This window comes from Hyperoodon ampullatus, assembly GCF_949752795.1.
Source record: "Hyperoodon ampullatus genome assembly, chromosome: 2".
In the NCBI taxonomy this organism is placed as follows: Eukaryota; Metazoa; Chordata; class Mammalia; order Artiodactyla; family Ziphiidae; genus Hyperoodon; species Hyperoodon ampullatus.
The window spans coordinates 86828449-87981881 of record NC_136915.1 but is presented as its reverse complement, the minus strand read 5'-3'; the positions used below and the strand labels follow the sequence as shown (position 1 = coordinate 87981881).

At 35.9% G+C, this 1153433-nt stretch overlaps 1 protein-coding gene and 1 pseudogene across 2 annotated transcripts; both read left to right on the top strand.

Moving 5' to 3' along the window:
• Positions 1-271984: 271984 nt before the first annotated feature.
• Positions 271985-1095304, top strand: DPYD (dihydropyrimidine dehydrogenase; the record flags this gene model as incomplete). The annotated part of the gene is made up of 23 exons (XM_079721437.1): positions 271985-272023; positions 311259-311369; positions 382635-382717; positions 468255-468342; positions 489826-489987; positions 506011-506207; positions 512413-512494; positions 521359-521446; positions 621984-622091; positions 623815-623984; positions 636786-636996; positions 659024-659208; positions 698094-698309; positions 751644-751808; positions 819360-819428; positions 828924-829007; positions 879867-879987; positions 880803-880922; positions 953434-953576; positions 986990-987169; positions 1073826-1073969; positions 1091957-1092097; positions 1095134-1095304. The coding sequence occupies 23 exons, from the start codon at positions 271985-271987 to the stop codon at positions 1095302-1095304; spliced, it is 3078 nt and encodes a 1025-aa protein (XP_079577563.1).
• LOC307048659 (cytochrome c-like) lies at positions 389538-389935 on the top strand (annotated as a pseudogene). The gene has a single exon. The product of its transcript is annotated as a cytochrome c-like (transcript).
• Positions 1095305-1153433: the final 58129 nt, after the last annotated feature.

Genomic DNA, 1153433 nt, shown 5'->3' with positions numbered 1-1153433 from the left:
AACAAAAATTTACTGTATTTGTTTCCATGAGATCTATGCACAAGAAATACTGGAAAATGATTTATATATGTGTATGTGTGTATATATATATATATATATATATATATATATACACACACACATAAACATATATGTATATATAGACAATATGGAAATCTGCATGTGTAAGAAATAACACATGAAATGAATTTTTACATAAATACTTTTAAAACTTTTAATTTCTTTTTTTCAAAAAGGACAAGTTACGGTTTAAAGCAAAAACAATAACACTTTATTGTGAGGTTTATCATGTATGTAACATATACTGAACAAGTAAAATATATTGAAACTGAGCAGGACCCTGAGGGGTCCTCCCCAGTACAAAAGTCTTTCTGTGTACCCACGTTTCTTGTTTGTAGGAAAAAGGCTTTCAGCCTCCTAGACATTCCCTAGCTTTTTAAGCATGAGCTGTGCATTCTCCTTGCTTGGCCCTTGCAATAAACCTTTCTCTGCTCCATACTCTGACATTTCGGCTTGTTTGGCCTCACTGTACATAGGGCACACAAACATGGGTTCAACAACAATATGAGAAATGTAACACAATGGATGAGGGTAAATGGAATATATTATTGTTAGATACTTATATTTTCGGGTAACTGGAGTAATGTTCATTTTAGTCACACTGTAGTAAGTTAAGAATGCATACTGTAATGCTTAGAGCAGTCATTGGTTAAAAAGTAAAAAGAGAAAGGAAATAGAATACAAAAATATTCAATTTATACAAAAAAGCAAGAAGAGAAAAAATAAAGGAGATAGAAAGCAAAGATGATAAACTTAAACTCAAGCATATTAATAATTACATTAAATGTAAGTGAACTAAACAATTCAACCTAAGTCAGAGATTTTCAGACTGAATAAAAGAAACTATATGTTTTCTACAAGAGATATACTTTAAGCCAACACTTATCACATACATATGATGTGTGGAGTATTCTGTTACACATTTATATCTCAAAAAAAAGGTACAATAATGTTATCACTTGGGGAACTTAAAATCCACTTGGGAGGCTCCTTGGTGGGGCTAATGGAGGACTCTCGGAGGGCTCACACAAAGGAGTACTTCCCAGAACTTCTGCTGCCAGTGTCCTTGTCCCTGTGGTGAGGCACAGCCGCCCCAGCCTCTGCAGGAGACCCTCAAACACTAGAAGTTCCCCAACGAGGGGTTGAGCCCACACCCCCTGCAGTGGAAGCATGGATTCCTAATCACTGGACCACCAGGGAAGTCCCAATAAAGTAATTTTTAAATTAAGCCGTGTGGCTGACAGGGTCTTGGTGCTCTGGCCGGGTGTCAGGCCAGAGCCTCTGAGGTGGGAGAGCCAAGCTGAGGACACTGGACCATCAGAGACCTCATGGCCCACGTAATATCCATCGGCGAGAGCTCTCCTGGAGATCTCCGTCTCAACGTTAAGACCTAACTCCACTCAACGACCAGCAACATCCAGTGCTGGACACACCATGCCAAACAACTAGCAAGACAGGAACACAACCCCACCCATTAGCAGAGAGGCTGCCTAAAATCATAATAAGTTCACAGACAACCCAAAACACACCATCGGACTCGGTTCTGCCCAAGGAAAGACAAGATCCAGCCTCATCCACCAGAACTTAGGCACCAGTCCACTACAGCATTAATCCTACACAACCCACTAAATTTACCTTACCCAATGGGTGCAGACAACAAAAAAAATGGGAACTACAAACCTGCAGACTGCAAAAAGGAGACCCCAAACACAGTAAGTTAAGCAAAATGAGAAGACAGAGAAATACACAGTAGATGAAGGAGCAAGGTAAAAACCAACCAGAGCAAACACATGAAGAGGTAATAGGCAGTCTACCTGAAAAAGAATTCAGAGTAATGATAGAAGAGGTGATCCAAAATCTTGGAAATAGAATGGAGAAAATAAAAGAAATGTTTAAAAAGGACCTAGAAGAACTAGATAGCAAACAAATAATGATGAACAACACAATAAATGAAATTAAAAATTCTCTAGAAGGAATCAATAGCAGAATACCTGAGGCAGAAGAGCAGATAAGTGACCTGGAAGATAAAATAGTGGACATACTTACCACACAGCAAAATAAAGAAAGAAGAATGAAAAGAATTGAGGACAGTTTCAGAGACCTCTGGGACAACATTAAATGTAACAACATTCGAATTACAGGGGTCCCAGAAAAAGAAGAGAAAAAGAAAGGGACTGAGAAAATATTTGAAGGGACTATAGTTGAAAACTTCCCTAATATGGGAAAGGAAATAGTCAATCAAGTCCAGAAAGCACACAGGGTCCCATACAGAATAAATCCAAGGAGAAACATGCCAAAATGCACACTAATCAAACTACCAAAAATTAAATACAATGAAAAAATATTAAAAGCAGCAAGGGAAAAGCAACAAATAACAAACAAGGGAATCCCCATAAGGTTAGCAGCTGATGTTTCAGCAGAAACTCTGCAAGCCAGAAGGGAGTGGCAGGACATATTTAAAGTGATGAAAGGGAAAAGACTACAACCAAGATTATTCTACCTAGCAAGGATCTCATTCTGATTCGACGGAGAAATTAAAACCTTTACAGACAAGCAAAAGTTAAGAGAATTCAGCACCACCAAACCAGCTTTATAACAAATGCTAAAGGAACTTCTCTAGGCAGGAAACACAAGAGAAGGAAAGGACCTACAATAACAAACCCAAAACAATTAAGAAAATGGTAATGGGAACATACATATCAATAATTACCTTGAATACAAATGGATTAAATGCCCTAACCAAAAGACACAGACTGGCTGAAGGCAAACAAAAACAAGACCATATATATGCTGTCTACAAGAGACCCACTTCAGACATAGGGACACATACAGACTGAAAGTGAGGGGATGGAACAAGATATTCCATGCAAATGGAAATCAAAAGAAAGCTGGAGTATCAATTCTTATATCAGACAAAATAGACTTTAAAATAAAGACTGTTACAAGAGACAAAGAAGGACACTACATAATGATCAAGGGATCAATCCAAGAAGAAGATACAGCAATTGTAAATATCTATGCACCCAATATAAGAGCACCTCAATAAATAAGGCAAATGCTAACAGCCATAAAAGGGGAAATCGACAAAAACACAATAATAGTAGGGGACTTTAACACCCCACTTTCACCAATGGCAGACCAACCAAAATGACAATAAATAAGGAAACACAAGCTTTAAATGACACATAAAACAAGATGGACTTCTTAACTGATATTTATAGGACATTCCGTCCAAAAACAACAGAATACACTTTCTTCTCAAGTACTCATGGAACATTCTCCAGGACAGATCATATCTTGGGTAAACAAATCAAGCCTTAGGAAATTTCAGAAACTGGAAATCATATCAAGTATCTTTTCGGACCACAGTGCTATGAGACTAGATATCAATTACAGGAAAAAAACTGTAAAAAATACAAACACATGGAGGCTAAACAATACGCTACTAAATAACCAAGAGATCATTGAAGAAATCAAAGAGGAAATCAAAAAATAACTAGAAAGAAATGACAATGAAAACAAGACAGCCCAAAACCTATAGGATGAAGCAAAAGCAGTTCTAAGAGGGAAGTTTATAGCAATACAATCCTACCTCAAGAAACAAGAAACAGCTCAAATAAACAACCAAACCTTACACCTAAAGCCATTAGAGAAAGAAGAACAAAAAACCCCTAAAGTTAGCAGAAGAAAAGAAATCATAAGATCAAAGCAGAAATAAATGAAAAAGACATGAAGGAAATGATAGCAAAGATCAATAAAATTAAAAGCTGGTTCTTTGAGAAGATAAACAAAATTGATAAATCATTAGACAGACTCATCAAGAAAAAAAGGGAGAAGACTCAAATCAACAGAATTAGAAATGAAAAAGGAGAAGTAACAACTGACACTGCAGAAATACAAAGAATCATGAGAGATTACTACAAGCAACTATAAGGAAATAAAATGGAAAACCTGAAGAAATGGAAAAATTCTTAGAAAAGCACAACCTTCCAAGACTGAACCAGGAAGAAATAGGAAATACGAACAGACCAATCAGAAGCACTGAAATTGAAACTGTGATTAAAAATCTTCCAACAAGCAAAAGCCCAGGACAAGATGGCTTCACAGGTGAGTTCTATCAAACATTTAGAGAAGAGCTAACACCTATCCTTCTCAAATTCTTTCAAAATATAGCAGAGGGATGAACACTCCCAAACTCATTCTACAAGGCCCCCATCACCCTGATATCAAAACCAGACACAGATGTCACAAAAAAAGAAAACTACAGGCCATTATTACTGATGAACATTGGTGCAAAACTCCTCAACAAAATATAGCAAACAGAATCCAGCAGCACAATAAAAGAATCATACACCATGATCAAGTGGGGTTTATCTCAGGAATGCAAGGATTCTTCAATATATGCAAATCAATGTGATACACCATGTTAAAAAACTGAAGGAGAAAAACCATATGATAATCTCAATAGATGCAGAAAAAGCTTTTGACAAAATTCAATACCCATTCATGATCAAAACTCTCCAGAAAATAGGCATAGAGGGAACTGACCTCAACATAATAAAGCCCATATCTGACAAAAGCACAGCCAACATCGACCTCAATGATGAAAAATTGAAAGCATTTCCATTAAGATCAGGAAAAAGACAAGGTTGCCCACTCTCACCACTAATATTCAACATAGTTATGGAAGTTTTAGCCATAGCAATCAGGGAAGAAAAAGAAATAAAAGGAATCCAAATCAGAAAAGAAGTAAAACTGTCACTTTTTGCAGATGATATGATACTATATAGAGAGAATCCTAAAGATGCTACCAGAAAACTACTAGAGCTAATCAATGAATATGGTAAAATAGCAGGATACAAAGTTAATGCACAGAAATCTCTTGAATTCTTATATACTAATGATAACAAATCTGAAAGAGAAATTAAGGAAACACTCCCATTTACCATTGCAACAAAAAGAATAAAATACTTAGGAATAAACCTACATAAGGAGAAAAAAGACCTGTATGCAGAAAACTATAAGACACTGAAGAAAGAAATTAAAGATGATACACACAGATGGAGAGATGTACCATGTTCTTGGATTGGAAAAATCAACATTGTGAAAATGACTCTACTACCCAAAGCAATCTACAGATTCCATGCAATCCCTATGAAACTACCAAGGGCATTTTTCACATAACTAGAACAAAAAGTTTCACAGTTTGTATGGAAACACAAAGGACCCCGAATAGCCAGAGAAATCATGAGAAAATAAAACAGAGCTGGAGGAATCAGGCTCCCTGACTTCAGACTATACTACACAGCTATAGTAATCAAGGCAGTATGGTAATGGCACAAAAACAGAAATATAGATCAACAGAACACGATAGAAAACCAAGAGATAAACCCACGCACATATGTTCACCTTATCTTTGATAAAGGAGAAAAGAATATACAGTGGAGAAAACGCAGCCTCTTCAATAAGCGGTGCTGGGAAAACTGGACAGCTACATGTAAAAGAATTGAATTAGAACACTCCCTAACACCATACACAAAAATAAACTCAAAATGGATTAAAGACCTAAATGTAAGACCGGACATATAAACCTCTTAGAGGAAAACATAGGAAGAATATTCTTTGACATAAATCATAGCGAGATCCTTTTTGACCCACCTCTAGAGAAAGAGAAACAAAAATAAACTAATGGGACCTAATGAAACTTAAAAACTTTTGCGCAGCAAAGGAAACCATAAGCAAGATGAAAAGATAACCCTCAGAATTGGAGAAAATATTTGCAAATGAAGCAACTGACAAAGGATTAATCTCCAAAATTTACAAGCAGCTCATGAAGCTCAATATCAAAAAAACAAACAGCCCAATCCAAAAATGGGCAGAAGACCTCAATAGACTTTTCTCCAAAGAAGATATACAGATTGCCAACAAACACATGAAAGGATGCTCAATATCACTAATCATTAGAGAAATGCAAATCAAAACTACAATGAGGGGCTTCCCTGGCCATGCAGTGGTTGAAAATCTGCCTGCCAATGCAGGGGACATGGGTTTGAGCCGTGGTCTGGGAAGATCCCACATGCCACGGAGCAACTGGGCCCGTGAGCCACAACTACTGAGCCTGCACGTCTGGAGCCTGTGCTCTGCAATAAGTGAGGCCGTAATAGTGAGAGGCCTGCTCACCGTGATCAAGAGTGGCCCCCACTCGCCGCAACTAGAGAAAGCCCTCGCACAGAAACGAAGACCCAACACAGCCAAAAATAAATAAATAAATAAATAAATAAATAAATTTAAAACTACAATGAGGTATCACCTCACAGTGGTCAGAATAGCCATCATCAAAAACTCTACAAACAATAAATGCTGGAGAGGGTGTGGAGAAAAGGGAACCTCTTGCACTGTTTGTGGGAATGTAAATTGATCCAGCCACTACGGAGAACAGTATGGAGATTCTTTAAAAAACTAAAAGTAGAACTACCATATGACTCAGCAATCCCACTAATGGGAATATACCCGGAGATAACCATAATTCAACAAGTGTCAGGTACCACAATGTTCATTGGAGCACTATTTACAATAGCCAGGACATGGAAGCAACCTAAGTGTCCATCGACAGATGAATGGATAAAGAAGATGTGGCACATTATATTGAATGGAATATTACTCAGCCATAAAAAGAAACAAAGTTGAGTTATTTGTACTGAGGTGGATGGACCTAGAGAGTGTCAGACAGAGTGAAGTAAGTCAGAAAGAGAAAAGCAAATACCGTATGCTACACATATACATGGAATCTAAAAAAAAAAAAAAAAAAAGGTTCTAATGAACCTAGGGGCAGGACAGGAATAAAGACGCAGACGTAGAGAATGGACTTGAGGAGACGGGGAGGGCAAAGAGTAAGCTCAGACGAAGTGAGAGAGTGGCACTGACATATACACACTACCAAATGCAAACTAGATAGCTATGGGAAGCAGCCACATAGCGCAGGGATATCAGGTCAGTGCTTTGTGACCACCTAGAGGGGTAGGATAGGGAGGGTGGGAGGGAGACACAACAGGGAGGGGGTATGGGGATATATGTATACGTATAGCTGATTCACTCTGTTATAGAGCAGAAACTAACACAACAATGTAAAGCAATTATATTCCAATAAAGATGTTAAAAAAAAATCTATTTGGGAACTGGGTAAAGGAAAGATACCATTTAGAAACACATGAAGTGTGCTTCCCTGGTGGCGCAGTGGTTGGGGGTCCACCTGGATGCAGGGGACGCGGGTTCGTGCCCCGGCCCGGGAGGATCCCGCGTGCCGCGAAGCGGCTGGGCCCGTGAGCCATGGACACTCAGCCTGCGCGTCCAGAGCCTGTGTTCCGCGGCGGGAGAGGCCACGGCAGTGAGAGGCCCCCGTACCGCAAAAACAAACAAACAAACAAAAAAAGAAACACATGAAGCAATTAAACCAATCAAATTCTTCTTGAATGCCAGACACTGAGTACTTTTTGCAATTCCCTTATGACAAATGATGTTGAACATCTTTTCATATGCTTCTATGTCATCTGTATATCTCCTTTGGTGAAGCATCTTTTTAGCTCTTTGCCCATTTTTTAATTAGTTTGTTTGCTTTTTCATTGTTGAGTTTTAAGAGCTCTTTGCAATAATTGCTGTTTTAGTTTTAATATTTTGATGCCTACTGGAGAAACTCACAGTAATCATAGCCATCCATTCTCTAACTCCACTTTTTTTGTTTTTTGCATTATTAACAGCCTAATACGGTACAGCTACCACCAAGAAACTTTTAGTAGTACCTTTGTACGTACTAATTGTAATTTCATTGCTAATCACTCAGTCATGAAGCACTAAAATCCCTGGCCTCTTCTAATAAATTTTCACTTCTCCACTGAGGAAAGACTGTTTAGCCTATAGATTTTGGCTGAACAGGTACTCATGTACCGCGTACTCCCAGCCAAACAGCCCTGAAAAACAAAAGCAGAGTAGAATTTTACCTGTGTCTGGCTGCAGCAATCATAAGAGATCTTTTTTCTATAAGAAAGAGAAAGGCTCACAAATGGAGCAGGAGTTTATTCACCGAGTAGCTCTTCAGCCACACATTATCCATATTTTGACGATTTCATATTTTACAAGCCCCCAAATAATACTTTAAAGTGCTTCACTTTCTATCCACATCCTTATAAATCACTCTGCTTCAAACTGCTAAAAGTGAAGGGGAAAAACACAGCAGTCGTTTTTCTAAAATTTAGCTTCTTTTTCTGGTCTGTGAGAGACTGTGGGAACTTTTCTAGGCCTCTTTAACAAAGTGTAAAAAGGCAGTACAGCAAAGTTGTTAGGAGTCTAGGCTCTGAGTCAGATTGCTTGGACTCTTACCAGCTATATGACACTTGAATTGTTGTAGCCTTGAGAAAATTCCTTAAGTTCCTTAACTTCCCTATATCTCAGTTCCCTACCTCTAAAATGGAGGTAATAATGGTATGTACTTCACAGAGCTAACATGAGAATTAAATTATTTAACAGTTTGTCATAGGAAGAGAATACCATTCACTATCACATATGGAAAAGCTGAGTTTTATCCTAAAGTGAGGAAGGTCTATGCTGGCCAGGTACAAACTCACTGAGTAAAGCAAACTGTCAAACTTTTTTAGGATACTTGAGAAATATTTGATTATTCTCAAGCAAGAGTTATTAACATCTGCCTTGGAAGTGTGGTTTGTGTTGTAGGTCTGGATGAGAGTCAGTGTCACCTTTGAAAATGTATTCAAATGTACACACTGCTATATTTAAAATAGATAACCAATAAGGACCTACTGTATAGCAGAGGGAACCCTATACAGTATTCTCTAATAATCTAAATGATCTAATCTAAATGGGGAAAGAATTTGAAAAAGAATAGATACATGTATATATATAATTGAATCAGTTTGCTGTACACCTGAAACTACTACAACATTTTTAATCAGCTATGCTCAATATAAAATTTAAAAAAATTTTTTAAGTATTCACTAGAGTAAGTCTACCACTGATTGGCTAACTTTGAAGGCATAACACTGTCACTAGTTGGTTGGCTTTCAAAGACATGTTAAATGAAACAAATTGTCATTTATTGATTAAATAAGTTTAAAACCAGTTCTCATATTTACTTGTTACCATGGTTAAACTGTCAGTTTTTTTCCTACAAGCTTGAGGAATTATTTGTAACTTAGATGCCATGCACATAGAAAGCACTCAATGAACAATAGCTACCATTATGAGGGATTTCTAACTTGATTTGGTTAACAATCAACAGTTGGAAACAAAGCATCTTTAGCACAGTTTTACTTCCAGGTCACAAATTTCTAATTGCTTAAGTAGAAAGTGAAGAATTTTGGAGCCTGACTTACAGCCTCTTCCAACATTCTAAGAAGTGTAATAGTCCTATACATTGATACAGTTAGAGTTTTTATGAAGAAGTGCCTGGCTATACAAATGAATGAGCAGGAAAGAGATGGAATACTAGCCTGGGTAAGCAGTATTATGGACTAGCACATGTCATATCCTATTTATGTGATATCATCTATATGTACTTTATGAGGAGAGCAGGGAAGTGATTTCCTTTAGATAGTCTCCATATAAAATGGTGTTACTCTAAACTTAACCAAGGAAAGGATTCTATGAAGCCAGAACCCAAGCTAAAGCTAAAGAGCAGATAGTGAGGCCAAACATATCATCTGTACTAATATGTACACTATACTGTATATATTTAACATTTAATTGTATTATTATGTATATTTATCATTTAATATTTACTGTAAACTTCATTCTATGAATCATGAACAAATTGAGGCTTTCCTTTTCTTTTCTTGTATACAATTTTGCAAGAACACTTGATGTAACAATTTGTGGGTTAAAAGAGGAAATTAAGCAGAGGGAAGTTAAATATTTATCATATTCCAAATTCCTTGTAGCCCCTTGTACAAACCAAGCACTATCTTTCTCTTGTTGCTATTCTTTGAATTCAAATATTGAAATGCACTCTATGTATCTCTTTCAAAAGTTTTCATTAATCATCATATAACCACTAAAATGTCCATTAAGATTTTCATTTTTCAAACAGTAAGAAAGTTAAAGTCATGTGGATAGAGTTGATCTTATTTCAAAAATCTGAAGAGAGTGCAGATTTTTTTCTCTTAATGTTGTAAGGAAACCTATGCATTTCATTTTGTCTTTGGAAGAACATGCCTTGAAGAAATTTTTTTAAAAATAGGGGCTTCCATTTGTTTTGCACAATAAAATATGTATAAAATTACAATTTGATATCACCAGTTGTTAGTCATCCAAAAATAATTCAACAATATTAAAAACAGAGAAATATCTTAACTCCGCAATATATAGCAATTCTAAATAATTCTCCCCATTAACATATGTGTGTGGTGAGTGATAATGAATGTCTAAGGTGATGAAACATAACTATGATGTAGTGAGGTGTTGTCAGGATTTTTTTTTTTAATTTCTAATTAGTGTTTGGAGAGTTTTCACTACAATGTCATCAGCTACAGGCCTGTGTGAAGGCATTTTCACTGTTGACGAAACCAGGAAAATATCATGTCTTTCCAAGACTTACAGAAAGTGAGAAATGTAATGTTGCATGCAGATTTTTTCAGGATGGTAAATGACATTTTAAAAAATTAACTTTTGTTCTACTGACTTTGCATTAACTCTTATAGACCATAACTGTTGCTCATCAGAAAGATGGCACTTAATGAGAGAAAATATTTTTCTTATCCTAAATTTAAAATGTTCACCGTGTTATTAAATTTAGATTTTACTAATTTATAGGTAAATTTTGTCTTGCCCCTAACAAAAAGACAATATGAGGAGTTGGCATCTAATAGGTCAAGAAGAATTTCTTTCAAAATTAGCTAGCTTTTGTCTATGTCTCTCTATAGTTCAAAAGCTTGCCAGGTAGTTAAATATTGGTGATTCCTCAAATGCTACAGACCACAAACCAGACTTACAGAAAGAAAAATAAAGGTAAAATATCTCTTATTGACCAAAATAATAATGCCATAGCTATGTATATATCAATATTCCCCTTTAATCCAACAATATTAATCAAATATATAAAAATGATTGGGGGAAAACAATTTGGCAAAACCTTTCATCTTCACTTTATTTCAGGAATTATCTTTTAATTAGCAGTAAGGTATTGGGCTTTATTACTTAGTTTAATAACTGAATTTTACCTCTAACCCTATTTTAATCTCCATTTCCTTTCCTACACTGCTTAGCTAAATGCTGAATACCTAAACAGTTTGTTATTCTTTGAGAATAAAATATTATTTAATGTTCAACTTGAACACGTTAGCAAAAAAACAGGGACTTCATTAGAATTTTAGATCTATTTTTTTTAATAGATCTTTATTGGAAGATAATTGCTTCACAATGCTGTTAGTTTCTGTTGCACAACAACGTGAATGAGCCATATGCATACATATATCCTGATATCCCCTCCCTCGAGCCTCTCTCCCACCCTCCCTATCCCACCTCTCTAGGTCATAGCAAAGCACCGAGCTGATCTCCCTGTGCTATGCTGCTGCTTCCGACTAGCTAACTATTTTACATTCAGTAGTGTATATATGTCAATGCTACTCTCACTTCACCCTAGTTTCCCCCTCCCACCCCGTATTCTCAAGTCCATTCTCTATGTCTATGTCTTTATTCCTGCCCTGCCACTAGGTTCATCAGTACCTTTTTTTTTTTTTTTTAGATTCCATAACACATATATGTGTTAGTATACAGTATATGTTTTTCTCTTTCTGACTTACTTCACTCTGTATGACAGACTCAAGGTCCATCCACCTCACTACAAATAACTCAACTTTGTTTCTTTTTATGACTGAGTAATATTTCATTGTATACATGTGCCACATCTTCTTTATCCATTCATCTGTTGATGGACATTTAGGTTGGTTCCATGTCCTGGCTAATGTTAATAGTGCTGCAATGAACATTGTGGTACATGTCTCTTTTTGAATTATGGTTTTCTCAGGGTATATGCCCAGTAGTGGGATTACTGGGTCATATGGTAGTTCTATTTTTAGTGTTTTAAGGAACTTCCATACTCTTCTCCATAGTGGTTGTATCAATTTACATTCCCACCAACAGTGCAGGAGGTTTCCTTTTTCACCACACCCTTTCCAGCATTTACTGTTTCTAGAGTTTTTGATAATGGCCATTCTGACCATTGTGAGGTGATAACTCACTGTAGTTTTGATTTGCATTTCTCTAATAATTAGTGATGTTGAGCATCTTTTCATGTGCCTCTTGTCCATGTGTATGTCTTCTTTGGTGAAATGTCTGTTTAGGTCTTCCACCCATTCGTATGGAAACACAAATGACCCCAAATAGCCAAGGCAATCTTGAGAAAGAAAAACGGAGCTGGAGGAATCAGGCTCCCCAACTTCAAACTGTACTACAAAGCTACAGTAATCAAGACAGTATGGTACTGGCACAAAAACAGAAATATAGATCGATGGAACAGGATAGAAAGCCCAGAGATAAACCCATGCACATATGGTCACCTAGTTTATGACAAAGGAGGCAAGAAGATACAATGGAGAAAAGACAGCCTCTTCAATACGTGGTGCTGGGATAACAAGACAGCTACATGTAAAAGAATGAAATTAGAACATTCCCTAACATCATACACAAAAATAAACTCCAAATGGATTAAAGACCTAAATGTAAGACTAGACACTATAAAACTCTTAGAGGGAAACATAGGAAAAACACTCTTTGACATAAACCACAGCAAGATCTTTTTTGACCCACCTCCTAGAGTAATGGAAATAAAAACAGAAATAAACAAATGGGACCTAATTAAACTTCAAAGCTTCTGTTCAGCAAAGGAAACCATAAACAAGACGAAAAGACAATCCTCAGAATGGGAGAAAACATTTGCAAATGAAACAACAGACAAAGGATTAATCTCCAAAATATACAAACAGCTCATGGAGCTCAATATCAAAAAACAAACAGTTCAATTAGATGTATTTTTAAAGAGTACATTCAAACCCTTCAGTAAATATATACAGTATATACAGTTGCTCAGATACACTTAGCACTGAAATGCATGTGCTATACAGTCCTTTATTTCTCAGAGCTTATAGAATAGAAAGTAAGAACAAATATATGCAGATGAAATATAGTTCAGCAATAAGGCAAAAAAGTATACTGTTAATCAACAAATAAAAATATATGGAACTCTTAAATACTATCATTTCTTTAAGCAGGCTAGAAAGGCAACAAGATAGGAAGGAACATGAAAGGGCTCAAATCACAATTTTGCTTCGAAGTAGTTAACCTTTCTGGGACTCAATTTCTTGTGTACAATGCAGACGTGCATTTACATAGTTTGTGATCATCCTTTCAGCTTGAACAATTGATCAGTTGCAGTTGGGAGACTTGTAGAAGCTGTGCAAAGAAATTAGGATTTCATCTGAGTCATGAAAGTTGAGAAAGATATGATTAAAGAGAAGGAATGATGGGAAATGGGAACATGATGAACTCAATGCTGATGATGCCATGGTCAGGAGATGATGACAAGCTGTGCTGGAATGAAGACGAAGGTGGACTGATAGAGAAAGATTGGAAGATGTTAAACGCCATGATAAGCGTTTGAACTCTTTTCCTAGACCATATAGAAACATTGAGCCAGGCAGCAATAAAATCTCTATCTTAATAACATTAATCATATGTAATGGGTTGGTTGAAGAGGGGAAGGACCAGGAAATACATGAAAAGGCAATTGCGTTTGTCTGGATAGAAAGAACTGGACTAAGGTGGCAGAAATAAGAATCAACAGGGGGGCACACTGATATCTGAAAATATTTAAGAAACAATATGTAGGGTCTGGTGACTGGGAGGTACTGAAAGATAACAAAAAGTCAAATATACCTCCAGAGATTTTGTTGGGGGGTGGTGGAAGGTGTATGAAAAAAGGGTAATGAAATTAAGGAAATGGGGAAAATTAACTTAGGGAAGAAAGGGAGGCTGGGGTGTTTTCAAACACCATGAGTCTTCATTTATCTAACAGTCTCTGTCCCTATAGAAGGCAGGATTCTATGGGGAAAGCTGAGCTCCAGAAGTTAGGGGTGACAATTCTGAAGAGTCTCGGCAGACGTACAAGGCTGAACAAGGACTTGTAACACCTGTAGCAAAGTTTGGCTTACACATTGAAAAGAGGCCCTTATATTTCCCATTGAACCCAATAAGAGGTATTTTTCCAGTCTAAAACTTCTTCTGACAATAATTATACTGGTAAAGTTCATTAATTTAAATCATTTTTTCATGAACATTTTCACCATAAAAAAAAGTATCAAGTTAAAACTTGGCTGGTAGCTAACTACTTACTCTATATAGCATGTATTTTGTTAAGCTAAAATAAATCTACATAATTAAGTTTACTAGCAACTTGTGCCATTATATTTTGTCAAAACCAAGAGGTGACATGCAATTAAACTTACTTGGCTTTGTAACTTTTTCTGTTAAAATGGGTCTTTTAAACATGTCACTGGCAACTCTTCTCAGAAACAAGATTTTGAGCTTGTAGAAGCAAATGCATAGTTGAGAAAATGATATTTGAGAGCACAGAATCTTATTACTTTGTCTTAATGAGACTCAGTCAATGTTTACCAGGTAGAATTTATTCAATATAGGACGATGAATGCAATTATATTCTCTACTTATGACACTTAAGTGATCCTCTTACTCGAGCAAGCCTCTGACTTAGAGATCTTATCAGCATAAATGAACTAAATCTTAACGCCTGTAAGGAAGCTATTATTCCAAATTTTCATATGGATACCCTAAAGTATAAAAAGGACAGTGAGATTTTTCTAGGGAAGTTAGTGTTCTCTGTCGGGACTTACTCAACTAAATATAATACGTCTTGTAACCCCCTTTTATGTCTTTTGTTGACACACAACACCTAAGCACAATTCTAAATACATAGTGAATGTTCAATATTTAATTTGTAAGCTGAGAATTTTTAGGATTTTGCTTTTTGGCATTACCCTCTTTTTATATCCAGGGCCAAGCAGTGAGTACACTGTAGGTAAGCAGGTACAAAAGTTATATTTTTGTTTTTATTTATTTTTTAATTAGTTTTTACTGGAGTATAGTTGCTTTACAATGCTGTGTTAGTTTCTTGCTGTACAGCAAAGGGAATCAGTCATACGTGTACATATATCCACTCTTTTTTAGATTTCCTTCCGATTTAGGTCACCACAGAGCACTGAGTAGAGTTCCCTGTGCTACACAGTAGGTTCTCATTAGTTATCAGTTTTGTACATAGTAGAGTATATATGTCAGTCCCAATCTCCCAATTCATCCCCCCCCTTCCCCCCTTGGTAAAAATAAATTTGTTCTCTACATCTGTGACTCTATTTCTTCTTTGCAAATAAGTTCATCTCTACCATTTTTCTAGATTCCACATATAAGCAATATTATACTAGATTTGTTTTTCTCTTTCTGACTTACTTCACTCTGTATGACAGTCTCTAGGTCCATACACGTCTCTGCAAATGTCACTATTTCATTGCTTTTTATGGCTGAGTAATATTTCACTGTACATATGTACCATATCTTCTTTATCCATTCCTCTGTTGATGGACATTTAGGTTGCTTCCATGTCCTGGTTATTGTAAATAGTGCTGCAAGGAACATCAGGGTGCATGAATCCCTTTGAATTATGGTTTTCTCCAGATATATGCCTAGGAGTGAGATTGCTGGGTCATATGTTAGCTCTATTTCTAGTTTTTTAAGGAACAACCATACTGTTTTCCATAGTGGCTGTACCAAGTTACATCCCCACCCACAGTGTAGTAGGTTCCCTTTTTCTCCACACCCTCTCCAGCATTTACTGTTTGTAGAATTTTTGATGATGGCCATTTTGACCAGTGTGAGGTGATACCTAATTGTAGTTTTGGTTTTCATTTCTGTAATAACAGGTGATGTTGAGCATTTTTTCATGTGTTTGTTGGCCATCTGTATGTCTTCTTTGGAGAAATGTCTATTTACTTCTTCCACCCATTTTTTGATTGGGTTGTTTTTTTCATATTGAGCTGCATGAGCTGTTTGCCTATTTTGGAGATTAATCACTCGTCAGGTGCTTCATTTGCAAATACTTTTTCCCATTCTGAGGGTTGTCTTTTCATCTTGTTTATGGTTTCTTTTGCTATGCAAAAGCTCTTAAGTTTAATTGGGTCCCATTTGTTTATTTTTGTTTCCATTTTCATTACTCTAGGTGGTAGAACAAAAAAGATCTTGCTGTAATTTATGTCAGAGTGTTTGATCTAAGAGTTTTATAGTATCTGGCCTTACATTTAGGTCTTTAATCCATTTTGAGTTTATTTTTGTGTATGGTGTTAGGGAGTGTTCTAATTTCATTCTTTTACATGTAGCTGTCCAGTTTTCCCAGCACCACGTATTGAAGAGGCTGTCTTTTCTCCATTGAATATTCTTGCCTCCTTTGTCATAGATTAGGTGGCCATAGGTGCATGGGTTTATCTCTGGGTTTCTATCCTGTTCCATTGGTCTATATTTCTGTTTTTGTGCCAGTACCATACTGTCTTAATTACTGTAGCTTAGTAGTATAGTCTGAAGTCGGGGGCCTGATTCTTCCAGTTCCATTCTTCTTTCTCAAGACTGCTTTTGCTATTTGGGGTCTTTTGTGATTCCATACAAAGTGTAAAATTTTTTGTTCTAATTCTGTGAAAAAGGCCTTGGTAATTTCATAGGGATTGCATTGAATCTGTAGATTGCTTTGGGTAGTATAGTCATTTTCACAATACTGATTTTTACAATCCAAGAACATGGTATATCTCTCCATCTGTTTGTACTATCTCTGATTTCTTTTAAGAGTATCTTAGAGTTTTCTGACTACAGGTCTTTTGCCTCCTTAGGTAGGTTTATTCCTAGATATTTTATTCTTTTTGATGTGATGGTAAATGGGATTGTTTCCTTAATCTCTCTTTCTGGTCTTTCATTGTTAGTGCAAGAGATTTCTGTGTATTAATTTTGTATCCTGCAACTTTACCAAATTCATTGCTGAACTCTAGTAGTTTTCTGGTAGCATTTTTAGGATTTTCTACGTATAGTATCATGTCATCTGCAAACTGTGACAGTTTTACTTCTTCTTTTCCAATTTGAATTCCTTTTATTTCTTTTTCTTCTCTGATAGCCGTGGCTAGGACTTCCAAAACTATGTTGAATAAAAGTGGCGAGAGTGGACATCCTTGTCTTGTTCCTGATCTTAGAGTAAATGTTTTCAGCTTTTCACCATTATGATGTTAGCTGTAGGTCTGTTGTATATGGCCTTTATTATGTTGAGGTATATTCCCTCTAAGCCCACTTTCTGGAGAGTTTTTATCTTAAATGGGTGTTGAACTTGAACTTTTTCCAAAGTTTTTCTGCATCTACTGAGATGATCATATGGTTTTTAGTCTTCAGTTTGTTACTGTGGTATATCACATTGATTGATTTGTGTACAATGAAGAAGTCATGAATCCCTGGGATAAACCCCACTTGATCATGGTGTATGATCCTTTTAATGTGTTGTTGGAGTCTGTTTGCTTGTATTTTGGTGAGGATTTTTGTGTCTATGTTCATCACTGATACTGGTCTGTAATTTTCTTTTTTTGTGATATCTTTATCTGGTTTTGGTATCAGGGTGATCATGGCCTTGTGGAATGAACTTCGGAGTGTTCCTTCCTCTTCAATTTTTTGGAAGAGTTTCAGAAGAGTAGGTGTTAAGTCTTCTCTAAATGTTTGATAGAATTCCCCCGTGAAGCCATCTGGCCCTTTGCTTTTGTTTGTTGGAAGATGTTTACAGTTTCAATTTCAGTGCTTGTAATTGGTCTGTTCATAGTTTCTATTTCTTCCTGGTTCAGTCTTAGAAGGTTGTATCTTTCTAAGAATTTGTCCATTTCTCCTAGGTTGACCATTTTATTGGCATATAGTTGCTTGTAGTAATCTCTTATGATCCTTTGTGTTTCTGTGGTGTCCGTTGTCACTTCTCCTTTTCCATTTCTAATTTTATCAATTTAAATCCTCTCCCCACCCCCTTTTTCTTCTGATGAGTCTGGCTAAAGTTTTATCAATTTTGTTTATCTTCTCAAAGAACCAGCTTTTAGTTTCACTGATCTTTGCTGGTGTTTTCTTTGTTTCTATTTCATTTATTTCTGCTCTGATCTTTATGATTTCTTTCCTTCTACTAACTTTGGGTTTTGTTTGTTCTTCTTTCTCTAGTTCCTTTAGGTGTAAGGTTAGATTGTTTATTTGAGATTTTTCTTGTTTCTTGAGGTAAGATTTTATTGCTATAAACTTCCCTCTTAGAACTGCTTTTGATGTATCTCATAGGTTTTGGATTGTCGTGTTTTCACTGTCTTTTGTCTCTAGGTATTTTTTGATTTCCTCAGCGATCCACTGTTTATTTAGTAACATATTATTTAACTTCCATGTGTTTGTGTTACCTTTTTTTTTTTGCCTGTAATTGATTTCTAATCTCATCGTGTTGTGGTCAGAAAAGATGCTTGATATGATTTCAATTTTCTTAAATTTACCAAAGCTTGATTTGTGACCCAAGGTGTGATTTATCCTGCAGAATGTTCCATGCGCACTTGAGAAGAAAGTGTATTCTGCTGCTTTCGGATGGAATGTCCTATTAATATCAATTAAGTCTATCTGGTCTCATGTGTCATTTAAGGCTTGTGTTTCCTTATTCATTTTCTGTCTGGATGATCTATTCATTGGTATAAGTAGGGTGGTAAAGTCCCCCACTATTTTTGTGTTACTGTCAATTTCTCCTTTTATGGCTGTTAGCATTTTCCTTATATACTGAGGTGCACCTGTGTTGGGTGCATACATATTTACAATTGTTATGTCTTCTTCTTGGATGATCCCTTAATCATTATGTAGTGTCCTCCCTTGTCTCTTGTAACAGTCTTTATTTTAAAATCTATTTTGTCTGATATGAGTTTGGCTACTCCAGTTTTCTTTTGATTTCCATTTGGATGGAGTATCTTTTTCCATCCCCTCACTTTCAATTCTGTATGTGTCCCTAGGTCTGAAGTGGGTCTCTTGTAGACACCATATATATGGGTCTTGTTTTTGTATCCATTTAGCCAGTTTGTGTCTTTTGGTTAGAACATTTAATCCATTTACATTTAAGGTAATTATCAATATGTATGTTTCTATTGCCATTTCCTTAATTGTTTTGCGTTTGTTTTTGTAGGTCTTTTTCTTCTTTTTTGTTTTACACCTAAAGAAGTTCCTTTAGCATTTGTTATAAAGCTGGTTTGGTGGTGCTGAATTCTCTTAGCTTTTGTTTGCCTGTAAAGCTTTTGATTTCTCTGTCGAATCTGAATGATATAGTTGCTGGATAGAGTAATCTTCCTTGTAGGTTTTTCCTTTTCATCACTTTAAATATATCTTGCCACTCCCTTCTGGCCTGCAGAGTTTCTGCTGAAAAATCAGCTGACAACCTTATGGGGATTCCCTTGTGTGTTATTTGTTGCTTTTTCCTTGCTGCTTTTAATATTTTTTCTTTGTATTTAATTTTTGTTAGTTTGATTAACATGTGTCTCAGCATGTTCCTCCTTGGGTTTATACTGTATAGGACTCTCTGCACTTCCTGGAATTGGTTGACTATCTCCTCTTCCACATTCAGGAAGTTTTTGACTATAATCTCTTCAAATACTTTCTCAGACCCCTTCTCTTTCTCTTCTTCTTCTGGGACCCCTATAATTTGAATGTTGGTGCATTTAATTTTTCCCAGATATCTCTGACACTGTCCTCATTTCTTTCCATTCTTTTTTATTTATTCTGCTCCACAGCAGTTATTTCCACCATTCTATCTTCCAGTTCATTTATCCCTTCTTCTGCCTCAGTTATTCTGCTACTGATTCCTTCTAGTGTATTTTTCAGTTCAGTTATTATTTTGTTCATCACTGTTTGTTTGTTCTTTAGTTTTTCTAGGTACTTATTGAACATTCCTTATATCTTCTCAATCTGTGCCCTCATTCTATTTCTGAGATGTTGGATCATGTTTACTATCATTACTCTCAATTGTTTTCAGGTAGATTGACTACTTCCCCTTCTTTTGATCTTGTGGATTTTTACCTATCTCCTTCATCTGGAACATATTTCTCTGTTGTCTCATTTTGTCTAACTTACTGTGTTTGTGGTCTCCTTTTTGCAGGCTGCAGGGTCATAGTTCCTCTTGCTTGTGGTGTCTGCCCTCTAGTAGGTGACGTTGGTCCAGGGGCTTGTGTAGCCTTCCTGGTGGGAGGGACTGGTGCCTGCACTCTGGTAGATAGAACTGAGTCTTGTCCCTGTGATGGGTAGGCCCGCATGAGGGAGTGTGTTTTCGGGTGTCTGTGAGCTTAGTACAACTTTAGGCAGCCTGTCTGCTGGTGGGTGGCACTGTGTTCCTGTCTCGCTGGTTGTTTGGCCTGAGGCATCCAGCACTGGAGCTTGCAGAGAGTTGGGTGGAGCTGGGTCATGGTGCCAAGATGGGGAGCTCTGGGAGAGTGCACACCAACTAATATTCCCTGGGGCCAGGACTTGGCACTACCACCCCAGGGGCTCAGTCTCAACCCCCTGGCTGGGGACCCAAGTCCCCACATGGCCAAAAAAACAAAAAAAAAGGAAAAGAAAACAAACAAACAAACAAAAACCAAGACAAATAAAAACGAAACAACAAATGAAACAAATAAACAAAACCCAAGACAAGTAATAAGAACCAAAGAAGAGGAAAACAATTTTAAAAAAACCACACAAACCAAAAAACAACAAAAAGCAAACTAAAAAAATCAAACAAAAAACAGGAGAACAACCAAAGAACCCCAAAACCGAAACAATAAAAACAAAACTAACAAAAACAAAAAAAGAACAGAAAGCAAACAAAAAGAAAAGCAAGCACACAAAAAAGACCAAAAAAAAGAGATAAAAACAAAACAAACAAAAATCTCAGAAGAAAAAATAAAAAACAAAAAACAAGCAAACAAAATAACAAAATTAAAATAAAATAAAAAATAGAAAAATAAAAATGTTTTTAAAATAAAGTTAAACAAAAAATTAAAAAGAAATTTTCTTGCAGCCTCTGCTATCAGTGTCCTTGTCCCCGCAGTGAGACACAGCCAACCCCTGCCTCACCAGGAGGCTCTCCAAGACCTCTAGTTAGGTCTCTGGACCTACTGTGGGCACTGTGGGGGCAGTTCAGATTCTGTCCTGGCCCAACTCTCATGTGTACTTGCCCCCAAAATCCACAGCTGCTAAAGCTAGATTGATTTCAATTGTGGGAACACTCATCCATTCAGATATTCCATGGATGCTGGGTTTCCCAAGTCAATCACGGGGGTTTGTCCACAGCTTGTGCAGCTGCACAGAGAGATTTCAGTTCCTCTTCCCTAATTGCACAGGCCCCAGGGCTCAGCTTTTTTTTGGCCCCATCTCTGCATGTGGGCCACCCTCAGGCATCTGTTCCCCACCCAGACAATAAGGGGCAAAGGTAGGACTGACTAGGGCACGCTTGCTCACTTAGGTGGGAGAGGCAAGAAGCAGCAACAGATTGGGGGGGCATGCTTGCTCAGGCAGGGGAGGGACAGGGCGGCCACACCTGGGGCTCGTACGCTCACTCCGATGCGATCCCCCTCTAGTGCCCACGGTGACAGAGGCCAGCAGGAGTTTGTGACACACTGGGGCATGCTCACTCTAGTGGGAGTCATTCCCAGTGCCCGCACAGGCAGGGGCTGGTGTGTGGGGATTGAGTCCACAATGGCGGCCCTGCCCTCTACATGCCACTCAACAATGGCGCCTCACCTCTGAGGCAGACCATGCTTCCTCCAGGAGCATTTCCAGCCATGGAGCTCCTCACTCCCATCTCCTCAGGCTGTTCCTGTGCAGCTGAGCTCCTCACTTCTGTCCCTTCAGGCCGCCTCTGCACAGTCAACAGCAGTCCTCTCCCTGGGTCTGCTCTCCTAATCCCATGCTGTAGCACCCAGCACCCTCCAGCATTGGTGGATGCTGGTCTCAGGCTGGGGCACCCAGGGCTGACTCTCCAGGATGCCCTGGCAGGCATGGCATGCAGGCCCACTGGGACCTGCACAGCCAAAGGAGGCCTTGGCATGGGGGAAGGGGGCGAGCCTGCTCAGATGGGCACCCCTCCCAGGGTCCATGGAGGCAGGGGCCAGTGGGTGGGGAAGGGGGTTGCAGTGGCAGCACCGCCCCTTGCATGCCACTTAACAACGGCGCCCTGCTTCTATGATGGCCCAGGCCTCCTCTGCAGTTTTGTTGTGGAGCTCCCCACTCCCTTGCCTTCAGGCTGTCTCCTCACAGCCAACAGCTGTCCCTTCCCTGGGTCCACTTTCCAAACTCAACTTTTCAGCACCCAGTCCCACTCCACACCAGGAGACACAGGACTCAGGCTGGGGTGTGCAGGGCTGCAGCACAGACCATGTCCATAGGTCCTACTCTGTCCTGCCTTCCACAGGCTGACTGCTGCACTCCCCTCTGATCCTCCAAAGGTCTCTCTCTATCCCAGACGATCCCCCTACTATGAGGGGGCCTCTCTGAGTGCAGGAACTCTCCTTTCCTTCAGGTGTCCCCCAGAAGTGCTGGTCACTTCCCATTTCCTCTTTTCTCTTTTTCTTCCTTTCATCCTACCCGACTGCGTGGGGATTTTCTTCGTCCTTTTAGGCGTCCGAGGTCCTCCGCCAGTGTTCAGTGAGAACTGTTCCATTTGTAGATGTATTCTTGATGTACTTGTGAAGAGAGGCAAATTCCACGTCCTCCTATTCTGCCATCTCGACTCCTCCCTCCCCCCAAAGATATATTTTTTAATATGTGAATGAATGAACAAACTTTTCTTCTAAGATAAATTTTTCTAACCTAACTCTGTATAGTGAATACCTCAGCCCAAGAGAATGATTCTAATGGCAGAAATTGACACATTTTTGGCAGATAAGTAAGATCCTTGTTAGTTTCTATTTCCACCTCGATATAGGGTACTGCTTGAATGTAAAATTTAATATCAACCTTGGAATCAAAGTAACCCTTCGAAAGTTTGACACATCACTTCCCAACCCTTTCCATATTGCCCAGCTGTGACTAAACATTCACAAAATAGCTGAAACTAGGGTGTGGGTGGGATAAACCTTACCTGCTATCTACCCCTTATCTCCTACCTGCTAATTGGTTTCAACTCTCCAAGGAGGAGACTACAGCAAGATTACTAGTTTAATGGAGTCTTAGAATGAACTCCAACCCTTAAAACTAATGAGAATACCAGCAATTCTTCAGTAGGTGAACAGAGTAAAATAAAATGTGCTTTAGTTGCAGGAGGGCCTGATATCTCCAAAGAGAAATAGATAATACATCCAACACATGCCTAGGCTGCTGAGTTGATGAGGACTGATGCTATTCCTTAGCCTCACAGGCCATGGTCTAAATGGAGAAGGATATTATTTTGGAGGGAGGGTCAAAGTATCCAGGATTAGTGCTAGATGACAGAGCAGATAGAGAATATTAAAGGGAGCACACTAGCATTCATTCATAATTTGTCTTCTTGCACAAATCTTCAGGAACCATGGCATCAGAAGGAGGAAACTTAATGAACTGAAAAAGCCATACCTCCAGAGGTACAACAAAATAATAATTGCCTAAAATGAGCTTCTATCACCCAGGGGATATGTAAAACAATCCACTAGAATATAAAATAGCATGTTAGAATTTCTATTTATACTTTTTATATAAAATATAAGAAAGTCTACATTTAATAATTTTTATTACACATCTGAATACTGATACCCACACTATGGCCATATGTCATCAGTCTCAAATCATATATAATATGCAAGTAGCTCAACATTTGTTAGCTTTCAGCACAGTGTGGCTTACTACATTTTAAAGTGATTTATGGGTCACATTGTCTTCTATAATGAATGTTCACAATTATTTGAAGATGGGGAGCATTTGTAAAATTTTTTACTATATTTATTACACTAGCTAACTTGAGACAATGTATTTTTTAAAATTGTCAAAATTAAAGGTTAACTTATTTATATACTTATCTAAATTTATTTATTCACATCTATCTATCCTCATCAATCTATCCAACTATTTATCTATCTATCTATCTATGAAGGAATGTTATAAAAAATGTATAAATGAGATACAAACTTAAAATGTTTGAAGACCATTGCTGTAGAAAACAAATAGCACAAGCTTATCCTGCATTGTAACCTCATGCTGTCCTTTCAAACAAATGGGTGAAGTATACTTCCCCTACTTCAGGGCTATGGCAGCACTGACTGTCAGGAGATGTGATTTTAATACAGAGAATGTAGTATCTTCCTCCAGGAAAAACAAGAGCACTCAAAGGACATGGAAGGTATGTGCTGAATGAGGATGGAGAAAAGTAAGATATCTCATCAATGAAATAATGATGATGTTTGTGCTGGGTGATTATGGTGGTGGCATAAAGGTTAGAGATGATTATTTCATCTATCCAGTCCTTAATCAACTCACCCAAAAAGTACTCATTTTGCAGTCCCAGAAATGTGAAAATGAAGATGATACATCCTTAGCTTCAAGATGTTCATGGTCAATGAAGTTTGTTTGTCTAAATAAATTATTTTATAATATCAAGATATATCTATTTCTTTAAAACCAAAATTAAAAGGTGAAAAAAATAATGGTGATCATTCATTTTGCCTTTTCCTTTATAAGAAAGATGATATACATATATAATGTGCTATTTTTATTAAAGCACATAGAAGCCTGAAACCTTTCTTATTGCATTATTTAGAAAACAAACATTAAATAACAAAAAGTAAATCAAATGAATATTATACAAAATACTTAAGGTTAAATAGAACATTTAAATTTGTATAAAATATTATATAAAGTAACAAAATTGCAGAACGCATTTTTAAACACAAAAGTGTAAGAACACCAAACATCAGTTCATAAAAACAATCACTGCCTATGTTTAGTATTATAATACACAGTTAAACTGTCATATACTTTTTAATATACTTTTGGCCCTCAAACCAAGATTTCAAAATGTATTTGTCCATAAGTCATGCTTTTCCTAGTACAATTTATCAAACAACCATGTTTGACATTTAATTGAGAAAATTCAAAATGGCTTTATATGTTTTGGCTATTATTAGAGTATATTAAAATGCACTTTATAATGGAATCTTGAAAAGATATTGATCTGACATAAAATCAGTTTAAAATCAGTTCTCATACATTGAAAAAGTTAGGAATAAGTTAAATATTCATAAGAAATGGTAAGAGAACTATTGCAGGTGAAAGAAGGAAGGAAGGAACGGAGGGTGGGAGGGAGGGAAGGGGAGAGAGAGAGAGAGAAGGAAGGAAAGAAGGGAGGGAGGGAGGGAGGAAGGAAGGAAGGAAGGTCGGTGGGGAGGGAGGGAGGTTGGGAGGTTGGGAGGGAGGGAGGGAGGGAGGAAGGGAAGAAGGAAGGAAGATAAAGGAAGAAAGAAGAGAAAAAAGGGAAAGAGAGGGAGGGAAAGAGAGAGGGTGGGGGAGAGGGATGAGAGAGGAAAGGAGGGAGGGAAAGGAAACAGACTAGGAATCACTGCACTGTAATGTGTTAGTAAGGGATATATGAGCCTAATGTTTATTGAGCAATTTCTCAGATATTGCCAGTCTCTGCAATATAAACCTTTACCTAAATCAGTAGTTCCATATTTACTTGGGATCAGAAGTAGGTAAACTTTTTCCCTAAAGGCCCAGATGGTAAATATTTTGGTTGGCAGGCCATATGGTGACCCAACTACTCAAATGTGCCATTGTGGTGTGAAAGCAGCCACCAACAATTCATAAACAAATGGGTGAGGCTGTGTTCCAATAAAACTTTATTGATGGACACAGAATTTGAATTTCTTACATGCCAAAATATTCTCCTTTTGATTTTTTTCCCAATGATTTAATAATATAAGAACCAATTTATCTAGCAGGACATACAAACACAAGCATCAGGACAGGTTAGACCTCTAGACCACAATTGCCACCTCTTTTCTATGCTGTTATCTACTGTCGGAATTAAGGCATTTTTAAGATGTCCTGTCAGATGGAAAGAGGCTTTCCTTCCAGAAGTTTATTTGCATGAGATATTGAGAAGCCTTATCACAGGGGGAATTTCTTCCAAAGTAAAGAAAAAAGGATTGGACAGACAAGCTTGGTCTAAGGGTAGAGGGGGAACTGATTTCAACACAATACTTTTTGATATTTGTTCACATGGCTTTGCCTTATAGGTTAACCTCTATGAACTTGTGTCTGAAATTCTCAGGAAGGGTTTAAGTGTTTAAACGAGTTTTGTTCCCCGCCCCCCAAGAACTCTGTAAGACATCAGAGTGGAAGCAGCACTGTTCCACCGCCTAAGAGTTTACACAAAAAGGTGAAGGAGATCAGCATTCTCCTCCAGTTGCCACCAAATCTGGCACTTTAGGGACTCTCAAACAGCTGTGGTATTGTTGTGGCCTGCAAAAACAGCAGCCCATAGTGCTTAGGTTGCAGAACAGGAAACAAACAGAAGGGAAGACACTACTTACTGCCATAAATGATAGAAATGACTGTGCTGGCATACAAGCACATGTGAGCACTCTTGAAAGAGCAGGCCTTCCCTGGAAGGTGAGGAAAGAGGCTGGCCCTGGAAATTGGCAGTTAGGGCACAAAAAGAGAAAAAGAAGTGACAAACATGGCTATGATCAAAATAATCCCATTTTTAACCTGTTTGCCTAAAGAAACATGGGATTTCTCAGTTAATCTAATCTTCACAATAATCATGAGAAGCCAATCCTCTTTTTCGCCATAAGCTAATTCTCAAAGAAAGTAGGCCTAATAACAATGGCAGCGGGTCTGGAGGGAATGCATTTTGCCCCCACCTTTTTTGTCCACACTCCAACTTGGTACAATTTTGCTGGGACTTTTATGTGTGGAACTGAACGCATCTGTTCCAGAAATATGCTTTGGTTTTTTTTTTTTTTGCTTGCATGTTTGTTTTTGTTTGTTTTTACCATTTTTTTTACCTAGTTTAACAGAGAAGGTAACAATCTGAATAAATGTTTGAAGTCCCAATTACTATGGAAAAAAATTACTTTTAAGATTGATCTCAATCTTCATACAAAAAATTTAAAGCATGAGTTGCTAAGTGAGCACTTACAGCTCAGTACTTACTTCATCAACAACAACAAAAAAGTATTTCTAAACACATTAATGATGGCATTTTACAATTCAATTTTTGGGATTCATTTCTTTTGGGTCATCGTCTCACATTACCTAGCAGTATAGAATGCAACACTGCCACCTTTGAAGCTGTCAATCATGGGTTCCTTTCATGAACACAGCAAGAAGAATAACTTCAGAGGATCTTTTTCTTAATTTATTGAAGTTGTGGAACTAATTCAGAAATGTGTCACTGTTTTCCAGTGCTATGGGTGGATCTATTGTTTTCAGTTCTACAAACAGGTTTCAACAGAACCCCAGTCCCAGGCAAAGCTTTCTCATAGTGATGTGGTGAGAAGTTCCTTTTGTGCCTGAGTCACCATCAAAACCCTCATTACTTTCCAGTTTACGGCAATCTTCACTATTGTTGCAGTGATGACATCTTTGTCCATCTCACTTGATTCTTAGCTTTCTTATAACTGAACTCAAATTTTTAGATTCCAACAATGTAAAACAACAACAACAAAAAAAAAAAACCCAAAACCAGGGAAATTCTTGAAGGATAAAATAATGTGGGCTTATAGAAAGTCTACTCTTTCTACGGAGACAATTCATGTTCATAGTTTCTAGTCCAGTGGCCCTGAAGATCAATCAGCATTTTCTTTCCACCAAGGCCCACTGTGATACCCTCAAACTCTCTGAAATTGTGGTTAACACATACAATCATGGGATTACAAACCACTTCATCCATAACAAATTTTCAATCAAAAAACACCTAACTTATTAAGTTGCATCTCCAGCTGACTTTGTATTCCATTTTCTTCCTGCATTCAGCTGGAAGCATTCACAAATAGCAAAGTATAATACTTCCCATGTTATGTGTTGCCAGGCAATCAGGGCAGAAATAATTAACACAGAAAGTGGACTGCCAGTATCCTGCTGAATGGCTCTGGAAAGAGTTCAAATATGACAAACATTCTTAGCTGTCCCTTCTGGGACACGTGCTCTGAAATAACAGTTTGAAAGGACAACTGCCAAATCCAGTTTCAAACAGTTTGACAGCACTACAGAATTTCATTCTAAAATCTGACTCAGTTTTTATTTAAAGGAGAATTCATCTATGCACACGATGTCTGTCTTTCTGTGCCTATTCCTAAAAGAACGCTTCTTGCTCTCCTGCTGCCTCTGTTAAAGCCCAACTGCCTAATGAAGCTAATCCTGGGCACTAGATCTTTCTATAAATGTAGAATTCATACTGAATTCAAAGGGAAACCTGGGTCTGTGAAGAGCCTTGTGTCAGGCAAGCCAAGGGGATCACAGATTTCTTTTTAATGCCCAATCTCACTTCCTACCTAACTTTGCTCAAATAAAAACCAAGTTTGAAAGCCAATCAATTCAATAAACACCTTCCCACAGAGACATGCTCAACCAGAAGTCCCTACCACATGAAGCAATGTGATAGATATCTAAATACATTCTAAGAATCCTCACTGAATGTATTGCAATTCAGGTCAATGAAGATTTGTTGCATACCTGTGAGGTACAAGGCCCCACGTTAAGTGCTGGAAACCCTGACAAGGACACAGCCAGCCTAAACACTCACATAATTTTAATCTAATGGGAAAGACAGGGATGAATACAGTTTTTTCAGTGCAACATGGAAATGCTTAAATAGAAATCTAGATAGGATGTAGCAGGCAGAGAAATGAGGAACACCTGAATCAATTTCCTTTTATAGATGCTAGTGCTGAAAGGGGCCATAGTGACCATCTGTACCACAAGTGAGTACAACTCACTTCTAAACCAGAATACCGCTGATAAATTATCACAAATGCTGTTTAAACACTTCAGCTTAGAAAACATGGGTTCAAGTTCTGGTTCCATTCATTCTTCATTCCATACTTATTGAAATCCCGTTATGGATGCTAGGCCTGACAATCAAGGCCCCTGACTTCATGGATAGACTTTGGGGATAGAAGGTATTTGGTGTGAAAGATAGATATCTGGTTAACAGTCAAGAGTGTGTTGGAGGTTACGCGAGAGGAGGCACAGCTTTACGTCGCCCCATTCTCGCTGTGCATTTGGGCATGCCTCCTTACTTCTTTTGGCTTCAACTCCTCATCCATAGCATGAAGAAGTTGGAGAGTTCCACCTCTAAGGTCCCTTCCAGCCCTAAAGATACTATAATTTCAAGAGAGAGAGAGAGAGAGCTAGCTGCTTTGTGAGGAAATCCGATCTATTTGGAAATCACTGAGTTTTTCTAACAACTTGGTGCAGTTTTAAGAATATGTACCTCTGGAGCCCAAAAGATACGATTTAAAATCATAACACCACTACTTACTGGCAGTATGACCTTGGGGTGATCTGTAATTTCTCTGAGCCTCAATAGCCCTGTAAAGTGGGAATAATAACAGATTGAAGTTTGTCAAAATGATTTTTAAAAAAGATAATACATGTGAAACAAGAAGCATAGTGTAGTGGTGGCACAGAGATACAAAATGCTGCTAGTTACTCTTTTCTGCATTTCTTTCCATCAGACCAAAATCAATCAACCTATCTATCATCTATCTATCTATCTTCTCTTTCTCTCTCTCTCACTGAAATTTGACATTTATTGAATTTATTGAACACTGGCATTTATTGAATGCCTATTTATTTGTCAGGCATTGTGCTAGGTGATGGAGAATGAAACTGTCAATTATTTCCTGCCCTCATAAAAGAAGTCCAATTTTTCTCTAGCTGTTTACCTTTTCTAAGGTAAAGCCCTTGTAGTCCTGACCTAATTCTCTAGGGTGCTCCATGTCTTGAACTCTTAGCAATATTCTCAGTGGCCCTTAGCCATTTGCAGAAGCTGTCCACTGATGACCTGGCAGTGCTCCCACAGCAGCTCTTCCTTAGAAGGGTCAAAAGCCTTAAACCAACTTGGAAAAAATATCAAACCAACCCCGCCTTATGTAATCACAAATAAAACTGGCTAGTTTTTGCAACCTTATAACTTAAAATTGAATCTAACTGAACAAAGTTCCCACTCTTGGAAAACTTCCATCATTTAAATGTATCTCCTTTTAATGAGTGATAACTAAAATAGCCTTGCCTCTCTGAGAAATTGGGGGAAAAAAATCTGTCCAAGCACTTCTAATTTTTAGGTTCTTATAGGGCTCACATCTTCTTTCTCATGTCCACCTTTGAAGTTTCTTTGTCCAAAATTCCATTCCCTTAATTAGTTTCCAAACAGACAAAATTATCCAGATCATCTATTTTCAGTTATGGCATTTCTAATTTCCTGAAAGATTCCTACTGAAAATATTTGTCCTGTTGGGCTCTTTCAAGCTATTTCCAATTACTGAATGGATTTTTTTGACCTGAGATTTAACAGTTAGGAGTCACTCTTTCTGAGACGGCTATGGTCATGGGTGTCTTTCCCTGTTTTAGAATCACAAGAGTCTTCCTGGCTATCTGGAATCAATTATCATTTCCTTCTAATGACTTGCTTTTTTGTTTTTTGTTTGTTTGCTTGTTTTTTCTTTGGTGGATTTTTTTAAAAGAATACCTATGTTGGATATGTAGGCTGCCATTTAAGTCATTTTCTTCAGGCAATACCGTTTCCATTGCTTGTGGATTAATGGACAGAGTTGCTTCCTCATTCCCCTGTGGACCAGACAATCAGTGAGCTGCTCTGGTCAATGAGCCCTGATGAAGTGTGATCAGTAAATTCTCTTATCACCATAGTAACTGGTATATTCCTTAGACAGTGTCCTATCTTGGTACCTTGGGGAAAGAGCTTGATGACACATCACTATGATCTCCCTCTACATTATTAGCCTTGTTGTTTGAATCACGGTCTTTGGGGACTCTGTTTAAGCAATTACAAATCCATAAAACTGTACACATCCATAGTTCTGCATTTTATCTGCAATTATATCTATCATAAGAAAGTTTATCAGATGTTTAACTGAAGTCAATGTAGGTGATGTCCAAATTCATTGTTTTAATAATATTTTACAAAAAGAAATGAAGTGTTTTAGATGAATTATTCTTTAAAATCCCAAGCTGGGTCTTAGTGTTTCTAAGGGCTCACAGAACATTAGTTTAATTTATATCAGAGTTTTCAGTTTCTGGTTTAATCTTGACATAAGACAGGCTTTTCTTGATTTGATTTAAAGCTTTTCTTTCTCTATTTTCCCTGAAATAACAATATAGTTAGTCCATTTTCCATTTTGTGTAGAAGCTGGTTTTCCATGTCACTTTACAAGTCAGTGGATATCTTTGTGTGATATAACCCAATTAAATTTCTACTGAAACAATCTTAGCTGTTAGAATTCTCCATTCCAAGCCATTAGAATCTCAATGATTTGCAAAAGAATTTAGTAGGTTAGTTATAGGTTATTTGCCAGTTTATATGAGGGAGGGCACTCATTGGCCTTTAATTGACTAACCTAATAAGATTTAGGCCTCCAATCCATTGTTTCTCAAATAATCATTTAGCAGCCTCCCCAAACCATATCTGTTTCTAAGACAGTGACCTTATCCAAACTCTTTCTTAAAGGCATATCTCTGTTGGATGATAAACACCTCACAGGTCTCAGGAGTTCACATTTTGCATGCACAATAATGTAGGAAGTGCTATACCTAGCCAAGACTAGTGGCTTATCTACTATAAACCATAGATGGGCATTGGCAAATTTTCAGCTTTCCACCTAACATTTTCACAATTTAAGGCAGACTCTCAGCATCACTTGAATGCACTTTTTGCAGTTTACTTTATCATTATGCAATGCCATGTGATTTCATGTCATAGCCAAACAAAATAAATAATGGAACTTTTGCATTATTATTAGCCACAAGCATAACTCAAATGTTCTGGGACTTCACCTGCCTATGTATGGTGGATTCACAGGAGATTACATTAACATTGCCAAATCAGTTGGTTCATAATCCCAAATTTAGCCACCCTCACAATTATTTCTATGGGTCTAGGGTAGTTCATGAATGCTAATGGCATCAATCCCCTTGATGTTCCTTATCTATGGCACCTCTTACCCTAAGAAATCTCCTTGCTAATGATGGAGTCTCTGGTATCCTCTGTGAGAAACTGTTTTTCTGCAATATTTTTAGCAAGTGCTTCCCAACGCTTCAAAAAAAATCCCTGCAGTACTCTACCGGTACCAAACAACACTGAGTTATCTTGATTCCTCGTTCCAATCGTGCAAAAGGATGCCTCACATTTAGCTGACAGCTGAGGGCTCAGCTCCAGATCTTGGGTCCAGAAGGGGGACAAAACCAGCCAATCTTGTACATCTCTCTAGACTCTGATGTCCCCCAAGCTTCTGCACAAAAACAACTCCTAAAACATTCTTACTGACCCCATGTATATCAATGCATCTTAGTGGGTGGTAACAGCCCAGAGGATCATTTAGACACAATCTTATTTTATGTTCTGTCAGAACACTGTGTTTAAATGGAGAGTGCTCTTCAGCAAAATGGAGCATTGGAGAAGATGGCAAAAGGGGAATCAGTCTACCTGTTCTTCCCTTTTTTTCCCCAGCTAGGAAGAAGCAGCTTCCTTCCAAAAATATTTAAGGGATAGTGATGCTTTGTATCTGCTTTGAAGATAAGGGTCACAGCTGGAACCATTACATAGACATCTCTTATGACTGAATCACTGTTTAGCACAGGTCTGTTTCTCAACTCCTAATGAATCCTGGCTATAGAACTGCAGAAGTTCATCCAGCAGAAGAGAGGACTGCACTAATGTGTTATTTGCCCATGAGTGAATCACCTTCGATAGAGTCTAAATTCCATAATTTTGTATGATGGATGCTTGAGTGTTTTGTGAGTGGGCCCTGAAAATCAGGATCCAATTTGGAAACATTGGTAAGGACCCTGAAAATGATTATTGTGTTCCTAAGCACACATTTGTATACTTCAAAGCAATCTCAATTACAAAGGATGACATATGTAGGATAAAGTGATAACTGGCAAAATGACAAACACCAAGACTTAATTCATTCAGGATTACATTAGCTAACTGAAATAGTATGTTTTCTAGAATAAGGTTGTAGAGATTTCTATGAAGCATACCTTAGTGAAGCAGGGTAATTTTCTCACCATCAAAGCATCTGTGGCATTGATGCCCTTGTTTTCTGAACAGGGGATCAAAAATCATACACCTTGGAATGCTCTGAGACTAGTTTTCTTCAAGGCAGATTCCTTTGTTCTCTGATCACTATTGAAATCAAGGGTAGCCAAGTCAAATGACAACCAGACAGGTAACATAAATGAGTGGAAACAGTAAGGAGAGGAAGACATTCTAGCGAACATGAAGTAGAGTCCCACCCACTCCTACCCTCTCAGGATACACTTTTTTAAAAAAAGATGAAAAGACAATGTAAGCCCAAATAAATACACCTGCAGGCCACATTGAAGGGCTGATGCTAGCCTACTGGGTGCCTCCCTACATCACAATCAGAGGCCTTGTGCCACTCCCTGCCACACCTGTTTGCAACTTCTAAATTAAATTCATTCCTATTTCCTTCTTCTGAACCAGAGATACTCCCTAAAAGGCAGGTTACGTTCATTCATTCACACCTAAAAAGCAGGTTATGTTCATTCATTCACAACTGTGAAGCAGAAGTCATACTATATTCCTATTTTTGTAAGATTGTTTTGGGAAAATGGTAAAAAGAGTTATTAAATAAAGCTAATTATAACTAATCTATAACTCAGGGTCATTTATTCTTTTTAATCTCAAATATGAACTTCTTCATTATGTGTCTATGCAAAAATTCTAATCATTGATAAATTCAGACATCTAGATTTACCTAGTCCAAAAAATGCAAATAATTACTACACATAAAGCAGTTTGCTAGTAAGTGTTGGTTTCAGCTGCTAAATTGAAATTTCAGCAGCTATTACTACCCTTTATGATAGTAATAACAAGTCAATTGTTGCCTTCCAAATATTTTTTTAAAAGCTGAAAGGGTGAGGACTGTGTTAATGTACTTCCTAATCTGCATATTTCACAGATTTTTAACTAGTTATTATAGCTATTGCATGTTTAAATAAATACAGAGAAGGGATGTACTCCAGGAATACAGTTATTTGACTTCACAAATAATGTAAGATTCAGATACTGTTTTTCTATTCAAAGTTAAGCCTCTTAGAAAATAGTTAAGAATAATGAAATGGTTCAGATGGCAGGATGAATTTTTAAGAAATAAGTGAATCTACCATAAATATTCATAATCATGTTGGCTTCACTTTTTAAACAATTTCCAAGATGTTAGCTTGCTACAGTGTAACTGCTGGTCAAATCAGAGGCATAAAGGTTAGGTTATGCTTCCTTCATTAATGATTTGGCTCAATGCACACAGCAGTATAATGTATTTTATGAGTGAGGGAAATGATATTGGTTTGAGAGGCCTCATGTAACAGTTATATCCTGTCCAAATATAATTTTGAAAACAATTCAGAGCCATTATGGCTCATACAGAAAGAAAGATAAAGACAGATAGCTGTATATGGGTTTTTAATAAGTAATTCACCCTGGGTCTTGAAACATCAGATTGCCAAGTAATTTTATTAATGTATAAGCATGTTGGTAAAATCATGTATTCTTTCCATTGGTTGGCTTTAGATGCTTCCAATGCAAATATTGTGTAAATGTATTGAATCCAAGATATGCAAATCAAGAAAGTAATTCATCTTTCAAGAATTTTACTTGATTATTTCACATGCCAAGGAGCATTTCTCTGGCAACAGTCTACTGACTATTTATATCTAACATTTTCCACTGGTGAAATTATGCATCTTTTGCTGAATATTGGATATTAATTGTTTTAACATATTGATCACCTCTCAGTCTTTGAGGTTAGTATCCTGTGAAACTTCTGGAGTCTTCCATAATGAAAATGTGTGGTAAGAGACTATTGATATTATTGAACTGTTTTTTTTTTTTTGAAGGGAAGAGTGTATGTGTTCACAAATGACAACCTAAAGCAAAGACAAAAATAAAATGTCTTAGAACCAGAAGGTTTGACCATCAATCATATTGTTGGAGCAGATTTTAGAGACACTCTTTCCATCTGGCCTGCTCTCCTCTCCCCGTGCTCCCTAAAGACAGAATGGGTCTCTGGAATATGGGTTTTCTTCATCTTAACACTAGTGTTCCAATTTGGAACCTTAACATGGGCATATTAACCCTCATATTTAGCATATACATATACTCGACATCTACTCTGATAATCACCTTCAAACACAGAAAAACTATATAGATTAGTTCTCTACATTATTTATGCACATGTTTATCTTCCTCATGAAATGCAAGCACCTTTGAGGACTTTTCTGTGTCATATTTGTCTTTGATACTTTGCTTCTGCCCTGCCTCCACTCAACCCAGTCTTTCGTACATAACTTAATAATAATAAAGTGATTTTTTTTAGTACTTCTTATGTGGCTAGGTATTGTTCTAAGGATTTATATTATTTCACTCAACACTTACAACCAACTTTTGATATAGGTTATTATTATTATTATTATCCCCTTCATTCTACAGATGAAGATACTGACACACTTAAGTTATAGCCCTATGGTTAGTAAACGATACAGCCAAGATTTGAAAGTTTGATTCCAGCACCTTCACGCTTAGCCAGTAAATCTGACAGCATTGACTACATTCTAAATATTGTTTAAGTAAATAAAAATAATAATGGCTAGAACTTTTTTACACTTTGTATATGCCTGGGACTGTCCTAAGACATCTTTCAAAGAATTTATAAAGGTAATATTACATAATAGTTAAGAGCTCTGCTCAGGTGTGGGATGGTCTTGGTTCAAATTCCAGCTCCACTTCTCACCAAAACTGTGACCTTGGTTAGTGCTACTGCTATCCCATTTTGCAGATGAGGAAAATGAGAAATCAGAATTAAGTAACCGTGGTCTAATCAAGATCAAAGGCTGGTATCACTTTACAACATCTTGTAACTATGATTATTCAACCTAGAGCTGAACCTGCCTCCTGATGAGAAACTCCCAAGTGCTGTAAGTGGCATATACCATCTTTAGGTAGCAGGAACTTTTGGAAGGTTCCTACTTTATTGAGCAGAAATCTTTTACCTATTGCTTCTTTCCATTAATTCTAGTTCTATTCTATTAGGTAATGACCGAGTTTTATGTGTTGGGAATGAAAATCCTAGAACCTCCAGCCTAGCTTCTTCACTAGATGCCATGCCTTTGTCAAAAATATAGCAAAATTAACACATTTTCTACTTCATGATTCTTTAAGTATTGACAGCTTATCTTTAAGTATTTGGATGCTTATCTTTACCAGGGTAGACATCCCTCTTTCTTCAACCATACATATTTTGAAGTCTGACTCCCCCAATGCATTCTATAATTATTTTTTACTTACTAACCCTTGAATGACTTCTCATTGTGTTTTTCTGGCCCTGAAACTCTCCAACCTGAGTACTGCCTCTATGCCTAGTGGCTACTGGCCACTATGTTTAGTCACTATGTATTATCTGATTCTCTCATTTGATCTGTTCCTGATTGGGGTCTAAAGTAAAACATGATTTTTACATCAGGAAAAAAGTAGGGACTCTCTAATATTACTTGCATAGTATCATAGGACATCAACTTTGGTGACAGATAATTAAAAGTTTTACAGTTTAACCATTTAGTTCATATATATATACATATGGTATGCATATGAATATATACATACACATACAGATATAGTTTTAAAATATGGCTGCAGGATGCAAAACTGGACTTCTAATTCAACAATATTTTTCATATATGCCTGTCAACTTCAAGAATCTTTAGGTAGTTGTATTAACCACTGGCTGCCTCAGTTAATTGAAATTTTTTCCTGTACTTGAAAACACCCTCTTTTCCTCTCCTTTTTCCTGGTATCATCCATCCTGTCTCTTTACCAATCACTGCATCATTTCTACCTCTTCTTCAGCTGGTTTCTCTTTAATTAATCTTCAGATTTCATTCCCTATAGTTTTCCCCATGATTAATATTCAACTTACTCTACACACTGGCCATTACTCAGTCATGCTATTTAAAACCCATCACTATAAATTCACTCTTTTGATTCTTATTTTAAAGAGTACTTTACTAGGGGCTTGTCTGGTGGCGCAGTGGTTGAGAATCTGCCTGCCAGTGCAGGGGACACAGGTTTGAGCCCTGGTCTGGGAAGATCCCACATGCCACGGAGCAGCTGGGCCTGTGAGCCATGGCCGCTGAGCCTGCGCGTCTGGAGCCTGTGCTCCGCAACAAGAGAGGCCGCGACAGTGAGAGGCCTGCGCACCGCGATGAAGAGTGGCCCCTGCTCGCCGCAACTAGAGAAGGCCCTCGCACAGAAACGAAGAACCAACACAGCCAAATAAATAAATTTATTAAAAAAAAAGAGTACTTTACTAAAGTGAAAGTTTTTCAGGGAAAGGAAACTGTAAAAAATCGTATCAGCTGTGAATGAGGCCATAAGATATGTTAACAGCTTAAAAGAAGGTAAAGACAAATATGGCTTGATTCACACCTCTGCCTATGGTTCTACTATCATCACAAAACAAATCAAAAACAACCAAAAACATCTAAATGGTAATATGCTTCTACCTGTACATGCCATGAGTCCTGCTAAAATTACAACAGAATGGATTTAACATAAGATCTGTGTATCTTGACTATTTACAAAGGAACATAGTTATTAAAGTTTTAGGGGGATTCCATGGATCCCAAGAATGGGACCAGAATTAAGTATTAGTGTCTCAGTAAAAGTGAGATTTACTTGGGACTGGGAAGCATAAGCAGGAGGAGCAACACTCTGAGAAAAAAAAAAATCAGTAAAATTTAGTTTTCCATTTATGAAACAAATGAGCACATAATTTGTATATTTTACATGTGCACATTTAAGACTTGGTTTAGAATTTCCAAGCATTCACTGTACAACAGTGAGATAGATATATGATAGACATGCTAAAATCTAAAGAAACCCCAAAGCTAAGGCTGTAACCACATAAGTAGCTTCGATGCACTAGGTGCTAATACATTTTTTGGGTTTTGTTATGTTTTGTTTTTTTGTTTTCACAGTGCTCTTGATAGTGGATTTTATGGTCCAAGAGAGGAAAAATACTGACCCCAACATGTTATTGGTACTAGTAAAAAGCTCTCTTGAAAATAAATTTTCAAATTTCATCATAGCCCACAGAGAATTCCCGGCTTTGAAAGCTTGGTAGGGAGGCATAGGAAAAAAACAGATTATAAAAGATAAAAGTATTGATTGCCTACATTGTGCCACACGATATAGATGCATATCCATATTACAAAAAGCAAACACTGCCAAAGTGGTACAATCTTTCTTTCTTTAAAGTGCATCTCCAAAGCCACCTCCTCTGCAAAGCCTCACTAACTCTCCCAAGCAGAGATAGTTCAGGTTTCTCCTAGCATCTCATGCATCTCTGTCTATATCCTCACCACCAAGAGTACTTCCCACCACATGCTGTGATTTACCATAACTCGATGCATTTTAATAAACAGCTACTTACTTTTGAGCTGTTAGTCCTTCCACATTTTATACATTAGAACTACAACAAAAAAACCTACTTATATTACTCAATAATTGAATGTCTGTGGAGAAATTTCTAAGGAAATACTGACATGAAATATCAAAGCAAGACTGTGCTGATTTTTTTCCCCTTAATTAACCTCTTTGGGAAATCTCAGTCATTTTTACTTGTGCAACTTTACAGATGCCCTAAATTGTGTCCCAAATTGTTGTACCTCTTTTGTCAGAAACAGAGATTCCAAAGGAGATTGATTTCACAGGAATGGAGGACAAAGAGGCATATGGAGTTTCAGTGCTACATGAACTGAATGAGATGATGAACAGTGTTAGAAAGAAGATTATGGTACTAAGTGCCGTAAGTCAGACAGAGAAAGACAAACAGCATACGATATCACTTATATGCAGAATCTAAAAATGTTATATAAATTAACTTATTTACAAAACATAAACACAGACTTAGAGATCAAACTTATGGTTACGAGGGGGAAGGGGTGGGGTGGGGGGGAGAGACAGATTGGGAGTTTGGGATTGACATGTACCCACTGCTATATTTAAAATAGATAACCAACAAGGGCCAACTGTATAGCACAGGTAACTCGGCTCAATATTCTGTAATAACATAAATGGGAAAAAATTTGAAAAATAATGCATACTTGCATCAGTATAACTGAATCACTTTGCTGTACACCTATAACTAACACATCATTGTTAATCAACTATACTCCAATATAAAATAAAACTTTCAAAAAAGATGAAAGAAGAGAAACACAAACATCTTATTTACCTCTCTCCTGGAGGTATTTAGTTCCCTATGCAAATGTGAATAACAGATATATATGATCTTAAAAGAAGTGGCAAAACTGCAAGAATACCCACAGTCAACTCATCCTACTTCTATATGCTCAGGGTGATCATAAAATGCCAGATCAACTACCTACATGTGCCTAGAGTAAAGTTGATCCTGTAGAACCTGGTAAACCATGGCTGACTCTCCAACTATGAATTTACAGTGCTCTTTAGATGTTACTAGCTTAATTTTTTTTTTTAATTAATTAATTTATTTATTGGCTGCGTTGGGTCTTCGTTGCTGTGCGCGGGCTCCCTCTATCTGCAGCAAGCGGGGGCTACTCTCCGTCGCAGTGTGCGGGCTTCTCATTGAGGTGGCTTCTCTTTGCTGCCGAGCACAGGCTCTGGGCACGCAGGCTGCAGTAGTTGTGGCACGCGGGCTCAGTGGCTTGCAGGTTCTAGAGCTCAGGCTCAGTAGTTGTGGCACACGGGCCCAGTTGCTCCATGGCATGTGGGATCTTCCCGGACCAGGGCTCGAACCCGTGTCCCCTGCATTGGCAGGCGGATTCTTAACCACTGCGCCACCAGGGAAGTCCCCTTACTAGCTTAATTTTTTCATAAAATCTGACTTTCCATTACAGGATGTTTCTCCCATTCTTTAATTTTCTGTATCTGTCCTTATGTTACAAGTACACTTATATTACATAACAACAGACTTACAAAGCAAAAATTGACTTAGCTTCTTAACCAACATTATATTTTCTAAGAAAAAATAGTTTATTTCAAGTTATATAAAGAATTCTAGAATTTTTTAAGATTATAACTGCCTGCAATCACTCATATTAATATAACAGTAATGCTGTAAGCACAAGCATAAAGACAAAAAGTGCAGTAAAGATTCTACCATGGCAGCTCCAAAATATCATTGGGAATTACTCATTCTACAGATAAAGTGAAACTCTCATAACTGTTTAGAGAGAAGGTCTAGCAATGAATCTATGTACTTGGGAAGGGATGGACCTGAATTTGTTACATTATGAAACACCATAGAAATGTTCTTCATTATTCAGCTAATGTTTCCTTCTTGTATCATTCCTTGCTTATTTTCCCCTAAACCAGTTAACTCCTTCCCCATATTACAGAACAATCACTGTTTCTTTCTGTCTCTGTCTCCTTCTCTCTCTTACACTCACACACATACATATTTTCTCTCATACACATGTACATGCACACACACACACGCACAGGTTTATTGAGAGTTTGACTTTTTGTCCTATGAACAAATTAAATGCTGCTTTCTTACATGGTTCACCACACAGGAGAGCAAAAAGCAGTTATTACTTATACCTTTAGATATATAACACTCATGGGAACTCCAGCATAGTACAAAGAATGGTGTCACAGTTGGACTATTGAATGTTATTCATGGTAACTCACCTGCCTAGACTACAGAGTATGAAACCTTGGAATTTGAAGGTACCATTAATATCATCAAACCCAAACTTCTCAATTACAGATAGGAAAGCTGAAGCCCATAAAGGTCATAGAACACGACTAAGGTGATAATATTTCATTATAGATTGTAAAGAGATTCGAATTCTGCCAGATTCCTTTAGCATAGGATTAATGGCATGCCCTTGAGTCATCTCTTATGGATGGCTCAGTCCGAGAAAGCCTATCTTTTTGGATATTCAGCATTATTAGAGTTATTCTTTGGATTGGGTTAACATATCTTCCAAATTGTGGTTCCTGGAGCAAGAAACCCCAAAATCACTATAATGACATCACTGTAAGTAATGGACGCTAAGTTCTGCTCAGCTAAATTTGGATTTGTATTTGTGGAAAATTTCAATAAGAATAATCAGTTGGGATATTATCAGCATATCTCAAAGAGGTTGTGTATGAAACAAATCACTGGGAGTACACAGTGGTAAAGCTTGTGCAGCCTTTACGGTTACCAGAATAGGCATTGGAACTTGCTTTATATTTCAAAAATTTTGTCGTTAAGTATGATATTAGAGGAGTATGTAACCTTTTCCACCTTCCCACTTCGGGTAAGAGAAAGGATATGAAAATGTTTCAAGAATACAATAATATTTTAAAGAAAAATTTTAAAAAACACATCGACTGGAAAACATAAATTCCAGCCCTGTTTATTTGGGATAAATGTTTAAATTAAAATATATCTTACCGGGCCTCCCTGGTGGCGCAGTGGTTGAGAGTCCGCCTGCCGATGCAGGGGATACGGGTTCGTGCCCCGGTCTGGGAGGATCCCATATGCCGCGGAGCGGCTGGGCCCGTGAGCCATGGCCGCTGAGCCTGCGCATCCGGAGCCTGTGCTCCGCAACGGGAGAGGCCACAACAGTGAGAGGCCCGCGTACCGCAAAAAAAAAAAAATATATATATATCTTACCAATATAAAAAAATAAAAATAATATAGAGCCTAAGAGAAGCTGGACAGGTATCACCAGGGTCTCAAGTTCAAGAGAAGAAAACATTGCCTTAAAGCAGACAGATGGTTCAGAACCCTGGACAGTTGCCCAGTTGCTGCTGCTGCTGTGGCTGCGCCTTTCTTCTCTGACCCCACCCCATCCCTCACCCCAGCCAATGTGGTTCTCTTGGCTGAACAAATACTTAGCAGTTTGCAGTACATTAGGATTGCTATAAATGGCACCTGAGTGGTCCCAAGAGAGACAGGACCAACTGTCAAACGTGTGTTAACTTTAAAGACATTCAGAAAAGCAAGATTTTAAATCCCCTGGACGTTTGTATACTATCTTATTTCTATCTCCATAATATTTTATATGATAGCCTAAAGAAAGAGATATTGGCTGTATTTCCAGAAGTGCATAACAGCAGCACCAAAAAAAATTTTTTTTTTAAATTGAGACTTCCACTGTCCACAGAAAAACAGAATTCTTAATTGAAACAATCAAATAGTTTATCTTTAAATTTACTCTGCAAGATCTTTGCAAAGAAGCATTTCAGAACAGCACTGAACACTTAATTGCAAGGTGAAAACTATTCAAATATATTTGTTTAATTGCATATTATAGACTATATTTAGAAAAACCTATACCATTTTTTGGGGAACACATGAGAAACCACTTAAGTTTGTCAGCTGGTTTTGGTGGTAATGGTGCAGATTACATTCATGAGAGTTTGCACCTTGAAAGAAATAAAAGATTTCAATAATCTCAGGCAACATCCATAAATCTTGTGCAAAATTCAGCAACTAAACACAGGTTAGGAGCTTTGTGTTTTTTTTTTTTCTATTTTAAAAAGAATGCCTTATATATTTACCTAGCAAATACAGGATATGAATGACCTTCCGAACATACAGCTTCAATCACAGTAGAATTGTTATTTCAGTCAATATGTCCCTTATCTCTGCATATCTGAATGTGTCAGGAAAAAATAAAGTCACCGAACATAAGCTTTGTAAACAGAAAAATTACTGTCTTATAATTCTATGCTATATGAGTATTGTTACAATAAAGGCTTCTTTTGGTTAACTCAACTAAATATACTATTTTAGTCTAATAATACTGGGTGTGCATTTATTCCTGCTAAAACTTTTAAAATAGAATTTTAGAAAAATATTCTCTTCATTTAAAAATAAAAGATCAATACAATTTCTTTGCATTTCATTAACTTTTTGGAGATCTGGTAGCCCATTTACTGAATTAAAAAAAAAAAGGCAAAGAGATTAAAGGTTTTCTGCAAGCTTTGGAGTATAGCATTAAATGAAGGAGCCTATCCTAATTCCTCTGCCCAAATCTAATTCTAGCCTCTTCAGCATTACCCAATCTACCCTAAATTGGAACAAGTCAGAACTGGGGTAAATCTGGGGAGTCCACTCCAGACTGACAATGTCTCCAAGAGAGCTCCCCAGTTCTACATCAGTCTGAGCATTCCCAAAGACCTTTAAAAGTTATGCCAGTTTTCAGGAGCAGCTTGGGTTATAACTCCCCTTCTCTACAAGAAAACCTGAACTAATGGTTGCACTCCAGCCAAAGGGGACATTATTTTAGAAACATAGTGATATGTTCTAATATATCTGGTAGTTTGGTCTCAACCTGAAGTTTCAGGGAGTTTAGTCAGGAATGGCTTGATTTAAGTAAATGTGAACCTTTTCACTCAGTTGTGTCACATGACAAGAGATAAACTGCAGAGGCTTCCTTTTCACTTTTGTGTTTTGTATGTGAGAACTTTTGAACTATTCTATGACCTATGAATTTCTTTCAAGCCAGAGATAAGTGATGCGTTAGGGCAGGAGAAAAAGTTCATGTTTCCTAAACAGGATACATCTTCCTTTTCTGCTCTACTGGGATAATAAGAGTGATAGCTTATGCCTGATTCTCTGTGCATTGTATAAAGATTCCTGATTTTTCTACTGGATGATACTAGCCATCCAGTGTGCTGGCAGGACAGATCTGAAACCATTTTTCAGACAAGAAAATTGATCACAAAAGAAGCTCGATGCATTGGCCAAGGTTCAACAATAGGTAAATCAGAGTCAGAACTTGAACTCAATGTAAGAAAGATTTGTATTATATACATTCACACTCACATTGCAATCTGTGAGGTATTCTGAAACTCATGAGATTGTGGTGAACTATATAGTCTCATAACTTTAATTATATGCATATTTTAAAAGGTATAAATACTGAGTAAATATTCATAGTGGGCACTAGTGTAACAATAAAAAAATATATAATGTAATTTAGTTCTGGGACCTCCTAGACCTGCTAGCATGAGAATCACACAGCAGTAAACCTAAGATTTAGTTTGGAATAGTTGGCATATGATGTTAGTGAGAACAAATATGTAGGTTTCACGTCTCAGTTGGGCCAGCTGATGTAATTCAAGGAAAAGACATATTCCAGAGCCGCACGGCAATCCCAGTCAGTCAATTTAAAGATATGTGACCACAAAGGAATTTAGTTTAGAGAATACTGTTAGCTCAATGGAGAAGAGGATAGAAGTCAGTCATTCTGCAGATCAACTTCTAAGTGTCAATATTCTCTTCTGTTTTTCTAAAAGTTTACCCATTACTTTGGCCTGTAGGTATTGGAATAATATTATTACGTGAATTTAAGCACTTGAAGATTTCTACTTCTTGAATTCCAAGTTCCATGATTAATAATGACATCACCAAATTCACACTAGATCTTTTTCTCAATGAACCAGTGTCAGAATACCAAAGATAAAATGAATCATGGTTTATAGCTTGCTTCTAATACCACATTTTGCATATTTCTTGAAAATTCATAGTTAAGTCTGACAACATTACAGATAAAAATCTCTCTAATCATGCAAAATTAATGATGGAAAATTTGGAAAGAAGAAACTGTCACTAATTCTTGACCTAATGTTAATCTTAGTTTCTCAGATGAATTGTGATAATTCATTTATTTCTTCACACCCTTCAGTTATCTAACTCAGTTTTTGCTCTGAGCCATGCTTATTTATATAGCTCTTGAAAACTATTCTGAAATGGTCTTGAAAGAGGCTACATTTTTGTACTTGATATATCAACCAAAAAAGGTCAGGAAAATACAATTCTGGACATTGGGATTATAGGCCTTCTATAACTTTTCAGGTTTATGGCTAATTTCTGGTCCTTCTGTAGGGAATCTCTCTTTTTTTTTTAACATCTTTATTGGAGTATAATAGCTTTACAATGTTGTGTTACTTTCTGCTGTATAAAAAAGTGAATCAGCTATATGTACAAATATATCCCCATATCCCATCCCTCTTGCATCTCCCTCCCACCCTCCTTATCCCACCTCTCTAGGTGGTCACAAAGCACGGGCTGCTCTCCCCATGTGATGCAGCTGCTTCCCACTAGCTATCTATTTTACATTTCATAGTGTATATATGTCAAAGCTACTCTCTCACTTTGTCCCAGCTTATACTTCCCCCTCCCCGTATCCTCAAGTCCATTCTCTACATCTGCGTCTTTATTCCTGTCCTGCCCCTAGGTTCGTCAGAACCTTTTTTTTTTTTTAAGATTCCATATATATGTGTTAGCATACAGTATTTGCTTTTCTCTATCTGACTTACTTCACCCTGTATGACAGTCTCTAGGTCCAACCACCTCACTACAAATAATTCAATTTTGTTTCTTTTTATGGCTGAGTAATATTCCATTGTATATATGTGCCACATCTTCTTTATCAATTCATCTGTCGATGGACACTTAGGTTGCTTCCATGTCCTGGCTATTGTAAATAGAGCTGCAGTGAACATTGTGGTACATGACTTTTTGAATTATGGTTTTCTCAGGGTATATGCCCAGTAGTGGGACTGCTGGGTCATATGGTAGTTCTATTTTTAGTTTTTTAAGGAACCTCCAGACTGTTCTCCATAGTGGCTGTATTAATTTACATTCTCACCAACAGTGCAAGAGGGTTCTCTTTTCTACACCCCCTCTCCAGCATGTATTGTTTGTAGATTTTTTGATGATGGCCATTCTGACCAGTGTGAGGCGATACCTCACTGTGGTTCTGATTTGCATTTCTCTAATGATTAGTGATGTGGAGCATCCTTTCATGTGTTTGTTGGCAATCTGTGTATCTTCTTTGGAGAAATATCTATTTAGATCTTTTGCCCATTTTTGGATTGGGTTGTTTGTTTGTTTTTTTGATATTGAGCTGTATGAGCTGCTTGTATATTTTGGAAATTAATGCTGTGTCCGTTGCTTCGTTTGCAAATATTTTCTCCCATTCTGAAGGTTGCCTTTTCATCTTGTTCATGGTTTCCTTTGCTGTGCAAAAGGTTTTAAGTTTCATAGGTCACATTTGTTTATTTTTGTTTTCATTTCCCTTACTCTAGGAGGTCTGTCAAAAAGGATCTTGCTGTGGCTTATGTCAAAGAGTGTTCTCCCTATGTTTTCATATAAGAGTTTTATAGTGTCTGGCCTTACATTTAGGTCTTTAAACCATTTTGAGTTTATTTTTGTGTATGGTGTTAGGGAGTGTTCTAATTTCATTCTTTTACATGTAGCTGCCCAGTTTCCCCAGCACGAATGATTGAAGAGGCTGTCTTTTCTCCATTTTATATTCTTGCCTGCTTTATCAAAGATAAGGTGACCATATGGGCATGGGTTTATCTCTGGGCTTTCCTGTTCCATTGATCTATATTTCTGTTTTTGTGCCAGTACCACACTGTCTTGATTACTGTAGCTTTGTAGTATAGTCTGAAGCCAGGGAGCCTGATTCCTCCAGCTCCGTTTTTCTTTCTCAAGATTTGGCTATTCGGGGTCTTTTGTGTTTCCATACAAACTGTGAAATTTCTTGTTCAAGTTCTTTGAAAAATGCCATTGGTAGTTTCATAGGGATTGCATTGAATCTGTAGATTGCTTTGGGTAGTATAGTCTTTTTCACAATTTTGATTCTTCCAATGCAAAAAAAAATGGTATATCTCTCCATCTGTGTGTATCATCTTTAATTTCTTTGATCAGTGTCTTATAGTTTTCTGCATACAGGTTTATTGTCTCCTTAGGTAAGTTTATTCCTAGGTAATTTATTCTTTTTGTTGCAGTGGTAAATGGGAGTGTGTCCTTAATTTCCCTTTCAGATTTTTCATCATTAGTGTATAGGAATACAAGAGATTTCTGTGCATTAATTTTGTATCCTGCTACTTTACCAAATTCATTGGTTAGCTCTAGTAGTTTTCTGGTAGCATTTTTAGGATTCTCTATGTATAGTGTCATGTCATCTGCAAACAGTGATAGCTTTACTTCTTTTCCAATTTGGATTCCTTTTATTTCTCTTTCTCCTCTGATTGTTGTGGCTAAAACTTCCAAGTGTATGTTGAATAACAGTGGTGACAGTGGGCATCCTTGTCTTGTTCCTGATTTTAGAGGAAATGGATTCAGTTTTTCACCATTGAGAACAATTTTGGCTGTAGGTTTGTCAGATATGGCCTTTATTGTGTTGAAGTAAGATCCCTGTATGCCTATTTTCTGGAGAAATTATCATAAATGGGTGTTGAATTTTGTTGAAAGCTTTTTCTGCATCTATTGAGATTATCATATGGTTTTTATCCTTTAGTTTGTTAATATGGTGTATCACATTGATTGATTTGAATATATTGAGGAATGCTTGCATTCCTGGGATATACCCCACTTGATCATGGTGTATGATCCTTTTAATTGCTGTTGGATTCTGTTTGCTAGTATTTTGTTGAAGATTTTTGTATATATGTTCATCAGTGATATTGGTCTGTAGTTTTCTTTTTTTGTGACTCTTTGTCTGGTTTGGGTATCAGGGTGATGGTAGCCTCACAGAATGCGCTTGGGAGTGTTCATCCCTCTGCTATATTTTGGAAGAGTTTGAGAAGAATAGGTGTTAGCTCTTCTCTAAATATTTCATAGAATTCACCTGTGAAGCCATCCGGTCCTGGGCTTTTGTTTGTTGGAAGATTTTTAATCACAGTTTCAATTTCAGTGCTTCTGATTGGTCTGTTTATATTTTCTATTTCTTCCTGGTTCAGTCTCAGAAGGTTGTGCTTTTCTAAGAATTTGTCCATTTCTTCGAGGTTTTCCATTTTATTTCCATATACTTGGTTGTAGTAATCTCTCATGATCCTTTGTATTTCTGCAGTGTCAGTTGTTACTTCTCCTTTTTCATTTCTAATTCTGTTGATTTGAGTCTTCTCCCTTTTTTTCTTGATGAGTCTGTCTAATAGTTTATCAATTTTATTTATCTTCTCAAACCACATTTTAGTTTTATTGATCTTTGCTATCATTTCCTTCATTTCTTTTTCATTTATTTCTGCTTTGATCTTATGATTTCTTTCCTTCTGCTAACTTTAGGGGGGTTTTTGTTCTTGTTTCTCTAATGGCTTTAGGTGTAAGGTTAGGTTGTTTATTTGAGCTGTTTCTTGTTTCTTGAGGTAGGATTGTATTGCTATAAACTTCCCTCTTAGAACTGCTTTTGCTGCATTCTATAGGCTTTGGGCTGTCGTGTTTTCATTGTCATTTGTTTCTAGGTATTTTTTTATTTCCTCTTTGATTTCTTCAGTCATTTCTTGGTCATTTAGTAGCATATTGTTTAGCCTCCAGGTACATGTATTATTTACAGTTTTTTTCATGTAGTTGATATCTAGTCACATAGCATTGTGGTTGGAAAAGATACTTCAGTCGATTTCAATTTTCTTAAATTTACCAAGGCTTGATTTGTGACCCAACATATGATCTATCCTGAAGAATGTTCCATGAGTACTTGAGAAGAAAGTGTATTCTGTTGTTTTTGGATGGAATGTCCTATAAATATCAGTGAAGTCCATCTTGTTTAATGTGTCATTTAAAGCTTGTGTTTCCTTATTTATTTTCATTTTGTATGATCTGTCCACTGGTGAAAGTGGGGTGTTAAACTCCCCTATTATTGTGTTACTGTCAATTTTCCCTTTTATGGCTGTTAGCATTTGCCTTATGTATTGAGGTGCTCCTATGTTGGGTGCATAAAAATTTACAATTATTATATCTTCTTCTTGGATTGATCCTTTGATCATTATGTAATTTCCTTCTTTGTCTCTTGTAATAGTCTTTAATTTAAAGTCTATTTTTTCTGATATAAGACTTGCTACTCCAGCTTTCTTTTGTTTTTTTTGTTTGTTTTTTTTTTGCGGTATGCGGGCCTCTCACTGTTGTGGCCTCTCCCGTTGCGGAGCACAGGCTCCGGACGCGCAGGCTCAGCAGCCACGGCTCACGGGCCCAGCCGCTCCGCGGCACGCGGGATCCTCCCGGACCGGGGCACGAACCTGAGTCCCCTGCATCGGCAGGCAGACTCTCAACCACTGCGCCACCAGGGAAGCCCTCTCCAGCTTTCTTTTGATTTCCATTTGCATGCAATATCTTTTTCCATCCCCTCACTTTCAGTCTGTATGTGTCCCTATGTCTGAAGTGGGTCTCTTGTAGACAGCATATATACAGGTCTTGTTTTTGTGTCCATTCAGCCAGTCACTGTCTTTTGGTTACAGCATTTAATCCATTTAGATTTAAGGTAATTATCGATATGTATGTCCCTATTACCATTTTCTTATGGTATGGGTTTGTTTTTGTAGGTGTTCTCCTTCTCTTGTGTTTCCTGCTTAGAAAAGTTCCTTTAGCATTTGTTGTAAAGCTCATTTGGTGGTGCCGAATTCTCTTAACTTTTGCTTCTCTGTAAAAGTTTTAATTTCTCCATCAAATGTGAATGAGATCCTTGCTGGGTAGAGTAATCTTGGTTGTAGGTTTTCCCCTTTCATCACTTTAAATATGTCCTGCCACTCCATTCTGGCTTGCAGAGTTTCTGCTGAAAGAACAGCTCTTAACCTTATGGCGATTCCCTTGCATGTTATTTGTTGCTTTTCCCTTGCTGCTTTTAATATTTTTTCTTTGTATTTAATTTTTGATATTTTGATTAATATGTGTCTTGGCATGTTTCTCCTTTGATTTATCCTGTATAGGACTCTCTGCACTTCCTGGACTTGATTATTTTCTTTCCCATGTCAGGGAACTTTTCAACTATAATCTCTTCAAATATTTTCTCAGACTCTTTCTTTTTGTCTTCTTCTTCTGTGACCCTTATAATTTGCATGTTGGTGCATTTATGTTGTCACAGAGGTCTCTCAGACTGTCCTCAATTATTTTCATTCTTGTTTCTTTATTCTGCTCTGCAGTAGTTATTTCCACTATTTTATCTTCCGTTCTTCTGCCTCAGTTATTCTGCTATTGATTCCTTCTAGAGAATTTTTAATTTCATTTATTGTGTTGTTCACCATTGTTTGTTTGCTCTTTAGTTCTTCTAGGTCTGTGTTAAACATTTCTTGTATTCTCTGTATTCTATTTCCAAGATTTTCAATCATCTTTACTATCAGTACTCTGAATTCTTTTTCAGGTAGACTGCCTGTTTTCTCTTCATTTGTTTGATCTGGTTGTTTTTACCTTGCTCCTTCATCTTCTGCATATTTCTCTGTCTTCCCATTTTGCTTAACTTACTGTGTTTGGGGTCTCCTTCTTGTAGGCTGCAGGTTTGTAGTTCCTGTTGTTTTTGGTGTCTGCCCCCAGTGGGTAAGGTTGGTTCAGTGGGTTGTGTAGGCTTCCTGGTGGAGGAGACTGGTGCCTGTGTTCTGGTGGATGAGGCTGGATCTTGTCTTTCTGGTGGGCAGGACTGCGTCTGGTGCTGTGTTTTGGGGTGTTTGTGAACTTAATATGATTTTAGGCAGCCTCTCTGCTAATGGGTGTGGTTGTGTTTCTGTCTTGCTAGTTGTTTGGCATGGGGCCTCCAGCACTGGAGCTTGCTGACGGTTGGGTGGAGCTGGGTCTTAGCATTGAGACAGAGATCTCTGGGAGGGCTCTCGCCAATTGATATTACATGGGGCCAGGAGGTCTCTGGTGGTTCAATGTGCTGAACTTGGCTCTCCCACCTCAGAGACTCAGGCCTGACACCAGGCTGGAGCACCAAGACCCTGACAGTCACATGGCTCAGAAGAAAAGGGAGAACAAAAGTAAGAAAAAAAAATAATGAAAAAAATAAATAATAAAATAAAATAATTAAAATTAAAAAGTAAAAAAAATATTAAAATTAAAAATAAATAAAAGAGCAACCAAACCAATTAACAAATCCACCAATGATAACAAGCACTAAAAACTATATTAAGTTAAATATAAAAATCAGAAACAAGTCAGTCGCAGACAGCAAACCCCAAGTCTACAGTTGCTTCCAAAATCCACCGCCTGAATTTTGGGTTGATTCATTATCTATTCAGATATTCCACAGATTCAGGATACCTCAAGTTGATTGTGGAGATTTAATCCACTGCTCCTGAGGCTGCTGAGAGAGATTTCCCTTTCTCTTCTTTGCTCACATAGCTCCTGGGCTTCAGCTTTGGGTTTGGCCCCACCTCTGTGTGTAGGCTGCCCTTAGGCTTCTGTTCCTGCCCAGACAGGATGGGGTTAAAGCAGTGACTGATTAGGGGGCTGTGGCTCACTCATGCCAGTGGGAGGCGGGAGGCAGTGGTACCGTAGTTATAATTGGAATGCAGGGTGAGCCTGTGGTGGCAGAGGCCAGCGTGATGTTGCAACAGCCTGAGGTGTGCCGTGTGTTCTCACAGGGAAGTTGTCCCTGGATCACGGGACCCTGGCAGTGGTGGGCTGCACAAGCTCCAGGGGGGTGATGGGGGTGTGGATAGTGACCTGTGCTTACATGCAGGATTCGTGGCTGCAGCAGGTGTTAGCATTTCATGACCATCTCTGGTGTCCGAGCTGATAGCTGTGACTCACGCCCATCTCTGGGGCTGGTTTAGGCCTTCTCTGGGCAGACAAGGAAGGAATCTCCTCTCCTCACACACCCCGAAACAATGGTCTCTTGCCTTTTAGGCAGGTCCAGAGTTTTTCCCGGACTCCCTCCCAGCTAGCAGTGGTGCACTAGCCCCCTTCAGGCTGTGTTCACACAGCCAACCCCAGTCCTCTCCCTCAGAGAGACTTGAGCCCAAGCCTCAGCTCCCAGCCCCCACCTGCCCCGATGGGTGAGCAGACAAGCCTCTCAGGCTGGTGAGTGCTGGTCGGCAGGGAACCTCTGTGTGGGAATCTCACTGCTTTGCCCTCTGAACCCCCGTTGCTGCGCTCTTTTCCGTGGCGCCAAAGCTCACCCCCCAGACCAGCCCCCATCTCCACCAGTGAAGGGGCTCCATAGTGTGTGGGAAACTTTTCCTCCTTCACAGCCCCCTCCCACTGATGCAGGTCCCATCCCTATTCTTTTGTCTCTGTTTTTTCTTTTTCTTTTGCCCTACCCAGGTACATGGGGATTTTCTTGCCTTTTGGGAAGTCTGAGGTCTTCTGCCAGTGTTCAGTAGGTGTTCTGTAGGAGTTGTTTCACATGTAGATGTATTTCTGATGTATTTGTGGGGAGGAAGGTGATCTCCACATCTTACTCCTCTGCCATCTTGAAGGTCCACAGCAGGAACCTCTTCTTAAATCTAGTAATTCTCATACTGTTACATAGTAATTCTTCCTACTGCTGGATATCAAGGAATCTCAAATCTTTTCATCACCTACCTTGTATGAATATATAGGCTTCCTGCTATCTAGAATTAGAAACCAATTTCTAAGACTCTGAGCATCTTCTGAATATGTCACTGTGCTTTGTGGTAATCTGTGCTCAGCTTAACTGTACCTGCAAGAGAAACTTCCTTTGTAACTGATATCCTTGATATCACAATCAAATATCTAAATCCTTTATGCTTTGGGGATGACTGAGCTATCCAGAGAAAACTCCAGATGCTGTCTTTCCAAGATTTACCCTGGACTAATCAACTCGTAGTATCAAGTGGAACCAAAGAAAAGAGAAGCAAAGATTTTTTAAAATGCCTTCTACATTGTTCAGTATTCTCAGAGAAATCTGTGCAGCCCTTTATTATCTAAACTTGGCTAATATTAATTTATGACTTTATCATTTAGCTCCGTTTTTGAAGTACAGAATTCACAAAAAAATGTTTTCTGAGTAAAGAATACTTGCCTTCCCAAAACAAAAAACAGAAATGTTGCTTTTGGTTAGTAAATAAACTTGCTTATTCATGTGAGCCATATCATCTTTTAAAGCATCACAGCAACATTCCCCAGTTTCCGTTTTAGAATAATGTTTGGTTTTTTCCCCTTTAACATGTCATACCACGGCTTTATGACACAACAGGGTGCTTGGCTGGTGTGTTAATACCACAGTTTGAATGCAGTAAACCATGAATTCAAAGGAGAGAAACTACAAAGGACCAGAAAGTATATTACTGGTTGAATAAAGCACATCCTGAAGTGGTAACTCAAGTTTTATTTTGTCACTTTATTAATGATACTCATTATATTATAGGGTATTATATTACATAAAAGGAATCATATGCCCCCAACTGTATATGGATAATACTGTAATTCCATCAAGGCATTCCAGCAATGCCATAAACTACCTGAGCAAAGCCTGAATAGCTTGTTTATTAGCATCAGAACCCTGAATGGAATAGTAGCTCTCATTTTATATACGTTGGGGTTACATTATACACCACAATATGTATTTATGTCAGCCAAGTATACTAAATGAACATAATTAAAGTGAAATTGTGTGTTGAAATAATCAATCATAACCTTATAGAGAGAATTACCACACATCCCTTTGGAGCTCCAAATCGCTTCCTATTTCTGTCCATCAAAGAATCAGGAATGCCAGAAAGAAAAAGGAAAAAAATATATTCTGCCCAAATGAGAGGAAAAGAGGAATTCATTCCCCAAGTTAGCAACCTAAATGGCTGCTGGAGCTTACAATTTTCTCTGCTGCTTGGAGAGAACACCCAGGAGTGTGTTGGGTCTCTGCGTGCTCACTATGATGCCCAGGCAAGGGGCTTGGCTTCCCTTCTGGGGACCGCGGACACTTTAAAACTTTCTCCATGACAATGTGAGACAGTTTTACTGTGTTGAAAAATAAATCACAGGACACTTTAGCAAGGATTGAGAAATAACAGCAAAGCCTTCTTTTAGTTTGGTCACAGTCTATGTTAATGCATGGAAAGTCACAGAAATAAAAGTTAACATTTACTAAATGCATACAATGTCCCACACTAGGCTGAGTGCCCTCTATGCCTCACCAGATTTAATCCTACAACTCTGTGAGTAGGCACTATTATTAACACCATTTGCCAGAATAAGAATCTACAGCTTGCAGTGATCAATGAGTGCTCTATATGCCTCACCAGATTTAATCCGACAACGTTGTGAGTAGGCACTATTACTAATGTCATTTGCCAGAAGAACCACCTATAGCTTATAGAGATTACTTAGCCTGACCAGGATTACAATGCCTGTAAGGATAAGAGTCTGGTTTTCTAAGTCAGGCTGACTCCAAAACCACTGCACACAATCATGTCCACACAAATACTCCATGCGATTAACATTTCCTCCACTTTTCCAGAGTGAGGATTTACACCAGGAGAAGGCTGCGATGTACTTTCATACCCCTACTTCTAAGCTTCCCCCACTCATACTTGAATGGAAGGAAAATTCATATTATCATGAAATTATATTTTACCCTGTTCCACATTCCCAGAATTCTTGGTTCTTTGGAGAAGCTGTCCCCTAGACTCACAAAACTGAAAACAAACAATCCCTCATGGCATCTTTCTATGATCTTTGAGGGGAAAGAATGGATACTCTGACTTGGAAAATGGGGAAGAAGATTTGGAGTATAGAAGCAAAATCCCAGTGGTGAAATCCAAAATCTGTGCTGAAATTTCTGAATTTTTCAGGGAACTTAACTAAGAAGAGATACACAGTGCTTTATCCAAATAAGAATGGGCTTTTAAGATACATATACCTTAATTTAAACCAACTTCAACAAGCACTAGATATGTGGCCTTAGAAATAGTATTTAATAGTTCCAAATCTCAGTTTTCTAATATGTAAACATTATCTACTTCACAATATTTTTATTAATATCATGCAGTATAATTGGTAAAAAGTAACTTGTATGCGTCTGGCATGCTAAAGTTCCAAATCATTTAATTGTACAAATGGAAAGATGATAATCATAAGTATGTCTTTTATAATCGCTTTTTGTTTCACAAAAAAACAGAGTTATTTTTGCTGTATTACGAAGTGGAGAATTTAGTAAGGCTTCCAAGAGTAAGGATGCAGCCTTGTATTCAATGACAGGGCCTAACCTTAGTGCTAAGTTTTGTTTTGGTGCTCATCTCCTATGGGACAGAGAGTGAATTCTGATACTCCCTTGGTTTTGACCTTGAGGCACCTAGCTGTCAAGTAATAATAGTCTGGGCACTGGATTTTCTGCTGGCCACCACATGGAAGGAGATGACAAGCTTGGAAGGAAGGAAGGAAAAAAAGTCACAGAAAAAGAAAGATACCAGCAAACCTGGAGAGCAAACTATATTTTACTAAACCAGGTTACCTATAACTGGTGCTGTCAAATAGAAATGTAAAGTGAGTCAAAAATCTGAGTCACATAGGTCATTTTAAAATTCTTAGTAGTCATATTTCTAAAAAAGGAAATTTAATTGCAATAATACATTTCATTTAGTCCTGTAAATCCAAAATAGTATCAATTCTACATGTAAAATATAAAAATTATTAATGAGATATTTTACATTCTTTTTTTACACCATGTCTTTGGAATTCAGTGTGTCTTACACTTACATCTCATCTTAATTCAGACTTGTCACATTTCAAATGCTCAAAAGCCACATGTAGCAGCACAGAAATAGATAATATGTGCTCACTCACCTTTCTGCCAGTAACCTCTAGTAAGATCTCGTTGTGGTAGGAGCCTCATCTCAGATAGGATCATAAGATGAGAGCACCCTCACCAACCCCCACTCACCGGTTTTGGAGTAATATTACCAAGGAAGCTGTGTCCCCTGAGGCCAGTGAGTGGATGCTGATACTCAGTCAGGGAGAAACTCCTAAGGGAAGATAAATGTCAAAGTAAAATGTTAGATACAGGGAGATTCTCCCTCTAGAACTCTCGTGTGTGTGAGGGAGAGGGGAGTCTGAGTTCTTTTTTGGCTAAGCACGGTATGTTTCTACAGAGTGCCATTTCATTTTGTATAATAAGAACAAATAATCTTTACATATGGCTACTTACATGCTAAGCACTGTTAATACATATACTGTATATATCAGCTCGCTTAAAATATTATTTTGTGAACATTTTGCTGGTGATGAAACCAAGCTACAGTGAGTTCCAGGAACTTGCTCAAAATCCTATAACTAATGAGAGGTAGACGTTGAAATTGAACCCAGTCTGTCTGGCTCCTAAACATGGCTTTATTGCCCCAGTGCCTTAGTCATGTGCTTTACTCCCTAATTAATGGCAGTGAGAGCAAAGATATCAACAGTACATGTGGTTTTAGAATAAAAATGAGATCTCCTGATCCTCATCAGCCTGGGGTTCTAGCCTATATATTAACTTAAATGAAATTCTAGACCTTTCACTGCATCAGCACTTTTATAAGCAACTCATTTAGTTTAAACAGAATAGGCTTCCTAAATTTCTCTGCATATATTCAAGAACACAGCTGTTACATTTGGAAGATACTTGGCAGCTAATGGACAATTTCATTAAAAAAAAAAAAAAAGATTGGCTGAGGTGAAACTCCTTTTGCTCCTTTTCCACTTCAGTCTTTTTTATTGCCTCTTATTGTTTTCCTATGCTCGTGTTGTATGATTTTAAACTTTTGGTAGAACAGTTCCAAAGGCTTAGAGACTAGAAATATCTTTAGTCAAAATTTTAGGGTTCCTCAAAACTGGACTGGAGAATAAGTGGGGAGTAAATGAGAGAAAGACTCATCCCTAGCTTGTTCAATGAGGCCCTGAGAAACTCATATGCATATCAGCATATGATTTTCATTTTTGTCTCCTCCTTACGCCAAACATTCACCAATGCCAACGTTTGGTGGGGGAAGGAGTTACAGAGAAAACAGCCTCTTTTCATCCGTCTACCTAACGTTCTAGATCCTTAGTGCCTATCAGTACTACTTTTCCTCTCCAAAGCTATTCATGGGGCTCAGTTAAGTGGAAAAGGAGTAGACTTAAGATCAATCAGTCACAGCTGATTTGAATCACTGTCACTTACTAATATTGTGACTTTAGGAACTTCACGAAAACATTCTGTGGTTCAGTATGTATTGGCTAATATGGATAATAACACCTATTTATCAAGAGGTACTGCAAAAATCAGATGTGTATAAAATGCCTAGTACAGTGCCTTAGCTACTCTTTAAGTGATAACCATTATTAATACTTTAAGGAGGCTGAAAGGAAGCATTCCTCTCCAACAGATTCTTCTGGTCCAGGACTGATATTCTGAATAAATAGAATCTAGGTATGATAAGCACCAAGAAATCAGAACAGATGCCAACCTTGGGACAGCCCTCCTGGATCATACCCACTGAACAGTAACAATGCCTTTAGAGATGCAGTCGTATGGCCTTTCAAATTAAGGTAGAAGACAAAGCAGGAAAGAAAATACAAAAACCATGTACCAGGGTCAATGAAGAAAGTTGAGCAAGTCAACTTCTATTCCTAGTATTCTTCCACTCCTTTCTAAGCAGATGTGAAGTCCCCTTTTGTGAGGACCTAAAACAAGTACACTAAAGATACAGAAAACACTCTGTCCTATCGTCCCTTTCCATCCAACAGGGTGTGCTAATTGCCTGACACAGACCACAGCCAAGCCGTCATCTCTCCTCTCCAGGTCTTTGGGCCCATAAATTATGTCCAGTTCTATCCCAGAACTGCTGAGTCACAGCCACCACAGGCCTGCAGACCACACAGTCCTCTGATAAATCAGAGTAGAAATGGTAAAGCAAGGAGCTAGGGGTCATCACCCCTGCTTGAGCAAAAGCAAGAACAGTGTCCTGCTCTCTGCTGCTTCAATGAGTCGCAAGAGTAGAGTGGCCATCTAGAGAATTGGGACCTTTTCCAACTTGAGGGGGTGTGGGGGGTTGGGCCTCCTGCCTCACTTCTGTAGGCAGAGGCACATGGGCCCAGTTGCTGACCAGAGGAAGAATTAAGCTCTAAGCCTTTTTCACAATATATTTTATCCAACTTTCAATTACCCACGTTACTGGATGGACACATCAGGACATACAATACAAGGTGTCTGCACCAGAGCATGGAGGCCTATTGATGAAATATTGAGAACTAAAAGGACATAATATTGGGTTCATGTAAAAATGCCAGAGTGAGGTATTATACAGTGTACTTGATTTTTCCCCCTCTACTTTGCCTTGTGCTCCACATGTGTCAAGTATAAAAACCCTTAATATGAACCAGAGTAAAGAGATTAAATTTTAAAAACCTTTTGTTCACTCAGCAAATACTGATTAAGGACCATCTATAGATTTATTTCCAAGAATGGAAATAAAACATGAGTATCTTCTTTAACTTCAGTATCTACTGGTGGAGGTGGATGCCTCTGTAAATGATCACAGTGAGAAATGGTATATGCTATCATGACGGCAAGTGAAAGTAGCTCTAGAGTAGGTTATTTAAGGAGAGTGTGAACTCTGGCAAATACCACAGATTAAGGAACGGGTAATGGAAGAAAAGCCATCAACAAAACAACAACAAAATATATTGAAAAAAGGAACTCCTCAAGAGTCCTCTTCCATCTTCAACAAATCACTTTCCCTTCTACTTCATTGAGAAGATGGAAACCATCAAGGCTGATGTCCATCCACTTTTCATCCCCATACAAACAAACTTAACTGTTAGGTTCATACACCTTTTTCTGCCCTCCTTCCACCTCAGTGGATGAGGTGATCCTCCCACCTTCATGATTACTATTCTGACTTCTGCTTCAAGCCCCTTCTGTCTCCTCAGAAACACATTTTAACCAGTTATCCCTTCTCTCTTCTCTGCTCCAACCTCTTTCCCAGCATTTTCGCACAGCTTATAAACATGCTCAAGATTCTCATGTAATAAAAGCTCTCCCTTGGGGTCATATACCTTTCTTCATCTGTTTTCACCCAAGATACTCAGAAGTTTAGCCTACCCTACTGACTCACCTCCTCACTGGAAGTTACCTTCTGTTTTCACCACTTTACTGAAAATGGTCTTACCAAGCTCGCCAACGACTGCCTAACTGCCAAATGCAATGGGCATTTTACAATCACTGTCTTATTAAATCTCTGCTGCATTGCCACTGTTCAGTCTCCTGTTGGTGGAATTCTCTTCTCCACTCTCTTAGCGTCCATCGTTTTAAAACTGTTGTTGTGGCTCTCCTCATGCCCCTCTGATGGCGCCTTCTCAGTTTTCCTTCCTGGGCTCTTTTCTTCCATCTGCCATTTAAATGTCGATGTTCTCCCAGGGTTTTGGCTGTGCTTCTAGCTGCCTGGTCTCTCTCTGCTCCTGCCCATTTTCTAAATTCCAGATTTCCAGTTGCATCTGTGAGTTACACACCACCTTTCAACAACTGCTTTTATTTTCTAACTAAATTATCCAGAGTCAGTTTCTGTTGCTAGGAACTGAGCATGGAGGAAATATAGCTTAATAGCAGAGTCTGGTGAAAAAGAACAGGGAATGCAGTTGTGTATGAGCACAATATGAGTAAATTGGAGCCACAACACAAACAAGCAAATGATAAAACAAATAAATAAGTGTGTCAGGAGGCACAGTGTTCAGATTAAGTAACATGATATTTCCACCTTACTCTGCAGCAGCTGGAGTATTGTATCCAGCTTGGGGCATCACACTTGAAAAAAATACATACACTTAAAATATTTACTGGATTCTACATGAAGAATCATATTATGCAATGAAAACAGAAAGATGAATAAGATCACTGACCTTTGTAAATACACTTTAGTGGAAAAAATAAATGTAAGTGCTATAACATAAGTGTAAAACAAGTTCTGGTAGCACAAAACAGGTGTAGCCAAAGCTGCCTTGAGGAACAAGAATGGTAAACATTTGAGCTGGGTATTGGGTGATGAGCAAGATTTCACCAAGAGAAGAATGAAAAGGTGATCATTCCAGGCAAAGTGAATAGTAGTCAGAGGAAACTGAGATGAGAGATGGGTCTGGAGTGTAAGGTAAGGGAGGCAAAGATACCCCAAATGAGAAGACAGATGAAGGGTGGTGTCTGTTCAAGAAAGGCCACTCTATAACTTGGTCCCTAAGCCTTCACAATCTGGATATCAAAAGGCCTTGAAACTGTATCTTACGGGGGTCAAATGAAGGAAATGGGTTTATTTTATCCTGAAAAGAAGTAGAGGGGACACAGAATGTCTCCACACAATTGAAAAGCTGCCTTTTTAAAGTACAAGTATGCAAACTTTCTGCCTATATGTTTACACAATTCAAGGAAGAAATTACTAATGATCAGATCAACTCCACAACAGAATGGACTGTCTTGTAAGGCAACTGAGTTCTGTCACTTTTGGTATTCAAGCTGATCAGGAAAACTATAAATCGAATTAATTAGGTAGGAATTTAGGTTATATGAACTTTGAAGTTACTAGTAATTATGAGGTTTCTACTATTTTCTGTATCAGTTTTGCTGCCAAATTATTTGTGTTCTTGGGCAGAAAGTTTTCCAATGAAAAACCATTGTGCATGTGGCTATTTCTCTTAAGGTGCAGGGTCAATAACAGTAGTCGATGAAACCTACCACTCCTCTCTCCTTTAAGGAAACATTTTTTAGTCCTCAGAACAGAACAGAGACTTCCACTCAGAGTTTTAGATCAAATCTTACTACAGTAACTTTTATCTTCATTCCATTTTAATAATCAACTACTTTCAATTTTGGCACTTTCCATCATTACTCCAACTTTGAAAGAATAAGATTAATGTATGACCATAATTGGTTCTTCCATCTCAAAGTAAGTTCCTTTACCCCCTTCTTCAATTTTTGCCCTGTATATTGTGACTTGCTTCCTTCTTACCCAATCTATTCCTCATTTTCAGAACTGGGATTTTTACTCATCCCCATCTTCCATTTTTGGGTGAAATTACCCTTCAAACAAACCAATCTGATAAATTCCCAAACCTAAGTTAACCCCGTATTTTTCTTTCTATACTCCTGTATCCTGTCAAAAAAAGAGTTTTCTTTTCACAACAATGTTAATCGATGCCACAGCATTTTCTGTGGTTGTCAGTCTTAGCTGAGTCCTCATAATGGTAATTATTTAATTTTCTTTGGCCAACCAATATTCCCCTCAGTGGATATTCTAAACTTTCTATCTCTTCAAGACCCAACTCAATGTCTTGTCAGATGATCTTGCCCTGTACCCCACAGGCAAAGGTGAGGGCAGTTAGTCCTCATTTTCTTTCCTCAATGTTCAAAATTATTTACATGCATCTTCATCCCTACCTTTCTGCACTTTCACCAAGGATTTTACTTTAGATTATGCTCTTAATTCCCTCTCATGTCATTATTTATCTTAAAACACTAATTAACACCTTCTTACTATATCTTATCTTTCCTCTGAACTGAGAATTTTTTTTTGTTTTTGGGAAAAAAATGTTTTTCCATTTTATATAGATCACTCAATAGGTTACAGGTTATGTGCAGAATGCATCTGTGGATATAAGGTGACAGTTAAGAGGCCTTTATACTAGTTCAGGGAGGAGATTATAAAAATATGAGCTAGAAAATGGTCATAGTGATGGGGAGGTTGAAAGGTTCAATAAATATTTAAGAGATAAACTCAACATTGTAATTAATATTACACATTATAAAAAGAATATTCTGTCACTGCCACCAGCACTAAATTGACCTACGGAAACCACTGATGCTCTGTGTTACAGATACCACCACCTCCTGCAGGATGAATTCTTCACTATCTTTCTTTCCTGAGTCACTAACTTCATATTCAAAGTCCTGGACTAGCACATCTGACTGGCCAAGACAAGCTGCTTGGGAACACTGGCCCAGGAAAGCAAGTATTTGGCATTTTGAATTTATGGTTGGAGGAAAACTACCTCAACATTGGAAGACAGATTAAATCCTGGAGAGAAAATACAAATGTGACTTGTGCCATAGATTTTTTTAACATATAGGCAAAATTTTCTATCAATTCCTATTTAGTAAATTTGTCAGTTTTTACCCCCAATTTTAACTTTTTTATCTTTATGCACCTTGAATGTGTCCCAACATTTTAGTTATCCCCCCAAGCTTTAAACCACCTACACATTAAATAAAATTGCTTATCCTAACACAAGCCTCTGGCAAAATTTTACAGGGCAAAGAGAAGAACAAAGCTCTGTTAAATAAGGATAAAGACCCTCTGGTTTCAAGTTGATCTTATAATCAACTCCTACCAAGAGCTCTTCAGTGGGTTGTAAAGATAACTATTATCCAGCCATCTATTTTCTCTTATTCTTAACCAAGTATCTAGAACTCCTCTGACATGGATAGTATCCAACAACAAAAATCCAGGTGCGCCATCTTGACAATATTCTCTTGATTTACCAAGATGATAAAACTACCCAAAATTGGGGGGGGGGGTAATTTTAGCATGGTACTTTTTCCTTTTTTTGGTAACCAAGAATGGAAAATGAGAATGAAAAGATGGGAAAATGTTTCCTGGAGGAAATGGAAAACAGGAATAATTCCATAGTACCTTAATAAAGAACGTTGAACCCTGAAAGAAATTGGGCAATCCACCAACAGATAAGCAAGAGACTATATAATCTGATAATCTACCACTTTATCCATTGGCATAAAGTGCCATGAAAGAAGATGTGTCATATATAAAGTGTAATCAGACGCCCTGGAACAAAACGTTCACCAAAAATGATTTGCCCCAAACTTACTGCTTTGAAAACCAACAGGTGTCAACTAATTCATAACTTCAGAAGGGAACCCAGAACTGCTGGCAAACAGCCCTATACCTTTAGACTCACAATTTGTCCCAACCGGGGTCCCCTGCAGCTTCAGAACTGGCACACCAGGCGATGGCTCTGTAGCAAAAGCCTTTTTCAAACTGCATATTTTTTTCAGCAGTTAAATCTGAGCTGTAACATTTGGCAGGTTTCCTTGTTAACATTTGGCAATAATTGTTTATCAAATGCTAACAAGGAATGCTGCCAAATGTAACAGCTCTGACTGAACCATCTAAAATATAATATTGAGGCAAAACTCTACAGACATGTGCTCAATCCTTTCTGACCAATCCTAGAAATAGGATCGTGTGACCTTGGTCATCAGACCTTGCTGCACCACAGCAGGGATGCACAAAGGACCAGATTCTTTTTCCTCTGCACAGTGTATTATTTCTCTTGATTTCTAAGGGGGCTCATGAGAGAGAGAGATGCCTGAAAAACACAGAGATGGAAATTTACAATAGGCTGGAGGCCACATACATTACAACTTCATCAATTTGGATGCAAATTTGTGGAAGATCAGGCAACAAAACCAAGGCTAAATTACCTTTGATGGGCAAATCATTTCTCAATTATACTCATCCCCCTGACTGGTCCTCATTATCCCTTGGAAGACCTCATGCTTGTGCACATTTGGGCCTTTTCTTCTAGCTCTCTGTTCAGTGTAGGCCTAACCTCCCTTGTCTTTGCTAATCCAAATCTTTAAAGGTCTAGCTTAAATTCCACCTCCTCTAGGAAGCCTTCCCTACTCCATCTTCACATTATTCTTTTCCTGCATTCTGTTTACTTCTGTTTTAAACCTTTATTGACCAAAGCCTTATTTGGCATGGATATTATTCCTCATTACTAGTATGTTCTGTAAGTAATTCAAGTATCTTAAATCTTACTTAACTTCCCCAGTCGGCCAGCCTACGAACCCTTTGAGGGCAGGATCTGACTGCTTCCTTCTTACATTTGTAACATGGAGCTGTATAAAATTCTGTACTTATGACTTTGTAGCTAGTCTTAGAGTACAAGTTATAGAACAAATGCTTTTCAAGTGGTTTGGAAGTACTCATTTACATCCTGATATCTGTTATGCTAACTCTAAAGTATGCTTAGCTATTCATCAAAATAGATCTTTTAAGAAACTTCCTCAGGTAATTTTAGCTTATGTTAGCGAAATTTAGATAGCTAGGTATATTTCAAAGGAATTAAATTGCTTTCCTTCAGAAGAATTCTATGATTCAAACTTTTAAACATTCAGTTATCTTTTACTGCTATTTTATTAGGCCCTTGGAATACAAAAATAGGAAAGATACTGCCCTGTTTTTTGCTGCCCTACTCTCATACCCTCAAAAAAGTATGCTTAACAATGTCAAAATATTATTTTAATAATAGAAACAAAATTAGCTGAGGGATAGAAATAAAATAACTCAACTTTTTTCACATTTATGGAAAAAAATTTTTATTTAATATCTCCCCTAAAGACTCTTGAGACTATTTCCCATTTCATACAAATACACAATCACATTAAACATACACATAAGACACACATAGTACTACAGACCAAAAAATATAGAAATTACCCCATGGGGTAGGTAGTTAGAACAAGGAAAATCAAGGTTCTCATCTCAGCTATAGATATATGACAAAAATAATTCCAAATGCAAGATTTTGGTATTGCAGGAAAAGCATCTAGACTCTAAGCACTCTTTACTTTGCCACTTAGTAGCTAAGAGTCATTAGATAATTTAAGTTCTCAGATATCTGGATGCTTCATACATAAAATGAGGATAATAACGCCTTCTCTAATTTATGTCAAAGACCTCTGCCAGATATTCTTTCAAATTCTGCATGTAAGACCAACAAATATCTTGCTTAGGAAAATAAATAAGATGACAAGAGTTACAAGCAATTTAAGAGTCAACTAAGGACACACAAAAATAATTTTTTAATCCAAGGTACTTCACTTAAATGCATATTTCTGTTCCAGTCTTAATTTGTGCCCAAGCATAAGAGCGTTTCCCCTCATCTACATATAAGGAGACACAGGTAGAGTTTTCCTCATAATATTCCAAAACATTGTTGGACATGAGTCATCCAGAGCTGCCAGCCACGTGGATACCTGCCCTATGCCTTCTTCAACCTTAACTCTCATGGCAACCAGGCAAAAAAGTGAACCTTCACACAAAGGTTTTCAGCCCCAAAGCACCTAATTTAGGCAAGTCTGTTTGGATCAGGGCCAACAGAGACCGGTTCAAAATCTTGTCAAGGCTTGGACCTACACACCCTGTGAGGTCTTTAGTGCCTCTCTAAGTTTTGCTTCCCTTCTGACCCCAACAAAGTCCAGCCACCATTCAGGTTACAGGAAGCCATGTCACCCTTCTGGTTGAGGACAGTGGAGTTTGTATTAGGCAGAGGACACTTGTGAAATTGCCTTTTTTGCTATAAAAATGGCCATCACAGCTTACACAGTGCCTCTGCTCAGAAGAGCACCTCCTCATTATTTTTCCAATAGCTGTCTTACTGAAGCATATTTTACTATTTATGTTAGCCTCCTGTAAAACATCTGAGAAAATTCAGAATAACAATGAAAAATGATTGTGTTCACAAAATCAAGTAAATCCAATAATATTTTTGACAGAATTGATTACAATAATGTCAAACGCCCCTCTTCACTCTCTTTGAAAGTTATTTCAAACATAAAGATAATGAAATATGTTGCCTGTCACTTGTAAATTGTGTGCTGAAAGTCTAAAGAGATAATTTAAAGGTTTCCAGGTAGAACGACACACTTGCTTTATTTTATTTGTCAAGGAAATATATTAGTTAGGAACTTTCTGCTCTGGAAGTTGGAACCCCCCAAAAGAAGATCAGACATGTGAATTGCAAAATGCTTGTCTTCATGGGTCACAATTCCTGAATTGTAGAAGCTTCTTTTTACATGTGATAGGAATGGACAGGGAGGGGAACAGATATTTAGGTAACATTTCCATAAAATGTAGATTGTTGCTGCTGTTGTTATGGCGGCACAGTTGTTAGCACAGTGGTTACAAACATTAATGATCAGTCTTAAAAAACCTGGGATCAGAGTTCTAACTCCATCACTCATTAGCTGGGAGATCTGAGAAAGTCACCTAACCTTCTGGAGCTTCTATTTTCTCCTCTGTTAAAAGAAACAACAATAATTATCTCATTGGTGTGTAAAGTGGATAAAATGTATGTAATAAATGTAAATTACTTTCATGGTATGTAGCACCTAGTAATCATTCAATAATGATAGCTATTATTATTATTATTATTGAATGCACTGGTAGCTACTATTGTTACTAAGTATAGTCCTCTAAACATATTCTTCTAAATCTCTTTTCTGCTTATCCCCGCTATTACTTTAATCTTATAATTACATAATACTTCTCACAGTCTATAGCCCTTCCACTTTGATTCCTTACTAAACTTTGTGAAGAAGAGTTTATTACCTTGTTTATCTCTTCATTTCCATTTTCCCCACCATATGCAAACGCCACATGAGCATGTTTTGATCATCACTGGCCCCTAAGAACCCAGCAGGTATCTGCCACATAGCAAATGCTCAATACACAGTAGTTAAATAAATGAACTCACCATCATGCTTTTTACACAGACAAGGAAACTGAGGCTCTGAATAATAAATTGCTTAAAACCAAAGTCATTTCAATGCATAAGTGGAGGAGCTAAGATTTGAACATTGGTCATAATCAGAACTCCCACTCATTTCCCTGCACCTAGCAGCCTTGTTGAGCCTAGAGCCGTATGTGGTAGAGCTCTAGAAACCTAACTCAGTTTTTCCTAACAATTTTTCAAAGCACACTTTCTCTCTACAATGTCCTTAATGGAATATCAAAGGGGGAAACTAGTAAATCTCAGTTAGTGGAGTCCTTTTGTACACCAACCACTGACATTCAAGCAGTTAGGCAATTATTACTGCTGGAAATCCAAAGGCCCAACCTGCATGTTACCAGTGCTTCCATCCCCAGTGAATTTACCACCAAGGACAATAAAAAGGAAAGTAGTAAAATGGTAAAGTAAGTGTCTGATGGTTAAATGTCACAATAACAGATTTCTACAGCTTAATTTTTCTTGGGGGTGAAAGGGAATGTTCCTTGGGAAACAGTAGGGAACACTTGGTAGGAAAGTCAATTTATGCTTGTATATTTTACTGTCATCAATAAAAGACATTGCCTTGATCTGATTGACAAGGTATTTTATTGCATACCTCTTTTAGATACATCAAATTAAATCTTCATTTTAATAGCTTTATCTCTGAATAATAATAACAATAACACATATTTTATAGTGCTAAGACATGCTTCTCACTGCTAGTATGTGGATCATCTTATTTGATGTTCACAACATTCCCACACAGGCAGAGAGAGGTATTATTTCCCCCATTTGCCAGACGAGGTCATTGAAACATAAGACTGAGAGACTTCCTCCAGATCACACAGACTGTGACTGAGCCAGGATGGGGGCCCGTTTCCTGACTTGCAGTCCAGTGCTCCTTCTCAGCCCCTCCAAGTCAAGTTTATACAATTAGGATTAGTAGTTCTGTTTAAATTTTGACTTGGTTCTAAGCCATTTCTAATATGTCAAATATTTGGTGTTCTTCAAAGAGCAAGGACATGAGACAGAATGCTGATTTTGCACTAGCTCTTTTTTTCTACAGTAAATTCCACAGTTAATATAAGCAGGCAGGCCACTTACTATCCTCCTCATGTTTATTTGGTAGTTTCAATATTTCTCACTCTTAATAAAATTTTATAGATTTTTAAATGAAAAACACAACCCTGAGAATACTTTGGGGTCGGTCTCCAAATCTGATTAGCATCCCCAAATGAACACTTCAACTTATTCCACAGCCCAGCATTAATTGTATTTACCTTTTTCAGAGCTGGAGTGTCAAATTACTCAGGTTGCTGATGTGTGGGGTCTGCTGTGCAATCGCAGTGGACCCGTGGAGGACTGATTGGTATGACCTGCTATTTATCAGGCAACTACAGCATTTTGACATTGACCAGACCATATAAAATAATTCCAAAGAAAACAGGTTTTTTTCTGGTTCTTTGCTACTTAAATACAGGATGGGGCTTCTTAGAGAAATATCTAGTTTGTCAAAATATCTACAATTCATAATCAAAAAGACAACACGATATGCTTGTGAATTTTAAAATACCACAAAGCAATGCCTGTGAAATATGGTAAATAGCTCACCTTTCTGACACAGCAAAGTTCTATTTGGACCTCTGTTCCATTCAAAATAGGACAGCACGTGTTAACAAAACCCATCCCTGTGTTATCAATACTTTGGCTAGGCACTACATTGGGGAAACAAGATTAGAGTAAAAAGTCTGGGCCTGAAAGAAAATATAGTGTCTCTGAGGAGAAAACATTGAAACGCAGAGTGCACTCAGATGTGCTCAAGGGAGGATCCATTTGATGAAATATCTAGAATGTTGCTTTGTCCCTGGTCCCCCTGTCCTCTGCCCCAACAAAAGTGTTTAGTATTTCACAGTACCTTTTGTTAGTCTTACCTTTCTTGCAACCTTTAAGTCCTTTAAGGAAGCCAGTGTAACCCAGAGGGATGACCTGGGTTTTAGGGTTTGATACCTCTACGTTTAAATTCTACATTTTCCACTTTACGGGCTGAGAAATATTGGACAACTTATTTAAACTCTCTGTGCTCAGGCTCCTCATCTTTATATTCTTTTTTTTTTTTTGCGGTAGGTACGCGGGCCTCTCACTGTTGCGGCCTCTCCCATTGCAGAGCACAGGCTCCGGACGCACAAGTCCAGCGGACATGGCTCACGGGCCCAGCCGCTCCGTGGCATGTGGGATCTTCCCGGACAGGGACATGAACCCGTGTCCCCTGCATCGGCAGGCAGACTCTCAACCACTGCAACACCAGTGAAGCCCAGGCTCCTCATCTTTTAAAACTTGTTGCAGACATGCTTGGGGGATGGAGTCAAGATGGCGGAATAGGAGGACTGGGAATTCGCATCTCTGCACAACCGTGGCACCTACCAGGCACTGATGGGGAACCACAGACACCTAATGGGACGGGAGGAACCCCCAGCGACTGGGTAGGATGTGGGCCATGGCGGGTAATGAAGGGGAGGAGAAGTGGACGTGGAACGGGACTGGCACCCCTGAGGGGTGGCTGGGGGAGGGGAAGAGATCCCACGTCGGTAGGGGGAAATTGGGGGACCATTCGGAGAGCAGAGGATCAAAAACGGAGTGTGGCCAGGCTTCCCCTTCCCACTTGGGGATCCTGGGCTTGATCCTGTGCCCACTAGGCCCCCTCCAGCCATGTAGGTCTTGAGGGAGTGGGAGGGAGGGAAGGGGGAGCAAAAGGAAAGGCTGGACCAACTGGACTGGCACCACTGAGGGGTGGCTGGAGGAGGGGAGGAGTTCCTACACCCAGCGGGACACACCCACGGTTAAGGGTCCAGTGGGGATGGGGTCAACATTGGGGGGGTGTGGTGGTGGAGGAATGGAAGTGAACACGGCCAGTGCTTCCTCTGTCCACTTAGGCACCAGGGAGCCTGTTGGGCTCCCAGGCCTAATCCTCTGCCCTTGGAGCCTTTATCCTGTGGTGCAGAGCTCAAGCCCCACCCCTATACCCCCAACCCAGCATCCTACCTCTACACTTGGAGAACCCCTCTGAGACCCCCTCCAACCGTGCTGGGCTTAAACCCCACCCACACACCCTAACCCAGGGCCTTAACCTGCAAACTCCAGAACTCCACACTCCAGAGGCCCCCTATTGGACGTGCTGCCACTCTCCTTCCATGCAGGTCCTAAGCAGACGTCATGCCCCATGTTTCAGTGTTGCCCTGCTTAGGCCCCACCCCACCCTAACCCCCCACCAAGTTCCACCCCACCTAAACTCTGACCCCCATAGCCAAGGCTTTTTTTTTTCTCTCTTTTTAGATTGGGGTTCTGTTTTACCTTGTTGTTGATTCATTGATGTTGATTCACTGACATTTTATTTTTTCTAATAAATCTTTTATTTTTTAATTTTATTTTATTCTTTATACTTTGTTATTGTTCTGCTCCTTTTGGCTTGTTTGCTTTTTTTTTTTTTTTTTTTTTTGCCACGCTACGCATCTTGCAGGATCTTGGTTCCCAGGCTGGAGCTAGGGCCCAAGGTCCTATGGTTGGAGCTCCAAGTCTAAACTGCTAGACTAACAGAGAAGCTCAGACTCCAGGGAATATTAATCAGAGTGAGGCCTCCTGGAGGAATTCATCTCATCACCAAGACCCAGCTCTATCCAACTGCCTGCAAACTCCAGTGCTGGATGCCTCTGGCCAAATAACCAGTAAGACAGGAATACAGCCCCATCCATCAAAAAAGAAAAATGAAACGACAAAAAAATATGTTACAGATGAGGGGGCAAGGTAAAAACCTACAAGACCAAATAAATGAAGATGAAATAGGCAACCTACCTGAAAAAGAATTCAGAGTAATGATAGTAAAGTTGGTCCAAAATCTCAGAAACAGAATGGAGAAAATACAAGAAACATGTAACAAGGATCTAGAAGAACTAAAGAGCAAACAAACAGTGATGAACAACACAATAACTGAAAATAAAAATACTCTAGAAGGAATCAATAGCAGAATAACTGAGGCAGAATGGATAAGTGAGCTGGAAGATAAAATGGTGGAAATAACTGCCAGGGAGCAGAATAAAGAAAAAAGAATGAAAAGAATTGAGGACCATCTCAGAGACCTCTGGGACAACATAAAATGCACCAACATTCAAATTCTAGGGGTCCCAGAAGAAGAAGAGAAAAACAAAGGGTCTGAGAAAATACTTGAAGAGATTATAGTCGAAAATTTCCCTAACAAACATGGGAAAGAAAATAGTCAATCAAGTCCAGGAAGCTCAGAGAGTCCCAAATGGATAAACCCAAAGAGAAACACGCCAAGACACATATTAATCAAAAATTAAGTACAAGAAAAATATTAAAAACAGCAAGGGAAAAGCAACAAATAAAATACAAGGGAATCCCCACAAGGTTAACCACTGATCTTTCAGCAGAAACTCTGCAAGCCAGAAGGGAGTGGCAGGGCATATTTAAAGTGATGAAAGGGGAAAACCTACAATCAAGATTACTCTACCAGCAAGGACCTCATTCAGATTTGACAGAGAAATCAAAGCCTTATAGACAAACAAAAGCTATGAGAATTCATGACCACTGAACCAGCTTTACAACAAATGCTAAAGGAACTGCTCTAAGTGGGAAACACAAGGGAATAAAAAGACTGACAAAAACAAATGCAAATCAATTAAGAAAATGGTAATAGGAACACACATATCGATAATCACCTTGAATGTAAATGTGTTCAATTCTCCAACCAAAAGACACAGAATGGCTGAATGGACACAAAAACAAGACCCTTATATATGCTGTCTACAAGAAACCCACTTCAGACCTAGGGGCACATACAGACTGAAAGTGAGGGGATGGGAAAAGAAATTCCATCCAATGGAAATCAAAAGAAAGCTGGACTAGCAATACTCATATCAGATAAAATCGACTTTAAAATAAAGATTGTTACAAGAGATAAGGAAGGACACTACATAATGATCAAGGGATCAATCCAAGAAGAAGACATAACAATTGTAAATATACATGCATCCAACATAGGTGCACCTCAATATATAAGGAAAATGCTAACAGCCATAAAAGGGGAAATTGACAGTAACACAAAACAGTGGGGGACTTTCACCCCACTTTTACCAATAGACAGAATGTCCAGACAGAAAATAAATAAGGAAACACAAGCTTTAAATGATACAATAGACCAGATAGACTTAATTGATATTTTTAGGACATTTCACCTGAAAGCAGAAGAAGACACTTTCTTCTCAAGTGCACACAGAACGTCCTCCAGAATAGATCGCATCTTGGGTCACAAATCAAGCCTTGTAAAAGTTAAGAAAATTGAAATCATATCAAGCATCTTTTCCAACCACAATGCTATGAGGTTAGAAATCAATTACAGGAAAAAGACAGTAAAAAACACAAATATATGGAGGCTAAACAGTGTGCTGCTAAATAACCAAGAGATCACTGAAGAAATCAAAGGGGAAATCAAAAAATACCTAGAAACAAATGACAGTGAAAACACCATGATCCAAAACCTATGGGTAGCAGCAAAAGCAGTTCTAAGAGGGAAGTTCATAGCAATTCAAGCTCACCTCAAGAAAAAGAAAAATCTGAAATAAACAATCTAACCTTACACGTAAAGCAACCAGAAAAAGAAGAAAAAAGAAAACCCAAAGTTAGTAGAAGGAAAGAAATCATAAAGATCAGAGCAAAAAATAAATGAAATAGAAACAAAGAAAACAATAGCAAAGATGAATAAAACTAAGCTGGTTCTTTGAGAAGATAAACAAAATTGATAAATCTTTAGTCAGACTCATCAAGGGAAAAAGGGAGTGGACTCAAATCAATAAAATTAGAAATTAAAAAGGAGAGATTACAACTGACACCACAGAAATACAAAGGATCATAAGAGACTACTACAAGCAACTATATACCAATAAAATGGAAAACCTGGAAGAAATGGACAAGTTCTTGGAAGAGTACAGTCTTCCAAGATTGAACTAGGAAGAATTAGAAAACATAAACAGACCTATCACAGGTTATCACATTGAAACTATAAGTAAAAATCTTCCAACAAACAAAAGTCCAGGACCAGATAGCTTCACAGGCAAATTCTATCAAACATTTAGAGAAGAGCTAACACCTATCCTTCTCAAACTCTTCCAAAAAATTGCAGATGGAGGAACACTCCTATTCTATGAGGCCACTATCACCCTGATACCAAAACCAGACAAAGATATCACAAAAAAAGAAAATTATAGACCAACATCACTGATGAACATAGATGCAAAAATCCTCAACAAAATACTAGCAAACAGAATCCAACAGAACATTAAAAGGATCATACACCATGACTGAGTGGGATTTACCCCAGCGATGCAACGATTCTTCAATATATGCAAAACAATCAATGTGATACACCATATTAACATATTAAAGAATAAAAACCATATGATCAACTCAATAGATGCAGAAAAAGCTTTCAACAAAATTCAACACCCATTTAAGATAAAAATGCCCCTGAAAGTGGGCACAGAGGGAACCTACCTCAACATAATAAAAGCCATATACAACACACCCACAGCAAACATCAGTCTCAATGGTGAAAAACTGAAAGCATTTCCTCTAAGATCAGGAACAAGATAAGATGTGCACTCTTGCCACTATTATTCAACATAGTATTGGAAGTCCTAGCCCCAGCAATCAGAGAAGAAAAATAAATAACAGGAATACAAATGGGAAAAGAAGAAGTAAACCTGTCACTGTTCACTGATGACATGATACTAGACATAGAGAATCCTAAAGATGCCAGCAGAAAACTACTAGAGCTAATTAATGAATCTGGTAAGGTTGCAGGATACAAAATTAATGCACAGAAATCTCTTGCATTCCTATACACTAACAATGAAAGATCAGAAAGAGAAATTAAGGAAATATTCCCACTTACAATCACAACAAAAAGAATAAAATACCTAGACATACACCTACCTAAGGAGGCAAAAGACCTGTACTCAGAAAACCTGTACTCATCAACACTGATGAAAGAAATCAAATATAACATAAACAGATGGAGAGATGTACCATGCTCCTGGATTGGAAGAATCAATATTGTGAAAATGACTCTACTACCCAAAGCAGTCTACAGGTTAAATGCAATCCCTATCAAATTACCAGTGGCATTTTTCACAGAACTAGAACAAGAAATTTTACAATTTCTATAGAAACACAAAAGACCCCAAATTGCCAAAGCAATTTTAAGAAAGAAAAATGGAGCTGGAGGAATCAGACTCCCTGACTTCAGACTATACTACAAAGCTACAGTAATTAAGACAGTATGGTACTGGCACAAAAACAGAATTATAGATCAATGGAACAGGATAGAAAGCCCAGAGATAAACCCACACACATATGGTCACCTGATCTTTGACAAAGAAAGCAAGAATATACAATGGAGAAAAGGCAGCCTCTTCAATAAGTGGTGCTGGGGAAAATGGATAGCTACATATAAAAGAATGAAATTAGAACACACCCTAAGACCATACACAAAAAGAAACTCAAAATGGATTAAAGACCTAAATGTAAGGCCAGACACTATAAAACTCTTAGAGGAAAACATAGGGAGAACACTCTTTGACATAAATCACAGCAAGATCCTTTTTGACCCACCTCCTAGAGTAAGGGAAATAAAAACAAAAATAAACAAATGGGACCTAATGAAACTTAAAAGCTTTTTCAGAGCAAAGGAAACCATAAACAAGATGAAAAGACAACTCTCAGAATGGGAGAAAATATTTGTAAATGAAGCAACTGACAAAGGATTATCTCCAAAATATACAAGCAGCTCATGCAGCTCAGTATCACAAAAACAAACAACCCAATCCAAAAATGAGCAGAAGACCTAAATAGATATTTCTCCAAAGAAGACATACAGATGGCCAACAAATACATGAAAAGATGCTCCACATCACCAATCATTAGAGAAATACAAATCAAAACCACAATGATGTATCACCTCACACTGGTTAGAATAGCCATCATCAAAAAATCTACAAATAATAAATGCTGGGGAGGGTGTGGAGAAAAGGGAACCCTCTTACACTGTTGGTGAGAATGTAAATTAATACAGCCACTATGGAGAACAGTCTGGAGGTTCCTTAAAAATCTAAAAATAGAACTACCATATGACCCAGCAGTCCCACTACTGGGCATATACCCTGAGAAAACCATAATTCAAAAAGAGTCATGTACCACAATGTTCACTGTAGCACTATTTACAATAGCCAGGACATGGAAGCCACCTAAATGTCCATCAACAGATGAATAGATAAAGAAGATGTGGCACATATATACAATGGAATATCACTCAGCCATTAAAAGAAATGAAGTTGAGTTATCTGTAGTGAGGTGGATGGACCTAGAGTCTGTGATACAGAGTGAAGTAAGTCAGAAAGAGAAAAACTAACAACATATGCTAATGCATATACATGGAATTTAAAAAAGTGGTACTGATGAACCTAGTGGCAGGGCAGGAATAAAGACAGAGACCTAGAGAAAGGACTTGAGGGCACCAGGGGGAAGGAGAAGCTGGGATGAAGAGTAGCATTGACATATATACACTACCAAATGTAAAATGGATGGCTCATGGGAAGCTGCTGCATAGCACAGGGAGATCAGCTCGGTGCTTTGTGACCACCTAAAGGGGTTGGATAGGGAGGGTGGGAGGGAGGCTCAAGAGAGAGGGCATATGGGGATATATGTATACATATAGCTGATTTACTTTATTGTACTGGCTTTATTGTACTTTACTTTATTGTACAGCAACTAACACAACATTGTATTTATACTCCAACAAAGATGTAAAAAAAAAAGGTTGTTACAAAGGTATATATAGGAGAGTAGCATGCCTGATAAATACAAACCATAGGTGCCCACTGAATGTGTATTTCCTTACTTTCTTCTAGGACACTGTATTTTTTGTATTGCCAAATATTTTGTACCTTATTTTTGTCATCGCTGATCCTGGCAAAAAGTGTAAGGGCAAGAATGCCATTAGGCATCCACGAGAGTTAAGTGTCAATTTTAACCCAAGGGGGAGGCCCTGGTTAGATTAATTTGCAGATACGAATATAGGTCATTCTGTCGAGATGGTCAATTATTTCAAAAGAATGTCTTCCTTTGCAGAAGGACAGAGCCCTACCAGAAAAAAATTCCCTTTCATGTTGTTCTTAGTCAGGAGCAATATGACTAAGTCTGGCAATATGAAAACAGAGTGGTTATTTTCACAAATGAGATCTTTCTTTCCACAGGCAGCATTGCAAAGCTGACTCTGGCTCATCTGAGGCTTAAAGATTACTATCTGTGCAGTGTTTTTAGCAGTATTCCTATAGTTGCATTAAAAGGCACCATGACCTCTTTAAGTGCATGGAGGATCTTCTTCAACATGCAGTTGTTAGAGCTCAGAATTCATTGCTCTTTAAACAACGAGTGGGTTCTCAACTCTACTCCTCTGGGAAATCCAATTAGCTTCTAATCATTTGAATACTGGTGATTCCTCCTCCCTCCCCCTTTTTTCAAACCCCATAGCATTATTTTACTAATGTGAAACATATATTTAGTTTGTGGGGCCATTTTTCCTCCTGATGTTTTACATTAGCATTTATTTGGAAAAGTTTAGCTAGACCCACTGCTCTTTATTGTAGCGAAGGGTTATTTTACCTGGCATTGAATATACAGTAACTTCAGGTATTTTATTAGTATATGTTATTCAATATTGCCTTTTTCATTGTTTTTCAGTCCAGATTACCTAGCGCCTGGGCAGAGTAAAGCAGTTCAAAGGCACCAGCCCTAACTCACAACCTAGGTTGTAGCTCAAGCAAGTTCATCAGCCTCCTCTTCATATACTGACTGTGACTGCTGGGACACAAGGCAAATTTCTTTCCTCTTTTTTTTTTCTTTTTCTCTCTTTCCCTCATTGAGCCCAGTCTCTGTCACTGTTTGGGTTATTTAGAGAAGCAAAATAGCTGTGAAAGAAACCAAGGAGCTTATGTTACATAGTCTTGATAAAAGGATACAGATAATTTACACCAAAAAAGCTAAATAAACATGAAGTCAAATCTAATTTTTACACTCTACTCATATTGTATTTCAGTTCAGAGTCCCTCAATTTTACAAATCTGGACTAACAAGTACCTTTGCCATTACAATTCCCGACCCAATCCCAACTCCCCAATCTCCCACTGCCTTTTCTACTTCCATTTGTGAGTTGTAAAAATGTTTAGATTTTTAAATACTCTATGGGTTTTACCTTTAGAACTTTGAAAAGCAAAACAGTGTAAGGAGCTGACCCTGAAGGTAGAGCTGGTAAGTCTAAACAGATGCCAACCCTACCTAAAGATATCTTCCCTAAATTGCACAAAATGTTCACTTCATTTTTTATACTGCCTGAAAGCCCAACATTCATCCATTCATTCAACAAATAATATTGAAAGCTTAACATATCCCAGGCCCTATGCAAGATACTCATTCCTTCACAGATTAAATTAATTTGGATTAATAAACCTCTTTTTTAAGACACAAATTTTGTATTTCCAGCACGGATAAACTATTTAAACTATTTCCAGCCATCTAAACATTAGTGTGAATTAATTCAATCATAACACTTTCTGCTATCTCCAACTTAGATCAGTGAGTGGTGCTGATGTGAACTGTATTAATGAAAACGGGAGGTGAATTAGGAATGTAGAAAACTCTGAAAAGAAGGCTGGACTTGGGATTTAGAAAACTATTAGTATACTGGGTAAATAGGTGCCTGAGCACAAGGAGACAGGAGAAAGGTATCCAAAAAAAAAGGAGGTTAAAGTATACCAAAGCCAAACTGGCTAAACACTTTGTCCAACTCAGTCTAAGAGAGGAAAAAAAATTCTTCTTCTACCAAAACCATATGTCACTCTGTTCTTAGCATTCAGATTACAGGCTAGTACTTTTAGGGACATAATTGAATTCCTTAGAGATAGCCTAGATACCTGATCATTGTTTAATTCTTTCATCAGACACTTATCTTGAACTACTTACCATGTTCTTTCTATGAGAAAATGCCTTCCCAATCCAAATAACACATATGTTGTATTTTGGAATCCACTTGATATTACTAGCTACAGAATTTATGAAGAACAATTAAAAAGATTCTCTTGTTCACCTCTTCACTCACTAGGCCTGTGAGGATATCAAGATAAGATCTACATCAAGGGCATAAAGAACAATTAATTTATTTGTTACTTAGGGGCCTCTCTACAGATCACTAACCCTAAATTCATATGTATAAGTCAATAATGCCTATCAGTGAAGACTAATACATTCAAATGTCTACTTATTACTGTTTTGTGAATATTTATTTGAGTAACAGGACTTTAATTCGGAAGTTTCATCTTAGACACCAAGATACCCTAAGGGATGTATTCCAAAGAAACTGCCAGGCTATATGCAGAAGTTAAAAAGGAATGTTTGAAAAGTAGTCACAAGACTCTTGAAAACCCTTTACTCCCACCAAGGAAGTAAAATGGTAACATTTTTGAAGACTGAAATAAGATTTATGAGGAGGGTCATTCTTTGGAGACAGGCATCAGTGTACTGAGGGGGACTGGGGGTAGAAGATGCCTTCCCTTTAGATTATGCTTGAAGAGAGGGGCTAAAATGTGTGCTCTGGTATGTATCAGCAGAAGTTTAGGAGGCACGGTGGATAGTCATCTGATATATCCCTTAGGAATCTCAAGGAAAGAGGCTCTGCTATCAATCTGAGGTGGCAAGTAATGAAAGAGATCAATGGCTACACCAGTGTGGCTCCATTCTACTGTTTATGAGGGCAAGGATTCATAACTGTGGTCCAGGTGAGCAAGAGCCAGCCTGGAGCCTGTGAAAATATGGCTGAAAAGGACTGTCTAGAGGGGCAAGGTAACCCCAACTGGGGTAGACCCATGAGGGGCTGATGAGTGCAGAAGAAAATGCATCATCTAGTCCCAAATTATCCACACTTTAGGATGCATGGTGAGAGGCTCCCAGTGGGCTTCTCTGAAGAACCTAACAAAGAGCCCATGAGAGGAAGAACCAGATTGAAACCACCAATGCCGCCTTATGGCAGTGTCAGCCAAATAAGACCTTCTTGGCCTCTTTCTGACCTTTCCTTCCAGAACTTCAACTCTAGCAGCATCAAATATTACAATTAGTGAGGGAGAAGGAGGTAAGAAAGAAGTCGAAGTGCTGGTCTGCAACGAGCCCTTGTGAGGACAAGGCGTCCCTCTAACCGTGAATAAAGTTTGAAGCTCTGATTATTACAGGGGGCCCTAGGAATTTCTAATTATTCAAGGAGACTGTGTTTGTGACTTAAAGTGGCTACAGGGCTTTTTATTACCTAGGAGTGAATAGAAAATCTGTGGACTGCAAGACTTTTTATCCAGGGTCAGAGGAGGAACTTCTCCCCACTGAATAAATTTTATTAGAATAGTGGGGGACAAAATAAAGTTGCTTTTGATTACATTCCATGAGTCTTGCTCACTGAACATATCAGTTATACTTACTTTTAAGACAGGGAATTGCTTAAGGGAATACATGATGATTCTTCTCAATAAACAGACTCTAATTCACAAATTTTCTAATGGTTCTTTCCTGCTAGACATTAACAGAGAAAAAAAATCTGTTTGGTCATTAGCTTTAATTTAGATATAGCCTTAGAGTTACAAGGAACATCTTGAGAACAAGCAAATGGCTCTAGACTTTATTAAAACCACACTCCAATGAAACACTCTTGAAGCAGTGCCCTTTAGGAATAAATGCTGGAATATATATAAACTGAAATTCTTTCAAAATTTGTCCAAATCTGGTTGCCCTTTTTTCCCAGCTCATCTGCATGATCTGACTCTTTCCCCCACCCACCAGTAGCTGCACATCCCCATGAGACAGGTTCAAAACTAGCAGCCCTAGGAGCCTACTTTTTATTCTCTGTTACTCACCTCCACCTGCTGTACCCTCAAAAGACTTATTAAACATATATTTTTTAAACAACAAATATAGAGCAGGCTCTGGACAGTGATACTAAGATGACTGGAACCTGCCTTCCCAGAACTACCAATCTGGAAATGGAGCTATTAAACAAGTAAATCACTAACAAAGACCAAAGAAATACAAGATGGGAGCAGAAAAGCAGAGGTGATTAACTCCACTTGGAGAGGTGAGGGAATCCATCCCAGAAGAGGTGACCATTTGATCTGAGTCCTGACAAGTGAGTAAGGGTTCATCAGGCAAAGAGCAGGCAGGATAGCATTTTAAGTATTGCATGAATGTAAGACAGTGAGAAACAGCATGGGATCTCTGGGAATGGGAGAGCATTTAGAAAGTAATGAGCACAGGAGATAAGTAAGTTTGGGAGACGGCAGGAATCAGATGACGACGTATATTGTACATTTTCATGGGTGGATCCTCTACGCAGAAATGAAGAGGAACCACTGAAGAATGTTCAAGCTACTAAATGCCATATTAGAAGGCGGGAGAAAGTGAATGAAGGAAGTTATAACTACTTTCCATACATGGACAACACCCAAAGCTTTCTCTTGCTCTTCTTGAACTAACAGATGTGCACGTAATATCAAAATATTTGGGTATTTTAGTGAAACTGCAAAATAGCATCCATCTCAAGGCTACTTCAGAAAACATTCTTCCAGTTTTTGATGAAAATGTAAAGGAAGAAAATTTGGTTATTGTGCATCATATCTTTAGAAAGATATATTCATAAAAGGTAAACACTGTTACTCTTTATAGTTCTCATGACTTTGAAACAAAGTACAGAATCAGAAACATAAATGCTAAAAACTTTCTGCATGCGATGACATCTGTTTTAAAATATTGAGTGAGTTATATCATGTACTTTTCTTTTTTATTGTGTCTCCATTAGTCTTGTGTCTCTCCCCATTCCTCCTGCACGCTGGCACTGTGATTTGTACTTTATTAGCTATTTTGTTTATGCCAATTCTTATCAATAAAGTCAAGACTATATTCTATCCTGGGTTTACAAATGTATTATTTATTCCCACACCATTTCCTCCAGAGGGCCAAAGAACATGGTTTCAAAGATGAAAGATAATATTTATAATTCTTTCATGAAACCCTTAAGAGATCACCAAAGAAAAACTTACAGACATTTGAGTTTTATTTTCAAGTTTTCTAAAACTGTGAGTGACTTTATTTAAGAATAAAAGTTAAATTAAGAAAAAGGTAAACTGGGCTTCTCTAGTGGCGCAGTGCTTGAGAGTCCGCCTGCCGATGCAGGGGACACGGGTTTGTGTCCCGGTCCGGGAAGATCCCACATGCCGCGGGGTGGCTAGGCCTGTGAGCCATGGCCGCTGAGCCTGCGCGTCCGGAGCCTGTGCTCTGCAACGGGGGAGGCCACAATAGTGAGAGGCCTGCGTACCGCAAAAAAAAAAAAAAAAAAGGTAAACTGCTTTTATTACATATTTAGTATCATAAAATATTGATTTCTTTAAGCTCTAATATATAAGACAGTTAAAGGATATTTTATTCTGTGGTTCTTGACATTCTCTTCAATGACAGTTTACTATTATTATTTATAATTATATTGACCACATAACATGTGAATGAATAAAAATAAAATAGTTTATCCTATTATTTTATTTATAGCCCACAGCTCTTTTATTATAGCTCATTCTCTCAGTATAGAACTTTGTTTCTACTCACAGACAGCCTTTCTATTTTAACACCTCTTGTAATCATAATGATTTCCTAAATCTCTTTTCTTCACAAGATTACAGGCATCATGAGGCCAGAATTCATATCCATCCCATTCACCCCTTTATTTCCAGACCTAGTTAAGTGCCTAATGCAAGAGAGGTGCTCAATAACTATATGTTGAATGAATAAATAGAAGAAAATTTTATTATTGCTTGTAGTAACACACTGGTTCTTTGAAGCCTTTTCAGAATATCCATAGAAGTCATTACAACATGGAAAAACAATAAACAAAACAAAAGCCCTCTAGATTCATAAAGAGCTGACATTTGAATCTAGAATGTGCTACTATCCACTGTACAAGCATGGGCAAGTTAACCTGAATATCAATTTCCTTCTCTGTAAAATGGGAATAGCAATATGAAGTTCACAGGATGGTTCTGAGGATTAAATTAGATATCCACATAAAGTGGATATTTTAGATCTCTAAAAATTCTAATCTAATCTATTTGTTCTTCTGCAGTGGCAAACGGGGAAACAGTTTAAAGGGGCAGAGATGTAAAGAAATGAAGGAAGGTGGTAAACATTTCTGTTGAGAGGATAGCTTGATATTAGTCTGAAGCATGAAAATGAAAATTCAAAAGGAATGCCATCACTGGTAGGTCTTTTACCCATGCCAACAATTCTCTCTCTCTCTCAGCATCATCAATATTTTACTTTCTGATCTATTACTCTCATCACTAGATAAACCTAATAACATTCTTTCCTCATATCCCCTTGTAGCTAACATTCCATGTCTTGCTTCCCCTTTTCAACACAGCTTCTAGAAGGTATTTTCTTTATTGACATGTCTCCTTTACCAAATATGATGGTCAATTTATTTCAGAGCTTACCTCAGAAACCCATTAGCAGCATTTGAAAAAGCTGATTTCTCTCCTTCTCCTCCCTTTTAAAAATATGTGATTCAAATATCAAAATCATTTGTTTAAAAAAAATTATTTATTTGGCTGCACTAGGTCTTCGTTGTGGCATGCGGGATCTTTAGTTGTGGTGTGCGGGATCTTTAGTTGCTGTATGTGGGAATCTTTTAGTTGCGCTATGAGGGCTCTTAGTTGCGGCATGCAGGATCTAGTTTCCTGACCAGGGATCAAACCCGGTATTACTTCCTCCCTTTACTATAGATAAGATAGTATGCTATATATACTTTTACTTAATATTGATAATATAACATGGAATCTTTTCATACTAGTAACATAGAGAACTTCCTCATTCTTTTCTAGAACTGCATAATATTCCATCATGGAGATGTACTGTAAGTTACACAGCCAGCCTATTATAGATGAATCTTTTGCTATAACATAAATTGTTTCCTTGAATACTCAGTATTCATACTTTATTATTCATACATAATTCCACATTGCTCTGTTATATATATAGTTTAAGTTCCTGAAAATGGGAGTACTGGGTTGAAAGATACATACATTTGTCATTTTTATAGATATTACTAAGTCACCATCCAATACAATTGATGAGAAATAGTAGTTTTATTTTGCATTGTTCTTACTATGTCACTCCATCCTTACTGAAAAACATTCTTCACTAGGCTTTCGGAAGACAGTTCTCTCTTGGTTTTCCTCCTCAGTCATTGACTAATGATTCTCTCTCTCCTTTGCTGATTTCTATGGCCCGACCTCTAAATGTTGGCATTGCCTAGTGGCTCAGCCTTCCAAATCATTTTCCTCCCTAACCTTACTAATCTCTAGCTGAGCATTCAGGTTCATAGATTAGAAAACCATCTAAATACTGACCACTTTCAAATTTAATAATCTAGCTAGGACCTTCCTCTTGAATTCTAGACTCATGCATCCAACAGTCTACTGAATACCTCAGAACAGTATAATACATATTTCAAATATAATGTGTCCAAATTCAATTTCTGATTTTCCTTCCACACCTAAACTTTCCACATATCATGAAATGACAATGCCATTCTCTCAACTGCTTAGAAGAAAAACTATTGAGATCACCTTCAACTTCTTTCTGTCTCAAATATCCTACACACTATCTGTCATCAAATCCTTTTGGACATATTTTTTAAATAAATCCAGAATGCAACTATTTTTCTTCACTTCTTTGTATTACCTTACCTTAAGCTACTACCATTTCCAGCCTGGTTTTTACAGTAGCCTCTTGAACAGTCTTTCTCCTTCTACCACTGCCAACCTAGAATATATTCTCAGCATAGCAGCCAAAATGAATCTATTAAACCTTAAATCCAGTTGTGTCTCCTCTCTGCTCAAATTCTTGCAATAATTCCCATCATACTAAGAGAAGCCAAATCCTTCCCATGGCCTACAAGGCTCTAAATCATGGGCAACACCCTCCACCATCCTCGTTCATCTGATTGTATCTCCTACTCCTTCTCACTCACTTTGCTTCTGCCTCATTGGCCTTTTTTTTTCCTGCTCCACAAATGCAAGCTCAGGAGCTTTTAACTTGCTGTTTTCTCTGTCTTTAATATTCTCCTTCACTCCCAACTCCAGCCACACAGACGGTCAGGTCACTTGCTCCATTACTTTCTGCAGTTCTCTGCCTAAATATTATCTTATCTGAGACTCTGAGATACCACTCTATAGAAATAGTTACTCGGGGGGGGGGGGGGGGAGTCAAGATGGCGGCGTGAGAAGACACGGAGTTCGTGTCTCTCCACAACTGGGGTGCCTGCAGGACACTGATGTGGGATCTTGACACCCTAGATGATGGGAGGAACCCACAAGCAAACTAGTAGGATGTGGGGGGACTGTGGGAGGAGGCCGGACAGGACCAGTGCCCCTGAGGGGTGGCTGGGGGGGAGGGGTTCCCATGCCTGGAGGGACCATGGGGGGGCTGGGATCCAGGTGGAGCACACCCAGCATATCCCCTGCCCAATCAGCCAGAGAAGTCTGCCCAGCTCTTGCGCCAGGTCCTATGCCCTCACAGGGCCCCTCTGGGCCATGTGGGTCCTGGGGGCATAGGAGGAAGGCTGGGGGAAGAACAGGAGAGGCAGGCAGGAGGGGCCCTCCAGGACTGGAGGAGCAGGAGAGGCGCAGAGGGCGTCTGCCCCACCCAGTAAAGCCCAGGAAGCTTGCTGGGCTCCCAGGTGGGGTCTCCCACCCTCTGAGACCAGAGGTGGGGGGCACGTGTGGGCCCACTCTGTTCTGTTGAGCCTAAGCCCCACCCCCACACCCCCAGGGCCTTTTCCAGCCCTGTGGGTCCTAAGCATAGGCCCCACCCACCGCCCAAACCTAGTCCCTGCTAGGCCCCGCCCTCCATAGCCAAGGACTTTTCCATATATTTTTTTCTCCTCTTTTTTACTATTGTGGATCTGTTTTACCTTCTGGTTGTTGTTTCATCTATATTTTTATTTTTATTTTTTTTCTAACATATCTGTTAGTTTCCTACTCTAATTTTATTTTTTACTTTGCTATTGTTCTCCCTTTTTTTTTTTTTTGCCACTCCACGCAACATGTGGGGTCTTGGTCCACAAGCCAGGGGTAAGGCTGAAGCTCCTGCGGTGGGAGCTCCATGTCCAAACCACTGGACTAACAGAGAACCTCAGACCCCAGGGAATATTCACCAGAGTGAGGTCTCCCAGAGGTCCTCATCTGGGAACCAAGACCCAGCTCTACCCAACAGCCTACAAACTCCAGTGATGAAAGACTCAGGCCAAACAACCAGAAAGACAGGAGCACAATCCCACTCATCAAAAAAAAAAAAAAAAAAAAAAAAAGCAGCAAAAAGATATATCACAGATGGAGGAGCAACATAAAAACCAACGAGACCTAATAAATGAAGAAGAAATAGGCAATCTACCTGAAAATGAATTCAGAGTAATGATAGTAAAGATGATCCAGAATCTCTGAAATAGAATGGAGGCATGGATTGAGAAAATACAAGAAATGTTTAAGAAAGATCTAGAAGAACTAAAGAACAAACAAACAGAGTTGAACAACACAATAACTGAAATGAAAAATACACTAAAAAGAATCAGTAACAGAATAACTAAGGCAGAAGAACGAATAAGTGAGCTGGAAGACAGAATGGTGGAAATACCTGCCGAGGAGCAGAATAAAAAAAAAAGAATGAAAAGAATTGAGAACAGTCTCTGAGACCTCTGGGACAACACTAAATGCACCAACATTTGAATTATAGGGGTCCCAGAAGAAGAAGAGAAAAAGAAAGGGTCTGAGAAAATATTTGAAGAGATTATAGCCAAAAACTTCCCTAACATGGGAGAGGAAATAGTCACCCAAGTCCGGGAAGCACAAAGAGTCCCACACAGGAAAAACCCTAGGAGAAACACACCAAGACCCATATTAATCAAACTAACAACAACTAAATTCAAAGAAAAAATGTTAAAAGCAGCAAGGGAAAAACAACAAATAACATACAAAGGAAACCCCATAAGGTTATCAGCTGACTTTTCAGCAGAAACTCTGCAGGCCAGAAGGGAGTGGCAGGATATACTTAAAGTGATGAAAGAGAAAAAAACTACGATGAAGATTACTCTACCCAGCAAGAATCTCATTCAGATTCGATGGAGAAATCAAAAGCTTTACAGACAAACAAAAGCTACGAGAATTCAGCACCACCCAACCAGCTTTACAACAAATGCTACAGAAACTTCTCAGGGTGGGAAACACAAGAGAAGAAAAAGACCCACAAAAACAAACCCAAAACAACTAAGAAAATGGTAATAGGACCATATATAATTGATAATTACCTTAAATGTGAATGGATTAAATGCTCCAACCAAAAGACACAGACTGGCTGAATGGATACAAAAGCAAGACCCATATATATGCTGTCTACAAGAGACCCATTTCAGACCTAGGGGCACATACAGATTGAAAGTGAAGGGATGGAAAAAGATATTCCATGCAAATGGAAATCAAAAGAAAGCTGGAGTAGCAATACTCATATCAGATAAAACAGACTTTAAAAGAAAGACTGTTACAAGAGATAAGGAAGGACACTACATAATGATCAAGGGATCAATCCAAGAAGAAAACATAACAATTGTAAATATATATGCACCCAACATAGGTGCACCTCAATATATAAGGAAAATGCTAACAGCCATAAAAGGGGAAATCGACAGTAACACAATAACAGTGGGGGACTTTAACACCCCAATTACACCAATGGATAGATCATCCAAACAGAAAATAAATAAGGAAACACAAGCTTTAAATGACACAATAGACCGGATAGATTTAATTGATATTTATAGAACATTCCACCTGAAAGTGGCAGAATACACTTTCTTCTCAAGTGCACACAGAATATTCTCCAGGATAGATCACATTTTGGGTCACAAGTCAAGCCTTGGAAAAGTTAAGAAAATTGAAATCATATCAAGCATCTTTTCTGACCACAAAGCTATGAGACTGGAAATCAGTTACAGGAAAAAACCTGTAAAAAACACAAATACATGGAAGCTAAACAGTGTGCTACATATTGCACATATTGTTACAGAAAATGTCCAGCAGATACTGACTTAGAGTTACTTGACAAATTACTAACCTTAAATTGCAGGTCATGCACTATAAAAATCTTCAATGAATAATCACAATATTATATAATAATTTCCTTTCATATCAAAAACAGATTTTTTGCCTTCATCGTTTCACTTAAACTAGCTTTAATTTGGCATCATTTTCTTCATCCTTTAATTTAATCCTCTATAAAATGTAATATTTCCGAGAACATAAAATAGAGCTTCAGTTGCTATTTACCTTAACACTCTAAAGTTTTCTAAACTAGCAAAAAACATGTAGTTAATTAGAAATTAGTGATGATATCTGTTGTAAATCCACAATTTTATATGTATATCTCTGTTCATATTGTTGTTAAAATATAGCAGAGTGCAGATGGTGATAACAAAACTGATATTATCTGACATAAATATATATTTGTCAGACAAATGTGCTATCTCGCTCTGTACTCTATGAAATAGAGGCATAAACTACAGAGACTTTTAATCCAATCAGCAAATGTTTTTTAGAGTTATTAATCTCTGGTAGAGAATCAAAAAATTCAAATATTTAAACAAGTTTGAAATCAGTATGCTTATATGTTCCAAAATGAATCCAATAAAATTGAGTAGAATGCTACTTTCCCAGAACTTAGTTTTTGAAACACACATACAGGCAACAAACAGAAAACCCTAGACAAAAACTGACTCTGGCCAAATATCACCAAACCTATCTTCTTTATTTTGTGTCTCAAATAACAATGGAAAAGAGTAGGGTGATAAAATGTAGAAAGGGCTTAAATAATAACAAAAGACAACCTGAGCATCATTGCTCCATGAAACGCCCAATGTAAATGAGGTCCAAAAAACTAATGTTTTTCTACATCTCAAAAGCCATCCCCATTACCTGGGCTCACAATACTCTCCCTTCTCACCTCCTGAGAGAACGGTCATCCTCTCTTTCTCTTGCATCTTGGATCTTTCCTTCTCTATGGGCTCCTTCTCTGTGTCTCAAATGTGCATGCATCTTCCTCATTTAGAAGACAAAAATCATTTCACTTGACCTTTCTAACTCTTTTAAAATATTAATATATTCCCTTTCACAAATTTTCACATGAATCACTTGCATTTTATTCTGAATGAAAAACGCTAGTGAGATTAAGCAACATTGCATCTTTTAATTAATATACTTAACACTGGGCAAGGTAGGGGAATTTTTATATTCATTAGAGGAGTGTAGTAGCCTACAAATCTCTCCTTCTTTACTTGCTTCTTTAAAGAATGCAACAATTCTCAAGGCCTCTTATCACTAAGTTTCCATTCAAACTAAAAATTGTTTGCTCATGCCTGATCTCTTCAAACACACTTCACTTTCTTTTATAAAAAGAATGCTCCTGGCTATCTTCCTGCATTTTGGAGTCTAGTTTAAGGTTGCTTTCATCACTTCTCTTTCTTTAGCTTTATCTACCTGCAGATGCCTCCAAAATTCACTATTTTCCCCTTAGCATTTCCTCTTGTGGAGAACTCATCCAGTCTCATAGATTCTCATTACCAGCTCATTCTGTGAACACTAAAGACTGTTTAATCTATGCATGTGTTGTCCTAGGCTGTGGATTCACAAATATGACTACGGCAATGTTCTTGTCCTCAAGGAGCTTAGAACTAAGTTGGGAAAAAGACAAAAAAAAAAAAAAAACAGTTATTCAGGCATAGCTAGGATAGTGAGCCCAGCAGAGGAGATAATGTGATATCTGAGTCATAAATGAGTAAGAGTGAGATGTTTAAACATACACACACACACACATATGATATATGTAATAAATAAGGGCATTCCAGAAAGCAGAAGCAACATACAGATGATTTGAAGGGAAGTGAGAGCCTGACAAGAAAATTCCTAATTCGCCATGAGCAAAGCAGATTTCTTACACAAACGTAAACCTTTTCAGTGTTTCCTAAGACTCCACTTAAATGTCTTTTTGCCACATTAAACTCAACATGCCTAAACATACTCAAAATCAGTGGTGTCTAATAGAAATATAATGATAGTCACATAAACAATTAAAGAACATTTAGTATCCACGATTTAAAAAGTAAAAAGAATCATGTGAAATTAATTTTGAATTAATTTTTATTTAAACCAATATATCCAAAATATTATTTCAATGTATAATCAGTATAAAATTAAGGGAGTACTTTAAATTCCTTGTTTAAATTAATTGTTTAAGATCCAATGTATATTTTTCAATTACAGCACACCTCATTTACATTAGCCACATTTTAACTGCTCAATAGCTATATGTGGTTAGTGGCTACCCTACTGGATAGCACAGCTCTAAGGAAACTAAAACAGTAAAATATTGGCACATGAATAAAGACTGATGAATGAAACAAGAACAACAGAAAGTACAAATGTAGACCCAAAGAAGAAATGTCAATTTGCCATATTATTAGGTGGCATCTCACATCAGTGAGGTAGAACAAAATTTCTAATAAGTGGTACTATAAAAAATGGATAAGCATCAAAAGACAACTTTGACCCTTACCAGATAATCTCTAAATGGATTAAAGATGTAAATGTAAATGTAAGATCATAAAATTATTAGAAGAAAATATGAACAAATTTCTTTATAAGCTTGGAGGAGTAAGTTCTCTCCAATTCTGACTTTAAAAATCCAGAAACCAAGACAAAAATTAATAAGCTATATTACGTTTTTTAAAAAGCACCAGAAATAAATGCAAAAACAACAGAGAAAATGGGGGCAAAAATGTCAACTGATGTCAGAAACAAAGGACTGACCCCTTAATAAATATAAATGGCTTCAAGATATGGAGAAGAAAAAAACCAGCAATACAATAAGAAATTAAGCAGATGGTGTAAAAATACAGACCTCAGTAATAGGAACACAAACGGTTCTTAAGCATATTAAAATTTCTTACGTATATATTAACAAAAATGCTAAAGTATGATGATATACTCTGTTGTCAAACCTTATGGGAAAACAGGCACTCACAAAATGCTGGTGGGAATACAAAGTGGTACATACCTCTGGAGGGTAATTTAAAAATATCCATCAAAATTACTAATGCTTTATTCTTTAACCCACTTCTGGAACTGACTCAGATACCCTTTCACATGAACCCAATGGCAAATATACTAGGATATCATTGCAACATTACTTGTAGTAACATAAAATTGGATACAGACCAAGAGTCCTTCAATAAAGAACTGTTAAACATAAACTATGGTACATACATTCAACAGCATGCTATGCAACTACTAAAAAAGCAAACAAGCAAACAGAAAGGATGACAGTCTCTTTATAGAGACATGGAGAGAACACCAAAACATATTTTAAGTGGAAAACTCAATGTGCAGAACACACACACACACACACATGTGTATGTATATGCATATGTATATCCCAAGAGGACCCTCTCTCTCCAAAAATATTGCAATAAGAATATGCATATATATATATACACGTATATATATATAATATATATGTATATATACATATATAATGTTATCCTTTGTATAAGAAAAGGAAGCACAAAAATGTTTGTTTTAATTCACATATTATTTCATAAAGAAACACTGGAAGAGTGCCTACCTAAAGTGGGTAGGAGGGAATGGGGTAGATGAGGAAGGAGTTATTTTAATTTCAAACTATGTGAATGTATCATCTATTCACAAGATAACAAAATGTCAAATATATATGTCCTTGTGTGTATTTGCATGTATATTTGTGTGTGTGTACCCTACTTTTTGAGATAATAAGGAAATGGAAATCATTTTTGGCAACAAGGAAACTTTTGCTCTAAGCCTGGCTCCTCTGCAATTTGCTATGTTATATTGCCTCCACCTTTTATTCTTGATTTCATTAAAATAAATGAATATTATATCTTTTACCATTGTTATTATAATAATGTTATAACACTTTGAGTGATTATAATGAGATAAAATTAGGAATTTTAGAGTAAATGTGAGGTGAGAAAGAAAACATGAAGCAGGAAGAGGATATTTGAAAGAGTTGATGTGAACAATGGGAGAGAGTGTTGAAAAAGGAAAAGAGTATATTTCTCAAAAATGTCAAGAGTCCATTTCAGGTTGGTGACCATGAACCTGCCCATGTGTGGTTTTCACTGTATTTGAGAAAGTGCATAGATAAGGTCATCCATTGTTGGCTTTGCTAGTCAGAAAAAAAGGAATATGGAAATGGAGTATAGGATTTAATTAGAGACTGGCCGAAACTTTTTACTAGGGAAAATAAGCTGAATGGTGGAGGGTGGAGAAGGAGTAGTAGAAAAGAAGAAAGGAGAGGGCCAATGATGTCACTGAGTGAATTAGCTGTAAAGATAAAGGTTAGGATAAAGAATAAGGTATGGAAATTTTTCTTCAATGACACATCAAACATAGTGAGTTTTCTATTCTCCAAATTTCTGCACTTCCTACATCCTATACTCCAAAAGTCAGGCTTAATTTTGCTCTCCCAGACTTTCTTGCTGCTCATGCATCCTTAGTTCAAATCCTGGTTCTACCTTTGTGGCACTGGAAAAGCTAGTTAAACTTTTGTGTTTCAGATACTTCATCTATAAAAGAGAAGAAATAGTGAGCCACCTACTTGAGCTTGTTTCCATCTTTATTATTTTGAATCAAGGACTATTAAACAGTTAAAATATGATAAAATGCTTTCTTACTGGTGTAAGACAAATTCTGATTTCAGAGATGTAATGTGAAAAAAATATACACCTTGGATTTGATTCTTATTGAGTTAGTTTGTTTCTTCTCACAATGGAACCTAAGACTTCTAAATTAATATTTTTAAGACCGGATTAAAGATATAGTATAACAAAATGACAGTCCATTAATGATTATTACCAACCCACATTCCTCCCAGAAGTTACTCTAAGACAGTGATATAAATTAGCAAAATTGTATTCACCCTGAAAGGAGGGGCAAGCTATTTTCATAGCTTCTATAGACAATGCTTATTGATAAGTATTTCTAGTAGAACAATTATCAGTTACAATGTGCACTGTATTCTTTGTGTTTATTAAACAATTATAGCTTAGTATGCCTGGTTATTATGACCCTTTATTTACGATAATGCAGAAAAATTAGGGATTATCATGTTAATATTCCCCAAGTCAAAAGCTTGTATGTAACAGAAGAACAAAATAAGGATTTGAAATCAAGTTTCTCTGTATTCTTATCTTACCTTTGTTATTTTATGTCTGTACAAATTTGGATAAATTACTAACCTCAAATCCTCAGTTTTCTAATTTGTAAAATGGGTATAATAGTACTATTTAATAGAATTGTTGTAAGGATTAAATAACATTTTTGTCTGTTAAGCATCTAAACACATAAGGCTTCCACGTTTGTCCCTAATCATCTACATTGCTTTCTGCTCTGGCATCTCTAACAGCATAAGGTTAAATAACAAAAGAATGCTTAGAAAGTTGGACCTATTACAAAACAGCTTTACAGTTACTAAGTTTACTCTCCCCTACCTCTCCCTCCCCAAGCCCACACTATTTAGTCACTTCCTCTTTTCTCAATATTCCATTAAAAACAGTCTTTTTCTCTTTAGTTTATGATTGATTATCTGGGAAAGGGCTGGTAATGCTATGAATAAGCTACATATTGAATTGAGAACAAAATAGCTGAAAACAGTCTGAGGCAGTTCTAGTTGGCACACAAATCAATTATAGATCATCATTTAACAGAAACCAAAACACAGACACTCACTAGAGGACCAATTTTTATCCTCAACCTCTTCCTGAGAAAAATAAGAAATATATATCTATAAAAATGTCAACCTATTCCATTGACTTGTAGCAAGGGAAAAAAACTTTAAAATGTCAGTATCACCATTATTTTGAGTCAGAAAACGGTTGTCTTTATGATATGTAACCACACAAGTTCTTCTCAGTAAAATAAAAATAAAACAGAAATTAGATTCTCTGCACCTTAAAGTATTATTTTATATAACATATAGATGAAAGTGAATGGTTAAGAACTTTTGGCATATCCAATAACACAGGCTGCAAAAAAAACCGGGATGGTGGATAAATGCCTCTCGTTTCTACACACATGCCTCTTTTCAGTATGACTTTTATGTTCCTTCCAGCAAAAGGTAGAGTCAATTTATCTCCCTGCTTATGGGCCTTGTGACTCACCTTAACCAGAAAAATGTGATGGGCATTATGTTATGGGAGTTTCAAGTCTATGCTTCAAGAGGCCTTCGAGCTTCCATTGTCACCTCTTTAGAAACCAAATGCCATAAAAAGAAGCCTCAGCTAGACTTCTTGATAGTTATAGGCTACAAAGAGAGAGAGAGAGGAGGGAGCCCTGTCAGCAGCCAGATGTGAGACCATCTTAGATCACTTTGTCCATTAAGCCTCCATATTACTACATTCACAAGAGTGACCTCTAGTGAGTCCCACAGAAAAAGCACCCAGCTGATCCCAGCTAAAATTTCTGAACAAGAGAATGAGGAGCAAAAAAATGATTATTTCAGGATACTGAGGTTTTTGCTTTTGTTTTAGTTTTCCTGAAAAAAAAAGTGGCATATTTTACTGATTCTCAACAAAGTTCTTCAGAAGATTAATAATAAAAGTTTGATATATATTATGAGCAATTATAACCTTTGGACACAAAGGAAAGCCAGGCTGTATCAAAATGAGTGAGCCTCTTTTCTTTTGATTCATCATCCATAACTGGCTGTACATCTTCTACTTCTGCTGGAGCATGTTTTGAATTCGATTTTTCAGAGTAATGACTGGACCAGGGTAACTAGCAAAGAACTTTGGCATTTCAGCTGTAAAATGCCCTCCTCAGATCCTCTAGAGATATTTCTCCCTCTTCCCACAGAGTTGGCCATACTCTAGTTTCTAAAATTCCTTATTGTTGTCATAACTTCATGTCTTGTTTCGTTTTGTTTTTCCTGATCCTACTTCTCCTGAAAATGCTTCTTCAGAAAAGATTCAAAGAAGTTCAGAATTGTTGCCTAAATATCTGGCTTATTTAAATTCCAGCCTACATCTTTACTTTCATTTGTGAAAGCAATGAAATATGAGCTAAAGAAGATACTTTTGACTCTTTTAATGCTAAATATCTGCTTTGCCAGAAGAGAGTAAAATGCCACAGCTGATGTGGGAAAACCCATGGTCCTTCTCTCTAAAATTGGTTTTATAGCTTCAAACTGGTAGAATTCGGGGTATTTTATGTTTGAATAAACATATTTGATATGTAGTTCTGGCTAATTAATGTTGAATCGTTTCCTTGGTGAAACAGAAATTGAAACTTAGCAACCATACATTTTACTTGTATCCTTGTCCTACACATATGTCACTTGGTGACATAGTGACCAAGCAGACAATTAGAAAAGAGGTCTTTACACAAATTGATAAAGAGTTTTTTTTTCCCATTGGTATGCAAATTTATCATTGTGACAGAATCACAACAATGGCCACAGCTTCCCCAAGCCACCATCGTATGCAGTGATTTGTTACATAGTAATAGACAACTGATATATACACCAAGATAGAGTCAGCATATTTCAGAGAAAAGAATGTTGAAAAGAAATAAGGTAACCTGGCTTCAAGTCCTGGTTGCACCATTGATTACCCATGTAAAATTGGATGAACCTCTTAACCTCTCCAGACCACAATTTCTTCTTGTACAAACAGATTTCATCAGGCAATCTTTTGTCACCTCAGCTACAAAGTTTATGCTTCTAAGTTACTATAGCTGACAGCAATTGTAGATCCAAATTAACTGAAGCTTTGGTTTCAGAATACTGCTCATATCTGTCTAGAAAGTCCAGATTCTCACCTGCTAAAGGAAGATGACATCTGTTATCTCTTTGAGAACAATGATTCTGCCAAAAGTCTAAGGGAATCTTCTATTTTTGGAGATAGTTTCCTTTTACAAGTTGAATACATGTAGTATGATCAGGTGAATGGTACTGGCCTGTAAGTACAAACCTAACATGAAAGATGAACTTACAGAACTTTGTAAACCTTTCCCTTTTTCAGAGCAAAATTGTTTCTAAAAATCTTTAGCCATGGTAATAAATCCTCACTAGAAGAATCTGCAAAAATACAGAAATATTTACCTGAAAATGCTGCACCAGGTTTTCAGGGTTCTCATTTCTTAATGTTCTCATATCGTTTATGTAGCAAGAATCAAAAATGATACATTGTGGGCCTCCCTGGTGGCGCAGTGGTTGAGAGTCCGCCTGCTGATGCAGGGGATGCGGGTTCGTGCCCCGGTCTGGGAGGATCCCATATGCCGCGGAGCGGCTGGGCCCGTGGGCCGTGGCCGCTGGGCCTGCGCGTCCGGAGCCTGTGCTCCGCAGCGGGAGAGGCCACGGCAGTGAGAGGCCCGCGTACCGCAAAAAAAAAAAAAAATGATACATTGTGTATTAGCCAAATTCAAGTCAACTGTAGACATCATTGAATCTACTTATTTTATAGCCCACTAAACATGAATCTAGTGTTTTGAATGTAAAAATTTCTCAAATAGACAAAACACTTGTAATTAGCCTCAGGAAAGACTTATGGCACCAGTGAAAGTGCACTTTATCTGGAGTCAGATAGTCATAGTTGAGTCTACAACCTGTCTTTTAGCTGTGTAACCCTGGACAAACCACTAACCTCTCTGAGCTGTTGTTTCCTGCTCTATAAAAAAGTAATGATTCAATATCAAAAAAACAAACAACCCAATCCAAAAATGGGCAGAAGACCTAAATAGACATTTCTCCAAAGAAGATATACAGATTGCCAACGAACACATGAAAGAATGCTCAATATCATTAATCATTAGAGAAATGCAGATCAAAACTACAATGAGATATCATCTCACACCAGTCAGAATGGCCATCATCAAAAAATCTACAAATAATAACTGCTGGAGAGGGTGTGGAGAAAAGGGAACCCTCTTGCACTGTTGGTGGGAATGTAAATTGATACATCTGCTATAGAGAACACTATGGAGGTTCCTTAAAAACTAAAAATAGAATTACCATATGACCCAGCAATCTCACTGCTGGGCATATACCTAGAGGAAACCATAATTCAAAAAGAGTCATGTACCAAAATGTTCATCACAGCTCTATTTACAATAGCCAGGACATGGAACCAACCTAAGTGTCCATCAACAGATGAATGGATAAAGAAGATGTGGCACATATATACAATGGAATATTAGCCATAACAAGAAACGAAATTGAGTTATTTGCAGTGAGGTGGATGGACCTAGGGTCTGTCATACAGAGTGAAGTAAGTCAGAAAGAGAAAAACAAATACCATATGCTAACACATATATATGGAATCTAAAAAAAAAAAAATGGTCATGAAGAACCTAGGGGCAAGACAGGAATAAAGACACAGACGTACTAGAGAATGGACTTCAGAATACAGGGAGGGGGAAGGGTAAGCTGGGATAAAGTGAGAGAGTGGCATGGACATATATACACTATCAAATGTAAAAGAGATAGCTAGTGGGAAGCAGCCGCACAGCACAGGGAGATCAGTTCAGTGCTTTGTGACCACCTAGAGGGGTGGGATAGGGAGGGTGGGAGGGAGACGCAAGAGGGAAGAGATATGGGGACATACGTATATGTATAACTGATTCACTTTGTTATAAAGCAGAAACTAACACAACCATTGTAAAGCAATTATACTCCAATAAAGATGTTTTTTAAAAAACGATGATGATACACCCGAATTGACTGCTTCACAAGGATATTGTGAGTATCAAATCAGAGGATTTGATGAAAAAGGTTTTTTTAAAATGCTCTATGGCTAATACCCCAAGGAAAGGAAAAGTGAGAGGCCTAGGCAATTCTCAATTCAGTGCAATGCCAGAGGTCTGCTGTATGTACACAAAGCTGTAAGGTTTTGGATAGAAGTGATTAACACCAGAAGTAGACTTTGTGTTTTCTTTTTTACGACCATTTTCTCTTGTCAGTCAATTTTTTCCCATTTTTGTTTTTTCTCCCCTTTTGCTTTTCATACTGTGTGGCCCTCTCATCATATTCAGTAACTCAACCAACAAACATTTACTGAGCACCTAGTGAACACTGAAGGCAAAGATGGTCAAGACCCAATCTCTGGTTCTAGAAGCTCACACTCAAATGGAATGTCATACAGGCAACAACTCATCTCAAGGCAATAAAAAACAGTAATAACAAAAACATGGCCAAAACACTAAGGGAGCAGAGAGGAAGAACAACTATCCTTTCTGAGACATAGAGAAAGGATACTCTGGACCAGCCTCTCAAAGGAAGTGGCAATTGAACTATATCTTGAAAGGTGAGATTTTTTCTAGGCAGAGTAGGGACATTTGAGGTAAATCATAAGATCATAGCATATGCTAGGAGCTGCAATTAATTATGACAAAAAAATAATTTTGAGAGCTAATATCTATCAAGCATTTGTTATATGCTAAGCAAGGAATTTGGAGTCTGTATTTTACAGGAAAGGGAAGATGGTTGTTCATACTGTTTAGAGTATTTCACATACCAAATATTCAATTCCTGACTTTTTAATTTACATAATATTTTGGCATATTAATGCCTCTAATTGGCACCTCAGTACCATAATGCCCTCCAATAAAATGTTACCTCAAGGCTATACACTGTGCAGTTTTTAAAATGCATCCTTTAGTTCAATGCAAAAGAGAGCATAATTGATGATTATTAACAAACAGAAGTAATAATTAAATAATAATACATTTTAGGAATCTAGTCTTACTGTTTATTAGGTGTTTAATCTTTCAAAAAATTGCAAATAAAATACTAGCTATTGGAACCATATCAATTTAACTTGCTCTTTCTCTGACATCAGTGAAAGGGTATTATTTATCACACTAAGTATATATTATAATCTTCTGTTGATAGTAAAAGATCAAAGATTACCTTCCATCAAACAGAATTATGATGCCATAACATTTTATCTTGTTACAGCTGATATCAATCACTAGGTGACAGTGAGCTGCAGAGCAGATTTTTCAGTCAATATACCTGACATGCTCAAACATCTGAAATACAGCAACCAAATTCCATGTGCTTTGTTTGTGAAAGGGAAAAACGGAGCATAAACAAATAAGTGCCTGATTGTTAATATCATATATGTTGCTCAATACCACTTGGTTTCTGAGCAATTAACTGGTATTTTTACCTAGAACTTCATCAAAGGAGAGAAAAGTCAGTGTCAATAAAACAGAAAGTGGGGCATTGTTTTAAATGGAGACATGAGAGTGGTAACATCTTCAATCACAAGATTAGGGCAAAGAACCCCTCCTGGTGTAACTCTCTGGAGACACATATATTCTCACTCTTTCATCAGAGAGCTATACAAGGCCCTGACTGAAGTCACAAATCTCCCAAGTAAATCCTCTTTCTCAAGAAGGGTCACAGCCTCTTTCCTGCATCTATTTTGAGTTATATCATGTGCTCACTCAATGGGTAATCTGGGCCAATTTTTTCCCCTCCTCGTGGTTTTGTAACTGCAGAAGACTATTCTTCCCTTCTCATTATGTTGGTAGCTTTGCTTTTTAGAAAAAGATAGAGCAGCGCCCTTGAATTTTTGCAACGTTCAGTGTGCACTCAATGTTATCAAATACTTAAGCTATAGAAAGGAAAACATTGTATTTGTAAAATCTTTGTTCATCTTCATGTATAAATTTTATAGCATGCTGATTAATGTCAAAACTCAGAACTATATTCATTTGTCTTACTAGCTTCTTAATATTTCTTTAACTGGAATGACAGAAAAGAAGGGCTTTATTATAAATCCAAAACTTTAACCTTTCTAAGTACTGACTATATAGTAAAGAATTAGCATTTAGAATTGTTTATATTATTTAATTTAAAAACAACAGTTGTCTACTCTGTGAATCATAAAATAATTTGCTTGAATATTTTCTTTTCTCTTTTTTCCTATGTTGAGATGCTCATATGCTACATTATAGAGAATACAGCAAAACCTTCCCAAACTTGCAAAATTATTGGATGGGGACATTCATTTTTATGCAGACTATATACATATTCATATAAAACAGTCTGAAAAATGTATCAGATATAATTAGCATGTTTATGAATCTATTTGCTCTGCTATTAAGTAACAAATTTGTAGTAACCATGGCAACTGCAACATCACAAGCATAAGTTCTATTTTTGTAATAATATGAGTACCTTTCTTAAAGCAACATTCATGCTTACATTCTACATTTTAAAATATTAAAAGAAGAGCTTTTAAAATATCATGTCATTTTTCATTACATAAGGACACATTTTATATTTTTATTTTATTTTAAATTAAAAGCTGTTTCTTTTTTGTTGTAGTGTGTGTGCCAATAATAATATTTAAGTGTAAAGGGAAAAAACATGGAATATTAGGCTCAGGTTAACACAGGTGGTTATAAGATTGTTAACATTTTTTTTTTAGATTTTTTTTTTAATGTGGACCATTTTTAAAGTCTTTATTGAATTTGTTACAATATTGCTTCTGTTTTATGTTTTGGTTTTTTGGCCAAGAGGTACGTGGAATCTTAGCTCCCCAACGAGGGATCAAACCTGCATCCTCTGTATTGGAAAGTGAAGATTTTAACCACTGACTGCCAGGGAAGTCTCAAGATTGTTAACTTTAAAAAATTCCATTTCATTTGAAACAGAAAAAACATAAGAGTTTTCCAATTTTTAAAAATAAAAGTCATATATGGATGTCCTATTTGACTTTTATTTAAATTTTCAATCTTAATAAGTATGTTTTATCAAAGTCTAAGTAGTAACATTTTTCTCCACAGCTGATTTGGGGAGGTATTTTAGTTAACACTTTTTTTTTTTTTTTTTTTTTTTTTGCGGTATGCGGGCCTCTCACTGTTGTGGCCTCTCCCATTGCGGAGCACAGGTTCTGGACGCGCAGGCTCAGCAGCCATGGCTCACGGGCCCAGCCGCTCCACGGCATGTGGGATCTTCCCGGACCAGGGCACGAACCCATCTCCCGTGCATCGGCAGGCGGACTCTCAACCACTGCGCCACCAGGAAGCCCTTTAGTTAAAACTTTTGTTAAAAGTAATTAATTGAACTATTATTTGTTTTCATCATCTAAGTACCATCACTTCTAGACATATCATCCTGAGCATTTTATGTAACCATTACAAACCCCACTTTGCTGCCCTATAAAATAGACATAATAATAATACCAACATTAAAGGATGGGTAAGAAGGTAAAATCTGAAAATGCCAGTATGATGAACATACTTTGCTGTTCCTTTAAAATTACAATTCTGCCAGTACCACACTGTCTTGATTACTGTAGCTTTGTAGTATAGTCTGAAGCCAGGAAGCCTGATTCCTCCAGCTCTGTGTTTCCTACAAATTGTGGAACTTTTTGTTATAGTAATGTGAAAAATGCCAATGGTATTTTGATAGGGATTGCATTGAATCTGTAGATTGTTTTGGGTAGTATAGTCTTTTTCACAATGTTGATTCTTCCAATCCAAGCACATGGTATATCTCTCCATGTATTTCTATCATCTTTAATTTTTTTCATCGGTGTCTTATAATTTTCTGCATACAGGTCTTTTGTCTCCTTAGGTAGGTTTATTCCTAGATATATTATTATTTTTGTTGCAATGGTAAATGGGAGTGTTTTCTTAATTTCAGTTTCAAATTTTTCATCTTTAGTGTATAGGAATGCAAGAGATTTCTGTGCATTAATTTTGTATCCTGCTACTTTACCAAATTCATTGATTAGCTCTAGTAGTTTTCTGGTAGCATCTTTAGGATTCTGTATGTATAGTATCATGTCATCTGCAAAAAGTGACAGCTTTACTTCTTCTTTTCCAATCTGGATTCCTTTTATTTCTTTTTCTTCTCTGATTGCTGTGGCTAAAACTTCCAATCTACATTGAATAACAGTGGTGGGAGTGGGCAACCTTGTCTTGTTCCTGATCTTAGTGAAAATAGTTTCAGTTTTTCAATGGAACAGGATAGAAAGCACAGAGATAAACCCATGCACCTATGGTCACCTTATCTTTGAAAAAGGAGGCAAGAATATACAGTGGAGAAAAGACAGCCCCTTCAATAAGTGGTGCTGGGAAAACTGGACAGCTACATGTAAAAGAATGAAATTAGAACATTCCCTAAGACCATACACAAAAATAAACTCAAAATGGATTAAAGACCTAAATGTAAGGCCAGAAACTATCAAACTCTTAGAGGAAAACATAGGCAGAACACTCTATGACATAAATCACAGTAAGATCCTTTTTGACCCACCTCCTAGAGAAAAGGAAATAAAAACAAAAATAAACAAATGGGACCTAATAAAACTTAGAAGCTTTTGCACAGCAAAGGAAACCATAAACAAGACCAAAAGACAAAAGACAACCCTCAGAATGGGAGAAAATATTTGCAAATGAAGCAACTGACAAAGGATTAATCTCCAAAATTTGCAAGCAGCTCATGCAGCTCAATATCAAAAAAACACACAACCCAATCCAAAAATGGGCAGAAGACCTAAATAGACATTTCTCCAAAGAAGATATACAGATTGCCAACAAACACATGAAAGAATGCTCAACATCATTAATTATTAGAGAAATGCAAATCAAAACTAAAATGAGATATCATCTCACACCAGTCAGAATGGCCATCATCAAAAAATCTACAAACAATAAATGCTGGAGAGGGTGTGGAGAAAAGGAAATGCTCCTGCACTGTTGGTGGGAATGTAAATTGATATAGCCACTACGGAGAACAGTATGGAGGTTCCTTAAAAAACTAAAAATGGAATTACCATATGATCCAGCAATCCCACTACTGGGCATATACTCAGAGAAAACCATAATTCAAAAAGAGTCATGTACCAAAATGTTCATTGCAGCTCTATTTACAATAGCCAGGACATGGAAGCAACCTAACTGTCCATCAACAGATGAATGGATAAAGAAGATGTGGCAATATATACAATGGAATATTACTCACCATAAAAAGAAATGAAATTGAGTTATTTGTAGTGAGGTGGATGGACCTAGAGTCTTCATACAGAGTGAAGTAAGTCAGAAAGAGAAAAATAAATACTGTATGCTAACACACATATATGGGAAAAAAAGTAAAAAATAAAAAAAAGTTCTGAAGAACCTAGGGGCAGGACAGCAATAAAGATGCAGACTTCGAGAATGGACTTGAGGACACACGGAGGGGGAAGGGTAGGCTGGGACAAAGTGAGAGACTGGCATGGACATATATACACTACCAAACGTAAAACAGCTAGCGGGAAGCAGCTGCATAGCACAGGGAGACCAGCTCGGTGCTTTGTGACCACCTAGAGGGGTGGGATAGGGAGGGTGGGAGGGAGGGAGATGCAAGAGGGAAGAGATATGGGGACATCTGTATATGTATAACTGATTCAATTCGTTATAAAGCAGAAACTAACACACCATTGTAAAGCAATTATACTCCAATAAAGATGTTAAATAAATAAATAAGTTAATTAAATTACAATTCTATATTCAGGTGTATTTTGTCACAAAAATCAAATCTAGTCCTGAAATGAAATCTTTCAAATAATTCAATCCCTACAAACATCGGATTTCTGTATTTTATCAAAAAGTGGCAGAGGAATAACTGATGTCTGGAGAATTGGGATGATGATATTAGGTGAAGGGATTGTGCAAAAGCAACTCTTTCCTTTTTAAAAAAAATTCTGGCCTGGTTTTAAGCCCCAAGTCATCCACTCACTGAGCCTCATTCCCTCAACTATATATGGAAGAGTAATATCTATTTCCTTAGATTTTTACATGCATAAATATAACATAAAGCAGCCATCATACTCTATGACACAATATTTGTCAGTGAAAGTACTTAATCTAATACCCATCCTTCATTTTAGAATTGTAATATTTGTCAATGAAAGTATTTAACTTAATCCCTTCATTTTAAAATTGTATAGATTTGAGAAAGTTTAGAGAGTGCTAAAGAGAAACTAAGAGGTTCAGACGAGTTTAGCCTTTCTAGCTATGTGCTCTGAAAAGAAAAAAACTGGACAGGAATTTCTCTGGACAGAGTCTGGCGGAGCTAGGACTTGGTTGGCTTTGAATGGCTACAATTTGAGCTGAAAAGGTAACACTGTAGCCCAGATGGAAAGGCCTTGCTCACCCTTGAGACAGAGGAAGGGCCTCAGAGTCAAACTAGAAGATAGAAAGTGAGAGCAAACCGTAAACACAGGTCAGTGATACAGAACTCTGGCTGGCAAGGGAAAGGAAAACCCAGGGCAGATAGTCTGTAAATCTGTAATTGTCCTCATCTACCTCATCTCTATGTTCAACACCACCATGATCATTCAGTTTTAAAACTTCAGCCCCAGTCTAACACTCCTGTTCGCTCTTACTCTCCTTTGTTTTCTTCATAGGACTTACTATATTGGGATATGCTATAAAATTTACTTATTTATTGCACATAGTGTCCATCGCCACTCTCTAAGATGTAAACTCCAGAGACTTGTGGCTCTTTCTTCACTGCTGTGTCCTCAGTACCTGTCAGACCCTCAGAAAATATTTGTTGAATGAGTCTTTAGCATGGTGTTTGGCACCTTGTAAGCATACAATAAAGATTATTTGCTATTACTGCTATACATTTTCTTTTTTTATTCATTTTTTTCCTCAAATTGTCTAAAAATAGGGTCTTCCTTAAGATAAAGATAATGGGAATAATGAAGATTAACTTTATCCCTTTTAGGAGAAAGAACCTAATTTTGGTTGGATCAATGACTTAAAAAAAAAAGATTTTAACATAAATACTACCCTGATCTTCTAAAATACTATAATCCATATCAGATTGGCCACAAATTAATCCATTAGATTATCTGATCAACTAATTTTGTTAAATCAAAAAATTATACCCAATTATCCAAATTGAATAATTTGCTGAGTGTCATATTTACCTACTATTGTGGATTCCATACACATTTTATCTCTTTAAGACTTGCTCTCTATTCATAAAAATAAATAATTTGAAGAGTCTCTCCCTTCCGTTGCATAATAACCTCAAGGCTGAACTGCTTACTCTAGAGTAGGTACACATTTTAACTGATTTGTTATCATTTAGAATCTAGGGAGAAAATTAATGATGATGGTAAGTGTGATTAAGTCTAATTTATCTCAGCCAATGCAGTAGACATAAATTCTCTCTAGTCAAAGTCAACATTTGTCAAGCTGACCTACCTTGTCTTATTTTCTGTGTGTATTTCAGAGGCATAGAAATAGAAGTAATTTGCTGAGCAATAATGTAGTTAGTGATGTACTAAACAGGACTTATGATCTTCCTAATGACAGAAGATACAGGCTGTGAATAAAAAGGGGAAGGAGCACTGCCTCTGTCTTATAAAGAACTAGAAAAGTGATAATGTGGCAGGGCGCACTCCTAGTAGTTGGTGACACAGTCTAGATCAGATTGTAAGGTCAATGAAATAAGAGGACCATAAACCAGTTGGTTGTATTTTAGTAGACTACTTATAGGAAATTTAGAAAGAAAAGCTGTACTCTAGTTATATATATCAAAGAGAATGGGGAAAGTCTGGATGCTTATAGAACTATTTCAGTTCAGACAACTTATTTCAGTTGTCTCAATAGAGTTAGGCATTGGCTACAAACCACGTTATCATGATGGTTGAAAAGAATTCTGTTTAGTTATGCTACACAGTCAACTGTTCTGATAAAAATATTTCAAATGCATCGTCTCCACTTAACGTTTATTCCTTCCTTCTAGAGAAAATGTGTTGTTAAGGTTAAATTAGATAGTAATAATATAAACTGTGAATGATCAGCAGTTTCAAAAATAATGTTAACCAATGAATAATCCAAGTATGAAGGGCCTTATAGACAAGGTAGAAAAATAAGTTTGAATTCCTCTCATGCTGTGTTGAAGGATGTCCTTTAAAACTTGTACCCCAGGAACACTCCATTTCCTATCCTCCCTTCTCCCTTGCCTTTAGATGTGACTTTGTGTCTTTTCCTCCCCCAAAGAATGTCAGCAGAAGATATTTCTATGAATAAGATATGCTACTGCCAAGCCTGCCCCATAAAGTTCCCTAAACCACCCCTCCAGGTTCTTCCCTCCATCCCATGGGTAGAAATGACAATGATCTCAGATATCATGCATTTAAGATGGTATTGTTGTTATCAACCTGGATCCTCAAATGATATTCATTCATTCAACAAATACATATTGAGTACTTCATATGTGCTACATACTATATTTTTCTAATAATTTGTAAAATTATATTTATTAATCAAAATGATTAAACTATTTCAATAAATTGAATCATGTCATCCAACAATGTGATTTTATAACATATTTAAGCTGTGAGAAATGAGTGTGATAAAATTTAAACTGAAAAAAATGCAAGACACAAAGCTGTCTAGATAGCATAATTCTAATTGTGTTTGATGTTATAAGGGCTGTATAGGCTTTCTCAACACCCACTCCCTTCAGTGGCAGAGGTTCAAAATCTAAAAATGACCTTTTCTATATCCGCTTGTATCTTGGGCCCCAGATGTAATCTGGTTTCCTCTTTCTTTTGAAAGAGAGTTATGCAGTGAGAGGGAGAGGGGTAGGGTGCAAGGCACCCATTCAGCTTGCAGGTGTGAATCAGAGTAGTAGCAGGGAGATGGTAGAGCCAGCAGTCAAGAGGAAAGCTTCCTAATTTTGCAGTTTCCTGATCATGGCACACACAGCAGTCCCCTTGGTTCTGCTGTGGTTTCAAGTCCCTTCTGAAAGCTTAGACTAGAAGCTTTTTTTTCAGCCCTCCAAAAATTGTGATCTTCCTATGTTCTCTAGTAAAGTATTTCCTGCTTAAACTAGCCAAAATGGTGTGTGTGTGTGTGTACAGTTATTTATGAATTCTTGGATTAAAGATTTCTTAAAACAGTTTTTGAGCCTAATCCATAAATCCTTGGCATTTATTATTATTTTGATTATATACAAAAGGCTCATTCCCCTTAAGTATGTTAACTACAAACTTAATGTCTTATTTCTGAAATTATTCTTTAACCATATTGTAGTCTTATATCACTATTCTGATAATATGGAATCACTGAAAGTCTAACTCTGCTGAAAATGTTCTTACATAAACTATTTATATTCACAACATTAATTATACTCCAAAAACATGTGACTAGATGCTTTTACGATTCTAAAGTCCTTAACAAAGTATTAACAAAAAGCATTATTACTGGGTTTCCCTGGTGGCGCAGTGGTTGAGAGTCCGCCTGCCAATGCAGGGGACACGGGTTCGTGCCCCGGTCCGGGAGGATCCCACATGCCGCGGAGCGGCCTAGGCCCGTGCGCCATGTCCGCTGGACCTGCACGTCCGGAGCCTGTGCTCTGTGGCGGGAGAGGCCACAGCGGTGAGAGGCCCGCGTACCGCAGAAAAAAAAAAAAAAAAAGCATTAATACTGATTGTAAACTCCAAAGATTGGGTCTGGCATTGGCCCAGTGGAGTCAGATCAATTAATTGAACGCTCTAAATAGTTTTATTTTTTATTAAAATGATAATTTTATTAAAAATAATTTTATTTTGTTATTTTCTAAAAAGAAAATAATCCAGAAGCTTTTCTAACCATATATTTAGATATTATAGTATATAATTTTGTAATAAAATTTATTATTATTAAACAGAAATTTGTAGTGCCTAGATCATTTATGCTGTCAATCTGAATGGAAAATGTACTAGCTATCCTAGCACAATCACAGGCAGACTTCTTAATTAACCCTTACATCATGCTGATAATACACTCGATTGGTATTTTAAAATTAGAAATAAAAGAGCACATTTTCCTGTTAAAAATTGACAGGCGGCCCCAAAAGTAAATCATAATAATAACAGTAACAATAATAATGATGATGATGACCAATTTCTTTTGAATAAGAAACAAAACCTCTGAACTACTTCTATTTCCATACTTACTACCACCAGCTTAAAAGAACTGATGTTTTAGGAGGAAAATGCTGTAATTCATGATTATAAAAAATATTGTATAGAGTTGCAACTATTCCATGTACATTTATTACAATAATGTTGTCATTTGTTTAATCATCAAATATGCATTAATTGTCTACTTTGAACCTGTCATTTTGCCCTGTACAGGTTATACAGTGGTGAGGAAGACAGACACAGATACATGTAGCTGACAGGCTAGAGGGTAAGACAATAAACATGTAACAGGCAAGTAAATATCTATTTGCAAGCTCAGAAAATCCAGACATGATGCTGCAATAAAAGGTAACAGGTCAGGATCTACTTAGATAGGGTAACCAGGAAAGGCTCTCAGGGGAGACATCATCCCAGCCAAGACCTGAAGGATGGGCAGGAGCCAACCACACAAGTATGGCAGGAAATCCTGCAAAGGGAATTGACCTTGTGGATCCTCAAGAATGAGTTAGCTTGAAGTGTTTGAAGAAATAAAATGCTATGTTATTAAAATATAACAACATATATGGCTATATATATGTATATTTAATATACATATATAATATGTACTGCTAAGTTATAACACAGTTGACCTATGGTGTAAAATTTTCCCCAACTCCAAAATGCTAAACTTGCATGAAGAATGTAACTTTCCTTCTTTGTCTGCACACTTACAGGATAGGCTAAATAATATTGTAGTTCAAAACAAAAACAAAATCTCAGAGTTAATTTCTTACTCTACCTGTCTTCTGGGTGTGTGAGGAATGGTAGTATGGGGAGCTGAGGGCCTTGCTCTTCATCTCCCTCACTCCAGGAGCTGGGTAAAGAGAGAAGTTTCCGAGGCAAAAAGTGGGGTGCATTGCACTCTGGTTCTTAATACTTCCATGGAGTAGGACACACAGCACTTTTGCTCACACTTCCTTGACCAACATAGATAACATGGTCACAACTAACTCCATGTACCCAAGGAGAATAAGAAATGTTTGGTGAACAGCACTGATAAGTCTGAATAATGGAAAGAGAAAGGGTGGGAAAGAGAAAGATTGATTCTGATCATGTCATCAGAAAGCTCATACTTAAGAATAAAACAGTAGGTTTTACCATTTAAGGAGAAATACATAGCTCTGAAATGAGATGAATAAAAATTCTCAGTACTACAAATGTACAACCTTATATTATCAAATTCTCTAATGGTCAACAGTTTAATTTAATTGTGAATTTCCTAGTTCTGTTTCATTTTAACTCTTTCTTCTTGAACTCTAGAAAACTTCAGAACTCTAAAACACCAGCATATAAAGGTTGATAGCACCTGGAGCATATTCCCTTTCTTATTTACTTTCAATTTACTTTCATTATGTTCTTTTGAGGGAGAACAATGTCGTAATCCTTGTGACATGTTTTTAAGATTAATCATCCAAATATTCTAAATGTGTTCGTTATCACTGTTGCACAAATATTTTGCAATATACAACTATCTACCTTCAAGGCATTTTTATTCTCTTCTTTCCATAAACCACTCCTTTTCTTTGATTGAAATTGCTTAGGAAAAGAAGAAGGTCACTGATTACTTGGGAATGCTTGTGAAGTACACCCTTTATTGATCAACCAGGACCTTCTACATCCATACCCAGGAAACCAAAAGGAAAGAGATAAAGTGCATAAGACCAGTAACAGTACTCTTGGGAAAGCAACACTTCTGAAAGGAAAAAGGTCCCTTTGGAGGCTTAAGGGTGATGCAAAAGAAGGAGGTAAGAGATGAAAGTTAAAGGGCCTGAACAAAGTTACAAAATCAGAAGACACAATCATCCACCTCCCCAAGAGAAAAAAAAAATGAAATCAATAAAAGAAAATTAACGTTACCATATCAAAAGAAGGAAGTACTCTTGTACTAATAGGCCAGCCAAACCAATCTCCTTTGTCTGCATAAAACTTACCTCTGGTCTAAGAAAATCAAACACATTTAAATTTTTTTAAAAAGATGTCCAACGATGTTCATACAAAACTACTGTACAAGGAAAATGGAAAGTGCAAATCAAAGTATTTCAGTTTATATTCTCCTTAATGAAACTATAATAAAGCAGAAGGAAACTAAATTAAATAAACCTTAAACAAGAATTTACAAAATTAAAAAAAATTTAAATCATAATTTATAAACTTCAAAACAGAAATGGGCAAAAAAAAAATAGAGATGAAGAATTGACAACTCAGAAAGAAATGATATTTTTAAAATTATAAAAATCATGTTAGAAATAAAGACTAAATTACAAGGTGCACAAGGGAGAATGGATTAAACAACAACAATAGATCATAAAGGATATTAAAGAAATGCAAACATAAAGCCATGTCAATGAAAACAAAAGAAACTGGAAAAAAATTCAGGGAAAATGTAATTGATATATAAAATAGACTATAGGACATTTATCATAGAAATGATCTGATCCCCAGAAAATTTTTAAAAAACAATGAAATATATAAAGTTACAATCAAAGGAAGAAATTCTGGTAAAAGAAGACCTGACTCATATTAAAAGGACCCACTGTGTAACTGGGAAAACTGACCCAGACAAGCTCTAATAAAACTAGTATTTTTTAGACTGTAGACTCTAAAGATGAAGAAAAATCCTCTGGGCCTAGGAAACACACACACAACACACACACACACACACACACACACACACACACGTACCTATCTCTCTCTCTCTCCATCAACCTAAATTGAAACAGAAAAGCAGATAAAGAAAATGTTTACAAAATGTTAATAATCAATGAACCAAGGAGAAGGATATATGGGTGTCCATTGACTTGCTCTTTCAAATTCTCTTTAATTTAATTATTTTTTATAAAAAGAGAAAAAGCATCACTAGTAACAAAAAAGAAAAAAGAATGAACAATTTTCATACAAATAATTTCCTAATTTCCTACCTATCATTATTTTAATGGCTACATAATATTCTTTATAAGGATTATTACACTTTCTTTTAACCAATAACTCTTGTTTGGCATTTAGGTTTTTTTTAAGTTGCTGCAAGTCTTCAAATTTTGAACATGAGTTAAAATTTTTTAACAAACCAAAATGAGACCAAAAACTAAAGGCTGGCAGAAAGTAATGAGACACTTTTAAAACAATTCCAGAGGAGATGATCTTAAAACATGTTTTAATGATGGCAGCATGAACAAAATAAATATCATCTTGAAAGATGAAATTATATTTGCTGTTCAAATTTCATAGATTTTTTAAAATTTTTAAGTAAGAAAAGAACAAAAAAAGGTATGAAGAAAGGAGAAAACATACTACTTTATAGTCGCACTCAAGTAAGCAAAAAATGGTAGAGCTGGGGATATATCTCAAAAGATATCACCACTTCCTCTCAGCTTACATTTTTTAGGGAACTATATATATATATATATATATATATATATATATATATATATTTATTTACTTACTTACTTACTTATTTATTTATAAAATGTTATAATATAGGTAACATAGGCTTGCACCTAACATCTATAATATAGGTAATACACCATGTACATAATAGCTATAATATAGGTAAAGTGTGATATATGCATAATAGCAGCCAAGAAAGTACTGTGCAATATATTAGAAAGGAGAGAGCAATTGCTTTAAACTTTTCAGAGGATGCTCAGTGACAGAAATAGTTTCATAAAGGAGGCAAGGCTGGGGATATGCTTGAAGTAAGAGAAGGGCTTTCCCAGGGAATTGTGGGAAAAGTCATAGAAAAGAATAATAAAACAAGGCTCAGAGGCCTTTGAGAATTCTTGGGTGAATGCAGGACACAGTGTATGCCAGCAAATATCCATGAGCTTATTGAAAAAATATTTATTGAGCATCCAGCATGGTGAGCCTTGACTGACATGCTCAGGACTTGGAATTTGTTGTTAGAAAATAAGGAGCATTGAAGGCTTTGAAACAGCTTGTAATGGTAATGTGACGGTCATGCAGATGGTTACGTGGCAGATGAAGACCTGGTCTCAGATCAACATATGTCATACCCTGTCCTGACTGTGTATGCTTCATAGGCCCAATTAGAGTATCTCTCACACCTGTGGCAACATGGTTACTGCCTTAAAACTCATTCTCAATCAAAAGTATAACTTTTCTTACTTTATACAATTAACCCTAATGGATATTCCAAGGTTCTCCAGAGCAGTCATATGGCTGACACACTATAACAATGATAGAAGGATCAGCTCAAAGCTATACCATACTAAATATACAAATGAATGCTGAATAAAGGAACAAATTGTTTTCTAAATAGCTAGCTGTTGGTATAGAGTAGATTAATCATAGTGATAGATAAATGGCTCAGTTATTCTTTTTTTTTTTTTTTTTTTTCGGGATGTTTGGCTATAAAGTCAGCTCAGTCCAAAGGTTTCTCCAGGATCCTAAAACATTCTGGATATGGCTGACAAAGATATTCACTTTGTCATATTTCTTTGTCCCTTTCATTCTCAGGGATGAAGATAGTGTACTACATCAATAATCATGACTTTATTGGAAGTAAATGTGATTTTCTGGGTCTTCTGGAAAGTACTGTACATTTAGTTGCTGTGTTTACATGATTTCAATTTGAAACCAACCTTTGAATGAATCTCCTCTGGCTGAATTACTTTTAGTTTAGGCCTCATTTGATTTAGACAGAAAAAGAAAAATCATGTACTGAAAGATAGAGTCAAATTTCCTGTGCACAAAAGTAGAGATGTTGCCCCATTCCTCCCAAGGATTAAGTGATAAGGTGCAACAAACACTGGATCAGACCAGGGACACTTGAGTTGCAGTCTCAAGTCTGTCCCATTAATTAATTAATTCACTCATTCATTCACTAAATATTTATTGAACTTCCTATGTGCAAAGCACTGTCCTAGGTGATGAAAAGAATAAGATGATATTGACTTTGGGGAGAGAATCTAACTTATTTGGACTCAGGCTTCTCAAAAATTTTCTATGTGTGACTACCTGCAGTCATAAGCTTAAAATGATTTAAGGAACCAAGTAGGGAATGTGTGGAACGAGGATGAGAGTATGATGGAATTGGTGGTGAGGATCTATGGTGTACTGGACAAACTATGCCTCACCTAAAGGCATTCAAATTCCATTTTTCAAAATAAAATATAATGGGGAAAAGCCACATTGCAGGCCCTACTTGGAGGGACTCTAGTTTCCCACCCATGAACTATATGATTTCTAGGATATTCTCTGGTCCTCACATCCCTTTCATACTTTAAAACAAATGAATGAATGAGTGAATGAATGCAGGAGTGAATCTATTTCCTTAAAGCTTAACTTCCATTCAGTTTTCTAGATGACCCTAATCAAATTCACATTTTTGGCAGGAGTATCTTCTTCTGAAATTTTGTTCTATGGGAATGGGAAATAGACTTGAGGGAGAGAAGAAAGTGGGAATGAAAAGGCACTGAAAACACACTTGGCCCACTTAGCATATTAGCTTTAGGTGACCCTACCTATACACCCTTCTACTTCCCCACTCAGCCTAAACCCAGAAGTACCATTTGAGTCAAAATTCTTGTCTTAGATTATGATTTAGGTTTGGTGCTAAAGAAGATACATTTTACAGCCTGTAAATTACTAAGGACAGTGTCTGGTACTTGCTAAGTGTTCAGTAAATGAGACTGTGAGTAGACACACAGCAATGTATATAAGAGCCTTGCCTCAGGTCAGAACTTGGTTTGAAACCAAATTCCACTTTTTATAGATGTGTGGCCTTGAACAAGGCATTCAGTCTCCATAAGTCTCAGTCCCCTCAGAGTACCTCCACGTGGGGTTGCTGCAAGATGCAACGTATCTTAACAGCGTTTCTGGGATGTGTCACGTATCCAGCACAATGCCTGGTAGTCAGCAAAAACTAAAGAAGCACTGGCCATTTTGTCAGCTTTTGTGAAGGCACTGCTTATTTTTTGAAAAATTTTTATTTATCTTTTTGGACATTAATATATAAAATGAGAGCACATTATTAAATATGCTAAAAATTATTTTAAAAGAATGAAGCCTTATACATCACTTTAAAAATTATTACACATTGGATGGCTCTATGAAGAGTTAAATCACTGCTTTATCTTTCATAAGCCTAGTGAAAACCAAATGGCACAAGGATCAATATGAAACTTTAAAACAAATTTTTTTTTCAGACAGAGAATCTACGTCTATAGTTCAGGCACATTTTTACACATCAGTGAAAGTTCCAATCAATATTTCTGAAACTTGTTGACTGGCATAGATTTTCTTTATAGTTGGAAAATTGTCAAATGTTTAAACAACGGGACAGAAGTTGTGCTAGTATAAAAGCAAATAATAACATTTTAAAACTCTGTCACTATCCAAAGTCCATCATCTTTGGTCTTATCTGAATCTAGGGAAATGTATTTGATTATTATAGGTCCTATTTGCATGCATTCAGTATTCACATTCTATTCATTTCCTGGAAATCAAGAAAGGGCATTTTATTCTTATGTGTGAAGGCTTATTTTAATCAACAAACAAGCATCATACTACCAATATTTTTATAAACACCTATTTAAAACATAAAATTCTGTATTGGCACGTGGTACTTTTATTATTTACTTCTGTATTTTAAAGCTTGGTTACGACAGAGAAAGATTGTGTGTCGTTGACTCCTTTAAGTTGAAGCTTTTTATGATGACACTAAGGGCTGCTCACCCTTTCCTCCACTCTATCCACACCAATAATTTCTGTGCCTCAAAGCAATTTCTTACATGAATAGCGTCTCTTCAACATGCTATTTACCTGAACCTTAAAACTAAACACTGATAGTAAAAATAATCTCTCAACTTTAAAAAAGAAAAATCTTCGAGGTGCCATAATGATAAGGGAAGACCTCATCTCACCCTGGATTTTATTTAACTTTATTCTGACATGCCGCTTTTCACAGCACAAAGCATTTCTCCTTTGGCAATATTCTAAGCGAATGACTTTATTTCAATTATATAAACCATAAATAAACAGAAATAAAAGAGATTAATGAGCACCGGTACAACTGAGTGACAGTCGTTAACTACAGTTTTGCTTTATTGAAAAACCTCTCTCTGACTTTTGTTCCATTAAGATTATATCCTAATTATCTCAGTTTCATTCTGCCATTAATAACCTTATTTTCTTGGAAATAGTACTGATGGATGAGTTTTAAATCGTACTTTCACAAGTAAGGCAGAGTACAATCAAGAAAGGGGTTCCCATGTATAGTTTTGCGGGGATACATGTGAAATGATCACATTTCCTAAATGGTCTTACAAATCAGACTTCAGCCAAATGTAGTACTCCATTATAAGGGACAGGGGAAATAATTGAATGTGGGAGTTCAAATTCATATAATAATTAGAAGGGACATTTATTTCAAAATGTGGAAAACTTGACAGTAAAAAAATGACAGAAATTCAGCTCAACAGTGAATTATAAATGTCAAATTACTGGTATGCATGTAAAAAAGTATGTAGCTATTAGAAACCAGACTCTGCATTTATGTGCAGTGCTTCTGCCTTTATCAGCTTCTTATATTCCTCTAAGGTGTTCTGTCATTCACTGTCAAATTTCCAGTGTAAGATTATAAGACATATGTCAGATCAGTGTCCAAAGCTTTCCAGGTTCTGGACACACCAAAGCAGTCCCATATTTTACACAATATTAAGTATATTAAATGGGAAAAGGTGCTCAGTTATTAGAAGTCAGTTACAGAGTGTACTCTAGCATGTGATATCATCTACTCTGAAGAATGCAAAGTGCAGGGGAGGGGGGGAGCAGCGTGATTCTATATTGTGTGTGGACTCATGATGCTGTCAGAGTATCAGCAGGATGAACAATGAAAAGAATGTTAACTAAATTTTGATGTGCAAGAACATGTGTTTAATTTGCAAGATGCTTTGTTTAATTAAAAGGTAAATACCACTTACAATTCCTCTTGCAGACAAATTTAGAGCAGCAACAACACCTACAGAGTGTTCAAATTGCCGGCAGAATTTGTTGGATGCATTTGATCAATTAAAAGGGTACATATTTGGGGAAAAATAATTATTTTTTCCATTTGTTTTCAAATAAAAATGGCTTTATTTTCTATAAACAGATTATTCCTAATGTTTAATGCCTAGCTAAGTATGGATTTAAAGATATAAAAACTATATTATTGTGGAATCTAGAAAAATGGTATAGATGATCTTATTTGCAAAGCAGAAATAGAGACATAGATGTAGAGAACAAATATATGGAAACCAAGGGGGAAAGGGGTGGGGAGGGAGGAATTGGGAGACTGAGATTGATACATATACATTACTGATACTATGTATAAAATAGACAACTGATGGGAACATACTGTATAGCACAGGGATCTCTACCTAATGCACTGTGGTAACCTAAATGGGAGGGAAGTCCAAAAGGGAGGGGATATCTGTATGTGTATGGCTGATTCATTTTATTGTGCAGTAGAGGCTAACACAACATTGTAAAGCAACCATACTCCAATGAAAATTAATAAAAAATAAAAACTATATTATTATACACCTAGTGCAGAGAAAATAAACCTGAAGGCTAAAAGTTTCTTTTGTCACTCAACCCCTACCTCAAAAGAGATTTTTTTCCCTTCCTCCCTTTTTCCTTTCCTTTCCTTCACCTTCCCTTTCCCCCTTCCTCCCTCTGTTCCTTCCTGCCTGCCTGCCTTCCTCCCTCCCTTCCTTCCTTCCTGTCTTTCTTTCTACAGAGAGTAGGCTCCAAAAGCTGTGTGTTTCACAAAGACCTTTCACCCCTCCAGAAAGATAACCTCAGTTGCATCACTTGGGTGCTCCAACATAATTGTTCCATAAGCTCACTCGGATCTTAAAGCAGATCAAAAAGGTCTCAGGTCTCATGTTTTTCTTCATTTAAGATTTGCTACTTTTTTCAGTGATCCTAGAGGGGGAGTATGCTATTGCTTCTTCAGTGGGTCTGTGGGCAGAAAAGTCAGAGATTCAGAGCTCTTTACTTCCAACTTCTAGTCTCAGTAATACAGGTAATAGGGATAACAATTCAACCATTTATCTCCAATGCAACACTTCGTGCAGTTGCAGTTTAATCTTGATTACACTCGGAGGCAGAATATAGATCAGTGATTCTCCTGAGGATATAATCTAATCATTTCCCTGGTTGATACCAACACATGACATCCAGGCAACATGAAAGAGAAATTCTGCAAGAGTTCCTTAACAGTTCACAATACAGTGAATTGGATTTGGGTGGCCCTAACTATGGAACAGTCATCCAAGTTTATTTCAGCCAGTCTTGTCTATCACATGACTAACACATAGACTGCCGAAATGCAAAACAGCCAAACTACTATTTTATTAATGAATATATTATACTATATTATTAACTACTTTACAACTAATATGTTATATTATTGCATTATTGGAACTGAGAACAAATACAAATTAAATTGTCAGGAAAAAGAAGAAATTTCAGTGTGTAAATGTACTTTTTCCCCCTGCTTTATCAGACAAAACTCTTTTCTCCCTACCGCATCCCCCCACTCTCCCCAATTCTAAAAGTTTGACTTTATATATTTGTCAAAAGAAAACTTCATTTCACTACTGGGCAAAATATGGTAAAACCCTGCAAAAAAACCCCTGCCCCTCACTAGTAGTAAATGTGGACATGAGACAATCGGCCATTGGTCCTCATTGTTTAAACTCTGACAAGCAAAATTCTTTCAGGGGAAGAAGCAGGGGAGGGATTTTAGGAAGTTGCTGTATCCTAATCATTTGATCATTTTTCATTTCAACGTCCAGTGTATGTTTTGTTTGTAATGGCCTGTTCTACTTGAATAAAATTGAAATAACATTGAAAAATGTTATTTTTTTATGATTTCACAATAATGAGACCCAGGATTTTACAGGATTCAACTTTTTATACCTTGCCCTCCCCAATTACTCCACTGGGGGGTGTGGAGAAGGGGGCTACTGTATATCATATTCTAAAAGGGGAAAGTTGAGCTTATCACAAAAACCAATTATAATAGACCCTGAGGCTTCTGCCTTAAACTCTCAAGCTAGTGCTCTCCTGGCCCTTTGGTTCATCTGCTAGGATAATCTAATATACATTTGAAAATGTATCTTTTTTAAAAACATCTTGTTGAATAATTTCCTCTTTGATCTCTTTATTATTTCTTTATGCTAGTGCCTGCACAAGTCCATGTTTTCTCACAGGCATGTAATCCCAAATCACAAGAAGACTCTGGAAAAGAATTACCCTTGATCCATGAATGGATCACCTGAGAGGGCCCTGCCTACGTGGTTACAGTGTGCTTTCTCCATTTACCAATTTCCAGTCAATTAGTTATTTGGCACTAAGGATACCCCCAAATTTCTTTCACAGGAAATGTGGAAGAATATTAGCATGTTTTTGCTGCCTTATACTTTATAACACATTAAAGGTATTTTTTAAGAAAAATGTCTTTATAAAACATCTTTATAACCATTGTTAAGACTGGCATTTGACTTTGTCCACAATTAAAATATAACTTTCAACAAATTAAAGCCTTTTTCTGGATTGTTTTATTTTTTCCTTTTGTTGAATTTCTAATGTCTAGGACAGCTGCCAAGTTCATGGCAATAACTAGTTGTTGAATGAGTGACTGAACCTCTGACAATCAAATAAAGAAGGAACATGATGCTATGGCAATGCACTTTTGCGTTAGAGGTTGAATACAGAAAATCTGGGTTCCATTTCTCATTCTTCCACTAAGTAGACAGTGACCTACAGAATTCTGAATTACTTCTTAGGGCGTCAATTTATCCATCAGTAAAATAAAAGGATTAGACTAGATAATTTCAAAAAGCCCTTCAAATCTAAAAATCTGTGAGAGTGTTTTGGTACAAATTCACGCAGACAAGCAAGTTTCATTACATAACATAACAGTTCCAAACTGATATTGATACTAATGGTTTTAATGAGAGGTTGGAGAGAGAAAATTCCCAGCTTGACATTAACAATCATATTCAACTAAATTAAACCTTTGGAAAAATCACAGATCCCCAACATGACAGGAGGCCATGTGGCCAAATAATCTGCACACAAATGACTGAGAAAGATGAGACACATGGGCTGCAGTCCAATCAGTGACTTAAGGCAGTTCATCTGGCTTTTTGTGATACTTTTGAGCCCTACTGAAAATGAAGTAACCCTAAGACCATTTTATGAAGCACATTCTGTACCTGAGCTAACTTTACAACAAGAGTAAATCAGTTCTACACAATATACTTCAGTGATTTTAAGTGTGTCTTAAAATGTGGATGCCAGTCTAAAATCTCTTGCCAATTAATTTTATATATTTTTTGTCATTAAAGTGGCCACTCCAGAGATTTGTTTTGATATTTTTACTGTAACCATTCACAGAACAAAGAAGAAACATATGAATGGAGATGAAAAGCACCAAAACCTTGTGAGTGTTAAACTCCTTCATGAACGAAAACTAGCAGAAATGTAATGTGGAATGACTTACCTGGCGTGGGGTAAGACGGGTCTTGTGGGGGGTGAAGAAGACTAAAATTGTACTCAGGCCTTTCAGATATCTTTTTAACTGCTTTTCAAGTAAAGCTGATGTAGTTTAGTCTTTTGTGATTTTTATGTCATTTAATTCACCACTGAAAACAGCACAATTTCTACATTTGCATCCTTTCAAGTATAAAAAGGTATTCACAATTAAGCTGAAAGAAAGCTTACTCGCTGAGATATATGGACTATGAGCGGTTAATGATTTACTGTTTAGCATTTTGAGAAAAACCAAGGCCCTTTCTGTGTTTGGACAGTGTGGTTAAGTAGAATGGACAGAGGAGCTGGAATCAGAAAATCTCGTTTCCAGGCCTGGCTCTGCACCTTGCCAGGGTAGCTAAGTCGATTCATTCTCTCAGTTTTTTCGACTGGGAAATAGGAATAGGGAATTGATGACTAAAATTTTTTGCAACAAATATTCCCATTTTATCTAATATTTTCTTTCCAGAAAAGATTACCTTTTCTCTTTTTTTTATGAAAGACAAAACTCAGACTTAAACTATTAGTTTATTGCCACCTTGAATTCAATACAATAAGCATCATTTCTCAAGATATCTCTCCCACTGCCTACTTTTCAGATCCTTACTTTCTGATGACCACCTGTTGTCTCCTTAGTCAAATAAATAAACCTTTCTAAGCTTTACTTTCCTGATCTGTAAAATGAGAAACTATAATAGTACCTTATCCATAAGACTGTAGTGAGAACTAAATGAGATAATGAAGGTAAAGGCTGAAGCTTAGCACCTGGTAGTGAGCAGACACTCAATACATGTTAGTTCTTATTATTATAATTGTTATTGTTATCTTCTGGAGTTCTAATCCTCTGTGACCAGCTCAGATCTTCCGGATTGTTGGATATAAAAGAGAGGTGCCAGATCCCACTCTAAATCAGCCTTACTCCCTTTCCTGTTAGCAGATCAAATATTCTGTCATCCATCTGAAAATAGCAAATAAGAAAACACACCATTTTAAAAGATACTCTTCTAGATCTGGCCTACTATAAACTAGTCTCAGGGACAGTCAAAATCCTTAATTCTCTCCCCCAAAGAGTGTGTGAAGAAAGTAGAAGCAAATAGTACTGATCTTTTCTTACTGGACCTATACTTATTATTTGCCTAAACTTATAAAACAAAATTTTTAAACCTTACTCCTTCTCCAAAGGCAGTAAACATCCAGAGGCAACAGACACTACTGAAAGTCACAATAGTAAGACATTATGCTCATCTCTAACTCAAGGCTGCCTGAATAGAAAGAAACATTGTGATTTCTAATAACCTGTACCTAAGCACAGAAGAACCTGCCACTCAAAACACAAAGCCTATTTCAAGGTTAAACTAATTTCAAAACACCATACAGAACTAAGTTATGAATTGTCTAGATAAACAAAACAATCCCTTCTCCAGTTCTCTGGTGAGGAATGGGAGCAGTACCCAGGAAACCCCCCCAAAAGGGCTGAATCTCTCTTCCTTCTCAGTACGAGGATGAAAACTTTTCTGCCCATGCTAGTACTTGAGACTGAAAATAGGGCTCACGTCCAGGTATGGGAGGGAGGATTAAACTAAAGGGAATCTTTCCTCGTCTTCCCTCCTCTTTCCAATACACAGAATTACTACTGTTGCCTACAACCTGAAGTATCAGTAAACATTTCCTCCAACAGCTAATGAAATGCTTCCAGAAACATGCACATCAGTAGCCCTCTTCCGGACTGGTAAGTGTGGGTTTGGATGAGGGTGTGTGTGTGTGTGTGTGTGTCTGTGTGTCTGTGTCTGTGTGTGTGTGTGTGTGTCTGTGTTTGATCTTTATGTTTGCAAAACGTGCTTTCAAAAGCAGCCACGATTTATTTGGGGTGGGGTGAGTTGCCCCTTTGTCTCCCCCAGATCTCAGCCCAGAGGACCAAAGGAGGGTCAGAGAGGGGCATGGGAGAAGAGGCTGGACTCACACTTACCTTTAAGCAGCAGACGAGGTGAGAGTGGATTTTGGCGCTTTGTTTGTTTTGTTTTGTTTTCTGTTTCTTTTAACGCGTCCTCAGCGCCGGGGGCGCTGGAGGGTCGCTGCGGGGCTGGGCGGGGCGGGGCTGCGCGGCCGGGCGGCGGGAACCAGGAGCGGGTTGCAGCGCCTGCCGCGTCCGGCCAGCAGGGGGCCCCTTCGCTCTGCCTAAAGCCGCGCTGCCTCCTCGGCCGGCTCAGCCCGCGCTGCCCACGACCCCGGGAGCGCGGAGGATCTGGAGAGACGAGGAAGGCGAGGGCTTGACAGAGACCAAACGGGGTGAGCCACACAGTGGGTTTCCCCGAAAGCTCGCCTTCCTGGAGCTGCTTGACACTTGACAAACTCTGGAGGAATCAAGCGTTTTCAGGAACAGGGTCCGCGCCTCCGCTTTACTCTGGCTCCCAAGCGCCGCGGCGCCGTCTCGCTCCGGCCTCCGGCACAGGTCGCCTTCGGCCGGGGGCAGCCTTCCCGGCGAGGGTGTGAGGGGGCGAGCCGACCTCGCTGGCCGGGACGCGGGAGGCCCGAGAGAGCGCGCGGTGGGGATGCAGCGGGGGCGGCGACTCCCTGTGCCCTCGTCCCCGCGCGGACCGCACCTTGCGCTCCTGGGGCTGCAAAACGCAGGCCGCCTTAACCCAAAGAGGCAACGTTTTGTGTATCGTTGTCCGGTGTAACCACACCTTTGCTTTGGCTTCCTTTCCTCGAGCTGAGAGCCAGGGTGGAGGTGGAGTTTTCGCTCCCTTACTCTCCCCGAGGAGGCCCGGGTCCGAGCCCGCGCTGGCGGGCCGCAGCTGCTGAAACTAGAGTGGATGTGGCTAAAGCGGTGCCCTCGTCCCACGCCGGGGCGTCCGGGGAAAGTGAGCCGAGCCGGGGCCCAGGGCGGCTAGCCTTCCTCCGCGTTGGCGCACTGGGCCTGGCGACCGGCGCGCTGCCCTTCGCCACACGAGAGTTGAGCCCCGGCCCGCCCGCGAGAACTGGCCTCCGGCGGTCTTCGGGACCCTCTCTCAAAACAGTGCGAGCACTGGGACCTGCCTTTAGCCGGTCTCGGTGGAGATAAGGAAGATACTCCTATCTTTTAAGGGGTCTCTCAGATCTACCTTGTTTGGATCTGCAGCAGTAGTGATAGCCTTGAATTTGTATAAAATTACTGCCCGAGACACCTTCTCCCCAAATGCCCTCAAGCCACACACCGCACTCCACCAAAACTCCCGCCGCTCCCACTCCATTTGCATTTGAAAACCTCTGGAAAGAAGCACTTTCAGGATGAACACACACACACACATATACACACACACACACACACACACACACACGGCCCGCCAACTGGAAACTGAGTTGAGTCATAGGACACAAATGAATAAGATTGCCTGGCCTTTAGCTTCTGAGGATAAGAATGTCCAATAACCCAGGATTCCGGCAATAACAGAACATTACGAGGTTTCTGGAACCCTGTTCGGATCCTTTAGAAACAATTAGAATAATAGTGATGATAGTAAGAGGAAGAGAATTGTGTTTTTCAGGGCACTTGCGGGCCATCTGTTGCGTCGTGTGTGGGGAGAACTAAAAATCATTGCCCTTGATTCAGATCCGCAGGTCAAATGACACCATCTCTCTTTTCTGGACGCTAATTAAAAGCAACTCTGTCCATAGACGTTTGATAGACATTTGAATCAAAATAGTTGAAATTGTCTTGCTCAATAGCAGTGTGCTTATATATATAAAATCATGTGTAATCATATCAAATATATGATATGTATTTTAAAAGAAAAATGTCCACTCAAAGACAGCTAGAAATGTCAGCTGCAGGCAACCAGTCACTCTTCTGGCTACAACAAGTTATGCAATTAATAGTCCAACAGCCTAGTCCAAATCCTCTCTTTGCTTGGATCAAGAGTATTAATGAAATGTAGAGGCAAAGATCTTAATTTATAGATGTACTGTCCTTTTGAAATTTACCAAGCTTTAAAAATGTAATTAAACAAGGGTAGGTTTTCAGGTTTTGTTGTTTGGTTGGTTGGTTTTGTTTTTAGATTTGTTCAAAATATGACATAGTCATCCCCAGTTCCTATCCCATGTTTTTATTCCAGAGGGTCTGGAAAAAGTATCAGTGAGTAGGGTAAAAAAATCCTCCAAGAAAGCCCTGAGTCTTGCCACTATCCTTATTTAAGTCTTTGGTGTGCATTTCAGAATAGCTGTAAGACAGAAGAATGCATTTCATGTTTCTAACTACTTCAACACAATGTGGAAATAATACTTCTAACATTTGACTGGGTAAAATTCTTATTGATTGCTAATTTGGCATTAAAATTAATGATATTTTGCATAATGATATCCCATTGTTCAATAAACTATGTATTTAAATAATAGGGAAATACCACTGCAGGGTTCTTTATGACTCAGTGTAAGTAGCTATATCATGACTTCGAAAATATAAAAGAATCTTCCCATAAGCCTTCTGAAATCATTCCCATAAACCTGCCCCACTTTCTAATACTGTTGAGAAGTTGACTTAATCTCTATTCTGTCAACACTAAATTTATTTCATCTTGGCGAGGTGCCTTGTTTGGAAAAGTTGATTGTAGGAGAGGAGGATAGGATGGCGGGAGCATGAACGTTGAAATAACATTTTATTTTATATTCAAGAAAAACATTGTAATTGTCCTCATCATATCAGTAGTAGGAAGACTCTGAAAGGGTTTGATTCGAATGCACTTCATTGAGTCTACCAAGAGCACACTGACATCAGGTAGTAAATTACCCAGAATAATTTCTTTATTGTTGAGAAATCATAATTCCAATTCTGTTACATTTGTTTTTACGTTTTGCTGGAGCTTGTGGGAAAAGGATATGAAAAGGTGAAGAAACAATATTGAGTGCAAAAAGGTACTTCCTGTGTGACAACAAAGTGGGTAATCTGCTCCACACTGCAATTCTCAGAAGGAAAATTGAAATCTTCTATCTACAAATCTCATTTCATTTTTTCTCAATTTACTAGCTATTTCTAAACAGTTTAAACTATTATGTAAACAAACTTAAAGTTAATAAATGGGCTCTACTTAAGTATTGGGAGGGAATGAGTAACATGACTACCATAAATTTACGAGGACTTGGCCAAATTCTGCCTGCACTTTCAGCCTAACCTGCAGGGGGCAATAGCTTGACACGAATGACAGCAAAGGTTGCTGAGCTATTAGACTTGGATTTCTGACTATGACCCTGGAATGTTGTGTAGGTTGGAAAGAGTGCTTAATTAATGTATATTGAAACAAAAGATCAGGTAAATTGTTTGGTTTGTCTTCAAGCTATATTTTGAGACTAATCTAATACATAACTGTGAGGGGTTTTTTTTCCTTAAAGAGATGATCAAAGTTTCAGAAGATATATTCAGCTATCTCAAGAATTATCCTAAACACTAATTGTTTACTATGAATATATGTAATTTATATTCTCAAAGGCAGCCAACTCAAAATAAACACAGCTTTCAGCGTTCAAATGGATGACAAAATTAGAGGAAACGCGGCCTATTTGGACATAGATAATAAAAGAACATCACATATCTAGACAATAAACTCTATATTCCTTTTTGAATTTTAAAAATACAAATGGGTATGGGATGGTCACTCTATTGTTTGAACTATTTTCTTTCCACATATAAACCACTAATTTTAAAAACTAGTTTATATTTATATTTAAATATCATGATCAGCAATTAGTAAGTCATCTCTTTTATTGTCATAGTTTTTTATTAGAGGTAGAATTGAATTTATTGGCTACTGGTAATCTACAGTCTCCCTCCTCCTTCTCCCCCCTGACCCCATATCTCCACTCCCTCCCCTTCCCTATACCTCCCCCATCAGCTGATCAGGAAAGACTGGAAACAGTCCAAAAGGAATTTTGGCCAGAGGGAATAACTGTAGAATTAAAAAAGAAAACTCTCCCCATCTCCTCACTGCAATCACACTTAACGTTCATTATGTCAATTTTCAGTGATGCAAAATGTCTTGCCCAAGAGGCATCCTGATTTCAGGAAATCAAAAGGGTATCTGGCATTAAACAACATCCAGTCAATCCTGGTGGGATTAACTGGGCTGAGTTTCTATATACTGCACATGCTATAGATCTACTCTGATCACAGTAAGGAAAAAAATGATAATAGTTTTTTTTTTTTTTTTTTTTTTTTTTTTTAGAATTGCTGCACAGGAGTGTTGTTTCTTTTATGTGGCAGAATTTAATCTTGAAAAAATCTTTTAAAACATCTTTTTTTCCTCCACTGTGGTAAAGATATGGTATCTATTTTTGCATTTCTTTAAGGAAGATGGGGTTGCTTATACTGGGAAAGAAAATTTTATTCTCCAACACCCCCCCCCATTCTACTAAACCGTTTTAGTCGACATATGTTTGTTATCAGAGAGAGGTGCTGTGAACACACAGCCATTTTCTTAGCAGCTTTTTGACTGTATGTTACCATGGTCCCACAAGGCATTGGTCCTTTCCCATTGGGAAGTCATGAATAAGAGACTATGAAGCTTGCACGTCAGATCTTCCTCAATTAATCCACCATTAGCATGTTTGGGATCCACTACTGGATGGTTAACAGCAGCTTTTGTAACTGTACGCCGACCATACCCAATTATGCTCTGCTAAAAATGAACTCTTTGCAGACCAGCCCTCTCGGGTTGTCAGTGTTTTCCGTTTTCCTATTTTAACGTTTGTGTATAGTGGCAGGCGACAGATGGTGTAGATCAGATCGATTTGATTGCATTAGATGATTTTTTTTTTCCCTTCCCCACTCCTTTCTGGAAGCTCGCATCAGCTGAAGGCTACCGCCTGGGACTCCTCGGAAGCGTGAGCAAGCCGCCACCATGCGAAGGCACTGGGGCACAGCCAGCGCAAGGCACCGAGGTCCCTTCCTAGGGCTTGTTAACACTGTAACCCGGCACTCCGAGGGAAGCAGCTCCCACTGCCCAGAGCCTACCTCACTGCTCATCAGATGACTCTGGCTTCTACACACAGTTGGAGTTCCGCTTGAAACCTGGATTTAGAGGGTAAGCTCTTCAATCGAGATGGATTTGTGACAGTTACTTTGCTATACCGCAAGACAAATCTCAGCAAACGTAAAGGATGTAGGATGTGTGGAACAGGGAGACTATGTTTACATCGATAAATGTGTTTCTTTTTGTCTGAGAACGACAGTATTATTCAGTAAGATGTGTATAGTGTTTTTCCATTGATTGTAAGAGTCGACTATCACACTCCTCCCGATTTTTTCCCTCTCCTCGGTGTTTCCCCCTTTCTACTTCAGAGGGAAAGAGAGAGGGAGAGGGAGGGAGGCAAGGGGGAGGAGGGGAGAGAGAGAAGCATTTCTGCTTTAGCTTAATTGGCTTATTTCCTCAAACCGATTGCTTTGTCGCGTTTCTTTATGTATATTTGGTCGCAAATTACCAAGCGTTTGACTGGGATGGGTGTTGGAGTGCGGGGGACAGGGTGGGAAAGTAGTGGGGACTGGCAGTCAGTCGCGGTGGCCTTGAGAGATCAAAAGGTGCTGAAAGCCCTTGCCCGCAAAACACACCTCTAGTTATTGGGGAGCTAGAGAAATGTAGATTCTTATAAACATGGCTTGCAGGAGTCGATGAACAAAGGTACTTAATGCAGACCTAAGCCTCCGTTGATACTGCTCCGCTAGCAGTATCTAAATATTCAAAAGCAAAGTGTAAGTTGATCAACAAACGCCCTGATGGTATTGGGCTTTTTTTCCCTTTTCCGTTTTTGTGTGGAGGGTGGAGAAGGGGGGAGGGTGGATGGGTGGGGGAAATCCGACAGCTTAAGGAGGCTTGAATTGAATATGCACCCAGCGGCAGTGGTCTCGTAGGAAATGGTGTTCTCGTAAGTCAGGCTGCCCCGCGGAAGCACGAGAAAGCTTTGGTTAGAGCTCAGAGAGTCAGTTCTGCTGCGAGTGCTGCCGGCAATCGGCCCGGGCTGAGCTGTCCACTCGTCCAGGTGCTGAAGCTGGGAGAACATTTAGGTAGGTAGGGAAAAGGCTGGCACTGACTACTTGGATAAAAAGAAAGCATATTGACTGCGTTGTTCTAGTTTCTTAAAGCGTGTGAGTCTGTGGGTCAGTGTGTGTGTGTGTGTGTGTGTGTGTGTGTGTGTGCTTTATTCCAATTGTGAGGAAGCAAAACTAAAGGAGATTACTCAGAAAGCATTGAAAAGCTGTGTGGGCATTTAGGCTGTGATTCTGATATGCCATGTACTGTGTATGTATGTATGTATATGCATATATGTATGTGTGTGTGTGGTGTATATATGCCTTGATAATCCTTTTTAATTCAAAAGGAATGTTCTATTTACTAAATCAAAATCTGTCTGTATAATGTGTTTCTTATTTTCCTTTTAATGTTAGTTGATTTTAAATGGAAGAGTTCAGGAACAAATGTACACTTTGCTCACAGACTATTGCATTACTTTCCCTAAGGGCTTTTGTTTCTAGGAGTTCAAGCTGAAGAGGAACCTGTCAGCTTTCTGTGTCTGTGTGTGTGTGTGTGTGTGTGTGTGTGTGTGTGTGTTTGGTTGTAGCATCCCCAGAGAAAAGCTTCACTTTATAGCTATGTTAGGTAATGGCAGAAAATAGCACTTATTAATTTGTTTAATTGGCATCTGTCTTTTTGTGAAAGGTGTACTTAAAAGTCATCTGAAAATACTGTAAAATAGGCTACTAATTGGGCAATGCTGCTCTTCTTTTGAGTTATTTTAGGCATCAGGCATTATATACTAAACAGCTGTTCATAAAACCTAGAATTCATGTTGATTTTTCTATTTGTAAGTAACATGTCAGGAAAATGATAAGTTGGTGTGTTGGAGAAGTTATATATTTAAAAAATAACAGTAATAAGGGAAAGCACGACCTAAATGCCTTAAATTGCAACCAGGTCAGTTAGAGATGAATTGTGGTAGTGGGAGAGATTCTGTTATATAATTATCCCTTGATGAAGAGCTATTTGCACTTACATAATTTGAGGAATCATAATGTCTATTGCCATGTTTCCATATACCCCTCCCTATTCCACTCACATGGATGTACTTCCATGTATTTGAGAGTAAAGGGAAAAGCAAATTGAGAACTTTCTAATGGAACCACAACATGTCTTGGGTAATGACGTTGCACTTGTTCATTTTATTTAGTGAACAATAAACCCCTATTATCAGAATATTCACTGCAGGATCTTAAGACAAAGCTTTTCCAGTAAGAGCCATATTGATCATCAAAGAATCACAGAGATTCTCTCTCTGGAAACCAAAATTACAGTCAATTTGCAAATGAGTTTTTACTGTTTTTTTTTTTCTTAAAAATTTTTTTATGAAGACAGAGCTTCAAAGGTTTTTCTGTAGAGGTGTTCACAACAACTGCACAGCAATGTATTTATACTGTATATTAAAAATGTGGGCTATGGAATTACACATCGTGGTACTACAAAACAGTGCCTAAATCATGGAAACTCTACCAGCTTGTCAATTTAGTGAGTTCTGATACTATGGAAAATGAGTTTAATTATTTTGTGCTTTGAAGCTTTTTTTTCCCTTTAAAAATCATTATGTTGTATAGCTCTAAGGCCTTCAAAGGAGAGATGCCTATTTTTGTAGATCTATAAGTATTTGATTTCAAGCAGTAAATTGAATGAGTGTTTATTTTCTGTGATCTTGGGCTTGAGAAAATGCATTTCCAAAACACACTGCTGAAAATTTCACCCATGCATGACCCTATCTTTATTTGAGCCTCACTTCTTCTTAAAGCCGTCTAGGCAAATACATTTGTAATATTTGTGTGCTTAACTATGCATGTCTCTTACAGGGCTCTCTCGCTGCCATGACACTCAATCAAAGCACCTAGAGTGCGCTGGCTGAGACCAGAGGGGGTACCAAGCAGAGCAAGGACAGAGGAAGGCACTGGGAGAGCACCAGGTAAACTAAAGGTTACTTGTCACGCCCACCCTGTGCCCAAAGAGCCTTCCCACGTCCTCCTTCTTCACTGGGAAGAGTGCACTCTTCTGCTGTGTTAAGTGGTTGGTTTTGTGATTTGTCTTTCAGAATTGGAGATAGAGCAGCCATTTGGATTTGGGCAGGAAGCAGCCGAGCACAGCTTTGGATCCTTCTTTAGGGAAATCGAGTTATGGATTTATGGTCCCGGTCAAGCTCAGCCCAGCCCCAGCCAGGGGCGGGCTCAGCAGCAAGAGTTCTGGTGGCGGCGGCAGTAGCAGCGGCAGCGGTAGCAGCGGCAGCAGCAGCTTGGTCCTCTGACTCTCTTCGGTGACGGGTATTCTTGGGTGGATAATACGGATTACGTTGTTATTGCTTAAGAATACGCGTAGTCGAGGAGAGTACCAGCGGCAGGCGGGCAGCGGCCGCCCCTCCCAGCCCACCAGCTGGCCTCTAAACGCCTGTGGTTGCCAAGGTAGCACTTTTTTGATCTTTTCCTTTCCTCGGTGTTTTCGCGCTGGGTCGCGTGTTAGGTGATCGCAAGACACATCCCACCAGAAGGGCTGTGTGCGCCGCGCCTCTGGTGACCGGAGCTGTAGAATGGGTGCGTGCAGAAGGGCGGGGGTCGAGGCGGAGGGGAGGGGCGGGGAAGGGATGAGGGTCTGTTCCGCGAAGCCTGCGGGGAGTTTCGGCGTCCCCGGCCTTCCAGGCTCCTCTCCCGGTTGGGGTCTGGCGGCGGGGAGAGACGCGGCCCGGGCGAATCTCGAAAGTTGGGAGTGATGGAAAGGCCTTGAGCAGTTTGGCAACGTCGCGAGTGAGGAGCTGGAGCTCAGCAGAGGGTCGCTGCGGGCTGCCTGCGCAGAAAGGGCGTGTCCGTGGGCGAAGGTGCCCCCGCAAGCCGCGGAGGCTTGTGACTTCGCGAATCCCGGGCCCCACCCCCAGCCGTGCCACTCCGCAGCCAGACCTGGCGGCCCGGGTGGGGAGCGGGCGGGAGACCCGGGCCCGGGTCCCCCGGAACTTCCAGACTGGAAGTGTGTTGGGTCTCTCAGGGGCCCATATTTTCTTTTCGGATTCTCCTCGAAGGGGTGGAGAATCAGCATGGGAACTGGATTGGTTGCCGTTTGGCACAGAACTGGAACCTTCCCGAAAGCGGTGGGGCAGGCAGGGACTGCTCAGTCGTCCAGTTTCTTTGGAACACCTCTTCATCGTGTCTTCCCTGCCTCTGCCGTTAGGATGAGTCTCAAACATCAACAAACCCAAGGCACGTTCCCCTTCTCAGGTCTGCTGCGATGGGACTAGAGGAAGAGAGAGCCTTTCCCTACTTCTACTTACAGTTTCTGTTTGTTTGTTTGTTTCAAATGTTAATGGACGATCAAACCCTACGGATTTGTCCAGCAGAGGAGGGGTCCTAGCGAAGAGCTAGCAACCACCCACCGACACCCCCCCACACCCCGCACACTTGGACACATCTGAGGACAACCGGCTGTGGTGGGAGTTGAGATGCCCAAAATGGTGCTGGAAAAGATGATACACCGGAGAAGACGCGGGCCAAGGAGGCTCCAGCTCTCAGCTCTTGTGGGCTTAAGACCACGCGGCTCTGCAACTCTCCTTTTCCTCTAGGGAGGCGCCAGGGCCTGCCCAGTGGCGGTGCTTCATAGGTGGAAGGAGAAAATGCTGGGGACTAGAACGTGCCAGGCCCCCAGAAGGTTCCACGAGGCTCAGCAAGAACCTCCTAGGACCCTAAGACCAAGTTTCTTACCTGCGTGGTGGCCACTGATTGTGCACGGGCTGCGAAGACTGAATTCCTGAGAAGTCGAAGCTGCAGGAGGGGAAAAAAAAGAGAGAGAGAGAAGCCTGCGACGCTCTCCTTCGCGGCGCTCCCACACCAGCTCTAAACCGAGCTACTCCCCAGACACATTTTCCCTTGGGAGGACTGGCCTTTCCCGGGCGCGACGTGCATGTACCCCGATGGGTTCTTGCCCACCAGAGCAGCCCTGAGCCATGGAGACATTGAGAGCAAAGTGCCCCAGAGGAGGCAGGCACACTCTCACACTTTCCCATCTAGAGTCTCGCCTTTCTTCCAGTGTCTTGGATTCATAATGAAGGGTACACTATGCCACGCCTCTCCCTGTCCCTATTCCTACCACACCGCATCTGATCCCACATTCAGGGTATCAGCACTCATAGCTTTTGCACTCAGGGAAGGTTGTTTGCAAGGAAAATGAGTGGTGGCCCTTCTCAGAAGCTCCCAGGGCTGGCGATCCCGTTTTAAGAAGGAGTCTAAGTAGAAGAGAAAACACAGATACGATCTTTGCACTCGAAATTCTATCACTAGCAAGAGAATTTTTAAACTGCTGTTCTTTCCTTCATCGTTACATGAATTACCCTCTTTCTCTCGAGATTCTCCAGTTGGTGATTAAGGGCTTTTAAATATTATGTTGTTGTGTATTTAACAGAATTCAATATGTCTACTGGTGCCCTTGTTTCATTAGGAAATTGGGAAAGTAGAGAGAAGCTGCATAATCCAGTAATTCGGTGATCTTTGGGAAGTTGGCCTCATGCTGGTTGGTTAAATAAGTGTATGAGATTGAAAGGCAGAAAGGGAGTTGGGAACCTAGTGACAGAGTTTGCAAGAAATGAAAGATGTACTACTCTGGCACTTGTTGAGAGAATAAGGAAGAACTTTTGAAAAATAAGCTATTTCATTCAATTCTTTGCCACTGGTACTTTAGCTTATGATTGCAATTGCTTCATAAATGAATAATAATTTTTTAGAGTGGAATACTTTTAAATGGTAGTGAGAAAATCTAGAGGAAACCTATACTCATCTCATGGTCACAAAAAGTATTTGATATTCTTGGTTCAAGTGGTTTAACTACATATCTCATTGCTTTTTTTCCCGTGCAGAATTATTTCTTATAAAAGTTTCCATTAGGTGTCAGTCTGACTGAGCTGGTTCCTATTTAAATTTAGAAAACAAAACAAAAGAAAACAAAAAAATATGGGTTTTACCATAATTGGCCTTTTTAGATAAGAAGGAGGAAAATCCCCAAAACTTTATTAAATTGAAATTGCTCTAGTTAATTGTTATTGTTATAAGGCAGCTTTTTTTCTCCCTCAGAAAATAGAATTTTAAATTACATCACCACTAGCCTGTTATCACTTCTGCCCTGTTGGTATCCATAGACAGGATTAAAGAAGTACAAAGTGATTGTGTATGTTTTTTATGCTAGATACAAGTGATTTTAAGTAATCATAATAGGTGGGTTGTTTTTCAATTGATGTCCAAATATTAGAAGGGTATACATCCTTTTTCTAAAATATGGTTTGCTTTACAATGGTGATACAATTTCTACCTGAGAAAAGCATATGGATACAGCTTAGACTGTTTACTTGACAGTAATACTTAAGGCACAGTGGACAGGGAAGGAGAAAACTTCCCTGTCCACTGAAAGGTGGAAGGTGAAAATTGCTTTTGTCTGCTATTTTTACCTTAATGAAGTCTGCCTAAGTACTCAAATCTTTATGAACACAATTTATGGCTTTTGATAGAAGATTTTAGTTTTCTCATTGAAATTTATGTCTAGAACACTCAAATTTATAACATGATATTCATTAATAGGTGTAAGAAACACCATCTTGGTTGATGGTTTACTGCTGAGTCTCAGGTAAGGAGATTGACAGAAACTGCGTTTTACAAAGAATTTTCTGATTTTATTTTTTGTTTGTGAATCATGTTCTGATATTTTTGCTTGAATAGAAGTGCAGGGAATGGTGGTTTTCAGGGTTAAAGATCCATTGAGGGTCGTGACAGCCTCTGTGTGAATACCAAAAAAAATTATTGTGCAGATGATTCTGACCAAGTACATTTTTAAATAAATAATCATGTCCTGGAGGCAGGATCTCTCTCCAAGTCCACTGTTAGCTCTAGAATGATATGTTTCTTGGTGTTACAGCAGTGCCAGTCTAGAACTAGAACAGTACTATCAATGAATGTCCAGGCAAAGGAGAATGATGAAGTAGCATTTTGATGGGAAGAAAATTCCATAAGTCATATTACATTTTTTAAGTTATATTCCTTATCAGTACTAGTAAATTTTCAAGTATAAAAATAAACTTTTTTTTTGTCTAGGTGGAGATGAAGGGTATATTGGGGAATATTTTGTGCTTTTATGTAGGACAGAGAAGGACTAAGGACACAGAAACCAGTATAAGATGATCACGATTATTCACCAACTTTTCAATACTGTACAGTTTCCTCTGTCACTGAATCACAGAAATGACAGGATGATGTTCTTACTCTTATAAAGTAGTGTACTCTGCATGTTAGACGTACTATTTGAAAGTAAATTTATTTGATGATAAATGTTCTCAATACAAAGAAAACATATTAATGACAATACTTAAAGAGTTTTATTATCGTATTTAGCTATTACATATAGTTTTTGGCAGTTATACGCCTATAAACATAATTGCTAAATATGTTTTAAACAATGAGTTTTGTAGTGCAGTTTGTTTTTCAAATGTTTTGAGATTTTCTCCTCTGGCACCTATACTTTAAATCATGACTTAGAACTCACATTTAAATTTACAAAACCTTTCATGTGAGTGTATATTATAAGCTTTTTCATTGAGAAGACATTACAATTCATGCAAAAACTGTAAGCTAAAGAGATATTATGAAATTTTAAGTTTCTTGAAATATGTTTAACACCTGGTTGAGTATGCTGAGTGCAGCTTGACGGTGGAACCAATGTGTCCTAATATTTATATTGTTGTCCCAGATTACAAATATGTGACTACCTAAATCTTTTACATTCTGAGTTCTGAATTCTCTATCCTGGTTAATAATGAGAGCTAAGTAAGACAGTCTGTTCTCCACAACCAATGAAAAGTATTATACTGTCTATACAAGTGTAAAGACAACACTTTTCATTTGCTGTGTTTGTGGAAATACCCTTTGAGATTCAGTAACAATCCATGGTATCTGAAAATTTATACACATGACACCTATAGCTGAAACTAAAAGTTAAAAAAAAAGCCAAGAATAAACTATGAACTTTAAAATATTCAAAGGATTTTAAATAAGGCTTCCTGTGTTTATTTTATTAGCTTCAAAACAATACTGAACCTCAAATTTCAAACTAAAAACACACATATTGCTGTAGCCTATTTACTAACACAATTCATGGTTAAAATACCGTTTATATCATAGTACACTTTTTTCAAGTTGACAAGTTACATTACAGTAGTGGCATAATTGCATAATTTGATAGTAGTATCTGTTTTTTAAACTTAAATAAAATGTGTGCTCTTAAGAGACACTTTCTAAAAAATTCTTTTCATAACGATATAATTTAACTAGAAAATTGTTATTTCTTGTAATTTAAAAAAAATTATATCCAATACACAAGTGTAAATTAATTGTTTGAGGTCATTTTTATCTCCATGAACAAATGTGACCAATTTCAAGAACTGCTTCAAACAATCCCAAGATAAACTAAAGTTACTTATTTAAGATTGTTTTTGTATATCTGGTAAATATTCCATTCATTTTGGGACTTCAAGAAGAATGAATGAATGAGTGAATGCCATGCCTAATAGTCTATCAGAAGCATAATTGCAGAAACATCTTTTCCTTTACAATAGAAACATATTAGGATAAGGCTTAACAAATATTCTAAATTATTTTATGCATAACTTCTGGGGAATTAAATTTAAGAATGGTTACTCTATGGGTCCAGTTTCATGCACAGTTTGTTTTCATAACTATTATTTTAAACAGGCTTTCACGGTGTTTACAAAGACAAAGCAAATTAGAGAATTGAGGCAGTTATATGGAAAAAACTTGAATCTTGTTTTTTCCTCAATTATATGATACTTAATGGAAGAGAGTGCATCTTATGGTAGAAAGAACTTCGGAATAAAGGCTGGGAAATCTGATTTTGAGTACAGGTTCTGCTGTGAACTGTGACTAGCCACAGGGCTTGCCCAGCGCTCAGGTTCTCATCCACAACAGGAGGGCTGGATTTAGATCCTCTCAAGGCCCTTCTACCTCTCATGAATTCCATTTCCAAAATAGCCTTTTTGTTTTGGCCTGAATTCTACTCTTTATTTTATATGTAGATAGATGGTGAGCAAATTGATACCACAACTAAGAAAGCAGCTTTAAAAAAGACATAAATCTTTCAAAGGTATTCACCAACATATTTTGTCTTGATATTGAACAAGAAATTGTTTTTACTTAAACAATCTTTACTTAAAATTTTAAAACATAAGCACATGGAGACATTTTTGTCACCTCTTCACCCTTTGATTTTTATTTGAAGTTTCAGTGGGAAAGAAAAGCCCCGAAAGAATGACTTACCGATTCATGCTAGTGTGTTTTTGTGGGAATGCATGTATGTGTATGTCTCTATATATATAATATTTGTGAGGCTCTCAAACCATGGATACATCTCAAGAATATTTCAGGTTAATAAGACCAAATCACAAACAACTCTTTTCAAAGTCTGTGTATACAATAATAGTGGGTAAAGAGTAAACATTGGGCCTTTTAAAATGTTTATTCTGTGTGTAAATGTTTCTGCTATTAAATTTAATTACAATTTTTAGAGGAATGGGGAAATTACTATTTTTCATTCTGTTAAAAAGAAAAGGACTAATATTTGTCTAGGATATTTAATCCTAAAATAGCATAGCAATGGTACAGCCTTTTAAAATATCTAGTCCAGTGTCTGGCACATGATAGTTGCTTTAAAATATTTATTAATTCAGTGAAAGCAACTGTATCCTTTCAGGACCTGTTAACACAGAATTTTACATTTTTTTCCAGAGTTAATGTCATTTTTAAAAAATGGCCGTTGAACTAAATGTATTTAAGTTTAATTTAATGTTAATGTAAACTCTAATTCTCAATTTGTTTAATAGTGCTTTTATTTTTTTAAATTTTTAATTGACGTATAGTTGATTTATAACATTGTGTTAATAGTGCTTTTATTCTTTGCTAAAATAGAAAATTCATTTTCTCTGATTCTCAGATATAACTCCTAAATAATTGAAAAATCTGTGGGAACATTTCTTTTAAGCTGGTATGCTTTTTAGAATTGCAAGTAACTGTTTAATCAAGACTCATTTCATTCTATGTGAATTCCGATGTAGAAAATGTTACCTAATATATTTTATTTAATATTAAATCTATAAATACTTAGAAGAATTCATAAAATGTTAAACAAATAATAAATAGAAATTCATTTTATTCAATATAATAATTACTGTGATAGATATATTTTCTAAGGTCAGGATCTGTGCAATATTTTTTTTTCATTATTTACTAGGAAAGAAAATTTAAATTATAAGCAAACTTAATTTATAGTTTTATTTGAAAGGTGTGACTCTCCTGGATGTTCCAAGTATAATAAATATAAGTTAACATTTTAACCACAAAAGAATACACCCATTTTCTTAAAATTAAAATAATGTGGCTTGTCAGCTATTGTTTTATCCAGATAATTTACATAATGTTTCATCCACAGTTCAATGATGGATATGACACATCATGTCCATTTAGAACTTTGAGAATACGTTTAATAAAAGTTCTGTAAAGCTTTCAAAAGCAATTGATTTCAAATAGATTTCTGGTGATAGGAGCAAGAGGTTCAGAAGCCATTTATTTACACTTTAATTAAAATATCTCATATTCTTTTCTGTTGCTGGATATAGTTGTCCAAAACAGCTCTGACATTGTTTAATACTATATACTAGGACAAAGTCGAAATTCTTTACTCCAAACAGGTTTTTTTTAGTTGTGGCTGCTATATTAAGAATCAGTGTTGACGTTAAATTTTTTAGACAGTTTCACATTTAGATCTGGCGATTTGTGCAGATAACAATTGGGTTTGACAAGAGACAAGGGACAGTGATAGCAAGTAACCATATTAAGGATGTGAACTGCAGAGAGGATCATGCAGTTTGGGGTGATGTGTTAAAGAAACAATAATGAAATTATTTGTGGCAGTTTTGTTGGCAGATCTAATAGCTAGTACCAATGCACATTGAACAAATACCAATTTTTAGGAAACTTTACAGGAGATCTTTTTTATATAGTGTCCTTTTCCCAAAATATGGGAAGTTGACAGTACTGATTTTGTATAGTGTAACTATATAGTAGGGTTTCTTTCATAATACGCAAAAGTTCTTGCTTTTATTTAGATAGAAAGTCATGCTCTAGTATAGAACTATATAGAAATGGTATAGAATCAATTAAAATAGAAATAGTGTCTGAGTAAAATGGGCCTAACTTACAGGTAGAAAATTGAGAAAGGCAAGAAATCTGGATGTTTCACAGGTCAAAGGAAAGATCATCAGTCTGAAAAGACAGACTTGTGGAAAATTAAGCCTAAGGGGAACATGGCTTTAAAAAGCCTTTTTAATCCATTTTTCTATTGGAAAAGACATATTTTATATTTGAATGCCTGCTTTAGAAATAAAGTTACCTAGGGGGATTTGTTTAAGACAGTATTAGCAATATTTCTCAGTATAAAATAGACACTTGTGTCTAAGAGTCTAGCTTTTCCTTTTCACTGCAATTTAAATTTTAGGGCGGAGGACTGTTTGTTAATTAACGATGGTAAAGTTATAGAAGATTGACACACTTGTTCTTCTCTGGCTTGGCTCTTGTGTCCAAAGACATAGCATTCTCACTCGATCATTAGTTTTTTTTTGATGTAATTATTTTCCAGCCCATTATCCACACAGAATACAAAATTGCATGAGTCTTACATAAACCTATAGTACATTCTTATGATTTTTAGTTGTCATGATAATTTTCTATTTCAGATCCAGTTATTTGATGTATGGTCATACTTCTACTTTTTATACGTGAAATCCTCACAACACAGGGAATCTAAGTAACTTCCCCATAGACAAGCAGTAAATACTTGGAATCCATTTTCTAAGTCTTCTGGATGTTTTCTTTCTAACACATCACACTAAAACTTCAACACTGAGGTTTTTCTTATAATTTTGCTTTTCCTGGTATCTGACAATAATTCTATTATCCTTACTAGTCAGTGATTCGTCTGATTTAACCTTTTTCAAGCTCAAATATTGTATATACAGATGTGAATGTGCGAATAGATTCTAAAGGCCTGCAGTGTGCTTATGGATAGGTTTTTTTTCAAAATCTAGGAAGATTTTATAGGCCAAATTAATGTTAATGCTGAAACAAACATAAATCATAATTAAAGGAACAGCTTGATCTTTTACACAAGTTGCAATATTTCAGTAAAACAGGGAAAATTTTAAGCTCAATTAAATCAGTTCAATTTAATAAGCTCCCAGATGAAAATATTGGCTGAAAGATTGGAGTGACAAATATTTGTCATGTAGTACATTCAATGGAAAATTTAAAATAAGATTAGTAAGTAACACTGACTGAATGATTTTCACACAGCAGAGCAGAAATCAAATCACATCTTTAATATACAAATTAAAATTGTATTTACTCTGTTATTTCAGCTTTTAAGTATTCAAAGCTATCTTGAATAAAGAAAGACAGAATGACTCTTGGATTAGCATAGAGTCAAAATAAAATTCTCAGTTTTACTAAACCCTTGTCCATTGCTATTATGCTGTGTTTGAAAATTATGTGGTGGTTTACCTGTAATACTAACCATTTAGGAGCCTGAGAGGGTGATTTCTCACTGTGTAGTCACCCAGCTTATAAATTAAGGAAATATACTTCTTATACTCGAAAGATGACTGTTGCCAAATCAGACCTCACTCACAGCAGTGAGAGTTCACTTGAAAAATGGTGTAAGTAACTATTACGGTTTTAAAACTTACCAAGATAAAAATATATCTTTTGACCATTTTGTCCTCATCAAAAGGTTTTCCTTTCTCATTAACTGTAAACAATAACTGTAAATAATTATGCTCATTATTTTCTTCAATTTTTTAAAAACAAAATGTAAACATAACTCTAAGATAGATAGAAAGATAAAGAGTTGAAACATGGAGGGAGGAAGCAAAAAGGGAGGGAGAGAGGAAGGAAGGGAGGAGAAGAGGAAGGTGGGGAGAGAGAGAGAAAGGGAGAAGGAGAGAGAGATTTTCTTCTGATCTATTTTGGTGCCTAGTTCAAGTTAATAAATACAGTTGCAAAATTGACTCTGAGAAGCCACACCTAAAATAATAACATTTTATCCAAGGAAAGATGTTTTATGGATTCACATAATTTGGTCAAGAACAGAAGGCTTTAAAATTTGTAAAGGATAGATTTTAATCCTCAAACCAGCTAATTAAGCTTCTTCTGTACAACATACAGCTTTAAGTTAACAGTAATTAATATAGCCAGCTTGGAACCTCAGGAAGCTAAAGCCAGCAAGTGCTTTTTGGTTCACTCGAGAGGATGCGGTTTGATTGCTGGCGCCAGTAAACAGGTTGGGAATTGTCAGCATTGTAATTAGCAGCAAGTTTCTGGATTCTTAGCCTGCCAGACTAGTGGGCTGATGCTTGGAGCAGTTGCCCCAGGGGAGAGAGGGAAAAATAAAGGAAGGGAATTTGAGCAACCTTGCAATGCTCTGCCAGCATATGCCACTGGACCAATGTTTTTCTTGGCAAAGGTCTATTTTAAGACATCTAGCAGTGGTTTCCACAAAATATGAAACTCACCATAGCAACCAAAATGGCAAGTATCTCTAGGAAACTTTCCTTGATTGGCTATCAGGTCAAAACTGTGTTCAGAGCTATTTTGCCTCCTGTGCAGCATAGGCTGTACTCTGCACGATGTGGTTATTAACAGTACGATTAAAAGGGTTAAAATCTGTTTTGGCAGCAATCCTGTAATGCTCTGCTATAAAGCCATCAAAGAAAAGGTTATGCAAACCTTATTAACCCTTCGTGTGGTACAAACAGAAGGAAACGTCAACCTTAATACCACCAAGAATCCAATCCTCAGTACGTAAATGATAATTTAAATGTACTTTTCTTAATTCAAAACCATGCAACTGTTGTGGAGAAAGGTTGTCGGAGAATTAAATATCCAAACAGTATTTGCAAGGACTCTAAGACTAAGGGCTACATTAATAAAGTTTATGGGTAATTTATAACCCAAATGAACGAAAATTAGGCTAGCTTTTAGAACGTATTCGATAAAAGTTTGTGTGTGTATGTGTGTGGAAAATTTCACTGATCTTACAGCAGAATAGGATCTGAAACAACATAAATACTTTAAGTAGCTACAGGATAAGTACTAAATCTACTTACCTTGTGACAAAAGCATAGTAACAAACACTTTCTCTTTAAAGCAGCTCTGCAGTATATTAATTTTACCTTCCAGTTGAAAAAGGTCAAGGTTGCTGAGCATTGCTAAAAAACACATAGTAATTTCTCCCAAATAAACGCTTGGAATCATATCAAGGGTATTCTTACTGTCACTTTCTACCTTTGCCAAAATATGAGGAGGCTTCAAAGAGATAAACAGGATATAGAGAGACAAACAAAATAGCTTTCTATACTGTAAAAAAAAAAGTCTCAAATGGATCAATGTGCTATATTAAGCAATTGCCAAGTGGCAATTGCTGCAGGTGGATTATCAAAAGTGCCCAAGAAATGGCTGTGTAGATCTGGCACCCAGGTGTCTGGTGTTGTATTTAATGGATCTTTTGTGGGGAGAAAGATTACTCCTATTTGTTGGAGAGAGTACAGTTCTCTAATCCTCCACGACAGAATCCGTATTGGAGTAAACCAGCAACACATTTCTTACCCACTCTCCTCTAGACTCGGAGAAATTCTCCACAATTATTCATTATATTCAGTGAAATTAGATGCCTACAGGTGGCCCCAGAATGTGCCTCCAGGCATACAACCTGCTGTAAATTTTTAAGTTACATTAACTTAGCAGTATGTTGTCTTCTAACAACAGTTCATTCAGTTTATGAGGAAAGGGAGAAGGAAGCAGAAAGAGTCTTTCGTGTTAAGCAGCATTACAGTTCTTGCCCACCCGGTTCTTTCTTTGGAGGTGGTAAAGGATATTTGCCAGAAGCAGGGCTGCTGGCGTGTTAGTTGGGGCTGCGTCTCCTTACAGAGTCACATGGGCTGTCACAGCCAGCAGGCCTCAGTACTGTGTCCTGTAACTGGTGTATTGGGGGTCAGTATTAAAAATAGACGCAGAACAGTAGGACTTTTTCTTTCATTTTTCGTTTTCTTTCTTCCTTAAAAAAAAAAAAAAACCTTTAAATGACTTCTGTTATTAAAGTGTTTTGTCATCAGTGGTTTTTCATATTGTGTTAGAAAAAATCAGTTCAGCTTTATCAAGGCATTTGGGTTTATCAGATGTTATTGCAATTTCTCCCGTACCACACGTCCTAGATGCTGTAATTGTTTTCCTGGGCTTTTAGGTTACCAATCAGTGAGAGGAAGACAGAACTCCTTCATAACTTTTTTGTCATTGGGTTTCACACTCATCCTTTCTTTGTAATGATGTAATTGTCATTTAATGTATGCAGTTAAATCCCCCTGCATATGTTAGGGTACAATTCTCAGAACAGATGAAAAAACAAAGATAATATCTGAGTTAATATACTTTAAAAGAATAAATTAAATTAACATTTCAGGTGCAATACACAGGTCTATTTAAGCCTCAGAAGACCTAGTTCTAGGTTATAAATCTGTTTCTCACAGCCACAAGCAGAACCAAGTCTGGCTTTCACCATTCTAGTCTCATTAAACCTGTAGCTTATACTACAAGTAACAGTGATAATATGTATATTTTGAATATATATGTTGTTGATACAAGGTCATAGCTACATTATGAAAAATGAGAAAGCTTTTAAAATGTAGAAACGGGTTTTTATTGTAATGTCTGTAGCATAAACATGGGCAAAATTAATAACTTAAGGCCAATTTGGTATTTATCAAGTCATCTGCCTTAATGCAAGAATATTTAGACCATCCCACGTTTCATTTTACAGCTTCTGACAAACATGCTGAGATCAAACAGATTACATAGTCAAAAGAGCTAGGATGTCTTTCAGAATAAATCAGTAAATATCTATTATGCATGTACTCTTCATGAGTCATGGCTGTCAACATTTATTAAGCACCTACTATGTACCTGGCATTCTTCTAAATGTTGGGGTGACATTGTCCTTAAATCATTCATGCCCTCTAGGACATCTCACAGTCCAGGCTCTGTGGGGGATTCAAAAGAATGTAAAGTAACATCTTCCTGGGCTTCCCTGGTGGCGCAGTGGTTGAGAGTCCGCCTGCCGATGCAGGGGACACGGGTTCGTGCCCCGGTCCGGGAAGATACCACATGCCGCGGAGCGGCTGGGCCCGTGAGCCATGGCCGCTGAGCCTGCGCGTCTGGAGCCTGTGCTCCGCAACGGAAGAGGCCACAACAGTGAGAGGCCGGCAAAAAAAGTAATATCTTCCTTTCAAGCAATTTACAAGATTGTGGTTAATATAACAAATATTAAATTGTGTAAAAGTGAATGTTGCTATAAGCCATTACTGTTGTCTCTATTCACCAGAAAACACTTACCCATCACAGATATAATAATATTAAAACTTCTTTCTAAAAGAACTTGTATTTCTTTTCCTTAGAGTATAGACTACCTTTCAGAACCGAAGGGACCAAGGAAGCACCTGATAAGAAAAGAATTAAGTACACAGTTTTTCACCTCAAAGCAATAGTTACTTTATTACCATTTCTAAGTTATTATAACACCATTTATAACTACACATAATTATACTGTCCTAGGAAAAATTGTTAGTGTATCTATGGTTATCAGAAATTTTATTTTAGTAACTATTAAAATGATAGTGAATACATGTAATTCCCAAATCCATTAATAATCTTAGGCTCCAGAGTCAATAAATGTCTTTTGAGAATGTGATGATAGGCTTTCTTAAAGAAGGTGCTAAGAATACAATGCTGCAGTTAAGATCAGTGGTTCTCAGAATGTGGTCTCTTGATCGGTAGTCTCAGCATCACTTGGGAACTTGTTAGAAACGCAGGTTCCCAGATGGCATCACAGGCCCACTGAATCCAAAAATCTGGAGGTGAGGGCCTGCTAGTCTGTTTTAACAAGCCTGATTCTGATGCCTGCTAGAGTTTGAGAACTACTGCTTCCTATTGATTAAAAATAATTCACAATTAAAGTCAGGTTCTATGCAACAGTCACCCAAATATCAATAATTTAGGCTCTGTTGTAGATTTATAGTAACACTTTATTATTAATTACTAATTATAGCAGATACTGTAAATTCAAAATCAGGACTTCAGCTCACTGGCAAATTCTGTAACATTTGGGAAATATTTTAGGTTCCCAAATATTCCACTTTATTTGGAGATCTATGTATATGGAACTTATATATTACTCTTATTAGTGTTATATTATACTCTTAATAGTACTCTTATTGCTAATAGCTTTATAATTGTGAATTGAATTTTTCCAGAATTTAAACTTTTCTTTTGATTTAAGTTACTATCATTGTAGTAATTCCAATAGCTTCCCAAATTTTACTCTGGTGTTAAATTATATCCCAGTGCAGAAGCAAGGAGAATCAGCTTCATTTTATAAAAGGCATAAAGCATTTAATAAGTACTTTGTGTGTGTGTTATTGTCACATGGATCATTATTAACATTTTCTCATTCATCAATGACACAAAGAATTTTTAAATTCTCATGTAAGTGAATTGCCCTGATCAAATTCTTTGAGCATTTACAAAACATTCCAGTAAATAATACAACAGTATAAAATAAATTTCCTAAATATGTTTATTAGAACTTCATTTGATTAAAATTTACTTAGAATATAGATGATTGTATAATAGTAAAAATAAATGTTACTGATTAAACAGTTAGATTATATCAGTTCTCATTATGCCAAGTGGAGACTTTCATAGAACTATAATATGTTCTTAGTTTGTCAGACCACAGCTTTTTATTCAAGCTTTCATGGAAATACTAGGAATTTAAAGGCTAAAATAACGCAGCTCTAAAGTGCAGGGAATTGTTTCTGTTTATACTTTAAATTCAAATTAAAAGGACAACTAATAAACTATATTACTCTCGCTTGTAAGACCTAGAATAGTTCTCTGATCCGTTAAAGTTGGCTTTTGTATTTAGCACAAAAAATAATCTCAAACCACCTTTGAGTTAAAGTTAAAGTAACCGATTGGCAACATAACTGAAACTTTTCTCAGTCTAACGTCTTCCTTCTACTAATAAGACACTGTACTTGCTTATGACAAAGTGTAAGTTTAGTCACATGCATTATAGGATGCCAGAATATATAATGAAGAACTAATATTAATATTTCTTAGTAAAAATACAACCATTACTAATGTATAAAGAGAGAAGGTGTAGCCCAAATGTCAAAAAATTACCTAATGGAGAATATGTATAACATTAAATAATAAATTGTGTAGTATTTCACATTATAATTTTAATGCATTAAAGTGTTCTATAATATCCTGTTTTCTCAAAAAAAATTTTTATAGTTGCTCCATTACTTGTCAGAATAATAGAACTTTCTGTCTCTAAAAATACATTCTGACTATGAGCAAAAGATTATAAATTAATTTTAGAATATGATCTTATTTCTTTTTCATGGCAGAGATGAGCAACACTGTCCAGACTTAAACACTAAAGAGAGAATCTCAGTGGTGGAACAATTTATGCACATCCAGTTTAGATAGAATGATTGGCCAGAGATATGTGAGAAATCCAAGTTATTCTTATGGAGGAAAAAGGAAGTCCATTATTTTGACAGTTAACATTTAAGATTAAGCACTTCAGATTATCCAGAAAGGAAAATGAAATCATTTTAGTAAGTCTGAAGTTTGATGGATTTAGTTATTAAATTAAATAGACACTAATTTAAAGGTTAGTACTTCAGACCTCAAACAAAGAAGTTTTGACTGTAAAAAGGATAAAAAATAAGTACCAAGTAGCCTGTATTTAAACAGAAAAGATACTTACAATTTGGAAATGGCAAAAACAGCTTATTTTTCTCTTGTATTTTTATTAAATGTTTCAGTTTATTATTGGTTCTATTTCTTAAGTTATAGGGTGGATTCAGAGGTGTTCAATTATTACATTGTTGATGTTTCACACATTCTTTTTTTATGTAGCAAATGTAACTTTAAACATTTTATAAAGGAAAGTCATTTTGAAAATTTTGTTAACATTATAAAGCCCATTAGAATCTTTCTCAAATGAGTATATAGATTTACTTTTTAGCCACATCTCATTTGGCTTATTGTGGACCTATATTGCTGATAATCTCACCATTGTGGATTTATACTTAATATAAATTAGTATGTTGATAGCTGGAAACTTATCAGATGTGAGCTTATTAATTATCAACAATAAAACATTAGTGGTTTAACATCTCTGTTCTAGAATGCTTGAAGCCTTTTGCAAAATTGACTTAGTCACATCTCGACCATTTTATTTGCAAACTGCTACCTGATGCTACTTAGAAAGTTTTTCAATATGCCTATAAAAGTAGATCTATATGGGAAATTTTAAACAATTATCCACCCGAAAATGTGTTATTTTATAGTTTTTGAACTCTAATTTTTTTTTGCGGTATGCGGGCCTCTCACTATTATAGCCTCTCCCTTTACGGAGCACAGGCTCCGGATGCGCAGGCTCAGCGGCCATGGCTCACGGGCCCAGCCGCTCCACGGCATGTGGGATCCTCCCAGACCGGGGCACGAACCCGTGTCCCCTGCATCGGCAGGCGGACTCTCAACCACTGCACCACCAGGGAAGCCCTGAACTCTAATTTTTAAATGATGTACGTTTTAAAGTTTGTAGTAAATAAAATTTCCTAAAACACTCAAATAATATTTATATAACAAACATTTTCCTGTAAAGAAGAAAACTTGAAATTTTTAGCCATACAGGAAAAGATAATTGGAAAAAAATACTGAGGAAATAAAAGTGAAAGCACACTTTGGCCAAGTATTAAGTCCAAGTATTAAAATTAGCATGTTAAAATATGAAATATTAGGTGTAGCATGTTTATTAAATTGAATTATTTCTATTACCCATCCTTTCTGTTCTTTCTTTTTGATATATATTAACTTTAATGCCATGACTGGCTCACTAACAAGAACCAGGCCAGATCAAACTTTTAGCACTTACCTCAAATTTCATGAAAATAGAATCCAAGAATGGCATACTGCAACAAGGTCTGTTTTCTTGCATCGAAATGAATTATTGTGCATTATAAATGATACTCCATGATATTTTTATAATGATTCATGAAACTATGGGGCTGACATTTTAGCACAAAGATTGCCATAGAATGCCAATAAAGCAGGAAAACTAATTTCAAAGTACTCCTAGATGATGATAAAGCAAGGTATTCAAATAATTTAAATCCTTTTCTATCACTGTGTATAATTCTTTTTAAAAATCTATAAAAACAATCCAAAATATTTTAGTAGCTAAATTAATAGGGATTAAGAGTTTCTAATCAAAGCTAGGCCATGATAAAAGACCATCACATGATATACTTTTGCTTTTACATCTCTTAGAAAAATATGACCACTTACAAAACGTCCAGTCTTTAGGATGACTAAATATCTTAGTCTAATGTAGAAACAATTATAAAATATATCATTTATATCCTTTTAAAATTATGATTTATTTTTCTTTAAAAACACTTTATATCAAATTTGAAATTCTGTTCTGATTTATTAACTGCTATCCTAATTTATCTTGGTTTCTTTGTCTTTAAAAAGGAATCCCACATATCTCATATACATTAGTTAAATTTATTTAAATAAATTTAAAAATGTAAAATAATATTTTAAATAACCCTCACTTGTTAGTCATACTAGTTTATTTGAAAAAACTAGGCTATTGTGTTGAGGAAGCCACTATTTATTTTCAGTCAAGAGATAAAAATCCAGGTTAACTTAAAAGATTCTGAAATGATTTCCCAAAATTATATTTGGTGAGTGGTGATTACTGTTTTCATTTTCCTCTCTTTAACTTTACATGTTGTTTATCAGCAGAAAGAACACATGGTAAAAATTTTAGAGAAATTTGTTTTAAAAGAATTAGCTTCATTTCGATTTCTCTCCACTATTTAGTAGGAGGGACATTTATATGGATTTGTTGGTTTACATTTATTATAATACAAAATTACACTAATTTAAGGAATAAAGTTTATATTTAGGAAAGGCAGTTTCTGTATTTTATTTTCATTTTCTAATATACACAATTTGCTTTCTGTGGTAGAACCATATGGCTACAGAAATTATTTTGAAAAAAAATACATTAAACTGTAATGTAATAAGTTCCTTTAGTAGTATATTTTAAGAACTATTTATGAATAATTAAATGTTATTCATACATATCTATGTATTTGATTTACATTGATTTGTGAGGATTACTGTGTTTCCAGTTAGTCTTTACTATGATTATTATATTTTTCCCCAAGTTATCTAATTTTAACCAGAAAAGTAATTTGTCAATGTGAAATTCTTGGTATAGCAAATTTAAAATTTAAACGACAAATAGAGGTAGATGGAAGTACATCTACTTAGTGTTTAATGTGATCTTAATTTCTGTGAATTTCATGCTCTCATCCCCTTCATCTCTTTTTGCAAGTGGCCACTTTGTCATATGCTTTAACTGTAGGAGGATGAAAAAACTCGAAAAGTGCCCACCATCAGCATAAAGTGAGGCATTTTGAGCTCTACTGTGCAAAATGAAAGTATAATATTCACTGAAAAGAAGACTTAGATATCTATTATCCTGTCATTTACCTTTAAAGGCACTTCGATTTCTGGAGTAGGTTAAACAAAGGAAATTTGGAATGGATGTCTCTTTAAAATTTAGTAAAACTGGAATCCTGAGGCTTGAAGACCACTGAATACCTTCAGCCATGTTCCAGACAACACATGGATGAAGGATAATTTGTGATGTAACAAGCTATAAGTGTCAAAATATGTGAGCATAAAAAAAAGAGAAGCTGATTTTGTGAGTTCACTTATGTCACAGCCACTGAGGGAATGGGTTAGTACACTGAAACATATTTCCCAGTTCTGGACAACAGTGCGGTTCTGCTTCTGGCCTTGAATTTAGGATTTCCTGCTGAAGTCAAAACTAGGTTTATGCTGTCCTGAAGGGTCAGGAACAAATTAGGTTGTGATTATAGAAGCAATATCTCTGGGATCACTCCTAAATCCCCTAATAATCCTGGGTATTGATTTGATTGATAATAGGAACCTCACAGGGTAGAATATCTCCCCTCAAGCCTCAGTCCTGATCGATTCTGGGTGCATGTATAGGAAGGACTCTATCTTTGAACTGATGATAGAATTGTTTTCAGAGTTTAATGCTGAAAGAGACTTAAATGGTCATTTGGTACTATTACTCTTATTTTAAAGGTGAGAAACTGAGCTTTAGAGAAATTACAACTTCCAGTCTTAATATGATACTATTTTCTCCAAGAAAAGTCCTGCTGACAGTAACTCCAGAGTCATGGATCATATCTAGTTCAACACGTATGGGGTTTAACCTGCCAAGTATTTGCATGATCATCTCTATAATTATCACAGAAAATTTCTTCCTCACATAGTTTATCCCTAATTGTCACATTCTTTACTCAATTACTGGGTAATTTATGAAACAGTTAATTTATAAAATATTTCTAGGCCTTTATTTGAAGTGAAAATATTGTTAAACATAACATGACAAATAAACATGGGATTCTTTTCCCCTTTATGAAACATAGAAACTAGAAGGACAACTCTATGTCCGGTCATTACTGTTAATATTTACATTAACACTAAAAATAACTGATTTTCACATTCAGCGCATCTTCTCATTGGCATTCCCATGATGGCACATCCCCTCCTTTTCTGTGTAAATCTGATTAAGGGGCTGCCCCAGCTGTCATTCTGCACACAAAACTTCCATGCCATTTCAACAATGATCCTATTTACACAAGGACGTCAAGGTTGAACATTGAAAGAACTTAACCATTACTGAATATTGAATCATTTCCCTCCACATAAAACTGCAAATATGGTCTGAGAGCCAATTTCCCGATTACCTTGGTTGAGTAGGACTAATTACTGCTAAACTGGGTGCAGCCACGGTCTGCTACAGCAAAGCTAGATCCTTCCAATGTCAGGAGAGCTCTGCCCACCCAATGATTGTCTCATACTGTAGAATGCTGTGATTACTCATGTTTATAGTAATGATTAACTTTTAAAAGAATGCTAATTGTAAATAATCATAATAGTATACTTTATTTGAATGCCTCCCACACGGCAGGCATTATATAAAGTGTCTATTACCTCGTTTTACTTACTTCTGAAACTGTATCAGGTACTATTATTGACATTTTATAAATAGGAAAACTGAGTTTCATAGGGATTGTCACGTACCCAAAGCCACACAGCTAGTAAGTGCAAGAGCCTAAGGGCTACTTTATATTCAGTTCTTCCCACTTCACTGCCATTTCCATGTTTTCTTAAAACAACCAGTGAAGATGAGTGATGCCTGAGAAGAGCATCAGTTTGGGAATTAGTAGAACTGAGCTCTATTTCTGCTTCGGCCATTAGCTGAAATGTGACCTTAAACCAGCACTTTGTGTCTCATTTCCTTCATCTGTAGAATTAAGTGATAGAACTAGCTATAGCCTTCTGTGATTTTAAGTAATCTCAGAGATTTTTTTTTTGAGAAAGAAAATTGAAAAAAAAAAATCATTCACAGTAATAATGCCATTGAACAGTATTTCTCCAGTATTTCCCAGGTTCTCATCTGATTTCATGGCTTCAATCACAGAATAATCCTGTTCGTATAAAAAGAAGTCCATATTCTGACCAGATCAGTGAAGCACAGAGAAAGATATGGAATTGACTTATCATGGGTCAGACTCTTACAGAGTTTGAATTTAGCATCATGCATTTATTATGCAGCATATATAAAAAAATTAAATGGATAATGTGAAGCAAGGTGGGAATTTAATACAAGCATAAAGGATATTTACAGTATGTGTGATGAAGCATAAAAATACATTTATCTCCCTCAAAAAGCAAAAATATTGTATATATTCATGTGAAACACCTTAGGCTATAACAAGAACACTATATTTAAATACTTAAATACATTTACATACTATTCAAGTACATATATTGACTTAATCATAGCAGCTCTAGGGATTCATGATAAGCTATGGAAATTGTCTATAAAAGATAAGTGAATAAAAATTAACTGTAGCACACCAGTAATTTCAGACACATATACATACCATTTTGAAAATCTGTTCTTTTGAAATGTTAACAGTTCCTTATGTATTTCTCACAATGATGCATCCATATCACATATACAGTTTCCTAAACATATTGTATTTTTCTTAGAACATCAAACATCATTTTGTCCCATGTCAATTTTGTAATATTTTGAAAGAACAAAATATGGTATAATAAGCTGACATATTTCCCTTTGTTGAAATATTCTTTTGTGTGTAAACTTTTTACAGATTTTTCTCACCATTTTCTCCTTTTCTAAAGTTGACAAAAATGTAAATGATGGCAAAGTGAAAAGAATTATCATTTCTTTCAGCAGTTATTACTCTGTGCCCTAATATTGCTATTGCATAAATATTGGCAGAATGCCACAATTTTTGTATTAGAAATAATAATAAATAATTGTTCCACAGAATTTGTAAGCACCTAGAACACTTTCTTGGAATATATGATTTTCACACACAAAAAAATATGTCACTTTAGGCCATTTTGAGCTAGTAGAAATTTTGGCCAAAAAAGAAGTGTGGTTAAGTTTGATTTCTCTCATTTATTTATTCAACATGTATTTATTTGAACTGCTACTACGTGCCAGACACTATGCAAGGTGCTGGGTTTTGTTGCTAAAAAACACAAAGTTGATACTCACCTGAAGCTTCCAGTGCAATAAGAGAGACCAATAAGCAATTAAACCAATAGAGAGAAAAGTAATTACAAATTGTGAAAACTTCCACAAAGGAAACTAACACCTTGAGGAGACAAAGATTAACTGGAGGAAGCCAACTGAGATAAGGTGAATTTCTGAGATCAGGAAAGCTAGGAATGGAACCAATGTTTGGTGAAGAGTGTTCTAAGCTAAGGCAGGATCAAGCACAAAGACACTGAGACATATCAAAATATTTTAGGAATACATTGTCTGCTTTGTCCTTCAGTTTCATTAATTAACATGATTCTCAGGAAAATTCCAACTCTCTATTGAAAGATTTGCTAAAGGAAGGCATTTTTTTTAAGTTGTAGTAATTTAGAAAAATAAAGAAATTATTCCTAAGAAACAGCTTTAAGAGTGAGGGTAGATGAAGTATTTAATATCTAAAATATTATTACTTATTGGATATTATATTTTTAAGAAACATATCCCAGAGCAAAGATCTCTGCTTGAATTTTCTGTTTATAGTAGTCTATAAGATAGTTTAATGTGTTTTTATAAAACACAAAACTTATTCTGATAGTTTTCTGTCCTTAGAAGAGTAACTGTTCTTATTTGTTTCTTCTTATTTACAATGAAAACCTTTGAGTCCCAAAATACACACCATATTTGGGGAAGACAGAAAAAGCTAAAATTTGTCTGTCAAAAACATCTAAAAATATTTTCATGTAAACTCATTGTTTCAGAAAAAATGACGTGGACTATCTGAAAGAGTGGTTTACTACACTATCCTGTCATTATATTATACACATACGTGGGTGCTAGTTAGAGACCGCCTTACTTTATTTTGAAATATTTACATTGTATGATGAAAAATAAATTAAATAATATTTAATAAAATAATTATAGATGTTTTTATGAAAATGAATTTTAATCAGTTTTACACACAAATTCATGATAATAATAACATATCTACCTAATGCCAAATCAAATAAATAAAAAGTAACAGAAAAATCAATTAAATTGGTTTTGTACACAAAATATAAGGATTTGCCTTTTTATGACTATTCTGAAATTTGTTTAGGTCTAAATGTTCTTAATTGACTAGTACAAAGTGACAAGAATTAAATACGAAATTGAATTAGTTCACTAACTTTGCATTTCTCTATCAGATGATAATGCCATTAGATTTAAAATAAATTAAAACTAGTATACGTCTTGTAAATCTTTAGCCTAGTACTTGAAATAGGCATCATCCAATCTTCAGGTTATTTCTGACAATCCTAACTCTCATTTAAATTAATTCTAAAACATAGATATCAGTTAAACGTCATTGTTCAATCAATTTTGAAATAAATTTAGAACTTAATAGGGACTAACACATCTCTTCTGAGATGAAAGAAACAGAATCCAAATCCACTTTGAAGAAAATAAATTCTAGAGCAAGCATTTTGTGAAAGTTGAAGATATCAAGAATTTCTCAGAAAAGCTCATAAAATACAACATGTGATAATCTTAACTGGAGGCTAAAGCTTGAAAGTCGAAGCTAAATTCTGGTCCCATTATAAAGGTTATAATATATATATTCTTTACCCAAAGAATGAATAGTCACTAGGCAAGAATCATGAACATCTTTTCCATTTTTGCATGGAAAAAGAAAGAGGGAATAATTAATTCAGAGATATTTCATACATGTATTACACAGATGAGGCAAATTGGAAAGTATGTTCCAATTTCAGTTAGGGTTTACTTGTTAAGGTTTTAAACCCACTTCAAATACTTCCACTTATACAACAAATGATGTCATTAAACATGCTTCAGCAAATCTTGTGTGAAAGATAAAATAAAGCAGATATTTATGTACAGATAGTGAATCAGGAAAACATGAAGATGTATTAATCTGGAATCCAACTAACAGAGTTAGGGGGCTTTCTTTGGTTTCACATCTCCTTATGAATACCTTCTGGTACCCATCGCACTTTATTATAATTACTGGTTCACATACCGTTTTTCCTCCTTACTAAGAGCTCCCTGTGTGATTTTCTCTAAATCACCTGTTATCATTCCTGAATCTCCAGTAGGTATTCAGTAAACTTAAAAGGAAAGGATAAATGAATGAAAGAGAAGAGAGAATGGGAAATGTAACTGAGATGAAATTAAAATCAGCTAAACATAAAACAGGAGTTGGTTAGAGAGAGGGGAGAACAATTTTTTACACCAGTCCTGTTTACAAAACAATGGAGAAATGGAGAATGTTGAAGGATAAATTAAGAAACTATACATTTTTGGTGTTCCAAAATGCAGTAAAGATTTGGCATGTTTTGGTAGGGAGGCAGAAAAGGAGGTTGATAAACCATGATCTTCTTTAGACACATTTATATTCACATGAGGATATACATCATAATTTCCTCACATCTTTACACTCTTGCCTCATATCACATCTTTGTGGTATCATTATGATCTGATTCCATTTCTGCTGCTTGATCCTTATAGCTCTGTGGGTCTGCCTCATTGTCGTGCAGAAGTTTTAACTCATATGCGTTGTTATTTCAATAGTTGTCCTTCAAGGAACAAAGATGGTCTGTATGTAAGGATGCTGTTTCCACTAAAATGTCATCTTAGCCAGTATAGAAGGGTAAAAATAGAAACAGTTTTGGATAACCAACAGTAAGAGTAGCCATCTGTTTCTCAAAAAGATATGAATGTGTTTTCCTCTTTCTTTCTTTAAATAATCCATAAGAGTTCATTCCTAAAATCTAAGATTATGATATTTCTCCAGATAAAATTTATATTTTATGACCAAATAATTAACTTGCAAATATCTTGGATAAACTTTAAATAACTCATCAAATGTTGATGGATACTACATAGAATAATCCAGCAGCCATCTGGAGACCTGTTGGATGATCGACCTACCATATTCCAGATTGAGAAAGCAATCAAAATGAGGAAAATGGGAAGAGTACCACACCAAATGGTGTTCCAGCTAAACTATACAAGTGTGGGTACACAGCAAATAGTGAATACTTTCCCTACTTGTTCAAAACCATATAGACATGGAAAGATAGATGCAGATATCTGAGGAACACCCATTTCTTAAGAGAAAAAGAGAGAAGATAAATTAGGATACTAAAATCTACTGTGTTAACTGACAGGAAGTTGCTGACTTAAATTTTACTAAATTCTCTGTTATCTAAAATAATTTACTTTGTGATATTATAACTATGACAATGTCCCATAACCTCATAAAGTAAATGAGATAATAGAATAAAAATATTTTATAGAATATGTTGAAATACATTGAATTAATTTCAACTGCATTTATTTTTTTCAGGTCAAAATTTTTAAGAAATGCAAACACTCTAAACTTTAGGTGTTATCTAGTATTTCTTTATGGTATAAATCCCACAACTTTATACTGAGGTCATAGTTGCTTTTTAAAATTTCAGTAGAATAAAGCAATCTAAAAAAATTTTTTAAAACACCTAACATTTAGAGCTTATTTGGATTATAATATTAGGTTACATACACCTACTCCTATCATTGAGAAAAATTTTAATCTCATAGACGCCTATAGAGAGGTTTTGTGTGTATGTGTGCAAAATATAGCAGATGATTTATTTGCTATTATCACAAAAAGTCTTGACCAATTTCAGACAAAGCAAGAAACTATATTCTTGCATGGTTTTGACCATTGAAACATGTCAGTGCCAAGTTTACTAATTGTGCACCCAGTACAAGTATTGGAAAGCTCAGCCAAAACAACAGGACTCTGAAGTACAAAGTAAATGTATGCATAAAGAGAAAATATAAGGGGCGTGATTTGATTTTTCCTATCTATTTTAGTTACTTTTTCCTACTAAGCATCTTATTATGAAGCTGCTTGGAGTATATAGTAATATAAATGATACATATATAGAGATAACTCCAATGATAATTGAATCAATGAAACTAAACCCATGTTGACTTTTGCAGAATATTTTAGCATGCAATGCTATACTTATCTCATCTACATTGGTGTAGAATACAAGCTACAGGAAACAGAGGAGGCTTCTAGAGGTAATTTTAGAGATAGTACCTTAGAAACATGTTCAAATAGTTGTTCAAGTGCAATGCAAACAACTGAAATTCCACATTTAAGTTTGCAAGGAAGAAAGAAGTCAGAAATATGTTCTCCTCAAATATTGTCAACATTTCTTAAAACCAACACCCCTCAAACTGTAAGTAAAAATGTCAAACTCCACAGTCTTAAAATTTACTGACCAATTTATTTTTAAACTGAGACTACCTCAATTTTAACAGCATTACTATAATACTGAAAAGGTATGGAGAATTTTTTATGTGTCATGCACAGTGCTTAGTTGAAATGGATTCTTTTATTTAATTCTTACAACCACCCTGTGGGATAGGCATTATTTTTTCCATCTTATGGATAGGAAACGGGCACAGAGAGGTTAAGCAATTTGTCCAAGAGAACACATTAGCAATGTCAGAGCAGGGCTTTAAAAAAGCAATCCGACTGAAGAGCCCTTTAGGAAATTTATTACCATGCTATTCTGCTTCCCTTAGAATAATCTACCTAAAACATTCTGGTACTCATTATTTTTAGAAATGAAGAAAACTCACAACGTTTGAAAGGAGTCGCATATTTGCTTGGTAGCTAGCATTAAGATTTAGTTGCTTCTAGATGAAATTTGATATAGCTGATTTTTTCCCTAAGGGTTTGGTAAAAATTAGTATGCCAGGAATTCTTGATATATGTAAATCATTTTATCAATTCAATGAAAATTAACTTTAGTGGGGTTTTTTTTTTTTTTTGCTTATAAACTGATCAATACATTCCTAAGGTATTTTACCCTTTATATCTAGTCTTTCTTCTTAGGAGAAGTATTGATCATGCCTTAGTCTATATGAATAACTCATATTAAAGATCTGGAAAACCTATTTCAAGTATCAGTATCAGTTGAAATTCATGAAAATTAATCAAAATATTGGCAGTCATGAATATATAAAAATTAATACTTGCCTGCTCTAAGTTTAAATGGGTGAAATCACTTATTCGAATATTAACTCTTACCTTCACTTGGAGAACTGACTCCCAGGTATGAATGAAAAAGGCATACACAGATTGGATGTGGTAAAATTAATATTTTTATGCTAACGAGATATTATTACACTAATGAACTGAAAAATCAATTTATAAGCTACAACTCTGAAGTGATATACTTTTTTTCATTTATGGAATCTATCTTAAGTTGAAAAACTGAAAAAGAGGAAACTACTTTGTGTCATATCTCCATATTTTAAATGGAGATGTCATAGGTCTGATATACTCTACTTCTCTACTTGTGCCTGTGTGTATATCTGCAGTTGTCATTCATGAAAGCAATTAAGCACAGGTGTTAGACCTGATTCCTGTCTCATAACCTCATAGCCAATTCATTCTCAGCATGTAAAGTTACATAATCAATGTATTTAGGGCCTTTATCTGTCTCTTTCTCTCTCTCTCTCTAACTTTTTCTCTCAAGTTTCTATTATACATGGAAAAATATTCCCCAAGATCACATAAGGGAGAAAATTCTTACGTGTTCTTTGTAACAGTCCAATTTTCCTAACCTATGAAAACCAGAAGACTGCTTTTCTTTGTGGCTTTTTTTCTTCCTGATTGTAAGGTTTATAAAATTAGCCTATTGGAGACATACATAATATACTGTAAATTATTCTTGACACCTATTTCCTTTAATGATTAACAAATAAATGTCTTTGTGATGCTTGACTTCTCTGTCAGGCAGTATATAAATGCTAAATCATGCTGTTTACACCACTTACAAAGAATATGAATACACATAACCAACATCTGCTGGCTTCATGTAGATATACTGTGAAAAACTCTGAAATATATATTCACTTTTTGAAGGTTTCTCAAATTTTCATAATTATATATTTCCCAGTTACAGTAGTTCAAGTTCAGTAGCTGTTTAAGATGTCTAGTTTAAACAAAAAGGCCTTTCCCCCCATTCTGCTGTAATGTTGATTTTAAAATAAATGACCAATTACTTCTAATAGTGGAACTTATTTTTTCAAAACAAAAAGAAAAAAGCATTTGAATATTTTAAATAATTTTTAAATTATATGTATATATATATATATATATATATATATATATATATATATATATTCTTTTTTAAAATCGTGGTAAGAAGACGACATGAGTTCTACCCTCTTAACACAATTGGACATGTACAATAAGATATTGTTAACTATACATAAAATGACCAGCAGATTGGTAGAACTTATTCATTTCACATAACTGAAACTTTATATCCATGGATTAGCAACTCTTCTTTTCTCCCTATTCCCATCCCCTGGCAATCACCATTCTACTCTTGGCTTCTATGAGTCTGACTTTTTTAGATAGCTTATATATGTGGAATCAGGCAGTACTTGTCCTTCTGTGACTGACTTATTTCACTTAGCATAAGGTGTAACATATTGCAGAATTTCCTTCCTTTTGAAGATTGAATAATATTCCATTGTATGTATATACCATATTTCTTTATCCATTCATTTTTTAATGGACATTTAGGTTGTTTCTACATCTTGGCTGTTGAGAATAGTGCTATAATGAACATAGAAGTGCTAATAATTCCTTGAGATGAGATCCTGATTTCAGTTCTTCTGGATAAATACCCAGAAGTGGAACTGCTGGATCATACGACAGTTCTATTTTTAACTTTTTGAGGAACTGCCTTCTGTTTTCCACAACAACTGTACCTTTTTACATTCCCACCAACAGTATAAGGGTTTCAATTTCTTCACATCTTCGCCAACATTGTCTTTTGATTTTTTGATCATAACCATTTTAACGGATGTGAGGTGATATCTCATTGTGGTTTTGGTCTTCATTTCCCTGATGATTACCAATGTTGAGCATATTTTAATATACCTGTTGGCCATTTGCATATCTTCTTTGAAGAAATGTCTATTCAAGTCCTTAACCCTATATTTAAAAATTGGATTATTAGATTTTTTTGCTATGGAATTGTAGGAATTTCTTATGTATTTTGGAAATTAACCCCTTATCAGATATATGGTTTGTAAATATTTTCTCCCATTCCATATGTTCACTCTGTTGATTATTATTCCATAAAGACAAAAAAAGAAAAAAAAAACACCACAACAAAAACACCTGTTAAACTAAAAACAACTGTAATAAAGCTGCAGGATACAAAATCAACATAAAAAATCAGTTGCATTTCTATACACTAACAGTGAACTATCCGAAAAGGAAAATGGGAAAATAGTTTCATTTACAAAAAGAATAAAAATACTTAGAAATAAACTTAACTGAGGCAATTAAAGAAGTACACTAAAAAACTACAAAACACTGATGAAAGAAATTAAGGAATGGAATCACAGAAAAATAGGGAAATATCCTGTGTTAATGGATTAGAAGGTTTAATATTGTTAAAATGTCCATACTACTCAAAGAAATCTACAGACTAAATGCAATCCCAATCAAAATGCCAATGGCAATTTTTTTATAGAAATAGAGAAAAGAATTCTAAAATTCATATGGAACTTTAAAGGACCTCAAAGAGCCAAAATAATCTTAAAAAGATTAACAAAGCTGTAGGCATCACATTTTCTTATTTCAAAATATATTACAAAGCTACAGTATGGTGCTGGCATAAAGACTGATATATCAACGAAAGGAACAGAATAGAGAGCTCAGAAATGAATCCACATATATATAGTCAACTGATCTTCCATAAGGGTACAAAGAATACATAATGATGATGGGATAATCTCTTCAGTAATGATGTTGGGAAAACTGGATATCTGTATGCACAAGAATGAAATTGGACCCTTATCTTACACCATGCAAAAAAAAAAAAAAAAAAGATCACCTCAAAATGGGCCTAATGACTTAAATGTAAGACCTGAAACTGTAAAATTCCTAGAAGAAAACATAGAGCAAAAGCTTCATGACACTGGTCTTAGCCATGATTTCACTGATATGCCACAAAAAGCAAAATAGACAAGTGAGACTACATCAAACTATATATGTATATTCTGAACATATATATATATTAACATATATATATTCCTCATGTACATAATATATATGTTCTTCAAAATGTAATTTAACCTGTAGTTATAGAGCACTAATGCTGTTTTCATGCTTGAAGTTTGGCAAGCATGTAAAATAATATAAAATCAAATTATGTTCTCAAATATTTTTAAAGTGCATGACCTATATTACAAGGATTAGGAAAATAGATCTTTTAACTTACCCTATAATCAAATAAAATAGCTGCCTTTTTTTAATTAACTTGAAGTAATTAAATTCAAGTGTAAGATATATAGTATGTGATATTAATAATTAGCAGGACATATTTATAACCACTAGATCACTTTTCCTATTAATATAATTCAAATATTTTCCCACAATCTGTATTCAGCATATCTAGAGCATGTAGACATGTGCAAATATAAATTATACAATATATTATATATTTGGAAAGAAGTACACATTTCTTGAGAATTTCAAGGAGAATTGCACCAAAATAAAAGTTATGAATGTGTTGGTTTGTGACAATGAAGTTTATATTTTCATTTATTAGAGAATTGAGAAATCCTGGAAAAAGTGTAGTTTTATGGGAGTAGGGCTTCTAGGCCAGAAAATCTTCAGATTATAGTCATGACTATATTGCAAGAATAATTTATGACATAAGCTCTGTCAAAAATATGTTGATCTAGATGCTCTAATATCACTTAGTTCGGCCTTGAAATTTAACTTTAATATGTGAGATTAACTCTTGATCCTATAAATATATGAGGCTTCTGGTTTCTTCAGAAAAGCTTTACGAAACTGACGGAGCAGTTTTAGGAACAGGAATGGAGTATGGAGAACTTTATTCCTCTCCATGATTCATGCTTTTATCTTCAACTTCAGGGTTGTTTAACATGTTTCCTGACCTAAGTCATTTTATGTGTTGAAATAGTCACAGAGGAAAAGTTGAATCTCAGGTATGCTCATTTGCTATTAATACTTGTAGGGTCATTGTTTCACTCATTTGGCAAGTATTTATGGAGAATCATTTCCTTTTCTAGGGACTTTGAATCCAGATACATATAAAGTTCATGCCTTCATGTGAGCTTTAATGTGGACAATAAATAATAAGCATATGGTAATAACTCCTCAGAAAAAAATGACGTAGGGTAAGGAGACAGAGAGTTCAGATTAGGGAGTACTACCTGGCATTTGATCAGAGAACTGACTGAAATGAGAGGAAAAAAAACCATTTGACTTTCTGGGGGATAAGCATTCCAGAAGGAGGAGTTTACCTCCTTTTTTTTTTTTTTTTTGCGGTTACGCGGGCCTCTCATTGTTGTGGCCTCTCCCATTGCAGAGCACAGGCTCCGGACGCGCAGGCTCAGTGGCCATGGCTCACGGGCCCAGCCGCTCCGCGGCATGTGGGATGTGGGATCTTCCCGGACCGGGGCACGAACCCGTGTCCCTTGCATCGGCAGGCAGACTCTCAACCACTGCGCCACCAGAGAAGGCCCCCTTCACCTTTTTATTGATCCTTAAGACTCAGCATCATCTCCACCGCATTTTTATAAAGCCTTCAAACTGGTGCAAATGCCCTCCCTTCTCTGCTCCTATAGCACTTGCACAAAGCTCTAGCTAATTCTTTTTCAAATATTTGCATTTTCTGTTATTGTGTCTATCTTCCTACTTGATTATTAACTCTTCAAAAGCAGGAGCTTTCTCTAATTAATTTTGGTTGTCCCAGGGCCTAGTACGGTGCTCAGGATGTCACAGCCCTCAGTGTAGGAAGATAGTAATATTTGGTCGTAAAATTATTTATACAACCTGTTTTCCTTTCCTCAGACTGTAATTGGAAAGCCTTGATTTAAGTCATATCCTCAGGCAAAAACAAATAACTAGACCTATTTTTTAGACATATTGTCATTATGAAAGATTCCTAATCTTAAAAATCAGCATTTTTCTGGGAATCTTATATGAATAAAACAATATGTTAAAGACTATTTGTTTTGTATCAAGAGACAGAAATCACACTAAATGGAATAAATATAAAATGTTTAAAGGAGAATCAAAAGAAGAGAGCTATTCCAGATTGAATTCTTGCTTCATCAGATTTTCATAATTAGAACAATTATCAAACTAAGAAAAATTTGTCTAGATCTGGTATCTATATTATTTAATATTATAACAAGAAACCATGTAAGAACATGAAGATTGTTAAAAGATAAATTAGTGGCATACATTTATAATTTATCTTTTTGAATGCATAGATACAGCCTAAATTACATATATGGTTGAGTTTTGTAATTTATGCCTCTTTCAAGAAGATATTTTATTTGCATTTTTTTTAAGTTTAGAACATTACTGCATTATCCTAAATGTTTTATTTCCTCTGGATATGAAACACATCTGGTTGAATCATTTTGACAAAGTACTGCCTGGTAGGCTCAGAATCAAACCCAATCGTATGATCATTGAACAAACGGCTACTGTATTTCTTGGATTTGATGCAAGTTTATTCTCCAGTGAGGTTGCTCTTTTCTCATTTGGCAGTGTACTGTCAGCTCTCAATTAACTGCACATTGATGCTCTGTATATAGTGAATTCTGCTGCCTTTCAGTTTTTTCTTCCTTCCAGGACAGCATCCACCTCACCTCATCATCCCATTCTCCCAGACGGGCCTTTTTCTCCACCTGGTTCTCCTAACTTTATCGAAATTAAGTGAATGTTTACTCTTCTAGGCACTTTGATGTGCACTGGGGATACCCACTAATTGAAAAAGAAACATGGTCTAACCCCTTAGTAAGCTAAAGTCCTAGGGATGGAGATACCAGTGTAGAGAGGAGCACAAGAATGGATAATCTCATTACAATGGGAAACGTCATGAGAAGTCAGTATAGAGTGCTGAGTAGACTCAAGCAAAGATGCTCCACTCTCCTTGGCAAGGTTTCCTGGAGAAATTACCACCCGAGCTGAATCTGGAACAAATACAGCACTTAGGCATAGACATCATTTAAGGGGGAATAAAAGGCATATGCAAAGATACAGCAGAATTAAAAGGAAAGTGAATAATCAGAGGACCATATGAGCAGAAATAGAAGTCTTTAAATCCAGAAGGTGAGGAATATCTTTGGAAGGAACCTTATTTGTAACAATGCTTTATTTTAATCTCTGTTAATGCCTTAATCTGCATAAATAGGCACTCAATGAGTATTTTTTTGTTTGACTAAATGAAGATTAAATTGACCTTTTAGCAAACTTCAATGTGTCCAGTGTTGAAAATAAGAGAACTGGTATTAAAGGATATACCAAAAGGGTAGTAGACTCCTGATATTTTCGATATTTGAAATCTGAAGTTTCCAAATTTATAAACAGAAACACTGCTTTCAGTGTTGGGTTATTTCAGTTGAGAAATTCTTTCACCAGAAGTTAATCACTTTTGTTTTTGACTCTCTAATCTCCTCTTCTCTTTTGAAGACCAGTTCCTTTCCACAAAGAAATAGTTGTGTTTTTTAAACCATTCTAAGTGAGATGCTTTGTATGCAGAGATGGTTAGAGAACAACAGGCAGCATTGATGTCCAGTGAGTAACTAGGTTCACATACTAGCTAAGTGATTTTCTTCAAATTACCAGAGTTGAAAAGAAAATAATTCAAATTTTAAGGTTCAAAAAATGATCACAGCTTTTAAATGTCATAAACATTTGGGGCAGTTTGTGAAGAATCAAATTTCAAATGGTAAATCCATAAATGGTGAGAATCTAATACAAATGACAATGTTCACATTTCCGGAGTCTTCCTAGGTATTGGTTCTCCTGTTACCTACTTATCAGAATTATTAAATCTCTCAGTCTTAAAGACTGCTGAACCAGAAAGAAAAGTCTTCAATCAGTCGCCCTCCTTTCTGAGCTATCCTTGTTCATACTTCCATTAGGCTAAATATCCTAAATTAACTTAATTGCAATACCTAAAGGCAAGTTTGCAGTATGTGAAAGTGCTTTGGAAAAAAATGAAGTGCTCTAATATTACCAGGGCTGCTGAAAGATGAGTGACACATCAAAGAAATTTGAGCTGGTTTTTTAATGATAATTTAAGGGACTCAAAGTCCTTCTAAATCACATCAGTCCTCTAATATATCCTCTGGTCTAAGATTCAACAAAGCACTAGGAATAGAAATTTAGTGTTACATTTATTAGCCAACACAAACAATTAAACCATGATACAGTTAATTTTTTTCTCATGATGAAACTTCCTTCAAGGTCCTATAGAACTGTAAGGATTTAGAATAACTGGAAATACTATAACCTACTAGACCATTTTAATAATACTAGCATCATCATCACCAGATTGAAAAGACTAGAAAACAAAGAATCGTAAAATATGATGAAATAAAATGTTTGGCCATTTATGTTTTGCTTGTTTATATTGTTGTTTCTAATTACAAGGTGATATACAAATTTAATAATACCAAAATAAAGAGAATAAAAAGAAAATAGATCTTCATTCCAACCCCATCCTCCCATCTTTCTTATAGATAATCAATATTAAAATTACATTTAACTGTGGAAGACTTATTAACTGAAATACTATTGGGCCTCTGGATTTGATTTCATACTCATCATAGGGTACCTGGATTCAAGAAGGCGAAGATTTGACCAGGAGGCGAGGATTCAAGTCTTTTGTTTCTGCATAGTCAAAAGTATTTGATTCCAAATATTTAAACGTGGGGTTTTTCTATTTATATTATTTTTGTGAGTCACAGCAGCCTCAGTGACTATCTACGAATGTATATCTCTAGCCTACACTTTTTTTTTTTTTTTTTTTTTGCGGTACGCGGGCCTCTCACTGTTGTGGCCTCTCCCATTGCAGAGCACAGGCTCCGGACGCGCAGGTTCAGCGGCCATGGCTCACGGGCCTAGCCGCACCGCAGCATGTGGGATCTCCCCGGACCAGGACACGAACCTGTGTCCCCTGCATCGGCAGGAGGACTCTCAACCACTGTGCCACCAGGGAAGCCCTCTAACCTACACTCTAGAGGAGGTGATTTCATTTTGCATTGCAGCACATTATTAAAAGTAACAGTTTCCTATAAACTCTTCAAATTTCCGGACCAGTCTTCTAAGGTTACAACTACCAACAAGGGACAGGCAGGTACGGTAAATGGATGAAATGGGCCTGCTGGAGGCTGTGCTACACTGGAAAGTACAAGTCCTATGTAGAGGGAACAGCTGCTGTTCAGTTCCAGCCAATTGTTGCCACGTGAGAGTATGGGCCCAGTGTTATCAGAGCTTCCAAATTTTCAAGAGAAGCTGTAAACCCAGAGATTCATGTAAAAAACAAATACCCTGGTGTTTAAATACTGTCTTAAATTTTTAAAAAAATATCAGGCAGAACAAACAACGTGTTTATGGGCCAAATTCAATCCACGGGCAGCCAATTTGCAATTCTGCTATCCATATATAAGCACAACTTTGTTCCCACTGATTAATTTATAATTCACATGTTTGAGCATTGATCCAAATATGTCTGGGGGTGATCTCAATAATCTGGATCAACACATTTCCATTCATGTTAGCTATTTGTCAATGCCGCTCAGTTTTCATGATAAAAAGTACTTTGGGGGCTTCCCTGGTGGCTCAGTGGTTGAGAGTCCGCCTGCCGATGCAGGGGACACGGGTTCGTGCCCTGGTCCGGGAAGATCCCACATGCCGCGGAGCGGCTGGGCCCGTGAACCATGGCCGCTGAGCATGCGCGTCCGGAGGCTGTGCTCCGCAATGGGAGTGGCCACAACAGTGAGAGGCCTGCGTACCGCAAAAAAAAAAGAAAAAAGTACTTTGCCCGACTTACCTTGGTTGTGGAAACATGTTTAACTTTTCTTTTAAATCCCAGCCTCATTGATATATTCAGATAAAAGCTTGATTAAGTAAATAACCCTTCAAAAAACTCATGATGGGATGCAAGGATAAATTTTGTACAGTTCGTAACAAGCTCACTCTCCAACACGAAGAGAAATAAACATTTTCTGAGGAATTGAACATGTCACTACCTTGACCCAGTGTTTTTCAAACATTGTTTCAGGAAACCCAAAGGATCTCAATTTCCTTAGAAGCCACATCATTGAGATAACTGTAGGTTGTCATTTTAAATGTGGATTTTGCTTAAAAATGAAAAGTTTGATAATAGCTGTTCATCAGATTATAGAATTAAAAATTTGATCTGTAAGGAAAAGGGTTTTATCTTCAGATCAGTGGATTCCTCAAAAGATCCATGAGCTACATGATATGGAAATGGATTTGCAAATAGTATTTTAAAAATTACTTTTATCGTATTCTTACAGGAGTTTGCGAATCAACATATGATGTTTAAAATAAATAATTATATTTGTTTAAAAGCATGGATTCTGAAGTTAGATCTACCTAAGTGGTTCATCTAGGACTAATTGCAAATTTTTAAGCCTCAGTTTGCTCATCAGTAAACTAAGGATGAAATAACATCTATTGATACCTCACTGTGTTGCAGTGAGGTCCAGATGAGATAAGCAACATAAAGGGCACAGCACGATGCCTTACATATAGGAAGTATTCCATAAATGTTATTACTGCTGTTCTCCTTGTTATTATTGTTTAGCAAACTGAAGCTCATATAGGAAAGGTCACAAGAAATTAACATGCCATTGTTTGTAAACAAAGTGATGCTGATGTACAAAAGGCAGAATGACTATTTCTTCTTGGATGAGACAGTGTAGACTTCCAGAAGATGTGCCATTTGATCTGGGTCTTGAAGATGAATAGGAGTTTTACCAAGAGAAGAGGTGGGAGAAGACCTTTCCAAAGAGGGGGCAGGAACAGTCTGGGTAGACATAGAGTATTTGCAGGGGTAGGAGAGCTCAGTGAATGGTGAGAAGGTTAGTGCAATTTAGTCAATAGAAGTCAGGAGTGGAGAGACAGGAAATGAGGTTAGAGAAGTGGACTGGAGTTAAAATATCCAGGTGAGTGTAATTTTTAGGCAATGGGAATTCAATGAAGATTTTCAATAGGAGAATATGATCAGAATTTTAAAGGAAGATCATTCTAGTGGTATTGTCTGGGATAAATTGAAGTGAGAAGGTAACTAATATTTATATGTGTTTAATATAGGCCAGGAATTATATTATACAATAATTTTCTCAACAAATTGGAAATGTTCATATTATTACTTCATTTCATACATGAGAAACTGAAGCTTGGAGTAAGTAGTTCACTATCTAAGATCACATATATAGTCAGTGGTGCAGCTGTGCTTTTAATCATTTTGAAAGATTCCAAAGCCCCGTATATTTCCACTAGTCTACATGGTAGGGCAATAGGATATGAAATTATTGCCATTCATCCAGATGAGAGGTGAGGTAGGACTGAAATAAGAAAGTGGCAATGAGGAATTGATATTCAGAAGCCAAGGAAAATAAGTTGACTTATATTCCGAGGAAAATAAGTAGGCTTTTTTTTTTAAAAAACACATTCAGTGTAAGAAAGGAAATAGAAAGCACTAGTCAAGGATAATTTGGAGGTTATAAGACTGAGAAAGTATTAACACAAGTGACAACATTCAAGACCAAGAATCAAGTAGATGAACTATGAATTTTTTTTTCTGGAAGTTAAAGTATCATTGGTTCAGAAAAAATTTACTTTGTGACACATTGAGTTTTAAGTGTCTAGAGGACATCCAAAGAGAGAGGTCTAGTAAGGAGCTGGAAATAAAGCTGCAGGTAAGTGTCAGGGATACGCAGCATACACTGTAGTTGAGGTCTTGAGGATCAGTGAGATTACCTGGGCAGAACACGCAGAGAAGAGAGCATTGACATCATTCAGTTAGAAAGATATGTTTAGGGCGTCCCTGGTGGCGCAGTGGTTGAGAGTCCTCCTGCCGATGCAGGGGACACGGGTTCGTGCCCTGGTCCGAGACAATCCCACATGCCGCGGAGCGGCTGGGCCCGTGAGCCATGGCCGCTGAGCCTGCGCGTCCGGAGCCTGTGTTCCGCAGCGGGAGAGGCCACAACAGTGAGAGGCCCGCGTACAGCAAAAAAAAAAAAAAAGAAAGAAAGAAAGATATGTTTACATGCTTTCTTCGCTATTAAAAGTCAAGGTCTTCAGGATAGTGCCTTTATTGTATGCACTTTTGAATACCTCAGAGATTTCAAACTATAGTACACATAGTAATTGCTTCACAAACGTTCTTTGGATAAATGAGAAGAGAACAAAAAGGAGAATCTAAGGAATGGGAAAAGGGAAGGGACCCAGAAAGGAAATTGAGAAAGATTGGTTAGTGATACGATGAGAAGAGAAGGAGAAGAATGGAAGCCAAAGGAAAAGAATATTTCAAGATATAGAGAATTGTCCCACAGATTGAAGTGCTTCAGAGAGATGAGTGAGGACAAGGACTTAAAATCAGCCATTAAATATGACAGTGGGAGAACACTGAAAAATGTGTTTCCTATTCTCAACTGATCATTGGAACTAATTCACTGGGACTTTGGAATACATCCTTTGATGAGCTGGGAGTCAACCTGTATAAAGCAAGTTTCCAAACCCACAATTTAGCAACATAACTAGTAGTATAGATCTAGTGTAAGAGACTAACAGGCAATTAATTGTGCTGAGTTTCATTTCAGGTGTCCTAATTTAAAATATTTCCTGACAGGAGAGGGTAAGTGTGTATTAAAGGAAAAAAATGAAATAAAATATATTTTCATTGTAATTCTTTAATAATTAAAACCCCCAAACACAGACATATTATTTGGGAATGCATTGATTGGCCTAAATATTTCAAAAAAATTGTCAGTTAACATCTTCTCACAATGAAAAACAAACTGAGAGTGCAAAAGTAAAGTATCACAATTCTTTGAAAAAAAAATCAAATGTCTTTGATATTTCTGTTTTTGTGTTTCATGCTTCCAATGCTTGTATCTTTCCATGACAAGCAAATAGCCATTCAGTCTGATACGAATCATTATGTTGTTCCTGGAAAATTAAAGACTCATAAATATGCTATACCTTCCTGTAACTCAACTATTTTCATTATTCCTCCTAATCAGATGGACTTTTTGGATAATAAGTATTCAGACATATTCAGTTATGTATGATATAGTGCTGTTTTAATATTTCATTGGAATGCTTTGAGAGAAAGGCACTGAAATCTAATAATAATTGCATTTGAATAGTATTGTTTTAGTGTTAAAAAATAGCGGTAGAAAAGTAATTGTAGTTTCTTTACAAAAATCAGCGTAGGTGTCCTCTAAGCATCAGACACATAACAGTGCTTTACAATTTTATTTAGACAATGTTTTATAAAGTCCAAAAGTAACAACCAAGTTTATTTTTAAAAACAAGAGAATCTGACACCTCTGAAATACTGAGCAATCACTGATCAAGAACTAGCATGACCTCTTAAAGCCTGTAATAGCTAACAGGAATATAGCTATAGGCTATAGAGTTAGGGATTTTAAAATGTCAAGCAACACTAATAATTTGTGCATCCTGGGACCATAAAACTAGCAGCATGTCAATAATAATGGCATGCTCTTTGGAAAACAGGTACAATTAACATGCTAGTGTTTTAAGTTAAGAGAATATTACAAAACTTTTGTAAAAAACAAAGGTTTTCTCTGGCATATGATGTTGCTGATTTTGTGTTTTATGTTGCTGCTACCTATTTTGCCTCCTAGACATGTATCCCAAATACAGGACTACACATACTGTCAGTTGACAAAGGGCCTGACATGGCATAATAGCAAAATGTGTAGGCAATAAAAATAAGTGCGCATATACACTACCAAATGTAAAATAGATAGCTAGTGGGAAGCAGCCACATAGGACAGGGAGATCAGCTCGGTGCTTTGTGACCACTTAGAAGGCTGGGATAGGGAGGGTGGGAGGGAGATCCAAGAGGGAAGAGATATGGGGATATATGTATATGTATAGCTGATTCACTTTTTTATAAAGCAGAAACTAACACACCATTGTAAAGCAATTATACTCTAATAAAGATGTTATATATATATCATATATAAATAAATGCACAAAATAAATATCAATACCTAACAAGTCATGTGTGCCAGAGGATACAAGAGATTTCACATGCAGGAAACATTTAAGAAAAGAGATGACAGGGCTTCCCTGGTGGTGTAGTGGTTGAGAGTCCACCTACCGATGCAGGGGTCACGGGTTTGTGCCCTGGTCCAGGAAGATCCCACATGCCGTGGAGCGGCTAGGCCCGTGAGCCATGGCCGCTGAGCCTGCGCATCCGGAGCCTGTGCTCTTCAACGGGAGAGGCCACAAAGGTGAGAGGCCCGCGTGCAGCAAAAAAAAAAAAAAAAAAAAAAAAAAATAGATGACAAAATAATGAAAGATATGTTTAGGAAGGTTACTCTTTTGTTAAAATAAAATTTGCTGAGATTTGTTATTTTTATTTTTATTATTTCAAGATAGCCTATTTTAGAAGCCACACAATGCTTAGAAGCAACACTTTGATTCAGTGCTTTAAGAAGCTACTTGGTTCTTCAGAAACTGTCTTTTTTTATTTTTTTTTCCCATGGCCTTCACTTTTGAAAGAATCCTTAAGAAAACAGCTGCATTTGAAGAGGGAGTACTGGACACAAGAGAAATGGGAAATGGTGTTTTATTGAGCGATTTTTTTATTGCCACTTTTGGAATCAAAAAAGTGGCTACGTCTATCAAATAAGTCTCCCTCAAAAAAAATCTTTAGATCAATCTTTAATAAGAAAGAAAGGAAAAAAAAAAGATATTCACCCAGGTCTCGTGTCATGCAAAAAATTCTGTATCTTTTCCTAACTCATCAATATGCTCATGGCTTTTAAATTTAGTATTTGAATTAAATGCCCAAGAGCCTTGAATGATATTCATCCACCCATTAAAAGATATATAGCTCAATTATATGGCATCGATGAAATCCTTGATATGATTTGTGACCCGTTAACTAACGACATTTCCTCTAAAGTGACAAAATCACAACAAAACATAAAAAAAGAGCGCCTCATTACAAAGGAACCCAGCATACATTATTTAAATCTTTCCCTCTGAGAGCAAGAGCTAGAATGCATACTGAGTAAGTGCTACTCAACATGAAATGATTCTTTTTCATGAACTCAGAGTACTGATTTCTGACTGGTCATTATGAGAAAAACAAATACCATCTGCAAATAATAATTAGAATGTAATACTATTTAAGCTTCTGAAAAGAACATAAAATATGTATATAGAAACTCTGAGGCTAATAAAAATATAATGTAGATTACTTCAAAGCGTGTCACATTTATGTTGCTCAAGCACTAATAAAATGAAACAATATTAAATCCACTTTTCTTAAGTCCTACTTAAAAATCTCTCAGTTGAATCAGGAATGGTTCAGCTCACTTGAAGTTACAGCCTGGTTTAAGAAAATTGCATTTTACTGCTCTTCTATTGATTTTTAGCAAATTTAACTCTGTCACTGTCTGCTGATTCTGCTTATCTTTGAATTTAAAATGTCCACAGTATTTACCCAGCATTGAAAAATTACTGTTTCAATGTATTGTATTTTTAATGCAGCTCTATTTTTTGGTTTACATAGCTAGTTTGCTACCAACAGGACACTTTGATGTCATCCTCCTTTGTAGCATACAATGAAATCTCATATCTTTCTTTAATCAGCAATGACATGTTTATTTCTCATTTCCTTCCTTTACCCCCACTCCTTTTTTTTTCCCCAGTGATCAATGTTTCAATTGCTTTGCATTTGTAGTTTTCAATAAAATTTGTATTTAGTATTACTGGGTAGTTCAAAACTTTAAAATTATTTTCAAACAAATGCAACTTCAGTTTCAAATTATCCCAAGCAGAGATATCAAATTTTAGTTTCTTAGTTAGCTTACTGGGGAAAATTCTACCCAAAGATAAATATATTATTCAGTTTCTGCTATCCATAAAACCAAATATATAAAACACACATAAAATTCAAATCACAAGGCATTTGTTGAATGCTACTCCCATCAATTATGCTCTATTTGCCTATGAGTTTGCAAATGATTTATTCAGAGGATGAGCTTGGGGGATGTTTAAATATTCTGGTAAACAATTAATGTGCATCAATCAATATAAAAACTAGAATTTTTTCTAACTCCTGTTGAATGTGATTTTTTCCCTAAAATATACATTACCAAACAAAAGCTATAGACACAGTTGCTAAGCATCCATTAAAAATGTAATAGCCACATGTGATGAAAGTCAGATCACTATGACAAAAAATGGAGTTTACATTCTTCATGCAAATTCATCCTGATATGCAGCTCTCAGCAGTGTAACTGTAGGGGTCTATTAGTAATTTTATTTTACTCATGAAAACATATATTATAGGGTTATTAATAGGCACATATAAAAATGTCCACTTTCCTGAGATTTTAACTAAAAACCATGGCATTTTGCTTACTATTTGAATTTACTCTGGAGATTTAAAAAATTATGTTACTCAAAATAAATTTAATACCATTGGGTTGTACACTGATAAATATATTTGTGTGTGTTTGTTTTGTATTGTTTTTAGCATGAAATCTTCCAGGCCACATTGCAGACCTGAATTTTTGACTCACCTATCAATTAAGGAAGAAACAGTGATGAAGGAGAAGGAAATCAGGGTTCATTAAATGCCTATCATTTATTCATTCATTCTACTTTCTTTTCAACTTGTTCCTATTGTGAACAGAATGCTGTGCCACAGCGTGCCTGGAGCCAGTAAATTTCATACGCGTTAACTTAATGCAGCCCATTCATAAACATTTTCCCTGCCTGTATTTATTCAGTGAAAAAATGCTGAAATAAAGGTGTTAACTGTGGTGTTTACCATGAACAAAAATCATCTCATAGCAACATTGTTCTTCCTCAGACCTCTGTTACCAGGACAAAATTGAGCTATTGTGCCTATTTCCAATTTATTCTTGTCCTAAGACCATTCTTCCATATCTGTAGTTCCCAGTTTGGTGGCAATATAACAAAACACAGTAATCATTAGTACTATGGCAAAGGTCCTTTAACAACTCTAAGACTTGGCTTTGAAATACCCTAAATGAAATTAATAAACTCCTATTAGTTTCCAAACATTTCAGACTCAAGTTCTCCAGTCAATATTGTTTATAAAAAGGCACTTAAAGTATATATTGAAATAATCTCCTCAGGAAATAATTTTATAGTATATTTCATGAGTTAAAAAGGTCTTGTTCTGTATGATTTTTAAATTATTTCTCAGTTATTGTTTTTGCACCTTCTTTGGGATTTTAGAAAAACTCTCACCTCACCCTTGTTTTCTTACACTTGAAAAGGGGAAGTATTGGAAATTTTACTATACATGAAGCCAAGTGCCTCAATTATTAGTAATAATTATACAAACCAAGTTATCAAATATATCCCAATTTGTCACCCATGAGTAAGTGATGGAATGTTTTAGTATATGGGGACGGTCTGATAGTGTATTTTTGTGCTGTCAGACGGACACATCAGCTGATGAAGGGCATTCTTTCTCCATTATTAGGGGCTGAGTCTATTTTTTAAAATAAGATTCTTGTGATTATAACAATAATAACTAATTTTATGCAATTTTGAAAATGTGTAAAAGTGTAAAGAAATTTGAAAGAACACAAAGGACATTTCATTATCTCCTTAAGGACATTTCATTATGCATTTTAAATATAGTTAGAGAGAAAAATGCAGAAATAGGTACAAAATATAGTTATGCACATACATGCAGATACAATTCCTCATGAATTTATGTAATCCTTTCTTAAAGTTTGTTTTTCAATTGTCACTTTTTAATTTATTTTAAAGCATTTCCAATATTATGAGCAATCTTGTGAACAAGTTTAATTATTTGTAATCTCTTTTCCTCAGAGTGTATTATAATTTATTTACCCAGTAACATTGTGTTGGATGTTTAAATTATTCCCATATTACAAATGTCACTGTCATAAAAACCTTTCAATACAACTTTTAGTCAATATTCTAGTTTTTCCTTATGACAGATCCCCAGAAATAGAATTTACTACCTCAAATGATACAAATATTTTAAGGGTCCTGATGCATTTTTGCCACATTGATTTTTAGAATTATCAATTCATTCCCACTACCCATGTTTTAAAATGTTGATCCCACTGTCCTTATATTGTTTGTAAGTTCCAATTTCAGTAAAATGTTGCTAAATTGATAGCGGAATTGGTATCACGTGTTGTTTAAAAGTGTATCCCCCATCATCTAAAGAGGAGGCCAGGCTGCATTAAGATATAGGCTCACAGCAGATGGTGGGGTCCCACAAGTGATCTAGTCTAGGCTAGAATTTCTCACTAATAAACGTGTAACTAAACTTCCAGGTGAAGCTCAGGGCCAGACAACTCTGTAATTTTACACTGCACATGTGTTGGACTTGACCTCCAAAAAAAATAGCCTATTTTGAGGTAGAAAGAAAAGAACTTCCCAAATCCATAGACCAGGATGCACCCCTTTTGTCTTCCTGTCTTTAAAATATGAACTTCATATTAAAATGTACTCATAAATTTATAGGTGAAGGAGATTCTTTGGTAGATAACCAGAGACAACCTATCCATTTATGCTGTAGTATAATTTAGTGATAATTATCTTTGCAAAATGATATCATTCAAAATAGAAGTTTTCTAAGTAGCTGCTGAATGATTTGGAAAGAACCTTATGTGATTGTCTTTAAAAACACAAAGCTTCATCTGTAACTCTACTTTGCTTTATACAGTTTTAACTATAGGAACCAGTAAAAGCATATAACAGTATCACTAATAATCAGATTTTAAAAATCAGGAAATTATTTTGACTTTTCTACTTTCTCATGAATAACATTTCACTTATTAGTCCATATATTCAGCTACTGGCATCAGTTAATAAAATGGTGAATGGAGCTACATTTCTGAAATTAAATTTTATTATCTAAACTGAACTCACCTTAACAAAAGATCATTTAGACTAATTCCATATGTTGCCAAAATAAATTCATTCAAATTGGTTACTGAATAGAGAAAACCTTAGACCTACCAAATTCATAGAAAAGGTAGTATTGTAATTAGCGGATAGTCCAAATCAAGAATCTACAAAAAATAGCAAAGTTCATTTGACAGAGTTAGGAAATATGTTCAGTTAGTACTTGGTAAAAAACTATTACAGAAGAATCATAACTCAGAAATGGCATAATTTATATCAATTCAAAATTGTAAAATGGCTTAATAGGAAACATTAGTTTAAAATGTTCTGGAAATAAATTTAACCATCATATAAATTTATTCATGAGTGAAAGTTTTTTTGTGTGGGCATCTGGAATATGTTTCTCTAACCAGAACTTCAGAAGTTACACATGAACAGAAAGACCTACCACCCCCGCCCCGCAATCTATTGGTGCCCAGGATTTAATTAATCATCAATTTGGAAAAATATGAGAGTAACAATTTCTAGATAATACATGAGATAGCACCAACTCACCTTATTTGTTTCTCTAAATGCTATAGAATAACAATAGTGTATACTCCCTATGTGTTTAATAATTTTGAGACATTTTTACTGTGTGTCAATTCAATGTTTGTAATAAAACTCTAACAAATAGTTGATATACTGTGTAAATTTAATACATTATATGTACAATTATTGAAGATCATCAGAAATGTTATAAATATGTTAGGGATAGTTGGTATATAGTTTCATGTCCTCTGCATTTCAAAATGTTGAGGAAATGGATCCATCGTGCCCTTTAAAAATGGGAAAAATCCCATTGTTTTTTTTTTTTTTTTTTTTTTTTTGTGGTATGCGGGCCTCTCACTGTTGTGGCCTCTCCCGTTGCGGAGCACAGGCTCCGGATGCGCAGGCTCAGCAGCCATGGCTCACGGGCCCAGCCGCTCCGCGGCATATGGGATCCTCCCAGACCGGGGCACGAACCCGTATCCCCTGCATCGGCAGGCGGACTCTCAACCACTGCGCCACCAGGGAGGCCCCCATTGTTTATCCATTTGAAGCACAATACAAAAGGCACAATCAAGGGATATATATGTTGAAACCAACAGTTTCTCCAAAACTTTCTAGGAGTATGATAAAGTTCAAATGTACTTCAATAAGTTCCTTAGAAAAGATTTGATGTTGAATAGTCTTCTTAAGTCATTTCAAGTACAAGAGCTGCCATTAAGCTGAGACAAATAGTTGCAGACTGGGTATTTTTCTGTAATTGTGATCCAATTTCACACTGGTTTTAAGGTCATAAATGCTCAAAGGGTATTCCTGTTATATGATCTCAGTCTCCAACACATGAGACTAGTCCTCATGAGTACATGTTGCAATGAGACTATCTTCAAAATTGAAGAGATTATTATGGAAGTACGAGCAGGTTAATGTGTTGGGAAATATACAAAAGATTATTAATAAAGCAGAATGAACATAGGAATCAATTGCTTAAGTGTCACAGGTTACTGACATCTTCATGGTGACATACAACTTCTTTTAGACTTCACTTGTGCTTTTAAAAGCGTTTGAAAGAAATACAATTGACTTAATCTAGCATGTGTACAGACTCATGATTCTTTTCCTTTGGACAACAAGGAACACTTTTTTTTTTTTAATTTTCCACTATTGGACACTATTTCCAAAGTTTAAGGGCTATAGAACAAGTGAAATAGCTTTCATTTTATAGTTGTGGTAACGCTACCCAATCACAGTTGTAGAGCTGGTTATTCTTTAACTTCTCTTACACTCTTGGGGCCCTCTGCCTTCCAAGACATAAAAAGAGAAAATGAAGTTGCATTGTAGTAGAAGAGATTAAAGCTACATATAACAGTTTCTAGACAGGAAGAAATGTTAAATTTTGAACACACTAAGGGAAACTGATAAATCAATCCTCTCCCCCCCCCCCGCCCACTCTCACCTCTCTAATTGCTTTAAAGACATTTCTTTCTGAAGTTAAACTGGCTGGTATGCTTAATTCTGTTTTAGAGATTGTCGTTGTTATACACAAGTTAGATGAAAAACATTATATCTTAAACTAGAAAAATAAAAGAAATTTAAAATAAAATAAATCAAGTTACATGGATATGTCACCTTACTCTTTTCTTCCAAACCATTAATAATTACCTTAGAAAAAAATTGCTAAGCAATCCAATTTGCTACTTTGAACTCCCAATTTTTTATTGAAAATTTTCAGGAAAAAAGAAAAACCTGAGTCACTACAAACAGATTCGCTTATGCTAATTGCATTTATTTGAGACAAAACTCAAGTACTTACTTCTCATCATCTTCATCACTGGGGACATTGGAAGCAATCTATCCCAATAGAAAACTGAGATATAAAATACAGAAATATTCCCTGCTAAAATTTTGGCTCAAGGAAACTAGAAAAAAGGAACACGTAGTCTTTTTAGTGTTACCATCTCTTTAAAAGCAAACACAGAGCTCCCCAATAGGTATGCCAGTACACCCCGATGTATGCAAACGGACTACGAGTGTGCCAGAATAGTGATGCCTGCAGCCCTCGGGGCTTCTGGGTTGGGCCTGGGGCCCAGACCTTCCCCAGCTTTCAGACTCTGCAGGAAGAAGCCTTCTTTTTGGTTTTTTTCACCCCAGTGTGCTATACAAATGCTACTTTCAATGAGTGTTATGATGTGGAAGAATTTAAGAAACCCTGTTGTACAATATACATGGTAGATGTTGATGTCAGTGGTAGTGTTGGGAATTATCCTAATTTCAATGATAAATACTTAAATGTGGGCTCATAAAACCCCTGGAAGGAAAAGAGTTAACTTCTCTTTTTAATCTACTAGTTTTTAAAATAGTTTGTGTTTGATTCAGTCATCTTCAAAACATCCCAGAAAAACGTGAACAGTAAAGGAAACTATTAAATGCTTTAACTTTCTTATATTTACAGCATAGTAATTAGTAATACTCCCTCTCACTCTAGTAAACAAAACAAAAAGGATATTTATTTTGATATCCTGGCTTTCTACTTTCATAAGTCAAGTGCACCATTCCATAGACTTTAAGACCACTGCTAATAAACACCATTTTCTCGTCTTATTTTTGCAACTACAAGTGGGATTTTAGGGAAATTCCAAAAGTAAGGTAGTTCTTTTGCTTTTCGGTGGGTGTATTATCTATGTAAGAGTCTATATAATTCCCATTTAGTGGATGATATATTTCTTCTGGTCTTTGGAAATACACTCACAGAAATCACCATGACATTCTTGGCTCTTGTTGAAAATTCTTCCATTTTCCAAAGCATCCACATCTATAAAACTGTTGATTAAAAACCAAAATGAAAAACCCCCATGCTTACTGTTTTGTTTTTAGTTTTTGTATTTGCAGTTCTAATTTTATTTCACTATGGTCTTTTATTGTCTTTAGATTTAATTTAGTAGACTTTGCCTTTAGAATAATTTCCTTGTAAAAATGTAGTACTTAAATTTTAATGTTACCACAGAGAAATGAAATACCAAGAAAGATAAGCATTGACTACCGCACAGGATTTTAAAAATAGAGTAGAAAACATTGTCTCAAGGCCATCATTTTAACTCACCATACTTCATAGAAACATTAGGTGTACTAAAAAGTTGACAATGTTTGAAGACACTTTTGTTATCATAAATAAATATTTACAAGTCATTGTAGCCCCCTCAAATTTCAGTTTAACATCCTGTAAAATGCAGACAAATTAACACAGTAATTTTAATGTATAGATGTTAAATGTTAGTCAATATAACACTATTTTATAACTCATTTAATTTCACAGCTTGTGAGGTAAGAACAATTCTCCACACTTCACCATCCTGCCTCTACAGCTTGAAATATTTATAGGATTATCAATGTGAGCAGAAAAATGCCAGGTTCAAAAGATAAAAATAAGAAATACAATGTGTTTTCACCTAAAATGATAGGGCATTTAATAGTCAGAGATTCGGGGCTAGGCCTAGAATGAACTCTTCATAAGAGTTCATGTAGGATATAAACAGGTTTCATAGGGTGAGAAGTTGTGCCTGATAACCTGGATCCAACTGTTATACTTTCAGAGTTTTCAGTCAGACCAAAAACCCTCAACACTTATTTTGATGATGGCTCTTTGGGGAAGATTGTTTCCAATTTGCATAAGAGCCAAGTGGCTATGAAAATTACTCTTAACTGGAGAGTTCTAGAGTCAAGCATGGTGAGTTGGGACAGATCACCTAAAAGAATGCTGAGATTATGTGAGTTATTGCTATATCCCAACACCTAAAACTATACCTGGCACATAATAAGTGTTCAACAAATAGTTGTTAAATTAATAAACAAATGTGGGGTTAGAGAATGATTTCCCTTAGAATCCTTGACAATTGGTCAGAACTCTCCAGATCTGGTGACCCTGGGCCCAGTCATTTGTTCCCAAAATCCTCCTATCTGCATTCAGGTAAATCTCAAGTCAATTATCTGCATCTACACACGTGTAAACTGTGACCTCCACTGGAATCCCAGTTCCTCAAAATTCATGGAAGTGAATGACTTTAGGGTCACATATCCCAGCCTTCCACACTGAGCAGGCATCTAGTCTCCAGATATTAACTATAACTCCAAGAGATCTTTCCCAAACCTGCCTGGACAGTAGAATCGATTAGAGCAATTATCTTTAAAAAATTAAAGATTCTCAAGTTTTCCTTAGCAAGTTCTAATTCCACAAATCTTCATTTTAAAAATACACCTCATTTATCCCTCCAGGTATTTTGGGATTAACATATACACACTACTATATATAAAATATATAATCAACAAGGACCTACTGTATAGCACAGGGAACTCTACTCAATATCCTGTAATAACCTATATGGGAAAAGAATCTGAATAAGAATGGATATATGTGTATGTATAAGTGAATCACTATGCTGTACACCTGAAACTAACACAACATTGTAAGTCAACTATACTCCAATATAAAATAAAAAAAATCAAAACACACACACACACACACACCTCCACCTTGGATGATTTTTATCAACAGGCCCAGTGTGTGAAATGCTTTCCTAAAGCACCCATCTGCATTTTCAAACAAACATCTCTATTAAAAAACTTCCATGAACAAACTTGCCTGCCCAAATTTTGGCATAAGTGGGCTACAATAGACATCTATATTTATTCAGTTCTGCAGGGTTTATTCAACAATATTTAATGAACATCATAAGTGGAGTACTTCAGGGAGAAAAGTGAAAAGACAGGATTTTTCATATACTCCTAGAACTAAGTCCAGGTAAAATAACCCTGGAATCTTGATTCATTGTGGAGTGAAAGGCAGGCATTGAAGAGTTCTGAGCGTGAGTGTGACATAACCAGATTTGAATGTTGGAAATATCACTTCGGGAGTGAAGTCAGACATAGAGTGGGTGGGGACATTTGACTTATGTCAGGTAAGTGCTAAGAAGGTTATTTCTGTGATCCAACCAAGAGAGGATGAGAACATGCACTAGAATGAAGGCAATCCAGATAGAATGGCACAGGATTGTTTCCATCCAATTTCAGCAAACAAGAATATTAGGCTAAGATAATCAATCACATTGAAAGTCATATTTATGAAAGAAATAAATAGATATCAGCAAGTACCTAACATTGATAAATCATGCTAGTAGTCACTGCTTCAAAAATATTAATCAAGTACTTATATGTTTGTGGTCAGGTTGGAGATATAAAGGTGTATGCAGTGCATATGACACAAACCCTGCTTTCAGGGGTCCACTTTTAGCAAGAGAATCACAATGAGGCAGAGACAATTATCATAATATAGTATTTAAAAGAAGGGCTCTAATGATATTATTAAAAAGTATCATCATATTAAAGAAGGGGATGCATTTAATATCTTAGAGAATATTTATGTGGGAACATATTGAATAAACGGTCCTTTCAGAAACTGTCATTTCTTGAATAGTCTTCTGTAAATTATGGAAGGGTTTCATACATTTATTTACAATCCATTCTCCTTGAAAAGGAGTGGTGGGTAGCAGGGTGATATTTCTGGTCATAATAAACGGCGAGAGGCATACAACTCCAACAGTAAAATTAAATCCATAAAAAGCACAGAAGGCTTCCCAGAATATTATTTACAAAAATCACCATGTTTTGGATCAAACTTCTATTTAAAATTGCTTTTCCATATTACTCTATTGAGGCTTCCTACTTAATGAGATGTCTGGCAGGGAAGATTTGGAGAACATTTATTTAAAATGCCAGAACTGCTTTCCCCTTGCTAAAATGCTAGCAAGATGCTTTGAAAGTGGCAACACATTTGCGAGACATCATTGTCAAATTTCCCCTAAAGGAAAAATGTGAATAGATTGTAAGAGAGCCGTGAATCAGATTGTCAGTGCCAAGCTATGCTATTGAATTTCCACAAACATGTTCCTAATTTTGCAATTACTTCTCCATTTCAGGAATGAATTCCACTTTTTGAATTATTTTTTACTAATGTTTAATCTCACATGACCCTTTATCCTATCATTCATCATATTCTATCATTTGTCCTACTCCTAAATAATATGTATGTAAGCAATTAAAGTAATTTAAAGATTAGCCAATCCAGCACAAAAGTTAATAAAACAAACTTGCTTGGTCACAATCAGAAAGCATTCCAAATTGAAACAGAAATAGCATACGTTGTCTGCCAGATTGGATTATCCATTGGGCTAGGTAGTCTCTCAGTGACTCTACGTATTTCTGTGATAGATCTGACTGCACTGTATTGATGTTAATTTGTTTTCACATCCACATCATCTACCTTTCTTAATAGAGTATGTAATTTTGGAGGAGTCGTACTATGTCTTTTCAACTTTGTATCTACAGAAATCCCTGGCACAAAGTTATGCTCTTGATATTGTATGATGGATGACTGATTGACTGCCTAAAATAAATTAATGAGATTCTTCTCTGTCTGACTACTTGTACTGGGCTTATGCCCTTTTACTTATATCAGTTATTCAATTTTTGGATTGGCATAAAATTTAATTTGAAATTCTTTGAACTTATATGTGAACTGAAATCCATGATATAAAAATAAATACTATATTATTTTTTCATTCTAAAAATGAACAAATGTATTAATCAGTTCTGAAATTCATGTATATTTAATAGAAAATATTTATTTGAGTACTTGCACACTCCTGGAATATTTTTTCAAGCAGGAAGAAAAAATTACCAGCTATAAGCTTGAAAAACTGTCATGGAAAAAAAAAAAGAAACCTAGAATAAAACTATTTGAAAGTAAGAGAAAACAGCTGCTGACTTCCAGAAATAATATAAGTATTCAGTAATCCCTTTCCAGTATTCATCCATTTGTTCAACTGCATTTTCTTCCAGTATTCTCTGAAGGGTAATTAGGTAAATACTTAGCATTCTCATAATAATAATAAAAAATGTATTTTGCTGCTCAGAGAAAATACACAATCTAACAAGGGAAAGAATAGTAAAGAAAAGTATAGTTATGCCAGATCTAAGGGGAGGACGAGCATAAAAGAAGCAAATAACATAATCAGCTAAGATGTCAGAATGTAAATCAGTGGAAAACATAACTGTACTTTAATCTATAAATAAGACAATAGCCCAAGATAATTTGTACAGTCTCCCCATGAACTCTGTTATCATTTACACTGAAAATAATGCCATATGAAATGTTGTCATTTGTATATGAAGATGATGCTATGACCCATCAATAACAAATCTACAAAATTATTTTGTTTTGGGAGTAGGAAAGGGTTGACAATAAACTAATTCACACTCTCTTATCTGGTCCTCTTGTGAGCAATGGTGTACATTGGCAAGTTGAAGTTACAGCTGCAGTCGGAGAGCCTAGAACAAAACAAAACAAAAATCCAGTGAGTGAAAAATCAATCAGATTGTAATTAGTACATGAGGGAGATTGAATACCCTAACCTGACATACTAGTACCAAGTTCTGACCAACTAAGCTCGAATATCCATATGGTGTCAATAATACAACTACATTTAATCCAGTTTTAAAAATAAACTGGTGTCGTTATACCTTGATGAATTTCAAAAAGCATCCCCAGTTCCTTTTTATTGTACAGCCTTCAGCCTGTGCATTCAAAATAGAATGTCAGGCATCACTTAACACTACAACTATGAGAAAATAAAAGGAAAATACTTTGTATGTCTCACCCTTTTTTGGTGGTGAAACACAACCCAAGTAATATTTTGAGTGGTCGGATCATATGGGCCAGGCCAATCCCTGACAGGTGAGTTTGATGTCCCGACAAAATAAATGAATAGGAATCATTACATTTTTTGACTAAGTGCCACCATCGGAATGTTGTAAGAAGGTGTGTTTAAATGTTAAAGTATTATCCAGCACAGGTTTTATAGCCAAGCAAAAATAAAAACTATCACTGACCCAGAAACTACCCTATGCCTTGTGCTTACACGTTCCTTATATAATATATTGTGCTTGATCCTGACAATAGAACTATGTGGTAAGAATCATCTTCATTTTCAAGGTAAGAAACTAAACCTTGGAGTAAAAAACTTGTCTAGAGCCAAAGATAGTGAAATCTTCAGAATCTGGCCAGAAAGACTTACTCCAAATACCATGATCATTTTTATTTAAAATAAAAATAATATAAATATAACCAAAAAACTTGATAGAATTCAGATAATTTGTATTATTTATACTAACAAATGGATATAACTATTGATCTAAAAACCCAAGTGGAGAACATGGATTTTCGGAGAACCATAATTTGTGACCAACAGTTTTATAGATATGGGACATATTGACAGAGATATCCTATTTTCTCAGTTATTCTAGATTTATCTTAAAGACTTTGCTAGACTGGCAGAATTCCTGGGGAGTTGCAGCATTCCAGTGATTCTAATGTTTTAAGAGATAGTTATAAACCAGAAACTAAACATCTGTTAGGCTAAAAATAAAAGCATTTCCTTTGTTAATTTACCCGACTTTTTTATTTATTTATTTTGCAGTACGCGGGCCTCTCACTGCTGTGGCCTCTCCCGATGCGGAGCATGGGCTCTGAACGCGCAAACTCAGCGGCCATGGCTCACGGGCCCAGCCGCTCTGCAGCACATGGGATCTTCCCGGACCGGGGCACGAACCCATGTCTCCTGCATCGGCAGGTAGACTCCCAACCACTGCGCCACCAGGGAAGCCCTCTACCCAAGACTTTTTAAAATGCCACTATCAGCATGGCTTATTAAGACCCCTATAAAAATACATAGCCCAGTATTCATTGCATTAACCACATGTTCCAAGTGCAATCAAAGCAATTCTAATTTACCATCCTCCATGAATTTTTTCTGTTTGAACAAACTTGGGAACATTATTTTATTTACAGATTAGGTAGGTAGCAACTGAGAAAGAGTAAAGCTACATTCTATATGTATATACACATACGTGCAAACTTTCAAATAATTGATATGCATGTATGTAAGTGAATCACAGCAAAACAATAATTTCAAAAACAATTGGAGGGGGCTTCCCTGGTGGCGCAGTGGTTGAGAGTCCGTCTGCCGATGCAGGGCACACGGGTTCGTGCCCCGGTCCGGGAAGATCGCACATGCCGCGGAGCGGCTGGGCCCGTGAGCCATGGCCGCTGAGCCTGCACGTCCGGAGCCTGTGCTCCGCAACGGGAGAGGCCACAGCAGTGAAAGGCCCGCGTACCGCAAAAAAAACAAAAAACAAAAACTAAAACAAAAAAACAATTGGAGGGTTGGTTTAAAGGTTGTCCCTCTTCATTCTCAGAACCTCCTATGAATTCTACTATATTACTTACCATGTTGTATTGTCAATGCCTTTCTCCGTAACCAGAGTATGAGCTTTATAAGGTCAGACACTGTGTCTTTTTCTCTATGATCCCAGTGTATAATGTAGTTCCGGCATTCACTATTTACTTATTGAATAAATAAATATATAATATAAAGTAAAATATCAAATTACATAATGGCATCTTAGGTTAATTCATATTTGCATCCATGGATGGATCTTTCTTCATAGTACCCTTGAATTCTTGGAAATACATCTTTAGTTCACTTAGGCACAAATTTTATAGAAGGAAGTTATATTTAATCATGTATAGATGAAATAGAATTATTACTCAAAAGCAACAGGAGCCACCTATAGTGCCCATGACAGAAGCTGAAAGGAGTTGGCTTTCCTTGAATTCTAAGCAATTGTTGCATGCTGGTCCCAGGACAATAATATAAAGCCGGTAAAGTTTGTAGTTGAGGTGACCTTCACCCTCCATTTTTTGAACTTCTTTGACCTTTTGCCTCTGTTCCCAGGCATCCAGAGCCTTTGGGATGTGCTCTGACTGTCAGCACTCTGATGTTGTGGAAAAAGAGCATAAGCTTTGCCTCCACTCGAACTAGGTAACCATCTTGGGTGTGAGTTAATTTCTCTGACACTTAGTCCCCTCATTGTAAATTTAGAATAATAATGATGATCCTCTGGAAGAAAAGGTGTAGGTCTATATGAAAGGAAGCAAGTGAGAATGCTCTGTAAACTATATGACATTGAATAGATATTTAATATTATATAAAACAACCTTAAAATTGGAGAACTTCTGATGTCCTCTCTGCTCTGAAGTATCTATGACCTAAATAACTTCATTCTCTCCCCTCATCTATCAGTGCAATTGTTGGGACAAAAAATAATCTGATTGTTGTCTAAATTTTTTCACTTTAAGCTAAAATACCTGATAAACATAAAACCACCCTAGCTTGTTGATATTTTTTTTTTTTTTTTTTTTTTTTTTTGTGGTACGCGGGCCTCTCACTGCTGTGGCCTCTCCCGTTGCGGAGCACAGGCTCCGGACGCACAGGCTCAGCGGCCATGGCTCACGGGCCCAGCCGCTCCGCGGCATGTGGGATCCTCCCAGACCGGGGCACGAACCCGTGTCCCCTGCATCGGCAGGCGGACTCTCAACCACTGCGCCACCAGGGAAGCCCTGTTGATATTTTTAAAGAGGCGATTGTGAACCCAGTTATTCTAGAGGCTGCTGGGGACAAGACCCACTTTTGTCTAATCTGATTGCTAATCCCTACCCTAATACGTACAGGGGTCTGAAAGGTGGCATCCTAGAAAGAAAAGAATATTCATCTCAGTTTAAGCCTCCAACACATAAAGGATGGTAATTTAGTTTCCTGAAATTTGCTTGTCTGAAAGTTTAATTTAATAACAAACCAATAATAATTTAATAACAAACCAAGACACTAAAATAGTTTTGTATCAAATATATAGAATAGTGGTACTAACTACTAGATGACTTATGTTTCTATAGTGATTGTTAATATATTTATGAAAGAAACCAAGTGTAACCATTTTAGCAATTCTAGAAAGGCATACTCTAAGAGGTAAAATTAAAATTAGGGAAAATGAGACCATTTATAATGGGTCGTTATGACTCTGAATAAAGATGATTATTGGTTCTGCTTAATAAAACTGTCATCTAACACAAAATAGATATTAAGCTAAATTACATTATATTATCATTCTGTGATGCTACAAAATTCAATGCAAAGCTTTTTTTAAAAAAATAAATCCACAAGAAAAAAAGACTCAATAGTAACCTTTTCTACTGATTTTCAAATGGTTTTAACTAAGGAAACAATGTAAAGAATTTTTAAAATGTATGCTGAAAAATGCTGCTTATTACTAGAGCAAATGACAAAACATTTATTATTTACAGCTTTTTTAAAGGATCTAGCTTTGATATAATACTTGATAAGGGCAGGATCAGCCTTTCTCAAATTTTTCTCCTGTTATTCAGCTTTATTCCAAAGGTCTTCTCTCCTGTCAGTTTCAGCTGTCCTCTTTACTGACTAAATCATGTAGAGGAATCTTTGGTTTACCTACCTCTACTAACATTTCAAAATCTTATTACACTCAGGTAATATTTCTCTAAGTACTTTCTGTACTCCCAGAATCAAAATCAAACATGTGAAAATACAGACTTCTAGATATTTTCCAAACCTACTGAATCAGAAACTCTGTGGTGAGGCCTATAAATCTTCATTTTAAAGTTCTCCTGAAGTGTTTTTTTTAATATCTCTGGTTTGAGAATCATTGTACTTGAACCACTGACAATTAGAAAAGACAATCTATCAATGCTAGCATATACTATTGCTAAGTTTATCACTTAGTTGGTTTATATTTAATCTATACTGTAAACGCTTATTGAGATATACAATTTGCCAGGCTGTTTACTAGATGCTAGGGCTACTAAGATAATGATTCATCCTTTCTCGCATGCATCTTGTAGCTTAATCATAGGATTTTCCTCTCTGGCATTACAACCTCAATATTTTGGCATTATTTATTCAAGACTTAGTATAGAATCCTGAGTTCCCAGCTTCCACGAGTATAAACCAAAAAAAGTTTTCAATCAAATAAAACAAAGTCATTGGAATAAAACAATAATGAAAAGTATATAAAGTAGACTAGACATAGATGGAGAGAAAATGAGTGAATAGGAAGACTGAAACATGCAAAATGCAGCACAAAGAGAGAGATGGAAAGAAAAAAAAGACATTAAAGAGAATTTAAAAGACGTGGAGACAAAAAAACAATCAAGAAGCTCTGACATATGTCTAATAATAATCCAAGTAAGAAATAATAGTGTTCATAGGGAGGGGGAAATAGTTGAAATGATGGCTGAAAAATATCTTGAACTGAAGACAGAAATGAATCCTCATATCAAAAGGTTAGATAAAAAATAAAACAAATTATACTTAGTCACTTTTTGTCGTGAATTGCAGAACATCAGGAACAAAGAGAAAATCTTGGAATCAAGTAGAGATAAAGGAGAAATAAGTTCCTTATTTACAAAGGAACAATCAGACTGATAACAGACCTCATCATCATTAGGAGAGGCTAGAAGAGAATGGAGTAATAACTTCAAAGTGCTGAGGAAATAACATTCAAAGTAAAGTTAACATTTACAAAAGAGGGTAGAATAAAAAAGTTTAAAGACATACAATGACACACAAAGTGTGTCACTTGAAAGAAATACTAAAGGACATATTTCATTAATAAATAAATAGATCCACAGAGATTTATTTATTTATTTATAAATAAATAATTTATAAAGTATAAATTAGGGAGCCACTGTGCAAATAAATGGGTAAAGTATATTGCTAAATCTAACTAAGTTTTAGGTAGAAATGACAATAATATTACAAACACTAGGTTTTATTGTTTAAATACAAACTAGAACTAAATGATAGATAATGCAAATCTTTCTTAACAAGAGATTTATAAAAACAGATTGTCAACAGGCAATTTTATAGCTTAAATTAATTTAAGGTGATATCAAGAGGCACTTGAATTAACATTAAATGTATAATCAAAAATCAGTTTATTTTGCTTTATATCATTTAAATAGCAACTTAAATTCTATGGATTTAAAAACAGATTTTATTGTTACTAGTTTTCCCTAAAAAGATTGTTTTGTTTTAAGCAACAATCAGTTCTGTTACATAGGTTTTTTTATTTTTTATTTATTTATTTATTTATTTTTAAAAAAATTTTTATGGTACGTGGGCCTCTCACTGTTGTGGCCTCTCCCATTGCGGAGCACAGGCTCCGGATGCGCAGGCCCAGCGGCCATGTTTCACGGGCCCAGCCGCTCCGCAGCATGTGGGATCTTCCCAGGCCGGGGTATGAACCCATGTCCCCTGCAACGGCAGGTGGACTCTCAACCACTGCGCCACCAGGGAAGCCCTGTTACATAGTTTTTAATGTGTAAAATATGTCACACATGTAACTGTTGAATAATTAGCTCTTCATAAAGAATGAAGGCCCTTGTCTTAAAAATCTTTCTTCTTATCAGAGACAGTCTGCTTTTTCAAGTCATAGACATTAGCTACTATTATAGTAAATAGTATCAACAAAAGGCAGTGGCCTATGTGGCAGAAAAAAGAGCAATTTATTATATAATTTAGAAGGTTTCTAATGAAGTTGGGTTGATGTGCTACAGATCAATTACGCTCATTTATATCGTAGCTCTATTTTTTAAAAATCACATGTTCTCTTAATGTTTTCACTGCTTAATATAGCATTTTCCCCTGAATTAAACAACAACAATAACAACAAATTTTGAGTAACAGTTCTTGGTAAAGTCAAGGAGGTAAATTCCTTTTTCCCTCTCCAATAGATGTTTGGCCCTGTTTGTAAGAGTTTTTTTCAAGAGTACAACAAGGAAATAATATGAACTTTCATATTTAATGAGAAATTCAAAGGATAGTCTCAATTTAGTATTTATTTTAAAAAAAAACTGTTGACATGACTGACATCAATATACTGTCAATATCCACTAGAAGTTATCAAACATTTGGTTGGTTCACTCACTCAGGAAAAAAATAGTTACTAAATTCACTGAAAAAATAAGTAATTGAATCATTTTGGTGTAGATAATTCTTTTTGAATCTATTTGTGTAGAAACTGTGAAAATAAATTGATTAAAGTTTTCTTTTCTCTACTAATTGTTACAGAAATGCAATTTTTATTCTTTTTTCCTAGATATTTTTCTTCCTACATTACCATGTAATTAAGAAAATGATCCCCTTATTTCTTTCTCCACAATTAATGGGTGCATTCTCCTTTCAGACCTCTTAACCTTATGTCCCTGATAAGCAACTCTCTAGTTGTGCCACCATGACTTCCATTCCTGACTGCAGGTTGTAATTATGAGCACGAAGATAGAAGTGTCCCTTTTATCTCTCATGATGCAGCATTAGAGGATTTTTTTTTTCTGTAAAATTAAAAGGTTAGAAATACACTAAAAGTGCCAACACAATTAGAAGAAAAACTACTATGAAAAATACAAACATTCTACACGTAAAATGTTCAAAAACAAACAAAAAAATCTGCTGCTAATTGGGCTACATAAAACTGAAGAAAACAGGTCAATATAGATATTGGGATCATATGAAATCCTTCTTGCAGTAATCCAAACACATTAGTATTCTAATATATCTTAGGTAATCTATAATTTTAAAAAAAGAATATAAGGAAGGAAAGAAAAGAAATTGTGGAAAATTTTAATATGTTATATGTGGCAGTAAGAAGCTGAATGGAAAAAGAATTGAGAAATGTTGGGAAAAAGAGAACATAAAGAAATCGTTAAGAAAAAGAGAACAGGCAAAGGGATTCCATGGTAATGAAAAGGCATTCCTTAGTTTTATTTATTTAGTTATTTAGTTAGTTAATTAGTTAGTTAGTTACCATTGTCTCAATTCATCAAACCTGCGCATTCCCAATTTTTAAAAATCAGTGATAGATATAAATATTAAAAAGCCATTTTCTTCAAATTTGGAATAATGTTTACAATGTCACTATCTCCTGGTTAAATCTTGTACTTGTGCAACATATGCTCTAATGTGAACCTGAGATCACAGACTGCCATATCCACATTTTATAAAGAAAATTTCAGGTACTGTAATCAACTAGTTGATTATTCATTTATATTTGCTTGCAGGAAGTTAATACTGTAACTTGTCATAATACAGGAAACTTGAAAAGTATTCTAAATGCATTAATAAGAAGGATTTCATCACCTATAGAGTACCTACCATATCCAGGCACTATACATTTGTTGTATCATTTATTCTCACATTGAGAAAATAAAAGACATTAAATTCTAAGTACTGTGGATTTAACTATAAGGAGGATTTTCTTATAATATGAGTCGTTAATATATTTTTTAAAAGATAGATATTTATTTTAGGTGGTTTAAGGATTTTTTTTTCTGGAAACAGGATTTTGAACATGTGGACTTATTTAAGTCAATTTCAACCCAATAATTGTTTGTCTGACAGATTCTCAGCTGCTTTTATTGAAAAACAGATTTTCTAAATAATGACCATAGTCAAAAGTTCATCACTGTTTATAGTGTGACTTCTCAGAGTCTCACAGCCAGCATAGTATTTTGCCAAATTGAAACCATGTATGATACTCATTACTTATTAAGATGGTATTTCTTTGTAACAATTTTATAGTAAATTGCTTACTTATATAAACTTATGATTTCTGATTTAGTGCATTATTATTTTTCTTACCAAATGTAACATTCTTTTTGAGGACAAGGATAGACTAAGCTGGACTTCAGTGAATGGTTGTACAGGTTGCTTACTGCACAATCCTAGAGGAGCCATTCACATTGTATGCCTTACCGATTTACGTATTTATTACAACACTCTTCTGCAGATGGCAGTATGGTGACTTGTTCTAATAAAATTAGTTTATTATGACAAATTCCTCAAGATGGACACAAAAATGTCTTGAGGAAGAGTGTCTTTTCCAAATTGTATAACGATGCCATATGAATTAGTGGCTGGCAGCCCTGTTAGGTCAGATTGTTCAGTGCCTGGCACATAGGAAACACTGGGGAAGTGCTCGTATGTTCAATGAAGATAATTTTTTAAATTTATACAATATTTTATTAGTTTCAGTTTTACAACATAGTGATTCGATATTTTTGTAGATTATACTCCATTTAAAGTTATTATAAAATATTCCCTGTGCTGTACATTACACCCTTGTGTCTTATTTATTTTATACCTAGTAGCTTGTATCTCTTAATCCCCTTCCCCTACCTCCCCCCTCCCCGCACCCCTCTCCCCACTGGTAACCACTAGTTTGTTCTCTGTACCTGGGAGTCTGTTTCTGTTTTATTATGTTCACTAGTTTGTTGTATTTTTTAGATGCCATATATAATTGAAAACATGCAATATTTGTCTTTCTCTGACTGACTTATTTCACTAAGCATAATCCCCTTCAGGTCTGTCCATGTTGTTGCAAATGGCAAAATTTCATTCTTTTTTATGGCTAACATTCCATTGTATATATATTTACGCACAACAGCTCCTTTTCCATTCATCTGTTGATAGATACTTAGGTTGCTTCCATATCTTGGCTATCAATGAAGATAATTTGTGTACAAGAGATTTAACAACAATAACTAAACTTTACTGAGTTCTTACATATAGTATTATATGCAATATGTAGGTATTTCATTGTGACTAATGTTTTAATTTTTTAAAATCCACTGAATATAAACACATCTTAAATGTAATCTGACTGCTATAATGATAAAGAAAATTAAAGCTTTGAAGATATATTATACACATTTGTACTATTTGTATTAAGGAACACCTAGATTAAATGTAAACTGCATCTTTAACTCTCATTTTCAATCATGGTAAATGTCCGAAGTCACCAAGTACAATTTGCTATTAACTGGGTAGAGCATTTGATAATTGAGTGGGTTACTGTAAGAAAATGAGGTTTTTATGGTGGCAAACTCCCCACATATTGAGATGTCTCACTTGATAATAGGTTGGGAGAAAGAGTACCATGCAAATAATCATTTAAAAAAGAAATTATATTTGCTCTCACAGAGGAGTGGTCAAGGAGAGGTAAAAGGCTGAGGGTGGAGTGATGAGAGTGGGGTGAAACGGACACTGTGAACCAAATCCACTTGGAAGGAAGCCAGGATCAGCCTCAAACTGAAGGCAACATCTGAAGAGAGCCTTAAAAATAGGTTTTTCCGGTAAGACAAGTCAAATAAGGCAGAGGCAGTTAGTTTAGATCCTGACATTTCTAAAATGTCTTATTCTTATACTGCAGACCTCGATTATGCTCTCAGAACTCACTGTCTCCCTCTGTCTTAGCATTTGCTATTTTATAGTGAAATATATATTTATAGTTTCTCCCATAGACTATGATATTCTCCAGGTCAGAAGAAATACCCCAACACCTAGCACAGAGCCTTGTATCATTGGCTTGTTGAATGAGACTGACCTTTGGTATTGCCTTCTTCACCACACCATCCATAATCCCCATTTCTACCTTCCGTTAATACCTGACATATTCTTGTTAAAGCGCTCACCGCTTGGTGTTCAATTATTAATGTGTTCTTTTCCTAATTAGACTGTGAGATCCTTGAGAGAATAGATTAGATACTATTCATTTTATGATTGTCATTGACTCGCTGGCACATAGCAGGGTTCCTGTTTTGTTTGTTTTTTAATAGTAAACTATGATTAAGTCTTTCACTATTATGAGAAATGAGTCTGCTATAGGTAGGAGTGAGAGGAGGGAAGATGGGATAACTTTTAAGGCTGGAAAAATATGGGGAAATTCATTGTTGGGATTAACTGATTAATAACGAGCAGCCCAGGATGACTCCTGTGTTTTGTATAATAACATTTGCCAAGGTAAACTCTACTAGAAGGATAAGTTGGGGAGATAATAATGAGTTGAGACATCTGTGGAACATCCAGGCATCTAGCAGAGTCAGATACATGGGTCAGTGCTCAAAAAACTGGGAACAAAGATTTAGCCATCATGAAGAGGCAATAAAGAGTAATAACAATAAGTAACCATTAAAGCACTTTCTAAGTGCTGGTATTGTTCTAAGTGCCTTACATTTATTATCCCACTTAACACTCCCATAAATCCTGGGAGACAGGCATAACGATCCCAATTTTATAAATTAGAAACTGAGGCCCAGATCTATTAAACGGTTTACCTCGGGTCACACAGCTCCCAGTCAAGTAGGATTCAAACCCAGACAGTCTGCTTCTAAAAACCACACTTAGTACAAATCCGGTGTGGAGATTCAGATTTTCATTCTTTCCTTTCCCATCTATGAGCTGTTTGACCTTGGTTATGTTACCTACTCATTCTGTGCCTCAATTTTTTCATTTGCAAAATGAAGATAATACTACCTATCTCCAAAAAGTTTTTGGTATATAGTAGCATTCAATCGATGTTGTCATTATTTTTATTAGCCTATCAATGAATGTTGGAATCGTGGAGGAAAAGGAGATTGGGTTAATGTGGGGAATGAGAAAATGAGAGGATCCTTGATCCTTTAAGGGGTAGTTGGATAGAGAGAAGTCTACTGTGGAGGCTGTGTGATCATCCCAAGGAGAAAAGGGAGGTGAGGCTTCCGGACCTGGGGTCTGGGAAGAATCTTGGAAGTCTGGTCCAGTGCAGGGGCAGTGTGTCCTCCTCTTATCAGAAGCACATTAGGTGCTGAGAGGATGAAGCAGGGGAGGAGATGCCAAATCAAAAGCCTGGTATGTCATCTAAATGCAAGGTCCGCGTAAAGGGATTGAGCAAAGAAAAATAAAGAAATTCAGCTTAGGTGGTAGGAGGCAAAGCTTGGAGAAGTGTCTTAAGCAGGTGTCAGGGTCTTTCTAAGATGCCTGTGACCTAGAGTGTTGGCTAGAAGACAACTCTTAAAGACAGCGGTCTTACATGAATTGAGTTTGAGAGAATAGTCAAGATAATAGGAAGGAATGAGGATGAAGCATCATCACAGAGCCAAGGGAGGAAAAAGATGTTGTGAAGTACGCGGGGAGCTAGGAGGTCTGAGTGAGACCACATCCTCTCCAGCATCCCCAACTCAGTTAATTCCTGCTACAGCTTTATGAGGTAGATATTTTATTTATCCTCATTTTTTAGACTATAGAAAAAATTAGGCAACATAATTGCCAATATCTTGCCTGGGGTCACACAGTTAGTGAACGCCTGAGTTGGGATTTGAACACAGGCAGTCTGGCTTGAGTCCACGCTTGTAATCATCTATTACACATTCCTTATTCCTGCCTGCTTTACTCTTTCAGGTGGCTCACTTTATTTCATCCTTTCCATATTTCTAATGATAGATAATCTTTTTATATCACTTCTCCTCCACCTGCTCCATGCCCAGCAAGCCTAGATGGGGGTGGGGGTGACACATTTTTAGTTTTTCACAAATTTCCCTCTCATAAATATATCTATACTCTGAGTCCTCTCCATAACTCCAAGGGCTTCAGGTTTTTTGAAACCAGTTTCTGAATTTAAAAAAAATATTTTTTTCTGCATTTACCTCTATATTATTCTGAAATATTGACAGTTTTGGAGCAGAGTTAGGGTAGAGGAGGTAGGGAAGTGACACAGGAGAAACTTATTAAGAAAAAAATTGGTTAGCGTTTCAGAACTAGTTAATGAATTACTGAGTCACAAATGCTGGTGTTAAAACCAATTACTTTCTAAAATAATAAGGGTTAGATAAACAATACCGCTTGGCTGCTTGGTGATATCTAAAATGTAAAACATATTTCCAAATATGTGTTATATCTGTATTTAAAGAGAGAGCAAGAGAAAATAATGGAATATTAAAAACTCAGAAATGATTACATCATTTGTACTCTTTCCCTCTTTAAAGCATAAAGGATTCAAAACACTTAATGAGCTTGAAGATCTTACCAAGGTCCAATAACTCAATACTGTTAATGATTACATAGGATGTATTAAGGATCAATAAACTCTAGAATTTAAAACAATCCAATATGAAATTACTTCTGTATAGATTAAAATTGCAATTATAAACAACCAAAACATAACTGAATATTAATGTTGGTTGAATAAACAGATCACCGCATAAATAGAATAAAAGAACCACGCATAAATTACGATGGTTTACTTTCAGGTCTAATATTCTTTTTGAATAGTTTAATCTCAAATAATTACCTATAGATTTTAAAAGTCTAATATTCTATTAAAACTAATTCTTTTTTCTATGTATATTTTCCATTAGCCGTAGATCTATTAAATATCAAATTCTGATGCTAGAGACAGTGAAAAGATTCATTTGGGTGGATTTTATTGTTGGGGTAAATATAGTATGTGAAAATTAATCTTGAACTAAATTCAAAATTCCAATTTCCCCAGCCCACACTTTCTCTCTAGCTCAAAAGTTTTTAACTTTGGGCGTACTTCAAATTACCTGGAGAACGTTTAAAAATACCGTTTTGCTGAATCCCACCCAAGACGATTAAATGAGTCTCCGGAGGTGGAGCATTACTGTTTCTCATAATCTTCCCAGTGATTCCAGGGTGCATCCAGGGCTGTGACCCATCACTCTGGTTTTTTTTATTAGGTTTGATCTTAAGAGAATTCTATTGCTAGTCTGGAATGTTAGAATTTCCAGGATGAAGAGGTGGTGGGTAAAAGCTATTTCATTCATTTATTCATTCACTATGAAAACATGTATATTGAGATCCTAGAATAAAATGTTGTGTGAAGGTCTAAGGAACACGCAGACAAATAATAACCAAGCCCCAATTCTTAAGAAATTTACAGACTATTGTAAGGGAGAAAAGACAGGGGAAATGTATCTTAAAAGTTACAGAATTTAAAAATAAGGCTAGACAAGTATATGTGGCCAAATAGTAGAGGTTATTGAAATTTAAAAACAAGTAATTTAGAATTCTCATAAAAAATCATTGGAGGTTTCTGAACATGATCAGAATTATGTTTTACAGGAAGAAAGTGAATATAGAGAATCAAGTTATATAATTATTTTGATATTTTAGATCAAAGTTAAATGAGAGACTAACAACAAAAATGAGAATCCGGATGGGGAAGCAGATGTTAGGAATATTGTGAAGGCAAAATCCACACAATTTCTAAACTCAAGACATGTGGTGAGGATGGTGGGGTGGGGAGTGAGACCCCAGTGCAGTATTCCTGTCTGGTTTCTAGGATTATGGTCCTACTACTCAAGGAATAGGAAAGTGCGTGGAGAGAGGAGAGAAAAGCTTTTGGACGCGTTGAGCTTGAGGTGCTGGTGGTATGTCAGGTTGATCCAGTGGGCGGTGTGGAGTGAGAGTGATTTCAGGAAATCCTCACAGAGATTAAAGTAGGGAGAGACAAGAGCTACATTCCACAGATGATTAGAAAACTAAAGGAAAAAAAGAAAGCGGATCCTTAGGAAATACCTGCATTCCAGGGCAAAAAAGGGAAGGAGGCAAACAAATCGTCAGAATTAAAAGAATTCAAGGAAGCCAAAAGAAATACATTTTAAGATAAGAGTGATAAGTAATATAAAAAAGCAAAAGGTGACTCAGAATTAGTTCTGAGGAAAGGCCATGAGTTTGCTAACTAAAGAGTCTTGCTATCTACAGCTGGGGTACAGGACGCCAAACTGAAAAGTAGCTGAGGGGCGAAATGTGTGGTAAACAACAAAGAGGTGAATATTGACCGTTCTTTGAAGAATCATAATCTTTAAAAGAAAAAGATAACTTTTTAATAGTATATGTTATATGGCTATCATATTTAATTGAAGGAATAAGTCTAATTGCTACATTGCAGAGGAGTTTATGGAAAGGAGGGATTAGAATAAGTGGAAAGAAACAGAGTAAAAGGAGCAGCCAGCTCACTGACTAAACATCATTTGACAACCACGATCTTCTCATCACATCTTTTTCTTAAGAGTCCTCAGCTGAGATCAACTAGTATGGCTTGATTAATACTGAACTTCAATTGGACAGACAATTAATAGTAAGATAAAATGATAAGCCTGATGCTAGGTAGTTTGTTTGAATATTGCTAAAAATTCATGAAAGAAAGCAAAATTTAAAAATTCATACAGTTCAAAGATAAACATTTACAAACACATTACAAAGCAAAATGCAAGAATTAATAACATGTGAATATTAAACAAATTTTAGTAAAAATTATTCATAGAGTCAATTAATAAAAGTATTATTAAAATGTAGAGAAAATTTAATTATTTAAGACAAATTGAAACCAAAATAAAATTCTTTGGCTTTATAAATTTGTGATCTTAAGTGGAAAAGCTTCATTCAATCCATTTTGTTGTATTTTTCTAACTGATTGATAAGCTCTTGTCACATCTACGTGGTCTGGGAAATGCTGCCGAGGAAGTTATAAACTGTTTCTACATGTTTTCCTCTAATTCTTTCATTTTCAAATAATTCTACCTATTGTTTGATAAGCTTAAGATCTTTTTTATTACCTTTTTTTCTTTACAGGAACTGCAGTTTTTAAAATTAAGGTAGAACTGTGGTTTCGATTTTTTTTGTTTAAACATTTTCAATTTGTCTTTACCATCTTTAATTGTATTTTATGTACTTGGAGATTCCTACACAGAGTTACTCTCTCACTTTCAATACTGTCTTATTTATATGCCATCAGAGTAGGATGATTCTTGCAATATATGTTTGCAGCAGCATGATATGTTTGCTTATTATATTAGGCAGTGACCACTTTAGAATTGTAGATTATTTTTTGGTTTGTCATTTTTGTACAAATTGAACAAATAAATTGTTGATTTAATCTTATCATATAAAATTTTCAGAATAAACATAAAAAATTATACAAACAAAATTACTGGTATCTTGGTACTTCAAATTGTTGTCATAGAGTTGAATGTGAAATACCAAAAACCTGTATTGAAATCACTGCTTTGCTAATAATATCTTAGTTCTTATGTCTTAAAATAACGGCATTCATACTTGGTGGACTTTTATAAGTGAGGCACTATATGTTCAGTGGTTCATATTTACATGATGCTCTATGATATTCTGTAATTTAATTATTATGACCCTAGTGTAAAGTAATAAAATTACTAAGGTAATAAGTTGCTTATTAGGGGAAGCAATTCTCTTGCCATTCAGTTTTGTTCTTTACATTAGACTGAAACGTCAGATATCCACAGGAAAGAATACTAATACTTTAATAACTGTGTTTTTATTCTTTGAATTGTTTATGAGATTTTTTAAAATTATCATTTAAATTATTGTTTTACTTGAAGAAAATAATTTATTAAATTATTTTGCACTTCCATTGTTTGCATTTAACATGTGACAGTAAATGATATGAATGTAAAAGCAATTCTATTTCAAGTGTTTCAGTTTTAATAATTTAAGATCATGCTTTAGGTGAGGAAAACTACAAAAAAATTAAGATTGCCTATTGTAATTTAATTATTAGAATTTTTAATTTTATTTATTTTGTTTCTAATTTTATTTATTTTCTGACATCTATCTGTCTATCTATTGGAATACCCACACATTTCACACACATATACATAGATGTTCGGACTCTATGCTTCTTCTTGAAAGTTGTGTTATGCCTAGAATAACCTAGTTTGTCCTTCCCACCTTTCCAAATCTCATTCACTCTTCAAGATCCTGTATAAATCCTACCTGTTCTAAAAGTTTTCCTTAATCACCATAGCATAAAATTCTCTCTCCTTCCTTTGAATATCTTTAGTCTTTAATATTTATATCATTAATTTATTACACATGTACTTCTTCCTCATAGTTCTTGGAATGTTACACTGCTAAAATATTTTTACTTAACTTTTATTTACAATCAACTAAATTGTAAAATTATTGAGAACAGGTTGTTTCCTGAGTAGATCTTTATCAATTTGATCTCTGATTGCCTTTTGCAAAAAATAACAAATACAAGATAAACAAGCAATAAAATCTCCACTACAGCTATATCTTATATTTATATGGGAAAGATATATATAGATATAAGTATGTACAGACTTTAATAACAATTAAATATAAGTTAAGTCTTATTAGCCTATTGCAACTTTTCAAATTTATTCTCATGTATTGCCTTATGACTGATAATAACTTGGGAAGGTGAGTTTCCTTACAGAGGAAACTGATATTTAGAGGATTATAATATGACTGCAAAGATTTGATCATTATTACTTAATTAGCAAGGCGAGCACCATAATTAGAACTCTAGGAGCCTTCTAAACCAGTGTCTATCAAAATATCTGTAGTGATAGATGAGTTTACCACCCAATTTCAATGTCACCATTATTTTTAATAATATAATATAAATGAATTACTAGGGAAAAAAACCCCAAAATGTATACAAAACACAAATCTAAACTTTTTGTTATTGGATTCAACAGCCATCAAATGACTTTAACAAATAGCTGTAAAAGTTCTGACATGGTTATCCTCAATGTGCTTATCATTCTGGTTGGGTAACAAATAGCACAGGGACCAGCTCCAGTCTCTGGACTACACTTTGAATATTGTCTATGTCAGTCATGACATATTCCTTCTAAGAGAATCATTTTCATACAGAACATCTGCCACCTAAGTGGAGATGTTTACTCACAAGTAATCTCTGCTTCCCACCATTTAGAGCTGATTGAATTGGGACCAAAGAATAGGCTGGCTAGCAATCTATGAACTGTGGCCAGGCTTGAAAAGATGATGGGCACTTCAGTCTTTTTGTCTCTGGATTTAGATCTAATAAATGAAAAAATGATTTTCTTTGATAGCCCAAGGTTTTGTACATGCTTAAAATATGAGCTAGCAGAAACTCTGAGTAAACTGTGAAATTTGGATTGGGGCACAGAAGAAAGAGGAAGAAGTGAAATACAGCTGAGTCATATTAATAGTGGCTCACTAAAGATTCAAAAACGCTGATGCTGAGGTACAAAAAGCTGCCATAACTCTAGAATTGCCTTTTAACTCTAATATCTCTTAGCCCCAGGCATGAAACAGCATTTTCTTTGAATGTCCTAAGATACAGATCCCATACTTCTTGCAATGTACATATATATCCTAGCTGGCATAAATGGGTCTAAATTATAGAAGAAAGTTAGCTTGACTAAGACATAGTCCAAGGCTCTTTCCCTTATTCCAAATAAGCTCACTTCAGAAACAATAGATGCCGTATTTGAAAGACAGGTTGTTAGTGTACCCGTCTCTAATTGGCTTCCAGTCTGCAATGAGATTGTAAGCCAAACTGGGTTGGTCTGGTGGAACTTTATGTTTGCAATCAAATATCTGTCTCCCACCTACTTATCTACTTTTAAAAATCTTTGTTTCCAACATATTCCCCCCAAAAGATTGCTTACAACATTTTCCATAATTAATTATAGTCTGATTTTTCTCAAGGAGGGAATCCTTTAAAATTTATATTAAGTTATTTCAGTAATGGATGCGCCTCTACAGCTTACCTGCCCTCTGTCTGTCCTCTGATTTGCAGAACTCTTTAGAACCAGACCTCTGTCTAATGGACCAGGCATGTGCTTTTAGTTTGTATGAATCCAGACATATATCATATGTTAGTGGCTTTTGGAATCACCCCAGAAATCAAAGGTGCAGGTTTGAGATTGAGTGCACAGTAATTCTCAAAACGTTTTATTGCCCTGATGCTTTTTTTTTTTCAAATTAACGTGTTCAGATTATTTTTAACTCCTTAGCTACATTAAAGTAGCATACTTGCTTTGTAGTAAAGAAGTATCTTTTAGTTTAAAAATGGAAACATAACTTCTTTTATTATTCTCCAATAAATTCTAAGTTTTAAATTACTGCTAAACTAAATGGTTTATATCAGAAGGTAACAATATGGGGTATTAGATTAAAACAAACTCCATGTAATTTTATTGAGCCAGTAGGACACAGAAATAAGAGAAAATGTGTTTGAATCACAGGAAAGAAAGGATGTTGGATGGATCTGTAAAATGCTTTATGTTGTGGTATCAGCTGATTGATAGCAGCGATTCTCAGAAGGATTCCAATATTATGCCTTTTAAAAGCTGGGGATTAGTGCAACCATGGTGAACAGCACAGCGACACTCTGGCAAAGAAAAAGGGTCAGGGCTGGCAAAATGTGGCAGGTGTCAAAATAAAAGGTTAGGCTCTGTGCCTGGGGACCCATCTGTCAGATACAAGTATGATAAGGCAATTAATGTATTTATTTATATTGCTCATGACAAATCACGTACTCCATAAAAATGGTCAATTTAAACATTCTCCACTGTTCTCTAGAAGGTAGAATTAATATAAAAATAAAATGTTCAAGACAAAAAGCAAAGTCTAAAAATAAAATGGCTTGTCTATATAAATAAATAAAGGTTTGAGGAATTATAGTAGTCTACATTGCAGGATAAAAACTATTAGATATAACATCTTGACAATATAGTGATTATATTCAGGATAATACAAAATCCATATTTATGTTGCAAGATAATTTCGGTAGCATTCTTTGTAAGTTCAGCATGCTTATTATTCCATTAGGCTAGATTTCATAACCTGATAATAAAATGAAACCCAGAAAAACTATGAGGAAATAGAAATTTAGAAATCCAAGATATGTCTTGCATTTTCTTTAAATGTTTAGTTCACAACCTTGTCATTATTAGAGCTTTCGTTTTCACTTTGTGACTAATCCTGACTCCTCTTTAATTTATCTATCATTTATTTAGCTTTCTCACTACTTCTGCTTTACAATCTGTTTAAACTAGAATATGTTTAGATTCAATATTCATCAGTGATACATTTTTACATATAAAATAAATTATTGTAAATGTTTTAAACATCATGCTATTTTACTAGTCAATAAAAATCTAACCCATACTACTGAGAAAGATGAGATTTACTACAGTCTAAAGTTTTATGCAAAAACTGACCCCCATATTTTCCCCTGAATAAAACAAAACTCTCAATTATCTTGTTTTAAAAAGTGAAGCCCACACCTTATGGTAATACCAAAATTTGAAGAGAAACAATATATGTCTATAGTGTAATATGCTATATAGAGGGAAAGTTCAAGTTATTTAATTGTAGGAAGAAAAAATGCCAATATGACTATATTATTGCCAAGTTGCACATTTTGTCTGCTAAGTGATGAAATTTAACAAGTGAAGCCATTGGAATAGTAAAGAGAATCATTTGGCTTTGGAAAGAATAGAGGTATTATATTCAATAGATTTCTTTTCTTTATGTTGATGCAGCATTGATGCCTTCATCAGTACTTTCCATTTATTAGAAGGATATTGGTTAAATTCTAAGTCAATGATTTTTCTCTCCAGAATTTCCTTCTAGCCCTTGACATTATTACATTATTAAACTACCTTCTATTGGTCATATGAAACTTGGCTTTCCATAGTATAACTACAATGTTAGAGTAGGAGTTCAGGAAGGAAAGTAAATTAAAATATATTAAACACAAACTACGTTATATTTTCTATTTAATGCTCTGATACATGATTTACAAGTTATGTTTGAAGTTTAATTGTAATTAACCACTACTTAAAATCGAATTCACTCATGGCTTCATTTCCTGATTCAGAGTTCAATGTTGTTCCTATTGCCGGTTTTATTTCATTTGAACCTCAATCTTCTTAATTAGCTCTGTTTCCTACCTATTTATTTTCATTTGCCTTGATGTACTTGAAAATGCATCAGGTCAAAAAAAATTCTTATTCACCATTCTGTACAACTCTTCAAAACTCTAGGGTAAGCTACATGATAAAAAAATAATTTCAACAGAAAATCGTGATATCACTGAATTTTGTTATGAGTAACAAGAATAATACATCAAACAGAAGGTAAGATTTTGTTTTACTACTAGACAGTGAGAATTCTCCATTTTAAGTTTGTTCTTTTGCAGTATATGTTCTATCTTTGTATGGGAAGAAAATATATAATGGGGCTCATTTTATAAAAAGAGAAATCACCTCAATTTGTACTTTTATTTTTCTACAGAAGTATATGAAAAAAAATTTTTGCTGGGTATCCACTCACTTCAATTCAGCTATTTGAAGAAATTATGAAAATTCTGATGAGTTTTAAAATTCTCATTTTCTCCAGCATAGTATAAACATGTATTGGTGTATCATCACAGGTATGCTTTCATAAATTTCCTCTTACCAATCAGATAAAAATTCATACCAATTTGCAAAATTGTTTTCTTTATTTTTCTTAAAGCTTAACACATATGAGAATATTTGGGGAAAAATTCATTTTCTCATCTGTCATTCTTTCAATCCATGGTAACAGTAAATGGTATTCATGAGTATCTTAATTATTTTAGCAAAGGATGAAATTCTTAGTATAAAATCTGTTATGCAAAGGAAATACTCTAGTGCAATTTTATTTCATGTTATAAAAAAATGCTATCATTTTCAAGAGTTTTTTTGTTTATAACTCTTTGAGATATGTTCCCACCAAACATCAAATGATGTTTTTCACCAGCATAAAATGATGTTGGATCTCATCCACTCTCAAAGTATCATCCGTACCACCATCTCATACCCTCCATTTTTGTTCCTGCTATAGTTCCTGGTTTGTTTGTTTTTTAAATGATCAATCGCTCACACATCACAAGGTAAGTACTATTATTATCCTCATTTACACATGAGGATACTGTGGTATTAAAAATGGTTAAATAATTCTTAAAATGTGAACCCATCTTATTTTAGTAGTTAGACTTCTATCCATCTACTTACTTGCTCAAACAAGGAATGCCAGAATGTTGAAGAACTAAAGAGCGTAAGTGAGAAAGTTACATTATAAGGTAAGAAAAAATTTAATAAACTATGAAAATGAAAAAAAAAGCAGCCAACATTCTGAAACAGCAAAAAAAAATTGTTGTGGACCAAGTATATGGATATTAAGATGAAAAGTGTCAATGAAATATGAATAAGAAGAAACACTAGCAAAATGTGTGAAAGCTTAAGATAATGGAAAGGGAAGAATAATAGAAATGGTGATGGAGGAAGCACACCGTTTTTCTTGGCCTCTAACATATGATTATTGAATAATTCTAAGAGACTATTTACTGTATTAGTTTCATTAAAATAGAGAATAAAGAAGTATCTATGTTTCTGGGATTAAAGATATTGTAGACCTTCATGATCTTTTGTGATTTTTCAGGTGAATAGTTTATTATGTCAGAAGACATTATTGTATGATGGTTTAAAGGATGGACTTTGTAGACAGCCAGGAGCTCAAATCCTGGCTCTCCAACTTCCTATTATGCTTATGATCTTGACAGTGGAGTATCAGAGCCACCTTCTACTGGGTCATGATAGCTGACTATGTGCATCTCTTCCCAACATCAGGTTCACTGACATCACACTGATAATTTGAAATCAGCCAGGTTGAGATTAGTTACATGGCAAAAATTGGCAAACCATATAAATCAGGGCTTTTACCCCCATGTGCCAGCTTACCAGCACACCCTTGGACCTTGGGAAATTCCCTAATCTTTCTGGGCTTTTAGTTTTTTTCATCTGAGAAGAAAAAAACAAATATGACAGGTCCTCATAATGTTCTGCATACCTTTCCATGGATGATATATTTCACATGATGCCTGGTACCTAGTATAAACATCAATAATGGTAGCACTCTAGTTATTTAATTCAGCCTATTACATAAAACACTGAACCATTTTGCCTCTCTACCACACTAGAAAACATTTCAATTAGTTCATCAAAATTCCAGGAGAGGAGGATTTGTAAAAATTATTTTACTGGTTTTACAGATGGAATGATTTCTCCTATATATTTTTAGATTTTGTAAAGAAGACAATTGCTAATACTTGTATAGTATATTTCTTCTGTACATTAGTTTAGAAAAACTTCTGCTTTCTACAGTGACTCATATAGAAGCTCAAGGTCATCCTTTGGGGTTTTAACCCACCATCCCCTAAATTAGATTGTCAATGGCTTTAGTTCTTCAAAACTTCTTGATAAGTTAATTCAAGGACTGATGTTGGCTGTATACCCCACTGTTTGGAAAGCTCAAACAGAAAATTCTGAGCCAGAGGCCACTATGTCTATCAAGATGACAGGCTGTATGTATACCTTGAAACTTTGACGGTAGCAACTGCAGGAAATAAGGAATTTAAGAAAAGATTAAACAGTCTAGAGATAACCCCACTTAGTTGCTTACTTAACAACTCTCTTATCTAGGTAGTCTTTGATACGGATTTATTCTTAAGATCCTTGTTTCATTTCTCTGGCCTTGGAATATAATTCTTTGTAATATTTTAAGATAAGCTATACCTACCCACTTTCCACTATAGTTCACAAAGTATGAAGATCATCTTATTGTTAAAAATATTAAGTTGAATTGTAATGTCCTCTAGTACTTCAAAGACTTCATGGTAGATTGTTTACAAAAATGACTAAAATAATCCCTCCTATCCCTGTCTGCCCATACCTTTTGCATTGTGATTTTGCTGTTCCTCTCTTCAAGAGCTAGTTTCTCTGCTCCTTCAATCTGGGCTTTATCAGGTGGCTTGCTTTGGCCAATAAGACATCAGGAAACATGTTGAAAGTAGAGATTTGACAAGCACTTGCACATCTGGGCTTGCTGTCTTTGCTGCTCCGAGACTGACATGCGAAGAAGCTCGAGCTAGCTTCCTGGAGGATGAGAGACCACATGGAGTGGAGATGAGACATACCAGCTAAGGTCCCCAATATCAACCAACCTGCTAAACAACAGGTACATGAGCAAGGCCATTCTAGATTATTTAGCCTTAGATGACCTGTCTGCTAACTGGACAATCAACTTATCATCCCACAGAATAATAAATAAAAATAGAATAGTTGTTGTTTGAAGCCAGGGGTCAGCCAATCTATACAGCCCATGAGCCAAATGTAGAACATGATGTTTTTGAAAATAAAGTTTTATTGGAACACAGCCATAGTCATTTGTTTATGTATTGTCTATTGTTGCTTTCATACTGCAATGGCAGAGTTGAATAGTTGTAACAAAGACTATATAGGCTTCAACGCCTTAAATATTTACTATTTTCCCATTACAGAAAAAAAAAATTGCTGATCCCTGTTTTAAGCCACTAAGTTTTGGGGTGGTTTGTTAAGTAGCAATAGAAAAATGACACAGACTTATTTTCCAAAAAAGGGAATATATCTCATTTCTTATTAAGCTAATAAAGTCCTATGCTCATGAACAAAATACATGCATTTTTTTCAGCATCAATAATCTCTTTTATGGCAAAAACAATACCATTTCATTTTGCATGTCTAAAGTACAGTTATGGGGACTGCTAGCTGTACAACAATATCTGTTTTTTCCTTTTTCCATAGTAATACATTTGGCACTGGGCTTATAGCCACTCAGTCAGAGATTACAACTATGAGCCTGATTCTCAGTTGTGTGTGACCACAGGACAAGGTTTTCACTTCTGGACTATGAATGGAAATGATACATGCATTTACTGTGCTTTCTCCATGCTCCCATTCCCCTTCCCCTTCCATTCCCCTAACTGGAATGTACAGAAACCTGATTTACCATGCAGACAGGTAGAATGCTCTAGAGAATGGAGGAGATACAATGAAAGGAAATTTAGTCAGTTAAAAACCATGTGGAGCAGTCCATACTCCCCAACTTGGACCACGAGTTAATGTTGGACTATTAACATGAGAGAGAAATAAACTTGAATCTTCCTTAGGCCACTGAATTCTCCTTAAGAGTCTTTTTGGCAGCAGACTAATCTTATCTTAACTAATACAATAGTTTTGTGCAATATATTTTGGTATCCAAATGATTTAGTTAGTAGAACGTTGGATCTTGGGTCAAAAACTCTAGGGTACTTTGATAAATTTTGTCCCAATTTTCTGAATTGGCTAGAGGCTAGTCACTTATAGGAACTGTGATTTTGTTTCCCTAGATAAAAATATACAACTCCAGAGAGGCTAAGCAGGAATTTTGAAAACTGACCTTACTAATTCCTATTTCTACCAAGTAAGAGGGCCACAATAACTGGTGATTGCCCTAGGCATGTGTCATTTTAGTCCCAAGAAATGCTTATATACCAACATAGTGCCTTAGGTAATATAATGGGAAATAATCAAGGTGAGTTTTTTTGGCACTTGGACAGCTAGGGATAGTTCTCCTTGAAAAGACACATATACTCCATTTGGAGGCAATGAGAAGAAAACTGGGGAAGAGGATTTTAGTTACATTCTGAATATACACTCAATGATGGCAGCCAATAGATCTCACACCTTAGTGTGTATGAGGAGAATTGTTAAGCATGCAAATTTTAGTTCTCTCTCTTCCTCTCCTCACATTCCCATAGATTATGTTTCAGTAGGACTAGGAGGCTTACCTATAATCTCCATATTTAAATATTACCCTAAGTGATTCTGAGATAGGGGGTCAGTGACTCTTCTTTGGAAACCATAGCCATGACAGAAATTAAATTCACATATTAAGAGTCAGTTCCAGGAAGTGGAGAAATCTAGATGTCGCAAATAAATGGTGGAGAAAAAGAATTAAGTTTTCCAGAAGAAAAGCTTCTAATTTTTAAATATTCTTTCACGAACAATTTTGTTGAAAAACTAATGAGGAACAATTCTGTTGAAAAACTAATGAGGAAACTAATTACCAAACACAAGAGTAAAAAAGGAAATCGACCTATTTTGCCTGTGAGCTTGCTACTCAGTGTTCAGTGTCCAGTTTAAAAGTAACCATCTTTGGAAGTTATATCAGGCCTCTCTGTCACGTGCCTAAATCATACTCAATAACTGCTGGATCAGAGCAAGAATCGCGTTGAGTTTAGTTGTCTAGCTGCATGTCTTCCCTAGTGGACTAAATGATCTTGAAGGAAAGAAATTGTCTCTTTCTTGCGCACCAAAGTATCCCCAGAGCTTATTAGGATGCCAGGAATAAGCCAAGTGCCTAACCATTATTTATTGAAGGAATGAATCTCTGAATGGAAAATAGCTGGTTGATTTTACCAACATAGGAAATGGACATGAACTGTAATGAGACCAGGTGGAAATTGCCTAAAGGGTGTGCTTCTAACAAACAGATAACGACTTAAGCAACATAGACACAGCAGAGGTATATTCAGAAGATAACGTTGAGCCATGTGGCCTTGAGGACATTCCTGTTTGGAGAAAGGGTAGATTTTAGTGCATGGGCAAGGATTGGAGATAAAAATCCTTATTCATAAGAACAATCTCCCTGTAAGAATTATGCAGTTCTTACAGGGAGAACTGTAAGAGACTCCTTGGGGTCTCTTACAGTTGGGGTAGAGACTTTGAACCAGTTTGATTTTCTGTTCTGTTATTCTATAATTACTGTGGTTATTCTTCAGTGTTATCAAATAGTCTTTTGGGTAAGTGTGAGGATGGTGAGCTTGTGAGGAATAGAGCTGTTGGTTAGATTTCCCTGCTGTCAGAGAAGTAATCATCCCAGATATTAGAATCCAAACTTGAGCAAAGAAACGGACAACTGAAATGTGGATTCTAAAAAATTCAAACTCACAGAAACAGAGTGGAACGGTGGTTGCCAGAGGCTGGGTGGAGGGGTAAATGGGGAGATGTTGGGCAAAGGGTACACACTGTAAGTTATAAGTTGAATAAATCCTGAGGAACCTAATGTACAGCATGGTGAATATAGTTAATAATAGTGTGATTGGGGCTTCCCTGGTGGTGCAGTGGTTGGGAGTCCGCCTGCCAATGCAGGGGACACGGGTTCATGCCCCAGTCCAGGAGGATCCCACATGCCGCGGAGTGGCTGGGCCCATGAGCCATGGCCTCTGAGCCTGTGAGTCCGGAGCCTGTGCTCCACAAGAGGGGAGGCCACAGCAGTGAAAGGCCCGCGTACCGCAAAAAAAAAAAAAAAAAAAAAAATAGTGTGATTGTATACATGAAATTTGCTAATAGAGTAGATCGTAAGTGTTCTCACTACAAAGAATCAGAAACAAAAACGATAACTATGTGAGATGAGACATGTGTTAATTAGCTTGATTGTGTTAATCATTTCACAATGTATAGCAAATCATTACATCTTACACCTTAAATATATACAATTTTGGTTTCTCAATTATACCTCAGTACATCTGGGGCAGGTGGGTGGTGGGTGGGAGGAAACACAACTGACTTAAAACATAATCCATCTCTCCAGATTACGTTTTTAACAGAATTGTTTAAAATTTAAGTAAAATATATTATTTGCCTGCTTTAAAATTCAGGTTTTATAGTTTCTGTGTATTCCAAGCATGCAAGAGAAGAAATGAAGGACAGAGATACATTAGAGAAGAAAAGGAAAGAACTTGTGAAAAAGGAACAAATGCAACCTGAAAAGGGTGCAAACCAGTCCCAGAAAGCAGTTAGCCAGCTGCATGAACTGGGAAAAGTCACTTAACCTCTTCTCTACCTGAATTTCATTAATAAAATTAGGAGAAAGGATGAAATAATTTATAAGGTTTCTATTAGCTTTAAATTTTTTATGAGTTCAGAGCCTTTAAAAACTTGGCATCTTCAAAAAAACAGCACTGAGGATTTTTTTTCAATATTCCTTTTATCTATAATGGAAACAAGTTAAAAATAATTGGCCTAATGTTCACAAATCCATTAAATATTTACTGCTTACTCTCTTGATGACCATTTTGATTCAATATGCATGTATAAATCATCAATATTTCCAAAATTCAAAAATGTGCACTAAGGAATTTTATGGCTTCTGTGATGGCTTTGAACTAAAATATATACTTTCTTGTTTAAGTGTTTTTATGCTTATCATTTGTCAGTAAGCCCTAGAATCTAAGTATAATATTATATATACATGCTAAGTGCTTAGTTTACCATTATAATTTTCATCTTGAATTGCAAATTGCATAAATTTTCTAGAGTTTCTCCATTTATTTTTTAAATGTTAGTGTCCAGGTAACAACCAGAAAAAAAAGGAACTTCTCCAAACCATGTGGTATGCTAACACGGAGAATAAATGAGTGTTATTTCCCATGAGGGAAATGTAGTTAAGGATAAAAAGGAGATATATATAGATAAGAACATTTGCTTATACACAAATAATGTGATAATTCTACTTTATAATTCTGTACATTTTTCTTATTTTAATTGAGTCTATGTCCCTGCTAGTATTTTGCTTTTTTAATAAAAAAATTATTATTGATTTTTCTTCTTAATGACATACTGCCATCTTTTTTTTGTATTTACCCCAAATATTTATAGAATAATTCTCTATACTAGATGTTGTATAGTAAATATTTGTTGATTGTTGATTGATTAACATTTTAAACGCTGCTTCCAACACTACCTTCCCATCCTCAATGTGACAAATACTGTCACTACCTACCTTCACAGCCTTCCACCCCTGCTTCTTCTAGGGACATGTGAAGCTGTTGTGGCCAATGAGACACAAGACTACATCATCTTGCAAGATTTTTTTCAGACTCTTCAGACAAAGGGGAGGGATGCCTTTTCATTCAATCTTTGAATAGTCTTTTGAGAAGCTATCTGAAGCTATTATAGCCTTCTTGTAAGGCTGGAGAAAGTAACACACATGCAGAGGATGGCAGAAAAGAGAGATTCTGAACCAACTGTGTAGTACCACCGTACATCTAAAAAAGAATTTTTGACACATGACATAATAAAATTTCCTTATTGTTTCAGCCACTTTTAGTTGGGTCTTCTGTATCTTGCAACTAAAACTGATACACTTGTTCCTTTATTTCCAATCTCCATACATATAAACATGATATTCTTATAGAGCCTATGTAGTCTGAAATCTTAGATAAGAGTAAAATAGCACACCAGTACTATTTCCTTTGAGAAAACACTGGTCACAGGTGTAAGCACTACCTCAACTATATAATAATAATGACAGTAGTTTACAATTATTGAGCACTTTCAATGAATAAAAAGGACATTGTGCTACGAACTTCACCTATATTATTTTATATTCACAACAGACGTCTAAATTGGGGAATAACATTATCTCTATATTTAAAATACAGAAAATGTGGCAGCAAGATAATAAGTAACCCACAGCTAATAAGTGAATAAACTGAAGGTTTGATTAGAATCAGCTAGTTATCATTATGCTATCTCTTAATGAATATGTGTATTTAAGATATGGGGTATATATGGGTTTTTGGCAGCATTTAGGAATAAAATGAACAGACTAGCACATCATCTTGGTGTTCTCTAAGCTTATCACTCATAGCTCTGTGAACAGACTGAAATAATAATTTACAGGTATGGGAGTGGGGGGATATAGCACTGTATGTATAGCATATGTAATTCAAGGAAGAATATTTAAATGACATGTAGCAACACTAATATTTCTCTACATTAAGAAAATTATACACGTTCACTGATAGTTTCAAAGTTATAGATAGACACATCTCTGAACACCATTAGAAAAACAGGCCATATTTCCCTGGACATACTTTATACCCCTTCTATATTGAAAAAAATACTGAATTGAATTGGAAAGCAGACCATTAAGTTGAATCAGAGTTTATCATTTTAAAAATTACTCTTTTATTGACTTTTAGAATCTAGGAGACTCAGGATATAAAGTATGAATATTTTTCTGAGTAGACCACAATTCAAGATCTACAGTGACTAAAATTTGGTATTGAAATTGTCAAAATTAACTTTCTTAAACAATTTTATCACTAACTTATGATATATCGATATTTTACTCAATAGATATGATCTTTAAGACTAATTTTTAAATTTTACCTATTATTTTATAATATAAAATTTGTTATATAAAATTGATATATATCAGTAAAAATATTTTATATATAAAAATCATGAAGCATGAAAATATAACAGTCATGAACCCTGAGGCCAGCTCAGGAAGTAGAATATTACCCATGTCACCGAGGCTGTACATATGCTTTCCTCCAAACCCCATCTCCCTGCCAATCCCAAAAGGTAACCAATATTTTGAATGTTGGGTTTATTGTTCCTCTGCTTTTTCAAATAGTTTCTGTTGTAGATGTATCTATTTCTAGATTTTGAAGTGTATAACATGATATTATTAACTTCGTGGTTTGCAACTTGCTTGTCTCACTCAAGGCTATGTTTCTTAGATTCACTGTGTTGCATGTAGCTATCATTTGTTCATTTTCATGGCTACATAATTTTCCACTGAGTGCCTATGTAACGGTCTCTTAATTCAGTCACTTAACAAAGAATATTTTGGGTTTTTTCCAGTTTTTAAATTTTCTATTAAAATATGTTTATTGCATATTCATATTATCTCTATTTTTAAATTTCTTTCTTCTTAATGTATCAACAATTGAAAGGGCAACTGGAAGTATCTATCATTGGAGATTTATCACTTTGTTCTTGTTTCAACCATTTTTCCTCTGTATATTTTAGAGATGTTTTATTAGGTGCACACAATTTAATTATTTAATATTTCTGAAGAATTTTTGACATGTGTTTGGCCACTTTATTCCTAATTATGCTGTTTTATTCATTGAAGTTTCTTAAACTTTATAAACTATTTCAAGTTTATAAAGTATTAAATAAAATAGTTTATTTTAATAAACTATTAACTAGTCTTTAGTAAAACTACAGTGGGTTTTTTAAATTAATATTTGCCTGCTATATATTTTTCTATACTTCTTTCAACTTTTTCTTGTCCTTATGTTTTAGTGGTGGCCATTTAGAAGAGGGACTCTAAAATTGTCTTTTTAGTTGACGTTTAGTCCATGTCTTAAACAAACTTCCCTAGAAAATGGACCTTGAGGCAAAAGCTTATGTGCTATGACTTTCTTGGGTATGCAATCCCAGAGAAGCAGGAGTGAAGGAAAAACTGAGGATAATAAGGAGTATATTTTTGAGCTGGCCAGAGCTTTGCATCACAGTTGGTTGTTAATTGTTACAGGATATCCCAGAAGGGTTATATGTAACTAATTGCAACTTGGAACAGTCCAGTGAGGGGAAGGAAAAGCAAACAATTTATTTGCAGTATCCTCTGTTTTCTATATGCCCCATGCAGTAATAACTCCCCAGTTTCTGGGTTGTGTTAGTTGGCCCCTCCAGGTATATGCTGGGGAAGCCAGAGCCTACAGGCATGCAATACAGCCTATGGGCAGATGTAATGTCTTTATGTCAGTTGGTAAAACATGTGAAGGCTTCTAAATTTGTGGCAATGAAGGTGGCAGTGGCAGTGGCAGTGTCCGGAGCTTCATAACTGTGGTAGGTGTGACTATTTGCTAGAGTGTCACTTCCACTACCCCATCACTAGTGAGGGAAGTGTCTGAGGTCTGGAGATGTAGATGGTTTCAAGCAGATCTCAGGTAGTGCATAAACCAAGCCCAGTATGGTCCATCCCTGGCACCACTTGGATCAGCTTGCAGTCAATCTCATGTGAGTACAAGTGTCCACACTTTTTTCTCTGAAAGCCGAGGTGCAAGTCCAATCTGTTTAGGAGGTAATGAATTGTAAGAAACTGAAAAGCTTACAGAGTTTTAACAAATCATAGTTACAGTCCTCATTGCTGCAGCTGGTCCAGTGTTATAATTAAAGGATTTAAGGAATAAAAAGTGCAGAGAGTAACAGAAATGCAGAGAGAAAGAAGATGGCATTATGCTAGGTTTAGAATATTTAAAACTTGTAAGGATTCAGAAATTATATCATCTTTAGTTTTTTCTTATTTTCATCCCCCCTCCCACTAACCACATATCAAACATTTTTCACTTATTATGGAATTGATCATCTTAACATTTACCCCTTTATGAATACTTTTAGAATGAAAAATACATTTTTTAACTTCTCCTAAATGCAGTGAGAATGGATTTCTTGTGTAAATTCTAAAATTGAATCTACTTTTGAGTGGTCCATCATGCAGCAAAATGTCAATTAGATAACGAAGTTTCTCTCTATCCTACATGATTCTTTGAATAAGGCTATGAAGTTAAGCCACTGTAAAAAATATAAGAACAAAACGTAAAGCTGATTGTTCTAGACCCTATATAGAGTATGTATTTATATAATACAAAAGTTATTTGAAATGTTAACCAAAAAGTTTCCTAGGTACAACTTGATGGGATATAACTCAATATTGGAACACAGAAAAGAAGGGTAAATATATTTTTAACAAGCTTAGTGGAAGGTGGAGGAGCATAACATTTTATGACAAGAAGATATTCCACACCTATGTAGAAATCTTTAAACTTTGGAAGGAACAGAGAGGGAATAAGAAAACAAGGGAATGGGACAAAAGGAGTGAAACCATTGGAGAATTCTGTAAGAATTCCCCTCCTGGGGCTTCCCTAGTGGCGCAGTGGTTGACAGTCCGCCTGCCGATGCAGGGGACACGGGTTCATGCCCGGTCCGGGAAGATCCCACATGCCGTGGAGCGGCTGGGCCCATGAGCCATGGCCGCTAAGCCTGCGCGTCAGGAGCCTGTGCTCCGCAACGGGAGAGACCACAACAGTGAGAGGCCCGTGTACCGCAAAAAAAAAAAAAAAAAAAAAAACTCCCCTCCTGGGTATATAGCCAAAAAAACAAAAACACTTTTTAATTCAAAAAGATACATGCACCCCAATGTTCATAACAGCATTGTTTACAATTGCCAAGATATGGAAGCAACTTATGTGTCCATCAGCAGATGAACGGATAAAGAATGAAATACTACTCAGCCATAAAAGTGAAACAACTTTTGCCATTTGCAGCAACATGGATGGACTTGGAGGGCATTATGCTAAGTGAAATAAGTCAGACAGAGAAAGACAAATACTGTATGATATCACTTCTGTGTGAAATCTAAAAAATAGAACAAATTAGTGAACATAACAAAAAGAAGCAGACTCACAGATATAGAGAACAAACTAGCGGTTACCAGTGGGGAGAGGGAAGTGGGGGAGGGGCAATTCAGGGGTAGAGGAGTAAGAGGTACAAACTACTAGGTATAAAATAAGCTATAAGGATATATTGCAGAACACGGGAATATAGCCAATATTTTATAATCACTATAAATGGAATATAGCCTTTAAAAATTATGAATCACTATATTGTACACCCATAACTTACATAATATTGTACAGCAACTATAGTTCAATTTTAAAAATTGTAAAAAGAAAGAAAAAATTTCCCATGACACTCTCCTGATAAACATTACAAGGCTACCATGAAGGCAAGGCACAGTGTTTGCTAAAGAGGGAGTTCAACTACCTGAACTTTCTCCCAAAGCAAAGTATCTGAAAACATGTTAATTATATTGATAATAAGTGTGTGCCCAGAAGGATGCCACGAAATCAGTGCATTAGAATATCTATAATTAATTTTCATCAACGTGGAAAAACCAATTGGTGATACAAAAGTGACAGGATAATTAGAAAAATAATGGCCATCTAATCAATATGACTCTTCTCTGTTTGCTAGTTTTCTGCCTGTTTCACTTACACCCTATAGTTTCCCATCCCAGGTAAAGAGGGGCTCTGAGGGCAATTCCTGGGATGGAGTTCTGTGAGATAGGCCTGATCATAGGAATAGGGTGAAATTCCTTCACAGATTGTAGAATATGGAGTGGAGAAACATTAGAAAGTCAAGATCCAAGGGCAAGCCTGGGATCAAGCAAAACACTGTATTAACACCTCTGTCTGAGGAAGATGGGGTGAGATGTTGAAACTGGGACCAAGTCAACAGACCAGTAACCTGTGCCCAGCTAAAGGGGTTTTTGAGAGCATTTCTAGAATCACTGAGCTGGGAGAATTAACCTTAGCCCTACAGGTAGTAGCTGCTTCAAACATCACCCAACTCAAATTAGATTCATTTTAGGATTTTATTCTTTTCCTCTTTTCTTGTTGCAAAATGTTATTCCAACGATTTGGTGAATATATATACGCTACTGTATTGGTCATATATCTAAAAGTGGAATTGCTGGTAGCTCATATATGCAGCTTTAGTAGATATTGTCCAACCATTTTCCAAAGTAGTTGTACTAGTTTACATTCATACTAGCACTATATGAGGTTTCAGTTTTAGCATAATCTCACCAACACTAGCATTAGCTGAATTTTTCATTTTTTTAACATCTTTATTAGAGTATAATTGCTTTACAATGGTGTGTTAGTTTCTGCTTTATAACAAAGTGAATCAGCTATACATATACATATATCCCCATATCTCCTCCCTCTTGCTTCTCCATCCCACCATCCCTATCCCACCCCTCTAGGTGGTCACAAAGCACTGAGCTGATCTCCCTGTGCTATGCGGCTGCTTCCCACTAGCTATCTATTTTATATTTGGTAGTATGTATAAGCCCATGCCACTCCTCACTTCGTCCCAGCTTACCCGTCCCCCTCCCCATGTCTTCAAGTCCATTCTCTTCATTGCATCTTTATTCCTGTCCTGCCCCTGGGTTCTTCAGAACCATTTTTTGTTTCTAGATTCCATATATGTGTGTTAGCATACGGTGTTTGTTTTTCTCTTTCTGACTTACTTCACTCAGTATGATGGACACTAGGTCCATCCACCTCACTACAAATAATTCAATATCATTTCCTTTTGTGGCTGAGTAATATTCCATTGTATACATGTGTCACATCTTCTTTATCCATTCATCAGTCAATGGACACTTAGGTTGCTTCAATGTCCTGGCTATTGTAAATAGAGCTGCAGTGAACATTGTGGTACATGACTCTTTTTGAATTATGGTTTTCTCAGGGTATATGCCCAGGAGTGCAATTGCTGGGTCATATGGTAGTTCTATTTTTAGTTTTTTATGGAACCTCCATATTGTTCTCCATAGTGGCTGTATCAATTTACATTCCCACCAACAGTGCAAGAGGGTTCCCTTTTCTCCACACCCTCTCTAGCATTTATTATTTATAGATTTTTTGATGATGGCCATTCTGACTTGTGTGAAGTGATACCTCATTGTAGTTTTGACTTGCATTTCTCTAATAATTAATGATGTTGAACACACTTTCATGTGTTTGTTGGCAATCTGTATATCTTTGGGAAAATGTCTGTTTAGGTCTTCTGTTTATTTTTGGATTGGGGTGTTTGTTTCTTTTGATATTGAGCTGCATGAGCTCCTTGTAAATTTTGGAGATTAATCCTTTGTCAGTTGCTTCGTTTGCAAATATTTTCTCCCATTCTGAGGGTTGTCGTTTTGTCTTGTTTATGGTTTCCTTTGCTGTGCAAAAGATTTTAAGTTTTAATACGTCCCATTTGTTTATTTTTGTTTTTATTCCCAAATAAAGGTGGGTCAAAAAGGATCTTGCTGTGATTTATGTCATAGAGTGTTCTGCCTATGTTTTCCTCTAAGAGTTTGATAGACTCTGGCCCTACATTTAGGTCTTTAGTCCATTTTGAGTTTATTTTTGTGTGTGGTGTTATGGAGTGTTCTAATTTCATTCTTTTTCATATAGCTGTCCAGTTTTCCCAGCACAACTTATTGAAGAGGCTGTCTTTTGTCCATTGTATATTTTTGCCTCCTTTATCAAAAATAAGGTGACCATATGTGCGTGGGTCTATCTCTGGGCTTTCTATCCTGTTCCATTGATCTATATTTCTGCTTTTCTGCCATTACCATACTGTCTTGATTACTGTGGCTTTGTCGTATAGTCTGAAGACAGGTAGTCTGATTCATCCAGCTCTGTTTTTCTTTCTCATAATTGCTCTGGCTATTTGGGTTCTTTTGTGTTTCCATACAAATTGTGAAATCTTTTGTTCTAGTTGTGAAAAATGCCAGTGGCAGTTTGATGGGGATTGCATTGAATCTGTAGATTGCTTTGGGTAGTATAGTCACTTTCACAGTGTTGTTTCTTCCAGTCCAACAAAATAGTATATATCTCCAACTGTTTGTATCATCTTTAATTTCTTTCATCAGTGTCTTATAGTTTTCTGCATACAGGTCTTTTGTCTCCTTAGGTAGCTTTATTTGTAGGTATTTTATTCTTTTTATTGCAATGGTAAATGGGAGTGCTTCCTTAATTTCTCTTTCAGATTTTTCATCATTAGTGAATAGGAATGGAAGAGATTTCTGTGCATTGATTTTGTATCCTGCTACTTTACCAAATTCATTGATTAGCTCTAGTAGTTTTCTGGTAGCATCCTTATGATTCTCTATGTATAGTATCATGTCATCTGCAAACAGTGACAGCTTTACTTCTTTTCTGATTTTGATTCCTTTTATGTCTTTTTCTTCTCTGATTGCTGTGGCTAAAACTTTCAAAACTATGTTGAATAATAGTGGTGAGAGTGGACAACCTTGTCTTTTTCCTTATCTTAGAGGAAATGCTTTCAGTTTTTCACCATTGAGAAAGATGTTGGCTGTGGGTTTGTCATATATGGCCTTTATATGTTGAGGTAAGTTCCCTCTATGCCTACTTTCTACAGGGTTTTTATCATAAATAGGTGTTGAATTTTGTCAAAAGCTTTTTCTGCATCTATAGAGATGATCATATGTTTTTTCTCCTTCAGTTTGTTAATACGGTTTATCACATTGATTGATTTAAATATATTGAAGAATCCTTGCATTCCTGGGATAAACCCCACTTGATCATGGTGTATGATACTTTTAATGTGGTGTTGGATTCTGTTTGCTAGTATTTTGTTGAGGATTTTTGCATCTATGTTCATCAGTGATACTGCCCTGTAGTTTTCTTTCGTTATGACATCTTTGTCTGCTTTTGCTATCAGGGTGATGGTGGCCCTCGTAAAATGAGTTTGGGAGTGTTCCTCCCTCTGCTATATTTTGGGAGAATTTGAGAAGGATAAGTGTTAACTCTTCACTAAATGTTTGATAGAACTTGCCTGTGAAGCCATCTGGTCTTGGGCTTTTGTTTTTTGGAAGATTTTTAATCAGAGTCTAAATTACAGTGTTTGTGATTGGTATGTTTATATTTTCTATTTCTTCCTGGCTCAGTCTCGGAAGGTTTTGTTTTTCTAAGAATTTGTACATTACTTCCAGCTTGTCCATTTTATTGGCATATAATTGCTTGTAGAAATCTCTCATGATCTGTTGTATTTCTACAGTGTAACTTGTTACTTCTCCTTTTTCATTTCTAATTCTATTGATTTCTCTTCTCCATTTTTTCTTGATGAGTCTGGCTAATGGTTTATCAATTTTGTTTATCTTCTCAAAGAACCAGCTTTTAGCTTTATTGATGTTTGCTATTGTTTCTTCATTTCTTTTTAATTTATTTCTGATCTGATCTTTATGATTTCTTTCCTTCTGCTCACTTTGGGTTTTTTTTGTTCTTCTTTCACTAATTGCTTTAGGTGTAAGGTTAGGTTGTTTATTTGAGGTGTTTCTTGTTTCTTGAGGAAGGATTATATTGCTATAAACTTCCCACTTAGAACTGTTTTTGCTGCATCCTATAGGTTTTGTGTTGTCGTGTTTTCATTGTCATTTGTTCCTAGGTATTCTTTGATTTCCTCTTTGATTTCTTCAGTGATCTCTTGGTTATTTAGTAGTGTACTGTTTAGCCTCTATGTGTTTGTATTTTTTGCTGATTTTTTCCTGTACTTGATATCTAGTCTCATAGTGTTGTGGTCAGAAAAGATACTTGATACAATTTCAATTTTCTTAAATTTACCAAGGCTTGATTTGTGACCCAAGATATGATCTATCCTGGAGAATGTTCCATGAGCACTTGAGAAGAATGTCCTGAGAAGAACATTGAAAGAATGTTCTATGAGCACTTGTTTTTAGATGGAATGTACTATAAATACCAATTAAGTCCATCTTTTTTAATGTATCATTTAAAGCTTGTGTTTCCTTATATATTTTCATTTTGGATAATCTGTCCATTGGTGAAAGTGGGGCGTTAAAGTCCCCTACTATGATTGTGTTACTGTCAATTTCCCCTTTTATGGCTGTTAGCATTTGCCTTATGTATTGAGGTGCTCCTATTTTGGGTGCATAAATATTTACAATCGTTATATCTTCTTCTTGGATTGATCCCTTGATCATTATGTAGTGTCCTTCTTTGTCTCTTGTAATAGTCTTTATGTTAAAGTCTATTTTGTCTGATTTGAGAATTGCGACTCCAGCTTTCTTTTGATTTCCATTTGCATGGAATAGCTTTTTCCATCCCCTCACTTTCAGTCTGTATGTGTCCCTAGGTCTGAAGTGGGTCTCTTATAGACAGCATATATACAGGTCTTGTTTCTGAATCCATTCAACCAGTCTATGTCTTTTGGTTCGAGCATTTAATCCATTTTAATTTAAGGTAAATATTGATATGTATGTTCCTATTACTATTTGCTTAATTGTTTTGGGTTTGTTATTGTAGGTCTTTTCCTTCTCTTTTGTTCCCTGCCTAGAGAAGTCCCTTTAGCATTTGTTGTAAAGCTGGTTTGGTGGTGCTGAATTCTCTTAGCTTTTGCTTGCCTATAAAGGTTTTAATTTCTCCATCAAATCTGAATGAGATCTTTGCTGAGTAGAGTAATCTTGGTTGTAGGTTTTTCTCTTTCATCACTTTAAATAGGTCCTGCCACTACCTTCTGGCTTGCAGAGTTTGTGCTGAAAGATCAGCTGTTAACCTTATGCGGATTTCCTTGTATGTTATTTGTTGTTTTTCCCTTGCTGGTTTTAATATTTTTTCTTTTTATTTAAAATTTTTTTTTTTTTTTGCGTTACATGGGCCTCTCACTGTTGTGGCCTCTCCCATTGCGGAGCACAGGCTCCGGACGTGCCATCTCAGCGGCCATGGCTCACGGGCCCAGCCTCTCCGCGGCATGTGGGATCTTCCCAGACCGGAGCACGAACCCGTGTCCTCTGCATCGGCAGGTGGACTCTCAACCACTGCGCCACCAGGGAAGCCCTAATTTTTGATAGTTTGATTAATATGTGTCTTGGAGTGTTTCTCATTGCTTTTATCCTGTATGGGACTCTGTGCTTCCTGGACTTGATTGACTATTTCCTTTCCCATGTTAGGGAAGTGTTTAACTATAATCTCTTAAAATATTTTCTCAGTCCCTTTCTTTTCCTCTTCTTCTTCTGGGACCCCTATAATTTGAACATTGCTGTGTCTAATGCTGTCCCAGAGGTCTCTAAGACTGTCCTCAATTCTTTTCGTTCTTTTTTCTTTATTCAGCTCTGCAATAGTTATTTCCACTATTTTATGTTCCGGGTCACTTCTCTGTTCTTCTGTTTCAATTATTCTGCTATAGATTCCTTCTAGAGATTTTTCAATTTCATTTATTGTGTTGTTCATCATTGTTTGCTGTTTAGTTCTTCAAGGCTCTTGTTAAATGTTTCTTGTATTTTCCCCATTCTATTTCCAAGATTTTGAATCATCTTTACTATCATTACTCAGAATTATTTTTCATGTAGACTGCCTATTTCCTCTTCATTTGTTTGGTCTGGTGGGTTTTTATCTTGCTCCTTCATCTGCTGTGTGTTTCTCTGTCTCCTCATTTTGCTTAACTTACTGTGTTTGGGGTCTCCTTTTCACAGGCTTCAGGTTTGTAGTTCCCATTGTTTTTGTGTCTTCCCCCAGTGGCTAAAGTTTGTTCAGTGTGTTGTGTAGGCTTGCTGGTGGAGCGGACTGGTGCCTTTGTTCTGGTGGATGAGGCTGGATCTTGTCTTTCTGGTGGGCAGGTCTGCATCTGATGGTGTGTTTTGGGGTGTCTGTGACCTTATTATGATTTTAGGCAGCCTCTCTGCTAGTGGGTTGTGTTGTGTTCCTGTCTTGCTGGTTTTTTGGCACAGGGTGTCCAGCACTGTATTTTGCTCATCGTTGAGTGGAGCTGGGTCTTAGCGTTGAGATGCAGATCTCTGGGAGAGCTTTCGTCATTTGATATTATGTGGAGTGGGGAGGTCTCTGGTGGACCAATGTCCTGAACTTGGCTCTCCCACCTCAGAGGCACAGGCCTGACACCCGGCTGGAGTACCAACACCGTGTCAGCCACACGGCTTGTTTTTAGGTTTCACTTCACCACAAAGCTTCATAAGGTCTGAAGACAGTGAGCTTCCTTCTTATCTTGGGCTGTTTAAAGGTACATCCTCATCAGTGCTGTCCTCTACATTTTAGTGAGTCCAACAGCTGGGCAGATGGGAACCATTTGGGATGGGAACCATCAAGATGGGAACCATCAAGAAATGATGCACCTCTTGGTGTCTACCTGTATTTTTCATTTTACTCATTCTGGTGGGTGAGTAATGTTATCTCAATCTGGTCTTAGTTTGCACTAACTTGATGATCAATAATATTAAGCATGTTTTATCCTATTCACTAGCCATTTGGATGTCCTCCTATGTGAACTGTCTATTCAAATCATTTGCGTATTTTTCTCCTGGACTGTATGCTTTTTTCTTATTGATTTGAAGATGTTCTTAATATATTCTAGATAAAACTCTTTTGCCATCAGATATCCATCTGTCTATCTATCTCTCATATATCTATAACTACCATTGTGTCTTGGTTTTTTTTTTTTTTTTTTTTGCGGTACACAGGCCTCTCACTGTTGTGGCCTCTCCTGTTGTGGAGCACAGGCTCCGGATGCACAGGCTCAGCAGCCATGGCTCATGGGCCCAGCCACTCCATGGCATGTGGGATCCTCCTGGACCAGGGCACTAACCCATGTCCCCTTCATCGGCAGGCAGACTCCCAACCACTGCGCCACCAGGGAAGCCCTGTGTCTTGGTTTTGATTCTATTAATGGTGTTTTTGATCACTGGACATTCTTAATTCTATGCAGTAAAACTTACATACTTAATTTAAATATTATCCAGTTAATCATTCTTTCCTTTATGTTAACTTAATGCTGTGTCCTGATGAAAAACCTTTGCTTCCTCCAAAACCAAACAAAAAATCCATTATGCTTTTTCTTAGTCTTTATTGTTTTAACTTTAATAATTTGATCTACAATCCTTTTGAAATTTACTTTTCTGTATGGCATGAGGTAGTTGTTGCATTTCTACACAGTAATAATGAAGCATCTAAAAAAACAAACAAGGAAAAAAATTCCATTCAGAGTAGCATCAAAAACAATAAAATACTTAGGAATAAATTTAACCAAGGAGGTGAAAGGTCCATACACTGAAAACTACAAAACTTTGGTGAAACAAATTGAAGAAGAAGCAAAAAATGGAAAGATACCCATGTTTATGGATTAGGAATAAATATCTTTAAAATGTTCATACTACCCAAAGGCATCTATAGATTCAATGCAATCCCTATCAAAATTCCAGTGGCATTATTCACAACAACAGCAAAAAAATTATAAAATTTTTATGGAACCACAAAGGACCTCAAATATCCAAAGCAATCCTGAGAAAGAAGAACAATGCTGGAGGCATCACACTTCCTGATTTCAAACTATACTACAAAGCTATAGTAATCAAAAAGTACAGTACTGGCATTAAAAATAAACACACTGATCAACAGAACAGAATCAAAAGCCCTTAAGGTATACTCAGTGGGGAAAGGATAGTCTCTTCAATAAATGGTGCTGGGAAAACTGGATAACCATATTCAGAAGAATGAAATGGGACACCTATCTTACACCACTGGCAAAAAATTAACTCAAAATGGTTGATTTAAACATAAGACCTGAAACTGTAAAGCTCCTAGAAGAAAGCATAGGAAAAAAGCTCCATGACATTAGTCTTGTAATGATTTCATAGATATGACATCAAAAGCACAAGCAACAAAAAAGCAAAAATTAATCAGTCAGACTAGTTCAAGCTAAAAAGCTTCTGCACAGCAAAAGGAATGATCAACAATGTCAAAAGACAACCCATGGAATGGGAGAAAATATTTGCAAATTATATATCTAATAATGATTTAATATTCAAAATATATAAAAAACTCACACAATAGCAAAAAATAATCAATTAAAAATGGGCAGAGGAACTGAATATTCATTTTTCCAAAGAAGACATAGAAATGACCAACAGTTATACGAAAAAGTACTCAACATCACTAATCATCAGAGAAATGCAAATCAAAATACAAGACATATCAGTACACATGTTAGAATGGCTTTCATCAAAAAGACAAGAGATAACAAGTACTGTCAAGGATGTGGAGAAATTGGAACCCTTGTGCACTGCTGATGGGAATGTAAATTGGTATAGCCACTATGGAAAACAGTATGGATGTTGTTCAAAAAATTAAAAACAGAACTACCATATTATCCAGCAATCCCACTTCTGGGTATATATCTAAAGGATAGGAAAACAGATCCTTGAAGAGATATCTGTACTCCTGTGTTCAATGCACCGTTATTCATAATAGCCAAGATATGGAAACAACAATGTGAATGATGAATGAATAAAGGTGTGATATATCTCTGTCTATCATCTATCTATCTATCTATCTATCTATCTATCTATCTATCATCTATCATCTATCTATATATCACATACACAATGGAACATTATCCAGCCATGAGAAAGAAGGATACACTGCCATTTGTGACAACATGGATGAAATTTGAGGGCATTATGATAACTGAAATAAGTCAGAAAAGAAAAACAAATACTGTATGATATCACTTGTATGTGGATTCTAAAAAGGTGAACTTTAAAAATAAGATGAATAAGTTCTGGTGAACCTAATGTGCAGCATTGTGATTACAGTTAATAATACTGTATCATACACTTGAAAATTGCTAGGAGAGTAGATTGTAAATGTTCTCATCATAAAAAAGAAATGGTAATTATGTGATGTGATGGAAGTGTTAGCTAACACTATGGCGGTAATCATTTTGCAATATATAAGTGTATCAAATCACCACATTGTACACCTTAAACTCACACAGAATTATGTGTCAATTATATCTTAATAAACCTGGGGGAACAACTATCATTTTTTTCATATGGATATTCAGTGGAACCTGTACCCTTATTCTCCACTGTCCTGCAGTGTCATCTTTGTCATACATAAAAGGAGCAGGTGAGTGTGCGTCTGTTTCTGAATTCTCATCTGTTTCTTTCGCCTATTATTTTGTCAGTACCATACTGTCTTCATTACTGCAGCTTGACAATAAGACATGGTAACTGGCACTGGAAATTCTTCCACTTTATTCTTCTACAAGATCATCTTGACTATTTTTGGACCTTTGTATTTCTATATAAATTTTAGAATCAGCTAATCAATTTCCACCAGAAAAAAAAAACTCTTCTGGGATTTTAGTTGGAATGCATTGAATCTGTAGATCACTTATAAGGGGGAGAATAATTATACACTATTATATCTTCCAATTCACGAGCATATTATATCCATTCATTTATTTAGGTTTTTAATTTCTCTCAACAATGTGTTGTAGTTTCTAGGATACAGAATTTACATATTCTGTTAGATTTATACCTAGATAGTTTACATTCTATGTTATTGTAAATGTTATCTTTAACATTTCTATGTTATATTTTCTGTACCTGGTATCTAGCTATACAGTTGATTTTTGGTATATTGACCTTGTATTTAGTAATCTTGATGAATTCACTTATAAATTTTAGTAATTTGTCCACTTTTTTTTGGATTTACCACATATGTAATTATATTGTTTATAAATAATGACAGTTTTATTTCTTCCTGTAATATTATTTTCATTTCTTTTTTGCAGAAATTTTTGCACAGACTGAAACCTCCAGACACTCTTGTCCCATTCCCAAACTCTGAGGAAAGCTTTCAATAAAATGGAAGAGCCCAACTGTTCCCAGCTTACACAATTCTTTTCTTTTCATGAATTGTATTTTATTTTTCTTTATCTATTGATAGGATTGTATGTGTTTTCTCCTTTTTTTCCATTAAGGTCAATTATATTGATTTATTTTTGATTGCTACAACACCATTACAATTCATGGAATAAAACTGACTCATTTTAACACACTGCACTTTTTGGTGCAGGATTTTTTTTTATCTGTGTTCATGTAAAAAAATGTGTGATTTTAATTTTTTAAAATATTTCCAGATTTTCTGGAATTATACAGCCCTCATAAAAAGAATGGGAAGTTTTTCTTCTGTTTTTTTTTTTTTTTTAAGTCCTCTGGAAGTGTTTCTATAGAATTGGTGTTGTTTCTTTATAAATATTTGGAAGAAGTCACTGGTGAAATCAACTTGACAGGACTTTTTTGTGTAAAATTTTCAATAATGGGTTCCATTATTAAAATAGACACAGAATTATTTAATTTTCTATTACTTTTCCTGATGTCTTTTGCAAATTTTGTTTTTTAAGGTATCTATTCCTTTCATCTAAACTGTCAAACGTATTTGTGTAAAGTCATTCAAAACATACTTTATTATCTTTCTAATATCGATAGAACCTATAATGACATCTCATTTTTGTTCCTGATTTTCGTAAGCTGATTTTCTTTCTTTTTTTTTTTAAACTTGGTCAGGTCTGTCTCCTGTCTGTGATAATCAATTTTATTATTCAAAAACAAAAGACAACTTTGCTGAATATTTCTGTTGTGTGTTTGCTTTCTATTTCATCTATTTCTACTTTTATTTTTATTTCATTCAAACTACTTTTCTGTGTTTAATATACTGTTCCTTTTTCTAGCTTTTTGAGATGGAAACTTTGATATTGATTATTAGCCCTTTGTTTTCCAATATAAGATGTTAAAGCTATAAATTGTCTCTAGAGAACATTGCTGTAACTAAGTTTTCCTGTGCTGTATTATTATTTAGTTCCTAAGATTTTCTGATTTCCACTGTGGTTTTGTCTTTCAATCATGAAAACTATATTCCTTAATTTCCAAAAGTTGGAGATTCTCTAGTTATCTGTGTTATTACTTTATAGCTTAATTCAGCAGTGGCCAGAAGCCTATACTCTGTATTATTCAATTATTTGGAATTATTTTTGGAATTCTTTTTATTTTTATGGAACTTGCCAAGTTTAGATTTTGGTACATATTCAATATTCATTTAAAGATAATGTATATTCTATCATGATTGTGTGCACTGTTCAATTTATGCCAATAAATAATTTCCTGTTTTGTTCAGATCTATATTCTTACAATGTTTTTGTCTGTTTGTTCTATCAGCTATGAATAATGGTGAGTTAAACTCTCTCATATGCTTTGAACTTGTTTATTTCTCTTTTTACTTGTGTCAACTTTTGCTTATATCTATCTATCTATCTATCTATCATAATATATATTTGCTATGTTAATAGGTGTATACAAATTTACAATTGTATATTCTGTTGTTGTTTTGACCTATTATTAGTATGAAATAGTTTTTTCTGTACGAATTCTTCTAGTCTTAAAACCGAGTTTGTCTTATATTAATGTAATACCCAACTTCCTTTTGAATACATTCTTATGATATATATTTTCATATCCTTTTACAGTCACTCTTTTTGTGCCCTTATACTTAAGACATACTTCTAATAAGTAGCATAGTTAAGTTTTATTTTTTGTCTTTTAGTCAGAATGTTTAATGCCTTTTTATTTAGTAGAGTTACTGAGGGGTTTGATAGGTATTATATAATTTGTTTTCTATATAACCCATCTGTTTTATAGATTTATGTCCTTTCTTAACTTCTTTGGGGTTAATTATATTTTGCCATTCTATATCCCTACTATTTGTTAGTTCTATGTTCTTTTTTCTTCTGTGATTGCCACAGTTACTAAAATATGCATCTTTGTCTATAAATTATTGCCTTTTCATTGCTGAGATCTTAGAATGGTTTGCCTCAATTTATTCCCCTCTCCCCTTTTGTGTTATTATATTATTCTCGGCTTTATTAAGGTATAGTTGAGGTAAAAATAAAATCTTAAGATGTTTAAAGTGTGCAATATTATGATTTATGTATACATTATGAAAATATTATCCTTATTGAGATAATTTTTGTTATTATGATGCACTTAATTATATAACATTGTAAAGTGCTCAAGACATTAGTATTGTTACTTAATATCAATATTCATTTATATTTACTCATATACTTACCTTTTCCTTTCTTAATTATTTTTCCCATCTGAGATTATTTTCCTTCTGTCTGTAGAACTCTATTTCTTTTCTTTTCCTTTTTTTGGTTTATCTCTTCTAGCAACAAATTCTATCAGTCTTTATTTGTCTGAAAAACTATTTCATCTTAGTTTTGGGAGGATATTTTCTCTGAAAATAGGATTCCCTTCCAGCACTTGGAATATCATTTCATTGTTTTACGGTTTTGTTCTTTAAAGAATGATCTATCTTGTTGCTCTTTTAAGGCAATGTTTTTATTATCTTGACTGTTTTTATAACTTTATTTCTGTCGTTAGATTTAAGCAGTTTTACTATGGTGTCCTTACATGCGGTTTTGGTTATGTATAGCTTTCCCAGTTTTGGAATAACTTCTGAAATGTATGATAAATATCTTCCATCATTTTCTGAAAATATGTGACCATTATGTTTTCAAATATTTCTGCTTCCTTTTTCTCTCTCTCTCCTTATGGGAACCAGTCACATGTACATTAGATCTTTTCACTATGTCATATTTTCACTTATGTTTTTCTGGATTTTCATTTTTTCTGTGCTTCAGTCTGCATGATTTCATTAACACACTTTGCAGTTGACCCCCCATTTAAAGTTCTCAATCTGTTATTTTATTTTTCAGTTCTAAAATTTCTATTTATTTATTTTTATGTATTATAATTCACTAGTAAAATTCTTAATATTTTCACCTACTTTCTCCACCTTTCCCTCTATTTAGTTTAATATATTAATCATATTAATTAAATGTTCTTGCCTGGTAATTTCTAATATCTTTTTATCTGTTATTATCTCTCTTTTTTCAGTTTTTAATTCCTGTTTTCTTTGTCTTTTTGCATGTCTAGTAATTTATAATTGAATGTTATTCATACATACTGTAGAGTCACCTCTTGATGTTATTTTCCTGCAGAGAGGGTTCATATTTTCTTTTGCCAGGCAGAAAAGTGGGGGCTTAATTTAATCAGGGGGTGGACTAAGTCAGGAGCAGTTGTAACTCTGGTATGTTTTTTCCTAATTCTGGTTTGCTTTTCTTTTCTGTATCTATCTACTACTTCCAAACTAGACGTTAGTTTGTTCATTTGGGTTTCTTTCCCTGGTAGATACTGAAATATTACTCTTGTCTACTCATTTTAACAAGAGTGCCAAAACCACAAGACATTTTGTAGAAACTACCTTCTTAGCTCTCACCTGTGTACCTTCAGAAATTGGCAAATATCCTGCAGGGAAAACTTTCCATGTGCAAAGGTCAGTTTTCTACCCCTCCTTTTTTACAAGGCTCTTAGTCCCACAGGTCCCAAATTCCATCTTTTAACCAGGTTACTATTTTTAACTGTCCCTCTGTCCAAAGTCTTGTGTCTCCATAGTCCTCTCTGCTTCTGTAGTTCACCAGTACCTTTAAACACATTTTTTTAATTAGCAGACTTTATATTTTAGAGAAGTTTTAGGTTTACGGGAAGATTGAGCAGAAAATGCACAGAAGTAATATGCATTTTTAAAATCTCCTTCCATTGTTCTCAACAGGAATGCTGGTCTACTGCAAGATAATTTATCATACCAACAAGCGGATGTACGTTGTAAGCTATACTTCTGGAAGGGATCAATATATTAAAGAAGAAACATTAACTTAATATATACAAATTCTCCATGTTGCAAATAATATACTTATATATTTAAATAAAAGACTGGGAAAATATTTTCAGCAAATATAAAAAGGGTGACTATATTATACAAAGAGCTCAGAAGTTGATAACTGGAATACCTCAGTAACTAGCTAAAGTTTATAAAAGTTTTAATGAGAAGCTAGATTTAATAGAGTGACATTTAATTTTAAACTGATTAATTTATCAAAATAAAAATGAAAAAAGTAGTTTTTGTCCATTAAATCAGTTCTGATATCTGGTACATATGACTTCGTAGGTATTGAACCCTGACCTCAATGCAGTTAGCTGGATTTTGCTTTAAACTGGAAAATGCTGCATTCAAACCCTGGTGCTACCACCGACCTGGCTACAACAATACCACGATCTGAAATCCCTGCTGCTCTGCTTCAGTCCACCAGCTTATACTTAGATATTACTGGCAGAAAAAATCAAGTGAGTCTGCCATATCCTCTTCAACTATGATTTGGTTTGCTCACTACTCTCCTTAGTGCCCACCCTGTAATCAAATGAATTTCCATATGCTCTCCCTCTCCATTTCTGATTTTCTTCCTTCTCTATACCGAAATCCTATTATTCCTATGACTAAAGTACATACGGGTTATAACAATATCCACCATTTATGAGGAAGTGGTAAAATTGGCAAGTTAAAACATTGATAGTGTCAGAGCAAGATTAGACTATATTAGGAAAGCAGAAAAACATAGTGAAAGAAACTAGATCTTCAAAACTAAGAGAATGGTTAGGGAAATTATCAGTTTATATATATATATCTTTTATACAATCAACATTTTAGTACATATACTATTTTAAATGGCTTGCAAAAGTATTTGGAACATCATGGATATAATAAACATATTAAAATCAAACAAAAATTAAAAAGCTTAGAGAAGGCTTCCCTGGTGGCGCAGTGGTTGAGGGTCCGCCTGCCGATGCAGTGGATGCAGGTTCGTGCCCCGGTCTGGGAGGATCCCACGTGCCGCGGAGCAGCTGGGCCCGTGAGCCATGGCCGCTGGGCCTGCGCGTCCGGAGCCTGTGCTCCGCGGCAGGAGAGGCCACAGCAGTGAGAGGCCCACGTACCGCAAAAAAAAAAGCTTAGAGAAAATAAAATCAGAGATAAGGTTAATACAAAAAACACACATGGGTTTTGCAGGGTTTTGGAAAAAACCTGCCTCTGTTTTTTGAGCTTCTCACAAGCCAAAGAGGAAAGAAGCAGTCAGTTATGAGAACAGTATCTGAAAGATAAAAAGTATACCAGTTGATTAGAAGCAATATGATTTGTCTTGAGATCTGAGAGAAACTTCTCTCTTAGGTAAGTTCCCTCCCACCTAGATGCAATAACTAAAAAAAAAAAAATTTTTTTTTGAGCAGTAAAGTGCTTTTTCAAAAGAAGTTGTATACATATCCCTGCTATTTGAAAAAATAAACTAGATTAAATGGGCCTGCTTAGATATAAGGAACTCGAAAAGATTTTCTTGGCAAAGAGAAGTCTTAGAATGAGCAAAAGGGTACAAAGCAGTGGAAAGAACATCAGCTTTCAGGTTAGGCAGACTAACCTGAACAGACACTATTTCAATCATTTAGGTCCTGAGACTGAACAAACTACTCACTTCTTTGAATCTCAGTTTCCTCAGCTTTAAAATGTAGTAATCTTTCCTTACAGGGTTGTGAAGCTTAAATAAATGAGAAAAAGTATGTAAAGTACCTGGCATACAGAATGTGCTACAAAAATATTGATTTCCTTCCTTCTTCTCTGCTTCATATTTCCAACATCTTAAATTGATTTTATTACTATAACAGATTTATATATTAATTACTTTATAGAAAGAGCTTTCTGTAGGCTAGGGCCTATTAACTAATTAAAACTAAGCTCCTGTTACTTGTGTTAGGTGTTCTGTTAGGCACTGCAGTAGGTGATGATATATGCTTATGATTGTAAATCTTCCTTTGTGTTTGTGATTATATTCGCTCTTTCATACATAATGTAAAGAGCTTGCATCTTCCTTTTTTATTGACTTGCGTTTTCTGCAGTTTGTCTCTTTTAATGGTCTTTTGCAGAGCCAGCATTTACATTTATTTACCATTCTGCTGTTTTTTCTCATTTATAAATTATTAACCTGCAATTTTATCTTTATTAATTTTTCCCTGCTTTTCTTCTATTCATTTTAAAGAATTCTTTCTAACTTCTTCACTTGAGTGATTAATTCATTTTCATTCTTTCTTGCTTAATATAAAATCATTTAAGCATTCAATTTTTTCTGAGTGTAGGTTTGGCAGCATCCCACCAGTTTTAAACCTGCTGTAACTATAGTTTTGATTTCATTGTGCATCTGAGTAAAGAGAATATTTTCTTCTAGATTGGCCAAATCTATTTGTTGCCCCAACATCCCAATATCTGTTATCCCCTTCTTATGTGGCGATATGTTTTTTAGATGAGCACATGGTCACCATCCTGAAGACTACTACTTCCTAGTTGCTCTTGAAGCTAGGTGTTGCCATGTAATAGTTCCACAAGGAGATGTGAGTGAAAGTGATGGAATGGTGAAGTGATATAAATGCTTACTCTGAAAATGAAACAGTGTGTTCCCTTCTTCTCAATGTCTGAAATGCAGCCATGAAGGAGAGAGGTGCAGAAGCAGCTAACTTGGACCACGATGTGGAAACAAAAAGTTGAGGTGCGTAGAATAAGAAAGTAGAAGATGCCTGGGTCCCTGATACCAGGAGCTGCCCTATCCACCCTGATGGTTTATGATAGAATTCTTTGTGTGACAAAAATAAACTTCTAACTCATTTAAGAGCTGTTATTTTGAGGCTCTGTATCAGCAGCTATAATTATACCATAACTAATACAGTTAATAATTTTTAGTTTCTTTGCATTGTTAACAAGGAATATAGAAAGCATAATTTCTGCCCAGAATGTGTTGAGATATTTTTGGTTGCCTAATAAAATGATCACGTTTTGTAAACATTTTCTGTATTTTGTTAGTTTTCAAAGCTATGTAACTGTGTGTGTTTGTAAGTTTTGCATTATGTTTATATTTTATTCAGCTACTGAATCACGTTAACACTTTCCATATATGCTTTATAAAATACTACTTCTGTGGAATATTAATAGGTTCACCTCAAAATACAAAAGTTTAATAGTCCCTATATGCTCTGCTTCCTGTCTTTATTGTAGTGGTTAATAACACAGACTCTAAACTAGATTGTTTGAATCCTAGCTCCCCCAGTTGACAGGCTGTGTGAATTTTCACAAGTTATTTAACCTCACTTTCCATGTCAGTAAAAGAGGAAAAATAATAGTACAGTACTTAAAGGACTGTTCTGAGGACTGTAAGCTGAATATATATTATACTGAACACTTAGTGTCTGGCAGAGAGTAAGCATTTTTAAAAACAGTTAGGTATTGATACACTGCATATATAAGACTCTGAGAAGTAATGAAGTAGTGGAATCTGCTTAATATTGCTTATTCTATCAATTCCCAAACTTGAGTATGGGACACTTTGGTCTTAGCCAGTTGGGGAAAAAATGTATTCCATGGAATACTGGTTTTGGAAATATTGAACTAGATTATTCAGATCCACTGCATAATGGGAATTCTTCACCTTAGCATAGGGTACATGTATGCAATTTGGGAGGTCTGTGAACCTTTTTAAATTGATAAGAGTTTTAGGTGTATATGCATGTGTACCTGTTTCTGGGGAAAAGATCCATGGAGTTTATCTTATTCTCAAATTTCTCCATAATGCATTTTATGTTTAATTAAAACATCAGAGACTAAAATAGCAAAACTCATTTTCTACTGTTTTATTGTTCTTCTCTTTCTTGTTTGACTCAAGCTTATCCTCTACATCATCATTAAGCTTTTTGAGGTATCAATGGATTGTTATTCTTTTAACATAATTTTTAATTTCTTTACAATTCTTTCTTGTTTTAAGTCATTCCTTTACCATTTCACTTGAACATCGTCTCTCTAATGACTTTCTTCTATTGTTTTGTAAAAAACAATGATTTCTTGCACACTTTTTTGAATGCTGATTGTTTTCTAATATTTCCTTCTTGTTCCTGCAGCAAATCACTTTCAGAAAAAAAGCCCTTTCACCAGGTCAAGCAGATGCTTCTTTTCCATTGTCTTGTATTGTTATTTAATATATTCAGGTATGGTCTTTATTTTGTTGGGTTTTTCTCATTATTAAACAGATGATATCTAATCCCACTTCAAATGAATTGTTTTAGGTGGTGAATAAACTTCCTTATGCCAACACATTTTCCAACAGTGATTCTCAATAATCTTTTCAGATATAAAGCTGATGGGGAGGATTTTATATCTATCTATCTATCTATCTATCTATCTATCTATCTATCTATCTATATATATATATACATATATACACACACACACACACACATACATACACTCCATACATTTCACATGAAATGTGAATTTCTATCAGATTTTGCCTATTATCCCTTCTTCATTTGAGAGAACCTTTCTATACCCAAAATTGATACTCTGCTACTTCAAAATAATGCAAATATCTTTGCATAAAATATATTTGAAGTAACTCGGTTTATTAGGTTGGCATTGCTCTGACACACACACCGGACAATTACATTATAAGAAAGACAATTTTTTTTTTATTTTTTATTTTTTTAATAGATATTTATTGGAGTATAATTACTTCACAGTACTGTGTTAGTTTCTGTTGCACAACAAAGCAAATCAGCTATTTGCATACACATGTCCCCATATCCCTTCCCTCTTGAACCTCAGTCCCATCCTCTCTATCCCACCCCTCTAGGTCATCACAGAACACTGAACCAATCTCCATGTGCTATGCTGATGCTTCCCACCAGCCAACTATTTTACATTCGTTAGTATATGTATGTTGATGCTACTCTCCCTTCACCCCAGCTTCACCGTCCCACCCCATGTCCTCAAGTCTATTTTCTATGTCTGTCTCTTTATTCCTGCCCTGCAACTAGGTTCATTAGTACCATTTTTTTTTTAAGATTCCATATATATGTGTTAGCATACCATATTTGTTTTTCTCTTTCTGACTTACTTCACTCTATATGACAGACTCTAGGTCCATCCACCTCACTATATATAACTCAATGTCATTTCTTTTTATGGCTGGGTAATATTCCATTGTATATATGTGCCACATCTTCTTTATCCATTCATCTGTTAATGGACACTTAGGTTGGTTCCATATCCTGGCTATTGTAAATAGTGTTGCAATGGACATTGTGGTACATGACTCTTTTTGAATTATGGTTTTCTCAGGGTATATGCCCAGTAGTGGAAATGCTGGGTCGTATGGTAGTTCTATTTTTAGTTTTTTAAGGAACCTCCATACTGTTCTCCATAGTGGCTGTATCAATTTACATTCCCACCAACAGTGCAAGAGGGTTCCCTTTTCTCCACACCCTCTCCAGCATTTATTGTTTTTAGATTTTTTGATAATGGCCATTCTGACTGGTGTGAGGTGATACCTCACTGTAGTTTTGATTTGAATTTCTCTAATAATTAGTGATGTTGAGCATCTTTTCATGTGTCTCTTGGCCATCTGTATGTCTTCCTTGGTGAAATGTCTATTTAGGTCTTCTGCCCATTTTTAAACTGGATTGTTTGTTTTTTTGATATTGATCTCCATGAGCTGTTTGTATATTTTAGAGATTAATCCTTTGTCTGTTGTTTCATTTGCAAATATTTTCTCCCATTCTGAGGGTTGTCCTTTCATCTTATTTATGGTTTCCTTTGCTGTGCAAAAGCTTTTAAGTTTTATTAGGTCCCATTTGTTTATTGATGTTTTTATTTCCATTACTTTAGGAGGTGGATCAAAAAAGATCTTGCTGTGGTTTATGTCAAGGAGTGTTTTTCCTATGTTTTCCTCTAAGAGTTTTATAGTGTCTGGTCTTACATATAGTCTTTAATCCATTTGGATTTTATTTTTGTGTATGATGTTAGGGAGTGTTCTAATTTCATTCTTTTATATGTAGCTGTCCAATTTTCCCAGCACAACTTATTGAAGAGGCTGTCTTTTCTCCATTGTATGTTCTTGCCTCCTTTGCTGTAAATTAGGTGCCCATATGTACATGGGTTTATCTATGGGCATTCTATCCTGTTCCATTGATCTATATTTCTGTTTTTGTGCCAGTACCATACTGTCTTGATTACTGTAGCTTTGTGGTTTAGTTTGAAGTCAGGGAGCCTGATTCCTCCAGATCCATTTTTCTTTCTCAAGATTGCTTTGGCTATTTGGGGTCTTTTGTGTTTCCACATGAATTGTAAAATTTTTTGTTCTAATTCTGTGAAGAATGCCATTGGTAGTTTGATAGGGATTGCACTGAATATGTAGATTGCTTTGGGTAGTATAGTCATTTTCACAATATTGAATCTTCCAATACAAGAACATGGTATATTTCTCCATCTGTTTATGTCATCTTTGATTTCTTTCATCAGTGTTTTATAGTTTTCTGAGTACAAGGCTTTTGCCTCCTTAGGCAGGTTTATTCCTAGGTATTTTATTTATTCTTTTTGTTGCAATGGTAAATGGGAGTGTTTTCTTAACTTCTCTCTCTGATTTTTCATTGTTGGTGTATAGGAATACCAGAGATTTCTGTGCATTGTTTTTGTATCCTGCAACCTTGCCAAATTCATTGATTAGGTCTAGTAGTTTTCTGGTGACATCTTTAGGATTTTCTACATATAGTATCATGTCATTGGCAAACAGTGACAGCTTTACTTCTTCTTTTCCAATTTGTATTCCTTTTATTTCTTTTCTTCTCTGATTGCTGTGGCTAGGACTTCCAAAACTATGTTGAATAAGAGTTGCAAGAGAGGACATCCTTGTCTTGTTCCTGATCTTAGTGGAAATGCTTTCAGTTTTTCACCATTGAGTATGATGCTTGCTGTGGGTTTGTCATATATGGGCTTTATTATGTTGAGGTAGGTTCCCTCTATCCCCACTTTCTGGAGAGTTTTTATCATAAGTCGGTGTTGAATTTTGTCAAAAGCTTTTTCTGCATCTATTGAGGTGAGCATATGGTTTTTATTCCTTTATTTGTTAATGTAGTGTATCATATTGATTGATTTGCATATATTGAAGAAATCTTGCATCCCTGGGATAAATCCCACTTGATCATGGTGTATGATCCTTTTAATGCACTGTTGGATTCTGTTTGCAAGTATTTTGTCCAGGATTTTTGCATCTATGTTCATCAGTGATATTGGTCTATAATTTTCTTTTTTTGATATTTTTGCCTGGTTTTGGTATCAGGGTGATGGTGGCTTTGTAGAATGAATTTGGGAGTGTTTCTCCCTCTGCAGGTTTTTGGAAGAGTTTGAGAAGGATCGGTGTTAGTTCTTTTCTAAATATTTGATAGAATTCACCTGTGAAGCCATCTGGTCCTGGAGTTCTGTTTGTTGGAAGATTTTTAATTACAGTTTCAATTTCATTACTTGTGACACGTCTGTTTATATTTTCTAATTCTTCCTGGTTCAGTCTTGGAAAATTGTACCTTTCCAAGAATTTGAGAAAGACAATTTTAGGCAATAAATATGGATGTAAAAATGTGTAACAAATAGTAGTTACTAACATTTTTATTTTGTTTATCTGTCCTAACATCTATTTGCTTGCACAGTAATTTTATTTCATCTCTGCAACATCATCTACCTCTTGCTTCCATTCATTCTGTTATTGTCCTAGTTCAGATTCTTAATACCTATCACCTGGATTATTATAGTAACTTCCTTACTTGTCACCACACCTTCACTTTATTCTTTTCATTACCCACTACCAAAGTTTTCATCTTAAACCAGCGTCTCATCATGTTACACCAGGATTTGAATCTTGAAAGACTTGGAACAGTTTTACAGGTCTATTTAATACAATTAATACCTCTTATCCCAATATTTGAAATTCTCCATTACTACAGTCAACTTACTTTTTTAAGGCTTTTACACCACTGTACATGCTGTATGTATGCTCAGTCAGGGCAACTCCATCTTTCTTATGTTAGTACCTTTGCTATACTGTTCCCTCTACGTGAAAACTTAGTGTATTAAAATCCCATTTCCTCTTCCCCAATTTTAATCTCTCCAACTTTTGTGCTCCCATGCTACTTGGTTTTAACACTTATCACATTCCACCTTCTATCATAGCTGAATATAGCACTTATTATTTGTACACGTATTTGGAACATAGCAGATGATACCAGATCTTATCTTCTTTCTATAGGTGTCTCTTGGATTTCTAATAAGATTGGAAAACTTAAGATTCTTAACTATTCTAACGATTCTCTGTCTTCTCATCATCTAACATAGTATTGTACATACATAAGTGTTAGGTTATTAATACATACTTAATGATGGTATCAGATACATTTAGTGATAGACTTGAGTAAAGCCTGAAATCCCTTCTTCTGGACACAAGCCTCATTTGGAAATATCTGAATTTGTTTCTCTTCTATTTAGCAGCATCTTTTAAACTGAAACTAAATTACACACATCAAAATGTGTGGATTTTCTGAATCCCTGATTCTGTAATTTTCTTGTCCAATGGGTAATACAAGTATTTTTCACACTTTTGGTTAGTTCCTGGCTATCCTTACTTCTATCCCTGTTCATCTTTGACCCTCTTTCTCCTCACCCAACTCCAAGCTTGCTGTAAGCATTGCTTCTCCTATTCAGTGAAAGAACTTCTTTAATGTATATACAAATAATACCAATTTTGAATATTTAAGGACTTTTTCTCATCTAATACATACACAACTTAGGACACTAAAATTCTCACTCAGCCACAAAAAGTATCATTTATTTTTCCATATACTGTAAAACAAACAGAACACTAACCCAAATACATACCTGCTCACACACACAGAGGCAACTCATTCTACCATAATTTCTTATGCTGCCTAGAAAATTCTTATTTTCAGTTTGAGTGGATATAGCTTAAGATATACACCTCTAAACACTTCATTTAATATCTAGACACTTGTACTCTTTCTTTCATTGCTCGGGTTTATATTTTAAAAATTCATGTTCAAGACTCATTATTGAAAAGATCAAAGCATTTGATACACAAAACATTGCCTTTAATATTTTCCAGAAATCAGTTATTTGTACACTAGAAATATAAATATTCAGTCAAAATTTGCAAATCACAAACTTGCTTCATAAAATCACCAAAAATGGCACCAACATTCATATCTCTTTACTGTGTCTAATCTGTACAACAGAAAAATAAAACACAATTTTTATTAAATTCAAATAAGCAGCAGAAGATTCATAATTAGTGACATGTTTGCATTTAGCATTCATTTTGAAAATATTTATTGAGCACCTACCATTTGCCAAGCACTTTCCAGTAGAGGATGAGTGTTTCCTTAGCAAAAGGTACCAACAATTTCAGTTTAATTTAAGTTTTAAAATTTAATTTTATTTATTTATTTTTTATACAGCAGGTTCTTATTAGTTATCTATTTTGTACATATTAGTGTATATATGTCAATCCCAATCTCCCAGTTCATCCACCACCACCACCCACCCTGCAAATTTCAGTTTAATTTTAAAGAGAATACTTTAGTGAGAAAATGTAATCAATAATTTGTCTCTCAACCTCAGAACAATTAAGTTGTCCCTGTTTCCAAATACCCAATTGGAGATTTTCCAACTTGCCTACGTCTCTATTGTAGTATGAATAATGTTTCTAACTCACTAATTTTGCTGCTAATCAAACACTAAAAAGAGATTCTTTATACTTTCAGATATGCTTTGAAAAAAAGCCTTCCAACATATGCACAAGGGAATTAAAAGTTCATTAGTATACAGTTTTTCAAATTGTAGATTCATGGTTCATTATGTTACCTTAGAGATAAAAATACAATTTTACACTTATATGACAGTAAAAAGAATTAGAATTAACAGCTGATTATGAGTTTTAATCTTTGAAGTTAATCTACAGGCATCTCTAATTTAAATATCTCAAATCAAAAGCTACCTTTAATATTTTATCCCAAACAATACTTAAAACCTAAATTAGATCCATTTAGAGGAATGCCTTCCAAAGCCATGCAGTATCTCCAGATTTTAAAAGAATTTCCATATTTTATAGTATAGGTTCTAATGTAGACAAATCTAAAAATATATGCAGACTTTGCATTTTAGCAACATTTGCTATGCTTCTAATTCGACTCATTCTTTATTCATTTAAAGTTTGTGGCTACATATTTCAATGGGAAATGGATTATCTGTAATCCAGTGATACAACATAACACTCTAAATCACAGAAGCACGTATCACATAAATTCTGGCCAAGGAAATGTCTCAAGTTGTTATTACATGTCACTAAAGCCTAAATTAGCTCCGAGACCAATCCAGGAAATTTAGCTAAGCCCTCTAAAAAGCTTTACCTAACTTGGAAAGGCTTCCACCAAATTCTACAAAGTTGTATAGAATAGAATATTCAGGTTGTGTGTTAGAAGAAATCCTAACACAGCTCATCCTCCTAGGAATATAAATTGGACAGACCTTATGGACCTGCCTTTCTAGCACTAACTCTAGCTGTAACTGGGTATTGAACACGAGGCCTGCCCTTTGAAGGGTATTTGTGCATAAATAAATCTTTGGTTACAAGTTTTATAAGGGTAATAAATTTTAACAAGATATTTTTCTCAGTTCTTGTGATACTCCCTATGCAATTACAAATAATACTATGAAGTATAGGTATATGTTCATAGAGGATACCTTTAAGATATTCTAAGAGATACTTTGGACTAAGCTGAGAGCTAGGGAGAAATTTTTTCGTTTTATGTTTCACCCTGACTCAATTATTCCTGTCGAGTCCGCGTGAATTTCTTTGTCTTGAACATCTTTTTTCATTACAAGAAGACACATTCACATTTATGTAGTGACATTTATATGTGTAAGAAAATGCTCTGCTGTTTAACATTTGTCAAAATATGAAAAATCATGTCCAGCATAAGAGACCGAAAGAAAAAAACATATATACATATACAAGCACTATAAAGTTTCTAAGGAAAGTCAACATAAACAAAATTGCTCGAGGATGACAAAGGTTATGGTTGCAAAAAGTATACATCTCTTTATTTACAGTATCATGGAACAGCCCAGGATGATCATTAAAGTTACATGACTAAAGAATTAACTCTTTGTTCAAGAGATATGGTGGTCTTTCTAATTTGTTGTTATTATGACATTATATGAAAGTATTTGACTAAACAGCAAAAGTACTTATTACTATTTATTGCAATTATTTTATACTTCTGTTTAAAAAAACCTCTTTTTAATACTAGAGAACATTTCTGAAAACACTGGATGTCAGTAAGATTTTTCATGATTTTGTTAAACCTCTCCCTCTTCTACTCTGTCCTCAGAATTGCTGCCAAATTCATAAGTCTAAAACATGGCCTAATCATGTAATTTCCTTGCTAAGTTACCTTTGGGTAATTCCTTTAAAATTCTCTTAACCCATCCAGTGTGAATCTAAACCAAGTCTTTAAGTACCCTTCTAAGATGGCAGCTTCCCCCAGGCCACTGTGCCTCATTTAGCATGTCACACCTCATTTAGAATGTCTGTCTTGTTCTTCTACACCTGGCTCACTCCAAATCTTTCCTTCTTATCAGTTCTGGGTACCAAAGTGGTTTGCACCTTTCTTGAATTGCTCAGGCAGGTCCAAATTTCTGCCTTGCCTGAATTACTGCAATAATTGAAAATTATACCTTGAAGTACTACATGTGATGATACGTACAACACTCAGTAAACTAATGCCTTCCAAAAGTTCATTTATAAGCTACTTATTAGAAGATGAAAGCTTATTCACTCACAAAAATGCTAAATATAATTAATATTCCATGCTATATTTTGGATAATCTAAAATGTAGCTAAAATATATTACTGATAAAAAATGTAGTTTCTAAAACTTTCAGTGAAAAGATGTATAGTATACTCAAGACTGGAAGCTCAAGACATGGAAGTATTTAAAATATCCAAATTCATAGAATCAGAGTGGAAAGGTGGTAGCCAGTGGCTGGGGGGAGAGGGTAGAGGAGTTACTAACCAGTAGGCATAAAGTTTTAGTTAAGCAATATGAACAAGTTCCAGAGATCTGCTGTACAACATCATACCTATAGTCAACAATATGGTATTCTACACTTAACAACTGTTAAAGGAGTACATCTCAGGTTAAGTGTTCTTACCTCAATAAAATAAAATTTAAATGAAATAAGACAAAATAAAATAAAATAAACCTGGAAGTCAAACATGCATCACTCCAACATCTATTCTTTGTACCTCCTTGGCAAACTATGCAGTGTCAGATATTCTGTAAGTGCTTTTTCTGTTCATTCATTGCCAAAACTTACTGGCTTGAAACAACTGTTTTATTTGCTTACACGTTTGTAGTCTGGGCTGGGCTCAGCTTCTGATTCTTCTGATGGTCCTATTGCTGGTCACTTTTGTAGGTAAGTTCAGCGGGCAAGTCAGCTGTGGGCAACAGGGAGGTTGAGAGGGTTAGGCACCTCTCTGAGGGCTAGGCATCTCTCTTTCATGTAGTCTCAGGGCCTCTCACTCTCCTCGCTCCTTCTTATGGCCTTTCCAAAAGCGTAGCTGAATTTCTTGTCTGGAGGGTCAAGGCTCCTATGAGTGCAAAAGTGGAAGCTGCCAGACTTCTTAAGGCTTAGGCCTGGAACTGGCACAGTCACCTTAGACCTATTCTTTTAGTTAAGCACATTGTTAGTCCAGTCCAGATTCACAGGGAAAGGACTGCAAAGGGGAAAAATACCAGGAGACTAATTCATCTGGGGCCACCAATGGAATAGACTACCACATGGCTTAACCACTACTTATTGCCTTGGCTGCTGATAATACAGAACAATGTATTCCAGTTTCTAATCACCAGGGAAAAAATGACTTCAGCACTTTGGTAACATGCAAAATTCAAGTACATGGAAAGTAAATGCTTTAGTGTATACAGAATGTAACTTGGTTATACTTTTGACAAAGTTCTACTTTAAGCACAACTTAAGCTATAATTCCTACCTATGGGTGTTATTGAGAACTTTTCACTTTTTTCTTTGTTAATTCATGATTTATAATGGTGAATACATTTGTGAAATACTAAGCTTTCTGAAACAACAAACCACACAGTGTGAGTAAACTTGCAAAGTACTGGCTTTTTTTTCTCCTCCTCAAATATTTGGTGTGAAATTTGCTTCCATTTCATAATGTGGAGTTTTCTCAGAAACCAGTTTACTAGAATCACATAGAAAAAAACCAACAAATCAAAGTATTCAAAATAATGAGTTTGCCAGGTTAATATTTATTTATTATTTATTTATTTATTTTTTATTTATTTTTTAAGAAGATGTTGGGGGTAGGAGTTATTTATTTATTTATTTATTTTTGCTGTGTTGGGTCTTCGTTTCTGTGCGAGGGCTTTCTCTTGTTGCGGCAAGCGGGGGCCACTCTTCAACGTGGTGCGCGGGCCTCTCACTGCTGTGGCCTCTCCCGTTGCGGAGCACAGGCTCCGGACGCACAGGCTCAGCGGCCATGGCTCACGGGCCCAGCCGCTCCATGGCATGTGGGATCTTCCCGGACCGGGGCACGAACCCGTGTCCCCTGCATCGGCAGGCGGACTCTCAACCACTGCGCCACCAGGGAAGCCCCCAGGTTAATATTTAAAGATACCACCATTACCTGTAACATTTTAACCACATGCAAATATTAGTCCTAACAGCTTATAATGTATAACTTCAGAGTAAAGTGGACCTCCCTCTTCAAATTCCACCCTCTCCATATCTTTATGGGGAAAAAAAGGTATGCTACTTAGCATCTCCTGATTGCAAAACCTGACACTCACTTAGGTAATCTACATAATGTTAGGTGGTCAGGATGAAGATACAAAATATAAATAAGGAAAACAAGATTCTCAAGTGACCCAGGGGTTGTTAAATAGAGACTATAACATATAGAGTTCCCAGAGATGACATGACTCAAGACAGCTCTAGGAAGATCATATCACCTCTCAGTCCCAGGAAGTTGTCCTTAACCACAATTTTCTTTCCATCACTTGCAAATTTTGAACTCTACCCCTCACTTTTTTCTACCTTTTGGTTTCTGCTGACTCATATGTCTGGCTGTTATTTTCATCTGGGACGCTCAATGACATTTGAGATAGGGCGTTTCTTAATTGTGCAAGACTCTTTCACACACTGCACAATATTGACTGGGCCTCAGACAATAAATGCCTGTAGCACACAGGTCGTTGTTAAACCAAAAGTATCCCAACGCTTCTCCAAGCTTCCCTAGAGGGTGAAATGTCTCCTCCCCACTCAGGGAAGAACGACACGGGGTAATAGGAGCTTTCTGCCTCCTCTCTGGCTAACAAATGGCTAGCTGTCATAGTTTGTAACAGGTAGGAGTTTTTCCACAAATGTTGGTTGCAATTTATATCATATTTATTCGATTGAATAAAAATAAAGAGACCATAGTCTTAACACGTAATCCAACAATAATGTTTCTTGGTATTTGCCAAATTGATTTGAAAACTGCACTCATAAAAATCTGCACATGAAGCACAAGAAAATATGCTCAACATCATTAGTCATTAGAGAAATGGAAATCAAAACTCCAGTAAGATACTGCTTCATACCCCTTAGATGGCTATAATAAAAATAATGGACAACGACAAGTATTGGTGAGGATGGAGAGAAATTGAAACTTTCATACATTGCTGGTGGGAATTTAAAATGGTAAAACTGCTTTGGAAAACAGTTTGGCAGTTCCACAAAGAGTAAAACATAGAGTTAGCATATGACTCAGCAATTCCACTCATAGGTATAGACCCAAGAGAAATGAAAACATATGTTCATATAAAAATTGTACATAAATATTTATAGCAGTATTATTCTTAATAGCCAAAAAGTACAAACAACCCAAACGTCCATCAACTAAAGAAAGGATTAACAAAGTATGCTATATCCATAAAATGGACTATTATTCAGAAGTAAAGAGCAATTAGTATTGTTACATGGAACAACATGGATGAACTTTGAAAACATTATGATAAGTTAAAGAAGTCAGAAACAAAACACAACATACTGTATGATTCCATTTATATGAAATGTCCCCAGATAGACAAAGCCATAGAGACAAAAAGTAGATTAGTGATTGCCAGGGACTGGGGGCAAGGGACACTGTGGAGTAACTTCTAATGGATACAAGTTTTCATTTTGGGGTGCTGAGATTATTCTGGAATTAGACAGTGGTGATGATTATATAGCATTGTAAATGTACTAAAAATACTTAAATATACATCTTTAAAGGATGAATTTTATGGTATGTAAATTATGTCAAAATTTTTTTAAAAGTAAGATAAAGCTAAAAATCAATATTACATATGCATGTTTACAGAAACTTTATTCGTAGTCACTAAAAGTTGGAAGCAACCAAGATGTCTTTCTTTTTGTAAAACAAACTGTGGTCTATCCAAATAACAGAATACTAGTCAGTGATAAAAGTAATGAGCTAGCAAGGCATACAAAAATATGCATGGATCTTAAATGCATATTACTAAGTGAAAGACATCAGTCTGAAAAGGCTACATACTGTGTGAGTCCATCTAAACAAAATTCTGGAAAAGGTAAAACTATAGAATGGGTAAACAGACTAGTAGTTGCCAAGGGTTCCAGAAGAGGGAAGGTTTGAATAGATGAAATAAAGGAGATATTTTAGGACAATTAAACTATTCTGCATGATGCTAATAGAGAATATATGATATAATGCATTTGTCAATCAATACCCATAGAACTTCACAACACCAATAGCAAACCTTAATATATGCAAATTAAAAAGAAATTATTTAGGGAATCAAGAGATCCCAAGATAGAATGCAGACGGTGACAAAAGAATCTAACTGCATTACAAATGCACAAAATAACCTCACTGAAAGAAGTGGGGGAACAGGTGTTAACCAAAGCAACTTTGGAAATTAGCAGAGTCTGTAAAACTAGGCAAAAGTAACTACAAAAGCAATGTATTGTTGTTTCCCACTGGATCATGGGTTAACAGTTCTGGTACTGCTATACATGTGCACTGAAATTGAACAATTAAGTAAATGGATGGTGGATGGTGGATGGTGGATGGTGGGAGTCAGTTCTCTCACCGTTGGAATAAGAGGTTACAGAAAAGCAAGGGGAGAAGGTTAGATGATCTACGTAGTAATGGATTAGAGTTGAAGACATCAGTATGAACTCACATTTAGTTTAACATAGTCACAGATGGATACATAGGAAATATTTATAGATATTTATCCACACAAGGGTTAGTATACATACACATATTTCCTTGCTCTGTCTGCTGAGAAGGCCTAGAAGCAATGACACTCCAGTAGCAGTAAGCATACCTAGTGCCCAGATCTTGGTTTCTAATACCATTCTCCAATAAAATGAACCAGGGCTCCTTGGAGAAATCGTTGCTTCCAGACTGTGCAGGAAATACACACGATGAGCCTGCAGCATATTGTAGTGCCAGAAAGAAAGTGGTAAAACACACACACACGCTGTTATGAGCTGAATGTTTGTATCTCCTCCAAATTCATATGTTGAAGCCTTAATCCCCAATTTGGAGGGGGAGGCTTTGAGAGATAATTAGGTTTAGATGAAGGTGGGGCCCCATGACGGCATTAAAATCAGAGCTTGTTCTTTCTCTCTCATTCTCTCTTTCTCTCTGTCTCTCCATCATGTGAGGATAAAATAAAAAGGCAATCATCTGCAAACCAGGAAGAGGACCCTCACTGAGGAACTGAATGAGTTGGCATCTTGTTCTTGGCTTTCCCAGCCTCAAGAACTGTAAGAAATAAATTCTTGTTGTTTAAGCAACCCAGTCTATGGCATTCTGTTATAGCAGCCTCCTGAGTCGACTAATACTCACACACACACACACACACACACACACACACACAAATGGAATCTTAAAGCAACACAGAAGCCAACTTAAGGAGCTCTCAATGTTTAAAGCTGGAACAATATGAGTAACAAAATAAAGTGGTACTGTATTATAACCTAAAGTATTAAATAAATATCCATGAGTCTACACTAATATAAATTAATTATTGAATAAGTAAATACATGGGAGAGAATTTTAAAAGCTTCCATGCAGAAGAATTCCAGGTAATTTATATAGATTCTCAGTCCTCAAGGAAGGGGAGCATGACTCCCCATCCTCTGTTCTTTCTGCCTATCCAAACCTACCTCTATTTCGAAGCACAGTTCAGACTCTATCTTCTTTACATACTTCTCAACCTATTCACTCTTCTCCACCAACCACTGATCTTCTTTTTTCTAAACATTAAATATGAGCTTTTATAGTGACTTCATCACTCCGTTCCCACCCCACACACCCCGTAAATACAATATGGAAAAAGAGAGAGGGAAAAAGTGTAACTTCACAGTGGAGAAACCTGACAAATACTATTTCAGCCAAATGATCAAGTTTAATATCAAAAGTGATGTCAGATTGATAGCATATACTCTTGATATCATGCAATGAGAATGGCATTTTACTTCTGTGGTCTTCCTCCCCCAAATCCTTAACCCAGTGTAATCATGAGAAAAACATCAGACAAATCTTCATTAAGGGTCATTCTACAAAATACCTAACCAGCACTCCTCAAAACTGTTAATATATATATAAAAAAAAGGATTTCTGAGAAACTACCAGAGCCAAGAAGAATCGCAGGAGACATGCCAACTAAATATAACATGGTATAGAGGATGGGATCTTGCAACAATAAAAAAAATTAGGTAAAAAATAAAGAAATGAATAAAGATTGAACTTTAGTTAGTAATAGTGGACCGATATTGGTCATAAACCTGACCTATGTACCATACTGATTTAAGATACAAATAATAATGAAAACTGGATGTGAGATACACGGGAACTCTTTGTACTACCTTTGCAACTTTTCTGTGAATCTAAAATTTTTCTAAAATAAAAGGTTTATAAAAAAAATAAAGAGACCATCTAGGGTCTACATAATGTCATGTAATATTAGACTTTGATCTTTCACTATGTGCTCTTTCATATTTTTTATCAGAATTCCTGCCTAGACAGCACAGTGCCTTTGAGGACTGTTGCTCCAAAGGAAGGTCAACTTCCACTTTATCTGGCTAAGTTATGGGGGACACTTGCCATGATCCTCAAAAGTGTGAAACTTAGCACTGGGTCTTTGCAGAAACGAGCCTTCAGCTTCTAAGGTCCTTCCTACCTATTCAGAGGGCCTCTACTCTGTGGAAGCTGCACTCATTTTTCTTTTTTCCCATTTCCACTCAGAACTGAGGGTCAACTCTCATTCTCACCCCACTCCCAAAATATAAGCCCTCTACTATCCCTGTCCTTTTCTTTCTCAAAATATGAATTCATATCTCAAAAAGGGCTTCTTCAGCCAAAAATCTCTCACCAGAATGACAAAATAATCTATTTTTCTAACTTTGCTTGATGGGCAGGAGGATTGGAAAATAATTCCTTAGAAACAAGAGAGAGCTTCCTTCCCAGGAGCCAGATGAAGGGAGAGAGGGAATTCACAAGTAATTCACAATTAATGAATTAACATTCACAACTAATGAATCACCTACCCACAGTGACAGACAAAATGCTTCTTCTAAAGCAACAACCAACCAACAAATGAACAAACAGCAATAATCCCCCATTTCACTACCACCACTTCTAAAGGTATATAATAAAATTTTATTCCTAGGAACACCAGAGTCTCTAAGCAAAATTCTAAGGTTGAGAATATGATTGAGCCACACATTACTATAGGAGAAATTTGGCTCCGGGATCCCAAATAAACACTAGACAGTCAGGATTTATTAGATAACATAGTTGCATGGTGCAGAATATGGCCATCTTACACAGAAGAAACCAGCTATGAGTACTTGGCTAGCAGATTACAGAATAATATCTTGATAATTTGCTATGTATTTTTCTTTTTCCTTTCCTCATTTTTTTGCATTTCCTCTATTTATGCAGTCAGATTATGGCCGGAAATGAGGGTTGTAAAACACGAGTAAAATGAGTCAGATTTTATCTTTTTCATTTTAAAACTTGAGATCCAGGAACAAGGTTATGCTACATCATAATATTTGGGAAGAATATGTGATCAATCTCTATATTCCTCATTTTTCCTATCAAGAATGAAAGATTAGTCACTTGTGGGTTTCTCAGAAAAGAACTCAAGCTCTGCCTGTTTTGCATCCCCTCACGCTCATCCCATCCCTAACACATTCCCAATGTAGCTACAGTAGCAAAATAATGTGTTCCATAGGCCCACAGCAGTAACTGAGAGAGAACAGGATGATTTGGAGGCCTTGTCTTCAGGAAAGAAAAGCAAACTGTACTTACATGTGTGGACAGTGAACAGAATGGATGATGGTCATCTCATCTTTTTTTTTTGCTGTACACGGGCCTCTCACTGTTGTGGCCTCTCCCGTTGCGGAGCACAGGCTCCGGACGCGCAGGCTCAGCAGCCATGGCTCACGGGCCCAGCCGCTCCGCGGCATGTGGGATCTTCGCGGATCGGGGCACGAACCCACGTCCCCTGCATCGGCAGGCGGACTCTCAACCACTGCGCCACCAGGGAAGACGCGGTCATCTCATCTTTTATCACAGAGAAACATGAAAATGACCGAGGATCAGGTGCCCACCCTCCTTACTAAGATGTTGACACTTTGTCAACTGCCTAGAATTTAGAAGAAGCAACTCTGTGTGAAAGGGAAAAGAAGCCTTACAATGAACGAGATTTTGGTTTTGCCATTTGACTGATTAAGGATTCAGAATAAAAATTAAGTTCTATTAGAGAATAATTTAAGTTACAGTTCTGGTGAACCTAACTGAGTCTGAACTCTAAGGTTAGTAACTGTTACCATTTTATCAACACTTGAAAAATGGGAAGAATGCCTTTCTTGATAATCATAACTTTGAGAAATCTCTGCTAAATATAAAACTGAAGGAATTATATTGAAGGAAAAAAGTGAGGAAGATTAGTTATATAAAATATTCCATATGTTTCCTTACAGTTTTCAGCTCCCTTGCAATTAGGAGGGTAATATAACTTGTTTTGGCTATTGGACTATGATTGGAAATGACACGTGTCATTTCTAGTTTAAGAATTTAATTGCTAAGATGAAAACTTCCTGCATCTTTTTAATGCGCTGCAGTGACTGACGAGGCCACATGTTCCAGAAGGTACAACCAAAAGAAAGTGAAACCTCTGGCAACTAGGTCCCAGGATGACTATATGGAGCAGAGGCTCTGGGTCAACCCACATGGGAAATGTAGCCTGAGTAAGACATAAACCTTTGTGGTATTAAGCCTCTGAAATTTCTGCCATCATTTTTTATTGCAGCATAACCTAACCTATACTTAATAACACTCAAAATTTAGAATAACATGAATCTACTAAATATCATATTTTGTGTTAAGTGAAAAAAATCAGGTTACAAATCAAGGTTATTAAAATAATTCCAACTGTATAAAACAGTTGTATAAATTGACATAGATTAAAGCATTGATGTTGGAATTATGAGTGTTACATATTTTCTCCCTTACTTTTTTTTTACATTTTTATTATCACATATTCAGAAAAAATAAATTATGAATACAAAATGATCACATATTCCTCAAAACCTCACTAGTGGATTGTATATAGTCTTAGGTACCATAATAGCAAGTAGGATAATTTTTCTTTCAAATTAAAATCAAAATTTGCAGGGCACAAACTTCTGACTTTCCATAACCTGATAATTTTATTAGAACATCAATTCAAAGCTATAAGCATTTGCTGAGCATTTATTCAGTGCCCAATAATGGGTCATATGTTTTCTAAGACAAAAAGAAAATACATGTCAGTTACTGGATTATTACACTCAAAATCTTACTGGGTGACAAAGACTTAACCAAGAACTGGTACACAATGGCACATAAGCATAACTCTACTTCATTCTACCAAATATATTAAATAAAGCACTGAGTTGAATGCATATGCATAGTAGTTCCTTGAAGCAAACTTGATATATTATGGTAAATCTCAGGCTAGACCTTAGGTGCTTAAATAGGTGGATTAACTCACAAAATATTAGAATTTGAAGACATCGTGGGCAATACTGGTTAAGAAAATGGGCTATGAATTTGGAAATATCTATGTTCAGCCTGAAACTTTGATATTTCTGGTAGTGTGACTTTGGTCACGTACTTAAACTCCTGAAGGCTCAATTTCCTTTACTATAAAACAAGCATAATGATATCTCCTGAGATAGATTTAAGTATTGAATGTGATAATATACATAATGCACTCAAGGCAGTGCCTGGCATAGAGTAATCTCTCAATAAAAGGTAGATATTTTTATTACTCCGTCCCACCATGTAGTTTTACTCTGGGAATAAACATAGAAGTTAAAGAATTTGGGGATTATGTAAAGTCATAAGGCTATGTGAACTCATACTATACTTGAAATGTAGTATTAAATGTACTAAATATCCCAACAAACATATGACTCTAATAAATATGGGAAAATAGGCTATGAAAGGTAATCACTATGTAGTTTTCCAACTAGGTATTCTCAGAAGCTACCCCTACCTTTTGATCTCACCTCATGACTGACACTTTCCATCTACTTTCTCCTTTATCTACTTTATCAGGTCAAGGGGATGGGGACGTCCCTGGTTATAAGCTTTCATTGTATCCTTCATGATTTAGAGTGGATAGTACAGCAAGTTAGGGTAGGCAGTGTCAACTAGGGGCACCAGAACTAGAGTGAGGATCCAGGTGAGATTTTGGAGTGAGAATGAGGATATGGCTCCATGGGATGTGGCTAATTAACTGTAGTGGAATCTGGGGAAGGAGAAAATAGAGGGATAGAGAAGTTCAAGAAATATGGGAATGGTGACATTTATTCCCCCACCTATAATAGCGTTACTCATACTGGTATATTTATCATCAGGTAACTGGATACCAAGCAAGGTCAGGAATGAGAAAATAATAATCCTTAGGATTATTGGGAGAAGTATCATGGAGAGGGAGAAGGAATGAGTTGAATGACTTGAAGAACTAGATTAGGTACAGAGAAAAAATGGACAACAATCCAGAAGAGGGCAACAACATGGGAAAAGGAAGACTGAAATAAATGGAGGCTGGTTTGCATTGGGGTAATGAGGATACTGCCTTCACTTTGTCCTTATTAGTCCTTCTAATCTCAAGAATTGTCAACACTGTGGCAATTGACAATAACAGGAATAGCTGTTTTATAACAAATAAGCTTGAGAGCACTGACACAGTTCACAATCACCTTCAGCCAGTGAAGCTACCCAACTGTGCCAGACTCAAACCGATGACCTTGAGGTGAAAAGTCTACTGTCACAACATTTCTGATCACCAAGCTTTCCATGTTTTTTTAAACTCCTTTCCTTAATATTCTGCAATGTGCTTATTTTCATGGCTATAAAGTCATCCTCAGATTTTCAATGATATTTACTACTATATTGCAGAGTATTTTAACTGATGTTAGTTCAAATCAATTCTGGAGAAACTTTCCAGCCAAGGGAATTGCAAGCTAGCTGGTTGACACTGGAGGTCAAATACTCCAGGGTATGTGTCTCAAATCACTTAATTCTTCACAGCAAATTAGAAATGGGACTCCAGCTGGTGCTAAAGAATAAGACAGGCTTTCTGTATAAGGACAAGCTGCTGCTTGGATTTCGAGTCTTTATATTCCTAAAATAAAAAATATGAGACTCCATTTCCCTCCCCCAATCTCATTCTTTCAGAGAAAAGCTTTCTTAACAACAGCAAAAATCTGGCCAACTGATTTCAATACATAAATCTTGTCAAGGTATAAAAATAAAATATGATTTAAACAGCAACCTGTAATCTCCTGTTGACGACCAGCTGTGCCTCCTATTAGTATTAATGGAACTTACACAGGCATAATAAGAAGGAGGGGAAAATGCCACCTTATGCTTTTTGCACACCTTAACATTTTTACAGCAAGTCTGATTACGAGGGTTTACTTGAGCAGCAATTAAACACTGATTGATTACTAAGTACAATTTGTATTCCAGGCAACATGCAAATGGCAATGAAATTCTCGGATAGGGAATGGAATAAATTCTTCTCACATCAGAGAGAGAATCACATTTTTTAAATAGCAAATGTTTTCTTACATGGAGAAAAGAAGTTCACTGTAAGATTTTTTTTAATAATACATTTTTACCCAAAGACAATAAGGCTTGATTCATTTTAGAAAGAATAAATGATACAATTTCTTCAAATTGTACTTCCCAGTTCACCTTCAGACTACATCTCTCTTTCCATTATGACAAACCATATGGATGAAAAGTGTAATATTCAGTCACAAATATACTGACTTTGGCTATAGTCACGACTATAAACAACATTTTTTTTTCCATCAGATTTTGGCATTGTGGAAATACTGTCTACGTTTAAATTGAAAGTGAAATGAAAGGTTGATATATTAAATGTCTATCATGTGCCAGATACTATACTAGGTGTAGGCAATATAACAGAGAATAAGAAAGAAAGCAGTCTTTGATCATAGTACTCATGACATAGAAGGAGAAACTGACACTAAATGGGTATACAATACAGATATAATGTCAGTGGATGTGCAGCAAAGAAAAATGTTCAGTAGAAAGTTATGGATGTCGATGTGTATGTCTGCCTGTGCATGTTCAGGGGAAAATTACAGAAAGAGAGCATTCAGAGATTTGTACTTGCTCTTCCCTGAGTGTGGAATATCCTCATACAACATTGTTGAGTGGTCACCTGTTCAGTATCATTTTGGTATTAATCCAAGGAAAAAGACTAGGAAGAGCTAAGAAGCTGGTGTGTTGGATAAGTAGTAAGACCAGAGTGGCTGAAGTGGTGTGAGCTGGAGAAGAATGGGAGGAGAGGAGAACAGAGATACAGGATGTTCAGATCCTGAAAGGCCTTGTAGACCATACTATGGAATTTGGATTTTACTTTAGTTTAATGAGAAGCCATTGATAGGTTTTGAACAGGGGAGTGTTATGACTTAACAATATTTTTCAATTATCGCTCTAGTCCCTACATGTATGTAAGGAATACATTTTAAGTGGGTTCTCCCTTGCAATCTGCATATTTCCTGAAAAACTGGCTCATATATAACTGTTTTCACTTCTTGACAATGGAATGTAAAAGACAAACTGCACTTAATAGTCTTATAATCAGATGTGTTTAAAAAGAAAAGGCAGGGACTCCCTGGTGGCACAGAGGTTAAGAATCTGCCTGCCAAGGCAGGGGACATGGGTTCGAGCCCTGGTCTGGGAAGATCCCACATGCCACAGAGCAACTAAGCCTGTGCACCACAACTACTGAGCATGCACTCTAGAGCCTGTGAGCCTCAACTACTGAGCCTGCTCACCTAGAGCCCGTGCTCTGCAATAAGAGAAGCCACCGCAATGAGAAGCCTGTGCGCCACGACAAAGAGTAGCCCCCACTCACTGCAACTAGAGAAAGCCCGTGCGCAGCAGCAAAGACCCAACACAGCCAAAATTAATTAATTAATTAATTAATTAATTAATTAATTAAAAAAAGAAAAGGCAGAAACGGGCAGAAGACCTAAATAGACATTTCACCAAAGAATATAGAGATTGCCGACAAACACACGAAAGAATGCTCAACATCATTAATCATTAGAGAAATGCAAATCAAAACTATAATGAGATATCATCTCACACCAGTCAGAATGGCTATCATCAAAAAATCTACAAACAATAAATGCTGGAGAGGGTGTGGAGAAAAGGGAACCCTCTTGCACCATTGGTGGGAATGTATATTGATACGGCCACTATGGAGAACAGTATGGAGGTTCCTTAAAAAACTAAAAATAGAACTACCATACGACCCAGCAATCCTACTACTGCGCATATACCCTGAGAAAACCATAATTCAAAAAGAGTCGTGTACCGAAATGTTCATTGCAGCTCTATTTACAATAGCCAGGACATGGAAGCAACCTAAGTGTCCATCAACAGATGAATGGATAAAGAAGATGTGGCACATATATACAATGGAATATTACTCAGTCATAAAAGTTATGAAACTGAGTTATTTGTAGTGAGGTGGATGAGCCTAGGGACTGTCATACAGAGTGAAGTAAGTTAGAAAGAGAAAAACAAATACCGTATGCCAACACATATATATGGAATCTAAAAAAAAAAAAGAAAGAAAATGGTCAGAAGACCGTAAAGGCAAGATGGGAATAAAGACGCAGACCTACTAGAGGATGGACCTGAGGATACGGGGAGGGGGAAGGGTAAGCTGGGGCAAAGTGAGAGAGTGGCATGGACATATATACACTAACAAACGTAAAATAGATAGCTAGTGGGAAGCAGCCGCATAGCACAGGGAGATAAGCTCTGTGCTTTGTGACCACCTAGAGGGGTGGGATAGGGAGGGTGGGAGGGAGGGAGATGCAAGAGGGAAGAGATATGGGGACATATGTATATGTATAACTGATTCACTTTTTTATAAAACAGAAACTGACACACCATTGTAAAGCAACTATACTCTAATAAAGATGTTAAAAAAAAAAGAAAGAAAAGGCAGAAATTGTTACTGTTTAGGATATTGTTATGAATGGCTGGGGGAGATGGAAGAAAAGTAAGGAAAGAGCTATGACGTCTATAAAACAAAAGTTTAGAAAAGACTACTTGAGATCTTGTTGTCCAGTAGCTTACTTTTGGGGGCAGGATTGTTGTTTATGTTCTTTGTGCAGATTTCCAGTATAAAGACTTCATATCTTCCTTAGTAATTCGTTCTAATATTTCATTACTTTGGCATAGAGGTTATTTTCCTTATAGCCAATTAAACTCTTTGATAATTTATTAATTCATTTCTTGATCTGATGTCAGAATAGAAAACTGGTCACTATTCTTATAAAAAACCTATTAAATGAATCAGTTTTTCACACTCAGCAAGCTTTATCTTCTCTAGGCTAAATGATCTCAAATTCCTTCATCTTTCTCTACTTTTATTGCTTTAGCCAATTTTTTTCTTATTCTCAGAACAATCTATTTTAAAGTGTGAATTGCTTTTTGTATCATTGCATCATATGAGTTGTTTTGAGATTTGTGTTGTATGCTTAGTAATTCAGCTTAGTGCAAATGATGGGAGAAAGATGACAATAGAGCTTATCACCTAGGCATGGATTTATTATATGTATCAACCACAGATACATGTATTTACATAGGATGTGGTTGATACATATACTTATATATGTAACATATGTTTGATTCTTACTGTAGCACAGAAAAGTCACCATTTAGATAATATCATTCCCCAAACATCAGGATTATTAGAGGTCACAGGTAGACTAGACTAGACTAGACTAGAATAGATAGATACATAGTTAGGAAGATAGGTGGATTCTGTAGGAGAATATAGGCTACTATTACACTATTTCAAGTTGAAACACATACTGAATGAAGAAGTCCTAGGCAAGAATCCAGGATATGCCTGGATTCAGTCTTGAGAAGATACACAGTTAATCTTACTAAGCCTCTTTTCTTTTCACTGTGATAATTAATATGAAGTTTAGCATAGTAGACACTTTAGAAGTTAGTACCATTCTCCTTGAAGAAAACTAAAAATGCACTTTTAAAATTCCAATGCATTTACAACAAACAAACAAAATCCACACATTTCTAACATTGTTTTATCAATAATAACTTCTACACACACAAAATAAAAGTAGTTATCAGAAATTCCCATAAAATACATAAGCATCAGGTTCTCTATCTTTAAATTCTGATTGCTGTGATGATTAAATCAAAAATTATATGTAATGTCCTAGGCATACAGTAGCTGATCAATAAAGGCAGGTATTTTTATTAGTCCTAAGTAAAATTAATGACTAAGCATGCATGGTTCAACAGAGGACACCACACAGCAATCGATGGTAGCTAAGGCTAGTACAGATGGGAAGGTGGCTCTGTCCACACATTCTAGTCATTCATTACCCAGCAACAACAAATGTGGGCCAGGAATATCTTTCCCTAGAACAATAGTGCGTGCCAAGATCCTAACTGTTCAATACAATTTCTCAGAAAGAAACATTTGGTGGCTTTTAAATAGAACGTATGATGCCAAAAGGATGCTTTTGGGTCCATATTTTTTAATCTCCAAATTGCAAATAGTGGTATTGAATAATGTTTCTCGACTGAAAGATATATTCTTTAGGGGGGCGAAGTCAATCCTGAAATATGTTAATGTTTTTATATCCTAATGATGGTGCTGAGGGGGACAAAAATATAATCTAAAACCCTTAAAAACAAACTTTTGTGTGTGTGTAACACAGATGGTTGGAATAAATTATGGGACTCAATAAAAAGCAGTTCAGTTTACTTAGTTTTAAAATCCATTTGGACATTTATCAAAGATCACATTGTGAAATGTATTTGTGCTACTTGGAAGAGTCATGCTAATCAGTATCCCTCACCTTCCCACTCCTCCGATTGAAAAAAAAAAAAGGAAAAGAATAAGACGATATTTAAAAGAATTTCTTTCAATTAAAGTTTAAAACAAGATAGTTGAATTTATGAGTTCAGTGATGACTAACCTTAAGCAATAAATCTAAGCAGTATACTGAGTGATAAAATATATCTATATACACACAGACATGTCACATACAATGGCACAAACATGTAATTATTAGTGTTTATAAAAGAGTGTTAAAATACTTTAGGAATGATTAACCTGCCTATGATACAATCTGTTGTTGGGTAGGAATAAATTTTCCTCTACCCTTCTAGGTTCTTCTGGCTGGTCTAAGAATTAAATTGACATGAGACAGATTAACAAGAGAAAATCAAACAAAAATTTAATAACATGTATACATGGGAGAGATCCAGAAAAACTGAATAATTTGCCAAAATGGCTGAAGCCCTCACCATAAACACCATCTTCAGCTAAAGATAAAAGAGGGATAAATTGGAAGATTGGGATTGACACATACACACTACTATATATAAAATTGATAACTAATAAGGACCTGCTGAATAGCACAGGGAACTCTACTCAATACTCTGTAATGGTCTATATGGGAAAAGAATCTGAAAAAGAGTGGATATATGTATTTGTATAATAGATTCACTTTGCTGTACACCTGAAACTAACACAATATTGTAAGTCAATTATACCTCAATAAAAGTTTAAATAAAAAGAGGATATTGAGGGTGGGAGAGTCAGTTTGGGGAGGTATCAGGAAAAGCATAGTAAACAAGGCTGATTGCCATGCAGATTCAAGTCACTGCTTTCTCTACTGACAAGAGTTTCTAGATATTTGGTCATCCGCCTCTCGGGCACAGAAAGAGACACTTAAAATGGAGATTCCTCTTACAAATTATGTTTCTTCCAAAAGGGCAACTCCTACGTGGTTTTCAGAGCCCTTTCATGTCTGCTGTTTCTCAGAAAATAACCAGTTTAAAACAACTAATATGCCAAAGAGACATACTTTGGACTGGCAAATGCTGCTCTCCAACACTACCAAATAATTGTTCTCTAGCATTCTGCAAAGTAGACGCAATTTTTTTTAAAGCATAATTAGATAACATTTTCAATAGATGGAGAAGGGACTGCTCAGGACACTTGAAAAAACAAAACTAATGAAACTCTTTGAATGTGTTTAAGAAATGAAATAAGAAAATGGACATATTTTCAAATTTATTTACTTTATACAAGTGACTATATTTATCAAATATTGCCAAGTAAGTTGCTAAGACAAGAATGAGAACAGGAAACATGTTTCAGAGTAAGCTTCTGGAGCTTTTGGAGTTTCTTTGATTGCCATACATGATAAATTTCAACTTTTAAATGTCTAAGGATGCACTGGGGCAAGTGCTACTGGGAGAATATACAAGTATGCTGATTTTTAATCCATTTGTTTGTTCAATCAACACATATCTGAGTGCATTTACTTATTTCTAGACACTATGTAAGCTAAGGATTCAAAGATTAACAAGACATAGTCCTTCCCCTTGAACAATTCTCTCTGGTGGGTGAGACAGACTCATAAATGTATAATATTCAATGTTAAATGTTAATACAGAAGTGTGAAAGGGGACTATAGTGTACTAGCTGTATCATGCATTCAGGCAAAATATTTATTAAGCATATACAGTGTGCTAGGTAGTAGTCCAGATACTGAGAGTACAGCAGTGAACAAAACAACCTTACAGAACTTAAGGTAAATGATGAATGGACACATAATTAAAACAAATAGAATGCTAGTTTGCAGTAAAGCAGGAAAGGGGTATGGTGAATGTGAGAAATGGGAGCTGCAGTTTTAATTAGGTAGTCAGAATAGACCTTACCAAAAAGGTGAGTTTTACATAGATTCTTGAAGCTGATGAAGGGCTAGTTGTTAGAATATCTGGTAGAATATCACTGCAGGCAGAGGGAACAGCAAATGGAAAGGCCTATCTAGATAGAGTTGGAGTGAACAAGAACAGCAAGAATTAGGGGGAGAGAGGAATCAGACAGCTAGATCATGCATGCCTTATAGGGCACTGTAAATTTTACTGAGTAAATTGGGAAGCCGTGAAGTGTTTGGAACAAAAGACTGATGTAATTATTAATTTATAGATTAAATAAATCAATACATTCAATCAATTATTTTGTAATAGGACGTTATTCAAATATTCAGATTATTTTGTCTCGTTAGATAAGGCTTAAGTAGTGTTCACTATTTGCCAGTTTCTATAACTTAAAAAATTGTAGCCAGGACTATGATATTAATAATTCTATGTGCCAGTTTCTGTAACTCTTAAAAATGTTCATCCAAAATACAATATGAATAATTATTTTCATAGAATGGACTGTAGAATATTATCAACACTTTTGGTATTCAGTTTTTCATATAAAATATTTCATATGAAAATTACAGAGTGCCTAACGTGTCAAGCACCATGGTAGGAGTAAGGAAGGTCTTCCTTGCAGGCACATATACAAATTTATAAAAGGTATATGTGCTTGTGTATTTGCTCATGATGCAATAGAGTTTTAAAAATAATTTTTACTTTTTCCTATAATTAACTAATATGTGTTTGTTACCTATCCATGTATATTCAGACCATATAATCTCATATGTTCTTTGATATATTGTCAGTATCTTTCACTGTGGGTAAAATTCTACAACCCCAGTTCTAAAGACTGCATAAAATTTAACTGTATCCATTCAATACAGTTATTAATCAGTCACATTTTGTAAGACATTTATGTTGTTACCTTTTTGTTTTTGCATAAACAACATTGGAATGAACCATATTTTTAGGTAAATTTTGCATGGAAGCATAACTTTTTTTTAAGATAAAAATATAAGAAATGAAGTTGCTGGGACAAAGATAATGCATATGTTTAAAATTTGGGTATGTACTGCTAAACTGCTGTAACTATACAGCACAAGAAATTTTTACTCATTATAGAATCTTATGAATCCATTAATTTTCCTATGCCTTGATCACTCCTTAAATTTTCTTTGCCAGTCTGATAGGTGAAAAATCATATCTCATTATCATTTAAATGGCATTTCTTTGATTACTAGTTTGGTTGATACAATTTCACTTCTTTATCATCCACTTGTATTCTTTGTTTTTTTGTGAATGGCCCATTAATGCCCTTTATTTATTCATTTATTATTAGAAATCTTTTCCTCTCAGGCTTTCTGTATGCTGTCAAGTTTAGAAAGGGTAATAATTAATATTAATTCCAACATATTTATGTATGTAGTATTACTAGGTACTGTGTTAGGCATGGAGAATGAAAAGATAATACACACTCAATACTAAGAAGGACCTCACAATATAGAGAAGGTGGTGATCATGAAAACAAACCAAGGAAAAAGAATAGCCTGTCATTCATTATTCAGAAGATTAAAAATGGATCTTTAGAGTTTCATGCTGGAAAATAGCAAGGTAGCCACTGATTGAGAGACAGAATTCCTTTTGGGGCTTAGGTTTTTCTTTCTAGACTTTGATTAAAACCATAGAGATCTGTTTTATTTTTTTGATTCCACATATAAGTGATAACATACAGTATTTGTTTTTCTCTGTCTGACATTTCACTAAGCATAATGCCCTCCAAATCTCTCCATGTTACTGCAAATGGCAAAATTTCATTCCTTTTTTATGGCTAAGCAGTATTCCATTGTGTATATATATATATTATATCTTCTTTATTCATTCATATGATGATGGACACTTAGGCCACTTCCATATTTGGCTACTGTAAATAATGCTGCTCTGAACCTTGGGGTACATATATGTTTTTGACTTTGTGTTTTCATTCTCTTCAGATATATACCCAGAAGTGGAATTGTTGGACCATATGGTAGTTCTATTTTTAAGTTTTTGAGGAACCTCCATACTGTACTCCATAGTGGCTCTACCAATTTACATTCCCACCAACGTTGTACAAGTTTTCCCTTTTCTCCATATCCTCACCAACATATGTTATTTGTGGTTTTTTTGATGATAACCATTCTGACAGGTGTGAGGTGATATCTCATTGTGATTTTGATTTGCATTTCTTTGATGATTAGTGATGTTGAGCATCTTTTCATGTGCCTGTTGGCAATCTGTATGTCTTCTTTGAAAAATATGCCTATTCAGGCCTTCTGCCCATTTTAAAATCAAGTTGTTTGTTTGTTTGTTTGATATTGAGTTGTATGAGCTGTTTATATTTTTTGGATATTAACCCCTCATCGGTCATATCATTTGCAAATATTTTCTCCCAGCAAGTAAGTTTTCTTTTCATTTTGTTGATAATTTCCCTAGCTGTGCAAAAGTTTTTAAGTTTAATTAGGTTCCAGGTGTTTATATTTGCTTTTGTTTCCTTTGCCTTAGAAGACAGATCCAAAAAAATATTGATTTATGTCAAAGAGTGTTCTGCCTATGTTTTCCTCTAGGAGTTTTATGGTTTCCTGTCTTACATTTAGGTCTTTAATATATTTTGATTTTATTTTTGTCTATGATGTGAGAAAATGTTCTAATTTCATTCTTTTACATATGCTGCCTAGTTTTCCCAGCACAATGCATTAAAGAGACTGTATTTTCACCATTATATTTTTTTCCCTCCTTTGTTGTAGACAAACTGACCATAAATGAGTGGGGTTATTTCTGAGCTCTCTATTCTGTTCCACTAATCTATGTGTTTGTTTTTGTGCCATTACCATACTGCTTTGATTACTGTAGCTTTGTAGTATAGTCTAAAGTCAGGGCGTGTGATACCTCTTGCTTTGTTCATTTTTCTCAAGATTGTTTTTGCTATTTGGAATCTTCAGTGTTTCCATACAAATTTTAAAATTATTTGTTCTAGCTCTGTGAAAAATGCCATTGGTATTTTGATAGGCATTGCACTGAATCTGTAGATTGTTTTGGGTAGTATAAATATTTTAACAATGTTAATTCTTTCAACACATGAACACAGTATATCTTTCAATCTATTTGTGTTGTCTACAATTTCTTTCATCAGTGTCTTATAGTTTTACGAGTACAGGTCTTTTACCTCCTTTGTTAGACTTATTCTTAGGCATTTTATTCTTTATGAAGCAATTATAAATAGGACTGTTTCCTTAATTTTTCTTTCTGATAGTTTGTTTTTAGTGTATAGAAATGCAACAGATTTCTGCTTATTAATTTTGTATCATGCAACTGTACCAAATTCACTGATGAGCTCTAGTAGTTTTTTGGTGGCATCTTTAGAATTTTCTATGGTGTCATGTCATGTGCACACAGTGACAGTCTTACTTCTTCCTTTCCAATTTGGACTATTTTTATTTATTTCTCTTGTTTGAGTGTTGTGGCTAGGACTTCCACTGTTATGTTGAGTAAAAGTAGTGAGACTGGGCATCCCTGTCATATTCTTGATCTTAGAGGAAATGCTTTCAACTTTTCACTGCAGGGTATGACATTAGCTGTGAGCTTATCATATATGGTCTTTATTATGCCAAGGTATGGTTCCTTTACACAGGCTTTGTGAAGTTTTTTTTATTATCATAAATGGATATTTAATTTTGTGAAAAGCTTTTTCTGCATCTATTGAAATGACTGTATAATTTTTATTCTTCAGTTTGTTAATGTGGTGTATCACACTGATTGATCTCCAGATACTGAACCATCCTTGCATCCCTGGGATAAATCCCACTTTATCATGGAGTAAGAACCTTTTAATGTATTGTTGGACTTGGTTTGCTAATATTTTTGTTGAAGATTTTTCCATCTATGTTCATCAGTGATGTTGACCTGTAATTTTTTTTGTGTGTGTGATATTTTTGTCTGGTTTTGGTATCAGAGTAATGCCGGCCTTGAAGGATGAGTTTGGAAGTATTCCTTCCTCTGTAATATTTTGGAATAATTTGAGAAGGATAGGTGTTAACTCTTCTGTACATGTTTGGTAGAATTCACCTGTGAAGCCAACTGGCCCTGGACTTTTGTTTTGGGGGAGTTTTTAAAATTACTGATTCAATTTCATTACCGTAATTGGTCTGTTCGTATTTCCTATTTCTTTCTTGTTCAGTATTGGAAGATGGTACATTTCTAGGAATTTGTTCATTTCTTCTAGGTTGTTCAAATTGGAGTATAATTGTTTGTAGTAATCTCTTATCCTTTGTATTTCTGTGGTGTCTGTTGTAACTTCTCCTTTTTCATTTCTGATTTATTGATTTGGGCCGTCTTTTTTCTTAGTGAGTCTGGCTCAAGGTTTCTCAATATTGTCTACCTTTTTAAAGAACCAGATTAGTTTTGCTGATCTTTTCTATTGTATTTTTAGTCTCTATTTCCTTTATTTCTGCTCTGATGTTTATGATTTCTTTCCTTCTACTATCTTTGGATTTTGTTTGTTCTTCTAGTTACTTAGGTGTAAGATTAGGTTGTCTACTTGAGGTTTTTCTTATTTCCTTGGGTGGGCTTGTATCACTATAAACTTCTCTCTTAAAAGTGCTTTTGCTGCATCGCATAGATTATCCATTGTTATGTTTTTGTTTTCATTTGCCTCCAGGTTTTTTAAAATTTCTTCTTTGATTTCTTCAGTAATCCATTAATCGTTCAGTAGCATATTGTTTACTTTCCACGTGTTTGTCTTTTTTGGCAGTTTTTTTTTTCTTGTCATTGATTTCAAGCCTCATGGAATTGTGGCTGGAAAACATGCTTGATATGATTTCAATTTTCTTAAATTTACTGAGGCTTGTATTGTGGCCTAACATGTGTTCTGTCCTGGAGAATGTTCCATGTGCACTTGAAAAGAACGCATATTATGCTGCTTTTGGATGGAATGTTATCTATATATCTATTAAGTCCACCTGCTCTAATGTGTTATTTAAGGCCAGTGTTTCCTTATTGGTTTTCTGTATGGATGATCCATCCATTGATGCAAGTGGGGAGTTAAATTCCCCTACTATTATTGTGTTACTGTCAATTTCTCCCTTAATGTCTGTTAATATTTGCTTTATGTATTTAGGTGCTGTTATGTTCGGTGCATATATGTTTAAAATTGTTACATGTTCTTGGATTGATTCCTTAATCATTATGTAATGTGCTTCTTTGTCTCTGTTACAGTCTTTATTTTAAAGTCTATTTAGTCTGATATAAGTATTGCTACCCCAGCTTTATTTTGATTTACATTTGAATGGAATACTTTTTCCCCATCCTCTCACTTTTAGCCTGTATGTGTCTTTAGATCTGAAGTGAGTCCCTTGTAGGCAGCATATTACATGGGTTTTTTTTTTTTTTTTTGGTCTCCATTCAGCCCCTCTATATCTTTGATTGGAGCATTCAGTTTATTTACATTTAAAGTAATTATTGATAGGTATGTACTTATTGCCATTTTGCTAATTGTTTGAGGGTTGTTTCTATAGCTCTTTATTGTTCCTTTCTTCTTATTTTTTTCTTTTCCCTTGTGTCTTGATGACTATCTTTAACGTTGTTTGCATTCATTTCTCTTTTTTCAGTGTGTATGTATTACAGGTATATATATATATATATATGATTGTTTTAAGTTGCTGATCTCTTAATTTTAAATGCATTTTAACAACCCTGCATTTTTACTCCTTGCCCCCTCACTACTACTGTTTTTGACATCGTATTTTACATCTTTTTGTTTTGTGTATCCCTTAACTTCCTATTGCAGATATAGATGTTTTTATTACTTTTGTTTTTTAACCTTCTTACTAGCTTTGTATGTGGTGGATTTACTACCTTTACCAGATATTTGCCTTTACCAATGAGCTTTTTCCTTTTGTAATTTTCATGTTTCTAGTTGTGGCCTTTTCTTTTTCCCTTAGAGAAGTCTCTTTACTGTTTCTTGTAAAGCTGGTGCTGAACTCTTTCTCCTTTTGCTTGTCTGTAAAACTTTTGATTTCTCCATCAAATCTGAAAGAAAGCCTTGCCAGGTAGAGTATTCTTAGTTGTAGGTTTTTCCCTTTATCACTTTGAATATATTATGCCACTTCCTTCTGGCCTGCAGAGTTTCTGCTGAAAAGTCAGCTGATAGCCTTCTGAGAGTTTCCTTGTACACAACTCATTGCTTTTCCCTTGATGCTTTTTAATAATCTAGCCTCTGTCTTTAAGTTTTGCTTTGCCATTTTAATTACAATGTACTTTGGTGTGGTCCTGTTTGAGTTGATCTTGTTTGGGACTCTCTGTGCTTCCTGGACCTGGATGTCTGACATTCCCAGGCTAGGGAAGTTTTCAGCTATTATACCTTCAAATACGTTTGCTGCCCCTTTCTCTCTCTCTCTTCTCCTGGCACCACTATAAGGTGAATATTTCTATGTTTTATGTTTTCCTAGAGGTCTTGTAAACTGTCCTTATTTCTTTTCATTCTTTTTTCTTTTTTTTTTCAGCTTCAGTGATTTCCACTACTCTTGTCTTCCAGCTCACTGATCCATTCCTCTGTATCATTTCATCTACTGTTGATTCCTTGTAGTGTATTTTTCATTTCAATTATTATATTCTTCACCTCTGTTTGGTTCTTCTTTATATTTTCTAACTCTTTGCTAAAAACCTCTGACTTCTCACTTTGTTCATCCATTCTTCTTCTGAGATCTTTGACCATCTTCACAATCATTATTTTGAATTCTTTATCTGGTAGACTGCCTATCTAGCTCCACTTCACTTAGTTCTTCTGGAGTTTTATCTTTTCCTTTGTCACTTCATTTTGCCTAAGTTGCTGTTTTTATCTCTATGTATCTGATAGGTTGGTTATGCTTCCTGACCTGGGAAAAGTGGCCTTTTATGAAGATGTTCTCTGAGCCCCAGCAGAGCACTCCCTTCTCTCTGGTCACTACAGCTATGTGTTCTAGGGGTACCCCCTCTGTTGGCTGCATGGGTACTTCTGTTGTGGTTGGCTGTGGGTGGCTACTGTCAGTCTGGTTGGTTGCTAGGCCTTGCTTTGTGTGGAAGCTGATGACCACTCTTTGGTGGGGCCAAGTTGTGAAGCAGCTGACTGTGGAAGCCCGGGGAGGGGGCCAGGGTCCCAGGGCTAGTGCTAGCTCACTGGTGAGCAGAACCAGGTTCTGGGGTGGGTGGTTGCAGGGTTAGGGTTCCCAGAGCTAGTGTTGGCCTGCTAGTGGGTGGGGCCGGACCCTGACATTACTGGCTATGGGTTCTGCAGTGTCCCAAAGCTGGTGCTTGCCTGCTGGTGAGTGGGGCTGGATCCTGGGGCAGAATCAATGTAACAAAAAGAAAAAGACTCACAGATATAGAGAACAAACTAGTAGTTACCAGTGGGGAGAGGGAAAGGTGGAGGGGAAAAATAGAGTTAGAAGATTAAGAAGTACAAACTAGTATGTATAAAATAAATAAGCTACAAAGATATATAGCATATGGAATATAGCCAATATTTTATAATAACTTCAAATGGAGTATAATCTCTAAAAATTTTGAATCACTGTGTTGTACATCTGAAACTAATATAATATCATAAATCAACTACACCTCAATTAAAAAGAAAATAGAGGGATTTCCCTAGTGGGGCAGTGGTTAAGAATCCACCTGCTAATGCAGGGGACACGGGTTTGATTCCTGGTCTGGGAAGATCCCACATGCCATGGAGCAACTAAGCCCATGCGCCACAACTACTGAAGCCCGCGCACTTAGAGCTCATGATCCACAACAAGAGAAGCCACTGCAATGAGAAGCCCGTGCACCGCAACGAAGAGCAGCCCCTGCTCACTGCAACTAGAGAATGCCTGTGCACAGCAATGAAGACCCAACACAGTCAAAAAATAAATTAATTAATTAAAAAAAGAAAAAAGTTTAAAAAATTAAGAAAAAAAGAAAATAGAGATCTGCTTTGTAATTATTAGAAAATAATAAATGACAATGACATTAATATATCATAGGAAACTCACTATTTTGGTTTCTATGACCATGGTGACTATCAGCCAGGCTAACATGTGGAAGAAATGACTGAGCCCATCCCCAGAAATCACTTGCCTTGGTTGATTTTCACATATTTACCCAAGTGAGTATATGAATATGCAATTACACTTACACTGCAATCAGAGTGATACTTCAAAATACATATTTGATCATGTCATTCCACTGCTTTAAAAAACTTCCATTACTTCTCATTTCTTATAGGATAATATTCAAAATCCTAAACTAAGACTAAAACACCGCAGTCCATTCTTGTTTCTACTGCCTCGCTCTGGGACACTTTCCACCTAGCTTCCTGACCTCCAGATATCAGAGCCTTCTTTCCCTTCCATTAGGATACCACTGTTCTTGGAGTCTTTGCAGAGGTTATTTCCTTGCCTGGAATGCTTTTGATCTCTTCTTTTTTGCCTTCTTAACATCTACTGTCCTTCAGAAATTAGCAGCAAGGTCATTTACTCAAGGTGTCCTTCACTGATTTCCCAGCCCTTCTGATATAACAGTTCTCTATATTTTCCTTGATATTGTTATTCATAGTAAATACTATATTTTTGTGTGATTACTTGACAAACGTTTATCTCTAATTCATCTGCAAGCTACATAAGCAGAGACTTCATTTCTTTTTTACTTACCATGGTACCCCTAATGTTATTTACTATACCTAGTATGTATTAGGCATATAGTTATTTGTTGTATAAATAAATATATGAACAAATATAGGAATATCTCAGAATACTGAAATAAATGATGAGACTTTATTATATGAGTCAATTTTTTTTTATGTCCAGACACGTGGATAATTAAGTACATTTTACATGCAAAATATTTTATCAGTGAAATAATATACAGTGGTGATAATGCAGCTTAGGTCCCCTGGGAAGTGGACCTAAGATAGAAATATGCATGCAGGAAGTTTATTTATTGGGAATTTCTATCTGGATGAGGACCTGTGGGAGTGGAGAATGAAGCATGATGGACAGAGGGAGAAGTTGAACTCTTGGCAATTCCAACAAATGTCTCAGATGATACCTCCAGGGACCTCTGAAGTTGGGATGGTCCCTCAAAGATATCTTGAATTTAGGCAAGTGCCAAACCTTTATGGTCCCACATCAATCAGTTATTGGATGTGCATTACCTGAGGAAGAGGAATGACCCTTAAGTGAATAGCTCTCTTTAGCCAGGGGCAATTTCCGAAGAGTGACTCAGCAAAGTCACTCTTCTGCCAACACACCCAGCAGCTGTGAGAATGAGTACCTTAGTCTTAACTTGCAGGGAAGGGTGGGAACATGTGAGGCACATCAGACATCCACTGCAGTTGACCAAAAGAAACACTGAATAATTTCAGTAAGGTTCTGTCTCAATCCCAAATATAAACACACTTGAAACTATGACAGAGTAAAACCTCAGCAAGAAAACCAAGAGACAGCTATTAACTGCCAGCTGCTGGGATTATGGTAAGTTTTGATTGTGAGAGAGAAGCAACAAGCCTGAGAAAAAGGCCTCGAGGTAATGACAGAAATTCAGGGAATATTCATTCTAGGGGATATTTTTCCCCTAGTTTAAGTCAGCTAAGTCTATAAACCTCCAACTCACACTGCATTTTACCCCAAATCATTCATAGTCAACCATACCCCAATGGTGTAGTTCTGGAATATGAGCATTGGAGAACATATCTTTAAACATTTAACGTGTAACACTGCATGGTGTTTTGCAATGTACAAAATACTATCCCATATCACATATTTTGTTATTTACTTCTCATAATAATCCCATTCATTTAAATCACTTACTCAAAATCACTATGTGACAGTATGAGTTTTTGAACTAGTGGCTTAATTTTTGTGATGACAAGGACATTGTCTTTACTGTACACTGAGGTATCACTAATGCCTATCTCAGGGCCTGAAAAAATAGCATTCAATAAGTAATCATTGAATACATTTGTGACAGGAATTTATATTTTCTCTTTGTTATCTGTGATTTTTATGGCATTACATAATATATATGCATACATGTAGCACCCACATGTGTGTATGCATGTGCACATGCAGGCTTATATAGGATACATGGCATATGCAGCTGAATAAATTATACCATGTTTATTCTATAAAATAGGACTAATATATACATTATTACCTTTTTGAGCAGGAATACTTGATATATTTGAGCCCAACTGATTTTTAGTCATTATCCTCTTGGTCAGTTTGGACAGGAGTTAATCTGGCCTTAGAAAATCAGATGTGGGGGCTTCCCTGGTGGCGCAGTGGTTGAGAGTCCGCCTGCCAATGCAGGGGACGCGGGTTCGTGCCCCGATCCGGGAGGATCCCACGTGCCGCGGAGCGGCTGGGCCTATGAGCCGTGGCCGCTGAGCCTACGCGTCCGGAGCCTGTGCTCCACAACGGGAGAGGCCGCGACAGTGAAGAGGCCCACGTACCGCAAAAAAAAAAAAAAAGAAAGAAAATCAGATGTGGGAATAAAGGTTTTATGCTAAATCAAAGGCTCTGACTTTTTGGAAGAAAATCATCTTCTAAAGAATTTTTTTTTTTTTTCTTCTTTTGCGGTACGCGGGCCTCTCACTGTGGCGGCCTCTCCCACTGCGGAGCACAGGCTCCGGACGCGCAGGCTCAGCGACCATGGGTCACGGGCCTAGCCGCTCCGCGGCATGTGGGACCTTCCCGGACCGGGGCACGAACCCATGTCCCCTGCATCAGCAGGTGGACTCTCAACCACTGCGCCACCAGTGAAGCCCCCAAAGAATGTTTTAAAAATTGCTTAATCCTAGACTAAAGAGGGGAAATAAAAGCATATGGAAATCTAAATTTTTATTGTGTTTCCAAAATCATGGTACTGAATAACTTTCCAGAAATGAAAGATGACTCATAAGCCTTCCTTCTGATTATGGTAATAATAATAATATTCATTTGTGTAATGTAAATTTTTAGGCTGAGATGCATTTTGATAAATTTGTACACTATTTGATATGCTGTCCCTCTAAAGCCTACAAAAAATTAATGTGGAACACCTGATATTTGACTGTGCTTCCAGACGGAGGGACAGCTTGACAAGTGCCATCATAATTTACAACTTTAAAAAAGTGTAGTGTGAATGCATTTGCAGTAAGCTTTACACAGCTTGGATTATTTACAGGTACAAGTGTGTTTAATGTGGAATTTCAACGGATTTAAAATATTACTAGATTCCATCACTGATCATGGAGTATAGGTGTGGCATGTGAGCAACGTGATTATATGCTTTAATTAAATATCTCAGATAGGATACATGTTTGGTGAGATTGAGAGGATGGTAAAATAACATTTAAATTTTCTATTTGATTATTGAGTATCACTGAAGAAGCTCTCACTTTGGAAAGACAGCATATTTTGGGCTTTTATCCTCTATGATGGTTTAGGAGAATAATAATCACATAAAATCAAAATGGAAATATAGTGTCTAACTCTTAAGGATAACTTGGACAACTAAAGTATGGATTGCTAACTGATAAGATTTGTATTACTGTGCAACCTAAAACAACACATAAATCCATATCTCTGGTGGTCCGGAAATTGACTATTGAAACTTTCTGGTCAAACTGGAGAAGGAATCATACATATTAAAATTATATATATCATATTATATACATATTATATGTGGATAAATGCAGACATGTGTATATCTCTTTCTATCCTTCTAAATATGTGTATATGTATGTATGATATATGTATGCATATATAAAAAATATCTCCAAGAAAGAGGATATAGATGACTTTGGTGGTGAGTAAGGTATGGTCGTAGGACGATGAAGGAAATCAGACTTTGGAACTTTACTCCATGAAAAGTAGTCAGTTTGACACATTTTAACTAGAAAATCATTGATAGATACTATGATTTTACTTCCCAGGACTAAGTGGAACACTGTGAAGAATATATGGTAAAGTGAAATTGTAAAGTAAAACTAAAGTTTCTAACATGAATTGCTTACTGCATAAACTAACTTTAGGATTTACTGAGTTCATTCAGTCACCTAGTATTCCTGGTCTGATGTTTCAGTCCTGGCCTAGACACTGAATATTCAGTAGGCTACCAAGCCAGATGTGGACCCTCCCTTCCTTGTGCTTACATTCTAAACAGAAGACAGATATTAAACAAATCACACTCAAATAAATATGCAAATAAAATCTGACAGGGCTATGGAGACAAAAATAGGGTGCCCTGAAAGAGAACAACAGAGACAGGGTGGGTCTAATTTTGTTGGTGGTGGGGATAGGTCAGGGAAGGTTTCTCTGAAACCTAAAGTACAAGTAGAATGGAGGACATGTGTAAAGGGAGAAAAGTGGCTGGAGAATGGGAAGGTTACTTTGTGACTGGAACATAATGACTCATGGCAAGGGTAGCCCTAGGTGTGGTTGGAGAAGAGGGGAAGAGCAGGTTATTCAGAGGTCACTATGGGTTTGTATTTTATTCTGAATACAGTGGGAACCACTAAAAGATTTATGCTTTGTGTGTGTGTGTGTGTGTGTGATAAGCCAATCGATACTTTTTAAAGCTCAATCTGGAGGGAAGAGGGGTAAGAGTAGAAGCTGCAATACCAGCAGCTTGGATCTTGGTGGATGCAGTGAAGAAGGAGAAATGAAGAAATGTTCCAAGATGCATTTAGGAGGTTGAATCCTGAGAGCTTGGGATGCATTAAATGTGGGAGACAAGGGGAGTCAAGAATAGTCCAAGGTTTCTATGTAACTTTCTACATTCTCTTAATATACTATTAGATTTAAGAAAAATGTATCCAGCCTCTATCCAGGTTCTGGACGGTAATCTGATGGTTTGTTTAAAGTAGTCTTCCCAACCACTCAAGGTAGTGAACACTCACACCCCAGTCATTCTGTCCTAGTCCTCTAATCTTCCAAGCAGGCACCTCAGTATCCTATTAGTTTGCTCACTTCCTTACTCTGACTAAAATTTCCATGAGACTGATGTGTCTTCTTGAAGACTATGTGTAGAGCACCTAACACAGTGTTTGGTAATTGAAAATGTTTACTAAATATCTGTTGAATGAATGAAAATGTTTAATAAATATTTGTTGAAAGAATAATGATAAAGAGGAAATACTAGAATCCAAGGTGCTCACTATCTAGCCAAGAGGACTAAGAAGTGTGATAAAAGCCTTAACAGAAGTAAGCAGGACGAGTTACAGGAGAAGAGAGGACGATGGAGGGAGAAAGGAGGGACGTCTGGAGTACAGATACACTCAAAGATGAGGAGAATATTTTCTGGATTGAGACTGTCTCTAAATGAAATCTTTCCCCTCTCCCCAGCAAGCTCTAGAACAAAACATAAAGAACAATTCTTCAAAAGAGCTTCACATTTTAGAACAATTTTTAAAAATAGACATTAGAACGGACTGCACTGCAAAAATACAACCTTGATGTTGTCCCACCTACAGGACTTGCTACTTGCAGCTTCTGTCTGTAGAAATTTTTGCTCACTTCCATCCCGGGCCCCCTTTCTCTTCGCCCCTGCCCCCAGGGATTGTCAATTCTCAGAAGACCACTGACCTTGCCTGCTCCCGCCTATTTGCTGGATGGCCTGAGGAACATTTACTACTATCTTATCCCTGAGGAATTCTGAAGATGCAGCTGCCCATAAGACAATGTCTCTGCACCTCGCAGGGCTCCTGCGGAAGGAGAGAAAAGGAGTAATTAGTTACTTAGAGCGCCGACTGTTTTTACCTTTAATCCCATCTGGCCCCTACGTACCTAGCTCAGCCTTTAACAGTTTACAGAGCAAAGGCCAGTCCCCAGAGCGAGCGCTCTCTCCCTCCCTTCCTTCCGAGAGTAGAAGGAAAACAAGCTTCTAGGCTGAGGGGCGGAGGCGGGAGACAGGGGGCGGGCTCCTTCCCGCCACTCGGCCCACGGTGCGGCGCGCGGGGAACCGCGGGGCCGAGCGCGCAGCCCCGCCCCGGGGGCGTCACCGCCCGGAGCCCGCCCCGCCCCCGCGCCGACTGCCTTCTGCTTTCCACTTCCGCGGGCGCTCGGGCAAGCTGTTGCTTTGCTCTCCGGCTGGAGCCTGAGGACGCGGGGTGGGTTCGTCTGTAGGAGACTCCAGGCTGTGGGCAACGCCATGGCCCCTGTGCTAAGCAAGGACGTGGTGGACATCGAGGTACCGACTGCGCGTGGGCTCGCCTAGGGAGGGCGGGGGACGCAGCTGGCGGGTGCCCAGAAGGCCGCCGCGGCCACCGCAGGGCCGGGGAAAGTGGGAGAGGCGGGAAACTTTGCCTCCGCGGGAGGTCTGCGGGGGAGGCGGACGAGCGAGGAGCCAGAGACCCGTGTGGGCTGGCAGGGAGGGAAGTGGGGGGCCCGCGACGGTAGAGGTGTTCTTTGGCTTGGGACCTGGCTGTTTACTTCGGAGTGGGGGTTAAAGAAGTCCCTGAGTGGCAGTGACTGAAGAACCACGAGTGTTCGAGAGAGATGGATTTTCTCAAAGGAGCGCTTATTTCTCACGCAGTCTATCCCGCACCTTCCCCTTTGCCCCTGTAAGCGTTTCGCCTTTCCGGACACCTCCAGTCTGTTGCCCCACCTCCAGTCGCGGAATAATGCATATTTGCAAAGCATAGGAATAAAGATCTGTGTGTCAGCTATAGCAGCCCCTGCTAGCCTTAGTATTGCTTATGAAAATAATATAGGGAAGAATGGGATAAGGTATTGAAAACATGAAAAATACAGTGCCTTCAGAAATACAAAATAAACTGTATTTTTCTCTCGTCAAGTTTTTGATTCTCTCTTGCACTCTGTTTCTGTAAAAATGTCATCTTTCTTCCTGTGAATAAAGTCCTCCCTGAAATACATGACTATTTCCTTTGACTTCTCCCTAAGACCTTTATGTATGCGATGAGACAGATATAATAACAAACAATGATTTTAGACGTACTAACCCAATGTCAGCACTTTTGAGCTAAAATAAACTGCTTTATAGTTTTTTGTTGTGTTTTGTTTGGGGCTTTTTAAAATTTGAGTCTCCTACGCTGGTAAAACGTGTATGTGCACGCCTATGTTTTCCTTAGAATGAAAAAATTTTCCTTTCCTTAGTCCTTTCAGTGGCTTAAGTAAAATTTTAAAACCACCTGTTTGCAGAAGAGCTGCTTTTTGCCATTGTGTTGCCACTGTGTTATCTGTGTCAGTGATTGAAGGAACTTTGTGTTCTGTTTGGGGGATTATAGTAGTGTTTTCTCCACATTCCATACATTGGTTTGAAAAATCCACTCTAGTAATAAGAGCCAAAGTGTATTATGTGGACATGTCTACTTAATTTACTTGTAGTTTCTCTTGTGGATAGTTTACTTTTTCATATTGATCAATATGATATATTTAACCCAGTATTTATTCATGCACAGGGTAAAAGATACTTGATTTACGTCATTGTCCTTTTTGGTCCTTGTTACTTTGACTTCACCAGATGTCCCCTCTGCCCCCCCCCCCCCTTTTGAAGCTAAGTCAAATAGTACGTTTCTGACAGTGTTAGGTAGTAGTGATGTACTGATTTCAGAGATAAGAATGTCAGAGGGCAGATGGCTTTTGAATTTATCTGTATCTCTTTTGCAGTTGTCCATGAAATCAGTTCATAACCATATTACACTAAGGAAAAAGATGCCAGTGAAATATTAACGACCAGCTTAATTTCATGAAATGTTTCGACTAAGACCATTTAAGAACGTCAAACCCTCACATTTACTCCCCTTAATCTAAGCTTAGTTGGCTCAATATTACTTGATATAGAATAGTGGCATTCAAGCTTTTTCACCTTTTATGTAGTTATATATGCACCACACTTTAATCAGTAACATCTTTCATCATTCATGGGAATTTTCTTTTCCCTCATAGTAATACCCATGATTCAGGAGCTAGAGTACCATGAAAGGATGTGAAATTAATCATTAAAATATAATGCAGTGAGGAAAAATACATTAAATCTAGAGGAACACATCCAAGCATAGATGTCTCAGGTGATCCTATTGACTCACCAAAGCTCATTTTTTTTTTTTTTGGAAGAGTCGGAATGAATTATGAAGTTTCAATTTTCTATCAAATTTGAATGTATACATTGGATTTGCCTTTTTTGAATGAATTCTTTAAAATCATTGTCTAGAGATTGATCTGCCTGTGACCATTGCCTTGTCTCAAATATGTGGAGAAGCACGTAATCTTTAAAAAAAATTATCAGTATAGAACAGTAAGTGTTCAGTTGATAAATGTGAAAAGAACAGAAGGTGGTGGTGACAACCCGCTATAATAGTGACTAAATTTTCTCCTTAAGCTACCTATAGAACCTCAGGTTTCAGTGAAGCAGCCAAGAAATATTTTTGTTTCTGGAAAAAAAGTTATTGAGGCTTACAAAGTTGTTTTGTGTGCTCACTCCATATTTCTAGCCTCAATCCAGTAGTGCATCAGGGTTTGAAGAGTTGGGAGCATAGAAAACAGTCAGAAGGTCACCAGACTCCAAAACTGAAATAACCCTGGGCCAGAAGATAGGCATAGCGAGAATGCATTAGTAGGTAATAGATACTAGGCAATAGAATCTAGCTCATATACTAAAAAATTATTGTAATTGTAGTAATGGTAGCAGATGTATGAGAAGTCAGACATTTTTCCAGACCTATTAATGTGGTTCAGGGCCTGGGATCTGGAGCAAACTGCCTGTGGTTGAGGTCTATGTCTACCCCTTTTTAGATAGGTGACTTTGTTTAGGTTACCTAGCTTCTCTGTGTCACATCTGCTAAGTAAGGAAAATAATCATAGACAAGATAATAAACAAGATATAAAATAGACAAGATATAAACATAGACAAGATGTAAAATTAATAAATAAATGTCACAACTTCACATCTTGTTAGGAAAAGGACAAAACATGTTAAAAAATAAAAATATAGAACAACGGTCTTAGGAAAATCACTGCCTGTGAAATAACTACTATTTTAAAGTTCATTAATGGTAGCTATATACTTTTAAAAGTTATTTTGCTTTGTGCGCTTACTTTCTGGATATAGCTAAATTTTGTCAAGAATGACTTTTGAATACAAATTCTCCTGGGAAGGTTTCAAGAAAGGTGAATATCAGACATTGATCACTTTCCCTGACCTCAGCAATACCTTCACAATAATTCATTTAGTTTGAACTGACAGCTGGTCTGTTGTCAGTATCTGCACTTTTAAAAGCAAGTAAGAATGATTTTGGAAGAGTTCACTTCTGTTCAATGTCTTGTTCCCCTCCACTGACATGGGTAATTGAGAATTTACTGTAAAAGTATAGCAGAATGAAAATGTATGCAGGTACAGTGAGCTTTTAATTAATTCTTTGGATATTAGTATTTTTGGTAAGTATTTATAGCTGAACTAAATTGCTGTCCACCCCTTTACTGTTTCCACAATCCCAAGTCAAGGTCTATTCTTAGAATTATCAGTTAATGACTCATAAGGGGTTATAAACTCATTTCAAATTTATCTTGAATAAAAAAAGGATTTCAGTCCAATGTCCACAAAATCATAATGCTTTTAGAGTTAAATAGAAATGGTTTCTGAATTACCGATACTGTGACTTCTATTCATTTGAGAAGATAATCTAGAATTTTCTGTGTTTATTAATTAAGAAAATAATAAAATGATGGCTTTGGGAAATGGCAGTATAATGGAAACAACTTGGAGAAAGTAAATTTTCAGGAGAATTTTGAAAACAGGCTTACGAATTGGTAGAGATAGCAAAAGGTATTTCAGAATGCCCTTTACCATAACTGCTTTTGCCTCTGGGGAGGGAGGAGGTGCATAGATCAAAGGAGAGAATAAGGATTCAACTTTGCAGAAGTTATGGGTTATTTATTTATTTATTTAAACTTAAATGTTTTTTACTGCATCCATTTTTGTCTTCTTCCTTTTATTCATTGGGCACCATACATCTCTGGGAATGCTATCTTGACTTGCCAAGCCTTTTAAAGCATTAAAAATTTTTTTTTAAAAAAATTTGTGAGTTTGAGTTGTTAAAAATGTGCTTGTTCTCCTTATTTTAAGCTGTACCGTGGACAATACTTAATTTTAAAGTATTTCTCCTTTCTAAGGAATTTAACTGGGTGGTAGAAATGTGTCTGATTATGTGATTTGGAAAGTTACTCCAAATTTGGAGAGTTATTCCAATGATAGCTCCTTGCGGTTTTAAGGTACTGCACATTCCTATAGTTAAGGATGGTTATGTATGTATTTCATTAGAGTTTAAAAAAAATTTTACCTCCTACACATGAAGTAGATGGCTAGTTTCAGTGGTTTAATTAAAAACTGTGAGATTAATGACTAATGATGAATCTATCACTAGGGAGATTTTTAGATTGGATCTACTTAATCTTAATCATAGCAGATAGTGTTGACCGCTTAATTGTTAAAATGTGCTAAAATTCAATAGTCTCCTTTCTTACATTCTAGAAGGAAAACCCAGTTTTGGAAAGCTCTACATTTACAGTAAGGAATTAGTTAGAATACCAAGAAGATCTCTAGTCAGAATGCTGAGATAACTGGATGATCATTAAGCAATCATACCTTTCCTAAACTGTTGGAATACAGCATTTTACCAAACGCTGTATATAAACAAGCAACAACACAAGAGCTGAAAAATAGACCTTCCAATAAGGTAAACATGTGTGGTCACTGTGGGAGAATTCTAGTAATTAGCATAAAGTTAAGTCACAAAATTAGAAACACTATAATTGAAGACAATGAGACTAAAAAAAATCATCATGAAATAATGTGACAAAGGAACTGTAAGAGATTTGATATAGTCTAGGCTTCAGTGTGGCCAAAGAGATTGAAAAGTAGAGTTGGCCAATTTGCTTTTCTGCCTCTTAGCTAAATGGACACAATGATACATAGGAGGAAGAAATCTTCAGTGCTTAAAACTGTAAGGAAAGTTCTGTGTCATTTATATCCTGCCTTAATTAAAAAATATTTAGTAAGGCATTCTAAGGTTATAAATTTATCTGTAATCAGGATTTTGATTTTCACATGTGACATGTTTGCCTTCTGGACTTCATTTGCTCTTAATCCTCCATGTTAAGACAGAAGGTATTTTTTGGCCTCAAACATCAATAATGTGGGTGTTCACAGATATCCTGGAGCCAATTATACTACTGATAACTCTTAATAGGATTATGTCTTTCCTGGGGTTTATAATTATAACTGCTTCCATTGCTTTTAATTAAAATGTTATACTAGTAGATAGGAAACATCTATATTTAACTCAACATATAACTCCTTTCAGACTCTTCACCAGACTCTTATCTATATATTGATGTTAGGAACTCATTATTATTATTATTATTATTATTATTTTTTTTTTTTGCGGTATGCGGGCCTCTCACTGTTGGGGCCTCTCCCGTTGCGGAGCACAGGCTCCGGACGTGCAGGCTCAGCGGCCATGGCCCACGGGCCCAGCCGCTCCATGGCATGTGGGATCTTCCCAGACCGGGGCACGAACCCGTGTCCCCTGCATCGGCAGGCGGACGTTCAACCACTGCGCCATCAGGGAAGCACAGGAACTCATTATTTTTGTATAAACATTTTTATTTTGTATTTCACAAAATCAAGCTCATTTCATGGTTAGTTTGAAAAATAAACCAAAACAAAAAAACAAACAAAAATTGCGTTAAAACAGTCCTGGGTTCAAATCCTGGCACTATTATTTTTTTATTTGTGTGATTGTGGTCAAGTTGTTTCCTGGACTATCAATCATTTCTTCCTCTGTCAGTTGGTTTTAATCTTAATTTATTTCGTGCAATAAATTAAGGATTTAATTTATTAACTTTAATTTAATTTTATTTTATTTAATAAATAAGGATTAATTGGAGTCATGTACATATAATGCCTTAGACAGCATCTGTTACTTAAAATATGTGCTTTTTGAACGGTAGTAGTTATTGTAAATGTTACTATTGCATATATCATCTGTGTTATGTAAATGTCATTTGGCTAGAATGTTGTTCAACTCCAAGAATTAACTAGTGGTATCAAAAGCTGTTAAAATATGTGAAGAAAGGGAGAGTTAATGAAGTTAAAAGAATTATGAGTGAGGCTCTATTACAGATGAAATAATTTGGTAGACATGACTTATGAGAAAATTCCTGAATTCTTTTGGTCAGTATTACCAGTGAAATGGGGGAGTTTTTTTAAAATTCAGGTCAAATTAAAGAGACCCTCTTCATTTTGAGTTTTATTTCTATTTAAAAAATATTTTTAATGCCCACTGTATTACCAACCCTCTAGTGTAAGCTGCAGGAGATTCAAAGGAAGTATGTGGCACAGGCTTTGTCTATATAGGATTATCCACATCTAATTCTCTGGGGAATAAGATTCAGATTCAGCATTGACTGCTCTCCTACCCCCTAACCCTTGCTGTTTTACTGCAGTGTACATATGGATTGATTTTTTGGTGTTTTTCTGAGTGTTTTTGTGACTAGATCAGGCCCAAGCTTTGGTGAAAATGATTTCTTGGCATTCTCAATGATATGTAGAAGGGATTGGTGTTATCCTTTTCTGAAAAGAAATCCCTATACAATTATTTTAAGAAAAAGTGTCCAACTCCATATCTCTTTGTGTAAACTGGACTAAACTTATAGTTTCTCTAAGTGAGCATATTAGCTACAAAGAAAGTTTCTTTCCGGACTTCTAAGCATCCCTGCACACACTATATTTGTATTTATAACTTTTTAAATTCCTAGGACGGAGGGAATTGGAGATCAACCTGTTTTGCACAAGGAAAAGATAAAGTGTGCCCTTTCTAAAGGATGACTCAGATAATAAACTTTTTATACTAGGTTATAGTAATTTAATTTCTTTGAGGATTTCAGCTTGGTTGTATAATAGCATTCTCACTGTCTTCTACCTGTATCATAATAATTAAAGACAGTCCGTGTCCCTACCTCCCAGGTGCTTGGGAATTGATATTATGAGTGCTTATGAATGTCCCCTTGAGGCACTCCTGGCTAGGCCACTTTGAAGAAAAATCTCTTCATCAATAATGAAGTCCTGAGGGCCACTTCTCAGGGGACCCACACAAAATTACATGTCAACTCCAGGCCTGATTTATACAGATGGTGCTCAAGGATGGAGCCTGACTGTACTTCTCCCTCCCCCAATATTTTATTACCTACCACTCTCTGCTGATCCTCCCCATGCCCTTCCCCACTTTCACCTCTCTCCCAAAACTTCATCCTCCAGTTTTCAACTTGTTTTACCTACTCAAGATTGACTCATCTAAGTAGATCTGTTTGTTTAGTCTTTGTGAAATCCTTTGAATGATATTAAAAATTGACCATAGTAGCATGTTAAAACTTTAGAAATGTTAGTATGTTTAATTAAAGGCCATGAGGAAATCTTCAGCAAAACAATAGAAGATAATGTGTATTTACTATATGTTAATTAAAATAAGCATCCTGGGATAGGGGCCAAGCCTGGGGATATTTTTGCTCCATAAGTGAGATCCCTTGCTGTCTGACCTTGTGGAAATCATTCAACCACTGTGAAGAGTTTGCTGATTCCTCAATGAGTTTGCTATTGATCAGTCTTTTACGGATGGTTTGTGATACAGTATGGCAATGGTGAAATCGTTTGGAAACGTGACCTGCTGCAGGGTGATCATATTAAGGAAATGCAAGGTAGTGGTGTAGAGCTACTGTATTTTACATGCTAGGTAGGATTAAGTGCACCATTTATACCAGCTATATGGATTTGATATACTTATTCACCTGATTTTTAAACTTTCTTCATGCTTGCCTGCTTCCTTTTCTTTTTTAATCAAATGAATGAGTTAAGTCTAAATCTCTCCTGAGCACACAGAAAAAGTCCGATCCTTCTTTATATGGCTGGAGTTCTGTGAGGGTGATCTGGAATTAATAAATTCATATTTTTGTGTGTCTGTAGAGTGATGCTATATTTAACTAGGAATTAGGACCAGAGAGTCCAGAAAGGAATCAGTTTCTCCAGTGTGCTTTTTGATTGATAACTGTCAATGGAAACTGGAGTACAGATAGTGGATCCCCAGCCCCACAGAAATTCAAGTTACCTTTCTCTGACTCTTTGCACCACAGTGTCCTCAAAGCTTTGGGAATCTTCTTCCAAATGTTCTTCCATGACAGATTTTGGGGAGTGCTGGTGAAAAGTTTGAAATCCTTGGTAATTCAGAGAAGAAAAAGTCATTCAGTTCTCTTCACAGATCCCTAGGATTAAAGCATAACAAAATTCACAGCAAAATACTCTTTATTGGGGGTTAATTTTCATTAATTAAAAAAAATTTTTCTAACTTAATTTTAATTATTTTTCATGATCATTACAGAAGATTTAAAAGATGCAAAAAAAAAAAAAGTGAAAAGAAGATCCCAAACATACAGTCACACCACATGAAACAGTCATGCTGATAGTAATTTAGTATTTTCCTATACATGAGGTTTTTTTCCCTAAATAGTTTAATCACATATAATATTCATTTAGGTATAGTTGATTTACAATATTGTATTAGTTTCAGGTGTATAACATAGTGATTCAAAATTTTTATAGATTATACTCCATTTAAAGTTATTATAAAATATTGGCTATATTCCCTGTGCTGTACAATATAACCTTGTAGCTTATTTATTTTATACATAGTATTTTGTATCTCTTAATCCCCTACCCTTATCTTCCCCCTTTCTGATTCCTTCTCCCTACTGGTAAGCACTAGTTCTCTGTATCAGTGAGTATGTTTCTTTTTTTGTTATTTTCATTCATTTGCTGTGTTTTATTTTATTTTTTGATTCCACATGTAAGTGATAACATACAGTACTTGTCTTTCTCTGTCTGACTTATTTCACTAAGCATGATACCCTCAAGGTCCATCCATGTTGTTGCAAATGGAAAAATTGGCAAAATTTCATTCTCTGTTTTGGCTGAGTAACATTCCTATATACACACGCACGCACACATGCACACACACACGTGCGCGCACGGCCCCACCCACCAGCAAGCAGGCTGCCTTAAGACCCCCTGAACCCACAGCCTCCGCTGGGCATGGCCCTGTCCATCAGAGGGCCTAAGACTTGATGCCACACACCACAGAGCAGGCACTAGAACTGGGACACCCCAGCGCCCTTCAACCAGAGACTCAGGGACCCAGCTCTTCCCTCCAGTGGACACATACTAGTTCCAGAACCCCCTGGGTCCCACCCCACCCACCAGTATGTGGACACCAGTCCCAGGTCAGTTGCACCTGGCAGCCTGCCGTGGCAGGACCCAGCTCACTTACCAGCAGGCCACCACCAGCACTGGGACCCAGTGGGCCCTGATCCCTCGTACCAGCAGGCTAACACCAGCTCCGAGAAACCTTGTGTCCCTCAACCAGCCACCCCAGGGCTGGCCACTCACCAGTGGGTTAACACAAGCCTTGGAACACCCTGGGGCCCTTCAGTCAGAGACCCTGGGACTTGGCTCTGCCCAACAGTGAGCTGGCACTAGCCCTGGGACCCCATGGGCCCTGGACCCACCTACCAGTGTCCAGCACAAGCCTCAGGCCCCGCCAACCCTGGCCCCACCCACCAGCAGGCCAATATCAGTTCTGAGATATCTTGGACTCCTCAGCCAGCTGCCCTGATTTCCAGCTTCACTCACCAGCACACCAGCACCAGGTCTGGGACACCCAGAAACCCACAGCCTGCTGTGTCAGGAACCGGCACCACAGACTAGCAGACTGACACTAGATCCAGGAACCTTAGCGCTTCATCCACCCACTCCAGAGCCTAGCTCTGCCTACCACTGAGCCAGTACTAGTTCCAGGACCCCCTGGGGTTCCACACCCAGCTGTCTTGTGACCCAATGCTGCCAACCAGTAGCCAGCAGCCTCTGCACAAGGCAAGGCCTGGCAACCAACTGGATGAAGGGCTGGCCACACCTACCAGGCCATCCATAGTAGTCAGCCTGCCACAACAGACGTACCCATGCAGACTTCATAGAGGCACCACTAATGCATATAGCTCTGGTGATCAGAGGGGAGTATACTGCTGGGATGCATAAGGCATCTCCTACAGAAGGCCACTTTTCCCAGGTCAGGAAACATAACCAACCTACCAGATACATAGAAATAAATACAGCAACTTAGGCAAAGTGAGGCAACAGAGGAACATGTTCCAAACAAAGGAGCAATGTAAAACCCCAGAAGAAAAACTAAGTGAAGAGATAGTCTTCCAGATAAAGTGTTCAAAGTAATGATTGTGAAGATGATCAAAGAACTTGAGAGAAGAATGGATGAACAAAGTTGAGAAGTCAGAGGTTTATAACAAAGAGAAAATATAAAGAACAAAATAGTGGTGAAGAATACAATAATTGAAATGAAAAATCCACTAGAAGGAATCAACAGTAAATGAAATGATACAGAGGAACAAATCAGTGAGCTGGAAGACAGAGTAGTGGAAATCACTGAAGCTGAACAGAAAAAAGAATGAAAAGAAATGAGGACAGTTTAAGAGACCTCTAGGACAGCATCAAGCTCACTGATATTCCCATTATAGTGGTCCTGGAGGAAGAGAGAGAGAAAGGGAAGAGAACATGTTTGAAGGTATCATAGGTGAAAACTTCCCTAGCCTGGGAAAGTAAACAGACATCCAGGTCCAGGAATCACAGAGAGTCCCAAATAGGATCAACCCAAAGAGGACCACATGAAGACATGCTGTAATTAAAATGGCAAAAATTAAAGATAGAGAACATTAAAAGCAACGAGGGAAAAGCAACGAGTTATATAGAAGGGAACTCCCATAGGCTATCAACTAACTTTTCTGCAGAAACTCTGCAGGCATAATATATTTAAAGTGATGAAGGGGAAAACCTACAACCAAGAATACTCTACCCAGCAAAGCTTTCATTCAGATTTGATGGAGAAATCGAAAGTTTTTACAGACAAGCAAAGGAAAAAGAGTTCAGCACCACCAAACCAGCTTTACAAGAAACGTAAAAGAGAGGTCTCTAAGGGAATAAGAAAAGGCCAAAATTAGAAACATGAAAATTATGAAAGGAAAAAGCTCATTGGGGAAGGCAAGTCCACCACATACAAAGCTAGTAAGAAGGTTAAAAGACAAAAGTAGTAAAATCATCTATATCTGCAATAGGATACACAAAACAAAAAGATGTAAAATATAATGTCAAAAACAGTAGTAGTGAGGGGTGGGGAGTAAAAATGCAGGGTCGTTAAAATGCATTTGAAATTAAGAGATCAGCAACTTAAAACAATCATATATATATATATATATATATATATATATATATATTGCTATATATAAACCTCATATTAACCACAGACCAAAAATCTATAATACATACACACACAAAAAAGAGAAGGAATCATATATAATTTTATATTTGCTTTTTTATCCTGTCAGAAGTATTTCCCTACATTCTTACTAACTTTTTAAAAGGCAGCATGATTCTCTGGGAGTGGAGATACCAAAGTTTATTGAAAACATTTATTATCAGACATTTGTTTTTAGTGTGGTTATTAAAAATAATGCTTCAACAAAATTCTTAAAATGTTGTAAATATACTTGAGAGGGTGCTTTAATGATTTGTAGTGCATTTCAGTTCTGCCCTTCTAACCTACAATGATTCAACTGAATTAAGCATCTTTAAAAAGTATTTTTTAAATGGAAGTGTCTCATTATTGGGTACAAAGACAGAAAGGACAAAATGGAATTGGAACCAATCACCCATTTGCCTCATCCTCCCACCACTGACACAAGGCTATGGAACACTCAGGCATCTGGATGTCCTTTCCTTTGATGTGGATATGACTTGATTTGCACTCAGTCCTGATCTGATGCTTATTTCTAGATTGTGGCTTTACTGCCTGGTGGTGGTGCCTTATTTTTTCTGTCCTGGGAGAACAGGATGAGTAAGGTTGGGATTCAAGTTGTTATCTTGAATGAATAAATCTCAGGATGTGATTGCAAATGAATAAATGTAACACCAACTGCAGATGTCCCAACATGTGACCAAGGATGGAAACTTTTACATTGTAGCCCCACCTTCAAAATCACTCTGTCAGGCCAGATTCTCAAAGGATTCTTTCACCTTAGGTCTTTACATCAGAAGAAGTAGTGTGTGTCTGTGTGTGTGTGTGTGTGTACACACAAGCACACGTATGTTTGCAATTTTTTCCTTTTTCTTTTCCTCATAGCACTTAGGAAGAGGAAAGGGGCAGTTAGTGTAACTACTTTTGCCTCAACACAGTTTTCTCACATGACAAATTTAATAAAGCAAAACTTTTTTTTTTTGTCTTAGATGTGTTAACCAAAATAACTTTTTAAAAAACATTTTCTTTTCTTTATTTTTATTTTTCAATTTTTTAAATCTTTTGGCTGTGCCTCGTGGCATGTGGGATCTTAATTCCCTGACCAGAGATCCAACCTGTACCCCCTGCATTGGAAGCATGGAGTCTTAACCACTGGACCGCTAGGGAAGACCCAAAATAACTTTGATTCGTGCTTCATTTAAAGCTAAAATTTACTTGCAACCTGAACTCTGAACATTGGTATGCTTAAGCCTCTATATTTTTTGAAAGAGATAAAAACATTTGTAGAAGAAAATTCTCATATGTTCATGAATATTACTGCCCATCACCCCTTCACGCCAAAACTAGACAGTAATAAACAAAACTTTAAAATATTTTTATACATGTTTAAGATCACATTATCATGAAAGGATTCTAGAAGAGAAATTATCCAGTGCAGGTATGACTATTTTAAGGATTTGAAATATTTTTGAGTTGTACAAATTCATATGGCTGCTATCAGTGTATGAATGTGTATGAAATGATACCCTTGAAGGTTAATATTGATTTTTAATTTTTAAATAAACAATTTGATGAAAACTCCTGTCTGATTAGTTCAATTTGCATTTATTTGAATATTGTAAGTTTGAACATTTTTCCACATTTTAAAATAGTTTGCATTTTCTTTTAAACAAATTATGTTAACAGAATTTTAATGTAATAATAAAATAAGAGAAAATAAATACAAATAAGAACAGTAGATATCACCGATTTTAAGAAAATTAAGTGCTAATGAATTACAAAATCAGAACAAAACTAATGCTATTTTGGAAATATACCATCCACTAAAACTACCCTCAGATAAATTCAGAAACGGCAGTAGATCAGTAGACTTAACCTATTAAAATATTTATTGGTAATATGTAATGGATCATTATTATTTATTTTAATTGTAATGAAAGGGTAGCAGGGATTAGTGATTAAGAGTATAGGCTCTGGAATGAGAGCGCTAGTGTTTGTATCCTAGCTCTGCTACTTACTAGTTTTTGACCTTAGCAAATAATTTTAACTTTCTGTGTTTCCTTGCCTGAAAAGTCGGGGCAGTAATAGTACCTATATCATAAGATTGTTGTATGGTTGAAGGAAATAGTGCATATTCAGTGCTACATATTTTTAATAGTTCTAACACATAGCAACTGTGTAATTAATGTCAGCTGTTAAAATATTAATAATGGCTACTAATTATTGTTTTGACTCCAACGGACTTTGTCTCTCTGAAAATATGTTGTTTTGATATTCTAAAAACACAGAAATCTACTTTTTTTGTTTTGTCCATTTAAAAATATTTATAAATTTCTTACTGTATGCTAGGCACTGGTCTAGATTTCAGAAACACATCCGCAAACAAGACCAAAAAGATTTCTGCTCTCAATAAAATTGCATTACAGTAGACGAGTAATAGACAGTAAAAAAACAAATGTGTGGTAGTTTTAGACAGTATGATGAGTTTTGGTAAAAGTAAACCAGAATAAAATGATGCAGAATGACTAGTAGAGCCTTCTTTATATGTAGCAGAGCAGGCTTCCTTATGGAGGTGACTTTTGAACTCAAACCTGAAAGACCAGAAGTCTGCCATGGCTTTTGAGCTAAAAAAGAAAGCAAATCAAAGAGGTAGGATAGAACTTAGTTTGAAGAGCAAAAAGAAGTAACTGGTGTGAGGGAGATACAGATGTTGTATGTAATGGCATTAAGTTTGAAATCCCTACTGAAATCCCTTGAAATCCCTATTTGATATCAAAGTGAAGATATCAGATAGGCAGCTGGAAATAAGCATCTGAAGATCAGTGAAGCAGTCCTAGTGGAGATGGATATTGGAGAATTATGGGGCTAAGACCACTTAGAGACAGTGGAGCTAGACAAGGGGCTGAGGAGTCTGGTATCACAGAGACCAGGGAAAGAGGAAGGATGTGTTAAAGTCAGCTGTCTTTATTGCTGTTGCATAAAGATTCTTTAGTTTGTTAACATGTTGAAATTGTGAGCTTGACAATAGCTAGCTTGGAGGAAGGAGCCAATAAGAGTGGACTGAGAAGAGAACAGAATATAAGGAAGTGATAGTATGACCAGTGACAACTCTGGGGAAATATTCTGCTGTAAAGAGGAACATGGAAATGGGGAAGTAGCTGGAAGGGGATAAAAGAGCATATACACATGTTAATGGAAGAGATTCAGTGGAAAGAGACACCAGTGTTGAATATATAGGAGGGATAATTACACGTATGAAAGGATTCTTTTGGTGAGAGGGAATAGGATTGATCATATAAGCATTAGAGTAGAAAAAAAGGTAGAGAGGTGGTGTATACTGGGTGGTGGGAAATTGAGGGAGTTCCCATCTGATGGTTTTTATTTTCTCAATAAGCGTATGAGGCAATATCGTTAACTGAGGCTAAGAGGAAAATGGAATATAGATTTGAAGAACAGATGAAAATATGAATAGATTTTCTGCAAAGTGGGAGAATGGAAACAATAAGAAAGTACAGTAGGATTGTTAGGCAGTGTTTGTTTTCCATTTGAACTTTGTCAACAATTTAACTTGAGAACAGTGAACATAATTGGGAATTCTCCAGCCACTTGTAGCTGCTTGGGTAGCTAGAGAAAGTAGTTAAAGGGCTTAATTGGGTTCAGATTTGCCTGGGCAATGAAGTTGATGTGAGAGAGAGGAAGGGAGTTAAGGGTGTTTTGAAGATGAGGGAAGTCAGAATACCAGGGGTGCACTCAATGGATTGGCAGTCTCAATAAGGTCAAAGAATTTTTGTAAGAGGGAAGAGTATAAGAGGTAAAGATTAGAGTGGTGTGTTTGAAATAAAGCTTTTGGAGGTGGTGCAATAATTAATAACAAGGCTAAGGGAGATGGTGGCTGAAGTGATGTGGAAGAAAAAAAAATTGTTGGTGAGACTGTTGAGTAAGAGGCAGATGCTGGATAATCTAAGTGGCTGTTGAAGTCACTGGACTGCTGAAAAGAATGGAGGGTATGGAAAGAAAACTCGATGTTAAATTTTCACTGAATTTGGGCAGAGGGTGGTGTGGTGACCAAGGAGTTGGTAGATGACAGGAAGGCAGAGTTATAAGGAGGAGAATACAGAGGAAAGATGATGTGAAGATACATGAGGAAAGATGGCCATATGACTACGGAGGCTGAGATTGGAGTGATGCATCTACAAGCCTAGGAATGCAGAGGATTGTCTGCAAACACCAGAGCATCCAAGAGACAACCTACAGGTTTCAGAGGAAATATGACCAGTTGACACTTTAATTTCAGACTTTTAGGCCTTAGAACTGTGAGCCTGTTGTTTTAAGCCACCCAGTTTGTGGTATTTTTTAATGGCGACCCTAGCAAATGAATACAGATTTTAATATGAATTGCAAAAAAGCTGGGATATTTGTGGAAGGAAGCAAGGGAAGGAAGGATGAGATTTTGGAAGTAGAGATAGCTAAAGTTTGTAAAAGAGAAGATCTTTATTAAATTCACATTCATAGTTTAAGGAAGTAATTAGTGTTAAATATCATAATATATTTTAGAGAACCCTAAATATGCTATTAAAGTCCTAGTTCTGCCACTGTATAGCTTTGTCAAATTAAGCTAATTTCTGTATCTATAAAATGGAGATCATGATCATGGTCCTGTCTACCTCATACTATTATTGATTGGAACAAATGAATTAAGAACAAATGCATCTGGAAGCTGATATTATCATGAAGTTCTTTAACTTACAGACAAGTACAGTCCTTGTATGAGGGGAAAATACGTTTATTATCAAATATGATAAAGAACCAAGTAGATACATTCTAAAATCTACACTAAAAATTAAATATGTATTTTTCCAAAGCTAAAGTTACCAACAAGGTATATACCTTCATTCAGTTTTATAAGTAATTGTTAAGTATCTGCTATATCGTAAGCTCTACACTAAGTACCATGTGGGAACTGGCTAAAAAGATAAATGCGTTTCCCCTTAATGAGCTTATGACATCAGAATGGAATTTGAAGCAAATTCACAAATAAGTATAAATCAGGACAGAAAATGAAAAGTGCTTGGGTGTGATGGTTCAAAATTATGGTGTTAGAATTAAAGTATGCATGTTATAAATCCACATTCATGCAGCTTGGTGACTTAGCTTTACACTATTTTCATTTTATTAAATAAGTGATAATAAAGAGATTCATGTAAGTTGTGTTATAATCTCCCACCTTCACTCCAATCTCCTGTAATTCAGGGGCCAAAAATGAGTTAGGTGTCTGTTTCTAGGGACAGGTAGAGGAGGGTTCTCCTGGCTGAAATGGGTCAAGTGTAAGACAGGTGTAGGGACAGGTAGAAGAGGGCTCTCCTGGCTGAAATGGGTCAAGTGTAAGACAGGTGTAAGTACAGGAGCTGGCAGTGTTAGAGTTAAGAAGGGTGAATGTGGGTCTGTGTACTCACAGCACTTTTTTCCTCCCTGCCTTACTTAAAAACATGTTTCCAACCTTACAAAGATATATTAGTTTCAGAAATGATAAAACCAAGGGCATAGAAAGGTTAAATGGTTCGACTAAAGTCCGTAGTGAACTGGAAACTAAAATCTATGAATATGAGCCCAGTTTTACATTGCTCTTTATTCAGACATTAAAATACATGACATGAAAATGAGGAGTAAAAGAAGTACAGGAGTGGGAAGTCCTTCAAATGTTACCTCATTTTTTCCCACTGTATGCATTCACAAAATTTCTCAATAAGATGTTTTATATTCAGTTCTTCAAGGAGTCCTTCACATGTGTAAATGAAACAAGGTATGAATGGCTTCTAATCCACAGACCAGATGGTTGCAGTGGAGGGGAGCTGATGAGGTTTCATCAATCACTGCTCAACATGGTGTCAACTGACCAGTTTTGCCCTTTGCCAGGCTATGTTGATCTCTCACAGGACACAGTCTTTAATTGTTGGAGAAATTAGGAAAAATAGGCAAAATGGACTGCAGAACTGGAATTGGCTTTGGGATTCTATATGTATATATATATTTTTCTTTAGTTTCTATACATTTAGACATTTGTTATAAAACATTCACTGGATCCCTTGACTGAAGGACATTATTCTTTTGCAATTCTACTTTATAACAGTGATGATGCCACTGTCAAGACAATCAGTTCATATTTGAGAATTAGAAAAAAATCATTACAAGGCTATGATCTGTGGTTAATTTATATAAGCCTAACCATTGCCTCTTTTGCATTTTTAGTACTAATACAATTTTGAATTAATTATGCTACAATGGCAAATACTTAGAGTTGCATATTGTGTAATTGTAATTTGCTCTACAATGTTCAAAACAAAGCAATTTGTCTAGTTTTCAGTTAATCTGAAAATGAAATAAATCAGGAGTCTGTGTAAATATTTCATTTCTCAATTTTAAAATAGTATACCTCCATATAAACCTATGGTTTAAAAATATAACCTTTGGGTTTGATAACTTTTATTCTTTGAATCAACTTTTCTGGGGATATTAAATTACATTGGCTAGTTATGCAAATGCTCATGCTACTACTCAAGCTCACCAGTGCCTTTTAATATCCATGGGAACTACTTTGGATTAATATGGAACTTTGAGTTCTTTCCTTATTATTAAGGTACTGTCACTGAAATGTTATGATTACCTTGCTGCCCAGTGAATCCTGTGGAATAATCTCTGAATTATCCCATTGTTTTAATAAAGGCATCTTTAAATGTAATTTAATTAGTGTAACAAATGGACAAAATAAAAATAAAAAATAAAGAAAAGCTTTTAAGGAAATCAGTGGTGCTCTTTATTATTCCTCCCAGTGATAGGCTGGTAAACAACTGATTGGGAGTGGAGAGAGGGGGATGGGGAGCAGGGAAGCCATGATTTGTAGTTTGCTGATTACCAGGGGGTAAATACATCCTCCACAGCAGGTTTTACACTCTAAAAACATGAAGTTGGGAAAAAATGTTAACTGTAGGCTCTCCAGTACCCGCTGGAGCTGGGTCCAGCTCCAACAACACTGACTTCTCTGCAGCTCTCTCCATCTTCTCTCCATTCCTTTTCTAGAGGCAACACTTTTAGCTGTTCCTGCTTTTAATTTACCCATAGTATGATTCATCTATCACATTTTTGGACATTTTTCTTTTTATCTTTGGCTATTTGCCTAGCAGTTTTGGAAAAGTACAGTTTTTTTAAAGACCACCTAAAGGTTAAATTAAGATTTTAAAACCCTAAATATTTCGATCTCTGGGTTTCTCTAGTAGAGTTGAAACTAACTTAAATTACCAAATAGTGGGCTAGAAAGTGAAAAACAGTGAAATGTAAGATGGTTCCAAGAAAAGTTTTCCAAGGAATAATTTAAAAAGGATATTAGTGAACCTAAAGATATCACTATGTTAATAATAGAATCAATGTAATAACACAGGACATTTCTACAGCCTTGCTCATATTAGATATTGCTTTGCTAGTCTAGTATGTTTTGCCTATTTCAAGATTCTGGTTATGGCAGAAGCTCTACTTCGGAACTGATACATGAATTGTGAGAAACTTTTTTATATACTTAAAAGTTATCAAATGCTTCAGTTCCATAACCTGTATTTTTAGGAGGGTTAAATTTCATTGTATTTAAAATTTTCTTACCTTTTCCAATAAAAATTATTATGTTCAATGTAAAAAAAAAAGCAAAAGAAGTCTGAGATATCTCATTCTCTGATAATGTTAAACAGATCATTTCTAGTACTTCAAGTTTTTATTTCACTTCATAGTAAATACTACGAGATGTATTAATCATCCAGCCTTTACTTCCTTAAATCTTAACAAGTGTGTAAATAGCACAAATGTTGCTCACAATCAATTCTGTTATGTAATTATGTAGCAATCTTGTTAATTTCCATCACAGAGAGTCTTCCATTAAGTCAAATCCTCCTCTATGCCAACATAATAACCTTAATTACAAGTTAATATCCATCATTTTTTTTTTTAGACACTTTTTTTTTTTTTGACAGTTTTACTTTATTTATTTATTTATTTATGGCTGTGTTGGGTCTTCGTTTCTGTGCGAGGGCTTTCTCTAGTTGTGGCAAGCGGGGGCCACTCTTCATTGCGGTGCGCGGGCCTCTCACTGTCGCGGCCTGTCTTGTGGCGGAGCACAGGCTCCAGACGCGCAGGCTCAGTAGGCGTGGCTCACGGGCCCAGTTGCTCTGCGGCATGTGGGATCCTCCCGGACCAGGGCTCAAACCCGTGTCCCCTGCATTGGCAGGCGGACTCTCAACCACTGCGCCACCAGGGAAGCCCAATATCCATCATTTTTGAGGAAAATGTTTATACCTTTGAATAAGTTTAAATGCCAGGAAGGCTTATAGAAAGTATGTGGACCTATACAGTGATGGAATTGCCTTTTATCAAACACCTGGAAGTTACTACAGTTATTTAGATTGAAATAGAGAGTAATAGCTGATTGTTTCCTAGTAGTATGCCCCATTTTAGAAAAGTCTTAAAAGGTAAATGGTTCTGTTTGTATGCTCTTTTTACTAAATATTCTATGACTAAAATAAATCTCACTAGAAGCTGAATGCTACTAATTTGATAAAATTATTACTCATTACACAGCAATGTAACTCTGCTTAAAATTTATTTTCAGTTATGAATCTGTAAAATGACAGCTGAAGTGCAAGAAGCTTTGTATTGAAAGTGACAGTGATAATTTACTCATCTTGAGATGAATAGTATTTCAGTGGCAATGGAAAACTTTTAATGCTTAAAGAATTATTTTAAATATGGGGATCATGTGATCTTTCCTGTGGAAACAAAAGAAGCCTAGTTTTATCCAAAAAATCTGAAACACTGAACTTCTGACCTATTATGCCTCTTATTATTTATACATCTCTTGATTGTTGCTCCATTTCTGCTTTTATATATACTTCCAGTCAGAAGTGTGGTCAGAGGCAATGTAAAATAGTGGATAACTCAAAATATTTTGTAGCTTCTTTGTAATAATATTTTTATATGAAAATGGTAAAGTAATGGAATCAGGAGACTTGGTCCTAATCTTGACTGCCTTTAACTTGGGTTTTCCTTTCACCTTCCTAGATTCATCTGTAAATGGAGGTCCCTTATGGCTCTAACACTCTAAGGAGGTGCAATTCAATTCATTGTGAGCCTCATTTATGTTATACCTATACAAGGTACTGAAGATACTGAGATGAGTCATAGCCAGTCGTTATAGTCCATATGCTCAAGTCTCGTTGGGCAGACAGGCACATAAGTAGACTTTTTTTTTTTACAGTGTAGATTTCAATTGGAACACATGATCTAATAATATATGTAAAAAATTTTATAAACTGAAAGTGTTAAGCATATAATTTCTATTATAATGGAAGTAGTGTTACTTGGCATTTCTAAGTTGTAAATTGTATTTTTGGTACCAGAGCATCTGTGATTTCTTCACAATTAAGGAAAGATCTTAGCTTTTCAGATAAGATGTCTGGACTTAATTCAAATTCAACAATTGAAAGGCACTGGTAACATGCTGTATTTCACTGTCAGTTTTTTTAGTCTATGTGTCATTTGTAAGATAACACCAGTACTCAAGTGATGTGTCAAAAAGAATTGAACACTTTTTCCTAAGCCAGTTCTGTATCTCAATTTTTACTTTCTGTGGTTACCCTTTCTCTTATAATCACAAATTCTTGACATGGGAGAAACACTTATTTTTCTGTCTCTTACAGCTTGCATTCATTGTCATCACCTCCTTCCAGAGTTTCCTTAACAATATTTCTAGGATTTGCCTCTTTCTTTTCATTTAACCTCGAAACAGGTAATCAGTGTGTACCAGTTAGTTTGTTAGGTGCTGTGGCTAACAGACAGATAATAGATTTTTCTTTAAGTCTGACTCATTCATGTCTTATTTACATTGTTATATGTCCTAATACAAAACTCATTTCACTATTTACAATGAATATACTGCAATCTTTGAGTTACATACATTAAAAATAAATATGAAGCTAATATTATTGCTGCCCATGGAGGAAGTAGAGTAGTGATTAACAGTATAGAATCTGAAGACACTCTGCCACTTTCTGGGAAAGTTACTTAACCTCCTTGTGATATTGTTTCCTCATGTATAAACTGGCAATAATAATAGTAATGGCATCTTAGGATCAACTTGAAAAACACTTAGAATGGTGCCTCGTGTACTGGAAGCTCCCATTTAACATCAGCTATTATAAACAGTCGTCCAATGTAAGAACATTAGAAAAATGTGCCTAAGTATTTCTACGAAGAAGAAAAGTTATAAAATTTTGAGAAAGAGGAGTTAAGCTGTCTTCTTGTTTGAAATATATATTAGGCTGAGAATAAATCCTGAAATTAAGTCCGAAAATATTGATAGAGATAGTGTATCTTGGGAGCACAGAGTGTGTACTCTACCACAGCCTGGTAAGTTGGGTTTAACATAGCTTGGTTCGAGTGTGGATTGAAGGCAGGGAGTGTGCAAAGGATGGTTATGGAAGGTTTCCAGAAAACAGTATACGAAGGAACATTGGGTAAATTTTTATTCACATCATCGTGCCATATTGTAAAAAATTCATGTCAGTTAAAATGGAGAAACCTATTAGCAGTCAATCAATGGAGATTAAAATGAATCTTGTTTTTCTGTGCTGGCACAACAAAGTTTCCATTGATCATTTTTTGAAATGAGTAATTTTTGGTTTAGGATTTTTGACATGGTGATGGGTTTCAAGAAAAATACTAACTTATGCTGATGTGATTTCCCATTTTTCTTTTAAGTACATAAGCCAAATGCTTTCATTTTGATGTTTATATATATTCTGGCTCCAAATAGTTTGCTTGTTGATGGGACTATCAGTGCTTCCTACACCTAGTTGGCCACCAGAATCACCTTGGGCACTGTAAGAACCAGTTTATGAGGCACATTATAGAAAAAATTAATAAAAGTGTCTTAAACAAGACAGTGATTTATTTCTTCCTCATGTAAAGCATCCCAGAGATACATAGTGCAGGGCATGCAGCACCTTTTTCTTGTCAGCAGGCTTCTGTCTTTACACTCTGATATCCTCAAGTCCACCTCATTGTTCAGTTTGGAAGTTAGAGCTCCAAAAGGATGGAGGAAGGGGAAAAGAAGGGTGCACCTCTCTCTTTAATGAGACTTCCTAAAAGACCCACACTTCTAAATACATCTTACTGGCTGACACTTAGTTGAATATATGAGTGGAGAAATCACTTTGTTGCCATTTAGAGCATTTTTCTATGTTTTTTTGTCAAGATGCTTTAGAAAGTTAAGTTGTGTGGAAGAGAGTGACCGTTAAAATATGGTACTCTTGTCTCTACTTCCACTTCTGCTCAAGGTGGAGTAAAAGGGAATGAGTTTACATTTTGTGTCAGGGATCCCCAAGACCATTCTCAGACTCATTGATTCACTAGAAGTGTTCACAGAACTCAGAAGTTATTATATTCATGATTACAGTTTATTACATGAAAGATATATTAAAATCAACAAAGAGAAAAGGAACATAGGTCAAATCCAGAGGGAACCAGCCACAAGCATTCAGGTGTCCTCTCTCAATGGAGTTATGTAGGACATGCTTAATTCCCCCAACCACAGTGTGTAACCACATGTGTGAAGTGTTGCCAGCCAGGGGCGCTGACCCAGGCCTTAGTGTTCACAGTTTTTATTTGGCCTTAGTCACTGAGGCATATAGTGCTACATGGCTGACTTCAGTTACTCAAGCACTAGACCCCCAGAGAAAAAGCAGATGTTCATCATTAATCACACTGTAAGCTTAAACTATCTAGTCAGGTTAGTGTAGCATGGCCCAAGATCTTAGGCATATAAAAGTACTCTGATCAGAGCATTCCCAGCTTGGTTCCCAGGAGTGGGTCAAGGACCACTTCTGAAAATAGTCCTTTTCTGGTAATGTGCAGGATTTGAGCAACTCAGGCCTACTGAATGAACCCGTTCCTGCATACATTCCCACCTGACAGTAAAAAACAAATGAAGCGTATGAAACAATGGTTTTTAATAAACTAGCTATCAGGCAACAAAAGATTCTGATCCCTGAGAGAGATAACAAAGGAGGAGAGCCCCCAATATTTGCCCAGCTTACTCTCTTGAGAGAGTTTATAAGTTTCAGCTCAGGAAGTGGGAACTTACCCAGGGCCTGGTGGACTCTGGGGAGACCAAGGCCATTGGAGTTTGTAGCACAGAGTAACAGAGGAGAGTGCTTCTCAGAGGGAAACCCGGAGCTCTGAAGGGGCCCTCCCCCTGAGTCTTCCACAGAGGAATGATCAGTACATGAATGTGAGAAAAGTGACCCAAAGCTGGGTAAAGAACAATCTGAGAGAACTAGAAGGAACAGTACCTGACATTTACACTGGTCTGGGAAGAATGCCTGCTCCTGCCACCCAGACTGGAACACTTCATGATTCATAGGGCATTAGGCACTTGCCTCAGTAGTGGAAAATAATTAACCCTAGACTAAATGCTGCTCAGATACCACCTCACAAATTTAAAAGCAAGACCCAAGAGGATCAAACTATTTCCACATAACTATGTCTTAGAACAAAACTCAAGAATATAAATAGGAATACAGAAACATCCCAACAAGGTGCAATCCACAATACCTGGCAACCAATTAAACATTACTAGACATTTTTGAAAAGAAGTAGGAAAATACAACCCATAATGAGGATAAACATGAATGAATTGAAACAAACTCAGAACTGACACAGATGTTAGAATTAGTAGAGGACATTAGAATAGTTATAACATGTTCTGTGTGTTCAAAAAGTTAAGTAGAGGCACAGAAGATAAGACAGAAGTGCTAAATTTTTTTTTTTTTTCGGTACGCGGGCCTCTCACTGTTGTGGCCTCTCCCGTTGCGGAGCACAGGCTCTGGACGCGCAGGCTCAGCGGCCATGGCTCACGGGCCCAGCCGCTCCACGGCATGTGGGATCCTCCCGGACCGGGGCACGAAGCCATGTCCCCTGCATCGGCAGGCGGACTCTCAACCACTGTGCCACCAGGGAAGCCCAGGAGTGCTAAATTGAACTTACAGAAATGATAACTACAATATCTATGATGAAGGATACACTGGATAAGATGAAACACTGATGAGATAGTGCAGAAGAAAAGATAGTGAATTTGAGGACATACCAATAGTAAATATCTGAAATGAAGCATAGAGAGAAAAAAAAAATGAGCTGCAAGTTGTGGGACAGCTTCAAGTGGCCTAATATATACATACATGGAATCTCCTAAGGAGGGGAATGGTGGTGGGATGAGAAATCAGAAAAAAATTTGAGAAAATAAATCCATAGGTCCAAAAAGCCCAATGAAGCCAAGCAGAAGAAATATGAAGGAAACCACACAAAGACACATCATAATCAAATTGCTGAAAGCCAGTTATAAGGAGAAAATCTTCAAAGCAGACAGAAAAAAACAGGCAAACTAGGTTCAGAAGAACAGAGATAGGGTAAACAGATTTCTTCTTGGAAACCATGCAAGGGAGAAGACAGCAGAGCAACGTATTTAAAGTACTGGGAAAAACACAAAACTCTCAACCTAGAATTCTATACTCAGTGAAATCAGCATTCAAAAACTAAGGGGCGGGCTTCCCTGGTGGCGCAGTGGTTGAAAGTCCGCTTGCTGATGCAGGGGACGCAGGTTCGTGCCCCGGTCTGGGAGGATCCCACATGCCGCAGAGCGGCTGGGCCCGTGAGCCATGGCCGCTGAGCCTGCACGTCCGGAGCCTGTGCTCCGCAACGGGAGAGGCCACGGCAGTGAGAGGCCCGCGTACCGCAAAAAAACAAAACAAAACAAAAAAAACAACAAACTAAGGGGAAAAAGACTTTTTCAGACAAAAGCTGAAAGAGTATATCAGCAGCAAACCTGCACTGTAAGAAATGTGAAAGGAAGTCACGTCCTTCAGACAAGGAAAATGATATCAGGAAGAAATATTGATTTACACAAAGGAATACAAAACTGCAAAAATGGTAACTGCATGGGTAAATATATGGTTTTTACTTATTTAAAGGTCATTAAAAGGTAATTATTTAAATGAAAACTATGTAGTGTGGGGTTTATAATATATATAAAAGTAAAATGCAACATGGATAAAACATTGAAAACATTGTGCAAAATGAAAGAAAGCAGTTACAAAAGACCATATATTGTGTGATTCTGTTTATATGACATGTCTGGAATAGGTGAATCCATAGTGAGAAAACAATCCAATTAAAAAGGCAGATGCAAATAGACATTTCTCAAAGAAGTCATACAAATGGCTAATAGGTATATGAAAAGGTGTTCAACACCTCTAATCATCAGTGAAATGAAAATTAAAACCACAGTGAGAGCCTACCTCACACTGTTAGGGCTGTTATCAGAAAGACGAAAGATAATGAATGCTGGCGAGAATGTGGAGAAAAGGGAACTCTTGTGCACTGTTGTTGGGACTGTAAATTGGTACAGCGGTTATGGAAAAGAGTGTGAAATTTCCCCAAAAAATTAAAAATGGAACTACCACATGATCAGCAATCCCACTTCTGGGTATATATTCAAAAGACAGAAATCAGTATCAGAAGAGAAGATACTTGCACTCCCATGTTCATTGCAGCACCAGTCACGATAGTCTAGATACAGAAACAACTCAAGGGTCCATCAATGGATGAGTAAATAACTAAAATGGAGTACACACACACACACACACACACACACACACACAGGAATATTCAGCCATAAAAACAAAGGAAATTATCTCATTTGCAATGTCATGGATGAACCTGGAGGACATTGTGCTAAGTGAAATAAGCTGGGCACAGAAAGGCAAAAATAGGGGCTGGGAGGTGGGGGAAATGGAGAGATGATTGTCAAAGGGTACGAAGTTTCAGTTTTGCAGAGTGAACATGTTCTAGAAATCTGATACGTACAGCGTGGTGACCATAGTTAATAGTACTGTATTACTTGACATTTACTGAGAGTAGACCTAAAATGTTTTTCCCACACACACACACAAAAGGTAACTGTAAGGGGATGGGTATTTTAATTAGCTCGATTGTGGTAACATTTCATGATGTATATGTATATTTAGAACAACAGTGTATACCTTAAATACATATATATTTTATAATCTCTCAATTATACTGCAGTGAAGCTGGGAAAAAAGAACAGACAAATCTGTAGTCAGGAGGTAGATTAATGATTGCCTGAATCTGGGAGTTTGGGGGAAATGGAAAGTGACTACTAATGGGTATGGATTTTTTTGGGGAGGGGGAATTGATGCAGTGTTCTAAAATTGATTTTGATGATGGTTACACAACTCTGAATGTACTAAAAGCTATTAAATTGTATACTTTAAATGGGTAAACTGTGTGGTAAGTGAATTATATCTCAATAAAGCTATTATAAAAATTACTTGAAAAGTTAAAAAAAGGTGAAAAATATGAAAAAAAAGAGTAAAATGTATGACAACAATAGCACAAAGAGAAATACTGGGCAACTTGTTCATCATCAGAGAGTTGACAAGAGCTTTTCTAGTAGTGATAGGAGCAGAAAATTATTTCAATGAAGACCCACTGGGTGGCTGAACATTTTTTAACTGGAAATATACATGCATTCCTCTGTGAAGTGTTTATGCCCTTTTTGTATTTATCTTTTAGCATTTTCTTGTTTTCTAATAATTTGAGCCTTGTATATGTTATAGATTAATGCTTTGTCATATTTCTTTGATAAATTTGATTGATATAGTTTAATAAGTGTTTGGAATAAGATTTCTGAGTTAGGATGGGAAATCAAATATTAATATCTAAAGTCCATTCCAACTCTAATGTACTAAATCCTAGAGACCCTGAGAAGATGCAGAGAGTTAATTTTATTTATTCCTGAAAGGAAACCAGTTTAGGTCAAGTAGTATTTAATTATAGCTGAAGAGTAGTAAAAGAGGCTTCATTTCTTCATATCTTAATTTAGGTTTAAATCCAAAGTATTTAAAGTGAAATATTTATGCCCCTAGTTGTAATTGCTAGATCATGTTTGTTAAAGAATTGAGATATCTTGATCTGACTTCATACTGCATATTTTCCATTAGCTAATACTACTTTTTGTAATAAATGGAGATCATTCTCTTAGGCACTCAAACAAAGAATACAAGATATCACGTAAGAGAAGGGGCTTAGACAGTAATTATATCCATGAATTTTATATTAATTAAAATAGTTATTTAATACACAAAATTATATCTTTCTCATGGAACTGATCTTATTTCATATATAAATTTGATTTTTCCTCCTTTTAAAAACTTTTCATAATATTTTCTCCACATCAGTATTTTTTTAAACACAATTTATAGTAAGTATGTATATTACTCAATTGTAGACAGACCGTAATTTAACTTTTCTCTTCTTGCCAGGTATTTTCCAGGTTTTTGTTGTTATAAACAACAAGTCATACTTTCTTTTAAGAGGATCTCCTTTTTATTTTAAAGATTACAAGGGAAGCCCTTAAAAAATACACTTCAAATCTAGCCTTTCCTAGACTCACCTTCTGGGCTGACTTAGCACCATGCATTGCTCTATGAACATACTTAGACCACTTTATTTTTATTTTTTTGTGTCTACTTCGTCCAGTGGTCTGCATCTTCTTTTGTTGTAGGAACCACATCTATCATATGTTGGAGATGTCTGTGTTGTGTAATAAAATCCAAAATTTTGACCCTAGAACATGTTCAAAGTGGGTAACAAGTGATTCATTTGTTTTCTTGTCAGAACTTTTTGCTGGTGTTATATTACCACAGACTGCAAGGTTCAGTTCAAAGTGTTTCACTGCTGCTTCAGCAAGTGAGTTGCATGATTAAACCTTCCAGTGAAAGTAGGAAAACACTGACCTCCCATTTTGGAGTAGTTAATGATTATATGGCTTAAAAATCTTTGTAAGTGCTGACAGATACTGAATGGTGTTCTTTGTCCTCTGCAATAGAATGAACACTAAGAAAACAAAGTTCTGTTTGTTTTTGCCAGCATTAAAGTTCATTCTCCAGTGGAAGTTTCTTGCTGCTTTTTATGACTGTTTTGCTAAAGAACTTTTCTTATTAACAATTTTTTGCATAATTTTACTAATGAAAAATTATGCTTGGTTTTGAGGACAGGAGTATATATAAACTATATCATTGCTTTTGAGGGTTTTACTGAACAGTTTGATGAGAGGGCATATATATTAATAATTACTTGATATCCTATCTGATGTGTCCAATGACAGTGGCAATAAGTTATCTAGAAGTTCATGGATATGATATAAATAGAGGCAGGGACAGTTCTTCTTAATTTTTGGGGGAAATAGTTCTTAGTTCTTAAAGGAAAGTTAGCATTTAAACTAACATAAAGTGGCTGCATTCTAGACAGGAAGTGATGTGAGCAGTGTGGATGCAGGATTGTACACAGACTCAATAAACAACAAATAGGTGAGAGTGGAAGTAGGTTGGAGTGGTAGGTGGTACCAGGTTGAATAGCAAAGTGATAATTTTTATTGGCATTAGGCATGTAACAGGGAGACAGTCAAGCCTTGTGGTGTGTCTATGTGTGGGTACCAGATTGAATAGCAAGGTGATAGTTTTATTGGCATTATGTATGTAATGGGGAGACATTTAAGCTTTGTGGTGTGTATATGTGTGTGTGCACGTGCATTTATGTGTGTGTAGGATGTCTGTTATATAGGAAAGAGAGAAAGTACATAATTGAGGTGAATAGTTTAATTGAGAGAGTATTATTATATCATGATCGAAGTGTACTGTAATAGGATCTGCAGTAGTTTGTAGAAATAGGAAATACAGAGGATGGGCCAGATGTAAATAACATTGGCATTGTGTGGGTTTAAGGGACAAAAGAAATAGTAGTTATAGATTGACCACATGTGAAGTTCAGTTTACTAGAGAAGTGGTGGTATTATTGACAGAAGTCAAGTGGAGTTAAAAAGTTGGGTGAAAAAGACAATACATTGTTTTTTGATGTGAAGAAATTGAGATAATGATGGAACATGCAATTGGGTTATTTGGCATCCAGTGAAGTAGATAACTGTAGATCAAGACAGAGAGAGATCTCAAGGTTTGGAATATAGATATAAGGCTCAGCTGCAGAAATCATCAATAAAGGGGCATGCAGAAGAGGTCCAAGGACCCTTAATTGTGGTCAAGAGGGCAATGGAAGTCACAGAAGTAAAGGTAGTGAATAGAAAGAGAGGCCTTAAAACTCTGATACCAGAGAAACCAAAGACAATGTATTTCTGGATAGAAGAGCAAATCAACAGTATTGAATACGTCATAAAAGTCATGGAGAGTTGAGAAGTAAACTAAAGCTTATAGCATAATAAAGAAAAAAGTTTCCAAAGTTGCATTTTCTTGGGCTTCCCTGGTGGCGCAGTGGTTGAGAGTCCGCTTGCCGATGCAGGGGACACGGGTTCGTGCCCCGGTCCGGGAGGATCCCGCCTGCCGCGGAGCGGCTGGGCCCGTGAGCCATGGCCGCTGAGCCTGCGCGTCCGGAGCCTGTGCTCCGCAACGGGAGAGGCCATGGCAGTGAGAGGCCCGTGTAACGCAAAAAAAAAAAAAAAAAAAAAAAAGTTGCATTTTCTTGATTTTAAATAGTTCAACTCCCAAACTCACCACATCCTCGCTTCACACTTATCCTTCTCAAATTCTTACTGACCCCCTCCTGGATCGGGTGGATCCCAGTGAGGTCCTTTCCTTGCCTGGTGCTACTTGCACCAATTGAAGGGGAGCAAGTTCGGCAAAGCAGAGCAGGAAACTGTATTTATTGATTAAGGAATGAGGAAGGGAAAGCTCCGTGTTCTACTGAACCCTTCTCCCTCAGGGAGGGAGGCGAGAAACTTTTAAGGGGTAATAGGTGAGTATGCCATCAGAATTTGGGAAAGGGGCGGCAATTTCCAGAAACAACCAGAGCATGAGTAGTCCTTTGGGCTCCTTTGCACACAGCACAAACTGTGTCTCGCAAAGTGCAAGCCCCCTGTTTGGATGGAGATCTTAGCATGGTAATGAGGCAAAGGCAACTTATGGACACTTTGGGTCTCGTCTGCGCAGGCGCTGCCCTCGTGGTTGGGCTGGAACCGGTTCAGGGCGGTTGACTGTCTTGGCGCTTTCTGGCTGGGGCTGGTTCAAAGGTTTTGCCTTAGTTTTTGTTAAGCAAGCACAGCTTTGGGGATAGACTAGGGGATGGTGGGGCGGAAAAAAGGAAGAAAGTAGGTTAGTCTCTGCACAGGTATGGATGTCTTCCTGGTGGCAAAAAGAAAATGTATCTTATGATAATTCTTCATGTTAATAAAATCAAGAAATTAATAGATCACTTAAAAATAATTTTAGTTTTTATTTCTGATATAAATCACTTGCTAGCCATATATGTTTCCTTTTAGCTGTTAACCATATAAATGAAGGGCAACTAGTCAACCCTTGATTTATTACGATTTTGTGAACCTGAAAATCATGCTACTTGCTCAATTTAGTTAATTAAAAAAAAAATCTAAACTCAGCCAAGGTCGTACTCACTTCGTTCCCCTTAAATCTTGTTTTCTAGCTTTTCCATTTGCTGTCCAGTATTGCTTTATTTTTAGCATGCTGGCGTACACTTAGCGTCTCTTGAACTAAAATGACCCTTAGTCTTGTAAACACAGCTCTTTTGGGAAACAATGTATCTTATACACAAAAGTTAATAGATTAAAGGTAAATTGTAATAATTTTCATATTACTTAAAAAGACTCTCAAAGGCTGATTTTTGAGGCCAAAAAATTTCTGTAAAGCAAGTTTTGAGATAAAGTTACTAATTTTTCTTGAATATAAAATATAAATTCTAGAATATGAATTTTCTTAATTATCAGTGAACTGGTGAATATTTTTTGGTAATGTAATAATTCTCTTTAATTCTCTTCATGCATAATTTTATCTTGAGTTTCTGTGTATACATTCATATATATATATGCAACTCTTGCGAACGTAAGATACTATTTTTAGCATGAATTTTTATAGTTATGCCTTTTCCAAATATTGGTTTTTTAAAAATATATAATGCAGAGATACTTTGCAATAATATATTAAATTATATTAAATAGAAAATAGTTTATAAAGTAGTGAAATTTTTAAATAAAATGGGTATAGTACAGGTTCTCATCTTTTTTATATTTTTGATACCACTTTATAAGGGTTTGCATGTGACACTTTGTTTTCAATTCCTGTAATGAAAATATATAAACAGTACATAACTAGGTATATATGCTATTCAAATGGTTAAAGGAATAAAGGAAGATACATAATTAATGGCTAGTATTAATTTCTTTGTCAATATTGTTTTTATTAAAATTTAAGCAATACCATGTAATATCTCTTTTATTTATTCTGAAGTTTCTTCTTGATAAAATAAAAGTGTAGATTCAATGTAGTACCACTGCAATCTTAAGAGAAAAATATCTTTTAAGTTAATGCCCAGGATTAACAACATTTGCATAGTTCCACAGATAGTAGAATCCTTTCCGTGGCTGTTAGGGACTGAATGTTTGTGTCCCCGTTAAATTTTATGTGTTGAAGCCCTAACTCTCAATGTGCTAGTATTTAGAGACAGGGCCTTCTCGGAACTGTGAGAAAGAAATGTCTATGAGATTCTTTTATAGCAGCCCAAGCTGACTAATACAGTGTCTAAGTCAGAATCAGTCACCACCTTTGGTTTGCTCTGTTCTGTATTAAGAATTATGAGATTAATATCAGATGTATAAGTTATGGATCCTGTGTTTGAATTCTTAATCTTTTCTGAAAGACATTAAAAGACTTTTTTCAATTAGGAAGCACTTAGGTGTCTAATGTGTGGTGTGTATTCTGTAAGTGAAGGAGAGTGCATACTGGACCCTGCAAAGGCAGACAGCAGCTTCACGTGGCAGACCTTTGCTTGTTGAATAGGAGAGTGACATGATGAATGCAGTGTTTTAAGATACGTAAAAACTATTTTATTTGTGTTAACTATTGGTTCAGTAGAAATAGATCAGATTTCCCAGGCATGGAATTCCCAGAATGACTAGCATTCTGAAGGGGTTCATTCACTTCCAGTTGATGAGTTTTTTGATGTTTTATAAATTCATCACTTTTGACTTGCCCTGTCTTTCTTGGGAAGGAAATGTAATGTGAGTTCACCTAAACATGTTGCAACCAAAGATCCATGAGTTATATAGAGTTGTATGTATTATAAAATGATATCTACATTGCTATATACATGTACTGGATTTTAAAAATCTGTAATTGAATTTCATGACCCTTCCATTCTAATTTGTGAAGCGTATATTGCATTTTCAGGCAATGTGCCTTTGAAATTGCAGACTTAGGGCAAAGATAAGTTCAGAGACCAATGGTTTGGTTTCACCTGGGATATATCTCTACTTACAGTCTCATATATAGTTATCTTTTCACCTGTTGCCTTCATCTGTTTCTATATTCCTGTATGATTCATATATACATATGTATTCAAAATTAACAATATAAGAATATGAATATAAATGGGTTGAGTGGAGTCTAAAATCTAGTCCCATCATATACTAATTGATAACAGGTATTAAGCACTTTCTGCATGCACCACTAATCCTCAAAACAACCCTATGGGGTAGGTACTATTACTAATGACCATTTTATAGTTGAAGAAGTAGAGGGACTGAGAGTTTAAATCACCAGCAAAAATAGTAGAGCTAAAATCTAAGCCCAAATTTAATCTGAAACACTATGCATATTGCTTAGTAAATATTTAATACAATGAAAGTTGTAAAATTTAGGACTGTTAGAGATGCCATCCTTCATCAATTATGTATTAACTGTAGTGAGTTAGTCATTGTGCATAAAGGAAAAGATGTTCTTTGAATAGAGCTAGTAAAATGAAAAATATGGAAGATAAGTTATTTGGAAAGGTAGTCCAACCTAAAGGAAAAGAAATCTGAGCCTGGACAAAGAATGAAAATGCATTAAGAATAATTAGATTTCTTGACTGGGACTGATTACCATGGATTTCCAAGGTTTTCAGACTTCAAGGTTATTTATATCTCAAGTGTGGGTGCAAGGTGCAAAATGGAGGCTGCATTCTCTCCTCTTCAGCTCCCAACCCAGCTGGAGTTCTGAGCTTATCCAAGAACCAAAGACACCTTTGTAAATTCATAAGTTTCTTAAACTTGCCTTATACTATGACTAGTGATAGACATAGGAAAGGGTAGGGTAATTGGCTGAGATTGGGGCCTGTAAGCAAGAGACTGTTAAGCAAATGAATACTGAAAAGTTCAGTTCTCCATTGATGAACATTTGTTAGATTGTTACGTGGATGAAGCAAGAAGTACTTAGCAAAATCATTAAGCAATAGTTGTTTCTGTTTTTCGGTTAGCTGAGAATATTTATAGAGGAAAAGAATGGCAGCACAATACAATGTTTTGTTGAAATCAAGATAGTTATACTGAATTATGAAAAAATGAGAAAAGCATGTTTTAAATTTTATTTATTTTTTACCTGATGCAGTGGAAAGTAGGAGACCGTTATAGAGAACTCAGGATAAGTTATCAGAGACAAAATTTAAGCATAATTTAAATAAGACAAAATCTAACTCATTAAGTTCAGCCTGTAAATCAAAAATGTCAGTGTATGTGTATTATGTTAATGGGTCAGTAAGCAATGACCAGTACTGAAGAGGAAACATTTGCTTATAATTTAAAATGCAAAGGATGAAGGGAGCTTAATGATGCATTATGTTTGAATAATCGATATTGTGATATAAAACAAAGCTGTGTGTTTAGAAAGAGAATATGTTGGCCAAGTGGTTTTCTGCAGTTGGTATTCAAGCTCTCAGTACTCAGTTCCAGTATTTTTGGGCTAAGACTTAATGCTTTTATTTGTGAAGTGAGGGCCTGTTATTGTGGTCAATATGGGCTCCTCTTTGTGTTCTCTATGGCAGTACAGAAGGATGCTCCTCAGATGCAGAATTCTAGTTTGTGTGTTGTGGCATTCCAGCTGCTTCCCAGAATAGCACTGACAGACAGCACAGTGACAACACATGCCTCTGATTTGATCTCATGTGTAAATCTGTCTCTGGATCATATTCTATAGTTTCTTAACCTAAATAAAATTAGTACAATGAAATTTTCTCAAATTCTGTTTTTTGTCTTTAGAATCACCAGTACATTTTTATTGTGTTACTGAAAATGGGAAAACCAAAGGCCAAATTCTTTGCACGGGAGAAAATCTCCCTTTATAAGCAGTATGCCTTATATCTGAAAGGGTTAATGGGCCTCTTATAGTGCTCAATTTATCCAGAGAGGGGACCCTGTGACCCTTTTAGGACCTGGCTTTGGTCATTTCTTAGGAAGAACACAATTTAGAGCTCTCCTGTATTATTCTGCCAGCTGCTTAGTTATTGATGATGTTGACTTTTAGTTTTAAAAAAATCTTCCTTTGGAAAATTGTTTTTAACAGCTCTCAACCACTCATGTCTTGTATTTTTATTTTATATCACTTTTCATTTGGGATATTATTAAGTCAAATCCTTGGTAACCATTCTCCACAATCCAATTTATTTTTAGCCAAGATCCATTGAATTTAACTCACTGCCTTTTTGCAAAAGGTTAACCCAATATTTCATGTTGTGTTATACTTTCTACTTATGCTGTGTAAAAGAAAAGTTACTGTGATAAGCCGCCAATAAATTGCATTCAGAATATTTATTCTCAAAGTTACATTACTCTGCCGACATAAACATAATCATTTATCACAATATGGATTGTGGAAGTAAAAACTAAATGAAATACAGCCATCTTTCTTGCATATTACCCAGTTTTTTTTTTCCTTTAAATGTTGGCCACAATAACTACCTTTAAAAAATCTCATCTTTTTATTTATCAGTTTGAATTAATGTGTGAGATTAGTAATGGTTCAGGTTGAATAACTAAAACAAAACTGCATCTATTTTATAATAAGAAAGTGTTTTCAACTTCTTTTGTATAAAAATGAGATTACTTATGTTTTCTTTCTTTTTTTAAAATGAATTTATTTATTTTTGGCTGTATTGGGTCTTCGCTGCTGCTAGTGGGCTTTCTCTAGTTGCGGTGAGTGGGCTTCCATTGTGGTGGCTTCTCTTGTTGTGGAGCATGGGCTCTAGGCGCACGGGCTTCAGTAGTTGTGGCACGCAGGCTCAATAGTGGTGGCTCGTAGGCTCTAGAGCGCAGACTCAGTAGTTGTGGCGCACGGTCGTAGTTGCTGCATGGCATGTGGGATCTTCCCAGACCAGGGTTCGAACCTGTGTCCCCTCCATTGGCAGGTGGATTCTTAACTACTGTGCCGCCAGGGGAGCCCACTTATGTTTTCTAATGTTGGCTCTTATTACTAGGTTGCTTTGGCATTATTTCATCATAAGGAATACACTGTTCATAGCTCTATTGTTCGTTTGTTGTCCAGAACACAGACATCTAAATTGATAGATTGAAGAAATCTCATGTATATCATATATAACAATTACTAAAAGTAATCTTCATTTATACTGGTATAATAAAATAAGTCCCAATGATGTTTATTAGAATGAATGCAGTATACAGTGAAATCCACTGAATGTAGAATATGTGTTTATTATTATTATTATTATTTGGTAACAGCCTTATTGAGATGTAATTCACATACTGTACAATTTACCTGTATAAAGTGTAGAATTCAAAGGCTTTTAGTATATTCATAGCTGTGCTGCTATCACCACAATCAATTTTCATCATCCCCAAAGAAACCATATACACTTTAGCAGTAATGTTGCATTTGCCCCTAATTCCCCCAGCCCCTGGCACCCACAGTCTACTTTCTGTCTTTATAGCATTGCCTATTTGGGACATTGTGTATAAATAGAATCATACAATATGTGGTATTTTGTAACTGACTCCTCTCAGCACAATGTTTACTATGTGCATGTAAGCTGTTTGTGAATTTCCCAGATTTCTTTCTGTTATTGATATCTGTTTCCATTCCATTGTGGTTGGAGAACTACTTTGTATGATCTTAATCCTTTAAAATTTATTAAGGCTTGTTTTATGGCCTAGCATCTGGTCTGTCATAGAGAATGTTTTGTGTACACTTGAGAAGAATGTATATTCTGTTGTTGGGTGGAGTGTGGTTATAGATATCTATTAGGTCTAGTTGGTTTACAGTATACTTCGAATCTATTTCTTTTATGTTCTTCTGCCTCCAGTATAGGATTCTTGGTTGAAAATTTTTTTCTTTTAGTACCTTGTAAATGTTAGCCTACTACTTTCAGACATTTATTGTTCCTGATGAGAAGTCAACCGTTAAACTTATTGGAGTTCCCTTGTACATATGAGTATTTTTCTCTTGCTGCTTTCAAGATTTTCTCTTTGGTGTTGACTTTTAGCATTTTTACCAATGTGCCTATGTGTGGATCTTTTTGTGTTTATCCTACTTCAAATTTCTTGAGCTTATTGGATATATACTTTAATGTTTTTTCTGTCTTTTTTTTAAAATCAAAATTTTAGTCATTTTTCTCCTTATATTTTTTTCTCCTCCTTTCTTTCCTCTCCTTCTGATATCCTGCTACAATATTTTGGGGTACTTAATGGTATACCACATATCTTTAAGGCTCTGTTAATTTTTAAAAAAAATATTTTTTCTCTTTGTTTGTTGAATTGCATAATCTCTCTTGAGTTTTCTTAAAATTTGCTGATTCTTTCTTCTGCAAGTTAAAATACACTATTGAGCCCCTCTAACAAATTTTTCATTTCAGTTATTATAGTTTATTATCTCCAGAATTTTTAAAATAATTTCTATCTCTGTATGAATATTCTCTGTTTGATGAGATATTGTTACTATACCTTCCCTATAATGGCTGCTTTGAAGTTTTTATTAAATCTTATACCTGGAACCTCTGAAAGGCAATTTCCGTTATCTGCTTTTTTTCTTGCATGGATCACATAATCCTGCTTCTTTGAATGTCTTGTAATTTTTTTATTAAAAGCTGAACATTTCAGATAATATAGCAATTCAGGATACTAATTTCCTTCTCCCCCACCCCAGGGATGGGGGCTTGTTGATGTTTGCATATTTGTTTAGTGATTTGGTGGACTACTTTAGGGAAGTCTATTTCCTCCAAGGTGTGAACCTCCGATAGCACTCATGTAGGGTGAAGTCGTGGGTGTGTGCCCAGTAACTCTGGGATGACAGGGGTTTTAGTGGGACTCTGTGTCTTCTCTTTGTTAAACTATCCACCTCTGTTGGTATCACAGCCAGCTCTTAGTCTCTATTGATTGCTAGTTGATTGCTCTGCTGTTTTTGACAATGCCCTGCTATATAAATTGCTCCACAGTGTGATTCAGTTAAATTTGGGCCCCTTTGCAGGGGTAGTTTTCAGGTGAGTCTTTGCGGCTTCTTGTGGCCCTACAGGAGCTGTTAGCTATTTCTTTCTGGTAAACTGTCTGCCTTATGCTTTACTTTATTGCTCTCATGAAGCTACCAGTTTTGTCTTAATTGTTTGGCATCAAAATCTTTATTGTTTTTGAGACTACCCTTAGGCTTGAACTTCCTATGTGTTAATTCAAATAAAGTCAGTTCTTCTGGGGAGAGCCGTCTGTTCTTATGGCCTGCCTCTTTCTCTGGGAAAAATCTCTGAGCCACAGCTCCAGATCTAGGTGTGGTTACAGTGGCCTTGCTTCTCACAGAGTGACACGCCTGCTCATAAAAGGCAGTAACCTCTGATCTCAGTTTGCTTGTCTTGGTTTGCTAACTCTAAACCATGAGTGAGCTGAGATGATGGTGATCAGAACCCCATTTGTTACTGGTATGTTTGCTCCTGAAGTAGAGCCTCTGCTCTATGAGTGGGGGCTGGGTGAAGCAAAGGAGCTCCTGACTTCTCAGCTGCACTTTCTGGCATTTAGTTGCTGCATAGCTGGTAGAGTAGGGAGAGGGGATGAGAAATGTTAATGTCCTGCCTCTCTCTGGGAGACACCACAGCCTCAGCTAGAGGCTGGGGGCGGAGGGAGCTCTGTGTTCTTGGCTGTACTCACCTGAGGTAGAATTTCTGTCAGGCTGAACTGGTAGCGTGGAGGCTGGGGGCAGACTGCACTTCAAATGCCACAGACCCTCGCCATTCTTACCAAGTTTTAGTAGGTTTTTCCTGAATAAATGTTCCTTCATTTGCTCTTTGGCTTTACGACAATTTCTGGAGATTTCAAAGGATTCTTAGTTTTACTAATTTTTATCAGTTATATTGTTCTGCTGGGGAGTTGATCTGCAGAGGTCCTCATGTGATTGTTCTGGAAGACTCCTAGGGGTTATGTTTTAAAGCATTGCTTAAGACAGGGCTTTGGAATTAATTCTTTATTCAGTTACTCAGGTGCTGCTTTACATGTGTGGTTAGAAAGGGTTTCCTCTTCTACTTTATACCTCACAAAGTCACAGTAAAATATATAGATTTCATCTTTGGATGAATTCAAATATAAGCCCAACACTCAGAAGAACTGAGTTCTGATTCATTCCCTTCCGCATATTAATTGTGAGATCTTGAACAGCTTACTTAACCACCCTGAATTTATTTGATCATCCAAGATTTTGGGATAATAGTAGCTGTTTGTAAGTTAAATTAAATAATACGTTTGAAAGCAATTGGTAAAACTCTAAAAACTTAAAGTAGGGAGTATTATTACTACTTTAAATCAAATCTGGAATGAAGTGCCTCTCTTTTCATTCTCATGTAAGAATACTAATTATAAAATTTATCTTAAAGGGTTATTTGTTATATTTCACATGTTTTTGAATTCCATATTATCATTAATAAATATTTTTATAAAGTCAGCTGGGATATCACCTAGTAAATGATTACTTTAGATAAGTTTGTTGTGGAATTACAATAGTAGAAGGGAAAAACAGCATTTTTAATATATGTCTTTGGGGTATGTGTGGGGAATCTTAAAATAAAATTTGATTTTTTAAAATGCCAACATATTTACACATGCTTATACTTTGTTTATACTGTCTTCAGAGTATCCTGGCTTTAAATCCTCGAACACAATCTCATGCAACTCTGCATTCCACTTTGGCCAAGAAATTAGCCAAGAAACATTGGAAAAGAAATCCTGATAAGAACTGCTTTGTAAGTACCACTGAAACATGAGTTCATGCTGAAAATTATCTCATTCTACACACTGTAAGACAAGATTTTATATGTAGTTAGAAACATAATTAAATATGTGTAAAGTACAGCTGTGATTTTTTTCTTATTTTAAATATTTTATATTTGAATAATCTGAAAAGTGTGTTTAATTTTGATGCTTAAAAAATCTATTGAAATAGTTTAAAATCATATAAATTTAGGTTGGTGCCAAAATTTATTTTCTTAAAAATCTGTAAAAACCTCTTAAAATCATTTTGTAATGACACAATGATACAGAAGAGTTTCAAAGTTATAAATATAATTCAGTTGAACAAAGGTATACTAATATATACAAACTGTTGTAAAATATGCTTTGGGGGAACATTTGCACATTAGGTATTCAATATGAACATCTCATAGTTCCAGGTGAGGTATAGGTGCAAAAATCTGAGCTTACTGATTGCTAGAATGTTATTTAATTGGGTCCATGAAATGATTACTGGGCTGGGATTGTTAGGCCATAAATGAGGATTAAGTATAACCTTGAAGGCAATTTTAAAATGCTGTCTTAGGGGGTATAAATCTTTAAGTTTGGGAAAGCAATTTCCTTTTTACCTGATTTCCCAAAATTAATTTCTCCAAAATTAATTTTCTCAAAGTAACTAGTGAGCTAATTAATAGTATTAGCTTATTTAACATTAGCTCTTTTGGTACCTTGTGTATATGTTCTATTTAATACAATGATTTTAATTTATTTTTATGCACTTCTTTCCTACATATAAACTCTTCGAGGATAGGAATTGAGGGTATGTGCTCATGTGCATTTGTTTTTATCTGATTTTTAATCTTTCTGTCACTGACCAACCAGCAAAGTTTTTTGAGTAAAAAAAGAGAAATAGAAATACGGAGAAACAACATGACTTGAGATGATAACACAGCCACTTACTAACAGATCTGGATTTGAAATTCAGTTTTCCTTGCTCTGGCTCTGTGAGCTTTGCATTCTACTATGACATTTCTAGTAGAGGTCTCTGGAAGGACACTAATGTGGTCCAAATTAGATCAAGGAATAGATCAACTATCAGTCATGTTCCTGTATAATGATGTGAACAATTGAAGGACACTGAAAAAAGAATCACGTAATTTTCAAACTTAGAATGCCTTTAAAGATTATCAAGTCTAACTCTCTCATTTTAAATGTGATCCAGATAAATTAAGTTAGATAAATTCTCTAAGGTCCCCTTTATAGATTATTAAACTGTTTATTTAGAAAGAGAGGCTTTCTCTATTATTATTATTGTTATTGTTGTTATTTTATAAAAATTAGCATTTTCATTCCATAATGTTAGCCTGTAAACTGAGTGGTGTGTATTGGGTTGTCCAAAAAGTTCATTCGGGTTTTTCCATAAGGTGTTAACAGAAAACTTGGACAAACTTTTTGGCCAGTCCAATATTATCATATTTTTTGTAATTGGCAAAGATACAGAGAGAAGTGTTTTTCTCCATTAAATATATATTGGCACAAATTCCTAGAAAAGCAATTTGACAGTATCTTTGGCAATATCTTTGACAATATTTGTTAATACCTGTGTTAGTTTGCTAGGGCTGCTATAACGAAGTACCACAGACTGGGTGGCCTAAAGAACAGTTTATTTTCTCAGTGCTCTGGAGGCTAGGAATCTGAGATCAAGGTGTCAGCAGGGGCGATTTATTCTGAGGCCTCTCTCTGGATTGCAGCTGGCTGTCTTTTCTCTGTGTCTTCACATCGTCTTCACTCTGTACTTGTCCAAATTTCCTCTTACAATGACACCAAAATCTCAGATAAGATCCACTCTGATGACCTCATTTTAATTACCTTTTTAAAGGCTGTCTCCAAATGTCTCCAAATACAGTTACATTCTAAGTTACTGGGGGTTAGGACTTCAATAAATTAATTTGAGGGGATATACATACAGTTCAGTCCATAATAATACCTTTAAATTATCAAACACTTACACCCAGTAATTCATCTCCTAGTAAACTATCCTAAGGAAAGAATTAGGAATGTAGGTAAATAATTAAATAGAAAGAAGATCATCCCAACATTATTTGTAGAGAAAAATGTGGGGGAAAAAACCTACTGAATTCCAACCATTGGGTTATGGTTAAGTAAATTAGGGCAGATCTATTCAGTGGTAAATTGTGCAACCATTAAAATTACTTTTGAAATAATTAATTATCTGAAAAAATACTTACAATCTATATTATATGAACAAGGCACGAAACAGCACTGTATTTAAGAATGATTGTATGCACTTTTACACAACCATACTTATATACATATTCACAAAGAAAAAAAGAAAAAAAATAATGAAATGTTAATAGTAATTATATTTGTTTTCTTAGCACTTTTGTATATTTCAAATTTTCTATAATGAGCAAGTGTTAGAGGAAAAATACAAGCTTTAAATATATGTTAAAATAATCTCAATTTCTAACAGCAGATATATTGCTCTGGATGTAAACCATTTTGAAAACTCTATGTGATACACTGGATTAATAAAGAACAGTGAAATAACATTCCCAAGGGGAAATATGGAGCTAGAGTTGAAAGTTATCCTCAGTGTCATTAAAGAATGCATTTTTTTTCCTTTTCATTATTATCCTCTTTGTGCATGAAGAATTGAATAAAAGTATCACCACAAGATATGATTTATTTTTTAATTGATAAGTTTTCATACTTGAGTTTTATAATCACTCATCTAAACTAAAAAGCCTTATAGGTAAAACAAGCATAAGAAGATTCTGAAAGGTGAAGAGAAGGCCAGCCAGCTAGGGATATGGACCTGAAACATGACACAGTGATGAGTTCCCTGGGTTTTCTTTCTTCTTCCTTGGAGCTGAAGAAATTGGAAAACCAGAAATGCTAACTGATACACACACACGCACATGCACACACACACACACATATACACACACGTACACAGATCTCAACAAAGTCTGCTCTCTAGCCAAAATACCAGGAAAGGAACAGTCTAGCAACAGAAGACTTTTTGACAGTAACTGCTTTAATCTAGCCAAACACAACAAAAAAAACTGTGACCTCATCCTGATGCATTCATAAAGGCCGAGTGGGAGCCTAAACTTCCATCTTGCAATGAGAGGATGAGATGCTCCAATCCTTCTGCTGGATGAAAGAGTAGGGAGTCAGGACTTTCATACCTACTAGCTAGCCGGTAACCAAGGCAGCCCACATCTGCAGTCACCCTCTGTGGTGTCAGAGTGGTGAGACCACTGAACTTCTACCCCTATCAAGAAGAGAAGAAACGGGGTGAGGCTGAAAAATACCCCAAAAGGAAATAATAGCTAAAAACTTCCCAAATTTAACAAGAGACATAAATCTACAGATTAAAAAGCCTCTGTGAAACACAAAGGAATCCATAGCAAGACGTATCATAATTAACCTCCTGAGAACTAAAAAGAAAGACAGTATCTTAGAAGAAGCCAGCCCGCTTGCCTCAAGGTAAGGACAGCTCCTATGGGCAGTTGTGCTCCAGATCCTTGCCCTGTAGCTTTGACTAAGACTAGACACTATCACTGACAAATACTTGCTCAGCATTTTTTCCCCCTTACCCTGCTTCACCCCTCCTGTATTGGTATTTCCTGAAGAGCACTCACTCCATAATCATGTGAACCCAAATCCCTGTCTCAAATTTTGCTTTTAGGGAAAATGAACTTTAAATTGCTAAATTAAGAGCCAAATCGTGGCCTGTATCAGCAGTACTTGACATAGGCAGTCACTCTCTTCTTCCTGAAATATTTTTTTCACTTGACTTCCAGGACATCAGACTCCCTGGTGTTCTTCTTTCCTTATTGGTATCTCCTTCTCACTAAGCGTATTTGTTGGTTATTCCTCATCTTCTCACCCTTAAATATCAGAGTGCCCAGAGCTCAGATCTTTCTTTCTCTCTTTAGAGACTCACTAAGTTGGTGATCACATTTTGTCTCCTCATTTTAAATACCATATATAGACAGATGGCTCCTGCATTTATATCTCTTGCCTGGGCCACTTTCTTAAATTCTAGTCCTCTATAACCAAGTGCCTAATGAATACCTCCACTTGAATGTCTAATCGCCATTTCAGTGTACACATACTGAAAATCCAAATTATGATCTTACCTTCAAAATGTATTATTCCTGGAGTCATGTCCATCCACCCTTTCTCTGAGAGCAAAATACTGAATTCTCGATTTTGTTATTTCTCTCACCTTCCATACCTAAGTAGAAGATCCTTTTGGCTTCAAATATATCTAGAATCTGATTATTTCTCACCACTTCTACCACTACCAACCTTTCTAAGCCATCACCATTATCTTTCATCTGGATTATTTCAGTTGCTTTGTAATGGTTTCCATGCTTATTCCTGGTAGAGTCTCTTCATAATAATTCATCTGAGAAATCCTTTTAATATTCCTGTGCTCAGAATCTTTCAGTGGTTTTCCAGCTTATTTGGAGTTTGCATAATTTCCTTTGTACAGTTGTCACCTCAGCAAGGTCTTCTCCAGCCACCCTATTTAAAACTCTAACCTGCCACCCTACCAAGCTCTCTTTAGACTTCTTTGCTTAATTTTTTTTATAGCACTCATCACTGATATACTCTTTTTTTTAACTCACTGATTTGTTTATTTTCTTTTTTTTCCCACTAGTATGTAAAATCCAGGAGGGCAGGGATTTCTGTTTTCTTCATCATACGTTTTGTTTCTTAAGCTATATCCCCAGCTTCATGAACCCTTGGTGCTCACTAAAGATCTGTTGAATGAATATGACCCCTCTTTTACATAGTCCTTACATACTAGACATAAGGATCACATATTTTCTTGTATAGTGCTCTACAGTTTCCAGAGTACCTTTGCATATTGCGTTTGATTTTTACCATGATGTGAATGGACAACTCAGATTTGTTTCCTCATTATACAGATCTGTTTCCTCATTTTACTGACTATGCTGAAAATGTTAAATTATTTACTTAAACTCATTGAAATTACTTAGTGTTGGAGCCGTGTCTAGAATTCTGGTTATCTGAATCTAGTGTGTCCTTTCCAGTGTATTACCTGGCCTCCTTAAAAAACAAATAAGATGATTAGAAAATAGATACGTTAAAGTTAAGGAAAATGTAGATTGTAATGGTGGTCACATTTGTGACCAGTAATCTTACATCATTTCTGAAGGCAGCCAAAGAGCTCATTTTGAACCAACTCCCCAACTCCCAAATAGAAAGGCTTTATTTATTTGTGTTTATTTTGTTTTGTTTTCTAATGATTTTGCTTTGGCTTTACAATTCTCTGTTTTGGTTTGACTCAGATAATTACTGCCTTATCATTCTTAGCATATCTGCATGGGGCTGTGGTTTGGGTTTATTCCGGTAGAGTCCTCTCTGTCTCTCTCTCTTTCCACTTTGGTCCTTGAAGCAACTGTATGTTAGGCACTGTATTGAATGCCACTCAAAGGTGAATAAAATATGCAAAATAAGTAGTCTAAAATTGTCTATTAAATTAAATCACATTTAGTTTTAATAAACAAATATTTGTTTATAGGCTTTTTAGAAAATAGGCATCTGTTTTGGCCGGTAGAAGTACCCTAAGAATGGCAATTCTGAAATTTTTTACCCAGGAATTTCTTTCCTTGCCAAGTTAATACCATTCTAGTAATAATTAGAAATTCTGAATTCAGTAGAGAATTTAAATTGGCAAATGTGTTTTTACTGGTTAATGAAGCATGAAACAGTTATTTCCAGTATCTTTTAAGCAGGTGTTCTATAACTGCTGTTTATTTTTGCCATTTTTGAAAATGTTGAACTGTCTTAATTACATAAATATTTTGTGCTCATTTTCCGTTAGCAGTTTTTAAAGAGCAGAAAATGTTACAAATCAGAAAACTTATCCTGGGTGAAAATAAAAAGGAAAGGCAATTAAAGACAGCCCATTATTTGACATGTTTTGAGAATTTTAGCTAATTTGTTTTAAACACCTGGCACGTAGTAGGTGCTCAAAGTAAAATAATACAAATAAAAATAAACCATAATGTATATTAAGAATTTGCTGACTGCAGTTATATTTCAAAGTGCTTTCTATGAAGTAACTCTTTTTAGCCTCAGAACCACCCTGTGAGGTAGGTATTATATTTTATCTCCATTCACAGATGAGGGAAGCTTAAGAAACCTGTCTAAGGGTCCACAACTAAATGGTAGAACTAGAGGCTGAATCCATACAGTCCGGTACCAGAGCTCTTTAAGTAGACTATTTAAAATAAGTAAATAAAAATAAATCACTGAACTTTTTTCTTCTAGGAAGTGACTAAAGTAATATATAGGTTTTGGTAATCATTTTTTTTTTCCCCTGGGTGAGCTTCACCATCTTAGTCACTGCTTTGTTTCTACATTTATTGCCTGTTTACAATGGGACAGGCATTGTGCCGCTTAGCACTCTGGAATAAAAATGAGCATGATATAGGCCCTGCCAAGAAGGTCTCACATTCTTTAGAAGAAGACAGAAATATCAACATATACTCCTCTTTCAAAGGACAAACCCTGGAGGAATTTTAATTATCAGTATGAGTTGGTCAGATTTGCCTTGAGATGAATGAGTCTAACTTTCAGTGTAGAAGATGGGTTCAACGAGAAAGATGGGAGGCCAGGTCTCTGGGACTGATGTGCAAGGCTGGGACACAAATCATGGAGACCAGGGGCGGGGGTCATGTAGGAGTGAGGATAAGCTTGAATATATTTAGGAGGTGTCTTGGTCTGTTTGGGCTGCTGTAACAAAAATATCACAGACTGGGTGGCTTAAACAACAAACATTTATTTCTTATACTTTTGGAGGCTGGGAAGTCCAAGATCGAGCCACTGGAAGATTTAGTATCTGGTGAGGGCCTGCTTCCTCATTCATAGATGGCTTTTTGCTGTGCCCTCACGTGGCAGAAGGGATGAGAGAGCTCTCTGGAGCCTCTTTTATAAGCACTAATCCCATTCATGAGGGCTCCACCCTCATAACCTAAAAGCCTCGCAAAGGCCCCACCTCCTAATACCATCACAGTGAGAGTTAGGATTTCAGCATGTGAACTTTGACGGGACACAAACATTTAGTCCATAACAGGAGGTAAAATAAATATGACTTGGGAGTTGACTTTATGTGTACACTTAATTGTTCATAGGATAAATTGAGAGAAATCGTGAATTCAGCTTGGGATCTTTTGAGTTTCTTGTACCTATGGGTCATCCTGTTTAGTTTAAAGGTTGAAGCTCAGGAACGGGGTCAGGAATGCAGATGAAGAGTTTTGAATAATCAGAATATATGTGGGTAATTAAAAGCCTATGGGCAGAGTTACCCAGGAAGGGTGTGTGGAGTGGGAAGAATATGGAGGTTAGACTTTGGGCAGGGATTAGGGAGAGGGGAGTTAGACAGTGGCCTCAGGTGAAAAGTGTAAAGGAGGCACGAGAAGACTCAATAATCAAGGTAAATAATACAAAAATGTAAATCATACAAAAAATATAAATAATACAAATAATATATGAAATGTGTATATGGAAGCACACTTCTTTCCTTTTGCCTCAGGCTCCATTGTGGCTCAGCTTGGCACTGAGCACCAGGCAAGGGCAGGCAGAGGTGAGAATTTAGCCAAGAAGTGCTATGATGGGTGAGATGAGAACCAGAGGAGTGTAGTGGGAGAGTTCCTACAAAGAAGGAGAGATCAGTGTGCTTTTCCTCTAATACCCAATTACCGAATGTGGCTATTTTTTGTACTTTGGAAATTATCCTTCTAGCTTGCCTTATCTGCTGAGTCCATTTTTCCTTCTCAATTTTACATGACCATTAAGAGATGAAATCCACGTAGTTAATAAAGTTATTATTCACCCAATCTCATTCAGAAAGGGAAGGTGGAAGCTTGGATCCCCAGCTACTTGGCTATGTTAAACTTGACATAGAATGCAGGTCCCAGTATTGGTACATATCAAATTCACAATATGACTTTTTATTTTTAAGCTCCAAAATTAAATGAGCTTTTGACCAGATTCACAGTAAGAAAGCAATCCTATTCTGCCCTGGCCTCTTCTTACACCAGAGTTTAAAACAACTTCTCAAGCGTGAGCTTGCTTTCCTGATTGCTGACAATAGCTTTCTTCCAAAGATAGACTCAATGCCTGAAGGAGTTTCTGGAATTAAAAAAGTAACCAAAACCAAGATTCTTTACAACTTAATGCCTTCTTCAATAGTTGAGAAATACATGGTTTGTATACATAATACAAATATCAGACTAGAAACTCAGGCATGCAGGAAATAAAACCTCCTTTATTTTCCTATAACTGAACTTAATTTTTATTTTGAACTTCTCTAAGAGTAGACGTTTAGTCACTGTCACTTTCAGAATTCTCTTCCCTGTTTGTCCCCCCACTCCCCCTTATTTCTCTGAGCTAATATATGAGTTTCTGGGGATTTGGTGGCAAGTGTGATAGGTGAGCTGAGCCCTGCTGATTCTTCATGACATCTTTCTTCTAATAACCATCACGGGGAATGTGGCAAGTGAAACAAGTGAAGTGTTTATTAGGAGAAAAAAAGAGTACAGTACGTGTGTACTGTGTGGGTGGACACAGAGAGAGGGTTGCGCCCTTGTGGTAGTTTAAATCGCTTTTATGGGGCATTTCTTCCAGGTTTCCTTTGGCCAATCATTTTGATTTGCCTGGCTCAGAGTCCATATTTGGTATATCTCAGGATCCTCCTGTGTGTGCATGCATCTCTCAGCCAAGATGGATTCCACCGAAGAGACCAATGGGTAGCTTGGCATAACTCCCCTTTTGACCTCCAGGAGCTTTCTGGTCGAGAAGGTCTCCTTGACTTCGAGAATGAGAAATATATGGTCTCTTATCTTCTATCTGGGCAGGGCCCAGCTTCCTCTCTCGATTGTCAGGCTATTCTCATCTTGGTGTATCCACAGGGGACAAACTCCAATTGCTTACCCTAGGGGGGGCCCATCTACCTCCTGCCTCAACACTACTATAGATAAATTATTTTACTAAATATTCATAGTATATTTGCTTGAAATCTGAGTTGTACATTTTTAATTAATTACCAAATATTAATGGAAGGCCAAATATGTGCCAACCACTGTGAAAAGTGGGGAAAGGGACAGATGCTTTTCCTGTCCTGACAGCTTACAGTCATTCGAACAGGCATTAAACTCATTCACAACCAAGTGTTGTGAGTATTGCCATCCATGGGACTTATAGCTGAAGTATGTAACCTAGTCTCAGGATTTGGCGTTAGAAAATTCTGTTAATTTCTGAAAATTTCTCTCTGAGAAAACAGAATTTAAGTTGAAAATGTAGATGAAGGAAGGAAAGAAGAAGAAGGATCCCACCAGAGTACAGACTGTATATTGCAGACACTAAAGATGAGGGAGGATATTGAACTAACGATATTGATACTTTAACAATTTTAGTGCTGCATGGCTGTGTAGAATATGGGGGGAAGTACCAAGTGATAAGACAGAAGAGATCAGAGGGGAGTAGTACAAGTAGTACAAGTAACAATAACAGTAATGATATTAAAGTTCTGTATTCTGATTCTTTCATTGAGAGAAGTGCGTGCCATCTCATTAAGAAAGCACACTCTGCTACCTGCTAGAATTTGGAATTTTGCCATATATTAGGTTCTGTCTTTGAAAGTATGTGTTTTCTTGGCACTTTATTGCACACATAGAATTAGAATAGTATTGTCAGAGATTTATTCTCCAGGCAAGATATGTAATAAAATGTTAATTGACTAAAAAGAAGAAAAGTGTTAACTCTTGATCTCCTGAGGCTGTTACGATAAAGCTTTGCTTTAATTATTTATTTCAGACTGATCACAACTTTCTCCACGTCCAAGTGACACACAAATTAAACTAGTTTGTAATTGTCAGCCATCAGCCCTGTTACTTTTATTTTGCTCTTCTTTAGTTTGAAATTTTATAATAGTTAAGTGAAAGTGAAATTTTATAGTAGTTAAGTGGCAGTTCTGGTTGTTTTTTTTTAAACCAACTTTATTGTTAACTAGAATGGAGTGTAGTTATCTAGTCAGGGTTTAAATTGAACTGGAAAAAACTTTCTTCTGAGTAAGATGTGTTTCAGTTAGCTTTATTACCAAAAGAAAGAAATCTTTCCCTTTAAAGCTAGTTAGCTGCCTTATCTTTGAGGTTGGCTTTTTATGAAAGAAGACAGTGGAACCTGAAGGGATGACCTATCAGAAGAAAGGTTGGTTTAAGAGTGAGTTACAGAGATAAACTAATTGGGTTCAATTATTGGTTCTGCCATTTAGTACCTATGTGCCCTTGAGTAAATTCCTTAATCTCTTCCTGCTTCCATTTCCTCTTCTGTAAAATGAGGGTAATAATAGCATCTACCTGATATAGTTGTTGTTAGGATTAAATGAGTCAATTTGTATACTATACTTAAAACACTTCCTGGCATATATATAATCCTCTGTACCTGTCATTGTTTAGCATTGATGGGTTGATGCTCCCAGGTCTGTTTCTGTTACTACATATGTAGATCCATAATGATAGTGGATACGGAACAGAGTAACTAAATATGGAAAGAATGTGGAAGGGTAATAAACAGGAAGATATTAAGGACGGTACTGGAAAACAGAGCAGACATTTCCTGTATTGCTCAGAAATTTCTTAGCAGCAAGTTGTGTGTGTGTGTGTGTGTGTGTGTGTGTGAGAGAGAGAGAGAGAGAGAGAGAGAGAGAGAGAGAGAGAGAGAGAGAAACAACGGAGGTACCAGATTTTCTGAGCACTGCCTAATATATGCATGAAGTTGGAATGAATTATCTTCCTGTGAATTTTTTTACCATACTTTACACTCTCCAAAAAGCTTCACCATGACACCTTGGTCCTGCCCAGTTTCACCAGTCTATAGCTCGTTGTCATGGGGATTTTGCCCTGGCCGATGCTCCGTTGTGTGAGCCCCTGTAGGGAACTAAGTGCTAACCTGAAATGTTTCTCTTCCCTTAAAATGGTGGAGAGTGAAACATTTCCTCTAACCATTTGACAAGGAAGTTTCTCTTTGGAGAAGTTGTTCATATAGATTACATATTAGTCCAGGAATATTGAGAAGGGAATCCAAAAGATCTAAAACCAAACTGATTTGGTTTGTTTATATAGAAATTCTTTGCATAGTCATAAATACTAAACTGGAATTATATGATGTATTGTAGGTCAATAAGTAGTATATAATAAAGCAGATGTGTTAAGACTATGTCTATAAAAACAGGATATGTATATTTTAAAAGATATTAATGAAGCATATTACTGTATTTGCAAATAAGAAATAACTTTGCATATGGGAAAATAGAGTGCTCTGAACTAAAGAAATCAGCTAAATTGTCTTTAGAGCCTAATGGTATATTTTACCTTTGCAAAACATTTATTTGGTGCTCATAACAAATAAATATGCGAGTTTTGCTGTTTTCTGAATGGGCATACAATGGCAGCTGTCTTTCTAATCGCTCCCCTATTCAAACACTAATCGGTGGAACCCACGTAGAATGCTAGGCGCCTGAATAGGTAGACAATGGCAGCAACGTTTTTAATCACAGTCCTATTCAAGCGCTAATCGGAGTGATGATTAAGGGACATTAGAGGGAGCACTTTGACATCTGATCCTTTGAACTGACGTCTGTGCAGGCTGCACTCCACAGAGCTCACTCGGCCAGACTGATTTCCTTAAATAAAGTGCAGTGATTTCCAATGTAGGAAATATTACATTAGAGCCTATTGAAATGATTAGGAATTGAGGAGCTTTTCTTTTAGTGAGGATTTGGTGTACGCCGTATACTCACAAAGCTAGAGTATTAATATTGCATGCACTCTGGGTATCAGGGACTATAGAGAAATAGCTTGAAAAAGATCCTCCTCTAGTCACACACTTACAATTGAATATGAACAGAGATGTGAAACTCTGCTGTCATAGTCCTCCATTATGGAAGTTTATTTGGATTTTTATATAACTCAGTCAAGATTGGAACATCCTAACTGCATTGCATTTTTTTGTTTTCTTTAGACCAGGGTATTTTAGTGTTACTTCTTTTGAGTTGCTTTAATAACAACAAAAACAAAAATTGTGTTATATCCTATGCATGGCTTTACTTTGATTCAGTAGTCCTTAATAAGACAGAATGGAATATTTCTTTTTTTAGTCTCTCAAAATTTCTAGTATCTATTTAGATTTTACTAACCTATTCTCCAGAACATTGCATAGGATTGATCCTGAAAACATTAGTATCTATTCAAGATTTGCAGATTGGATCAGTGGTTAACATTTCAACATCAACATTTGAAGATGTAGCTCTAAATATCTGTATATTTCTATAGCTATCTATCTATCATCTATCCATATTTATAATTTATGTAAAAGAGAAAGAAATTTTCTTCTGTCTTCTTATGTTCAATGTATGAGGTCTATGAATTAAACTGGCAAAAAAACATTAATAGAAGAAAAGGTGTACACATTTTATTTGATGTTAACAATTTATGTCCATGAAGGCTTTCATAGATAAGAGGTGAAGACTCAAAGAAGCAGTTAGACTCATGGGCTTATATACCATTTTAACAAAGGGCAGTATATTGTAGAGAAGTGACCAAAGGAGAACATATTTGACTTCTAGGGGTGGTTAATTGTGGGAAGGTAAGTATGTGGGGGAAACTAATGGCTGATAGGACTTATTTTAGTAAGGTTTGTTTTTGCATCTTTGTGTCAACTTCTGTCTCCAGTGATAAGGGTTGTTCTTCAGGAGAAGGGAGGAGGAACTCATTCAGGAAGGGAAGTTTATGTCCTGCTTTTAGACAGATAGTGGAGGGCAAAGAGTTCTTTCTGCACTTGCTTTTTTTTAATTGCCTTCAGCTCAAAATAATCTTTAAAAATTGAGTAAAGTAGCATACTTTGGGATAGCATACTCTGATTGCCTTCATGTACAACCTCTTAGGATTGAGTTCCCTATAGTTTTTATGTTCCTTAGTTATAGGATTCTTTTCTACAAGAGGCAAATATTTATCATAAATTCTGGAATAAGTATGACTGTGGTGTATACTTTTGAGGGTATCTGGCCCCCAATTCACTGGTGCATAGGTGTGGGCCCTTGAAACTATACTTGCACCATCTGACTGTGACCCCAATTCTAGGGTCAGATTCTGAATCTGATTGAGAAAACTCACCCAACCCAGGAAAAGCAGATTCTGTCTTAGAAATCTGGGACAAGAGATAACATTTCATTCTAGGTTGTTTCAGTACAAAAAAAAAAATGAAACCTGGGTGTTGTGGGGTGGCCATTTTCCACCTGCCAATTATATTAAAAGCAGAAAAAGCCAGTCTAAAGAGAGAGAAGATTGAGGCAGATGTAGATAAAAAAGCTTCCTGGGTTACTCATGGCTTTTCATCAGGAGAGTTTTGCAATTTTGTGTTTTGTGAGATACTCTTGTATCCAAATATAGTCTTCTTTTTTTGGCTTAAACTACGTAAAGCAGATTTTAGGTATAGACAACCAAAAAATCCCAAGGAGCACGGTGGTATATATCAAATTCTAATGACTTAGAAAAGAGTGTTTTAGTTTTAGGGAATATGTGAAAATTATAATTAAGTAGGAAAAGAAAAACAGAGTAAGGGGTAAGGATTGTTAAATTTTATGTGTTGGGTGAAGCAGTAGAGTGTAATGTAATTAGCTCCCACTTAGAGACAGACTGCCTGGGTGCAAATCATGTCTCTGCATTTACTAACTTGACCTTGGGTACTATTCTTCACTTCTATCAGCTAGCTCTAGTTTCCTTCAATAAAAGATGGAAATACTAATAATTATAACAATCTAATTAAATTATTTTGAGGAGTAAATAAACTAATGAATTTTAAAAGGGTATGATACAAAGCTTAGCACATGGTAAATGCTCACTAAATGGTGTGTTATTTTATTATTTTATTTTTATGTGCATATGGGGAATGTCTCAGGTTCAGATGATAAAACATTTATCTAGGATCTTTTACATCTTCAGTCATAATTTACAGTTAGTAAAAATTGAGTAAGGTGATACTACATTTATTTATCCTAAGTGTGACTTTTTTTCAAATGTCATATACTTTTAAAAAATTGAGGTAAAATTGGTATGTAACATTATATAAGTTTCAGGTGTACAACATTATAATTCTACATCTTTATACACTACAAAGTGATCGCCACCAAAGGTCTGGTTACCACTCATCACCATACAGTTGACCCGCTTCATCCATTTGGGTATTTGGTAAACAAATCCAGGTTGATATAACCATATGATTTTCATGATTAAATAGACCCTTTATCATAAACTCTCTCAGTGTTCCTTATTCTATAAGAGACAAAACATATACAGATGTAGTATTCTTAGTTTATTTCCATGTTACCTGAAGTAATTGTAGTTGGTTATTTTGGATTATTTCCATTTTTTTCCTCCCTGAGCTCCAGCAAGAATACAGATAGCATTTATGGTATACCTTTGCCCTTATTATCTATTAGTTCATCCTATCCATTTTCTATCCATTTGCTTTTAGGTTTATTATGTTTCATTTTAAATTGCCTCTCATGTGTTTTGAGAATTGGAATCTATATCTATACCTCTATATTAACCTATCTATCTCTCTTTATCTCTAAATCTATATCTATATGCCTTCTTTTTAAAGTTATACTCTCTGGCTTTAAAGCCAGCAGCTTTGTAAGCTACAAATCAACAAGTAATCTACCCAAATCATTTCCCCACAGCACTGCCTAAGAAAGTTTGACAGTGCAGTTGTTTTTCTTGCACATATTTGGAATAACTTTTCTATCATATTTGGGTTCTTGACATATTTTGGTTTAATAGGGGAGGATTTAAAAGAGTGAGTAAAAAGAAGAGGGCCAGGAGGTCCATCAAACAGAACAGATTTTTGAAGGTGGAATATGCATAGTGTGTTTGGGAGGCAAAAATCCAGTAGATAATTCAGGCTCCAGAAGGGATTCATGCCTGAGAGCAATAGAAGAAGAGTTTTGGAAGGAAGGGTGGAGGTGAAAATGTCTAGAAAAGAAGACTGGATTGAGCTTGTGAAAAAACTTAAGTACACTTTAGGGATTTGGATGTTTTTCTTAGGGCAATAAACTCATGGTTTTGACTAAGATACTACCATCATAAAAGTAATGTTTTAAAATTAATGAGTAATCTTTAGAATGTTAATTTGGAACTTTTTAGTTAGGGGCATCAATAAAGGCGGGAGTTATGGGAATAAAAAGAATGGGATTAAAGATTCTTCAGATATTGTGAAAATTATTTAGGAAGAGTGAACAGCACTCTTTGTTGGAAAGGGGTGAAAAAATTAAATAAAATGCCATTCATCATTCATTAAATACATATTGAATACCATAGTAGGAATACAAGAAGGTATCCATACTCGTATTAGGGAGAAACAGACAACAATGGAATGTAGCACTGATGTACGGTGGGAAGTACCAGCTGTGGTGCCATCTTGGCCCATTGTTCTCCCAGCTGGCATAGTGCCTGGCATATAGTAGGCACTCAACGATTGCTAGCTATTATATTCATCCTTGATAGATATTGCTATCACTGTTGCTGATTTTTTCTCTTATTATTGACATTCAGTGGTAAAGTCACTTCTTGCTAATTACTGGTAATGTTACACGTTCTGTGGTTCTGGCTGTACCAGAATGGCTTCTAGGCAGAGATGAAGAAAAAAAAGAAAAAAAAACAAGTGGAAGAGAAGATAACTTCACTCCAACCCAGAAAAAGTCTGAAAGAACTTATCAAGCCTCAAATTTTAGGTATATATTGGACAAGTTATCTGCGATGCAAGGTTTAGACTTTATCAGATGTATACTAAGCTTTGTTAGATTAAATATCATAGCTTGTAATTTTTTCACTGAAAGTGTTCTTTTGAACACTGTTACTTATCTCCCCTATAAAAGCATTATTCCTTTTTACTGCATTTATCTTATACCTTCTTGGAAAAACAGTTCATAGTATATTTTGTCCAACACTGAAACATTGCTTGCTTTGTGATGAATGTCATCATAGTAACCTAGTTTTAATCTTTTGAGTGGGAAGTATTATGAATCAATTGAACAAATATTTAATCCCTCAAACATAAATAAATAGAAATGGTGGCATTTCAGTCTTCTTTTCATTCATTCAACAAACTGGGTTTGGACCAATGGTAGAAAGATGAAGAGTAAAGGTCAAAATAAAAACAGTTATATTTTTTAAGATAAATCTTGAATAGATATTCTAAAGCATAGAAAAATTCTAGAACATTGGATAATGTTGGACATTCTATAAATATTTGAGAAATAAATAACTGGATAACTATAGAAGTTACCTTTGCCAGGAGGGAATACGATGAATAACCGGAGAAGATGATGGGTCATTTGAATCTTGAAGATGCAGCAGGCCTTTAACCAGGCAAGAAAGAGAAGGGGAAAAGGAAGCAATACAAGCAGAAGAACAGCATGTGTAGCCTCATAGATTTATAAAACAGTGACATATTTTCAATGAACTGCAGATAACTATAGTATTACCAGAATAGACAGGATAATAAGGATCAGCATATGAAGGCCTTTAAATGTATATTACTACGCACCCTTTAGAAGAAAAATTAAACAACACCTACTTAATTTTCACAATAATTCAGTGATGTAAGTGCTAGAGTTATCTCTATTTAAAGGTGAGGGAACTGAGAATTAGAGATGTTAAGTTCCTTGTCCAAGTCATGTAGCTAGTAAGTAAACTATTAACACCTAGGGATGGAACTGGACATCTGCAAGTCCTAGCACACTTCAGAATATATAAAAATATGTTTATATTTTTGCAAGAAGAAAGTAAATGTTTGGAATATTTTTGTACTGAACTGAAACAAGATAGAAACAGTTGTTATATTTACCCACCTTTTTTTAGTTGTTTTCATTACCAGTATATCATTAGGCGAGTTTTACTGGGTTTACCCAAAATTCAAATCAAGTTTTCCAAAGAAACTAATTTTCAAAAGAGTGATCTAATTATACTCAGCAGCTTGATATATCTGACAGAAAATTGTCTCAAAGCAATAATGTTATTGTACTGTCATAAGGGTAGTAACTTTAAGAAAAATAAAAATATTTTATTATTAATTAAAAAATAGAAACAGATATTTTAATAATGGGAGTAAACATCTAGAAAGCTACATATGCAAGATAAGTAAAATTCAATAATGCTGAAAACAGTGCTGAAGTGCTGAAAACAGTAATGTTGACAAAAGAAAAAAAATTTTCTGAGATTTGCCTTGTATTTGAGTCTTTCATTGGAACTGTTAACACAGTGTTGGCATCAAAAAAGAGTCTAGACAGAATATATACTCAAGAAATCATTTTAAAACTATCATAAATAATATCAAGATAGCAGTTCCAGTTTGCATTCGTAGAATATTTTCCTCCAAGGAACTCAAAACACTTGACATTTATCTTACCACCTTGGTGAAGTATTTCTATGGTAGGTATTATTGTTCTGTCATTCCTCTTAAGAGAAAATACATAGAAAGTGTCGGGAGTTGTTTTTTTTAACAGTTACCTAAACTTTTGTCTTTTTAATAGCCAAATAAGTCTCAGTAAAAGATAACTTTATCCACTTGAATCCTCTGGCCAAAAATACTGAATTCTTGATTTCTTATTTTCTCCACACATCATGTCTAGTCTGTTAATAAATTAGCTCTACCTTCAAAATATATACAGAAAAGACAACTTCTCACCTTCTCCACCTCACGGGAGCTTCATCTATATTGTGATCTGTGGGTATGGTTTCTCTTAGAATTATGTGTACAACTGCACAACCATACCTGGTCTTCTGGCTGTTACCCTGGCCTGTACATTTGTTTGGCTCAGGCAAGAATACAAATAGAGGCCCACATCTCATATATCTGAATATTTACAAGCTATAATGCAAGACAAAAGAGTGTTAAAAAATTATATTCTAGCACCCAACTTTAACAAATACATGTTCATAATGATAAAGTTGAAAAATATGGTTTTTATACATGGCTGTTCTGTTGGTGGGCTGGTGATGCTTAGGTGAGTAATAAAATAAACATGTGTGGTTTATAAAATTACTATATTTATATTATGAAATTTATTTTTTCTTGCCTTTGTTTCAGCAGAAACAAACTGTGTTGTGATAATTGAAGATGCCATATAATTTGTGTTCTAGTGGCAATAATGTTTTAAAGGATTAAAATATAATGGAATTTATTCAAAATATACCAATTTGAATACATTTCATTAAAATGTAAATTAAAGTAAATATTTAAACATTTACAAATTATTTTCATATATTTAAATCTTTTTTCTAAAATATTCACATTATTTATTAAAATGGTATAATAAAATAATATAAACAAAATCATTCAATGAAGAAAAGCAATTTATAATTATTAAATATCAAAATATTAAAAACAAATATTTAACTGAAATATTTGATAAAAATAAATCAATTTGAATATAAGCTTTAGTTTTCATGTATATGGTACTCTAAAGAATCATGTTTCACATATTATATCTAGATCTATATATGCATACAAATTTAACAGTAATATGGATTGTTTAATATTACTAGTTACTCTCTGGCTGTCATGTGCAGATTCTGTAAGGATTGTGTGGGGGAGGAAAAACACATTCCTTTCCAGGCCCTTGGCCACACTTAGGTCCTGTTCTTTGTAGATATCTCTGGTGATAGTGCTCCTTCTGGACCAAGCCCTTTATAAAAATTTTTAATTGGCCATTAAGAGGAGGAGGTTAAAAACTCTTCCTGAGCCTTTTGTTTCTTTAAAGAAATCAGCCTAAAATAATCCTGAAGCCAAAGAAACACATTTTGGGGTGGCATATTTTGTTTCCCTACAATTACAATAACGTGTTTCTGGAATTATGAATTAGAAGGTGGAAAGAATCAAGTCAATGGACTCTTGGCACTACTAGAAAATGATACAAGAAGTATTGAATTTATGCTATCTGTAAGGAAGGACTTTAATTCTCTGTTGTTTATTTAAAGGCTTCTGCAACTCAAATCCTCCCTTCATTCCAGAGCAGTTTTTATCTCATATGTCAGTAATGACACACCCACACTTATTCATGTTATTCTCTCTTTTTGAAGGAGATAGGATGGAAGATGTAGAGAAGTGTTCTCTGGAGCCTCAATGGTTTAGAACTTTTAGGGTTTAAAACTGTGTCAGCACCTAATATCAGTTTCAGAATGATAGAAGCAGGCATTTGTTCTTTAATAAATGTTTTGTGGGTATATATGTTTGAGAGATAGAGGTTCTCCCATGTGACCATCTCTTGCCCAGATCTAAAGCAGTATTGAACTTAGGTATTCTCCTATATGGTCTCCTTGTTTTCCCCTTTTCCTCAGACTTTTAAAACAAACAAACAGAACCTTAAAAAAACCATATTATCTTGAAACATAAAATACAGCATGTCTTCTCATTGTCTTCCCATCACAATCGAGATAAAATACAGTCTTGTACAATCTGCAACACTACCCTTCTTACTCCAACTTCTGTTGTTCTCCCAGTGACTTACTCTGGAAGGAAGACCTTGATTTTTATAGGAATTTTTAGGTTCACAGCAAAATTATGGAGAAGGTATAGAAATTTTCCATATACATACTACCTCCCAAACATGCATAGCCTCTCCCATTATCAGCATCTCCCACCAGAGCGGTACATTTAACTGCTTTAAAAATCCTCTGTGCTCTGCCTGTTCATCGTTCTCCTCCCCTAGACCCCTGGCAACCACTGAACTTTTTACTGTCTCCTTAGTTTTGCCTTTTCTAGAATGTCATATAGTAGGAATCATACAGCCTGTAGCTTTTTCAAATTGGCTTCTTTCACTTTTTTTATGCATTTAAGATTCCTGCATGCCTTTTCATGGCTTGATAGCTAATTTCTTTTTAGTGCTGAGTAATATTCCATTGCCTGTGTGTACCATAGTTTATTTATTGATTCATCTACTTAAGGACATTTTGGCTGCTTCCAAGTTTTGGCAATTAAAAATAAAGCTGCCATACATATCCATGTGCAAGTTTTTGTGTGAACATAATTTTTCAACTTCTTTGGGTAAATACCAAGGGGTGTGATAGCTGGAGCATATGGTACGAGTATGTTTAGTTTTGTAAGAAACTGCTAAATTGTCTCCCAAAGTAGTTGTGTCATTTTGCATTCCCACCAGCAATGAATGAGAGTTTCTGTTGCTCTACATCCTTGCCAGCATTTGGTGTTGCATAGTTTGGTCATTCTAATAGTTATGTATGGTATCTCATTGTTGTTTTAATTTGCATTTCCCTGATGACATATGATATGGAACATCTTTTCATAAGCTTATTTGCCGGGCTTCCCTGGTGGCGCAGTGGTTGAGAGTCCGCCTGCCGATGCAGGGGACATGGGTTCGTGCCCCGGTCTGGGAAGATCCCACATGCCGCGGAGCGGCTGGGCCCGTGAGCCATGGCTGCTGAGCCTGCACGTCCGGAGCCTGTGCTTCGCAACGGGAGAGGCCACAACAATGAGAGGCCCACATACCGCAAAAAAAAAAAAAAAAAAAAAGCTTATTTGCCATCTGTATATCTTCTTTGGTGAAGTGTTTGTTAAGATCTTTGGCCCATTTTAAAATCAGGATGTTTGCTTTCTCATTGTGAGTTTTAAGAATTCTTTTTATATTTTGGATAATGGTACTTTCTCAGATAAATCTTTTGCAAATATCTTCTCCCTGTCTGAGGCTTGCTTTCCCATTCTCTTGACATTATCTTTTCAGAGAAGAAGCTTTTAATTTTAATGATGTCCAAATTATCAGTTATTTCTTCATAAGTGCCTTTGGTGTTGTATCTAAACAGCCATTGCCATACCCAAGGATCATCTAGGTTTTCTCTATGTTATCTTCTAGTTTTATAGTTTTTCTTATATTTAGGTCTGTGATCTAGTTTGAATTAATTTTTGTAAAGGGTGTAAGGTCTATGCCTAGATTATTATTTTTTTTTTATTTTTTTTCATGTAGATGTCCAGTTTTACCAGCACCCTTTGATGAAAAGACTGTCTTTGCACCATTGTATTGCCTTTGCTCTCTGGTCAAAGATTAGTTTGTGTGGGTCTATTTCTGGGCTCTCTGTTCTGTACCATTGATGTATTTATCTTTTTTTTTTTTTGGCAGTACCACACTGTATTGATTACTGTAATTTTATGGTAAGTCTTGAAATTGGTTACTGTCAGTCTTCCAACTTTGTTCTTCTCCAATATTGTGTTGGGTGTTGTGGGGTCTTTTGCCTTTTTATATAAACTTTAGAATCAGTTTGTCAGTATCCATAAAATAGCTTGCTGAGATTTAGACTTGGATTACGTTTAATCTATAGATCAAGTTAAGAAGAAATGGCATCTGACAATATTGAGCCTTTCTATACAGGATCATTTATTTATCTCCATTTATTTAGTTCCTCTTTGATTTCATTCATTAGAGTTTTGTAGTTTTCCTTGTATAGATCTTGTACATATTTTATTAGATTTATACCTAAGTATTTCACTTTTTTGGCTGCTAATGTAAATGACAGTGTGTTTTTAATTTCAAATTCCCTTTGTTCAAGTATAGAGGAAAGCAGTTGACTTTTGTTTATTAACCTCGTGCTCTGCAAGCTTGCTAATAGCTTATTATTTTGAGGAGTGTTTTGGTAGATTCTTTACAATTTTCTACATAGACAGTAATATCATCTGTGAACAAAGACAGCATTATTCTTTCCTTCCCAATCTGTTTACCTTTTATTTTTCTATTTCATTAGCTAGAACTTTCATTACGATGTTGGAAAGGAGTGGTGAGAGGAAGTGGTTTAGAGGGGATATCTTTGACTTGCACCCCATCTTAGTGGGAAAGCTACAAGTTTCTCACCATTAGGTATGTTGACTGTAGATTTTTTGTAGATGTCCATTACCCAGTTGAAGAAGTTCTCCTCTGTTTCTAATTTACCAAGAGGTTTGTTTATTTGTTTGTTTTTTTAATCATGAATGAGTATTCGATTTTGTCAAATACTTTTTCTGCATTTATTGATATGATTGTGTGATTTTTCTTTTTTAGCCTGTTGATGGATTGTATTAATTTTTGAATATTGGATCAGACTTGCATATCTGGAATAAGTCCTACTTGGTCATGATGTATAATTCTTATTATACATTGTTGGATTTGATTTGCCAATATTTTGTTGAGGTTTTTTGCATCTATGTTCATGAGAATGTTGGTCTATAGTTTTCTTTTTTAATAATGTCTTTGTCTTGTTTTGGTATTAGGGTAATGCTGGCCTCAGAATGGGTTAGGAAGTATTTTCTCTGCTTCAGAGGATAACTCTGAAAAAGGTTGTAGTGAATAGGTATAATTTCTTCCTTATATGTTTGGTAGAATTCACCAAGGGATAGAATGCACCCTCTGGGCCTAATGCTTTCTGTTTTGAAAGGTTATTGATTATTGATTCAATTTTGTTAATAAATATAGTCCTATTCAGATTGTCTGTTTCTTTGTGTGTGAGTTTTGGCAGCTTGTGTCTTTCAAGATATTGGTCCATTTCATCTAAGTCATCAAATTTGTGGGCGTAGAGTTGTTTTTAGTATTCCTTTATTATCCTTTTCATGTACGTAGGATCTGTAGTGATGTCCCCTCTTTGATTTCTGATGTTAGTAATTTGTGCCCTCTGTCTTTTTTTCTTAGTTAGCTTGGCTAGAGGCTTACCCATTTTACTGATGTCCTGAAAGAACCAGCTTTTGGTTTAATTGATTTCCTTTATTGATTTCTTTTCAATTTTATTAATTCCTGTCATTCTCTAATTTTGCTTAATTTGCTCTTCTTTTTCTAGTTTCCTAAGGTGGAAGTTTAGGTTATTGATTTTAGATCTTCTTTTCTAATATTTGTATTTAATACTATAAATTTCCTTCTAAGCACTGCTTTCACTGCATTCCATAAATTTTGGTAAGTTGTATTTTAATTTTTATTTAGTTCAACATATTTTAAACTTCTCCTGAGATTTCTTTGACCCATATGTTATTTAAAAGTGTGTTATTAAATCTCCACGTATTTTACAATATTCCAGTTGTTTTTCTGTTATTAATTTCTAGTTTAATTACACTGTGTTCTGAGAGCAGACACTGTATGTTTTGTATCCTTTTAAATCTGTTAAGATGTGTCTTATGGCCCAGAATGTGTTCTGTGTTGGTGAATGTTCCGTGTGAGCTTGAGAAAAATGTGTGTTCTCCTGTTGTTGGATACAGTCTATAGATGTCAATCATGTCCAGTTGATTGATGTAGTTGTTGAGTTCAACTATATTACTATTTTTTCTGCCTGTTGGATCTGTCCATTTCTGATGAGGGGTGTTAAAGTCTCCAATTATGATAGTAGACTCATCTATTTCTCTTTGAAATTCTATAAGTTTTTATGCTGACTTAGTTTGACATGCTGTTGTTAAGCATGTACACATTAAGGATTTTTATGTCTTTCTGGAGAATTGACACCTTTATCATTGCATAATGCCCTTCTTTTTATTTTTTTATTTTTCTAATGATTCTTCCCTCCACGTTAATGAACACATCCATTCCCTCACACATTTACTTTATTTATTTAGAGAATTTAAGTTCTACTCTATTAGCAAATTTCAATTATATGTTACAGTGTTATCAGTTATACTCACCATGTTATACATGAGATGGTCAGACCTTATTCATCTTATAATTGAAAGTTTGTACTCTTTACTAACCCATGGCAACCACTTTTTTTACTCTCTATTTCTATGAGTTTGACCTTTTTTTTTAAGATTCCACATATAAGTTATACCATGTGACATTTGTCGTTCTCTGTCTGGCTTCCTTTACTTACCATAATGACCTCCAGGTTCATCCATGTTTTTGCAAGTGACAGGATTTCCTTCTTTTCAAAGGCTGAATAATATTCCACTGTATATATACATATACCACATTGTTTTTCTCCATTCATCCATCAGTTGACACTTAGGTTGTTTCCATACCTTTGCTAGTGTGAATAATGCTGCCATGAACATGAGAGTACAGGGATCTCTTTGAGATAATGATTTCATTTACTTTGAATATACATCCAAATGTGGGATTGCTGGGTCATATGGTAGTTCTAGTTTTAATATCTTGAGGAACCTCCTTATGTTCTCAGTATAGCAGTATCAGTTTATATTCCCACCAACAGTATACAGGGGTTCCCTTTTTTCCACATCCTCCCCAGCATTTATTATCTTTGTCTTTTTGATAATAGACATCCTAACAGGTGGGAGGTGATATTTCATTGTGGTTTTGATTTGCATTTCCCTGATGATTAGTGATGTTGATCACCTTTTCATGTACATGTTGGCCATTTGTATGCCTTTGGAAAAATGTCTAAGTCCTATGCCCATTTTTAAATTGAGTTATTTTTGCTGTTGAGTTGTGTGTGTCCCTTGTATATTTTGGATATTAACTCCTTATTAGATATGTGGTTTGTAAATATTTTCTCCCATTTCATAGGCTGCCTTTTTATTTTGTTGATGGTTTCCTTTGCTGTGCAGAAGCTTTTTAGTTAGATGTAGTCCCCCGCTTATTTATTTTTGCTTTTGTTGCTTTTGCTTTTGGTGTCAAATCCAAAAAATCTTTCCAAGACCAATGTCAAGAAGTTTTTCTCTTTTCTTTTCTTCTAGGAGTTTTACAGTTTTAGGTCTTATGTTTAAGTCTTAATCAATTTGGAGTTGATTTTTATGTATGGTGTAAGATAGGGGTCAGGTTTCATTCTTTTGCATGTGGCTTCTTTTTCTATGATAATTTTCCTTGCTTTGAAGTCTGTTCTCTCTCAAGTTAATATATCTACTCTTGGAGGTAAATCTGACAGTATTTTGGGGGCTTCCCTATGATTGAGTTCCCTGGAATTTTTCACTCTCAGACTTGTTCACATTGAGCATGCAGCAATTTACCAATTACAGTTCAGCTTTTCCTACCCTGGCTCTGGTTCCTGTGGCCATTTCCTCTCCTTAGTCTTTATACAGGTACTCTCTGACTCCCTGCATGCACCTATCTGTCCAGTCTTGGGGAAAACACTTTGCTCTGGGTCCTCCCCTCTTTTAGAAGTCTAAGAAAAGCTGTTGATTTTTCAGTTTGTTCAGGCTTTTTACTTGTTGTTAGGTTGCAGTAGTGACTTCCAGGCTCTTTACATGCAGAACCAGGAACTGGAAGTCCATGTCTCCTTAATTTTTCATGAAAGATCGTATAGCTTCCTGCTTCATGGCATTTACACTATCCTTTTTTTTTTTTTTTTTGTCTGAAATACTCCTTCCCAGATATCTGCATAGCACACTCTCTTAACTTCCTTCAGATCTCGGCTCATATGTAATCTAATTGGAAAGATCTTTCTTGAGACTGAAAGTCACATAGCAACATCTCCCATCCCAGCATTTCTTATTATCTCTAACCACACTTAATTTTCCTCTATAGCATTTATTATCATCTACATATTTGCTGGTTTATTTGTTTATTGACGTTCTCCCTCTCTAGAATTTAAATTTCTTGAGGGCAGTGGCTCAGTCAGTTTTGTTCACAGCTATATCCTCAGGACCAAGACAAATACTTGTCAAAAGTATATACACAGATTAATGAAACAAAGATTCTAGAAACTAGTCCATGGTATTATCTCAAATCTAATTAATGACACACAAAAAATACAGTCACACATGTATCAAAATTGAAGTTCACATTTAAAGTTTGGTTTTTCAAATTCATCTGCTTCTTTGAACACCAATATTTTCATGTTGTATCCATTTTGAGGTGGATTGGAATTAGAAATACTTAGCCCCCAGTGGGCTCAATAAATTGTTTTCTCTAACCATCTAACAGTATCTTTTAGTGAGCAAAATGATTCTCAAGTTCTATAAGTAAATATAATACAGCTGTCATCCTGGCTTTTAACTGAAAAGACTGTTTTAGGTCATAAGAAGAGAAATATCACATAGCTTATATCTTTGGATTGTTATGATGAGAAGTTTTTATTTTGTCTGGAATTATTCTGTATAAAGGACTTGAAGAGGAGCATATTATGCTTTTTCTATGGTGCCCAAATGAGATCAGTAATAATGTTTCTTACCCTGATGCACTTAAGACGTGGACATTTTATGAAATTGTGAGATCCTTCAGAGGCATACTTTGTAATATTGTTTATAGGTTAAAATTTCACACACAGAATAATCTAGCTGAGGAGAGCACCACTACTGCAGATAGGCCAGTTTTCCCATCATTACAAATTGAGTAATCATTTAGTATAGCACTTCCCAACCTTTTTCTTTATTTTTCTTTTGTTTTAGAACACATACATGGAAATATTTGCATGCCACACTGAGATACCAGGGTGTATTTGGAGGTGTATAAATGGGGCTTGGTAAATGAGTTAATTACATTTCCCTATATAAGTTAATTTATGTAAATAAAAATATTTATATATAAGTAAATATATAACATAAATATGTCATTATATATAAAACATAAATGTATATAAAGAATATAATATAATGTAGTAAAAATCAAGTGCAGAAAGGAGATATTATTTATAATTTATACAAAAACCTTTCAAATAGGATATTTTTGAAATTACTAAGATCAGAAAGTTAACAGAAGGACCTGTATAGTTTTCAAATATATTTTCAAGTGTGGTAAATTTTGAATATGTACAATGACTCAGTTTTTATCAATATAAAAAATGTTATCACTTTACATCCATCAGTATGTCCTGCCATACCTCTAACCCATTCGCAAAAAGCTGGTTAAGAAGCTCCCTTATGGAAGTCACACTGAGAGGCCACAACATGTGTGATTACTCTACATTTGCCCTCCTGTGGCATCTGTTGATTGAAACAATCAAAGGTGACAAGGTGGTTTGGAAAGTGAATGGAAAAGTAAAAATTATTTTATATGTACTTTTGGAAATGCTTCTTGAGGTTCATCCTAGTTTTAAGGAAGGAAGTTTTCTATCTGTGCCATGTAACTACATGGATTCCCATGTCTTCTATTATAACATCAGAGATGATTTGAGCTGCTTGATGATAGGGATTGTGTCTTAGTCATTTTTGGTTCTTCTATGTCTGTATAAGCACTTATAGCTCAATAATGAATAATTTAAAAAGGCAGCCCTATGTATGCTAGTTTAAAATGTGTGTCAGTGTTGATATTTTAAATTATTTTAGATCCTTGTTTATATGTCTTATTTTTAAAAACCTGGGGCTTTAGGCAGAGACATTATGGTCATGGTTTGACCAGAATAACTGTTTCTTAAAAAAAAGCTTATTGGTATGCCCATATACAGTTCTCCCAATTACACATTCCCAAATATTGTAAAAAAAAAAAGCTTTAAAACAAGAGGGCCAGTTACCACATTATAATATGGTCAAGTATTTTATAATTTTATAACTAATTTTAAAAGTAAAAGCAATGTACTTACATTGGTATGGTATAGGTGAAATTTCTGGGTTACTTTTGCAATAAATTTAAGTATAACAAAATAAATGCAATGTTATTGACTCATGCTCATTTGAAATCTATCTCTTAATGCTATAACACACTTTATTAATATTTATTATTAACTTTCAGCAAATATTTATTATTATTATAAATATTAACTTTCAGCAAATATTTCTTGACAGTAAATTGTGGAGAGGATGGAACTATGTAGATACAGAGTGAGGGAGGATGGCAAGAAAGAGACAAAAAAAAATAGAATGCAAAAATGGTAATGATGGAAATTCTATGGTAATTTTCCATTATATAAATGAAAGAATATCCAGTAATCAATAAATTATGAATTTTAGGTCTCAATATTTCTTATTCTTTGGAATAAATGTTTTTAAATATCTGCAGAAATATTTTGATATTTTCAAAGGTATTGTCCTAGAACAACCAAAACCACAGAGATATACAAGCTTGAGTACACTCCTGGAGAGAAAAATTAAATGCATTTCATGTAGTTCAGTGGACAAGCTTACTCTGCTTGTTAAAACTGTTTGTTTTTCTTTTCTTTTCACATCCAAATAATAGGCAGACAAATCTTTCTCCTCACCAACTAGTGTCACTAAGTAATTTTATACTGTTGAATTCTCAGAGCTCCCGGTGAGAATGTCCAAAAGCCTATGGAAGATGCTCATTTTGAGTGCAGTACACATTTTTCCCCCTCTACCTCTGCAGCAGTATTTCCTCTTCCACATGCAAGCACATAGCCTAGGCTTGTCATTTTAAAAAAATTAGTTGAAGTATATATTATAACTAGAGGTATTCACAGATGTAACCAGCTAAATCTCCTTCCCTCATTCAGACCTCAGAATCACTGCCCATTCTCTGGAAATGCCAAACACTCATTTCTCTTTTACTCCTAAACGCTCCACAATCTGGTTTCCACTTCCTCTGCTTGAATGAAATCGCTCTCATCAAGGTCACAAATGGCCTCTGTGTTGCTAAGTCCAGTGAACATATTTCCAATCATTTTTCTTACTAGAACTCTGTGTATAATTTGATATATGTATCACATTCTATCTATCTATCTATCTATCTATCAACATCTTCACCTTGGATACACCACTGGAACGTTAGTTGCAAAATAAAACAGTATTTTTACAGAAATCAATTCCACTTATCTCTGTCTAAGCAGTCTTCCATTTATTTGATCAAGGACCTAAGATAACCTCACACCATTCGAATACTTTCACTAAATTCAATCTTGTCCTCAGGTCTCAGCTAAGATTTTATATATTCTGGAAAACCTTCTCTGATTACTCCCTGGCCTCCCAACACCATGAACCTACTTCCAGTATAGCCCACCTTCCCTCCTTCCTGCTATCCCTTATTTTCTTTCCCTTTCTTCGTTCAATCAACTAATCTGTTGAGGACTTATTAATTCCCTGGCACTGCTCTAAGCATTTAGAATACAACTAGACAAAAATCTTTTCTTCATGGAACTCTCATTCTTGTCAGGGGAGACAGACAATAAAAACTTACAAACAAGTAAATTATATTATACTATTAAGAAATTTCTTACAATGTGTTTACATTGCTGCTTTACTTGTCACTCTTCCCAATGATACTGTAAGTTCTTATACCTACTAAGTGCCTAGCATCTTGCGGTACGCGGGCCTCTCACTGTTGCGGCCTCTCCCGCTGCGGAGCACAGGCTCCGGACGCACAGGCTCAGCGGCCATGGCTCAGGGGCCCAGCCGCTCCGTGGCATGTGGGATCTTCCCGGACCAGGGTTCGAACCCGTGTCCCCTGCATCGGCAGGCAGACTCTCAACCACTGAGCCACCAGGGAAGCCCTTAAAAGTTTTTATTCAGTCTAAGATCTGCCTTTCCCACTAATTGGTGAGTTCTTTTCCCAAATTAGCCTAGCCTCCATTCCCATATTCCAGGGTCTTACACAAATTAACTTTAGACTAATGTGACTTTCATGCTTTGCTAGGACCGTAAAGAGAAGTTCTCTTTTAGCAGATCTATACTACTATGTTACATGCATTATTATTTTCCTTTTATTACAGTTTTGGTGTCTACTTGTTTATTGATTGCATTCCAGAAACTTAGTGTTATATATACTTTTTTTTTTTTTTTTTTTTTTTTTGCAGTACACGGGCCTCTCACTGTTGTGGCCTCTCCCGTTGTGGAGCACAGGCTCCGGACGCGCAGGCTCAGCGGCCATGGCTCACGGGCCTAGCCGCTCTGCGGCATGTGGGATCTTCCCAGACCGGGGCACGAACCCGTGTCCCCTGCATCGGCAGGTGGACTCTCAACCACTGCGCCACCGGGGAAGCCCGTGTTATATATACTTTTATGTAATATTAGAACTTATACTGTTATATGGATTTATCATCAGGTTATAGACTTTTAGAAGAGTCTGCTGTTAGTTGCTACATATAAAACAGATTTTACCTGATTCCTGGGCAGTACATATTGATCTATTTCATTAATTTTAATGGCTACATAATATTCTATTATATACATATGTAATTACGTATCTGATCATCCTTTTTTATTTTTATTTTTTAAATTAATTAATTAATTAATTTTTGGCTGCATTGGGTCTTCATTGCTGTGTGCAGGCTTTCTCTAGTTGTGGCGAGTGGGGGCCACTCTCCATTGTGGTGTGCAGGCTTCTCATTGCAGTGGCTTCTCTTGTTGCGGAGCCTGGGCTCTAGGCGCGTGGGCTTCAGTAGTTGTGGCACACGGGCTGAGTAGTTGTGGCTTGCGGGCTCTAGAGCACAGGCTCAGTGTTTGTGGCAGAGAGACTTAGTTGCTCCGCGGCATGTGGGATCTTCCCGGACTGGGGCACGAACCCGTGTCCCCTGCATCGGCAGGCGGACTCTCAACTACTGCGCCACCAGGGAAGCCCCCTCTGCATGTTTCTTTTTGGCCACACCATGGGGCATGTGGGACCTTAGTTCCCTAACCAGGAAACCTGTGCCCCCTGCATTGAGAGCACGGAGTCTTAACCACTGGACTGCCAGGGAAGTCCCTCTGCATGTTTCTATAGTATAGATTCCTAGAAGTGAAATTGCTCGTTCAAACAATGAATGCTGACAAATTTTCCTCCAGAAAGGGTTTACCAGTTTATACCTGCCCAGAAGTGTAGCTGCTGTTTCCCTTTCTTCTTTACAGATCTTTACTGTGTGTGTGTGTGTGTGTGTGTGTGTGTGTGTTTAATTTTCTCATCCTCTGTTGATCATATAGCATTTCTTTATGAGAGGAAGGGAAGTTTGCCCTTGAATCTGTAGCCTAGCTCATGTGTCTCTGCTGGATGCCCTCGTAGCATGCCACATCACATTTTATCCTTATTACTAATATCACTACTATTTCACTTTTTCACTATCACTCTTTTTTAAAGTCATAACTTCTTGACTTAAATATATCATTAAGATTAAAAAATAGTAATTACAGCTTGGATAGGTCTTTAGCACAGTAAGTCTCCTACATACAAACGAGTTCCATTCTGAGAGTGGATTTGTAAATCCAATTTGTTCATAAGTCCAACAAAGTTAGCCTAGGTACCCAACTAATACAATTGGCTATATAGTACTGTACTGTAATAGGTTTATAATATTTTTCACACAAATAATACATAAAAAGCAAACACGAAAAGTAAACATTTTTAATCTTACAGTACAGCACCTTGAAAAAGTGCAGTAGTACAGTACAACAGCTGGCATACAGGGGCTGGCATCAAGTGAACAGGTAAGAAGAGTTATTGACCGGAGGAGGGAGGGGAGGTGGGAGATGGTAGAGCTGAAGGATCGTCAGCAATAGGAGATGGAGGGAAAGCCGAAATTTCATTCACGTGTGACGTTGATGGCATAGGTTCTGGTTCCTTGCTGGATTCAATTCTGTCTACCTCCTGAAAAAATGATCCAGGGATGTCTGGGCCGTAGCTCTTTTTTCCTCATCATGGATGACACGGTAGCACTGGATTGCGTTCTGAACGGCTGCTGCAACCTTCGTGTACCATTCTACGTTCGGGTCCTGTGCCACAAAAACTAACAGTGCCTCCTCAAAGGAAGAAAATCCCCTTGCCATTTCCTGCGTTGTGAATCTCTTCAGTTCTTTAGTTAATTCTTCCTCTTTTGTCTTTTCTCTCTGTCCTTCTCTGGGCCTCCAGTTCCATTAGGTCTTCATTAGTAAGCTCCTTGTGTTGCACAGCAAGGAGTTCAATGCTACAGGAGCCAGTGACGTCTACCATCTTTTCGCCTCGCTTCACTCTCTCAATTACTTTCACTTTTGTTTCCATCGTTATCGCTTGGCGCTTCTTGGCAGGACCAGCCACATCACTGCTGCTTTCACACTTGCTTCCAGACATCCTGGGCTTGAAATAAAGATACTGTACTACTGTACTCTATACAGTACTGTACCATAAAGTACACAAAAGCACAACCACTCTTACAGGATGCACGCACGTGACAATGTACGCCAGACACGTGAACTAACTTACGTGATTGGACATGCGAAGGCATGTTCGCATCTTTGAAAGTTGGCAACTTGAGGGTTCATATGTAGGGGACTTACTGTATGGAGTTTTTTCATTTTACTTATTTAAAACAAGTTTTTTAAAAAAATTATAGTTTAACCTAATAGCTCTTCAAGATACTGGTTGGCGCTTTTGTCCAAATGATCGTATTTTTCTTGTTATGTTATCATTTTCTCATTATGCTGCATTGTAGTGAGAAAGCCTGTATAAAAATTGCTTTTTAGAATTGACTGTAAAATATTATTTTAAATTTGTGTAATATTAGGTTATTAGTTTTTAATGTCCTAAGAACAATTGAAAGTAAACATATCCCCTAATTGTGGGATATCATGTGAAATTTGATATATATTTATTAATTGAAACTTGTTAGCTGTGTTATTTAAACAATACTATCAGGTCTCTGTTTAAATGGGACTGAATACATGGTGAGTACAATTTAGTTAGGGAAGATGAGCAGTAATTAAATAGATAAAATTTTGGGTACTATAAATATATTGTGGTGAATGTAAGTAGAGGGAAAAGAGAGGAAGTGACTAGACAGGGAATTTAGGTTGGATGGCCTCTGAAGAGGTAGCAGTTAAGTTAGGCAGCCATATATTTTATTATGTGTTGAAACTCAGTTTAAAATTTTTGCTTTGTATTTTATCTGTTAGTATATTATTGTAGCTGTTTTATTTTTGTTTGCTTATTAATACATTTTTGTTCATGCTTTTATCTTAAAAAGTTTGTTTGTTTCTGGCTTTGTTTTGTTTTGTTCCTCCTAAGTAGTATAGATTTGGATTTAATTACAGTTCAAGGTGAAAAGCTTTGTCTATTATTGGTGAATGCAAATGATCATAAATGATAAATTTGTTAAATGCCTTCTATTATTTTGTTTTAAAATCTTTTTACTGTTTTCTACATTTTAGTGCATATACTGAGCTATATTTACCTCTATCTTCTGCAATAATTTGGTAGGAAAATTTCCTTTACTGGAAAAAAAAGGGTACTTTAATAACTATATTTAAGCCGACATTGTTCTAACTTTAAAAGTCAATAATTGAATAGTAGTAAGGATGTTAGTATCTTAAAAGTGTTTTCTAGCTATAAATAAGATATTTTAAAATACGACCTCATAAAAATATTTAGAATTTCTGTTGTCTTCCATAATTATGAAAATCTAAGGCTATCTCATTTAATCTACCAGATAGAAATTTAAAAAAAAGATTAAATTGTTATGAATACTGGTATTAATAGTGGAACATATCTTTGTCATTTACGTCTTTCTTCTGTTTACCAGTGAGTCGATATACAGTGAAAGAAAGGTTTTGCATAGTATATACTAAGGAGACAGAAAGGGAAGGAATCCTTGTTACTGCTCTGTGTTAAAAAGGGCAGTGAATAATGTTGCTAGACCATACAACAGTCCCATAGAGAGCATTTTCTTTTAACCTATTAATTTTTTGGTTTAGAAAGAGTACTGCTTAGGGTCATTTGGGTAATAGGCAAGAAAATATAAAGCTGAAGAATAAAACAAAGATAACAAAAAAATAAATTGCTTGATATTTTCAAAAACAGAGAAGTAAATGGTCCAAAAGGGAGAGAATGATTAAAAATTACCAGTGGAAAATAAACATAAGAAAAAAAATCAAGTAAAAATTAGAAAAACAGAAATATCAAACATTAACTATAGGTCATTATAAATTCATAGAACTATAATACATGTATTTTCATTCAAAATTAGAACTAGTCACATAATATTTGTCAAATACATTCTGCATTTGGCATTAAAGATTTCAAATATATATTCATTAAGCATATATTATGACTAATATTAAAATTGTTTTGACAGTAGTGTAGATTTGATAATTCTTAATTGAAGTACTAGACAGTAATGTCTATTTTTCTTTCCCAGAGCCTAGATGTTTAGGTAGTTTAATTTTTTAAAGTCAAAGTTTATTTTGGTAAACATACTAATTTCGCCAATGCATTAATTTTTTTTAAAATTTTATTTATCTATTTATTTATTTATGGCTGTGTTGGGTCTTCGTTTCTGTGTGACGGCTTTCTCTAGTTGCGGCAAGCGGGAGCCACTCTTCATCGCAGTGTGCGGGCCTCTCACTATTGCGGCCTCTCTTGTTGCGGAGCACAGGCTCCAGACGCGCAGGCCCAGTAATTGTGGCTCACGGGCCTAGTTGCTCCGCGGCATGTGGGATCTTCCCAGACCAGGGCTCGAACCCGTGTCCCCCTGCATTGGCAGGCAGATTCTCAACTACTGCGCCACCAGGGAATCCCCAATACATTAAATTTGATCGCTGTTTACAGAATAAAGTTTAAGTTTCAAATGTCTCTATGGCAGGATTTCCCTTGTAAAACTCTTACTACAGCTAATGTTAGGGAAAACTTGTAAAACAGCAAAACAGAAGTACTGTCTTTGTATTATCTAGAAACAGAAGAAAACAAGCAATGTACCCGCAAAATTCACTTTTGAATAAAATTCATTTATAAAACATTTTCCTAAGAATTGTAATCCTATCAAGTTTCCATAATCACTTAAATAATAGCTATTAAAAAAAAGGAAAAAAAATCACATTTTTGAAAGAAGACAAAAATACTTGCCTGTGTTTCTGTATTATTTTAGTGGATTTAAAAACAAAAATACTGTAATTACACTACCTACAAATTGAATAAGATGGAAGCAATTTACATATGATTCACATTTAAATAACACACAGTTATAAAACATTTTCCTATGGATTATAATCCTATCAAACTTTCATTTGAGCCATTATGTAATCACTTAATAGTAGGAAAAAAACAAAAAAAAAAGTGTGAGAGAAAAAAGTTCCTTTAGTAAAGGGAAAAAAAAAGCATCTTGCTATGGTTCTGGATCTTCAGAAACAGACTCATGGGAAGGTGAGATAAACTAGGAAATTGACTTTTTTCTATTTTCAGGCTATGTGATTAGGAGACAAAATTCAGTGCTTGGTATACAGACCTTTCTTGTTGTCAGGGGAGGATGTACTGAGTGAGGGAGTTTCTTCAGGGGAGTGGATTCTTCAGGAAGTTCATCTTCACTTTACAGAACTGGGGGAAGGTCAAGGGTTTCTCTTAATACCTGCCCCTGAGTATCCGTCTGTAACATCTCACTTTTAACAGAAAGACTTAGACCACCAGAGTCTGGACCAGCAACTCCACGTCAAGTGGGAGAGTTGAGCCCAAAGAAAGTCCAAAACACCTGCCAGTGCAAGGTCAGTTTTGCTGTTATGGAGGACCTGCTCTGTCAGGAAGGAGTTGCCTTGATGGAAGGGCCTGCTCATGTGGCTGTAACCCTGGGACAGGAGCAGGTGGCACCTGGTCCATTCTGGACTTGAAACTCTGCAGCTGCACAACACCACAGCTTGATGCTCCTCCTTTTCCAGAGATCTGTTCATCCAGAGCATTTCCAGGTAGTCCTCCTTGGTCTCTGCTAAGTGCCTCCCACATGGAGTATTGAGGATGTTAGGATACTTTTCAGAATATTTAAATTCTTAATAATTTGTCTAATGTGTAGGCATTTTGTTGTCTTATGATATCAGAGTTTCTCTCAGCCAACAGATCTCTCAATCTATTATCTGAGTTTTTTTCTCATGGGAAATAAGCTGCGTTTGATAATAGCCAATGACATTTTTTGAAATTATTTCTAAAAGACTTTTGGCAATAATTTTATAGATGTCTATCTCTTTACATGTGTAGCTGATCTTTTCATCTCTGTTGGGAAGTTTCCCCTCCATCTTTGTGGAATAAATTCACTCTAAATTGGATACTTTGTGAAAATGCATTTTTTTTTTTTTTTTGATTCAGTTCAGGAAAAACTTGAAGTTTCACCAGAGCTTTTGCTTCTACCTTTCAGTGTGTGTGTGTGTGTGTGTGTGCGCGTGTGTGTTTGTGTGTGTGTGTGTGTGTGTGCTTTCTGACTGCAGTGAAGCTTTGCCAGTTTGGAAACTTTTGATATAACCTTTAAGTACATAAATTCTCCTATCTTCTTCAGTTAGCTTAGTTAGCATTTATTTATTTTTATTGAGTTGTTAAATAAGTAATTTATCCATTCATCTGTTGATGGAAATTTAAGTTCTTTCATATCCTGGCTATTGTAGATAGTGCTGCAATGAACATTGTGGTATACAACATTGAATTATGTCTCTTTTTGAATATACTGGGTATATGCCCAGTACTGGGGTTGCTGGGTCATATGGTAGTTCTTTTTTAAGCTTTTTAAGGAACCTCCATACTGTTTTCCATAGTGGTTGTATCAATTTACGTTCCCACCAACAGTGCAGGACAGTTCCCTTTACACCACACCCTTTCCAGCATTTACTGTTTCTAGATTTTTTGATGATGGCCATTCTGACCAGTGTGAGGTGGTACCTCATTGCGGTTTTCATTTGCATTTCTCTAATGATTAGTGATTTTGAGTATCCTTTCATGTGTTTGTTGGCAATCTGTATGTCTTCTTTGGAGAAATGTCTGTTTAGGTCTTCCGCCCATTTTTGGATTCGGTTGTTTGTTTTTTTGATATTGAGCTGCATGAGCTGCTTGTAAATTTTGGAGATGAATCCTTTGTCCGTTGCTTCGTTTGCAAATATTTTCTCCCATTCTGAGTGTTGTCTTTTCATCTTGCTTATAGTTTCCTTTGCTGTGCAAAAGCTTTTAAGTTTCATTAGGTCCCATTTGTTTATTTTTGTTTTTATTTCCATTACTCTAGGAGGTGGGTCAAAAAGGATCTTGCTGTGATTTATGTCATAGAGTGTTCTGCCTATGTTTTCCTCTAAGAGTTTTATAGTGTCTGGCCTTACATTTAGGTCTTTAATCCATTTTTTTTTTTTTTTTTTTTTTTTTTGCGTTATGTGGGCCTCTCACTGCTGTGGCCTCTCCCGCTGCGGAGCACAGGCTCCGGACGCACAGGCCCAGCGGCCATGGCTCACGGGCCCAGCCGCTCCGCGGCATGTGGGATCCTCCCAGACCGGGGCACGAACCCATGTCCCCTGCATTGGCAGGCGGACTCCCAACCACTGCGCCACCAGGGAAGCCCTTTAATCCATTTTGAGTTTATTTTTGTGTCTGGTGTTAGGAAGTGTTCTAATTTCATTCTTTTACATGTAGCTGTTCAGTTTTCCCAGCACCACTTATTGAAGAGGCTATTTTTCTCCATTGTATATTCTTGCCTCCTTTGTCAAAGATGAAGTGACAATAGGTGCATGGGTTTATCTCTGGGCTTTCTATCCTGTTCCATCGATGTAGCATATATATATATATACACAATGGAATATTATCCTCCCATAAAAAGGAACGAAATTGAGCTATTTGTAGTGAGGTGGATGGACCTAGAGCCTGTCATACAGAGTGAAGTAAGTCAGAAAGAGAAAAACAAATACCATATGCTAACGCACATATATATGGAATCTAAAAAAACGGTACTGATGAACCTAGTGGCAAGGTAGGAATAAAGACGCAGATGTAGAGAATGGACTTGAGGACATGGTGGGGGAAGGAGAAGCTGGGACTAAGTGAGAGAGTAGCATTGACATATATACACTACCAAATGTCAAATGGATGGCTAGTGGGAAGCTGCTGCATAACACAGGGGGAGATCAACTCGATGCTTTGTGACGAGCTAGAGGGATGGGATAGGGAGGGTAGGAGGGACGCTCATAGGGAGGGGAGGGCTTCCCTGGTGGCGCAGTGGTTGAGAGTCCGCCTGCCGATGCAGGGGACACGGGTTCGTGCCTGGTCCAGGAGGATCCCACATGCTGTGGAGCGGCTAGGCCTGTGAGCCATGGCCGCTGAGCCTGCGCCTCCGGAGCCTGTGCTCCGCAACAGGAGGGGCCACAACAGTGAAAGGCCCGCGTACCACAAAAAAAAAAAAAAAAAAAAAGGAGGGAGGGGATATGGGGATATATATATATATATATACACACACATATAGCTGATTCACTTTGTTGTACAGCAGAAACTAACACAACATTGTAAAACAATTGTACTCCAATAAAGTTGTGAAAAAAATAATAACTTAGCTGCATCAATTAATTTTTTCAAAATGACTTTTAATTAATCTTCTAAGAGGGCTCAATTTTCTAGTTCATTCTTTGTTTCAATTAAAGTTTAGTTGACTTACAATATTGTATTAGTTTCAGATGTATAACATAGTAATTCGATATTGTTATAGAGTATACTCTGTACAAAGTTACTGAAAATATTGACTGTATTCCCTTAATCCCCATCCCCCCAGAAACCACTACTTTGTTCTCTGTGTCCATGAATCTGTTTCTGTTTTATGCTTGTTCATTTGTTTTATTTTTTAGACTCCACATATAAGTGAAAACACACATTATTTGTCCTTCTTTGTCTGACTTATTTCACTAAGCATAATACCCTTCAGGTCCATCCATGTTGTCACAAATGGCAAAATTTCATTCTTTTTATGGCTGAGTAATATTCCAGTGTGTGTGTGTGTGTATGTGTGTGTGTGTGTGTATCACATCTTCTTTATCCATTCATCTGTTGATGGACACTTAGGATCTAATGCATTATTTATATTCAATTCCAAGTTCCCACCATCTGTGTTATCTTCTCCAAGAGCAGTAGCCCAATCCCTCATCTTTAGCTAGTGTTCACCCAAGGCTTGATCTTTCTTTATCTTTTAGAATTCATTTCATACACACTTTAGAGTTTTCTAACATTTTATTTTGTTTAATGTTTGTTCCCTTTCCCTTTTTCAATCTCTGGCTTCTTGTGAAAGTAGTTTTGTACTTCCCTCAAGATTGAAATTTTTATCCAATGCACTGCTTTTAGTGCTATCTGAAGTCGTTCTTAATTCTTCTGATGTATTTTGAAGGCTGTTTTGGTTGCAGCTACATGAAATTGGCTGTGTTTTGATATGTCTTCTAAAGACTGAAACTTTCTTGGAACTTCAGCTCCCAGCTTAACTTATTCTAAACATTTAGATTTTTCTTCTTTTGGCTCTTTTCTAAAAGGAACTTTCTACCTGTCTACTAAAGATTTATAAGTTTGCGTGTTTCTAATGATTTGTTCCTGAATATGGCTTCTCTTAAAGTTGATTCTAGTCCTCCAAATTCTTTTTGAAGCTCTCTGATTCTTTTTGAATCAGATTAATTTTCTTATAAATTTGTTCTTTCCCCCAGAATGTTTGCCCAGAACCAAACATTGTAATTAGGAATGTTTTTCCATCCATCTTTATTATTTCTTATTATTATTCTTTTATGGTTATAAATGTTTTTATTTTTGTGAGGATAAGGCATTTGCTTCCGTGTGGCCTGGTTTATTCTTATAACTGCTGCTTTTTTTTTTTTTTTTGAAGATAGTTTCATAAAGCACAGCAGTACTGGAAAATGGAGGTAGACTCTATGCTAACTACTCAATCTTAGATAAGTCATGTGATTCATGTGTTATCTGATGATCTCTTATCTGATGACATCCTTCATGTCAGCTTTCTAATAAAAGTATCTGAAGATAATTGAAGATGGTGTGTAATATATTTTGAAAGAAAAATTAAATGTTAAGTAAATTTTGCCTGTTTGTTTACACAGTTTAGTAGATTTATTAAACATTTTAATTCAGACAGTGTTCTAGTTTAGATTCTAGGCCAGGTGTGGTGTAGTATGTCTCATACTTGGATAGGAAAACATCAGCCTTGAGGTTGTACTCAGCGATTTTATATAGGTTGCTGCTCATCAGGTGTGCTCACATTTGGCAGCAGAATCTTAATTATTCTTTTCAGAGTGATTCACCTAGTTCAGAAATTTAAGTATGATAATGCCCAAGGAGTTTATTGATCAAAAATTTTGAAGACTGCACATGACTAAACTAATAGCATAGAAGTTCCTGAAGAGTTGAACTAAATATAAATCAATCGTTAATTAATCCAGTAAGTGGATATTGAGCACCTACTATCGATCAAACACTGGGTTATGCATGAACTTTTTTTTTTTTTTTTTTTTTTTCGGTACGCGGGCCTCTCACTGTTGTGGCCTCTCCCGTTGCGGAGCACAGGCTCCGGACGCGCAGGCTCAGCGGCCATGGCTCACGGGCCTAACCACTCCACGGCATGTGGGATCTTCCCGGACCGGGGCACGAACCCGTGTCCCCTGCATTGGCAGGCGGACTCTCAACCACTGTGCCACCAGGGAAGCCCTGCATGAACTTTTATACACAGAAGAATGTTTAGTCAAGTGAGGGAGAGAAACCCGTTAATAAAGGACTATAATACAAGAGAAATAACCTGACAGACAGATACCCAAGTTTTAGAAAGCACTTCTGAAGCATTAACCCAGAATGGGATTAATGGGTTTTAGGGAGATATGCCTGTAGTTGATGTCAAGATACAAATAATGCACTGTGGGGTCTGGGTATTGACAGCCAATTTGTTCTCACTAATAAATTGGTAAACTATTTCTGAGGGAAATATATGGGACTGGTTCTTCCTAACTTTCAGTGTGCCAGTTTGTTCGTTTATAATGAGGAAAGTAACTCTTCCATGTATCAGAACACTAGCAAGGAACGCCATTAAAAGCCAAATAATAATCAGAATATTACTATGTGAGCATCAGATCGGTTGAATTTCAGTAAGATGAATAGAAAGTTGCCATTCTGCAAAGCAGTTTCACAGTGGAGATGACCTTTTTAGAAAGTGCAGGTGTTCAGTGCTCATTGGCTACAACTCCACTCTTACAATTTGGATAACATCATCATTAATAAATAATAATAATTATTATAATGCATTACATGTATTATACTGTGTTCCATTTTAAAGATGGGGAAACTGAGGTTTAGTAAGTTACTAGCCCTGTAAAAAAATAAAAGAAAAGAAAATTACTAGCTCTGTGATATTAGGGAGGTTATTTCCACTATCTGGTGCTCAGTTTCCTCATCTATAAAATGAGGATGATATTAATATATACTAATCTTAATAATACTAACATATAATAATAATATTGTTAGCAAATGTGACACCCTATATATGGCACATAGCAAGCACTATGTAAGCCATAATAACACTTAGTCGGTATTATTTTAACTAAGAGAAAGCAGAAAGAAAATTAAAACAGAGAATTAGTTTTTAGTTTGTTTTTTGTTTTTTTGTGGTACGCAGGCCTCTGACTGTTGTGGCCTCTCCCGTTGCGGAGCACAGGCTCCGGACGCACAGGCTCAGCGGCCATGGCTCACGGGCCCAGCCGCTCCACGGCATGTGGGATCCTCCCAGACTGGGGCACGAACCCGTGTCTCCTGCATCGGCAGGCGGACTCTCAACCACTGCGCCACCAGGGAAGCCCCTAAAACAGAGAATTAGTTTTTAATGTGAGAATTTCTGATTTTAAGAATCTAGCTAATAATAGTTTAGCCTCTAATGTTGATCCTTGAATATTTGTTAAAAGTGGCCTAATTTCCACTTCATTTCTCCATTTCTTCATTTGGTTTTCTTCAGTCATCATATAACTGTACTTCCTGACTGGTTCAGACATGCAAAATTTAACAGCTCAGTTTCTTTCAGGTGTTCAGTCCTGGTTTACCTGAATCAAGCACAAACACACACACACATAGACATCAATTCTTATTTACGGTGCTTTACAATTACAGAAAGCTTTCATATTTATTTGTCCAGCTCCCAATTATTTTTTTTCTTGCTGCTGGCACCATTAGCCACTGTGAAATTTATAAAAGTAGGTATGGTCTGGTTTGATATTTGCAGAATTTTTGGGACTAGGGTTGAATATCTAATTTTGACTTAAGGTCAGAAACTTTCTGTAAAATGGTGTAAATATATGGATATCTGAAAAAGACTACATAAGGGAGGGAGGTCCAAATGTCCTTGCATATTTAAATTATAATTACTCTTTCTTGAACTTCCATCAAGGTATATTACCATTCAAGAATTTCACCTTTGACCTTGACCTTATATGTAGTATCTACACTTAGGTGATTTATATATATGTCATAGTTTATAGGTGAAAAGAATAATAAGTGAGGTGATACACTACAGTACCTTGAAAATAAGGAGGATCCTAATTAGACCTCATCATAGCGAATAGTTTTCATTACTTTGTTTGAATGAGAATATTAAATAAAGTGCAACAGAAATGACATATATAGGAATTAGGCAAGTGATAATTTGTGTTCCAAAATTATGACTTGTTAGAGGCATTACATTGTAAAAAATTTAGTTAAGATGTCCTTCTCTGTATATCTTTTCAATTACTATAGATATGACTATTTCCTTTGTCAAATATTTGAGCATCATTGCTTTGTCAAATGATAAAACAGTGATATACTTAACTTAGGAAAGATGTTAAAGTTCTGTTCTGTGTTTTACATAAATTATGTTGTTTTATTTTATTACATAGACAATTTATGAAAAAAGAACAATGTATTTTTCCCTTTCACTTGCAAATTGGTAAGGAATCATGGGAGATATATTCTAAAAAAGACATATATTTTAAAAATCATTATTGATTTGATTTCAATGTATCATTTATAGAGGAACAGTTGTTAGAGTTATACTTATAAGCAATGAAATACAAAAATCACCTAGCCTGGTGGTTTTTAGTAGGCACTTTGCATGATTAAATTAAGTTGGAAAAAATTGGAGACTTAATTCTATAGATGACATTATTGGTAGTTTTATTTTCCCTATGATCTCATGTATTTCTTATCTCTCATGGTTGCACAGCACCCCTCATATTATTCCTCTTCTCATTTTTCCTTTTATTCAGTCACTCTAGTATTCTGAGGCTGATTTTTTTTAGAGATTTAAAGCCAGATTCTGGTGTGAAAATCCATTTGTGTTAAAGAATTCATATGAAATAAAAGGACTATTGAATCAAAGCACAAAATAGTTCATTAAGAAGCATTGTAGAAGTGAAATGTGTCCTAATAAAGAGTTTTAAACTTCATTTTCATAACTAAAATTTTAGTTAACATTAATTTACTTCCTTAATTAATACCTACTTTGCAAGTTAAATAACAGAGAAACTGGAAATTTAACCTGCATTTTACCATTTGTAAGAGAGGTACAAAAATATTCTATACCAGTTGTAATTGTGCGTGACTTTAATCAGATATTTGGAGACCTATTTCAATTGCCTGCAGTGTTAGCTATTCAAACTCAAAATATTCTGTAAGATTCCCTTATAACTTGAGAATCAGATGACTCATTTTCCTTAGACAGCTTAGCTTGTGCAGTTTTAGCTGTGGAGAATGAGCTGTCCATTACTCTTTATCACCATTCTCTGCTGAGTGCATTTGCTCTTTCTTCCTTTCCATTGCTTGTGTTTGTTTATCTAATTTGGATTATTAGCATGCCATAATAGTCTATAATTTTTTCCCCTCAGTCATTTACTTCTCAGGCAGGAAATTTCTTAGTGCTCCTGAGGACAACAACAACATGTGATTTTTTTGTTCTTGTTAAAGGAAAGTCACAAAATTAAAAATTTGGAAGAGACTCATATCTTTCAGAAAAGCTTTATTCAAACATTGCTACAGAATATTTTCCCATATTTTTTCCTGTAAATATGCATAAAAGGAGATAGAACTGATTATGGCAATCTTTATATTCATCAGGTTTGTTTCTTTAATTTTTAATATAAGTATTATAATGCTTTGAGAATTATAAAAGATAATTCTTTTCTTGTTTGTGGAATGCTTAGAGTGTAGTGCAGGTCCTGGTACCATACGTGTAAGGTTCAAATCTGAACGCTGTCAGTCTCTACCCAGGAAATCTTAGGCAACAAGTTATTTAACCTCTCTGCCTCACTTTCCTCATCTCAAAAAAACAAATTTAGTAATGGCTCTTTTACAGAGCTGTTGGTAGTGTTTAAAAGAATTAGAACAATGCCTGATACAGAACAAGAATTCAGTAAAAGTTAGCTATTAAAGAATTTTTGATAGTGTTAGAGAATTTTAGGAAATATATATAGACAGAGCAGAGCAAAGTGGAATGAATCACTTGAAATCTTACCCCTCAAAAATAAAGTCACAAACATTTTGGTGTGTTGTTTCAGTCTTAGTTAATACTTCTATATTTTTATTAAATATGGGATTATATAACATACCTGTTAGTTTGTAACCTCATTTTGTTCACTTTAAATGGAAAATTTACATATTATTTTATCACATATCATACTACATATTATTTAAATGATTTTAGTACCACAGTAATATGATAATTTATATATTCACTGCCCTAAAGCTGAATATGCAAGTTTTATACAGGTTTTGTTTTGTTTTGTTTTATTTTTTGCTACTGTCAACAATGCCTCAGATGGTATTGATATAAAGTCCCTGATTTCACATATTTACATATTTAAGATTATTTCCTTAAAATATACTGTATAAGAAATTTCTCTCACATCTAATCTTCAGTTGTTAGTTATAACTTAAAGCAAACTGAAACTGATTGCATTTCAAATGTTTGGAAATGTTTGGCTCATAATCTCATAATACACAGAAAAAAGTCCTTAATCTTTCCTCATTGTTTTCCTCTGAAAACTCTTTGATTTTTCATTTGAGCTTCTCCAAAACAAACATAGCACTCAAGATGCTGAGTAATGGTGATGGTACAGAGGGAGATAACACTTGCTGTTAATTATACAACACCATTTTATAACTATGACATGAATAACACTGATTCATATCTAATTAGGCATAATTGTATAATTAGTAATTTCATATACTTGTAGATTTTTTAAAAAGACAATTTAAATGTGTATTATACACATATACTGTAAGTGTTCATGTAATAATGGTGTTTGATATTTATATGCTGTATATACACAAAATAAAACTTTTTAAATTAGATCTGCTGCCCTAATAATGTAAAATATAATTGCAAGTCACAGCCCAACCTCCTATCTCCTCTACAATGACACTTTACACATCCTCTTAAAGGATAAACTGTTTTGGATTTATTTTATGTATTCAATATGACATTTTAGGAGAATAGTCACAATTTTTAAAAGTTCTTAAACAGAAATGATATTTTCTTATTGTTAAATAGAGAATATGAAAAAGACTATGTATAACTGAGTCACTTTGCTGTACAGCAGAAATTAAACACAACATTGTAAATCAACTGTATTTCAATAAGATATTAAAAGAATGCAGATAGCAGTACCTTAAAAAAAAACAAGATATGGTGTATATACACAATGGAATATTACTCAGCCATAAAAATAATGAAATAATGCCATTTGCAGCAACATGGATGGACCTAGAGACTATCGTACTAGGTAAGTCAGAAAGAGAAAAACAAATAGCATATGATATCACTTGTATGTGGAATCTAAAATGTGACATAAATGAACTTCCATGAAACAGAAACAGACTCACAGACATAGAACACAGGCTTGTGGTTGCCAAGGAGGAGGTGGGTAGGGGAGGGATAGATTGGGAGTTTGGGGTTAGCAGATGCAATATTGTGTATAGAATGGATAAACAACAAGGTCCTACTGTATAGCACAGGGAACTATATTCAATATCCTGTGATAAACCATATGGAAAAGAATGTGTGTATATATATATAACTGAATAAGTTTGCTGTACAGCAGAAACGCAACATTATAAATCAACTATACTTCAATAAAATAATTTAAAAAAGAAAAAAATAGAGAAATGTCTTAAAGTTTTCCATTGATATTGACTATTTAAAAATTTTTTTGAATGCTTTGTTTCCATCTCAGTTTAATGTTATTGTATCGTCTTTGCAGATTTTACTATTTATCAATATAAAACAATCTTGTTCTTTGCATTTGCCTGGCCCATCCTATTATTTATAATTGTCATTTGATATAGAGGTATATCTTGTTATTTTTTATTCTGAGAATATCTTTTAATAGAGAAGCTTAACCATTTTACATTTATGTTTAATTGGTATATTTGGACTTGCCTTCAAATGCTATCTTAATCCCTACCCTGCCCTCATCACATCTATGATATTTCTCTTTCTTTCTTCCTTTTTTGCTGAAATTTTAATCTTTTCCTTTAGACTAATAAATCATACACTGTATATTGATTCTATAAATGTATAATATTAAATTTTTAACATATTTGAATTAATTGACTTCTCTGTCACAATCAGTAAATACCAGAGTCAATAAATGGAGTGAGACTCTCTTTAATCCCTTCATTTAAGCTGATAAATATAGCATGCTTTTATTTCCTGCCTAATGATCCCTTTTTTTATTTTGTTAGGATAAACTTGTGTTTTAAATCTGTTTTATTTTTAAAGTACTATGAGACTTTTCCTTTAAGAATAATTTATTTTTACTAAGCTTCATAGGTATGTTAAGGACACATTTTACCAATTGCTTATGTTTTTTACACTTTTATTCCTCACTTATCTTTTATTTTTTACACTACATCTTTTTTTTTTTTGTACTTAAGAAATAAAATAAGTGGAGAGAGTTCTTGTCTGAATAATTATTTGAGATTCTTTTTTGTAGCGATTGTATTCTTAGTTTTCAACAGTCACTGCATCCCAAAAGTGTTTGGTTGTTCCTGGGAAGAAAATTATTTATTTATTTATTTATTTATTGGCCATGCTGCACAGCTTGCAGAATCTTAATTCCCTGACTAGGGATCGAACCTTGCCCCCCAGCAGTGGAAGTGTGGAGTCCTAACCACTGGACTGCCAGGGAATTCCCCAAAATAATTTATATTGAGGAAAAATATACAGTTCAGTGTCAAACATGTTCTAAATTCCTAGCAGTAAGTTGGAAATACAGCACTGATTCTTAGTGAAAGATGAGCAGTGCAAGTCAGATCTGAGGGTGGCTAACTAAAAATGATGACTGGGACAGCCATTCATCCCTCCCTTTTGTTCATCATATTTAATTCCACAAGCTAAAAGGTAATTTATCTGTTGTGCAGCTTTTTTAGAAATCTACACTTCTTGATGAATACGTGTTTTATAGAAGCACATGATGAACTAATATTTTAAGAAGTTAAAAAATTAGTAAATGAGGAATAGTGATTTAAAAAGAGAACGGAAAATATTATGTGATGATTTTCTTATGCTTTTAAGACAATGATGCTAGATAAGTATCTCCCTGTGAAGGGTTCATGTTATAATTCCAAGGAATTACAAACTCCTTACCACGGTTTAACAAGATTCTTTATGATCTGGACCCTGTCCACCTCTCCTGTTTTAACTTCTACCGTTATGCACTTCATCAAACTTTAAGGAACACTGTTTCTTTTACTTGAAATTAGCCAAGTTCATAGCCATCTCAGGGTCTTTGCAATTCCTTTTTCCTCTATCATGACCTTAGAAACTAGGCCTTCCCTGACCATTCTGTTTGTACTAGGTCCACATCTCCCTCACTATCATATTACCTTCATTTCTTTCCCTAAAGCATTTAACAGTATTTGAGGCCATCAGTGTTAAATGTTGACATTTGAAGTGTGTATTTTACTATATTTTAAATAGATATTTGAAGTATATATTTGTATCATTTCTCTCCCCTCCATTAAAATGTAAACTTTACGAGGACAGAGAACTAGAATATTCAGAATAAATTCTAGAAGTATTATTAGTTTATTTCTGGTAAATCCATACCAGTAAAATTCATAAAATGATTTATGTATGCAAATATTGAGTGTCTATTTCAGAGTATTACTCAATTAATGAACATTTGACTTTTTAAGGAGAGAAGTGTGGCTATCATTTAATCTAGTTAATACACAAAGAAAGGTCAGCCTGATTGTATGCTATGATAAGTGTTTAGAAAATGAAGTTTACATCTCCAACTTAGCTGACAAAATGAAAGTTCTTATGCAGCAGGTATCATATTGTTCACAGGGGGATTGTCAGAGGCTCCATAAATAATGGATTTGGGGAAGACAGTGGAATTATTCAATTCTACCATGTAATGGCACTTGGGTGTCACTTTTTACTCTGTTTTGTTTTGTCTTAAAATTATATTCAGTTTACATGTAATTGGCTTGTGCTGAGAAAAATTATGATAAAACTCTATGGAATGTACTGAAGGGAAACATTATTTGCTATGAGGGAAAATAGCTTCTGCCAGTAAATCTGTATGTTCTAGTGGGTCAAAGTGTCATTTTAATTCCTAAGAACATCTAGATTGGGCTGCTGGAGAGGGAGTTATTGCTGTAGTAAGAAGCTGTAAAGCAACATTTTGTTGATTATGTTCAAAATTGGTTAAATGCATAGAACAAGTTGTCCAGTTTTGTCCATTAATAAGAAGGAAAGTTGAGAAATGCAGTGGGTTCCTGAGATAAGCATGTGTATAAATTGAGAGTTGAAAACAAATCAGAATGATGAAGCAAGGCTAAAGAATTGGATTGTTCAATCTTGAGGCTATAAGAATAGGGAGTTAATAACAGTCTTTAAGGATGAAGAGTTCTTACAAAAGAAAGATGACTAGCTGTTTTCCATCTTCAGTGAGAACAGAACAAGAGGATGGAATTTAACAAATATTTATTGAACATCTCCATTGAGAGCAGAACAAGAGGATGGGAAGCATAAGGACTTCAGATTAGAACTAAAGAGTATCCTAAGAGTGAAGATTTTAATTCCTTGAGAGGTGGTGAATTTTGTTTTTTGGAAGTCTTTTAAACAATATAGGTTTTCACTTTATAACTACCAATAGGCAGTAGTTTCAATTCAGTTCAACAAATATTTATTGAATTTTCAAGGCCCCCTCCAGTTCAGTGGTCTCAGCAGCAATATGTCAATGAATACAATATTGAGCAGATCTTTGTAGAACTAGTAATATATAAGCTATTTAAGATAATACTAACCATAATCATGTTAATTATGATAATAATAATTTAGTGAAATTAGTAAAAGGTATTAATAGTATCATTTGGTGGAGAGTTACACCAAGTAAGCTCCTATATGAATTGTAGGATATGTTTAAGTGTATGTATGTAATATATGTATATGTAATATGTATATAATGCTTAATTTAAGAATTAAGATATTTGGACTATTTAAATATATAGATGTCTTCTGATAGAAATAACTAAATAATATATTAGTGAGAGAGGAAATTATCTTGAATTGCAGTTTAGTATGATTTTCCTTAAAAAAGTGCATTTGAGGGCTTCCCTAGTGGTGCAGTGGTTGAGAGTCCGCCTGCCGATGCAGGGGACACGGGTTCGTGCCCCGGTCTGGGAGGGTCCTGCATGGCACGGAGCGGCTGGGCCCGTGAGCCATGGTCGCTGAGCCTGTGCGTCCGGAGCCTGTGCTCCGCAACGGGAGAGGCCACAACAGTGAGAGGCCCGCGTACCGCAAAAAAAAAAAAAAAAAAAAAAAAAAAAAGTGCATTTGAGAATTAAGCCCTAAAATAATTTTTTCATCTTTGCAATTTTAACATATTCACTGACAGTTTTATTATACTTGTTATTCTATTAATGATTGCAGCCAACATTTAATTATTCTAACAAGGATGGCAAGATATCTACTCAATTTATCAAGTTGAAATATTTAATATGCTTAATAGAAATATTACTTTATAATAATATAAATAATACATTACTTTATATATTACTAATAGTCATTAAAGAAAAATTAAGATATGCTTATCATCTTCCCCTGTGAAGCAAGTCAGTTTTTAAGAACTGTATCAATAAAGTAGTGCTTTTCAAAGGAGCTACTGCATACTAGAGAAGGTCTGGGCCTTTAGCCCAGGGAAAATGTCTATAAAGTCTCTTTTGTTTAATTTTAGTATTTATGCAAATTTTTAATTGTACATCTACTATGGTTTTAATTCATTCATTGAATGCCTATTATGGTCAGGCACTGCTTGATGCCCTGCGAACACAGCAGTGAACAAAATATAGGAAAATACCTTCTCTTGTGGAAATTGCATTCTAGTTTGATGAAATTAACAGCAAACAAAATAAGTAAAATATATAGTATGTCAGATTACTTTAAGATTTGTTCATTTTGACATTAAAATATTTGAATTGCTCATGCCAAAGAACAATATTTTTCCCCAGTTATTCCTTTGGATAGTCGGTAGGATGCTGTTTCAATGATCCTATCAGTGTCAGGAAGCTGGTTTAATTAAGAAGTACTTATATCACATATTCATTTCAGCAACGTGGTGATTATCATCCTTTTTTAGCCCTCCCAGCATTGACGATTGCACACAGTCATGTGGGGGAGAGATGCCATCATTTTCTTTTCTTCGCTGCTTACTAAGTACCCCCAGATAATCACTAATAAGAGAGATCCAGAATGAAGTCAAAGAGGCAGTGCAGTGCAATATTTCCAGGCTGTGTTGACGGAAATTTTGATAAGTATATTTTTTGATGACAAGTTAAGCCACTTGTGGTTTATGATGGTATGAAAGGGATAAAAGGGTCACTAATCTTTTGGTCCATCTTCTCTTTTCTCTGTGATAATCTCATAAAAGGACTGATTCAGGGAAAAACGATGACTGATAATGCCATTAATTTAAAAACTGATACTGTAATTTTCATCACATGTAAATTATCTGAGCCTTGCAATCTGCATAATCAACTCTCTTTATTCAATTTTCAAATTTCATTTTCATTGCAGCATTTTGGTCATGTACCATAAATAGACTGTTTTCCTTATAATTTTTTAAATGAATCATGCCCAAACTTGTAAGAATGTTTAAATAGACCAAATTTGCAGATCTCCGTATTAGAGTGAGCAATGAATTTAAGTTGATTTACCTTATTCAGTTTTTAACCTCTGACAGAGCATCATATTCCTTCATGATGAAAATTTCTTGGACCAACGCTTGCCTCCAGTGAAGTGCAGCAGAGAAAACTATACACATTCTTGTCTATTTCATTAAAAATTATCTAAAATTACAGTTATTGATACTTCAAATTTTTAAATATGTAAAACTACCTGTTTTGCTACTCAAACCAGTCAGGAAAAAAGAAGCAAACTCATGGAGACAAAGTATAAACTGAGAATGTGGCTATAGCTCCTGGAGCATTCAAAGTAGCATGGCCCAGATGCAGGTGAATCTTCTTGCCTTTCATGGATTTGGCATCATTGTACACATGACTCCATTCATTTTTTTCTAATTAAATACAATATTTTAAAATAATAATAAAAAGAAATAAAAGGAAAAGACTCAAATAGCCTACTGAAATTTTCTTCACAGATTATTTTATCTTTAAGTGTTTGGAAAATGAACATACCATCATAAATAATGGTGAAATGGTGAACATGGAAAAATTAAGGAAATTAGTGAAGTTTATGCTTTCATCTAAGAAAGATACAGTATTTGGTTAACCTCTATTCTCAACTAGTTATTCAGATGTCATTTGAATATATTAAATTTTATGATTTAAACATAAATAACAACCCTATTTTCTGCTTGGATTCTTCTTTCTGTTGCAAAGCAGATCCAACCAAAATCTTACAGCCCTGGGTTTCAAAAATTTATTCCCATTTCCATCAGATAAGTGTGGAGGGATTCTCTTTTCTTTTTCTCTGTTATGAATTATTATAAATACTTTATAATTTTCAATATTTTATGATTGTTTCCTATGTTATTTCTTTTAATGTTATAAATTTTCCTCTAAAAAATCAATTTTAGCTTCATTTTATAGATTTTATGTTATTTTTTGTCATTGCTTTTAATATACTTTAAAAACAAGCAACAAAATAACAAGGAATGATTGTGTGGCAAAATGTACCCTAAACTAGTCAAATAGGAGCAATTGTCTGGGAATATATTTATAACATAAATGATTAAGAAAAATGTGAAAGGATATGAATAGGCAATATCTAAAAGAGACAGTATAAACAGCCAGTAAACACATGAAAGGATGCTCAACCTCATTAGGAGTCAGGTCAACGTAAAATTATTTCCAGTCTTAAGTTGGCAAATGTGTAGGAGATTAATAATATCTAGCATTAGCAAAGTTTCAGGTAACTAAGCACTTTCATACACTGCTAGTGAGTTGTGAATTGGTAAAAAATTTTGGTGAAAAGTCTAGTAATATATATATATTAAAATGAAAAAAACAGTCCTAACATTTCCACTAAGAAAAAGTGTATCCCATAATAAGAAAAATTATCATCACCCATGTACAGTGGTACATATTATAGTATTATTTGTAGCAATAAAATGCTAGGATAAAAAGTACATTTCTATCATTAATAAAATTGTTAAACATATGGAACTTGATGTAGTTTTTGGAATTTTAGAGACATATTTATTAATCTGGTAGGATATCTACATATTCATGTTCTGTGAAAAAAAATTGCTGACTTTTTAAAAAGGTGAACTTTATTGAAATCCCCCCCACCCCCCAACACACACAGGAAAACTACAGCATAAAGTATATGTTTCTTTGAGCATGGAAAACTCTATAGAAAGATAGTAATTGTGCTTAAAATGACTAGTACAGAGGATTAGAATAGACTTTAGTATGGGGTAGGAGATTATTATTTTTTATGTAACTTAGTATTTTTTTCCAATTTTACAAGGAAAATATATTAATTTTCCAATTGAACATCTAATTATTAAATAAAGTTTGAAATTAAAGAAAAATTAAACTTAAAAATGCTAATTCGGGGTTTCCCTGGTGGCGCAGTGGTTGAGATTCCGCCTGCCGATGCAGGGGACATGGGTTCGTGCCCCAGTCCGGGAGGATCCCGCATGCCGTGGAGCGGCTGGGCCATGAGCCATGGCCGCTGAGCCTGCGCGTCCGGAGCCTGTGCTCCGCAACGGGAGAGGCCACAGCGGTGAGAGGCCCGCGTACTGCAAAAAAAAAAAAAAAAATGCTAATTCACTTAAGCACAATTTTAAACTTGTTTTTTATATTGGGGAGTATACTGAGAAAGGATTGAAGCTTGATAATGTGTATTACTAAAACATTTTTAAGGAAGTTGTGGAAAATATTGATGTATTTTGTGGGAAAGAGTTTTGTCTATTGGTTGGTTTAATTGATGAGGAAAGAAGCCTGGTTTTTAAGGTTATAAACTTATTTTTCAGAAAATTGAATCATGGGAGTCTGCTGAAATCATTGGTTCTAGCTGCTACACTCCGTTTTGGGCTAGCAATGGTCCTGTTAATTTGATGTGACTGCAGAGTTTGTAATGTTAAATTCAGCAATAATACTCAATTTCCGTTATTTACCAATTATTTAGTGCACATAACTATTTTCCACTCTGAGATTTCATGGAAAGGACATAGTATTGGATAACATGGAAAATGTGACTATTGATTATAGTTGACTGGCAAAATTTCAAAATTTTTCCCAAAATATCTTTCATGAAATTAATGTTTCAGGAAAATATACCCTTTTTTCACCTGTCCTTGAATACCCACAACTTTCAGCCACTTGCCTTTAACTATTACATCTAGCCATTTTGATAAGTTATAGCACTGATGTATTCAGAGAACTGGAACTTTTATCTTTGCTAATTCTAAAATGCTTGATATGGTGAGAAATACACCAAAAATACTTCCTGGTATTTAGCTATTAATTAAGTATAAAGATAACTATCTAAGACGTTGGTTTTTATTATGGTTACCAAGCTTATATCAAAATTCCATATTTTAGTCTCATTTGTTTAATCAGAAAAAAATCAAAACACGCCTGTAATATATGATTATTGGACAAAAGGGAGAGAACTTATTTTCATTTCATACCTCCTGAAGTGAAGGTTATATTTTTTTACAAGAAAGATAGAAAAATCATATATTAACAGATGATAAGAAACTTGACACATATTTCAGATACACAGATACTATGTTTCATGTGTTTCTACTGTTGAAATTAAAAGGATATATGTCTTAGAATTTCTACTCAAATGTATACCTCTATGTGCCTACTATCTGCTATGTTAGATTTTTAATCAATCAATATCTAAAAAAAATTGTTAGCACATTCAAGTGTTTAGTTCCTGAGGATGGAGGGTTCATGAGCACTGAATTTATACTTTCCATATTGATCCACTTATTACTGATACTTAAAATTTTAGAACTGATAATCACTTACTATTCTGGGCAATATAAATTATTTAATCACTTCCAAACTTTTGAAATAATTGTCTGATGTTTTAGAAACCAGAAACAAAAATTATAATAGGAGTTTAGACTATAATATATTGCTGCAAGGATAATTATTAAGGGAAAACACAGCTGACATTTTCTGATTTATGCACACAATCAGAGATGGAGTCCAAGGACTGTGACATAATTATCTTCATGCTAACAATTTTTGTAAATCTCTTGACGGAATTTTAGCTAATTTTAAAATGGCTTCTGAAGATTAGCACTTAAAATTGTTGGGGAAAATAGCACAATTTATTAGCAAGGGTATAATTGTAAACCTTCTAAATACTCATTGTGAATATCATTTAGACAGTAACTCCTGCTTTAGCAGCTGGTATATAAGACACCAGTTTATGGAGTCTTGAAACAACAGAGAGTGGAATCTAATTAAAGAGGATTACATGCCAATGAAAAATTATTAAAAACAGACTAATAGACAATTGTTATGAATTTAGAAGTCTCTGCCAACTTCTCTTTTTGATACAAATTTGTGTAAGTAACTGTCAAGTAAAAGCCTTTATTTCTTCAAAACCAAAAGGATATTAGAAGGCTTTATTTTTGTGACTTAAAAATTATTGCTTTTCTGAATTTTAACTTAGCACAAGAACTTAAATGATTCTATTAAACTTTTCTCGCATATTTAAAATGCACGTGTGCTTTTAAAGATATATGATTAGAAATACTATTTTAGGTTCTTTTGTTTGTTTGATATCTATCTAGTACCAAGCATTCCATGTTTATAGAGAAATCTTAGACATATGTTTTTGTAAACAAAAATCAGTTTATCAATTTAGGTACTGTTTATGGAGACTTATGTTGGATTGGATTGCATTTTTTTTTTGTAATGTACATTTAAAATTCAGTACTTCCAGTACTGAATTACTCCTTCCTGTTTGAATTGACTCACTTTGCTGTGATCTCAAGTGTTTTATTCCAAACAAGAGAATGAGATAGCTTAAAATGATACATAGCCAGCTTTTAATTATTTTTTAATAGAATTTTAAAATAAATGGCCCTTCCCAGCACTGGAGAAAAGACTATGTTCGCGTAGGTTCACATCTGTGAGTTTACCTGATGTCTAACTTTACAACGTATATGCTATGTATGGTACTGTTGTAATACATTATGCGTTGCATTACGCAGCCATATGGTCTGTAGACATTTGTAGATTTTGACCAAAGTAAACATATTAAAGATTAAGTGCTAAACACTGAGAATAATGTGTTTTCTGTGTAATTAAGTGCATGAATAAGCAGATTGGATTCAGTAAATGAGACACTTGTTTAAGATTTTTAAAGTGGATGATGTTCCTAAAAACAATCCTTCACGTGAAAAACTTATCTAAAATTGTCTTTGAGATGTAGAAAAATACCACTGATGTCAGAGTAGTAATAATGGAATTATTCCACTACCCCAACACTGTCAACCTTGACCTCAAAATTTTCCTCATCTGCCGAGATACCCCTATTCTGGAAAGAACACCCACTGCTTCTGAGATAAGCTGCCCAAGGACAAGGGATTGTTTAATTTTAAAGCCTCCAGATTATATCAAATTTTTAATTTTGAATAGGCTTAAGATCCTATATAGAACAACTCTGTACCTCTGCCTTTGTAGTGGTGGTAATTAATTTAGTGGGGGCATACTGATGTTAGTAAAACTATTAGTAAATACTTTATTTTCAAGCTTCTACATGACAAAGGTAAATAGCTGTTGGATCATGTGGTTGATGGGCATTTTAATGTAGATTACTCGGACTGGTATTGATCCTTCTCTACGATAACAAATCAGCAAGTATATGAAGTGCTTGGTACTGTGAATTTATTAATATTAAGAAAATGAACTTTTTTGTTTTGGTAGAAATACATTTTATAGAAATTAACTCATAAATATATAACACTTGAAGAGTTGTCTTTTGGGAACCTTCTGATCTTCTTGGAATTAGATTTTTCTTATTGGCATCATTTAGCATAGCAGGACTCAAAATATCTACCAGAGGGTTATTTGAAGGTATACAAAGTTCTGTCATTTATTTGAAGTTCATAGCAAGGAACTGCCAAAAGGGAGCTAATACATGGTGAACAGTGGTCTGCATGCACTCCAGTGCTAAAGAGGTATTTAAATATGAGCGCACATACCCAAGCTTAGGAGACAAATAAGGTGATCAAAGCTTCCATTCCTTCTGTAGCTTTCTGTCCATCTTCCACCGTATCACTGAACACAGGAAGGTCCAGTTTGGCCAGTAAGCTTTTGCCGTTCATCAAAAAAATATACACCCGTGCTATTTAGTAGATACCATAGGCTGAACTGGATGAGAGTGCTGTAAATGAGCTAGGATTTGAAGCAACGTCTTGAGAAAATGATACAAATGTAGATTATGATTTGTAATCCAATTTTTTCCCCACTTTTCTTATTCTTAGCAGGCATATTCTATAAACACCATCAGTTTCTAGTACTTTCAGGGTTTTTTGGTTTTGTTTTGCTTTCTTGTTCTTTTCCCCCTCCATTTTAGCAATTTATTAAGTACTTATTTGGAAGTCCTTGTTTTCTTACTATAGTGACTTGCAAATAGTTTTCTTTTTGATTTTTTTTTTTTTTTTTGGCACCACAAAGAGCATTTTGTTGTGACTTACGAGTATGTACAGGAAAAATTATCTTAAAAAGTTTGGGAGACTCAACTGGCAGATAAAGACTTGTTTGGGTTAGCTCTACCCACATGTCCATTAGGAGTACTTAACTCTAGAATCATAGGAGAAGATGAGTTATAAAGCTCAACAAGGGCAGTGTCTATTCATGTCCAGTAAAGCACTGGTAATGATCTCTTTGTGGAATGCAAGAATACTCTATGCTGTCTCTTTTGAAGTAACACTTTTTAAAGTCTGATTTCTTTTCATTAGAATCTATGCTCACTAACCAACATTGATTTTTATTTGCCATTTCATATTGAATTTCCTGAAAGTTAAATTTCACTGTTTATGTTATCATAATAGTCTGGTCCCTGTAACAGTTTCATGTAATAAATGACTGCATTTGCATTCTACTTTGGTATCTCTGTTTCATTTAACTTGGTTAACATGAGACAAAATATGAAAGGCAGACTGACAAAATTAGCTGTTAGTTTGCAAGACTGAGTAACCAAATTTGGACCATGAGGTAGTTGTCAAGATAAGGCTACAATGGAAGGTCTCTTGGAGGAAAGATAGCTAGCTGCCTTCACTGACATCATTTTTCACTTTTAATTGAAGGTAGCATCTGATTCATGTATGTGAAAGCTCCTAGACCATCCATTCAACAAGCCTTTAATGGTTAACTACTATGTGGAAATGTAGTAGTAAATAAATTAATTAAAAAATCCTCTTGCCTTCATAAATATAGTCAATATTTATAAGTAAAAAACAACCACTTGCCTTTATGAATACAGTCAGTATTTTAAAAATACCATAACATGTAATATAATGTTAGGTATAATAACTGTTATGAAGAAGAATAGTGAAGTAGGGAAAGGTGGCAGAGAGAGTGAAGATAAATTCATTTTTAGAGACAGTGGTTAGGGAAGATGTTTCTAAAGAAGTGCCATTTAAATAGAGACCTGAATGAAATGAAAGAGTAAACCATGTGAATATTTGGCAGAAGAACATTTCAGGCAGAGGGAACAGCATGTGCAAAGGCCCTGAGGAGAAAGGGTGCTTTTGTGCAGAAGGAACAGCAAGGAGGCACTGTCACTTGAGCAAACTGAGTTCAGGAAGCCTGGTAGCAAATGAGATCGGTCCTATCAAACAGAGCTTGAAGGTGAGCAAACTTTGCAGTTGAAGTAGATTTTCATTATTTAAATTGCTCTTTGAAAGATTTTTCCCCTTCAAGATTAGGTGAATAAGTAAATAATAATGACTTCTAAAAAGCAGATATTAAGGTTTATATAGTGATTTGAGATTGGCAGTGTCTGGCACATAGTACTCCACAATATTTTTTGAAATAATGATAATTGTTTTTCATTTGGTTATCCTGTAAACCAAGTGAGATTCATTCAAAATCTAACCATACGGGGACTTCCCTGGTAGTCCAGTGGTAAAGAATCCACCTTCCAATACAGGGGATGCGGGTTCAATCCCTAGTCAGGGAACTAAGATCCCACATGCCTCAGGGCAACTAAGCCTGTGCGCTACAACTACTGAGCTCGAGCGCCTCAACCAGAGAGCCCACGTGCCACAGACTACAGAGCCCACACTCCCTAGAGCCCATGCACCACAACTAGAGAAGAGAAAAAACCCGCATGCCACAACTAGAGAGAAGCCTGTGAGCTGCAACTAAGAGCCCGCGTGCTGCAACGAAGACCCGAAACAGCCAAATAAATAAATATTAAAAAAAAAAAAATCCAAAAAAGACAAAATATAACCATACGTTATGTAAAGACCTATGTGGTAATTTGAATAAGAAATTAAGATTAAAAAGTAAATACTCAATCTTGAATTTTGTTTTCCTCCTTTAGATATAGGAATTAATGCTCAGCAGGTAGGATTCTGCAGCAGAACTGTTTTTAATTTTTGCTCACCTTGGGAAAGTACTAAAATATTACTTAATTTTTACCATGGATAAGAGTTAAAATTTAAAATACTTCAAGGTAATTGTAGCTAAAATACATTTTGACTTAGACTGTGAGCCTGGAAATGAGATTTATTCTATCCATTTAAAAATGTATAGCACTATTTGAACATGCTTTCTTGTTTAGAGTATATTTTCACATACATGATCTCATTTAATTTTTCCTCACAACACTTTGAAGTGTGTGTCATTACTTTTATCATTTTCATTGATATCTTCATTTCATGAGGAAATATTTGCAGACTGAGATGTTAAGCATTTTCCTAAGAACATAAAAACAGTTTACTTGTAAAGCTGGAACTTAAAAACAGATTTCCTGTCTCCACAGGTCCTACGTCTCCTACTATATTATATTCTATTTCACTGTGACTCATACGAGATTCTCCTAGACAGGGCTTGATTGTAAGCTGGCCGCCATTAGTGAAATGACATTAGCTAAACATGATTATGTCTTAATGTTCACTGAAAGGATTAGACTAGTTAAGATATACCAAAGGGAAAAGCAATTATCTATTGAAATATGAAACTCTGGATTAGAACTGGAAATCGTATATTGGTATTAGAATATTCATCTGGAATTTAAAAAATCTGAATATAATTATTATTTCTTACTTCAGTCATAAAGAACTTCAGTGGGGCTAGTTTTGAGGCTTTTTGCTGAGTGCCAAGATTTAAAACAACATTCTACTGGAAGAGTAAGTTCATCTAATTGACTCATTCTTTGGAGGAACTTAGACCTTAGGAATTTCTGACTTCATGAGAAACATAGGCATTGGTATTAACTTTTCCCCGTTTACCTTACTGCCTAAAGAAAATTATTAAATTAATCAATGCTAAATTACTTTAGAGTTGTAGCTTTATAGCTTGGAGTGTGCTATTTTACTTAAATTGTTCAGATTTTGAAATGTAAATTTATAATTGCCTCCATAAAACTTGTGGCCTCTGTGGTGTTAATTCCCTATGGGTCCTGCAGGCTTCCAGTCATCTGAGATTTGTAATGATCGCATTAATATGCAAGGATTCTTCCACTGGATGTTGGACATACTTGCCTGATAATAGTTTCCTTATTGAACTGAAATTGTGTTTTTGAACATGAAGAGGTTTTTTTTTTTTTTTTTTTTTTTTTAAAACCTTCGTATCCCCAGTGACTACCGTGTATCTGGCACGTATTAGAATCTAAATAAATGTTGAATGAATGAATGAGTGAATGACTTGCTTTCATTTTAGCTTGGCAACAGGATTGACTTTTGCAACATATATTTTATTAGTAATATGAATACTTAAACTTAAGCATCATTATCAAAAAATAGAAATTGGCCAGCTTTTGGACCCCTTGCTTCTCAATGTACTTGGACATTATATTTATAACTTTCATTTCTATGTCATCTAGGTCCATTACAAAATCATCCTTCCTCATATCAAAATTTGGTGCGCATAGACATAGGGCTATAGATGGGCTTCAGGGGATCCACTGGCTCATTGAAATTGTATGTAGCATATTGTTTATATATGCATATGAATTTTTTGTGAATATTTAATTTTTTAAGAGGAAAGGATCATGATTTTCATTATATTCTCATAGGAATTTTATGATCAAAAAGTTAAAAATCTTCTTTTACCCATAAAGACTGTATTGATTTTACTTTATTACTCATTAGAATCACTTGGAAGACATGAAAAATGCACTTTTTTCTACCCCACTCCATAATGTCTGATCCATTAGGATTATGGTGGGGTTCATGGATACTCTTCCTCTTCCTCCTCTTTATTCTTTTCCTTTGCTTCCTCCATTTATTGAAAACCTTCTATTTGTTTGGTGTACTAAGTAATTTACATGTATTATTTAATTTTGATGACCGTGCTAGAAGGTTCAAGTAAATTTTGCTTAGAATAAACTGAGTGTCCTGCCTAAGGACCTACAACTAGTAGGCAGTAATGCTGAGGTCTGAGGCTAGAGCCAATTCCACTACCTTTGCCTTCTCGCCCCTCCTCAGCCCCCCTTAATCTGGAAAATTTTGACTCATTTCAAAGACATGTTTAGAAGTCATTAACTCATAGACATCTCTGCTCTAGGACAGTTAATTCCTCTCTCTTCTCTATGTTATCACTGGATTGTGATCAATATGGGGGTCTTTTCTTATTTACCTTTATATCCCTGATGCTTAGTATGATGCCTAACAGTAGATTTTCAAGTTTTTTTTTTTCTGAATTGAAATTTAATTGATTAACTTCAGGTTTTGTTATTTAGTAATTATGAGACTAAAGTTCTAGTAGCTGTGCCATTAACTCTCTGTGACCTTAATAATATAAAACTGTTTCCTCATTTATTAAAATTAATTTACTAATTTAAAAAAATTAGGTTACTATATAAATTTTAGATGCAATCTATTTAGTTCTAGTTATTGTGATTATTTCATAAAGGAAATGCTGTCCTAATAGAAATTAAATTATATGGTAATACCATCAATTCTTTTATTTAATAATGTAATTTGCTGAATTTTTTGCTTCTTTCCTGCCCCATCCAGCATGTGAATCACTAGATACTTGGTTGAATTTGTTATTGTTTGGTTTAGTTAAGCAAAGATACTTCAGTGATCGTGTTTAAATTTCTCAGCATTCAGAGATCTTCTTGTGTGTTACTTTTCCCCCATGTTGCTGTTGATATTTTACTCATTTGTTTTATCATACTTTCATACAATCCTTAATACAGATGAGATATTAAAACACTGTAAAATCTATCACAGTTGAAACCCTAGACCTTCTCTCAACCCATGGGGATTCATTTGGCAGGAGGCCACCAAAACCAGTTCTTTTTGATGCTTAGTTTCTAGTTTCTACTTTAATTGCTGCCAAAATCTGAGCACTTGGGAATTTAATTGCTCATTATATTTGTCACAGTGGTGTCACAGACCCAAATAAAGACTGTTGCATGCAAAATATTTATGGGTATTAATTTTGCCTAAACATCTGTATATTGGATTCCTTATTTTCTACCTTGTAAAGTATAGCACATCCAGAAAGAAATAAAACAGTATTCTGTACAAACTTATGCCCCACTTTATTAGTAAACTCTTATCCATCCAATCCAGTTATCTAAATTTAACAACAAACGTCTAGAGGAGGACCTATGCAGAACTTTATTATATTCACTTTACTCAGTTTACTCTTTTGATGCAGTCTCTGAGGGATTTGAGTGTGGCTCTGAGGACAGACTCCTGGGGTTCAAATCCCTGCTTTATCCCTTACTAGCTATATGACCTTAGGCAAGTTCTCTTAATCTCCCTGTGCCTGTTTCCTCAGTTGTAAAGTATGGATCTCAATGGTTGTTGTGCAGATTAAATGGGTAAAGTTCCTAGAAAAGTGTCCAACACAGAGTAAGCCCTTCATGTTATTAGCTAGTTTACTATTAATATAATTCATCTTTATATGCCAAAAAACTATAACATTTACCTTTGCTGGTGATATGGATTTCCAGTTTCCTACTATTTAAGTAGAGATAACATTTGCCTGTTGTAGCCAATGGAATGTCTGGTCAGCCCTAAATTCAATACTTTTCGTGTCCTTCCATTTTTTCCTGTGTGTTCTCACTTTCTTGCTCCATGGTATTTAGGCTAATAGGCCTGTTTTTTGTTCCAGTGTTTTATTACTAATCACTGATTTTTCTTGTTCTTGTACTTGCTAATCTGAGGAGTAGTTTGTTCATTCATTCTCTCCCTGTGTCCCCTTTTCCTTTTTAGTTACCCTTTGCCTTTACCTTCCTTCTTTCCTACAAAATAGATTGTCTGTCTTGCATCTGCTGTGATGGTTGCAGCTCTCTCATGCAATTATCTTGGTCAAAGGAAATTACGAGGCACTTGAAAAATAGGAAGTATCAGTCATCACCATGGGCGAGTTCATTTTTAGAATTGTTTGAAAGTTTTTTACATCCTGGAGAGTCCCCTATGCCTTACTTATGACTGAAATTGTATTCTGGAATAATCCTACACTAACATATAGAATCCCCTTGAAACAGGAGGGAAGGGAGCAGGGCACAGCCTTTAAAATAATGACATAGCCATAGGACATTACAAAAACTGGTTAAAACCAACTAGGTACAAGATGGTGGAAGATTTGTCTTCCAGTATACCTTGAGCCTCATTATATGCTCATTATAATACATTAGCATGCTAAATGGCACACGCACCAGTGCCATGACAGTTCTGAGGCCAACTATAAAAGGTCAGAAAGTAGGTGGTGGCTCAATTCCTGGAAATCCCCACCCCAGCCCCAAAATAATTGGAATAATCCTCCCACTCATTAGCCTATGAAATTACCCAGCCCATAAAAACTAACCACCTCATATTTTGGGGCCTGTTGCTTTCTAAGATGGCCCACACTCTGCCTGTGGAGTGTGTTTCTTTCTGAATAAACCCACTTCTTACCTATCACTTTGTCTTTCACTGAATTCTTTCTGCGACAAGAACATCAAGAACCTGAGCTTCATTAAGTCCTGAGACCAGGTGTGTGATCTCAATTAAAAGGCCATGGGTTCAAGTCCCAATCTGGGTTTAGGCCAGGTTTGAGTCCTGGCACGTGGCTTCAAGTCCCAATCTGAGTTACATGGTTTCACCCTGTAATGAACAGCGTATTAAGTTATTTGTTATTTAAACATAAGTTTATAATTTTTCTCAGATCCGTACTCATATGGACTGGGCTGAGAATAGACTTTGATAGAAGACATTGGCTCCATTTTACTTACAGTTGTCCCTAATGTTAGGAAAATGTTACTGATGGTGGACATGAGAGTGAGTCTCTCTGCCTCTCATCTAAAGCATCTGATGCTTAATTTTATTTATGGAGAGAATGAGCAGATAAAAATGTTAATTGCTTGAGATGTTTATCTCATTCTGGAAAAAGACTAACATTTGTCTTAATTAGAATTTAACTCTTGTATCTCTTCTTTGCTGCTTTCATATATTGTTCTTAAAAAAAGTCTTGGATTTGATTTCTTCAGGACACAGGTATTTTTGGTGAAGGTAACAATTAGACTGTTTAAATATTTACAAGACTTATTTATTTCCTCTATTGTTCTGTTGGGCACAGTAAGTTTTCTGCAGACTCAGGGAGTGTGAAACATGGAGCATTCTTTCCTTTTCTGTTATTCAATAATCATTTTGGGTTCCCATTCCACTTCATGGTAAAATATGTCATTTTAACCCCTTCCAGATAAAATCACTATTAAATTTGAGGCTTTTCATCATTAAAATGAAGAAATACCTTCAGATGCTCTGGAACACTTTCTCTCTCAGTCAGCTCTGATATCTTTGCCTGTCCTCAATTCCTGGAGCCATAGTGAGCTCAGTGGTGCTACTTAAGGCTTCTGTGTCCAACTTTTCTCTCACTCTGTCTTCAGAAGAATGTTGTTATCTCCTATCTCTGTGGCTGGAAAAGCTAGACAATCAAGCAGTCTTCCCACCCTATTGTTTATGTATGCCAGGGATAGGCCTTTAAAAACTCAAAATCCAGTAATTTTGTTTGTTTCTTTTTTAATGTCCTTCACGAACTTGTTTCTCTGCAGCAGTGGAGACCAAAATAAAGTTTAAAACCACAGTGCAGGTAGCAAAGAGGAGGAAAGTGATGAGGGATTTCAGGACCGGAAGAAAAAACAGACAAACAAGAAAGTATATGTATTTTTTTCTTTATGCTGTCAATTTACCACATAGAAGGGAGGCAAATGCATTTTTTTGTAGTAACGTCTAGACTCGTCTGAGATTCTGAAACCATCTGTATAATTTTTAAAAATATAAATCTGAAAGAGTAAAATTTCCACAAGAATTCTGTTTTGAAAAGGTTGTCTACACATGGATTTTACTGTGAATTGACCTCTTCCAAAAATTGATCAGATTAACATTCACTTTTTTGAAATGATTTATAAATTATAAGAAATAGTAAAAGCTTTTTTTTTTGCTTTTTACATTTTATTATACAGTTTTTCCCAAGGGACTCAGAAACGGATATTGGGATGAAAAGAGGTTTTTGTGGACTCCATCGGTGTTTGCTTTTGATTCTAAGCTGCTGTGTCACACGGTTGTAGCAGGCTGCCTTAAATATTTGTTATCTATGACTTTGTTTTGCCGTGGGCATTATTGCTGTGGTGTAGGCAGTTACTTTAAATGGCTAAATTGAGATCTTAAAATTCTCTTTTAATTACAGTAGCGCGACTTTTCTAGCATTTCCATTGATTTTAATGATTAAATCTCACATTTCCTATAGGTAGCGTGTGAGAAGACAGTACCCTAACTGAAGACAATTGTTCTTAAATAAAGAGATTCAGATATAATGTTATTTGATTTTGTTAATCTCTGTTGGTAAAAGCAAAGATTCTAAGATTTTCTTGAAAACCAACCATAAAAAATAAAAATACCTTGTCAAGGTACAGATTTATTTCTATTAAATGACTCCATTTAGCAAACACATTTGTATGTGTATATATGTGTGTATCTATTTATGTATATCCAAAGTAGGAGATATATTAAAAATGAAAAATATGCCCAAAACAATTAAATAGAAATATCTATTTCCACATCTGATATGTAAACCACTTGTGGGGAAGTGATAGGTGCTGTTTTCCATATCAAGAGTCAGTAAAGTTTGAAAGAACAAGGTTATGAAACCTTTTTCCAACTTAAGATTTAAATGTGAGACTCTTAGCAGTGATTCATCTAAATTGATGGGGTTGGGTTTATGGCAAACTTAGAAAAAAATAAGTATAATTTTATGACCACAGAGAAAACATGCATTGTTTTCCATTAACAGTTAAATTCAGGAACAAGAATGAGATATAGAATCAGTAATCCTGAATTTGAGTATTGACTCTACCATAGTCACGTAATTTGAATATATTTTAGATGAAAACAATTTGAGTTAGATGGGAAATTAGTTGGAATGAATAATCCCAGTCAATGAATATTTATTTTTTCTTAATACTTTTAAGCTTTTATTTAATTTTTAGCCATCTATTCTTGTTTTATGTTTATAATAGCATTAGCAACAAACAACCAAACCAAACCAAAAAGGAATTAGCTAAATAAATAATAGCACATGGGTACAGTAGAATATTATGCAACTCTAAAAATTGTATTGCGAAGTCTGTTTAGAATCATGAATAAATACTAGTCATCTGTTATTAAGTTTAAATATATGAAAGTTAAAAACAGTACATTCCAAATATTATATAACTAGTAGTTGTGTTTGGGTCTTTTCAGGTATTCGCTTAGCCCAAGTGGCACTATTTGAGTATCATTTGTTCACATTAAGCTATGTTGTAGGTTGAATATAGCAAATAAGTGTAACTGATTTTATTATAAGACTTTATTTTCTTTTACTGCTTTGTGTACATCCTTATACCTCTTTTTGCGTGTACAAAAGTAAAGAAATCAAACTGATGTTTGGAAACTTTTTTTAGACAATTTGAAATATTAAACCTTTCATGAACTCATTGGCAAATAATCAAAGGAGGCAGAGATCTTAATTAGTCAAGTGCATATTTAATAGAAAAAAATAAATATTGGAAAAGTCAAGTCCTATCTTATATTAAATTTCTTTTATTGCTAGCAATTATCTTGTATTATATTTTACAAAAATAGCATATTCAGCATAGAATATACAAATACTTCCACAATCTTTAAAAAAACTCTTAATTTTTTTAATCTTGAAGTCAAAAAGAAATATAAACCTATAACTGAAACCTTGGAAAATATTGAAAACTATAAGTAAAAAAAAAAACCCTTGTTTATTCAACATTTTGAGATAATCTGAGTTACTATTTCATTTCTAGTCGTTTTTGGCTTTGCTTGTTTTGTTTTCCAAAACTGTAATCATATCATACAACATATTCAATTTTTTTTTTTTTTTTCTTTTTGCGGTACGCGGGCCTCTCACTGTTGTGGCCTCTCCCGTTGCGGAGCACAGGCTCCGGACGCGCAGGCTCAGCGGCCATGGCTCACGGGCCTAGCCGCTCCGCGGCATGTGGGATCTTCCCAGACCGGGGCATGAACCCGTGTCCCCTGCATCGGCAGGCGGACTCTCAACCACTGCGCCACCAGGGAAGCCCAACATATTCAATTTTATAGTGTCTTTTTAAAAAAAATTACACAACGTCAAACAAACATTGGCTAACTCTATCTAAACAGCGTTTGTAATTAATGCATAATATCCCTGAAATTTAAAGTGCTTTATTTAACCATTCTTTTATTGTTGAAAATTTAGAATCCCCCCCAATATTTCACTGTCATAAAAATGCTGCATTGAACACCTATGAACATAAAGCTTCTAAAAAATATTATTATTTCCATAGAAATATTTGAAAGGGCACTATAATCTGTTCAGTGTAAAATTTATATTTGTGTCCCCCACCCCGTCTCTTTTTTTTCCTAAGGAAAACACTGCTTTCTTCCTTAGAGGTCCAGACTAATTTTTATCCCAGAAGTACTGGGAAAGTGTTCTTCAAAGGCCATCTAATTCGAATAATTTAGTTATTCATCTTTGCAATTATAGTCATGTAAATGTCATTCTTTAAGACTATCACTCTATAGAGAAAAAGTTCATAATTTAGTTAATGAAGTATCAAAAATTTATCAGGGTAAGTTACAGGAATTGGATCTTTAGTACAGAATTTTAGTAAATAATAAAATGTTATTTTATTATTATTAACTGGTAGCTAACACTTACAGTGTCAGATACTATGAACTTCTTTATCTGCATTCTTTAACTGTAGTGATATATTACTGCATTATGATTCCTTCACCAGAATTCGAACTCTCTTCTTAAAGCTTTTTATTGCAGTATTACATACTGCATACATATGGAAGACTAAACAGATCTTAAGTATTCAGTTCCATGAATTTTCACAAAATGAATTAAACAGTGCCCTAGAAGACCCTCTTCTGTCTCCTGTAGTCACTATCCACTAATTTCCAACACCTTGATTAGTTTTGCCTACTTTTAAAATAGTTGCTTTATTGAGATATATTCACATACCATAAGGTTCACTCATTTAAAATACATATAATTCAGTGGTTTTTAGTATATTCACAGTGTTGTGCATTGATCGCCACTAATTTCAGAACTTTCGTGTCCCCAAAAAGAACCTCTGTTACCATTAGCAATAATTCCTTCCCTCTCTGCAGCCCCTGGCAACCACTAATCTCCTGTCTCTATGGATATGCCTGTATTCGACATTTTATATAAATGAATTGATACAATGTGACCTTTTGTATCTGGCTTTTTCACTTAGCATAATGTTTTCAAAGCTCATCATGTATCAGAACTTACCTTTTTATGGCTGAATAGTATATCATTATATTGGTATACCATATTTGCTTATCCATTTATCATTTTATTGACTTGCATTTTTTCTACTTTTTATCTGTTATGAATAATGCTGCTATGAACATTTGTTTATATATATGTGGATATATGTCTTGATAACTGTAGGCTTATAGTCATTTTTGAAATAAGGAAGTGTTAGGCCTTCAACTTTGCTATTCTGTTTTTAAGAAGGTTTTGGCTCTTCTGGGTCCCTTCTATTTTCATATGAATTTTAGAATCAGCTTATCAAAATCTACAAAAAAAAAAATTCAGCTGGGATTTTGACAGGAATCACATTGAAACTTTAGATTAATTTAGGGAGTAGTGCCACCTTAACAATATTAAGTCTTCTAATTCATGAACATGGGATTTCTTACCATTTATTTTGGTTTTCTTTAATTTTTATCATGATGTTTTGTACTTTTCAGTACACAAGTCTTATGCTTCTTTTGTTAAAGTTATTAAGTAGTATTCTATTCTTTTTTATATTCTTATAAATGGAATTGTTTTCTTACTTTTATTGTTGAACTATTCACTGTAGCTTTGCTTATTTTTGTTTCCAAGTTATTATTTTTTTAAAGGTAATTTTTTAAAATTTATTTATTTAATTTATTTATTTTTGGCTGCGTTGGCTCTTCGTTGCTGTGCACAGGGTTTCTCTAGTTGCGGTGAGCGAGGTCTACTCTTCGTTGTGGCACGCGGGCTTCTCACTGCGGTGGCTTCTCTTGTTGTGGAGCACGGGCTCTAGGCGCCCGGGCTTCAGGAGTTGTGGCTCGCGAGCTCTGGAGCTCAGGCTCAGTAGTTGTGGTGCATGGGCTTAGTCACTCCGTGGTGTGTGGGATCTTCCAGGACCAGGGCTCGAACCTATGTCCCCAGCATTGGCAGGCAGATTCTTAACCACTGTGCCACAAGGGAAGCCCAGCTTTGCTTGGTTTTTAAATTCATTTAAGTGGAATAATTTTCCTATGTGATCTTTTGTGTGTCACTTTATTTAATACTATGGCTGTGAGATAATCCGTGTTATTCCACATAGATGTAGTTTGTTCATTCTCATTGCGGTGTATTTTCCATTGTAGTAATATAACACAGTTGATTTATATATTCCATCTTTATGTGCATTTGACTTGTTTCCAGTTTGGGGAAATTTGGATAGTGCTACAATTAACATTCTTGTATACGACTTTAGGCGAACATATTATATATTTGTTCTGGGTGCATTCCAAGACATGAAAGTTCAGCTTTTGAAAGTGCTACCAAAAAGCTTTATCAAGTGGTTTTAACAAATTACAGTTCCACCAGCAGTGCTTCAGTTGCTTTTTGTACTAAAAAAACCCACTTTTGTATCATCTATCTTTTTCATTTTACACATTTTCAAAGTGTGTAGTGATATTTCGTTTTTAAAATTTGCATCTTTATCGTGACTAATGCTGTTGAGCATATTCTTTTAAATTAGTTATTTGTATAGTCTCTGTTATATAGTGTTTATGTAAGTCTTTTGCCCATTTTACATTGAATTGTCTGTTTTTTTTCATATTTACTTGTAGGAGTTCTTTATTTATTATAGATATAAGTAATTAAAACAGTGTGATACTAGCACAAATATAGGAAATTGAGCAGTTGGCCATTATGGACTCCAGAAACAGACCCTATGTATACTGTGTCTTACTTTATGGAAAAGATGAATTAAAGTGGGGAAATTATGGCCTTTTCAATAAATAGTACTGATTTAACTGCTGACCTGTATGGTGTGATTTTCTGTTATACACATACACAAATATCAATCCCAGATGAATTACACATCTAAATATGAAATGCAAAGTAAAAAAGCTTTGTGGGAAAAATATAGGGAAATAAATTTATAACCTTGAGGAAATCAAAGAGTTCTTAAACAGGACACAAATAGCACTAACCATAAATTAAAGCAATAATAAATTGGGCCTCTTTAAAAATAAGAAATTCTCTTTATGAAAAGATACTATTAAAAAGTGAAAAGACAAGACACAGAGCAGGAGATATTTGCAACTTACATATCCAAAAAAGGACTTTTATTCAGAATTCAAATTATTTTAGATATATTTTGCTAATATTCAAGATTTTCATTGTAAAACATATAAATATGTGTTAAAAAGGATCTTTGCCTTAATTTGGCCGATCTAAAAAGATATCAAGGTAAGATAATGGTATATATAACAATGAGTTTTAAATCAATGAATTCTTACACATTGGAAATTATTAATCTAAATTCTGTATTTTTGTAAAATCCAGCATACTTATTTACAATTTAAAATAGAACCCATTAATGTTAAAATTTTATTTAGTTTTACTGTCTGTTAAATTAACTAAAATGCTAAATCCAATTATTTTATTACCTAAATACATGAAATCTAATGTGCCAAAAGATACATATGGATACATTTTTTAGGCTAAAATTTAATCCTATATATTATGTTCTGATAACTTATTAGGGTCATGTGAGATTAAGTTAGTTTTACATATAAAAGCATAATTAAAATTAAACAGAAAAACGCTTAGAAAATTCAGTCCAGTAATGCTAAGAGCATGATGTAATGTCACTTAATTTTAATGATTGGACTTATTTATTTTCAAATATATATACATATATATATATATATATATATATATATATATATGTGAACAATTTGTATAACTTATTTAAAAATCTAATTTTAAAATTTTGATTTCAAAATGTTTGAACATTTATTATTATATTATGCCTGGGCTTTATCTTTCCATATCAGTAAATACTAATATTTTAGAACTGGGTATTAATCATATACAATTTATTGTAATTTCAAACTTTATTGACTTTCTTTTGAATTCCAGTTGGCTTTGATATACTTGAGATTATTTTAGAGAACTAATTTTTAAACCTCAAAACTCTAGAAGTTGTACTACTTTTATATAATACTCATTTCTTCTGTTTACCCAATTTTGAAAAATTGATAAGACTTCTGTGACAGCTGTATCATAAAACGTTTTTATTTTGTTACTGTTGAATTCACACTGTCAATTTTAATGAATCCTACCCAATTAAAATGGTGTGCATATTTTTGAGTCCATAATCAATATAATCAATTATATTTTACATAATTGCATAGATATAATTTTACCTCAGGATGTTGGAGGATTAATGCATTTTTCTAATATGTTGCAGAATTGCGAGAAGCTGGAGAATAATTTTGATGACATCAAGCACACGACTCTTGGTGAACGAGGAGCTCTCCGAGAAGCAGTGAGGTAAGTCTGGGTCACCATAGCAACAGTCACAGATGTGGTAAAGAAAAAGTCATTCTTCATTATTGGGGGAACAAATGAGTTCATTGCCACCATTCAGCTCTGTTCTCTAAGGTATTAATTTGTCAGTGGAGAGACTTCCCTTGAGGCTGTACTTTGGTTTTGAAGCTGCATAAATGTTAAGCCTCAGTGCACAGTAAAAAATGTAAATGTTTAATTTGTTACTTAAAATGCTTAAGGGGTGTCTTGTTTTATATTTATACTAAACTGTGTGATTGAATGGAAATGTTGTTCATCTACATTCTGCCTGTATAAAAAAATAAATAGTACAATGGTGTTTTAACTGAGTAGTATTTTCTCCTAATTAATATTTAACTAAAATATTTTATAGGATTATACCATAGTATTTTTAAACTGATATACGTTTTCATACTATTATAAAGCATACAGATTAAGTTTTTTTCAAATACAGCAGTCTATAATGAACCTGATGGATTTTCTTTTTTTTCCTTTTTAACATGACTATTTCTGAATATTTTTCTGAAATCTCCCTAAACTTAATACCTTTTTAATAACTTTTAGGAAGCAGTCTTTAAATCCATCTGATCAGAATCAATGAAGGCTTTTACTAGACATTGAAAATGTGTGAAGAATAAAACTTAGCATCCTTACAGCTGGAGAAACGACAACAAATGATGTTAATCTTAAAAGTTCTGAGCTTGAACCTTTGAGTGGGATAATTTCCAATATATTTGTACAGAAATAGTATATTTGCCTTGATTTAGCCTGTGAAACTAAAATTGAGTTTTAAAATATATCTCCTATCCATGCTCATTTTTTAAGGGCTTAAATTAAGGCTAAAGAAAAAATTTTAAATAGGAGAAAGGATAAACCTATGAAGCTCCCTAGAAGGGTATTTTGGGCACAATTTTGTTATTGCTGGCACACAGTTACCATATACTTTAGGCTAGAAGCTGCTCTCATTTAGTGACCTCCCTTTTACCACGCAAGCAGCAGGGGAAAGTAATTAAATTTAATAGAAGCTGCCCTCATTTTGAAGCCACTTCTATTTAAAACCACAGGGGGAGGTAATTAAATTTAATGGAAACAGTAGCTTCTACACAAAGATACATGGTACTTCTATATAGATGATTATGATGTCACAAAAAGAGGAATAATATATTACTAGTATTGAGAAATTACCAGCTGGAGCAAGTGAGCCTATTTTATTGTTAATGTCTTTACTAATAAAAAAGAGGGAAAAATAAAGCTGAGTCCACAATAGCGAATTTGTATCTATATACAATGCAAGTGGACATTCTCAGAAAGTTAAAGTTATTGAAAATAGTCGTAAATTTAAAATAAAGAGTAAAATGTATTGTGGAAAAGGCCAATGCAGAAGTTATGACTGAACTGCTGTTTTTCAATATATTCTTTATTCTCTAACGGAAACTACCACAGGTATAGATTGAAAACATCATTTTTGTAAATGTTTATTATAATAACTTTGAATATGTTAAGCGTAACAATATTTATTTAGAACTGTACAGTTATTTTCTGTATTTTTATATCTATTCAGTTTGAAGTAAACCCATAGACCCACAGGAAGACAAAGAGAATGCCAGCTCTGAAGCTTTGAATAAAAGGCCAAAAACATAGAAAGAATTGCAAAGGGGCAATGTGAATGAAAATGGATGTGAGTGAGGGAAATACAATGAACAAGGGAAGGATGTAATTAGTATAGAAAATTCATCATCAAGAAAAAAACAAATTGAATTATGGGAGAACTGCATTGGAAGAGATTATTAAATTCTGCCAAATTTTGTAATACTTGCCATTTTCGAAAATTCTGCTTTTTAAGAAGTAGAGATGAATTAATGAGAAAAACAAGTTTTACCTGATTGGAATAACCTCTCAACCATCCATGCTATGAGATAAAGCAATAGGCTAGATAATTTAAATCAACATTTAATCACTTGGCTCTGTAATGTACTTTGTTTACATTGGCAGCATATTTTACACATACACACACACACACTCATAATCTTTAGATTCACCAAACACAACTAAATAATCTTGTTACCAAAAGCATTCAACAGTTCAGTGTACTGTGGGCCTAGCACTTTTTAAAAAACTTCTGGTTTTTGCCTTTAGAAAATGCAGCAGGAGCTCATTCTTCATATGTGAGACTATGGAAGCATATAAACAAAAAGTTATAATGTTATGTGACTAATAGAATAAAAAGGAGAATGCATCAAGGGGCAAAAATTAATTGTTCTCTCATCTATGATCATTTTTTTTGTCTTACATGAAGAGTGTCAAATCAAAGAAAACCATGGAGAGGATAAGAAATTTGATCTAGGCCTTGAATATGGCCAGTTTTACAGGTAGAGGGAAAGGTATTGAACAAAGGTGCAAGATGTATTTCAAGAACAGCAAAATGGTCTGATGTAGAGCAAATTTTTTTCAAGCTTTTTTGAATGTATGTTTTCCTGCAAAACTCATATAGGCAGAATTATTTGGTCAGTAATATCTCTCCTTATATGCCAAGAATCCTTGGGTATAAATAAAGCAGTACGAGGTTGGCAGGGATGGTGGGAACTATTCAGAATTTCAGAGTGTGAGAGGGGGCAGTAGGAGACAGGTATGAATAATTTGCCAACAATTTCAGTTAGCTCAGGGGCTGGTCTCAGGAGGCTTGTTGGAAATGTGTTTGTTACCATATTCTAGAGGTCAGTTACCTAGAGTCTAGCTTGACATGATAGATACTTTAAATTACTTCAAGGAGTGATTGTGGTTTTTAAGGAAGGGGGTGATAGGATTAAATATATTGATAAAACCGTGAAGATTATTTTACAGCTTTTTTAGAATTTTAATAGGGTAAGAAAATACAATGCGGGGATAGATACAATCATTAATTTATTTAATAAACATTTATTGTGTTTCTGTAATACACCAGGTAATGGGGTTACGGATACGAATAAGGGAATCTCTGCCCTCAAGGGGCTAATGGCCTAGTTGGGGAGACAGATACAAAAATCAAATAAATGCCTGATGTGAAGACTCAGAGCCCCAGTACTTGAGTTGTTTCCCTGGTCCCAAAAATGCCATGGTATTTTTTCTCTTGGTCCATGGGCATGACATAGCTTGGCTATAGAACATCCTTTTTTTCTCACTAACTTAACCTCTGCAGCAGCCCTCAGGTGGCTCCGGGCACCCACAGTGGTACCCTCCTCCTGAGTGTGTCTGTAGTCTGGAGAAGTTGGAGCAAAACTGGACTGAATCTGAAGAGTGACATTTTGTGGCTGCTGTGTTCGGGCCTTATCATCAAGTTGGGTATTACCTACTTATTTATTAAGGTTCTACTACTGCTATGAGCGTAGAACAAAAAAGAGAGGTCTCTGCCCTTGCTCAGTTCTCTGTCATCTCATCCAATCCCTGTTCGTGGGCAGTCTTTGCCATGCAGTCTTGGACCTGTTCTTTCATCAGTTTCCCAGCTCAGGAATCATTTTAGACCCCTCCGGTACTTCTTCCTGATCCCAGATGTGAGGATCTAATCCTGGATGTGAGAACCTGTGGCCGGCTATTTAAAATATGTAAGGGGCTACAGCCTACTCTGGAATGTGCTGGCTAAATGAAACAAGTATTTTATTAGGTTTTAACTCATACCCAGACTGGGAAAAAATAATTCAAAAGTTTGTTATGGGCTTCCCTGGTGGCGCAGTGGTTGAGAGTCCGCCTGCCGATGCAGGGGACACGGGTTCGTGCCCTGGTCCGGGAAGATCCCACATGCCGCGGAGCAGCTGGGCCCATGAGCCATGGCTGCTGAGCCTGCGCGTCCGGAGCCTGTGCTCCGCAACAGGAGAGGCCACAACAGTGAGAGGCCTGCGTACTGCAGAAAAAAGAAAAAAAAAAAAAAGTTTGTTTTGGCAGTAGAGTAGAGGGTACAATGGAGGGAATGAGAGATCTAGAGAAATCAGTGACTCCACTAAGATAAAGGTAGAAGGGTATAGAGGTCAACAGAGGAGAGTGTGTTTGAGAAATTTAGAAATATTTAGAAGGTAGATCTGATGAGACTCTCTGACTTAATAGCCTCAATATATTAAAAACTTGATTTAGTCTCTATTGCTCTGTTTAAAACCTTTTAAAGTTTTCTTATGCTTTCAGAATAAAGTCTAATTTATTTGTGTATCCTACTAGATAATAAATCTCATGAGGGTAAGAGGATTGCTATTTTCCTCTCCTTTGTATTCTTAGCCTTACCATAGTATTAGCGTATTAGGTGCTTAATAATTATTTGTTGAATTATTGATAAAGATAAAAAATAAGAAGAAGGACATTTATCAAGGGCAAGTCAAAAAATTTTTTTGACTTTGTATTCAACTTTTTTTTCCCTTCCAGTTTTATTGAGATATAATTGACATACAGCACTGTGTAAGTTTAAACTCAGATGTTTTTATTTTGAGTATTTGGATATACATTAATTGAGATAGGGAAAGAGAAAAGAAGAGGAGGATTAAGTAAGACGATTTTAATTTTCAGATGAATTTGAGATAGCTATGGTAAACTCATGTGTAAATTTGCAGTAGGCAAAGGAAAATACAACTCTGCAACTCAGGAAAAAGACTGGAGGTTGCAGCCTGGGATTTGTTAAGTATTTTGATATTTGTAGCCATGGGAAAGCATCTGATTTCGAATGATAGTGCATGGAATCAGAAAGGAGAGTCTAACCAGATGCCTAAGAAAATACTTGGTTTAGGAAAATGTGTGTCAGAGAGAAACATATTTTGGGATTTAAAAATTTTAAATAACTTTCTCCAACAGAATTAATTGGGACTCTGATATGGTGTGTCTGAGCACTTGAACTGTGGCTAGTGTAACTGAAGGACTGAATGTTTAATTTTATTTAATTTTTATTAATTTAAATGCAAATTGTTGCATGTGGTTAGTGGCTATGGTTTGGACAGCATCGCCCCAGAGGGATGTTTTTGAGTTGCTAACATGACATTCACCTTTCTCTCACCAATGGAATTATCATCAAAGGAGAGTCTAGGGTAAGGCTAAACCACGTTCACACACATCACACATACACATCATGCACACTCTCTCTCAAAAAATGAAGAGTAAAACTGGAATCAGAACATAGTAATGGATATAAAACCAAAATTAATAAATATGATATGGAGGAGACACGGTGACTATTATTTTCTAAAGACATGACTTGTATGTAGAAATCTCTATGGAATTAACAACAAAAACAATCTAGAAATTAATAAAAGAATTTAGTGATATGGTCAGTTTTAAGATAAAGATGGAAATTTGTGAACTTTTCTGTGTATTACCTATTCTATGAAGATCCTATGAGGTAGTTATATTAGAGTACCCCAGTCATCCAGGACATGTTGAATTGTTCAGCAAATGGTATAAGAGGCAGTTGTTTTGCTGTTTAGAAAAAAGAAATCACCTTATATTTTTACCTCACAGGTATTAAAGGAAGTTTCGTGTATATTAAAGAGATAAATAAATAAATGAGACAGCCACAGTCCAATAAACTATGAAAGTGACTATCTCTGAGGTTTGGATGGGGAAAGAGATAATAATCCAATAAGTAGTTGAGGAAAAAACTAAGCTTTGACTGCATTAAAAAAGCTTCTGGGGCTTCCCTGGTGGCGCAGTGGTTGGGAGTCCACCAGTCAATGCAGGGGGCATGGGTTCGTGCCCCGGTCTGGGAAGATCCCACATGCCATGGAGTGGCTAGGCCCGTGAGCCATGGCCGCTGAGCCTGCGCGTCCGGAGCCCGTGCTCCGCAATGGGAGAGACCGCAACAGTGAGAGGCCTGCGTACTGCAAAAACAAAAAAACAAAAAAAACAACAAAAAAACTTCTCTATATGGCAAAAAAATCACAAAATTTAAAGACAACATCAGTGTTCTGTATTGCCATGAGTGTAAGAGATTCAAAAAAATTTAGGAGCTCAGTGGTTAATTGGCTAAGTATGATTAAGAAACCCTTAAAATATTCAACTCTAATGGCAAGCAAAATATAAATTACATAAAAAGTACTAATTCTTGGTTATTGATGTTACTGCAGTTCAGCGAGGAGGAGATTTTTGAGTGCTGGAGATGGACTGGTAAGAGCCATTGTCCCATTCTCAGAGATCAAGAGGAATTGAAATTACTTCTGCATTTAAGGAAGGGAGTGTACCAATAATTACTAAGAATCTTGAAACAAACATACCCCTTTTCATATAAATTTAACTTCATGAAATATACTATGCACAAGACATAGAAATTATGGACAATCTGAAACTGTTTCTCAAATTATAAAATATAACAGTAAACAAACTGAATAGAACCTAACTGTCTACTATTAAGGAAATAATAAGAAAATGAAGTTTCTAGAATATAAAATAATATATATGGTATATCAATAAATATATATACATAATGGTAAATTGTGGCATATTTAGTTATATCTGGATATTAAAATGATCTTTAACACAGTGTTTTTGAGTGACACGAGTATCATCATGTTCACTGAAAAATACCAGGAAACAAAATTGCACGTAGAACATGATCTCCATTGAATATAAAGAATAAAGAGAAAAAATATAGGAATAAAATACAGCAAAATAGCTATTATATCTGAGTGGTGGGCTTACACATTTCTTGGGCTTATAATTTTCTGTTCTAAATTTTCTATAATGGGAGCATATTATGAATGATTAGAAAAATAATGAGATACATAGGCGCGGACTGGCGTGTTCTTGGGATTAGAGAGCGGGATGTTCGGCTTGCGAGCGGGAACCTCTGAGTCGTGCACGGAGAAAGAACGATTTAAAAATGGGTGATGTCTAGAAGGACAAGAAGATTTTTGTTCAGAAGTGTGCCCAGTGCCATACTGTGGAAAAGGGAGGCAAGCACAAGACCGGGCCAAATCTCCGTGGTCTGTTTGGGCAAAAGACAGGACAGGCTGTCGGATTCTCTTACACAGATGCCAACAAGAACAAAGGCATCAGCTCTGGGGAGAGGAGGCGCTGATGGAGTATTTGGAGAATCCCAAGAAGTACATCCCTGGAACAAAAATGATCTTCGCTGGCGTTAAGAAGGGAGAAAGGGCAGACTTGATAGCTTATCTCAAAAAAGCTACTAATGAGTAATAGTTGGCCACTGCCTTATTTATTATGAGACAAATGTCTCATGACTTTTTATGTGTACCATATTTAAATTGATCTCATACACTAGAATTCAGATCATGAATGGCTGATGTAATATTTCTGTCCTGATTTAAATAAGATTGGCTTGTGGCTAAATAAATATGGCCAGCTTTTTGAATTTTGATAGTAATTCTGGTTCAACAAGTACTATCACTGTTTTCCCTTTCTAAAGAGATGATTAAACTTGAATAAGGAATGTTAAACTTTTTAGGGATATGGTGAATGCCTTCTCAAACCCTATAGGAGATTGGTTTTATATTTAGATTTCTATAACTGGTTATATTAATATATTTAAATATTGAGAAGCTCCCTTCACTATCTCATAGACCAGCAAGAGTCACCTGTGTTTCAAGTTGTGTTCATTCACCCGTTAAGGCAAGGGCTGAAGATACACTGACAATGTCCACTTTCCTTTTTTGGTCTTAACTATGCCAATTTAATTAAAATTCTCCATCTAAAAAAAAAAAAAAGAAAAAAGAAAAATAATGAAGTAAGAAGGAAAAATGGGAAGAATAAAATAAGATACAAAATCTAGGATAAGTGGCAAAAATCAGATTTTAGCCTCCAACTGTGATTTTAGATAAATTAGTCTTTTTTAGTCTTTTTTGTAAGATAGGATTAAAAACTTAATAGGATTGATATGAAGAACAACAATAATGTAGGGAGAATGCTTTGTAATTTATGAAACATTAAGAAAATGAAGATACAAAGTATTACAATGTTTGTATACATTATTTCTATTGAATGGTGTATAGTGCTTATTTCAGATAAATTACATATGTCATACATAATGGAATTGACTGGAAAACTTCGGTGTGGTCTTAGAATGTAGAATGCCAGAGGGAATATTTTTTGTCTAACTTATAGAGTCCATTCTAGTTCCATGGCTGTGTGGAAATACTGTACAGGATTTCTGAAAATGATGACATGAAAAAATTTTAAGGACAGAAAAATATGTATCATCTCCAGGTGAAATCTCTGTCTATAGTATGATAAGAGTGAATTTAGAGGTGAAATTCTCAATTTCTTTTCATTTTTTCCCCTTATCTCTGCCAATTCAACCCTCTTATCATACCAAAGTGATTTGATTACTGTATTATATTTTGCACCTGTTATAGCCCCTGTAATCATTTCTAAACATCAAGGGGAAAAGTGGGACCTTTTTAAAAAACGTGGTGTCTCTGTCACCTTTTTACTTCCCAAGGAAGTAGTGGGCCATGTGTAGTAGAAATAATGAAATTGGAAGGTACTTCAGTTGAATAACTTAAGAAAATGGGGTGTCAAAATCTGAAAGAAAAGTTACATATAGAATATAGTTCATTAAGAAAAAAATGTAAAAAACTATATGAAGCTTTCTGATAATGACTTAATACACAAAAATATAGATTGGTGAGATCTGTGGATATACCTCGATGGTGAGAATATAAATTACATTTTAGAGTACAGACATAGCCAATTAACGGTTAGTATTTTATTTGTAGAGCCATACATATTCAGTGAGAGCTGTTACATTTAGGTGATTATTCTAAAGATAAACTACCAGGACATTATATCTCTGAAATCTATTCCTTTTTGCTCAGCTTTGTCACGTGTTAGGAATTCTGTCACTAGATGGTGATGTTGAGTTGCACAGTTTATATCCTTGGCTTTTTTTCTGGTGCGTGTAATAGTAATTGTAGGTGTACATAAACCCTGCCATGTATCCAGAGTTAAAACTGAAAGTATAACTATGTAAATTAGGAAAATAATTTTAAGAGATACAGTACATTTTAAATATCATTTAAGTTGAAAGGTAAAAATCCTTTAAAGCTATTGCTTTACTTTAGACTTTGAGAGGTAGAAGGAATATAAATAGCAATCTGAACTTTTCATTGAAAGAGTGAGGTCTGAAGAGAGAGTCAAAGACATTAAAAATAAGTATTTTTCAGTTTTTCCCTTCTAGATGTGTTAGTTTACAAAATACAGCTTTAATTTCATTCCTCTGTTAATATCTAGTGGTACTGAGGCTGTTTGCCATCTGATCTAAGGGATGTGTTACTCCTGGTACCTAGATATTGTTTTAGTTGCTTATTGTTTTAGTTATATTAATTTTACATCCCTTGCTAAGCATAATGGTTAAACTACACTGGTATTTCTTTAACTGGTACTTCCACATTAATTGAAGTAAAAGACTGTCTCTATGAGTAATTTGGCCATCTGAATAACACTTGAAGATAAGAATATTATCACTATCCTACTTAACCTTACACTTGTAGATAAATTTGTGTGTGTATGTATATATATATATATATATATATATTACATGCAGAAATGTGTGTTTGTATATATATATATATATATATGTCCATATATATGTATTCTATCTCTATTAATTTCTATCTTTATTTCTATCTCTATATGAATCTCCCTGTCCCAGTCAAGGAAATCTTGCAGTTTGACAGCATTTGAAGTTTGGAGATTCATTTGCTTTTTAGACATATCTGTTAGAATTACAGTTTTATGCACAACTTTCAATGAAATTCTTTTATAATGGTAAAAAAAGAGGAGGGGGAAGAGAAGGAAACCTAAATATTTATGAATAGTGAATTGAATAAGTAGTTTAGAAAACAAATCTAAGGCATGAGAAAATTTGAAGTGGTGTTGAAGAGAAGTATAAAATAAAATGAGAAATTATTAAAATATTTCTAATGAAATCAGGTTGTTTAATGGTATGAAAGGTAACCACAAATTGTTTAAAGTCCTGAATATGTTATATAATGATCAGTGATTACATATTCAATATTAGTAACATATTTTTGTTTTCAAAGTTTACAAAAATAAAGGTAATTATAAATGCCCATGTGTGTGTATGTGTGTGTTTTAACTACATGCAAAGTTTGACCTGTGAAATTGGATGCAGAAGCAATGCGTAAGCTTCCTATTTTAATCATATTTCTTGATCCTGTAATAATTATATTTCTACAAGTTTTTTTTTCGCTAAATGGATCAGCAGGAATCTCTGGAAAACACACCCCACCCTCTGCTCCCAGTAAGCAGGTTACAAGAGTATCCTCTTTTCTTCCATGCAGAGGAGAATATCTTATCTTTATCACTTCTCTTAGAGAGAGGCACACACTCTACTATGCACATAAGCACATGTGTCTATGGTTTGTGTCACCTAACATAGAAAGAGGGCAACCAGGCTGAATATCTTCAAATTTTATAAAATATAAAGACAAAAGCACACCATCACTTTTTCTAGATAATGATGATGGAACTACTTAAATAACATTATTGAAATGCAGCTTAGAAAACGTAGGTTAAGCATTAGGAAAACGATTAATTATGTAAAAATATATGTAATTAATTGCATTTGAGTATATATTCCGTGTAAGTAAGTTAATGTAATTTGTGTACTATGAATACATATGTATACACACAGTTTACACATATGTGTGCAAATATGCACCCATGTATGCACACACACATACATTTGGTATTATCTGTTTACTGCATAACTTAAGAATGTTACTTTCATTCACTTCAGGGATGAGTGAAAGCAAGATTTGTCATTCAGTTTCAAATGGGCCAAAGATAATTTAATTTTTTCACCATTCATTGGAAGTAGAAGAAAAGTTCTATATTTATTTTCACTAATGTTTAATAAAACCAAATATATACCTAATACTTGTGGATTATTTATGGATTTGGTAGCAATTGGTATATATGAATTAAGAGCTATGTTAATTTACTGTTTTTCTCTACTTTGAACTTTTTAAAAAAAAATAATTAATTTATTTTTGGCTGTGTTGGGTCTTCGTTTCTGTGCGAGGGCTTTCTCCAGTTGCAGAGAGCGGGGGCCTCTCCTGTTGCGGAGCACAGGCCCCAGACTCACAGGGTCAGTAGTTGTGGCACACGGGCTTAGTTGCTTCGCGGCATGTGGGATCTTCTCAGACCAGGGCTTGAACCCGTGTCCCCTGCATTGGCAGGCAGACTCCCAACCACTGCACCACCAGGGAAGCCCTCTACTTTGAACTTTAATTAGTACTTGAATGTTAGAAATGATTGCATACTTATTAATTATAAATTTTGGGAAACAACAGCACAAGTAAATCAGGCATGACTTGATGCAGTTATATACTTATAAAACGCATTATCATATTCATTAATCTGAGCATTGGTTCTTTCAACCTGGTGCCCACTGTGTAACTAGACAATATTTTCTTAAAAGAAATATTTACAGAAAAAAATCAAATTATTATTGTAACTGCTATTTTATGACCACTTGATACATTTAGAATGATAAAACTAAAACAGAAAATATGTATTATTATATTAGAAGTTACTGTTTAAAACAACAACATTAGCAGCAACATAAATAGATAGTATTTAACTAAGGTAAAAAATAATTGCATTTTTCCCTTAGTAGCAAAAGATTGTGTGTTAAAGACTACAGAGAAAGGATACAGCCTTTGTTTTGCTACCAAAGAAAAGTACAGAGAGCTGTCTTACTCTAGAATGCTTATCATTTTAGATACAGACTTTGAATGAGCAGCTAATAGCTAAAATTATTTAGGAGATAAAAATTGGTACTGTGAGGATTAGCTTTAATTTTAAGTATCCATAATTGAAGTGCCACATTATGATTGTAATGTTATGATAATCTTGTTAACAAGCTGTTGTGTATATACTATCATATTTTAATGTAGTTACAAAGCTTAAGTAAACCATAAAGTAAATTGCTTTTTGAAACAGGCTTTTACAAGTGGAAAATTAGTGGTTTACATGTTTTGAATATGTATTTTGTAATTATATTTGGCATTTTCTACAACTTAAGAAGAATAATAGAATGGGTTTATAGATAATTCATTATTGTTTATAAGTGCATTGGTATATTTTGTTATTGCTCATTCTAATTAATTTAGGTTCATTCCACATATAACACAATAGCTGATTCTATTTTTTTTCTGTAATAGTCTTCTCTTCTAGAAGATATACATTGCAGTTTAGTTTTTCTATTTACCATTTCTCATATATCAGCACACTACATTTAAAAGAAAATTTCTACCCTTTCTTATCTATTATTTCTACAGGTTATTGTGATGTATAATGAATTCTATCCATCGAGAGTGTTTGTGTTTACTCTATTTTTTGGGAAGAAAAAATGTGTCCCATTCTGACAACTGGTGAAGATAGCTAACTGGTTAGATTTACTTTTTCTGAATTTGTTGCTTCAATAAACAGAACATGGTAATTTGATAGTCTAAAGCAGAAGTAAGCAAACAGTTTATGTAGAAGTCTGGATAGTATCTTCAGCTTTCTGGGTCATATGGTCTCTAATTGGAACTATTCAGTTGTGCTGGTATAGTGCAAATGCACCCACATAGACAATATATCATCCAACGGGTGTGGCTGCATTGTTGTGGCTGTGTTCTAATGAAATTTTATTTATGGAAATTGGCAGCCAGCTGGATTTGTCCCATGGGTCATAGTTCACTGACCCCTCGTTAAGAGCAAATTTGACATAAACCAATTAAAATAAATTTCAAAGAATTGTTTGGTACATATATTATGAATTTGTGATTTTCTCTGATTAATAGTAAAAATACTATGAAGCTCTTCCAATGTTATTAATAAGTGTGACTTAGAACATTTACTGAGGTGTCATATCTCCTAGTTTCTGGGCTGTTTCTTGAAATTGAATAAGTTACATTTCCTAGATTACTCATGCAAGTGAACAGGCATGATTAAGAATTAAATCATCAGTTGCAATTTTAAAATCACAAATATGCAGCCAACTTGAGGTATCCATGTCAATGCCACTGAATCAGTTAGCATTTATCTGTTATGCTTGTGGTTGAAGAACCATGTACATTATGAAACAGTATAATGTTACTCTCCGGTTTGACACTAGTTAACCACAATGAGGTACCTATGAAAATTCAATGTTGTGATATTATAGTTTATCAATTATTTTTATAAATGGATGAAGAATCATGGCATCTACTAAAGTACATACATGATAGCTGATATTTATTGGAAAATATTCATTGTGATGTGTTTTTTGTCTATTTAACTCCTTTATAAAGTTTTGTACCCGTGGGACTCTCTGAGGAATTGCCTCTATTTTAAAATTTAATCAATCAATATTTACTTAATAAATCAGTGAATCATGAATAATCTTTTTCTTAGTGCACAAAGAAGTTTTTTCTAGGATTCAATGAAAGACCATATGGTATACTCTGTACTCTTTAAAAAAAAATGCTCCTGATGTTTAAATTTCAACCTTCCTAATATCTTCCAAGAAACCTCCTAAGAAATTTAGTTAATTTAGTACATGTCCTAACTTTTAGCCCTATAGTTCTCACCCATTTTAAGGGCCATTACTTTGGCTGGCAAATAGAATAAATAATAGTAGTAATTTTATTTAGAAGTCTTCCATAACATCAACTTCCATCAAGTTTTAGTGGAAATGGGTGTCTGTCATTGGACATCATAGGTGATACTTTTAGTCGATATCTCTGCTGTGTTTACAAACCAGTTATCCTGCCAGTATCTCCCTCTATCTTTGAGGAGAGTTTAGAGCAATCTTTTTTTTTTTTTTTTTTTAAGATGGGTAAGAAAAATGATTACCATAAGGTTAAATTACTTACTGGTATTATATTTGTCATTGTCATATTTTTCCTCCATATTTCATTTCTTCCTTCATCCACTTAGATGTTGCTTATAATTTCATATTCTGTAAGGGAATATTGCTTGAGACATTTCTCACCCAGGGCTAAGAACTGTGTTGAAATTTAAACAGTTGGATGAAAAAGCTGTTTGAGGAATCAGATTTTTTCTTTTTAATAGTGAAACAAGGATAAGAAATTTTTTCATTGTAAAGAAATAAATTACTAGTTTTGACATATAATTATAATTAAATGATTGCATATGAGTAAAATATATTAAATAATTAAAAATCATTGGGTAGCAAGTTTGAGCCAGTTAGAAGCATTAATTGAAGCCTGAGAATCATTGCTTAGGTTCAGTCATTCCATTAAAATGAAAGTCTATTTTTATTTGGTAGTAATACAGGACTTGTCTTGCAATTCATATTTCTTCAGGATTATTCTGCTCACTTGAAATTTTTAGAGAATTGATTGTTCTTTCAGCACTTCCACCAAAATATTTACCTGCTTTTAAGGGTAATGATAAATATTTTTGTTCCATATATTTCTATAGATGATATAGTTATTCCAGAAAGATATCTTGACTATATCAATACTAATACATACTATTTGCAATCTATAAATATATGAGCAAGCTTAAGATTATCTAAACATGCTATATTATTGTATGTCTCTTATTATTTATTATTTTTATCTGCTTATATGTAACAATAAATACATTTTATATATGATGTTGCATAGAAGTAGTATATTTACACAAATTTCCAAACAGTCTATTTAGGATATGAATACATTCCTTAACTTAAGTTTTATATTTTATTTCCTCATAAGTATGTAACATGGTAGATTATTTGGACTTGACTCAATCCAGGCTCATCTGTTAATGTTACAGTATTCAGGTTTTAAAACGCACTTTGGAAAGAAACCCTCGGTGTTTGAAAATATATAACTATTAAATACACACACACACACACAACATATATATCACACACACACACAGAGTCACACTTACATGTTCCTTGTAGCATAATTCAATTGAATATCTTTGAATGTCTTATCACATTCCAGGTTTATCTTGTGCTTAGAAGTGATTGTAGTTATCATATATGTTTCCTAAAAACAAAAGTAGGCAAGGCTTTTTCTATTCTTGATTATTCAAATCAGTGCAATTATGGGGCCTGCCAAATACCAAGTGTGGGCTGGGTGCCAGAGTCGAGGGGTGAACTGCCCTCAACCTCTGCATTCAGAGCATAGTGCCTTGGGGTAGGACTCCCGGTAAAAGGGATGGCTAGTATAAAGTGTTTAAATAGAATCCAGTGATGTGCAGAACATTTTGTAAGTCATTAACATGTATTTATTAATTTTAAAATCATAAGAGAAGATTAAAACAAAACCAGTGGTGAGGAGCAATAGAAACCCTAGAATAAAATAAAACCCTAGAAACAGTCACAGTTAGGAGGTTATTGATAAGAAAACAAGTTACCATCAGCAAGGGATGATTTCCTTGTATTGGTTTTTTAAATTTCAGTTTATATACTCAGTTTTTGATCTTGACTGCTATTCTTGAAATATAGATGTATCAGGTGTTTATTTGTGGTTTTAATTAATTTCTTTAAATTAGTAACCTCAGGCTGTTTATATTGGATTGGAAATTAAATGGTATTAGGATTTATTAGGACTATCTGTAGCAAGAATTACAGTGAGCCTTAACATAAAATTTGAATTTCAATTTATAATTTGAGATTATAATTTAGGATAAGTTATATATATATATTTGTAACATGGTTATGTTTTCTAATAGAATTTAAAAATTTTGTGTGTATATTGGAGTGTAATTAAATGTACTAATTGATAGTACAATTTATTGAATTTTAAGAATGAAGTTAGGGTAAAGAAGTCGTGGTACATATATACGATGGAATATTACTCAGTCATAGAAAACAATGAAATAATGCCACTGCAGTGACATGGATGGACCTAGAGATTGTCATACTGAGTGAAGTAAGTCAGACAAAGACAAATATCATTTGATATTGTTTATCTGTGGAATCTAAAAAAAGTGGTACAAACGAACCTATTTACAAAACAGAAATAGAGCCACAGATGTAGAAAACAAACTTATGGTTACCAAAGGGGAAAGCGGGGGGAGGGACAAATTGGGAGATTGGGATTGACATATACACACTGCTATGTATATAAAATAGATAACTAATAAGGACCTACTGTATAGCACAGGGAACTCTACTCTTGTACTCTGTAATGACCTATATGGGAATAGAATCTAAAAAAGAGTAGATATATGTATGTGTGTAACTGTTTCAATTTGCTGTACAACAGAAACTAACACAACATTTTAAATCAAATATACTCCAGTAAAAATTAATTTTAAGAAAAGGATAATTTTAACATACTCCACTCAATAACTTTTCTTTTGGTGTTTTTCTGAAATAAAAATTCAACACTGATCAAAAAAAAAAAAAGAGTGAAGTTATACTTTACATACAAGAGTCTCAAATCTCATCTGTGGCATTTTAGCAGATTTGAATAAGAAAGAGGGCTTTGTTATTACACTAATTTTTTTATTGTTTTGAGAAATGTATGTATTTGTGAACTCTAGTAGCATTTATATCTAAAAGGGTGATTCTAGTATAATAGATACAAGGCCACTGAAAACACAATGACATTGAAAGTTTGTGGAGATAGCTACTCTTAGACATGGTTCAAATATTCATTAAATTCTTTTTTTTTTTTTTTTTTTTTTTGTGGTACGCGGGCCTCTTCACTGTTGTGGCCTCTCCCGTTGCAGAGCACAGGCTCTGGACGCACAGGCCCAGCGGCCATGGCTCACGGGCCTAGCCACTCTGCGGCATGTGGGATCCTCCCAGACCAGGGCACGAACCCGAGTCCCCTGCATCGGCAGGCGGACTCTGAACCACTGCGCCACCAGGGAAGCCCTGCGCCACCAGGGAAGCCCCATTAAATTCTTAAGTGTGCAAAGCACAATCGGGCACGAGAGTTACAATCTTGAGCAAATTTTCATGAGCTTTATCATCATAGTGTAATGAGAGAAGAGGTAGGCATTTATCAAATAACCACATAAATGTATATTTAATTGTAACTAAGATAATTCTCCAAAGGAGAATTGTATTGGTAAGAGTGTAGATTATAGGATGATTTGACAAGGAAGATTCCCCAAGGGAGTTAATTGAGCTGAGCTCTGAAGAAGGGCTAGGAGACTATAGGCTAAGAGAAAAGGTGAAGACATAAATGGGAAACCACTGTGGTGCACAGTTCTTTGGGAATATGGTACATGAAAGGAACCTCAGCCAACCTAGACCTCTCCATTACCACTAATTCACCTTGTAGTTTACCAGAAGTCAGGCTAGCCAAACAAGTGGGTCATTCTTGACACTTTTTATTCTTCATTTTTCTCATACTCTGCACTCTATTAGAATTCCTCAGAAAATATATTCAGAATGTTCAAACTCAGTAGTTCTGAACCTTGAATGCACATTGGAATCACCATGGGGACAAGGGAGGTTTAAAAACTTCCAATTTTTAAGCCAAACTCCAGACCAATTAAGTGAGAAGTGTGTGTGTGTGTGTGTGTGTGTGTGTGTGTGTGTGTGTTGGGGAGACTTTAGTTAGCATCAGTATTTTTAAAGCATCTCAGGTAATTCCAGAATGCAGCCAAGGTTGAGGACTATACTTCCAAATGGGCTCCATAAAGTCTGTTCTCCACACAGCAGCTAGAATGACCTTATTAATTTGTCAGATCATATTTCTCCTCTGATCAAAACCCCTCACTGGCTTCCTACCTCACCTAAAGAAAAAGGGAAAATTCCTACAATACCCCTTGTATTTCAGATTCTCTTGACTGATTCTCTGACCTTATATTTTGTGACTCAATTTCCCTCTTACTTACTTCCAGCCAATTTCTCTCTTACTTACTTCCAGCCACTTACTTACAGTGGCCTAACTATTTAGAAATTAAACAACAAATTTAAGAATAACCATGGTTCAGAGGAGAAATCACAGGGGAAATTTTAAAAAACATTTTGAATAATAATGAAAATAAAACTTCAAAATATGTCAGATGCAATTAAAGCATAATTTAGGGGAAAGTTTACAGACACTTTGGAAGACAGTTTCACAGTTTATTACAAAACTAAAGTACCCTTACCATTTTTACTATATTTGGAAAAAAGATTAATTGACCACAGGTGAGTGGGTTTATTTCTGGGCTTTCTATCCTGTTTCATTGATCTGTGTATTTTTTTTCCCCAGTACCATGCTGTTTTTATGACTGTAGCTTTGTAGCATAGTCTGAGATCAGGGAGCCTGATTCCTCCAGCTCCATGTTTTCCTATCAAGATGGCTTTGGTATTTGGGGTTCTTTTGTGTTTCTATACAAAAGTAAAAATCTTTTGTTCTAGTTTTGTGAAAAATGCCAGTGGTAGTTTGATGGGGATTGCATGGAATCTGTAGATTGCCTTGGATAGTATGATCATTTTTAAAATATTGATTCTTCCGTAGTATATCTTTCCATCTGTTTGTGTCTTCTTTTTTTTTTTTTTTTTTTTTTTTGCGGTATGTGGGCCTCTCACTGTTGTGGCCTCTCCCGTTGCGGAGCACAGGCTCCGGACACGCAGGCTCAGCGGCCATGGCTCACGGGCCCAGCCGCTCCGTGGCATGTGGGATCTTCCCAGACCAGGGCATGAACCCGTGTCCCCTGCATCGGCAGGTGGACTCTCAACCACTGCACCACCAGGGAAGCCCTGTCTGTGTCTTCTTTGATTGCTTTCATCAGTGTCATAGTTTTCAGAGTGCAGGTCTTTTGCCTTCTCAGGTAGGTTTATTCATAGGTATTTTATTCTTTTTGATGTGATGGTAAATGGGATTGTTTCCTTAATTTATCCTTCTGATCTTTCATTGTTAGTGTATAGTAATGCAACAGGTTTCTGTGTATTAATTTTTTATCCTGCAACTTTACTGAATCCATCGATGAGCTCTAGTAAGTTTTCTGGTAGTGTCTTTAGGATTTTCTGTATATAGTATCATGTCATCCACAAAAAGTGACAGTTTTCCTTGTTTTCCAGTTTGGATCCCTTTTATCTCTTTTTCTTCTCTGATTGCTGTGGCTAGGATTTCCAAAATTATGTTGAATAAAAGTGGTAAGATATTGATTAATGTTCAATCAATTAATTAATCAATTAATGGTCAATCTATGACAAAAAAGGCGAGAATATACAATGGAGAAAAGTCTCTTTAATAAGTGGTGCTGGGAAAACTGGACAGCTACATGTAAAAGAATGAAATTAGAACATTCTGTAGCACCATACACAAATATAAATTCAAAATGGATTAAAGACCTAAGTGTAAGACTGGATGCAATAAAACTCCTAGAGGAAAACATTGGCAAGGCACTCTTTGACATAAATTGCAGCAGTATATTTTTGGATCTGTCTCCTAGAGTAATGGAAATAAAAACAAAGTAAACAAATGGGGCTTAATTAAACTTGAAAGCTTTTGCACAGCAAAGGAAGCCATGAACGAAACAAAAAGACAACCTACAGAATGGGAGAAGATATTTGCAAATGATGTGACTGACAAGGGATTAATTTCCAAAATATACAAACAGCACATACAGCTAAATATCAAAAAAACAAAAAACCCAATTCAAAAATAAGCAGAAGACCTAAATAGACATCCCTCCAAGGAAGACAGACAGTTGGCCAAAAGGCACATGAAAAGATGCTCAACGTCACTAATTATTAGAGAAATGCAAATCAAAACTACAATGAAGTATTACCTCACACTGGTCAGAATGGCCATCATCAAAAAGTCTACAAATACTAAATGCTGGAGAAGGTGTGGAGAAAAAGGAAACTTCCTACACTGTTGGTGGGAATGTAAAATGTTACAGCCACTATGGAGAACAGTATACTGGTTCCTTAAAAAACTAAAAATAGAGCTACTGTATTCCCACTCCTGGGCATATACCCAGAGAAAACCATAATTCAAAGAAATACAGGCACCCCAATGTTCATAGCAACACTGTTTACAATAGCCAAGACACAGAAGCAACCTAAATATCCATTGACAGATGAATGGATAAAGAAGATGTGGTATATTTATATAATTGAATATTACTCAGCCATAAAAGAATGTAATAATGCCATTTGCAGCAACATGGATAAACCTAGAGATTATCATCCTAAGTGAAGTAAGCCAGATCAGGAAAGACAAATATCATATGATATCACTTATATTTGGAATCTAAAAGGAAAAAAAAGATGCAAATGAACTTACTTCCAAAACAGAAAGAGACTCACAGACATAGAAAACAAACTTATGGTTACCAAAGGGGAAAGGGAGGTGGTGGGAGGGATAAATTAGGAGTCTGGAATTAGCATATACACAGTCCTATGTATAAAATAGTTAACCAACAAGGACCTACTGTATAGCACAGGGAACTATCAATATAGTCAATATTTTGTAATAACCTATAAGGGAAAAGAATCTAAAAATGATATCTTTATATATATATTACTGAATTATTCTGCTGTACACCAGAAACTTACATGATATAGTAACAACTATACTTCAATAAAATTTTTTTTAAATAAATAAAAAGAAAAAAGATTATGGATGCATACATCATTATTTTAAATTTTTATTTAAATTTATTATTTAAATTTTTTAAATATTTAAAGAAAAAAAGACCCAAATAAAAAGATGATCTACCTGATAAGATTCAGAACAAAGCAAGAATGTCCACTCTTAACACTCCTTTTTAATACCATATTGGAAGTCCTAACTAATGCATAAAACAAGAAAAGGAAATAAAAGGTATACAGATTGAGAAGGGAGAAATAAAACTGTATTTGTTTACAGATGACATGATTGTCTATGTGGAAAATCTGAAAAATATTGACAAAAATCCCTCCCGGAATATTGACAAAAAAACCTCCTGATATAATAAGCATTATATCAGGGTTGCAAGATACATGGTTAATATACAAAAATCAATTGTTTTTCTCATACCAACAATGAGCAATTGGAATGTGAAATTCAAAACACATTATGATTTACATTAGCAACCCCCAAAATGAAATACTTAGGTATAAATCTAACAAAATATATGTAAGATCTATATGAAGAAAACTATGAAACTCCAATGGACAAAATCAAAGAAAAACTAAATAAATGGAGAGATTCCATGTTCCTCGATAGGAAGACTCAGTTTTCTTAAGATATCACTTCTTCCCAAGTTGATCTTTAGCTTCAGTACAATCCCAGTCAGAATCCTAGCAAGTTATTTTGTGGATATTGACAAACTGATTCTAAAGTATATGCAGAGAGGTAAAAGATCCAGAATAGCCAGTACAACATTGAAGGAGAAGAACAAAGTCAAAGAATTTACACTACCCAATTTTAAGACATTCTAGCTACAATATTGTGGTGTAGTATTGACTATAGAACAGACAGATAAATGGAACAGAATAGATAGCCCAGAAACAGACCCACACAAATATATTCAACTGATCTTTGACAAAGGATCAAAGGCAATATGATGGATACTGGATAGTCTTTTCAATAAATGGGGCTGGAACAACTGGACATCCACGTGCATAAAAATGAATATAAACACAGACCTTACAGCCGTCACAAAAATTAACTCAAAGTGGATCATAGACTTAAATGTAGAATGCAAAACTAGAAAATTCCCAGAACATAGGAGAAAACATAGATGATCTTGAGTCACTGATAACTTTTAAATACAATACCAAGGCATGATCTGTGAAAGAAAGGCTGATAATCTGGACCTCATTAAAATTAAAAATTTCTCTGCAAAGACACTGCCAACAGAATAAGAAGACAAGTCACATACTGGGAAAATATTTTCAAAAGACACATTTGATAAAGGCCTTTTACTCAAAATATACAATGGGGGACTTCCCTGGTGGCTCAGTGGTTGAGAGTCCGCCTGCCGATGCAGGGGACACAGGTTCGTGCCCCAGTCCAGGAAGATCCCACATGCCGCGGAGCGACTGGTCCCGTGAGCCATGGCCGCTGAGCCTGTGCGTCCGGAGCCTGTGCTCCGCAACGGGAGAGGCCACAACAGTGAGAGGCCAGCGTACTGCAAATAATAATAATAATAAAAAATATATATATGTATATATATATACATATATATATGTGTGTACAGTGAACTCTTAAAACTCAATGATAATAAAACAAGCAACCTGATTAAAAAATGGGCAAAAGATCTGAACATTTTAGTGACCCTAAAGTACACTGTGGACTTTGGGTGATCAAGATGTGTCAATGTTGATTTATCAATTGTAAAAGATTATGGCCAGAAAATAAAATCTCTATGATTTTAATATTTTCAAAGTTGATTTCTATCTCAGCATATGGTTTATGCCTAGTGAATATTTCATGTTGACTTGACAAGAAGGTTTATTCTTCAATTGTTTGGTGTAGTGTCCTATAAATGTCAATTAGAGACAGTTGATAGTGTTATCTAGATCTTCAGCATCCTTACTGATTTTTATTTATTTAAATATTTATTTTTTTCTGAGAGAGGGTTGTTAAACTCTTCAAGTATGATTTGAGATTTGTCAATTTTCTCCTTTTGTTTCTAACAGCTTTTATTTCATGCCCTATTCCCTCCCCCCCCCCTTTTTTTTTCTGTTTGCCTTTTAGAACTTTTTAGTCTCTGTAAGCCTCCCACACAACACTAGAATTCTGCATATATCCAGCAGGGAGACAGACATGTTTGTCCTCTTAATGATCCACTTATAGCACCCCTTCATTTGTGCCAATGATCACTAAAAGTTTTGGTAATTTCTCCTCAACTCATCTTGAGAACATTCTCCCTTCTCAAGAAATTTAGTTTGTGTAATTTTCCTTGCTTTTTCAGATCTCTGATGCCTCTGAAAATGTTTGTGGTTTATTGAGCTTTTTCTAGTTTTTGGCAATTAGAGCATTGATTGACCTACTGTGACCTACTACATTCTGTCTAGAAGTTGAAGTCCCCCTCTGTCTACCTTAACACATTGTGTTGGTTATTAAATTTATGTACTAGTTGAATATAAGCAATTACATGTCATTATAACTTTAGAGAAAAACAAATCTTGTTTTTCTTTTGTTTATTTTATTCATTTCAAGCAGAATATTTTTTCTTTTAATTAAAAAAATTTTATATTGGCATACAGTTGATTTACAATGTTATGTTACTTTCAGGCATACAGCAAAGTGATTCAGTTATACATATACATGTATCTATTCTTTTCCCATTTAGGATATTACAGAATATCCTTATCCTAAATAATATCCTAATAATAGTAGAGTTCTCTGTGCCATACAGTAGGTCCTTGTTGATTATCTATTTTATATATTGTAGTATGTACATGTCAACCCCAAATTTCTAATTTATCCCTTCCCCACCCCCACCTTTCCCGTTTGGTAAGCATAAGTTTGTTTCTGAAGCCTGTGAGACTGTTTCTGTTTTGTAAATAAATTCACTTGTATCCTTTTTTAAAAAATACCACATATAAGGGATATCATATGATATTTGTCTTTCTCTGTCTGACTTACTTCACTTAGTATGATAATCTCTAGGTCCATCCATGTTGCTATAAATTGCATTATTTCATTCTTTTTTATGGCTGAGTAATATTCCATTGTGTATATATACATATGTATATATACACATAAATATGTATATACATATATCTTTTTGTTGTTGTATTTTTTTTGCGGTACGCGGACCTCTCACTGTTGTGGCCTCTCCTGTTGCGGAGCACAGGTTCCGGATGCACAGGCTCAGCGGCCATGGCTCACGGGTCCAGCCGCTTTGCGGCATGCGGGATCCTCTTGGACCGGGGCACGAACTCGTGTCGTTTGCATCGGCAGGCGGACTCTCAACCACTGTGCCACCAGGGAAGCCCACTTAATTGGTTTTAATTGGGCTTTTTATATGACCACTTAAGCACTTACTTTTCCTAAAGTGACTTTTTACAACTAGAATATGCAACCTGTTATCTTCTAATTTCTTTAATTCCCTCTTCTTTACTCAGGAGAGAGTTCTGTATCACTGAGTATGCTACAGCTGGGTGAACACCATCAAATGCCATAGACTTTGGTGTAGGAAGAGAAATATCAATGAGATTCTGTAGGGATAGATAATGTCAGAGACATGTTGTAGGATGTGTCTAATTAAAGTTTTATGAAATAAATGCATTTATTTATTTTTCTTAATGAATTTGTATAACATGGTAAAATCATCAGAAATAGTGAGTTTTGGGATAGAGCTTTAGGACGTGATACCTTAGGATGTAATTTGCAAAATTATATTTAGTTCCTTTTTATTTTTCGTTACTATTATATTCACAAGTGTCTGTTCCTGAAGAAATTCTATGTGTGCTTTTATATAAAATAAAGTTCTTTGGTATCCTTATAATCTGATCCTCAGTAAGTGCTGATAGTACTTAAGGAACAAGTGGTATTTATATAGAATTCCAAATTAGATGTTATATACCATTATATGCACTCCTTTTTTCCCCCTCAAAGATGTCTGCATTAAATGAGAATTAGGGTTAAGAAAAAAAAATTAGCATATTAACAAGTTTGTTTTTTCTCTAAATAGAATGTGATAAGACTTTTCATTATTCACTAGAAATAACATTTTATTGCTGTTAGCACAACTGTTCATAAAGCTACTCCAGCTTAAAAACCTTGTAAATGAATTTTTTACTTCAGTGACAAAATTCTCTTTAAAGGTGGTCTTAACATGTGGAATCCAGGGAGAGATGGAGTGGAGTTATCAAGCGTTTTCTAAAGATCGTTTTTAATTCTTCTATGAAGATATTAGCACTTTCATAAAAGTTATTTATTTTGACAAAATTAACCATGGAACACATAATATATAAGCATCACTGAATATAACCCTAAATGATAGTCTCCAGATATAAATTACAAGACTACTTTGTATACAAGGAGACTTTGCTTTTTACCCTTATTTTATTTAATAATTGAAAGGAAAAAACCAACAACTTTGTAATCTTTGAATAGTAAGATATATGGTGTTAATCATTTAAAACATTTGTAGAAGACACTTTTTTTTTTCAAAATGCTTCTTATCTCTCTATCTCTGTGTAGTTGCATTTTATAGATACGTGGATATAAGTATGTGTGCCCATATTTCCATTGTCAAAAAATACATTCAGTCATATTATTAGGAACATTTGACATCACAAGTAGTTCTAACATACCTTTTGATTAATATCTTTAAATTTTTTGTGTCATTATTATATATATATATTTATATATATATATTATTTTTATATATTATATCTCTCATATAAAATAATAATTCAGAAATCCTTATATTGTATATAAAGGAAGAGCATGAAACAAGATTATTATACTAACTCAGTGATATAAAGAAGAGTATTTCCTGTAGGGTAGTCCAATTACAAAATAGTAAAACAGTAACAAAACAAAATAAAGTGTTTTTTCTATTTGTTTCAGTAAGTTTAGCACAGCAGGAATTGTAGCATTCCTCCTGGCTGGTGTGTCAGATCTGCAGTTTGAAACATAACTGCAAATAGGAGTTATTTTAAAGACATTATATATAAGCTAATAACCTTAGCCATATAAATGAGATAATTATATAGCACTTAATATATTTAATTTGCTTTTATTGTAATAATTTCATACCTTTGGTTTGAAAAAATAATGTTTTTTTTGAAAAGAATAATAAACTAGTATGTTGAAGACATGTAAGAACAAAACTTTGAATCATTTAAATGCTGCTTTTGCCTGTATCAAGTTTTTTGCAGATGTCTTTTTACTTTACTCTATCTTGATGAGCCAGTTCAGTTTAGTTTGAGAAAAAAATGTTACTGGTGGGGTAAATCAAACAACAACAACAACCATAAGGAAAAAAAAAAAAAAGAAAAACTGATATAGGATCCTGTAGAATTTTTGAAGAAAAAACCTGAAGCCATTTCAGGGCCATACCTTGGACTGTAGCCTGAGAGGGATAAATATGTTCATTATATAGATTTGTAGACATGTAAAACATATATTTTTTAATGGTAAAAGTTCTAGATTCCAGAAAGATCAGTCAAGGCATGAATGATGAGTAAGACGGCTCTGACATCTGCACTCAAGAGAATAAGGTCCCTAAATTCACGAACTCACATAGTGAGTCTTGCAAAGATTAAGCTGGGAGTCTTGGTAACAGAAATATCTGAGGAATATATCTGGGACACTCAAAGGGCAACAAATGGTACTTTGAGTAGTAGAAATTGCTTCTGACTCAGTGGTTTCTTGTATATTTCTTCAAGTTCAAAGTTCTTACTGGAGCATGGATGGCCCTGAACCTGTGTGAGAATGTGCTTAGCGGTTCCTGGTAGCATGGCACGTTGTATGTAAATATGGAGACTGTAAAATGAGTTTAGACAGAAACTTTTAGTCTTGCCCTCTGACATTTAAGCAGTTTCTTATTTAGGCATAAGAAAGATTTGTCTTAATTAAGGCTTATGTTCATAATTAAATAGTTTTAAAAACCTGAAAGAATTCACTAAGAGCCAACTGTCAGAATTGTGCTGTATCTAACTTCAAATTTATCTGGAAGGTGTTTCACTGCCAACCTTTTGGAATAAGTAATCTAAACAATGTGACTCCATGTCTTTACCTTTCAGTCATACCTCTACCCACTACAATCCGGCTTCTTTGCATCTCTTTTTCTATTAAGCATAGTGCCCTTTCTTTACAAAGTAAAAGCTCAACTCACATACTGATGTATTTTACTTTGATTTATTTTATTATTTATATCCTGCTTACTTCTAAAATAAAAGAGGATCTATTTGCATGAAGATAAGACACTACTATTCAAATAATAAAATAAATCATGTTTATCATTTATTGCAAAGTAAACAATTAAGAAAGGCATAAGAAATTTTTAAAAAATGCTAGGCAGTGAATAGTTAATATACATGGCTGAAAATTCGATTAGAGAGGGAGGAGGCAAATCATAAAAAGTTTCACAGAACACAGGAGTTTGCCATTCTCTATGCCCTTTGCTTCCTCTCAGTCTTCAGTTCTCTCTGAAGAACTGAAATCTTACCATCTTAGAGACACCTTCCTTGGCTGCTATCTAAACATAACCCAAGTTACATCATCAATGTTTCTTATTCATCTTTCCTAATTTATGTTTCTCCTGAGAATTCACAACTATCTAATATACTGTCTATATTACTTGTTTATATTTAATGTAACTCCCTCAATAGAATAAAGCTCTGTGAAGGCAGGAAGTTTTGTGTGTTTGTTCAATGTACATCCCTACCATTTAGAATTGTTCCTGGGGCATGACAAATGTTCACTATGTATCTGTTGAATGAACAATGAAGGAATTAATAATTATATTTGACATACATGCCCAAAGATAAGGACAGAGATGGGCTGTAGTGTGGAGATCTGAGAATGCAGGACATAAAGATGATTAGTATGGAGATATAATTGAAGCTATGAAAATGAGTGTAGAATGAGACAAAAGACCACAGTAGAATCTTGAAGAACGCCAATATTAACAATTATTTAGGAAAGGAATGGGAAAACACAAATGAAAACAAAGGAGACTGGGGAATGACCAAAAAAGCAAGGGGAAAATATACTATTTTTAAAGTTGAAAGAAAGAGAATGCTTTAAGAGGGAGAGAGTAGACAACTTTATTGAATGCTTCTGAAAGATTAAATAAGAGGAGATCTGAAAACGTATTCTCTGGACTGAATGGTGTGGACATACTTAGTAACATGAGTGTATCCATGGAGAAGTAGGAGCAGAAACTAGACCGGAATAGACTGTGGAACGAATGAATAAATAAGTAGGCAGGAAGAAAATGGGGATGGTCAGTATAGATAACAGACTTCTTTCTACTTTTTGGCTGTTCATAGGAGGAAGGAGATGTAGGATTCAGAGAAGAATGTTATTACATTGGAGTGACTAAAAATAATTAGATGCTAATAAGGAGGTTCTAGGAGATGAAAGAAGAGGTGAAAATTGAAAGCATGTGACTTTAGAGACAGTAGAAGGAGATGGAATCCATTTACATTTGTGGGGATTCGCCTTTGATAGGAAGAGGACCAGAAACACCGTTATGATAAGGGGCAGAAGAAAAACAGTGGTCATTACAAGCAGGTTTAGAGAATTGGTGACAGCTCTGTTAGGGAGCACCAACTAAAGGCTTTTGTCACAAAAATAAAAAGGAAGGTTATCATGCTGAGGATAAAGGAATGGAACAGAAATGGCTTGGCAGTGAGGAGGAAAGATGAAAGTTTTCCACAGTTGTTCTGGAGAATGGAAGAATGAGAAGTTGATCAACGAAATAGGTCCCGTTTCTGTGGAGTCTTGAGAGCTCAGATAATTGGTGACACTGGCTATATTATGATGCTGGTTTTCTGCATGTATATATGGTTTTCTCTGTGGGCATGAAAGTTTTCATTCAGAATGTGAATTTTCTAAGAAAGGCATAATGGAAGAACTGGGAAACAAGGGGATAGGCATCTTTATAGAAGGTTCTTTAAAATCATTAAAATGGAGTTTAAGTAAAAGGGAGGAACGAAAATAGATAAAAAATGAAGGACTCAATCATTAATAGCTGTAATTTATTGCTTACTTTATGCCAGGAACTTTTCTAAATACTTTATATATGATTACTCACTTAATTCTTGTGACAATACAATGAGGTGGGTATTAAAATTCAAGGTATTATTCTTACATTAATTTCACAGTTAAGAGAACCATGCCTAAGGTTACACAGATAATGAATAACAAATCAGGGACTTGAACCATTTGATAGTCTAGTTCTGCGTGTCTTTATCTATTTTTCAACACAGAGTATAGCAGAGATCTTGAAGAACATAAAGACCAGTAGTAACTGGGAAACTGAGCAAGCAAAATGGGAGGCTAAGAGATTCATGTTGGAATTGTGGGATTCTGAATTAGTAAATTCAGAGAGAATACACTTTAAAGTGACAACAAGGTTCTAGTTTTGGCATGTGAACTTATATTTTTTCCTGCTCTCCTCCAGTGGAACAATTCAACACTGCAGGTATAAAATACTTTAGTCACACTTACTGTAGATTATGTTTTTTATATATCATTTTTGAAACATAGGAGTGTTGTTGAGTCATTGAGACCTTAGTAATTTGTTATGGATTTTTAAGAAACTGGATTAAAGTATTCTCAGTGAAAACTCCATGGGAGAGCACCTTGAGGTAATAATCTCAAGAAATGGGTCAGACAGAGATAAAGACCAAAATCACAGAGTAGCAATACATGTTTATTTCACGTTATGATGGATCACATAGTTTTTACTTCACCTTTGTTATTTCAGATAACTAGCATGGACTTTCAGAAGGTAATTTTTTTTTCAGGATGAGAACTTATTCATGCAGGTATAAATTTGCCTCTAGAAGTTACTGTAATATACTCAGTAATTTCCAGGAAAATTTGCTTATTGATCACACAAATCAAGGTCACATTTTATTTTAAGGATAGGATAATCATTTGTGATTCCTAAGAAATACTGAAGTTACTCAAATATACAAACTTCCTGGAAACCTTATTTCAGTTGACATAATGTGCCCAACTAATCATTATATAAATCCTCTATGCCTCAATGTTGCTTTCCATGGGTGAGGGGAGGTGTACCACTGAGGTAAAGTATGTGAGTTTCCAGGCTCACCTTGAATGGATATCAAGCTTGGCATGTATGAGGACTCTGAAGAAAGCAACGTGGATGGAGTTTGGTGGAGGAAGATGAGTTCTACGACCCATTGGCTATTGAAAGGAGTATGAATTTTATTCTAAAACTCAGAAGAAAGTAGTGGACACTTACAACCTCTACCCTTTTTAACAGAAAATTAACATTCAAGAAGCTTCAGTAATTTGCAGATGAGAACTCTCTTAAGTGACAAAGCTATAACTTATATTCTTGTCTGCTTGACACCAAAATCTGTTTCTTTTCAATACCACCTTTAGTTCCTGGTACAAAGAAGATTATTCAGCAAAGGTTTTGGAACATATCCAGGCTAGGTGACATGGTAGATAAAACTTTAAACACCGAAGTGAATATATCTTAAGTATCGATACTTTTGACGTGTTTAATATAATATTATAACAATAACATAAACATTTAATATGATCTTTCTGTTTTTCAACACTATGCTAAATACTTTACATGGATTATCTTGTTTCTCCCTAATAATAATCCCATGAGGTAGGTACTATTATTATACCCATTTTATGTATGAAGGTACTGCGATTCAAGTGCGTCAAGAAACTTTCCCATGATCATACACTGAATAGGTGGCAACTTCATAATAGCAAAAACTATTTCACTATTTATTGGGTTATTATGGAGAATTCTGTTAAACCATGGTTTATTAGCTTAGTTTGTGGTTAGCATATGTGTGGTTCTTATAAAAATAAAATAAAATAAAATAATATCCAATAATTCCTATTCTCATTGATCTTTTCCAAGATATTACAGAGAGAATATCCAGAGATCTAAATTAGGAGAATAACTCTGGAGAAATAGATGACAGAGGAGATGACTCTAAATGTAGGTTAGGACAATGTCGTTATGGGGAATATGGCCAAATAGGATTTTGAGAATATTTATTCAATTATTCAACAAATATTGTAAACCTACTCTGTGCCAGGTACTTTGGGGAAAAAAAAGATTGGTGGGTAGGAGCATAAGCTTAATACATTTCTGTCTGTGATTTAACTTTTCTGCAGAACTTGTCAGAACCTAATAGTCCCTTAAGTTAGGCTGACAGGAATCTATGATACGCCAAACAAAGGGCTTTCTGGTAACTATTGACCTTGCATTGCATATATATGGAAAATATTACTCAGCAAAAGCTTATCATAAATATTAAGATGCAGTTATATCTCTAGGTACAGTTTGATCATATCAAAAGCAAAAATAGATTTTAAAATAGACTTACTGAACTCTGAAGAACTCACATCTGAATTTTCTATCTGAAAAATGACAAAACAGTGCCAGTCTCATGATGCTTAGTTTAGCACAGACACATAAACGTTAGCTAATCTAAACAGTGTGCTCAGCCAATTTGTTGCTGTCCTGGAGTGGTATTCAGCCGGCTTAGTGTTATGAAAGAAGGGGCTAGCTGGAGAATCTGCCCTTTGCCTCTGGGTTGTTAAGCCATCCAAAGCTTGGGGTGCATGGCTTTTAAAATACACATCTCTAATTCAGAATTTCTTGTGGTATCGCACAGTTATGCTCTTCCTCTTTAGTGTATACTCTCTTCAGTATTTTATTGTTGAAAAAGAAAAAGTAGAAATGTAAGCTACTAGACTTTTGGCTGCATGTTCAACTTTTCCTTCTGTGACTTTGAAGGTAGTAGACTGCAGATGTAAAAGATCTTCCTTCTTAAATGAATATCCTTAATCAAAATAGTTTTAAAAATATTCCTAGTATCTTTGTTTATACCTAAGGGTTGCCTAGCTATCAGCTGCATGCATGGTTTTCATTGAACTGTGTATGTTTGTGTGTGTGTGTGTATACGTTTGGTATGGCTTCTCGTGGCATGTAATAATTTCAGGGGAGGAAAGAAAAAAGAGAGCAAGATAAATGTAATACATTTTTGTACTTTCTCCTTGCAATTTTTTAAAGATAAGAAGTCCCTGTTACTAAATATGAACTGGTAATTTGATCATTACCTGCTATTCATTTGAACTAACTATGGTCAACAGATACTGGACAGTGAACAGAGAGAACTCTTTTGGAAAGCCATGTAGTTTCTCCAAAGGTGATTGCTATGCTCTGTGTATTTAGATAGAAGCTTTCCCATGTGTTATCAGCTTGCTGCTGTCCATTTTGCTGCCAAATATTCCTTCTCTATGGTAGCATAATACTGTTACCAAGGGAACAGCTTATGGCCAACACTTACAGTAGTGCCACAAATTAATTTCAGTTATCAGGATACAGGATGATAACAGTAACATGAGCTACTGTGAAATTACCATTGTTCCCATGGAGTTACAGTGTAATTATTACTTTTGTGATAACTAAAAAAAAATTCATATCACTACTGCTGGATGTTTGTTCTCTCTTCTCTCTGTTTCTCTGTCTCTCCCTCCTTATCTCTCTTTCCCCTTCCCTTCCTGTAGTTTCCTCCTCTGTTGGTTCAGAATCTCCCTGATGTCTTTTTTCACAAGTAACAATAAAGAGTAATTTTTATACTGGCATTAAGAAAGAGTTACAGTGAAGTGGGGTGAAAACTTATTTATGTGAGTCACGTCCATAATTAGGATGTTTACTATATAAGTACTAAAACATAGATTTTCCTGGTGTACTGAGAGGATATTTTAAATTTGTGATTAGTGTGGAATGAGAAATTACAGTATTATTTTCATAGAAAATTAAATCCATATGTTGAATAGAGGAATCCATTTAATGTGATTAAAAGCCCTGAAGAAAAATGAATGTTACCTAACTTCCTTAATTAGCTGTGTAATTTCACACACACACACACAGAAAAAAAAAACTTCCTTAAGCGTCAATATTTATGTCTGTAAAATGGGGGATAATAATAATATCTAACAGAATTGATAAGTAGATTAAAAGAGAAAGTGAATTTTAAACTGTACAGTATGATAAAAGCTTTAAGATGTCACCATCATTGCTGTGTCTTTAATGGGGGCATCGATTGATGAAGTACTGTTTTTGTTAGTAGGAGAAGATTTATAGGGAGACCTTAAAATCACAACAGTAACACAGGGAAAGATCATTTTTATTGCATTTTATTAGAATAATGAGTAGTATTTCATTATATCTTGGTACAACAAAATGAGACATGCAATCATTATTACAACAGTTATTTTTAATAAATAACTTCCTCAGAGAATGAGATTTCTATTTTATAATATCTTTATTGAGCATATACATATATTAAAGAAAAGTTAAGCACTCTTATGCATAGAAGTGTGTATACTGTGTTCATTGTTTAAAAAAACTGCAATGGTGAATGCAAAATTTTATTTGCTATGTCAAAAAGTGAAATTGTTAAGATAAAGGTAAAAGTATATAAAGTCAAATTTATGTAGGAATATATGTTCTGATTATTTGCTGTAATGTATACTATTCTCCATTCTACTTTAGTTTGCTTTTTAATATATTTTATGTATTCTATTAGAAGGACCCACATATGACTTACAGTTAATATTTTTCACTAAATGTTCAATAGTTGATTGCATAGTTATTTATTATTTCCAACACTTTAAATTACATATCCCTAGCATTTAAAAAATTGATAAATGATGGAATAAAATAATATGATCATATTTGTTGTAGGTAGATACATTTGTTGAATGAGTGAATGAATTATGATGAATATGTAGTAAGCTGCCTCCAGTTGCTGAATCTCTTTTTAGAGAGGATAGGAAAGTACAAATAGAAACTATTTTCTCTCCTATATTTTTCTGCTACCCATTTTGAAATTATGCAAGACTGATAACTTACATAAAGGAGCATGACTTTAACTGAGCTTTCTGGTTATCTTATTAATCATCAGTTTTCTTATATTATTTTAATGACACTTATGTGTGGTGTGACATATTTGAGGCTTAGCTTCATCTTTGGTAAAATGGAGATGCTGCTGCTGAAATGCTGTGGAACTAAGTTAGAAAAAAATATGTAAAAAGTATTTAGCGCAAGAAAGGCCCGCTGCAGACTGAAGAGTCAGTAGCAGTATCTTTCTCTTTTTTCCTCTGGGAGATGGGCAAAATCCTATGACTAAATTGGTGTCAGGAAGGTAAGGTATCTCTGATTAAGGTCTTCTGATAGTATAGTCCTTCTCTGTATTTAATGGGCCTACAATGAACAATTATTAGTTGAAGTATCTTTATACTGCATTATGACTGCATAAAAGTGTTAGCAGAAGAAAGTTCTCTTTGAGAGCTATTAGAAGCATCAATTTATTCCCTCATTTTAAAAATACTTATAATTTTTTGAAATCAGTTTCTTAAACCCGAAATATTATGAACACTGTGCTTCCTAGAGCAATTAAGAATCAAGAAGATTTTGTTTTTTTCTCTTTTCCCATTACTAACTCATTTTCTATATTCCTATTTCCTTGTCTTCCCCCACAATTTAACAAAAAAAGAAAGGTCTAATAAAATATTGATGTAGCTGAATATTTAACTGGACAAATTTCAGTGATCATAATAGTTTTAGATAACTCTATAAAATATTTGTTTTCGTGTTGTCCACTAATGTGGGATACTGATTGGAATGAATTAGTTTAGTGTAACATTTAAATATTCTTTTTCTCAAAGAAAGGGGATTTTAAAGTAGTAAGAAGAACTGTACCTGGGGCAATTGATTCATGAGCAGACCATGATATAGTTACTAGACTTAAGCATAGTTTCCCTGTAAGCTTTCTGCATTATCACAAATGCAAATTTCTCACTCCTTCAAAAATGTTTAGCACAGCTATACTATAAATACACACTAGACCATAAAACTTGTTACAGTACTGCTAATGCTATAGTTGCAAAAGCAGAGTACTATGGTTTCCAAGTTAAGTAGAGGTTTCATTGGTTTCAGTTTTGTAAAATATTTTTATTCCCTCCTGAATTATAAAGTGAATCTAGTAATTCTTAACTGGGGGAGTAGGTGTTATTACCCCTCAGGGGGGCATTTGAAAACGTGGGGAGGCGTTTTTGGTTGTTGTCACAATGATGGGTGGGTGCTTTGGCATCTAATAAGAGTGCATCACAGATCTCAGACATCCCCCGTACAAAAAAGAGATGTTCCTTACAAAATGTGAATGATGCCTCTTAAGAAACTGTGGGTATAACTGACCTGTCATATTGGATATTAATTCATAATATATATATAACTCTTATTTAGACACTTTGGATGAACCAACTGCCTATTTCCTGACTGAATGTATACATATTAATAAAGAAGTTATAAGCTCAATAGAGTAGCTTATCTATTTATAAAACATTATGATAATTTAATAGATAATTGGAAACCTTTTGATTGCAGTTTATACTAAAGCAAAGGACAGTTACCGTGTGATACTTGTAGATAATCTTTAATCATGACTATAAATGTGATTAAATGATGTTTCGATTTTTTTTCCTAATTGAATATTTTGAACTCAACAGAATGTCCTCTGTAGTAATTGTACTTTTCCCAATATAAATGATCATGCATAAACCTAATATTTTGAAGAAATGTAAAGAGGGTAAAGAAGAGATGTAAAGAGAGTAACAAATAAGATTCAAATGATAGGTAACATAGAAAATAATCACACTGTTTTTTTACTTTTTCAACATATATTATTATCCACATTTTGCCAAAAAAAAAAGAATGTATTCAGGCAATTGCTCTGAAACAAATGTCAAAAAAGTAAGAGAACCATATAAATCACATTGTTGCAGAATATTCTATGCCCTCCGTGGAAACATGGTACTTCTGTTTGAAATGCATCGATTCTGTAGAAAATCTGTTCTCTCCTGGGTCCTGATGCGGCATCCCTCCAGGCGTTGTACCATCCTTTTCAATATGTGTAAGAAAGAACTTTTAGAGACTAAAATGCTAATATCATTGCTCTCCCTCTTGTGCAAGAAGAGTGGCCCCTTCCAGCAACACCTTTTCTGTTTAAAAGGAGCATAATCCTGAAGTGGCTTGGGTCTATAAGTAGTATCTGTTGTGAGCCCAGAGTAACTTTGAGACAGAATTTATCACTTTTCTCCATCAACAGAAAGAGTTCTTTCTTAGAAATTGTTAGTAAGCAGTGGATAAATTACTGAAGATTTTCTGAGGGAGGTGAGTGAAGGATTTACAACACACATCCCAACTTCCTGTTAATGTGGATCCTCAGTAACCTCTCCCTTCTCCAAAGGCACACCTTCCCTCTTGCACACATCCTCAGGTACTGCTGGTGTGATTCTCTGCTCTTTGACTTGATTCTCTCCCTTGCACTATTGAAGGCCACCCTCCTTGATTTTTCAAAGCATCCATCTCTAAGTCTATCAGAGATTTAAAAAGGTATTTTTATTAGCCATGTGTTGAAGGTTTCTTGCTAATAACTAGCTGATACCAGCTGTATTCAGAGACTGAACGTGTTGATTTGGGGAAAAGAGTTGCGTGATTTGGGGACATGGAGTCCTTTGGGAGATGTATCTAAAAAGACATATTTATGTTATACTTAATTTTGTTATTCAAATATTGCTCTTCTGAGGAACTGAGAAAATTGTGAAATAGCAAAAGGAACTCAGGCCAGCATGAGATCCCATGGGCTGAGAAAGAAGTGTGGGAGGTGAGAGAAAAGCAGAAAAAAAGAAATGGGGCTATTTAAAATTTTGCTTAACATCTATAATAAAAAATATGGTTTATTTTCTGGGAAGAAAAACCTAAAATTCATGTTCACAAACTATTTTCCCAGAAATTAAACTACTAGAATTTACCACACAGGTTTTTGTATCCTAGTGATCAATAGTAAGTATGTGAGTAATAGCTTATCATTCAGTTTTAGAAAAGAAAGATATGCTGTTCAATGATTGATGCTCCCAATACAGTCAGAAGCCTTATCATTAAACCATATCTCATATAAAGTAGTTTTCAAGGAGGCTCAGCTTATATGGTCCTATTATATTTGTTTCTGAAATATAATATGTGGATATCACTTTCAAAATTTTAATACTGAATAGTTAGCAAATTATTTGTAATATTTTAAATTGGGGCTGTTACATGAATCTTTGCCAGATTCTGGATCACTGTGAACTTATTATTGAGTGAGGATACTAATGTGTCCCACCAATGTAGGTCATCTTTTGTATTGGTTAATGTGATTCATATTCAGCCACAGGATTTTGTGTTCAACTTGAGAATAGAGCTTGTATTTTTGCCTTTGCACTATACTTCCATCTTGGGTGGAAATTCAGGGGAATTGGTTTTTTGTCCTTTACTAGCTGATTATTCTTGGGAAAATTAGATTAGATTCTATAGGTCTATGAATGCCATGATTACTTTTTCCTTATTTTATATCATTTATCCATTGTTACATAACAAACCACCCCAAAACTTAGTGGCCTAAAACAGCAGTTTACTGTTTCTTATAATTCCTTTGGCTGGACTCAGCTGGATAGTTCTGCTGTTCTCATGTGGGCTCACTTGTGTGGTTGCAGTCCTGTGGGACCTCAGTTGGTGCTGGAATACCAGCATGGTCTCACTCACATGGCTCTCCCACATGGCCTCTCATCCTCCAATAGACTAAACTAGCATCACATAGCATTGCGGTTAGATTCTAAGAGAGCAAAAAGTGAAAGCTGCTGAGCCCCTTAAAGCCTTGTTTCATAACTGGTTCAGTGGCACTTCTCCCACCATTTTATTGGTCACTGGGAGTCACAAATGTAGTCCACATTCAAGAGGGAAGATCCCATCTCTTAAAGGGAGGAGTGGCATGCACATACAAGGATGGGAGGGATTGTTGGTACCCTCTGAAGATAATCTATCACATATTATAATAAAGTACTTGTTACATTGTACTGCAATGATTATTCCAACCTTTTCATGCATATTTCCCCACTGTGGTATAATTTTCCCTAGGGGAAGACTTATTATTAAACTTTGTCTTTCAAATGTGTGCAGTAGGTGACCAATAACAGTCAATGGCAAAGTGAACTCAGTCAATGGCAAAGGTATTGATAATGATAATATCAATGTTAATGCACACTTATATTTTAGCACTTAATGTATATATATATCTTCTATTTTCAAAAAAGAACATTTTGAGAGTCATTAGCTCTATTTTTAAAAGTATGTTTATTACCGTAGTTTTACTCAATTGAACTTCTGTTTGTTCAGAGTTTAGTTTTTTTTTTTTTTTAAGTAAAGGACATCATAAAAATTGCAGAAGGATCATTATTTTGAATTTTGTATCTTAGACTTCTAGTCTTTGCCAAGAATCGTTCTTTAAAGTGTTTGCTACTTCTCTGCCTACGGGTAAGTTGAATCTTGTAAATAGACCTCTTTCTTCTTTTTCATGTATTACAAAATAGCAGGGAAACCTTGCCATGAAAGACTGCCACTATTCTAAATGAAGACTAGAAATGCAGGTTGACAATGTAAGCCAGCAGTTATGATATAGCATCTTGAAACTTCTTTCTTTCCAAAGTGTCATTATGATCTATTTCACTGTTTAGGATGAAGGTCTCACTTTTTCCATTTCACTTTAGATATAGATGCAGTTATGACTTACTAAGTTATGCTTTCAAATATTTTTACTGCTTATGTGAAGTATCCTCCTGGGAAATCTGGGAAATGAGAGGGGAGGCTTTATTTTCTTCTTGAATTTACATATTATTTGTCTGCCTATATAACTTGAAATTTTTAGTAGTTTTTTCTGTAATTGAACAAAATGTTCAATTTTCTCATTACTATTGTATGAAGAATAGAAGGCGGCATGAATATTTTAAGGACTGCTCTTAGTTCACAGTGACCTGTGTATTTTTTTCCCCAAAGCCAGGGAAATAAAGCGTAAATTATGAAGCTGTGATTAAGTAGTCTAGAAGTTAGGAACTTCCATGCAAAAAGAGAACGATTTATCCAATTTTCCCCCTCAGCAGTTATGCCAACATTAGCTTTTTATTTCCACCCAAATTCTTGCAGTTATATGCTGTATTTTAACAAACTTTACCTTTGCAAATTTTTGCTATTTTAAAATCAAACAAAATAGGTGATAACTGCTCGTTGCCAAGATAGTGTAAATTAACTCATTGGCCTCAGAATGTGTAAATTAATAGCAGCCCTCAGAAATCACACTCTTTAGCCTAAAAAGAATGATACTCTTTAGGTGTAAACTTCTCAGGTGTCTATTCTAAGGTTCATTCAGAGACGAGCTAATAAAATGACTAATATTCATATCTCCTCAGGTAGGGCCCTAATCTTGTATGAGCATATTTCCAGGATGAGGAGGATGAATATTTAATGGATGTTCCCTTGGTATAAAATAAGATAATCTCTGACAGATGGTGGTTTTAAATGAGAACATTACAGTAATTCAGAGTGGACTGGACACATTTTATCTTTCTGCTTTATAAAAAAAATATTTGCAAGGGTGATGTCATTTGTGTAGAAATGAAGGGTAATCACAAGTCACAAATGTAAATATTTTTACATATCACCCTATTTTTTTTTCATTTTTATGTTTGGAGAAGGCATGGATTTCCTTAGAAATATCATTAAATTTTGGGGGGCACCAACCATCATATTTGATAGGATTGGTAAAGTAATGGTTACTAATAAACATGTTATAAAAAGAGAAGCGAATGCTTTTTAAAAAAATTGCCTTTGTTCTTTTCAGAGTAATAAGATTTAAATGCCATTCATCTTCCGTGAGGTTGTCTTGAGTATTTTTGGAGAAATGCTGAGCCTTTTTTTTTTTTTTTTTTAATTTGGCTGGGGCATATCGTTGACCTAAGATTTAAAGGCCAAATTGGGCACACATTATTTCAGTCAGGAGGCAGTGACCTATAAGGAAAGGTCATCTTTCTCTTTCAACTCACATAAAGATCTATTAATAAACACAGAGGTGTCTGATGTGCTTGAAACTCACTGAATATTTAGGTTCCCTTTGTGTTTAGAGAACTGCTATAAAAACATATGGCATGAAAGACCATTGATGGGTGGGTGTCATTGCCTAAATGAAAGCTTTGAATCACAAATGCGTGTGAGTAGTTATCTTCTTCCACTTGGAAAATACTACTCTAAATATATATTCAAAATGAATAATATGCATAGCATAAAACAATGGCCCAAGCTGCTTCATATGATACTAGTAGAGGAAATGTGTGTTATATCTCTGGTACATACTCCAAAAGATACATATTTGATCTTTCTCATATTCAGTAAAGCATATTAAAATAAGGTAAATGTTATAACAGTAAATGTTATCACCAAGGAAATAGGCATATTAATTAAATGTTTAATGGACTTCATGGTGCTTGAAGCTTGTTGGAAAGGCAAGTGTATTTTTATTTTTCTGCTATATTTTTTTCCCTTCTACAAGGTCTGAGTTAGTTATATTCTCTTTTAATGATTTTATTAAACAGCAAGATGTAAATCTAATTCTCATTACACAACAAAAACCTAACAAATGTCATTGTGTTTACTAAAGTTAGAGCGCCACGTACACCATAGTTCTACATTATTTCCTGACACAAAAGTTACCAACACAGGAATTACTTTCCCAGCTTCTGTTGGTGTTAAAATTCCTCTGGACACACATTTTTATGTATTGGCTGCCTTTGTTCCTATGTACTTAACACTGTGAAAAATGAGACATTAAGAAGAAGTTGATATAGATGACTGTCAAAATCACAGTCTCATAACAATGCCACTTTGGATAACATCTGTCAGCTTAGTCAGGTAATATGAATCCCTCGCATGTTTTTCATAGAAGTAGTTACAGAGTGTTCTGAAAGGGGAGCAAAGAGAGGGGCTGTGTTTTTTAATATAAACCATCTATGAGAAACAGTGCTTCCCTAGTGCCCTTATGAGTAAGAGGAAATATATAATCTGGTTGATTCATAGCCTATTGTATTAAATGAGAACCCCCCCGCCCGAATACATTGTGTGCTCCATTTCTTTTTTTTTTTTTTTTTTTTTTGCATTACGCGGGCCTCTCACTGCTGTGGCCTCTCCCGTTGCGGAGCACAGGCTCCGGACGCGCAGGCCCAGCGGCCACAGCTCACGGGCCTAGCCGCTCCGCGGCATGTGGGATCTTCCCAGACCTGGGCACGAACCCCTGTCCCCTGCATCGGCAGGCGGACTCTCAACCACTGCGCCACCAGGGAAGCCCTGTGCTCCATTTCTTGAAGACAATGGTTTAGTCTTGTAAAATTGTATATATTTACATTTTCCTTAATACACTTAGAGACTTAAGTGTATTCTCTTGTTCTGTATGTCCTTTTCCTCTAAAGAGCTTCTTCATATATCCCTAGAGCTTTTTGCCAGGGAGACTGGGTTACTGAATAGATATCTATACTTTCAAATGTTGTTATGAAAAGCTGAAAAATTGGTTTTATTTTCACGGTAAGAGTAATTTGAAAAAAAAGGAAAAGGAAAAGCATGGCTCATGCCTAAGGAAACACTACTGCTTGGAGAGATAATGATCACTGGGAATTGAGATGTCCTTAGTTTTGCTTTTATTTACTATTCCTTCTATATTGAACATTTTTTTGTCTCTTGGGGATAGAAATTCAAATGAGATCAAATATTTCGCATCAGATTGGTTATACCATAACGTGACTCGTGTTCTTGTAAACTATTACTACTACTCCTAACAAAAAAGGTAAGAGGATAATAAGGTCAGTATAGTATCAGTCCTGCTCCTTAAACCACAATTATGTGTATTGTTTCTACTCTGAACTTGTCTCTCCTAAGATATCATCTATTGACATGGGAAGCATGATTTTATTAGAAGTATGAGGGATTGTATGGAAAAGCTGATGTTTCCTATTACTGACTTGGGGACAAGTCTGGGATTTAGGATAAAGTACTGATCTTAAGGGAGGTATGGCCTTCCATTGAACAAGTTGTCATGAGGTTCTATCTCCAGCTTTATGATCCCCAAGAAATGATGCCTTCTTATTCTTGCCTGAAAGTAAGAACATCATTCCTGGGGTAACAACCCCTTCACCTTCAACCCAAGAATGAAAGTACATTTTATTTCCTATGGTCCGAGTCCACTTGTATAAAAATATTTTTTTTAAATAAGAAGGATTTTTTAAAATAAGATGATCAATACATATCTACATAAAACTGAGCCATGGAGTTCTTAATATTGTAGAAGGGGCCAATCACTTATAGTCATAATTATTCAAAAATTATTTTGTCAAGATCAAAGTTTTCTATTCTGTTTTTATGTTCCATAGTCTTGATTCTATAAGAACTAGGAACAGAATGTTGGAGAGATAGGTAACACAGGAACTATAAATGTTAACATTTTGTGCTTCTGCCTTACCCAACGCTCCCCCACTCTCCAAGAATTCTTGAGTGCCTGTCACATCGTTGCACATTTCTCTAGGATTGTGCCTTCATTATGTTGATTCACATTTTATATTTTTGAGTCACAAAGAACCATAGCAACACCCTGATGGTACTACCAGCTGATATTCAGGGAGTATATTCTAAGGCTTGATTCATACAGACAAATGCAGGAAAGGAGTTTAGTCATTTATTCTGTTTTTCAAATATAGGCAAGGAAAATAGTTTACTCTTTATTAATGACTTAAGGCAGTTGACTAATCCTGTTAATGCTAGAGTTGGTATATATACAATAGTAGTATGATTCTATGGCCTTTTTCTGAGTGGACCTTCCCCACCTACCCCCTTGCCTTTTCACTACTTTCACTTTCTGTGCTTTTGTTGGAAGTTTTAAATGTAAATAGGCAACTGAATGAAATTGGAATGCAGCTTGGTAGGGTGGGAAGAAAAGTGTGTGCCTGGCAGTGTCTGGAGCAAATGGGTAATTCCCAATGCAGATGTTCTACCTGCAGATAATCAAGAGCTCTCTGTGGTAGGCTTCCATTTTCTGGGAAAGAGGTAGCTACTAGGATGAGGACCTTCCATAGAGCATGTGCCAAGCAAGTCTGCAGTGACTGTCATCGTTTATATTGTTAACCACAGCAGCTATCTGGTGCCACAAAAGGAAATGGGATGAGGGTGTGAAAAGAAAGCCGAGGTAAAACGACTTGCAAAGAAGTGAGGACTGTAGAAGTAGTAGTTATGAGTATACCTCCTACAGTGAGTTATGTAACTCACAGAAACCGGGCAGTATGAACTACACCTGCTACATAGAACTTCTTTGTTTGCAGTGGTTTAATTGTGCATCTATTAGCAGGAGAGGATAAGAAAGAGAGAAAGTGGAAAATAGTGGCTGGGTTTCCTGCCTCAACATCTTAAGTGCCATCTTTCTGTCCCTTAAAGTTTCCTTTACAATGTATACTGAAGCGTACATTCTAGTATTTAACTTTTGTGCCTAAAAGCTTTATCAAGGGATAAAGGACTGGAATGAGATATGGGCTGGACACAAACATGAATCAGTTAGTCAAAACCCCAGTATTCTTACTTTCTGTGTGATCTTAGGTAGCTCTCTGAACCTTTGTGAGGCTCAGCTTCCTCATCTGTAGTGCTGGGTCTGTTTCTCATGAATGATGTGGTTGTTGTATTTAAATAATGTAAAATTTTAAGCATTTGAAAAGTGGATAATATTGTTAATAAAATACTGCTTATTGTTGGTTAACCACATTAAGATGTGTTATTACTGGTATCGAAAAATGAAAGTTGACTTGCTAAAATCATTTATATAATTCTTAGGCTTTATGTAGAAGAGAAGCAAACAATTTGGTCATTAAGAAGCTTTTAGGAAATTGTTTATACTACAATTTAGTGAGTTTAGTGAGAAATTTATGAATGCTCATGGGGATCCAGTGATCTCTATCACACCATCATTTTTTTTTTTTTTTTTTTTTTTTTTGCGGTACGCGGGCCTCTCACTGTTGTGGCCTCTCCCGTTGCGGAGCACAGGCTCTGGATGCGCAGGCTCAGCGGCCATGGCTCACGGGCCCAGCCGCTCCGCGGCATATGGGATCCTCCCAGACCGGGGCACGAACCCGTATCCCCTGCATCAGCAGGCGGACTCTCAACCACTGCGCCACCAGGGAGGCCCTCACACCATCATTAAGACATCATACCCAATGGAGACCATTTACGACGTGATTCAGATTCTTGATACAAATCATTCTCTTTCAGATTTTGTAGGGTATTTTTCCTGCCCTAAACTAGACTTCAGCTATAAAAGAAATGTTTAGTGATGTTTAAGGAATGGCTTCGTGTAAATAAAAATGCATGGTGTATGTTATATGGTAGGTACTCAACTAATGTTTTTATGTGGCCATAAGAGAATGGATGGACAAATTAACACAATCCCAGTGGCACCTCAGAAATAGTGAAGCTTGAACTCTAAATACTGAATAATTATATGTCCAATTTTGTGAAAAGCATCTTATGATCTTAAAATCCTAAGTAATTTTTGGTAGCAATAATATATCACAAAATTACTAGTTTCTGATCTTTGTATACATTAACGATTAAATCTGGCCACAGTATATTTAAAGTTATTATGGTAATTTCATATAATGGATGGAAATAAAAGTCTGCAATGGAGATACAGGTGGAAGTTTAGCCCTAGCAGCACAGCTATGGTTGCTATATCATGAATAAAAATGCTTGTTTTCTGGTTTTGTGTGGCTGTGTGCTCCAAGCAGATTGCACCATTAACTGTTGGGAGAGATGGCTAGTCATGCAGCAGTCATAGTCATTCTGGACATTATTAAGCTTCTAGAATGATGTCTCATTTCTTCATTCTGATATTTTGTTAAAGATACAATCATATTACCATTGTCTTTACATTTATTGTGTTCTCTTAGAGTTGTGGTGTTTTCTTAACCTGGAAAGGCATCTGGTATCTTTATTTTTATTTTAAAATGTCAGTGAAATTATTCTGAGAATTGAGCGACCAAGTATTTAAAGCTGAACATAAAGAGACCCATGCAATACGATTTATATGAATTCTTTATTTGCCATTTGACAAGTTGCATGTTTCCATCTGGCTTCTTTTCAGTTAAAAGAAGGGATAGAATGAGGTTTTGTAGAATACTACTTGCTTGGTAGAACTTAGAATATACCTCCTTCTGAGTTGACAGCTGTTGCAGTATGTTCAAGAAGTATCCATGATTTCTTCCCTGTGGCGTCACCAGGTGCTGCAATGCCTAGAAGAGTTAACGTGGCACTAACTTTTACAGATGTCTCCACTGGTATACACATGTAAGAACTCTCTTGATTAAAACTGGGCAAACAGCAAGTCAGTAACTAAACTAAGCAATGTGTTATTGTGCACAAATTCTTTTATAAAATTTTGTTCCTTTGCTCATAAATTTTAAACAAAAATAGAAAAATTTAGTGAATTGTCAACTTTTTCCCTTAAAACTATAATACCAGAGTCTTTATTACATCCTTTATTTGTTTATCCTTCATTCATAATTTAACTTCAACTGAGCATTTCATTGAAATATTTTTGTTAATAATTCTGTTTAGTTCAAAAAGAGCATGAGGGTGATTATAAAAATACAGCACAATAAGTTAATACTATTTTTCCTAAATTCTAAGACATCACTGATTTAAAAACATCTTTTTTGAAAGAATACTACTGTATTAATTGCAATTATAAAATACAACTTGATTTCAGAAGCTTTATTGAAATAAAAATGTAGAAATTAAGTTATATAAGTAACCATTACATATCAAGCACTCAATAGATATTAGGTATATCTAATCATTGTCTCTAATCATTACGACAATTTTGCACAAAGAAGGTATTTTAACCCTAATTTATAATGACAAATCTATAGTTTATTCTGGAGATGGAGTAATTTATCAGGATCCTGCAGCTAGTAAAAGTTAGAGCTGGTTCTGGTTGTTCAGCTTCCAAAATCCATACTCATTCCACAGTACCAAGTATATACATAAAAATGAAAGTAAATGGTACTATCAGGTCAAAGTAAAAATAAGGCAGAAAAATAAGGTGTAGCCAGGAGTGATAGTAGAGTACAAAATGCATACAATGACTTCTTATGTACTTGATAAATATGAACCATAAATTCGTCTATAAGTACCTTAGGAGCTAATGCAAAAAAGGAAACAAAACCCAATACAGACATGAATCACTGGATCCATAGAGAAAAATAAGCCAGCTGCTGGATAAAAGCTTCACATTTTCTGGTACAATAGAAATTTCCACTGTGGAAACAAAAAGAGGATTCTATGTAAATCAGTACTTTAATTTGCAGTAGTAATAATACTTATTTTGCTTTACTGTATACTTCACATAATAAAGACTTTATTCAGGTATACCGTCTTTCTTAATTTTAGTGTCTCTTTTCCCTATACTTCCAAACAGAACCACTGCAATTTTTATATCTTTTGGGTGTGTGTATGCATATGATAGATACAATAAGGGACTAAAGCTTTGGATATAACTTCTCAAACTATAATTGGAAAGTAGACTCAAAATTTAAGTCCATTGCTAGCATGCAATCCGTTATATCCTAGTCTCTTTAATTAAAAAATGCTTACATCATGTCATCAAAATCATTGTGTTATTCAAAATCTAAAAATATTATTTTAAATATAGCATTGTTCTCTCAGTCTGTTTTCAGTAGAGCTAGGGATTTTATTTTATTTGTTTATTTTAAATTTTAGATAATTTCTGTACTTCATGGTCATATTCCTGGCAAGAGTTTATTTTTAAAACAGAGTTTTCTGAAAATTAAGATATAAAAAGAATTGTCATAAGGTGGCAGTATGTTTCAATGATAACCATCAGTATAGAAAGAGAGCTTGTTGCACCAAGTGGTTCCTTAACCAATGTTGTGCTGTACATAAAAATTCACTGTACCTAAGGGTTTTTTTGGTTTTTTTTTTTTTTTTTGAAGAAAATTGAGCCGCTATTTCATAGGGAATATGTGGAAAATTATCAAAGATACTACTCTTTTGAGTTTTACCGTTGCTAACTCCAATTTGTTAAATAGGTTTAAGTATTCACTGCTGCATAAAGGGAAACCTTTCCCTTCATCCTGTCTGTGCCTATATACAATGACGTAACAGTGAAATGTTTTCTATTATAATCATTGACATGTTTTAGTGAGAAGTGATAACTAAGTTTACACATTTTAAGAAATATATCTTGGGTTATAGTAATTTTGAATGTTGAGGGTAATAATTATAATTTTCATTTTGGTGGTATTGAATACAGGAGTTTTTGGACATGATTTAATAAACAGCATTCGTGTGTGGAGAAGTGATAGAAAGAATTTAAGCTTCTTAATGAAATGGACTAAGTTTAATTTCCTGCCTTCCTATTCATTAGCTTTGAGACATTGAGCCAGTTACTTTGTCTCTGAGATTTTTCTTCTTATTAGTAATTTGGAGATAATAATAATGTTTACTAAATAAGGCCATTGAAAGATTAAATGAGATGATATTATTGGTGTGCTTACTAAACTTTGAGATATTTTGTTAATTATTATTACAACCAAAGAAAATATTTTTTTTATTTCTAAGTATTTTCTGATGTGACCCTACTTGGAGAACACATTTGAGGTTTATCACATTTAGTTGTCACATTATTATGATATAGTACATAATTGCTACTTAACCATGCAGTCAAGCTAGAACAGCAACAGAAAAACAAAAGCATGTGTTGCTTATCATCCCTCATTTATCAGTGCTTCAACATTTTTCACTTATTACCCATATTATGAAAGAGGTTACTAGGACATAGAGGACATGATCTCTGTCCTTAAATACCTTCCCATCTGGCTAGAAAAATAAAACTGGAAAAGAAATGGTAAGACCTGTGTTATGGCCTCAGTTCTGCCATTAGCTAGCTTTGCAATCTTGAATATGTCTCTGTGGTTCTGTTCTCTCATTTGTAAATTGAACTTGATAATCTGTAAGGTCCCTTCTGGCACTTCTATCTTAAGAACATTTCATACTATGAATTTGCAAATAAGTAAGCACTGAATTGCATGTTAGTGAGTGAATGTGCAGTAAGGAGAAATTAATGTGGGCTTGGGTGTCTGGAGTATCTTTGACACTGTTTCCAAGAGACAGATTTATCGTTGCTCATAACCAAAGGGAAAGTCATTTTCATTACAAAGTCATTTTTTCTATATTGCAAGTGAAAAATCAGACATACATAATATGAAAAAGCCTGGCATATATAAATTTTAAAATATTAATATTTTAAATAATCTGGGTTAAAAATGAATCATTATGGATTTTCACCACCAGCTGGTAGGTGGCAAATAATTACTACCCAGGGAAGAAAAGGAAGAAAGACATATAAATAAATAATTATTAATTGTAGTTAGTAGTTTAATCATGGTAAATAGTATCCACACTTCATGTGATATTTAAGATAATTTTGTTAGAAGTATATAATATCTGTCAGAAAACTTGAATACTACTTTAATTAAAATTAAAATGTAGCCTTTTCCAGCCTTTATGAACTCTTAAGGAGATACACTAAAAATGTCAAACCTTACAAAAACAGTGACAACTAAGTCTGATGGACAATTTAATAGTCTTAAAGAATTACATACTACATATACATCAGAAGGAATTCCCCTAAGAAAACTTTGGCCAGGTTTCTTATTTTTATTGTGCCTGAAATTTATATCATAAAGACTGCCTGAGACTGAGGGAGGAGGATGCTTCATTGCTCTAAACTCTCGCTCCTGTCTCCACCATGCCTCCTTCCTCCTTCTACATATAGGTAGATCTTGAAAGTCCTAGAGAAACTGGATAGGAAGTCTTCAAAACTAATCAAGTCATAGGATCTTCTTTGAAAGGTAGTCCCAAGATAGTCACAGGACTTGGTCATGTGAAGCAGATGAACTCTGGTAGCAATGCCTGTAACTGTTACCCATTATCTTTTGTTTAAAGATAAGTACAGGGCTTCCCTGGTGGCGCAGTGGTTGAGAGTCCGCCTGCCGATGCAGGGGACACGGGTTCGTGCCCCGGTCTGGGAAGATCCCACATGCCGCGGAGCGGCTGGGCCTGTGAGCCATGGCTGCTGAGCCTGCGCGTCCGGAGCCTGTGCTTCGCAACGGGAGAGGCCACAACAATGAGAGGCCCACATACCGCAAAAAAAAAAAAAAAAAAAAAAAAAAAAAAAAGATAAGTACATAGGGCTTCCCTGGTGGCGTAGTGGTTGAGAGTCCGCCTGCCGATGCAGGGGACACGGGTTCGTGCCCCGGTCCGGGAAGATCCCACGTGCCGCGGAGTGGCTGGGCCCGTGAGCCATGGCCGCTGAGCCTGCGTGTCCGGAGCCTGTGCTCTGCAACGGGAGAGGCCAAAACAGTGAGAGGCCCGCATATCGCAAAAAAAAAAAAAAAAAAAAAAAAAAAAAAGATAAGTACATAGACGTGCACGCACCTTGGAAGAATTTTAGGACTTCAACACAGTCATGAAGGCATGACTTCTATGAAAAAAGAGCAGAATACAGGAAGAGATAAGATAAGGGAGAGAGGTAAGACAGAATTGCTAAGAATCTAAAAAAAAAAAAAAAAAATCCCACATTGGAGACAGTAATGAGTAGAACTAGGGCTAAAAAAATAAAATAAAATCTGTGATAAAAAGAAGAAATTTGAGCAGTTCTTAATAATGCAGATGAAAATTATAATGTGTAACATGAGACAATCAATTATATTAAGGATAAAATGATGGCCCAATATATGTGATTTCAGTGATTCACTCAAAACATTTATATTCTAGCTACATTCTAGGTATACTAGTTCTCAGTCAATTCTCTAGGCATACAGCAGTGAACAAAGTAAATATTGTACCTGCACTCACAGAGCTGACATCCTGTGGAGGGATGAAGAATTATAGACATGGGGACATATAAATATATAATACATTAGGAATGATAAATACTTTAAATAAAAAGAGCAGAGTAAGGGAATAGAGAGTAAGGGGGCAGAAATAGATGTGCCGCAAAGAGAAAGCAAAAATGTGGAAATGAGACAATAATCAGAGGCATAATAGAATAATATTTTATTTATCTTGCAGTGATTTATTTTTCTTTTTGTTACTGTCAAATTATTGTACTGCAATAATTAAGAAAAGTTCTATCAATATCTAGGCCAAAGAAACAGATTATAAGAGGGGGAAATATCAGTCGGCTTCACGCATCTTATTTTCAATTCCATATGTCAGAAGACAGTGGAGAAATTCTATCTATAGAATCTTAAGGAAAAAGTATATTGTGTTAAATAGTTTTATGAAAAACCAAAATGTTTATCTATGGTAGTGACAGAAAGATGCTCTTAAACATTCAAGTGTGCAGAATATATACCGTTTAACCTATTAGGGAAAATTACTGGAAAATGTTTTCCAACTGAATGAAAAAAATTGAGAAATCAAGAATTGAAGTTTAAAATATGTTGTGTACAAGTGAATGTAAAAGACAAATATTCTTGAAAGAATAGGTTATAATGCAAACATGTCAATATAATGACAATAATTTGCATTTGATGACAATTTGCATGTAAGACCCCAGACTGTAATAACGAAGAATGAGTAATTATGGAGTACAGAAATTAAAGAAGTCAAAAATATACAATTCTACTTTTAACTAACCAGGAGAAAAATAGGTTCACTTATGCTATTAAATAAAACACAAAGAGAAGAACTAGAAAAATTCAAAGTAGAATATGTGCCTTGTAGAACATTGGGGAGACAAAAAAAGAAAAAAAGAAAAATGTTATGTACTAATTAACACTGCACTATTTATAATGAGAAAACTATTAAAATTAGGGTGCTTGATAGAAGCTCAAGAGTAGTGAGAAATATGATAGCAGTAGGCAAATCAGTAAAAATTAATGAAGATATCAAATAAAAAATGAAAAACTGATAACTCAGTCTAAAAGCTGGTTTTTTGAAAAGATAAATCATTTATTTAGATAGAACATACCAAATGGATAAAAATAAATGCTATGAAACATAAATTCAGAATATTAGAAATGAGGAAGGAGATCTACCCATAGATGCAGAAAAATCACTAGTTATTGCCCCACCTGAGGCAGGGCAGGAGTATTTTTTTTAATATAAATGTCAAATAGCTCTTTAAAGTTGATAACCACTGATGGATTATTAATGTGTCTGTTTCCCATTTACTTTCCAGCAGTGGATACTTTTTAATACTTGCCAGTCTGATATGGGAAAAATTACATTGTGATTTAACTGTAAATTTTTTGATAAAATTAAGTTTAAATATTTTAAAATATCTCAAATGGATGGCCATTTGTTTTTCACAATTGCCAATTTATAGTGTTATGGTCTATTTTATCTACATACACACAAATAAATATATCCTATATGTATAGATGTATATGTGTGTGCCCACATATATTTATATTTTAGATTTTAATGTTTTAAGATGTATTAAGGATGTAATAAATAAATGTAAGAAATAGAATATATGAATGAGACTTGTGCAGTAAATAAATTGTTACACTGAGATTTTGGATATCATATCTAATATATTTCATGTCATTGCCTGTGCTTGATCTAATACTTATAAAGATTTATTTACAAGAGTATTATGAATTTTCCCAGTTTAATAAAATAGAAATGACTGTTATATTATCCAGTCATCCTAGACAGAGCCTATATCAAAAAGCTGTCATGGGGCTTCCCTGGTGGCGTAGTGGTAGGAATCCGCCTGCCGGTTCAGGGGATGTGGGTTCGAGCCCTGGTCCGGGAAGATCCCACATGCCACAGAGCAGCTGGGCCTGTGGTCTGCAACAAGAGAAGCCACCACAATGAGAAGTCTGCACACTGCAACAAAGTGTAGCCCCTGCTTGCTGCAGCTGGAGAAAGCTCACACGCAGCAATGAGACCCAACTCAGCCAAAAATAAATAAATAAATAAATTTATAAAAAAAAAAAAGCTGTCATGAAAATGTAGTGTGTTTTCTAGTTACTCAAAATAGTATGTTCTCATGTAAGGTGTTAGTCACTTACAATTATCTTTTTTTTTAAATTGAACTATAGTTGCCATATAATATCATGTTAATTTCAGGTGTGTAACATAGTGATTCTACATTTAAATACATTATGAAATGGTCATCATTGTAAATGTAGTAGCCATCTATCACCATACAAAATTATTACAGTATTATTGACTGCATTCCTTATGATGCATTTTACATCTCTGTGACACTTATTTTATAGCTGGAAGTTGGTACCCCTTAATCCCATTCACCTATTTCAGCAACCCCCCACCTCCCTCCCCTAGGGTGACCACCAGTTTGTTCTCTGTATCTATGGGTCTGTTTCTGTTTTGTTTAGTTTGTTCATTTGTTTTGTGTTTTATATTCCACATGTGAGATAGTGCAATATTTGTTTTTCTCTGTCTGACTTCTTTCACTTAGCATAATACCCTTTAGATGCATCTGTGTTGTCTCAAATGGCAAGATTTCATTATTTTTTATGGCTGAGCAATATACCATTGAGTATATATATACCACATCTTCTTTATCCATTCATCTACTGTGGACACTTTGGTTGCTTCCATGTTTTGCCTATTGTAAATAATGCTGTAATGAACATAGGGGTGCTTTTTATTCCAGTGGGTATTTTTTCATTCACATGCACAACATTAATTATGCAAATATGTATTTTTATATGTTCTGATTTGGAAAATGTTGGTACTCATAGAAAAAATGCATGCAAAAGTTTTAAATAACTTTTGAAAAAGTTTTGTTCTTGAATAATTTATTAAATGTTATCAGTCATTTCCTTATTTACACAGCTTAAATAATGACATTTTATCTTTTTCTAATAGCTAAAAGCAATATACACACTCATATATCATACTGCTACAAAAACATTTTCATTAACTAATAGACTTTTATTAATCAACTGTTGGAAATGTAGAGTTATACTGATAATAATGTTCATATAAAGCAACTAGGGTAACGTAATCTCTGAACTCAGGCAACTGCAGTTTAGTTATGGAAGTGCAGCATGAACGTGGTAATGAGCAGTGATACTTTGCATTTACAGAGCCTCCCGCCAAAACACTCTTCCTTCCGGGTCTTCTGATAGCTGTTTTTTTAATATCATTTGGACTTACTTCAAATATTGTGTCTTAAGGGAAGCCCCAACTACCTAATCTAAATGATCCTTGCTCCTGTTAGTCAATCGCTTTTGTGTGTGTGTGTTTTTGGTTTGTTTCAAAGCATTTATCAGTAGCTAAAATCATATTGATGATTAATTTGCTTACTGATTTATTCTTTTATTTTTCCCAACCTCCACTCCCACTCAAAATGGAAGGTTTAAAGTGGAAGGATGATAACTTCTTCCTAATGTCTCCTATTTTCTGCTTTATTTCCCCAGACACTGTGTTCTTTATAAGTTATGGAGAAAAATAATGTTTGAATATTTTAAAGTTATTATCCCATGTGGAATGAGCAGCTAATTTGTGGCAGAAGTTTGAAAATATGTGCATCTATATTTAACAGCTAAGAAATATTTCTAAATTAAGTATATATATTGAGGGTAGTCTTGAGATCTTTGACAGTGTTAAATTTTTTTTAATCTAAAAATGTAATGATTTAACAGTCACAGTCTCGTAATTGTTCAAAATGAACACATCATTACTCAATGACAAATGTTTTCCAACCTGGTATGTTAAATGTTGTTTTATAACTCAAATGTATGGTGGAGATTATTCTTATGCTTGAATACTGTTGGTAAAAAATTGAGGATTTTTTTAAAGGTAAAAAACCCATGATGAATTGGTTGAAACTTGCTGTTCTATTGCTTTGGAAAAATTTGTATAATTGTATCCAGCTCTTGTATTCTTTGAGCATGAAAATTGTTATACCAGAGAGTACTTCATTTCTTCCCAAACATCCTTTTCCTTCCTGCAGAATAGTGCTAGTAAATGGAAATCAAGGTAAGAACAGCAATTTCTACCTAATTTGTAAGAATCTGGGACATTTTGTCAATAGAAAGATGAATGGCTATAGAGAGTCATCTTATAAGTTATAACCTAGTAAATGCTATTATTTTGGTAATTTTATTTGAAGAACTGAATAGAGTTTTCATTTTAAAAATCTAATTCTATTTTTTATTTGGGGGGATTATGTGATATAGTTAATATTATAAATATAATTTTATTTCTTATTTCTTTTACTACTATATGACAAATATCATATCTTGATAAAATAGCTTGTATTTTGTGAAATTTGGCTAAATTTGAAAGAGCTCTCATTTAACCTTCAGTAAGTGGTAGGCTGATATGGACTTTTCCTTATTAGGAAAAGATGCATTTTGAAATAAATATTTGTGATTTTGGGAGTTCTACGGGCATAAAAAGTAGTTTTACTTACAGCAAAAAATGTTGAACATTTATCCCTCTTGTAGTATTAGCTTTTGTAATTGAAATATTCCCATTTTCACACGTGAAATAACTGCTTAACTGCTAAACTGCAAAGAAAATGACTAAATTTAGAATGTGAAAGGATACTTGAAATTTTTACATTATCACAGATCTTAATGTCTTCTAAAATGCCAATAAAAAGGATGAGTGAATTTCTTTCACTGTCAATCTATGATTTGTGGGAAGTTCTTTCCTATAGAATGATGTTTGGCAATGCTTGCTTGTATAAAAAGAGTATTTAGAATCAGCTAACATAGAAATAAATGCTGATAAGAGCACACTCAGGGTAAAAGTACATTTTCTGCTTCCCAGGACTGTAGCCTGATTACAGTGAATTTTAAAATTATTATGTTTAATACACAAATATGCACACAGTACTTTTTAGAAAACTGTAAATTATGTGTCTCCTGGCATTACAAAATCTAGAACTTTTAGATATAGGAAGATGCTTGCTCAATAATTTCCATAGTTAGTAAGGGATATATGTACATATTTGAGAGAATTCTTCTCAGATTCCCAGAACTTCAGAGGAACTGATTGCTCTTTTTCTGGGTCATCTCCTTCTTAAATTGAGCCATTATAAATTTATTCATGGAAACATTTAAGTAAAAAGTCAATATTGTAAAAGTGTGTTTTCTCTTAACTTTGTCAAATCTCAGCCTCTCTTTTGTGCATTGGCAGAAAGAACAAAGTCATAAGATGAAAGAACCTAAAATGACCATCTGGTTCTGGCCCTATTTAAAGAGAGGACTGTTGAAATTAATTCTAGATGTTATTAAAAATTTGGCTGTTATTTAGTCTGCATTTGAGATTTTTAGAGGATCATTGCATGTATCAATTAGCTATTGCTGCATAACAAGCAATCCCCAAACTCAGAAGCTTAAAACAATAGTATTTATTATTGTACATGAGTATACTTACACACCCCGTCAGGGCTAAGTTTTGCAGATAGATTTGCTGATCTTGACTAAACTCTTTCACATGTTTGAGGTTGGCGGTCTGTTGGGAGGTCTGGGTAGCCTTGGCTTTTACACCTGGACTCTCTTCCCTGTGGTCACTTATGTACTAGCTACATCAGGCTAGATAGGAGTTGTTCACACAGGAATGGCAGGGTTCCAGGAGAGGGGGCATAAGCATGAAAGATCTCTTGAGGCCTAGCTTCAGAACTGGCACACGATTTGCCACATTCTCTTGGCCAAGGCAGTTCACAGCATCAGCTTAAATTCAAGGATTTGGGAAATCTACCCTTTGATGAAAGGAGCTGCAAAGTCACATTGCAAAGGGTGTAGATATGGGAAGGGGTGAAGAAACTGGCCCATTTTTCTACCACTCTATTATAGACCACTTCTTGCATCAGTTACACATGTCTCTCCCAAAAGCAAAATTTCCTCACTTCCAACTCAGCACCATCAGAAATCTTGTCCAGTTCTAGTATCATGTTAATTATAGGGTCTCATAAACTACATAAAGTTCTGATGTGATTCTTCAGATACAGCTTCAAAAGGGGGGAAAATGAGAGACACCAAACAGTCACTGGTCCACCGTGATTCTGAAACTATGCTGGAAAAATATTATCAAGTTCTTCAACTCCAAAAAATAGGAAATGTTCCTTGATTAGGTCCTGACTCTTCCTCTTGGGAGTAAGTTTCCAGTTCATTGTTCCCCATGGCCCCTTCTCACGTTTTTGCTCTGCTCTTTGTGATGTCCTTCCTAATCTGTTACTTTTCTCAACTACTTCTGAAGAGATACTTCTCAGTTCCATTTTGTGACCAGAGTAGTTTTCTCAGACTTATTCGTCTCATAGAAAGTTAGAGGTCCAGAAGATGCTTTGCAATTTGAAAAATTTAAATCGCTTTTATTACAGGTTGGTGGCTCTTTTACCTATGAAACTTACTATAAAATTTTGTGGGCTTTCTCTATGTCTGGTATAGTTTACTCTTCACCACAAAAGCCAAACCACAATTGTTTTCCAGAAATGTTTCTCTTTATACTTGTTATTATTGCTATTTTTTTTTTTTTTTGATTTGGTGTCTGTGAGACCACACGTTAAAGACTGCTAGAAGCCCATGTCCTCGTCCTCATCTTTTCTCTCCCCACTGGACACCACATAATTCTTTTAGAGATCTTACCAAAGGGCCTTACAACCTTAGCCTTGATTTGATTGTACTCCTTGGGCCTCATTTCACTTGAAAATCTTTTGCCAGCTGGGAAGACTACAGATGAGAAAAATTTTATTTTCAACCTTAAGTATCCTCAGCTTCACTATATTCCCTCTAAAATCGACTTGCAAATGGACAAGTACATTCTTGATTCACTCTTTATTAATATACCTTATATGTAGTAAGACGAACTAACATTCTGAATATATCACCTGAAAAGTCATCTTGCCAAGGTCCATAAATTCATTAGGTATATTATAATATCTTGCTTTAGATTTACTACAGGGCACAGTGTTGCATTTGCTGCTACAAAACACAAGTCCACACAACCATTATTTCTCCAGCATCCCTAATAATTCCAGCACCTTCTCAGCCTTTACTAATAATTCTCTTGCCATTTTTCTATCTTTTGTAAGAATTTTCCGCCTCTGACTACCTCCTCATTATAGAGCCAGTGCCACATATTTTAGGTTTTTGTTATGATAGTACTGAACTTCTAGGTACAGTTTTCCTATCAAATAGCTATTGTCACATAAAAAACCACCCCCAGCTCATTGGTTTGAACCATGTGCATATATTACTGCTTACCAGACTATGGGTTGGATGGAGAGTCCAATAGATTGGCATTAGCTTTGATTCATTCACCAGTTTTTGCACCAGTTGTTAGTATCTCCTCAAGAGTAAGACTACCAGAATGGAGCCTGCGTTTGGGCAGAGCTGGAACTCCTGGCTTGAGGTCCCTCTCCTCTGCCATCACTGAGCTGCCGCTGAGCCCCAGGGCAGGGCAGCCACACTCTGCTGCCAGATCTGAAGAGGTCCCACTGACTGAAGGCGCGACCCTCCTGGGGACCGCCTGCTGGCCGTGTGGCTGACAGGGTCTTGGTGCTCCGACCGGGTATCAGGCCTGAGCCTCTGAGGTGAGAAAGCCTAGATCAGGACATTGGACCACCAGAGACCTTCTGACCCCACCTAATATCACTTGGCGAGAGCTCTCCCAGAGATCTCCATGTCAATGCTAAGACCCAGCTCCACCGAACGACCAGCAAGTTCCAGTGCTGGACACCCCATGCCAAACAACTAGCAAGACAGGAACACAACCACACCTATTAGCAGAGAGGCTGCCTAAAATCATATTAAGTTCACAGAAACCCGAAAACACACCACCAGATGCGCTCCTGCCCACCAGAAAGACAAGAGCCAGCCTTATCCACCAGAACACAGGCACCAGTTCCCTCCACCAGGAAGCCTACACAACCCACTGAACCAACCTAACCCACTGGGGGCAGACACCAAAAACAACTGGAACTACAAACATGCAGCCTGTGAAAAGGAGACCCCAAACACAGTAAGTTAAGCAAAAAGAGAAGACAGAGAAATATGCAGCAGATGAAGGAACAAGATAATAACTAACCAGACCAAACAAATGAAGAGGAAATAGGCAGTCTACCTGAAAAAGAATTCAGAGTAATGATAGTAAAGATGATCCAAAATCTTGGAAATACAATGGAGAAAATACAAGAAACGTTTAACAAGGACCTAGAAGAACTAAAGAGCAAACAAACAATGATGAACAACACAATAAATGAATTTAAAAATTCTCTAGGAGGAATCAATACCAGAATACCTGAGGCAGAAGAACAGATAAGTGACCTGGAAGAAAAAATAGTGGAAATAACTACTGCAGAGCAGAATAAAGAAAAAAGAATGAAGAGAATTGAGGACAGTCTCAGAGAACTCTGGGACAAGGTCCCAGAAGACCTTGCACCAACATTCGAATTATAGGGGTCCCAGAAGAAGAAGAGAAAAAGAAAGGGACTGAGAAAATATTTGAAGAGATTATAGTTGAAAACTTCCCTGATATGGGAAAGTTAATAGTCAAGTCCAGTAAGTGCAGAGAGTCGCATACAGGATAAATCCATGAGAAACACACCAAGACACATATTAATCAAAATAGCAAAAATTAAATACAAAGAAAAAAATATTAAAAGCAGCAAGGGAAAAGCAACAAATAACATACAAGTGGATCCCCAGAAAGTTAACAGCTGATCTTTCAGCAGAAACTCTGCAAGCCAGAAGGGAGTGGAAAGACCTATTTACAGTGATGAAAGGGAAAAACCTACAACCAAGATTACTCTACCCAGCAAGGATCTCATTCAGATTTCACAGAATAATTAAAACCTTTACAGACAAGCAAAAGCTAAGGAAATTCAGCATAACCAAACCAGCTTTACAACAAATGCTAAAGGAACTTCTCCAGGCAGGAAACACGAGAAGGAAAAGACCTAAAGTAACAAACCAAAAACAAGAAAATGGTAATACATATCACTAATTACCTTAAATGTAAATGGATTAAATGCACGAACCAAAAGACATAGACTGGCTGAATGCATACAAAAATGAGACCCGTATATATGCTTTCTACAAGAGACCCACTTCAGACCTAGGGACACATACAGACTGAAAGTAAGGGGATGGAAAAAGCTATTCCATGCAAATGGAAATCAAAAGAAAGCTGGAGTAGCAATTCTCATATCAGACAAAATAGACTTTAAAATAAAGACTATTACAAGAGACAAAGTAGGACACTATATAATAATCAGCAGATCAATCCAAGAAGAAGATATAGCAATTCTGAATATTTATGCACCCAACATAGGAGCACCTCGATACATAAGGTAAATGCTAACAGTTATAAAAAGGGAAATCAACAGTAACACAATAATAATAGGGGACTTTAACACCCCAGTTTCACCAATGGACAGATCAGCCGAAATGAAAATAAATAATGAAACACAAGCTTTAAATGCTACATTAAGCAAAATGGACTTAATTGATATTTAAGGACATTCCATCAAAAAATAACACAATACACTTTCTTATTAAGTGCTCATGGAACATCCTCTAGGATAGATCATATCTTGCATCACAAATCAAGCCTTGGTAAATTTAAGAAAATAAAAATCAAGTATGTTTTCTGACCACAACGCTATGAGACTAGATATCAATTACAGGAAAAAAACTAAAAAATACAAAGACATGGAGGCTAAACAATGCTACTAAATAACCAAGAGATCACTGAAGAAATAAAAGAGGAAATCAAAATATACCTAGAAACAAATGACAATGAAAACACGACGGCCCAAAACCTATGAGATGCAGCAAAGAAGTTCTAAATGGGAAGTTTGTAGCAATATAGTCCTACCTCAAGAAACAGGAAAAATCTCAAATAAACAACCTACCCTTACACCTAAAGCAATTAGCGAAAGAACAAAAACCCCCCAAAGTTAGCAGAAGGAAACAAATCATAAAGATCAGATCAGAAATAAATGAAAAAGAAATGAAGAAAACGATAGCAAAGATCAATAAAACTAAAAGCTGTTTCTTTGAGAAGATAAACAAAATTGATAAACCATTAGCCAGACTCATCAAGAAAAAAAGGAAGAAGACTCAAGTCAACAGAATTATAAATGAAAAAGGAGAAGTAACAACTGACAGTGCAGAAATACAAAGGATCATGAGAGATTACTACAAGTAACTATATGCCAATAAAATGGACAACCGGGCTGAAATGGACATATTCTTAGTAAAGCACAATCTTCTGAGACTGAATCAGAAAATATGAACAGACCAATCAACAGCACTGAAATTGAAACTGTGACTAAAAACCTTCCAACAAACAAAAGCCCAGGACCGGATGGCTTCACAGGGGAATTCTCTCAAATATTTAGAGAAGAGATAACACCTATACTTCTCAATCTCTTTCAAAATATAGCAGAGGGAGCAACACTCCCAAACTCATTCTATGAGGCCACCATCACCTTGATATGAAAACCAGACAAAGATGCCACAAAGAAAGAATAATACGAGCCAGTATCACTGATGAACATAGATGCAAAAAATCTTCGACAAAATATTAGCAAACAGAATCCAGCAGCACATTAAAAGGATCATAGAACCATGATCAAGCGAGGTTTATCCCAGGAATGCAAGGATTCTTCAATATACGCAAATCAATCTACGTGGTATACATATTAACTAATTGAAGGATAAAAACAATACAATAATCTCAATAGATGCAGAAAAAGCTTTTGACAAAATTCAACACCCATTTATGATAAAAACTCTCCAGAAAATAGTCATAGAGGGAAGTTACCCCAACATAATAAAGGCCATATATGACACAGCCACAACCACATTGTTCTCAGTGGTGAAAAACTGAAACCATTTCCACTAAGATCAGGAGCAAGACAAGGTTGCCCTTTCTCACCAGTATTATTCAGCATAGGTTGGAAGTTTTAGCCAGAGCAATCAGAGACGAAAAAGAAAAAAGGAATCCAAATTGGAAAAGAAGAAGTAAAACTGTCACTGATTGCAGATGACATGATTCTGTACATAGAGAATCCTAAAGATGCTACCAGAAGACTACTAGAGCTAATCAGTGAATTTGGTAAAGTAGCAGGATACAAAATTAATGCACAGAAATCTCTTGCAATCCTATACACTAATGATGAAAAATCTGAAAGGGAAAGTAAGGAAACACTTCCATTTACCATTGCAATGAAAAGAATAAAATATCTAGGAATAAACCTACCTAAGGAGACAAGAGACCTGTATGCATAAAATTATAAGACACTGATGAAAGAAATTAAAGATGATACAAATAGATGGAGAGATATACCATGTTCTTAGATTGGAAGAATCAACATTGTGAAAATGACTATACTACCTAAAGCAATCTACAGATTCTGTGCAATCCCTATCAAACTACCAATGGCATTTTTTCACAGAACTAGAACAAAAAAATTTACAAATTGTATGGAAAAACAAAAGTCTCCGAATAGCCAAAGCAATCTGGAGAAAGAAAAACAGAGCTGGAGGAATCCGGCTCCCTGACTGCAGACTATACTAGAAAGCTACAGTAATCAAGACAGTATGGTACTGGCACAAAAGAGGAAGTATAGATCAGTGGAACAGCATAGAAAGCCCAGAGATAAACCCACTCACATATGGTCACCTTATCTTTGATAAAGGAGGCAAGAATATACAATGGAGAAAAGACAGCCTCTTCAATAAGTGGTGCTGGGAAAACTGGACAGCTATATGGAAAAAATGAAATTAGAAGACTCCCTAACACCATACATAAAAATCAATTCAAAATGGATTATAGACCTAAGTGTAAGGCCAGACACTGTACAACTCTTAGAGAAATACATAGGTAGAACACTCTATGACATAAATCACAGCAAGATCCTTTTGACCCACCTCCTAGAGAAATGGAAATATAAACAAAAATAAACAAAGGGGACTGAAGGGAACTTCAAAACTTTTGCATGGCAAAGGAAACCATAAATATGATGAAATAACCACCCTCCGAATGGGAGAAAATATTTGCAAATGAAGCAACTGACAAAGGATTAATCTCCAAAATTTACAAGCAGCTCATGCAGCTCAATATCAAAAAACCAAACAACCCAATCCAATAATGGGCAGAAGACCTAAACAGATATTTATTCAAAGAAGATATACAGATTGCCAACAAACATGTGAAAGGATGCTCAGCATCACTAATCATTAGAAAAATGCAAATCAAAACTACAATGAGGCATCACCTCACACCCGTCAGAATGGCCGTCATCAAAAAACCTTCAAATAACAAATGCTGGATAGGATGTGGAGAAAAGTGAACCCTCTTGCACTGTTGGTGGGAATGTAAATTGATACAGCCACTCTGGAAAACAGTATCGAGGTCCCTTAGAAAACTCAAAATAGAACTACTATACAACCTAGCAATCCCACTACTGGGCATATACCCTGAGAAAACCATAATTCAAAAAGACACATACACCCCAATGTTCATGGTAGCTCCATTTACAATAGCCAGGACAGGGAAGCAACCTAAGTGTCCATCGACAGATGAATGGATAAAGAAGATGTGGCACCTATATACAATGGAATATTACTCTGCCATAAAAAGAAACAAAATTGAGTAATTTGTAGTGAGGTGGGTGGACCTAGAGTGTGTCATACCGAGTGAAGTAAGTCAGAAAGAGAAAAAACAAATACTGTATGCTAACACGTATATATGGAATCTAAAGAGGAAAGAAAGGGTTCTGAAGAACCTAGGGGCAGAACAGGAATAAAGACGCAGATGTAGAGAATGGACTTGAGGACACAGGGAGGAGGAAGAGTAAGCTGAGACGAAGTGAGAGAGTGGCATGGACATATATACACTATCAAATGTAAAACAGATAGCTAGTGGGGAGCAGCCACATAGCACAGGGAGATCAGCTCATGCTTTGTGAACACCTAGAGGGGTGGGATAGGGAGGGTGGGAGGGAGATGCAAGAGGGAGGGGATATAGGAATGAATATATGTACACGTATAGCTGATTCACTTTGTTATACAGCAGAAACTAACACAACAGTGTAAAGCAATTATACTCAAATAAAGATGTTAAAGAAGAAGAAAATAAAAAGAGTAAGGCTACCAGGTACTCTATTGCTTATGTTGTAAGCCCACCTTACAACATAAGCGAGGTGTGAGTTTTTGACTAGAGATGGAATTTGGAAATTCTTGAGTGGTGTTCTTATGTGGTATTACCTGCCAAAGGTGGCTTGTGTTCTACGGCTGATCTGTGTCTGAGCTTGCACCTGAATTTCTCAGATGTCCTACCTTAGTGTAATGGCTGTTGAGTGTAGTGACCTTGAGGTGGTCCAATAGCCTGTTTGTAGCCACAGTGCATAAAAATGTATTAAACAAAAAATTTCTTCAGACATTTTGCTGTCGTTTGTTAAATATTCAAGCAATGAAACATAATCTGCAAAAGCATTTCCTTCCCACAAACTCTATAAAGAGCTCCCACAAGTTTATGACAGTGTCATATATTAATACTTAAAAAAAAAGCAAAGAACCTCATTAGAGTGAAAGTTAAATGTTGGAGAACATTTAAATCTATCACTGAATGGTAGGGAGGTCTAGGGATTTAAACTTTTAAGCCTCAGAAAGGATGAGTCTTTTTAATGTTTTGTGGCAGGAGAATATCATTATAAAATAAGTATTTAAAGAAGATTAAGGAATCCCCTGGCCGTCCAGTGGTTAGGATTCTGTGCTTACACCGCAGAGGGCACGGGTTTGATCCCTCATCGGGGAGCTAACATCCTGCATGCTGCCTGGTGCAGCCAAATAAATAATATTAAAAAATAAATAAGGAAAATTAGCTTGGTAGTAATTGGTAGGCTAGAATGGAAGAAGCAGATACAATGTGTCAAATGTGAAAAGATTAGTTCACAAAAGAATTAATCAAAAATACTTAAGCCATTAACATCTCATTGGTATATTCATTCATTCATTCAAGAAACACTTGTTGAATGTATAAATTGTTGGGTACTGTGCAAAGAATGAGAGGTGCACCATGAATCAGAATTAATTTCACTTTCAAGAAGGAAAGATTTATAAAATAAATGTATAAAATAAATCTTAACACACAAAATATGAGAAGCTATTCATAAGTCAGTATTGTAGGTCCAAATAAAGTAGTATAAATATTTATTCTTAGGAAAACCAGTCTTATTCCTAGAGTTTTAAAATTATTGTAAAGTATGGGCTAATTATGAATAGGAACTATTTTTACCTCTTTTAACCTAAAATATGAAAATACGATTTGACAGATAATTTTGTGTAAAGAGATACAGTTAAAAGTTTATTCTTTGGCTTGAAACTGCATGAAAAATGGTGGAAAGTATGCACTGATATTAATGTGAACATGTATATGTAATGTTGCCTTTATGCTAAACCAAAATAGATGGCTGTACTCTAAATCCACATCTCATCTTTTAAGTGTTTTGGAATTGCACAACAATTTCTGTGCTGGAAATGGACCAAATAGTAAAAAACTGTCTCAGGAAAGCTGAGTCATTTTATCTTATACTATATTTTAATTTCATAATGCTAGAATTTTATATATAAGGATAGAATAAATACCATATGCATCTAACATTTTTTCTCTTTCTATGCTTTGTTCTCTTTTCTTGTTTTTCTCTTCTTTCTGTATTCTTCCTTCTTGTTTCATTGTTACTTTTACACCCCTTTATCAGTTCTTTTCCTTTTTTATTCTGTTCTTTTTGTTTTTCCTTTTTTCTCAACATTATCACCTCTTCCTTCCAGTTTCCTATTCTCCTTTTCTCCCCTCTTTCTCATGCTTTCCTTCTTACCTCAACAGGTTGTCAGCAGTGTTCTCTTAATTTTTATATATAGTGTTATCTTACTTTATGTTAATTCTAAATTAATAAAATATTTAGTAGCTATTAGTACAAGCAATTATGACCTGATTGGAACAAAAAGTAAAATCCTTGAGGATGTTTTCACACACAATAAATGCATGCTAACTAGGTTGGTATGAAGCTTTACTTTCAGAGAGAAATAAGATTCATAATAGATGTTTGAATGAATATTAAGAATCTTAATGTCCTATTTGGATTTTTAAATTCTCGTTTCAGATCCCTGGTATAAATCAAAATAATCGAGTTAATAAATCATAATAATTTAAAATATTCATTATCTTTTTATGAGGCATTCTACTGCTATGAAAAAACTTTTAATTATTTGGCAAGATTATTGAAGTCAGTTTAACAAATTTGAGCTCCTACTATGTGTGATAAACTAGCCTAGGAAACAGAATATATTATTGGATATGATAATTAAGATCCTTTCTCTTTCTTGATTGAGGAATTCAGAGAAGTGATAGGTCAGTTTTGAGGGAGATAATAAAATCAGTCGAAGAGGTAGATTGGATGTGCTTTTGCTAGGAGGAGGAAAGTCGAGGGGAATGATAGAAGAACAAGAGGGAGAGACTTGTAAAAGTAATTTAAGAATATCATACTGTACAGTTTTAAAAAGCATTGGTTGCATGTAGGGGCAGTGAGTGGGAGATAAATGAGATGGTAGATACATTAATTTGTTTATCTAGCATTTATTAAGCCTCTGCTATTAGCTGGGCACTTTGCTAGGTATAGAGTGATGAAGAGAGGAATAAAAGTGTGCACTGCTCTGAAAGTTTTACAGACTAGAAAGGGAGACAGCTGGGTAAATAAATTAGTTTAACCAAATACATAAAGAGAGAAAGGTAAGACACAATGGGGGCATTGGTCTTTTCTTTCTTGGTTAATCAGGAATGTTAGAGAATGCTGTTCTTATTGGGTATTCAAGGGAATGGGGAAGTAACATTTATTAAGCACTTACTACATTACAAATATTTAGCAAGACTGTAAGTATTTAATCTCCTTTTGTCCTGATAATAACTCTATGAATCCACTTGTATAGATTCAGAAGGTGAGGCTCACAACAGTTGTGACTTGTCACATTAATAAGTGGAAAAAACAGGATTTGAACCCAGATCCATTTGACTTTTAAGATAGTACTATTTCTATTATCATTTTTCAAGAGTCTGCACTTCATTTGACAGTTATTAGAAAATAGTATGACTGCCATGTAATAATATGATTGGAGATATCCAATCATACTGAAAATAAATAATATTCTGGGTAGTAGGTAGCAATAAGGCTCTATGCTAGGGGGATTGGAAGGAAAGAATGAAGATAGGAATACTTGTGGAGAAAGAATCTGAGGCCAAGAAAGAGAGGATTCAGAGAATAACTAAAGAAGTTTTGACCTAAGTAATTTTATAAAATATGGAAACTAAATCAAGTGAGAGAAAAGCTGGGGGAAACAATGTATCTCTTTCCATTCCTTCTACTACCTATTTGCTCATGACCTCATCATGACTTGTCAGGAATATGACAGTGACCTGTTGTTCATTCTTTATACTGACACCAGAATTAGTTCCTAAAGAATCGTCTGAATAGTAATTTCCCACTCTGCTGTACAATGATGTTTAAACTCCTTATCCCAGAATATAAATGTATTAATCTTTTTCACTATGTGCTGCAGGTTATATGAATTCTCCAATATCATATTACAATTGAGTAAATTTCTCTCTAACTGCATCCACTCTAGAATGTGTCCCATCTATTATACTTTCATTTCAACGACAAAACTTCCTATTTCCTGATTTTCTATTTGGTTCTTTTCAATATCCTCCCATTTCTTTTACATTTCTGCTTGTTTTTGTTTCATATGTTATTCTTTTGTTTTTAAGGAATGGTATTTACTACTTTTTTTTTACAGTTGAACTTTTAAAATATTATTTTATTTTATTTTTTTAATTGGGGTATAGTTGCTTTACAATGTTGTGTTAGTTTCTGCTGTACCAGCAAAGTGAATCAGCTATGTGTATACATATATCCCCTCTTTTTTGGACTTCCTTCCCATTTAGTTCACCACAGAGCATTGAGTAGATTTCCCTGTACTATATACAGCAGGTTCTACTCCATTATTTTATTTTATTATGAGGATTATAAACATAGTAATCTTGAAATTTTCAGATTACTCTGTATTCACTTTGTAATAAATTCAATTCCTGATTACTGGCAGTCTTTTACCTAAGTTTTTCATTGTCTGTTTTTAGAAATTTTATGTGTTCATGTATATTGAGTGATTGTTGTGCTTATTTGTTTTTCTCTTGATGAAATATGTTTTTCTTCCCTTCCCATGTAATAATTCCATGGTTGCCTCAATATGGATCTCATGTCTTCTATTGGTGGCTCTGGAAGTTATCCCATAGTAATATTGTGTTGATGTTGTATCTGTGGTAACCACATGAGGGGTGGCTTGACCCATGTCTTAGAATCAAGTCTGTGTTAGCTTCCTTCTGTCTCTATTTGGCATAAAGCTTTATATGAGTCTTTATTCAAATTAGCACAACTCTCAGTATTTTTCTAATTCCTTACATGGTAAAAGTCCATGATTTTAAGCAGAGAGTCGTATTCCAGTCCCCCATCTCAGGTGGGGCACTTTTGGTCTCAGTTATACCTAAAGAGTTGATTCTAGGCTCTCTATGCTTGCTTCAGGGCCTTGGAGCCCATCAGACCTGTTGCTTCCAATCTGCTTGCTACTCTGTGGTTTTGTTTCTTTTCCTATCCATTGAGGTATCTCAGTTGTTCTTTAGGTTACCTCTGCACTTTTAACATATGTATATATGGAGGGAGGGAGACGGGGAGGCAGAGAGAGAGAGAGGATGTCATGTGGCTATTTGAAATGAAGATGAACTTCAAATCAAAATTTTACAATGTCATTTTAACCAAAATTCTTAGAAGACTAGTAAAACTTAGTTCTAATCCAAGCTATATTTCTGGACATTTTTTTCTAGCTACCGCTTCTCAGGTACCTGTTACTCTAACCTTCCTGTAGAACAGCTTTTTCAGGAACACACCATGTAGTTTTACGTTCCATGCCTTTTCTCTTTTTGTTTCTTCCACCAGAATACCCCCCTACTTTCATTCTCTCTCTGTCACAGTCATTGTTCTTTAAGACCAGATTGATTAAAAGCCACTTTCTCCCCACTATAAACTTATCACTGCTTTCTTTTTGCTTCTGGAGCATTTCGTACTATCTTTTAATTTATCTCACCATATATAGCCATGATTAGGTGTTTAAATATTTGCTGCCCAACAATATGGTTATTGTGTAAAGTCATGGATCACATTCTATTCATTTTTAAAACCCTGGTGTGTGTTTGTCACATGGTAGGTACTTAGAAAATGCCTGATAAGTAAATATGATGTTATTGCTGAAACAAATTAGAGTCATGTCTTTTCTTAATAGCATCTCAGTTTAGGAATGTGAACTTAATACAAATATATACGTATACACATATATATAAAAGATTATAGAAGGTGGCAATACAGTATACAAATTGTGTCTTACAAATATTCATCTAAAACAAAACATCATTTTAAAAAAAAAATGATATGTAGTGGTTTATATACAAAATTAAGCAAAAATATAGTTTCTTATTTGTCTTCTAAGAGAAATATACCAATGTTAATTTAGACAAATGCTGTTTTCCACTATTACGTAACTTGATGGCTAGGAAGGAAAGGAAATATCAAAGAGAGTGGTGAGGTTATAAGAAGCCACATGAATAAATCTGTTGGATTATCGAAGAATAGATAAGCATAATATTAAAAGCCAAATTGTCAGTGAAGACTCAAAATTCAGGATTTTAGCAATTTTAAGAAGTATAGACTAGAGATGGAGAGAGACAGGAGGACAGAAATAAAAAATCTGACCTAATGAGTAGTCAACAGATCTTTGGAGTTTTAGGGCCTAAGGAAAGTTAGTGAAATATTTCTGAATACCAACCCAGCAAAAGGTGTATGTCTGTGGGATTCAGTAATTCTGGCTTATAGCTTGGGCAACAAGTAAACAAAATACAGGTCAAAGGACTTAGTCCCCGAGAGACATGCTCCAGGTAAGGTGTTGCTGGGATGAGTAGGAACACCAGCAAACAGAATGTGTAAGTGAATCCATGTCTGTTTTGAATAGCTACTTGGGCTTCAGCCCTTCATGTACATTATTAAATTCTCATGATTCTAAGGTAAGTATTATCTCATTTTCCAGATGGGAAAAGGTAGGCATAGAAAGATTAGGTGGCTTACCCAAGCCCCACAGCCTTCAAGTAGCAGTGACAGGATATAAGCCCATATTTTCCGGCCCCAAACTGTTTTCTTTTGATACGTTTTCTTTTGATACCCTTTCTAGAAAGGAGCTTGACCTCTCCTGTGCAGGAGACTAAAATGGCATGATGAAGATAGAAATAAATGGGAACTTCAGACTGTAGTGTAGGTAGAGACGGTCACTTCCTAACACTTAAAAATGGAATTAAATACCTTTCTTAAGGAGTTTTTAATCCCAAATTAAGTCAGACTGCCAAGAAATACAGGGTGGAGGAATTGGAAACGTTCTATATCCTCATCACTTAATGTAGCCGAACATTTTGGACCAGATCAAGGTTGTCAAATATTTTACCATTTTTTATTACTGTGGGTTGGGTTTCTTTCATGTTCTTCACATTACTTTTAAAATAAGGGTTTCCATATCACTAATGAAATTTTAGGACAGGTCTCACTATTGGGTTCAAACTATGTTCCATTTATTAAAAGGTTCATTTCTCTCATTTAAAAAAATTTAGAGTTTAAAATTTTGGTGATCCTTTATTGACTCCCAGAACTGAAAACTGAATGGTGTTTATACTTTTTCTTAAGAATTTTACTCTCCTAGTCTCATAACATTTGAGAAACATGTGAAGAGGACATCAGACCATGGCCCTTTTATGTTAGAAGGCACTTAGAGACCACTTAATCATACACCCATACCTTTAAGATAAGAAAACTGAGGCCTGATCATGTTAAATGATGTGATCAAGGTTATATAATTTGTTCATAACAGAATAGGAGCCAGAAGGCACTCTTTGTCCAGTGCTCTTTCAATGCAGAGGAAAATTATGGATTAGATTCTTGAATTTGTCTTCCCCTGAGAGTTTATTTTTAGGTGTCTTTGCCTCATGACTGAATCACTTCGTGATGGGAAATGTCTATAATGAGATGATCAGTCAGGGGCAGGTGTTCCTTTTTCTTGGGTAGTGTATATTATGGGAATTCAGTAGTGCAGACAAAAGAAATGGTTAGTGCCAAGCTGTCTTTGGGGGCATTCATTTGGTAAGGCTATGTGGCAAATGATAATTTTTCTCCTAAAGAGCTTGTACAATTTCATCTTCTTGGAATCCACACAGAAACTTTGTAAATTTTATAAATATTTCCTCTGGAAGCAGATGTATGTAAGATGCCTATTTTTCAAGTTAGCTGCATCATAAATACTGTATTTTAATCTGAATTATAGCTCCCTAAATTACTTTTAAATATATGAAGAGGGGAAAGTCTTAATAAGGCAAAAATATTCATTCCTATTTATAGTAATGTGAAGTAAATTACCTTGTAAAATTTTTAATTTTCTCAAGATAGAAATAATATAAGCCCTCAAAAACCAAGCAAGTACATAGTCTTCTTTTTATTATTATTATTATTCATTTATTTATTCAGCAAACATTTTTTGAGCCCCTGGTATGGCTATCTGATGGAAGTCCCAGAGTAAATCTGAAGTCTCCCAGCCCTTGTTAGTCACCCTCCCGCTCACTTCCTGTTCCAGGCACCAGCATCTTCCTTCAAAACCTCCAACCTCTGAGCCTCCTACCATCTCACAGCATTTGCACGTTTCCTTTGCCTTCCCCCTTCCTCTTTTCGCTTGGGGTAACTCCTACTCATCCTTGAGATGGCAGGAAGACTCCCCTGATCCCCTGATCCCACTGCTCTATGCTATTATAATCCTTCTTCATCTTCAATGAAATGTTTATTTGTTTAATCCTAAGCTACAGAAAGGAAGTATCTGTGTCTGTTGTTTTAGCCATTATTTTCTCATGACCTTATTCCTAACGGATGCACCATCAATATTTTTTGAATGAATGAATGTCCTCTGAAACCTATCAACTATTTGGGGATATAGTTAGTTTAAAAAATAATTATAGTATAGTGTGAAAAATGTGGGGATATGAAGTAAATGAATAACCTTTAAGCAGGGAAAGGAGGTAATTGAGGATGCCTTCTCAAGAGATGATACCTATTCTGCATCCTGAAGGATGCTCAAGAATTTGCCAGACAAGGAATATGAGTGAGGAGTCATCCATTTTATACTGAGGGAAAAGTAAGAGCAAAGGCAGGAAAATGGAAAGAATATGGCATGTTTAAATAAAAATATTGCTTTTTTATCAGCATTACCAAAATCAATACCGTACTGTCGTCTTATATATAGAACTTTACCAACACCTCTTAAATAAAAAAGGATTTATGCACTCACTCTACTGGGCGAACAGATTCATATCTTCCTAGCTTGTAAAGCAATTTCCTCTCCATGGGATTGTTCTGAAAAGTTCGCCTTAAAAAAATATCAGGAAGGGAACAGGTGGGTCATTTCACAGCTTGAATTAAAAGGTAGTACATAAGAAAAATTATTCTCTAAAAATATTTTTGAAAATAAGTTTCTCTTCTTTCTCTTTCTGTTTAAAGTAGAAAATTTAGGTGTCCTATCATATGAAATGTGTTCATGTATTGGAAAAATATCCATTCTAGATGTGGGAAATAAAAGAGGCAAAAAATTATACCTCTATCAGAGGTGCTTTCCTTGACAAAGCAAGATTCATTTGCCTCCCTGCCTACTCTCACCACCCTAGGCTCCAGTACCTCTTTTCATTGTTAACATATAAATTTGCCTATACTAACTACCCAAATACAGAATTGGTTACTAACACAGTCTCATTAAAACTATTAATAATGAGCTAAAGAAGAGATCATTTGGAGAAACGAGGTAATGATTGCCAAGTCATTTCTAAGTTTGACCCATCATGCTAGTAGGGTATCTGTAGAGATCAGTTTATTTTTGGCTTTGGGGTGTGGCTGCTGTTTTCATTATAAACCTTATGGATGCACATAACACATCTTCCATATCTTATTTCATATAATCTTTCATGGTTACACATTCTATTTTTATTCAGTATGATACCACTTCACTTCTGTATTCCACAAACTCCCTTGAAGTGGCTTGGAAGATATTTTGTTAAATGTTTTCTACTTATCATTTGTTAGGCAACATTGTTGTTGGTCCTCTTCATAATTGTCTTATTTGGTTTTCACAGTAACCTGTGTGCTAGTCATTATTTTACAGTTTCATCATAACATTGCGCTTCCCATTAGCTGTGGAAAAACAGTGCTCATTTATTCCATTGCATTCTCCATTGTTCCTAGACAATAATGATTTACAACAGTGATTTACATCATTGGGCATTTATTATGTGGCAGACACTAAATGTTTTACATGTATTAATTTATGCAGTCCTCCCTATAGGTGTATGGTGTCTAGCCTATAATTAGCAGGTTAGATGAGGAAGCTGGGGGCACAAAGTATTTAAGTAACTTTTCTAAGATCACAAAGCTAGTAAGTGATAGAGCTGGATTTAAGTCCAGAATCCATCAAACTATATTGTCTCTTATGGTATTGTGTTGTGATGAGTACCTGCTGGCTGGTGTGTGGGTAAAAGAAGAGAGATCATTTGAAAGAGATGATGTGTTTGTGATTGAGGTGAATCTAAAAGTAATTGGGCAGAGAGCTCTATGCTACTTTCAATAGATAGTAGCAAATACTTCCAGTTCCTCACTTTTTGTATCTTCCTCAAGCCCTGTATTACTTGGCCTATCCACAGGACACACCTATACACATGTAGACACACACACACACACACACACACACATCCTAGAGAAACAAATCTGTTCATTGTGTCCTTAGCATTGTACTAAGAAAGAGGAGGGAACAGACTGGGCAAGTGTGTACATCCCGCATCTTTCCATTGCCACACCTTTGCATCATTTGAGAATGTGTATTTATTTGTCTGACTTCTCCACTGTGAGCTTCTTGAGGGCAGAATCCAAGGCTTTCTCATCTTGTTTACTCCAGAATGCAGCAGATTACAAATCCTTAGCAAATAACAAGTGCTCTATAGATATCTGTTGATTGAGAAAAAAGGGAAGGAAGGAAATGAATGAAAAAATGAAGGAAATGATGTGTTAAGATTCCATAGACCACAAACATATTTAAGTTCTATTACTTCCACTCAAATTCTTCACTTAAATTTCTTAAATTTAATGGTGCTTGTGACAAACTGTGACAGCACTGTCAGTGTTGTAATGCATTTCACTAGAAGCGTAGTCAATGGAATTTTCCATTTTTACAAAAATATATATAATGTGCCCTTAGCTTTTTACTTTGCTGTTTTTAGAGTTTAAATAATATTTAGCTGTAGGCAGCTAGTTTTGATGACAATGTTCAAGATGTTATTTCTGAACATTGTGTCCTTTGGCTTCTAGGCTAATGTTTTTCAAAATATTCTGATAATGATCAGACCATCATAACATTAGTTCATTTCCAAGCAGTGCTATTACCTGAAACCTTGGTCCACCTTAAGATATGAATTAAATTAAGAAGATTAAACATTTATATTCTTATCTGTTTTTCTCCCATATTCATTAATTTCCTGAAATTTCTGCATATTCTTCATGTGCGATGTCAGCATTGACTCTTAGGCATTAAACTCCCAAGTACTGAAATAGTGTCTAAGTCACTTCACACAAACCCTAGTGGGAAGTCATAGTGGTCTGGACAACATCTTTAACAGAACAATTTTGGTCTTAATTTTTTTTTTTTGCCACAATATATTATGTTCCAAATGTTATAATTATAGTGACATTATTTTAGGCTGGTCATGATTACAGATGTTGAATACATTTTTAGTTTATCTATTTTGACTCATAGTTGTGATATCTGTAGGATGTTTCTAATTGCTTTTATTTTGTCTATCTGGTATTTCTACTGAAAAGATTGATCTTAGTGATTTCTTTAGGTAATTTACATATAAGAAAATACTTTGTAAAGAATAACATGATCTGCAAGTGTTATTGCTGGGTACCTCGTAAAGCAAATGAGGAATTTTGCTAGATTGCAGTTGAAGCCAGCCATATATGGCATATATTGTATAATAACTACTATAACATATATGGTTTTCTTATATTATATCAGAAACTTTCTCAAGTTCTCTGGGGCTCCTGGCTATCATTATGAGAAATACTGCAGAAATGAAATGATGATACCTACAGACTGGACTTTGGAGAAAGTCACACCTGGATAATAGTCCTAAATCCAGCATTTACAACCTGTGAGGCAAGCCCTGACATCACCATACACTATTATGATTTTAGAATGAAGTAGAAGAGAAAATTGGGAATCCCAGGACTTTAGGAAATGTCTATTAACTTAGTAATCACCAGGATCACAGAAATAAGCAATAAAATATTTCAAACCTAAATCAGAGAAGATTTTGTGCCTTACTATCTGTAAAATGAGAATAACAACAGTATCTACCTCATCAGGTTCTTATAAAGATATAGTGAGTTAATATTTATGTCTCCCTCACTGAGTGGTTATGAAGATTAAATGAGTTAATATTTATAAGACACATACAATAGTACTAGCATATAGCAACTTCTACACAAGTATTTATTAAATAAATTAAACCAAATATAAATATTTTTCACTGTAAGTATATGTTATTTACATAAGTTTGAAAGTCAATTATTAAAATAAATTTTCCCAAACATTAAAAACAATAACTGGCATATTCCCAAAGTTCTGGTTGTCTTTTTCAGCCAATTTAAAATGAATCTATTTCCAAGCAGACCAACAGCAAAGACAAGGGACCCAACCATTTTCTCACTGGAGGAAGAAATAGTAGAGAAACCAGAAAATCAACTGTTATAGTCCAATGTGTTAATTACTTTGATAAAGAACTCCACAGGGTGCTCTGGGAGATCAGAATGGTAAGAACCAGGGGGCTTCATGAGAGACAGCTGAGATGAATTCTGCAGCAGGTTTGAAGTGCGGCTCTTCAGGCAAGGGACGAGCCTGTTGGAATAGATAGAGGTTGAAAAATGACTTGACCTGCTCACGGAACTGCAGAGTTCTAGAGTGGGGCAGGTGTTGCAGCTGGAGCTGGAGGAATGCAATAGGCAGGGCACAAGTTCAAAGGTCATTATATGCCAATTCTCCCTTTAAGCAGGAGAATGTCATGATGAGATATGGGTTTTTAAAAAGATCACCAGGATTGTGTAAAACACCTGAAAAAATTTGTGCTGAATACGGTTTTCTTTTACTTGGGGTAATCAACATAGATTTAACTAAGTAAAAGGAATGAATATTTAAATTTAATTTAAAGTGTGTTTAAAAACTTTTACTTTTAAAAAAGGAGGAGTGACATTATTTTTATGAACTAAAACTTTTAGATAAATTTGTGTGGGCTCCACACTTGAAACTGAATACTAGTTCCAACAGGAAGAAAATTCAGATATGGCATTTGCTCTCCAAATCTGTTCTTTCAGCACCTAAAGTATTGCAATCACTGTTGCACTTACAAAGAAAAAAAAAAAAAACTGAACAAAAATCTCTTTTACATGAAGTAAGTCCAGTATATTTTTAAGTCAACATCTTCCAAGTAAGTTTCAGTAAATTCTCTCCTTTGCTGGCACAGAACTTAGAACATGGTGGCTTTTTAATAAATGTATTCCTACATTCCTGCTGCACTTTGATAGCTGAGATTTGGATAAATTTAAATACTATTATTGGCAAATACCATCTTATAATTTTAAGGCCAAGTATTTTATTCAGCTGTTATTTTAACTTAATTAATGACTCCCTCCAGCACTTGTGCTGTCACTCACTCACTCTTTTTTTTTTCTTTTGGCCAGACCTGACCTTTTTGTTCTGTTAGCTTTGTGAACCACCAGCTACTCAGAAGTATACTTCATTGTGGTCTTCTTATTAAAACCTTCGACTGGCCCCTTGTAAAACCTAAAGAGGATATGGGAGCATCGTGGGTTGGCTTTGGCCTTGTCAATTCAAATGACCAAAATGAAAATTACACAAGATAATATGATTTTAGTTGCCAATCAACTTCTAAGTCTTTCTTATTTTTTATATTACATGTTTTATTTACACATTGCAAAAAATTCAAATAATATAACATTGTAAAAAGTAAAATCTATCCTAAATCTTAGTCCTCATGCACTTAAGTAGGTTTACCCAAATGTTCTTTTTTTCATGATCAATATATCCCACATATCTAGGAATTGTATTTTATTTATAGATTAAACTGTTTGACTTTGTTTCTGTTACATGTTTATTAGAAATCAAAGATCTGTCAATATTACTATTATTATTATATTTTTTCTGAAATTGCCTGCAAAAAGTCATAAAATATAAAGCCTTTTCAGTTTTGAACTTTGATGAAAATTTTGCTTTTAGAGCATCTATGACTAATATAAATTACTAATATAAATTACTTCAGGAAGCTCCTTCCTAAAGGGGCTTCATTGACGTTAAAATAAACATACAACAGGTGTTCCAAAGTTTGAAAATATAATTTGCACAGCATATGGACATGCTACGAAAAATAATTTCTTCTTTCTAAGAAGCCTGGAAGGATTCTCAGCATAAATCAAAGAGTTTATGACACTACTGGGGAAATAGTCCAGGTGAAACAAGATTATTGAGTAGTAGGAAAGCTATAATAAAAACTGTCAGTACTGTCACCTAGTTCTCCCTAAGGTCTGTAAAGGATCAAAAGTGTATTGAGCATCAGGTAACAGATGTCTAGAATGTGAGGGGAACCACAATTGTGCTGAGCAACAATATACTGGTTTGAAAAATAATTACATATGGCTTGTTGTAGTTAAAAATGGTAGGCTAGACTATAAAATGTATTGTGAATCTTGGGTTTTTGAAAACGACTACATGCTAACTAAACGTGTAACTGATCTTTATTATGGATGTTTGTCATCACATGTATATAAATGTATTCAAAGTAAAATGGTATGTAAAATATAGGTATTTTCTTATTTGCAGTTACCTGAGGAAATATTTTATTTGTGCATAGATAGCATATTTTGTCAGGACAAAGTGCTACCCTACCCTGGAGGGTAAGAAATACTTTGTCACCATCTCACCAGGTGGAAGCAATTGAAAAGGGGAAGTGAGAAATATGCCTTACACAGGCATTGAAAATACAGAAGTACTAGGAGATAATGTGTGGAGCAGGAATGAAGGAAAGCCTCTTTCATCGCATGGATTCTCATATTTGCTAATTGCTTTTGTTAGTTACTTACTCAACTATACATCCATAATAAAGATCAGTTTACATTTTTAGTTAGGATATATCCATTTTTCAAAAGCACAAACTTCACAGTATACTGAGTTGCCCAACCTATCATCTTTAATTTAACTGATTTTGGGGAGAAGAATATGTTTGCCTCATACTATTAGCATGAAGAAACAACCAGAAACCTCATGAGGAAAGGATTCTATATAAATGACATTGGGTCACTGATGAGATTGACATGTATTTTAGCAGTTTGATTCCTGAAGAAGTGCATTGATAGGAATTTTTCCATAAACATTTGTGAGTAATACTGAAAACCAAAGATGGGTTATATAGTCTCTGCCCTGGATGAACCCATAATCTTTTTTTTTTTTAATGAATTGCATTAGGCAACAGAATTTCTTTTCCTCTCATTCCTTTTATTTGTTCATTCCTCCTATATTATTGGGCAGGTAAAATGTACATGGTGTAGTAGCTGCTGTGTGGAATACAGAGAAACCACATATGCATCCATAACTTGCTATCAGTATCAAGCTCTAGTAGACTCATTGGTCCATAGTAAAATCCTAAGTATCTTTGTAAAATCCTAGTATCCTAGAATACTAGGATACTAGTATATAAAATCCTAGTCCATAGTAAAATCCTAAGTATCTTTGTTTGAGAAGGCTTCTCTGATTTTCTTGAAGTAGAAATACTTTTTCCTTCTTCTGAAATCCCATAAGGAGAAAATGAAGATTTAAAGCATATATTTCTGTTTGTCAGATATCCACTACGTTTAATGTATGTAAATAACTGTAAAACACTATACTGTGACTCTTCACGGACCCCTTTCACATTAAAGGAGAGAAAGCAACGCATAACTTTTCAGAGCATTTTGAGAGTTATAGAGAATGCCTGTTAAGTAACTAAAGAAGTACATACTATTTGGTGTAAGTGTATAATATTTAAACATTCTCACAACAAACCTCTGAAGTACAAATTATTATCTCCATTTGCATATGAGAAAACTGATCCCCAAAGAGGTTAGGTCATTTGCCTAAAGTCTTAACACCAGTACAGTGAAGTCAAGAATTAAATATGGGCAATCAAGATCCAGAGCTTGTTCTCTTAACCTCTATGCTATGCTTTCTGAGGTTATACATTTAAAGGCTTTGGACAAGCAAGCACATTTGAGCACTTAGTAATTAATATTAGTGTACACATAAGTCTGGGTGTGTGCACACACACGCTCTGTATATCATACCTATATGCTATGTATAATCTGGCTTGTTTATGCTGCCTATATTTAGTATAACCAAGTCTCACAAGTAACCCTATCCAGCTACATGGCTTATCACCCTCTCATTACTGCAAGACAGAGGAAGCTCTTTATCTTCTTCGTGAATCTGGCCATCTTCAATCCCTTTAAATACTCTCAATCACCACCATCTTTAAGGTGGATAAAAAATGGTTTCCTAGGAGTGTTGCCAAGTGGACCATCCCTCCAAGACATAAAGCAGGACTTTTATCTATTAGAAGTATACCTCTGTTGTAGCTGCAAATGACAGGGATAAAATTATATCATAGGTTTTAGGGCCTAGATATCTACTTGGCAGGAAAAAAACATTTAATAAATACTTTGATTTGTTCTGTATTCATTGACTTTAAGTGTTTCTGTGTTATTGACATGTTTTTAAAACTTGTGAATGTATAATATTTACTTTTTTTTTGGCTGCGCCATGTGGCATGTGTGATTTTAGTTCCCTGACTGGGGATTGAACCCATGCCCCCTGCATTGGGAGCACAGAGTCTTAACCCCTCGACCACCAGGGAAGTCCCTAATTACTTGTAATAGTTACAATATAATAACATTTTTTATTCCATTTCAACAATTCAGTTTGTAAGTCATCATCTTGTACTCTTCAAATAAATTTATAAGAGAGAAATTGGAAATGGGGGCACTCTTCCTTAACTGCTGTAACCTACATTTGGCAAATAAACCTATTTTCTTTAGATTTTGGTATTGGTATTTAAATCTTGGCTTATTATTTAAAACTGCTATTTCTAGTATCTTAAAGCCCCAGTAGATTCTGAAAGCCTTAAGGACTGACCCCACTTCCTTTAATTGTACTTGGTTCTCTTTTCATACCTAATTATTTCTGTCTTATGCATATATGCATGGTGTGTGTTTATTTTTTTTCAACGACTTCCTGCAGTTTATAATATTTACAGATTCCATCACATTCTTCTTGTTCCACCTCTGTACAACAAAAACTGAAAGTTCCATTGGCTCTTGTAAGAAAGAGAAAAATCTAAGTTTAAGAGCAGCATTCTTCAGATACTCATGATGATACTCTCTTTGTGTAGTAAAATAGGACAATATGTTTGTTTAAAATTTTTCAGGAGGTAATATATACTAAATTCTTATGGAAGTGTTTCATTTGCTTGCAGGACAAGATGTATGCAAATTTATGGCTTATGCTGTTGAGGTTTCTGTGGCACACACAGTTTTTTCAAAAATAAGAATATGCTCAAAAAGTATCTTTCCAATAGAAGTGGCTATAGCCAAAGCTGTTTAAAGCTGTAATTGAATTAGCCTTCGAAACTGTGTAATATCATAAAACTCTAATGTTTTCATCTTGACTTGAGAAGCCTCTTGAGGAGATGGTTAAGACTACCTTCCACTGTTTTTTTTTCTTGAACTAAAATTGGACTCTAGGAGAGAGGATACTATAGCCTTTTTCTAGCTGTGACTTCTCAACTGCTTTTTTCTCAGTCTTCAAATTACTCTGGGAAGGAGGCACTAGTGTTGTCAAGAGATGAGGTCAGTAAAACATCACCTTTTAAAATTTTGAGTTGTCTTCATACCTGAATGGGCTAGATGGGTGTAAGATGGTAAATATGTTCCAGTAGTTCCTTCAGCTGCCTTGGCCACTGGTTTCATTATGCTTCTGGGAGATTTACAGAGGCTCAATATTCTCATCTATGAAGTGGAGATAAAAGTGGTCTTATTAATTTTTAAGAATCAGTTATATATGAAGATGAAAAATGAGTATTATTTTTAACTTTAAGTTCCTTCATTTAACTCAAAATATGCAAAAAGTGTAAAATGCACATTTTTAGCTATTAGTATTTGAGACAAACAATTTTTTGACACAGATTATAGAAATATTGTAGAAAAGTTTTTAACTATGTTATATTCCTAGACTCATGATCATCCAACAAAATGTTTTGAGCATTGATTGTGTGAATTGTGTACTGTTCTAAATTTTGCTTCTTTTTTTTTTTTTTTTTTTGTGGTACGCAGGCCTCTCACCACTGTGGCCTCTCCCGTTGCGGAGCACAGGCTCCAGATGCACAGGCTCAGCGGCCATGGCTCCCGGGCCCAGCCACTCCGCTGCATGTGGGATTCTCCCGGACCGGGGCACGAACCCGTGTCCCCTGCATCGGCAGGCGGACTCTCAACCACTGCGCCACCAGGGAATCCTTAATTTTTGCTTCTTTTGAACTGTCTTGGAGCACCCACATGTGAATGGAAATTTCTAGTGGATAAATATCTTTACTTAAAAATTGTTTTGTTGTTAACCTATAAAATCAAATAAATATTAAAAGCCTTAAAACATGAACATCATTGGTGGGGTTAAAAGGCAGAACGGTGCACCGGATAAAAAAATTCAGTTATTGTAAATGATGTTGCCATAGCTTTCCAGCCCAGTGGAATGTACAAACTGGGACAAGATGCATATTAGGAATATTCAAAGTTAGTTCCAAATACCCTTGAGCTAGTAAGAACCTCTGGTGTAATCAGAGAAGCAGAGTCAGAAAGTATATAGGAAAGGCTGTTAATGGAATACTGAGAGAAGCAGGGAGAATTATTGGAAGCTGAGAATGGCTCTTGTATATTTAATGCATCAGAACATTGGATTAGTCTCATCATGTTTTAAAGATGCCAACCAGCTTTCTTGGGTCCTTTTATTATGACAGAATCTGGGTGCAAGTGATGTAAGCTGTGGAACTCAGATATATGTATGACACTTCTAATCTCCATTTCTTGATTCACACACCTTCCATTCAATCTGATACTCCATTCTGCCCAGTTTCAGTAGAAATGTTGCCAAGTTGGGGAAGGATATTAGACTATATATTTGCCTACACTGGTTATAATAGGGTGGAGAAGTTAGATCCTGTACCCACTGCTACACCTGAAGTAGTTAGACCTTCCAAATAAAGGTACTGAATATCAAAGATCTGAGGAAATACAGCATGAATATTAAGAAAATATTTAAATTTTTTAATGTAAATATTGACTTGCCCAGTTTGATTATATAAGCTAACATAGATTATACATAACCTGATGAAACAGTGCTGACTTGATTGAACCAAAGTCTAGCAAAAAACACAAAGACAATGCAATGTGAGTTTTCAAGTCTTTCAGACAGATTTGTGTGATTTTTTTTAAGCTGAGAAAGAAATTATTATTTAAACTCATGGATTAGAAAATTCTTCAACAAGCATATGTTACTATTCCAACTGCTATGTATGCTTAACAATAAAAGAAGCAGGCATCTGTTCTCAGATGTGTGAAGAATGAAATGCTTTAGTTCATTGCTCACTATAATGTTTTTTGGTGTCATACTGTGGAGTAAAACTGTCCAGCCTCCGGGCTTCCCTGGTGGCACAGTGGTTGAGAGTCCGCCTGCCGATGAGGGGGACACGGGTTCGTGTCCTGGTCTGGGAAGATCCCACATGCCGCAGAGCGGCTGGGCCCGTGAGCCATGGCCGCTGAGCCTGCGCGTCCAGAGCCTGTGCTCCGCAACGGGAGAGGCCACAACAGTGAGAGGCCCGCGTACCGCAAAACTGTCCAGCCTCACTGATATTTGGGGAAAGGAATCATAGCTCTCTTTCCCTAGAGAAAGTTCCTGGATCAATATATCTTTAATAATTTTGTCCTTTAAGTAGCGGTACTAAAGTTTTCATACATTTTTATGGTGATGTTGGATCATGAAGGATTAACATTATTAAAGATTGTATATTTTGCTTTTAATGAAATCTGTAGTTATCCTCTCTATTAAATATAAAAATGAAAAAGGTTCATCATTGGTAAAAAATCTAAGACTTTTTATTGCTTTAAAAATAATTTAGCATACTCAGTATAAATGTAATTATTTGGGAATTAAAATATTACATAAATGTTTATCTGAATTAACTTTTGCCTCTTACAATGCACTTAAAAATAAACTGCACTATAAAAGAGTAACTTTGAAACATAAAAGGGGAATTAAATGACTGAGGATAAAAACAAGTGTAATTTAAATGTTACTTCTAATGAAAAATTTATGTAGGACTGTGGTTTACAATAATTGTTGACATATTCCCCTAAGTACTGTGTCTGTGATTTTTCATGGTATCAATCATTTAAAGCAATTTAGGTAATACATTCTGACATGCATTTCTGCTATTTTATTTACACCATTTGCCTACATCATTGTAATGCAGTACCTTTCTGATTTGGTACAGTAAATGCACTCTGTAATATCTATTATGGCATGGTCAAAGGATAATTTATTGTCAAATAGAAAAATAGGTCAACACTAATGTCACTTGATGATCAATCCCCCCCAAGTTTAATAAAACATCTCCCCAGTATGCATTCCACTGCAGTGGTTGATATTTTATTAGGACTACCTGGCTATAGCAGTAGTGTAATTACTGAGCTGTCAGAGTGATAAGTGGGATTAATGGCAGCCTGATGCACTTTAGTCTGCAGAGCGCTTAGAGAATTGCAAGATGGTATTATTATCAGAGTCTGCCCATTCTGGCATATTCATGGCACCAAAGAAAAAAAGAATGCTACAATTCAGGTTTCCATTGCCCTGCCTCATTAACATTTGACATTTCCAACAGCTGTTATTTGTGAACTAGCTCAATAATAAAAGGAGAATTATTTGGTAAAGAGGCTTAATAACCACAACTAAAACTCGTTGTGTTGTCAGTGCTGTTAAGTGAATCTGTTTATGTTGAATATAAGATTTCTCTGGAAGAACAGAAAAATACACTTTGAATTAATTTGGCTCATTCATACCTGCTGACATTATAACTTTATTTTTTAATTGCCTTATTATTCAAGTTGGGTGTTAGAAAAAAGAAAAGCCGAAAACTTGTGACTTCATTAGGGATAACCAGAATCCTCTATCTATTTATCTATATCTTTATCTATCATAACAAGTATTTTTGTTGCTTTATTCTTATGGAGTGGCAGATATTTAAAAAATTGTCAAAATGACTTTTTTACAAATCAGAAGACATTTAAGATTGCATATTATTTTATAGCTATTTTTATTTTAGCTACTTTATTTTACCACATAATAAGAAATCCTTTCAAACCACTATTAATGTACAACATATTTATCCATGTGAAGATAACACATATAAGTATCACCTTGTTTCAACATCAAGGACCAAATAGACCATGCTTTGTTTTCTTTTTGGATTGTTGTCCTACTGATCATACTTCTAAGAAATTCTTTTTAAACTCAGTGACAGTGTTTTAGGGAAAAAAAAAACCCGTAAGTATAAGAAGATAGGAATTCAACTAAATTATAAATGTGAATCTAACAATGGCATTTAGTGAAATGATAGGGGAGAGGTTTAATGACTGCATTTCAGAGAGGACAATTGATTATGAAAAGCCTTCGGTACTCATTGTGTAAAATTTAATTTAGAGAGAAGGCTAAGGGCACAAACCAGAGAGAAGAGATCAGATTTAAAAACAAGATATTAATTAGGTACTGAGAAATTGGTTCAGACAATGAAGAGGACTCTCTGACTCATAAAAGAATGACAAGGAGACCGGTATTGTTTTCTTAAAGGAAATGAACCAACATCTTTACACATGGAAGTGGATAGAAAATGAGCCAGCTAGTGACCTTTGTCACTGAGCAACATGGGACTCATTCTCAATGAAATTCTCAGAGAATTCTCGTCTTCTGACAGATGTGACAATGGTCTATGTTAAATTTCAGATCACCAGCTTAATTTTTCACTACTTCCACTTTCACTTTATGCCACACCAGATTCCATTAGTTCACCTACCCTCTCATGTTTTTTCTCTCCAGGCCTTGGCACGTACTGTTTTTATCATTTGTCATTTTCTTGAGTGACCCTGCACTCCAAATCCCACCCTCCTTTGCTTCCCTAATGCCCACTCATTCTTCAGTCATCCCTTTAAGTGTTATTGTTCCCAATACGTTTTGCCTGACTCTCTCCCTCCAGGACTACTGTTCCTCTTATATGCTCCCTTAGCATGCTGTTTTTACCCAAATTCACATTGACTACACTGACCACTACAGGTGCCTTTTATATGTCTGAACTTCCTCCAAACTTTAAGTTCCATGAGAGCAGGACCATGGTGGTCTTGTTCATCACTTTTATAACCTCATATCCCAGGTTCTGCTATGTAACAAGGGCTCATTAAATATTTATCGAATGAATACACAAATACGTATATGAATGTACAAATTAAAGACCATTCTAACCAGTGGTTTCAGTCCTAAAGTAGTAATTATAGAACTGTGATTCTCACTGTGTGCCTCCAACCATGTTTATCAGAATCACCTTTCCAAAATGCAGATTCCGAGGCCAATAATTCAGACTCAGGAGGGGCTTCTCTGTGGAAATTATGACATTTATCAAGCTTCCTAGGTGGTTCTTAGGAACACTGAAGTTTGAACCTGTCTCTGGTCATTTCCGCAGAAGGCAGATTCTGATATGAGATTAGTATGTGGGAAGTTTATTAGAAGATCCACATCTGTACAAGAGTGAAGGAATCAGGATTGGACAGACATAGCTACAATAAAGGCTGCAGTAGATCCCTGCAGAACTGTTCCCCAAGTGGGGGCAAGGAGACTGGGCCTCTACCTCCCCTCACTGACCTGTGATTGATTGGAAACTGGCTGTGGCTGGAAAGGGGGCATGACCTTGCTTCAGCTTGTTCTCTTCAGGTGAGGGCACAGCAGCTGGAGGAATAAATGCTTCGGTCGGAAAGGGGGTAGATCTGGTCTATGCATTGAGGCATCTACTGCAAAGCCCAATTGCCATGTGAATAATGTGTAGGTTAAAAGACATCAGAAAATTGGAGGAGGGAGGGAGGGAGGGAGGGAGGGCGGGAGGGATGATGGCAGGGCAAGAAGAAGGCTGGGAGGAGAGGTGGGTGGAAAAGTGGGAGGGATGAATGGAGGAAGAAAGGAATTTACAAGTGGTAAAAAGAGAGACTTTACTTTTGTGTTTGTATAATAATTGTGGTGTAAAAGGCCTACAAAACTTTTATCATAAAAGACTCCATTCTCTAAGCATTATCAGTGTAGTGAGGGATCCAAATAAGACTGATTTAGTAAATGGATGGATGAATGATGTATCTTAAATAAGTATGATCTTCTTAAACTCTAGGAGGAACACCAAGAGAAAGGGCAGTTATTAGCCTCAGTGGTGCCATTTCATACACCTTAGGAGGTGTGCAAAAAGTGAAACACAAGTACTCTATGTTTATTGCTTAAAAAATTTTTGTATCTAAAAATAGTATAATTTTATTTGTTCTTACTAGACACTAACTCTGAATGGGTATAGGGTAGAGAATATATAGAATATTATCTCACTTACTTTATAGTTTCTTTAATTCAGTTATTTTATTCCCTAGATGCCTGAAATGTGCAGATGCCCCCTGTCAGAAGAGCTGTCCAACTAATCTAGATATTAAATCGTTCATCACAAGTATCTCCAACAAGGTAAATTTGGATTCAGTTCTGCAAGTGAAAATTAATAACAGCCTTTGATCTTGTTCTCTATCTATTATGACCATGATTAAAGCATAAAGCTTGTCTTAGTAAATTAGGTTAAAGTATTAAAAATATGATTTCTATAGGCCTGTGAAAATGTGGCACATTTTATTAATTAGTCTCTCCCAGTTTATTATATGATTATTGTGAAATGCATATTCACTGTTTATTGTCTTAAAAATTAGTTCGTGTTGAAATTAGTCATTTTTTAATACAAAGCATTTACTCTAAGCTAGATTTACTCTAGCTTAGACTTGCTAAATGCTTATAGATAGGAACTGTCATTGATTATCAAAACACATTCAAATTTGTGAGGTATCTTTGTTTTTTTTTTTTTTTTTTTTTTTTTTTTTTTTTTTTTGCGGTACGCGGGCCTCTCACTGTTGTGGCCTCTCCCACTGCGGAGCACAGGCTCCAGACGTGCAGGCTCAGCGGCCATGGCTCACGGGCCTAGCCGCTCCACGGCATGTGGGATCTTCCCGGACCGGGCCACGAACCCGTGTCCCCCTGCATCGGCAGGCGGACTCTCAACGACTGCACCACCACGGAAGCCCGTATCTTTGTTTTAAAATGTGCTTTGGTATTAACTCTAGCACATTGAAACAAATCAAGGGAATTTGTTTAAGATTTGGAATAATTCATAGAGACTGATAGAGTTGTAACCAAAACCCCCCCAACAATGTAAAAGTATAAAACAGACTTTTATGGGCATGAGTAGAAAAAAAAGGAATTTTGATCTTTCAGTTTTTGGTTTTTTTTTAAATCAATGTAAGGCTAAGCCTAATTTTTATTCACTAAGAGAATGGTTTATTGATTGAATAATTAATTAATAGTATCTTTTGTTTGTGAAAGGAAGATTACAAGCTCTTAGCCAAGTATCTTATCTTTTAACTGAGCAAAAGCTGAAGGAATCTTCCCGTAAAGATGTAGCAAATCCCTCCTTTCACAGGGTTTAACACTTATGTTCTAAAATGCTGCAAAAATCCAGTAAAGTGCCCCTTCAACTACCAGGTACCTTTTAATATATAAAGATCATTTCTCAATATGTCAATGATTTAAAAAATATTGTAGGAGAAAAATTATAAATTTATATAGCTTTAGGATTTCAAAAGAATTAGAGGTTATTACTTAGGTATAGGACATGGTATTAATCTACATGGTCAGTTTTTTTAGGATTTGAAGTCCAGGTTGAATTTTTAGATTGAATGCTTGTGAACCCAGGGAAAATTACTTATTTCTTTATCTTCATTTATGAAAGAAAGATAGCATCTGTCTTACAGGATTATGGTATAAACTAAATGATATTTGTATGTGAAAAAAATCTCTAATATGGTAATTATTCAACAAATATTTTGTTGATGTGGAATGATTAACTTCCCTATTCATTCAATATGGTAAATACTATACAAGTGATTACTTTTTTTGTAGCTGGTGTTATTCATTGAACACCTACTATCTACCAAACACAGTGACAGGTACTCGGTAAGAAAGGATCTCTGCTATGACCTTGCCTTTTGGAAATTCATAATCTATAACAAAGCCAGATACATTAAAAAATGAAGCAACACAAAAACCTAGCCATAATTCAATATGGCTAGTGCTGCAATCCATGCAGTTCAGGAAGAGTATTCAGAATATGAAAAAGCAAGAATATGGGTATATACGTGTTATATTTGGAGAAATATAATAAATTCAGTGTAGCTAAAATGAAGCCTAGATTAGGTGAAGAAGAGTGATGGGAAAGAGACCAGACAATTAGGTTGGGATTAGGTCATGAAAATAGTTTAATTCTATGCTCAATATTTGAGACTTAATTCTGTAGATAGTAGGAAATCATCAATGATTTATGTTTGTTTTGTAAATGAGATGAAATCTGAAAAGGGATACTAACTTTGTAGTATCCCAAACATTTATCGTCACAGGATCTCTGTCTTGTATGTGAGAATGAATAATTTATGTGAAATGTGTGCATGAAATCTCATTTATTTAATAATAACCTCATGAGAAAAGGAGTAAAACAAAATATCCAAAATTTGAAGTAGAAAGTGTTTTGGCTAAAATTATATCTAAGGTAGTAGTATTCTTGGCTTCATGCTTGAGGAGATACTAGAATTATGATCCATGCTAGCTAAATTTTCCTTAGATATTCTATAATTCAATAGTGATTTCGTGATTCTTTTTCTTTTTTTTTTTTTATTAGTCTCTGCTTTACAACAAAGTGAATCAGTCATACATATACATCTGTTCCCATATCCCCTCCGTCCTGCGTCTCCCTCCCTCCCACCCTCCCCATCCCATCCCTCCAGGCGGCCACAAAGCACTGAGCCGATCCCCCCGCGCCACGCGGCCACCCCCCACCAACCATCCACCCCACGGCCGGCAGTGTATACACGTCCATGCCTCTCCCCCGCCCCGTCACAGCCCCCCCCCCCCCATATCCCCAAGCCCACCCCCAGTAGGTCTGTGTCTCTATTCCTGTTTTACCCCTAAGTTCTTCATGACATTTTTTTTTTCTTAAATTCCATATATATGTGTTAGCATACGGTATTTGTCTTTCTCTTTCTGACTTACTTCACTCTGTATGACAGACTCTAGGTCTATCCACCTCATTACAAATAGCTCAGTTTCGTTTCTTTTTATGGCTGAGTAATATTCCATTGTATATATGTGCCACATCTTCTTTATCCATTCATCCGATGATGGACACTTGGGTTGTTTCCATCTCCGTGCTATTGTGAATAGAGCTGCAATGAACATTTTGGTACATGTCTCTTTTTGAATTATGGTTTTCTCAGGGTATATGCCTAGTAGTGGGATTGCTGGGTCACATGGTAGTTCTATTTTTAGTTTTTTAAGGAACCTCCATACTGTTCTCCATAGTGGCTGTACCAATTCACATTCCCACCAGCAGTGCAAGAGTGTTCCCTTTTCTCCACACCCTCTCAAGCATTTATTGTTTCTAGATTTCTTGATAATGGCCATTCTGACTGGTGTGAGATGATATCTCATTGTAGTTTTGATTTGCATTTCTCTAATGATTAATGATGTTGAGCATTCTTTCATGTGTTTGTTGGCAGTCTGTATATCTTCTTTGGAGAAATGTCTATTTAAGTCTTCTGCCCATTTTTGGATTGGGTTGTTTGTTTTTTTGCTATTGAGCTGCATGAGCTGCTTATAAATTTTGGAGATTAATCCTTTGTCAGTTGCTTCATTTGCAAATATTTTCTCCCATTCTGAGGGTTGTCTTTTGGTCTTGTTTATGGTTTCCTTTGCTGTGCAAAAGCTTTGAAGTTTCATTAGGTCCCATTTGTTTATCTTTGTTTTTATTTCCATTTCTCTAGGAGGTGGGTCCAAAAGGATCTTGCTGTGATTTATGTCATAGAGTGTTCTGCCTATGTTTTCCTCTAAGAGTTTGATAGTTTCTGGCCTTACATTTAGGTCTTTAATCCATTTTGAGCTTATTTTTGTGTATGGTGTTAGGGAATGATCTAATCTCGTACTTTTACATGTCCCTGTCCAGTTTTCCCAGCACCACTTATTGAAGAGGCTGTCCTTTCTCCACTGTACATTCCTGCCTCCTTTATCAAAGATAAGTTGACCATATGTGTGTGGGTTTATCTCTGGGCTTTCTATCCTGTTCCATTGATCTATCTTTCTGTTTTTGTGCCAGTACCACACTGTCTTGATTGATTTTGTGATTCTAATTAGTGTATAGCACATTCATTTAAGGTCTACAAAAGTTTATTAAAAAAAGACAAAATGCGAATAACGATATTCTTTGAAAAGTTTATAAAGTGTCTAAACAAGATTAGAATCATTTCTATTTTAGGAAAAATGTTGTTTCATTAATTCTTTACTACCTGATGAAGCATTGCACTTTGCTATTTATTTAAACAGATTTCCGTATGAAGAGAAGATATTTGGAGGTATTTAATTGAAAATGTAATCTTTTGCAGACTTTTAAGGAACTCTGTTGTAAGTAGTATTTTGTTGAAGAATCGTTGCTCCAATCATGAAAGGTCAGAGATACTTGTACTTTAAAGCCTGCAGCTTTTTAGCTATTTACCAGCTGTGTACAATGTAGTCTGTCCCACATTGCTTTGCCAGTGGACTTCAAATCAGGAGGGGAGTTCTTTCCAGGTTGAGAGGGTAATTGAATCACCCAACTCAATGAACCTTGTGCCTTTTTGAGAAAAGGATGTCACTTGTGTTGTATTGTGTTAGGTTTCTGTGATTCAGTGGAGTTTAGGCCAATACCTCCATGCTTTACTTTCTTACAAACTGGATTACAGCTCTAGTTTCCAAAGGTACACTCAATTCTATCATACCTCCTCAGTCAGTTTTTCCTCTCCTTCGTTCGTGCAGGCTGTTGTTTGCAATTGTATCTCTCAATCGGAAGTACACGTTTCAGATTAATCAAACTGTGAATACTAGGTTATATTTTTTGATAGTTTTCTTTCTTTTTTTTTTTTTTTTGCGGTACGTGGGCCTCTCTCACTGTTGTGGCCTCTCCCGTTGCGGAGCACGGGCTCCGGACACGCAGGCTCAGCGGCCATGGCTCATGGGCCTAGCTGCTCCGCAGCATGTGGGATCTTCCCGGAACGGGGCACGAACCCGTGTCCCCTGCATCGGCAGGTGGACTCTCAACCACTGCTCCACCAGGGAAGCCCAATAGTTCTCTTTTGAAAAAACAGTATGCATAAGGTCAATCTATAAATTTAGTGAAAAATGACTTAAAAAATGTTTCTCATTTCATGATGCTTTATTTCAAACAATAGTTATTTTCTCTTTCAAAATTTTATATTAAGTTGTAAAGCTTTGGTTTTTCCACAGATGTGCATATTTTACATAATCTGTGTACTTAGATTTTGTGACTTTTATATCTAGATAAATTTAATAATATACATTAGAAAAAAAAAACTGACTAAATGAGTCAATGTAAAATAAAAGACTTTTTTTTTTTTTAATTTATTTATTTATTTATTTATTTATTTTGGGCTCTATTGGGTCTTCGTTTCTGTGTGAGGGCTTTCTCTAGTTGTGGCAAGCGGGGGCCACTCTTCATCGCGGTGCGCGGGTCTCTCACTCTCACGGCCTCTCTTGTTGCGGAGCACAGGGTCCAGACGCGCAGGCTCAGTAGTTGTGGCTCACGGGCCTAGTTGCTCCGCGGAATGTGGGATCTTCCCAGACCAGGGCTGGAACCCGTGTCCCCTGCATTACCAGGCAGACTCCCAACCACTGCACCACCAGGGAAGCCCAAAAGACTCTTCTTTATCATAGATTCCTATTGAAAGTAACAAGAAGTCAGAGGAGCAACACAATTTAACCAGCAGAATTTATTGATAAATATTCTTGATAACAACATTTTTATTTAAATATGTTGTCTTGATATATGTGTGTGTGTGCATATGCACACACATGCACAAAGGTTACAAAGCACAAATGCAATCAATAGATTTAGTCCATCCTCCTTTTGGGTTTGCTTTTCAATTTCAATGGCTAAGTGGTTTATACCCTTATCAAATAAAATGTGGATCATTTTCAGAATAATTTTTTAAAATCGTAACTCTAATTACATTACACCCTTGTTCAAAAAGCTCAGTGGCTCCCCATTGCCTAGAAACTAATGTCCCAATACGTAACCTATTATTTAAGCCAATTGGGCTTTCTCCCACTATTATGAAAGAGAAGTAAGCAGATGAAAAAAAAGTGTTAGGAAGTCCATAATTTATTACTCAGTAATTTAAAAAATATGAATATTTTGTATAAATAAAACAAAATGTAGTGATGAGATTTCAGGTTTTCTTTGGTACACAAGGCTAGTTCCTTCACTTTTATTGCCAGATGATAGGGTGAGCACCTCTATCCATCCCAAGAAAACTGACAGAAGTTTACCTACCTGCCATAAGATGATGTTCAAGGGAACACAGCTTTTAAAAATTCTATGTGATGCTCCAAGAGGACTAACAAGCCATTATCCTTCAGAGTAAAATCTTCCATTTGGTTTAAATAAGTAGTTCTGAACTTGTCTGTCAGTTTCCCTTACAGTTGAGATGCCAATTTTTGAGTAATGTGAAAGATGTATTTTTTTTCTAGGACTGATTGTATTCTAAATTTTACAACAAGCTAAATACTTTGGGTCTGTGCCATTTGGGGATCTAATATGAGTGGATCTTGTGGCATAGACTAAGGTACTGTAATTCTAATTAGCCCCTCCCTATCTCATAATGTAATAATTCTGTCCTTTTAAAACTTGATCAGTAGTATTGTTAATGCTTCATTAGCCAGTATTGGATTAGCTTTATTCAAATTTTTGCCTATTTTCTTCAGTTTTTTTTTCCATGTTGAGATTTCCATGGGAAATCAGTTTACTTTTGCTTAGAATAAATACTTTAAATCTTTATTCAGTAAGGGTATGGTGTTGACCAACTCTTTTTGTTTCTGAAACTGTTTATACATTTTGTAACTCTTGAAAAATAGTTTGACTATGTATAAAATTCTGGGTTGGCAGTTATTTTTTATCATCTCTCAGACAATATCATTTTAGGGTCTTTGGTCATGCATTGGTGCTATTGGAAAGTCACCAGCAGCCTAGTTATTGCTCATTTGAGAGTCATAATGTCTTTGGAGGGGAGTTGATTTAAATATCTTTTTATCTTTAGTGTTCAACAGTTTTACAGTGATTTATCTAAGTCTGGATTTTGTTTTATTTATTTTGCTTGGTTTTCCTTGTGATTCTTGAATCTGTGGATTGATGTCTTTCATCATTTGTGGGGATTTCTCATTGTCTTTGCCTTGCTTTATGGAGCTCTCATTAGATATATGTTAAACATTCTTACTTTAGTCTCAATGACTCAATTTATTTTTTAAACTTTCATCTCTGTTTTTTGGGGGTTACATCTTAGATCATTTTCTTCAATTCTATTTTCAGGTTTACTAATACTTTCTTCACCAATTTCAAACATGTTGTTAAAATGCTCCACTGAGTTTGGAGTTACAATTTTATCTTTCATTTCTATGAGTCCTTTTTTTTACATTAAAAAAAAATCTGGTAGCTTATTATTTATTTTTCAAGCCTATCTTTAATTTTTTAAAACAGATAAAATTACTTATTTTTGTACTCTGAGAATTCCACTATCTAAAGTATTTGTGAGCCTGATTATATTGTCTGTGATGTCTACTGGCTCCACTCATAGTGTTTTGTTTCCCTGTATGTTTAATATATTTTTTTAATTTTTATTTTTTTATTATTATTTTTTAACTCTGGTTGCTCATTGTCTTTGAGGCTTTATCTGTGGAAGTTCTTTGAGGACAGCAATGAAGACATGTTTCTTTAGAAGGAATTTATATTTGCTATATTCTCAAAGGCCCTGAAAACGAAAGCCTTTTTCACCTGGTTTGACGAATGCCTTTAAGATGGTTCCACTTATTTCTCTGCTTACTGCCTTGTCATTTTCAGTCCCTGGACATGAAAGCTCATGGATGCGTTCACAGTGACTTTTTAAAACATATTTTAGGGCTTCCCTGGTGGCGCAGTGGTTGAGAGTCCGCCTGCCGATTCAGGGGACACGGGTTCGTGCCCCGGTCTGGGAAGATCCCACATGCTGCGGAGCGGCTAGGCCCGCGAGCCATGGCCGCTGAGCCTGCACGTCCGGAGCCTGTGCTCCACAACGGGAGAGGACACAACAGTGAGAGGCCCGCATACTGAAAAAAAACCAAAAAACATATTTTACCTATAATTTTAACTTTTTAAATGAGAAGAGTCATAGTAGATAACTATTATCTCAATATATGTGGAAAAGTGCTATAAATATTTAAGATCTAGTGGGTAGTCTAGAATGATTGAAACCCACATTTTTATTAGTAAATACTGGAATAGTAATTGAGGAGACATATTGAAGAAACTGTTGAAAAATAAGACAAAAAGATTTACCATCAGATATTGATACTCACTATAAAGCTACTATAGTCAAGATAATAGAGAGTTGGTATAGGAATGCACATTTCTGGAACTGATGAAAGTCTGTAAATAGAACCAAGTAAGTAAGAGAACATAATATATAATGAAGAGGGCATTTTAATTCAGTGGAAAATGATGAGTTCTTTGAAAAGTGGTTCTGATAAAATTTTTACTTTACTTTTAGAACCCTTCATCAGGCCATCTAAGATAAATTTTAGGTGGACTAAATTTTTAAATATAAAAAGAAAAAGATTTAAGGATAATTTTGAAGCTGTGAAATATGTGAGAGAAAATTTTACTACACACATTTTAAAATGTATTTTAAAATAAAATCTAACCAAACTTGAAACCAAGTGAACATTTTTTTTGCTCTGCATGTTTAGGCTAAGTGGTAACTTCTCTATTAAATCAGAGTTCCTAAAAATTTAAATGAGAAAAAATAACCTGACCCTGTGTATGCATGGGCAAAAGTTATAAACATTAAAGAAGAGGTCATGCAAATGATTACTGGCCATATTAGAGATGTCCTACTTCCATATTAGCCAGAAAGATGTAAATCAAAGGGTGGGACACCAGTTTTCTCTCATCATATATATATATATATTTTTTTTTGCGGTATGCGGGCCTCTCACTGTTGTGGCCTCTCCCGTTGCGGAGCACAGGCTCTGGATGCGCAGGCTCAGCGGCCATGGCTCATGGGCCTAGCCGCTCAGTGGCATGTGGGATCTTCCCGGACCGGGGCAGAAACCCGTGTCCCCTGCATTGGCAGGCGGACTGTCAACCACTGCTCCACCAGGGAAGCCCTCTCATCATATTTTTAAAGTTAAAAAGTTAAATAACCTCCTATGCTATTTAGCAGAAAGGAAGCAAGAAGTCTCATACAGTAGTAATGTATTTGAAAATTTCAAATATGTATACTGTTGTACTAGCACTGCTTGCTATCTGTTCTTCCTAGAGAAATAAAAGTATGACCATTTAATGGCATATGTACAATAGTATTTATTATACCAATCATAGCATTGTTTGATGTAGCAAAAACTTGAGACAATTATAGTGCCATCCATCATTAGGAAAATTGATAAATCTATTAGATTATGTTTATATTATGGAATGTTATGAGGCTATGCATTATTATTATATTTGTTGATCTAGAGAGATATCCCTATTAAATGAAAAAAGTAAGTTGCATATTAATATGAATAACATAACACTATCTTTAGAAAAAAATTCTAATTTATATATAAGCTAAAAGTGGCATAGAAGGAAATAACTTAAACTTTAGATTCCTCAGTTGATTGAGGTTGAGGGCAGGGTAAAGAGGTTATTAACATTTTTCTTATAAATGTCCTTATTATTTTACTTCTACAATGAGCATGTATATTTTTAAAAATATTTATTTATTTTATTTATTTATTTTTTGGCTGTGTTGGGTCTTAGTTGCAGCATGCAGGATCTTTCGTTGCAGCACATGGACTTCTCTCTAGTTGTGGCATATGGGTTTTCTCTCTGTAGTTGTGGCTCAGGCTCCAGAGAGCGTGGACTCTGTAGTTTGTGGCACGTGGGCTTAGTTGCCCTGCAGCATGTGGGATCTTAGTTTCCTGACCAGGGATGGAACCCGCATCCCCTGCATTGGAAGGCAGATTCTTTACCACTGTACCACCAGAGAAGTCCCATAATGTATAATTTTAATAAAAGTAATAAATTAAAACTCAGTAGTAAAATAAAATAAAGCTAAGGGGTTACAGAATAACATGTGCAGGCCTTATTCTGAGTTTTTATTTTGGTATAAAGGATGAGAGAAAGATTCAGCCTTTTTTTTTTCTAAGTAACGAATAGTTCCAAATCTGTTGAATAATACATTTCCCACTATTCTGAAATGCCACATCTATCATATACTTAATTCTATATTTATTCCTCTGATAGTATATATATTTTCAGAATATCCTAACTTTTCTCAACATGCAAAATTAGTTTTATGAAATGGAAAGATGCTCTGTAAAATAATTATTGAACTGTGTTTGGACTCTAATATATTAATTTAAATTTATTAATGCAAATGTATGCTTATCTTACCTCATTCATTTATCAGTTGGTATAACATTAAATTTTCTGGAATTCAGCCTGTAATATATAGCGTCTCAGATTTGAGTCTAGCAAATGGTAGAATGCTAAATTTACTAGTGCTAAAGACAAAGGACTATAATATTGTCAAAATGTCCCCTCTTTTCTAATGCATTGTACTGGAAAAGATAGATGGATGTTAAATTGTCTATTGAATCATTAATGCTTATGCAAAGTCTGTCCTGTTTCTATTTTATAATATATGTCTTTGGGCCTTTAAAAGGTTACATTTTTACTTTTAATCACAGCCAACACATGTAACATTAACTACTTTTCTTTGTATTTGCTTCAAAAGATTAACATTTAGTTCTGAAAACCTATAACACAAAGCATTATTAGTCAATCCATTACAAAATATAAGCAATATAAAATCTAAAAGTAATACGACTAAATGAGAAAAGATATTCATTGTACATATGAAACCAATTTTATATGAGACAGGTAAAGCCACACTGTGGTTGTGTGTATGTTTGGAAACATTTAAACATATGCTATTGTAAATATATTTTAAAAATTAATTTTTTAAAACAGAACAATGATTTATATTCTATATATGTGTATGTAAATTAAACTGAAATTACGGCTTTTTTCTTTAGTATAATCAAGACAAAGAAAAATCTATATAAACACATGAGATACTACTTAGAATATTTGTCATTATTAATAAGTAAAATTCAGTGTAACAGAATCTAGACAAATGGAATTTTAATCTAACTAACCATCCCATTATATGGAGAAGAAATTTGAAATCCAGCAAGGTTAAATGATTTATCCCAGATCACAGAACCACTTGATAATGTAACTGGATTTTCCTGACTGTGCATTTCTTGTTGAGTGTGCTTTTGTTTGCATCACACTACACTATTTATATGAATGAAGTATGTATATTTATAAGTCATTATTAAAATATAAAGAGCTAAATAAGTAACACATTTGCTATCCTGACAGAGTTTTATAAGTAGTATTAATATATTGAAGAGTGGGCAAAATGTATAACACAGTAGATGTCATCTTAAAGAAATTTGGGTTTCATTTTTAGACAACTACTTTGATAAATTGAAGATTTTTAAGTAAATTATTATAATCAAGACTAATTATAATTTTGAAAGTAGTTTGCGTTTAAATTAATGCACTTGGAAAGGAGACTTTTCTGATAAATCTATTTGTACCCACTGTACAGATTGTAACTGACAGCTGGTTTTATGAGCCATATATAATAACACACTATGCTAGACACCAAAACACCCTGTCATTTAAGAAATCTCTCATTTCTGTCAGTGAAGAACAAAGCTTCATAAAATAGTCTGACTTTATTTTGCTTGAATAGAAGAAAATAGGAGTGTTAAATTATAGTCTAGTTCTAATTCTGTCAAGTTATTATCATATATATGATGTTCAACAACAGTCACTGAGTTTGTTGTTTTAAATCTTGTTTGGGGTAAGATGATTTGGAGTGAGATTATTTGAGCTCTTTCTTACCTTCAGGTTTTTTTTTTTTTTTTTTTTTTTTTAAGCTATTATATATATTTGTTATTGAAAATATAAATTTATTTTTAAAACTTGGCCAAAAACTTGATTGACTTGTACTTTTTTGCCCTTTTCAATAACAAAAGATTTTTAAAGAACAAAGAAACAACAACAAAACCTCCACAGATTTTCTTTTTGTAGCCAAATATTAGTAACCAGTATATTTAACTTCTATCCGAGATGACACAATTCTCAATTATTTGCTGAGTAGGCAGCTCATGTGATATAGCTTTGTTTTTAGTGTAAAGTCTTTCAGAAGAGAGGACATATGAAGTGCAAGAATACAACCAGTTACTAAACTTCTAGTTCAAACTTTTAGACGTCCAATGCCCTTTTAGTATAGAATGTGTGTATATTTTTGTTTAAGTATAAAGAATCAAATTTAAGCCAGAATTCTGGTTACTTTTAAAAAGATGTACAGTTTAGTTGGGTGGTAAGGAAAAATAATCTCAGTAAAAAATAAAATTTATAATATAAAATTAGAGAAAAATCTTTTAACATTTTTATGTAGTTTATAAATAGAGGTTTCTATCAATGTTAATTTTACTTCACCTTCAATAATTTCTCAAATTAAAATATTTCTATTTGCTTTCAAGTTATGTAATATTTATAAATGATACTTGTAGATTTCTACTGTTACATTTTTTTCTTAGCTTTAATGATCATTCTAACATTATGATCATGACTCTAACATATGTGTTTCTATATTTGCATTGCACTTTAGATGTAGAAAGGCATCCTGTCTCCTTGAAGAAATTATATCATGAATTATGGTAAATTACTATATGCGAACTCTAGCATACACTAAATGAAATAATCTTATGTTCTATTGTTTATTTCTGTGCTTCTTAATCTCTCTCTAAGAATGAAAAAAATTATACCTTTGTAAATTTCTTATAAAATCTATTGCACATTTTATTATTTTCTCTGGATAAAGTGGGCTTGTTAGTTTTCACAACAGATCTTCACATTATTTACTTTAAAATGATCATTCAAAACTGTGAAGTACTTTACACTTTTTGAATTTTGCCTAAATGTTTATTTTTGATATTAAAAGAGAAATGCTAATTAATTGAGTTTCTAATATTCTACTACTTGCTTAGAGGCAAAGATTATAGATTAGACATGGTTTCTGAAATTTTAAAAAATTAATAAAAGACATATCAGAAAAATATACAACTATCGTAATTTATATTAACAAATACAGTGGTTAAAAAGGTGTAGTGCAAAGAAAGGACATACCTGCATTATGCTTCTGGTTGGAAAATGGTGAAAAATTGATAAAGCTTTTTAAAGGAAATGTTATTTGAACAATGATATATGGTATGAATAGGATGGATATTGGTATAGATGATAATTGTATTCCATTTAACCAGAACAATCTAGAGCTAAAATACTGATTCTTCATGCGTATCTAGTGCTTACCAAAAGACCTCTCACAGAGTAGATGTTCGTAAATACTGGATGATTAGTGAATTGAGTACATTTGCACATACACACTAAGTTATCTTAACTGAGTTGGGTAATATTATATGTTCTCAGGTCAATTTAATAGAGAAAGGTGGATAGGGTGCAGAAAATTGGAGAAGTAGAAGTGACATTTTTACATTTCTATAATGTATATAAATTATTATGCCTCTACTTACATGCCTCCATGCCATTTCTTTTTTATGACCTAGTAGATTGATGATAATTTTTCTTTCTGTACTTTTTGCTCTTTTTTGCTGTCTTCTACTTCCTGACATGAATTTTCTTTAATAAGTGTTAAAATGTTAAACTCTTAGAATTAACATGTTAAGAAAACCTTTTTAGGGAGAAAAAGCCTAGGGGAAGGGGTGGGTACTTAAATTCATTAAATCTGCCCTATGCTCCATAATGTACTAGGCATCTTATCTGTGTCAAGTATTTAAACAATATTTAACATAAATATGACTAATTAAGAAGGAATTTTGATCTGTATTTCTTAGGTGATGAAACTGAGGCTGAGAGAAATTATATTTTCCTCCAATCATATGGTATAAGCATGATTCAAATCCAGGAGCATATGGCTCAGAAGCCCGTGTGTGTGTGTGTGTGTGTGTGTGTGCATGCGCACACTTGAACGTGTGTTTTCTAGTTTAGCGTCTCAAGGTCAGATAAAATCTTTATTTTCTACAAGAATGATTTTTTTTATTTCCTTATGCATTGAGACTAAAATAAATTCATAGTTCTAAAGTCTACTCATGTAAAAATGTTGTAAAATTTAGTGTATGTGGTATGAAGGGAGGATTTTCAGAATAAAAACATCCAAATCTATTCTTCCATCTCCACTTGTCTCTACAAGAATGTGAGTACTGTGAGGGAGGGAATTTTTGTGTATTCTGTTCGTGATATATCCCTACCTCTCCTTTGCCAAATATGTGAAGATACATAGACTGTTTATTGAGGGATGGTGAGTGCCAGAGAGATGTCCTTTTGCCTATACTTTTGTATGTGCTACTAGAGATATTTTCTATTCAACTAGTGTACATCATGACACTCACCATTATATAGCTCAATCCAGAAATACAAGTAATGTTAATTCACCCTTCTCACACATGCAAACTTATTGAAGTTTAGCCCAAGTATTTTTTAAATGCAACAGATTGGAGTTTATCTTGGAAGGGTGCTTCCATCTGTGAAAACACTCATTGGAAGAAGGAAGAACACTTTAAAATAAATCCACCAGCTGTATTGATAATGCTGTAGTGACATGAAGGCCTGAATATCATAGAACTATTTGTTAAAATAGTTATACCATATGAGAGAATAGCTGGCTTGTGAGTTTTTCGTGTTTCTTGATAATGACTTTAAAAATCATTAAATTGTAGAGGGATGACACTAATGAAGTTTCAAGCTATAACTTTAAAATGAAAAATAAAGAATAAAAGTTGAAGTTATCTTAAAATTAACTCACGTAAATGGCACAAGTTGTACCTTAGAATATGCTTTAAAAATCCCAATGAGTAATAGAAAATTCAGCACCAACAAGACACTGGGTAAGTTAATGGACGGGATAACAGTCAATGCCTGTTCTTTTGTGTTGAGATAAAAACAGCAAACATATCAAACATCATTTTTGTCTTTTAGATTTTTGTTTAAAGGAGGGTAAAAGTCATCATCCTTTATATAAAAAATAAATCTGTGCACAAAAGATCAGATATTTATTTTCTATCCCTCCTAACATAGCCCTGTACATTTTTTCTTTCACACAGTAGAAGACTAAAATATTTGTGACTGATTGAATAACGTGAAGAAACCAGTTGAAGTGGTTGTGTATTTTCTAGAAGGAGACTGCTGGGTTGTCTTTAAAGTACCCTTCTAAATTTAAATTTTATAGGCTTTACTTTTAGAAAGGTTTAAGAGCTCACAGAATAGGAGTCAAAACTCTAGTTTAGAAGGAGGGCTCAAGAAATCTTCCCACTTACTATGAGAGAAATAATTGATATTGATCTTGACGTTCTTGATGGGAAGAGTTGAGGAAGTGTTTCCTAGTTTCTAACAGGTTTCTGAATGTCTTTGACTCTGAGTACCCAGATCTCTACACATGGAGTTATCTACTGTTTCTTCAAACTTATTTGTAAGAGGTCAATTGCAAAGGTGACTTCTGAATAGTTGCTTAATGTTGGCTTAGCCCATTTTCAAAGCCATGTTTCTATATTCTGTGATATATGCCAATGCTTTCCGTTTTTTAGGTTTAAATTGTTTCTTCTTCAAATTCCCTGTATTTCCACTCCCTTTCTGAGAATTTCCACATCATCTATACAGTAGTCTTCCTACTTAGTCCCTTAGTACTGGCACCCTTCTATTAAAAAACTTCAGTTAAATACCAAACCTTTAAGTTGACAGTGAAGATTCTCCGTAATTTGGTCCAAACATATTTTCCAAATATATCTCCTAATAATCATTTCCTAAGTGGATGAATGAACTACTCTAGCCAAACTGCCAAGTCATTACGCCAAGACATATTTTGAACTTTTCTGATTATTTACTCATTTCAATCTACAATGACTGTATGGCATTCCCTCTCATCTCTTAGGTCTGTCACCTCCAGAGTCATTTTGAATGCCACCAATTTTAAAACTGATTCTAAACCTTAGCCTGAAATGACTTCTTACTCCGATAGCAAATCATTTTGATATCAGGGAATGTAAATTTGCCTTTAAAAAAATTGTCATAGTGATTTTTGTAATTTAAGAAACATTCAGTAATTCTTATTAATTTAAAAAAAATTTATAGCCTCCTATAATTTTATTTTGATGTAAGGGTTACACTTGGAGTTATGAGAGTGCTGAAGAATTACTAGACAGTTTTATTGTCAATGATAGGCTGTGATAGATCAGGCCCTAGTAAGTTTGACAGCAGTAGCATATTGTGAGCCATAAGTGTAATTTTAAATGTTTTATTTGTTGCATTAAAAAAATATGTATCTCTTTCTCTTCTTCTGTCATTATTTAATGTGCAGTCTTGAAACTAATTTGGGGCTCATAAAACAATCAGTATTCTTGTGGAAAGATCCTTAGGTGTTTAAGTAGATTATATTCTTTCTGCATTTTTTTCCTCAAATATCCTTTAAAGTTATCTGCAATTGACATTTTTTGCTATGATACTCTTTTTATATTATAAAAACTTCTAATTATGCAATAGGATTTTTTAGTCAGTGAGTCAGTAAATATTTGTTAATCAGTCATGTCAGATGTTCCTGATGTGTCAAGTAAGATGAGGAAAGAATACTGACAGTGACTTTGAGATTTTCTCGGCAGTGATTAACTGCTTGCTTAATTGCAGGTGCTGAGTTAGTGGATCAATGGGTTTAAGTAGGAACTAAAGAAGTTTGCTTAGGAGTAGATCAATTAATTTTAAGTTCGTAACTGTTCATTATGAACAGTTTGTTTCATGTTTACTACTATTAGGCAAAATTATCCAAAACCAGACCAACGACCAATGAGATAAGTCTGTATTTGTTTACCATTATCATACTAAAGCATTTTGTAAGTAAATACAAGGTGACACCTAAGTATTATTTAATTTTTAGGAAAAAGAACTATTGATTTGTAACATTAATTAAAATTTTAGACTGCAAGTTTACATCTTTACTTTTAGATTTGTGTACAGTAGAGATGCAAATTATTTCCATTCAGTAGGAAATATAACTCCAAAAGTGATGTTTTATTGCCTTCTAGGATATTGTCCAGTTTTGCATCTAATTTAGCAGTCTTATTCAAATATCCCTTTATAAAAAAATTTTATTTTCTACAAGAATGATTTTTTTATTGCCTTACACATTGCCTATATAATTCCCAGTCCTGTAAGTGTACTTTTTAAAATAACAGCTTTATTGAGATATAATTCATATCCCATACAATTTGCCAATGTAAAGTGCACAGTTAAGTGATGATGAATAAATTTGCAGAGTTACAATCATTATCAAATTGAGCATATTTTTATCATCCCAAAATGAAACTGTATACCCATTTGCAGCTGTTTTCCATTTCATTTCAGACCCCCAGTCATAGGCAATTATCAATCTGCTTTGTCTCTTTAGTTTTGCCTATTCTACATATTTTCTATAAATGGAATCATATAATATGTAGGCTTTTGTGAATGGCTTCTTTCACTTAGCATAATATTTTCAAGGTTCAGCCATGTCGTAGCATTTATCATTACTTCATTTCTTTTTATTGCCAAATAACATCGATTATATGGATATACAACATTTTTTTTTTAGCCTTTCATCAGTTGATGGCCAGTTGAGTTGTTTTCATTTTAGCCATTAGGAATAATACTGCTATGGACATTAGTGTACAAAGTTTTGCATAGATATATGTTGTGAATTTTCTTGGGTGTACACTGAAGAGTTAAATTGCTGAATCTCATGGTAACTTTACTTTTAAAATTTATGAGGAACTGCCAAACTATTTTTTAAAGCAGCCACATCATTTTCCAATCCCATCAGTAGCCTATGAGAGTTCCAATTTCTTCACATCCCTGCCAACACTTTTCACTGTATGTCTTTTCAACTATAGCCCACTAAGCAGGTGAGAAGTGATATTTCATTGTCATTTTGGCTAGCATTTCTCTGATAGATGATGTTGAATGTCATTTCTTATGCTTGTTGGCCATTTGTATGTTTCTGGAGAAATGTTTATACTAATACTTTGCTCGTTTTAATTGGCTATTTGTTTGTTATTAGTGAGTTGTAGATATTCTTCACATATTCAAGATGCAAATTTCTTATTATGTATGGTTTTCTCCTGTTCTGGTTTTCTTTTTACTTTTCTGGTGGCGTCCTTTTAATTTTGATGAAATCCAATTTATCTATATTTTTGCTGTTGCTTGTGCATTGTTGTCATATCTAAAAACCATTGCCTAATCCAAGGTCATGAAGATTTGCTCCTGTGTTGTCTTTTAAGAGTTTTATAAATTTAGCTCTAAAATTTAGATCTATCATCCATTTTTAGTTAACTTTTATGTACGGTGTAAGGTAGAGTTTCAGCTTAATTCTTTGGCATGTGGAATTTGGTTATTACAGTATCACTTGTTGAAGAGAATGTTCTTTACCTATTGAATTGTCTTGGAACCCTTTTAAAAATCAGTTGAACATATTGGGTTGGCCAAAAAGTCATTCGGGTTCCAAATGTACTGAAGAAACATTTACATGTGTCAGTTGTGACTGTTGGTTTCTAAGAAGACCAATACTCCATTGAGCAATACTCCATTGTATACTATATCTTCTTTATCCATTCATCCGTTGATGGACATCTGGGTTGCCTCCACATCCCGGCTTTTGTAAATAATGCTGCTATGAACATGGGGTGCAGGTAACCCTTCGAATTAGTGTTTTCGTTTTCTTCAGATATATGCCCAGGAGTGGAATGGCTGAACCACATGGTAGTTCTGTTTTTGGTTTTTTGAAGAACCTCCATACTGTTTTCCACAGTGGCTACACCAATTAACATTACCACCAACATTGCACAATGATTTCCTTTTCCCAGACAGAGGTTTGAGTGCCTGAAATAAGGTGGTAAGCACAGAAATGGAGTGGAGAGACAGATCTGAGAATAAGAGAAATATTGTTAAACCACCATGAATGCTGTTAAAACCATGCATTTAGATCTATTTTAAAATGTTTTACTGTTATGGAATGTCAGTTTGATTCTTTTTTAACAGATTACAATATTCTAATTATATTTTTATTGTTTTATCTATTTTGTGTGTCTTTTTAGACTGAATTTTTATTAAAATTAATTTAAAGTTTTCATCTGCTAACTTTACTTTCTGGATCACCTGTGGGTCTGCTTCATTTATTTATTTGTTTTTCTGATTATCAGGGACTTAATTCTGTCTTTTCTTATGCCTAGAAATTTTTTATTTAGTGCTGGACATCTTACATAAGATGATTGGTGTTAAAACTTAAATAAAGACCTAGTAAAGTTCTAGGAATGTAGTAAAGAGTCAATAAATAGTAAAGATGATTGTTGTTGTTTATTATCATCAGTATTTTATATAGGAATTTGTATTTATCATTGAAGTTAGTTATGGAAGCAATGTATGTGTTTTTGAAGACCTTCAAAGTACTTTAAACAAAAGCCAAAAGAAAAATAAATGCATTTGTTTCATATTGTTAAATACATTCTACCATCTCTTTTTTAAAAAGTATTTTTAGAGCATTTTTATATTTATTAAAAAATTGTGAAGATGGTACAGAGAATTTCCATACAAAGTTTCACCTACTATTAACATCTAACATTGTATAGCACATTTATTACAATTAATGAAACATTATTAATATATTGTTATTAACTAAAGTTTATAGTTTCTTCAGATTTCCTTTGTTTTCACCTTATGCCCTTTTTCTGATCCAGGATCCTGTCCAAAATAACAGATTACATTTAGTTGTCACATCTCCTTAGGGACCTCTTGACTGTTACAGTTTCTCAAAATTTTCCTTATTTTTGACAAAATACTTGACAGCTTTGAGGAATACTGGTCAGGCCCAATAATTTAATTTTCATTAGATGAAAACATGCTTCTGAAATATTCAACAATGATGATGTAGTCGTATAATTTATGAAAAAGTCGGCTTCCAAAAATAATTTTTTTTAACATCTTTATTGGAGTATAATTGCTTTACAGTGTTGTAACAAAGTGAATCAGCTATATGCATAGGTATATCCCCATATCCCCTCCCTCTTGCATCTCCCTCCCACCCTCCTTATCCCACCCCTCTAGGTGGGCACAAGGCACGGAGCTGATCTCCCTGTGCTATGCAGCTGCTTCCCGCTAGCTATCTATTTTACATTTGGTAGTGTATATATGTCAATGTTACTCTCTCACTTGGTCGCAGCGTACCCTTCCCCCTCCCCATGTCCTCAAGTCCATTCTCTACGTCTGTGTCTTTATTCCTGTCCTGCCCCAAGGTTCATCAAAACAATTTTTTTTTTTTTAGATTCCATATATATGTGTTAGCATACAGTATTTGTTTTTCTCTTTCTGACTTCACTCTGTATGACAGACTCTACGTCCATCCACCTCACTACAAATAACTCAATTTCATTTCTTTTTCTGGCTGAGTAATTAATATTCCATTGTATACATGTGCCACATCTTCTTTATCCATTCATCTGTCGATGGACACTTAATGTTGCTTCCATGTCCTGGCTATTGTAAATAGTGCTGCAATGAACATTGTGGTACATGACTCATGGTTTTCTCATGGTTTTCTCAGGATATATGCCCAGTAGTAGGATTGCTGGGTCATATGGCAATTCTCTTTTTAGTCCAAAAATCATTTTTTAAAGATTTTTTTTTTAATCAATTATTTATTTATTTATTTATTTATGGCTTCATTGGGTCTTCATTGCTGCCCGCAGGCTTTCTCTAGTTGCGGCGAGTGGGGGCTACTCTTTGTTGCGGTGCGCGGGCTTCTCATTGTGGTGGCTTCTCATGTTGCGGAGTACAGGTTCTAGGCGCATGGTCTTCAGTTGTTGTGGCTCACGGTCTCTAGAGCACAGGCTCAGTAGTTGTGGCGCACAGGCTTAGTTGCTCCACGGCATGTGGGATCTTACCGGACCAGGGATCGAACCCGTGTCCCCTGCATTGGCAGGCGGATTCTTCACCACTGCGCCACCAGGGAAGTCCCCAAAAATTCTTAATGAAATGTAAAGGATTCTAAGCTAATCTATAATAGTCAAATGTGTGGAAGGAAGTGATTAAGGATGAACTTGTTAAGGTTTAGTCCTGTATAATGAGTTTCGTCTGCATATTTGGTTAATAGGATGTTACTGAAGGACGATAGTCAACAAAGAGTGTCACAGTACATAGTATCCATGGACAGGCCAGATGAAATGAAGGGAAATAGAGCCCTGGTTGCTTTTAATTTAGTTAAATGGAGGATAACCTGGATAACCTGAGCATAATCTTTTTTTTTTTTTCTTAAGGTTTAGATTTTAAGCTTGTTCAAGCAATCTACTTAAATAACCTTTGTTAAAACTGTAAAGAAATATTTATAGCAGGATAGAGTTAGATGCCTTGTTAAAGAAAAATAGTTACAGAACATTCATATTTTAAATTTCGAATACCAAAATTATTCATTTATTAATATGATGTATATTGAATACTCCTATATATTACTTTGCCAATAATTGATTTATAGCTTCTGATGGTAAACAGTATTATAACCTCTGCATCTTATACATATCTTGATTTTCAATCCAATAATCTAATAGAAAAAAATAGGTCATAATTTGAATGTTTAAAAGGTACATTGTTACGTAAGAAAATTTTATTTTATTTTATTTTTGCAGAACTATTATGGAGCTGCTAAGATGATTTTTTCTGATAACCCACTTGGTCTGACCTGTGGAATGGTATGTCCAACTTCTGATCTTTGTGTAGGTGGATGCAATTTATATGCCACTGAAGAGGGACCAATTAATATTGGTGGATTGCAACAGTTTGCTACTGAGGTATGTAAGATGTATACATTGTTCCCCTTCCCCCAAAGCACAAAAATCTTAAAATAACTTTAATTCTTGATGCTTTGTTGATATCCAATATTTTTAGTGTGATATACAGGTAAAGTGAAAGTGTTTTTTTCCATAAACAGTATTTTTATTGAACAACTTGGCTTCAAAAATGAAGTTTTCTAAAACCATATGTCAAATTAATTGTAATCCCAGAAGGTTATTAAAATACTTTCACTGAAAGTTATATAAAGTGGAGGATCTGAAAATGGGATATATTCATTAACTTTACATTGGAATGTGGCTAGGAGCCCGCATTATGAAAAGACTATCTTGCTTAACTGATTCTTTTTCCAGAAATTGTCTTTAATCTTTACAGCTTGAAATAATGCATCAGTATTCTTCTGTAATATTTTTTGAGTAGTAGAGGTTGTAGAATTATCAAACACCCTGAAACTGAATACTATTCTTTAACATTAGCTTTTGTGAATTTATGGCTTAAAAGCCGGTGTGTTATTTGGATGCAAATTTATAATGAAGTAATATGAAAACATTTTGTCCCTATTTATCCTGTAAGTTTGTGCCATGTCTTTCTCTTTTAATGAATCCTTTTTAAATGACTTTGATTCTCTGGGACATCTTATTCTCTCTGGGCTGTCCTTTTTGGAGTCAACTACCAGGTCAATTCCCATGTATCATTTAAATGACCAGCTTATATGGAGGTTCCAGTAAAATTTTGTAATCCTTGGTGTCCTGTTGGCTAGAATACCAAATTAAATGCCTGTCAGCACTAGATTTTAGTTAATGACTTCCCTGTCTGATATTGTCAACTTAAATGCAATATATTCTTTCTTTTTAGGACCCTTCCCATAGTATCCCTCAAACTTAAATCTCACTTTGCTTTTAGTAATAAATCAGGGTTATTCCCTTCCTGCTTTCTGACAGGTTAATTCTAAGGAAGGGCTCCTGGGAATGAGAAAATAGAAACAATTTGTGGTTGTGAGTTGTTGCAATAAATTCTTGGATTTAATTTCTTTTCCTACCAAATTCAAAATTGCATTAGGCTTACCTGACCAGTGCAAGGTATGATCTTTACAACCAGAGAAAATCCTTAGTTGATGGAGAAGATTCACTTGAATTCTTCCACATTTTTCTTTGGGGACTCATTGCCTCTTAATTAAAACAGGGCAAGCTTGCAAGGATGTATTAAGTAAAAGGTCACATAATATGTATATGAACTAACACTGCATTTCAAAACAAGATGAGTTAAAATAATATTGTTAGTTTGTCAGTGACCTGACAACAGAGAGGGAGAAGGCGAAAGGGGGAGAGCGATAAGGAAAGGGGGGTAGAGAGAGAGAGAGCGCGGGAGAGAGGAAACAGAGAGAGGGAAACACCATTCTTCTGAGAACTCTCACTTGGTTTTAATGAGGTTACTACCACTGCTTTCCAAAGCAGTCTGTTTATTTAAGACATAGCATAGATTAGAATGGCAATTAAAATTATTTTAAGTGACTCATGGAATTTAGATAGGAATGTATTTTATTACGTTCCATTTTTGCTTTGTATTACTGTGGCTTCAAATATATCTATCAAATCATAAATAAAAATCTCGCAGTGGAACTATATAGAAAAGCTTTCCATTCATTTTTTTTTAAGTTGACTACTTAGGGCAAGTTATTTCAGAGAGTTCTGTGAAAGGGTTGTTTACTTAAATTTACCCAACTGTCAAAGTTGTGAAGGTAAGCAGAAACAGACTCACAGATATAGAAAACAAACTTGTGGTTACCAAAGGAGAGAGGGATTGGGGGGGACAAATTAGGGGTATGGAATTAACAGATACAAACTACTATGTATAAAATAGATAAGCAGCAAGGATATACTATATAGCACGGGGAATTACACTCATTATCTTGTAATAACCTAAAATGGAGTACAATCTACAAAATACTGAATCACTATGCTGTACACCTGAAACTAACACTAAATCAACTGTACTTCAATTAAAAAAATAAGCAAAATACAATGAACTAATTGACTTATAGTGAAAAGAAAAAGTATAAGTATTTTAAATAATATTAAAATAAAAATATTAAATTATTAAATTATAAATAACAGTATACAAAATACTATTATTCTTTCAAACTACTAAACTACTGACATGAATACTTAAGTCAAAGTGGAACATGATGCAAATAATTTCATGTTTTGGTTGTTTGATAAAACAATGATTGATTTTTGACCTTTAAAGAAATATAAATCTATTTTTCAGTCAAATTAAGCAAAGGTTAAGAAAGCAGAGTAAAATAGTATGATATTTTTCAGAATTGTTTTTCCTATAACTTATAAGTGATTTTTAAAATATCAACTCTGTAGTCTGCCATTATCATTTAAATCCATACCTTACACCTTTCCATTTGAACATGGGCATATGATTTGGAGGGACTGTGGTAGAAAAGGAATAAATCACACAAAGGATAGCATGAGGAGAATCAGGAGACCAGCTACTCAGCTACTTTCTTTCTGTTCTGTATTGTCAGTCCTGTGCTGTCCTCACATCTGTGGTGACCTTGCTTCATACACTTTTGTGTGCTTATGGGACAAACAGGCTACAGGGTTATTCCAAATCTCTCTTAGAGGCAGTTTTTCCTAGTTCAGTTAGGTATAAGAATAGTGCTCCACTAAAACAATTTTGGAAATAATAGTTTGCTGTGGATTTTCTTATCAATTTCATCAGGGTCTTAAAAATTTCTCTACAGAAATGTAACACTTGAAAATTTTATTTTAAAATGTGTTTGATCATTTAGTTGAATTTTTAAGAAATCATGTATTTATCACATTTAATAAACCAACTAGACTCTCATTACCTCTCAAATTTAACTGATGAATTGTTGCAAAAGGATAATGAAATGAGAATGCACCTTTCTACTCATTTCTAAAGTTTGAAAAACAACTATAAGTAGATAATTAGCTGCATGTCAAATCACTTCCCTTTTACTGATGTTAGAGAGTTTTAGAGACAATTTAGAAAAATTGAAAGTCCAAGGTTCTAAATTTTGACTCTAAATCTTAAAGTGAATGAGGTTCAGAGGATTAGTACTTAAGATTGCTGCCTCAATTATGAATTTTTAGGAATACATTAGTTTATGAAATTGGTATCTAAAAACAGTATCTGTTTTTCCCAGTAAATGTTTTATGAGATTATTTTAATACCCATTAAATATACTGTTTTGTGTGGCATATACTTCTTGACACTGTACTTTTAGTTTACTTTTCAAATTTTCAGCTAAGAATGGAACTGACAAACGGAATTCCAGACTAAATCAGGTGACTCACTGAGAACAGAATTACTCTTTAGATTTTTCTCTAATTGTATCTCTCAGCAGGTTTTTTATATCACCTCTCATTTGTAATACCCAGTTCTTAGCCCACCATCATATACTATTTATGTACCATCATATACTATTTATGTACCATCATATACTATTTATATACCATCATATACTGTTTGTATTTATTTCTATGTTTTATTGAGTAGGCACAGTTGAAATCAAATTGACCAGTGCTTATAATATAGTAAAAAAATACACTGATATGATTCAAACAACCAGGTATTATGAGGCTACATTAAGTAACCTAGTAAAATTACTTAAATGACTTCAATATTTATATTTTGTTAAATGCTGCAATAAATGCTTTAAAGAATTGTGAATGAAGAAGGAACATGATTACTTGAGTTAGTGATTATTTTAATAGGACAAATATTATTTCTACCATATCTTCATCTTGAACATGGAGTCACTGCAAGCCTTAAACTTTTGCCTTCTACAGGTATATTGGAGGAGAATATAGACACACATACACTAATAAATAATAGAGTATTGCTTGTCCTCTCTCAAATAATGTTTTTTTGTGATGCATCCCATCTATCAAATAGATAAGTAGAGATGAATAAAAAATTTAGATGCAGTCCACATATTAAAATCAATTATTAAGAAAAAGTGCATAAACTGAAATGTGAGATTGGATATACTCTGTGTGTTATGTCGATTGCTTTATAAATCAGTTAATAAAACAAATGACCGAGATACTTTGGAGAGTGAATGAGAACACTATTAATAATTAATTCAGGGCAACAGAAACAAACCAGGGCTATACCAGGAAAACTGGCTTGTATAAACACCCAGTGTATTAAGCTCCCACTAGGTAAGGATTCAGTTAATCAAACAAACATTGATTGAACATTGATTAGAATTAAGTGTTGTTGTAGGCTGCTTCTACATACTACATGTCCTGAGAAACATTGTAGTTTCTCAGGAAATAATACAAACCAACAATGAAATTTCATAACAAACTTAATAAGGCATATGCATTTACATTAGCATCTTTGGACTAATAATCCAACCTTCATTATTATTATTTTTTTTGTTATATTGTTTATTTGAGATTTTTCTTGTTTTTGAGGTAGGCTTGTATAGCTATAAACTTCCTTCTTAAAACTGCTTTTGCTGTATCCTATAGGTTTTGGATCATCGTGTTTTCATTGTCATTTATCTCTAGGTATTTTTTGACTTCCTCTTTGATTTCTTCAGTGATCTCTTGGTTATTTAGTAACGTTTAGCCTCCATGTGTTTGTGTTTTTTAGGTTTCTTCCCCTGTAATTGATTTCTAATCTCATAGCGTTGTGGTCAGAAAAGATGCTTGATATGATTTCAATTTTCTTAAATTTACTGTGGCTTGATTTGTGACCCAAGATATGATTTATCCTGGAGACTATTCTCTGTGCACTTGAGAAGAAAGTGTAATCTGCTGTTTTTGGATGGAATGTCCTATAAATATCAATTAAATCTACCTGGTCTATCATGTCATTTAAAACTTCTGTTTCCTTATTTATTTTCATTTTGGATGATCTGTCCATTGGTGTACGTGAGGTGTTAAAGTCCCCCACTATTATTGTGTTACTGTCGATTTCCTCTTTTATATCTGTTAGCAGTTGCCTTATGTATTGAGGTACTCGTATGTTGGGTGCATATATATTTATAATTGTTATATCTTCTTCTTGGAGTGATCCCTTGATCATTATGTCGTGTCCTTCCTTGTCTCTTGTAACATTCTTTATTTTAAAGTCTATGTTATCTGATATGGGTATTGCTACTCCAGCTTTCTTTTGATTTCCGTTTGCATGGAGTATCTTTTTCCATCCCCTCACTTTCAATCTGTATGTGCCCCTAGGTCTGAAGTGGGTCTCTTGTAGACAGCACATATATGGATCTTGTTTTTGTATCCATTCAGCAAGCCTGTGCCTTTTGGTTGGAGCATTTAATCCATTCACGTTTAAGGTAATTATTGATATGTATGTTCCTATGACCATTTTCTTAATTGTTTTGGGTTTGTTTTTGTAAGTCTTTTCTTCTCTTGTGTCTCCCACTTAGAGAAATTCCTTTAGTATTTGTTGTAGAGCTGGTTTGGTGGTGCTGAATTCTCTTGGCTTTTGCTTGTCTGTAAAGCTTTTGATTTCTCCATTGAATCTGAATGAGATCCTTGCTGGGTAGAGTAATCTTGTTGTAGGTTCTTCCCTTTCATCACTTTAAGTGTATCATGCCATTCCCTTCTGGCTTGTAGAGTTTCTGCTGAGAAATCAGCTTTTAACCTTATGGGAGTTCCCTTGTATGTTATTTGTCATTTTTCCCTTGCTGATTTCAATAATTTTTCTTTGTCTTTAATTTTTGCCAATTTGATTACTATGTGTCTCACCGTGTTTCTCCTTGGGTTTATCCTGTATGGGACTCTCTGCACTTCCTGGACTTGGATGGCTATTTCCTTTCCCATGTTAGGGAAGTTTTTGACTATAATCTCTTGAAATATTTTCTCTGGTCCTTTCTCTCTCTCTTCTCCTTCTGGGACCCCTATAATGTGAATGTTGTTGCGTTTAATGTTGTCCCAGAGGTCTCTTAGGCTGTCTTCATTTCTTTTCATTCTTTTTTCTTTATTCTGTTCTGCAGCAGTGAATTCCACCATTCTGTCTTCCAGGTCACTTATCCATTCTTCTGCCTCAGTTATTCTGCTATTGATTCCTTCTAGTGTAGTTTTCATTTCAGTTATTTTATTGTTCGTCTCTGTTTGTTTGTTCTTTAATTCTTCTAGGTCTTCGTTAAACATTTCTTGCATCTTCTCGATCTTTGCCTCCATTCTTTTTCCGAGGTCCTGGATCATCTTCACTATCATTATTCTGAATTCGTTTTCTGGAAGGTTGCCTATCTCCACTTCATTTAGTTGTTTTTTTGGGGTTTTATCTTGTTCCTCCATCTGGTACTTAGCCCTCTGCCTTTTCATCTTTTCTGTCTTTCTGTGAATGTGGTTTTTGTTCCACAGGCTGCAGGATTGTAGTTCTTCTTGCGTCTGCTGTCTCCCCTCTCTAATCTTCATTAATTTTTGATATTTGGTTTTGGAGGTGATTAGACCTTAGTACAAAGGATAGGGATGAGGTAGGGGGAAAATGTAGCATCATAATACTACATATTTGCATAGCACTTCAATGCTTTTTTATAGTATCTCACTTTAAAATGTTGAAAAACAACCATTAAGACATGTAAACTAGCCAATGGTTTTCCCATTTTGGGCATGAGGAAACCAAGAATCAAAATGATTAGAAAATCATAGTTTGTTAAACAAACTCCTTTAGCCCTGGACAATGTTAGGTACTTTACTTAGAACTTGACTGATACTCAAAATAACCCTCTAGGTAAATGTTATAACCCTCATTTTTTTGTATGAGTAACAAGAGGCTTACACAAGTTCACATGTAATAAAAGGCAGATCCAGAGTACAAAGCATCTAATTCCCATTATTTCAGAAACTGTCACTTGTCCTGCCTAATGTTACAAGTCACTGATACAAAGTCAATGTAAACTTGGGTTTTCTGGCTGCAAGCTCACAGTGTTACACCTTGTTGACTCAGCCACAAATACCTCAGTCACTGTACCTTACAACTCACAAACTGAGGTCACTGTACCTCATTTTCTGTTAGATATGAAGCAACTATATTAAAATAGGTTGTGTAAGACCAACACATATGGCTTAGTCATTTTCTTTATTTATATATGTTACCAGTAAGCTTTTGTTTTTTCTTTTCTTCTTGGCATTGAAGGATTATTATATAGCCAGTATTCAGGTTTCATGGGGCCTGAGATGATAAACTTTGGGTTCCTTCTTTGAAGAATTACACAAAAGTACTGCTACAAATTTAAATGCAGGGCCTTGGAAGGGACTCGTGCAACTGAGAGCCCTGAAGTTTAAGCTTTTACCTAAAGTTTTATATTAATTAGGAAAACCTAAGCATCATTTTGTGATAACTGGTCTATAAGTACTTTTAAGAATGAGTCTAACACATTTATGATACAGTTTGGCAAACTGGTCAATAAGATCTACTAGTTCATGTGTATAATCTAAGATATATTACCATGATAATGGATAATAACCAGTATTTATGGATAATAACCAATATTTATGGCTAATGCCTTTTGCAATTCATCTATAAATAGAATATGGATTAGCGATAGTTGTTAGATTTGATGACATCTCACACTTGCCTTATTGTCCCAAACTTGTATCATCTTTGAATAAAATTTCTCCATACTACGCCTATTTGAAAACAGTGTTATCAGTAGTTTGTGAATACTGTTCATAGAAAAGAAAAAACGTATTTCTGAGAGAAATAAGACGTACATGAAAGATATGCATTAAAGAGTAATAAAATCAGTTTGTATCAATAAAATCAAGAGGGCGGCTCTTGGGGATGCAAACACAAGTAATGTCTGTACAGGCTTGATTTATGTCTCTCCTTTTGGTCTTAATGCAATGATTAATAGAAAGGAATAATGTCTTGATAAAGATTTCAGTAAATATTTGACATTCTTTTCCAAAAATCTTTAGAAATCTATTAAACATACTCAGTGTGGGGTTGGAGGGTGAGATGAATTTGGAGATTAGAATTGACATATATACACTCTTGATACTATGTATAAAATAGATAGCTAATGAGAACCTACTATATAGCACAGGAACTCTATGCAGTGCTCTGTGGTGACCTTAATGGGAAGGAAATCCAAAAAAGAGGGCATATATGTATACATATAGCTGATTCAATTTGCTCTACAGTAGAAACTAGCACAACATTGTAAAGCAACTATCTTCCAAAAAAATTTAAAAAAAAATACTCAGTGCTGGCACAATGATGAATAATTAAACCTGCAGGATGGATAAATTGTTAGATGATTTTCATCACAACATTTTAGTTTGTCTTAAAACTATATATTAGTATCTGGAGTTTTAACACATAAAAATACGTTCAGAGATTTGGGGCAATAACATTGAAATTTACTGAAATCACATGGTTATTAAGATTTGCTATTAATGTTTTTTGAATTTGTTTTTTATAAGTTCAAATATATATACTCTTGGGGGCACCTTACAGTGTAGAAGGGTGGACTTTCATTCGTTTGAATCCTAACAAGTTAAAAATATGTATTTTTTTCACAAATATATTTGATGAGTAGTAGTATAAATTAGTACAAAGCAGTAATAGTGTATCAGCATGAATCACTTGTAAGAGCCGTTATGCTGGGAGTTAAAATTTAAATACCCATTTGCTCCAAAGTGTAACTATAAATGAAATATAATAAGCACACAAGAAAAGTTAATAGCTGAACTAAAAAGGAAGATAAATACCTTTTGGGGCCAGAAATGCTACAGAAATATTCAACAGTAGACAGGGGACTTGGGCCACTGTCTGCTAGGCTCTGCATAAGCAAACAATCAGGGGCTGCTGGGGAGTTTGACTGGTGTGGGATAATAAGTACCAAAAACATTATGCATTGTAGAGGACTGGATTTACCTACCCTGGTAGAAAGTGTTTTAAAAAATAGGTGCAGGGCTAGGACTTATATGAAGCTACAAAGATAAGCAATGAGAGCTGTGCCCCAGTGTTTTGAGCATGTGCCTAGTGGCCCAGTAACTTGCTTCTGTGTTATCTCTAAATATCACCTGGGGACTGGAGCCCTGAGATTCCAGTTAGAGACCTGGTTCTGCAGTGGGGTAGAGGGAGAGGAGTGATGCTGGGTGGAGGTCATGATGTACTGTACATAAGAAGCAAGAGAGTAAGTGCAAAGACAGAAAACTTTCTCTCAGAATAAGTCTGGAACAGAAAGTTCAAAGCCACACTAAAAAAGCTAATGCTGCCAGTGATAATCAAAAGACTCAACCTAGAGATGATTTTATCCTAATGAAGCCAAATACTACCATAATCAGGCCTTTAAAATAAACAGACAGAAAATAATATCCATAAAAATAACGTAAAATTATGAAAAAAACAATGAATTTGGTATGAAAAATAGTTGATTGGAAATATTCACTGTAATAAAAATACGAGTAAAAAGTTAAATTTAGAAATGGAATAGAAAGAGATTGGTGAAGAGCAGCCTAAAGGCAGTTATGGTAGAGAATTTTCCAAAAGAAAGGAAAGATGTAAGCCCCTCTATTAGACACACAATTATAATATTGTGAAATACCAAAGATCTCAAAAGAAGCAGCTTCCAGAAAAAGAGAAAACAGATTACTTTAAAACCAAACAATATTTAGACTGACCCCAGACTTTTCATCAGCATCCATAGATGTTAGAAGCCAAGAACACTTTTTTTTAAAGAACTAAGATAAAGAACTGTATTTCTCCCTTAACAATACAAGCATGAGTAAAGATATTTTAAGCATTTAAAATCTAAGGTGACTTATTACTCACCTTGTTATAAGAACTGCTAAAAGTTATTCTTCAGCATGACTGAGACAAACTTGGAATGAAAGAGAGATGTAAGAAATGATGGTGAGCAAATAAACCAGAAAAATAAGGTGGTAAATAAAATTAACTATTGGCTGTAAGGTAATGATACAACTCATTTTGGGGTGTTAAAAAAGATAGAGATAAAATTTTATATAAAATTGACAAGGAAGGTGTTTGAGGTGGGTGTGGTAGAGCACAGTTAAGGGTGCTAAGGGCCTTTTGTGTTGGGAGGAGAGAGAGACTTGATATCTCTCTTCAGTGTTTTAAAAACATTGAAATATCTATGTTAAACATTAAAAGGTAATCGCAAAAAATATAGAAATACCACCTGTAACTTCTAAGAATCAAAGAGGGGTGGGTGGGTAGAAAACTTAATCCAGTTAGAGACAGGAAAGGAAAAATAAAAAACGAGAGAGAGAAGCAAATACAAAACATGGTAAACAGGAAGCACAGAGCAGATAGTAGAAATACATACAAATATATAATTAATCATAATAACTTATATTTATTAAGTTTACTTATTAAAACATAAGTGACTTTATTATGGATTAAAAATAAATACTCCAGGGGGCTTCCCTGGTGGCACAGTGGTTGGGAGTCTGCCTGCCGATGAGGGTACACGGGTTCGTGCCCCGGTCTGGGAAGATCCCACATGCCGTGGAGCGGCTGGGCCTGTGGGCCATGGCCGCTGAGCCTGCGCGTCTGGAGCCTGTGCTCTGCAGCGGGAGAGGCCACAGCAGTGAGAGGCCCGCGTACCGCAAATAAATAAATAAATAAATAAATACTCCAAACAGCTATATGATGTTTAAAAGAGAAAGACCTTATCAGATAACTTGAAAATAAGGTGGTTGAAAAAAGAAATACCTTGCAAGATAGTAACCATAAAAAAGTTAATGTAGTCATATTCATATGTAACAAAAGTGGAATTTTAGGGAAAGTGTACTAATAAAAATAAAGAGAAAAACAATGAAAAGAAGAATAAATGTCTTAAAAATATAAAATTCATAAACTTACATATACATTACAATATGGCCTTACTCAAAATTTGTAAGATTTTTTTGAATAAAGTTTATTAGATTGATTTAATAAATCAAGAAAGGTTCCTGTACCCAAGTAATATAGAGTGAGTGCATATAGATATATATGTGTGTGAATATATATGTATATACTGTTTCCAAATAAATACATACAGACTGCATTTTTCTGCAACACAACTAAATTAGAAATCAAAAAAATATTGTCAAAATGAAGGCAATAGCAACAAATTTAAAACACACATTTGTAAATAGCTTATGGGTTAAAGAGGTTATCACAATAGAAATTATACAATATTTAGACCTGAATGACACAATTTCCACTGACAACCTGTAAAATGTAGCCGAAGCCATTTTTACATGAAAATTTTTTGTGTTAAGTGTATATAACAGAAGAGATGAAGATTATATATAAGTAAGCAGGTTTCACTTCAAGAAGCTAGAGAGAGAGGAAACAGGTGGAGGAGGGATGTGTTGGTGGTAAATGAGGAAAAAGTAGAAGAAAGGAACTGAAAATAATAGAAAAATAATGAAATAGAAAATGAGAGCAAAAATAATGATGATCTACAAAGAAAACCTGGCTTTTTGAAAGTAGTTTAATAAATGATTATCTGGCATATCACATAACAGCCAGTACATTTCAATTATGGCTGCCTTCTAATTACTGTTCTTTTTTTATTTTATTGACCTGCTTATAAGTAGTTAACCATTACTGCTGTTTCTAGAAAAATCATATTAAAAATCAGTTGAAGCTGATAGGACGGGGGAATGATCTCTCCAGTCTACCATGTCTCCATCACTCTCTATTGCCTCCCCGCTCTCCTTTTGTCCCCAGCAAGCTGTAGCATGGATTGCCTGACCCCCGGCAGCTTTATTTTCCAACTCCAACATTGAGCACATATTTGACCGACGAACTAGGTACTAGGCAGTGTCTGGGTGCTAAGGATACAGTGATGAACAACATAGGAATGATACTAGCCCTCAGGGAGCTTATTGCCTAGTGAGAAAGACAATAAAGGAAGCAAATTGCAATGAAGTGCGGAGAGGGGGCAGTCAGACAATACTGTGGGAGCCAGTAGCTAGGAACCCTAACAGATAGTCTAGCAGGGAGGGGAAGCTGAGTTGAGAAAGTGAAATTTAAACCGAATCCTGAAAGGTGTTCATCAAGTATGGTAAAGTTGGGAGTGGGTGAGAATTCAAGGCACAGAGAACAGCATAAGCAAATTCTGAAGGCAAATGAGTGCTTGCACTGATTAGTTTGAACCTACATATGATTTTGGATCAGTAAAGCTGCTCATAAGCAAAGTACACACACCTATGTTTTCTAATTGAATTTTGTCAACTTAACTATTTAATTCAGTTGTAGCCTTAAATCGCAAATAGAACATATAGTTTAATCATAATAAAAATATGAACTATAATGTAGAATAATAAGTTAGGAATCAGTTCTGCTGATAGGACGGGGGAATATAAAATGGGGGAATATAAAATATAGCAATATAAAATTGCTATAAAATGAGCAAGCATACCTAACTTTAAAGATTTTTAGGGCTGGAGATATAAATGTTAAGCACCTACGTGAGTGCCTTATAAAGAGAAAGCATTAATCCCGGGAGGTTATCATCATTGATTTATTCAATCTTCACAATAAATTGTTGAAGTAATTATTACTCTCTTAATTTTAGAGCTGACATTTAGAGAGGTGAAATCCTCTCCACAATAACATGTGTCATTTTTTTAAGATTTGGCTAAGGCGTTATCTTTCTTCCCTTCTGGGATAACATTTCTTTCTCACCAGCTCCAACAGCACCATGTATAAAAATGAACCCTACACATGGACAGATTGCATTGTAATAATTTTTCTATATTTAAGACATATGAGTACCCTGTTACCCAGGGAACTACTTACTGGAAGGTCTGTCTTATTCATACTAGTATCTAGTGCATAGAGGGCACATAAAGATATTTACCAAATTAAGGTGGAAATTTAATGGAACAGAATATTCTGATTTCAAATTACACAGTATTTTTACCATGCCAGCGATGTCTCACAATAATGTCTATTTTAATAATAAGAAAATAATTAAACAACATTTTTTAAGAATCACTAATGCATTAATAGTTTTGATAACTAAAATTTTGCCATAGCATGAAGTTTTCCTTATTTCTGATGTGTTTGAAATACAGTTCCCACTTTTGGTGTCCCTTGTTTAGTTGTGGTGAAGAAACTGTCAGACAACCCAAGAATATTTCTTTTCAAAGGATGAGTGCGTTGAATAGTATGTACTCAGTACTTCCTTTGACTTCTTTCACAAAACGAAGCAAGTTACAAAGAAAATTACATAGAAATGTCTCCTAGAAGGCATGTAATTTGAGGTAACTTACTTTTGGATGCACAAATAACAATCTCTCTCCATTTAAGCATTCAAAAGGTAACCAGACTGTCATATTGCTAATTAATTAACTCAAAGAAACTGAAACCAGCAAAATGAAACCAATGTATTATTTTTATTAAGGTTCCTCTTAGACCTACACTGATGAAATAGTATCTCTTTAGAAATGACCAGAAATTATGTTTTTTTCTATAATAAAATCAAGTTAAATACTTGCAAAAATATAAAACTCTTATGGGATATGTTGAATACAGCTAACCTTTTATAATATATTCCTCAACCAGTGGAGATATTCTGAAATATCCAAGAAAACTTTGTCATGATTCCCCTATAGTTTATAGTTGCTATTGCTTGGTTAATAAAAACAAGTAGAGTAATTGAGGAAAAAATATAGCTACCAAATATTTGTGTTTATTTCCATTAAGTACCATTTTAAAAAGTAAGAAAGATTTAAATGAGAAAAAGGATACTCTCAAATTAGAATTGGTAAATATCTTTGCATTTACCGTGTTTTGTCCCTTTCCATTTAGAGAACACTGCATAATTATTAGAAAATTATACTGTTTCTGTCTCCAGAACGTGAGGAGGCTTGGGGGAATATTACATGGCCCCTCTCTGTGTCTCAGTCATTCCATTTTTAAAATAAGGGTAATTTCTCCCTTGCCTCAAAATAATATGAAAATTATGGGGAAAATGCTAGTAAAGTCAATATGGAGTGGTGAAAGAAATGCACTTTCCAGATGAGTGAAAAGTCAGAAACCACAAGGCGATTATACAAGGAAATCTATTTAAAATGTTCCTCAAGATTATTCACTTACAAACAACCTATAAATAACCATCCTTTTGTATCACTGAGGAAGAACTGCATGTGTTACTCATTTGTTGAAACCTATCACTGGAGTTCAAGAACTTTGAAATTCATCAAAATCTTGCTGGATGCCTACTACTATGTGGTACAATTCTACTGTGCCCTGGCATTCATTACAGATGGGAAGAGAAACCCTCAGATTAGGTTTACATGTATTAACTCATTTAATCCTCATATTAGCCCTATGAGATAGATATTATTAACCCCACTTTACAGTTTGAGGAGACTGAAGCATGGAGATGTTAAAACACTTATTCAATACTGTACACCGTGAGAATGATGGAGGTCCTGACTCAACCCCAAGAGCATAATTTTAAAGCCAGACCTCTAAACATGTTGTTTTTGTGATGAAGTTTACAAAATTTCATTCAAATATTCAGTTCATCAGAAAAACTACCAAGGTTGATGCACCCTACTATAAAACTAAGGGAGAAAATCCAGTGCAATAATAATTTACAAATAACAGAACAAAACATTGACCAATCTTCAGTTTATGAGTCCATTTTTGCTCACCTGTTCAAATTACTGTTAAGTACATTTATTTAGTTTTCAATTTTAATTTTGAATTTTTTTCTTTTCTAAAATTTGTTGTTTTTTTTTTAAACAAATTGAAGTTTCCTGGTGAAGTTCACATTCTTATGTATTTTTTGAATATGTTCATTATAGTTATTCTAAAGTCTATCTCTGATAACTACACTTACTGGATTATGTATGCATATGTTTATGTTTTCTGAGTTACTGGCAGTTCTTAGTTCTCAGTTAATGAGAGGCCTGGGCTTTTTTGATCAAAAGCCAGGCCTTGTAGATGAAAATTTGTAGATGTTGTAGTTGACTTATTATCCTCCACAGAAGGTTCACCCTATCATTTGGGAGGTAGACAGGAGTGAGACCTTATCACCTTCATCTAAATCAGGCTGGGTTACATGTCTTCCTCTGGTTTGCCCCACTTGCAGAGTACAGCCCTCCAGAAGTTTCAGCTGTATGCTAAGGTGTGTACTAGGACTTTTTCTTCTTCAGCTACTCCTGTACTCCAGTTGTTTCTTCTGGCCTCTCAGAGTGCAGAAAGCTCCCTTCTGCTTTATAGAGATTTGTTTTGTTTATGAACACTGTGTCTCTCTAGTCCTAGAAAATTAGCTAAAATCTCTCTTTCTGTCTCTTCTGAGCCGTGGTCATCTATCTACAAGATTCTTCACTCTGCTAAGAAGTGGCAAATTCCCTCAGGGTAAAAGTAACTCCTAAACTGTCACCTCACTTCTCTGCTGTTCCCTTTTTTTCTGAGATCTTGGCTCCTCTAGTCAGGCTTACTTCAGAGGCTCTCCAGTGCTTCCAACATATTTTTGAAATGTTATCCTTCAAAAGCTAATCTATCATAACCAGAAGCAGATGTCATAAATTATCTACTGAATGTCTGTGTGCCAGGTTAGTGCTCACTGCTGGTTATACAATGGTAACATGTTTTTAAAAATATTTAAAGCAAATAGTTAGTAAGTTATATGTGTGTGTTTTTATATATGACATATTCTCTGACTCAAGAACTAATGTTCCGCTGACTAACATGGAAACGTGGCACACATGGTAAATGGTTTCATTAATAGCATACACAGTATGATACAGGAGCTTAGAGGAGGAGCACTTAACTTGGGCCAGGGCTGGAGTAGGGAAAGCGAGTCAGGAATGCTTCCTAGAGGACCTTAGACAGGAATTTCAAAGATTGAGAAAGAGTTAGTCAAGCATAAATTGCCATCGGCTTGACCCAATATAACTTCTAAGTATGGTAATACTTAAAATGTACTGCTTATTTCTATTAAAAGCACAAATGGATTGGAAACATTAAAGATATGTTTGAGGATGTAAAAGTTAGCTTAAAAATTTTAACGATGCCAATTGATTTCTCCGTAGGTGTTCAAAGCAATGAATATCCCACAAATCAGGAATCATTTTCTGCCTCCCCCAGAAAAAATGCCTGAAGCCTATTCTGCAAAGATTGCTCTTTTGGGTGCTGGGCCTGCAAGTATAAGTTGTGCTTCGTTCTTGGCTCGATTAGGCTACTCTGACATCACTGTATTTGAAAAACAAGAATACGTTGGTGGTTTAAGGTAATGCCTACATTTATTTCATGTTCACAGTGTCAAAATTGATGGGGTAAAATGATTATGAATATTGTTGTTCGTAATCGTATAGGAACTTCAGGCTCACAGATGGTATTTTAAGTGTTCTTTTTCCAAATGCTCAAATTTTGATTTCATTATTCACTTTAAATTTGCAGTTGGCTTTAAGCAATATTTATTTTAAAATTTCTCTGTCTAGTTCTGTGAATTTAAGAGAAATCTCAGCAAAATATTTTATGAATAGAGGAACCAATCATATGAAAGCTTATTTTAGGACTTCCCTGGCTGTCCAGTGGTTAAGATTTTGCCTTCGAATGCATGGGGTGCAGGTTCAATCCCTGGTCAGGGAGCTAAGATCACACATGCCTCGTGGCCAAAAAAGCCAAAACATAAAACAGAAGCACTATTATAACAAATTCAATAAAGACTTTAAAAAAATGGTCCACATCAAAAAAATCTTAAAAAAAAAAGGAAGCTTATTTTACCCCTGTGAGTCTTTCCTTTAATGGCAATATATATATGTGAAAATTATGCAAATTAGAGATGGGGAAACCAAACTCCACAGAATATTGGATGATTCATTTTGTTGTGTACACAGACGTGCTGTCCTGGTCACGTATTTTCATTCTCCAATCTCTTTAAGTTTTGCATTTGATTACAATTATGTTAGAGTCTACTAAAAATGTTCCATTTTAATGTACATTTATGCAGTGTTTATCTCATAGATACCATATTATTATTTACTATTAATCAGCATCGTTATTAAACCAGGATTCAGTCACATAATCATTTATTCCCATGAAGATTCATACACTGAAATGGAAAATATTCACTTTGTATCTGATTTTCAGAAATTCATATTAAGCTTAGAAATTGGATGGAGTTTGCTTTATTTAAAATAAATGGAACTCTATAGAATGTACAATGGAGAAAAGGCAATCTCTTCAACGACTGATGTTGGGCAACCTGGACAGCTTACATGTAAATCAATGAACTTAAAACACTCACGCCATATAGAAAAATAAACTCAAAATGGTTTAAAGACCTAAATATAAGACATGACACCATGAAAGTCCTAAAAGAGAACAGAAGCAAAACATTCTCTGACATAAATCTTAGCAATATTTTCTTAGATCAGTCTCCCAAGGAAAAAGAAATAAAAACAAAAATAAGCAAATGGGACGTAATCAAACTTAAAAGCTTTTGCACAGCAAAGGAAATCATCAACAAAACAAAAAGACAACCTATGGATTCACAATAAGGAAATGGGGTTTAGGTGAAATAGATTTGGTCATAGAAAATATTTTGAGAACATGTGTGATGTAACACAAATTTAAAGTGTGGTACCTGTAGCGTAATAAACTAAAGCAAAGTTCTATCGGAGTATGAACATTGTGCTTTAAAAAGAATGGAAGGAGGTTGTTACTGGTTAATTCCATTTTGATGGAAGAAACATGAACATATAAGAACGATTATTTTTTTAGGTTATCTGGGCATTCCACTGATTGTACTAAAGGATTTGTGGCCACAAGGAAAATTTCTTTCAAAACTTTAGATTGTTAAAAGAGCACATATAGGGCCTCCCTGGTGGCGCAGTGGTTGAGAGTCCGCCTGCCGATGCAGGGGATACGGGTTCGTGCCCCGGTCTGGGAGGATCCCATATGCCGCGGAGCGGCTGGGCCCGTGAGCCATGGCTGCTGAGCCTGCGCATCCGGAGCCTGTGCTCCGCAACGGGAGAGGCCACAACAGTGAGAGGCCCGCATACCACAAAAAAAAAAAAAAAAAAAAAAAAAAAAAAAAAAAAAAAAAAAAAAAAAAAAGAGCACATATAGAAGAATGAAAGTTTGTTTTTATAAGTACAACAAACTTGGGAAGTAACCATTCCAATTAAATTCCATCTTCTATCCTTGTATCCCCTTTCTCAACACGCAGTCTTGAGGGTAATCTCCCTCTGTCCCTTCCTCCCTCCTTCCTCCCTTCCTTCCTTCCTTCCTTTTTTATTTATTGATCTCCTACTATGTGCTGGTCATTGTCTCGGGCCCTAGAGATACAAAGGTAAATAAAGCAAAGTGCCTGTTCTCATGGGGCTCGTATTCTGGTAGTGGGGGGGTAGACAATAAAGCAACAATAAACCAAATATAGAGTATGTCAGGTGTTTATAAATGCATGAGGGGGTTTCAAAAATGGCAGTCTAGTGCTGTCCCTAGAGCATTTGATATATGGAATAGATAATTTTTAAAATATGGTTATCCTCTAGTCTGTACAATAAAATAATCTTCAAAGAGAATTATGTAATAATTGGTGATTATAATTATTTTTATTCACTCCCATAAAACAAAATATTAACAATCAAAACAAAATAATTTCAATATTAAAGGTATAGTTCACAGTTTCACTATTTTAAAGTTTAAACCCAAGTTAAAAACTTCTGGTCACACAAAATGATAGAATTGAAGTAGTTTCATGTTACTTCATGTGTTATTTTATCAATCACATATCAACTGTTTAAACATTAATCTTGCAGGGGTGGAGACACATGCTGCCTATGGCCATTGGAATGAGGAATATGCTTGTAGGTGAATCAGCATGTGCCAGTGGCTGCTGTTTAACTGGAGTTCTCCATATTAACTGTTCTGTAGAACTCAGTTTATTAATGAATGAGTAATAAAATTGGGATTATTTAAAGCTTACACATTTTTTAACATCTTTATTGGAGTATAATTGCTTCACCTTCGATAGCTCAGCTGGTAGAGCAGAGGACTGTAGACCTGACACATGTGGATATTTATTTTAAAAACATTTATTACTAAAACTCTGTAGCAACTGTAGCCATTATTTAGAATTTAGATCCACCAAAGAGTTTTTTGGGGGGAGATGGTGTTTAGAATATCACTGACTTGTTTAGAGTCACCTGCTCATGGTGATAATACAAAAAGGCTTATTTTTGTCAGTTTTATAACTTTTTAAATCGTCTAAAAACAGTGCACCTCCTTATTGCCTGCGCCTGGACTTGGTGTGATGCTGGTAAAGGAATAGAGTACGAGTTTAGGGTTGAGCAGCTCATAGGAAGGAATTGTCTGAGGACGTATGTTGGGGTGGAGGAACCAAAGTTTAGTTTGGGGTATAAAAAATTTGAGATACCTATTAGACGTCCAAGTGAATATAAAGGTCTGGAATTTAGGTTTGAGGATAAAAATGTGGGTGCCGTCACATATGGATGGCATTTAGAGCTCTGAAATGAGGAATTTGCCTGGTATCTGGGGTGGTAGTGTTCCTATTAAAGCCTGCTGACACCCCTCTGCTCCATTGCCCGTCCCCTGAACACAGCATGTACACTTTTTTTCCCTCCTCCCCCTTCTGTTCCTCCTTCCTTATCATTTTCATCATCTTGAGATGCCTTCACTTGTCTGAAAGCTGATCATATGTCACATTTCACCTGATTATCTCATCTTGAAATAAGCTAATTCTCCTTTGAAACACTCTCGTTTACATTTGGTATTTGATACTTGTCACGTTGTACCATGAGAGTGAGTGTGTGTGTGTGTGTGTGTGTGTGTGTGTATCACCCATCTGTCTGCTGACCTCATCCATTGGTGAATATAATTGTGTCATGTTTATATCAATCAATAATTATCTCCTTATCCCCTGCCTACTTGATTATGATCAAATCTAACTCTTTTTAGTATCTCACATTACTCTTATTTCCTATAGAAGATTCTTGGAAATGTGATTCTCACACATTTATTCATAACACATGTGCTAAGTAAGTGTTGGCTACAATGCTTTCAGGGCAGTATGTGATTCTAAGCAGAGCTGCTCAAGCCCTAGCAGCCTGGCATTCCATTTGCTCTGTTGGCTACTTCAGTTTTCAGAGTTATACTTCCTCCTTGCTCTGGTTTCTTCTTGCTAGGTTGAGAGTGTTCTCCTTTCTTTCTGTCAATAGAAAAATTGTTCCTGCTTCATTAACCTGCTGTTTCAGAGCCATATCTTAAATTAGAACCATTGACCTAAACTAGCATCATTTTTTTTTCTTACATATCATATACTTCTATTCAGAGCCCATAAAGATCCCAAATCAGAGGAAGGTACTCAGCCTCACAGTGTATCTGTCTGTATTTAGAGGCTCATCTTGCTGTGGTTGGTTTATTTAGCTAGAATTTTTGCCTTCATGTCTAGCCTTTTGAGGACTTTCATCAGATTCCAATGTTAGTCCATTTTCAGTCTCTCTTCCGCAGACCCCCAGGCCTATCAAGACTGGGCGTCTGTTTGTGCCTACTTATAATCCATACTATTTAAGAATTTTTCTCCTTAGCCTCAGAAGGTACAGGGAAGGAAAAAAATAACTTCTATCCTCTTAGGTCAGTAGTTGCCTTGTGAAATAAACTAACATGATACAAATTAAGGAGAAAAACAGTGTTTATTAACACATGTATTGTACAAACATGTGGGATAGCTCAGTGATGAGTCATTCAGAGAAGGGGGGTCAGAGCTTGAGGTTTATGTAGCATCTTAACAAAGAATGATAAATTTGTGGAGAAGTGACCAGACAAAGGAAAAGGGGTTTATGCTTTTAGGGACAGCAAACTGTGAGAAGGTAAATATATGGGGGAAACTAATGGAACATGAGTTATTTAGTAAGGCTTGTAGTGTAAATTCCTCTTGGTGCCCATCTTTGGGCTGGTAGGGGTCTACAGTTTTCTACTGGTGATTAAGAGTTTTGCCCTTCTTGGTACAGGAAAGGAAGACACAGCATTGCAAATTTATGTACTGCTTTTTGGCAGATAATAGGGGACCGGAGGGCTTTTCTTGTATCTGTTTCTTCTTAATTGTCTTCAGGTCAAAATAATCCTCTGCCAAAGTGGCATATTGGGAGGGGCATATTCTGCTACCCTACAAAGGCAGAGTCCTGTGTGGTGCCCAGAGCATTATGATGACCGCTGAGGTAGTGTGGTTGTCCAAAGATCAGCTTAGGTGGTTTTTCTTTCTTAACCTATGCCCTAAATCATTCTTATGTATAATCTTACGCCCTAACTAGATAGAAAGCTCCTTTAATATAGGACCTTGATTTTGTACTGTTCAGTACTTTGCATTTTCTATAGCACTGAGATGAACATGGTGCTTTGCTGATTGATGGATGGAAATTAATTTAATAATCAAGTTCTTAAGTCACCAAAGAATGAAAATACTACAGATGCACTTTGGAAGACCTTGCACTGAGTGATCCAGAAAGTTCATCTTCAACAGTTATTTATTTATTTTACAAATCAATCTCTATAGTGCTTGGATATAGCTCTTCCACTGAATGTACTACATTCTGTTGTCATGATCTGTTTATGTATCTTTGCTCACAAGAATGAGAGCTTATTAAAAGTGGTAATTTGGTCAAATTCAGCATTAAATCACTGCAGCTAACACTGTACCTGGTACTTTGTAAATGCTTGCTGGATTAATAGATGAATGACTACATGAATTGCTGTATATTCATGAACATATGTAGCCTTTTTATTGCTATAAGATATTGAAAAGTTATTTGAACTTACCTTTAATACTATGTATGAACTATTAACTTTTGAAGTGATTGTATTTGAAGACAGAAAACAATGAGCACTGATATCAAATAGGATTACTTTTTAATGACTGAACCCTTTTGGGACACATTGCTTTCATAGAAGATTGTTTTACTGTAAAAATATTCTGTAGATCACATTACGGAACTTATTCTGTAATGTCCTGAACAGCATGGTAATACAAAGTTACAGATTTGAATTTGAACAAACTAGAGGTATAGTTATAGAATATATATGTGTGTATGTATATATGTTATGTATATTAAACACTGTATACTTTCAAAGTTTTGTTTTTTTAAGATTTTCTTTTCTTAGGAATTTATAGAAGTGTTAGTAAATAAATCAACTAAATACTGTAATAAACTTAAAAGTATAGGCCAATTGTGTACTCACTATTTGTTTTTCATTGTTTTTATTTATTTTCACATCAGTTTCTACTGTTTCTCTTGTAACCCATATCATATTCTGTCATGCATATAAAAATGTGGATGTCCTCACACTCACATTATGTGATATGAAAATACCCTCAGAAGAGATACTTATTCCTTTAATACTGATCAATCAAGACATGTTGCATTTTTTAAATTGGTGATTTTCCCACAAATGCTTCTCATTTTTATTTTCAGTATCTCTGAAATCCCTCAGTTCCGGCTACCATATAATGTAGTAAATTTTGAGATTGAACTTATGAAGGACCTTGGTGTAAAGGTAAGTGAAAAACATAACACTTACATGTGTATTGCTCCAAAAGAAAGGAGTAAGCTCTACACTAAAGATTAACAACAAAATGTCACACACTTTAGGAAAGAACAATTAAAAGCTACACCAGGCAGAAGCAGAAAGATGCTTTTCCTTGCTTAGGGCATTTGTCTGTCTACTGTCTGAATGCCACTAGCCTGGAAAAGGGCAATCAATAGTTCTCATCTGGCACGCCTGCATGTGATTAATTGTCTGTAAGAAACAAATTCCTAAATTGCTTTAGGGGTTCAGTGCAGCTAATAGAAGGATTTGGTTGCTTTAATCACGTTTTTTTTCATGCAAGTTTTGTGCACTCTGAAACATTTGTATTTCACAATTTGGAACATAATTTCTTACAGAGGTTTATTTTATTTACTATATGCGTAATGTCAATAGTGTTAATGTGATAATCCTTTTTCAACATAAACAGTTACTCAGCAAGGTAGAAAGCAACAGCTCTGTATTTTTAATTGTTTTGTGAAAAAAATATTGTATTCTTTTAAAGATGGTCAAAAAATTAATACATTTTACTTTCGTAATATAGCTTTAGATATTCCTATACTTTTGTATTATTTAAGAGTATCGTACTCTGGCTCTTCACCTGAACATATTCCTATTTTTATTTCAAAAATTTTACCTTTCTGTAATAGGTATAATAGATTAACAAAGTACTATGATTTACATAATACATTCTGTAAGTACAGATGGGAGCTATTTTGAAAAGTGCAAACTATTCATGGCTCTTGCATTTAGAAATAAAAATTAAAATAACCAATAAAAAGGGAAACACTCAAAACAGTATTTTGTGCATTTACACTTATAATTACATCTTATTTGGCAATGGTTAGGCAATGAAACATTTACACATAATCACCAAACAAGTAATCTTATAACAAGTATGCAGTACAGATGTGCACAACTTTATGAAAACAGAGTTCAAAAATAGTGTTCAAAATAGATTTAAGGGTGATTACTTGCTTTATATAAATATATTCTGAAAAATTCGTTAAATGTATTTCATTTTGAATGCAAGTTCTTACCTAAATCTCATTAAATAAGAAAATGATTATTGAGACTTCAAACTCATATATTAAGTGATACTTCAAATTGAAGATGCATCAAAAATTAATTTGACACCTCTGAATTCATCTTATAAGTAATTACAAAATTGCATTTGATTTTTACCGCACCAGATATATTGCATAAATTAGGGCATACCCATTTCTCTTACTAGGAAACTCAAGACATAACAGTAGTCAATGCACTGAGTGCCAGAAAATGTACATTTCAGCTACAATTATGCCACTTTCTAATTTTATAGTCAGATAACCTTGACAAAGTCAATTAATGTCCCTTGCCTTGGTCAACATTTGTTCAAAGGGAAAAGTATGCTACTACAATTTGTGTAAAATATAAGCATATCTGCTTATATATGCCTGGAAATATATGTGCTCTGGAAATGTATAGAATCTGATAGTATAGATTGCCTTTGGGAAGGTGTAGGAAGGAGTTTATCACCATTTTGTAAATTTGAATTTTAAACCCTATGAATTTATTAAATTATCAGGAAAGAATTAGAACCTGAATTAAAGAGAAGGTTAATACTGTCTTGTCCATCACTCTGAGGAGAGACAGTAATGAGGTTCTTTTTCAGCTTTGAGGACTTGCATCCATTGATGAAATGCTTGCATCTTTTATGACTTATCAACTTTATCCATGAAAGGATATATATTTTTAAAAATGTTCTACACTTGTTACCACATTTTTCTCATCACCAAATTCTTCTTATAACCTGCCTTCCATTTTTACCTCTCAACTAACACTGTATATTTTAAAGTCAACAATAATTTCCTGGCAATGAAACGAATTTTTCTCTGGGTTTATACTGTTTGGCTCCTGTGTAGCATGTGATATATTCTGATATGTATGCATGCATGTATGTATCTATGCATGCATTTATGTTCATGTATGTATGTATTTTTAGCTTTCATGACCTAGCATTATCTTGGTTATTATCTGATTTTTTTCTCTTTCTAGTAGGTTTGTTTCATTTATTTGATAAATAATTATTGAGAATTTACTTTTGCCTAGAGGTGTGCTAAGGACTTGTCTAGAACCATCTTTCTTTTGAACTGCAGTCCTGTAATCTTAATAGTTTAATGAACACATTTATCATCCAAATAACATACACTCATCATATATAAACTTAGTTTAATTCATCATCTTCCCTCCCAACTATGTTCTTCAGCTAAATTTCTTGTTGAGTAATTTCAATTTATTTCATATCTAATAGCTGATAGATTAGTTCTTGTTTATTCTAAGATGAATTTTTCCAGTCAAATATTGTGTCACAAAAAACCCCTCTATTTGTATGTTATATATATATATATATTTTTTCTTCCACTGTTTCATTGTCACTAGTATGTTATAAAAGTGGTAATGCATGGCATTTTTTCTGATCTATGAAATAGTATTTTTATCATATTCAGTAAATGTTTTCTTTTTCTAGACTTAGAATAGTAACATTTTCTAAGTTATTTTGTTTTATTTTAACAGAGGAGGGGTGTTAAATTTTTTAATTGCCCCTTTTGAAAATCGATGTTCAGATAATGTATTGAGTTATATTAATCTTTGCATTTCTGGAATATATACATTTTGCATCATGTTTTATTATATCTGTACATCTAGAACTAGGTTTGTTCTATGAGTTTTTTAAAAAAATATTCTTTTGCATTCACTTATTTATGCACTGAATATTAAAACTGTAAATAAAACGGAATAGATTCTGTTGCTCGCTTTATAGAGTTTCAAAGCTACTGAAAGTCTGTCTTTGTTTTGCTTTAGTTTTTATTTGTTATCTTTGCGAGTTTTGGTTATGCTATAGATTTTGGTTATAGAGTTATGATAGCTTTATAGAAATAAATTTCCAAGCATTTCATTATTTTATTATTGGGAAGAATATTGTCTTGATACTTATATTTTTCCTAAATTTGAAAATTTTATCCATCTGATTTCAGTCTTTTTATGAGAAACAGAACATTGATGTTTTAAAAAAATCTTCCAGTCTTTCCACCTATTTTATTCTCATGCTAATTTGGTCAGTATATATTTTCCTAGAAAAAATTTCTGTTTCATTGAGACTTTTGAATTAATTAGCATAGATTTAAACATATTATTCTAGTATACAATAAAAATACCTCATCTGTACCTGTGATGGTATTTGCTCTCGCATCTTAAAACTTGTATATTGTGTGTTCTTAACTTTTTTTCTTGATAAGACTAGATAGTGGTTTCTCTAGTTAATGTATTCTTTGAAAGAATCAGGTCTCAGTGTTTTATGTTTCCTTATTCACTAATTGCTGACTCTATTAATTCTTTCCCCCTGCTATGATTAACTTGCTTGTTATTCTTTCTCAACCTTTTGAGTTGCATACTGATTTAATTTTTCTAGGTTGAAAATTTTTCCCTTTTAAAACAGAGTTTTTAGGATAATATTTTTATTTGCTTCTGTATTCTTGTGATAGAATTCAAATTTTAATTTTTTACTTTACTTATCAGTAAGTTATAAGATTTTTAACTTATCAAGCATACTCTCAACTAATTTCACATCAAAGGATTTTTCCTAGTATAATAAAAATATTCTTTAGAAGAAATAGCCTCTAAGCTGTTATATTTTTATAAAACTATTTATTTTAGAATAAAAATTTCAGCATAACCCACTGTCAATTATTTTTAACCCTAGGTGGACTTTAACAGTCTCCTGTGATATTTGTGTCTGAAAATGTTACCAATCTTTTAGACTAAATACTCTTTTTCTGTTTTGCAATTCAGAATTTAAGTATATATAAATATTCTTGTTTCACAGTCTTTATAATATTTCTACTGACTTTATTTTTTAAAGCTAAAAATGTAAATCTCCATAAAGATTTTACATTTTTCTAAATATGTTTAAAATATGTATATTTGTTATTTTTCAGCATTTTGACAGAATTCTATTTTTTTTTATGTTGGAGGTAGGAGCTTATTAATTTATTTATTTATTTTTGCTGTGTTGTGTCTTCGTTTCTGTGTGAGGGCTTTCTCTAGTTGTGGCAAACGGGGGCCACTCTTCATCGCAGTGCGCGGGCCTCTCACTATCGCAGCCTCTCTTGTTGCGGAGCACAGGCTCCAGATGCGCAGGCTCAGTAGTTGTGGCTCACGGGCCTAGTTGCTCCGCGGCATGTGGGATCCTCCCAGCCCAGGGCTCGAACCCGTGTCCCCTGCATTAGCAGGCAGATTATCAACCACTGCGCCACCAGGGAAGCCCCAGAATTCTATTTTGATTAAACTAAATTTATAATTACTAGGAATTTGTCTTCATAATTTGAACAAAAATATCTGAGATATCTTTCTTGATGAATTTTCTACATCATCTTGTTTGTCATTATGTTTATTTGCAGCAAGCATTTCCATCATTATAGGATGTTATTGAAAACTAATATGAAGTCATATTTTATCTCTACTGGAAGGCGAGAAACATGTGTATTAATAGCCAACAAAATAATTTTGTGTCTAAAAACAGCTGAATTTATTTTTTAAATTATTTTGTCTTATTTTCTATGTTAGAGAGTCTGAGCCAAATTTTCTATCAGAAAAATGTGAAGAGCATGTACATTATTATCTGCATTTTTTAATAATGGGTGTCACATAGTTCATTTCAAAAAAAGAGCTCCACACCAAAAACGTTGTAAACCTTAATCCTACATTAAAAATATTATTATATGTATGAAGACATATTATGGATGCATAAAGAAAGTTTTTGTCAAGTCCCGGAGTAGATATTAGGTGGAACTTTGGCTCAGGGCTTATTATATTCAGCCCTTCTATTGAAATAGTAATAACTCTTACACTAAGCTTGATGTGGAGCAAATTTTATTCTCAATTTGGCTGGGATGTTTGAGTACCCAGGCATATATTAAAGCCATTAGAGGGAGGTTAATATATGCTATAATTCATATCTAAGAAAATCATGACAGAAAATATTACATATATAAAAAATATGGGAGAAAAAGGAGCAAAAACACAAACAAAATGCCCATAACGTGATTTTTCTAACATAATATATATTTAACAAGTAATCTTAGGACTTCATAGTATATCAGCCACAAAATGTTTTGATGTCTGTAGTTGTCATATAAACCAGTTTTAGTTAAGTTTTACATGTCTTGGTCTAATTTCCTAAGGCATAATGTAAGCAAAATTTTAATAGTTTGTCAAAGAATCTTTCTCCTGTTCTTTCTGAGAGTGAGTTTTTGATTTGATGGCAAATATTTGGGGGTTTTATACTTTAGAAAAGGGAAATTTGACTAGATTCCCCAACATAGGGAAGAGTCCTGATTATTAATAGTCCACTGATTATTGTTATTATTGCTTTGTTCTCATTTGCACCATGGAGCTACTTACTGCACAGTGATGGATATTCTCCCCCTATCCCACAATGTCTGGCTACAGTAAGTAAAGTCTTACTGGTCCCAGTCCCAGTAAATTAACACTAGGAGTTAAGCTACTTGTCTTTCCAGTTTTCGATACACAAAAGTATAATTCAACTTTTTTGCTTCCTCAGTTGCATGCTCTTGCCTGCTAGGGTGGAAACAGACCGAGAAACACAAAATGTTTGTGCATCCTTTCTGTATGTTACAAATTCAGGGACATGTTCACTCTATCAGGGTGGAAAAATTGGGATATTTTCAGTCCCGTTTGATAAATTACATAACTCCACTACTCAGCTACACACACACACACACACACACACACACACACACACGCATGCACACAAACACTACCTCAGGAAGGATGGGGGTCTTTCTTCGATTTTTTTGCTGAGTCAATTAATAAACCAAACCTAAAGTCAAGTATTCTGAGTATCACTTCCACTGATAGACCCATTGGCAGGGCACGCCACTGCTCAACTTTGGAAATTGTAGTATTATTCAGTTTACTAAAATTTTATTTAGAATATTTGGACCTGTAGTTTTCTTTTATGTCTAACCTTCATTGTATATTGTTATTGAGGTCATTTCAAAAAATAAGCACTAGAACTTTTTATCTTTCTTATGATCAGAAATAGTTTAATAAAAAATCTCTTTGAAAAATAAATTAAAATTCTAAAACTTCATTATCCGTTACTTTTAATAGCATCTAACTCTACTAACTCTAATAGTAATAACCACTATTAGATACTTAGTATTAAATACTTTTAATAATATGTGTTTATTTAATTGTCCAGTTTATTTCATGGTATTTGATATGTTCCCGACTTCTGAATATTAGTTGTTAATCTCACCTTGGTTGTCCCCTGGTTGTAAACTTTCAAGTGGTTCCTTTATCTGCCAATAAAATTAGAACTAGTATTTTAGTAAAACAAAAATGCCCCCCTATGTTATATCCAAAGTCATTTTATCCCCTTACTTTCTCTTTGTTTTCGTTGCTTTGCACTTTATACCCCAGAAACACTACATTTTCAAGTAGTTCTCCACATGCAGTATGTTGTTCTGTGCCTTTGAGTATGGTGCTGGTTCTGCCCTTCATTCTCAAGAGACATTGGAGCATAGCTGTTACACGTGCTGGTTCTGCAATTAAACTACATATTTGACTTTGGTAAAGGTTGTCAAAGCTCTCTTGTCCCTTAGTATCATCATCTGTAAAATGAGGATAACGATAGCACTCCATAATGCTATTGTGAGGATGAAAGAAGTCCATCTATGCAGTATTTAGAAGAGAGTCTTGCACCTAGTTAGGTACTCTATGCAAGTTAGGTGCAATTATTGTTTTAATGGGTAAACTTTGTTCTTCTGCTTTGAATCAGTGTAGAGACTTTTGTTTTTAGGAACATGTTGACTTCAAAACTCAAAGCTACCAGACATTGTGCTTCCTTATTTATAATGGTAAATGAGTGCAAAATTGCAGCAAAGTCATGTATTTTAGAGAGTATATACTGGCACATACCTGAGAAGTAGACCCCTTTACTTCACTCAAGTGGCTAGTCCCTGATCTTCATAAGGTTCATCTTCTGCCCTGTGGAGGGCAGGCATATTGAAGTCTCCAGCATACTAGCTACCCCTTGCTTATGCTGTCCAATCTGCAGGATGTTCTCAGTGTAATGGATCACGATGATGTTCTGTGGTATGGCCAGATCGTTTCAGATTATATATATATTATTACAGAAGAGAGTTGACATATTCCTGAGGCAAACCTGTAAATGAATATTCTTATCTTTCCCCCATGAATGTGAACTGTTTCTGATCCCTTTTCCACAGAAACATGATGAAACGTGTGCATTCATCGTATCAATGGCCACGTGCAGTGTACCTGTGGCCTTACTAATCTGCAATAATACCACATCTGTCACAGACACTGCAGTCAGGGCTTCACTTTGGTCAAGCGTGCAGGAGTTTACAGTCATTCTCCAGAAATCATCTAGTCTCAGCAGGGCCAGACTGGGAAATGAAACAGAAGTATAACATGGACCACCACCATCTTTCCTCATCCCACCGACTCCAGGCTATCACTGTGGTTGATTTACTCTCTCGACCAGGGTTTCAGAAGTTTTCTGGCCTTCCCAATATTATAGCTATAATAGCTCTTACTTTGCAGACCAGATACCCAACGTGGGGATTATTTCTACTGACATGTATAACAATTTTTATTATACACTTGGAGACTTGGGAATAACCACTAACTAGGTCTGTGATCCCCTTAGGCCCACTGTGAACCAGAGTTTATCCAGGTTCCATTTTTCACCTTATCACTGTAGGTCCCCACTCTTCAGGTATCAGTGTCAGTGAAGAACCTTGTCCAGTGTCCTTGAAATGTGTGATTATGCTCCCTTCCCCAGTGTACAGTCACCTGAGTAGATGGCTGTAATTCCCTTTGGAGAAGGAATAGAGGAATCATTATAGTATTTACTTGCCAGGATGTTTCAGGGTCTTTCTTTCTAGGGACCTGACAACCTCTTCAGTCAGCAGGTTCAAGATCTGAAAATAGGCTCATGTCTGGAATTAAGCAAAGTACTGTGATTTTTAATAGAAGTATCTATCCTCTGACTCCTGACTTTACTCATCTTCCCTGGACAATGTCCCCTGTCAAAATCCTATCTATTTTTTAAGATGGCTTTATTGACAGGGAATTATTTTCAATATCTTACAATAAACTGTAATGGAGAAGAATTTAAAAAAGAATATAGATATACACACATATATATGTTTAACCAAATCACTTTGCTGTACACGTGAAACTAACACAATATTGTAAATCAACTATACTTCAGTTTAAAAAGGGCTTTATTGAAATCCCACTACCTCTCTTTTTTCTCATCTATATGACCTCGGCCAAAATGAATTTCACCATCCCTTGAGTTCTTGTAGACATGTGCTGATCACACTCTGTTATTTATTATACTTATTTCTGTACATCTTCTGCACAGACCTTGACTGTACATTGAGGCAGAAACTGTGTCTCATTTATCATTTTATTCTTTAAAATGCCCCACATAGTGCCTTGAACATACTAATTAAGCTGTGAAAATTTATTGACTTGATTTTAAATACACTAGCCTTTCTTCTGGTACTTAATTAAAAGGCAAAAATGCATTTAGCTATTAAGTAAAACATGTTTGTTCTATTTATATACTATTTAGTATACATAAGCCTATATACTAAAAGATAAAGATATTTTCATATGTATATATGGAATTATATATATGTGTGTACAGAGTTTTTATTATTTTCGATGTTAAAGATTAAGGTTTTAGTCATTCAAATGCCAAAATACAGTTACAGAAATGTTTTTTCTTACAGATAATTTGTGGTAAAAGCCTTTCAGTGAATGAAATTACCCTTAGCACTTTGAAAGAAGAAGGGTACAAAGCTGCTTTTATTGGGATAGGTGAGTAGCTTACTTTAAAATATTTTTCATTATAATATTTTTTTACTTCCTGATAATATCCAGAAGAATAACTACCTTCAGATATTTTCATGGTAGAAGTTGTGTCTGTTCAGGGAGGAGCAGACAGGTATGAATGGCCAAAGAAAATTTCCTATTTTGTAACGTGTTGCACTACCTCACCTCATTATGGATTGACTTTGGCAAGACTGTCTTTATCTTCCCATTCTCTCACCATACTCTCATCACCAGCGAACATCTAAGAAGCAAAGTGTTTTCAACTCATGCCACAGAAGCTCAGAATTTGGGCTTAGAAATATCTTGATGCTGTAGCTTTCTCTTTATGATTAAACAAATGGTTAAATTGATATTAAAGAAGAGATTTAGCTCATTTTCTTTTTCTATTTTTTTCAATATTTTCTAAAGACTTTTCATATTTGGCTGAATTTTAAAGACGTTTAATCATAGTTCTGAATGTCACATGGACAGTGTATAACTGCTAAGGCAATTAATGTATCTTATGGTTCCATATTTTGCCTAAATATCCCATGGAGATTGAGTTTTCTAATACTCTTCCCTTCCACTTCCTGTATACTGAGAAACCAGAAAGAGCAAATGGTTGGTTTAATTTATTCTTTGTCTCATGACCTTTGTATTTATTCTCTTATATGATCATACTATGAACAATTATGGCATATAAACTAAATGCATCCTCATGTCTTTTAGTTTGTCTCCTCTCTGGTTCACATTCTTTGAATAGGAATGTCTAATAAACCTACACAGAGGTGAAAACTGTTCCATCTCTTTAAGTAATCACACACTGGATAACATTTATTTTAGGGCTCTCTTTTTTCATAGTGTTTCTGGAGTAAAATAATCAGGAATGCTTTACTGTCTACTAAATTTTCTTATCAGAACGGTATGTGTTCTCTTACTAGATAATTGATACCAAGTTTAAGATCATCTCTGTCACTCCCTTTACTTAAATGAAAAATTATGAAGAGGAAGATGAATTTTCCTGCCTTCTAGCTCCTAAATATCTGTACTGAACCTCCTTTCTTTAAGAAACTTGAGTGCCATTGTCAGCAGTAGTTCCCTATGTTATCTAAGTACAATAATCATGCATAGATAAAAAGAGGAAAGAGAAAATATCTAGGGATATATACTCTAGGTTCCATTTTTAGCAGCACTACCCTTGATTTTGGTTTTACTTTTCAACATTACATTTGTACTGAGAATTTTACTTAAAGAAATTGGGCAAACCTTTTTTGATGTATATTCTACTAAACCCCAGCAAAATTGGATCAGTAAGTTGCTGTTACTCTCAACAAATGTGTATTAAAAAATGTTTGGTTAATAATAAATGAAAAATTTAGTCAGGCAATATCGCTGAAACATTGGCAATGTTTTCAAATAGCTATTTGAAATTCACTACTGTGGTTTCCTGCAGCAGTTGTATGTAAAAGATATATTTTCTATTAATGGAGTGGTATATGCTAATGCAGTTTAGTGTATATCTATGAACTTTGTCTACAAAGAATCTCTGTACTGAAGAGATAGGGGCCAAATAAATAACCAATACATTGAAATATCTCCAAATTAATTGCTCAAGAAGCAAATTATAACAAAATTTGGAAGAGCTGAATTTTATCACTCTGAGTGTTTTCAGCCATGGAGATATCTTCCATCTGCAAGAATCAGGAATGTTTCAGAGTTTTCTTTTCTTTTATTCCATTAAGTCCCCTTACATATGTTATTTGATAGTGCTACATCCCATTCACAATACTCCATTTGACTCTGCACTGAGGTGTAAATAAAACATTTAAAATGTGAAGTCTTTCCATATTTATGTTTCTGTGCATTTTCATGCTGAGAAGTGAATCTTTTGACATTTTGGTGTAGTGATGTGAAGAATGCAGTTATGTTCTATTTCAGTATTTTGTATGAAACGTATACAAGAAAGTTTCATTTTGGCCAAAAAAAAAAAAAAGGTTCTGTGTGTAGAAGACAAGTAACCTTATTCTCCAGGAAGTATTTATTTGACACTCTTGATTGCCGAGTTGGGAATTTGTGACCTTTCTATTACCATATAACTGCCTATTACTTAGACAGCCTCACATCCTTACATGCTTTTGTTCATTCACCATGCTTCTATGTTGTAATTAAACTTCACTCACTTTGTTTATCTACTTTTTCCCACTCAGTATAGAGGAGTACATTTTGGAACAGGAATTCTACATTACTTAGGATATAGGTTTGACCAGTTTAAGAAAGGAAAATAATAGAGGTTTAAACAAGATATAAGTTTAGTTCTCTCTCATTTTAACAGTATGAACCATCCTCAACACCAGACTTCCATCTTTGGTTCTCAGGTGGCCAATATTTCCACATTCCTGCTAACAAAAATTGGAAATAAGGAAAGAGACTCCTTTCCTTTTAAGTTTATGACCCAGAAATTGCACATATCACTTCTGTTTGTATCTTATTGTCTACATCCTTGTCACATAAACATACCTGGCAGCAAAGGATGTTGGGACATAAAGCCTTGAGCTGGGTGGACATAATGGTCCATTAAACTTCTATCTCTATAGAGGAGGGGGATAATAGGTATAGAGAGAGGAAAAAAATAGAGGTCTCTGCCATACATGTGCATCATCATTTGTATCTGACACATGGAATCTTTATTGAGAGAAATCAGTAAAGCAGTTAATAGCAAAGAAAAATCTCTTGGAACTTAGTACTTGCATGCTGGTTCCATAGGTCACTTTAATGATAAAAGAGTATTTTCTCCTTCTGTAATTGGGAATACCATATTATAGCTCTTCTATATTTATAATTACTGTCTCATCCTATATTAGTTTCTCTAAAAGAAAAAAATGTTATTTTTTTAATTAAATATGACTTATTAAGGATAGCTTTATAAATCCATTGCATTAATAGAAGTGTGTTCTCATGTTTCCTGATTTTTAGTATTGTGTGTAATATTTCTGGTGAAAACTTGCTCACTTTTAGGTTTTTCCCTAACTAATTCCAGAATCCATTAAGGAAATTATCTCATTGTATGTACATCATTGTGAGACTGAAAGAGTACGTCTCTTTACCCATGAGATGTTTAGTTTTTTCTAAGTGAAATAAAGGTAAGTGAGATAAAGCTCTGTGTCTTATTCAAACTGGATTGAGTTGTCTTTGAGATAATTGGTATTTTTATTTAAATAAAAGCACTGGCACTGTGTGTTACTGTCAGTGTTCAGAAATAGAGTTAGAACATCCTCTGTACGAGGATTTGTTTTTTTTTTTTTTTTTTGTGGTACGCGGGCCTCTCACTGTTGTGGCCTCTCCCGTTGTGGAGCACAGGCTCCGGACGCGCAGGCTCAGCAGCCATGACTCACGGGCCTAGCCGCTCCGTGGCATGTGGGATCTTCCCGGACCGGGGCACGAACCCATGTCCCCTGCATCGGCAGGTGGACTCTCAACCACTGCGCCACCAGGGAAGCCCTGTACGAGTTTTTTTCAGAGTATTTGATGGCTTTCTTTGGTTGGTATTGAAATCAATATAATGGTTTACAACCATCATTTTTTTATTATTAAAAAATGAGCACAAACAAATAGAAAATATCAAAAAGTCTGCTGCATATTGTTGTGGTAAGTGTTATTTTGCGAAAACTGTTTTTCTATCATGTGTATTTGTTTTTGGTGTATGTGCTTGCACATGCATACTGCATTATGTGGAAAATGTTTTTAAGATGCGGCTTAATAGTCAATGCTTGAAAGCCACTGCTATACGTTGTAAAGACCCTCAAGTACTAATTGCTTTTTCCCCATAGTATGCCCAACACCTCTCAATAAGCAGCTGTTGAGTGAATTAAATAAGTATTGAGTGACTACAATGTTTTAGGTATATATATTTTTAAGTTCTTTGGGTAATTATATTCTGGAGCCAATGTAAGCGTCACTGTTCTAGGTGACTGAAGAATTGAATCCTTAATCTTGGCTTCAAAGGAGCCTATTTCCCTTCCCATTTCTGATTGTCCATTTTATGGTACTTTACTTCTTATATTCATACAAAACATGGCAGTGATGAAAAGGCTAAGCAAGCATGTAAGGTAAAGAATATCCACTAAGACACCCTCAGAAAAATGGTAATACTTTATAGATTCTTCTGACAAAGTATTTTTTTTTCTGAATTTTTGTTTTTAATACTTGAGAGAGGGAAGGAATTACAGGTTAAATATCAGTAAAATCCATAATTACAGGGAGCAGAGGCTGCAGGAAGATATTATAGAGCTGAATAGTCTCTGTCTCACCACTGTATGCTTTACTTGTGTCGACTCTTGAATTCACTTCTCACTATCACTATTCGCCTCTCTTCGTGTCACTAGGCTACTCCTTAGCCTCCTAACCAGTCTCTTTGGCCACCATTAAGCACACAACAGAAATAGTGATCTTTCTAAAATTAGATCTCATCATGTCATTCCCTCATTTAAATCACCCCTACCCCCCACCCAGTTAGCTCGCTATTTCCTTCAGGATACAGGAAAAACTCCTTAAAATAAGACTTTCAAGGCTCTTCATGATTTATTCACAACTTATGTCTTTAGTCACTTATTAAATTGGGTGTTGCAGACATTTGAAATGTTTTCACTTTTACCTCATCTCAATTTTTTTAACTTGGTTTTTGGACCTGTTGTTGCTTGGACCCAGAACTGTCATTATTTTCATATTTGAATTCTTCCATATCCTTTTTTCTACTTCATGGAGTTCTCTTTACTTGTGACGATCCACTCCCTACCTTCACTCTTTAGCCTGGATGAGCGAAGCCACTTCCTTACCACCAATCCTCACACCATTATGTCCCTGTTCCCTCTCTGGATGTTCAGATCAGATTTTAGCACTTATTTCCATGTATTATAATTGAGTGGTTACATGTTTGTTTCCTCCAGTAGAAGTTAAACTGTTGTAGGTTGAAGAGTCTGTCTGCCTTACTCACTGATAAATCTTCAGTGTATAGTGTAGTCCCTGGCAAATAGTAGGAAGTCTATAAGTATTTTTAAACTGTTGATTTTTATGCAATCGTTTTGACTATTTGCCAAAATAAATTGATAGGATGTTAAAATATGTTGGCAATTCTGGGGTATTATAATATTAACCAAACACAAGGGGAAATAGCTAGTACATAATTTTAAAGTTGGTATTACACTATAAATGAAATAAACAAGTAGGAATAGTGATATGACTGGTGGTGATAATGCTAGTAGTAGCAGTATTAGCTAAAATATTCCATTCTGAATTTTTAATACACTTTTTGCCATTAACTTTTAAAATGGCCCTTGAGGTAGATATTATTAACTCCATTTTATGGATAAGAAATTAAGGTTAAGCAAAGTTAAAGAAAACAAGTAAATGGCAACCAAAACATGGAAAGTGAGTTATATAGAGAATGTAGGAAAAATGTAATAAATGCAAACATCCATACTTCGACATAAAAAGTTGTTGCAGGGGGACCTACAAGGTGGCAGATGAGTAAGACATGGAGATCACCTTCCTCCCCACAAATACATCAAAAATACATCTACACGTGGAACAGCTCCTACAGAACACCTACTGAATGCTGGCCTCAGACCTCAGACTTCCAAAAAGGCAAGAAACTCCTCACGTACCTGGGTAGGGCAAAAGAAAAGAGAAAAAACAGAGACAAAAGAGTAGGGATGGGACCGGCACTTTGGGGAGGGAGCTGTGAAGGAGGAAAAGCTTCCATGCACTAGGAAGCCCCTTTGCAGGAGGAGACTGCGGGTGGTGGAGGGGGGAAGCTTCGGAGCCACAGAGGAGAGTGCAGCAACAGGGGTGCAGAGGGCAAAGCAAAGAGATTCCCGCACAGAGGATCGGTGCCGACCAGCACTCGCCAGTCCGAGAGGATTGTCTGCTTATCCGCTGAGGTGGGCGGGGTCTGGGAGCTGAGGCTCGGGCTTCGGAGGTCAGATCCCAAGGAGAGGACTAGGGTTGGCTGAGTGAACACAGCCTGAAGGGGGCTAGTGTGCCACAGCTAGCCAGGAGGGAGTCCGGGCAAAACTGTGGATCTGCGGAAGGTGCAAGAGACCATTGTTGCTGGGTACGTGAGGAGAGGGGATTCAGAGAACCACCTAAACGAGCTCCAGAGATGGGCACGAGCCGCGGCTATCAGCACGGACCCCAGAGACGGGCATGGGACGCTAAGGCTGCTGCTGCAGCCACCAAGAAGCCTGTGTGCAAGCACAGGTCACTATCCACACCACCCCTCCCGGGAGCCTGTGCAGCCCGCCACTGCCAGGGTCCCGTGACCCAGGGACAACTTCCCCAGGAGAACACATGGCACACCTCAGGCTGGTGCAGCGTCACGCCAGCCTCTGCCACTGCAGGCTCACCCCGCATTGCGTACCCCTCCCTCCCCCTGGCCTGAGTGATACAGAGCCCCCAAGTCAGCTGCTACTTTAACCCCATACTGTCTGGGCAGGAACAGACACCCTCAGGTGACCTACATGCAGAGGCAGGGCTAATCCAAAGCTGAACCCCAGGAGCTGTGCGAACAGAGAAGTGAAAGGGAAATCTGTCCCTGCAGCTTCAGGAGCAGCGGATTAAATCTCCACAATCACCTTGATATACCCTGCATCTGTGGAATACCTGAATAGACAACGAATCATCCCAAATTGAGGCGGTGGACTTTGGGAGCAACTGTAGACTTGGGGTTTGCTTTCTGCATCTAATTTGTTTCTGGTTTTATGTTCATCTTAGTTTAATATTTAGAGCTTTTTATCACTGGTAGATTTGTTTATTGATTTGGTTGCCCTCTACGTTTTATATATATATATATATATATATATATATATATATATATATATATATATATATATATATATATATATATATATTCTTTTTTTTTTCATTTTTCACTTTTTGTGTGTATGTGTATGCTTCTTTGCATGATTTTTGCTTTTACCATTTTGCTTTTACCATTTGCCCTAGGGTTCTGTCTGTCTGTTTTTTTTTTTTTTTTCTTCTTTTGGTATAGATTTTAATGCTTGTCCTCATTGGTGGATTTGTTTATTGGTTTTGTTGCTCTCTTCTTTCTTTTTTAAAAATTTTTTTATTTAAAAATTTTTTTTACTTTTTATTTTAATAAGTTTATTCTTTTTCCTTTATTTATTCATTTATTTATTTTTCCCTTTTCTTCTGAGCCGTGTGGCTGACAGGGTCTTGGTGCTCCAGCCGGGTGTCATGCCTGAGGCTCTGAGGTGGGAAAGCCAAGTTCAGGACATTGGTCCACCAGAGACCTCCCCGCCCCACTTAATATCAGTCAGCGAGAACTCTCCCAGAGATCTCTGTCTCAACACTAAGACCCAGCACCACTCAACAACCAGCAAACTCCAGTGCTGGACACCCCATGCCAAACAACTAGCAAGACAGTAACAGAACCCCACCCATTAGCAGAGAGGCTGCCTAAAATCATACTAAGTTCACAGACATTCCAAAACACAACACTGTACACAGCCCTGCCCACCAGAAAGACAAGAGCCACCCCCCACCCACCAGAACACAGGCACCAGTCCCCTTCACAAGGAGCCTACACAAGCCACTGAACCAACCTCACCCACTGGGGACAGATAACAAAAACAACAGGAATGACAAACATGCAGCCTGCACAAAGGAGACCACAAACACACTAAATAAAACAAAATGAGAAGACAGAGAAATATGCAGCAGATTAAGGAGCAAGGTAAAAACCCACCAGACCAAACAAATGAGGAGGAAATAGGCAGTCTACCTAAAAGAATTCATAGGAAAGATAGTAAAGATGATCCAAAATCTTGGAAATACAATGGAGAAAGTACAAGAAACGTTTAACAAGGACCTAGAAGAACTAAAGAGCAAACAAACAATGATGAACAACACAATAAATGGAATTAAGAATTCTCTAGAAGGAATCAATAGCAGAATACCTGAGGCAGAAGAATGGATAAGTGACCTAGAAGATAAAGTAGAGGAGAAAACTACCACAGAGCTGAATAAAGAATGAAAAGAATTGAGGACAGTCTCATAGACCTCTGAGACAACATTAAATGCATCAACATTTGAATTATAGGTGTCCCAGAAGAAGAAGAGAAAAAGAAAGGGATTGAAAAATATTTGAAGAGATTATAGATGAAAACTTCCCTACTATGGGAAAGGAAATAGTGAAGTCCAGGAAGTGCAGGGAGTCCCATACAGGATAAATCCAAGGAGAAACATGCCAAGACACATATTAATCAAACTATCAAAAATTAAATACAAGTAAAAAATATTAAAAGCAGCAAGGGAAAAAACAACAAATAACATACAAGAGAATCTCCATAAGGTTAACAGCTGATCTTTCAGCAGAAACTCTGCAAACCAGAAAAGAGCGGCAGGACCTGTTTAAAGTCATGAAAGGGAAAAACCTACAACCAAGATTACTCTACCCAGCAAGGATCTCATTCAGATTTGATGGAGAAATTAAAACCTTTACAGTCAAGTAAAAGCTAGGAGAATTCAGCACCACCAAACCATCTCTACAACAAATACTAAAGGAACTTCTCTAGGCACGAAACACAGAGTAGGAAAAGATCTGCAATAATAAACCCAAAATAATTAAGAAACTGGGAATAGGAACATACATATCAATATTTAACTTAAATGTAAATGGATTAAATGTTCCAACCAAAAAACACAGACTGGCTGAATGGATACAAAAACAAGACCCATATATATGCTGTCTACAAGAGACGCACTTCAGGAGTAGGGGCACGTACAATCTGAAAGTGAGGGGATGGAAAAAGATATTCCATGTAAATGGAAATCAAAAGAAAGCTGCAGTAGCAAGTCTCATATCAGAAAACATGGACTTTAAATTAAAGACTCTTACAAGAGACAAAGGACATTACATAATGATCAAGGGATCAATCCAAGAAAAAGACATAATAACTGTAAATATTTATGCACTCAACATAGGAGCACTGCAATACATAAGGCAAATGCTAACAGCCATAAAAGGGGAAATTGACAGTAACACAATCATAGGAGGGGACTTTAACATCCCACTAACAAAAATGGACAGATCATTCAAAATGAAAATAAATAAGGAAACACAAGCTTTAAATGCTACATTAAACACGATGGACTTAATTGATATTTATAGGACATTCCATCCCAAAACAGCAGAATAAACTTTCTTCTCAAGTGCTCATGGAACATTCTCCAGGATAGATCACACCTTGGGTCACAAATCAAGCCAGGGTAAATTTAAGAAAATTGAAATTGTGTCAAGAACATTTTCCGACCAAAACTCTATGAGACTAGATATCAATTACAGGAAAAAAATCTGTAAAAAATACAAACACATGGATGCTAAACAGTGCATTAGTAAATAATGAAGAGATCACTGAAGAAATCAAAGAGGAAATCAAAAAATACCTAGAAACAAATGACAATGAAAACATGGTGACCCAATACGTATGGGATGCAGCAAAAGCAGTTCTAAGAGGGAAGTTTATAGCAATAGAATTCTACCTCAAAAAACAAGAAAAATCTCAAATAAACAACCTAAACTTATACCTGAAGATTAGAGATAGAAGAATAAAAAAACCTCAAAGTTAGCAGAAGGAAAGAAATCATAAAGATCAGATCATAAATAAATGAAAAAGAGATGAAATGATAGCAAAGATCAATAAAACTGAAAGCTGGTTCTTTGAGAAGATAAACAAAATTGATAAACCATTAGACAGACTCATCAAGAAAAAAAGGGAGAAGACCCAAATCAACAGAATTGGAAATGAAAAAGAAGTAACAAGTGGCACTACAGAAATACAAAGGATCATGAGCGATTACTACAAGCAACTATATGCCAATTAAATGGACAACCTGGAAGAAATGGACAAATTCTAGGAAAAGCACAACCTTCCAAGACTGAACCAGGAAGACATAGAAAATATAAACAGACCAGTCACAAGCACTGAAACTGAAACTGTGATTAAAAATCTTCCAACAAACAAAAACACAGGACCAGATGGCTTCACAGGTAACTTCTATCAAACATTTAGAGAAGAGTTAACACCTATCCTCAAACTCTTCCAAAATATAGCAGAGGGAGGAACACTCCCAAGCTCATTCTATGAGTTCACCATCACCCTCATACCAAAACCAGACAAAGATGTCACAAAAAAAGAAAACTACAGACCAATACTACTGATGCACATAGATGAAAAAATCCTCATTCAGATACTAGCAAACATAATCCAACAGCAGATTAAAAGGATCATATATCATGATCAAGTGGGGTTTATCCCAGGAATGCAAGAATTCTTCAATATAGGCAAATCAATCAATGTGATAAACCATATTAACAATTGAAGGAAAAAAATCATATGATCATCTCCATAGATGCAGAAAAAGCTTTCGACAAAATTCAACAGCCATTTATGATAACAACCCTCCAGAAAGTAGGTATAGTTGGAACTTACCTCAACGTAATAAAGGCCATATATGACAAACCCACAGCCAACATCATTCTCAATGGTGAAAAACTGAAACAATTTCCACTGAGATCAGGAACAAGACAAGGTTGCCCACTCTCAACACTATTATTCAACATAATTTTGGAAGTTTTAGCCACAGCAATCAGAAGAATAAGAAATAAAGGGAATCCAAATTGGAAAAGAAAAAGTAAAACTCACTGCTTGCAGATGACATGATAGTCTACATGGAGAATCCTAAAAATGCTACCAGAAAACTACTAGAGCTAGTCAATGAGTTTGGTAAAGTAGCAGGATACAAAATTAATGCACAGAAATCTCTTACATTCCTATACACTAATGATGAAAAATCTGAAAGAGAAATTAAGGAAACACTCCCATTTACCATTACAACAGAAAGAATAAAATACCTAGGAATAAACCTATCTAAGGAGACAAAAGACTTCTATGCAGAAAACTGTAAGACCCTGATAAAAGAAATTAAAAAGATGATACAAACAGATGGAGGGATATACCATGTTCTTGGATTGGAAGAATCAACATTGTGTAAATGACTACACTACCCAAAGCAGTCTACAAATTCAATGCAATCCCTATCAAACTCCCACTAGCATTTTTCACAGAACAAAAATTTTCACAATTTGTATGGAAACATAAAAGACCCGAAATAGCCAAAGCAATCTTGAGACAGAAAAACGGAGCTGGAGGAATCAGACTTCCTGACTTCAGACTATACTACAAAGCTACAGTAATCAAGACAGTATGGTACTAGCACAATGACAGAATCATAGATCAATGGAACAGGATAGAAAGCCCAGAGATAAACCCACACACATATAGTCATGTTATCTTAGATAAACGAGGCAAGAATATACAATGGAGCAAAGACAGCCTCTTCAGTAAGTGGTTCCGGGAAAACAGGACAGCTACATGTAAAATAATGAATTTAGAACACTCCCTAACACCATACACAAAAATAAACTCAAAATGGGTGAAAGACCTAAATGTAAGGCCAGACACTATAAAACTCTTAGAGGAAAACATAGGCAGAACACTCTGTGACAAAAATCACAGCAATAGGCTTCCCTGGTGGCGCAGTGGTTGAGAGTCCGCCTGCCGATGCAGGGGACACAGGTTCGTGCCCCAGTCCGGGAAGATCCCACATGCCGCGGAGCCTCTGGGCCTGTGAGCCTTGGCCACTAAGCCTGCGTGTCCGGAGCCTGTGCTCCGCAACGGGAGAGGCCACAACAGTGAGAGGCCGCGTACTGCAAAAAAAAAAAAAAAAAAAAAAAAAAAAAAAAAAAATCACAGCAAAATCCTTTTTGACCCACCTCCTAGAGAAATGGAAATAAAAACAAAGATAAACAAATGGGACTGAATGGAACTTAAAAACTTTTGCACAGCCAAAGAAACCATAAATAAGATGAAAAGACAACCCTCAGAATAGGAGAAAATATTTGCAAATGAAGCAACTGACAAAGGATTAATCTCCTAAATTTACAAGTAACTCATGCAGCTCAATACCTAAAAAACAAACAACCCAATCCAAAAATGGGCAGAAGCGCTAAACAGATATTTCTTCAAAGAAGATATACAGATTTCTAACAAACACATGAAAGGATGCTCAAGATCACTAATCATTAGAGAAATGCAAATCAAAACTACAATGAGGTGTCACCTCACACCCGTCAGAGTGGCCATCATCACAAAATCTTCAAATAACAAATGCTGGAGAGGGTGTGGAGAAAAGGGAACCCTCTTACACTGTTGTTAGGAATGTAAATTGATACAGCCACTATGGAGAACAGTATGGCGGTTCCTTAAAAAACTAAAAATGGAACTACTATACAACCCAGCAATACCACAGCTGGGTATATACCCAGAGAAAACCATGATTCAAAAAGATACATATACTCCAATGTTCATTGCAGCTGTATGTAAAACAGCCAGGACACGGAAGAACCTAAGTGTCCATCAACAGATGAATGGATAAAGAAGATGTGGCACATATATACAATGGAATATTACTCAGTCATAATAAGAAATGAAATTGAGTTATTTGTAGTGAGGTGGATGTACCTAGAGTCTGTCATACAGAGTGCAGTAAGTCAGAAAGAGAAATGGAAATACTGTATGCTAACACATATATATGGAATCTCAAAAAAAAAAAAAAAAACGTTCTGATGAATCTTGGGGCAGAACAGGATTAAAGGCACAGATGTAGAGAATGAACTTGAGGACATGGGGAGGGGGAAGGGTGAGCTGGGACAAGGAGAGTGGCATTGACATATCTACACTACCAAATATAAAATAGATAGCTAGTGGGAAGCAGCTGCATAGCACAGGGAGATCAGCTCGGTGCTTTTGTGACCACCTAGAGGGGTGTAATAGGGAGGGTGGGAGGGAGATGCACAAGGGAGGGGATATGGTGATATATGTATACTTTTAACTGATTCACTTTGTTATACAGCAGAAACTAACACAGCATTGTAAAGCAATTATACTCCAATAAAGATGTTAAAAAAAAAACTAAATAAACAAGTGTTTCAGATTCAATGACTGAAAATCAGCAAGTTAGCTGATGACACCTGTTTACATGGATGAGTCCAGCTTAATGATCTTGAATATGTGACTTAATAATCTGCAAGTATTAGACTTTATAGTTAAGATCACTTTTCTCATTGTTACTACCAACTGGTTTTCTCCCATTACTGTCAGAAAAGAATATTTTTTAAATGTGATGAAGCCCAAATATTGTAACAGTTGGAGAAGAGATAATTACAATTAAGAAAATCCATGGAGAGATTATGGTGTTAAATTTGCTATAGTGTGGCCTTTAGTTAAATCTCCTGTGCCTTCTTAGAGCCAGAATTCTTCTCTGTAAGTTATTCTTAATCAGCTTCTTAATCAGTAGTTTCTAAATTGTACACAGTCATGTATACTTCCTATTTATTTAGAAGAAAATAAAATAGGTTTTTAGACCACCCACTTTACTTCTGTCTACTGATAAAAACTGAAGTTGTTTAAGAACTATGCACAATTCTGAATAGATTATTTTAAAATAATAAACCTGTCTTAATTGTAAGTGAGAAAAGGGCATGGATATTTTGCCAATCCACTTTTTAAAATTTGTAATAATGTCTAATCTAGTGTCACTTGTAAGTACTTGGGTATAATTGTTAGATGGCTCCCAAGAATTCAGAAATGAGGGAAATAGAATTCCAGCTGAGGGTTCATTAAATCATCACTTAATGAGTTCAAGCAAAGCCCCCAGAAGGAGATAAAATAGATGTAGGGCAATTAGTCTTTGATCATATTAACATATCTATAGAAAGTGCATCTTAATCTGCAGAAGTAGGTAATAGGGGCTGGTCAAGTTTCCAAGCATAGAAATAGAAAAAAAAAAAAAAAGAACCTGAGGAAATATTGGCAGTGTCTCTTTAAAGGCACATGAATCAATGAACCTGGAGTTACTTGAGCCCCTATCATGAAGATACATAGCAAGTCCATTTTAAAGATCCCTAAGGGCTTCCCTGGTGGTGCAGTGGTTGAGAGACCACCTGCGATGCAGGGGACATGGGTTCATGCCCCGGTCTGGGAAGATCCCACATGCCGCGGACCGGCTGGGCCTGTGAGCCATGGCCGCTGAGCATGCGCGTCTGGAGCCTGTGCTCCACAACAGGAGAGGCCACAACAGTGAGAGGCCTGCATACTGCAAATAAATAAATAAATAAATAAAGATCCCTAAATCTCCTTGTTCTAATTTCAAGTTCACCAAGCTGGCACTGATTCCTAAACAGTTTGATTATATTAGGATACCATATTAATCATGTTGGTAAGAGTAATCTTGGTCCCTAGGATGGTTATCACTGCTTCTCTGAGTAATGTGATATTCTAATTTGAAGAACTCTCCACCTGAGATAACACTACATAAAATAAGCTATAAATGTCTCAAACATTTTTGTGGTTGTCACTGCATTCAGAATAAGTCTAATTTTCTTAGTATGACTTTCAACTGGCTACCATAGCTGTCCAAATATACCCTTTTTCCTTAAAAATACACCCCTTATTGACCTCTCCCACTACCAGATCTCTAGCCATTCCTCAAAAGTAACCTGTACTTTTATAACCGCCATTATACCTTGGCTTATACTCTTTCCTTTACTGGGAAAAACTTTCAGTCTGTCCCCGTATGGTAAAGTCAATACATATAATATTCATCTCAAATGGTACTTCCTACATGAGACTGTCATACTCATCCTGCTGAGATAAATGTTCACTGTATGTTCACACATAGCAAAATGTTTTATATGTCATTTATAGGACTGAATTTAGTTTTCTTCTTATTTTTGGTGTGTGCATATATCCACTTCTCCGCCCCATGCACAAATACGCAATATTAAAACCTGTGGGAACTGAGATTATTTTTTTAAATATTTGTATTTCTACAGTTTCAGCACATTTCTTGACACATAGTATATCAATACAGTTTTTTGAAGTAAAATAATTGGAAGCGTGAAAAGAAAAGAGAAATAAAGGAAAAAATGAAAAATAGCATCATAACTTCTTGAGAAGTTTAAAACTATACTTAATCATTTAACCTTTTTTAAAATCCATGTACTTTCAGGCATCTTTTTTTTTGATGAAATGCAAAGACGTGTTCATGGTTTTGATTACCCACTCAAAGGCAATAATTTTAAAATTCTAAATGTTATAGTGAATGTCATTCTTACACTTATGTCTATCATTACATCAAGTATTACACTGCTAAATTGAATATTAGGGGTTTTTTGAGCATTTTTGGTAAAGGCAAAGCTATTTGCTTGAGGGTGTTTAATAAGTGTTTTATGATGAAGGTGGTGATACAGGAAAATCTTTTTTAAAAAATAGCTTTTTCTGCTGGTAAAATTCCTGGAATATTGTAGGTGCTCAATAAATATCTGTTGAATTAACCATTTGTTTAATTAAAACATATTGATTGCTTTTATATGGTAGTCAAAGAGGAAGTAATATATTTAGCAGAGGGTTATTTTAAAATATCCTGTAGCCCATGTTCTTTTTATTAAAAAATTGTAAAAGAATGTAGATTATATTTTAGAATATTGAACACATCTTTGGATTTCTTTGGATTGAGACATGGAGGAATTTTTATTATATTTCTCTCTACATATTTTATGAAACGCAAATATATTTCACTTGCTGTAGTTGCTGAAATTAAAGAAGCACATTGTTAAAGCACTTTTTTTTTTAGCAGTTCCCAATGGCTTATGGCCAATGGTTACATCTTTTGATGGGTGAAAATCATCATCTGAACTTGGAAGGGGATATTATTGAATATTCACTATGGGCAACACGATGGATGTTTTTAAATGTACTAATCATCCAATGGGTATGGGTTGTCCTCTAGAGGTAGAATGTTGATGTCGAAGGATAAACTTCAGAATAATTAACAAAATTAGAAGTCACTAAGATAGTGGATATTATCGTAGAAGTATTAAGTAATTGCACAGTACACAACCTCCATCCCCAACCCCGCAATTCAGTGAATTTGAAATTCACAACTACATCGAACACATATGTACAAAACATTAGTGATTTCCAATTAAAGTTGAGACATACTACTAGATAGCTTTATTCATACTACAAATTACACAACTCTGCATATCTTACCCTTTTTTAAATCACTCTATGTAAAAGTTGGTAAAATAAGGGAGTCCATTATACACAATGAAAGAGAGATTAATAAGAGAAGCATGAGAAATGATATGGAAATGGCAGAGTTGATGCGAGTTAGAGGAAAGTAGGTATATTTCTACATGTGCTTTAGCATTCTTTCTAGATATACTTTTTCCATATAATAGAAATGAGAAAATTTGCAGGCTAGTTTGTGTCTTATTTTTCACTTATTTCCTATATATACAGGTTAGGTTATACCATCTTTGGCCAGCAGCACTGGATCAAATGAACTAATATTCTTTTCCATGGACTTTTAAACACCTTCTTTGACATAAATGCTTAAAAACAGTATGTTCTAAAGCAAGACAAGTGCTTTGAAGAGGAGACTTCATTAAGACATTGTATTTTAAGTAATACATCTATTTTAGAAGCAATTCAATGGAAATTTATATCAAATCAGTTTTCTCCAGATCCTGTCTTTGAATCGTTTAAGGGGCCTCCAGCAAAATCATGTTCTGAATTCCCCAAGGCTCTTTTGTATGACACAGATTTATTTAAATGAATAAGTGAAAATCAATGGGGGAGAACCTAGTTTGGTTACATTACTCTTCTTAATTTCTTAAACTCATATTACTTTGTAATATTATTTATGAGGAAAACAATACTTCATGATTTATTTATAACTATTACCTCAAATAACATAAACCTTTAGAGTATATTTTTAAGCATATTTGCCATGGACATTTAAGAAAACAATTTTGAAACAAAATTTTGATTTATTTACTTATCTCAAAATATGTGAGAAACTTGGTGTGTGTCATCTTCTGATTAGCCATGCAGTGCCTCCTGGTGTGCAGATGGAAAGAACATTACACATCAGAGGCTCTGTTCACATCCCCCACCTCCCCAAACAAAAACTTCCACGACAGAAAATTACCAGATGCTCACTTTGCTTGTGTTACTGAGATAAATTGTGCATCCAACTCTTAATTCATGTTAACTTTGGAGAAGATATTGATATTGAGTTAATCAGTCAAAGATTATGTCAGTACATCTAGTTTAGTGGAAAAAAGTCATATTAAATGGAAAATTACTTCCTTGACTCTTTAAGTTACTATTTTGTATTTCTACTTTTCCTTTTTTTATGTACATGATGGTTTTGTTTTTTGAAGCTTAATATTTATACTTTACTGATAAATTTATCAGTGCCAGATTAGTGTATTTTAAAATTGACTGCAATTTAGTATCTCTATGGTTGTTTCCCTTTTACTGAAAGGAAACAGTCTTTCTTTTATATTTTATAAAGACCATACCATAGTCAGGTGCATTGCCACTGTTCTTATTCCTTTAATCTTACATTGGCTGATCATATTTCAAAGTATATTATTAAACTTCTACCATATGTGCTAAGGATTATAGATTACAAAATAAATTTAAAGTGTTATGATTCATTTAGAAAAACAATAAAACTAATGCAATTAATAAGAATTGTGTATATATGAATGTAATATTTATAGTAGCTAAATTTCTTGGAGTATTAGCTATATTCTTTGTATAAATTATTTTAATTATCTTGAAGTAACTTTGGATTGGTATTACTGATACTTTTGTTTCACACATACATAAATTGTGTCTAAAAGAAGTTAAGTAATTTTCTTAGTACTAGAACCTAGATTTGAATGGAGGTCCATCTGAAACCAAAGCCTTACTCTTAAATACAATAAGATGGCGTTGCTCATATATAATGGTTTAAGCTTTTTAAACTCATTTAAAAAAATTGTGGTAAAATACACATAACATAACATGTATTGTTTTAACCATTTTTTACATATACAGTTCAGCGGCATTAAGTACATTCACATTGGTGTGCTACCATCACTACCATTCATCCACAGAACAGTTTTCAACATGCAGAACTGAAACTCTACAGCCATTTTTTTTTTTCCAGGCAAGGCTTTAATGGGGCTCCTGTGCGAAAACAAGTAACAAGTTTCTCTGCTTATTCACTGAGGTGGGGCTAGCTGGTTCCTTATATAGGGTGAGGGTAGGGGTGGGTCCAGGTATTGGGTCTGGAGGGGTGGTTTAGGGGGTCTGTCCATCACTTTGGTAGTGTTGTGTGCAGGGGGCATGCACAGTACTCTTGATTTTGTTCTGGACCCCCTGCTTTTGCTCCCAGCTCTTCAGAAGTGACAAATGGGTTTTTGGTCTTTTTGTATCTTGTTTTCCATAATTTGCCCCAACTGTGCATGCATGCACTTATTTTTAGTCTCTTATAGTTTCTTTGAATTTTTTTTTAACATCTTTATTGGAGTATAATTGCTTTACAATGGTGTGTTAGTTTCTGCTTTATAACAAAGTGAATCAGTTATACATATACATGTATCCCCGTATCTCTTTCCTCTTGCATCTCCCTCCCTCCCATCCTCCCTATCCCACCCCTCTAGGTGGTCACAAAGCACCGAGCTGATCTCCCTGTGCTATGCGGCTGCTTCCCACTAGCTATCGATTTTACATTTGGTAGCGTATATATGTCCATGCCACTCTCTCACTTTGTCACAGCTTACCCTTCCCCCTCCCCGTATCTTCAAGTCCATTCTCTAGTAGGTCTGTGTCTTTATTTCCGTCTTGCCCCTAGGTTCTTCATGACCTTTTTTTTTTTTTTCTTAGATTCCATATATATGTGTTAGCATACGGTATTTGTTTTTCTCTTTCTGACTTACTTCACTCTGTATGACAGACTCTAGGTCCATCCACCTCACTACAAATAACTCATTTTCATTTCTTTTTATGGCTGAGTAATGTTCCATTGTATATATGTGCCAAATCTTTATCCATTCATCTGTTGATGGACAGTTAGGTTGCTTCCATGTCCTGGCTATGGTACATAGAGCTGCAATGAATATTGTGGTACATGACTCTTTGTGAATTATGGTTTTCTCAGGGTATATGCCCAGTAGTGGGATTGCTGGGTCGTATGGTATTTCTATTTTTAGTTTTTTAAGGAACCTCCATACTGTTCTCCATAGCAGCTGTATCAATTTACATTCCCACCAACAGTGCAAGAGAGCTCCCTTTTCTCCACACCCTCTCCAGCATTTATTGTTTGTAGATTTTTTGATGATGGCCATTCTGACTGGTGTGAGATGATATCTCATTGTAGTTTTGATTTGCATTTCTCTAATGATTAATGATGTTGAGCATTCTTTCATGTGTTTGTTGGCAATGTGTATATCTTCTTTGGAGAAATGTCTATTTAGGTCTTCTGCCCATTTTTTGTATTGGGTTGTTTGTTTTTTTGATATTGATCTACATGAGCTGCTTGTAAATTTTGGAGATTAATCCTTTGTCAGTTGCTTCATTTGCAAATATTTTCTCCCATTTTGAGGGCTGTCTTTTCGTCTTGTTTATGGTTTCCTTTGCTGTGCAAAAGCTTTGAAGTTTCATTAGGTCCCATTTGTTTATGTTTGTTTTCATTTCCATTTCTCTAGGAGGTGGGTCAAAAAGGATCTTGCTGTGATTTATGTCATAGAGTTTTCTGCCTATGTTTTCCTCTAAGAGTTTGATAGTGTCTGACCTTACATTTAGGTCTTTAATCCATTTTTAGTTTACTTTTGTGTATGGTTATGGAGTGTTCTAATTTCATACTTTTACATGTACCTTTCCAGTTTTCCCAGCACCACTTACTGAAGAGGCTGTCTTTTCTCCACTGTATATTCTTGCCTCCTTCATCAAAGATAAGGTGACCATCTGTGCGTCGGTTTATATCTGTGCTTTCTATCCTCTTCCATTGATCTATAATTCTGTTATTGTGCCAGTACCATACTGTCTTGATTACTGTAGCTTTGTAGTATAGTCTGAAGACAGGGAGCCTGATTCCTCCAGCTCTGTTTTTCTTTCTCATGATTGCTTTGGCTATTCGGGGTCTTTTGTGTTTCCATACAAATTGTGAAATTTTTTGTTCCAGTTCTGTGATAAATGCCAGTGGTAGTGTGATAGGGATTGCATTGAATCTGTAGATTGCTTTGGGTTGTATAGTCATTTTCACAATGTTGATTCTTCCAATCCAAGAACATGGTATATCTCTCCATCTATTTGTATCATCTTTAATTTCTTTCATCAGTGTCTTATAGTTTCCTCCATACAGGTCTTTTGTCTCCTTAGGTAGGTTTATTCCTAGATATTTTATTCTTTTTGTTGCAATGGTAAATGACTCTATACCCATTTAACAACTCCCTATTCTCCCCTTCCCTCATTCTCTGGCAACCACCATTCTATTTTCTATGTCTATAAATTCAACTACTCTAGATACATCATATAGGTGGAATCATACAGTATTTGTTCTTTTGTGCTGGCTTATTTAACAAATGTCTTCCAGTTTCATCTATGTTTCAGCATGTGTCAGAATTTCCTTTATTTTTAAGGCTAAACAGCTTTTCATTTTATGGATTACTGCATTTTGTTTATCCTTTCATCTGTCAGTGGACACTTGGATTACTTCCATCTTTTGGCTGTTTTGAACAATACTGCTATGAATGTGGGTAAATATCTCTTCAGGTCCCCACTTTCACTTAATTTTGGTATATACCCAGAAGTGGAATTGCTAGATCATATAGTAATCCTATTTTTAGTTTTTCAAGGAAATGCCATAATATTTTGCGTAGTGCCTGAACCATTTTACATTTCCACCAACAGTGCACAGGGTTTCAATTTCTCCGCGTCTTTGCCAACACTTGTTATTTTCTATTTTTTTTGTTAGTAGCCATCGTAATGGGTATGAGGTAGTTTATAATGATTTTTTATACTTTTATTTGCATCCTACCTATTACCAACAAAAACTTAAGAGTGGTAATATAGAGGTAATGAATATTAAAAATATATGTTAAGTGCAGAATTAATCAAGAAGATGGATTAGCAGATAAAAACCTCTCTGAGTAAAAATGAAATTGTATTTATCTTTTTGATGTCATGGGGACCTCAATTGGTTTATAAGCCAAAAGGACGGGGAAAGAGGGCCAAATACAGCAAGAAGATCAGTTTAAAAGGGGTACATTTGAGAGAGGAATATTAGAAGACAAAACTTAAATATCTTCTATTTGAGCTTCTATCTAGTGGGAAAAAAAAGTTACATGAGAAGTCAACAAAATTTTTATTTAAAAAACAGCAAGTGGGCTTCCCTAGTGGCGCAGTGGTTGAGAGTCCACCTGCCGATGCAGGGGACACAGGTTCGTGCCCCAGTCCGGAAAGATCCCACATGCCGCGGAGCGGCTAGGCCCGTGAGCCATGGCTGCTAAGCCTGCCCGTTCGGAGCCTGTGCTCAATGGGAGAGGCCATAACAGTGAGATGCCCGCGTACCACAAAAAATAAATAAATAATAATAAAATAAAAAATAAAAAACTGCAAGTATTTTACGTTTTGTGGGCCGTAGGTCTCTGCCTTTATAGTGCAAAAGCAGGCATATAAAAGAGTAAGTGTAAACAAAAGAACACAGCTCGCTGTGTCAATAAAACTATATTGTAGGTGGAAGGCCAGATTTGCACAGAAGATTGTAGACCAAGGAATTACTTAAGAACACTGACGGCTTATATTTTCTCATAGTTCTAAGACAAGAGAAGCCTTTACATGGACGTCCACATGCAGTGTAAATCAAGTTAACTTTTTTGTCTAATACCACCTAACTTGTTTTGAGAGTATGGACCTGTTTGTTGAATACTTTTAAGAACACCAATATAAAACCTGTCTTTGAAGCAGAAGATCTATCCGTCACTGATTATATTGTACTAGCTCTTTAAAATAGCTGTTTGTAGGTGGGTCCCCACATTTTCGTGTTCATTCACACACCTGGCTTCCTCACATCTTAGGTACTATTTTAGCAAATAGCTTATCTGAAAGGTGTATACAGAAATATTTTTCTTCCTGATGCCATGCCTATATTAATTTTTTAAAAACATTACTGACATAGGTAAACCTGCTATTTTTTTCCTCAGGTTTAATTTTTATCCCTTTAAAGTAGTCTTCAGTAAATAGTATATGCTTAGTTTCACAATCAAAGAAAAAACAAAAACACATCCATGAACTAAAGTCACAGCAGGAATTGAGAACTGAAATTAGTCAGTTGTCTGTGAAGTGATTGATGGTTCTAAGGTGTAATCTTATAAATTGTGATTCATGCTTAGTTTTATGTTCTCTTGTCAATTTTTTTAAATGAATTTTTATTGAAGGAGATATACAATGTTGTGTTAGTTCCTGCTGTATCTCATCAATTTTTGATAGGTAAATAGGAAACATACACACACAGTAAAAATCTTTTTTTCTAGGCTAGGACATGAGTTATTAAATATATGTAACTTTCCTTTCTATGTTATTTTGTCCTCTCTCTCAACTCTCCATTATAATTTCTAACAATTAGCACCTATTGATTCAGCCCAGAAGTAACAAAGAGCCATTCAGACCGTAATTCCTCTTATTCTTGGTACTCAGGGAAGTAAGCTGGACATGATTTGGAACATATCCTTACATTTTTATGTAAGTGTATCCATCGTCTTATACAAAATCAGATAAGGTGTTTATTATGTAGCAAAGTTTATTAAAGACTGTAGAAGAAGTATAAGTGGTAAATGAAAAGAGATAACATTAAACTAAATACTGAATAAGAAAAGAATGTGGATAGTGAATAGAACTTATGATTTTTCTTAACTTTAAAGACAGTAAGATCAGGTAGAAATGCATTTTTTTGTGCTAATTGGTGGGACAAATCATGCTTTATTTTCTTTCATTATCTGTTTGACCTACTGTAAAAATATATTGAATTCAGGACTGATTTATTCAATTTTTATTTTTTCTTAAATTTGCCTTAAACTGGATTCAGGTTTGCCTTTATGCTACTTAGAAAAATGCCAAAACAAAAAAGGGATATGAAAACTAAAACCCAAATGCTAACCAAGATTAATAATGTAAAATCCTATTGTCATGTTTTGGAAGGTATAATCAGTTATTATTATATTATTATTATAAAATAGAAACCTTTTGTGTATATAGACTAAAGTTATTTTCTAAAGAATACCACTCTGATATGGTCAAATAAGTAAATTTTTGGTGTTGTGTTTGAATATGTATGTTTTCCTCTGCTATTGACTATAAATGCTTGATTAATGGGGGACTCTAGGGAAAGTTGAATCACTGTTACATATCTGTGCTTACATATTTGGTAGCTATTGACTAGAATTTCTGGCGGGAAAATTCTGGGCTACTGTAGAGTGGATCATATGGGGACTAAAGAAAACTAAGTCTCTAATTATTGGTTCAACAGAGAGGTTTCCTATTAGAGTGGTATAGATTTGGCCCTAAAGCTGTCTTAGGTTTCTTTGCAACTATTTTCCATTATATTTAAATGTGTTCTTTTTTCTTCTACATATGTGTGTGTTTCTGTGTATGGTATACACATATTATATTGCATACACACATGCACATATAAGTTATGAAACAATCCTTTCTGGTCTGGGCAGGTTTTTTTGGAGGGGTGGTGGGGTTGTTTGTTTTGTTTTAATTCTTAGCTACCAGCCTTTTGCAATTCAACCTCAACTTTCTGAGAAATGGAAGCTTGAGGAGGATAAAGTGGGGAAAGAGTAATTTTTTAAATGCAGCATAATCTTAAGGTTATTTTCATTCTGTCACCCTTTTTTTTTCTGTGGAAGAAGAGTCAAAAAGCAGTCTAGGGGAAGCAAACCTCACTTCTAGACTTTAAAAGTTTTCTAAGAATCAAGACCTCTAAGAACAGGGACCAAAATGAGGCAAAGATTAAAAAATGTTTTGACTCAACATCATATTAAAAAAATAGTTTTGAATAATTTGACATATGTAGCTGTATTTTTTACTTAATTATGCCCATACAACCTGAAAATGCTACTTGAAAAATCTAATATTTATAAGTTATCTTTAGGATCCAACTCCGGCATCACTGGAAAAAATATCAACAGACATGTGCTTAAAGTATTTAACAATAATAAATGACCTTCATTCTTATAATTTTTATAATGCTAAGGCTTTCACTCCCATTATTGCTTATATTACTTCATTCAGTTGTTCATTCAGTAAATATTAAATTCCTGATAGGTGATTAATATGTCCTTGCTATCAAGAAGCTTGCAGTTTTAAGGGGAGATAAACAAACATTTCCTGATTGTTCCCCAGGTAACTCTTTCTTTCTTTCCTACAATATGTAACATGGTGGCACAGCCTCTAAACACTGTATTCACTTACTTATATGTGTTCCTATTAATTCATCCTAGCCATTAGCCTCTATATGAAAAAGACAACTCAGGGAAACATGTAGGAGGCAGAAGATGAGGAGGACACCAGGTATAGGGAATATCATCTGGAACAGCTCCATATTGTTGCTGGAGCTTTTACTGCCAGGGGTGTGTGCTAGAAAGTATGGTCAAACAGATATAACCCAGTGAGATTCTGCAAATGTTGCATGATATGCCTGTGAGTTTAGTTTAGTTAGTTAGTGTATTTCCTTTTTACTGTGGAAGATGAAGGAATGGATGTAAGAGGTAAGAGATGAGAAAGATTAATTTAGTGGCACTATGGAATTGGATTGGGGAAGGAGAAGATCAGATACTGGGAGGTTTTACATTGTACCTATTGCAATAATTCAGGTAAAATAAAATTGAGGGTCTGAAGCAGGGCTGTGAGAGCTGAGAGCAGGGAGCAAATGTGAGGAAGTGTAATGAGTAGTTCTTAGCACCTGATTAGATATGGTCAGAAGAATAGGAGCAAGAATCAGCAAGGCGGGTGCAAAATTTAAGGAATAGCTCTAAGTCAGGATGTCTTCAACACTTCTTTTGACCAATTTCATGGTGGCGTCAGTTTACCAATAGAATAAGAGAGGGGAACATTATGAGTTCTGATTTGACCTCTTACGTTTAGGGTTCCTGTGATATCCTGGTGGAAAGATCCAGTAAGCCCTCAGGTATACCTGATTATGTCTGTAAATCAAGTGTGAAGTGTGGGCAGGAGAGGTGGATTCGGTATTACTTGCTGTATGCTCTAGCAGAAAAACTGTAAGCCTTAAAGCTGGTCAAATTCAGTTATTATTCCACCATTCATGATTATTGGGAGTAATAGAAATAATGTAAGTTATTTTTTCACTGAAATTGGCATGTGGTAGGAATAAAAAAATGGCAATCATTAGTATTATCAGCTTATAGGTATTATGTGAAGCCATGGCATCAGTGGGATTACATATTTGTTCTTCATAACCGCCCTATGTGGCGTGAGAAACTAAGGCCCAGTGAAGTTGTATGACTGCCCACGCTCACAGAGTGCAATATTCAGACACACTGCAATGACTATGTTCTAATTCTGTGTCTAGGGATATTATTTCAACATGACTTATTCATAGTTATTTTTAGTTCTGTTATTGTCCTATTCTTTTGACCTTAGCATAGATTAGATAACTCTCTGGTTAGAGGGATCTTTTGTGATAATAGAGAAAAAGTAAAGTTAACTCACATGAGTACTGAACTTCTGTAGCGTGATGCTAGTATTAGCTGCTGATGTACAGAGCCGGTATTCTCAAACCTGGTTATTACTTGCTAAGGAGTTGACTTGGAAATACTGGATATTTGTCATAAGTAAGTTGGAAATATTAAATAATTACATGAATATATACCTTTTAAAAGAAAATTTTGTATAATACATGTATATTTAGAAAATAAATGAATTGGGAAAGAAACTTTTACTTTAAAAGCATAATCTTGCAGTCCTTAAAAAAGCAAATTTCGTTAACAAGAATTAACAGAAGATATAGTTTATAAAATTTATTGATTTTTTTTTGCTAGAGACATGTTTATCACATAAAGTGAGATGTGAGTTTACCATCCTTTTTTCAATAACCAATAAAATTCTTTTGCAAAAGAAATTCAATTTTGCCATAATTTGTTCCTTTTTAAGTTTGCTTCTTCCCTAGAGTTTTCTTACTGGCTTTCTGTATTTTCTCAAAATATATTACTAGTATATGGCTTAATACATTTAGAAATTCTCTTAATTACATAACTATTAAATAGATACATCTCTAAAATTAACTTTTTGCCATCATTAGAGTTCAGTGTTGTATTCCCCTAACGTCTGGCAAGAAAAATACATTATGTATTATGGAAATGTAAAATCAACCCTCTCAGATACTTTTTTTTTTTTTTTTTTTTTTGCGCTACGCGGGCCTCTCACTGTTGTGGTCTCTCCCGTTGCGGAGCAAGGCTCCGGACGCGCAGGCCCAGCGGCCATGGCTCACGGGCCCAGCCGCTCCGCGGCATATGGGATCCTCCCAGACCGGGGCACGAACCCATATCCCCTGCATCGGCAGGCGGACTCTCAACCACTGCGCCACCAGGGAGGCCCTCAGATACTTTTAAGTTTTCACAATGCAGAATAACTGAACATATGGTCTCCACAAACCACTGTAGGTTGATTGGTAGAGGAAATAAAGGAGTGGGGAGGAAAATCTTAGGCAAGTTATGATCTCAGGATTTATGTTTACCCTCTTGACAAAATGAATTTGTAGTAATGAGTTGCATTAAACTCTACCTAATACTTATTACTACAGACATAATTTATGTTAAATTGAATAAACAGATATTTTTAAACACTGATAATTGTTGTTTTTCTAAATTCTTTTTCCCTCAACATTGTAACTTTTTAGAATCCTGGTAACAATATATAATATTAACCACTGGTATTCATTATTTGTATTCAATTTTTAAAATTACACTGGTTTTATTTCTATTAAAAAATAACTAATTTTCCAAAAATGCTTAAACCTGCTATTAAAATCACCCACCTTTCAGCTGAAAAGTGATGTATACTTTTCTTATCAAATTGGCTTTAGTGGAGAGTTCCTTTTTATTTATAACAGGATGCTGAAAGGATTCTGGGATCCTGCGGGAATTTTTACCATGTTCCTGATCATTCCACCAACCAGTGTAGCTGAATGACAGGACACAACACAGGCTTGTTGATCTCAGATGTGAACTCTCCTCAAATGGTTACAATGGAAATGAACTAAAATCCTGAGCCAAGTCATTCAGAAGATTTTAAATGTCTATTAATCAGGCTAGCAAATGTTTTGTGATTACTTTGTGAAGACTGTTTTGAAATGCAGCTTTTTTTTAGGGTCCTGAATCTAAGTTGTGGTAATTGCCTTTGTTGAGTGTTTTGAAAGAGCCTTAAAAGCTCTATCAGTAACTTGATAAACTTGAGAAAAGTAAGAAAAACCAATAATTCTAGAAAGTACATTTGGTGTTTTTGAGAGTTTTTCGTATGTAATGTAAATAAATCACATCTGTCCCATTGTACATGTCAACTTTGGCTTGAGCCATCAGTGCCTAATTGCTTTGCTAACGTTTTTTTTTTTTGAATGCCTACTATGTGTTAGAGGCCTTGCACATATGATCTCATTGGATCTCATGTAAACTGCACTATAATCCCAGGGAGCAGGTGTTCATTACATCAAATTTAATGCTGAAGAAACTATGTCTAGGTGGTAAAGTGGCTTGCCTAAGGTCACCAAGGATCTCAAGAACTAAAGCATATATCCAAACTTTGTGGTCTTCTTACCATTCCACAGTACCCCATACAATAATCACAGGAAAGTAAGTAAAGAGTGGTAAAGTGGCTTAAGAAAAGAGGAGAGATGAGAAAGTTGTAGTTATTGCTTTAATAGAGAAATCTGAATACACTTTCTGGCATGGCAAGAAGTAAATGGAAAACAAAAGTTTGAAATATTTAAAGAGGAGAAGGTGGGGAAGAATAAGAGACTAGAAAAGAACAGCATAGGCAGCTGTGTTACTGTTTGAAAGTTGTCAGGATACTTTTCCTCATTGAGAGTTTGGTGATGATGGAAAAAATTCTAAGGTAGAACATGAGAGCCAAGTGAGCGGGCGGGGGAGTGGAGGAGGGAGAGAGAGAGAAGAGAAAACCTTATCTCCAGGAGCACACCCAACAGAAAATGTTATGTGGGGAAAGGAAACTCCACAGCAAAGTAGAGAAATATAGACAAAGAACATTAAAGTGTTCCTTAACTACTTTTACCTTTATGGGAGCTATTAGCCAGTTAACTTTTATGGGATAGAAGGAAGAAAAGAATAAAATAAAACATTTTATTGTAACAGATGGAACAAGTGGGAATGATACCTTTATTGAACATTAGTTTTATTTTTTATTTGTATTTAAAAAAGTAATATCTCTTGAATGTATTACAATGAAATAAGTTATTATTTTTTCAATGGAATTCTAAGAGATCTACAAAATTGTTATCCCTTCGAGCATATAAAAATAAAACCAACACACAAAGCTGGTTTGAGCCAGTTTGTCTAGCTATAAGTTGTACTCAGCTATAAATAATTAATTGCTTTGAAAAGGAGTTAATACTATCAGGTCACTGAATAACCCCGTTAGTAACTTATTATGAAAAATATATTATTTTCAAAAATGCAGGAACAGTAGTATTTTAGCAAATTACTAGTCTGTAGCAAGAGCTTGTGTTTTGCTTGAGTATAGTGATGACATCTGCCACCATGCCGTTAGAGAATATTACTATTAGGAAAAATGTAGGGCATTTTGTAAGTTAAAAATTGAAGATAAATTCATCCTTAAGTGTATTATGCTATGTTACTGGAGCTTTGTAGGCTCCAGTAACCTGGATGACTAAAATGAATGTACTATATGAATGATGACTATATGAATGTACAATACTCATGTATGAGGAGGTGGAAATGGAAGAAATGAAAGTGAATGAGGAGAAAGAGACAAGAGAGCAAAATAAATGTATGTAAAATTCAATAAAGAATGACCTAATTGAGCATTCATTCAAAAACTTGAGTTCTTATACTTTGTGCATGTATTTCACTTTTAAATAATCTAAGTCAACTATAGAGCATAAGTGAAAAAAATAAGTTAAAAAGTCTTATTTGCTGAGTTGAAAAATGAGGTAATTCATTTTGAGCTAAGCCTTTAGGCCAAAACTTTAGTCAAAAGAAAAAAGTGAGTTCTGCCAAAGACTTAGCCATATGTTAAAGAACAATAGTTCAATATATGTAGTATGGTAACTACTTCTTATTATGGATTGACCTTTTTAAACTATAACTATCCAGAACAATACAGATAACCAAAGAATTTCCAGTACTGAATATATGGAACAGACACCACCCATATACTGGTGCACAAACTATTATTTAATATAAAAAAGATCATTGGAATCTTTCTCCCAAATCTCCAGAGTGCCAATTTACAAGCAGCCTATTTGGATGTATCTAATTATATCAAAAATTTATATTCATCCTACAGATATTTCCCATGATCTCTTTTAGCAGTAAAAACATTCCAGATTTTTTAAATTTCCAGTGAATTATCACCTGGGCCTGGAATTATAGAGGCAGTAAAGCAATAAAAGTTAGGAGCAGGGAATTCAAGGTTAGAAAGACCAGAATATAATCCCAACTCTGTCTTATATTAGCTGTGTGCCCTTGAGTAAATTCTTTTAACTTCTCATTGTTTAGGTTTACTTATCTTTTAAGTGGAAATAATAATTTGCCTCATGGGGTTTACTCTGATGATTAAGTTAATTTAGCACAGTGCTTAGTACCAAGGGCTCAGTGGTTATTAGTATAATTTTCATTGAAATTATGGATTTCCCTTAAAATCCTTGGGATCATTAGATAGGTTAAAAAATACTTGTGAGAAAGGAAAATTAAAAAATGAAACATTAAAATTTGAGAAATAAATTGTACTTCATTTAAATTAAAAAATGCTCTTCAAATGAAATGGCAAATACTCTCTCTATATATATAGAGAGAGAATTTGTATATTTCCTGAATATGGTAGGAATTCTTTATGGCATATAAGATAAATAGCCCAGTTTTAAAAAAAAATGAGGCAAAAGATTTGAACAGACAAATGAATATGTAGGACTAGCCAATAAGTACATGACAAAGATGCTAAACATCAGTAATCATTAGAGAAATGCAAATTAAAACCACAAAGGGAAACCACTTCACACCCACTAGCATGACTAAGGTAAAAAGACTAATAATACCAAAGATCGGCAAGAGTATAAAGCAACTGGAACTTTCATACATTCCTGGTTGGAGTGTAAAATGTACTTTGGAAAGCAGTTTAGTAAATTTTTATATAGTTAAATATATACCTACCCTGTGATGCCACAGCTAGATATTTAACCAAGAGAAATAAGAACATGTCCACAACAGACTCCTACATGAATATTCATATTAGTCAAAAATGGGGAAAAAAACCCCACAAATGCCCATTAATAGATGAATGGATTAAACAAATTCTGGAATATTCACCAATGAAATATTACTCAGCAACAAAAGAGAATGAATTAAGGATACATGAAACAACATGGATGGATCTTGATAGATATTGTATCGAACAAAAGAAATTGTAGGTACTGCTTGTTAAGCATTCAGTAACGGGGAAAACATTGTACTTGGCTTCATGAAGACTAAAGACTCCCTGGGATGTAGAGTAACATAATTTCAAAACATCTTGGTAATGTATATAGTGACTGAGAGTTGCCCAGTTTTGTGGGCACAGTGGGGATGCCCAACATTATCCATGGCCCTGATGAATTTAAGTGTAAGAATGTTTTTTAGGGTGGGGGAAGGGAGTCATGGATACTTACTAGAGGGAGTGGCATCTTTACTGAGTTGAAAGAATGATTAAGAGGTAGCAGGAGAGCTTCCCTGGTGGCGCAGTGGTTGAGAGTTCGCCTGCCGATGCAGGGGACACGGGTTCGTGTCCGGTCCGGGAAGATCCCACATGCCGCGGAGCGGCTGGGCCCGTGAGCCATGACCGCTGAGCCTGCGCCTCCGGAGCCTGTGCTCCGCAACGGGAGAGGCCACCGCTCCACGGCATGTGGGATCTTCCCGGGGCACGAACCCATGTCCCCTGCATCGGCAGGCGGACTCTCAATGACTGAGCCACCAGGGAAGCCCGAGAATCTTTTTATCCCTTCTCTCACTGAGCTTTCAGAGCAACTGCTTTGTAGGTAGAATATGACAGTTAGGCATGGTTGTTTGTTATATAAGATGTGTTGTTATGACTTGTAAAGAGATCAATAGCTAATGGGAAATGGTACATTAGATTTATAAGAGAAATGGAAATACAATAACGTCAGAGCTCAAGAGATGTTGCTTTTTTGAAAAGTTCCTTCAATCTTCTAAGTCCTCGTTCTTGCAGAAGAAATAATGATATTCTTTAGCAATTATTTTTCATTAAAAATTAAAGAGGAAAATGTGTCCTTATTTTGAGTTTCCTAAGCATGCTATTCCCCCCCTTCCCGCCTTATTTCCCCGCAAACGGTGAAAGCTAGCTGACTCAGAAAAATATTTAAAAGTCAATATTTTTATTAATTGCCTCACAACACAAGATAACACAAGTCCATTCATATTTATCTCAAATGTGTACAATTTTTAAGTTTTTGTTTTCTTGAGTGGGAGGAGATGCCAGCACTTTGTGTACTCATGTGTGTGTTACACTCATTTGATTGCTTCTTCTATAAGAAGACTATTTTTAAATATTTTAACTTTTATTATTGAATCCCAAAGGTTTTATTTTCCTTGCCATAGCTGAGTTTTAGGAATCAATATGTTTAAACAAAAACAAAATTAAACTGTGACACTCCGTGAGAGATTACCACTCTCACTTTGGAGCTGGGATGGCTACATGTGTTTCAGCAGGCAACATGGAAAGAAACTCACAAAATCATCTTCTGAGCACTGAAATAGCAGTCACAAATGTGTCTCGCTCTGTTTGAGGCTTAACAGAGAAGTGGAGCTGAGCTTCAGTGAGACCATGTTTTTAAGCCTCTAAGGAAAAAAGGGATACGTACTAGTTTGTAAGAAAGTGGTGTAGTAATTTTAAAAATCAAATCCATGACACTTCATAGTGGGATCACATAGGATTTTATTTTCAAAATGCCTCATAGCAAAATTAATTGTCAAGATTTTTTTCTTGGGAAATGCAAGTGTTTAATCATATTTGTGTATATTCAAGTAGAACACAATAGATAGAAAATATCCCTTTTATGGTAGTCCATATTTTGATTTTGATTGATTATTTTTCAAGCTATTTTTGTTATTGTTTGCTATTTAATATTTTACTTATTTTTATAAAAGATATTTCTGATAGGATAATATAGTCATCGAGTTGTTTTTTCTAAAGGTATGTATTTGCTGCTCAGATCAGATAATACATATTAGTGATTCTGTACAGAAAGGTTATAAGGATATTAGGTTATAGCCTTACAAATGTTATGTAAAGGTTACAATAAGATATCTCACATAATCTTGAAAATTATATGGAAATATCTATCTATCTATCTATCTATCTATCTATCTATCTATATATATATATATATAATTACAATTCCCAAGACTTCTTCAAATATTAAAAAGCCAAGTAAAGAAATCTTATTCCTTTGGTACAGTTACTATTGAACATTGTTATATTGGTCAGTAAATTTTATATATTGATTGGTATAACAAAATTCCTTGAAAAAAAGTCTCTCCTGATGAATTGGTAAACCTTCTTTCATTAGATATTGATATCTATGTAGTTTATAATCATCTCATTTTTACTCCATTGCCAGGAAACTCAGAGTTAATGTGAGTGTTCAGTCATTGTAATTATCCAATTATTAGATTATCTCAAATATTATACTATCTCAAATACATTATGAAAGCAGGAGAATATATATTATAGCTACATATCTGTAACCTATTTGACCTTACACAAATTTGTGAATGGCATCTCTACTTATCCCATTAATTTTTGAGACTGTTGGGTTAGTTGAGATAAGATGGGGGTTATAAACTATAGATGACACCTTGATAAGTTATTGTACATACAGATAGCACATACACAGTATTGATCACTGGTAGACATTAAGTTCAGACTTAAATAGAGATCTGAGTCTGATTTCTCTCCTCAAACACTTTTAAGCCCAAACCTACAATTTCACAGCTAAAGGTTTGTTATTTAGCATAAGGACAACATCATATGCTTATCTTTAGTTAAATGCATATGTGTATGGAAAGAATAAAATTTTAGCACTATCACTTATTTTAAACCTAATACAAAAGTGTTTCAGATCCTTTCCTTGTGGGAAACTAAAACGAGAAGATAGAATGGATAGAGAAAGAAAAGGGGGGAGGGATTGATTTTATGAAAATGTAAGGACAAGAACACATCAAGGCATAAATAATAAATTCAAATTTTGACTGCTAAAGACAACTTTTACCCATGTCCATTATTTTATTCAATTATTTGTCATATTTTTAAAAATTATTATTGGTCTAGGCACTCTACTAGTCACTAACAATTCCATGATTATTTAGACATACTTCCTGAAGACTCTCATAATTTTTTTTTTAATTACTGTACAAATGGTAGGGTGGGAGTTTTTTAGACAGAGGAGGTGAGGTAACTCCATTGCTGGCAGAGAAGATCGTGTCCACCACAACACAGGAACTTGAAAGAACGGAGTGAAATTTGAAAACTGGCAAGTATTGTATGATGTATTCCTAAGATTCATGCTGAAGGGTAAGAAAGTATATGACAGGGATAGGGCATGACAGTAGGGCATGAATAACTTGTTATGGGTCATATATGAGGTTAAGAAGTTTATGGAGTTTGGATTTATTCCCAAGGCAGTGGGAGGCATCTGGATTTCTGGATTGATGACATTGGAGCCTCTATGCTTTAGGCCTCCAGGCTTAGGAGCATCACCATACAAAAAAACTTGCCATGGTACTGTTACTCTCCCTTCTGCCCTCAAATTAATATTCTGTAAGGTTAGTTGATACCTGAATGAAATCATGGTAACATGCTTTTCATGTCGCTTTTCTTACTGACTTTGAATCCCTCAGATCTTGATCTGAAAAAGGGTCTTGCAAAAATTCACATAATTTTTATTATAAATTTACTGGAACACGGGCCATATCAATATGTATGGCTTTTAGCACCATACCTTAATGAGAGAAAGTTTATGAATAATCACTAATGATATCGACTCATACTGGTGAAATGAAATACTTATAAAGCATTTCCTTTATGCTTAATTGGGTGGGGACTTCCCTGGTGGTACAGTGGTTAAGAATCCTCCTGCCAATGCCGGGGACACAGGTTCGAGCCCTGGTTCAGGAAGATCCCACATGCTGTGGAGCAACTAAGCCCGTGCACCACACCTACTGAAGCTGGTGTGCCTAGAGCCTGTGCTCTGCAACAAAGAGTAACCCCTGCTCACCACAATTAGAGAAAGCCCACGTGCAGCAACGAAGACCCAACACAGTCAAAAATAAATAAATAAATTTAATTGCATGGCAGTCTCCAGTTCATTAATTTATTGTAAAATCAATTTTGGTCTTAGAGTTGGCTTTGAGTTCTTATTGTACAAGACTTGTTAGTCAAAGAGAATGAATAACATGAGACTGTGTTTTTTAAAAGAAAATGAAAATGATGCTCAAATTCTTTTTTGTAGTATCTGTATTATTGGGCTATTTTTAAGCCAGTAAAGAAATGCAGTTTACATCAGTTGTCTGTTCTTTAGGTCATAAGAATATTATAGGGTGTCTCCAGTGACTCATGATCCATAATATCATCCATAATATCTTGTATTACAAGTCGATCCATTTTCCATAATGTGTTTCCCTAGAGAGAAAAAAAATTCAGAAAGATTTTACAGTTGTCTCTTTGTTCCAATTTCTTTTTGTAGGCTTACAAATTACTGTGGGTAGACAAATTGCCCTTCATTGTCTTCTGAAATGATTTAAATAGCTTAAGCAAATTTTTAAAAAAAGTATATTCCTGCACCTGTGTTTTAGAAATTTGATGTTAGGCATATTCATAGAAATACAGCATACATTATAAATTTATTATTTTTGTGGATATAATTCTGAATGGATATTATGACTGCATTTATTTGCCATTTTAGATATGTAGTGTGATTTAGCTCAGGATAAAGGCAATACAGAATCCAAAAAATATAATACCATTTAGGATTTTTGCTGTAAAATCTATTACACTGTAGGAGGTTTCACATTTCTAAAGTGAAAACAGTGAGTACTGTGGGGTCAGGGACTAACCAGTGAATGAAAGTCAGAACTCAAAATGAAGTGCCTTTTCTGTTTAACACTGGGCAATGATAGAAACTGATAATGTTTGATTAATGAACGGCAGCCTTGCAGTGGGTGAAAACATCTGCAAGAAGTGATTTATTATTTCAAAGGTATTGGAAGCTTGCAGTATCTTGCAGATTTAAGTATGTGTGCCTGAGTAAAATAAATGAGATGCAACATGTGAAAAATGAAAACGCTTTACTTGTAAAGGATGTGTCACAAGCAGGGTATTTTTGTTCAAGTACACTTTGTCATGGGGACTTTTAATGCTGGTCTGAATACAAATCATTTAACTGGTTCATAAAATCGCCTCAGTTGGAATTCTTGCATCTATCATCCAAGACGTAAATGAGGGTTAAACTGAATGTGGTGTAACAACATCCCTTAAATGTTCAAATTCTGCATCATATACAACTATTAAAATTGCACATATGTTTTATGTATAAAGATGAATAAATTGTAGATACTTGAAACAACAGTCCCCAAACGGAAACAAGGTTTGAAGTCTTGAGGTCTTAACACTCATCAAATACTCTGAGTTAAGGATTTCACTGCAACTATTATAGCTAGACGTTTGAATAATCTATCATTTTATGATTGAACAATTTTTAGTTAGGTGACATTTTATATGATAAATAATAGAATGCAATGAAGGGAGTGGTACTATTTTAAGCACTGCTGTTGGAGTTCTAATGTGTGTGTGTGTTGTGTGTGTGAGTGTGTACACACCTGGAATTATTCACTGTTGCTTAGGTAAAAATTATACCTTTTCTATAAAAGTAGTTACCTTATATTTCACATATACTAGGTAATTATTTCAGAAAATAAAATTCAAAATTCTTTCCAGTTACTAGTAACCTGATAATAGTCATAGTGGGTTAAACCCAATGAAAAACAATGTGAAAATGAACTTGGAACAGTAGAAGAATTATGCTATCAGGACTACTAATTCCTTTTTGTGTGGTTTGTGAGATATATCTGCTTGTTTAACTCACCTCTAAAAGGCACTTTTGCAAAGTTGGGTGTTGTTACTATGAGGAACATGCTATTCAGATCAAGATTTTTTAAAATGTAATCACTGTCATAAGAAAACTAACTTCTATGAAAGAATTTTTTTTAATATTATGGAACTTATTATATGTTATTCTTAATGAATTAGAAAGTAAATTGGAGCAAGGTTTATGCATCCCTTTTGACCATGGTAGCTTTAGGACTGAGCATAAACTAAATCCTTATTAAATGTTTAATTGAATGATTGAATAAATGAAGAGATTAGTAAAGAAAATATTATTCACTGCAAATGTACTCATTCATTTAACAGGCTACTGGGGAACCTGCTTCATGTCAGGCATTGGGCAGGTTCTGGAAATATATATGTGAAGAGGACACCCATAATCCCTGCTCTTAAGGAGATCCTAGGCTGGTGGGAGACAAATATTAAATACAACACATACCACATGGTGAAGCAATTTTAAAAGTGATATAATGGAATGTAAAGAACTATGAGGCTGCATTCCAAGGAGACCTAACCTGAGTGGGAGACACGGGAGGGATCATGTAAGCTGAGCGGGGAAAGAGCAAAGAAAGGAGACTAGTGGCCAGAGAGGCGAGGTAGCTGGATGGAGAGTGAAAGAATCAGATTTCCATTTTTTTTTTAACATCTTTATTGGAGTATAATTCCTTTACAATGGTGTGTTAGTTTCTGCTGTATAACAAAGTGAATCAGCTATACATATATCCCCATGTCCCCTCCCTCCCTCCCTATCCCACTCCTCTAGGTGGTCACAAAGCACCGAGCTGATCTCCCTGTGCAATGCGGCTCTTTCCCACTAGCTATCTATTTTGCATTTGGTAGTGTATATATGTCCATGCCACTCTCTCACTTCGTACCAGCTTGCCCTTCCCCCTCCCAATGTCCTCAAATCCATTCTCTACATCTGTCTTTATTCCTGTCCTGCCCCTAGGTTCTTCAGAACCATTTTGTTTTCTTTTTTCCGATTCCATATATATGTGTTAGCATACAGTATTTGTTTTTCTCTTTCTGACTTACTTCACTCTGTGTGACAGACTCTAAGTCCATCTACCTCACTACAAATAACTCAATTTTGTTTCTTTCTATGGCTGAGTAATATTCCATTGTGTATATGTGCCACATCTTCTTTATCCATTATCTGTCGATGGGCACTTAGGTTGCTTGCATGTCCTGGCTATTGTAAATAGAGCTTCAGTGAACATTGGGGTGCATGTGTCTTTTTGAATTATGGTTTTCTCAGGGTATATGCCCAGTAGTGGGATTTCTAGGTCATATGGTAGTTCAATTTTTAGTTTCTTAAGGAACTTCCTTACTGTTTTCCATAGTGGCTGTACCAATTTACATTCCCACCAACAGTGCAAGAGGGTTCCCTTTTCTCCACACCATCTCCAGAATGTATTCTTTGTAGATTTTTTGCTGATGGCCATTCTGACTGGTGTGAGGTGATACCTCATTGTAGTTTTGATTTGCATTTCTCTAATGATTAGTGACGTTGAGCTTTCTTTCATATGTTTGTTGGCAATCTGTATATCTTCTTTGGAGAAATGTCTGTTTAGGTCTTCTGCTTATTTTTGGATTGGGGTGTTTGTTTTTTTTTATATTGAGCTGCATGAGCTGCTTGTAAATTTTGGAGATAAATCCTTTGTCAGTTTCTTCATTTGCAAATATTTTCTCCCATTCTGAGGGTTGTCTTTTTGTCTTATTTATGGTTTCCTTTGCTGCACAAAAGCTTTTAAGTTTCATTAGGTCCCGTTTGTTTATTTTTGTTTTTATTTCCATTTCTTTAGGAGGTGGGTTAAAAAGGATCTTGCTGTGATTTATGTCATAGGGTGTTCTGCCTATGTTTTCCTCTAAGAGTTTGATAGTGTCTGGCCTTACATTTAGGTCTTTACTCCATTTTGAGTTTATTTTTGTGTATGATGTTAGGTAGTGTTCTAATTTCATTCTTTTACATGTAGCTGTCCAGTTTCCCCAGCACCATTTTTAAAGAGGCTGTCTTTTCTGCATTGTATGTTCTTGCCTCCTTTATCAAAAATAAGGTGACCATATGTGCATGGGTTTATCCCTGGGCTTTCTATCCTGTTCCATTGATCTATATATTTTGTTTTTGTGCCAGTACCATAGTGTCTTTATTACTGTAGCTTTGTAGTATAGTCTGAAGTCAGGGAGCCTGATTCCTACAGCTCCGTTTTTCTGCCTCAAGATTGCTTTGGCTATTCGGGGTCTTTTGTGTTTCCATACAAATTATGACAATTTTTGTTCTAGTTCTGTGAAAAATGCCAGTGATAGTGTGATAGGGATTGCACTGAATCTATAGATTGCTTTGGGTAATATAGTCAGTTTCACAATGCTGATCCTTCCAACCCAAATACATGGTATATCTCTCCATCTATTTGTATCATCTTTAATTTCTTTCATCAGTGTCTTATAGTTTTCTGCATACAGGTCTTTTGTCTCCTTACGTAGGTTTATTCCTAGGTATTTTATTCTTTTTGTTGCAATGGTAAATGGGAGTGTTTCCTTAATTTCTCTTTTAGATTTTTCATCATTAGTGTATAGGAATGCCAGAGATTTCTGTGCATTAATTTTGTATCCTGCTACTTTACCAAATTCATTGATTAGCTCTAGTAGTTTCCTGGTAGCATTTTTAAGATTCTCCATGTAGACTCTCATGTCATCTGCAAACAGTGAGTTTTACTTCTTCTTTTCTGATTTGGATTCCCTTTATTTCTTATTCTTCTCTGATTGCTGTGGCTAAAACGTCCAAAACTATGTTGAATAACAGTGGTGATAATGGGCAACCTTACCTTGTTCCTGATCTTAGTGGAAGTGGTTTCAGGTTTTCAACAGTGAGAAGGATGTTGGCTCTGGGTTTGTCAGATATGGCCTTTATTGTGTTGAGGTAACTTCCCTGTATGCCTACTTTCTGGAGAGTTTTTATCATAAATGGGTATTGAATTTTGTCAAAACCTTTTTCTTCATCTCTTGAGATGATCAGATGGTTTTTATCCTTCAATTTGTTACTGTGGTGTATCACATTGATTGATATGCGTATATTGTAGAATCCTTGCGTTCCTGGGATAAACCCCACTTGATCATGGTATATGAACCTTTTAATGTGCTCTTGGATTCTGTTTGCTAGTATTTTGTTGAGAATTTTTGCACCTATGTTCATCAGTGATATTGGCCTGTAGTTTTCTTTCTCTGTGATATCTTTGTCTGGTTTTGGTATCAGGATGATGGTGGCCTCGTAGAATGAGTTGGGGAGTGTTCCTCCCTCTGGTATATTTTGGAAGAGTTTAAGAAAGATAGGTATTAGCTCTTCTCTAAATATTTGATAGAATTCACCTGTGAAGCCATCTGGTTCTGTGCTTTTGTTTCGTGGAAGATTTTTAATCACAGTCTCAATTTCAGTGCTTGTGATTTGTTTGTTTATATTTTCTATTTCTTCCTGGCTCAGTCTCAGAAGGTTGTGCTTTACTAAGAATTTGTCCATTTCTTCCATGTTGTCCATTTTGTTGGCATATAGTTGCTTGTAGTAATCTCTCATGATCTTTTGCATTTCTGCAGTAACACTTGTTACTTCTCCTTTTTCATTTCTAATTCTGTTGATTTGGGTCTTCTTTTTTTCTTGATGAGTCTGGCTATTGGGTTATCAATTTTATTTATCTTAAAGAACCAGCTTTTAGTTTTACTGATCTTTGCTATCATTTCCTTCATTTCTTTTTCATTTATTTCTGATCTGATCTTTATAATTTCTTTCCTTCTGCTAACTTTGGGGTTTTTGTGTTCTTCTTTCTCTAATTGCTTTAAGTATAAGATTAACTTGTGTATTTGAGATGTTTCTTGTTTCTTGAGGTAGGACTCTATTGCTCTAAAGTTCCCTCTTAGAACTGCTTTTGCTGCATCCCATAGGTTTTGAGTCGTCCTGTTTTCATTGTCATTTGTTTCTAGGTATTATTTGATTTCCTCATTGATTTCTTCAGTGATCTCTTAATTATTAAGTAGTGTATTGTTTAGCCTGCATGTGTTTGTATTTTTTACAGATTTTTTCCTGTAATTGATAGCTAGTCTCATAGCGTTGTGGTCGGAAAAGATACTTTATACGATTTCAATTTTCTTAAATTTACCAAGGCTTGATTTGTGACCCAAGATATGATTTATCCTGGAGAATGTTCCATGAGCACTTGAGAAGCAAGTGTATTCTGTTGTTTTTGGATGGAATGTCCTATAAATATCAGTTAAGTCCATCTTGCTTAATGTAGCATTAAAGCTTGTGTTTCCTTCTTTATTTTCATTTTGGATGATCTGTCCATTGGTGAAAGTGGGGTGTTAACGTCCCCTACTATGATTGTGTTACTGTCGATTTCCCCGTATATGGCTGTTAGCATGTGCCTTATGTGTTGAGGTGCTCCTATGTTGGGTGCATACATATCTTCTTCTTGGATCAATCCCTTGATCATTATGTAGTGTCCTTCTTTATCTCTTGTAATAGTCTTTAATTTGAGGTCTGTTTTGTCTGATATGAGAATTGTTACTCCAGCTTTCTTTTGATTTCCATTTGCATGGAATATCTTTTTACTTCCCCTCACTTTTAGTCTGTATATGTCTCTAGGTCTCAAGTGGGTCTCTGCTTGTAGACAGTATATATACGGGTCTTGTTTTTGTACCTATTCAGCCGGTCTATGTCTTTTGGTTGGAGAATTTAATCCATTTACATTTCAGGTAATTATCGATATGTGTGTTCATATTCCCATTTTCTTAATTGTTTTGGGTTTGTTATTTTAGGAGTTTTCCTCCTCTTGTTTCCTGCCTAGAGAAGTTCCTTTAGCATTTGTTGTAAAGCTGATTTGGTGGTGCTGAATCCTCTTAGCTTTGGCTTGTCTGTAAAGGTTTTAATTTCTCCATCAAATCTGAATGAGATCCTTGCTGGTTATAATAATCTTGGTTGTAGGATTTTCCCTTTCATCACTTTAAATAAGTCCTGCCACTCCCTTCTGGCTTGCAGAGTTTCTGCTGAAAGATCAGCTGTTAACCTTATGGAGATTCCCTTGTATGTTATTTGTTGTTTTTCGGTTACTGCTTTTAATATTTTTTCTTTGTATTTATTTTTTGATTTTTTGATTAATATGTGTCTTGGCATGTTTCTCCTTGGATTTATCTTGTATGGGACTCTGTGCTTCCTGGACTTGATTAACTATTTCCTTTCCCATTTTAGGAAAGTTTCCAACTATAATCTCTTCAAATATTTTTCAGTCCCTTTCTTTTTCTCTTCTTCTTCTGGGACCCCTATAATTCGAATGTTGGTGCATTTAATGTTGTCCCAGTTGTCTCTGAGACTGTTCTCAATTTTTTTCATTCTTATTTCTTTATTCTGCGCTGCAGTAGTTATTTCCAGTATTTTATCTTCCAGGTCGCTTATCTGTTCTTCTGCCTCAGTTATTCTGCTGTTAATTCCTTCTAGAGAATTTTAAATTTCATTTATTGTGTTGTTCAACATTGTTTGCACTTTAGTTCTTCTATATCCTTGTTAAACGTTTCTTGTGTTTTCTCCATTCTATTTCCAAGATTTTATATCATCTTTGCTATCGTTACTCTGAATTCTTTTTCAGGTAGACTGCCTGTTTACTCTTCATTTGTTTGGTCTGGTGGGTTTTTACCTTGCTCTTTCATCTGCTGTGTGTTTCTCTGTCGAGATTTTCTGTCTCTCATTTTCTCTGTTCTCTGGGAGCATTCATGACCTAAAAATAAGGGGCTTTTCATCATTACTGTTTGGTACCTCCCAACTCCCCCTTCTTATATTTAACTTAGAATTATTTATGAAATCTTAACTAGCATTTAAATTAAACACAGGAATATTGTCTGGCAACAAGACAGTCCCCCCAAAGTTTTCTTTATACTTTTTGCTTATTTTCAAAAGTTTGAATCCCCTGAAGTGTCAAAAAAATTAATGACCATCTTTTAATTACCAAATAGTAATACATGGTTAATTGCATTGTGATCAGATTTAAATACATTACTATATGCAGCCACAGAATCATTCAAAACTGCAAAACAAACATTATTTTTAGGTAACTTATTCATGTGCAGACAAAATTATAATTAGAATAAGAAATATGAAGATTTATTTAATAACAGTCATGAATTTCTGTAACCTTTGTGTTTTCTAAAATTTGCTAACCTTTACTGTCAGGAATATTTTCCTCATCTTTACTTATAAATCAGTTTTAAGTGGAAATAGGCATGATCATCTTGAGAGCTCCTTATGTAGCTGAAAATCTTCATTAAATTGACTTCTCCAGGCTGAATAATTACAGTTCCAATTAATTAAAGACTAAAAATTGCTTCCTCAATTAAACTGAAATATGTAGGCAAACATATGAAAATATAAGCCTTCTAGATTTAAGAGTTTTCTTAGAACTCCTTGCTAAGATGTCAAATATTAATATTGCCTAGCATCCTTAACATCAGAGAATATACAGAGGTATGTCCTTCTTTCTAATTATGTAGATATAACATATGTAAAACAAAATTAAGATCCACAGCATACTTAGTAGGAATCTAATAAGAATTCATAATAAATATAGGTTTCTGTTTTTTTCTTTCTTTAAACTGGATCTGCAGCCCTGGACAAGTCACACCCTTCCTAGGCCCCAAATGCAGGGTTGATATGATGATGAAAAGAAATGACACATGTGAAAACTTGATAATTATGCATCAGTCTGTAATCCTTATGAATATTAATTGTTGGTACTGACATTGATTCCCACTTTTCATCTCCTATAAAACTGAGCATAGTTTTAGACTCATATAAATGGCATAAGCAGACTCTATGTCCTTATGTGCGTCCTTCATAAGAAAATTTGAACACCAACCAATCCCACATAAAGATTATTTCTTGCAAGGTTTTGTACCTTCGACTTAACATTGTGGGGCATTTTTTAGGCTGGCTGTGGGGATGGAAGGTAGCACTTGGTGATTTAAACAACTAGAAGCTAATTGTCAGTATTGAGAGATTTTCATAATGGACGAAAATTTGACAGTTTACACTTTCAGTAGGGTTTCTGTTCTAAGAAAGAATCCAGGGTAACAAGAGAAAGAACCATAATTTAGGTTATTTTGTAATAAAAGTATGAAAGAAATGAATACATACAAAAGGATACCTATGTGCTTTGGGGGAGATAGTTCAGAAAGTGATTGTGGACAGTGAATATTAAATAGCTGTATTAAATAGCTATTTAAATAGTCTTTCTCCTTTCCTTTCTACATATACACACATATAAAGCTGTCATTTCAGAATAATTTGAACTAAATGATTTTGGGATTTAAAGAGAGAAGTTGAGGTGACTAGTACCCCATAAAATCATACAATATTTTATATATGTGTTTATATATAATGTACATAATATTTTATACACACACACACACATACCCACACATATAGAGAGACAGAGACAGAGAAATTATTATTATTATTATTTTTTTTTTGCGGTACGCGGGCCTCTCACCGCTGTGGCCTCTCCTGTTTTGGAGCACAGGCTCCGCACGCGCAGGCTCAGTGGCCATGGCTCACGGGCGCAGCCGCTCCGCGGCATGTGGTATCCTCCCGCACCGGGGCACGAACCCGTGTCCCCTGCATCGGCAGGTGGACTCTCAACCACTGTGCCACCAGGGAAGCCCCTGAGAAATTATATAGTATAAGCCAGTCATATTGGAAATGAGAGTAAAGCCCAAAGGACTTGAGAAAGTATTGAAAGATAGAGGGTAATAAAACAAAATATCAAGAAAGACCTAATTTAAACAATCACTGTCAACAAGCAGATTGTGAAATTAACCAATCAGGAGGAATAACCAGGATGACCAATTTTCTAATGGATTTTTGTGTTTAAAGTGTGTCAGTTACCTATTACTACATAACAAACAACCCCACATTTATCTGCTTATGATTCCATGGATGGCATTTTGATCTTGGATCAACCAGAAGTTCTGCTACACATGTTTTCAGCTGTTTTTACATGAATTGGAATCAGTTGGGTGGTTGCATAGAGGCTGGTTGGCCTGGGATGGGCTTCTCACATGTCTCAGGTGTCAATTGGGAAAATTGGATTTTTTTTTAACATCTTTATTGGAGTATAATTGCTTTACAATGGTGTAATTGGATTTTTTTAATCTACACATTTATCCCTCTTCACATGATATCCCATTCTCTATCTCTCTTCACATGGTACCTCATCCTCAAGGAGGCTAGCCCAGTTGTTCACAAGGTAGGTTTGTTCCAAGAGAATGAATGTACAAGCTTCAAGCCTTCTTGAAGCCAAGGCTTAGAAGTCACACAACGTTATTCTCACCCCATTATTTTGGTCAAAGCAGTCGTTACAGGATAAACGAAATGCAAGGGCAGGGTCATAGATTCCCCTTAACTTTTAAGGAGAGGAATGGCAAAGTCATCTACAATGGGTCATGCATACAAAGATGGAAGGAGTTCTTATGGCCTTCTGTGCAAACAATCTACAATCCACGGGTAGTATGGTATATTGAGAAAAAAGTAGATTTTTTTTTCAGGTGGTTTCTCTTTCAGCAAAGGCTTCCTGCATGAAAACTGTTCTATTCAGGATCTCAGCTGACTGAAATGAGATAGCAGGAGTCATATGCCTATGCATAGTTTCAAAGAACCATGTATTCCAAATGATTATAATTGAAGATTCCAGAACTGTAGTGCCGGGGTTTAAACTAAGTTTTTTTTATTCAATGAGTTACTCAGTAACTCCTTGTTTCAGCCTTCTTAACTTTAAGTCTGGAAAATAATATAACTGCCTTATTGGATCATAGACAGGATTAAGTGATTTGGTACAGATAAAATGTGTAAAATCATGCCTGGCATAAAATAAATGCTTAACATGTGTTAGCTATTATTATATCTTAATCCCAGTTCTCCATACAAATGGTGAAATTTTTTGTTCTAGTTCTGTGAAAAATGCCAGTGGTAGTTTGATAGGGATTGCATTGAATCTGTAGATTGCTTTGCATAGTATAGTCATTTTCACAAAGTTTATTCTTACAATGCAAGAACATGGTATATATCTTGATCTGTCTGTATCATCTTTAATTTCTTTCATCAGTGTCTTATAATTTTATGCATATAAGTCTTTTGTCTCCTTAGGTAGGTTTATTCCTAGGTATTTTATTCTTTTTGTTGCAATGGTAAATGGGAGTGTTTCCTTAATTTCTCTTTCAGATGTTTCATCATTAGTGTATAGGAATGCAAGAGATTTCTGTGCATTAATTTTGTATCTTCCTACTTTACCAAATTCATTGATTAGCTCTAGTAGTTTTCTGATAGCATCTTTAGGATTCTCTATGTATCGTATCATGTCATCTGACAACAGTGACAACTTTACTTCTTCTTTTCCAACTAGGATTCCTTTTATTTCTTTTTCTTGTCTGATTGCTGTGGCTAAAACTTCCAAAACAATGTTGAGTAATAGTGGTGATAGTGGGCAACATTGTCTTGTTCCTGATCTTAGTGGAAATGGTTTCAGTTTTTCACCACTGAGGATAACACAAAAGACCCTGAATAGCCAAAGCAATCTTGAGAAAGAAAAACGGAGCTGGAGGAATCAGGCCCCCTGACTTCAGACTATACTACAAAGCTACAGTAATCAAGACAGTATGGTACTGGCACAAAAAAAGAAATATAGGTCCATGAAACAGGATAGAAAGCCCAGAGATAAGCCTGTGCACATATGGTCACCTGATTTTTGATAAAGGAGGCAAGAGTATAAAATGGAGAAAAGACAGCCTCTTCAATAAGTGTGCTGGGAAAACTGGACAGCTGTAGGTAAAACAATGAAATTAGACCACTTCCTAGCACCATACACAAAAATAAACTCAAAATGGTGTAAAGACTGAAATGTAAGGCCAGACACTATAAAACTCTTAGAGGAAAACAAAGGCAGAACATCCTATGACATAAATCACAGCAAGATCCTTTTTGACCCACCTCCTAGGGAAATGGAAATAAAAACAAAAATAAACAAATTGGACCTAATGAAACTTAAAAGCTTTTGCACAGCAAAGGAGAACATAAAGAAGACGAAAAGACAGCCCTCAGAATGGGAGAAAATATTTGCAAATGAAGCAACTGACAAAGGATTAATCTCCAAAATTTATAAGCAGGTCATACAGCTCAATATTAAAAAAAACAAACAACCAAATCCAAAAATGTGCAGAGACCTAAACAGACATTTTTCCAAAGAAGATATACAGATTGCCAACAAACACATGAAAGGATGCTCAACATCACTCATCATTAGAGAAATGCAAATCAAAACTACAATGAGGTATCACCTCACACCAGTCAGAATGGCCATCATTAAAAAGTCTACAAACAATACATTCTAGAGAAGGTGTGGAGAAAAGGGAACCCTCTTGCACTGTTGGTGGGAATGTAAATTGATACAGCTGCTATGGAGAACAGTATGGACGTTCCTTAAAAAACTAAAAATAGCACTACTATATGACCCAGAAATCCCACTACTGGGCATATACCCTGAGAAAACCATAATTCAAAAAGAATCATATACCACAGTGTTCATTGCAGCTCTATTTGCAATAGACAGGACATGGAAGCAACTTAAGTATCCATCAACAGATGAATGGATAAAGAAGATGTGGCATATATATACAATGGAATATTACTCAGCCATAAAAAGAAACGAAATTGAGTTATTTGTAGTGAGGTGGATGGACCTAGAGTCTGTCATACAGAGTGAAGTAAGTCAGAAAGAGAGAAACAAATACCATATGCTAACCCATATATATGTAATCTAAAAAAAAAAATGGTATGAAGAACCTAAGGGTAGGATGGGAATAAAGATGCAGATCTACTAGAGAATGTACTTGAGGACATGGGGAGGGGTAAGGGTAGCTGGGACAAAGGGAGAGAGTGGCATGGACATATACGCTACCAAATGTAAAATCGATAGCTAGTGGGAAGCAGCCGCATAGCACAGGGAGATCAGTTTGGTGCTTTGTGACCACCTAGAGGGGTGGGATATGGAGGGTGGGAGAAAGGGAGATGCAAGAAGGAAGAGATATGGGGATATATGTGTATGTATAGCTGATTCACTTTGTTATAAAGCAGAAATTAACACACCATTGTAAAGCAATTATACTGCAATAAAGATGTTAATAATAAATAAATAAAGAAACAAATAAATAAATAAATTAAAATGAACCATTACAATACACTGAGATAAATGTAAAAAAAAAAAAAATTCCAGTTCTCAATAGTGAATAAAACTATATGTCCTTATGATATAAATGAATATAATCTCTAGTTTTAATTGTATTGCTACCTGTTTTCTGTTACTTTTTACTTGTATAGCTACTTTATTTCAGTAATTATGTTCTAAACTTTATTCTCAAAACACTAATTTTAACCATATTCATATAACAGAAATAAAGTTTATTCCCCAAGTATCTGGTTTCCTATCAAGCCCAAGACATAATACCTAATGAGATAATGCACAGGCATTAAGTTGCTTTTAAAGCTCAGGTCCCTAATTCCTTTTCTTATTATGTTAACACAGTCCACAGCACCTGGCCCACTTTTACTTTAGTTTTAGATTAGTTTGCCCATAGTGCCTTAGACATTGACTGTAAACCACAGACTGATTTCCACAGTTCTGTCAAAGGTTGGGTTTTCTGCATGACAGCTGCTACTTGATTGAATCCAGGATGGATTGCATCACCTAGATTCCTTACTACTATTTCTGTTATACCTAAACTATACCGATAGTCTCAAACCATCACCTAGTAACAGCTGCAATTAAATCCAGACCTGATATTTGGTGGCCTAGTTATGATCGCAAAGTTCCCTTCAACAATAACTTTTCATGTTTCTATGAGGCTATTGTCAAGGTGAAAGATAATGAAAATTTGATTTGGTAGTAGCAGCAGAAATGAAAATGAGAAGATGAATGAAAGAGAAAGGGCAGAGTTGACTCATCAGTAACTGGCAAAACATCAAAAGTATGAACTGGAAAAAAATGGAGGAGAATCTGAGGAGACTTTTGTTTTGGTAATCCTATTGGACATAATTTTTGTGATGATATAGTACCTGACAGTGTAATAATTTTAATATTTTGTTAGGAAAACAAATATAGAGTCAATTTATATATCTTTATTTTCAGAAGTTATGTAATTATACAAAGGTAGTATGCAGCTATAATATAGTCTGATAAGTATTTTAAGATAAACTTTCTTTGGCTAATTTAGAGAAATTATAAAGATGTAGCACTGTTGAATGAAATTATGTTCAATAGTTTATTACACATTATAATAGGCAAATTTCCCTCTTTGAAAACATGTGTGATCTTGGATTTAAAGCTTTCTGCTTTTAGTAAGAAAGACATACTATATAAGTATATATTAGAACAAAATCTGTATATTATACTGTTATTTTTGTTTTTCCTAGTACTACACATGGTATATCTCACCTCCAGGGAATTTGTCTTCTATTTCTAATCAAATAAATAATTGGGCTCTGTACTTCCTATTGTTTTGGGCGGCCAGATAGAACATTTGCTTAGAAAAAATATATAAACTCATGTTAAATTTTAAGAATAATATACGTCAATTTAATTTTCTTTATTTGTGAAAAGGACACCAAAATATTTAAACTTATATTTTCTAGTAAGCTAGCTCACATTTCTTCTTAAAGTCAACATCAGTAATATCAAACACATCCAAACACATTTTTTTCAGTAAAATCAGAATATAGATATAAGTGGTATACTCCAAAGTATTTTAGGAGCTGCCAAGAGCTGCTTAAATCAGACAAAAACTGCAGAAGAGAAAGTGGAAACAAATATTATAGAGTCAGAAGTGAGAGATCTCAGACAGCATGGTAATTTGCCCTTCTTTGCATAAATAAGTGTTGGAACGTGGGTGGGCAATGCTCGTAGGAAATAACAAAAACAAAAAGCTCTTCCTGTACTTGATTTTGTTCAGCAAAACAGAGTAGGTGAAATTACTCAAGGAATCCCACATAAAAAAGCTATATTTGCAGGAAGCCATCTGTGTGCATGGCTGCAAAAAAAGGATAGAACCTTTGGGTTAATAATCTTGGAATGTTACCTCCTCTCACTGCCTAACCACCTCTGCAGGATCATCCTCTAAATAACTAGTCTAAACGAAGTCAAAACATTAGGTAATGAGTAATAAGATATTATTATGGCCTTAAAACATAAATACTGTAAGAACTTGTGGAAAAAAGCAAATACATTTACCAATAGATGAATCATACTCTCCAGAAACATACTGCAGTTGAACATATAAAAATATGACTCATATTTTGCTATTTATTTAAAACAAGAAAACAGTGTATCATCACCTTTATGAGTGAAAGCTGTAAAGCCTATGTGACAGAACCAAGGCAGAAAAATAGGAGGAGATAGAAAATGAATTTGCAGAATATAAGAAAGATGACAAAAAAAAAAACATAATCACTGAAATAACGACAGAATGGAAGGAAAAAGTAATAAAGATTGCAAAGCACTGTAAAGGACATATAACATGGAAATGAGAACAGCAAAAAATGATATGGACAAAAGGAAAGAATTGAAAGAGAAAATAATAACTATAAGAAACAGTGAAAAGAGATCTAACATACACATAATTGGGGTCCTTCAGAAGAAAGCCTCTTCCTCCTCCAATGGAACAGAACAAATATTTGAAATAATAACTCAAGAAAACTTCTATGCATGAAATAAAAGATTATAAATTATACTTTGAACGTCTTGCCAGGAAAAATTACCCTGGAGTGCCTAAGACTGTGAAATATCCTAGGAAAATTAATGGATTTTTTAAAGAATAAAAAAATATATATTTTGGATATGTAGGGGCAAAGATCATGTCATACTTAAGAGAAAAAATATTAGACTGGCTTCATACAACTCTGCAGCATTATTCTAGAACAGAAAACACTGAAGAAATACCTACAAGAGAGTCAAGGAAAGAAAATATGAGCTAAGTATTTTATTTCAGCCAAACTGTCCTCAGGTGTAAAGTCTACAAACACTTTGAACATTCAAGAACTCAGGAAAGATTGTTTTCAGGAGACCATTCTTGGTGAAATTATTAGAGAACAAATTTCAATCAATCAGAAAAGATGCTGAAAGGTGGGTCAAAAGTGTTAGTGAGTGCTACAAACAACTGAAGAATAAAGTCTAGAACAAATGTGGGGATCATGGTGATAGAACAGAATATGAATGAAATGTGCTATGATAATGCTGAAATGATAAAAATAACAACTATGGAGGAAAAGTGGGCGACAGTGTGAGGCTTTATCTTTAATAGCTATGTAATCATTTAAAGCTGACTGAGTCACTCAATAGAAGTATAAGCACATTGAGCTTAACATAAGCACATTACTCTTACATGTAATGGAAAAACATAAGGATGGAAATAGTATTGACTAAAGGCCAGTGTTGGAGAATGGGTGTTAGGGGAAGAAATCTTATCATTTTTCGTATTAGGGAACTATTGATGCTATCTAAAATATTAGTAGGTTGAGGGTATTGTTTTTGTAAAAATATCGAAAGAACTACCCATTTTATTTTATTTTATTTTTAACATCTTTATTGGAGTATAATTGCTTTACAATGGTGTGTTAGTTTCTGCTTTATAACGAAGTGAATCAGCTATACATATACATATATCCCCATATCTCTTCCCTCTTGTGTCTCCCTCCCTCCCACCCTCCCTATCCCACCCCTCTTGGTGGTCACAAAGCACCGAGCTGATCGACCTGTGCTATGCGGCTGCTTCCCACATATATATGGAATCTAAAACAAACAAACAAACAAAAAAATTGGTCATGAAGAGCCTAAGGGCAAGATGGGAATAAAGATGCAGACCTACTAGAGAATGGACTTGAGCATACGGGGAGGGGGAAGGGTAAGCTGGGACAAAGCGAAAGAGTGGCATGGACATATATACACTACCCATTTAAAATTTTTAGAAAACAGCAGACCAGGGCTTCCCTGGTGGTGCAGTGGTTGAGAATCTGCCTGCTGATGCAGGGGACATGGGTTCATGCCCCGGTCCGGGAGGATCCCACATGCCGCAGAGCGGCTGGGCCCTTGAGCCACGGCCGCTGAGCCTGCATGTCCAGAGCCTGTGCTCTGTGGTGGGAGAGGCCGCAACAGTGAGAGGCCCACATACCGCAAAAAAAAAAAAAAAAAAAAAAGTAAAAGCAGCAGACCAAGTGGTAAAATATGTAAAAACCAGGAAAAATAGCATGAAATAGGATGACTTAGCTGACCAACTATATTGATTATATCATAAAAGGCACAGAACAGAAACGAAAACAAATCGTTTAGATTGCATCTCAAATCAAGACCCAACTCTATGCTTTATTTAATAGGTACAGCTCAAACAAAGTGAATTGGAAAGGCTGAAATAAAAGGATGATAATGTTACACCAAGTAAATGGAAACAAAAGTAAAGCAAGGGTCATGATGCTACTAACAGGCAAGGTGAAATTCAATTCAAAAGCAATAAAATGAGAAATAGGGCACTTTCTAATACCAAATGCTGAAAATCACAATGAAGATGTAGTAGTGAAGAAAATTTTTGCATCAGAAGCAGCAAATTTCCTGTAATCACATTACTAGTAGGAAACTTATTTCACCACTCTCAGTCCAAGCTGATAAAGGTGACAGAAGTGAGATAGAATTAAATAACATAATACAATTGCTAAAACACGTAAACAAAACTCTGTACCTTGAAACTGAAAATACATCTTCCTTTAAAGCACCCATGGACAATTTTTAAATGAGCATGTACTATGCTATGAAGAAAATCTCAGTAAATTTTCATGAGTAAACACAATATTGATCACACTGTAACAATATATTGATATTGATTAGCTGATCATGATGGAGTAAATACAAACAAACAGTAAAAACATTGTTTGGGAAATACAGGGGAAGAAATTTCCTTTAAACTACCTTTGGGTCAAATAGGAAATACTTATTGAAATAACAGAATTTGTAATATAAGTAGGGGGGAGATCAAAACTCTACATATAAAATCCTGTGAAATACAATTAATTGTAGCCTTAAATAACTTTATCAACAAAAAAGAAAGAATAAAACAAAGATTTAAACTTTTGACCCAGAAGGTTAGGTTAAAAATAATTAAATTGAGAAAAAAGAAAAGTAATTAATAAAGACAAACTCAGAAATTAATGACTTAGAAAACAGAAAAATATAATTAAAAAAATAATAGCTAGTCTTTGGCTATAAAATCAAGTAGATTAATTAGGAAAGGAGGAAAAAGTGAACAAACAAAACTACAAAAAATATGAGCTCTAAGTACTAAATAACTATAAATAACAGAAAAAATTAAGTAAATTATAAAAAGTTCTTTATAAAATTCAGGGCAAATACATTTGAAATGTATAATTCTTTACTAAAATAATGTTTACCAAAACTTACCTCAAAAAGAGAGTTGACTGATTTCCACAAAGAAACAGAAAAATATGTCATAGTTCACCTCACAAAAGTCAGGTTCAGAAATTTTCATAAGAGAGCAAACAACTTCATTATTATTTAAATTGCTTGGAAAGTAAGGAACACTTCTAAAGTTTTTCCTATAATGTTCATAACTTTTATGCCAAACCTGACAAAAATTGCCCAATTCTCCCCAAAAGAAAAAAAAAAAAAAAACTATGTACGAGTCTTACCAATCTCACTCACAAAATATTAAATGAAATTTATCAAGTAGACTCCACCAACACATTTAAAGAATAATGCACGAGGAAAAAGGGAGGTTCATTGCAGAATATAAGCATTGTTCAACATTAGGGAAAGCTAGTGATATACTATAAGTCTAAGGAGAATATGATAATTTATATCAAAATTGGGAAATCATTTGACAGAGTTCAATAGTCATTATTGATTTTCAAAGAAAAATACTGTAAGTAAAATGAGATGGATATATTCTTAACACAAATATATATGTATCCTAATGCAAATCTAACATAGCATTTCTCTAATGGAGAAACATTCTCAGTAAACTCAGGACCAAGACAATAATAATAATGTCCATTATCATTATTGTTATTTCACATTTACTGGAAGTAATAGTCACAACACTTAGGGAAAAGAAAGAAGATAGAGATATAAGTATTGTATTGGTTGAGAAAAAATATTTCATGCTAGATGAGTACCAAAGAAAAATCAACTGATAAACTTTCACAAACAAATTTCAGGACAACTGGAGTTCAAAATTTGTGTACTGAGATCAGTAGCTTTTATATATGAAAATAAAAAATGATTCTAATTAACCTATTAGAAGATGTGGTAAAATGAAAGTATGTATTTATAAGAGCAACAGAAGTTAAAATATTTTGTAATAAACCTAAAACATCATTAAATCTCATCAATTAAAATAATATGGTATTAGTGCATGAAAAGACAGATCAACAGAATAGATTAGAAAACCCCAGAAATGGACACAAATGCACATGGGAATTTAGTATATGTAAAAGGTAGTATTCCAAATTAGTGTGGAAAAACATATTATTCATTACATGGTTTTGATATAACTGGGATATCCTCTGCAATAAAGTTGGATCTATGTTTCACATCCTACACTAAGATAGAATAGCATGTTTCACAGAAAACGAAATAAAAAGTGACCCTTAAACAGTTATAAAAATGCTGAACTTCACTCATAATAAAAGAAATGCAAATTAACACTCCATTGAGGTGCCATTTTATCTATTAGACTGGCAGATTGTTGATGAGGCTGTGAGAAAACAGACACTCTCATACAATGCTTATGTAAAACCATCAATTCCACTTCTGAGAAATTTCTTTACACATAAGAAATGATGTGTCTACTAGTTTATTAACTGCAGTATTTTTTAAAGTAGCAAAGTAATGGAAACAACCTAAATGTCCATCCGAGAGACTAGCTAATAATCAACAAGTAAATTATGGTATATTTATACAACAGAATACTAGGAAGCTTTAAAAATACTGAAGAACATCTTTATATACCAATGGGGCAATATCTCTGAGATGGATCAGTAAAGTGAAAAAAGTTGGTGTACAACAATATATGCTGTCATTTATGCAAAATATAGGGTAATAAGAATATTTACTTGTGTATGCATGAAAATTTCATATATTCAGTGCTATCCAAAAAAGTTAAAACAGTGAAGACAATAGGGAAGAGGGACTGTTCACAATGTATCTTTCTGTATCTTATCTTTGAACTATGTGAAAGTATTACATATCTCAAAATGTAACTTTAAAATATTTTCCTTTAAAAACGTGATAAGTTTCACTCTGTAGTACCTTATCATCTGATATATATACACAAATATTTGCAACATGTAGAGCCCTGATAACTAAGGGTAGAAAGCAATGGGAAGACATTTTAACATGACATTTTGGTAGTTATACAAAGTTACATCTTAGAGATGGAGGAGCTTGAGAGTTCTAGTTCAAATTTTATAGACAGTAATAATAAATATGTTTTCTGTGTTGTTCTCAGTGGTAGTCTTCTTTGCAGAAAGCCACAGAAGCTAGCTCAAGTAAAGAGTGATTCATTGTAAATATAGGACATGAGATGTTGCCAGGCTTTATGGGAAGTAGAAAGCATCAGGAATAGAAATAAAGCTCTTCATTTCTTGGTTGCCAAACACTCTTGTATCTGATCTGTCTCTTTTTGTTTCTGCTATTTTTATCCTCTACTTTTCTCTATAACTTTACATGTGCTTACTGTACTTGTCTCCAAAAGAAGTCCTTAACCTTCTGCATTACAGATATCAACCAAATTCCCCACTACAGACTGCATGTAGTATCTGGGTGGACTGATCAGAGGTTAGGACCTGGATTAAACATTCATCCCCCATCCAACCAGTTGTGTCCAAAGGAAGAATCATTTGGTTTATTCCCACTGCAAGACTTGGGACAGGCTAAGCAGTGACATATGTCTTTTATATTCCATGCATGTGTCAGCTAGGCAGTCATAATCTTCATCTAAGAAAGACAGGGAAGCTAAAAATCACTTTTCAAATTGAAGAGGAAAAGTGAAGCATTGACTTCATAATAAACATTGTATGCTAGAAGACCAGCTACTGGGATCTATCTCTTCAAGGGGATTGACCTCTTAAAGTCACAGCAGGCAAGAATAAACAAGATATTTAGACTAACTTTCAGACTTTAGAGCTAGAGCACCAGAGTCAAGTATGAGTCACCCTTTTCTGCTATCACTTTACTGACCTCTGTGACTTTTCTATAAAAATGACCATTTTATTCACCCAGGGAAAATTTCCATGACGCATGGCATCTGTGAAGGGTCAGGAGCCTCCAGGCAGTGACAGTTGTTGCAAATGTAGGCTGTGTCGTAACTTCTCCAAAACTACTGGGGAACCGCTTACACTGGTTAGGCCATGGTGTTGGATGTTGGCCTTGTTGGCCATGGTGTTCTTATGCGACCGGTACAATTACAGACTCACATGATCTTTTAACAGAATAAATATGTCAATAAAAATACCTCTGCTAGAGGTTGAAAGCAATACTAAAAAAAAAAAATCTTAAGTGCCTCAAGGGGAGTTGGAAAATGCCCTTTCTCCTCCTTAGGAATTTATTTTTAAAAAACAAATCAATGAATTTGTACTCTTTAAATTCTGCAAGTCACTGTGTAACCTGACTTCAGTTATATATATTTAAATATTTTGATGAGTTGTCAGTTATATATTGCAGACTAGATAAAGAGATAGATTCTCTGATGATTGATTGCCCTTGGGTTACTTCTGTTTCAATAGTTAACTCCTTTTTTGTGATATTATAAAAATACAGTTTCTGTCCCTATATTTCAATTAGGTTGAGTAGAATAAGAACCAGTTTACACATGACTATTGACCTTATCAGTGTCACTCAGAAATCATATCAGCTTGCATAAGAATGTGAAGCATCATTTAGTGATGCATACATGTGTTTGAGGATCTAATTTGGTTATATTTTTTTAATGCATCTTAAGCTTCCAGTGGGCTCCTTAAATTAACAATGAGATAATTGGAATCAATGTCATAGCTGAAAATCTTATTTCTTTGTTTACCTACCAATTATATGAAATTAAATACACAGACATACACCGCTGAAACTCAAGGACCCAGCTTCATAGACTATTTGTAAGACTGCTGTCATTTTTAATGAGACCATTGATTATTTGATATAACACATCACTTTAATGATCGTTAGGAAAGGAGATTTTTTTAAACTTTCAGAAAATTCAACTGTTTCTTATTTATACTTTTTAAAATGCACAGTGCTTACAAATTCTTATTTCCAAAATCTCTGTAATAGATAAGAAGAATACAGAATGGGAGGAAACAACCAAATAAATATGTGCAAAATAACAGTTAATGTTGAGTATAGTATGGTAGTTTTGTTCAGTGTCTGAGCCATGGGACAGTAGCTAACAGAAGATAATAGAACATTATTCTTAATTCAGTACACATACATTTATTTTATGATAATAGCATTATCAATAAGGGGTAAGGAATGAGCATTTATTAAATATTTATATATATCAATCATATACAATGACTTTTTAAATCATTGTGGCAATTCTAGAATAGAGTCTTATTCCCATTTTATGAATGGGGAGAACAATAGCTGCACCCTGGCCACCCTTAGCCCTTGGTTTGCAGACATGACACTAAGGATGGTATAAAAACCAAAGAGGCCATAGGCCCAGGAAGCAGGCTCAGGCCTTTGGTGAAAGGAATTCCATCCCGAAGCATGGACTCCAGGTGGGCACATAGCTTAGGCTCTACAGAACACCTCACCCCTTGGAGTACAGCCAAAAAATTACTAGAACATTACCTTCTGAAATACAGAGCCAGGGGCACAGATAGACTGAGCCTGAAGGCAGTGCTGTTCTATCTAGACCCTCTCTTCAAAGACATCACTCTCAACAGATCTCTTATGGTGCTTTGTGCCTCTTCACTTTTTTGAACACCCCGTCTAAGTAAACAGAGCATGGACTGAATACATTCTTTCGTCCTGGTTATTTGCATTTTAAGCCTTTTATCTCTATCTACAGATTGAAAGGCTTTGTCCAGTTAAAGGAATTTCAGGCAATTGCAACTAGATGGAGGAGATTAGATTTGGTCCTGAGGGTTTTTCTTTGTCCCTAAAAATCCTCCTCTTGTCAGTTGTACCATACCCAGACATGAATAGGTTTTATTCTGACACTGTTCTATAAGCCTTGTGGAAACATAAGTGCCCACTTTGGCAACCAGTGTTAAATACTGTAAAATACTCACCTACTATCTTTTTAAATCATACTTCTCTATTTTTCTATTTTATTCTTGGAACTTCAAAGACATCTGTTGGTATCTTTCATATTGTTCCTGGTGAATTTGAGGTTCTTTCTTCATTGTGAAAGAATTCAGAGATGAATTGATAGGTAAAAAGTGGATTTATTTAGAGGGTAACACACTCCGCAGACAGAACGTGGGCCATCTCAGAAGGTGAGAGAGAGCCTCGAAGTATGGCATGGTTAATTTTTATGGCCTGGTAATTTCATAGGCTAATGAGTGGGAGGATTATTCCAATTATTTTGGGGAAGAGGTGAGGATTTCTAGGAATTGGGCCACCGCCCACTTTTTGACCTCTTATGGTTGGCCTCAGAACTGTCAGGGCACTGGTGGGTGTGTCATTTAGCATGCTAATGTATTACAATGAGCATATAATGAGGCTCAAGGTCCACTGGAAGTTGAATCTTCCTTCATCTGGGACCCAGTTGGTTCTAACCAGTCTTTGTCTTGTATTATGGCTATATCATTCTTTTAAAGGTTGTCCCTGCCTCCTTTCCTCCTGCTTCAATATATTCTACCTACTTATTCATGTTTTAGTTTTTATTCTGCCTTGTGGATGAGTTTTTCAGTATCATTTCTAATTATCTTTTTGACATCTTCAGAGCAAGATTTATTTTTTCATTTATTGTTATTTTATTAATTGTATTTTATTTCCATTATTTTATATCAATTATTTTTTTCAAATCTGTTGTTTCATATTTAATTTCCCTCTTTTTGTACCAGAAGTTGATACTTTGTTAAGAAAAACCAATATATCATTTTCTATTCTAAGCATTCTGGACATACTTATTGTAACGTTTTTGTCAGAGTGTTCCATAAAATGAGTTTATTTTTTTGTAATTCCTGTTTTGCATATTGACTTAGATGGTTTTCTTTCTTAGCATTTGAATCCTTTATAACATTTGTTTTTGCATACTCATTTTTAATAGAATTTATAAATTTTGTGTTGGTTTACTTTTCTTTCTCTCCTCATCTGTACCCTCCTTTCCCTATCCAGTGGTTTTGCAGTTTCCTAATCTGTTCCTCTAGAACTTCAGTCTTGAGTCAGGTCTTTGAAGGGAATCAGAATATTCCTCCCCAAAATATGCCTCTTAGGCATAAGGATTATTTTGAATTGAAAGCAATTAAGAATCACAGATACAGGAAGAGTACTCTGCCCCCCCCTTATCTGCCTAAAAACAGGGCATAAATTTCTCTTTGTGGAAGTGCCCCTTAGTCATGCCCCTGACCACCCTGCCCTGCCCACCAGGAAAGGAAGGGAAGAGGACCTCAATGCCAAAGATTGGATTCAACACAAGACAAGTTTGCATAAACAGACTTTACTAAAATAACCCTTATCCTTCTTTATTTCCCTCACATATTTCTTAGTCATTTCCCCATAATTTATCTACCCTTGTAGCACAAACCTCCTTTCCTTTGTTAAAAGAGTATATAAGCCCCCAAGTCAAACTGCCTCTTTGAGTTTTGCTTATTTTCTGTGAACTCTTATGCATGCAAATATTAATAAAAACCATAGACCTTTTCTCCTGTTAATCTTTTATTTGTTGAATTCACAGGTCCCAGACACTGAATCTAAGGATAGAGTGAACGGTTTTCCTCCTTGACATCTTAATAATGTGTCTGGGGGCTTCTTCCCACAGTGATCTAATGTCTGAAGTGGTTGATGTCTTGGTTTGATTAATAGTGAAGAGGCTGTGTCTATGCCTAGCTATCCCCTGTAGGCTCACATTTTAAAATGTCATAGTTCCAGATGGCGTGTTGGCAATGGTTTTGGTCACTTTTCCCTGGCAGGTTAGCCCAGCCCCAGACCTAGACTTTCAGGGTAAACCTGGTTCCATATACTTATCTCATTTTTAGTGCCCTTTACTTTATGAGGGCCTTAATATTGCTTGCTGTTTTGTATTTCTATCTCATTTTCTGGCCCAAGATGACCTTCATCTTATATTTGACACTGTCTTTTCTTTTTAAAATTTACTTATTGTTGGCATATCCCATCTTGATTCATAATTCTTATTAATATGTTTGACTTCACATTTTAGATTTAGCTTTCAGATCTCTTAAATATTACCACTGTTTTTTTGGAAACTCTTAATCAAAAGCATGTAATTAGCGAGAAAACCAAAGAAAGTTGTGTGGCTTCAGCAAATTTGTTAGTGTTAAAAAAAGCATGCCCCACAATTTTGTGTTAGAATTACTTATATATTTTTGAAACTTGGGAAGAAGCCAGGGACATTTTTTCTTAGTAATGTGCATGTTGCCTATATCCTTAGGCTTTAAGGACCAAACTAAGAATAACCAGAAACTGCAAAGATGTTGACTGCTCTGAAACCATTTTGCACATTTCACCTTAAAAAATAGCCCATCCTCAAACTTAGGTATATAGTTTATACAAGTGAAGGTTATGACACCTGTATGCCTATTAAAAATTCTGGGACTATCATTATAAGACTAATGACAGCGAGCAACCATTTCAACAACGAGCATATCACCCAATATCTGTGTTAGTTGAAATTGTGAAAGTCACCAGCAAGATTGGGGCCATTATTTGGCTGAAAAGTTTTCCAGTGAGAGTCAAACATGATGAATAGCAATGGACATGTATGACTTATATTCCCAGAGAGATTTTTTTTTACATGTGTGTTTATTAAAATATTTTGTTAATCTCATTTATGTCCAGCTTTTGAGTAGATTTGGCAATATATCTGTATATCTGTAGTAGTATGACTAATTATCTCTATATGCATTTATCATTAAATAAACCTCACAGGAGACAGCAAGATTGTTTACTTAAGCAGTATAATACCGGGGATGGTAGATAGCTCTAGAACACAAGATTACATTGCCAGAATGGCACTATTTATTAAGCTATGATAACGCTAATGTTCCTCTTTGATGTATAGCATGTGCGACTTCAGCTGAACTTATAGAGAGCCTTAAGGATGTTTCACTGAACATTTAGTATGGCAGCCAGCCAGAATACATTTAGCCTAAGCCCAGATGACAGGCTGGTAATGAGGTAGTGATTGATGACCACAGCTTCCTTATGAAAACCTGCTTGATATGCTGGGGGGGAAATGCATTGCCAGCTCTTTTCATTTCACTCCCTGTTATATTAGTTATTTTTGCTATGGAAGAAGTTACATGGTCTTGTGCTTATGTACTCTTGGCATTACTTCTAGGTTACAATTGAGTGGTGGTATGGAATTTTAGATGTCCAACCCTGTGGCTGTATTTATGTATAATTCAAGTCTCAATTTCAAAGGGGTCTTTAAAAATCATTTTAAAAAACTATAACTGTGTTATCCATAAAGTGATCTAATATTCTTATTTTGCATCTTTTAATGTTATGGTTTCTCTGACTCTTTTATCCCCCTACTGTATTATAAAGATCTCTCCACAAATTTTTTTCCTACTCCCGTACATTTAAAGAGCAAACATTTGTCCAAAATTGCAAATTATGTTTCAAGAAAATTCCATTTTCATTTCTTTTTATATTTTAGCAGTTTGCATGTGTTTCCTTTTTCCTGAATAAAACATAGAAAAGTTATTAATTCATATCTACTTTTTTACATGAAATTCCTTCGACTTAGTTCTGAATAACAAGTTCCTTAGAAGCACATATTTTTTTGTCCATCTCTTTATTGCTTTATGCATTTGATCTCTTACTCTTTGTCAACATAAATCATTTCTCAAATTGGTTTCACATAAGTGCTTATGATTGCAAAATTCCACTTTCTAGAATGACCACTTTCATTGCCTACTGACCTGGGACAAGGTGGAGCAAGGCCCAAGATTGACATTTCACCGTTAATAAATCTTGCTTGTTGAAATGCCAACAACAAATAGGGTTTGCTAGATTGACAAGAGAAGATAAACTATACTCTGAGCTGGCCTGATAGTGGCTGGCTGGGCTTTCACTTTTTCCGATCAGAAGAGAGTTTGTGCCTGTTCTTGACTTACAGTCTTTTGGGCTTGGAGTGACTAACAGAATGCCCAGTACTCTTGATCCCGCTCCCATCATTGGGGCAGCTCAGACTATGACAGTTTGAAGTGACTGGGAAGTCCTTCTGGGATCCCTGTAAGCCACATTAGGTGTAGTATCAGCAAAATGAAAATCGGTAAGCCACTCTCAGAAGCCTGTTACGTACCTACCTTTTTGTTGTTGTTTCAACTACCTCCATTTCTTCAATTATTTAAGTTATTATAGAACCTAGAATGAAACATATCAAGACAACAGGAGTATTAGTGTTCCATTGAGGTTTGGCTTATGTCTTGAAGCTTTTGACAGCACCGCCTATTGACAGGCTTTCTGAAGGGCAGGAAGCTGTATTACCACCATAATTCTTTGCTTTGCTCCCCAAAACAAAAAAAATGGTAGCAAATAGTGTTGTACCGAAGTGGAAGGCTTATGCCTTCCTATTATAGAACTTATCTTTTATTAATAAGTTGCTTAGCACTAGTACCACCAAACCATACTTTCGTACTGGAGATAAAGAAACTTATTTACTGGGAAAAGTTTCTAGTAACAAAAACTTGACCTGAAATGAATTATTTACAGGTTTAGAAGAAAGACTTGCTAAGTCATTGCTACAGCTGAGAAATAAGCCAACACTTTCTCCAAAACAGCTTGAAGCTGACAAAACATTAAGCTCCAAGGTCCTAGAGAAGCAGCAGTTCAGGGTCTTGTTAGCTTCAAGCGGCAGGAGAGACAATACTTGCAGAATGCTCAGAGGAAGGAACAAACCCTCCAGGAGGAGGATGTGGAGGGAGCTAGAAAGAGAGTGACTGAGAAGTCATGGAGAAAAAGAGCAGCGCCAGATTAGACACATAAGAGATGGCATACAGAGTATTTGAAGAGACATAGGAAGCAAACAACAAAACAAAACAGACAAAAGTAAGTGGTTAAGGAAGGAAAATGGAAATAAAATAAAATGAACCGTATGGAAAACTTTAGTACAAAATATTAAAAAGTGTTAAGTATAAGAACACTGCATTTGTAGTACATTTATATAGTACTTTATAACATATTTGTATTATTTCATTCAATTCTTATACCCCTGAAAATATTTTATTATCCCCATTTTATAGGTATAATAATAAAATTTAAAAGATTTGTATAAATCATAGTGTTGTCTAGATTCTAATTTCTAAAACCCATTCATAGAATTTGCTGAATATATTGACCTTGAACAAAAGATTGCTAACATTTGAAATAAATTTTTGACTTTTAAGGGGAGTGGGCTGCTATTTTAAATAGAATGATCAGAAATGGCATCTCTGAGGAGAGTCACTTGAGTAATTGAATTATGTGAGGATGTGAGTCATGCTGGCTTTACTACATTTGATAAAATATGGCTGTATCAATCTAAAAAGTAAGGGGCCAGTATGAGATGACAGTGGAGAGGCAGGATGTACCAAAAGAAATAATGCCTCTGTTAGCCTCCTTCAAACTATCACTGATGCCCCCTAAATGCTCCAGTTACCAGATCCCCGGGATGGGATAGCTCTGAGGCAAGTGTCCTACATTGTCTCCCAGAATCCCTAGCAGATCTGAGCTCATTACCCATGGGTTAACTTTTTGGAAAACACCCTCTGTTTTCATTCTTCTCTTCCCTTACTCATGTCCTCATCCGCCAAGGATGTAATCATCTCCCAAGTAAAGTACTTGCAATTGATTTCTTGTCTTAGGCTGTTTCTGGGAAAGCCCAAACCAGGTGGTAGCAACCTAAGCAGTAAAAAGATGTCAGATCTAGCATGTGACTTAGAGGCAGACAGATAACATTTTCTGCTAGAGTAGTTATGGTCTGGGAGGAAAACAGAAAATCAAATAAATCAGTGATTTGCTTTTTTGTTTGTTTTAAAGATAACTATGAACTTAAAAGGAGCAGATATAATATCTAATGTGTGTGAGAGTTTACTAATGGCCAGGCATTCTTCTAATTCTGTTACACATGTTAAGTCAAATGAATTATGGGTATCTCCCCATCATTGGGATTCCCAGTTGAAAATTCATCCCAGGTCCTTTGGTTAGTATGTAGAGGCTAGGATTTGAACCCAGGTGTCTAGCTTCAAAGTCTAAGCACATAATGCTCTTTTACATATAATACATGGCCCATAAAACAGCACAGTCATACATTAGTATTTACTAGTTCTGTTTGCATATAATGACATGAGAATCCTGAATTTTTCTCCTTTTAACCATTTTATTTTGCATATATAAATCATTTTGTAAGTCAAAGTAGGACTTGGCTGTCACCTCACAAATCATGGTTGTTCTCATCTCCTAAAAATTATGAAGAGGCATTATTATTATCATTGTTGTTATTGGCAAGATTTCCAAGTGGTACTAGATTTCCTATAATTAACTGTTATTTGATACAGTTGTTTGAGACTATTGCTATGTGCTTCACTGCAGGACCTAAAACAGCAGGCAAAACATATATGATGCCAAAGACATTTTTTCTTATTACTAGTTGATTTTCAAATGCCAATTTAACCAATAATGTCTGAGAAATTTTTCTCTTTGGCATACACAATAAGGGAATCACTGTGTATATTGGGTGATATCCGGGGATGGAATATATATCAAGATGCAGGGAGGAGTGATGAATACACATCGGGCGTGAGCTAAAGCAGGATATGGAAACAGGTTCCTGGAGTATAGATGGAGGGCATTAGAGAGCTGGGGCAATAGAATGGGTAAGTCCAGGAAGCAAGTGCTCCTGAAGATTTAGTCAATGGAAGTGACCAAAGTTTCAGAGACTTTTTCTCTCCCTTTCCTTCCATATCCAGGCAGTTTTCATATCCTAAAGAGTCTACTGCTAAATGTCTCTAAAATGGGTCCCTTTCTTATCATTCCTTAGTCCTAGTGCTTATCTTTTCCTTACTAGATAGTTACAACTCAGCTTGCAAACTGATTTTTCTCAGGATGGCATCCAAAGTCTTTAGTGTGGCTCAAAAGGCTCTTTATAATTTTGCCTTTTTGAACCTAATAGTATTATAATTATAATAATGTATTTTATTTGTATATATTATATATGCTATATATATATAAATATATATTATTATAATTCAATGCAATTAGTAATGTAGTGTCGAATGATAATCAGTTGATAGTGCTCAATCCCCCTAAGTCATCCAGTCTGGAAAAGATGTTCCAAAACACAGTATGTAGAGAGAAGGAAATAAGTGTTATTCAGAGCAGGATTTTCTGTCATAGGCAAGATGGGAATGGGGGAACTTACAAACTTGCTGGCCCTGCAACAGACAAAAGCATAGTTGGGCCTCTAAGTGCAGTGTCATAATTGGGAAGGCGAGGGGGCATACATTCTTTGGTACCTAGAAACCTGAGAAATTGAGGAGCAGGAGGGTGATCTGGGAAGAATACCTGAAACAATGTGAGTTGCCACAGGCTGGGTCCTCACACTCTCAGTTTATAATGCAAGAAGAGGCTATATGCAGGTAACAGCAGTTTACTTACTTGGAAGCAATAATTGAAATGATTATAGTTATTAAATTATTGTTGTTAATATTTACATACAAAGTTTCATTAATCCTGGAAGGCAGTGTGCTGTAAATTAAAGTGTCTAGGCTTTGGAGCCAAATCCTTGATCTGCCACTTAGTGAATATGATACCTTGGGAAGTTATTTCAACATATTTAAGCTCCAATTCCCCCTTAGATAAACTAGAAACAGTAATATATTTCACTGAGATGCTGTGGGAATTGAATGTATGTCACCTAGAAAATACCTGGCACATAATACGTATTTCAAGAATTATAGTTCACCTCCAATCTCTTCCCTTTCTATGTCTTTTCATTTTGACAGTTGTCAAGCTAATACAGAAGGGAGACATGATAAGACTTGATCCTTCTCACCTATACAAGTCAGGCAAATACTAACAACTGATAGCAACTTAACATTGTTTTAGAAGACTATTGTTTAGGTTGGAAATGTGTACATCATATTTAGAAACAATAGACTGAAGTAGAAATGTGAGAGAGAACACAAACCCATTTTCAGTTAGGCAGAGGTTTTTGGAGGGGCTGAGAAGTCATTGCTTGCTTTTTTTCCTGTCATTTGGAGTAACCAGTTATAGGCATTGGAAGTATTCACTTCCAAATTAAATTGAGATTAAAATCATCTTAAAGTACCTGAAGTACCTGGATATTTGCATGATATTTTTCCCATTACTTTAATAATTGTTTTCTCATTTAAGTTATGTTGGTGTCATTGACATTTAAAAATAATTATAACTTTGACTAGGGCTTAATACATTTTTTCCTATTGATTTGTTTCAACAAACATTAATGAAGCACTGATAAATGCAAGACACTTTGGGCTTGGCACTGTGGGAAATATAATTTCATTAGCTTAACAAATATTTATATATTTCTTGCTATGTTTCAAGATCACAGAGAGTGAAAAATAAGAAGGAAGTGGTCTCAGACCTCACTTTGCCCACAGGCTAGTAGGTACACAGTCAAGAGGACAAGCTTATTTTATGCTTGATTTTTTAAATGACCCAAAGAGGACAATGATTTATCTGTGTTGAGGGATTTATCATCTGCCACAGCCCACATGAACTTCCTCCTCGATTTTCCCAGTTACTTTTAGTGATGTCGTGGTTATTGTACTAGGTTGCAAAACTTCAGAATTGGGAATTATTGTTTTATCATTATATTAATTTTCCAAGGTTACCATAACAAAGTACCACAAAGTGGGTGGCCTAAACAACAAAGTTTGTTTTCCTACAATTCTGGGAGCTAGCAGTCTGAGATCAATGTGTCAGCAGGGTAAGTTTCCTCTGAGACCTCTCTCCATAGCTTGTAGATAGCTATCTTCTCCCTGTGTCTGTCTTCACATGGTCTTTCCTTGTGTGTGTTTGTGTCTTAATTTCCTCTTATAAGGATACCAGTCTTAATGGATTAGGACCTACCCCCATGACCTTAACTTAATTTTAATTTAGTTACCTCTTTAAAGACCCTATCTCCAAATACAATCACATTTTGAAGTATTAAAGGTTAGGACTTCAACATATGAATTTTGGGGCACACAACTCAGACCATAACAGTTACTGTCCTTTATATCATCTACAATTAATCTATAATAATCTATATCATTTTTTTCTTCTATTGTATCTGCTGTTACTCTATTTCAGATGTTTATAAACAATAATATTTTCTCTTATAGACAGGCTCTCTGTATCAGAATTTCTTCTTTCATTTCATAAAATTATCTTCCTTAATAGTTCTTTTCATTATATTGTGTCCCTGATCAAAAAACCCCTCATTAAAAGTCACCCCTATTACTTAGGGCTGACTTTATGAGGTCTTGGTAACAACTGAACACTCTATGGTTCCAAATTTATTTCCGGTTATTCTGCAGTGAATCATCTCTACTCTAGGCTGGTCATTCTTTTCACTTTCTATTATAGTCCACCTGCAATAAGTTGTTCTAGTCTACCTGGCTAAAGTAGTGTATGCCACGTTTCCCCACTAATAAGTTACTCTTTTGCCTCCTTTTCATACTCTTTGGAAGGAAGTCACTATGAGCAGGCCATACTTAAGAGTTGGGGAGTTATGCTCCCCTTCTTTGAGAGTAGAGTACCTACATAAATTATTTGGAATTATACTGTGTGCAGATTTGTCTATTCTTCCTGTTTATTCATTTATCTAATCATTAATTTATATAAGTATGAACTCAAGGATGCTTATTTTGTGCTTTGGGATATAATCTAATATTAAGCTATTTATTTTGTTGCTCTAATTTTTCCAGCTGTGACCATTAGGAGTTCTGTAAGTTGGCTCCAGTGCTTCTTTGATGTATGCCCATCATCCTCTGTGTGTGTGTGTGTGTGTGTGTGTGTATGTGTGTGTGTATTTGTGTTTTAGCACTTAACTTCTGGCACTACAAGAGACTACAGGCATATCCTGTATATGTTTTGCCCTAGTCCTAGAATCAGCCATTTCTCCAAGGTCCTTTTATTAAAAACGAAGATCTCGGAGCTAAGTATGCTCATTGGTACTGCAGTGTTATTGCTTCTAGGACCTCTTAACTGACAGAGTAAGAAAATATATATGTGTATACTCACCTGTGTACATACATATATCTATAAATGTATAATCATCTGTATCTATACTAAGCCGAACATGAGTACATACTGGTGTCTTCAGCTCTAATTCATTAACACTTGGTCATTTTAGCATCTTCCCTTTATTTGCCTATATCCTCCTATGCCAACAGTGAGAAAGCTGACTCCCATCATCTGCCATTGATTTACCTAATTGTTCAATTCCAGTGTACATGTATAGTGGTATTCAAATTAACTCATATCCCTATCCTAACACATTAAATATAAAATAATATATAAGTATAGGTACATATATTTCTGTACTACTCAAAGTACCTAGAAGAGTGATAAATTTATAGTAAGTTCTCAATGTTTATGCTAAAAATAGTTAATATTTTTATTATACTCAAATTCAGATTTCTTTGATATTCAAAAGACATTCAGCTTCTTACAATGCTGACATGGCCATCATTATGAATTTAGGTACTCTTATATGGTAGGTGTATAAATTTGCCAATTATTAGATAGGTGAGTTTGAAGCAAATATGATAGTTCTCTTAATGGGATGAAAAGTTCTAATTATCCAATTTCATGTAAAGCTATAGTACATTTGCAAATGGGAGGCTGATTTTTTTAATTAAAAATGATAATAAAAATGGAACCATAAAACTCTAATTAAAATGATTAGATGAAGGCAGAAGTATGAAGGAAGCCTAAAAAGCTTAGACCTCCACGTGTTGGGAGACTGAAGAATGAAAGAGCATATACTAATAAAAGTCATACACGGGCCTCCCTGGTGGCGCAGTGGTTGAGAGTCCGCCTGCCGATGCAGGGGATACGGGTTCGTGCCCCGGTCTGGGAGGATCCCATATGCCGCGGAGCGGCTGGGCCCGTGAGCCATGGCTGCTGAGCCTGCGCGTCCGGAGCCTGTGCTCCGCAACGGGAGAGGCCACAACAGTGAGAGGCCCGCATACCACAAAAAAAAAAAAAAAAAAAAAAAAAAAAAAAAGTCATACACTAGTGAACAGTATAAAAAGTAAATATTTCTGGTCTAATATGTGAAACTGTAAGCTATTTGAAGCTTGAGTGAAATGTTTTGGCCAATTATGTTTGCCTGATTTGAGAAGGTGATATGGAAATGGTTCTTATAACCAATGAGATGCTCTTAGTGAGAAATCTAAATATATTCAAACGGGTATGGAAACACCAATACATAGCAGAACTTTAAGATTAATGTCCTGTGTATACCTTGAGATAGTGATGTAGCCAAGTAGCCCTGGAATCTGAGTTTGATCCATTGTAATAATTCCAGGGTTCCTATATATACATATATTTTTTACTTATTCTAGGGAATTTTGCCTAACTATAACATTAAATAAAAAACAATGACTAACTTGGTTCTCATAGCATTCAGCTACTTTATAGTTTGAATCAGTCATGGCAATTACAGATGTGTGAATTTGCTTTAACTTCCCCAAATCTATTTTTCAGCATGAGAAAAAGCTGTCAAATAGTATAGGTACAAATACCACTGGCAATATTTAAAAATGCTTTAAGCCTAGAAAATAATGTTGCCATATTAAAAATATTCATTTTTAATGGATAAAAATTGCTTCCAGATTTCCTAGAAACTAAGTGAAATTTGAGTTTGTATATATGTTAAAAATACAAAAGATACCAAAACTAAGGAGGAAAACTGAAACTTTTTAAAGGAATAAAAAACATAGCTCCTGGATTTTTGATGCTGGTAAGTATTGTAAAAATAGAACCAATGGTTCTAACAATATCATTAGTTAGCTTTTCTTGCATTGATTAAAACATGGGTATGGATTGAATATATGTAACACATTTGAAAGGAAAAGAAATTATTTTTTCAGAATTGTCATGTGACATTATAAACAAGTAAGTACAAAAATGTGCTTAGGGGCTTCCCTGGTGGCACAGTGGTTAAGAATCCGCCTGCCGATGCAGGGTACACGGGTTCGAGCCCTGGTCCGGGAAGATCCCACATGCCGCGGAGCAACTAAGCCCGTGCGCCACAACTACTGAGCCCGTGTGCCACAACTACTGAAGCCCGTGTGCCTAGAGCCCGTGCTCGCAACTAAAAAAGCCACCATAATGAGAAAGCTCGCGCACCGCAACAAAGAGTAGCCCCCGCTCACCGCACGCAGCAACGAAGAGCCAATGTAGCCCCCCCACAAAAAAATCGCTTAATTCCAATTGCATGGAAAGTAGTTAACTTGTTATCTTTACATATTACTAAATGCTAAAGGCAACTGAATTAATCAGAACACTGTATTTTATCATGCCAACCAGCATATCCTTTTTTTTTTTTTTTTTTTTGTGGTACGCGGGCCTCTCACTGCTGTGGCCTCTCCTGTTGCGGAGCACAGGCTTCGGACATGCAGGCTCAGTGGCCATGGCTCACGGGCCCAGCCGCTCCGCGGCATGTGGGATCTTCCCGGACCGGGGCACGAACCCGTGTACCCTGCATCGACAGGCGGACTCTCAACTACTGTGCCACCAGGGAAGCCCAACATATCCATTTTGATCATAAACCGGTAGTTGTCAGTTTGATATAAATAAGATTCTCGCATATAATTTGATGTAAATTGTCTAGGAATAATTTTATTAAGCATCTCTAGCCATTATAAGAGAAATGAAAATATGTTTTGACTACCTAATTGATTGGAAACCAAACAATTGATTACATTTCTATAGAAGATTAGATTTTGTAAATTAACAATCTGTATAAAATAAAATAATAAAACCTTGTCAATGTATATAATCCATATAACAACCCAGTGATGTGATACATTAGTCGGATACTGTCTGGAGTATATCACACACCAAATATAAACAAAATAAATATAATGAAGATAGGGGCTTCCCTGGTGGCACAGTGGTTGAGAGTCCACTTGCCGATGCAGGGGACACGGGTTCATGTCCCGGTCCGGGAGGATCCCACATGCCGCGGAGCGGCTGGGCCCATGAGCCATGGCCGCTGAGCCTGCGCGTCCGGAGCCTGTGCTCCACAACGGGAGAGGCCGCAATGGTGAGAGGCCTGCGTACCGCAAAAAAAAAAATAATAATAAATAAATAAATAAATAAATATAATGAAGATAAATAAAAACATCTTCATTGAAATTACATACTAGTTGCAAAACTGAAACACAAAACTACATACTCTGATGTTTCTGGTATATTATTATTTCTTCTATGTTACACTGCCTTATGATTTGATCTGGTTCATTGACAAAAGCTAAGCACTGGTCTATAAGCAAGGAACCCTGTGCTCCGGCTGGACTGTGCCTTTCACGGGTCAATGATGATGGTGCCATGGTTGAAAGTGATGCTTTTGAGGCCTATCTAGATTCAAATCTATTTATTTCTGAAGTGTATGACAACCTGGGTTCAAATTCTATGTGATCTGTAGCAGTGCCACGGACAGTGTAACCATAGACTGGTGCCAGTCTCTGAAGTGGTTGTTACTGGTCAATAATAACCTGGTTGATAATAACTGACAGAGTAATTTCATGTATGATGAATCAGATAGTAAAATATCAGGGCATACATTTGTATGCTTGCTATTTTTTTGAATTCATATTTCTTGTAATTTATTTTTATATTGTTTTACCAAAATTATTTTTTGAAATGGATTGGAATTAAAGAAGACTGGTCCCTCACCACAGAAAGTTTGAGAAACACTTATCTAGAACAGCACTAAACAATGCTTTAATTTCCTCATCAGTGAAATAGGACAGAAAGAAAGCAGGGAAATGACTTTTATACCTTTTAGGTGACAGCATTCAAAAGGGTCTACTGTAGCATTCCCAAAATTCTTTCTCTATATACTTGCCTATTTGGTTTCTTATGCAGTTATCAAACCTACAACAGATCTGGCTGTGGTATGACCTATGTTTCAGTGGGACCAAGGGTCAAACAAGAGTCTTTCAAGAGAAGGCAGGTTGGAACTTTTTCCTTTTTTTAATAAAAATTTATTCTTACTTCAGGGTGAGAACTGATGGGTTAATCGTACTTCTCGAACTTTAATGTACATACGAATTACCTGGAGATCTGCTTCCAGCTGACTCAGTGGGTCTGGGGTGGAGGTTGGAGTTTCTGCATTTGTCACAAGCTCTAACGTGATGTAGATGCTGCAGACTTGCTGACCTTGCTTAGAGAAGCAAGGGTTTAACAAGCCTTGTTTCTCAGATACACTCTCCCACCTAAGTGTCCAGCAGCAGACACACGGCCCACTCAGAGACAGAATCTTCCTGCAAACAGTCTGTAACTCTCCCTAGGTCATAAGTCAAATTTCATCCTCAGCCTGGCCTCATCCTCAATAATGGTGTTTTTCACTGGACATGTAAACCACCAAAAGTTAAAGATCCAGCAAGGCCAAGGGTCTAGAAATTCTAGTGTAAGCCTAACTTTATTTAAGTTTAAATTGTTTTTTTAATGCTAACTTGCAAATATGAATAGGGCAGATTGACTGGTGTGTTCCAGTCACCGTATCTTAGTGATCTATGAGCCTGGTAAAAGGCTTATAATTATGCCTGAAATCAATAGCCTATTGTCAATTTATTTTATTGTGGATTGGTTTAGTGTTCTTGTGTAGTATTTTGTACATTTTTCAAAACTGACTTCCATGGAATCGTGGTCTTGTGGTTTTGATGAAGAAAGTGTAAGCGTTGTAAACATGTACATTGTGCATTTTTTTCTTTCTTCATAGTTAATCCTCATCTTAATATGTAGGAGTTGGGCCTTTTGATCATTTATGAATTGTGAAAGAAAGGCAGGAAGGAATGGAGGGAGGGAGGAAGGAAAGGGGCAAAGACGGAGGGAAGAAAGGAGAGAAAGAGAGAAAAGGAAAGAAAGAATATTTTCATAACCTTAATTTTAGAACAAATCTCTGCTCTAATAAACTTAGAAATTTTAACACAACTGTAGCATATTCATTCTTTGGGCTTTCTTTTTGCCAATAATGTTAAAATTGAAATGAAAAATTATAATTATAATATTTACTATTGTACAAATCATTCACCTAGGACATATGTGTGTGTATATATATATATATTTTTTTTTTAATCAGTTTTCTACTTATTGTGTCATCACAGTTACCCAAGCACTCTAAGTAATTTGAGGTGATACGTGAGTAGTGACAGTTATTAATATTTCTCATTCTTAGGTTTAATATATTGCCTCACTTGGAAATCTTGGTTCTAGTGCAACATCCAAACTATTTGTATGAATGATTAAGTGAACTATCCAGAGTCTCTGTATTGTCCCTCTGGTCTCTGAATAGTAATCCTATTTTGTCTCAAAAAGATAATATTTTGAAGAAGAATTCTCTTCTTAGAATAATTTCTAATTTCATTATCCTAAAATTACATTTGGAAACTTGAATGTTAAAAGAAAAAAGGATGAATCATTCACATACGTAGGAAGGCTTTTTTTTTTTATGACACTGAGAAAAGTGTGAAAGTAAATGAAAAATGAACAAACAACTGAATTTACCATTCCTTCATTGGACTAGTATTTATTGAATACCTACTGTGTACTAGGCAGAAAGTATACAGACAATAACAAAGCAGGGACTTCTCCTTAAAGAATTCACACACAAAAAATAAAAAATTGGAGTGTAGTGTAAAGACCGATAAAATAGACTCAAACGCTGGCTATAATAATAATAAAGAAGGGGGATACAGAGTGGGAATTTCATATCTCAGTTTGGGGTAAGGGGTGACACTGGTCTGTAAATCTTCTCAGAGGAGTTGATTTATCATTTGCTTCTTAAAGACAAGGTAAGAAATAGCTAGACAAAGAGGGAGGGCATGGTATTCCAATCAGAGGGAATCAATAATACATGGAGAAATGAGAAGGAATACTGTGTTCAGGGTACTACACGATGAAAGTCAAATTGGTCTATAGGAAGTGAAGTGTAGTTGTTAAAAGAATAGGAGAGATGAGACTAAAGTTCAAACAACTTGAATAGGGCCTTATATTCCATGCTAAGGAGATAAACACGGGGGAGTCCCTGATCCGTGATATGACTAATTTTCCATTTCAGAAAATTTTCTTTGCCAGTATGGTGGGGAACGTTTCCAATAAAGATGAGCTAGAAGCAGGAAGATCAGTTTGGGAGATTATTTTTGTCAGCCAGGAAATGGTTAGGGCCTGAACTATGGTAGTGAGTTTGAGAAGGTTAACTTGAGAAATTATTAAGTGAAAAAAGTAGGATTTTGTGATTTAATAAAAATGAGGTTTGATGACGAGGGAGATATTTAGGTGGATGATTCTTACTTTTCTACATATCTGATGAGCTGGATAGTTGGTGTATACTTTGCACTACACTTTTTTTTTTACATGAGGGCAGCCATCAATTCAGTATTGGTCAGCATAGATTCTCAGCACACTGTCAGGCTCATAGTAGGTGCTCTATAAATATATTTTGAATGAATGATTAACTTATTGTTCATAAAAAGGGGAGATAGGATCCAGAGTACATTTGGGGAGGAAAATGATGGATCAAATTTTGGACATGTTGAATTTGATGTATTATTAGGCCAACCAGTGGAAAATGTTCAGTAAGTAATTGGATACATGGATACATGAGTTTTTTTAAACAAGAATCATGTCTTAATCACCTCTTTTTATTCAACAGTTTTTAAATGTGTGTTAACTTGAATCATAGTTGCCAACAACATTCAACAGTATTTCAGAGTTTAGCAGCCTAAGCTAATTCTTTTAGGCATATATGAAAAATTTGAAATGACTCTAAATTTTTAAAAACCTGAAATCTTTATCTATTCATCCACTGATAGACATTTAGGTTGTTTCCATATCTTGGCTATTTTTTAAAAAATTTTTATTAGGGTATAGTTGATTTACAATGTTATGTTAGTTTCAGGTGTACAGCAAAGTGAATCTGTTATGCATATACATATATCCACTCATTTGTAGCTTCATTTCCCTATAGGCCAATACAGAATACTGAGTAGAGTTCCCTGTGCTATACAGTAAGTTCTTATTAGTTATCTATTTTATATATAGTAGCGTGTATGTGTCAATCCCAGTCTTCCAGTTTATCCCACCCCCCTTTACCCACAGTAACCATAAGTTTATTTTCTACATCTGTAATTCTATTTCTGTTTCATAGACAAGCTCATTTGTAGACTTTTGTAGATTCCACATATAAGCGATATCATATGATATTTGTCTTTCTGTGTCTGACTTACTTCACTCGGTATGACAATCTCTAGGTCCATCCATGTTGCTGCAAATGGCATTATTTTGTTCTTTTTTATGGCCGAGTAATATTCCATTATATATACGTACCACATCTTCTTTATCCATTCCTCTGTTCATGGACATTTAGGTTGCTTCCATGTCCCGACTATTGTAAATAGTGCTGCAATGAACATTGAGGTGCATGTATCTTCTCGAATTATGGCTATTGTAAATAGTGCTGCAAGGAACATTGGAGTGTATGTATCTTTTCTAATTATGGTTTTCTCCAGGTATATGCCCAGTAGTGGGATTGCTGGGTCATATGGTAGCTCTATTCTTAGTTGTTTTTTTTTTTTTTTTCTTTGCGGCACACGGGCCTCTCACTGTTGTGGCCTCTTCCATTGCGGAGCACAGGCTCCAGACGCGCAGGCTCAGTGGCCATGGCTCACGGGCCCAGCCGCTCCGCGGCATGTGGGATACTCCCAGACCGGGGCACGAACCCGTGTCCCCTGCATCGGCAGGCGGACTCTCAACCACTGCGCCACCAGGGAAGCCCTATTTTTAGTTTTTTGAGGAAGCTCCATACTGTTCTCCAGAGTGGCTGTGCCAGTTTACATTCCCACCAACAGTGCAAGAGGGTTCCCTTTTCTCCACACCCTCTCCAGCACTTACTGTTGAGAGATTTTTTCATGATGGCCATTCTGACCGTTGTGAGGTGGCTGTTTTTAATAGCTGCATTAAACAGTGAACTGCACATATCTCTTTATGATACAGATTTCATTTCCTTTGGCTATATACCCAGAAGTGGGATTTCTGGATCAAATGGTAGTACTTTCTTAAAAAATTTTTTTGAGGAAGATTTATAGTGTTTTCCCTAATGGCTGTATCAATTTACATGATTACTAATAGTGTGCATTTCCTAAAGAAAACGTGATATATATGTATATATATATATGAATAATATATGTATGTGTGTATATATACACACATATATACTATCCCATTGTGTGTGTGTGTATATACATATCCATATACATGCACATACACACACACACAATGGGATAGTATTTAGCAGTAAAAAAAAAGAAAGAAATTCTGCCATTTGTGAGAACAAGGATGAACCTGAAGGGCATTATGCTAAGTGAAATAAGTCAATCACAGAAAGACAAATACTGTATGATCTCACTTATATATGGAACCTAAAAAGGTGAAACTCATAGAACCAGAGAGTAGAATGGTGATTACCAGAGACTGAGGGGTAGGGAAAATGCAGATATGTTGGTCAAGGGGTACATGCTTTCAGTATAGACTAGGTTCTGTGGTTCTAATGTAGAGCAAGGTGACTATAGTTAGTAATACTGTATTGTACACTTGAAACTTGCTAAGAGAATGGATCTTAAGTATTTTCACCACACACACAAAACAAACAAGCAAAAACACCTGTGTGAGATGATGGATGTATTAATTTGGTCATGATAATCATTTCATTTCATATGTGTATTAAATCATCACATTTGACACCTTAAATATATACAATTTTTATTTGTCAATTGTACTTCAATAAAGTTGGGGGAAAAAGTAGATCAAAGCCTGCCATTATAGAATAAATAAGGAAAAAATAAGAGGGAGCTTTGATTGTGGAAAGAGCATCGATGTTTGAATTAGAAGATCTCGAAGTCTTAGTTTTGCCCTTAACTAGCTTTTGGTACCTAAATATTTAAAAAGTTTGTAAGTTTCATTTTCTCACTACTAAAGTGAGACAGTGAGCTCTGATGATATCCAAGGTCCTGCAACTTATAACATTAAATAATCCTGTATATTCAAACTTAAACATGGTTTTTAAAAATACATTGAAAGGTGCATGTTTTGGTGAGTAGGTAAGATGTACATTTGATTTCTTTTGGTGGGTAATCATGATGATTTCATTGTTAATGAAAATTAATTGATCTGAGAATCAAGTAACTGGGTCCAGACCCCAGCTTGGTCACTTAGTTGAATATGCAGTTTTGGACAAGTCAAGCCCCTTCTGGGAGCAAATCATCCTTGAAGTACATTTTATCTCAGTTTTATCTGGTTTTATAAAAAGTTTCTATGTTTGATTTTGCTCTGTCAAACTTATGGGGGAAATAACCTCACTGTGTTGTAAATACTATATGCTATAATATCTAATAGGTGACTCTTGATCTACTGAAAACAGAGTGAAAGTGTTAGATTATCTGGCAGAACCATTGATGTTAGATTAATTCTTCTAGCCCCAGGTCTCTGTCCCTTGTAATTCCTTAACATCTTACCTGCACCTTTGTAATTTTTCCTTTGTAAATAAAATCTCCTGGAGTTATTATCCTTTAAGAGTGAAATCTGTTTCTTGTGGGAACCCGATTTGATACACCTGTTATAAAACTTTGTTAAAAAATTTAAATCAACTTTAAAGATTTGGCTCATTTAAAAACATTTATTATATTTTAAATCACTATATTTCAGTGCCATGAGTAGAACTTTGTAGGTACAGTATAAAATTTCCCATAGGTCAGTTATTTGAGTATTGACTCCATGAGAGATACCGCTGGGCTTATAAGTAAGATCCAGTGTCTCTGGCTCTTCATGAGCTGGAAAAAGATGGTCCAGCAGCAAAAATTCAAAGAAAATTATAATTTTGTATGTATACACAAAAGAAAATACATTTGACCCTTAAACAGTTGGGGCGTTGGGGGGGCCAATCATCAATGCAGTCAAAAATCCAGGCACAACTTTATAACTGGCCCTCGGTATCTGCAGTTCCTCTGTATCCACAGTTCCTCCATATCTGTAGTCTCACATCCTTAGATTCAACCAAAAGTCAGAACATGTAGTACTATAGTACTTACTATTGAAAAAAAATCTGAATATAAGTCAACCTGCCCAGTTCAAACCCATATTGTTCAAGGGTCAACTGTAGAGTAACTACCACTTGTATGGTGCCCATATTTCTGGCTCTGTGCAATTGTCCTCTGTATGTTCAAGGAACCTAATTTCATTTTCTTTTCTATACTGTGTCCTTACTCACTATTGGTGTTAATTGACATGTAATGATACCCTCATTATTTATTTAATATAATAAAATTTATAAATTAGAATTAATTCATTATATATGTTTATATTCATACCCTACCTCTTTAAAACTGTAATTTTAATTTGTAAATGTATATAAAATTAATGAACAGATTTAGACACATACTGGCAATTCAGGATTAGTAACAGTTGTTTTGGAAGTTTCACCAGCACCTATCAGTGTGCTCCTTCCTCTGTCCTCTCCTCCTGCCCTCCTTCCTCCAGGATCAACATATCTCTCCTCCTTCAGCTGACTCATCCTTCACCTCGACCTGCTACACAGGGAAAAGCATATTTGCCATTTGAGAAATGGTATGTAATCAAAATTTCTACATATAGTATCAAAATGCTAACATTTTGTGATTGAAACTACCTGTTTATGTAAAACAGGTGATGAGCATTGTCTTAGAAGATGAACAATGATAAAGAATTGATTAAAGATTTTAATGACATGGACACTCTTCCCTAATTATTTGCAGAGAAGTATGATTGATTTCTATAAGCACACTTAACAGAGTTTATTCCCTTGTATTATCAAGACATAAAATATTTTTCCTCTGAAAGAGGGTTTTTCAGACAAACTTTATCAACTATTGACAACTGAAATTATGCTTTGATTGTGCAAATAGACTTTACATTAAATTAGTATATGATTTAAAACAAATTTTGATAAATTTTCCCAGAAGAGAACAATGCCTATCATATCAAGGCTGCTTAATAAATATTTATTGAAGGCAGGAAGGAATCTAGGGAAGGGGAGAAAGAAAGTAGGGGGAGAGGGAGGGAGGGAAGAAAAATGTATGCCTAATTTGGCTTTAACCTTTTTATTCTAACATTTCACATTTTAAGCAATGAAAATCTGACGCATAACATTCACTAGATTATTCAATACTGTACATTAATCAATAAAAAATGTCAAAATTAGATATAATTAGACTCTTAATGGAAAAACATTCATATCTTGTTGTCTTGCCCTTGATTTTCTCAGTATTTCAGAGAAGTGCCTGCTCATAAAAAGGAAGCTTGAGGTCAATTACAACCTTGTTTAGCACTAGGGGTCGGTGGAAGGTAGGGGGTAGAAGAAACAAACCCTATTGCCATGACATAATTTGTCCTGGGGCTTTGGCAGGCATTTTCCATATAATGATTAAAGCTTAAATTAAAGATATATTAAAGCCAAAATTAAAGATGTAATTTGTTGCTTAATAAATGATATATGTTTTATAACTTCATTAGGGATGCTACCTTCCTTAATTTTTGCAGACCATGAGATTTTCAGTGAGGTGCATATTAACTGCAGAGATAATAATGTTTCTATATGTTAATAATTTTAAATGAAAAACACTTGAGCTATTTTCTAGCCACATGGGAGGAATCATTTACATCCTTAAAGGCTTATTTTACCATTAACCCCTTCATTTGAGTAGAGTGGATATCCATATGTAAAGTATTAATTCTTTTTACATTAGTGCTAATGGCAAGTATTTTAGACCCACTGGTGTGAGAGGATTAAAAGCCACAACGTTAGGCGTGCACCAACATTTCTGAGATTAATCCTTGTTAGAGCAACCTAGTGAGAATATGTAACTTGATTTTCTGTTTATTGATCAGATGCTTCTTGTTTCTTTTATCATGTGAAATGAAACTCCACAGAGACAATATCATATTGCATTAATATGCTGAATTTAACAAATGCAACACAGGATTAAGTTAGTCTCTTAACCCTTTCTACTTTTAATGCCAATTACTATATAAATGCAGGTTTTACGGAGAGATCTGTGGAAATAGGATACACTCTAAATATTTGTAATTATGGCCCAAATAATAGATGAGCCATTCATGCTTTTTCTAGTTGTAAACTAATGCTTGAAAGTCATGTTAACAATAAATCTCTGGGAGTATTTACTTTCATTTGGTAGAAGGAGGGATTACGGAGTGAGTGAAGAATAGAAGCACTCTGAGATTTTGTTATATATTTTGATAAGAGGCAAGGGACAGTATTTCTGTGTCTTCTCATTTCTCTGTTACTCCTACCCCTACCCCATCCCACTCCACCTTGTTGCCATGTTAGCATAGAAAATATTTCCTGGCCTCTCATCCTCATGTTCACTTTAATTTGGCTAGATCCCAGGAGTGACATTCAAATATTGACTAACCAGCAAAGCATGGGCACAGACCAATCAGGAGGTACATCGGTTATAAAAGATTTGGTGATGAATGACTTGATTGTTTGGCTAAAACTTAGCCTGGCCTAGTGTTCGTCTTATCCCTAATTTGTCTAGGTGTCTTCAACCACCTTTGATAATGGCAGTCAATGGATTCTTGGTGACTTCTATCCTATAAGAAGGTTATGAGATAAAGGTAGGAAAGGAGAGAGACCGTTCTACCTAAAGCAGCTATACCTACTGATTCTTGTGAATGATTTTCGAGCTGGTAGAGGGGACGAGATAAGTCAATTAACTGTCTTACTTTTTAAAAAAAATTTTATTGGAGTATAGCTGATTTACAATGTTATGTTAGTTTCAGGTGTACAGCAAAGTGAATCAGTTACACATACATATATCCACTTATTTTTTTTTTTTGGACTCTTTTCCCATATAGGCCATTACAGAGTATTGACAGAGTTCCCTGTGCTATACAGCTTATTAGTTACCTATTTTATATATAGTAGTGTGTATATGTCAGTCCCAATCTCCCAGTTTATCCCTCCCCCCCAACCCTTATCACCTGGTAACCATAAGTTTGTTTTCTACATGCGTGACTCTACTTCTTTTTGTGAATGAGTTCATTTGTACCCTTTTTTTTTTTAGATTCCACATATAAGCCATATCATATGATATTTGTCTTTCTGTGTCTGACTTACTTCACTCAGTATGACAGTCTCTAGGTCCATCCATGTTGCTGCAAATGGCATTATTTTTATGGCTGAGTAATATTCCATTGTATATATGTACCACTTCTTTATCCATTCCTCTGTCAATGGACATTTAGGTTGCTTCCATGTTCTGGCTATTGTAAATAGTGCTGCAGTGAACATTGGAGTGCATGTATCTTCTCGAATTATGGCTATTGTAAATAGTGCTGCAAGGAACATTGGAGTGTATGTATCTTTTCGAATCATGGTTTTCACCATTGAGAATGATGTTTGCTGTGGGTTTGTTGTATATGGCCTTTATTATGTTGAGGTAGGTTCCCTCTGTGCCCACTTTCTGGAGAGTTTTTTATCATAAATTGGTGCTGAATTTTGTTAAAACTTTTCTGCATCTATTGAGATGATCATATGGTTTTTATTCTTCAATTTGTTAGCATGGTGTATCACATTGATTGATTTGCATATATTGAAGAATCCTTCCGTTCCTGGCATAAATCCCACTTGATCATGGTGTATGATCCTTTTAATGTGTTTGTGGATTCTGTTTGCTAGTATTTTGTTGAGGATTTTTGGTTCCATGTTCATTAGTGATATTAGCCTGTAATTTTCTTCTTTTGTGATATCTTTGTCTGGTTTTGGTATCAGGGTGATGGTGGGGATCAGGTTGAGCTTGGGCGTGTTCCTCCCTCTGCAGTTTTTTGGAAGAGTTTGAGAAGGATAGGTATTTTACTTTTTGATAAAGCTACAATATGTTTGTTACTAACTAATACTTCTAAACCATACATACACATATACATATACAGCTAGGTAAGTAGATATGGAGTTGCTTGTGTACCTGTAGTTGTGAATATGTTTGCATGCATCATAATATATATTATACACACACATGTACACACATATGCAAAGTCTATCCTCGGTTAAGAAGAGTTGGGTTCTGGGACTTCCCTGGTGGTCCAGTGGGTAAGACTCCAAGCTCCCAAGGCAGGGGGCCTGTGTTCAATCCTTGTCGGGGAACTAGATCCCACACACATGCCTCAAGTAAGAGTCCACAAGCTGCAACTAAGACCTGGCACAGTCTAAATAAATAGATTTTTTAAAAAAACCCAAAAACAAAACAAACAAAAAACAAAAACAAAAAAACAAGAGATGAGTTCTGTACATAAGCTGGCATTTACAGTAGTCAATTTATAGCACTTTTTTTGGTCAGATAGTATAGTACTGTTAAGATATCTAAAAGAAATGTTTTTAGTTCCACAAAGCTTTCCTGAACCAGTGTTCAAGAAGTGCTACTTGATTTTATTCTAAATGCCCTCTTTTCTGCCCCTTACCCAACTCTGCCAGATCTGGACTCCGAGTTTCATGCTCTTCTACCTGGATCTGGGTGTCTTTTACTTGAGCACATTGCAATTAGATTTATCATTCTACTTACCACTTGACTGGGTCTGATAGCCCCCAATTTCTTTACCATTTAAGATGCTGGCACACCCCTGAGTTCTTTCTCATTATACCATTAATTTAGCATGGCATTAACTAGGAAAAAAATGAATGCTTGGTGGTATTATTTTCATAGAACAGCTCATTAAAACTGATCAGCTTTGAGCATACATAGAACAGAATTGGACTGAATTGGCACACTGGATAGGTTAAAATGTTACTATCCTTTTCAAATCAATATAAATTTTAACTATCTTGTTAATAGTCACTTTAAGAGACAGAATAAACATAATTTTCCATTACTAAAATTCACATAGAGAAACAGATTCCTTTAGTAATTCACTTCTGTTGGCTGAGGTGGAGTCATTGTTCTTAAAATAAAAATGTCAAGATGATTCCCACTTCTGTTTTCTTGGGTTTTTTTTTTTTTCCCCAGAGTTTTCAAGCCAATCAAAATGTCATGGATTTCATTAAATATTTAAAATCAAATGATAAAATAAATCACTCCTCACTGGTAAATAGCACCATACCCTGCTTTATTGGTTTTAGAATATCAGTTGTCTACCACTGCCAAATTTGGGCCTTTTGAACTGTGAACCCATTACACAATTAATAAACAGAGAAAAGGCAGCTCCTGTGAAAGGAATCTATATTTATCCTTTACATTTTCACTAGATGCTGATTTCTCTATGGGAGGAAACAGGACAAATGTACTTTTTGCCAGGACTTCATGTAAAAACCTTGTTACCTGCTATATTTCAATTTTTTAGTCTAGAAATATTTGAAATTCACTTAAAAATGTGTGCTCTGAGCTGATGACTAATTCACTCTTGTTTCTTCTCTGCCTAAGGCATAACATATATCCATCCATCCATCCAGTTCGTTATTCCTTCATTCAGTAAACATCTATTGACCACCCCCTATATGTAGCTGGTGTTATGATTGACACTTTATGTAATTAATTTTATTTGATCCCTATAGCAGTCTTTCAAGACAAATGTTAATATCTTAATTTTGTAAATAAGAAGGCTGATGTCCAAAAGTTAAACAGCTTGCAAACGTCAGATTGTTGTCTTCTGCTCATCTTTGTTTCCTAACACAGTCCTTTTTACATAGGGAGCAGTTACTGAATGTTTATTAATGAATGAATGAATGAGCCAGAATACAGTTTATTATAGCTAACACCTATTTTATACCCATGAAGTACCACACATACTTCCATGTTTGTCTGTGTTCTCTCATTTAGTCATTATAAAAACTCTGCTAAGTTCAGTGCTATTCATGACCTTATACTTGCTTTATGGATGAGGGACCTGTGGCAAAGGTGGCAAATTAATATGCTCAAGATCAAACAGCTTGGTAGGAGCAGAGCTGCGAATTGAACTTAGGCTCTGCCTTTGGGGTCCATGTTCTTCACCACCTTGCTCTGTTTGTTTGTTTGTTTGTTTGTTTTTGTCTAGCACAGTACATGATGCATCATGAATGCTCAGAAACTGTTTGCTGCAATGATGGTGGTGATGATGTGGAATGGGAATTTTTGTCTGATATATTGAAAATGCTATTTTATAGGAACTAGGGAATTTTCAAATTACAATTGCCTGAATTGTCCCTGTAAACTGCAAGAACACTTTATTTTTAACAATAAAATATCTTATTTCTTATTTTTATAGAAAAATAAGAATATTTCTGCATTTGTTTGTAAATGCATTATCATATATATGTAAGTGCATAGAGAGAGAGAGACATGGGTATAGATATAAAGATATAAAACTAACAAACTGGTGATGTCTTTTCTTCTCATATCAATTTGCAATTTAAAGTTCCCAAAATGTAACAGTGTACCTAAATGTAGGGATTTGAAAACAACTAATCATGATTATTTTAAATGATGATTTTAGTAAATTATGCATTCTTTAATTGCTTAAACATAAAGATTTTCACACAGAGAAGTCTGGTACAAAATTATAACCTTTATAAGGAAATTCAAGATAGAAAAAGTGATTCCACTTTAAATCATGTAGCAATAAGACAAATCACTATAAAATCTGTTTCGGTAGTCAGTTGATCATATGTCCACAAAGACAGCTTTGCTTTTTAACCCATTGTGTACACATTTTTCAGTATTTAGCTCTGTCGATAGAGGACCCTGGAAGCAGTGAGGGTAATGAGGAGGAATGATAGTTTAGATGTATTCTTTCCTGGAATGCCAGTTGAATTAAATCTTTCATTCCCACTGCAGACATACAAATCTATACTCTCCTTTCAAGATGAATCCAGAATCAGGAGTCTGCATTCTTTTATTCTTGGTCAGGAGATTAAAATTGATCACAGATCACACAAGGGAGTCGGCTGTAGTATCACAGCTCAATGCGGTTAACGAGGACAGCGCTTGCCTTCTGATCTCCTTAACTGTGCACTTACAAGTTACAAATATTATTGATTCCAGGGGTCATCTGAGGTTGTGGGGAGGTTGTGTGACTTGACAATATTTTGCTGTTTTTTAAGGGATAAGAGCTATGAGCCTTGATAGCAACTGGGACAGGGATAGTTTAAATTTGACAAATGAAGATTTATACTTTTTTGAGCTGGCAAAATCCTTCATGTAGAAATAATGAATGAAAATTTGAGAGTTGATTTAACATAGGTCAAATGACTCGCAGTGAAAGAAGGAAAATAACGCTTTCATTATTACCCTTTCAACAAAATGAATTGATGATAGGTTTGTCATTGTAGATCTGTGCTTTAAACAAATGAATAACGCTTAGAAAATCCTTTTTACAAGACATCATTTAAATTTAAGTAGGCATAGTTTACCTAAAATCTTTGAAAATGTAGCGTAGGTGGGATATGTGAATAATTACCTGCTAATCTGTAAAGCATGTTTTTATCTTTCTTATGAATAAAACTACTGTATTAACATTCAGAAAATGTAAGGTGCCACAGATCATTGTATGCTAAATTTTCAAAGACTAGGTTATGGTTCCTTTTCTTCCCCTAATAATAAAGATTATAGACTATCCTAAGCATATATTCTATGTAATGGTGTAAGAAACACTGTATTTAAGAGCTTTTGCTGGATTAATTCTGGCTTTGGCACTTACTAGCTATGGGACTTCAGAAAGCTTGTTTCACTGCCTTGAACCTCAGTTTGCTCATTTTTTAAATGGTCATAAAGATGCCTAGCCGATAAAGCTGTTGTGGAGCTCCAGTACACAAGAATTATTGTTAAGTGGCAAAACACGCTACAAACGTTAACTCAAAATATTTATTAGTACTGAGCTTATATGAAGTTGAGCCTGAATTTAGGACAGGGGGTGCTGAAGAGAGCTTCTGAACTGCATTCTGTCTCCCCTCCTTCATAATCTACAGAGTCCACTGGCAAGACAGCAAGTTAGAGTCACAAAAGTGTTCATCGTGGCTAGAATTTACAACTATTGGATTAGATGAAATTGCTGATATTGGTTTTACATGAACCATGCTCTAAGCAGCAGAACTCAAACAGCTTAGCAGTAGACTATAACTTCTTTAAAAAAAACTGAAAATATTTATAAGAAATGACCCTAATATCACATTTCAGAAACTGAAAAAAAAAAAGATCAAACATCGACTGCTCACTTCATTAAACCACAGGCATTTGGGATAGAATTCATTATTCTATGTTGACTTTAAAAAGTGTAAGATTTTTATTGATGATGTCAAGATATATGCTTTTATACCATGGTTAGAGTGGTTCAGGTGCTTTTGAGTATAATTTAATTTTTGATTGTGTGTATATTGCATAGTTCATAGGGAATTTAAATCATTTCCAAAGAGCAACCCAGAATTTCAATTTGATCTCCCTGATTAATCCACCATCCACTGTTACTGTAGTTTCTTCACCTTGTAGTAGTAAAAGAGAAGATGATACTCTTCGTCTATGTAATAGACTCCATTATAATGAAAATATTTTCAATTATTATTAAATTTCTTATGTCTGTATAATGCTTCGTGATTCAAGAGTTCTTGGAAAAGCTCAGGGGACAAAGTGCTAAAAGCTTCAGTTTACAAAAGTAAAAGCTAAGGTACAGAGAAATAGGCTAATTTGCTACACATCACACAGCAAGTAGGTGGGGGAACTGAGAGCAAACATAGGTGTTGCTACCTTGGCCATGTACTTCACCTGTCTGGGAGTCATTATTTGGTTTTGCTTTCAGAAGTCAGAAAATTTGTTGCAGGGTGAACCACATATCAGTGGGCCCTTTTGTGGGATTTCCAAACCTACTAGAGGTGGAACAACAGCTCCCTAATTCAAAGCTTCAGTTTTGACGAAATTCTTTAAGAAGCCCTCCTAAAGGCAGGGTTTTTTGTTTTGTTTTGTTTTGGTTTGGTTTGGTTTTTTTGCGGTACACGGGCCTCTCACCGCCGTGGCCTCCCCCGCCGCGGAGCACAGGCTCCGGACGCGCAGGCCCCGCAGCCATGGCGCACGGGCCCACCCGCTCCGCGGCACGCGGGATCCTCCCGGACCGGGGCACGAACCCGCGTCCCCGAACCCGCGTCCTCTGCATTGGCAGGCGGACCCTCAACCACTGCGCCACCAGGGAAGCCCTAAAGGCAGTTTTTAATCAAACAAATATTATATAAGCTAAGCTACATCCATTTTCTGTTATTCGCTCAGAATTTAATTAATGCAGAGTTGCCATTGTTGACTAATTCATTTTTCTTAAGAATGCATTTTAGTATGAATATATTCTCCACTGATACTGATTCCTAGAAAGGCATGTGATATGTTTCTCTTCTAGCAAAATCTTTTCATACTTTGGCAGGCATTACCACTAGAATACCTTGCAGTGTGGGTGTCAGTATAGGGTTTATCCTGTTTCCTCTTCCTGTTCTGATTTGCCTCATTTAAATTGATTTTCATAGCTATAATGCATATATTTCTATTTTGTTGTTTTTGTTCTCTTTTATGTTCTCTCTCAATAAATCTCCTTTAGTTATATTATCTCAAAAAACAGTTAATTAATTAATTAATGCTTTTATTTCCAAAATTATAGTATAGTGATCTTGTACTATACTTAAAATTCAAGAAGGATGAGTCCTAAAATCAAAAGTACTCTTTAAACACCTGTTTCTTGGTACATTTTTATGCACTGGAGATATATACATACATATATATATATATAAAGTCTGAACTGATACCTCTCTTCTCTTGGCTTCCAGCATGCTGCTTTCTCCTGCCTCTCATGACTGACTGATCCCTCCTCAATTTCCATTTGGGCTCCTTTTCCTCTTTCTTCCTTTAAATGTTGATACGTTATCTAGGACTCCACTGTTGGCTTTCTTTTCCTCAGGATTAGTTCATTAGCATTCATGGCTTCCAGTACAGTCTCTTTGCTGATACTTTTCAGATCTCTTGGTCCAGACCAGATTTCTCTCATGAGCTTCAGACTTGAAATTTTACTTGTTAATTATCTGTAGAATGACTTTACTGGATGTCCCATGCTCCATTAAATATGTTCAAAGTGGAACAGTACTGTTGCCCTAGCATCTGCTCCTCTTCCACTGTCCTGGGCCACAGTCAAGTACACCACTGTTGAGGAACCCACCGAAACAGGAAGCTGAGGCTCAGCTGTGACCCTTCCTTTCCCTCTACTCCTTTCAACCGCAAGGTGCCAAATCCAATGAAATTAACCCTTAAAGACCTTCAGGATATGTTTTTATTCTCCTGTATGTATCCCCACTGTCAGTATCTTAGTGTGAATCAATCCTTTTTTTTTTTTCCCCATTAAAGTTACTGTAATAGGAGAAGAATGTGAAAACATACCTCTAAGGAATCCATAGGCACAGTTTCAAATCCCAGATACAGAATTTCTTTGAAGTAGTAAAATTTTATTCGAAATTTGCATTTCATTCCTCAACATCTCCATTTTTGTCTTAATATAAACACCATAATTTAAAGTACTTATCTTTGATTGAAATTGTTGCCCCAGGAAAGTAGGCTGTGTTTGTACTGAGGCTGTGGACACTCCCTGCAATGCCATGTTAGTGGAGGTTACTAATAATCCAGGTTGAGAAGTACAAGGTTAGTGTTCCTGTCTTATCTGGATTTATGCAGCATCCCCTTACATGATCTAGTTCCTTCATTCTCACTGTCTGCAAATCAGGTCTACATACTGCTACCAATTTGTCCTTGTTAATATACAAAGCTGACTGTATCATTTCCCTGCAGTGTTTCCTCTGGGTAAAATCCAAACTCCTTGGTGTGGCTTGCATGGCCTTTTATGGTCTGGGGCCTGCCTATCTGTCAAATTTCAAATTTTGCTATTCCCTCTCTCCTATCTGCTCCCCTGACCACACCCTAGTTTCACTCAGATTGAACTCTTACCCCTTCACACCTTTGTATATGTTGCCCATTCTTCCTCTTTCTTTTTCTACCATGGGAAACATTCATCTTTCAAGACTGAGCATAAGTATCATTGTCACCAGCTGAGGTGAACTGTGTTTTGTAAGAGCTCCTATGCACTTACCTATGCATCTGTTTGTCATAGCACTTATCTTGCTTTCTTCTATTTCTGGTTATATGTTCTTCTCCCACTAGATTGGAAGCTATTCATCTCTGTATATCCCAAGTACCTCTGTATCCCAAGTACAGTAGGCACTCAATAGGTATTAATGAATAAGTGCTTAAATAAATGAAACATCCAAAATTTCTATTTCCATCTTATCTTAATAACAATTAAAAATCACAACTAGTATCCAAATTTGAAAGTTGAACAGAATAGACCGTAGTTTTGCTTGGCTTTTTTAAGTAACAGAAATTTCAGAACTGGATATGTAGTGAATATACATTGAATCTGCCAAGTTTTATATGGTTAATCACCAATATGAAAGGAAATTTCAATTGGCATTAAGTTTTTTAAATTATCTGTAGTTTTGGTGGTTGTTGTGGTGTTTTATATTAAAGTTATGTTAAGTATTAAGAAAGAAAAATATCAAGGAATGTACAAGTATGAAAGTAATAGGATTTTGGAAGTTAAAATGCATAAAAGCCAATTCATTTACTAGTATTTACCACATGCTAGTCACTGTGGTAAGCATTTATCATATTATTGAGATATATTATCTAAATTAATTTACCTGATTTCATAGATAAGGAAATTGAGACTTGAAATTTAAGTAACTGTGATTGTGCAGGTTATACAGCCAATATATAGTGGAGTAATAATATGAACATAGTTATGTCTGACATCAAAACTATAACTTTATTTTACCAGACCTTAATATATTTACAAATTCTTATATAAAACGGTATTTATTCATGGTGTGTAACAGTTGTCAGGTGTGGATAATTTCATTGCATTTTGGCATTTGAGACCACACTCCATGCACTTGGAATGGCAGCTGGATAAGTGGTATGGTGTAGTTGAATTAATCTTAGTGAATGTGATTCTTTAACCATTTTTGAGTCACAGGCTCTGTAGTGGGTATAATGAAAGGTATGGACCCCCTGTACACATACACAATAAAATGCACACATGTACAAAGATACGTTTCCATAGTCTTGGATTCCTTGAAAATCACAGGCAAGTTTCAGAATTTGGATTCTAGATAATCTGCCTATTTTGTGGATGAACAAACTGAGGTTCAGTGTCAACCATATGTTTCTGAAATGGTTGACCATGTCTATCCATCAAGAGTGTCTTTGGAAAGTGATTACTTTGTGGAATTTTCTGAATTCCTAGAAAAGTATTCTAGTTTCAAGACTCTAACTCAGCAATGTATCGGTAATACTGAGCACATTCCAAGTATATTTAATCATGGAAATAATTTAATATTTTTCTTATTGAATACACATTTCTTGAAAAAATCTACTAAGATAAGTATTTTCTTGTAAGATTTATAAAAACCCCAGTAGTGACTTAGAATAAGATAAATAGATTTGCACAGAAATGTATCATTTGAGTAAAGAACAAAATGCATAATTAAAAGATAAAAGAATTATATGGTAGCAAAACCAATATCTATATTTTCTACATGTAAAATTAAGTTGTTTCAGCAATATAGAGCTGTACTATGCTTACTTGTCCACATAACAGTTCTATAAGGAAATGCATTTTTGTAATTCATCTAATTTTAAAGATGAGAAAACTGAGGTTTAAAATTTAATGACTTAGGCATGAGCTTATAGCTAATAGCTAAAAAGTAAAGGTCAGGAGCCCATTAGAAGTCTTTTGATTCTAAATCAGGGAGCTCTCCATTGTTTCACATACATGCCTGGGGAGAATCAGGTAGATGCAAAAACAAGTTTCAGCAGCTGAGAGAGTCATCAAGCACATTTGGTGCATGGTCTTTATTTTAAGGCCTGCCACTTGCTTCCTCAGACTTGTATTGTTTCACTTTGCAGAGCTCTGAAGGCCAGAGCATACTTGGGTAATTCAGAATGATTCTTAGCTTTCATTTCAGTTTTAATCCATGGCCTCAACTCTTGCATTGTGTTTCACTCTTTTTATTTCAGTACTATAGCAAAGATTAGTTTGGCTTTAAAGAAAACAGTTTAACTGCATTATCTATTATAAATGCATGTTATATTAAAAAATTTTACATAAAGTTTTTGATATACAGAATATTTTAGCCTCACAATATAGCTGTAAAATTCATTACAACGATTACAAATAAACAGGTTACCAGTATGTATATTTAAGAATTTATTTGAGTAAAAAATTTAGAAGTACAATTAATAAATACCTTTGAGAAAGTAACTAATACAATACAATGAATATATGGTACATTTACTGGTGATTAACACATTAGTAATACTTTTGAGATTACATTTTTAAAGGGGTGTTCTCCCTTCTACAGAATGTGTGTTTACAGTGGCAGCTTTAATGCTGTTTCCTGCTGTGCAGTTCAATAAAGTATGGTGTTAGGTGGTTGGTTGAGGGTTTTTTTCGTAATGTATGTCGATGGAGATAAGTGTTTTAATTACTTTTTTAATGTCTGTGCTTTTGTATTTTTCTCCTCTCTTCTCTTTTATTTCCTGCTGTTGGGATTACCGCCTCATCTCCACAGCAGGTAGCTGTAGCAAATTTGTTTTCTTTGTAAGCCTGGTAGATTTATTTTGTAATATAACTGTTCCTTTTTAGTATTTTATTATTAATGATTTCTTTACTTTGGAATGTAGTATACTTACATAGTCCTAAATAGTAATTTTCTAACACCATCTAAGAATTCCAGTCATTAAGAAAAAAAAATCTTCGCCTGAGGCATATTCTTTGAATTTTTTTGCTTACCCTTACTTCATGATGTGAGGATTAAAATTGAAGGAAATTGTTTTATACCAAAAGCCAAATGAGAATGAGAAACAGAGAAAAGAGAAGGGAGGAAAACAAATAGAAAAGGCCCAAGAGATAAAGCACACTTTAATAAATAATACCAAAAATCAAAGGGATATGTATAATTTTGTGACAGAAAAAGAAAATTACATTAACATAGGTTTTCTAGAAGAGGGATTTTAATGAGATCTTATTTTTATATTAAAATTAAATTTTAGTTAGTAAAATAACTTCTGCTAATTACAAGAAAATTGGATTACAAAAATATAAAGAAAAATAGTTCATCTTCTTTTTTTTGGTCCAGGATTTTGTTGTTTTGTTTCCTTCATATGTCCCTTTATGTAGAAAGAACAATAGATAAGGTGGATCCTGAATATAGAAGTTATTTATCAGGAAAGTAGAAAACACTCAAGGATATTTTATCCATCTTTGAGTTCTTGGAAAATATTTTATTAATTAAAATAAGGTCTCTCTCTCTCTCTCTCTATTTTTTCCAAATGTGTAAAAGGAGTAAAAATTATGAGACTACAAATGCATAGTGAACCTTATTCTCATTTTGTTATATGAAATTGCTAGATATTTTATTACAGATTAAAAATCCTCTAGAAGAATTTTAACCACTTAGATTCAGTTTACTTCATATGTGTTGATTTTGTGAACACATTGCTTTATTAATATGTTTATATTGTCTGTCACCCATACAAACTCTAAATTGGAGCCTGATATTAAGTTCTAATATGAAATTTTATGAACTGATCTCGTTGGTATAATAGAACTTGTACATATTTTCTACATGAAATCATAAAAGCAAACTGAAATACGTTTGTAACTTCATAGGAATTATTACATTTGTTTACTTTATTCTCTTCTCCAATGCTTTTAAAATTATACTGTTTTCATAATTAAATACAAAAAGAAGATCTTAGTTCAGTGTCTCTCCAATTTTCAAAATTGTATGAGTGCTCTTTACTCCTCTTAGGCCTGGATGTCATTATTGTTATATGTTTCTATACAGAAAAATACCTTGTGTAATGGGAAAAAATATGATTTGAGATGGTGATTTCATTCATAACATTTTTTAAAAGCTCTTCATCTTGTTATGCTCTAACGAATTATGTGATCCATACAATTAATGCTTGTGGTCACATAGAGAGAGAGAGAGACTAGAGAGCAGTTATACAGAACAGATATTTAATGGGGATTTGAAAAATCAATGAAATGAATACTATTGTGATATATGGTGATCTGATTTCATATGTGTTATATTGAATCACTCCACTCTTTCTGAATTCAGTCTGAACACCCAAGAGCTAAACGCATTTACAGTGGGTTGTCAGAAAAAGATGGGGAGTTTTATTGAGAAAAGAATCACAATAGGGCATCATTGATCTGTTCTCTTTCTAATCCATATATAGATCCTAGAATGATAAACCTTACGGCACTGTTTTCCCTTGGAAGTAAATCCTTTGAGTCATATAAGTGATCTTTAAGTGACAGATGAAGAACTTTATAATCCATTGTGAAATTGTGGAATGCTTAGGCCCTTGAAAAGAATATTTTATTTCCATATTGTAATTTCAACTGTTTGGCCTTGATATCGAAATAGTTTACTTTTTCTAGTAAGTATATAAACACATATATCCATAATACATGTATTTATGAGTTATACCTACATTTACATATCTATGTACAGCCATTTAAATATCTTCTTATGATTAATTGCAGTATCTTCTGTTTGTGAAAGTGTATACTATGAATCTTTTATAATGTGAGTCTTTATTTTCCATAGTTCTTATATTTTACCCAAGACAGTAATAATGACTTACATTTGAATGTTGTTTTAGATTTACCAGAGTGCTTCTATGTGTACTTTTCCACCTCAGTTCAGAGCAACCCTGTACATAAGTCAGAGATATCTTCGTTCCAATCAAGGCAGTTAACTCGACTTACTGTGGTAATCATTTTGCAATATATACAAATACTGAATCTTTATGTTGTACACCTGAAACTAATATATGTCAATTATACCTTAATAAAACATAATTAGATAAAATAAAGGAATTTGACAGCCACAGTATTAAAAGTAATTTTACCCAAGTACAGCTAGAAAGGGGATATAATGAGACTAGAACCCAGTTCTCCAGACTCCTAGGTCAGTGTTCTCTCAGGCAGGATGTTAACTAACTGCTGCAATTTGAATGATGCCTTAACCAACAGAGGGTCTTAACGTTGCTATTTCCTGGTCTTGAAGCACATATGGTTTGCAGCCATTGTAGTCTGTAGAATGAATGAGGTTAGAGGAATACCCTTGTCTTACCACAGCCTTTCATTCTAACCAATCTGTCCAACACTGACCACTAAAATGTGCCAACAGTGTGAATTGTGTATATGATGGATTAGATGAACATTTAATTTATGTCTATCCGAATGTATCCTTTCATTGTATCAGACAAAGGCTTTTAGGGAGAGAATGCAAATAAAAGGAAACATTTATTTCACATCTATGCAAAGAGCTTTACATATATTGTTTTCATTTTACTCTCCTAACAATTCCATGATGAGGCTGCTGCTGCCCAGAAAGAATAATTTACTTGCCCAAGGTCAATGGCTAGTAAGAGCTAGAATGAGAATTTTAACACAGAAAGTCTGACTTAGAGGTTTCACTCTTATTTAGTACACTGTATTTACAAATGATAGAAATAAGTCAGTTGGCATTAAGATATTTTTAAAAGATTTAATAAACAAAAATAAAGAAAAACAATGGTTACACAGGGACATTTCTTACAAAGACACAACTGCATAGCTGTGGTAGATAGCCTCGTGTCCCTTAGTGAGGGTTTGTTTAATGAATCCATGTTTAATCTTCACGTTAATATTCTTCCTCATGCAGCACCATTCCCCAAACCAGGCTTAGCAATGAGGACTGAGATCACACAACGTGCTTTCTTCTTTGAGAAGACAGCAAAATCTCAGACACAAAAGTACTTGGAAAAGTGAAAAACTTAGGACATTTGCCATCAACTACATTTTGCTGTGCTCAGCCAGTAAACTTAAGAGTAGGACATAATCAGAGGGATTTTATATGTCTACTAAAATCTTATTGAAAAAGCACTTGTGTGAAATAACAAAACAGTATACCTGCAGAGAGAGTTCAGAATACTAGAACATTGCCCATTTCCATAAGCCAGGAACCTGAGGCAGTCTCACAATGTTCTGTGCTGTCTTCTCCACTTCGATGGGATGTGTGAGGCTGTCTCCCGTGACACGTCTGTCTGATCACCATCTTCCGCATGACGGCTTAGCTGTCATTCAAGTGAATGCCTTCAAGAATGAGAGGCGTCACACAAATTGTTGCTCAATTCAATTAACACTGAATGAGTTGACCCAGTGAAATAACACATGCAGACATTATAAAATCTGAGAAATTCTTAAACACGTCCTACAATAGCTATGAAGACTCAGCCTCAGAAACTTATTTCTCATCTGTTACTTACTAGATGATAACACAAAACAGAATATTTAATATCTTGTTAATGTTAATTGAAGTTGTGCAGAACTTAATATGAGTACAAAGAATTTACTAAATACACTGCTGTTGTTTATTCTGTAGTTGTTTCAGAGGGAGGTGCTTTGGAAACAAAGCAAAGATACAGATTTCAAAGAATATCAAATATTGAAAAATAACCAGCAGATACCCAAGGGGAATGCAGTTAAGAAGGAAGACATTTTAGAGAGGAATTGTGCTAGAGAAAAGAATCGCAAAACAAAGATGCAGCCCAGAGAAGCAGCCAGTCTTTTCTCTACCACTAGATTGGAACATTCTGGGCTTCCCTGGTGGCGCAGTGGTTGAGAGTCCGCCTGCCAATGCAAGGGACATGGGTTCGTGCCCCGGTCTGGGAAGATCCCACATGCCGCGGAGCGGCTGGACCCGTGAGCCATGGCCGCTGAGCCTGCGCGTCTGGAGCCTGTGCTCCTCAATGGGAGATGCCACAACAGTGAGAAGTCCACATACAGCAAAAAAAAAAAAAAAAAATAGATTGGAACATGCTGTGTTGTATGCGTATCCATAGCCTTACAGTGAAACTTAATACATATATGTTGAATGATTACTTTAGACATCACTTGTTATGTAGCAACACATTATAACAGGGCTTAATTTTAACCTTATACATGACAAAGCCAGAACTTTGAAGTTAAAGCATACACTCTACAGCCAGACCATCCAGGTTAGAAGTTGGCATTACTACTTACTTGTCTGTGACCTTCAGCAAAGTTACTTAATCTTTATGTGCCTCAGTTTCCTCATATCTAAAATGCAGATAATAATGCGAGTTGTCTTTTAGAGTTGTTTTGAGAATTAAATGAGTTAGTATATAAAAATCACCTACCTATATGTCAGGCACTTAGAACAGTGCCTATAAGTAATCAATACATGTTAAGTTAGATTTTCTGTAGTATAAGCAACATTTTATTTCTTTCTTTTCTTTTTGGAGAACTTGAAAATGATTATCTTTCAGTACGTCTTACGAAGGTGTTCCTTTGTATAAATGCATGCTGAAACACCAAAAACTTCAGTAACTATTCTAGGGGAACAAAGAAGCTATCTGGCCTTCTTGAAAGACAAAGAACACTATATGTATATTACCCTGAGCTGTTTTCTTTGTCAAATCTTTGTCAATTCCTCTTTATTCATAAACCTCCTTCTTCCCACTGAAAGGTGAATTAAAAAGTCATTTCAGTGTCATTTTGAAATCATCCTGGTATAGACACATACCTTATTTATTAATATGCCACCTACTCTCAGGGAAATCTTCCTTTGATAGATGGGTATTTGCAAGTTTCATTATCTTTCATATTTCACTTAAGGTTGCTTCATTTTTCTTCTTTTGTAGCACTTTGTTTAAATTTGCTAAGGTTTTAATACTTTACTTTGATTTAAGATTTATTCTTCCTGGCCACAAGATGTGGAATTTGAAAAAAAAATTATAAACTACAGAATAATAAACCTATCTTAATATTAATAGATAGTGTTTATTGAGCATTCACTATGTGCCAGGTCCCAAAGCTTTATATATATATGTATGGATAGATAGACAGATAGATAGATAGATAAATATTCCTTTAAGTCGCACATCTATGAGAGAAGAGAAATATAATTATTACCTCTGTTTTAGAAATGCAGAGGTAGAAGATCAGAGCAATTAATGAATTGTTTCAGGGCTCTCTAGAAAGATAAAGCCTTTAAGACATATATAAAATAGATAAATAAATAGATAGATAGATTGAGTGAGTGAGTGGTATGATTTATTTCAAGGAATTGGCTTATGCAATTGCGGGAGCTGTCAAATCTAAAATCTGTAGGCCAGGCCAGCAGACAGACAGAATTTCTTCTTCCTTAAGGAAACCTCAATTTTTTCTTAAGACCTTTGGACTGATTGGATGGAGCTTATCCAGATTATTGAGGTAATCTCCTTTACTTAAAATCAACTGATTATAGATATTAACCACATCTATAAAATGCCTTCACAGTAATACCTGGATTAGTGTTTGATTGGATAATTTGATGTGTGTACTTAGCTATGTACACATAAAACTAACCGTCATAGGAACTTACAGAAGATCACAATCAGATAAATGGGAGAGGTAGAACTCACACCAAACTCTGTCTGATGAAAAAGACCCTGTTCCTAATCACCCAGCAGCATCATAGTTAGCAGAGAATAGGGTACTTCTGCCAGCTGGGCTGGACTGCCAAAGAGTATGTGAGCAGAGCTTCAGATACATGGTCCTAATAGATGATCTGCTACCCAGGTAGGGGAGAAGGGCTCCGTGGACACTGGGAATCTAAAAGTGAGCATGACTTGAGGTGTGGCTAAATAGGCTGCAGAGATAACCCAATCATAATCATCCCATCCAGTTACTGGCTCATTTTTCCTGTCCTCAAGCCAGTATCTATAGGTCAGAACATTTAGCTGGTGCCCTCTTGAACATTTACAGGGAGAATCTGACCCAGTAAATGTTAAATTCATTATAGTGATAAATGCAGAGTGGGGTGAAAGCACAGGAAACTCAGTTGTCCTTGTCAGTGTATGATTCAAGTGAAAAAATGAAATTTAAATTTTACCGAAGCTTTTTTCTTGTGAAATAATTCTTGCAGGAGAGAAAAAGTCATCTCTATGGGTCAGGTGGTGTGTTTAATACGAATGCCTTGCATTTCTTTATATAGCAGTTATTTTAGCAGTGGGTCATAGAATATAAGCACAGATGTAAATCTCCCTTTTACCTTAACCATGGCAAGTAATGAAAAAGCTCAGATTAGGAATTAGTAAAGGAAGGATCTTAGACTTCATTACCAGAAACTGTAGAATTCTTATCCACCACTTATATTCTCTGTGCTTTGTTTTTGGCCTGTCTTACAGGTTTTTGCTTATCATATTACCTTGAAATTGCAAAACCCTTCACATTGTTTTCCTTGTTGTGGTTTTTTAACAGGAAAATGGGAAAATGAAGTACCATAGAACATATGCAATCTCTATAGTATAGTAATATGAAAGGGGAGACAGGTCCTTGTTATTTAAATATATATATTTTATATATATATATATAAAATGATACATGTTGGTTTCACTAATCAAGTGTAGCTTAAACTACAATCATCTTTTAATAGCTTTCAAGAAAAATTGTTTTGTCATTAGAATCTTCAAGTACATATTCAGCTGTATTTATGTAACTGTAACCACCCCCATCTCAGTCCTTCGAAAAGAATTACATTAATATATATAACCACACATTTATGTAATAGTTTCCGTGTTACAAATAGACTAAGGGATATTCCTCTGTGTCAGAAAATGAAGAAATAAAATCAGCCCCGTTTTGTTTATAGAGAAGCCAGAGCAAAGACCAGTCAAATGACTTGCCTAACTTTCTTAGATAATTAAAATAATTTAAAAAAATGTTCTTCAAATAACCTAAAAACAAAGGGCAAATCTTTTGGGGGTGAGTAAATGAAAGAGGTGCTAGACAGGAAAGAAAAATGTTTGATTTAATTTGAAGGGACAGCAGTGGTTTATTGCTGGCTATGCACTCAATCCACCAGCACCTTCAGTTTTCAGGTCAGATACAGTATCAACCTTATTGCACACAACAAAACTCATCTCCTGGGCCATGCTTTTTACTCTGTGTGTCTACCAGCAGCTACCATTGGCTTTCATTTAACTATGAAATAAACTCCTATTTCTGTGGAATGGCCTATTGGTAGACTGAGATTTGGATAGTAAATAACATTAAACTATAAATTTCCCCCTTTTGGAATTGAGATGAAAAGCTTTCCTGTAATGGGGTGAAAGCTATCAGATTTACTTCATTTGTAGTTTGAAAGCATTTTAACCAGCTATTCATATTCTTTTCAAAATGTTGGCAATTATTTCCTAACTAGTTGATACATGCATGTTATAGAACATTTGGAAAATAAGGAAATAATTTTTAAAAACCCAGAATATCCACAATCCCACCACCAGAAATGATTACTGTTCAGATTATATAGTTTATATATTTTTATAAAACTTAAATCATTACTATACACAGTGTTTTATGTCCTGCTAGTTTATTTAATACTGTATTTTCACTACAGTCTGTTACCACATTTTTCAAATGTTTATTTTAATGACTGCGTTTTGTTCTGTCATGTTTTTCATCTCTTAAAGTAAAACTGGATTATTCATTCTGTTGGCATTTTGATATTCCTCCACCCTTTCTCTCTCTCTCTTATCTTTTTTTTGCACTGACCATTTTTGTACATCAAACCTTTATTTGCATGTCTTAGTATTTTCTTATGATAGATTCAAAACTGTTTTTTTAGAATTAGGCACCAGTTTCTACCAAAAGAGCATAACAAATCACATCTTTAACCTTGCCATATAGTGTAATTCTCTTAAACCCTTTACTTTTTAATAGAGGAGAAATCAATATCTCATTGTTTTAACTTACAGTTCTTAAATTACTAGGGGATTTAAGATTTTTGGTGCTAATAAACTATTTATATTTTTTGTTATCCCAATTTTTGTTACCTTTTGTTTATGCTTCTATTGAAAAGTTAATATGTTCCTCATTAAAACTGAGAAATGTCTCTATATAGAAAAGACATTTTATTTGTTAAAATATTCTTCTAGCTAATCACTTGGCATTTAATTTATTTATAATATTTCTGAAGTGTAAAACTAGCTGAATTTTTGTGGTAAAATACTTTTTTTTTCCTTTAAAATTTTTTAGTCTTTCTCCCCTCCCCTTAGAAAGACCTTCCATATTCAGGAACTAGATAAAACTAGATATTTTCTTTTAGGTTTTGTGATGAATTTTTTATATTTAGCACTTTAATACACCAGAAATTTATTTTTATTTATGACATGAGGAAAGAATATAACCGGATTTTCCCCTTAACACTATATGTGAGTATACATGTTTCTGTACATGTACATGTGCACATGAATGTGTGATTTATGATGTATTCTTAGTTATGTATTAAAGGTATACTCTGAGGTCTGTTACATTGTGTTATGTACATTCTTTTATGTTAATTTGCTTATAGATTTTTTTCCTCTAAGAACCACATTATCTTAATGATTACAGCTTTCTACTTTCTTTCTAATAGTCAGTAGGAAAGTCATTCCGACCTGCTAATGATATTTTATACATTTTTTTACTTAGGTTTGCCAGAACCCAAAAAGGATCACATCTTCCAAGGCCTGACACAGGACCAGGGGTTTTATACATCCAAAGACTTTCTGCCACTTGTAGCCAAAAGCAGTAAAGCAGGTATCACATATTGTCTTCTGTTCCTAATGTTACCTATGTTGTTATGTGTATTATGAATGTATATTAAGTCCAGGCTCAGTAGGAAATTGTCCAGATCTCCAATTCATCCTTTATAACACCAATGTAAAATGAAAAAAAAAAAATCTGACATTACTGTTAGCCAGAATCATCTATTTGTCCATCCTCCCAATCAAACATCATCATAAGGATTTTTCACTGTGTTTATGCAGGTCTAAACTGCATTATGAAAAGTTGCTTCAAAATAAGAGTGTCCTTAACAAACATCAGAAGATGTTCTTAAAAGAAAAGGCAGGAACTTCACTTTGGGAACTGTTTTTTTTGTTTGTTTGTTTAAAATAGGACAAGTGATCATGTCTTCCATGATTTGTATCCACACCAGCTGAAAGATTCAGTCTCTTCTTGAACCACAGTTTTATGAAATTAAAACAAAACACTTTGATGGATACCCTAATACCTAGTCTCTGTGTGAAATCACTTCACACACCAAAGGAAGAACAACTGGAAGCTATGCCCGTCCTCTGCTTTGACTGGGCTAGAGTCATCATCTTAGTGTTAAAGAAGCTATAATATATTCCCTAAAACCCGATAGTCAAACTCCTTTAAATATATATTTTTAAAGAATTCTGAACTTCAGATATTCTAACATCAATTACATATGGAAAAGATAAGAATCTACATTTATTCTCCTAAAATTGAAAAAGATAAGAAACTTTCTCTCTTAGATCAATCTGTAGAACTTTACAGCTAAAGTTGTGTACCATCTTCGTCCTCTTCCTTCCAAGAGAACACGATGCTTGCTAGGGAAGATCACTGTACACATAGCATGTATTTGAGAATTACAAAAGGCTAATTATGTAATCCCAAATACAAACGCTTTCAAGCAAAATGATTATGCTATCTGTGGTGCCATTTCAAAAATTATAGTAATTTATCTTGTCAACAGTTTTATTTAATCCAATAATACAGTGTTACCTAATACATAGCGAACACCTGCATTTTACTTTTTAAAGAATCTTCATATGGACATCAAATATTCATATAAATGCTGCTGAGAAATGTTCACTTGGAGAGTCATATTTCTTTTATTGCTCAGTTTTACAAACAAAACCAGGAAAAAAGCAGTAAAAGGGAGAAAGTTTTATTTTAACTATTTCAAGAAAATAGTTCTCAGAAATTCTTCAGTTACATAAAGGGAACATATTCAGCATGTTAATTTTCAAAACTTACTAAATATACTCTACAGCAGGGCTATATGTTAGAAATCTTATAAGATGATTTTTAAATAAAAGGTTTTAATGAAATACTACAAATTATTAACTCAGATCACAAGGATCACTTTTCTTCTTCTAACAAAGAAATTTAATGACAATAAGTTAAAAATACATAGCACAACTTTGACAGAGAGTTTAAATTGATTGATTCCAGTTTATTATGACCCACACTCTTCAAAATGTGTTATATCTATCCTTCTAGAAGGAAAAAAAGAAGTTAAAGGTATTGACTATGAAATTACATGTATGAGCATATTTTTAAAGTGGGAATAAAACTGTCTTTCAATGAAGCAGAATAATTTGATAGTGACACTCCATCCTCGAAAACTGCAAGATGCAATTTTACACTGCTTTGAGTACAAGTATCTTTTGAGCTGTCATGCAGAAATGGTTTCTCTACTTGAAAATGGGGTTTTCCTTTCATCATTCAGGAATGTGTGCCTGTCACTCTCCATTGCCATCGATACGGGGAGCCGTGATTGTACTCGGAGCTGGAGACACAGCTTTCGACTGTGCAACATCTGCTTTACGTTGTGGAGCCCGCCGAGTGTTCATCGTCTTCAGAAAAGGCTTTGTTCATATAAGAGCTGTCCCTGAGGAGGTAAAATGGAACCATCAGAAAATATGGAGTTGTCATGCAACAAATTTTAGAAGATGTAGCTGTTAATGTGCAGTCTCCCAGTTTAAATCATTAGAATGTTATTCAGATTGTGAGATGCACATTTAAAAATTTCTGGGTTGCCCATAGTTGCTTTTTCTAGTACAGACATTCAAAGTAAAAGAAAATTATTTTATAATACTGATTTGGATACAATGAGAAGTTTATCTTTGTCAATACACAAGTGCTTCTTATTCTCAGGGTTAATATCTTTGAAAGGTACTGTATTTAACTAGTAACAGTGGAATGTGCTAAGTTTTACATATCCAACTACTAGATACTCTTCACAAAATATATGGATATTAATTAGGAGAATGTGTTAATTAGAGACATTTGGAATTTTCCATAAGTCAAATTTACAAGCTGCATTCAAAGATATCTATATCTATATCTATATCTATAGATATAGATATAGATAATATTTATAGTTAATTCATTCTGCTATGAAGGCAGTAGAACAAAGAGATTTCCATTTATTTCTTAAAAGAGCTCTAATGTAAGCATTATTTAGAATTAATAATTAGTTAACTTACTAAAAATGACATTTAAAATCATTTCATTCTAACAGGTGACTGGTGACTAATCTTAGATGAAACATCAGCTGGATACATGTACCACAGACTTCTCAGATTTTAACGTTAAGGAAGATAATGCCTTATAAAGGGTATTGGTTCTGAGAACAAGAACCAAATGTATTTATAGAAAGATAAATTACTCATTTTATCCAAATCAGTATTATGAATTTGATTTGCTTTAGAATGCCTGAACATATTTGGAGTCTCTATTCTAGGAAAGAATTATAACTGTAGTCAATAGGTAATTTGTCACATATAGACTAACCACATTACAGATTAATCTCACTAAAATATCAGAGTCACCACTGGTTCATGACTGAGTTAAAAATGTCAACTTTATTCTCCAGGATTTTCTCCATCCACACTATCCTTTCAGACTTTTCCAAAATCCAAGGTGGAGATAGTCTTGTAATCATAGGAGTTTTTTCTGGAGCACCATTTTATTTTACTTATTATTTATTTATTTATTTATTTATTTATGTAATTTATTTTTTAAAACATCTTTATTGGAGTATAATTGTTTTACAATGGTGTGTTAGTTTCTGCTTTATAACAAAATGAATCAGCTATACATATACATATGTCCCCATATCTCTTCCCTCTTGCATCTCCCTCCCTTCCACCCTCCCTATCCCACCCCTCTAGGTGGTCACAAGGCACTGAGGTGATCACCCTCTGCTATGTGGCTGCTTCCCACTAGCTATCTATTTTACATTTGTTAGTGTATGTATGTCCATGCCACTCTCTCACTTTGTCCCAGCTTACCCTTCCCCCTCCCCATGTCCTCAAGTCCATGCTCTAGTAGGTCTGTGTCTTTATTCCCTTCTTGCCCCTAGGTTCTTTTGACCATTTTCTTTCTTCTTTTTTTTTTTTAGATTCCATATATATGTGTTAGCATACAGTATCTGTTTTTCTCTTTCTGACTTACTTCACTCTGTATGACAGTCTCTAGGTCCATCCACCTCATTACAAATAACTCAGTTTCATTCCTTTTTATGACTGAGTAATATTCCATTGTATATATGTGCCACAACTTCTTTATCCATTCATCTGTTGATGGACACTTAGGTTGCTTCCATGTCCTGGCTATTGTAAATAGAGCTGCAAGAAACATTTTGGTACATGACTCTTTCTGAATTACGGTTTTCTCAGGGTATATGCCCAGTAGTGGGATTGCTGGGTTGTATGGTATTTCTATTTTTAGTTTTTTAAGGAATCTCCATACTGTTCTCCATAGTGGCTTTATCAATTTACATTCCCACCAACAGTACAAGAAGGTTCCCTTTTCTCCACACTCTCTCTGGAGCACCATTTTAGGCATCAATTAGTGCAATCTTATCATGGTACAAATAAAAGGAAAACAGCCGTACTGGAGTAAAGTGACTTGCCTAAGATAAAAAAAGACAGAAACTAATTTGATTCATCTTTGTATCCTCATGCATAGCATAGGACCTCAGCAAAGAATAAGTGTTTGAGCAATATGTTTTGAACTAAATATTTTAAATCTTATTTTTCTAAATCTAAAGTCAGAGAAGTTTTCATTATGAAAGGCTGGCTGCATCTTGAAAGTTGGAAGGGAAGACACCCCTGAATGGCAATGTCAGTTTACTTCATGCTTTATATTATAGTCATCTTCCATTGGCAAGGGTCACTAGAAATGAGTAGTGGCTATTTCTTCTGCATAAGTAGAACACACATAGACACACAAAACGAGACCAGATAATTAATTACTTGAGAAAGTAGAAGTAGAAGTTTTGTTTGCTTGTTTGTTTTTTTGTTTGTTTAATCAACCTACATTTATTGAGCATCCACTGTGTATCAAGCACTGCTTTAGGCAATTGGAATACAGCAGTGAACACATCAGATAGAAATTCTTGCCCTCATGGAGCTCATACCTAGTAAGGAAAGACACTCAACCAAACAAATAAATTGTCACATAAATGTATGTTGAACAGTGGTTAATGCAATGGAGAAAATAGTTAAAATAGTAGTAAGCAAAGCGTGAATTTGGGGAGAGGGTGTGGTGGAAGAGGAGACAGGAGTTGCCATTTTATTTATTTATTTATTTATTTTTTTGCGGTACACGGGCCTCTCACTGCTGTGGCCTCTTCCGTTGCGGAGCAAAGGCTCCGGACGTGCAGGCTCAGCGGCCATGGCTCACGGGCCGAGCCGCTCCGTGGCATGTGGGATCTTCCCGGACCGGGGCATGAACCCGTGTCCCCTGCATCGGCAGGCGGACTCTCAACCACTGCGCCACCAGGGAAGCCCAATTCTGCTGTATTTTAAATGGGCTCTCTATTTTACTTCCTAGCACCCCTTGGCTTCCCCCCTATTTATTTGCCAAAATGGTAACTGATTTAACTTTGATAATGCCTGTTTCTATGTATTTTAGCTATTCAGAAGGTCAACTATTTTGATAATGCTACTTTATTATTTTTAATGATAAAATAACAGAACCAGATTGCCTGGTCTGTTAGTCAAAAATTTCTTCAACTGTTACTAAAACTCTGAAATAACACATCTTAGTGTGAAAAAATGTACCTTTTAATTGAATCCTTCTGGTACCACACAGCATGCCCCATAATAGATCATTCATGTGGCATGATCTATAGGTCTCCCCTCAGATATTTTTAATATCAAATAATCATGTTAAAGCTACATCCGTAGATACTTTCATCATCTAACTATGGCTAGCTAAACATGCATTTTCCTACCAGTAGCTAACGTTTTCTAGTTTTTTAGTTATGAGAGATATGACCATGGCACTATTTTTAGAAAATAAACTTTATAAGCTGGCAAATTTAATTTTACTTAGTAAGGGTGATGCTTATAGCAGCTCTTCAATATTTGTCACCTGCACATCATTTCAGTTGACTTTCTCCATGGAAGGTAATCAAAGACCTGTTAGCATGGTTGGAGATATGAAGGTACCTGCAAACAAACACATACACACAATTGTCCCCAGGAACACAAAGTTAATTAATGGTAGTTAATGACTCCCTTGGTACTAAGATATTAAGTATGCCTTTAATAATTTATGATGATGTGGGAATGACATTCCAAGGATCTGTATGTGTTTACATTTTGAAAAGCCTGAAATTTCAGTGTAGTATGAGAGGTAGAATGGAACAGTCAAAAAGGAATTAACTAAAAGTTGAAGTACTTGGTTCTAGGTTATATATTCTAGTCTGATGTGCCCATCTGTAAAATCAGTGTTATAACGATGCTTCTCAGAGTTTCTTCTCTTTCCCCAAGTTCTGTATTTTGAACATTTAGAGAAAGATCTGTGAATGATATGGAATCTGGACAGGAAGACTTTCTCTCTTCATGGAATGAGAGCAACTCTGTACTGAAAATATTAGCAATATCTATAAATATTACACTTGAAACGAGTTGCAATTAATGTTTCCTCAGTTGGTGAGGTAAACTCTGCTGCACTCAAGACATGGATATCAAAGAAGCTGACAGGTGTGGTTGTCAGAATTCTGCACTACATGTGATAATTCAGATGGTGAGTGGAAAAAAAAGGACTGTAAATAGGCCAGGAGCCAACAAATCCTGTGGGCATTCAAGATTATATATTCTAAAAGCTTAATTATTTTCAAAAAACCCAAGGGGGTGGCTGCATTGTGTTGACTTAGGAATATCTGTAGAGCTAAAAACTATGTACCTTTTTTTACCAACTTTCCAATGTATATATATATATACTATATATATGAAAAATATATATATACACATATATACACACAGATCCATTAACAGTGAACATTTTAAACTGGTATCAAGTCACTATCAAACCTTATTAAATAATGATATTTTGTTATTACTCTATTAAACTTTATGTTGCTATTACTCTATTAACTTTTATGTGAAATTTAGAAGTGCCTCTCCCATTAATAATATTCATCTCAGCTTTCCAATATCTTCTTTTCTTTTATATAAATAGAAAATGTTAAAAATTAATTTGTATAATTTTTTAAACACATGTTCGACATGCACACAATTTAAAAGATACAAATAAATGAAAACCATGCATGGATTAATGCAAAAACCAAAATAAAATTGTCATTCTTTTTAGAGTGATTTTTTTTTTCTCTTAAGAGGTGAGCTCATCCTTCAAGGTCTGCTCTAAATGTCATTTTCTCTTTGAAGGCTTCCTTAATCCCATTCTAATTAGCCTCTCCCTCCTGTGAGACCTTATAGCTCTTTATGCTTCTTATATTAGAGCACTTACCGCATAGGGTAGTTATTACTTTATACTCATCCCACAAATTAAAGTGCAGTCTCCTTCAAATGGATTGGCTCATTCAACTTGGGTCTGACTGAAAGTATAGAATAGTGCTTGATCCAAGACAACAGATCAATGAAGCACGTTGAATAAAATATTTTAGGGACATTGAAAACCTTATAGGAAGACTTTAAATGAATATGAAATATTCAAAATATATAATTTATATTTATATATATACATATACCTCAAAATTACTTCCGATAGCTTTTAAATAAGTAGTTATTTTTAATTATTTATATTTTAATTTAAATTTTTTTAATGTATTATATTATAATATCAACCTAGTATTAAAAGTAGATTGAAAAATGTTAATTGTTCCTGGGCTTCAGTCTCTTAAAAAATAGCTGAGAATTTTTTTTTTAAAAAAAGGAAAAAAAGAAATTCAACCAATCAATGTATAAAACCAAAGGAAAAATGAATAAAAAGTTGTAGAATCAGAGAGGATTAGCGGGTTGCATAAAACAGAGGATCCTGATTTGTACAGAATTTATATGAAGAGGCATTTCAAGATGGAAGAAGATACTGCAAAGGCACCAAAGTTATGCAGAAGGTAATTTTGTGAGATACTCCAACAATAGCCAGGAATGCTTGACTGTAGCAAAATATAAGATGAGGAACAATAAGAGCTAGTCAGATTTAAGAAAATGTTGTCAATCATAAATGAGTAACGTTTAAAAATACCCTCTTCTTGTTAGAAAAGATGTATTTTATGATACCTGTGCAAAGGCATTTTAAGCCTATAAATTATGTGTGCATTGCATTTCTGGTTTTTGCAGCTCAATCATGACACAAAATAGTTAAGGAGCAACTATATCAAATGTGTAGTACAACTCTCATGTGAAGAAATGTTTTCTTCTGTTCAAGATTCTTCAATTTTAAAAGCTTAAAATTAAAAGAAGCCAAATGCTTGTAACACCATAGGAGGTACTAAAAGAAGGAAACTCAACTTGCGGTTTCAGCAAACTTTTTCACCCAAGAAAATAATAATTGCAGAATTAGCTTGTAGATTCCAGAGAGTGGTAAGCATATCAAAATTGCTCTGCATTCCACCACAGACTGTGAGTCTGTATAAACAAAGAGTACAAAATACATTAGGAAGTATTTAGTAAATTAAAGATGAGATCAAGAGTGGATCGTCAGAGTTTACTGACTCTTTATCTTCCTTCGTCTCCTTGGTAACCAAAATAACCAGAAGATTGGATTGTGAAATCAAACTCACATGAATTAGAGATATAACTTGCATCGAGCTTTATAAATAATTTGAAGGATATAAGTAAACATGAAGTGTGGGGTAAACAAGAAGAGGTGCAAGACTGCTAGTACAGTTCTCCAGGTCCCATCCTGCTGCATCAGGATGTGCTTTTATCCAGAATAATGTAGGGTCTCTAAGTAACATTTGTAGCTCCATCACTTACACAAAAAGAAGCTGTTTTAACTATAAAACATCTCCAGTTTATACTCAGATAGTTACATAGGTTATTTGACTCTTTAGAGAGAGCCTTGCTGTATAAATCCATATTTCCCTGGTTTTGTTTACCATAGCAATCCTAGACTAGCAGGTATATCTTGCCAAAAGCTTTACACAGATAAGGGCTCTCCCACTTGCAAATGCTGGTTGATAGTTTGTTTTCCATTAGCATGTTTACAAGGGGATTTAACCAGGTCACTTTCCTTTATTTCTTGAGATTAACTCTCTTACCATCCTACATCTTCCCTCACCAAAGGAAGATAATCTATTCCATACCAGAATTTCTCAGTAACTAATTCCTACTCATCCTTCAAGATTAGTTTATGCTGTATCTTTTCCAGGCTGACCTTTCTTGACCTGCACAACTGCTGTGTAAAATGCCCTTTTATCTGTCATTAGAACAGAAGGTGTTTATATGTTATCACACAATATAATTGCAGATTTGTCTGCCTCTATGAGATTTTTTTTGTGTGTGTGTGTGGTACACGGGCCTCTCGCTGTTGCGGCCTCTCCCGCTGCGGAGCACAGGCTCCGGATGCGCAGGCTCAGCGGCCATGGCTCATGGGCCCAGCCGCTGCGCGGCATGTGGGATCTTCCCGGACCGGGGCACGAACCCGTGTCCCCTGCATCGGCAGGCGGACTTTCAACCACTGTGCCACCAGGGAAGCCCCTATGAGATTTTTGAAAGTAGGGATTATTTTATTAACTGCAGCACCTACACCACTTTTGTACATAATAAGTACTTAATAAATGTATGGTAAATTTATAAATTAATTGGACTCATTATGTAGTATAAATAAATTTAACAGCGATGAAATAAAAGATAATATTGTCCAGGATTATCACTGGCCAAAGCAGACTACCAGACAATTTTGATTTGAAATACCATCTCTGAGGTCCTCATGTTCATACAGAATTGATAACTTGTTAAATGTCTAGCTATTAGAGGATAATCTTTACAAAGAATATAGTTTCTTCATATCGTTTCTCAAACTTTGGCAACTAGAGTTTAATGTATGCTAGTTTTGAATTCTGCTAATTATGGTTTATAACCTATGCTTACTTTGCCTATATGCAATCTAAAAATGAGTTGACATCATGCTTTTAATTATAGTAAATTAAGTTGTTTCATAATTTCCACAGTATGATGCCTGTAATATTAATCAGACCAAATCATCACATTACATAAAGTTAATCATTAAAATGATGATCATTATTGCATGTTATAGCACTCTATTTTTATTTCACTCTGCATCAACCACATATTTTCCCTGAATATGGTGGTAAAAATCAAAGCCAAAAAGTGTTTTTTTTTTTCACTTTCCTCATACAGTATGAAAAGAAAGTAACAATTTGATTTATTGAACCTCAAAAATGGAACCTTATAGATGCTTTTGTCTTTTATTCCCTTGTGTAATTATTGGTGGAGAAAAAGACAAGAGATATTTATTTGTATGTTTGCTTGATGTACCAGTTGTTCCTCATGAGAACAGGCTCCATCAAACAAGTAAATAAATATGTGTGCCGTGAACAGAAGTGTCCATATACCAAACTCTGAGCTGCTGATTATTAATGATCATTAACAAACATTAGGTATTAAAAGCCACTAACACTGACATCTGTAAACTACTTAGCACAGAAGACTGATTAATTTGAACAATAAAATATTAAGACCCACTGCATGAGGTTAGACCACTGGTCACTTTGGTCCATCACTTTCATATGGCAGTGTAACTGACAACTGAGGAGAAGTACCATTTGCTTTCTGATTTCAAACTCACAACATAGGATGCTCTGGTCAGGTAGCATGTCTTTTGCATGCTCTGTGTTCCTTTCTTTGGGATGGATGTTTAGTAGCTGTTGACTCCACATACTACTAATTGGTTTCCCTTTTGTTAGCTTGAATGTCCTCTGGGTTTTCATATTAGTCATTCATTTTGCTAAACAAAATGTTATTCAATGTCTACTGTGTGCCAGTTATTTTGATAGATATTGATACGGCTGAAATTCACTTGATAACCTTCCATGTGGCATATCAGCTGGAGTATATCCTGATTTGCCAGGCATCTGTCTGAATGTTCATTTGTTTGTGCTCATCATTTGTTAAATATTTGAATGTCACTCCTGGACACTGGGGATAGAAAGTTAGTAAGATATTCTTTCTGTACTTAAAGAGTTTTTTTGAAGTTTACTGTCTAACAAATAAATGTATTTAAATTCTATTTTAATTTTCCACCTTTATATCTTGAGATAATGTTTTATGTTTCTACTATTTGCTTTATGAAGTAGTACTTCTTTGTTCTAAACTTATCCTTCCTCTGGATTCAAGGAGTCTCCATTAACTAATTTACAATATTGGGTTCATAAGTCCATCATTTGGTTCCTGTATTTCATGATTATATAGTACCTCTAAACTTACTTAGACTAGGAAGCTTGGATTTCCTTTTCCCACTGAAGGCAGCCTTTATCCAGCCAACTCCTTACCTTTAATTTGCCTTTGGTTAGATCCTTTCCTGTTCTAATTCACCTTGTTTTGAGGGTCAACAACTGGAACCATACAAAGTCTCATTATTTCAAATATACCACAATTTCTGCCTTTGAATAAAACTGAATACCACAGGATTTTGTTCTAGCCCTATCAGGATTTTAGCTAAGCTTTGCCATCTCTTAATATACCTTTGGTTTCTCTGATCCTCAGTTTCTCTTCTGTAGGAAGGAAATAATACTTCTTCCCACAAAGTGTTGGTTGTGAGGCCAGCAAGCAGCAGAGTGCCTGAGGTCGGTTGATAAATCTGTAAATCATGATGATATCCAGGGTGTTATTGGCCTTTTGAGCCATAACAGGGAGAAAAACTTGGTTTGAAGAAATACTTTAAAAATAACTAATATATAGGTGTCATATCTCCTGGTTGAAAATTAAAATGAGTTATGTATAAAGCACTTAAAGGGTAGCTGCTATATAAGTATTATTATTATTTTTGTCTTGTCAGACAGATTTCTTAAACAGTGAAAGTAAATTCCTCTGTTGTCCACAAATAATGCAAAGGATATTTCACTTAACATATGGCTTCACTTACTTTCAATTCTCATTTTCCTAATATTCCCCTATTGACTAAGATATATCTTATTATCTCAGTTCTTTTTTCAATATAATATCAATACTTTCCAAATAATTGCATATGTTCATCATGTCTTTCTATCTTTCCTTTAAAAGTTTTTTCCTCTCTTTTATGTAAAATGAAAAATCTAGGTACCTAATAGTAAAATAGCAGGAAGGAGTGTGATTTGTGTCTGCTGCCCAATAGTCTAATCTTAAATGTTTGAGAAAGTAAATAACATTGCAGGTTTCAAAAGCAGAATTTTAGAATAGTCTCTTTGGGGGCCAATGTATATACCTGCTGACTTCCGTGCACTGTCAGATAGCTGGCATGAATACTAAATATTTGGTATCAACCCTGGCATATATGGAAAATTATGATATGAGCTAAGGATACATTAACATATGGTTTCTTCATGTTCATAACTCTACGTAGGTTTTAGACTATAGGTTTTAGTCAAAAGCCATGGTAAGAGTACTACTAAAGCATGTTCAAGCATAAATCATTGGTAACCTTATTTTAAATTCTTAAATTTTTGATTTGTTTGCAGTGTTCAATTTTTGTTTCTAAATTAAATGCCAAACATGGCAAAAAGTATGTGAGATTATCTACATATAATAATATATACTGTCTAAGTATTCATAGTTAAGAAGAGTAGAATGGGACAAAGCAGACCCTATATCAGCCTGAGACATGCTCCCAATATGTGTACAGCCAAGTTCAGGGTTTTATTTCTGCCCTCCACAGAGAGGAGTACTATTATAAATACACATCATGTATTAATTTATTCAAACCATAAACATTTGGCATTGTTATCCAGTCAAGTTTGGCATTATCATTAAAATTTAGCATCACTTGACATCTTTGAAACACAATAACTGGTTTATATTGAGCTATAAGGCACTGCATTACGCAAATGGGACAAAAGTGATACAGAAAACATATCATGGTATGTTTTATTTATTTTGTAATTGAGGTATTTAAGGAATATTTTGCTTTCCAGACATCACACATTTTTATTTTGTAGAAAATTAAAGAGTAGTCCAAGTTTCTTGGGCCTGTCCTTTTTTTACCTTTGTTTTTGGGCTACCTTTGTATTGGAGTCATAATCCTATTGCTAAGTGGTACTAAATAGATTGAAGAATGATTTGGGGGGGCTTCCCTGGTGGCGCAGTGGTTGAGAGTCTGCCTGCCGATGCAGGAGACACAGCTTCGTGCCCCGGTCCGGGAGGATCCCACATGCCGCGGAGCAGCTGGGCCCATGAGCCATGGCCGCTGGGTCTGCGCGTCCGGAGCCTGTGCTCCGCAATGGGAGAGGTCACAATAGTGAGAGGCCTGCATACCGCAAAAAAAAAAAAGGAATGATTTGGGGAAAAAGTGAATTCAGAAAATGACAACTACAAATAAATTGCATTTATTTTCACCTTCTACATGTTAAGTTCTGCTTTAGGTGTTTTACATTTCTGAATTGCCTTAAAAAACACCACATACCAATTAGTTAGGTATTGTTATCCCCTTTTTATATATAAGGAACTTGAAGGTCAAAGAAATTCAGCAACTTTCCCAAATAAGCAGTGGAAGTGGTTTTCAAAACTGATTCAGTTCCACTTACTTCTATTTTCCTTGTAAACCATGAGCAGTTTGAGATCCACTGTTCTGTATACTTAACGCCCACACTACCCACTTATGTAGTACTTTTGCTATTGCTAACCTCTTAATTTTATAATGCAAAGTAAAATATTGTGTGATAATATCTTAGGTAGTCCAATTTTTAAGCCATTAAAACCAGTATTCAAAAAATATCCTAAATAAGATGTAGACTGAAATAGCTTCATGCCAATATTTGGTAATATATTGCATTTCTCAAATTAAAAAAAAATTATCATCCCTTGAAGGAGTCATTTTAGATTTTTTTTCTAATTACCCCCACACTGTTATTTTAATATACTAGATATTCTGTATATCTGTTTATAAGCTATGGCTCTATGCTTTATGTTTTCTAAGAATTTTTCTTCCCCAAGAATCAATTTTGCTCCCTTTTGGGCACTATTAGTCTCATGGAGAATACATGGTATAGATCTATTAAGTTCAGAGACAGCTATAATCTAAAATGACAGTAGTTCACAAAATGTTACTTCTGGACCAGCAGCAAAGCATCACCTAGGAATTTGTTAGAAATGCACATCCTCAGGACTCATCCAGTCCTATAGAACTAGGAACCTTGGGGATGGGCCTATGCAGTGTTTTAACAAGCCCTCTAAGGTGATTCTGATGCACTTTAAAGTTTGGAACCACTAGTTATGGATAGAGTGCTGAGATATGGGTCCATGGCTTCAGAACATTGAGCAAGTTACTCTATGTCTCAGTTTTTTCATCTTGATGTAGCTCAGATAATTCCTGGTTTGAAGCCTTACACACACAACTTTCTCAGCCTCACTTGTCAACAGAGAATCTACCTGTCTTCCATGGGGTAGGGAAAGAATAAGACTCAACACCCTCTCAACCTCTTTAGTGGGATGTTTTTACATCTTTTGAAAAAGACTATTCAACATACTGGTTAGGATCACATTAACAAATACCTGTATTTCCTCCAAAACATAAGTGGAATAAATAAATATCAACATTCTGTCTTAATAGAAATCCCTTTATGGGCACGAAAACAAACAAAAACTAGGTTGTCTAATTTTATGGCACAATAAATTATGTGAGATATGTGGAATAACTGGGAATTCGTCAAGAGGAGCATGCTTGTGTCCTGAAATTTTCATGCATATTTTTATACGAAAAGTAAAAATAAATCTTATTTATTTCTTGGTTCTACAGAATTCCTCTAATCTATTTTCCTACCTAACATTCTAATCACTTACTTCCAGAGACTGGCTCACCCACTTTATTGACTTTTTTCCAGTTTAGATATATACAGTCTGGTAATAATAGTAAGAATTTATTTTCATACAATGCAGGATTAAAAAGAGAACTTAACCTACAGAAATGAAAGCGTAAGGAGACCAGGCTACTATAGTGAGAAACCTCACACATCACCAACCGTAGGACATGCACAACCTAAAATTTGAGAAGTATCTTGTGATGCCATGATCTATAAAATTCCACATGACAACTTCAGTCTAAGACTCTCCTGAGTCAGTGGTTTATAAAATGTGAATAGCTGATAACTGAATCTCAGCTTTGGTGAAAGAAAAAACTTCATGTTTATTTAAACATTATAAGCTTCAGCATGTATAATTGAATTAAAAATCAAATATTAAATAAAGAAGAAACATTTTCAAGTTTTTCTCTATTGTTTCATTTTAGATGGAGCTTGCGAAGGAAGAAAAATGTGAATTTTTGCCTTTCCTGTCCCCACGGAAGGTTATAGTAAAAGGTGGGAGAATTGTTGCTGTTCAGTTTGTTCGGACAGAGCAAGATGAAACTGGAAAATGGAATGAAGATGAAGATCAGATAGTCCATCTGAAAGCCGATGTGGTCATCAGTGCCTTTGGCTCAGTTCTGAGTGATCCTAAAGGTAGAGTGCTCGGGAGCTGAAATGTTTTATGCAATTGTCTGTTATTTTACTGCCATAATGGTTTCCAGCTTTCAGGGAATTGTTTTTCACTTGAACATTCATTTCCTTCTTCTAGTATGGAATGCAAGAAATCTTGATTTATAAGATGTAGAAATGGTATTTAATGTTTATAGAGAATTATTTTTAAAGTAGTGGGAATTGAAAAGAACATTAATCTTCCTTTTAAGCTTATAATCAAAATACATGTTCTACTTTGTAATAATTTTTGCCTTGTTTCCTCTATAAGAATAGCTTTTTCTTCAATTAGACCTAGAGTAAGAAAATGTGACAGTTAAGTTGTAAGAGCCAGTCTTCAATGATTCAAGAAAATTAGGATCTAATGAATAGTCAAAAATAGAATTCATGTTGACTACTATCTTCATGCCAAATCATCACTAGAACATCAAAATTATCAAATTAGGAAGTTTGAACTCCTGTCATTTTATTTAAATGGCATAAATGGACATGCTAAGAAAGAACAAAATGCTTAAAAAAAAGATAATGAGAAAAGGAAATGTTTTATATAGCATTCCAAATGAATAATAAGTCAATCAACTAAGACTATTTTGTGTTGTTTTCCCCACACACAGTGTTTTTGTGGGCCATTGTATATAAAGCTTAGGTACCTCCCCATGCCTTCATTTTGCAAATCTTTTACCTTTTACTACACGCTGTCAAAATGACAATTAACTATTTTATTAACTAAAAGGAAAATAAAAGAAAGACGTTTCTCTAGGTCAGAGATTCATTAAGAAAAACAGTAACCAAAAAAAAAAAAAATCTAAACCTGACGATTCCTATAACTTCCTATTATATCCATGCTAAAATTACATTTTGTGTCTGAAATAGAAAGAGATATATGCTTGCAAATGTTCATATTTCTGCAACAGATAAGTGAAAATTTTAACCACTCATCAAGATATTTTATCTGCAGGACATCAAACATCTTGGTATTTGGAAACATCCAGATGTTTAATGTCATCAAGATAAATGTTTTTGAATAGCTGGATGATGGCCTGAATTTGTCACTTTTCATCTAGATGTTTATGTGATATGTAGACATAGTCAGAGTGTGGTTTGTTATTTGTTGATGAGTTCAGCAAGGAAAAAAAGAACAACATATAAATTGCATTCTATTATCTAAAAAAATCATACTGTTCTTACTGCTCTGCATATGACCAAAAATTGAGTAAAAAGTTGAATCATATTTAACTTGCAATTCTGTTGATTATTTGCCTATCAAAAAATAATTTATTTTACCATCTAAATTTATGTTCCACAACTGACAACTCTAATATTAAGAAAAATATATCTTTTCCTAAGCAAACTTAAAGTAGATGTGACTTAGAAGATCATAGAAAACAGCTTTCCAAAGCTTATGTTCCTGTGTGTGTGAAAGATTTAACTTAGTATTTAAAATATGAAGTAGAAGAAAAGAGAATTTGATTTATTTGTGCTTATTTGACAAAGTCATTTAAGAATTTATTTGTGTATTTTATTCCAAAATTTACTTGTGTTTGTTTCTTCCAGTGCTCTACATGTGTTACCCCTTATACATTAGAGAAATCAAGGAAAAATGGTTCTTCACTTTCCTTTCTTCCCCCCTCCTGCTGACTTGAAACACAAACTGCTTGGGAAATTTTTCCTCAAATAGAATTACTTGCTTTACGAGGGCCCTTCAATATTGACATTAATAAGAGCTACTTTCAAGTTAGAAGGGAGCTGGAAGAGTTGGAATGTTAAATAGCATTCATGCCTCTACTGCTTTCTAAATATATTCAATATTGTTTTTTGAATGGAAAGCATTTAAAAAAAGTAGAGAGAATCATTATTTGTTAGAAGTTGATCAAGAAGATCTTATCTAAATGGTATTTAAAATCTTAAAATAATAATTTCAAAGAAAACTTTCATGTGCACATGTATCAGGTATAGTGAAAATCAGTTTATAGGAAGCAATTTGTCCATTTGGGTAAGAAGGGAAGATATTCATGTCTCCCTCTTCTACCCTGAATTTTATCCCATCTTGATACCCATGTGATGTGATTTATGTGTGGTACCTTTGTGATTATTACATATGTGGTATGATATATTTTAATATATTTACTTATAATCTCTTTCCTTAAACATCAACCTGCTTTTCTGCCCTTCTTCTTCCATCCTTCCCCACCTCACTTTGCACAGGCTCCAGTGAACTTCATGCCAAACTCAGTGACATCTTTTCAGTCCATATTCTATTTTCTGCATTTGACAGTGTTAAATATTTCTTTCTGTGTGAAAAACTCTCTTCCGAGCCACTTAACCTTTCTGAGCCTCAGCTTTCTTCCTCTATAAAAAAACAATGATAATAATATATACTCTTCCTACCTCTCAGGACTGTTGTCAGAATTAAAATGAAATAATGGGAAAGTGCTTTGGAAATGAAGCTGTAACACATTATTAGTGTTTATGACACTCCATTTTCTTTTTTTAAAAAAAATTATGTACTTTATTTATTTATTTTTTGGCTGTGTTGGGTCTTTGTTGCTTCAAGTGGTCTTTCTCTAGTTGTGGTGAGTGGGGGCTACTCTTCATTGCGGTGCTCGGTCTTCTCATTGCAGTGGCTTCTCTTGTTGCGGAGCACAGGCTCTAGGTGCACGGGCTTCAGTAGTTGCAGCACACGGGCTCGGTGGTTGTGGCTCGCAGGCTTAATTGCTCCACAGCATGTGGGATCTTCGCGGAACAGGGCTCCGAACCCGTGTCCCCTGCATTGGCAGGCAGATTCTTAACCACTGTGCCACCAGGGAAGTCCAACACTCCATTTTCTTGCTCTTTCTTTTAACTATTCCTTTCCTACTGTCACTGACTGCTTTTCTTCCTCTAGCTTTCCAAAGTTCAGACTTTGCCTATTTCTCTTCTTAATATATTTATTCCTTCACTGAACTGATTCATTCATTCATTCATTTATTCATACACACATTAATTCCTGTAAGAAATATTTAATGAACAACTTCTATGTGCCAAGTAATAGCTAGATTACAGTAGGCACTATTGCACTTCTGTGTAAAATGACTCTGCAATCTCTTTCTCCACTCTCTGTGTCTCAGAAGACATTTCATCGTATATTTATGCTCATGCATGTAACAATGATTTAGTGAGTTTCTAGAGAATGCCAGATACCAAATTGTATTCTGGAGAGTACAAAGATGAATGATGCACTCCTTATACTTAAAAACCTCACAAACTGGTGTTGGAGGCAGACCTGCAAACAAATAGTTGTTTTATCAAGTTAAGAATACATTTAGAGAGATAGGCCCAGAGTAAGGAAGGATCACCTCATCAGGTTTCCTTAAGGCAGATTTCTTCTCAAGTTCGCTATCATACCATAGTTCTCCTGTCACTGAAGTCCAAAAATGGTGTCCCAGATTCAGATATCTAATTCCAGTTTTACTTTTCATTAAATTCAACAATTTTACCCTTCACAATAGGATGAAGCGCCTACCCCTTAGTACTTGAGAACTTCAGGAAATGATTTTATGTATACTACGTGCCTGACTTTACATTTCACTGTTCCCTGTTGAACTGTTCCTCCCAGTATCTAATATAGGGTGGATTCCAAAGCGGTTAATTTAGAAAGTCCTTGGTGAATGCATTATGTAAATATATGCTGAAGAATTCAAGGAATGAAATAAACTTGACAGAGTACATAAAGTACAGTGATAATTTATACTCTCAGCATTGTCTGATTACAATAATATTTTAAACGAAAATAGTAGTGAAATGAAATTGTAGTGTCTCAATTATATCAATAATAGGTATTTTTAAAGGTAAACTAAGTTGGGAATTTGCAGAAAATTAAATTTTTAATCTCATTTTTTTCTGATATACTGCATCACTTTTGCAAGTCCCTTAATTTGTGTGTTTCGCAAAGGAAAATATAAAATAACTTTATTTAGTATTGAGCACCCCATATATCTGTAAAAAATATTTCATGTCAGAAAAATAGTAAGTGCCTCAATAGCTTAAAGAAAAGATAAGTACATCAAATTTATAAAACAAATTTGTATAATATCCTTGGATTACAGTTGCTAATTATTTCATTGTTCCTAAGGCTTGTAACAATTACAAGTAATCATCATTATTTTATTTAATGCTATTTTATTTCTCTTTTTTTTGGATTGTAGTAGTAAGCGGGAAATAAGAACAAAAGACTCTGTATTCCACATCCCTGTGCATGGAATATATGTGTGCTTATTATGAGCACAATTTAATTGAATCCTTCATTAACTACAGTCCAAATTCTGAAGGCAGTGTGGTGTCCAATTTCTAATTTGATTGGTGTGATAAAGTCTTAGTCTTATTTAATATCTTTCCTATGAAAAACTGAGAATGGTTCCACATTTTCAAAATTCTCATCCATTTTCTCTAAGTATGTAAGATTCCAAATCACCTCAAATTTGGATTTTAGTATTGAAGACTGATATTAAAGGCTGTCAGTAAATTAAGCACAAGCTACCTTTAACTGGCATTTCTACTCCACAAATATTGCCCTTCACTGGAAATTTAAAATCATTTATTTATTTATTTTAAAAGTATGTATTTCATAATATAGGAAGTCTCCTCTTCTATTTAACACCAATGGCAGTGTTTATGGAATTGAATTTTCCCTCTTTTTGTTCGTTTGGACAATGTCAAGTTTAAGAGACTTTTTCCTTATTTTATTCCCTTCTCTTTCTGCTTTGAACCAAACTGCCAGTTGTGAAAGCGTGCATATCTTCACTGTTGGTTTCGAATTGATAAGGAGAATGCATTACCATTTTCACTGACCTCACAGTTTCATTTTTCCAATGGAGGTGATAACAGTCGCCTTGTCCTCACATTCCTAGGAGATCTAGTTGACACAGTTTTATGTGTCTTTGACTATGCTTTCAGACAGCTGAAGGAAGGCACTTTAGCCTGTGCCATGACCTCTGTGCCTCTTTCATACACTACACCACGTCATCCTCTCATTCTTTTGAAGTGTCCACTTTGAAAAGAGCTATGTGTTTTCATCTTCCAGAACCTATTATAATTTATCTTCCAGTTAGATTGTAAACCCCCAAAAGGCATAGATTGTACCTTTATAGTGAGTTGTAGTCCCAATAGTGGCCAACATATTATTGTACCCATAATAGATGCACAATATGTATTTGTGCATTTGACTTGACTTGATTCATGTTAAGATATTAATTTTATTACACCTAGTTGTTATTTTTTCCTGTTGTGGGGTCAGTTTGGTTTACTTTTCTTAGAAAGCACAAATGTTAGACAAGTAGTTCTATTTTTCTATTGCTATTGATTTTTTCCCCTGTTTTGGCATAAATTCTTGCATTCTTTATAATCCAATAAATAGGACACTAATTAGAGTCCCTCTGGTAGAGCAGCTTAGAGCAGGGGCTCTGGAGCCAGGCTACCCAGCTGGAAATCTGGCTCCCTTAGTCTCTTCATACTTCGTGGTCTTGTGGTCTTGATCTTTTAAGAGGGAAGATTATAGCATCTACCTTCTAGAGTTATTTTAAGAATAAATAAATTAACAATATATGTAAAGCACTTAGTGAGCCTCTCTTACATTTTGGATATTTTGCTTGTGTAACAAAATCATATTTTAATAATTAAATTGAGTTATATTACACCCTTATGACATTATGAATGTTGTCTAGGAATAAAAGCATTTGAAAATTAGGACTTCATTTGGGGCCCTGCAGGCTTCGTCCACATGTCTTTATAAAATAAGTCAAGCAGATGCTCTTATAATTTATGATTTTTTAAATGAGGAGATGTTTCCTATATTTGTTTTTTTTTGTTTGTTTGTTTGTTTGTTTTTTGTGGTACGTGGGCCTCTCACTGTTGTGGTCTCTCCCATTGCAGAGCACAGGCTCCGGACGCGCAGGCTCAGTGGCCATGGCTCACGGGCCCAGCTGCTCCGCGGCATGTGGGATCTTCCCGGACCGGGGCACGAACCCGTATCCCCTGCATTGGCAGGCGGACTCTCAACCACTGCGCCACCAGGGAAGCCCTGGTTATTTTTATTTACAGAAAAAAGATTACACAGCTTGTAACTGTATCATATGTTTTAAAAATGTTTTATTATCAATTCTGATGATTTTCATACCACTGAGAGGAATTTTCTTTCAACTAATTTTTAGTAGTTAGAAAACTCCATTTTGTGTTTTCATAAATCAAGTATATAAGGAGCAGAGGATATTTTTAATATCTTTGTTTTTTCCTCTTAAACATGGTAAAACTGGGCCAAATTTTTGGTTTGTTTGCTCACTTTTATCTTAAAATGGAAAGAGAAGCACTTTAGAGGATACTAAGTTTCAGCTCTTAAGCATTTGAAAATTGTGGTATGAGATAATTAAGATTAAAAACCTTTGTTTTTGGAAGGAAAGATAGGATGAATGGTGTGTAAAACTGACTCAGGATAATGCTGCACAGCACTGATCAGGAGAGCAAATCACAAGGTGACTGAATTCTCCAGGCATAGCAGGGAGTGCATGGCTTTTCTTCTAGGAAAGGAGTTTATACACTTCACCCAGTGCCTACATTTTCTTCCTGCTCATCTTACTAGAGACAAGGAAACACGAAACCCAGTTCTTTCTGAAGATTTAAGGAAACCCTCAGAAAGCAACTTCCTTCATAGCATTAGTTGCAATTAGTTCCATAAGGGAATGAGATTTTTTTTGGGGGGGGGGGGTTGGGGGGGAGGGGGACGGTGGTGGAGAGGCTTTAAAATTGCTTACCAGTTCCCTCAGAAAATTATTTCAAAACCTCATGGGGTAAATAGAAGGTTCTGCCAGTACTAGCTTCAAGTGTAGTTTGATTCACTTGCCTCCCACCCTGAGAAAACATGCAGGCCATGGGTTAGTTTGCCTTGTTCTGGTCTAAGCCAGAGCTAGAATTTCTAGGTAGGCAGGAAATGGTGTGCATGAGACTGTGACAATGCAGATATTCAGAAATTTTTCAAATGGGCCCATTTTTTCCTCAATTATTTTAGGTGTTTGGAAAAACCTAGAAAAGATGTTTTAAACTGAGCACTAGATGAGTCAAGTGCCCAATAATAATAGTTACCTGTGCTTGAAAAGACATGGCATCAGTATGTTTGATATTTTTTTCCTTATTAAAATGTTACTTATATGCTACTTCTCTCATGGAAGTGGGAACACTGAGGCATTTTAATAACCCCCTTTTTTTTAACCAATATGTTTCATTTTTCAAACAATAAAGTATGTCCTTCAGAAGCCACTCATGGCACTTAGGATTCAGCAAACTTTTCTTTGAACAATTGCCCACTCTTTGTGGCCTTCAGCTTTCATCATTCCTCTTCTGCCTTACCAAAAATAAAGAGGAAGGTGAAGGAATGGAGTACCAAGTTGAAAATGTGTCATAATTGGTCAGATTATCCCTGTTGCATGCATTTTTATAAACAGAACTGTTTACAGTATAGTTTCAAAGAACAGGTTAAGGAATACTGCACTTTATTGATAGATCGGAGAACTTTTTAACTAATGGCACAAATGTTAGAGGAAGGGCCTCACTACTGATTAATACAACTAAGAATGGATGAGAAAGAACTGAAAAATAAAGTTGTCAGTCCAATGTAACTTATGGATATGTTACAATACAGTAACTTGCTTTGAAGTTTTCCTTACATACATTTCCAAACGTGCTGGAAGGGATTTAAGAGATAATGTATTCTAGACTCCTAATTTCACAGATTTACTTGTTGAGCTAATGACTTCTGATGGCCTGCTATTCCAGGCCCTGGGCTGTATTCTGGGGATAAAGTGTGGAAAAGGTGAATGCAAACTTTGTCTCCAGGAATGCAGTTTAATCAATTGTTCTGGGAGAAGGTTAGAGTCCTAGGGAAGCGCAAAACATAGTCTGAAGGTTCAGAGAAACTTCCTAGAGGAAGTGGGTTGTAAGTTGAAGGCTGAGTGATGTGTAGGAGTTTCCAGGTGTAATGGGGGTGGAAGGGAGGGAGCCACGGGGAGATTATGCAACTTGCTCAACACCATCCTGTTAGATTAAGTAGTCATTTTACAGTCATTTTTAAAAGCTATATTAAAAAAACCAGCATGTCTTTAGAAAGTTGTCATCAGCCTACTTATTTCATGCATATTCTCATCTTTATAAATGAAGGTCTGAATTTTTCATTTTTATTTCTAACGTTGAACTTTTAATTTTATGATTTTTACTATTCATTCTCATTATTTTTCATACAATGAACATTTTATAATATCCAAATATGTTATAGGCCCTGTCCAGTCACTAAGAATACAAGCATGAGTAAAAGAGAGTCTTTGCTCCCAGGGACTCATAGGCTAATGAGAGAAACAGGCATGTAAATACATAAATTGTAGCATAATGTGCTAATTTGAGATGATATTTGGACTGGGTTTTAGGGCTTGAGTAGGAGTTTCTCTGTTAGAGGGAATATTCATACACAAAGTACAAGCTGATGAATGGCCTCAGGTGACCAGACAATAGTGAGAAAGTCTGTTTAGCTGGAACAGATGATAAATGGTAAGATAAGGTGGGAAGTGGGTAGGGGTAAGATGGCAGGAAATTTGGCTACAAATTTATGTGGAGTTAAGAGACTTATATGCTAAGCCAGGGGTTTTGAATTTTATCCTGTAGACACCCAGGTGACAAATGAGGGGGTTTAAATATGGGAGAGACCTTTATGTTAATGAGGTAATTCTGGTAGGTGATGGATCTTCCATCTCTCTGCTTGGGTTTGCAGCATTTGTAATATTCTTCAAATAGTTGGGAGTTAGAAACCACGAAGTCACCTTTGAGGTGGTTCATATCAGAAGACAAGTGTGTTTCCTAGTATTGGATGCCTGAAATAAGCAAAGTTACTCACAAGTCACAGGTAAGATCCAACAATTGCAGGTCCCCTGTTGGGAAGCTGCAGCAGTAAGATTTTCAGTGTTCAGGGAGGGAGACAACCTGTGCTCAACTGGGCAGCTGCCAAGCTATAGGCTTGACAAGGGTGTGTCATGCATTCCTAATTTCTTCTTCCAGATCCACTAATTATAATTACTGAATTCAGCTTTTCTAAGAGAGGTGAGTAAGATACAAAGAGACACCACGAGTGTTATACCAATAATTGTTTCCCCACATGGAAGGAAGCATCAGGAGTGTGGAATAAGCATGTTGCTCCAAGGTGGCCTGGGATTAAAACAGAATAGTATCGATGAAACCAGTTAAAAGACTGTTGTTGTCAGTTTGCGTGGCTACTAATTAAGGCCCAGATTAAGTTAAAGGACATAGAACTGCAGAAGAACATTCAGAATCCAGACATATTTTTTACATAGACAGTCAGGGTTTGGTCATCTGATAAAAGGGTGGAATATCGAGTATCTAGCATGGGAATCTGATCAGATATCCATAATGCCTACAGAACTCACAAATGCAGCAGACAGAACAGATCTGAGGGAAATGGTGGTGTGTGTCATTTGGATTTGCTAATCCATTCAACAACTGGAAATAGGACTAGAACTAAGAACATTCTGATTGAAAAGAGACATTAAGAATCATTATCTATCATTTGTCTGTCTTTTCACTGTCATAACCTAGTGCCCAGAACAGTGGTTATTCATTGATTGAATTAGTGAATAAAAGCTGTTATAACTTGTACTTTAGATAACAACTTCTTAAAAGTATGATGAAAGAGGACATGTGGTATTTGGAAATCCAGTAGGATCTCACCTACCATATTATGAAGAGGAAAAAAATCAGCTTTTGTTATTGCTGCTTTTTAGGTGGTAAATATTTTTGGAGGACATGGCATCAAGACAGTTTTAACCCATGGTTTTGTACCTTCCCCCTTTCACTAATGCATTTGGTTCCTGATGCTACCGTTTCATTTCATAATGCCTGAGTAATAACAGATTGATATATCCTTTGTATCGTTGGCCCAGTGATGAGAATGAATCTTTTTTTAGTCCTCCCTGTGCATTGTCTGGCTTTTAACTGTATTTTAGGCAAGAAGCATTCTCAGGAAACCAATAGTAAAACTGTACATACTTCCTTAAAAATTGTCCTAATTATCAGATTTTTTTCTGGCTGAAAGATTTATTGTATTTCTATTATAGAATACACTGTGCAGAGTGAGGATAAAGTGGTAGGATTTAAAGCAAGTCCTGGCATTTCTGCAGAGTAACCATCCAAAATAATGGAATCTTTGCACAGTTTTTCTTTGGAATTATTTTAAAGGGGTGAAGGTGATGAGGAGGGAGGTCAAACTGATAACAGTGTTGAAAGTGATTTGGACTCAACATCACATCACTTACAACTGCCTTAGACATCCATTTGAAGCCCAACATGATATTTCTGTAATTATTTTACTTCCCTCTAATAACTGCATAGGAATAGGTTTGTTTCCCCAGTGAATAGCTCTGTTCAGAGCCTTCCCTTATCTTTGTTTTCCAGGTTTCACTAGTGGTTGATATCATATGCATTCTTACAGGGAGACAGTGGATAAATCAGTACTTTTCCATCAAATCAAAGATTACATACAAGAAGTAGAGCAGTGGCATGTAACAAGTTTTGCTGGGGAAAGAAGGTAGAAAATGGACAAAATAACATAATTGTTTCAGAGAACAGAAATCTTAAAACGTAGGAAAATGTTATTCAGCATAGAGTGAGTGTTAACACGTAGGAAAATGTTATTCAACATAGAGTGAGTGTAATACATGTCCAGAGCTTTGTTTACCATAGCCTGTTATATTTGTCTTTTAAATACTAGTTAGCTTATGGTATACTAAAGGTTTATTCTGCAACCAAATATTCTTGTGAAGTGTTAAACTACAGTAAGCTGCTGCTGTGAGATGTAAAATCAAGATGTAAAATTTAGTGAAATTATAAATTTAGTAATGATGTAGATTGTCTACTAATGTTCTTAGTAATATGTATTTGGTATTACAGATTATTTTTGTTAATTACTTTGCATTTGTATTCTTGGCTCAAATCACAAAATAAAAATAACAGTATACATATTTAAAATAGTCTTTGGTTAAATTAGATATTGACCTACATACATGTAAGTTGTAATTTCATCAGTTGGAAAATTACATTGAATCATATTTAATAGATAGCCCCCCAGTATGGAAGCTATCTAATTCAAATGTAATATTCACATGTAATTTATTAGGTGTCCCGAATGTGCTGGCATTGCTGGAGGAGAAAGCCAGCACTTACTTGAACATACATTCAGAGGTCTCACCTAAGCTTTATATGTTCTAATGCTATCCAGTGCCAACCTTTTTTCCATGCTAGCCATTCTTATAATATTTTATAATTATGAAGCTTTTCAAATGTTTTCAAAGGACTTTCATTTACACAACCATTTTTTCCATACAAGTGCACAAAAGAGTGTCAAGCATATTATGTTCAGTGAACATCCACAGATTTTCCAAGACCTTTGAAAAGCGTATTGACAATTCACTTTGTTTAACATGGCCCAATGTTTTCCCTGTATTTGCACACTGCTGCCAAATGAGCTACTACATCACCAGTATCATTGTATTACTCTCATAGTTTAGAATCTAAAATTATTCTCCCCTGATGGTGGGATTGAAACCAAATGCTTCAATTTAATTTTAACACCCTTCTAATCTGCCCTCCTACATACTTGTGGGACCTTATTTCCCATTCTTTCATTCTATATTTGTTGAGTTTACAACATTCTGGGTTAGGTTCTCCTGGGTTCATACACACACACAAAATACATTGTCCCTGTCTACAGGAGCTTGCAGTCTAATAGAGAGGGGAAAATGCAAAATGCCGTTAGGTAGACTCAAGGAGAAATAGATAAACTGCTAGCATAACACACAGGGTGGAGAGATGACTTCCGATTGTAAGCATCAAAGAAGTTTTTATGGAGGCAGTGGCATTGGTAATAGAGATGAGGACTGGACAGGAATTAAGAGACTAGAGATGGGAAAGCACATTTCATCGCAGTGAACAGGCTAGATACATACAAGGGGTAATTCCTTTGGCTAGATCATAATGCACACAACGAGAAATAGTAAAGGTGGAGAAATGTATCATTGCTAATTCACAAAATGTCTTAGTGTTAGGCTAAAGTATCTGAATTTTATTCTGAAGTTGGTGGGTACCTGAAATCTAAAGGGCCATGTCAATAAAATATGTTCCCCTCACACACAGAGGGAAACATATAATTAATTTTGTGTCTCTTTTTTGGCCCCTGCTTCTCTCCTATTTCAACCTATACACCTTATATACTCTAAATTATGTTGACAGTAGGACTGCAGGGTAATTTATTCATATTTTAACCCAAAGTACCCAGCACAGTCTCAAGGGTTCACTGAATGAGTGGATAAATGGATGAATGAAGAGATGGATAAATGTTGGGATGAATAGAATGAAATGATTGCTTTATTCTAAATACTGCTACAGAAAATTCACAGTAAAGACAAGAGCATATGAAAGCAATGTTTATGTAAAGTATCATGTGAAGACCAGCAAGTCCTCCTTCTGTTGAGGGAATGGTCAGATGCTTGATACTTTCACTTGCATTGAAAATAGTAGCTTCCTCACTGGTCACCCTGCATTTACTCTTGCTTCCTTATAATCCTACCAGAATCAGCTTTATAAACAGGAATCACATCATTTCATTCCCCTGTTCCAAACCCTCCAGTGGTTTCCTACTTTATTTAGAATAAAATTCTTCCCACAGCTTATGAAGCCCTCCTTGATCAGGCCTCTGCCTATCTCTAGGCCCCCTCTCCTCTTCTCTTGCTTGCTTTCTTCCACGGACATAAAGCCTCACTTCTACTCTTCAAGTGCATCAACTTCAGCTCATTCTAACTCCTCTGTAACAGTTCCCTCTGCCTGGAATGATCTGCCTCAAGGTCTTCACATGCTGGCTCATTCTTATCCTTTGTTTTAGCTCAGATGTCATCTCATCAAAGAGCCCTCTGTGCCCCTCCATCCCCACCATGACCTTCCATTTCTCAGCCCCCTCACCTCATAACACTCTCATTGATATATCTCCCTTCATAGCCATTTTCACTATCATATAGTTCACTTACTTGTTTACCTTTTATTTTTTATCTTCTGCCAACTGAAGTGTACATCCCACAAGGACAGTTCCCTTATCTGTGGTTTACTACAGTGCCTACAGCTGGATTTAGAAAATGGCAGACAATATTTGCTAATTGAATGAACCAATGCAAGCTAATGCCATATTTTTTTCCTATGCAATCATTATTAAAGTCCCAGAAGAACATCCTGTATGCACTGCCTTGCTGTCTGTGCCAGATCCTTTCTCCTTAACCCCTTTTATTCTGCCTTTTGCCTTCATCATTTACCTGCACATGTCATCTTTTTACTGCTCATTGAACTCCAGATCCCCAAATCTGGTTACCTACCTTACATTTCTCTTGTATCTGACATTTCTTGAAATGATCACTTCTTGTCTGTATGGCTCAGAAACATCTTGATTCTCATGAAACTCTGATGATTCCTCTTCTGGCTTTAGTTCAGGTTGTGATTGCTGCCACTTTAAAAAATAAATGGTTCATTCTATTTTTACCCAGGTTTGTGTTCTTTCTCTTGAATTTCATCCATCATATGACTATATCTAATCCCAAGATGTAGGGCCCTCTACTAAGGTCTAGGTGTTTATCTCCAAATGCCTCTGAAGGTATTCCCAGTTGGTACAGCTGTGGTGGATTTGTAGTTAGGTTCAAATCCTGAGAATGTGATCTGTGTAACTTATCTCAGTCTCAGTTTCCTCAGCTGTAAAATTAAAATAATACCTATTCTGTGAAGATCCAGTGAGATAACATATACATTGCCTCATCCAAAACCAACCACATGTTCCTGGAGCACTCGATAAATGTTTGTCATTATTGTCGTCATGAATTCTATTGAATATAGCCTTTGTCAATACCAAAGATAGTTCTTGACTGCATGGTAATACAACCAGTACTCTATATAAAGAAGCTATATTTTTGAATTATGCATTTACTTATGTGCTAAAATTGTTTAAAATAAATTCTACTGTATGTTTTAATTTTGCACTGAAGTATGCCTACAGCCGATTGACAAGGGGAAAAAAAGTCATAAGATGGATATCAAAAAGTAACATTAATGAGCTGCTAAAGCTAAAATTACAGGAACTTATGAAATTGGTTAAACATAAAAACCATTAAACTGTTTACTGAAGCTTCACAGATATACTGCAGCTAATGAGCATTTCTGCTATTTAAATAAGCCCAAATTGAACACACATTACATGGATACATAATTAGTCATGGCAGTCAAACACACATAGACTTACTTTTAAAGCTCTATTTAGGGAATCTTTTCCATTTGATTTATTTTGTTAATTAAAATATTTTTCAGTATTCACTTATATTGTAATAATATTGTTTTCACAAGTAGTGTAATTTACTTCTGGCTTTCTATTTGTTTTTATTTATGCTTTAAATGCAGCAAATGAGGATTTTATATTAAACATTTTTTAACCCCTTTCTGTAGTTATTTATATCACTTGATGGTATCATCCAGCATTTTAAAAAGTTCTTTCACTGAGAAGTATACGTAAAATATTTCAGTAGCCTTTCCACTTTTTTCACTGTCTCCTAATTATCAAGAGGTATTAGGCACCCAAATGTGCATAGAATTATGATGATTATGGTCCAAATCAGATTCAAGGATGATCTATTCCTTCAAGGAGTTTGTAGTCTTAAGTAGATGGTATCGTTGAATATAAATAAGCAAATCAAAGTGCAGCATTTGGGAATCCAACTGAGAATTTGAAAACAATCCCCATATATTTTCCTCAAGGACACTGACCTCCTTGAGGAGATCTCTTACAGAGAAAATGAAATCAAATCTTAAAGGAGTTTAGTGTTTTAAATAGATGGAATTATTGCAGAGAAATAAGCAAATCAAGGTGAAGTGCTTAGACAATTTTAATTCTGAATTGATTAGTTGGTCAGTTTAGGAAATGAGAATGAGACTCCCTATAGAATACAAGTAAAACAAAAGGAGTTGCTACAGGCTATTATTGACATCCATCTTTTGTATTTAACTTGGGGAGCCTCAGCTTGTCTTGGGTATGGAGGGAAAGAAAATTAAATCTGTACTTTTACACTGCCTGAATTTTACAAGCATATCCAAACTGAGCATTATTTAACCATAGCAGTAGGAAAGTCAAATAGTTAAATCAATCAAAAGAAATTAGCCAAGTGCCTATTCTTCTCTAATCAGTGTGTTTGTCACTGTAGAGACTTTCTTTAGAAGCTTTGGGAAGCTTTTGGAAAATACTTGGGTTTCTTCTCTACAATGAGCTGATTCTCTAATTGTGGAAATAAGACCTAGAAGAAAGATAATTGCTGCCCCTCCAACCCCAATCTGCTTCATTTTAATTATTCCCATGGTTCCCAATAGTGAAACTTTAAGAGACTGTTTTTGGCCTATTCCTGGCTTTTTCTTTCCCTCACACCAAGGGTCAGTGGCAAGGAGAGCTTTGGAGTGAGAAATAACTGGATTCCCATACTGGCTTTACCACCTCTTGGCTGTATTTAGGATGCTGATACCTACCTTAAAGAGTTGTGCTGTGGTCTAAATGAGACTACTGTATGGAAATATTCAGCATCATGTCTGCCTCACACAAGGGATCAATGAATGCTGATTGCTTTCCTTAACATTCTTCATTAGGTGAGGATGATATAAATGAGATGTAAGAAGTAACTAGGAGAGAATTTCCTTTGGTTGAATTGTTAGAACATGGTAACTGACTGCATGTTGAGATAAGTGGAGAGAAAAGATTCAAAGATTATGCCAAGACTAAGATCTATTTCTAGGTTTTTTTGAGAAGGAAGAATAGGAAAAAGCAGCAGTAAAGGTTAAAGAGTGATCATGGAGGCAAATGGAAAAGTGGAAAGTGTGGTGTCATTGAAGCCAAGATAAGGGAGTTTTATGAGGAGGAAGTGGTCATCTGTTGAATGCTACTGAGAAATCAAGGAAGACAGTGCCACACGTAGGGTGAGACAGTTGAGGCACCGACCTGCCCTTGCACGATCTTGAGCCTAAGGACCTTCTTAAATCTTGTTCTCTGGGTGTCTCACCCCACCCCACCGTAGTTCCTGAACTGAGGTGATGACGGGAAGGGTCATTGGATGTGGCAATCTGGATCATCTTAGTGATAAGAGTTTCAGTGAAGTTTTGGTGGTCACATTGAGTAGGAGATGTGAAAAAGCAAGCTTACTAATAATTGTGAAATGTGAAAATCCCACAGGAAGCTTGTGAACTGGGTTTTAGATGTGACAATTTAGAAGGAACAGTAGAGCATCCACATTGGAATCTCTAACAGGCAGCTAGAAGTGTCAGAATAAAAAAGCAGAAGGTAATGTTTGAGGTCATTTCCAGAGAGGTGAAGTTAAAAAACACAAGACAACTATAATTTCTGACACAGAAAAGTGTAGTAGACAATATTTGAGAGCTGGGAAGAGGATGATGACAAGATGAGGAGGAGCCAGATAGAGCCTAAGGACAGTTTAAAAAGAAGGAGAGTCTGGATAGAGTAGCATTCCGCAAATCAGAGAAGGAGATCAAAATTACCCTGATTCGTCTATTGGATGCTATAGAAAGGCAAAAAGGAGGAGAACTGAAGTCACGGAATTTGGTGACTGTAGAGACCAAATTTTCATAAAAGGGATACACTGGAGGGAATAATTGGGTGGTAAAAAATGTAGGTAGTGTAAATTACTCCAGAAATTAGATAAAAGAAGATGTAAGAATGGCAGTGAGAAGAGAGAATCAGGTTAAGACCAGTTTTTCAACATAGGAGATGAGAGAGGAGAATATGAGAAAGACAATAGTGTAAAAAGAATCAGAGGGGACTTCCCTCGTGGTGCAGTGGTTGAGTCTGCCTGCCGATGCAGGGGACACGAGTTCGTGCCCCGGTCCGGGAAGATCCCACATGCCGCGGAGCAGCTGGGCCCGTGAGCCATGGCCGCTGAGCCTGCGCGTCCGGAGCCTGTGCTCCGCAACGGGAGAGGCCACAACAGTGAGAGGCCCACGTACCGCAAAAAAAAAAAAGAATCAGAGGTACTTGAGGTTTTGTAGGAGCAGGAAGGTACAGTATCAAGGTTGAATTTGAGGGGTTTACAGGAAGAAAATGATGAATTGGCATTGTCCGCTCCATTGTGTTTGGGAATGGACAGCATATTGATTCGAATATTCAGAGGCAGAAGGGAGGTGTGAGAACAAAGCTCGTGCCAACCAGACTTGATATTCTTAGTTGAAGGCATTCTGTGGTTCTGTCCCCTCCTTACCCCAGGTTATTCTATTTAAACACAACTCTGATATCCTGGCCCTGTAATTAGAATTTATTTACTCTTGCTGAGATTTTGCTTTCAGCTCTGATTTACTGAGATTATTGCCTCAGCTCACCTTTTTGTTTCATTGTGCTTTGGTCCTCTTGGCTAATACGTTACGTAAAATTAAACAAGCACATTGATGAATTCATCTGTTTTCAAGATATCATTTTATTATAAACGTTGAAATTTTTTATTCCTCCCATTGTTTTAAGGAATCTCAAACTCTCCAAAGAATACTAATAATCGTTCTTCATTATGATTTCTGTTGTATTGTTTTATTGTTTATGGAGAATTAATTTATATTTATGTGCTAAAATATAACATTCTTGACATCTTTTTATAAATACTGAGAAATATACTTGTCATATGCTTGTGGGTTTCTCTTCTACATATATGACAGCACAGCTACATCAGTTTAATTGACCTTGGCAATCTGCATCTGCCAGTGATGTGTCCCTGAGGGACGGTTTCTGCAGTTTTAAGCTGTGGCTTATTGAAGAACTTGTGTGTCACAATACAATTAAGTCTGTATAAAAAAATCATCTCATGCATAACATTAAGTTGACTAAAAGTTCCTATTTCAAAACCATTTCTTGTTTTAAAGCTACCTCAGAGTGTCTTTGTTTTTTAAATAAGCTCATTCGAACATAGTAGTGATTAAAGCAGAAAATTAACATAAATCTTGAATGTTTGGTATGAATTAAGGATGTTTTCATTCCTTTTAAAGACTGCATAAAATTCCAGGCACCATAACATTTAACACATTTCTATCCCATTTGCAGAATAATATAGACTGTGAATAAGCACGTTTTGGGATTCTTTTTCAAGTTCTTTTTCTGTTCATCTATGGAACTACCAGGACATATGCTGCAGTCTCCAGCAGGATGCAATCTCATGGAAATCTGTGGGGAAACTGTGTATGATCATAACAGAAAATCCCTCTTCCCCCACCCCCATTATTTTATAAACAAGAAAGAAAATAATACAGTCCTTCTATTAATATTCATTTAACACTTCATAGGATATGGCAAGCAGTTATTTGGTTTGCAAATGTAAATATACATTTTTCATCCACCTATGCTTTCATTCCTTCCAAGCTAGATAAAGGCAAAACAGAAGATGTCCTTCTGAGACTTATTTTTATTGTATTCCAAGTTAAACGTATCAGCAGAGATGTAAGAGAGCTGTGAGGAGTCCATAGAAGGATAGTTACAATGACGAGGAGGATGAAAGTCCCTCTAATAAGAAGCAGCTAAATAAATGAACTCCTTCCTGACAAATTATGAATAAAAGCATATAGATTTTTTTCACTGAATCCTTAATTTGAGTTCTAAGTTAAATACTTTGGAGCTTTAAAAATATGATTAAGTAATAGAAATAGCTACATTTCAAAAGAGTCATCGAAATCGTGAAAAGTGTTATTAGGATCCACAATCAGAATCAACAAAGTTTCAAAAAATTAATTAATCCCCTCTCTCTGTCTCTCATGTTTAAATATTGAGTCCACTGTGCCTACAGGGAAACGATCCTAATCATTTGATGTTCAAGTTGTAATGAATAGTCATTCTTGTGTTAGCTGCTTAGTGCCACTGATTGAAAACAGTTCTGACCCACTAAAGCATCGCTTATATTCTTATAAGCTGTCCATGTTCTATTTTTTTCAATTTTTTCTATTTTTTCAATGATCCTTTATCATTTGGACAAAGAAAAAGTTAAAATATTAGATATTAAAATGCAAACAAATGATCTCTATTTTGATTGATGTAAGCTTTGCTATACTATTTAATAACATCATAACCAATTGCTTGATCTCATTTTTTCTATTTATTTCTTAAATGAAACTATGAACATGTTAAACATGTTAAACTCTAAAAAGAGTAGGGGGAAAATTAAATAGGTGATTTTCAAAAGAGGTCTGAGATAATTTTTACTGTGAGAGAAAAATTCTGTTTTGGAATACAGTGTCATAGTTATTTGATTATTTGTGAGGTTAGTTGGATGTTACAAATGATACAAAAATTAAAAGTTTATATTCAGGTCTGACTTCAAGTTATAATTGAGTTAAATATTGAGGAAAGAGAGCATATTTTAAAAAGTAAACATGAGTATGTATGAATGTTTAGAGACATAAAGTAATACAAAGTGTATCCAATGGAAAGACCCATGAGTAGAATAGTGCTTTTGAATTCACAAATAAATATTCCTAGATTGACTTATAGTGTTGGTGCTAAATATTTTAAGAAATGCAAGAATTACTTATTAAACTTCTAGTAATGTCTCCTATTTATTGACTGAGTTAGTGATAGAGCTCTAATATTAAAGTGAATCATACCATATGCATTTGTAAATCATAAAAAAGTTATAAAGCACGTTACTCATGAACTTCAACTTAATTCAGCAAGCATTTATTCAGCATCTACTATTTAAGGTGCACTGTACTGAAGAGTAGATTCAAGTTTTGCGAGACCTGAAGCCTATATAACTTGAGGACTTTCTATAAAAAAGAAAAAAGTTACAAATTCAAATTTAGGTCTTGAAAGAGGCCCATGCAAGTGAGGGACCCTGAAGCTTAAGCTTCAATAACTTCACAGTATATATGTCTTTGACTTTAATAGCTGCTGTGGGAAATCAAAGATAACTAAGGCATAATCCCTGCATTGCTCAAGCTTAGAGTGAAATCTGTGCTAATCTTCAAGGATATTCTTGTAAAAAAATGAGGAAAATGTATAAAAGAGCTTTGATCTCCTAGTGAAATAATTTTGAATTTCTTCTCATTTAAAGACCGTCTTTATTTCGGATCTCTATGTAGGACAAGGTTGTATCAAAGTCTTGGACAAATAAGGTCATTTCTTATACAGGAGAATTATTTTTTACCCCTTGCATGTGAGTGTGTGTGTGTGTATGTGTGTGTGTGTGTGTGTGTGTCTCTATACCATTCAATGATGGTGTGTTACAGTTACCATTATTATAATAGGTTGAATTGATGAGCCATGCTCACTATCGACGTTTTGCAACTCAGGTTACTGTCAACAGATGGTAGTGATGATCTGTTATGCAACAGGGAGCAAATGCTAAAGGTCTCTTTTCATGTGACCTTTAAAGACAATAGAAAAATCTTCTCAGAATGCCATTCTGTATTGAAAATAATTACATGAATATTTAATTTTACTCTCAATGAAGGGTGAAATTGCATCAGAGATACAAACAATAGAAGATTTTTAAATAAAAACCTGAGCATGATGGCATTGATCCATCTACTCATCCATCCATCCATCCATCCATCCATCCATTGAATTGAGTGTCTCTTATGTTTTAAGTGCTGTGCTAGGCTTGGTGTCACAGTGGTAAGCAGCATAGCATCTTGTTCTCATAGAACCTACAGTCTTGTGGGGAAAACACAATCAACAGTAGTCCCTTAATAGTTTTCTAGAATTCTAATATTCTTCAAGTAGAAAGCTACAAATATGCACCAGGGTTTATTTTTATGGTTTTTTTTCTATTATTGCTCAGAAAAAAATAATTTTAGAATAACATTTGGCTATTTTATTTTAAACTTAAATTATTCATCTATTCAACAACTAATTTTTATATTCTAAGAACTTCCAATATTTTCTCCTTTTGTTTATATTGTTATATTTTCTTTTCAATTGGAGTAAAAAATAGCTCCCTTAGTCTATCTTGAGAAGCTGTGCTTAAAATTCATGATATGAATACCTGGAAAGAACATTTTATCTTATACACTGGCTCAGTTTGCTCCATCATATATGGTACTGTCTACTGTTCTTTATTTCTTCTCTAGATCAACCCCTTAATCTAACTTAGTTTCTTTTATCTTTTCCAAATATCCAGATCCTGTGACGAGCGAGTTTCCTTTAGGTAATTTTTCTTAAAGGGACTCAACCTCTTCCTTTTCCTGACATGTTTAGATTCATTGGAACACAGCATATTTAGCAGATAATTTAAATCTCTTTTACAGAGCAATTTCCACAAGGAACTAATGTTAATGGTTGCATTTGTAAATTTTTACAAAATAAAACAGAAATTGCTGGCTAAATGTAACTGTATTCTGGGTCCATTAAATCTCTTAACATTAAGTGTAAGTAATTTGATGGAAACGTAGAAGATATTGTCTTGTTTTGTTCATAAAACTTGCTGTGAAAGAAAGAGATTGGCAGTTGATTCAAATTCACAATATAACTTACATCTGTGTTACACAGGAATAAATTTGGGATCATACGAGTAGTAACAAATTTGTGAAAATAATGGTCATGGACAAAGTTTTAGAAAATGCGTTTTATAACCATTAGAATATTTAAAGGACTGTAGTCTGCCAAACTTCTTACACATAAATACCAGATCTGAAACATTGCCCAAATCTGTGGTCTTTAACACCTACATGTGAGTTTTATTTTGAATTGGTTAAGTCAGTACACTTTGAATGTGTTGTTAACTAAGATATTTCATTAACTTTCCATTTTTATGGTTCATTAAAAACAGTTGTTTGAATCCCTAGAACAATAATTACATCATAATTTTTCTTAATTTTCAAATTATTTTTATGTGATGCACAGATTAGTCATTGCCTGTTGTCTTTCACTTTTTTCCAGTAAAAGAAGCCTTGAGCCCTATAAAATTTAACAGATGGGATCTCCCAGAAGTAGATCCAGAAACTATGCAAACCAGTGAACCATGGGTGTTTGCAGGTGGTGATGTTGTTGGTATGGCTAACACTACAGTGGAATCCGTGAATGACGGAAAGCAAGCCTCTTGGTACATTCACAAATATATACAGGTAGGTGTTTACCATCAATTTCAGTTAATTTTTTCCAATGGATAAGTACTTCTTTATTTTTGCTACTCATTCATATGAGCATTTCTATAAGGTATATAGTAACTATATATGCAATAGGTCACATACATATTTACTTGGATAAAATGTTTTAAATGTGGACTGGATAGCAGACCTGTTTAGGTGATTGAAAATTCATTTGTGCATTTCTACCAGTGGAATACTATGAAGTTATTTGTCCTGTATTCAAAATAGTTATCAATGCTTAAAGACATAGATAATACATTTATCAAATCTGGATGATATGCAGTATGATATAGAATCTATATTCCTAATAATCTTGCACAGTCCAGAAAATTATGTTGTCTGTCCATGTGGATCAGTGAGTTCCTATTCACTTCCTAAATTATATGCACCTAATTGAAAAGAAAACAAATATTTTATAAATTTCAATTGTAATTATGTTTTCACTATTTGCTGTTATGATACAAATGCAGAATGTAAAAATGATAAAATATAAAGTTAAATGTACTCTGGTACAGTAATTTTGTGCTCTTGGGGAGAAAAGCCATATCTACTAGATATCAGTTGTCTTACTTTTTGACAAAATACTCTGTTCTTTTCTTTTTCTTTTTTTTTTTTTTTTGTTACGCGGGCCTCTCACTGTTGTGGCCTCTCCCCTTGCGGAGCACAGGCTCCGGACGCACAGGCTCAACGGCCATGGCTCACAGGCCCAGCTGCTCCGCGGCATGTGGGATCTTCCCAGACCGGGGCACGAACCCGTGTCCCCTGCATTGGCAGGCGGACTCTCAACCACTGCGCCACCAGGGAAGCCCTACTCTGTTCTTTTCTTGCTCTATAATTTAACTAAATGTAGACACAGTAACCTCATTTACATAAAATGTTTCTGGAAAAGTTTGCTCTTGTAAATAAAATCCTTATTTTTCTTTCCTATTCAAGAAAGGCTCTAAATTCATGAAATAATTCCTGCCTCCCTTCTTTTGGTTTCTTTGGTTTCTCACATGCTAGCACAATTCACTTTGTCTTTAATGTTTCCGTTTCCTTGAATATTTTTCTTCCTCTTTGTCACCACCATTTAGTCTATTCTGGTTGTTCTCTACTCTTTCTGTAATTCATCCATGACTACTTACTTACTAGGTAGGGCCTGGACTTGGTACTGATTACATCATATTTTTTATGTTCAGTTAACCAACCTACTCCCACCTCACCTCAGCATCTCTGAGTAGTGGGGCTTGAGATGTTGGGATCTGGGCCAGAGGGTGGTGTGTTGTCCCATAGAGGTAAAGCTCTAAGAATGGGTGTAAACCACAGCCTACTGGTTGTGCATAGAGACAAAGGAAGCAGTGTTTTGGGGAGATGATAAATCTAAAATTAAGAATTCTGTCCAAATCATTCATAAATCAAAAGGGACTAGGCTAGGAAGAAAAGGGGAAAAGGAATGAAATTTTAACAGACAGAAATCTGGGAATACAAAGGAGACATGTTGGTAATGGTTTTGGCTCTAGTTGCTGCAGCATCTGTATTTTGGAGAGTCCATATGGCCTCAGAAATTCACAGCAGGAACAGTTCAAGACAGCTACCCAGGATGGACTCCTGCTTTGGCTTTTTCACTTTTTCTGTCCCCAAACTTATCACTCTTCTAATTTTCTCATTCTACTCTTATTTCTTATTTTCATAGTGTTCTCCCAAGGCTCCCGAGCACGTAACTCCATAATCTGTATCTCCAGTAGGGCATTCTCTTCCATGATCCAGCTGTCTGCTGAACATCTTCACTTGTCTAAACTACATTTCAAATTCACCACTCCATTTGGATATATATCTTACCTACACTTCAGACTCACTTCTTTTAAACCAAACATGATCTCCTAAACTTGTTTCATCTCCAGTATTTAACATTTCTGATTCCTAGAGTCAAATCCTCTACATCAATGGTCCTCAAACTCTGGATTACTCAGACTAATAAAATTTTCAAAATCAATTTGGAAACCAATATAGGGCTGATTGCTTCTTGTTTTGCTGAGTAACAGCATTAAAATAAACACTCAAACACATGAAATTATAATATTTACTCGCATTTATTAACAAGAAAGTTTATGAGAAAAGTAGGAAACAGCACAGTCTCAGAATAGAGATAATTCTTAAGAAAACACAGTTGAAAGATTTATGCTAGTGTGTTCACACACCTATTTTTCTCATAAAACAACACTGCTGTACACACCCTTATTTATGAGTTATTTATCTAAATTTTCTTTTCTTCTCTCTCTCATATATGCCTGGTCAATTCTATCCCTGTAAAGACTTTCATACACTTATTTTAATTTGCTTATTTTTTGTGTGAAATACGATTTTTGGTTGACCAGACATCTCACTGACCAGTCTGTTAACTCCTTGAAGAAATGAAAGTAGACCCAGAAGGGAAAACGCTTTTGTGCTACACCAGATAAAACCTAGTGAAGATGTGAATTCAGTTTGCAGAAGTGAAAATGGTGGGAAGGCAGAGATGCTAGAGAGATTTGAAAAGGTAAAATTGAACATAGGCAAGTGGAGAATGGCATGTGTTATTGTTTTCTAAATATTTAAATCCATTTGTAGCTTTTAAATTAAAAGACATAGAGAATGTTTACTATATTTTATGATGATGGTGGTTTTGTAGTGCTTCACAATTATTATTCAGAAAGATTCTTAAGGGTATTTTTTTTTTTTTTTTACTTCACTGTTACCTTTCTACTTCCCTGAATCTGATAAATGTGTGCTGATAAAAATGAGCAATCATTGGGCTTCCCTGGTGGCACAGTGGTTGAGAGTCTGCCTGCCGATGCAGGGGACACGGGTTCGTGCCCCAGTCCGGGAAGATCCCACATGCCGCAGAGCGGCTGGGCCCGTGAGCCATGGCCGCTGAGCCTGCACGTCCGGAGCCTGTGCTCTGCAAGGGGAGAGGCCTCAACAGTGAGAGGCCCGCTTACCGCAAAAAAAAAAAAAAAAAAAAAAACCTTCAGAGGCTCCTCTTTATACTCAAGATAAAGTCCAAACTCCTTAGCTTGTGATACCAATTTGAATTTCCCCTAACACATCAAGATATCTCCTACATCTGGGCCTTTCCCAACTCCACCATTTCACCTGTCTGTATCACGCTTGTCCTTCAGGTTTTGCTTCCTTCTCCTCTTCCAGAAACACTTTCCTTCTAGTGTGTTCTTTAGCATCCTGTTTCCCTGATTGAAGCCTTCTTACTGGTCTGATGCTACACAAGCCAGTGGCGTGCTAGTTTACTAATGTACACTCAAATTAAGGAGTGTATTCATCATTAAATAGGAAAAAACTTAGGGATAATTGATTTTAAAGGAATTTAAAGAAGAATTAAGAAAACTAATATATTGGTTATATAAGTTAATTAGCACTGTAAATAACTAGTGTTTTCTTACCATTGTAGCATTAGTTTAGAAAAATTTATATAGTGCCTGAAGTGTATTCATGAATGAAGGTTTATAACACCTTGTCTTATGTTATACTTTGGGGAAGCATGCAACAGTAGATAGTGGACTTAAAAAAATGATTTTATACATACATTATAGTATTAATTCCAATGTATAGTATTAAATGTATATCCAATGTATAGTATTAAATCCAATGCAATCATTGCAATTGGATATTTAGAATTTCTTTGAAATACACCTTTTCAGGTAAATGTGATTATTTAAAGACACACATGTTGGGATTTCAGTAATTCTCATAGTTATCTGAAGTGAGCTTCACTTAAATTTTATTAGTTAATTTAATCATTGAGTACCAGCTGTTGGGTCTAACATGACTTTGGGAGGGTACCATAGTGAATAAATGAGGAGAAGTATAATAGAGTAGTTAGAAATTTGAGCTCTGAACTAAACAGATCTGATTTCAACAATACTTTCAAACTGTATGACCTTGGGAAAGTCACTTCATTTCTCTAAGACGTGGTCTTCTTAGGGGTAAAGAAATGATTTATTAATAAAGGAGCAATAATAAAGTTGCTACCCTATTGGGTTTCAGGGAAGAATACATAAGGGAATTTATGGAAAGTTCTTAGTAAAGAGTCTGAGCTCTAAATATTTATTGTTTGTGAATTATTAGAGATTATTCCCTTTGGACTGTTAAAATGGTATCAGAGAAAAATTATAAAATAGGAGATTTGAATAGAAAGTCAAAGTATAGTATTTTAACAGATGAAGATTGAAAGAGGCTGTTTCAGGTCACGATAAGAGCATTTTATCTAGCCATTCATTTATTCATCCATATGCATCCATCTGTCTATCCATGTAGTCATCCATGCATGGATTCATTTATTCATTCAGTAAGCAGTAGTTTTTTAAAATGGTGCTTTACAAATAGTTATGGAAGCATACATATAATACAAAATAACAAATGCAATAATAAAAAACGTAAAGGCATGAGGCAGTATGGAAGAGATAATGATTGATTCTTCCTGGAGGTGGGTATCAGGATATGGAGTGAGCAGACTTCATAAAAATCAAGATACACGTAAAGAGGGAAGATAAGAAAAACTGGAAGAATACTGAGTGATTTGAATCGCTGGAACTTAAAGAAACCTACTGGATAAGATTGCATAGCTTGCCCGCTGTGCAAGGGCTACCCAAACAAGGGTACCAGTTGGCTGAAATCCAGACCAAGCTCCACTCACCAAACAATGGCATCTTTTGCTGTGCTGCTTCTATTCAGAGGCAGGAGTGCCTTCCTTGAATTTTCACAAAGGTGCTTTCTGCCTGCTCCCTAAGCCTTGCACCTGTGCTACAGCTTTTTTTTTTTTTTTTTTTTTTCACCAAAAGGCAGTCTGGGCTAGTGGAGGCCCTGAACATGGAGACTATATAGGAAAAATGAGAGAAAGGATCTGGGGTTTATTATACTGGCGTTAGAACATGATGAGAATACCCAGTTTGGGTATTTAATTTGGAGTATGTAATGAGCAGGAATGTGGTAGGAACTGTTTGAATAAAGAAGTGATAGTGTCAGATCTGGAATTTATAGAGAGAGAAATATTTTTCATTTTGTCAACATTTCCCTCCTTGTAAGTCATTATTTTAAAATATTAAACTTGCTCTTCTTTAGTTGTACTAATAAGTGATCCAATATGACTTCAACTTACTTGTTTATAATACTATGATATTAGTGGAGTCCAAACATATTTGAGTTTTCTTCTTTCACTTAAAGAGAATACTGACTATCTAAGATAATTTTGACAGTGTACCCAAAGAAAGAGTATGTAACTGAAAGAATGACTACAGGTAAACAAAAAAATTCTATAAATTTTCAAATTTGCACTTGTACTTGTATCTTTGTAATGGATTTATTTAACTAGTGTGTGTGTGTGTATGTGTCTGTGTGTGTGTGTGTGTGCATGTATGTGGACAGATGGATAGATTAAAAGTTCTGTAATAGGAAAAAAAAGAAATTAACCACATTAACCCATCAGCCTTCCTTCTCTAAAGGAGCTTATAATGATGTTTGAATTCAATTATTTCATCCATGTGATATAGTTAGAGAAAAATATATATGATGTAATAGAAAGCTAAATTTACTATAACAAATAAATGCTAAATTAGTCAAAGAACAGAAATCAATGTTGACTAGAATTATTAGAGAAGACTCAAAAGAAGTAGTCCCTGATTTTTATCCTCTCTGGAACATGCCTTTTATATTCACTTGTCAACCGTTGAAATAACAGCCACTAATTGTTTAGCATCTATCATACATTGTACAGTTTTTGGTTATAATGACCCTGTTAAACAGGCATCATTATCTATGTTTCATAGCTGGTAAAAATACTTTACCAACTTTACCTACTTTACTTTAGGCTCACATGATAAGCCTATTCAAGGTCAGTATCCTGTTAGAAATGAAGCCAAGATTTGAACACACAAATGTCTAACTGTTAAGTTCCCCTGTACTAAACTACTTCCCTGGTACTTTTCAACTCTGGAATCTTAGTTTTCTTGCCAATTAGCAGCAGTCCTTGATATCTTCCCCTGCAGTATGTGTTAAAATTTAAAAATATAATAATGCAATAGAGCTTCTCCTGAGAGTTCCTCTGTAGTTTGAAACTGAAATTAGAAGATTGTGATTGGAGGCTGTAGTCTGTGTATAACTTAATTCTGGTTAAAAATATACCTTAACCAGAATGATTAAGTGTATAGAAAAGTTCTAGGAATTTGAACTTCCCAGAGAAAGAAAATAGAGGGGCAATTAGCTCAGTTAGTATGATTAAAGACTATTTAATTATTAATTGGAGTAAAAATTAGACATTTAATTATATAGGTAAATCCAGACCATTTATCAATGATAAATTGGTTAAATCCAGAACATTTATTTAAAAACACAGGAGTACAAAAAAGTTATCTTGTCCTATGAAACAATAATCCATAATTTTTTGGTTAATTCGAAAAAGTTAGAATGGGGATGTATAAAAAGGATATACACATATATTAAGCATATCATTTTATTTTAATGCATTTAGATATTTTCTCATTTTCATTTCTCTTAAAAAAAAATAAGCAGGGCCAAGATCTTTTCAATCCAGTCACTGGAGTTCTAGAATATTTCTTATCTAAACCTAAGTATAATATATTGTCTACAACTTCCATTTTTGTTTTTTAAAGTGGAGCCACATTTTCAAGGAACATACATAGCAATTTTCTGGGCAATAAGTCATTTCAGTTGTTTCTGACACACTTAATTTGACAGCATCTGTTTTTTAGTAACTCACCTTTTTATCATATCTTTTGAAAACAATCAACTTAGTTTTCACAGAATCAGCCCTCTTTCTTTTCACATTCGTATAGCTCATCGATTTATATAACTTTTATTAACACTTTGAGCCAACACAAATGGGGTAAAGAATGTACAAGTGACTCTTAATAAGCACACAACTCAACAGGTGGAGTAGAAGGTTCATAGGCACACAGGAGCATCCCACCCATTACAAAGATTCGGTACTCCTTGGCTTTCCTTTGTATATCTCAGAGAGGAAAAGGAGAGAAGAAACTAGTCTAGTGAATCTGTTTGGTGCAAAGAACTTGGTTAAGAGAGTGTAAAAGGTGCCTAAGATCCTACTTTACCAAAGAGGACCTTAATACCTTAATACCAAATGTTTTTTACAAAAAATACAATCATTCAGAAGATTCAGCACTTACTTTGTTCTAGTATTGACATACAAACAAAAATTTAATCACAAAACGTGGAGGGAAAAAAGGCCATATGATATCTCACCATGCTATGGCCTTCTCTGAGAACTTGGAGATAGAATACAAGCTAAATTCTTCTAAGTCTAATCCTAGATCAGAAGTTTATTTTTCCTAAAGTAATCATGGTAGTTCTCAGAAAATGATCTTGTAAACATGAGACATTTTGTCAAATAAAGCAATCTAAATATATGGAAATTATCTCAAAAGTCACTGGTTTGATTACATCATTAGAGTGATCCTTTAGTCATGTCACTATTCTGTGATTCAGAATTCTACTTTAAATTCACTATCTCTTATATGTAACATTAAAAAAAAACAATATTTATTACTGGTAGTGGAAGGGTTTATCTAAATGTACATGCTGCTGCTATGAAAGCAGTTGTGGTACAAAGATAAATATTGAAAGGCAAAAGACAAGAGTTATTAGTGGAAGGATAAATATGGAATTAATAGAAACTCAAATAAAGGACAGAATTTGTATAGAGCTTATTCAACTATAGGCAAGAAATGAAAAGGATAACACCTGGTTTCTTCTAGGTAGAGTTCATGAGAAACTGCAAAGGGTAAGGAAGGAGGCATTGGGTCATGAAACATTAAAAAAAATGTTTTCGGGGCTTCCCTGGTGGCGCAGTGGTTGAGAGTCCACCTGCCGATGCAGGGGACACGGGTTCGTGCCCTGGTCCGGGAAGATCCCACATGCCACGGAGTGGCTGGGCCCGTGAGCCATGGCCGCTGAGGCTGCGCATCCGGAGCCTGTGCTCCGCAACGGGAGAGGCCACAATGGTGAGAGGCCCACGTACCGCAAAAAAAAAAAATGTTTTGGTTACTCAGTTTACAAGTGACTTTAGGTGTCACTGAATACTTAGTTACAGAATAGTTGAAGTTAAATAGTTACAAAATACTGTTTATTGGCAGTCAGCATTTGAGGTCAACTTTCTACAACAAAAAGTTAATTTTATTATTGATTTAGTTTCAGTGTTCCTTCTATATACATGAGTTTGTCTACATGCATGTTCCCAAATGATATTCTTTTTGTGTTTTCTCAAACTTTACCCTTAATTAAATAAGCTGTGTTCCTATCATAAGTATCCATGTTAAAGTGCCTGATACTGTTATGATTATTTCTTTATGTTATAGTTTCCATTTTGTCAATCCCTCCTGAAACTAATTCTTGTGGCAAAATTATCTTAGAATGTATGTACAGGATACACACATAAATATTAGAGCATCATACTAGATCTAAAATGTCTTTCCTAACCCTGTAAGATCACAGAGCACAGGTATATTTTAAGTTTTAGTTTTCTACAGTGTTTTTTCAGCTGAACTTTCTACAGTGTCGTTCGGCTTCAGTGAAGCTTATATGATATTTTAATGAAGGTTATAATGAATTTCTCTCACAGTTAATGTATGTAGTATATGGGTATATTTTGAAATAGGTGTTTGTAAAGTTCTTCAAAACTATCATAAATTCCTTGCATGGATGACCTGCTTCTCTACTGCTTGAGGTTTTTGTGTATTTTCTTTTGGTGTCATTGAGGCACAAAAGAATAGTTAGTTGTTGAGAGAACTAGATCTCTCAGGGGGTTAGTAATGAGATACAGAGCCTACAACCTTTTGGTCACTAGTTCAGATCTGCCCCAGATCAAGAGTGACAGAAAGCCATTACCATCTATCTGATGGTAGTTCAATAGGCTATGGGAAACAAGTTTGTGATTTCAGTACCTACTGGAGAGAGAGATATGCCATAGTCCCACCATATAGTGAGTGAGTACAACATGGTAGTTGTGGTTTTAAATTGAAGAGAAAAGAGTCATCCAGTCATTGCTAAGTATTTCATTTTCTCTCTGTGAGCTGAGACTCCTCTTGGTGGATTTGTTAATGGAATGTTGTGAGAAAGCTAGGTTTGTGTTCGTGTTTTTTTTGTGATTTGGGGCCATGAGATTCCCATCCAGAGGAATCCCTATCTGTCATTGTCACTAATAGGGTAAAATTCAGCCTCACTAAATTGACTTTTAAAAAGTGATTTCAGTCTCAGATGGTGATTAATTCAAGATTCAAAGTTACATCATTCATGTCTGCTGTTTCTTCAGTGCCCTTCTGCATATATTTTTTAAATGTTTCATTTTCCTCTTTAATAATTAATTTTATCTACATTTGGACATATGACTGAACATTTAGAGAGGCCTATTCATTCTTGTGAATCTTTCACATGGGAAATACTGAGTTAACAACCAAGAATAGAAAATTGTAAGGACACTTTGAAGATGGGGAATTCAAAACTGGGCACAGTGCAGAAGGATCATTGCTATAAAGCTAATTGAATTATGTGCATTCATATCAATAAATGAAATCTTTCACCTTCTGCCATCTTTAGGATTTGAGATTATGTGAAGGATTTTATCTATCTAATACCTTTAGTGAACTGTCAGGTTATTAAAACTTTTTGATTTGGGGGTCTCTTCGAAAGGTCTCTTTCTAAAGAGAAAAAAGTCCTATGTTTATACTTGAAAGATTTATAAGATCACAGCATTTTCTTAATACTGGAATATTTACAATTTTATTTTATATTGGGGTCAATGATTTTCCAAACAAACCCACACTGTTGGATTGTTAAAATTTTAAACCTATCTCTCATAACATCTATGATGTGAAAATAAAGCCCAAAGAATGGTAGTGACAGCGCCTTATGTTTAAGATTTCTGTTCTGGACAAAGATGAACAGTTGCTAAAAAAATATGACAGTCTGGGATTTTAGAAAACAAACTTAGAAGAAATTATCTATGTCCAAGTCTCTCTTGCTTAGAAGACCTTCAGTGCCAACTTTAAATAAAAGGCACTTATCATCATCATTGCTTAAAATATCACTTTAATTTCACATCTTCAAAGGCATTCTTTTGCCCTGAAATATACCAGTGGTTTCTACAGTATCTGAAGACCTATGATTTGAGAATTAGAAATTTAAATCACACAGGCTTAATATTAGAGTATTTCCGTTACCCTTTGCAGGTTTTGAGGCAGCTTATTCGACCTTACAGTCTCACCAGGAAGCTAATGGGAAAGCCTTGCAGCAATCTTCACAGGAAAGTTTCCAAATGTCAAGTGTCATCTTTCCAGCTGTTAGATGAATGGGTAGCCAAGAGGCATTTATTTGGGTGTGCAGCCCCTGTGAAATCTGGGTGAGGCAAGAGAAAAGGCTATAATTTGGTGGTTAGTTTACCAGCATTGGTATAGTTGCAAATATCTTAGCCAGGCAAAGGACTTCATTTGTGGTTTAATGATTGACAGCCAGCTAGTCTTCTTCTACTTAGGGAATAAAAATGCCTTTCAAAAAAGGCATCATCAATATGTCATACTAATTTTTGAATCCTCCACTGCTTCAAATAAAAACAGTCGTATCAAGGGAGCTGGTTTCTTCTCTAAACCCTTCTCCAACTGAGAGGAGGTAAGGCGTTTCAAATGACAGCTGTATTAAAATCTTGAGACCTATTGAAAAAGTGTCCTTTAAGATATATTTCAAACTCTTTAATTCCTGTGTAAAAGAAAATTGGTATAAATCATTGGCCACTGTCAGGTTGAAAAACAATGAATATCAATAAAAAGACAGTTTTAAATCATAATGGATTTAGTTTGAGATAGTGATAGCCTCCGAAAAATAATATTGAAGTATGTCATGGCTAAATGCTGTTTCCATGCTAAGTTTTTCCACTTGGTCAGGATCACAGTATTGAGATGACTTCAGCCCAATTTCTCATTGGGAAACTGGACCTTTAGACTGAAAAAGAATCAGAATTGCATGTGATCTCATTTTTATCCCTTTCAATGGGAAGTAGTAAAGTTAAATTTGCTTACAGTTATTGAAAAATAAAGTCCATTTTAAGTGCTTGTAAATAAGCATACAATAAACCCCATAGTGCTATCTATAGAATTTGCCTTTGGTGGTACATTCATGTTAATTTTTGGTGTATTCCCTAGCTAATGTTTAAAGTAATTATTAAGTATCAGAGACAATACTTTTTCTATTAAAAATTCAATTTTAATAATGTGTAGCTTTTTGTATATGAAGGGAGATTTATTTTTTATATCATCTATATGTTGTAAAAGGAAATCAAGGAAAAAATGAGGAATGAGCCTATATCTAATGGAGCTATCAAAACAAAACTATCTAGTTGGTGAGAGGGGAAGAAAATGCCATGACTAATAAGTAATTTTAATGCCCTTTATTGACTTTGTATAAGGTTCCAAACCTTATTAAATGGCAGCATTTGACCTGAAAAGTAATTTAAAATGAAATTGTCTCCAAAAGGCAGAATATTTCCTTACCAATATAGCAGTAGATTGCTACTTCAGGCAGATAACTCAAGATTAGAATGGGTAGAAAAAATAACTCTGAAAAATCTGATCCATGCCATACAGAGCCTGATCTCAGCGTGTGCTGATGTTGAATGAAAGAACTTAGCCACTGCAGTGTCACTTGGTCCAAGTGGGCTATAGGTGTTAAGAATTCTATGCCAAATCTTTAACACCTTAACGCCTAGGGCTGTATGGTGCTAAGGACAATATCACAGTAGAACAAAGGAACTAAAAATCTTTAGGTTGGTGGGGGAAATTCAAATGCAAAATAACTCAGTTGAAAATTTGAGATAGAATTTTATTCTCTGCATTCAATGATTTAGTAAAGTTGACTTTTATACAAGTTGTAAAGAATCCGAGTTTGGGATTGATATGTACACATTACTGTATTTAAAATAGATAACCAAAAAGGACCTACTGTATATAGCACAGGGAACTTTTCTCAATATTCTGTAATAACCTAAATGGGAAAAGAATTTGAAAAAGAATAGATACATGTATATGTATAACTGAATCACGTTGCTGTACACCTGAAACTAACACAACACTGTTAATCAACTATACTCCAATATAAAATAAGAATTAAAAACAAGAAAATTATCCTGATAAGGTGATGTAATGGAAACCTAAAAGTCAAGAGACCTGGGTTCAAGCCCTGACTTAATTATTCATTAATTCTCCCTTCAGACCTTTGGGAATGTCATATTGCCTTTTGGTTATCTCACTAATGGCTCTGAGACAGCACAATGTACTTATAGAGGTGGAATTCCCAGTTTAAAGACTTGAAACCTGTTAAAGTTTCCGATGTGTTATCTTGTGCCTCACTATTTTCATCCATTAAAAGGACAAAATGATAATTTTTTATGGTTCTGAAATCCAAATAATACATGTTAAAAATAAAGAATCTAATCTACTGAATACCTGCTACATGCTCATTTCCTTTTTAGGAGCTTAACATTCATGTTACACTGAAAAATTACCCCTGGAGTAACCATTTTCCCCCCATTTTACAAATTAGAAAACCTATGCTGAAGTTGGTTGAGAGAGATATGAATATCATCTGATTCAACCACTTAATACATAGGGCAAGAAGCTGAAGAACAGACTTTGAAAGATTAAATTCAAGTTATAGGACAATTGAATAATAGAACTATCTTCTGAAAGGGCTTTAAAGTAAGTATGTTAAAGATCCTCAAAGAGATAAAAGACAGCAATAAGATCCACAAAAAAGAACAGGAGAAATGTAATGCCATCGTTAAGGTGTTGAAACTGTGTGATGGCCATGTTGGGGCTGTAGCCAAGTTTTTTCATCCTCAGCCCTGCTGTTCATTTCAGTAACTGTGCATCCTCTTCCTCGTGGTGTTCTCTTGTCTGAACTTTAGCTGAGCTTATGGAAGGCAGAACACGTAGGTAAGTTCCTGCTAGTCATCAGAGAGCTCTGTACCAGAGTGGGGATGAGAACAAGGGTACTGGGCTTTTGTAATCCATACAACCACCCCATGAAATGATGTTATTTCATTTTTGGATGACTTAGCATATATTGCATAGTCACTGCCTGCAGGACAACATCCCATGGGAATGTAGCCTTCAATGTGACGTTTTGTCAGTTTTGTTCTCTATGGTATCCTCAATGCCTAGAACAACGCCTGTGTTATAGTAGGTGATTGGACAACAAACGCCTACCATATGGTAGGTACTTGATAACTGTGGTTGAAAAATTGAATATGCTGAGGATTACAGGGCACATGAGGTTTAGAAAGTAGATCTTACAAATGCACTCGGATCATTGGTGATAAATGCTACTTTCAGCTAAAACAGGTGGTGGGGTACAGTTAACATGGAAATGGAAGGGTGAAAATGAGCAGAACAGTGTTACAATTTTTCTCGTTTGATTCCCACAACATCCTTCACAATCGTTGTTTTAAAGATGAGACAAATGAGTTTTAAAGAGGCCTAACTGACTTGTTGAGGGTGGCAAAATAACCTCTGAGAGACTGCACTGGTTTTCTCCCTGCATCCTATCCCCACCTTAGCCTGTATCAGAGACTTCTCCTCCTAGAAATACAGAGTTAATAGCTTAACACAAAAGCAGGGATTGCCTGATAGGTTGTTGACTTACAATTTTGAGCTTTTTATTCCAAGTCTTAATACTTAACATTGCTGCTGTCACCTTTCTTAAATGTCAACTTCTGTTATTTACCTTCATCACTCTCACCTTGCTCATACTGACTCCTTTGTACTACATGGATTTGCTGTCAGGCACCACCTTGTGCTGGTCACCAGGCTTTTCTTACACTAGTCATTGACATATTGTCAGCAGTGTCGCTGCATTTGCCCCTGGGCCTGTGAATGTGGCAATTGTTACCTTCTTGACTGACACTTTCGAAAATTTGTCAACATGTTATTTATTATTTGGGAGGGATCCATGGCTAACAGAAGCCATTTCTTAAAGTACTGTATTATCCTTTTAACCGACCCTTATGGTTGTATGAAGTAGAGGTTCTGTGTAATAGTCTACATGCTGTTTTCTTTTCTAAAACTTAATTAATTAATTTTAAAATTAATTAATTTTATTGAGGTACAGTTGATTTACAATGTTGTATTAGTTTCTGGCATACAGCGAAGTGATTCATTTATACAAATATATATATATTTTTTATTTTTATTCTTTTCCAGGATAATTTTTTACAAGATATTGAATATAGGTCCCTGTGGTATACAGTAGGGTTTTGTTGTTCATCAATTTTATATATAGTGATTTGTATCTACTAATCCCAACTCCTAATTTATCCTTGTCCCCCCTTCCCCTTTGGAAACCATAAGTTTGTTTTCTATATCTGTGAGTCTGTTTCTGTTTTGTAAATAAGTTCATTTGTATTATTTTTTTAGATTCCACATATAAGTGATATCATATGATATGTGTCTTTCTCTGTCTGACTCCACTCAGTATGACAATTTCTAGGTCCATCCATGTTGCTACAAATGGCATTATTTCATTCTTTTTCATGGCTGAGTAATATTCCATTGTATATATACTACATCTTCCTTATCCATTCATCTGTGGATGGACATTTAGGTTGCTTCCATGTCTTGGCTATTGTAAATAGTGCTTCTATGAACATTAGGGTGCATGTATTTTTCACATTAGAGTTTTCTCTGGATATATGCCCAGGAGTGGAAATGCTGGATCATATGATAATTATATTATTCTTTTTTTTTATTTATTTTTTATTTTTTGCTTTATAACAAATTTAATCAGTTATACATATACATATGTTCCCATATCCCCTCCCTTTTACGTCTCACTCACACCCTCCCTATCCCACCCCTCCAGGCGGTCACAAAGCACCGAGCTGATCTCCCTGTGCTATGCGGGTGCTTCCCACTAGCTATCTACCTTACGTTAGGTAGTGTATATATGTCCATGCCACTCTTACACTTTGTCACAGCTTACTCTTCCCCCTCCCCATATCCTCAAGTCCATTCTCTAGTAGGTCTGTGTCTTTATTCCTGTCTTACCCCTATGTTCTTCATGACATTTTTTTTTCTTAAATTCCATATATATGTGTCAGCATACAGTATTTGTCTTTCTCTTTCTGACTTACTTCACTCTGTATGACAGACTCTAGGTCTATCCACCTCATTACAAATAGCTCAATTTCGTTTCTTTTTATGGCTGAGTAATATTCCATTGTATATACGTGCCACATCTTCTTTACCCATTCATCCAATGATGGACATTTAGGTTGTTTCCATCTCCGGGCTATTGTAAATAGGGCTGCTATGAACATTTTGGTACATGTCTCTTTTTGAATTATGGTTTTCTCAGGGTATATGCCCAGTAGTGGGATTGCTGGGTCATATGGTAGTTCTATTTGTAGTTTTTTAAGGAACCTCCATACCGTTCTCCATAGTGGCTGTACCAATTCACATTCCCACCAGCAGTGCAAGAGTGTTCCCTTTTTTCCACACCCTCTCCAGCATTTATTGTTTCTAGATTTTTTGATGATGGCCATTCTGACTGGTGTGAGATGATATCTCATTGTAGTTTTGATTTGCATTTCTCTAATGAGTAAAGATGTTGAGCATCCTTTCATGTGTTTGTTGGCAGTCTGTATATCTTCTGTGGAGAAATGTCTATTTAGGTCTTCTGCCCATTTTTGGATTGGGTTGTTTGTTTTTTTGTTATTGAGCTGCATGAGCTGCTTATAAATTTTGGAGATTAATCCTTTGTCAGTTGCTTCATTTGAAAATATTTTCTCCCATTCTGAGGGTTGTCTTTCGGTCTTGTTTATGGTTTCCTTTGCTGTGCAAAAGCTTTTAAGTTTCATTAGGTCCCATGTGTTTATTTTTGTCTTTATTTCCATTACTCTAGGAGGTGGGTCCAAAAGGATCTTGCTGTGATTTATGTCATAGAGTGTTCTGCCTATGTTTTCCTCTAAGAGTTTGATAGTGTCTGGCCTTACATTTAGGTCTTTAATCCATTTTGAGCTTATTTTTGTGTATGGTGTTAGGGAGTGATCTAATCTCATACTTTTACATGTCCCTATCCAGTTTTCCAAGCACCACTTATTGAAGAGACTGTCCTTTCTCCACTGTATATTCCTGCCTCCTTTATCAAAGATAAGGTGACCATATGTGCGTGGGTTTATCTCTGGGCTTTCTATCCTGTTCCATTGATCTATCTTTCTGTTTTTGTGCCAGTACCATACTGCCTTGATTACTGTAGCTTTGTAGTATAGTCTGAAGTCAGGGAGCCTGATTCCTCCAGCTCCATTTTTCATTCTCAAGATTGCTTTGGCTATTCGGGGTCTTTTGTGTTTCCATACAAATTGTGAAATTTTTTGTTCTACTTCTGTGAAAAATGCCAGTGGTAGTTTGACAGGGATTGCATTGAATCTGTAGATTGCTTTGGGTAGTAGAGTCATTTTCACAATGTTGATTCTTCCAATCCAAGAACATGGTACATCTCTCCATCTATTTGTATCATCTTTAATTTCTTTCATCAGTGTCTTTTAATTTTCTGCATACATGTCTTTTGTCTCCTTAGGTAGGTTTATTCCTAGATATTTTATTCTTTTTGTTGCAATGGTAAATGGGAGTGTTTCCTTGATTTCACTTTCAGATTTTTCATCATTAGTATATAGGAATGCCAGAGATTTCTGTGCATTAATTTTGTATCCTGCAACTTTACCAAATTCATTGATTAGCTCTAGTAGTTTTCTGGTAGCATCTTTAGGATTCTCTGTGTATAGTATCATGTCATCTGCAAACAGTGACAGCTTTACTTCTTCTTTTCCGATTTGGATTCCTTTTATTTCCTTTTCTTCTCTGATTGCTGTGGCTAAAACTTCCAAAACTATGTTGAATAAGAGTGGTGAGAGTGGGCAACCTTATCTTGTTCCTGATCTTAGTGGAAATGGTTTCAGTTTTTCACCATTGAGGACGATGCTGGCTGTGGGTTTGTCATATATGGCCTTTATTATGTTGAGGAAAGTTCCCTCTATGCCTACTTTCTGCAGGGTTTTTATCATAAATGGGTGTTGAATTTTGTCGAAAGCTTTCTCTGCATCTATTGAGATGATCATATGGTTTTTCTCCTTCAATTTCTTAATATGGTGTATCACGTTGATTGATTTGCGTATATTGTAGCATCCTTGCATTCCTGGAATAAACCCCACTTGGTCATGGTGTATGATCCTTTTAATGTGCTGTTGGATTCTGTTTCCTAGTATTTTGTTGAGGATTTTTGCATCTATGTTCATCAGTGATATTGGCCTGTAGTTTTCTTTCTTTGTGACATCCTTGTCTGGTTTTGGTATCAAGGTGATGGTGGCCTCGTAGAATGAGTTTGGGAGTGTTCCTCCCTCTGCTATATTATGGGAGAGTTTGAGAAGGATAGGTGTTAGCTCTTCTCTAAATGCTTGATAGAATTCGCCTGTGAAGCCATCTGGTCCTGGGCTTTTGTTTGTTGGAAGATTTTTTATCACAGTTTCAATTTCAGTGCTTGTGATTGGTCTGTTCATATTTTCTATTTCTTCCTGATTCAGTCTTGGCAGGTTGTGCATTTCTAAGAATTTGTCCATTTCTTCCAGGTTGTCCATTTTATTGGCATAGAGTTGCTTGTAATAATCTCTCATGATCTTTTGTATTTCTGCAGTGTCAGTTGTTACTTCTTTTTCATTTCTAATTCTATTGATTTGAGTCTTCTCACTTTTTTTCTTGATGAGTCTGGCTAATGTTTGTCAATTTTGTTTATCTTCTCAAAGAACCAGCTTTTAGTTTTATTGATCTTTGCTATCGTTTCCTTCATTTCTTTTTCATTTATTTCTGATCTGATTGTTATGATTTCTTTCCTTCTGCTAACTTTGGGATGTTTTTGTTCTTCTTTCTCTAATTGCTTTAGGTGCAAGGTTAGGTTGTTTATTCGAGATGTTTCCTGTTTCTTAAGGTGGGATTGTATTGCTATAAACTTCCCTGTTATAACTGCTTTTGCTGCATCCCATAGGTTTTGGGTAATCGTGTCTCCATTGTCATTTGTTTCTAGGTATTTTTTAACTTCCTTGTTGATTTCTTCAGTGATCACTTCGTTATTAAGTAGTGTATTGTTTAGCCTCCATGTGTTTGTATTTTTTACAGCTCTTTTCCTGTAATTGATATCTAGTCTCATAGCATTGTGGTCAGAAAAGATACTTGATACAATTTCAATTTTCTTAAATTTACCAACGCTTGATTTGTGACCCAAGATATGACCTATCCTGGAGAATGTTCCATGAGCACTTGAGAAAAATGTGTATTCTGTTGTTTTTGGATGGAATGTCCTATAAATATCAATTAAGTCCATCTTGTTTAATGTATCCTTTAAAGCTTGAGTTTCCTTATTTATCTTCATTTTGGATGATCTGTCCATTGGTTAAAGTGGGGTGTTAAAGTCCCCTACTATGATTGTGTTACTGTGGATTTCTCCTTTTATGGCTGTTAATATTTGCCTTATGTATTGAGGTGCTCCTATGTTGCGTGCATAAATATTTACAATTGTTATATCTTCTTCTTGGATCGACCCCTTGATCATTATGTAGTGTCCTTCTTTGTCTCTTCTAATAGTCTTTATTTTAAAGTCTATTTTGTCTGATATGAGAATTGCTACTCCAGCTTTCTTTTGGTTTCCATTTGCATGGAATATCTTTTTCCATCCCCTTACTTTCAGTCTGTATGTGTCTCTAGGTCTGAAGTGGGTCTCTTGTCGACAACATATATATGGGTCTTGTTTTTGTATCCATTCAGCCAATCTGTGTCTTTTGTTGGGAGCATTTAGTCCATTTACATTTAAGGTAAATATCGATATGTATGTTCCTATTCCCATTTTCTTAATTGTTTTGGGTTTGTTATTGTAGGTCTTTTCCTTCTGTTGTGTTTCTTGCCTAGAGAAGTTCCTTTAGCATTTGTTGTAAAGCTGGTTTGTTGGTGCTGAACTCTCTCAGCTTTTGCTTTTCTGTAAACGTTTTAATTTCTCCATCAAATCTGAATGAGATCCTTGCTGGGTAGAGTAATCTTGGTTGCAGGTTTTTCTCCTTCATCACTTTAATTATGTCCTGCCACTCCCTTCTGGCTTGTAGAGTTTCTGCTCAGAGATCAGCTGTTATCCTGATGGGGATTCCCTTGTGTGTTATTTGTTGTTTTTGCCTTGCTGCTTTTAATATGATTTTTTTGTGTTTAATTTTTGACAGTTTGATTAATATTTGTCTTGGTGTATTTCTCCTTGGATTTATTCTGTATGGGACTCTCTGTGCCTCCTGGACTTGATTAACTAATTTCTTTCCCATATTAGGGAAGTTTTCAACTATAATCTCTTCAGATATTTTCTCAGTCCCTTTCTTTTTCTTTTCTTCTTCTGGAACCCCTATAATTCGAATGTTGGTGCATTTAATGTTGTCCCAGAGGTCTCTGAGACTGTCCTCTGTTCTTTTCATTCTTTTTTCTTTATTTTGCTCTGCAGCAGTTATTTCCACTATTTTATCTTCCACCTCACTTATCCGTTCTTCTGCCTCAGTTATTCTGCTATTGATCCCATCTAGAGTATTTTTTATTTCATTTATTGTGTTTTTAATCGATGCTTGATTCATCTTTAGTTCTTCTAGGTCCTTGTTAACTGTTTCTTGCATTTTGTCTATTCTATTTCCAAGATTTTGGATCTTGGAAATAGAATCTTGGATCATCTTTACCATCATTATTCTGAATTCTTTTTCAGGTATACTGCGTATTACCTCTTCATTTGTTAGGTCTGGTGGGTTTTTATCTTGCTCCTTCTCCTGCTGTGTGTTTTTCTGTCTTCTCATTTTGCTTATGTTACTGTGTTTGGGGTCTCCTTTTTGCAGGCTGCAGGTTCGTAGTTCCCGTTGTTTTTGGTGTCTGTCCCCAGTGGCTAAGGTTGGTTTAGTGGGTTGTGTAGGCTTCCTGGTGGAGGGGACTAGTGCCTGTGTTCTGGTGGATGAGGCTGGATCTTGTCTTTCTGGTGGGCAGGTCCACGTCTGGTGGTGTGTTTTGGGGTGTCTGCGGACTTTTTATGATTTTAGGCCACCTCTCTGCTAATGGGTGGCGTTGTGTTCCTGTCTTGCTAGTTGTTTGGCATAGGGTTTCCAGCACTGTAGCTTGCTGGTCGTTGAGTGAAGCTGGGTGCTGGTGTTGAGATGGAGATCTCTGGAAGATTTTCGCCGTTTGATAATATGTGTAGCTGGGAGGTCTCTTGTGGACCAGTGTCCTGAAGTTGGCTCTCCCACCTCAGAGGCACAGCACTGACTCCTGGCTCCTCAATTTGGGATGATTTGTTGTCTATTCATGTATTCCACAGATGCAGGGTACATCAAGTTGATTGTGGAGCTTTAATCTGCTGCTTCTGAGGCTGCTGGGAGAGGTTTCCCTTTCTCTTGTTTGTTCTCACAGCTCCTGGGTCTCAGCTTTGGATTTGGCCCCGCCTCTGCATGTAGGTCGCCGGAGGGCGTCTGTTCTTCGCTCAGACAGGACAGGGTTAAAGGAGCAGCCTCTTCGGGGACTCTGGCTCACTCAGGCCGGGCGGGAGGGAGGGGCACGGAGTGCGGGGCGAGCCTGCAGCGGCAGAGGCCGGCGTGACGTTGCACCAGCCTGAGGCGCGCCGTGCGTTCTCCCAGGGAAGCCACCCCTGGATGCCGGGACCCCGGCAGTGGCGGGCTGCACAGGCTCCCGGAATGACGGTGTGGACAGTGACCTGCGCTCGCACACAGGCTTCTTGGCGGCGGCAGCAGCTGCCCCAGCGTCCCACGCCCGTCACTGGGCTCCGCGCTTTCAGCCGCAACTCGCGCCCGTCTGTGGAGCTCTTTTAAGCAGCGCTCTTAATCCCCTCTCCTCGCGCACCAGGAAACCAAGAGGGAAGAAAAAGTCTCTTGCCTCCTCGGCAGTTCCAGAGTTTTCCCGGACTCCCTCCCGGCTAGCTGTGGCACATTAGCCCCCTTCAGGCTGAGTTCTCGCCGCCAGCCCCAGTCCTCTCCCTGCGCTCTGACCAAAGCCCGAGCCTCAGCTTCCAGTGCCGCCCGTCCCGTCGGGCGAGCAGACAAGCCTCTCGGGCTGGTGAGTGCCGCTCGGCACCGATCCTCTGTGTGGGAATCTCTCCGCTTTGCCCTACCCAGGTATGTGGGGAGTTTCTTGCCTTTTGGGAGGTCTGGGGTCTTCTGCCAGCGTTCAGTAGGTGTTCTGTAGGATTTGTTCCACGTGTAGCTGTATTTCTGGTGTATCCGTGGGGAGGAAGGTGATCTCCGCGTCTTACTCTTCCGCCATCTTACCCGGAAGTCTATTATTCGTTTTTTAAGGAACCTCCATATGGGTTTCCACAGTGGCTGCCCCAATTTACATTCCCACCAAGAGTGTAGGAGGGTTCCTTTTTCTCCATACCCTCTCCAGCATTTTTTTTGTAGACTTTTTAATGGCCATTCTGACCAATGTGAGATGATACCTCCTTATAGTTTTGATTTTCATTTCTCTAATAATTAACATTAAGAAATCACCTATTGGCCCTCTGTATGTCTTTTTTGGAGAAATGTCTGTTTAGGTCCTCTGCCCATTTTTTGATTGGGTTGTTTATTTTTTTGTTGTTATTGAGCTGTATAAGCTCTTTGTATATTTTGGGAATTAATCCCTTGACAGTATCATCATTTGCAAATATTTTTTTGCATTCCATAGGTTGTCTTTTTGTTTTATGGTTTCCTTTGCTGTGCAAAAGCTTATAAGTTCGATTAGGTCCCACTTGTTTATTTTTGCTTTTAGTTCTATTGCCTCGGGAGACTGATACATTCTGTTTTCTTAATGGATGATATTATACTTAGTAGAAGGTAGAAACCAATGTTATTGCTGTAGCTAAATTGATAAATTGGGCCATTCATTTCAACGCCATCAAAAGGGTATACCAAAACTCTATTGATACACACATGACCCTTTGCTCACCTCCTTCTGGTATCTGCTCAGGTGTTACTTTATTAAAGAAGCCTCTGTGGGTACCAAATGGAAAACTTCCCTGACCCCATCCATACTATTTCCTAACCCACATATTCTGCATTCTGTTTCTGAGGAAAAACCACTTTAAGACACAATATTTTGGGTCACTGGACTTAATACCAACATGTGTGTGTAGAGGGGGAGTGGTTCTGTACACCACCAAGCAATGCTCAGCACACCAGTTGGGTATCCTACAATTTAACTCAATTCTGACACTGTGTACCTGGGGATAAGTGTCATATCCCACAGGGAAGAGGTCAATCCCACAAGACTGACACCTTCCTCCCTTCTAACACTTCAGATACCAGTCACCAGGCCCAGGTTATCACATGTGTTTCTGACTAATAGGCTATAGATTGGAGGTTCCAGCGACCCCCCTCTATCTTAGGATGCCAATCACAAGAGCAGGTTGTTATCTGTACTTCTGACAGGCTATAAATCAGATCCCCTCCTTGGGTTCAATTAATTTCCTAGAGTGGCTCATAGAACTCAGAAAAACATTTTACTTACTAGATCACAGGTTTATAATAAAAGGATATAACTCAGGATTAGCCAGATGGAAGAATTATTATATAGGGCAAGATATGGAAAAAGGGCACGGAGTTTCCATGCCTTCACCAGGCACACCACTCTCACCCAAATCTGATGTTCCTACCTTGGAAGCTCTCCACATCCTGTTCTTTTGGATTTTTATAGAGGCTTTATTACCTAGGTATGATTGATTAAATCATTGGCCATTGGCAATTGATTGAACCTCCAGCCCCTCTCCCCTCCACTGAGGTCCGGGAGACAGGTGGGTGGGACTGAAAGTTCCAACTTACCACAAAGTTGATTCTCCTGGCAACCAGCCCCCATCCTTTGGTTCTTTCCAAAAGTCACCTCATTGACATAGCAAAAGACACTTCGATTGTTTTCATCATTGAGGAAAGTCCAAGAATTTTAGGAGCAATGTGCCAGAAACAGAACAAAGACCAAATATATATCTTTCATTATGAATCACACTATCTCACACACACACACATAAACACACACACACACACACAGATACACTAATCTATGTTTGTGTTTGTCTCCCACCCCCTAGCCCCCATCACTCTGTATAAGATCCATGAAACTAGAAAGTGTAATTTGTTTACTGCTGTGTCCCTAGATCTGGTCACAATGTCTACCATATAGTAAGCACTTCGTAAATATTGTTGAAAAATTGAATATGCCTAGGAAACATTTTAGGTCATGAGACACATGAGATTTAGGAAGCACGTTTTACAAGTTCACTTCACTCATTGGTGATTCTACATTGAGTTGCTCTACTATTCAGCTCAGGCCACCATAACAATATACCATGAAGTGGGTAGCTTAAACACCAGAAATTAATTTTCTCACATTTCTGGAGGCTATAAGTCTGAGACCAGGGTGCCAGCATGATCGGGTTCTGGTGAGGGTTCTCCTGGCTTGTAGATGGCCACCTTCTTGCTGTGTACTCACATGGTGGAGAGTGAGCTAGAAAGAGAGAGAGAGAGAGAGAGAGAGAGAGAGGAGCGCAAGTGAGCTGTGAGCTAGCTCTCCGGTGTTGGTGTCTCTTCCTATAAGGGCACTAATTCCATCGTGAGGGCCTCACCTCCATGACCTCACGTCCTCATCTTAACCTAAGTAACCCTCAAAAGCCCAGTCTCTAAATGCCATCACCTTGGGGGTTAGGGCTTCAATATATGAATTTGGGGAGAACACAGTTCAGTCCATAGCAGTTGCTAAAAATGCTGGTACTTGGAAATGGGAGTAAAGTTTTACATGGAAACTGAAGAATTAAAGAAAAAAAAAATGCCAGGTAGAGAGAAGAGTACATGCAGACCCCCAGGGAAAGATAGAGTTTGGTGGAAGTCACATGTGACTGATATGTATACTTATATAGAGAGTGGAATAAGGTAAGTTTGGATAGGGACAGAGGACCAAATCATGAAGGATCTTGTAGACTATAATAAAGAGTTTGAATATTAACAAAATGCAATGAGAAGCCAATGAAAATTTTTAAACAATCAAATTTATGTATTTAAAAGGCTATTCTGGTGCAAAGTAAAGAGTGGATTTCAGTAGGAGGCAAGGAAAATGGGGAAACTGGGGAAACCAGTAAGAAATAGTCCCAGTAAGAGATAATGGTGGCAGTGAAAATGGATGGAAGTGCTTGGATTCATATATTTTGGAGACACTGTCATTAGATTTGTTGGTGGAAGAGAAATGGGGAATGAGAGAGAACAATATCAAGAACGATTCACAGATTTTTGGCTTAAGCTGGATAAATGGCAGTGTCATAATAAAGTAAATGGGAAAAACTAAGGGAGGAATAGTTTTTTTTTAATTGAAGAACAGAGGAATGTTTGCATGATACTACTTTAAGTTGCTTAGCAGCTGGTAGTTAGGGGTGGAGGTAGGGTTTAGACGGAGAAAAAGATCACATTGATTTGAGTTAATATCATTTAATTTTGTAGCCTTATTTTGTGTTCAGGTTACAAATATCTTATTAAAAGCAATGTGAATATAGTCCTTTAAATAAGTGAATAAAATGGGATCATTATTTTTTAGAAACTTTTTTATAGACTCATATCTTTCCAAAATTTTCATTATAAACAATAATTTCTCCAAATGGAGAAATGAAATCTGATTTTATGTTATAATTATAATCACTGTACCTAGGCCTTTCCATCATGGAAACAGCTAATCCAAATTAATTTCTGCCTTGTAAGTTTTTTCCCTCAGATATTTCTTCAAAGGGCAAAGTAACTGAGCTGGAGTTAATTAATGCATTAATCCAACCTATGAATTAATCTAGCTGTAAGTAGCTGCACAGTGTTATTTATTCTTTGCCTTAAAATAATCTCAGAATGGATGCTTCTAGAGCAGCTGTACCCCAAGATAGGGACCATTATAGTTATATCACAATGAAATATAAATAAAATGAGTAAGTGAAAGCTGTTTAAGGATTTTAAATTGGAAGCAAGCAACATAGTGATAGTTATTTTCTCTTCTTCAATCAAACATAACACTACCAATAGTCTTGCTTTTAACAATGTTTTCTTTAAAAAAAATCATTCTACTAAAGCAAATTAAGGAAAAGGTGAAATTGGGATACAAAATTATGATGTGATTTGCTTTTCCCTCAACAGAATAACAATTATATATGCAAATTTCTCTGTCTGTGATTCCATGACCCAGCCAGGTATAATAGAAGAATACCAGTGATAAAGAGTAATAATAAAATAATAGGTCATTGTAGTGTAGCATTGTACTTGTTTTTATTTCTGTTCTCAAATGAAAGCCATTATGATTGATTATCTCATTAATATCTGACTGGAATATCTTTTTCTTTCTTTCTTTCTTTTTAATTTGGACCTTAGGTATAAGAGTCTGTTCACCAGTGTTTGTTTGGTTTTTTAAAATTTATTTATTTATTTATTTATTTATTTTATTTTTGGCTGCATTGGGTCTTCATTGTTGTGCACAGGCTTTCTCTAGTTGCCGTGAGCAGGGGCTACACTTTGTGGCGGTGCGTGGGCTTCCCATTGCGGTGGCTTCTCTTGTTGTGGAGCACGGGCTCCAGGCACATGGGCTCCAGGCACATGGGCTTCAGTAGTTGTGGCATGTGGGCTCAGTAGTTGTGACTTGCGGGCTCTAGAGCGCAGGTTCAGTAGTTGTAGTAAGCACGGGCTTAGTTGCTCTGCGGCATGTGGGATCTTCCCGGAACAGGGCTCAAACCCATCTCCCCTGCATTGGCAAGCAGATACTTAACCACTGCACCACCAGGGAAGCCCTGTTTTTTATTTTTGATAATAGATTTTTCAGTGCATGTGTACATGTGTTTTGTGTATGTGTGTGTGTGTGTTTAATCAAACCATCATGAATAATTTTTAAGGCAGTTTCCTATTTTGAGGGCATTAATACTTTAGAAAAACAATGTTTATGTAAATAGGGCAACTTGATATAATGTAGTAAGGGAAAGCTCTGAATTCAGATCTTGCTCTACCATGTATTAGCTGCTTATCTTTGGACAAGTAATTTACTTTCTTTGAACCTCACTTTTCTCATCTTCAATAGGAGAATGATGCCTAACATGAAGAGTTGTGATCAAAAAGAGAGAATAAGTACAAAACACTTATCACTGGGCCCAGCATAAGTATTATTTGCAAATAGACAAGTATCTTGTTCATTTTGAGAATAAAGTAAGTGACCTATTTTTACAGTGGGCCTTAACATTTGGAAAATGTATTGATGGTTGTCAGAACTAATGCCTTTTAAGCAGATAAGCACTTTTTAGAGTATGTGCCCAGCTTATCTGAAAAATGTAGACATTTAAGATGATGGTGGCTAAACTTGAATGTCTCACTTGAGAATAAGAATTAGGAGAAGCGTTAATACGGCTAAAGAAATGATTTTCAAGCTTGGATGCACAGTGCAATCTCCTGGAGAAATTTTTAAAAATTACAGTGCTTGAGTCCTACTCAGAGCAATTCTGATGTAATTAGCATGGAGTCTCTCTTGCCAAGACATCAGAATTTAAAAAAACTCTCCAAATGTTTTAGAAAGTAGAGTTAAAAATGTCTGGGCTAGACCTATAAAATATCAACCATTCTGGATAAAGAAGCAGAGGAAGTCAATTTGCAGAGACAGAATAAACCTAGATGCACACAGAAGAGAGAGCAAGAGACAGATCCTATGGCTTTCCATAAGGATTCCCAGCCCTTCCTGGATTCCTTGCTGTTTTCCTACTGTTATATGAGATACTTCTATACCCTCATAATAACCTTCTGAACCTAGTTTCTGTTACTTGGAACCAAAGGAGTCCATTTGAATCTGGAAGTTAAAAGTCATGGAGGACCAAAAAATGTGTTATTTTAAGCTGGATCCTGGCAAAATTGTGAGGTGAATTTTTACGTCACTTTGTGTGACTGAATTATAGAATACCTGTATTTACATAGGAACTTGATTGCCTAGAGCAGTTTTTTACCATTCCTACTAGATGGCTCTTTTGAGAGCCTTTGCTAAATTCAGTAGTCTTCAAGAGGTAAGAGTTGAATGTTACTCTACATTAAAATAATAGAATATTGGACTTTTTAAATATCTGGAATACAGTTAATGATTATTTCATCTAAACTGATTATCATCTTATGGGAACTGATGTAAAAAAGAGGCTAAGTACCCATGGACAGTAGTCTGATGCATTCAACAAATATTTTAAGCGTCTTTCTGCTAAGTCTTATGCTTGGTGCTGAAAGTAAATTAGATGGGAGACACATACATGTAAGCAACCAAGTACAGAGTATGATAAGGGAACAAGTGAGCTTGTGGAATCCTGGGGAAGTTTCCTGGTGGAGATGACAGCAAGACTGACTCTTGCAGGATTAGTTGGAATTTTCAGAGCAGAAAAGCCAGGCATGAAGTAACATTTTAGGAAAAATAAAAAGTCATAATGCATAGATGCATTAATGACATTGTTTTGTTTGAGAAATTATAAGTGGTTTAATAAACTGAAGCCTAAGATGTTGTGAGGGAATGGTAGTAGATGAGACTAGAAAGGGTGAAAGATGTGATTAGAAAGTGTAGGGAAAGGGAAGAGCCCAGATCACAACTGGGATTATATAGTGCTGAAGAGATTATGCTGTATTCTGCAGGTAGTGAAGCTCCTCGAAGGATTTTGTAGATGGAAATGAAATGAGAACATTTACGTGTAACTCATATAAATTTGGGAACTCTCATGGTCCATGCATGTCATCGAGTTATTTTTTTTAGATTGAATTGTAAGTAACTAAAATCTTTTTCAGTCTCCCCTAAAAAATTCTGAGGGGGAAAAGCAAATTTTTACAAAAGTCATCTTTAGACATCTCTCTCATTCTCAATATCTCATGTGGCTGACAATGGCTTTTATAAAAGAAGTGTTACTTTTTATTTTTACTCTCTAAAAATCTGCTGAATATTTAGTTTTTCCTTAATCTCTATTTTTACCCTTGCCCTCCATCCTGATCTCAGTTCTTTATCACTTCAGTCTCTTTTGATTCTGTAGTTTTCTTTTGGTTTCTATTAAGTGCATTTTGAACAACCAGAGATATTGTGGTGATGTTCAGATTATAAGTTGATTCCTGAATTAGAGAGCGGAGAGAAGGGGGAAAATTTTTTAAATTCAACTTCCTGTATTTAACCCTTTTAACTACTTTAGCAGACTCCTCTGTTTCAGAAAATAGAAGGTAAATGAGCTATCCAACAAAGGACAATGAGAATGTCGAAAAGCATTGTGTATTAAAAATAATTATAAAGATATAAATAATGAGGGTTGCCTTATGGGAAAGTGATTTTATTTATCTTTGTCTCTACAAGGGGCAGATTTGCCTTTAAGAGTATTTTATATATAATATGATATAATGTAATCTAAACATATATTTTGCAAATATTTCAAATTCTAATGGAGATACTAATTTGAATAGGTTATAGTCACTGCCCTCAAGGAGCTTATGTTCTGTTTGAAGAGAAAATCAACATGTACTGCACAGTATGATGACTACTGAGGTACAGCCATATTTTAAATGATAAAATATCAAAGAAAAGAGTCAGGTACTTTAGACAACTATATGAAGTCTATTAAGGAAATGCCCCAGGAAGCATATTCTTGCATGAATGAGTTGAGTTTGTAAGGATGATTAGGAGCTTGATGGGTGAAGAAAGTGTTAGGTTATATTTCAGGCTAGTCAGAATACCTAAGATAATGCATGGAGACAAGTGGCAGTGTGATGAATGATCTGTGGTTTTAATTTTGTGTTCAGTTGGTTGGTTGGTAGTTTTATTTACATTTTTCTGTATGTAAGCTCCAGAGACCTTGTCTGTTTTGTTCATCACTAATTTTTTCACTTATTACAGGATAATCACTCTCCTATGTCAATACATTCTTTTTTTCTGTGTCATTCCTGACACCAGTATAACATTCTTTGTACAGTAGTATCATTGGGGAGCTAGTCCTCATTAATCAACATCTAGGTTGTTTCTTACATTCATTGCTTACTAACACTATCAGATGACTGGAAAAATAATACAGTCTGAAATTGAAAATCTGAATAACATATTCTTTAGAAGGGAATGTATGATGAGGTACACTTTGAAGGAGTTGAGTTTGAATTAACGACAAAGGATCCACATCCAAAGGTCTTGAAGTCTCTTGGAAATCTGAATTTGGAGGTTGCAATTTGGATTTGGGAGGAATTAGCCTTGTGGTGAGAGCTGAAATCTGAGATGCTTAAGCTCCCTGAGCAAGGGTGCAGAGGGGAACAAGCTTTTAAATTTCAGAAAATGAAGCGTACATTAAGGCTTGAGTATAGTATGAGGTTGACCAGACTGGTTTGCTGTAGCACCACACTGTGGTAAAAAGGCACAGACAAAACAAAAAAAATAGCCCTGTACGTACAGTATGAAAAAAGACTGCCTATTACAACTAAAGATTTTAGGTTATGTCATATCTGCATATACATCAGTAGTAGTTTTGTCAATGAAATAAAATACACATTTTTATAAGAAGGTATACTTCTCATTTGACATTTGTCTGTATATTGATTTTTTTGTTATTTGTTTTGTTGTTTGTTTTTCGTTTTTGTTTTGAAGCTTAAGGAAAATCTTGCAGAGTTTGGCCACATCATTTCCTTTCTAAATATTAAGGCAGCAACCTTCTTAAGAATTCCAAAGCAATACTTTATGTATTTAAAACTACATAAATTAAGAAATGCAAGTTAAACTACACATATATATCTACGTCCTTGGGCTATTGTCTAATGCTATATAGCTATAATTATTGACAAACTAAAATTCATCTGTGAAATTGAAGAGATTAGTTATTTCAGTACAAAGCCATGAAAAAAGGAGAAAATGTAGTGTCATTCACCTCACCTAATAATGAACATGGAACCAAAAGTATTTCTGCTATCATCATCAGATCAAAGATTGCCCAAAGTTTCTAAGGTTCCTCAAACACGGAAGGTGCTTCTAAAAGTTCCCTGGTGTTAACAAAATTGTGGTGTCAGGAAATTCTTCCATAGTCTAACCTTGAAATTCCCTGATTCAATTTAAATTATGATTATTCAGAGCTAAGAAAATCTCACCGAAGGTGTTTATTACCTCACCTATCCCTGTACATACTCACACAGACACAGACACACCTCAAATTAACATGACTCAGATTATCCCTCACTTCCTTATATTATACATTATAACTTCTGTCTTTGCTAATAATCCTTTTAATAGTATTGCCATCCATGTGAGAACAGAAGACATTATGCTCACAATAGGAATGCACAATATTCAGAAATGTCCCTTGAAACCCAAAATATTGTTGGCAGAAGATGCCTGCCGCAGCTGAAGGCTAGATGCCATCAGGTACCTCTTTGCAGGCACCAGAGACACATTAGTCTTTCAATTGACAAGTTTGATGCCTTTTTACATATTACGTGAACTTAACTTTGCATAATAAATGGTGGAGGTGTAGAAATAATTTTTATGCAGGTCATGGCAATCTTTATCTACATAAGACACACTCCTGTAAAATTAAAGTTCTGCTCAAACAACTTTTGAGTGATGATTCACAAGAGAAAAGAATTCTAATTTTAGAATTAACTAGACCTGTCCATTCAGTCACCACTTTGGCTGAGAAAATTCATCCTCTTTATATTTGCCAGTATTATTTGTCTTTCAGAGATAAACAGAGAGAAAGGGAGGGAGGAAGAGAAGGAGAGAGACAGAGACTTTTTTTTTAACATTTTTATTGGAGTCTAATTGCTTTACAATGGTGTGTTAGTTTCTGCTTTATAATGAAGTGAATCAGTTATACATATACATATATCCCCATATCTCTTGCCTCTTGCGCCTCCCTCCCTCCCACACTCCCTATCCAACACTTCTAGCTGGTTACAAAAACCGAGCTGATCTCCCTGTGCTATGCGACTGCTTCCCACTAGCTATTTTACATTTGGTAGTGTATATATGTGCATATATGCACTACCACTCTGTCACTTTGTCCCAGCTTACCCTTCCCCCTCCCCGTGTCCTAACGTCCATCCTCTAGTAGGTCTGTGTCGTTATTCCTGTCTTGCCCTTAGGTTCTTCATGACCATTTGTTTTTAGATTCCATAGATATGTGTTAGCATATGGTATTTGTTTTTCTCTTTCTTGACTTACTTCACTCTGTATGACAGACTCTAGGTCCATCCACCTCACTAGAAATAACTCAATTTCGTTTCTTTTTATGGCTGAGTAATATTCCACTGTATATACATGCCACATCTTCTTTATCCATTCATCTGTCAATGGGCACTTAGGTTGCTTCCAAGTCCTGGCTATTGTAAATAGAGCTGCAGTGAACATTATGGTACATGAATCTTTTTGAATTACGGTTTTCTCAGGGTATATGCCCAGTAGTGGGATTGCTGGGTCGTATGGTAGCTCTATTTTTAGTTTTTTAAGGAACCTCCATGCTGTTCTCCATAGTGGCTGTATCAATTTACATTCCCACCAACAGTGTATGATGGTTCCCTTTTCTCCACACCCTCTCCAGCATTTATTGTTTGTAGATTTTTTCATGATAGCCATTCTGACTGGTGTGAGATGATATCACATTTCTCTAATGATTAATGATGTTGAGCATTCTTTCATGTGTTTATTGGCAATGTATATATCTTCTTTGGAGAAATGTCTATTTAGGTCTTCTGCCCATTTTTGGATTGGGTTCTTTGTTTTTTTGATATTGAGCTGCATGAGCTGCTTGTAAATTTTGGAGATTAATCTGTTGTCAGTTGCTTCAATTGCAAATATTTTCTCCCATTCTGAGGGTTGTCTTTTCATCTTGTTTATGGTTTCCTTTGCTGTGCAAAAGCTTTTAAGTTACATTAGGTCACATTTGTTTATTTTTATTTTTATTTCCATTGCTCTAGGAGGTGGGTCAAAAAGGATCTTGTTGTGATTTATGTCATAGAGTGTTCTGCCTATGTTTTCCTCTAAGAGTTTGATAGTGTCTGGCCTTACATTTAGGTCTTTAATCCATTTTGAGTTTATTTTTGTATATGATGTTAGGGAGTGTTCTAATTTCATTCTTTTTACATGTAGCTGTCCAGTTTTCCCAACACCGCTTATTGAAGAGGCTGTCTTTTCTCCATTGTATATTCTTGCTTCCTTTATCAAAGGTAAGGTGACCATATGTGTGTGGGTTTATCCCTGAGCTTTCTATCCTGTTCCATTGATCTATATTTCTGTTTTTGTGCCAGTACCATACTGTCTTGATTACTGTAGCTTTGTAGTGTAGTCTGTAGTCAGGGAGCCTGATTCCTCCAGCTCCATTTTTCTTTCTGAGATTGCTTTTTCTATTCAGGGTCTTTTATGTTTCCATACAAATTGTGAAATTTTTTGTTCTAGAACCGTGAAAAATGCCAGTGGTAGTTTGATAGGGATTGCATTGAATCTGTAGATTGCTTTGGGTAGTAGAGTCATTTTCACAATGTTGATTCTTCCAATCCAAGAACATGGTATATCTCTCCATCTATTTGTATCATCTTTAATTTCTTTCATCAGTGTCTTATAATTTTCTGCATATGGGTCTTTTGTCTCCTTACGTAGGTTTATTCCTAGGTATTTTATTCTTTTTGCTGCAATGGTAAATGGTAGTGTTTCCTTGATTTCTCTTTCAGATTTTTCATCATTAGTGTATAGGAATGCAAGAGATTTCTGTGCATTAAGTTTGTATCCTGCTACTTTACCAAATTCATTGATTACCTCTAGTAGTTTTCTGCTAGCGTCTTTAGGATTCTCTATGTATAGTATCATGTCATCTCCAAACAGTGACAGCTTTATTTTCTTTTCCGATTTGGATTCCTTTTATTTCTTTTTCCTCTCTGCTTGCTGTGGCTAAAACTTCCAAAACTATGTTGAATAAGAGTGGTGAGAGTGGGCAACCTTGTCTTCTTCCTGAACTTAGGGAAATAATTTCAGTTTTTCACCTTTGAAGACGATGTTGGCTGTGGGTTTGTCATATACGGTTTTTATTATGTTGAGGTATGTTCCCTCTATGCCTACTTTCTGGTGGGTTTTTGTTGTTGAATTTTGTTGTTGAATAGGTGTTGAATTTTGTTGAAAGCTTTCTCTGCATCTATTGAGATGATCATATAGTTTTTCTCCTTCAATTTGTTATTATGATTTGCATATACTGAAGAATCCTTGCATTTCTGGGATGAACCCCACTTGATCATGGTGTATGGTCCTTTTAATGTGCTGTTGGATTCTGTTTGCTAGTATTTTGTTGAGGGTTTTTGCATCTAAGTTCATCCATGATATTGGTCTGTAGTTTTGTTGTTTTGTGACATCTTTGTCTGTTTTTGGTATCAGGGTGATGGTTGCCTCGTAGAATGAGTTTGGGAGTGTTCCTCCCTCTGCTATATTTTGGAAGAGTTTGAGAAGGATAGGTGTTAGCTCTTCTCTAAATGTTTGATAGAATTCGCCTGTGAAGCCATCTGGTCCTGGGCTTTTGTTTGTTGGAAGATTTTTAATCACAGTTTCAATTTCAGTGCTTGTGATTAATCTGTTTATATTTTCTATTTCTTCCTGGTTCAGTCTCGGAAGGTTGTGCTTTTCTAAGAATTTGTCCATTTCTTCCAGGTTGTCCATTTTATTGGCATATAGTTGCTTGTAGTAATCTCTCATGATTCTTTGTATTTCTGCAGTGTCAGTTGTTACTTCTCCTTTTTCATTTCTAATTCTGTTGATTTGAGTCTTCTTTGTTTTTTTCTTGATGAGTCTGGCTAATGGTTCATCAGTTTTGTTTATCTTCTCAAAAAAAACAGCTTTTAGTTTTATTGATCTTTGCTATCGTTTCCTTCATTTCTTTTTCATTTATTTCTGATCTGATCTTGATGATTTCTTTCCTTCTGCTAACTTTGGGGGTTTTTTGTTCTTCTTTCTCTAATTGCTTTAGGTGTAAGGTTAGGTTGTTTATTTGAGGTGTTTCTTGTTTCTTAAGGTAGGATTGTATTGCTGTAAACTTCCCTGTTATAACTGCTTTTGCTGCATCCCATAGGTTTTGAGTCATCCTGTTTTCACTGTTATTTGTTTCGAGGTATTTTTTGATTTCCTCTTTGATTTCTTCAGTGACTTCTTGGTTATTAAGTAGTGTATTGTTTAGCCTCCATGTGTTTGTATTTTCTCCAGATTTTTTCCTTTAATTGATATCTAGTCTTATAGTGTTGTGGTCAGAAAAGATACTTGATACGATTTCAATTTTCTTAAATTTAACAAGGCTTGTTTTGTGACCCAAGATATGATCTATCCTGGAGAATGTTCCACGAGCACTTGAGAAGAAAGTGTATTCTGTTGTTTTTGGATGGAATGTCCTATAAATATCAATTAAGCCCATCTTGTTTAATGTAGCATTTAAAGCTTGTGTCTCCTTACTTATTTTCATTTTGGATGATCTGTCCATTGGTGAAAGTGGGGTGTTAAAGTCCCCTACTATGATTGTGTTACTTTCGATTACCCCTTTCATGGCTGTTAGTATTTGCCTTATGTATTGAGGTGCTCCTATGTTGGGTGCATAAATATTTACAATTGTTATATCTTCTTCTTGGATTGATGCCTGTATCATTATGTAGTATCCTTCTTTGTCTCTTGTAATAGTCTTTGTTTTATAGTCTATTTTGCGTGACACAAGAATTGCTACTCCAGCTTTGTTTAGATTTCCATTTGCATGGAATATCTTTTTCCATCCCCTCACTTTCAGTCTGTATGTGTCCCTAGGTCTGAAGTTGGTCTCTTGTAGACAGCATATATACAGCTCTGGTTTTTGTATCTCTTCAGCCAGTCTATGTCTTTTGGTTGGAGCATTTAATATATTTACATTTAAAGTAATTATCGATATGTATGTTCCTGTTACCATTTTCTTCTTGTTTTGGGTTTGTTATTGTAGGTCTTTTCCTTCTCTTGTGTTTCCTGCCTGGAGAAGTTCCTTTAGCATTTGATGTAAAGCTGGTTTGGTTGTGCTGAATTATCTTAGCTTTTGGTTGTCTGTAAAGTTTTTAATTTCTCCGTCAAATCTGAATGAGATCCTTGTTTGATAGCATAATCTTGGTTGTAGTTTTTTCCCTTTCATCACTTTAAATACATCCTGCCACTTCCTTCTGGCTTCCACAGTTTCTGCTGAAAGATCAGCTGTTAACCTTATGGGGATTCCCTTGTATGTTATTTGTTGTTTTTCCCTTGCTGCTTTTAATATTTTTTCTTTGTATTCAGTTTTTGATAGTTTGATTAATATGTGTCTTGGTGTGTTTCTCCTTGGATTTATCTTGTATGGGACTCTCTGTCCTTCCTGGACTTGGTTAAATATTTCCTTTCCCATATTAGGGAAGTTTTCAACTATAAGCTCTTCAAATATTTTCTCAGTCCCTTTCTTATTCTCTTCTTCTTCTGGGACCCCTATAATTCGAATGTTGGTGCATTTAATATTGTCCCAGAGTTCTCTGATACCATCCTCAATTCTTTTCATTTTTTTTCTTTATTCTGCTCTGCAGTAGTTATTTCCACTATTTTATCTTCTAGGTCACTTATCCATTCTTCTTCCTCAGTTATTCTGCTATTGATCCCTTCTTGAGAATTTTTAATTTCATTTATTGTGTTGCTCATGATTGTTTGCTCTTTAGGTCTTCTAGGTCCTTGTTATCATTTCTTGTATTTTCTCCATTCTATTTCCAAGATTTTGGATCATCTTTCCTATCATTATTCTGAATTCTTTTTCAGGTACACTTCCTATTTCCTCTTCATTTGTTAGGTCTGGTGGGTTTTTACCTTGCTCCTTCATCTGCTGTGTGTTTCTTTGTCTTCTCATTTTGCTTAACTTACTGTGTTTGAGTTCTCCTTCTTGCAGGCTGCAGGTTCATAGTTCCTGTTGTTTTTGGTGTCTGCCCCCAGTGGCTAAGGTTGGTTCAGTAGGTTGTGTAGGCTTCCTGGTGGAGGGGACCAATGCCTGTGTCCTGGTCGATGAGGCTGGATCTTGTCTTGTGGGCAGGTCCACGTCTGGTGGTTTGTTTTGGTGTATCTGTGACTTTATTATGATTTTAGGCAGCCTCTCTGCTAATGGGTGGGGTTATGTTCCTGTCTTGCTTGTTGTTTGGCATAGGGTTTCCAGCACTGTAGCTTGCTGGTTGTTGAGTGGAACTGTGTCTTGGCGTTGAGATGGAGATCTCTGGGAGATTTTCGCCATTTGATATAACGTGGAGCTGGGAGGTCTCTGGTGGACTAATGTCCTGAACTTGGCTCTCCCACCTCAGAGGCACAGCCCTGATGCCTGGCTGGAGAACCAAGAGCCTGTCATCCACGCAGCTCAGAATAAAAGGGAGAAAGAAAGAATTTTTTTTTAAAAGTTATTATAATAAACAATAAAAAATAATTTTAAAAAATTATTTTAATGTAATTTTAAAAAGAAAGAAAGAACAACCAAACCAAAAAACAAATTCACCAGTGATAACAAGTGCTGAAAACTATTCCAAAAAAACAAACAAACAAAAAAACGGACAGAATCCTAGGACAAATGCTAAAAGCAAAGCTATACAGACAAAATCACACACAGAAATATACGCATAGACCCTCACAAAAAGAGAAATAGGGAAAAAAAAATATATATATATATCGTTGCTCCCAAAATCCACCTCCTCAATTTGGGATGATTCATTGTCTATTCAGGTATTCCAGAGATGCAGGGTACATCATGTTGATTGTGGAGATTTAATCCGCTGCTCCTGAGGCTGCTGGGAGAGATTTCCCTTTCTCTTCTTTGTTCACACAGCTCCCGGGGTTCAGCTTTGGATTCGGCCCCCCCTCTGCTTGTAGGTCACCTGAGGGCATCTGTTCTTTGCTCAGACAGGATGGGGTTAAAGGAGCAGCTGCTTCGGGTGCTCTGGCTCACTCAGACCAGGGGGAGGGAGGGGTGTGGATGTGGGGTGAGCCTGCAGCGGCAGAGGCCTGCCTAATGTTACACTAGCCTGAGGCACTCCATGTGTTTTCTCGGGGAAGTTGTCCCTGGATCACGGGACCCTGGCAGTGGCGAGGTGCACAGGCTCCCGGGAGGGAGGTGTGGATAGTGACCTGTGCTCGCACACAGGCTTCTTGGTGGCGGCAGCAGCGGCCTTAGCGTCTCATGCCCGTCTCTGGGGTCCGTGCTGTTAGCCGCCACTCGCGCCCATCTCTGGGGCTCCTTTAAGCAGCGCTCTTAATCCCCTCTCCTCGCACCAGGAAACAAAGAGGCAAGAAAAAGTCTCTTGCCTCTTCGGCAGGTCCAGACTTTTTCCCGGACTCCATCCCGGCTAGCTGTGGCGCATTAGCCCCTTCAGGCTGTGTTCACGCTCCCAGCCCCAGTCCTCTCCCTGCGCTCCAACTGAAGCCCAAGCCTCAGCTCCCAGCCCCGCCCGCCCTGGCCGGTGAGCAGACAAGCCTCTCGGGCTGGTGAGTGCTGATCGGCACCGATCCTCTGTGCGGGAATCTCTCCGCTTTGCCCTCCGCACCCCTGTTCCTGCGCTCTCCTCCGTGGCTCCGAGGCTCCCCCGCTCTGCCACCCGCAGTCTCCGCCCGCGAAGGGGCTCCTAGTGTGTGGAAACCTTTCCTCCTCCACAGCTCCCTCCCACTGTTGCAGGTCCCATTCTTATTCTTTTGTCTCTGTTTATTCTTTTTTCTTTTGCCCTACCCAGGTATGTGGGGAGTTTCTTGCCTTTTGGGAGGTCTGAGGTCTTTTACCAGCGTTCAGTAGGTGTTCTGTAGGAGTTGTTCCACATGTAGATGTATTTCTGATGTATTTGTGAGGAGGAAGGTGATCTCCAGTCTTACTCTTCCGCCATCTTGAAGCTCCTCCGAGACAGAGACATTTTACAAACAAAAGACCTGATGAAATGTTCAATAACCTCTGCAATCAGAGAGACAACATTTAGCAAGCACCTACTATGTTTCTGTGGGCCATGCACTTTGTAAAGGGTTTTTTGATTGAATCTTTCCAGTAATGCAAAGTTGCTTTTTACTACGTTCATTTTACAAAGGTAGTTTTACAGTTTTGAGAGATTATAGTTGAAATTTCTATACTGTTTGGAACCTGTTTGTTTTCTGAAGAAAGTCCCCTCATGCACATGAATACATTACCCACTTTCCAAATTAGATGTCTCCCTGTGGCTCTTGATCTCCTGAATTTTCCAGTATCCCTAGGAGGTAGGAAATTAGGCAACCAGCATTCATGCTGCTGTACTGAAAACGTTAAAGGAGAAAAGGAAAGGATGTGTTAGGTGCCTTTCCTAAAATCTCATAAATAGAGTGAGGTTACTGGAAATTGAATTTAGGACTCCTGACTTGCTGTTGCCTGTATCTCTGAGCACTAAAGACATTTCCACAAATTAAGTACAAAAAGGTTGGGCTAATGGGACCAAGGAGATAAATTCTGAAATTATTCCCTTTTGTGTTTGAATCTCAGAATGTTTAGTGTAGTTTTATTGTTTATTTAATTGATATTATTTCCATTAGTACTCTCTAAACTACCTTTTAAATTAGAAAAAGATGATATTAGATGAATTTGGTTCTCTGCTAACTGACTTTTTTGCTAATTTTCATCATTCCAAACAGACCGATGTAATCTATATTAATTTAAATGCTGTGTTGAAGTGATTTTTGTAAAAGATTATATGGAAAAATCAGATGTGATACAAGAATAATTACTGGCTATTTGTTTTTTTGCAGTCACAATATGGAGCTTCAGTTTCTGCCACGCCTGAACTACCCCTCTTTTATACTCCTATTGATCTGGTGGATATTAGTGTGGAAATGGCTGGATTGAAGTTTACAAATCCTTTTGGTCTTGCCAGTGCAACTCCAGCTACCAGTTCATCAATGATTCGTAGAGCTTTTGAAGCTGGATGGGGCTTTGCTGTGACCAAAACTTTCTCTCTTGATAAGGTAAGAAATTATTTTTGAAGTCATGTTTAAATATCTATCATGTATTTTAATTAGGGCATAAATATTATAATGGGAAGATTTTTCTGACCTGTAAATAACTGCTATTAAACTACTGGATAAAACCTATTATTACAAATGAGTCTTTAATTTCCTTCTATTCCTTCTGTCCCATAGAGGTGGAATGGCATAGAGTTTTCATTGTGTTTTGTCTAAGAAGCGTCAAAAATATAAATACTACAGAGTGTCTATTTCATTTAATAATCACAAACTCACTTATTCTTATGTTGGCATTATTAATTGTTTTGTGATTTCTGGATGTATGTGAATGAGGACATATGCCTCAACTGAAAGTTAGAGAGACAATGAGTTTTATTTGCACATAATCCTGGAATCAAAGTCGTGTCAAAAAAAAATCACTTATTGTAACTTACTGGTGCTGGGAATAAGATTCTTCTTGAATTTTTAAATACAGAAACCTTTCCCCAAATACAATACCTGAGTTTAATTTGATATTATGACTTTGTACTGACAATGCAAGTGGGCATACTTAGTAGAAAATAAACTGCATATTAAACTTCAGATTGATTCTTTAAAGTACAGAAAGCATATAAGTGAATGTTTTCAAAGCGGAATAATTTATGCAGTAGAGGGTTTCATCCTTATATGGTTTTGGATTAGAAAAAAGCAGCAAAATTTAACATTTTTAGGCCCTTTATTGATAAAATTTAAAATTTAAAATTTTAAAATTTTAAACCTATCTATATATTTAGTACTTACCAGTAGTTAGTAATAATTAATGTATAAGAATGTGTGAATCTACTGACTGAGAAAAGAGTATCATTATTTAAATCAGCCTTATCCTTAGGCAAAGAAAATAATAGACAACAAATATGCCCCATCAAGCACATTCTCTTCTTCTTTCACCTCTTACTAGGATCAATAGCTGGCATTATTATGGCTAAAACATCACAGCTGTTTTATTCTGACAGCTTTACAAGATGCTATGTGTAAGTGTGATCAAGACTATCTAGAGAATCCTCAAAAGTTAGAAAACTAGTGCATGAAAAAGGAAGTTAAATATTTTTATGTTTAAATAGCTAAAGAGAGGTTTCTTCATAAATTGGCTGAATACTTAGAAATACTTTGGTTAAACAAAGTGTAAAAATAAACAACATATTGGATTTAGCTTTAGAATATCATTAATCAATTGTTTACAACCTTGTAGAATATTGACATTATATTTGTTTTTATTTCAATTCTTCCTTTAAGAATTACTTGGAAGCTATAACCAAATGTTTAATCCGTTGAGAAAAACTGAGTCTCTGATATCACTTAATGACTACTTTAGTTATGCTATTTAAAAAATTTTATATGTAAACAGAAATCGGTGGCTAATCAGGTATAAGGGAAGAATTGTAGGGGAAAAAAAGTGTTTGCTTTGAACTTCCTGTTTGCTTACAAAAATTGAATTCTGATTAATCAGAGACATCTGTCTTTACTCTGTTGGTGACATGCATTGATTTGTGAAGCTGTCTCTTTCAATAACCTAAGAGCAGTTGCCTTTATTAGGATCACCAGCAGAAATAAATGTGGGAGCTAACTTCCTTCTGAACCTCCAATTTGAATTTAACCTACCAATTCAGAAGTCTGTGATGCTGGTTCAAAAGGAGAGTTATGGACAAATGCAAATTAAAGTTGGCACATAAAATATAATGACGGGGGTTTTAGGAAGCTCCACTTTACTTACATTGATGGTGCGTACAACAAAATATTTGTGCAAAAACTATTTTAAATGTATTTGTGCAGATTGTAATGACATAAATAACAATGCCACCTTGGGCTTATATAATTCTATTTTCAAAAATGACTTTTTGCCATACTTGATTTTGCAAAGTAGTCATTTTGCTTCATAGAGATCTACTTCTTTTCGTTTTGTGTTCTTATATTGTCTCTAATTAGTGATTAAATTTTTGTGAATTTATTATTGTCTTATGAGTTTTGTGCTTTCTTATTGGTGAAATATTGTGGTGTAAAACTCAGTATTATAAACACATGTTTTTCACAGCCTCTTCCTAAAGACATCTATTAAAGTATTATATGTACTATACATTTGTGTGGCATTATAGCATACCAATTTAGATTAGCCTTATTACAGTTTAGTATGCAATTTCAAGAGTCTACTTAAAATGTATTAAAATTCAGAGTCTTGACATTTGAAATTTGGATGCTCTTAATATGACAAAGGTTATTCTATGCAGTTTTGTTATCATATGAAATATTAATATTTCACAATACAGTTTTGATGAAGTACAATTTGCCGAGCTTGCATATGATAAAGAAATTAAATGCTTGCCAAGGGAGTTCAGTAAAAATTAGAGCCCTGCCTGAACATCTGCTGGAAATTTTATTATCCTGTCCTACTGACAGTGTGGCTCCCTCATTGTTTTTCTAGATTGACAGCTGAATATTACACTGATTTCTGCAGCAAATATGTTTAGGTGAAATTTGTTTCCCTTTTTTTATTTTTTGGGGGAGTTTGGAACATGCTTTGATTTTCATCCTATATATATATTTTTTATGCTCGACATTTGTAGATGCCAGATTGAGGTCTAATATGCTGTAGCAACGAAAGACCATTGACTTACAGTGAAATGCCAGTTGTTATCTCAGTAAACAGAAATATTATTATTCTTTACTGTGCAGTCTGTATAAAAGCTGTATGTGCTTTCTTTAGGGAGGCAAATGATAAGATTTTTAATGTCAAATATAAAAAGATCTATGTTTGCTTTTGTGTTAAATAACATCAACGATGGCTTTTATTAACTATATTTTTCCTTCCCAAATCAGACTTTCCTAGAGTGTCCCAAAATACCTAGCTTGCTTTTCTTGAGATTCTGTTTATGTGTTATAAGACAATATTTGAAATATCATGAAAAAAATATTTAAAATATAATTATAAATTTTAATATAAATATATATTGAGTTCAAGTTTAAAAAGGTAGGGGAGAAATCAATCTGTCAAGCTTAATTAAAGCTAAAGTGTCCTGACAAACCAGAGTAATGCTCTGTTTAACTGGGAATATTAGAAATTGTTTAGATTTCACATAAAATAATCTCCTGACCTGTGTTTGCATTATACTGATAAGAAATAGATAAAACACTTCATTTTTGCTGATTATATCATAAATTTTTTCTCATAGGTAGCCACATATTATATACTGCAAATATAGAATATCTAACTACAGGGTGCATATATCTTCATCACTACACAGATAAACTCAGAAGTGTTTCTAACTATCATAAATCAAATTCAAGCCTAAGCAGAAGTTCACTTCATTTATAAGCTATATATAGCTATTACAGTACACTTGTAATTTATTTTTAGTAAGAAAATGTCTTGAATGCATATATTTTGTTTTAATAAGTATCAAATAATTAGGTATGTAGGTGTACAAATAATGAGTCTCTCTCAACATAAAATACTGAAAACTAAAATCTGAGAAATATTTAAGATTCTTCATTATTTCTTTGGCATCAAAGTATTGATTGTAACTGTTTGCATAAAATACAATCTTATACCACATAGCATGATGCTTAGTGTATAGGAAGAGTTTGATAAATGTTTCATAGATATTCTTTGGATAAATGAATTAGTAAATGAATACATAGATTTCTTGGCAACAGCATATTATTTTTCTTCTAGCCATATGAACAGACAGTTAACACATAAAAAATGGATTGTTCTGAGTATTGATCTCAATCAAGGGAGAAAAGGCCAATTTAAAATTTTCATATCCCAGGTTGCTTTTATAGTACATGTATACATGTCTAAAAATGAAAATGTCAGTGGAATTTCTAAATGCATGGATTGTACATTAAGATTTAGGTTGTTGACTAAGCCTTTAAAATGCAGAGAATTTTTGAGAAAATGGAATAAGTATTGTACAGTATTAGAACGGGAAATAAAAATTATCTGGCCAAATTATGTGTCAATAGCCCTGACAGAAGAAATGTAGCCTGTTCTTGAATGCCTTTAGTGACAGAACATGCTAGGTCTTTTAAGGCACTGCAGCCTGTTATAGCTATAGAAAGATCTGTTTTAGATATGTATTCATTTTATTGTCCCCAAATCGGCCTTCTCATAAGTTGCATCCATATTTTATAGTTCTGCCCTCGGAGACATCATGACATAAATTAGTCTAACTTATTAACATAAATGAATTGTTGATTTTAAAATATGGTGTTCTTTTCTTTTTTCCTTCCAAGTAAATAAATACTGTAGAGGAAGGCTAACAAGTATGGCGAGGCAGTGCCATCTAGGGAAAAGAAATTTGACCTGGGCAATAACAGTCTCTGTCCAAAGTTACTTCTATATCACTATCTTGAACATGTTGTTGGAAATTGCAGGTCGTTGTTATGATTATTATTTTTATACACATTACTAACTACCATTTATCAATTACTTAGAATGTATAGATACTGCCAAATACTTTTCGTAAGTTATTCATTGAATCTTCACAATATCCCTATAAGATAGACAGTATAATTTTTTTAGATGAAATATAGCCGACCCTTGAACAACACAGGTGTTAGGAGCACCGACCCCCTGCAAAGTCGAAAATCTGCTTATAACTTTATAGTCAGCCCTCCGTATTTGTGGTCCCACATCTGCATATTGGACCAACCATGGGTCCATATAGTACTGTAGTACTTAATTATTGAAAAAAATCTGCATATAAGTGGACGCAGTTCAAGTCTGCATTGTTCAGGGATCAACTGTAATAGTCTGAGAAAGCTAAATAAGTAGCCCAGGAGTTGGAACAACAATTATTTATTCACTCAGTTATGCACATTGGTAGTTTGGCTGAGCTCATATGGGGAGTTCTTCTGCATCACATGATGTCTGCTGGGCTCATTCATGCATTTGCAGTCAGTTGGAGGAATGCCTGGGGACAGGCAAGATGGCCCCACTCATGTGTCTGGTTGGAGTTGCTGTAATTGCTGAGATGGCTGGGCCCTTCTCTCCATCTCTTCATAATCTCTCTTGTCTCTTGGTATCTCAACATCAAGGAGAGTATCTTGGGCTTGTTCACAAGGTAGCAGTGTTCTAAGAAGGCAAGACTCGAAGCTGCAAGGCCTTGCTGAGACCTCAAAAGTCACACACTGCCACTTCCACTGTACTTTCTGTGACAAAGCAAGTTACAAGGTACAATACACATGCTGTATTCAAGAAGTAGGTAAATACCATCTGCTCATTGATGGGAAGAACAGCAAAGTCATATCACTAAGGGGCATGCTTACAGCATGGAAGGATTATTGCAGCTGTCTTTGTAACTTGCCCTCTGGTCACAATAATTCACATCCCTTCCACGTGCAAAATGCATCCACCCCATTCCAAGACACTCAAAATGTCATCCAATCATGATTTGGGGCTCAATGTCTATGATCTAGTGATCTGTATCAGGTCCTAACCCGTATAAGGCTGTTCGGGTTCACCTTCACTTTATCCAGGATTCTGTGAAATAGAAAGACAAGTTGTCTATCTGCTCTACACCCAACATAAAATGATATGGTCATGAGAACCACAGCAGATACTCTCATTCAGGAAGAGAAGAAATGGAAGGAAAATAGCAATCACTTGTCCATTGCAATTTTGAAATTCAGTTTTGCACATGTTGTCAGTGCCCCTTACTTAATTAAGATTCAGTTCTACTCTCTAGTAGTGGTCCCCTAATCCATTGTTCCTATCCACTATTGGCCCTAACTTCTGGGATCTTGCTTCTGTCCTCTGAGTTTTGTTTTGCTTTGTTTTGTTTAGAAATGACCACTGATGGTCCATGTTGGCAGTGGAGTAGCCTTTTCAGCCTGTTTCTGACCATAGAAAGTTAGGAATCCCTATTTCTCGCTTTATTTTGAATTATCCCATTTAGTCCTAGGTCATAGTGATGTCACCACAAAACTCTCTTAAAAACTTTTCGGATCTGTTAAGGGCCGACTCCATGCCCCAAAGCCACATCCATAAGTCTTTTTGAGACAGACTTCTCTCCATTTTGAATATGTCTTGCTGCTGTGGCACAGTGTCCTAAAGATTCTTAGAATCGATATTGTCTACTTGAAAGAATCTACTAGGACCAGATTGAAATCTTTGTAAAGTCCTAACAAAGTATCATATAGCAACGCTCTTGATGTGACCTTTACCCCAGGGTCATTTCTTACTTGGAAAATCTTTTTCCTTCCAGGAGAGATGAAGTGTGAAGAATAGCTTTATTTTCCAACACGGCAAGTCCTAGGCTCCTTTGCTTTACTCACTCTAAGTTTGCTAGCAGTCAAATATGTCCTTATTTGGCTCTTTTCTCTCTTACAGTACCTTACTATCCTTGGGCAGAAACACTCAACTGACACTTTCAGCATTCTGTCTAGAGATTTCTTTAGTCAGATCCACAAATGCATTATGTACATTTTCTATTTTCTGAATGATCACCAGTGACATTCTTGCCACTTGTTCTGTCACTGCGTAATACAGGCCACTCTTTTTTTTTTAATTAATTAATTAATTAATTTTATTTATTTATTTGGCTGTGTTGGGTCTTCGTTGCTGCGTGTGGGCTTTCTCTAGTTGCGGTGAGTGGGAGCTTCTCATTGTGGTGGCTTCTCTTGTTGCGGAGCATGGGCTCTAGATGCTCGGGCTTCAGTAGTTGTGGCACATGGACTTAGTTGCTCAGTGACATGTGGGATCTTCCTGGACCAGGGCTTGAACCCGTGTCCCCTGCATTGGCAGGCGGATTCTTAACCAGTTCGCCACCAGGGAAGTCCCAAGGCCACTCTTTTCCCAGCCTCCAATAGCAATTTTCACACTGTGTTTTAACATTCTTGCACTAACATTCTTCCAGATTACTAACAGACTACTCTTGAGTTTTCAAGAGAGGCCTCTGCCTGCCTCTCAATCTGAGATCCGGTGCTGCATGTTTTCGATTTTAGGCTAGCAGATATTTCTGTATCATTTATCTGTTGCTGTATATAAAACCACCCCACAATTTAGTGGCTTAAAGCAACAAGTAATCTGCTCTTGATCCTATAGTTTGGTAATCTGGTCAGGGCTCAGTTGGGTAAGCCTTTTTTGCCCCATGTGATGTTACTTATTCTCACTAGCGCATTTGTGGCCAGTTGACAGAATACTTGGTGGCTGGCTTGTCCTTGATGGCTTCATTCACATGCTTCGGTCCTCAGACAAGACCCAGGAGCATGGAAATGGCTCTACTCATCCAAAGGCTTAAATTTACCATGCCAGGTTTTGAACCAAGGTCTATTTGGTCTATTTCAGGCTCTTTGCTCTATATGATGCTGTTTCCTAATTTATCCTCACTGGACTTCATTACTTTATGTCTAAAATGAAGGCAGTTTGACTCCATCAGTGTTTGCAGTTCAGCTGAACAGGTGTACTGAGGGCCTCCCACTCCCTGCTTCAAGAAGAGTGGCACTTAGGATTTTATGTCTATTTTGGTTCTATCTACCATTTCACTGAGAGAGAGAGAGAGAGAGAGAGAGAGAGAGATTGATTTATTAAAAACCTCTGGGAATCCATTGTCATGAAAAGCCAATCTTCCTGTACCATCCTTCTCCAGCCACCCTGGCCATCCTTCTAGTCCTCCAACATGGTAGGCTCCTCCAACTCTTAGGCCCATTTTGCTTGTGTTTGCTCTGCCTGGAAGGCTCTGCCCTCAGCTTTTTATACAGCTACTCTTGCTTCCCATTCAGTTTTCACATCAAAAATTCTCAGAGAATTCTTTGCTGACCACTCAAAACTCATTCTTTCTGTCCCCCATTTCCCTGGTTGTTTTATCTTCACCATGCTTGGCACCATATGAAATTACCATGCTCTTAATCATTTATTTATTTACTTGTATATTTTCTGTTTTAGCCATTTGAAGTAAGCTTCATAAGAAGAGAGATGTTATCTTTCTTGTTTTCTACTGTATGCCCAGTGCCAAGAACCATGTCTGGCAGATAGGAAGGATGCAATACATACTTGTTAGATGAATGAATAATTATAGGATTCTAATTTAAACCACAATTCCACATGACAGCTCTTCAGTTACTTGGAGACAGCTCTCATGTCCTATCTGCAAGCCTTGTCTTTTTCCTTTTTAAATAGTCCCATTTTCCTTCCCATAATAAGGTTTGCAGACTTTTCACCGTGTCGGTTGTCAGTTCTCCCATGTGGATTTCCAGAAACTTGTTTCGATCCTCATTATCTTAATTGAGAGGAAGTTGCCTACATTTGCACAAATTGCCAGCACCTATGAACCAGACAAAAATCAGGACTAACATTGTCAGGACTATAAATGCAAAAAATAATATTTAAAGATGTTAAGAAAAATTTCACAAATATGATACATAATTATATTTTAGAGCCTAAGTAATTTTCTTTGGATTACAATACAGAAAATCACAGTTTACTCTTATAACTCCTTTTGGAAGGCCTTATGAGAAATAAAGGTCTGGATTTTTAAAAGATTATATCAAAACTAGTATATTTTATTGTTATTAAGTTTATACATTACTTTATCATGAAAGTCTATGAAACAATGAATGAACAACATTCCATTGCATTATTTTCACTGCTATAGTTCTGGCTTTAAATTTAGTACATAAATAGGTTTTTTTTAATGTGTAGTATTATTCTCCTATTGTATATCTAACTATACATTAACTAAGGACTATAATTATTTAAACACATTCAATATAAGCTTTTCCTCTGGGAACCTTTTTTTTCTTCTTTTTTGCTGTACGCGGGCCTCTCACTGCCGTGGACTCTCCCGTCGCGGAGCACAGGCTCCAGACGCGCAGGCTCAGCGGCCATGGCTCACGGGCCCAGCCGCTCCGTGGCATGCAGGATCCTCCCGGACCGGGGCACGAACCCGTGTCCCCTGCATCGGCAGGCGGACTCTCAACCACTGCGCCACCAGGGAAGCCCCCCTGGGAAACTTTTTAACATGCTAAAACCATAAGTGATTTCTGTGTAGTAATAGTTTGATTTTCACTGGTTTCTTTAATTGTTATTTAGATGAACTGTATTCGTAATTTTGACTGAATTCATAATTCATAAAATTGACTCACCCTCAGATTATAAAGAATGGGTTTTTTAAAAGGCTACAGTTCACACGTAGTAGTCTTAGGGGAGATTTCATCCAAATGTTCACTTCAAGACTGTTTAGCAAGCTCTTCTCTGAAGCAAACTTGATCGCTTCAACAACAAAAGAATGTGTGTGTGTGCTTGCATACCCATTTGTGTGTACACTTGCAATAATGAAGCTAAGTCTTGCAAGTTAGAATCCAATAAAAATACTCCCTACCTCTCCCCAAAGTTCTAAATGAATAATTTTCAAGCATGCCATATATGCCAGGCTTAGTTTGTTCAGTAAAATATAGATTATGATGTTTCCAAACAGGTTGACATACTTCTAATATTAAACATAAATCTTTTAATTTAACCAAAGTAGCATTTTTAACCAAGTATATTATTAAAGTTATTTAAATTGTTCTCAAATTTTTTTGCCTTCTATTTCACAATTTGGGCTAGTCGACTATGAAGGAGACCAATCAATTTTCCAATATAATTACGTCTTCACCTCTTTTCCATTTCAGGCTGCGATTTCACACTTGTTAATTAGTTAATCATTTTGGTAGAGTGGACAAGGTGAGACTCAAATAGGCTTTTTAATAATATAAATTGATGTGTACAATTTTGATCTGGGTTAGCTGGTAGAGAACCTAACTTATAGTGGAAAATACCTCTCATTCAGCTCCTTTTTTCTTAAGCAACTAGTGTCAAGGTTAATGGAAAAGTCTCATAATTATGGCTAATGGAAATTTCCTTAGAGTATAGTCCCGCTGTTGGGAAACTGATTTTACCCTCATCCCGTCTCACTTAATTTTTTTGCAGATTTTAAATTTAACTAGTTGAAAAATATCCATATTCTGGGAATGTTTGAATGATGCAGTCTTGGTTGAAATTAAGATGACTTGAATTCCATAATACCATACTTGGCTTTGTATTTTCTCTATTGATTTTTAACAAGATTCTAGTCATACTACATAAAGATAGTCTTTAACTTTCATTTTAAAAAAAAAACTTTAAATATAAAACCCAGTGATTAGCTCACTGTCAAACTTTATTAAAGCTATACCTACATTGGCTATTTTGTTATAAGAATTTATTCAGTTTTAAATTGCAGTTCTATTTGTGTTCCTTTTTCTTAGGTGACTTGCGATGAGCTTCATGTTCAATATTTGTCACTTCACATTCACCACTATTTCTGAAATAAGGTGTCACTAGATGCTTAAGGAAGTAACTGTTTTTTTAGAGAAACATTCAGCCAAACTTTCTTTTCATACATCAGTTACCTTTACTTACCCGACTTCCCCATCTGCTTCTTTCATTTCAGCTAAATCCCTGCCCTTTTCATCCTGCTCTGCTTATTCATTTGCATGTTTTCCCACAATATCCCATATGTTTGGAACAATTTATCATTAGCTTCTGCCAAATTCACTCTATATTAAAGTTAAAATTTATCTAAAAGTGTCATAAGTGTCACTTTTAGGTATATTGACTAGACTGGATGTATTTTGAGAACTGTTGTTGTCTTTATATACACTTTTTTTTTCTCATTCACTCAGACATTTGTTAGGCACTGACCATTCATATGGTGTGCATGTGTGTGTGTGTATGTGTATAAATGGTTTTTGCTCTACAAGATTTAAACTCGTTCAGAATATACAACAAAAAGATTCAGGAAGACCGACTAAATGTTGACATAAGGAAGCAGAGATTCTTAGACTAAAAATGTTACTTCAAAAGCAGTATTTTCCTCAGTTTTTTAAAGAGGAAAATGACTTCACATTTGAGCTGTATCTTTATTCTAGTCAGAAAGGATAGCACACGGACATCCATGGTCTTGAGAGTGCCAAGCATATTTAAGATTCAGCAGCTGAATCTTAAGTAAGATTCAGCATAACGCATCACAGGGTGGTATAAGTATCTGTGGTGACTATGGGAAAGGCCTGTTAGGCTGGGAATTTAAATGTGATTTTATAGACAACAGGGAACTAAAGAGGTTTTAAGTAGAGGAATTACATAATTCAATTTGGAAGTCACTATTAATCATGATGTAACTCCCATTCGCCATTTCAGTAATGACTTCCACTTCCCCCCAACACAGTCTCTTTTTTCTGATTAATCCAGTCTAACCACAAGGCTTATGTTTGTCTCATCTATACCTTATACTTATAGTATACATCTATACTTCTCTAAACCTTTGGTAAAACAAGACCAAAATATCTGTTTTCCCTTCTTTATGGTATTCTAGTGAAGATCAGTTTGAATTTAAAAAAAATTGTAAAAATGATTTTCTAACATGTGAAATACCGTATCAGTAGAGTTGTCATTATTGTTACTACAATCTGCATGCCGAACTAAAACATTAATAGTTATGTAATCATTTTTTTAAAGCATAGAAAATCACTATATTTTTGCCCTTCTCATTTAAGGTCTTATCTCCACTAGTACCACCCACATCTAAGCCACCATCATTTCTCACTGAACACTATGCCAGCCTCCATACCACAGTCTAAGTGCTCTCTTACAAACTAAGTCATATCATGCCCCTCCTTTGCTTAAAACATTCTAATGGCCTTTCCATAGCCCGTAAACTAAGATCCAAAATTCTTGTACAAATCGCTTTATCATACATATAGCTCCTGCCTGTCTCTCAGACCTCATCTCATTCTACTTGTACCAGTTAAGCTACATTAAGCTACCTCATCTCATTCTACTTGTACCAATTAAGCTACAGCCACAATGGCCTTTTCTAGTTTTCTCCAATGAGCCAACCTCATTGTCACCTGTTGCCTTTCACTAATTGTTCTTCCTGCCTAGAATTTTTGGGCCCTTACATTCAAAAAGAAGAAAGAAAAAATCATTGCTAATGGGAAAGTGTAAATAATATAGGAAAAAATCTATTGTAATAAGTACTTTATGTGTATTGCAGTTTATCAGATAACAGAAAATATAGATGACAACTGACCAATTAAACTGTGAAGGAATGGTCACATATTCTTCTTTTCTGTTCCTTTCAAATAGCAGAAGATTTGTGACTTTTAAATCATTCAATAAAATTCGTCTTTAATATTTCTGAAAAGCAAAAGAGATAAAGAATTGTTCTTTCTTATAGCTGTTGGAATCTCATTAGTTGCCAATCATAAAATTCCCCAAAAAAGGAAAGGATTTTATAAGGATCAGAAATTGCACTGCAAAGAGCAGTGGATGTTATGTAACATACATACAGGCTCAGAGAAAAACATTTTTAAAAACGCTTTTTCATCTAAACTTAATAAGTATTAATGTAAATGTTAAAACACCAAGCTGTGATTCCTGATTTCTGAACCTGTTTATAATTCACTGAAAACTAGAAAATGCTTCCCAACTCTAGAACGCCTTCCATCAGTTTGTATGGGGTTTGTGTCTATAACTGCTATTAACATTAATAGGATTTAATCACGTGGTTCTCTTACACACAGATCAGAAAATTCACTCAAATTATTATAGGCATAGTCAATCATGGAGCATAATTCATAGTACATGTAATTTGCAGTGTTTCACATTAAAACATGAAATAAAACATATTAAGAAGTTGCCGCTATAGCCATTTTTGGAGCAAGTACTTAAAGTATATTTAATATTGAACTTTCAGTATTAAATAAAAGACAAGTTTATAAGCAGTTCAATAATTGGACAGACTACATATTGATTTTTTCCTTTGTTGTATAATATTACCCACTTCTCCATCCAGAACCATGTCATACCGGGTTTAGGAGTGCTAGAAACATGGTCGCTGTTGTGTATTGGAATGTGGAGAGACGGAAAGGCTGTCACAGCAGTCAATAAGATCTGAGAGGTGTTGACTAATTGCCTGCTAATTACACAGTAAATTGTCTAATTAAGCTGATGGTTAATTAGGGTACGCTTGCACAGCAGTCTTGTGGAATTTGTGTCTGATGTCTGGGAAGCAGCTTGTGTAATTGGCAAACTGGTAAGGACTGGCAGAGAACATGACTGGAAAGCTCATGCCAGTGGATGACAGGATAAGGATTTTTGTGGAAACAAAGGGGTTTTCATTTTTATACTGAAAGTTTGGTTTCAGTTCTGCAGCTATTCTGCAGTGAGCAATTGAGAAATACATTTGAAGCCTAGATTATGTGAGCAAAGGAAGGCTTAAAATGTGCTTCAACATGTTAAATGTGCTGTTTGCTTGGCATTTATCAGCTCTGATACACTATATCATATTATATTAATATACACATTGTGTTTTTACAGTTCCCCCTTCTAACACATGTTATTTGGAGTTCATGTGCAAAAAAAAAAAAAAAAAAAAAAATTCCATGCATCTAAGGGGAAAAATGCCTCTTTTATGAAAATATGAGAAGACAACAAATATGACTGATTAAAAGACATTAGAAGTAAGAATTTGGGGTTATTTATTTATTTATATATTTATTGCGGTACGCGGGCCTCTCAGTGTTGTGGCTTCTCCTGTTGTGGAGCACAGGCTCCGGACGCACAGGCTCAGCGGCCACGGCTCACGGGCCCAGCCGCTCTGCGGCATGTGGGATCTTCCTGGACCGGGGCATGAACCCGTGTCCCCTACATCGGCAGGCGGACTCTCAACCACTGTGCCACCAGGGAGGCCCTAATTATTTAATTTTTAATTTATGCTTCACCAAGAACCATAAAATATTAGACATACTACAGATATGTTTGTATATTCTTTTAAGAAATAAAAAAATTTTATTTGTAATGGGAGAATTTCAGTTTTATCATTTATACAATTTTACCACACAAATGGCTTTTGCTTAAATTTAGTAAAATATAAGAACAGAGTACTTCAGTATTGAATTACATGTATTTCATTTCTGAATGCATGTGAGTACTGTTGGAGTTATAACCTGCAAAATGTTAGTGCCTTAAAAATAGAAGATCTAGAAGTTTGTTTGGTTGCTATTTTGTTCTTTATAGCTGAGGAAGTATAACTTTTCATTTCAGAAAGTTATCTATGGTTGAAATACAAACATGAAAATTCTCCTTGTAAATAAACTAAACTAATCCACTGAAGAATGCAGGCCCTTTATAAATGAAGTTAGGTATACACATACATCTCCCATTTAAAAGAGACCTGAATACAAATGATTGTTTCTTCCATTTGCCTCTAGATTCCAACATTTTTGAGGATTTTGAAATAAGATTTTGAATAGAACTTTAAGTTGCAGTTGAAACAGAGGGTCACAGATGCATAATAAATCTTGGATTTATACTTTTATGTTAATGAAGAAAGGTAAAATTTTAAGTGTTTCAAAACAGATTTCTGAAAGATAAGGTCTTGATTAAGTTATAGTGTCAACATTTTTTTATTGTTTTCTTAGCAAATAAAATGCATGTGTGCCTGTGATTAGATGAATGTGTATGTTTTTTATTCTCACTGTTTTCCATGGAGGATTTGAAGTTGTGTGTATGCTATATGTTTTTAAATAGAAAGAGAGAAATACACTTTATATACTCTGTAAAATATCTTTGAATTAGCATTAACCTTGGAGATACATGCAAGGTAAACGAAAATATTTGCTATTTTAACACAAAAGGTGTTTTTCAACCTGTCTTAAAGCAATACCTTAAATTATTAAGTCACAGATATTAAAAAAAGGTGTAAAATGAAATAGTCTTTATTTCAAGGGTAAAGAAAAATCATATTCATTCCATTTGGAGTCTTAGGTTATGAAGTCTTTATAAAGAAATTATGTAAGATAGAAGAAAAGTGAATTTATCAAAGGAATACAAGGCTAAACACTGAAATTGCTTATTTAAAGGTATATCTCCTGAGGGAGAAAAATCAGATAGAGGTCAGTGTTGCAACTCCAACCATTCTACATTTTGATCTACTCAGTTTTTCATTTTATTCCTTAGAGAGTAATATGAAAAGTTTATTTATTGTAAGTGATATAAGTTTGCATAAGAATAAATCACGTATATCTGTCTATCATTGTTGATAAAGTTTTAAAGAAGAATTTTTACAAAACACAATCTTCAAAAAAAAATTCCTCATTTACATATAAATTTCAATGTTTTTTCTATTAATTCAAAAGCTAGATAATTTCCATTTATATATAGCTATCATAAGAATAAAGTATATATGTGTATATCATGAGATCATATAGTTATCTGTTGAGAACGTATAATACTTTACTTTGGTCTAAGTATATTATATAAAATATGTATATTTATTTTATATATATATATATGTGTGTGTGTGTGTGTGTGTGTGTTATGTAATCACAGTTTTTTTAAAATTCTTTGGAAAGTTTTATCCCTGCAATTAAAAAAAAGAAATACAATATTTAGCAACCTTAGCTATCAAACTCATTCTAGAATTCTTTCCTTTTACAATTTATATATCATAAATTTCACTCTTTAAAAATATGTATTTCCACGTTTTTTAGTGTATTCACAGAATTGTGTAACCATCAACACTAATTAATTTCAGAGCATTTCCATCACTCCAGAATAGAAACTTTATACCTACGAGCAATGGCTCCCTATTCCCCCCACCCTCCAGCCCCTGGAGACCACTAATACACATTCTATCTTCATGGATTTGACTATTTTGAACATTTTATATAAATGGAATCATACAATATGTGACCATTTATGTCTGGTTGCTTTTACTTAGCATGATATTTTCAAGAGATCATCCATGTTGTAGCATGTATCAAAACTACATTCCTTTTTATGGATATACTAACATTTTGTTTATCCATTCATTAGTTCATGAATATTTAGAGTCTTTTTCTACTTTTTGCTTATTATGAGTAGTATCTTCTTGAACATTCATGGATAAGTTTTTGAGTGTATTCAATTTTCTTGTGAATATACCTAGGAGTAGAATTGTTGGGTAAGACGGTGACTCTATATTTAACTTTTGTTGAATCACCAAACTTTTCTCCAAAATGGCTGCACCAATTTGCAGTGCCACCAGCAGTGTATGAGGTCTCTAGTTGCTTCACATACTCACCAACATTGTTGGTTGTCTTTTTTTTTTTTTTCCAGTACACGAGCCTCTCACTGTTGTGGCCTCCCCCGCTGCGGAGCACAGGCTCCGGATGCGCAGGCTCAGCGGCCATGGCTCACGGGCCCAGCCACTCCGTGGCATGCGGGATCCTCCCGGACAGGGACACGAACCCGTGTCCCCTGCATCGGCAGGCGGACTCTCAACCACTGCGCCACCAGGGTTGTCTTTTTTATTATAGCTATCAGAATGAGTTTGAAGTTGTTTCTCATTTTGATATTCGCTTCTAGTATAATTGATAACTAAATAATAAAAGTATGAAAGCCTAATAATTGCCTTAATATTCTTTTTAAAATTAATTTTTATTGGAGTATAGTTGATTTTCAATGTTGTGTTAGTTTCTGCTGTACAGCAAAGTGAGTCAGTTATACCTATACATAGATCCACTCTTTTTTAGATTCTTTTCCCATATGGGTCATTACATATATTGAGGAGAATTTGCTGTGCTATACAGTAGGTTCTTATTAGTTATCTATTTTCTATATAGTAGTGTGTATATGTCAATTTATTTACAAAACAGAAATAGAGTCACAGATGTAGAAAACAAACTTACAGTTACCCAGGGGAAAGGTGGGGGAGGGATAAATTGGGAGATTGGGATTGCCTTAATATTCTTAATAACATATCACCATAACAACTAGTTGTCATAACTAGCAGTTAAAATAGCTGCCATTTTTCACTCTTTTCTCTTGATCTAGGAAGTGCGATCATCAGGAAAGGCTTATCCACTTCCACTGGAGGCATGACATGAGAGCAAGTCTTTCTGAAAATAAGAGTTTAGGGTGGGGGGTAGAAGGCAACCTGTAAAGAATAGCCAGTTTTTATGGGTCCCCGGCCTTTGGGAGACAGTGTTACAGGATGTCATATATTCAAAGAGTACTCTCTTACTGTTTGGTTATTTATATAGTTCAAGGAAATGGATAAGTGTTCCAAGCTATATTATGAGGATAACTTACTAAATTAGAAACCTAAGGAGAAACATTTAATACACTCTAGATAGCAAGACTAAAGAATATCACTCTAGGAGTCTGGATATTTGTTTTTCTGTTTTTCTCTGGTCTCTGCTGCCATACTTGGTACTTTTCTCATTCTATGCAAGAGGGGGAGGATCATTGTATTCATTCCACAAGTATTTATAAGCTACTCTGTTTCCAAGTGCTGTATGTGGACCCTGAGGATAGAATGGTGAGGAACATGGCAAGGAACATCTAGTCTTCATGGACTTTACAGGAGCATTCTACTGGAGAAGAAATGGTATTGGCCCAAGGTTGTAGACTGAGTAACGTGAACCTATATAAAATGTATAAAGGAGACTGCAGTAGCAGCCTTGGTGACTGATTGCATGAAGCTAGAGGTGGGGAGGGACAAGGCAAGAACGACTCCTGGATCTCTGACTTGGCAGCTGTTTATGGTTGCCCCATTCATAAAGGAAGTGAAGATAGGAGGAGAAAAACATGGTTTCTGTGTTCTGTGCCAGTCACTGAAGTAGGACTTTTCAATAGCAAAAGAAAATTGTCAGTGGGCACTTTCATTCTCCAGCTATAATTACTTCAAATATTTGGAAGGAAAAGGTCACCCTGCTAGAAGAATTGCAGTTATTAAAATTGAACTGAAAATGTTAATAATTTTTCAGATGAGATATAGGTACTAATGTAGAGTTTGAAAGTTTGAACTCAATTTAATTATTCTAAAATTAGATCTAAAACTAACATCTACAGGGGAAAAGTTAACAGAACAGGTTGTTAAATCAATATGATTAATTAACTTGATATAAATAACGAGTATTGCTATGTTTATCTGTAAATCATTTATCATGGTACCAGCTGTAAAAGAAAATCTTAATAATAATGATAATGATGTGTGTCATCCTCCCACCCATCAGAGGTATCATGACAAATTGTTAACAAACTGTCTTACAGCACTTCACAGATTCAAATGCTAATGTAATAATAATGTAATCAATAATAATAAAATCAACAATGGAACAAAAATCTTTGATGCAGCTTAGGAAGGGAAATTTATTAAAACTTTGAATTCACAAGTGGATAAAGTACCAGCACAGAACTGTTCATCCATTTAAATCCGTATCTACATTTTGACTCTTGATTTTCAATGAAGGAAAGAGGAAGCAGAGAGAAAGGCATGAGAAACATTTTTACAGTTTATTAAGATGTGGAAACTGATCGATCTCTCTCTCTCTCTCCTTCTGTCCCTCTGTCCTTCTGTCCCTCTCCCTCTTTCCTTCTTTCTCTCCTTCTTTCTCAAATGGAGTGTTGACTATTCCCATAGAATCAGTTACAAAATCCAGAACACTCCTCACACATTATCTTCCATCCCTGCTCTGACTTTCCTTGTTCAAGGCCTCATTTGTCCTCACTTCGAACATTTCATGAACCTCTTAAAGGGTCTAATTTCCATGGCCTCTCCCAACAGAAATTAATGCGATTATTTTCAACCAAATTTATCCCCCTAAAGTATATTTGGGCATGTCACTATCTTTCTACCTGTAGGAGAAACTTCATGATCCTTACCATGTCATACAAGGCCCTCTGTCGTCTCAACCCAATGTTTTCTTAGCCTTGATTTCCACTCCACCTGTTTGGTAACAGAGAGTCTAAGATTTTTTTTAAACAGAAATGTTCCCTTTGTATATACAATTATACAATTTCCTATAATTGTATAATACAATTGTGTAATATACACTTTCACAGACCCTGTGTGTTCTTTTTATTATCCAATCTACAGACTATGCTTGTGCACAAGACTTATAAATTGCTCACTGCTCTAGTCACACCTGCCTGAGGGCACCCTCACGTTCCCCGAAGATGCCGGGTGCTGCCTTCCCCCAGCACTTGTTCATGTGGTGAGCTTCCATCTGAAGACCCCTCCCCAATATTTTGCCTATGGGAAACTCAATTCAGCCTCAGGAGCCAGTTTAGATGTAACCCTCCCTGGAAATTTTCTCCTCCCTTAAAATTGCATTCCCATAAACCTTTGGAATCCTAGAACTGCCTGTTTTAATAGGAAGAAGAAGAAAATTGCAACTAACACATAACCTTGTAAAAGAAGGTAGGTGAACCAACTTATTAGCCAGCTCTTTTCTCTTTTACCATGCTAAATGTTTAACTAGAACATTTAAAATTTTTTAGAGTTATCTGAGTTCCAGATGTATCTTCCTCTGAAAAAACTAGCATTGAGTATTTCTTGTATATATATTATATGTCAGGAATTATGAAAGCCACATAATTTGCATTTTGTTTTTTACTACTCACAAATCACTACAGTAGATGTCATAATCCCCACTGCATGGATAAACTGAGGCTTAACAATTTTTTTGTTTTCTAAATTTTTAACCATTTTTAAAAAAATTGAAGTGTAGTTCATTTACAATGTTGTGTTAGTTTCAGGTGTACAGCAGAGTGATTCAGCTATATATTCCTTTTCAGATTCTTTTCCACTATATGTTATTACAAGATATTGAATATAGTTCCCTGTACTATGCAATAGGTCCTTGTTGTTTATCTATTATATATATATAGTAGTTTGTGTATGTTAGCTTAACAATTTCTGAGTCCCCTTGTTCTTTGTGTCTGCTACAGTCATAGTTCAGTGCCATGAACACAGCCGCCACTCAGCAAAAGCCAAATTCCTCTCTTCTGTTTTAAGTTAGGATTTTTATTCTTCCAGATGGAAATATGATGTAATTTATCATTTGATACAAACTGATCAATAATATTTTTTTCATAATTTAGCTATAGGTTGAATTTAAGTTGCTGTAGGTTTTTAGGAAAGAAATGAGAAACTTATTAAAAGATTTACTATCGGTCTCTTTTTAACTATCTTATTTTATGGGACAAGATTTCTCCCTCGTAAGTCCCACTGCTCTTGGGATCATGTTTGACTATTCATTGGTCATCATTGTTTTGTTGGTTTTATCTCTCTGGCCCTTGTTTCAGTAAGATGTTTTACACCCCATGAATTCCCAGCTCTTGGACAAAAATGACTCAACTCCAACATTCACCCAGTTTACTAGCAACATTTTATGTTAGGTAGAGCTCATTTAAATCCAGTTCCCTCACAGGGAAGGTGATGACCCTGGACTCACACCTTTATTTCTTAACATTTTTAAGCACTGCACATAATTTCAGAGGCAACAAAAAAGTTTCTTCTGAATTGAACTCCTCTGGGCTCTGGATTTCCATGGCTTTCTTCATTGCTTATATTTTTGTACAGTGGTATGAATATGAAAACCAGTAGTACTAGGCGAATATCCTCTCCCTAGTGCTCTGTGCAATATTTAAAGGTGTCCTGACATTATAAATTATGCTGAAATAATAGAGCCTACTTGGTATAACATTTTGTATTCATATTTACTATAAAATGTATTGCTATGGCACATTCCTTAACTTCCTATAGAAAGAAGGTAATGTACAATAGAGAAGTGCATTTTTTAGAAACACTGAAATGAAAGTTGTTGATTTTAAAAGACATTTTGTCACAGATGAGTGAGAGAGAAAGACATCAAGCCAGCAAGTCTAGCCAATCCAAGGTTTCATTCGTGCATCTCTTCTGCTTAGTGCTTTCCCCTTCGGTATCATTAGCATTTTCATTTCGAAAAATGACAGTCTGCCGTAGAAGAAGTAAAAATGTTCAACCTGTGGTTTAAATTATTGATTTTTTTAGAATATTGAAGCAGTATTTCAAATGGATTTTGTTAGAGATACTTCTGGGTGGGGGGTTTCAAAGGTAATTTGATATCCAAAAGCCTGTATATTTCAAAGACTTTTCATTCTTTGAATTTATTTAGACTCTGGTTGATTGGATAAAAATGTTTATTGTCTTCAGGGTTGTAAGTAGCAGATCATTGCTGCTTGAACTTGAGACATATGTTTGCAGGCTATGCTCTTTGTGATTTATGCTGTGATCAACTGGCAAAATAAATCTTAATTTGGAAACAAAAGCTGATTTTAAAATGAAGGAAAACGTACTATGATTTGCATGCATAGAAGTTCAACAGTGGTAGCTAATTTATTGTAATAAAGCATCCAAGGTGTGGTTCTGTAAGAATGGATTTTAATGAAGCTCCTCAAATTGTGTTATGCTAATAGGGAGTAGAGTGTGGCCACAGAGGTTTTCCTTAAAGTCTTTTTGTCTCTGACGACAGTCAACACTCCCATATGAACAGAAAATGTTTTGACAAGGAGCAGGATTACTGACTGCTGTGTGTATGCTATGCAGGTAGTTTGCTGTTTCCAGCATGTTTCTACTTGTGGAAAAAAGCTACTTAAAAAAATTACATTATATCAAAATGGCTTGATCTGCAATCATTCTACAAGTTGAAGCCCTATTGAAGTCGGTGAGGGCTTGGAGTGCAAATTTATGACTGTGTCGAGCTTAATATGTGGAAAGTTGCGTCATCTTTTGTGATGTGAAGTAACACACAGCAATGGCATGACACAAATTTGAAATAAAACCTGATAGTCCCTTCTTGACAAGTGGAAATGAATCAAAAATACCGTATCAGAAGAGCTCCTTTTGAGGCATTAGGACAAAAGGGAAACCTGCTACTGAATGCTGAATACATGAGATATATCCATAATAGTCCTGTTGATGTTTCAACCAGCTTAAAAATGCATTCCCAATGGCAGTGCTACCATGAAAGTTGGGTGGAGAATCTGCTGATGTTGCAACTTTTGGGGAGAAAATATTTAATCTGAGGATGCAAAACTCTAGGATCAAATCTTTTTGTAGAGCCTACCTTCCTCTAAAAACTTGATACAGAGGAAAATATGACTGAAACAGTTTATGCATTACTATGACATAGATCATCTGATTTAATCTTCATGACAGCTCTTAGAAATAAGAATTTTATATCTTTTCATATTGTTTCATAATACTGTAATTAAGGAAACAGAATCCCAAAGAAGTAAGTAAACTATTCAGGGTCACACAGCTATTAAATGGTGAAGCCAGAATTCTTAGGTTTACCTAACTCCAAAACCAATGTCTTTCTACTACACAGCACTATCTCCCCTTATTCTTAAAAAATGTTACTCTAAAAATGGCATCAAAAGAAACTTAAAAAAATAATGATGACACAGAAGAGCAGTGAGCCCTCACAATTGCACAGTGTATATGATATTTAATTATTTTTTGGTTTCAGGGGCAAAGCCATTCATATCTCCTCCGTTCCCCCATTCACTAGGACCTTACCTAATTGAAAACAGTTCTTGTGTGTTTATATTCCAGGAGCTGTGGGTTAATGTACTCACTAAATCTCCACAACAAGGCTATGCAGTATATATTAATATTAGTCCCATCCAGTAGATGAGGATGAGACACAGAATGGTTGCTCTAATGAAGCTATTAGTAAGTGGTAGAGCAGATGAGAATATCTACCATAAGGAATTGTTGTGAATAGTCACTGAGTTGATGATAGTGATGATTATGATAATGTACTAGTAAAGGTACTATAATTATCAATACTTTATAGAAAGGAAACAGTCACAGAAAGGTTAATGGTTTGCCCAGCCAACATCATGCCATGGTGGTTGATTTGGCATAGTGATGAAAATACTAGATATATTTCTTGGCATCTAGTAAGTGGTCAAAAAATATTAAGGGTAACATTATTAGGGTGCATGTTTAGAGCAAGAATCAAAATTTTGTTGAATTATAAACTAATGAATAAAGCCCAGTTCTGCTTTATTCTGGTTCACCAACCAACTTTCATGGTAGCACTGCCATTGGGAATGAATTTTCAAGCTGGTTTAAACACCAACAGGACTTATTATGGATACATCTCATGTATTCAGTAGCAGGTTTCCCTTTCATGTCCCAATTTGCTAGGGGACTCTGTGCAAGTTATTTCAGCTCTAAGTTTCAGTCTCCTATTTGTAAAGTTGTTGCAATGAAATAGTAATAACTATAATTTACTGAGTTCACCCATGTGTCAAGTACATTTCTAGCAAGTAATAGAAGTAAAACCTTAACAAGTGCTGAGGGCATAGTAAGTGCTCAACAAAGGGTAACTATCATTATTGACATATTTTCTCATCTTCATGATAATAGGAGAGGATTAACCAGGGCGATGACCTCAGGTCAAGCCTGTGATGTGTCCTAGAGTAACTCTAGCACATGTGGTTGTGATGTGAATAGACCCCTCAGGGACAGTCTGAGAATTACTGAGTTAGGATTTCCCTGACTTTGCTGTGCTAAATTCATCCAGTTTTAGAACTGAGCTTTTGCCTTGATGTCAAAATAAGAACATATGCTGTAATCTTTTGTTTTCTGTTTCATTATATTCATTTGTTTGTTTTAGTTTTTAGATTCCACATATAAGCAATATCATACAGCATTTGTCTTTCTCTGTCTGACTTATTTCACTAAGCATAGTACCCTCCAGGTCCCTTCATGTTGTTGCAAATGACAAAATTACATTCTTTTTTATGACTGAGTAATATTCCACTACACACACACACACACACACACACACACACACACACATATATATATATACACACATATACATATATATATTACATCTTCTTTATCCATTCATCTGTTGCTGGACACTTAGGTTGCTTCCATATCTTGGCTATTGTAAATAATGCTGCTATTGTAAATAATCTTTGCAAATTAGTTTTTTGAGGAACCTCCATACTATTTTCCACAGTGGCTACACTAATTTACATTACCACCAACAGTGTACAAGGGTTCCCTTTTCCTCACATCCTCATCAACATTTTTTATTTGTGGTCTTTTTGATGACAGCCATTCTGACAAGTGTGAGATGATATCTCATGTGGTTTTGATTTGCATTTGTCTAATAATTAGCAATGTTGAGCATCGTTTCATGTGCCTGTTGGTCATCTCTATGTCTTTTTTGGAAAAATGTCTATTCAAGTCTTCTGCCCAGTTTTTAATCGGGTTGTTTGGTTTTTGATATTTAGTTGTATGAGCTGTTTATATATTTTGGATATTAACTCTTTAGTGTAGCACATGCCCCAAACTCATTAGTTCCTTAAAAATATATTTTTCCTCAAAATAATTTCTCCTAAAAATAGGGTGTCTGATATCAGCAAGTATAAATAGTTTCACGAAGCTATGGATTGTCTTTTCAACTAAGTTTTATGTGCTCAAACAGTGGTATCATCTAGTCAGAGCCACTGTTTTTCAAACTTTACACCTGTAGGTTCATACCAATTTGTGGTTAGCTTATGAAATAGAGATTAAATTTACAATAGGCACAAATCTTGATATATATAATCATTTAAGATGGGGACACAGATTGAGATATTAGATACAGATTTTCATAGAACGCATTTTGAGTATCTGAAAGGGATAACAAAGCTTAGTATTCATGTCATATTAAAAAATTTAATTACAGAAAATTTCAAAATGTAAAAAAATGTCCATCCCCAAGCTGCAATAATTATAAGTTCAAAGCCAACTTTCATCCATTTTTACCTCACCACTCTTCCTGTTCCCCATTATTTTGAAGTAAATATCAGTTGTTTTATGATTTAATTGGTAAATATCTCAATATATATCTCTAAAAAGATTCTCTTTTAATATGAAAACAGTACTGGAATAACAACTAAAAATAATTAACAATAATTCCCTAATATCATAAAATATCTAGTCAACTTTTGTGTTTGCTTCTACTTTTATTTGTTTACTTGAATTAGTATGTCCAAATAAGATCCCTAAATAGCAATTGTATGATATTTCTCTTAAATCTCTTTAAAATTTTCTCTCTTTAAAATTTTTTTCTGTCAGTTTTGTTAGAAAAGCCAGCTGATCTGTCCTTTAGAGTTTTTTAAAGCCTAGATTTCTTTGACTGCCTCCCTGAGCTTTCATTTAAATTATCTCTAGACCCTTAGATTTATTGTAATGTGGTGGTTAGATCTAGAGGATTGATAGTGTTTGTTGTTGTTGTTGTTTTGGCAAGAATATCTAGGAGGTATCTATCCTAATCTATCAGGGTATACAAAATAGCCACTTTTCTCTATTGATGATGCTTGTAAGTAACTATTGGCCATCTCAAGAAATCATACATCCCAAAGAACCCAGGTTACATATGTTTTTTCCAGTGTCTCAATAGTACACTGATTTAGAAAACAAATTTTGTTATTACTCTATATGGATCTCTTAATTTATATGGCATTGCATAAATATGATACTTTAATTCTATCTCACCTTCTTCAAATGTTAACTAGAATTCTATAAAGAGTAATTTCCTACCATGAATTATTTGGTTACACTGAGCTAGAGTTCATATAGGAGAAGCAGGATAAATGCTTTATTTTTTTCCACTTATTTATAAGCTTTCACATGACTCTAATACGCTTGTATTTTTTGACAGCTGCCTTGTTTTTTGATGCGACAAAATGTTCTAGGCTCACTTTGCTTACTTCCTGCCCTGAAGTAGAAAGTCATTTCTCTGAGTAATCTGGTTCCACTTAATAAAAAAATAGTATTTAGAGACCATAATCTGGGTCCTGGGGCTGCCCACTGTTGCTAGGTTGGTCATTGCTTCTAGGCTTTTTTAGTAGACAGTGATCTGAATATTAATTGTTTTAGAATAAAATAAATAATGATACTTGTTATTTCCAATTCCAGTTCAGAGCTACATGATTTTTAATTGACATTGTCAATGTTACATCTATACTTTCTTTCTTCTATACTATACACAGCCAAACCACTATCCCAACAAGTTTAATACTGAAAAAAAAATTGACATATATTTTATTTTGTTTTGTTTGCCATTGTTTTTGTCCCATTGGAGATGTACAAGTCACAGTGCTTTAAAGTAGCTGTGTTGTGTAGCACCTTTCTGTGTGGTTATGCCACTGGCTGCTTTTAAATTATGTAAAATATGTGCCTGGTCCAGAGTCAAATGTATATAAGATATAGTCAAAAAAGTCAAGCTTGTAGTTCTGTTCTTTCCCCCTATTCTCACTCTATCCCAATATTTACCTAGTTACAAACATAAAAATATTGATTGGAGGTTTAACTGAAAATGTGTTCAGATATGTTGGGAGGTTGAAGGAGGGTAAGTTTGCATGAGAGGTAATAAAAAAAGACCTAAAATCTTAACTTTCGTAATGGGAAATTATAGGTGAAGACCGAGGGAGGTGGGGGACTTTTTCTGCACAAAGGTGACTGGCCTATTCTCAGTACCCAGAAATGCATACTTTTCTTTTAGTTGCTACTCCTATTATGAAAACTAAATTTGCTATCTTTGATTCCCAATAAAATGATAAAAATTCTTCCTTGTTATGGCTAATGAAACTGGCCTGCACATGTCCTTTATTTATCCAAACCAGTTTTTTACCCATGTGTACCTGAATCTGGTTCAGCCTTTACCTGAAGAAAAAAAGAGTGGAATTTAAGTATATATTTTCTATTAAAGTACTCACATGGAAATGGTATCTTTGCCTCAAGTTCTTCACCCAAAATAATCTAATGAAGTGAGTCAATACTTATAGAATTGTAGCAATCTTAAACTCTAATGGAGAAAGAAAAATATAGGTGTCTATGATGTGTGCATTGATTTTTATCAGTTCATCCTTAGTGGAAAATGTAATTGAATGTATGTTCAGGTGGATAACACCACTTTAAAGGAGGAATAAGGCAATTTAATGCAATGGGAAGAACTGGATACATCCACATATTAAATAACTGTATAGTTCACTGATTGACAGTAAATCTTTATATCTAGATTTTATATATATATCCCCTAGACCGTTCTCTCAACAGCAGCACTGTGCTTCATCAATTGTTGTCGACATATGCTATCACTTTTATAACTTTCAACGTGATAGACCTTTGCTTCTCCCACTGCCCTCACCACCCTACAATAGAAGGTAATGCATCTGCTTTAGTAAAAGGTATACGGGAAAAAAGAAAAAAAAAAAAACTTTCAAGGCAATGATGATTTATAATCCACTATCAGTAATTTCTTTCTCTAGGAATGGGTGTGTGTTTCTTAATATATCTCTGTGTGTGAATGATCATACATATACAGAGAGAGAAGGAGAAAGTGGAGCTCATACAGTTTTCTAAGAGGAACTGGTAATTTAAAATACTTGTTAGATAAAAATATGTGCCAATGCAGGTATCAGTTAGATAAATGAAACCACCAAAGGAACCATGGCTTCTTAACTTTAAAAAATAGCTTTAACTTTATCAAGATTTTAAGGTTCTAACAAGATGGTTATATTAATATATGCGGTTTTAGTTATCTGTTTATGGTCTACCTCTCAAAGTAGAATGTAAGCAAGTTCACTCATTTTTTAAAATGGCTCTCTAATTCTTATAGTATGGATTGGATATAGCAGGATTTATTCAACTATTTTTTTATTGATGGACATTAGGGTTTTATAAATTTTTGTCACTATGAAATATTCATATTTAGTGTTCTGGACTATTTCTCTAAACTAGATTCCTATAAGGGGAATTTTGATTCAAAAGTATATGTATTATTTAATTTTGAGAAACACTGAAGATTAATTTTCAAAAATGTCCTATCAGTTCACACACCCAATAATGTAAAAGTATCCATCTTCACCATGAATTTCAGCATTGAATGTTATATCAATCCTTTAAACTTTTTGACTATCAACGTTTAAAACATAAAGGTAAGCAGTTGAGCCAACAAAACAAGTTTATTTGGGAATAGCAGAGGAATTGCAATTCAGGACGTGCTGACTATGGGTGAACCAGAGACGTGTCTGAAGAACAAATTAGATGAATGTTCTTTCATAGAGGAAAGGAGGGAGTTGGGAGGGGCTGTTTGAATGAAAGTTCATTGGAGGAGAACAAGAGTTTAGGGTAGTGGCAGTTTCTCATTGGTTGAATGTGGCTGTGTCTCATTGCTTGGGCTATTGCTGGGCAAGGAGAAAATCTTGGGAGTGGTGGTGCATGAGAGCTCCCCCTTTAGGGCTTCCCAACTGCATTTAAAATGAACTTTTCTTTACTTATTTTCACACACCATATTGCAAAATCCTATGGGTGAAAAATGGCATCTCCTGGTTATCATGTGCATTTTCCTGACTACTGGTAAATTTAAGTGTCTTTTTACATTGTTATCAATATTTACCTTCCTTCCTCTATGAAATGACTGTGCACTTCCTTTAACTATGTTTTTTCCCCAAGTTTTATTGAGGAATAATTGACAAATATTGACTACTTTTCTATTGAGTTATATGTCTCTAATATTTTGAGGGGTGTTTTTGCACATAGAGTATAGTAATCTTTAACATAGTAGGTTTTATACCATATTTTCTTTTAGCCTACTTTTTATAACTTTTTTAAAACAAAAGTTTGCTTTTAGCAAAGTAATATGTGCCCAAAGTTAAACCTCAAATAATACTAAAAATATTTTTATGAAATTCAGCTGTTCCCTGCCCCACCTTTTCACACTTTTTTTTTCTTGCTATTGCAAAGCAACTACTTCCAATTTTTACCATTTTTTAGGTTTTTAAAAAAGTATGAGTCGGTCTTCCCTGGTGGCGCAGTGGTTGGGAGTCCGCCTGCCGATGCAGGGGACGCAGGTTCGTGCCCCGGTCCGGGAAGATCCCACATGCCATGGAGCAGCTGGGCCCGTGAGCCATGGCCGCTCAGCCTGCGCGTCCGGAGCCTGTGCTCCGCAACGGGAGAGGCCCTCGTACCGCAAAAAAAAAAAAAAAAAAAAAAAAGTATGTGTCTAATGCACTTACATTGCATTTTTTTAGTTATACATTTTCTATTGACTTCCTGTTACAGTTCCTAAGAATTTCATTCTCAATTATTAATGTTTACCTTACTTTGTCTATGTAAATATTGCTCATTGTTGAGTCAAGTTGTATGTGATGATTGTTTCCTTTGACTAACAAATGTTTGTTTTACATGGATTTAATAATTGCACCTTTTAAAAAAGTTTTATTTTTTATATAACTCGTTATTTTTTCCTATATATTTTACCTGATTTCTTACATATGCATAAGCAGTTTTTCCACAAAATGTTCCAAAGATTCAGTCAGTTTATTCATCTTATGGAGACCACCCTCTCCTGTTCTAACCTATACTCATATTTCTGAGTATTCAATTTACTTTATGCTACTCTCTCTGTTTCCTGAATCCCATTTCTTCCTTTCTTGGTTGAGCTCTTATTTTCCTAAAACCAATCCTCCGGAAAGCTCCGCAGAAAGGGTGTATAGTAGGTACATTTTTAGAATTCTTATTGATTTAAAATTTCTAGCTTAAAAGTTATTTCTCTTCAAAAATTTGAGGCGTTTCTCCTTGCTTTTTATCATTTAAATGCTGCTATTGAGAAATATGTTTTCAGGCAGAAAGAAAGGAAAAGCAGGAAAGTGCAATGTCTATATCAGGAAGCAAAGCTTTTCCAGAAATTCTCAGATTACTTTTCACTGACCAGATCTATGTCAAATGGCCTCCCCTAGGTGGAAGGGTATATACAGAGACAAGTCTTAAATTGGGCACATTTTCCCCTAAATGATATCAAGATTCTGTGAGTAAGAACAAAAATAGGATTGGATATTAGATAGGCAGTGAACAATGTCTGCTGAATTTGGTTTTGATATAATTTTTTTTCACTTATTATTTGACATTTAAGGCTGTATTTAATTTATTTGCTTACAAATAATTTCTTTGCTGTGCATTATTTGTATACACATATTTTATATTACTTACATTTGAAATAAAATCCCAGAAATGAGATTATTGTTCAAAAAGTACATTTTATTTCACCTTCTGTTGCTAAATTCTTTCAAGTTTTCCAGTGTAAACTCCATGAAGTTTCCTATTCCCTCAAGTTTTACCAATACACAGTTTTATCATTAAAATAAATTCTGATTTGATAGGTATATAATGGGGTGTCATTTAAGCTTACTTCTTTGATTACTAATGAGGTAAAACATTTTTATTGTTTCTCTTTTTATTTTTCATATGAAATTTTATTTTGTCAGCTGTTTATTCATATTTTGGGGCCATTTTCCTATTAGAAGGTTCATCTTTTTCTTAGTGATTTAAAACCCTTTATAATCACACATATATTTTACTCTTCCCAGCAGCAGTTGTCTTTGGATTTGGATTGATAGTCAAGCTCAGAGTCTCAGTATCAGGTTTACTTAGGTTTGAAAAAAATCTGGGACAGTTCTGTTCAGCATGCAGAGTGACAGCAGAGTGGAAGTGGCATGAGTCTCTGGCAGAGTTTCCAATATGCACAAATCATTCTGCACTGTGGACTTCCATGGTTACTATAAAAGAGGCTGCCTGGGTGAGGACTCTCAGTTCAGAGGCACCATCAGCTCTCGGATCCATCCAGTCTTTTTTACCTTGCTAGTTATGGCTCTCTCAGTGGCAGGTACATCCTTTGATGTAGCTGCTTCTCATCAATTAATTAATTAATGACCAAGCTCAGCAACAAGGTGCACCCATCCAGTGAGTAGAGCATAACCTCAGCAGGACTCTCATTTAACTTGTATGGGATACACATTCTTTGAATTACTGCTGCAGGGAGAATTTGGCCAGAGATCAAGTCTTTAGGCATCTCTGAGGCTAGAACAAAGGTCAGCAAACTAAGGCCCACAGGCCAAATCTGTCCCCTTGCCTAGTTTTGTAAATAAAGTCTTATTGGAACACAGCTACACCTATTAGCTTATATTGTCTGTGGTAGCTTTCATGGTACAATTGCAGAGTAGTTATGCAACAGACTTTTGAACCACAGAGACTGAAATATTAACTAAACAGCTCTTCGCAGAAAATATTTTGCTGACACTGGAGCTAGAAGAAAGGCCACAACTCAGCTGTTAATCCTTTCCTTCCAATAGATGGAGTATTAATCCAAGCTCTCCATGCTGCAAACATTTTCCCATGTTTTCATTTGTATTTTTATGATTATATGGTATGGAAGTATAGATATTTTAAAATTTTATTAAGTCTAGTTTGTCCTATTTGTTTGTTTGTTTTCATTGCTTTTATACTTAGAAAATTTATCAACATATAAAATTGAGGTACATTGTAACATATTTCTTCTATTTCCTCTTGTTCATTTACTTATTTTTACTTTATAAAATTTAGTGTTTATCTTGGTGTATGGCAAGTCATAATTATCTTTAGCTTATTTTTCACTAAATGATTTATAAATTGTCCTAGGACAATTGATGACTAATTCATATTTTCCTGTTAATTGAATATTATAGCCTAACTATCCACCATATTCACACACATGCCCAATACACTGGCTTCCTATTTTGCTCCATTGTTCTTTCTGCTTCTTCTTGTAACGAAACCATACTGTTAAAGTTACTGATTTTTATTATATGTGTTAATTTTACTAATATATATTATTGCCCTTTTCTTCTTTTTACATTTCCTTAGCTATTCTCGCTACTTTATTTTTATAGGTAAAATTTGGAATCAGTTTTCTTATAATTCCAAAAGTCAATCAAAGGAATTTTTATTGGAATTGCATTTTATTCATGATTTATAGAATTTATACAAGAAAAAAGATTTGTTATAATTATATATGTTTCATTCAGGCTAAATAAAAGATTAGGAAAGATATTCAAAATGACAAAATTACGTCTGTATGCATTTTCTACATTATATACCACCATAATAATTTGTACCTAAATATGAAAAACACATATCTTATATGTTTATTATTCATTTGAGGGTTATTTATTAATTTTAACGGGAAGTAACTGGTACAGACTAATTGCCCTCTAAATTTTTACTGAATGAATGAACCGTAAATATATTCAAAATATCTAGTATACAATTACTACAAATAAAATTAATCTGTACATTATTTTAAGAAGAGTTGACTTAATACCTAGACACTAATCAAAGAACACCAAATATCTAAAAGTTATTAGAGATAGTCCCAGAAATTTAAAATGTGAAATAACGTCTATCGGAACTCCCAATCTATATCTAATTCAAAATATATCTTTGGTATGTTCTCATATATGTAATCAAACAGTGAAAGTATATATACCTGGGCTGTATTGGCATTCACACTTCATTGTGTTAATGTCCATATTTATACTCAGAATTTGAAATAATTATATTTCTATTCTTTCTACCTAAACTGCATTGTTCATCATTAGAATATTTTATTACAACTTCGACTTTGTCATTTCAGTGACCTGTGATCACTATTTAACATCTGTTCAAAAATTCAGTATCTTTTTTTAGATTTATTGAACTATAATTGATATACAAAAAATTGCACACATTTAGTTTTTACATTTCGATCAGTTTGGACATATGCATGCACCCATGAGTGATACTATCATCACAGCCGAGACACTAAACATATTCATCACCTCCAGAAATTTCCTTTGTTTTTTGTGGATTTTTATTTTTATTTTTTGGTAAGAATACTTAACATGAGATTTATCCTCAACATATTTTAAAGTGCACAATACCATATTATTATAACTATAGGTACAGTTTTTTACAGCAGACCTCTAAAACATACTCATCTTGTATAACAGAAATTTTACACCCATCACTAATAATCAGGGAAATTTGGACCTAAACCACAAGTAGATATTACCTCACACCTGTTAGGCTGGCTGTTACTAAAAAAACAAAAACATATAACAACTGTTGGTGAGGATGTGGAAAAAATGGAACCCTTATACACTGTTGGGTGGGAATGTGGAACTGTACAGTTTCTGTGAAAACAGTATGGAGGTTCCTCAAAATATTAAAAACAGAACTACTATAAGGTCCAACAATCCTATTTCTGGATATATACCCAAAACAGTTGAAATCAGGATCGCAAAGGGATATCTGTGCCCCACACGTTCATTGCAACTTTATCCACAATAGTCAAGTAATGAAAACAATCCATATGTCCATTGACAAATGAATGAATAAAGAAAATGTAGTATATACATGCAATGAAATATTAGCCTTGAAAAAGAATAAAATTCTGCCATTTGTAACAACGTAGATGAACCTAGAGGACATTACGATAAGTGAAATAAACCAGTCACAGGAGGACAAATACTGCATGATTCCACTTATGTGAATTATCTAAAATAGTTAACTCATAGAAGCAGAGTATAGAATGGTGGTTGCCAGGGACTAAGGGGAGAGGGAAAATGGGAAATTATTTCTCAAAAATTCAGTATTTTAATGATTTGGGAAACATTTTATCCTATTCTCTTTTTAAGGCTATGTGAGCTAACAAGATTTGGGTAAATGTTGGGGTTTGTGATAAAACTTCTAAATCTCACTCTTAAAAATTGATGTTTATTGAAAATAGTTAACACAAAAATACAAAATATCAGCTGGAAGAGGATTTTCAGGTTTATTTGCTGTCATCTGCCTGTTCCATTGTTATCAATTAGTATCCATACCAGTAGGTATGTTAGTTTTGTTTTGGTTGCAGCAACTTAAGTCTAAGTGAGAAGTATATAATGGGATGTCCTACAGGATTCCAAAGACAAGACATCAGTTCGCCTAAGGAAGAAAATGTAATTAAAAATTACAACCATGTCTGGACTCTCTTTAAAATGCTTGCCCCCAAATCAATCTAAAGTTGTGTATAGGGCTCCCACAACCAAGTGGATGAAGGAGAGAAAAGACAGTTCTCAGAAAAAAAGTGCTGGGTAGTTAATCTAGTAGGTGTCTACTACATTCTCAAATACTTCAGTTAAGAGGAACTCTCTAGAGACAAATAATTGCCTCCTTAAACAGCTTTGGACGTTAGAAAGCATAGTTGAAATTCTTTTGAATAGTTTCTAATTATTGTGCAAGTTATTCCTTCTTAAGGTAATTTGAGAAAAAATCTAAACCTCCTTTATATGACTGTCCTTCAGATAAATGATCAAAGCTTTTATATATCTCTTGTTTTACCTTATCTAAGTTAAATGTACTTACTTCTTTGAATTACTCCTCATATGATATTTGAAGTCTCTTAACCAATTTTTGTTGTTGTTATTTTTTAATGAAAGTGTTCAGTTGCCCCAAACTGGAAACAGTACTCTGAACAGCTCTGAAAAGAGTGGGACAATCACATCCCTTTTTCTAATACAAATTTACTATTAATATAGTCACTATTTTTTGGTGTGTAGCCTCCTTTTTCTTTATAGCCATGTTGAAATAAAATCACCATAGTATTTTTTTTTCCATTGATGAACTATGCCTTTTCTATCTTGTACTTGTGTATTTGGAGTATTAGATCCAAAATATAATTACTCATTACATGCTGTTTTGATAAATTAAGTCTATCATTCTGGCCCATCAACATCTCTTTGGAATTTGATTCTGTATCCAATATATTGGTCTCCCTTTCTGATTCTAGCTTTTTTTTTTTTTTTTTTTGTCCTGTCTTGGGACTGTCCACCTTAGTCTTTATGATCTCCCTTAAAACATATTGAAGGTAGAGACAGTGTAATTTGCGATTGTTGGGGAAACTTTATTGATCTCATTATACACATTTGCAGAAGTGAAGTAGGCATCTCAAGCTTTGTACAAAGTTTTTTTTAAAAAAGAAAACACAAAAATACACATAGCCATAAGAGAAATGACACTAGAGTCTATGTAGACTCTGAAAATCTCCACCATACACTGAGAGAGAAAGGATGTGTAAAAGGCAAGTATATACAATGGACTATTACTCAGCCATAAAAAGAAACAAAATTGAGTTATTTGTAGTGAGGTGGATGGACCTAGAGTCTGTCATACAGAGTGAAGTAAGTCAGAAAGAGAAAAAAAATACTGTATGCTAACACATATATATGGAATCTAAAAATAAACGTTCCTGAACAAACTAGGGGCAGGACAGGAATAAAGATGCAGATGTAGAGAATGGACTTGAGGACACAGGGAGTGGGAAGGGTAAGCTGGGATGAAGTGAGAGAGTGGCATGGACATATATACACTACCAAATGTAAAACAGATAGCTAGTGGGAAGCAGCCGCATAGCACAGGGAGATCAGCTCGGTGCTTTGTGACCACCTAGAGGGGTGGGATAGGGAGGGTGGGAGGGAGATGCAAGAGGGAGGAGGAGATATGGGGATATATATATATATATATATATATATATATATATATATATATATATATATATATATGTATAGCTGATTCACTTTGTTTTAAAACAGAAACTAACACACCATTGTACAGCAGTTATACTCCAATAAAGATGTTTAAAAAAAAGGGGTATGTATGACCTAGATCTTGCCACATTGTAGCACTCACAATCTCCAGCTTAAATTCTTTCCCTTTACCAGGACAAGCAGTGTGGCATGTTATCAGGAGAACTAATTCAGAAATCTTATAATCCTTTTGTGGGTCCATTGTGTCAGCTAACATGTGCAGCTTCAGTAAATTAGCAGAAGCCCTCCTGAAGACCAGAGTTCTCCCAGTATCTTTGTGCAGGTGTACTACTCTGAGCGATGCACAAGCTCCCCAATATCCAGTATCAATTCACCAAAATAAGGTTGACATCAATATTATATCATATATATTGGAACTAGAGGGAGGGTAAAGAATGTTAATGCACAGGAGACCATTGAACTATAATAAATGTTTATATTTTATCACATACTGTTCCAAGTACTTTACATGTACCTTGTTTTACCTTATCCAAGATAACTTTTTGAAATGTTATCTTTAACTGTCTTCATGTTACCAATGAGGAAAGTGAAGTAGAAAGAGGTTGTAACTTGTCTAGGTGCCACAGCTAGTATGATGAAAGAATTAGGATGTGAACTAGGTAGTTTGACTTTATTCTTTTTAAACAATATACCATACTGCCTCTTCATATTTAAAAAAAAAAAAAAGCCTCTGTAAATGCCAGGGGAATGGGTGCAGTAGGTTTATGGTAATCAGTATTGACCTGTGTCTCTTAATCTGGTCTCTTAGTCCATTGGAGTAATTTCTTCTAATTCCCCTCAATACCATCAGCAAATTTAATAAATATGATCTCTCTATATCTGTATTCAGGACTTTATATGGCTGCCATCAGTTATTTATAAAAATGATGAACATGACTTGGCTGAAAGTGGAGCCCTTTTGTTCAATATTAGAAATCCTTTTCCATGTGAATAAGCAATTATTTAAGTTTTTTTTTTTTTTCCTACTTCATATCCTTCATCTTATCTAAGGGAACAATCAGATACCTTACTTGCTGTGGTTCAGGTACTTGGGATCTTCCACATTTCTCTATATATTAGTTTTGTAACCATTTCAAAACAGAAATAAGATTATTTTGAAATTACTCCCATTACAAAATTGACCCAAGACATTGCAATCCAATTATAAGATCATTATATGGTGCTGTGGTTAGTATCTACAGTCTAAGTTGTGAACTGTTAGTAGAACTTAATTTTGTTATAGAAACAGAAACTTATCAATATGCTAATGAATGAAATTCAACATTCTCTTGTTTATAACTAGTCTTAAACTGTGTTGCCTGTAACTACTGTTTTATTTTTGCTACTGGAAAATCAGAAATAATAATACTATTTTTTAAAAAAATCAACCACAACCAAAAAAGTTTGTGAGGAAATAATGGCATTTTATTTATGTCCTTTGTCTTTGCAATTGGAACTTCCCCTTAGGGCTATTTTATCACACAAATTGTACATCTGTAGGCCTGCAGTGTATAAATTACTCATTCTTTAGCCTTTGGTAATCAGAACCATGAGGTTTTATTATGTTTACATATATCAGATAAAAGGCTTCTGGAGATCTATGATGTTTGTGTAACCCTCACCTAAATTTGAAAATAATTATATGTAGTGCTATGAAACATTACAGATATTAGCAGTGCATTTTGTTCCTAATGAGGCTGATATATTAAAAGGCCGTTTCTTTGTATCATTTTTGCAAGGACAAGTCCAACTAGTAAACATTGGTGCCGACTCTCCACAGAGGGCCATAAGGACCATGGAGCCAGCTCTGACTAATCTTGGAGTTTCCTGAAAACTTGTCAAAGTGGCCATCATTTTAAAAAATATTTTGGAAAGTATTCCTCTATACATTTATATTTTGGAATCAGTTATATATTGACCAGCTGTATTTCGTATTGCTGCTTACTGTCAAGCAGCTTAAATGTCTTAAGCCTACTAAACCTTAAGAAACAGAATCATCTTTATCTAATTATTTGTGTTTCACCCTGTAAAGCTTTGTAGGAAAATCAAAATGGTGCTTTCCCTCATCCCCATTCTTTGCTTTGCTCTTTAATCTGACCCTTTACACTTAGGACAAGGGGTCTGGAAACTGGCCCACTGGCCAAATCTGGCCTTCTGCCTGTTTTTATACAGCCCATTAACTGAGAATGATTTTTACATTTTTAAATGTTTGGGGGGAAAAAAATCAAAGGAAGAATAATATTGTAGGTAGTGAAAATTATATAAAATGTATGTAAGTAGCAGTAAGAAATAAAATTCAGTGTCCATAAATATATTTTCATCAGAACATAGATTGCTTTGTCATTACATTTTGTCTATGACTGCTTTCATGTGACAATGACAGAATTGAGTAGTTGTGACAGAGATCACATTGCCCACAAAGCCTAAAATATTTATTACCTGGCTCTTTACAATAGAAGTTTACCGACCTCTGCTCTGGACAATCTTCCTGTCCTTTGTAAGATTTTAAGCTTTCTCTCTGGACAGATTTTTCTTCTTTCTGTACTCCAGAGAGATATTTTTCAATGCCCTCCTGTCCACTGTGAGTTCAAACATCCCTAAAGCATTGGGATATAGTAAGAAAGTAGGAAAATATTTTATTTTTGCAAATTATTTATTTGGAGATGACTGGTCAAATGTTTGCTCTTATTGATGTGTACAAGATAAAAAGTTTTAAAGACCACTGCCATATATGTATATCATAATCTGTTTTCTATAAAATATTAAAGTATGCAGGGTATTAATTGGCAATATGTGAGAAAAAGTTTCAGAGTCCTGTGGGTTTGTAAGATAATGGATTATGGAAAAGTTGACAGATAGGTTTAGTACTGGATATTTTATGGCCTTTCATATGCTTAGGGTGCATTGTGAATCACCAAGAGGAGCTATAACTTTGATGTTTTCCCAAGGTGGTATGGTCAAAGAACTTCCCATCCATACCCAAATATCCCAGCAAGCACCCTTGGGCAATGTTTCATTTCATAGGACATTTAAGAGCATTAAATTTTATTGTATATGTGAAAGCACAGAAGATATTGTAGAGCACTATACAAATATAAGGTATCGTTTGGAGGGACTTTTACCAGTCTTGGCACCTGGACAGGCATTTAAGTGACTGAATTAATTGCTACTTAAAATATATTCATTATTATTATTATAGTTAATTAATTAATTAATTTGGAATATACTTAAAGTCAGAACATGATTACAGCCCAAAGGAAAACTGAGCACTGGATTGTTCCTTCTAACCATCTAATGATCTCTAAGGCTACTTCAGCAAGCTGGTGGTAGACCCTCAAATTAGTATTTTAGTCAAAGTGATGGAAGATTTTGATTGTAACATCTCTACCAGGAATCAGTTTATTTTTAGGTCAACCTGTAAGAATATTTTGTGGTTATATCCAGCATTTGCATCTGCCCACCACTTTGCTATTATGATTTTGATTATACTATTTTCAGAATTAATAACTATTATGATTAAAGTAATTCATTAAGTAATTTAAATGGTGAAATTCTACATTTCATGCTGTCTTCTGAAGGATGAGTGGACAAGAAAGTATATTATCTCAGAATACTGGGTTTGAACCAACTGACAAAGCCATTTCTAGGGGAAGAAAAAGTTTTCCTGGACCCTCGTAGGGTCCCTGGCTGGGTTCTGAAAGTTAAACTGACAAAGACAGATTAAGAGACGAAAAGCATACACATTTTGTTGAGTTTTTACATGTACACAGAATACTTCACAAGAGAATGAAGACCCAAAGAAGTGGCCAGAGCAGGAAGCTTTTAATACCTTTTAGACAAAGAAACAATAAATTTGTGAAGAATGGACAAGACAAAGCAGTTTGGACTAGGAGGTAGTAAGTGGTGAAGGAATAACTAGGAAGTTAAGGGTGAGTTTAACAAGGTTTGTTTGTACAGATTTCTTGGCCCCCAATTCCCCATATCTGGTATAAGAATGTCTCCCTCCTCCAGGTACAGGAAGGGTACTTTTCACATGAAAGTTGTATAACGTGTTTCAGGAGAAAAGGGTGAGAGGAATGAGGTCAGCGTGACCTTTCTGCTTCTGCCATTTTAAACAATTTCTTCAGCTTAAGGTGTTAAATACACCAACGTGCCATATTTTGGGGTAGCATGTCCCTGAAACCCATCAAAGCAAAGACTTTGCCATTCAATTTTCTTTTTTACAGTAATGCCTAAATAGTGGTCCTGATAATTAAAATAGAGTGCTACTATGAATAACACATTCTGAATTTCAGAATTCTCAGTTTCTTTGTTTGCTTGGTTATTTGTTCTTGTTTTATTTTATTCTAATTTGTAAAACCTTTCCCTATGAAGCTGTATCGACCACCTTTTAAGTGTAACATGAATGATTATTCCTTATGAAACTAAAATAAAAAAAAAAAAACTTGAAAAAACTAGAGGACACAGACAGGAAGTTTTTCAAATGTCCTTCAGTTTACTTGTTTTCATTTCCTCAGAAGAGACTGGTACAAAGCAGTTTGGAGTTTATAATAGCTGTGAAAGCATTTATTGTTCCAAGGCTAATTTTAACCTGTGATAAAGATTGCTTTTTGTATTCAATTGAATGTGATATCCAGTAATTGTTTGTCAAGGCTAAGTGCTGTAGGACATAATACATTTTTTTTTAAATGGTGTTTTGTAATTATAATGCAAGCATCTTTACGGTCTAATATATGAAAGAATGTTATTGAGTTGGGGTGTTAGAATTATGAAAAAATAGACTTTAAACTTCATTATTTCAATTATTAAATCTCATGGCTGCTTAACTTACATTTAGGGGGGTTTGACTTTGTATATTTGCTCAGATGAATGATTTTTTGTTAGCTGATTGGTTTCACAGATTCTTGGCAGAAATAAACTTCTTTTTTCTCCCTCATATTGTGTCTTCTTATTTTAGTCAGTATAATATTGGTGGGGAGGATTCCCTAAGATAGCCACAGCATGTGTGTGTGTGTTACCTAAAGTGGTTTTAATATGAGTTTGAGATTATCCCAAAATCATAAATTTGTGTCATGGATGGAAAATGTTCAGTTAGTAACATTTCTAATCTGAAAGATTTACATATTGAATGTTTTATAGTTTTATGGATAAATGACTTTTTGCTATCCTAATCAGTGGTGGCTGAAAGTGATGGTAGGGATCATGTCATACAACCTCATTATTTTCTTAGAGGGACACTAGAACCAGTATTCTCTAAAATATACAGGGCTCTATATCAACAGAGGTGTTAAGGTTGAGGAAGAACACACCAATCTTAGAGTTTTAGATGGCTTACTTTAGAATACTTCTACCATCAGGTCTGCATCCTATCAGTTTTTCTTTTTCCTGCTTGATATATTTTTTTGTTTTACTTTTTTTAAAACCATGAAACATAGCATGCATACCAAAAAAGTATGTGTAATTTAGATATATAGTTTAAGTAATAATAAAATGAGTTTATTATTTCTCATTTCACAAGTTAAGATGTAGAATATAAGACATTTCTGTACCTTTGACTCTATGCACCCCTCCTCAGTTGCATTCCTTTTTCTTTCCTCTAGAGGTAATAACTTAGATTTTGGGATAATCACTTTCTTACTTTTGTTTATGTTTTGCCACATATGAATCACTAAATAATATATTTAGTTTTGCCTGTTTTAATACTTCATATAGGTATGATCACACAGTTTATATTTTTATGCTTTTCAATTATTGTTTAATCTTCTGTTTTACACATTTATTTTAGTTGAATTAGCATTAGTTCATTCATTGTCACTGCCATATACAATTTGCTCATCATTCCTTTTATTTGAAAATGTCTTTATTTTATCCTCATTCTTTAAAAAAATATTTTATTTATTTATTTATTTATTTATTTATTTATTTATTTATTTATAATTTGGGCTTCTCATTGCGGTGGCTTCTCTTGTTGTAGATCACGGGCTCTAGGCACGCAGGCTTCAGTAGTTGCAGCATGCGGGCACAGTAGTTGTGGCACGTGGGCCCTAGAGTGTGTGGGCTTCAGTAGTTGTGGCACATGAGCTCAGTAGTTGTGGCACATGGGCTCTAGGACACATGGTCTTCAGCAGTTGTGGTGCACGGTCTCAGTAGTTGTGGCTCATGGGCTCTAGAACGCAGGCTCTGTAGTTGTGGTGCACGGGCTTAGTTGCTCCACGGCATGTGGGATCTTCCCGGACAGGGATTGAACCGTGTCCCCTGCATTGGCAGGTGGATTCTTAACCACTGTGCCACCAGGGAAGTCCCTATCCTCATTTTTGAGTTATAATTTTGAAGGTATACAGTTATTTTCAGTCAACATTTCTTCTTTATAGAAAATAGATTACTCTCTTCTGACTTCCACTGGCACTGTCAGGAAGTTCACTATCAATCTGCTTTTCCTTGTAGGTAGTCTTTTTAACTGGTTCCTTCTTAAGTCTTCTCTTTGCTTTTAGTGCTTTATTTACTACAAGGTACTAATTTTATTTATTTATGAAGTAAAATTGACTTACAATATTATATTAGTTTCAGGTGTACCATGTACTGATTCAATATTTTTATACATTATGGAATGATCATCATGATAAATCTAGTTACCATATGTCACCATACAAAGTTATATTATTGACTATATCCCCTATGCTGTACATTACATATCTGTGTCTTATCTATTTTATGACTGAAAGTTTGTACCTCTTAATCCCCTTCCCCTATTTTGCCCATCTCCCTATACCCCTTGCCTCTGGCAACGACCAGTCTGTTCTCTGTATCTGTGAGTCTGTTTCTTTTGTGTTGTTTGTTGTTTTTCAGATTTGACAAGTAAGTGAAATCATGCAGTATTTCTCTTTCTCTGTATGACATTTCCCCTAGTATAGTGCCCTCTAGGTGCATCCATCTTGTTGCAAATGGCAAATTCATTCTTTTTTATGGCTGAGTAATATTTCATTGTATATACATGTCATGTCTTCTTTATCTATTCCTCCATCAGTGGATACTTAGGTTGCTTCCATAACTTTGCTATTGTAAATAAAGCTGCAGTGAACATTGGGGTACATATATCGTTTTGAATTAGTGTTTTTGTTTTCTTTGGTTAAATATCCAGAAATTGCTGGGTCATATGATAGTTCTATTTTTAATTTTATGAGGAACTTATATATTTTGTGGTTGTACCAATCTACATTACCACCAACAGTGCATGAGCGTTCCCTTTTCCTCGCATCTTCAACAATGCTTGTTATTATTGTCTTTTTGATAATAGCCATTCTGACAGGTATGGGGTGATATGCCATTGTGGTTTTGATTCACATTTCTCTGATGATTAGTGATGTTGAGCATCTTTTCATGTGTCTGTTGGCCGTCCGTACACCTTCTTTGGAAAGTGTCTATTCAGGTCCTCTGCCCATTTTTTAATCAGGTTTGTTTTTTGTAATTGAATTGTATGAGTTCTTTATGTATTTTGGATATTAATCCCTTATTGGATGGGTCATTTGCAAATATCTTCTCCCATTCAGTAGGCTGCTTTTTCTTTTCTTGATGGTTTCTTTCACTGTGCAAAACTTTTTAGTTTGATGTAGTCCCATCTGTTTATTTTTACTTTTGTTGCCCTTCCCTGAGGAGACAGATCCAGAAAAATATTGCTAAGACCAGTGTCAAAGAGCTTACTGCATATGTTTTCTTCTAGACGTTTAATGGTTTCAGATCTTATTTAAGTCTTTAATCCATTTTGAGTCTATTTTTTATATGGTATAAGATAATAAGTCTAGTGTCACTATTTTGCATGTAGTTGTCCAGTTTTCTCAACGTCATTTATTGAAGGGACTATCTTTTCCCCATTGTATATTCTTGCCTTCTTTGTTGTAGATTAATTGACCATGTAGGTGTGGGTTTATTTCTGGGCTCTCTATTCTTTTCCATTGATCTAATGTGTTTTCCTTGAGTTTTTTGGTGTCCCTGGATCTGAAGACTGACATCTTTCATTAATTCTATTAAATCTCTGACAATATATATTGAAATACTTTCTCTTCTGATTGTCCCCATTATCTTCTTGTGAACTCCAGTTAGCTTTCTCCTTTAATTCTCAATCTGTGTTTCATGTCTCTTTATCTCCATCTCATTTGTCTGTGCTACCTTTCAGGTAATTTTCCCAGATATATCATCAAACTGACTACTTCTCTTCATCTATGTCTAATCTCTTATTTACCCCAAACTAATAAGGTTCTTTTTTTCCCCAATTATTACTTTTTTATTTCTAGAAATTCTTTTTTTTTATATTTAAAATTTTTAAGGTAAGTTTTGAATTTCTTATTCTTTGATTATACATTCAATCCTCTCTTTTATTTTTCAAACATACTAAACTTTTACATTCCATATTTGAAAATCTCAGTAACTGTGGGGGATTTTTGTTTTGCTTTGTTTTGTAGATTTGATTTTATAACTTTTTCTTCCTACAGACTTTCATTTATGATGCCTTTTTTCCCCTCATTTGATTAGTAGAAATCTATTGTGAACTCACATCCCTGGGGTAAAATTTCCTCTGGAGAGATTTTGATACTGCTTCTACTAATTATCTGAAGACACTATGGCCAAGAGCCATTTTTAAACCAAATTTTCAACTTGTGGTTTTGGGGCCCACACAAGTTTGTATTCTTAGAAGAGATATTTTCTTTCTCATGCAATATTTAGGCTCAAATGGACACATACCCCATCATTACTCTATAGTTACTCTTTAGCTCAGAAAATGAGAACATAACTTTTTGTTGGTTCTACCATTATTTGGAGGCTTCTTGTCACAAGACCACCATGCTTGTGCCCTGACTATGTAGCTCCTTCAGATGTTTCTAAGCCATTAGAACTCAGGCTGTAGGCCACCTGGGACTGGCAGAAACCTTGAGGGCAAATATCACCCTACAACTGGTTTGCCTTGTGGATCTCTGCTTGGTTGTCATTTCTGACCTCTGACAAATTTCCTTATTTTGACACAGGTACACTTGTGCATCTTTTGCTTTTGCTTTTTCATATCCTGTCAGGTATTTTAAAATGCACTATATTGTGAGGGCTTTCTCTCAGTATCTTATTAATCATAATGCAAAAATGGAGAACTCCTGTCTGATTCTTTTAGATGTCCCCTTCCTTAAATAATAGCCATTTCATTTACAGTGGCTTCTCAAGTAAGACCACAGCATTTATACAAGTTTTATAAAAACTAAAGTTTTTTTTCTTTAACATTTATCATTTTCAATGAAAATCCTGCCCTAATACTTGAAGATGTTTAATAATTATTAGAACTGACTCATGCTTATACCTTCACAGCTGCTGTTTTGGGCCCTAAAAGATTTCTTCAAAGCATATCACATGATCATCTTATGAGCAGGCCAGCAGAAATTTCTAAGTTAATTACAGTTTGGCAGAGTATATCCAAAACCTCTTATCTGAACAGTGAACCCAATAATTTAATCAGTCTGTCTGCTGATTAATCACGTTCTAATCCATCTGATATCAGCACTGAAAAAGCTCTTCATCTGTTTCTTGTAAGACTTATCTCTGTGAATGCACAGCTGCTGTGAGCTACTGGTATTAATAACTTGAATAAGAGACAGAACACAATGGATTCTCAAAGCCTGCAGAAAGAAGTTTGAACTCTTTAAAACAGTCATTCAAGACTCTCTAATTTGACCTAACTCTATGCAATCTTCCCATCCTAATTTCCTGTTGAGTTCCCAGCTTCAGCCCATGCACAGTTGCCTGAACTTTCACAACTTCTACTTTGTCTCTAAAGTTGGTGAATTGATGAATGAATAAATATTTATTTATCAAATACCACATGTCAGCCATGTGCTCTATTATGTCATGTAATATCCTACAACCTCTCTGTGATATAGTGAAGCCATTTTCATAGATGAAAAAGTCAAAGAGCAAATCAAATGACTTTTTAGTGTCCTGTGTGCAAAGTTATAAACTCCTTGAAAAGGGGCAAGAGGAAAGACAAAAGGCTACAAATCTGTGACCCAGAATTTTACCAGTCAGACATGAATAAAATTCAAAAATTAAATCTCCATATTTGTGCCGTGTGAGAAACCAAATCTTCTAGATGTCTGACACTATCCAGTAGGAGGAAGACATTTGGCCCCAGGTGTGCACTAAGAGCATGTGAGTAAAATTCCTTCCTTGACATAGACATTCAGTATATTTAGTTTCTGTTCATCATTTCCTTTTTAAGCCTAATCAGGTTCTAAACTGTTTCCCTAATTATTCTACTGCACACTCTGCTGTTGTTTGTTTGTTTTTCCTCTTGCTCCCTCCACTGTCTTCCCTTCCTTACATAGGGCAGCCATCGGTCAGTTCTGTCCAGCCCAAGATTGAGATTAAGTGCACCCCAGGCCATTTGTGTTGACAGTCGTCAGCACACCAGCACACTGGAAATACAGAATTCCCAATGTGTTCTAAAACATGAGAAGGTTTCAAAGGGTTCTTAGGACTTTGATCTTGAAAAGTTTGGGGCCACAGGAATAAGAAATGGATTATCAAGGTTGATTCAAGACTATGGAAAGTTTAATTTCACTAAATGATAATTTTGTCTTTTTGCAGCCATTTTCCAAGTTAATGACACTTTATGAATGCCCATATCATAATTTCTTCTTTCTAAGGTGGACCTGCATAGACTAGTCCTGGGTAGAAGACTTGTTTAATAAGACTCCTTGTTCAGCTCTCAGTAACTACATCTTTGTTTACATGAGCATCTGTGTGGATCCTGAGTAATTCTACCCTGCTAGATACAGTTAATTAGACAAACGGTGACTATCAAATCCAAGTTAAGCATGTCAGAGTCTCTGCCACAGGGGTTGGTGGGCCTGAGAGATTACAAGTTTTGGGGAGAGACTATACATCTTGTAACTTGGGACCTGTCACAGGCCTGTGTTCTATCATAAGAACTGAGACAGAGGAAGCCCTCTGTAGAAAGAGAAAAGAATGAAGAGATATGCAAATAGAAGCAGAGAAAAGATACAGAGAAACATTCCTAACATTCTGGCATTATGTAATATATTTCTTTTCCTTAAAGCTCATATGCCACATACCACTTTTTAAATTTAAGTTGTTCAAGCTGATTTATTTTTCTTGCAACTAAAATTACTACTAATTATTATCATATACATCAAATGTTAAATCACTAATAATTTTATTACTCATATCACATAAATACATCTAGATTCTAGTCTCATCTCTAATGCTTGCTAGAGCTGTGCAACAGTGGACAAGTCACTTTAATTTCTCTAAGACATGGTTGTAGCATTAACTGCATGATGACAGAGTTGTGAAGATCAAATAGATGATCTATGTGGAAGATCTGTGCTATACAAATCTAAATTATTATTCCTGCATTTTCAACACCACTGTTTCTCTGATAAATTATTTTGTGTTTGTAGGATAACATTGTTAATCTTATTTACTGTGTTTTCCATGTGGATAGACAGATTTAAAGTTCCTGATGACAAATGGGTAAATTTTGTCTCTAATTTAGGTTGGGTTTTTTTTTTTTTTTTGTGGTACGCGGGCCTCTCACTGTTGTGGTCTCTCCCGTTGCGGAGCACAGGCTCCGGACGCGCAGGCTCAGCGGCCATGGCTCACGGGCCCAGCCACTCCGCGGCATGCGGGATCCTCCCGGAACGGGGCATGAACCCGTGTCCCCTGCATCGGCAGGCGGACTCTCAACCACTGCGCCACCAGGGAAGCCCTAATTTAGGTTTTTGAGTTCTATCATTGTATAAGATACTAAGATGGAAAATTGATGTATTAAGAACAGATTCTCATCCTACCCATGTCACCTTTCCAAAACAACCAAGTGGAAATTATTCTGACCCTTATAAAGTTTATTTTCTGGAGTAATCAAATATTAATATACTTAGTTCATGAAGAAAATAAAATGTTAGAGGGTTCTTTCATAACAGTGGAGTTGCACTAGAAACTGGGCCACTGTTGAATTTTATTTTACTTTTTGCTATTACCAGGGTAACAGTATGCCAGATTTATAATGATGGAATCATATTATGTAACAAGATATTTGTTGTTAGATTTATCTGTAAAGTGAGTCTACTCTTTTATGGAATAATGAATACTTTAATCCCACTTATATGGAAGATGATATATTTTAGAGGACGATCTTTCCTGCAGTGCATTACATTTTTGAAATTCTAGTTTTTTTTTTTTTTTTTTTTTTTTTTTTTTTTTTTTTTTTTGTGGTACGCGGGCCTCTCACTGTTGTGGCCTCTCCCGTTGCGGAGCACAGGCTCCGGATGCGCAGGCTCAGCAGCCATGGCTCACGGGCCCAGCCGCTCCGCGGCATATGGGATCCTCCCAGACCGGGGCACGAACCCGTATCCCCTGCATCGGCAGGCGGACTCTCAACCACTGCGCCACCAGGGAGGCCCTGAAATTCTAGTTATTAAAACCAAATAATTAAAAGAGTTTTTGGATAAAAAACAACCAGTTCACAGCAGAATCTTGGAAATTAAAAAGGAACAAATATCCCTAAGATTTAAGTTACAGGTTTTCAGGTAAACCAACAAACCTTTAGCGATAGCTTATAATAGTATTCACTATGCTAGCACAAAGCTCATTAAACAGATTTCTCATTCTACCATGTGTTTCTACAGTTCAGGAATAAAGCTTCTTTGAAATTGCATATCACTAATACTTTTAGAAAGCCTTTGTTGTTCCTCATCTCCAGTTTCTCCCCCAGCATCTACCTACTCCAAAAAGTAACAAAAGTAATTGTTTTAAATTATTCTCTTACTTATTTTTAATTTCATCACAGAAATATGTTTTAGGTATCATATTCTATATTTTTTTACATCTTGCTCTTTTCACTCAACAACATTTTTAAAATTCATCTGTTGTAGTATAGTAGCTGTGGTTCACTGTGCAAATTTTATTTTTCATTTTCAGCTACCATTTTTAGACCCCAATTCTTTTCCTAGTTTCTTACCAAGTTGTCTCTGCAAAGTTTCCTTTTCCTATTCATTGAGCCCATTGTGACTATCTTACTCCAGCAGTAACCATGGAAACAGCATTTTTTTTTTTTAGGATAAGAGAGGTCAAGTAAATGAACTTAAACAAACAAATATAATCAGCCTATTTACCATTTCAATCTCTTTACTAGTGCTGAAAAATCACTATCATCACTTCAACTGTTAAGAGGTCACTAGCACTCCATTTTATAATGGTAATTACAAAATCACATGAAACAGTGGTATCACCTAATGATTTCTTATAAATAAACATCAGTTTTTTAAAAAGTCTGAATATTGCTAATGTACTGAACACTAGAACTATGGTAATTCATCTTCTTTGTTATAGAGAATAAACTCTTATCTATTCTAACTATTCTTGAATATGTTTATTTTGTTATATTAACTCCCTTAAGCAATGCTAATATGATTTAGCTATTAAATATTAAAGCAAAATATAATCTTGTAAAATCATACTCAGATTGTAGTATTCCCAGGTCAAATGCTTTAGTAAGTTATTGTCCAATTATTGAAGCTCCAACTTTAATCAGATAACCAAGGATAATTTGTTATGTCCAAGTTTTCATTCATCTTTCACTTAATTTAAAAAGTCTAAGTCTCAAGTCAGTGGAGAAGGTTTTTGACAAAGTAGTGGTAAATATGACTGAATTTGGGAAACAAAACCTAGAATAAAATTTATATTATTGATTTATCACTGGATGACCATATTGGAATTTTGGCACTTTAGTTGAATTTGGAATATGCTGAATTTTTTAATTGCTGTGATGGTAACAATTGACTCATGGATAGTTGTCAAGTTATACACAATAGGTGGCTGTAATCTGGGCCGTTATTAAGGATCTTTTTCTTTGCTTGAGTTAAGGAGAGAGAAAACTGACCTGTATAGAGAGGCACTACCTGTCATAAATCAACATAAATGAGTAAACAGTCCCTGTCATACAATAGATAAAATTTCCCTTTGATTTGCCTTGTACTTCCTATTGGATCTTGGTTAAAGAAATCATTGATAATCCTCCCACAGTATATTTACAGTTTAACATTGGATTATAGAAGAGGAAAATAAAACAATCCCAACATTAACAATAAATTCAACTCACAGTACACAAAATCTCTAGTGGAAGAATTTGAGGTTTTAAGGTATCACTGAGGGAGGACATTTGAAGAAAGAAGCATTGACTTTACTGTCCTCCAAATAAATGTTTTCATCTTATTGACCCTTTTGGCTATTGTGAGTTCTTGGCCGAATTGTTATTAGGAGGAATACTGTAAAATAGCATATGGCTTAAAATTCCTGGACTATTGAGATTTTCCTTATTCGGTATAGCTGTGATTCTTCCACTCATGTCTTTTTTATTTTATGATATTAAAAAAAATATCTACACATTCTATGAAGATATGGGCACAGTCTAGGGCACAGATATAAGAGGCAACTATAGTTGGTTAAGGTCCTGATAGGAAGAAATCATCTTATCAGGACTTTAACCTAAGAAATCTCTTAACCCAAGAAGTCCCCTAGGTGGCCATGGACCAGGTTAGGAATTCTTGTCCACTTGAACTGGAAAAGCATAAGAGTTGGTTTATATTTGAATGGGGCCATTCTATTTGGATCCTGGAGATCAGATAAATCCAGCAACTTAGGGTCAACAGTCAGAAAGGTCTTAGAAGCTACAGAGTGATCAAGTTCAAATATGCTTTCTGTCATCAAAGATCTGCAGTAGGCTAGGATGGGGAGAAGTGGAGTAATGGGCAATCTACATCACTGCATGCTGGTATCGGGATCTAGCCATAGTGTGGGGTGGGGGACTATATTCAAAGAAGGGGTCCCTGAGGGATCAGGGGAAGCAAGTAAATGGTCTAGTAGGAAAGGATTTAAGCAAACAACGAGTTCCTAAAATTTGACTATAAGCCCAAACTCATTTGTTTGTTCAGCAACAGAAAGAGGCCAGCAACAAATACCTTATAGTTCCTGCCTCAGGACAAGACCTATTCTAGTGCCTAGGGTTCTAGTTTAGGTTCCTTCATAAAACATTATTTGAAACAACAAGAACCTACTGTATAGCCCAGGGAAGTATATTCAGTATCTTGCAATAACCTATAATGGAAAAGAATCTGGAAAAGTATATATACATATATATGTATATGTGTGAATATATATATATATGTATATGTGTATATATATGTATATATATGTGTATGTGTATGTGTATATATATGTATATATCTGAATCACTTAGCTCTACACCCAAAACTAACACAACATTGTAAATCAACTGTACTTCAATTGAAAAAAAAAAAAAAAAGAAAGAAAGAAAAATACATTATATGAGCACTTACTAAAGGCCAGGCTAGAAGCTGGACATGTAATAGTAAACAAGATATAGTTCCTTCTCTTCAAAAGTTTACACTCTACTTGAAAAGTACTGACAAGAATATAGACAATCACAATACAGAATGTAAAGAGTACCAAATGGGGAATGGTACTCTTGGTACCATTGTTATTGTTATGATGGTGTGAGTCAGAGCAGCTTAAGACTTGGTGCTGGAGAGATCAGAAAAGATTCCTAAATAGACTGAAGTCTAAGCTAAGACCTGAAGAATGGGCAGGAGCAGGGAGTCTAATACATGAGTCAGTTTTGTTGAATAAGCAGAAAGTGCCACTTCCAATGTAGTGGTTCAGAATTAGCATCCCCAAAATGTGTCACTTTGGCATGAAGGTTACTTTGAGATAAAGGCAGTCAAGATCCTGCAGGTTCAATAGAAACTACTGCCCCTCCTTTAAGTACCTAGAAAAATTTAAATTTGAGATTTTTCCCAGAAAAGAGTTATTTACCTAAGTGTCTCCATCTATTGAACAGGGCAAACATCTAGTTACCAAACATCTACTCTTCTTCTTATTGTCCTATAATGACCCTTCTGTTCCTGGAAGCCCCAGATCCCTATCTCTTTCCTTAGCTCAGGATGGCATTTATGCTTCATTTAACCTTTCTGTCTCTGAACCTCTCATGTATGTGGGGACTCTGACCCTCTCATGTATGTAGGATTCCTGTACATACGAAGTTAAATTCCATTTCTCCTGTTTATCTCATGTCAATTTAGTTCTTAGACCAGCCTGAAGAACCTAGAAGGGTAGAGGAAAGTTTTCTTCCTCCTCAACACAGGTCAGTAAATTACAAAACGGTCATTTAAAACAGGTGCCCTTTCATTTGTGGAACTACCCATTGCCAGGGCACATGACTTGGTAAACTGAATATGGACTCTCTTCACCTCCTTGGTCCAATTCTCCTGTACAGAGCACAGACTGTGACCTAGACTGGATTTATCTAGGTAAAGAAAACTTAGAGTAGAAGGGATAGCAGAGGAAAGGAGGAACTCAAGGCTTAAATGTATGGCTCTTGAAAATTGAAACCTAAGAGAAAATCAGCCTAATTTGAATGACACATTTCTAGAATTGTTTTCTCAGACCAAGACAGCATGAGAGTACCTACCTGGGTGAGCTGCACAGAAGCCACCTGCAGGTACACAGAGCACACATTTAAGCATTTGCCAAGATAGAAATTGGACCCACTAGTCTTGAGCTTCCTGGAGTGACTCCACTTGTCATTTTACCCATTAAGATCGTGTAACATGGTTTCACAATAGCAAATCAAAGTAAGGCTGATGGTATTCCTACAATTACAATAAAAGTAGAATGGCTTAATTAGTAAAACATTAACTGGCAGGATTCCTATAAGTAAAAATGTACATATTTAAGGTGGCTTATTGTAATATTTATAACATTTATTTTATAATATACTAATTCGTATGTAAAAGTGAATGTAAATTGCCAGAAATTAACATGCAATGTGAAGAAAAGTCCTTTTATCCTCTGCAACTGTAGCATTTGGCAGATTCAGGAATAAATAATCTTTTGTGGCAAGGGTATGCCTTATCAAACATATGCAGATCAGCACTAATTAATGCTAATTAAGGTTTCCTGTCTATCTAGTTGGAAAAACGTCCAAATGTTATGAAATCCAGTTAGTATGCCTATTACGCTAATTGTTTTATATGGGGTGGTTCTTAATTAAAATATGTAAATTGACCTTAATTGCTATATACTAATGGGGGTTCATGTTATCTCACTAAAAGTGACAAGATGGTGAGGAAGGGTACTTAAAGGAATAATTCTGATAGCTCCTTAACTAAATGACCTTTACTCAAAATTAATTTTAATTGGAAGCTGGCTAAAGAAACATTTTTCTGTCTTTGTTTCTTTTTAGTTTTTAGCAATGTAAGAATGTTACTCTTCTTTGTTAATACAGCTTTAGAAGCAGTATGGATTGTTAATTACACTTAACAAGCAAGTTAATTTGACTGTTTACTGTTTATAGTTATCAGGAAGTTATTGATATCCTCATTTCAGTCTTGGGAAAAATTAGTTCTCATTGAATGTGAATTTATGGTTAGAATCATATAGGTAAGTCAACCTAGTTAGTTTGTTAGAATGTGTGTTAAAGTTTGATGAGCCAGTAATGCTAATATGTACTCCTTAGCTGATTTATATTGAAATTACTTTTTAGAAAAAAAAAATTTTTTTCTTTACAAACATCAACTCTTAATTTGAGTTAAAATCTCATTGGAGATGCTTAGATTAAATAGACTGAAATGATTTTCTTACATTTTACTTATCGCATTTTTATTTATTATTTAATTGCAGACAAATTAAAGTGTGTATGCCCAAAACCAGTGTAAATGAATTTACATATTTTTCCACTATGCTAACCTTACAATTATAAGAAGTAATTTAAATAAAGATAACAAATATTTTATTTTACTTTTTCATTTGAAAGTATTTTATGTTCAACTGTAATTTAAAATATATTAAAAATGTGAGGCAGGACTTAGTAGAATACTGTCACATGGAAATGAACATAGAATGAAGATAATGAAGTTTTTCCTTTGTAGAAAGGAGACCCAATATCTTTATTCTTTCAACAGGACATAGTGACAAATGTTTCACCCAGAATCATCCGGGGGACCACCTCCGGCCCCATGTATGGCCCTGGACAAAGCTCCTTCCTGAATATTGAGCTCATCAGTGAAAAAACAGCTGCATATTGGTGTCAAAGTGTCACTGAACTAAAAGCTGACTTTCCAGACAATGTAAGTGTGATTTAGCGTCTAAAACAAAAGAATTGGCATAAGTTGGTGAATGTTTATTTAAACATCCAATTCATAGGCTTATAAATATTAATGTGTATAATATATTTTATTAAAGAATCTGCCAGTTGCTTTGTTGATGCATAGAAAGATAAAAAAGAAAGAAGTGCTCAAGAACTCATAAAAATCTGCACAATGTGAGGCTTTATTATAAATGGGTACCATGTAGATGGAAGAAGTATCTACATAAGCAGGAGGAAGAGAAGTGAAATACTCATTTTATTGAGTTGGTTTTCAGTGTATGTGGCTAGTATTTATGAAGGTGATGACCTTAGGAAGAAATTGCAGACTGTAAATCATTTTAAATATAAAGCTGAGGCAGAAGCAGAATTTCTTGTATAGTTTAGATTTTTTCAGTGGGAAATAATTCACCAAATAATTTTAACACCTTTATTCTGAATGAGTCAACTATCTTTTATAAAATGTTTTTTTTTCTTCTAAAGTACCATACACAAATATTACAGTAATATCAGGCTTATGTATGATATTTCATTTTTGTGGATTTTTATATATTGTCTATAGTTTTTTAGTCCACAGATAGTATTTTCTCTTCAATAATTGGTTAGTGTTGTCTTTAATGTCACTCATTCATCCTCCTCCTCCTCCCCCTAGCCCCCTTCACCGTACACACACATGCACACACACACATTTCTCTCTCTTTCAATGAGCTGGTGGTGAATTGAGGTTGAAGTTTGGGGTGATGCATGTTTGCATTGTAGAAAAGATTTCAAAGACAAATGAGAACCTTCAAGTATTCTAATAATAAATATTTTAAAATCTAATGAAATTTGTGGATGTTTGCCCACAAACTGATAAATCAGGAAATTTTACAAAGAAACTTTAGCTATCACACTATCACCTAGCTCATCAAGTTTCTTCTTCTGTTTTAGGAGGCTCTAATTGTTTCAAAATTCTGTCTTATCTTGAAACAAAATATAATCACAGAAGATACAATTTATCTTCCTCAATTCAGCCCTTCAGATGTGAAGGGAACTATAAAGGCCATCTGAAATCTATAGCTTCTGCTCAGGAATTTTTCACTTCCTGAGCTTGATGTTGCAATTATCTCTTTGCACATTATGTAATCAACTCTAGTAACAATTTTGTTGGACTATTTGTGTTTTAAAGAATCCACATGTTTTGGGAAGCTTTTCTCAGAATGACAAAGACAAAAAATGGTCAACCATAGAAATAATTATTAATATATTTTTAAACAGTCTATAGTGTTAAGTAATACTATGCTAGGTACTGAACATGCAATAAAATAATAATAAATGATAATAAATGTGAGCACTTACATAGTATTCACTCTGTGCTAGGTATGGTTATAAATGCTTTATGTATTTTAATACTCATTTAATTCTTCAACAACTTTATAAGATAGGTAGTATTATTATCCCCATTTCACAGATGAGGAACTGAGGCACACGGAGTTAAGTAGCATGCCCAAGATTCACAGCTATTATATGGTGAAGCCAGAATTTGAAATTGAAATTTGATTTTAGCATCCATGCTCCTGTCTAGTAATAGTGTTCACTAGTGCACCTGCTTATATTGCAATATCATTTCAGGCCCTTAAAGGCTCAGTGTTACTTACATTAATGCAAAATAAGAACAGTATGAAATATTCTTTCAATAGTATTTAGATGAGCCAATGTATCTGAAAAAAAAATCCCTTTTTCTGGAAAATAACACCTACCAATAACTTGTCTTAAGCTCACCTGATACTTTCTATGCTCTCTTGAGGAGGAATAAGATGTTATAATAATGGCCTCAAAGAAATGACAGTAAGTAGACAAGAAAGTTGAGACAAAACCCTTGCTTTGTGATCCTACAGTCAAGCAGAAAGACTTGGACGCATTTAAATGTTCTTTTCAATTTCTCTGGAAATAATTTTCTTCTCCTATAACACTTTTCCTTCTGAGAAAACAATGCAGCTTTTCTTGTTTCTAATTTTTTCACCGTTTAGATTATATTCATTATTCTTTTTCTGTATTCTTAGAATTAATTTCTAACGTTTTTATTCCCCATATCAAAGATAACATTTTAAATACAATTAAAATGGCATTCCCATTTGAACCCATAGAAATATTATGTGTGCACCTAGATATTGCCATGCTGAGAGTAGAATATCCCCCACTGTTTTGGAATTACTCTGATGCCAAACCCAATGAGCTGAATGAAAGAAGGTGACCCTTCATTTTCCACGTTTAATTATCACTCTCACTGGAGTTTTCCCACATCATTCTCGAGTGCATGGCTGCCACCTTTAATGACAGGGATCAGATAATTCAACCTATTATGGCAGCTTCTAAGCAAGGGCTAACTTTTCTGAAAAAGGAATTGTGCAGGGGGGCATATAGTTCAGCTAACATCAGCAGCCAGTATCTTTCTTTCCAGAGAAAGTAGGCACCAGTTGACCATGAACTAGAGGAGACAGCTGGAAGAACATGTTGAATATAAAGACATTAAGACCCCCTGAAATATATTGTTAAGGGTTTGTTTCTTAACTGTCACAGAATTATACCAAAGCCTACACTTATACCAGATTTCTGCTTGGCTTTCAAGGTTTCCTTTTATTTACCTGTGAATTAAACTTGGTACACTGATCATTGTAGTGACAATTTATTACTAAGAGTGTTTTTCTTTTCTTTCCTAAGCTGAGATTTTATAATGCTTATTATGAAATGTATTGTGTAGTTAGGGCTTACAGAAATCAATTTTAAGTGAATCCTTTAATTCTCACTGCAAAAACCTTAGACATCATATACTTTAGGCTTGCAAAAAATGTTTACCAAGAAATACATGCTGCATTGTGTCTGAATGCACTGAATTAGCAAGCAAAGACTGGCATTTTCTATCATTTGTGGCAGCTAAAGTGAGAGTTAGGCAAAAGATAGGGATTCATCAGTGAATCAGCTGGTGAAGATAGAAAAGGGAATGATGGCTTTGTTAGAGAAATTTATAAGGGAAGAACAATTGGTATGTAAATATACTTCTTTTATAAGACACCTCATTTCTACTGAAACCCATTCTCAGTTTATTACTGAGAGATCGGCATTGCACATGTTATGTTCAAAATGACTCCAAAGAAGTTGCTCTCCGTCAGCATTCTGAAGATGCTTTCCTGACCAGCAGCCTCTAAATACAGAGTTCTTAACCTTATGTGTGTGCCATGGCCTCCATAAACACCCTGGTGAAGCCTAAAAGCCTCTTTTAGAATACTGTTTTTCAATGCATAAAACAATATTCATAAGGTAATAAAGGATTCACATTATATTAAAATAAAATTCTTGAAATATTTTTAAAAATATGATGTAGTAAAATATGTTACTCTTTAATAAGGCACTAAAAATACAATCTAATGGCAGATCTAATACCTACTGCTGTCTTGATATAATGGTGACTCCAACTGATACCCTGAGATAGCTGCAGCAACTCTACATCTCTATGTGATTTTCTCTGGTTTCTGTTGGTGCAAAGCACACTGGTTTGTTGCTTCATGATGGAGGAAGTGCTAAATTTCAGTGAGAGACTAGTGAAAATAAAGACCTAATTTTTTTTTCCATCCAAGTTCATGAATTTTCTGTTTTCTATCAAGGGTTCTAAGGACCTCAGATTAAGAACCTGTGTCCAGCATTTCTCAATTCTGGTTGCATATTAGAATCTCCTAGAGAGCTTCAAAAATGATATTTATGGTTAGGCCCTATACTAGTTGAATCATTTTAGAATTCTGGCATGGATACAGTGAATATAGATCTGTGTGTGTGTATGTAAGTATGTGTATAGATATGTATATGTGTATGTGTGTGTGTTTATATTTTTTATAAAGTTCCTCAGTTGATTCTACTACATATACCATCAATGTCACTCATGAACTTTGACATATATCATTAAATATTTATAAAACTCCTATACCAGAACTATTTACTGGGAGCTGTTTATATGTGCTAAGGGTTTTATGTATCTGTGAAACAGAGATTTTCCCCATTTTACAGATGAGGGAAGTGACATTTAGAGACACTGCATTAACTGTCCAGATGACACAGTTAGTAAGTAAATGCTTTGGGACTGGAAATCTTTCCATTACACCATGAAGAGGTTCTATTTGACAATAAAGAACCTGAGAAATTAAGAACATACATGTTACAATCCTCCCTTGTCAACCCACTCAGATGGGCCAGTTAGATTGAGCTTTCTCAACTGCAGACTGTCAAAAGAAAAAAAAATAACTTTTCATTTGACAAAGAAAGTTCTGTCATCAGTCAATCATTATCTTGTCATTAGTTCCAGTGAAGAACACTTTATAGCTCAGCTCTTTTTGCTTTGCAGGGATGTAGGTGTCTATAGAAAACAATGCCAGTGACTCAATGTGGACCTTGGCTTGAATTGTCACCTGGCCTCATTTTAAGTTCTGTATTTGAAAATAGGGAAGTCGAGGGACTGAGTCAGATCTAGGTATCCCCCAAGCAGGAGGATGTTCCCTACTTATTCAATGGACATTTGTCACCCCATTACTCCTGCACAGTCTTCTTACAGGTGCCACAAAGTCCAACTCAGCAGAAGTGGCCTTCCTTTTCTTTGAAGTATGTATAATTAAGTCCAGCTAATTAGAAATAGGGGATTGTGTAACCCATTCAGTCTGTTCAGATAAATTTGTAACAAATGGAACTACAATAAATGTATTGTCAGGAAGCAATGATCAGTGTAAGTTCATTACTTTTGCTTTCTGATCACAGAGTTTACAAAGCACAAACAGCACCTTAGCTCTTCTCTCCTCGTATCTCAAAAAGGGTATTCACCAACAGAAACATAAGAGTCTCTGCAACTGGAGGCATTCCTTCTTTGCTCCATCTGGAATTATTTGAGCTTATAATGTCCCTGTTTCTGTAAATGTCTACATATTCCCATGATGATTTATTTTAAATAAATTAGAAAACTGCTGGATCAGGTATTGAAGGGAAGCCTAGTATATCCTCCAGGAAGCTCTTCTCTTTTTTACACCACAGCTTAAGTAATGATTTTGTGATATTGTTTGTTTATTCCAGAGGACATAGATATTTCCCAACCTCGCTTTTTTGCTAAAATCCAGGACAATTATCTAGTGGCATTACTTTATTATTTTTTTAAAAAAAGATCTGTCTAATGTACAAAAATCAAAACAAATCCAAAATGATTCACAATTAGCCATAGGCCAAGCACTAATTTGGTTATGCCCAACAAACCTTAAAGACCAGACCTGAAAGGATAAAAATATGTCCAAGTAATTTAACTGCAACTCAGAAAAAAGCTCAAGAATATTTATAGGAATACAAAATATCTAGTACCAAACAAGATAAAGTTCAATGTCTGGCATCCAATTAAAAATTACCTAGTATGTAAAGAAATAGGAAAATAGCCCAAAATAATAAAAAAAATTGATCAGTTAAAACTGATATGATGTTAAAATTAACAGGCAAGTACATTAAAACTGTTATTCCATACATTCAAAAGGCTAAGTTAAGCCATGGAAGATAGATAAAAGACCTAAATCAAAATTCCAAGCATGAAAACTACAACGAAAGGGATGGAAAACACACTGGAGGTTATTATCAGCATATTGGCACTGAAGAAGAAATAATTAGTAAATTTGAAGATACAGCAATAAAAACTATCCAAAGTGAAACACACACACACACGAACACACACACATACACACACACAGAGGTTGAGAGGGAGAGAAAGAAGAAAGTAAACATACCATTCGTGAGCTGGGGAAAACTTCAAGTGGCCTAATATGTACTGGAATTCCTGAAATTTGAAGAAATAACAGGCCAAAATTTCCCAATTTTTCTTAAAACTATAAGCCTCCTGCTATGCAAACAAAACAAAAACAAACAAATAAAAATAATAAACAAGAAACTTGATGAACTCCAAGCACAAGAAACATGAATAAAATTACACCAAGGTAATACATCATAATCAAATTAATTAAACCAGTGATAAAGAGGAAAACTTCAAAGCAGTCAGGGACAGAAAGCATGTTCCATACAGAGGAACCTAACATAAGGGTTACTGCTCTGATTTGTCATCAGAAACAGTGCAAGTTAGAGGTCATCTTTAAAGTGCTGAAAGATTTAAAAAACAAGCAAACAAAAACTGTTAACCTAGATTTAAAATTCAGTAACATATCTTTCAGAATACAGTGAAATAAGTACTTTTTCAATCATAAAAAGATGGAAAGAATTCATCACCAGGAATCTGCACTACAGGCAATGTTAAAAGAAAATGTTTATGTTGAAGGAAAATGATGCCAGGTTGAAATATGGATCTACACAAAGGAGTAAAGAGCACCAAGATTTGTAACTACATGGGTAAATATTTTTTAAATTATTTATTCACTTTAGAAGAGAATTGGTTGTTTAAACAAAAACATATTATAAGATAGTGTGGGGAGTTTATAGCATACATGAAGGTAAAATATATGACAACAATAGTGCAAAAGTTGTGAGGAAGAAATGGAAGTATAGGGGCTTCCCTGGTGGCGCAGTGGTTGAGAGTCCGCCTGATGATGCAGGGGACACAGGTTCGTGCCCTTATCTGGGAAGATCCCCCATGCTGCGGAGCGACTAGGCCTGTGAGCCATGGCCGCTGAGCCTGCACGTCTGGAGCCTGTGCTCCGCAACGGGAGAGGCCACAACAGTGAGAGGCCCATGTACCGCAAAAAAATATATATATATACTACTGTAAGCTTCTAAAACCTTATGTAAAGTTTTATATCCCTTGAAGGTAGACTGTGATAACATAAAGGTATATACTCTAAGCTCTATGCAACCACTAAAATAATGTGACTTAGTTACAGATAAAACATGAAAAATAAAGGTGTAAGATAGAATTAAGCAAAGTGCTCACACCAAAAGAAAGTGAAATTAAACCTAACCATATCAGTAGTCAAATTCAATGTAATTGGTCTAAACATCTCAATTAAAAGGCAGAGATTTTCATATTTGGTTAAAAAAAAAAACAAGATTCAACTGTATGCTGCCTTCAAGAAAAAACAATTTAAAATATGAAGACACAAATAGGAGAATATTGAAGCAATGGAAGGAGATATACAATGGTAATTCTATTCAAATACAATCTCATAATACTGATAGCAAAGTAGTTATAAAAGCAAAGAATATTATCAGGGGCAAAAAAAGATCAACTTATAATGATGAAAAAAATTCATCCAGAGTTGATAACAATCCTAAATGTTTCATGACTTAATAACAGAGCTCAAGAAACCTGAATAAAAAACTAATAGAGCTGCAAGGAGCAATGGGAAAACTCAAAATTATAATTGGAGATTTCCATACCTGCCTGTCAGTAATTAATAAAACAATAGAATGAGGCTGTTGAGGATTTGAAAAATGCTATCAACTTATCTAATTGACATTTATTGGACACGCCATCCAAAAGCAACAGAATACACAGTCATTTCAAGTACATACATAATATTTACTACAATAAGCCATATTCTGAGCCATACAAGAAGTCTCAACAATTAAAAAAAAATTTAAATCATCCAAGGTATATACTCTGCCCACAACAGAAGTAGATTTGTAATCAAAAACAGGAATGTATTTGGAAAATCCCCAGATATTTAGAAAATAAATAATATACTTCAATAACCCTCGGTTAAAAGAGGAAATCACAAGCAAAATTAAAAATTATTTTGAACGGAATGAAAATTAAAATACAAAATATCAAAATTTGTGGTATACGATGCAAGCATTACTCGAGGGAAAATCTATAGCATCAAATACATGTATCAGAAATGAAGAAAGATCTCAAATTAATGACTACAACTTCCACCTTTAAAAACTAGAAAAAGAAAATTAAACCTAAAATAAATAACATAAAGGATATAATGAAGATTAGAGGAGGAAATTGATGAAATAAATAACAGAAAAATAATAGAAAATGTCAAAGAAGGTAAGGCTGATTCTTTAAGAAGACAAATAAAATTGATAAAACTTTAGCCAGACTGATCAGAAAAAAAAAGGGAGAAGAAACATAAATTACCAACAAAGGGAATGAGAGAAGTAACACCACTGCAGATTTTACAGTTATAAAACAGAAAATTACAGAATATTATGAACAATTTTATGCAGATAATCAACTTAGGTGAACTGGACAAATCCCTTTAAAGACACAAATTTTCAAAGTGTATTCAAGAAGCAATGGATAACATTAAAGAAATTGAATTACTGGTTTAAAACATTTCCATGAAGAAAACTACAAGCCCAGATGGCTTCATGAGTGAGTTTTACCAACCATTTAAGAAAGAATAGTGCCAATTCTACACCTACTTTTCCAGAAAAGAAAAACAGAGGAAATACTTACTAACTAAATCTATAATGCCACACTTTGATATCACAACCAGATAAAGGCAGGACAAGAAAAGAAAACTATGGACCAGTGTTCCTCATTAATGTAGATGCAAAAGTTCTAAACAAATTACAAATATTAACCAACAATATATAAAGAATATAATACCTCATGAACAAACGAGGTTTATTCCAGGAATTCTGGTAGGTTTAACATTTGAAAATAATATAATTCACATAAGTTGCAAACTAAATAATAACAACAACAAAACAGGAAAAAACATTTAAAGAAATTCAAAAATCCTTTCCTAACTTTTAAGTAATTTCAGCAAACTAAGAATATAAGAGTAATTTCTTAGCCCTCTAAAATGCATTTAAAAAAAATCCCTAGAGCTAACATCCTAGTTAATGGTAAAAGACTGAATACTTTCTTCCTAAGGGAAATAAAATAATGATATTTGCTTTTGGCATTTCTAGTATACATTGTGCTAGAGTTCCTGTACTGTTTAATAAGAGAAGACAAATAAAAGATATGCACATTGAAAAGGAAGAAGTAAAACTACCTTTATTCACAGATGACATGATTATTTATGTAGAAAATCTGACTGAATATACCAATAAAAACCACTTTATTTACAAAAGCAGGCAGCTAGCTTACAAGTTACTGTTTTCAGATTTGATTTTTTAAAGAGTTGCATTAAAATACTGTTTATCGGGCTTCCCTGGTGGCGCAGTGGTTGAGAGTCCGCCTGCCGATGCAGGGGACACGGGTTCGTGCCCCGGTCTGGGAAGATCCCACATGCCGCGGAGCGGCTGGGCCCGTGAGCCATGGCCGTTGGGCCTGCGCGTCCGGAGCCTGTGCTCCGCAACGGGAGAGGCCACAACAGTGAGAAGCCCACATACGAAAAAAAAAAAAAAAAAAAAAAAAAAAATACTGTTTATCTTTATTACTAACTTTTCTTACACTCCGTTAAATTCTGCACTCCAGGCAAATGCCTAACGACTCAACCTGGCCTTGGCCTGCCAAAATACAACTTTAAATAATAAATGAGTTTAGCAAGATTGAAGATACAAGATCAACTTTTAAAAATCATTTGTACTTTTTATATACTAGCAGTTAACAATTGGAAACTGAAATAAATATATCTTATCAATATATCAATATAGCAAAAAAATGAAATAGGGATAAATTTGACATAAGATGTGAAAGATGTGAAAACTGAAAACTACAATATATTACGACAGAAATTAAAAAATTAAGTAAATGGGAGGCTATATCATGTTCAGTGATCAGAAGAGACTATTGTTAAGATGTCAAGTAACCTCATTGATTTAAAAGGTAAAATGAAATTACAATCAAAATATTAGCATGATTTTTTTTGCAGAATTTAACAAGTTGATTCTGAAATTCATATGGAAGTATAAAGAACTTACAGTAGCCAAAATAATTAAAAAAGAACCAAATTGGAAATCTAAAACTTTCCAATTTCAAGACTTATTTTAAAACTACAGTAATTAGGATAGTGTGGTATTGGCATAAAGATAGACAAATAGATTAATGGAGCAGAATAACAAGTCCAGAAAACAACCTACAAATTATTTATATGAACAAATGATTTTTGACAAAGATGCTAAAAGGAAATTCAGTGGACAACAGTTAGTCTTTTCAACACATGATGCTGGTAAAATTGGGTATCCATATGCAAAAAATAAAAATAAAATAAATGACTCATGTCTGACATGACATATAAAAATTAACTCAAAATATTCATAGACCCAAATGACAAACCTAAAACTATAAAACTCCTTTAAAAAAAAAAGCGAGAAAGGCTCTGTTATCTTAGGTTAGAGAAATACTGAATATTTCTTAGATGCATACCGAAAGTATAGTCTTTGAAAGAAAAAGATGTGATTTCTTCCAAATCAAAACTACGGTCTTCAAACCTGTTGCTAAGAAAATGAAAATACAAACTACAGACTAGGAAAAATATTTGCAAATCATGTATCTAGTAAAAAACTTGTATCCAAAATATTTAAAGGACTTTGAAAACCCAGTAATAAGAAAGCAAACAACCCTTCCCACTTTGAGCAAAACATGTGAAGAGACACTTCACCAAAGAAGATCATGAATGACAAATAAACACAAGAAAAGGTGCTCAACATCATTAGTCATTATAGAAATCCAAATTAAAGCCACAGCGAGATATACATCTATTAGAATGTCTAAAATTTGAAAGACTGATCATATCAAATATTAGCAAGGATATGGAACTACAAGAACTCTCATACATTGCTAGTGGTGAAACCACTTTTGAAAATAGTTTGGTAGTTTCTTAAAAAGTTAAACATACACCTGCCATATGACCCAGATAATCCACTTTTGGCTATTTACCCAAGAAACGCCAAAACATATGTCCATACAAAGACTTGTACAGGACTGTTCACAGCAGCTTTATTTGTAATAGCAAAAAACTGTGAATGATTCAGATGTCCAGCTGAATAGATCAACAAATTGTGGTGTATGTATACAATAAAATACTACTTAGTAGTAAGAATAATGAACTACTTGATACATACAACATGGATTAATCTCAAAAATTATGCTGAGAAAAAAAAAGCCAGCCCCTCTCCCCCTCAAAAAATACATATTTTATGATAAAACTGTAGAAACTGTTAACTAATCTATAGGGATGTAAAATAGATTAATGGTTGCCTCATAGACAGGGGAGGAGTTGGAGGGAGGGATTATAAAGCGTCACAAGGAAATTTGGGGGCATGATAGACATATTCATTATCTTGATTGTGATGATAGTTTCAAAGTATATAAAATTGTAAGCTTTAAATATGTGCAATTATTATATGTTATACTTTATATAATATATAGTATATAGAGAATTATATTTCAATAAATCTGTTTTAACATATTCAGTAGGTTAAATTTAAAATTATAAAAGCACTTTTCATGGGATGTGCCCTGGGAATTAATCCCAGGTTGGATTAAATGGCTAAACCCCTGTCACCCGGCTGTTCAATCCCTACCCATTGCCCAAGCCACCAGTCAATTATTACCTTCTGTGAAATTGACTAGTGTTTTGATTGTATTCACTTTGATATGGAGACACGGGAATTAACGTGAGGTTAAAAATGATGTTATACAGTGTTAAGAAAGAAAAGAAAGAAAATAAATGTTGGGTGGGTTTTTTAAGCTTCTGCTTTGTGGGAGATTAAAATGCTAGGGCTTTATCTCATTCAGTAAAGGAAAAATCTTAAGAAAATCCATCAAAGCTTTTAGTCACTTTATATATACAAGCATTAACTGCCTGCAACATACTTTTTCTCAAATTCTCCTCCACTTTGTAATTTGTCAGGCTGCCTTTTGGGTAACAATATTGTCTCCTCAGTTTGGAAGTATAGCATCCAACACACTGAACCATTTTGAAAGAGACCCTGGGGATGGCGATGTTGCATTGAATTTAGACTCTTTCTTGGTTATATACTAGCTCATGAGAGAGGCAATGGATACAATTTATCAATTATATATGTTTGCTACATAACCAGACCATGTCATAAACTAAAAACAAAGCCCATACTCAAACTGCTGAAAAGGTTTGCTCAGTGGACTCATTTACTTAATATCAATTTAGTAATATTTCACATCAGTCAGTGTTCTGTTTTTGTGGAGAAATCAGCTCTAATGCATTCTTCTCTTAAAGTATTAGGGAAACTAGGAGAAAGAAAGGATAAAGTAAAAACTCTTACTGCCCCTGACCCCTCAAGTCCCTAACTGTAACTTTTTTTTTTTTTTAACTTGAAGGGCCCATTTAATTTATTAATTTTTAAAAAATCACCAACGTTTTATGAGAGCCTAAAAGTTGGAGACTGTTAAATAGAGGCTGTTATTTAACGTAAGATACTATAGTTATGTGTGTTGCATTAACTTTGTTACAAACTACTTATTCTATTTTGCTTTTTTTTTTTTTTTGCCACTGGGCATTTTATTCTTTTACACTGTACTGTACAGGGAATATTCCAGAGATTTATTTTTCACAAGGAACAAATTTCATATTTTTCCCCTTGGGTCTTCTAAGGTATTTACTTAAAATTATTCTCTTTATTCTTTAAGACAGTTTTCAAAAAAATAAATACTTAATACTATTTTAAAGGTCTATAGACTGCTCTTTAATAACTGTCTTTCTATTTCAACCATTATTTATGTTTGGGTAATTGATTCAATTTAATCAGAATTTAAAACTATATCTGTGATGCACAAATATGATCTAATTAATTATAAACAATCTAAAAGGAGAATGGTCACGGAGGCATTGGACTTCTAATTTAATCACTAGGCAAATTTAGTACTTCATCCTTAAAATATCACAAATGAGGCAAACTTTAATAGAACAAATGTGTAAAATGAACCCTCTCATTTACTTAAAATTTCACTCTATGGGATGTGTCTTCATTTTAAGAATCAAAGTCATGAAAATATACATTAAAATGAGGTCCATTAATACAGGTAGCTTGTGATTATCATCTTAATAGCAGATAGAGAAAAATTATGAATGAAATACAACAGTAAAGATATGATATTTTTGCCAGTAGCTTCTACTTTTCTACCAAGAGTGCATTTCATAACCGTGTTAAGAGAAGTGAGATTTTAGAAAAAGAAGGAAGAAAAAAAAAAAAACTGCATTTTTTGGCAAGGAGCCATTTCCCAAGGCAAGCCCTGAATCTTAACAGAAGGAAAAGAAGCAAGAATTTGACAAAGAGATTTTATGAATTCAAATAACCTTGTAAGGAATACATGAATATCATCCCCATTTTGTATTAGAATCTGATATCCAGATGAAGGTAATTTCCCAAGGATATTTCTTAGACTGTTAGTGGTAAAATTTCAAATTGATGACAGAGGTCTGATGTACAAACACTCACAATAGAAAAAAAATATTATTTTTTAAAGTCAAGCTTCAGAATACTTAAAAATGTCCATGTATGATTCACTTTTTCTTTTCACCTGGATTTTCCTCCCCTTCTGGTGGAGGTGCTAAAGAGCAGAGAAATGGGAAAGGTAATCAGCCAGAGGGAAGAGAAGAAGGCAAGACCTAGATAATTCACAAACTGGAAAATGAGCTCCTAACTAATCAAGACTGGATTATAAATAAGATAGAGAGAATTTATGCATCCCTGGTATTGGCCTGAATAGCATTTGCACCCAGTCCAAGGAAAGTATTTGTGAATTTCACAGTTGGCTATTTTTTCTCCCTTTGAGATTTTTCCTAAGCTAATTATCCATAATGTACATGAAGCAAAGAAATAACTTACCATTAAAGTCATTTTTGAAGTAGATACTTCACTTTGCATGTTGTTAAAATGCCTACAGTATTAATAAAGAATGAGTTAACTATTAATACAGCTTCTTTGGGGAGTTTCTGATCTATATACTGATCACCCAAAAGGAAATTTTGTGTAATATTTTATTCATGAAAAATTTAGAGAAGTAACTAGATTAACTAATTTTTCCATAATAAGTAATTTAATTTAACTTTGTGCTTCTTTTTGCATTTTAATTTTTTCATAATGTGTCCTTTAAAATCCCCAATATTAAAATGATCAGTAACTGTTTTGTGGTTGATTTAGTTTAAATTGTAAATTTAGTTATGGCTCTTGGGTTGCAAGGTTGGGGGGGAGGTGTCAATATAGAAAATGAACACATTTATAGACTGGAAAACTTATGTATGCAATAAGTTTTTAGATGAATTATTAGAAAACAGATTAGAAATCAATGTGAAAATGACATATAACAATAAATTTTGTTGTTACCCAGACTATAATTACACTTCAAATGCTTTACATTTAACATACTTTCCTACTTACTATTCAATAAGTTTTTGTATCATGTTTTACGACTCAGAATTTTTGCCTTACTTCTGCTTAACACCTTCCAAGACCTTCTCAGTTCAAACTCAGCTAGGATAGACACAATATGATTAGATTGTGTCTTTGAATTTCAGGCAGAACTTCTGCTTCTAGTTAGGAGATAGAAAGCCAGAAGAGATTACACTCCCACCCTAAAAACCAGAGTAAGTCAGATAATCAGCAAAATTGGATTTTTTTTTAACCCATGCAGATTAACCCAAAAGAAATAAATTCCAGAAAGTGATAAGCTCTTTTTGGGAGAGAAGAGACTCTTGACTGTTTTGCTCCCTGGAGGAATGGTGGGAAGGGAAGGAAACCACAACAGAGAAACCAGTAAAGATTTAAAGAATGTTTAATGGATGTGTTTGGAGTCATATGATGCGTGAGAACCTCAAGGAGCCCAGGCAGAGAACTTGTCAGCCATTAGCAACCAACTCTTTCCCATGTTATTTCATTGAGCTGCCTACCAGATGTGGGGCTGAGGCAGCAGAGCCCAGAGAGATCATCCTGAAGGGAATCAGGACCTTCTCCAGTTACAAGGCAGAGGCCTACTGAAGCCTGGGGTGGGGAAAGAGCCCTGAGAGAAATTCTCCAAGGCATGCTAAGCCTTCACCAGTTATATTGCAGTAGCCCTTTTGAAGGCTTGAGGAAGGCATGCTCAGCAGAAAGATGTTCTGAAGAACGGAAGGCCAGTGTGGAAGTAGCAAAAAGAACTCCCTGGCAACACAAAAAGCTAGCAGCTGGTCTGCAGGCAGCAAGAGACATCCCATGGTTTGGAAAGTTGGTGGCTGGACTAATCATAATAAAGAGACCCTGGAGTCTTTCTGGGGCTCAGTTTCCAACTCCTACTGAAGAGAAATTTCTTATCCAACACAAACATTTGAAGCCAGTGGAGAACTAGATCTAGTAAAATCAACACAAAGCCCAGACTCAGCTTAACTATAGATTTGATCAACTCAGTCTCCTACATTAGCAGCCTCATAAGGAGGGGTACACCCTTTTCTGAGATAATTTTTATTTATTTAAGTCTCTACTGTTCTTTTACACAAACTATCAGACACACAGTGAAATGTTATAAGGTTTGAGGAAAAAAAAAAAAAATGTGACCCAGGTCAAGAGAGTTTTCTCACAAGTTGTTTGTAGAAGCATATCCAGAGATAGAATTGGAATTATCAGATAAAGACTCTAGAATTAACATGATAAATGTGAAAAAAAAAGGTCTAGTGGAAAAACATTCATGAAAAGATGGTAGAATTTTATCAGAGGGTTGTAAAATATTAAAAAGATCCAAATAGAGTGGAGAGCCAGGGAGCCGGAGGAAGATGGCGGAAGAGTAAGACGCGGAGATCACCTTCCTCCCCACAGATACATCAGAAATTCATCTACACGTGGAACAACTCCAACAGAACACCTACTGAACGCTGACAGAAGACCTCAGACCCCCCAAAAGGCAAGAAACTCCCCACATACCTGGGTAGGTCAAAAGAAAAAAAGAATAAACAGAGACAATAGGATATGGACGGGACCTGCACCAGTGGGAGGGAGCCGTGAAGGAGGGAAGGTTTCTACACACTACAAGCCCCTTCGAGGGCGGAGACTGCAGGTGGCGGAGGGGGAAAGCTTTGGAGTAGCGGAGGAGAGCACAGCAACAGGGGTGTGGAGGGCAAAGCAGAGAGATTTTGGCACAGAGGATCGGTGCCCTCAGGCACACACCAGCCCGAGAGACTTGTCTGCTCGGCCGCCAGGGCGGGCGGGGCTGGGAGCTGAGGCTCGGGTATCGGCTTTCAGTCGGAGCGCAGGGAGAGGTCTGGGGCTGGCGGCAGGAAGAGACCCTGAAGGGGTTAGTGCTAGCCCGGAGGGAGTCCGGGGAAAGGGTCTGGAGCTACCGGAGAGGCAAGAGACTTTTTTCCCTTTTGTTGCCTGGTGCGCGAGGAGAGGGCATTCCCCTCCCTCCCCTCTGCCTGAGTGAGCCAGAGCCCCCGAATCAGCGGCTCCTTTAAACCCTTCCTGTCTGAGCGAAGAACGGACGCCCTCCGGCGACCTACGCGCAGAGGCGGGGCCAGGTCCAAGGCTGAGACCCGGGAGCTGTGAGAGCAGAGACAGGGAAATCTCTCTGTGCAGCCTCCGAGGCAGCGGATTAAAGCTCCACGGTCCATTTGATGTGCCCTGCGTCTGTGGAGTGCATGAATGGACAGCGAATCATCCCAAATTGAGGAAGTGGACCTTGAGGACAAGATTTAAGACTTTCCCCCCCTTTTTTTCCCTCTTTTTACAACGAATTATCTCAAATTAAGGAGGTGGACTTAGCAAGATTTCAGACTTTTCGCCCTTTTCCTCTTTTTACAACGAATTATCCCAAATCGAGGAGGTGGACTTGGAGAGCAAGATTTTTGATTTTTCCCCCTGCTCTCTTTTTGTGAATGTGTATGTGTAATCTTCTGTGTAAGATTCTCTCTGTATAGCTTTGCTTCCACCATATGTCCCAGGGTTCTTTCGGTCCGTGTTTTTTTTCAATAATTACTTTTTAATTTTAATAACGCTACTATATTTCATACTTTATTCTATTTTACTTTACCTGCTCTTTCTTTTTTTCCTCCCTTCCCTTCCTCCCTCCCTCCCTCCGCTCCTCCTTTCCTTCTTTCTTTTTCTTTCCTCCATCCCTCCCTCCCTTCTTCTTTCCACTTTCTTTTTCTTTCCTCCATCCCTCCCTCCCTCCCACCCTTCTTCTTTCCACTTTCTTTTTCTTTCCTTCCTCCCTCCCTCCCTCCCTCCTGTCTTTCTTTCTTTCTTTCCTTCCTCCCTCCCTCCCTCTCTTCTTCCATTCACTCTTCCTTTTGCTTTCATTCCTCCCTCCCTCCCTCCTTTCTTTCCTTTCTTTCCATCCTTCCTCCCTCCCCCTTCTTTCTTTCTTTCTTCCTTCCTTACTTCCCTTCTTCCTTTCTTTCAATCTCTTCTTTCTTTCTTCTACTAATTATTTCTTTCTACTTTTTCTCACTGTTATTCTGAGCCGGGTGGATGAAAGGCTCTTGGTGCTGCAGCCAGGAGTTAGTGCTGTGCCTCTGAAGTGGGAGAGCCAACTTCAGGACACGGGTCCACAAGAGACCTCCCAGCTCCACATAATATCAAGCAGCGAAAATCTCCCAGGGATCTCCATCTCAACACCAGCACCCAGCTTCAGTCAACGACCAGCAAGCTACAGTGCTGGTCACCCTATGCCAAGCAACTAGCAAGGCAGGAACACAACCCCACCCATTAGCAGAGAGGATACCTAAAAACATAATAAGGCCACAGGCACCCCAAAACACACCACCAGACGTGGACCTGTCCACCAGAAAGACAAGATCGAGCCTCAACCACCAGAACACAGGCATTAGTCCCCCCCACCAGGAAGCCTACACAACCTACTGAAACAACCTTAGCCACGGGGGACAGACACCAAAAACAACGGGAACTACGAATCTGCAGCCTGCAAAAGGAGACCCCAAACACAGTAACATAAGCAAAATGAGAAAGCAGAAAAACACACAGCAGGTGAAGGAGCAAGATAAAAACCTACCAGACCTAACAAATGAAGAGGTAATAGGCAGTCTACCTGAAAAAGAATTCAGAATAATGATAGTAAAGCTGATCCAAGATTCTATTTCCCAGATCCAAAATCTTGGAAATAGAATAGACAATATGCAAGAAACAGTTAACAAGGACCTAGAAGAACTAAAGATGAATCAAGCATCGATTAAAAACACAATAAATGAAATGAAAAATGCTCTAGATGGGATCAATAGCAGAATAACTGAGGCAGAAGAACGGATAAGTGAGGTGGAAGATAAAATAGTGGAAATAACTGATGCAGAGAAAAATAAAGAAAAAAGAATGAAAAGAACAGAGGACAGTCTCAGAGACCCTCTGGGACAACATTAAACGCACCAACATTCGAATTATAGGGGTTCCAGAAGAAGAAGAGAAAAAGAAAGGGACTGAGAAAATATTTGAAGAGATTATAGTTGAAAACTTCCCTAATATGGGAAAGGAAATAGTTAATCAAGTCCAGGAGGCACAGAGAGTCCCATACAGAATAAATCCAAGAAGAAATATGCCAAGACACATATTAATCAAACTGTCAAAAATTAAACACAAAGAAATCATATTAAAAGCAGCAAGGGAAAAACAACAAATAACACACAAGGGAATCCCCATCAGGATAACAGCTGATCTCTCAGCAGAAACTCTACAAGCCAGAAGGGAGTGGCAGGACATAATTAAAGTGATGAAGGAGAGAAACCTGCAACCAAGATTACTCTACCCAGCAAGGATCTCATTCAGATTTGATGGAGAAAATTAAAACGTTTACAGACAAGCAAAAGGTGAGAGAGTTCAGCACCACCAAACCAGCTTTACAACAAATGTTAAAGGAACTTCTCTAGGCAAGAAACACAACAGAAGGAATATACCTACAATAACGAACCCAAAGCCATTAAGGAAATGGGAATAGGAACATACATATCAATAATTACCTTAAATGTAAATGGACTAAAATGCTCCCACCAAAAGACACAGATTGGCTGAATGGATACAAAAACAAGACCCATATATATGCTGTCTACAAGAGACCCCACTTCAGACCTAGAGACACATACAGATTGAAAGTAAGGGGATGGAAAAAGATATTCCATGCAAATGGAAATCAAAAAGAAAGCTGGAGTAGCAATTCTTATATCAGACAAAATAGACTTTAAAATAAAGACTATTAGAAGAGACAAAGAAGGACACTACATAACGATAAAGGGATCGATCCCAAGAAGAAGATATAACAATTGTAAATATTTATGCACCCAACATAGGAGCACCTCAATACATAAGGCAAATACTAACAGCCATAAAAGGGGAAATCGACAGTAACACAATCATAGTAGGGGACTTTAACACCCCACTTTCACCAATGGACAGATCATCCAAAATGAAAATAAATAAGGAAACACAAGCTTTAAATGATACATTAAGCAAGATGGACTTAATTGATATTTATAGGACATTCCACCCAAAAACAACAGAATACACATTTTTCTCAAGTGCTCATGGAACATTCTCCAGGATAGATCATATCTTGGGTCACAAATCAAGCCTTGGTAAATTTAAGAAAATTGAAATTGTATCAAGTATCTTTTCCGACCACAATGCTATGAGACTAGACATCAATTACAGGAAAAGATCTGTAAAAAATACAAACACATGGAGGCTAAACAATACACTACTCAATAATGAAGTGATCACTGAAGAAATCAAAGAGGAAATTAAGAAATACTTAGAAACAAATGACAATGGAGACACGACGACCCAAAACCTATGGGACGCAGCAAAAGCAGTTCTAAGGGGGAAGTTTTATAGCAATACAATCCCACCTTAAGAAACAGGAAACATTTCGAGTAAACAACCTGACCCTGCACCTAAAGCAATTAGAGAAAGAAGAACCAAAAACCCCCAAAGTTAGCAGAAGGAAAGAATCATAAAGATCAGATCAGAAATAAATGAAAAAGAAATGAAGGAAACGATAGCAAAGATCAACCAAACTAAAAGCTGGTTCTTTGAGAAGATAAACAAAATTGACAAACCATTAGCCAGACTCATCAAGAAAAGAAGGGAGAAGACTCAAATCAGTAGAATTAGAAATGAAAAAGGAGAAGTAACAACTGACACTGCAGAAATACAAAAGATCATGAGAGATTACTATAAGCAACTCTATGCCAATAAAATGGACAACCTGGAAGAAATGGACAAATTCTTAGAAATGCACAACCTACCAAGACTGACTCAGGAAGAAATAGAAAATATGAATAGACCAATCACAAGCACTGAAATTGAAACTGTGATTAAAAATCTTCCATCAGGGCTTCCCTGGTGGCGCAGTGTTTGAGAGTCTGCCTGCCAATGCAGGGGATATGGGTTCGTGCCCTGGTCTGGGAAGATCCCACATGCCGCGGAGCGGCTGGGCCCGTGAGCCATGGCCACTGAGCCTGCGCGTCCGGAGCCTGTGCTCTGCAACGGGAGTGGCCACAGCAGTGAGAGGCCGCGTACTGCAAAAAAAAAAAAAAAAAAAAAAAAAAATCTTCCATCAAACAAAAGCCCAGGACCAGATGGCTTCACAGGCGAATTCTATCAAACATTTAGAGAAGAGCTAACACCCATCCTTCTCAAACTCTTCCAAACAATATCAGAGGAAGGAACACTCCCAAACTCATTCTACGAGGCCACCATCACCTTGATACCAAAACCAGGCAAGGATGTCACAAAGAAAAGAAAACTACAGGCCAATATCACTGATGAACATAGATGCAAAAATCCTCAACAAAATACTAGCAAACAGAATCCAACAGCACATTAAAAGGATCATACACCATGATCAAGTGGGGTTTATTCCAGGAATGCAAGGATTCTTCAATATACGCAAATCAATCAATGTGATACACCATATTAACAAGTTGAAGGAGAAAAACCATATGATCATCTCAATAGATGGCAGAGAAAGCTTTCGACAAAATTCAACACCCATTTATGATAAAAACCCTGCAGAAAGTAGGCATAGAGGGAACTTTCCTCAACATAATAAAGGTCATATATGACAAACCCACAGCCAACATTGTCCTCAATGGTGAAAAACTGAAACCATTTCCACTAAGATCAGGAACAAGACAAGGCTGCCCACTCTCACCACTCTTATTCAACATAGTTTTGGAAGTTTTAGCCACAGCAATCAGAGAAGAAAAGGAAATAAAAGGAATCCAAATTGGAAAAGAAGAAGTAAAGCTGTCACTGTTTGCAGATGACATGAGACTATACATAGAGAATCCTAAAGATGCTACCAGAAAACTACTAGAGCTAATCAATGAATTTGGTAAAGTAGCAGGATACAAAATTAATGCACAGAAATCTCTGGCATTCCTGTACACTAATGATGAAAAATCTGAAAATGAAATCAAGAAAACACTCCCATTTACCATTGCAACAAAAAGAATAAAATATCTAGGAATAAACCTACCTAAGGAGACAAAAGACCTGTATGCAGAAAATTATAAGACACTGATGAAAGAAATTAAAGATGATATAAATAGATGGAGAGATATACCATGCTCCTGGATTGGAAGAATCAATATTGTGAAAATGACTCTACTACCCAAAGCAATCTACAGATTCAATGCAATCCCTATCAAACTACCACTGGCATTTTTCACAGAAGTAGAACAAAAAATTTCAAAATTTGTTTGGAAAAACAAAAGACCCCGAATAGCCAAAGCAATCTTGAGAACGAAAAACGGAGCTGGAGGAATCAGGCTGCCTGACTTCAGACTATACTACAAAGCTACAGTAATTAAGACAGTGTGGTACTGGCATAAAAACAGAAAGATAGATCAGTGGATCAGGATAGAAATCCCAGAGATAAACCCACGCACATATGGCCAACTTATCTTTGATAAAGGAGGCAGGAATGTACAGTGGAGAAAGGACAGCCTCTTCAGTAAGTGGTGCTGGGAAAACTGGACAGGGACATGTAAAAGTATGAGATTAGATCATTCCCTAACACCATACACAAAAATAAGCTCAAAATGGATTAAAGACCTAAATGTAAGGCCAGAAACTATCAAACTCTTAGAGGAAAACATAGGTAGAACACTCTATGACATAAATCACAGCAAGATCCTTTTGGACCCACCTCCTAGAGAAATGGAAATAAAAACAAAGATAAACAAATGGGACCTAATGAAACTTCAAAGCTTTTGCACAGCAAAGGAAACCATAAACAAGACCAAAAGACAACCCTCAGAATGGGAGAAAATATTTGCAAATGAAGCAACTGACAAAGGATTAATCTCCAAAATTTATAAACAGCTCATGCAGCTCAATAGCAAAAAAACAAACAACCCAATCCAAAAATGGGCAGAAGACCTAAATAGACATTTCTCCACAGAAGATATACAGACTGCCAACAAACACATGAAAGAATGCTCAACATCATTAATCATTAGAGAAATGCAAATCAAAACTACAATGAGATATCATCTCACACCAGTCAGAATGGCCATCATTAAGAAATCTAGAAACAATAAATGCTGGAGAGGGTGTGGAGAAAAGGGAACACTCTTGCACTGCTGGTGGGAATGTGAATTGGTACAGCCACTATGGAGAACAGTATGGAGGTTCCTTAAAAAACTAAAAATAGAACTACCATATGACCCAGCAATCCCACTACTAGGCATATACCCTGAGAAAACCATAATTCAAAAAGAGACATGTACCAAAATGTTCATTGCAGCTCTATTCACAATAGCCCGGAGCTGGAAACAACCTAAGTGTCCATCATCGGATGAATGGATAAAGAAGATGTGGCACATATATACAATGGAATATTACTCAGCCATAAAAAGAAACGAAACTGAGCTATTTGTATGAGGTGGATAGACCTAGAGTCTGTCATACAGAGTGAAGTAGTCAGAAAGAGAAAGACAAATACCGTATGCTAACACATATATATGGAATTTAAAAAAAAAAAAAAATGTCATGAAGAACCTAGGGGTAAAACGGGAATAAAGACACAGACCTACTTGAGAATGGACTTGAGGATATGGGGAAGGGGAAGGGTAAGCTGTGACAAAGGGAAAGAGAGGCATGGACATATATACACTACCAAACGTAAGGTAGATAGATAGTGGGAAGCAGCCGCAGAGCACAGGGAGATCAGCTCGGTGCTTTGTGACCGCCTGGAGGGGTGGGATGGGGAGGGTGGGAGGGAGGGAGATGCATGAGGGAGGGGATGTGGGAACAGATGTATATGTATGACTGATTCACTTTGTTATAAAGCAGAAACTAATAAAAAAAAAAAGTAAAAAAAAAAAAAAAAAAAAAAGATCCAAATAGAGATATATGACAGATACTATTTCAGAAATAAATAATTCATAGTATAGGCTTGAGGGAGACTGGATATAGCAGAGAAAAGAATCAGTGAAGTTGAAGACAGAGTAAAAGAAATTACCCAAACTGAGAAAACAAAGAAGAAATATGTCACAGTGTCTGAGATCTGTGGGACAATAGCAAATCCTCTAACATTCATATAATTGAATCTTATAAAGAAATGAGAGATTCTAGCACAAGTTATCTATTCAAATAATACCATCTTACAGTGGCTTTCCTTGACTGTCATGTGGAGAGCAGTCCCCTATCACAAACTCCAATAGTACTCATTACTATCAAAATTGTCCCCTTCTTTTTATTCTACCAATATTTATTGAATATATACTAAGTGTCAGAAACTATTTTAGAATATAATATTCAACTAGACAGTATATTTCAGTATTTCAGTATATATTCAATAATATATTTGTCCCTTTTCTCACAAAACTTATTTCTTCTCTAGAGTGTGAATTTCATAAGGGTAGGGACCTTTTTTATTTTTCCTCATTTGTTCCTGTATCTCGACCTTCTAGAACAGTAGCTTGTGCATAGTGGGACTCAATTAGTATATCTCAAGAAAAATGAATAAATGAATTTTTCTAAGGGATAGTTTTAGGCCCTATTTTATAGTGTCTTGCCAAAGATTGTCTGACAAAAACTCCTAAGCCTGTTCTGCTATGTGCTATTTCTCTTTCTTTGTTCTTTCTAAGCCCCAGGCTCCAGGCTCCACTTCTACATTCTCAAAAGGATTGATTCACATAGGCACATTTTACAGATACAGAAAGGTGTACAGATGTAAACCAGAATATTTATAAGAGGAACTAGATATGGGAGAAGGATAATGGTACTTCTGTCAATGCATATATAACTCTATCTTGTAATTATTTGCATATAAGTCTCTGTTCTTCCCTCCAGATAGTGGTCTCTTGGTATTCCTAGGACCAAGGCACATGCCCAGCCAGGTTCAATTGCTTCTCTGTCATATACATCTTGGTATGTTATTTAATTTCATGTGGAAGTGGGCATTTCTTCAATTTTTCAATAATTTATAGAAAATCAGCCATATAATTAAAGGACTCATGCCATGAAAGGTTTTTTTGTTTGTTTGCTTGTTTTTTTGTTTTTTTTTTAAAGAAAAGGCAACTGTCAAAATACTTAGTTTAAATTATTATCCTTATTTAAAAATTCATGTCCCCTAGGCCATGTTGGCCGAGTCTAACAAACAGGTGACCAAATCTGTCTAAGTCGATCAGTGATTGATTAGATAGGCTATATCAAATCACACACTTGAATTTTCCAAGGGTAATATTCCTTTCTCATAGTTCTAACTAAGGAACTTCTATGCATCTCTTGTGATGTTCTGATTTATATTAAGATTTACTTCCAATCATCACTGAAACAGCCTTCTAATCTTAGAAATCTGATGATGGTAGAAAAAAATTGGAGGTCCCATTCTTTATCATTCTCAATAAATGTAACTGAATTGTTAAGTCACAGGGTCCTTGAATGCCAGAATCTTTGAATCACTAGTTAGCAAGCATCATCTGGCTCAATCTGTTTACTAAGGAGAAAAATGAAGTTTAGATATATTGGTACCCAAGTCATGCAAACTGGTGTTCAGTTTGTCCACATTTCTTAAGCACCTCATGCCTCTTTTCCTAAATACATGTTTTTTGGTCATTGCTAACCTTCCCTTCCCCCCACCCCCAAATAAAACACACCCAAGAGAATACTATTAAAATCCAGGTGCACATCCTTTAGACTTATATGTTGTCAGTATCTATTAGTCAGGGTATGGTAATTAACAATGACTAAATTAATTAGTAATAATTGCCCATTATTGTGCCAGTTGCTATGCTGAGTAATACCTAGTTTATCACTAATGCACATCACAATTTTAAACAGAAAGTATCTTCCTCACTTTACAAATGTGCATACTAATCCTAAAAAAAATAAATAAATTACCTAAGATAAAAGTACTAGAAAGTAACAAAGCCAGGAATTTAACTTCAAAGCTTTCAGTCTCACCAATATGCAACACTTACCTATAACAATATCTACTTAATCATACCTCCTGACTGGAAAGCAAAGCAAAACAAAACAAAAAGGAAGAAGGAAAAGGAAAGACAAGAAAAAAAAAAAAAAAGAAAAAAAAAAGGAAGAAATTGCAGACCACAATGACAGATATTTCTTTGTATTTAGGTTTAAGGCATACAAAGTTATGCTGAATTTATTTCTTATATAAAATATTTTCACCAATATATTATTGACTTACTGAAATTTAAAAATCATACAAGTTAAGTGAAATATAAAATCAAATTATGTGAAATAAAACAAGTTATAACACATACCAATCTTTACAGTCATATACATAGCACAAATTGTAGTCTACATTAACTCAAATTTACCAAGATCTATATCATATTATACCATTAATAGTCTGACTAAACATTTAACATTTCTCTGTATAGTTACAAAGGTGGCATAATAGTTTGTATTAATTCTACCAAAATCCAAATTTATGTATAATGTCCACTTCTAAAAATGCTCACTATTTTACTAAGTTTTCCTGAACTGATATTCTGATGTCATTTGCATCCTTGTAAAATTTTCTAAATGTTTTAAAATTTTAATACGCTATTTACCAAATATTCTATTTAGCAAAGTAAACCATATTCTCAATCCAAATTAATACTGTAATTTAATCATAACCATATGAGCACTTTGAAAAGAAACCTTTCTTACTGGTACTCACATGAACAGACTTAAAAACACCTAAACACACTCAGAAAAACTTAAGGACTTGATGCATGTTGAACGTGTTCATTTTCAAATTATATGAATCACTTATTTGTGTAAGTGATGTTATCAAGTGTTTTTTAAGGACCTCAGGTAGATTTTGTTGTCGTTTAGCTTTTAGTTTTTGTTGTAGCTCCTTGGCTGGTTGATTGGATGTCTGTCTTAACTGTCTCCTATCACATGATCCCCTTGTTATTTTAAGTAATGAGCTCAAGCTCTTGAAACTTCCTTGTGTGAACAAAACCTGCTGCTTTTCTACCTCTACTGATTCCACCTTATTAATTTTGTTCTACAGTGCCTAGCACATGGTAATCACTCAAATAAATATTTGTTGGCTATTAACTTTTCGAATTGTTTTTCCTTTTCAGGTTTAGAATTTGAAGAACTACTTTTCTTTCCAAAATAATTTCAAGCAACTGATTGAAACTGAGATTAGGGAGGCGGCAGCTTGGTGGTGGGGGGGAGTGGGGAAAGGAGGATGAGTTTGGGAAACAATCATGGAGTGTAGGGAATAAATGAATAAATGATGGGCCCAGTCTGCAAGAACTACAATCTTTTGCAGCTCTGTTGGCAGCTATATGACTTGGCCAAATCACAGTCTCACCCATAAACAAAGAGATGGAGTGATGCTATCACTGCCTTAAAGATACTACATGTCTGACAATGATTTGATTAAAAAGATCTCTCACTGAGGCTGAGAAATCTTATTGTACCATATAACCTACATTGCAGTAGTATTTGTTGCAGTGGATATTGAATAACAGAAGAAAGAGCTTTTACATTTTAACAGAACCATAAATACTTAGTCATTTTTTAGGCATCTTTGAATTGCACATAAGAGAAGCCAGTGGGATCTCATGCTCAGAAAAGATAAGAGATCATTCCAGAGGTGAATACATATTATTTTCTATTCCCTACTCCATTTTAGTCATATGTAATGAACTAGTTTGATGGGAGCAACATAGAAAATTACTGAGAATTTTTATATTCAGAGGTTTTTTGACTATTGGCTGAGTGGGCAAAGGGGCAGGATTAATATCTATTCCTGGAAAAAAAAATTTGAGATGGAGGCACATTTTCAGAGAGAAATTTTTTTCTTCTTGCTTCATTGGGCAAGAAAGCTTTATCTTGTCTGTGAGGTTAACTATGGGAACAGACCACTGCTGGGAGCTGGGGAACACACGGCAGAAAGAGGAAGAGAGAGAATGCTCTGTTAGTTTCCTGGCTAGACAGGTCACATTGCACTTGGGGCATGAAGATGAGGGTAAGAGTTTTAAATCAGCTGTGAAATTATTTTGGTACGTAGAGTGAAGAATTGGGGTTATGTTTTCTTAGTAATTTCCTAGAATAGACAAACAGGAGTTTTGTATTATAGCTTATATGTGATGAAGGTATAGATCTTTGGACACACAAAAATGTCAGTCATTTGACCAAGCAGAAATAGGAATAGGTTTATGTTGGCTCTTGAAATAATAACCAGGAAAAAAAATCGAGAAAGTCATTTTTGTCTAATTCTCAAGATTTCCAATATCAGAAAGCTTATATTTTGACTGGATTACCAACATGTAGATAATTAACTTCAAAAAACAAAGGACAAAGGCTTGGCTATATGCCTTTCCTTTGGCCTCAGAGTATTCCAAGTCAGTGGTTGTTGATAGAAATTTTCTCAAAGAATGTATTTGAGGATCAAACATGAAATAGTGCAGGATCAAAACAACTTAATTCATATATTAAATGCTGCATAAATGATGAAGCTCTTCTGCCAACTCTGAATCTGAAATCTCTCATGCTATAGGAATTTTCAGGAACATCATATAAAACAAAATCCTAAGTAGTCGAAATGGCCTAAATAGTGACGTCTACATTATAGCTGTAAAGAAGACATGGGTTTTCTTTTTCAGTTAGCTGAAGCCAATAGATATAATATGTATGAAAGTGTACAGTTATAATGCAAGTAAGGAATGAAAGTTGTGAAAAGGGGAATAATTAAAAGAATGCTGCCAAAGGTTCAAGTAAGAATGTTTTTAGAATCGAATACAGAATGATTTGACCAGAGTTGGAGGATTGGCTTGAAGCCATAGCATGTTTGGATGAAGGCTGTTTTGTAAAATGTCAAATATACTTTTATCTCCATTGAAGTTTATCTATAATCTAAGAGCATAATCATGTGTGAAACCTTACTAGTCAGACATCTGTTTTGATAAAATGTCCCTTCTAAATTTTCCTCTGGAGTAACAAAGAACTGGATCATTATAGGAGATTAGAGTTTTCAAGAAGTTGTTGTCATAGAAGGAGAGTAGAAATCTCCAATTCCCCCTTTCTTCTGATATCTTTATAGTTTTATTTTTAGTAATAAAATATTCCTAATAATTAATAAGACAATATGATAATTCTACCTTTACTTTGAAATTGTTGCTGTCATACTGAAATATCTTGATTTGCCTAATTGTGTTCTACCAAAACATACAAATCATCAGTTTATTAAAGATATCAGCTTAATAATCTATTGTATTGTTGTAAAGAGGAAACTAAATAGTTTTCTTTGTTTTTCTTGAGTTGAAATATTTTGGTAACATCTAGTTATCCTGCTGATTTTAATATATACTTAATAAAAGAATTAACTATGTATGCCAAACATATACATATTTATCATCTAGGGATTTCAAATTAACTTTATCAGTTTTTTATAATACACTACCCTAAGCATAGTCACGATATGCCCTAAGATTTTTAAGGCAGACTCGTTATCTATGTAATCTATATTCAATAAACATGGTACAATTTTTTAAATTTATATGTTTTTTAAAACAAGGAAAATTTTAAATCTGAAAAACTGAATTGGTTACTTGATGCATTTGGAACATATTAGAATAAAGATAATGTGGAATGCCGGGAATGGCCAATCTAAGAACTCTTAATTGCTTGGTTTTTATATTTTAGAAAAATCTAAGAAAAATTTAATCTTCACTAGAACAGCATTTGGAAAAGGGTTTTATTCACTGTGGGCACAAGAATTTCAAATATAATACTCAAGGGCCCACTAGGTCATATACTAATATCAGTGTCTGGAGAAGAGGAAGGCCCTTTCAAATTGATCTTATGAAGGTGACAGGAGGATCCTGAGAATAACTGAGCCCAAACTCAGTAATGAGTGTTATGGAGAACTTCACTATAAGTATTTGCATAACAAATAATAAATGATGCATAGTATCATAATCAATGTTCATTTCCTCATTTATATAGTTCTGGTGATACAGTTTAACCACTGGGGCCAAAGAATCTTTCTTTCACAGTATAGCAGGTCAGTTTCCACATGGTGTTTCTCTTTCTTCTCATTCTTATCAGAGCCACGTGTCTGTGTTTTCTTTGCCAATAGTATTCTGATTACCACTCTACTTTCAGTTGTCTTTTCTACTTGTGTGATGAAAGACTCATTTCCATCTTGTTTCCATCCAGCAGCACCATGACTGTTTCTGAATAAGCCACCGTAGCAAAAGTTCTGGAGTGTTCGCATGTAACCACTGAACACCCATTATTATAGGGACTACTTTCCCACTGATATTTTGATTGAAAAAGTATTAAATGTTTCCCAGATATCATTTTTATTAGTTTCATGAACCACTCTGGAAGTGTTTTTTTAAAATCCTCTTTGACTATGTATTTTATTGGAATTATCTCTTATCATCAGTAGATAAAAATAAATGTAATAGTTATTATTGATATATACTAAGAAAGTTCCACAAGAAAAGACAAACAGATATGACATAGTGCTGGTTAATTAAAAAGGTACAAATCTTAGAATCAAGATGGCTAGCTATATTTCTAGTTATATATCTGGTTTTATTACAAGCTTATAGGCAAGATTTTGTATTCATAGGTTAATAGAAAGATAAGCAACACTGTGCATATCTTGTTTTAAAATCAATGTCAAAGAAGATTTTCAGCACAGAGTGCCTGAAAAGAGGAAAGGACTGGAAAGTAAAGGGCACATTAAGCTGGAACCTGAAGTGACAGGGCTGTGTCACATTGCAGGAATCCTACAGTATGTCAAAGGGTTGGTGATTTAATTGTCTGAATGCATGATTCGGTGAGTCAGTTTAGACTAGAGCAAACTGGACCTGTCACTGAAATCACAATGGGCCAAAATGGACCTATTCAATCTGCCTCTCAATACCCCAAATTCTTCCTGGTTGTAAATTAGAGCTTCTGGACAATACATTAACTCATTCGGGTCACCAGGGTACTATGTCAGTTCAGTGCTCACAATTGCCCATGACCAATTCTGCACTCTCCCCAGCAGGAGGGATGCAATGTCATTTTGTATTCTCTTCTTCAGGATAAAATCAGGTCTGAAAGGAAAGGAACAAAAGAAGTTGCTGCTTTCCTTTCACCTACCCCACTTAGCCATAATCATACTCCTCCTCCCCCTAGGCCAGATGACACACCAGACAGAAAAAGAGCTTACAGTATGGATGTGTGGTTACCTGCAGACTTGAATGAAATCAAGAATTCAGTGATGTTCAACTCCATCCTCAAGTTGAAAAAAATAGGCATATGGGCAGCATGGGAGAGCTAGAGAGTTTTCTAGCTAATTCCTCATAAGATCATCACAGTATGGTTTCTTTTGCTGGAACCAACATTTTACTATGGTTACTATTTGCTTCCCTGGCAGCATCTTATTCCGTTCCCTCCTGTCGGTACCATCCAGCAATACTAGTCTTCTTTTATGTATTTAAACATGACTAGTTCTCACTGCATCTGGGTCTTGATACATGATAGTCCACTTAGTTGAATTTGGCCATTTTTCACCCCCCAAATTCCACTCATCTGTCAGATTTTCAATTTCAAGTCACTTCTATGGGTAGACATTACCTGAAAGGATTATCTATGTCAAGTGCCCATTATTTTATGTATGTGTTTGTTTGGATACCATAACAACCTACTTGCAGCACTCATCACAGTTTGTAGGCATACACCATTTTATGTTCTTTGAGTGCTTCTATTCCTCACTAGACTGTAATCTTGAGGTATGTATGCTGATATCACATCTGTTTTCTTGACTGTTGTATACCTAGAACCTAGCACAACTCCTGGCAAACAGTTGGTGCTCAGTGAATGAAGCACCAGAGCCTGCCACCCTGTCATGTGCTAAGACTCTCTATTCTGACCTGCAGGATCTGAGGCAACGCCACTGACCTAACAACACCATGCAAGTAGGAAGTGGGATGTCTTAGACCATGATGAGAAAAGTTTATTGTACTTTACCCCGCCTTTAGTTTGCTGATTTCATGGTCTCCTAGGTCAGCCTACCACAATCCCTACTCATCAGTGGACATGTTATCAGAGGAAGTCTGCAAATGTGACCTTAATCCCCTCATTTAATATCACTTGCCCTTGTCATTTGCCCTCTATCCAGTCATTTTCATGGTGCCTTGATAAGGACTAAATAATCAAATTCTGAAAGCCTTCTTCCGTATAATTGTATAACTCTCCCTAATGAATGTACTATTTGTTTAAAATGTGCATTTTCTAAACTGTATCCAAATAGTGGTACTTTTCTTAATATTGTAAATTATAATTTAAAAATCAGATTTATTTTTTTAGTTTATTCATAATACCACATAGAATTAATGGTGAGGAGAATTCTATTTCTCTCCCTTTTCTCAAAGATAAAACAAGGAGTAAGAATGAATCAGAATTTCAGGAGCATTTGACTCAGAAGCAGCACTCAGTATTAACACAGAACTCCAATCCCCATTGCTTCTATGCTCTATCTCCTTGCTCCTGTCCTCAGTACTTTACATGTCTTACTATTTTAGAACCTCACCTCTTAACAGAAATTCTTCCTGCTTCTGCTCTTGGAAATATTCTTCCTATTGATTCTGCCATCAGTTCTTCAAAGCTGAGGGAGAATTTCCCACCAGAGATAACAGTTTTTAAGACCCTACATTGTTGCCATGCTTTTTGAGTGGTGTTTCCACCCTCCTGAGGAGTTGCAATAATTTCCCAGTCACTGACAATGGGCTTGTGTGGCACTTTAGGCCACAACAGTGGTTCATATCGATAAGCAGTTTGTGTCCCCCCAACCTAAGACATATGCATTCTTTCACCAAGTATTATTATCCCCCATTATGTGTTAGACACTCTTGTATGCTATGGATTACACAATGAACAATAACTGACAAAACAAGTCTACCCTTGTATTTCTCTAGTTACCCAGAGATTTGAGCAACCACTTGTTTCTTTTGTTTGTCCAGAAATGTTAAATTTGATGCCCTCAGGAGTTTTAATGTCAGGCCTCAAACCTTTTCACATTACTCTAGGGAAAGGTAGTGTTTTTTCATGCAAATAGTCGCTGTGAACTTCTTGGCAATGGAATCCTTGGTGGTTTGATATGATACGTAAACATTCTGGAGCAAACAAGATTAATGACTAACGATTTATGGAGTGCTTTTATACCAGACATAGTGCTAAGGGTTTGGCAAACTTAAAACTCTTTTAACTCTCACAACAGTCGTATGAGTGAGGCGCTAAGATTACGTCCATTTTGTAAGCTAAGGAACTTGGAGAAATTAAAGGACTTTACCAAGTACACACAGTAAATTAGTGAAGGCCCCAGGACTCACACTCATCAGACATCAGAGTCTCTGCTCTATACCAAAGAGGAAGATGAAAAAATGAGCAAGCAACAAGCCCTGCTCTCAAGTTGTTCACAATCTAAAGGGGAGGATAAGCAAGTAAACAGGTTCAGAAAACTGTGTGCAAGGGAGAAATGCACAATGTCACATAGAGGTTGAGAGTACCGAGTGTCTAACTTTGCCAAAAGAGAGTTAGTTGGGAAGAGCCTTCCAGAGGTAGGGACTCTGGAGTGGCATCTTGAAGAATGAGTAGGAGTTGACCATGTGTACAAAGGAGGAGCTGGCTTTGCTGATCAAGTAATATAGTCACACACAAGTGTGAGAAAATGGTTCACAACTGGGAACTGCAAATGGCTCAGCAGTGCTTGAGAGCTGAATACAAATGAGCAGTTTTTTTGTAACAAGCATGATGGCTAGAGAGATGGCCCCAGACCACAGGGGCCCAATTATGAAAGCCATTTATTCTTGCCTAGGAGTTTGAACTTTATCCCTGAAAAATGGGGAACTAGAGAGAGATTTTATGCAGAGAAATGGCATGACCCCGCTTACATTTTGGAAAGATCCCTGAGTAGCTCTACCGAAACTTGTTGGAAAAAGAACAAGAGTAGAGACACCAAGGGCTTCCCTGGTGGCGCAGTGGTTGAGAGTCCGCCTGCCGATGCAGGGGACACGGGTTCGTGCCCCAGTCCGGAAAGATCCCACATGCCGCGGAGTGGCTGGGCCCGTGAGCCATGGCCACTGAGCCTGGGCGTCCGGAGCCTATGCTCCACAATGGGAGAGGCCACAACAGTGAGAGGCCCACGTACCGCAAAAAAAAAAAAAAAAAAAAAAAAAAAAAAAGAGTAGAGACACCAAAACCACTTAGCAAAGGAGTATTTAATAGTTCAGAAAGCAAGATGACAGAATAGAAATACCCACATGCTTCAACATTATGCACAAACCCTTTTTAACTTTCAACTCTGGAAAATTATAAGGTCCGGTCGACATCTTCAGTGTGCTGCTCAGATCCACTCTCCCCTTTCACACCATATCTGGATCTGGAAGGCTGACCCACAACAATGGGCCACCTTGTCCTCTGGCTTCCAGTTGGGCTCAGTCAGGAGGACCAGAGAGATTGTGGAAAGGTTGGGAACTCCCTCCCTGAAGAGTCACTGTGAGGTGGCTGTGAATGCCACTAAATCTCAGCTCCTGTCTGATGGCCCTCCCTCTTCACCAGCCTTCAGGTCTTGGGATGGTAATGACTCCCTACTGGCTCCTTTGGTATCCTCCACTGTCCCTTGTGGTTTTCCTCCAAAAGGCTACCACTTTGTAAATAGCCCTTTTATTAATCTTTACTCAAATTACCCAAATTGAGTGTGCCATCTGTTTCCTGCGAGGATTCTGATTAATATAATAGAATATGGGAAAATAGGCATTTTCATATGCTGATAGTGGGATTAGTACACACTTTCTACAGAAGAATTTGACCATAGCAATAAAATTTTGAATGCAAGTGCCCTTTGACCCAGAAATCTCTTCATTAAGATTTTACTCAGTGGATATAATCTCCAACATATGTGTACAAAAGTAGTTTTGGTGGTATTGTTTAATGGTTTTTTTAAAAATTGGAAAAAATACATAGAGGCTGATTTAATAAATATCAAAGATAATTTTGGAATTGAAGTTCAAGCTGCAGAACCATGTGCATAATATGACCTCTTTGGTGTGAAAATGTATGTTTTTAAATAGATAAGTAACATTAATAGTGTTCACATTTGTGGAAAAAGGGCCTAGAGGTAGAGAATAGAGTTAGAGGTAGGTTTTTATTCTTCATATTGCATTTTTCTAAACTGTTGCAATTATCTAAACTTTAATACAAGTTATTTTTAATTTAAAAAATCTTTACAATGGGAATATTTGTGCCTATGTCATAAAATTGTTGTGAGAATTAAAGCCATAGTATATCTTATGTAGCTATTAGGTACCAGGTCTATAGAAGGACCTGACATAGGAAATAATTGGGAACAACCTGGACAAGGGCAGTGGACATGGAAGAGGCGATAAATTTTAGAGGGTGTAACAGTTGGAATTGCCAGAGATAGTGACTATTCAAGTAGCCAGTGTAGGGCTTATTGCATAAAGAAATGAAGTATTATAGAATGATTCTCAGTTCTCATTTACATAACTGTGTATTTGATGGCTCCATTCACTAAAGATGGAATGTAGCAGGAGACACAGATCTGGGGAGGGAAATGGTGGGTTTGGTTTTGGGTACATAGTGTTTCTGGTGCCTGTTAAGATATCTAGTTGGGTTGCCCACAAGGCATTTGGACAAGAGCACGTCAAATGATCTCATGGCAAGTTAGCCCTCTCTTCACCCTGGAATATAATCGTATGGGGTGGAGATGCTGGGAGTAGTTCAAAATCAGTTGGAAATTTCAAGAACATTTTCTAGAATCCTTACTTCCACCTTGAACTTCTTTTCCCCTTATCAATATGTGTTCTTCCTTCCACAGTTTTTAGGCATTGAGGATGTCATTACTTCTAGGTTTTGGCTAAAACCTGTGTCCATTAATGCAATTTAATATGCACCAGAAATCTAAGATACCAAAACATCTCAGTAATTTTACAATGCAGCGGAACAGATTTCTTGCTTTCTGCTTCTTCTTATAATGTATTTTTGTACTGAGAAGATTTTCATTGTTTTCTAGTACTGTATATTTGATTGATATATTTATACTTATGATTTTTACTTTTCTTGTCATATATTCTCATGGGAAAATGTATGACACATTTACTATAAAGAATCATCTTATATCCATCTGAATTAGAACTAGAGGCAATTTTAATGCAAAACAGCAGAGGTAAACTATGTTTTGCAGAAAGCTTGCTAAAGCAAATAGCTGAATCTCAATACCTTATATCTGCTTTTTACATCTATGTAATTATTAATACTTCATTCATCTAAAACCTCAGAATAATATTTTACATGCAGGTTATGTTAAAGCAAACAAAGGAAGAAGAAGAAAATTTGTTAAATTATTTACTAACCCCTTCCACAAAATATTTTTTTTAAATAAAAGGATTATAGATCAGTAATGTCAAGATATTCTGTGTAGCTTGTCTTTATCAAAATAAGGAATCTTTTTATTAAGGCATCCCAGAAAGGGTAGATTTATGGATTGAAAGGAGTATGTTTAATATGTCCGTATCCATCTGGATTGACAGTTCTCACAGACATGAATTTCCCCAGAGAGACAGTGTTACTGGTGTCAGTGGATGGCATCATTTACTTCAATGTTCCATTATTAAATTGATAACAAGATAATTCCTTTGCTTCTCAGAGACATGACAGGGTTTACAATGGTTAACACTCTTACTGCATGGGATTTGATGTTCTAGGTAGTTTTTAATAAGCATATTTATATTTCAATATTGAAAAAAAATGAAGTGAAAACACACAGTAAAATAAAATCAAAATCAGATTTACCAGGCAACACACTATGTCTATTTAAAGAATATTCTTCTTACTATATGCAGTTTTGTTTAAAAGAAATGTATTTCCTATACTTCCTTCAACCATTCAGTTAATGCAATTCTCCTGCTTAAAGGCATGTATTGTAATATGTTATTTGTTGAAATTGAAATTTACATATTGGATTTAATATTTGTATATAAGAAATATGAGCTAATTTTAGATAATTACAGAGTCAAAGGAGCTAGCTAATACTTTTGGGTGTTTTATGTTTATCATTTAGAAATACAGGTGTAGAATTAGAAATGGAGATAGGATTAGAGAAAGTGACAGAGATGGGTATAGAAATAGACAAATAAATAGAAAAGCTTTCTAAAAAATAGCTCAAGAATTCACTAAGGCAGCTTTTATTAACCCCATGTTACTGATAAGGAAGTTGAGTCTCACAGAAATTACTGACTTCCCAAGGAACTATGAAATTTACCTAAGCTCCACAGCTAATAAATGTGGAAGCCCAAGCTCTTTTCACTATGTCATGTGACCTCCCTTGTAGAGTTTAGGGAAGTATGTTTCCTGTCAGTGATAAAACAGCTAACAAGCAGGGGAGACAGGAGTCAAAGATCTTTCTGAACACACCTTAGAAAATTTAAAATTAATTAATTAATCTTTAGTGGCTATATTATATTAGAGGGTGAATGTTGAGAACCAATGTTAGGAAAATACGAGTCAATAAGAAATCTTTTCAAATTGAGATGAAGCCAGGGCCTAATTAGAGGGGGGATTCAGTGACCACCTCTCAGTTAAGGATATCCCAGAAGTTCTGGATTAATTCCATCTGAGTGATGAATGGAGCAACACTTTCACATTTGTTTAAATTTGTGTTGGGTTTGCAAATAGCTTTATAGGTCATGGACCTCTAATGATTTCCAGATAGAAGTTTTTCTGTTTCACCAAGAATAAAGTGACGTTTTGGCAACTGCTAACTACCACAAGACATATGTCGAGAGAAGTTCTATGCCAGTTGCTTCAAAGTATTCTAGGATCCATTTCTGATGGGAAAATGTTGCTGTATAGCTAGAAGCTAAAACAAAATAGTGTCTTTAAAGTTAAAAATGAGGGAGGTCCAAAATTTGATACTTATGGATATGGCAAATCAGAGAGTTAAGCATTTACTCAGTCAATGATTCTGGAAGGATCTAGCACCATGAACAGTCACTAGATACATTTCTTTACCATATTCCAAATTATAGCTCTACATGAACCATTGACAAGACAACAAGTTTCTGTACCACATTACATGAGTGATGAGTGAGAGTGACAGTCTAATGAGTGAGAGTCTAATTCATGGGAATTTAGACCTTACAGGTAGATGAAATGACACAGTCTGAAATCCTTTCAAAGCTATAAGGAACCTTCAAGATGGCAGAGGATTAAGACATGGAGATCACCTTCCTCCCCACAAATATATCAGAAATGCATCTACATGTGGAACAACTCCTACAGAACACCTACTGAATGTTGGCAGCAGACCTCAGAATTCCCAAAAGGCAAGAAACTCCCCACGTACCTGGGTAGGGCAAAAGAAAAAAAGAAAAGCAGATACAAAAGAATACGGATGGGACCTGCACCTCTGGGAGGGAGCTATGAAGGAGGAAAAGTTTCCACACACTAGGAAGCCCCTTCACTGGCAGAGACGAGGGATGGGCAGGAAGAAAGCTTCAGAGCCACGGAGGAAAGAGCAGCCACAGGGGTGCAGAGGGCAAAGTGGAGAGGTTCCTGCACAAAGGATCAGTGCTGACCAGCACTCACCAGCCTGAGAGGCTTTTCTGGTCCCCCGCTGGGGTGAATGGGGGCTGGGAGATGAGGCTCGGGCTTTGGAGGTCAGATCCCAGGGAGAGGACTGGGGTTGGCTGTGTGCACACAGCCTGAAGGGAGCTAGTATGCCACAGCTAGCCAGGAGGGAGTCCGGGAAAAAGTCTGGACCTGCCCAAGACGCAAGAGACCATTGTTTTCAGGTGTGCAAGGAGAGGGGATTCAGAGCACCGCCTAAACAACCTCCAGAGACAGGTGGGAGCTGCAGCTACCAACGCGGACACCAGAGACGGGCGTGGGACGCTAAGGCTGCTGCTGCAGCCACCAAAAAGCCTGTGTGCAAGCACAGGTCACTATCCACACCTCCTCTCCCGGGAGCCTGTGCAGCCCACCACTGCCAGGGTCCCATGATCCAGGGACAACTTCCCCAGGAGAACACATGGCGCACCTCAGGCTGTTGCAATGTCACACTGGCCTCTGCCTCCGCAGGCTCACCCTGCATTCCATACCCCTCCCACCCATGGCCTCAGTAAGCCAGAGCCCCCTAATCAGCTGCTTCTTTAACCCCCTCCTGTCTGGTTGAGGAACAGATGCCAGATGGCGACCTACATGCAGAGGTGGGGCCAAATCCAAAGCTGAACCCCAGGAGCTGTGCGAACAAAGAAGAGAAAGGGAAATTTCCCCAGCAGCCTCAGGAGCAGCAGATTAAATCTCCACAATCAACTTGATGTAGCCTGCATCTGTGGAATACCTGAATAGACAATGAATCATCCCAAAATTGAGGCGGTGGACTTTGAGAGCAACTGTAGACTTCAGGCTTGCTTTCTGAATCTAATTTTTTTCTAGTTTTATGTTTATTTTAGTTTAGTATTTAGAGCTTATTATCATTGGTAGATTTGTTTATTGATTTGGTTGCTCTGTTCCTATTTATATATATATATTTTTCTTTTTTCTCTTTTTGTTAGTGTGTATGTGTATGCTTCTTTGTGTGAGTTTGTCTGTATAGCTTTGCTTTTACCATTTGTCCTAGGGTTCTGTCTGTCTTTGTTGTTGTTTTATTTTTTTAGTATAGTTTTTAGTGCTTGTTATCATTGGTGGATTTGTTTTTTGGTTTGGTTGCTCTCTTCTTTCTTTCTTTTTTTAAATTACTTAAAAAAATTTTTTATTTTTAATAATATATATTTTTTATTTTAATAACTTTTTTATTTTATTTCTTTCATTCTTTTTTCTCCCTTTTCTTCTGAGCTGAGTAGCTGACAGGGTCTTTGTGCTCTGGCTGGGTGTCAGGCCTGAGATTCTGAGGTGGGAGAGCCAAGTTCAGGACATAGGTCCACCAGAGACCTCCCAGCCCCACATAATATCAAATGGCAAAAGCTCTCCCAGAGATCTCCATCTCAATGCTAAGGCCCAGCTCCACTCAACAAACAGCAAGCCACAGTGCTGGACGCTCTGTGTCAAACAACTAGCAAGACAGGAACACAACCCCACCCATTAGCAGAGAGGCTGCCTAAAATCATACTAAGGTCACAGACACCCAAAACACACCACTGGACACAGTCTTGCCCACCAGCAAGACATGATCCAGCTTCATCCACCAGAACACAGGCACCAGTCCCCTTCACCAGGAAGCCTACACAACCCACTGAACCAATCTTACCCACTGGGGGCAGAAACCAAAATCAACGGGAAATACGAACCTGCAGTCTACGAAACGGAGACCCCAAACACAATAAGTTGAACAAAATGAGAAGACAGAGAAATACACAGCAGATGAAGGAGCACGATAAAAACCCCCCAGACCAAACAAATGAAGAGGAGATAGGCAGCCTACCTGAAAAAGAGTTCAGACTAATGATAGTAAAGATGATCCAAAATCTTGGAAATAGAATGGAGAAAATACAAGAAGCATTTAACAACGATCTAGAAGAACTAAAGAGCAAACAAACAATGATGAACAACACAATAAATGAAAGTGAAAATTCTCTAGGAGGAATCAATGGCAGAATAACTGAGGCAGAAGAACGGATAAGTGACCTGGAAGATAAAATAGTGGAAATAACTACTGCAGAGCAGAATAAAGAAAAAAGAATGAAAAGAATTGAGGAGAGTCTCAGAGACCTCTGCGACAACATTAAATGCACCAACATTCGAATTATAGGCGTCCCAGAAGAAGAAGAGAAAAAAAAAAAGGGACTGAGAAAATATTTGAAGAAATTATAGCTAAAAACTTCCCTAATATGGTAATATGGGAAAGGAAATAGTTAATCAACTCCAGGAAGCACAGAGAGTCCCATACAGGTAAATCCAAAGACAAACACGCCAAGACACATATTAATCAAACTATCAAAAATTAAATACAAAGAAAGAAAAAATAAAAGCAGCAAGGGAAAAATAACAAATAACATACAAGGGAATCCCTATAAGCTAATTTTTCAGCAGAAACTCTGCAAGCCAGAAGGGAGTGGCAGGACCTATTTAAAGTGATGAAAGGGAAAAACCTACAACCAAGATTACTGTACCCAGCAAGGATCTCATTTAGATTTGACGGAGAAATTAAAACCTTTACAGACAAGCAAAAGCTAAGAGAATGCAGCACAACCGAGGCAGCTTTACAACAAATGCTAAAGGAACTTCTCTAAGTGGGAAACACAAGAGAAAGAAAAGACCTACAACAACGAACCGCAAACAATTGAGAAAAAGGTAATAGGAACATACATATCAATAACTACCTTAAATGTAAATGGATTAAATGCTCCAACCAAATGCATAGACTGGCTGAATGGATACAAAAACAAGACCCATATATATGCTGTCTACAAGAAACCCACGTCAGACCTAGGGACACATACAGACTGAAAGTGGGGGGATGGAAAAAGATATTCCATGCAAATGGAAACCAAAAGAAAGCTGGAGTAGCAATTCTCATATCAGACAAAACAGACTTTACAATAAAGACTATTGCAAGAGACAAAGAGGGACACTACATAATGATCAAGGAATCAATCCAAGAAGAAGATATAACAATTGTAAATATTTATGCATCCAACATAGAAGCACTTCAGTACATAACACAAATGCTAACAGCCGTAAAAGGGAAAATTTACAGTAACACAATCATAGTAGGGGACTTTAACACTCCACTTTCACCAATGGACAGATCATTCAAAATGAAAATAAATAAGGAAACACAAGCTTTAAATGATACATTAAACAAGATGGACTTAATTGATATTTATAGGACACTCCATCCAAAAGAACAGAATACACTTTCTTCTCAAATGCTCATGGAACATTCTCCAGAATAGATCATATCTTGCGTCACAAATCAAGCCTTGGTAAATTTAAGAAAATTGAAATTGTATCAAGTATCTTTTCTGACCACAATGCTATGAGACTAGATATCAATTACAGGAAAAAATCTGTAAAAAATACAAACACATGGAGGCGAAACAATACACTACTAAAGAACCAAGAGATCACTGAAGAAATCAAAGAGGAAATCAAAAAATACCTAGAAACAAATGACAATGAAAAAACGATGACCCAAAACCTATGGGGTGTAGCAAAAGCTGTTCTAAGAGGGAAGATTATAGCAATACAATCCTACCTCAAGAAACAAGAAAAATCTCTAACAAACAACCTAAGCTTACACCTAGAGCAATTAGAGAAACAAGAGCAAAAAATCCCCAAAGTTAGCAGAAGAAAAGAAATCAAAGATCAGATCAGAAATCAATGAAAAAGAAATGAAGGAACTGATAGCAAAGATCAATAAAACAAAAAGCTGGTTCTTTGAGAAGATAAACAAAATTGATAAACCATTAGCCAGACTCATCAAGAAAAAAGGGAGAAGCCTTAAATCAATAGAATTAGAAATGAAAAAGGAGAAGTAACAGCTGACACTGTGGAAATACAAAGGATCATGAGAGATTACTACAAGCAACTCTATGCCAATAAAATGGACAACCTGGAAGAAATGAACAAATTCTTTGAAAAGCACAACCTTCTGAGACTGAACCAGGAAGAAATCAAAAATATAAACAGACCAATTGCAAGCACTGAAATTGAAACTGTGATTAAAAATCTTACAACAAACAAATGTCCTGGACCAGATGGCTTCAAAGGCAAATTCTATCAAACATTTAGAGAAGAGTTAACACCTATCCTTCTCAAACTCTTCCAAAATGTAGCAGAGGGAGGAACACTCCCAAACTCATTCTACGAGGCCACCATCAACCTGATACCAAAACCAGACAAAGATGTCACAAAGAAAGAAAACTACAGGCCAAGATCACTGATGAACATAGATGCAAAAATCCTCAACAGAATATCAGGAAACAGAATCCAACAGCACATTAAAAGGATCATACACCAAGATCAAGTGGGGTTTATACCAGGAATGCAAGCATTCTTCAACATATGCAAATCCATCAATGTGATACACCATATTAACAAATTGAAGGAGAAAAACCATATGATCATCTCAATAGATGCAGAAAAAGCTTTTGATTAAATTCAACACCCATTTTTGATGAAAACCCTCCATAAAGTAAGCATGGAAGCAACTTACCTCGACATAATAAAGGGCATATAAGACAAACCGACAGCCAGCATCATTCTCAATGGTGAAAAACTGAAAACATTTCCACTAAGATCAGGAAGAAGACAAGGCTGCCCACCCTCGCCACTATTATTCAACATAGTTTTAGAAGTCGACGACAGCAGTCAGAGAAGAAAAAGAAATAAAAGGAATCCAAATCGGAAAAGAAGAAGTAAAACTATCACTGTTTGCAGATGACATGATACTATACATAGAGAATCCTAAAGATGCTACCAGAAATGTACTAGAAATCTACATGTGCTGCTTGTATATTTTGTAGATTAATCCTTTGTCAGTTACTTCCTTTGCAAATATTGTCTCCCATTCTGCGGGATGTCTTTTCGTCTTGCTTATGGTTTCCTTTGTTGTGCAAAAGCTTTTAAGTTTCATTATGTCCCATTTGTTTATTTTTGTTTTTATTTCCATTTCTCTAGGAGGTGGGTCAAAAAAGATCTTGCTGTGATTTATGTCATAGAGAGTGATGTAAATCAGAAAGAAAACAAATACTGTATGCTAACACATGTATATGGAATCTAAAAAAAAAAAAAAATGGTTCTGAAGAACCTAGGGGCAGGACAGGAATAAGGATGCTGACGTAGAGAATGGACTTGAGGACACGGGGAGGGGGAAGTGTAAGCTGGGACAAAGTGAGAGAGTAGCATGGACATATATACACTAACAAATGTAAATTAGATAGCTAGTGGGAAGCAGCTGCATAGCACAGGGAGATCAGCTCGTTCTCTGTGACCACCTAGAGTGGTGGGATAGAGAGTGTGGGAGGGAGACGCAAGAGGGAGGGGAAATGGGGATATATGTATACATATAGCTGCTTCACTTTGTTATACAGCAGCAACTAACACAACAATGTAAAGCAATTATAATCCAATAAGGATGTTAAAAAATATATTCATTGACAGAGTTATTCAAGATGAAATGAACAGAGGAAGAAGCTGACACTTTAAACCAGAGCAAAGGTCAAGTCAGGCAATAGAAATGCTTCAGTACTGCTTGCTGTTAGCATGCATAGTAAGATACAGGTTGTGAACTAAAATACTTTGCACCTAGAGTGATTTGATTCCTAGCAGTTTTATAGCTACAGCATATTCAGTGGAGAGTGATAGCTCTACTGCAAATAAATAAGAAGGCAGTAAGAAATGGAGTGGGGCAGAGTAATTCTATATGAGAAAAAAAACACCATTAAGGCATAAGTATTTTTAGAAGATGAGCATCTTGCTCTGCCAGTTAAAAAGCCCAAGTTAATTTTCCACCATGGGTCCCTTCTGATGCACATCAGTAAAATGACACCATGAAACTGACACCAGACCAAAACTATACATGTCATTTAATACATGAAATGTAGCCACTAATTTGCTTTGAGTGAATTTTTTCTGGCAGTTCTTAAGACCAAAGTATATGATAGAGATAATTTCCCATATAATGAGGTTCTCAGAACCTATAGCTTATTGGTTAAGGTATGTTGATACAATGAGTCCTTTACCAGAAATTGCTTGTGCACTCAACCAAAGCTGGTAACCAGTTGATAAAAAGACTAATTGTAATAAATCACAATTCAATAAGAAGGACTTTGCCTAGATAGGACAAAAATTTAAGGTTAAGTATTTTTCCTTTCAATTTATAGAATTGTGTGTGTGTGATTAAGGGGAAGTGTATGTGTATATGTATGTGTATAATATATATATGATTTCTAAGCATACATATGTATATATTATTTACATAAATAATTTGGAGGAATATATTATACATTTAGCCAATGCAGTAAATATCTCTGGCTTGGCTGATTAATATCTACTGAGAAATAATACTCCAAGTCATTAGAACATATTAAAAGAGGAAAGGGATTGCTCAGCCTGATTCAAGAGACATACCCAAGAGTATCTTGAAGGGGGAAAGGAAAAAAAAAACTCTTGACAGTAATTTCCTACTTACTATATTGTGAATTCTTCCTAAAGAAATAATAAAAATTTATGTTACTTAAAGTGTACTGAAGGAAGCATTTAATACTATACCGTAGCAAACAGTTTTTACTAAGCAGAAGATGGATTGAGTGGCACATGAGGTCTACATTTGTATCTCCTTTCCTTCCTGTCTCTCATTGAACACTTTTGTCTCAAGAAAAGAACAGCATGGTGCCCAAAGAAGCTTCCACTCAGTCTTTACAATTCTGCATTCATTCCTTTATTTAGTAAAAATGTAAGAGGTTTTTGTTTTGCTTTTATGCTTTTTGTTCCATATACAAGGCCAGGAACCGTTTGCTCTTTGTTCTTGGTTGTTGAAAAATGTAGCATATGGTAAACTTTTTCACTGGATAGGCATTCATGATCATGCATGTGAAAATGCATTAGAAGAATTCATGAGACATGTGGGGACATGGGCTGCATCTGAGACTAAAATCCTCATCACATGCTTTTATGGTATTCTACTGTGATGACTTGTTTGGTGGGGGAGGTAAGGACACCTCACTATTCCTTCGTTAACTGACGGAACAATTGGAGGTAGTTGTAAATAATTCAAAAGGTCTAAACAGGAATTTGTTTTTTTAAATCAAATTATTATGAAGGCTGTTCTCTGCCATATTCTAAGTAATTAAAATAATCAGTGCTATAGTTTTTATAATGCTCTTTGAAAATATATAGTAATTATCAAAACAAAACATTTGATGACCCAAAATTTCAGTCTTATGCCTTTTTCCCAACTCTTAATCATGTATACTTTTATACAATAATTCCCAAGACGTGTATGCTTATAAATTTATTTTTTAAATAAACTTTCAAATTGGCAAATCTTATATAGTAGGGAATATGTATAATCCACCTTTAATATAGAGGACTACAAATTCCAGCCATACAATTACTTTATTTTGAAAGGCTACGTTTTTTTAATTTGTTTTGAATGTTTCAAAGATCATGTAATTATATGTGGGATATGGGATAGAAAAGATTACAAAACAAACACTTCATTGCTGTTTCTTAAAAACAGCATTTATATCACATCTGTGCAATCATGAGCAAGCTGGAAAGTATGAACAATGAGCAAAAAGAACATTTAAGAGAAAAACTTTTTAATTTTTAAACTTTAAATATATTATTGTGAAAAAACATCAAATTTTAAACTCTGAAAATGTCCTTCAGAGTTTGCTTTGGATTAGAAGTGCTAATACATTGATTATTGACAAATGTGACTTTACCTCAGCAGTTGAAATAGCAAATATTGATATTAGAAATATTTTATGAAATAACTCACTAAAGCAAAGAAATTTGGGGATTTTTTCCCTTGTGCTTAATGAGATGTATACCCTTTTCATGCTTTGTAAATATTAGTGCATATGTATTATCTTAGAGGTATATAAGTATGGCTTGAATAGCATTTCTTGATGTTAATTAGGCTACTCTGCCTTTTGGTATCTTCATTTAACAGGCAACGTGAATTTAACAGGGACTTTGTTGTACACTCTTTTATTTTTATAGTATGCACATAAGTTCAAAATGCCAACACATTCATTATGCTGTGTAAAGTTTATGCCGGAAAGGTTCCAATCACTTTGAAAAAGATCCTGTCATTATTTCTGTTGTAAATCACTACGCCAAGCTTCTGAGAAGGAACATTTTGAACTGAAATTTGAAATATAGATGAAACCCTAAGATGTTTACAAAATGTGGAAATATCTTTGGTTGATTCCCAAGTATCAACAGCATATTAAGGCAAGGAATCATTTATCAAAATTCAATGATACAATGAATGTTTTATTAGTTGAGTATCATTAATCATTATCCTGAAAAGTGCAGCGTGTTAGAGGGTTTGTTTCTACTGCTGTTTACCAAGGTGCCCATTGTTGGCAGATGCGGCTCCTCCAGATGGAGGAGGTGGAAGCACATGTGTCCCCACATGGAAATAGCTTCCTGTTCAGAAAGGTCTGATGAGGTGAGGGAAACTGTGGTGGGGATGGGATATGATGAAGAGGAGAAGGAAAGCAGGAAAAAAAAGTGAAGATGGCATTATTTGTGTAAAAAGAGAATGCACAAGATCATCAGTTTAGTCAGTCATCTAGTTTTCCCTCAGCACCTTCTCTGTGCCTGTCTCAAGGTGGGCACTGAAGCAGGTGGTTTCATGGGGAGAAAGGTGATGAATGACTACTTACAGAAGTGTATAGGGGACGGACAGGAGCAATGGAAATACACGTGTCTCATGCAGAGCATGGGTGAGGAGAAAAGCTTCCAGCTTTATGGTCTAAAGTGTGTGTTCTTCAGACCTCTCAGGAAAAGGGCATGGCTGCTAACCCCTCCCCTACTCTCCAGACTTTCCTCATTGCAGCACACTACTCTATCCTTAGCGTGCTACTTGTTTGCAGTATTGGCCCTCTTTGGGTCTTCCAAATAGGGAATCATACGTGTCTGGGGCTCAAAGTTCTTAGAATTTTTTCTGAGTGAGTAGGAAAAAAATTTTAATCTCAATTCTGATAAAACAATTTAAGCCAAGAAACATAATTTAATAAAATGTGTGCTAGATATTAGTGAATTTCCTAATATTTCAGTGAAATCTAAAAAATTTTTAAATATCTATAAAATGTGAATCGATCTATAAAGTTTGAACCTGTGGATCTGCCTCTTTTTTAAAAAACTGCATTAATTTACAAATATGCCCACAAGATGACACTACCAAAAGATCAGAGGAGCATATAAAGATGATGCTTTCTACCCTTTCCAGTGACATATTTTTAAAAGTCTTATCAGTGGATGTTTAAAACCAGAGTGGTGCACTCTTTCAAAATGTCATTGTTTGCACTCTAACTAAATTGTAGAAAATGGCAAATCTGAATATGGCATTATTCTCTTAGTCATAAAAAATCATTGAATTTCATTGAAAAGTATTTAATGTCAAATATATAAAACCATGTTATTCTCAGAATAATCCCTATGAAAAAAGTGTGGGAAGCCAAGTTATTCCCATTTTATAGATCAGGTAGCTGATGCAAAAAGACATTTAAATGACATGTTAGTATTTGATTATTCATTTCACAAGTAAGGGGCATCACCATATATGCCAGCACTGTTCTGTATCCAAAACAAAGATTCTTACTTTAGTGGAGCTTACATTCGCACTGAGACAAGAAAGACATTAACTATATTAAATAAAATGATATAATAGAAAGTGCCATGGGAAAGAAAATAGAGCTGGGAGGGGATGGTTTGCAGTCTTAAGTAAAGTGTCACTGAGGCAATGACATTTGAGCAGAGAATGGAAGGAAGTGTGGGAGAGTGCCTGTGGATGTGTAGGAGAGAATATGTAGGTTTGAAGAAGTCCCCAGAACAGAGTCAGAGTCTCCCAAGGGTGGGAAGCATGTTCCACAGTGAATTGGATTTAAGGCTTCCTATAGAATTTCTGTGAGGTAATAGTATATAGCTGGGAAAGAGTAAGTTGTTTGTTTTTAGAAGTCCCTGACTTCTTAAAAACATTGCATTTAACAAACATTTATTGCATTTCAGCTATTCTTTTATTTACTTCTACACTCAACAAATATTTTGTGAGTTCCTAAGATCTGTCAGGTACATTAGTAAACAGGACAGGCAATCCCAGCCCACAAGGGACATAGGCTGAGATGGAAGACACAGCCAACGTCCTCCAGAAGCTTACCATCCAGAACTTAAGACACAATACCACTAACTTACACAACAGGATTATCTAATTGAATATGCGTTAAAGGTGCAATCATAGTTAATGAGAGCAAAAGAGCTACATCTCATAAAATAATTACAATAACAGTATTTACATAAAATTTTCATTTGGGGTTTAAAATCTTTACAGAAAATGTTTCAATAATCTTTATAACGCCCATGTGTTATATGTATAGTATTGGAAGAAGCGCCCAGACTTTATGGTAGCGCATTATTCCATGTAATTATCTTGAGAGGTTTTTTTTATTAATACTTTATTTTTAACCTGTTTTTTAACCTCAAATTCCTATATCACATTTTAATACTGTATTTATTAACCTTATTAATTTATGAAGGCATTTCATTAAATGAATATTTGTTATAGCCTCTAAATAGAAAAAGATTAAAATTAGAATACAGATACTTTATAACATATTTCAAATCAACTCCTTTATGTGCCTTTGAAAGGCTGTGTCCCTGAATGAACCACATCAATACAGGCAACATATCATGACCTTTTAAGTAGAAGAAAAATCAAATCTCATTCACAGGTTTTATGTAGGTGACACCATTTTTGTGTACAGTGAATTCAAATTTTATGACTTCAGTTGACTTACTGCAACCTCAGTGAAGGGTCAACAGTGATAGAACAACCTAAATCCAGTTAGACGTCATAGATTAAAGCCAGTGCCAAAATCATGCTCTGAAGACAGTAAATGACTTATAGGTATGAAAATATACAGTAGTCTTGGTAGTTTCATATATGCACTTTTTCTCCATTGTTCCAGCAAGTACTATAATCTTTATAGGGATGAACTAGAAAATTTTTTAAATTAATAAAAAATAACAAAAGGCCATCTTTCTTTCTACAGACAGTTTTAAGTTCACATTAGGTGCTATTCAATGCTGAACCAAATGATAAGAAAATGAAGGTGAATAAAAATTAGCATGTTTTCCCATTGAGTGGAGTAAGGGAAGACAATGGTATAAATAAATATGCATCTGTGATATAGTGTGATAGAAACTGAAATAGAGGTAGATGCATCACACTCAAATACCTAGAAAAAACAGTAATTCTGTCTCTGAGATCATTGAGGGAAGTATGGTAGAAGTTAGCTCTGTGTTAGAACTTGAAGAATGAATAGGAGATATACTGTCAGAGGAGTAGGGTGGGCTATAAGAAGAAGGATCAGCACAGGGAAAAGAATGGAAGCCAAGAAAACTCTGGTGGCCAGTATATATAGTGTATTCAGTTTGGTGTGTCAAGATAAGGAGCAGCAAGGTGATTTGGGGCCAAATTAGAAAGAGCCAACACTACCCTGTTTTCATTCCTTAACATGTTTAGGTGGTTAGGAAACAGCGATCATCTCATTGGGTCTTTCTCACTTGATCTTCCCTTTGACTTCATGATTTCCTAGGCAGTTCAGTTTGCCTATCTAGCTTAGATGGTACTTATGGTGAAATAATACATTGAGCAAGAACACAGAAATAAGGTTAGTCTCTGAAAATAAAAGTAATAAAAATTGACACACATTGAATGAAATGCATCATGTATAAAAATAAACCCACATAGTTTTCAATATAAGTGTGTTTAAGGAGCAAAGAAAAATGAGTCAGAGAAAATACATTATAGGTAGAAAGTTTAAGATTTATATTTACTCTTGTTAGCTGTACAGTCCTGAGTACTTAACCTCTTTAAATAAGTTTTTTTCTTTCCAATCTGTAAATTGGGGCTGATAATTTCCACTTTATCATGATTAGAGATAATACACATGAAATGCTTAACAGAGTGCTTGACACATGCAAGTACAGAGCAAGTGCTAGTTCTTGTTGTTCTTGTTAAACTTAATAAAAGTGGTATCAGTTAGCTTTGGCTACATAATACAACACCCCAAACTTAGCTGATTGAAGCAACTATGAATTTAGTTCACAATTCTGCATGCATGTTAACGATTTGGGCTGAGCTAAGCTGTGTGGTTCTTCTGGTCTCAGCTGGTCTTACTCCATCTATAGTCAACTTCCAGGTGGGCTGTGAGCTGGCTGGTCCCAAGTGGCCTCAGCTGGATTGTTCATCCCTGTTCCATGTGGTCTCTGATCCTTCAGCAGGCTGTACTAGCTTGATCACATGGCTAGGCAGGATTTCAAGAGAGTAAACAGAAGAGGATAAGACCTCTTCAAGCTGTGGTTTGACACTGGCACAACATCACTTCTGTGATATTCTATGGATTAAAACAAGTCACAAAGCCCACATTCAAAAGGCAGGTAAATAAATCCCCCACTTTATCAGAGTAGCTGCACAGTTACTTTGCAAGGGGGTATGGATACAAGGGAGGGGAACACTTTCTTTCAAATAGACTACCACAACAGGGTTGAGGACACAAAATCAGCTAGAATCTCTAATGTAAACTGAAAGGATAGGAAATCAATATGGTATAGTCTTGATGTAGTCAAGAGAAACTTGGAGTCAAAAGACCTGAGCTTAATCCCTGCCTCTGCTATTGATTTACTTTATGCTGGTAAAGTAAATTATCTGTGCTCATTATTCTCAATATAAGGGTTTCTAAGTTCAAAATTATTATGTGGAATAAATGAGATAATGTATGTGAAAATGTGTATTAAGTGTAAATCTATAAACAAATATAATGGATTCTTATTCATTGATATAAAGTATACTTTATAAAATGTAAGAGGTTCTTGAACTTCTTACCTTGTACCACCTACCTGTCCTTCTCATTCTCTCTACATTTAGATATTTGTAAATGTAATGCAATACATTATTTAACTGCTTGGATTACTTGCAGTGTGTGTTACTTGCAAATTTCTTTTCTCAGCTACCTGTTTCATTATTCCTTTGAGGCAAACAGTTTTGAATCCTAATTAAATATAAGATACAATACTAGATACTAGAGATATAGAGATGAAAAACTGGGCCTTGTGCCCAAAAACTTTGGTCATCTTTTGAATGACATACAAACCACAATTTAGTACAATATAGTAAATGTTATGATAAAGACATGCAAAGGGTGCTATGGGATCTCAGAAGACGGGTGCCTGACACAGGGGAGGAAGGGTGAACAGGTAAGCCTTCCTGGGAAATGTAATGGGCAAAAGAGGAGCAGGAATTTACTAGACAAAATAATCTAAAATTCAAGGCCAAATGCTCAGCTGATTAGAAACCATTGTTTTAGCCCCTTGCCTGAATAAATCTGGTTTCCACCTATGCATCCAGCTCCATGCCCTCGAAGTGTAGCCATTCATTTCCCCCAAAACTAAATTGAACTCCTTGATATTCCTTAAGCAGAGCATATTCCTTAAACACAGCACCCTGTGCCTTTGTTTCTGCTGCTTACTACAACTGGAGTACTCTTGGCCTTTTCATTTCTAATCAGTTTCCAATAAATACCCATGGATGATTTCATAGTCGGTTAAGAGTCCCGGGCTTCCCTGGTGGCACAGTGGTTGGGGGTCCGCCTGCCGATGCAGGGGACGCGGGTTCGTGCCCCGGTCCGGGAGGATCCCACGTGCCGCTGGGTGGCTGGGTCCGTGAGCCGTGGCCGCTGGGCCTGCGCGTCCGGAGCCTGTGCTCCGCGACGGGAGAGGCCGCAGCACTGAGAGGCCCACGTACCGCAAAAAAAAAAAAAAAAAAAAAAAGAGTCCCTTTTCTCTGAGGCCTTCCCTGCTTCACACAGATACAGATAATCACTCTTTCCTTTTTGCTCTCACTGTATTCTGGTTCATACCCAATAATTATTTTTGTATCAGTTTACATATGTCTCCTTTATTATACCATATGAGCACAGGGACCATTCCTTATTCATTCAGACAAAAGGAGTAGACATATGGTCAAGAGAATGCAGAATACATGTTACATTCAGGAAGCAAAGTAGGGCTTCCCTGGTGGCGCAGTGGTTGAGAGCCCGCCTGCCGATGCAGGGGACACAGGTTCGTGCCCCGGTCCGGGAAGATCCCACATGCCGCGGAGTGGCTGGGCCCGTGAGCCATGGCCGCTGAGCCTGTGCGTCCAGAGCCTGTGCTCCGAAACGGGAGAGGCCACAACAGTGAGAGGTGCGCGTAAAGCAAAAAAAAAAAAAAAAAGAAGCAAAGTAATTCAGTGCGGTTGGAGCAAATGTCCCATTGTGGTCTTGTATAGCATATAAAAGAGTTAGATTTTATCTTGAATTTGGATTTGAAGCAGAAGTGTGATATGATCAAGTTTGTCTCTTAGACGGATCTGGCAGATGACATAGGCTGATATCAGAGATGGGGAGACTATTAAGGAAGGTACTTCAGTAATCCAGGGGAGCAGTGGTGAAGGTCTTAACTAAGACAGTCATGATGAAGAGTCAGGAGCACCTAGAAGAGATATTTGATGAGTAAACTAGAGCAATACTTCTCAGACTGTCCTGCATGTTAGAACTATCTGGAGATCCTTGACAAAACACTGATGACTGGGCCTAACTACATACAGATCTTGGGGTTATGTTTTTAACTCTCCAGGTGATTTCAGTGCTCAGCCAAGTCTGAGAACCAGTGGACTAGAGAGTATTTGGTAAATAATTGGATGTAGGCAATGAGGGAGAAATGAAGAAAGAAAATCTCCCCCTAGTTTTCTAACTTGGGACAAAAGGGTAGAGTATAAGCAAATTCAATGTGGGAAAAATGCAAATTCAGGGTGGAGAAATTTAAGTTTGATTTGGGGTAAGTTGAACATAGGTGCTTAAAGATAATTGAATATGCTGTTCTTGCACTCAGGAGAAAGACACGTGTGGGAGGTGTTTACTTTGTGAATTTTCTGCATATAGGTATTCTCTGAATTCATTGTGAACATGATGTCTACATTAAAAGAAGACCATGAGTAGAACCTGGGGACATCAACATGGAAAGGTGGCTAAAGGCAGGAGAGCCTGAGAAGGAATAGCAAAAATAGGAAAAATAGGGATAAAAGGAGGTATCTCCAAAGCTCATACAGAGGAGGGTCTCAGGAAGTGGAGGTGGTTAACCATCTCAGTGCTGGAAAGAGTTCCAGTATAGATTTGGGCTGAAAGTATCTAATAATTTTGCCAAGGTTACTGGTGACCTAGGGTAGATCAGTTGCTAAATACAGTGGGGACGGAAACTACATAAAAACCTAGTTAGAAGTGATGAAAGGAGAGGAAAAAACAGCAGTTACTGTAGTTCCTGAAGAGTCTACAGTGGTTTTTTATTTCTTGTTCTAGTGGAAAACATCTCTGATTTTCTATGGACACTATGTGCATATTTTATAACTTCAAACATGACTTTTCTGTATTAGGAATAGTTGTGTAAGCAAGGTAGTTGTGGATCCCAAAACAAGCAAAGAAAATGATAAATTTTAAAATAATATAGAAGACAGCTTTAAGAGTACTATTCTCATTTGCAACCGTTAAATTAGCAGTAACCATATAAAATTTGAAAAGCTTATGAGTTTTACTTTTAATGTTCTACTCTCAATGTGTACATATCAGGAAAATTGGACCAATCTCACTTTAGTATATTTGTACAGTGGTATAAAGAACATTTACAATTTGAATGTTGTACAATTAATTAATATTTAGTAAACATATTTTCTTAGTTTTAAATGTCTTTGAAAATCACATGTCCCATGCTGTTTTTCCTCCTCAATATAATATAATCCCAGTAGTGTTAGCAATGATTTTGTTAAATTGTTTGACAAAACCTAACTCGGCCACTTGTAATTTACAATTGTTCACCTTTGTCACTTCGCAGTTTTTCCATACTAAAAAATTTAGTTTGTCATGAAGCTGAATTGTTGACTGAATTTCCAATATAGTTCACAGTATGATTACAGAATACCAAATCAGTGTTTCCAACGTGTGTTCTAGGCATAGACTGTAAGAATTTGGGAATTTGACAAGACGGCCTGCTTGTAACTACTTGGAAATTTTATGTTGCTCTTCACCTTAATTTCTTTTTTTTTTATTTTTTATTTATTTATTTATTTTTTATTTAACAAATTTAATCAGTTATACATATACATATGTTCCCATGTCCACTCCCTTTTGCGTCTCCCTCCCGCTCTCCCTATCCCACCCCTCCAGGCGGTCACAAAGCACCGAGCTGATCTCCGTGTGCTATGCGGCTGCTTCCCACTAGCTATCTACCTTACGTTTGGTAGTGTATATATGTCCATGCCGCTCTTTCGCTTTGTCACAGCTTACCCTTCCCCCTCCCCATATCCTCAAGTCCATTCTCTAGTAGATCTGTGTCTTTATTCCTATCTTACCCCTATGTTCTTCATGACATTTTTTTTTCTTAAATTCCATATATATGTGTCAGCATACAGTATTTGTCTTTCTCTTTCTGACTACTTCACTCTGTATGACAGACTCTAGGTCCATCCACCTCATTACAAATAGCTCAATTTCGTTTCTTTTTATGGCTGAGTAATATTCCATTGTATATATGTGCCACATCTTCTTTATCCATTCATCCGATGATGGACACTTAGGTTGTTTCCAGCTCCGGGCTATTGTAAATAGGGCTGCTATGAACATTTTGGTACATGACTCTTTTTGAATTTTGGTTTTCTCAGGGTATATGCCCAGTAGTGGGATTGCTGGGTCATATGGTAGTTCTATTTGTAGTTTTTTAAGGAACCTCCATACCGTTCTCCATAGTGGCTGTACCAATTCACATTCCCACCAGCAGTGCAAGAGTGTTCCCTTTTTTCCACACCCTCTCCAGCATTTATTGTTTCTAGATTTTTTGATGATGGCCATTCTGACTGGTGTGAGATGATATCTCATTGTAGTTTTGATTTGCATTTCTCTAATGAGTAAAGATGTTGAGCATCCTTTCATGTGTTTGTTGGCAGTCTGTATATCTTCTGTGGAGAAATGTCTATTTAGGTCTTCTGCCCATTTTTGGATTGGGTTGTTTGTTTTTTTGCTATTGAGCTGCATGAGCTGCTTATAAATTTTGGAGATTAATCCTTTGTCAGTTGCTTCATTTGCAAATATTTTCTCCCATTCTGAGGGTTGTCTTTTGGTCTTGTTTATGGTTTCCTTTGCTGTGCAAAAGCTTTTAAGTTTCATTAGGTCCCATGTGTTTATTTTTGTCTTTATTTCCATTTCTCTAGGAGGTGGGTCAAAAAGGATCTTGCTGTGATTTATGTCATAGAGTGTTCTGCCTATGTTTTCCTCTAAGAGTTTGATAGTGTCTGGCCTTACATTTAGGTCTTTAATCCATTTTGAGCTTATTTTTGTGTATGGTGTTAGGGAGTGATCTAATCTCATACTTTTACATGTCCCTATCCAGTTTTCCCAGCACCACTTATTGAAGAGACTGTCCTTTCTCCACTGTACATTCCTGCCTCCTTTATCAAAGATGAGGTGACCATATGTGCGTGGGTTTATCTCTGGGCTTTCTATCCTGTTCCATTGATCTTTCTGTTTTTGTGCCAGTACCATACTGTCTTGATTACTGTAGCTTTGTAGTATAGTCTGAAGTCAGGGAGCCTGATTCCTCCAGCTCCATTTTTCGTTCTCAAGATTGCTTTGGCTATTCGGGGTCTTTTGTGTTTCCATACAAATTGTGAAATTTTTTGTTCTAGTTCTGTGAAAAATGCCAGTGGTAGTTTGATAGGGATTGCATTGAATCTGTAGATTGCTTTGGGTAGTAGAGTCATTTTCACAATGTTGATTCTTCCAATCCAAGAACATGGTACATCTCTCCATCTATTTGTATCATCTTTAATTTCTTTCATCAGTGTCTTATAATTTTCTGCATACAGGTCTTTTGTCTGCTTAGGTAGGTTAATTCCTAGATATTTTATTCTTTTTGTTGCAATGGTAAATGGGAGTGTTTCCTTGATTTCACTTTCAGATTTTTCATCATTAATATATAGGAATACCAGAGATTTCTGTGCATTAATTTTGTACCCTGCTACTTTACCAAATTCATTGATTAGCTCTAGTAGTTTTCTGGTAGCATCTTTAGGATTCTCTACGTATAGTATCATGTCATCTGCAAACAGTGACAGCTTTACTCCTTCTTTTCCAATTTGGATTCCTTTTATTTCCTTTTCTTCTCTGATTGCTGTGGCTAAAACTTCCAAAAGTATGTTGAATAAGAGTGGTGAGAGTGGGCAACCTTGTCTTGTTCCTGATCTTAGAGGAAATGGTTTCAGTTTTTCACCGTTGAGGATGATGCTGGCTGTGGGTTTGTCATATATGACCTTTATTATGTTGAGGAAAGTTCCCTCTATGCCTACTTTCTGCAGGGTTTTTATCATAAATGGGTGTTGAATTTTGTCGAATGCTTTCTCTGCATCTATTGAGATTATCATATGGTTTTTCTCCTTCAATTTGTTAATATGGTGTATCACGTTGATTGATTTGCATATATTGAAGAATCCTTGCATCCCTGGAATAAACCCCACTTGATCATGGTGTATGATCCTTTTAATGTGCTGTTGGATTCTGTTTCCTAGTATTTTGTTGAGGATTTTTGCATCTATGTTCATCAGTGATATTGGCCTGTAGTTTTCTTTCTTTGTGACATCCTTGTCTGGTTTTGGTATCAAGGTGATGGTGGCCTCGTAGAATGAGTTTGGGAGTGTTCCTCCATCTGCTATATTTTGGAAGAGTTTGAGGATAGGTGTTAGCTCTTCTCTAAATGCTTGATAGAATTTGCCTGTGAAGCCATCTGGTCCTGGGCTTTTGTTTGTTGGAAGATTTTTTTTCACAGTTTCAATTTCAGTGCTTGTGATTGGTCTGTTCATATTTTCTATTTCTTCCTGATTCAGTCTTGGCAGGTTGTGCATTTCTAAGAATTTGTCCATTTCTTCCAGGTTGTCCATTTTATTGGCATAGAGTTGCTTGTAATAATCTCTCATGATCTTTTGTATTTCTGCAGTGTCAGTTGTTACTTCTCCTTTTTCATTTCTAATTCTATTGATTTGAGTCTTCTCCCTTTTTTTGTTGATGAGTCTGGCTAATGGTTTATCAATTTTGTTTATCTTCTCAAAGAACCAGCCTTTAGTTTTATTGATCTTTGCTATCATTTCCTTCATTTCTTTTTCATTTATTTCCGATCTGATTTTTATGATTTCTTTCCTTCTGCTAACTTTGGGATGTTTTTGTTCTTCTTTCTCTAATTGCTTTAGGTGCAAGGTTAGGTTGTTTATTCGAGATGTTTCCTGTTTCTTAAGATAGGATTGTATTGCTATAAACTTCCCTCTTAGAACTGCTTTTGCTGTGTCCCATAGGTTTTGGGTCATTGTGTCTCCATTGTCATTTGTTTCTAGGTATTTTTTTATTTCCTCTTTGATTTCTTCAGTGATCACTTCGTTATTAAGTAGTGTATTGTTTAGCCTCCATGTGTTTGTATTTTTTACAGCTCTTTTCCTGTAATTGATATCTAGTCTCATAGCATTGTGGTCGGAAAAGATACTTGATACAATTTCAATTTTCTTAAATTTACCAAGGCTTGATTTGTGACCCAAGATATGATCTATCCTGGAGAATGTTCCATGAGCACTTGAGAAAAATGTGTATTCTGTTGTTTTTGGATGGAATGTCGTGTAAATATTAAGTCCATCTTGTTTAATGTATCATTTAAAGCTTGTGTTTCCTTATTTATTTTCATTTTGGATGATCTGTCCATTGGTGAAAGTGGGGTGTTAAAGTCCCCTACTATGATTGTGTTACTGTTGATTTCTCCTTTTATGGCTGTTAGTATTTGCCTTATGTATTGAGGTGCTCCTATGTTGCGTGCATAAATATTTACAATTGTTATATCTTCTTCTTGGATCGATCCCTTCATCATTATGTAGTGTCCTTCTTTGTCTCTTCTAATAGTCTTTATTTTAAAGTCTATTTTGTCTGATATGAGAATTGCTACTCCAGCTTTCCTTTGGTTTCCATTTGCATGGAATATCTTTTTCCATCCCCTTACTTTCAGTCTGTATGTGTCTCTAGGTCTGAAGTGGGTCTCTTGTAGACAGCATATATATGGGTCTTGTTTTTGTATCCATTCAGCCAATCTGTGTCTTTTGGTGGGAGCATTTAGTCCATTTACATTTAAGGTAATTATCAATATGTATGTTCCTATTCCCATTTTCTTAATTGTTTTGGGTTTGTTATTGTAGGTCTTTTCCTTCTGTTGTGTTTCTTGCCTAGAGAAGTTCCTTTAGCATTTGTTGTAAAGCTGGTTTGGTGGTGCTGAACTCTCTCAGCTTTTGCTTTTCTGTAAACGTTTTAATTTCTCCATCAAATCTGAACGAGATCCTTGCTAGGTAGAGTAATCTTGGTTGCAGGTTTTTCTCCTTCATCACTTTAATTATGTCCTGCCACTCCCTTCTGGCTTGTAGAGTTTCTGCTCAGAGATCAGCTGTTATCCTGATGGGGATTCCCTTGTGTGTTATTTGTTGTTTTTGCCTTGCTGCTTTTTTTTTTTTTTTTTTTTTTTTTTTTTTTTTTGCGGTAGGCGGGCCTCTCACTGTTGTGGCCTCTCCCCCTGCGGAGCACAGGCTCCGGAGCACAGGCTCAGCGGCCATGGCCCACGGGCCCAGCCGCTCCGCGGCACGTGGGATCCTCCCAGACCGGGGCACGAACCCGTGTCCCCTGCATCGGCAGGCGGACTCTCAACCACTGCGCCACCAGGGAAGCCCCCTTGCTGCTTTTAATATGATTTTTTTGTGTTTAATTTTTGACAGTTTGATTAACATGTGTCTTGGCGTATTTCTCCTTAGATTTATTCTGTATGGGACTCTCTGTGCCTCCTGGACTTGATTAACTATTTCCTTTCCCATATTAGGGAAGTTTTCAACTATAATCTCTTCAAATATTTTCTCAGTCCCTTTCTTTTTCTCTTCTTCTTCTGGAACCCCTATAATTTGAATGTTGGTGCGTTTAATGTTGTCCCAGAGGTCTCTGAGACTGTCCTCTGTTCTTTTCATTCTTTTTTCTTTATTTTGCTCTGCATCAGTTATTTCCACTATTTTATCTTCCACCTCACTTATCCGTTCTTCTGCCTCAGTTATTCTGCTATTGATCCCATCTAGAGTATTTTTCATTTCATTTATTGTGTTTTTAATCGATGCTTGATTCATCTTTAGTTCTTCTAGGTCCTTGTTAACTGTTTCTTGCATTTTGTCTATTCTATTTCCAAGATTTTGGATCTTGGAAATAGAGTCTTGGATCAATTTTACTATCATTATTCTGAATTCTTTTTCAGGTAGACTGCCTATTACCTCTTCATTTGTTAGGTCTGGTGGGTTTTTATCTTGCTCCTTCTCCTGCTGTGTGTTTTTCTGTCTTCTCATTTTGCTTATGTTACTGTGTTTGGGGTCTCCTTTTTGCAGGCTGCAGGTTCGTAGTTCCCGTTGTTTTTGGTGTCTGTCCCCAGTGGCTAAGGTTGGTTTAGTGGGTTGTGTAGGCTTCCTGGTGGAGGGGACTAGTGCCTGTGTTCTGGTGGATGAGGCTGGATCTTGTCTTTCTGGTGGGCAGGTCCACGTCTGGTGGTGTGTTTTGGGGTGTCTGAGGACTTTTTTGATTTTAGGCAGCCTCTCTGCTAATGGGTGGCGTTGTGTTCCTGTCTTGCTAGTTGTTTGGCATAGGGTGTCCAGCACTGTAGCTTGCTGGTCGTTGAGTGAAGCTGGGTGCTGGTGTTGAGATGGAGATCTCTGGAAGATTTTCGCCGTTTGATATTATGTGGTGCTGGGAGGTCTCTTGTGGACCAGTGTCCTGAAGTTGGCTCTCCCACCTCAGAGGCACAGCACTGACTCCTGGCTCCTCAATTTGGGATGATTTGTTGTCTATTCATGTATTCCACAGATGCAGGGTACTTCAAGTTGATTGTGGAGCTTTAATCTGCTGCTTCTGAGGCTGCTGGGAGAGATTTCCCTTTCTCTTCTTTGTTCCCACAGCTCCCGGGTCTCAGCTTTGGATTTGGCCCCGCCTCTGCGTGTAGGTCACTGGAGGGCGTCTGTTCTTCGCTCAGACAGGACAGGGTTAAAGGAGCAGCCACGTCGGGGACTCTGGCTCACTCAGGCTGGGGGGGAGGGAGGGGCACGGAGTGCGGGGTGAGCCTGCAGCGGCAGAGGCCGGCGTGACGTTGCACCAGCCTGAGGCGCGACGTGCTTTCTCCCAGGGAAGCCGCCCCTGGATCCCGGGACCCCGGCAGTGATGGGCTGTACAGGCTCCCGGAAGGGCGGCGTGGACAGTGACCTGCGCTCGCACAGAGGCCTCTTGGCGGCGGCAGCAGCAGCCCCAGCGTCCCACGCCCATCTCTGGGCTCCACGCTTTCAGCCGCGGCTTGCGCCCGTCTGTGGGGCTCCTTTAAGCAGCGCTCTTAATCCCCTCTCCTCGCGCACCAGGAAACCAAAAGGGAAGAAATAGTCTCTTGCCTCTTCGCCAGCTCCAGAGTTTTCCCGGACTACCTCCGGGCTAGCTGTGGCGCATTAGCCCCCTTCAGGCTGAGTTCTTGCCGCCAGCCCCAGTCCTCTCCCTGCGCTCTGACCGAAGCCCGAGCCTCAGCTTCCAGCGCCGCCCGCCCCGGCGGGCGAGCAGACAAGCCTCTCGGGCTGGTGAGTGCCAGTCGGCACCGATCCTCTGTGCGGGAATCTCTCCGCTTTGCCCTTCCCAGGTACGAGGGGAGTTTCTTGCCTTTTGGGAGGTCTGAGGTCTTCTGCCAGCGTTCAGTAGGTGTTCTGTAGGAGTTGTTCCACGTGTAGCTATATTTCTGGTGTATCTGTGGGGACTAAGGTTATCTCCGCGTCTTACTCTTCCGCCATCTTCCCCGGAAGTCCACCTTAATTTCTGATGTGCAGACTTTACTGTCATTCAGATTGAAAAAATAAATACTTAATAAAATCATTTTATTTATTCCATAAGGAAATGAATTATAAAAAGAATAATTTGACTATGAATCGTGAGTCTTTAATTTAAAAGTTTAGAAGGATGACAGTTGAAGCCACTTAACACTATTTTTTTTTTTTCTTGTTGCAGAGTAAGTGTCCTGTCATTTTTAACCTCTGAAGTATTTTTCAGGGAGAAACAACACCCAAAATTTGATTCATAAATTATAGATTCATCATCACCTCTTGCCTTTTCAACAGCTTCTTCCTCTGTTCCACAACATTTCCACCGGCATAAAAGCATACTCAAATATAGTCCATTTAAAAATATATATATCTCACTAGGCCTCCCACAGCCCTTCATCTGCTGCCTCATTGCTCTTTGAGCTAACCCACAAAAACTATTAGAGAGCTTTGTGTATCAATTCTCTCACTCCTTCATATTCTGTTCATTCCATCTACTCCAGTCTGACTTCTGTCTTCCCTGTTTCACCGCCACCCTTCTTGTAAAGCTTACCAATGGCATCTGTACTGCCAGATTCTGTGAACACTTCTCTGTTTTCTTACACCAGCTGTCAGAAGCATTCATCCGCGTTGATTGCTCCTTACTTTTTGGAACACTTCCCTCTCTTAGCATTTTCATGTGGCTCTGGGTTAATCTTCATCTCTTTCATTCTCTCTATTTTATTCTATTCTGTTTAGAAGTCACTAAGCTAGGTAGATTTAAATACCATTATATGTTGAAGTCTCTACAATGTTCACTTTCATCCCTAACCTCTTCAGTGAATTCTAGACCCATGTATCCAGTGGCTCACTTGATGTTATCACTAATGGGATGCTTGCTAGACATTTTATATGTAATATATTAAAATTTGAACCTCTTAACAGTCCCCCACTTGTTACTGCACTACGCTTTGTTCCATCTTGGTGAACTGTCTATGCTCCACTCAGTGGCTCAAACCAATAATCTAGGGATCATCCTTAATTTTTTCTCTCCTCTCACCTCCTGAGTCTAACCATTGATCCGCCTTGTTGGTCTTAGCTCAGGGTTCCACTTTTTGGTATCTCCATGAATATTATGCAAGCCACATTATTTCAACTCAACAGGACTCTTTGCTTTTACCCTACAGCCCCTCATTCCGTTCCCTGTAAAGTAGCCAGAAGCATCTTTTGAAAATGTAAATCGGATCATTTTATCACCCTCCTTTAAACCTTTCAGTTGTCTCCCATTATACCTACAATAAAATCCAAACCCCCACAGGTTTCAGCTCCCAGAGATATGGCTACTGCCTGCTTCTCTCGTCTCCTCTTACACTCTTCTTGCCCTGTCATGGAATACCATCTACAAAGGGCTTCTCTTTTTAAGTATATCATGCTCACTCCTACTTCAGAGTCTGTGCACATGCCGTTTCCTCTACCTGGAATGCCATTTTTCACTCAGGTCCCAATCCATTCTTCTGTGTGAGGTGCCTTCTTATCTTTTATTTCTCAACTCAGAGAGCCCTTTACTGACCATCAACTAATGAGACTCTGTGCACCCCTGTGATTCTCCATCTTGCTCTCCTCTATTTTTCTTTAATCTTGACCTGGAAATAGTCCTAATAATGCATTTTTTAAATGACTTTTTCCCTCCCTAAAAATGTAAGCTGTAGGAAGGTAGGGACTTTTCCGCTTTTGCTCATCACTTTTGAGTTACAGTTACTGGTGCATAGAAGGTCTCAAAAAATACTGGTTCAATGTTGATAAACAAAAACTCTGAATCAATACCTTAAACTCCTCTGCATGTCATCCAGTGCCTACCACAGCAGATGCTCAGCTTCCATATTTATTGATTAACTGACATTGTTTGAATCTCTCACTAGACTGTGTATCAAAAAATGTAGGATATAGTTATGTATAGACTCATTCAATAATGTTTTAAAATTTAGCCATGAAAAATGGAGCACTTAGAAATGGCATAGATTAAATGAAAGATAGGGAAATGTTACTTGGTTTTAAAAATGTTTCATTGGGTATTCATTTCTAGTAACATTTCATGATGTTTCACAATGTAAAATACACATCAATTCTTTTTTTTTCCATAGGAAAAAAGTAACCTATCTTCCTTTGTTTGATTACAAACTAAGCACAGCAAAACACTGAAGGGCTTTCTAATCATCAAAAAAAGATTAAATTCTGTCCAGTGTTCTTTTAGTGTTAATGTCTTTTATAGACATAGTTAATGTCTTTAATAGCCTGACTTTTTGAAAAATCCTAATATCTTTTAATAAACAATAAAATGATTTGGAGTCATCATTATTCCTCTGAAAGAGAAGGTTACTGTATATTTTCACAAACGATCCCTTGGTTTTAGATAAAGATTTTTAGACTTCTTAGGTAATTTAGCATTTAAAAATAGTGTATAAAGTTATTTTTCCCTTAAATTTACTTGAGAGAAAAAAATGCTTAGGAAGTTATTTAAAAGTCACAATTCTAGTTTTGCATGTAGTAATTGTCAAGACTGTCAGTGATAGAAAATAGAATATAACTTGGGTTTTCTTAAGCCCAAAGTGGTATTTATTGGTTCACTTGTACAGGCATGTTAGTGGTACACCTGACTTAAAAGTGGCGGAAACATCTCTCCATCTTGCATCTCTACTTTCCTCTGTCTCTGCTTTGTTTTTACCTAGTGCAGCTAGCCTTGGGTAGGAGTGGGAGGGTTGGGTTGGTTAGGTAAGCAGTTAGTGATTACCAGCTACTCTGAACATCCTTCATTCTAGTTCAGGGACCAAAGAGGAAAAAAGCCTTTAACTCCCCAGCTCCACTGAAGGACTTTAATGAGACCAGAGTAGCTGATCACTGTGATTAACCCTGTTGGGGATATTTTCCCAGCTTTTTGGGCAAGAAGGTAAAGTCTGTTTTTAGATAATGAGGAAAGAACAGGGTAGTGCTCAGCTGCTCAGAGCATACAAATAAAACTTGTATCTGTTCAATGTAATGTATCTCTCCCACCTGTGGTCACACTTCCCCAATGACAGTGTGCCCCAAATCATGTCTAGTCACTGCATTCCTAGGCATTTGATGGCACCAGTGTTCTCAAAGTTCAGGAAAGTTCTCTGGGTGATACTTATTTCTGTCCATCGAGCTCAAGTGTAGCTCCTGTGATCCTCAGGCCTTATAAGGCAAGTGACGATTTTAACCAATCCAGGCACAATCAATATATATTTAAAGCAAAAACAGCTTTATCAAAATAAAAATCGCCATTTAGTAAAGAGGAACCATCTTAGTCACTAGTTGAGAGCATCTATCATATCCAGTTGTCAGTGCTAGTAAACCTTCCTTCCATGGAAGTGGCTTTCTTGGTCAGCCCATCTGCCTACCTGGATCCTGCCCAGTAGAAGCCTCTCCCCTGCTGTCCTCCGTGGCACCCTGAGAGGAACACTGGGGAGTAGGATGCTGTGCTGATTTAGCAGCTACTTCATATTTGTATGGGAATGTGAACTCGGGGATACTTTGTCATAACTGGAGGCATGTTTTGTTTTTGTTTTTGTTTTTTGTCTGTCTTGATTTGCTTTGAGTAGTAAAATTCCCTAAAATCCTGGGTCTATTGTTTGTCTCTTTCACCACAGGAGAATTAATATCTAATGCTAAAGTCGTTTTTTAAGTCTGAATCTTTGGATCTAACCCTGCCCTTGAAGCTTTACCAACAAGCTTGGGGAGTTTGCTTGGGGAGTTTGCTCCTCCCCTAAATCCTTAGATTAACCATTTTAAAAAAATGTTTGTTTGTTTACTTGACGTCAAGGCCACTGAAGACAATAGGAATCTGTCACCTGCCCCCAGCCTTCATCCCAATTGATTTTCTTTTCAAATGAGGTCCCCCCCCTTTTTTTTTTCATGCAAGGATACGCACAAGGAGGTATTAATCTAGTCCCAGAAGATCTGGTGTCCCCTGTGGAATTCCTCCCTGGTCTGTTTTCTACCTGGAGAGTGGGGCAGATTATCCCCCAGATCTTAGAGCACGTGGAAATGGCAGAAAGAGCATCTATTACTGAAGATGCACAATTATGCTAGTGACCCTTTTTTGCTTGCAAATTGGCAAGTTTGGAATTTGACTTTTCACTTTCTTTTAGCCCTTAGAGAAAAGGCCAAGGATCACTCTTATGTATTTCTCTCAAATTCTTTAAAGCTGCATCCTAACTGGACACAAAAGTTGAATCCTGAACTCTATGCATTCTTAATCTCCCTCCTTTTTTACTCCCTACTTTTACTTTTCTCTCTCTATTCATCTGTCTACAGAGGAATCTATTTGAATAGACTGTTTCTCCTGGCTTCCTTTTTTCTCCGCATTGTCCTACTTTTATCTGACTAAAGTTCTGAGATTTTCTCACTAACTCAGAATCAGCCTCTCAGACTTTTTGATTCTTCTTTTTTTTTTTTTTTTTTTGGTGGTACGTGGGCCTCTCACTGTTGTGGCCTCTCCTGCTATGGAGCACAGGCTCCGGACACGCAGGCTCAGCGGCCATGGCTCACGGGCCCAGCTGCTCCATGGCATGTGGGATCTTCCCGGACCGGGGCACGAATCCATGTCCCCTGCATCAGCAGGAGGACTCCCAACCACTGCGCCACCAGGGAAGCCCCTGATTCTTCTTTCTTAATTGCTCCTTCTAGTTCACGAGTTCTATGTATTTTGACATCTGACCCTTTTTTCTATCGCCAAGACCAGCACTTGCAACTGCCCTGCTCACTCTTCACTCTGACTCGTATAATAATTATTTGCCAACAGTTTTCACCAATTGTTTATTTTTTTTCCCTTCTCTAACTCATGGTGTTCATTTCTGCTTAATTTTAAAAGGATGAGCTGAAAAAGCAACTCTCTGTTCCTAAACCTTTAGTGCCCTCGTACATTTATTCACTCAGTTTTACTATGTGCCAAACATCATGCTGGTTATTGTAGATAAAATGATGCATGATGCAGAACAGTCCAGGCACCCATGGAGATTACAGTCTATCAGGAGAGAAAAAATTGACCCAGTCTTAAGGACAGACTTATTCAGTATTTCGAACTCTGGTATTCAGAACTCTCTCCAATGTATTTTGTCTTTCTCTTAATATTAAAAGCATTCATCTGACTTGTACAGCACATCTTTGTTTTGTTTTGGTTTTTAGACATACATTAAAAACCTGTATGTGGTGAGAGCCCAGTGGCTTTTAGTGGACTCTTCCACTGTACTCTGTGACTTTAGGCTTGGCACAAACTCTTTGTGTCACAATCTCATAGTCTTTAAATGGTAATAATAAAAAGAATTACTGACATATATTGAATATTTACATTAGGCCAGCAAAACCTAGTGGTTAAAAGCACAGACTGTCAGTCAAATTTCTGGGTCTGAGTCCTGGCTGTGCTCTTTATTAGCTCTGTGACCTTTACATATCAGTGCCTCAGCATCTTCACCTGTAAAATGGGGAGAGTAATGTTGAGAATGATTAAATTAATAAAGTAAAATCCATTAAAACATTACCTAGCACATCATTAGAGCCATAAAATCTTAGCAATTCAATTATCACTTTTCTAAGTAGGAAGGTACTATTATCCATATTTTACCAGTGAGAAAACTAAATATCTTGGCCAGGGCCACAGTTAGTGGTAAGAGTCTGAGCTCTGATCTAGACATTCTGGCTTCAGAGCAGTTACTAGTAAATACTACTCTATGTAGCCTCCATTATAAGGTTACTGTAAGACTATAGTTAAATAATCAACATTTAACAAACTTTAAAACTATAATTCACTCTGAATATGTAAGGTGTTATTATTCATACTATAATAAGATATGATTGAAGAAGACACTAATTTACTTCCTTTCCATACCTTGAAATCTTTTAGCTATACCAGTAATTATATTAATAAATATTTCTGTGTCATTGTATAATTTAAACTACTCTTTCACATACACAAATCCATGTAATTCCAACTATCACTCTTTGAGGTTGGCAAGGTCAGTATTATTTTCTCCATTTTAAAAATGAGAGGGGCTTCCCTGGTGGTGCAGTGGTTGAAAGTCCGCCTGCCGATGCAGGGGACACAGGTTCGTGCCCCTGTCCGGGAAGATCCCACATGCCGCAGAGTGGCTGAGCCCGTGAGCCATGGCCGCTGAGCCTGTGCTCCGCAATGGGAGAGGCCACAACAGTGAGAGCCCCGCGTACCGCAAAAAAAAAAAAAAAAAAAAAAGAGAATGCTGAGGATCAGAAAAGTTAAGTAACTTGCTCAAGTATTCAAAGAGAGTAAATGAGAAAGTCTCTAACATAAGTCTGAAGCCCCAGATCTCATCCTTTGCTTCACTATAATGCCCTGCTGTTTTTTTAATGATTTCTCTCAACAGATGGAAAACTAATTTTTATAATATAGTTTATCATAAACATATATATATATATATATATATATCATATACCCTTGTGTACAAAGGCATAACTATTTGATCTAATAGTCTTTCCTTTCTCTTTTTAAAGATTGTGATTGCTAGCATCATGTGCAGTTACAACAAAAATGACTGGATGGAACTCTCCATAAAGGCTGAGGTAATGATTTCTTTCTAGTATATTTATTTTATTTCTTCTCTTCTATTTTTATTAGTTTTAAATAAAGAGCTGTCATGAAAAATAACCCAGTAGAAGTAAAATTGAATGGAAAATAGTAACTTAAAACATTTCTATTATAATTTGTTTACCCTATGTTTTCATTAAAATGATGGAAATGTAAATTTAAAAGGAATCTATTCTATAAAAGTGGTCCCTTGGATTTCACACACTGCCTAAAAATCCTTTATTCTTTGAATCCATATACTCTTTATTTGCATATTAAGCAAACTGTATATTATGATGGATGCCATGATAAAATTTAATTCTACCTTTGAGAGTCTAACTTGATCTTACCTTGCCTTTAGGCAAACTAGTTTGACAGCGAGAAAAGAAACTTTGAATATAAAACTCTTGAATATTTAAAATATAAAAGGTTCATTTAATACTATTCTAGTTTGAATGCAGACATGCATAAAATGGTAGGACAGAATGCTCCTGAGTGGAACACTAGTCAGCAGGTTTTCTATAATATAAATTGAATCTTGCACAAATGCAAACAACTAACCATGTGCCTCAAATTTGTATTTCAAATGGAAAAATACATACCTAAAATTGTATACTTATGTCCATCGTGTTGTCATGAAAAATACTGTAGACAGCTTGAGCTGGGGTTTCTTGAAAACCTCTCAGAAATATAGAAGACTAAATCTAACAATACTTATGAACTAAGGACTCTACATTATAAAATATTATAAAGCTTTCTATAGTGTTCAAAAATAGTGATTGTATATTTTATTTGTATACCTTAAACCTGTGAGGGCAAAAATTATTTCTGGGACTTAGAGGGGTGAAATTAACATGATCAGTAATTGGCTTTATGATCTTTTTAGCTGGGTCCATTTCATACATGTATTTGCCTAATTGACCATGAAATCTTCCACAGAGCCCACGTTTGGCATGAGTTTTGCCAATTTAAAGCTTGACTATGATGAATTGCTTTATCATGCTACTAGCTTCTCTGCCTTCTATAGAATAAAATACTTAAAGAATTTTCTTCAGTAATGAGCATTAATTTTTAAATAAGCAAATTTTACTTTTAAAAAGTCAAAAGCCTTTATACATGTAACCAACTTAAAGATATTTTTCATATTTCTCACATTCTATACCTATTTCTTAAATTGTAGTTTAAAAGAACAATTTGATATCATTTTCTAGGTTCTTATAGCAATCAATCAATCAATCAATCAATAAAAGTAAAAGGGGAAGTAAGGAGAAAAAAAAAGGAAAACATTAAAAAAAAAAAAAAAGAAAAAGATATGCCTTCCATTCATTCAAAACAGTCTGTGGGATCTCTCCACAGGAAAGCAATGTACATATCAGGCAGTTCAATCCGTAGATGGTGTCAATGAAAAAAAACCACTTCCCTCTAATCTTAAAACATGGACCAACTCAGGGTATAGCACATGAAGGAACTATCCCCAGGTCTTCACATCCCCCTGGAGGGCAGCGATAGGCAGCATGATTCCATCACAGCTTATATGGGGGACACCCAGTAAAGCTTTGTAGAGTCAGTATTTGGTTTTGTTTCTATGAACACGTGCTTCAAAACAGATTAAAACAGATTTTCTTACAATGGAAGAGCCCACATTAAAACAAATCAACAAAAACAAAAAGTGTTCAAGCCAAAGTTACTATACCACTTAGAATGTACATTTCTTTCGGGGTGGTGATAATGATGGGTAAGAAATCTGAGATAACACACCAGCTGTTGTAGCGAGCCACTGCTTTTAAGTTCGGCAAATCACTTTATGTGGTGATGGGTATACTTTAAATTCATGAAGTTCCTCTCCTTAGAGTAGATTAATTCTTGAATTACGCAGTAGGGAATTGAGGAAATCTGCTCTTTACTGTTATACCTGAAAACAGAAATGCACATGTGTAACAGCAGAACAGATCCAGTTGTATAAAAACATGAAAAAATAGAGACAGAAACTCTATATCAGAATGAAAATTTGCACAAGAAGGGATCATTATTAGTTGTTTCACCAGAGGCTACCATTTTATTTCACTATTTTGAATAAACATTTAAGACCACGTGGGTGGTTAAAAAAAAAAAGAACCTAGTACATTCTTAAAATATGGTAAATTCTACTAAATGCTGTTTTTAAAAGTTAATGCACATACAGTATATCTTTTTTGTCACATGCATATTCTTGGAAATAGAACCATGTTGAACCAAACCTTCCTTTTCACTCTAACGTTAGAATACCCACACTTTTAATGTCTTCTTTTATGCATTCCTCAACCTGGTTTTCATTTGTCTTGTCTTATGAACACCATAAAACAGAAGCAGCCTCTGGAAAAGCTTTTACAGCTTGGTGTCAAATCGGTAACATGGTTAGGCTCTGCTCAATATTTTTTGGTTCAGTTAACCGATCACACACTATCCTACTTTTCTGGGACATTGATAACCTATTCCAATTCCATGCAAGGAAGGTCTATGAAGCACCTACTATGTGCAGAGTCCCTGGCCAGCCAAAACAAAGGTGAATAAGGGAGAGCCTCAGCTGTGTAGATATGTTTACAGTTTAAATGTGTATACCAAATTGAACCATACACAATAGTAGGTCTTGAATAGATCTTGAACTCATTTGAATGGATTTTTTTTTTTTTTTTTTTTTTTTTTTTGCCGTACGCGAGCCTCTCACTGCTGTGGCCTCTCCCGCTGCGGAGCACAGGCTCCGGACGCACAGGCTCAGCGGCCATGGCTCACGGGCCCAGCCGCTCCGCGGCATGTGGGATCCTCCCGGACCGGGGCACGAACCCGTGTCCCCTGCATCGGCAGGTGGACTCTCAACCACTGCGCCACCAGGGAAGCCCTGAATAGATTTTTGAATCCATTTCTTTCTTAATGCGTGTTAGCTTAGAAAACAGAACCTGAGTCAAAATTAATGTGAAGATGCTTCATTGAAGGATTCAATTCCAGAGCAGTAAAAGTGAGGGCGGGGAAAGGCGATAGGAAGAAGGGAAAGCAGAGAGAGCATGGTGCATCCCAGAGCTGGCTGCCACTTCCCAAGAAGATGGAGCCAATCGCTCAGTCGTGTGGGACGGGGAGGGCTGTATGGAATTGTCCTGCCTCACAGCAGTTTAGAGGAGAAGAAGGGTGAGGGAGCTATCTACTGGTTCCTTCCTGTCTCCTGTCTCTCATTGGTAAAAATTTTACACTACAACACTTTACTTTCTTCCACACTTTTGGGTTATGTGTCCTGCCCCCTTTAGGTAGCTGCTAGGGAAGTCAAATCCCACAGCATATTGAGGGCACTGACCCTCCTGGAGCTCCCACTTTGACAGGTACAGTGGAGGCTGTGACAGAGCCCCGCTGTCATCCTGAGGGAGCTGTGAGAGCTGGCAATGATAGGAGATGTAGGATAGCACTTTTTAAGCTAGTGGCAAAAGCTTGGGTGGCAATTAAGGCCATCAGATTTGAGGAGACATATAAATTAGGTGTGGCTTAATAAGCATTGCTACCATCCTAATCTAAGTTTATCTCAGGATGCCCCACTAATCTCTCCCTCAATCAATCCACAGTCTTCCTGCTACCTTTCTGAAGATGCAGAACTCCTGACCTGACCTACATGGTATGGTACCTTGCCACTTCCCCAGTGTCATCTTGGGTTTGTTCTTTACATTCCAGTCCCCGATGGCCTTCTTTCACTCCTCCAATACATTTACACCTCAGAGCCTTTGCTGTTCCCCTGGCCTGGAATATTCCCTCTTCCTCCACTCTGAGCTCCCTAACTAGTAGGTTAACCCCCCTGTCCTACTCCTTCTAAGATCCTGTCCTCGGAAACTGGTTTACCATAAAGCTAATGAAGGTTAAGTTTCAGAGCTCTGACTTGTACAAGCTACTTCCAAGCGCCTGTACTAATTTTGTTTGTCATTTTTTAGTTATTTTTCATTTTTAAAGAAGTTTCCCCAAATTGTACAAACTTCAGGCTCTGCCAAATCTGGGTCTACCTTTGCTTGTACCTTTTTTCTGCAGCATTTAATAAAATGGTGATTAACAGTGGTGTCATCAGCCCTGTAACCTATCTTCCTTATGACAAAGCAAACTCTGGGGGTGGGGGGTGTAGAGACCCCCATCTGGTCCACTGTTTAATTCCCATTTCCAAACATATGGCTTTGCCAGCCAGCGGATAGTTCTCAGATCTTTGCTGAGTGAAGCAAAATAGAGGCACAGAGCTGGCATACTGGCATGTGATGAACAAAAAGGAAGCAATTATACAATAAATGGGAAGAGTGCACTTTATTGGGCACCAATGAACTTGAGGTGATTAAGATCCAAAGCTGAAGATTTTAAGTCAGGGACTTGATGAGGGATTGCCAAGGGTCTGGCTGTAACTGGTAGGATGAGGCAAGGAAGGCCCAGCTGAGGGGCATAGTTGTCAAACCAGGTGGCCACGCTATTCCTAGCAGAGAGTCCAAGTAAACCACTTTGAAGCCAGGTTCTTGTCATTTTTGACCTGGATCTGGGCTAGCAGTATTTCATAAAATTAAATAGATGTTGAAGTTAGGAAATCTCAAATAGGCTGAGGTAAAAAGCAGAGAGGCGCATTACAGAAATATGTAGGACCAGTTTGATATAAGTCCCTGAACACTAACAGTAAGCAAGACGGAATGGAATCAGGGAAGATAGACACCTAGTTGGAGACAAGAGATAGTCACAGACTTTGTGCCCAGTGGGTCCCAAGCCAGTTCAGTGTTTACCTGTGCCACGTCCACTTCAAAGTGGTTTAAGGTCCCAGAAAACTTGTGTCCCCAGTTTTGGATAGTTGAGACTAGTTGGCACTGTTGCTACATAGAAAGTTGGCAGTGGACCTCGCTCATTCTTTTAACAGAAGAAATTAAGAGAGAATCTAAAAAGTGTAGCTTCATGCCTCTCCACCCTGCTTGGGCTCTGTTGCCCTTTGCCTGTTCCCCTGATCCATGGAAGACTTCCTTTCCCACTAGGGCTCTGATGCATGACACCAAGCCACCTTCCACATGTCTATCCTTCTCACTGTGCTCGGGCTCTGATATCCCACACTGGACCCTCATGGCTCTTCCTTAGATCTTCCTAGTCACCTACCTTGCTCTGCCCCAACCAATGACTTTAGAACTACATTGATTGGGAAGGAAGGGAGAGGTAAGGAAAGGAGAAGGGAAAGAGCTGTGTACCCGATTTTGCTATATATATTGTACAAGGGTTTGTGGTTTTGCTTCCCTAGTTTCTCTGAGAGTTTTTTAAATGATTCAGAAAATTTTAGAAATCACACTACTACCACTACTCTGAGAATTCCTTAGAATAGTTTTCTTTTTTCCCCCTGAAGTATGGATAGCTACTCTAAATGTTTTTCAGATCAAAGCTGAGGAAGGGCAAGTTGGAGATTCTAACTGGATGGATGGATGTACTGAGAGACAGGTAGATAGATAGCAATTGTTTACACTCACATAGTATTTAATGTAGTCCAGGCACTTTCCTAAGTCATTCACTTTGATTAAATTTATTTATACCTTAGAAAAGCAACCTTACGAGTTACTTTCATTGTTTTCCACCTTTTAGAAGTGAGGAAACTGAGGCCAAAAGTTGTTAAATAATATGCCCACACTCACACTGCTAGTATGTGGTAAAAGTGGGATTCAAACCCATGAACTCTGGCTCCATAGTCCACACTATTAACATATCATTCTATTTTATGCCGATAGATGGGTGATAGGTAATATGTGAAATTAGAAACAGCAAATTTTCTGTCACTGCCTTCAGTAGATTACTTTATTGTATAATCATGTAGGTGAGGCAGAATAAACTCTGGGCTAAGTGACTAAACTAAAAACTTGTGACTAACAAGAGTAAGAATGCATGCCCAGTTTCAGTTAATTTAACATTTCATGCAAATTCAACAATTAAGGCTTTTTGAATGCATATAGTTGCTTGGAAATAGAATTAACTACCTTTTAAGGTGGTGCACATCCTATAACAGAAATATTCAAGCAGAGGCCAATTGAATATTCCCCATCTCTTGGTGTTACCTTGAGCAGGATTATCTGTTTTTGAAGCCTAGATGCTCATTTCAAAGGTCTTTCCAGGTGTGTTTGGTGGGTCAGTGTTTGCATACATGTATAACACTGGGGATATTTTTAACAATTAGACACTGAACAGACTTTAAATTGAATAAGTGGTTTTACAAGATTTTAATATTTATTTAAAGTTTAGAAGCTTTAAGGATGTCGAGTTGTAATGTTTTGTTAACACACTGAAACAACTCCAGCCATGGAATAAGTGATTTCTAATCAGTTATGATAGTGACTAAGAATACAGGCTCTGGACTCAGAATGCTTGGGTTCAAGACCCTGCTCTCATTTACAAGCTATAGAACAATAAGTGAGTCACTTGAACTCTTTGTACTTTGGTTTTATCACTTGCAAAATGGGGATAATGGTATATCCCATTACAAAGAGCCTAGTAAAATGTCTGACATACTGTAAGTACTCAGTAAATGTTAGTTATTATTGTCTACTATGATAGCTAATTGTAAACTTGCACTTACAATTTAGGAAATATGTATAATGTAAATATGTATGGGAATGGTACCTAAAACTTATTCCAAAATGTTGTTGAATTGATTTACTATTAATTGCTGCAATTCAACTAGCAATTTAAAAGAAATAAAGAAGTCTAAAAGAAGTATTTGAAATAACTAAGAAATAATAAGAAAAGCACAGTATTGTATATAATTACAATGTACAATGTTTTAATTAAGCTGGAAATTCCCACATGACATGGTTTTGAGATAGGTCACATTATCGCCGGTTTACACTTAAATAGATGGAGACAGGGCTTCCCTGGTGGCGCAGTGGTTGAGAGTCCGCCTGCAGATGCAGGGGACACGGGTTCGTGCCCCGGTCCGGGAAGATCCCACATGCCGCGGAGCGGCTAGGCCCGTGAGCCATAGCCTCTGAGCCTGCGCGTCCGGAGCCTGTGCTCCGCAACGGGTGAGGCCACAACAGTGAGAGGCCCGCGTACCGCAAATAAATAAATAAATAAATAAATAAATAAATAATAGATGGAGACAAAACAAGTTAACTGACTTGCCCAAATTCCTTAGCAGCTCTAGGATTAGAGCTCAAGAGTTTAGCAGGTTGTGCTTTGTCCAAGCTTACCACCAAACCAGCAGGAAAAAATGTAGCATGATTCATGGTAATTTTCAAATAACATGAAGCATTTTAAAATTGAATTAAAGAAGCAAAAACCTTAATAAAACCATGTTAGAAAATAGGCTGAATGAGCAAATGAATTTTTCCAAACGTACAGAAGAAAAAGCAGACTCACTAATGAATAAAGGTGGGTAGGAAGTCAACCAAGAAAGAACTAACTAGAATTTTTAAGTTTGTTGAGGTCCTATTTAAAATTCATGAAACAGGAAAAAATAGGCTAAAATCTTGATCGATTAGGAAGAAAAGAGAGACTTGAAGAGACTCTGTTGGCCTAAAGAAAGGTTTGGTACACCTAGAAAATAATGAACTTTTTAAAAAGTCTTTGTGTGATGCTATAGACATGTTATAATATTATGGGAACTGATTCAAGCTTCTGGTTTACCTTACTTAAGAGGAAATTGTGGCATTGGAAGAGTTCCAGAAGTTAGATAAAAGAATTGTTTCGTTTATCCTCCATTCCTCAAATTAAAAAGTGTTCTATTTGTTCTTAGAGCTTTTACAGAAGACTTCTCAAAAATTGTTTCTCCAATTATTATAAGAATGCTTAGCGTGAAATTTTTTTTCATTTTTGTTAAGACACATTTGTATACTAATGAATTAATGAGTTAAATAAGAAAGAAGCCCGTTTAATTATTAAAGTAAGACAAAATTATCTGTACTTCATGTTTCTTAGCATGGACTTTTAAGAAATACAATAAAATTGATTATCAGTTAAAAAACATGAGAGAAATAAGAGAGAAAGATTAAGAGGTACAGACTTCTAATTACAAAATAAATGAGTCATGGGTATGAAATATTCAGTATGATAAATATAGTCAGTAGTAGTGTAATATCTTTATATGGTGACAGATGGTGACTAGACTTACCATGGTGATCATTTTGTAATGTATAGAAATGTATAGAAATATTGAATCACTATGTTGTGCACTAGGGATTAACACAGTGTTGTAGGTCAGTTATACTTCAAAAATAAACAAACAAACAAACTCATAGAACAAGAGATCAGATTTATGGTTATCAGAGTCAGGGTGTGTTGGGTGAAGGCAGTCAAAAGGCATAAACTTCTGGTTATAAGATATGCAAGTATTAGGGATGTAACGTACAACTTGACTAATATAATTATCACTGCTGTATGTCATATGTAAAGTTGTTAAGCGAGTAAACCCTAAGAGTTCTCATCACAAGGGCTTTTTTTCTTTTTCTTTTATTTGGTATCTATATGAGATAATGGATGTTCTCTACACTTCTTGTGGTAATCATTTCGTTATGCATGTGAGTCAAATCATTATGCTGCACACCTTAAACTTTTATAGTGCTATATGTCAGTTATATCTCAATGAAACTGGAAGAAAAAAATGAAAAATATAAAGAGCAAAACCAAGAAGAAAAAAGCAGCCCGATGCATGTGTTATATGTATGTTTTACTTTTTTATATACATAGAAAAAGTAGAAAATTACACATTAAATTGTTAACATTGATTACTTTAGAGGTAGGAAATTGAAGGAGAGAAGAGAAAGACTATTTATATTTTTCTATACTTTGGTTTAATTTGAACTGTTACCAAAATTTTATTTTACTTTAAAATTTTTTTAAAGCAACATAGAACATAATGAATGTAGTTCCAGTTTGGGGAATTAACATGCTTGAATGCTCTGAAGCATATGAAAGCAGTATTAATGAATAATAAAAGTTAATTGATAAAAGGGGAACATTTAAAATTTTACTCAAACTCACTCCAGCTAGCCTACTACATTTTTCTTTGCACTGCTACCTCCAGTACCAATTATCCAGAATTAGTAAGATTTGTTTCTTTGAAAATAGAAGTTTTGTAGGGCAGAATCAATGTGCTGTCAAACAGACCTGAGTTAAAATCTCTGCTGTGGCGTTTGATAACCAGCTTTGTCATTTAATTCCCTTGAGCTTCAGTCTCCTCATCTTTAAAATTGGTACCCTAATAATCCAAGGATTATGAGAGTCAGAGATAACAAATATAACTCACATAGTGCAGTGAGTGTCATCTTATAAGCACTCAATAAATATTTGCTGTTGTTATTATTATTGCTGCCATACACACTCTCATTTGAGAGAGTCGGAATATACCTCACAAGGTAGCCGTGGTGCAGAAAGCAGAGTAGTTAAAATTTGGCAAATGTAACCTTTGTTGAGTTATCAGTGGTGAAACCTATCAGTACACGAATAAAGCTTTGCCTTTACTTTCATTTTCCTTCCACATCTTAAAGGCTTCTGGAGCAGATGCCCTGGAGTTAAATTTATCGTGTCCACATGGCATGGGAGAAAGAGGAATGGGCCTGGCTTGCGGGCAGGTAAGGACCTCAACAGCTGCCATTATGTATGTCTGTGTGACAGAACAGGCCCTGTACGGATAGTTACTATACCTTAGGCAGAAGATGGGAGGATCAGATGAGTGGCTTGAGACTTCCAGGTCTGCATTGTTTAAATATTTAGTGCTTAAAAAGTGGAAAATGAGAGAAGTTGACATTACAGCAACTGTTTAGGTTTATTGAGGAAAATATCACATTATGTGCTTGACAGGAGGTAATATCATAACAAATAGTTTTTTAAAGCGCTGAAGCAGAATTAGCTGATTTCAAATGCAATGTTCTTTATTCATTCCTGATGCTGATCCAGTTTCCCTGGAGCAATATACTGTACAAAATGCATTGTTCGTAGTGATTTTGTAGTAAATGGGGCACAGCACAAATTGCATTTTACATTTTTTAGCATATGATCATTATTCCCTAACTGTGTTTTGGGAGTTGCAAAAAGACTTTGATGCTATTTTTATTTTTGGATACAATAAATGGAAACTTCATGCTAAAATACTTTCAAAAACCTAATGAATAAAATGTGGAAATATATGTTAATATGTAGAAAACATTGCATCTTTGTGTAACTGGATACAGTGTTATACGTTAAGGAACAATGTAAAAGCTTAATGCTAAAAAGGTGAGTATTTTGCATCTAATTTAGCTTTTAAGCCCAGAGGGAAATGATGTGAATTAAATAATACAAAATGTTGTAATTTATGACAAATTTCCTAGTCCTAGAAAGTTTAGTTTTATTTCCACATCTGACACAGGGCCTTGTACATAGTAGGTGCTCAATTCTTCAATTCTTTTTTTTTCAAGTCATAGAGTTATTTGAATTAAACTCAGAGGCCAGAGGCCCTTAACTTGGGCAGAAATTTCTGCTTATTCAAATGAACATAGGTTGCTCTTTTCATATTAGCATTCAGGGAGGATTTTAAAGTACCTTGTAAATATTTAATTAACATTCAGAATAGATTTGTGACTTAGGAAGAAACCATTCTTTTATGGCAGCAGGAAAGGATGGCCTAGTCAAATGTTGTTCAAGTACATTCTCTATTCCACTCACAACAGATTATCCGGAAGTGTGGTAATAGAGCGAGCCTCAGAATTACCTGTAGAGGAAAAATACCGTTATATTAAATCATGACTTTTATAAGTCATATGATTAGGCAACAGTCAGTGTGTCAAGATGTGTAACTTCGTTAAAATGAGGAAGGTTCCTAAAAGGACACCTGCAGCAGGGCCTGAGGGAGTCGAGTTTCTCTCTTTACCCCTTTCCCAGTGTCTGAAACTTAGAACCAAAATATCTTTTAGTTACATGGATTAAAACAGCTATGGGAAATTTAAATCTATTGACTAATTTTTAAAAGAAAGATGTATTTTAATATATATTCCTTGCCACAAATATGACAATTACTTTGAAAATGTTGCCCAGCTTTGAGTTTATTTTTTAGAGTAGACTTTTGCTCTGGGAACACCTCTAAACTTACCCAGCTGTTAAGTGTCTTAGGCGTATCCTCTCCAGAAAGTTATTTAGCCACACAAATTTTCTCACAGCCTTTGGCTGAATGAAGATGCAAGTGCTAAAATTTTGCAGTCACTTATCATTAAGATTTCTAAAAGTCATGGAAAACATATGTTCCAAAAACCATTATATCTTGGACTGAAGGAAACTTAGAACTATTTCCATTTCACTTATTAGTTATAATCTCTAAAATTATAACCAATTCTTTCTATTAGCCAAGTTTAGAAATTTTCTTTTGAATTATATCCTCAAATTATACAATAGGAAAATAAAGCTAATTTAATCATTTTGCTCCAACATAATTTAAATGATTACTCTGCCTCGGGACACATGAATGTTCAATATTTTAAATAGCAGGAAGGAAGAATATTAGTGCATTGAAAAAAAATGCACTAATATTTAGAGTGGGCACAAAAACATCTGGGTCTTATTCATCTTTTCTTTTATTTCCTTTTTTCCTTTCTCTGCCTCCTGTTCCCACTGGCTCTTCTTCCCTCCCTAAGGTTCATAGTTTTAAACACTTGCAAGTCGGTGGGATGGGGAATTTGTACTCAGTGTAGGGGGACTGAGGAGCCATTCCAATTCATTTTTCCCATCACAGTGTGATCCTGAATCCCATCTGCTGAAAGTTCCCTTTGTGCCAAGCACAGACTTGTGTGTATCACCAGAGCCTGATAAATGTTTGCTTCATGAATGAAACAAACTGACCTTAATTCCATGGCTAGAATATTTATCCATTGGAAACACTCTCTTGTACTGTCCACATTTCTGGTGTTTCTAGAAACAATAGTGATTTTACCTCCTTAAGATGAGGTAAGGTATCATAATACAGTACATTTTCCTCTCTAAACATCTGTTTTATTCTCCTTTATCTCAAATATTTTCTTGCAAATATCAAATAAGTGAAAAATACTGCCTTTGTACCTAAGCGCTTTTAAATTTGCTGTATATATTTAAACATATACATATATATTTAAACTCTTTATGTTTCCATAAGTGACTAAAAATTGTGAAATATATGAATAGAAAAGGCTCTAACCTTTACAGCACAGAGACATCATATATATTTATGGAATTTATAGAAATAAATGATATCTCAAGCCGACCTTGGGAATTTGAATTGTATATTCCCTGCATGGTGAAACTTCATATAAAATCTTAAACACTTAGCATGACACTTTCTAAGTGTTTAAAGGCAGTCTCATTCTTTATTCTTTCCATCAATCATCTATGTCACCTTGATCAAGCCACTTACTCTCCTAAAGCATCAGTTTCCATCTCTATAACATGGAATTTGAACTAGATGATCTCTAAATCCCCTCCAGCTTTAATGTTCTTTAAATGCTAACATTATAGGCAGCAGACTAACATGTAATTTTTTAATCTACCCATAAAGAGCATTGGTAAAACAAGAACAACTAAAGAAATAAATGCATATCATGTTGTTCTTTTTAAAAACATTAACATTTTCCCTGGCCTGCATAAAAGTCAACGTTTTACTTATTGCTCAAGTAAAGGTGAAAATGTGCTCTAGTTTGGGTTGTGTATACTCCAAAGAGTCAGAGTTATATTACAACATGAAAATTTTTTCTGTCTTCTTCCTTCTGCTCCTAACAATCCTCTGAAGTAGGATGAGTTTTTATCCCATTGAATAAATTAAAAAATAAGAAACAAAAAACCTGAGCTTCCATGTTTCCCAGGTCACAAAGCTGGTCAGCGGCCCCTGGGGCCTGAACTTTAATTAGCATGTAAGCCTGAATATAGGAAAGGCATGGAGAACAGTTCCTAATCAATCAGTACTTGAATATTAGCATAAATATTATTATTATTAATTTAAAAGTAGGTGCAGGACTAAGTCAGCTCTAAAGTCACAAACAAACCTGAACCTACTATTGAGGTGTTCTGTCTCTTGGGAATAAAGAAGCTTCTCTGATGTCTTGACATTCAAATTTAAAGTTGTCTACATGCAGTCTGTGTAAACCAATTTCCTGTGGCAGCATATTACTTTATAAAGGTACTTGAACTACAATAAATTCTATAAAGTCCAGATGAAATGGCACCTCTTTGAGGTCTTCTCCTTTTCTGAAATGCTAAGTGTTCATAGGGCATTAAGTGAATATCCCTCTTTTGTCCTTTTAGAATTATACTGAATATTTTTACTCCCACCCTGTAGAACTTCCTAACCTAGATTCACACAGAAGCTGAATAGACCTTGAGTAGCTTTCTACTGTTGTTGTGGTTGTTTTGTTTTTGAAATTATTACCAACATTTTAAAAACAGGTGGCTGGACAAAAAAATTCTACTTCTTAGGTCTCTTGCAATAATGAAGGTATGGCCGCACTTGGCCTGCACTGCCATGCAGCAGTGAGGAACTAGAGCTTAATTAGGCTCCTTTAACAATGTATCTGGTACATGTAAACAGCAGCAAACATTTGACCAAGGATAAGTGCTCAATTCGCAACATGGATTTGATCAGTATGTGCCTGTCTGGTTCAACCTTTAAGTACTGAAACCAAACCTTCCCAGCATTTTTGCTAATCCTCTGGGTTCCTGACATTGAAGATTCTCTAGGCTGCCTTCTTCAGCCAGCAGTGCCTTTAATTCTTAGACCCTCCATCAGCTACCAAAAGAAAAATAGTTGGTGGGGGCGGCGTGGGGTATGGGATAAGTTGCCTTGTCTTCCTACCTTCCTATTTTATCTTCCACATAGCAAAAAAGGAGAGCAAGAGGAAACATGCTCCACAGGACTTTAAAATACTGGTTACATAATCCCCATGATTTTTTGTCCTTGCCATCAGAAAGCATACATTTTTAAAGTCTTTTCTTGAGTTACTTTTCACACCAGCTGTTTCCTTCTTTGCCTTGAGTCAGTGATGTGGCACAGACTCTCAGAAATGAGAGGAACCTTGAAGATTTCCCAGTTCAGCCTCCTTATTTAGAGGACAGGAATTGGGGACTTGGAAGTGATCTAAATAACCTTAGCCTGAGGTAACCAACTAACAAGGCTCAGAGCCTATGATATACTCTTGTCATTGACCCGCATCCGGTGTTCTGTCCAGTATTTTCTACTTTGTCATTTGGGTGTAACCAAATCTCTAGTCAACTGAATAAGTCAGTCAGTCATTTGCCCTGGAAACTTCTTACTCTGTACCTTTTTGAATACTATTATACCCTCCGCCTGGAATTCGTATCTTTTCAACTGAAATTATTCAAATAAAAACCACCTGTCTAATTCTATTTCAAATGACATCTAATTCATTAATTGGGTATGTTTTATCAATCAAACAAATTTTCCATGAGAAAGGAAAAATAATATTTTATATATGAACGGGTTAAAGATAGAAACTAGGTGCATACTCTCATTTCAGTCTATGGTGACCTAGAGATTGAATCACTGTCAATGAATTTGGATTTCTTTACCTAACAGTTCTAAGAGGCTACAGAGATGTTATTTATCTGGCCCTTGGAGGATTCTCATTGTTCAGTGTTTTGGATGCCATGGTTTGGCCTTCATTGTGGGTGTGATTGCTAAATAGTGCACAACCAGCTTGGTAACAATTCCTTTGGATGGAAAATTCCAAAATGATAGTATGTAATTGGAGAGAAGACTACTCTAGCTTTACAGGGAAAGCAGAGTTCTGAATAAAGATGGCGGTGCCACCATCATCACCTGCTGTGTCTTTCTATCTCACAACCCCCTCCATTTATTTACATACGTTCTCTGCATAGAATTTCCGAACACTGGATTATTCAACTAAAACAGTCTTAACATTAATTTTCTCATCAGGAAATACATATACAGTCTTGCTTTTTATGATGATTTAGCTAAGCAAAACAAGCTAGTTTAAAAGTGGTAAATCTTAAAATGTTCAGTGATCTTAAATAATTGTTGAGTTATATTAAGATCACCTAAAGCAACACTTTGATATTTCCCTCATGATCTGTTCTGTGTCCAAATTTAATTTACATAAACTCTGTATTTTTATTAAAAAAAGAGAGAAAAGGTTTGCTTCTGTTAAAACATGACAACATTTTTCATAAAACACAGATTATTGCTCTTGTCCTTGCCAGACAGAAGATGTCTGTCACCAGGGAGAGAATCTAAAACTAAGTGTGAGGACCACATTGCCCCAGATGTGCTAGCACTTCCCTTAGGAAATAAAACCTTTTTCCAGCGGCTGGGCTAACAGACCCTCTATCTCATATGCAATACAAGTTCGAGGGAACAATGAACACAGCCCTGCCTCAATCTGGTCCCCATTGAATGTCTGTGGAGGGGACAGTATAAAGACCCCTCTTTTAAAGCCAAAACAGTTGACAAGTGATAGCACTTCCTGTATTTCCCAGGGGTGAAATGCAAGAAGAATTTCTCAAGAGTATGAGAAATCTTAAAGGTTAGAGAAAGAAATGTGGGAGCCCCACCAGTGGTAAAATACAACAAATTCAAGTCACAGTGACCTCTCTGACATCTCTTGGGGGAATCTAAGGTGAGGCTTACTGCTGAAATTTTCTTTTTGATACTGGTTAGGTATGTGCCCACGAGACCTCCTCTGTTTAAGGTTCTTGATTCTTCTCATCCCTTCTGACTCTAGCCTCTGTAAGAAACATGGGTGTCAAAGTGTTGCTTTGTCCTGAATGTGGTGTTTAACTTTGCTCTAATCAACAAGGACGAATGTAAGTTCGGGCGAGGAAGTTGTTCTTGATGCCTATGAGCTGACTGGCTAAACGTGAGCTAGGTTAGCCTCAGTGGGTTGAGCCCCTGAGACGTCACAGGTTTAGAAATCACTGCACTGTAAAATAACCTCATTCCTGGAAGACAGACAAGAAATGGGTGCATGGTATAAGCTTCTGCAAAAGCGACTGAAATCTGATATTACCCAAATACATTTTACTATCCTGCCTTCTTTTATTTTTCCTTTTGGCGGTATAATTTTGGAAGTGCTTTAAAAATTATCAACTTGGTTATGAGAAAGAGTATACCTATTAAAAAGAAATATTTGCTTTACACTATATTATGTTGCCTAATTTTTTATTTGATTTTAATTCCCAGACATTCGCATAGACATGGGTGCTTGGATAAGTAGACAACTACAGGAGATCTGTAAGAGGCATTTACAGAACTGCCAATATTTTGCCTTAAGCTGGTTCTCTATGAGTTTTTCAATTTTAGTTATTAATGTTGGTTAATGATATAAAAATGATCCCTTTCTTTTACAAATAATAAATCTTTAGTAGAAAGCAACACCCTTTAAATCTAACTGAGATACTAGTTCTAGATCAGGAAGTGTCATTGTTTTTATCTAGAATAACAATCATAGGTCTGTCAGTTAAAAAAAAATTATATATATATATGTATATGTATGTATATATTTAGTACAAATAGGTGAATGACCTGGTGAATGGTTGCAGGAAAAACATCTAAATATGTATTTTCAAACTTAATGTGGTTTTTACTACACTCATCATGTTATATTCCTGAAATAAAACAGCAATATCATTTCAAATTGTTTTAAAATCACTCTCAAATGATCACATCACAGTGAATTTGAGAGTTTTCTATATGTCTGGTGACTATAGCACAAAGATGAACCAAAAATATGTTTGACCTAAAGAGAGAGATGTGGGAATGAGGTGGGGAGAGGCTATGATCTTAGTCTGTGATATCATGCAGTTTGTATACCATAATGTCACACCAGAATAAATAGGTATCAGCAGTGCAGAATAGAAACAAAGTTGGAAACCAAAATTACTAAGATAGAAATATTGGCAATGGAATGGCGGGTCCAGTCATGGGATCCAACTAGCCTAGAATATTTGAAAGAACTGGCATATAGGACTTGAGTCCTGCATTAAAAGGGACAAAAGACCCAGGAATAAAAGGACACTGCATTTTGGGCTAAAAAGCAAGATTGGACCAGAAAACTAATAAGAACTCAGGAGCTAACAGACTCGGAGGCAGCAGAGTTCAAGATAAGGCAAGAGAGAGGATAATGAATAAGGCAAATCAAGGGAAGGCGTAAGAGGCACTACTTTGAAGAAGACCGTAAAATTAAGGCAACTTCTACATCAGAGAGAAAGTTTTTACACATTTCTCGCTGGGGTAGAAGTAATCTTTTAAAGTACAATCAGTTTAAGGCTTCCAGCTGGGAGTAGGTGAGCAATGTTAGGAAGGAGACACATGGGTTTATTTGACTATAGAAGAAAATATTGCCCCTCCCCCCCCCGAAAAGTAAGTCAAAGAAAATAGATTTATCAAGCTCATAGCATTTTACACCCTAGGAGTACTGATTCAAAATTGAAATTTCTATGGCTTTTGTTACCATCGTCCGGCAGTCACATTCCCAGGGAACCGTTACATCCCCCATCCCCTGAAACACATGAGGAGGTCCTTATGGGGAATCACGGATTTTACACAAACATGAAGTCTGTGTTGACGTTGATTACACTGCAGAGATCTTAATGACAGTCATGTTTTGAGCTAACATTGTTTTTGTCCTTTCAAAAAAAAGTCAATTTATCAAGTAGCAATATGATTAATTAATACGTACTCTGAAAAAAGTTTTGTTTAAAGAGATACCAATTTAAAGCATGACTGTCAATTTTAGCCACTTTGATATGTCTTAAATATCTTTGGTTCTTTCCTCGTATTACTTGCTATTTATTTTTTCTAGAATTGATAGGTTGGGTGTTTATTCTTCCCTCCCTATCTTTTGTTCCTGGGTGTATTCAGCTTTAAAAGTCCTCATAGATCAAAGGTAACTGCAAATTCAGTTACATTTAATGTATGTTAATCACTCATCAAAAAAGAGAATGCAGATTTTTTTCTCTTATTTGTAAAATTTCTAGTCCTCTATCAAATGAGATTTCTGTTGCCAGTTTTCCATTGCCAGCATTTTTCTTTTCTTGACTATGCAAGAAGTCATATGGCAACATAGTAGGCATTCCATTCCTGTTTTTTCTATAACTATGTTTTGCCTAATATGGGACTCGGTATATGAAGGAACAATTACCTCCCTTCACTTCTAGTGTCTGTTCTCTATTCCTCTTTCCTGTGTTCACTCTTGATTCTCCTTCTATGTTCTATCACCTAGGTCTCAAACTTTTAGAGACTAGCCTTTTTATCTAGGAGAAATAGATTCTAGAGACTCTATTTTGTACTCCCCAAATCATCATATATTTCTCTACTTTCATTCATTCAACAAATATTTAGAGTATCTACCATGTACCAAGAATTGTGTGAAATGCCAAGAATATAATGATGAGCAAAATTAGACATGTTCTCTTTCCTCATGTAGCTTTCCATTTAGTAAAGTAGAGAGATATTGGATGAATAACCCCACAAACAGTAAAGTATGACTGGCATAGTAACCATGAAGCAGTGGTCCAGGATACTTGAAGAGCATGTAGTATGAAGTTTCTGGACTACTCTGAAAGGTCAAGGAAGGATAACCTAAGGAAGTGATATTCGATCTGATAACTGAAATATTTAGAGGATTTTTAACTAAGTGAAATGCTTGGGGTGGGTTATAGCATTCCAGGCAGTGGAAACAACATGAGCAAAAGCCTTGTGGCTGAACCAACTCCTGTTGAAGGGCAAGAAATAAGAATGGGGTGCTTAGAGCAGATGTGTGTGGCACAAGACTGTATTGGAGAGGAAAATATAGGTCATGCTAAGACCCCATAACCAGGCCTTGTTAAGCATTTTGATCTTATCCAAACAGCAGTGGAAAGCTATTAAAGGGTTTATTGAATATGTGTGTGCATATGTACATGTGCATGTGTTTGATGAGTGGGGCGGTGACAATGGTGGGGATGATAGGATTATATTTTCATTTTGAGAGAATAGAATAGAAAGCATGAGAATGAACTTGAGAAGACCAGCTGAAATCTCTTGCAGAAAGTAATTCAATTAAAGAATATCAATGGTTTGTAGCTTAGATGAAGAAAATGATGGTGGAGATAGAGAAATGGATATGCCAAAGGTAAGGAGTATATTGAACAGCAATTGAGGATGAATTGGCTATGGGCTTTAAGGAAGAAACAAGTGGAAAGATAGTTCTTAGCTTTCTGCCTCCTGCAGATGGAGGAATTCTTGTATTATAAACTAAGATATATTAGCTTATGTAACTGATGGTACGAGGTTGAAGTTGACTTCATGATTGTCTGGATCCAGGAAGACCGATGATGCCTTCAGCATTCACACTCTCTCCAGCTTTCTCTTCTTCATTCCATGGTGTAGTGAGTGACTCATTCTTACCCACAACAGATAAGCATTCTTTATCCATCTGATGACCTAGCCCCAGACAAATCCATGGTTTATAATCCCAACTATCAGGGGATCTTTACTTTTCCAATATGAACCATGAACTGATATCTGTGATTCTGATATTTTCAGTATACTTTCTCCAATCCTTATCACTAAGCTCTTATTAAACACTTTCCTCTAAATGGAGCCATCCTTATTTTAAACAATTAAAAACTTACACATATAAAATTTTGAATATTATATATATTAGATATTCACTTTCTCTATAGAAATGATAGATTTAGGGTAAAGTGAAATACAGTTTTCCCAATAGATAGTAAATAAGGAATTATAGTTTTGAGGTGGCTACAAAGAAAATTACCATGATATATATATATATGTGTGTGTGTGTGTGTGTGTGTGTGTATAGATAATAAATAAATAAATAAATATATATATATATATATATATATATATATATATATATATATATACACCAAGATAATAAATTCATGAAGAGTTTTTATGAACAGTAGAAATTGAGTTTATTCACTTAGTGCCCATATTATTCTAGGCAATTTGCTAGGTCTTTCTATACATGGGATCACATCCACTCCTCAATAAACTTTGAGGTGGAAGATAGGACATTATCTATATTACAGACAAGGGAACTATGGCTAGAGTGACTTGCTCTACATTGAACCCCCAAGATTAATGTTATTCTGACACATGCTATGTTCAGTAAATATTTTTTGGACAGATTAATAAAGGTATGAATGAATGAGTGAATGAATGAATGAGTGGATGAATTAAGCCTTCATACAAAGTGGTTTTTTGTGCCATTTGCATTGAGAAGATCTGGAGCAGAACATTATTTTCTCCTGTCTCCATGCCCACCACCTAATGGCAGACAGTTCTGGATTAAAAATGCCTCCTGAATGTCCCCTCACACTTTATTTGAGAGCAGGTACCATCACTGACACCTGCCAGGCTCTGATTCAAGGTTTATCTCATGTAATCCTCACCACAACTCTATGGCATATGTACTATTGTTAATTCCCATTGTACAAAGGGGAGAGTCCAGAGACTGAAAGTGTAAGTAATGTGGCAGAGTCACATAGCAAGTAAATGGCAGCATCAGGATCCAAATCCTGGGCATCTGATTCATGAACCTCTGCTCCCAACCTCAGGCACTAGTGCCCCTCAAAAAAGAATCTTAAAGAAGTAATCCCTGGCTTTACTAATCATAGAAATGAATACATATTTTAATGATGCATGTCTTTGAAGATAGTGCTATTTGTGGAAGTAATGAAAACTCTTCTATATAAACTACTGAAAAGGCCATGCTCCTGAAAATGATTGGTAAAAATAATTTGAATGATCTTTATTTTATGTCATATTTATTTTTTCTGTATCCAAGTTCATTTCTAAAAAGAAGCCCTAACAGTTCTTTTTTAAATCCCCAGACGTGATTAAAATACAGTGCAATTTTACAGCCATGAATGTTCATTTTCAAGGACTGTTTTTATTCTAAACATCAATTTTTTTTTTTTTGTTTCTATTTAACATCATCCCTCCCCTAGAGGAGGCAATATGTGATATTGGGCATTCAGAAACTACTCCTGATAGATGGTGATTATTCAGGAGAAGCTGAAGAGGGGTGAAAAAACTCCCACAGAGGTGCCCCAGAGTTAATTCGCCCTTTCTTCACAGGGTAGAGAGCACTAAATATGCAGAGCACCATCCTGACCATAAATGGTTCTGTCCTCGGCTGGCCATTCCACAGCCCTACCCCTCTACAAAGGGTGGATCATTAAGCCATCCAACGGTGGGGAGTATTTTCATATAGCTGTTGCCCTTTAGAACAGCCTGGCAGCGAGTGACCATAATAAATTATGCACTGTTCTGTGAGGCTGTGACACAATGCACTGGTGGAACAGCGGGGGTGTTAGAAAATCCATTATTTGAAATTTTTGTTTCTTTTTCTTACTAGATTCCATGCTGCTCTTTTCCTGTCATCTTGATCCTTTTTTTCGTATCTATTGTTTTGAGGGTTTTGTGTCTGACAGTTCTTTTCTACTGCTGGTTTTGTCCTTTTTGTTACGTTGTTTCTGCCTTCGTGGGCTCCCCCACCTCCTTTTCTTGGTCTTGTATGTCGTGAGCCTTGTTCTTTTCTGTCACACAGTCATTTGCTTTACTTTTCTTTCTCCTTCTGCCTTATTGTCTCATATAACGCAAAAACAAATTTTTTTGTTGGCATTCTTTTACATGGTGTTATGTGGTTGTCATTTTCCCTTCAGGATAGGTGCACTTTACTGTACGTGATATTCGTTTTGGTTCCAAGAATCCTACACACACATTCAGGGGAGTGCCAAGGCTGATGACAATAAAAAACAATCAAAGCAACCAGTAAGAATTGTTCTTTGAGAAGAGTGCAGACCTATTTCTTCCCTGTAGATCAATTCACATAGAATCTGTATGTTTTTGTTCCTAATTTTCTGGATTATTCAGGGTTTTCATCTTTTCCCAAAAGTAGGTCTATTATTCCAAAGTGGCAATTATGTTGATACTATTCCTGGCAAACCTACCTATTTGCTTTTCCTTCATTGTTTTTCTTTTGATGAACACAGCCTGAAAAGATAGTCTGGTAGTTGAAATATCCATTCATTCAATTAATTAATTAGTTATTAATTGAGCAACTATTATGTGGCAGGAATTGTGCAGGTGTTGAGGATACTGGATACCATCAGCTTTGTTTTGCATTTTTGCATTCTTTAATTAGTCATGTTCCTTATCCCCAATTTCTTTCCTCTTTCTGTAGGCACCTCATATTGCTATCTGTTATTCTGCCTTCTCCATTTTCTCTTCCTTGATCCTTTTGGACCTAGAACTCCTATTCTTTATCTAGATTTATTTACAAAGAATTTCTGATTTTCTTCCTAAATTGGATTAGAAAGCTCGAATTTCCTTGGCAGTGAATATCTGAGAATATGCCAGATTCTTCAATCTCATTTTTGAGTTGCATTTAAAGACAAACATAAACAGTATTCTCACCTCTGGTATGATTATGGATTTTTGTAATATTTACAGTAGCTGAATTTAATTGTATTAATATGTATACTTATTAAATCTTAGTGTAATTAAATAAAAATCTATAATTAAACTCTTCCTTTTGCAGCATTTAGTTCCTTGTTCCTTTTAAATGTTTCTCCCTCTGTTTGCTTTTATTTGGTTGTTTATTTTCTCTTTCTGTAAAATTACTATCTTCTAATTTGGCTTCTCCTGAATCACGTTTGGTTTTCTGTTTCTATCTCTACTGTATTTTTATATTTTCATTCTCTATTTTTACTTTATTGTATTCCAGGGTTATTGTTGTTTTTATTTTTTTTACTTGATATTTTAAATAAGAATTGCTTTAGTAGCTCAGAAAAGCTAGTTTATTGTTTTTTGCCACTGAAATGATTTTCTTCTATCTCTATAATCATTTTCTTTATATTTTTCATCTCTCCACTCTTCCTCATGTCTCCAAATTTCTAGTTAAGTGTTTCCTTCATTTTGCGGTTTCTTTTCCTCTTTTCTTGCCACTTTGAATTCTGCCCCTTAACTTTTTCCTATATCAGTTTTTTTTTTTTTTTAAAGAAACACTGGTCCCTTTAATATTTTACAAATGCCGTTGGAACAACTTCTCTTATTTTTACTAATTGGCCTTCAGAGTAAACCCTCAAACTTGTAATATACTGTATTTTATGCACACAAAAGAATAAGTCAGTTGTCCTGTCAGCTTCCAGATGCAGTAAAATGCTCATGTTATTTTCTCATATATTTCACACTTCCATTTTTAATATTGTCTTTCTTAGTTGGGAGAAGAGAAGAGGGAGGAACATATATAAAGAGCTATGAAGATGTTGTTAAAGTGAAAGGGAGATAATAAACTGAAAGTAAATAAGCAAATGTGGTAACTAGGACACTTGCATCCTTAAAGGATACCATGGGGGAAATATTTTTGGTGACAAGATAGAAGATGAGAAGTTCAGGAAACCTCCCACAGATTTGTTCCTAAAAAGCAGGGCTTTTGTAGCTGATTCCACTAAACAAAACTGACTTTTATATTAGGTGAACCCAGTTCACCCTCTATAGTTTTATTCATCCCATTACTAAATGGCTCAGCCTTGACTAGGCATCGCTGCTGTTTTGTGTGCCTTTGACATGATGTCCTAATTTTTTAAAGTCTACAGTATCAATCTCTTTTGAATCTCCTATTGCATTTTTGTCAACCGTATTCCATTTATGATATAAACCATTGACTAAATGATAACATTTTTAAAATCAACATATAAAACAATCCAAAAAATTACATCATATGTTTTCTTCTGATTTTGTGACTTATTGCACCATGAATAATTGAAGTTCACTTCTTCCTGTGCCTTCCTTGACTGGTGTCAGTCTTAATATAAAACCTGTCATCTTTAAAAAAAATAAAAAACTCTCCAAAATTAAACCATTAATTTTTCAGTTAGTTTATTTGGCTGACTCCTGTACCCAAACTTTTAGATCACCTCAAATTTGTCAAATGGAATAGTTGCCTACAAAAGTTATCCAGTCTTATATGTAGATTAGTAAATATAAAATTGGCATGGGCAACACACATTCTGGTATAAGTTGTGAACATAAAAATAGAGAAAGCAGGTAAATTTAGAGGGCTATATTATTATTTTTTAAATGTTTGTACACAGTGGTACACTTCAGGTTAGGAAGCTGTTTAAGTAACGTATTTGGGGCTAAATCTTATGACTTGAATATTTAATTTCTTCCTCTCACCACCAATACCCCAGTCAGTATTATAATAAAGTTTAATTTACTTTGTTAAAAAGGAAGTTTCGGGCTTCCCTAGTGGCGCAGTGGTTGAGAGTCCGCCTGCCGATGCAGGAGACACGGGTTCGTGCCCCGGTCCGGGAAGATCCCACATGCCGCGGAGCGGCTGGGCCCGTGAGCCACGGCCGCTGAGCCTGCGCGTCCGGAGCCTGTGCTCCGCAACGGGAGAGGCCACAACTGTGAGAGGCCCGCATACCGCAAAAAAAAAAAAAAAAAAAAAAAAAGGAAGTTTCGATTTCCTCATGACTCCCTTTCTTTTGTGGTCCCCTTCCCTGTCATTCTTACCTCTCTCTCCTGCTCTGAAGAGGAGCAGTCCAAGGTCTGAGACTACTTTCATCTCACAAGATTAAAAAAAAAAAAAATCTCATGTTTTACTTTCTTTTATTTGTTTAATTATATTTTTCTTCTTTTTTTGCTTACTTAGCATTTTTCTCCTTTGAATGTGTCTTATGGTTTCTGATTCTCATAGAATCATCACTGATTTTTTTATAAGAATTTGTAGGATTGGGTTACATTGCTAGCAACAAATAGCTCTTGTTTTTTTGAGAGTTTATTATATGCCAGGAAATGTGTCAACATTTTACATAGATTATATTATTTAATCCTCAAACAACCCTCCGAGCTAGTGTTACCATGTTCCTGATTTTTGCAGATAAAGGAATAGAAGCATAGGAAGGTTAAGCAATTTGTCCAAAATCCTGCAGCCAAGACATGGCCAAGCCAGGACTCAGAGTCAGGGTGTGTGACTACAGGCATGTACACTTCACCACTACTCCATAGCTCCTCTTCTAAAGTGATGCCACGTTATATTAATTTGTTTTTAATCTTGATGTAAGAATAAGCGATTTCCTCGTTGTATCTTTCTTCATCATTAAATCTGATGAGAGCAGAACTCTATCTATATGGGAGGTTTGAATCCTATGGTGTTGACATCTTGATCCATATGCTCCTTAGCATATTTTCTTGGCTCCTTTCTGCCCACCAACCACATGAGGTTAGTTTATGCATGAAAGTGACTTTTGTCCTACCTCCATTTCTAAAGTAAATATTTTCTAATGGCAGGTCTATATCACATTCCTTTTCATATCCTCCTCATTGCCTTGCACCTTAATGGTGTCCAGATAAAGGGTCAAAATTATAAACCCTGCTGTTCAGTGCTCATGTTACAACAGATGAGTCTTCTCACAATACAGGAGAAAAGAAGGCAAGGCATCATCCTTCCTTCAATGTAGGCCAAATAGAGAAGTCTCAGAGTCCTTCCTAAGTAGTCTGTTTTGCAAGAACGTCATTCAGCTTTACACATTTTTATTTTCTTCGTTTACTGGAATTGAGTACAAAAGAGGAAGCAGGATAACTTGGCTAAGCAGTTAACTTTATAGAATCCAAGAATCTCATATACTTGAAAAGGTTTCATAGAATTTTTAATAAATACTTCCAAAGAGCTTATGTTTTTATTTCGAATTACAATTCTACAACATTTAATCCCTTGTTATTGCTTTTTCAGACTTTTAATTGAATTATTCAAAACATGAAACAAAAGGAAAGAGTTGTAGATAGCACAGTAATATTAGCAGAATTACCAGAGTGCTGAGAATTATTAAAGAGGACATTATGTTTGTTAATCGGGCATTTAATTTTACTTCTGTTTATTGATGGAAAACATCCTCTTGGAAAGGATTTTTTCAAAAACCTTAATTGTGACAATACTGTCTTAACATCCATGAATATACTGTATAACCAAAAGCTGTTTGAAACCTAGTTAGTCAAAAAGACTCATAATTTTCATTTTAACTATAGAATGGCTGACCAACATTACAGTCAGATCGGTCTTTTGTGCATAGGAAAAAGCAGCCCTTCCAAAACTAGCTTCAAAAAATGGGAAGTGTTTGGAGAAAAGATTTTAAAGTATTACAGACTATAGCAAAAAAAGGAATACCCCCCTCTCAACTTATTTTATAAGGCAGGCATAACCTTGATATTGAAAGGTCAGTGTGAGAAATTGCAGGCTAATCTCACTCATGAGCATTGATACAAAATACCAAACAAAATATTAACATGTTGAATCCCACAGTGCATAAAAAATGTGAACATAGCATGACACTTGGGGCTTACCTCAATAAAGCAAGGTTGGTTTAACCGAAAAAGAAAAAAAATAATTAAGGTAAATCATCACATAAACAGTCAAAAGGGAAAAAATTCATATGATCATCTCAATAGCTACAGAAAACATTCAATATCTATTCATAATTTTAAAACCATCTTAGAAAACTATGAATAGGAATGAATTTCCTTAAAGTGATCTAACATGTTTGCAAAATAATTGCAATATATGTTATTTTTGCAATAATATATATTGCAAACTCAATGGTAAGCATTTCTTTAAGATCAGTAGTGAAACAAGGATACCTGCTATTTGCATATCTGTCCTACATTGTACTAGATATAAAATGTCAGTGAAGTAAGACTAATTAATTTTTATATTATAAAATCAATTTATAATAAACTAAAAGTATAAAAATTTTTAAATATAAGGATTAAAAAAATTAGATGATATATATCTTCTGATTATCTATAGTGAAATTCTAAACTAATCCACTGATAAATTATTAGAATTAAAAAGATTTTACAAAGTTTCTAGGGAAAAAATCAATATGCAAACATCAATTCATTTCTATACACTAACTACACCAAGTTAGTAATGTATTTTTTTAAACTATACACTACTGTTGCGTTAAAAAAAAAATAAATAGATTTAATCTAACAAAAGATGTATATAATCATTTTGTAGAAAATTAAAAAAAATTTATTGAAAGACATTTTAAAAAGATGTAAAAAATGGAAAATATCATCTTCAGTAATTAGATATTGCTATATAAAGATTTTCATTGTTTTCCAGGTAGATCTTCATGTTTATTGCAAACCCAATCAAAATCCCAGCAAAATTATTTCATTGAAATTGACCAACTGAGTCTAAAGTTTATATGGATGACAAAAAAATAGCCAAGGCATTCAATAATAATAACAAAGATTCATATAGCATTTATTCTGTTCTAAACATTGTTCTAAGTACCTAATATACATTGAGTTGGCCTTAACCACTATCAAAAGTTCTTATAAAGCTATAGCTCTTAGGATAGTGGTTTTGGCACAGATTTAGATATTCAAGCAAAGTTACAGTATAGAGAATTCATGAAAAAAACCCAAACACATATGAAAACTTGATTTAAGTGAGCTGCAATTGCAAACCAGTGCAAAAATATTGAACTACGAACTAAATGGTACTAGGACAATTGTTAGCAATACACAAAAATCAAATACATGTAGTTAAAGACCTAAATGTGATAGGCAAAAACATTTACTAAAAGCATTTAGAGGGCTTCCCTGGTGGCGCAGTGGTTGAGAGTCCGCCTGCCGATGCAGGGGACATGGGTTCGTGCCCCAGTCCAGGAAGATCCCACGTGCCGTGGAGCGGCTGGGCCCGTGGGCCATGGCCGCTGAGCCTGCGCGTCTGGAGCCTGTGCTCCGCAGCGGTAGAGGCCACAGCAGTGAGAGGCCCGCGTATCGCAAAAAAAAAAAAAAATTTAGAAAACAATGTTGAAGAATGTGTTATTGACCTCATGATCTGGAAGCTGTCTTTAAACAGGCAGAAAAAGCACAAATCATAAAAGAAAAGATTGATATCAAAAGATACCATGAGGAGAGTGAAAGGCAAGATACAAACTGGGAGTAAACATTTGTTCTACAAACAGTTGACAGAGGAGTAAAATTTAGAATGTATGCATTTCTTCAAATTTACAAGAAAAAGACAACTCAGTTGGAAAATGGGCAGAAGAATTGAACAGCCGCTTAAGAGACAACATAAAAACTATAAACAACCAAATGCCCATCCACAATAAAAAAGATAGAAAAATCTGTAATGTAGTTATACAGTGAAATACTATACAGCAATAAAAAAGATTGGTACACAGCTACGTGCAAAAACATAAATGAATCTTAGAAATTTGATATTGAGCTAAAAAAGAAAGTTGCAGAAGAATAAATAAGAAAGAATATAATTCCACGTATATATAATGGCTTGGCCAAAATGTTCATTCGGGATTTTGTAACATTTTACAGAAAAACCCGAACAACTTTTTGGCCAACCCAATAATATAAAATCATTTAATATTAAATTATATGTTTTTTAGGGATGTAAATGTATATGGTAAAACTAATTTTAAAAAAGCAAGGAAATGAGAAACACAAGTATTTTTATGTAAAAAAATATATTTTATAAATATTCTTTTGTATTTATTCTATTCAGATTGTCATACTGAGTGAAGTAAGTCAGACAGAGAAAGAGAAATATGTCACTTATATGCAGAATCTTAAAAAAATGATACAAATGAATTTATTTACAAAACAGAAACAGACTCACAGACTTAGAGACAAACTTACAGTTACAGGTGGGGAGGGAAGGGTGGAGGGGAGGGAGAATTAGGGAGTTGGGGATTGACATGTACACATTGCTATATTTAAAATGGATGACAACAAGGGCCTACTGTATAGCACAGGGAACTCTGCTCGGCATTATGTAACAACCTAATTGGGAAAAGAATTTGAAAAAGAGCAGATACATTTATATGTATAACTGAATCACTTTGTTGTACAACTGAAACTAACACAACATTGTTAATCAACTATACTCCAATATAAAATAAAAAGTAAAAACAAACAAAAAGACAAATAATGAACAAAATCCCTATGTTCAAAATCCCTGCAATGGGAAAAAAGTCTTGGGAAAAATAATTCAGAAAACACCAATCCAAGTGCAAATGATTTCACTGCTGCTTTTATACTTCCATTAGGCAGGTTGCATAGTCACTAAGAGCACAGATCACAAAACTGGATTACTGGATTCAGTCTGCATTAAATTCCTCTTCTGTAAAATGGATTAATAATAGTATTCAGCCTATAGAGTTGTAGTGAAGATTAAAATACATGTAAATATTTAGAAGAATAGTCTGCTTGCGTATGTAATTGCAATTAAGATTCTTGTCACTTTTCTTCCTGCTGTTTTCTACTTATCAACTAAAAGGCATTTTCTTGCATTCCCACAGTAATCATGATCCAGTACAGGATATGAGTTATGAGAGGAAGCTGATTGAGCAGCTCGGCTTTGATTCAACTTTAATTTTGAGTTGTGAATGAACATTAAAAGTATAGAGGGCTTCCCTGGTGGCGCAGTGGTTGAGAGTCTGCCTGCCGATGCAGGGGACACGGGTTCGTGCCCCGGTCTGGGAAGATCCCACATGCCGTGGAGCGGCTGGGCCTGTGACCCATGGCCGCTGAGCCTGCGCGTCCGGAGCCTGTGCTCCGCAACGGGAGAGGCCACAACAGTGAGAGGCCCGCATACCGCAAAAAAAAAAAAAAAAAAAAAAAAAAAAGTATAGAAAAATGCCAAGGCTATGTCGTTGAGTGAATAGAAGAGGTGACATAACAGAATGGACACAATTATTTCATCTCATCATTCATGCTACTAACAAAACATATGCCAAAAATATTCCTCTCTATGTGGGTAGCAATATGGACAGCTTTAATCTTGTTTTTGCCTATATGTATTTTCTAAAGTGAGCATGCCTTATCCATATAAGCAGGAAGAAAAGGACATTAGAAAAAAAGATTTCTAGCCAATTAAGAAGAAGAAGAGAAACAACCCAATAAAAAATGGATCGTCAATTCAAAGAAGCAGAATTGCAAATGGCCAGTAAACATGAAAAGATAGCCAATTCAGTAGGTCAGCATGGAAATGCAAATTAAAGCAACACAGATACTAAATTTTTCATCAATTAAATTGGCAAAGGGTGATAACCTTCTGTGTTGTTGTGGATGTGGGGGAAGCAGTCACTCTCACATTTTGTTAATGGGGAAGTAAATCGTACCACACTTTGAGAAAGTGTTTTGCTGAATCTGAGTAAATTTCAGGGCATGAACTTTTAGGCCCAGTAATCCAATTCTAGGAATCTATCCTATAAAAATCTTAGCACATGCATAAACATGTTGAAAATAGTTCAGTGCAGCACTATTTGTAAAAACACAAAAACTGGAAACAACTTAATTGTTCATCTTTAAGGGACTGGCACATCCATACAACAGGATACTCTGCCATTATTAAAAAGAATGAGGTAGGTCTGTATGTTTTAATCGGGGAAAAAGTGAACATGTCACGTATATCAATGTATGTGGTATGTGTGTATATGTGTGTGTGTGTGTGTGTGTGTGTGCATACATATATATGTATATACATATATAGAGAGAGAGAACAAAGCAAATGATTAAATTTTTGTTAAATAACAATAATACATAAGTATATATAGATAGGCCTATATAAACATAGGGTAAAAAAATGAAAAGAATACACACTAATGTTCCTAGTGGTTAGAAACTCTGGGATTGGGAAGGGGGGAATTTTATTTCTTCTTTTATACAATTATATAGGAACAATTGTTAATTCTTGGGCGTTTTAAAATTTCAGTCGGGTTTTAAAAGGATATTCTTATGTTTGAGTGCACAGGATAGGATCCTGTAGTTAAAATAATTTCACTACCACTGTTGTTATTAAACTATGAAATGCTATTGCATGACATTAAGTCAGGCCCAATGTTTTTTCTATTCAAAGAATAAACCAGGTTTACTTGGAAATATATTGCTACACTTCCAAAATTTCTTAGAATGATTACTAACAACCACAGGTTAACTTTTGGGAGGAGTCTCATTTTTTTTTTAGAAATAATGATCTACAGTAAATTATCCTAAACTCATTTACTTGATCTAGAATTCCTGTCTATGAAATAGTCCAAAAATGACTAGTTTCCATCTAATGAGAATTGTAATTTGATAGTGCTATATAAATATTTAATGATAATATATCAATAAATAATAATTAAAATTATTGGAATAATTTTTTCAAAATAAGGTACTTGTTAAAAAATTTTTACAGTGGACACAGCACATGAATCTTTATTTACCATTCATAAATAGGATAAATAAGTAGTAAGTCATGATATAAATATAAGCAAGTTGAAATTGTAAAGACTTGTAGACTTTTAAAATTTGCCATTGCTTTTGTGAAGATTTATAATATCTTACCAGCTATTTTTTGCCTATTTATTATAGTAAAAGGACTTTATTCTTTCATACCTACCCATGAAAGAAAGCCATTTGTAGCTTCAGCACTCATATATTAAAGAAGTTGTATGCTTTCCTTTAAAATTCCTCATGGAAGACATAAACTTAATCAAACCTTTCTCCCCTCTAGCTGGTAACCTCTGCATGAACTAAGGGATTGAAATATTGTTTAATCATGCTACATACCACTTTTTACAGTTATGAGAAACATTATTTTGCTGCAATAGAAGCAACAAAACAAAATGTTTTTACTCTGCACAAAGAGAAATATATTTTTAAATTATTTATTATTTTAAATAGCTTGATTTCTTATGAAACTACATTTTCCTTTTCTGTATTTTGAATATTACTTTTGGGAGAAAGGCACATTTTAGAAGGGTGATAATATACATGTAATCTGTGGAACACAGACCCTCATACTGACTTGAGACTCAGAAAGGAACAACGTGCTAATTTCAGTTGGCAATCTTTACTTGATTCCTTCAGTCCAAACTCAACTATTATTAACCTTTGTTTGTGACAATTGAAGAGAATAATGGTTGAATTTGGGGCCTTTAATGTCACATGGAAATCAATAACTGTAAATGGTAGTTGCCACAGTTCTAACTGATCTGTCACATTCGAACAAAAGAAGGTCTCTCTCGGTTCATAGAAGATAGCTGAGACAATTAAACACACACACACACACAGGAATCTCAGAGGACCTTTATAACATTAAGGAAATGCACTGATTCTCAGTATTTTTTATAAGGCTTTTTTTTAAGTTGTTTGGTTTTATCTTTGGTTGTTGTTGGTTTTTGTTTGTTGTTGTCATTTTTGGAGGTGGTTTTCTTCACTTCTTTGTTTTAACAATGTTTATTAAATAACTGAAACTGTAAGTCAAATACAGGGGGTAGCAGACTTCATCCAGACCTCAAAAACTGGTCTCTGCCATAAAAATAAATTGAATTGTCCTTCTTAGAGTGGTGATGACGGTGAGTGGTGGGGTGCTAATGATAAGCCCCTTCATGAGCTGGCAAGGGCAGAAATTACAAAGGCTGCTAAATAAAAACAACTCAAGCCCCTTAGAGCAGGGCTCTGCCTCCTCCTGACAAACCCCTTATCATGACTTCAACTCCCAACACAAATCCCTCTTAGACTTCTGCACATTGATTGGTGTTCAACTTTCAGCGCTCGGTTTTGACCTTGTCTTTACCTTTCTTACTTTTCTGGACATTTTGTGGATGAAAAGTAAGGGATTTCAGTTCATGTTCCCACACATGAGAAGCACTTGTGCCCAGTCTGAACCTAATACTGGTTATAATCAGCTGGACATTGATTAATTCCATTAAGAACATAAGTTCACTTCTGCTTAGCATTATTAAGTTGTATGAAGTAGTAAAAATGTTTCAGTGCTTTATCAGAAAGAAAAAGCTTTGGTAATTTTTTTTCCCCATAGAATAATAACAGGTCTCCAAGTTTTATTAAGGCATAATATGAAAAATTCTTATTCACTGAAATGCCATTCTAACCATCCTTTGAAAAATTAAATTAGTTGTTCTTGGAAGTAGAAACTAGAAAGATTCACTACTACAAGAATATAGGAGATTAAAAAGAGGAAAGTAGACAAGATCATGTTTTTAACTTGCCTTAGGCAAAAGTACAATTTTTTTCTAAGCTTATAATTTATAAGATGATTTTTCAGACTTAACATTTCCTAAAATTATTAGTTTAAGGACTCCATGACTTTTTAAAAAAACTATACTTCTCAGAAATAAATTCATTTACTCAAGCAGAACATAATAAGTTTCTGATAGGCCTTTTTTCTACTTTATTTCTTCCTACTAGAGTATGAGATTCCAAACTTTGTCAAATCAACTACCTGGAACAAAAATCAGTAGTGTGCTGTTAAACTAGCTCTATGGAAAATGAACCCCTGATCTGTAGCATTTGTGGTTTCTGTCGTGTAAATGCTCCCACTATGGCCAATTTCACCTGATGTCACTGAATATAGAGTTGGCTCCAGCCCACCACTGGAATAGTTAGGCTTCATCTAAGAAAGACTTAGTTCTGCAGCCGCTATGAGCACTACTAGAACACTGACAACAGAAAAAGATGGGCTAATCTTTATCAAGGAGTGAAACACAGAGTGATAAAGTGGCTGACCAGCTGTTCTTATCACATCATCATGCTTATCTGCTTTGAGATAAAGGAAATGAGAACCATTAACTTTGTAGGCAAAACAGAAAAGTCTTTAAGGTAAATTTCACCTTTTTAAATTCTAAGCCAAATAACTCAAAATGTTTATTTTTAATGATGTAGTCTGTGTTCAGTGAAAGAATTTAGAAACTTGAAAATTCCATGGATTCCTAAGTATACTCAACAAATTATTTTTTTCTTAAATTATGCTATTCTGGGGAAGAAAAGGAAGGTTCATGGGAAAAGTCTAACTTGTCAAGCCTTGTGCATATGGATATAAATCTGAGGATATCTGCATTCATTTGTAGTTTTGTAATTCAACATGACATAATTGAAGGTGTTTGTATAAGTTCAGTATACATGTTTGCATGTATGTGTGGAGAGAAAGAGAGAGACAGAGAACCTTGGGTTAGTTGGCCCTTTTTTTGGATGAAAATATAAATGCTTAAGCCAAATGAGGGAAATGTTGACTTGAGCCAAACCACAGGAATGACAGTACAGCTGACTCAGGGGAAAAGTGGAGACAAGAACTTGACGCCTCAGTACCCTCTCTGTCTATTGAATCAGTTTCTCTCCATAGCTCAGCTTTGTTGTCACTCTCCTACAATGTCAGCAACGGCTGAAGGAGTGTGGTAGGTCATCGATTAGTGGTTGATGCATAAATTTATTAATTTCTATTCAAAGAACTCAGTGAATAAAACCACTGTTTGGGGAGAAACCGCTGAGGTGTTCTTCTTGTGGCCAGTTGTATGCCCAGTGTATTCACATTGCTATCTGAGAAAAATACATGTGCTACATTTGTTACATAATTCTACAATTATCTATTAGATCAAGATTGTTAATTGTATCATTCAAATTATGTACATCCTTGCTTATTTTTCAGTCAACATCTAAAAGACATCTATTAAAATCTCCAATTATCATTGTGTTTTTATATATTTTCCTATTTGTTTCCTAGGGTTGTAAGCCTTATGCTAAACTCATGCCTTAAAGTTATGTTATATACCTTATCTTGTTTGCTGTATAGTTTATGCGTATAGTTTTGGGAATCATGTCTGTTATCACTATATAATATCACTCCTTATCTTCATTAATGCTTTTGGTCTAGATTTTCACTCAAAACTAAATTGCTCTTCCTACATTCTTTTTTGCTTTTTGTTTTTTGTTTTCTATTTTAGCTATTTGATTTGATTTGTTAAACCCAATCTGGATATTTTTTATTTTGATAAGGAATTCAGCCTACTCACACATATAGTGGTAACTGATCTATTTGATTTAATAGTTCATATTATTTTGTGTTTACTATTTGCTTACTTTGCTGAAGTTTTCCCCCATTGTTTTATTATTTATTTATTTATTTATTTATTACTCTAATATGGACTTTTATTCTTCTCTTCACAATGATGTGTAAAGCAATATTTCTCAATTAGTATATCAAGTTCAATAATTATGATGTCCTTACTAGAACAGCCTACTTGCTCATTTTACCCCTGAAGTCCTCCTCCTTCTATTTGTTTGTAGAGACCGTTAGGCTTTGGCCTGCCTTTCTCCCTCTACTTTCTTCCCTCCACAATTCCTGGGTTTCCTAAGTAGCTGAAAAAATTTAGTTGTAAGTTTCTATTAAACTTATTTAAGACATATATAGATAGATAGATAGATAGATATACACACACACATATATCTTATTTTAAGCATATAATTTTAAGAATACATATTTCTTAAGAACCCTGTCATAACTTCTATTCTAAATCTTAATTGTAGAATTGTCATCATATAAATTAAAACAAGTTGCTTAACACTATTTCATTGTACTGTTCTTCTTTCCTCTTCTCAGTAAGTAAAGATTTGCTTCTGGTTGAATTTTTATGAGGTTGGGAGTACTTCCTTGAGTATTTTCTACAGATAAGATATCAATACATGGGTGGCATATTTTCTGAATCCCTGAATGTTGAAAACCATTGTGCTTTTTCCTTAACATTTGAGTATTATATTGGCTAGTATAAAGATTCTTGGATCGTAGGCCTTTTCTTTTAATAACATAGTCAGATAATCTTTCCTTTGTAAGAAAACTATTTTTGTTCTGGGTAGAAGAAAGAATTTTTATCATTAGCATTGGAGGTCAGACATTTCCCCTGATTATGTCTAGGTGTGTGGCTTTTCGTAAAATTAATCCTTTCTGAGTCTTAGTGAGCCTATTCATTCAAAAGACACAAGTCTTTCTTCAACTCAGGGAATTTTTATTCTGTTATTTCCTTGATTATCACTTCTATTCCATGCTCAATTTTTCCCCATCTGGAACTCCTCTTTGTGTATTATGTCACCTAGATCTTCCTCTAAGTCTCTTATTTTATTGCTAGTTTTCTTTTTTCCCCCCTTTTATTTGATCATCCAGACAACTAATTCAGTTCTCAGCAGTGGCTACACTCTTTTTCAATTTCTCTATTTGGTTTTAGAATTCTGAAAATCATTATTGTCAGTTCAAGTGATTATTATTTTTATTTTCTAATTGCAACTCCTTGAGAATACTCATTACATGTAAATTAACATTCTTCTCTATCTAATTCATTAGCTGTTCTTTAATAGTAGCTACTGGTTCAGCTTGACCTCCTTCCCACAACTTACAGAGTCTATGAAATAGGTAGTAATTCTCCTTTGACTTCCCTATAATGTAGGTTTTGTCATTCAAGAACAGGCCAGGATTTGAGGTTCTCTTGAGCAAGTGGAAGGTTGTGGATGATGCAGAGGTTTTGTCTTGTGAGCTAGTGATCACACACTGGCATACCTGAACCCCTTCTCTGAGAAGGGTATAAGACCAGGTCCTAAGACTCTATAGGTGAAAGTAGGAAAAGGTAAGTTCCTCCTAAAATATGAACGGTTGGCGCCATTTACTCCACCTATTCCCCACCCTCCAACCCTTCCAGGTCTGTCAGCCCTAGCAGGATTATGTAGCCTCCCAGAGGACCATGTGAAATATTGACAGATGTGCAAGGTTGGAGCATCACTGGCATATGTTGGCTGAGCCCTCTCCAGTGGCAAAAAAAAAAAAAAAAATGCTGTGTTAACTTCAGACCTAGTGGGACTTCTGCTTGTCTCCTCTTCCCAAGGTTAATGAAGCCTCATACTTGCTCTCTTCTCTGGGGAGCTCAAAGCCTCTTTAGGTGTTGTGTTATTCTGGCAACTTTCTATCTTCCCAGAATCTGTTTTCACAGTTTTAAATATTGCCATCAAGTGTAAAGTTTTAATGTTATACAGTTTTTCACTTTCACAGTTATTTTGTTTGGGTTTTTTTCCACTGAGTCTAATTTTCCCAGAGTTTCAGTCGAAGTATCTTTTGGGTTAAAATGGCAGGTCAAAATAATGGGATCATGATGTCCTACTACTTCATCTACAAAAAAATTCTTTAATACAGTAATTGCCATACTTAGTAAACAGTCATGGAGGAGCCACCCATTTAGAAAAGTGGAAGAAGGGAACCAAGATATAGCTGTCAATGGAACTAAGCAGGGCCCACCTTCTGCTTGCCGATTTAGTGGTAACTCACTTCCTTTGAAGTAAACCGAGTTCTTTATTTAGCCAGTGTGGCTGCCATGGGTTCAGATTCTGTTGCTGGGATATAGTTCTTGCCCAGTATTGACACAGCCAAGCCTGTTAATATAGTTAAGTGGTATTTAGCTATTAAGCTATCCCTTGCCATTCTGCCAGACTTAGAGATTCTTGGCCATATAGTCCTTCAGAATCCTACTCAGCTCTGTATTAATTTCATTTGAGGCACTCTTTTAGCTGGAAACCAATTCCCAAAATGGTGTTGAGTCATAATTCTTCAATTCAGACTTGCCTTAATAGCTTCTTCACAAAAAGCCTAGGAGTTCAGCCCATCAGCTAAGATGTCTTTCATAGGTCTTCTGCCTTAGAGCAGTGGGAGACAGTAGGGATCTGTCCTGGGAGACCTAACTGAATAAGTACATTATACCATAGAGTTGGGCCTATGGGTGGTGGCCTCAGCGAGATGCAGTGAGTACTTTTCTTGGAACAGAGAGTACAACAGGAAATATTTGGTAGAGGCCTGAGGAATTCTGCCTCCTCATTGCTCTGACATTCCTGGAAATATATCTTTCTAGTCAGCATTCTCCTTTAACCCAAATGTCAGAAAAGAGTCCCTCCTCCTTTCCAAGACAAACCCCTCTGCTCAAGTGCTTAATCCCAACCTCCTCTACTTCTTTAATATCTCACTCTCTTCCCCATATTTATATTTTTCATTCCTCCTTCACCTTGGCCCCTTCCCCATCTCCTACGTGCATGAACAAAATCCTGAGATAAACCCTGTTCCAATCCTACCACCCTCTCAGTACACCTGTCCGTTTTTTATTTTTCTCTCATCCCTTCATTTCCAATCATCTAGAAAACTGTCTTCACTTCTTCACCATTTATACACTCCAAACTTCTGTCTGACTTTCCTCTCACTCTAGTCAAAATACTATCAAAAATGTCACCAATAACATTTTCACAGTCGTCTACCTTCTTATCTCTTGAACAGAATTTGACCTTATTTAGAACCCCTTCTTGAAATTATTTCCTTTCTTTTAAAAATTGTACTTTTCTGGTTCACTTCCCATCTCTCTTAAGCACTTGTTTCCCCCCTTTTCAGGTCCATTTTCATCTTGTTCCTAAGCTCTAACTCAGGTTTCCTGGCTCCTGGTTCAATTCTTTTTTCTTGACATTATTTAAATATGTTGGCATAGTTCTTCATTCTAAAACACTTATTGAGCACCTACTAGTCAGGCTTAGAATAGTCTACAAGGTGTAATTCCAGAGACGCTTTGTAAAGGCGTACTTGCTCAAATGTATCTTTCCTACTATTGTGCCGCGGTGTCTGAACTATCCACCATCATTGAGTCATTCTGTGAGGTGAAGACACTATTACATTGTTGTTTTCTGGAGTTATATTTTAAAATGTGGCTATTCTTTATAAGGAAAAATCATTAATCTATTTATAACTTCATGATTTAAATTTATGAAACTAGTTACCTTAAAGAGAGAGAGTGAGATGTAAGACAGGACATAAGGCACTGAATAAAGAAAATAGCCTGTGGGAGTAAAGGGAGAAGGAGGTCTCGGTAGCCTCAAGTCACTAGGATGAAGGTAGACGAATGGAAGAATAAAGAATATTAGAAAGAGTACACTGCGCTGTGTCTTTGCCTCAAAAAGGCATATGGGGGCTTCCCTGTTGGCGCAGTGGTTGAGAGTCCGCCTGCCGATGCAGGGGACACGGGTTTGTGCCCTGGTCCTGGAGGATCCCGCGTGCCGCAGAGCGGCTGGGCCCGTGAGCCATGGCCGCTGAGCCTGCGCGTCCGGAGCCTGTGCTCCACAACGGGAGAGGCCACAGCAGTGAGAGGCCCGCGTACCGCAAAAAAAAAAAAAAAAAAAAAAAAGGCATATGTACTACTTTTAAGAGAGCAGCAACTGCACTGGTATATTTTCCAGTATGTTATTTTAAAATGAAAGAAATTTAGTTATCCTTGGTCCTATCTGTTGAATTGGCCAAGTGGGAGGTAATGCAAGACTGTGGGGACCCACCGGGTCAGACAGAGCTGTGGTAAATAAAGTAGGCTTTTGCGTATTGACAGCTCTACAATTAATCCACAAGGTGACATATTCCATTATTTTAAGGAGAAATGTACAGTTATCCCAAGGAGAAATAAGCATGCTATTCTATCTGAACAGGTGACTACCTTTGACCCGCATTTTAAAGAAAGAAGATATGAGCTACAAGTTCTCCCCCAATCATTTCTGAAGGTTAAAATCACCAATGAAACTCTCTTTAAAATGTGCATGGACCCCTCTTCCCTAGATTCGTCCAGAAGTCTGGGCCCAAGGCCTGTGTGTGTGTATAACTCCACAAGTGATTCTGATGCACAGGCAGTGTTGAAAACACCTAAGCTGGAAATTTGAGGAGCTGAGTTTGATTAGATAAAGTGCAATAATGGAAAGAAGAGGGGAGGCTCTGCTTCTGTGTTAGGAAGCATCTTCTAATTAAATTTAGGAAGCAGCCTCTACAAAAAGCTGACAGCAGAGCTTCCTGTGCATGTTGCCAAGGAAAGCATGATGAAAAACAAAGGAAGTACCCTCTCTAGAAGCTTATCACAGAGATAGGCAACCTGTCTTTCTTTCAAAATCTACAGTTTTGATCTGATTTCCCCTCACCTGTCCACAGAACCTCCATGTTGCAACATTTACACGCTCTGCTTTCCCCAGTATGCACCCCACTTTCTTGTTCCCTGCAGCACCTTCGTCTGTGTTTGGGCCACAGAACAGATTTCCTTCCACCATCTGCCCAGTCAAGCTTGTTTGTTCTCCAAGGATAGAGTCAAACATCTTTACTGGGGCTTCCCTGGTGGTGCAGTGGTTGAGAGTCCGCCTGCCGATGCAGGGGACACGGGTTTGTGCCCCGGTCTGGGAAGACCCCACATGCCACAGAGTGGCTGGGCCCGTGAGCCATGGCCACTGAGCCTGCGCGTCCGGAGCCTGTGCTCCGCAACGGGAGAGGCCACAGCAGTGAGAGGCCCGCATACCGCAAAAAAAAAAAAAAAAAAAAAAACTCTACTGACCACCGCTGCCCCAAATGACCCTTTCCTTCTCTAAACTTGGCAGCAGTTTGTGCTGCTTATCTTGTATGTTGACCTCCTGCTATGTGCTTGGTACCTGTCATATAGCTGGTAAGTGACAGATCCAGGAAAACAGAGGGTTAGCTGACTCCAATCCCATATTTTCATTATGCCATCATGCAGCCTCTAGCATCCCATACCAGCCTATACTATGATTACCTGCTTTGCTTCCCTCTTAGACTATAAACTACGTATGACCACAGACTGTGTGTGAAATCCCATAAAGTCTGCCATAGTTTTCAAAAATGAGTCAAAAAATGACCAAACAGCAGGAATCAGCAGCTGGGGATATACATTTGGAGAAGTTGCAGTTCTTAAGGTATCTTAAGTCCTAAGTTTCCATGCATTGTAGTGCCAAATTTAACAAAAACTTTCAAGAAAACTCTGCATCTTCATAAAGAGTTCCATAATAAGCTGAATAAGCCAAATTTTAGCAATTATTGAAGAATCAACAGGAAATTATAGCAGAAACGTAAATCGACAAGTGCTGAGACTTAAATATTAATGAGGGATAAGTCCCAAGACCTTCTCAAATCCCTAAGTGTCACTATAATATATAACTTTCCTCATAAAAAGCAGTAAAGTGTAACTGAAATATTTAAATGGTCCCTGTAGACCCTAATGATTCTATAGAAACAGAACTAACGTCATTTATAATGCTATTAACATAAATTCTGAATTGAGCACTGGCCGAAACGTTTTCAAACATCACTTTTTCTTGTTTCCCATATAGAGCATATGGTTACTAATTTTTGCCTGAATCACCACCAAATTTATACAGAACTTCTATTTTCTAAGATGCAACAATTTTATAAAACTGTTTCACTTTTTCCTTATTTCCGTCATGAGAATTAACAATTGGCTTTCTTTGGGGTTCACTCTACACAAAGTCTTTTGACATGTTCAAAAATTATTTTGTACTTCTAAGTATAAAAAAAAAAAGTTAAGCCTGCACCTCAGCGTAGGTGCTAGCTAGAAAAGCTCTTAAGTTAGGCTTATTCCTGGCCAAGTGACTCACTCACACCAAGCTGACAACATCATCCAAGTTTCATATAAAATTATATATTAATATATGCTCTATGGGACATTCACAAAGAGTTGAGACTTCAAATGTTTAGTCTATGAATATCAGAGACTTACTATATTAAGTAGTAGTTTTATTTCTTGCTTTTTCTGTTTTTCAGTGTACATCAGTAATCATAAGGAATTTATTTATTTATTGACTCCTAACTTACAATTTATTTCCCCAGAGCTCGTGATTTATTTTACTGCTTATAATATGCCAGGACTCAATAAATGGTAAATATTTAGTCCCTGTCATATGATACATCACCACTATCATTTGTTGATGACTATCCTGAATTATATTCATGCTCAAACGTGAAGACAGGGTATTTGGCTCGGAGCAGATGAAGATGCCTTTAAGACAGAGAATCAAACAAAATGGTCAGGTCTTCAGAGATAGAATTCTTACTTCAAAAATTTGCCTATTTTACACTTGATAGTGTATATATGTCCATGCCACTCTCTCACTTCGTCCCAGCTTACCCTTCCCCCTCCCCGTGTCCTCAAGTTCATTCTCTACGTCTGTGTCTTTATCACTGTCCTGCCCCTAGGTTCTTCAGAACAAGTTTTTTTTTTTTTTTTTTTTTTTAGATTCCATATATATTGTTAGCATACAGTATTTGTTTTTCTCTTTCTGACTTACTTCACTCTGTATGACAGACTATAGGTCCATCCACCTCACTACAAATAACTCAATTTCATTTCTTGAAGCAGCCACATAGCACAGGGAGATCAGATGGGTGCTTTGTGACCACCTAGAGGAGTGGGAGAGGGAGGGTGGGAGGGAGACGCAAGAGGGAGGGGATATGGGGATAGATGTATATGTATAGCTGATTCACTTTGTTATACAGCAGAAACAAACACACCATTGTAAAGCAATTATACTCCAATAAGGATGTTAAAAAAAATTTGCCTATAGTGATGCTAGCCCTAGTCCTACTTTCATATTACTTCCACTATTAATATGTCTACTAAATATATGTGGTTGTGTATATATATATATATATATATATATATATATATATATATATATATATATATAAGTTGTAAAACAGAAACAGGAGAACTGGCTCAAAGACCCCATATACAGACAGATGTGTCATCATTTTAAGGAGGTAGCTGAGACCTCAGAACGCCAAATAGCACAGCAAGGCAAGAGGGGTGTATCAAGGCCCAGAAACACCAAGTGTATTCTCAGTGTTCCTAGGTACACAATCAGAGGTTAATTAACAGTGATTATCTCAGTAGCATCTCAGATGGAATTAAAAGGACCTGGAATATTAAACCTAAAGCTGAGAGAAATAAGGTATTCTTTCTTCTAATGTCAAAGTTCCTGGGTAATAGATACATAGTACCAAGAATATTCCCTTAGTACTATGGAATTGTATTTCTCTGAACAACTGCTCTAGCATAAGCATTATGTAACTTTAAGTAGAACTTAAAGTTATTGTCTTAATAAAAGCAGGCATTCAATTAATCTTATACTATTCTATATCTATGTCTGAAAAAGTAAAACCACCCGTCATTCTTCAACCACTCTAAACATATGGCACTATCATTTAATTTTTAACAAAAACCAAATACCATGATGCCTTGGAGGAGTTAATTCAATTACTTAGGTCTAGTCTTCTTTAGCCTGCCTGCCTGCCTATGTGCCTTCCTTCCTTCCTACCTTTCTTCCTTTTCTCCTTAAATCTCACTACCTAGCCATGACCCATTTTAACATGAGTGTGAACATTTGCAGTTGTAACTACCGGTGAGTGATCTCACATAAAATATAGCAGTGTATAGTTTTGCAAGGAATATTTGAACTGTACATTAAGGTTAGTGTAAGTGAATCACTTAGCTAAGAATTAGTCTAACTTTTACAAGCATTCTACTAGCTAACATCTGCATCTCAGTTTCCTGTTATTGTGTTAAACATAAAACTAGGTAATAGAAACAGGTAGTGATCATATAAAATCAACATAGTATTTGCTCTGAAATCACATTTCATTCTAATAAACTTTTATCTAAAGTGATGAGTATTTAGTCAATGATTAGTACATCTATTGTGCCTGTTGTATATCAGTATTATGCTTGCCTCTATGGATGGTATTGCATGATGAAAAAAAAAAAAAATGGTCCCCAACTTGAAACAATTCAAAATCTAGGAACAAAGAAAAAAAAATAACTAAATGAAATTAAAATAATTTAAGGTACTATAAAAGCAAAGTGATTATTTGTTTTGGTCATAGAATATACATAAACTTAAATGTGACTTCCTCAGGTTTAAACCAAGCAGCCCATCTTCAGTTTACCATACCCACAGCCCCATCACTCTTTCTCTCCTTATCTTCCTACCCTGCTCTAAATTTTCTATTACCTACTTGAAATTGTGTTACATATTTATTTCTTTTTTCCTTATTGTATTTCCCAGTTGAATGAAAACTCCGTGAGAACCATAACTTTGTCTTATTCACTTTACTTATTTACTTATTTACCCCAGCAACTAAGATAGTAGTTGAATATATATTTGTTGAATGAATGAATGAATGGATGAATATCACCAAATAAGGAAAAGATGGTTACAACTGGTTACACAACGCACAGCCCACTATTATGCAAATAAGTTGCATATGGCTGATGATGCCTTATTGTTTACTGTGGTGCAGATTTTAGTTATACAAGTTCACATCTTCATTAAGCAACAACTGTGACAATAAACGACAGGAAAACAATAAAAAAGAAAATAGACTGATCGTCTTTACAATTTCTTTAGAGCTGCTGCAAACTCATTTATTGACATGGGACTCAGCCTGATTTCTTTTATAAACAGGAAAATCAGTATTTATTTTCAGGCCTTCATTTTTATATCAGGATGAATTATAGGATATTTAATGTTCAAACAGTTGTCCGTTTTTCCATTTCCTATTAAGAAGAGAGGAATATATGTAAAATGTTCTTTGTATATTAAGATTTTATATGTATAACTAATAATAAAATTTATACTAAAGCTCTGATTTGAAATTTTTGGAAAGTCTAAATAAATTGTCAAGTGTTCTTGAAACACATAGTGTACTTTTGGTATTGCAGAAGTTATGGGAAATACCATAGAAATAAAAGATCATTGTATGTATATTCTTTTGTAAGTTTGAATATGCTAATATTTAGTATTGATCAAACTCACAAATATGGTATAAGATAATCTGATAGTGTATTTGTTTTAATGTAGAGTAAGATATTTATTTAGTGTCCCATTCATGCATGGTGACTCAAAGATATTTCTTACCCTTACCCGTTAGTAACCAGCAGAGATTAAAGCATCACTTTAATCCAGGATTAAATACTGGAAGTAAAGAAAGTTAAAAGTGTACGTTTGTAACTGTGATTACATCCCAAAGAGAAATATACTTGCTTTTGAGTTTGCTTATAATATAAGTGCCTCTTACCAGTCCAGTATGGATAATTCAAAGTTAATGGCATAACCATAAAAATGAATTTATGCATACTTCAAATTGGTAGCAATTCCATATTACAAAACAGATTTTTGTTAGTGCTCATTCCTATTTGTGCAATTTTAACAAAATTCAGATTTACAACTATTCTTCTTTTCTCTTGTTCTTAAATAGCTGTTTTAGGCTATTAAGTTCATCCTACCAAATTGCCCAAAAAGCCAGGAAGTAACATTGAAAAATTGTCTCTCACTAAACTTGGGAAACATTTTCTTTAATTTATCACACTTTAAACAAATTGTTAGCTTTAATTAAAAGTGAAATAAAACAAAGATATAAACTAAAAAGCCTCTTGGTTATGAAGAACTGATGTAATAAAACTAACCTAAGAATTTATAAATGATAACTCTTTTCTGTAAGGATTGATTACAACATAATCACAGTAAAATTTTGGCAAATTTTAAGGAAATTTAATTGTATAAAAGTAAGTATATGATTCTCAGATAATTAGCAAAAGATTACATAAGGAAGCTTTATAAAAGCATGCCTGTAATGTAGTTTGACCTTTTTTTTTCACTTTGTAGTATGTAGTCCTACTTTTTTCTAACTAATGTGTCTTTGGGAATGTATAGCCCTATTGACATTTTAAAGTTTTTTTTATCATATTATCCTGTTACATAGCAAATAATATTCATTCGTCTAATACATTTCTATTGAGCAATCCAAATACAAGTATATATAAAATCCTAAGGAAAGATAAATGAAGAAATTAATTCTCTCAGGGGTTGGAACTAATGTGTGTGATATGAATGGGGAAGTATATTGTGGATGGAGGAAGTGTATTAACAAATTCTGGTCTGGTAGTTAAACATAAGTGGGCTAACATGACTGTTCTAAAATTATGTAGTGACTGATTTTGACTGCATATCATGGTTTATATGTACAGCATAGGTTATTGTCTATTTCTTAATTATTTAGAAATGACTGTGGCCACAGTATAATAGCATTATCATTTTATCTCTTATTAGGGATATCTGTGGTATATAAGGTTCAGGAAAATCCCATTATGAATAGCATTGACTTAAATTAAACATTGTGGAGGAACCAAATTGTACATGTGCTAACTGAGAAGAGATCCATCTGTGAGTGAGACATGGAAGCCCTGTGTGCTCTAGGTCTGGGGGGGGGGGAATGGGGGGGAGGCTAAAAGCTGATTGTTTGATTGTGGTTGGGCTCTCACCTATTTTGCATCAACTGAAAAATCCAATTCTGTCTCCCTCACCAGTTGCTCCCATGATAACATATAGCAACATAAGTTTCCACTAGTGTCAGGCCCAGGTCTATTGACCATCCAGCTCTTCTAAGGGGTTATGTATTCTAAATGTCTGATTTTGTTTGCTTGCTTTAAGAGAATTCATATTTTATCCATAAACACAGCACCTAGGAACGAAAGCAAGGGAATTAGGAGCACCAATCACCAGAAGAGATTTAGTTCAATGTTATTTATAATGGGAACTGGACATATCTCAAAGTGCAAAAATTGAGAAATAATTAAATAAAATAGGGTATATCTATATGATGAAATATTTTACGAATAGCAAAATAGTGTTTTTAAAGAAGTTGAATGACATAAGTGCACATGATATAATGAAAAAAATAAGGGATATACGACTGTAAAAATGGTAAGAATTAACTTTTGAGGAAACTGTATTCTTACTCCAAGAAAATAGAAGGAAATAAACCTTTTTAATAGTGCTGTTGTTTGGTTGTTTTATTATGAGTAATTTTTATTTTTCTTAGTCAATAATTTTTTTAAATAATTTATTCAAAAAATTACTCCACAATAGTTATGAAATCATCCTTTCATAATCATGGAAAACTTTCTTTAAAATAACATTTGAAGAAAGATTTAATACAAGGATAATGTATAAATTATATTAAACAATTTTTCTTTTTTTTCTTTCAAGGTAAACAGAAATATATGATTTTAATTTGTATTAAGGTGCAAAAGAGATTTGTGTGAATTTGTCTTCAAATGTTGTGAGAAGTGGGTCTACTGTGTCTCTCACTGGGGATAACTTGATAGAAAACAAAACGTAGAATGATTTAAGGATAATTAAGTTACGATGTGTAAGAGCACTTGGTAAATCACTGTGTTGTATGTTTGTTATTTTTAATATTGCCTGAGAATGGTCTAAATAACCTCTTTGAGTCCTATCTAAGCCTGTGATTTCAATAAGATATTTAATTATCAAAGCTAATTATTTAGATCTCAGACTGTCATGGATTTCACATTGTTAGAATTCAGAGATATTGTTTAAACTATAACCGATTCCTTTAAAAATGTCATATAGTCTCCCTTACATATATGCATTGCCTCATAACATAGCAAGTGATCTTCCACTGTGTCATTAGTTCTAATTGTGATAACAATAAAATGATAATTACTCAACATATTCATTGCATACACCTTTTATGTCAAGCACAGGTCTAAGCTCTGATAGTTCAGATTAAATTTATTATTGCTTTTCTTGGGCTGTGTGTATCTATAGATATAACTACTTAACCCATTTTAATCTGTCTCCATCCCTATTATGTTTAGCTATATATGCCATAAATTACCAGTGACTTTAAGGGGTATAATCTATTGCCTACATTTCAGTCCTCATCCTACCTGATGTCTTTGGTGTATTTTATATCAAGAACTACATCTACATCTTCTTTATTGGGGTTTCCCTTCTTCCTTGGATCTATCCTCATTGTTCTCTTCTCTCTCTGACATAGCAAGCATTTCACAAGATTTCAACCATGAACTACATACTAACAACTCATAAATCTATGATTCAGTGATCCTGTGATCCAGATTCCTATTAACTCTCAACTGGATTCTTTCAGCTAGGTGTCTTATAGGGACCTCAAACTCGATGTATCTAAAATTCATCATTTTATTGCCAAACCTGCTTCTCTAGTATTTCCTCACTTGGTTGATGAAATTACTATTCTCCTACAATGACAAACCACAGAATTATTTTTGATTTTCATTCGCCAACTCCAATTTGTACTAATCTTGAAAGTTTTTAATATTCATCCTTAAAATGATGTTCTAGTCCACTTGAAGTTCTTGACTAGCACTAGGCCTTTTTTCTCTTTCAGATTGGTGTCCCTGCTTGCTCTGTATCTTATCCTACTCAACCCACAGACATATATGGAATTATATTTCTAAAACAGAGGTTTAACTATGTGGCTTTTCGTGTTTTCTTATTGTCTAAAGGATAAGGCACAGAATCTGTAGGAAGCTGACTCTAAACTCTAGTTGAACCATTTAGCCATATCTCCTCTCTGCTCCTTCATAAGCAATAGTTTGGAATTTTTTTTCTAATTCCCATCACACAGTGCATTCCCATGCTTTAGAGTCTTCCTATGCATACCTTACCCATGTGTTTCTCCACAAGCCCTAATCCAGTTGCTGCCATTTTGTGACTCTTTCAAGACTCCAGTCCCCCCTGCCACACACACACACACTTTAGAAGTAAATAAAAGTAATCATTCTACCACTAACTTCCCACTTTCTTTGTACACACTTCAAGGAGAGCAAATTGCTTGGGGTTGTTTTTATGTCTTTTTCTTATACCAAAATGAAACCATTCATAAAGTCTTCGTGGTTAACTGCAGGATGATTGCAAATGTCCAGTAAGGTTTAGATTCAATAGTTTTTTAATTCCCACAAATACCTTACTTAGCAGAGAAAGGATAAAGTAAGAAGTAACTGTGTCGCGATTGTGATTTCAACTGTTGCATGTTAAAATCTAGGAATATTAGCAACTGGAAATGTATGAGTGAAACATTTTTTGATGCTGGATGCTGCCTTTGCCCAATATTCTAAAAACCTAATTATATGCTGCAACATCTAGATGTTAATTACATAACCCAGTAAGGCTTACCACACTTATTATTTTTAAGTGGAAAAAAAAATGCAAAGTTTTAAGCTATCTAAGTTTAGCAGTTCTTTGGGTACTTTACATTTCTTGAATATTACAAAAGTAAATACTCACCTGTTTTTAATACTAATACGGTTTTGTTTATCAAGCAGTTTGAAGATTTTTCCCCCCATGCAAGCTTCCTAACTGTTTTATCAACCATGTAGGCTGCAGGCACCTTAGTAGAGTTGAGTTGGGATAAACGAAAGATCCTTGTCGAATTGGTAATCATGCAGGTATTCAGAGTGAAAGGGAGATCATATTTTAAATTAATTTCGGGGCCTCAGGATATTTTTTCTTATGGGCTATATTACCATTCTCTGTTTACATATTCATCTTTTAAGAACTCATAGCTACTCTTAATACATTTCAAATCAAGCTTTCCTATACCTGGGTGATATGTATTACTTCTTTCTGCAAGGGTCTCTTGAGTTATATGACATCTTGCTTATTATGACATATTCAAATGCTAAATGATTTATAGAAAAATAATGACATATACTAATCCCAAAGGCCATTTATATATTCTATTGACTTTGACCAAATTTTAGTGCCCTAAGTGATCTAATTTGACTGTATTTGAGGACAAATTAACACCTTATTTTTTTGTAATTTTCACATTTCATGGAATGTTTCAGGTTAATTATTAGGAGCTAAATAAAAAGTGTTATTTATTTATTACTATACACAATCCATGTAGCTAAGGACCTGCCACACCTAAAGCTCCTTTCTAAAGGGAAGTGATCAAAAGCAATATCTTGAATACAAGCTGTCACAAAAGCATGTGTCCTGGATACTTTGACCACAATTCATTGGACTAGATATTGTATCCTGAGCAAAAAGTGACCAGCTGTAGTGTAAATAAAAAGAGATAAGCAGCCTTTCAGGGAGGGTGGTACAAGCAATAAGGTCACTCTATACTGGGTACTGGCTAACTGACTATCATTTAGCACTCTTAATTGCAAGCAACAGAAACTGATTCTAGCTGTCAGAAGTGAAAAGAAGATTTATTGGCAGGATACAAGATGTCTTAGAGAATCAGGGAAGGCAGGAACAACAGGCTTAGAAAAGTGTCAGAAACCAAATGCATCCAGAGAATGGGTAGCAAGAATTGCCCAGATAATGCACAGCCTGTACCAGTGCTGTTATCTGCCACTACTGCCATTGTTGGATACTGTCAAGAGGCTTTGCACCACACACTACCACAAAGAAACTTCAGCCACTTTTCTGATTATGAGATTGAAATTTTGCCTGGAGCATCAGTTGGCCATGCTGAGAATCATGTAATTGTTTCTTGGTTGCCAGAGAATAGAGAGACAAAAATTTTCTTTTCAGTGGGTTCCATAGTGGAGATAGTTTCTGTGTTCCACCAATACTTCATACAGTGGGAATTTAACAAAATAAATGGGAAGGGTGTGAAATAGGAAGGACGGCCAAAAAAACAAAACAAAAAACAAACAAAAAACAAAACAAAAAAATTACTCTGTTTTTATCTGAGGATCTTCTCTGTGGGTTTGGTTTTGAAATATATAGATTCTCTGGTGGATTGTAGAAAAACTGAATGGGAGAACCAAAAAGGCAATATAGAAAAAAGAGAAAGTGAGTAGAAGTAGAAATGGAAAAAGAGATACTGAAAAGTAAGAGCAGATTCATTAGTATCACAGAGTTTCTAATCCTAAAAGCAAGAAACACCAACTCTTAAAGGAAAAACAAGAAAGTAAGAGCTACTCTTTGTCACTGATTTCACTGGTGGGTCACCAGAGCTGCTGTGTGTCCTACAAGATGAATTACAGGCATCCCAGACCCCAGAGGACTGGATCTTCCTTTGCCAAAAACATTTCACTTACCATCTTACTTCTCCATATATACTTGTAATAAGCCCTCGGTAATGGGCGGGGGGGGCAGGAGTAGGCTTGCCATGGTTCCTTTCCTTGCCACCTGAAAGACTTTAAAATAGAGAATCCTCTTTTTACACACACATGCAGATACACACCCACACACACCTTATGATGTGTACTCTTATAAACCACGTGAGTATAAATATATTGATAAAGATTAAGTTAGGTTCAGATTGCTCAAAATTTGGGGTAAAATCTAACATCCATGAATTTTCTATCAAGAATTTGTTAACATCACACTTACAAAAGGTCATTATTAATATCTTCCCCATCCCACATTTTCACGCAAACACTTTTCAATAAAGTCACCCCACTTTTAGTTATCTCCAAATCCTTTTCAGCTCAAAGAGGGAAATCAGTCTACTGAGCTGGCAAAACAAACAAAGGCCTAGATATTTCTTTCTAGCTCTTCCAGCAGCAGAAGGAAGAAATCCCTTAAGGAACTGTACCAACTTGTTACGGATGAGCTCCCCTTAGCTGAAACCATTCATTGCCAAGGGATTGAGGTTTTCTCTGATACGTTATTTAAAATTGCCTCAACAGTAATTCCTTCTTGCTTGGATTTCATAAAGTTCCCAGGACAGAAGCATGGCTTCCCTAGACTCTTCATCTTAAATGTATCAGCATCATGGGTGCTCCAGGGCAGAAGGCTGTTTTACACTAGTCTCCTCCCTGTGTCACACGAATAGGGAATTATAAAGATACTGAGGTTTTGTGCTTCTGGTTGTTTTCTAACTCTAGCACTCAAAAACATAGGCTAAGTGAGTAGACCAACAGATGTATAAAATATCAATTGTTACACTGCTTACACTAATGATTTGCATTAAGAAAACAAATGACAAGCTGCCTAAAGTCTGCAAAGAATAAAAACTCCATATTATACACTTAAATACTTACTTGCCCTTATCTAAAATGAATCCATACACAGAAGTGCAAGTGACTGCTGTCACTTCATTACCCACTGAAGCCTTTTTGGTGTGTTCTGAGCAGTGATGGAGGAGCCTGCTGAGTTTCAGTTTGGCTCAGCTGGTCCACAAGTTTGAACCCCTACCGGTAGTATCAGCAAAGCATGTTCATAACCTGTTTGTCCACATATAAGATTTTTCAGGTTACACTGAATAACTTCATTAACAGACTATGGACAGCACTTTTTCTGCATCATGGACAATACTAACCTTTGAATTCACAAATAAATGACACCCCACATATAAGGAAAGATCAAGGTATTTTGGGGGGCTCAGTGTAAAGAATGCTAAAAAGAATAAGCCATTTTCAAAAATGTTTTAATGTAGAGAATTTTGAAGTGTCTTAATTTCTGTGAACTATGGCCAATGTATGGTTCTCAAAGGGCATTTTTTGCCTATGAAGACAGACATGGAGCCTGCTTCATTCTTCATTTGGGTGGGGAGAGAGATGATAAAAGGGAAGTAGAGATGGAAATATCCAGCAGAGGTGAAGGAAAATCATTGTGAAGCAGAAAGGAATGACTGCCTATAACTGACCAATAAGTCATGTATCAAATATGGATGCAAACAGGGCACCTGCAGGCCAATTCAGGTAAGCATCAGGACTCAAAGGGGTCTTATCCAGAAAGAAGTGGGCAAAAGATAAAATCCAGAAATGCAAGAGTTCAGGCAAAGAGAATGGATATGAAAGCAAAAGCAGACTTTAGAATAGAATATTAGAGACCCAACACACCTGCCAGAAGTTTCCAGATGACCTCTTCATGATGTTTTTAAAGAGGTTGTTATTAATTTGTTTTATCAACAAGAGATATGGCACTGGGGTAGGGATTAGCATAGGCATTGATTCCCCTGGCCATACTTCCCTGATGGGTAGACCTGGCTTTTCAGACACAAAGGTATCATCTCCTTTATCTGTAGACTTTGCACAGTCATTTCCAGGGTCCCACATCACAGCAGTGACTTTTCCAGCAGGTTCTGAATCAAAAGATAAAGTAGGTATCTAAACTCTCCAGTGATGACTCTGAACTGTATCTGAACAGAGGACACCCAATCATTGTCTGCTACTATGTCCCTTAAAGCAGTCTTTTTCACAGGAAAAATTAGTCCTGCTTCTTGATATTGAACCCTTTCTTACCCAGAAGCATATATTGTCCATTGGCTTGATTGTTTCCAGGACCTTCCAGGAAAGCTGGGTTTAAGAGCTTTGTTAGGATTCCATTTAGCTTTCTTGAGTTTTTCTCAGTGAGATACCCTGGGGTCATTTGGATGAGCTTCTTTTTCTTCTTTGACTTTCTTAGAATACACCCTAACCCTATCACAGAGAGAATTAAGAAATTCAAGTAAGGAATTGAGGCCTTCAGGAATCAGACACATAGATGGAGTTAGAAGTGCGAAAGGTTTATTGGGGAGTAACACTTGTGGAAGGAATAGGGATGAAGCAGGATTGGGGGAGGGGAGCAGTCAGACCCTGAAACAGATATGAGAAGAATCTTCACCAGCCCAACAGAGAACCCTAGGGCAAAGATGGCCTACTAGGGAAATCCTGCATTGGATAGAAATGACTGGGCCCCTGTACCACAGTTTTGCTGTCTTGGCCGGGGCCTCCCCAAGAGGACCCGGACCTCAGCTTGAAAGCTGAAGGGGATCTGAAGGAGGGACCAGTTAGAAGTTGTCAGCTCACCACACTGTAGCAGCTGGGTGCAAGTCTTTTCCTGAAGGAGGATCTGGGTGGTGCATGTCTGGGTCTGTCATAGTTGCTTGCTTCTACGTGTACTCCATAAAAGAACATTTCAGATCCTAGTTAAGTCACCTTAGTGTATTTACTCATTGTTCTAGTGAAAGGTCATACAATTCTTCAACAGTTCAAAAAGTTGACCCCTTAACTTGCAGAATCAGTTTCTATTTTTCTGTTTGTTTGTTTTGTTATAGTTTGGGGTTCCTACAATAGAGACTCAAAGTATTTGTATAATAAGACAGCAAGAGTGCTGTGAGAAAGAGCCTCCCCAAGACACTCATTATCTAGAATAGCACATGGACCCGTGAGCAGGAGATGTTCATTGGCCTGACTACTGAACAGGTACTTCTCCCACTTTATTGCCATGGTCAGTTGAGGCAGTGGATTTCTAGTTGGGATTAAGATAGGATCAAGACAGTCTGAGAAAATCTGAGTCTGCTTCCATAGGGACAAATTGTGGAGGGGAAGATTTGAAGTTTGAGCCGTTTTCAGAGCTGACTTCCATCATTACATTGCCACTTGAATAAAGAAGTGAGCTAGTGGACCAGAGGGGATAAAGAGGGGCTAGTCATCAGAGGGGATAAAAATAATGACTCAAAGACTACCTACTTCTTAAGAATTATCTAAATAGTTCATGGCAATTCTCATCCACTTGTGAAAGGTTTAAGCTTCTGAAACTAAGTGTGTGGGAATGAGGAACACTGACATCAGAGGAATGGTACGCTAGGAAAATGCTGTCTGAATGGAAGAAACAGCAGCATTAAACCATAGTCACAGGAAATGGTATTTAAAGGAATGCAAGTTCCCTTTAACTGGCAAAACTATGGATAGACTTCCCCACCAGGCCCAGGGACCAAGGACTGGGACTTGAGGCGAGGTTAGGAGTGCAGACTGGAAAATCTTCAATATCCTAAAGATTTAGACAGGAAGGGCCATGGGCAATCGGGACCTCAGGGAGTTTTTAATGGATTGCCGGGCCACAGGAGGGCACAACTGTCTTCCAGGCAGTTCAGCTAGCTGGTAGAGAACAGCAAAAGACTGTTTCCAAATTCCACTGGCTTATGGAGCAAGAACTACTAATATCTCCAGCTTATTTTGGCTCCATTGAAGGGAAGGGACAGTTGTTATCTTGCTCACTGTGGAAATCTGATCCACATTTAGGAATTCTTCATTCTTTTGTTCAACACAGTATTTATTATCTTTAGTGTCTTAGACTCTACATAAGAGGATCAGGATAAAAAAGTAGGATATATCCCCTCAAAGACTAATAGTCTGGTAGAGATGGCGAAAAAAAAAAAAAAAACATGATTATAAAACACTGTGATAAATGAGTAATAAAGAAACATTATGAGAGTATTTAAAAGGGAGTCATTATTTATTAATCCATCCTGTGTTGAGGTAGGATGGAAGTGATGTTATCCAAGGGACAAGAGATGAAGGACATTCTGGGCAGAGAGAGAGAAAGAAAAGCCTGAAGCAAGCGGATGCCTGGGGAGGAGAGAACACACAAGCAGTTTAGTTCTGTGTCATCTTCAACTTAAGGCACAAGGGAAGTGGAGGAAAAAAATATATATATATATATATAATATTTTATATGCATATACAGATACATTGCTATAGACTTATAGCCTTTTATATTCATATTATATGTTTGTTATATGCATTTCCCCCCTGGATTATGAAGTGTTTTATTTTGTTTTGTTTTTAAGAATAGAGATAGTGTATTATATATCTTTAACACCATTGTCTAACATAATACTGAAACAGTTGTCTATTAGGTTATCCTGGAACCAGTAATTTTATACTCCCAGCTTTCTTCTGAGTGAATAGAAATAAGAAAGCCAATGTTAATTTATGCAGTGTGAGCTCTATCAAGTCGACGGTATTTGTTGACTGCCTACTATGTGCTGAACTCTGTGCTACATGCTCTGAAATACTCTGAAATAAGAGAGCATATCAGGATCTCCTTTTTTATACTTAACATCCAACATACATGTTATTTAGGTGCCTGGGTTGTACTTCCTAGTAGACTCTGCCTTCCTTGTCCCACTCATCTTTGTCTCCAGCATAGGCTAGTTGCAGTGCCTTGTCATCAGTAAATAAATTTGTTAAAAGGATAGAACCCACATTGCCTAGAATGCCACTGGCTTTAATTTTTCTATTTATATTTGAACACCCTTGGAATTATTTTAAAATTTTAAATGAAATTTGTGGTGGTATAATTTACTTATAACAGAAAAAAATATATTTAAGTATAGAATTTGATATGTGTTGACAAATGTCTACTCTCATGTAAATACCATCACAATCAAGATACAGAACATTTCCATTACCCTAAAAAATTTCCTTATGCCCTTTCCCACTTAGTCTCTTTCCCATCCCCAAACCTCAGTGACAGCAACCAATGCTCTGCTTTCTGTCAGCCTAGCTTTTCCTTTGTGGAATTTCATATAAATGTAATCATGCAGCATGTACCATTTTGTGGACTTCTTTAACTGAGAATAATGTTTCCTTGATTAAGTCCAAATTGTTGCATGATTCAGTAGTTTAGTTTTTTTTTTTAATTGATGAATAGTATTCTGTTGTGTAGACATGCCACTTCATTCACATACTAATGGATATTTGAGTTGTTTCCAATTTGGAGCTATTTTGAAAAAGTTGCTATGAACTTTTGTGTGCAAGTCTTTGTGTGGATATATATTTTCATGTCTCTTGGATATATAACTCAGAGTAGAATTGCTGCATGGATTAGTAAGTGCACATTTACCTTTAGAGGAAACTGCCAAACGGTTTTCCAAGGTGATTGTGCCATCGTTAGAATTCTTAAATCAGGAAAACTGGTGCAAGAAGGACACATGCTAAAATATAAGTTAATTTAAAACATCCCCATTCCGATGCCTAGTCTTTGCATTTACTAATAATTCTACCTGGAGTAGTTAACTCTTTCTGTCTTACTTTACTGACATAGAAGGATAAATATATCACTTTTGCCTATTACTCTGAAGCTACAGCTAGTCTTACAGGTATAAATGAAGTAGAAGCCTTTTATAGTTCTAGTTTACAATTGATGGCTGCATTTTACTTTAAGGAGCAATTTTGCTAAAGAAGATGATGGTTTAGGACATGATAATGGGAAAGAAAATTAAGAAGGTGAAATAGGTACTCAGATTGATCTTCTGGACCCTAGTTCTGTCTATCAGAAAAGTGGACATAAAAATGCTAGCTACTTCCCAGCATGCCATGTGAATTAAGACTTAAGAGTTCCTTAGTAGAAAACATTTTATAACTGGTAAAATTTTTCAGTGGGTTCATTGAAATGCCACCTTCTAAGAAAACCATTTTGAAAAGAATTGTGCAGAGTGGAAATTATCAGGGAAATTCGAGAAAATGTTTCTTAAAGTCAAAAATTTCACTAGTAATTTAACTTATCAAGAAATTCTCACAATCTCATTCTCTAGTGCTTATTCCTGTGTACAGGGCATGAAATCAGTGAGATTTGATGCCCTAGGTAATTGGTGAAAATACCTGTCCTACAATGGAGAGGTCATCTAAGGGTCCTCAAAAGCAGCAGGGTGCATCATATATAGAACCCCCTTAATGTGTAACTAGAGACATGCTAGTTACTAGAATTAAAAATTATTATCTTGTGGCCCAGATAGAAAATTAAGCTTTTAAAAGAAGCCAGTTTTGGACAATGGAAATTTCTGCAACAAACAATGTGCTCAGAACTACATTTTCTGCTTTTTGCTGTTGTCACTGTCATTTGGTTTTCATAGGAATCTATTCCAGAGTGTATTAATTGCAGACAGACACAGGGTTGCTCCTCATTAAAATTGTCAGAGGCCACATTTATCTCTAGTTTGCTTTTATCCTCTTCTTAGCACCTCACAAGCTTGATCTGTTACCTTCACGTCATGTAGTAACCCCAAGACCACCACGTGCTCCCCAGACCTGTCACTCATTCCTTTAAGGGCTTCACTGCTTTCTTGCTAGTAATATCACACACCTCCATCACAGGAAAACCCATCCTGCTCCCTCACAGCTTTCTTTGGTGATCATATAAATAACAAAAGGGTTAACAGGTATTAAAGTAGTACACACACACACACACACAAGCAGTTGCTATGGAAGAGATTACAAATCATGATCAGGAATGGGCATTATGAATATCTGCAGGAAGAGCCAGTAAAAAATTGGTGATACAGGTGGGCTTTTTGTGGACTAGACACTTTAAAAGACTTGTTAAGCTGTTCTTTTATCCATGATTATCTACCATTTTTCTTCAGAATTTTTCCTGCTTTGTAAAGAAGTCTTAGTGAATTTCATTCTTTTAGACAGTATCTATCATAACATATATTTGTGTTTTTCTTAAACCCAAACATAATCTATAAATTGATGGATACATAAAGAAATAAATTGAAAATCTGCCAAGTTTTCATTTAGTCTTCTTTCATTGACACAACAAACTTTTTTGAGTGCCTACAATGTTATATGCCTAGAAGTAGAAAAGCAATCCAGAATTGTCTTCTTTTATTTAATTTTTGTTGGTGTGGATAATGTTAAAGTCTCAGTCTCTCTGAGAGGTTGTAGTAACTTTGTGTATTTCCTATCCTGAAGACTTTTTGGAGGGGAGAATTAGAAATTGTCTAAAATTTATTCATTTCAATAAGATTCTAAAAATTGGCTTGTTAGGAAGGGCCATGCCACCTGATGCTATCACTAGCAAATGAGAAGGTCAAGATGCAGAAGCACTATTAATTGTTTTTAGGTCTCGATCATTCATATAAAAAATGTGAGGAAATTAGGAATGTGTGAATAGTTTCTCCAAAGTATACAGATTCATTTTTTCATGTTATTAGCCTCATCACATTTCTAGTTGTATTAGAATATTCCCTATTATTCCTGTCAAACAGAACTTTGCAATTTATGGGACAGTCAATAATTTTTATAATAATGTTGGCTATAAGTTGTCTTTAAAATTCTCAGGTAATCAAATTGTGTTTCAGCTGGTTATGAGGATTAGTAAACAGCTGGCTTAACTGAGTAGGAAGACAGGTAAAATATATCTGAACACCATAAACCTTACTCATAGAACTATCGGAGGATTAAACTATGGTATCTCAAAATAGCAGCAGATGATTCAAGTAAATAAAGGTAACCAATGGACCATATTTTTTTACAAAAACTGAAAAACTCTGAACAAATTTCAAATTGTTAAACAATGTCTGAGGCATCCATTTAAAGTATTCAGCTAGTGAGAATCAACAGAAAAAAGTGTGACAGTTGTTCAAAGTAAATATAAAGACACGGTGGTCAATAGTATTGAAAGCCACTTAGAAACCTATATCAGATTATTAGTCTTTACTCTATTGGAACCAGATAATATTTTAAATTTGTTTTACTAATTCTTATCAGGCTACCCTCCATGTATTATGCAATTCAAGTGATCTTTAAATTATTGGCAAATTCTACCTTAAAGAGAGCTTTCACAAAGGACATGCAATTGATGTCATCTAGAGTTACTGTCATTTCTAGGCTAAGTCCCATGGAAATTCATAACTTAAAAATGAAAGTCACAAAGATGCAACTGTCTTCATAATGCCAATGCAGTGGTTATAAATATTTCATGAGCATTGCATGGGCAGGGGCAGATCTCCATTTTCATGAGTTAGAATTTGTACAGCTAAGTCTCCAGATTTTACTATTCATAATACACAATATGCCCTGTAGAGCATTCCATATAGTGCTTTTTTAATATTTATGTTTAATGAAGAAATTACTGTTCTGAAAAGAGAACAAGCCAAGTCAAAGATTTCTTGTTGAAATGATTAGTTTTGCTGAATAGCGACAATAACAATCAACAGAAATTACCTCATCACAGTGTCTTAGCACACAAACACGTAACTTGTAGAGTAATACAAGATGACTGATCAAGATACATTAACCCTAAGTGAAAAGGTTCTTTCTAAAGGTTATAACATTAGAAATCTCATCTTAAAAGAATTCAAAAGGTTAAAATGCAAAGAGCAACTTTCTTACATATAAAAATATTAATTACAAATGAAATACTTGCCTACTGTTTCATAGTTTAAATATATGTCTGCATTTTTCTGGGTGGATCTTTTATTTTTTTAAAAAAGCATTTTAACTTCCTAAGATAATATTACCAAGTTCAATAATGAATTGCTATTGCATATTTTAATGTAATTCATCAAAGCACATTATCAGTACCTGTCAGAATAAATTTTGCACTAAAAGTAATGAAAAAAAGGACTATTGTATGTGTTGAAATCAAAGAACATTACTACTGCTGAGTTATTTTCAATGGAAAGGATAGGTGATTGCCCTCTAAATGATACTTGTCCCATGAGAAAATAGAAGCCTGAAAAATCACAAGAAGCAGGCGCAGGAAAACATCGATTCCTTGCTTTTAAAAATGAGCATTTGATATTTTGTTTCATTCTTGTCATTTTAATCAATTCTTTCAAGTTGACCAATGTTGAAAAGTGCTACACAGCTCTTGGCAACATTTGCAGAAGTAAGCTAAAGTTACTGATCAGCTCGTGTGTAACCTAAGGCTGAATTACCCCATATTAGCATATATTATATACCATAATTAGATTGATTAGGAAGTCACATATTTTCTTTTGAATACAATTCAACAAGACTAAGTCTTCTAATAATGAAAACAATAGGCTTCAGATTTCATACCATTCACCTGGGAGTCAGCTATTCAAATATTTTTATTAGGCTTAAACCAATGACGTCGTTAGAAATTCTGTAATGGTTCCCGAACTTATCACCAGAAGTTTACGTTTTATTTCTGACATTATTTAACTGGAAGTGGGAAACACTTTCTTCCATTTGGTTCTTTGTAATTTTATTTTCCAAAGGCTCCCTTGAGGAATTTAACCTTTATGTGATGAATTTGCAGTTCACTTGAAGTGTGTTAACCTTAGTTCCCTAATGAGTCTAGATGTAATACTGAGGAGGAATTTGAGAAATATATCATGTTGCTCATTGTCAAGTTGGATTTGTCTTGCACATCTCCAGCTTTGCTGTTGTTCCAGCACACATTTTGATCACAATTCTTTAATTATGTTCTATATTTAACTGACCTATTTGAACAGGATCCAGAGCTGGTGCGAAACATCTGTCGCTGGGTTAGGCAAGCTGTTCAGATTCCTTTTTTTGCCAAGTTGACCCCAAATGTCACTGATATCGTAAGCATTGCCAGAGCTGCAAAGGAAGGTAAGAACCTGACTTACATCAATTGCCTCGTTATGTAAGTATGGGCCTAAATTTCATAGCCATACTAAAGTATATCTTTATCCACAAATATGTGTGCATACCTCTCTTTAAACTTTAAGAAAAGTATTAAATTGAGCGCTTGACCTCACAAATGTAACAGATCCATACCTATAATCAAGCTAGTAAGTGGCCCGGGAATACAAGAATATCTATCATTTTTCCTAATAAACACCTGGTTTACACACAAACAATTGTGAAACGAAGCCACAGTCACAACAAACCACTCCAAAATGAATGACTTCACAATATAACAGTCCAGCAATAGCACCTGAACCTTTAATGAAACTTTTTAAAAAGATAGCTGCTTCCACAGGTGAAATTTCTTATGAGTTCCCTTTATATTTGATGGGATCTAGTACACTGCCTTAAACACATGCTCAATAAATATCTTAAATACATAAATCATACAGTCAATGCATGATTTTACAAATCATATATGCTTGTGTGCTATCCAATGGAAATTGCATCCTGATTTGTAAAGATATTGTAAATTACCTGGAAAATAACACTGAATACAAAACATTTGGCATCCACAAATCTGTATAATAATTGGAAAAATAAAGTGGTGTTAATTAAAAATTTTTATGTCTAGCATTTTAAGTATAATTATAGGAATGAAATTAGTGAATATATTTGAGGGGAGGAAATGTTCTCAAGAGAAAGTAGAGTGTGCATTTTTCTGGGTTGTGTGGGTTTGAATGGGTTTTAGCAATCGTCCCTTTAAGAACTGCAGAAAAATGTTGTGTTTTTCATAGGTGGCGCAGACGGTGTTACAGCCACCAACACCGTCTCAGGTCTCATGGGATTAAAAGCCGATGGCACACCCTGGCCAGCAGTGGGCACTGGGAAACGGACTACGTACGGAGGAGTGTCCGGTAGGTGTTACCCTCTCCTTGCATTTTTGCTTCCTTGGAGGTTGGTGAAAAATCAAGAGATCATGTTACAAGCAAGAATATGTGCCTTTTATGATTCCAAATTCTTATAACTCACTGCTGGTCAAAACTCCTAATAGTTATGACAGATGGAATAGATTGATCAAGTGACTGATAGCACAAGAGGAGAGTATACCAAGATAGGGTTTCATACAAATTCTATTTTCTTGCAGTCTGTGCATTACTCAGAATTTCTCATTGTCACAATTGTCTCATCATTAATTAGTAAAGGCTAATAACAAGGCCTTCTAAAAGAAGAATATAAGCACCCTGATTTTAATATCTTTTTTCATAGTCTGGGTTAGTTTCCAGTCTTCCTAGAAGTTTGAAATCTACCTTCTTCAAAAATCTTACCTTCACAACTGTGAAATAAATAATTAAAACATTACATTTATAGCTTCAGCTGACAAGATATTTGCAGACCTCATACCTTTGCACACTTTCTCTCATCATAAAACACTTGCATTTGAACCAGAAAGAGAAGTTTTAATCCCAAAGTCCTGTTCAGTATCTTTTGCCCTGTGCACTCTGTTGCTGTGACAACATGAACTTGGTCTTGTAAAGACAATGCTGTGAGGTTCTTGACTGTACTGGTATGGGGATTAGTCTCCTTGGTGATAGAGACAGTGGTAAATATACATAACATAGCAGTGTCCCACTGTTCAAGAAAAGCATTGCTGAATCAGACCAAAATGTGCCTTTGGAAGAGGCTGCATAGACACAAATAAAGCTCTCTCTCCATGCTGAGGTATTACACTTTGAGAGCGTGAAGTGTGCCTATAAGCCATGATTTAAAAAAAAAAAAAAAAAAAGTATATTCTGCTTTTAATTGAATGCCATTCCCACAGTGTTAGAAAGAGGAAGGCTGACGAGGAGCACCTGCTCAGGGTCCAGACAGAACTCCCTTTTATCAGGAGCTATCAAACAGGGCCTTAAATATTATTGTAATGCAGAATAACATGGAGCAAGTTAGCATGTGTCTCAGAAAGAGAGTCGAGAGATTCCAGAGTTGGGCTGTAACGTGCACTATGTTTTCTGTCAGCCCATTTCAATTTTTCCAGCCTGCCATGTTGACAGCAAGAGAATAAAGGAGGTCACAGAGGGTGCTGAACATTAAAAATTAATAAAAGAACTATTGCAGTAGTATTTTATATAAGTAACACCGTTCGCGTTTTCTCATTTAAGCTGCAGTTTCTGAATATTCTCCCATACTATAACTCAGACTAATAAACTGACGGAATTACAGCATTAGAAAAAGTCTTTTATGTTGCAGTCTTTTAAGCATACACACACTGGAAATTATAGCAGCATCTGCAAACAAGTTTAGCTGTACCTCAGGGCCTGTTAACATTTCCATAAAACTCTATTTCTAAGATTTGTAAATTCATCTATAAATATTCACTTGGGTTATAAACTCAACCAAGCCTGGGTAGAACTTTCATTTTAAACAACAAAATGTCCCTAACATTTTTAAGGGTTTGTACCTCATTTCTAATAGGTTCTATAATAAGTCCCTTCACATTATAAACAATTTGTTTTGAAAATAGACTCTCTCTATATTGACAAAATTAATAGTTTTTTTCCTTTAAAGCAATGTTTGCTTTAATTTAAAGGTAATATAATCTGAAAAGCAGTTTAAACAGGCAATGATAATATATTTTAGGACAGAAGTAAGTTCTATAACAAAGTACCTTCAGAATGAGTTATAGCAAAACCTAACCTAACAAAATGTGTTAAATAATAATGGCTTCAAATTTTAGGAGTGATGAAAATATCAAAATGGCTAAATACCATTCCTAGTTTTATGAATTATGCTGCTTCAATATAGAAAACTACACAAAATATGCCAGGTATTTTTACAAAATTAAAAAAAAAAAATTCTCACAGCACAGTGCTAATACTTACCCAAGTGTTCTCTCAGAACACTGGAATATCTACTATTAGAAGAGCTGCTTGAATCATAGATTTTTTTTTTTAAGTGAAAGCTAAAAAGAGTTCAATTTTGGATAGCCACCTGAAATACAGTACATACTTTTCATTACCAAGGAAGGCTATTTTTCTCTTTCAATACTTTCTAGCTCTCTATCAGTCTTTTTTTTTTTTTCTCAGAATAAGATCCCTGCTATTTGAAATGAATATTTTGTTTTGTTTCAATGGGGAAGTGGTGAGGAACTAGAGTAGCGCACGTGCTATAGAACAATGGTCACATTTCAATAATGTCCTTCTTTTAAAACATATTAGCTAGTAAGGTGCAGTGACTAGCTTCAAACACAGAACCTCAGCTAAGGAATGTCAGTTTAATTATTTCAAATATGATCAGTCTGGATTCTAGAATATTCTAAAGCAATGTTTCTCAAACTTTGGTTCCCAACTCATGAGTGTATTATGGAATCAAGCTTAATGAACTCTGAACAATTTTTTTTTTTAATGAAATAGAACAGAAAAAACTGTCAGAATGCTTTGCACACAGTTGGGATAAACACTGGTCAAACATCTTTTTTTAGTTATACATGTAATGCACACATATATATATTTCTGTGTTAGGTCATGATGTAAAATGAATTTTTTTTTGTGGTTAACTTCAAAAATGTCAGAAAGCTGCTGTTTTAGAGGGAGGTCTCTTTGTTAAATAAAAGATGTCATTATGCCTGTAGAAGTCATTAAGTGAAGTAACTTCTACTTGTTGAAGTTTAAAATTTATATCAAGAGAGAGAGTTAGGACTTCATTCCAAGGTCTCATTCTCAGCTTTGTTATTTTAGAAACTGCGTTTTCCAGCTCATCTGTAGGTTATTGGAGTGGGGAAGGTGGTCAAACACAAGAATCAAATTCATAGTAAAGTGACTTCTAAACCTAAATTTTAATTGTAGGAGAAATACCTGGCAAGATTTGTGATAACAGTAGGAGTCTATTAAAGGTGATTTCATAGTGAGAACAGTATCAAAAGAAAGCTTGTTCAGTATTCATAAGGAATATTTTCATGAAACTAGGATGACTAAGTAAGCTGTCCACCATACAAGTACTTCTGTCTAAATCATTGCCTCTAAAGAATCAACGTTCTCTACCTTTCTTTGGACAGTAGAAGCATAATACTGTAAGTTGTTACCACCTAACTTTCTTTTTTTCTAGAATCCATGCAGAACACTTTTTAACATCAAACATCAATTAGTTCATGTATCACTACACAGTTGAATAAATTATTGTTGTTTTTTTTTGAGGGGGAGGGGAGAAAATTTCTTGGCTTTATTTACTTGGTTAGAAGGAACACTAATCTCATCAGGAACATTATTTATAAACTCTGTCCTCAAGTGAATTACTCATTATTTTACCTAGTTTTAGTTTGGTTATTTTTTTCTTGATTTAGCTTCAAATTTTGACCCTTTTCTTGACCTTGTCCCCCAAAATAATGGTATCTTAAACTTGCCCCTAACTCAGTGATTACTGTCACCTGCATAAATGGTGTTATCCAGCTGTGGTGGGACATTTTCTCATGAAGTCCTCCCTGTAGATAAGGTTCTTTTAGAGATGGTTAAAAATGAGTCCTGCATGGCATAACTAAAGATATGTCTTTCTTGCAACTGACTTCACAAGGATAACTTTTATTCATTTATAGCTGCATCGGGAGGAATAGTAATCAAGCAATAGGGTAAACTCATTTGAAGGAGTTTTTGTTATTGTTCCTTATTATGTTTTAAAAGGTTCTTTTTATTAATGGGGGATGGGCATATTCCTTAGGTTTGTTGTTATTCCATTGTCCCGCACATATTTCATTTGTTTTACATGAAAACACATACACACACACACACATATAGGGAAAAGTTCCGAAATTTCTCTGCAGAAGGCACTTTGAGATGATGATAGATACTTTAGGCTCAATATAATTTACTTTCTACAAGGTTGAAAAATTAACTCATTTTAAATTATTTGCTAAATTTGTTTTATTTTATAAAAAAAGGGAAATTCTTGCCCTCAATTTCAAATTTTAGATGTTTGAAATTATTGATTCTGTATCAACTTAGTTAAAACAGTAGAACACTATTATTATTCACTACTAATACTTATAAACTTTATACTGATTTCTGAATAATTCATCAAAGACGGCCTTCAAGATTTGATCTCTGTTTCAGGAACCCATATTTTACTAATCACGTGAAGGATATTACAGAGGTTAAGAAATGATGGTGTATTTCTCAACAAATGATAATGGTATACTCCATAAATGTTCTTACATTCTACAAATAAATGATATATGATTTGATATCCAGCTATGTGGGCTATTGGACAGTGAACACTAACTGAGCTCTTATAGTTACAAGCCTAAAGGTGTTTTCTTTGTAAAATCAATATGGGAATTACCAACAAAAGAAGGTGCAAGTTAGAAATTTGCTAGTAATTTGTAACTCTATGACAATGTAGGGCTAGAAATGAGTACAAAGTGTATAGTTTAGAAAACTTGAGGGAATTGATGTATCAATAATGTATCAATAGTAGCTTAAAAAAGAATCTTAAGCATTGGCTCCACACTGCATATTTTATGTTTGTCTTTAAAATAGTTACTCAAGAGTTGCCGGGACTTAGCAGCATGCACTCAACTACTGGGCACTACATAAACACAAATCCAATGTAACCCACTCTAAGCATAAATTTAAACTTATTTTGTTGTATTTATTAGTGACTATTGTGTAAAATGGAGAAGATGACAAAACATATACTAGATTGGAAACTCAGAAGTTTCAGTTACATTTTGCTTTGAATAACTATTTTCACACATGCAAGCAACTGAAAATTTGGGTAAGATTGCTTGAAGTTCTTATACTATATGTTACAATTATATCATAAAATGCAGTACTGCTATTTTTTATAGGAAGTAGTTTTTAATGGGCTGGATTTTTTTATGTGTCAATCACATGATTACTGATGCATATAATCCTTTCAGAAAAACACACCTACTATCCGTCATAAAATTTCAGCTATCTATTGTAACCATCTTTATCAATAAGAGCTTAGATTTTAATACTGAAATATCTAAAATAACCTGATAAAGATAATATTTAAATGAATAAAAAAGCAGTAATAAATCATGCCAAAAAGAATAATTAAAAGGAGAGCCTTCCATTTTATACTCACTTATCTATTTTCTTTTTTTATATGTACCAACATAATGCAAGAAATTCTAGTCTATTATTCACATATGTAAAAACATTCTTAGACTATCACAAGTTTAACTGATCAAATTCTTAAAGAACTTGTTATATAAATATATGTACTATATTTGCACAATAGTCGAAAGTAGGGATATCAAATAAAGATGTTGAATTACAATTTTCATTATAAATTATCAGTTTAGTTGAGAGAAGCTCACCATTAGAACTATTCTCATTTAAATCATGCTTATTTGAATATATTCATGTACAGACTGACAAAGAATCCCCTTCTGCATTATATTGCTTTTCCCGAAGCCAGAGTTTCTCACTGTTTGGCTGTCGTTGGTCTATGCAGGAGATCAGAGCCCTAATAATAGATTTTTGACAGTGAGCTCGCCTGCTACCTGCCCTACACAAATCCTCACTGTTCATGTTTGCTTCACGGCAACAAAGCAGACAGAAGGAAAATGCCAAGTGCTGAGTTTGAGGTACAGCCTTGCCTTGGCTTGACATTTCAGCAGAATAGCAGTTTATGAGATGCATAATTTTTCATCTGGGACTCAGCTGCCATATTCATAGACGCTTACAGCTCATCGACAGACTGGAGCAAGGGCAAAGGTTTAAAGCATAGATCAAGGTCTATATTCTTTCCTTAGGTATTTTAAAATAACTGCAGATAAATGATAAAATCGAATGATGTGTAAGAGCCAAAAAATTCTTGGGTATCTGGATAGTATATATGTTTTCTTTGCTCAAAATTAGGAAAATAAATTAATGTCTGTTACCAGCTCCTAAGAAAATATTTGATAGACTTTGTAAACTAAAGGACACTGACAAGCATATTAAGAAAACTTACCTTTGCAGCAATGGTAATGAATTATTAAATTTCTTTCTTGTGTGTGTGTGTGTGTGTGTGTGTGTGTGTGTGTGTGTGTGTGTTTTCATAAAGAATGAGTTCAAGCTTGAAATTAATCAAAAATGTTCTATTATGAAAGTAAAACTAGAGAGTAGTTTGTCACTGTTTGAGCTTGAATTTAAATATTCACAGATTCATGCATATCTACTGTACTAAAAATCAGTGTAGGTACATGTCAGTGACTGTTTAATTTAGAGCTACACATCTCTGTAAGCTTCAGAAACAGTTCACCATGTCACAGTCTCATACAGAACAATGGTACAGTACATTGGATTAATTAAAGAAGCCTTGCAGAGAACTGAGTTCTCAGTATGTCAAGATTTCAGTTTTATGTTAAATATTTTCTAAAGGCCAGGCCCTTAAATCTCAGGGGCTGTACCAAGCAGTGAGCTGTGAATTTAACCATAGGCTAACTGCTAATGATAAGGAAAAGAGTCCTAGTTGAGGCAGCTGTAATAGTCATTGGATTAGGCTATCAATCACTCGGCTCCCTAAGGAAAAGGAGAAGAAGACCAAACAGTGAAAAGGGAAATTAGGAAAGGAGGGCATGATTAGAATGAGATTCCTCACCATCTTTATCCATTCATTGGCTTAAATCCGTAAGCATTGGCCCAAACTCTCCAGCAAACTCTGACTATAAAGCTAACAAATTTATTCCTAACATCTAGAGAACTATCAAAATGTCATTGGTTCTCAGTAGTTAAAGATCTTGAAACCCTCTAGAAGCAAATGCCTGATCACATAATAGAAAATAAATTAACCCTTAATTGTTGGACTTAAGATTTGTATATATGATTCCTTTATGTATCAGGATTCATGTATGTTGATAAAGGAAATATTTCTATTTAACTTCTAAACTGTAGCCAGTTTTTACTTATGTAAGTCCTGCTGGTGAGGTGAGACTCCAGGAGATCAGTGGTTCTCAAACTTTAATGTGTACCAATACCTGAAGGACTTATTAGAATACAGATTGCTGGAGTCTTCCTCTTGAATTTCTGATACATAAGTATGGGAGGGCCTGAGAATTTGCATTGAACAGTAGATGAAGTACAGTTAGTGTCACTGAACATTTTGGTTTGAATAACTTCTCAAATAACTTAAAAGGCTTCAATCCAAGGTAAAATTAGAGAAGCATGGTATTCTATAAATAAATGCAGAATCTCTGCCCACAGTTAAGTATCTGAAACAAATTGTAGATAATAAGGTCAGAATTAATTCCTAGAAAAAGTTTGGAACACAATATTTGATGTTTCAGAATAGAAAGAATATGTCACCCCATTCCAAATTAAATGTTGATTGCAAACCATTGTTTATGTGAAGAGAATCCATTCTGAGTGCCGCTAAAGACAATTTTTGGATATTAGTAATTCTTTGAAGGTGTCAGAGGTAGACAAGGGTAAAATTAAGCTCACGACTGTGAAATATTATGTTTTCCTTTTTGACTTTGTGTAGATACTAACATACTGAATAATAACAGTTTTCTCCCAGGACAAGCACTTAAATATCAATGAACCTAAGTTACATTCTCAGACTCTTAAAATATAGAAGACAACAGTATTGGTAGCCTTCTGTTCTCTCTTCACTTACTTCTTTCCTGTCATCCCCATACAATGGTATCCTTTTAGCAGTAAAAGGAAAGAGATAACCAATGTTGCAGAGATAAGCCATTTCAGTGTACAGTATCCCTGCTGTTTGCATGACTACACTATGCACTGAGAGTCTTCCAAAGTCATGTTTATAGCCTGTTTGCCATAACGCTCATCAACCATGGAAGCTGCCTACAGCCTTCTTGGATGGAGGAGTATCCTGGTGTGCAGCCCAGACAATTTTGTATCATGTGAATACCTGATAAGTTCCGAGAGGTCCTTAAGTGTAGGGCATGGTAAACCTTTGAGAGACCCATGCAGTATCTGATGCATTAAAGGTACAGACTGCCAAGATGATACAGGAGTGATGGTGCAGGAAGAGTTAGGATTGGAATAGAGGAGGCAAAGGAATCTGGTCAGGCCAGCTTAACCTCTTTGCTATGCTCTTGCAAAAAGTCCAGCACTTTGATTCAGTTTGGTGCAGAAAGTATACTAAGGATTCTATACATATTATGTCTGTGGTCTTCAAACTTTTATGCTCACAAATACCCTACATTTTAAAAATTATATACCATGTACCCTTCACTCATTTTAGGTTGACCTTTACAAATTTTGGCTATAAGTTTACTTGATAGCAAAAGACAGAATTTCCCGAGTTCTGCAAATATTCATTCTTTTTTTTTTTTTTTTTTTTTTTTTTTGCGGTATGTGGGCCTCTCACTGTTGTGGCCTCTCCCGTTGCGGAGCACAGGCTCCGGACACGCAGGCTCAATGGCCATGGCTCATGGGCCAAGCCGCTCCGCGGCATGTGGGATCCTCCCAGACCGGGGCACGAACCCGTGTCCCCTGCATCGGCAGGCGGACTCTCAACCACTGCGCCACCAGGGAAGCCCCAAATATTCATTCTTAAAATGAAATTGCTACATCATTCTTGTAAATAAACCTAATAGAGTCTAAAGAGCAGTGACTTTATACTCATCATCTTATTTAAAAATACATAAACAAGCTCTATATAATAGTTGAAAGTTTTACATAGATTTTTGTTCCCTTGAACTAATATTTTTAATTGAACTTCTCACCAGATTTTATTCTGTTTTCATATTTTTTAAGCTTGAACTTCTTTTATAAGCCCCTCTATGGAATTTGTCTTTAACAAAATATATGTCTATAACTAGACATTTATATTTTTTAAATTTCTGGGTTAAGACTTTAAATGATACATGTTTTTTCTTTTGTATTGTTAGACTTTAAATTTTATACTTTATCATAATAATATAAATGTATTATAAGTTTTGATTATTTTTCAACATGAAACTAATTTTATTGGAAATGCATTTCTTAATGAGAAAAATATGGCTTTTAAAAAAAAATCTGATCATGTATCCACTGATGCATGTTATTCCTAAAAATGCCCAGGTTCAGCATCATTTTATCCTGCTTTATTTGTAGATGTGAACATTGAAAGTCCTTGTTCATCTAAATACTTTTAATTTTAGAGTGGAAAGAGTTTTATAATATCATAGTCATTTCACTCAAATCTTTGGACACCTTTCATGTTATAAGCTAAACATTACTTATTGATCTTAACCAAAAATACTTAAACAATTTGATGAGTTTCTCTTTCAGTTTTTTTGAAGAAATAACTTAGAAGTCATCTGACTTGCAAAAATAGTTTTTACTCAATCATAGACCAACGCCAATATTTTGAATTATCATTCCATTTGGTACCCTAGAGTCATTACACCACAGGGCAATATACCATGGCAGTATTTGAGATCACTGAGAAATATGCTTTTTTTCTAAGGTGGAAAGGAATGTTGAGACACGGGAGTTGGGAACAGAAGAGCCAACATGATCTCTTGACTGTACTCTTTCTCAGGCAATATAACTTAAGAAATAATACATATGGAAATATGGGATCTAGAAAGTGATTCCCTTAATATTAATTTACCCATGGGATACATACTGCCATATGAAGTACATCACTGAGTATACATACTTTTAGGACAAGAGTGCTAGCTTATTTCATCTAACCTTCACACAACTTTATGACAGCAAAACAGTACTTTGGTTTTATTACTTTTTTTTTTCTTTTTTTTTTTTTTGTGTTACGCAGGCCTATCACCGTCGTGGCCTCTCCCATTGCGGAGCACAGGCTCCGGACGCGCAGGCTCAGCAGCCATGGCTCACGGGCCCAGCCGCTCCGCGGCATTTGGGATCTTCCCGGACCGGGGCACGAACCCGTGTCCCCTGCATTGGCAGGCAGACTCTCAACCACTGCACCACCAGGGAAGCCCCTTTTTGATTCTTAATTTTCAGCTGTGTAGAATTCAGAAGGTTTTAGAGATCAGACTCTTAATCTCTGCCATCCACCTTGACTTGCTGGTGAGTTTTTTGTAACTGAGTAAGAAATTCTAATAGACTATAGGCCATCTTACTATGCACTAGATACTAAGAACTTTTCATGTGTGATGTCATTTAATCATTATAACCTGGTCAGGTGGTCTCAGTTAGTGACCTGTTTTACTGAAAAAGAAACTGAGGCACAGAAAGGTCAAGTAAATTCTGTAATGTCATACAGCTGATATCTAGGTATATTGGGATTCATGCTGTCTGGCTTTTTTTTTGGTTTTTTTTTTTTTTCGGTACGTGGGCCTCTCACTGTTGTGGCCTCTCCCGTTGCGGAGCACAGGCTCCGGACGAGCAGACTCAGCATCCATGGCTCACGGGCCCAGGCGCTCCGCGGCATGTGGCATCTTCCTGGACCGGGGCACGAACTCGTGTCCCCTGCATCGGCAGGCAGACTCTCAACCACTGAGCCACCAGGGAAGCCCTGTCTGGCTCTTGATATTATGAGTTTAACCACTATGTTATAGCAACTTTCCTACCCCAGCTCATTCTGTATTAATTTACTCTATTATGCTTTTGTAATGTTCTTAATATATTGTAGGATGAAAATACACAGAGACCCACTTTTATATTTCTTTAACAACAACAAAAAAAATTAGACTGAAAATAATCTATAAATATGCCACTAAGATTAATCACTGTTTAAAAAACATCAGAGTAATGACAGGTCACAATTATACTGTAAGTGGCCTAGCAAACCTCTCAGTATTCCTGTTAACCTCTGTGCTTCGTGCATTTCTCATTAATATACTGAGAAATAACACAAAGAAACATATGTACTTTTCAAGGCAGTTGCCAAAGGTTTAACGGATCAGATTATTTCTGTGCTGGATTTTTATTCACTACCTCCAAACATTTGGTCTTTTACTTTAGCCCAATGTTAAAATGGAATTATAAATTTCTGTCTGAAATAGTGTAAAATAAAACATAATAGAAAAGAATTGGGCTAACAATAGCAGTTTGAGTAGCAGAAGTATCTTTTTGCCTTGGCCCTTCTAGCTCCCTAAATCCTTGTTTTAATAGCAAGTTTATACTTGATGGGGGTATGGTAACTTTTTGGTAGAAATAATGTGTGTGTGTGTGTGTGTGTGTGTGTATTTGCATGTTTGTTCCTTATCCATTATTCTAAATCATTCCCAAAAGACTTTTCTTTAGTTTCACCATTTTTATATAGGTTTATAATATAGCAGGGATCACCAAAGTGTTTAGTGTGATAGTAGTCACCCAAGGAGCTTGTTAAATATGCCACTTCCTGGGCCGAGAGAGCATCTAATTCAGTAGATCTGAGGTGAGGCCAGGAATACATACTTTTCTCAGCAAGAATCTCAGAGTATTCTGACACCTGTGATCTTCAGTCCCCATTTGGCACAGGGTTGGCAGGGGCATTTTAATGTGGGGAATGTCACCATTACAAGGTATAAAACTTTGCATAAAAATTTGAGATGTTTGTTTTAAGGAGAATGAAGTGAACCAGTATATCGCTGATGGTTCAGTTTAGTCATTGATCTTTCTAATAATAATTTAGATTTTTAAATGAGTAGATCCTCAGAAGGATTCTCCAAAATTCTCACTAACATTTATGAACAAATAAAGAATGACAATATTCAAAGGAACAGCAAAATGTTGACTTAACTCTTAGCCACATGTCACACTTGTCAAGCAATTTTTACTAACTTTCTATTTGGTGAGCTTTACGTATAGGTATTAAATTTGGGGTAATGGGATATATCTTTAGAGGCCATTCTTTGCTACTCCTATAGGATTCCTGACCAGGTATTTCTGAGAATGTGCATATGATTGGATGTATCAAAAGAGCTGTTTTTATGAGAATATTTTGGATGATTTTTTTGTTTTTCTGAACCAGGAATAGATAAAAACAGAGCCAAGAAGCACTTTCAGCACTTTTATACCTACTTTAAGGCAAGCAGCATTGCTGTGTTCCAGTGCCCTAAGATAGATTCTAGAATGAATGAAAACTTCGTATCTCTCTCTCTGTGAGGGGCGGCCAGGAGTAGCTGGAGGCAATGCCTAATGTTTAAGAGCTCTAATCCTCATAAGCTAAGATCTTCAAGTAGAATTAGAGACTCGAAGACTCCTAGTGTCTGTTCACTGGGAATTATGTAGTTTTACATATATTCCATCTGTAAAGAGTGTCAGAGATCAAGGAAAGGAGAAAAAAATAAAACTTTCCCACTTAAGTCTCACAGACTCCCATGATCTGCTAGATTCTGCCAATTTGTCTTTGAAATGTGAACATCAATGCTGCACATACCTTTAGTCCTGAAGAGGGGATTTGCCTAACCATGCAGACAGAAAAAACAGGGGCAATTCATGCTGGACTGAGATGAGAAGATGCAGAATGGATAGGGAAATAGTTGAGAAAAGGAAAAATAGTAAAAAAGCAAAAATACAATAGCACAAATAAAATCCACATTGCTTTTATGACAGAAAAATTGAAACCATGGAAACTCAAATCAGTGTTGTGAAGGATGGCCTTAGGAATCTCTCCAAAATGTAGACAAATAGGACACAGAAGTCAATATCATGAAAGAGAGGTGATGAACATACAGACAACCAAAAATGGAATTCTTGATGAAAGTAGCAGAATGGGGGTGGGGCAGCAGGTAATTAAAGAAAAAATACCAGTCACTATTCTAAGCTTACTTTCTAAATTTTAGTTTCTTTAATAGGCACTTTCCATATGTTAATTCATAATGAAAGGCATATATTTTTAAACTTTTAAAACACTTTCCTAAATTAAAAAATAATTAGAAAGAATTCACTGATTACCAGAAAAATCTGTAAAGAGACTTACCTAGCACATTCTACAAAATATTTTGAATTACAAAAATAGATGGATAAAATTAGGCTAGCCACAGATATGGTCTCAAGAACACTAAATAGCAGAAGAAAATGGAGTGGCACATATTTTTAGAAGAAAGGGTAATCAAATATCCAAGTTGATATTAATGTGTGAAAATTCTCAGATATACAAGGGATCAGAAACTATGTCATTCTTTAAAAATATTATTGGGGCTCCCATGGTGGCACATTGGTTGAGAGTTCACCTGCCGATGCAGGGGACATGGGTTTGTGCCCCGATCCGGGAAGATCCCACATGTCGTGGAGCAGCTGGGCCCGTGAGCCATGGCTGCTGAGCCTGCGCGTCCGGAGCCTGTGCTCCACAATGGGAGAAGCCACAACAGTGAGAGGCCCATGTACCGCAAAAAAAAAAAAAACAAAAAAAAACAAAAAAAAACATATATATATATATATATATATATATATTGTTGAAGATATATGTACTAAATAACTGAGTGATAAATTACAACAGTGGTTTTCAAATTTATGGATTCTGGACCAGCAGTAAGTATCACCTGGGAACTTATTAGAAGCACAGATTTTTCAGGGAGAACCCCAAGACTTACTAAATCAGAAATTTTGAAGTGTAGGGCCCAGCAGTCTGTTTTAACAAGCCCTCCAGGTGATTCTGATGCACACTAAAGTATGAGAACCATTGAATTAAATTATGAATCCAAGAGTTAGGAGGATGTTGCATAAATGTTAAGCTTTTAAAATGTTAACCATATATGTAGGCCTAAATATTTATTGGAAATTAAGTTTCAAAATTAAATGCCTGTGTCAAAACTTAATCCTGAAAAAGAAGCAACAAATATTAACAAAAATTTAAAAGGAAAAACTTAGATCTAAATTCCAGATTATTTTAACAAAGAATAATTTGTGAGAAATAACAAAAGTAGGTGGGTGGAAATTCAGGTGTGCAAATTTCTTATCCTAAATTGGAGACTTTTTTTGCTTCACTCTTTTTTTTTTTTTTTTTTTTTTTAATTTATTTATTTGGGGCTGTGTTGGGTCTTCATTTCTGTGCGAGGGCTTTCTCTAGTTGTGGCAAGCGGGGGCCACTCTTCACCGCAGTGAGCGGGCCTCTCACTATCGTGGCCTCTCTTGTCGCGGAGCACAGGCTTCCAGACGCGCAGGCTCAGTAGTTGTGGCTCACGGGCTTAGTTGCTCCGCGGCATGTGGGATCCTCCCAGACCAGGGCTCGAACCCGTGTCCCCTGCATTGGCAGGCAGATTCTCAACCACTGCACCACCAGGGAAGCCCTTGCTTCACTCTTGACGTAGATAATTTTAAAAACTTGAAGCAGCCTTTTGAAAAATTTAAGGATAATTATTATTTGAAGTAGTGAAATTTAAAAAGGACATATACTATAAAATACCTAGGAATAAATCTAACTAAGAGGTAAAAGACCTGTACTCAGAAAACTGTAAGACACTGATGAAAGACCTTGAAGACAACACAAAAAATGGAAGGATATACCAGGCTCATGGGTTGGAAGAATTAATATTGTTAAGACGACCATGCTACCCAAGGTAATCTACAGATTCAATGCAATCTATATCAAAATGCCAAATGCATTTTTCAAAGAACTAGAATAAATAATTTGGTGAAAACACAAAAGATTACAAACAGCCAAATCAATCTTGGGAAGGAAGAACAAAGCTGAAGGTATCATTGCTGCCTGGTTTCAAACTCAAAGCTATAGTCATCAAAGCAATATGGTACTGGGGCAGAAACAGACACATAGACCAATGGAACATAATAGAGAGCCCAGAAATGAACCCACACTTAGATGGTCAATTAATCTACAACAAAGGAGGCAAAAATATACAATGTGAAAAAGATACCCCCTTCAATAAATGGTGTTGGGAAAACTGGACAGCCACATGCAAAAGAAGCAAACTGGACTACTTTCTCAAACAAAAATAAACTCAAAATGGATTAAAAACTTAAATGTAAGGCCTGAAACCATAAAACTAGAAGACAACACAGGCAGTACTTTTGACATTGGTCTTAGAAATATTTTTTTGGATATGTCTCCTCAGGCAAGGGCAAAAAAAGCAAAAACAGGGCTTCTCTGGTGGCGCAGTGGTTGAGAGTCCGCCTGCCGATGCAGGGGACACAGGTTTGTGCCCCGGTCCGGGAAGATCCCACATGCCGCAGAGCGGCTGGGCCCGTGAGCCATGGCCACTGAGCCTGCGCGTCCGGAGCCTATGCTCCGCAACGGGAGAGGCCACAACAGTGAGAGGCCCGCGTACCGCAAAAAAAAAAAAAAAAAAAGCAAAAACAAACAGATGAGACAACATCAAACTAAAAAATTTTTGCACCCAGAGGAAACTATCAACCAAACAAAAAGACCGCCTAATGAATGGGAGAAGATATTTGCAAATGATATATCTGATGAGTTTCATATGCAAATATATACATAGAACTCATACAACTCAACATCAAGAAAACAAACAACCTGATTTAAAAATGAGCAGAGGAGCTGAATAGACATTTCTCCATAGAAGACATACAGGTGACCAATAAATACATGAAAAGATGCTCAACATCACTAATCATCAGGGCAATGCAAATCAAAACCATAGTGAGATATCACCTCACACCTGTCAGAATGGCTATTATAAAAAAGACAGCAAATTGAAAATATTGATAAGGATGTGATGAAAAGAGAACCCTCATGCACTTTTGGTGGGAGTGTAAATTGGTGTAGCCATTATGGAAAACAGTATGGAGATTCCTGAAAAATTAATAATAAAACAACCATATGACTCAGCAATTCCTCTTCTGGGTGTTTATCTGAAAAAAACAGAAACACTAATTCAAAAAGATATATGTATCCCAATGTTCATAGCAGCATAATTTACAATAGACAAGATTGGAAGCAACCTAATTGCTCATCAATAGATGAATGGATAAAGAAGATGTGGTATATATATATATATATATATATGGAGTATTACTCAGCCATAAAAAATGAAATTATGCCATTTTCCACAGCATGGTTGGACCTAGAGGGTATTATGCTAAGTGAAATAAGTCAGACAGAGAAAGACAAATAACATTTTCACTTATATGTAGAATCTAAGAAAAATAAAACAAATGAACAAACATAATAAAACAGAAACAGATTCATAGATACAGAGAACAAACAGATGGTTACCAGAGGGGAGGGGATGGGGGAAGAGAGAAATAGGTGAAGGAGATTAACAAGTACAAACTTTCATTTATAAAATAAGTGAGTCATAAGTATGAAATGTACAGTGTGGGGAATATAGTCAATAATGTAATATCTTTGTGTGATGACAGATGGCAACTAGACTTATCATGGTGATCATTTTCTAATGTATAGAAATATCAAATCACTTTTTTGTGTGTATCAGGAGTGAACATAATGTTGTAGATTAATTATACGTCAAAAACAAAGAAGCAAACTCACTGAGAAAGAGATCAGATTTTACCAGAGGTGGGGAGTGAGGAGATGGGGAATTAGATGAAGGTGGTCAAAAGGTACAAACTCCCAGTTATAAGATAAATAAGTACTAGGAATGTAATATACAATGTGATTAATAAAATTATACTTCTGTATGTTATATATGAAAGCTGTTAAGTGAGTAAATCTTGAGTTCTCATTACAAAGAAAAAGATTTTTTTTCTTTTTTTTGTACCTATATGAGATGATGGATGTTCACTAAACTTACTGTAGTAATCATTTCATGATGTATGTAAGTCAAATCATTATGCTGTACACAAACTTACACAGTGCTGTATGTCAATTTTATCTCAATAAAACTGGAAGGAAAGAGGACACATATACTTATTTATAATTCTTTTAATATTTATTTTTAATGTTTTAGAATCTATAATTATTAGCCTCTTTCATTCCTATTATTAGTAATTTGAGCATTACCTTTTATTTCCTTGATAATTCTACTTAGAAGTTATTAATGTTGTTGATCTTTTCAGAGAACCACCTTTTGGCTTTATTGATTTGTTCTAGCTTTTGTTCATTTTCTCTTTTCATTTCTTACCTCTATTATTTCCTTCCTTTTGCTTGTTTTGGATTTAATTTGTTCCTCTTTTTCTAGATTCTTAGAGTGGAAAGTGGATGTACAGATAATTGGCTTTATACTTTTTTCTCTTTTAATATAAATATATAAAACTGTAAATTTCCCTCTAAGTGTTGCTTTAGACACAGCCCACAAATGATTTTCTTACTTATTATGTTTATGGTCTGCTACTACTCAGTAAAATGTAAAATTCCCAAGAGCAGAGATATTTTACTATATTACTTACTGATATATATTCTGTTGCTGGAACAGTGGCTGGCACATAGTAGTTGCTCAATAAACACTGTTGAATGAATGAATATTAAAAATTGGGACCTGACATAAAGAATGGTGGTCTTGCAATATAATTAGAAAGTAATATTTTTGAAAGTCATGTTAAGGAGCGTAGTGCTCAAAAGTACAGATTTTTTAATTAATGTATTTTGACACCTTGGGAAACATTTATCTCCTACGTTTTCTCATCTATATAATAGGAATAAGAATAAGGCTTACTTCAGAGGGTTTTTGTGATGGTTAAACTAAATGATATGTATCAAATAAATGGTTACATTTATAAGGTGCTTCCTCTTTGCCAATACTACAAAAATAGTACCAGAATGTTTCTGTAATGGAAGTAATTATGAAACTCAGCACACTAGAAAGTTGATTTTTTAAAAAGCACTAAATAAAAATTTTGGATCAGTTTCAGTTATGAATCTACATGTACATTAATTACTAAGAAGTTAAATTCAATACTATATTAAAATATCCATCTTGACCAAAGAATAATACTCCAGGAATGCAAGGATGGCTTAATATTATGAATATTATTTATATAATATCATCAGATTGTTACTTAATGTTGTTCTGGAAGTTATGTGTAACATATGTTACATGAAAAAAAGAGATATGAATTTTTAGAAAATATAGTTACTTACCTGGAGGTGCTCTGCTCATATACCTACAAAATGCAAAATGAAATATTAAATCTTAGAATTAATAAGAGTATAGGACAGTTTAATGACAATGGTGGCACTAAGATATTATATAGCAGCTACCTTTTATTAAAGGGCCCCTTAGTGCCAGGAACTGAGCTAAGCAGCCTTTACAAAGAATTATTTCATAAATGAGGAAAATTGTGCCAGGGACTCAGGTTCATTTTTATTTGAGGCCAAGTCTGACTGGTTCCCAAGCCCATGCTCTTGGGGCAGTAGGGCCTGCACCATACAGCAGACATACAAACATGAGATGCTCTCTTATGCACTAACATTCACACTAGCAAAAAAACAAAACAAAAAAAAAACCCCATAAAATATTCATCCTTAACAAAGAATATATGGAGGCTGAATGGAAGAAACAACATAACTGCAGAGCATTGAGCAGCAGATTTGAATAAATGACAAAACATAGTACACCCTTGTAGTAAATTAGGTGTCCCCAACCCTGGTACTGGTCTGTGGCCTGTGAGGAACCAGGCCGCACAGCAGGAGGTGAGCGGCAGGTGAGCAAGCAAAGCTTCATCTGTATTTACAGCCGCTCCCCATCACTTGCATTACCCACTGAGCTCCACCTCCTGTCAGATCAGTGGCAGCATCAGATTCTCATAGATGTGCAAACCCTATTGTGAACTGCACATATGAGGGATCTACGTTGTGCACTCCTTATGAGAATCTAATGCCTGATGACCTGAGGTGGAGCTGAGGCAGTGATGCTAGCGCTGGGGAGTGGCTGCAAATACACATTATCATTAGCAGAGAGGTTTGACTGCACAGAGACCATAATAAATCAATTGCTTGCAGACTCATCAAAACCCTATCAGTGAGTGGCAAGTGACAATTAAGTGCATCTGGTGGCAGACTTTATAGTGGCAAGTGAGTTGACGTACTTCAATTGTACAGCTGCATCTGGTGGCAGGCTTTAAGTCAGAATCTGACACTTATTTTAGTCTGCACGTGGCCCGCCCATTGTTTTATTTACCACCTCCATCCATGCCTCTTTCCTGCACTGTGCACTTGTCTCAGTCACAGTTTTGGTAAGCCCACAGGCTAACCCTAGCCAAAATGAGTAAAAAACTAACGTCGCTGGAGAGCTTCTTTGAAAAGGGGAAAGGACCCAGTGATGAGAGCAGAAGACTCTAAGACTGCCCACAAAAAGAAAGCTGCATTTAAAAGAGAAAAACAAGAGTCCTACTTAAATTATGGGTTCATTGAAACAGGTGATTCACATTCTCCAAGCTCGCTTTGCATAATATGTGGCGACCGGCTATCCAATGAAGCCATGAAACATTCAAAACTGCTTCGCTACATGGAGACCAAGCACCCTGCATTAAAAAACAAGCTTTTGGAGTTTTTCAAAGGGAAAAAATGTGAACATGAAGAACAGAAGCAATTATTGAAGGCCACCACTTTGTCAAATGTGTCTACGCTGAGAGCATCATTCTTGGTGGCTAACTGCATTGCTAAAGCTAAGAAGCCCTTTATTATTGGTGAAGAGTGGATCCTGCCTGCTGCTAAGGACGTTTGTCGTGAACTTTCAGGAGAGGCTGCAGTTCAAAAGGTGACATGTGTTCCTCTTTCAGCTAGCACCATAACTAGATGAACTGATGAAATAGCAGAGGATATTGAGGCACAGTTGTTAGAGAGGATTGAGTCACCGTGGTACGCAATCCAGGTTGACGAGTCTACTGATGTTGACAACAAGGCAACAATGCTTTTTATGTGCCATATATTTTTCAGGAGATTGTGCATGAGGATATGTAATGTGCACTTTTGTTGCCAACCAACACCACAGCTGCAGAACTATTCAAGTCTTTGAATGATTACATATCAGGAAAACTGAACTGGTCATTTTGTGTCGGTATATGCATGGACAGAGTGGCTGCCACGACTGGACGGCTTCCTGGTTTCACTAATCAGGTCAAAGAGGTCGCTTCTGAATGTGAGTCTATGCACTGTGTCATCCATGGGGAAATGCTGGCTAGCTGAAAAATATCACCTGAACTTAATAATGTTTTGCAGGATGTGATTAAAATTATCAACCACATTAAAGCACATGCCCTTAATTCACGTCTGTCCACGCAGCTCTGTGAGGAGATGGACGCGGAGCACACATGTCCTCTCTTATACACAGAAGTGAGATGGCTTTCTAAACGTAGATCACTGGCCAGAGTTTTTGAGCTATGAGAGCCGCTCCAGAGATTTCTTTTAGAAAAACAGTCACCACTGGCAGCACATTTCAGTGACACACAATGGGTCACAAAATTGCTTACTTGTGTGACATATTCAACCTGCTCAATGAACTCAATCTGTCATTTCAGGGGAGAATGACAATTGTGTTCAAGTCGGGGGATAAAGTGGCTGCATTCAAAGCCAAACTGGAATTATGGGGGCGACAAGTGAACACTGGGATTTTTGACATGCTTCAAACATTAGCAGAAATTTTGAAAGAGACTGAGCCAGGGCCTTCTTTCTCCTAGCTGGTGCATGATCACCTATCTCAGCCTTCAGAAGACTTTGAGCATTGCTTCCCAACCACAAAAGACCCCCAAACTGGGAAGGAATGGATCTGCGACCCATTTGTGAATAAGCCAGGTGAATCGACTTTGTCCATGCTAGAAGAGGATCAACTGCTTGAGATCACAAATGACGGTGGCCTTAAAAGTATGTTTGAGACAACTTCAAATCCCCATACGTTCTGGATTAAAGTAAAGGCGGAATATCCTGAGATTGCCACAAAAACACTGAAAAGCCTGCTTCCATTTCCAACATCCTATCTTTGTGAAGCAGGGTTTTCTGCAGTGATAGCAACCAAAACGAGATTACAGAGTAGAATGGACATAAGCAACACACTTTGGGTGTCACTGTCTCCCATCACCCACAGATGGGACCATCTAGTTGCAGGAAAACAAGCTCAGGGCTCCCAGCGATTCTGCATTGTGGTGAGTTGAATTATTTCATTATATATTGCAATGTAATAATAATAGAAATAATGTGCACATTAAATGTCATGCACTTGAATCATCCCCAAACCATCTCTCACCCCCATCCATGGAAAAATTGTCTTCCACAAAACCTGTCCCTGGTGCCAAAAAGGTTGGGAACCACTGTCACAAAAGACTCATTACTGTAAATATGGCATTTATTTCAAATTAAGTTGTATGTTTAATGCAATTATAGAATTACAATAAACTTTTTTCTAAGACATACAAAATTATTTTAAAGTTCAGAAGCAAGAGAAAATAGGAAAAAAAAGTTACTAAGTAATATTTTCAACCAGAAGAAAGGTGAAAAAGGACATACACAATTGATGATACAAGCTAATTGCAAAATTATGAAAATTTTTAAATGTTTGCTGGCATAACAATCAATGAAAAACCAAGGAACAGAACAGAAAGGCCTGAAACTCTATATTCCAAAGAACATAACATATTATAAAAGAAGACTCTCAAGTCAATTGGGAAAAGATCTTTTATTAAACTTATAATGAATGGGTAAATTAGCTCCTTGGGAAAAATAATCTAAGTGTATCCTTTCTTCATACTGTACATCAAAACAAGTTTTATATTAAAACCTAAAAGAAGAACTGTACTAGATTAAACTATTGAAAAAAGAAAAATGATAGGTGGATAGTTACCGTATTTGAAATGGAAAAGAAAAGCTTTCTAAAGGTGAAAGAAATGAAAAACTATCACAGTGAAGACATTGAATGTGTTTGCATGTAATTTTAAATATCTATATATTTTTTTAAAACATGAACAAAACTAAAATATGAATGTAAAAAGTGTTCATAAGATAATAACGCAGTTGCTTCAGAATCAAGATGCATGCCCTCTCATTAAGTGAATACCATATAATATAATAGTTCTATCCTCAACAAAAGGATTAACAGCCAACATGCTATCACCAGTGAGTTGACTTTCTAATGACATCCCTCAGTTTATAGCATAATATCCAGGTGTAAGTCAAAAAAGCAGCTCTTTTCTCATCTGTCTTAAACTAGAGGTGGAGTTTTAAAGTTCTTTGAGTAAAAAGGAAAATAGATAATAACACAAGGAAAGAAACACTTTTAAAACTCAGTTTACAGAGACGTGCAAAGTAAAGCAGCAGTGAGCTATTTTTAAGTATCAAATTGGTAAAATATTTTAAAGGGAATATTTAATTCAAAAAATGGTGGTGAAGTAGAGATTTTGACACTTGATTGGTAGAATTGTAACTTGATATACATTTTCAAAACAAAACCTATGCCCTGTATGCCTATTTGATATCATTTAGGAATGTCCCTTAACTTAGTACTTGTGTTGGATTCTCTATTTCTGTTTCCTCCATGTTCCTCGTTCTTAGTGTAATTACTTAGCATATTTTTCTGGAACTTAGCTTGAAAAGTTCCTGAGATAGTCTAAGCATACTCATAAATTTTCAGCTCATGCATATTTTAAAATATCTTTATTCTATTTTCATACTTAATAATTTGATTGAGCATAAATTTCCACATTAAAGTCATTTTAACTAAACATTTTAAGCCATTATTCCAATTTATTCTATCAGTTATTGAGAAATCTGATTGAAATTAATATCTACTCTTTTAAGATTACATATATGGTATATTATATTATATATATATATTTCCCCCCTTTCAGATCTCTTTACCCCTTGTGATCTGATTTTTGTAGAGAGGATTTTCCTTTCAATTTATTGTTGAGCTCTCAGGTCTTTTCTATCTGAAAACTTATACCTTTAGATCTAAGAAATTTTCTGGTGTTATTTTGTTATAATTTGTCTTCATTTTTCTCCAGTCTTTTTTAATCATTCTCCTTGCTAATTTTCAAAAATCTTTTTTTTCCTACTTGAATCTCAGTGTTCTGTCTTTTGGGAGATTTATTATTCTATCTTTTGGGATATAATTTTATACCATTTTTAATCCCCTAACCTATTATTTTATTGGTAGTTGTATTCTAATTTTCTTAAAATTCTTTCTTGTTTTCCAATAGTTTCTTTTTTATTGCATGCTGATCGTTTAAATGCAATGCCTTATCTTACTCTTCCTAAGGATATTAACTGTTTGTTTTTTTTCTTTCAGTTTTCCTTCAATTCTTATATGCTTACTATTTCCTCCTCATTATTCATTCTTTTATTTATTTTGATGATTTGTTTTGGTTTCTCTAGTTCATGTAGGAGACTTTCTGAAATGCCTGGAGATCCAGGGCTCTTTTTCTTGATTCAGCTTTGAGTGTGAGACACTAAAAAGCTGACTGGAAACTTTGAGTTTGTGAGTGAAGTTGAGCAGTTATAGAGTTTAAATGTTGAATGATTGAACAGTAAGCTGTCCTTTTTATTGGGGCTCATAAATATGGGTCTTTTCTCTAGGAACAAATAGTTTCTTATGAAAAGAATCCTCAAGTCTCCTATCATGGAAGCACATGTCCTCTGATGTAAAAGGAAAGGAGGGTGAATGGTAGTTTCAGTGTTCAATATGCAGACTTGCATTTCATTTCCCTACTTTTCATTATCATCTCAATCACAGCCTTCCACTAGTTTTGATATCTGGTGTATCTCTAGTACACTTTCTCCATAAAAATAAATCTCTGGTCTTTAGCGGACTACTAGAAATCTGATTGCAAAGAGTGGGAGAGGGGACCTGGGGTCCTGCTGATTCTACATATCAATCTTCACATGATGTTCCCATTTTTAGTCCCTTGTGGGCCCTTCATTCCACTGCATTTCTGCGTTCCACAGTCCTGAGCCTTTCTGGGAGTTCCACGCCATGCATGTTTGTAGACTTCTACTACGTCAGTTACCACTTCTCAATTCACTTTCCAAGTTCCAAAATTTTTCATCTATAGAAGTTACCTTCCTTACTCTCTTTGTCTCCATGCATCTATGCTTTTTTTCATTTAATATTTACTTTCTGTCCTTAAGGTGGGGTTTTCAAGAAGGAGTGTATAGGTGTGGTGAATCTGCAATGTTTCATCAAAATATGTTACATTTTTAGATAATTAAAAAACAATTCTTTGAAAAATTTCAATGTAAGAACCATGATACTTAGAGATTCAGCATGTCACATTATATTTTTAAAGTAAATTCTTGCCATTCTAAGCCCAAGTTAAATGTCTACAAAGAGCTATGGAAAATTTTCTGTGAAATACCATTGTCTTATTAACGGTGTAATGTGTATGTATGTGTATGTGTGTTGTTTTGTCTGTGCATGTGTACACATACACACATAATTAAAACTGATGTGGAACTAGTAAATATCCTTGTGTGAGGAAAATATTCTCCGCACAGAATTCACGATTTTAGATTTCTCTAGCTTTTTGCATCATTGCCAAATGACAGGAAACTATTTTTTTTTTCTTAAATGATGCTTTCTTTCCAATTATGCACATGAAATTAGCCTGATTTGGTTGTCATTTTCCTCTACACAGTTTTAGAGGAGAACAACGACAGGAAGTCGGCTTGGGGGTTAGTAATACCCAGGTAATTCAGCATAATTGGACTCCTGATCTGTGATTTTCTAAATCTAGGCATTGAGTTAAGAACATTGAGGAACATTTAACTAGTGCAGCTTAGTCATGTGTTGTTATATTATCAACAACAATTGTGTATCTCTTTCCCTATCCACTCACCTTCTGGAGTTTTTGGTTGTCCTGCCCTTAATTGTAATGTGGTAAAGGGGCAGTCAAGTAGTAAATGTTAACTTTTAAAAATTGGAACCTCAAAGGACACTGCTCTGTTATAGACTGGCACAGTACTTTTGGCTTTGAAGTCCCTGAGTAGGCAGACTTTCATTGACATTAGACGTTGTTCAAGTCAGAGGGGAATACATCTCTGAAGATGAAAAATATTAAGCCACAATCAAAGAGAAATTAATTTTTTTTGATCTTTGCATTTCCTGGAACAGGCTGAGTCATGAGATGAATGACAATAGACACTTACATGGCACATTAGTCAGAGTTAGTTACATAAATTGAAATGAACAATAGCAAACTAAATACATAGATCAGCACCACCAAAAGAAAACATGTTGAAGAAAGTGCCTTACAGAGGAAACCTAGAAGGTAAGCTATCAGCCAGGAACGTTCAGTTAAATTATGAAGAAAAGATTGGTGGATTAAGAGACAGTTGAGCATGATCTTGATCAGACTGCATCCAAATGCTAAACTGGTCCATTACTTGAAATCAGTTATTCAAATATATTTATAATACCTGTTTTATTAAACATTTATTAATTAAATATTTATTCAATAAGTATTCAGTCTTGCTATTTTCATTTGCTCAGGAATATAGGACTGCACAAGGTAGATAAGCTTTTTTGCTATCACGAAGGTTAACATTCTAATAGAGGAGAGAGGGAATAAATAAATAGGTAAAGAGATACCTAATGCAATATAGTGATAAGTTCTGTAAAGAAAAGATCAGAGAAGGGGCAAGGGAAGTATATAATCACAATTTTAGAAAGGATGGTGGTCAGAAAAGACTTGAATTAAATGTGGGCACAAGCCATGTTTTCACCTGCAAAGGGAAGCACAGCACACAGGCCCTGAGATGGCGGAACGCTTGGGAACAGCAGTGAGGATATGTGATGTGAAGTAAGGTGAACAAGGAAGAGAGTGTCTGATAATACGATGAGAGGGGGAACCAGAGATCATGTAGGCCCTCTTTGGATTTTGGATTTTATTCTAATTTTTAGGGTAGGTATATGACCTGATTGCCATTTTTAAATCAAATGTCACAGTAGCTATTCTGTGACAGACAGAATGGAGGCAGGGAGATCATTTTGACGGCTAATGCAGGAATCCAGGCCAAAGATGATGGTGATTTAGACTAGTGAGGTAGCAATGGAAGCAATGGAGGGTGGGAATGTTGCATTCAGGGTATATTTTATAAGTAAGTCAGGCTGAGGGATTGGGTTTTGGAAATGAGAGGAAGGGAAATTATAGACGATTCCAAGTAGTTTGGGTCAAGGATCTGAATGAATAATGGTGCCACTTAAAATGATGGAGAACCCTGAAGAAGAACAGCTTTATGGCAGGGGAGTGGGGAAGAAGATCAGTAGTTCATTTTGGATGTGTTGGATTTACAATGTCTATTACAAATGCAAGCGAAGATGTATAGTCACTGATTGGATATTTGATTATGAAGCTCAGGGTAAAGGAAGAGCTTAAGACATAAATAGAGCATTCGGACTGTAAACAGTGTATGGTATTTAAAAATCATGGGACCTGATGAGATACACTAGAAATGCATACAGACAAAGAAAAGAAGAGATCCAAAGACTGTTTCCACATTCTGTGATCAGGAAGAGTAGGAGGATCCAGCAAAGGAAGCTGAGAGGAGGAAGATTAGAAGGCATAATATGGCAAGCACCATGCAATAGCTGTGCACATGTTTGTGAATCAAGAAGAGGGGAGGTAACGCATCAGGGAGAGGGACAAAGCAAAGATTTCCTGGAAGAAGTAAAGATTGAGATTAATCTTCAAGGTTTTAGGCTTATAAATAATAGGCAAACTACTGTCCACCCCTCCTAGGGTCTAATTCTTGTCCCTTTTAAAGGTGTGTACATTCTTATAGGAAATACATGATATATACTCAGATAACTCAAGTAACATTTCAGAATTTCTAGAGCACTTTCACATACAATAACCCTGTGTGGTAAATGCTTATAAGTATTGTTACCCAGAATTAATAAGGTTAACACATTTGTCCAAAGGCACAATTGAGAGTAGACCTCTTGCCTTCTGAATCCTACTTCCCTATTTTTTTCATTCCACCACCTATTGCAAGAGAAAATGTGGTAAATGCCAAAAGATCAACTCAAAGAGAGTTCTGTAGGAGCTCCATGGAGAAAGAGCTCACCTCTCTCTGGAAGGATCAGAGAAGGTTTGTGGGAGAGGTATCATTTTTAACCAGAATTTATAAAATGGATAGAATTCCAGGATAAAAGTTGCCTTACAATGGCATCCCAGGGCCCTGCATGATTTTGTCCCAGTCAAGTCAACCTCATCTGTTGTCATTCCTAACAGCTACCCTGGGCCATGATCAACCATGCTGAGCTAGTCACACACCTACATCATGCCAAGCTCTCTCTTGCTGATGCACCTACAAACATACCGCTCCTTTAGACATAGAGGCGTTCCTACCTTAAGAGCCACTCTTTCATGTATTCTTCAAGACAAAGTCCACTGTTTTCCTTATACGCCCCCAAACACTTTAGAAGCCCCTCCCACTGAGTCCATGCATACCGTGCATCTCTCTATCACGGTTCTATGGTATTCTACCTCTAATTTCTTGTCTGTCTTCCTTAGACTGTGAACTTCAGGAGAGAAGGACTTGCCTAGCATGTAATTGATGCTAGTCCCACATACTGGATACAGTGGTCACTAACACTGATCATTCCTTGTCCCCGTGGGGCTTCTAGCATAGCAATACTTAGTAAATGCTCATTGGACATTTAGTTATTATGATCATTGTTAATGAGTATATGTACCTTGTTCATATAGTTCCAAATTACTTGCACTTAGATGTATGTATCTGAGCTAATGTTTATTTTACTTATTTCAAAGTAAAGTTTATTTTACTTCATTTTATTCTTTAAAGTATAAGCTTCTAAAATAAAGATTGCCTTAACTTTATGGTGTATAAAGTCTCCTGTGAGCAAAATGGGCATCCAATAATAATTCACAGGCTATGATGACAATAATTTAGTCTGTGCTTCCTTCAAAATAGACATTCTCTCCAACTTTACTCCTAAAATTCAACAGGAAAATTGAAAAGATTGCTTGTGAAGTTGTTGTTATATGTATGTTTCATTACACATCGTCTTATCCTTAGAATCTTATTACTAAATAATTTTGTTCCTGAACTGTACGGACTCCAAGAAATTGGGGGGCTGCAGGATTTCAAATAATGCAAATGACATATATCAGACAAGTAAGACACCTGCTTTTTTTTTTTTTTTGCGGTACGCGGGCCTCTCACTGTTGTGGCCTCTCCCGTTGAGTAGCACAGGCTCAGTGGCCATGGCTCACGGGCCCAGCCGCTCTGCGGCATGTGGGATCTTCCCGGACCGGGGCACAAACCCGTGTCCCCTGCATCGACAGGCGGACTCTCAACCACTGCGCCACCAGGGAAGCCCACACCTGCATTTTAATATATGTGAATTCATACAAGAAAGAGGACAAGACTGAGAGAGCTGGATAAATGTTTCACCAAAAAAAGCAATAAACACAGAAATCCTCCAGGAAAACTGGTATGGTAATTTAATCACATATTAACAATATATATTCCTAGACAAATGCAAAAGACCTTCCAATTTATAAATAGCTTACCATCTTCCGTAGTCCTCTCCAACACTTTTTAAAGCCCTGCCTGGTAAACACTCAAAAGTAAAGATTTACACTTTAAAGCTTTAACTGCCATTTTGCAGTCACTATGGAGGTAATTGTACTGTATTAAAAAATGATATCTTGTGAGAGGGAATAGTTTATAGATGAATATCAATGTTGCCCGATTAGTATGTTAGTATAGTTTTTAAACTTCTGTGTTGATTTTCTGCATTCCTTTTTTTGCAAAGATTTCAGAGATCAGAAAATATTGAGTTTTACCCTTAGCCCTGTTGGGCCCATGGCAAACCATGTTTTGAAAGGCTTGATTACGTTAGAAAATTACATTTCTTAAATTCACCTCATTGCTGGAAACTACTAGCTAATTTGCCTTGAAACTGACTTTAATTCTGAAATTGTACATTATGAATTTAAAATATAGTCACGTACGGGTTATTTTTTGAAATAACTATTTTACATTTAATGAACGGGAATATCATGTATTTCTGTTTTTTTAATTTTGTGGTACCACATGTAAAATGCCCTTATTTTGTCAGGTAACTTTAGGGTTAAAGTCTTGCACATTGATTTTAGCTCAAATATAATTTAAAAACTAATTGTCACTCCTTCAAAACTGATGAGAAAAAGTGCACTTTATTTTACTACAACTGAAAATAAAGACCAGTGATAGACCACATGCAATTTATCTGATCTCAGAGACACCTTATAATCAGAAAGTTCAAGGTGTTTGTTGTTAAATATTCTAGAGAAATTATCCCTGTAAGTCTGGTCAGAGCGATAGCTTGTAAGTAAAGTATCTTTTCCACAGTCAAAAAAAAGCTTGAAATGAGTAAATATCACTACGTCATTAATCTACTTAAAGATTAACCTTTTAAACAGCCAAGATTTGTAACATACTTGTTCTTATTCAAAGTTCAATTGTGTTCAGCACCAAGGAAAGTTTTATGATTGAGTATATGTAATTATAGTGTATGAAGATTTAAAAATAACTCAAGGGATTGGACAAAGTTTTCCAGTAGTTAATCATTAATGAAGATCTTAAATCTGTGCTTTAAATACAGACAAAACTACTTATAATGATCTCATTAGTGCCTTATTAAGGTTATCTATTTTAGTATTTGTCAGGAGAATTCAGATGGAAATGAACTCCTTAATATATTTAGAAAGGGTTGTTGATCATTTACTCAGATAAAAGACATACTATAGCTGATTAATTGTTGTGTAAATAAAGATTCAAGCTAGAAGCAACAGAATATGCTTCTAGCTAAATGTAGCCCTCTCAAAAAAAGATAAGTTTCTATGCCTGTGCTCTTTGCCATCTTTTAATTTGTTTTTATTAATTTAGTCAGGAAATAATTTTAAAATGTAGTGGAAGTTGGAGAAAAAGTAGAGAAGAAATAAACATGACTGTGAGTTGGGGTTTTTCTAGGACGTGGCGGAGTGTCACACTGAATTGAGACCTCTCACAGATGTTCAAAACTTGGGTTTTTAAAAGAGAAAAATGTGCTTGTTTGCCTTTGACAAAATCTGTTGCCCTAAATTCAAATTGCAGGAAACAAGTCATCTTTCAAAAAGAGGCTCACAGTTATCTCAGGGTACTGGTTTGCTCTTAAAACGAACACTGTATATAAGGGCCAATGAAGCTACAGTTACTGATATAAAAACACTTCAGTGAGAAGAATACAGTGAATGTTAAATCCTAAGAGACCATGCTTGAGATCAATTATTATTATTCAAAGTGTGGAAGTCCTTCGATTTGAACACCGGGATTCAGTCGTTCACCAAGTGGGAGAACGAGGAATACAGACAATTATTATGGAATGTGGTGAAGTAGAAGGCAGTGGTGAGTGGGCAATAAATTGAAAAATGGTCTGTATATTTATGCTTTAGTAATTTGTTCCCTACATTATTTTAATCGGCATTAATGAAATAGATGCTTTCGCGGGGCTTTCAAAATATAGTATCATCAGAGTGGAGAATACGCAGATTTCTTGAAAAATATTGAATTTAAAAAGACAGCCTCTTTGACTTGCACTACAATTTTACCTTCAATGCACATTACCTCTTCCAAAATGATAAGAGGAGGCTATGATAAGCTTACCATATCTGATTGATCTCTAAAGCCTAAAAAACCTACTTACTTAATGTTTTTCTGAGCTGGTCTTTTTCTTCTAACCCCCAAGAGTATTGCTGACTGGGAATATTGAAATAAACTCCTACCTGATTTTACTTCCATGATTTCTCTCCCATCTTCTGTCTATTCTTTCTTTACACTACAGACAACTTTCTTTAATCTTCAAACTCCTTACGCCCACAAACTCATTCCTAAGCACGTTTCTAGCCTTAGTTTTTTCTGCCTGTCCACCTCCCTAGACTCAGCTGTGCTCCAGTCACAGGGAACCACTCTCTGGTCTTCAAATGCTCCCTGGTCCCCATGCTTCTTGCTTATCTCTTGCTTTTCCCCTGTCTGGGGAAATCCCAGTTTTTCTTCAGTGTGCAAACAAATCTTCTCTGGGAACTCTCTAGCTAAATTAGATGTTCCCTTCAATGGCTTCCACATACTCTCCGTGTGCTTCTGTCAAATAAGTCAATCATTTGTGTGGTTATTATTTGTTTACATCTCTCTCTTAGTAGTCTGAAAGATCTTTTAGCACAGAAATGCTATCTTGGTCAATTTTTTTTTAAATCTTCTATTAACAAAGTCACTGGTATGTAGCAGTAGTAGTGGACACTCAATAACAGCTTAGGGAATCAACACAAGAGACGGATATTAAGTAAAGAACAGAAATCTTCCTGACTAAAATTACTCAAAGCACATAAAACAGTTTGTGAGAGAACATATATAACTAATTCCTTTAAAATGTTCAGCATAGGCAGAGCTGTACTCTAGAAGAATTTAACTAGATAAAGTTTTTGTTTCTCTCACTTTTACTTCCTCTTTTAGCTGACAAATTCCCGGTGTCCATATTGCCTTTCAGTGTTTGAGCCCAACTTTTGTCTCCCAAGCCCCACCTTGAGGTAGTTATTGCCTGTATTCCAAATATTTTCTGGCCCCAAACTCACAGCAGAATTTACCTGTTCTATGTTTTATCCCCTCACAGACATCATAGCTGTCCATGTGAGTGAGCTTTGGCGTAAATGACTTAGCTAATTAACTTCCTCAGATAATGTATGTATATTTTAATTAGATTCTTCTGGAGATCTGTGATGTAACCCAAAGGAGTAGCTCATATACGAGGAGTGTCAGCACTTGGTTCAGAAATGCAAGGAGGCAGGTTTGGGGAGACAGAAGGATCGAGGTTTAGAGTCTGTAGACATTCTTCTGCAGTAGCATTCTGTCTTTCAACACCACAATAGCATAGATCCTTGGGGAAAGTGAAACTCATTCTCCCACTCTTTATGAATTCAGACTCCTAGTGGAAGATTATTAGGTGCTTAGTGATTCTGCTGCTTCTTGCTAACTTTTCCACCCTCTTTCCTTCCTTTAAGAAATATATATGCCAGGCAATCTGCTGGAAGGAAGTGAAGGAAACATGTACAGTCCCAGGCCTTCAAGGTAATGGGAATAACCTTGAAGTAAGGGAATAACTCTTGAACATTTAGAAGATAATTGCAATTGTGCTAAGTGAATGAAGAAAACTATCAATTAGATGAGCATCTCTCTACAGCGTTTCAATATAATATCCACAGAGTTAGTGTTAAAACACTATTTTTTGTGTAGTTCACACACTACAATTTTTGTGGATTAAGTGTTGGGTAAAGGCAGTTTATGTCCAAATACAAGGTGCCTAGGACTCTAAGGCAATCCTCTATTTTGAGTGAGATGATTGAGAAAAAAAGCTTTCAGCCAATTTGAATAAATAAATTGTACATTGTACAAATTGTAAGATGTGAAGAAAATTTTCAAATACTTAATAATATTCAATATCATAATTTCTTTATACATACATAAAAGTACATTGTGTATAAAATAATATGTTAATTTGGAAGTAATCTTTCTCATGTTCATTTCATGAACAATTTTACTCAAACTCTCACACACACCATCAATAACAGTGATTTCTCATCAATGAAGCTACTTTTTAGTTACCCAATACAGTTTTCCTAAAGGCATTTTTACTTATATCTAATATATTTGCCATAAAACAGATTTGAAATCATATGTAATTTTGTCAGTGAAAATTTTATATCAAGCTACAAATGCCATTTCACCTAAATTTTTGTCTTTTTTCCCCTTTGTCATGTACGGATACAGTCATGATCTCTACAACTTTTAAATTTTAAATTGATTTTTATTCTAATATCCAGCCTTTTCAGTTGTGGGGTCATTCCCCACCATGCAAGAATAATGATTAAATAATTTAAAAAATATTTGCCTGCTTATAATTCTATCAGATAAATACTCACATATCTAAAATATCATATTAAGTTGTTTCCTTTTCAAAATAAGTTTATTGGGAGAGTACAGCATAATTGAAAGACTATTAGGACTTGAATATAGGTAACTCTCTTCTCAGTGGTATAATTTGAGGAGTTACAGTTCATCTTCTGTTTGAGTGCTTATGTACAGTTGAATACTTTAGCTCAGTTTAAGTGGGTTGAATTATGCCCCCCCGCCCCCAAATTCATGTTCACTATGAAGCCCTAGTTCCCAGTGTGTTTGGAGACAGGACATGTTAAGAAGTAATAAACTTAAATAAAGTCACAAGGGTGGTGCCCTTATAAGAAGAGGAATAGACACCAGAGTGCTCTCTCTCCTCCATGTGAGGACATAGCAAGAAGACTGCTGACTGAAAGCCAAGAGGGGAGCCCTCCCCTCCTAAGGAATTGAATCAGTTGGCACCTTGATCTTGAACTTCCCAGACTCCAGAACTCTGAGAAATAAATTTCTACTGTTTAAGCCACTCAGTCTATGGTATTTTGGTATGGCAGCCCAACCTACCTGATTAATACAATGTGTAAGTACACATTTACAGCAGGCAAGAATTAATGGTAAAAAGCAAGTTGTCATAGAAGCATCTGGGGGAAAAGACATAAAATGCTCCTCCTTTTTATGGCTAACTATGGTACCCTTGGATGGCAGAAATTACATCCATGCATTGGTCCCAGTTGAGGCTGGGAAAGGGAAGAGACTTCAGCAGTGAGTGACAAGGCTACCAGTAATATAACAAATACTCCTCATACCAAATCATTCCAAATTGTAATAATCTCAAAGCCAATGGATTTGACACCTCCAAATTATTATCAAAACAGACATTGTTGAAAATTTTTATCTGGATAATAGAGAAATATATAAAAAAGATAATTCTATCCTCTATTCACTATTAATATATGTGTGTGCATGCATACATTATATATATGTATGTGTATACACACAAGCAATTTATATTTTATCATCATAGAAAAACACTATATATTCAATATTATTTGCATTCTTTTTCACTTAAAATTATATCATCATAAGTACTTTGCCATGCAATTAAAAATTATCATGATTATCATTTGTAATCATTGCATAATATCCCTAGATTGCCTAGAATATAAAAAAAAAATAGCAAACACACTGAAAAGTTATTATTAGCTCAAAGATCTAGCCTTTGGAGCAAGTGGGGAGCCAGCCAGAGCTGTTGACAAGTATATTCTTCTTGAGGGACTAATGGTGACAATTCCCAAAGAAAAGACAACTGCTGAGTCAGATTTCTCCTTGGTGTGATCCCTGTCCAGAGCACAAACATTGAGCTCCCCCAATAGCTAGTAGGGACCTTGTGCTTAGCTAACAAAGCTGACAGAAAAGCCAAAGAATGTGCGTCCCTATGACACTCAGAGCTCCCATGCTCTTCTCTCACTTAATCCTCTGAAGAATCCTAGTGAACACTTCAAGATAACAGCACCAAGATTCAGAAAGGGGAAGTGGTTGTCCATGTATGCTAAATGATGAGACAGAATTAAAGGACTCTGATGTGGTGTTAAGTACAATATTCTTCCATTGACAATAAAGCTTCTCCTCAGTGGCTTAGCAGAAAGCACACTGCTGAGAAAAAGGAATCTAGCACCTGATCTTTCGGACTGGCTATGGAGTTTTGTGAGGTTGTTTTCTAACTCTGCACTTCTTCAAAGCCAACAGACATGAAATCAGGTCTTAATCCTACTTATCCTCGCCAAAATTAAAAAATGATCTGGAATATAATCCTCTGCAACCTACAACTTCAGGCTGCCTTGAAGGCTTGTCCCAGCTCAGAGAGGAAAAAAAAAATGTGTTCCCAACTCCATCTCTCTTTTTAAATCAGCATTCGAGCTAAGATGCTGAGGTCTTCAGGAACTTTCTGCTGTGGGTCAGTTAAATTACTCTGACCTAAATAAAACTCTTGTTTCTCACTAGTCTGCTAAAGGGAGGGGCAGAACTAGATGATACAGCATTCATCTGGAATATTCACATAAAAGATGAAGAAAACTGCAAATCCACCAGAGATCCCTTGACAAGGTATAATGAAGTATTGAACTGAATTGCATGGGAAGGCCAAAGATCCAGGACCCTGAATTTCAGGCCACAGCAATGTTATTTAATCAGGCATTGGGTCACACTCCTAGAGTCTGTCTGGATGCTTCCTGTGCACTCTGTCCATGGTGCAGAGATTTCTTCTCCTAGCAACTGAGCATTCTGAGCACAACTGCACTATTTTTCATTCCCTGGCTAGTATTCTCCCTTGACATCCTAAGCCAAGTGGAAGTTGCTGCCTAGGGACATTTATTAATACCCTTCTGAACTCGGACAAATCATACAGATTTTATAGCACAGTATTTCTCTGAAATTCATATTCTATTAAAATTATGAGCTAATTCTTGGGAAACTTAGATTAAGTTCTTTATTTCTGGATATCTCCATCTTTTCAGCTTAAAAAATCTCGTAATAATAACTTTAGTCAATACTGCTATTTGTCTAAATTCATATGACTTAAAAGTAATTTTTACTTTTACTTGAAGTACAATATATTACTTTTCTCAATAAAAATGTTGTAGAATACATCTGATATGGAATGTTTAATTTATAAAATTCTGAGTGGAGGAATCAAACTTATACTATAATAAAGGAATGGGGTTTTCTTAGAAAACTGATTATCTAAGTGGAGAATACTAAAATGTTCTGACTTATGAATAGATAGGTTACATGTTTGAAATTGAGCTAGTCAGTAGGCGACCTGAAATGATTAAAGAAATATTGTGTTTAATAGTTGAGTGGGGGGCTTCCCTGGTGGCTCAGTTGTTGAGAGTCCGCCTGCCGATGCAGGGAACACGGGTTCGTGCCCCAGTCCAGGAAAATCCTACATGCCGCAGAGCGGCTGGGCCCGTGAGCCATGGCCGCTGAGCCTGCGCGTCCGGAGCCTGTGCTCTGCAACAGGAGAGGCCACAACAGTGAGAGGCCCGCATACCGCAAAAAAAAAAAAAAAAAAAAAGTTGAGTGGAAAGATTAAAATACCAGATTTATCTCAAATCAGTATTTATATTAAAAATACACTACATAATAGAAAATAGACAATGAGGTTTTTTTGTGGGATATATTATATTTGGATGTTAAAGAGACAGATCCAATTCTTTATCCTTTAAACATATTTGTTAGAGAGCCTACCATGTGCTAGGTACTGTTCTAGACTCTGAGCAAACAACAATGAGCAGGACGGGAGGTGAGGAATAAACAATAAGTAAGGATAACCTCAGATACTCCTAACTGTTATGAATATAGAAAAACTAGGTGATATAATTTTCATAGAGGAAGAAAGGGGTGGAGCTTTAAATTGGGGCTCAGAGTAGGTGCCTCTGAGAAATAACATTTGAGCTGAGACTTGTGTGAATAAAAGGTGCCAATCATGCAATCATGTGGATACTTATAGCACCAGGCAGAGGGAAGAGGGCATGCAAAGGACCTACTACCACGAGTTTAGGAATTTAAGAAACATAAATACTAGTGAGGCAGAAGTATGGTAAACCACAGCAAGAGTAGTAGGGTGTAATTTATAGTTAGGATTCCCAGCATCCAATAAGGCAGTGTCCAAGGATAAAAGGGATAGTGAATAAAAACTGATTTGCCATTGTCATCTACTGGGGGGAAATTGAAGTGGTTTTCTAAGAAAAGACAACACACAATATAACTGAAAACCATAATGTTTTATCTTTCCCTAACTAAATCTTTGACACATGTGGGAGAGTAACGTTTCTCTAAAACCAAAAACATTTTTAGGTCTGGAAGTCTCATCATCGTTTGTATGCAAGCTTTGCTTCAATCAAGAAATCTCTGATATGTTGATAAAGACAGAGCCCAAGGTTGTAATCAGCAAAACCAGGTTCAAGTCCTGGTTTAAATACTGGTAGCTTTCTGGTACTACCTTGTGCTCACTTGATCCATCCATCTATAAAATATGATAATAGTTATGAGGGTCAACTGACATTTCGGAAGCTTAAATTAGGGACAATGATGGGAAGATTTATCACTACATAAAAGTTCAAATAGAATTTAAGAATATATCTCAGACGTTTGTCTTACCTTAGTAAAACAAATATGATAAATCAAAACTGTTGTTTCAATGAATCGTCAGAGTTTTCAATTCAGAAACGTGTAGACTGAGAAGAGGAATTTGCCATTTGTGTATTAAAAATCAGTATTGTCGATCACAGCTGTCTATAGCTAATCGAAAATAGCTGGGTCATGGTCTGGTTCTGGTAATTTCAGCCTGATTCTCACTAGTGCAGCATTGCTCTGATTTCATCTTTAGTCATTATTTTGGGTACAAACTAAGATAGATGACATCAAGGCCATTTTCTGCTATGTTATAAGGACTTGACATATATAAAAATTTTGATCACCAAGTGAAGGGGGTAATTTTTCAATTATGTGAGATATACGTTTAACATTTTGTTTTTATTTTTGCCATAATCTTCATCATACTCAATTTCATAAATGCTTTGTCAGGCTCAATAAAAGGGAAATGTAGATTGCTAACCTCTATCTATTAAACCAGAAAAGTCAGATGGGAAAGAGAAATGTATTAGTTTAGGAAAAAAAATGCTAATTTTCATATCATGTTTTATTCTTAATCACCATAGAGGTTGTAGGTTTTCTTCATTATAAGATCGATCCTCACTATATTTTCTTAAATGTAGGGAATAATGGCTACAGAAGTCTAGAAACCTCACAGCATCATTGTAGCAGAAGATTCTAAGTATAGAGTTACTAAATTGCAAGCCATTTGTTTTTAAGTGTGTAGGAATCATTACCCGTCATCTCATCTGTATTACATTTATTTCTCAATACAGATTAACTTTTTTTCCACACTTTTTCCCATATTGTAATCATGGTGGGGAAATTCTATTTCAAACCTCAGATAAAAGCCTTATAGTGATTTCATGTGACAGAATTTTATCTGGGTTTTGAGAAATCCTAATAACAGCATTTGCAATTCTTCTATGCAATTTCTCCTCTTCTTGTTACTGTAGAAATATGGAAAACACATTCCTGGTTTAAAAAGCTAGAAGAAAAAAGAATCAGCAGTTTAATCTGAGTGTTAGGAAAAGGATCACAAGTCCTCCTATAGTATTTTGTATTTAAGCTAGTTTCTGTAAAGGCCCCTGACATGCCCCCTGGGAGCTAAATATTGACAAGCATGCTTTGGCAATCAAGATCAAGCTTGTTGAATTAACACAGCTCAAGTCTTGCATTGACACTATAACCCAAGACTGAGAACTCTTATCTTACCCCATTTATTTTGGCTTTATAGGTGATACTGAATCCCTTGAATTAGGGATTTTCACTGTATCTTAAATGCTACAACTATAGATTAATTTGATTTGAGAATATACTGGTCCTTATCATTTTCACAGTGGAAATCATAAATGAAGTGGAACATTTATTGTTTTCTCTCCCAGCATGAATCCAGAACAAAACTGACTATATACCTAAGTCTGATATCTTTTCTACCGGAAAATGTCTTATAATTTCCACCTCCTAAAAGAGAAATAAGAAGGATAATATTATCCTTTATGTATCTTCTAGGTAAAAGTTAACATACCCCAAATTGCTAATTCTTTCGAGGCTTTGATCAAAAGTTAAGACAAAATATAAATTATGAAAGAAATAAAAGTTAATTTATGTTTCATCGTGACATTTAAAACTCAAATGGCAATCTCCCAATGACAATCATTTGTATAAAATTGCCTTCAAGTTATAGAGGAAAGCATAATGCTTTTCGATCTTTTAGGAAGTTAAGGAATGAATTTTCTAGGAATAATGATGGTAGTGGCAGCGGTGGTAAGAAATAACGCTCGTTGGTGGCTTACAGTGTGGCAGGTTCTATGTGGACCACTTTACACGCAGTTTCCTGTTTAACCCTGGGGTGGGTGGGGTTTTCCATTGGCCCCATTTAACACATGAAGAAACAGACTGAAGAGAGCTTCATGAACTCATCCAACCATGCTCAGTGTTTCCTAAAGCTTCCTTTCATTTTCTTTCCCATGGATACACCCACAGGCAAGGTAGTAACTAGATTTTTCTCCTGCCTTTAGAGTTCATACCACAAAGGAAGAGGCATGCATGCCTGTTTGGCTGTCATTCAAGGTGATGGCTGCTAATGCTAGAGGGAACAAGAAGGAAGGAATGTGGTGATTGGGGATGATCCAGGAGGGCCCCCCAAAGGATATAACATTTCATATGGGCCTCAAAGGAGGAATAGGAGAAGAAGGTGAAGAACATTTCAGGCAGTGAGAATAGCAAGAGAATTGACACAGAGATGAGAATAAACATGATCTCCTCAAGAAACTGCAGATAATTCAGTGTTTCAGGAGTTACTGGATGGAGGCCGCATAAATGATGCAAAGACCTTACTGAGTTTAAACGTCAAAAGCATACTTACCAGCTGACGACCTCTGTATCTTCACTGTGAATTGAAGATAATACTCAAAATCAGGCCTCCCAGAGCTGTTATGAGGAATAAATGAGATAATGCAGGCCGAATGCCTGGCCTACTCTTACTTCTCAATTCTAAGAACACTGTTATCTTCTCAAGTAAAATCATACCCTTCGCAACCTTCAGAAATAATTTTGGAACCACCTTCTGAAACTAATTTTTTAAAATAAAACAACCATTTGGCACAGTTTTCCTTCTAATTTTCCTTCCTCCTATAGCACGGTAGGAGAGAGATGCAAATTGATTCTTGATATATAAGTTCTTCTTTTATCTCTTTCTCAAAGAGGGTTGTCATAACTTCATCCCCATGAACAAGCGTCATTTAGTACTAAACTTTCCCATATTTGTGCGATTGGTTTTCTAAAATAATTTTGAATTGATGTGATTTCAAATACATATATTAATAATAAAGTATAATTATAAGGATGACATATTTAAAGTCAGAGTTGCCTATCACACTGCCCAACACATAGAGGCACCCAGTTAGTTCCCCTTCCCTTTCTCTCCCTTCACCTTTATATTAAAATCCCCTTCAAAATCTGCTCAATGCCACACAGAAAGAACTCTGTGTATTATGCCAATGTCCTGTTTGTCAAACTTCTTAGTCATCCTAGACTAAATCTCTACAATCTAGCAAGCATTACTTCCCAATTTACATCTCAGTGATCATTTTACACACTGTCTACCCAAGGTGAATGCTTATCTCCTTGTTCTGTAAAATCAGTGTGTACATTCTCACTTCCATGCCTTCCTTCAAAAACTTTCTGAAGTTTGGAATGCCTGATGTCCGCTTATCTCATTTTGTACTTTGAGGATCACTTTCTCCCAGCACATCCTGGAATTCACCTGCTCTTTAATCTCCTTTAGAACTGTCCACTGTATTTCTTTGGCATTTAGATATGTTACATTATATAGTTAGCTTCAGTCTGCAAATCCTCTCTCCAGCAAAATATAACTCAATTTAGGTAAGGGACCCACTTTCTCTATGTATTTGACACAAAATGAAGTTTTGCTTTTGAAAATAAAATTCGTCATGGTTTTTACCAAAGAGCAAATTCAATAAAGTATATGGAGAGGGCTTCCCTGGTGGCGCAGTGGTTGAGAGTCTGCCTGCCGATGCAGGGGACACGGGTTCGTGCCCCGGTCCAGGAAGATCCCACATGCCGCGGGGTGGCTGGGCCCGTGAGCCATGGCCGCTGAGCCTGCGCATCCGGAGCCTGTGCTCCGCAACAGGAGAGGCCACAACAGTGAGAGGCCCGCGGACTGCAAAAAACAATAATAAATAAATAAATAAATAAAAATAAAGTATACGTATCTATTTCATAAATTGCTTAAGCTTTTAACTTCATGTAATTGCAAGATGTATCACAAACATTCTTACTTCAAGTCCATACTTTTGCAGTAAATTAAAATACTCTCAAATCATGTTTATAGTAATCATTAAAATGGGGTAGTTTTCAGATTAAATGACCTAGAGCCACCACACCTATCCAGAATACTTTCATATAGTTCTTGAATATATTTCTATATCTTATTTCTTATGTCAGTACAGAACACTGCCATATAAGTTTCGTTACAGAAAAGATACAGAAATCTTAAAAACTAAACATTTAGAAACTGATGTAACTAGTTATAAAACCATAATTATATGAGAGTGTTCTTTTATAACAAGAAGACTTCACCTCTGTCATCCAGTGTTTTAAAGCCTAGCATACTTCTTAGCTGACTATTTCTATTATTACTATTCTACAAGCAGCTGCCATTCTTGAAACTGATTGATGTTTAGGAATAAAGCACATTTATTACATGGTGCCCACTTCAGAGGAGCAGCCTTATAGCCTACAGCGCTTTTTGAGAAGTGATGATACCTTATATTTCTGGAACTAATCACTGCTAAAGAAAGTAAAAGGGTGAAAATAATAATTTTTTTTTCCTGCAAAGACCTTTCATTGCATTATATTATATTGCCATTCAACTATAAAATGATTATAGTGTTTTATCTGCCAAAAATGACAGTGGTGAAAGGCAGGCAACTGTATATATATGTAGAGGTATGTGAACGTACCTATCTATCCATATATGCCACTGTCCAAAGCTTGTTGAGTTTTAATGTGATCAAAAATTAATGATGTTCATATAATTGTTTTATTATTTTACTCCTTCCAAATTATTGCTGTATGGTCTTCAATCACCATTCTTTGAAGTTCTGGTCTTCTTTACACCACCTCGACTTTTTGCACTGACCTTGCCTCAGTTATGCCACGTGATCTCATCTACTGTCCTTAAGTCACTCTCTCACCTTGATTGAACACTTTGGTCCTTCGTTCATTGGTCTATCACTCCAATTTCTGCCATCATCATTAAGGGATAATCATTATAAAGTACTTAAAGATCTAGCTAGCAGATAGTAAGGGTAATAGATTCTAGCTTTCATCATCATCATCATCATCATCAGAAACATCAGAATCCATGTTGCTATATATTCATCAATTTCCAAAGCTATTTTTAAAATTATGTGGTAACTAATATTTGTGTAACACTTTTACTGTTTCAAAGCATTTTCAGAATTTCATTTGATTCTCACAACCACCTTATGAGGTAGGTGTTGTTAACTTTATTTTTAGATTGCTTAAAATCCAGCTCACAGTGGCTATTAAGAGAGGAAAGCAGAATTTATACCAAGGTTTTGCAACACTAAAGTCCATAGATGGTTTTTCAACTGGACAACATTTTAGGAAATGCTTTCCAGTAGTCAACACTGTCACATCCTCTTTCAGCCCTAGGCTACTATATATAAATAAGACATTTACAGAATCCCAATTATACAGTGCACTATGCATGGCAAACCAAAATATAAATAATGGACTATATTTCATGTTCCTAAGTAGCTCAGATGTTTTCCATCTAGATAACCTCAGGTACTCACCCAAATCCAAATTATTATCTTCTGCAGACCCTAAAAATTATCATAGTTAATAACATTAACCTCCCAGCCTCTTATTCTGTATATCTAATTAATCACAGGGCACAATATGGTCCATCTCTGAGTGTGACAGAACTCTTTTACCTCATTTTCTGTCTCTATAACCTTGATTTAGTCCAAGACCAGAACTTACAGATGATGACTTAATTCTTTTTTTTAAATCATGTCTGTTTTAGCCACTATCCAATCAGAGAGCAGTGTACACTTTAAGTAACTTCATTTCACTGCAGTTACTATTATTTTTAGTAGTTTTTTTTTTAGTAGCTTCCAATGGATTTTTTCAAAGCTGAAGTAAAATATGTGGAAAATAGTTAATTCCACATTTTTTTCACCAACAAACAACCTCGTGGAACTCTTCTACAAAGATATACTTATTGCTTAATCTCACTAGTTCGGGGTTCATTTGTTTGGATTATCTCGGATGCACAAAAATGGGTCTTCAGTCACAAAACCCAATCATGATTGGTACTCTTTTATTTACTTATTAATTCATTATTTCATTAATATTATAAGTCTATGATCCCACTAACCCAATGTAAGAACTAGAATGTTGCCAATAACCGACACTTAGCTGGCCCTCCCTATCCCATTCTCCTGTCTCACACTCAAGAGATAACCACCATCCTAAATTTTATCATTATGTTTACCAAGTTCTTGTTTTTTCTTTAATTTTATCGTGTGTGTGTGTGTGTATGTGTGTGTGTGTGTGTAATACACCTAAGCAATATAATATTTAATTTTGCTTGGATTTGCACTTTATACAAAGCGGATGCTACTGTATAGAGTATCTTTGGGGACTTACATTTTTTACTCCAACAGACTTAATTCTTAAATGACCTTTTAATAATCTCTTCACTTTCACTTTCATCTCCTTCTGATCCTTATTTAACACCACTACCATTTATAACTTCTAAAATACCATCTAATCTGGTGACCATTCTGCTCAAAATTCTCAGAGGCTTTCCTGCTCCTGTAAGAAAAAGTCCAAAATGCTGAGTGGAGTACAGGACCCTTCACACACTGGCCCTGTTGTAACTCTCACTGCCTTAGTTTGAGTTTTTCTGAAAGCTAACCCCGAGACAAAAACTTGGATGCAGGTTGTTTATTTGGGAGTTGATCTCAGGAAGCAGGCCTTAGGGAGGAAGGAGAGTAAAGCAAAGAAGAAGCAAAAACCAATTAAGAGTGTTATTTTGAGATCACAGTTGCAAACTCCTGAGAAGTATGGAGACGGCAGAGGGTCTTGCTGAATTTTCCACCTGAAGGATGGAAAGCCGAAGCATTTATCCAGGGCTGCCCATCACCCCCTACTTGAAAGCTGTCCAGGGAATTTTAACTGCTTGGCACTTTTGTGGATGCAATTGCGCAGACCTGGTAGGCTTCTGCTGTGTCAGCAGCAGCCCTGGGGTACAAAGAAGAAGATTAGCAGAACTTAGACTGGGCCTCTGCCTTCTTGGGTTAATAATAGCTGGCATGGAACTGTCCATGGCAGCAATAGTTGAAATCGGAGGTGGTTAAGGACGTGAGATGTGGGTCACAGAGATACCTGCCACACCCTCCTTTCAGACTTGTCCCCTTCCTGTCTTTCCTAATCCATCCTTTACTCTAGGCCTTGTTACACATCTCATGTTCCGATTACTTCCAGATCTTTGATCTTTTGCTCATGCAGTGCTTTCTATCTGTGATTCCTTTGCCTGCCTTCTCCATCTTCTAAAATGCCACTTCTCCTTTAAGATTTAGCTCATATTATCTTAAAGATGACCCAACAAAGTGTACTATTGCACCTTCCTCTGAGCTGTCATGGTCATTTGCTGAGGTTTTTCTGGAGCCATTAGCATGTATTACATGCTAATGTTATTTCACCACCTCCAAACATAATAGCTACTTTATAGTTAGCATTCAAGAAATGTCTGTTGATTTAATGGATGAGAATATTTGAATACTTTAAATGTATACTTTAAATTTGTATAAAAGTTCATTTTTAATTTAAACTTTGTTTTCTGGTTGAAGGTCTGAAACTTTTCTTAAACTGAGGAAAAGCTGTTAAGATACTCACACTCAGACACCATATATATATATATATATTTATAGTAGTAAAAACAAAATTTGTTCTCAATAATAATTCTTAAATATCAGGTTTCTTTATGAAAACATAGATCTCATTCATCTAGTGTATGCAATATATGATAAATAATTATCAAAATTATACTATTGAAGTATTAGTTTATATTCTAATAATATATCAAATGTAGAGATTTTAAACATATTTGTATATATTTTAATATTAACCAAATTGTCATTTGAAAAAAAATCCTACATCTCTTTTTGTGAAATACATTTCATAATTTTTCTACACTTTAGTTTTCTCTTTTGAAATGCCAGATACCCCTATAATAATCTCTCTAAGAACTTTTTTCCCCATTGTGGTATGTTAAAAGTATGTTCTTCATATGTCACAATGCCCTCTGTCTCCTGACTTCTTTTTACCAATTTTTGGCCTTGAGATTGTCAAAGGGATTGGTTGGTGTTATGGACTGAAGGTTTGTGTCCTTCCAAAATCCATATGTTGAAATCCCAACACCCAAAGTGATGGTATTAGGAGGTAGGGCCTTTGGGAGGTGATTAAATGATGAGGGTGACGCCCTCGTGAATGGGATTAGAGGCATTATAAAAGAGACCCCAGAGAGATGTTCAGAATATGAAGTCTACTGCTGTTGGGTTTCCTTGAAAATGGAAACATTCGCCAGCATTTTTGCCTTGAGGCCATAGAAACATCCTAGAGGGAAATAACTTAGTCACTATCAGACATTCTCATTTTAACCATAGATGTTTGACCTTTTGTAGGAAAATAAAATCTTAAAATAGGCAAAACTGAAAGAATTCATAACTGCCATCAGTCATCAGTCAATACTAATATCTTATAGAAACATCACTAATTATTTGTGTTTATATGTCTTATTTACAAAGCGGAGAAATTTTCACCTATTTAGGTTGGCCCTGCCTGAAGATGAATTGATGAACTGGACAACTTCTCAAGCTTACATAACTTCTAGACCATAACACGAAATAGTCTGCTATCCTATTTCTAAGAGGCAGCAGCCTAGCCCTGTGATGAAGTGTGGGGACTCTGGTGCTAACTGCTTGGGGTAAAATCCTGGTACCACCACTTACTGGTTTCTCTTGGATTGGTTACTCAACCACTTTGTATCTCAATTTTCTCATCTGGAAAAAAAAAAAAAAGGCTGAAATATGAGAACCCACCTCTCCAAATTGTTGTGAGGATTACATTAGTTGATATTTGTACAGCACTTAGAATGAAGCATGGCATATAAGAAGTGCTATATAAGCTTTATTATACTTATGAAACTCTGCCTTTATTCTTGGAAGCTTTGTTTCCTGCAGAGTTTGGGTTACATCAGACTCTTCTAATTAGTGGAGACATGAAATAGAACATATGTTTTCTTTGTAGAAATACCACCAAACAGTACATTTCATTTGCAGTTTGATGCTCAGGCATGCCTTGAAGTCTCAAAATCGGTTTAGATAAATGTGATGTCTAAATGAAGTCAATGTGGGTGATGTTGCTTACCACAAGCATAGAGCTTTTACCAGGTGTGAAGCATCAAACTTCCCACCATACCTTCTGGTCTAGCCTCTCCAAACCCAGACCTCTAGCATTGAAACTCCAATTTTAGCCTCTGTGTCTTGGCCTCTTGACATATCTTAGCAAAGGAAATCTTTCCTTTTTGTCTGGGTGAGCCTTCTTAAGTAGAAAGTGTTGAAATAAATGGCTTATGACATGTATAGTGTTGAAATAAACGTTTATTTTAACACTTCATAAGTCATGAGCCATTTATTTTAACACTTTTCACTTGAAGTGTTTAAATAATAGGTTTTATACAGGGATGTGTCATCCACTCTGTTTAATGTAAAAGTGAATATGTAAATATATCCATCTATCTAATCTGGATTTTACACCCTTTGACTGCCAAACAGCCTGGTTGCCATAGTTTCTGGAGTAACCTGAAATTAAATTTTCTGCTTTTTCTTTTTCAGTTGATAGATAACTTGGTGATACATAAGGTGATTGGACATCAATCCATTAATGAAGAAGTGGATAAATATAGATTTTTTTTTTTTTTTTTTTTAGTAACCTGAAGAAGTGTCAGCAAAGACTAGAGTTGACAGTGAAATGCTTTCATAACTAGAACAGCTTTTACTAGAAAACGTCAGGGTGTTTCCTTTTGTTTTTAGGACTAATAGCAACTTGTTTTCAGGGTTATTTTTGAGCACTCTTACAAATATGTAACTTAGTACAGTGCCTGTAATCATATTAGTATGAACATAAGTACACACAAATGCTAACTGTTTGAAGTGAGGCAATGTGGAAAGCAGCACTGATTTGGGAGTCAACAGATTTGGGTGGAAACTAAGATCTTTCAGTTATTATTACAAGGGCATTATTATTATTATAAACCATTTTGAGCATTATTATTATTAACCATTTTGAGCATCAAAAGTAATAGCTCCTAAGGATTTTCTGAGATTTAAATGAAACTATTTAAGTAAAAGCCTTAATAGAGTGCTTTGCACATAGTAGACAGTTCAATAAAAGATATTATTGCTATTACTTCTTAATAGGAAATGTCAATTAATAAAAACAACTATAAGTACTGTGTTTTTAAAAAACTATTTCCAGTGTGCACAAGTTTGTGTCTTCATTTTTGCCAAATAATGTAGACAAACTGATATTTTTGTAAGAGCAGGAAGAATTCAAGTGCTGTATAAGGGATTTTTCAAAATAAACTTTTTGTTCTGAAATGATTTGGGGTTTAAAGAAAAGTTGAAAAGATAGTACTCAGTTTCCATATACCCCTCACACAGTTTCTTTTATTTTTAATTATAAGGAGCATTTTAATTTACAAATTTACCAAAGTAATATCTTGTGATAGAAAGCATTTGTGCCAAAACCTTTATTTTGACATGCTAACAAAGAGGTTTTTGAATTGAAACAAAGGGAGCAAAGTGAGATTGGAGGCTTGAGAAGGTCATAAGGGAGATAAGCCAAAAGGGACAAAGACTAAAGGGGAAAACTTGGGACAAACCTTAGTTCTCATGAAGACTTGTCACTTTCCTGTGTATAAAACAGCTCCCGACAAATCTGAGTCTGTTGGAAGAGTTAATTGAGACATGAAAGGGCATATGTTTGCTTTTGCTTTTAGGTACTAGGAAATCTTTTAAGGAATAATTAAAATCTGAATAGTGAGAATGCTCCAGAAAGAATACAAACACTGGCATTCATTTTCCATTTGACATTTTCCAATGTCTATAAATGCTATTGATTTCAAATTCTAAATTATTTCACTTCTGAACACGCCTTGTAGAATTATTACAATGCTGTTTGTGTGGGCTTGTAATTATTGATTGCGGCATTATACTCTCCATAAATGTGCCATTGTGAATAATTAAACTTGTTAGCATTTTGTTTGCCTACAGTCTTTAGAGTGCTAGCCCTTTTTGGCAATCACAAATATGTTTCTCTAGTTCAGTTTGTGCTAGATATGGGACATATATTATTTTTTCTTGAAACTTTTTATAGTTTGCCATTTTAAAATTTCAAATTTCAAGAGCTGCCCTGTAACAATTTAGCTTTTAGTAAATAAGAACTCTGGGAGTCTTATGATTTGTATTTTGGAGTTTATAAATAAATGATCTTCTAGAATGCAAACAGGAGACCTTTTTCAAGCCACTTACTGCCTGTGAGCCTGCCATTTCTCACACTTTATTCTTATTGCCTAGAGTAAAACAAATATTAGTGTTAGAAAAGAGAAATACACTGTGACTGCTGGCCCTGTTTACACCCATTGCAGATATACTTGAAAAGATTTGAAAGACTGGTATAGTCCTCTATGATTTCTGTCAGTTTCTACACAATTACAAAGAGTCTCTGAATTCTGTTGAGAAAACAATATATAGCAGTTTGGGCAAAGGTTACTAAAAAAGTCTCTCCCCTTGAGGCATGGAAACCATGTTCTAGCTATGCCACTGTAGCTGGATTTAGCACATCTGTGATGCCCAATGCCCAATTCTGAATGGTCCAATGCTATTTGGAATCATTATGCACAATTTAAGCATTTGGATGATGAAACACTTACGGCAACAATATAAACTGAATGAGCATCTATGAATGAGGAAAAACATATGCATCACATTTCTGCTTAGATACGTGCATTAGATACTGACTATATATCCTTTTCCACCAAGTTGGTTCTGATAATAGGCTGTCTCCTTTTCATGCATGCAGAAGTTAGCTAACTGCCATTTGGCAATGAGTTGAATCATCTGGGGTTGCACACTTGCCAATTCAGCCTAAATAGCCTTGCCAATCTACAAAGTAACGACCTCAATTTGACAAGAGACTGAAATTTCATCAGAAAACATAAAAGATTGGAAAAGCAGCAAATAGGGAGAGGATTTTTTCATTGCAAACCCATCATAGACTTGACATAAGCTGTAAGCCAAATATTCTTTAAAGATTCGGCTGGGAAGATCAGTTTATGATTACAAGGTTTTAATAGGAATAACACCCTTGAGTGCTCACTCTCTTGTTTTGGAGAGGTAAAGATATACTCAAACAGCAGTTTGGGCATAAAGTGCAAAAACAGAAACTCTCATTATATGTTAACAATATTTGTGATCAGTTGATGACATTTTTGAAATTTGGCTCTGGGGTCTTAATTTAGTACAACAGTCAGCAAAGGGCCAAATTGCCTTTGCAGCTTACTGGAGCTGTGTCTTTCTACATGGAGCGGTGCTTACAATGCCTGGCTAGTTCAGGGGCTGTGCTTTAGATCTAGGGTCTGGCTGTAATACCTGTCTTTATATTTGCATCATTTTTATACTCCATGTATCTTTATTCTTAACAATCAGTAATTTATCACTGACAATGTGTATATGTTCCTGTACATGCTTATATGGGATATATATGGCTTCTTTAAAAGCACTGCTTTCAAGAAAATTTCATGGAGATTACAAGCATTGAAGAGGCCAACAATATCATAAAAAATGCTCCTGATGGGTCATGCAGTTCTCTGGATTTCTTGTTCATGATGTACTGCATATATGATCTTTAGTCCTATTGACCTTTATTTTATTTTATTTTATTTTTTTTTTGCGGTATGCGGGCCTCTCACTGTTGTGGCCTCTCCCATTGCGGAGCACAGGCTCCGGACGCGCAGGCTCAGCGGCCATGGCTCACAGGCCCAGCCACTCCGCGGTATGTGGGATCTTCCCCGACTGGGGCACGAACCCGTCCGTGTCCCCTGCATCGGCAGGCAGACTCTCAACCACTGCACCACCAGGGAAGCCCCCTATTGACCTTCAAAATATAAGATTCACTTTCTCTTGGATGTAGTTTCTGCCTGCTAATGGGAAGATGCTCTCATACTGACCATCAAAGATTTCTTAGATGTGGATCCAACTGGGAGATGCTTACTTCTAAGATGGACATTTTTGCTACCTCTAATATGTATTTACATATTTTTTATTTTTTGAATGAAGTGTATTTACATACAGTACAATGCACAGATATTAAGTGTTCAGCTAAATTAGCACTGGCAATTGTATACATCTGTAGTAACTACAGTTTGAAATAATATAGAGTATATTTCTTTCATACCAGAAAATTCTCTTAATACTGCTTGGCAGTCAATTCCTTCACCATATTATATATATGTCTCTGTAGATATATATAGATATTAACTATTTTTAAAGTTCATATAAATGAAAGTATTCATTCTCTCTCTTTGTGATCTCTGTCTCTTTCTCACACCCCTACCACTGTGTGTGTGTGTGTGTGTGTGTGTGTGTGTGTGTGTGTGTGTTTACTCTTTGGTCTCATTTACTCAACATAATAGTTTTTATACCATCTGTGTTGTTTCAGTATCAGTAGGCAAGTCCTTTTTATTGATGATAATTTTCAGTAAATTAATTGACCACAATTTGTTTATCCATTCTCTTGTTGAAGGACATTTGGGTGGTTTCCAGTTTGGGGCTATTATAAGTAAGGCTGCAGTGAACATTCTTGTACATACACTTTTGTAGTCTTGTTTTCATTTCTCCTAGGCAAAAATCTAGGAATGAAATGGCTGAGTCATAGGATAGATGTATGTTTAATTTTTAAAGAGATTTTCAAACAATTATCCAAAGTGATTTTCTCATTTTATGATCCAACTAGCAATATATGAGAGTTCTACGTGTTCCACACTCTTGTCAACGTTTGGTGTTATCAGCCTTCTTGATTTTTACCTATTTTCTAACAAGTGTGAAATGGAGTCTTACGAAGGTTATGATTTTATTTCCCTAAGATGGAGTACCTTTTTAATGTACTGATTGCCCATTTATATGTTTTCTTTTTTGAAACGTCTGCTCAAGTTTTGCTTATTTTAGCTGTTATTCATCTTGTAATTATTGTTTTATAGGAGCTCTTTATACATTTTAGATATGAGTTCTTTTTCAAATTTATGTGTATAAATATAATATTTTTTCTAGACTTCGGCTTCTTTATTGATTTCTTATAAAATCCAGTTTATCAATTTTTAAAAATTTAATAAGTGCTTTTATTTTATTTTTTTAACATCTTTATTGGAGTATAATTGCTTTACAATGGTGTGTTAGTTTTTAACAAAGTGAATCAGCTATACATATACATATATCCCCATATCTCCTCCCTCTTGTGTCTCCCTCCCACCCTCCTTATCCTACCCCTCTAGGTGGTCACAAAGCACTGAGCTGATCTCCCTGTGCTATGTGGCTGCTTCCCACTAGCTATCTATTTTACATTTGGTAGTGTATATATGTCCATGCCACTCTCTCACTTCGTCCCAGCTTACCCTTCCCCCTCCCCATGCCCTGTCCTACCCCTAGGTTGTTTGGAACCATTTTTTTTTTTTTTATTCCACATATATGTGTTAGCATATGGTATTTGTTTTTCTCTTTCTGACTTACTTCACTCTGTCTAACAGACTCTAGTCCTATCCACCTCACTACAAATAACTCAATTTCATTTCTTTTTATGGCTGAGTAATATTCCATTGTATATATGTGCCACATCTTCTTTATCTATTCATCTGTCGGTAGACATTTAGGTTGCTTCCATGTCCTGGCTATTGTAAATCGTGCTGCTATGAACATTGGGGTGCATGTGTCTTTTTGAATTATGGTTTTCTCAGGGTATATGCCCAGTAGTGGAATTCCTGGGTCATATGGTAGTTCTATTTTTAGTTTTTTAAGAAATCTTCATACTGTTCTCCACAGTGGCTCTATCAGTTTACATTCCCACCAACAGTGCAGGAGGGTTGCCTTTTCTCCACACTCTCTCCAGCATTTATTGTTTGTAGATTTTTTGAAGATGGCCATTCTGACTGGTGTGAGGTGATACCTCATTGTAGTTTTGATTTGCATTTCTCTAATGATTAGTGATATTGAACATCCTTTCATGTGTTTGTTGGCAATCTCTATATCTTCTTTGGAGAAATGTCTATTTAGGTTTTCTGCCCATTTTTGGATTAGGTTGTTTGTTTTTTTGATATTGAGCTGCTTGAGCTGTTTGTGTATTTTGGAGATTAATTTTTTGTCAGTTGCTTCATTTGCAAATATTTTCTCCCATTCTGAGGGTTGTCTTTAGTAAGTGCTTTTAATATTCTTTCCCAAAAAATCCTGCTTAACTCCAGACTACAGAGATATTCTCCTATGCTTTTCTCCTAGAAACTTTATAGTTTCAGGTTTTACATTTAGGTCCTCAGTCCATTCTGAATCTTTAAACATTTTTGTATGATGTAAGATAACAACTAAGGTTCTTTTTTCCCCCTTTTTCTTACAAATATCCCGTTGTTCCAGCACCATTTGTTAAAATGATGTTTCTTTCCCCCACTGAACTAAATTAGTGACTTGGTCAAAAATCAATTGACTTTATACGTAGGGACTATTTCTGGATTCCATCCTGTTCTATATTTTTATACTATTATCTTGATACTGTAGATTTTTGGCAAGTCCTGAAATGAAATAGCATCCTTGAATACCGTTTTCTTTTTCACAGTTGTTTTAGTGATTCTAGTTTATATTTTTATATAAATTTTTGAATCAGCTTATCAGTTTCTTCAAAGAGAGTTTACCAGAATTTTATTAAAGATATTTGGGTCTATATTAATGAAGGATATTGGCCTATAGTTTTATTTTCTTTTAGTGTGTTTGCTGGGTTTTGGTATCAGAATTATACTGGCCTCATAAAATGAGTTGTGAATTGTTCCTTCTTGTTCTATCTTCTGCAAGAGTTTGTGTAAGATTGGTATTATTTCTTCCTTAAGCTTGATAGAATTAACCAGTGAAGCCATCCGGGCCTGCAGTTTGCTTGGTACAAATGTTTTTTATTATGATGATGAGGATGAATTCAATTTCTGTGATAGTTATGGGGTTGTTTTTTATTTTGACTTCCTGTTTTTTGTTGTCAGTTTTGGTTAGCTGTGTTTTGCTTGGAATTTGTCCATTTCATTTCAGTTGCTGAATTTATTGCAGAAAGTTGTTCACAGTATTCCCTTATATTTTTATTGTTTTTAAAATCTGTTGTGATGGTACTGCTTTAAGCACTTAATATGTGCTTGTCACTGTGATACTTGCTTTACATAGATTATTTTATTTGATTTTACCTGGTTCTATTTAGGTCCAATAAATGTTCTTTCCCACTATATGGTTATCCAAATAGCTGCTGGTTTCTAACTACCCACTTGCCTGAGGAGCATCCTTGCTTATAGTCCAAAGCCCTAAAATATCAGGGGCCACATGGATAGGCACATGTTGAGACTAGATGACCAGTTTTAGGCCCCTAGCTGCCCTCTGGCATGGTAGAAGAGGTTACCAGAGTGAGGCACATCCCCAATGTCTAGTATAGTATGAGAGCTCCTCTAGGTAATACTTTGGAAGATCTTACCTGAAGTAATGCAATGTTAAATTATTTTCCCTTTCCTAATTGCTCGATCACATGCTCTATTTTATGCTTGCTGCAGATTTCTGCAATACTTATGATGTTTGTTAAGAGTATAAATGCATTTATGAAAATAAAAATGTGCGATACTGGTGACAGTTGTTGAATGGTTGAATGGAGCAGAACTTGTACGCTCTTCCATTACATAAGGTCTCTACATTGTAGAAAGAGGAATCTTACTATTTTAAATGTTATCTTTGTCTCTTCTGACTGATAAAAATCATATTACTGTTTAAATCAAACTGAAAAGATCCTCATGATCTATATAAAGGGTATTGCCAGGGACATGTACATAGACTATAGATTCTGTTTAGCTCCCTCAGAGAAATATTTTTTATTAACAATGAAATAAATCTGGACTTCTTTCATTTTATTATACCTTTTGTTCAGACACTGTTGAAATTTATAAGAATTGAAGAATTCTTATGCCAGGTCAATATTTTAAAAATCGTCTTTTTAAATAACATATCATACAGAAATTTATGATGATAGCTGGGGGAGTGGGGGAGGGGCTGTCCCTCTGCTCACCAGGCAACACCTCTCCCCACCCAAATGAGTCATATACCATATCCCAACCTGAGAGTCTGCTTTAGTTTTGCTATTAACGTTGTGTCTCACAAACAGGAATTGTTCATTACTGTATCTGCAGTTTTGCTCACCTTGTCCCCAAACCCTGCCAGAATTTTAAATATCCTAGTTCTCAACCCCATACCTACCTATCCATCTTTTAAGAGCCCAGTTGACATCCTGCATCTCCCATCCCACAAAACCTTCCTGAACCACTTCAGTTTCCTGCATCGTCCCATGCTCTGAGTTTCAGAAATTCTTTAGTTTGCTCGACATAATCAGGATGTGGACATGAATTGCCCATGTTTTCACACATCTACTCAGTCTCATAAGCTTGCTGAGAGGAAGTACCTTTATTGCTGCCTTTCAGTAACTGACATAGTGCTGGGTACAAGCAATACTTTGACTAAAAATCATTTCTCATTTTTTTACCCTATTGTAATTTAGGAAGAAATTTTATTGTTAACTAACTGAGAGAGCAATTACTAATCATTAGAGCAAATATTAATGAGTAGAGCCCCTACTTTCCTAAGTGCCTGGTCAGTTTACAGAGAGCATTGGTACTCAGAGAGTTCTGATCAGTTCACCTGGAAATGTCCTTGTCCACATTAATATCTTTTAACACCTGTCAGAATGCTATCATCAAAAAGTCTACCAATAACAAATGTTGTAGAGGATATGAAGAAAAGGGAATGCTTGTACCTGTTGGTGGGAATGTAAATCAGTGCAACCACTATGGAAACAGTATGAAGGTTATTCAAAAAACTAAAAATAGCACGACAGTCCTGTTCCAGCAATTTCACTCTTGAGTACACATCTGAAGAAAACGAAAACACTAATTCAAAATGATACATGGACCCCATGTTCATAGCAGCACTTTTTACAATAGCCAACATATGGAAGCCACCCAAGTGCCCATCAAGAGATGAATGGAGATATGAGAAGATGGCAGAAGAGTAAGATGTGGAGATCACCTTCCTCCCCACAGATACATCAGAAATACTTCTACACGTGGAACAGCTCCTACAGAACACACACTGAACACTGGCAGAAGACCTCAGACCTCCCAAAAGGCAAAAAACTTCCCACGTACCTGGGTAGGGCAAAAGAAAAAACAAACACAAAAGAATAGGGATGGGACCTGCACCAGTGGGAGGGAGCTGTGAAGGAGGAAAGGTTTCCACACACTAGGAGCCCCTTTGCGGGTGAAAACTGCAGGTGGCGGAGGAGGGAAGCTTTGGAGCCACGTAGGACAGTGCAGCCACAGGGGTGCAGAGGGCAAAGTGGAGAGATTCCCGCCCGGGATCGGTGCCGACCAGCACTCACCAGCCCGAGAGGCTTATCTGCTCACCCACCAGGGCAGGTGGGGGCTGGGAGCTGAGGCTCGGGCTTCGGAGGTCCGATCCCAGGGAGAGGTATAGGGTTGGCTGCGTGAACACAGCCTGAAGGGGTTAGTGCACCATGGCTAGCCAGGAGGGAGTCCTGGGAAAAGTCTGGACCTGCCAAAGAGACAAGAGACTTTTTCTTGCCTCTTTGTTTCCTGGTGTGCGAGGAGAAGGGATTAAGAGCGCTGCTTAAAGGAACTCCAGAGATGGGCGTGAGCCGCGGCTATCAGCGCAGACCCCAGAGATGGGCATGAGACGCTAAGCCTCCTGCTGCTGCCACCAAGAAGCCTGTGTGCAAGCCCAGGTCACTATCCACACCTCCCCTCCCGGGAGCCTGTGCAGGCTGGCACTGCCAGGGTCCCATGATCCAGGGACAACTTCCCGGGAGAACACATGGCGCACTTCAGGCACTGCCGCCGCAGGCTCGCCCCACATCCGTACCCCTCCCTCCCCTCAACCTGAGTGAGCCAGAGCCCCCGAAGCAGCTGCTCCTTTAACCCCATCCTGTCTGAGCAAAGGACACAGGCACCAGTCCCTTCCACCGGGAAGCCTACACAACCCACTGAAACAACCTTAGCCACTGGGGACAAACACCAAAAACAATGGGAACTATGAACCTGCAGCCTGCGAAAAGGAGATCTCAAACACAGTAAGATAAGCAAAATGACAAGACAAAAAAACATGCAGCAGATGATGGAGCAAGGTAAAAACCCACCAGACCTAACAAATGAAGAGGAAATAGGCAGACTACCTGAAAAAGAATTCAGAATAATGACAGTAAAGATATCCAAAATCTTGGAAATAGAATGGAGAAAATACAAGAAACGTTTAACAAGGACCTAGAAGAACAAAAGATGAAACGAGCAACAATGAACAACACAATAAATGAAATTAAAAATACTCTAGATGGGATCAATAGCAGAATAACTGAGGCAGAAGAACGGATAAGTGACGTGGAAGATAAAATAGTGGAAATAACTACTGCAAGCAAAAGAAAGAAAAAAGAATGAAAAGAACTGAGGACAGTCTCAGAGACCTCTGGGACAACGTTAAATGCACCAACATTCGAATTATAGGGGTCCCAGAAGAAGAAGAGAAAAAGAAAGGGACTGAGAAAATATTTGAAGAGATTATAGTTGAAAACTTCCCTAATATGGGAAAGGAAATGGTTAATCAAGTCCAGGAAAAGCAGAGAGTCCCATACAGAATAAATCCAAGGAGAAAGATGCCAAGACACATTAATCAAACTATCAAAAATTAAATACAAAGAAAACATATTAAAAGCACCAAGGGAAAAACAACAAATAACACACAAGGGAATCCCCATAAGGTTAACAGCTGATCTTTCAGCAGAAACTCTGCAAGCCAGAGGGAGTGGCAGGACGTATTTAAAGTGATGAAGGAGAAAACCCTACAACCAAGATTACTCTACCCAGCAAGGATCTCATTCAGATTCAAAGGAGAAAATAAAACCTTTACAGACAAGCCAAAGCTAAGAGGATTCAGCACCACCAAACCAGCTTTACAACAAATGCTAAAGGAACTTCTCTAGGCAAGAAACACAAGAGAAGGAAAAGACCTACAATAACAAACCCAAAACAATTAAGAAAATGGGAATAGGAACATACATATCGATAATTACCTTAAATTTAAATGGACTAAATGCTTCCAACAAAAGACACAGACTGGCTGAATGGATACAAAAACAAGACCCGCATATATGCTGTCTACAAGAGACCCACTTCAGACCTAGGGACACATACAGACTGAAAGTGAGGGGATGGAAAAAGATATTCAATGCAAATGGAAATCAAAGAAAGCTGGAGTAGCAATTCTCATATCAGACAAAATAGACTTTAAAATAAAGACTATTAGAAGAAACAAAGAAGGACACTACATAATGATGAAGGGATCGATCCAAGAAGAAGATATAACACTTGTAAATATTTATGCACCCAACATAGGAGCACCTCAATGCATAAGGCAAATACTAACAGCCATAAAAGGGGAAATCGACAGTAACACAATCATAGTAGGGGACTTTACACCCCACTTTCACCAATGGACAGATCATCCGAAATGAAAATAAATAAGGAAACACAAGCTTTAAATGATACATTAAACAAGATGGACTTAATTGATATTTATAGGACACTCCATCCAAAAGAACAGAATACACTTTCTTCTCAAATGCTCATGGAACATTCTCCAGGATAGATCATATCTTGGGTCACAAATCAAGCCTTGGTAAATTTAAGAAAATTGAAATTGTATCAAGTATCTTTTCCGACCACAATGCTATGAGACTAGATGTCAATTACAGGAAAAAATCTGTAAAAAATACAAACACATTGAGGCTAAACAATACACTCCTTAATAACGAAGTGATCACTGAAGAAATCAAAGAGGAAATAAAAAAATACCTAGAAACAAATGACAATGGAGACACGACGACCCAAAACCTATGGGATGCAGCAAAAGCAGTTCTAAGGGGGAAGTTTATAGCAATACAATCCTACCTTAAGAAACAGGAAACATCTCAAATAAACAACCTAACCTTGCACCTAAAGCAATTAGAGAAAGAAGAACAAAAAAACCCCAAAGTTAGCAGAAGGAAAGAAATCATAAAGATCAGAAATCAATGAAAAACAAATGAAGGAAACGACAGCAAAGATCAATAAAACTTAAAGCTGGTTCTTTGAGAAGATAAACAAAATTGATAAACCATTAGCTACACTCATCAAGAAAAAAAGGAAGAAGACTCAAATCAATAGAATTAAAAGTGAAAAAGGAGAATTAACAACTGACACTGTGGAAATACAAAGGATCATGAGAGATTACTACAACCAACTCTATGCCAATAAAATGGACAACCTGGAAGAAATGGACAAATTCTTAGAAATGCACAAACTGCCGAGACTGAACCCAGAAGAAATAGAAAAAATGAACAGACCAATCACAAGCACTGAAATTGAAACTGTGATCAAAAATCTTCCAACAAACAAAAGCCCAGGACCAGATGGCTTCACAGGCGAACTCTGTCAAACATTCAGAGAAGAGCTAACATCTACACTTCTCAAACTCTTTGAAAATATAGCAGAGGGAGGAACACTCCCAAACTCATCCTATGAGTCCACCATCACCCTGATACCAAAACCAGACAAAGATGTCACAAAGAAAGAAAACAACAGGCCAATATCACTGATGAACATAGATGCAAAAATCCTCAACAAAATACTAGCAAACAGAATCCAACAGCACATTAAAAGGCTCATACACCATGATCAAGTAGGGTTTATTCCAGGAATGCAAGGATTCTTCAATATACGCAAATCAATCAACGTGATACACCATATTAACATATTGAAGGAGAAAAGACATATGATCATCTCAATAGATGCAGAGAAAGCTTTGGACAAAATTCAACACCCATTTATGATAAAAACCCTGCAGAAAGCAGGCATAGAGGGAACTTTCCTCAACATAATAAAGGCCATATATGACAAACTCACAGCCAACATTGTCCTCAATGGTGAAAAAGTGAAACCATTTCCACTAAGATCAGGAACAAGACAAGGTTGCCCACTCTCACCACTCTTATTCAACATAGTTTTGGAAGTTTTAGCCACAGCAATCAGAGAAGAAAAGGAAATAAAAGGAATCCAAATTGGAAAAGAAGAAGTAAAGCTGTCACTGTTTGCAGATGACATGATACTACACATAGAGAATCCTAAAGATGCTACCAGAAAACTACTAGAGCTAATCAATGAATTTGGTAAAGTAGCAGGATACAAAATTAATGCACAGAAGTCTCTGGCATTCCTATACACTAATGATGAAAAATCTGTAAGTGAAATTAAGAAAACACTCTCATTTACCATTGCAGCAAAAAGAATAAAATATCTAGGAATAAACCTACCTAAGGAGACAAAACACCTGTATGCAGAAAATTATAAGACACTGATGAAAGAAATTAAAGATGGTACAAATAGATGGAGAGATATACCATGTTCTTGGATGGAAGAATTAACATTGTGAAAATGACTCTACTAACCAAAGCAATCTACAGATTCAATGCAATCCCTATCAAACTACCACTGACATTTTTCACAGAACTAGATCAAAAAATTTCACTATATGTATGGAAACACAAAAGACCCCGAATAGCCAAAGCAATCTTGAGAATGAAAAATGGAGCTGGAGGAATCAGGTGCCCTGACTTCAGATTATACTACAAAGCTACAGTAAGAAAGACAGTATGGTACTGGCACAAAAACAGAAATATAGATCAATGGAACAGGATAGAAAGCCCAGAGGTAAACCCATGCACATATGGTCACCTTATCTTTGATAAAGGAGGCAAGAATATACAGTGGAGAAAAGACAGCCTCTTCAATAAGTGGTGCTGGGAAAACTGGACAGGGACATGTAAAAGTATGAGATTAGATCACTTCCTAACACCATACACAAAAATAAGCTCAAAATGGATTAAAGACCTAAATGTAAGGCCAGACACTATAAAACTCTTAGAGGAAAACATAGGCAGAACACTGTATGACATAAATCACAGCAAGATCCTTTTTGACCCACCTCCCAGAGAAATGGAAATAAAAACAAATGGGGCCTAATGAAACTTGAAAGCTTTTACACAGCAAAGTAAGCCATAGATAAGACCAAAAGACAACCCTCAGAATGGGAGAAAATATTTGCAAATGAAGCAACTGACAAAGATTTAATCTCCAAATTTACAAGCAGCTCATGCAGCTCAATATCAAAAACACAAACAACTCAATCCAAAAATGGGCAGAAGACCTAAATAGACATTTCTCCAAAGAAGATATCACAGTGCCAACAAACACATGAAAGAATACTCAACATCATTAATCATTAGGGAAATGCAAATCAAAACTACAATGAGATATCATCTCACACCAGTCAGAATGGCCATCATCAAAAAATCTAGAAACAATAAATGCTTGAGAGAGTGTGGAGAAAAGGGAACACTCTTGCACTGTTGGTGGGAATATAAACTGATAGAGCCACTATGGAGAACAGTATGGAGGTTCCTTAAAAACTAAAAATAGAACTACCATATTACCCAGCAATCCCACTACTGGGCGTATACCCTGAGAAAACCATAATTCAGAAAGAGTCATTTACCAAAATGTTCATTGCAGCTCTATTTCCAATAGCCAGGACATGGAAGCAACCTAAATGTCCATCAACAGATGAATGGATAAAGAAGATGTGGCACATATATACAATGGAATATTACTCAACCATAAAAAGAAACGAAATTGAGTTATTTGTAGTGAGGTGGATGGACCTAGAGTCTGTCATACAGAGTGAAGTAAGTCAGAAAGAGAAAAACAAATACTGTATCCTAACACATATATATGGAATCTAAAAAAAAAAAAAAAAAGAAAGTTCATGAAGTACCTAGGCATAAGATGGGAATAAAGACACAGACCTACTAGAGCATGGACTTGAGGCTATGTGGAGGGGGAAGGGTAAGCTGTGACAAAGTGAGAGAGTGGCATGGACATATATACACTACCATACGTAAAATGGATATTTAGTGAGAAGCAGCTGCATAGCACAGGGAGATTACCTTGGTGGTTTGTGACCACCTAGAGGGGTGGGAAAGGGAGGGTGGGAGGGAGTGAGATGCAAGAGGCAAGAGATATGGCAACATATTTATATATATAACTGATTCACTTTGTTATAAAGCAGAAACTAACACACCATTGTAAAGCAATTATGCTCCAATAAAGATGTTTAAAAAAAAAAAAGAAATGATTGGATAAAGCAGGTGAGATATACACAATGGAATACTACTCGGCCATAAGAAAGAATGAAATTCTGCCATTTGCAGCAGCGTGGTTGGAGCTAGAGAATATTATACTTACTGAAATAAGTCAGACAGAGAAAGACAACTATTATATATCACTTATATGTCGAATGTATATGCAAATGAATGTATATGCAAAAAAAGAAACAGACTCACAGATACAGAAAACAAATTAGTGGTTACTGAACGGGAGAGGGGCAAAATAGGGGTATGGGATTAAGAGATACAAACTACTGTGTATAAAATAGATAAGCAACAAGGATATACTGTATAGCACAGGAAATTAACCGATTCTCTTCTGATAACTTTTAATGGACTATAATCAGTAAAAGTACTGAATCACTGTGCTGTACACCTGAAACTAATATAATACAGTAAATCAACTATACTTCAATAAAAAAATATGTTAAAGCCCATTAATATCTTTAGAGATGTCCAGCCCAGAGGAGAGAACAAAACCTGAGGGCTTGCTGTACAACCTGGGTTTCAGCAGACTCTGTGGAATGCAGCCTTATCACAAGGCCCAGAGATTTACACATGTAATTCATTGTAAAGTGAAAAAGAGAATGAGAATAAAAGGAATAGTTTGACGGTAGGGCAAGTGCTACCATGGACACCCTGACCATGGAACCACCCACAGTGTAAACAGAGTACAGAATTTCAGAGAGGAAAGAAATCATGGCTTTACAAAGAAAGAGATAATATGATCCTAATGGATGTGGGAAATTTTTTTGTTATTTTTTATGTCTTCAGAAAAATGCCCCCTTCTAATTGTCCTGCGTTCTCCAAGAGCAAAGCCTAGTTCTGGTCATCAACATTATCATCGTCATTTTAATCTTTCTCTTTCTTCTCTTCGAATAACCATTTTTGAATACTCATAGACTGTGAGATTTTTATGTGGTATGATAACATTTTCCCTGAACATCCTTAGGCAAAATCTTATGAGAGATGTTTATACACCAAGTTTGCTAAGTCTGTCATGGTTCAGGATCTCTTCTCTAAGGAAATATGTGTATTTTTAAAGAGTCATGTATTAATAGGTAAATTCATTATATTTATTAGCTTACAGTACTGCCAGAAGTACTTATAAGGGGGGGGAACTGAGGCATATGGTAATCTGGAAATAAAGAAAAGCCCTCAAATTCAAATCCGTCAATGAATTTTATGGTCACATTGTGAACTAATTGTTTTATTGCTATAATGTGTTATTTTACTACACAACCCTGCCTTTCTTATATACATATGTTATTTAACTTTTTTGAGCCTGAATTTCTTCATCTGTACAAGGAGGATAATGCATATGTGACCTGTGAGGATATAAATAATGTGTAAGTAACTTAGCAGAGCACCTGGTATTCAGTATGTTCTCAGCATTATTTCCTTTTAGTCATAAAATGATATTGTCATTGCTGTTGAATTCTAGTTGTTGTTTTTTAAATTTTTATTAGGGTATAGTTGATTTGCAATGTTTTGTTAGTTTCAGGTGTACAACAAAGTGAATCAGTTATTCATATACATATATCTACTCTTTTTAAAATTCTTTTCCCATATAGGCCATTACGGAGTATTGAGTGGAGTTCCCTGTGCTATACAGTAGGTCCTTATTAGTTATCTGTTTTATATATAGTAGTGTGTATATGTCAATCCCAATCTGAAGACCAACAGCTTAAAAATTGTGATGGTCTCAGAGAGTTTTATCTCTGGTAACTCAGAAACACTATGAGCCCTCATCAATAGGTCTTAAAATAGGGAGCCAAATAACAAGGAAGAAACTGAGATTAGAACCCTGGTCCGTTTTAAATGCTAAATACCATCTGAGATGTAAAAGCCATTTATAGTTTTTCCTTGATGACTCTACTTTGAAATTTTACACCATTTTGTAAGTAAAAACACAAATACATGAAAAATGAGAGTAAGAAAAATTCCCTACTTGTTTCTTGTGTGTGGAGATTACTGAACAAATAATATGATGAGTATATTTTACATATTCATAAATTCATATGATTTTAATTGACACCATTCAATTACATGAAACAATTTACAAAACTCTCCATTCTTGTTTCCAAAGAGAGTACATATGTTGTAGCATCTACTATGAAAACTAAACCAAGTTGGAAATAACAATAATGTACTTATTTCAATAATCCTTTTTCTTTTGTCTGTGTGTCTTTCCTCTATGTTATCATGTCTGGATTTCTTTCTAAATCTGAATGTCCTCACTGGCCATATTGAAGAATGTGCTTACTGTACTGTTTCATTAAACTGCTGTGTTATCGGGTAATTGTTTAAACATAATGCCATAGCACTATCAAAAGGAAAGGTGAACTAATGGCATTTGCAAATGTCAGGGATTATCTTAACACTTTTATTATAGTTTATGAAAAAGTAGGTTCAGGGCATTTCATGGCAATTATTTCTACAGAAATTGGTTATTTAAATAAATTGCTAATTATCTGAAGATGACAGTATTGAAAATGCTACTAATGAGTTGTTTAATAAGTGTAGCTTGTGGTGGCCACCTACAGGTTGAAAACAGAAAGAACATATAGACTAATTATGCCTAGATATCACATATGAATGCCATATATTTTTCCCTCTAGTAACAAATTCAAGGAAATTTATCTCTTCGTGCCATCCTTTGAGTCTTGGAAGGTGTAGTTAGTTTCTAAGTTTTTCATAGATTATGGTTTTGTTCTAAATCAACTTTCACTTTGCTTCCATAATTATCTTTGTCCTATAATTCCTAGATACAATTATCATTATAATTGATTAACCAAACTAGATTACTTTGAGAGTGAAAGAGGATGCTGTTTATAATTACTTCATGTAATTACAAATAAATATAGGTGTGATAAACTGGAACTCTCCTGGGCAAACCAGGTCATATGGTCTCTCTAGTTATACCAATTACTAACAGCTATCATTTCTATCTAGTTACTAGCCAACAATTAATATAATGCCAATATTCTTGGTTTTATCATATGTGGACAACATATCTTTATTATTTATAAAACTTATTAACTCTATAACTTAATCAATATGCAAACAATTAAAATAGGGAAGAAATATAGTACTGTGGTTAAGAGCATGGTATTAGGAGTCAGGTAGACCTAGATGCAAATACTGGACCCACACTGTCTGAGTGATCTTGAGGGTGAGATATTTATTTCTTATGATCTCATTTACATATCTAAGAATATGAGGACAAAAAAATACCTAAAGTAATGTCACTGAGACAATGCATGAAAAAACACTTAGGAAAACACCTGTCAATTAGAAAGCACTCAAAAGAGGAGTCTCTATAATGAATGTATTGCATGTTAAAATTTCACTTTAACTCATACTTAATCCTTTTATAAGTTAACTTCATCACTGGTATCTACTGGGAAACCACAGAGCATATAAAATTGCTCTTTAAAATATCATGACAAAGTTCATATTATCCTGGAATTTTGAATTGGAAGAGATCATCTAATCCAATATTTTCTATAGTACAGATCTTTTCTATTGCATCCTACCTGCCACTACCTGCCAAATATCCATTTAGGTTTAAGGGATATGGGCATCCAAATGTAGCTACTTCTGTTGCTGAATTTACAACAAATTAATGATAAAAATAACAATAATAAAACTAGTAGTGTGTGCTTAACCATTTGTTCTAGTTATCTTTTGAGGAAACATAAATGAAGCCTTTCTTTACAGTTATCCCTTAAATATTTGAAGAACAACTATTGGGATTACTTTCAGCCATTTTATACATACACACATATTATTTTTAAAAATTTTTATTTCAAAATCAATCTTATTGCACCATAACAGTGGAATTAACTGTACATAATAAGCTATTTATATATAATATATGTATATTATATATACATATATATACATATGCATTTTAAGTTATGGGGAATAAAGTTTATTTTGGCAGATAATGTTAAAATTAAAGTTTCATACACTAATAACATAACTCAACATCCTTAATTTGATATGTGTGAAACACTTTCTTGCTTTTCTGTGTTCTTCTAAATCACCATATCCTAAACTACTTCAGAAAACTGACATACTGAAATTTAGCTTTACTGGTTTTGCTTACCATTTGATTCCAAACAAAACTTTTCATAGGCTTTTTCCATCTCTGGGTCCATCCCATTATGTGTGTGTATGTGTGTATGTGTATGTGGCAGGGTGGGGAGATGAGAGAGAGAGAGATCATTCTATTCACCCTGTTTTGGATATATTCTAAGTTTGTTAATATTTTACTTAAAATATTGGATATAGAACCAAATGTGCTCTTCTGAATGTATGGAGGGTAGGATCATTGCACATCCCATATATGTTTCACAGCACAGAATCTGAAAATGTCTATTCCTGTATTGTTTTAGAAGCATTATAAAAAATAGTCACTTTTCGTTGCAGAAATGAATCATAAACACTTTCTTACCTAAAATAATTAAATAATATGGATGTATAGATATCGAACTAGAAAGGTCCTCTTCAACCTGTTCCCCAGAAATAACTATTAGCAGTTTAAAACTCAACATTCTTTGCATTTACATGCCCACATACTAAATGTAATCATACATTTTTTGCCTAAAATGGGACTACAACCTATATATTATTCTGCTACTTGTCATTTAACACGTAACATCGTATCCTAGAGATATTTCCACGTCAGTTTTAAAGGTTTCCTGTGATATCATACATACATGGATGAACTATAATTTATTTACTAGCATAACTGCTAGTGATTATTTAGGTTGTTTTCACTGTTTTGCTATAAGAAACAATATTTCAAGGAACATCTTTGTACATGTAACTTTATGTCTATGCACTAATGGATTTTATTTCTCAAAATAGAGTTTCTGGATAAGACATATACATTTAGATATTGCAGTTGCATTATACATCTAATAAAGAGTTATTCACAAAAATATATGCATTTACAATCATAGACTCAAACTATAATTTTTAGAAATGAAATGACTTAGGATCTCCAAATTTAATATCTAGGAGATTAATTAACACCCCTTAAGTATTAAGTGTTTATCCCCACATGTTTATAGTAAATGCTTATTTTTCTGATCAATTTTCTCTGGCTTTGATAGTAATATTAGCTTATATATAGTATGAACCAGGCCCTGTGCCGAGTGCTTTCCACAAATTGTATCATGTAATAGTCCCCAAGTTGCTATGATATTATTGTTAGTGATGTCCCTGTTTCACAGATAGGGAAAACTGATGTTCTAGGAAGCTAACTAAGGAGCTTGCTCAGAGTCACAATTGTGTAAAGTAATAGAACAAAGACTTATACCTAATTGGTTGGACTTTAGAACCTGTGCTCTGAGCATTAGACCACAGACGATACTGATACTGGTTTTCTTAGGCAAAGACAATGTGCAAGTGATCCTCGTCATAATTGCTGCACTGTCATTTCTCAGTAGCAGCTGAAAAGTATGGACTCTGATAGTCACAGAGACTTGGTGTTTAAACTTTTAAACTGTGGCATAAAACAAGTTTTATTCAGCTTGAACTTCCCTTTCTTCGTATACGAAACAGAGCTGATAGCATCTCCCTGCACAGCACTCTAAGGGTTAAATCACACACTGTTTGAAGCCCCAGTCTCCGTGTCAGGCTATGAAAATCACTCCAAGAACAAATGCTCAGAAAGGAAAATGGCCCCTTCTCTGGTAAATAGTATTAATTCTATTGCTTTAAAATAAAATGCCTGGCACATGCTAGGTACCAAATTATTGAATATAAATTGACTATGAATATATTGAATATGTTATGAAGCAGATAAACAGCTATAAAGATATGAAGACTCAGAAAAAATATCTTGAAATATTCAACAAAAATTAAAACGTTTCCATAAGAAAATTTTTAGCTTTTTCAATAAACCTAAAATAACAACGTAAAATAATTGGTTTTCTTTCTCCCATTTCTCCTCTTTAGATTTCATATCTCTTGATATAACCCTGGATCCTTGTAGTACTTCAGTTTCTAGTTGAATTATGGTCATTTTCTCAGAGGACTTTAATCTATGTGTAAAGATGTATTTTTATTTATTTTATTTTTTTAACACCTTTATTGGAGTATAATTGCTTTACAATGGTGTGTTAGTTTCTGCTTTATAACAAAGTAAATCAGTTATACATATATATATGTTCCCACATCTCTTCCCTTTTGTGTCTCCCTCCCTCCCACGCTCCCTATCCCACCCCTCTAGGTGTTCACAAACCACGGAGCTGATCTCCCTGTGCTATGCGGCTGCTTCCCACTAGCTATCTATTTTACGTTTGGTAGTGTATAAAGGTCCATGCCACTCTCTCACTTTGTCACAGCTTACCCTTCCCCCTCCCCATATCCTCAAGTCCACGCTGTAGTAGGTCTGTGTCCTTATTCCCATCTTACCCCTAGGTACTTCATGACCTTTTTTTTTTTCTTAGATTCCATATATATGTGTTAGCATACGGTATCTGTTTTTCTCTTTCTGACTTACTTCACTCTGTATGACAGACTCTAGGTCCATTCACCTCACTACAAATAACTCAATTTCATTTCTTTCTATAGCTGAGTAATATTCCATTGTATATATGTGTATATATATATATATGTGTGTGTATATGTGCTTTACATATTTATCAATATGTTAGGTTCATTAATATTTTAAACTTGTTTTAAAGGATAAATTTTTGGTGCTTGATTTATGTTTATTTTATAAAAATCAATCTCTCAACTCCTAAATCCTTGAAATTCTTAATTTGCTAATATTTTCTTTCTTCTGGGTGATGTTAAAACTGTTAACAATTAGACAGTCAAAGCTCAATTTCTAAGGAATTTGTTATCCACTTAATTCATTATATTTTAATTAATGTAAGCAAATTAAAACTACATTTTCTTTTTGTGTACACAATGAGCATGAGTGAGTATTATAACCCAATTCTGTTGTATTGCCAGCTAGAGCCATTATCAGAGAGTTTATTGTGGACTTAGCTTTAACAATTAACTCTGTAACAGTAGCTGTTTTAGGAGTCAAATGATTAAGGAAAAAACAAACAGAATTAACCTCAATTATTCAAAATTTCAGTTATCCAAAATTAGCATATGTTCCACACTATCTTGCCCATTAAAAATGTCTTTTCTCTTCAAGGATTTAGTCATGCTAAGTAAAGCTCTGCCTCCTTCTCACCAATAAACTCAACTTCTGATGTTGTCATTAAAAGTCTTGCATATTGATTTAGTGCATGGACCTTTTGATTCTCAAAATAAAATCTTAAATATATGGATGTCTGTCTTTGAGATTTTTAGCTTTGGAGTCAGTTAATCCTACCAACGTTATGACACCACTAAATGAAAGCTGCTGGAGAGGGGAAAAGGGAGAGGGAGATGTGTGGTTCTCCTAAGGGAGCAGAGGTTATAAAGTTTCATCATCCTAGGCATCATAATCTTGTCTCCAATAAAAAAAAAAGAAAAAGGTTTCTTTGCATTACTAAGCACACAGCAACAGCATAAAAGGCACAAAGTAAACTAAATAAATGCTCCCTCTGAAATCAATTGTCCTCCTAGGTAGTACAGGTTATAATAGCAAACATCTATATAATCTTTATTATGTGCTAGCCCTTTATATATATTAAATAATTTAATCCTCAAAACAGCTCTATGAAGTTATTATAATTTTATTATTTTATAGATGAAAAGATTAAGAAATTTTCACAAGATTACAGAGCTTGTAAATAGTGGAGCTAGAATTTGAACCTAAGAAGTTGACCCTGTTGTCTCTCGGATGTAACTAATTCATCCTCAAATTCCCTTCTTTCTAGAGTTTATATTAATAGTAATTATAAAATATATGATGTTTAAATGAATGTGAAGCTTTCCTAATGGGATGTGTACAGAATGAATAACTGAACTCATATTATTTACCTTGAAACTACCTCCTAAGATCATTGAGGCTGGTGTTTTGGGTATCCACCCTGGGTGACAATATGGTTACAACATAAACTGATTACCTGAGATTGTCTTTTAAGCTTTTCCAATTCAGTTACAATTACGTCTTTTTTAAAAGAAGGCACAGGTGCTTAATATTTCTTGAATAGACAGATGAACAGATGAATGGATAAATGAGGCCTGAGTAAGGAACCTAAGTCATAATACATTAATTCTTACTTGCATATCAATATGTAATACTACTACTAATGGTAGCATTTTTGAAATTGCAATTAAAATAAGAAAGTATTTTCTTAAGAAAAAAAATCATTGAATTCAGATTGGTTACCTTTGAATTCAACATCGCTGACTTACTGAAATATTTTTCTAGATCATGAATCAATCAAATGTAATGTGAATTTTATCAAAGATCTATGAATTCAACATACTGATTTGCATTTTAAGATGTGACTATATGGAGGGCCTCGATTGATTAGATACCAAAAGTTCATTCTAGTCCCCCAGGTTTTCTGCTAGGGCCACTTTGGTACAAATCAGGACTCTTCACAGCAATGTTGGAACTCAAAGGTCTAGTTCACTTTTTGTTTGTTTGAACCTGCAGCTTGTTTCAAAATGTGGGGATTCAGAATGGCTGACTTTCATTGGCGCCTCCCACACTGTTGAAACAGAAAGACTTGATGTAATTAATTTCCCATCAGGTTCATCTGGTTACCCCATGTAGCTGAAGGCTTAATTTAAATTGCACGTTGCCTATTAATTAATTTAAGCTTATAGGATTTCAATTTTTTGATTTAAACCTTGTTGTTTCCTTTAGGATGGAGTCCACTTTTAATTCCTTGAGCTTCTCAACTGGCTTATTCCTCCCTGGTCTTTGGTCTAAAATCATTAATTACTGTAGCAGCGACAAAGTTTTAAAAATTCTTATCTCAATAACTGTGATTCTGGAAATCTGTATGCATTTTAATTAACATATGTACAATCTCATATGGTATTGATGTATGTATTTCTTTCACACCAAAAGTTTTATTTTTATATTGAATCTATTATTTTTTCATTTCTGTCACTTTAAAACTAAAAAGAAATTTCTGTATAACAATTTAGAAAGATCCTTTTACATACCTTCAGTTTCCTTCCAAAAACCTTTCATGGCGAATAAAAGTCATTTTTAAAATCTATTCCCCATAAAAATGCTGAGAACAGGTAGATTATATTTCATACTAAATCAATTGAGTTATAAAGAAAACCAATCAAATGGAATTTATAATGGAAATTAAAACTGAATTTACTATTACCCAGCAACAGAAGGATCCATTTCTTCATTTTTGGATCCCATTTCCTCAGAGAACATAATTACCCTTAATTTGAAAAGATACCTTTATTAGTTTGAAAGGTTTTCATGTTCATTAGGTAAATTAGAAAAGTTTTTAAAAAGAAGAAAAACATCAAATAGAAAATGTCTTATTGACCTAATTGAACATCTTCAAATGCCACTGAGGATTTACTGATGTTTTTTAACACCTGTGTAATAATGTTGCCCTTTAAATGTAACTGGTTAAATTTTCAAAGCTGTGCTCTGAGATTTTGCCATTTGATGTCCATTAATATCAATTGGAATATGTGGCCAAATCCCTGTGTACCACTTTGAAATTTTACCCCTTAGTGTTAATGGTAGTCTTCTAACAGTGCAGTTAGAAATAAATTATTTATCTGCTTAGCAAAAATTTCCTTTACTCTCCAGGGTCAACTAAATAAGAAAAAAAAAGAATCCCAATATTTCTTTATTACTTCAAAGTAACATGTGTGTAAAGGAGCCATCAACTTAGCATATATTGACCATATTAGTTAGATTATGCCAAGATAGCTGTATGTCTGTCTAAAAGGTTTATTTAAGTTACAACTTAACTTAAAAATGCTTTCCTCTAACTTTTACTCTTGAATTTCTTTTTAGTATAGCTAAAGATATGTTTCTATAAATATGTGTGTGTGTATTCTTTCCATGCATTCTCCTGTCCACTGTTAGCCTTTTTTATGCTTAAAACATATAGACTAAGAAGAAGTCACTGATAAATATTTTGAAATAGAAATAGAATCTTAATGTTCAGTTTCTAATTTGCCCTAACTTACTACCTTGTATTTAAATGTCAGTTATGGAATCCTGAAGTGTCAGCATTGAATATTCTTGACTAAGGAACTCTATTATCTAGAGGAAGATTTTTTAGGTGTCAGAGCACCAAGTAGACATTTCCACAAACATTTTTGGTGTTGAGTGCTAAAACATTAGTTTACATGTATATTCAGTTTCATCTGAAATGAACAAGATAAATAGAAAACCACCGATTTTAATGAAAGCTCTTTGTGCTTCCTTAATAGGAGCACCAATGAATACATATTGAGAATGCTGGTAAGGATGCTTGTGGTGGTGGAGGAGATGCCAGAGTACGCACCACATGAGGCTTATTTTACCCTTTGCTTGTTTTGTTGTTTGTGGAGCCCTTATTTGAGGCAATGCCACATTGTTGCACAAAAAGAACTATTTTTACTTAAGAAAATGCCTTTAAAGGACCACTGACTTATGAGAGTACATCAGAAATATCAAATTATATTACTATGTTATGAGAGCATTAATTTACTCCCGATTGGGTTAACCCTTGAGAGTCTAAGCAGCCTTATACAGTATAATCATGTAAAAAATGACCTCAGAGTGTTCTGTCCATCCATACAGCCTTTATTACAATTAGCAAATAATGTATTGGTAATGTTTGGTTAAATAATGTATACAAACTCAAACGCATACTCTAATTACTGAATTCTAGTAAATTCTCTTTAACTTGATTAAAATGTTCTAATGTATGAAAAATTAGATTAGGCTCACTATGTTTGAGTAAAATCACTATCAGATTTTGGGAAATACATGTAAAATGCAATATGGAATCTGTAAGTTCATCAGCACCTTGCTTGTTTTTGCAGTATCTCTATTCACACCAGCTGCTTTATACTTCGCGGAAACATAACAGAGCTGTATGTCTATTTATGCACTGTATGTGATTGTTTTACTTTTACAAAATCTGCTATTCCTTGTTCTTTTTCAAACAGATGCTCAAGTGTTCCATACAATCTTTTACACATTACTGTATATCAAATTGTGATATGTATATATTTTATGTGAGAGTTCTAGAGTTGCTATACCCACTTGCATAACATGCCTGCATGCAATAATAGCATCAAAGTCCTTAAAATAAGTACACATCCATTTACAAATTAACATACTTTGAAACATAGCAATGCTTGTATATTACATACGTATATATCTTAAGTAGAGATAAAATTGAATTTTGTCTAGTACAACACTGCCATCACGTGATAGTGATTATAAGGCAATATGCTCAAGTGGTCAATATACTAACCATCAATCATCCTCATTTTCTGTAGGCACAGCCATCAGACCTATTGCTTTGAGAGCTGTGACCACCATTGCTCACGCTTTGCCTGGATATCCCATTTTGGCTGCTGGTGGAATTGACTCAGCTGAAAGTGGTCTTCAGTTTCTCCACAGTGGTGCTTCGGTCCTCCAGGTAGTACTTGTGTTTGTCTGTCCCTTCACAAAACTCCGTCTAACAAATGAAGTGAAAATTATGTGACAAGTGTGTTCTTGTAGGGTCTCTTGAGAAAGAGGCCTTGAGGGATCAAAAGCATGGCACTCATTAAGTTTCTATTACGAGTTGAGAACAAACCTGAGGTTCATTTCCTGTCCTTTTGAGGGCTTACAAACCCTCTATTTTTTTTTAACATATTTGTTCACCTGTATGTTTCTAAAATAAATGAGATCACGTCCCAAAATGTATACTGTACTACTGAATAAAAACAAAATATATGAGGAACTCTGGGTAAAAGTAAAATCTTGATTGAAAAATAAAAGAAGCCAAGGGCAAGGCCAATACACAAAATGTATGCCATATGGTACTGGAGGCATTAACAAACTTGACTGTGAACTTCCTGGTAGCCAAACAAAGAAATCACAGCTTTCAAAATATAGAAATAAATTGGTTGTTTACCTTCTTGTGGTACAAAGCTGAGGGAAAATCACCCATTGTCTTCATAAAGTGATACTTTGAGATGTAGTACATCATACTCTTATTAGCCCTCTACAAATAACTTAGAAATTACTTAATTTTTTATTATTTATACACTTGCGTTTTATATTATAATGCTGTTCAACATAGATGCAGTACAGTGCCTCAGCACTTTATAGCATAAGCATTTCTCTCAGGGACCAGATATGCAGGTTTGGATGGTCTGACATGACCCAGGTAAAATTTTTCATATGAGGACTAGACTGTGACCTCTGAGGTAAATCCCACTTTAATATGGCTGCTTACTACCTAACATTGATGGTAATTAGGGAACAGAGTGTTTAGCATCACTTATATTCTCTGGCAAGAAAGTGGAGTGCAGTATCTTGTGTTGCCAATTTAACAATCAGAATTAACATCCTGTTATGAAATATAAATTGTAAATAACATATATCAGAATGCTAATGGAGGAGGACTTCTGCTTCCAGGAAGATGGAGTAGGTATACTTTTCCCTATGCTTCTGAGTAAGTGCAATTAAAAACCTTTATATATCTAGAACGAACATAAAGAGACTCTGAAAGGAGGGAAGAAGGCAGTCTGGCTAGGAATCTCAGGACCCAAGGCACAACACAGTGGAGAATTTCCTGGGTTTTCTTTTTGCCTCATATATCCCAGACTTGGAGCCAAAGAAGCCAGCAACCCAGAAACAACAGGTGCAGGCAAAAAACCCCTACTCTTTCTAGCCAGAGAACCAGGAAAGGGCAGTCTAACAAGACAGAAAAGTTTTAGACCATAACTGCTCTTCTCTAGTCAAACACCACAGCTAAAAACTGCAGCGCCACACCTGTCCACACAAGCAAAGGACAAGCATGGGTCTTATACTTCCAGCCTCAGGAGGCTGTAACAAGGCGCCCAGCATCGCTCCTGGGCAATAATGAGCTCCCATATGTGGGAGGCATGGACTTCCACCCCCCTGACAGTAATGAGGTGTCCCTTCTCCTCCCCCACCCCGGGGTCTTGTCAGAGGAAGTCTAATGGAGAGTCAGGATTTTTATCACCACCCAGCGGTAACAAGGCCACTCTGTCCCCCCCGTCACAGCCCCCTGGTATCAGATGAGGCCTAGAGGGGAGCCAGAACTCCTATCTTCTCTTGGCAGTAACAAGGAGTTATGTCCCTCAGGTGTCAACGAAGGACAGGTAGGGCATCCGGACAGTAATGAGGCAGCATCCTTGCCCTCCTCTGCCAGAATGGTATCCAAAAAAGCCAGCTAAAACAAAAGGTTTAAATAAGATGAAGAGTCCCTTAGCATAATACCCAAAATGTCAATGTTTTAATTGAAAATCACTCATCATGCCAAGACCCAGGAAGACCTCAAGCTGAACGGTAAAAGACAATTAATAGATGCCAATACCAAGATAGCAATAACAGAGATTTAGAACGATCTGATGAAGATTTTTTTTTTTTTTTTTTTGCGGTACGCGGGCCTCTCACTGTTGTGGCCTCTCCCGTTGCGGAGCACAGGCTCCAGACGCACAGGCTCAGCGGCCATGGCTCACGGGCCCAGCCGCTCCGCGGCATATGGGATCCTCCCGGATCGGGGCACGAACCCGTATCCCCTGCATCGGCAGGCGGACTCTCAACCACTGCGCCACCAGGGAGGCCCAGATGAAGATTTTTAAAGCAGACATCATAAAGTTGCTCTAAGAAGCAATTACAAACAGGCTTGAAGCAAATGGAAAATATGGAAAGTCTCAAAAAAGACATAGATATAAAGAACCAAATGGAAATTTCAGTACTGAAAAATATAATAACAAATACAAAACTCAGTTGATGGGCTCAACAAAAGAATGGGGAGGACAAAGAAATAATCAGTGAACTGGAAGATAGAGCAGTAGAAATTAACCAATCTGAAAAACAGGGAGAAAAAAGACAGAAAGGAAAAAAATGAGCAGAGTCTCACGGAACTGTGGGAGTATAACAAATAGTGTAATATTCATGTTAGAGTGCCAGAGGAGAGGTCAAAGAAGGAGGGGATGAAAAAGAAATAATGTCTGAAAACTTCCCAAGTTTTGCAAGAGACATAAACCTACAAGATTCAAGAAGCTGAATGCATCTCAAACATGAGAGATCCAAAGAAACCCATACCAAAACACATCATCATCAAACTTCTGAAAACTAAAGACAAAAGGCCCTTGAAAGCAAGAAAAAAATGACATCTTACCTATAAGGAGCAAACAATTATAATGACAATAGATTTCTCATCATCAGAAACAGCAAGTCCAGAAAGTGAGACAAAATTTTCAACTGTTGAAAGAAAAGAACTATCAACCCATAATCCTATTTCCTTCAAGAAGGAAAGATAAAACAAGACATTCTTAACTCAAGAAATACTAAGGATTTATTTCCAGGAAGCATAACTAAAAGAATGACTGAAAGAATGTCCTTAAGAAGAAGGGAAATGATAAAAGAAGGGACTTGTGGGCATCAGAAATGAAGGGAGAATACAGAGCAGTATCTTCAAGAAGAATCTGGAAGATAATGGATGTCTAGGCTTGAATATCACCTGAATTTATTTTCATGAACATGGAGGAGTACATGAACTCAAGGATAAAAATGCATTATGAGTGAGTTCCAGAAAGGACTCCTGCTCATTTCCAGACATGTGAGCTTGGGCGAGTCACACATGAGGGGAGGAAATTGTTGACTGTCTACCGTGTGCTGATTCTACCTACTGCTAGATACAGTATTTCCATGCCTACCTGAGAGTGAAATCATTTTATACTTCTTTGACATCATCTGAGGCTTGGAGGATGAAAGTAGTATAGCCAAAGTCACATGACTAGCACTAAAGCCAGAACTAAAACCTTGAGTTTCTCGACTGCAAAGCCAATGCTCTTCCAACTGGTCATACTGCCTGTCCCCCTCCCAGAACCTCTAAGATGGAGTAGCAGTAATAGGCAGATCTTCCCCATCTACTCAAAGCTTACATGTTCAGGCTACAAGTTAATTCTTAGAGTAAGGATTCAAAGAAGAGAAGAAATGTGGGAACATAGAAAAATAAATAACATGATATGTTCCAAACACAGATGTGCACTCAGTTTATGGACCCTGGTATATGAATATATAGAGTACTTTGTGTCTTCATAACAACGTGTGGTGAAATAATCACTCAAATTGCAGTTTCTGCTTAGGCTCATCTTGGATCAAGAAGCAGAGACTCATTCAAACTACTTGAAGATAATGAAGCCTATTGTATTCTATATTTTAATGGAGACAGGAACTGCAAGAACCAATGGGGCAGTTCTGGGCAGAGACCTTTTCCATCTCTTTTGTGAGCCATGTGATTTCTCCCTCAAAGGAATCTATAGCTCTGTTGAATCCTTTGTCTCCAGGACTTACTCCTTGTTCCTGCCTCCTCTGAGCTTCGGCCTAGCACATGCTCATCATGGACCCATTCCACATGGTGGTCTTTCAGCTCCACCTTCTACATGAAATACCTCACCAGCTTAGTATCTGTTGGCTCAGATTTTCAAAAGAGGAAATCTGTTTGGCTCAATGTATCTTTTCATTCCAGGCCTCATCCTAGAACACTGATCACCTGATGTATTGACCAGGGTATAGGAAAAACACATTAAATATTTGTTGAATGAAATTTTTAAATGAGTATGCTCGAGTTGTCATTTTTTTAAACCAGATTATGAAGAGGGGATGAGAAGGTCAACATGGTATTAAAAAGTGGCTGCCAAAGCACTGCCCCTTCAGCTCTGGCTAGGAATGGCCCAGAAACTTCCCAACTGTGTAAAATATTGACTCCCAATTGATGTTGTTAAAAAGGTAAATTTCCACACATAGGCTTTAACTGATATAAAATTACAGATTATGTATCAATTATGTGTCATTAGCTTTAGTCACGTTTTAATTCAGCCAGAAAATATTTTTAAACCAATTTTAGCTAAAGTTTGAACTAAAATCAGTATTAAGATATATTCAGGACAGTTATGAGTGGGAAAATCCCTGAATATACAATTTTGGCTTGGCATTTGAATGGGGTGGAGATGTATAATATTTCTATCTCTCTTCCATTGTAACTGAATTTTACCCTGTTCCACTCCCTAGTCCTGGGTTAATCTAACCTTTCATTTTCTATACTGCTGGGTTGCTGAATATTATTAGAGAAATTCAGGTAACTTTGCCAATTGAATTTACTCCAAATTCACAGTGTTTAATGTCAGCTGGGCCTTGGCATGCTAGTAAGCATCAGTTTTTATTCATCTTTTAAAAAAAATGTCCCGTCAAATTCCCTCTGGCAGTTGGTTCAAATCTTTTTTGTGTACCTCAAGGCCCTAAATCCCTCCATCATCACCCTCCCATTTCTCTGTTGCCATTTGTTCACTGGCTCTTAACTGCCCACCTCATTCCCCTTCTCTGGTTCTATAATATTTCCCTTGAAGAGCTCATCAACTTACATATCTTAAGGTGGAATATTATCAAATCTAGCTTTCTGTTTCTACTCAGATGTAAAGTATGTACTGACAAGATGCATTTTTTTACAAGACATAATCAGACAGATGATACGTACTTAAATAGTGTGATGGTGCTGATATACTGGAGTTTAGAAAGAGAAGTAATAAACAGAAATAGTGATATAAATTAAACATTTGATTCTGATTTTCTTGATGCACATAAATAAACTATGTAGATAGGCGAGTGCACTACTGGAATAAGGATTTATTCTCAAAGTAGCAATTTCAAATTCAATTTTTAAGTGAATTTAATAACCATGACCTTCTATGTGACTTTAGAAAAAGTATTGACATTTCAAAAATGGAAAGCTAAAATTTTTTTCATAAGTTTGATAAGTGTGATAGAACATCCTTTTCTTGTTAATCAGTATGTATCACAGAGAAGCATTCATTCATTTATTCATTCAGTAAATATTTATTGAGAATCTACATGCCTAGCACTATTCTAGGAATTTGGAATACATATTTCTGTGAGTAGAACAGATAAAAGTCCATCACCTCATGGGACTTACATTCTAGTGAGGACAAAGATATAATATAGTAAATATGAAACGTAAGTATATTATCCTGTATGTAAGATGATATGTGCTGTGAAAAAGCAAAAAAAAAAAAAAAAGACGTCTCATTGCAAAGGTAATATTTGTACAAAAAACTGAAGGCAAGGAATCAGGGAAATTTTTATTGAATTAAAATACTTAGGTTATAGCATCACTTGCTTAAATTTTTGCTAATTGAGAGTTTAACTGAAATATAAAAATCACAAAATATTGTAGACCACCTTGCAGTTTAAAAATGGAAAATGCCTTTTAGGTTTCAGGCTGCATTTTAATGGGCAATTTTTTGCTTTTTGAAGTCTTCTTACAATTTTTAGGAATGTACCATTTCTCATTGGCACTGTTTATTTCTATTACCTTATTCTACAACTTGCTTTGATGAGGATTTTAACATTTCAGTGGTAAAGCATCCAATAACCCTACCTTAAAAATGCTTCAGTTAATGTTTTATTTAAAAACTAAGGAGTTAGCTAGAGAATAATTTGAGTATTCCAGATCATTTCCCTGGAACAACTTTGGAGTAAAAATGACTATTACAACAGAACCAGATGCAACACTTTGGCCAAGAAATGAGGTTCAAAACTAATTATGGGTGTGTATTCTTGGGTAGCTGCTCTTATTACTTTGTCAGTCAACCCAACTAACTTCTAATTTATTTAAGTGAACCCCAGTGTCTTTGAAATCTTATTTTTCATATTTTTTGATAGGCTCTCAGTAGTTAGAATATGCAAGTTAGAGCTATAAAAATTCTAAGTGAAAATTATTATTAAATTTAAGATACCGAACACTGAAATTTATAAATACCTCTTTGTTAAATTACATTCTCAAACTCTTCATAAACTCTTGAGGTCTTAAATCTTTTGAAAGGCTACTCTGAAGAAAGGAAGTTTGCTTCTGGCTGCCAATTAGTTATTCAGGAAAGGCATAGTAAATAAACAACTTGAATAATTTCCCTTTAAAACAGTTTGAAAAGACTAATAAATTAACACTGGCTTTTTAAAAAACTTGTAGTTTAAGTTGTTTGTCCCAGATCTAGCCTTCAGAATAAATTCTATATCCCCTTCATCTGATTTAAGTACTAGTCTACAATTTCTGTTAATAAAAACTATTTAGGGATTTCTATTGCAACCGAAACCCAGACGGAGTCCGTTGCTTTTAGTAATAGGTTTCATCACAAAATGTTCACTCTCCTCTATTGTATATAGATAGAGGATATAAGTACTATACTACCTTTTTTTTCACTGAATTACTTTGGGTTTCTATAATTTAATTTAATGATATTGCCACTACAATTCAATCTTTTAAGGACTTTGATTCAGGACATCAGAAATTATAGGAAGTTCATTCATGTCCAATTATGACCTGTGCCTTCATTGAGATTGTATGGGTGGGTTTTTTTATTCCATTTCTTTTGTATGGGTTTGTCACTGAAGTTAATAGAAAATCCTGAAATACAGCAGAAAGAGGGAGTACAGTGGGCATTTGCTCTGAGTCATGGTCATGTGACAGACACTCACTAGCGTTATATAACCAAATCAATTTTTGACAATAATTAGCTTCTCTGATGGAGCTAGTTCAAGCTAAATGGAATTTTTTAATGTGATCAAGAGATGTATTATTTTATTGAAACTAGAGAAAAAGAGGTAATTGAAGCAGCACGATGACACTATTTCCACATGAGTGCAGATGCGTTATGGACATTCTCTCTTGGTCATAATGCACAGGAAGACTGCAGTGCTTCAACTATATAGATGGGGGTCTTTAGATGGTAAAAATTTTGCGTACTATATTTTAAATTCTTATTGGGTAAGCGGAAAATATATTTATTGAATTATTTCTTATTTTTTTATTTAATCATCTTTCACTTTAAAGTCAGGCTATGATACATGAAGGAAGAATAGTTGATACCATTCAAACTTATTTTAAATGGCATCAGAATTATTTCACATAGCTAGTTAAAATAGACACTTTTTTCTTTTCACTATGCAGTTTCTTGTTTCCTAGTTTTAATGAGTGTTTCATGTACAGTGTTAAGAACAATACGCAAATAGTTATTTTAAAAAATAGAAACCCTATATTCGTAGAATAATATATAGGAAAAAAATAGTATCCATTCAGTGAAATTCCAATTACTGTGTCAGTTATTACATTATTTTAAATTACTTTAATGGATGGTGTCTTTAATGGAAGAGGTTTTAATTTTTGAAAAGTATCTTGATTGCAGTTCAACAATGTTGTTTATAAGCAAACAGAGGAAATTAAATGGAAACCTGCTAGGCTTTCGAATGATTACACACTCGCCACTTGATAGAAAGATTAATATCTAGATTCAAAAGAAATTAATTGAAATTAAATCTAATCTTTTTGAATGACAGTTTTACTATAAGAAAAAGTAACTCTACCACACAATGACTATTTTATGTGAGAAAATAACCATGAGTTAGCTAAGATGTTTGCAATTAGCCATATGAAATTTCTGATCTTGTATAAACTTCCTTGGCTAAATTTTTTCCGACTCTGGCCAGATCCTTTATATTGTCTGTTCCTTTTTGCATTGTATGCAGAGCTATGGTTAATTACTAGTTTGACTTCTTCATCAAAGAATCTTAATATGTCTGACCAAAGTTTTAAACTACTATTTACCTTTTTATTATTCAGTTTAAAAAAAATCCCAGTTGTTTAGATATTCTTATTTCACATATTATTTTCCAAACATTGTGTTTTCTATGTTGGTTTTCTCTGAATCTTTCCAATTTATCAATTTATCATTTGAAATGAATTGTGATTTAACATAACTAATTTTTTAATAATCATTCCATAACTTTCCACCCAAATGACTATTAGAAATAGTCACTTGAGAGCTAATGTGTTTTCAATACCATCAGTAACTACTCTTCATACTTTGAGAATGGATCTCATTTCCTATAAACAAAGCTAAAGAGAGCCAAGCCACATGAACAACGTTGGTTGTTGAACTGAGTTAGGTATACAAAGTCATGAGTCTCCTTTTCTGTCAGTCCATAAACTGACTTTAATAAACTGTTCAAAAAAATGTGTAACAAAATTATTCTGAGCAGTGCCAACATCCACCAACATTATTTTGAAAAACCCAAACTAATTTAGATGTGTATAATTGTGTATTTGTTTAAAAATCCACCGCAATATTTTAGAGACTCGTTTTGGTACTAAGTTAGGGTTCAGAATTCAGACTGAATAGAGAGTTATTAGAAAATGCTAGGCCATAGCAAAATATTGTAAAGAATATTAATGATGAATTACCATCTGCTTTTCAAAAAGTCCTCTCTAGTTATTAATTCATTTGGCTCTTACAAAGCTAAGGGCATATCAGTAAGCATTTTTAACCCTATTTTGTAGATTTGCAAATTTGTAATTACCTTAACTTTGTTTCATCAGTTGGCTAACTGGTGTGATTAGAAACCATGTTTCCTGATTTCTACCCCGTGATTTGTCTCTGCATCTCCTACCATCCATGTTATTGTGCTCAAGAAATGTTCTAGAAAATGAAAAAGAAATTCATCATCATTCACAAACACGTGAATACATGCTCTGTCCTTGACTTATTAACTGATGATTCATTCTCAACTCTTGAACTACACCTGTGTATCATTTGTTTACCCCAGTCTTATAATTTTCCAGGTGAACTGCTTACTCCTTATTAAATAATTCATCCCTGAATTCTTCAGTTTCCAAAATTACTTTAAATTCTAATAAATTTTCTCATATGCTGAGTAAAGGAAATCATGAGATTTCTAGAAAGCTGACTAATTTAGGGCTCCTGAGTTCTGTTTGCGGGAAACATAGAAATCCAGTTGATCAAATTTTTAAGTAACGTGAAATAGGGAGGCACAGTAAGTTCCAATGTAGCTTCAGGAAAAGCAAGAGACACATATGTGACTCATACCATATAAGAAGATAAAGCTGGTTGTTGATAAATCTAAAGTCCCATCCTTGGGTGCAAAAACTTAATTATACATCTAAAATAGAGGTAACTATGGCAAAGAGAAGATTTTGTGGAAAATCTGTGGAGGGATTCACAATAAGGTCAACAAAAATAGCATGTTGATGTAGCTTCCCAGTAAATGTTGATGTGATCTTAGTTGTATTTGAGATATGATATTTAGTAAAAGGGAAATGATGTCCTCAGTGAACTCACATCAGATGACATCTTCATTTATCACATGGTGGGTGCCCACTATGTGCCAGGCATAGTTCTAGCCCCAAGGGTACAAGGATGTTTTCAGACAACTGAGAATGCTTTTAGGAACCTTGCATGCTAGAAACCCCCTCAAAGGAGTGATACGATAATCGAGCCCAGATTCGGATGAGTAAAAAAAAAAGTCAGCCATGCAGAGGTCTGGGAGAAAGGTGTCCTCCTGGCAGAAGGAAGGGTAAGATCATAAATACAAAGGCCTGGTGCACAAGGGTGAGAGCAGTCTTGTCTTGTTTCAGGACAGAAAGACACAGCAGAGATGAGGATGATAGGAGATGAAGGGGCAGTCACAGGCAGAGGTGGATCCTGTGGGGTACTGTACGCCACGATAAAAATTTTAGATGTTATTCTCTGTTTAATGGGAAGCTATTAAAGAGTGACAGGGTCTTTACATTTTCACAGTCTGACACCATACCCCTTGTCTCTCTCCACAAATCCAGGAGCAAATAAATGCTCAGTGGGCCCTTTCTACTTTGAACTTCCAGAGCACATGGTTCACTTTTAATTTATGGTTTTTATCCTTTGTGCTTCAACTCTCCTCTCTTCTAGGGCTGCAGCCAGCCTCCCTCATCCTTGCCTTGCAAATATTTTTTTTACTGTTTCCAAGGATGATGTTCCCCAAAATGTGTTTTTATGAACACAAATCCATCACTTCTAGAAAAAAACATATCTCCCAGTACATGTTCTGTTAATGGTAGAACATCATCATCAACTTTCTATACAACAAAAATGTTATTAAATATGAATCTAAAAATCAGACTAACACAAATCTCTTTCCGGAATCATTCAGTTCTATCACATGCTTAATATATTTGAATTTTTTCCCCAAGAGTTCAGATCAGAATGGATTGTTTGTGCCATTCTAAGTATTTCTTTTATAAGAAAAAATGAAATACAGACCACAAAGATTCTAAATATTTCTCTTACAAGAAAAAATGAAAATACAGACCACAAAAAGACATTTCACAGTTGGTTTCTCATAAGTGCATACCTCTCTAACAGTTTCCAGGCCTGACATTCAATTTTGTACTCTACTATTTTGCTTTGTATGTGCTATCCCAATTCTTTATCACTTTTCTTCTCTTTTCTTTCATTTCTATTTTTTTTTTTTTTTTTTTGGCCATGGTAACCTGGATTTATTCACATTAGAACATTCCAAAAGACATTTTACTCTGTGAATTAAAATAAATCCTACAATTTTGCAATTTGTGTATTTAACAAATTATTTTTACTTAGAGCATACTACAAAGTTAATTTTCTCTTTTGTGAGAGAAGAAATAAGTATGAAGAAGAATATGCCTTTGTGCACTACAAATAATTGGCATACAAATATTAATTTTCACCTGTCCTGTTTATTAAAAATATTGTTTTGGGTATAACATGCAGTATTTAAAATATGAACACCTAGCTCATTTCTTACGGAGTAGCCTTGAAAAAGTCTTATTTCTAACCATCTTCAAAGATTAGAAATGTGAAGATTTGTTTATTCATTTTCTGATCTTAATACAGGATGTGTCTAAGGTAGATGAAGAGGGGGGCGACTCTGTTAGGCAGTAGCTGCACTACAGGACACCTAGGGCTCTGCACCAAAGATATAACTGAGCTCTGAGAGCTACCTTAAGAAGGTTAGTGGGATCTCTTCTTAGTGCGGTAAAATTGAAGCTGAACAGTTCTGCCCTATACCTCTATATCATTGTCTAATATGTGGTGTTTTGTTTTGTTTATCTTGCCAACCAGTGTCTCAAGTTCCTTGCTCTTAATGCATTCAGTTAAGAAAGCCTGTTGTTGGTCCCTAGCGTTTTTCAAAACCTTTGTTTATTCTAGTCTTGAAGATTCTTGACAGTATTTGTGTGCCTCTGTTATGTATCCAGATCTGGTTGTATTGCCATGAATATTATGGTAGTTAAGAGAAGGAGATTTGAAGTTCTACAATTCTTTGCTCAACTCCTGGACTCACCACTTTTTTTTTTTTTTTTTGCGGTACGCGGGCCTCTCACCGCTGTGGCCTCTCCCATTGTGGAGCACAGGCTCCGGACGCGCAGGCTCAGCAGCCATGGCTCACGGGCCCAGCCGCTCCGCGGCATGTGGGATCTTCCCAGACCGGGGCACGAACCTGCGTCCCCTGCATCGGCAGGCGGACTCTCAACCACTGCGCCACCAGGGAAACCCAACCACTTTATAACTAAATAAATTTAAGCTAATTATTTAACCTCTGTAAACCTTGGTTTATTCATCTGTATAATAGAAGTTATAGTATCTACCTTATTGGGTTGTTGTGAGAAATATTTTATATGTTAAAAGAAGTATCACGATTCAGAGTCCCAGTACGTCTAGTGCCTCCCTCCTGCTCCAGCCTCTCTGATTCTGCCAACCTCTTGCCATCCAGCGATGCCTGGCACATCAGGGAGGCTCCAGCACCCTGGTCCGGCTCTCAGATTGGTTGGAAAATGCATATCAACTCTGATTGTGTTGGTCTCTCATTATAAACTCCTAGAAGAAAGAGTACCAAGATATGTAATTTTAGTCATTTAATTGACATTTATTAGAGGTTTTCTTGCTACAGATGACAGTGATTTACTGAGGATTAAAGAATAAGCAAATAATTTGGATGCACATTTATTTTCATAGTATTGATTAGGACTCATGCAAATAGTGATTTTGAAAGAAATTACAGTAAAATATCAAAGTTCTTATAGGCCTAAAACATTCTTAAAAGACTTTTATTAGAAATCACAACTATGTCTCCCATTTAGAAGTTTAAAAAAAATCAGTGATAAGTTTAAGGTGTATGAGAAGTACTGGAAATTTCTGTCAGGAAATTTCAGTCTCCAGTTCAAGTGACTCCTAATTCACAATTCAGAACCAGGCTTAGGCCAGATGACCTTTGTATAAACTAGGAGCATGATCAAATTCAGCATTGAAATTTATGATCAGCTCCACTCGGTAGAAGGATTTTTATCAATTGAGTTTGCCACAAACAAAAGGAAATCTGGATTTTGTCAGAAGTGTTCTGTGCAGATGTGTATAAATATTTACTGGATTTTTGCATCTTCCTCTCACATTTACACTCCTTAAAAAAATGTATCTGATAGAAACGGTTTACTTATATGTTAAAAGTTTGCTCAAGGAAGGGAAATCACATCATCAATGCTCCCAAGCAAAATGCTTCTAGGGGAAAATTTTGAATATTTTATTGCAGACTATTCAACAAATTGTAATTTCAGATAGAGGACCAAATGGATTTCTGTTTTATCTAAGTTTAAAAAAAATCATTCAAAAACTTGGCTCTCTAGAAATATGTATCTGTGCATCATGTACATGTCTTATGGCATCAAAGTTACAGTTCAGTAGATTTCCAAAAGCCTTTTGAGACAGAGACATGAATTTTTACAGATTCTAATTACAAGTTAGAAGTCATCTCACTGTGGGAAGTTAAAAATGGAGACAATTAGAGAAAATTCCAGTTGAAAGAAAAATGCGTTATGGAAAAAGCAATAAAAGCACAAAAAAATAGGAAAGTAAAATCACTTCTCAGTAGTTCTTCTATGATTCAATTGTAGATCAATAGTGTGTAGTTAATGCATTACCAGGAGAGCATTAATTTACAGTTATGGCAGGTGATCTGATCCTCTGTCCAAAGACCCAGATGACCTTTTGTTGAAAGAGATTCTGTGGTCATTATTTTAAATAGAGCAAGAGAAAGGCAAAACGAAAGTATAGGTCACTCTCAGCTGTAAGTATCTTACACAACACAAAGTAGGAACCTTTGTAGTAGAGCCCCAGTAGTCACATAAGTATAATGAGCCTGACCGTGGGCATGTCTGTTTGTGTGCAGGATGGATGTAATATGCACTGTATGATGGTGGGTAAAAATGATGCAAGGTGAAACTACAAATGCCCTGAATTAAGCATAAAATAAGAGTCTGTTTTATTACAGGCCTCTGTAATAAACCTCTACGCAGGAAGATATGAGAAACTTTGGTGCAACCAAGTGTGTGTTTTACGATGCTGCCTTTTGAACGTGTGAGCTAAGTAGCCTGGGAGGTAGAGAGTCTGATGCCCCAAGCACGCATTCTTGAAAGCAAGTGGATCTCAGCTTTTTAGCGACCACATTCTAATAATAAAAGTGTGGCAAGGACCCAAGTGGCCTTGTCCAGAGTCGGCTACACAGGCAATGATATCAGCCTCAGAATTGCCAGCTAAGCACAGGGGACCTCAGAAGACTGCACCTTACTGATCTATGTTTCAACACAAATAAAAATGCATCAAACTGCTTAGAGTGAAATCCTAGCTCTGCTGTTCATTAGCTATATGACCTTGGCTTTATTAGGTTTGTGAACTTTTTATACTTCAGTTTTGTTATCTGTAAAGTGGGGATAATAGTAATACCTACTTCGTAGGATGGATGTGAAGATTAAACGTTATCACATGTAAAGCACTTCAAATAGTACCTGCAAAAAAGTACCCCACAGATGTTAGATAGGAATGATCATCATCGTCATCATCCCCCACTAGCATTTTTTTTGTTTGTTTTGTTTTTGGGGTTTTTTTTGCGGTACGCGGGCCTCTTATGGCTGTGGCCTCTCCCGTTGCGGAACACAGGCTCCGGACGAGCAGGCTCAGTGGCCATGGCTCACGTGCCCAGCCACTCCGCGGCATGTGGGATCCTCCCGGACCAGGGCACGAACTCGTGTCCCCTGCATCGGCAGGCGGACTCCCAACCACTGCGCCACCAGGGAAGCCCCCCCACTAGCATTTTTATATATTTACAAAGAATTTTAAAACAGAACTTACAGCCCTCTATTCTAGCTTTTGACTAGCATGTAGCTAGTCTTAGCTCAGGTTGATTGAAAATGATCCTGAGGGAAAGGTCAAGTGCTAATATTTTGTTGGAAGGTAAAATCTAGGATAGTTAGAGTAAAAGAAACTAGAAATGAGACAGAGGAAGATGCGATTTGAATACAAGTTAATGCATTACTGAGTTGGCCACTGCTTCACAAGATGCAAAGAGAAGCTACAGTCAGTTGGCCACATGGACTGCCTCCAGACAGACTAGATAAACAGTGCCTTGGGGGATTTCCCTGGTGGTTCAGTGGTTAGAGCTTTCACTGCAGTGTCCTGTGTTCAATCCCTAGTCAGGGAAATAAGATCCCGCAAGCAGCATGGCGTGGCAAAAAACAAACAAACAAACACAACTGTGCCTTGGGAAAATCCATCACAGGGAAAATGAAGAAAAAATTTATCTGCCATTCCCTTTGGCCTTCTCTCTCCCATTCATTAAAGTTCATCCTTCTGGAGAGTTAACTCTCCCTCCTTCTGGGTTTTATCACCCTGTGAAAGCGGGCTCCTACAAACTGTAGTGTGGCCCATTGTGACACTTCATCCAGGATTCTAATCTCTTCTACACATCTGGCTATCAAGCCTCTATATTCACAGTGACAGATAACTTATTACCTTGCAAGTTATCTAGTTAAAATCATAAGCAAATTCTGCCTCATATTGTGGAAAATCTACTTCAAGGTATCTTTCATCCATTGGCCTTACTACTTCTTTTTAAACAGAATATATTCATCTTATTTTGTAAAAGCATAGAATTTCAGAAATGGAGAAAAACCCTGTCAGTACAGAAACAGTTAAATGTTATATTCATACTGTTCATTTCTTTGGTTAAAATCATAAGTGGTAATATAGGTAAATATGAAAATAGTGTGCAATTTTATAGTAATATTTTTACCACACTATAACCTAGATCACTTCACTCCCAGAATGAGACACAGAAAGCTAAGAAGTTGGGTGCTCTCAAGTAGGAATAGCTTGCTGTGAGAGAATTAAATGGGTACCCAAAGACTTTCTGGAACCTGGAGAAATTAGGACAGCAGTGACCTAAGCATGCAGAAGTGATTCCTGCTTATATCTGGAAACCCAGGGGAAGTGCTCTGAAATGCTTTCAGTAATATTTAAAAACTGAGTAGCATGCGTGCAAAACATATTCTAAAGTTATTAATCAGAAATATACCTGATAAGAAGATGGGACTTGTTTCTCTCTGGAAAAGTGTCTAAAATGAGCATTGTAGTGATTTGAGAAGGGGGAATATCATTCTTTGGCTGTTTCTCCATTCATTCCTTGGTTGAAGCATGCATTGATTCATTAATCATCCAAACAGTCAAGCAAAGGAAAAAAAGAATCAAAGAAACAAATATACAGGTAAAGAAAAGGGAGGAAGAAAGTCCTTATGGTCAAGTAATTTAGAACTGAATGCAACTTTATATAGGAAAACAACTTGTCTATACTAGTTTTTCATTTTTTTCCATGGATAGATATATTTTATGAATAAATGAAACCACTGCTTAAATCAGTCTAAGTCCCAATTTTAACCGAAGTTGTCTGATAGGTCATTCTGGCCATTTGGAGTCTTACCCATTCTAATTATGTGTAAGATCTTTAGTTTGATTTTTATAAAACTTGACATTCTAGTGCCTGGATTTTGTGATAACTATCTTAGCCCAACATCATATAAGAAACTCTTAATGAAGAGAACATAAATAGCTTCCCACAGCCTCACTATGATCCACAAACAGGCTATACGTACATTATAACTTTGCAAATCATAATAACAAAGCTATTATAATGGCTAATGCTTACACAGAATTTACTATGTGTCAGATACTTTTGTAAGCTATTAGTTATATTAATTCATTTACCCCTCCAATAATCCTCTGAGATAGATATTAGCATTGTCCCCATTCTATAGATAGGAATGTTAAATAACAAGATGGTAAGTGGCAAAGCTGTCATCTAAGCTCACATAATTTGGCTTAGCATCTCTGATTTTAGCCACTATGCTATATTGACATTTTTGCCCACTAGAATGACTATTTTCAAAAGACAGACAGAAGTCCTGGTGAGGATGTGGAGAAACTGGAAACCTCATGTATTGCTTGTGGGAATGTAAAACGGTGCAACTACTTTCGAAAACAGTTTGACAGCTCTTAGAAAGTTAAACATAAATTTACCATACAGTCCAGAAATTTCACTCCTAGGTACCTATCCAAGATAAATAAAAACATATATCCGCACAAAGACTTGTACACAGATGGTTATGGCAGCACTGTTCCTAATACCCACAAAATGGAGAAAATCCAGATTCACATCAGCTGATGAATGGATAAACAAAATGTGGTACGTCCAACGGCATAATATTCAGCCATGAAATTAACTGATACCATAACAGCATAGGTTGTTTTAACATGTGTAAAAACATTATGCTAAGTGAAGACAAGCAGACACAAAATACTGTACTATTTGTATTACATAATTCTATTTATATGAAAATGATCCAAAGGGGCAAATCTATGAGGACAGAATACAGATCAGCATTTGCCGGCAGCTTGGGGAGGAAGTGGGAGGATGACTAAAAGGGCACATGGGAACATTTGGGTGGTGGAAATATTTTTTAATTGGGTTGGGGTGATGGCTGCACAACTCTGTAAGTTTACTAAAAATCATTGACTATTACACTTGTAATAGATAAGTTTTATGGTATTAAATTATACCTTCTTAATGCTATTTTTTTAATGCACATACTTAGAGATAGATTGTTTGAGTACTGTATGTAACAAAATTATTAAATATAAAGGTTTGAAATCTGGATTAATAGTGATTCACAGTGAAAAACTTGGAAGGTAAGCACGAGGGATATCAATAATGCTTAGGAGTTCTATTTCTTTAATTTTACTGGGAAATGAGACATAATACCTTTTATAAGAATCCACTAATATTTATACTGATATTATGATCTCAAATGTAATCAAATTAAATAAATGTTTATGAGCCCTACCTAACTTAAAAGTAAGCACATTCAAGTGAGTCTGCCTAATCAAGGCATCCTTGGCGGAGGCATTCTTAGATTCCATAAATGTGTTCTATGCATTAAAGTATTAAAATTAGACTATTTTCCTATAAATAAACATAGATCATACTTGGTATAACTGTTTATGTCTGATGGAAGTATTTTAATTTTTAAAACTCTATGTTATTTAGGAAAAGTTAAACACATCAGGGAGAGATTGGCTTTAATGGTATCGATAACTAACGTGTTGAGAACTTCAGTCATGAGATTCGTGTTATCAAGCAGTGTTAGGTCGTGGTTATAAATAATGTCCATTCATTCTCTGAAGAGTTAATGAGTATCTTATATGTATCAGACACAGTAATAAGAAACAAACATATAAGAAAAATACCACAAGTAGTGGAAAGTGCTAGCAGAAAACTTAAAATAGAAAATAGTGACTGGGTGGCTGGAATGTCTGGTGGGGGAAGTCCTCTCTGGAGAGGTGACATTTAAGAGGGGAACTGAATGAGAAGACTACTCAGCCATATGAAAATATGGAGAAGAGCATTACAGGCAGATAAGGCAAAACCCTTAAGGCCAAAATAAAGGCAAGAGTGACAAAAGGCGTGCCATTTTTTGGCACGCTCAGAAAAGGCCAATGTGGCTAGAGCATATCGGGCATTAGTAAGAGAGGTAAGCAGGAACCAGATCATACAGGGCTTTGTCAGGTATTATATCAGGTGTTCACATTTTTCAAAGTGAGATAAGACATTTCTGGTTTTAAGCAGAATTGAAATATGATCTAATTTACATCATAAAATAATCATTCTAGTTGTTGTGTAGGTAATTAATTTGGAGATGGTCAAGAGTGGAAGGTAAAAACTATTCCTGTGGTCCAGTTGAGAGATGATGATGGACTTGAATAACAAAAAAACAATGGACGTGGAGAGAAATGAAGCAATTCACAATATATATTTGAAGGAGTGCGACAAGACTTGCTGAGAGATTAGAATTTTGTGGGCAGGAATCAAAAGGAATAAGGAGGGCTTCCCTGGTGGCGCAGTGGTTGGGGGACCGCCAGCCGATGCAGGGGACATGGGTTCGTGCCCCAGTCCGGGAAGATCCCACCGCGGCTGGGCCCGTGAGCCATGACCGCTGAGCGTGAGCGTCCGGAGCCTGTGCTCTGCAACGGGAGAGGCCACAGCGGTGAGAGGCCGGCATACCGCAAAAAAAATTTAAAAAAAGGAATAAGGAATGATTCCTAAGTTTTGAACTATTGGAGAAGTAGGTCGTAAGGAGTGGGAAAATTAAGAATGCTATTCTGGCCATAGTTAGCGTGCCTAGGAGACATCTCAGTGGAGATGTCAGATAGGCAGTTGCATTTCCTTTTCTTTATCCTATTTTCCAGAGATGTACCGAGCCTTCAAATGCATGTATAACCCATAAATATATGTCTTCTCTCTCAGCTAGGACATATATTCCTTTCCATTTCTTATGAATGCCTGGTAGTGATTAGGCACAAAGTAGGTACATGGATACATGCTCGTGTATAGATGCTGAGAAATGAATGGGTAGATGGCTCTATCAGTGAATGTTTAGAAATAGACAAAAAGCGTCTGGGTGTTGAATAGCTCAGAGGGCAGTTTCAGTTACCCCTTATCATTCTCAGATATATATATCTGATATATATATATATATATATATATATATATATATATATATATATATATATATATATATCCTGAAGCTGAGTTCTAGAAGATTATGTTAGATGAAAAGATTAAAAGAAATGAAATTTGCATCAAATGTATATTTTAAAATAAAGTAAATAAAAGGTCTAGAAAACATTTCCTTCCAAAGGAAAAAAAAAAAAAGCCTAAATTTATTAGTCTTTAAAAACGTGCTCATCCATTTCCCTAACTCATTTTCTTCAAACATTCAGGAAATACTGCTTCTCTGTTGTGTTTAAGTGGTCAGATTTCCCACACATTTAATGTTCTTGTGACTTGTGGGTATTTTGAAAACTTTCATACCAGATTCTCCTGGTCTGAAACATACATATTCCTAGTTAACCACCTAGTTAAACACCTCTCTTATCCTGTTTACTGATCCCACCCCACAAAATCAGAGGAAACAGTGATGGTTGTTTGCTTCTTTTGTTTAAGCTGACAGATCTGAACCAAGAGGACCTAAAAACTTCTTGGAATTAAAAATTTGGGTATGCAGATTTAAACCTTCATTATCTCCGAATCAATTATTCTGTGTTTGTAAGACAAAGAAGATAATATGTCTAAGGATCAAAATATCAACCCTGTTTCAGATAGCTGGCTTAATCCCACAGTGATAGACGTGTCAGATATTATAATATTTAGCATATTTCCTCATGTGGAAAAGGATAGGATTTCAGTTGTCATGCTTTAAGGGCATGAGCCATAATCTCATTATCATCTCCCTAAATCAATCACTACCTCCTGGACATTAACTCCATCCTAATGATACCAGATGCAGTAATATATATGAGGTGAGAGAAAAGTTCCGTGACTCATCATGGGGCCTGAAAACAATGACGCAAGCTAAAAATCAGTTTAATCACTGGTGAATTCAGCATGGCCAAATACACCACACATTGCACATGCCTGGTTTTACAGAGCTAAATTAAGAATAATGTTGCATATTCATAGAGCATGATGTCTCTGAAACACACAAAGTAAATGTGAGTAATCTAAAGAGAGTTAAAAAAAAATAAGCCAGTTCTATTGCATTTTAGAGCATTATGTAATTAGGGACTGTTCCTTATAACAGCTTCAGGATGTAAGCAATAGTTTAACTTACAGTGTGACATTTTATAGATAAGACTGAAATGTAAAACACATAAAATTCACTTAAGCTGCATTTACCTTATTTATCTTTTCCTTTAATTCATATACATATTCTAATTCATATTCTTAATTGATTTAAAACTTGCAGTATGTTGATTTGTGGAGAGGGGATGGCAATCAGATTTTAGTTTATGTTGTCAAAGCATGACAGTTGAAATTCAGTTATTTCTTGGTCTCCACATTTTATCTTATATATTCATCTGTGTGTGATAAGCCAATTGCTTACAACATAGATGTGATAATTTTAGTCTTGGGGCTCAATGTAGTAACTTATCTTAGAAATTAATCATTATGGAAAGAAAACTCAAAAGGCACTAGTTTCACATCAAGATACACAATTAAAAACTTGAATACTTATTCTTACCTCTGAATGAACCCACTGTGTCATACATATAACAAGAAAGCCTTCCTGTATATAGTTCTTCATAATTCTTATCTCATTTTGTCCCGACAACATCTTTTTGAGGAAGGTTGATTCTGATAGATATAAAACAAGCAGCATAATCTCAGGATGCTGCAGTCAGAAGTTTTGTTTGATAATAGAATTTGAAAAGAAACCAGAGGACTGGTTCATAAATTAGTATCTTTGAATGAAAAAATAACTGAATGAGTGGGTAATTTTTGGCTAAAAACTTTTTTGAAGAAATGATGCCATAAAACTGCTCTCTTATGATTAAAATTCATAATGATCTATTAAACACTCCTGGCTACATCCCAAGCAAATAGAGAGAAAAAGTCTTTACTGGGAAGATGCAGCAATTTTGCAGGATATATTTTAAAGGAGGGCAAATTGTTTTGAATGCCAGTGTTTCCACAAATCTGTTCAGTAGTAAATTTGATTATTTACCTTGAACTACTTAGAGTAAGTCAATGAAGTTCTGAACTTTAAATTTAAAAGATGAACTTGAAATAATCAAAGATAGAGAAAGAATTCTTTAGAATGGAAATATTGGTCCTGATCCAAGGAGACAACTGGATATAAGAGTGACACAAAAACAAAAAAATTAAATAAGCGAATCCAGACACAAATGAACTTAGAGACCTTTCCCTTGGTTTCTCCTGGCTCTATTTTATCTGTTCTTCACCATGGCTAGCATCTAGATTGCTATATATAAACACTTCAACATATATGCATATATGAATGAAAATTAGTAGTTTAGAACATTGCATAATTTGGACATGATACTATAAGTTCAGTCACTGTTAAATGAGGTCTTTATAGAATAATAAATTACATGTTTATCCAGTTGTTATTAAAGGAGACTACTAGAAGAGAAAAATCAAATGACAGCTGCTATCAACATTCAGGTATCTAGAGTGGGACCAGCAGATAAGTAATAATCCAAATACAGGCCAAGTTTGGCTGTGACAAACAGTATGCTGAGTATCAAGGAGAATGCTAAAGAAGTAGAGCTGCTTCTTTGCATCCTAGAAATATATTGGTATTCCCAGGAAAGAGTTAAGTGCAAAGAAATTAATGTTTAATGGTGCAATGAATGGAACAGACTCTAAATGCAATAGAAATTGAAATAAAAATATCTTATTGTAGAGGAAGAGAAAATGAATTATTGACAGAAAATGAAGAACTGTGCTCATCGTTGAGTGCTGTTGCTCTGATATCTTTATCTTGCTTCATTCATTTATTCATTGAACAAATCACATGCCAAGCACAAATCTTTATGTGAGTGTGCAGTGATGAACAAAACAGATATAGTACCTATCCTTTTATTGTGTCTCTGAAAACTGGTGAATGAGATCCAGACAATGATACCTACCATACATGTACTTTAGGTACTGACCCAGATACTTACATATTTTATTCGATATATTCCTCACAAGAGTTCTATTTTAGATAGATAGATAGATTCATAATATATATATAAATATATATAATACAAAATTTATTTATTTATTTATCCCTGTTTCCACATGAGTGATTGTAGTGGTTACAACGGAAAAGTAAGAGTACACAGTAGTTATGAGGAAGGGTCCTAGAAGCAGACTGACCCAGGATTTGAACCTTTGCTCTGCTATTTATTAGCTGTATGATCTTAGTCAAGGTCCTTAGTTCTCTGACCCTCTTTTACCCATCTGCTAATTGAAGAAAATAGTACCACATTTCATGGTGTTATTGTGAAGTTTAAATGTGGTGCTACACATGAACTTGGAACGTAATACCCACTAGGTAAATTTCAAAGCACAGTAAGCCTAAAGGAATTTGGGTAAAGTATAAAGAAATGATAGCTACAAAAGAACAGACTCTTAAATATGTAAAGTACATCAGATTTTTCCACCCTTAAGAGTGGTTTACAAGATTCTGGCTTACAAGATTCAGATTTGGAACAGTCCTTATTGTTTCTTTTCTTCTTGAGTTCTTCTTCTGCCAAAAGACCCTTGGAGGCCAAGAGGGCCCCTTGAACCCTAGGGCTATCTGGATCAGGTCAACTATCCAAGACTCCAAATTCCCACCTAAGCAGTAAAGGCCCTGTGACTTCAATCCATTGTTAAGGTTCTGAGGCCTGCATAAGTACCTGAAGGACCAGAATATTAAACCAAACCAAAAGTGACAGAGCATTTCAGAACACATTCCATGAGGATAAGCGAAAATCTCCCTCTGATCTAAACATGGGGGGAAAAACCTTCTAATAAGTAAGGAAATCATAGATCTAGGTTTGTCTAGGACAATTTTAATTTATGCTGATTGTCCTGGTGTTTTCATGAATAATTGCCCTGTTTACTCTCAAGTGTCATAGTTTCGATAGTAAATCATATGATCACCTCTGAGTATCCTCCTAAAACTCTCAGCCTAGAACTTTTTCTGGTGTTTGTTATCTTCCTTCCGGTTAACTCTCATACTCACAAATCATAAAATATGTGCCCTTTTAGTGAGAAATGCAGAAATAAAACTGCTTGTTTGGTCATTGCATTCATTCATCTGTAACCATATTCCAACGATCCATTTGTGGAAGCTTGAAAACCAAGCATTTTGTTTTCAGGTTCTTGGTCTTCATTAATTAAAAAAATAAAAACCTAGTATTCAACTTACTTCCCTGGTCTTTCCACAAAGTCACAAACTTTGTGAGCCTCATGTTTTCTACCTGTATCGTAAAGGAATTAAGAACAAGTCTTTAATGTTCTTTGTCTTTAGGTCTTTAATGTTTAAAAAGAACACATCTTTTTAAAACTACAGACCTTTTTACTTTGCTTCTCCAGCCTTCCATCGGTGTATACGAGTGCTTTCAGTATATTAACTTGAACATTGGTAGGGTTTTTTTTCTATAGCACTTAACTCTGTAAGTATTCACTCAATCAGCTGAACTTTGTCTAACTTTTTTTTTTTTTTTTTTTTTGCGGTACACGGGCCTCTCACTGCTGTGGCCTCTCCCGTTGCGGAGCACAGGCTCCGGACGCGCAGGCTCAGCGGCCATGGCTCACGGGCCCAGCCCCTCCGCGGCATGTGGGATCTTCCTGGACCGGGGCACGAACCCGTGTCCCCTGCATCGGCAGGCGGACTCTCAACCACTGCGCCACCAGGGAAGCCCTTGTCTAACTTTTTTGTCCCAGACTATATCGGCAACTCAGTCAAGATTCTTGACTCACTGATAATAGCTACACACTGCTCTCCCAAATTTGTGTTTTCATCAATAATATATTAACCATAAAATCAACTACTGAATTGTGAGGGCTTTGAGTTAAGAAGTGGACAGTATTATTTGAGATGCTATTTTCACATTAATAGTATTTTTCTCGTTGCAGGCAAATAGTCCTTTTTTCTTGGAATGGTGAATGTCTGCTTATATTGTTGAATAACCACATACCTTTATCCATCTTCAAGATCCAGAAAAAATTTTCCATGGGATAATTTGCCCAATAGACATTTCCTTTCTAGGCATTATGACTTATTCTCCTTCTGTCATCCAAACCTCATGTGGTATTTTAGTAAATGATATTGTAAGTCAAGTTTTCGCAGCTGTGTTGACTGTTGAAAAAGAGAGATTGCCTAAAATTATGGATTTTAGTCATCTGACAGCTATTGTTTGGATATTTAGTTTCCTTTTCTTGCCCCACTTTGATCAGGGGAGGTGCTGAGCTTGCACAATGCTCTGTGAAACCCTTGCACCACCACCTGTGTTACTGCAGAGTAATTGAAAACTACTGTGGTAACTGATGCTGCACCACAGCAATAGCCCAGGATGGTGAGATTCTTTTTTTTAGTAGAAAAATCCTACTGCTTCTGAAGCAAAAGGGACCAAGCTTCCTCAAACTGCAGCCACAGCCCCTAACTGAAGAATGGGCTACATAAGACCCTGATGTGCAGAAGACTCCAGGCCTTGCCTCAGTTTTTGTTTTTTTTTTTGTCTTATATTTATGTCTGTGGGGAAGCATGGCCATCAACAGCAATGTCTTTGAGGAGGCAAGTAAGCAGTCACCATTCTTTGGCCTTACATGTTGTGCCTGGCTTACCCATTTTATCTCTAGCCCCTCATAAAAGGCAGACAGCGGTGCTGTGTCTCTGTATGATTCTTTTCTATTATTATTTCTTGGTTCGGGTCATAATTGAGATCTGAATCCAGTTGGAACTGACTTTGTAAAGGACAATATAAGGAAGGAGACAGAGGCAATCTCACCTGCAGGGCACATCCCTTTGACTAATCAGCCCAGGCCATCTCAGTCAACTTGTGTCATCAACAAAGTACAAGTGAGAAGATCAGTCCCACAATGCTGTTCTGAATAATAGTCGAGGGTGTGGCCCATCACCTATGCTGCCTGTAAGAAAGTACTTGGAGAATAGATGAATATATTCTGGTTGGCAAAATGTGGTCCGAATCTCAGTATAAAATACCTTGGAAACACTTTATTCTCTTTAGTCTGTCTTCAGCTGAATGTGAGTTAAGAAATTAATCAGATAGAGAATGACCACAGATGGACATTGAAAAATAGCCTTTCAAGCTCCATAAAATTCCTTCCTGATTGGGAAAAAAGAGGTATTCAAATACTTAGAATTTGTCAGAAAATATGTAATTTAAAAGGCTAGATAAGCGGATAAGGAATGTAATCGACAATGAAATAGATGACATACAAAACAAAAATTAAGTGACTCCTATACCTTTAGGATTTATCAATGAGTAGCAATTAAAGGACAAGTTTGAAAAAAATTAATAAGCTTAACTGCTTATCCATTGGGCTTTTTCTGAACTGAACCTTCGCAAAAACAACATCTGTGGGGCTATTTGTTTTTTGTTCTTTTTTCCCCAATCCAATTTGCTACGGTCAGAACTCAAAGCCAGATTTCTTAATAGGATGGCATTTGGACAGCTATTTTACTTAGTGATCCTGTGCAGTTTAGTAGCAAAGCTGAAATAAGCCCTCTCCTTTTGGGGCAAACAGGATCGTATTCTGCTGAATGCTAGAATTTTATCACTTTTAAAAAAAAAAGCTGCTTGAGAGACCTAAGAGTATAAAAGCATTTGAGATCTCAGAAGGAGTTTAAATCAATGCACTGCTACAGTTACAGAGCACATGAAAGAGCCTGCTGTCTCAATTGCCAGGAAACTACTTAGAAACTCTCACTTTGATTTCTTCACGTAGTCCATTACATTACTGCTAAATGCAGTATATAGGGACATCACAACTTTGATGTTGTACAGCTCCAACAAATGGAAACTAATATGACAGAACTACTAAGATTTGTGGTTTTATGTGGATATGCAGATATATCCCTATCTAGCTCCCTATGTACTATGTATCTCCAGAGGCTGTCTTTTCACCTATAGCGTTATAAAATCATAATTTTGGTGTTTTATTCATGAATTCTAGTAAGCAGTACCATGTTTATGTAGTACCAAAACCTCACAGGGGGATATTGTTATTCTGAATTATTACTTTAACAGTATGTATTGTACACCGGTTTCAAAAGTACAATGTAGTTTTATACATGTTTATCAGTACTGCTCAGAACTCAGTTCAGTGAGAAGTGACTGATTCCATGCCTTCGGAAGATCTGATGTTTTTAATCAGTGGGTGTGGACAGATGGAATTGGAAACTGCATTTTCTTCCAACAACAGTAGAGGTCTGTTTTCCAGTTTTAGTAGTAAACCTTCAAGTAGTCCTCCAATTATTTTAGGATGCTTTTAAAAATCTGTGGATTTCTGCCATTATTCATTAAATAATAAATTTGAAATCATTGTTCAATAATGTGCTTCTTCTTATGAAAATTATAAATATGAGCATATTGAACCATGTAATGAACACATTACAATTAAGATTTTGGAATTTAGAGAAATAAGATAAAAGCAGAGGTCAGAAGATCTGAATCTGACCATTGACTCAACCACCTACTAATCTTTTGAGTTGGGACATTCAGTGTTTAGTTTCCATTTCTTCACTCACTAAACATTTAATAGCACCTTCTCTGTCTTCCTCTCCGAATTGGTGTATGAACTAAGTGATGACACTTGAAAGGCAGTGCCTTAGCCCAAAAGCTTCAGACCAGGTGGGGAGGTCAGCCCTGCCTCCACCTGTGTGACCACGGACAGATCATTCAACCTTTCTGGACTCCTAAGCTGTGAAACATGGAGGCTGGTCTGAAAAATGTCTAGATTCCCTTTTGTCTTTGAAAACAAGAAAGCACTATGTAAAATATTGCAAGTGTTTTACATTGCTTAAACAGATTAACCCTTTATCAAAAGAGATTAGTAAAGAGAGATCATAGGATCACTTTTTTCTTCTTTTTCTGGGAAATCTTTTAAGAATTAGATGGATAATCCTCCTTATTCAGTGCTTCATCTATGATTCGTTTCATGGGAATATTCTTGAACTTCTTTCAGCCACATAAGACTCTGTGATTAGTATATTTTGGAATGTGATAAGCATTGCAGAATTTCCATTTTTGCTTAAATGTAGTTTCTCTCCAATATCCCTCTTACTAATGAATGTACAGAAACTTTGAGACTACTTTGGACTTAAAATGTAAACATGTATTTTACTTGCTTACAGTCTGGTGGCACACATTTCTGAGACCTGGAGTGTAGTTTGTCCACCTATGTGGTAAGAAATGAAAAGGAATCATTGTGATCATGGGTTCATCTGAGTTGTGTCTGATACTTCAAGATCTCTATTTAAGAACCTTGTCACATTTTCAAAATATCATTTGAAAAAGGTGCTACTCTGTTGCACAAAAACAAGTGCCAGCCCCACAGTGTTCTATTTCTATAGAACTCTTCTTGGCCAAGTTATTTGCCTGGGATTAGTATTTTTAATCCAGTTTGAATTCTGTTTGCTAGTTTTCTAGTACATTGTCTTTTACGTTTCAAGGAGTTTGTTTTCCTTTACAGGCAAAAGTTTCCATTTTGACCTCCACCAGGCCCTTTAAATTCTAGATTACCTGATAATAATTATGAGGTTTGATACCATTCTGTCTGAATGGTACTATAATTTCCACAGCAGTTCCACCTACATGAGGTAATTTAATCCTCACAGTAATGAATTAGCTATCATCATCCACTGTTTTCAGATTGGGAGGCGTGAGAGGAGGAATCAAAAAGCTAAAAGACTAGCTTCAGTCACACAGGTGCTGAAGGACAGAGCTGGGTCTCAGACATGTCTTCTGACAACAAGACCAGAGCTTTTTTTGAGGTCATTACTTAATGTAAATAAAAATAATATCCGTGACCTTCTTTTACTGCATTAGACCAAAAAAGTATAGATTTAAAAAATTATATTCTGCCTAATTCATGCTCTAATGATTTATTCATGTTATGAAATTTATTTTTGGTGCCAATCTAGCTTATTAAGCGCTAGCTACTAGTTTATACACTTAAATACATTGCCTTTTACTCTCCTATGTGCTAAGTATTTAATCTCCATTTTTAAGTGAAGAAAGTTGCTCACACTTAGGCAGCTAAGATGCAGTTTAAACCTGATTCTGCCAAACTTCTACATGTATGCTCTTAACCCCTAGGCTATACTACTTGATATGGCATAAAAATGACTCAATTAGACTTTAAGAAACAGTTCTTCAAGTCCAAGCTCTTTCCATTGTTAAAGTAAAAATACTATCCTCTCCCCTGCCTAATTCATAGTTTTATAAGGAGTATTGAAAGAAATAATGTATGTAAAGGAGATTTTTAAAATATAAATCACCATAAATAGGTGATTTACTATTAATATGGTTAATCCCATTTAATGAGAAATAATGAGAAAGGACTAGCACCCCTCAACCCTCTGTCACTTCCCAGGTATTTTTACAGTTGCTTTACATAGACAGGCTTCAATTAAATGTGGCTGCACCTAAAGTGAAAATTCAGGGCACTGTGTCAGACCTCTAGAGGAGACTGTTCGGTGGCCATGGGAGCTTTACAGCACACCTCAAAACATGCCGCACAGGGGGTCACCACCTACTCAGCCCCTGCACAGGGCTGGTCCTGCTGAGAATCCAAGGGCTCCTATTTAGAACAGCTCACTGTAGGGAGATTCACGCTTATGGAAATAATTAATGGCGGCAATGATCCTTATAATGGCACCTGATGCCCTGCTGCGAAGAAAGATAAACCAGCCTTCACCATAAAGAACTTACAAATTATACTGAGCAAACATGTTAACAGCTATTAAGAGTCCTAATCAGAGCTGTTAAACAAACAATTAAGAGATGTCATATAAAATACACCCATTTAGGAATAGCAGCTACATGTTTGGAGTTTTAAAAGGAACCATTTGCCTTTGAGATAGAGATAAAGCCTTCAGTGCAGGTTAGGCAAGAGCAAGGCACCTTTCTGAGCAAATCCATTTTCTGAGCATCAGATCCCATGGACAAAGCTCTGTTCCCAGTGGTGTGCTTGCATCCTAAGTTTATTTTGGGTCTCATTACTATTTCATCAGAAAATTTCTCTCTTTTTTTTAGACATTACTTATTATTATAAGTAGTGCTGCTTTCAAGGGCCATGAAAATGTTGCTACAATCTAATAGTAAAAATCAAGAAATTATTTGTTTGGAAGAAACTTACTTTGCAGACAGCATTTCAGGATAAGATGAGATTCATCCCCACCAGTGCTTAAATCCTTGCTCTTCTAAGTGTAGACAACGACATCAGCACCACCTGGGAGCTTGTCACAAATGTAGAATCGTGGACCTCACTCCAAACCTACAGAAACAGAATCTGCATTTTAATAAGACCCTCCGATAATGTATATATATTAAAATTTTCAAAGAAATATCAATGTGAAAGCTTCTGTTATTAGAAATTCTATCAGAAAGTTAATATTTAATCTTATGGATATTAAAAGGTAAATTACTCACTTTAGGAAGGTATATAAATAGTGTGACATTTGCTTGATGATGAAACATATCTGAAGTGGTCCCCTCTGACACCCATACCTGATGGTGGCGTCCAGGGTTTCCAGCATACCACACCATCCCAGCCATGTTCAGTCGCCATCTGGTAGTCTCTCCTACCTCTTCAAGTTCTGTGTCCCCTTCACATGCTCAGTGTAGCTCCCAATCATGTGAAACGATAGCAATATAGGGTAAAGTGCATACAAGAGGGAGGGAAAAGAGGGAGTCTTTTTAGTCTTTAGCCCCACATGTTCTTCCATAGTTAAAATACACAAGTCTACTTTGTGATCACTCCAGCACCACTTGGCTGAGTCTACTCTATACAAATTGTGCCATGTTTGTGGATTAAGAGAAGTAGTGGCTCTTGTATCTTCTCATTGGAAAAGTTAGGGAGGACTGAGATTCAACTTGACTATTCATACACTGCAGAGTATCTAGAGTCCTTTTAGCAGCAGGTTTTCACAGCAGTCATGAACATCCCATAAATTACATGACATGATGTGATTTTCAAAATCTGATTTCTTGTGATGTTCATATGGGGAACTATTTTAAGACTATAGTAAAAGTATACGCATTAACATATACTACAAAAAAAATAGAATCTCACAGTGAACAAAGAAGATTAAGTAAAGCATCAGTTGACTTTTACAGTTAAAAAAAAATTCTGTGGAGGAAATTATAATGATGTTCTTTATAATTGTTCTGAAAAGAAAATCAACTCTAAGAAAGTTATAACAGGCCTAATTAATGCTTAAATTGTTCCTCCTGAGAAACAATTTTTTTAATGTGATATAAATGGACTTCCTAGAAAATATTCTTGTCTGTATTTAGTGGTTATTCAATGTTCTTTCCTGCACTGTGGTAACATACAGCCCTTCACAATAGGAAATGAAAGGATTTTATTTCTGGTTTTTGGTTTTGCCTTGTTGTTTTTACTCATGCTGTACAAGTAAGAAGTAAATAAGACAGGAGGACATTGACAATTTTTATCTAGCAGTATCGATTTTTCAAAACAATAGTTATATTTGGGTTGAAGATGATCATTTAAAATTATATATACCTGTGTTTGGGTCATGGAAAAGATAATTGTAGTTACATGAAAAGAGTTTTCCTTTGTGAATGTCTATACCTTAGTCACCTTAGACTGCATGGTCATGAATTATGCAGTATAATCCACTTTCTAACCATGTGGCCTGCCTGGGGCAAGTCTCTGCATCTCACTTCCCTCATCTGTAAAATAGGGCTAAAAATTAAACCTACCTCAAAAAAAAATTAAACTTACCTTAAACCTAAACAGCATTATTTTGAGGGCTAAATGGTATAATTTCCTTATGGAAATACCCAAATGAACTTTTTGGACAACCCAATACATTTAAAAGTGTTTAACAGAGTGTGTGGCCCATAGTAAGAGCTCATCTCATGTTACATTGTTTTCTTCTTACCACACCATCATTCAGCCAATTCTGACAGAAATTTAATATACAGAAGCCATTCTCTCCTATTCTGAAATATAAAATGTCCACATTCCCCTAAAACATAGCTATTTCCATCCTTATAAAAATAAGATACAAAATTATACCCCTAGCTCTCTTCTTTCTCTTAATAGGAGCAAAACTTCTCATCAGAGCAGTCTGTCTTCATACCGTCACGTCCTCTATCCTCATTCATTCTTCAACTCGCTATAAGATGGCTTCTGCCCTGTTGCAGAGCTTCTCCCCCATAAAAGCTAAAGTCTTTTGATTGGTAAATTTAACGATCACTTTTCACCTCTGATGTTACTGACCTTCCTGCAGCATTTGACATCTTCCATGATGCTGTCTTGTATCTCTTCTGCTTAGTGTCCTTCATGGTCTTCCTTGGCCTTCTTTTTCATATATATGATGAAATCACTACCACTTTTTGCTGAGAACTCTTAGGTATATATTTTTCTTGCCCTTTCTCTGTCTCTATCTACTTCCCATTCCCTATTCTGGAACCCCTTAGTGTGTTTTCAATGAATTTTCTCAACCAGCCTAGCAATAGCTAGGTATCAGGTAGTGCACTAGGCATGAGGATTACAATGAAATGTATTAATTAAAGACTCAGGAGGCTTTAACAGAACTTGAAATAGAATATGATTTATTCTATTTTCAGGTATTTCTTCATCTTCATTCATGTATGACATGGTTTTTCTTTATTGGCTGCAGTCACCAGCAGCTATGATATATGCTAAGAATTTAACATCTGGGAAGATGGGATAGAAGTGAGTTTTGCTTTGCTTAGTTTTGTTTGGATAGCTGTTTCTTTGGATTGATTTGAAATATGGATGAGGAAAGGTGTTGAATTCTATATGGTAAATTTTGAATTTGAAGTGATGATGGGCCATATGGGCGAGGAGGTCCTACTGGCAGTTGTAAATGAGACTCTGGAGACTATGTATGGTATCAAAATTGGAGAAGTATCTTTGTAAATAATCAACTTGGAGTGTTTCTCTAAGTCCACTAAATTCAAGCTCTAACTCAAATCCTAACACAGACTCTCAAGTATATTTTTATTTGAATGATCCTAATTTCTCAGAATCAACCTTCCTTAACTCTAGAATTAAATCTCTATTTTCTAAGAAATGTCACTCAAATTTAAAAAACCTCTTCTGAATTACACATTCATTCAACATATACTTATGAAGAGCAGAATAAATGACAAACTCTGTGCTGGTCACTGGGGATAATATGTTGACCAAAATAAAATAGCTTCTGCCCTCCTGAAGATTCAGTCTCTTGGGGGAGGGAGCTGTCAATCAAATAACCTTGCAAGACTTAGAAGTCAAAAATATATGAGCTAAAGAAGGTCTTAACTTATTTTGGGCTCCTGGAGGCCTCCTTGAGGAAGTGATAATTCCCATGAGACTGAAGCTGTGCTGTTAGCCATATGTAGAAGGGAAAGACCTTCAAGGGGCGAGATCTTATGAGGTCTTAAGGCAAAGAAAGAATGTGGCGAATTCGAGGAAAAGATGAAAGACCTGTGTGACTGGAGCACAGTGAATACAAAGGCGGACAGTGATAGATGAGGCTAAAGAGGCAGGCAGTGGTACATGAGGGCTGAGTTGATGGGTCTCCTGCTCAGCAGGACCACCTCCTCGCATGAGAACCACGTCCAGGCTGCACGTCTCAACGGAGGGAGAATGAGAGAGTTAAAATGTCCATTCTCATGTTGTGCTAAATTTAACTCCTGGGAAATTCTTCTGGTTGGACCTAACTTTTTACAGCCATACTGACTATACCTGCCATACAGTAAACCACACATATTTAAAGTGTACAGTCTGATGTTTTGAAATATGTGTATACCTGTGAGACCACCACCACATCAAGCTGATGAAAGTATTCACAGTCCCTGAAAGTTTCCTTGTCCCTTTTGTAGTCCTTCCCTCCCTACCACTCCCATCCCCTCCAGGCAACAATTGACCTGTCATGCTTAGAACAGTGCCTGGCACATAAAATAAATTGTGTTGACTATATGAAAAGTGAGGCTGTTTGGAGAATTAGCTCTTAGCTTGACTTTTAGTTGGTTGCTCTACCTTTTCTAGGTATGCAGTGCTGTTCAGAATCAGGATTTCACTGTCATTCAAGACTACTGCACTGGCCTCAAAGCCTTGCTTTATCTGAAAAGCATTGAAGAGCTACAAGACTGGGATGGGCAGAGTCCAGCTACCGTGAGTCACCAGAAAGGGAAACCAGTTCCTCGCATTGCTGAACTCTTGGGAAAGGTATGTGGTCACCTCTCCTGGGTTGTCCTTGAGAACTCTGCCTTTTTCACTTTCTATTTCAGGTCTTGTTTGCCCTCCTACCATCTCACTAACAGAGGAAACACGGTGCCCATTTGATGTGATTTCTGCTGTAGAATCGTTCTGAAGGAAGCTTGATTACAACTCTATGATAGGTCTCTGAGTTACATTTTTATGAAACCAATATAACACAAGGTCATATAAAAGAAAAAGATTGAAGTTTATAGTGTAAAGTGGCTCCAAATTCTTGCTTACTGTGGTGATGACTGGCATTCTTTCCAGTGGGAGGCTGGAGATTTCTTTATTCTTTAACAAGCTCTGGAAATTATAACATTACCTTTCTATTTTCAAGACAATCAAATCACTGGAGCCCTGAATAATATGATGAAGTTTTTAAAATTAAAATCTAATCAGTATCTTTTGTAACTGCTTCTGCTATGTGGTTAAACCTGGGCTCTAAAGGTTATGTCCCAACTTTCTCACTAACTGCTATTTTCAGAGAAATATACACTACATTTACATTTTGTATAATACAGTGATTTTAGCAAATCTTTTCTAAAACAACATTCAGCATTTCACCTTTGTATTTCCTTTGTATTATTCTAAATAGATAACCATTGTCAGAAGACATTTCTTGAGTCCTGAATGAGGGGAGGAAAAAATTATAATTCTTAGTCTTTTCAGCTTGTCACTACATCAATAATTAACTTTAAAAAAAAAGAGAGGCAAGTAAAAAAATTCTTTAAGGAAGCATTTAATAATTCAAATGAATCTTAACTTGAAACAGGTCACATGAAAAAGAATGGAAAACAAAAACCCTGGGTACTCTGCCTTGGATGGCAAGGTTAGGGACTCAGAAAGAATAAGAGAAACATCATATAACAATTTACATTTGGCTAGTTTTAATGGGAAATACCACTATTCCTTTCCAAACAGATAGCCAAAAATAAGGGCTTCTTGGAGAATAACGTGTATCCCTGCAAGTCCAGTGATGAAAAATAAAAGGGAGAGAGAAATAAAATCTTACAGTGTGGATTCCAGGAAAATATCATGATGAATGACTCCATGAGTGACAATCAAACAAAAAGGCTGGGTGACATTAATATTTATAATATTATAATTAGTGAGACTGTGCCTAAGCAGCATTATTAGTGTAACTAATCATATTATCATAAACTGAGTCTGCAAGTATTTAGACAGTGAGTGTTCTTGCCTTTATCAATGACCATCAATATCCTAAAATTGTTCATAACTAAAAATAAATTACAAATAACTTTACACTCATCCAATGTAAATGTATCAAGTCAATTGTTTCTGACATGGTAGTTTTGATAGTTTATGACTGTCTATAAAAGCATTGTCTCAAATATACACAGTCACCATGCAAGCTAAAATGGAAGTAGCTGCATTGCACTGTGCCATTTTTGTCTTTAAAAGACTTAAACACTCATTTGAAAACTTACATATTCAAATAGAAGATGGATAATGATGGAGACACTTGTGTCAGTGACTTAAGTGGAAACTGATTTTCTGATAGTTTGAATCTAGATTGAGACTTTATTTTAGTAAGTCCAGCCTTCATCAAAATCAAAAGTGTAATTTCCAGCATTATCATTTGTTAAAAAAAAAAAAGATTTTGCCTATGTGATTATATTAGCAATTCATTTCTCAGCACTAAGCTGAGGAACAAGCAGATGGTCTGGTAATAGATCTATGCTCCAGAGTCTCTGGTGAGGGCTGACATTACTCAAACAATAGGTGACTATCCCCTTTAGGTTAATATCCCTAATAGTGAATCAAAGCGCTGTGGCTTCCTAGCTGTTCCTTCCTAGTGTTGCAGGTGTGTGTGTGTGTGTATGTGTGTGTGTGTGCATCTTTGAAAATAATTCATATTATATTCTCATTAGCTAAAGAATAGGATGCTGGTTCTTACCCTGTTTTCATGCTAAATGGACAAGAGAAGTTGCAGACCCTTTTTAGAAAGCCCTGCTGGAAGTAGCTGGCTTCTTTAGACAGGAAAAATTTGTTTGGAAAGTACAATTGTTACTCTCTTTCATCTTTTGCTCAGAGGTCAGGCTAGAATAAATTAGAGTAGAAATTTAGAAGAAAGGAATTACAGTACAGTGTTTGAAGATGGAGGAAAAATGAGACTTGAGCCATGGAAACAAATTAGTTTGGCCAAATTAGTCATGTTATCTTTCAAGTAATTAGTATATTTAATAAACGTAATTAGTATATTTAATATAGTCTCCCTAATGCATACCTCACGTATAAATTGATTAAACTTCCCAAGCAATGTTTCTTCATGTGACTTTGGAAGAGCAAGAAGTCAGGCATTTATGGTTTGCTCTGGTCTTACGGTGCAAGCTGTATAAATTCGTGCCTGCAAGCATGAAAACGGATCCCACAGGAAGAGCAGTCACCAGCTCTGCTGCACCACAAAGCTATTGATCTCCAACTCCTGGTGCTTAAAAACCATGTGGCATGCTTATGAAAATGTAGATTCCCAGGCTCCGCTCCCAGAGATCCTGATTTCATTGGTCAAAGATGAGTCCAGGAATCTGCATCTTAACAACCTGATTCTGATGGAAGCATACAAGGATCCACATTGCCAAGAAGAATGAAGGCAAGAATAGCAACCGAATATAGTCAGAGATTGAGAAGTTAGCAATGGGAACAACACAAACTTCTCTTGAGGGAGAAAGCTGGTAAGAAGTGATTTTGAGCTGGAAGAGAAATGAAATAGAGAGTCAGGAGAGGAAATCCAGAAAAGCAGCACACTGGGCTCTGAATGGCCAATGGTTGAAAATACCCATTGAGGAACCAGGGGCAGGGAGTTAGTTCAGCAGCTAGGTCAAAGACATGTAAGCAAGAAGAATTGTAACGACAGATACAGTTCTCAAAGCATGACATCCAGAGTCCACGCAGACAGTCAGCAACGAGGAAGTCTGTGAGGATAAGGAAGCGGAGGCTATTCACAGTATCATCGAAAAGGAGGCGCATCGGTAGCAAAGCACTCTCATTGTATACTCAGTTACCTTAATCCCCTCTTCTACCTGGTGAAAACCTGGCGACTTAATAAAAGTGAACTGTTTGCTTGCTACGTATGGAACAGTGGTTACTAACAGAGTTCCGAGTAAGACTGTTAGGTTTCCATGATGCTTCCTTACTATACCAGCTAAGAAACTTGGACAAGTTAATTAATTTCTCTAAATCTGTTTCTAAAACTATGAAATGAGGATAACCGCAATACAAGTCCACGATCTCTCATTAACACTTCTGAAACCCAAAAAGCTCTGAAACCAAATGTTTTCCATAACTCATTTGGCAGCAAACCTGGCCTGAACTGATGTGAGGCTTTTATAGTCTTTATTTATTCCTCTTAGAGTGAACATTTACGTGTTTACTGCATAACGACGAATGTGTTGAAGTCCAGGTTGCCACACCACATCTTGCTGTAGGTGCTAGGGAAAAGGTAGCATGTGTACCATTTTTCTTTCCTAAAATCCAAAAAATAATTCTGCATTTTGAGCTACGTTTGGCCCCAAGTATTTTAGATAAAGCGTTGTGAAGAATACTTAAATGAGAATATAGCTGCAATTATACCTTTGTCCACAAATTCTTCTTTAGAGTTGGAGACAAAGTATATATTTTAGTGACATTAGAAAGTAAACTGTTAGTATTTGGCATTTTTAGGTGTGGAAATAAGAATTATGTGGAGATTATTTGCTTGAGAAACATGAAAGAAATTGGATGCTCCAATATTAGAACAGAAAATGTTACAGTCAGAAAGCATGGGAGGAAATGACTTCACTTCTTTGTGCCTGAGATGAAGGATTCCTAAGCAAAAGCCTTTCAAAGGGAAACAGCACAGGACAACACTACTGATTGCTTGGGCTCTGCATTCATTTTCACATGCTGTTCCTTACATCTGAAATGTCTTTCCAATTCACTAAAGAGTAATGAAAGCATCCACTTCTCTTTGAGTTATTCTCTGACCTCTACACCAGAATTAATTTCTCCTTCTCTTCTTCAACCTTAGTTGCAACGAGTATCACACAGCATTTGAATTTTTGCATCTCTGTTTCTTCTACCAGACAGTCTTCTTCACCTTTGTATCCCAATTCCTGGGGACCCACTGATACTCAGAAAGGGCTTAATAAATGATGCTCGAATAAGTAACTGAATGAATAAATCAATGTTGTAAGAAAACAGCTAAGTGGTAGAACTAAATATTAGTAGTCAATGACTTACCAAGCCATCACTTTTCCCATGACATCAGAAATGAAAAAATGTAAAAAGAAAAATAATAACTTTGAGCTTAAAGTTCCTTTTGGTGTATAAGTCTAGTTTAGTAAAATGAAATGGAAAGAAGCCAGAGTGGAAAGAGTGAGATAGGCAAGTGAGCAACCTGCATTCCTTCTAGGATTGGCAAAAATACCTAGAGTGTAAGCTTCTTTAGGGCCTAGACCACACACTACGTGCCAGTGCCTGACCCGATATCTACCATGTAGGAGCAACAGCGTGGTAGCCGAATTGATGAATGATATATTGATCAGTCTTTTTTTTTTTTTTTAAAGATCTATCTTAAATGTCACTTACTTTGTGAAGCCATCTATGACTCTCTTCCTCTCCCTCTGGGAAAATTGTCACTCCTTTCTCCTACAGCCCTTTGTTCATATAACTGCTATTGCAGTTATGACATTATCTTCTAGTGAACATTACTTCTTGTCCATCGCTGAGCTCATTATGAGCATCTTGATAACAGAGATCATGTCTTATTTACACTTGAGTTTTCAAGCAACTAGCACAATGCTACATGTTTATAGAATTAAGTTGCACAGACTATCTGTGGTGTCCTTATTTAGAAGGAAAAAAAGGAAGCAAATTTATAATTAAAATTCCAGCCAGGCCCTTTCAAAAATAGCAGGCATTTTAGAAGAAAACAGTAAATGTGCCAAATTACTTTCAGTAGGTATTAAAATATGATGAAATACATATCAGTGATATTAATAAGTGAACATAATGTGTACTCATTAAAAAGCTTTCATTAGGGTAAAATCAGAGAAACTGTCGTGGTGCTTGTATAATGACTTATAAAACAAGGCTTTATTTTGGTGATAGAAACCAAAATTGGTGCATCTATATGACCATATGCATCATTCTCATGTTTTTAAAACCAAAAGTAATATGATTTTTTTAAAACTACTGCTATCTGGTTATGGTGTTTGATATGTAAATGTCTATCTGTTTATTTGTCTCTGGTATATTATCCAACACAGAGAACAAAGAAGTATCCACAAAGAATATATAATGTCATAAGCATGACCATCACAAAAGTCCTAATAATAACAGTCTCAGAAGAGGAGAGTGGTATCTCCTGTTTACCCACAACTTTAAAAGTTTTATGTCTTCATGCTATTTATTTTTTCGTGCTTTTTATGTTTCCAAATTGAGGTATAATTTACATAAAGAAAAAAGGTGTGTCTTTAAAAACACAGGTCTTAAATAAACCATTTGATGAGTTTTGACAAATGATATACCCATGCAACTCTTAATTCTATCAAGATACAGAACATTGTCAACACCTCAAAGATTCCCTTTTGCACTCTCCCAGTCATTATCTCTCCCTCCTTCTCACCACCAGAAGCAAACACAATCTAATTTCCATCAACATAGATTAGTTTGTTCATACTCTTTAGCATCATATAATTAGAATTCCACATTGTGGTTTTTTGTTTGTAGTTACTCTCACTCAGCACAGTGTTTCAGAGATTCATCCATGATTTGGGGAGTGTTAAGTAATTCATTTTTTTTATTGGTAAAAAATATTTTATTGTATAAATATACCACAGTTTGTGTATTTATTCAAAATGACACTTGGGCTGTTTTCACTTTCCCATTATTATAAATATATCTGAAATAAGCATTCAGGCATAACTGGTTTTGTGAATACATATTTCCATTTCTCTTGAGTAAAACCCAGGAGTGTAATATCTGAGTTATAAGGTGATGTGTATGCTTTATAAGAAACCTATAAACAGATTTCCAAAGTGGTGGTACCATTTTACACTGCTACCAACTGTGGATGGGTGTTTCGGTTCTTCCAGCCAACATTTAGTATCCTCTGTCTTTTTAATTTTAGACATTTTAGTACATGTACATTGGTATGACATTGCAATTTTAATTTTCATCTCCCTGAAAATTAATGATTTAAACACTTCTTTGTGTTCTTACTGTCCATCCATATATCCTCTTCTGTGAAGTGTCTATTCAAATATTTTGTCCACTTAGAAGTTGGGTTTATTTTTAATTAAACTTTAGGAGTTCTTTATATGTTCTCAGTACAAGTCCTTAGATGCAGAAAAAGCATTTGAAAAAATCCATCATTTACTCATCATAAAACCCTAAGCAATCTAGTGGAAGGAAACTTCCTCAATCTATTAAAGGGCATGTACAAAAATTCTACAGCTCATTTCATATGTAATGGCAAAAAAATAAACTTTTTCCCCTAAGATCAAGGACTAAGAGTAAATGTCTATGCTCACTACTTATATCCAGTATTATACCGGAGGTCCTAACTAGTGCAATAAGGACATGAAAAGAAAGAAATGGCATCCAGATTGGAAACAAAGGACTAAGACTGTTTTCATTTGCAGATAGTAATATTGTGTGCATAAAACATCCTAAAGAACCTATAAAAATACTATTAAAGTCAATAAATGAACGAAGCAAAGTTTCAGGACAAAAGACAATATACAAAAGTCAGTTGTATTTCTGTATGAACAACAGGAACAATAAACAATCAGAAAATTAAATTTAAAAATGCCATTTACAATGGCATTTAAAAACTACAAAGTACTTAGGAACAAATTAAAATATATGCAATAGCCACCCACTGAAAACTACAAAGAATAGTTGAGAAAAATTAATGAAGAAATATCAGTGGAGAGATATGTTAAGATCTCAGTTCTCTCCAAATTGATCCGTAGAGTTATGACAACCCCAATCAAAATCCCAGCACACGTTTTTGTAGTTGATAAACTGATTCTAAAATTTACATTGGATTTCAAAGGTGGAAGAATAGCCAAAACAATCTTGGAAAAGAACAGACTTAGATGATTTGACCTATCTGCCTTCAAGACTTTCTATAAATCTTCAGTAATCAAGCAAGTGTGTTTTAGTGTCAGGATAGACAAATAGATCAATGGAAAGTCCAGAAGTAAACCCACACGTATACACTCAATTGATTTTTGACAAAGGCACTAAAGCAATCCAATGGAGAAAGGAAAGTCCTTTTGATAAATGGTGCTGGAATTAACGGATAAGCATAGATATAAATATAGATATAGATATAGATATGGATATATTTTAATGAACCTTATACTTTCCTCACACAGGACACAAAAGTAATTTTAAATATATCATAGATATAAAAGTAAAAAGCCTATAAATTTTTTAAAGAAAATATAAGTAAATATATTTACTTATAAGGAAAAAATTTTAGATAGGATACAAAAAGCACTAACCATACAAGAAAAAAATAATGATAAGTTGCACTTCAAAAGGCAAGTGCTCATCAAAAGACAAGTTAAGGAAATGAAAATTTAAGTCACAGAATGAGAGAAAATATCCGTAATACTTATATCTCACAAAGAACTTGTGACCAGAATAAATATATGTAATACTTTATGAAAGTAAACTGGATTTGAAATAATTTAATCTTATCAACAAGTACACGGAATCTTACAATGAAAAATCCACTGTGAGGGAGCCCGTGGGCTCTTGCAGCGAACTCCCATCCATGACCACTTGCACGGCTAGCCCAAAAAAGAGAGAGAAAAGGTGATGAAAGCCATTTTCTTTCAAGTTCATCTTACGGCCTCATAGTTCTTGTCCATACTATTTTCTCTCATTGCAGCTTTGTCCCTGCGGTTAGGTTTTGGGGATACATTATACAGTTAGAGAAGTTCCAGATGACATGTTACATTTCTGTCAGTTACTTGGGTAATGATTGAAATAGAAATCAATATTATTGCTTTCTATGACTGATTGCATGAGGCTAAATATTTTTTATTGTTTTAGCTCATTTCATAGAACATGGCAAAAAAAACAAAGTATCAGTTCCTCGAAATTCAAACTTTCCAAAATTACCAAATGAGTCTACTGCATAGATATTATGGGAACTTATCTACATCTCTAAATATCATCGGATGGTTTGAGTAGTATCTTAGGTAGAATGCTGAATTGCCAAGTATCCTTTAAGAATAGGGCAATCACCTGTTATAAATGGTGATTATTCCTACTTATAAGCAAAAAATGCTGGATAAGATTTGATATCCCCCTCTTGTAGTCCTGAGTGTCTCATCAGCTCATTAATGTGTAAGAATCCCACAAAGGAGTCAATGTGCTGCTGTAGTAAAAAGAGCACTGTGTTTGGAGTCCAGCAGGTCTGGGTTTGAATCCCACCTCAGTGTCTTACTACTAGGTGAACTTGGGCCAACCACATGAATCCTACAGTTCTCCTTTGCTGAAATGCCAAAGTGAGATAATGATACTGATTTCATGGGTGCTTTGTGAGGACCAGAAATCATATATATGATGTATGTAGCACATAGCAGGCATTCAATGCATGGCAGTTATTGTTATAATTAATTCTAACATAGATAAATAGATTGGGGTAATTTGCATATGTGATATATTTGTATCCAAAATATATGGATAACATTAGGGTAAGCATAAACATTTGAGCAATGCTTTATGAGTGGATTTCTTCCATCTTCTGCGTAGATTTTCCAGCTGATACTCATACATTATTTTTATACATTCTCTTGGCTTTCTATTGATAACATGCCCTTATTAGGTTAGTTTTGTTTGATCTGCTTAAAAGCCTGCAACTTTGTCCTTTGAAGCATTCCCTTTCATACACACAAAAAAGCTCCTAAACAAATCAGAAATGTTTGCTTTCCAAGCAAAATGGAGATAAATTTGTTAATTTGGGGTTTGGGCAGTAAACTAGCATGAATGGTTCATCACTGGTCCTAAAATAGATGAAAGGGAGGGGTCTACTTTGTTGCCAAATCAGAGTAACTATATCAGAATTTAATATCAACAATTATAGGAGGTGCTGGTAGAAGTCTTTCATGTTATGGGAAGAGATAGTTTTGCATTGCTTATAACCAGAATAGTGTGTGCCCCTATAAACCTCCCCAGCTTGTTTTCTCTGCCATCTCAGGGGTAGGTGGGTTCTTTGCACAGAGGAACTCTGATATTTAGTGGCAATTACTGAGAGCACTTTGTAGAGGAGAATTCTAACTCAAAGCCAAGCCCAGCAGAGGTATGTGATCAATTGGTAATGCCTGCATGGGCACCGACACAGAAAGATGTTGCAGGATATGGCTTTGCACTTCCTGGAGTGTGGAGCACTGACAGCTTGACTGGTTTAGGAATTTGGGCAGCAATGAGCTCTTGAATTTGTAACCATTATACCCACCTTGTTGCAGTCCACCACTGTGTGCCTGAAATAAGATGTAAGCCATACAACATTTTTACTGTTGCCAGCATTCCGTCATGCTTTTAAAAATTACGAGTCCCTATTTCTTCTCACTCATTAAATTGATATCTAATTGCCAAGTACAAATGAAATTATTCCCTTTGTCACTTTCATGAAAGTAAGTGGTTCAGTATAATTCCTCATACTTCATCAAATATACTACTTTAATCAGAATGCACCTCATTAATATTAATTATATACTTAGAACTTGTGTAAAAGTGCTTTTCATCTTCAACACAAGTTACCCACATTAATTCTGATGGTACTTTTAAGCCAGGAAAAAAAAAATTAGGATTTTTCTTGTTCTGGGTGGGGACTGAGGATTTGTAAAGAAACCATTAGTATAAGCATGTAAGATAAAATTTGAATTCAAGTACTATCTTTAAACTCATCTCCTATCCTCCCTCCTAAGAACTCTACAAAATCAGTGAACATTTATCGCAAACCAGTTAGCTTTGTTCCTAATCCTGATTTTATGGAATAAAGCAAAATATCTCTCTGTAATTCTGAGCTACGCCCCTGAGATTCCCCTGAGAAAAAAAATAGGCATTTGTTATATCTCTGTTTAAGCTCACTGTCCACTTGAATAAACGGAGCATTATATAAAAGATATAATATTCTGGTATTAAAGGAGTCAAAGGAGTCATTTTGATGATGCAAAGAGTCAACAGAGATTCTGATTATATTCAGCTTTATGACAATTTATCCTAATCTAAGATTTGAGAAAAAAAATTAAATGTCTGCTATTTGAAATTCAAAAGAAGGATGTGATTTACCCCCTCCCCAAAAACGTCAAACAAGACAAACCATAGTTCTTTGGTTTTGTTATTGTATTTTGGTTTTGTATTTTGTATTTTTTTACTTTTGAAATTATATGCATGTAACTGCCATTGAATAGCATTACCAGAACCCTGGAAGTTTAGGAAGGATAGGCCAAGATATCTTCAATTGTTCTGAATAATTGACAGTCTCCCAATTAACTAAATCCATTTAGATATCCAGATGAAATATCTATCCCTTTTCCTCTTCTCCTTAGAAACCTGATTACTCTATTTGGTTGCCATACTGACCTAATTAACCACCTAATTTCTAAATATCCCCTCCATTTCATGCTGTATAGATATTGGAAAGCAATCTTATTAGTGTCTAAAATCCATGCCCTATATTAGTCTGTGCTTCATGGCCACAAGTGACCCCTAGAAATGTGTTTGAGAAGATATGACTACAACCTGCCCAGAGAACGTGGCTAATGCTACATAGAGAATTCTTTGATTTGCAGCTTCAGGCTCTGTCTGTGAAGTTGCCTCATAGACTTGGAAGTGCCCTGAAGCTTCACTCCCATGCTGGCCCATCTATTGTGGATTGTTCCTGGCAAACCACGTCAAGACCGTGCCTCCTGAACCTCTGTTGCCATATATCTTTAAAGCATTTTTCTTGTCTTTCCTGCTTATCAATTTTATCCTATTGCATCTCAAACTAGAGAAGCTTCTCTAGATCCTCTGCTTTCAATTATTCTCTGCATATGCCCATTCCAACTGAGCTATAGAATGTCACCCATCGTTTCAGGGCTATCAAGCTGGTTATCTTTTGGAGCCTAAATGTTACCAAATGTTGCCTAGATGTTTCTTTACCTTTAATATAGGTCCCAAGTGAAATTAATGAAAGTAAACATATGGCATTTGTGGTAATCCGGGCCTCCTAAGAAAATAGAATTATCCCAGGACTACTGTATACATTCTTCACTGAGATATAGAAGAAGCCTGCAGGATTATCCTTCTCTGTTCATACCCTCAGAGTTTGTGGTCAGCATTGGTGGTGCTCACTAATATTTCCTTGTTCTGTAGGAGAAGTAAACCTCCTTGCCTCTTGGATGCTTCATATGACTAGGTGACTAGATCTCGATGATGCAATGTGAGTGAAATGTGGCATGTGATTCTGAGTGGAAACATTTCACAGCTGGCACTCAATTCTCTAAATTCCCTTTCCTTTGCCATAGCAAACTCTGAAGTCTCATGTTGAGAAAGTGGCAACATAAAATGGATGGCCTAGATTGCTAAGCCGCCACATTGAGGATATCCAGAGACACAACAGGCTTTTTTTTTTATGAGTGAGAAAGCAACTTTTATTGTGTTAAGTCACTGACATTTCAAGTATGATTATTACCAGAGTACAACCAGCCAGTGAGGATTAATACAGAATTGCAAATAACTTGTAGCTGTTGCCAGAGGACTGATAGCCCTGTAGCCCTTTGAAAATTGTAAAACGGAAGAGCTCCTCTTTAGTGACCTTCACTTTCCTTTCTGCACCTCTTTCCACCTGCTGGCAGCTGGTACCATAATGCAGTTTTCCATTACATCACTCCACCCTGGGCCCGATCTCTTGGCAAAATGCCGGAAGATACCAGATAGCCTTGTTTCCATACCGTACAGCAAAAATATGTATTCCTGCTTTGTAGCTGGTTTTAAATAAGTTATTGTGAAGAGATCCCACCACTGGCTTAATCCAGCTGATGAAACTGAGCAGAGTTTATGCTTTTCACATAGCTTCTTTCTTGTTAGTAGTAAGGCCTTGGGCAACTTACATACTTTCCTCTTAGCCACCATCTCCTTGTTTAAAAACTTGGGATAACAATAGGTATCCCATAGGACTGTTGAGAAAAATAAATAACAGGGTCTGAATTTTTTCTTCCTTTCACGGGTCAGGTTCCAGAAAGCATCATCTCTACTCATTGTCTTTCATCCCTTACTTACTTTACTCATTTCTCTCATTCCTTACTTGCTTTACTATCTCCAACCCATCAAAATTAGATTTCTATCCATCCCCACCCCCCAAATCACTAGAACTGCTCTTGCTCAAGTTATGTGATTTAGTGATCACCAAATCCAGTAATTTCCTATCTTGTCTTTACTAGATCTTGTTACATTCAACAATTGACCACTTCTTCCTATTAGAAATTTCTTCTTTGATTTTTGAACACTCTTCTCCTGGTTTCTCCCTTACTTTTTATCAAGCAAACAATTGTTAGCACCTAGTATGTGCCAGGCTTTATAATGCTGCCTTCTTTAAAAGAATCACAGACTAGTGTGGAAATTAGGCAATTAAAGAGTTATTTATATAATATAGTATGATAATTACAGTGATACAGAGATATGCACAGAATAGCAGGGGTGGCAGGGAACTTGAGAATGTTTTCCAAAATAATCTGAAATTAAGGTCTAGGAAGTGTGGGAAGGCTAGGGCCCAAGCTAAGGCCGAAAGTATGGCAGAGGCTTGGGGTCAAACAACATTTCTGTGTCTGAAAAGAAGCTTCCTGGACTTAAATCTTTTAGAACCCCTCCCCTTTATTGGCCCTCACATAACATTCCCCTGTCCATGGCTCTTCTATTACTGTCTGTGCTCATCAGACCCAGAAGCCAATTTTAATCTCCTTGCTGTTATCATCCAAATCTGTACTCTCACCAAGACCCCCCCCTCTGGACCCCACACGCCCATCTCTCCAGCTTTCTGATGGACTTTGCCACCCAGTAGCCCAGTTCAGTGCTCTTCCTGCAACCTAGGAATAAAACAACAGTAGTGATTATCCCTGACAATTATATAAGCACTTTATAATTTACAAAGCACTTTGGCATACATTATCTCACCAGCTGCTTCCTTAATGTAATAGCAGCAGTGGGTAAAAAACCGTGTCACTGCCAGCAGCGCTTTTCTGACCTTGGTCTCCCAACCCCACCTACTAAAAACATAAGAGCAGCTGGATGGGAGCTGATTAGAGGCTGGAAGCTGACCTTGTTTGGGGACCAGGGGAGTGTGACAGCAGTGGTTGCCACCTCCACCTTCTCCATCTCCAGAGGGGTGACAGAGCAAGCCAGAGGTTTCATGGCAAAGTCTAGGAGGCTGCACAGAGCAGCAAGGCTTTTCATGGGCTGCCTAAGCGCAGGCTGAGGGTGGCAGGCATCAGCTTGTGGGAGGTTAAGCACTTATCCACTCTACCCCTACGTTTCAAATTTCTCATTTCTTACATGCATTAACTATCATTTTGAAAGTTTCAGTGGGTTAATTAAATTCTTCTAGTGTTGATGCTAAGAAAGCTGAAACATTTTCAACTGAGATTGACACTACTCAAGACATAGGCTTCAGTGATGTTTGTTCAGTAACACTCCAATATGTCACAGGATTGCTGAGAGAACATCTGAGAGCTATAATGAGCTAAAAGTCAAGTACAGGGGAAAATGTGTTCCAGACTGCTGCAGATGTTCTCAAATCAAATCATATTTCTGTGAAATGCCATATACAATATTCAGCAGTTGAAGGATGCAACATGAAAGGACAGTTCAATTGATTTGCACTGTGTTTAAAAAATTTATTTAGCCTAAATTGTATGAAATGTGGTGAGTTTTTCTCACTTTAAATCAATTAATAAGAGATACACTTGATTCTAAGGAGCTTCAAGGATAATTTCCGTGGGCTAAGGAGGAATGCATTAACTGGTTAGGTAGGTGTCAAGGCCTAGAGCAGGCAGTAATTGAATAAAAGAAACAAGGTAGAGTCCAAGGACAGACATTCTATAGCCCCACTTCCTTGCCCCACTCCTTTTTTCTTCCATTAGTCCTTTGGCACCAAAATTGAGCAGACTTCTGTTTAATTAATTTACCAAAAGCCTGATAAGCCCATCTATGATAGGTGGTACATTCGGCCCCTCCTGGAAAACCCAAAGGAAGCTTAGCAAGAGTGAGTCAAGGAAATGTTTTGGTAGATGCATCTTTTGTCATCACCAACTTATATTCCATCACACAGGTGACCTTGCACATCACCATAGTTTAGGTAGCCTGACCTGTGATTAGGAATGATATTCTCCTAAGTAAAGGACAGCACTAGGTAAGAACTGACAAACCTGGGTAAGGAAAAACAGAAAAAGCTTACGTGACATTAAAAAGTGCAGCAGGGCTTCCCTGGTGGCACAGTGGTTGAGAGTCTGCCTGCCGATGCAGGGGACGTGGGTTTGTGCCCCGGTCCGGGAAGATCCCACATGCCTCAGAGCTGCTGGGCCTGTGAGCCATGACTGCTGAGCCTGTGCATCCGGAGCCTGTGCTCTGCAATGGGAGAGGCCACAACAGTGAGAGGCCTGCGTACCACAAAAAAAAAAAAAAAAAGCACAGCGAAACACCACAATGCAATACCTCTTCACACCCACTGTCATGGCTAAAATTAAAAAGACTGACAATGTCAAATGTTGGCAAGAATATGGAGCAACTAGACCTCTGTATTTTGCCAGTGGAAATATAAAATGCTACAACCACTTTGTAAAACTCTTTGGCACTTTCTTATAAGACCCAACAGTTCTCCACCCAGGTATTTATCAAAGAGAAATAAAAACATATCTCCTTAAAGTTTGAGATAGATGAATTTCAAAAACATTATGTTAAGAGGAAGAAGCCAGACACAAAAGAGTGCTTATGAAATAATTCCCTTTATGTGGAATTTTAGTATGGGAAAAATAAATTTTGTTAGAAATTGATGCTGAAAACTTGGCCTCTGTGCACTGGTGCTATATTGAATCTTGGAGACAGAGTTTTGTGTGAAGTAGCACAGAATAGCTTTATTGCTTTGCCAGGCAAAGGGGGACACAGCAGGCTCCTGCCCCCAAACTGTGTGTTCCAACCCGGGGGGATTTGGTGAGGAGTTTTATAGCAATGGTTCAAGGGTAGGGTTGCTGATAAGGATCAAGGTGTGTGCAGGGCCTGTATTCCTTTAATCTGGCCTCAGGTGGTCTCCTGGTGAGCTTCTGTGATTCTTGAGGTTATCAAACTGTGACCTTCTCTCTGGAATGAAGAATGCTTCATCAAGTAGTTAACATCTTCCATTCATTGGGGGGTTTGGTTCTGCAGAAGAGCTCAAAGATATTGTTATGTGTATCCCTTGAGGCAGAAGCAGGACCCTGCCCCAAGGCTGCGCTATTGTTTTTTTTGTTTGTTTTTTGTTTGTTTGTTTGTTTTTTTGTGGTACACGGGCATCTCACTGTTGTGGCCTTTCCCGCTGCGGAGCACTGGCTCCGGATGCACAGGCTCAGCGGCCATGGCTCACGGGCCCAGCCGCTCCGCAGCATGTGGGATCCTCCCGGACCGGGGCACGAACCCGCGTCCCCTGCATCGGCAGGCGGACTCTCAACCACTGCGCCACCAGGGAAGCCCTGCGCTATTGTTTTTTGATTGCTGCTCCCTTGTCTCTGCATCCCTTCCCTTCCCTGATTAGCAACAGTTTGAACCTGCCCTTTGGAATTCAGGGAAGGTCATGGAAGCTGAAGCCTATTCCCTATAAACAAGAAATGGAGTACATAGAAAAGCTTCTGTGCCCAGGATCCCCACAGGGTCCTACTTGATTTCAAAATCACAACAGTGATAAGGAGAAATTGACTGGAATAAGGCACAAGGGAATTTTCTGGAGTGATAACAAGGTCCTATACCTTGATTAGGGTCATAGTTTCATGGATATATTTATTTATTCAAACTCCTCCAACTGTCTACCGTGTATTTTACTGTGTGTAAATATACATAAATACCTTAAATTAACTTTTAAAAAAGTAAACAACTAATTCTGAAAGAAACTAGAGATTAAGCATTCAGTAATATTTCTAGGGACAAAGTAAGATATATCATACAAGAAATACTAAAGACACTTTTTATGTCCCAATTACTTTAATCAGGTAGCCTTTGGGAGACTAAAACCTTATGAATTTAACTATTGGAAAAGAATAGCTGGTATCTAGATAACAATCTTGGCTGGAAACCAGCTTAAAGAAAATGGATGGCTGGGGGCATAAACAAATGTATTTCCCTCTGCCAACTCCCTCTGCCAACTGGGCGTGGAATTGGAATACTTTAGGCCTTGCACATCAGGGAGGTTGGCTAGGGCTTATAAATCTAGAAGGAGAACAACTGGCTCCGTGAGGAGTGACACAGGTAAGGGATGTGGCATCACAATGCAAATGAGAAGCTGCTTCAGAAAGATGGAAGATTTGATTAGGTCCTTTGGTAGGCCTTCAACTTCCTTTGCTTTGTATGACCAGCCAGTGCTTGCAGCCTCTGTTAAGAAAAGCTGGCCTTGCCTGAGGCCACAGCTCCCAGAACAGAACCTTAAACTGATTGTTGATAGAGTGTTACATGCAGGGCTGGGCTCTTTTGCCCTAATGTCCTACCCACCCTTATACAGACAAACACAGTGGCACATTTGTCTGGAAATTTAAGCCAAATACCTTTCTGATGCTTTAATATATGTGTTGACATTTTGTCTTGTAATAGCACCATTATTAATAGATAATAAAATTAGAACATTTATAGAAATAAAGACAAAACTCTTGAGGTTGAATTTCGATTCACATGTGTACATTTTGTGCATTTTGTGAGGCGTTACTATGGCAAAGTTGTAAAAAGTTCAAAACTATATTTTGATGCTGGTATTTTTTTCCTTCAAGCTTCTGCTTTTGTGTTTCCTATTATCTAAGATGCATCTCCTAAAAAATTATGGCTGGAAACAAATATCACATATCTTTTCTGAACTCATAATTTATGTGACAGGTTTGATTTTGGGAACTAACTAGAATTTATGTCTCTCTGCTTAGCTCAGAAGCTTTAATTTGAGTTTGGCTTTTAATCATTTAAACATATGTATATTCATTCAACAAATACTGAGTATCTGTTACATACCAGGCATGTGGTAGATAATTGAGATTGAGTGATGAACAAGATAAACCCTTTATCATCAAGGGATGGTCAATTGCAAAAAAAAAATAAGATAACAGTAATAAATTCATTAAATGCTTTACATAAATATCTACACATATACATATATACATGCATTTACTTATATGTATATACACCCTCATTTTATAAAGGTGGAAGCTGAGGCTTAAAGAGGTTTAGTTATTACTAGTGGAAGCAGGATACAAACCCAGTTCTGTTTACTGCAAAAACTGTGCCTTTAGGGCTTCCCTGGTGGCGCAGTGGTTGAGAGTCCGCCTGCCAATTCAGGGGACATGGGTTTGTGCCCCGGTCCGGGAAGATCCCACATGCCACGGAGCAGCTGGGCCCGTGAGCCATGGCTGCTGAGCCTGCGCATCCGGAGGCCACAACAGTGAGAGGCCCGCATACTGCAAAAGAAAAAAACAAAAAACAAAAACAAAACAAAGAAAACCCTGTGCCTTTAACCACTAAACTATACCTCCTTTAACATAACTGCTATTATGATACTGGAGTTATAGAAGCAGAAAGGAACAAGTGTCCATCTCAATCTGGGAAATGAGGAGCAATTGGGAAAGGACAGATGAACTGTCTCGAGGGTGGAAAATGGTAGTATAAGCTTTATGTAAATGTCCTCATTAATTCCAATCTATACTAGGCAATGGCTGTGGCCAAATGATCACTTGTGAAAACTGCTGCATTTTTATTTATAGCAGAGAAAGAGTTACAAATCTGTTAGATAATTAATTCCATCCCCTGATAGAGTACAGGCTTCGTTCTTAGCTTGTGTTTTTGGGTGCTGTTGTCTTTTAGCATAAAACCCATCAAATCTTTGTGAGTTTTGCTTTTACATTTCCTTCATCTGTGACGAGAAGATTCTATTAGCAGCCCTGGCACCTTCCATTAAAGTCTACAACTTCCAACTGCCAGGAAGGGATAATGAAGTGATAAATTTAATTTGCTACCAAAATATGTAAGGCAGAGATATCTATATGAATTTATAGCGTTAGCTATGTCTTTCCTCTTAGCATTAACAAAAGTTTTATGGCAGGTTATCAAAATCAGTGCGACAAAAACAAATTTATATGAATTTCCACACACAGAAATCAGATCTATAACTCTGTATCAAATCATGTCTTTCCCTCTCCTTAGCATTTCTAGGCTCATCAGAACTTAATCCAATGAGTTTTAAGTACTTTATTTGTTCCTTGGATGATGTCCAATAAAAACTGTTAGCCAGAGTAAGATACACTTTTTACTCATTTATATATGTACTCTGGAGTTTATAAAATACAAATCCCCTTCTCACACACACTATTAGAGACTCTAAAGGCTATGAAGAAAGTAACAGCATCATCTACCTATGATTGTGACAATGGGGGTGCTTCAAATTCTATGAGGCACAAAATCTACTTTCACCTGATTTCTTAATTCCTGTGTCATGACAATAAACACAATGATTCCTTAGCTTGAAATTTTTCTTACACCTTCTCTAGACATTAATATTCCCATTTCAAGAATTCCTTTGTTCCAATGAACTTCCTCTTACATGGTCTCATCATCCCATGTCTTGTCAGTGGGATCAGTCTTGTTATTCCAAGGGGCCAATGATGCCCCTCAACTGCACCCAGTGAATGCACAGCCTGGCTAAGTCCTGCATCTACCATTCAGTGATGTATGTGTTCATCTTATAAAACAAACAAAGCTGTTAGAGTCAGTTCATGACTTCATAGTTATTTGCCCAAAGAAATGTAGAATTAATAATTATGATGATATGATAAAAATACTTTCAACTGGTTGCTGTGTAGTATTGTTTTGACAGCTTTGTATGTTACCTACTTTAATCCTTATAACAATCCATGTAAGGTTTGAACCATTATCCTCTTTTTCCTGTGGAGAAAAGAGACTCAGGGAGTTTAAGAAAGTTGTACAAGTTCCCATGCTATTGAAAGCAGAGATAGCATTCTAGCCCAGGTGTATGTGCTCACAAAATCTGCACACTTTCCCACTATGCTTCACTGCCTCTACTTATCATCCTGTGCTGAGACAATCATTGTTTCTAATGCTTTAGATTTGAGCTGGGTTGACAGCAGATTAAGATTCTATTAATCTGTGGGCAAAGTGGTGAACTTTCTACCTGCCTTCCAGTGACCTACGGTAGTGGATTGTACTGAGAATAACATGACACCTGCTTGCTCACCTGTATTCAGTGGACTCAGGATAAATCATTACTTTTGCAGGCACATCACCTCCTTTCCTAGGCCCTTCACTGCTGGCATCAAGATCGTTAGCCACATTGCCATCCTGACCACTGGCCCGATCCTCACCATGTACTCGGTTTACAGGCAAAGGTCACAAACCCATCTCTTCCTTCAGTTCTGTCTCTTTATTTTGGATTTCTTGACTTTGAGCTCCTCTACAATAATTCCAGTTGGGTTATGAATTTAGGTATTTATTTATATGCATATATTTTCCCCACCAATTGCCTTAATGAAACTAGTCCTTCTTGTCTGCTGATTTATGTCTTTAAACATGTTTGAGATAAAGAGAGCTGGGGGGTAATGTCCCTTCAGACAATGGGGAGGAGCCTGCACAGGCTCCTGCAGACTTCTTTGCCCTCCCCAGCATTGGGCCTCTCCTTCAGCAGCTGCAGTGCCTGTCTAGATTTGTGTGCACGTCTGGCTGGATGCCCAGCCAAACTGTGAACACTGCCTTCTTTCTCTCTTAAGTCATCTCAATTCCATATAAAATCAGCCATCTAGGCAATAACTGGTATTTGAATGGACTTTAGACTCTCCTATGGTACACAGTCTCCTATGTGCTTCTAGTGCCCTTCACTGTTCAGGGTACCAAGCAATGACTGATTTATACTTAACGGTAAGCAAACCCCTACATACACTTGCCAAGAACATTAGAACATTTTCATTATACTCCAGGCAAAGCTCCCATTCGTGCAGTCCTTATTCAAGCATTGTGGTGCATGTCGGTCTGCAGCAAACCAAAATTAAACCTACAAGTGGTGTTTGAAAGTACCCTAGATCTGTGTGTGGGTACTATGCCCTAGCTTTACAATGCTTGTATATTTCCTGTGTTTACTCCTATAAGGTTCTTTCTGGAAGTCCTACAGAATACCTGGCCTTATATTCTTGGACCTAAGAAAAATTCCCAGGAAAACAATTAAAATTTTTATCTACTCCTTTATTTTTTTATTTTTGGCGGTACGTGGGCCTCTCACTGCTGTGGCCTCTCCCATTGCGGAGCACAGGCTCGTGACGCGCAGGCTCAGCGGCCATGGCTCACGGGCCCAGCCGCTCCGCGGCACGTGGGATCCTCCCAGACCGGGGCACGAACCCGTGTCCCCTGCATTGGCAGGCGGACTCTCAACCACTGCGCCACCAGGGAAGCCCTACTCCTTATTTTTAATTTGGTGTTACAGGGTATAGCATGCCAGAGCTCGGTGGGGTGAGGTGAAGCAGCAGCAGGATTTGGGGGTTGAGGGACGAGCTTCAAGGTTGTCTTTGAGGAGATTTCAGCATAGTGAGTATACAAAGTCAAACGACAATCCCAGGCAGGGTGTAATTGGTGTATACAAGAGTTACACCATCGGTTCACCATCAGAGAGTGTTTTTGAGGTTTTTTATTTATTATGCCAAATATGTACGCCTGTTCTAATGCAGGTTAGAACAATATAACCTGATTCAGTAGTGATTAACTGCTTCAAGTTGAGAATAGAGTTCATCTAAAGAGCAAAGTATGGCAGTGTTTCAAAACTTAACCCAATTTGTCCAAAAAAAATAGAAGAAGAAACTCTGATCATTATTACAGGCATTTGTAAGCACATTTTCATATTAAGGGTATTTCCCCCAACTGTTTTGCCTTGGAAAGAAATATATGCTTCATCTAAGACAAAATGTAAGAAGATTGCTAATATGTAGACATTTTGATTTGGAAAGAAAAAATTAGAGTAATATGGATGGTATCCATCTCATCAGTAATATTTTTTTTAGAGTTACCAGATGAAAATGGTAGTGATCAGACTATTTCTTAGGAAAGTAAATGTAAAACTGTTAAGTGTTTACAGGCGACACACAGTTGACAGAACTACTCAACTCCTATTTTATTTCCATCCTCTCCACTAAGAAGGATCATCTCAGTCTGGAAAGAGCAGAACAAAAATCACTAAATGGAAATTGAAACCCTGTTTTGATGTGAGCAAGTTTAGTCGGGTAGTACTTAACCACTTTAAATGCAAGTCTCCGGCTCCAGACAGATTGCATCAAGGGAACTGAGAGAGCTTGAAAATATGATCGGACACAGTACTGGTCATCTCTGAGAAATCATCATCCCCGGGAGCAGGGCCAAAACTTTGAAGATACATTGATTTTCCCAAAGGGAAAAAAAATGTGAATTCTGAAAATTTCTGAATATTAAAGTTGAATTTGGCCCCCTGGAAAAAACTTGAACTCACTGGTTTTAAATATATATATAATTGTGAAAAAAGGAAAACCGTGTTCTTTTGGAAGCACAATTTGTCTAATGCAATGCTCATGGGTAGGGGTAGGGAGAAATGAAAATTCGATAAGAACAGTTCATGCCAAATGAACCTAACTTCCTTTGGATATGTTTCTAGCAAACAGATAACAATTGTTAACATTCTCCTGGTTCCTACAAAGTACTGTGTGCTGGACTGGGTGCCACATTTAAGCCTCAGACCGACCTGTGAAATAGGTCTTGCTGGTGTCCCTGCTTCACAGATAAGAAGACAGTCAAGGCTAGTAAAGAGCCAAGCTGGGATTTGAACCCAGACAACAGGAAATCAGAACACAAACCCAAACCAGTCCACATCCTTCTCAAAAGAGAAGAATGGCTGCTGGTAAAATGTACTTTGATTTCTGGAACCTATTTGACACTTGACTGTGATAGCCTGTTGAACACTGTAGGGGTGACTATCACAGAGCAAGATAGGTATTAATTAGGTAAGCCTCATAATATTCTTATTTCCCTGTGAAAAGCTTAACTTGCTGGTTGGAGAATATCACGCATATAAAAAGGTTTCATATTCTCAGAGTTCCTCAGATTTACAATTAGAATCTGTGACTATGTGACTGAAAGAAAAAGTTTAAGCTTATCATGCACTATAGAAATCTGTCATCCAAACTTGAAAACATAACTCTCTCAGGATATGATCATATTTAATTAAAGTTATATATTTGTGAATATTGAATAAGAATAGTGGACCTCTGAAAGAAAGGCCTAGAATTTTTCCAGAGACGAGTAATGAAAAACTACAAACTTGTAAATTTGAGATATAACTAATTTAAAATGCAGGATGTTTAGTCATTAGTAGCTGTAATATACCTTTATGCTATTTGATATAAAAAGGACTGCTTTGCTAAACAAATTAACAGTATAAACACCTTGCAAGAAACTGTTTAACCTACTTTAGATAATTAACAGCTTTCAAGTATGCTATCAAAATGCTTATGAAAACCAGCAATGTAGGTACTGTTTTAAATGAGCACTTGTTAGCGGTTTCTTCTAGTGGATGTGCATTTCTTTCCCAATAATCTATAATTCAGACTTTTCACCAGCTCGAAAGAACTCTCCACACTATTCATCCAAATCAGTGAGCTTTTCATGTAGACTTTTATAGAATACAGAGAGCACCGCACCATATTCCCTGCGGATATAATTTGATCTCAGTTATGTAGTCATTGTCTCATTCTATCTGCTTCTACCAGGAAGCTTTCATGAGTTGCTTACTGACATTACACTAGGGACTCAAAGTAATTATGTCCAAGAATTGTACAGTGTCAAGAAGTGGTAACTTACAGGAAATGGAGTGATACAGGCTTTAATTTTTAAATCTAATAGCAGGATACTAAATAAATCCAGGGAGTATATAAATATGAGGTAGGTATTCCACAGAAGTGTTGACTGTGCTCTTCCTATGACAGGAATAATTCTAACTTTTATCCTGCACTAAAACTCTTGATAAATATAAAATTTCCACTGGATATCTGCTGAGAAGAAAAAAAAATGCCACTAAAAACTTAATGTGTAAATCTGTTCTTCCATGTTTTAATAAATCTAAACTTTTGCTATCAGAAACATTCCCATTATCTAATTTAGCATTAGTATACTCTCTAAAGTTATTGAAAACATTCGTGGTAATAAAAATTACTGAAAATCAAATATAAGGAAAATTTCCAAATGCTCAGATAATGCAGAACATAGGTAATATTCCTGTATCTGCATTAAATTCTGATTTTTTTTAAACTTTAAAGCACAAGTTTTAGCCCATTTGACAAATTTCTGGATTCTTGCTTATGTCTGGAGAGTTCTCAACACAAAATGTAATTCCTGATAGGTAATTCCTGGTACCTCTGAACTGGGAGGATAGAGAAGTTTGAAAGGAGTAGGTAGCTGGGTTGATCAGCTTCCAAAGGCTGAGGGGATAGTACAGGTAAACCACCAAGCATCTTAAGGAAACCCCAAGAGGAAAGTGATTTTTTTTTCCCATTCGAGTGAAGACTCAGTTTTACTATACAACTTTTTAACCTTCTACTTTTTTTTTAAGAATCTAACTCTAGGAGCCAGAAACAAGTGAATACCACAACTTTATCCTCTCAGCCCTGTTTCCAAAGGAGGGTGATCCCATTCCTCTTATACTGTTCACAGTGTATGGACTTGGTTGGTAGGTTGTTTTCTTTCTACTTGGAAAATCACTTTACCTACACATGGTTTAGATTTCATGTTGAATTTAACATTAAAAAGGAGAATACCTCTACAGATGCCAAATATATAGCTCTTTCTTGACTGGCTTAGAAATACCCTCAGATCCCTCATGATTGCAGCACCTTTCAGAAGGTGAGAGTTCTTCTTTACAGAGTCTTAATTTATTGGAACACTGATACTGTTATTTCTTATACTTGTATCAATGTAGAATAATGATGGATTTCCAGGCTCTTTTCTATGACAGAGCTTCTAATATTAAAAATGAAAGTATTCAAAGATAGTGGTGTATTATATAGCTGGGTTGTTTGAGACATTCCCTGCAGCTGTGTATAAAAGATGCTTTATTTAAGGAAAAATCCTTGGAGAAATTAATTGATATGAGCCAGAAGTTGTTCAGCCAATTTAATCGCTAATCTGCTGTTGTTTCTAAATTGCATGAGATACAGAAGGAAGTCTGCCTGCCTCCAAATCAGCCAATTCAAGATAGGAACGCAGGATGGAATTTAACCACTATATGCTAAAATGCCTGCTTGAAATTAAATAGGCTTTGCTTGGGGTAGGGATGAGGGAGAGATTGGCCAAGTTGTTAAACATGCTAATTCATTTCTGAGGGCATTTTGCCAAGTTAACTAAAGCTATCCTGAAGCTATTTGAAGAATTAACTGGAGAACAGACAGTGACCAGGTCCAAATTTATGTTTTCAAAATTTGTTAAGAACTGGGCTTTGAAAAAAAAATGAAAGCAGTAATTAAAGTAAGGCTTTTATTCAGATATCACATTATTGAATCCCAGTAATGGTACAGTCTCTTGTAGATGAACTAAAACTAAATAATTTGGGTGGTACCCTTCCGACTATGACTGATTCTGTGTGTAAGGCTGTTGTGTTTGTTCTCTTTGAAATTCAGATGTTCAAAATTTGTGACAATAAGGGAAAATTCAAGTACCAATGAAATTGTAATTGAGTTTAAAACTTGGGAATTAGAGGGGGGCTGATAGAAGGGGGTAAGTCTCATGCAATCTTTCATTTCTATTTAAAGAGTTAGCTTATCTCTCAGAATCAGACAACCCATCATTTGGCCTTCAAAATTCTGCAGGACCTTTAATCTCATATTTGTCAGGTGGTACATTAAAGAGACATCCATTTTGAACTCTCTTATCAATATTATAGAAAAGCTCCAGGGCATTGGTTCAGTTGAGGATGTATAATTAACATTCTACTATGAATATTGTAGAGAAAACATTTTATCTTGCATTTTCAGTATAATTTCCCAGTCACCCTATTCTAATATTCTGAATGGTAAATAGAGAAAAATTGCTTGTTATTTTTCCTTTATCACTTATTTTCATAAAATAATTTTCTGTTTTAATTTCATATCTTTTAAATAGAAATTATTTTAAAATCATCTTAGAAATCCTAACACTCTACTGTATAATAATTGTGGAGAAATTTGTTAAATATGCAATATTATAAATATGAAACTATAGGTTATCACAGTAACTCTTGACCCAAATAATAAAATGTCATTTCTTCTTCAATCTAATGGTGCCAATAAGAAAAATTATGTTCTTTGCCTTTCTCCAGGATAAAAGGGAGAGAGAGAGGGAGAAAGTGAGGAAGGGAGGGAGGGAAATGAAAGGAAATCTTAGAATTTATCTGAGTGTCATAGTGACTGAAAAAAATTATTTTTATTTAGTTATCCAATGGATAATTCATTCTTATAGTACTCCTGTTTAACATTCTAATAATAGATTTAAAAGGAACAAAATGCATTTCTAGTTCATTTTTGTTATTTTCCCATTTTTCCATATCCCCAAACATATTACAAATTCAGAGTCCCCAAATTTTTCCCCAACTTGCCCGCTACATAGTATTAAAATGTTATAAACCTTCAAAAATCATCTATAGTATTTATTCAGCTTAAGTTTCTCTGGGCTTCTTGAATTTCTAAATGTATGCATCTTACTAAATTTGGGCAATACTTAGTTACTATTTCTTCAAGTAGCTTTTGTGTCTCATTCTTTCTTCTTTTCTGGGACTCCAATTAAATATTTATTAGAGTTTGATATTGTTCCACAGGTCCCTGAAGTTCCTTTATTTATTTATTTTTTCCAGTTGTTTATTTTCTCTATTTTTCAGACTGGATAATTTCTATCAATCTCCCTTCATGTTCACTGAATCTTTCTTCTTGTACCATCACCATTATGCCGTTAAGCCCACCTAGTGAAAATTTTTTATCTCAGATACCACATTTTTCCGTTTTAGAATGTCTTCTTGGTTTATTTTTATAGATTTTCTTTCCTGCAAGATTTCTTATCACTCATTATCATTATATTTTTTTATACCCTGAGTATAGTTATGATAGCTGCCTTAAAATCCTTGACCTCTAATTCCAATATCTGGATTGTCTCAGGATTGATCTACATTGACTGCCCTTTCTCTTGAGAATTGGCACAATTTCCTGCTTTTTCATATGTCTGGTAATTTTTTATTGTTTCTGGACTGTGTTAATGATATGTTGTGGAGACTCTGGACTCTATTATTTGCTACCTAAGAGTGCTGACTTTTGTTTGTTTCAGCAGACAGTTAACCTATGTGAACACAAACCCCAAACTCTGACCCTTCTGCACTTAGTGGAAGCTGAAATATCTTTTCAGCTATTTCAGTTATTTCAGCTTTGGCTGGGCTGCTTGAAGTCCACCAAGCACATTCATAGCTCAGAAGTCAGCCGGAGACTTGGGTCAAGTACATATGCAGAATTCGATGCTCTCTGTAGCTTTCCCCTTCCCTAGAAATTCCCCCAGTTTCTAGATGCTTTGTTGGCACTGAACTCTGGTTTCTCAACTAGTAAGACTGTGGATTTCTCTCTGAATTTTAACCTCCCTGCTTGATACCACCTGAACCCATCCTCAAGCAAAAAGAATGGTGCTATTCCCTTCTTCCAAATGTCAACTTCCCTTCAGTTTCTGCTTTCTTTTAATCATTCTTAAATCCCTTTGGAGAACTTTGTATGTGTGTGTGTGGTGAGTTACTTGCAGAAGTTCAACACAATGTACTTGGCCATTACCAGAAGTGGACTCTCCAAAATTCATCTCTGGTTAATAAGGAACATGAAGAATCCTCATAAAAAGAACATTCAGGGCCTCCCTGGTGGCGCAGTGGTTGAGAGTCCGCCTGCCGATGCAGGGGATACGGGTTCGTGCCCCGGTCTGGGAGGATCCCATATGCCGCGGAGCGGCTGGGCCCGTGAGCCATGGCTGCTGAGCCTGTGCATCCGGAGCCTGTGCTCCGCAACGGGAGAGGCCACAACAGTGAGAGGCCCGCGTACCACAAAAAAAAAAAAAAAAAAAAAAAAGAACATTCACCTAGATATAAAACTCTCTGAAATTGCAAATTTGTATAAATTGAAGACCTAAATGTTTTTTACTATTGTTGTTTTTAAATTCTCATCCAATGTACTGCTATCTCTAAATCAGAGCAATGAATTCAGTGGTTGTGAGCAACTTGACATGATTTGTAGAAGCACAAAAGGCCCTGGGGAATTAGACTTGGTATTGCTCACTTTTAAGCTAATAAAGAGAAAACCCCACAATCAAATGCAGTGAAGGGTATAATTGGTGCAATATTGCTTGCTATCAGTGTACTTTTCAGGGTCATTTTTGTTAACTTCGGAATGAAGTAAAGCATTTTTAAGCACCCAGCACTTCAATAAGAATATATATGGTTACCCTGAGCAGTCAAGTCCAAATACATGTTGCCTGATTACTGTAGAAGCACCTATTCAACACTGCTCATTGTAAAGAATCTTATTCTCTGGTTGCAGATATATATCCCCTGAAATCAAGCCATGTCTAGAAAATATATCACTTTTAGCTCCATGTACCATTAAGGGTAAATAAAAGTGTCAAAAATAAAGGAGAGCTTATACACATATTACAGGTATGGGGATACTTGTACAACTTCAAAATATATCCATCAAGAGGATGGAAAGTGAAATATTTCAGAAGTGATACTCCATTCTGTGCCATGGAATACATATTTCCTAAGTCTGGAGAAATTTCAAGCCTCCTTTTTTCTGTCTCATATGCTCTGGCTGGCTCCTTGTAATCATTGCTTCTTCATTCAGTCACCATGGAAATGAGAGGGACTTTGTTGTCCTGCATAGAGAACTGACTTAATAATAGGAAATTACAAATAGGGATAACTAGGCATTTGTGTTCCTCAGGGGTCAGTAATCAAACCTATCTTATTTGAGGAATAAAATCCCACATAAGTAGATAAATCTCCCCATAAGCAAAAGGCAAGAGGATGGCAATACACTGAAAAGGGATCTCTAAAGCTATATGAATGGGCAGAAAAGGTGACATGTGATTGAATGGGAGCAAACACTAGGTAATACAGCTTACCATCAAGAAGGGTTTGAAAGAACCATGTAAGCATTTTTTCACCCCAAAGCAGAACCCTAGATTCTGAAGAAGGGAAAATCAAATCCTAATCCCTCTTAGGCCATATGGAAGTAAGATCCTTTCTCTAATACAAAGTCTAATACAAAGAAATTCATCTCAAGTAACCACCATTTCAAATAAGTTCCATGTGTAAAAACATGAACAGTTTCCTTAAAACTTTATTTGAAATCAGTTAGGTTATTTATGTTATTTGCATGAACTAAAATTGTCTAGATGAATGCTCCTCAAAGCATGGTACATGAACCAGCGACATCAGCATCACCTGGAGCTTGTTTGAAATGCAGAATCTCAGGCCCAACCCCAGATCTACTTAATCACAATCTGTATTTTAACAAGATCTCCAGGTGATTGATGTGTATGTTAAAGTTTGAGAAATACTGGTATATATAATACAATAAAGTAATATCTCAAAGTAGGAAGGACTTTGTATGTCTTATTTAATGAAATCATTGGAAAATGAGGTCAAAAGAACAGTAAGGAAATTTGTAGGTGGTTATAATTTGAGAGCCACTTTTCAATTCTCAGAAAAAGCTGACTTCTACAAAAGAATCTAAAGAGGTTACAAATAAGGACAAAGAAATGAAGCGAAACCTGGTTAAATGTAAGATGTGAATCTGTGAAATAATAATGCAAAATAAGACATTTAATAGACACAATTTAGAAAACAGATTATCAGGAGACCTAGAACTGGGATGAAAATGAAGAACAAATTATAGTAAAATCAGGATTTCAATGTATTAGGATAATAAAAACAGCTAATGCAATTTGGGGCCTCCTATCCAGAGACAAACCATGGAAGAGGTAGATAATGACTCAGGTGAAAATTCAAAGAGAATAGTTGGCCACAAAAGCAGAAAGGCTCATGCTTCATACAGGATCCAGAGAACAACAGGTTATAAAATTTGATAGATGAAAAGAACTATGAATAGTTTAAATGATGATTCCAAGGTCAGATGTATGACAGCACACAGAAATATGAAATGCGAAAAGCCTTTGATTTTAGGAAGCATGAAGTTTGACGTATAGTAGTGAAATCAAACAGAAAACTGTGTCCCAAATGTTACATCCCACATACCTAGTAGTACCCAGCCCAAGTCTGGGTACTCATTCAGGCCAGGTAAGCCTTACCCCACACAGAAGATAACCAGTAGAGGCCAACTCCCCACTTCACTACCAGGTCTTGAGAAAAGTCTAGTACAGCCCTAGCCTGTTCCACTTTTGTGATGACACAGGTAAAAACACATTTAACGTACCTAGGACAAGAATACCTACTTTGCAGATTACCTAGACTCATGCTCTTAACACTGTCTTCACCACGTGCTACAGCCTACAGCCAGGCCTCAATTCACCTATCATGCCATGTTACCAAATAGTCCACAAAAAAGACAGTGCTAGAAAAGGAGTGTGGATGCAGTGTAGCTGTTATTCTCTTTCCCCCACAGCTGAACCTAAATCCTGTTCTTCTGGCTTTTAATTCTACTCATTAGGCTCTAAACTAGTTTTGTTACAATAGCAATGCAAAAAAAATTTTTGTTTAAATAGGCTGTATCAGCTATCATCAGATTAAGCTGCAGAGCATACTACAGGTTTGCCCTGCAAAAGAATGCCTCTACTATATGAACATCAGTAGTTAAAGCACAAATAAATAAATCGCTGATTACAAAAGATTTTCTGACATTTCAGAAGGCTTCTCTGTAGGGTTTCTTTTAAAAAACGAACTCCTCTAGTGTTTTTAAGTGTTTTACAGATCATTAAGTACATGACAGAGGGGCAGTGAGAAGGGATTTCTAAATTTAATGAACTAGGAAGCACTCCAATTGAGGACAGATAAAAATAAAACGAGTTATATTTAAAATTCTACTTAATCAGTGGGAAAATACAATGAAAATCATCAAACATAAGCTTAAAAAAGTATCCATTTCTTAGTCATGCTATACCTGAGAGAGTAACAACTTGACCAAAAAAAGCTGATAGTGTTAATATCATATAGCTAATTATATATATTAATATATATAAAATATCATATGTCAATATCGATTTTGTATTGTATATGTCAATATCTATTGTATGTATGCCTATCTGCATATATTATATTTAATAACATATTATTTATAATATATAATATATTAATATCTATTAAACATGAGTGTGTATATATATGTGATATCACACCATCATTTAATAGATACATTAATAGATATTAAATATGGGCCTCTGCATATGTATGTGTTCATATAAATGTATACACAATAAATGTGAGTCAGTCATCTTCTAAAAAAAGTGAGGACATCAAACTTCCTACCTTTGCATCTTACACCCAAATTTGATACTGACACTGACCTTGCAAATCTCATTCATCTGAATGTAATCTGAATGTAAGTCATACATTCACTACCAGCTTTTTTTTTTTAAGGCATAATAGTTTTAGTTGTGAATGCAGACTTATTTTGTACATGAAATATTTTACTTAACTTGAATATCTTTTATATTTTCATATATATATTTATTTATTTGGTTGCACTGGGTCTTAGTTGCGGCACGCCGGCTCCTTAGTTGTGGCATGTGAACTCTTAGTTGCAGCATGCGTGTGGGATCTCGTTCCCTGATCAGGGATCAAACCCGGGCCATCTGCATTGGGAGTGTGGAGTCTTAACCACTGCACCACCAGGGAAGTCCCTTAATTTGAATATATTTTATTTATCTATTTTTTAAACATCTTTATTGGACTATAATTGCTTCACAATGGTTTGTTAGTTTCTGCTCTATAACAAAGTGAATCAGCTATACATACACATATATCCCCATATCTCCTCCCCCTTGCGTCTCCCTCCTACACTCCCTATCCCACCCCTCTAGGTTGTCACAAAGCACGGAGCTGATCTCCCTCTGCTATGTGGCTGCTTCCCACTAGCTATCTGTTTTCCATTTGGTAGTATATATAAGTCCATGCCACTCTCTCACTTCGTCCCAGCTTACCCTTCCCCGTGTCCTCAAATCCATTCTCTACATCCGCATCTTTATAGCTGTCCTGCCCCTAGGTTCTTCATAACCATTTTTTTTTTTTAGATTCCATATATATGTGTTAGCATACGGTACTTGTTTTTCTCTTTCTGACTTACTTCACTCTGTATGACCTCATCCACCAGCACACAGGCACTACTCCCCTCCACTACCAGCTTTTAAACTCTTAAATCTCATTTAGAGATGGTTTAGGCCAGGAAATAAATCCTCCATATCCCTGAAAACTTTGGCTGAAATTGCACAGTGTAATTTCCCATAGAAATTATTGAAAATACTGCCTATGAAGTAAATGCTTTACCAAGTTAGCATAAGGAATTTCCTGGAAATACCAGTTTAAATATCCTCACCTGCATTTTGGTGGAAAACCAAGAAATCATGATAATTAATACTTTAGCCATAAAGTTAAATCAGGCTAGAAAAAAATTAGTTCTTACATAACTATAATGTTAATTTAATACACTTCTTTTTGATGGGGAAAGGTTGAAGAGGGCTTAGTAAATACTACTAGACCGATTCAGATAATGTACGATCATAAATCTTCATGAATTAACTTTTTGCTATTAAGTTCTTCCATGGAATAGCAGAATATGTTCATCAAAATGTTTTTAATTTAAAATGCTTTTTATATCTGCTGTATTTGTTAAACATAGAACAGTAAAATAGAAAGAACAGGAATCTGAAGATCTGAATCCTGACTCTATCATTAGATGATTGCATGGTCATAGGTAATATTTCTGAGCCTCAGTTTTCTCATCTAGAGAATGGAGATAACTAAATCTTCCTCTGCTGATTTCACAGAACTGTTATAGAGAATCAAAAGAAAGTTTACACATATATATTTATTTATATATATAATATATATTATATATGTAAGCCTAATATATATATATAATAAAAACATATATATAATAAAAAGCTTCTAAATGAAGTAAGGTGCTATATAAATATATATAAAGTATTTTAATGTTTTCTATAGCATTCAAGTTATAAATGGAATACATTTCATAGAAGAATATTTTAAGAATGTAATGATTTTTTATTTTGAGCATAAGATAACTGGATTTGATATCAATATTAATTTTCCATGTATGACTTCGCTGCTTATCTCTTAACAAGAGGCCATAATCCTAGCATAGTTTTTTTCTATTGACTTTATTACTTTGTCAAAGCTAGTAATTCTACTTCTAGTATTTCCAGGCCAACAACAAAAACAGTTGAACATAATTCAATGAATATTGCTATGAAAAACATTTGTCATAATAATGTACTAGAATTCCAGGAAGAAGCAATATACTCTATTTGTGTGTAGTTTCTTAAAAACGGCCCTAGTTCTATTTGAAGCCAAAGAAGGACAAGATGGCTAGTGAAAAATAACAGCTCATTGTTCTGAAATAGAATAGAAAATGGGAAAGAGAAGGCCCTAGAAAGAGGCATTATATTTCAGACCACCCAGGAGTCATGAAAACAGATGACGAGAAAATGTACTTAGTTCTGCGTCCTATTTTGTATAACAAAAATAAATATTAATAAATACTCATTATCCTGAGAAAATAGCTTCTTCCTGGGTACAGAACAGAGCCTGGTACTCCCCCCTCCAAATGCCAGAGTGAACTTGTATATTTCTGGTTGCCCAAGCAAATTACATCTTAACTTCATTAAAAGAATGAGAAAAATGTCATTGAGCATTTGAATGAACCTTTCATTCATTCATTCATTCAACAAATGTTTATTAAGCACCTATTGTAAGCTAGGCTCTGTGCCAGATGTTATACTGTGGTGAGTAAGATAGACTGGGCTCTGGCCCTCTTGGAGATTACAGTTAGATAATGGAGAGAAACAATTTTAATTTTTTAAAAAGTTAAAGTTTGTGATAACTATAATGAAGGAGAAAAAGTTGTGCTTAGGAGAATCTGTGGAATGTGTAGCTACTTTGGTTTGGGTATCAAGAAAGGGTTCTCTGAGGGAGTGATATTTGAAATGAGATCTGAAGGATGAGGAGTCAGGGAATAGCATTCCACTGGGAGAGAAAAGCATCTGTGATTCAGTTTAACAGACTGAAAGAAGGCCTGTATGTCCAAAGTTAGAGAAAAAGGGTAAAAGTTACACCACATAGGATTAGCGAGGCTGGCAGTGACCACATCATGTGGAGCTTTATGATAAAGAATTTGGATTATATTAAGTGTGCAAGGGGAAGCTGTCAAATGGTTTCGCCCAGAAACAATGATATTATCTGAATTTCATTTTAAATACATCATTGTGCTGCAGTGGGAAAATAGAAAATACACAAAATCAAATCAGAGAGATCATTAGAAGACTATTACCAGGGCCAGCTTCATGGGTGTGTGACCTGTGCAGTCTCACAACACTCCCCTCTTCAAAACAGTTCTGCTCTTGGTTTAATGCCCTGCTAACTCCATCTTGAAGTTCTTAATGCTTTTTTAAAAATGGGCCTTGCATTTTTATTTTGCACTGGGCAGGTGGGACTGGCTGTTAGACAAATCTAGTTACAAGACGATGTTGCCATAGACTAAGATAGAGTAAAGTAAAGCACTGGGGATAGAGTAAAGTAATCTGTCTTTTGCAGGTGAAATACAGTTAGAATCCAATATCATATTGCCACCAATATGAGCTTTCAGTTTGGTCCTTGTAGAGCATTTTAATTGTTTATACAACACTAACTTATAACATATATTCCATCCATTTAATAAATACTAGTTTTCAAAAGACTGTTATTTTTTGTCGTCCTCTGTTAGCACATCTGCATATTATGTTTCTATAATAGAGAGGAACTCTGAAAAGTGTGAAACATTTAGATTTACCTTTCTATTCCACTAATATCTATTTAGCCCAAAGCACATGAAAGGCTCTGTGCTGCGAACTTAGAGTGAAGCAGGTGTTAGCTATTGAGAACTTATAGTTTAGTTGAAAGGTAAGATTTAAATAGCTATAAGACAAGGAAGACTATTCAAGAGGAATATAAAGAAAATACAAGCAATGCACTGTACGGGATTCCATTTATGTAGAACAATCATTAGAAATTTTATCAAGTGTTTCTGATTATTTAACAGGTGTTCAATGATTTTTGTCATGACATCAGCATGTGGAATGATATTAATGAGACAGATATTTCCAGGGATCTCATAGTAGACATGTCCCAGTATGTAGTAAGCCATAAGATACCCCTGGTATATTTGAAGATTCCATTTAGAAGATAAATATTATTGAGGTCTTTAAAGAAAAAAATTCATAATACTTCTTATTCCCTACAAAATGAAATAGAGCTATAAGTAAAATAATTCTTAGTATTCATCATCAGAGTTGAAAAATAAAACCAGAATTTTGACCAGTAGATGCAAATCTAATGAAATTAAAAGGTGAATGAAAGCATTCTGGTTGCCGTGCAGTGTGTCTGTCTTCAGTTTAGCAAGTTACACAAACTGCAGGCAAATGTGGATGGTGCTCTCACAAGGGAAAAGGCTATAGGATGGTGCTCTCACCAGGGAAAAGCCTAGTTTGATGACCAGACTTCAAAGCAAATGTCCCAAAGGAAAACACACACACACACACACATACACACACACCCACACACGGATACACCCCAAACAGAAGACTTGAGCAATGGAGGGATGTATTAGTGCCCCAGAGACAGAGACCTCTGGCACTGAAGAGCTTAGCTTGTCATGCATCACAGCTTTAAAACTCCAGACATTACATCCCAGGACATTTGTTACACTTTCAGGCTTCCATGATTCAACTGTGGGCAGAGCTTCTAGCTTGTATCTCCTGAGACAAACTCAGGTCTCTGGTTTGCCTTGCACTTATCTTCCTTTGCAAACCTGCACCTATAAAATAAAGTAGTTATGTCCCCAAAGTGCTCACACTTTTAAGCATTAAAGCAAAAGAAAATGCCTACTAGCTTAGGCTATACCAAGTCACATAGACTCACCCTCTTGGTCCTGAGCATTTTCAAAGTAGAGCTCAAGACCGGTCACGTGCTCTCCCATCACTGAGCCTGAGACAAGGCAAGAAGAGATGGACATGAAAACAAGATGGATTGGTGGCTGAGGGCACGGAAGACAGAGAAGATATGATGCAACTTGGGGAATATGTGTAAGTCTCACAGTAGAAATATTTAAGAAAGACTGGGAGCACTTGGATGAGCCCCATTTATCTGACTCAAATATCAACATTCTAGTTTAGGTTTTTAGGACCTCTCTCCTGCTCTTCAACTGTAGGCTTTCTCCTCCCAGCTTCTCCCACTCCAGCCCTCTTATATATCACAGCCAGTTTACTCTTTCCAAAACTCACTTTCCTGTTCAGAGCCTTCAGTGACACTGCTTGATCAATAGACGTAAGGGATTCTTTTGTTTGTTTGTTTGTTTGTTTTTGCGGTATGCGGGCCTCTCACTGTTGTGGCCTCTCCTGTTGCGGAGCACAGGCTCTGGACGCGCAGGCTCAGTGGCCATGGCCCACGGGCCCAGCCGCTCCGCGGCATGTGGGATCTTCCCGTACCGGGGAATGAACCCATGTCCCCTGCATTGGCAGGCGGACTCTCAACCACTGCGCCACCAGGGAAGCCCAAGGGATTCTTTTATTTGGCATTCAAGGCTCTTTGGGATCTCACTGCAACCTGTTACACGATCTTACTTTTGTTATTCCTCTGCACATGCAGCATCGCCTCTGAGTCAGGTGGTCCTGAAACATGCCCTCCTCCTTCCTATCACAACCTCAACGTCTCGGCTTACGATGTGCAATTAATTCCCCTGCCTCAATTCTCCTTGCCTAATGAAATTCTACTCATTCTTCAGGATGTCATTACCTACTTCAGGAAGCTTGTTCATTTTTCCTCACCAGCAAGTATATTTCTCTCCTCTGAACTAAGGGACCATCTGGTTTATACCTAAATGAACATTTACTATGTGTGTACCTGTTTGTTTGAGTCACTGTGGTACTTGCCTTTAACCATCTTTCCACCCCCAGTCCTGTTTATAAACACCATGAGGACCATAGTTTTATAAGTTGCTGTCTCTCATAGTGCCTGCTGGTCAAATAAAATTTGTTTAAATGAGTGGTTAGAAAAGAGTGGAACGGTGGATTCTTCTCCCTATTCTGCAATTGTCTTCCAGTCATTGTACTTCTAGCCAGGCTTTATGGAGAGTCCATTAGCTGAAGGCAAAAACAAAAACAAAAACAAAACCCCTACATGTTTAATACAGATTGCCTAAAATAACAGAATGTGTTGTACTGCCTTTGGTCATTGTGAGTTTCTTTCACATTTACCAATCCAAAAACCTACAGTTAAGATAATCGTATAGGCCAGTTTGCCTGTGACAAACCTGGTTTTTATGCCTTCAATTGTTGATACCCCTCTCCCTTTCATTCTCAGTTGAGTTCTGGGTTAGATGATAAATTATATGGTCACTCTCCCTAAGGACCATTTTTATTGACAAGGAAAAGACTTACCTTATACACTGTATTGGTTTTCTTAAACTGGCTAGTATGGAAGCTTCAGGTTAATCCAAAAAGGCAAACCGACAGACAGACAAAAAAGCAAGAAACAGACAGATATAAAACTGAGGGGAAAAAACAAACAAACAAACAAAAAACAAGCCCCAAAGCCTAAGCCATTTGAAGTAGGAAAGGATAAAACATAAGGCATCATATCATTGGGAGAGATTTTCTTATCCTTCTTTTTTTCTTTTTTCTCCAAGGAGTTCTTCATTAGACTCAGTTTAAGCTTTGAGTTTGAGGTTTTTGTATTCTCCATTGGTAAGCACACCTATTAAAAAGCAATGTATTCACGTAAACTCCCTGGCATCAGAAGGCTCTGTGTATTCACTGCTAGCAGTGGACACCATGCCAGGAGAACCTGACTCCTGGTGCAAAAGGATTAAAAAAAGAAATCGAGCAATGCCAAAAACAAAAACAACAACAAAAAAACCTACCGCATAATTCTTTTCTGTACTCTGTGGTTTGTTTTACTTAGGAAAACGGCCTGGTTTTACCCTGCAGCACGCATTCATTACTGTGATCTTTGACTGGCAGATGCAGAGTAATAGGATGCATATTTTAGTGCTTATTATAATACCCTGTCCAAAAACAACTTGACAAATTTGTGATTTCGACAATATCTCATTTTGCGGGCTGCAGTGCTCTGTGATTGTCTGGCCACGTGGCTTCCAGATTATGCATACCACCAATACTTCTCATTAAAATGGCCACAGTTCACCAGTTTCGGTAGCTTGGAACGAACTCGGAATGAATTATTATACAACAAAGAGGCTGCTGTCATGCAGAACAAAAGACAAGCAAAAGAGAGCTTTGGCTTAATGAGGCTAAGTGAGTGTCTCCCCTGCATCACAGCTACTTGACGGCCTTTGAGCATGGATTTTTTTCTCCACAGGCCAAAACCTTTGGTCTATTATTTTGTGTTTATGCACCTTGAGGCTAATATACATTTTAATATGCTGCACATGGAGAAAAAAAATCAGCCATTAGATTAGAACATGTGCACTCCCTGTTAAATTAATGACAACCGAACATAGAGATAAATTTAGGTTTTCATATTTAATTATAGCACACTGCAGTACGTTTAGCAAGGATAAATTGCACTATTATTATGCTTCGTTTTTTTTGACATCTTCTCCTATTAACGGTGCACACTTGCTCCCCCACCACCAACACCCTGTACCATACTAGCATCTCTCTACATATCATCCTTCCCTTAACATCACTGAATCTTAGCCACTACATTGAAAGGTATTTTATTTTATTTGTTAAATTTGCTGAGAGAACGAATGCTATTTTGGCATAACTGTAGAATGAATAAGAATGTAATTTGTAAGAAAAAATGATAACTCGTCTAAGACTGCTTCAGTTGCCACTCCTCTTTGCTGCATCAGATTGCAGGGATGGACCCAAGTTCTCTCTTTTTCTGATCTACCAAAGGGATAAACACAGCATATGACTCCAAATAGGTGATATTTCACTATGACTCAAAGGACCTCCATTATAAAGAAGTAAGCATAACAATCTCAAGAAAACCCAATAACTTTGTCACTCTTTGGAACTTTTCTCTGTTGATTTAAATCTATTTATTACAGAAATGAGAACACTTCAAGTAGTGAAAAGTCGTAGGTTAATAAATATCCAGTGGTCTTCAAAAAAATTAACAAGGCTGATGGTACAGACTATGAATATTGCTGTTCATTCTTCCAAGGCCACCAAAGCAGGAACAGATTGTTAATACAACAGAAATGTCAAAATGGACTTTTCATGTAGAATGACCGGATAACTTTTAGTTCTTTCTATTTGTGGGCTGTGACTTTACCTTCCATGGATTGAGTGCATTTGTTCCCTATTACATCTGGAACATATAGTTTAGTTTACTTCATCTACCAGTTAATAGAGTTCTGGTTGGTTGCCCAGAATATAAAAGATTCTTCTACTATATTTGTGCAAAGCAGAAAGAAAAACACTTGCCTATGTATCTACTTTAAGGAAGCATACCTATTTCTTGTCCTTCTGCTTTAAAAAGTCGCTTGAATTATCAAAGGCCTTAAAGTCAGAGAATATTATTCCAAAGTCTTGAGAGTCAGACATTCAGCTCTGGGGTTCTCCTGAGACAATCGTTTATTTGACATTTGTTTCATGGTGATACATACTGGGGTTTGATGACCAGAAAAGCAAAGCAGGAATAATGATAACCATGTAGGAAAGGTCTGTAACTGGCGATACTGCATACACTAGAGGAATAAGTCGGCATGTGCTGGGGGATAACTCTTCTTGATGACACAGAAAAGCAGCCTTTACACACTTATTAAGAATAATTCTGCCCAAATTCTGATAGAGTAAAATTTGCAAGATGACATATAAGAAATGGCCCTACAGGGCTTCCCTGGTGGCGAAGTGGTTGGGAGTCCGCCTGCCGATGCAGGGGACACGGGTTCGTGCCCCAGTCCGGGAGGATCCCACATGCCGCGGAGCGGCTGGGCCCGTGAGCCATGGCCGCTGGGCCTGCGCGTCTGGAGCCTGTGCTCCGCAACGGGAGAGGCCACAGCAGTGAGAGGCCCGCGTACCGCAAAAAAAAAAAAAAAAAAAAAAAAAAAAAAAGAAATGGCCCTACAAAGATGGGTTGTAAATTTTCTTTTCAGAATGCTTTTTGGTTTATAATTGTACTCACCTCAGAAACTAAACCTGTGAGGTAATGAATAGCTAAGTTCCCTGGTAATATGCTATAGTAAAAAAATTCTTATGATTAAAAAGAACTCATTTTTAACCTGTGAACGCTTGAAAAACTTAAATTCCAAGAAAGTACTTGTGGAATATAGATGAAGATTGTATTTGCTATTTTATAGATAGCATTATAAATGTATGCATTATATATACTGAGTTACTGCATAGAAGGGTCTACCTAATTGCTACAGTCACTGGATGATACTAAAATGCCTTACTCAGGAGTCTAGGTCCACTCATCCCTGAGGTTTCTTTCCACTGTGGACAAGAGAATCAGATATCTCAATCAGTAATAGTGGTTCTCAAATCACTTTTCTGGGTTTTTTTACTTTGCAGTTCAAGGAATTTACTCTAATTGGTCAAGTGTTCTCAGTTCCAAATGTACTGGCCATTAGATATTTCAGTGTGTTTAAAGCAAATGCTGAGATACCCCACTTCTTATATAACTGTTCTACCAAGCAGGATTTCAAAAATATATCTTGTTATAAACACCCTTGGTAGAATGAAAGTGACTCCTTTTTAAAATAAACATAATATTTAAAAATAGTGTACACTGTACCTAGGAAATGCTCGTATTAAGTTAAAAAAAGCAGGAAACTAAATTATATCTAAATATAATTCCAGCTTTGTTCAAAAAACATGTATATGTGGACAGGAAAAAAAGCAATGGAGATATCTGTATATTAACTGGCATTTCTGAGAGCAGGCATTCTGTGTGATTTTGGTTTCCTTCTTTTTCTTTTCTGTATTTCCTTAATTTCCCATAGTGAACATATATTTTTTATAGTGACAAAGTCTAAAAATGAAAGTAGTACCTTTAGAAGGTTTTGTAGGAGTCTCTAAAGAATATTGATCAGGGGCTTCCCTGGTGGCACAGTGGTTGAGAATCTGCCTGCCAATGCAGGGGACACGGGTTCGAGCCCTGGTCTGGGAAGATCCCACATGCCACGGAGCAACTGGACCCGTGAGCCACAACTATTGAGCCTGTGCATCTGGAGCCTGTCCTCCGCAACAAGAGAGGCTGCAACAGTGAGAGGCCCGCGCACCGCGATGAAGAGTGGACCCCACTCGCCGCAACTAGAGAAAGCCCTCGCACAGAAACGAAGACCCAACACAGCCAAAGATAATAAATAAATAAAATGTGACACCTTTAAAAAAAAAAAAGAATATTAATCAAATATTTTATCAAAATAGCCCTGGAAGAGCCAAATTTAAAAGAATCCAGACTATTCAAGTGCCAAAAAGCAAAATCAGGAAGGGCATTATTTAGCTTGTAGACTAAATTAAACTTAGTTTAGCCAAAAAAAGAAAGGCTGAAGAAAAATTGTTACTTTTCTTTTTTAAAAAGGGTTATTATGTAAAGTTTTTTTTAAAGGAGTGCAGTTTTCTAAGTCTACCACTGAGGAAGGGAAATTAAACCAATATGAGGAAGTTAAATCTGATAGAAGTTGTGAGAATAAACTATTTGAAGAGGACTGAAACAAAAATCCCTAGAATCTTTTCTTTTTCTTTCTTTATCTCTTTATTTTTTTCCTTAGGTCTTTGAGAAAAAGAGAGATTCTCATGTATCTATAATTCTAAATGTGTAGAACTATATGAAAGATGTGAGTTGCTTTTCCTTCCCTAATGTTATATGAAGTTTTCTTTAAAATGCATTCACCAGAATTCTCAAGTTAGGGCTTCCCTGGTGGCGCAGTGGTTGGGGGTCCTCCTGCCGATGCAGGGGACATGGGTTCGTGCCCCGGTCCAGGAAGATCCCACATGCTGCGGAGCAGCTGGGCCCGTGAGCCATGGCCGCCGAGACTGCGCATCGGGAGCCTGTGCTCCACAACGGGAGAGGCTGCAACAGTGAGAGGCCCGCATACCGCAAAAAAAAAAAAAAAAAAAAAAAAAAAAAAAAAAAATTCTCAAGTTAGTTCTTCACACTAACACCAGAAATATTTGGTGAAGTCCTGCTGAAGATAGATTTATTTATCCTTAATGTGAAGTTTGATTATTTTTGACCAAAAAAATGCTCCTGTGTTCTCTGAGTGCAACTTGATTTGAAGAACTATCTAATCTAAATTGATTCCATTTCAATATATTTTAATTTCCAATGGTATCCAAATTCCTATCCTCTCTGAATTATATAGGGATAACTCTCAAACCCTAAGTACCTCTAAATCTAATTTAGTAGACCCTGCTACCAAACAGCTAAGGAGGAATCCAAAGGAGCTCTTCGACCTGCCATTTGACTTGAGAGTCCCTGAGTAGTTCTCTCTTTTTTTTCAGCTTTATTGAAATATAACTGACAAATAAAATTGTAAGATATTTAAAGTGTTCAAGGTGATGATTTGATATTTGTATACGTTGTGAACGATTCTCCCCCCATAGAGTTAATTAATACATACATCACCTCACATATTGACCTTGTTTTCTTTTTTTTTTTTACTTTTGTGGTAACATTTAAGTCTTACTCTCTTAGCAAATTTCAGATATACAATACACTGTTATCAACTATAGTCATCATTTATACCTTAGATCCTCAGACTTTATTCATCTTATAACTGAGCTTGTACCCTTTTACCAACTTCTCTCGATTTCCTCCACCACCCTCCCCCTAGCCCCTGGCAACCACTTTTCTACTCTGTTTCTCTCAGTTTGTCTTTTCTTTTTCCTTTTTATTTAGAGTTCACGTGTAAGTAATACCATACAGTATTTGTCTTTTCTTGTCTGGCTTATTCCCTTTAGCATAATGCCCTCAAGCTCCATCCATTTTGTTGCAAATGGCAGAAATTCCTTCTTTTTCATGGCTGAATAATATTTATTCCTCTGTGTATATGTATTTGTGACACAAGTTGTTTCCATACCTTGGCTATTGTGAATACTTCTGCAATGAACATGGGAATGCATATATCTCTTCGAGAGCCACTGAGTAATTCTTGAATGTGATTTTAGAACACCCAGGATGCTGGCTTTTGGTAGGAGGTCACGGTTATGCACTGCAGCTACTTAGCATAGGAGTCAATAATTCCTTACTTTCCCTCAGCACATATTCTGTGATGCTTCAAAGGGAATTCAGTTCACATGGCACAGAAACCTAAGATAACTATCAAATTCCTGTTTGCCAGACATTGTTCTAGACAGGACACATCAATAAAAATAAGTCCTACCCCTGTAGAACTTATCTTCAAGAGAGAGGACATAAAAATGAACAATAAGGGGAGACGCAAGAGGGAGGAGATATGGGGATATATGTATATGTGTAGCTGATTCATTTTGTTATAAAGCAGAAACTAACACACCATTGTAAAGCATTTATACCCCAATAAAGTTGTTTTAAAAAATGAACAATAAGGAGAAGAAGTGATAGTGTGTTAGGAGGCGTGGCTATATAAATGGAAGAACAGAGCAGGGTAAGGCAGACAAAAGTATGGGAGTCAGGAGACAGTTGCAGTTCATTGAGAAGGTGACATTTGAGCACAGTGGTGAAGGATGTAAAGAATAGGCCACGTGGATGCCTGAGAGGAGATTTCCAAGCAGAAGGAACAGGCACTGTGAAAGTCTTAAGGAACAACAAGGAGCAGTGTGTTGGAGTAGAATGGTTAGGGGGAGTAACAGGAGATGAATTCAAGGAGGTAAGGCAGAGTGGAGCAAGGGTGCCCATCTTCATGCCCTAACTTAATTTCCTTCTAACTCAGGAACCTGCTGGCCACCTTCTGTGCCCTTCCGCCCCATGGTCTCCCAAGCTTTGAAGTTCTGTCTGACATGCATGTATAGAGCTTCCATTATGTGCCAGGAACTGTGCTAGAAAATGCAAGCACCCTCTTCCATGAAGTCAGGTCACCATAGTAGCACTTCCCATTCCACCCTGTTTGGGATGATAATGACAAGGTTTGCAAGTGTAATATATACTCAGAAGAGAGCTTTCCCTACCCTCCACCTGTTTGCAAACCTATGTGACTTAAGGCCCACTCTCAGCTCACACTTATGTTCAGTTTTGTAGTATAACACAAAACTTAATTACTTGAGATTTGGAAAAACTGATACTACAGTTTACTGAATGAGCTTCACTTTCAAAACTAGCCAGGAACATCTCTATTCTCTCTCAAACCCACTAGGTTCTTTTCTTGCTTTTGGATAAAACCCTAGGCAGATCTCAGAGCTTTTCGGGTCACTCTCATATGTTAGGATTAAACCCAGATTCTAGGGTGAGAAGTTTTAAATACCAGAAGTCCAAGATTTTTTTAAATCCATGAATAAAACCAAGTCTTTGGCTTTGGCACTGTTTCAATTTTCTGTTGCATATCTGGAAGTTGTATTATTGGGTTTTTCATGATGTTTTGAATTCTCTTTGATCATCTTGTGAACCACTTTAACAGTAAATATTTTTATTTTTATTACTTGTTCTCAGAAGAATTAAAAGTACCTTGCAGTTTTCTAAAAATCCCATTTACTTGATCAGTTGTAATTGGGAAGATCCTGCTATAGCATCAGAAATGAGGGAGAAGCATCTGAGGCACCAGGACCTGCTCAGCACTAATTACCCAGAGCCGGCATGGATCAAAACTGGATGAATGGAATTTCAGGATACCTAATTTGGAGGTATCTCAGGAAATTAATGTATATTTGAATAAGATTTGTGAATCCACAAAGCTTCAGAAGAAATATGCAATTGTGACAGATTTCTTTTTTTCAAAAGGACCAAACTAAATGACAAAATTTCCAGATTTCTGAAAAAATGTTAAAGTGGAAACACCTTGGTATTTTATTCTATGACTAATGTTACTATATTACTGCCCACGAGTTTTTGTTGTGAGAGTGAAATGCATCTAACCAAGTCAGCCCTGTGAGTAGAATCAGTGAAAGTTAGTCACTGCTATTGCATTATAACCCATGAGTGGTCATAAAGTCAGACAGGCTCTTGGTTTTCTAAATCCCTGGAAAATGCATTGCCTTAATTAGCAGACACCAACTTGAGTTGCTCCCCCCAGAGACTCCCAATTAACTAAGCTTCTAGACTAGCATCATTAATACTTCTCGCTTATTAGTTACTACATATATACATATATATATACACACGCACATGTGTGTGTGTATATATATATGTATATAAAATCAACAAACATTCTCAACACTTTGTCACCCTAAAATCCAACCCATATGGATATTTTCTGGTAGTAAAATGAGGAAGAATGAAACGAACGCAGTTTATTAAGCAAGTAATCTTAGAAGCAGCCCACCACACAATTGCTCCCAAGCTCACCAGATTATATTTGCTGCTGTTTTCAGTCACTTCTATTTATACTGCTAACCGGACGAACTCACCATGCCCTCTACTGCTTAGGAGCAATACTACCACAGTGTAGCACAACACAACACATCCTGGTATTCTCTAGAGATTTATTCCTGGCCATATGCTATCTTTCAGAATGCTTGTTGAACAACGTTGTTTGTGTCCCCTTGGTCACCAATGCCAGGATAAATCTGTGGAGTCATGCTGGCAGGAGAAATGGCCTCCAATCGGCAACAACAAACAAGTTCCTTATTACTGACCCCGCCATCTGTTCCAATTTCCACGTGCCACACTCATATAGGAACAGGTTTCAGCCAGGCCACATTCAGTGTGCAGCCAACATCCACCAGTAGGGTCAGCTTGAATACCCAGATTGCATCTGTGCTTAGTCCCATACCTAGCTAACATCCTTCCTTCACACTGGAACGTGGTTGGTGAACAGTGGAGAAACCTTTGAGAGCTCCACTGCCAATAAGAAATGTGTTCACTAGCATCTTGGATCAGGGATGTGTACTCAATGGAGCCATCAGTCTCTCTGTGGGAAAGACAAGAGTTGATGTTATGCTATGTTAAGGTGTGTACCTACCAAGACCACTCTGCCTGTAGGCAGTGAGTACAGAAGGAGTGCTGCCTGGCACATTAACTATTAGCCTTTTAGAAAAAATTGTGTAGAATAGCCAGACATATCCCCAAGATGAAATAATTTCCTAAAGGCTCATTTTATAAAGAGGTAGATGAACCTACATGTTCTCCATTTCAGTCTCAATATTAATCAGTCTCAATATTTATCCCCACTTGCAGTGTATCTTGAATGCTCAAAATATCACATTTGGTGACAAGGATTAAAAAAGCAGTGCTCTCAAACCGGCAATCCTAAAGTAAGTGTGCCAAGAGCACATTATGGAAAAACTGATAGAGATACAGAGCAGGCAGGACGTCTACAGAGGAGCACAGTGACAGCAATTGTCTTTTCCTGTTACCATTAGGAGAAAGCTTACAGAAAAGTTGTTCTATTAAGTGTTTGTGTTGTTAAAAATTATTCCTCTGTCTGGAATTTAATGCTACACAATGAACTAAATAGTTAAGCTTCAAGAGAGATGATAAACCTGGAAGAATTACATTACTACCCAAAGTATTGGTCATTGTACAGTGATTTAAAATTTAACAACCACATTAAACACCAAGCTAAATCAATAGTAATATTTTCTGTCTCTCCAAGGCAGATGATTAATATGCTGAAAGCATTGATGGGTTGTGTGGCATGGTATTAGCTGGCACATGCGTGATTGAGGCTGGCATCTAGTTGAGTCGGCTCCAGGAAGACACTGCACTCTCAGCATTTTCAGAAGGCCCTCTATTCCACAGCTACAAAAAGACCCGACAACCACTACACAGAACTGTGGCACCAACAGGTGAACAGTTAATCTGGTTTGAATTGAACTATTTCCTCAGCATTTGCCACATGATTCCTTAGGCTTCGTCAGAAACATTAACAGGTGATCACATTTCACAAATATCATACTTATGGAATGAAGTGGTTAGTTAGCTGAGACTTTCTCTGATATATTCACTTTGAAATATTATGGTGTTAGTTGTCCATTTTAGCTATTCTTTCTAATCCAAGACAATCTAGTACGCTACTCTTTACTGGTGTTGAAGATGGCATAAACAAAGAAAGGACCCAGTTGCTTTCACCTTAGATTCCTTCCTTCTCTTCACAAATTTGATTCCTACATTCTTCCAAGGTACTCCTTAATTACAGCATCTTCTTTTCACTGACTTTTGAAGTAATTCAGATGATTCCTCCCCGATTTGTCTGAATACTTGGTGTTTTCTTGGATTCCAGCACTACTTGTGACTTCAGTCCTGAAGGGCTGAGTATGAATTCCTGTTCTGATGGCAGGAAGTTTCCAGGGAAAAGGCCTAAGTGGGTAGGAATTAAGAATTCTAGTAGAGGATTATTAAGGTAGCTCAGTCTGGCTTAGGAAAAAATATCTACGTATCTAAAAAGGAAAGCATGTACTGTAATGGATTTGTGAGGCAATACTCATAGTAAATGAGAGCTCAGCTAAGCTCGGCTGAATCTTGGTACTAAGCATGGGGCCTGCCACCCATTTTCTCATCTGTAAAATGGTAATAACAGTAATACTTACATCGAAGGTTATTGTGAAGATTGTATGAAATAATAAAACATGTTTAACACAGGGCCTGGCACAGTGAGCTCTCAGAACTTTGTTATTTGTGTCATGACTCCTAGTACTTTTAAAGCTTAGAGTTTTATGAATGACGATTCTAATTAGGGTCATGCTTGATTTCAAACTTTAAAATGTGTGCAAGTCATTCTTATTGTGTGGTTGTAGAAAATGAATAAATAGATTGGCCTCAGATGACTTGACTGGAAAATGAGAAACCTTAATTCCAGTTTGGACTTTCTAATGACTTCGCATGTAACCTTTGCAAATGATATAAACTCTCTGGGCCTTGTTTTCTTAATCCCTGAAATAAAGGAACTGGACTCTGTCAAAATCCCTTCCAATTTAAAGAGTGGTGATCCTGGATATACTCTCCCTTACATTATAGAAAATAATCATAGACCATTGTGGAGTAATTTGAAAATAACAGAAAGCCTCTGTTGGCTCAATATTTCTATTAACCCATCATTTTTTAACGAAAGCTAGACATCCTCTTTTAAAAGACAGCTATCAGCCAATCAAGTTATTTAGTGAGTGCCTATAAGTGAAGGGTATAGAAGGTATAAAACAAGAAATCCTATCCTGCTGTAGGACCTTGAAATTTACTTGGAAAGAAAAAAATTACACTGTCTTTTAAAAATTAACATTTAATAAAGGTCAAAAGAGGAATACAGATAATAACTATTTCATTCATGTACCTATATGCTTTTTAAAACAGCTTATAGATTTAAAATATTTAAGATAATGCCATTTTTTTTTTTTAATTTAAGAGTGATCAGGAATCATTTCGGAAGTAAGAAGTACTTGTATCAGAAACCAAAGATAAGCTATAGTACTGAAACAGGACACCAAGTTTAGCTTTAAACTTAATGGTAGCCAAGAAACTAAAGAAGGTCATGGGCTTTGCAGTGCTTGTGATCTGATAAAAAGAGAAGTCTAGGTTTGCCTTAAGAGACAATATTTTGCTCTGATAGGCACTAAATATTGGGAAATTTTGTTACATGGATCCATATTTAAGAAACATTCCTTAATATAATGTACAATGCCTACAACTGCTGTTTTGTGAAAGATACAAAATTGTCCTTCAAATAACTATACCATATCAATTCTTAGTGGAAGCTAAGGATTAGCTAAATCAACTAAGTAGAAGTGTGTGTTAGTAGACCTAAGCTAATAACTCTAGGATTATTTCTTCATGGTGACCAAATTTAATGCTTAGAGAAACCCAGAAAAATAGTGGATTAAGCTGCCCTTTAGGGTGATATTTTTAAATATCAATTATTTCTGAGACACTTTTTAAATAAAAAATGTACATAAGATCCTGCCTAAAAGAAGTAACCCACTACCTACTATTCACCTGTGTGTAAATTATTCTATCAGAACTTTTACCATGTATACTCTCAACACTGGGGTACACTCAGCACTAGTTCTACTGAGAGGAGATAGCTGACAAAGGCAGTATTGACATACTTCATCATTAGGCCTAAGACTTCTTTGGAAAAAAAAGGCAAAAGATTTATATGATCTGAAGAGAAACCTATGCTAGAACTTCTTTGAAAAAGCAATATTCTACTTGTCCCAGCAGAGCTGGGCAGAACTTTCTAAAAGTATGTAGTAAAAATTCCCTGCTAAATCGGCAACCACCAGCTTCCGAAACTGGTGTCAAAATGGAAAATTCAAATAGTGAACGTCTACTTAATGTTTTAAGATTTAGCCAAATGATAACCCTTTCTAGGAAACTTTTGTTAACACAGTTTCCCCTATTCCTCTAAAACTAGGTAAAATAATATAAGTATTCGTTCAATCCTTGTAATAACCCCAGGAGATAATGACTATTATTTTTGTCATTTTATATATGAGGAAAGTAGTGCACAAAGAGATTAAGTAATTTGCCCCAAACTATCCAGCCTGTCAGTAGCAGCCCAGAGAATTATACTCGGCCAGTCTGCCTTCAGGATCCATGCTCACAATACTATGTGATGATATAAAATGCAGTTTTATTTTAAACAGTTCATTTACCAAAGGAAAACAAACATTTATACTCAGATTTAATGAGAAGGGTTATTTTCATTTTGGAGATAGAATAATAACTTAGTTTAAAAATTGAAGGCAAGGGCTTCCCTGGTGGCGCAGTGATTGAGAGTCCGCCTGCTGTTGCAAGGGACACGGGTTCGTGCCTCGGTCCAGGAAGATCCCACATGCTGCGGAGCAGCTGGGCCCGTGAGCCATGGCCGCTAAGCCTGTGCGTCCGGAGCCTGTGCTCCGCAACGGGAGAGGCCACAACAGTGAGAGGCCCGTGTACCGCAAAAAAAAAAAAAAAAAAAAAAAATTGAAGGCAATATTCTTCTCATTTCTTGAAAACTTATGATCAGCCCAGTGCCAACTCTACAAAGCTCCAGCTTGGTCAAAAGTCATTCCCTAGAAGATAAGGAAATTATCAGTGTAATGTTGCTTACTGTAATTATCATATATTATCAATGTAATTAGCCCTTAACGAACAGTCTCTACCTATATAGAATATAATTTTTTAAATTAAAAATAGAACCTTGTATGTATAATACGTTCTATGAATTCTATGTATCATAGAAAGTTTCATACAACAGTGAGAAAGTATTTTTTAATTAAAATGTATTACATGATAATATATAGCAGTTATGTAGAAAAAAAATTGCAAATGTCTTATACCATACACCTAAGCAAATTCCAAATGGATTAAATAGTTAGATATAAAAAACAAACCAGAGAACAGGTAGAAATTAAAACTGAATAGTTATCAAACTTCTATAGGTAATCAATTTTAAAAAGCAACAAAAAGGAAAAATATACCAACAAATAGATTTCTCTGTATGTTAGCTATAAACTTTAAAAAGTTAGAAGAAAATAAAGTATAATATCCCTGTATGTTATCACCATCGAAAAGCAATTTAAAAATAAAATAAAGGTAATACCAACAATTATAGAATCCATTTATTAATATACTTATGAATTATAATTTATAGATTTATATGCATAAATTTTAAAACCTGTGTACATAATATATAGCCTGAATTTAAAAGGCTAGCAATAGATTTAGGGAAAGTATAATAAATGTGGCAGAGTTACTATTTTTATTTAATAAAAGGTTAAATTAAAATTTTAAGAAAAATATCTTGATACCTCTATAGTCAAATACATGAACAAAAGTACAACTAATAAAAAACATAGAAAAATGTTTCAATCCCACTGCTTTTTGAAAATAATTAAAAGAAAGATACGGTCTCATTTTTATATCACATAACAAATAAGCAGAAAAATTACCATTATGTATATTAAGACAATGTCAAGTATTGGTATGAAACTGATGATCTTGTTAATATTGATAACTTTGGAAATAGTTTCAACTCTTTGGAAAAGAAATCCTATAATCTAAAGCCTTTGAATTAATTCTAAGGAAATATTCCCAAATACATTTTTAAAAAATGTGCACACAAGTTCACTTCATCATTATTTAATAATCAAATAGTACTAACTATAAAAACTTGGAAGCAATATGGAAAATTGATTAAATTATGGTATATCATTAAATAGAGTATTTCAGTTTCTAGGCAGTGATCTGGCACACTCCACATGATAAAATGCAAAATGAGCAAACACATTCTAACAGTAATTTTACATCATGATGACTTGCACATGACAAAGATGGAAGGAGGACCCATAAGAATACCAATTTTAGAGCGCTGGATTTGTGTGTGTGTTTCTTCTTTTACTTTTCTCTATGTGTCAGTTTTTTCTATAGTATTATTTTACCTTTATAATTGAAAAATATAGAAACAAGATGTTTTATGCATATTTCTTATACTGTAAAGATTTCCTGCATCTTATTCATTTCCTATCCTAGTAAACTATACTATAGCCAAGGTAATGAATGTGGAATAGATTAATGAAATGATATATAATAGTAGTTTATCTGTAGGGGCATTTTCTATATCACTTAAGGGAAAAAGTTCTTAGCATTATAATTTTTTATTATAATGTAACAGCTCTTGCACAGATATGTTAACCTCAATCATGATGTTCCTGTTGATGAAAGCATTAGCAGCGATTTGACTGATTGACCTAAAGAATGCTGAGCTGTAAGAAAGTCTGATGAAGATAATGAAGGAATTACATTTTGTATGTGTGTCTTTAAAAACATCTTTAAAAACAATTTTTTTCCTCAGCTTCTTTCTCCATGTCCCTCCCAATTTTAGTTGTGTTCACTCTTAATAGCATGGTAATTGTGAAAGTCACAGAAATCTTTTCAAATGTATTTAAAATTGTAGACACCTTAGCAACCATATATCTTCATTTAAAAAGCATATAATAAAAGGTAAATAAATGAATGAAAAGTTTTGTAATGTAAAAAAATAAAATAAGGTAACCCTAGAAACTAAAATTATTCAGTTTTTAATGATCTTCATTGCTAGTCCAACTGAGCATAATATGAAAAGTGTGTTCATGGATTTCCTTCCCGTTATGACTGGATCCCTTGGCTTGCTGCAGTCTTATTCTTCAGGAGTCTATACTTTGAACTTCTCAGTAGGGGCATCTTGATTTCACCTCTGTATTGAGTCATATGTGATCAGGTCATGAAAACTGACATTTGTACTGAGGTTTCTTCAGATCCTATGAACATTTACACACACACACAAACAGTTGTCTCTTCAGCTTCCACTGCTCTTGACCTTCTCAGTGTATTTCAGTTGTCTTGCTCTGACATACAGCAGGGACCAGCAATCCATGCTCCTTGCCCTTCTTCTTGTGCACATCCCATAACACTAACCTTTCTCAGGTGGAGGTAAGAGAAATATTGATGTGATTTTTGTGACTGCTGTTTGAGTTAGCTGATATAGTGGTGCCTGAGTATTAGTACATGCATGAAAAGTACCATTCTCTTTCAGATCCTCTTTATGAGGATTATAGTAGGGAAAAATACTGCATATGTTGCCTCACTCTTTTTATGTAAAATTATGAAGTATGAGTCACTATAAATACATGAAACCCAATAATGATGAGTACCATATTATTGTGTTCAACTTTGACCAAAAACCTGTTTGGGTTCCTTCTAGTGACTGATTACATCTGACCTATAGCCTTTTTCTCTGGGATTTTTCAGTGCTTTGACATTCTTTGGGTTCAGTCAGGAAACCCTTGAGTACCTTCTACAAATAAAGTGCTATCTTATGTAGTTTGTATGAAATAGAAATTTCTAAAATATTTATTTTTTTCCTCAACTCTGTTCATATTTAAAACTTCTTACAATGATTTTCAAGTTATAAGTAATAACAGGACAAGTAGATGATAGATAGATGGTTAGATAGCTAGATGTTAGAAAGGGAAAAAATCAGAGGGTAGATATTAAAGTGAGAAAAATAAAATGGAAAAGGAATGGAGTTAGTAGCCATTGTCTATGAGTGGCCTTATGTTCGTTAATAAAGCATTGTTGAAAATAAGATTCTAAACTGCCTAGCAACTAATGCAAAAAGTGGAACAATCACATATACAATTCATAATACCTATAGGTATAAACCAACAGAAGTGAATGAAGCACAGCTTTTTCTGGTAAGAATCCCTCAAGAAATGTCTGTTATATCCTTAAAAAGATACTATGTTCTAGAGCCATATCCCTGATACAAATGCAATAGTGGGTTTCCTAGTGCAGCACTTTACACTGTCCTTCACTGTTGACAGTGATGAGATTTTTACAAAGGACCATCTAGTTAAGTAGATCTCTAAAGCTTGAATTTAGAACACCTAGAAATAAAATTTAGAAAATCTAGAAAAATTTATCCTTCAAACCATTCTCCTTGAATATTTTATTTTCAAATCTGTTTGATCATCACTGAGTGTTGCTAAGGCAGATCCATACCATTTTATCTTACCTGTTACTAGACTATCTACAAAGAAGGCTGGGTCATTTAAAAATGTCAGAATATAGACCAAAAAAATCCTCATGAGTAGAGCCAATACTTCCTGCAAAGATAATTTTAGGTCCACTTAAAACACACTGTCAAATGGATAATGGAGATGCTGAAGAAAACAGGAAGATGCAACTCACTGGGTGCTACAGGAATAAAAGGTACAAATTCTAATAAAAAGCAGAAGAAAAATGCTGCAATGGAGATACGGTAACAATAGTGTCAGGGAGCGTAGAAGGGAGACTTTTTCTAATTGGAGAAATACGGGAATACATACGAGAGTCTGAGCCACATTTGACAGAGGAGCCATATTTCAGAGGTGAAGAAGTTCAAGAGGATTTATGGTTGAGTAGAATGTGCAGAAGACCCTGAGTGCATCCAGTGCTGCTCATGTAAAGAGTGTGTGGAGCAGTGCAATCCCAAAGTCCTCTGGGACTTAGTAGCCAGGAGGGGGGGCACTGTTGTTTATTTAAGGCTTTCTTAAAGGAACAGTCATCCTATGGTGGCATGTTGGAGGGTAATCTGAGTGGGAGAGGCTAGAGTCAGAAGAGATCAATTAAGATATGACTGAAGTAGGCCATGGGAGATAAGGTCAAGGCCTAAAACTAGGGAAGAGCAAAGAAGATGGAGGCGAGAAGTGGGTAGGAGAGAACTGAGAGGAGAAATGGCTGTACTTGTTGACCAATTAGGGAGCAACGAGAAAGGTTAGAGACCATGCTAAGATTTCTAGACTCTGTGTCTCCATGATTGTGATGAGAAAGATAAATAGGGACTCTATATTGGAGGCAGCTCAAAATTTGAATTGAGAGCTCAACAAGTGAAGCATTTTAAGAACACAAAAGGGTCTTTCAAAACAAGAATCTGTAGGCTTACAAAAATGATTATGGAAGGACAAGTTCTCCAAGAACTAACTGTGGTCTGACAAAGTCTTGGGGGGCGGGGGGCTCCAATGGGAGAGGACAGTAAAATTGTATTTGGTTTCATACCTCTATCCACATGCTACATTCCTCTCCTTCCTAATAGATATTATTCTATAGCACACAGAATTTAAGTACCATTTAAGGAACTACTGACTTCAGTCTCCAGCAGGAAAAACAAAAAAACAAAACAAAAAACCCCTAAAAGCATCAAAGTTGGCATAGTACATTCCCAGACTTCTGTTCATTGCGGAAACAGAAGAGCTCTGATTCAGGTTGCAAGAGTCTGATATACTGCAGGGTTTCTGCCATGCAGGCAGGCAGTAATCCTTCCCCAAGTCCCATAGGAGTACTTTACATTTTCTTCCCATCTTTCAGCTCATAAACATGTTTCTCTTCAGAACACACACCATATGCCATTGGAAAAGGGTTGTAAAGTTTTATAGATATATTTGAGAGTATTATAAGAGTGTAATAAAGCAAAAGTAATGCAAAGGAATGGGAATTATTGAACAATGGAATTAAAATATTAGGTATGGATAACTCTAAGCACATCCAGCTTCTGTTTGTTTGTGCAAGTCATAAAAACCCAGAACTCTTGTTTAGTTCAAAGATATGAAACCTTGGAGGTGGGCTTTAAAAAAAATCAACAATAGCTATATTTTATTGAAAGCATATAGGCCAAGCATCAGTAAATGAGAGCTAAAGAGTACATTTCTGTATTATCTTAAATACCATATATGAGGCTCTGAGTATTTTGAGGTGAGAAAATTTATTCTCTTTGGCACTTCCTTGGGATTTTTCCACAGCATTCCTTTTCTGAAAGGATTAATTACATTCATTTAATTAGCATTTATGGAGTGTCTGTACCAGTGAGAGTAGAGGAGGGTGTAGAATATAAAAATTAATTCCTATTCATAAGGAACATGTATTCCAACATGAATCAAGATTCATTCCATTCATTTATTCACTAAGCACTTATTAAATACCTACTACTATGTGCTTAATTCATGCAAGATGAGCAATACAGACCAGGTTTATTATGGCAACATATAACATCATGTGGGGGGGGTTAATGACTTCTATTTAATATGCTTTATCCATAATCCAAGATGTCCAAGGGAGCTTGGCCGTGAGTTGGTGTTTCAAAAAAGAGAGGCAACACAGAGGTATATAAGACAAGGAAATGGCTCCAGAAATGGAAGAGTTGGAGTCAAAGATCTCAAAAGGACGAGGAAAATGTATAGCAGGTAAATTGGAATTGGAAGGATGCCAGCAGGAAACTACAGAAGAGGCTAATTAGTAGGATTTTTAACTTGATATAAGTAATAAAGCTTAATGTGGATGGGGGAAAATAGTTTGACAATGACCTTTCCAGCAGCCTTCAGGTGGGGCTTTTTAGAAGAATCAATTACTATGTCATAAAATAATAGGAAAAGGAACAGGAACAAGATGAGAAGTATTTCTGTGGCTTTGTAGGAAAACAGAGTTAGATACAGAAATATTGTGTAGGAAGATGAAGCAAGACTCAGTCAGACGATGAGAGATTTACGGCTCTGCTCATAAGCTTCAATAGTCCCCTTTGTCTGCGAAAAATCTAACTCTTAGCTCAGCATTCAAGGATCTCCACTATCTAGACCCAGGCTCCCTTCTCAACATACCATCAGCATTGTTCCAATTCTTCATAAACCCTGAGCTCCAAACAGGTTTTGTCTGTGTTTATATGCTCTCTGTTTTCCTCTTTCTTCTTTGCACACATTATCTCATTTCTTGCAATGTCTTTTCTCTGTATGCCATGATGTCCAGAGCCTGCACATGCTTTAAGACCTTGTTCATGTTTAGGAAGACCTGTCTTATCTCTCCAACTGAATACATCATTTCCTTTCCCTGACACTGTTCTCTACTTTGATGATAGTGTTCTTTATGCCAGTCTTTCCTTTTCTATTAGACCGTAAACTTTTTTTTTTTTTGGCGGTCCGCGGGCCTCTCACTGTTGTGGCCTCTCCCGTTGCGGAGCACAGGCTCAGGACGCGCAGGCTCAGCGGCCATGGCTCACAGTCCCAGCTGCTCCGCGGCATGTGGGACCTTCCCAGATCAGGGCACGAACCTGTGTCTCCTGCATCGGCAGGTGGATTCTCAACCACTGCGCCACCAGGGAAGCCCTGGACTGTAAACTTTTTGAGGGCCACACCCAAGTATGATTTCCCTTGGAGTTCTTCTCACAACCTTGCAAAATGCCTTGTACATAAACAAAACTCAAAAATATTTGTGAATGAATAAATGATTGTCCAGGTAGAGCAAGGCAGAAAAGTTCCAAAGAAAACAGAGTATTTGAGAACATTTCAAGGTACTATTTCCAGGAGAAAGGAAAAGAACTGAAATGGGGAAATCATGTACAGAAAGCACATTAAAGAAAAGAAGATGTTTTCACTACCCACTCATCCTTTCATTTATTCAACGAATGTACTTGAGCGCAGCTATGTGACAGGCATTGTGCTAATAATACTGCAATATTCAATCCTTGCCCTTCAAGGAATTAGCCTAGGGGGAAACTAAGGTACTCAAGGTAGCAGAGGAAATGCTCTGAATGGGTTAATCCTAGGTGCTACAGAAGTAAGTGTTGACAGGAGTGCTTCCTAGAAGAAATGATATCAAAGCTGAGACCTAAACAAATAGTCTTAGTCTTCACAAGACTAAGACTAGAGAAAAGGTATGTAAGACCCAGAGAACAGTAAGTGCATGATGGAGAGGCATGAGACATAATGGAGCATTTGGGGATTGAAAGAAGTTTAGTTTGGCTGCAGCTTAAGTATGGAAGAAGGGGCCAGGGAGGCAAGTCAAAAGCAAGTGCTTGTTTTGTTAAGATCCAGAGCTTTCAGCAAGACATTTGTATACAAATGCTTTATAATCTACAGATAATAAAAATTACTAGGATAGAATCAAGTTTGTCAAATATTCACATTCAGAAGTTCTACTCAAGCAAATTTATCAGATTTATATAGAGATATTGGTATCTAAAGAGAAGATATCCCAAACCAAATCAACTGGGAAACTTGTGCTGAAAGTGGAGAAATAGCTACTGCCTCTCAGTTCCTCCAACTATTGATATTTATCACTTAAGACCACATCTGTTAGAATGAGAGCCAAAGAACAGTTCTGGAAAAAGTCTCACACATATAGTAAATTTCACTCATTGTTATCCCCAAAATTGAGAATCTGTGACAAGTCAGACAAGAGCAAGGCTAAAGTTGATCATTGTACTAGTAATCTCAAAAGGATTTATAAAACATTAATAGTATCAAAAGAAAGGAATGGTATAACTTATATCTCCACTAAGCAGAGTAAACTATTTCCAAGCATTTATATAAAAATAATTTATTGCTCATCATGGTTTATTTTGTCATGTTCAGTAAATTAGGGCTCTTAAACCTCAGGCCTATGCAAGTATTCAGCATAGTTCTAATAAATATATGTACTAGGAAGTTATAAAACTGGAATTTCTCTTTCACACCTATGTAGATGATCTGCTATAAAACCAAAATATACTTAACTTTCTGTGGTAAAATGAGATGCTTTGATGCTTTGTCTAAGAGTCAGAATGTCTAAGATGCAATACTTTTTTGGTTTGTTTGTTAAAAAAAAAAATGAACTCATGCGGTTGAGACAGTCTTTTGAAAAAGAGATTCATCCACATAAAACAGGAGACATAGTGATACAAGTTCAGTTTCCATTCACCAACAAGCCATCCTCACCTTAGATAGGAAAATGTGATTATTTTAAAATATTTCCTCTTTTCTGAAAATTTTAATCTAAGAGCTAATTTGGGAAGTTGCTACTACAGGGTCCTAAAATCATTTATTACTTCCAAAAATAAGTGGTTTATTTCTTTCTCCCCAGTTAGTTTATTCTAAAAGAATCCTTTTTAAAGATTTCAAAATTAAGGTTAAAACAACATTATAGAAGTTGTGGTTTTACCTTACTGATTCATTTCTTCCAGATGTTATTTAGGATGAAACTAGAGTTTTTCTTTCACACCAAGTAGAAAAAGTAAGGGCCCACAGATAGAAAGAGTTTCCTAAATTCATAAAACAGAGATTGCCCAGCAAATCACTAAGAGAAGAGCATGCAAACCATTCTATTTTTTGTGTGGATGCACAGATATTTGGGATAGGAGGAGAGTAAGAGAAGGATCATACAGGATGTCCAAAGATGCAGGCAAATTTTAGTAGCATCTAGTTTTTCTCAGTGGTCCTCTATCCATGGAAACCAAATATTTTACCCCTAATATCTGTACAAATATGGAGGAATAAATTCCAAATGGACCATGGCAAATATATTTTCTCATCCTTGAGAGACACTGAAACAAGTTGAAGGAAATAATATAAAATGCAAAACACAAATTCTAATGTGGACATTGACCTATGGAGTCTGTGCTTGGAATAAATCTAGTTCTTTGGTTTCCCTTGGCTGTCTGTTGGGAACTGTGCCTCTCTGTGTTTTTAAAATTACTGAGAAAAGTTACTAAAAGTTATAATATTAAAGCATTGTGACCCAGTTAAAATGACTATTTGCCTTTTCTCATAGCAAAATATTAAGAGAAATAAATAAGTTAAGGTTTAGGAGAATTATTTTATTAGGGATTAAAATCTGTCTGGTCCAACTAACGATATATTAAAATGCCAGAAATATGTGCTATTTGGAGCAAGGCAGGGGGAACCATTTGCTTCAGTAAAATGATAAGGAAGGAGTTAATTATGAAATTTTTTTCTGGTTCCTACATATCAGGCGTTGTGTCATTGTAAACCATAAATCCACTGATTGATCAGTGACTTTCACACAGAGATTGGAAGTGTAAAATACTTCTCCCGAAGTTGTTTAATGAAACAAAATCCAAGGAAAAGTGAAATGCAAGAAACTCCAGCATGATTTAAAATGCAGGGATGGAGCTTCACAATGGCAGACCATATTTGGCAGGGACCCAGATTCATTACTGCATATTGACTTCTATATGCTGAGGGCTCAGAACCTTCATCGTCCTGACAACTCAATAAAAGTATCCACCTTGGGCTTCCCTGGTGGCGCAGTGGTTGAGAGTCCGCCTGCCGATGCAGGGGACACAGGTTCGTGCCCCGGTCTGGGAAGATCCCACATGCCGCGGAGCGGCTGGGCCTGTGAGCCATGGCCGCTGAGCCTGCGCGTCTGGAGCCTGTGCTCCGCAACGGGAAAGGCCACAACAGTGAGAGGCCCACGTACCGCAAAAAAAAAAAAAAAAAAAAAAAAAAAGTATCCACCTAAGCCCAGCAGTGGCTTAATATGAAATAAGATGCTTAAGATGTTGTAATGTAGCTTTCTAAAAATCTGTTAAAGATTAGATAGGAAATAAAATAGAAAAATTAGGGAACAATGAAAGAATAAAAACACAAAAGTAAATATTGATATACATTCATGTATATTTTCTTGGTTAATAAGTGCTCTCATCCATTTTTAAAGCATCTAGGTTTCTTATTTTCTTACATTCAAAGGACCAATAAAGAAAAATTTCATAAATAAGCTAGTATATAAATGTGATGTCAAGGAGCATATATATTTTTCTTCATATATTTACTTTTTTTATCGGATTTAGAAAGTAGCAGAGTGCTCTGGGCTATTGAAGGTGCTATATTTCAAACCCTATTCAGTTGAATTTTTACTGGTTTTCTTAAATTCACTTGATAGTACCAATTTCAGAGGATAATAAAGGACCAAGTCTCAATGAACTGGTCAAACTCCAACCTTATTATTAGAGGCAGAATTTATTAGAAAAATAAATTTTATCTACAGGAACTGTGGTAAACTCTTTGTGTGTATATCTTAGTACTGGCTGGTATGCAAGGCAAATATGTTTCTGATATGTAAAGATACCCAGAATTTTCAGAATGTTATTGTTGGCATTAAAATTTTCAGTCTATATTTTATCAACTTAAAACTGAGAGTTTTACCTTTAAAACAAATTAATATGTCAAAACCATGTTTCCCTGTACCCTGGTCACATGGTAGTTAACCTTTACTCTGAAGATAATGGAGGATGATCTGATCTAACTAGGTCTGAGTATAGAAAAAAGAAAAATCTGAGGGTATAGGCAATCCTATATTTAATCAGACTAATCAGAGCAATGCAATTGAGGACTAAAAAGTCAATCAATGACACTAAACAGTCACAAAATGATCATCCACTAGTCTCTTCAATAGACATACTCTTCTAGGTATAGTTTTAATGTCAGTCTTCAGAAGGAAATATAAAGATAGCAAAGAGACCTAAGAGTTTTGTTCTGCTTTTGTTTCTTTTCACTGAAGGGATAAAATGAGTGACATTAGGAAAGATCAAAGCAACAAGGTTTTTAGAGAACAGTAGATTATTTCAACAAAATTTACTTGCTTACTCTCTTCAGGCATATAGCAGGCTGACTTTTTGTATGGCATATGGTAATTCTCTGTATACATATAGGATGAAGTCAGATAAAATTGGCTATAATGAAGGTTAAGAGGTTTGATTTGGAAATAAAGAAGAATTTCTTAACTGTTCAGAGTACTAGAAAGATTGATGAGCAAAGTTGCAAAGTCTCTATCTGGGAGGTCTTTGAAAAGCAAATACATGACTCTATTCTAGAATATTCTTTTATCACTTAAAGATGAGAAGTTGGATGGATTTCATAGTTCTTAAGTTTTATAGTTCAGCACTCATAAATATTTATTTACTTAACTAATTATGTTTACCACCACCCCATTACCCCCACAAAAACAAAATAAAATAAAACATCCTGCCTAAAGCACAGACTTCCGAAGGACTCTGCCCTCTCCTTAAAAGCTATTGATGGTTCCCCAATAAAATAATACAACATATAAAACCCATCTCCAATATAATTGGCCACCGATCTTTCTAGATTTATCTCCCTTTTCAATTTCTCTCCTGTAAACATGTCTGCAAGGTAAGTGGATTATGTGATTGTTATTCCTCAAATGCATTCTGCTTCTCTTAACACCATTCCCATTACATTTAACGTCATTCGTCCCATCTCTGCCACTGAAAGCATTGCCATTCTTCAAGATTCAAGATAGTAAACCCCATGTCTTGCTCTGGACTTGAAACATAAGCTAACTTCTATACATCATAATCTACTTGTAGACATAGGCCAGTTGCTGTCTCCTCTGCAGTGCCTGGCATGGTATCTATACCATAATGGCCCTCACTGAATGACTGTGCTGAAGCATACTGGCCCAATAGCTGAAGCCTTGTATCAAACTGAAACCAGTTAGGTTTCTCTCTACAATTCCCAGGTCCCAGGATCTGACTATTTATAAGCCCATACTTGGGCTAGTTCCTTGATCTGGTTTGGAGTTGGGCTTCCTCTCCTGTACCAGTCTCAGTTCTTATGGAAGTCCTGAGGGTTCTCAGAGCAATAGGTAATTTTCTTCCCAAACACAGCCAGGATGTGAGTCAGCCTCCAGGAAACCCTCTACAGCGGGCCTTGGTCTGGGGTGACAACAGAGGTGCAATGCTGCCATTCCCACACCCAAAGGACAACTTGGCAGATGCAGGCCTGTAACATTTCTTTGGGAAACATAATTATTGGGCACATACGGTGTGCCAAACACTGTGCCATGCTCTGAGGATAATTTAGTGAACAAGCAGTCAGGGCACTTAACATTTTACTTGGAATGGAGGTAGATAATAAAAATAAATAAGTAAATTATAAAGGAGGTTGAAAGTCACAAGTGCTAAGGAGGAAAAAAGAAAAAAGTTATGTAAGTGGTCTAGGTAGGGCTGGGGAATGGCAAGAGGCAGGAAAAATTCTCAATTTAAATTGGATGTTTCGGAAAAGTCAGATTTGAACAAAGACTTGAAAAAGCAATTCCTTTGACATGAGGTTCCTACTGAAGAGGCAGCAGAATCCACCTCCCTTGTGGAGTCTGCACCTCTCCCAGGCCCCACTGCTCCTCATCCCGCCGTGGCCCTGATGGCTGTGTGGCATTGAGGTGGCCTCCATCCCCTACGACAGCGTGGCATCCAGAGCAGAGTAAAGCTCTGTCTGCCGGTCGTTCTCAAGCTCATTTTACGGTGCCCTGACAGAAAACACATTGTGGTTCATTACTTAGAACTCTCCCCAAGGATGAATCATGATTAAACAGCCCCAGTTTACTAAAATGACCAGGCTTCACCACCACATACAGACTGCAGATACTTGGCATCCCATTTCCATAGTGTTTCACAGGCATCTTTAGCGAAGCTAACAACCAATGTAGGCCCAGATTTTTTTCTCCCTAGAGACCCTCCACATTTCTCCAACTTGCTGTGCTCACATTGATTTCAAAAGGAGCTTTGCACTCACAAGAAATTCACAGAGGGCTTAGTATGTGACCCATGGTTTTTACAGCCATACTATTTTTAAAAAGGGAAGAAACTCAAAGCATTTTCACATTTTCACATTGACAGGAATTGGCTGTTTTGACAAGGGGAAGTCATGGCATAGGATTTTTTAGATAAATTAACAGAATGAAACTGCTAAATTAAAATTGCCACATTGATTTCCTTTTTAGCTCAGCTGTGCATTATATAAAAGGGTCAGAGGAAGGATTTATTATGGGCGATGAGTCTCTGTCGTCCACTAAGAGAGATCAGTGTAGAAAATAAAGTTGTCCATTTCAGACACCCTTTGTCTTCAAGGAACACTGTCTAGGGGGCCCACGGGTGGCAGAGGCGTTGAAAGGAAATGGAAATTGATAATCGGTCCTGTTAGGCTGATTCTCTGCATGTTCAATTCATATCCTTTTGAAAAGAAGAGATTAGGATGAAACCTCATTGAGGAATACACATTTTGAAGAAAATAGAAACAAAGGTTCTGCGAGGCTATTTCAGTTGGTGTCAAATGTGAGAACAAGGCGACACAAACTTATATGAAGAAAGGGCATTAACAAAATCCCCAGACAAAGAAGGAGCTAATAGCAAATATATGCAGCCGTCTTTGTGGATGCTCACAGGAGAAGTGGTACAACTTGATTTACAAAGGACCTGGATAATTATTTGTTACTTGGAGCCAACCCTGCTTCTCCCTCTGCAGAGGGCAGGCACTGACCATCTGCGTGTCTTAGTTTAGCTTTTGTGTGGATGAGAATTAGCCACATTTTTGTGTCTGGTAAGTATTGCATGAAGAGATGTTTGAAGCACTGGCTTCGTTTTGTTTTAAATCTTTAAAGTGTTCCCTCAGCTTCGGTCAGAAGATTATTGCACATCTAACCACAAATAAATTGAAATATCAGCTGAAGAGAGCGCGTGTTGCTCGCTGATGGAATAATGGACGGCAGGTGGTGGAGGGTTTTGTTTTCAGAAAAGCACAGGAGGCTAGAAGTGACAAGAGTGATTTTGTGAGAGGGCTGAAACTGTCAGGATGAAGTCATGGGGGTCAGTAGTTCCTGAGCTGACCTTTTTAAACAAACCCTGAGAAGACCTTTTACTGGATCCTCACAGCAGTAGAGTATTCATGCCAGAAAGGTTGTTCCTCCCCTCTCGATACTGAGAGCTGTAACAAAAAGCATATTTTCTATGATAGGGCCCATGTCCGTGGCTTCACTCACCGGGTAGCCCGACACTCCCTCTGCTGTCAGCGTGTGACTTGCGATCCTAACTGCTCACCTATTCCTTAACACCTTTCTTCAGCCTTTGATATCATCTCCTGTCAAATCATGGAAATCAAGGGACTGGGCTGCAAAGTGGGACATGCAGTGTGCTAATTTCCATGTCGTTGTCTTCAACTGTCTTCTTGTGCAGGGCTGTTACATGGAACTCCTACCTGACTTCTGGGGACACACTGAAGGGATGAGATGTGTGGTCGATGGCATAAAATTGACATCTTACTGGTTGTGAGCCAGAGTTACAGAATGCACGGCATTGGCCTTTCTTTTCAAATACTCTTCTGCTTGGCCTCTAATACGTCACTAGCAATCACAATAAATAACACATCTAGTGTGCTTTATACTGAAGGCTTTTTATTCAAAATTGCCAGGACCTGAAGGCAAGAACCTTTTGTCTCCAAAGCCTGTGAAAAACAATGAGGAGTTTTTTTCCCTTTATTACTAAATAATATTACATTATTTTTTGTCTCATTACATCTTTTTGAAATGATGTTAGTTTGTCTTACATACTTAAGAGGTATCCACTGGGGGAGCTGTGCTCCTTGCCCAGGTCAGTGTGCAGATAGCAGGTTCATCCTAGAGTCAAAGATCTCCAAAGCCACGAACCTAAATTTAGAAACTTCTTTTCCATTTGCAACTGGCACAGTAATTTTCTCACTAAACTTCAATCCTCAGATGACCTGGTCTAAACCACTGAAAGGTAAATTATTAGAAATAAACAAATAAGCTTTTACAAAGTTTTGAAGCAGATTCACCAGACCATAAAACTTACAATTAGTTTTTGTTGTTGTTGTTGTTGTTTTTGTTTTTGTTTTGTTTTGTTTTTCAGTTTGGCTGTATGTACTTCTCTAATATTTAGAATTAACAGACAGAAAACCTAATAATGTCACTCATTATTGCTGGATCTAATTTTTGATGCCCTTGCCATCCCTACTTCTTTGCAGAAGCCAAGAAACAAGGGAATCTATTTTATAATCATCTACTGCTTTCTACACATGTACATTTAAATGCTCTGTATGCTGGGAAGCCAAAGTTTCTGGCCTGAAAAAGAAATGCTGAAAAGAAAGAGAAATCTAGTGTTAAAAAGAAAGAGCATCTAGGTAGAAGGTTAAGGACAGGGGCAAAATAGAAGGGAAAAGAAAGAAGGTATTTTCACAATAGAACCTGAAGATTATAAAGAGAGCTCAGGATGCTCAGAGAAGGGAAGGTCAGCCTGCACCAGGGGGAAATACACTGGATCTACAAGGAATATCCTCTTCTCCTGGGTGTCAGCAAGGACTGTTTGGGAAATAACCAAAATTAATTAATTAATTAACTAACTAATTAATTAATTAATTTTTAAATGACATTTGAAAAAAGCCAATAAATAGATAAAATTATTATTAAAACTCAAAAAGGAGGAAGTAAAAATGTATTCTGTAAGAATGAAACCAGAAGTAACCTCAGATACAGGAGAATTAGAGAATAATGTGTTATGTATAACTCTTTGGCAATAAAATCTAGAGAGAGTAGCTAATTTCTCATCAAATATAAACAAAAATTTTGAAATATGTAACCAGTTATCATCTATAGAACTGGAAAGCAAACTTTAACTTTTACCATTAAAAAAATATCAGGCAAGAGTAGTTTTGCAACTGAATAGCTGATAGTTCTGTCAGAGTTTCTATGTTATTTAAACAATCCCTGATTATAGAAAGATACAGAAAACCCCCCAATAAACTTATAAACCTTGAACAACTTTACTACTAAAACCAGATAATACCACAATAAAAAATTATAGACCATTTTCAACTTATGAATAAAGATGCAAAATTCTAAACCAAATAATATTAAAAACTGCATCTTTGGCATTACAATGATACTAAAAGTTCCAAGCAATGTATCTATACAGTGGATTAACTTTCTCTTCTAATCTCTGTATTAGCTTTCTAGAATGTGGATAAACCCCAGTATATAGGTTGAATCAGTATATGAGAAAGATGGTAACAGTGCTTGACCTAGCTTCCTTTGAGTGTCCTCTGCAATTATACTACATTAATAAAGCTTCAGCTGATGATTCTGAAGTGATCTTTTAGTGAAGACTGTTCAGGAAAAAGTAGTTCATCCATACATTCACATATACTTGAAAGCATCAGATAAATGAGTGACTCTTGATGATGATAAGGCACTTAATCAATAAAGGTTTTAGTGGGGAAACCTATAGTGTTAGCACGTTCAACCTGTCATTATGCTTTTTATCCCATGGGGACTTGAGTTACTTGTTCAAGCATCTGCTGGGATAGATATTAGAAGACAATAACGGTAATTCAGCTTCACTACAAAATGTTGCAAGAAAGAGATTGTGTACAGAAATGAGTTCTGTGAGAAGAGCTCCCCTGCATCCATAGCAGATCCAGGGTTGTCATTTCACACCAGCTGTATGTCTCTAGGCCTCCTAAGCTGGTGTCTCAGTACAATACAGCATAGCCGCCTTTAGAAGGTGTCCATGGTGCAGTCAGCCTGAGTCTCCTTGTTGAACAGTGAATCAGTGAGAGAGGGCAATGCCTAAAAAATTGTAGGTTCTCAGTAAACATTGGTGTAACTTAACTGGATTATTTAGACAGAAGATTATTCAGCTTTCAAATCACATCTGATGTCTCAGCATTTTCAGAGTTTCCACAGCTACTTTTTCTGAGCTTCAATATCATATGCAATGGGAAAATTTTATTGACTCATTAATATTTTCCTTCATTTATCTTTTTTTTAGATCATGTGCACATGGCCAGTATCCCTTTTATGCATTTGTCCTTTGCTTCCAGAGGAAGATGGAGTTTAAATTACAGTTGGCCACCTCACAAAAAAAAAAAAAAAAAAAAAATTACAGTTGGCTTCTCTCTATGTGAACTTATTTGTGTGTGTATACACATACAATATATATATTTATCTATTATATATTGTTATATATTTATATACATGTTATATATGTGTTATAGCAGGCCTTAGTGAAATACAAATACCCGTTTTTAAGTGTTTGGGAAGTAGATATTACCTTAATGGGTCTTCAGTGTGTCTCACCAACTGTTGTTTATGATCCTCTCTCTACTGACCTTATTTTTCCAGCATCAATGTATTTGCTTCTATGGCCTCTAATCTATGTATAGTCTTTGTTTCATATTTTTAGAAATTGGTTTTATTATTCTAGTGAAACTTCTCTCATACTCACTGACTTCTACATAAAAGGACTGGCCTACAAAAGACATCACTAGCCAGTCAAAAGTGTTCTCTTTCAATCCACAAACGGACCCATCCAAACTGAATGTGAGGGTAACTCTTAGCTTGATAGCTCGTCTCAGCTCCGTTCAGTGCAGATGATACTTGCCACCAAAGATCCTTCTGGAGATGCAGTGTTTTTAGGCTCAGGGACATTCAGAAAACTACTGTTGTTTAGGTAGCTCAAAGTTTTATTCTGAGTGTGCGTGTAAATATTTTATATGTACATCTATCTAAATGTATGTTTTCCTTCAGAAATATAAATTAAAAATAACTCACTCTAATAAAAGCTAGTATTAGAATTTTAATTCTTAAAATGTTTACATTACAGTTTAATTCTTGGAGGCACATTAATTTGCCAACACCCCACATAGGACAGAAATTTAGTCATGTATTCAGCAATAAACATCTCTAACCTCAAATGTGCACAGTGCTTAGCTGGAGTGGATGAACATTTCCGATTTAATATGTATTTAACAATATTTTAGAATTTGGCCTGAGGTCTGCTTATCATATTTCTGTCTCACCATTGCTTATGCTTTCTCCCACAACTTAGATTTGCATGGTAGCTACAGTTCTAAATTAATTTTTGAAGCTCATAGTTTTAAAAAAAGAGAACAATTTTTGCCATAATGATAACTGTAATTTTATTCCCACAAAGGTTTTTATAGTATTGCCCATTAGTATACCTTTTAAGACTATTTGTTTCAATAACATTTTTCTGATTATAAAAGTAATATGTGCTCACTGTAGAAAATTAGCAAAATACATTGAGTATAAAAAAGATCACTGCTAATCTTACTACTCAGAGATCCCAACTGTGTGTGCAGGTGTGTGTATACACATACAAACAGTAATTTCTCAAACTAAATTAGTATCCTACTGCATATACTGGTCTAATTCTGCTTTTTATTTCTCTTTTTATGTAAGTATTTTCTATACTTCTTATAATCCTCCTGTATATGATTTCCTTTTTAATGGCCATCTAGGATTTTGAGGAATGAGTTCCAATTTAGCCAGTCCACTATTGTGCAACTTTAAAAAAATCAAAATCCATTTGGATGACAAAGCAAAGAACTTACTGCAGCCAATCTTGGCCCTCTGGGACTTTTCTCTCAAACGTGAAATGTAAGACCATATGAAAGAAGTAGGAACAGAAGGAGACCCCAAAGTCAGTACCCAGCCTTGATTCTGTGTGTTGACATGAAACATTGCTGAAGGCGCACGAGCAGTGAGGCTCCCCAGATTGTCGTATGTGTAATAGAACCTGGACCATTGTATAACCAGTAATGGCTTCTTTGGTCATAACTCGAAGACATCTTATTTGCACTAGGGTCCTTTTTTCAGTAGTGACTAGATTGCTTTTAAATTATAAACTTGGAAAGGAGAGGTAAAAAGATGACTGAGTATGAGAGATGAATGAAGAAAAGCAGTAAAGCCTGTGCTATCAGAAGGATAAGCATCACAGTTCAACTGACATAAGAGATGGATTACAATGGCTCTGAAGTGAGGGCCAGTTTACTTAGGAATTTAGCAGTAATTTACATTTAAGGAATCCATTAGTGCCATCACATACACAGTTCCATCACTAGATGACTAACAGGAATGTATGGTATTTGTTTATGATTTTATTGAGTCTAATAAAATATGACATTATCTTTTTGATTCATTTTTATTCAGGGAAAACCTACTTTCCCAGGACTATTGGCTGACGTAACCCACACCAGCCGTTAAATGGCATAATGATGCTGTATCTTTTGACATTGTCTTGTGTATCTTTCTCCCTGTGGCTCATTCTGTCCTAGAAAAAATATCTCCAAGGGGCTGTGCTAGAATTATTCCCTGCACTCTGATCAACAGAAGTTTCTCCTGGAAATAACTAAGTCCATCACCTGCTCAGGTATTTAGCTCATGCAAAGACATTCATAAGAAATACAAGAGGTGAATTTTGCTTTTTAAAAAATGGTCAGATATCGTGATTTTCTTTGAAGGAACACTACTGCATATGATAATTTCTTTTTTTTTTTCCTTTTTTTTGCTGTACGTGGGCCTCTCACTGCTGTGGCCTCTCCTGTTGCGGAGCACAGGCTCCGGACGTGCAGGCTCAGCGGCCATGGCTCACGGGCCTAGCCGCTCCACGGCATGTGGAATCTTCCCGGACCGGGGCACGAACCCGTGTCCCCTGCATCGGCAGGCGGACTCCCAACCACTGCGCCACCAGGGAAGCCCCCGATAATTTCTTCTTGAACTCACATTAATCTTATTTTTTAAATGGCACTACCTACCTCTAGAATAGATATACGGGGGAAATAGAATTCAGGAAACAACAGATACCTATCTCAGAAGCATTCAGATCTGGACTCCACCCAAATCAGAGGCATACAGTGAGTTCTCTTCTCTGCCTTCTCTTTCTTTCAGATACTCACATTGTTTTTTGGGATAAAGCTGGAAATAAAACAATATTTATTCCCTGCCTTTTTCTGATGATAAGGTTTTTGTTATTGTTTTATACTTCTAAAATTTGGACGTTTGTTTATAATAGAATTTTAGGGATGATGATGTAATTTTCACACAGCTTTGCTCTACGAATAATGAAATACCATTGTTACAGCTACTAACAATGATGAGAAAGAACCTTAGAACTGCACCAGTAAGTATTTGGGGAACATAATGCATTCCATCAATTATAAGACATGCTTTTTTTTTCACATTTTAATACCTCTGAATCAGAATGTCTTGCAATTAATTGATGGCATCTTTAAATTAGCAGACTCTGAAGGTGTAAAAAGTTTTATTAATATTTTAAACAATTTATTTTGCTTATATTTTTCCTCTTATAGTATGCATAATAATAATATAACATCTTAAATGTGATTAAATACAATGTTGTGCTTTTAATCTGTAATAAATAAAGATAAAATTATCCAGTACTTATAACTGGCATTCTAATACATCAACATAGACCCTCTCCCAAACTCCACTAGACAGAGAAAAACACATTCTCCTGAAATGATCTTCCATAAAAGGAAATTCAAAATCTCATCCTCATTCTGTTTAAAAAACTCACTTTCTGAAATCTAACTAATAGGCCGTTGGGCCAGGATGGATTAATGAGTGCTATAGATAATCCACCAAAACTCAAATTATTCATTAATATATTATTCATAAATATATTCCCAAAGCTTGATGGGTAACCAGATTAATTAATTTGTTATATATCCTTACCCTTCCTTTCTGATAGTCAGCAATGAAATAAAAATCCAAAGTCAAATAGAAGAAGCAGCACAAGAACCCAGATAATTCCTAAACTGAGTAGCCACTCCTGGACAACAGAGAGCCTACTATGTTTTTTTTTGTTTGTTTTTGTTTTGTTTTGTTTTGTTGCGGTACGCGGGCCTCTCACTGTCATGGCCTCTCCCGTTGCAGAGCACAGGCTCTGGACGCACAGGCTCAGCGGCCATGGCTCACGGGCCTAGCCGCTCCGCGGCATGTGAGATCTTCCCGGACCGGGGCACAAACCCGTGTCCCCTGCATCGGCAGGCAGACTCTCAACCACTGCGCCACCAGGGAAGCCCAGAGAGCCTACTATGTTTTACATCTTTCTATAGAATGCAAAATATTGCATTAGAGTATGCATGTCGTATTTACATGTGTGTGTGTATGTATGTATATACACACAGTAAGCACATACTTTTTTTTTTTTCTTGCGGTACACGGGCCTCTCACTGTTGTGGCCTCTCCCGTTGCGGAGCACAGGCTCCGGACGCGCAGGCTCAGTGGCCATGGCTCACGGGCCCAGCCGCTCCGCGGCATGTGGGATCTTCCTGGACAGGGGCACGAACCCGTGTGCCCTGCATCAGCAGGAGGACTCCCAACCACTGTGCCACCAGGGAATCCCAGCACATACATATTTAATTTCATAGTTATATATATTAAAAAGACTTTGACCATTATGTTCTGAAACCACTGCGAAGAAAGCAAGAATGTACATGTTGAAATCTCTTTCTGGTTTAATGGAGATGAGGGGAAAAGTTATTGGGGTTTGAAAATGTATTTTAAACAAAATCTTAAAAATACCCACTGACCTACATTTATTGAAAGAAGAAACAGTCAACTTCAAATGTAATTGTTATCTTGTCAGGTATTTATTAATAGACAGACTGCTGTCATCTTTGTTAAAATGCGCTGAGTTGACAGAATTTCATTTACATAAATGGGTAGACAGTCCTTTTCTTACTTGTCCAACAAACTGGAGACAAAGTGCCTGCCAATGTTTTAATTTCTTTTTCATGTTCTGGTTAGAGAGGAGAAGAATGCTTTCATTCCACAGTGTCATGAATATGATAATCTATGGAAATCACGGAAAGCAGGTACTTAAATTAAGCATATACTGTACTATGGGATTCCCTGATGAATTCAAGTCTCTTCTGTTTAGAGAAGATGTTGTTGCCTGTGAAGTGACAGACTGCCAGATGTTCGTGAAGTAGCACGGTAATGGGCTCAGATCTTAGGATCTTTCCCCAACCCCTACAGGTGACAGCATTCACTTTAGGCTACAGAATGGGCTTGCCTTCATTCTTTAAGCACTAGTGTTTACATTTACTTCTCAACTATCAAATCTTCATTTCCTTAATTCTACTTACTTAAACATACGGAGCATAAAATTATAAAATTATGTGAGCAATTCTTACTTTATAGAGGGTATGCAGTCTGGATGTAAAATAAACAATTTTCCATCATGTAAAACATGCTTAATCCATTGACTTTCCTTGTAAAAGATGGAAAAATAGTTTACTGGAGGGAGGGGAACGTTAATTCTAGGGTAATGGTAAGCCCATAGCAAAATATGCTAAAGCACATGTAAGATAATAATTGAAAAAACTATAATACACTGCTGGAATTTCTATAATAATGATGATGTTGAAGACAAGGACTAACATTTATTAAGTGCCTGCTATTTACAAAGCTCTAGCTTCATTTTATATACAGTGTATAAATTATATAATCCTTTCTACAACCCTATGAAATGTTATTCCCATTTTATGAATGAGGCAACTGAGATAATATGAAGGTTAAGCAAAATTTGACTAGGTCAAAAACCTGGTAAATAGGGCTTCCCTGGTGACGCAGTGGTTGAGAGTCCGCCTGCCGATGCAGGAGACGCGGGTTCGTGCCCCGATCCGGGATGATCCCACATGCCGCGGAGCGGCTGCGCCCGTGAGCCATGGCCTCTGAGCCTGCGCGTCCAGAGCCTGTGCTCCGCAACGGGAGAGGCCACAACAGTGAGAGGCCCACGTACCGCAAAAAAAAAAAAAAAAAAAAAAAAAAAAAAAAACTTAGTAAATAATGGAATCAGGATTGGAAGCCAAGTTCAGTTCAAGGACTGCACTGTTTATCTTAAATATACTGCCACCCAGTACCTTCATTCACTAAGAATATACAATGAGTCAGTCAGGGTTCAAGGTTCTGGGGAAACATCAGTGAACAAAATTGATGAATGACCTATCTGGTAGTTCATACCTTTTAGAGAGGATGGAGAAATGAACTTATTAATTAATTAATTATAGGATTATTATTAAAAGGGAGATACACAGAGTGTGATTTGGAGGGCCTACTTTAACTGTAAAATCCCTAAGGCTATAGGAGTTCATAAGACTTGAGAAAAGCAAGACCAGTGTGCCTGCAGTATAGTGAATTAAGAGGAGAACAGTAAAAAAGAAAGCTGAAGAAGTAGTCGGGGACCAGATAAATCTGCAGTCATTGTGAAGCTTTCAGATTTTATTTTAAGTGCGCTGGGAAATCATTGGAGAATTTTAAGCAGAGGAATGACCTGTTCTCATTTGTGTTTGAGATAACTGCTCTGGTTACTATGTGGAGAATACATTATAGCAAGTCAAAAGAGAAAGCAGGCAGATCAGTTAGGAGGCTATTGCCATGTTCACTGTGAAAGACAGTGAAGCCTTAGACTAGTGCTGTATCAATGAAGATGGTGAGAAGTGGGGAGTTTGGGGATGTGTGTTGGGGGTGGAGCCTGGCTGTTTTGCTGAAGGATTCATCTACGCAGGATGGTAAGGGAAAGAAAGAAGCCAGAATAACCCTAGGGTTTTTACTTGAGCAAATGGGTGAGCAGTCACTCCATTATCTGAGATGGGAAAGATTAGAAAAGAAACCTATTTGGAGTGAAATAACAAGGAATCTACTTAAGACATGTTAATTTTTGAGATTGCTTCTCAACATTTAATTAAGGTGCTGGACATAAGAGTCTAGAGCTCAGTTTAAAGAATAGAACTGGAGCTATAAATTTGAAAGCCACAGTTTAAATGATATTTAAGGCCATAAGACAAGATTAAATCACTTGGAAAGAGTATGTCAACAGAGGGGGGAAAAAGAGTGGCTAGGACTGAGCCTTGGATATTCTAAGTTTCACAAAGAAAGATTTAACCAGCAAAAGAAATACAGAAGTGATGTAGGAGGAAAAGAAGGGGAGTATTTTAAGAAGGAGGGAGGGCTTACCTAGGTTGAATATTTCTGAGAGATAAAGTAAAATGAGCACAAAAATGTGGCCACGTAATTTGAGAAATAAAGGTGTTTGTTGACCTCATTACCAAAGCATTTCCATGGTTTGGAATGGAGGCCAAATTCCTGAAAAGAGTATACTGAGGAGTAAATGGGAGGTGAGGGTGAGGACAGACACAATTAACCATTCTTAAAAGAAATTTAAAAGGCAGTAGATAAACAATACCTAGAAGTGGCTGTAGATTCAAAGGAGTTATTTTATTTGTTTTATGTATCTGTTTTCAGGATGAGAGATTAAAGCACATTTGTGTGTTAATGGAATACTTTTTAAAAGTGAGAGTGAATCATGGGGTGGGCAGAGATAAAAATTACAGAGGCACATTCCTTTGGATGACCAGGCAGATGTGAGATAGAGCCCTCAGTGGAGCCTTTGAAAGAACCAGGACACTTCCCATCATAGCAAGAAGAAAAGTTGAAGGATGATAGCACAGATGAGGTGGATTTATAAAATTTAGACTACAACAATTACTTCAAAAATGTTAACCAATAATGTAATGATCTTTAACCAAGATCATCAACTAACAATGAGAAGGAGTGGCAGTTTAGCTTTTAGGAGAAAGAAGAAGGTATGAGAATGTCGTTTTGTAGTGAGGAAGCTCAAGAATGACCAAGGCTTATTGGGTACTTACTGCCCATTTGGGGGATGGGGAGCAGTCATATTCTCCAGCCATATTCAGTTTTCAAGTGTAAATATAGAATAGCTGGATAATTGGGTTAAATATGGGCTAAGATTTTGCCTGGTAAGTAAAGCAAAGGGTTAGAGGTTGCTGTCTGATAGGATTAGACTTTAAACAAATAATCAGATAACTATATATCATTGAAAATCGTGATAAATGTTGTATATATTCATAGGATTATTTATTTATGTTTAATCCGATTACATGACAAACTACTACAAACTCCCTGAGGATAGGGATCATATCTATTTTACCGTCTATTATATCTTCAATGCTTAGCACATAGAATGAGCCTTCCACAAGAACACATTTTATTAGATCTTTCCCTTGGTCAAATGTCAAAAACCATACAGTAATTTTTGGTGAAATAGCAGCTAAAAAGCTTGGGAAGGACATGGCCAGTCAATATAGAGGAGAAGGGGCTAAGCTTGGAGTTGGGAGACCTAGGTTTGAGTTTGCTCTGCTGACTACTGTTATGTGGACTTGGGCATTGAGTGTTTGCCACATCTGTGGGCCTCAAGTTTCGGCAATATTATAATAATTACGTTATTGTGGAAATTGAGGTAATACACAAAAACAATTTCTAAAACCATAACCGCTATGGTTTTATGGTTTTAGAAATTTAGAGCTACATAAGAGTTTTAGAGTTTGGTGCTAATGCTTCTTAGGACATGTGATATTCAACAATTGGCTTATGTCTGATGAAGCTCAGAAAATTATGTACTAATGGCTGGTTTCTTTGACTGCTGTCCTCATTTTGTGGTATTAGCCAATGCAAAGCATTAGGCTCATCTTTATAAAAGACTATGGCAGCCAACGGCTGGGGTAGGGGGTCAAAAGAACAGTAGCATGTACTGCATAACCATATGGCATTTGTAAAGGCCACAGAATCAAGTAGATTATTCTTTCCCTGAAGCTGAGTATTTGACTTAATGTGATGATTGCCTAGATTCACAATTATTCAAAGTAAATTTTTGATAAAATAATGGTTTTTGTAACTATGGTCTATAAAATGTTTTGTTGTTTGATTTTTTTGTTATGAATAGTAAAATGAAATAGTTGGTCATTACTATTTTCTTGATAGAAAACTTTAAACAAAGAACCTGGAAAATACAAAGAAATTATTTGTATTGAGCTCTAAGCCATTGAATATAAATTGATTACTGGAATTATACCTTACAATACCTTATCACTACAAATGCTATTTGTTTTTACAATTCCCTGTTATTATCAGATATTGGTTTATGCAATATTATGGCTCAGGCCAAATTTTATTTGCCTGGTCATTAGGCATTAGATCAATCCCACTCTTGCCCAGCATTGTGCATAGAGAGAATCTTTCTGAATATTTTATACAAAAAGTGTTTAGACTAGATCACTTATTGTCATCATTAAGCTGTGACCACATATGGTTAGCTGAAATTTCTTATCAGCACAGCTTTCTGTTGATTTTAATCCTTCATTCATTCATCAAATATTTAATTAAAGCCAACTATGTGTAAAGAATTAAGAGGAATGATAAAACATGTTAAAAAACTATCCTGTTCTCAAAATGTTTATGATCTCTTCGGAAAAATAGAAAATACATAAATAATGGTATTATAGTTTAGAAAGTGATGTGGAAGAGAGACAGAGAGGAAAATCTGAATCTGTGGGGCAAGGATTGCCTTCAGTAGTGACCTAGGTTTGGACATGAGTCTGATGTTACAGATGGATGTTAGCTAGTGTTTTCTATTCTGTATGCAGAAGCTATTGTTTATGGAGCACTTTGCCATGCATATAAAAGATTCTTTTCCCATGTTAAATACTTCCTACTAGCATGGTAATTAATTATGTTAGAAAAGTTTTTTCCTTTCAACTAAAAACCTGCACTTACTTTTATTTTCTCTCCAATATAAATCTCCTGCTTAGCATAGAAACCCTAAAACTTGACTTTCAAAATGATCTTTTTTTCCAGTATGTCCTGAAATGTAACTCCACATAGTTTTGATTGGATCAAAATGTAACAGTTTTTGTCTTGTGCCACACTTTGTGGTAAGAAGGCTTAAAGCAGTCATCCAGGTGTTTTCATGTAGGGAAATGTTAGGTATCATATTGAATAAATATGGAAAAGATTGATTAATCTTCTACTCTGGCTCCAAATATAGCCTGAATCCTGAATGCTTTTTTCTTATTTATAGCAGCAGTCCCATTTTCTTCATCACTCCATTTTTCTGTTTTCCTTTGCTTCCATACCATTGAATGAAGTAATTTTTATTCCATTTTCCCTTACTGGTGTTTGCCCTTGACATTCTATGCAATATTTAGCCATGAAAGCAGTAACATTTTGAAGGTGGATTTCAAAAGCCAATTATTTTATTCAAGTCGTCCTAAAGCATTGGAAGAACTATAGCTCAGGAGGTCTTTCTTCATGTGTAGCTAGTATTTTGTGACATTTTTATAATTCAACATACTTCATCTTTATATTTATCATATTGAGCATAAATCATATTTATATTCATATTAAAATAACACTTGGGTTCTATGCTGCTTTATAGTTTTTAAAATGGTAAAAGCTGTATTTTAGTAATCTATTAGTGCCTTCCTATTTCAAAAAATTATGAAGAGTAAGGAGGAAGAGTGGTCATTGTTATTTCTGTTTTACACAGATGACAACTGAGGCTCACAGGGGGCAGGTGATTTGCCTTAGAAACTAAGCGTCTTAGTCTCTGCATCCCAAGACGAGTGACCATTCTGTATATCGCACTGCTTTAGTAGAAGGCTCTATTTTCCTTTAACAACCTAAAACTTTGAATATACACAAATGCAGTTGAAGTGTATTTGTGTTTTAATCTTACTCACTTGGCAATTTCATGCCTGTTATCACTTATATCTACTTCTAATATGTGTGTAGTTGATTTTGTATAGAGTATGTCTCAGGTGAGTTTGTAACTAGACATCAAACTTTGTAAAGATAATTACAGTGTAGTGTTAGTTGTGATCGTAGGACTTTCCCAATTTATACAGATTATAATAGCTTTCTTTTTAAAATTGTTTTTATTTCTGTTAATTATCTGTACAGATTTCATTATTTAATAATGAGATAAAATAGCAATGTTATCTGTGGTTGTACTGATGAAGCCTAAAACAGTTTAACTCCAACCTTAGGATTTTGATAAACATTATTTATAATATCCATATTTTACAGCTTCAACAGATTCAGAATGTTCTATAGTTAAACAGGAGGGAAAGAGGTATATATCAATATAATTTATGACTCAATCCAACGTTTCATCCACAGACTATGTGATGCTACCTGGACATAAACCCTGAGGATTTCTAACTGAATTTGAAAACAAAACAAAACGTCACACTGGAAGGAACCTTGTAAATTATCTGGTCCAACCTCCTCATTTTACAGATAAGAAAACTGAGACTAAGAGGGAGTCACTGCACTGTCATAGGTCACAAGAAGAGCTGATAGCAAGGCTAAGATCGGAGCCCCATCTCCCAACTCAGAAGCAAGTGCTACTTCCAATGTACCACATTATTTCCCCCAGAAAGATGCCTCCCACGGGGCGCTGCATCTTGAGAATGAAGTATATTAAATTCACATTTGGCTGCTAATCATTTTCTCAGCATCTCTGTGGTATTTCATTAACCGCTACATGTAACACTCTGGCCTTTCACCTGTATTAACTTGAGCTCATTAAACTTGAGGCCAGTAATAAACAGGACTAAACTAATACAGATATTTTGCATGGTATGTGTTCAGCATTTTCTTTAATGATGTCTACTGTGTGAGGTGTTTTTCGCTTCACAGAAAAACAGGAAGCATAGATTTCAAGGAATGGAATATGTGTGTAGTATGCTTCTTTATAGCAATCAAGAATACATTAAATACTCATTTAATAAGCTTTGTAAGTACTACATCGAAATATGAGTGACCACGTAGCAGAGAGTCTAGCATCTGGCAGACTGGGATTTGAATCCTGGCTCTGCCATTTATTAATAAGTGAAAACTGGAGCAAGCTATTTAGCCTTTCTGAACCTCAGTTTTCTCATCTGTAAAAGGGGACAAGAACAATACCCACCTCATGGGGTTGCAATGAAGAAGAGATTAGGTACTCATGCGCTTTGCAAAGGTCTTGGTGTATAGCGATGCTCAATAAATATGCTGATTTTGATAAGATAATAATGATGGTGCAGTTCCTTCCTGTATAGAACTTACAATCACCTCTCGCTAGAGCTACTGTTGAGGAAGTTGATTTCCTTCACTTCTCCCCCAATTCATCATCACTACAAAACACGAGCAGGGGTCCTCCAGAATGCAAGGAAAGAAAAACGAATCCTATTTCATCCTTCCCAGGTTCCCTACCACCATTGTTTTATGTTCATTTTCACTAAGGTGTAACTCTTCTGTAGTTCACAGCCTATGCAGCCACCCATGAACACAGTTCCCATGTGATTTTGAAAATGTTTGAGACTCTGATTGAGCAGGGGATGGTGAGAGAGGAGGAGTCATTTGCAGAAAGATGAGTAGCAAAGAGGTAGAGACAGAAGTTTGTCAGAGAGGGTTCTGTGTCAGAAAGAATGAAAGCTAGGTGGTTTCAGGCAGGAGTCACTGTCAGAGCAGGGGTGCAGCAGCTGGTGGGTTGTGAGGGAGTGAAAATCAAGTGTACTGTTGGAGTTGGGATGTGTAGTCAGTATTGGCTCTCTATTTCCCAGAGTACTGTATAATCTTTAAAAAAATGTTATGTCATCTATCTCCCTTTTCTGCTACAACCGGAATCCCATCTCCAACATTCTGGATCATTCTCCTCTTTTTGCCAAAGCACCTACCCACAATTCATCCTTCTTTCTGCCACCACAAAGACCTGATTACATATTTTCAAATATCTGGTGTTTCCCTACACCCTGAAGAATAAAAATCCAAACTGCTTTGCGCAGAATTCAGAGCCCTTCATAGATTTCCCAGCTTTACCTGCTACTATTCCTCAGGCACTTACTCTGTTTTAGTCATGTAAGAATAAGTTCATTCTGTAGTTTCTTACTGTTTCAACCCTTTACTCATCCATTCCTTTCTCTTTTTTCCCCCTTTCCAACACCACACACAATTTCTCCCTTTTATAATCTTTCATCACAATTTAAATTCCTCCTTCACTAAGAAGTCTCTTAGTTGGAATTAATTGCTCATTAGATCAGGGTTACATCAAACTGTCTGCGCATCTCTTCCTCTGCTTATCCCTTTCTTCCTTATAATTCCCTACATAACCCAAATGTCAGCTGAGATCAACCAGTCCCATCCTTCTGGATATTGCTACAAAATTCCTAGAGATTATGTTCTCTATGTCACTTCTGGCAGTAAATTCCTATTTCCACTGATTTCTGAATCTCCCTCAAATCTTGTCTCTCGTTGGTTTCTATTCTTTGAGCTATATGCCAATCCAGCCATGAAACTCAACCCTATTTCCCTGACTTTCTTCCAAATTTCTCTCCAGGATATGTAAGTGGGTAGGAGACGTTTTTAAAGTTTTAGGAGTCATAGAGGAGGATTTGGATTGCTTAAAATTGGATATTAGTGCTTCCTTTTTATAGAAGTACTCCAGTCATCACATCAATAGGCTCTTCTCCCTCTACATCTCTCGCTTTTCCTTCTCTTCATGCACGTTCCTCTTCCCTCTCCTCTCTGCTTTCCTTTTTTTTTTTTTTAACATCTTTATTGGAGTATAATTGCTTTACAATGGTGTGTTAGTTTCTGCTTTATAACAAGGTGAATCAGCTAAACATATACTTATGTCCCCATATCTCTTCCCTCTTGCGTCTCTGCTTCAAAATTCTTCTGCATTTCTCATGTATAGTGGTTTGACCAACTCTGGTTTTGTTTCTCTTCTATCATGCCATCAGGGCTTAATCTCCCAAACTCCAAGCTAAAGATACTGCTTTAAAAGTTATCGCTTTAAGCAATGAAGTTTATTTCTTTAGAGGAATCTGCTATACATCATTTAAATGATATTTCAGTATAAAACAATAATGTTCTCACCTCAGTTCCATTGAATATGAGTCAGTCTGCCTACAGGCCATAAACTGCTTTTGGAAAGAACAACCTCCTGGCTGTCTTTGCAGCTCCAGCACCTGCACAGTCCTTGGCAAAAAGCAAGTCTTATCTCCTTCATCCTTTGACATTCATGTTAGATTTTCTTCTCTTGGTTGACATTCTCCCTAACATACACCCCGACTTCATCACTTCGCAACAAAATGTGCTCTGCTTCCCCTTCACGGAAGAAGCTGCTCACCCTTTGTATCTTATTAAACACAGAGCAGAGGGTCAGCAGTCTGCTGGCTCCCCCAGCATCTCTTCCAAAGTATTGCCCTTCTCTCTCTGGGGTTTCTTCCACTTGGAGGATTTTCCTCCCCTTTCCTGACCCTCACACCTCCAACTTCACTACTTGCCAACCGACTTTCACCCTATCCTTCAGAACTCAACTCGGATGTCATTTCTAGAAAAGTTCTGTCCTCTCATCCGGGGTTAGGTGCACATTGTCATTGTTCATCTGACATCCTGGGTCACCTCTGCCACAGCCTCTGTCTTGGAGTATTGCAATTGTTATTAACTACAGGCTCTTTAAGGAGACAGATTGTCTTTTATATATAAATTGTAAGTGTCTTGCACTCTACAAGTGTTTTTTTTTAAATTTATGAATCACAGCTGTTGTGTAAGTATGACATAATTTTTTATTTTAAAGAACTTATTTCTGTAACTTAATTTCTTTCTGAAAGTAATTGTTTGGGATTGTCTGACATTTCAAACAACCAGCGGGATTTTTAAAATACATTCAAGATATTCATGCATGCATTCATTCAATAATTTTTCGAGTTTTAAAAAACCTATTGAGAAAAAAGCTAAGCAACAAGCCAAAAACAAGGGGAAAAAGAAACATATTGAGTAGCTGTTATGTGCTGGACCAAAAACTAACTAGGACCTCAAGTGGAGAATATGGAGGCAGAGGCTAATAGTGATAAGGCAGTGGCATAAGTGCAAGGCTAAAAAGTGCCCAAAGTTCTCTGCAGCACTGCAAGGCCCCCCTAACACTGGGGACAGAGGGGAGTCAGTAAAGGACATTACTTCGATGCTGTGAATATGGAGCTGAGAGGAAAACACCAAATGGGCATGTACCAGGTCAAAAAGACAGGGCGGGCTCGTTCTAGCATGAGCAAACGTGGAAATACAGAGCCTGGTACACAATGCAACATAAACAGTTAAGGCTTGTGGGAATAAATTGGCAGGCATGCACTTTACAAATATTATTCCATTTAATGCTTATACCAAGCATTAAATGTATCGTGAGTTAGATACTATCATTCTCATTTCATTGATAAGGAAAATTAGTAGCAGAATGGTTAAGTAATTGGCTCATAGTCACACAGCTAATGAGTGTAAAACTGTGATTTTAATGCAAATTTGACTTCTAAATCAGTATCCTAACCACTATGCAAATGCTGGCTTTCTGCTTTCACTATGAAGCATGAGTTATCTTTGCTTTTGACTGCTATAGACATTGCATTTTTGATCAGAAGTTGTCCACTTAAATTTATCAGGTTAAACTAAGAGTTATATTTCATTAATTTCATATATTTTGCATGTCCAACTCCAGTGTCCCAATTTGCACCACTGGGCACCACATAGTACTATGGTAATATAATGTACAGATGGTCCTTCTCTCTTTGTCTTCTTATTGTTTTCCACTGTCCAAATCTGATAATATCATGAAAAATGGCTTACTGTTATATCAGTGATTAAGTATTACAAGCCAGTTATTCATGGGGAAAATCTGAGTTTCTGAATGTAAGCCATGTGAAAGCAGATTTTGGAATAAAAATCAGGATCAAATGTAAGTAATTGATTACTGTCATAATTGAAGGAAGGGAAGAAGAAAAGTAACTGAATTCAGACAGAACAGAACAGAGACCTCTCATCTCTGTCTCCCATACTTCCTTGCATCACGCCAAGTGCACAGTGATTGAAATTAGGGTGTGCTAGGAACACACTCAGAGAACCCAGGTTCCCAGCCATCGTGCTCCTGCATTTTTTATTTTAGGTAACCAAGAGTACTCCGTTGCCTTCCTGAGTTTTGTTAAAGATCAACTCTTTGAAAGTTCATTTTCTTCACTTTTCTCTTTGTTGGTCATTTGATTGAGATTAAATAGTTTTCCAGGGAGCTTTGTATACAATACCTTTAGAGATAACTGCAATAACCAGATATACTTGACATATAATTCAGCCTGACACTACCCCTTAATGAATGACAAGGGATACTTATAAAATTAGTCACAATGATAATTACACACATTACGTATGGAAATTATTCAACCTTTAATGTAGCAAAGGACAGTTTCTGGCCCAGAGTAGGCATTTGATATTGTATATGTTGAATAAATGACAAAAGATAGATAGTGTAACTAAGTCATATGTGAAAATGTTTTTGTAAAAAATATAAAATAAATTCTTAGTCGTGAAGCATACTATAACCTTTACCTCTAATTTATTCTTCAATCTGTCAGTGTATACACACAGAAATGAGACATATATATTTGGATTTCAGGTTTATACTGAGTGCAAAATATATATACAATTTAAAATACACACACATATATATTGCACTCAGTGTGTGTGTGTGTATATCTATATATTTACAGTTTATGCACTATATATATACATATATATATATATATATATATCTCACACTCAGTATAAACCTAAAATCATTTTATCTTTTAACTTATTACCATTTGAATATCAAAGAAATTACTTTTCTTGCCCTCATTGCTTCAAATCAGATGAGAGAGTATGATTAGGAAAATAAGAGTTGATCTCTTACAGCACTATAGACCAGTGCTATTAGCCAACTTGCTGCCATTCTCATAAAAATTATGCAATTTAAATGGGAAGATACTAGTGCCTGCTTCTATTAGAAACAAGAACCCTCTTCTACTTCATAATATGCTCAATTACCTTTAGATTGATCCATGAATAAATTATAATCCAAATAGACCTCTTTACCCTAAAGCTTTGCTGGCTTAAGGTATCCTTGTTGATTCATTATGTTGTCACTTTTCTATCGGCAGTGTAATGCTTTTAATATCTGGACAGAGACAGTTTTAGTGTGAGATACTGTTATCTTTAAATGAGTAGGATTTAGCTTTTCTGGTGAGGACAAATTCATCAATGATGAATCCCTGGAGAAAGCATTGAAACAAAAATCACACCATTTCTGAGCTTCTTTCAGCTCATCAGTTACAAGCAGCTTTTGAGAGTCCTAAAGAACTTTTTCCTTTGTTTAAGAAATATAGCATGACACTCAAAACTGCTCTCTTTGAGTTACCGCAGGCTACAACTTTTTCTGCAAGAAAATAATGAATGAAGAGGAAAAGTTCCTGCTGCTGGCCCTGTCAGGCCCTGCTGCTTCTCCTCCTGCAATAGGAAATCAATTAACTATATGTTCAGATAGAGATTTGAACTAAATGCTTTATTAATCATCGCTGATTGCACACATATACAGTGGCCCGCTCTGCCTTCACCTTCACTCTTTCTTATTTTTATTTTGCTTTGGTTTGTTCCCTTGGCAAGATCTGAACACAAACATATGCCTAAATGTAATATGTGATCCTCTGGCGCAAGGGAGAATTGATCTTTTTATTTGCAGAAAACTTAACTTTTCAAATGTTCAGTTCTCAGCTATCCTGAAGGCATTCTAACGTGCGATGTAATAATAATTTTTTAAAAGCAGTGAAATTTCTCATACTAATGCAGAAAGCAAAATGACTATGGCAGCCTTGAAGTTTTGGAACCTGGTACTACAACACTCGGCCTCTGGGATCTCCATATGGCAGTGAGAAACTACATACAAATAGACCCTCTTTGATTTGGAGATAAATGGCAGACCGTCGAGGGGGCAGTCACTGATATTCTGTGTGTGTGTGCTTTCAATTTCAAGAAAACTTTGGCAACAGTTTTCTTTTTTTCCCACTGATTCTTCAACCCACACACAAAGAAAATCCTATAGGAATCTCTATGTTAAATTGAAAACCTCTCCTTAGGACTAGTTATAAAAGATTAGCCCATTAGAATCATAGCACCTTTAGTTATGGAAAGGCTGCATTAGTTAAATATGGTAAATGTGGTCAACCACGGCAAAAAAGTTACAGAAAATATCAGGTGGTTGGTGTCTATTCAGGCTGTATTCTATTCTGAGTCAAGGGATTTCCTATTATTAATTATTATTATTATTACCATTATTGGAACAATTTGAAATCATCACAGTTTAAATTTAACTGATTTATTTCTCTTTGGATAAAGAATAATCTAAATGGAAAAAAATATTTCCTCTGGTCTATGTTTAAAAGAAGATAAATTAGAAGTTCTGAGAGTAATTTCTTTTGAATAATTTTACAGAACATTTAGGTGGAATGAGATATTGTTGAGGAAGGTAAGGCCCCATCAAGGAATCAGGATAATAGTTCAGATTTTCATAGAGCTTGCCTTCATCATGAGAGATCTGCTAGACTCAGAGGTCATGTGTTTCACACTAACAAGTCTTGATAATAATCTTCAAGGATATAAGATTAGGGTAGAGGTGTCCTTGATGTGTAAGAGAAGTGTGGGGCGATTGATATTCTGACAAGATTTATATCAAGTGGACGTACATTCACCAAAGAAAGGACCCTTGGGACATTTCTTTGGCACCAAGTGTAATCTGTAACACCTCATCTGCCCTAGGAAAAGAATCATTTCATAATAGGACAAGCAAGCGCTATCTTTTCTACATTAAAGGGGCTTACATATGTGATAATATTGAGGATTTGTTTTATACTCTATTTTATGCTTTTTAACAAGACAGCATCACTTATTTTATGATAAAATAGATACAACATATTCATATATTTTCTTCCTCTGTCATATCATTTCATATTACTGTAATCATTAAATATTGTAATTTAGAAAAGCATTAAGGTGCAGAGATGAAGTATATAGTTCTGGTTTAATTGTGTGTATTAATTTGGCATTCATAACATTGTTTCTATTTGCTCAACTTTTTGACATAATTACAGTAAATTGGTAATGGAAGTAACAATCTTAGATAGTTCCACATGAATATTTTCTGCAAATATAAATTTTCAGTTGCAGTTTGGCCAAATTGGGACACAGTTTAAGTTTAGTTTACCTACTGTAGTGGCATCTCTAAAGGACCAGAGAACTCATTTTCCTAGAGTGTTATGCAACCTGGTAGGTAGAGGCCAGTGTTTTAAAACAAGTGTGATTTTTTCACCTAATTACTTGCTAGGGCAGAGATCAGGATGACCTTGGAATGCTGTAGTTTTCCAAGCCTTCATTGGCTAGGTAAATCTGCTTTATTCTGCAGGAGAGCTGGGGGTGGTGGTGGTATTTTTGCAGTCTTTGAAAAGAGACCTAGCAATTCCAGGTTCCAGGCAGACACAGAACATTTGGAATTCAGTGGTGTGTATCACCAGCAGTGTATGTCAGTAAAAGTGAAGATTAAAGGTTCTAGAAGAGAAGGATGACATGAAGAGGAAATAATTGTAGGATAATGAATAGTATGAGGGCATATTCGTGTTAACGTGAAACCACTTAACATTTTTCCACGACACCCAGGTATCTTTCTAAACGAACTTTGTTAAAGTACGATTGAATAACCTTGAGATTTAAAGCTCCATAATGTGATTTTGAATACTGAGAGAGTTTAAGCACTGTGATATTTCCTCTGCTTTTCATTTCTACTTTTGCCTCTTTCATGCAAAATAAACTTTATTTTCTGTGCAGAGAAATCAATATTTTTACCATTTTGTTTTTCAGCTATTCCAGTAAACTGCAATCAACATTAGTTACAATCTTTAAAGAGATGTAGTAAGAATTTGAACACAATAAAACAGAGATACAGATTTGAACTTTGGCAAAGTACCTTTGCTATTGACAAAAGCATTTGTCAGAGACTAGGCTGTGTCTATATTGTGCTAAAAACCTGATGAAGAGGAAAAAAAGCATCAATAGGTTTCACCTTCTGTCTATATGAACTAAACAAATGGTTTAACTAATAGCTATTGTTTTAAGTGAATGGTTTGGTTTACCATTGTGAATTTTATTATGTTTAGAAATGTATTTCAATTAATATTTGTATATTTAATACATACATATTTGGTAAAGGTATTGTGCTGTTGTGTTCTTTTTAATAATTAATGGACTCTGATATGTAGAAGACTAGGGTCCAAGAATGAATGAAGACCTTGTTACAGTATATGTGAAACAGTCTCAAAACACACATTTGTTTGTTTATAATATTTGTGTTTATATCCTCACATTTTTCTCTTCTGTGAGCTAACATACTTTCTTATTTGTGTGTTTTCCTATTAGAAACTGCCAAGTTTTGGACCTTATCTTGAGCAGCGCAAGAAAATCATAGCAGAGGAAAAGATTAGACTGAAAGAACAAAATGCAACTTTTCCACCACTTGAGAGAAACCATTTTATCCCCAAAAAGCCTATTCCCACTGTTAAGGTAAAGATTAAGCTGTATATGTAAATATGTCTATTTTATTGTTTAGTTTGTGTTTATTTCCTGTTTAAATGTACCACTGATTTTGTTTTTAAAATATATTGACAGTTTTAAAAATTCTGTCTGCAGTGACAGGATAGCCTCTTTTATTTGTATATTTTATACTTTTTAGAACACTGTCAAATATGAGTTTCATGCAAATTTTGGATGTATTAAATAGGCCATAAAATATTACAGTTAATTCTTTGTCTTCTTACACTCATTTAAAAATTACTGTAATCTACAGTTAAATTAAAGAGGTATCTTAGTCATACAGTACAACTAAATGATCAATATGCACCATCAATATCAACATGATACCTTACATTTTGGACAAACTTTCTCTGGTTCAGCCTTGGGAAAGCCTGTACAAATTTGGGTTTCAGGAAATTATTTTCTGGATAATATCAAAAATTATCATTAAGATGGAATTATGTGTGCATTATATTTCTTGTTTTTCTTCTTTAACTTCTTATTTTGAAAAAGATGTAGATTCACATACAGGTGTAAGAAATAATACAGAGAGGTCTCATGTACCCTTTACCCAGTTTCCCCAATGGTAGCATGTTGTAAAACTGTAATACAGCATCACAACAAGGATAATGACACAGATACAATCTACTGATCTTATTCAGATTTCCCCAGTTGTACTTCTACTCATTTGCGTGTGTGAGCACACACGTGTATTTAGTTCTGTGTAATTTCACCCCATAGGTAGGTTCCTGTGTCCACCACCACAGTCAAGATAAGAGTTCCATCAGCACCAAGATCCCTCAGCTTGCCCTTTTATAGCCACACCTACTTCCCTCCTGCCCACCTCCTTCAAGATGGAATTATTTTAAAGCAATCATAATTTTTAAAAAAAAGAAAAAAGGAGTATTACAGGTCCACATTCTCTCTGAAGTTACCATCAGGGAATGTGGTTTTCAGTCACTGAAACTTACTCTTCTCCATTTAGTGACTATCTCCATTTCCTGGTTGAAGCATCAGCTGAAAAGCTTACTCTTAGGAGCTCTTTGAACTTCCTCTTTAGTAGTCAAACAGGAGTTGGAACCCTTAAAAATCCCCTCTATCTATGAGAAAGAAGAAATGTGTCCTATGCAATAAACAGTGGAATTTAGACGATGTTGAGAGGACTAAGTTATTCAGAGTTCTGAAAGGAAATATGGAAGTGGCTGAATACAAATTCTACCAGCACTTCAATGCCATAATTCCAAATAAAGTGAACACTTGGGACTTTCAGCAGTATAATAGCCCCAAAGAGTCTCTTGAGCTGTTTCATTTAAATTATTTGTTTGATACTAAAAGGATGAACTGGACACTGATGGTAAAGAAGAAGCCAGATCCTTCTGCTCTTCACATTTCCCCCACCCTTTGGCTATAACTAATATATGTTTGGGGTTAAGTGGGAATTGTCCCTGCTTGTCTTTTCCTATTTAATTAATTTGAAATAAATGTAAGATCTCCATCTTTTCCTTATGTATACAAAATTCAAAAGAAAATATTATTTATATTTGAAATAAAGGAAGAGCAAGGTGATTATAAAAGCATTGAGGCCTTTTTTAGGTTTCTATTCTGTCAGGGAATATATTGATAACCTAGAAGCAAAACAAAAACAGAACAAACAAAAAACCTGCTGAAGTTGAGTTAAAGTTAGCCGATCACTAATCCAAATAAAATATCAAACTCAGCAGAATTAAATAAACCAAAGAACTGGGAAGTCAGGAAAGTAAGTAAACATTTTTTAAAGTCTCAAGGAGAGATGAGGAGTCTTATTAGAAATCGTACAGGCTTACATTCCTCTCCTAAATTGTTACTTCAGAGATGATCCAAATTGAAGTACCCCTGGTGTTACATTACATAAGCCTCAAGAGACCATTGACACCATCTTCCCATAACTAAGACCATAACATTGCTGACATATTAAGGGGCTGCTATGGTAGATTTTTCTCAATGTCCAGTGGATTTTCCACTACCTTGTTTTTCTTCCCAGGGTGTCTATACCCATTCTATAATACCTGTTATCATTTCTAGAAATATGGTGTGTCCTGTCAGAAAGCATAATGGTAACTGATAATGGGAGGTTTTTCTGCAGAGACATGGGGAATTTTCACCAGTTATAGGTGCAACTATTTCTGGAAAATGAGGAATTACATTTACTATGACAATGACTGCTCATTTCATCTTGCTTTCTATAAGGCTTTATATCTCTATAGAGTGGGACACAGCTTATGTTTTAGAGGAAGAAGGAAGATAGAGATCTGTTCCTGTCCCAGAGATATTTGTGGTGGCGTTAGATGACACTTGATCTCTAGAGCCATGACGTTGTTACCAAAAGTGAGCTCTGTGTGTGTATGATTGTATTTTTAATTAGAGCAGTTGTCCTCTAATAAATTCACTTTTATTCATATTCCAGTATGATTTTCCAGAGTAGGAGAGAAATTTCATCTCCTGAAAGCACCAATGGAAGTATGTAGCAACCAATAGCTCTAATATGCCAATACTGTTCCAAGTGCTATACATGTTTTATCTCATTTAATCTTCACAATACTTGGGATAGGTACTATCTTTATATTCATTTTACAGATAAGAAAATTGAGGAATTAAAAAGCATTAAATAATTTGATCAAGTCACATAGTAAACAGTGGTAGAGTGGGGGAGGTGAAATTGAGAATTGTTGGCTTAGGATTGAAAAGATTGGCTCATAATAGGGACGAAAATGTTTGGTCCATTCTAGAAGATATATGAAATATACCTAGAGATTGCTCATGGAAGATGAAGGTGTCAGTATAGAACAAGGAGAATAACGTTTAGTAAGGGAATTGTGACACATGGCTTTTGTCACCGCTGTGCTACTAATCACTTGATTTGGGGCAAATATCTAATGAGAGATCTGTAAGAGGAGACCACTGGACAAAGACATCTCTTTTCCTTTCTTCTTTTCTTCCTCCTCCTGACCTTCTGTAGTTTCATTTGTTTGTTTGGTTTTGTTTCTGTTAAAAGCACAAAGATTAATCTAAAATTTACCCCTAATCCTACCACCTCAACTTAATCACTATTAAAATTTAGATTTATAAAATTCTAGTTCTTTTTCTAAACCTAAATGTAATACATTAAAATAAACATAGAATACTCAAATTTTCTATATAAAAACCTCATAATTATTTATATATCACTCTAATGGTTTTATAATATTTGATAATATGAACTTATTAACTTCTAAAAATTAACCTATTGTTGAATTTTTAGGCTATTTCCAGAATTTTTTACAAATAATGCTATTATAACTATTGTTGTACAAAAATCTTTGTGTAGATCTCTTATTGTTTTCTCTAGAGAAATTGCAGGTGAAATTGTAGGGCTTTTGATACATAGTGCCAAATTGTTCTCCAGGAAGAACGTGCAAATTTACATTCTGCCAAAAAATGTAAGAGAGGACTCATTCTTAGACACCCGTCAACAATAGATTTATTTTTAATTTTAACTAATATAATAGTCAAAAAAGTATTTTTTGTTTAATTTCCAATGTCTAAATAGTAGTAAGATTGGCATGATTTTTTAATATATTTTTGACCATTTCTTCTTTTGTGAATTTGTTACTTATTTCTTTTGACCAGTTTTCTGTTGTAGTATTTATCTTTGTTTTATAGATTTTTTAAATAAACTTTTTATATATTGCCATTTGCCTCATAATTTGTATGATGGTGTTTTTAGATATACATACAGAAGTTTTACTTTTATGAAATCATATCTGGCAAAAGCTAGTTTTGTGATTTCTCCCTTTCTTTATTTGCTTAGTTTAGCTTTTTCTACCTTAAGATTATATGGATTTACCCCATCTGGTTCTTTTGGAATTTACATTTGATTATTTAATTAATCTAAAATTTGTTCTGCTCTAAAGTATCAGATATGGATATACCTTTAATTTTTTTCACAAATAAGCAACCATTCCAAGATTTCAATATTTGCATTTTAAAGTGGCTCCTTCCGTCTCTCAAGTTATGATTCAATGACAAAAAATGTATCATAAATGCATGACTTACTTTACATTTAAATGTTCAGTGTCTCAGAATTAGCTAAAACTTTTCAAGAGTGAATCAGAAATGGGTTAGACAAAGTTCTAATAAGGATGGCCAATTTCTATAAAAAGTTTCATACCTTAAGTAAATCTTTGTCTAATAAGGAAGAGTTTAACAAAAAACTTTACAAATAAAACCTTCTGACAAAGTCCAAAATTCTTGGCTATAAGCCTCTTACTTGAAAGCAAGACCTTAGTACTACTTTTAACATTTCTGTGAAGACAAAAATGTTTTTTCTACTACAGTGCTGATTCTTTACTTTGAAATATGTTCAACATAGTTCCCTTTTCTTCTTGATATTAACCAGATGGAAAAGGTAGCAGAAGGTGGACCTTGAGGGGAAGATTGATGAGTTCATGTAGCAGCATGTAGCTTCACATGACAGAAGCAGGTGCAGGTTGGGGTACAATAAGAGAAAAAGGTGGAGAGAGAACATGATGATGGTGTCTGGACTCCTCTCTCTGCTTCCTTCTTACTATATCATTTCCCTTTATGATTCATTTAAACTTTTCCTATATATTGACTCAACTATCTTCCATCCTTACCTCTTTTTTTTTTTAAACATCTTTATTGGACTATAATTGCTTTACAATGATGTGTTAGTTTCTGCTTTATAACAAAGTGAATCAGCTATACATATACATATATCCCCATATCTCCTCCCTCTTGCGTCTCCCTCCCTCCCACCCTCCCTATCCCACCCCTCTAGGGGGTCACAAAGCACCGAGCTGATCTCCCTGTGCTATGCAGCTACTTCCCACTAGCTATCTATTTTACATTTGGTAGTGTATATATGTCCATGCCACTCTCTCACTTCATCTCAGCTTACCCTTACCCTTCCCCGTGTCCTCAAGTCCATTCTCTACATATGTGTCTTTATAGCTGTCCTGACCCTAGGTTCTTTAGAACCTTTTTTTTTTTAGATTCCATATATATGTGTTAGCATACAGTATTTGTTTTTCTCTTTCTGACTTACTTCACTCTGTATGACAGTCTCTAGGTCCACCCACCTCACTACAAATAACTCAATTTCATTTCTTTTTATGGCTGAGTAATATTCCATTGTATATATGTGCTACATCTTCTTTATCCATTCATCTGTCGATGGACACTTAAGTTGCTTCCGTGTCCTCGCTATTGTAAATAGAGCTGCAGTGAACATTGTGTTACATGACTCCTTTTGAATTATGATTTTCTCAGGGTATATGCCCAGTAGTGGGATTGCTGGGTTGTATGATTGATAGTTCTATTTTTAGTTTTCTAAGGAACCTCCATACTGTTCTCCATAGTGGCCGTATCAGTTTACATTCCCACCAACAGTGCAAGAGGGTTCCCTTTTCTCCATACCCTCTCCAGCATTTATTGTTTGTAGATTTTTTGATGATGGCCATTCTGACTGGTGTGAGGTGATACCTCATTGTAGTTTTGATTTGCATTTCTCTAATGATTAGTGATGTTGAGCATCCTTTCATTTGTTTGTTGGCAATCTGTATATCTTCTTTGGAGAAATGTCTATTTAGGTCTTCTGCCCATTTTTGGATTGCATCCCTACCTCTTTTTATACTTCAAACCTGTGTCACCCACTATCTTCTGGATACCTCCACCTGGATAGTCTAAGCAAGGTGCATAAAGGCCAATCAAACTAAACTGATTATCGTTCCTTCTAAGCCTGATCTTCCTCCTGAGTCCTGTGTCTCAATGAACAGCACTCTATCTACCCTCTTACCTAAGCAGAAACCTGAAATTTGGCCTAGATTTCATCCTATGACTCATCTCTCTCATGAATGGGATCATGGACATTCACCAATGTCCACCATTTTTATCTGTCATGTCCTCTTCCTCTTCTGCTCTTCCCTATAGCAAAGGTCTTAGGGAAGTTCTTTACACATTCTTTCCTGGAATTCTGAAATATTCTACAAACTGGCCTCCCACCTTCTTTTCTCATTCTTATCTAATGTATCCTCCAACTATTATGAAGTATTCTTTGTTAAATGCAAATCTGATTGTTTTACCCTTTGTTTAAAATTCCCACATCTTAACCATGATCTTAAGGTAAACTCCTTAGCGTAAACATCAGACCTTCATATTTTAGCTTATCTTGGCCTAAGCAGATTCAGTGGAGTGGTGAAAAGTAGAATCCAGGGGGTGGTAAATTGAAGAGTGAATAAAGGTTTCAAAATTAAGGACAAGGCATATGGAATACTCTTTCCTGAACTTGAGAAAGATCAAAAGGAAAGTGACAAGAAGAAATGTAGTAGAGGGAAAGGTTGGTTTGTATATGTTAGGATACTCTAAGCTTGCATGTGTTTATATGCTAGGAAACGATAGCTAAAGCTACTAGAAAGGGCATGATTAAAGAAGCTATATCCTTGGCAAATAAGGAAGGAACGGAGTCCAGACAATACATTAAGTCATCTTGGATAAGAGAGTGACATATGATTTTCTACCTACTGCAATGCCATAGGCATTTAATGAAACTGAATTTGGGCTTACCAGTGTCATTTTAGTAAGTAGCCTGTGTTTGAAGAAAGTGACAGCTAGAAAGTCTTAAGAAGCTATTTCCTTCATTGAAAGATGTAGCAAGGTTTATAAGATTTTAGCAGATTACATTAATGGGAAAAGATTTTCCTGAGTTAAGCCTGGAACTACTCTGTCACACTGCTTGGGTTCAAATTATGCCACTGCCATTTAGCAGCTACATGAACTTGCCTCGGTTAACTAATCTGTAAGGTGGACATAATTAAAGAGTCGGCCTGGGCTTCCCTGGTGGTGCAGTGGTTGAGAGTCCGCCTGCCGATTCAGGGGACATGGGTTCATGCCCCAGTCTGGGAAGATCCCACATGCTGCAGAGCGGCTGGGCCCGTGAGCCATGGCCGCTGAGCCTGCGCGTCCGGAGCCTGTGCTCCACAATGGGAGAGGCCACAACAGTGAGAGGCCCGCGTACCGCAAAAAAAAAAAAAAAAAAAAAAAAAAGTCTGACTCATGGGATTATAAATTAGGTAGTGTGTGAAGTGCTTTTAGCCTGCACCAAACATATCCTAAATACTGTATATGTTACCCACTATTAGTTTATGATGTTAGGAATGGACAGCTTGAAGTAGATAACAGGTTAGGGTGACCCTCCATTTCCATATGTCCAATAAAGTGAGCTCAAGAATGTTAGTAGGAATACATAAAGCTCTGGAAGTCAACCAAGTAGGAAGTTTTGAAGAAGTCCATATATTTTTCAGGAAATTTTTATCATATACCTACCATGAGACAAGCAGTGTGCTAGGAATTGAGCATCTACAGTACAAAAAATAAAACAGCCACAGCCTCTGTCCTCATGAAGCATACAGAGTAGAGAAAGAAACAGGTATTAAAACAAAGAATCACACTAATAATATAAAGCTATATTTGTAATACAAACAGTAAAGAAAAATACAGGATGTATGGAGTCTCTTTCATAGCAAGACCTAATTTAGATTGAAGGAGATGAGGAAGGCCTCTCTGAGGAACTGGCCTTTAAGGAGCCCTGTAGACTGGGTAGTGATTAGAAGGGTAAGTGGAAAAAGGGATGTTCCCAGTGATTCATAATGTGGTCCTAGATTTGGTGAGTGGCCATGGTTATGGAAACAGAAGCAGAGGTTAAATTGATGAAACCTTGGTAATTCTCCCTCTAAAATTTGATGATTCTCTTTATATACTGAGGTATAAGGGACAGTAAGGAGTTGAAAATAAGGAGACTAAGATGATTAGATTTTTGATAGTCCCATTAACTGAGATAAAGAAAAATGAAAGATAATGAATCAGGGTTTTGTTCTTGGTGTTTTAGGTTTGATGAGTTTTTTAATGTGGGGTGAAAATTTTAGATTTGAGCATATTGATATTAGTGAACTCAAGCTAATTTTGCACCTGTGCTGAATGATATAAAGAAAAAAGAACTGACATGCTGACCGCCTACTGGGTGCCAGACATAAGACAGAATCTTCACATATATTTTCTTCATTTCTTGCTTAACCTAATACCCTATGAGGGAGTAGGAAGTTCTGGAGAAGCAAATGGGAACAAGTGATCAAAGAAATAAGAGAATAACCAGAAGGAAATGATGACTTGGAGAAAAAAAAGAGGAAGTCTTAAGAATGAGGAAGTGGCCCACAGGTCAGAAAGCATTGCTCATCTTGGCAAGGACATCTGGTATTGTTTCATTTTGTCTTTCACATGTAACCACTGAGATTCCAATTTCCGGTCGGCAATAATTGTCCTATTCACCCATACATCCATTTTGTCATTCATCCAACAACTATTAATGTCCACCCACTATGTTCCAGCACTGCTCTAGTCACTAGCAATTCAGTAGTGAACAAAACAAAAGCCCAGCTCTCATGGTGTCTACATCTTAGGCACCATGGTGTCTACATTTGGTGTCTACATTATAGAACAGACAATAAACAAATGAACGAGTGGGTACATACTATGTCAGATGGTCACAGTGCTGTGGAGAAGATACAGCAGGATTAGGAGAAAAGTAATTGCTGGAGAGGTTGATCAGGAGATGCCTGCCTGGTTAAATGGCATATGAGTAAACACTTCAAAGAGTGAGAGAGTGATCAATGCAGATAAATATCGGCAGGGGGGTGGTGGTGGGGGGAGAACGTTCCATTCAGAAGGAACAGAAAATGCAAAGACCCCAAAGTAGGAAAGTCCTTGGCAGGAAACTATTGAGGCTCTTTAAAAGGAAGAATGATGCGATCTGACAAAATTTTTCAAAGGCTCATTCTGGCTGCAGTGTTGATACAAGATCCTAGATGGGCAAGGACAGAAACAGGAAGACTGGTTAGAAGGCTGTTGTAACAATCTAGGCGGGAGATTGGCAGGAAGGAGGATAAATACTAGATAATGTCAGAAGACCTCAACTCCATTGTTCTAAATGAAATGATGTGTGTGGAAGTATCGCACGAGGCATAGTTCTATTCAAATGTAAGGAGCCACGGCTGTCATTTTCGTACGAGTCCCTTGCCCCCTTGCCCATTATTTTAGATTCCATCTGGATGATGCGGCCGTGTGGTTGTTCAGTCCCCATCGAAATTAACAGCCACGTTCCCTTTAAGAGTCATTTTCTCTCTGCATGTGAATCAGACATTTCTTCTTGTGCTTTTATTGTTTTATTGTACCACACTTACCCAGGCATGCTATGTACTTCCCTCTGCTGCTTCATCATTACTTTTATGTTTTCCCTACAGTGTTTCTTCTGTTCTTGACATACCATTTTTCCATCTCCCCTTTTTCCTGAGGGCCTGGGTTATCTGTTTTCGTGCTTAATATTTTCCCTGTCCACCTATCTGTTTATTTTAGCCTGTTTCTTCCCTCCTCGCTGCTGGCCTCTTTATAGATCCCTCTGTTCAATAGTTTAAGCTCCATGCCACTGCTTTGTTTATCCTCTCAGCCAGCACAGTATATTATTCCCCATCTGCTATAAAAAGGGCCCCAGTGCCCCACAAAGTTGACTAAGCCTCTCTTGTCTGAACAAGTTTTTCAGTCATGCATTCAAGTTTCTAATCTACCCCCATCTTCTCTGGTTATGAGTGTGACAATATTATTTCTAGGCAAGCCATGCTCAATAGATCTCATCTTTTGTTCTTCTTTTCTTTCAAATGCCTCAAATAAGACTTAATGGTCTGCTGCTTCAGAAGTAGGCAGTTTCAGTATCAGTCAATCAGTAAGTATTTACTGAGTATTTGCTATGTGACCTCAGCAGTGTGCTAAGGACTGGGTCTTCGTCCAGAGACTAACAAGGCATGGTTCAAGGCACCAGGATTTTCCTGATCTTGGTGGAGATGTAGTGCTAACATATATTTATTATGCACTCGCTGCAATCCAGGAAACTGGGAATACAACATGAATTTTAAAAAGAAAGATATCTATCCTTACGGAGCTCATAGTCTAACAAGGGAGAAAGACACATGTTAAAAATTATTTACAGTTCAATCAAATATGTACAAAATGCTCTGGGAACACAGAGGAGTGAAAGGGATTAGTTCCGCCTCGGGTAATTGTGCAAAGCTTCACAGAGATGGTGATATTTAACATGGAGTTTAATAAATTAGTGTTAATTAAGCAGAGAATTAATAATAAAAGCTAATATTTATTGAGTACTTATGAGGTTTCAGGCACTGTTCTGCATGCTTGTGAATTAACTCATTTAATCCTCACCATAACCCTATCAGGTATCCATATTTTCCCTATTTTACTGATTAAGTAATTAATAAACAGAGAGGTTAAATAACTTGCCTAAGGTCACACAGCTAGGAAGACATGAAAACCAAGACTTGATTCCAAAATCTGGCTCTAAAACTTGGGCCTTAATCACTATCTTCTTCTGTCTCTCATGAAAGGAAAAATAAAAAAAGGAAGGTGGCATTTCAAGCATATGAGTATGTTTGCAAAGCATAGTGTTAATACATACTAGGAATAAATGCAGCCATGGGACCTTAAATCCAATACAAAACTCATTCTTTTGTTCAATAGGATTTCCTAGAAAGGACCAAACTGAGAGGCAGTAATGAGGAAAATAATCCAGTTTTCTTGCTCAGTCTTAACATGATGTAGAAGGGCAAGGGGATATACTGATTAAACATCTAAGGATTTCAGCTAGAGCGTCAAGAGTGGTTACTCCCAATGTTACACTGTGACTAGGGGGTCCTTGAGAACCAGAAATCTTCGCTAGCCAACATGGTATCCAGCTTCTCTTTGCGTCCTTGGAAGCTAAAAATGGTCTCAGAGGCTGTCAGTCCTACCGCAGGGAATAGTCTGGGGGCCTAGAGTCAGCCTGGCATCCAGTCAATTTCCTCTTTATCAATCCTACATCTGGATTTCCATTTCATAGTGACACAACATTTACCATACATATTGCCATATTGCAGAGCTGTCGCTTTTGTGAAAGAAAAGGCTTCTGAGGAAGAGGAGGGTAATCAAAATCAGTGCTGAAGGGGATGGGAAAGAATGAGATAAAGTAAGAAAAAGACAACTGACCTCCAGCAATAGATGTAAAGGTCTCCTTCTAAAAGATGAACCAGGACCTTCTGAAGAAGCTCCTAACACATTCCACAGGTTCGCCTGTGCTAGAGAAAAGAAACCAAACAGGAAGCCGTTTTATCTCCTAGCTGAAGAGAACTGAAGTGACAGTGTGCACATTTGGCCCTGCTAAATGAGAAACGTGCTTTAGTCCCAGGCAGCATATAACAGAGATTTGAGAGTCTGCCAAGGCTTATAAAGTTCCCCGAATGCTTCCCACTTCTGTTGATATATATGAGAATGAATTCTCATTCTCTTTATGAAGCCAGGAATGTATCTCTAACGTCTTTGAATTTCTGGGTAGGAAAATGAATGGTTTAGGGGCACTAGTGATGTTTTCATCTCTTCCTGCTGCTTCTAGGAAGAGATAGACTGCATCTCATAAGACTGGCAAGACAGTGTTGGCAGGAGACCAGTCAGCCTGATCGAGAGGTTTATTATTTCAATTGAGTTGTGAGGGGAAGGAGAAAAGTACTCATATATAACTGTAAGGCATATTAGATACTATGGAGCATAAAAGGGATGGCACAGGAAGAAAAATAGTGGAGGATTTTCCCAGCAATTTTCAGAAGATACCATGGACGGGAGGCATTAACATTCTCAGTTGTCTATATACAGACAAATAGCAGATGAAAAATTATCAAACTGGACTTTAAAACACATGAACAGAATATGGTGAAAATCAACTCTTACGTCCTACGGGGATGTTTTGAGATGTGATTCCTGACCGGAATATGATGATGGAAAGGTATATCTTCTTTGGAATAAATAAGTCTGATGAAAGGGCTGGGGGAGGAGCAGTACATGTCAAAAAGATATACACATGCATGGAAATCCACAAACGTGAAAGTGAAGCATGGAGGAAGCAGCTGCAGGAGAGTGAAATGAAAGGAAAACAGAAATGTTTTCGGGGACTACATCAGAGACCCCATAACCAGATGGTTAATACGGACAGGCAAGATAGAGCAGTGATGTAAGCCTTTACAGACTTCAGATGAAAATCCCACTCCACTAAAGGCAAAACATTGGCAAAACTATTGAATTGCCATGTTGGAAATTTAATCTCACAAAGGAGAGAGAAGCAATGAGAGACTTACTGCATTGACTTCTTTCTGGTTCCTTATAAAAATCTGTTTGGGGAAAATGGCAGCTAAGAGAATCTTGAAGGAAAGTAACCATCCCATATCATCGTAGAGTTTGTTAGGCCACAGAAAGGAAGTCTAGGCTTAAATGTACAAGTATGCCACCTTTAGTAAGTCTACTTTCAGGGAGCTCAGAAACAACAATAGAAAACAATCCTGTAGTCAGAGCTCTAACCTGAACATGGATCAAGAAGGATGAGAGGCTGTCAAATTGAAATTTGGTGACATAATCTCTGAGTTTCATGAGGAATAGGAAAAGAGTGAAGCATTTAGATAACTCAGTATTGAATGGTCATATGAGAAACTAGAGATCACATTACCAGCGATGATCATAAAAGAGTGGCATCAAGATTTTAAAATGTTTCAGAAATACCAAAGCCTCAAATTATCTGAATTTGGAGAAAATATTAGGAAAAATGGAAATGTATTTTGTCTATTAAAAGTTAAAAAAAAAAAAAGAGAGAGAGAATACACCCACTACTTAGAGCAGATGGTATACTGTTAACTTACAATTAGAACTGTTCAGCTCCAATTATCTTTGTAGCATCACCATAAAGAATTCTGTTAGATGGGTTTCCCTGGTGGCGCAGTGGTTCAGAGTCCGCCTGCCGATGCAGGGGACCACGGGTTCATGCCCCGGTCCGGGAAGATCCCACATGCCGTGGAGCGGCTGGGCCCGTGAGCCATGGCCGCTGAGCCTGCGCGTCCGGAGCCTGTGCTCCACAACAGGAGAGGCCACAACAGTGAGAGGCCCATGTACCGCAAAAAAAAAAAAAAAAAAAAAAAAAAAAAGAATGCTCTGAGAACTGAAAAGGATAGGGAAAACATATTCGAGAGGTGAAGCCCAAGATAGGTAAGGATAAAGTAGAAACACATCACATTTAGCCTCATTAAATGTATTTAAATCCAAAGTGTCTGGCGAGAACTTGCTACTTTAAAGCCTGAGCTGGCCCACATAAAAAGAATACAGTGATCAGGGCCACAGATCTGTACTGAGCCAACCTTGACTACACCCAAACCTCACCCATCTGTCTCTCAGTAATAAGCTCCCTTCCGCTCCACCCTCTCTCACCCACTTCAGTTCCCAGGTCCTCACTAGCTTCTACCCCATCTCTTGGTTTGCTTGCTTCTCTTACCTTCTCCACTAATTTACTTACTACTTTATTTCCTAAATCATGCTTTGTCTCTGCCCTCCCAACTCAGCTTATTCACGCTGAGTCCTGTTATCAGAGTTCTACTGAATTTAAACTCAAGACTTCCCTTTCTAATTGTACAGTCACCATCCCTGTCTCCTAGCTCGGAGGACATTATATAGGATATCAAAAATAAATTGTATGCTCTATTTTTGAAACTGTTTTAGTATGATATTGCTGTATCACACTGCTAAAAATTAAATGGTGCTCCAGGTTCTTTAGAAAAGGAAAAGGTTGATGTGGCAAGGGGAGTGAAGAAAAGAGAAGTAGACCAGAAAGCTTCATTAAGGATCATTAAACTTTTGACTTGAGAGCATTAGTAAAGGAAGAAATTATCAAGTGTCAGCATAAGTTCTGTGAGAACAAACAGAGTTATCTCATTTCCTATTTTGATAGGTTTATTAGGCAAGCAGTGAACTTGATGTAACAGATAAGAACCTGTGACATTGGTAATGGTACAGATAAGGAAATGGTAAAGTAATTAAACAGCTACGTCCAAACAATTTTGATCTGTTTTGGATAGACATCATAGTGATTGCCCACAGCACACTGTCCTGGGTCCTGGCCTTTGAATGACACTTTTTTACAGGTATCATAAATAGTATGCTAATCAGATGTGTAGAAGACTTAAATCTAAGGACAGTTAACATGCCAGATATCAATCACAACTTGAAAATACTTCAATCACCTGTAAAAAAAGTAGGCCAAAACTAAGAAATTCATACTCAGCCTAATACATTAAGTATGATGCAGCAGGGATGGGATGGGGGCCCTCTAGTTCCTCACTTTTGACCCCAAACTTTATATCAAACAGAAATATTGACTGATCTAGTTTTTAAAAATACTTTTGATTATCCCAAACAAATAATTAATTGACCAAGATGTGATTCTAGAATTCTGTACTACTTCCCAACATTAATTTTGGGAAAACATATTTAAATCAAATGTATCACCTACACTTTAAAGAATTTGGCATCACTTTTCCCACATACACAGTCACACATAAACTTTTCCACTAATCAGGGATGGCTATAGCAGATCGCGCGACCTTTGTATATCCACACCCTGCTTGGAATAATGAATGTAGGTACCCTAATCTCCACAGGTATGTGTCCAACAGGGACTAGACTAGCCATATGTGCTTTACTGATTATATGCAACTTTCAGCAAACTCCAAATTCCAGAACGTGTACTCAAGGGTATTTATAAGCTGGCATTACTACCTGGAAGCTTTGAGTTTTAAACAAATGTCCTTGTTATCTGCCACATAGAGTGATAATTCATTTTCTTTGATCACTCTTTACAAAATAACTTAAAATAGTAGCCATTCTTTTATCCTCTTCCAGATTAAATATATATATACATAATTTTCTTAAGAGCTATGATGAATGAGGGGTGATTTTTAACACCATGTGTAAATAATTTTTAGAGGCTCCAAGGACTTTGTTTTATTTAGTTTCACATTAAACAATGGTGTTTTAATAAATAACAACAGCAAATCTCCAATATAGAGCAAAAGGCATATTTGATATACACATAATGTGAATTTGCTTCTTACAATAAAATATCTTAGAAATATGCATTGTTTCTTTGGAATAAGCCTTATAAGCTGGATGACCATCTAGGGAGTTTCCTGTTTAATCGTCTTTTGAGTATTTACTGATGATTTCAGTCAAGCCATGATCTAATTCAATGAAACAACTGTTTTGACTAATTTGTTTACTAGGTTGAAAAAATTATTTTCTATCACGTATAGTATTTTACAGCAATAGAGTGACCTCATGAATTTACTGTCTTAAAATATTAGAAAATATTAAACATACCCAGATACTTTGACTATGATTATTTTGTATTTAAAGAGGTACTCAAATCTTTTTGTGAATCTCATATTAATAAAAGTATTCAGTAAATCAAAAAGTAGCTCTTAGCTCATACAACTGTGTGCCTAATATTTTGCTGAATATTTAGTATATAGAAAAACTAAAGATACATTTATTTAAACAAATATTTGAGTACCCATTATGTTTCAGTGATCTGAGGAGCAAGATACACAACATGAGATACAAAGATGAATAAAGCCTCCTAAGAGACTGCAAATAGGAGCTGAATGTAGAAAATATCTACAACATGAAGTAAAATTTGCTAAATAGAGAAATAACAGATGAGCCAGTAAAGCAGAGTGCTTATGACCATAGAATTTGAAGTTAGGCAGCACTGGTCTGAATCCCTGCTTCATTATTTATTTAATTTTATACCTTAAATGTCAATAATCTCATCTTCTATAAAATGTGTGAGATTTAAATGAGAAAATGCTTAAAAATTATGGCACTGGCCTGATACATAGTAAGAACTCAAAGTAATCTGTAACCATTAGCTCCACATAATACATAAAACACTCTAGGCCATTGCATTGGTAGGAGGGGGAGAGAGAGGGGATGAAGAGGGGAAAAGGGCAGGAGGAAAAGATGTAGGAGACAAAGGAAGAAGAGAATGAAGAAGAGGGAGATCACATCTTCAATTTGGTTAGGAAAGGAGAAGGAAGAATTAAGGAGATTTTCATGAAGTAGTGGCATGTGAGATGTCTTTGAAGGATGGACAGGATTTTTCAAAGTGAAGATGGGAAGGAAGGGTATTCTGGACAGAGGACTCAAGATAAAATTAGGTGCCAGAGGAGTTGACTGACAAGTGTGTTCAGTGTAGGGCATGTGTCCAGTGTAGCTAAAGCACATGGTGTTTGGAAGTGAGAAATAAGACCAAAAAAGACTAGTTGGTAGAAAGCCTTAAATGCTAGACTTAAATGTGAAACTGTATTTAATTCAACAGATTTTTGAGTAAGGTAGTGAGAAAATTTAATCTGTGCTCTACAGCGTAGATGAAGATGACAACACTGCATAAGGTAGAAAGGAAAGGGAGAATAAGAGGATGAGACATGTAGGCTCTTGTAACTACATTAGAAGTAATGGGAAATTAATTAGTAATGGTTAAAGATTATAGTAGACTTGGAAAGAGGATTCAAAAGATATTGCAGATCCAGAGCTCAGAAGACTTGGCAACTGATGAGATTTTGGAGCAGGGAGAAGTCAGAGTGAAATACAGCTCTGAAATTTCAAGCCTCAGTGACTGAAGAAATCCTAACAGTGTTAATAAGACTAAGGAAATCAGAAGGAAGATCCAGTTTTGTGATGCTGATGAAAACTTCAGTGAGTGGTGAACTTGACATACCAAATTCTAATGACAATGCTCATCATGCAGCTGATAAAAGTAGATCTTAAGTTTGTGAGAGAAATTCAGAATGGAGATATTGATTTGGACATCAAGTGCACCTCCCCCCTACAAACAGACTGTGGTATCACTGAAATTATACCTTCAACACACTGAAAAGAAAATAGTAAAGACAGTAAGTTTTTGATCACCTTATTTTTTGAGATACACGAATGGTATATGATTTTGTAAACTTTGTTTCAGTTTAAAAGCTCAAAGTCATGAGCATGTTGTCATTTAGAGCTGCAATAGGGAAAAAATAGAGTAAAAAAGGGTAACCAAGGTCATAAAAAGAAGAGCAGAAAATAAGATAGAGAATATAGGAAGATGGCTTTAAATATGAGTCAAACCACCTTGAAGACAGACCTTGAATTCAAACAAAAGATTGTCTTGTTAAAAGTTAAAAACAGAAGCAGAAAATCTTGACAGCATACTAATTTTACAAACATTGTTACATTCTTCTGTTTTGTTTTATGAAACAAAGTGTTTCTTATTGTTGATGAAACATCTTCTGCGCTTCACATATTAAGCACACTTCCAATTAATATGAAGAACAAAGCAATGTGTAACAGCATGAAAAATCTTCAGTGGTGAATGAAGAAAATCCTGGTTCTTTAATAGTAAAAGAGCATCTTATTTAGCTATTAAATGAACCTAATTAATTAACATAAATTAGAATTATAAAATAATGAAATATACTCTTCAAGACATGACAGGTGGGTATGCTATCAAAGCACTCTTCTGAATGAAATCTAGACTCCAAATGCAGTGCTATAAATGCATAGTGTCCACATTTTTATTCCTCTCATTCCTAGCAATCTAAAGTTTTCTAGTATCAGTGCATTACCCTTTGTCACTTTTCATTACTTTTGGATCATTTAAAGTCCAAAATTGAGAAAAAGTAAGCCACAACCACTGAAAAGGGTGTCATTTCTTCTGTCCACAGAAACACTGATTTAGATCATTTGTAGAAAACCTGATGAATGCAATTAGTTAGGTCTTGTGTTTCTACGCTAGATATATACAGAAAGCCCATCTTTCAGGAGACAGAAATATGTAAGCTATAATTATAAAAAGTATATCTGTGAGAATTACAATATCCAAAACCTTCTAAGTTATATAATGCAGCATTCTATAAAAACAGGGAAATTTGGACAGATATTAATCATCACATAGTAATGTTTTACAATGAACACTAAGTAATTCAGTGCCTATCTTTCAGGATGTGATTGGAAAAGCACTGCAGTACCTTGGAACATTTGGTGAACTGAGCAACTTAGAGCAAGTTGTGGCTGTGATTGATGAAGAAATGTGTATCAGCTGTGGCAAATGCTACATGACCTGTAATGACTCTGGCTACCAGGTAAGAATCCTGCTGCAATTAGAATGCTGTGAGGCATATTTCTTCTTGGGTTTTGTAGCAGAAAACATCTTCTGTCACAAAGTGTGGGATTCAGACCAGACCTGCCAAACATTGCTACTCAGCAGTGACATAGCTCTCTGTCCTCTCACCCTCATAACATAGTGATTTTTTTTTAAGGGAAGCCATAACTCATACTAACGATGCCACCATTCAGTGCACAGTATTGTTTTAGTATCATTTCATCACCCATAAAATTGGAAGGAAAAATTCAAACAAAAAAAGAAATTCACACAATTATGGCCATGAGGAAGCATTATGCTCTCATGCAGAGGGAAAAGAACTACAATTTATTGCCATGACCCTGAAAGGACTTGCTTCCTTCTACCAAAAGGGAATGGTCTTCCATTCAGTACTGATTGAGCTTCAGTTAGAAAGAAAAAGCATTTTCCCACCAACTAGATGGGCTGGTTGGGACCAGAAATTCCTCTATAGCTGGAAGAGCCAACAAGTTGTATTCCTACCACATGAAATGATCCAGAGATTCTTCCCAGTTCCTCAGCCTTCAGCTGAGAGTCTGCCATGGAACAATAAAGAAAAAATGGGCATTCATCTGTCTTCAGGCTAAAAACTACAGAATAATATTATTTTCATTAAATATTTCAAGCTATAAAAAAGTATAATAAAGTAAAATAAGATCCCTTTAAGATGATTAATGAATTTTCAAAATAGATAAAATGGCCAGTGTTAAAAATTATAGTTCATTTACCTTATTCAGCTTGGAGAAAGTTCCTATTTGCTTGTGGTACGATATTACATATTCTTCTGATTGCCTTAATCCAGGTACGACAGACATAATTTTAATTTTTTAAAAATCTCTTCTTCCTTAATTTAACACTACTTCTATACCAAATTTCCACTCTTGTATCACTTTTTTTTTCTATCTGAGAAGTGTCTCTAACGGTTACTTTGAAAATGCTAATCATATCACATTCATTTTCCTCTTTTCTCTAATTAACCAATCAGAGATAAGTAAGGAAGTTCCGTCACTAAAATCACAGCATCAGGGTTCTAACATCTTAAATCTTAGATTTAAATTCCCACCTTGAAATTCCAGCCTTGGTACAATTTTAGCAAAACTAATCTTATTAATAAGGGGGAAAATCACAATTATACATTTTTAAAGATTTTAAAAGTCCTTTGACTCTTATGTCTCTAAAAGATAAAAAATAGAAAATCAAAATCTTCAACTGAAAAGTTTTACATGTTTGCAAATTTTCAAAGTATAAGATTTCTTTTTTTTTTTTTTTTTGCGGTACGTGGGCCTCTCACTGTTGTGGCCTCTCCCGTTGCGGAGCACAGGCTCCGGACGCGCAGGCTCAGCGGCCGTGGCTCACGGGCCTAGCCGCTCCGCGGCATGTGGGATCTTTCCGGACCGGGGCACGAACCCGTGTCCCCTGCATCAGCAGGCAGACTCTCAACCACAGCGCCACCAGGGAAGCCCAATGTATAAGATTTCTAAAACATAAGTATTATTTTATTTTCATCAATTGTTTCTTGGATTTCTATTTATAAAAGGGTACATAAGGAAGAGAAAGCTTTTACTCATTTAAACAGCCATCTGAGATGTTGTTTTACAAAACACGGCAACAGTTTGTTTAGACAACTTTTCTAATAGTTTGTCATAACTACAGTTCTTGTTCACATATATGGTTGTTTCCTTAAAGATCAGAAATTTTTTAAAAATATTAAGCAGTCTGACATAATTTACTCTAATGAGACCATTTTCATTTTTATGTGCATAAAAGAGAAAAAAATTATAGTTACAAGTAACCTAATTTGGGGGAGGAAAATTTTATACATAAAAAATATTTTGAATTGGATTATATAACATGTTGTATATGACACAGGAAAAAAAAACACAACACAATTCAGTAATTATTTCAAAATGTAAGATTTGCAGACCTGGCCTCAAGGAGTATCTGGAGTGAGGCGGGGGCTTAATGACCCTCATAATTTTGCTCAGCCCCCTAGCTCGGCCCTCCAAATTAGTGCACCATCTGAGTAAAAACATCAAATTGTTCTTCAAGATTCCAGACAAGTCCTCAAGTCCCCTCTGCCCCCACGTAGCTACCCTGAAGTCTCCCCTAGATGGAAATTCTTGCATGTTGTTTCCACTGTTGAAATATCTCTCTTTAACAAATAATCATCATGACTTTAAATAAAAATCTCAATTGTAAATTTCACGCTAGGTATTTTCATTGCATATTATAGATTGCTTCATGTTAAAAGAAAGGAAGGAAGGAAAGAAGGGGTGGGGAATGGAATAAATTATTGAATTTCTCAAAATCCTGAGCAGTTTTGGAGCTGGAAGCCTTATCCTGGTTCTCCCAGCTGAGGAGTGTCAGGCCAGGACCAGGAAGCCAGGTGTCCAGGCTCCCATCCTTCAGTGAATTTTCCCCTTGGTGGTCGGGTAATGCCTAGAATCAGCTTGGAAATCCTCAAACCTGAAAGCTGGCACTTAAGTTAATTTTTTTTTCCTTTTGCCTTCTTCTAAACACTACACACATAATTTGAAATCCAAACAAGTGCATTCATTGCCCCATCTGACAGTGACGCTTCTCCGCTGTCAAGAACCATGAGTGGGAGAAGGACAAGGTGTGGAAGCACCCTGCCCCCCTCAGGTAGCCGACACCTGCCCAGTCATGGTCAGATTGACAAGACCTATGTTCTTCTCAGAACACAGGACACTAGAGAGTTACTATGTTATGAAATATTTTCCTCACACAAAGAGAGAAAAATACCTCTAAGGAATTTTAAACGTTGTGTTTCTAATTTTAAAAGCATTTCTTTTTTGTCCATTTTTTTTTTTTCCCCTTCTCCCTGGCAGCTCAACTGTTGCTATAGCTGCACCACAGTGCTGGGCGTAGTGTCTCCAAGTGCAGCTCTCCTGCAGTGGAAAAAAACATTGATGCTAAAATGGGGGCATTCTTGACCTTTGTGGGCAGTGACAGCAAGACTCTTTATTTCTGTTCGCAGGCTATCCAGTTTGATCCTGAAACCCACCTGCCCACCATTACTGACGGTTGTACAGGCTGTACCCTGTGTCTCTCCGTCTGCCCTATTATCGACTGCATCAGAATGGTTTCCAGGACAACACCTTATGAACCAAAGAGAGGCTTGCCCTTGGCTGTGAATCCCGTGCCTTAAGGTGATTTGTGAAACAGTTGCTGTGGACCTTGAGGTCACCTACTTATGCTGATCTTTTTAATTGTGATCATTATGCTCAGCTCTTTCTAAATTCAAACAAATATATAATTTCTAAATAAAAAAAGATAATTTCTAAAGAAATTCCTAATTTTAAAAATGTCTACTGCCAGTGACCATTCAATTAATGGTCATAAAATAGAATAATTCTTTTCTGAGAAGAGTTGTTAAATATAACTGTGTAGCGGTTAATTGGATGTTCACCATCAGCTGTCCATTATGAAAAATATGAGCAGTTTTGTGGCAATTAATGCTACAGTTTCCAAATTGCCCTATGCTGGGCTCTTCATTGATTTCTAATTGTAAAAGAAATAAGTATTTTGGAACAAAGTACAATTTAACTTATGAGCAAATGTTTCCAAGGAAACATTTTATAATTAAAAATTACATTTAATTTTAACTCTGTTTCTAAGCAAAGGTAATTAGCTCCATAAAGCTCAAATGAAGTCAAATAATAATTTACTGTGGCAGGAAAAGAAAGCCAACAAGGATTTGGGAAACTTTTTTAAGGCCTCTTCACTGAAATAACTTCTTTTTGGTGCTGGATACTGAAGGCGAGAGTATTTAGTAACCGTTCATATCACGCTGTGATATTCATCACTCACTCCTTAGATGGGTGTCCAAACGCCACCAATGAATCAACATGACATTCTTCTTTAAATATTTAAACTATGTTCCTAACAAAGTAAGACCCGTTAGGACGGAGCTCTGGTTAAAGACACTCTTTTGCTATGCAAAGATCTGTTCTATCTGCTTCTAATAGTAACCTTCATGATTACAGCAATTAATGTTTGAACACAACCCAGATTATACAGCAGTGGGTCATGTGCTTCATTTTTCAAGAATGAAAAATATAGTATTGGAAATATATATTAAATGTGTGGTACCACTTTACCAACTCTTTATTTTAGTGTTTATGTTGAATTTTGAAAGTAATTAAATAAAAAAGAAATATTTTCTGTTATTGCCAAATAATATTTTTGTATTTCTCTATTTTCATAATCAGCAAGTAGCATCCTATAAATTAGTTTATCTCTTCTTTGTGGAATATTTTAATATGAATCCATAAGTAGTGAATCTTTATGTAATCATCTGTGGCATATTTCTGTGACAAATGCAAGATCAAGAAAAATTAAATGTTTGATTATGCACTTTTAGAAATGCGCATTTACCACAAAATCTGTATGATTGAATAATACCAAATAAAATTTTATAGAACATTTAAAATAACACGGTCTTTTGTTATCTCTTGGTAGAGCAGTTTGGTGTTAATTCTACAGCAAATTCCATTCACAGTCAGTCATACATATCAAGCTAGTTCAAATCTAATGAAGGTGTCCTTAAGATTTCTTCCCACTCTTGACTCTGATAACCCCTTCTATACAGATGGTGCTAACATCTATACCTCCAAGTTGGACTTCTATCCATGTATCTGACCACTTGCTGTATTTAAGCATTTCAAACTCAATTTCAAAAGTCAAAATAGTTACTTCTCCTGCTTTTTGTCTTCCCTGCTTTCATGCAGTCCCTTACCATGTCCAACAATTTTACTACGAAAACATTCCCCATGTCTTTCCCCAGCTCTAAATTGTAGAAACTGCCATGGTTCTTTCCTCCACTGTGTATTATCCAGCTCTTGTAATACCTCCTAACAGGCCATCCAACATCCCCTCCCACTTCTTCAGTGCTATTCTATCGATAGATTACTTGCCAACATGAATGTCCCATCATATTTCTCTACCACCATAAAAACCTCCAGATCCTTTCATGTGTTAACAAATTAAATGCAGTTTCATTAAAATGGAATTCAATACTCTCCTACTAAGAGCCTCCACTACAATTCCAAACATATGTCCTTTACATTCTCTGGGCTTTAACCAAAGTGGGAAGATAATTGCAGTCTTTGGAGTTTGATATCTGGCTGTCACTTAATTGCTTGCTACCTCAGACAACCAAACTTCCTAATCTATAAAATTGGTATTAAAATAGTTTCTAATTCCTAAGGTTATTGTGAGGATAAAACAAAATAATACAGGTTAATTAAATAACTCTTACTGAATAAATATTCAATTTTTTTTCTCATTTAAAAACATCCTATAGTGAAGCAATTTAGAAAACAAAGATATGTTTTGGATACAAATCATCTTCTGTCTCTTCTATTATGTATTGTTATTTTAAAATTAAAATGTTTATACTGGAACAAATTGTAAATCTTACTGGTTCCCTTGTTAACAATGAGTTCATTAAGATCTTTAATGTGTTCACTTAAAAATATGTTTACACCAGAGCTCATATAATCAGGTTATACTTTATAATAAACACAGAATTTCAATAATATAAAAACATTCAGGGCTTCCCTGGTGGCGCAGTGTTTGAGAGTCCGCCTGCCGATGCAGCGGACGTGGGTTCATGCCCTGGTCCAGGAAGATCCCACATGCCACGGAGCGTCTGGGCCCGTGAGCTATGGCTGCTGAGCCTGCGCATCTGGAGCCTGTGCTCCGCAGCAGGAGAGGCCACAACAGTGAGAGGCCCGCATAATGCAAAAAAACAAAAAAAAAACAAAAAAAAATTCAGTTACTAAGATCTTATCTAATATTGTCTGAAGAGACCATCAGCAGTCTATCTTGTACTACTCATGTGAGAGTCTTGTCATTACAATAAAATAACTTAAAAATTCTTGTTGACTTTGTATATTAAGAAAAAAAATTACCTGTAAATATTGTTTATATAAGTCACACATTTTTTAATGCAGAACAAATTCTTCTACCATTGTTTTAAAACTCTATCGACCAAACTGACAGCAACAAACCAAAGCTAAAATGTAAATAAAACATCTCATTTAAGCACACAGTAATTTGATCAGAATAGAGGTTATTAGCCCCATTTCACAGATGAAAAACCAAGGCTCAAAGAGTTTATGCAATTTGCCCAAGACCATACATTGAAGAGGGCAAAGTCCATATTTAAACCCAATACTCCAATCCCCCACTACCCAGCCCACAGTGCATGTGCCCCATCTTCACTTGCACCTCCCAAACCTTTCTACAAATGTGAAAAAAGTTATTCATCTTACACACAGGTTATTAGAACCTGGATCTGCTGCTTACCAAGTACATGAACTTGGATATGTTAACTAGACCACTGAACCTCAATTTATTCATCTGTAAAATTTCATCAGAAGATGATAGCTTTGCATTTAATACATTAGATATAATTATAATTTCTGTTGCTATTATTTATGAACATAGAAATTTCAAATACACTTTAAAGAGATAAAAGGCTACTAGCAAAAATCTACATTTGCTAGACTCAAACTCAGACTGTCTTAGTATTAACTGGTGGTATGACTTCCTAAGCATTCATTCATCATCATAGCAATCTGGGAAAAGACATTCCAAGCAATTGGAAGATCAAGATTCTTTTATATTTATTTATTTATTTATTTATTTATTTATTTATTTATTTTTTACTGTGTTGGGTCTTCATTTCTGTGTGAGGGCTTTCTCTAGTTGTGGTGAGCGGGGGCCACTCTCATCGCGGTGCGCGGGTCTCTCACTGTCGCGGCCTCTTTTATTGCGGAGCACAGGCTCCAGACGCGCAGGCTCAGTGGTTGTGGCTCACGGGCCCAGTTGCTTCGCGGCATGTGGGATCTTCCCGGACCAGGGCTCGAACCCGTGTTCCCTGAATCAGCAGGCAGATTATAAACCACTGCGCCACCAGGGAAGCCCCAAGAGTCTTTTAAAAAGAGAGTAGGGTAGCTGGGCTTCCCTGGTGGCGCAGTGGTTGAGAGTCCGCCTGCCGATGCAGGGGACACTGTTTCATGCCCCGGTCTGGGAAGATCCCACATGCCGCGGAGCGGCTAGGCCAGTGAGCCATGGCCACTGAGCCTGCGCGTCCGGAGCCTGTGCTCCGCAATGGGAGAGGCCACAACAGTGAGAGAGGCCCGTGTACCGCAAAAAAAAAAAAAAATAAAAGAGAGAGAGTAGGGTAGCTAATTCTAACAAAAATGAAAGATCCCAGTAATGAAGCTTAACATATATATATATATCCAATTACCATATTTAGAAATGAAGCTCAGCTGACTTGACTTTCAGACAGTGCCCTCTTTTCCAGATTTTTTGCTAAGCGGGTATTATCTATTTTTCTACAATATGAATATTTGGAGATGCATTATTCACTTTTGGTGGTCTTAGGGTGCCATTTAATGGCCTGAAGAAATTATGAAATAACCATTGTCTGAAAGGGTTAATTAATATGGTAACATTAATTAATATAGTACCTCTTTTATTAATTAGTACAGATTTTCTGCTTGAAGTTTTTAAATTACAAAATGACATTTTTAAAGTGAATAGTCCCATTCAGTTTGGAAACTTGCATGGCTAATTGTCCCTCTGAGTATGTTAGCCTTTCATTAACTGATCTATAGCATTTATAAACTCTGATATTGTCTATCATAGTTTTCATATTTACTATTCTTCTAATATGCACTATAAACTGCTGTGCCATCAAAGAAACCAAGCCATCTTGTCACTGGTAGATAGTCTATAGTAGTGAGTCATATTGATTAATGTATCTGTGCAGTTATTTATTTACAGAATTTGTGTAGTGCTTTTCCATATGTTGTGTTCCACAAGCACCAAGAGTCTTCTGTGTCCCTGCCTTCTCTATTCCACTACCATTGATGAATTCAAATTCATATACTGCTGGAAGTTTTTGAAGATTTTCATTAGTCAACATACAGGTCAAGACCTCCTCTCTTACCAATAATTTTCCTTCATGTGTTTCTGTTGAAACTAAGATCTACCTGCCTATTACTAGTGCTGGCTTATTCATCTTTCCTGACCTTCTATGATTTTATGGTATCCAGCTCCATGGAATCTAGGTATTTGGTCAAAGATAAAATGCCATGTATACACACACACGCACACACACCCACACACACACACAAGTGTGAGAAAGACACATGTATGTTAAGACTCAATTATTGAAAATGTTAAGTCTGCATATTTTCTTGGAGGTATAAGAACCTGAGTGAAAGATAAGAAACTTTCAATTCAATTTATGTCTTTATGTAAGAAACTCAAAAATGCTTATTTTCTCTGTTTTAAAAGCACCTCTTCTGAGTGAAACAGAGAGGGAGGGCTTAGGGATTTGGGACAGGACTGTAGGAAGCTAACCATAATTTTTTTTACATTCCCCTTTTGTTTTGCAACATTTGGGAGACTACATCTTGCTCTTCCTTCTTAGAGGTTGTGATATTTTGATGGGGCACCTATGTGGTTGGGGGGGCATGGTATATTTAATAATGAAAGTTCGTTTTCTCTTTTGAGACTACAAGCATGAGTAATTTTTTTTTTTTTTCGGTACGCGGGCCTCTCACTGTTGTGGCCTCTCCCGTTGCGGAGCACAGGCTCCGGACACGCAGGCTCAGCGGCCATGGCTCACGGGCCCAGCTGCTCCGCGGCATCTGGGATCTTCCCGGACCGAGGCATGAACCCGCATCCCCTGCATCGGCAGGCGGACTCTCAACCACTGCGCCACCAGGAAAGCCCAGCATGAGTAATTTTTATCCTACTGCCAAGTCTTACCAACAACTATGGCCAATGGCAATGCCTCCTATTCCAGTATTATTCTGAGCTAACCCTTAAAATAAAAATCTTTGAAAGTTTCCTGAAGACAAGAACATGGCAGCTTTATGCTCTCTTCTGCTAAAGACAGCAGTATAGGAGTCCAAGGACCTAGCAAAGAACACCATAGATAAAACATCTACATTAAAGATAAGAGGAGAAAGACTGGTGACTCCAAAGTCTATGTGTCATCCCCACTTCTCTGAATTTCAAATGTGTATATCAGAGTGCTTTTTGTACAATGGATATTCAGTTACAAAGCCTAACTTCAGATGCCTAAAGTCAACTTTTATCTCCTCCTTAATTCATCTCTTCCCATCCTTCTTCATGTATCATAGCTTTGCTCCTCGTCTAGTCACTCAGGATTGATCCAATAAAATCACAATAAGCTCTTCCTGTCTTTCCTGCTCCATATCAGTCAGGGTGCTTAATTTCAAGTGACAGAAAATCCAATTCAAACTATTTTAGGAAAAGAAAGAAGGATGTTATTGGCTTACATAACTAAAAACCCAGGGGTAGTGTTTATTGGATCCAGAGTTTCAAATAACGGCATCAGCAGAACTCAGATTCCCTTCATCTCCCTTTTCTGCCTTCTGTGGCTTTATTTTCAGGTTCCACGTGTCACCCCCGGAGCTCTTAGTTCACATCGTCTTTGTTCTATCATAACAAATATCATATTGTTGTGTGGTAGACAAAACAATGTCCCCTCCCCAAGCTGCTTATGCCTGGAACTGTGCCTGGAGCTGTCCTAATGCCTGGAACCTGTGAATTTATCATGCTACATGACAAGGGGGGAAATAAATACCGGATTGAATTAAGGTTGCTAATCAACTGACCTTAAAATAGGGAGATTATCCTAGATAATCTGGGTGAGCTGAATGTAATCACAAGAGTCCTCAGTAAGTGGAAGAGGGAGGCAGAAAAGACAGAATGTCAGTAATGCAATCGAGAAATACTCAGCTGGTCACTTAGGGCTTTAAAAATGGAAGGGGGTCACAAGGCAGGGAATTCCAGCACCTCGAGAAGCTAGAAAAAGCAAGAAAATGGACTTTCCCCTAGAGCCTCTAGAAAGGAAGGCAGTTCAGCCCATTGTTAGTTTGTAACCAATGGAGACACTTCTTAGACTCTGACCTCCAGAACTGTGAGATGATAAGTATTTGTGTTGCTTTCAGTAACTTAGTTTGTGATAGTTACAGCAACAATAGGAATCTCATATATTCTGCAAGGATCAAGAGCCTCTGCTGTTACCAAATTTGGGTAAATGGATGGACCAAAGAATAAAAATCAACTACAGTCTGTCCCACTGCATTCCTCCCATCCTTTGCCAGTTTTTATCAATTCTACCTCTGAAATAAGAAGTGCTTCTGTATCTTCTTCTATTCTCATTGCCCTACTTCAGGTCTTTATCAAGGGACTTAAAGATAATTTTTAAGGTCCATAATAGTTCCGTGTTGCTAGAATCTAGTACCTAAGATATGAAAAAAAAAAATTGTCTAAAGTAGAAACTTACATGACCTTAGAAGTAAAAACAAAGCATTCATTTGTGCCCAAAAATATCAGATTACATTGATATATATAGGAGATGAGACAGTAAAATGTAGAGTCAAATATTCTCAAAAAGAAATTTAATATGATTTTTGTCTTATGTGCTAACTTTATTTTCATAAACTTCTTTTATTAAAATATAGCACACACAGAAAAGTTCACGTCATAAGTTTCAGCTTATCACACAAAGGGAACACCACAGGGCTTCCCTGGTGGCGCAGTGGTTGAGAGTCCGCCTCCCGATGCAGGGGACACGGGTTCGTGCCCCGGTCCGGAAAGATCTCACATGCCGCGGAGCGGCTGGGCCCGTGAGCCATGGCCGCTGAGCCTGCGCGTCCGGAGCCAGTGCTCCGCAACTGGAGAGGCCACAACAGTGAGAGGCCCGCGTATCGCCAAAAAAAAAAAAAAAAGGAGCACCACAAAGAGAACAATACTCATTTAATCCCCACCCAAGTCAAAAATCTCCCTGCATCTCTGAAATCCTCCTTGGACCTCTTCCTTTCTCCCGCAAAGTAACCACTGTCCTGACCTCTAACACCATGCTGGTTTGCCTGTTTTTGAACTTTATATAAATAGAACCACACAATAAGTTTTTTGTTTGTTTGTTTGTTTTGGCCACACTCCACAGCATGCAGGATCTTAGTTCCCGGATGAGGGATGGAACCTGTGCCCCTGCAGTGGAAGCATGGAGTCTTAACCACTGGACCACCACGGAAGTTCCCCACAATATGTATTTTTTTAAATGATTGATTTCTTTCACTCAATATTAGCCTTTGGAGAGTCATATATGCCATTGCATGTAATGGTAATTTGATGATTTTTATTCCTGTGTAGTATTCCAGTGCATAAGTATGGCATAATTTCATATCTATGTTATTATTGAAGAAAATATACGTTGTTGGTAGTCTTTCTTACTATTACAAATAATGCTGCTATGAAGATTCTTGTGTTTGTATTTCGGTGCATAGATGTATGCATTTCTTTTGAGAAATAACCAGGAAGGGGGTAGCTGAATCGTAGGAATTGTGTGTCTTTATTATTATTTGTGCTACCGAAATGTTTTGCAAAATGATTATAGCCATTTACACTTCACCAGCAGCATTCAAGTTCCTCTTCACCCTTATTAACACTTTATATTGGAAGGAGGGGTGTTAGCAATCTGATGGGGCATAGTGGTAAATATTTAATAAACAGAAAACAAAAATCTTAAACATGAAGGAAAAAGTTGATAAAGACAACATTAAAATTCGGAGTTTCTGGGAAACTCCCACTGGTGGTCCAGTGGTTAGGACTCCTCGCTTTCACTGCCGAGGGCCTGGGTTCAGTCCCTGGTCGGGGAACTAAGATCCTGCAAACCGTGAGGCACGGCCAAAAATTTTTTAAATTTTTAAAAGTTAGGAGTTTCTTTTCATCAAAAGGACCTCTAAGAGTATGAACAGGTAAGTCACAGAGTGAGAAAATACATTTGCAATACATATAACTGACAAAGAACTCACTTACAAAATATTAAGAAGCCTACAAATCAATAAGAAAAAAACAGACCACCAATAGAGCAAATGGGCAAAAGACATAAATAGATACCACACAAAAAGGGGATATTCTAACTGTAAACAAATGTATAAAAATGTGCTTCAAGGTATTGAAAACTAAAATATAAGGTACAACTCCACTAGATAGAAAAAAACCTGAAAGAATTGTAGTAAATAGAAAATTCTGAAGCTGCTTGGCCCCTAACTAGAGTGTGTAATTGAGCAGTAAATAAAATTTAGCCTACCGGTTTCATGCTGAGGCAAAATGAGAAACGAAATTTTCTTAATCTTTATTCATTGTAAAGGATTTGTTATTTAGGAAAGGAAGTTTATTAGTTCCTGCATCAAGTGAGATTTTAATGAATGAATGACTGTCAATTTCAGAGAGTTTAGAAGATACCTTCCTTAGGGAAGATGTTCATTACTACATACAGACCCAAATGGAATTTGTCGGGTGGTTGAAAATCTTAGACGGCTTGCTTGGTACAGCAACAGTAAAGAAAACCATACTTTGCATATTATCAATACTATTGCATCAACCATTTTTACACTCAGCCAGGAGGTGTTTCCAAATTAACTCTTCATTACCATGTCTCAAAAAGCAGAGACAGCTCCACATTCATCAAATAATAATTATTAAGGACTTTCAGGTGGTGGGGCTGTCCAAATTGTGAAATTTTGGGGTCTAAGTATACATACATTTAGCTTTCAGATCAATTTTATCAGCAGGGAAACTGTAGAGTCTTGATTGCACAGACAAAGGCTTACTAAGAGTATCTCATATCATGACATATGGTGGTGTGTATGGTAGCACAAAGTTTAATTACAGTGCCCTTATGGCCAAACAAGAAATTTTGAGAACTTGAACTGATAAGGCAGCAATAGTGGGGTTAGAGATGAAGGAATGGATTGAAGATATATTTAGCAGTAGAGTTGAGAACACCATATATTTTTTAATAACCAGTAGATACCAGCCACTGTGTAAAGTAATGGAAAAATACTAGAAATACACAGTAATTTTCTTCTAATAGAATGTTGATCATGCTGTTATGGAAATAATATAAATGCATCCTTAAGTCCATCTGGGAAAGACAAAGGATACTTCACAGAAGATATATACCAGCTGAACAGAATCTTGTGGACAGATGACATGGTGTGGTGATTTAGAATGCAGATTCTGGAATCAAACTCCTTGTGCTTGAATCCTGGCCCTGCCGCTTAGATGTGTCTTCTTGTGGAAGTTATTTAATAATCTCAGCCCGTTTTCTCAGGAGAAAGGAGATTACTGATGACAACTAACATTTAACCAATCGGCACTACATGCCAGGCACTATTCCAAACACCGTACATCCTATAATCTTTTTAACCATCACAGTCTTATGAAGTATGTACTATTATTATCATCAGTTTTAGAGCCGAGGCAACTGAGGCACAGAGCTACTAAACAATTTGTACAAGCCTCACTGCCGGTAAATGGCAGAGCTGAGATTTGAACGCATGCAGTCTAGCTCCTGAATCCATGCCGTTAACCAATATAGCACTCTCTCAGGGAGCAACTTCTCAGCACTATTGTGAGGTCAAAAGGAGATACTGCATGCAAAGTGCTTCGCTCAGTGCCTGCACGTGCAAAGTGTGTACAAAATATCAGTTTAATAATACAAAATGATAATATAATATCAAATATTTTTTTAAATTAGCTTTTCAGGATGGTGCCCCTGGGCAGTATGATCTGCTGGCTGGATGTTATAAAGAGTAAAAAGGAAGGAAGGAGGCAGCTGTCTTGAAACATGAGACCAGGGCCTCTATCTCCAACTTCTCTGGTTGTAGGTGGTGGCAGTGTCCATGCTCAAGGGCAGGGCTTCCTAGCACAGTCTCTTTGGGCTTGACAGGAGAGCTGGGTTCGTTCCATCAACAATCACTTTCCAAGGACCAGGGATGGGCCAAGCCTTGTGGCAGGTTTCTCAGGGGATGCAAAATAAATTAGTGGCTAAAAGTTCAGTTTCTGGAGACAGATTTCCCAGGTTTGAATCCCAATTTTGCCACTTAGCTTTAGACTTCGGACAAGTTACCTAACTTCTCTGTGCCTCACTTCCCTTGTCTCTTAAGTGGAAAAAGAGTAAACAGACCTTATAGGGGGGCTGCTGCAGATGAAGAGAGCTGACGCACAGAGGTCCAGAGTGAGGGGTCCATGAACATGCCCCCTGCGTGGTCCTTGCCCTCCATTCCATCCCACACTTTCGACCAGAACTGACATCCTCCCACTTCTCATCAATACTAGAACAATTGCCCAATGAAGTGCTTTCTAAGCTTCTTTATTTTTCCCTTTTTTAGCATAGAAGTTTAAAAAATGAACCCTATACCAAAATATATAAAACACCCTAATGCTTTAGCATGTGCTGTTTCCTTGTTCTGTATTGCTCTTCATACAGGGAGTAATTTTTTTTTCTTTCTTCAAAAACTAACACAAGATGTTGGGACCTCTTCTCTAGGGCATCTGCAGACACGAGAGTTAATCATTGCCTCCCGATGTTATCTTTGCTCCTTATGCATCTGCCTATGAGTGCACTAAGTTGCAAGCACTTGCCATATGCATATTTGCATTCCCAGGGCCAGGTTGAGGGCCTGGCATATTGTGGGCTGGGTACACAACAGATTATTTTTTTAACAGCTTTACTGAGGTATAATTCACATAACATAAAATTCAGCCATTTAAAGTATAAAATTCACTAGCTATTAGTATATTCAGAGGGGTGCAGCCATCACCACTATCAATTTTATCACTCCCCAAAAGAAACCCCATACCCACTGGCAGTCACTCCCCATTCCTCTCTGTCCCAGCCCCAGGCAAACATCAATCTACTTTCTGTCTATGGATTTGCTTATTCCGGACATTTCATAAATGGAATCATAAAATATTTGGTCCTTTGTGACTGGCTTCTTTCACCTTGCTTAATCTTTTCAAGTTTCATCCAACTTGTAGCATGTATCAATACTTCATTTCTTTTTGTGGCTACATAATATTCCACTGTATGATATACCAATGTTTTATTTATACATTCATTGGTTGATGGACATTTGTTTTCATTTTTGGCTATAATTAATAAAGCTTCTATAAACATTCATGTCCAAGCCTTAGTGTAGACATGTTTTCATTTTTCTTGGGTGTGTACCTACGAGTGGAATTGGTGTGCCATGTAGTAGCTATGTTTAACCTTTTAAGGAACTACCAGATTGCTTTCCAAAGTCACTGCTGCACCATTTCACATTCCTACCAACAGTGTATGAATGTCCAATATCTCCACATCCTCACCAACACTTGTTATTATCTGCCCTTTTGATTATAGTCATCCTAGAAAAGTGAAATGGTATCTCCTTGTGGTTTTGACTTACATTTTCCTGATAGCTTTTTGTTACACATTTTTTCTTGTGTGTATTATTTTTATCTCTGCTTTGGAGAAATGTCTATTCATATTCTCTTCTTATGTTTAGTTAGGTTATTTGTCTTTTTTATACTGAGTTGTAGAGTACTTTATATATTCTAGATACAAGCCCCTGCTCAGACAAACAATTAGTAAAAATTCTTTTCATTCCATATGTTGCCTTTTCACTTTCTTGATAGTGTCCTTTGAAGCACAAAATTTTTAAAATTTTGATGACGTCCAATTTATCTACTTTATTTTGTTGCTTATATATTTGGTGTAATATCTAAGAAACTATTACCTATGTAAGGTCATAAAATTTACACCTATGTTTTCATCTAAGATTTTTATATTTTTAGCTTTTACATTTAGGCTTTTGATCCATTTTGAGTTAATTTTTTTAGATGGTGTAAAGTAAGAGTCCAGCTTCATTCTGTTGCACATGGATGTCCATTTGTCCCAGCACTATTTGTTGGAAAGACCATTCTTTCCCCCATAATAAAATTTTGAATTAAATGTCATGGCTTCTCCCTCAGGGAACTCACAGTACGATGATGGAGACTGGTAGATACACCAGAAAATCCTATAACAATGTGTCAGCCCAGAAGAGTGCAAGGGTCAGCTAGGAATCTCTTCTTCTGGGTTTCTAAACTAAGCCCTGATATTGAACATAGAACTGCTACAAATAATTGTTCTTTCTTCCTATGAGATATAGTTTAAAATGACACCTGCATAATATCTGGATTTCTGGGTGGGCACTAGTCTTTCCACCTCATGGGAACATCAATTAGTAATTACCAAGATGCCTTTAACGACATCATCCTGGTCATTGTTAAATCGATCCATTCATTTTAAATAGGAAGCCTCCACACTTCCTTTTCCCACTCTCTGTCTCCTTCTCCATTCTGAATCAGGTGCCTGACTTCTCTGCAGACATTGCTAAAATCACCAAACTCGGGCTTCCCTGGTGGCACAGTGGTTAAGAATCCGCCTGCCAATGCAAGGGACACAGCTTCGGGCCCTGGTCCGGGAAGATCCCACATGCCACGGAGCAACTAAGCCTGTGCACCACAACTACTGAGCCTGTGCTCTAGAGCCCACGAGCCACAACTACTGAAGCCCGCATGCTTAGAGCCCGTGCTCCACAATAAGAGAAGCCACCACAATGAGAAACCCGCGCACTGCAACGAAGAGTAGCCCCCGCTCGCCGCAACTAGAGAAAGCCCGCGAGCAACAACGAAGACCCACCACAGCCAAAAATAAATTAATTAATTAATTAAAAAGAAAATCACCAAACTGAATTAGGGAGAAAGGCCTGCACTCCCTGCTTTAGGATGTCTGTCAGGGTGTCACAAAGGGTCTGGTGAAGGCCAAGAGATTGAGCAGAGTTTTTCAATCCTGGCCTCTAATTTCAGAGTCTGCACCAAGCTTTGGACTTTATATTTCTAAGATGATAAAGAAAACTTTGACATTAAATGACATTATTCATCAAAATGTTGCCATTTATCTCTCAATTACAATAAATTAACAATGTACTAGTACCATTTTCTTTCCTTAATCTGACATCATGGTTATGGGTGTGAACAATACATATATGCAGTGTTCCATAATTATGCCTTTCCAATAAGAAAAACAATTTGTAAATAATTTTTACTCATTGAATAATATGGAGGTTTCTAAATCCTCTAGAATTTTACCCATAAAGATCTAAAATATTCTTTGTTACATAAAGAAGTATCCTAGGGGGTTATCGCTTGCTTTAATATGTGGCACCACTTTGCTGATGACCTGTGGAAGATGTGCTTGCCTTGCCAGCATCTGGCTACCTGGCAGACTCCAAAGGCAGCTGCGGAAGAAACTTCACAGTTGCTTCTGGGTCTTCCACATAATTAGCCTGTTTATAGGCCATCTGGGTTGCTTTGATTTCACCATCGCCATTTCTTTCTGAAGAATTTCTGTGTGTCTCTCCCTTTGGGACTAAAATCATTAATAAGTCCTTCCTTAGTCAGGGATGCTAGCTTCTTTAATGTGCCTGGCAGCTCTCTGTCCCCCTGGATCCATCTTATTATGAAGCCCCCTACAGACCAAAGGAGGGTGTTGTTGATGTTTGAGAAGGCTGTCATCAAATTAACAGGACGCATTAGAAGGAAATTACAGATTTGGAGCTCCCCAATAGAATAGGTTTTTAGAAACCCTCATCCAAAGAATTACAAAGCGTACTTAAAGAGAACTATTGCAAGAAGGGCTGAATTTTAGTGAGGACAGCTCTGATGGGGACACATGCTGAACTGTCAGCACTGGGCTAATCAAACAGTGCTCATGTGAAATGTCCACCTGATTTGAATATCTTCAGGCCTCCCTAGGTCACTGTGTGGACCAATGAGGTCACACTGACATTATGAAATAAATGTTAACAGCCAACCCTCACATGCAAGCCTACCTATGTCAGCCATTTTTGAAGAGCACACCCCACTCCCAATTTCCAACAACAACAAAAGGATTAACATCTGTCTCCAAGGGGCCATGTGCCCCCCATCCTCTTGCACACCAGCACTGCTCCTGGAGACACCAGGGTCCCATCACTCTAAACCTGGATTCTGCTAATCTGAGTTTCCACTGCATCATTAACATCCTCATTCACATCCTGCCAGTCCCAGAGCCAACAAAACTCTCAATCTTCTTAGCTTCTGTGACATCAGCTCTACTTTCAGGTAAAAAGAATAAAAGCTGCCCCCACTCCTTATATTACCTTCTGTTAAAGGGATCCAATGTGTTGGCCCTAATATTTACGGTGCCTGGAGGAAAAGTACAAATGGAAACTGCCTTCCCAGCCTAAACCTTTCTCTCCGCACTCTCTCTCTGCCCCTGTCAGTGGCCTCAGACACATGCTTGTGGACATCTTAGTGCAAATATTCAGGTCAATGGAAAAAAAACCCAAAAACTTCTTTTCCTCCAAAAAGCCTGTCCCACATCGCACAGGACACGTCTCATGGTAGGATCTGCCTTTGGAAAGGGGACCCAGGGAACAGGCCTGGGCAAGTCCTAGAAGTGATGGTTGGGAATTCTGGGCTCCTGAAGCATAGGCTGAAGAGCCTCTACTTGCTAGATGATTCTAATATCAGCTCAGGCCTAGAGAAGACACCCTTATACAGTGATGTAGCAATAACACTATCGTTCTCTGAGTTTTGCTGCAAATGTCACAGAGAAGATAATGTGCTTTTGTGAGGAGGCAGTGACATGCACTGCAGGAGCTTCCAGAAGGATAAAGCAGGTGCAAGTGGCTCTGTTTGAAACAGACCACGAAAAAACATCCTATGTGCCTTCCTCCCTTCCTTTATTTATGTATCGATATTTATTCACTTGTTTAACAAATACCTAGTGCATATTCTAGGACTTGGTGATTTCAACATAAAGACAGGCAAATCTCTGCTCACAAGGAGCTTATGGTCGCTTTCCTAAATTCTAGAGTGCCACAAGACACATTTTGAAAACCCCAGCTACCAAAGAGGAAAGGACATGGGCATTGATGTTAAACCGGGTTTGAGTTTCTGCCACTACCACTTAGCAGCAGCAAGCTACTGGACTTGGAGGATGAGGGAAGCCTGTCATGTTTACTTCACAGGATTGTGGTACGAATTCTGATACCTTGAGGAGCAATTAGCATATAATAGATTTCCTTAGATGTTCCTTCTCTCTTCTCCCTCCCAAGTTGATATATATAGTCTTTCTGGTCCCCCTTGGGATCAAGAGACACATTTGCAGAGTGAGTGACCAGTCAGGAGTGGAGTTTGACTCCGGACCAAATGGAAGTTGTCTGCCTGTGTAGAATTCACTAATCTCTACTAAAAATAATAAAGCACCCATATCAATGGAAAATGGACAATGAGTGAAAAATTTTGCTCTTATTCCTAATAGTAAGCTGGCCTAAACATCTAGCTTGTTATTTACAAGTCCTCTTAACAAGTTTTTTTATTATTATTAACCCAGTAGCTATTTGGTGATTTCTCTGTGCCAGGGATTGTTTCAAGCACTTTTACAAATAATAACTAATTTAATCCTTGTTATGCAGAGATGGGAAACCCAAGCCTGGGAGGTGAGGTCATTCGTCCAAGGTCTCACAGCTAGAAAATGGCTTTAGTGTTTATACTCCTAACCACCCACCACGAGCACCTTCCATTCCCCGATCGTCCTTCTCAGGCTATTCTTTTTATTAGAAAGGTCTTCTTTCTCCTCATCAGCTGTCAAATCCTGCTTATCCCCAAGCCTATATCAAATCTTACTGAGAGTGAACAAATTGGCTGCAATGGGGCCATAGAAATGATTTTGCTTGGATCAGACGGCATTAAAAATTTTACAGAGTCAACATCTTAAAATCAAAATATGTCACATCACGATCCTGATTTCTATATCCTTTTGAAAACTCAGATCCAACAACCATCAGTTCTAGAGCAGGGGTTGGCATACTTCAGCAGCCATGCCAAGCCAGCTTCTTTTTGTAAATAAGTTTTACTGGAACAAAGCCACATCCATTCACTCACCGAACTGTCTATGGCTGCTGTCGTGGGTAACAAGTTGCATAGTGGGGTTGCAACAGAGTTTCACAGTCATAAGTTATGACAGAGACAGTATGGCTGAAATATTTACTATCTGGTACTTTCCAGGAAAGGTTTGCTGACCCCTGAGCTAAAACTAGAAGCAGCTGCCCCTTCAGGCAGGGCTCTCCAAGTGGACAGACCACCTCCACTCACCCCTCTCATTGCCTGCCTGGCCCCTGCAGACATGCAAGTGTCTTCCCTGTTTACAAGTTTCTAGAACCTCTCACCACCTCTGCTCACTCCTCTCTCCCCCTCCTTTAACTAAGTCAGCCCCCAATTCTCCCCACTGTCAATCAAACCAGCCACAGTTACCTGCCCTGGTTTAGCTGCAGGAATAGTTTCTTCTTGTTTAAAGCTTGTTTGGAACATATCTCCCCTTCTTTTGCACACCCCTAAGGCCTGGCGCTGTGAGGATAAAACAATAGACGCTTAGTAAATATTTTTATTTGACTAACTGTTGTCAACCTGATGTACCCTAACCTTAGAAAAGAATAAAGAATACCAAAATAGATGTTTTCCTTCAGGAAGAAAACCTGGAGGGGAAGATGCACATTTCCCATCTGACAACTAGGGACGTTACCGTGTCAGCTTCTCCTAATCACCCATCCGCTCTCTGCAGGCAAAGGCAGGCAGTCTCAGGAAAGGCTGCCGCCCACCTACAAGAATACCTCCAGGGTGGTAGCTCAGTCTTGGGGGCTTATTAGCGCACATAGCAGACTAGCTCCACATCTTGGGGTAAACTCCTATCACCTCCACTCAGAGACACAGTTCTATGAAACAGACTGTGCAATAAGAACTAGAACAGCCAAGAAGCTTGGACTTTCAAGCCTTCGGGTCAACATATTTTTTTCTCTCTAACGAGGGAAACAGGAATAAAGTAAACGGAGTTGGTTAGATGGTTGGAATGTTCACTGACATTACTTTCTAATCGTCCAGAGCACCTGGGCTTGTTAGTCACCTCCCCTGGCCAGAGTCCCTTCCCTCCAAGGTGCTTTAATGATTTCCATCTGTGATCCCGTTTCTAGGATTTCATTACTAAACAAACACCTTTCCAATTCACATTCCTTCTCTAGAATATTTAAGTACCAAGACTAGCATCTATGTTTAGTCTTTCTTTAACATGACCTTATATGTCTGCTATGATTTGTTAGATACAGATAAATCTCAGAGGTAGTGTCTTATTTTCAAGATGAGTGGAAAGAAGAGGGAAGGCATCAGCCCAGAGTGGTCCCAATGTACTAGCTACATTACTGAAGCGGGGGCAAAGTGTGGACATCTCACTACGGCAGGAGCTCTCAGCACCAAACTGAAAGCCAAAGATGGGTAGGAGCCCAAGTCTCCAATATACAAAGGCTTTATTGGAACTAGAAATGTTTGACCCACAAGGCCATATTCTAATCTCACTGGGGAGGTCACCCTTCAGACTGAATTCTGATTGTCCAAATAGTCTTTAAATTTTGAGTCCTGGCTTCAGAAAAGTGGGGATGGGTTGCTTTCTCTAAGGCAGGAAGTCACCACAGTCAGGCTGTGGCTTCAGTCTCAATGGCCTCCCTTCTCTTGGTGAGCCCACCAGTGCTGCATGGAGATGACAGATGCCTCCCCAGGAGCAGGCACTCAGAGGTAGTGGCCCAGGGAGGAATCGATGGATCACACTGGGTCAGCTCACCCTACCAGATCAAAATGAATCTGTGAGGAGATGTAGTTCTTAATCCTTTATCCACAAAGCTTGGGCCACATGTATTTCCCATTTCAGAATTTCTCATATTTTAGGAAAAAATGCATATGCATATGCTGTATATCATATACATCACTAGAAAGATGAGGGCAGCACTCCATATACAAAGTCATTAATATTTCTGGATCAGTGTATTCACTCTAAGGGTGATGATGATGCTACAATAGACTCACATCACATCAGTTCAGATTTCACCCCCAAATGAGTGCAAGTCAGGTTAATTTTACTGGCAAATGATAAGTTACTAAAAAACAAACAAACAAAACCAAAAAACCCCAAACCCTCTTGGATTTTGGAGGTTTTGTTTAGAATTGTGGAAAAAAAGATCATGGATGTGTATTTCCAAATAAAACTGTGAATTGATTACCACTAACTCTTGACTCATCTTTGGTGTTCTCTCAGCACAGTGGGAAACACGGTCATGTCCCAGGACCTTGGCTCAGGCCAAGGTCTCCCATGACATTCTTTTCCCTCCAAGATGCAAGCCTGAAAGGCTTACACAGCTTCCTTCTATCTGTTAAGTAGGAGATGGTGATCTCTAATGTTTGAGAATACTTCTCTCCAGAAGACCAATGTCAGTTCCAGATCACCCCCAAAGATGAATGCTCAGCTCTTTTCATTTTACAGACTTTACCCTAAACATTACAGAAACCAGAGAGGAGTTATCCATAATAATAATAAAAGTGGAAAATAATAGTATTAACAATAGTACTAATAGTAAAACTAATATTTATTGAGCCCGTACTAAGTGTCATCTATTGTCCTAGTGGATTGTTTAAATAATTTGATTTAACTTCAGAATAAGTCAATGACAAAGATAGTATGATTATCTTCATTTTCTAGACAAGGATATTGAGGCAATGGTAGGTTAATTAACAAAATTACAAACTTTAAAAATTCCTGTCTTTATTGATGAGATGGAACATTACAACTGGGTTAGAGTTTGGGTCTCGGTTTGTTGGTTTTTAATTGTTGAGGATAAAATTATGTAGCATTCATTCTTCCCTCCAAGAACCCTCTTCTTCAATCATTAGGATTTTAAATTATGGCAGAACAATAGAAGCCACCTTTTCCCCAGGAAGGTAACTGATTTCTTCCAGGGCTTTCTGTCTGTGTGAAAAACGTTGCTGTCTCTTTCAGAGTTTTCTCATACAAATCTAAGCCAGACAAAGTTCACTGTCGTCTCCAAGGCTTTCTACAGTAATGCCTATCAGCTGCTGGAAGAAATTAGAAAACTTAAAAAATATGTCTTGTTGCTTTTTAAGGAACTCTATAACCAGTTGTCTTGTAGAAGGACGAAAGAATTATCATGAACCAGCTGGTAAAGTTTAGTAAATGTAATAGGGCAATGCATTGGTCAGATTAAGGGATGATCCCAATTCAATTTAACACAAGTTAACAAGCAGTTCTGAATTCACCAATAATTAAACAACAGCCTTGTGTTCCCCAGAAATGCATTCCTGTCTGGAAAAACTAAAGATTATAATAAGTGCATTTTCTCTATTTGCATTCCAAAAAATGTGTGTGTGTTTTTCTGTCTTCAAAGCTGTTACCAAATATATCAAGGTGCATATTTCCACCCACAGGTAGTGATTTATTCTCAAAGCTGAAGACAGAAGCTAAACTCAGAGGAAACTAGTATTTGTAAAAAGTCCCTACCCTGTAGAATGCTACCATAAAATTAAAAATGCTTTAATCTCCCATCTTAAATCTTGATACTAAAAAACCTGCCTGTTAAGTATTATCATAAAAGGAAAAATACATCCCATGCCTAAATTAGTAGTCAATGATCAATTTATCCAGATAAAAAATCCTTCCACACTCCCGATTGCCTTTTCTATTTACACATGAATGACTACATAACTAGAATTTATCATCTGCTGAAAGAACATTTTCTTTATTCATATGTTTTGAGACTTCTTGCAATCACCATTTCTATTTGCCCTTATTAGAAAAAGGTTCAAACGTAGTAACCAATAATGATATATCTAATATCTTGGAGTTAATGTTTCACAGGAAATGAGTTACCAGTATCATGCTGATTAGAGAGCCTGAAGATGAAATCATCCAATTTGATTATACAGATAATGACACTGGTGTCCTGATTCTAATGACTGAGGAATACATAGACAACATCTATGTAAAGAATGATAGTAGTCTTGTTAATAATTAAGACATTTAAACTGACTTGAGATCTGATCTGACCACTTCTAATAAAGAAGAAAAGGAGATAGCTCCATGCAGACATCTGGGGCTCCATTTTTATTTAAAGATGAACTCTCCTAAAAAAAATGAAAAAAATTTTATTTGCCTGATCCCTCTCCTTTTAGGAGTCATCAGCTCTGCAGAGGCCCTAGAGTAAGAGCTCACTTGGTTGGGTCACTCCAAACAAAACTCTGCTATAAACTTTTCTCAGTCTTCTATCAAATTCTCATTTATTTGGGTTGTCCTCCTTCATATTTATTAAATAAGTTAAAAACAAATAAGCAAACAAGCAAAAAACCCTCTCAAATAAATGGATAGTGTATCTGAAACAATGGCACTAAAAAATGCAAGGCTCAATTTTTATCACTCCATTTCATTCATTAGCACACTTTTTTCAGGTAGCTAGTAAGTGCTAGGAATCCTGCTAGGCACAGAGAATATAGAGATTTGTCCATATACAGTATTCTGCCTTTCATTTATTCAACTATAAACTACTTATTTGCAAGGTCTGTATTTCATATATAACTTGTGTTCCCAGTCCAGGCATAGTTCCTGGAACATTGTAGGTGCTCAGTAATATTTGCTGAATGAATTCAATCAAATTTTATTGTGCACTGACTATGTCAGATACTGAGCCAGTTTCTAGGAATGCGAAGATGAAAGATACAATTAAGTTCTTGTCTGTGTTTGATAGATGTGCTTATGCTTTATTTTTACCCAAACATAATCATGTAAAAACCTCTCCTATTTAGGGCTTCCCTGGTGGCAGAGTGGTTGAGAGTCCACCTGACGATGCAGGGGACACGTGTTCGTGCCCCTGTCTGGGAAGATCCCACATGCCACGGAGCGGCTAAGCCCGTGAGCCATGGCCGCTGAGCCTGCGCGTCCGGAGCCTGTGCTCCGCAACGGGAGAGGCCACAACAGTGAGAGGCCCGCATACCACACACACACACACAAAAACTTCTCCTGTTTAAAAGAAACCATTAAGAAAATGAAATGTCAAGCCATAAACAAGGAGAAAATATTATATAATATTATGTAAATATTACATAAAACATTATGTAATATTGTGTAATACATACATAAAACAGAACTTGTTTCCAGAAAAAAATTTTAAATTCTTACAATTCAAGAAAAAGAGACAAATTTAAAATGAGCAAAAGATTTGAATAGATACCAGAAAGATAAACAGATGACCAAGCACATGAAAAGATGCTCAATGTCATTAATCAACAGGTAAATACAAATATAAACCACAGTGAGGTACCTCTACACACCCACTAGAATGGCCAGTATTGAAACAAATGGCACTATTAAACTTAGTAAGACTACAGAGGAACTGGAATCTCATGCATTGAAGATGGAAATGTAAAATTGTTCAGCCACTTTGGAAAACAATTTGGCAGTTTCCTATAAAGTTAAACATACATTTACCAATCAACTGAGCAATTCTGCTCCTAGATATTTACCCAAGAGAAAAGAAAGCACATGTCCATGCAAAGACGTGTACTTGAATGTTCATAGCAGCTTTATTAATATTAGGCAAAAACTGGAAATAACCCAAATGTCCATCAACATGTGAATAGATAAATTACTGAATAACGAAGTAGAGTACCACTCAGCAATAAAATGAAAGGATTATTGATAAAACAACATGGGGGAATCTCAAAATCTCTGTGCTGGAAGAAAAAAGCCAAACACAAAAAGCACATGCTATACGGTTTCATTGAAACTCTAGGAAAGAAAATCAAATCTATATTAATAGAAGGGAAATCAGTGGTTGCTTGGGGCCGGGGTAGCAGTGGGATTAACTAGTAAGGGGAGCCAGTGAAAGTTTGGGGTGATGCAATATTCTTTATCTTGATTGTGATGATGATCACATGCTAGTATGCATTTAAAAAACCCATCAAACTATACAATTAAAATGTGTACATTTTATAGGATATAAATTATACATCAATAAAGTTAATTTTAAAAACTTGAGTCACATTGAACATACTGTTTTTTCACCTGATAGTAACCTAAAAAGATAGCAGTAAATATTTTCTGTATCAATACATGTATATCTCTGGCATAGTTTATAATGGCTTCAAAACATTCCATATTGCGTCTATGCCACAATTTATTTAAATTATTTAACTATGGGACATTTAATTTTTTTTTTTTTGCATTACATATAATACTATGTTGCCCACCTTTGAAAATATGAGTTAGATCTAAAATTACAAATCGGAGAGTATTAGATGGAGAAGCAAAAAGAGACATTCAAATTAAAGGAAGAAAGAGTTGTAAAATGACACAGACATTGAGAACATATTGCCCATTTGGAAAGCTTCAAAAGGTCTTTTTGGCCAGAGAGGAAGATGTGCGGCGTCACAGGAGATGAAAGTGAAGTCACTAAGGCTCAGATCATGAAGCGCCTTCTAAGAAGGAGATTCTGCCCTTTGCAACAACAGGGATAAAACTGGAGGCCACTATACTAAGCGAAATAAGCCAGACACAGAAAGAAAAATACTTCAGGCTCTTACTTATATGTGTAATTTTTTATTTTATTTATTTATTTATTTATTTATTTTTGCGGTACACGGGCCTCTCACTGCTGTGGCCTCTCCCGTTGTGGAGCACAGGCTCCAGACGCGCAGGCTCAGCGGCCATGGCTCACGGGCCCAGCTGCTCCGCGGCACGTGGGATCTTCCCGGGCCGGGGCACGAACCCGTGTCCCCTGCATCGGCAGGCAGACTCTCAACCACTGCGCCACCAGAGAAGCCCTATATGTGTAATCTTTTAAAGTTGAAAACACAGAAGCAGAGAACAAAATGGTGGTTACCAAGGGCAGGGAGGTTGGGGAATGAGGAGATGTTGGTCGCAGGATACAAAGCTGCCGTTGTGTAGGATGCGTTAAGTCTAGAGAGCTAGTGAACGGCCTGACTGTACTTAATAACATTGTATTATACACTTGAAATTTGCTAAGAGAATAGATTTCAGGTGCTTTCATTACCAAAAAAAAAAAAAAAAAAAGGTAACTATGCGAGGAGATGGACATGTTAATTAGCTTGACTGTTGTAATCTTTTCCCTATGTATAGGTACATCAAATCACCAAGTACACCTTAAATATATACAGTGTGTATTTAAAAAATAAAGACAGATGAATAAAAAAAGAAAGAAGTTTGGATTTTTTTTCTGAATGTAAAGGGAGACTCTCTGAAAGATTTTAAGACAAATGACACAATTTGATTTGTGTTTTGAAAAGATCACTCTGACCTCTGAGAAGACATTAAATTGGGGACCCATTCAGTTATTAGAGTAATGCAGGGAAGGCACTATGAGTACCCGAGCTACAAACATGGAAGAGAGTGGAGAGAATAGTTCTGATAGAGACCCATGAGGAGGAGAGATGAGGAAGACCAAGAAAGCTAGGACACCTTCCAGGAACCAGAAGGTGGAGAGAAGAGGTTTATGAAGAAAGATGAAATATGGGTCTTTATCAGAGTCCAAAATTGATCTGCAGTCCGGGGTGGATTTACTGGTGTGATTATTCAGCAAACTGAAGTGAATTCACTTTCACACAAACAACACTGATGGGCCTGGAAAACAAACTCATTCACTTATTATGTTCTGGTGAGTTTTAAAAATTGAGTTACTTTTGCTGTTGCATTGCTGTTGTTGACAGTGATATTGTTATCTCACATATAATACATTCCTACTGACTGGCTAGATAATAATGTGTTTGATAATTACTCTGATATCCCATTTGAACATATTTTATTTTTTACAATTTCAACTCAGTAAAGGTTTTTATTTTTCCAGGAGCATATGTTTACCTTCCAGATCCCCTCTTAAGATTGAGCACAGGTAAACTTCTTTTATAAGGTTTATAATGTACAAACATATATTCCTTTTTATGCTACTTGTCTATTTATTGGATTAACTGGAAGGATTTGACGTGAAAGCTTAGGATGATATTGAAAACACATCACTTCTATTGTAGCTAAGAAAATCAGCTTTAGAACTAGAGAGACCTTGTATTGGGCATTATGTATAGACCTTTAGCTTTTTTATCACAGCTGTTCTTTGTTGCCATGACAACAGAATTAACCATTTCATTAATATCACTGAGAAAAGACACTTATTTATGCATGTCTGACTTCAAACCTAGTCTCTGTTCAGATTTCAAGGTCTTTGGCATGGCTATGTGCTTGTTTTTATCCCTTAACATTTTGCTTAATGCTTCTACAGGATATTTAAAGCAAAGCTTTGTATTTTTAAAGTTAAATTTCTATTAACTACATTGGTTTGGCTGCTTTCAGAGTGTCCCCTGAGTGACAAAATGGGCTTCAGACTCTGAAGCTGGGGAAAGCAATAGGGAAGGAAATTTAATACAAAAGAAAGCAGTTACCTGTTATAAGGAAAGTCACTTGTTTGTTTTTTCCTTCTTTGGGGCTCCACTTGGTGAAATGGGTGTTATTATAAATACTGAAGAGTAATCCCTCATCAAAATGGGTGATCCAGCTGTTTCTGTTGTTGTTGACAGCAGGTAGTGTGCTGATTGCAATTGTGATGAAAAGGCAGAAAAAAAATTCCTAAGACAAGTAAAATCCATTATTTTGAAAATAATACCTGAAGAGAATAATTTTGTCCATTCTCCCAAAGCTGTGATGACTCCTTACATGTTTCTATCTAGCTTTTTTTTAAAGGAAAAAAAATGCATCATCATATTGAACTCTCTAGAAATATTCATATTTTTAAAGACCGAAGCAAAAACTCCCTAATTAACATTAAAGTGGCTTGAGGAAGCTAACTCTTTTCTAGTCATGTACTTTAGTTAAATAAATGGAATTGTTTCCTTCAGAATTATTATTAATCTCATTTTTGAATATCTATCATGTGCTAAGCAACTTTGCAAAGTGCTTCAAATGCATTATCTCATCTAATACAGGAGAGAACAGCTGTGTGAAGCTGTCCCCATTTTACAGCTAAGGAAATTGAGACTCAAAGAGGACTTGTGCTAGATTTCACAACTGATAAGCAGGATTAGAATCTTAATAGGTCAGACCTCAAAGCCTGTGCCCGGATCTGTTAGGACAAAGTGCCGCCCTTGGCTCTTTGTTTCTGCACATATAAATATTGTAACAACACTTAAAATATTTACATTCCCTGCAAGGCATTTTGCCCTGGAAGGGGGGGAAAATGTCTGAAGGAATATTATTCAGAATAATTAAACTCATAAAACAAGAAGGCAGATTTGAACCAGTGACATAAAATCTTTAAAAACCAGGGAAGGTTCTGTGAGGCTAATAGCACATGTAAGAAGAGTTTTGAATGCCAAATGCCAGACATTGACAATAAAGGAAAAGACTTTGTTACAGAACACAGTGGGCAGGGTTTTTTTCTAGTTTTACCTTTTTAAAAAAAAAAATAACAACTTTATTGAGATGTAATTCCAATACCATACAATTCATCTAAAGTGTACAATTCAATGGTTTTTAATATATTCACAAAGTTGTGCCACCATCACCACAATCAATTTTAGAACAGTTTTATCACCTCCTGAGGAAATCCTGTGCTCATTAGTAGCAGCTCTCCTTTTCTTCTCTCCCTCTCCATCCTTCCCTGTTACCCCTACTCCTAGGAAACCACTAATCTTACTTTCTATCTTTATAGGTTTGCCTACTCTGAACATTTCATGAAAATGGAATCATACATTATGTAGTCTTTTGTGTCTGGCTTATTTCACTTAGCATAATGTTTTCAAGATTCATCCATGCTGTAGTAGGTATAAGTACTTCATTTTTTTTATAGATGAATAATATTCCATTGTATGGATAAACCACATTTTTTTCCACTGATAGGCATTAGGATTGTTTCCGTTTTTTTGGTTATTATGGTTATTATGAATAATACTGCTATGAACATTTGTTTGCAACTTTTTGTGTGGACATATGTTTTTATTTTTCTTGGGGCTCTTTTTGCTTTTAAGTCATTCTTATCTTCTAAAAAATGGAGTTCGAACATCATCTGATGACTAAAGACCTCATGGAATTCTAAAGTGTAAGCCACATCAAAGCTTTACTTCTCCATTCTGTGAGTTATGGGTTAAAGACAGAGTAATTAATTCAGATAACAATGCTCAGGATTCTTCATTGCTCATACCTTTCACAGATAGTTAACTAATTCTTTTCTAAATGACAATAATTATTTGTTAAGTTCTTTAAAACCCTAAATTTAAAAAGTACAAGAAAGCATTTGCATAAAATAAAGCATTATTAAAGTATCAGATAGAAATAATCCACTTATTGTCTACAGCTATTATATACTGTTATCTATGTACTTATCAAAGATGAATTTTGGAATCACTACTTCGGTGAAACTAAATACTTGGAAAAATAAGACCAAAAAAGGGTGGGAGAGTGTGTGTGCTCTATTTTTCACTTTTAAGTGCTAAACTTGGAAGGATTTTCCAAGTTTCTTCTCTCCCTCTGGTGACAAAGTCAAGAACCAGCCTTCAACAGACCAAAAGGAATAATTCTGACTTTTTTTTCCTTTTTTTGTGGTACGCAGGCCTCTCACTGTTGTGGCCTCTCCTGTTGCGGAGCACAAGCTCCGGACGCGCTGGCTCAGCGGCCATGGCTCATAAGCCCGGCGGCTCCGTGGTATGTGGGATCTTCCCCGACAGGGGCACGAACCCATGTCCCCTGCATTGGCAGGCAGACTCTCAACCACTGCACCACAAGGGAAGCCCCCTGACTTCTTTTTTGTTTAATTATATGACTCTGTTTGTTAACAGATCAGAAGATTTTGTAATTAGAAATAAGCATATCATTTACTTATTTTTTTCCATGAGAGAATATTTTAATAAAATGTAAAGACAGATGAATGGATAAAGAAGATGTGGCACATATATACAATGGAATATTACTCAGCCATAAAAAGAAACAAAATTGAGTTATTTGTAGTGAGGTGGATAGACCTAGAGTCTGTCATACAGAGTGAAGTAAGTCAGAAAGAGAAAAACAAATACCGTATGCCAACATACACATATATATATGGAATCTAAAAAAAAAAAAAATTGGTCATGAAGAACCTAGGGGCAGGATGGGAATAAAGACGCAGACCTACTAGAGAAAGGACTTGAGGACATGGGGAGGGGGAAGGGTAAGCTGGGACATTTATTTTTTAAAAGGAGGACCATGTAGATTCTTCCTATTAGTGGGCTATATTCTTATATCGAAGTGAAAGTTTACCTTTGGCCTGAGTTGTATAAAAGAATTATGAAAATCATAATTCATTTATAAAGTACAAGGAGTCCAAAGGAAGGTTAAGAGTGGCTTCTTGGTATTTCTAAGTGATGAGTTGTGTGTGCCAAGCAAAGTCTTAATGTTCATTTCAGAATCCAACAGTAATTGCATCATTAATAAGGCAAATGAGGTTTTTAAACAGTTGCTTCTCATCTCTGCACAAGAGGGCAGCCTTTCACCAAAACCAAGGAAACAGTTGGGCAGAACTTTTTGTTAATTTGTATCGAGACCCCTCCAACCATAGAACTTTCAAGAAGAAGACCTCCCTTGCTGTGAAGAATGAAGAAATTGTGAGACAGTTAATACCATGTGCTGTCAATCCCAGAAAATAACTTCACATCTAGATCACATACAAATGTTTGCAGTTTAAGTGACATCTTGCCTTTTTTGTTATGTAAATGTTTGGATTTCTTAAACTACTGTGGACAACGAATGTGAAATTAATGCTAGAGATAAGCTATTTTTTAAAACTGCTCCTAAATTGAATCACTCAACCCTAAAAGATAATATTTTATTGTCTCTCACATGAATTTTTTTTATTGGTTATCCATAATCAGATTTCAAGGTTTTAAAATCAAACTGCCAAGATCAATTCAAAATGAGTGATAATTCATATTGGAACAATTATAAATTTAAATGTTAGAATACAGTAGAAGAGATTTACCAAGAAATTAAGAGAAGCCAAAAAGAGGTGCTATAATGCACACACTTTCAAAATAATTAACCATGCTTGACAGGAAATATGTGATTTAAATGTATTATGATGGGACTCAAAATGCTATTTAAAAGGGGGTTAGAGTTAATTTGTCACATAGGAAGGTAAATGTAACTATCTTTATGTCCAAAACTTTGGATAATATTTTTGTAAAGTATAAACTTTACAAAATGTAAAGTTACAAAATCACAGTCCTTTTTTTCTCTTAAAGTTTATGAAACTTTCAACTAAATATCTCACAGGAAATTACTGCCTCCAAGAATATAAAGGGTTTTATATGAAGGATGTCGATCAGTTGTTCTCCATGGATACAGAGAAGCAAACAAGCAGAAATTGTTTTAATAAAGCAGGAGAGATTTCAATTGGACACAAAGCAGGACTTCTGGACTGTCATGGTGATAAAGAAAAATGGGGGAACATTTTCAATATTTTTCAAAGATAACTGTCAAAAAATATCCAGTGAAATGGATAGGAGATGTCTTTACTTTTATTACTTATATTTACAAAACTGAGCACGAGGCAAGGAAATTAATATATACCTAATAAAAATTCTACCATTTTATTTATTTTTCAACAAAAGCAGTCATTTCACGTTAGTTCATCAGCTAATAAGGTAAACAAGTAGCAACATTTCAATCTCCTTCAGGTTCAGTTTTGTAAATAGATACAAGTATGTTTCCTTGTAGACCCAGTGAAGAACTGGGCAGATACCTAACTTTCATTTTCTTCTAGATAACATTTACCAGTGGAGAACAAAAAAGGATAGCCAGCAGAAAAATGTTCTTTCATTCTCACTTGCTCCACAAATTTTACTAAATTGAGAGCTCTTAAATTGTACAGTAGGTACCAAGCACACTGCCAGTAGAAACTTAATATTGGTTTACTGAATTATGTCTCCATAAATTGCATTTTTTTTCTGATCATTTCAGGATAAAACTCTAAACACTATTATCATTTTCGTGGATCACAGCCATACTAGAGACAGAGCTAAATCTACAGTAGAGGTGTGCTTGACTGTTTGTAAAGCCCATTCATAATCTGCAGGAACCTACACTACTTTCCACCTGCTTTGTAGCAAATCATACTAACCACACACAGAGTCTTACTTCACTGACAGTAAACTTCATTCAACAGCAAATATGTATCTAACATTTACTATGTAGTGGACAGTGAGCCAGGTGCTAGAGACATAGCCATCAATAAGGTAGGCATGGTTTCCCCTCCTGGAGCTTACACTCTAGAAAAAGTAGGCAAGTTATGTTTGAAGTTAAGCATTTCATTATTTACTTACAGTTGCAATAAGTGCTACAAGGGAGAGGTCCAGGGTGTTATGAAAGAATATCGTGGTGGGTGGGTAATCACAGAGCCTACTGATGGTAGAGAAAAGGCAGTAGATTTGGATGCTATTGACAATTGATTTTATAAACTGAGATCCAAAGGATGAGAAGGAGTAGCTAGGAAGGGAGTTAGGGGAGAGTTTGGGGGAAAAATTATATTTCAAATATAAGGAAGATGATATGCACAGACACAAGTCAAGGAAAAGCATGGTACCACAGAGGGAAGAAAATAAAGCCAACGTGGGCAGACAGGGAGAGGGAAGGGAAGTTTTCATCAAAAGAGCAAACAAGACAAAAATGAAAGAGATGAAAGGCCAAACCAAAGTACTACCTGCTGGGGAGAGGTTCACTCCTCATCGGTCTCTCCCTTATTCAATACCAAAACTACTTTTTTGTCATTCCTCCACAGCTGATTTCTTCATGCCCCACCATCTTCCTAACCATGTGTCAGCTCCTACACTCTCGGAAAAGGGATGGATACTCTCGTGCAATTATTTTTATGGAATTTAGTTGTCTATGGAAGCATCCCTTTGAGGATTTAATCATAATGTGGAACATTCTCTATCAGAGCGATGCTGAAATTGGAGGCATAAATGATGCATAATTCTTGAAAAGCCCATTGTAGGCTTGGGTGTTTATAACAAAATAAAAGCTCCATATTAAGCTATAAGGCATTAAACTTCTGTAAAATATATTAAACAAATGGCCAGCAAGGGTGTTTTACACAATTTATTGGTGCCCTCTGCAGTCAATGCTACATCTCATTAGTGGCTCTGTCACTTATGAAAAATGTGGCACCCATCAGCATCACTCATTAACTTAAAGCATGTGCCCATATATCAAATATATATTTTTTAATTATGGGAACATGCTATAAAGCAGATGTGCGTGTGTGCCATGAACAACAAGGACCATTCAAACCTCTCCAATCTTCTTCTGGATTTTTTTTCTTTCTACAAAAATGGGGAATGAGATACTGTTCTCATCCTTTCAAAGTTTTTTCCTCTCTACTGACTTTTTCTGCTTGCATTCATTGCAATAGTCCAGACTTTGCCAATTTTTTTCCTTCTTGACATTTCATTTTTAATTAAAAATGACATTTTAATTAAAAGGAAACATATGTAGAATAAACAGAATAACTCACCAACAGCAGAGAGCTGGTGCTGTCCTTTCATCACAGTTTTAACCTTTCTGGCTTATGAAAGGCTGTGCTGGGCTTCTCCACAATGCTTGCCAAGGCACATTCTGGACAGAAAGAAAGGAAAAAAGAAAAATTTAAAAAGATGGTCATTGAACCAAAATCCACCCACATTCAGAAAGCCCTAGGAATTACAGAGGGTGGAGAAGGAAGAAGGTATACCCACTCCAAACTAAATTGTTTGGGACTTTCGGACCAGAAAAATCATTCCTTCTTCTGTTCAGAATATTAAAACTATCACTTTGGTGAAAGACCAAAAGTTTTACAACTTATCATGTTTACAGATGGCCTGATTTGGCAATCTTAAATGTTAAGGGAATTAGAAATCTGGCAGGAGGTAAGCATAGCCAAAAGTAAAGTATTACAATGAAAACTAACCACTCTTCTTTGAGCATCCATAACTTAGGACAGTTTGTATCTTCCAGAGCCATCTTGCCTCCTGTCTCAGATCAGGTGCTCCTGGGGTCCACTATCTGTAGACGTTAACCCTCTCCCTAGAGTGATCTGATTTCTTGCACAAAAGCATCTTGTGGTGTGGAAGAGATTGCGGTAAAACTGAGTAAAATGACAAAGAAAGAGGCCAACAATGGGTAAACACTGCATGAGGTGCAAGTAAGTCCTTCTCTAAACAAAAACACCAAATAATATTAATTAGCCCATGTCCTCACAAACCAGCGTGAGGATGAGAATCAATAGATCAACGTGGTGACCCAACTTTCACCACATTCAGTGCACATTTTTGGAAAAAGATTAAGGACATTGGGACAGACTGAAATCAGTCATGGACAGACACTGTAATTATAACCCAGCATGAAGGAGAAAGGAAGAGAATATAATTTTGTGGCACTTACTAGATGCCAAGCAATTGATCAGTCATTCTAGTTCAAACAAGAATGCCATAGGTCAGTGTTATGGGTTGATATGGTCCCCCCAAGAAAGATATGTTAAAGTCTTAATCTCCAGTATCTCAGCATATGAATTTATTTGGAAATAAGGTCATTGCAGATGTGAGTAGTTAAGTTAAAATGAGGTCATACTGGAGTAGGGTGGGCCTCTAATACAATGTAACTTGTCCTTATAAGAAGATGGCCATGTGAAGACATAGACACAAGGAGAAAACATGTGATTACAAAGACAGAGATTGGAGTTACCCAACTGCAAGCCAATAAATGCTAAAGATTGCCAGCAACCCAACAGAATCTGGAAAGAGGCAAAACTGCAGGTCTCAGAAGGAGCATGGTCCTGCTAACAACTAAATTTCTTGCTTCTAGTTTCTAAAACTGTGAGACTGCCATCCAAGTCATGGTACTTTGTTGTGGTAGCGCTAGGAAACAAACAGGCAAGTATAATTATCCTGGCGTATTATTGAGGGAAAACAAGACATAAAAAGCTAAAATATTTTCTCAAAATTCCATAGTTATTGAGAAGCCACAATCAGTGTGTCTCAAAGTTTATGCCCTTCATCATATATTACAACTGGGGCAGAAAACTAAGAAGTTAAAGAGATGGGGCAAAGAAGAAAACCCCTAGAAAGGAGACTAAGAAGTAAAAAAATTGGGAAAAAATCAAGAGAGTTAGTTATCATGCAGTCCAAAGGTAGAGAGTATTTCAACAAGTAAGAAAGGGACATGGGGCTAAATATTGCCCAAATCACACACACACACACGCACACACACACACACACACAAACAAAATTGTGGGATTTACCACAAAGTATCCTCCAAAGAAGAGCTAGTTCAAATCTAATTAATCACAAAGTGATTTTATGCTTCAAGCTGATTTCATTGCTCTGCAATGTACATCATCGACTTTGGGGGCACATAATCCTGACTTCTTAGAAATGAGTGAGCCTAGCTGATAAAGAATGAAGTGGTTTTCATGAAAATAAACAAACAAAAAATGTCGTCAACTAAATTACATAGTGAGGAGAATGGTTTATTTTAATTTTTTTAAAAATAAACATCAGCTTTCCTGGAGCTCTTTAATTATCAAACTTGTTCCACTGTATTACCTTAAACCCTGATCAAAATGAGACAGCAATATTTTTTTTTGGTCATTTCATAATCATCCATTAAAACAGTGGGATCATTTATGCGATCATTTAATTCTCATCCAGTCTCCCACAAGACTATGTGTCATATCCCTGGCTGCTAAACAAAAGTTTCTCTCTTAGTCACTTAAATTTCTTTGGTTTTGCTTTTAAGCAAAGGGATTTATCAGTTTCTGGGTTTGTTTTGCTTTTGAAGCTTAGGCACTTTATCAGCTTTAGATATGCTCAATTTGTTTTTGAGCCATAGCTTCCTAGAGAGACAAGACAATTGACTGAGTGATTTGCCTTCTATGACCAAGCAAATTTTGGTTTTCTCACTTTTTCTCCTCCTCTGGATGGGCAAACATAAAGCCAACATGTGAATGTGAAAGTTAGATCACTTCATGGTGGTGGCATTATGCAGAAACTGCCTGAGTTACTGACCTTAGGAAATAATTTTGACATATGCCAAATCATCCTTAGTAATCCTGGAGCATCAAGACTTTGTTTAGATGTGAATTGAACTCAGTGACAATTATCCAGAAACTACCTAGGACCTTTATTAGTGTTTGATGAAAGAATAAATCTATCTGATGGTTAAAAATTATTGCTGCAGAGAAAAATGCTAAATATATACCTTAAAGAATAAAGATTATCAAAAGCCAATCAAGAAATCATTTAATTAGTACTTTTGGCCACTCACTAAGTCTAAGCCATTGTACCAGCTGGTGAGGAAGTGAGATGTTAGGGAGAGAAGAGAAGTGCTATATAAGGCAGCTTCTCTCCTGAAAAAGTTTAGAATTTGAGTCGTCTGGGACAACTGTTAGTTTGATGCATAATGCCAGGTTATCATTAATATAATAACTTTTATAATGTATTTTAACAGTCTTATGTTATATATATATACCTAAAATATACACAATAGAGAACAAGAACTTCAAGGGAATAGATTAGGAACTCTGTTGATATTTGTATTGAAAATGCTAATCCCAGTGCCTGGCACCAAATAATTACTTAAAAAGAGTTTGTGGAAGGAATAAATGATTGCATTAAACCATTTGTGTTCTTATTATGGTTGTTATGGTAGAAATAGAAAAGGTATTAAGGACAGATAAGTAATTAATTATCAATTACCTCCAGGAGGGTACTAGAGACTAGTATCAATAAATCTACATCATTGTTTTTCTTCAGGTTCCACACCACGAGCATGGTGACTCTAAGGATGCTAATAATAGTATTCTTCCCCCACAAAAACATTTCTTCCCATTTAGACTCTGTTCATACTTTATATTCCGGAGGCTGTCTGTGGAGTTGCTACTAAATGGCTTCATTTGAGAGCATTTTTAGGCTACATAAAATGGTCCCACTCTCAAAGAGCTGAGAGCTTTTTCTGCTGAGGTGTAAGCCACAGTACAAGACTGTGAACAGTTTTTAGAAGTCATTACACAAAAATATTATAATTTTTAATACACAGTGAAGTTTATAGTTTAAACTTGCCTTATACTTTCAATTTTAAGTACAAACGAAACAAATGTAATGCAGGGGAAAGTACTACTAGGATATTTGAAACCCATTCAAGACCATGCTTTTCCTCTCCACCCCTTGTAACCTTAGTCAAGTCACTTAACATGTTTCCTCATGTGTAAAACAGGACAATGACACCTATTTCACAGGATTTTTGTGAGTATTAAATGAGATGTGTGTTAAAGCTCATGTTTAACTACATTTAATTCATTTAACATTTTGCTAGGCACTATGTGAAAAGTTCTCTCATTTCTGAAATGTGTAATGTGCCATTAATAAGTTATAGGCTCTAACGCCATTGTTTTAATGAAGTTAAGATAAAGTTACCTGAGTCATCATATATATTACATGTTTAAGTAATATAGGAAATTACTCAAAACTAAGGCTTTTTTTTTTTTTTTTTTTGTAGTACGCGGACCGCTCACTGTTGTGGCCTCTCCCATTGCGGAGCACAGGCTCCGGATGCGCAGGCTCAGCGGCCATGGCTCACGGGCCCAGCCACTCCGCGGCATGTGGGATCTTCCTGGACCGGGGCACGAACCCGTATCCCCTGCATCGGCAGACGGACTCTCAACCACTGTGCCACCAGGGAAGCCCAAAACTAAGGTTTTTGTGTATTATAGTTAGAGTAACTGTAGGTGTGTGTGTGTGTGCGTGTGTGTGTGTGTTATAAGACTTTCTTTAATGAAGGTCCAGAGTCTGAAAAATTGATAAAAATTTCTTCAGAAAACATGCAAGTGATATTGAAATGTGTCAAACATTGAAAAAATCAGCAAACTTTTCTCTTGGCTTCCCTGAAATTACTCCCTGGATTCACTTTTCTTCTCTATCTTGGTCACAAGCTCCTTTCCTTCCCTCCTTGGATTACAATAATAAGAAATAGGTCCATTGGCTAATGAAGAGTCTGAGCTAGGGAAATCACCATTGAGCCATGTTTCCTCACACCATGGTGTCCAATCCCTATAACTAACAACAAATCTGTCTTTTTGACACCATGATCAAGTGGGATTTATCCCAGGGATGCAAGGATGCTTCAATATCTGCACATTGATCAATATGATATGCCACATTAACCAAGTGAAGAAGTATAATCATTTGATTATCTCAATAAATACAGAAAAAGATTTGGGCAGAGTTAATTCATTTATGATAAAAATTTCAGCAAAGTGGGTATAGAGGAAACATATCTCAACATAATAAAAGCCATATATTACAAGCCTGCAGCCAACATCATACTCCACAGTCAGAAGCTAAAATCATTTCCTCTAAGATAAGAAACAAGACAAGGATGACCACTCTTGTTACTTTTATTCAACATAGTATTGGAAGTCCTAGCCACAGCAACAAGACAAGAAAAATAAATAAAATGAATCCAAATTGTAAAAGAAGAAGTAAAATTGTCACTTTTTGCAGATGATGTGATACTTTATATAGAAAATACTAAAGATGCCATCAAAAACTACTAGAGCTCATCAATGAATTTGGTAAAGTTGCAAGATATGAAATTAAAATGCAGAAATTTGTTGTGTTTCTCTGCACTAACAATGAACTATCAGAAAGAAAAATTAAGAAAGCAATCCCATTTACTATTGCATTAAAAATAATTAAATATCTAGGAATAAATCTAATTAAGGAGACAAAAGACCTGTACTTGGAAAACTATAAGGCACTGATGAAAGAAATTAAAAACAATACAAACAAATGGAAAAATATGCTGTGCTCATGGTTTGGAAGAATAAATATTGGTAAAATTAACATGCTACCCAAGGCAATCTACAGATTCAATGCAATCCCTGTCAAAACACCAATGTCATTTGTCATAGAAGTGAACAAATATTCTATAAAAAACCAACACAAAAGACCTAGAATAGCCAAATAAAGAAAAAAGAACAAAGCTGGAGGTATCACGTGCCCTGATTTCAGACTATTACAAAACAACAGTAAACAAAACAGCATGGTATTGGTACAAAAACAGACACATAGATCAATGGAACAGAATAGAGAGCCCAGAAATAAACCCAAGTCTATATGGTCAATTAATCTAGGACTAAAGAGGTAAAAATACACAATGTGGAAAAGACAGTCTCTTCAATAAATGATGCTGGAAAAACTGGACAGCTACATGCAAAAACTCAAACTGGACTACTTTCTCACACCATATACAAAAATTAACTCAAAATGGATTAAAGACTTAAACATAAGACCTGAAACCATAAAACTCCTTGAAGAAAACATAGGCAGTATGCTCTTTGACATTGATCTTAGCAATATTTTTTGATATGTTTCTTCAATTAAGTAAACAAAAGAAAAAATCAAACTAAAAAGTTTTTGCACAGCAAAGGAAACTAACAACAAAAATAAAAAGGCTGCCTACTGAATGGGAGAAGATGTATGCAAATGATGTAGCCAAAAGAGGTTAATATCTAAAATATACAAAGAACTCATACACAATATCAAAAAGCAGCCAGATTAAGAAATGGGCAGAGGCCCTGAATAGACGTTTTTCCAAAGAAAACATACAGATGATCAACAGACACATGAAAAGATGCTTAACATCATCAAGGAAATGCAAATTGAAAACACAATGAGATGCCACCCCACACCTTTCAGAATGACTATCATCAAAAAGACCACAAATAACAAGTGTTGGTGAGGATGTGGAGAAATGAAAACCTTTGTGCACTATTGGTGGGATTGTAACTTGGTACAGCCACTATGGAAACAAAATAGAGGTTCCTCAAAACATTAAAAGTAGAACTTCCATGTATCCAGCAATTTCACTTCTGGGTATTTTCCTGAAGAAAACAAAAACATGAATTCAAATAGATATATGCAATTTTCATTGCAGCATTATTTACAATAACCAAGATATATAAACAACCTAAGTGTCCATTGATAGATGACTTGATAAAGGAGCTGTAATATATATATATATATATATATATATATATATATATATATGTATGTAACAGAACATTACTCAGCCATAAAAAAAGGAAATATTGTTATCGCAACAACATGGTTGGAGCTAAGTGTATTATGCTAAATGAAATAAGTCAGAGAAAGACAAATGACATATGATCTTACTTATATGTGGAATTCCAAAAAACAAGACAAAACAAAATGAAAACAGATTCATAGATACAGAGAAGAAAAGGGTGTTTGCCTAAAGGGTGGGGTGTGGGAGCAGTGTGAAACAGCTGAAGAGGATTAAGAGATACAAACTTCCAGTTATAAAATAAATAAGGCACAGGGATGTAATATACAGTTTAAAGAATATGGTCAATGCTATTGTAATAACTTTGTATGGGGACAGATGGTTACTAGACTTATCATGGTGAGCATTTCATAATGTATGCAAATATCAAATCACTATGTAGTACACCTGAAACTAACATAATATTGTATGTCAACTATATTTCAATAAACAAATTAAATAAAATTGCATATCCCTCCCAAGAAAGAGTGGGATGACTGCATCTTTAATCACTTTGTCTCCATCGACTCCTCCCCTCTGACAATCACTCTTAAATCTATTCCATGCTTATTTTGAAAAGCTCTCTTTTTAAAAAATACCTATAATTAATCTCATCCTTGCTCCCCTGGCCCTCAATACCAAATTTCTCAAAAGAACAGGTGTCACTTACTGTCTTCACTTTTTTATGCCCTATTCTTTCTTTAAGTTTAATCTGGAAATCATGTCCATGCACTAATGCTTCCATGAACCACTCAAAAATACCATTGATGTTCTAGTTATCAAACACCTTTCTTTGCTTTTTTCACCAGTCACCCTATTTTATATCTCTGTTGCTTTTGATACCACCTTCTGTTTTGGAAACTCCAATCGTTTTTATGGTATCAGGAATCCAAACTTCTTCCATCTTCTGGCTCCACCTTCTTCTACAGCTTCAAAATTCTTCTCAGTAAAACACTCCTTCCTAGAAGAAAAGCAAGAAAAGGTCACAGTCAGCTATCTCTGTGTTACTTTACCGTCTGTGGCTCCATTTCTTCACACGTAAATTGGGGATAACAGTAGTGCCTACATCATAGGCTTGTTGTGAAGACTAAATAAATAACTTATGTAAAGTGTTTAGCAAGGTTCCTGGCACACAAAAAAATCCTATGTAAGTGATTATTATTATTTTGCTATAATTATTCACATTCCATTATGTGTATATTAGTTCTAAGTCTTATCCCAGTTTAATTTATATCATAGTGAAATATGTACATGACAAACTCTATTGAAAATTTCTTGAAGACTAACACAGTATCTTATTTACATATCTCCCTCAATGCTTTGCACGTTGTAGGCTGCATGTTATTTAATTGAATTGTTAAACTGCTTGCATTAGTAAAGTTTTACTTTGTATTTCTTTTACTTTTTATACTTCTCATTAAATATTTCTCTTAGAGGCTCAAATGTAATTCATAAATTAGGGTTACACAGAAAACTGCTGGTTCTTGAAACTTAAGCCCTGGATGTATTTTAATTTTATTATGAAATCAAGAAGTTGTGTCAATTTTTTTCTAAGAAATTAATTCTACCTTTAGATAAGAGGTTAGCATAGTGTGGTTTCTAGACCACTGATGGCCCACAAGTGCCCTCTGAGTGGTCTTCAGGCTCATTGCTTGCAGTTTGCAGGTTTATAATAAGACACCATCTGTGATTTTGTTGCTGCCATGATTTCATAATCTATTTATGATGGTCAATAAAATTCAAATATTACTTCAAGGGTACACTATTCATGCCGTTAATTCTAAAATTTATTCTATTCTTATGCTGAGAGAAAGTGGGCAGATGAGGGGGTTCACTGCATTTTATGTACAGCAACTGACCTGAAGATTGGTGAAGTGTGATAACCATTCCTGCAGATAGCCTCTGGGCAGGAAAGGTTGAAAACGCTTTAAGACTTTCTCACTTAATCTTTCTAATCACAAAGTAAAGGTTTACTCTTGACTAGCTGCATATAATTGGATCCTTCTCTTTGAATCAAAGACAAAAATAGATATCAGCCATCAGTAACAAAAGACAGAAACCAAAAACTGAGAGTCATCTGAGGCTACTGATATATTACCAAGACATGAACTGTGTTCTCAGTTCTGTAGAGCCTTCCCAAATAACTCCAACTAACCAATGTCGTGACTAGTATTATTTATTTCCCCCATTTAAATGTAAGCCCTAGTTACTCTAGATACCAGCTTGATAATGCATAACTTCTCCATTAGGAATATTTTTATGAAGCCCATCGTTATGCATTCATTTGCTATTCACCATAATAGCACATATCATAATGAATTCATTTAGTATTCATGGAGATAACACAAACACCATTTAGTGACTGGTTAATGAACTGATTGGGGCTCTTTATCCTTCCTGGGTTTTATAAGAAACAATTCTCATTTATTTAAATCATCAACTTCTTTTTCAGCTTCATTTTACATGAGCTCCCTTTTGTTCCCCAATGTCCAAGTATAATGCTGGGCTATAGAACAGCTTTCTCTGGATAACAGAAACCCAACAGCTAATAGCCAAGAGACATGGAGTTAAGGCAATAAAGTGTAATTACATTCCAGCTCATTGCAGGCCGGTTTTGAAAATTTTATCCTGAAATTTTTTAATCATGAAAACAATAATACTGCTCATGCGCCAGGCTCTGAGCTAAGCTAAAAGTGTCATTTTTGACCCATTTTACAGATTAAAAGACAAAAACAATAAAGTACAGAAAGACTAAGTAACTTGTTCAAAACCACGTGGCAAATAAATGAAGAATCTGGGATTCAAACCCAAGAAGTCCTACTCAAGATCCATGGCTTTCACCATGTGCTAACCCACATGCCATCTTAGTTATCAGTCTCAGCAATCCTTCTGTAAAAAATAATGTTACATGTTTATCCTGCTCACTGAAGTTTTTGTTGTAAATGACCAAAACGCTCTTGAAACAATTTGAAAAATTAAAATGCGAACCCCCTTCAATAAACTATAGTAAATTACTAAATCAAGGACTGGCATGAGCCAGCTATATTCTGTGGGTAATGTGGTTTGCAATAACCAATTTTTTTTTTTGCTGTACACGGGCCTCTCACTGCTGTGGCCTCTCCCGTTGTGGAGCACAGGCTCCGGACGCGCAGGCTCAGCGGCCATGGCTCACGGGCCCAGCCGCTCCGCGGCACGTGAGATCCTCCCGGACCGGGACACAAACCCGTGTCCCCTGCATCGGCAGGCGGACCCTCAACCACTGCACCACCAGTGGAGCCCAACCCAGTGTTTTTAAGTAAGGTACAAACTAAGTAATTCAGGAACAATTTTGTCTGGAGCCCATCTTCTCAACGTAAAATATGACGTATTCCAAAATAAAATATGGGATATTCTCAAACAAAAAGAGAAATATAGAGAAAAGAAAAATATCAGTCTTCACTAGCAAAAATAAGACCATAAGGGAAAGTCAGGTATGATACGGGGTACGAGTTATCACTGTAGATTTCTTCTTACCGGATAGCATAGAATAACATCTACAAGCCAAACAGAAATCCACATGCAAAAATTAGAGGTTGGGAGAGGAGAAAGAACAGATGCCTCTCTTTTTGTCCATGTGCACAAATTATTAGTCATTGATTTTACACAGGAGATAAACAGAGACTAAGAAGGCGAGTGAATGAAATGGCCTCTGGAGGAAATGGTATCTGTGAGTGCTAAGAAGCTAGAGAAGCCAGAGGAGGGAGGAGAGTTGTTTACTAATGTATACTCTGAATTTTTCTAGAGAGGATTTGAGGTAAATATTATAAAATAGAAAAATCTGAAAACGTTGTTTTTTAAACACCAGGATCTGGGATAATAAAATATAAATTGTAAGCTGTAAAGACCACTTCAGTTGCTAGAATTGAGATTTGAATTTGACTGTAAGTTTCCTAGATGCCAATATGAAATAGTGGAATGGCTTTCATACATGAGCCATGCTGAATAATGTAGCAGGCAATGTTCTCAATAATATTCCTGAACAACTAACACAATGATGTGATTCATAAACATTTTTCTTATAGTGTCCCTCAGTGAAAGCACTAATGGCCTCAGACACCAAAACACCTTTCAGGGCTTCCCTGGTGGCGCAGTGATTGAGAGTCCGCCTGCCGATGCAGGGGACATGGGTTCGTGCCCTGGACCGGGTAGATCCCACATGCCACGGAGCGGCTGGGCCCGTGAGCCATGGCCGCTGAGCCTGCGCGTCCGGAGCCTGTGCTCCGCAACCAGAGAGGCCACAGCAGTGAGAGGCCCGCGTACCCCCCCCAAAAATAACAACAACAAAAACACCTTTCAATTAAGAGTCAGGCTGACATGATCCATACCACTAGTATTCAGGACGGGTAAAAGCATCTAGTCTATGTCTTTTTTAATTTAGAGATGAGAAAAGAGAAAAAAATGTGTTTAATTTTTTTTATTCTCTTTCTCAATCCTCATGGACTTCACATTTTGAAAGATGTAATTCCCAGAAAAAAAATGTGTTTATAAGTTGATTCTTTTTTCCCATTCTCTCTCTCTCTTATTAATGCAAGACATTTATAACTCCTCATCAGAACTGCTGATAAACAGGAAGCAGTTTCTCTATACTGAGTTCACCTAATTGGAGTCAAAAGAAAAGAAACAATGAAGTGCTATTACAGATCAATTTAAGACTTCCCTCAGGCTTTTGAAATACTTAAACATCCTTAAGTATATCCAATACAGCCCTTGCTTGAGACTCACTGGATTGGGTCACGGGCAAAGGTGTGCATATACTATGTTATTGTTAGGAGAAAGAGAAAACTGGACAGTAAAGGAGAGAAAGGAGAGGGGATGAGTGGAGAGGAGATGGGACCAAAATGAAAGAGATAATAAGGAGAGAGAATAAGAAATATACAAATAGTTTCCACTTGTAGAGTGCTGATACTATGTAGCCATGCACTAGACTAAGTGCTTTATAAATGTAATCTCATTTATTCTTCGGAGCACCAATTAAGAGATGAGGAAACTAAGGCAGAAAAAAGGATAAGAAACTCATCCAAGTTGGCACAGCAAGTGCAAGGCCAGGATTTCAATTCCTGATCTGATTCCAATGTGCCTTGAAACAAAACATGATAATTTTCCCCATGAACTTTAAAAGGCAAAAAGAAAGAAATATACAAATGGATGCTTTTAACAACAAGGCCATAGGAAGGAGTCAGGGATGTGCAGGGGCAGACAAAAGCTGAACTGGCAGCCTCACTGGCCTCCAGTTACTTTTATTGTATCTCTACCTTATAAGAAACGCAAGGTTTCCATTACAATGGGTAATTGATGGCAGATCATATGGGAATGGACACGAGACGAAGTATACAGATAAAAATAAATATGGTAAGAGATTTCTGAAACCTGTCTGGCTTCTTAGCTCAGCACACTTTAGATTTGTCTCCCATTTGGGGCAAAAGATCATGTCCTAGCTCCATTTCTAAAAGTCACCTCTTTGGCCCAGAAGATGTCCTGGCTTTAAATAAAAGATATGAAAGGTACTTTTCTATTTTATGTGAAATACTCCAAAGTTTAGAAAATGCAAGCAAGACACAAAATTCCATTCTTAAGGTAAACCTTTAATGGAGACATATAGGATTTTTGGAGACGGAAGATAACAAAAATCTGCCTCTCATCTTAGTTGGGTGAAATAATTCTCTGGCTTGTTTGCTCTCCATAAAAGTCAGAGTTTCAATGGGTTTACTGTAGCGTCAGTGCTGAAAAGAGCTGTCAAAGATTGCCAAAAATAGAAATAATCCTTAAATAAAATAAAAACATAGCCACTGTGCAACTTTTGATTTTGAACATCTAAAAGACAGTGGGCAGCATTGATATTTGGCTAGAAAGTTACTATAAAAAATGTAAAATCAAAGACAAGCTGACAAGATTGGAAATGTTCCACCGTGGTGAGTATACACAGCAGTGAGAGCTGGACAGGAGCAAAGCCTTTATGTTAGGGTTGGCAGCCTTCTTGGAGATCCATTCTCAGGGTTACAGAAAATCTTTTGTTCCAGAGACCTCAGATTTTTGCAGAGAGAGCTGGTGTAGGATTTGGGACTTACCTTGGTCAAAGGGCCAAAGTCATCACTGTCTACTTTACATCTTTCAAATCCTGATGGCTCAAAATGTAAGTGGTGAGCCCACCTTGCATCACTCTACCTTACAGAAATATTACTCCGATGAAAAACACAGAAACTTCTCCTCCCCTCTGCCTGGATGACCATTTTTATGAGGCTGGCAGGCTGACAAGCTCCTCTGCTGTTATGGGCTGAACTGTGTCTCCTCCAAATCATACGGTGAAGTCCGAATACCCAGTACCTCAGAATGTGACTGCACTTGGAGATAAAGCTTTTAAGGAGGGTGTTAAGAAAATGAGGCCGTTAAGGTGGCCCTAATCCAGTCTGACTGGTGTCCTTATAAGAGGAAATTTGAACACACAAAAGAGACACCAAGGATGTGCAAACTCAGAGGAAATACCATGTGAGGAAACAGAGAGAAGGTGGTCATCTGTAAGCCAAGAAAAGAAGTCTCAGTAGAAACCAACCCTGCTGACACATTGATCTTGGACTTCTGGACTCCAAAACTGTGAGAAAATAAGTGTCTGTTGTGTAAGCCACCCAGTCTGTGGAGTTTTGTTATGATATCCCTCATATGCTAATGCACGTGCTATTCTATCTGGGGGCTTTAGGCTAGGTTGGAAGGGACAGTGGGGGTCCTCTGTCTGCCACCAACAGAGGGGTGGATGAAGAGCTGGCAATCTGATCTCCCTATGCTTCTCCTTTCTTCTCCTCTCTCCCCTCTCACACTCCGATGTTTTGCCTCCCCCTCTTATTCCTTCACTAATACTCTAATAACCATTTGTTACTTTGAAAGCAACTCACTCCTTTCCTTCCATTCTCTTATGTCTACCACTGTTCACTCTTTTGCATACAGAGAGATGCTTGTAACTTTTCCAAAAGAAAAAAATAAATCATTCCACCACTGACGAGAAAACTTTAGTTTGGATATAAGTTTCCAGCTGAACCACAAGTCATCATCTGCAGGATGTAAAGAAAGCAATGATTTTGGGCATTTTTTTTCTCTGTTATGAGCACAAATCTAGAGGCACCATCTCATTTCACATGTTCTTGATATAATAAAAATTAGAACAGCCACACATATGGACATACTCCCACATTTATGTTTTTCCTAATTTATTCTTTGCTCTGTTCCTGAGGGATTTGGTAGACGTTTTTTTTCTTGGAGTTGGTTGTGTATTTCTTGAAACATTTCCAAAGGATGCAGGGGGTAAGACCTCTAGGTTCAAACCAGCTTTAAAATATAACATAAGTCATTGCTTCTAGATCTCCTGTTCCTGTGTCTATGGTCTAGAGAACAGGGGGAAGAGAGAATGAAAGTCTCTACATGAAGGACTAGGATGGGAAGAAAAACAAGGATGAATCTAACCGAAAGTTATTTTTTTCAAGGTGCAAAATAAGGAGGGTGTTGATCAGCTAGAGTCCATAACCAAGAGCCTGTGAAAGTGTGTGTGTGTTGGGTGTGGTGGTGGGGGATTTCCCTGAGATTATATGCAAAATGTTTTATATGTGCAGAGATACATTAGTTGAGGATAAAGTCTACAGCTTTTGTCAGGTGCTCATAGATGTTCCTGGCCCCCAGAGGATCTTAAGAATAAACGTTATAATGGAAAAATCATTAATCTAACACCAGTTAGTTGGGTAATCTTATGAAGGAAGCATAGGCATTCTGGGACTCAGCTTACCCATCAGTAGGAATGGTAGTTACGACTTTGTCACCTTCTATCTTGAGCAGTCCATTACTATTCCTTGGTCAAAGAGTTATCCATGATCAGACAACGTTAAGGCCATTCCAGTGAGTACTGAAGCCAAGAATATGACCATGATGTGCATGTATGTGTTGGGACAGATTTTTCTATCCATAAGTGAGGAGAGGGAATTAATGACTGAGTCATAAATAATAGGAAACTTTATTAAGCCGTTGCTGTATAGCAGGCACTATGGTAGTAACATTATATGGATTTGCTCATTAAATCAGAATAACTTTCTCAAGCAGCTTCTATTCTTACCCACATTCTGAAGATAGTAGATCTGAGATTTAAAAGATTAAGTTGTCCAAGGTCACACAACCAGTAAGAAAGATTTTTGAACTTAGACTCTACAGCCCATACTCTTGACCAACTATATATTAATGCCTTCCAATGGCATAATGGGTAATGAGTCATAATTCTAAATGACCAAGAAGCATGCTGGATTTTCTTTCTCACAAATTATAATTCTAACATCCTATTTTCTTTTTCCTCTATATAGAATCAATGTCTGTGATTATGTATAAACACAATTTGTTTCTTACTAATTTCACACCGTTCTTGCATTTTCCCCACCATATCTCATCCTTCTGTTCCCTCTCTCCCCATATATACCATCTTGTCCCTTTCAAGCTACTGAGATGGCCTACTATCACCATAAATTCTTGGTTACATTTGTTCAATCTTAAATTGTCCTTTGAACTTGCTGTGCAAATGCGTACATCTACTCCCCCCCAAAAACTGCTACAAATTGATATTAGTGTTCCATCATCATGCTCCCAGAGTTAATGGTAGATGAAAGAGATTTTTAAATATTAACTATAAATCTAAACATAAAGTACATTTTTAAAAAGCATTAAACCTAAAACTTTCTGCTATTCATTTTTCCAAATGATGGGGTTCAGAGCTGCATGTGCCCATCCACACCACATTGTTTCTCACACTCACTCAAGCTGGTCAAGGAGAAAGGCTTCAATCTGACTCCCACATATTTTTTTTTAAATGGCAGATCTGGTATTTATTTATTTATTATTTTTTAAATTGGAATATAATTACTTTGCAATGTTGTGTTAGTTTCTACTGTACAGCAAAGTGAATCAGCTATGTGTATACATATATCCCCTCTTTTTTGGATTTCCTTCCCATTTAGGTCACCACAGAGCATTGAGCAGAGTTCCCTGTGCTATATAGTAGGTCCTTATTGGTTATCTATTTTATACATAGTATCAGTAGTGTATATATGTCAATCCCCATCTCCCAATTCATCCCATCCCCACCCTTGGCATCCATACACTTGTTCTCTATATCTGTGTCTCTATTTCTGCTTTGCAAATAAGATCATCTATACCATTTTTAAGATGCCACATATATGCATTAGTATATGATATTTGTTTTTCTCTTTCTGACTTACTTCACTCTGTATGACAGTCTCTAGGTCCATCCATGTCTCTACAAATAACCCCATTTCATTCCCTCCCATGGCTGAGTAATATTCCACTGTATATAGGTACCACATCTTCTTTATCCATTCCTCCATTGATGGACATTTAGGTTGCTTCCATGTCCTGGCTATTGTAAATAGTGCTGCAGTGAACACTGGGGTGCTTGTGTCTTTTTGAATTATAGTTTTCTCTGGGTATATGCCCAGTAGTAGGTTTGCTGGGTCATATGATAGTTCTATTTTTAGTTTTTTAAGGAACCACCATACTGTTCTCCATAGTGGTCGTATCAATTTACTCTCCCACCAATGGTGCAAGTGGGTTCCATTTTCTCCACACCGTCTCCAGCATTTATTGTTTGTAGATTTTTTGATGATGGCCATTCTGACCAGTGTGAAGTGATATCTCATTGTAATATTGATTTGCATTCCTCTAATAATTAGTGATGTTGAGCATCCTTTCATGTGTTGGCCATTTGTATGTCTTCTTTGGAGAAATGTCTATTTAGGTCTTCCACCCATTTTTTGATTGGTTTGTTTGTTTTTTGGATGTATGAACTGCATGAGCTGTTTGTGTATTTTGGAGATTAGTCCTTTGTTAGTTGCTTCATTTGCAAATAGTTTCTCCCATTTTGAGGGTTGTCTTTTTGTCTTATTTATGGTTTCCTTTGTTGTGCAAAAGCTTTTAAGCTTAATTAGGTCCCATTTGTTTATTTTTGGTTTTATTTTCATTACTCTAGGAGGTGGGTCAAAAAAAATCTTGCTGTGATTTATGTCAAAGAGTGTTCTGCCTATGTTTTCCTCTAAGAGTTTTATAATGTCTTTAATCCATTTTGAGTTTATTTTTCAGTATATTGTTAGGGAGTGTTCTAATTTCATTCTTTTACGTGTCCAGTTTTCCTAGCACCACTTATTGAAGAGGCTGTCCTGACTCACATGTATTTTTAAATACATAAAGTCTCACACGTAAATTTCTTTTTCTCACTTAATGTGAGTGAGACAGAATGAGAAACTTGTCCTTCACATCCTGATTCTTGTTCAATGCTGAAAATGTGACCTCCATAAGTTACAAGCCTTTATTACTAACATAATTCCTAAGAACACGCTGTGTAGAAGCATCTTTTACTCAGCACAGTGACAGCAATGTAAGGCAGGTGTAGCTACACCAGTGAGATCTCCCTCTCAAAAACTACAGATTCTTCTAGGAGTGGACTCAGGCCCATGTCTCAGAATCATGTTACTTAAAATGTCATGTGTATTAACTCTATTTTGCTTATTTCATTAAAAAGCACCAGGTGACATTAGACTATGAGGAAACCTCTGACACATCAGTCCATAAACTGTGCCCGTCCACTTTCCTTCTGAGCTTAGTTCCCTCAGCGCAAGTCCCAGACTCCTCCAGAAGGTCATTCGGCAGGACGCCACAGCTGTGCTTTGAAGAAAGGTGCTTCTTATACCCGTTGGCTTCCCATTACAATTTTATCTCACTCTAAACTGATATGAAAATCCAAATTGAGGTTGATATTATTTACTGTAATAACATTACTTTTGCTGAAATATTTATAATAAAAGTTTTCCAAACAGTCACTTATTTACTGGATTAACACAAATTTGATTTGCACACCATTTTTCCCCCAATGTGTAAAGCAAGAAATAAGTTTTCAAGCCCTCTTTCCAATAGTTCTCTATAATTTAATGCTAACTTCAAGCAAATAAATTGAGTTGAGTTTTCTTTCATAGCCATTCGGTAAGGGTTGTCTATCACTCTGTCCCTTTTCCTGGGAACTTCTCACTTCCTACTCCATCCACATACTTCTATGGACCTAATATGTTTTCAAATGATCCAACCCCTCTATCCCTAGTCACATTTTATTTGTTCCAGGGAACAAGCCCTTGGGAAATTAAACCAAGTTGTGTCCATAAAATATATTGTCTTAGATTCTTGAACTGGACATGAAGAAAATGAGAAAACTGTCTCCCTTTTGTGATTAAGGTGTAAAATGTAAAACGTTAAGCTATGGTGCTTCATGTTTCCTGCCATTTGGAAAAGGCCAGTTAGCAATAAGGGAAAACGAATAAAAGGAAAAGCAGATGAGGACAAAAGATATCCAATAGTATTAGCTTCTCTGTATTTTTCCATGACTTCACTGTTCTGTAGATCTTTGGAGATCATGACCCAATATTTTTTTTTCTTCCTTAAGTTATAACAAATTAAATTTCTGATACTTGCAGTCACATGTCCTAAATAATATTATTTTTATTAAATAGTCTTTGAAATTATATTTTGATTGTAAACCAAACAGTAATGTTTAATTAGCCTGTTCTGAAAAATAGGTATAGTCCTTTTAGGAATCAGGAATCAGATTGTTAAACTGCTAGAAATCAATTGAAGTTCTTACCAAGGGAACTGATTGTAAGACTGGCTGGATGTTGTTGTAGGTCAGCAGCCAGCTTCAAGTACTAAGAGGCGGCACATCCTCTTCTAAGGAGGGAAGCACTGGTAGAAATGACCACTGTCACAGGGTCACAATTTGATGGTACAGTATAACCATGATCATCTTCTCTTCTCTTTTTACCAAACTGAGTAGAAAGGACACCTGGTTAATTTTATACTGCATGGTGGTTAAGAGCTTGGACTCTCAAACCAGACTTTCTGACCTCAAATCATGACTCAGTCACTTACTAGTTGTGTTTTCTAGGCAAATTCCTTAACCTTCCTGACCTCAGTTTCCTTAACAGGAAAATGAGGATAACAGGACACGTCATCAGGTTGTGATAAATGGTAAATGAGTTAACTGATACTAGTGCCTGTACATCTTTAAGCATTTAATGAATGTTAGCTATTCAATCTTAGTATTCTGTCCTTATCAGCCTTATAGGTCCCCTCTAAAGTGATGATATAGGAGAGAATATTAGGTTGTGAGAACGTGGACCACCTGCTAGTTGAAGGAGAAATCTGTGGTAGTCTAGAGAATCTTAGGTAAAAATTATAGGACCATGAATGGATCTTGATTTTTGTTTATGTTGAGTTTGAATGTTTATAGTACCTTTTTCTGGGAAAGGGTCCTTTCAGAATCTACTCAAATCTCAAAATTACAAAAACATTAAGAATCCCTATCAACATAAAATAAGTCATAGAAGTTTGAACAAATTAGAGATCTTAGAGCTGAGAATACGCTACCTACAAGTTTTTTAAGTCTTAATGTTTCTATTCTATCTCAAAGAGACTGTCAGGGTGATGCTAAATAATGTTCTGTTGAGAGTTAGTAGTGGAGGGGAGGTAAGGGAAGGGAGAAAAGAGGAAGAGAAAAGAGAGGGAGCAAAGAGAAGAAGAATGTGAAAGATAGCTATTTAAATAAAGCAATTAGGCCAGCAGTTTCAGCAATTTCACTCAGTCCCTATAAATCTCAGAGAGAATTGTGGATGGAATGTGAGAAGATGAAAATCTGTTCCTTCAACCTGCCCCGGTTCTTACATGCCCCTCATCATGTGACTGTCCTTGCTCTGTTGACTCAGACTCTGGTGCTTATACATATATCCTTCTTGTGCATTATGGCCCTAAACAGATGACATCTACTGCCTCTGGTGTGCACAGAAATCTGATCTACACAACCTGAGAGAAAACTGGCAGCTCTGGATTTCCTAAGAAGGTGTCTAGGTCTTCGATAGGGCAACTTCCTGAGGTTTTTAAGAGTAATTTTGATGATATGTCTTTCACCCTTCGTGATTAGATTAGAACTTATCACTTAGAAACAGCCCACTAAATCCTGACTCAGAATTTAGTGTTCCACAGTTGAGAATAACAAAGAATTATTGTCACATGTTCTCTATAAGTTTATGTGCAATTATTTTCTGACCTGAGTACTGAGAAATCAGTCTAGGCCTCCCATTTCACAGCAGCAGAATGTCACATATGTTGTTTCTTCTCCATCTCATAAATACTTGTAACACATGACTCTCATAGACTCAACAGTCCTAGCACTGATGGAACCCTTTGGGAGGAGATAAAATTATAGCACATTATTCTGTTAAGGGTCTATTTGTCATTTTACATTTTGTCCTTGACATCTGTTGTAGTTAAGATCTCATGGAACATTTCTAGGAATGACTTGTCTAGTGTTTTTATTGTGATATTCACTGACAACCTAACCTCTGGCTGAGAAGCTTCAAGCACTTAAGATTTTCAAAGCTTAAACCTGAAATATCCAGTGCTCCTCATTTGACTTTATCTCTCATCCTATAATTGAGCTTAGTTTCCCTTTCATTAGTTATATTCCCAAAGCCACATACAGGACATAATGTGATAGACTCCACTGAAAATCTTTCTTCATCGTATCATAGCATCAACACAGAATCTGCCCACATATCCCAATTCCCTTAGTCAAACTGAATACTCACCTTCTGAAGCATAAGCTTATTATTTCTAGTACTAATTTGCTTAAGAATATAGGACACAATTCATCAATATACAAATGAATTGGGAATTCATGTACGCAACCAAGAGTTCACTAGTAGTGAGTTAGTGTCTTGTAATTTTTTAAAGAAAATGTTTTATAGCTAAGTATGCAGCTAAAAAACATGAAACAAAAACTCATTAAAATGAATATTAGGGCTTCCCTGGTGGCGCAGTGGTTGAGAGTCCGCCTGCCGATGCAGGGGACACGGGTTCGTGCCCCGGTCTGGGAAGATCCCACATGCCGCGGAGTGGCTAGGCCCGTGAGCCATGGCTGCTGAGCCTGCGCGTCCGGAGCCTGTGCTCCGCAACGGGAGAGGCCACAGCAGTGAGAGGCCTGCGTACTGCAAAAAAACAAAACAAAACAAAATAAATTAAAAAAAAAATAAAATGAATATTAAATTAACATGAAGCAGAATAGTGACTTTAGAAAAGTTAACCCCGAAAGCGTGTTTTTAAGAAAAATTTATTGTTTATTTGAATATGATATTTTAAATTCATGTATAACAGAAAATTAATAGAAATGCTAGGAACAAAGTAATTTTTCAGTGCTAACATCACTTAATCACTACTGTCCATCAAGAGTCCATGCAATAATACCATGCAACATTTAGCCTGACCTCTTTCCTTTATGTGTAATTGTCACCAGGATAAAGTTATACCTGTATCAGTTAACAGTTTTAAGTTACATCTATGTGATAATTTATGTTAATAACATAACAATGATGGATAATGTGTACCAACGTTTACAAATTGGTGGCAATGCGTTTCAATTACAATTCTCTTCATATCTCTGATCAGCAGCAAAATCAAATTAGCAGTGCAACCATTAGTTAGTGAATTATCCTCACATGTAGAGTCTTTACTTGGACACACTTTCATTTGCAGATCTGCTCTAGAATTCTGAGTGTAGCAAAACTGGCAGGTGAATCAACCAAATCACGCACAGTACTGCTAATGACTTTTTTTTGTGTGGGCAGGGGGAGCAAGAATGAAAATAATTAGGAGGTAGCACTGGACATCTAAAGGACTCACTGGTTCAGGCCAAAAAGAGAACGCTGTTGGTATTACTCTGGAGTGAAATGAATTGGTGATGTGGAGTGATATGGAATTAATTGAAATAAATGAACCGATGGCTCATCCATCTCCTGTGTCCTGGCCACAGACCAAGGTAAAGTATACATGTGAGTCTCCAAGGGCAGAGTTTCAATTGGTCCTTATTGTATTAGGTTCCTTGGGAATACCAGTCACTCAGTACTACCTCAGATACTTGCAACATCTCAGGACTCAGGGGGAACCAAGACTCATTGTGAGACAGGGCTAGACCTAATAGAAGCAAATCAAAACTTTCTACTCAGAGGCATCCCTTGAAATGTCTAGTTCTTGATCAAATGCACCATCTACAGAAAATGCATTTATAGAAAATTTCCTACAACTGTGTGTGATGCTAACAAATGATTGGTGGGTACAGCAGCACTCCTTACTCTAGGTACAATCGCCAGACAAATGATTTAATATAGCGAACCCTGCATTCCTTTGGAGTGGAGCCCTATCTCCTTCTTAGGTAAGACTTAAAACTGTGGATGGTACCAGTTCTGGAAACATCTATTCTATTACCACCACATGGGGTAAGAAAATCTTTATGTTCATATCTCTTACTAGTTGCAATTTTTTCATGTATTTTACACATTCAGAATATTTTTGTTGCAAAAGGAGAAAATGTGTAGCTATAATAGATTTAGGATTTTCCCCCAATTCGAGGACTCTTAGATGCTCTTGTTAACAGGGCAAAGTAGCCTGAAAAACCAAGAAGTTTATGTATCATAAATCAGAGGTTTCTAGCTTCTCCTCTGGATTGACCTGATATTAAAAAATTTCCTTACTGCTACTTCTACATAAAAGCTGTCTCTCAAAGTCCATGGCCATAGTGGTTAAAAGCACTGGACCTATTTCCCCTCTACCATTTACCGTGTGACCCTAAGAAAATCACTTAACCTTGCTGTGTTTTAATGTCCTCATCAGGAAATTGGGAAAATAATAATGCTACTTAATAGGATTGCTATGCTGATTAAATGGACTAACACATGTAAAGCCCTTAGAACCTGCCTAGAACATAGTACTCAGTAAATACTAGCTTAACTGTTGTTCTACCAAAGAAATACACAATATACCCAGAGCAAAAACAACTTAAATATTCCAAACCATAGCTGCATTTTAAATAAATTACTGGACAGCCCTGGGTCCAGAGTTGCAGAGAGAAGGAAACCTCAGGTCTATGGTAGAGGAGGGGCACCAATCAATCCCTCTCTTTTGTTGTTGCTCCCAAACCCAGAGCCACTTGGAATCCAATATGGCAGCCCCTGAGAGCCTTGGTAGGAGACGATGCTCCGCATGTGATAATACAGAGTTCTGAACCACCACAGGACCGAGTATAAACCAAATACACCTTGAATGACAAGCCTCTGTATCCTGACTCCATCATTCTCTAAAGACATTTAAGTCAGTGAACTGCTCTCATTCCCGGCAGATTAATACAAGCACAGTAACACATAGAGTTACTGTACTGATATGCACACATCACACACAGGTTGAAGGCTCACGATGTATTTTCATTATGTGCAAAATACATGCAGTCAGAAGCCCTTAGATTTCTTGGCTGGGAGATTTTGGAGGCCAAAATAGGTCCTGAAGCTAGTGAGGTTCCATTTTTAAAGCATTATGCCTGTTGAGTAAAAGATAACATGTTTTTATACAGTCTAGGAAGTGCTGTGCACTCTGCAAACTTCCTTCATTTATTATTGCTCTAATCAGCAATCCAATGTACACAAGACCAGATTCCAAACTAAAGAATACTCCTTGGAGTCTGTGCTGCTACCTGAGGAATTGTTATTAGGATAGAAGAAAGGTCTTGGGTTTTGAAATGCTTCTGTTTGAATTTCGGTAGTCATCGATTCTCAAACAGATAAACTTAGCATTTCTATTCATTGAAGACAAAGATTGTTATAACTGTCAAAAATAAGCAGGAGGCAGATTTTGTGATTTTATCATGTATCTTCCTGGATGTTGTGCGTTGGACAGGTTTGGAGAAAACAAATCATATTTTAAAAGCCAGCGTGGAGCTACTAAGAGGCACAGCTGAGTTCCTGTGATGTTGCATGTGCACGCTGGCCGCCCCATCCGATCTCCGAGTATTAGTTGGACCAGCTAAGTGAGTGATGCTGCATAAAGATGAGGGCTGGTGTTATTACGAATCACAGCTACCACAATATAATTAGTAACCCATCCTTGGTCCCACTCCCAGGTGGAAAGAGAAACCAAAGGGACAGAAAAAGAAAAATATTTCAGATTCCGAAATAAAGCTGGTCGTTGACAAGGTTTTGCTATGAGGAAGCTCCCCACAATCTCATTCTCCTGACACTGGCATGCAGCCAGCTGACGTTTCTGTGGGCTACACTGAGAACCAGTGAATACCATGTGGGTGGTTGTCAACATTAGAAACCAGAAAAATAGAGAGGAAAAATGCATTGAGAGTTATAATGTCAACTTTCAGGGACTTTTAATTTCTACCCAGATGGCACAAATATTCCTAGGTATTGGTACCCACACAGTAGGCATCCCAGAATGATAATTATAAAAGCTTTAAAGTTTACAAAGTACATGCACAGGCTCGACTGTGAAGGCAGGACTCTGCAGCCTGGGATCTGATGTGGCAGTGGTCAGGTGCACTGACCTTCTCACATAGTTGCTGGGGGTTTTGTTATTATTGTTGTTGTTTTAGTTTGCACGTAGGTCAGGGCCACCTGAACTAGTACAAGAGTCGAGTAAAATGGGAACACTGTGGTCTTCTCTTGACAGTGATATAACATGTACCTGTGTGATACAGCACATGATGTGTTTACCACCATTTCTTATGTTAGAAGGAAACATTCGTTAGTTATATACAAATGTCAGAAGTCTGTTATGGGGCCATTTTGGCCCCTGTACCACTGGAAGATATATAGCCTGAAACAAACCTGACTTTAAGTCCAGATATACCACCTATCATGGTGCAGTTTAGGATCACTTGCATTTGATTTATTCTTCTCATTTTTGACAGGAGGACAAATATAATACTGATATTTATACAGCTGATATTTATGGATCACTTACTAGGGGCCGAGTGTTTTTCTAGTTTCTTGATATGTCAAATTTTATTTCTTTATATTATCACATTTGGTCCTTGAAGCCACTCTCTGCAGTTGGTACCCTTATTATCCTCACTATTACTATTCATATTACTCAGATGAAAAAAATCAAGAAAAATGGGGATCCAGATCACACAGCAATGAGTGATGCTACCAAAATTCTAACCCAGACAGTTTGGCTTCAGAGCTTTGGCCCTAACCACCATGTACATGGCCTCCCAAACCCCACTTCACATGTATCTGAGATAAGACAGGCAAAGAGATGAACACAGTGACCCAGAACATATTTAATGAATGGTAGCTGTCAATATTAGCATACTTTACATCATTACTGCCATAATTTACTAACCTTTCTCCTATACTTTGCTCAAGCCTCTCAGAAAAGGAGACTATGTTTATCTCAAGAACAAGATAGACTCTGCAGAATCAGCAGCTGAAAACAAGTCAGGAATGACAATGGACCTGTGGGGACCTCAAAAGAGTGGGAGTTTTATATTATGTCAGTGATGCAGAGAAGATCAATCCACGTGCATCTACTTAGAAAGATGGTGTCCATCCCCAGAGACATGAAATAGATAGAGCATTTGCTTCCACTGTTATGTCTGAACACACTTGGGGAAGATGGATGTGTGAAGGAGAGGTAAATGGAAGGAAGGGAGTGAGAGGTACATGCCTTAAATTTCTCCTCATCATGAAGCATGAATATGACACAAGGACGGTGAAAACCTCAACAGATGTATATGTAGGCCCAGCTCTCAAAGATGTTATTTTTAGAAGTTAAAGAGGTGGAAACAGTGGGAGACAAGTGGCTTTTGTTAGTGTTCAATCTCCTCTTTCATGTCTACTCTTCTTGTGCCTTTGTATTAAACCAGGAGGCTACAAAAGGATAGGACTTTTCTTCTCAAAATATTGACCTGGGTGGCATGCAAATTGTGTCCTCACTACTCCTTCTGTGAAGCTTGTAGGGAGTGTGGGCAGGTTTGCCTCGTTCCCTTCCTCATGGGAAACCACACAGATGTCTAAGAATTTTGTACTCAGCACCAATACATACCCTCTAGTTCAACTAAATCTACTCCTACTTTTCCATTTTTCTTAGGCTTATGGTCAAGGGAAAAGGAAAATCAGCCAAGCTTCCATCCTCCATCCCAGCTGTGCATGCAGTGTTGCCAAAAGATAACTAGTGAAAAGTATACATTCTTCAAACACTTGAATTGCCAAGGACAAGCCATGCCCTGGCACATAAACACTATTTGCTGACAATGCCTACATTTTATCTCCAGTGTAGCCCTCTTTTCTGAATTTCAGGCCCACATACCTAAATGCCTACTCATCCTTTCCATTTAGATGTCTAATAGGCATCTCATATTTAACATGTGCAAAATAGAACTTTTGATTTCCCCCTACAAAACTGTGCTCTTCTCACAATCTTACCCATCTCCTTGAAAGGAATCTCCTATTTTTAAATTAAAAAAAATTTTCTACTGAAGTATAGTTAATGTACAATATTACATAAGTTACAAGTGTACAATATAGTTATTCACAAGCTTTAAATGTTATACTCCATTTCTAGTTATTATAAAATATTGGCTATATTCCCATGTTCTCATTCTCGCATTTTTTTCTACACATACAAACATACACACCTATACTACCAGTTAACAGAGGAGAATATAAATGTTAATCTAATCTGGTAAACTTAGATCCAATAGTTTAATTATTCCCTTAAGGCAGCTCAGTCTCTTTTGGTATTACAGTCTTTTTTAAGTATTTCAAACTATCTTATCCTTGCCCTGCTATTTGTAAAAATGTTGTCAGAGTATATGGGGGAATGTAGCTAACTCAACCTAGTGCTTGTGCTAAGGAGATAGAATGTACAAATAACCCTGTGTCCTCTGTAACACATGGTCTGGTCTGGTCTGTTCTGCTCCGTGAACTTAAGCTGCAGAGGCACAGTGCTTCTATCTCACCGTTTTTTGACAGTGAGAGAGTGGCGTTCATTGCCAGAGTTCACAGTCCCAACCGTTTAAACTCATTCCCGGCATGCAGCTTGGAGTCTTCTGCTGCATGACCTCCTCATCCCAACTTCTGGCAGTCTTCTGGCCTCTCAAGGCCTCTACATCCCCACAGCAAGCCAATTTTGCTAAGACTTACAAAGGCCAAGGAGAGCCAGTGATGCTCCCTCAGGCTCATCCCTAAAAGTGATGGCACTATCATTTCTAAGCCAAGTTGGGTGGAGACCCACTGTAAAGGCTGGGATTGTTAAGAGACCCTGCATCCTCTCCCCACACCATGTCATTAGCACTCACTTCTCAGGACCACAAAATTATTTGGGTGATTTTTAAGTTTCCTTGTTCCAATGAGTAGTGGACCCAACCAGGGGCAGGAAGAAGTCCTCACTC